Source organism: Ranitomeya variabilis, chromosome 1 (assembly GCF_051348905.1).
Source record: "Ranitomeya variabilis isolate aRanVar5 chromosome 1, aRanVar5.hap1, whole genome shotgun sequence".
NCBI classification, from domain to species: domain Eukaryota; kingdom Metazoa; phylum Chordata; class Amphibia; order Anura; family Dendrobatidae; genus Ranitomeya; species Ranitomeya variabilis.
This window is the reverse complement of record NC_135232.1, coordinates 639851746-641005178: the sequence shown is the minus strand read 5'-3', so window position 1 is coordinate 641005178 and position 1153433 is coordinate 639851746. Positions and strand designations below refer to the sequence as shown.

The window sequence follows — 1153433 nt, the reverse complement described above, 5'->3', positions numbered from 1 at the left end:
CGCTGGTGGAATTATAACTGATAAGCGCATCCGCCTGTCAACTGAACATGCTGACAGACAGACTCTTATAAAAATGAACAAGGGCTGGATTTGGCCAGACTTCTGTAGATCACCGAATGATAGCAGCGAAAGATAAACTTAACTCCAAACTCTTTTTTTGGTAACTCTATTACCATGCACCTCTTCACACCCACACATGGGTATACACTTCTTGATTTCACCTATTTGCTGTTGTCGTCCTCCTCCTTCTCCTCATCCTCATCATCCACCACCACTTAGTGTATGGGCATTACAAGTATAGGAGACCTGCTCCTTTCAGACACCACCACTAGATCACCAGGGTGAACGTGTTCTGTGATGCAACAGCCACATTATTGTGTTAAAGGGTGTTTTTGATGCCAGTAAAAAAAAAATGTTTACACAGTATGTTGATGTGTACCCCCCAGAGGCAATTTTTTTATGAGGCCCTCCTTCACGTTTCTTCCAAGGGGGATTGGGGTGCATGTAAATTTGGGGCAGGCCTTGCATTCACTTAATGGACAAACATTATGGGGAGTAGAGAAATCATAGTAATGGGAACTTCGGTTTCATGTGGCCATCCACTACATCTGTTCAAAGGGTTATTGGGATGCGTGTAACTTTGTGGCAGTGCAGGCCTTGCATTCAATGCATAGGCAAATAGTATGGCAGTACCAAATTTCCAATAATGGGAACTTTGGTTTCATGTGGCCATCCACTACGTCGGTTCAAAGGGTTTTTGGGGTGCGTGTAACTTGGGGCAAGGCAGGCCTTGCATTAAATGCATATTCAAACAGTATGGGAGCACAAAATTTCTAATAATGGGAACTTTGGTTTCATGGGGCCTTCCAGGACGTCTGTTTTTGGGGTGCATCCAAATTTAGGGCAGGACTTGCATTTGGAGCGCCCCCATAGGGCCGTGGGGTACTCGGTACCGGGTCCTTCGGTTCGGTAGGGATGTCACGGTGGCTGACCCGTTCCTTGTCCGTCAGGGGTGTCCAGGAAAAGAGCTCATATATGGGAAAGGTCGTTAAAGGGGTAGTTCGTGACGCCACCTGTGGTATTCGGTCAGGGTGACCGACGCTGCTTAGGGGTCCGCTGGGGTGATGTTATGGCAGCTAGATGGTATACCTTCCCACAGGTGAAGTGTATCCCCAGGGCTTCCCAGAGTGTAGTTGGTGAATGGTGAGAGGTGCAGTAAAGAATGAGGACACAAGGTTGCAGTCTCTTTACCTTTACTGAAGGCTTCAGTGTCCACAGTCCAGGGCACCGGATCATGGGGTAGGCAGAGTCCGGCCAGTCTGAAGGCAAATCCAGAGTCTCCTTATCCAGGTGGAATGCAATAGCCTTCCTATGCGCACAGTAACACAGTAGGTCCTCACTTGCTTAAGCTCTAATGAAGTCCTCACTGTTATTACTCTTCTCTCTCTGTTCCCCGTGGTCGGATAGAACAAAACCCGTATGACTGATGGCCTGAGGCTTGTTTATAGGGACCCTAGAGATGCCCCAACCCCCACAAGTTGCCACCTGTCTTCTTAGGTATTTTAGGTCGGGCAGCCAACTTAGAATTGACTGTCCTGCCAGTCTCTGAAGCAATGGCGTAGAGCACTTTACTCCCTCGGTATTCTGGCTACCGGAACGCGCACCAGAAGGATGCAGCTCCTCTCGTCTACTATCCTCTCTGGTATCCACTTGTTGCTATGCCTTCGTTTCTCACTCACTAGAACACGCTTCCTTTCAATGTCTCTTTCTTAGGATGCTGCCGCATGGGGTGCAGGCGCAGCTCCGTGGACCCTCGTCCTCCTCAGACCGTAGTCTGGATCTGACTGGACTTCGCTCCAGCCAGCTCGGTCTGGATACGTTTCTCTCTCGGTCTCCTGCCAGGAACTCTCTCCTCACTTTCCCTCCAACTCCCAGTTTTACCTAACTGTGAGGAGTGGCCTAAGAGATAGAACCTTTGCTCCCCCTGGTGGCTGGAGTGTGAAGTGTGTGGTGTGTTTGTGATACCTGGACAGAAGATCTCCTTTATTGCCTCCAGACGTAATATTACTCCCCCTGGTGGAGGAATAATACTACTGCAGCAACCAGGACTCTGGGGCACTGCACTTTCAATGCATAGGCAATAACAGTATACGAGAGCCACTATTTCCCTTTAAGAATATTAAAGTCTGCCTGATGGCCCGTGACGTCACGGAAGGCCCTGGACGCGCTCATTTTAACCAAAGCAGGCCGCCGGTTCCCTCGGTAAGTTGCAGGGGCCGCCGGACAGGTCAGTATATCAATATTTTTTATTTTAATTCTTTATTTTACACTTAAATATGGATCCCAGGGCCTGAAGGAGAGTTTCCTCTCCTTCAGACCCTGGGAACCATAGTATCCCATTGCAGTGCATTGGGTTTCGGGTTTCGGCTGACCCCAACCCCGACTTTTTTATAGGATCGGCCGATTTCACTCGACCCGACTTTTGAGAAAGTCGGGTTTCGTGAAACCCGACCCGATCCTATAAAAGTTAAGGTCGCTCAACCCTAATCCTGACGTGTGCACATACCCTTAAATTTGCAGTTTTAACTCATAATGTTACATTTGCACAAATCAAATTAGAGAAAAAGTACTACAAACGTTTTTAGACGGTTTCTCATAAGTACAGCAATAGGTTATATATGGTCATAAATTGCTGACTGAAGTATAGATTTGGCTGGACTGGTTTTAGGATAAGAAATCATATTTACAGAGCCACTAAGGTACCAGTACAGATAAACACCTGCAGAAGAGACCACACTTGGAAACTATACTTCTCATGCTAGGAAGGATGGATTAAGAATAGTGATGAGCGAGCACTAAAATGCTCGGTTGCTCGTTGCACTCGTCGAGCAAATTGTAATGGTTGACCCAAGCTTGACCCAGTGCTCGACCCAAACTGCGAGCCCAATGTAAGTCTATGGGAAACCCGAGCCATTTTGCCACAACCCTCTTTTTAGGGTCTAAAAACGTCAGAAATTGATGGGAACAGTGGTCAAGTGACATGGGAACATCACGGGGAAGACCCCTGGAAGCATTTCTGACTCCCAGGTCACTGCTGTGACCAATGTTGTCAGAGTCTTGCGCCACTTTTCCAGGCGCACAATAAAACATACAAAAGCAAAGCCAAAATGGATTTTCCTGGGAAATATGTTAAGGAACATACTTTCCAGGGTAATGATTTGTATGTAAGGCAAAATAAATAAACAAAAACTAAAATGTTCCTCCACCATTTGGGCTATGTTCACACGTAGCGTTTTTGATACGGTTTTCAACTTCAGCATTGCTTTCCACCAAGACAAATGCATTCACTGGGAAATGTCATTTTAACATTTTACAAATTTAGCTGGCCATGTGGTGTGTGACACATCATCAGACACATCCTGTTTCATGTGTGGAGAGAGTGTTAAAGGAGGAGGGCCATCAGGCGGGACCCTCTCCTGTCCATCTCCCCTCACCATGGTAAGCATATTACATTTGTTCATCGTTGCTGTGTGTCGGGTTTTTGTATGCAAATATAGAGGGCACTGGCCCTGTGACCATGTGTTGTAGAGTCACACAGCAGCTTTCCACACTACGTGTTATGTGCTTTCTATCCCCCTAGTACTATGTACCATATCAGCACCCACTATTTTCTAACACCTATTGGTGCTTTTTTATGCTTGCTATATCCAGTGTTGGGGGCGGACAGGCAGAGTTGTCCTTTCTTTTGTTCCCCTTCATGTGTTGCTGCGGTACGCTTATTTTTTGCTTAGTCTCTTGTTCCATATTTTAACTTTCTTATAAATAAAGTATTTGTTATATTTGTACTCTAGGCTCCTGTTTCTCCTTTCAATATAACGTGTGCACAAAGCCTCATCTGGAGACTGTAAGAAGAGGCACGACTTGTTCTGCGCAGTCCCCAACCAACTTCTTCCCGCACCACTCAAATTGATTGGCATGTCTCGCCCAAATTCAATCGATTTTAACATTTGTCCCAGGATGGTTTTTTTTTTTCAAACTACATTTTCTCTGAAATGATCCAGTGGTATTTTTTAAACACTTTAGCAATCAGACAACTAGACTCTGATTCATGCTGCCTGTGATGAGTGCAGCATGATTCTAGTGACATGTTCCCTTTAAAGGGTTAATGTCCCAAATGGTGTTTTATATTTTATGGGTGGTCTGTATTATATAGGCCCCTTGGGTTTAAAAACAGGTTTTGAAAATGCTCTTGAAAAGTTAGAAAAATTGCTGCTAGGAGGATGGGCGACTGAAGGTGGTAAGTCAATTTAAATATCTTGGGATATGGGTATCTATGCCGGTTACGGATTACATACATGGGAATCTGACTCCGATCTTAGGCGTTCTTAAGGCAAAAGTGGATGCTTGGGTTAAGCTGCATTTATCTGTGGTGGGCAGGGTGAATCTTATCAAAATGATTTTGATGCCGAAGATTCTGTATGTTCTTCATAATGCGCCAGTTTGGATACCGCGCGGGAAATTTCGGCAGATTAATTCCCTGTTCAGGAATTTGGTATGGGGGAGACAACATCCACGTATCAGACTGGAGACACTTCAGCGACCCAAGGAAGATGGGGGCTTGGCATTGCCTAACCCTGAAGTATATTTTCTTGCAGCCCAGAGTCAGCACTTAAAGGGCTGGGCGCATGAAGGGTCGGCCGGGGCGGTACAGCAATTAATGGAAAAGGTGACAAAAAGAAGGCCAGCAGTACAATGTCTGGAAGATGGCTCCCTGGGGGCTTTGGGGAAATTGTATCCGACTATGTTATTGATATGTAAGCTGTGGGGTAGACTAAAACATATACGTGGGATTACGGGTCTGACCAGATTCTCCCCGCTATGGCATAATAATAATTTAAAGGAGTTTGTGGCAATGGGGGTACTACCAGAATGGCAGGCCAAGGGGATTCAATATGTCTATCAGATAATTGAGCAGGGAGAGTTGAAATCCTTTTCCCAATTGCAGGTGGAATTTGATCTCGGGCCTGCGGGGGAATATCAATATTTGCGGATGAGACACGCATTTGGAGCTCAGAATAGGGACGGAGGAATCAGAATTCAAAGGGATATAGTGTTAGAGTATGTGTGTGGTGAAGGGACTACTGGGGGGTTATTTCCACTCTTTATAAAGACTTGCTGCACACTTTCCTGTTAGGGTTTCCAATACTGGCGAGAGCTATGTGGGAGAGGGATCTGGGCCCAATGGAGAATGAAACTTGGGAGTCAGTGCTGGAGTGGGTTCCACGGCTGTCTCTGAGCTAACCGTATAGGCTGTCACAGCTTTATGTAATACACAGAGTTTACAAATCTCCGAAGGTGTTATATAAGGCAGGCTTGCGTGATGATTCTGAGTGCCCGAGGTGTAAATCTACAGATGCAGATATATTTCATATGATGTGGACGTGTCCAAGACTGGCTGCTTTTTGGTTGGTAGTTTTGAGTCGTGTGGAAGGAGCATACAGATGCACGGTGCCAAGGGACCCGATGGTGTGCTTGTTGGGGTGCGTGGATGAGATTGGAGTGGATAACAACCTGAAGACAGCTATTGCCAGACTGCTGTATATGGCCCGGAAGGTAATAGCGCGAAATTGGATTAAGGACGAGCCGCCTTCAAGAAGAGAATTCCTCCAATATGTGAAGTAGGGCCTGAAACTGGAAAAGGGGTTTTATCAGAAAAGAGGGAAAATTGAAATGTTCATTAAATTGTGGTCTCCGTGGCTTGCCATGGGATAGGTTTGTTATAGAGTATGGAGGAATCAAGACCCTGAATTGGTGTAAACATAACACATGGCCTATGGTCCTAACTGAGGGGATAGTCATCCTATAGATTTGAGTGTGGTGCTATTAAATAAAGTGGGCTGTCTAATTGGGTGGGGGCGGAACAAGTTGGGATTACGGGGGTTTGTTTGGGGGGAAAACTTTGTACTGAAAACAAGAATGTAACATGTCAATGGTAATGTTATTCTTAATAAAAATTTATTTGAGTTAAAAAAAAGAAAAATTGCTGCTAAACATATAAGTGTTTTAACGTTCTTAAAAAAAAAATAAAAGAAAGTTTTAGTTTTTTTAACCACTTCACGCTGCAGCCCTTTTTTTGTTTGTTTTTCGCTCCCCTTCTTCCCAGATGGCCGGGTGAGGGCTTGTTTTTTGCAGGACGAGTTGTACTTTTGAACTACAGCATTGGTTTTACCATATCATGTCCTGGAAAGAGGGAAAAAATGTGAGTTTCTCGCATCACACTCGCAAGTGTGACCCCGGCCTTAATCAGAGTATGGAGCTAGAACAGGACGGCTCCGTTCACAGTGAAGTAGCTGTTCCAGTAGGAGCTGAGCAGTTTACAATCAATAGGAGCTGAGCTACGGTCCTTGTCAATGGTCAATACACACTGAATGGGGCTGGGCTTTTCTTTGTTCATATATTCACATTAGGTCACTGAAGCTAAAAAAAAATAATCGCATTGGTCAGGGTGCTGTGTATTGGACCACTACTGATCTGATGATGATTACCTATACTAAGGGGAGGTAATCAATACCGATAACCTGGACACCACCTTTAAGGCCATGGCTGTGGCAAACAGGGGTTAAATCATTTTAAAATCCAAGTTGTATACTTATCATGGCTCTTTGCAGTTTATATACAAATAAAAATCACTTAATTATTTATGCAAAACAAAACAAGTCACTTGGTTTTACACCATTGGACATGATTATACATGGTGATTCACTCGCTACTTTACCCAAAAATATTGTTATAACCTCTAAAAGAGAAGGTCGACCGCAACGAAATTTGGACTGTACATACTTTGGTTCATGAGAAGTAAGAGTGCAATGAATCATCGGCACGCCAAGTGATCTCGCTGCCTTGTCGTCTCCACTACACCATTGCAGCATGTCAGTAGTTTGTGTGGTTCCTGCATTTCACTCGTGCTGAATTTCTTCATTTGTTAACAATGTACAGATACAGTTTGAAGGAGTGTATGAGTCACCCGCCAGGGCAGTGGGGTACTCGTTACCGGGTCCAGTACTTAAAGGGGATGTCACGATGGCAGCGACTCAGTGAGTGGCCCTGGACGCCCAATTAAAGGGGGAAAGGTCTTTAAAGGGTATTTGGGAATAAAGTCTATTTGTGACGCCACCTGTGGTTCTCGGTCAGAGGGGACCGACGCTGCTTAAAGGGGTCCTCTAGGGTGATGTTGTTGCAGCAAGATGGTAATGCTTCCCACAGGTGAAGCGGGGTCCCCAGGGCTCCCAAGTTGTTTGGGCAAGGATGGTGTATGCCGGCAAATAAGTGGAGGACACAGGGTTGTAAAGTCTTTACCTGGTTTACTGGCAGTAGCAGTCCACAGTCCAGGGTACCAGAAACAGGTGATGGCATGGTCCGGCTGGCCTGGAGGCAATAGTGAATCCCTCTCCCAGGTGAGGTCCGTAAGCCTTCCTACTCGTGCTAGTGTATGAGGTCCCTGCTACCTGTAGCTTGCTGGCAAAGTAATCTCCCTCCTACCCTGAGACAGGTACTTGTATGGTGTGCAGCTTGAGCCATTTTATAGGGTCTGTATCATGACCCGGGCTCTTCAGGTGCTGCTTCGCCTCCAGGCGTGGTGTGGGCAAATAACATACAGTCCTATGCCCTCTGGTTCTGCTATGTGTTCTAGATTACAACACAGCCTCAGGCTCCCGGTCCCCGATTCCTGCGCTTCGGCTCTGAGGGTGCTCGGTCACAGTTCCCCTCTGAGCCCCTTTCCTTTTCCACTGTGTTCCTTTCCTCAGTAGCTCCACCACTTTCAACCCCTCGGGTTCACTTCCTTTCCCTGGAGCTGCAGCTCAGTCCTGGCTGCACGGCTCCGCTGTCTCCTCTCAGTTCCAGACTTTCTTCTCTCTCCTCTCCTTCCAAATGACTGCTCTTTTTGGTCTCACTGGACCAACTACCTAACTCCTTCTACAGGCCAGAACAATTAAAGCTGGGGAAGCTCCACTGAATCTGGGTTCAGAGCTCCCCCTTCTGGCCTGGATTTGGAATGTGCTGAGTGTGGGTGCTGAAGGGAAGGCAACATCACTGTAACAACCGGTTACCTGGGGTGTTAGATGTATTTTCATGGTAAAAACTTATTGGAAAATTGAGTCCTTAATGAGGTGCAAAAGTGAGTTTCTAATGAAGTCCAAACAGTTTATTCAATCACTGGTGAATAAGCTGGAACGTACAAGAACATTACTGGATAGGCATGGAGGATGTCCAAAAATGTGTGAGGAAACAATTGAAGATGTGAAACAGCGACTTCTGCCATCTCCACATAAATTGTTGCTCATTCTTTCCCAGGAGGCAGGCATGGCATATTCCACATGTCAACGAGTGGCCAAGAAAGGATGCGTTCGCATTGTAGGGTTTCATACACGCTGTGCTGCAGGTTGAGGTAGGCACAGGAAGCAGTTTCATGAAAAATGACCAGGCAGGTTTATCAAAACTGCATAAATGCTCAGGGAACTGCTCAGGGAAACAAACAAAAGAACAGCTTTTTCCAGCACAAAGTGAAAATACAAAGCTAAAAGTCCATACAATATCACGTGTCCACACACTCATGAGTGTCTGGTTCTTTAGGCCTTAACACAGACCAACACACATCTCTAGACCCAGACACTGAATGAGACACTTGGTCTCCATTTTTTCTTCCAAACCACACCCCTGGGGCGGGGATATGTGAGCAGTAATTCCCACCTATCTCTTTTGACTTCTTGTAAAACTCGACTCGGAATGGCCTAATAACTCTCTCAGCACTATATGTGCAGGGGGCATGCTTTCCAAGCTTACATCACCGAAGCTACCAACCGCGATGATACATATCTCCCCTCAAGGACCCATCCGGTAGCCATCTTACAACCTGTACAGATTCAGTCACTGTACTGATTTAACACCACCCCTGTCCAAAGCCAGGGGGCTTGACACCTTCTGCCATCAAACAGTGGACTCTCGAAAGAGAATCAGCATTGCCATGCAGTTTACCTGGCCTATGCTCCACATGGAAGCTAAAATCCTGAAGTGCTAGGAACCACCTGGTCACTCGGGCATTGTTCCCCTTCTCTGTCATCCACTTCAGTGGGGCATGGTATGACACTAGCCTGAATTTCCTGTCTAAGAGGTAGTACCTTAGAGTGTCCAACACCCACTTGATGGATAACATTCCTTCTCCACTACGGAGTAATTCTTCTCACAAGATTACAACTTCCAACTCAGATAAATTATGGGGTGCTCTTCCCCGTTCACCTCCTGTGATAAGACCGCTCCCAGCCTGACATCTGACGTATCCTTGGAGAAATCCGGTACCACTAGCACTGGCTGTTTACACAGGGCTACCTTCAGTTCCTGGAACGCCGTCTCAGCTTCTGGAGATCACTTAGCTGCCTCTCTGACAGACCTCCTTTAAGAGACAAAGTCAGCTATGGCTATCATGGCAAAGTTAGGGATAAACCGTCGCTGATAGCCCACAATGCCCAGGAACGCTTTGACCTGCTTCTTTGAGTGGGGTTGTGGCCAACTCTGGATCGCCTCAACTTTATTTATTTGGGGCTTCATTTCGCCACTGCCTATGACATAGCCCAAATGTTTAACTTCCTCCATTCCCATGCCACATTTCTTTGGGTTTATGGAAAATCCCGTCCTGGAATGGCCTAATAACTCTCACAGCACTACGTGCTGGAATATGCTTTCCAAGCTCACATCATCGAAGCTACCAACTGCGATGATACATTTCTCCCCTCAAGGACCTGTCTGGTGGCCATCTTACAACCCGTAGAAAGTCAGGGTGTACAGTAACAAGCCACAATCATTATAGGCACTCAGAGAACAAAAAGCAAGAAATTCAGGCTATGATCACAGATGTCCTGCAGAATACATTCACCAATATGGAACGAGGCATGCATGTGTGTTTGGATGCAAACGGTGAACATTTTCAATACCTCTTTAAAAGATCAGTTTCTCATGAACCAAGTTATGTACAGTGCAAATTTCAGTACTATTCATTGTCTTTCAGAAGTTACAGCAATTTTTCCTGGTAAAGTAGTGGGTGAATCACCCTGTACAATACCCTGCTTGCTTGTCTGTCAAAAAGTGAAATATTTACAGATGCCAAGTTTACCATGGTAAAGTCAAACCTTGCATAAACAGAGATCACTGTGCTATTATCTTTCATTATGCAGCCCTGTTGTTTGCATGACAAACAGTGAACCTCAAACTCAACACAATACAATAAGGAGCTGGTTAGATGGAGGCTACTTAACCCTCTCTGCCTCATAAGGTTGCAAAGTAATGCATGACTAACAAGGTTTCAGAACTAGTGTTGAGCGATACCGTCCGATACTTGAAAGTATCGGTATCGGAAAGTATCGGCCGATACCGGCAAAGTATCGGATCCAATCCGATACCGATACCCGATACCAATACAAGTCAATGGGACTCAAGTATCGGACGGTATTCCTGATGGTTCCCAGGGTCTGAAGGAGAGGAAACTCTCCTTCAGGCCCTGGGATCCATATAAATGTGTAAAAGAAAGAATTAAAATAAAAAATATCGCTATACTCACCTGTCCGACGCAGCCTGGACCTCAGCGAGGGAACCGGCAGCGTTGTTTGTTTAAAATTCGCGCTTTTACTTGGTTACGTGAAGTCCCGGCTTGTGATTGGTCAGGGCGGCCATGTTGCCGGGACGCGGACCAATCACAGCAAGCCGTGACGAAATTACGTCACGGCTTGCTGTGATTGGTCCGCGTCCCGGCAACATGGCCGCCATTAACCAATCACAAGCCGTGACGTCACGGGAGGCTGGACACGCGCGCTTTTTAAAATGGGCGCGTGTCCAGCCTCCCGTGACGTCCCGGCTTGTGATTGGTTGCGCCGCGGTCAACCAATCACAAGCCGGGAGGCTGGACACGCGCGCATTTTAAAATTTTAAAATGCGCGCGTGTCCAGCCTCCCGGCTTGTGATTGGTTGATCGCGGCGCAACCAATCACAAGCCGGGACGTCACGGGAGGCTGGACACGCGCCCATTTTAAAATGCGCGCGTGTCCAGCCTCCCGTGACGTCACGGCTTGTGATTGGTTGCGTCTCCCATGTGACTGCGACGCAACCAATCACAAAGCCGGGACGTAATTTTAAAATCCTTAAGGACCTGAAATTACGTCACGGCTTGCTGTGATTGGTTGCGTCGCCCATGTGACTGCGACGCAACCAATCACAACGCCGGAACGTAATTTTAAAATCCTGAAGGACCTGAAATTACGTCACGGCTTGCTGTGATTGGTTGCGTCCCGGTCACATGGGCGGCACGCAACCAATCACAAGCCGGGACTCACGTAAAGGAAAGAAAAGCGCGAATTTTAAACAAAGAACGCTGCCGCTTCCCTCGGTAAGGTGCAGGCTGCGTCGGAGAGGTGAGTATAGCAATATTTTTTATTTTAATTCTCTCTTTTACACATTTTTACATTAATGTTGTTTCAATACCGATACCCGATATCACAAAAATATCGGATCTCGGTATCGGAATTCCGATACAGCAAGTATCGGCCGATACCCGATACTTGCAGTATCGGAATGCTCAACACTATTCAGAACCACAGGACGCTTCTGTTACCTGCCTATGAGGTGGTCTCTATTTTGTGTGCCCCACTGCCGATAGTAATTTAGGCATGCTTTGGTCCCTTGACCATGTTTTGGTGCTTTGATTGTGAATTACTTTTTCTGTGCTTTTAGCCCTTGACTGTGATTTGGCCTTTTGATATGAAATGCCAGTCTTACTAAATCATCCCCATTGTTCTGGGTTAAGTGAGATGGCCACAACTTTATATAAAACATAATGGAAAACATTAAACTTATGTCAATGCCCCCAAAATTTCAATATTCTTCTGTCAAGATTGCCTTGTATTGTGGCATTTCGGACTACTGGGGACAGCAGGCTTGGGCTCATCTATATGTTACTGGATCGCCCCCCAAGGGCCGGCGGGTACTCGGTATCGGGTCCTGCTGTTCACAGGGGGATGTCACGGTGGCTGACCCAGTCCATGGCCCTGGGACGTCCGTGTAAAAGGGAAAGGTCTTTAAAGGGATAAAGTTTATGTTCGTGACGCCACCTGTGGTATTCGGTCAGGGTGACCGATGCTGCTTTATGGGGTCCGCTGGGGTGATGTTATGGCAGCTAGATGGTATACCTTCCCACAGATGAAGTATGTCCCCCAGGGCTTCCCGGTGTGTAGATGGTGGTATGGTGAGAGGCTCAGAGAAGAACGAGGACACAAGGTTGCAGTCTTTTTAACTTTACTGAAGACCTCAGCATCCACTGTCCAGGGCACCAGATCACAGGGCAGGCAGAGTCCGGCCGGTTTGGAGGCAAGTCCAGAGTCCCTTTGTCCAGGTGGAAATCAGTAGCCTTCCCTTGCGCTGCGGTGGTGTAGTCCCTTACTGCCTATGGCTTCACATAAGGGTCTCACAGATGCGATGTTTCGCTCTCTCTGCCCCATATAGGATAGGACAAAACCAATATGACTGGTGACTTGAGCCTGTTTATAGGGTCTCTTAGATAATCCGGCTCTGTAGGTGTCACCGTGCCTCCTGGGTGTAGGTGCGGACAGGTAACCTGCAATTAGCTGCCCTGCCGGTCTCTGAAATAAGGCGTATAGGACCTTACTCCCTCGGTATTCTGGCTACCGGGATGTTGCGCCTCAGAAGGAGACAGCTTGAGCGGGGCTGGTCCCCTTCTGGTATCCTCTCCTTTGCTTCGACTTCCTTCATGCTTGCTGCAATACATTTCTGCCTTTCAATGTCTCTTACTGGGAGCTGCAGCTCTGAGGGCATGCACAGCTCCTTTGACCCTCTGTCTTCCTCAGACTCTGGTCTGGAACTCACTAACTTTCCCTACAGACTACCAGTTATATACATATATATGGGGAGTGACCTAATAAATAGGAGCAGGATCTCCCCCTGGTGGTCTGGAGTGTAAAATGTGTTGCATGTTTGTGATACCTAGATGCAGTTATCCTTCTTTGCCTCCAAACGTAGCATCACTCTCCCTGAAAGGAAAGCAATGCCACTGCGACAACCAGGACCCTGGGGCGCCGCAATACCACTAGAGCACAGAAAAGTTGCCACAGGGGAGACACTATACCCCCTATGCTGGCCTCCAACTATCCCCACCCAACAGAATCATAGCTTGCTTTTGGCCATCCTGGAGAATCAACAGACGAATAGTTATCTCTATAAAATGAAGGTGCACCCCAACCTGGAGCAACAAGTTACCATAATCTTCTAAATCCCTGTGTCTACTAGTCACCCCTAGTAGGTGCTGTACAAGGTGAGCAAACGCAGAACTCTTTTCAAAGCCACTCCATTTCTGGCACTCAATCAATCAATCTCTATGTAGCACTACCTCCAACTACCCAATAATCGATTCCTAGAGAAAAAAAAAAAAAAAAGTCTTCAAAATTACTTATGAGTTCTGTGAATTCCCCAATTCTTACATTGCCAAGAACAATGCTATCAACATGTATTATAAGTAGAGTTGAGTGAAATTGTTCGGGTTCCCTCTTATTTAGCAGGCTATACCACTTAGGCCGGTTTCACACGTCAGTGGCTCCGGTACGTGTGGTGACAGTTTCCTCACGTACCAGAGACACTGACACACATAGACACATTAAAATAAATGTGACTCTGCAGATGTCAGCATGCTTTCACGGACCGTGTGTCCATGTGCAAAACACGGAGTCATGTCAGGGTTCGTGGGAGCACACGGATCACACGGACCATTAAAGTCAATGGGTGCGTGTAAACACGTACCGCACACGGATGCTGTCCGTGTGCCGTCCGCGTGCTGTCCGTGTGCTTTTTTTTTAAGTCATAGGGTTAACATTTAAAAAAATTGTTTCAATACACGGATACATGGACAGCACACGGATGAGAAACACGAACACACAGACAGCACACGGATGACACACGGATGGCCTACGTGCACACACGGACACACAGACACGGATAGCTCCGGGACCGTTTTTTCCGGTACCGGAAATATCTGGACGTGTGAGACTGGCCTTACCGAGTAAGCTGAAGAGGGAACCCGGCTTTCTGGATCGCGCCAGCTGATCGGCGCCGCAGCTGCATGTGTCACAGTCACAGCACATGCATGGAGAGCCTGTGTGTTGGGCTGTCCATGCATGTGCTGTGACTGTCACACAGCCGTGACACATGCAGCTGCGGTGCCGATCAGCTGATCAGCCGGAGCAATCCAGGAAGCCGTGTTCCCGTGTTGCTAAGAGGTATAGCTTGCTAAATAAGAGGGAACCCGAACAAATACGATCAACTCTAATTACATCACCTGGGAACTCTTTACTTATCAATACAAGTTCAGGAAACACCAATGTACATTAGAGACCTTAACCCCTTTCCAATTTTCCTCTTTAAAGTTGTCAAGAGTGTTAGTCCTTACCGAACTTCAGTCCCGTAACACTCTGGCACTTTACAGGAAAACAGTGTCCCACTCGAAGTGTGATAACAGGTGTGGTGTGCGTCACACTCACTTGTAGGCCACAGGCCTCCACTGTCTCCAGGCCTCCATATTCAGGAGCAGCCGCACACAACTCAGGGGAAACCAAGTTCATTGCAACAAGCAAATGTTTACTGGTAAGTTTAAGTTCATTAAATTGTAACTTGTGGGATAGGGCACAGCACTGCGTATCCCTTACTTCCTTAGCATCACACATCTTCAGCGCTGCCACTCGTTCCTCTTGGACTATCCTTAAGTTCACTGACTCCGTCAGCCCCACAAATTTTCTGTCCAGTTTCGCAGTGCAGTTGGGACCAGCCACTTGCCCTTCACCGTGTCCATCTTCCACTGTACCCCAGAGGATACGATGCGCCCATCAGCCCCTACACTGGGCCTTGGGCTCTGACATTACCGGAATATCCGCAAGGGATATCAATGCGTCCTCCCACTGCCTAGAACGAATAGTACATGCTGGCCCTAGCAGCGCACTGTACTTGAAATGGACCTTGTCATTGTACTTCCCTATCTGACAACTACCAGGTAGTCAGTCCCTTTTCTAACCTCACTAACCCTCTTTCAATGTGGTCTTGCCCTAAGCATTAGCTATATCTTACATCAGTAAATACTAAACCTAGTCTTAATCTATACAGTTCTATGCTTACCCTATGTACATTGTGCACTATATACTAGTCACATTGTATATTATCTCTTCACGTTGCTTAAACAATGTACATTACCATAAGGCTGCCGTCACACTATCAGTATTTGGTCAGTATTTTACATCAGTATTTGTAAGCCAAAACCAGGAGTGGGTGATAAATGCAGAAGTAGAGCATATGTTTCTGTTATACTTTTCCTCTAATTGTTCCACTCCTGGTTTTGGCTCACAAATACTGATGTAAAATACTGACCACATACTGCTAGTGTGATGGCAGCCTAACACAATACATGGCAATTCACATGACACATTACATGTATAAAACCGCATGACATTGTACATACTACGCGATTGTCATCTTCGGGGAGAGAAACTGCAACACAGTCCGTACCCTTAGGCCGGCGTCACACTAGGCGTATGAAAATACGGTCCGTTTTTTACGGCCGTAATACGCAGTAATTGTCCCAAAACACTGTTCCGTATTCAATGCGAGGATGCGATTTTTACGCACAAATTTATCCGTGTGTCATCCGTATGGCATCTGTATGGCTTCCGTACGGTGATTTTTCTCTAATGCTAATGCAGCTGTGCTCCTGACTGTAAAACTTGGTGAATGAATGGAATGCAGGGGAATGTACTGTAGTTAGCTCGAGTCATGGTGATGCGCCCTCTGCTGGATGAACTCATATGAACTCGAGCGTGAGAAAATTTTCCTAAAAAGTTCCCACGCTCGAGTTCATATGAGTTCATCCAGCAGAGGACGCATCACCGCGACTCGAGCTAACTACAGTCCAGCGCCCTCTGCTGGATGAACTCATATGAACTCGAGCGTGGGAACTTTTTAGGAAAATTTTCTCACGCTCGAGTTCATATGAGTTCATCCAGCAGAGGGCGCATCACCATGACTCGAGCTAACTACAGTACATTCCCCTGCATTCCATTCATTCAGCAAGTTTTACAGACAGGAGCACAGCTGCATTAGCAGAGCTCCTGGGTGTAAAATGATTTAACCCCTTCAGATGGATTTACAGCGTGGGACAAGACTGAACGACGGAAGGTATAGAATATTGTTGTTTGATTTTTTAACTTTATTTCAGGTGACAAGGGTCTTCAGGTGGATTAAGAGTATAATAAAATATTAAAACACCATGTGTCTTTATTTCATTAAAATACTTTTTAATAATGTGTGTGTTTTATTAACCATTTCGTACTAATGGATTAATAATGGATAGGTGTCATAATTGACGCCTCTCCATTATTAACCTGGCTTAATGTCACCTTACAATAGCAAGGTGACATTAACCCTTCATTACCCCATATCCCACCGCCCAAGTGCCAGAATAGGCGCATCTTACAGATGTGCCTTTTCCGGGGTGGCTGGGGGCAGATGTTTTTAGCCAGGGGGGGGGTTCTATAACCATGGTCCCTCTCTACGCTATTAATATCATCCCTCAGTCACTGGCTTTCCCACTCTGGCGGACAAAATTGCACGGGGGCCCACGCCAATTTTTTCCGGGATTTAACCCTTATATTTAATAGCTAGATACCCCAAATTTTACACAGAGACACTTCTTACATTAGTAAAGAGGAATATGTAATAAACGAAGGGATATGAGATGGTTTACTGTATGTAAACCATGTCTCATATTCTGTCGGGTTTGTGAAGGAGATAGGAAAAGCCTGCAATTGAATTACCGGCTTTTCTGCTATCTAGCGCTGAATTAAATATAAATATATATATATATATATATATATATATATATATATATATACAATGCCTACAAGTAGTATTCAACCCCCTGCAGATTTAGCAGGTTTAATAAGATGCAAATAAGTTAGAGCCTTCAAACTTCAAACAAGAGCAGGAAACAAGAACAGATGCATAAATCTTACAAACCAAAAAGTTTTGTTGCTCAGTTAAATTTTTATAAATTTTAAATATAAAAGTGTGGGTCAATTATTATTCAACCCCTAGGTTTAATATTTTGTGGAATAACCTTTGTTTGCAATTACAGCTAATAATCGTCTTTTATAAGACCTGATCAGGCCGGCACAGGTCTCTGGAGTTATCTTGGCCCACTCCTCCATGCAGATCTTCTCCAAGTTATCTAGGTTCTTTGGGTGTCTCATGTGGACTTAAATCTTGAGCTCCTTCTACAAGTTTTCAATTGGGTTAAGGTCAGGAGACTGACTAGGCCACTGCAACACCTTGATTTTTTGCCTCTTGAACCAGGCCTTGGTTTTCTTGGCTGTGTGCTTTGGGTCGTTGTCTTGTTGGAAGATGAAATGACGACCCATCTTAAGATCCTTGATGTAGGAGCGGAGGTTCTTGGCCAAAATCTCCAGGTAGGCCGTGCTATCCATCTTCCCATGGATGAGGATCAGATGGCCAGGCCCCTTGGCTGAGAAACAGCCCCACAGCATGATGCTGCCACCACCATGCTTGACTGTAGGGATGGTATTCTTGGGGTCGTATGCAGTGCCATCCAGTCTCCAAACGTCACGTGTGTGGTTGGCACCAAAGATCTCGATCTTGGTCTCATCAGACCAGAGAACCTTGAACCAGTCAGTCTCAGAGTCCTCCAAGTGATCATGAGCAAACTGTAGATGAGCCTTGACATGACGCTTTGAAAGTAAAGGTACCTTACGGGCTCGTCTGGAACGGAGACCATTGCGGTGGAGTACGTTACTTATGGTATTGACTGAAACCAATGTCCCCACTGCCATGAGATCTTCCCGGAGCTCCTTCCTTGTTGTCCTTGGGTTAGCCTTGACTCTTCGGACAAGCCTGGCCTCGGCACGGGAGGAAACTTTCAAAGGCTGTCCAGGCCATGGAAGGCTAACAGTAGTTCCATAAGCCTTCCACTTCCGGATGATGCTCCCAACAGTGGAGACAGGTAGGCCCAACTCCTTGGAAAGGGTTTTGTACCCCTTGCCAGCCTTGTGACCCTCCACGATCTTGTCTCTGATGGCCTTGGAATGCTCCTTTGTCTTTCCCATGTTGACCATGTATGAGTGCTGTTCACAAGTTTGGGGAGGGTCTTAAATAGTCAGAGAAGGCTGGAAAAAGAGATAATTAATCCAAACATGTGAAGCTCATTGTTCTTTGTGCCTGAACTACTTCTTAATACTTTAGGGGAACCAAACAGAATTCTGGTGGGTTGAGGGGTTGAATAATAAATGACCCTCTGAAAAGACTTTTCACAATTTAAAAAAAAAAAAATAAACAAAGAAATAACATTCTTTTTTGCTGCAGTGCATTTCACACTTCCAGGCTGATCTACAGTCCAAATGTCACAATGCCAAGTTAATTCCAAATGTGTAAACCTGCTAAATCTGCAGGGGGTTGAATACTACTTGTAGGCACTGTATATATATATATATGTGTCTCACTGACATACATATATATATATATATATATATATATATATATATATATATATATATATATATACCTATTCTATGTGTACACATTTATTCTACCTATTCTATTCTGTCGGTGTGATTTTACTGTACACCACACTGAATTGCCGGCTTTTCTTTTCTATAGAACACCGGTGCGTATTTCTCGCAAGTCACACGCATGGTCCGTGTGTAATCCGTAATTTTCTCGCCCCCATAGACTTTCATTGGCGTATTTTCTGCGCAATACGCTGACAAACGCAGCATGCTGCGATTTTCTACGCCCGTAAAATACCGTATATTACGGATGCGTAATATACGGCAGATAGGAGCTGCCCCATAGAGAATCACTGGCCGTGTGCAATGCGTATTTTCTGGACATATTTTCTGCGCTCATACGTCCGTAAAACTCGCTAGTGTGAAGCCGGCCTTACACCTCAGTAGAAGGATTTCCCAGCATAAAACCACAAGCACAAAGCCGTGATCTTTACTCAGCCTAATGAACTAAAGAATGCCCAATAATCCATGCTATTAGAAGACCAAACAAACCTGAAAAACATGAACGGAAGACCTTAATGAAACAGAAAAATCATTAACCCTACCATTCAATATGTCAGTAATCCAAGTCCGACTCAAGATTTTTCTCGAAACCTCAATAAAATGCTAATGTTGCCGCCCCATATAAAAGGATGTGCACCAAGCAATAACTCATCTAGTCATCTGGTGAGAGGAGAGCCTTATTCATATGCTCAGAAATGGCTGCCTGTTGATTGATTTCTGGAACAATTAACAACTATATTAACCGGGAACATGTCTCTCCCCAACTAAAACAGCTTTTTGTTGCGTTTAATGCAATTTAAACGCTGCTTTCTACAGTATCAGCAAAAGCTATGAGATTTCAGAAATCTCATGCGCACACATTGATTTAATTTTCCTGACTGATTTGGAAATCTGCTGATTTTTTTTTTTTTTTTTTAATCTACAGCTTGTCAATTCTTTCAGCATTTTTGCAAAGTTTTTTCAAAGTAGAAAGAAATGAGAGTGCAAAACCACTGGAAAAAGTTTTTACTGTGCTTTTGATTAATAAAACTAACTTTATTAAACATGTACTGTAGAAAAATGACATCTGCGCCAAAAAAGCAGCAAAAACACACCAAAACCTGCTTTTTGTAAGCAACTTCTTTACTACCATGAGAGCAGGTTTTGCCTGCAGTAAAAATGCAACGTGTGAACATAGCCTGAGGCTATGCTCCCATGATAAGCTTTTATCACTTTTTTTTACGCTGCGTGTTTTCCCTGTGTCAAAAACTGAATGTCTTAGGCTGCCGTCACGCTAGCAGTATTTGGTCGGTATTTTACATCAGTATTTGTAAGCCAAAATCAGGATAGGAACAATTAGAGGAAAAGTATAATAGAAACATATGCACCACTTCTGCATTTATCACCCACTCCTGGTTTTGGTTTACAGATACTGATGTAAAATACTGACCAAATACTGATAGTGTGACGACAGCCTTACAATTCCAGCAAAGTGGGTGGGATTTCTAGAAATCTTATGCCCACTGTGCTTATTTATGTTGCATAAACTCACCTGCGGCGTTTTTTTTCTTTTAAAATCCCCAGCATGTCATTTTCTCTTGCGGGAACGCTGAGTTTTCTGTGCAGCTTTTCCCCATAGAAAGAAAAAAATAGAGGGCATCACCGAATAATACATATAATGGATCAACCTAGAGCATGTCAAACTGAATCAATCTAAAAATGGGGAGAAGAAAAACACACACCAAATACAGGGATCACCTTAATATAATAAACATCTATGTATTTATAAACAAACAATACAATACATAATACAGAGTATAAAAGCAATTAAAAAAGCCCTAAAGATTGGCCTTATCCCATACATTTTTAACCTGGATTTTACAGATCCCTATGGGCTATGGATTTCTCTTCCAAACAAACCAATTTCCTATCTTTTGAATGACAAAATACTTTGCATTAGGCCGGTCCCACACGTCCAGATAATTCCGGTACCGGAAAAATCGGTACCGGAATTATCCGTGTCCATGTGCCCGTGCGTTTCTGTGGCACATCAGTGTGGCACACGTGCGGCACACGTGTGCTGCCCGTGTGCCGACTGGGTACCACACGCACCGTGCAGGAGACAGCGCTATAGATAAGCGCTGTCCCCCCCACGTGGTGCTGAAGCCGCCATTCATATCTTCTCTGCAGCAGCGTTTGCTGTAGAGAAGATATGAATAATCCTTTTTTTTTCTGTTTCTCGTGTTTAACATAAAGATCCCTGTCCCCACCCCCCTCCCACCCCCTGTGCGCCCGCCCGCTGTTATTAAAATACTCACCCGGCTCCCTCGCAGTGTCCTGTCCTGGCCGCACCTTCTACTGTATGAGCGGTCACGTGGGGCCGCCGATTACTGTCTTGAATATGCGGCTCCACCTCCCATAGGGGTGGAGCCGCATATTCATTTCTGTAATGGGCGGCCCCACGTAACCGCATACAGGAGAAGCTGCGGCCAGGACAGGACACTGCGAGGGAGGCGGGTGAGTATTTTAATAACAGCGGGCGGGCGCACAGGGGGTGGGAGGGGGTTTGGGGACAGGGATCTTTATGTTAAACACCAGAAACAAAAAAAAAAAGGATTATTCATATCTTCTCTACAGCAAACGCTGCTGCAGAGAAGATATGAATGGCGGCTTCAGCACCATGTGGGGGGGACAGCTCTTACTGTAGCGCTGTCTCCTGCACGGCACACGGACTGCACACGGACAACGTCTGTGTGCAGTACGTGTTTTACACAGACCCATTGACTTTAATGGGTCCGTGTAATCCGTGCGCTCCCACGAACACTGACATGTCTCCGTGTTTGGCACACGGAGACACGGTCCGCAAAAAATCAATGACATCTGCACAGATGCATTGATTTCAATGTGTCTAAATGTGTCAGTGGCTCCGGTACGTGAGGAAACTGACATCTCACGTACCGGAATCACTGACGTGTGAAACCGGCCTTAACTTGATGCCCTTGGAAGCTACAAAACACCCAACTAGTTATCTTCAAAAAATACATGTGACACATTTTATGAAGCAGATCAAAAAATGGACCACTCCCCCTCCCCAGTTTTTTTGGTTGGACTTAATAACGAAAACACACCCACCTATCCCAAGACTCATCTCGAAAATTTACATTAATCTTATAAATAGAGTTGAGCAACTTTTACTTTTTTCGGATTGAGTCGGGTTTCGCGAAACCCGACTTTGTCAAAAGTCAGGTCGGGTGAAATCGGCCGATTATTGTGAAAAGTCGGGTGCTGACTGAAACACGAAACCCAATGCAAGTCAATGGGGAATCAAAGTCGGCAGTGAGTGGAGGACATGAAAACACCTACAGTGCCCATTTTAATGCAAAAAACATCAATTCTTATTAGTTAAGCTTGTCAATCTTAATTTACTTTATAATAATAGTTAGGCATTGAAAACTGGGGGTCATTTGGCTAAAGTTGTGGGGGGGTAGGGCTGGCTCAAGATTTTCGTGGGCCCAGGAAACACGGAATACATCACGGCGGTGGAGCAGGGAGAGGTAAGTATTTCATCTTTGCAAGTGCTGTGATCCTGAGCAAGCAGGGGGGGCCCACTCGTTGGCACTGGCACAGGGCCCCTCATAGTACGGCGCTGTGTTTGATGGCGGGTGGCGCCTCCCACTGGCAGAGACACTTTTGCGTACTATGAGGGGCCCTGTGCCAGTGACGTCGCCAACGAGTATGCCCCCCCACCTGATGAAGGAACCTGCACTTTCATCTGCACCTTCCTCTTTGTCCCCGTGTAAGGTGGTATAGTATGCGGGAAGGGGAACCTGACTTTCAGCAGGGTCAGATTCTGGCTGTGTAGAGTGCAAGGGGAATGTAGTGGTCTGGGTCAATGTACCAGCAGACTCATCTAGCAGTGGTTGGGCAATGGGCAAGATGAGGAGGAAACACAGATATAGGCTCAAATAATAAAGTAGGCTAAATGCAGTTCAAATGTGGTAACAGGACTAAACAGGCGGCATTGCTTTGTTCAGTGGAGGAAAACTGTAATGAGTGGCAGACACAGTTAGTAGGCCCAAATAATAAAGTTGTAATAATTATAGGGGATAACTCAGGAGACTCTGCGTGGAACAAGACAACTACAGGACACAGTTTTATAAGTGGTAAAGTCTATATTATCACACGGTGATTCAAACAGGTGCAGAGAGAAACTCAAGTCCACAACACTTGGTGCAAATATCAAATGCAGCTCAGCAGTCTACAGGAAACTTCAGAGGAAAATGCAATCACGCAGAAAGTCTATGAAGCACAATTAATCTTGAGGATACTTGACACGAATAAGTCCTTGCTTAGTCCACAACACAGATAGATATGCTTATAAGGCAGTTCAATTAATATCTTAGCTCAACCAGGGAGGTCTGGGTAATAGTCTCAGGTTCTTGCAGAGCAGAAACAGCTTACATGTCCAGCAAATGCAGATGGAAGCAAACACGAGCAGCAGATGAAGGAGGATTACTGGAACTGGTGTATGCAGCAGGAACTCAGAGCAGAGTAGCAGGATAACCCCACCGGTTCACAGGAGCAGGTATATAGCCAGGGAGTCACCAGAGGTCAGGAGCTGGATGCAAGGCAGAACACTCTAGCACAGACTGAAGGCTGGGGTGGAGTTTTATAGCAGGAAGACACAGTGCACATGAGACCAAAGACGCCATCTTGGAAAAGGGCAGTAATGCCCAAAAGGTAATAAAAAATGTTCAGAGTCCTGACACATGAATGCGGCCAAGTACAGAGATATCCTGGATGAAAACCTCTTCCAGAGTGCTCTGGACCTTAGACTTGGCCAAAGGTTCACCTTCCAACAAGACAATAACCCTAAGCACACAGCTAAAATAACAAAGGAGTGACTTCAGAACCACTCTGTGACCATTCTTGACTGGCCAAGCCAGAGCCCTGACCTAAACCGAATTGAGCATCTCTGGAGAGACCTGAAAATGGCTGTCCACCAACGTTCACCATCCAACCTGACAGAAATGGAGAGGATCTGCAAGGAAGGATGGCAGAGGATCCCGAAATCCAGGTGTGAAAAACTTGTTGCATCATTTCCAAGAAGACACATGGCTGTACTAGCTCAAAAGGTGTTTCTACTCAATACTGAGCAAAGGGTCTGAATACTTATGACCACGTGATATATCAGTTTTACTTTTTTTAATAAATTTGCAAAAATTACTATATTTCTGTTTTGTTTTCAATCAAGATGGGGTGCAGAGTGCACATTAATGAGAAAAAAATGAACTTTTTTGAATTTACCAAATGGCTGCAATGAAACAAAGAGTGAAAAATTTAAAGGGGTGTGAAAACTTTCTGTACCCACTGTATATACTACCGGCACAACATTCTTCTTCCTCCACCGCCGGAGCTTACATCAAATTGAGGGAGTCCGACAAAGGGGCGTACTATTACGCTTAATGTCGGAAAGGGATTAAAGAATGACACACCATACAGAGACAAACACCGCAGAGTGAAAAACTCAATCAAAATGCATGCTAAAAGAACACACACAAAAACACAATGAAAAAATGCAAGTAAGGCTGGTTTCACATTAGCGTACGGGAGGGCTGCGGATGGCAGTGTGCTTCCTCCCTTCTTCACCCCTGAAACTCCACCTATGCTCCGCCTACTACTACGCTGCACCGACTGCAACAAAATGCAACATGTTGCGTTCGGCGCAGTTCGGTGCAGCATCAAAACGACACATGCGGAGGCATCCGCATACATTCGCATGGCCTGCGTACGCAATGTTAACAATATTTATGCAGGGCAACGCAGCACGCAAGGAGTAGTAGGCACAGCGTAGGTAGAGCGTAGGCTGGGTTTCAGGGAGGAAGTACGCTGCCATCCGCAGCCCTCCCGTACGCTAGTGTGAAACCAGCAAACCCATTTTAAATTATAATGGGAAAATGGTGCAGAAGTTCTGCAGCATCAAAAACTCCCCAAAAGGGCATTGTGGGAACATAGCCTTAGGCTATATTCACATGTTGTGTTTTTGCAGCGTGTTTTTCTGCAGGCAAAATTTGCTCTCATGGCAGTAACCAAGCTGCTTACAAAAAGCAAGTTTTGCTGTGTTTTTGCTGCCTTTTTCAAGATGCCAAAGTTCAACTTTTCTTCCGCCACAGAAGCATGAACACAGGTCACCAATACAAGACATACAGGAGATTATCACAAAATTAGAATATCATCAAAAAGTTAATTTATTTCAGTTCTTCAATAGAAAAAGTGAAACTCATATATTATATAGAGTAATTACAGAGTGATCTATTTCAAGTGTTTATTTCTGTTAAAGTTGATGATTATAGCTTACAGCCAATGAAAACCCAAAAGTCATTATCTCAGTAAATAGAATAATTAACAAATAACACTGCTGGTGTAGGTCCACTGTGTTTCATAAAGACCAAAGTCAGTGCAGACGTCTACCAGGAAATTTTAGAGCACTTGATGCTTCCCTCTGCCGACAAGCTTTTTGGAGATGGCAGTTTCATTCTCCAGCAGGACTTGGCACCTGTCCACACTGCCAAAAGTACCAATAGCTGGTTTACAAACAACAGTATCACTGTGCTTGATTGGCCAGCAAACTCGCCTGACCTTAACCCCATAGAGAATCTATGGTGTATTGTTAAGAGGAAGATGAAGTACACCAAACCCAACAATGCACACAGTATCAGACAAACAAACAACAAACATTGAGGAAAATATGGAGGAGACATGAAGGTAGGCAAGGGAGGGAGCGGAAGTCAAAGTATGACAAAAGAGGGCAGGAAAAAGTAATGATAAGAAATGACCAATATGTGCACAAACGGCTGCAAAAGACTGGGAGAAAAGTAGTAGACGGAATACATATCCTAAGTACCAGAAACAAGTGCTGCCATAGTAAATACAGTAGATACTGCTTACCCATCATTAATCACTATTCCCTCAGCCCTCCCTGCGGCCCCTGATATGCGTTTCACGTTCCTGCTTTTTCACCCCTCTTCTTCACATGAAAGAGGTGCCTGGCAGTAGCTTACTCCCTTTTCCTCAAACAAATGCACAGTTAGTCAATCTTAACTCATTAAAGCAATATCATGTACATGACTGCGGGAGATAGATCACATGTGGAGATGGCGGCAACTACCCAAATAAGCATTTTACTGTGCTGGATGCAGAACTCACCGCCCTTAATTTTCATAATTAAAAGAAAAATACATTTCACATTTAAAATGGATTGGATAATAGATACCATACTTCAAATGGAGGAAAAAAAAGCAAAGTTATTTTAAAGGGCCACTGTCACCCCCTCCAGCCGTTATAAACTAAAAGAGCCACCTTGTGCAGCAGTAATGCTGCATTCTAACAAGGTGGCTCTTTTGGTTTTTGGTTCAAGTATTCCCAAAATAAAGCGTTTTGAAACCTATCCAAAATACCTGTCTTTAGCCAGGGAGGCGGGTCCTCACTCCCCAGCTTGAACCGCTACTCTGCCGTCACTCCAATCTTCAGGGGCTTGTGGCGCCGCCCCCTCAGCGCTGTTTACACTTCAAAACCGGCGCCTGCGCTGTGTACTACTGTGCTGCGCAGGCGCAGTAAGGCCACCCACCTTTGGAATTCCAGCCCCGCAGTGTGTTATGCATTATCCACAGTGCGGGGCTAGGATTCCTGGGCATGCGCACTGCGTGTGTCAGCCTGTCACCCAGGTCCCCCGCCTTACAGCGTCTGTATACTGTATTCAGCTGATCGTGCCTCCTCATACAGTATACAGTACAGTATACAGACGCTGTAAGGCGGGGGACCTGGGTGACAGGCTGACACACGCAGTGCGCATGCCCAGGAATCCTAGCCCCGCACTGTGCATAATGCATAACACACTGCGGGGCTGGGATTCCAAAGGTGGGTGGCCGCACTGCCCGCACAGGCGCAGTCTGCAAGCCTGGCTGGGACGTCAGACGGCCAGAGCTTACTGCGCCTGGGCAGCACAGTAGTACACAGCGCAGGCGCCGGTTTTGAAGCGTAAACAGCGCTGAGGGGGCAGCGCCGAAAGCCCCTGAAGATTGGAGTGACGGCAGAGGAGCGGTTCAAGCTGGGGAGTGAGGACCCGCCTCCCTGGCTAAAGACAGGTATTTTGGATAGGTTTCAAAACGCTTTATTTTGGGAATACTTGAACCAAAAACTAAAAGAGCTACCTTGTTAGAATGCAGCATTACTGCTGCACAAGGTGGCTCTTTTAATGTATAACGGCTGGAGGGGGGTGACAGTGGCCCTTTAATGTATGGGGAAAAAAATAATTATCAATCTGTCATTAACCATGCCCCATACTCGGAAGGTTATAGTTGTGTTACACCAAGACCTGCCCCTAGCAATCATGGCTGTTGCGAAGCGCCACCAATGATTGTTATCCTATTAAATGCCAGTGTCAAACTCTGACAGTGGCATTAACAACGTTCCAGCATGAGAGGGTCATTCAATGAGCCATCGGAGGGCCGGTGACATCATCGCTGGTCGACGATGGGTTGCTATGCCAGTGGAGGCGGGGGGGGGTCTGTTGAAATTCTCCATGCTTGTCATTATGGAGCTTAACAGAAACCCTGACAGTGGCCAAACTTCAAATAAGACAATGATTTCACTATATGCAGCAATGCTGTGGCATCACTGTTTATAGCACAAGCGATCAATCGCAGCTTCAAGTCCCCTAAGGGGACTAATAAGAAGTGGAAAGTTAAAAAGAGTGCTTTAAAAAAATAAAATTTCAAATCATCTTCTTTTTTCCCCCATTAAAAATAAATATAGGTAATAAAAAAAATACACATATATGGTATTGCCAAGTTCAGAAAAATCTGATCTATCAAAATATAAAAAATAATTAACCTGATCGTTACACATTATCAACGAAAAAAAATTCAAGAACACTGACTTTTTTTGGTCGCTGCAATATCATAAAAAAAGCTGTAACAAGCAAACAAATTGTCATATTCTCTCACAGCTGAGCAGTGTAAATCCCAGATATATTCAGACCCAGGAGTCTGATCCAGACTTTAGTTTCATCCATGCATCTTTCAAATTACAGATTTCTAATTACAACACTTTTAATTAGACTTGAATTCTAGAATGCATTTGGCCACTCATCACTGCTACAATATTATCATCATCATCATCATCATCTGTACCATCTACTCAAGCTGTTCTCTTCCCACAGATTTCTAATTACAACACTTTGAATTAGACTTGAATTCTAGAATGCATTTGGCCACTCACCACTGCTATAATATTATCATCATCTGTATCATCTAATCGAGCTGTTCCTCTTCCCACAGGTATGCACTCACTTTCCCCTGCTCTCCCTGGTTCCTGAATGTCTCTGTATATTGCATTGATTTTCTATGATTTCTAATTGCAACACTTTGAATTAGACTTGAACTGGACTGGAGTTTGACTGTAAGGTAACGGAATATCAAACCGCTATAATGTTTTGGTTTCTTTTCTCTTTCACACCTATACTACTCTATTTTTCCTTACCTCCTGCAATCCCCCCACCTAGTAAGGAACTAGTAATTTCACCATCCATCCTCCCCAGCCATCTCACCTCCTCCTCACAGCTGTTCCTCCTCATACAATCCTTTTTCTCCAGACACTCACGGCCACATCATGTCCTATCCTGCTCCCACCTTTTAACGCTCTGTCTGCTACTCCTCATCGCTGGTGACGTATCCACAAATCCTGGCCCTCGTCAACACATCCCCACACTCATTTCTAACCCCCTGCCATGATCTTCTACACATTTTCCCAACCATCATTACCTCATACCCATTCATCTAGCCCCCACTCCCCTGGTCCCCCTACCTGGAGCACTATGGAACACACCCTCCGTCTGCAACAAACTGCCATTTATCCATTACCTCTTCATCACCAACAAACTTTCCTTCCTTGGCGTCACTGAAACCTGGCTCACCCACTCTGACTCAGCCTCTCCAGCTGCACTTTTCTTATGTCACTCACACCCCTCGCCCCAGCACCAAACGTGGTGGAGGAGTTGGCTTGCTCCTGTCCAACACCTGCTCCTTTACTCCAATCCCGCTACCACCCTCCACTACTCTTCCCTCTTTTGAGGTGCACTCCGTCTGCATCTATTCCCCTCCAACCTCCAGCAGGCTGTCATCTACCACCCCCCAGAACTAGTCATCTTCACCTTTCTTGACCACTTCACCACCTGGCAACTTCATTTCCTCTCTGCTGACTTCCCCACATCATCATGGGTGACTTCAATATCTCCATTGACACTTCCACCTCAGCTGCCTATAAACTTTTAGCACTGACTGCCTCCTTTGGCCTCACCGAATGGTCTTCTGTGGCCACTCACAAAGATAGTCACACACTAGACCTTATCTTTACCCACTTCTGTTCCCTTACTAATCTCACTAACTCACCCCTCCCCCTGTCTGACCACCACTTCCTGACATTCTCTTCCCTCTCCTCTCCTAGTCTGCAACCCCCACTCCACAAACTCACTCTTACAGACATAGCTTCCCTTCATGACACAGATGCTGCTGCCACTTTTTATAACACCACAATAACAGCAACACTCGATTCGGCTGCCCCCCTCATGCATAGCAAAACTCGTATAATCAACAGACAGCCCTGGCTGACCAAAATGACCAAAGAACTGAGACGGGCTTCCAGGGTTGCTGAGCGGAGATGGAAGAGATCCCACTCTGCCGAGCACTTCATCGCATGCAAGCAGTCTCTTGCCAGCTTCAAGTCCACGCTCACTGCCGTAAAACAAACTTACTTCTCATCTCTCATATCCTCCCTATCTCACAACCCCAAAAAGCTTTTCAGCACTTTTAATTTGCTACTCTGTCCCCCAGCACCTCCTCCCTCCCCTCTCATTTCTGCTGAAGACTTTGCCTCTTTCTTTAAACAGAAGATCGATACATTCAGAGAAAGCTTTGGCCCACAGCGCCCAATGCCCCTCTTAGCTGCTCAACCCGGTTCCTCCAAAACCAGCTTCTCTACCATGACAAAAGATCAGCTCTCCACCCTGTCAAGATCACACCTCACCATTTGCATGCTTGATCCGCTCCCATCCCACCTTAACTCTAACTTCGCCAGTCTTCATCCCAACCCTAACACACCTCTTCAACCTCTCACTCACAACTGGTGTCTTCCCCTCATCCTTCAGACATGCCAAGATCACACCCATCCTCAAAAAGACCTCCCTTCGACCCATCCTCTACTTATCGCTATTGCCCAATATCTCTTCTCCCTTATGCCTCAAAACTACTGGAACAGGATGTCCATCTTGAACTGTCCTCCCACCTCTCTTCCTGCTCCCTCTTTGACTAGTTACAATCTGGCTTCTGACCCCATCACTCTACTGAAACTGCCCTAACTAAAGTCACCAATGACCTACTAACCGCCAAGAGTGACACTACACTGTCCTCCTTCTCCTGGACCTGTCTTCTGCCTTTGACACTGTGGACCACTCCCTCCTGCTACAGATTCTATCATCTCTTGGCATCACAGACTTGGCCCTATCCTGGATCTCGTCATATCTAACAGACCGAACCTTCAGTGTCTCCCTCTCCCCCACCACCTCCTCACCTCGCCCCTTGTCTGTCAGTGTTCCTCAGGGCTCAGTTCTGGGACCCCTACTCTTCTCCATCTACACCTTTGGCCTGGGACAGCTCATAGAATCCCACGGTTTGCAGTATCATCTCTATGCCGATGACAGGCTGATCCACCTATCCGGACCTGACCTCACCTTCTTACCAAAATACCACACTTTCTGTCTGCTATCTCAGCCTTCTTTTCTGCTCGCTTTCTAAAACTGAATATGGACAAAACAGAATCATATTTCCCTCATCTCACTCTTCCCCTCCACCAGACCTATCCATCAATGTCAATGGCTGCTCACGTTCCCCAGTCCCGCATGCTTGGTGCCTCAAGGTGATCCTCGACTGCCCTCTATTTCAAGCCACATATCCAAGCCCTTGCCTCCTCCTGCCATCTCAAACTCAAAAATATTTCCCGGATTCGCGCATTTCTTGACCACGAAATCACAAAAACACTAGTGTCTGCCCTTATCATCTCCCGCCTTGACTACTGCAACCTCCTACTCTTTGGCCTCCCCTCTAGCTCTCTGGCACCACTCGAATCGATCCTACACTCTGCTGCCCGACTAATCCACCTGTCTCCCCGCTATTACCCAGCCTCTCCCCTATGCCAAGCCCTTCACTCGCTTCCTATCGTCCAGAGACTCCAGTTCAAAGCCTTTACTATGACATACAAAGCCATCCACAACCAGTCTCCTCCATACATCTGTAACATGGTCTCCCGGTACTTACCTACACGCAACCTTCGATCCTCACAAGATCTCCTTCTCTACTCCCCTCTTATCTCTTCCCACAACCACATCCAAGACTTCTCCCATGCTTCCCCCATACTCTGGAACTCTCTACTCCAACACATCAGACTCTCGCCTACCATAGAAACCTTCAAAAGAACCTGAAGACTCACCTCTTCCGACAAGCGTACAACCTGCAGTGATCCTCAAACTACTGAACTGCCGCAAAACCAGTTCTACCCTCTCCTAGTGTATCCTCACCCATCCCCTGCAGACTGTGAGCCCTCTCGGGCAGGGTCCTCCCTCCTTCTGTACCTGTGCCTTGTTTTTTGCTCATGTTTATTGTATTTGTCTATATTTGCCCCCTTTTTCACATGTAAAGTGCCATGGAATAAATGGCCCTATAAAGATGTATAATAATAATAATAATATCCACCCCCAAATGGTATCAAGAAAACTGTTGTCTCACCCCACAAAAAATAAGCGCTCCTCTACCCAAAAAATTAAAATGTTACGAGTCTTGGAAAATGGCGACATTCTGGTACTTTACCCAGTTCTTCACCGTACTTTATTGCTATTCACAGACGCAGAACCGGATGCGAGGAACGTGGACTACATCAGAGGAGCTTCATGGGAACATTTTTTTATAATAAATTGCTGAACGAGGGATAGTGTGGGGGAGTCTTTATTGAAATAAAGTATCTTTTTTCGTGTTGCTTTTTTGGGAGGTTTACTGGGTTAGTAATGGGTGTGTCTGATAAGCACCTTTCCATTACTAACCCCTGAGCTTGAGGCCAACTGACATCAACCCCACATAATATTACCTGATTGTCTCCACACAAGGGCAACTGGGAAGAGCAGGGCAAAGAACCAAAATTGGCGCATCTAATGGATGCGCCTATTCTGTGGCGGCTTTGGGCTGGTATTTTTAGGCTGGTAAGGGGACTATATCCCTGGACCTTCCCAGCCTTATTTGAATGGCTAGCTGTCTGCTTTACTTTGACTGGTTATAAAAAAGAAAAAAAATCAGGGGGAACCTATGTTTTTTTATTTTTGTTTAATTATTTGAGTCAGAGGTGTGCCTAGGCGTCTTCCCCATGCTGTTCCCATTCATTCAATTTGAGTGTTTCCATCCATTTCAGCTATCTTCCTGCCCACCCATCCCTCCTTTTAGGGAGTTCCAGAAAAAATTCTTGTGTTTCCCATTAACTTCCATTATACTTGTTACTCGAGTTAAGCATGTCCGAGCATCCGACTTGCTCGAATCGAGTACCAAGCACTCAAGCAGTTTAGTGCTCTATCATCACTACTAAAGAGTAGAACAAAGTTAACAAGTCATTTTTAATTGCACATTGAACAGCATAAAAAAAAAGAAAAACAAAGGGCTGAATTGCATTTTTCCATTCCACAAGAGTTTTTACTGTGCTTTTCAGTACATTGTATGGTAAATTAAATGGCGCTATTAAGAAAATTTTGAACTGCTAAAAGATAAAAATCCTTATATGGCTGTAAATTGAAAATAAATTACTGTTCTGGAAAGAAAGGTATACAAAAAAAGCAAAAGCAAAAATGTTTTTACAGAGCCATAATAGTGCTGCCATAAAGCAACTAATATTCTGAATTCTATACAATCCTAGCAGGAAGAAATTGTGACATGTCCTATATCTATGAAAATATTTCAGCACATAGATACAGAACCCAATGGAGCGTGCACACCAACATTGGGAAGCTGCATGCGCTTAGGCTTCTTTCACACTTCAGTTGTTTGGCATCAGTCTGCTCCGACATAGTGACGGATCGACGGATCCGTCACAATTGTTGAGAAAACTGGTTCTAACGGATCCGTTTTTTTGACGGATCCGTTACTTGGGGGTTGTCTGGGAAAAGTATCTACTTTTTGGAGCATGCTCAATTGAAAAAGCGGATTGGGGCGACGGATCTGCCAAATGACGGTCGCGACGGATCCGTCACCCATAGGCGGCCATTCTATGGAATGGCGGACGCGACGGATCCGTCGCGAACCGCCATTTAGGCGCAGACAAAAAACGTTATAATGTACATCAATGTCTAGATGACGTCCGCCAAATCTCGACGGATCCGTCACATGGCGGATGGAACGGACGACCATCCGCCACAATCCGTTGCTAATGCAAGTCTATGTGAAAATAGCGGATCCACCCCCAAAAAATGGCGGATCCGCTTTTTGACAAAAACGGCGGATTCAAACTGACGCCAAAAGACTGAAGTGTGAAAGAGGCCTTAGAAGTAGTAAGGGGGTTATAAATGTAACAAAAATAGTCCATCGTCTGATTGCTACATCTTCTTCATATGCGGTAGTTCTTCTCTCGTCACCATGTAGCATCTGCTTCTTTACTATCAGATCTCTATAGTATATTAGGAAGAACAGAGCAAGGAAGCTACTGAGTATTTACCTCCACCAGTACAGACAGACCAATATTTCAGCTACATGAGAAACAGCACAGAGCATTATTACAATTAATGTAAAGTATTTAAAGAGAACCTGTCAGCATGATTTTGTAATATAAAGACATGGCTGTTATGGTCCTATAATGCTGTAGAGCCAAGTGTGAAACATGCAGAATTTCTAATTATAAAATAAATAAAAAAAGTTACTATTTTTTAATGCGGCTGTGCCGGAATATTTAAAGGGTTCTCTCCTAAAAAGCAATAGCTGATTTTGTAATGACACATTCCCATTAAATGTGTAGGTTAGGCTAGATACAACTGGTATAGAACGTGAACGTACTAGTACAAAGATAGCACAGTCATAGCCTCAACAAGTACAGAGAGGCTTCTATCCATGTGTAGCCGGCTTAAACCCGCAGTCCACACCCGCACTCTGCAAGTACAAACTAATGCCTCCTCAAAATAACTACATTTTTTTTCTAAACTGCTGGTGTATATTTTTAACTTCTTACAACTGACAAGTCTACTGTTATTAGTCAGCGGTGTATTGTTTGTTTGTTTTTACGCTGGAATGATCTATTAACCCCTTCATGACCCAGCCTATTTTGACCTTAATGACCTGGCCGTTTTTTGCAATTCTGACCAGTGTCCCTTTATGAGGTAATAACTCAGGAACGCTTCAACGGATCCTAGCGGTTCTGAGATTTTTTTTTTGTGACATATTGGGCTTCATGTTAGTGGTAAATTTAGGTCGATAATTTTTGCATTTATTTGTGAGAAAAATGGAAATTTAGCGAAAAATTTGAAATTTTCAAATTTTGAATTTATATTCTGTTAAACGAGAGAGTTATGTGACTCAAAATAGCTAATAAATAACATTACCCACATGTCTACTTTACATCAGCACAATTTTGGAAACAACATTTTTTTTTGCTAGGAAGTTATAAGGGTTAAAATTTGACCAGCGATTTCTAATTTTTACAATGAAATTTACAAAACCATTTTTTTTAGGGACCACCTTACATTTGAAGTCAGTTTGAAAGGTCTATATGGCTGAAAATACCCAAAAGTGACACCATTCTAAAAACTGCACCCCTCAAGGTGTTCAAAACCACATTTAAAAAGTTTATTAACCCTTCAGGTGCTTCACAGCAGCAGAAGCAACATGGAAGGAAAAAATGAACATTTAACTTTTTAGTCACAAAAATGATCTTTTAGCAACAATTTTTTTATTTTACCAAGGGTAAAAAGAGAAACTGGAACCCAAAAGTTATTGTACAATATGTCCTGAGTACGCCGATACCCCATATGGGGGGGGGGAACCACTGTTTGGACGCACAACAGGGCTTGGAAGGGAAGGAGCGCCATTTGACTTTTTGAATGAAAAATTGGCTCCAATCTTTAGTGGACACCCTGTCGCGTTTGGAGAGCCCCTGTGTGCCTAAACATTGGAGCTCCCCCACAAGTGACCCCATTTTGGAAACTAGACCTCCCAAGGAACTAATCTAGATGTGCGGTGACCACTTTAAACCCCCAAGTGCATCACAGAAGTTTATAACGCAGAGCCATGAAAATAAAAAATCATTTTTCTTTCCTCAAAAATTATGTTTCAGCAAGCAATTTTTTATTTTCACAAAGGAAACAGGAGAAGTGGACCCCAATATGTGTTGCCATTTTTGTCCTGAGTACGCTGATACCCCATATGTGGGGGTAAACTACTGCTTGGGCACACGTCGGGGCTCGGAAGGGAAGTAATGACGTTTAGAAATGCAGACTTTGATGGAATGGTCTGTGGGCATCACGTTGCGTTTGCAGAGCCCCTGATCTGCCTAAACAGTAGAAACCCCCCATAAGTGACCAAAGTTTGGAAACTAGACCCCCCAAGGAACTTATCCAGATGTGTGGTGAGCACTTTGAACCCCCAAGTGCTTCACAGAAGTTTATAACGCAGAGCCATGAAAATAAAAAATCATTTTTCTTTCCTCAAAAATTATGTTTTAGCAAGCAATTTTTTATTTTCGCAAGGGTAACAGGAGAAATTGGACCCCAATAGTTGTTGCCCAGTTTGTCCTGAGTATGCTGGTACCCCATATGTGGGGGTAAACCACTGTTTGGGTGCACGTCAGGGCTCGGAAGGGAGGGAGCACCATTTGACTTTTTGAACGCAAGATTGGCTGGAATCAATGGTGGCGCCATGTTGCGTTTGGAGACCCCTGATGTGCCTAAACAGTGGAAACCCCTCAATTCTAATTCCAACACTAACCCCAAAACACCCCTAACCCTAATCCCAAATCTAGCCATAACCCTAATCACAACCCTAACCCGAACACACCCCTAACCACAACCCTAACCCCGACACACCCCTAACCCTAATTCTAACCCTAATCCCAACCCTAATCCCAACCCTAATCCCAACCCTAACCCCAACACACCCCTAACCATAACCCTAACCATAACCCTAACCACAAGCCTAATCTTAACCCTATTTCCAACCCTAGCTCTAATTCCAACCCTAACCCTAAGGATATGTGCCCACATTGCGGATTCGTGTGAGATTTTTCCGCACCATTTTTGAAAAATCTGCAGGTAAAATGCACTGCGCATTACCTGCGGATCTACCGCGGATTTCCAGCGTTTTTTTGTGCGGATTTCACCTGCGGATTTCTGTTGAGGAACAGGTGTAAAACGCCAAAAAAAGAATTGACATGCTGCGGAAAATACAATGCAGCGTTTCCGTGCAGTATTTTCCACACCATGGGCACAGCGGATTTGGTTTTCCATAGGTTTACATGGTACTGTAAACCTGATAGAAAACTGCTACGAATCTGCAGCGGCCAATCCGCCGCGGATCCGCAGCCAAATCCGCACAATGCACATAGCCTTAGGGTATGTGCCCACGCTGCGGATTCCATTGCGGAATTTTCCGCAGCGGAATTGATAAATCCGCAGTGCAAAACCGCTGCGGTTTTTACTGCGGATTTATCGCGGTTTCTGCTGTGGGTTTACATCTGCAGTTTTCTATTGGAGCAGGTGTAAACCCGCAGCAGCATCCGCACAAAGAATTGACATGCTGCGGAATATAAACAGCTGCGTTTCCGCGCGTTTTTTTCCGCAGCATGTGCACTGCGGATTTCGTTTCCCGTAGGTTTCCATTGTACTGTAAACTTATGGGAAACCGATGCGGACCCGCAGCTGCGGAAACGCTGCGGTTCCGCAGCGAAATCTGCAGTGTGTGCACATACCCTAATTCTAACCCTAATTCTAACCCTAACCCTAGCCCTAACCCTAGCCTTAACCCTAGTTCTAACCCTAACCCTAGTGTAAAAATAAAAGTAAATATATTTTCTTTATTTTTATTATTGTCCCTACTTATGGGGGTGATAAAGGGGGGGGTTCATTTACTATTTTTTTTTATTTTGATCACTGGGATAGGTTTTATCACAGTGATCAAAATGTACCTAGAACGAATCTGCCGGCCGGCCGGATTTTGGAAGATGCCGGCGCCCATGGAGCAGACGGACGGACAACGGGAGGCTCGGTAAGTATGAGGGGGGGATCGGAGCATGGGGGGGATCGGAGCACAGGGGGAGATCAGAGCACGGGGGTGGGATCGCAGCACGGGGGTGGGATCGGAGCACGGGGGGAGCGGACAGGAGGACGGGGGAGCGGACAGGCGGACAGAGGGGAGCGGAGCACAGGACGGAGGACCGGGGAGGCGATCGGTGGCGGTGGGGGGGCAGATCAGGGTTTCCAGCCTTGGCCGATGATATTGCAGCATCGGCCATGGCTGGATTGTAATATTTCACCATTTTCATAGGTGAAATATTACAAATCGCTCTGATTGGCTGTTGAAAGTGAAACAGCCAATCAGAGCGATCGTAGCCACGAGGGGGCAAAGCCACCCCCCCAGGGCTGAAGTACCACTCCCCCTGTCCCTGCAGATCGGGTGAAATTGGAGTTAACCCTTTCACCCGATCTGCAGGGACGCGATCCCTCCATGACGCCACTTAGGCGTCACAGGTCGGATTGGCACCAACTTTCATGACGCCTACGTGGCGTCACAGGTCGGGAAGGGGTTAAAGTTTTATGCTTTACTATTGCATCTAAATTACTTTATTGTATTTAAAGGGGACTTGTCATCTGATTCATGCTGCCCAAACCACCTCTGGCATGAATCAGAGTCTGGCTGCATGATTGCAGACAGGTGTATTTTTCCTCTTAAAAGCTCCAGCAAAATATGGTTTGAAGATCCAGTTGGGCTCTGATTGATGCTAAAAAAAAAAAAAATTATCACAAGTCTTATAGAGGGATGAAGCACGCATTAAATTGGGGTGTATACATAGAACCATCAAAAAGGTTTTCTTGAAAATAGTCAACACAGTCACAAAAAAATATGTTGAGAAATAAAAATGCACATTAACTACCAAAGATTTGAGAAGAATCAAACCAGGAGAGGCTCAGAAGTACAAGGTGTTCAGTGCTCACAGACCTGGCCGAGCTAAGAATGGCTGCAACTCCACCACCACTGAGCAAGACACAGAAGTAAAAGGTGTTCAGTGCTAAGAGACATGTCCAAGGTGAAAAATCTGAACCCAACCACCACTGAACAAGACACAGAAGATGAAACGTCAAAACTGGGCCAAGAAATATCTGAAGACATTTTTAAAGGTTTTATGGCCTGATAAGATGAGTGACTGATGGACAAGATGGATAGGCCCATGGCTGGATTAGTATCTGGCACAGACCTCCACTTCCACACAGACGCCAGCAGTGTGGAGGTGATGTAGTGCTATGGGTTGGTATTAGTAAAGATGAGCTAGTTGTAACTTTTTGGGTTGAAGCTGGACTCAAAATCAACTCCCAAACCTAACACCAGTTTTTAGAAGACACTTTCTTCAAGTAGTGGTATAGGAAAAAAGTCTGGATCTTTTAAGAAAACCATGATTTTATGCAGGACAAGGCTTCATCACAGCATCAAAGTCTCCACCTTGCCTTAGCTCCTGAATCCGCCCTCAGTCTGTACCCTTCCCCCACCCAGGGAAGAAGGGAGTAGTGTACCGTAATACACCAACCAGACTAACAAGGTAATGCAAAGAGGGCTGAAGGAAAACACCAATAATATAAACATACTCACAAAAACAGAGGTAATCACCGAGGAGTGCAGGATGGGGTAAAACCAAAATAGGAGGAGGGGAGTTAGCAATCACCCAAAACCTAGCAACAGTCTCAGATAAATCCAAGCGCCTTCTCAAACACCAACCACCATATCCTAACCATTGCAGAAAAAGCTAGTTCTGGCAATGAGTGCTTGCCAGGACGAAGATTATATAGGAGATGAGAGTGGCTAACAGTGAACAGCTAAGAGTCTTAGTGCAGGAAAACTTCCAAGAGCTCTCAACTGAGCAGATTAACCCCTGTACTGCTAAAAGAAACCCACACTATTTAATATGATGGTGAAGTGCTTTTAAACAGTTCAAGCGTAAGAAATGAGACGCTGTGCTCTTCTGGCTTCTCTGTCATGGTAAACTCACGACAGCCCCTTCCTCATCGGACCTATAACCTACTGAGAACTCGTGGTGTCTTCTCAAGTGGGATATTTATTGTGAAAAACAAAAAACAGTCACCTCTCTGATCACGGTCTGGGGAGGCTGTGGTTGGTGCTGCCAAAAATGTTGATAGTCAACAGTTTAAGAAATTGACAGGCTTCATGAATAAGCTTATGGCTGTTAAGAAAAAGAACGGCTATACTGGTCACTGATATATTTTTGATATGTCAAATATATTTTTGTACATTGAGTTGTTTGGTTATTATTCTCACTTATGCAAGAGCAAGGGTATATGACAACAAGTCACTAATATGATTGTACAATAAAGATTGAGGGATATAACAACTTAACCTTTAATCTTTAAAATAAAATATTAAGGCTAACATGAATGAAACCCTTTTATAGGCTAAAGTGCTAAAAACATTGCAGAAACAAACTATTCATCCACTTGTACAAAGTTACTTGGGTAACTAGCGTTACTTCCCTTGATGAGTATTAGTACCTGCAACCCCTTGTTTTTACCCAGTGTACTTAACTATGCCTTCCCCTGACAGATGGTGGGAGTTATATTAACATGTAAACATAAATCAGAACGCTCTCACCATGCTTGTGGTTTCCAGGGGTTATATGATACCATACGACAGGTACCCTTAGCGTGGGTCCAAGATAAGGCGTCGGTGCACTATCTGTTCTCGACTCATTTCCTCCATTAACAATTCATCAGGGGAGTCTTATAAAGAGAGTGGTCCAAATTCTCTCTTCAGCACCTTAACACTACTGTGTCCTTTAGTTGTGCGCACCTGAACCTCAACTAATTTTTTTTTTTGCAAAGTTGGCAGATTTCCTGAGTTGGCTCATCCTTTGCAGTGTCAAAAAAGGCCCAGGCTAGGTAACCCTTGCCACTCCTGTGAGCTGCAGACCCGGATGCTGCTGGTCACAGATATAGTTGTGGCTGAAGATGCATTGCTTGTCGTGGCTGAATCACTACGTGTCTGCGACGTATAGTGCAATGCAATCCCCTCGTCCACCTCCTCAGATGACCTACTCAGCTGTGTGCATCTATGTTCATGCCAACTGGGATCTAACATATCATCATTATCCTCTGTGTTATCACATTCCTCGCCCTTTGAGTTTCCCCCCTCTTCCTGCACTGACAGCACAGTACTGTCAATATGAGCCTCAGATATCTGAGTCTCATCAGGATTAACGTCTGATGATGAGGGTCAGGATGCTGCTCTGGCCCTACTTTGTCCTGCTCCAGATCCAAGCTAAAAAAAAAAAATGTGTGCATCGGTGAAGATTTCCTCCTTTTGACTCTGAAGTTTTTGAGTACACCTGTGATGACCATGGCATAGAATGTGTGAAAAGCTCTTCAGACTCACCCATCTGTGGTTCCATACAGTCAGTTGTATGGTTGGAAAGTTGGGACGCGGGGGAAAGCAAGGGGAATTTGGGTGCCATTTATGTGGACTGTACTGAGTGTGATGTTGAGGTGGAGGAAGAGGAGGAGAGGCCCGTTGAAGCTGTGCTTGCCATCTACTCGAGCACATGCTCTTTCTGGACCTCATCAACAAGGCGTACCGCTGTGCATCTGCCAAAGAAAAGTAGTGAGGTAGCCCATCCAGTAACAGAAGTTGTCAGTTGTCTTTGCATAGGATGTGACGTTGTTGGTTCATTAGTGCTTTCACAAACATTACCACCTACCCCATGTACACCTTGAACACCATGCCTAATTCCCCTTCCACCATGGCCTTGTTTTTTCCCAGTCATGTTGCTCAGATAGTGTGGTAGGAGCATAGTATTTGCAACAAAAAATTAGATTTTTAACTCTGCAACAGATGAATTTCAGCGGCAGAAAAGGCAAAATGTGGCGTGCTGTATCGCGTTAGTCACAGAAGAATTGTTTAAGTGTGGATGAGGCCTGTTTGACAAAGAATATATGCTACAAACAATTTGAAAGTGAGATGTCCCCTACGGTATGACGTTAGTAACAAAATAATTTTTTGGTGGCTTCTGGATCAGGCATCTATAACACACTAGCTGCTACAAACAATTTGATAGTCAAGATCCCTACTGTATGACGTTTAGCAACAGAAAATGACAAAGTGGGATATGGCAGGCTGTATAACGTTTTGCAACAGAAAAATTATATATATTTTTTAATGTGCCTTAGGTCTGCAGACAGTTTCATATCACCACAGCACTAAATGACAAGGTGGGATACAGCAGGCTGTTTCACATTTAGCCAGTGAAAAAAATATTATTTGGAACGCTATACTCTTGCATGGAGCACAATAGAAGCAGTGCACAACACACTTGTATGACATGTGTCCTGCTGGCTTTGTCTGTGGACCTCAGTAATGGGCAAAAAAAAAAAAGTGCTGGAAGGTAAATTTCACAGCCACACTGGACACTAGTTAGCTAAACTGACTGAAACAAATGACTAGCTAACTAACTAAAATCTTGCTGCTAACAGTGCCAGCAATTCAATATTACAAAAAAGGCATGTCAATCAAATTCAGAAATCAAGTTTAGAGACAGTAGTCTAAAAAATACAGTTCAATACATAGCAGGGTTACACCCTACTGGATATAATCTTCCCCTGTCATTACAACACTTTCAGTCTCATTCTACCTTTTGTCCAAGCCTTCAGGCAACCAGTCCTCAATAATTTGCTGAACTTGTTTTGAGTCATCTACAATGTCTAATGAACAGCCATGGCTTCCCTGCAGCATTCAGACCCAACAGTCTGTGTCACTCTATATCACCCTCTCCCTGAGTGTTTCCCATTCTAGGCTCCATCACACTCCCTCATCAATATCACATGTCGGTGTCTTGGGCTTCACTGTTCTTCAGGTTCCTGCCAGTTCCTTAGCCTCTTACTCTGCTCACCAACCTGCTCATTGTGGGTAATTAAGGCCTAGTGGGTCTCTCTGGGGGCATCAAATACATGCACCTCAGTCTCACCTACGGACATGGCAGTACAAGGCTCTGGTGGCGTAACATCCATCAAAAATTCAGGTACAAGGCTCCAAAATATGTTGCACAACTCCATCTCATATATTGATTCTGTTGTCCCCATTAACACAATACATGGCATCAGCATTGAGACAGCAGTTCTCCATCTCATGATGTACACACCAGGTGGCACCTGGGCTGCATGGCATAAATCAGTGCAATAACTCAGCAAGTAAAGTATGTATGCAATATTATCACATATGGAATTGTCAACCTGAAAGTCCACTGTCAGTGCCATATTTAAGTAATGCCAGACAACTTCTTTAAAGGGAACCTGTCACCCCCAAAATGGAAGTTGAGCTAAGCCCACCGGCATCAGGGGCTTATCTACAGCATTCTGGAATAGATGAATAGATGGATAGATGAAGCTGCAACCCATAATGAGGTCCTTGTTATGGGGGACTTTAACTACCCGGATATTAACTGGGAAACAGAGACCTGTGAAACCCATAAAGGCAACAGGTTTCTGCTAATAACCTAGAAAAATTATCTTTCACAATTGGTGCAGAATCCAACCTGAGAAGCAGCACTTTTAGACCTAATGCTATCTAATAGACCTGACAGAATAACAAATCTGCAGGTTGGTGGGTATCTAGGAAATAGCGACCACAATACTGTACAGTTTCACTTGTCTTTCACTAGGGGGACATGTCAGGGAGTCACAAAAACACTGAACTTTAGGAAGGCAAAGTTTGACCAGCTTAGAGATGCCCTTAATCTGGTTGACTAGGACAATGTGTCCTCAGAAATAATAATAATAATAATCTTTATTTTTATATAGAGATAACATATTATGCAGCTGTTTTAAGAATCTACTATATAATCGTCTAATTCTGTCTGTTTGTCTGTAACGGAAATCCCGCGTCGCTGATTGGTTGCGCCAGCCGCCTGCGACCAATCAGCGACAGGCACAGTTCTGTCAGTCACAGTGCCACGTAGTTCACTCACGTTTACTGAACAAGTTCTGTCAGTCACAGTGCCACGCACAAATATATTATAGTGTTGATGTACTTATTTCGTCCGATGATTTATTTAAATACAGTTAGATATTCATGTAATGGTTTATATCTTTTGATGATCTGTTTAATAATTTCGTTCAGTTGTATTAAGTTCTATGAGCAGCAAAATTTAATGATAATGTATATGCAGCGCCCCAGAGTCCTGGTCGTTGCAGTACTGTGGCTCCGCCACTATGGGGAGCTACGGTGCGTCCGATGGCACTGAAGGAGTTCATCTGATCAGGTATCACAGACACTAATAGATTTCACAGCTGGGCCTCCGGGGGGAGCTAAGGGTTCTATTCATTAGGCCACTCCCCACCATAGTGGGTAAACTGGGGGTCAGGCAGGAAGTTAGGAGAGAAAGCTGACTGGATTGAATGAAGCAACACCTGGTGGCAGAGGGTGTTGTGGAGGAAGAGACAGTAGGGTCTCTGTCAGGGGTGGGATCCTGACAGAGGCTTGGCATTGAAAAAGAACGTAACGGGTCCGCGCCAGCTCCGGGAAGCGGCGGGACCCAAGAAAGGACTAGAAGCGAGATAGATTGTGCTGAGTGAGAAACGAGATCAAGCAATAGGAGAATACCAGTAGGGGTCATGCTGTAAGACCGGAGCAACACCCTACTGAGGCGCATTACCGGCGGTCGGAACGCCGAGGGAGTATTTCATTAGAGAGCTTCAAGCAATACTCTAAACAGCGGCAGGACAGTCAGTCTCAGGCGGGCTGTCTCACCTAAATCACCTATGAAGTCTTGGGAGGCAATTGCGGGAGAGGGGCGTCTCTAGGGTCCCGGAAGAACTCCAGGCCTATCCGACAAACGGGTGCCGTTCTAACTGTAACATCAGGAAGGGACGGAAGATTAGCAGAAGATCAGTTAATCGAGTTGTGAGGGAACACGAGAAACAGACACAACGGTTGTGGGGTACTTTCCGTAAGCATAGCAGGGAAGGACTACAACACATAGCGCTAAGAAGGAAGGCACCGATTTCCACCTGTGAAGTGAACTCTGTAGGTGCCATTGGACCGGCCGGACTTGCGCAGCCTGGTGAACCATATTCTGGACTGAGGACTCAGAGATCTCCAGTAAAGAGGTAAAGAGACTGCAACCTGGTGTCCTCGTTATTTACCGCGACCTGCACCCCACAACTGCACCACCAACATCCCCACCTATCATTCACTGTGCGCCCCACGGCAGGGTCACGGACCGGGGCCTAGCCGCCGTGACAACCCCAGAAGCAGAGACTCAGAGGCCCGGTACCGGGTACCCCTCGGCCCTGCGGCAGTGGGGGCGCTACAACTTGGCGTCACGAACAGGATCTACTTAAGCCTGAAGAATCGGGTCATGTGTGCCTTGGAACTGTGATTTGTTGTGCTTGGACTGTACTTTATTGCAAAGACTGTGCTGCGCCATTTGCCGCCAAAAGTTCGCGCCAAAAGCCGCCGCCATTGCTACGCCAGAGAAGAAGGAGGGCGTGCCATGGGAGGAGACTACCAGAGTGGCGCGGGAAATGGCTACCGCCCCCTGTGCTTCTGGCTGCGAAGTGAGAACCTGCCCTCAAGCAGAGGACGACCCCCGGATTTGCAACGGCGGGAAGCGGGTGACGGAGAAGCTCGACCTCGGAGAAATGGCGGAGTCAGGTGTATGCACTGCCACCGACTATCAGGCAGCGATGACGAACAGCAAGTGCCTGAACGAGGAAGAAGTAATTCCGGCTTGCCCTCCTTCACCAGAGGCGGACCTATGTCCACTGCAGCGGAAAGATCTGAATTCTTTGGAACCGGCCGCGGAGCTGAGCTTACCCATCCCGTCCTCGGAGCCAGCGGAGGAGGAACCATGGTGGGCGGAGCCGCATCCGGGGACCCCATTGGAGGAGCCGCGGTCCGGGCTGCGGCCGACTCCAGCGTTCTCGTTAATGGACCGGATCGACATCGGTGGAACCACATCAGGCGCAGGTATGGGAGACGCCCCTGCTCCCCGGCTCGATCCCGCTCCCGCGACCGGTCCTCACCCCAGTAAAAGCCGTCTACTATCGGCAGAGCTAGTGGTGTTACCCCCCGATGCCATGGGGAAGCTGGTGCCACCGCTGCCGACTAGGATGGGGGAACCCGTAGACGTAGGCCCAGACGGGGTGACCCTCCAGTGGGACACCCCCCGGGTTGGGCCAGATGGAGTTCGGGAAGAAGGATTCACCCTTGCTGTGCTTACTTGGGAGCAATACAAACAATGCTTGATTCTACATTGGAAAAGGCAGAAAGAGGCAGAGCTGACTACCCCACCGAGGGTACGACAACCACCTCCTGCATGTGATGACCGGGACATGGTGAGGCGGGGCACTGTATTGGCCTTCCACCCGAAGAGAGGATGGAGCTCCATACAGGAAACGGGGCTGCCAACTGACGTCTTCGTTGCCAGCTGCAACGTGAAGGCTCCCTGCTGTGGCCGAAGTGGTGATCCGCTACAAAGGGGAGATCCGGTGACTTACACCCGTCATCGGAATGCATACGGGTGGTATGCCCGGGACGTGCGCCGTTGTGAGCTGGGGGGGGCGTCGTCTGGTACTTCAACCATGATGGAACCAGACGTAACGGATAGGGTTGAGCGAAACGGGTCGATCATTTTCAAAAGTCTCCGACTTTTGGCTAAGTCGGCGTCTCATGAAACCCGATCCGACCCCTGTGCTTGTCGGCCATGCGGTACGCGACTTTCGCGCCAAAGTCGCGTTTCAATGACGCGAAAAGCGCCATTTCTCAGCCAATGAAGGTGAACGCAGAGTGTGGGCAGCGTGATGACATAGATCCTGGTCCCCACCATCTTAGAGAAGGGCATTGCAGTGATTGGCTTGCTGTCTGCGGCGTCACAGGGGCTATAAAGGGGCGTTCCCGCCGACCGCCATCTTACTGCTGCTGATCTGAGCTTAGGGACAGGTTGCTGCCGCTTCGTCAGAAGCAGGGAGAGCGTTAGGCAGGGTCCACTAACCACCAAACTGCTTGTGCTGCAGCGATTTCCACTGTCCAACACCACCTTCGGTGTGCAGGGACTGTGGAAGCTATTTTTTTTTTTTTTCCCCTCAGCGCTGTAGCTCATTGGGCTGCCCTAGAAGGCTCCGTGATAGCTGTATTGCTGTGTGTACGCCACTGTGGAAACCAACTGCTTTTTTCAAAGCACATATCCTCTTGTTCCTTCCTTTCTGCACAGCTATCTTTTTTGTTTGTCCACACTTTTTATTTAATTTGTGCATCAGTCCACTCCTATTGCTGCCTGCCATACCTGGCTTAGATTACTGCAGGGAGATAGTAATTGTAGGACAGTCCCTGTTTTTTTTTTGTTTTTTTTGTGGGAGATTAAGATTGGCATTTCTGCTACAGTGCCATCCCTGTGTGTGCCATCTCTCACTGAGTGGGCCATAGAAAGCCTATTTATTTTTTCCGTGATTTGTGTTCTAAATTCTACCTCAACACAAAAACACTACATCAATCAGTGGTAGAAAAATATTGGCCTCAGTCAGGGCTTGTGTGCCACTGCTGTGTGTGCTATCTCTCATTCAGTGGGCTATAGAAAGCCTATTTTTTTTTTTTTTTTTTTTTTATATTATTTGGTTTCTAAAGTCTCCCTGAAAAAAAAAAAAATACCTAAAAAAACAGTGGGAGAGTAATATTGCCCTTTCAGCTTGTGTGCCAGTCTTGACTCCTGGGTGTGCCACCTCTCTCTCTCATTCAGTGGGCCATAGAAAGGCTATTTTTTTTTTGTTTTTTTTTATATTATTTGGTTTCTAAAGTCTCCCTGAAAAAAAAAAAAAAAACATAAAAAAACAGTGGGAGAGTAATATTGCCCTTTCAGCTTGTGTGCCAGTCTTGACTCCTGGGTGTGCCACCTCTCTCCCTCTCATTCAGTGGGCCATAGAAAGCCTATTTTTTTTTTTTTTTAAATATTATTGGGTTTCTAAAGTCTCCCTTAAAAAACAAAAAATACATAAAAAAACAGTGGGAGAGTAATATTGCCCTTTCAGCTTGTGTGCCAGGCTTGACTCCTGGGTGTGCCACCTCTCTCCCTCTCATTCAGTGGGCCATAGAAAGCCTATTTATTTATTTTTTTAAATATTATTGGGTTTCTAAAGTCTCCCTTAAAAAACAAAAAATACATAAAAAAACAGTGGGAGAGTAATATTGCCCTTTCAGCTTGTGTGCCAGTCTTGACTCCTGGGTGTGCCACCTCTCTCTCATTCAGTGGGCCATAGAAAGCATTTTTTTTTTCCTTGATTTGTGTTCTAAAATCTACCTCAACACAAAAACACTACATCAATCAGTGGGAGAAAAATATTGGCCTCAGTCAGGGCTTGTGTGCCACTGCTGTGTGTGCTATCTCTCATTCAGTGGGCTATAGAAAGCCTATTTATTTATTTATTTTTTTTCTTATTATTTGGTTTCTAAAGTCTCCCTGAAAAAAAAAAAAAAAACATAAAAAAACAGTGGGAGAGTAATATTGCCCTTTCAGCTTGTGTGCCAGTCTTGACTCCTGGGTGTGCCACCTCTCTCCCTCTCATTCAGTGGGCCATAGAAAGCCTATTTATTTTATTTTTTAAATATTATTGGGTTTCTAAAGTCTCCCTTAAAAAACAAAAAATACATAAAAAAACAGTGGGAGAGTAATATTGCCCTTTCAGCTTGTGTGCCAGTCTTGACTCCTGGGTGTGCCACCTCTCTCTCTCATTCAGTGGGCCATAGAAAGGCTATTTTTTTTTGGTTTTTTTAATATTATTTGGTTTCTAAAGTCTCCCTGAAAAAAAAAAAAAAACATAAAAAAACAGTGGGAGAGTAATATTGCCCTTTCAGCTTGTGTGCCAGTCTTGACTCCTGGGTGTGCCACCTCTCTCCCTTTCATTCAGTGGGCCATAGAAAGCCTATTTATTTATTTTTTTAAATATTATTGGGTTTCTAAAGTCTCCCTTAAAAAACAAAAAATACATAAAAAAACAGTGGGAGAGTAATATTGCCCTTTCAGCTTGTGTGCCAGTCTTGACTCCTGGGTGTGCCACCTCTCTCTCTCATTCAGTGGGCCATAGAAAGGCTATTTTTTTTTTTGTTTTTTTAATATTATTTGGTTTCTAAAGTCTCCCTGAAAAAAAAAAAAAAAACATAAAAAAACAGTGGGAGAGTAATATTGCCCTTTCAGCTTGTGTGCCAGTCTTGACTCCTGGGTGTGCCACCTCTCTCCCTCTCATTCAGTGGGCCATAGAAAGCCTATTTATTTATTTTTTTAAATATTATTGGGTTTCTAAAGTCTCCCTTAAAAAACAAAAAATACATAAAAAAACAGTGGGAGAGTAATATTGCCCTTTCAGCTTGTGTGTCAGTCTTGACTCCTGGGTGTGCCACCTCTCTCTCTCATTCAGTGGGCCATAGAAAGGCTATTTTTTTTTTTTGGTTTTTTTAATATTATTTGGTTTCTAAAGTCTCCCTGAAAAAAAAAAAAAAACATAAAAAAACAGTGGGAGAGTAATATTGCCCTTTCAGCTTGTGTGCCAGTCTTGACTCCTGGGTGTGCCACCTCTCTCCCTCTCATTCAGTGGGCCATAGAAAGCCTATTTATTTTTTTTTTTAAATATTATTGGGTTTCTAAAGTCTCCCTTAAAAAACAAAAAATACATAAAAAAACAGTGGGAGAGTAATATTGCCCTTTCAGCTTGTGTGCCAGTCTTGACTCCTGGGTGTGCCACCTCTCTCTCTCATTCAGTGGGCCATAGAAAGGCTATTTTTTTTTTTTTTTTTTAATATTATTTGGTTTCTAAAGTCTCCCTGAGAAAAAAAAATAAATAAATTAGGTGGGAGATTAATATTGACATTAGTGCTTGAGTGACAGTCCTGCGTGTGTGTCATCTCTGTGATTTTGTGCCACAGAAAACAGAGTGTGTAACATTGTGCCTGATTTTCCTTGTGGTCTCACCAACCTGTTAAGGGATATTGAAATCATACTGAAGTTATAGCTCACCGTGTAAGTTGTTTGACAGCAACAAATAAAGTTACTTTGGTTAAGATTTTAAAACAATGAGGAAGTCTGGTGCAAGAGGTCGTCGTGGGCGTTCATTGTCAGCTGGTAATGATGGTAGTGGTAGTGGAGCATCAGGTGGTCGTGGGGATAAAAATATTCCACCTAAGTCTGGAGCTGTGGAGCCAGTTTCGTCGTCAGGCTACACAAGGCCTCGAACGCTCTCTTTTCTGGGAGTAGGAAAACCGCTTTTAAAGGCGGAGCAGCAACAGCAAGTTTTGGCTTACATTGCAGACTCAGCCTCTAGCTCTTTTGCCTCCTCTTCCGAAACTGGTAAATGTAAAAGCAGCGCGTCGCTTGTGGATGTTCACGGTCAGGGACAAGTCGCTTCCTTGTCCTCCTCAGCAAAAACTACAACAAGAGAGAAGGATGCAGCAGGCGACACAACGGGTCACTCCATGGAGCTCTTTACACATACCGTCCCTGGCTTAGAAAGTGAAACATTTAACAGGCCATGCCCATTACAAGTATATTCTGACATGGAGTGCACTGATGCACAGCCACAGCCAGAGTACTATGCTGCTCCTTTGACTCAGACCACCACATTGCCCTCTCAGGGTACAGATCCACAATCAGACCCTGATGAGACTATGTTGCCCCGCCACGAACGCTATACCACCGACCGACACAGTGACACAGACGAAGTTGCACACGAGCTCGAAGAGGAGGTAATAGATGACCCAGTTATTGACCCCGATTGGCAGCCATTGGGGGAACAGGGTGCAGGCGGCAGTAGTTCAGAAGCGGAGGTGGAGGAGGGGCCGCAGCAGGCATCAACATCGCAACAGGTTCCATCTGCCGGGCCCGTATCTGGCCCAAAACGCGTGTCAAAGCCAAAACCTGTTGGAGCACAGCGTTGCCATCCGGTTAAAGCTCAGTCTGCAATCCCTGAAAAGGGATCCGAGTCTAGGAAGAGTGCAGTCTGGCATTTTTTTAAACAACATCCAACTGATCAGCGCAAAGTCATCTGTCAAAAATGTTCAACTAGCTTAAGCAGAGGTCAGAATCTGAAAAGTCTAAATACTAGTTGCATGCATAGACACTTAACCACCATGCATTTTCAAGCCTGGACTAACTACCAAACGTCCCTCAAGGTTGTAGCACCCTCGGCCAATGAAGCTAGTCAGCAACGCAACATCCCTTCCGTCACTGTAAGGCCACCATTTTCCGCACCACCGGCAGTATCTGTGCAGGTTTCTTTGCCAGCCAAAAGCAGTCAGGGTCAGGGAATCACCAGTTTTGTAGGAGGAAATATTGCATCTAGGGCACCGGCGGAAACAATACCGTCTCCAACCGTCTCTCAGTCTGCCATGTACACCGGCACACCCGAAAGTTCCACGATCTCCAGCTCTCCAGTCCAGCTCACCCTACATGAGACTCTGGTTAGAAAAAGGAAGTACTTATCCTCGCATCCGCGTACACAGTGTTTTAACGCCCACATAGCTAGACTAATCTCGTTAGAGATGATGCCCTACCGGTTAGTTGAAAGCGAAGCTTTCAAAGCCCTGATGGAGTACGCTGAACCACGATACGAGCTACCCAGTCGACACTTTTTTTCCAGAAAAGCCATCCCAGCCCTGCACCAGCATGTTAAACAGCGCATCGTCCATGCACTCAGGCAATCTGTGAGTACAAAGGTGCACCTGACTACAGATGCATGGACCAGTAGGCATGGCCAGGGACGTTATGTGTCCATCACGGCACACTGGGTGAATGTGGTGGATGCAGGGTCCACAGGCGACATCAATTTAGGGACAGTTGTGCCTAGCCCACGGTCTAGGAAACAGTTGGCTGTAGGCGTTCGCACCCCCTCCTCCTCCTCCTCCTCGTCCTCCTGCAGAAGCTACAGCTCTTCCACAGAACGCAGTCTGCCAACCACTCCATCGGCAGATGACACTGTTGCACACCAGTTGTCCCATTATGGGCCAGCTACTGCCAAGCGTCAGCAGGCTGTATTGGCTATGAAGTGCTTGGGCGACAACAGACACACCGCGGAAGTTCTGTCCGAGTTCTTGCAACAAGAAACGCAGTCGTGGCTGGGCACAGTAGATCTTGAGGCAGGCAAGGTAGTGAGTGATAACGGAAGGAATTTCATGGCTGCCATCTCCCTTTCCCAACTGAAACACATTCCTTGCCTGGCTCACACCTTAAACCTGGTGGTGCAGTGCTTATTGAAAACTTATCCTGGGTTCTCCGACCTGCTCCTCAAAGTGCGTGCACTTTGCTCACATATCCGACGTTCGCCTGTACACGCCAGCCGTATGCAGACCTATCAGCGGTCTTTGAACCTTCCCCAGCATCGCCTAATCATAGACGTTGCAACAAGGTGGAACTCAACACTGCACATGCTTCAGAGACTGTGCGAACAGAGGCGTGCTGTTATTTATTTGTGGGAGGATACACGGGCAGGCAGTAGGATGGCAGACATGGAGTTGTCAGGTGTGCAGTGGTCTAAGATACAAGACATGTGTCAAGTCCTTCAGTGTTTTGAGGAATGCACACGGCTGGTTAGTGCAGACAACGCCGTAATAAGCATGAGCATCCCCCTAATGCGTCTGCTGATGCAAAGTTTGACGCACATAAAGGAGCAGGCGTCTGCACCAGAGGAAGAGGAAAGCCTTGATGACAGTCAGCCATTGTCTGGTCAGGGCAGTGTACAGGACGAGGTAGCGGGCGAAGAGGAGGTGGAGGACGAGGAGGATGATGGGGATGAGTATATTTTTAATGCCGAACCTTTCCCGGGGGCACAGGAAATTGGTTGCGTGTCACGGCCGGGTTCTGGTTTTTTGAGGGACACAAGTGACGTAGATTTGCCTGCAACTGCCCCTCAACCAATCACAACCGGAGATTTGACAACTGGAACTTTGGCCCACATGGCGGATTATGCCTTACGTATCCTAAAAAGGGACACACGCATTACGAAAATGATGAACGATGACGATTACTGGTTGGCCTGCCTCCTTGATCCACGCTATAAAGGCAAATTGCAAAATATTATGCCACATGAGAACTTGGAACTAATATTAGCAACCAAACAATCAACTCTTGTTGACCGTTTGCTTCAGGCATTCCCAGCACACAGCGCACGTGATCGTTCTCACACGAGCTCCAGGGGGCAGCAGACTAGGAGTGTTAGGGGTGCACACATCAGAAGTGGCGTTGGACAGAGGGGTTTTCTGACCAGGTTGTGGAGTGATTTTGCTATGACCGCAGACAGGACAGGTACTGCTGCATCAATTGAAAGTGACAGGAGACAACATTTGTCCAGTATGGTTACTAACTATTTTTCATCCCTTATCGATGTTCTCCCTCAACCGTCATTCCCATTTGATTACTGGGCCTCCAAATTAGACACCTGGCCAGAATTGGCAGAATATGCATTGCAGGAGCTTGCTTGCCCGGCAGCAAGTGTCCTATCAGAAAGAGTATTCAGTGCTGCAGGTTCAATATTAACCGAAAAAAGGACTCGTCTGGCTACCCAAAATGTTGACGATCTAACATTCATTAAAATGAACCACAACTGGATTTCGAAATCTTTTGCCCCACCTTGCCCGGCCGACACCTAGCTTTCCTATGAAAGGCTCTTGCCTGTGAATTACTTTTCTAATGTCTAATTTGCTGCAGCTGATTGTACAGCATACGACATGTTTACACCTCCCTAAATGGCCAAACTCCCCACACGGGGCCGTGGTATCGCGACTTGGCGCAAGCACCCGTGAGACTGCTGTTTGTCTGAAGAGGTGGGTGTGCTCGCTTTTGGTTGACGGCATTGCTACTGGGTCCCTCATAGTACAATGTAGTGTCTCTGGCGGTGGTGGTGCGCACCCAACGTCAGACACACCGTTGTAACATGAGGGGCCCTGGGGCGGTCCCGCCGGCCTCTAGAGAGTTCCCCCCTACCCCAGCTCAAAATGTGCTCTACCACATGCAAAATTATGTCGCACAGCTCCACCAATCTTTAGTCTATTCGCTGACATCATTCAATGTCTGGCACTGACAATACAAATTTGTAGACATCTATGATGCAACTTAAAGTAGTCTGTGTCTGTGTCCTATATTGGCACCATTAAATAGTTACTGCCAAATTACTATGTCAGAAACTCAGCAGATGAGCCCACCCCTGTACCTAAGTATGCCACCTTTTTTTTTGTTTTGGTTGTTTTGCGAGACATTAACATCTATTTATATTTTGGGAGTACTGGGACAGACACTCCTTGCACTACTCCTCCACTCACCACCAAGCTGCCCGTGTATCCATGTAACCGCTGTAAAACTGCCATGAGCCTATTGTTTGTTATTTTAGGCCTTTGAAGCCTGTCTGCAGTCCCTCCTTCCACTAGTCCTCCACTGACCAGACCACTGCTGCCCGTGTACCCCTGGAACCAATTATAAAGTGCCTACAGCCAGCCCATTTTTTTATGTTAGGCCTTTGAAGCCTGTCTGCGGTCCCTCCTTCCACTAGTCCTCCACTGACCAGACCACTGCTGCCCGTGTACCCCTGGAACCAATTATAAAGTGCCTACAGCCAGCCCATTTTTTTATGTTAGGCCTTTGAAGCCTGTCTGCGGTCCCTCCTTCCACTAGTCCTCCACTGACCAGACCACTGCTGCCCGTGTACCCCTGGAACCAATTATAAAGTGCCTACAGCCAGCCCATTTTTTTATGTTAGGCCTTTGAAGCCTGTCTGCGGTCCCTCCTTCCACTAGTCCTCCACTGGCCAGACCACTGCTGCCCGTGTACCCCTGGAACCAATTATAAAGTGCCTACAGCCAGCCCATTTTTTTATGTTAGGCCTTTGAAGCCTGTCTGCGGTCCCTCCTTCCACTAGTCCTCCACTGACCAGACCTCATTAAGTGGTTTTAAAAAAAAAATGGTGGTTAGGGCCTACTAACGGCTTCTGCCCCTCCCTGGTGTTGTCCTCAACTAAATAAAGCTGAGCTTCAACCTTCTGCTCCAAATTACCATTTTAAAAAATGCAATAGGCTTTTCCGGCCTACTAAAGGTGTCTGTCTGTGTGCCCCTGCCTGGTGTTGTCCTCAACTAAATAAAGCTGAGCTTCAACCTTCTGCTCCAAATTACCATTTTAAAAAATGCAATAGGCTTTTCCGGCCTATTAAAGGTGTCTGTCTGTGTGCCCCTGCCTGGTGTTGCCCTCAACTAAATAAAGCTGAGCTTCAACCTTCTGCTCCAAATTACCATTTTAAAAAATGCAATAGGCTTTTCCGGCCTACTAAAGGTGTCTGTCTGTGTGCCCCTGCCTGGTGTTGTCCTCAACTAAATAAAGCTGAGCTTCAACCTTCCGGCTCTCATTAAGTGGTTTTAAAAAAAAAAAATGGTGGTTAGGGCCTACTAACGGCTTCTGCCCCTCCCTGGTGTTGCCCTCAACTAAATAAAGCTGAGCTTCAACCTTCTGCTCCAAATTACCATTTTAAAAAATGCAATAGGCTTTTCCGGCCTACTAAAGGTGTCTGTCTGTGTGCCCCTGCCTGGTGTTGCCCTCAACTAAATAAAGCTGAGCTTCAACCTTCTGCTCCAAATTACCATTTTAAAAAATGCAATAGGCTTTTCCGGCCTACTAAAGGTGTCTGTCTGTGTGCCCCTGCCTGGTGTTGTCCTCAACTAAATAAAGCTGAGCTTCAACCTTCTGCTCCAAATTACCATTTTAAAAAATGCAATAGGCTTTTCCGGCCTACTAAAGGTGTCTGTCTGTGTGCCCCTGCCTGGTGTTGCCCTCAACTAAATAAAGCTGAGCTTCAACCTTCTGCTCCAAATTACCATTTTAAAAAATGCAATAGGCTTTTCCGGCCTACTAAAGGTGTCTGTCTGTGTGCCCCTGCCTGGTGTTGTCCTCAACTAAATAAAGCTGAGCTTCAACCTTCTGCTCCAAATTACCATTTTAAAAAATGCAATAGGCTTTTCCGGCCTACTAAAGGTGTCTGTCTGTGTGCCCCTGCCTGGTGTTGTCCTCAACTAAATAAAGCTGAGCTTCAACCTTCCGGCTCTCATTAAGTGGTTTTAAAAAAAAAAAATGGTGGTTAGGGCCTACTAACGGCTTCTGCCCCTCCCTGGTGTTGCCCTCAACTAAATAAAGCTGAGCTTCAACCTTCTGCTCCAAATTACCATTTTAAAAAATGCAATAGGCTTTTCCGGCCTACTAAAGGTGTCTGTCTGTGTGCCCCTGCCTGGTGTTGTCCTCAACTAAATAAAGCTGAGCTTCAACCTTCTGCTCCAAATTACCATTTTAAAAAATGCAATAGGCTTTTCCGGCCTACTAAAGGTGTCTGTCTGTGTGCCCCTGCCTGGTGTTGTCCTCAACTAAATAAAGCTGAGCTTCAACCTTCCGGCTCTCATTAAGTGGTTTTAAAAAAAAAAAATGGTGGTTAGGGCCTACTAACGGCTTCTGCCCCTCCCTGGTGTTGCCCTCAACTAAATAAAGCTGAGCTTCAACCTTCTGCTCCAAATTACCATTTTAAAAAATGCAATAGGCTTTTCCGGCCTACTAAAGGTGTCTGCCCCTCCCTGGTGTTGTCCTCAACTGAACAAAGCTGAGCTTCCACATTCTGGCTTTCGCCCTATACTATCAGATATTAAACTGCATTTGGCCTACTAGTGTGGTTAGGCCCTTGAAACAGTGTCTGCTGCTCTTGGGTTTGCTACTCCACTGAACAAAGCAATGCCGCCTGTTTAGTCCTGTTACCAATTTTGAACTGCATGTAGCCTACTTTATTCTTTGGCCCTATATCTGTTTCCTCCTCATCCTGCCCATTGCCCAGCCACTGCTAAATGAGTCTGCTGGTACATTGACCTAGACCACTACATTCCCCTTGTACTCTACACAGCCAGAATCTGACCCTGCTGAAAGTAAGGTTCCCCTTCCCGCATGTTATACCACCTTACACAGGGACAAAGAGGAAGGTGCAGATGAAAGTGCAGGTTCCTTCATCAGGTGGGGGGGCATACTCGTTGGCGACGTCACTGGCACAGGGCCCCTCAGAGTACGCAAAAGTGTCGCTGCTGGTGGGAGGCGCCCCCACCATGCAAACACACCGCCGTACTTTGAGGGGCCCTGTGCCAGTGGCAATGCGAACGAGTGGGCCCCCCCCTGCTTGCTCAGGATCACAGCACTTGCAACGTTTAAATACTTACCTTTCCCTGCAACACCGCCGTGACGTAGTCCGCATTTCCTGGGCCCACGAAAAACTTGAGCCAGCCCTACTCCCCCCACAACTTTCCCCCAATTCCCTATGCCCAACTATTATTATACAGTTAATTAAGATTGGCAAGCTTCAGAAACAAGAATGGATGTTTTTGGCATTAAAATGGGCACTGTAGGTGTTTTCCTGGCCTCCACTCACTGCCGACTATGCTTCCCCATTGACTTGCATTGGGTTTCGTGTTTCGGTCGATCCCCGACTTTTAGCGATAATCGGCCGACTGCACTCGACTCGACTCTGGACAAAATCGGGTTTCCCAAAACCCTACTCAATCTTAAAAAAATGAAAGTCGCTCAACCCTAGTAACGGATCTTACCAACATTGCCGCCGTACGTCTCATTGCAGCGACTGAGCTGGCGGCTAGAGTCCGCCTTCGGGTCCAGACATCGGGTGGTCTGACTGCACCAGGGAAATCCATTGGTGATACTGGTGCGGCATCAGCTGCTGACCTAGGATCAAAGTCTGCACGGTCGGAAGGTGCCCACTTTCGGCTGATGTCTTGTGATTCACTATGAAGATAAACCTCGATACCATGAATCTGTAAATAGTTACTGTTTCTCGTTGTCCTGCTAAACCCGCTCAGGGTACACTCTTAAAGGGATCCCTTTGTTGACCCGGGATCCCTATTGTTTTTGGTTAATTTCTATTTTTCTACGTTACTTCCAAAACTGTGAAATCATGAACAGTGCATGATCCGAACTTCTTGTATATAGTTTGCACCTTCTTAAAGGCGCTTCCTACTGGTTTTATTTAAAGACTCTTTGCGAAGATACCGTACTGGAACCTTTGCTGAGTATGGACTGGTAGTTTGAGAAGATATACTACCTCACAGAGACTTGGTCCCCTCTTAAAGGGGATGTTCATTTGTCGCATTTTGATAGTAATATTGCTTAAGACAAGTAGCAATAATGTTGATGAGAGAAAAGTGATGATAATGTTTGCACGAGGAAGTTATATGTGTTCAATTGGTTAATTGTGAAGAAATGTTAATGATGTTATTTGAGAAGAAAAAGGTGAAAGATAGAAGAAGGATGCAGTGGACCCGTAGGGATAGACGTGGTGTCCAGCATGCATGATAGAAAGAAAGATAATGAGAAGGCTTAATGTTCAGAAGAAAATGCTTGATAATGTTGATAGATAGTTAGGATAGAAGGTAAACCCTGAGTCCTCATAGGAGTCATGTAGAGATGGCTCAGTGCTCTTAAAACTGAAAGTAATGTTATGTTCTATACTGTGTATAGTAGTTGAAAAGGCAGTAGGCCCTGGCTGAACGGGGCGGTCCTGTAATAGAAAGGAGAGGCAGTAGGTCTGGTGCCGATAGGACAGGCGGTGCTGCAGATCCAAAGTAGGAGAATGTAAAAGTTAAAATACCTTATAATGTGATTATAGGAAGGTCTTTAGTGGATAAAGAGTGTATGTCCTTAAAGGCAAAGTTAAATTATTGTTCAACAATTTTGCACTTAGTAGAATACCCGGTTGGGTAACAGGAGTTATTTATAACCTGTAATTTATAATGTTAACCATGTTTGTAACATTTAAGTGTCCTCACCTCCCATAAAGGGAAGCTCTGTTTAAGTATACTTATTGTTATTGCACTCAACCAAAATTGTATGTCTTTTTGCTAACCTGTATTGTTGTTTTCTTCCCAGTCCCGGAGTACTGTGTTTAACCAGGGGGGAGTGCAGCGCCCCAGAGTCCTGGTCGTTGCAGTACTGTGGCTCCGCCACTATGGGGAGCTACGGTGCGTCCGATGGCACTGAAGGAGTTCATCTGATCAGGTATCACAGACACCAAAAGATTTCACAGCTGGGCCTCCGGGGGGAGCTAAGGGTTCTATTCATTAGGCCACTCCCCACCATAGTGGGTAAACTGGGGGTCAGGCAGGAAGTTAGGAGAGAAAGCTGACTGGATTGAACGAAGCAACACCTGGTGGCAGAGGGTGTTGTGGAGGAAGAGACAGTAGGGTCTCTGTCAGGGGTGGGATCCTGACAGAGGCTTGGCATTGAAAAAGAACGTAACGGGTCCGCGCCAGCTCCGGGAAGCGGCGGGACCCAAGAAAGGACTAGAAGCGAGATAGATTGTGCTGAGTGAGAAACGAGATCAAGCAATAGGAGAATACCAGTAGGGGTCATGCTGTAAGACCGGAGCAACACCCTACTGAGGCGCATTACCGGCGGCCGGAACGCCGAGGGAGTATTTCATTAGAGAGCTTCAAGCAATACTCTAAACAGCGGCAGGACAGTCAGTCTCAGGTGTCTCACCTAAATCACCTATGAAGTCTTGGGAGGCAATTGCGGGAGAGGGGCGTCTCTAGGGTCCCGGAAGAACTCCAGGCCTATCCGACAAACGGGTGCCGTTCTAACTGTAACATCAGGAAGGGACGGAAGATTAGCAGAAGATCAGTTAATCGAGTTGTGAGGGAACACGAGAAACAGACACAACGGTTGTGGGGTACTTTCCGTAAGCATAGCAGGGAAGGACTACAACACATAGCGCTAAGAAGGAAGGCACCGATTTCCACCTGTGAAGTGAACTCTGTAGGTGCCATTGGACCGGCCGGACTTGCGCAGCCTGGTGAACCATATTCTGGACTGAGGACTCAGAGATCTCCAGTAAAGAGGTAAAGAGACTGCAACCTGGTGTCCTCGTTATTTACCGCGACCTGCACCCCACAACTGCACCACCAACATCCCCACCTATCATTCACTGTGCGCCCCACGGCAGGGTCACGGACCGGGGCCTAGCCGCCGTGACAACCCCAGAAGCAGAGACTCAGAGGCCCGGTACCGGGTACCCCTCGGCCCTGCGGCAGTGGGGGCGCTACATATATATTTTACCCGGAAAATCCTGTGTATTCATTGCATTATTCTTAAATCTCCATAAATAAACTACATACATATTCTAGAATACCCGATGTGATAGAATCGGGCCACCATCTAGCACAGATAATAAATGGGAAATGTTTAAGAACATCCTAAATAGGCACTGTAAGCGGTTTATACCTTGTGGGAATAAAAGGACAAGAAATAGGAAAAACCCAATGTGGCTAAACAAAGAAGCAAGAGGGGCAATTAACAGTAAAAAGGAAGCACTTAAATGATGGCACCGTTGAATCTCTAAAAAACTAATTAAAGCTGTCAAAAAGGAAACAGAAGCACATTGCTTAGGAAAGTAAAACTAATCCCAAACTGTTCTTCAACTATATCAATAGTAAAAGAATCATAAGTGAAAGTGTAGGCCCCTTAAAAAATTGTGTGGAAAGAATGGTTGTAGATGATGAGGAAAAATGTAATATATTAAACACCTTCTTCTCCACGGTATTCACGGTGGAAAATGAAATGCTAGGTGAAATGCCGAGAGACAAAGAAAATTATTAAGAATATTAAGGGTCACCAATCTAACCCAAGAAGAGGTGCGAAACCGGATAAATAAGATTAAAATAGATAAATCTCCAGGTCCGGATGGCATATACCCACGAGTACTAAGAGAACTAAGTAATGTAATAAACAAATCATTATTTGCTATGTTTAGGGACTCTACAGCGACAGGGTCTGTTCCACTGGACTAGCGCATAGCAAATGTGGTACCAATATTCAAAAAGGGCTCTAAAAGTGAACATGGAAATTATAGGCCAGTAAGTCTAACCTCTTTTGTTGGTAAAATATTTTTTTTTTAACTCAAATAGATTTTTTTTAAGAATACCATTGCATTTTACATATTATAGTCTTGTTTTCAATACAAAATTTTCCCCCATAACCAAACCCCAGCATTCCCAACTTATCCCTCCCCATCCCAATAAGATATCTCACCTCTTTTAATAACACGACCATCAATAATCCTGAATGGATATTATCCCATTTAAGACCGCATTCACCATATTTTGTTCTCACCGAGTCAGGCCCTTGACTCTCCCGTCCCCTATATCTAACTTCTATCCCATTTCAAGCCACGAAGACCACAGTTTATCGAACATTTCTATTTTCCCTCTTTTCTTATAAATCTCTTTTTCCAATGTCAGACCCTGCTTCACATATTGGAGGAATTCTCTTCTTGTGGGCAGTTCATCCTTAATCCAATTTCGTGCTATTACCTTTCGGGCCATATACAACAATCTGGCAATTGCTATCTTCAGGGTGTTATCCACTCCAATCTCATCTACATATGCCAGCAAACACACCATCGGCTCCCTTGGCACCGTGCATCTATACGCTCCTTCCACACGACTCAAAACCACCAACCAAAAAGCAGCCAGTCCCGGACACGTCCACATCATATGAAATATACCAGCATTTGTAGTGTTACACCTCGGGCAATCAGAATCAGCACGCAGACCTGCTTTGTACAATACTTCCGGAGATTTGTAAACTCTGTGTATTATATAGAGCTGCGACAGCCTATACGGTTCGCTTAGCGACAGCCGTGGAACCCACTCCAACACCGATTCCCAAGTTTAATTCTCCAGTGGGCCCAGATCCCTCTCCCACTTAGCTCTCGCATTTATCGGAAATCCCAAAAGGTATGTATGCGTGTGTGAACAATGCCACATACAGACTATTATCGCTTATCTTTTTGTGCACTAATGCCAAACAGCCAACACTGGATTGAAATTGGTTGTTAAATCGGTATTTTTTGCACCTGTGATTTTGCCATCATTTATCGGGTCCGCTGCACCCTGATTTGCATTTGTTTGGAGGCTTCAGCATGTAATCATCTCTGCTTTTTTCTCTGTGATTTTTTTAAAATTTTGGAGGATTTTTAAGTCCTCTTTTTGTGTCTGTGAGCTTTTACTCATTCTCCAGTGGGCCCAGATCCTTCTCCCACTTAGCTCTCGCATTTATCGGAAATCCCAAAAGGTATGTATGCAGAGGGTGGAAATAAACCCCCTCGTAGTCCCTTCACCACACACATATTCCAACACTATATCTCCTTGGATTCTAAACAAACATCCCTATTTTGAGCTCCAAATGCGTGTCTCATCTGCAAATACTGATATTCCCCGAGACCAAACTCCACCTGCAATTGGGAAAAGGATTTCAGCTCCCGCTGCTCAATTATTTGATACACATATTGAATTCCCTTGGCCTGCCACTCTGGTAGTACCCCCAGTGCCACAAACTCCAGTAAATTATTATTATGCCATAGCGGGGAGAACCTGGTCAGACCCGTAATCCCACAAATTTGTTTCAAACTACCCTACAGTTTACATATATCAAAAATATAGTTGTATACAATTTCCCCAATGCCCCCAGGGAACCATCCTCCAGACACTGTATTACTGGCCTTTTTTGTCACCTTTTCCATCAATTGCTGTACTGCAGTTGACGACCCTTCATGCACTCAGCCCTTTAAATGCTGACTCTGGGCTGCAAGAAAATATACTTCAGGGTTGGGCAGAACCAAGCCACCATCTTCCTTGGGTCGCTGAAGCGTCTCCAGTCTGATACATGGATAATGTCTCCCCCATACCAGACTCCTGAACAGGGAATTAATCTGCCTAAATTTCCCACGCAGTATCCAAACTGGCGCATTGTGAAGAACATATAGTATTTTCGGTATCAAAATCATTTGAGATTAACCCTGCCCACCACAGATAAATGTAACTTAATCCAAGCATCCACCTTTGCCTTAAGAACACCTTAATCCGAAGTCAGATTCCTATGTATGTAGTCCGTAACAGACACAGAGATCCATATCCCCAAGTATTTAAATTGTCTTACCACCTTAAGTCGCCCATCGTCCAGAAGCTCACTCCCATCCTCCCCCACGTCATCCACTTTAAACAGAATTGACTTACTCCAATTTATCGTCAGTCCCGACAAAGAGCCAAATCTTTCAATAAACCCAATGGCACCCCCCAAGGAAGTGGCCAGGTCAGCCAGCAACAGTAGAATATCGTCCGCGTATAGCGCTACCTTCTCTTTAATTATCCCATATTTAAACCCAGACACCTCATCAGACTGTCGAATTTTGGTAGCCAATGGTTCCACAGCCAGCAAACAAAAGAGGAGAGAGCGGACACCCCTGTCTCGTCCCTCTAGCTAGTTGTATAGTCTGAGATAACTCCCCATTCACTTTGACTCTAGCCATCGGCTGTGAGTACAACAGCCGAATCCAGAACATAAACAGCGAGCCGAACCCCATGCACTGCAGCATCTGCCAGAGATATCCCCATTCCACACTGTCAAATGCCTTATGGGCATCTAAGGATGCGTTAACTCTCTGGCCACAGTTGTCGGACCTAAGCTGCAAATTCATAAACAGCCTCCGCAGGTTGACCGCTGTGGATCTGTCAGGCATAAAACCTGACTGATCTGGGTGCACCAGGTTAGAGATGACACTCGTCAAACAAGTCGCTAACACCTTGGCCAGAAGCTTGACATCCATAGTGAGCAAAGAAATTGGCCGATATGACTCAGGTTGCCCCAAATCTTTATCCTCCTTAGGAATTACCACTATTATGGCTTCTCTCATGGATGCCGGCAGATACCCTCTACCCTTAGCCTCATCTAGAACTGCCTTTAATCTGGGAACTAACACCTCCCCCATATTTTTATAAATTTCAGAGGGTAACCCATCCACTCCAGACGCCTTCCCATTAGCCATAGACTGTAATGCCCGACCCAGTTCCTCTTCCGTGATAGGAGCCTCCAAGCCTTCTCTGTCTGCGTGACTCAGCCTCGGCAGCCTCAGTCCCTCCAGGAAAGCCACTGTGTCTCCCGCCGACGCTTCCACCCGAGAGGAATATAGGTCCGCATAAAAGTCCGCGAAGACCTTCAAAGTCTCTGAATTTTCGGAGACTCTAGTACCACTCCCAGAAACCAGCGAATGGACAAACGAAGTACTCCTCTGGGCAGAAGCCACCAGTGACAGCATGTGACCAACAGTTTCACCCTCCTGATAATAAGTCAGCCTCTGAAATTCCCGCTTCCTTTCAGCCGTTCCCAACAGAATTTTCTACAGATAACTTTGAGCTGCTTTTAATCTGTTCCCAGCCTCAGGAGTACCCATTATTACCATCTCGTCTTCCGCTGCCCTTAGCCCATCAATCGCTGCCTTCTCTGCCTTTCTAGGCAATATCTCTAAACAACAGCCCTCTTAAGTACGCCTTCATGGCTTCCCATACAGTAAGAGCATCTGCACTCCCATCATTCAGCACAAAAAATTCCGTCACCTCCTGTTTTATTTTATCTAAATATATACTGTGCAACCAGTTAGGGTGAATCTTCCACTCTCTCCTGCTCGCAGCCTGTGTCCCCAACAATCGGAACTCTACCTCAATTGGACTATGGTCTGAGAGGGTCCTAGGTAAGTACCGTACATCCCCCACCATTGTGTCCAACAGACAATTGCCTAGAGCCATATCAATTCTGGATAGAGTACTATGAGCCGGTGAATAACATGAATACCCCCTCTCCCCAGCATGTCTAACTCTCCATAGGTCAGTCATACCTATTTCACGAATACAAGTACCAAATGTAGTAATGTGTCCCACAATCCTATTCTGGGAGTTCTTGGTAAAATATTTGAAGGGTTTCTGAGGGATGTTATTCTGGATTATCTCAATGAGAATAACTGTTTAACTCCATATCAGCATGGGTTTATGTGGAATCGTTCCTGTCAAACCAATCTAATCAGCTTTTATGAAGAGGTAAGCGATAGACTGGATCAAGGTGAGTCATTGGACATGGTATACCTTGATTTTTCCAAAGTGTTTGATACCGTGCCACACAAGAGGTTGGTACACAAAATGAGAATGCTGGGTCTGGGGGAAAATGTGTGTAATTGGGTAAGTAACTGGCTTAGTGATAGAAAGCAGAGGGTGGTTATAAATGGTATTTTCTCTAACTGGGTCGCTGTGACCAGTGGGGTACCGCAGGGGTCGGTGTTGGGACCTATTCTCTTCAACATATTTATTAACGATCCGGTAGAAGGTTTACACAGTAAAATATCGATATTTGCAGATGATACAAAACTATGCAAAGCAGTCAATACAAAAGAAGATAGTATTCAGATACAGATGGATCTGGATAAGTAAGAAACTTTGGCCGAAAGGTGGCAGATGCGGTTTAACAATGATAAAGGTTATACACATGGGAAGAAGGAATCAATATCACTATTACACACTGAACGGGAAACCACTGGGTAAATCTGACATGGAGAAGGACTTGGGGATCCTAGTTAATGATAAACTTACCTGGAGCAGCTAGTGCCAGGCAGAGACAGCCAAGGCAAACAGGATCATGAGGTGCATTAAAAGGGGTCCGGATACACATGATGAGAGCATCATACTGCCTCTGTACAAATTCCTGGTTAGACCTCACATGGAGTACTGTGTACAGTTTTGGGCCCCAGTACTCAGGAAGGATATAATGGAACTAGAGCGAGTACAAAGGGGGCAACAAAGTTATTAAAGGGGATGGGGGAACTACAATACCCAGAAAGATTTGCAAAATTAGGATTATTTAGTCTAGAAAAAAGATGACTGAGGGGTGATCTAATAACCGTGTATAAGTATATAAGGGGACAATACAAATATCTCTCCAAGGATCGGTTTATACCAAAGAAGGTGATGGTCCCAAGGGGGCATTCTCTGCATCTGGAGGAGAGAAGGTTTTTCCACCAACATAGAAGAGGGCAGTGAGAATCTGGAATTCCTTGCCTGAGGAGGTGATGATGGCGAACTCAGTCGAGGGGTTCAAGAGAGGCCTGGATGTCTTGCTGGAGCGCAACAATATTGTATCTTGCAGTTATTAGGTTCTTTAAAAGGACGCAGATCTGGGGATTTATTCTGACAGAATATAGGCTGAACTGGATGGACAATTGTCTTTTCTCGGCCTTACTAACTATGAATTTCATTTGGTGGGTGAGGAACCATTTTGCTTTTCCAGAGCCTTTGTTCTACCAGTAACGTGGAAGCCCCCTATATTTCCGTTAACAGATGACAGACCTGACTGGGGACTTGCTTTTTTTGTGGATGGAGTTGAAGTTATAATTGGGAACATTTTGTTATGATCTGGTGGCCTAGGAGCAGCATGAGACGTACTCTGGAGAAGGTGGTACCTGTACTGACCGCAGACCCTGAACTTAACACCGCAACTAGAAGTAGCCGTGGAATGTACCTAACACTCCATGGACATCTCGACACAGCCGGAGGACTAATTACCCCTAGAGATAGAAAAGGGAAAACTATCTTGCCTCAGAGAAAATCCCCAAAGGATACACAGCCCCCCACAAATATTGACTGTGAGAGGAGAGGGAAATAACATACGCAGACTGAAATCAGAATTTAGCAAAGGAGGCCACTTCTAGCTAAATAGAAAGGATAGGACAGAGTACTATGCGGTCAGTATTAAAACACTAGAAAATATCCACCACAGAAAATACAAAAACTCATCTAACTAAAGGCATGGAGGGTATATCTGCATCTCCAGAGATACCAGCTTGGCTGAACAAATCCTTATACAGACCAAGCTGGACAAAACAAAACATGGAAAATAACTTGAACGATCAGGCCCACAGCATGTGGACTGCAAAAAACAAAGCCAGAACTTATCTTTGTTGAAATGAACAGCAGGCAAGAGAGACCAGGCAGGGAAGTGAATCCTCCAGGAAACAATGGACAACTGGCACTAACTAAAGGGTCAAGCAAGACTAAATAGCCCAGTCAGAATTGCAATAAGTGGACACACCTGATGAATGCTGCGATCCAAAGACAGCAGCGCTACCACTTATAACCACCGGAGGGAGCCCAAGAGCAGAATTTACAACAGTACCCCCCCCCCTTGAGGAGGGGTCACCGAACCCTCACCAGAGCCCCCAGGACGATCAGGACAAGCCAAATGAAAAGGCACGAACCAAATCGTCAGCATGAACATCGGACGCAACAACCCAAGAATTATCCTCCTGGCCATAACCCTTCCATTTGACAATATACTGAAGCCTCCGCCTCGAAAAACGAGAATCCAAAATCTTCTCAACCACATACTCCAACTCCCCATCAACCAACACCGGGGCAGGAGGATCAACAGAGGGAACAACAGGCACCACATATTTCCGCAACAAAGATCTATGAAAAACATTATGGATGGAAAAGGAGGCTGGAAGGGCCAAACGAAAAGACACCGGATTGACAATCTCAGAAATCCTATAAGGACCAATAAACCGAGGCTTGAACTTAGGGGAAGAAACCTTCATAGGAACATGACGGGAAGACAACCAGACCAAATCCCCAACCCGAAGCCGGGAACCAACACACCGACGACGGTTAGCAAAACGCTGAGCCTCCTCCTGAGACAACACCAAATTGTCCACAACATGAGCCCAAATCTGCTGCAACCTGTCAACCACAGAGTCCACCCCAGGACAATCAGAAGGCTCAACCTGCCCTGAAGAAAAACGAGGATGAAAACCAGAATTACAAAAGAAGGGTGAAACCAAGGTAGCAGAACTAGCCCGATTATTAAGGGCAAACTCGGCCAATGGCAAGAAAGCCACCCAATTGTCTTGATCAGCAGACACAAAGCATCTCAAATAAGTTTCGAAAGTCTGATTAGTTACCTCGGTTTGGCCATTTGTCTGAGGATGAAACACGGAAGAAAAAGACAAATCAATGCCCAGCCTAGCACAAAAGGCTCGCCAAAACCTAGAAACAAACTGAGAACCTCTGTCGGACACAATATTCTCCGGAATGCCATGCAAACGAACCACATGCTGAAAAAACAACGGAACCAAATCAGAAGAGGAAGGCAATTTAGGCAAAGGTACCAAATGAACCATCTTAGAAAACTGGTCACAAACCACCCAGATAACCGACATCCTCTGGGAAAGATCCGAAATAAAATCCATAGAAATATGCATCCAAGTCCTCTCAGGGACCGGCAAAGGCAAAAGCAACCCACTAGCGCGGGAACAACAAGGCTTGGCCCGCGCACAAGTCCCACAGGACTGCACAAAAGAACGTACATCCCGTGACAAAGAAGGCCACCAAAAGGACCTACCAACCAAATCTCTGGTACCAAAAATCCCAGGATGGCCAGCCAACACAGAAAAATGAACCTCAGAAATCACTTTACTACTCCATCTGTCAGGAACAAACAGTTTCCCCACTGGACAGCGATCAGGTTTATCAGCCTGAAATTCCTGAAGAGCCCGTCGTAAATCAGGGGAGATGGCAGAAAGAATCACCCCTTCCTTCAGAATGCCGCCCGGCTCAAGGACCCCAGGAGAATCAGGCAAAAAGCTCCTAGAGAGGGCATCCGCCTTAACATTCTTAGAACCCGGAAGGTACGAGACCACAAAATCAAAACGGGAGAAAAACAGGGACCATCGGGCCTGTCTAGGATTCAGCCGTTTGGCAGACTCGAGGTAAATCAGATTCTTATGATCAGTCAAGACCACAATACGGTGCTTGGCCCCCTCAAGCCAATGATGCCACTCCTCAAATGCCCACTTCATAGCCAACAACTCACGATTGCCGACATCATAATTGCGTTCCGCAGGCGAAAACTTTCAAGAAAAGAAGGCACATGGTTTCAACAAGGAACCATCAGAATTCCTCTGAGACAAAACAGCCCCTGCCCCAATCTCAGAAGCGTCAACCTTAACCTGAAATGGAAGGGAGACATCCGGCTGACGCAACACAGGGGCAGAAGTAAATCAGCGTTTAAGCTCCTGAAAGGCAGAAACAGCCGCAGAGGACCAATTCGCCACATCAGCGCCCTTCTTCGTCAAATCGGTCAGGGGTTTAACCACACTGGAGAAGTTGGCAATGAAACGGCGATAAAAATTAGCAAAGCCCAAAAATTTCTGAAGGCTCTTCACAGAAGTGGGCTGGATCCAATCATGAATGGCCTGAACCTTAACCGGATCCATTTCTATAGATGAGGGAGAGAAAATGAAGCCCAAAAAAGAAACCTTCTGTACTCCAAAGAGGCACTTAGACCCCTTCACGAAAAAAGCATTATCACGGAGGATCTGAAATACCATCCTGACTTGTTTCACATGAGACTCCCAATCATCTGAAAAAATCAAAATATCATCCAAATATACAATCATGAATTTATCAAGATAATTCCGAAATATATCATGCATGAAGGACTGAAACACAGATGGGGCATTAGAGAGCCCGAATGGCATCACAAGGTATTCAAAATGGCCTTCGGGCGTATTAAACGCAGTTTTCCATTCGTCACCCTGCTTAATACGAACAAGATTATATGCCCCTCAAAGGTCAATCTTAGTAAACCAACTAGCCCCCTTAATCCTAGCAAACAAATCAGAAAGCAAAGGCAAAGGGTATTGGAATTTGACCGTGATCTTATTCAAGAGGCGATAATCAATACAGGGTCTCAAGGAGCCATCCTTCTTGGCAACAAAAAAAAAACCTGCTCCCAATGGTGAAGAAGATGGCCAAATATGCCCCTTCTCCAAAGATTCCTTAACATAACTCCGCATGGCCGCATGTTCTGGCACAGACAGGTTAAAAAGTTGGCCCTTAGGGAACTTACAACGTGGAATCAAGTCGATAGCACAATCACAGTCCCTATGCGGTGGAAGGGAACTGGACTTGGGCTCATCAAATACATCCTGGAAATCTGACAAAAACTCAGGAATTTCAGAAGAGGGGGAAGAGGTAATTGACATCAAAGGAACGTCACCATGAACCCCCTGACAACCCCAACTAGTCACAGACATAGATTTCCAATCTAATACCGGATTATGCACCTGTAACCATGGGAAACCCAGCACGATAGCATCATGCAAATTATGCAACACCAGAAAACGACAATCTTCCTGATGAGCTGGCGCCATACACATGGTCAGCTGTGTCCAAAACTGAGGTTTATTTTTAGCCAGCGGTGTAGCATCAATGCCCCTCAAAGGAATAGGACTCTGCAAAGGCTGCAAAGGGAACCCACAACGTCTGGCAAATTCTAAGTCCATTAAGTTTAAAGCGGCGCCTGAATCCACAAATGCCATGACAGAAAATGACGATAATGAGCAGATCACGGTCACAGATAACAGAAATTTAGGTTGTACAGTACTGATGGTAACAGAACTAGCGATTCTCTTAGTACGCTTAGGGCAATCAGAAATAACATGAGCAGAATCGCCGCAGTAAAAACACAACCTATTCTGACGTCTGAATCCTTGTCGTTCAGCTCTAGACACAATCCTATCACACTGCATAGGCTCAGGACTCCGCTCGGAAGACAACGCCACAGCGCGCACAACTCTGCGCTCGCGCAAGCGCAGATCAATCTGAATGGCCAGAGACATAGAATCACTCAGACCAGCAGGCGTGGGAAACCCCACCATAACATCTTTAACAGATTCCGAAAGACCCTTTCTGAAAATTGCAGCCAAGGCATCCTCATTCCATCTAGTCAGCACAGACCATTTTCTAAATTTCTGGCAATATAATTCTGCCGCTTCTTGACCCTGAGACAGGGCCAACAAGGTCTTCTTAGCATGATCCACTGAATTAGGTTCATCATACAATAACCCTAGCGCTTGAAAAAAGCTGTCTACATTAAGCAAAGCAGGATTTCCAGCTTCCAGGGAGAACGCCCAATCCTGAGGGTCACCGCGCAGCAGAGAGATGACTATTTTAACCTGCTGGATGGGATCACCAGAGGAACGGGGTTTCAGAGCTAAAAACAGTTTACAGTTATTTTTAAAGCTCAAAAATTTGGACCTGTCCCCAAAAAACAAATCAGGAGTTGGAATTCTAGGCTCTAAAACCGGAGTCTGAACGATATAATCGGAAATACCCTGTACTCTTGCAGCAAGCTGGTCCACACGAGAAGCCAATCCCTGAACATCCATACCAGCGCCAAACTCCTGAACCACCCAGAGGTAAAGAGGAAAGAAAAGGCACAACATACTACAGAAAAAAAAATGGCTCAGCACTTATAACCACCGGAGGGAGCCCAAGAGCAGAATTCACAACACATTTTACATAACGTTTGGGATCATATTTATTTGGAGCTCTATGCTGACCACTTTGGGGTTTCCATCTAAATCTCTGAGTGACGTGACAGATGAAACCCCTGAGGGATCCTTTCACTATAATGAGGCAGCAGATTTACTCTGGACTCTCTCTGGCCTCTGTTCAGAAGTGCACAAAATTGTGCAATCTTAAAAAGACAGATGCAGCGCCCCAGAGTCCTGGTCCTTGCAGTACTGTGGCTCCGCCACTATGGGGAGCTACGGTGCATCCGATGGCACTGAAGGAGTTCATCTGATCAGGTATCACAGACACCAATAGATTTCACAGCTGGGCCTCCGGGGGGAGCTAAGGGTTCTATTCATTAGGCCACTCCCCACCATAGTGGGTAAACTGGGGGTCAGGCAGGAAGTTAGAGGAGAAAGCTGACTGGATTGAACGAAGCAACACCTGGTGGCAGAGGGTGTTGTGGAGGAAGAGACAGTAGGGTCTCTGTCAGGGGTGGGATCCTGACAGAGGCTTGGCATTGAAAAAGAACGTAACGGGTCCGCGCCAGCTCCGGGAAGCGGCGGGACCCAAGAAAGGACTAGAAGCGAGATAGATTGTGCTGAGTGAGAAACGAGATCAAGCAATAGGAGAATACCAGTAGGGGTCATGCTGTAAGACCGGAGCAACACCCTACTGAGGCGCATTACCGGTGGCCGGAACGCCGAGGGAGTATTTCATTAGAGAGCTTCAAGCAATACTCTAAACAGCGGCAGGACAGTCAGTCTCAGGCGGGCTGTCTCACCTAAATCACCTATGAAGTCTTGGGAGGCAATTGCGGGAGAGGGGCGTCTCTAGGGTCCCGGAAGAACTCCAGGCCTACCCGACAAACGGGTGCCGTTCTAACTGTAACATCAGGAAGGGACGGAAGATTAGCAGAAGATCAGTTAATCGAGTTGTGAGGGAACACGAGAAACAGACACAACGGTTGTGGGGTACTTTCCGTAAGCATAGCAGGGAAGGACTACAACACATAGCGCTAAGAAGGAAGGCACCGATTTCCACCTGTGAAGTGAACTCTGTAGGTGCCATTGGACCGGCCGGACTTGCGCAGCCTGGTGAACCATATTCTGGACTGAGGACTCAGAGATCTCCAGTAAAGAGGTAAAGAGACTGCAACCTGGTGTCCTCGTTATTTACCGCGACCTGCACCCCCACAACTGCACCACCAACATCCACACCTATCATTCACTGTGCGCCCCACGGCAGGGTCACGGACCGGGGCCTAGCCGCCGTGACAACCCCAGAAGCAGAGACTCAGAGGCCCGGTACCGGGTACCCCTCGGCCCTGCGGCAGTGGGGGCGCTACAACTTGGCGTCACGAACAGGATCTACTTAAGCCTGAAGAATCAGGTCATGTGTGCCTTGGAACTGTGATGTACTGTGCTTGGACTGTACTTTATTGCAAAGACTGTGTGCTGCGCCACTTGCCGCCAAAATCCGCCGCCATTGCAGCGCTGAGGAGAGCGCAGGAGCAGAAGAGGGGCGTGGAGTGGGCGTAGACAAGCTAGAGAGCGCGAAGGGCAATGGCCGCCCAGTCTAAACATTTCCTGGTCCTGAGGACGTGTCCGTCAACGGCCGAGGTCCGCCTCCTGATCCTGTTTGGAGGGTGGAGACCATGGAGACGGGGCCGCCCACGAAAGAGACCGCGGGAAGAGGACATTGGAGAGAAGGGAAAGATGGCGACACCAGGAACCCCGCGTGGGACTGACCCGATCCGGCCTGAGGCTGCGCAACCCGACACAGCCCCAGAAGCGCCGACGCTGCGGGATCTGACCCTTACGGAACCACCGATGGGCCGACCCCCTTTGCCGCTGTCTGAGGAGTGTGTGGCTGCAGCCGAGGCCCGACAGCTAGCCCGCCGGCTGGAGGCTGATGCCCGCGTGCTTACTCGGCTAGGCCAGCCCACGGAGATCCGTTTGTCCCCAGTGTCCCCTGTTCCTTCCCGCCTGGCCGCGGCTGAAGGTACGCTACAGACGCCGGACCTGAAGATCTTGCCGGACGCCGAACATCTGCGGCGTCTGATGACAGCATGGCGGAACCGGCCCCAGCCTGCAGCATCGATTGACTTGGTCAGAGCTCCGGAGATCCCGCTGTCCCACTGGGGTGTAGTGGTCTCCTTCAACCCCCGATATGGGCGCGGGGTTATCCAGGAAATCGGGGAGCCGCTACAAATTCATGTGGATCAGGAGGAGGTGGAGCCCTGCAGCGGAAGATTTCCCCGCGACCTGGAGCCAGGTGATGCGGTGACTTACACCAGATGGAGGAGGGCTACGGGAGAGGCTGGCTGGATGGCGCGAGGCGTGCAGCGATGCATTGCCCTCCAGGCTGCTGCCGGAACACCGGAAGAAGATGATCCCGTGGGGAAAGCAGCCGAGCCCGGCCCCGCGGAACCTCGAGAAGCCCGGCCTCGCCGTGCCCCGGAGGAACGTGTGCACCTGCCAGTGAGAAGGGCCTCCCGGCGAGGGATTTTATCACTGCTGGGACCGGAACCGCTTCCTGGCTCACCAGTGCGATCCGTTGGCCTGGTGAGGCCAGATCGGAGACCACCACAGTAAGATTTTACTGTTCTTTCTTACTTGTAAATAGTTACTGTTTTACTGCTTTCATGTTGTCCTGCTAAACCCGCTCCGGGTAAACTCCTAAAGGGATCCCTTTGTTGACCCGGGATCCCTATTGTTTTTGGTTAATTTCTATTTTTCTACGTTACTTCCAAAACTGTGAAATCATGAACAGTGCATGATCCGAACTTTTTGTAAATAGTTTGCACCTTATTAAAGGCGCTCCCTACTGGTTTTATTTAAAGACTCTTTGCGAAGATACCGCACTGGAACCTTTGCTGAGCATGGACTGGTAGTCTGAGAAGACGAACTACCTCAGAAAGACTTGATCCCGTCTTAAAGGGGATGTTCATTTGCCGCATTTTGATAGTAATATTGCTTAAGACAAGTAGCAATAACGTTGATGAAGAGAAAAGTGATGATAATGTTGTACGAGAAAAGTTATATGTGCTTAATGAGTTAAATGTGAAGAAATACTGATGATGTGCTCTGAGAAGTAAAAAGGTGAAAGATAGAAGAAGGATGCAGTGGACCCGTAGGGATAGACGTGGAGTCCAGCATGCATGATAGAAAGAAAGATAATGAGAAGGCTTAATGTTCAGAAGAAAATGCTTGATAATGTTGATAGATAGTTAGGATAGAAGGTAAACCCTGAGTCCTCATAGGAGTCATGTAGAGATGGCTCAGTGCTCTTAAAACTGAAAGTAATGTTATGTTCTATACTGTGTATAGTAGTTGAAAAGGCAGTAGGCCCTGGCTGAACGGGGCGGTCCTGTAATAGAAAGGAGAGGCAGTAGGTCTGGTGCCGATAGGACAGGCGGTCCTGCAAATCCAAAGTAGGAGAATGTAAAAGTTAAAATACCTTATAATGAGATTATAGGAAGGTCTTTAGTGGATAAAGAGTGTATGTCCTTAAAGGCAAAGTTAAATTATTGTTCAACAATTTTGCACTTAGTAGAATACCCGGTTGGGTAACAGGAGTTATTTATAACCTGTAATTTATAATGTTAACCATGTTTGTAATGTTTAAGTGTCCTCACCTCCCATAAAGGGAAGCTCTGTTTAAGTATACTTATTGTTATTGCACTCAACCAAAATTGTATGTCTTTTTGCTAACCTGTATTGTTGTTTTCTTCCCAGTCCCGGAGTACTGTGTTTAACCAGGGGGGAGTGCAGCGCCCCAGAGTCCTGGTCGTTGCAGTACTGTGGCTCCGCCACTATGGGGAGCTACGGTGCGTCCGATGGCACTGAAGGAGTTCATCTGATCAGGTATCACAGACACCAATAGATTTCACAGCTGGGCCTCCGGGGGGAGCTAAGGGTTCTATTCATTAGGCCACTCCCCACCATAGTGGGTAAACTGGGGGTCAGGCAGGAAGTTAGAGGAGAAAGCTGACTGGATTGAACGAAGCAACACCTGGTGGCAGAGGGTGTTGTGGAGGAAGAGACAGTAGGGTCTCTGTCAGGGGTGGGATCCTGACAGAGGCTTGGCATTGAAAAAGAACGTAACGGGTCCGCGCCAGCTCCGGGAAGCGGCGGGACCCAAGAAAGGACTAGAAGCGAGATAGATTGTGCTGAGTGAGAAACGAGATCAAGCAATAGGAGAATACCAGTAGGGGTCATGCTGTAAGACCGGAGCAACACCCTACTGAGGCGCATTACCGGTGGCCGGAACGCCGAGGGAGTATTTCATTAGAGAGCTTCAAGCAATACTCTAAACAGCGGCAGGACAGTCAGTCTCAGGCGGGCTGTCTCACCTAAATCACCTATGAAGTCTTGGGAGGCAATTGCGGGAGAGGGGCGTCTCTAGGGTCCCGGAAGAACTCCAGGCCTACCCGACAAACGGGTGCCGTTCTAACTGTAACATCAGGAAGGGACGGAAGATTAGCAGAAGATCAGTTAATCGAGTTGTGAGGGAACACGAGAAACAGACACAACGGTTGTGGGGTACTTTCCGTAAGCATAGCAGGGAAGGACTACAACACATAGCGCTAAGAAGGAAGGCACCGATTTCCACCTGTGAAGTGAACTCTGTAGGTGCCATTGGACCGGCCGGACTTGCGCAGCCTGGTGAACCATATTCTGGACTGAGGACTCAGAGATCTCCAGTAAAGAGGTAAAGAGACTGCAACCTGGTGTCCTCGTTATTTACCGCGACCTGCACCCCCACAACTGCACCACCAACATCCACACCTATCATTCACTGTGCGCCCCACGGCAGGGTCACGGACCGGGGCCTAGCCGCCGTGACAACCCCAGAAGCAGAGACTCAGAGGCCCGGTACCGGGTACCCCTCGGCCCTGCGGCAGTGGGGGCGCTACACAGACACCGCCAATCACGGTTCATATGGCGTCCACAGTGACTCCACTGCCTCATTATAGGGAATCTTCGGCCAGGGGTTCTGCCTGAATCACGTCTTTCAGAGTTTTACACGGAAACACCTGTACAAGCGCTCAGCGCAGAGTGCAAAATAAATGTGCACCAAACCTTACTGCGATCTTTGGGAGGCAGAATGAAAAAAATCAACAGCATGTAAAGAATTGTTTTTATTTTTTACACCATTCCTCGTGCAGTATAAGAGATTAGGCAACTTTATTCTTCTGGTCGGTGCGATTACAGCGATGCCAGATTTATATCTGGTTTTTATGTTTGGCTGCTGTCACACACTAAAAGACGCTTTTTATTGCGAAAACTAATTTTTGCATCACCATATTTTGAGAGCTATAATATTTTTATATTTTGGCTGACAGAGTCATATTAGGTCTTGTTTTTTGCTGGACAAGCTGACGTTTTTATTTTTACCACTTTTGGGCGTTTGACATTTTTTGATCATTTTCTATTCCAATTTTCGGGGGACAGAATGAAGAAAAACCAGCAATTCAGGAATTGCTTTTGTTTTTTTGTTTTTTTATACCGTTCCGCGGTAAAATTAGTAAGGCAGCTCTATTCTTCAGGTCAGTACGATTACAGCGATACCTCATTTATATCATTTTTTATGTTTTAGCGCTTTTACACAATAAAAACTATTTTAGAGAAAAAATTATTTTTGCATTGCTTTATTCTGAGAGCTACAACTTTTTTATTTTTTTGCTCATGGATCTGTATGGCAGCTTGTTTTGGGGGGGACAAGATGACGTTTTCAACGGTACCATTTTTATTTCATGATAAGGGTGTGTACACATTTTTCAAAAATAAAAGTAATTGATAGTTTATTCTTATGAATAAACTACAGAAATCTAAATAAAATCAGTATCTGTTGTGACAGCGCTTTGCATTCAAAACAGTATCAAAGCATCAGTTCTTCTAGGTACTTGTAGTTGCATACGGTTTTTGAAGGAACCCAACAGGGAAGATCTGCAGCTGGCAGCTCCCAAGATCTGCAGTTGGCAGCTCCCTTTGCCAACCAAGAACTTCTCAGATGTGCTCAATGGAGACAAGTCCGGAGACTCTGCAGTCCATGGTAGCAAATTTGGCAACGCAGGCTGCTCACAGTAACACAAGCAACATGTGGCTCCATGTTGTTGTGTTGTAAAACGGCTGTTGAGACACTTTGGAGAAATGGCCGTACCACGACCAAATATGTAATGAGCCGTTAACGTTCCAGTGTACCATAATCCCAGGAGTAAGGCCCCTTCATAGCGTCACCCACATGATCTTCAGAGCTATCATAGCGTCCAAGACAAAAGCAAGACTTGTCACTAAAGAGGGTCAATTTCATCCTTCATTACCATCTGAAAGCGGTGACATGAGGTCAGTGAACAGTCCGCCACAAGGGAATGTCACTCATCCTGTTCCTTTCTATGTAGCAAGTTAACCTAAAGGAGCTACCCCAATAGAGGAACCCCTTCTCCAAATGAAATCACAGCAGCCATTATCTGATTCTGAAGATACATTTTCTGAAAGCTTTCTACTAATTTCAAGGGCATGTATCTTTTCATGGCATTCAGTAAAATCAATAGGCATGCAGAAATTATTTGATCGGGAACAAAAAAGAAACAAAACTGCCTGACACAACTAATACATGGGAACTCAGTCAAACCGAGTTTCTTGTATGTAGTGGTTACTGATATCCCTTTCGCCTGCTTTGAATCTTATCATTGTGACCTTTAGCAGATGGGAAATGTACCCTTCCTCATACACCTGGAATCTTTATTACTTTATTGCAGTTCATATATTTAACCCCTTGGAGCCAACATAGGACCGATATCTAAGTTCCGATTATACAGTTTTGACAGCCAAACAAACTGGCTCTCCTATAAACATCATCTGTCATTGTTGGTCTGAAACAAAACTGCACAGTGCAGCAGGGTAAAATTAGGTATATGCATTTAAAGGGAACCTGTCAGCAGAATTGTGCACAGTAACCTACAGGCAGTGTCAGGTCGGCGCCGTTATACTGATTACAATGATACCTTGGTTGATGAAATCAGTCTTGTTGTTGTTGTTTAATCTTTATTTTCAGTAAATGAGACTCATGATATTTTTTGCTCCAACGGAATGGCAGCGGCAGTGGCGCTTGCACAGTAGCATCTATTGCTTGCCGATACACTGTACTATACACTGTGTACTATATGGATAGCACAACCTCAATGGCATCATATCAGTGCCACACATGTCATTCAACAAGGATATGACAAGAATCACACAAAAAGAAAAAGAACCCGCTCAATGGAAGATATTGTAACTCCGGAGAAAAAAGAGCAATCAGATATAAAAAATATGAAAAAAGTTTTATTGATGAATAATAAACAGGAAAACATACAATAAAGTGCATAGAAAATAGCAGGGGGAGACCCCAAAAAGAAAACCGCAGGACTCCAAACTAAGTGCCCAGACAATAGACGCTCAGCACAAGTTCAGCTCTAAACCTAGCATAAAGTGGACAGTGCATGGTGCAATAACAGTGCCACATCTAGGCAGCATATCCGGTTTTTACCCCATGAATAGCCGCATAGTGCTGAGACATTATAATTGTAAATGACCCCTAGGGGTGGAATGCTTACCAGGCAATAAGTTATAGGAGTCCCGGGCCGGGTGTGCGTGTCCCGACGCGCGTTTCGCGGGTGTCAAGCCTTGCCAGACTCTCGGCCAGAGGAGCAGGGCGTCATCGTCGTCACATGAGAGAGGGGAGGAGGAGCAATCCCCCGTCTCATGGACGAGGATAAGGACGCGCCGCTGCACAGCCGAGAGTCGGCACCACAGCACGCACGCGCACCCCCACTGCGCCACCAATGTAGGACGTGTGTGCACAAAACGTGTCTAAAAATGCAGAGGGACAATCCTAGGAAACAAAGTATAAATAATATGCATATAAATACAATATAATATGGGAATAAGATATGCCGGTTCCAATGTGATCTGGAGTATACGGCGTAGCATGGTGTCCCATCTTTTGTGCATATTCAGACACTCCAGAGGCAGAGGTATTTCAAACATAGGCGGATTGATGATAAACAGCCATATCCAGTGAAGGTATCCTGCCTGGGGTAACAAGAATAATAAAAATGGACAAGAACAGAGAAAGTTAAAAACAGTGAACTAAAAACAAAAACCACACGCCCAAGCCCCAGGGAAAGGGCAAGAAGCCAGGAACAATATTTTTTCTTTTTTCAAAGGAATAAATATACATATGTGTATAAACCAAAAGTACTCAGAGAAAGGAGGAAAAAGAGAGTGACTCGTTTAATCCTCTTGGGGTCATGGTATCTAAAACCACAATCCATTTAGCCTCTACCTGTGCAAGTATTTTTTTGTAATTCCCCCCTCGGATCCCCAGATGAATAACGTCGATACCCCGCACCATCAATGATGTGGAGTCACATCCATGAAATTGCCTGAAGTGGCGCGGGATGGTTTTAAGGAGGGATAGGTCAGTCACTGTCCTGGCCGCGCCAATGTCCCACACGTGCTCACGCACACGTATTCTAAGTTCTCTTGATGTCAAACCGATGTAGATTTTTGAACAGCCACACGTGGCATAATAAATAACATTGGTGTTTCCACACGAAATACGGTGCCTAATATCGAATTCTCTTTTACCATCGGATGATTTAAATGTGGTACATCGCAGGACATTCGCGCATGCCAGGCAGTGACCACAGGGTATGGATCCAACAATGGGCCCTCTGGACCCAAACGGATTAACTCTAAATGGAACGTAATGACTTTTCGCCAGAAGGTCTTTTAAATTTTTAGATCTCCTGGCAGTCATAGAGGGGCCCATCCCTAGTGATGTTTGTAAAGAGGGTTCAGCCCCCAAGATGGACCAGTGTTTTTTCAGAATATTTCGCATCTCCTCCCATTCATGATTATAAGTCGAGATATACCTAATCGGGCCATTGTCACGGGTCCCTTTTCTCGTCCTTGAGGGCTGCAGTAGGTCATTACGAAAAGTCCCTCTAGCCCGTTGGTAACTCGTTTGATGCATCTATTCGAGTAGCCACGCGCGGAGAACCGTGTTTTGAGATCCGCACAATGGCTCTCGAATTTTGCACAGTAGCATCTATTGCTTGCTGATACACTGTACTATACACTGTGTACTATATACAGAGCTCCTGTGTATAATGTCACCAGTGATCACTGTATTATCTGTACACTATACACTATATACATAGGTACTGTGTATAATGTCACTGGTGATCACTGTATTACCTGTACACTGACACTATACTGTATACAGAGCTACTGTGTATAATGTCACTGATGGACACTGTATTAACCGGAACACAGACACTATACACAGAGGTATTGTGTATAATGTCACTGGTGATCACTGTATTACCTGTACACGGACACTATATACAGAGGTACTGTGTATAATGTCACTGGTGATCACTGTATTATCTGTACACTGTACACTATATACAGAGGTACTGTGTATGTCACTGGTGATCACTGTATTACATGTAGCTGCGGAGCTGGGGTGGAGCCTGTGCGGAGTCGCAAGGGGGCCCGAAAAGTCATTCATTCCCCCATAGGGAGTCCTGAGTACGCTGATACCCCATATGTGGGGGTAAACCACTGTTTGGGCGCATGGCAGAGCTCGGAAGGGAAGGAGCGCCATTTGACTTTTCAATGCAAAATTGACTGGAATTGAGATGGGACGCCATGTTGCGTTTAAAGAGCCACTGATGTGCTTAAACATTGAAACCCCCCCACAAGTGACACCATTTTGAAAAGTAGACCCCCTAAGGAACTCATCTAGATGTGTTGTGAGAGCTTTGAACCCCCAAGTGTTTCACTACAGTTTATAATGCAGAGCCGTGAAAATAAAAATTATTTTTTTTCCCACAAAAATTATTTTTTAGCCCCCAGTTTTGTATTTTCCCAAGGGTAACAGGAGAAATTGGACCCCAAAAGTTGTTGTCCAATGTGTCCTGAGTACGCTGATACCCCATATGTTGGGGTAAACCCCTGTTTGGGCGCACGGGAGAGCTCGGAAGGGATGGAGCACTGTTTTACTTTTTCAACGCAGAATTGGCTGGAATTGCGATCGGATGCCATGTCGCGTTTGGAGAGAACCTGATGTGCCTAAACAGTGGAAACCCCACAATTATAACTGAAACCCTAATCCAAACACACCCCTAACCCTAATCCCAACGGTAACCTTAACCACACCCCTAACCCTGACACACCCCTAACGCTAATCCCAACCCTATTCCCAACCGTAAATGTAATCCAAACTCTAACTTTAGCCCCAACCCTAACCCTAACTTTAGCCCCAACCCTAACTGTAGCCCTAACCCTAGCCCTAACCCTAGCCCTAATGGGAAAATGGAAATAAATACATTTTTTAAATTTTTTTATTTTTCCCTAACTAAGGGGGTGATGAAGGGGGGCTTGATTTACTTTTATAGTGGGTTTTTTAGCGGATTTTTATGATTGGCAGCCGTCACACACTAAAATACGCTTTTTATTGCAAAAATATTTTGAGAGCTATAATTTTTCCATATTTTGGTCCACAGAGTCATGTGAGGTCTTGTTTTTTGCGGGACGAGTTGACGTTTTTAATGGTAACATTTTCGGGCACGTGACATTTTTTGATCGCTTTTTATTCCAATTTTTGTGAGGCAGAATTACCAAAAACCAGCTATTCATGAATTTCTTTTTTTTTTTGGGGGGGGGGGGGGGGGTGGCGTTTATACCGTTCCGCGTTTGGCAAAATGGATAAAGCAGTTTTATTCTTCGGGTCAGTACAATTACAGCGATACCTCATTTATATCATTTATTATTTTATGTTTTGGCGCTTTTATATGATAAAAACTATTTTATAGAAAAGATAATTATTTTTCCATCGCTTTATTCTGAGGACTATAACTTTTTTATTTTTTCGCTGATGATGCTGTATGGTGGCTCGTTTTTTGCAGGACAAGATGACGTTTTCAGTGGACCATGGTTATTTATATCAGTCTTTTTGATCGCGTGTTATTCCACTTTTTGTTTGGCGGTATGATAATAAAGCGTTTTTTGCCTCGTTTCTTTTTTTTTCTTTTACGGTGTTCACTGAAGGGGTTAACTAGTGGGACAGTTTTGTAGGTCGGGTCGTTACGGACGCGGCGATACTAAATATGTGTACGTATATATATTTTTTTATTATTTAGATAAAGAAATGTATTTATGTGAACAATATATATATATATATATATATATATATATATATATATATATTTAGGAATTTTTTTTAGATTTTTTTTACACACGTGAATATATATATTTTTTTACACTATAACATTGCCCCAGGGGGGGACATCATGTTATAGTGTAAGATCGTTGATCTGACACTTTGCTGTGCACTGTGTCAGTTCAGCTATCTGACATGCAGGGCTCCTGGCTTACCAGCGCTTGCTCTGAGCAGGCGCTTGGTAAGCCACCTCCCTGCAGGACCCGGATGCAGCCCCGCGGCCATTTTGGATCCGGGGCCTGCAGGGAGGAGACGCTCGGTACAAGGTGAGCACATCGCCTTGTAACGATCGTCTCAGGGAAGCACGCAGGGAGCCCCCTCCCTGCGCAATGCTTCCCTATACCAACGGAACACTGCGATCATGTTTGATCGCAGTGTGCCGGGGGTTAATGTGCCGGGGGCGGTCCGTGACCGCTCCTGGCACATAGCGCCGAATGTCAGCTGCCATAGTCAGCTGACACCCGGCCGCGATCGGCTGCGCTCCCACCGTGACTGCAGCTGATCGAATATGACTATGACATACTATCCCATCGGTGGTCATACGGGCCCACCCCACGTCGACGGGATAGTATGTCCAATGTCAGAAAGGGGTTAATTTTTGCCATTTTTGTATATACTGTATAGATAGGTACACAGGACGCATGTGGAAGTAGGTGGAGCTTAAGGGAAGAAGAGCGGAAGTAGGCGCAGCTAAAGGGAGGAAGTACGCAGCCCTACGCACTCTACCCAAATGCAAGTGTGAACCCGGCCTCAGTGAGATTGCATAGAGGTGTCTGAACAACAATTTTCATGTCTTCCACAGATTCTCAATGTGATTTAGGTTTGGACTGTGACTGGGCAGTTCACACACACATGAATATGCTTTGATCAAAACCTTCCATTGTAGTTTTGGCAGTATGTTTAAGGTCGCTGTCCTGCTGGTAGGTGAACCTATGCCCAGTCTCAAGCGTTTTGCAGCCTCTAAGGGTATGATTCCATGTTCAGTATTAGGCAGCGCTTTGGACGCAGCACATGTCTGCTCCGTCCAAAGCGCTGCCGGCTTTTGAATGCAGATGATTCCGCATGTGTTCATTGAACCATGTGGAATCACTGCATCCTACACATTGGACCGTGATATTTATCTTGCAGAGACTGAGCGTCTCCACAAGATAAATAAACATGCTGCAGTCTGGAAAGACGTGCCGCATGTCCGTTTACGCAGGGAAGCCAAAGGCGTCCTTGCACGCATAGTGGAGATGGGATTTTTTTCAAATCCCATCCACTAAGCTGTAACATCTGGCCGCTGCGGTTTTGACGCTGCGGATGAACGAAGCGTCAAACCTGCAGCGTTTACTGAACGTTGAAACACACCCTTACAGATTTTTTGTAGCGACCGCATCTCTGCCTGCAGTCTCTCTCTCCCTGCAGAGACACCAGCGCACTCACTGCCGAGGCTCTCATCCTGCTCCTTCCGGGTCTGCTGCAATCCGGGTACGTGCACTCCTAGCAAGTCTCCAGGCACTGTGCTTAGGTCACGCGCACACACTTCCTCTTTCTTAAAGGGGCCGCGTGCACTCCTCTAAAGTGTCACCAGCCAATAGATGGAGGTCTCTTACTATTTAAACCGCCTCCTCCAACATGGAGGTGCCTGTGCAATGTTGTGAGTTTGTTCATAACACGCTTGTCAGTTCTCAGGTCCCTGTACTTGCATCTCAGCCTGCTGCACCCGCCAGTGTTTCCTTCAACAGTGGCCAATTCTGCAGCACCCGCCAGTGCTTCCTTCAACAGTAGCCGAGTCTGCTGCACCCGCCAGTGCTTCCTTCAATGGCAGCTGAGTCAGCTGCACCCGCCACTGCTTTCTTCAACGGCAGCTGAGCCAGCTGCACCTGCCAGTTGTCTCCTCAATGGCAGCTGAGCCAGCTGCACCTGCAAGTGCTCATCTCTCCTTCAGACTGTCCTGTCTGCACTTGTGGTTCCTGTCATCTTCGCTGCCTGCCTGCAGCTGTTGGACATTCCCCCGGGCCATTCCAGCTATCCGATCCTAGTGGTCAGCCGCCATCTACCCAAGGTCAGTCCTGGAGTAGCACCTGGATAACCTCCCTTGTCTCTCCATGGACCATGGTGTCATTAGCTGCTGCGTGTCTGTGGTCAGATTGGGTGAGGCTCCTAGTCACACCCCTCCAGGTCTTCCTTGGGCTTTTGCGCAGTGGTTCCACCACACAGGCCAATCCATTTTTCCCCAGGATTGTCCTGTATTTAGCTCCATCCATCTTTCCATCAACTCAGACCAGCTTCCCTGTTCCTGCTGAACAAAAGCCTCCCAACGGCATGATGCTGCCATCACCATGTTTGACAGTGGGTATGGTTTTCAGGGTGATGTGTAGTGTTAGTTTTTAAACAAACATAGCATTTTGCATTTAGCTCAGAAAGTTCTACTTTAGTCTTATCTGACCAGATCACCTTCTTCCACATGTTATCTGTGTTCCCCTACATGGTTTTCCGCAAATTGCAAATGGGACTTCTTATGACTTGCTTTGAAAACGGCTCTCTTCTTGTCACTCTGCTGTAAAGGCAAGATTTGTGGAGTTTATGACTAACAGTTGTCTTGTGTAAATTCTCCCACATGAGCTGTGAATCTCTGCAGCTCTTTCAGAGTGACCATGGACAACATGGCTACTTCTCTCATTAGTGCCCTCTTTATTTATAATGCCAGTTTAGGTGGATGGCCATGTCTTGGTAGGTTTGCAGTTGTGACATACTGCTTCCATTTCTGAGATGTTCAAAGCTTCCTCCTATATTTTTTTTATATATAACCTAACCCTGCTTTACTCTTCACCACAATGTTACCCCTGACCTGTCTGCTGTGTTCCTTTGATATGTGAAATTATATGGAAAAGTTTACAGGGTATGAAAACTATTTCAAGGCTCTGAAAAAGGCCTATCTTCTCGAACATATTGTAAAAAAAATTCTTATAAGTCACCTGCATCGTATGCTAGTCAGCCTGGTCCAGTCCAACAGGTGTCTATGGTCTTGGGTCAACGCCTCATCTCTTAGCAGAATCATTGTCTTCCTACCTTGACTGATGTGGATCACGCGCCCTACATCATCCACAGATTCCTGTGAATCTCATGCTTGGGCAGTTGAAGTGCAGGTACACTTCAATCTACCTTAAGGTCAGAGCTGGCACATTAAAGAACTTTGTTCTACACCTAGTATTAGTGTGGTGGCTTAGTTTATACTATCAAAATCTAGTGACAGATTCCCTTTAAAGCCTTGTTACCTCTACTCCCTTAATGAAGACGTCAGAGGTAAGCACAAAGGCCCTGACTCATGAAAGTGCTTCTGAACAGCTTCAAATTATGCCAAATATTTGTGCAACTCAGAATTTGAGCAAAAAAATTGAGACTTTTGGCATTTCCAGGCCAGTCATGGCTGCTACATCCACTGAAATGAGTGGATCATAGACAGGATGTGGCTAAGTTGAATGGACTTTGAAACAGATTTTCATGACTCAGATGAATGATCTGTGTTGTGAAATTGGATTTTGGGCTCCCCCGGTGGCCACTGGTGGAATTGAACTGGTGTGCATCATCCTCTCTGTTCACCTGTTTCCATCAGGATGTGGGAGTCGCTATTTAGCCTTGCTCCTCTGTCACTTCCATGCCGGTCAACATTGTAATCAGAAGCCTTTCTGTGCATGTTCCTGCTGCTAGACAACTCCCAGCTAAGTTGGACTTTAGTCCTTGTTTGTTTTTGCATTTTGTTCCAGTTCACAGCTGTAGTTTCGTTTCTGTGTCTGGAAAGCTCTTGTGATCTGAAATTGCCACTCTGATGTTATGAGTTAATACTAGAGTCTTAAAGTAATTTCAGGATGGTGTTTTGATAGGGTTTTCAGCTGACCATGAAAGTGCCCTTTCTGTCTTTCTGCTATCTAGTAAGCGGACCTCAATTTTGCTAAACCTATTTTCATACTACGTTTGTCATTTCATCTAAAATCACCGCCAATATTTGTGGGGGCCTCTGTCTGCCTTTCGGGGAAATTTCTCTAGAGGTGAGCCAGGACTATATTTTCCTCTGCCAGGATTAGTTAGTCCTCCGGCCGGCGCTGGGCGTCTAGGGATAAAACGCAGGCTACGCTACCCGGCTACTGTTAGTTGTTGCGGCAGGTTTAGTTCATGGTCAGTTTAGTTTCCATCCTTCCAAGAGCTAGTTCTTATGTTTGCTGGGCTATGTTCTCTTGCCATTGAGAACCATAACAGTTTGACCGGACCAAAAAGGGTTAAATTAATTGACAGAGAAAGGAGAGAAAAGAGAAGTCTGCTGAAGATTTTTTTTTTTTTTTTTTTTCCCTTCAGTTCTGAGTGTGCTTGTAATTGAATCTCTTGCAAGTCTGCCTATATTGCAGCCTTTCTCTCTCTCTCTCCTTCTAATCCTGGAATGGCTCTGTGTTCACCTGTTTAAAATGGATATTCAGAGTTTAGCTGCAGGTTTGAATAATCTCACCACGAAAGTTCAAAATTTACAAGATTTTGTTGTTCATGTTCCTATATCTGAACCTAGAATTCCTTTGCCTGAATTTTTCTCGGGGAATAGATCTTGCTTTCAAAATTTCAAAAATAATTGCAAGTTGTTTTTGTCCCTGAAATCTCGCTCTGCTGGAGATCCTGCTCAGCAGGTCAGGATTGTGATCTCCTTGCTCCGGGGCGACCCTCAGGATTGGGCTTTTGCATTGGCTCCAGGGGATCCTGCGTTGCTCAATGTGGATGCGTTTTTTCTGGCCTTGGGGTTGCTTTATGAGGAACCTCAGTTAGAACTTCAGGCGGAAAAGGCCTTGATGTCCCTATCTCAGGGGCAAGACGAAGCTGAAATATACTGCCAGAAATTCCGTAAATGGTCTGTGCTTACTCAGTGGAATGAGTGCGCCCTGGCGGCGAATTTCAGAGAGGGTCTCTCTGATGCCATTAAGGATGTTATGGTGGGGTTCCCTGTGCCTGTGGGTCTGAATGAGTCCATGACAATGGCTATCCAGATCGATAGGCGTCTGCGGGAGCGCAAACCGGTGCACCATTTGGCGGTGTCTACTGAGAAGACGCCAGAGAATATGCAATGTGATAGAATTCTGTCCAGAAGTGAACGGCAGAATTTTAGACGAAAAAATGGGTTGTGCTTCTATTGCGGTGATTCAACTCATGTTATATCAGCATGCTCTAAGCGTACTAAGAAGCTTGATAAGTCTGTTTCAATTGGCACTTTACAGTCTAAGTTTATTCTATCTGTGACCCTGATTTGTTCTTTATCATCTATTACCGCGGATGCCTATGTCGACTCTGGCGCCGCTTTGAGTCTTATGGATTGGTCCTTTGCCAAACGCTGTGGGTATGATTTGGAGCCTCTGGAAACTCCTATACCCCTGAAGGGGATTGACTCCACCCCATTGGCTAGCAATAAACCACAATACTGGACACAAGTAACTATGCGGATTAATCCGGATCACCAGGAGATTATTCGCTTTCTTGTGCTGTATAACCTACATGATGTGTTGGTGCTTGGATTGCCATGGCTGCAATCTCATAACCCAGTCCTTGACTGGAAAGCTATGTCTGTGTTAAGCTGGGGATGTAAGGGGACGCATGGGGACGTACCTGTGGTTTCCATTTCATCATCTGTTCCCTCTGAGATTCCGGAATTCTTGACTGAATATCGTGACGTTTTTGAAGAACCTAAGCTTGGTTCATTACCTCCGCACCGGGAGTGCGATTGTGCCATAGATTTGATTCCGGGTAGTAAATACCCTAAGGGTCGTTTATTTAATCTGTCTGTGCCTGAACATGCTGCTATGCGAGAATATATAAAGGAGTCCTTGGAAAAGGGACATATTCGTCCTTCGTCATCTCCCTTAGGAGCCGGTTTTTTCTTTGTGGCTAAGAAAGATGGCTCTTTGAGGCCGTGCATTGATTATCGGCTTTTGAATAAAATCACGGTTAAATATCAATATCCGTTGCCACTGCTGACTGATTTGTTTGCTCGCATAAAGGGGGCCAAGTGGTTCTCTAAGATAGATCTCCGTGGGGCGTATAATTTGGTGCGAATTAAGCAGGGGGATGAGTGGAAAACCGCATTTAATACGCCCGAGGGCCACTTTGAGTATTTGGTGATGCCTTTTGGTCTTTCAAATGCCCCTTCAGTCTTTCAGTCCTTTATGCATGACATTTTCCGTGATTATTTGGATAAATTTATGATTGTGTATCTGGATGATATTTTGATTTTTTCGGATGACTGGGACTCTCATGTCCAGCAGGTCAGGAGGGTTTTTCAGGTTTTGCGGTCTAATTCCTTGTGTGTGAAGGGTTCTAAGTGCGTTTTTGGGGTTCAAAAGATTTCCTTTTTGGGATATATTTTTTCCCCCTCTTCCATCGAGATGGATCCTGTCAAGGTTCAGGCTATTTGTGATTGGACGCAACCCTCTTCTCTTAAGAGTCTTCAGAAATTTTTGGGCTTTGCTAACTTTTATCGTCGATTTATTGCTGGTTTTTCTGATGTTGTTAAACCATTGACTGATTTGACTAAGAAGGGTGCTGATGTTGCTGATTGGTCCCCTGCTGCTGTGGAGGCCTTTCGGGAGCTTAAGCGCCGCTTTTCTTCCGCCCCTGTGTTGCGTCTGCCTGATGTTGCTCTTCCTTTTCAGGTTGAGGTCGACGCTTCTGAGATCGGAGCTGGGGCGGTTTTGTCGCAGAGAAGTTCCGATTGCTCCGTGATGAGACCTTGTGCTTTTTTCTCGCGTAAATTTTCGCCCGCCGAGCGGAATTATGATGTTGGGAATCGGGAGCTTTTGGCCATGAAGTGGGCTTTTGAGGAGTGGCGTCATTGGCTTGAGGGGGCTAGACATCAGGTGGTGGTATTGACTGACCACAAAAATCTAATTTATCTTGAGTCCGCCAGACGCCTGAATCCTAGACAGGCGCGCTGGTCGTTGTTTTTCTCTCGGTTTAATTTTGTGGTGTCCTACCTGCCGGGTTCTAAGAATGTTAAGGCGGATGCCCTTTCTAGGAGTTTTGAGCCTGACTCCCCTGGTAATTCTGAACCTACAGGTATCCTTAAGGATGGAGTGATATTGTCTGCCGTTTCTCCAGACCTGCGGCGGGCCTTGCAGGAGTTTCAGGCGGATAGACCTGATCGTTGCCCACCTGGTAGACTGTTTGTTCCTGATGATTGGACCAGTAAAGTCATTTCTGAGGTTCATTCTTCTGCGTTGGCAGGTCATCCTGGAATCTTTGGTACCAGGGATTTGGTGGCAAGGTCCTTCTGGTGGCCTTCCCTGTCTCGAGATGTGCGAGGCTTCGTGCAGTCTTGTGACGTTTGTGCTCGGGCCAAGCCTTGTTGTTCTCGGGCTAGTGGATTGTTGTTGCCCTTGCCTATCCCGAAGAGGCCCTGGACGCACATCTCGATGGATTTTATTTTGGATCTTCCTGTTTCTCAGAAGATGTCTGTCATCTGGGTGGTGTGTGATCGTTTCTCTAAGATGGTCCATTTGGTTCCCCTGCCTAAGTTGCCTTCTTCTTCCGAGTTGGTTCCTCTGTTTTTTCAAAATGTGGTCCGTTTGCATGGTATTCCGGAGAATATCGTTTCTGACAGAGGTACCCAATTCGTGTCTAGATTTTGGCGAGCATTCTGTGCTAGGATGGGCATAGATTTGTCTTTCTCGTCTGCTTTCCATCCTCAGACTAATGGCCAGACCGAGCGGACGAATCAGACCTTGGAGACATATTTGAGGTGTTTTGTGTCTGCAGATCAGGATGATTGGGTTGCTTTTTTGCCTTTAGCGGAGTTTGCCCTCAATAATCGGGCCAGCTCTGCCACCTTGGTGTCTCCCTTTTTCTGTAATTCGGGGTTTCATCCTCGATTTTCTTCTGGTCAGGTGGAATCTTCGGATTGTCCTGGAGTGGATGCTGTGGTGGAGAGGTTGCATCAGATTTGTGGGCAGGTAGTGGACAATTTGAAGTTGTCCCAGGAGAGGACTCAGCTTTTTGCCAACCGCCGGCGTCGGGTTGGTCCTCGGCTTTGTGTTGGGGACTTGGTGTGGTTGTCTTCTCATTTTGTCCCTATGAGGGTTTCTTCTCCCAAGTTTAAGCCTCGGTTCATCGGCCCGTACAAGATATTGGAGATTCTTAACCCTGTGTCCTTCCGTTTGGACCTCCCTGCATCTTTTTCTATTCATAATGTTTTTCATCGGTCATTATTGCGCAGGTATGAGGTACCGGTTGTGCCTTCCGTTGAGCCTCCTGCTCCGGTGTTGGTTGAGGGCGAGTTGGAGTACGTTGTGGAAAAAATCTTGGACTCTCGTGTTTCCAGACGGAAACTCCAGTATCTGGTCAAATGGAAGGGATACGGTCAGGAGGATAATTCTTGGGTGACTGCCTCTGATGTTCATGCCTCCGATTTGGTCCGTGCCTTTCATAGGGCTCATCCTGATCGCCCTGGTGGTTCTGGTGAGGGTTCGGTGCCCCCTCCTTGAGGGGGGGGTACTGTTGTGAAATTGGATTTTGGGCTCCCCCGGTGGCCACTGGTGGAATTGAACTGGTGTGCATCATCCTCTCTGTTCACCTGTTTCCATCAGGATGTGGGAGTCGCTATTTAGCCTTGCTCCTCTGTCACTTCCATGCCGGTCAACATTGTAATCAGAAGCCTTTCTGTGCATGTTCCTGCTGCTAGACAACTCCCAGCTAAGTTGGACTTTAGTCCTTGTTTGTTTTTGCATTTTGTTCCAGTTCACAGCTGTAGTTTCGTTTCTGTGTCTGGAAAGCTCTTGTGATCTGAAATTGCCACTCTGATGTTATGAGTTAATACTAGAGTCTTAAAGTAATTTCAGGATGGTGTTTTGATAGGGTTTTCAGCTGACCATGAAAGTGCCCTTTCTGTCTTTCTGCTATCTAGTAAGCGGACCTCAATTTTGCTAAACCTATTTTCATACTACGTTTGTCATTTCATCTAAAATCACCGCCAATATTTGTGGGGGCCTCTGTCTGCCTTTCGGGGAAATTTCTCTAGAGGTGAGCCAGGACTATATTTTCCTCTGCCAGGATTAGTTAGTCCTCCGGCCGGCGCTGGGCGTCTAGGGATAAAACGCAGGCTACGCTACCCGGCTACTGTTAGTTGTTGCGGCAGGTTTAGTTCATGGTCAGTTTAGTTTCCATCCTTCCAAGAGCTAGTTCTTATGTTTGCTGGGCTATGTTCTCTTGCCATTGAGAACCATAACAGATCTGAGTCATGAAAATCTGTTTCAAACATGGAGTAAAGTTTGAAAAAAGTAATACAATCAGGTACTGGAATAAGTTACTGGTAGAGGTGACACTAGTCACTTCTCACTGCTAAGCCGTGAGTCAGAGTGGTCAGGGAGTCAAGGTCAGAAGCCAGGAGGGTATGTCATAAACAGAAGGAAGAGACAAAAGCGTAGACAGGTAACGTTCCAAGGTCAGAAGCCAGAAGGGTACATCATAAACAGAAGGAAGAGACAAAAGTGTAGTCAGGTAACGTTCCAAGGTTAGAGTACCGGGAGGATAACAGATCAGAGCTGAATGGGTTAAACAGGCGGATGGTCAGAACAAAGTCCAAGGTCAGGCAACAGATCAAACATATAGAATTCAAGGCACGGGAGAGCACAAAGCACAAACCTTACAAGATGAATGTACATCTGGCAGTGGTCTGAGAGAAGCTGCTCAGTTAAGTAGGCATGACTATTACCCGGGATAGTGAACACCTGAGACAGCCGACGCCTCCCAGTTACAGATTGGCTAGTCGAGCTGTCAATAAACTCACAGACAGCTCAGAATGCCCCTGAACCAGACTGGATGGTCATGCTGTCAATCAAAGTACTGCATCCCAGACACCCTGAGGGGTGGAACCGTGACACACAGCACTAAGATGCACCTAATGCATTAAATGTCAGATGCCTCAATTAAATTAGTGCATCTTACTCCACCATACCCCTTAATTAAGACTGGCATGATATACAGCAGCTTTAAAGAATTGGGGCCAATAAGTATAGGCCACTAATCATGCACCATTGCATTGTATTTACCCCAAAGGCCAAAATTTGTCAGCTAGCACCTGTTGCTGTGTGTTTGTTGATATAGCAGAGTTGTGTTTGCTGATGTAGCAGAACTGTGTGTTTGTTGATGCAGAAGTTGTTTGTTGATATACCAGAGTTGTGTGTTGATGTAGCAGAGCTCTTTGTTTGTTGATGCATCAGAGCTCTGTGTATGTGGCTGGAGCAGGGATCTATGAAAAACATTGAGGATATGAAAGAACTGTGGAAGCTTTAGGCTATGTGCACACGTAGGAAGGGTCCTCTGCGGGTTCTCTCACAGCGGATTTGATAAATCTGCAGGGCAAAACCGCTGCGGTTATCCCTGCAGATTTATTGCAGTTTGTCTTGCGGTTTCTGCTGCGGGTTTACTCCTGCACTTGTTTTACTATTGATGCTGCATATGCAGCATCAAAAGTAATGTTAAAAATAATTAAAAAATGGTTATACTCACCCTCTGACGTCCCGATCTCCTCGGCACTGCACGCGGCGGTCCGGTTCCAAAGATGCTATGTGAGAAGGACCTTCGTGATGTCACGGTCATGTGACCGCGACGTCATCGCAGGTCCTGCTCGCATAGCAACCCTGCGAACGGCCGGCCGCGTGCAGCGCTGAGAGACGGGAGGACTTCAGGGGCAATCAAATCAATCAAATATGGTTCCCAGGGCCTGCAGGAGAGTCTCCTCTCCTCCACCCCGGGTACCATCCGCACATGATCCGCTTACTTCCCACATGGTGGGCATAGCCCCATGCGGGAAGTAAGCGGATCAATGCATTCCTAGGTGTGCAGAATCGCCGCGATTCCGCACAAAGAAGTGACATGCTGCGGATTGTAAACCGCTGCGTTCCCGTGCGTTTTTTTCTGCATGTGCACAGCGTTTTTGGTTTCCCATAGGTTTACATTGAACTGTAAACTCATGGGAAACTGCTGTGGACCCGCAGCTGCAGAAACGCTGCGGATCCACAGCAAAATCCGCAATGTGTACACATACCCTTAGTCTAAAGGCAACTGGATTTACTACCTCCAGAATCTCGTACGAGCCAATAAATTTCAGACCCAACTTTGCAGAAGGTAATTTTCGCTCAATATTCTTGGACAATAACCAAACTTTATCCCCAATGTTGTAAGTGTAACCCGCCAAGCATTTCCTATTGGCCTTACGTTTTTGCCAAAACTGAGCCAACCCAATATTCCTCTGAACCTCCCTCCAAAACATCCCCAAGTTTCTGAATGGTCACCTCCACTCAAGGGCATCCAGCACTCATCCTAGAGAATTCACCAAAATGAGGATGAAAACCATAATTACAAAAGAAAGGAGATGTTCCAGTGGACTGATTTACCCGACTGTTAAAGGTGAACTCAGCAAGAGGCAAAAATGAGGACCAGTCCTCCTGCTGAGCCGACACAAAAAATCTTAAAATATGTTCTAGCGATTGATTTGTCCTCTGTCTGACAGTTTGATTTGTTGTCTTCCTCTGCTTATCCCCCTGAAACAATCTCTAACTTCCTCCAGAATTTAGAGACAAACTGCACCCCCATATCAGATACAATGTTCAATGGAATGCCATGCAATCTCACCACATGATTAATAAATAACCTAGAAAGTGTTTCAGCATTAGGTTACTCAGATAACGGAACAAAGTGAGTTTGTTTACGGAATCGGTCCACCACCACCCAAATAACCGTTTTTCCACCAAATAAAGCGAAATCCATAATGAAGTCCATGGACAAATAAGTCCATAGTCTTTCTGGAATAGGCAATAGAGTCAATTCCCAGCCAGCCGGCCATGACAGACTTTAGCATGTGTGCAAATCTTACAAGCGGATACAGATTCCTTAATATCATTTTAACATGGATAGCCACCAAAAGAGTCTAGCAACAGCTTTCTGTGTAGCAGTGACTCCCAGGTGACTACTTAAGACAGAGTCATGAAATTCCTGCAACAGATGTAATCTAAGATACACAGGCACAAATAATTTAAGTTCAGGAATAATGAATGGGGCCAATGACTGGACCTCACAAATTTCAGCTTCCAATTCTGAGGATACCATAGAAATCACAATTCCCAGAGGAAGAATGGAGGATGGAGGTTCTGGAGGAGAAACAGAGTCAAGGCTGTGTGACAAAACGTCAGCCCTAACATCCTTAGACTCTGGCCTGAACGTGATGGAAAAATTGAATCTAGAGACATATAAGGACCATCTGGCCTGTCTAGGGGTTACACGTTTAGCAGATTCAATATAGGCTAAATTTTTATGATCTGTCACCACAATAACAGGATGAATAGCTCCCTCTAAAAATTGTCTCCATTCTTCAAACACTAACTTGACAGCGAGCAGCTTGTGATTCCCCATATCATTTCTTTCAGTAGACGAAAATTTCCTGGAGAAAAATGCACATGGATGCATGTTCAGAGTTTTGGAACCTTGAGACAAAGCAGCCCCTACCCCAACCTCTGAGGCATCCACTTCTACGATGAATGGTTTCTGGAGATCAGGATGAATCAAAACTGAAGTGGACATGAAGCACTCCTTTAATTTATCAAGGGAGCCAACAGCATCTAACGACCAAAACTTAAGATCTGCCCCCTTCGTGTGAGGTCAGTAAGGGATTTCACGATCTCGGAAAAACCCTTAATAAAATTTCTATAGTAATTAACGAACCCTAATAATCATTGCAATGCTTTCAGATTATGAGGTTGAACCCAATCAATCATAGCCTGCACCTTCCCAGGATCTATTTAAAACCCTTCAGCTGACACCCTTCTTGAACAAAAAAAGTAAATTTTCCCAATTTAGGAAACAAAGAATTTTCCCTGAGTTTCTGTAAAACAAATCAAACATGCTTATAGTGATAACTCAGATCAGGAAAGAAAAAAAAATGTCATCCATGTATACCACAATAAACCTTCCAATAATATCAGAAAAAAAAAGGCATTCATAAAGCTATGAAAGACAGCAGGTGCATTGGTTAACTCAAAAGGCATGACAAGATTTTTCAAATAAACCCGCCAATGTTAAAAACGCCGTTTTCCACTCATCACTCTCCCAGATACATATCAGATTATAAGCCCCTCTAAAATCAAGCTTAGAAAACCATTAAACCCCCGTAAGCTGATTATATAGGTCGAGAATAATTGGAAACGAGTAAGTATTCTTAACCGTACTTTAGTTCGGTACGGAGACCATCCGACTTTCTTATTCACAAAAAAGAACCCCGCAGCTACAGGCGAGGAGGAAGGATGGATAATAATAATAATAATAATTTTATTTATATAGCGCCAACATATTCTGCAGCGCATTACAAATTATAGAGGGGACTTGTACAGACAATAGACATTACAGCATAACAGAAATCACAGTTCAAAATAGATACCAGGAGGAATGAGGGCCCTGCTCGCAAGCTTACAAACTATGAGGAAAAGGGGAGACACGAGAGGTGGATGGTAACAATTGCTTTAGTTATTTGGACCAGCCATAGTGTAAGGCTCGGGTGTTCATGTAAAGCTGCATGAACTAGTTAACTGCCTAAGTATGTATCAGTACAGACACAGAGGGCTATTAACTGCATAAAGTGTATGAGAACATGATACGAGGAACCTGATTATGTTTTTTTGTTTTGTTTTTTTTATTTATGATAGGCCACACAGGGATAGTTAGGTTAATACGTTGAGGCGGTAGGCCAATCTGAACAAATGAGTTTTTAGGGCACGCTTAAAACTGTGGGGATTGGGGATTAATCGTATTAACCTAGGTAGTGCATTCCAAAGAATCGGCGCAGCACGAGTAAAGTCTTGGAGACGGGAGTGGGAGGTTCTGATTATTGAGGATGCTAACCTGAGGTCATTAGCGGAGCGGAGGGCACGGGTAGGGGGGGAACTGAGACCAGAGAGGAGATGTAGGGTGGTGCTGAGCCATGGAGTGCTTTGTGGATGAGGGTTGTAGTTTTGTACTGGATTCTGGAGTGGATGGGTAGCCAGTGTAATGACTGGCACAAGGTAGAGGCATCGGTGTAACGGTTGGTGAGGAATATGATCCTGGCTGCAGCATTCAGGACAGATTGGAGCAGGGAGAGTTTGGTAAGAGGGAGGCCGATTAGTAGAGAGTTACAATAGTCCAGACAGGAATGAATAAGTGAAACAGTAAAGGCCCCGTCACACATAGCGATTTACCAACGATCACGACCAGCGATACGACCTGGCTGTGATCGTTGGTAAGTCGTTGTGTGGTCGCTGGGGAGCTGTCACACAGACAGCTCTCTCCAGCGACCATCGATAAGGGGAACGACTTCGGCATTGTTGAAACTGTCTTCAACGATGCCGAAGTCCCCCTGCAGCACCCGGGTAACCATGGTAAACATCGGGTTACTAAGCGCAGGGCTGCGCTTAGTAACCCGATGTTTACCCTGGTTACCAAAAAAAACAAACAGTACATACTCACCATCTGATGTCCGTCAGGTCCCTTGCCGTCTGCTTCCTGCTCTGACTGAGTGCCGCCGTACAGTGAGAGCAGAGCGCAGCGGTGACGTCACTGCTGTGCTGTGCTCTCACTTTCCGGCCGGCAGTCAGTCAGAGCAGGAAGCAGACGGCAAGGGACCTGACGGACATCAGATGGTGAGTATGTACTGTTTGTTTTTTTTTACATTTACGCTGGTAACCAGGGTAAACATCGGGTTACTAAGCGCGGCCCTGCGCTTAGTAACCCGATGTTTACCCTGGTTACCAGTGAAGACATCGCTGGATCGGTGTCACACACACCGATTCAGCGATGTCAGCGGGACCTCAACGACCAAAAAAGGTCCAGGCCATTCCGACACGACCAGCGATCTCGCAGCAGGGGCCTGATCGCTGGTACGTGTCACACATAGCGAGATCGCTACTGAGGTCGCTGTTGCGTCACAAAACTTGTGACTCAGCAGCGATCTCGCTAGCGATCTCGCTAGCGATCTCGCTATGTGTGACGGGGCCTTAAGAGTTTTTGCAGAGTCGAAAGTAAGAAAAGGGCGAATTCTAGAAATGTTTTTGAGATGCAGATAAGAAGAGCGAGCCAGTGATCGGATGTGGGGGGGTGAATGAAAGCTCGGAATCAAGGATGACCCCAAGGCAGCGGGCATGTTGCTTTGGAGTCATTGTGGAGCCGCACACAGAGATGGCAATGTCAGGCAAAGGTAGGTTAGTAGAGGGAGAGAACACAAGGAGTTCAGTTCAGGATATGACCCTTCCGTAAACTTTCATTTACATATTATTTCATAGTGGTCCGTTCAGGTCCTGACAAATTGTACAGGCGAGCTTTATGTAGTATCTCAGCCTCTTTCTCCGAGGACAGAGCTCTGAAGTCTTTCAGGTATGCCTGCAGACCCTCCAGACTAGCGGAGCAAATTTGTACAGAGCTAAGACATTTCTTATGACAGTAGGAACTCAATTTAACTCCTGGACCCGTTGAAGCGTTCAGTCGCAAAACGGCCATCGTCCACATTTCCTCCCCCTGCATGCCTTTTGAACCTGCACATCCACATGTCACTTGAACACACCGTGAAGGGTGTAATAAAGGACTGAATATTTACTTTCAAACTGGTGAGTGCAACTGTTTTTCTTCTTTTTCATCGATCTTGGATGCATATGAATTTTTCTTCAGCTGAAGCACCATCTGTTTGAACTTAGGCTGTGATATTTCAGTTACTAACGGGATCCACATCTATAACAGTGCTTGAAACTATTGCTCTGGTGCGGTTCTGATGTTTTCCTATGCCTGCATTTGTGAACTCCATTTAACAATATCCTTCAAACATCAATCAATAACAGGATTATAGATGTGCAGCCATGGAAATCCCAACACCAACCCATTAGGTAAATTATCCAACACATAGCAGGAGAAGGACTCAGAGTGAAGAGTTCCCACTCTTAGTGTGAATTCTACCGTTACCAGCTGGACAAAGTTCTGGAGAAACGGTGTCCTGTCAATGGCGACAATTTGAATGGGTCTATTCAATCCCTAATCCTAATTTAAGAACCAGTTCAGAATCAATTAAATTGGCGGCACATCCACAGTCAATGAAAGCAAGAGCAGGTAGCCACAGGTTCTGAGAACAAAGTTTCACTTTCAGGAATACTTTATCTGAGGAGTAAAAGCATACCTGCAAGTCTGGGTGACCTCCTCGAATATACCCAGACTTAGACTTTTCCAGATGGCTTGGTGGTGTATTGAGCAGTCCTTTAGATACGACCACAATAAAGGCAAAGTCCAATATCACGACACTGCCTTCTATCCACATTCCGAGAACAAACTACTTCAACCTCCATTGGTTCCGTCTGTGGCAAGTGAACAGACTTGGGCAGGACGACTGAAACCCCCTGTCGTTCACCACATCTCTCACGAATTCGGCGATCCATTCACCTGGCCTGGGTCATGGCCTCCCCCAGGGAATAGGGTGGAGTATGCAAAGCCAGACCGTCCTTTAGAGTATCCAAAAGGCCACTGTGAAACTGACACCTGAGAGCTGCATCATTCCACAAAACATCAGAGGACCATTGCCGGAACTCAGAGCTATAGTCCTCTGCTGTGCGGCCCCCCAGCGTCAGGTTCATGATCTTAGCTTCTGCGACCTGGGCCCTGTCAGGTTCGTCATAGAGGCGTCAAAAAAGGCATCAACGGAAGAACATTCTGGGTCTAGTGAGGACAAAGAGAATGCCAAAGTCTGAGTATCCCCTCGTAATAGGGACATGATTATTCCCACCTGCTGGGACTCACCTCCTGAAGACCGGGGTCGTAAGGTAAAAAATAGATTGCAGCTCTGCTTAAACTGATACCTATCCCCCAAAATATTGTCAGAAAGTGCCAATATAGGTTAAGGGAAGACCAACTGCACGTCAAAAGGTACAGGAGTCATTGTTATAGTCGATGGTGGAGAGCTTTGGGAAGCATCCATAGTTCTAGAAAACTGACCCCACGGCTGGGACTGTGAAGATTCTAGTTTTTGGTGTTCCTTTGTCAGATCCTGAGCCATCTGGGTCAGATTTGCCACCTGATCACAGAGTGCACAAATGGGATTCATTGGTTGGAGAGAGAAAAAAAAAGAAAAAGTAATTTTGTGGCCAGTCAAAATGTGACACTAGACATAACCGACGGACAGGCAGTGAGTCAGCGAAGTCAGATGTGCCGGGGTCAATACCAAAGGAAGGAGACAGAGTCTCTGAAACGCATCGGTTGTTTGGTCTCTACCGCCATCCGTACCGTACCTCTAGTCACGTACGCGGTCACGCTGCTCACCCCGGCACGCAGGTCCTGCTCCAGCGCCGTTCTCACCTTATGCACTAGGCAGGACGCCTGCACGCCGAGCCTAGAGGGGCAGCTGTCGCCTGCTAGCCGAACTCTTGGACTGCAGCCTTTAGCAAAGCATTGCCAGCCGTACTTTTGGACTGCAACCTTCAGCAAAGCATTCCTTCGCCTGCACGAACTCCTTTTCCGGGTAAGAACCTTACCAGCACTCAGATGGTTTTCTATAGCACAACCATTGAAAGGTAATTTTATGTCAACCCCGAAGGGGCGATTTTTAGCTAAATGCATGACTACACTACAGCGGCTACTCATGCATTGATTGACTCTTTTAGTTTGCATCTCATGGACTACTATATGAGATCCTCCCCAATTAGGGTTAAATCAGCGCGAATACTGATATATTATTTTTTTATCTTTCTCAGATTGATCTTGGTCAAATACAATCGTAAGTGGTGATTGTTGTATTCGCAGTAGTATTATTAACCCTGTAATACTTAGCGCCACTCGGCTTTTTTACATATTCAATACCAAAAGAGCACATAGTAAACCAAGGGAAAATACTAAGTCATAAGTCAGGTCTAGTGATGAGCAAGTATGCTCGTTACTTGAGTTTCTCCGAGCATGCTCAGGTGGTCTCCGAGTATTTTGGCGTGCTCGGAGATTTAGTTTGTGTCGACGCAGCTGCATGATTTGCGGCTGCTAGACAGCTTGAATACATGTCGGGGTTGCCTGTTTGTTAAGGAATCCCCACATGTATTTATGCTGTCTAGCAGCCACAAATCAAGCAGCTGCTTTGACAAACTAAATCTCTGAGCATGCCAAAATACTCGGAGACCACCCGAGCATACTTGGAGAAACTTGAGTAACGATCATACTGGCTCATCACTAGTCAGGTCACATGCTAGTGGAGCGCCCCCACTGCCGCAGGGTCGAGGGGTACCCGGTACCGGGCCTCTCTGTCTCAGTTCTGGGGTTGTCACGGTGGCTAGACCCGGCCCGTGGCCCTGCTGAGGGGTGTCCAATGAAGGTGGAGAGTGATGCTGTTGTGGTGTGGTGCCGGTCGCAGTAAATAACAAGGACACCAGGTTGCAGTCTCTACCTTTTTACTGAAGGTTTGGAGGTACCCAATCCAGAGCACTGTTAACAGGGCTGGCTGAGACCGGCCGGTCCAACGGCACATCCGGAGTTCCCTTTGCAGGTGGGAATCAGTGTCTACCTTCTAGCGCCTGTGTGTTGTAGTCCTTCCCTGCTGAGCACCCCAGGATAGTCCTCACAACTGATTCTGTCTGTCTCTGATGTTCGTTCTCTCCGTCCCCCAGATGATATGGTTAGGACGCACCCGTATGACGGGGTAGGCCTGGAGTTCTTCTGGGACCCTAGAGTCGCCCCTCTCCCACAGCTGCCTCCATTGTCTGCTTAGGTGTTTTAGTGAGACAGCCAACCTATAATTGACTGTCCTGCCGTGGTTTGAAGTAATGCTTAAAGTCTCTTACTTTCTCGGCGTTCCGGCCACCGACTGTTTGCGCCTCAGAAGGATGTTGCCTCGATCTTTCAGCACGACTCCTTCTGGTCCTATCGCCTCTTTGCTGTATTCCCGTTTTCTCACTTTTTGTCCTTTCTTAGGAATCTGTCAGGATCCCATCCCTGACAGGTCCTCTCTCTAGCTCTTCCCAGTTGCTTCTCCCTGTCTTCCTGTCCAACCCCCAGTTTTACCAGAGTGTGAGGAGTGGCCTACTAGATAGAACCACTCCCCCTGGTGGCCGGAGTGTGAAGTGTAGTGTGAGTGTTACCTGGTCAGGTGAACTTCTTTAGTGCAATCAGACGTAACATCACTCCCCTTAGTGGCAGAGCGACATTACTGCAACGACCAGGACTCTGGGGCGCTGCACTCCCCCCCGGTTAAATCCAGTACTCCCGGACTGGGAAAACAAGAACAACAATACATGTTAACAGAAAACACACAAAATTTTGAAATATCATAAACAATTAAACATAACAGTGCTTCCCTTTATGGGAGGTGAGGACTCTTGAATGTTACGAAAGTTAGGTCATGCACAGTTTATGACTCTCAGTTCAGTGGTTGAAACAGCGGGGACCCCGGGTAAACAAAGGGGTCCCCTTTTAGAAGTTTTTGGAGCAATTCACTGTCCATTACTCCGTTGTCCATTTTAAAACCTGTAACAAAAGATATGCACACAAACATTTTCAACTAAATAGCAGCCCTCACTAATACCTCCAAGTTTTGTAGCGGAGGGGAGTTTGATTCTGAGTGCTGCGTGTGGACCTTCGCAGCGCAGGGGTTGCTATTGGCCTAACAGGGCCCGCTATGCTTGCTACCGCTGGTGTAGTGCACTGTCTTCTGTCATGATCTCAATGGCAAGAGAACATAGCATAAGCATATATAGGAACTAGCTCTTGGAAGATGGGAACTGAGCTGACCATGAACTAAACCTAACGCACAACTAGCAGTGGCCGGGTAGCATGCCTACGTTGATTCTAGATGCCCAGCACCAGCCGGAGGACTAAATAAAACTAGCAGAGGAAAATATTAGTCCTAGCTCACCTCTAGAGAAATACCCCGAAAGGAGACAGAGGCCCCCCACATGTATTGGCGGTGAGTTGAGATGAAATAACAAACGTAGTATGAAAATAGGTTTAGCAAATTTGAGGTCCACTTACTACATAGCAGAAGACAGAAAGGACACTTTCATGGTCAGCTGAAAACCCTATCAAAAACACCATCCAGAAATTACTTTAAAACTCTGGCATTAACTCATAACACCAGAGTGGCAATTCCTGTTCACAAGAGCTTTCCAGACACAGTAACGAAACTACAGCTGTGAACTGGAACAAAAATGCAAAAACAAACATGGACAAGAGTCCAACTTATCTAGTAGTTGTCTAGGAGCAGGAACAAGCACAGAGAGGCTTCTGATAACATTGTTGACCGGCAAGCAACTAACAGAGCAGCAAGGTTATATAGCGACTCCCACATCTTGATGGGAACAGGTGAACAGAGAAGATGAAGACACCAGTTCAATTCCACCAGTAGCCACCGGGGGAGCCCAGAATCCAAATTCACAACAGTACACCCCCCTCAAGGAGGGGGCACCGAACCCTCACCAGAACCACCAGGGCGATCAGGATGGGCCCTATGAAAGGCACGAACCAGATCGGAGGCATGAACATCAGATGCATTCACCCAAGAATTATCCTCCTGGCCGTATCCCTTCCACTTGACCAGATACTGGAGTCTCCGTCTGGAAACACGAGAGTCTAAGATTTTCTCCACAACGTACTCCAACTCACCCTCAACCAACACCGGAGCAGGAGGCTCAACGGAAGGCACAACCGGTACCTCATACCTGCGCAATAATGACCTATGAAAAACGTTATGAATAGAAAAGGATGCAGGGAGGTCCAAACGGAAGGAAACAGGGTTAAGAATCTCCAATATCTTATACGGGCCGATAAACCGAGGCTTAAACTTAGGAGAAGAGACCCTCATAGGGACAAAACGAGAAGACAACCACACCAAATCCCCAACAGAAAGCCGAGGACCAACACGACGGTGGCGGTTGGCAAAAAGCTGAGTCTTCTCCTGGGACAACCTCAAATTGTCCACCACCTGCCCCCAGATCTGATGCAATCTCTCCACCACAGCATCCACTCCAGGACAATCCGAAGATTCCACCTGACCAGAGGAAAATCGAGGATGAAACCCCGAATTACAGAAAAACGGGGACACCAAAGTGGCAGAGCTGGCCCGATTATTGAGAGCGAACTCCGCCAATGGCAAAAAAGCAACCCAATCATCCTGGTCAGCAGACACAAAACACCTCAGATATGTCTCCAGGGTCTGATTAATCCGCTCGGTCTGGCCATTCGTCTGAGGATGGAAAGCGGACGAAAAAGATAAATCTATGCCCATCCTAGCACAGAATGCCCGCCAAAATCTAGACACGAATTGGGTCCCTCTGTCAGAAACGATATTCTCAGGAATACCATGCAAACGAACAACATTTTGAAAAAACAGAGGAACCAACTCGGAAGAAGAAGGTAACTTGGGCAGAGGAACCAAATGGACCATCTTAGAAAAACGGTCACACACCACCCAGATGACAGACATCTTCTGAGAAACAGGCAGATCTGAAATAAAATCCATCGAGATGTGCGTCCAAGGCCTCTTAGGAATAGGCAAGGGCAACAATAATCCACTAGCCCGAGAACAACAAGGCTTGGCCCGAGCACAAACGTCACAAGACTGCACAAAGCCTCGCACATCTCGTGACAGGGAAGGCCACCAGAAGGACCTTGCCACCAAATCCCTGGTACCAAAAATGCCAGGATGACCTGCCAACGCAGAAGAATGAACCTCAGAGATGACTCTACTGGTCCAATCATCAGGAACAAACAGTTTATCAGGTGGGCAACGATCAGGTCTATCCGCCTGAAACTCCTGCAAGGCCCGCCGCAGGTCTGGAGAAACGGCTGACAATACCACTCCATCCTTAAGGATACCTGTGGGCTCAGAGTTACCAGGCGAGTCAGGCTCAAAACTCCTAGAAAGGGCATCCGCCTTAACATTCTTAGAACCCGGTAGGTATGACACCACAAAATTAAACCGAGAGAAAAATAATGACCAGCGCGCCTGTCTAGGATTCAGGCGCCTGGCGGTCTCAAGATAAATCAAATTTTTGTGGTCAGTCAATACCACCACCTGATGTCTGGCCCCCTCAAGCCAATGGCGCCACTCCTCAAAAGCCCACTTCATGGCCAAAAGCTCCCGATTCCCAACATCATAATTCCGCTCAGCGGGCGAAAATTTACGGGAAAAGAAGGCACAAGGCCTCATCACGGAGCAGTCAGAACTTTTCTGCGACAACACTGCCCCAGCTCCGATCTCAGAAGCGTCGACCTCAACCTGAAAAGGTAGAGCAACATCAGGCTGACGCAACACAGGGGCAGAGGAAAAACGGCGCTTAAGCTCCCGAAAGGCCTCCACAGCATCAGGGGACCAATCAGCAACATCAGCACCCTTCTTAGTCAAATCGGTCAATGGTTTAGCAATATCCGAAAAACCAGCAATAAATCGACGATAAAAGTTAGCAAAGCCCAAAAATTTCTGAAGACTCTTAAGAGAAGAGGGCTGCGTCCAATCACAAATAGCTTGAACCTTGACAGGATCCATTTCAATGGAAGAGGGGGAAAAAATATATCCCAAAAAGGAAATCCTCTGTACCCCAAAAACACACTTAGAACCCTTCACACACAAAGAATTAGACCGCAAAACCTGAAAAACCCTCCTGACTTGCTGGACATGAGAGTCCCAGTCATCCGAAAAAATCAGAATATCATCCAGATACACAATCATAAATTTATCCAAATAATCGCGAAAAATATCATGCATAAAAGACTGGAAAACTGACGGAGCATTAGAAAGACCAAAAGGCATCACTAAATACTCAAAGTGGCCCTCGGGCGTATTAAATGCGGTTTTCCACTCATCCCCTTGCCTGATTCGCACCAAATTATACGCCCCACGAAGGTCAATCTTAGAGAACCACTTGGCCCCCTTTATGCGAGCAAACAAATCAGTCAGCAACGGCAATGGGTATTGATATTTAACAGTGATTTTATTCAAAAGCCGATAATCAATACATGGTCTCAAAGAGCCGTCTTTTTTTGACACAAAGAAAAAACCGGCTCCTAAGGGAGATGACGATGGACGAATATGTCCCTTTTCCAAGAACTCCTTTATATATTCTCGCATAGCAGCATGTTCAGGCACAGACAGATTAAATAAACGACCCTTTGGGTATTTACTACCCGGGATTAAATCTATGGCACAATCGCACTCTCGGTGCGGAGGTAACGAACCAAGCTTGGATTCTTCAAAGACGTCACGATAGTCAGACAGGAACTCAGGAATTTCAGAGGGAATGGATGATGAAATGGAAACCACAGGTACATCCCCATGAGCCCCCTTACATCCCCAGCTCAACACAGACATAGCTCTCCAGTCGAGGACTGGGTTGTGAGATTGCAGCCAAGGCAATCCTAGTACCAAATCATCATGTAGATTATACAGCACCAGAAAGCGAATAATCTCCTGGTGATCCGGATTAATACGCATAGTTACTTGTGTCCAGTATTGTGGTTTATTATTAGCCAATGGGGTGGAGTCAATCCCCTTCAGAGGAATAGGAGTCTCCAAAGGCTCTAAATCATACCCACAGCGTTTGGCAAAGGACCAATCCATAAGACTCAAAGCGGCGCCAGAGTCGACATAGGCGTCCGTGGTAATAGATGACAAAGAGCAAATCAGGGTCACAGATAGAATAAATTTAGACGGTAAGGTGCAAATGGAAACAGATTTACCAAGCTTTTTAGTGCGCTTAGAGCATGCTGATATAACATGAGTAGAATCACCACAATAGAAACACAACCCATTTTTCCGTCTAAAATTCTGCCGCTCGCTTCGGGACAGAATTCTATCACACTGCATACTCTCTGGCGACTTCTCAGTGGACACCGCCAGATGGTGCACTGGTTTGCGCTCCCGCAAACGCCTATCGATCTGAATAGCCATTGTCATGGACTCATTCAGACCCGCAGGCACAGGGAACCCCACCATAACATCCTTAATGGCATCAGAGAGACCCTCTCTGAAAGTCGCCGCCAGGGCGCACTCATTCCACTGAGTAAGCACAGACCATTTACGGAATCTTTGGCAGTAAATTTCCGCTTCATCTTGCCCCTGAGATAGGGACATCAAAGTTTTTTCTGCCTGAAGCTCCAAATGAGGTTCGTCATAAAGCAACCCCAAGGCCAGAAAAAACGCATCCACATTGAGCAACGCAGGATCCCCTGGTGTCAATGAAAAAGCCCAGTCTTGAGGGTCGCCCCGGAGCAAGGAAATCACAATCCTGACCTGCTGTGCAGGGTCTCCGGCAGAGCGATATTTCAGGGACAAAAATAATTTGCAATTATTTCGAAAATTCTGAAACCCGGATCTATTCCCCGAGAAAAATTCCGGCAAAGGAATTCTCGGCTCAGATACAGGTGCATGACAAACAAAATCTTGCAAATTTTGTACTTTCGTGGCGAGATTATTCAAACCTGCAGTTACACTCTGAAGATCCATTACAAACAGGTGGACACAGAGCCATTCAAGGGTTAAGAGGAGGTAAGAAGCAGCTAGACAGCAATTAAGGGCTAGGCAGCAAAACTCTGAGGGGGAAAAAAAAAAAAAAATTTCCCTTCAACACTTCTTTTTCTCCTGCTTCAGCCCAAACAATTAACACTTTGATGGCCGGTCAAACTGTCATGATCTCAATGGCAAGAGAACATAGCATAAGCATATATAGGAACTAGCTCTTGGAAGATGGGAACTGAGCTGACCATGAACTAAACCTAACGCACAACTAGCAGTGGCCGGGTAGCATGCCTACGTTGATTCTAGATGCCCAGCACCAGCCGGAGGACTAAATAAAACTAGCAGAGGAAAATATTAGTCCTAGCTCACCTCTAGAGAAATACCCCGAAAGGAGACAGAGGCCCCCCACATGTATTGGCGGTGAGTTGAGATGAAATAACAAACGTAGTATGAAAATAGGTTTAGCAAATTTGAGGTCCACTTACTACATAGCAGAAGACAGAAAGGACACTTTCATGGTCAGCTGAAAACCCTATCAAAAACACCATCCAGAAATTACTTTAAAACTCTGGCATTAACTCATAACACCAGAGTGGCAATTCCTGTTCACAAGAGCTTTCCAGACACAGTAACGAAACTACAGCTGTGAACTGGAACAAAAATGCAAAAACAAACATGGACAAGAGTCCAACTTATCTAGTAGTTGTCTAGGAGCAGGAACAAGCACAGAGAGGCTTCTGATAACATTGTTGACCGGCAAGCAACTAACAGAGCAGCAAGGTTATATAGCGACTCCCACATCTTGATGGGAACAGGTGAACAGAGAAGATGAAGACACCAGTTCAATTCCACCAGTAGCCACCGGGGGAGCCCAGAATCCAAATTCACAACAGTCTTCTAGCTACACTTCTAGTGAGTCTGGGTAGCACTGGCAGGCTGGAGCTCTCAGAGCTGCTGTTACCAACAGTGGGTACGGCAGGCTCGCCAATAGCAGAGGGAGGACTTGCCGGTTCATTGATTGGCATGGCTTCCTCGGCGGGATCTGCTGAGGTTGCGGGTCCGGACGATCTGGCACCACCGATAGTTCTGGTGGGTCCAGCTGGCGGAACGTTAGAACAGGTACCACGATGGCCTGATTTATCTGAGTCCAGGACTGGGGAAAATCAGCAAGAACCGTGTGTATCATCTTCTCCTTTTCTACAGGTGGGGAGGTTCCTGAATCCGTTTCCCTCTCTCTCAACTTATCAGGGCAGACTTTAAGGTGATCCCTGGATATCGCCATCGAGGTCTCTCCTCCATCCTTGCTGATGAGAAAAACCTTCGTGTTGTCGAAATCGGATGGCAGGACGGTATACGGTTTCGCTTCCCATTGGTCGTCAAGTTTGTGTAGCCTCCTCTTTCGTTTGAGTACGTGCTCACCAGGTGACAAGGGAATCGCAGGAGCATGCTGGTTGTAGTCTCTTTCTTGTTTTTGTCTAGCATGGGTGAGACTTCTTTCCACGCATTCCTGTACTTTGCGGTACTTTTGCTGCCTTTCTGCATCCCAATCTGCATCCGGCGAGGTATCTTCGGGGACTAGGACCCCCATGTCCAGGTCAACGGGTAACTTGCTAGATCTTCCTCGCATCAGGTACGCTGGAGTGCAGTTGGTGGAATTTACTGGGATATGATTGTATATGTCCACCAAGTCAGGCAACTTTGTTGGCCACGGGTTCCGCTCCTCTACGGGTAAAGTCTTCAGTAAGTCGATCACCACTTGGTTCATCTTTTCGCACATCCCGTTGGTTTGGGGATGGTACGGTGTGGTTCTGATCTTCTTACACCCGTACAGATGACAGAACTCTTGGAACACCTCTGCTTCGAATGCTGGTCCCTGATCGGTCAGTACCTTCTCCGGGTACCCATGGGGCCTACAAAAGTCCTGCTGGAAGGCCTTGGCAGCCGTCCTGGCCGTTAGATCCTTGACAGGTACAACCACCAAAAATCTGGAGTAGTGATCTACGATGGTAAGAGCGTAAATATAGCCTGACCGGCTAGGTGTCAGCTTCACATGTTCCAGCGCGACCAGTTCGAGCGGCTATTTGGTGATGATGGGCTGCAAGGGAGCCCGTTGGCTGTCACGGTCCTTCCTGCGTAGGCTACATGGACCGCACTCCCGACACCACTTCTCAATGGGTCCCTTCATGCCAATCCAATAGAACCTCCCTCGGAGTAGCCTCTCCAGCTTCTTCCATCCAAAGTGTCCGGCTCCATCGTGGTAGGCTCCCAGAACCATGGGCGCATCTCGCCTCGGCACCACTATCTGCCATACCAATTCATGAGTACGCGGGTCGATACTCCTCCGGCACAGCTTGCCATCATGGATAAACAGTTGGCTTCTCCCCTTCCACAGCTGTCGTGTCTCCTGTGGATCATCTGGGCTGGGATGCAACCCCGCCTGCGTCAGGAGCTCTTTCACCCGACGGACCGCAGGGTCACCATCCTGGGTCTCCGCCCATCCGTGATGGGGCAGGGGATTCAGCGTGGCATCCTGTTGGTTCTTGTACTGGTTCTTCACATGATGGGAGTGCTGAGCGGCTTTGGGGCGATGGAACGCAGGCAACTCTACCTCTTCAAGTGCCTCCGGGTCCTCCCCCGTTTCTGGCAAATTGGGCATCCGGGACAAGGCATCGGCGTTCGCATTCTTGCGTCCTGCCCGGTACTTGATGGTGAAGTCGTAGTTGGACAGCCGGGCCATCCACCGCTGTTCCAAGGCCCCGAGTTTGGCTGTTGTTATGATCCGGTGACCTTGGAGCCGCATGAGAGACTTTCTCAGGAGTAGGTGGTGCCTGTACTGACCGCAAACCCTAAACTAACACCGCAACTAGAAGTAGCCGTGGGATGTACCTAACACATCCTAGACACCTCGACACAGCCGGAGGACTAAATACCCCTATAGATGGAAATGGGAATTCTATCTTGCCTCAGAGCAGAACCCCAAAGGATAGGCAGCCCCCCACAAATATTGACTGTGAGTATAAGAGGAAAGACACACGCAGGCAGAAAAGCAGGATTTAGCAAAAGAGGCACTTCTAGCTTAATAGAAAAGGATAGGACAGAATTCTAAGCGGTCAGTATAAAAATCCTAAAAATATCCACAGCAGATAATACAAATATTCTACATCTAACTAAAGACATAGAAAGTATATCTGCATCTCCTGAGAATCCAGCATGACTGAAAAATCCAAACAAAGTCTAAGCTGGACAAAAACACAATGAATTGCACTGAATTGCAAAGCACACTGCATGTGTGCACAGAGACAAAAAAACAGACACTTATCTTAGCTGAATTTGGCAGCAGGGCATGAGGAACCAGAGAGAGATGCAATCCCTCCAAGTACAATAGACAACTGGCACGGACTCATGGATCCTGCACTCCTAAATACCTAATAGAGCTGCAATCAGAAGAAACACCTGCCCTGGATTACAACCCCAAGACAACTGCACTACCACCAACAACCACCGGAGGGAGCCCAAGAGCAGAATTCACAACAGTACCCCCCCCCTTGAAGAGGGGTCACCGAACCCTCACCAGAGCCCCCAGGCCGATCAGGACGAGCCAGATGAAAGGCACAGACCAAATCAGCAGCATGGACATCAGAGGCAAAAACCCAAGAATTATACTCCTGGCCATAACCCTTCCATTTGACAAGGTACTGAAGCCTCCTCCTTGAAAAGCGAGAATCCAAAATCTTCTCAACTACATACTCCAACTCCCCATCAACCAACACAGGAGCAGGAGGATCAACAGAGGGAACAACGGGCACCACATATTTCCGCAATAAAGATCTATGGAAAACATTATGGATGGCAAAAGAGGCCGGAAGGGCCAAACGAAAAGACACCGGATTGATAAACTCAGAAATCCTATAAGGACCAATAAACCGAGGCTTAAACTTAGGGGAAGAAACCTTCATAGGAACATGATGGGAAGACAACCAGACCAAATCCCCAACCCGAAGCCGGGAACCAACACACCGACGACAGTTAGCAAAACGCTGAGCCTCCTCCTGAGACAACACCAAATTGTCCACCACATGAGCCCAAATCTGCTGCAACCTGTCAACCACAGAATCCACACCAGGACAATCAGAAGGTTCAACTTGCCCCGAAGAAAAACGAGGACGAAAACCAAAATTACAAAAGAAGGGTGAAGCCAAGGTAGCCGAACTAGCCCGATTATTAAGGGCGAACTCGGCCAATGGCAAGAAAGCCACCCAATCATCCTGATCAGCAGACACAAAGCATCTCAAATAAGTTTCCAAAGTCTGATTAGTTCGCTCGGTCTGGCCATTTGTCTGAGGATGAAATGCGGAAGAAAAAGACAAATCAATGCCCAGCCTAGCACAAAAGGCCCGCCAAAACCTAGAAACAAACTGGGAACCTCTGTCGGACACAATATTCTCCGGAATACCATGCAAACGAACCACATGCTGAAAAAACAACGGAACCAAATCAGAAGAGGAAGGCAATTTAGGCAAAGGCACCAAATGAACCATCTTAGAAAACCGGTCACAAACCACCCAGATAACCGACATCCTCTGGGAAACCGGAAGATCTGAAATAAAATCCATAGAAATATGCGTCCAGGGCCTCTCAGGGACCGGCAAAGGCAAAAGCAACCCACTAGCACGGGAACAACAAGGCTTGGCCCGTGCACAAGTCCCACAGGACTGCACAAAAGAACGCACATCACGCGACAAAGAAGGCCACCAAAAGGACCTACCAACCAAATCTCTGGTACCAAAAATACCAGGATGGCCAGCCAACACAGAACAATGAACCTCAGAAATCACTCTACTAGTCCATCTATCAGGAACAAACAGTTTCCCCACTGGACAGCGGTCAGGTTTGTCAGCCTGAAAGTCCTACAGAACCCGTCGCAAATCAGGGGAAATGGCAGAAAGGACCACCCCTTCCTTCAGAATGCCGACCGGCTCAAGTACCTCAGGAGAATCAGGCAAAAAACTCCTAGAGAGGGCATCAGCCTTAATATTCTTAGAACCCGGAAGATACGACACCACGAAATCAAAACAGGAGAAAAACAGGGACCATCGAGCCTGTCTAGGATTCAGCCGTTTGGCAGATTCGAGGTAAATCAGATTTTTATGATTAGTCAAGACCACAATACGGTGCTTGGCTCCCTCAAGCCAATGTCGCCATTCCTCAAACGCCCACTTCATAGCCAACAACTCCCGATTGCCGACATCATAATTGCGTTCAGCAGGCAAAACTTACGGGAAAAGAAGGCACACGGTTTCATCAAGGAACCATCAGAATTCCTCTGAGACAAAACGGCCCCTGCCCCAATCTCAGAAGCGTCAACCTCAACCTGAAACGGAAGAGAAACATCTGGCTGACGCAACACCGGGGCAGAAGTAAATCGGCGTTTAAGCTCCTGAAAGGCAGAGACAGCCGCAGAGGACCAATTCGTTACATCAGCGCCTTTCTTCGTCAAATCGGTCAGGGGTTTAACCACACTGGAGAAGTTGGCAATGAAACGGCGATAAAAATTAGCAAAGCCCAAAAATTTCTGAAGGCTCTTCACGGATGTGGGCTGAATCCAATCATGAATGGCCTGAACCTTAACCGGATCCATCTCTATAGATGAGGGAGAAAAAATGAAGCCCAAAAAAGAAACCTTCTGCACTCCAAAGAGACACTTAGACCCCTTCACAAACAAAGCATTATCACGAAGGATCTGAAATACCATCCTGACCTGTTTCACATGAGACTCCCAATCATCAGAAAAAATTAAGATGTCATCCAAATATACAATCACGAATTTATCAAGATAATTCCGGAAGATATCATGCATGAAGGACTGAAAAACAGATGGAGCATTAGAGAGCCCGAATGGCATCACAAGGTATTCAAAATGGCCTTCGGGCGTATTAAACGCAGTTTTCCATTCGTCACCCTGCTTAATACGAACGAGATTATATGCCCCCCGAAGGTCAATTTTAGTAAACCAACTAGCCCCCTTAATCCTGGCAATCAAATCGGAAAGCAAAGGTAAAGGGTATTGAAACTTGACCATGATCTTATTCAAGAGGCGATAATCAATACAGGGTCTCAAGGAGCCATCCTTCTTAGCAACAAAAAAAAATCCCGCTCCCAACGGTGAAGAAGATGGCCGAATATGCCCTTTCTCCAAAGACTCCTTAACATAACCCCGCATGGCGGTATGTTCCGGCACAGACAGGTTGAAAAGTCGGCCCTTAGGAAACTTACAGCCTGGAATCAAGTCAATAGCACAATCACAGTCCCTATGCGGTGGAAGGGAACTGGACTTGGGCTCATCGAATACATCCTGAAAATCAGACAAAAACTCTGCAACTTCAGAAGAGGAGGAAGAGGAGATTGACATCACAGGAACGTCATTATGAACCCCCTGACAACCCCAACTAGTCACAGACATAGACTTCCAATCCAACACAGGATTATGTATCTGCAACCATGGAAAACCCAGCACAATAGCATCATGCAAATTATGCAACACCAGAAAACGACAATCTTCCTGATGGGCTGGCGCCATGCACATGGTCACCTGTGTCCAAAACTGGGGTTTATTTTTAGCCAAAGGTGTAGCATCAATGCCCCTTAAAGGAAGAGGGTTCTGCAAAGACTGCAAGGGGAAACCACAACGCCTGGCAAATTCAAAGTCCATTAAGTTCAAAGCGGCGCCTGAATCCACAAACGCCATGACAGAAAATGACGACAATGAGCAGATCAAGGTCACAGATAACAGAAATTTAGGTTGTACAGTTCCGATGGTAACTGAACTAGCGATTCTCTTTGTACGCTTTGGGCAGACTGAAATGACATGAGAAGCATCGCCACAATAAAAACACAACCTATTCTGACATCTGAATCCTTGTTGTTCTGTTCTAGACAGAATCCTATCACACTGCATAGGCTCAGGCATCTGCTCTGAGGACAACGTCACAGCGCGCACAGTTCTGCGCTCCCGCAAGCGCCGATCAATCTGAATGGCCAGAGACATATAATCACTCAGACCAACAGGCGTGGGAAACCCCACCATAACATCTTTAACAGATTCAGAAAGACCCTTTCTGAAAATTGCCGCCAAAGCATCCTCATTCCATTTAGTCAGCACAGACCATTTTCTAAATTTCTGACAATACAATTCTGCCACTTCTGGACCCTGAAACAGGGCCAACAAGGTCTTCTCCGCTTGATCCACAGAATTTGGTTCATCATATAATAATCCTAGAGCCTGAAAAAAGGCATCTACATTAAGCAAGGCTGGATTCCCAGATTCCAGGGAAAATGCCCAATCCTGAGGGTCGCCACGCAGCAGGGAGATGACAATTTTAACCTGCTGAATGGGATCACCAGAGGAACGAGGCTTCAGAGCAAAAAACAGTTTACAGTTGTTTTTAAAACTCAAAAATTTGGACCTGTCCCCAAAAAACAAATCAGGAGTAGGAATCCTAGGCTCTTAAAGCAGAGTCTGAACAATATAATCAGAAATACCTTGTACCCTAGCAGCAAGCTGGTCTACACGAGAAACTAATCCCTGAACATCCATGCTAGCACAAGACTCCTCAGTCACCCAGAGGAAAAGAGTGAAGAAAAGACAAAGCAGGCTTCAGAAAAAAAAATGGCTCTTTCTTCCCTTCTTCTGAGATGCATTTAACTCATTGTTGGCCAGTTGTACTGTTATGATCCGGTGACCATGGAGCCGCATGAGAGACTTTCTCAGGAGTAGGTGGTGCCTGTACTGACCGCAAACCCTAAACTAACACCGCAACTAGAAGTAGCCGTGGAATGTACCTAACACGTCCTAGACACCTCGACACAGCCGGAGGACTAAATACCCCTATAGATGGAAATGGGAATTCTATCTTGCCTCAGAGCAGAACCCCAAAGGATAGGCAGCCCCCCACAAATATTGACTGTGAGTATAAGAGGAAAGACACACGCAGGCAGAAAAACAGGATTTAGCAAAAGAGGCACTTCTAGCTTAATAGAAAAGGATAGGACAGAATTCTAAGCGATCAGTATAAAAATCCTAAAAATATCCACAGCAGATAATACAAATATTCTACATCTAACTAAAGACATAGAAAGTATATCTGCATCTCCTGAGAATCCAGCATGACTGAAAAATCCAAACAAAGTCTAAGCTGGACAAAAACACAATGAATTGCACTGAATTGCAAAGCACACTGCATGTGTGCACAGAGACAAAAAACCAGACACTTATCTTAGCTGAATTTGGCAGCAGGGCATGAGGAACCAGAGAGAGATGCAATCCCTCCAAGTACAATGGACAACTGGCACGGACTCATGGATCCTGCACACCTAAATACCTAATAGAGCTGCACTCAGAAGAAACACCTGCCCTGGATTACAACCCCAAGACAACTGCACTACCACCAACAACCACCGGAGGGAGCCCAAGAGCAGAATTCACAACAGGCTGTATCCAAGTGCATCAGCGGGTTATTATCCGTGAAGACGGTGAATTTAGCCAAGGCCAGGTAGTGTTTGAACCTCTCTGTCACTGCCCAGACGATGGCAAGGAACTCCAGTTTAAAGGAACTGTAGTTGTCAGGGTTCCTTTCCGTGGGACGGAGCTTCCTGCTGGCGTAAGCGATCACCCTCTCCTTGACCTTCTGGACCTGGGATAGCACGGCTCCCAATCCCACATTGCTGGCATCCGTGTACAGCACAAATGGTTGGTCGTATTCGGGGTAGGCCAGCACCTCTTCTCCCGTCAGTGCCGACTTCAAACAAGTAAAGGATCCTTCCAGCCCCTCGTTCCAGTCAAATGGGGCGTTCTTCCCCTTGGTCTTCTTTGATTGGCCCACCAACAGGTCTTGCAAGGGCGCGGCCTTCTTGGTGAAGTCCTTGATGAACCTTCGGTAATAGCCGACCAGCCCGAGGAACTGCCGGACTTCATGGAGGTTGCTGGGCTTCGGCCAGTCCTGGATCACCGTGACCTTGTCGGGGTCTGGGGCCACTCCTTCAGCGCTCACCACATGGCCCAGGTACTGCACTTTGGGTTTCAGCAGATGACATTTGGACGGTTTCACCTTTAAGCCAAAGTTGGACAGGGCTTCAAACACCTCAGCCAGGTGTTTCAGATGGTCTTCGTAGGTCTTAGAGAAGACAATGACATCATCCAAATACAACAGTACGGTTTCAAAGTTCTTGTGCCCCAGACAGCACTCCATCATCCTCTGGAACGTCCCCGGGGCATTGCACAATCCGAAGGGCATGTAGTTGAATTCGCAGAGACCCATCGGTGTCGTGAAGGCCGTCTTCTCTTTGTCCGCCTCCGCCACGGGAACCTGCCAGTACCCACTGGTGAGATCTAAGGTAGAGAAGTAGTTAGCAGATTTTAAGGCAGCCAGAGACTCCTCTATCCTGGGCAGTGGGTATGCATCCTTATGTGTAATGCGATTCAACTGCCTGTAATCAACGCACATCCTCATTGTGCCATCTTTCTTTTTAACAAGGACTAATGGAGCTGCCCAGGGGCTACAACTGTCTCTCACCACCCCAGCCTCCTTCATTTCTTGCAACATGTCCTTGGCACACTGGTAATGAGCTGGGGGCACAGGGCGGTATCTCTCTTTTATGGGCCGGTGATCTCCCGTGGGGATATGATGTTGGATCCCTTTCACCTGTGCAAAATCTAAGGGTTGTTTGCTAAATACCCGCTCGTACTCGTGAACCACCCTGTAGGCCCCCTGTTTCTGATGGGATGGGGTGGAGTCAGTGCCCACATGCAATTCCCGACACCAATCTTTCGAGTGCCACACAGAACCGTTGTCCTCCGCCAGGTTAGACGGGGCCAAGGGTCCAGGTGTCTGTATCACACTATTATTGACAGCGAACAGTTTGGCAAGCGTGGCATACTTGGTGAGGTGGACCTCTTCCTCCCCACAATTAAGGACACGTACGGGCACCCTCCCCTGGCGGATGTCGACCACCCCCCTAGCTGTCAGGAGAGTAGGCCTATTGTCTGAATACACGGGTTCTACCAGGGCCTGGTAGTCCTTTCCCCGGAGGCCTATGGCTGCCCGACACCATATTAACATCTCACTCCTGGGGGGTATCGCAATAGGGTTTGAATCACTCACAGTGACACGACCAATTTCACCACCAATCAGCTCTACCTGCTGTCTCTGCATCAGAGCTCTGATTTCTTTTTGCAGGGCGCGTTGTTCACTGTAGCCAGCGGTTTCTGCTACCTGTTGTAACAAGACAATAACTTCTGCAAGACAATTTTCTATAACATTGGTACCGATGGTCATCATGGGATTACATTCACGGTGGTCAATATCAACAATTACAATCCCTTGGGCCTTCAATTCCACCCGCCCCACCTTGATGGTGACCTCTTTATATCCCACTTGTGGCAATGGCTGACCATTACTGGCTATGATGGTGAAATCGTCATCGGGGCCACGAGTAATATCAGTGTCCTCCCAATACCGTTTATAAAGCACGTAAGGCATAGTCGTCACCTGAGAACCGGTGTCCAGCAGAGCGTTCATGGGGATACCGTCGATCACAACAGGAAGAACTGGTCGCCCTCCAAGGTATTTGGCTCTCCAATGCTGTGGGCCTGATCGTCCTACTCCTGGGGGTTGGCCCTTTGCCCCAGGGGTTGCTCGTTTAAAGGACAGTACCTTGCAAGGTGGCCCACCTGGTGACAGCGGCGGCAGATGGGTCGTCCGTCCCGATGGAAGCGATCGTCGTCGCGGCCTCTGGTCGGCGGAGTCCTCCTGTCGCATCCAGGGGACATCTTCTGGTCTGGAGGCCAGCTGAATCTTCTCCTTGGGGGCCTCCTGTAGGGACTGCACCGTCCGGGCTAGGGCAGCAACGCTCTAGGTCAGCTCCTGCATCAGGAGGCGGAGTCCTGCAGGGGAGTCGTCCTCTAGGCTCTGGGCGTCGGCCTCGGCAGCGACTGGAGCATCCGACGCCACCTCCTGGTGGTATGTGAGAGCGGGACGCCTGGGTGGTATTGCGCGGCTGGGTTGTCGCTCCTGCAGCGCCTGGATAGCTTTATCCTTGAATTGCGCAAAAGTCAAGTCTGGATTCTGCATGGCCAGGAAGTGTAGTTGGCCCCTTTGGTGACTGCACAGGAGCCCCTCAATGAACCGCTCTTTCAGGAGTTTATCCTCATCTTGCATGCTGCCGGGGTCACTCTGCTTAATGGCCCGCAGCGCCTCCTGGAGATTAAGGGCATAGTCCCGTAAGCTATCCTGCGGTCTCTGTTTGCATCCATAGAAAGTCAATTTAATTTCTGTAGCAGTACGGGTATCGAAGGTGGCTTTAAGCTTTGCAAAAACCTGCTGTGCCGTTCCCTTATCCGCGGCGGGCCAGGACTTCACTTCTCTCAGAGCTGCCCCAAAGAGTTGGCCGATTATCATATGAACCTTCTGAGGCTCTGTCAGGGGATAGAACTCGAGCAGGCTGCAGATCCCTTCTTTGAAGTCAGTGAATGTATGCGACTCCCCGGAGTATCGTGGGAGCCAGGCCGCTCCGGGCGGTACGGCATAGAGAAGGGCATTATGGCCTTTGTGGTAGCGGCAGCGTCCGACTGGCCGATGGGGGCAGCGGGTTCTGCGGCAACCGGTGGTGGTATTAGGGCCGCAGCTACGTCCGCTGCGGGGACCGGAGTTGCCCCTGCGTCCACGGCTGCGACCGCCGCCTCCGCTCCTCCCGACTCGGACATGGCTGTCCCTTCCTCCCACTAACCTGCTGGAGGTTGGAGTTCCTCTTCCGGAGTTGGCACTTTACCGCGCTTTCTTGTCCCGCGCTTCTTTTGACCGATTCCGCCCACGAAGCTAAGGCTCCTCCCTCCGTGCGCGGCAATGGCGAATTGTGGCGGGAATTCTTGGCGGCAATTAGCAATGCACAGTCTTTGCAATAAGTCACAGTCCAAACACAATAAATCACAATTCCAAGGCACACATGACCTGACTCTTCAGGCTTAAGTGGATCCTGTTCGTGACGCCAGGTTGGAGCGCCCCCACTGCCGCAGGGCCGAGGGGTACCCGGTACCGGGCCTCTCTGTCTCAGTTCTGGGGTTGTCACGGTGGCTAGACCCGGCCCGTGGCCCTGCTGAGGGGTGTCCAATGAAGGTGGAGAGTGATGCTGTTGTGGTGTGGTGCCGGTCGCAGCAAATAACAAGGACACCAGGTTGCAGTCTCTACCTTTTTACTGAAGGTTTGGAGGTACCCAATCCAGAGCACTGTTAACAGGGCTGGCTGAGACCGGCCGGTCCAACGGCACATCCGGAGTTCCCTTTGCAGGTGGGAATCAGTGTCTACCTTCTAGCGCCTGTGTGTTGTAGTCCTTCCCTGCTGAGCACCCCAGGATAGTCCTCACAACTGATTCTGTCTGTCTCTGATGTTCGTTCTCTCCGTCCCCCAGATTATATGGTTAGGACGCACCCGTATGACGGGGTAGGCCTGGAGTTCTTCCGGGACCCTAGAGTCGCCCCTCTCCCACAGCTGCCTCTGTTGTCTGCTTAGGTGTTTTAGTGAGACAGCCAACCTATAATTGGCTGTCCTGCCGTGGTTTGAAGTAATGCTTAAAGTCTCTTACTTTCTCGGCGTTCCAGCCACCGACTGTTTGCGCCTCAGAAGGATGTTGCCTCGATCTTACAGCACGACTCCTTCTGGTCCTATCGCCTCTTTGCTGTATTCCCGTTTTCTCACTTTTTGTCCTTTCTTAGGACTCTGTCAGGATCCCATCCCTGACAGGTCCTCTCTCTAGCTCTTCCCAGTTGCTTCTCCCTGTCTTCCTGTCCAACCCCCAGTTTTACCAGAGTGTGAGGAGTGGCCTACCTGGTGGCCGGAGTGTGAAGTGTAGTGTGAGTGTTACCTGGTCAGGTGAACTCCTTTAGCGCAATCAGACGTAACATCACTCCCCTTAGTGGCAGAGCGACATTACTGCAACGACCAGGACTCTGGGGCGCTGCACTAGGGTCAGAATACTAGAGAAATAGCGGATAAGCAAAGGGTAGTCAGAACATGGTCCAAAGATCAGCAGAAGATCAGAACATTCAGCACAGAGATCAGCCAACCACACACCAGAGAGCACATGCTTTTATGAGCAGGTTAAAGTAACGGACAGGAGGCAGAGCAAGGGTTAACATTTTTACTTGAGCAGAGGAACACTGCACGCAGGGAGAGGAAAGGAGAGGCAAGGGTATGGCAGGTAATATGAGCACAATAGGGGTGCTGAGGGAGGTAACAGGGGCAATAAGTATAGCAACTGTTTATTAAGGGTTAACTTATCAGTCTGACGGCTTCCTGACTGCAGAGTCCTAGGTTCAAACAGTGGTGCCAACGAAGCTAGCACGTGATGAATCCGGGGTCGTTCTGCAGGCGTTGATGATCCAGTTCCTGGCGGTGATGAGGAGTCCTCGACATCTTGCGCGGGGTCCTGGATTTGGGTTGCAGAGTAAAGAGCAGTCTCTCCAACACTGCCGGGGCTTAATGACGCTCAGCAGAAGTATGCGGGTGAGAGAGGGAACATTTCTCGGTGAGTCACCCGGTATTTCTTAGGCGGCACGCATGCAGTATTTACCAGCCTGCAGTGTTGGGTACCTTGAGCAGCGGGAGCCAATGGGCAAAGAGCACTTCTCCGGTCACAGTGTCTGTAAGTGGCAGCAGGGATACTATAGTGCGGACCTGCGCTGTCACGGTGCTAAAAAGACGGAGCACTATACTTCCCCCTGCTGCGCGCTGCATGCTCCCGCCAAATCTGTCTCCCTTTTCACACGCTCTGCCCTTTTTAGCCTAGCTATGCCCCCTGCTTTCAAGTGCAAAGGCCGGTCCAGGTTTCTAAGCTTTCCCATAGACAATAAAGGTGACAGTCCCAACAGTTCCGGACCCGGCGCAAGAAAGGTACCCCCGGTCCGGTCCCTCTTACACTTTAACTGGCAGTGATCTGCGCCAGACAGCTCACCTAAATAGCAGGGCAAATGCCAAGAACAGGGAGCACCTGTGGAAATCTTTGCATCTTTCAGTCTCAGATAGGTCAATTGATGTGTCAATCAAAGCACTGACCGCTCAGCATGCCCCAGCAAGGATAGGATGACAGAGCTGTCCATCACTGAGTCCCAACACTGAGCAGAGGAATCGTGACAAAAGGGTTCTGCGTGGGCATGACACTGTGTGGAAAAGCTTTTCATAAGCATTATACAATGTGGAGGTCCTAAGAGTGCATTTCACTGTGTGGTACGGCTCCTTAGGGGCATCATACTGTGTTCGGGAGCATTATACCGAGTGGGAAAAGCATCTATAGGGGTATCAAACTATTTTGGGGTCCAGAGAAAGCATTACACTCGGTGGGATGGCTTTGTGGGGGCATCATACTGTGTGTAGGAGGTCACTGTAGGGTATCAAACTATGTGGAGGTCCTGTGTCAGCATTATACTGAGTGGTAGGTCACTTTGAGCGCATCATACCATGTGTGGGAGGGCTCTGCGGGGGGTATTATACTGCGTGGTTCTGTTGGAGCAATATACTGAGTAGGATGGCTCATACTGTGTGGAGGTCCTTGCGGAGCACCATACTGTGTGTGGAGGCTCTGCGGGAGCATCATACTGTGTGTGGGGGCTCTGAAAGGGCATCATACTTTGTGGGAGGGCTGTGCGGGGGTCATAATGTGTGGGAGGGCACTGCAGGGCATCATACTGTGTAGCTGAGGGGGTCATACTGTGTAGCAGGGCTCTGTGGGGTATCAAATAGTGATGAGCGAATATACTCGTTACTCAAGATTTCTCGAGCACGCTCGGGGGTCCTCCGAGTATTTTTTAGTGCTCGGAGATTTTGTTTTCATTACCGCAGCTGAATGGTTTACATCTGTTAGCCAGCATAAGTACATGTGGGGATTCCCTAGCAACCAGGCAACCCCATGTACTTATGCTGGCTAACAGATGTAAATCATTCAGCTGCGGCAATGAAAACTAAATCTCCGAGCACCAAAAATACTCGGAGGACCGCTGATCGTGCTCGGGAAATCTCGAGTAATGAGTATATTCGCTCATCACTAGTATCAAACTGTGTGGGGGCTCTACGGGTGGATCATACTGTTTGGGGGCCCTGTGGGGGTATCATACTGTGTGAGGGCTCTTCGGGCGGATCATACTGTTTGGGGGCTCTTCGGGCAGATCATACTGTGTGGGGGCTCTGTGGGGGTATCATACTGTGTGGGGGCTCTTCGGGCGGATCATACTGTTTTGGGGGCTCTTTGGGCAGATCATACTGTGTGGGGGCTCTGTGGGGGTATCATACTGTGTGGGGGCTCTTCGGGCGGATCATACTGTTTGGGGGCTCTGTGGGGGTATCATACTGTGTGGGGGCTCTGCGGGGGTATCATACTGTGTGGGCACTCTGCGGGGGCATCATACTATTTGGGGGCTCTTCGGGGGCATCATACTGTGCGGGCACTCTGCGGGGGCATCATACTGTGCGGGCACTCTGCGGGGGTATCATACTGTGTGGGCGCTCTGCGGGGGTATCATACTGTGTGGGCATCATACTGTGTGGGGACATCATACTGTGTGGGGGTATCATACTGTGTGGGGGCTCTGCGGGGGTATCATACTGTGTGGGCACTCTGCGGGGGCATCATACTGTGTGGGGACTCTGCCGGGGCATCATGCTGTGTGGGAGGGCTCTATTATGAGACAGCCTACTGTATGAAACACTAACTGGCCTCACTGGGAGAGCACATATACAGGAATGGTGACGTTGCCAGTGTCTGCCCCTCTTTCCTTCCTGATAATTCTGAGGTGTGCTATAACGACATGTGGCGGCCGGACCCGCACGGAGGAATGGACCGCCCTCCAGCTACAAATCCCAGTCAGTTCGTCACTGTCTGACACAGGTAGCAAGTGACCCAGTTGTCAGTAAGCAGATTAACAGAGACACCCCTGTCACCACGTGACGCCGCGCCCTGCACAGCTCATTCACGGCCACACCAGGCGCAGGAAAGGAAATCATTCACCCAGAGTCACGTGACTGCTGTCAGTCATCACGTGATGCAGGCGCTTACTATTCCACAGCTACTGTCCCAGTGATGGGCGGAGCTTAATGTCCCAGGAACTGGCGCTCTGGCGACCGTGACGTAATCGGACTAGTAGGTGCGGGTGAGGCGGAGAGCGCTCAGTGCCGGGTTCTCGTGTGATCTGACTGGTGTGTCCCGGAAGTTTCCGCTCCTAGCTGAGGATGAAGGTGTCCTGTGACTCCGATGCTCCGGGATCCCTGGGCCGGGCGTGGAAGCAGATGTCGTGGCTGTACTACCAGTACCTGCTGGTCACCGCGCTCTACATGCTGGAGCCGTGGGAGAGGACCATCTTCAGTATCCTTAGCAGTATGCAGGAGGGGTGGGGAACTACAGGTGGCAGCATGGCGGCGGGGAGAGTGTGCTGCCGGGCGGACACCGGACGCGTCCTGTCCCAGGTCACCCGGGGGCAGCAGTGACTGCAGGGCCCAGTGCGGCGGACGGCTGGGAGGAAGCGCTGGTATATGTGTGTGTGTATTTGTGTATATATTGTATGTATATGTGTGTGTATTTGTGTATATGTTGTATGTATATGTGTGTGTATTTGTGTATATGTTTAGTTACTTGTGTGAAAAATGTTGCAAAGTAAGAAGCTTTAAAACTAGAAGTGTTAATAGTTTTTTATCAACAAAATGCAAAGTGAACCATCAAAATGGAAATCTCAGTCACATCAATATTGCCGCTGCCCTTCTGCCTTCAGTATTTGGTGTGACCGCCTTCTGCTTTCAAATCGGTATCCGTTCTTCTAGTTACTTGCACACAGATTTTGTAGGACCTCGTCAGGAGGTTCTGCCAATCATCTTGGAGAACTAACCGCAGATCTTCTGTGGATGTCACTTGTGCCAAGCCTTCATGTGATCCCACACAGCTTGGATGATAGGAGATCAGGGCTCTGTGGGGTGGGATCATCTCTTGTTCTTTATGCTCAAGATTGTTCTTAATACAGGCAGATACTTATCCATAATGAAATACCGATTGGAGCTTCTGATTGGCTCCAAATTTATTCTGCAACAGGACAAGGACCCCAAACACACAGCCAATGTAAAACATTTGCACAAGTGACATCCACAGAAAATCTGCGGTTAGTTCTCCCGAGATGTTTTGAGCAACCCCCCTGCCGAGCTCCTTGGAAACCTGTGTATAAGTACCTAGAAGAACTGATGCTGTTAGAGCGGTCACACAAAATATTGACTCGACTTTTTGAAAAGAATTGTTACTTTGCAGCATTATTTTATCCTCACTTGCCTGAAATGTATGCTTTCAGGCATTTTTTTTTCCTCCATGGGGTATTTGAAGCCTTTTGATTTCCAGAAGGAATTTGTTTTGAAGAACTGAAATGGGAAGTGTTCACTCTGGGGTATATCTGCACAAGGTGACCACCATAAGCAGCTGCTTCCTACAGGAGATGTGTGCCCACCCATCAGGTCCTCCCTACACAGCCAGCTGGACCCTGTGAATTCTTTACCTCTTTTCTTGGATTCCTTGACTCAGTTTTTTTCCTGGAATCTTTCTGTTTGTTTTATTGATTGCAGCAATAGTCATTCCAGATTAAAAGTATATGTTCCCTAGATTAAAATCAGAAGAACAGGAAAAGAGATGACACAAATAATGTAACCATGTTTCCGGCAGAGAATCGGACCTGAAGAGATTCTCATGGTAAAGAGTAAGACAACTTACAGGCAACTTGTTCCCCATGATCTATCTCTTAATAGGTATCTAAACCTAGTGGTTTTACTGCTCTTAGAATTATAAAGAGAATTGTGGGGTCCGGGTCCTGAGATCTTCACTGATAGCTAATCCCTCACGGTTCACCAGAATCTGTACCCTGTTCTGTGTGCTCTCTGAGGCAGGAGCTGTGCTTTAGTCTGCAGCCCTGCATGTCTCTGAGAGGGGGATAGGCTGAGCGAGTACCCAGGCCCCCACCAATCTAGTGTGTTTCATGACAGTCCTGGATTTAAAGGATGCCTATTACCATCTGCCTATTTACCATGATCACCAGCAATATCTGAGTGGCGGTACAGCTAGGCGACCAGGTTAGCCATTTTCAATTCTCCGCTATGCCGTTCGGTTTGTCAATGGCGCCCCATGTATTTACTAATTGCGGAAATCATGGCCTATTTAAGACAACAGGATACCCTGGTCATACCATACCTGGACGATTTCCTAATAGTGGGGAGGTCGGATGTCCAATGTATTACCCAGCTAAACCATATAATATCATTCCTGCAGGGTCTCGGGTGGCTAGTCAATCTGGAAAAGTCATAGCTAGTTCCCTCAACCCTTCAGAAATTCCTGGGCATTCTTCTGGACTCAGTAAACCAAAATTGTCTTCTACCGGAGGAAAAAAAGTTGGCCGTCATTCGCAAGGTCAGGGGAGAAAGAGACAATCGGATCTAACATTAAAGGGAGTCTGTCACCCCCAAAATCGTATATGAGCTGCGGCCAAAGGCATCAGGGGCTTATCTACAGCATTCTGTAATGCTGTAGATAAGCCCCCGATGTAACCTGAAAGATGAGAAATAAAGGTTATATTATACTCACCCAGGGGCGGTCCGGGTGATGATGATGTCCTCTTCTTGCAGCGGCGCAGGCATGCTTTGTCTGCCCTGTTGAGGGCAGAGCAAAGTACCGCAGTGCGCAGGTGTCGGGAAAGGTCAGAGAGGCCCAGCGCCTGCGCACTGCAGTACTTTGCTCTTCCCTCAACAGGGCAGACAAGGTGCGCCGGAGCCACGGCAGGAAGACAAGAAGAGGATGCCATCGTATGAAGATAGGAGGCGCTGGACCGGACCGCGACGCCCATCAGACCCGAACCGCAGCGGGACCGCCCCTGGGTGAGTATAATATAACCTTTTATTTCTAATCTTTCAGGTAACATCGGGGGCTTATCTACAGCATTACAGAATGCTGTAGATAAGCCCCTGATGCTGGTGGCCGCAGCTCATATACGATTTTGGGGGTGACATTCCCTTTAAGAGACACAATGTCCCTGCTGGGTTCCATGACGTCTTGCATACAAGCTGTACGGTGGGCTCACTTCCACACCAGGACACTGCAGAACGAGGTGCTCGACGCAGAAAAAAGTTTGCAAGGCCATCTGAGAGGAAAGTTGCGGTTGTCGGTCACCACGATCAACAGTCTAGCTTGGTGGCTAGACCCGCAACATTTAGCCAGGGGGGTACCGTGGGGGATAAAGCCGGACATTATAGTTGGCTGGGGAGCTCACAATGGAGACAGTCTAGCCAAAGGGAAATGTACTGCCAGGGAAGCTCAGGGTTTTTAAAATCTAAAGGATCTTACGGCTGTAAAATATGCGTTTTTACCATCTCTGCAGGGTTTCCATGTGCGGATACACACCGACAACACATCAGTAGTGGCCTATTTAAACCATCAAGTGGGGGACAAGGTCACAATCACTGATGTCCACAGCAGACGACATTCTCACCTTAGCCGAAGATCACCACCTCTCCCTATCAGCACTCCACATAAGGGGGGAGCACAATTTTCAGGCAGACTATCTCAGCTGACACTCCCTGCGCCAAGGGGAATGGTCCCTGGATCGGCAGGTTTTCAAGTAGACAGTACATCTATGGGGTCTTCCGGTTATAGACCTTTTTGCGACAAGAAAGCACAGGCAGGCCAGGAGGTTCACGTCGCTACAGGCATCAGACCAACCAGAGATAGTGGATTCCCTTCAGATCCGGTGGGATTATACTCTGGCATATGCGTTTCCCCCGATGTGTTTGATTCCATTGGTCCTCAAGAAGATCAGGGAGGAGGGGCTAGGGTAATACTGATTGCCCCCTTCTGGCCCAGGAGGCCATTGTTCTCCTGGCTAAGGGCGATGTCTGTGACCGTCCAGTGGGTGCTGCCAAAGAGCCCGGGGCTTCTCTCTCAGGGCCCATTCAGTCATTCTCAGACAGAGGGTCTCCACTTGACAGCGTGGAATTTGAGAGGGAGCTGCTGAGGCGTAGAGGGTTCTCAGAGCCCTTATTTGCTACTTTACTGAGGAGTGGGAAGGAAGTTACTACAAAGATTTATTGTAAAACCACTCCCATGTCGGATCAGGTTCCAATTCAGGCGATTTTGGACTTCTTGCAGAAGTGCCGAGAATTGGGATTATCAGTTAATACCCTTAGATTACAGGTGTCGGCATTGGGGGCATTGTATAACTATAATATGGCAGGGAACAGGTGGATCACTAGATTCATCAAAGCCTGTGAGCGCAGTAACCCAGTTCAGATTGCTAGATTGCCCCATGGGATTTAATCCTTGCACTAAATGCATTGACAGGTCCCTCCCTTTGAACCCTTAGACTCACTGAATGTGCTGACCCTTAAAACAGGGCTATTAGTAGCCTTAACCTCTGCGAGACAGGTCAGTGACATTCAGGCGTTATCAGTAGATCTGTCTTTCCTGATGGTCTATCAAGATAAAATAGTTTTAAGACCAGACCCAGCCTACCTACCGAAAGTTGCTTCTAAATTTCATAGAAACCAGGAGATCTATCTTCCATCCTTTTATGATAGCCCTGTTACTGTGGAAGAACAAAGGTTCCATACTCTAGATGTTAAAAGAGCAGTACTACAGTATTTAGAAAACTCCGTCCTGGAGGCAGAGTAGGGCGTTGTTTCTTTCCTGGGTCAGAGGAAAGGGTCGAGTGTCACGAAAAACTCTTATCGCCCGGTGGATAAGAGATGCGATCTGCCTAGCCTACTAGCCTATTCGGGCAAAGGAGAGGAAGGAATAAGAGATCACTCAGTGCGAGCCATGGCATCGTCCTGGGCGGAAAAGGCGGACGTCTCCATTGACCTAATTTGTAAGGCGGCAACGTGGTCGTCACCTTCCACCTTTTATAGACACTACTGTCTTGATCTTCCGTCCTCTTCCAGTTTAGACTTTGGCCAATCAGTGCTTAGTGCTGTGGTCCCTCACAGGGATAGTCTCTGAAAGTCTCTCGTGGGGTGCTGTCGTGGCGATAGGAAAACCGGTTATTACGTACCAGTAATAGGATTATAGAGTCCACAACAGCCCCTGCGCATTCCCTCCCATTATTGAGCACCGTTTTCCTGCGCTCTGAAGGAAGGTGTGTCATATAGATGTTCACTCTATAGAGGTGATGGTATTGTATGGTGTAAATAACGTTTGTAATGCGATGGGCGGATCCTCTCATACTCTGAAAACCAACTGAGGAGGCGAGAGGGACCACCCCTTTTTTAACCTGTAGGTTCCTGCCCTGAAGGTGGGCGGACCCCATCTCTTGGGGTGCTGTCGTGGACTCTGTAAAATCCTATTAATAGCCGTTTTTCTCTTTAATTTCACATATTGTGCCTCCCGTAAGGTCATACAATCTAAAATAAAAAGCAGCGCTCCATAGTGTAGGTTTTGGGTAAATGTAATGACTCTGAGCAGAGCTGCTTATCTTAGACCTGCTTATGACAGAGACAACTATGAGAAATAATCGCTTCAGCAACTCACAGGTGCCGTCATAAGCTGGAGGCAACGGCACAGTACTGAAACCCCTAGTCTCAATAGTGATTGTACCTCTATCCATTGAGCCGCCATACAAGACCTTTGAGAGGAGGCTTTTTTAAAGAAATAAATATATAAAAAAAAATTCTCAGCCTCCTGGCTGCATAGCACTGCTGACTGGTCCTCCTACAACTCGGCAGCTTCTGCTCCCTACCTGTACGCAGTGACCACTGGGTCTTGAGGGGGAGCCACTATTAGCACTTCCTATTATTGTATACAGCTGCTATACTATACTATGATGTTTTGGAACATCAGTGCAGATGTTTAAAGTCCATGGGTGGTCCGGAAGTAGTTAAAGGAATTGTGGATCTAATGTAGTTAGATTTTTGTTTTCAGTAGTAAAAAATGTAAATAGAAATTTTATATTTCCACTATTAGACAATAGAGGAGCAGCTGCACACATTTGACTACAAAAGTACCGTATTTTTCGGCGTATAAGACGACCCCCAACTTTTCCATTTAAAATATAGTTTGGGATATACTCGCCGTATAAGTCGGGGGTCATCTTATACGCCGGGAGTCGTCTTATACGGCGTGTGTGGAGATCTGAGGTCGCCGCATATGGTGCAGGGAGTGGTCCCGGATGGCTCCCAGGGTCTGGAGGAGAGGAGACTCTCCTTCAGGCCCTGGGATCCATATTCATGTAAAAAAAAAGAATAAAAGTAAAAAATATACTTGCCCCTTCCGACAGCCCCCCGGAGTTCTCCCGACTCTCAGCAGTGCATGCGGCGGCTTCCATTCCCAGGGATGCATTGCGCGAAGGACCTGAGATGAGAAAAGGCTTTCTCAATCACCCTCTTTTTTTTTTTTTTTTTTTTTAATTTATTTTTATAAACGTTGAGGCCTATGGACATCCGTTAAATAGCCATCCATTTTTCTCCCATTTGAAATGGATCTAGGAAGCAAAAAGCAGATTTGTTATCAAATGTAAGAAAAACCGATGGCTACATAACAGATTGGTTTTGAATGAAAACGAACCCAGTTAAAATATATATATTTTTTTTTGTTGGAAAAAAAAAAACCTTTGTCAATGGATTGCTGACAGATCATTAGCGGACATGTGAACATAGCCTTAGAAAGGAATTTGTTATATTGTTATTCTAAATAAAGGGGTGTAGCCTAACTGTACAATGTTCTGGTTCTGTCCCCCCCCTCCCCCATAGAAAAACCTGGTCTTCCCAGCTGCGTCTTTTTCTTTTAAATAGCGAAACAATGTGTTTGCCCACCCTCCCCTGGTCCATCATGAAGTCTCTGCTGGTGCTCCTGGTGTCTGTTAGCTGCAGCACTCTCAGCGAGATGTCATTGCTGCAGACAGTGACAAAGTGAGCAGGGGTGAAAGCTCCGTGCTGGACTTGGGAAAGGCAAATAAAGAAGGGTGTGTGTTTTCCAAAACGGGAAGGGAACACCCTTCCCAATATGGATTTTGCATTGTTCTGTTAACTGCATGAAATAAACTTTGCTTTTACAAAATTCCTTAACCCATTTTCCTTAGATTCCATGTTGGTGTCCATCATCGGAATGGCTTTGTATACAGGATATATCTTTATGCCACAGCACATCCTTGCCATCTTGCACTATTTTGAGATTGTTCAATGACGCATAACATCCTTGCACGGCAAGGTCTATAAGGACAGAGCATCAGTCTTGGACATGTCTGGTGTCAGACTGGAACTTTCGAAGTTGTCTTCACCACGTCAAGCTGAGAAGATGCCAAAATTGGATGAGCGTGGTCTCTAGTGAAACTGCCACAATCTTTACCCTATTGGCAAGGTCATTGCGGTCTTCTTCTAATGTCCAACCTCTGTTCACCCTACTGGTTTCATCACCCAAGAGCACTGCTAACCATGCTATTCTGGCAGGGCTGCGGGCAGGATTTGTCTGTGCGACATGTTTTGTGGAAAGTAATAGCTATTTTAATATTGCACTGTAAATGTGTTTTAGTTCAACTTCTTGTTTCTTTTCTCACCTTGTGCGGCTGCATCTCGTCTCACTTGGGTTTATGATGTCACACAAGTTTGGACACACAACTTTGTGAATTATAAAGCAAACACAAATGCAGCACCTCTGTACACAGGCCACTAAGATTAATATTTTATCACTTTAAAAAAAAACTTTCTTAAGCTGTTCAGATTCTGTATGATTTGTGCCTTTAACATAAAATCTCATTATGACACCTGTGCTTTTATGGTTATTTAAGGGTTAGTCCATCTTTAACCCCTTCATGACCCAGCCTATTTTGGCCTTAATGACCTTGCCTTTTTTTGCAATTCTGACCAGTGTCCCTTTATGAGGTAATAACTCAGGAACGCTTCAACGGATCCTAGCGATTCTGAGATTGTTTTTTCGTGACATATTGGGCTTCATGTTAGTGGTAAATTTAGGTCGATAATTTCTTGAGTTTATTTGTGAAAAAAACGGAAATTTGGCAAAAATTTTGAAAATTTCACAATTTTCACATTTTGAATTTTTATTCTGTTAAACCAGAGAGTTATGTGACACAAAATAGTTAATAAATAACATTTCCCACATGTCTACTTTACATCAGCACAATTTTGGAAACAATTTTTTTTTTTTGCTAGGAAGTCATAAGGGTTAAAATTTGACCAGTGATTTCTAATTTTTACAACAAAATTTACAAAACCATTTTTTTTAGGGACCACCTCACATTTGAAGTCAGTTTGAGGGTTCTATATGGCTGAAAATACCCAAAAGTGACACCATTCTAAAAACTGCACCCCTCAAGGTGCTCAAAACCACATTCAAGAAGTTTATTAACCTTTCAAGTGTTTCACAGCAGCAGAAGCAACATGGAAGTAAAAAATGAACATTTAACTTTTTAGTCACAAAAATGATCTTTTAGCGAAATTTTTTTTATTTTCCCAAGGGTAAAAGGAGAAACTGGACCACGAACGTTGTTGTCCAATTTGTCCTGAGTACGCTGATACCTCATATGTGGGGGTAAACCACTGTTTGGGCGCACGGCAGGGCTCGGAAGGGAAGGAGCGCCATTTGACTTTTTCAATGAAAAATTGGCTCCAATCTTTAGCGGACACCATGTCGCGTTTGGAGAGCCCCCGTGTGCCTAAACATTGGAGCTCCCCCACAAGTGACCCCATTTTGGAAACTAGACCCCCCAAGGAACTTATCTAGAAGCATAGTGAGCACTTTAAACCCCCAGGTGCTTCACAAATTGATCCGTAAAAATGAAACCGTACTTTTTTTTTCACAAAAAAATTATTTTAGCCTCAGTTTTTTCATTTTCACATGCGCAACAGGATAAAATGGATCCTAAAATTTGTTGGGCAATTTCTCCTGAGTACGCCGATACCTCATATGTGGGGGTAAACCACTGTTTGGGTGCACGGCAAGGCTCGGAAGGGGAGGCGTGCCATTTGACTTTTTGAATGGAAAATTAGCTCCAATCGTTAGCGGACACCATGTCGCGTTTGGAGAGCCCCTGTGTGCCTAAACATTGGCGCTCCCCTACAAGTGACCCCATTTTGGAAACTAGACCCCCCAAGGAACTAATCTAGATGTGTGGTGAGCACTTTGAACCCCCAAGTGCTTCACAGAAGTTTATAACGCAGAGCCATGAAAATAAAAAATAATTTTTCTTTTCTCAAAAATGATTATTTAGCCCACAACTTTTTATTTTCCCAAGGGTAACAGGAGAAATTTGACCCCAAAAGTTGTTGTCCAGTTTCTCCTGAGTACGCTGATACCCCATATTTGGGGGTAAACCACTGTTTGGGCACACGTCAGGGCTCGGAAGGGAAGTAGTGACATTTGAAATGCAGACTTTGATGGAATGGTCTGCGGGCATCACGTTGCATTTGCAGAGCCCCTGATGTGCCTAAATAGTAGAAACACCCCACAAGTGACCCCATTTTGGAAACTAGACCCCCGAACGAACTTATCTAGATGTGTGGTGAGCACTTTCAACCCCCAAGTGCTTCACAGAAGTTAATAACGCAGAGCCGTGAAAATAAAAAATAATTGTTCTTTCCTCAAAAATTATGTTTTAGCAAGTAATTTTTTATTTTTGCAAGGGTAACAGGAGAAATTGGACCCCAACAGTTGTTGCCCAGTTTGTCCTGAGTACGCTGGTACCCCAAATGTGGGGGTACACCACTGTTTGGGTGCACGTCGGGGCTTGGAAGGGAGGGAGCACCATTTGACTTTTTGAACGCAAGATTGGCTGGAATCAATGGTGGCGCCATGTTGCGTTTGGAGACCCCTGATGTGCCTAAACAGTGGAAACCCCTCAATTCTAACTTCAACACACCCCTAATCCTAATCCCAACTGTAGCCATAACCCTAATCACAACCCTAACCCCAACACACCCCTAACCACAACCCTAACCCCAACACACCCGTAACCCTAATTCCAACCCTAATCCTAACCCTAATCCCAACCCTAGCCACAACTGTAACCCCAACACACCCCTAACCCTATCCGTAACCCTAACCACAAGCCTAATCTTAACCCTATTTCCAACCCTAGCCCTAATTCCAACCCTAACCCTAAGGCTATGTGCCCACGTTGCAGATTCGTGTGAGATTTTTCCGGACGATTTTTGAAAAATCTGCAGGTAAAAGGCACTGCGTTTTACCTGCGGATTTACAGCGGATTTCCAGTGTTTTTTTGTGCGGATTTCACCTGCGGACTCCTATTGAGGAACAGGTGTAAAACGCTGCGGAATCCTCACAAAGAATTGACATGCTGCGGAAAATACAACGCAGCGTTTCTGCACAGAATTTTCCGCACCATGGGCACAGCGGATTTGTTTTTTTATAGGTGTACATGGTACTGTAAACCTGATGGAAAACTGCTATGAATTCGCAGCGGCCAATCCGCTGCGGATCCGCGGCCAATCCGCTGCGGATCCGCGGCCAAATCCGCACTGTGTGCACATGCCATAACCCTAACCCTAGTGGGAAAAGAAAAAAAAAAAATATTTTCTTTATTTTATTATTGTCCCTACCTATAGGGGTGATAAGGGGGGGTTTATTTATTCGGAAGATGGCGGCGCCCAGGGAGAAGACGGACCGACTTCGGGAGGCTCGGTAAGTATGAGGGGGTGGGGGGGGGGATCAGAGGACGGGGGGGAGCGGACAGGGGGACGGAGGGGGGTACCGGACAGAACGGAGGACTGGGGAGGAGATCGGGGGCGGTGGGGGGGGGGCAGAACATGATTTCCAGCCATGGCAGATGCTATTGCAGCATCGGCCATGGCTGGATTGCAATATTTCACCATTTTCATAGGTGAAATATTGCAAATTGCTCTGATTGGCTGTTGCACTTTCAACAGCCAATCAGAGCGATCGTAGCCACGTGGGGGCAAAGCCACCCCCCCTGGGCTGAAGTACAACTCCCCCTCTCCCTGCAGATCGGGTGAAATAGGAGTTAACCCTTTCACCCGATCTGCAGGGACGCGATCATTCCATGACGCCACATAGGCGTCATGGGTCGGATTGGCACCGACTTTCATGACGCCTACGTGGCGTCAAAGGTCGGGAAGGGGTTAAAGATGGGAATAGCTGGAAAATTCTTGTAAAAGGGAATTTTCCACTTTTCTACAGACAATTTGGCTTAGTTTACCCCGATGCAGCTAATTTTCTTTGATGGCTTGTTGCCTTAGAGACCGGCCACCTCCTGCTGGACAGTTCTATAGAGCTTGTAAGCACGGACTCCAGCTGGATGGCGGCCTTATGCAGAAGGAAGATGGAAAGTAGTGTGCTCATGAAAAAGTATGAGACAAACCCATTAACAAAAAAAAAAAAAATGACCTCCATTTTAAAGGACATAAAGATTCGTGAATAATAAATGTAAGAACATTATAGACTTGTCAAGACTAGGGTTGAGCGAAACGGATCGGACATTTTCAAAAGTCGCCGACTTTCAGCAAAGTCGGGTTTCATGAAACCCGACCCGATCCCACTGTGGGATCGGCCATGCGGTCGGCGATCTTCGCGCCAAAGTCGCGTTTCATATGACGCTTTCCCCGCCATTTTTTCAGCCAATGTAGGAGTGTGGGCAGCGTGATGACATAGGTTCCGGCTTGCTTTGTGCGGCGTCACAGGGGGTAAAACCGCCATCTTAATGTTGGAGGAGGAGGAGGATCCCCATTGACATGCATTGGGTTTTGTGTTTCGGTTGGCCCCCGACTTTTCACAATAATCGGCCGATTTCACACGATCCGACTTTCGAGACAGTCGGGTTTCTCGAGACCCGACTCGATCCTAAAAAAGCAAAAGTCGCTCAACCCTAGTCAAGACCAGTCCTTCATACCAGTCACCTCACTGGTGGCAAGAAATGTATGAGACCTGCATCAGATGGGATAGAATAAATGAGGGTTAAGAGGACTCGTCATAAGGGTATGTGCACACGTTGCGGAATCTTGTGCGTATTTTTCTGCACTGATTTTGGTAAATCCGCATGATATCCGCACTGCGGAATTACCACGGATTTACCGTGATTTTGGTGCGAATTCTACCTGCAGTTTTACACCTGAGGATTCCTATTATGGAGCAGGTGTAAACCGCTGCAGAATCCACACAAAAAATTGACATGCTGCGGAATAAACAACGCAGCGTTTCCGTGCGTTTTTTTCCGCAGCATGTGCACTGCGGATTTTGTTTTTTCCATAGGTTTACATGGTATTGTACAACGCATGGAAAACAGCTGTGAATCCGCAACGGTTTGGCCACAGCAAAATCTGCAGCGTGTGCACATACCCTAAGTGACCACTGATTGCTTGGTTTATTCCTGCTGCAATGCTGAGTGTTCAGTTTTTTGCTAAAAAATTCCAGCAATAAGGGCTATTTTAATTAGCGCTTTAAGGAGGTCTCCTTAGGCCGGCCTCACACTCAGCGTAAAAAAATACGGTCCGTTTTTTACGGCCGTAATACGCAGAAAAGTCCCCAAAATAGTGGTCCGTATGTCATCCGTAGGCAGGGTGTGTCAGCGTATTTTGCGCATGGCATCCTCCGTATGTAATCCGTATGGCATCCGTACTGCGATATTTTCTCGCAGGCTTGCAAAACCGACATCTAATGGATTTATGTGCTCAAATGTTCTTTAAAATATATATATATATATATATATATATATATATATATATATATATATATATATATATATATAATATTCTGTATTTATATTTAATTCAGCGCGATATATGTGAAAAGCTGGTAATTCAATTGCCGGCTTTTCATTTCTCCTTCACAAACCCGACAGGATATGAGACATGGTTTACATACAGTAAACCATCTCATATCTCATTTTTTTTGCATATTCCACACTACTAATGTTAGTAGTGTGTATGTGCAAAATTTGGGCGCTGTAGCTGCTAAAATAAAGGGTTAAATGGCGGAAAAAATTGGTGTGGGCTCCCGCGCAATTTTCTCCGCCAGAGTGGTAAAGCCAGTGACTGAGGGCAGATATTAATAGCCTAGAGAGAGTCCATGGTTATTGGCCCCCCCTGGCTACAAACATCTGCCCCCAGCCACCCCTGAAAAGGCACATCTGGAAGATGCGCCTATTCTGGCACTTGGCCACTCTCTTCCCACTCCCGTGTAGTGGTGGGATATGGGGTAATGAAGGGTTAATGTCACCTTGCTATTATAAGGTGACATTAAGCCAGATTAATAATGGAGAGGCGTCAATTATGTCACCTATCCATTATTAATCCAATTGTATGAAAGGGTTAAAAAACACACACACACAATATTAAAAAGTATTTTAATGAAATAAACACACAGGTTGTTTTAATATTTTATTGCTCTCTCAATCCACCTGAAGACCCTCGCTTGGCAAAATAATAAACCAACAATATACATACCTTCTGATGAACTGTCACGTCCCACGAAGTAAATCCATCTGAAGGGGTTAAATCAATTTACAGGCAGGAGCTGTGCTAAAGCACTCGCTCGTACCTGTAAACCCCGGGTGCTGAAAGGAAAGCTGGGTGATCTGTACTTACATTGAGTCGCGGTGAGGCGCCCTCTGCAGGATGAACTCACATGAACTCGAGCGTGGGAACTTTTCCAAGGCTGCAGTTCATGAGAACATCCAGCAGAGGGCGCCTCACCGCGACTCAATGTAAGTACAGACCACCCAGCTTTCCTTTCAGCACCCGGGGTTTACAGGTACGAGCGAGTGCTTTAGCACAGCTCCTGCCTGTAAATTGATTTAACCCCTTCAGATGGATTTACTTCGTGGGACGTGACAGTTCATCAGAAGGTATGTATATTGTTGGTTTATTATTTTGCCAAGCGAGGGTCTTCAGGTGGATTGAGAGAGCAATAAAATATTAAAACAACCTGTGTTTATTTCATTAAAATACTTTTTAATATTGTGTGTGTGTGTGTGTTTTTTAACCCTTTCATACAATTGGATTAATAATGGATAGGTGACATAATTGACGCCTCTCCATTATTAATCTGGCTTAATGTCACCTTACAATAGCAAGGTGACATTAACCCTTCATTACCCCATATCCCACCGCTACACGGGAGTGGGAAGAGAGTGGCCAAGTGCCAGAATAGGCGCATCTTCCAGATGTGCCTTTTCTGGGGTGGCTGGGGGCAGATGTTTGTAGCCAGGGGGGGCCAATAACCATGGACCCTCTCTAGGCTATTAATATCTGCCCTCAGTCACTGGCTTTACCACTCTGGCGGAGAAAATTGCGCGGGAGCCCACGCCAATTTTTTCCGCCATTTAACCCTTTATTTTAGCAGCTACAGCGCCCAAATTTTGCACATACACACTACTAACATTAGTAGTGTGGAATATGCAAAAAAAAAGGGGGATATGAGATGGTTTACTGTATGTAAACCATGTCTCATATCATGTCGGGTTTGTGAAGGAGAAATGAAAAGCCGGCAATTGAATTACCGGCTTTTCACTAACACCGCTGCGTATTTCTCGCAAGTCACACTGCTGGTCCGTGTGGAATCCGTATTTTCCTCGCCCCCATAGACTTTCATTGGCGATTTTTTTTTTTTGCGCAATACGGTGACAAACGCAGCATGCTGCGATTTTCTACGGCCGTACAAGACCGTATATTACGGATGCGTAATATACGGCAGATAGGAGCTGGGCCATAGAGATTCATTGGGCCGTGTGTTAAGGTACCGTCACACTAAGCGACGCTGCAGCGATACAGACAACGATGCCGATCGCTGCAGCGTCGCTGTTTGATCGCTGGAGAGCTGTCACACAGACCGCTCTCCAGCGACCAACGATGCCGAGGTCCCCGGGTAACCAGGGTAAACATCGGGTTACTAAGCGCAGGGCCGCGCTTAGTAACCCGATGTTTACCCTGGTTACCAGCGTAAAATGTAAAAAAAAACAAACAGTACATACTTACATTCGCGTCCCCCGGCGTCCGCTTCCTGCACTGACTGAGCGCCGGCCCTAACAGCAGAGCGGTGACGTCACCGCTGTACTTTCACTTTCACTTTACGGCGCTCAGTCAGTGTGGGAAGCGGACGTCGGGGGACGCGAATGTAAGTATGTACTGTTTGTTTTTATTACATTTTACACTGGTAACCAGGGTAAACATCGGGTTACTAAGCGCGGCCCTGCGCTTAGTAACCCGATGTTTACCCTGGTTACCAGTGTAAAACATCGCTGGTATCGTTGCTTTTGGTGTCAAACACGACAATACACGCCGGTCTGACGACCAAATAAAGTTCTGAACTTTGTTCAACGACCAGCGATATCACAGCAGGATCCTGATCGCTGCTGCGTGTCAAACTAAACGATATCGCTAGCCAGGACGCTGCAACGTCACGGATCGCTAGCGATATCGTTTAGTGTGACGGTACCTTAATGCGAATTTTACGGACGTAGTTTATGAGCTCATACGTCCGTAAAACTCGCTAGTGTGAGGCCGGCCTTAGGCTGCTGAGCATTATTAACACGTGAGCCATGCCCTGTGTAAAGACTCCCTTACACCCAAAATATATCTCTGTATGGTGGATTTAGAAAAACAGAAGCAATGCTTAGGGGAGCTGCGGGAATAAAATAGGAGCATAAACTGCCTACTTTTGACCAGGTGACTGGTCCTATTTCAAGAGGTTTTACGGACTTAACCCCTTCATGACCTTGGGATTTTCCATTTTTCCGTGTTCGTTTTTCACTCCCCTCCTTCCCAGAGCCATAACTTTTTTATTTTTCTGTCAATTTGGCCATGTGAGGCCTTATTTTTTGCGGGACGAGTTGTACTTTTGAACAACATCATTGGTTTTACCATGTCGTATACTAGAAAATGGGAAAAAAATTCCAAGTGCGGTGAAATTGCAAAAAAAGTGCAGTCCCACACTTGTTTTTTGTTTGGCTTTTTTGCTAGGTTCACTAAATGCTAAAACTGACCTGCCATTATGATTCTCCAGGTCACTACGAGTTCATAGACACCTAACATGACTAGGTTATTTTTTATCTAAGTGGTGAAAAAAAATTCCAAACTTGGCTAAAAAAAACAAACAAAAAAAACAACGCAATTTTCCGATACCCGTAGCGCCTTCATTTTTCATGATCTGGGGTCGGCTAAGGACTTATTTTTTGCACGCCGAGCTGGTGTCTTTAATGATACCATTTCGGTGCAGATACGTTCTTTTGATCGCCCGTTATTGCATTTTAATGCAATGTCGCGGCGACCAAAAAAAGGTAATTCTGGTGTTTCAAATTTTTTTTCTCGCTACGCCATTTAGCGATCAGGTTAATCCTTTTTTTTATTGATAGATCGGGCGATTCTGAACGCGGTGATACCAAATATGTGTAGGTTTGATTTTTTTTTATTATTATTTTATTTATTATTGATTTATTTTGATTGGGGCACAAGGGGGGTGATTTAAACTTTTCATATAATTTTTTTTTTTTTTTTTTTTTTTTTACTTTTGCCATGCTTCAATAGCCTCCATGGGAGGCTAGAAGCTGGCACAACGCGATCGTCTCTGCTACATAGCAGAGATAATAAGATCGCTGCTATGCAGCCGACTACAGGGTGGCGCTCACAGCTACCGGCGATCAGTAACCATAGAGGTCTCAAGGACCTCTATGGTTACAATGCAGAAGCATCGCTGACCCCCGATCATGTGACGGGGTCGGCGATGCGCTAATTTCCGGCCGGATTTCACCCGCCGCTTTTGCGGGCTCATGTCAGCTGTTCAAAAGAGCTGACGTGTCCTGGCTTTGATGCGGGCTCACCGCGGAGCCCTGCATCAAAGCAGGGGGATCTGACCTCAGACGTACCATCCCGTCCGAGGTCAGAAAGGGGTTAAAGGGGATCTGTCAGTAGGATCAACCCTCGGAAGCCGTCCATATGGGCATGTATGACATAGGAAGCTGAATAAAATGATAGTGATATCTGCGATCTAATGTCTTATTCCAGAGAAATTCAAGTTTTACTGAACATGTAAATGAGCTGTTAAAGGGAACCTGTTGGTAGAAAAATGCTATTATAACTATCACTTCAGCACTAACACACAAGGCTGTTAGACCATGCTCTACCAAGCGTTCTAGAGCCTGGTGACCTGGATGTTATCCTGACGAGGTCAGGTCACCGTGGCAACGATCTGCCCCCTCGCAATGACGTTGCGGGGGTGCAGATCTTCCCTCCCTCTGCCTGCCTTCTAAATGCTGCGATCAATATCGATCACAGCATTTAGGGGGTTAAACTGGCAGGAATGGTGCAGGCACCACTCCTAGCAGTGAGAGCCGGGTGTTGAGCTGTGATGTAAGCTCATATACGCCGAGTGATTGCCATGGTTGGGAAAGTCCTTCCCTTCCTTGACGTATATATACTGCAAATGTCGGGAAGGGATTAAATGACAGCAGATACTGATGCAGCTGTTCCCGGTGTTACTTACAGTAATTTGCTCTGCTAAGGAGGACAATGTAGGGAAAGAATGAATGTCTTTTGCAGCCTTTGTTAGACATAGAGGTAAGTGGAGACATTTTTTTCATTTTGGACTACTTAAACTACCGTATTACTATTTATTAACACCTATTAACCTCTTAGTGACCGTCAATACATCTTTTTACTGACCTGAGATATGAGACTAGCCTCCCCATACAGGAGACAATCCAGCAGCTGTTGGCTGTACACTATAGCTGACAGCTTGCTGCATCGGTGACGACCAGTGTTGGCACCGTCCATACGTTTAACCCCTTAGATGCTGCTGTCAATAGTGACTGCATTATATAAGTGGTTAACAGAGTGTGGCATCTACCTCTTTATCCCCTTCGGAATCTTGAGATCATGACTGTGTGGTCCTGATGTTTGCCATGGCAATTCACTGCCAAATAACGGCCTTAGTCAGCCAGCTATAGTAACATGTTCAGAAGTTAGCAACATTTAGGTGATAAAAACACACTTTTTCATTCCTGTCATGTCACTTTGCATTAATTCCTGAAAATCGCCTGAAGAGTTAATAAATTACCTGACAGCAATTTTTAATATGTCAGGAGATGCTGTTTTTAAAATGGTACAATTTTGGGGGTTTCCAATATATAGGACACCCAAAGTCTCTTCAAACCTGGATAGGTCTCTCAAAAAGAAAAGTGTAAATTTCCTTGAAAAAATGAAAAATTGCTGCTACATTTTTAAACCTAAAAGGCTAACAAAATAAAATAACATTTCCTACATATCTGCTTTACATCAGCGCCATTTGTAAAATGTTATTTATTAATGTTTTTCTGTGGTATGACTATCTGGATTAACCCCTTCCCGACATGCGCTGTACATATATTGCTCTGCGGGTGGTGCGTTCCCGCAAAGAGAAGTACATGTATGAGCACTAATGCCCACGATCGGTGCTAGCACCGATTGCGGGCTTTTTACCCCTCTGATACCGCTGTCAGTAGTGACAGCGGCTTAGAGGAGCATCGCGCAGGGAACTGATTCCAAGCTTCCATCAGGACAACGCGATGCGATAGCATTGACCTGATGGCACCAAGATGGTCGCGGGGTCCTGTATTGAAGGTGGCTTGTGAGTGCCTGTTGGGAGCAGGCGCTGGCATGCCTCCTTCCTTGCCTGTCAGATCCTGATCTGATGCTGTACAGTGTGTCAGATTAGCGTTCTTATGTAACATAGTAATGTCCCAATGTAAAAAAAACTAGAATGTGTAAAAATAATTATTTAAAAAAAATCCCTAAAGAAAAAAAAAAATTACCAATACATTTATGTAAATAAAAAAACAAAAGTACACATTTGGTATCACCACATCCATAAAGACCTGCTCTATGAAACTGTCCCACTAGTTAACCCCTTCAGTGAACACTAAGAAAAAAAAGAGGCAAAAAGCAATGCTTTATTATACCACTGAACAAATAGTGCAATAAAAAAGACGGATGTAAATAAAAATTGTAGTGCTGAAAATGTCATCTTGTCCTGCAAAAAACATAGCTGTATGGCGGCTTATCAGCAGAAAAATAAAAAAGCTGTAGCTCTCAGAATAAAGCGACGCAAAAATAATTTTTTTCTATAAATGTTTTTGTGTAAAAGCGCCAAAACATAAAAACACTATATATATATATATATATATATATATATATATATTAGTATCGCTGTAATCGTACTGACCCGAAGAATACAGCTGCCTTACCAATTTTACCACACACGGAATGGTATTTAAGGAAAAAAAAAAGCAATTCCTGAATTGCTGTTTTTGTTCATTCTGTCTTCCAAAAATCAGAATAGGAAGGGATCAAAAACATGTCATGTGCCTGAAAATGGTGCCACTAAAAACGTCAGCTCGTCCCGCAAAAAAAACAAGCCATAACATGACTGTGTGGGCCAAAATATGAAAGAAATTATAGCTTTCAAATTTTGGTTATGCAAAACAATTTTTTGCAATAAAAAGCGTCTTTTAGTTTGTGACAGCTGTCAAACATAAAAACATGATATAAATCTGGTATCACTATAATCGCATCGACCCGAAGAATAAAGTTGCCTAATCACTTATACTGCACGAGGAAAGGCGTAAAAATAAATACAACCAATACTGCTGTTGATTTTTTTTTTTCATTCTGCTTCCCAAAGATCTCAGTAAGGCTCGGCACACATCCTGTGCTCTATGTTGAGCGCTTACACCGGAGTTTCCATGTAAATCTCTGAAATACGTGATTCAGACAGAACCCTCGCCGGACGATTCCCTATAATGAGGCAGATGAAGGCACTGTGGATGCAGTCTGACCTGTGATCCGGCGGTGTCCGACCTCTTAGGATTGCATAAAAGTGCCATCAGCCACAGTTTTGTGCGCTTCTGAAAAGGACACCGCTGAACAGAGGCCAGATGGAGTCCAGAGTAACTCTGCAGCCTCATTGTAGTGAATGGATCTCTCGGGGGTTTCATCTGCATCACATCACTCAGAGATTTAGATGGAAACTTCAAAGTAAGTGGTCCCAAACGTTATGTAAAATGTTCCCAATAAAAGCTTCAACTTGATCCACAAAAAAACAAGTCTCGACTCAGATCCCTCATCTGTTAACGGAAATATACGGGGCTTCCACGTTACTGGTAGCACAAAGGCTCTGGAAAAGCGAAATGGCTCTTCACGAGCCTAAAGAAATTCTCTGCTATCAAATCCAAATGCACCCATTCCCTTCTGAGCCCCAGTGTGCCTAAACAACATTTAGCGCCCACTTATTTGGCATTTCTGTAGTTACGAGAGCCCGCCTAATTTACAGGTGTGTGTCTCCAGAAGCAAGAGCTGGGCATAATGTACTCGTCACTACAACGGCACTTTGCAATTTTCACTCTGCAACATCCACTGCTGCCTGTTTCTGGAAGACACCCATGAAGTCAAAATTGTCACAACATCTGTAGATAAATTCCCAAAGGGTTATAATTTCCAAAATGTAGTCACTTGAGGGGGAATTCTGCTTTTCTAGCACTTAGTAACTTTTTATGGAATCTGCAAACTAGTCTAGGAAAATCTGCGCTCCAGGAGCCAAATAGCGCTCCGTCCCTCCCGACTCTCCATATGCAAAGCTGTACTGCACATCCACATTCTACATTCAGCAGAAATTGTGGGACAAATCTTGGTGCCATTTTTACCCGTTTCCCAGTATGAAAATGTAAAACTTGGGACTAACTCACAATCTTGGTGGTAAAAATGTAAATAATTTTTTCATCACTGCCCAATGGTATAAAAGTGATACACCTGTGTTGTCAATATAATCACTGCACCCCTAGATTAATTTATTGAGAGGTTTAGTTTGTAAAATGGAGTCACTTTTGGGGGATTCTGCTTTTCTGGCACCTCAGGGGCTCTGCCAATGTAACATGGCACCCTCAAACAAGTGCATCAAAATATTCACTGTAATATAACGCTACTTCCCTTCTGAGCTTTGCACTGTGCCTCAAAAGTAGTTTTCGACCACATATGGGGTATCGATGAACTCAGGAGAAATTGAACAACAAACTCTGGGGTCCATTTTCTCCTTTTGCCCTTGTGAAAATACAAAATTTATAGCTAAAAGATTTTTGTAGGAAAAAGGTTCAAGGTTCTCAATAAACATCTAAATAAGGTCCCAACGCGGTCTAGTTTACAATATGGTGCCATTTGTGGGGGGTTTCCATTGCTTAGGCACATCAGGGGCTCTCTAAACGCGACACAGTGTCCGCTAATTATTTCATCAAATTTTGCATTCAAAAGTCAAATGTGCTCCTTACCTGCCCTGCCCTGCACCCAAACAGTAGTATTCCCCCACATATTGGGTATCTGCACACTCAGGAGATATTGCACAACAAATTGTATTGCGCAATTTCTCCTGTTACCCTTCTGAAGATGCAAAATTTGGAGCAAAAAAAAAAATTATCTGGGAAATATGTGACTTTTTTTTCACAACTTAACGTTATAAACTTCTGTGAAGCACTTGTGGATTCAAGGTGCTCAATACACATCTAGATAAGTTCCATAAGGGGTCTAGTTTCCAAAATGGTGTAATTTGTTGGTAGGCACATCACTGTCAAGGTAGCCAAACTCCAAAACATCTTTGAACCGCCATCATATTTGACTGTAGGTTGTGTTCTTTACTTTGTAGACCTCATTCCATTTTCGGTAAACAGTAGAATGATGTGCTTTACCAAAAAGCTCTATATTGGTCTCCTGTATCCACAATATGGTTTCCTAGAAGGAGTTTGGCTTACTCGCGTACATTTTGGCAAACTGCAGTCTAGCTTTTTATGTCTGTGTCAGCAATGGGCTTTTCCTGGGTCTCCTGCCATAGTGTTTTATTTTATTTAAATGTTGATGGATAGTTTGCACAGACACTGATGCACCCTGAGCCTGAAGGACAGCTTGAATTTCTTTGGAACTTGATTGGGGCTCCTAATCCACCATCTGGACTATCCTGCGTTGCAACCTTTCATCAATTTTTCTATGTGTCTTCTCAGCACGTGACTTGGGGTTGAGCCTGCAAGGGTTAATTATCTCCTTTCACTCAGTCCAGCATTCAACCTCTGTCCTATGCTTCAATGGGAGAACAATTCACACCGACACAGTCCACACTCATACACACTGCCACCACTCACCGAATACACGGGCGATAAGTCCCAGAAATATTACTACTATTGTCTGCCAATTAGCAGGGTCACACATTTTAAGGCTATGGATTCTTTAGAGCATACAAGGTTCAGACTTATTAAAGTTTTAAGCTTTAATAGAAAAGGTACAGTGCTTACAATAAAAAGGGTATAAAAATATGGGAATAAAAAGTGACATACAAATCTGGAAAAACCGTTATAAAATAAAAGGGAGAACTTACAGAAATATCGAACTTTGCAGTCTGGTACTCTGTGCCTGAGGGAGGGAGAAATATGGTATGGCTCACATCAGCTCTCCAGGCTGCCCCCACATGTGAACATCTTTCTTTGTGCGTAGGCCTAATTTATAGAGTCTGTGAAGGAACAGATGATTGGCCTCGTGGAGACCAAAACATCCAACACCGCGGAGACACCATCACGTGTTTCTCAACGCAGTGATCCAGAACACTGCCCCCATCCCTTATGGGAAATATGCAAATGCATGTAGGATAGCTGCGGAGACACCATCACGTGTTTCTCAACGCAAGCAGTGAATAGCCAGACCTTTCCCCGGGAAGGAACAACCAGGGGAAGGGCAGCATCCAATACAGGAAAACCACCTATGCCAAGCATGGTATCCATCCACAGACAGCTGTTTCGGGGTGTTTGCCCCTCATCAGTGTGGAGTAGGAATCTGGCTATTAGGAGCAGTGCCTAGTAAAAAGGCTGTGAAGGAACAGATGATTGGCCTCGTGGAGACCAAAACATCCAACACCGCGGAGACACCATCACGTGTTTCTCAACGCAGTGATCCAGAACACTGCCCCCATCCCTTATGGGAAATATGCAAATGCATGTAGGATAGCTGTGGAGACACCATCACGTGTTTCTCAACGCAAGCAGTGAATAGCCAGACCTTTCCCCGGGAAGGAACAACCACGGGAAGGGCAGCATCCAATACAGGAAAACCACCTATGCCAAGCATGGTATCCATCCACAGACAGCTGTTTCGGGGTGTTTGCCCCTCATCAGTGTGGAGTAGGAATCTGGCTATTAGGAGCAGTGCCTAGTAAAAAGGCTGTGAAGGAACAGATGATTGGCCTCGTGGAGACCAAAACATCCAACACCGCGGAGACACCATCACGTGTTTCTCAACGCAGTGATGCAGAACACTGCCCCCATCCCTTATGGGAAATATGCAAATGCATGTAGGATAGCTGCGGAGACACCATCACGTGTTTCTCAACGCAAGCAGTGAATAGCCAGACCTTTCCCCGGGAAGGAACAACCACGGGAAGGGCAGCATCCAATACAGGAAAACCACCTATGCCAAGCATGGTATCCATCCACAGACAGCTGTTTCGGGGTGTTTGCCCCTCATCAGTGTGGAGTAGGAATCTGGCTATTAGGAGCAGTGCCTAGTAAAAAGGCTGTGAAGGAACAGATGATTGGCCTCGTGGAGACCAAAACATCCAACACCGCGGAGACACCATCACGTGTTTCTCAACGCAGTGATCCAGAACACTGCCCCCATCCCTTATGGGAAATATGCAAATGCATGTAGGATAGCTGCGGATACACCATCACGTGTTTCTCAACGCAAGCAGTGAATAGCCAGACCTTTCCCCGGGAAGGAACAACCACGGGAAGGGCAGCATCCAATACAGGAAAACCACCTATGCCAAGCATGGTATCCATCCACAGACAGCTGTTTCGGGGTGTTTGCCCCTCCTAATAGCCAGATCCTACTCCACACTGATGAGGGGCAAACACCCCGAAACAGCTGTCTGTGGATGGATACCATGCTTGGCATAGGTGGTTTTCCTGTATTGGATGCTGCCCTTCCCGTGGTTGTTCCTTCCCGGGGAAAGGTCTGGCTATTCACTGCTTGCGTTGAGAAACACGTGATGGTGTTTCCGCAGCTATCCTACAATAATTTATAGAGTCAACCTGGAGGTCAAATTTCTAGACCAGCCTCTTAGGTTATTATAATTGCTGGTTTGTGACTGGACCATGGCCACTCCACCAATGAATATATTGTTTTCTCTGAAACTCTTTGTGTATCCTTTCACATAGATAGAAATTGTCAGGATGCACTAGGTCCCATTTGGCATCTGCCTGTGAGGCATCAGAGGTGTTAAATGTTTCCCATTCTGTGTCTTTCCAGGAAGTCCCCCTGTGGTCTGACAACAGGAAAACTGCCTTTTCTCAGGATAACATATATTATCACCTTGGTGAGACCTGCAGCCTGATGACAGATGCTAGTTAACTGCCGGCCACATATATATACATATTTCACTACACCTCCCTCCTTATGAACGTGCATGGGGGTTGACTTACAGGTCAGCTCCCGAGTGTGTATCTGGTTCCGCCCCACCTTGGCGAGATGGGCCATCAGCATTGCTGTGATCGATTTTTTTTCTCATGTTAAATGGTAAAATATTGCTGTAAGATCAGGCTCCATCTAAGCCTCCCCCTCTTCCAGCATTCTACAGGCAGGTAAGACACAGGTCTCCCTGTCATGATGAGCCTTCAACATATTTACATGAAATACTTTCTGACGCTTTGCATGTTCATCTAGGGTCACCACATAGTTAACATCATTTAGCCGCTTGTGTACAGTGTCCCTCCCATGCGGCCTGTAATTTATTCTGTAACATAGGGACCAACACCCAAACCTTTTGCCCCTCCTCGTAGGCCCTCAGTCTGGCATTACGGTCATACCAGTCCTAGTAGATTTGGGCCTGGGTCACATTCTCATGGGCCAAGTTGCTCAGTTTTTGCATTCTTTCTCTGAGCCACAGTACATATTCGACCACCGAGACGCTCGTAGTTTTGGGGTCGCCCACCCAACAGTCCTTAATCAAATCAAGTGGCCCCCTGACCCTCCTCCCATAAACCAGTTCAAAGGGGGAGAATCCTGTAGACGCCTGGGGTACCTCTCTATGCAAACAACAGATGAGGGAGGTACTGCTCCCAGTCTCCACCAGCATTTTGAGCATTTGTATTAAAATGTCCTGTTAAAATGCTCACAGAGTGTTGGTTTGGGGATGATACGCGCTGGCCACAAAATGCTGCACTTGTATCTTTTCACAGAGGCTTTCCATCAGATTGGACATGAATTGGGTTCCCTGATCGGTTAACATCTCCCTGGGGAAACCCACACAAGAGAAAACAGTAAGTAAAGCTCCCGCCACTTTGTCTGCTCGGATGGAGGACAGTGCCACAGCTTCCGACTATCGTGTAGCATAGTCCACCACTGTGAGAATGAACTTTTTTGCCAGAGCTGCTAGTTATTGCAAGTGGCCCTATGATATCCATAGCCAATCGCTGGAAAGGCTCATCGATCACTGGCAGTAGTATCAATGGAGCTTTCTGTATGTTCCAAGACTTTCCAACTCTCTGACAAACTACACATGATCGACGGTAATTGGCAATATCTGTCCCCATCTTGGGCCAATAGAAGTTATGTGTCAGGCAAGCTTTGGTCTTTTGTATTCCATGGTGTCCAGCCAGAGGAATTTCATGAGCAATTGTCAATAATTGTTCCCTGAATGGATAAGGAATGATTAGCTGCTTTTTACAGTCCCAAGGTTCTGTAGTATCAGTGAGGAGAGTCTCTTTACACAGACTGCTCTGGTCCTAGTATACTCTCTCTTTGTCAGAAGCAGTAGGGGGTTTGACTGCCAGACATCTGAGCTTCTCCAGACTGACATCTGTCCGCAGGGCCTCCTGGAAGCTCTGTCAGTCTGCAGGCCCTGGCCTAGTGTGAATGCCAGTCTCTGCTCTGAAGCTGAGTCTTCAGTGTCGGTTATCAGGGACCTTGATCTATTTGAGACTCATCCTCTAATCTCCAGGGTTGAGTCTGAGCCACAGCCTAAAGGTACCTTCACACGAAGCGACGCTGCAGCGATAGCGACAACGATGCCGATCGCTGCAGCGTCGCTGTTTGATCGCTGGGGAGCTGTCACACAGACCGCTCTCCAGCGACCAACGATGCCGAGGTCCCCGGGTAACCAGGGTAAACATCGGGTTGCTAAGCGCAGGGCCGCGCTTAGTAACCCGATGTTTACCCTGGTTACCAGCGTAAAAGTAAAAAAAAAAAACAGTACATGCTCACCTGCGCGTCCCCCAGCTTCTGCTTCCTGACACTGACTGAGCTCCGGCCCTAACAGCACAGCGGTGACGTCACCGCTGTGCTTTCACTTTCACTTTAGGGCCGGCGCTCAGTAAGTGTCAGGATTCGAAGCAGACGCTGGAGGACGAGCAGGTGAGCATGTACTGTTTGTTTTTTTTACTTTTACGCTGGTAACCAGGGTAAACATCGGGTTACTAAGCGCGGCCCTGCGCTTGGTAACCCGATGTTTACCCTGGTTACCAGTGTAAAACATCGCTGGTATCGTTGCTTTTGCTTTCAAACACAACGATACACAGCGATCGGATGACCAAATAAAGTTCTGGACTTTATTCAGCGACCAGCAACATCACAGCAGGATCCTGATCGCTGCTGCGTGTCAAACGAAACGATATCGCTAGCCAGGACGCTGCAACGTCACGGATCGCTAGCGATGTCGTTTCGTGTGAAGGTACCTTAAGGGTACCGTCACACAGTGCCATTTTCATCGCTACGACGGCACGATCCGTGACGTCGCAGCGTCATATGATTATCGCTCCAGCGTCGTAGACTGCGGTCACACTTTGCAATCACGCGCTGGAGCGATGCCGAAGTCCCCGTGTAACCAGGGTAAACATTGGGTTACTAAGCACAGGGCCACGCTTAGTAACCCGATGTTTACCCTGGTTACCAGCGTAAACGTAAAAAAACCAAACAGTACATACTTACATTCCGGTGTCTGTCCCCGGCGCTGTGCTTCTCTGCACTGTGTAAGCACCATAGCCGGAAAGCAGAGCGGTGACGTCACCGCTGTGCTCGCTTTCCGGCCGGCAGGCGCTCACAGTGCAGAGAAGCTGAGACGCCGGAGGACAGACACCGGAATGTAAGTATGTACTGTTTGGTTTTTTTTACGTTTACGCTGGTAACCAGGGTAAACATCGGGTTACTAAGAGCGGCCCTGCGCTTAGTTACCCGATGTTTACCCTGGTTACAAGCGAACACATCGCTGGATCGGTGTCACACACAACGATCCAGCGATGTCAGCGGGTGATCAAGCGACGAAAGAAAGTTCCAAACGATCTGCTACGACGTACGATTCTCAGCAGGGTCCCTGATCGCTGCTGCGTGTCAGACACAGCGATATCGTAACGATATCGCTAGAACGTCACGAATCGTGCCGTCGTAGCGATGAAAATTTCACTGTGTGATGGTACCCTAACTCCGGGTCACAGCTGCCACATACGTACAGTCTGGTGCATTGGTACATTTTCCCTCCTTGCACGGGATCTCAGGTGGGTCACTTGCTTCCACCTTCTCTGTAGCATTTACTTGCAAGGGAGGAATATAGTAGGACACCATCCTCCCCAAGTCTGTGCCTAGCAACACATTGGTGGGAATAGCCTCTGATACTCCCACTTCTCTCAATCCTTTCCCTGCTCCCCAGTCCAGGTACACACGGGCCATGGGCATGGCAGGCCTGACCCTCCAATCCCGGTTATAGACATAGTCTTTCCTAGTATGATATCGGCACGGTTTACCTCTGCTGGATGCACCAGAGTCACCTCTGCCCCAGTGTCTCAGACCAATGGTGACTTTATTGCCAACAGTGACCGATTGACAGTTCTCATTAGTCCTCACATCAGAGCCGGCCACAAAGAGGACAGAAGGTGGGGGCCCAGATGGCTTTGTGGTTGTAGTTGGGCATTTCTCCCTATCAGGGCAAACTGCGCTGACATTTCCCACTTTGTTGCAGGAGACGCTCCAGCGTGCATCATGTAAAGAATGTCTATTCCCCGGGATCCCATAGGAGGTTGGCTTGGACAGCACTGGTGATCGGCCAGCAGAGGGAGAAGGGTCCCCGTTTGGTTTACCTCCCTTCCGGCTGAATCCTGATAGCTTCCGCACCTCCGGCATCATGTTAGCCACATAACAAGGAAGTTTTCCAGACGTTCCTTGGATTTTTGTCCTGGGAGGGGGTTAGCTGCTGGATGTTAGCCCTTTCTATTTGAGCTATCTGAAGCTTGAAAGCACTCTCCCAGCGTTCTGTAGCCTCTCTCTCGGCCCGGTCCCGGCATTCTGCAGCAGCAGCCTGTCGGTACTGTAGAGTAAGCTGCATGCGCAGATTGGGATCACTTGTTCCCAGCTGTTGTAAGTCCATTTGTTAAGTAAAGTCCATAGGCTCCTCATCACTGGCATTACTGGTGCTTCCAGAAGGTATCTCCGGTGCAAGAGCTGGCATTGCTGGGTCTCTCCGAGGCGAACTCTCTCCTTGTCCAGATGCTCCAGTACTTTACTCTATATCCTGCTCAACCAATGTGCGTATCAGCAGTTCCTTGGATTTGTCGGACTGGAGGACCATCTGTGGGATCCTATTCCCAGATTATGCCCAACGGCCAGGTGCGGAGCAGACACAACTTTGTAAGTACACTCATGTTGCGACATTAATTAACCTTGAAAAATGCTTTACCAACATGATTACAGGAAGAATATTTTTTGCCTTAGTATGGAATTTTTTGATTTGTTTAGGAAAAAACAAAGATGATTAACATGATAAAGTGTTTATTACGTACATAGCTAATATTGATGTTGCGTTGGTTAATATTTTTGTTTACGCCAAACTGGTACAGAGGGGTGTGGACCCTGTCCTTTTTTTAACATATTTTGTTTGTTTTTTTAAGCAATTGTAACTTTACGCAAATCATTTAAGAAGTCATTTTATTATCATCGTTCAAATATGATCTATCAATGCCAACTGGTTTAAGCAATATGCAGAATGAGCTTAAACAATATTTGTTACCATGTCATTGCAGTGGATGATGTTATGACACGATGGCGCAGCATCAGGGACCAGTACCGGCGGGAAAGGCAGCAGCAGGCAAGAAGTGGGTCAGCAGCACCGCCCACAAAAAGGAAATACATTTACTACGATCGTCTGTCCTTTTTGGATGCCAGTATGGATCTAACGCAGTAAGTCAAAACAACACAACACATTTTTGTTTGAAAATATGATTTTTAATATTATTTGTTCTGGTTATTCCATGGCGCTTTACATGTAAGGAGGGGTAAACATTTTCTAAAAAATATAAAAAAATAATAATAAAAAAAAAAAAAAGGTCCAGGAGGAGAGAGGACCCTGCCCGCAAAGCCTCACAAGCTCCAACAAGGGATGAGTGAGAATACAGTAGGCGAGGGTAGAGCTGTTCATGCAGTGGTTTGGTCGATCGGTGGTTACAGCAGGTTATCTGATTGTTGGAAGAGGTGGGTCTTCATGCTCTTTTTGTAGCTTTCATTTGTAGGCAACAGTATGATGTGTTGTGGTAGTGGTTTCCACAGTAGGGGTGATACACGAGATAAATCTTGTATCCGATTGTGGGAAGAGGAGATAAGAGAGGAGTAGAGAAGGAGATCTTGTGAGGATCGGAGGTTGTGTGTTTGTAATTATCGGGAGATGAGGTCACAGATGGCTAATAAAATTATGTTACCAAATGACTCAACTATTAATGTTTTGTTTTTTGCTTTATTGTTTAATAACAGAACACAGTCCTACCTCACAGAGAGGGAGACCGGGTCTGATTCGGAGGCTGTAATTGATCCCATTAGTGTGGAAGAAGAGGTGGCAGGCCCATCTTTGGCCTCTTCTACCTCCATCCTTCAAGGTCCATCAGCTTCGGCATCACTACAGACAGCAGCAAGTGTTGAAGATGCAGCACCACCACCCTCAGCAGCACCTGATCATGTAAGCCAGGAAGAGCATGGCCACAGCAGCAGCCCTACTGGCCCACTGGTGTCCTCCCCACAGGAAGCTGGGGCTTCACGCAGAGGCCGCAGAAGGAGAGAGCTGCAAGCCACTAGGAGGGATGTGGACGCTGGGGTCCTCAATTATTTGGCCAGGGCAGCCACGGATGATGGAGAGGAGGCCTTTGCTCGCAGCCTTGCCCGGTACCTTCGTCCCCTTCACCGTGAGATGAGGCTACGTGTGAGAGGGTGTATTCAAATCCTGATTGATTTATGCACCCCTCCAAATAACCCCTATGAGGTGTTTGAATTTCTTGAGAGAAGGCAGCTTTCACAAGCTAACCTCTTGCGCCTTCAAATAACTCAACAGGTGCATGGTCAATCAGGATTTGAAGCACCTCCTCCACGTATGCCTACACCTCAACCCCTCCCAACCCAAAATCAACAAAGGCCAGCACCGTACCAAATGGCAGCCTACAACCCACCTTCCCAATATGGCCACTTTTCCAGACGCAGTGCTGTAGGCTGATCCCAACCTGGGTTTGGACAACATGGCCATTTTGGGGTTGGGTATGAATCCAGCCAAAATGTCCGTCAGCATGAGGGCCAGAGACAATTCCCTTATGGCCAACACCAAACTGGCCAATATGGACAAGGCCTGTATTTGGCTCAGCAACCCACAGCATCTTCACAGGGTGAAGGACAATTGGCCCAACAAAGGCCCCCTGAACAGGACCCTGAGCTGCCGCCATCTCCACCGCCAACTTACAGGGATCTGTAAGGCAATTATTTTTGTTTTTTATTCTTTTTGTTTGTTATGCAAAACCATGTTTTTGGTTCTTTTGTGCAGTATTTACACTTTGTTGTGTTTTGTTGTTGGTAAAAAATACCAAAAAGAAAAAAACAAACCATATGCCAAAAATATGGTTAAAAGTTAACAACAAAAGGCTTTTGCTCATAGTAAACAATGTTGTCACAAGCCAAATGATGTTTGTGGACCAATCATTATTACATCACACACATATGCTCTGTTCATAATCATATGGTAATTAAGTATGCAAATTGCCTCTTCTGAGAAAAAGAGGACTTAAACTCTATAGTGCCACCTGTTGGAAGTAGCGATCCTACAAGTCACAATCAACCCTTTAAAGAGTCGTACAATATGACTTGGGATAAAAGCCAAATCAGTATCTCAATTCGCAGACACGGTGTTTCGGGCTGTTGGCCCTCGTCAGTGCGAAGCATGAGAACTGATTTGGCTAGGTGAGAGGCTCTGGACTGGGGACTAAGGGGTAACGTTTCTCCTTAAGAAATTTAACACACAGAGTACTGTTTCTTTGGCAACAAAAATTATATTTTGATAATATATTTATAAAAGAAGGAAATCACAACTGAGAAACAGCATAATCTTGCCAGGGAGTAGCACCCTGCGGAGAAACTAAATAATTTGTGAAAACATCCCTAACTTTTATGCCAGAAAGGGGATGGCGCGGAGGAGGGCCATGTGGTGTAGGCCTAAACACATTGCTCAACATGTGTTCAGCAATATCAGCTGAGGAGCAATCATGTATGCGGGTATAATTGTGCAAAATTACAGAGGCGTTTATGACTTCAGTCACTGTATCCTCACAGCTGAATGGCAGACTGGAGGACACGCCATTTGGCCACCAGAATACCAAAGGCGCACTCCACCAGTCTCCGCATCCTAGAAAGATGCAAATTAAAGATCCTCCCCTGGTCGTCGAGGTTGCGCCGGGGATAAGGCCTCATGACGTGTCTCGTCAGTTGGAACGCCTCATCTCCATCAAGAACAAAAGGCACTGCTTCCGCATTGGAGCCTGGGAATTGTTGTGGTGGGAGGTCTAACTGGTTGTCACATAGCCGCCGACCCATAATGGACGAATTCAAGACCCTAGAGTCTCCAGTTCGGCCATAGGCCCCAATGTCTACAATTATAAACCTGTAGTTACTGTCAACTACAGCTAACAGAACTACAGAGAAAAACTGCTTATAATTGTAGAATTGGGAGCCAGAGTTCGGCGGCTTACGTACCCTTATAGAACATCCACGGCTCCAATGCAGTTTGGGAAGTCACAATTGTCCTGGAACCCAAGGGCTATTTTGAGCCAATCTGCCTGTTTTGGCTCAGGCATCACAAGTTCCTTGAGTTCATCCCATATTTGAATACAGGTTGCCCGCACAATGCCTGAAATTGTCGACCGGCAAATCAGAAACTCCAGGTGTAGTCCCGCATACGACAAGCCAGTGGACAGGAAGCTGAAAATGTAAAAAAATGAATATTAGGTATGTTACAAGAGTTCACACAAAACATGAAGAACCACAAGTAGATTGTATATTTTAAAATACATGCTTTACGCTGTAAAAGGAAAAATTTTCCAAGGGTACTTAACTATAACATTAAACCAACTTTTTAAGATCTGCTTATGACCTAATGTACACATATACATGAATAAACCTGCTAGAACACAACACATAAAAAAAAAATCAACATACAGTATGTGAGGATGTTGAACAGGGGCGGATTATCAGAGGGTCAATATGGGCGGTAGCCCAGGGCCCAGTGGCTTGGGGGGGGCCCTGAGCCACCGCAGATTGACCCTCTGATAATCCGCCGGAGTGTGACTGAATGCCCGGCCCGCCGGCATTTATGTGCCCCGCCCCCCGGACCCGGTGGGCAGAGAGAGGGGGTCCGCATCGGGCCCCTTCTCATCTGCTCACCGGGCCCCTTCCGGCGTTGCGGCGCTTTCCTATTGAGGTGCGGGCGCTCAATAGTTAACAACAGCCGCCAGCCAGCCAATTGGAGGCTGGCAGCTGAAGTCGGCCGCAGCTCACACGTCGCCGGCGTCTGACGTCATTGTCAGTCGCCGGTGAGTGTGCGCTGCTGGAGGGAGCTCGCCGCATGGAGCGCTGGTAAGGTGAGGAGACTGTTTTTTTTGGGTTTTTTTTATAAGCTAACGGTGGACTGTGGACACATTGGGGGCAATGCTGGAGACACTGGGGCAGATTGCTGGAGACACTGGGGCAGATTGCTGGAGACACTGGGGCAGATTGCTGGAGACACTGGGGCAGATTGCTGGAGACACTGGGGCAATGCTGGAGGACACACTGGGACTGATTGCTGTAGACACTGGGGCAGATTGCTGTAGACACTGGGGCAGATTGCTGTAGACACTGGGGCAGATTGCTGTAGACACTGGGGGCAATGCTGGAGACACTGGGGCAGATTGCTGGAGACACTGGGGCAGATTGCTGGAGACACTGGGGCAGATTGCTGGAGACACGGGCAGATTGCTGGACACACTGGGGGCAATGCTGTAGACACTGGGGCAGATTGCTGTAGACACTGGGGCAGATTGCTATAGACACTGGGGGCAATGCTGGAGACACTGGGGCAGATTGCTGGAGACACTGGGGCAGATTGCTGGAGACACTGGGGCAATGCTGGAGACACTGGGGCAATGCTGGAGACACGGGCAGATTGCTGGACACACTGGGGGCAATGCTGTAGACACTGGGGCAGAGTGCTGTAGACACTGGGGCAGATTGCTGTAGACACTGGGGCAGATTGCTGTAGACACTGGGGCAGATTGCTGGACACACTGGGGGCAATGCTGGAGACACTGGGGCAGATTGTTGGAGACACGGGCAGATTGCTGGAGACACTGGGGCAATGCTGGAGACACTGGGGCAATGCTGGAGACACGGGCAGATTGCTGGACACACTGGGGGCAATGCTGGAGACACTGGGGCAGATTGCTGGAGACACTGGGGCAATGCTGGAGACACTGGGGCAATGCTGGAGACACTGGGGCAATGCTGGAGACACTGGGGCAGATTGCTGGACACACTGGGGCAATGCTGGAGGACACACTGGGGCAGATTGCTGGAGACACTGGGGCAGATTGCTGGAGACACTGGGGCAATGCTAGAGACACTGGGGCAGATTGCTGGACATACTGGGGCAGATTGCTGGACATACTGGGGCAGATTGCTGGACACACTGGGGGTAATATGCTGGAGACAATGGGGCAGATTGCTGGAGACACTGGGGCAATGCTGGAGACACAGGCAGATTGCTGGACACACTGGGGGCAATGCTGGAGACACTGGGGCAGAGTGCTGTAGACACTGGGGCAGATTGCTGTAGACACTGGGGCAGATTGCTGTAGACACTGGGGCAGATTGCTGGACACACTGGGGGCAATGCTGGAGACACTGGGGCAGAGTGCTGTAGACACTGGGGCAGATTGCTGTAGACACTGGGGCAGATTGTTGGAGACACGGGCAGATTGCTGGAGACACTGGGGCAATGCTGGAGACACTGGGGCAATGCTGGAGACACGGGCAGATTGCTGGACACACTGGGGGCAATTCTGGAGACACTGGGGCAGATTGCTGGAGACACTGGGGCAATGCTGGAGACACTGGGGCAATGCTGGAGACACTGGGGCAGATTGCTGGACACACGGGCAATGCTGGAGGACACACTGGGGCAGATTGCTAGAGACACTGGGGCAGATTGCTGGAGACACTGGGGCAATGCTAGAGACACTGGGGCAATGCTAGAAACACTGGGGCAGATTGCTGGACATACTGGGGCAGATTGCTGGACATACTGGGGCAGATTGCTGGACATACTGGGGCAGATTGCTGGACACCCTGGGGGTAATATGCTGGAGACAATGGGGCAGATTGCTGGACACACTGGGGGCAATGCTGGACAATTGGACATACTGGGGCAGATTGCAGGACACACTGGTGGTAATATGCTGGACACACTGGGGCAATATGCTGGACATACTGGGGCAGATTGTTGAACACACTGTCTGGGGGCAATATGCTGGAGTCAGACACTGGAGCAGATTGCTGGAGACACTGTCTGGGGCAATGCTGGACACACTGGGGCAGATTGCTGGTTACTGGGGTAATATGCTGGACATACTGGGGCAGATTGCTGGACACACTGAGGGTAATATGCTGGACACACTGGGGGCAGGACTGGAGGCATGGGCAGAATGTAGAGACGGGGCAGAATGAAAGACATGGGACAGGATTGGATCATGGGGCAGGAGAATACGATGGAGACAGATGGGGCTGGATGGGGAGATCACATGGGGTAGAATGGATACTCATGAGTGCAGGATGGGAGAACATATGGCAGGAGCCAGGAATGAGACACACGGGGCCAGGGTGGGGAATATTATTACCATAGGGGCTAATTAAGGGATATTATTACTGCAGTGATGTATTTATTTTATTTTTTGAGTATACTGTTTTAAATGGGGGGGGGGGCGGTCCTGTTACTGTGCAGAGTGACTCTATATCGCCTTTTTTTCTCCATGTGTAATGTAGAAGTTGTGAAAAATTAAGTAATGTGTTCTGCAAGCAAAGCTCGAGATAACTGTGTTATTTCCTGCAGAAACGAGTCCTGGCTGGAAGAAATGATGGCGGTCTGTGCTGGATGAAAGATGAAGGACTTCACCTAGAGACGTCATTGGTGAGTCAGTGTTACCTATACATTGACACTATACACTATACTATATACAGAGGTCCTGTGTACAATGTCACCAGTGATCACTGTATTACCTATACACTATATACAGAGCTCCTGTGTATAATGTCACCAGTGATCTCTGTATTACCTCTACACAGACACTGCATACTAAGTACAGATCTCCTGTGAATACTGGCACTTTTGGTGATAGTATTGTGTTTTGTTTTTTTTATTATTACTGATCAGTATTGTAGTATTCAGTCACTATGTGGTGGTAATATGTGGTCTTGAAATGGTGTTGTGGTATTTGTCCCTTGAATGTGCTATTTGGTCACCAAGTGGTGGTAATATGTGGTCTTGACATGGTGCAGTGGTATTTGTTCCTTGTATGTGATATTATTCGATCACTGTGTTTGTAATTTGTGGTCTGGTCATGGCGCGGTGGTATTTGTTCCTTGTATGTGATATTATTGGTCAAAATATACCTAAATTATATTGCAGATTTTAACAAATATTTCATAGGTTACAGTAGAGTAGGGCCCGGAGATTTTTCTTGAATAATCTGGTTCGGGTATAATATGCCCCCCCCCCCCCCCCCGTCACATGACCCCCCTGTCACATGACCCCCCCCCCCCCGTCACATGACCCCCCGTCACATAACCCCCCCGTCACATGACCCCCCGTCACATGACCGGGGGGGCCCACAGTGTCTGAACAGCCCGGGGCCCTGGCTACCCTTAATCCACCCCTGATGTTGAATACATACCGTAAGATAAGGAGAAGACGCTCCTCTGCTGATATGGCTTTGCGCATCCTTGTGGCCTGATAGGTGATACCTGGACGTAATATCTCCAACAATATATCAAAGGTTCTGATGGTCATGCGACAGTACAGATAGAACTTGTCAGGATGTTCCCGCAGAGCTGTATAGAGCCTCTGAAAATGGCCTTTAGTGAGGCGTTTAGACAGAAGAGGATGCACCGACATTCTTGCTCTCCTCCTTCGCGGATCTACAATCACAGGGTATGGCTGGCCAAACCAATGCGACAAGACCCAGTTAAACAAAACCCACTGAGTTGGGGTGAAGTGCAGTAGGTCAGACATGGTGCAAACGTTACCACAACACAACAACAGATGCACAACCACAAAATGGCCATATGGGAGGGTGCCACCTGTTGTAGAGGCCTTAAATAGGGTTGATGATGGTGATTTTAAATCAAAATCCGTTAAATGTCCATTTTGTCAGATTGCGTGAAAAATACGCATTACGGATGTCATACGGATTACATACACAACATTACATGCGCAAAATACGCGACCACACCTTGCCAACGGATTACATACGGATCACCATTTCTGGAATTTTGTGGCGTATTACGGACATATAATACGGACCGTATTTCCATACGCTGAGTGTGACGCCGCCCTGAGAGGGAGGTGCATGTCTCCAACCAGCATACAAAGACTTGGTAACCTCTTCAGCGCCAATGGAAACGAAGTCCATTTAATATGAGGAACAAAACACACAGGCTAAATGGAAGATCTGTGGTTCAAAACACAAAGATCGCCTAACCCCAATTCTGCTGGTGTCTGATGGTCCCGGCACTCATCCTGGTCTCAGATTTCACCAGAACTCATGCCACAGATGTGACCCGGGCATCAGATAACAGAACAAAGCAGACGCTTATGCCGAGTCTGAACAGAGAGTTTGTGCTTTAGAAATGACAAACTGCCCTCATACAGAAGTGTAAGCTATTATAATTATTATTTATTATTATAGCGCCATTTTTTCCATGGCGCTTTACATGTGAGGAGAGGTGTACATAATAAAGCTACATAAAGCTACACCAGGTACAATGGGAGGCCGCCCAGTAGCTGAGCCATGTCCATCAGTGAGCGAGCACAGTACGCTGCCCAAAGCTTACTCCGTAGTTATATACACACATGTAAGGCTACGTTCACATTTGCGTTGTGCGCCGCAGCGTCAGCGCCGCAGCGCACAACGCAAACGAAAACGCGGCAAAACGCACGCTAAAACGCTGCGTTTTGCGCCGCATGCGTCCTTTTTGGCCGAAAGTTGGACGCAAAAAAAATGCAACTTGAAGCGTTTCTTGCGTCCAACGCTTGCGGCCATGCGGCGCAAAACGCAGCACAACGCATGTCCATGCGCCCCCATGTTAAGTATAGGGGCGCATGACGCATGCGGCGCCGCTGCGGCGCCCGACGCTGCGGCGCTGACCGCAAATGTGAACGTAGCCTAACAGGTATAAACTATCACATACACAGCAGCTCTATACTGACTTATGTTACTGACTTTATAGCACTTTCATCCTGCAGACACTAGATGGCGCTGTGGTTCCTGATGACGTCACGGCTCCTTCAGCCTCGAGTCTAGTCGGTAATAGCAGCAATAGACATTGCTGGGTGCGGTGGCGTGCACCTGTAATCCCAGCTACCAGGGAGGCTGAGGCTGGTGGATCTCTTGAGTCCAGGAGTTCTGGCCTGCCCTGTGCTATGTCGATCGGGTGTCCACACTAAGTTCGGCATCAATATGGTGATTCTGGGGGAGCTTGGAGCTACCAGGTTGTCCTAATGAGGGGTGAACCGGCCCAGGTCAGAAACGGAGCAGGTCAAAACCCCCACAGGTCAAAACCCCCACCGGCACAGGTCGGAAACGGAGCAGGTCAAAACCCCCGTGCCGATCAGTAGTGGGACCGCGCCTGTGAATAGCCAGTGTCGAGCAGCCTGGTCAACACAGCGTGACACAGACTTTTGATACAAGCAGAAAATATTCAATTTATAGCACAAAATCATCATTATATCATTACCCTCAGTTACATCTGGAACAATTATTATTGATTGGAAGCTCGAGATAATAAACTGTACAAAACGTTTACATTTTTCCTAAAATACGTATCTATCCATGTATTTGTGCTTTCTCACTATTTCTCCATATTCTGCTTTTCTGCCTCCTGATCTCTATGTGATGCAGTTACCCTGAGTGCTACTGACACCTACTGGTATAACTTAGAAAATGCTTCTATCTTTGTGCAGTACTGGTTATTACCAGTAGAGACCGCTGCGCTCCAAACCTTCAGAACAGAACAGTAATCATTGACACTGAGCAATTCCCGTTATAATAAGGTTGCAGTGCAGCCATCATCAGGGAATAATGTATTGTCTAAATCAGGATTTTTTGGTCAATCTTTCTCCCCATATAACAATCTGTGTTAAAAATAAAAAGTAGTAATATAATTTTATAATTATTATTTATGCTTAGAGCACCATTGAGTCCATGTAAGGGGTTACATACAGTGTACAAATAAAAAAAACACGGTGAACAAACTAATAATGACAGACTGGTACAGAAAAGAGAGGGCCCTACCCTTGCAGGCCTACAGTCTCGAGGATAATGGGATGGAGACAGTGGGGTAGGGGGTCACGGCAGCTTAGGTGGTGGTGAGGTGGTAGTAGGGTCATGTCAGGCTGTAGGCCTTCCTGGAGAGGTAGGTTTTCAAGTTCCGTCTGAAGGTTCCGACTGTGGCAGATAATCAAACGTGTCGAGGCACAGAGTTCCAGAGGATGGGGGACACTTATGAGTAGACTTGGAGGCAATTGGGGGTGAAATTTATGAGTGTGGAGAATAGAAGGAGGTCTTGGGAAGACCGGAGGTTGCGTGTTGGAAGATATCAGGAGATTAGTTCAGAGATATATGGAGGAGACAGATTATGGATGGCTTTGTGGGTCAGTGTTAGCAGATTTAACTAGATACGCTGGTGAATTGTCATGCTGTGGTGGTCTTCAGTAAGGAAGGGGGGCCTCACACTATCCCTGGAAATGGGACCCTAACTATCCCTGTCCTGGGCATACTCTAAAAGGCAGAAAAGCCCAAGTCTCTGACCTTACTATGCTCCTGTTAGTGTCCTAATCTGTCCCCTCCCCCAGGAGGCCTGGGACAGATATGTTAGTCTATAAACTTGTAAGACAAACAGAAATAACAAAAAGCAACTTACATACAAAAAACTGTCACCATTGGTAGAGAGGAATAAAGGAAAGGATAGGAATGCACAAACCAACTGGGAATTGGATAAAAGAGAAAGCATACACCCAAAAACAGCAAGCAACAATCTCCAGCAGCAGCTACGAACTCCAACTTCAGCACACCAACTCCAGCAAGCCAGGAAGTAAACTTTCACAGGCAGGTTGTCAGGACTCTGAACATTTTTTTATTACCTTTTGTGCATTACTGCCCTTTTCCAAGATGGCGTCTTTGGTCTCATGTGCACTGTGTCGTCCTGCTATAAAACTCCTCCCCAGCCTTCAGTCTGTGCTAGAGTATTCTGCCTTGCATCCAGCTCCTGTCCCTGGTGACTCCCTGGTTATATACCTGCTCCTGTGAACCTGTGTGGTGATCCCGCTACTCTGCTCTGAGTTCCTGCTGCATACACCAGTTTCCTGCTGCTTGTTTACTTCCATCTGCATTTGCTGGACATGTAAGCTGTTGCTGCTCTGCAAAAACCTGAGACTATTACCCAGGCCTCCCTGGTTGAGCTAAGATATTATTTGAACTGCCTTATAAGCATATCTATCTGTGTTTGGACTAAAACAAGGACTTATTCGTGTCAAGTATCCTCAAGAATAATTTTGCTTCATAGACTTTCTGCGTGATTGCATTTTCCTCTGAAGTTTCCTATAGACTGCTAAGCTGTGTTTAATATTTACACCAAGTGTTGTGGACTTGAGTTTCTCTCTGCACCTGTTTGAATCACCGTGTGATAATATAGACTTTACCACTTATAAAACTGTGTCATGTAGTCTTGTTCCACGCAAAGAGTCTCCTGAGTTATCCCCTATAATTATTACAGGATACTCTAGCCACAAAAGAGGAGACTGCTGGAACAATGACTGCAGAGAGCAGATTAGAGCAGGTGTTTTCCATAATTAGATCACTGCAGAAGGATGTGGAAGGTCTGCAAAAGAAGTTTGGAAGCTTTGAACACAATCAACAAGTGTCTGGACAGACTTTGCAGGACTTAAGCACCCGCATGGCAGCCCAGGAAAACAAACTTGCTGGCATAGAGTCCCAGTATGGACGGGCTTTTCAGGACATAAGCACGCAAATAGCTGCACAAGTGACTTTACCCTCTGGGCAACCACCACCAGCTAGCCCACCTAAGTTGCCCCCATTCAGATTTAATGATCGCAAACAAATCGCGACAAATTTCGTAGCTTTGTGAATCAATGTATGCTATATTTTGATGTGCAGGCTGACTGTTTTCCTAATGATAGATCCAAAGTATTGTGTGTAATAATGCTGCTGACCGCACGAGCGCTCGCCTGGGTGAATCCGACGATTGAGTCTTGTGACCCATGGTTAAATAACTTGGATGATTTCTTGGCCGCTATGGCATTAATGTTTGATGACCCTAATCGCCGTGCAACTGCTTAATCTGCTTTATTGTCTTTACACCAGGCTAAACGTTCTGTTATTGAGTATGCTACTGAATTCAGGAGATTAGCGGAAGATACCAATTGGGACAGTTATGCACAATTGCCTATTTTTAAAAGGGGTCTGTCTAGTATTGTAAAAGATTAACTAGCTTGCTCTGAGTCACCACAAGAGCTAGAGACATTTATACAGCATTGTGTGCGCATAGACATTCGCCTTACTGAGCATAGGCAGGAGAAGTTTGCTGCATATAGCCGTATTTCTAACTTTTCCCTTCCTTCCAAAGAGCCTGCAGGTAAAACATCTCGGGAGGAGGAGGCGGTGCCCATGCAAATTGATTCCGTTCAGAGGTGCGAGATCAATGAGCGCCGGGAGCATCGCCTTCGTGAAAGTCTATGTTTCTACTGCGGCCAGTCTGACCACTTCTTGATCAATTGTCCCAAGTGTCCTAGACGGCCTAACAAGGTGCTAGCAGCAGTAGGGGAGTATGACAACTGTGATTATGAATCTGACATCTCTGAATGTAGCTTGCCTTTAAACGCTGTATTCCATTCACTTTCTATGACTTCACCCCCCAAGGAGCTTAAGGAAAAGAACTCTCACTGTTCTCTCCCTATTAACATCCTGTGTTCAGGACAGTGGATTTCCAGTGCAGCTATGATTGACTCTGGTTCAGGTGGCAATTTCATGGATATCGCATTTGCCAAGGAACATGGTATTGAAATTCAGCAAAGAGCTTCTCCAATTACCATGGAAACAGTGGATGGGTCACCTTTAATCTCTGGGCCTGTGGATCAGGAGACCGTACCCCTTGAAATTTTGTTGGAGCCTAATCATCAGGAGCAACTTTCTTTCTTGCTAATTTCTTCTCATTTTCCTGTGATTTTAGGCATTCCTTGGCTGCGTTCTCAGAACCCAATTATCAACTGGAAGACCAAGGAGATTATCTTTCCAACAAGGAGCAACTCAGCGTTAACAGAAGCTGTCCCTGAGTCCACGGCTACGGAACTACATGTACAGGTAGTTACTTTACCTCCAGCATATAAAGAGTTTTCTGACATCTGTGACAGGAAGAATGCAGATCAGCTTCCTCCACACAGGCATTATGATTGTCCCATTGAGCTGCTTCCTGGGGCAGCTATTCCTTTTGGTAACGTATACCCTTTGGCGGCACCTGAGCTTCAAGCCTTAAAGGAGTATATTGATGAAAATCTGGCCAAAGGCTTCATACGTTCTTCTTCCTCACCAGCAGAGGCACCTATATTTTTTGTAAAAAAGAAGGCTGGGACCCTGAGACCCTGTATTGACTATCGGGAACTCAATAAGGTAACCGTACGAAACCGTTACCCTTTGCCTCTGATTCCCAAATTACTGGAAAGAGTCCGCCATGCTAAGGTGTTCTCTAAACTGGATCTTCGTGGGGCTTATAATTTGGTGCGTATTCGTCCAGGGGATGAGTGGAAGACAGCATTCCGGTGCCGGTATGGACACTTTGAATATCTTGTGATGCCCTTCGGGCTTTGTAACGCCCCTGCAACGTTTCAACTCCTTGCTAATGACATTTTCAGAGATTTGTTGGACCAGTTTGTGGTGATCTATTTGGATGATATTCTAATCTTTTCTGACTCTTTACAGGAACATGAAGAACATGTCAAAACTGTTTCAAGACATCTGAAAGAGAACCATCTGTATATTAAGCCGGAGAAATGCGAGTTCTATCGTTCTGAGATACAGTTCTTAGGTTATGTCATCTCTCCCCAGGGGCTGAACATGGAATCTGGTAAGAATCAGGCTTTCCTTGACTGGCCGGTACCCAAGAACATTAAGGAGATCGAACGTTTTATTGGTTTTGCAAATTTCTACAGACGCTTCATTCAAAATTTTTCTGATATTGTCCGTCCCATTACTTCCTTGACAAAGAAGGAAAAACCCTTTAAGTGGTCATCACAGGCTCAAGAAGCTTTTGATCGGCTTAAGATCTGTTTCACATCAGCACCGCTGTTGATACACCCAGATCCAACACTTTCTATCATTGTGGAGGTGGACGCTTCTGATAATGCTTTGGGGGCTATTCTCTCCCAAAGAACTGGAGAGAAGGGTCTGCTACATCCTTGTGCTTTCTTTTACCGTAGACTAACCTCAGCAGAGAAGAATTACGAGACAAGGAATTGCTGGCTATTATTGCGGCTTTCAAAGAATGGAGGCATCATCTGCAAGGAGCTGCAAAACAGATCATAGTGCTAACTGACCATCGCAATTTAGAGTTCCTTAGATCCGCTAGATGTCTTTCTCCTCGTCAGGCTCGTTGGAACTTATTTTTAAATCAATTTAACTTTGTTATCTCGTACCGTCCAGGTTCTCGTAATGGGAAGGCTGATGCCTTATCCCAAATCCATGCTGCAGATTCCGTACCTGAAGCCCCGTCCAAGACCATTCTATCTGATGCCAATTTCATCGGAGTTATCAACGATCAGGACTTGTGGAAGGAGTGCAGGGAGGCCTATGACGGTGATGTATTTCTGGCCAACCCACCTGTGGATATTAATCTTGTCTTTAAGGGTGGCATGTGGTTCAGAGATCGACGTATCTACGTCCCTGAGGTCGTCCGTCTGCAGATCCTCAAGTTGGTACATGACTCCAAGTTGGCTGGTCACAGGGGGGTACAGAAGACACAAGAGTTCCTGAGCCGATTCTTCTGGTGGCCAACTTGCCTGAAGGATACCAAGGACTATGTTCTCTCTTGCGAGGTATGTGCTCGTTACAAGACCCCTCATGTGGCACCTACAGGTCTTCTACAACCAATACCTGTTCCGTCCCGCCCTTGGGGGTCTATATCAATGGACTTTATTGTGGAGCTGCCTACATCGGGGGGCATGAATACAATCATGGTGGTAGTTGATCGCCTGACTAAAGCTGCTCACTTTGTTCCGTGCACCGGCCTCCCCTCAGCTAAAGATACAGTGAACTTGGTTATACAGAATGTGTTTCGGTTGCATGGGGTTCCGGATGAGATCATCTCTGACCGTGGAGTACAGTTCACTTCAAGATTCTGGAAGGGGTTTTGCTCTGCACTCAATATTAATGTCTGTCTCTCTTCCGCTTACCATCCCCAGACAAATGGTCAGACTGAGCGTACCAACCAGACGCTGTAACAATATCTAAGATGCTATGTCAGCCATCTCCAGGATGACTGGTTGGAGTTGCTGCCGTTAGCCGAATTTTCATATAACAATTCTCAGAGCGCCTCCACTAAATTTACACCTTTCTTTGCCAATCTGGGTTATCATCCGTGTATCTTACCTAGGTCTCCAATTAATTCTCCGGTTCCGGAAGTGGAGGAAAGGCTGACTGCGATGAGGCAAAATCTGGAGGTTCTGAAGGAATCCCTGACCACAGCTCAAGAACGTTATAAAAGATCGGCTGATAGATTCCGTAAACCTGCACCCACGTTCAAGGTAGGAGATTCCGTGTGGTTAGCAACTAAGAATCTGAAGCTAAACGTTCCTTCACAAAAACTTGGACAGAAATTCATTGGCCGTTTCAAGATCAACAGTATTGTGAGCTCTGTGGCCTGCCGGCTGAAGCTGCCTAGGACTATGAAGGTACATCCAGATTTTCATGTATCTTTACTAAAGCCTGTATCTCCTAATACCTTCCAGGGACATGTTGTGCCACCTCCGCAGCCTGTGGTGATTGATGGGCAAGAACAATTTGTGGTGGAGGAAATTGTTGATTCCAGGATTCCCAGGAATCGGCTCCAATATCTGATAAGATGGCAGGGCTATCTCCCTGAGGAAGACTCTTGGGAACCTGTGGAAAACATCAATGCCCAACAGAAGATTTCTCGTTTTCATCAGAGATTCCCTGAGAAACCAGGTCCAGGATCGTCCTGAGGCCTCTTCTAAGGAGGGAGTAATGTCAGGACTCTGAACATTTTGATTACCTTTTGTGCATTACTGCCCTATTCCAAGATGGCTTCTTTGGTCTCATGTGCACTGTGTCTTCCTGCTATAAAACTCCGCCGCAGCCTTCAGTCTGTGCTAGAGTATTCTGCCTTGCATCCAGCTCCTGTCCCTGGTGACTCCCTGGCTAAATACCTGCTCCTGTGAACCTGTGTGGTGATCCTGCTACTCTGCTCTGAGTTCCTGCTGCATACACCAGTTTCCAGTAATCCTCCTTCATCTGCTGCTTGTTTACTTCCATCTGCATTTGCTGGACATGTAAGCTGTTGCTGCTCTACAAAAACCTGAGACTATTACCCAGGCCTCCCTGGTTGAGCTAAGATATTATTTAAACTGCCTTATAAGCATATCTATCTGTGTTTGGACTAAAACAAAGACTTATTCGTGTCAAGTATCCTCAAGAATAATTGTGCATCATAGACTTTCTGCGTGATTGCATTTTCCTCTGAAGTTTCCTATAGACTGCTAAGCTGCGTTTAATATTTACACCAAGTGTTGTGGACTTGAGTTTCTCTCTGCACCTGTTTGAATCACCGTGTGATAATATAGACTTTACCACTTATAAAACTGTGTCCTGTAGTTGTCTTGTTCCACACAAAGAGTCTCCTGAGTTATCCCTATAATTATTACACAGGTATGATAATGTCTGGCCAGGTTTTATAGAGAGAGAAAATAAGCAGGTCAGGAGCATCTGTGAGAGGGAGGTGCATGTCTCCAACCAGCATACAAAGACTTGGTAACCTCTTCAGCGCCAATGGAAACGAAGTCCATTTAATATGAGGAACAAAACGCACAGGCTAAATGGAAGACCTGTGGTTCAAAACACAAAGATCGCCCAAACCCCAATTCTGCTGGTGTTTGATGGTCCCTGCACTCATTCTGGTCTCAGATTTCACCAGAACCCATGCCACAGATGTGACCCAGGCCTCAGATAACAGAACAAAGCAGACACCTATGCCGAGTCTGAACAGAGAGTTTGTGCTTTAGAAATGACAAACCACCATCATATAAAAATGTAAGCTACACCAGGTACAACGGGAGGCCGCCCAGTAGCTGAGCCATGTCCATCAGACAGCGAGCACAGTATGCAGCCCAAAGCTTACTCCGTAGTTAAATACACACATGTAACAGGTATAAACTAGCACATACATGCAGCTCTATACTGACTTATGTTACTGACTTTATAGCACTTTCATCCCGCAGACACTAGATGGCGCTGTGGTTCCCGATGACGTCACGGCCCCTGCAGCCTCTAGTCAGTAATAGCAGCAATAGACATTGCCGGGTGCGGTGGCGTGCGCCTGTAATCCCAGCTACCAGGGAGGCTGAGGCTGGTGGATCGCTTGAGTCCAGGAGTTCTGGGCTGCCCTGTGCTATGTCGATCGGGTGTCCGCACTAAGTTCGGCATCAATATGGTGACTCTGGGGGAGCTCGGAGCTACCAGGTTGTCCTAATGAGGGGTGAACCGGCCCAGGTCGGAAACGGAGCAGGTCAAAACCCCCGTGCCGATCAGTAGTGGGACCGCGCCTGTGAATAGCCAGTGTAGAGCAACCTGGACAACACAGCGTGACACAGACTTTTGATACAAGCAGAAAATATTCAATTTATAGCACAAAATCATCATTATATCATTACCCTCAGTCACATCTGGAACAATTATTATTGATTGGAAGCTCGAGATAATAAACTGTACAAAACGTTTACATTTTTCCTAAAATACGTATCTATCCATGTATTTGTGCTTTCTCACTATTTCTCCATATTCTGCTTTTCTGCCTCCTGATCTCTATGTGATGCAGTTACCCTGAGTGCTACTGACACCTACTGGTATAACTTAGAAAATGCTTCTATCTTTGTGCAGTACTGGTTATTACCAGTAGAGACCGCTGCGCTCCAAACCTTCAGAACAGAACAGTAATCATTGACACTGAGCAATTCCCGTTATAATAAGGTTGCAGTGCAGCCATCATCAGGGAATAATGTATTGTCTAAATCAGGATTTTTTTGGTCAATCTTTCTCCCCATATAACAATCTGTGTTAAAAATAAAAAGTAGTAATATAATTTTATAATTATTATTTATGCTTAGAGCACCATTGAGTACATGTAAGGGGTTACATACAGTGTACAAATAAAAAAAACACGGTGAACAAACTAATAATGACAGACTGGTACAGAAAAGAGAGGGCCCTACCCTTGCAGGCCTACAGTCTCGAGGATAATGGGATGGAGACAGTAGGGTAGGGGGTCACGGCAGCTTAGGTGGTGGTGAGGTGGTAGTAGGGTCATGTCAGGCTGTAGGCCTTCCTGGAGAGGTAGGTTTTCAAGTTCCGTCTGAAGGTTCCGACTGTGGCAGATAATCAAACGTGTCGAGGCACAGAGTTCTAGAGGATGGGGGACACTTATGAGTAGTCTTGGAGGCAATTGGGGGTGAAATTTATGAGTGTGGAGAATAGAAGGAGGTCTTGGGAAGACCGGAGGTTGCGTGTTGGAAGATATCAGGAGATTAGTTCGGAGATATATGGAGGAGACAGATTATGGATGGCTTTGTGAGTCAGTGTTAGCAGATTTAACTAGATACGCTGGTGAATTGTCATGCTGTGGTGGTCTTCAGTAAGGAAGGGGGGCCTCACACTATCCCTGGAAATGGGACCCTAACTATCCCTGTCCTGGGTGTTGTGAACTCTGTTTTTGGGCTCCCTCTTGTGGTCACAAGTGGTACTGTGTGAGTGCTGTCTTTGGGCTCCCTCTGGTAGCTCTGGGGGGCTGAGTTTCTCCCCTCACACCGTTAGTTGGTATGGGGGTTCTTGAATTCTCGGCGTGGATATTTTGTATAGGGTTTTTTACTGACCGCACAGTTCCCTGCCTGTCTTCTGCTATCTAGTATTAGTGGGCCTCATTTGCTGAATCTGTTTTCATTTCTACGTTTTGTATTTTCCCCTTACCTCACCGTTAATATTTGTTGGGGGCTTCCTATATCTTTGGGGTCATTTCTCTGAGGCAAGTGAGGTCTTACTTTCTCTATAGGGGTAGCAAGTTTCTCAGGCTGCGTCGAGACATCCAGGAATTTAGGCACGTTCACCGGCTACCTTCAGTGTGTTTGGTTAGGATCAGGTTTTGCGGTCAGTCCAGTTACCACCTCCCTAGAGCTCGTTCTATGTTCAGTTACTTAGCTAGTTCATTCTGTGATCCTCAGCCACTAAGGATCATAACAGTACAGCAGGCCAAAAAGTGTTTAATGCATCGCAGAAGTGGGATAAGAGAAGTCCTGAGTACAATTTTTTTTTCCTCTCCCTTTGCTGCAGTCTGTCCAGCTTCTCTCATCCCCTTAATCTCTGGGTGGCTTTGAGTTCAGCTGCAGACATGGATATTCAGAGTCTGACTTCTAGTGTGGATCATCTTGCTGCAAGGGTGCAAAGCATTCAGGATTTTGCTGTTCACAGTCCTATGTCTGAGCCAAAAGTACCTATTCCTGAGTTGTTTTCTGGAGATAGATCTAGGTTTCTGAATTTTAAGAATAATTGTAAATTATTTCTTTCTTTGAGACCTCGTTCCTCTGGTGATTCCGGTCAGCAAGTTAGAATTGTTATCTCCCTGTTACGTGGCGACCCTCAAGATTGGGCTTTCTCCCTGGCGCCAGGAGATCCTGCATTGCTGAATGTGGATGCGTTTTTTCTGGCGCTTGGTTTGCTTTATGAGGAACCTAATCTTGAGAACCAGGCAGAAAAGGCCTTGCTGGCTCTCTCTCAGGGCCAGGATGAAGCTGAGGTGTATTGTCAAAAATTTCGGAAATGGTCGGTGCTTACTCAATGGAATGAGTGTGCCCTGGCTGCAAATTTCAGAGAAGGTCTTTCTGAAGCCATTAAGAATGTTATGGTGGGGTTCCCCACGCCTGCGAGTCTGAATGAGTCAATGGCTTTGGCCATTCAGATTGATCGGCGTTTGCGGGAGCGCAAACCTGCGTACCATCTGGCGGTGTTTTCTGAACAGAAACCTGAGTCTATGCAATGTGATAGGATTCTGACCAGAATTGAACGGCAAAATCATAGACGTCAGAATGGGTTGTGCTTTTACTGTGGTGATTCAGCTCATGTTATCTCAGCATGCTCTAAGCGCACAAAAAACTTTGCTAGATCTGTCACCATTGGTACTGTACAGCCTAAATTCATTTTGTCTGTTACTTTAATTTGTTCTTTGTCATCCTACTCGGTTATGGCTTTTGTGGATTCAGGTGCTGCCCTGAACCTGATGGATTTGTCGTTTGCCAGGCGCTGTGGTTTTGTTCTGGAGCCTTTAGAATTCCCTATTCCACTGAGGGGAATTGATGCTACACCATTGGCTGAGAATAAGCCTCAGTATTGGACTCAAGTGACCATGTGCATGACTCCTGTACATCAGGAGGTGATTCGCTTTCTTGTGCTGCATAATTTGCATGATGTTGTCGTTTTGGGTCTGCCATGGCTGCAGGCCCATAATCCAGTTCTGGATTGGAAAGCTATGTCTGTTTCAAGTTGGGGTTGCCAGGGGATTCATGGCGATGCTCCTTTGGTGTCAATTGCTTCTTCCACTCCTTCTGTGGTCCCTGAGTTTTTGTCGGACTACCAGGATGTATTTGATGAGCCCAGATCCGGTGCCCTGCCTCCTCACAGGGATTGTGATTGTGCTATAAATTTGATTCCTGGTAGTAAGTTCCCTAAGGGACGACTTTTTAATTTGTCTGTACCAGAACATGCCGCGATGCGGAGTTATATAAAGGAGTCTTTAGAGAAGGGACATATTCGCCCGTCCTCCTCCCCTCTTGGTGCAGGATTCTTTTCTGTGGCCAAAAAGGATGGTTCTCTGAGACCTTGTATAGATTATCGTCTTCTAAATAAAATCACGGTCAAATTTCAGTATCCTTTGCCATTATTATCTGATCTGTTTGCTCGGATTAAGGGGTCCAGTTGGTTCACCAAGATAGATCTTCGTGGTGCGTATAACCTTGTGCGTATTAAGCAGGGGGATGAATGGAAAACAGCATTTAATACGCCCGAAGGCCATTTTGAGTACTTGGTGATGCCTTTTGGATTCTCTAATGCTCCTTCTATGTTCCAGTCCTTCATGCATGACATCTTCCGAGAATATCTGGATAAATTTATGATTGTGTATCTGGATGACATTTTGGTCTTTTCTGAGGACTGGGAGTCCCATGTGAAGCAGGTCAGGATGGTATTTCAGGTCCTGCGTGCTAATGCCTTATTTGTGAAGGGCTCAAAATGTCTCTTCGGAGTACAGAAGGTTTCCTTTTTGGGTTTTATTTTTCCTCCTTCTACTATTGAGATGGACCCAGTCAAGGTCCAGGCTATTCATGACTGGACTCATCCTACATCTGTTAAGAGTCTTCAGAAGTTCTTGGGTTTTGCTAATTTTTACCGTTGCTTCATTGCTAATTTTTCTGGCGTGGTTAAACCCTTGACGGATTTGACCAAGAAGGGTTCTGATGTGACTAATTGGTCTCCTGCGGCCGTGGAAGCCTTTCGGGAGCTGAAGCGCCGGTTTTCTTCGGCTCCAGTTTTGTGTCAGCCTGATGTCTCTCTTCCTTTTCAGGTCGAGGTTGATGCTTCTGAGATTGGAGCAGGGGCTGTTTTGTCGCAGAGAAGCTCTGATTGCTCAGTGATGAAACCTTGTGCTTTCTTTTCAAGAAAGTTTTCGCCTGCCGAGTGGAATTATGATGTTGGTAATCGGGAGTTGTTGGCTATGAAGTGGGCATTTGAGGAGTGGCGACATTGGCTCGAGGGAGCTAAGCATCGTGTGGTGGTCTTGACTGATCACAAAAATCTGATTTATCTCGAGTCTGCCAAGTGGCTGAATCCTAGACAGGCTCGTTGGTCGTTGTTTTTCTCCCGTTTCGATTTCGTGGTCTCGTACCTGCCTGGTTCGAAGAACGTGAAGGCTGATGCTTTTTCTAGGAGTTTTGTGCCTGACTCTCCGGGAGTTTCAGAGCCGGCTGGTATCCTCAGAGAGGGAGTGATTTTGTCTGCCATTTCCCCAGATTTGCGACGAGTGCTGCAGAAATTTCAGGCGGATAGACCTGACCGTTGCCCACCAGAGAGACTGTTTGTCCCAGATAGATGGACCAGCAGAGTTATTTCCGAGGTTCATTCTTCGGTGTTGGCAGGCCATCCTGGGATTTTTGATACCAGAGATTTGGTGGCTAGGTCCTTTTGGTGGCCTTCCTTGTCACGGGATGTGCGTTCCTTTGTGCAGTCCTGTGGGATTTGTGCTCGGGCTAAGCCTTGCTGTTCTCGTGCCAGCGGTTTGCTTTTGCCTTTGCCTGTCCCAAAGAGGCCTTGGACGCACATTTCCATGGATTTTATTTCGGATCTTCCAGTCTCTCAGAGAATGTCTGTCATCTGGGTGGTGTGTGATCGTTTTTCCAAAATGGTCCATTTGGTGCCCTTGCCTAAGTTGCCTTCCTCCTCCGATTTGGTTCCTCTATTTTTTCAGAATGTGGTTCGCTTGCACGGCATCCCTGAAAATATTGTGTCTGACAGAGGATCCCAGTTTGTGTCCAGATTTTGGCGGATCTTTTGTGCTAAGATGGGCATTGATTTGTCTTTTTCGTCGGCCTTCCATCCTCAGACGAATGGCCAAACCGAGCGAACTAATCAGACCTTGGAAAGTTATTTAAGATGTTTTGTTTCTGCTGATCAGGATGATTGGGTGACTTTTTTGCCATTGGCCGAGTTTGCCCTTAATAATCGGGCTAGTTCTGCTACTTTGGTTTCGCCTTTTTTCTGCAATTCTGGTTTTCATCCTCGTTTTTCCTCGGGTCAGGTTGAGCCTTCTGACTGTCCTGGGGTGGATTCTGTGGTGGATAGGTTGCAGCAGATTTGGAACCATGTGGTGGACAATTTGAAGTTGTCACAGGAGAAGGCTCAGCGCTTTGCCAACCGCCATCGCGGTGTGGGTCCCCGACTTCGTGTTGGGGATTTGGTATGGCTGTCTTCTCGGTATGTTCCTATGAAGGTCTCCTCTCCTAAATTCAAGCCTCGCTTCATCGGTCCTTATAAGATTTTGGAAATCCTTAACCCGGTGTCATTTCGTTTGGACCTCCCAGCGTCGTTTGCCATTCATAACGTGTTCCATAGGTCTTTGTTGCGGAGGTATGTGGTGCCTGTGGTTCCTTCTGTTGAGCCCCCTGCCCCGGTGCTGGTTGAGGGCGAAGTGGAGTACGTGGTGGAGAAGATCTTGGATTCTCATATTTCTAGACGGAGGCTTCAGTATTTGGTTAAGTGGAAGGGCTATGGTCAGGAGGATAATTCCTGGGTTGTCACCTCTGATGTTCATGCGGCCGATTTGGTTCATGCCTTCCATGTGGCTCATCCTGATCGCCCTGGGGGTTTTGATGAGGGTTCGGTGACCCCTCCTCAAGGGGGGGTACTGTTGTGAACTCTGTTTTTGGGCTCCCTCTTGTGGTCACAAGTGGTACTGTGTGAGTGCTGTCTTTGGGCTCCCTCTGGTAGCTCTGGGGGGCTGAGTTTCTCCCCTCACACCGTTAGTTGGTGTGGGGGTTCTTGAATTCTCGGCGTGGATATTTTGTATAGGGTTTTTTACTGACCACACAGTTCCCTGCCTGTCTTCTGCTATCTAGTATTAGTGGGCCTCATTTGCTGAATCTGTTTTCATTTCTACGTTTTGTATTTTCCCCTTACCTCACCGTTAATATTTGTTGGGGGCTTCCTATATCTTTGGGGTCATTTCTCTGAGGCAAGTGAGGTCTTACTTTCTCTATAGGGGTAGCAAGTTTCTCAGGCTGTGTCGAGACGTCCAGGAATTTAGGCACGTTCACCGGCTACCTTCAGTGTGTTTGGTTAGGATCAGGTTTTGCGGTCAGTCCAGTTACCACCTCCCTAGAGCTCGTTCTATGTTCAGTTACTTAGCTAGTTCATTCTGTGATCCTCAGCCACTAAGGATCATAACACCTGGGCATACTCTAAAAGGCAGAAAAGCCCAAGTCTCTGACCTTACTATGCTCCTGTTAGTGTCCTAATCTGTCCCCTCCCCCAGGAGGCCTGGGACAGATATGTTAGTCTATAAACTTGTAAGACAAACAGAAATAACAAAAAGCAACTTACATACAAAAAACTGTCACCATTGGTAGAGAGGAATAAAGGAAAGGATAGGAATGCACAAACCAACTGAGAATTGGATAAAAGAGAAAACATACACCCAAAAACAGCAAAAAACAATCTCCAGCAGCAACTACGAACTCCAACTTCAGCACACTAACTCCAGCAAGCCAGGAAGTAAACTTTCACAGGCAGGTTGTCAGGACTCTGAACATTTTTTTATTACCTTTTGTGCATTACTGCCCTTTTCCAATATGGCGTCTTTGGTCTCATGTGCACTGTGTCGTCCTGCTATAAAACTCCTCCCCAGCCTTCAGTCTGTGCTAGAGTATTCTGCCTTGCATCCAGCTCCTGTCCCTGGTGACTCCCTGGTTATATACCTGCTCCTGTGAACCTGTGTGGTGATCCCGCTACTCTGCTCTGAGTTCCTGCTGCATACACCAGTTTCCTGCTACTTGTTTACTTCCATCTGCATTTGCTGGACATGTAAGCTGTTGCTGCTCTGCAAAAACCTGAGACTATTACACAGGCCTCCCTGGTTGAGCTAAGATATTATTTGAACTGCCTTATAAGCATATCTATCTGTGTTTGGACTAAAACAAGGACTTATTCGTGTCAAGTATCCTCAAGAATAATTTTGCTTCATAGACTTTCTGCGTGATTGCATTTTCCTCTGACGTTTCCTATAGACTGCTAAGCTGTGTTTAATATTTACACCAAGTGTTGTGGACTTGAGTTTCTCTCTGCACCTGTTTGAATCACCGTGTGATAATATAGACTTTACCACTTATAAAACTGTGTCATGTAGTCTTGTTCCACGCAAAGAGTCTCCTGAGTTATCCCCTATAATTATTACAGGATACTCTAGCCACAAAAGAGGAGACTGCTGGAACAATGACTGCAGAGAGCAGATTAGAGCAGGTGTTTTCCATAATTAGATCACTGCAGAAGGATGTGGAAGGTCTGCAAAAGAAGTTTGGAAGCTTTGAACACAATCAACAAGTGTCTGGACAGACTTTGCAGGACTTAAGCACCCGCATGGCAGCCCAGGAAAACAAACTTGCTGGCATAGAGTCCCAGTATGGACGGGCTTTTCAGGACATAAGCACGCAAATAGCTGCACAAGTGACTTTACCCTCTGGGCAACCACCACCAGCTAGCCCACCTAAGTTGCCCCCATGCAGATTTAATAATCGCAAACAAATCGCGACAAATTTCGTGGCTTTGTGAATCAATGTATGCTATATTTTGATGTGCAGGCTGACCGTTTTCCTAATGATAGATCCAAAGTATGGTGTGTAATAATGCTGCTGACCGCACGAGCGCTCGCCTGGGCGAATCCGACGATTGAGTCTTGTGACCCATGGTTAAATAACTTGGATGATTTCTTGGCCGCTATGGCATTAATGTTTGATTACCCTAATCGCCGTGCAACTGCTTAATCTGCTTTATTGTCTCTACGCCAGGCTAAACGTTCTGTTATTGAGTATGCTACTGAATTCAGGAGATTAGCGGTAGATACCAATTGGGACAGTTATGCACAATTGCCTATTTTTAAAAGGGGTCTGTCTAGTATTGTAAAAGATGAACTAGCTTGCTCTGAGTCACCACAAGAGCTAGAGACATTTATACAGCATTGTGTGCGCATAGACATTCGCCTTACTGAGCATAGGCAGGAGAAGTTTGCTGCATATAGCCGTATTTCTAACTTTTCCCTTCCTTCCAAAGAGCCTGCAGGTAAAACATCTCGGGAGGAGGAGGCGGTGCCCTTGCAAATTGATTCCGTTCAGAGGTGCGAGATCAATGAGCGCCGGGAGCATCGCCTTCGTGAAAGTCTATGTTTCTACTGCGGCCAGTCTGACCACTTCTTGATCAATTGTCCTAAGTGTCCTAGACGGCCTAACAAGGTGCTAGCAGCAGTAGGGGAGTATGACAACTGTGATTATGAATCTGACATCTCTGAATGTAGCTTGCCTTTAAACGCTGTATTCCATTCACTTTCTATGACTTCACCCCCCAAGGAGCTTAAGGAAAAGAACTCTCACTGTTCTCTCCCTATTAACATCCTGTGTTCAGGACAGTGGATTTCCAGTGCAGCTATGATTGACTCTGGTTCAGGTGGCAATTTCATGGATATCGCATTTGCCAAGGAACATGGTATTGAAATTCAGCAAAGAGCTTCTCCAATTACCATGGAAACAGTGGATGGGTCACCTTTAATCTCTGGGCCTGTGGATCAGGAGACCGTACCCCTTGAAATTTTGTTGGAGCCTAATCATCAGGAGCAACTTTCTTTCTTGCTAATTTCTTCTCATTTTCCTGTGATTTTAGGCATTCCTTGGCTGCGTTCTCAGAACCCAATTATCAACTGGGAGACCAAGGAGATTATCTTTCCAACAAGGAGCAACTCAGCGTTAACAGAAGCTGTCCCTGAGTCCACGGCTACGGAACCACATGTACAGGTAGTTACTTTACCTCCAGCATATAAAGAGTTTTCTGACATCTGTGACAAGAAGAATGCAGATCATCTTCCTCCACACAGGCATTATGATTGTCCCATTGAGCTGCTTCATGGGGCAGCTATTCCTTTTGGTAACGTATACCCTTTGGCGGCACATGAGCTTCAAGCCTTAAAGGAGTATATTGATGAAAATCTGGCCAAAGGCTTCATACATCCTTCTTCCTCACCAGCAGAGGCACCTATATTTTTTGTAAAAAAGAAGGCTGGGACCCTGAGACCCTGTATTGACTATCGGGAACTCAATAAGGTAACCGTACGAAACCGATACCCTTTGCCTCTGATTCCCAAATTACTGGAAAGAGTCCGCCATGCTAAGGTGTTCTCTAAACTGGATCTTCGTGGGGCTTATAATTTGGTGCGTATTCGTCCAGGGGATGAGTGGAAGACAGCATTCAGATGCCGGTATGGACACTTTGAATATCTTGTGATGCCCTTCGGGCTTTGTAACGCCCCTGCAACGTTTCAACACCTTGCTAATGACATCTTCAGAGATTTGTTGGACCAGTTTGTGGTGATCTATTTGGATGATATTCTAATCTTTTCTGACTCTTTACAGGAACATGAAGAACATGTCAAAACTGTTTCAAGACATCTGAAAGAGAACCATCTGTATATTAAGCTGGAGAAATGCGAGTTCCATCGTTCTGAGATACAGTTCTTAGGTTATGTCATCTCTCCCCAGGGGCTGAACATGGAATCTGGTAAGAATTAGGCTTTCCTTGACTGGCCGGTACCCAAGAACATTAAGGAGATCGAACGTTTTATTGGTTTTGCAAATTTCTACAGACGCTTCATTCGAAATTTTTCTGATATTGTCCGTCCCATTACTTCCTTGACAAAGAAGGAAAAGCCCTTTAAGTGGTCATCACAGGCTCAAGAAGCTTTTGATCGGCTTAAGATCTGTTTCACATCAGCACCGCTGTTGATACACCCAGATCCAACACTTTCTATCATTGTGGAGGTGGACGCTTCTGATAATGCTTTGGGAGCTATTCTCTCCCAAAGAACTGGAGAGAAGGGTCTGCTACATCCTTGTGCTTTCTTTTCCCGTAGACTAACCTCAGCAGAGAAGAATTACGAGACAAGGAATTGCTGGCTATTATTGCGGCTTTCAAAGAATGGAGGCATCATCTGCAAGGAGCTGCAAAATAGATCATAGTGCTAACTGACCATCGCAATTTAGAATTCCTTAGATCCGCTAGCTGTCTTTCTCCTCGTCAGGCTCGTTGGAACTTATTTTTAAATCAATTTAACTTTGTTATCTCGTACCGTCCAGGTTCTCGTAATGGGAAGGCTGATGCCTTATCCCGAATCCATGCTGCAGATTCCGTACCTGAAGCCCCGTCCAAGACCATTCTATCTGATGCCAATTTCATCGGAGTTATCAATGATCAGGACTTGTGGAAGGAATGCAGGGAGGCATATGACGGTGATGTATTTCTGGCCAACCCACCTGTGGATATTAATCTTGTCTTTAAGGGTGGCATGTGGTTCAGAGATCGACGTATCTACGTCCCTGAGGTCGTCCGTCTGCAGATCCTCAAGTTGGTACATGACTCCAAGTTAGCTGGTCACAGGGGGGTACAGAAGACACAAGAGTTCCTGAGCCGATTCTTCTGGTGGCCAACTTGCCTGAAGGATACCAAGGACTATGTTCTCTCTTGCGAGGTATGTGCTCGTTACAAGACCCCTCATGTGGCACCTACAGGTCTTCTACAACCAATACCTGTTCCGTCCCGCCCTTGGGGGTCTATATCAATGGACTTTATTGTGGAGCTGCCTACATCGGGGGGCATGAATACAATCATGGTGGTAGTTGATCGCCTGACTAAAGCTGCTCACTTTGTTCCGTGCACCGGCCTCCCCTGAGCTAAAGATACAGTGAACTTGGTTATACAGAATGTGTTTCAGTTGCATGGGGTTCTGGATGAGATCATCTCTGACCGTGGAGTACAGTTCACTTCAAGATTCTGGAAGGGGTTTTGCTCTGCACTCAATATTAATGTCTGTCTCTCTTCCGCTTACCATCCCCAGACAAATGGTCAGACTGAGCGTACCAACCAGACGCTGGAACAATATCTAAGATGCTATGTCAGCCATCTCCAGGATGACTGGTTGGAGTTGCTGCCGTTAGCCGAATTTTCATATAACAATTCTCAGAGCGCCTCCACTAAATTTACACCTTTCTTTGCCAATCTGGGTTATCATCCGTGTATCTTACCTAGGTCTCCAATTAATTCTCCGGTTCCGGAAGTGGAGGAAAGGCTGACTGCGATGAGGCAAAATCTGGAGGTTCTGAAGGAATCCCTGACCACAGCTCAAGAACGTTATAAGAGATCGGCTGATAGATTCCGTAAACCTGCACCCACGTTCAAGGTAGGAGATTCCGTGTGGTTAGCAACTAAGAATCTGAAGCTAAACGTTCCTTCACAAAAACTTGGACAGAAATTCATTGTGTTATGATCCTAGTGGTAGAGGATCTCTGATATTCCGGCAAGATAGCAAAAACAAAAATACTGCTCTAGGGAGGTGGAAACTGGGCTAACCGCATACCTGATCCTAACACACACAACTAGAAGCAGCCGGTGAACGTGCCTACGATGGTTCTAGACGTCTCGAGCCAGCCGGAGAACTGACTACCCCTAGAGGGAAAATAAGACCTCACTTGCCTCCAGAGAAATTGAACCCCAAAGATATAGAAAGCCCCCAACAAATAATAACGGTGAGGCAAGAGGAAAACACAAACGTAGAGATGAACTAGATTCAGCAAAGTGAGGCCCACTAGTCTAGATAGGCAGAAAATAGACAGTGGACTATGCGGTCAGCAGAAAACCCCACAAAAACATCCACGCTGAACATTCAAGAACCCCCACACCGACTGACGGTGCGGGGGGAGAATATCAGCCCCCTAGAGCTTCCAGCGAGCCAGAAAATCCAATATCAAGCAAGCTGGACAAAAACACAGGAAAATGCAAATGATCCAAAGTATTCAAAACGGACTTAGCTTTTGTTGCATGAGACAGACTGAAAGGAATCCGGAGGAGACCAAATAGGTCTGGATACAACGATGCCAGGCAAGAGACTGAGTCCAGAAGAGACTTAAATAGGGAACACCCGCTGCTTAACGATACGGCTGGAGCTCAGGCCTGCAACAAGACATGCCTAACACAATACCATTAGTGACCACCAGAGGGAGCCCAGAAACACAGTTCACAACACATTGGCCGTTTCAAGATCAACAGTATTGTGAGCTCTGTGGCCTGCCGGCTGAAGCTGCCTAGGACTATGAAGGTACATCCAGATTTTCATGTATCTTTACTAAAGCCTGTATCTCCTAATACCTTCCAGGGACGTGTTGTGCCACCTCCGCAGCCTGTGGTGATTGATGGGCAAGAACAATTTGTGGTGGAGGAAATTGTTGATTCCAGGATTCCCAGGAATTGGCTCCAATATCTGATAAGATGGCAGGGCTATCTCCCTGAGGAAGACTCTTGGGAACCTGTGGAAAACATCAATGCCCAACAGAAGATTTCTCGTTTTCATCAGAGATTCCCTGAGAAACGAGGTCCAGGATCGTCCTGAGGCCTCTTCTAAGGAGGGAGTAATGTCAGGACTCTGAACATTTTGATTACCTTTGGTGCATTACTGCCCTATTCCAAGATGGCTGCTTTGGTCTCATGTGCACTGTGTCTTCCTGCTATAAAACTCCTCCGCAGCCTTCAGTCTGTGCTAGAGTATTCTGCCTTGCATCCAGCTCCTGTCCCTGGTGACTCCCTGGCTATATACCTGCTCCTGTGAACCTGTGTGGTGATCCTGCTACTCTGCTCTGAGTTCCTGCTGCATACACCAGTTTCCAGTAATCCTCCTTCATCTGCTGCTTGTTTACTACCATCTGCATTTGCTGGACATGTAAGCTGTTGCTGCTCTGCAAAAACCTGAGACTATTACCCAGGCCTCCCTGGTTGAGCTAAGATATTATTTAAACTGCCTTATAAGCATATCTATCTGTGTTTGGACTAAAACAAAGACTTATTCGTGTCAAGTATCCTCAAGAATAATTGTGCATCATAGACTTTCTGCGTGATTGCATTTTCCTCTGAAGTTTCCTATAGACTGCTAAGCTGCGTTTAATATTTATTATATTATTACACAGGTATGATAATGTCTGGCCAGGTTTTATAGAGAGAGAAAATGAGCAGGTCAGGAGCATCTGTAAGAGGGAGGTGCATGTGTCCAACCAGCATACAAAGACTTGGTAACCTCTTCAGCGCCAATGGAAACGAAGTCCATTTAATAAGAGGAACAAAACACACAGGCTAAATGGAAGACCTGTGGTTCAAAACACAAAGATCGCCTAACCCCAATTCTGCTGGTGTTTGATGGTCCCTGCACTCATCCTGGTCTCAGATTTCACCAGAACCCATGCCACAGATGTGACCCAGGCCTCAGATAACAGAACAAAGCAGACACCTATGCCGAGTCTGAACAGAGAGTTTGTGCTTTAGAAATGACAAACCACCATCATACAGAAATGTAAGCTACACCAGGTACAACGGGAGGCCGCCCAGTAGCTGAGCCATGTCCATCAGACAGCGAGCACAGTACGCAGCCCAAAGCTTACTCCGTAGTTATATACACACATGTAACAGGTATAAACTAGCACATACATGCAGCTCTATACTGACTTATGTTACTGACTTTATAGCACTTTCATCCTGCAGACACTAGATGGCGCTGTGGTTCCCGATGACGTCACGGCTCCTGCAGCCTCTAGTCAGTAATAGCAGCAATAGACATTGCTGGGTGCGGTGGTGTGCGCCTGTAATCCCAGCTACCAGGGAGGCTGAGGCTGGTGGATCGCTTGAGTCCAGGAGTTCTGGGCTGCCCTGTGCTATGTCGATCGGGTGTCCGCACTAAGTTCGGCATCAATATGGTGACTCTGGGGGAGCTCAGAGCTACCAGGTTGTCCTAATGAGGGGTGAACCGGCCCAGGTCGGAAACGGAGCAGGTCAAAACCCCCGTGCCGATCAGTAGTGGGACCGCGCCTGTGAATAGCCAGTGTAGAGCAGCCTGGACAACACAGCGTGACACAGACTTTTGATACAAGCAGAAAATATTCAATTTATAGCACAAAATCATCATTATATCATTACCCTCAGTCACATCTGGAACAATTATTATTGATTGGAAGCTCGAGATAATAAACTGTACAAAACGTTTACATTTTTCCTAAAATACGTATCTATCCATGTATTTGTGCTTTCTCACTATTTCTCCATATTCTGCTTTTCTGCCTCCTGATCTCTATGTGATGCAGTTACCCTGAGTGCTACTGACACCTACTGGTATAACTTAGAAAATGCTTCTATCTTTGTGCAGTACTGGTTATTACCAGTAGAGACCGCTGCGCTCCAAACCTTCAGAACAGAACAGTAATCATTGACACTGAGCAATTCCCGTTATAATAAGGTTGCAGTGCAGCCATCATCAGGGAATAATGTATTGTCTAAATCAGGATTTTTTGGTCAATCTTTCTCCCCATATAACAATCTGTGTTAAAAATAAAAAGTAGTAATATAATTTTATAATTATTATTTATGCTTAGAGCACCATTGAGTCCATGTAAGGGGTTACATACAGTGTACAAATAAAAAAAACACGGTGAACAAACTAATAATGACAGACCTCCCTGGTTGAGCTAAGATATTATTTGAACTGCCTTATAAGCATATCTATCTGTGTTTGGACTAAAACAAGGACTTATTCGTGTCAAGTATCCTCAAGAATAATTTTGCTTCATAGACTTTCTGCGTGATTGCATTTTCCTCTGAAGTTTCCTATAGACTGCTAAGCTGTGTTTAATATTTACACCAAGTGTTGTGGACTTGAGTTTCTCTCTGCACCTGTTTGAATCACCATGTGATAATATAGACTTTACCACTTATAAAACTGTGTCATGTAGTCTTGTGCCACGCAAAGAGTCTCCTGAGTTATCCCCTATAATTATTACAGGATACTCTAGCCACAAAAGAGGAGACTGCTGGAACAATGACTGCAGAGAGCAGATTAGAGCAGGTGTTTTCCATAATTAGATCACTGCAGAAGGATGTGGAAGGTCTGCAAAAGAAGTTTGGAAGCTTTGAACACAATCAACAAGTGTCTGGACAGACTTTGCAGGACTTAAGCACCCGCATGGCAGCCCAGGAAAACAAACTTGCTGGCATAGAGTCCCAGTATGGACGGGCTTTTCAGGACATAAGCACGCAAATAGCTGCACAAGTGACTTTACCCTCTGGGCAACCACCACCAGCTAGCCCACCTAAGTTGCCTCCATTCAGATTTAATGATCGCAAACAAATCGCGACAAATTTCGTGGCTTTGTGAATCAATGTATGCTACATTTTGATGTGCAGGCTGACCGTTTTCCCAATGATAGATCCAAAGTATTGTGTGTAATAATGCTGCTGACCGCACGAGCGCTCGCCTGGGCGAATCCGACGATTGAGTCTTGTGACCCATGGTTAAATAACTTGGATGATTTCTTGGCCGCTATGGCATTAATGTTTGATGACCCTAATCGCCGTGCAACTGTTTAATCTGCATTATTGTCTTTACGCCAGGCTAAACGTTCTATTATTGAGTATGCTACTGAATTCAGGAGATTAGCGGTAGATACCAATTGGGACAGTTATGCACAATTGCCTATTTTTAAAAGGGGTCTGTCTAGTATTGTAAAAGATGAACTAGCTTGCTCTGAGTCACCACAAGAGCTAGAGACATTTATACAGAATTGTGTGCGCATAGACATTCGCCTTACAGAGCATAGGCAGGAGAAGTTTGCTGCATATAGCCGTATTTCTAACTTTTCCCTTCCTTCCAAAGAGCCTGCACGTAAAACATCTCGGGAGGAGGAGACGGTGCCCATGCAAATTGATTCCGTTCAGAGGCGCAAGATCAATGAGCGCCGGGAGCATCGCCTTCGTGAAAGTCTATGTTTCTACTGCGGCCAGTCTGACCACTTCTTGATCAATTGTCCTAAGTGTCCTAGACGGCCTAACAAGGTGCTAGCAGCAGTAGGGGAGTATGACAACTGTGATTATGAATCTGACATCTCTGAATGTAGCTTGCCTTTAAACGCTGTATTCCATTCACTTTCTATGACTTCACCCCCCAAGGAGCTTAAGGAAAAGAACTCTCACTGTTCTCTCCCTATTAACATCCTGTGTTCAGGACAGTGGATTTCCAGTGCAGCTATGATTGACTCTGGTTCAGGTGGCAATTTCATGGATATCGCATTTGCCAAGGAACATGGTATTGAAATTCAGCAAAGAGCTTCTCCAAGTACCATAGAAACAGTGGATGGGTCACCTTTAATCTCTGGGCCTGTGGATCAGGAGACCGTACCCCTTGAAATTTTGTTGGAGCCTAATCATCAGGAGCAACTTTCTTTCTTGCTAATTTCTTCTCATTTTCCTGTGATTTTAGGCATTCCTTGGCTGCGTTCTCAGAACCCAATTATCAACTGGGAGACCAAGGAGATTATCTTTCCAACAAGGAGCAACTCAGCGTTAACAGAAGCTGTCCCTGAGTCCACCGCTACGGAACCACATGTACAGGTAGTTACTTTACCTCCAGCATATAAAGAGTTTTCTGACATCTGTGACAAGAAGAATGCAGATCAGCTTCCTCCACACAGGCATTATGATTGTCCCATTGAGCTGCTTCCTGGGGCAGCTATTCCTTTTGGTAACGTATACCCTTTGGCGGCACCTGAGCTTCAAGCCTTAAAGGAGTATATTGATGAAAATCTGGCCAAAGGCTTCATACGTCCTTCTTCCTCACCAGCAGAGGCACCTATATTTTTTGTAAAAAAGAAGGCTGGGACCCTGAGACCCTGTATTGACTATCGGGAACTCAATAAGGTAACCGTACGAAACCGTTACCCTTTGCCTCTGATTCCCAAATTACTGGAAAGAGTCCGCCATGCTAAGGTGTTCTCTAAACTGGATCTTCATGGGGCTTATAATTTGGTGCGTATTCGTCCAGGGGATGAGTGGAAGACAGCATTCAGATGCCGGTATGGACACTTTGAATATCTTGTGATGCCCTTCGGGCTTTGTAACGCCCCTGCAACGTTTCAACACCTTGCTAATGACATTTTCAGAGATTTGTTGGACCAGTTTGTGGTGATCTATTTGGATGATATTCTAATCTTTTCTGACTCTTTACAGGAACATGAAGAACATGTCAAAACTGTTTCAAGACATCTGAAAGAGAACCATCTGTATATTAAGCCGGAGAAATGCGAGTTCCATCGTTCTGAGATACAGTTCTGTTGTGGATTCTGTTTTTGGGCTCCCTCTGGTGGTTACAACTGGTACTGGGTGACTTTAGTGGGTTGCGGTCTCTGGTTTCCACCTGTCCATCAGAGGCTGGGTGTTTCCTATTTAACCTGGCCTTCCTGTCATTCCCTTGCCGGCTATCAATGTATCAGTGTGTCTCTGTTACCTTTGCTACCTGCTCCTAGGCCTTCAAGACAAGCGAAGTCTGGATTTCCCTGTTTCATGTTTGCTTTCATGTTTTTTAGTCCAGCTTGCAGATATGTAATTCTCTGCTGCTGGTTGCTCTAGTGGGCTGAAATTACCACTCATGTACCATGAGTTGGCACATGAGTTCAAGTAATTTCAGGATGGTATTTTGAAGGGTTTTAAGCTGACCGCGCAGTTCACCTTTTGTATCCTCTGCTATCTAGCTTAAGCGGGCCTCATTTTGCTGAATCTGTTTTCATAACTACGTTTGTGCCTTCCTCTCATTTCACCGTCATTATATGTGGGGGGCTGCTATTTCTGTGGGAATATTTCTCTGGAGGCAAGATAGGTCTGTGATTCTTCTGATAGGGGTAGCTAGATCTCCGGCTGGCGCGAGACGTCTAGAGTCCCCCCAGGAACGTTCCCCGGCTGCTATTAGTTGAGTGTTGAGGTTCAGGATCGCGGTCAGCTCAGGTTCCATCACCCTAGAGCTCGTCCTGTTTTTGCCCGTGTTATGTGTTTAATTCCCTGCCATTGGGAACATGACAGTATAGCCGGCCCACAAAGTGTTAATTGTTTGGGCTGAAGCAGGAGAAAAAGAAGTGTTGAAGGGAATTTTTTTTTTTTTTTTTTTCCCTCAGAGTTTTGCTGCCTAGCCCTTAATTGCTGTCTAGCTGCTTCTTACCTCCTCTTAACCCTTGAATGGCTCTGACCTTAGCTGTTTAACATGGATGTCCAGAGTTTGGCTTCCAGCCTGAATAATCTTGCTGCAAAAGTTCAAAACATACAGGATTTTGTTGTTCACACTCCTATGTCTGAACCTAGAATTCCTATTCCAGAGTTTTTTTCTGGAGATAGATCTACCTTCCTGAATTTCAGGAACAATTGCAAATTGTTTCTTTCTTTGAAATCTCGCTCCTCTGGAGACCCTGTTCAGCAGGTCAAGATTGTAATATCTTTCCTGCGGGGTGACCCTCAGAATTGGGCATTTGCATTGGCACCAGGGGATCCTGCATTACTCAGTGTGGATGCGTTTTTTCTGGCACTGGGATTGCTCTATGAGGAACCTAACCTGGAGATTCAGGCTGAAAAGGCTTTATTAGCCCTCTCTCAGGGGCATGATGAAGCGGAAGTATATTGTCAAAAATTTCGGAAATGGTCGGTGCTTACTCAGTGGAATGAGTGCGCCCTGGCTGCAAACTTCAGAGATGGTCTTTCTGAGGCCATTAAGGATATTATGGTGGGGTTACCTGCGCCTACAGGTCTGAATGAGTCTATGGCTATGGCCATTCAGATTGATCGGCGTTTACGGGAGCGCAAACCTGTGCACCAGTTGGCGGTGTCTTCTGAACAGGCACCTGAGACTATGCAATGTGATAGAATTCAGTCCAGAAGTGAACGGCAAAATTATAGGCGGAAAAATGGATTGTGTTTTTATTGTGGTGATTCAGCTCATGTTATATCAGCATGCTCTAAACGCACAAAAAAGGTTGATAAATCTTTTGCCATTAGTACTCTGCAGTCTAAGTTCATTTTGTCTGTAACTCTGATTTGTTCACTGTCATCCATTTCCGTCGATGCCTATGTGGATTCGGGCGCTGCCCTGAGTCTTATGGATTGGTCATTTGCCAAACGCTGCGGTTTTAGTCTGGAGCCTCTGGAAGTTCCTATTCCTTTGAAGGGAATTGACTCTACACCATTGGCTATGAATAAACCGCAGTACTGGACACAAGTGACCATGCGCATGACTCCCGTTCATCAGGAGGTGATTCGCTTCCTTGTACTGTATAATTTACATGATGTACTAGTGCTTGGTCTGCCATCGTTACAAACTCATAATCCAGTCCTGGATTGGAAAACAATGTATGTGTTAAGCTGGGGATGTCAGGGGGTTCATGATGATGCACCTCTGATTTCAATCGCTTCATCTACTCCTTCTGAGGTCCCTGCGTTTTTGTCTGACTATCGGGATGTTTTTGAGGAGCCTAAGCTCAATTCGCTCCCTCCTCATAGGGATTGTGACTGTGCTATAGAATTAATTCCTGGCATTAAGTTCCCTAAGGGTCGTTTATTTAATCTGTCAGTGCCAGAGCATACTTCTATGTGGAATTATATTAAGGAGTCCTTGGAAAAGGGACAAATTCGTCCATCTTCGTCCCCTCTGGGAGCAGGTTTTTTTTTCGTGGCAAAAAAAGATGGTTCCCTGAGGCCTTGTATAGATTATCGCCTTCTGAATAAGATTACAGTCAAATATCAGTATCCATTGCCATTATTGACTGATTTGTTTGCTCGTATTAAGGGGGCTAGGTGGTTCACTAAGATAGATCTTCGCGGTGCGTATAATCTTGTGCGGATAAAGCAGGGTGATGAGTGGAAAACCGCATTTAATACGCCTGAGGGCCATTTTGAGTATTTGGTAATGCCTTTTGGACTTTCTAATGCTCCTTCAGTCTTTCAGTCCTTTATGCACAATATTTTCCGTGAATATCTGGATAAGTTTATGATTGTGTATTTGGATGATATTTTGGTGTTTTCTGATGACTGGGGGTCTCATGTTCTACAGGTCAGGAAGGTGTTTCAAGTCCTGCGGGCCAATTCTCTGTTTGTGAAGGGCTCAAAATGTCTCTTCGGAATCCAGAAGATTTCTTTTTTGGGGTACATTTTTTCTCCTTCTACTATTGAGATGGATCCCGTCAAGGTTCAGGCGATTTGTGACTGGACACAACCTACATCTGTTAAGAGGCTTCAGAAGTTCTTGGGTTTTGCTAATTTTTATCGTCGGTTCATTACTAATTTTTCCAGTGTTGTTAAACCTTTGACTGATTTGACTAAAAAGGGTGCTGATGTTGCTAATTGGTCTCCTACGGCTGTGGAGGCCTTTCAGGAACTTAAGCGCCGGTTTTCTTCTGCTCCTGTGTTATGTCAACCAGATGTTTCACTTCCTTTTCAGGTTGAGGTTGATGCTTCCGAGATTGGAGCTGGGGCGGATTTGTCACAGAGAAGTTCCGATGGCTCGGTGATGAAGCCATGTGCGTTCTTTTCTAGAAAATTCTCGCCCGCCGAGCGCAATTATGATGTGGGTAATCGGGAGCTTTTGGCCATGAAGTGGGCATTTGAGGAGTGGCGTCATTGGCTTGAGGGTGCTAGACATCGTGTGGTGGTCTTGACTGATCACAAAAATCTGATTTACCTTGAGTCTGCCAGGCGTCTGAATCCTAGACAGGCTCGTTGGTCGTTGTTTTTTTCTCGTTTCAATTTTGTGGTTTCATACCTGCCAGGTTCAAAGAATGTGAAGGCAGATGCTCTTTCCAGGAGTTTTGTGCCTGACTCTCCTGGAGACTCTGGGCCTACTGGTATCCTTAGGGATGGGGTAATATTGTCCGCCGTCTCCCCAGACTTGCGACGTGCATTGCAGGAGTTTCAGGTGGATAAACCTGATCGTTGTCCACCAGAAAGACTGTTTGTTCCGGATGATTGGACCAGTAGAGTCATCTCCGAGGTCCATTCTTCTGTGTTGGCTGGTCATCCTGGAATATTTGGTACTAGAGACTTGGTGGCCAGGTCTTTTTGGTGGCCTTCCTTGTCAAGGGATGTGCGCACCTTTGTGCAGTCTTGCGAAGTGTGTGCTCGGGCTAAGCCTTGCTGTTCTCGGGCCAGTGGGTTGTTGTTATCCTTGCCTATCCCGAAGAGGCCTTGGACGCACATTTCCATGGATTTTATTTCAGATCTCCCTGTCTCACAGAAAATGTCCGTTATCTGGGTTGTGTTTGACCGCTTTTCTAAGATGGTTCATTTGGTACCCTTGCCTAAGTTGCCTTCCTCCTCTGAGTTGGTCCCTTTATTTTTTCAGAACGTGGTTCGTTTGCATGGGATTCCGGAGAATATCGTTTCTGACAGGGGATCCCAGTTTGTGTCTAGATTTTGGCGGACGTTTTGTGCTAAGATGGGCATTGATTTGTCTTTCTCGTCTGCATTCCATCCTCAGACGAATGGCCAGACGGAGCGAACTAATAAGACCTTGGAAACTTATTTAAGGTGTTTTGTTTCTGCTGATCAAGATGACTGGGTTGCCTTTTTGCCACTGGCCGAATTTGCCCTTAATAATCGGGCTAGTTCTGCTACTTTGGTTTCTCCTTTCTTTTGTAATTCGGGGTTTCATCCTCGTTTTTCCTCTGGTCAGGTGGAGCCTTCGGATTGTCCTGGAGTGGACGTGGTGGTGGACAGGCTACATCAGATTTGGAATCAGGTGGTGGACAATTTGAAGTTGTCTCAGGAGAAGACTCAGCAGTTTGCTAATCGCCGTCGCGCGTGGGTCCCCGACTTCTTGTTGGGGACTTGGTGTGGTTGTCTTCTCGTTTTGTCCCTATGAAGGTCTCTTCTCCTAAGTTCAAGCCTCGGTTCATCGGTCCTTATAAGATCTTGGAGATTCTTAACCCTGTATCTTTTCGTTTGGATCTCCCAGCATCGTTTGCTATTCATAATGTGTTCCATCGGTCGTTATTGCGGAGGTATGAGGTGCCCGTTGTTCCTTCGGTTGAGCCTCCTGCTCCGGTGCTGGTGGAGGGAGAATTGGAGTATGTTGTTGAGAAGATCTTGGATTCTCGTGTTTCCAGACGTAAACTCCAGTATTTGGTTAAGTGGAAGGGTTATGGTCAGGAGGATAATTCCTGGGTGGTCGCCTCTGATGTTCATGCGACTGATTTGGTCCGCGCCTTCCATAGAGCTCATCCTGATCGCCCTGGGGGTTCTCGTGAGGGTTCGGTGACCCCTCCTCAAGGGGGGGGTACTGTTGTGGATTCTGTTTTTGGGCTCCCTCTGGTGGTTACAACTGGTACTGGGTGACTTTGGTGGGTTGCGGTCTCTGGTTTCCACCTGTCCATCAGAGGCTGGGTGTTTCCTATTTAACCTGGCCTTCCTGTCATTCCCTTGCCGGCTATCAATGTATCAGTGTGTCTCTGTTACCTTTGCTACCTGCTCCTAGGCCTTCAAGACAAGCTAAGTCTGGATTTCCCTGTTTCATGTTTGCTTTCATGTTTTTTAGTCCAGCTTGCAGATATGTAATTCTCTGCTGCTGGTTGCTCTAGTGGGCTGAAATTACCACTCATGTACCATGAGTTGGCACATGAGTTCAAGTAATTTCAGGATGGTATTTTGAAGGGTTTTAAGCTGACCGCGCAGTTCACCTTTTGTATCCTCTGCTATCTAGCTTAAGCGGGCCTCATTTTGCTGAATCTGTTTTCATAACTACGTTTGTGCCTTCCTCTCATTTCACCGTCATTATATGTGGGGGGCTGCTATTTCTGTGGGAATATTTCTCTGGAGGCAAGATAGGTCTGTGATTCTTCTGATAGGGGTAGCTAGATCTCCAGCTGGCGCGAGACGTCTAGAGTCCCCCCAGGAACGTTCCCCGGCTGCTGTTAGTTGAGTGTTGAGGTTCAGGATCGCGATCAGCTCAGGTTCCATCACCCTAGAGCTCGTCCTGTTTTTGCCCGTGTTATGTGTTTAATTCCCTGCCATTGGGAACATGACACAGTTCTTAGGTTATGTCATCTCTCCCCAGGGGCTGAACATGGAATCTGGTAAGAATCAGGCTTTCCTTGACTGGCCGGTACCCAAGAACATTAAGGAGATCGAACGTTTTATTGGTTTTGCAAATTTCTACAGACTCTTTATTCGAAATTTTTCTGATATTGTCCGTCCCATTACTTCCTTGACAAAGAAGGAAAAGCCCTTTAAGTGGTCATCACAGGCTCAAGAAGCTTTTGATCGGCTTAAGATCTGTTTCACATCAGCACCGCTGTTGATACACCCAGATCCAACACTTTCTATCATTGTGGAGGTGGACGATTCCGATAATGCTTTGGGGGCTATTCTCTCCTAAAGAACTGGAGAGAAGGGTCTGCTACATCCTTGTGCTTTCTTTTCCCATAGACTAACCTCAGCAGAGAGGAATTACGAGACAAGGAATTGCTGGCTATTATTGCGGCTTTCAAAGAATGGAGGCATCATCTGCAAGGAGCTGCAAAACAGATCATAGTGCTAACTGACCATCGCAATTTAGAGTTCCTTAGATCCGCTAGATGTCTTTCTCCTCGTCAGGCTCGTTGGAACTTATTTTTAAATCAATTTAACTTTGTTATCTCGTACCGTCCAGGTTCTCGTAATGGGAAGGCTGATGCCTTATCTCAAATCCATGCTGCAGATTCCGTACCTGAAGCCCCGTCCAAGACCATTCTATCTGGTGCCAATTTCATCGGAGTTATCAACGATCAGGACTTGTGGAAGGAGTGCAGGGAGGCCTATGATGGTGATGTATTTCTGGCCAACCCACCTGTGGATATTAATCTTGTCTTTAAGGGTGGCATGTGGTTCAGAGATCGACGTATCTATGTCCCTGAGGTCGTCCGTCTGCAGATCCTCAAGTTGGTACATGACTCCAAGTTGGCTGGTCACAGGGGGGTATAGAAGACACAAGAGTTCCTGAGCCGATTCTTCTGGTGGCCAACTTGCCTGAAGGATACCAAGGACTATGTTCTCTCTTGCGAGGTATGTGCTCGTTACAAGACCCCTCATGTGGCACCTACAGGTCTTCTACAACCAATACCTGTTCCGTCCCGCCCTTGGGGGTCTATATCAATGGACTTTATTGTGGAGCTGCCTACATCGGGGGGCATGAATACAATCATGGTGGTAGTTGATCGCCTAACTAAAGCTGCTCACTTTGTTCCGTGCACCGGCCTCCCCTCAGCTAAAGATACAGTCAACTTGATTATACAGAATGTCTTTCGGTTGCATGGGGTTCCGGATGAGATCATCTCTGACCGTGGAGTACAGTTCACTTCAAGATTCTGGAAGGGGTTTTGCTCTGCACTCAATATTAATGTCTGTCTCTCTTCCGCTTACCATCCCCAGACAAATGGTCAGACTGAGCGTACCAACCAGACGCTGTAACAATATCTAAGATGCTATGTCAGCCATCTCCAGGATGACTGGTTGGAGTTGCTGCCGTTAGCCGAATTTTCATATAACAATTCTCAGAGCGCCTCCACTAAATTTACACCTTTCTTTGCCAATCTGGGTTATCATCCGTGTATCTTACCTAGGTCTCCAATTAATTCTCCGGTTCCGGAAGTGGAGGAAAGGCTGACTGCGATGAGGCAAAATCTGGAGGTTCTGAAGGAATCCCTGACCACAGCTCAAGATTGTTATAAGAGATCGGCTGATAGATTCCGTAAACCTGCACCCACGTTCAAGGTAGGAGATTCCGTGTGGTTAGCAACTAAGAATCTGAAGCTAAACGTTCCTTCACAAAAACTTGGACAGAAATTCATTGGCCGTTTCAAGATCAACAGTATTGTGAGCTCTGTGGCCTGCCGGCTGAAGCTGCCTAGGACTATGAAGGTACATCCAGATTTTCATGTATCTTTACTAAAGCCTGTATCTCCTAATACCTTCCAGGGATGTGCTGTGCCACCTCCGCAGCCTGTGGTGATTGATGGGCAAGAACAATTTGTGGTGGAGGAAATTGTTGATTCCAGGATTCCCAGGAATCGGCTCCAATATCTGATAAGATGGCAGGGCTATCTCCCTGAGGAAGACTCTTGGGAACCTGTGGAAAACATCAATGCCCAACAGAAGATTTCTCGTTTTCATCAGAGATTCCCTGAGAAACCAGGTCCAGGATCGTCCTGAGGCCTCTTCTAAGGAGGGAGTAATGTCAGAACATTTTGATTACCTTTTGTGCATTACTGCCCTATTCCAAGATGGCTTCTTTGGTCTCATGTGCACTGTGTCTTCCTGCTATAAAACTCCTCCGCAGCCTTCAGTCTGTGCTAGAGTATTCTGCCTTGCATCCAGCTCCTGTCCCTGGTGACTCCCTGGCTATATACCTGCTCCTGTGAACCTGTGTGGTGATCCTGCTACTCTGCTCTGAGTTCCTGCTGCATACACCAGTTTCCAGTAATCCTCCTTCATCTGCTGCTTGTTTACTACCATCTGCATTTGCTGGACATGTAAGCTGTTGCTGCTCTGCAAAAACCTGAGACTATTACCCAAGCCTCCCTGGTTGAGCTAAGATATTATTTAAACTGCCTTATAAGCATATCTATCTGTGTTTGGACTAAAACAAAGACTTATTCGTGTCAAGTATCTTCAAGAATAATTGTGCATTATAGACTTTCTGCGTGATTGCATTTTCCTCTGAAGTTTCCTATAGACTGCTAAGCTGCGTTTAATATTTACACCAAGTGTTGTGGACTTGAGTTTCTCTCTGCACCTGTTTGAATCACCGTGTGATAATATAGACTTTACCACTTATAAAACTGTGTCCTGTAGTTGTCTTGTTCCACGCAAAGAGTCTCCTGAGTTATCCCTATAATTATTACACAGGTATGATAATGTCTGGCCAGGTTTTATAGAGAGAGAAAATGAGCAGGTCAGGAGCATCTGTGAGAGGGAGGTGCATGTCTCCAACCAGCATACAAAGACTTGGTAACCTCTTCAGCGCCAATAGAAACGAAGTCCATTTAATAAGAGGAACAAAACACACAGGCTAAATGGAAGACCTGTGGTTCAAAACACAAAGATCGCCCAACCCCAATTCTGCTGGTGTTTGATGGTCCCTGCACTCATCCTGGTCTCAGATTTCACCAGAACCCATGCCACAGATGTGACCCAGGCCTCAGATAACAGAACAAAGCAGACACCTATGCCGAGTCTGAACAGAGAGTTTGTGCTTTAGAAATGACAAACCACCATCATACAGAAATGTAAGCTACACCAGGTACAACGGGAGGCCGCCCAGTAGCTGAGCCATGTCCATCAGACAGCGAGCACAGTACGCAGCCCAAAGCTTACTCCGTAGTTATATACACACGTAACAGGTATAAACTAGCACATACATGCAGCTCTATACTGACTTATGTTACTGACTTTATAGCACTTTCATCCTGCAGACACTAGATGGCGCTGTGGTTCCCGATGACGTCACGGCTCCTGCAGCCTCTAGTCAGTAATAGCAGCAATAGACATTGCTGGGTGCGGTGGCGTGCGCCTGTAATCCCAGCTACCAGGGAGGCTGAGGCTGGTGGATCGCTTGAGTCCAGGGGTTCTGGGCTGCCCTGTGCTATGTCGATCGGGTGTCCGTACTAAGTTCGGCATCAATATGGTGACTCTGGGGGAGCTCGGAGCTACCAGGTTGTCCTAATGAGGGGTGAACCGGCCCAGGTCGGAAACGGAGCAGGTCAAAACCCCCGTGCTGATCAGTAGTGGGACCACGCCTGTGAATAGCCAGTGTAGAGCAGCCTGGACAACACAGCGTGACACAGACTTTTGATACAAGCAGAAAATATTCAATTTATAGCACAAAATCATCATTATATCATTACCCTCAGTCACATCTGGAACAATTATTATTGATTGGAAGCTCGAGATAATAAACTGTACAAAACGTTTACATTTTTCCTAAAATACGTATCTATCCATGTATTTGTGCTTTCTCACTATTTCTCCATATTCTGCTTTTCTGCCTCCTGATCTCTATGTGATGCAGTTACCCTGAGTGCTACTGACACCTACTGGTATAACTTAGAAAATGCTTCTATCTTTGTGCAGTACTGGTTTTTACCAGTAGAGACCGCTGCGCTCCAAACCTTCAGAACAGAACAGTAATCATTGACACTGAGCAATTCCCGTTATAATAAGGTTGCAGTGCAGCCATCATCAGGGAATAATGTATTGTCTAAATCAGGATTTTTTGGTCAATCTTTCTCCCCATATAACAATCTGTGTTAAAAATAAAAAGTAGTAATATAATTTTATAATTATTATTTATGCTTAGAGCACCATTGAGTCCATGTAAGGGGTTACATACAGTGTACAAATAAAAAAAACACGGTGAACAAACTAATAATGACAGACTGGTACAGAAAAGAGAGGGCCCTACCCTTGCAGGCCTACAGTCTCGAGGATAATGGGATGGAGACAGTGGGGTAGGGGGTCACGGCAGCTTAGGTGGTGGTGAGGTGGTAGTAGGGTCATGTCAGGCTGTAGGCCTTCCTGGAGAGGTAGGTTTTCAAGTTCAGTCTGAAGGTTCCGACTGTGGCAGATAATCAAACGTGTCGAGGCACAGAGTTCCAGAGGATGGGGGACACTTATGAGTAGACTTGGAGGCAATTGGGGGTGAAATTTATGAGTGTGGAGAATAGAAGGAGGTCTTGGGAAGACCGGAGGTTGCGTGTTGGAAGATATCAGGAGATTAGTTCAGAGATATATGGAGGAGACAGATTATGGATGGCTTTGTGGGTCAGTGTTAGCAGATTTAACTAGATACGCTGGTGAATTGTCATGCTGTGGTGGTCTTCAGTAAGGAAGGGGGGCCTCACACTATCCCTGGAAATGGGACCCTAACTATCCCTGTCCTGGGCATACTCTAAAAGGCAGAAAAGCCCAAGTCTCTGACCTTACTATGCTCCTGTTAGTGTCCTAATCTGTCCCCTCCCCCAGGAGGCCTGGGACAGATATGTTAGTCTATAAACTTGTAAGACAAACAGAAATAACAAAAAGCAACTTACATACAAAAAACTGTCACCATTGGTAGAGAGGAATAAAGGAAAGGATAGGAATGCACAAACCAACTGGGAATTGGATAAAAGAGAAAGCATACACCCAAAAACAGCAAACAACAATCTCCAGCAGCAGCTACGAACTCCAACTTCAGCACACCAACTCCAGCAAGCCAGGAAGTAAACTTTCACAGGCAGGTTGTCAGGACTCTGAACATTTTTTTATTACCTTTTGTGCATTACTGCCCTTTTCCAAGATGGCGTCTTTGGTCTCATGTGCACTGTGTCGTCCTGCTATAAAACTCCTCCCCAGCCTTCAGTCTGTGCTAGAGTATTCTGCCTTGCATCCAGCTCCTGTCCCTGGTGACTCCCTGGTTATATACCTGCTCCTGTGAACCTGTGTGGTGATCCCGCTACTCTGCTCTGAGTTCCTGCTGCATACACCAGTTTCCTGCTGCTTGTTTACTTCCATCTGCATTTGCTGGACATGTAAGCTGTTGCTGCTCTGCAAAAACCTGAGACTATTACCCAGGCCTCCCTGGTTGAGCTAAGATATTATTTGAACTGCCTTATAAGCATATCTATCTGTGTTTGGACTAAAACAAGGACTTATTCGTGTCAAGTATCCTCAAGAATAATTTTGCTTCATAGACTTTCTGCGTGATTGCATTTTCCTCTGAAGTTTCCTATAGACTGCTAAGCTGTGTTTAATATTTACACCAAGTGTTGTGGACTTGAGTTTCTCTCTGCACCTGTTTGAATCACCGTGTGATAATATAGACTTTACCACTTATAAAACTGTGTCATGTAGTCTTGTTCCACGCAAAGAGTCTCCTGAGTTATCCCCTATAATTATTACAGGATACTCTAGCCACAAAAGAGGAGACTGCTGGAACAATGACTGCAGAGAGCAGATTAGAGCAGGTGTTTTCCATAATTAGATCACTGCAGAAGGATGTGGAAGGTCTGCAAAAGAAGTTTGGAAGCTTTGAACACAATCAACAAGTGTCTGGACAGACTTTGCAGGACTTAAGCACCCGCATGGCAGCCCACGAAAACAAACTTGCTGGCATAGAGTCCCAGTATGGACGGGCTTTTCAGGCCATAAGCACGCAAATAGCTGCACAAGTGACTTTACCCTCTGGGCAACCACCACCAGCTAGCCCACCTAAGTTGCCCCCATTCAGATTTAATGATCGCAAACAAATCGCGACAAATTTCGTGGCTTTGTGAATCAATGTATGCTACAGTTTGATGTGCAGGCTGACCGTTTTCCTAATGATAGATCCAAAGTATTGTGTGTAATAATGCTGCTGACCGCACGAGCGCTCGCCTGGGCGAATCCGACGATTGAGTCTTGTGACCCATGGTTAAATAACTTGGATGATTTCTTGGCCGCTATGGCATTAATGTTTGATGACCCTAATCGCCGTGCAACTGCTTAATCTGCTTTATTGTCTTTACGCCAGGCTAGACGTTCTGTTATTGAGTATGCTACTGAATTCAGGAGATTAGCGGTAGATACCAATTGGGACAGTTATGCACAATTGCCTATTTTTAAAAGGGGTCTGTCTAGTATTGTAAAAGATGAACTAGCTTGCTCTGAGTCACCACAAGAGCTAGAGACATTTATACAGCATTGTGTGCGCATAGACATTCGCCTTACTGAGCATAGGCAGGAGAAGTTTGCTGCATATAGCCGTATTTCTAACTTTTACCTTCCTTCCAAAGAGCCTGCAGGTAAAACATCTCGGGAGGAGGAGGCGGTGCCCATGCAAATTGATTCCGTTCAGAGGCGCGAGATCAATGAGCGCCGGGAGCATCGCCTTCGTGAAAGTCTAGACTTTATGCGTGATTGCATTTTCCTCTGAAGTTTCCTATAGACTGCTAAGCTGCGTTTAATATTTACACCAAGTGTTGTGGACTTGAGTTTCTCTCTGCACCTGTTTGAATCACCGTGTGATAATATAGACTTTACCACTTATAAAACTGTGTCCTGTAGTTGTCTTGTTCCACGCAAAGAGTCTCCTGAGTTATCCCCTATTATTATTACACAGGTATGATAATGTCTGGCCAGGTTTTATAGAGAGAGAAAATGAGCAGGTCAGGAGCATCTGTGAGAGGGAGGTGCATGTCTCCAACCAGCATACAAAGACTTGGTAACCTCTTCAGCGCCAATGGAAACGAAGTCCATTTAATAAGAGGAACAAAACACACAGGCTAAATGGAAGACCTGTGGTTCAAAACACAAAGATCGCCCAACCCCAATTCTGCTGGTGTTTGATGGTCCCTGCACTCATCCTGGTCTCAGATTTCACCAGAACCCATGCCACAGATGTGACCCAGGCCTCAGATAACAGAACAAAGCAGACACCTATGCCGAGTCTGAACAGAGAGTTTGTGCTTTAGAAATGACAAACCACCATCATACAGAAATGTAAGCTACACCAGGTACAACGGGAGGCCGCCCAGTAGCTGAGCCATGTCCATCAGACAGCGAGCACAGTACGCAGCCCAAAGCTTACTCCGTAGTTATATACACACGTAACAGGTATAAACTAGCACATACATGCAGCTCTATACTGACTTATGTTACTGACTTTATAGCACTTTCATCCTGCAGACACTAGATGGCGCTGTGGTTCCCGATGACGTCACGGCTCCTGCAGCCTCTAGTCAGTAGTAGCAGCAATAGACATTGCCGGGTGTGGTGGCGTGCGCCTGTAATCCCAGCTACCAGGGAGGCTGAGGCTGGTGGATCGCTTGAGTCCAGGAGTTCTGGGCTGCCCTGTGCTATGTCGATCGGGTGTCCGCACTAAGTTCGGCATCAATATGGTGACTCTGGGGGAGCTCGGAGCTACCAGGTTGTCCTAATGAGGGGTGAACCGGCCCAGGTCGGAAACGGAGCAGGTCAAAACCCCCGTGCCGATCAGTAGTGGGACCGTGCCTGTGAATAGCCAGTGTAGAGCAGCCTGGACAACACAGCGTGACACAGACTTTTGATACAAGCAGAAAATATTCAATTTATAGCACAAAATCATCATTATATCATTACCCTCAGTCACATCTGGAACAATTATTATTGATTGGAAGCTCGAGATAATAAACTGTACAAAACGTTTACATTTTTCCTAAAATACGTATCTATCCATGTATTTGTGCTTTCTCACTATTTCTCCATATTCTGCTTTTCTGCCTCCTGATCTCTATGTGATGCAGTTACCCTGAGTGCTACTGACACCTACTGGTATAACTTAGAAAATGCTTCTATCTTTGTGCAGTACTGGTTATTACCAGTAGAGACCGCTGCGCTCCAAACCTTCAGAACAGAACAGTAATCATTGACACTGAGCAATTCCCGTTATAATAAGGTTGCAGTGCAGCCATCATCAGGGAATAATGTATTGTCTAAATCAGGATTTTTTGGTCAATCTTTCTCCCCATATAACAATCTGTGTTAAAAATAAAAAGTAGTAATATAATTTTATAATTATTATTTATGCTTAGAGCACCATTGAGTCCATGTAAGGGGTTACATACAGTGTACAAATAAAAAAAACACGGTGAACAAACTAATAATGACAGACTGGTACAGAAAAGAGAGGGCCCTACCCTTGCAGGCCTACAGTCTCGAGGATAATGGGATGGAGACAGTGGGGTAGGGGGTCACGGCAGCTTAGGTGGTGGTGAGGTGGTAGTAGGGTCATGTCAGGCTGTAGGCCTTCCTGGAGAGGTAGGTTTTCAAGTTCCGTCTGAAGGTTCCGACTGTGGCAGATAATCAAACGTGTCGAGGCACAGAGTTCCAGAGGATGGGGGACACTTATAAGTAGACTTGGAGGCAATTGGGGGTGAAATTTATGAGTGTGGAGAATAGAAGGATGTCTTGGGAAGACCGGAGGTTGCGTGTTGGAAGATATCAGGAGATTAGTTCAGAGATATATGAAGGAGACAGATTATGGATGGCTTTGTGGGTCAGTGTTAGCAGATTTAACTAGATACGCTGGTGAATTGTCATGCTGTGGTGGTCTTCAGTAAGGAAGGGGGGCCTCACACTATCCCTGGAAATGGGACCCTAACTATCCCTGTCCTGGGCATACTCTAAAAGGCAGAAAAGCCCAAGTCTCTGACCTTACTATGCTCCTGTTAGTGTCCTAATCTGTCCCCTCCCCCAGGAGGCCTGGGACAGATATGTTAGTCTATAAACTTGTAAGACAAACAGAAATAACAAAAAGCAACTTACATACAAAAAACTGTCACCATTGGTAGAGAGGAATAAAGGAAAGGATAGGAATGCACAAACCAACTGGGAATTGGATAAAAGAGAAAGCATACACCCAAAAACAGCAAGCAACAATCTCCAGCAGCAGCTACGAACTCCAACTTCAGCACACCAACTCCAGCAAGCCAGGAAGTAAACTTTCACAGGCAGGTTGTCAGGACTCTGAACATTTTTTTATTACCTTTTGTGCATTACTGCCCTTTTCCAAGATGGCGTCTTTGGTCTCATGTGCACTGTGTCGTCCTGCTATAAAACTCCTCCCCAGCCTTCAGTCTGTGCTAGAGTATTCTGCCTTGCATCCAGCTCCTGTCCCTGGTGACTCCCTGGTTATATACCTGCTCCTGTGAACCTGTGTGGTGATCCCGCTACTCTGCTCTGAGTTCCTGCTGCATACACCAGTTTCCTGCTGCTTGTTTACTTCCATCTGCATTTGCTGGACATGTAAGCTGTTGCTGCTCTGCAAAAACCTGAGACTATTACCCAGGCCTCCCTGGTTGAGCTAAGATATTATTTGAACTGCCTTATAAGCATATCTATCTGTGTTTGGACTAAAACAAGGACTTATTCGTGTCAAGTATCCTCAAGAATAATTTTGCTTCATAGACTTTCTGCGTGATTGCATTTTCCTCTGAAGTTTCCTATAGACTGCTAAGCTGTGTTTAATATTTACACCAAGTGTTGTGGACTTGAGTTTCTCTCTGCACCTGTTTGAATCACCGTGTGATAATATAGACTTTACCACTTATAAAACTGTGTCATGTAGTCTTGTTCCATGCAAAGAGTCTCCTGAGTTATCCCCTATAATTATTACAGGATACTCTAGCCACAAAAGAGGAGACTGCTGGAACAATGACTGCAGAGAGCAGATTAGAGCAGGTGTTTTCCATAATTAGATCACTGCAGAAGGATGTGGAAGGTCTGCAAAAGAAGTTTGGAAGCTTTGAACACAATCAACAAGTGTCTGGACAGACTTTGCAGGACTTAAGCACCCGCATGGCAGCCCACGAAAACAAACTTGCTGGCATAGAGTCCCAGTATGGACGGGCTTTTCAGGACATAAGCACGCAAATAGCTGCACAAGTGACTTTACCCTCTGGGCAACCACCACCAGCTAGCCCACCTAAGTTGCCCCCATTCAGATTTAATGATCGCAAACAAATCGCGACAAATTTCGTGGCTTTGTGAATCAATGTATGCTACATTTTGATGTGCAGGCTGACCGTTTTCCTAATGATAGATCCAAAGTATTGTGTGTAATAATGCTGCTGACCGCACGAGCGCTCGCCTGGGCGAATCCGACGATTGAGTCTTGTGACCCATGGTTAAATAACTTGGATGATTTCTTGGCCGCTATGGCATTAATGTTTGATGACCCTAATCGCCGTGCAACTGCTTAATCTGCTTTATTGTCTTTACGCCAGGCTAAACGTTCTGTTATTGAGTATGCTACTGAATTCAGGAGATTAGCGGTAGATACCAATTGGGACAGTTATGCACAATTGCCTATTTTTAAAAGGGGTCTGTCTAGTATTGTAAAAGATGAACTAGCTTGCTCTGAGTCACCACAAGAGCTAGAGACATTTATACAGCATTGTGTGCGCATAGACATTCGCCTTACTGAGCATAGGCAGGAGAAGTTTGCTGCATATAGCCGTATTTCTAACTTTTACCTTCCTTCCAAAGAGCCTGCAGGTAAAACATCTCGGGAGGAGGAGGCGGTGCCCATGCAAATTGATTCCGTTCAGAGGCGCGAGATCAATGAGCGCCGGGAGCATCGCCTTCGTGAAAGTCTAGACTTTATGCGTGATTGCATTTTCCTCTGAAGTTTCCTATAGACTGCTAAGCTGCGTTTAATATTTACACCAAGTGTTGTGGACTTGAGTTTCTCTCTGCACCTGTTTGAATCACCGTGTGATAATATAGACTTTACCACTTATAAAACTGTGTCCTGTAGTTGTCTTGTTCCACGCAAAGAGTCTCCTGAGTTATCCCCTATAATTATTACACAGGTATGATAATGTCTGGCCAGGTTTTATAGAGAGAGAAAATGAGCAGGTCAGGAGCATCTGTGAGAGGGAGGTGCATGTCTCCAACCAGCATACAAAGACTTGGTAACCTCTTCAGCGCCAATGGAAACGAAGTCCATTTAATAAGAGGAACAAAACACACAGGCTAAATGGAAGACCTGTGGTTCAAAACACAAAGATCGCCCAACCCCAATTCTGCTGGTGTTTGATGGTCCCTGCACTCATCCTGGTCTCAGATTTCACCAGAACCCATGCCACAGATGTGACCCAGGCCTCAGATAACAGAACAAAGCAGACACCTATGCCGAGTCTGAACAGAGAGTTTGTGCTTTAGAAATGACAAACCACCATCATACAGAAATGTAAGCTACACCAGGTACAACGGGAGGCCGCCCAGTAGCTGAGCCATGTCCATCAGACAGCGAGCACAGTACGCAGCCCAAAGCTTACTCCGTAGTTATATACACACGTAACAGGTATAAACTAGCACATACATGCAGCTCTATACTGACTTATGTTACTGACTTTATAGCACTTTCATCCTGCAGACACTAGATGGCGCTGTGGTTCCCGATGACGTCACGGCTCCTGCAGCCTCTAGTCAGTAATAGCAGCAATAGACATTGCCGGGTGCGGTGGCGTGCGCCTGTAATCCCAGCTACCAGGGAGGCTGAGGCTGGTGCATCGCTTGAGTCCAGGAGTTCTGGGCTGCCCTGTGCTATGTCGATCGGGTGTCCGCACTAAGTTCGGCATCAATATGGTGACTCTGGGGGAGCTCAGAGCTACCAGGTTGTCCTAATGAGGGGTGAACCGGCCCAGGTCGGAAACGGAGCAGGTCAAAACCCCCGTGCCGATCAGTAGTGGGACCGCGCCTGTGAATAGCCAGTGTAGAGCAGCCTGGACAACACAGCGTGACACAGACTTTTGATACAAGCAGAAAATATTCAATTTATAGCACAAAATCATCATTATATCATTACCCTCAGTCACATCTGGAACAATTATTATTGATTGGAAGCTCGAGATAATAAACTGTACAAAACGTTTACATTTTTCCTAAAATACGTATCTATCCATGTATTTGTGCTTTCTCACTATTTCTCCATATTCTGCTTTTCTGCCTCCTGATCTCTATGTGATGCAGTTACCCTGAGTGCTACTGACACCTACTGGTATAACTTAGAAAATGCTTCTATCTTTGTGCAGTACTGGTTATTACCAGTAGAGGCCGCTGCGCTCCAAACCTTCAGAACAGAACAGTAATCATTGACACTGAGCAATTCCCGTTATAATAAGGTTGCAGTGCAGCCATCATCAGGGAATAATGTATTGTCTAAATCAGGATTTTTTGGTCAATCTTTCTCCCCATATAACAATCTGTGTTAAAAATAAAAAGTAGTAATATAATTTTATAATTATTATTTATGCTTAGAGCACCATTGAGTCCATGTAAGGGGTTACATACAGTGTACAAATAAAAAAAACACGGTGAACAAACTAATAATGACAGACTGGTACAGAAAAGAGAGGGCCCTACCCTTGCAGGCCTACAGTCTCGAGGATAATGGGATGGAGACAGTGGGGTAGGGGGTCACGGCAGCTTAGGTGGTGGTGAGGTGGTAGTAGGGTCATGTCAGGCTGTAGGCCTTCCTGGAGAGGTAGGTTTTCAAGTTCCGTCTGAAGGTTCCGACTGTGGCAGATAATCAAACGTGTCGAGGCACAGAGTTCCAGAGGATGGGGGACACTTATGAGTAGACTTGGAGGCAATTGGGGGTGAAATTTATGAGTGTGGAGAATAGAAGGAGGTCTTGGGAAGACCGGAGGTTGCGTGTTGGAAGATATCAGGAGATTAGTTCAGAGATATATGGAGGAGACAGATTATGGATGGCTTTGTGGGTCAGTGTTAGCAGATTTAACTAGATACGCTGGTGAATTGTCATGCTGTGGTGGTCTTCAGTAAGGAAGGGGGGCCTCACACTATCCCTGGAAATGGGACCCTAACTATCCCTGTCCTGGGCATACTCTAAAAGGCAGAAAAGCCCAAGTCTCTGACCTTACTATGCTCCTGTTAGTGTCCTAATCTGTCCCCTCCCCCAGGAGGCCTGGGACAGATATGTTAGTCTATAAACTTGTAAGACAAACAGAAATAACAAAAAGCAACTTACATACAAAAAACTGTCACCATTGGTAGAGAGGAATAAAGGAAAGGATAGGAATGCACAAACCAACTGGGAATTGGATAAAAGAGAAAGCATACACCCAAAAACAGCAAACAACAATCTCCAGCAGCAGCTACGAACTCCAACTTCAGCACACCAACTCCAGCAAGCCAGGAAGTAAACTTTCACAGGCAGGTTGTCAGGACTCTGAACATTTTTTTATTACCTTTTGTGCATTACTGCCCTTTTCCAAGATGGCGTCTTTGGTCTCATGTGCACTGTGTCGTCCTGCTATAAAACTCCTCCCCAGCCTTCAGTCTGTGCTAGAGTATTCTGCCTTGCATCCAGCTCCTGTCCCTGGTGACTCCCTGGTTATATACCTGCTCCTGTGAACCTGTGTGGTGATCCCGCTACTCTGCTCTGAGTTCCTGCTGCATACACCAGTTTCCTGCTGCTTGTTTACTTCCATCTGCATTTGCTGGACATGTAAGCTGTTGCTGCTCTGCAAAAACCTGAGACTATTACCCAGGCCTCCCTGGTTGAGCTAAGATATTATTTGAACTGCCTTATAAGCATATCTATCTGTGTTTGGACTAAAACAAGGACTTATTCGTGTCAAGTATCCTCAAGAATAATTTTGCTTCATAGACTTTCTGCGTGATTGCATTTTCCTCTGAAGTTTCCTATAGACTGCTAAGCTGTGTTTAATATTTACACCAAGTGTTGTGGACTTGAGTTTCTCTCTGCACCTGTTTGAATCACCGTGTGATAATATAGACTTTACCACTTATAAAACTGTGTCATGTAGTCTTGTTCCACGCAAAGAGTCTCCTGAGTTATCCCCTATAATTATTACAGGATACTCTAGCCACAAAAGAGGAGACTGCTGGAACAATGACTGCAGAGAGCAGATTAGAGCAGGTGTTTTCCATAATTAGATCACTGCAGAAGGATGTGGAAGGTCTGCAAAAGAAGTTTGGAAGCTTTGAACACAATCAACAAGTGTCTGGACAGACTTTGCAGGACTTAAGCACCCGCATGGCAGCCCACGAAAACAAACTTGCTGGCATAGAGTCCCAGTATGGACGGGCTTTTCAGGCCATAAGCACGCAAATAGCTGCACAAGTGACTTTACCCTCTGGGCAACCACCACCAGCTAGCCCACCTAAGTTGCCCCCATTCAGATTTAATGATCGCAAACAAATCGCGACAAATTTCGTGGCTTTGTGAATCAATGTATGCTACAGTTTGATGTGCAGGCTGACCGTTTTCCTAATGATAGATCCAAAGTATTGTGTGTAATAATGCTGCTGACCGCACGAGCGCTCGCCTGGGCGAATCCGACGATTGAGTCTTGTGACCCATGGTTAAATAACTTGGATGATTTCTTGGCCGCTATGGCATTAATGTTTGATGACCCTAATCGCCGTGCAACTGCTTAATCTGCTTTATTGTCTTTACGCCAGGCTAGACGTTCTGTTATTGAGTATGCTACTGAATTCAGGAGATTAGCGGTAGATACCAATTGGGACAGTTATGCACAATTGCCTATTTTTAAAAGGGGTCTGTCTAGTATTGTAAAAGATGAACTAGCTTGCTCTGAGTCACCACAAGAGCTAGAGACATTTATACAGCATTGTGTGCGCATAGACATTCGCCTTACTGAGCATAGGCAGGAGAAGTTTGCTGCATATAGCCGTATTTCTAACTTTTACCTTCCTTCCAAAGAGCCTGCAGGTAAAACATCTCGGGAGGAGGAGGCGGTGCCCATGCAAATTGATTCCGTTCAGAGGCGCGAGATCAATGAGCGCCGGGAGCATCGCCTTCGTGAAAGTCTAGACTTTATGCGTGATTGCATTTTCCTCTGAAGTTTCCTATAGACTGCTAAGCTGCGTTTAATATTTACACCAAGTGTTGTGGACTTGAGTTTCTCTCTGCACCTGTTTGAATCACCGTGTGATAATATAGACTTTACCACTTATAAAACTGTGTCCTGTAGTTGTCTTGTTCCACGCAAAGAGTCTCCTGAGTTATCCCCTATTATTATTACACAGGTATGATAATGTCTGGCCAGGTTTTATAGAGAGAGAAAATGAGCAGGTCAGGAGCATCTGTGAGAGGGAGGTGCATGTCTCCAACCAGCATACAAAGACTTGGTAACCTCTTCAGCGCCAATGGAAACGAAGTCCATTTAATAAGAGGAACAAAACACACAGGCTAAATGGAAGACCTGTGGTTCAAAACACAAAGATCGCCCAACCCCAATTCTGCTGGTGTTTGATGGTCCCTGCACTCATCCTGGTCTCAGATTTCACCAGAACCCATGCCACAGATGTGACCCAGGCCTCAGATAACAGAACAAAGCAGACACCTATGCCGAGTCTGAACAGAGAGTTTGTGCTTTAGAAATGACAAACCACCATCATACAGAAATGTAAGCTACACCAGGTACAACGGGAGGCCGCCCAGTAGCTGAGCCATGTCCATCAGACAGCGAGCACAGTACGCAGCCCAAAGCTTACTCCGTAGTTATATACACACGTAACAGGTATAAACTAGCACATACATGCAGCTCTATACTGACTTATGTTACTGACTTTATAGCACTTTCATCCTGCAGACACTAGATGGCGCTGTGGTTCCCGATGACGTCACGGCTCCTGCAGCCTCTAGTCAGTAGTAGCAGCAATAGACATTGCCGGGTGTGGTGGCGTGTGCCTGTAATCCCAGCTACCAGGGAGGCTGAGGCTGGTGGATCGCTTGAGTCCAGGAGTTCTGGGCTGCCCTGTGCTATGTCGATCGGGTGTCCGCACTAAGTTCGGCATCAATATGGTGACTCTGGGGGAGCTCGGAGCTACCAGGTTGTCCTAATGAGGGGTGAACCGGCCCAGGTCGGAAACGGAGCAGGTCAAAACCCCCGTGCCGATCAGTAGTGGGACCGTGCCTGTGAATAGCCAGTGTAGAGCAGCCTGGACAACACAGCGTGACACAGACTTTTGATACAAGCAGAAAATATTCAATTTATAGCACAAAATCATCATTATATCATTACCCTCAGTCACATCTGGAACAATTATTATTGATTGGAAGCTCGAGATAATAAACTGTACAAAACGTTTACATTTTTCCTAAAATACGTATCTATCCATGTATTTGTGCTTTCTCACTATTTCTCCATATTCTGCTTTTCTGCCTCCTGATCTCTATGTGATGCAGTTACCCTGAGTGCTACTGACACCTACTGGTATAACTTAGAAAATGCTTCTATCTTTGTGCAGTACTGGTTATTACCAGTAGAGACCGCTGCGCTCCAAACCTTCAGAACAGAACAGTAATCATTGACACTGAGCAATTCCCGTTATAATAAGGTTGCAGTGCAGCCATCATCAGGGAATAATGTATTGTCTAAATCAGGATTTTTTGGTCAATCTTTCTCCCCATATAACAATCTGTGTTAAAAATAAAAAGTAGTAATATAATTTTATAATTATTATTTATGCTTAGAGCACCATTGAGTCCATGTAAGGGGTTACATACAGTGTACAAATAAAAAAAACACGGTGAACAAACTAATAATGACAGACTGGTACAGAAAAGAGAGGGCCCTACCCTTGCAGGCCTACAGTCTCGAGGATAATGGGATGGAGACAGTGGGGTAGGGGGTCACGGCAGCTTAGGTGGTGGTGAGGTGGTAGTAGGGTCATGTCAGGCTGTAGGCCTTCCTGGAGAGGTAGGTTTTCAAGTTCCGTCTGAAGGTTCCGACTGTGGCAGATAATCAAACGTGTCGAGGCACAGAGTTCCAGAGGATGGGGGACACTTATAAGTAGACTTGGAGGCAATTGGGGGTGAAATTTATGAGTGTGGAGAATAGAAGGATGTCTTGGGAAGACCGGAGGTTGCGTGTTGGAAGATATCAGGAGATTAGTTCAGAGATATATGAAGGAGACAGATTATGGATGGCTTTGTGGGTCAGTGTTAGCAGATTTAACTAGATACGCTGGTGAATTGTCATGCTGTGGTGGTCTTCAGTAAGGAAGGGGGGCCTCACACTATCCCTGGAAATGGGACCCTAACTATCCCTGTCCTGGGCATACTCTAAAAGGCAGAAAAGCCCAAGTCTCTGACCTTACTATGCTCCTGTTAGTGTCCTAATCTGTCCCCTCCCCCAGGAGGCCTGGGACAGATATGTTAGTCTATAAACTTGTAAGACAAACAGAAATAACAAAAAGCAACTTACATACAAAAAACTGTCACCATTGGTAGAGAGGAATAAAGGAAAGGATAGGAATGCACAAACCAACTGGGAATTGGATAAAAGAGAAAGCATACACCCAAAAACAGCAAGCAACAATCTCCAGCAGCAGCTACGAACTCCAACTTCAGCACACCAACTCCAGCAAGCCAGGAAGTAAACTTTCACAGGCAGGTTGTCAGGACTCTGAACATTTTTTTATTACCTTTTGTGCATTACTGCCCTTTTCCAAGATGGCGTCTTTGGTCTCATGTGCACTGTGTCGTCCTGCTATAAAACTCCTCCCCAGCCTTCAGTCTGTGCTAGAGTATTCTGCCTTGCATCCAGCTCCTGTCCCTGGTGACTCCCTGGTTATATACCTGCTCCTGTGAACCTGTGTGGTGATCCCGCTACTCTGCTCTGAGTTCCTGCTGCATACACCAGTTTCCTGCTGCTTGTTTACTTCCATCTGCATTTGCTGGACATGTAAGCTGTTGCTGCTCTGCAAAAACCTGAGACTATTACCCAGGCCTCCCTGGTTGAGCTAAGATATTATTTGAACTGCCTTATAAGCATATCTATCTGTGTTTGGACTAAAACAAGGACTTATTCGTGTCAAGTATCCTCAAGAATAATTTTGCTTCATAGACTTTCTGCGTGATTGCATTTTCCTCTGAAGTTTCCTATAGACTGCTAAGCTGTGTTTAATATTTACACCAAGTGTTGTGGACTTGAGTTTCTCTCTGCACCTGTTTGAATCACCGTGTGATAATATAGACTTTACCACTTATAAAACTGTGTCATGTAGTCTTGTTCCATGCAAAGAGTCTCCTGAGTTATCCCCTATAATTATTACAGGATACTCTAGCCACAAAAGAGGAGACTGCTGGAACAATGACTGCAGAGAGCAGATTAGAGCAGGTGTTTTCCATAATTAGATCACTGCAGAAGGATGTGGAAGGTCTGCAAAAGAAGTTTGGAAGCTTTGAACACAATCAACAAGTGTCTGGACAGACTTTGCAGGACTTAAGCACCCGCATGGCAGCCCACGAAAACAAACTTGCTGGCATAGAGTCCCAGTATGGACGGGCTTTTCAGGACATAAGCACGCAAATAGCTGCACAAGTGACTTTACCCTCTGGGCAACCACCACCAGCTAGCCCACCTAAGTTGCCCCCATTCAGATTTAATGATCGCAAACAAATCGCGACAAATTTCGTGGCTTTGTGAATCAATGTATGCTACATTTTGATATGCAGGCTGACCGTTTTCCTAATGATAGATCCAAAGTATTGTGTGTAATAATGCTGCTGACCGCACGAGCGCTCGCCTGGGCGAATCCGACGATTGAGTCTTGTGACCCATGGTTAAATAACTTGGATGATTTCTTGGCCGCTATGGCATTAATGTTTGATGACCCTAATCGCCGTGCAACTGCTTAATCTGCTTTATTGTCTTTACGCCAGGCTAAACGTTCTGTTATTGAGTATGCTACTGAATTCAGGAGATTAGCGGTAGATACCAATTGGGACAGTTATGCACAATTGCCTATTTTTAAAAGGGGTCTGTCTAGTATTGTAAAAGATGAACTAGCTTGCTCTGAGTCACCACAAGAGCTAGAGACATTTATACAGCATTGTGTGCGCATAGACATTCGCCTTACTGAGCATAGGCAGGAGAAGTTTGCTGCATATAGCCGTATTTCTAACTTTTACCTTCCTTCCAAAGAGCCTGCAGGTAAAACATCTCGGGAGGAGGAGGCGGTGCCCATGCAAATTGATTCCGTTCAGAGGCGCGAGATCAATGAGCGCCGGGAGCATCGCCTTCGTGAAAGTCTAGACTTTATGCGTGATTGCATTTTCCTCTGAAGTTTCCTATAGACTGCTAAGCTGCGTTTAATATTTACACCAAGTGTTGTGGACTTGAGTTTCTCTCTGCACCTGTTTGAATCACCGTGTGATAATATAGACTTTACCACTTATAAAACTGTGTCCTGTAGTTGTCTTGTTCCACGCAAAGAGTCTCCTGAGTTATCCCCTATAATTATTACACAGGTATGATAATGTCTGGCCAGGTTTTATAGAGAGAGAAAATGAGCAGGTCAGGAGCATCTGTGAGAGGGAGGTGCATGTCTCCAACCAGCATACAAAGACTTGGTAACCTCTTCAGCGCCAATGGAAACGAAGTCCATTTAATATGAGGAACAAAACACACAGGCTAAATGGAAGACCTGTGGTTCAAAACACAAAGATCGCCCAACCCCAATTCTGCTGGTGTTTGATGGTCCCTGCACTCATCCTGGTCTCAGATTTCACCAGAACCCATGCCACAGATGTGACCCAGGCCTCAGATAACAGAACAAAGCAGACACCTATGCCGAGTCTGAACAGAGAGTTTGTGCTTTAGAAATGACAAACCACCATCATACAGAAATGTAAGCTACACCAGGTACAACGGGAGGCCGCCCAGTAGCTGAGCCATGTCCATCAGACAGCGAGCACAGTACGCAGCCCAAAGCTTACTCCGTAGTTATATACACACGTAACAGGTATAAACTAGCACATACATGCAGCTCTATACTGACTTATGTTACTGACTTTATAGCACTTTCATCCTGCAGACACTAGATGGCGCTGTGGTTCCCGATGACGTCACGGCTCCTGCAGCCTCTAGTCAGTAATAGCAGCAATAGACATTGCCGGGTGCGGTGGCGTGCGCCTGTAATCCCAGCTACCAGGGAGGCTGAGGCTGGTGCATCGCTTGAGTCCAGGAGTTCTGGGCTGCCCTGTGCTATGTCGATCGGGTGTCCGCACTAAGTTCGGCATCAATATGGTGACTCTGGGGGAGCTCAGAGCTACCAGGTTGTCCTAATGAGGGGTGAACCGGCCCAGGTCGGAAACGGAGCAGGTCAAAACCCCCGTGCCGATCAGTAGTGGGACCGCGCCTGTGAATAGCCAGTGTAGAGCAGCCTGGACAACACAGCGTGACACAGACTTTTGATACAAGCAGAAAATATTCAATTTATAGCACAAAATCATCATTATATCATTACCCTCAGTCACATCTGGAACAATTATTATTGATTGGAAGCTCGAGATAATAAACTGTACAAAACGTTTACATTTTTCCTAAAATACGTATCTATCCATGTATTTGTGCTTTCTCACTATTTCTCCATATTCTGCTTTTCTGCCTCCTGATCTCTATGTGATGCAGTTACCCTGAGTGCTACTGACACCTACTGGTATAACTTAGAAAATGCTTCTATCTTTGTGCAGTACTGGTTATTACCAGTAGAGACCGCTGCGCTCCAAACCTTCAGAACAGAACAGTAATCATTGACACTGAGCAATTCCCGTTATAATAAGGTTGCAGTGCAGCCATCATCAGGGAATAATGTATTGTCTAAATCAGGATTTTTTGGTCAATCTTTCTCCCCATATAACAATCTGTGTTAAAAATAAAAAGTAGTAATATAATTTTATAATTATTATTTATGCTTAGAGCACCATTGAGTCCATGTAAGGGGTTACATACAGTGTACAAATAAAAAAAACACGGTGAACAAACTAATAATGACAGACTGGTACAGAAAAGAGAGGGCCCTACCCTTGCAGGCCTACAGTCTCGAGGATAATGGGATGGAGACAGTGGGGTAGGGGGTCACGGCAGCTTAGGTGGTGGTGAGGTGGTAGTAGGGTCATGTCAGGCTGTAGGCCTTCCTGGAGAGGTAGGTTTTCAAGTTCCGTCTGAAGGTTCCGACTGTGGCAGATAATCAAACGTGTCGAGGCACAGAGTTCCAGAGGATGGGGGACACTTATGAGTAGACTTGGAGGCAATTGGGGGTGAAATTTATGAGTGTGGAGAATAGAAGGAGGTCTTGGGAAGACCGGAGGTTGCGTGTTGGAAGATATCAGGAGATTAGTTCAGAGATATATGGAGGAGACAGATTATGGATGGCTTTGTGGGTCAGTGTTAGCAGATTTAACTAGATACGCTGGTGAATTGTCATGCTGTGGTGGTCTTCAGTAAGGAAGGGGGGCCTCACACTATCCCTGGAAATGGGACCCTAACTATCCCTGTCCTGGGCATACTCTAAAAGGCAGAAAAGCCCAAGTCTCTGACCTTACTATGCTCCTGTTAGTGTCCTAATCTGTCCCCTCCCCCAGGAGGCCTGGGACAGATATGTTAGTCTATAAACTTGTAAGACAAACAGAAATAACAAAAAGCAACTTACATACAAAAAACTGTCACCATTGGTAGAGAGGAATAAAGGAAAGGATAGGAATGCACAAACCAACTGGGAATTGGATAAAAGAGAAAGCATACACCCAAAAACAGCAAACAACAATCTCCAGCAGCAGCTACGAACTCCAACTTCAGCACACCAACTCCAGCAAGCCAGGAAGTAAACTTTCACAGGCAGGTTGTCAGGACTCTGAACATTTTTTTATTACCTTTTGTGCATTACTGCCCTTTTCCAAGATGGCGTCTTTGGTCTCATGTGCACTGTGTCGTCCTGCTATAAAACTCCTCCCCAGCCTTCAGTCTGTGCTAGAGTATTCTGCCTTGCATCCAGCTCCTGTCCCTGGTGACTCCCTGGTTATATACCTGCTCCTGTGAACCTGTGTGGTGATCCCGCTACTCTGCTCTGAGTTCCTGCTGCATACACCAGTTTCCTGCTGCTTGTTTACTTCCATCTGCATTTGCTGGACATGTAAGCTGTTGCTGCTCTGCAAAAACCTGAGACTATTACCCAGGCCTCCCTGGTTGAGCTAAGATATTATTTGAACTGCCTTATAAGCATATCTATCTGTGTTTGGACTAAAACAAGGACTTATTCGTGTCAAGTATCCTCAAGAATAATTTTGCTTCATAGACTTTCTGCGTGATTGCATTTTCCTCTGAAGTTTCCTATAGACTGCTAAGCTGTGTTTAATATTTACACCAAGTGTTGTGGACTTGAGTTTCTCTCTGCACCTGTTTGAATCACCGTGTGATAATATAGACTTTACCACTTATAAAACTGTGTCATGTAGTCTTGTTCCACGCAAAGAGTCTCCTGAGTTATCCCCTATAATTATTACAGGATACTCTAGCCACAAAAGAGGAGACTGCTGGAACAATGACTGCAGAGAGCAGATTAGAGCAGGTGTTTTCCATAATTAGATCACTGCAGAAGGATGTGGAAGGTCTGCAAAAGAAGTTTGGAAGCTTTGAACACAATCAACAAGTGTCTGGACAGACTTTGCAGGACTTAAGCACCCGCATGGCAGCCCACGAAAACAAACTTGCTGGCATAGAGTCCCAGTATGGACAGGCTTTTCAGGCCATAAGCACGCAAATAGCTGCACAAGTGACTTTACCCTCTGGGCAACCACCACCAGCTAGCCCACCTAAGTTGCCCCCATTCAGATTTAATGATCGCAAACAAATCGCGACAAATTTCGTGGCTTTGTGAATCAATGTATGCTACAGTTTGATGTGCAGGCTGACCGTTTTCCTAATGATAGATCCAAAGTATTGTGTGTAATAATGCTGCTGACCGCACGAGCGCTCGCCTGGGCGAATCCGACGATTGAGTCTTGTGACCCATGGTTAAATAACTTGGATGATTTCTTGGCCGCTATGGCATTAATGTTTGATGACCCTAATCGCCGTGCAACTGCTTAATCTGCTTTATTGTCTTTACGCCAGGCTAAACGTTCTGTTATTGAGTATGCTACTGAATTCAGGAGATTAGCGGTAGATACCAATTGGGACAGTTATGCACAATTGCCTATTTTTAAAAGGGGTCTGTCTAGTATTGTAAAAGATGAACTAGCTTGCTCTGAGTCACCACAAGAGCTAGAGACATTTATACAGCATTGTGTGCGCATAGACATTCGCCTTACTGAGCATAGGCAGGAGAAGTTTGCTGCATATAGCCGTATTTCTAACTTTTACCTTCCTTCCAAAGAGCCTGCAGGTAAAACATCTCGGGAGGAGGAGGCGGTGCCCATGCAAATTGATTCCGTTCAGAGGCGCGAGATCAATGAGCGCCGGGAGCATCGCCTTCGTGAAAGTCTAGACTTTATGCGTGATTGCATTTTCCTCTGAAGTTTCCTATAGACTGCTAAGCTGCGTTTAATATTTACACCAAGTGTTGTGGACTTGAGTTTCTCTCTGCACCTGTTTGAATCACCGTGTGATAATATAGACTTTACCACTTATAAAACTGTGTCCTGTAGTTGTCTTGTTCCACGCAAAGAGTCTCCTGAGTTATCCCCTATAATTATTACACAGGTATGATAATGTCTGGCCAGGTTTTATAGAGAGAGAAAATGAGCAGGTCAGGAGCATCTGTGAGAGGGAGGTGCATGTCTCCAACCAGCATACAAAGACTTGGTAACCTCTTCAGCGCCAATGGAAACGAAGTCCATTTAATAAGAGGAACAAAACACACAGGCTAAATGGAAGACCTGTGGTTCAAAACACAAAGATCGCCCAACCCCAATTCTGCTGGTGTTTGATGGTCCCTGCACTCATCCTGGTCTCAGATTTCACCAGAACCCATGCCACAGATGTGACCCAGGCCTCAGATAACAGAACAAAGCAGACACCTATGCCGAGTCTGAACAGAGAGTTTGTGCTTTAGAAATGACAAACCACCATCATACAGAAATGTAAGCTACACCAGGTACAACGGGAGGCCGCCCAGTAGCTGAGCCATGTCCATCAGACAGCGAGCACAGTACGCAGCCCAAAGCTTACTCCGTAGTTATATACACACGTAACAGGTATAAACTAGCACATACATGCAGCTCTATACTGACTTATGTTACTGACTTTATAGCACTTTCATCCTGCAGACACTAGATGGCGCTGTGGTTCCCGATGACGTCACGGCTCCTGCAGCCTCTAGTCAGTAATAGCAGCAATAGACATTGCCGGGTGCGGTGGCGTGCGCCTGTAATCCCAGCTACCAGGGAGGCTGAGGCTGGTGCATCGCTTGAGTCCAGGAGTTCTGGGCTGCCCTGTGCTATGTCGATCGGGTGTCCGCACTAAGTTCGGCATCAATATGGTGACTCTGGGGGAGCTCAGAGCTACCAGGTTGTCCTAATGAGGGGTGAACCGGCCCAGGTCGGAAACGGAGCAGGTCAAAACCCCCGTGCCGATCAGTAGTGGGACCGCGCCTGTGAATAGCCAGTGTAGAGCAGCCTGGACAACACAGCGTGACACAGACTTTTGATACAAGCAGAAAATATTCAATTTATAGCACAAAATCATCATTATATCATTACCCTCAGTCACATCTGGAACAATTATTATTGATTGGAAGCTCGAGATAATAAACTGTACAAAACGTTTACATTTTTCCTAAAATACGTATCTATCCATGTATTTGTGCTTTCTCACTATTTCTCCATATTCTGCTTTTCTGCCTCCTGATCTCTATGTGATGCAGTTACCCTGAGTGCTACTGACACCTACTGGTATAACTTAGAAAATGCTTCTATCTTTGTGCAGTACTGGTTATTACCAGTAGAGGCCGCTGCGCTCCAAACCTTCAGAACAGAACAGTAATCATTGACACTGAGCAATTCCCGTTATAATAAGGTTGCAGTGCAGCCATCATCAGGGAATAATGTATTGTCTAAATCAGGATTTTTTGGTCAATCTTTCTCCCCATATAACAATCTGTGTTAAAAATAAAAAGTAGTAATATAATTTTATAATTATTATTTATGCTTAGAGCACCATTGAGTCCATGTAAGGGGTTACATACAGTGTACAAATAAAAAAAACACGGTGAACAAACTAATAATGACAGACTGGTACAGAAAAGAGAGGGCCCTACCCTTGCAGGCCTACAGTCTCGAGGATAATGGGATGGAGACAGTGGGGTAGGGGGTCACGGCAGCTTAGGTGGTGGTGAGGTGGTAGTAGGGTCATGTCAGGCTGTAGGCCTTCCTGGAGAGGTAGGTTTTCAAGTTCCGTCTGAAGGTTCCGACTGTGGCAGATAATCAAACGTGTCGAGGCACAGAGTTCCAGAGGATGGGGGACACTTATGAGTAGACTTGGAGGCAATTGGGGGTGAAATTTATGAGTGTGGAGAATAGAAGGAGGTCTTGGGAAGACCGGAGGTTGCGTGTTGGAAGATATCAGGAGATTAGTTCAGAGATATATGGAGGAGACAGATTATGGATGGCTTTGTGGGTCAGTGTTAGCAGATTTAACTAGATACGCTGGTGAATTGTCATGCTGTGGTGGTCTTCAGTAAGGAAGGGGGGCCTCACACTATCCCTGGAAATGGGACCCTAACTATCCCTGTCCTGGGCATACTCTAAAAGGCAGAAAAGCCCAAGTCTCTGACCTTACTATGCTCCTGTTAGTGTCCTAATCTGTCCCCTCCCCCAGGAGGCCTGGGACAGATATGTTAGTCTATAAACTTGTAAGACAAACAGAAATAACAAAAAGCAACTTACATACAAAAAACTGTCACCATTGGTAGAGAGGAATAAAGGAAAGGATAGGAATGCACAAACCAACTGGGAATTGGATAAAAGAGAAAGCATACACCCAAAAACAGCAAACAACAATCTCCAGCAGCAGCTACGAACTCCAACTTCAGCACACCAACTCCAGCAAGCCAGGAAGTAAACTTTCACAGGCAGGTTGTCAGGACTCTGAACATTTTTTTATTACCTTTTGTGCATTACTGCCCTTTTCCAAGATGGCGTCTTTGGTCTCATGTGCACTGTGTCGTCCTGCTATAAAACTCCTCCCCAGCCTTCAGTCTGTGCTAGAGTATTCTGCCTTGCATCCAGCTCCTGTCCCTGGTGACTCCCTGGTTATATACCTGCTCCTGTGAACCTGTGTGGTGATCCCGCTACTCTGCTCTGAGTTCCTGCTGCATACACCAGTTTCCTGCTGCTTGTTTACTTCCATCTGCATTTGCTGGACATGTAAGCTGTTGCTGCTCTGCAAAAACCTGAGACTATTACCCAGGCCTCCCTGGTTGAGCTAAGATATTATTTGAACTGCCTTATAAGCATATCTATCTGTGTTTGGACTAAAACAAGGACTTATTCGTGTCAAGTATCCTCAAGAATAATTTTGCTTCATAGACTTTCTGCGTGATTGCATTTTCCTCTGAAGTTTCCTATAGACTGCTAAGCTGTGTTTAATATTTACACCAAGTGTTGTGGACTTGAGTTTCTCTCTGCACCTGTTTGAATCACCGTGTGATAATATAGACTTTACCACTTATAAAACTGTGTCATGTAGTCTTGTTCCACGCAAAGAGTCTCCTGAGTTATCCCCTATAATTATTACAGGATACTCTAGCCACAAAAGAGGAGACTGCTGGAACAATGACTGCAGAGAGCAGATTAGAGCAGGTGTTTTCCATAATTAGATCACTGCAGAAGGATGTGGAAGGTCTGCAAAAGAAGTTTGGAAGCTTTGAACACAATCAACAAGTGTCTGGACAGACTTTGCAGGACTTAAGCACCCGCATGGCAGCCCACGAAAACAAACTTGCTGGCATAGAGTCCCAGTATGGACAGGCTTTTCAGGCCATAAGCACGCAAATAGCTGCATGTCATGATCTCCATGGCCAGAGAACTAGCATAAGCCTCAATAGGAACAAGCTCTTGGAAGATGTAACTATACTGACCATGAACTAAACCTACCGCATCATCTAGAAGTAGCCAGGTAGCATGTCCTACTTTTTATCCCTATATGCCCAGCGCCGGCCGGAGAACTAAATAATGCTAGCAGAGGGAAATATAAGACCTGACTCACCTCTAGAGAAATGCCCAAAAAGGAGACAGAGGCCCCCCACATATATTGGCGGTGATATGAGATGAAACAACAAACGCAGCAGGAAAATAGTTTTAGCAAATTTGAGGTCCGCTTTCTAGATAGCAGAAGACAGAAAGCATACTTTCATGGTCAGTAGAAAACCCTAACAAAACACATCCAGAAATTACTTTAGGACTCTGGCATTAACTCATAATACCAGAGTGGCAATTCCTGATCAACAAGAGCTTTCCAGACACAGTAACGAAACTGCAGCTGTGAACTGGAACCAAAATACAAAAACAAAACATGGACGAATGTCCAACTTATCTAGTAGATGTCTGGGAGCAGGAACAAGCACAGAGAGGCTTCTGATAACATTGTTGACCGGCAAGCATCTAACAGAGAAGCCAGGTTATATAGCGACACCCAGATCTAATCAGAACAGGTGAACAGGGAAGATGATGTCACAAGTTCAATTCCACCAGTAGCCACCGGGGGAGCCCAGAATCCAAATTCACAACAGTACCCCCCCCTCAAGGAGGGGGCACCGAACCCTCACCAGAACCACCAGGGCGATCAGGATGAGCCCTATGAAAGGCACGGACAAGATCGGAGGCATGAACATCAGAGGCAGTGACCCAAGAATTATCCTCCTGACCGTATCCCTTCCATTTGACCAGATACTGGAGTTTCCGTCTGGAAACACGAGAGTCCAAGATCTTTTCCACAACGTACTCCAACTCACCCTCAACCAACACCGGAGCAGGAGGCTCAACGGAAGGCACAGCCGGTACCTCATACCTGCGCAACAATGACCGATGAAAAACATTATGAATCGAAAAGGATGCAGGGAGGTCCAAACGGAAGGACACAGGGTTAAGAATCTCCAATATCTTGTACGGGCCGATGTCATGATCTCCAACACAAAGCCGAGGACCAACACGACGGTGACGGTTGGCAAAAAGCTGAGTCTTCTCCTGGGACAACTTTAAATTGTCCATCACCTGCCCCCAGATATGATGCAATCTCTCCACCACCGCATCCACTCCAGGACAATCCGAGGATTCCATCTGACCGGAGGAAAATCGAGGGTGGAACCCCGAATTACAGAAAAACGGGGACACCAAAGTGGCAGAGCTGGCCCGATTATTGAGGGCGAACTCCGCCAATGGCAAAAAAGCAACCCAATCATCCTGGTCAGCAGACACAAAACACCTCAGATATGTCTCCAGGGTCTGATTAGTCCGCTCGGTCTGGCCATTAGTCTGAGGGTGAAAAGCAGACGAAAAAGACAAATCTATGCCCATCCTAGCACAGAATGCCCGCCAAAATCTAGACACAAATTGGGTTCCTCTGTCAGAAACGATATTCTCAGGAATACCATGCAAACGAACAACATTTTGAAAAAACAGGGGCACCAACTCGGAAGAAGAAGGCAATTTGGGCAGGGGAACCAAATGGACCATCTTAGAAAAACGGTCACACACCACCCAGATGACAGACATCTTCTGAGAAACAGGCAGATCTGAAATAAAATCCATCGAGATGTGTGTCCAAGGCCTCTTAGGAATAGGCAAGGGCAACAATAATCCACTAGCCCGAGAACAACAAGGCTTGGCCCGAGCACAAACGTCACAAGACTGCACAAAGCCTCGCACATCTCGTGACAGGGAAGGCCACCAGAAGGATCTTGCCACCAAATCCCTGGTACCAAAAATTCCAGGATGACCTGCCAATGCAGAAGAATGTACCTCAGAGATGACTCTACTGGTCCAATCATCAGGAACAAACAACCTATCAGGCGGACAACGATCCGGTCTATCCGCCTGAAACTCCTGCAAGGCCCGCCGCAGGTCTGGAGAAACGGCTGACAAGATAACTCCCTCCTTAAGAATACCTGTGGGGTCAGAGTTGCCGGGTGAATCAGGCTCAAAACTCCTAGAAAGGGCATCCGCCTTAACATTCTTAGAACCCGGTAGGTACGATACCACAAAATTAAACCGAGAGAAAAATAATGACCAGCGCGCCTGTCTAGGATTCAGGCGCCTGGCGGTCTCAAGATAGATCAAATTTTTGTGGTCAGTCAATACCACCACCTGATGTCTGGCCCCCTCGAGCCAATGGCGCCACTCCTCAAACGCCCACTTCATGGCCAAAAGCTCCCGATTCCCAACATCATAATTCCGCTCAGCGGGCGAAAATTTACGGGAAAAGAAGGCACAAGGCCTCATCACGGCGCAGTCAGAACTTTTCTGCGACAACACTGCCCCAGCCCCGATCTCAGAAGCGTCGACCTCAACCTGAAAAGGAAGAGTCACATCAGGCTGACGCAACACAGGGGCAGAAGAAAAACGGCGCTTAAGCTCCTGAAAGGCCTCCACAGCATCAGGGGACCAATTAGCAACATCAGCACCCTGTCTAGTCAAATCGGTCAATGGCTTAACGACATCCGAAAAACCAGAAATAAATCGACGATAAAAGTTGGCAAAGCCCAAAAATTTCTGAAGACTTTTAAGAGAAGAGGGCTGCGTCCAATCACAAATAGCTTGAACCTTGACAGGATCCATCTCAATGGAAGAGGGAGAAAAAATATATCCCAAAAAGGAAATTCTCTGAACCCCAAAAACGCACTTAGAACCCTTCACACACAAAGAATTAGACCGCAAAACCTGAAAAACCCTCTTAACTTGCCGGACATGAGAGTCCCAATCATCCGAAAAAATCAGAATATCATCCAGATACACTATCATAAATTTATCCAAAAAATCGCGGAAAATATCATGCATAAAGGACTGGAAGACTGAAGGGGCATTAGAAAGACCAAAAGGCATCACCAAATACTCAAAGTGGCCCTCGGGCGTATTAAATGCGGTTTTCCACTCATCCCCCTGCCTGATCCGCACCAAATTATACGCCCCGCGGAGATCAATCTTAGAGAACCACTTGGCCCCCTTTATGCGAGCAAACAAATCAGTCAGCAACGGCAATGGGTATTGATATTTAACCGTGATTTTATTCAAAAGCCGATAATCAATACATGGTCTCAAAGAGCCGTCTTTTTTTGACACAAAGAAAAAACCGGCTCCTAAGGGAGATGACGATGGACGAATATGTCCCTTTTCCAAGGACTCCTTTATATATTCTCGCATAGCAGTATGTTCAGGCACAGACAGATTAAATAAACGACCCTTTGGGTATTTACTACCCGGAATTAAATCTATAGCACAATCGCACTCACGGTGCGGAGGTAGTGAACCCAGCTTGGGTTCTTCAAAGACGTCACGATAATCAGACAGGAACTCAGGGATTTCAGAGGGAATAGATGATGAAATGGACACCAAAGGTACGTCCCCATGAGTCCCCTTACATCCCCAGCTCAACACAGACATAGCTCTCCAGTCAAGGACTGGGTTGTGAGACTGCAGCCATGGCAATCCCAGCACCAAATCATCATGTAGATTATACAGCACCAGAAAACGAATAGTCTCCTGGTGATCCGGATTAATACACATAGTCACTTGTGTCCAGTATTGTGGTTTATTATTAGCCAATGGGGTGGAGTCAATCCCCTTCAGAGGAATAAGAGTCTCCAAAGGCTCTAAATCATACCCACAACGATTGGCAAAGGACCAATCCATAAGACTCAAAGCGGCGCCAGAGTCGATATAGGCGTCCGTAGTAATAGATGACAAAGAGCAAATCAGGGTCACAGACAAAATAAATTTAGACTGTAAAGTGCCAATGGGAACGGATTTATCAAGCTTTTTAGTGCGCTTAGAGCATGCTGATATAACATGAGTAGAATCCCCACAATAGAAACACAACCCATTTTTCCGTCTAAAATTCTGCCGCTCGCTTCTGGACAGAATTCTATCACACTGCATGTTTTCTGGCGTCTTCTCAGTGGACACCGCCAGATGGTGCACTGGTTTGCGCTCCCGCAGACGCCTATCGATCTGAATGGCCATTGTCATGGACTCATTCAGACTTGCAGGCACAGGGAACCCCACCATAACATCCTTAATGGCATCAGAAAGACCCTCTCTGAAAGTAGCCGCCAAGGCACACTCATTCCACTGAGTAAGCACAGACCATTTACGGAATTTTTGGCAGTAAATTTCAGCTTCATCTTGCCCCTGCGATAGGGACATCAAAGTTTTTTCTGCCTGAAGTTCCAAATGAGGTTCCTCATACAGCAAGCCCAAGGCCAGAAAAAACGCATCCACATTGCGCAACGCAGGATCCCCTGGTGCCAATGCAAAAGCCCAATCTTGAGGGTCGCCGCGGAGCAAGGAAATCACAATCCCAACCTGCTGTGCAGGGTCTCCAGCAGAACGAGATTTCAGGGACAAAAATAACTTACAATTATTTCTAAAATTCTGAAAGCTAGATCTATTCCCTGAGAAGAATTCCGGCAAAGGAATTCTCGGCTCTGATACCGGAGCATGAACAACAAAATCCTGCAAACTTTGCACTTTCGTGGCGAGATTATTCAAACCTGCAGTTACACTCTGTAGATCCATTATAGACAGGTGAACATAGAGCCATTCAAAGATTAGAAGGAGAGAGAAAAAAAAGAAAGACTGCAGCATAGACAGACTGGCAAGTGATCCAATCAAGAGCACACTAACTACTAGAGAAAAAAAAAAAAAAAAAATTTTCAGCAGACTTCTTATTTCTCTCCTTTCTCAGCCAAGGATTTTAACCCTTTAGTGGGCCGGTCAAACTGTCATGATCTCCATGGCCAGAGAACTAGCATAAGCCTCAATAGGAACAAGCTCTTGGAAGATGTAACTATACTGACCATGAACTAAACCTACCGCATCATCTAGAAGTAGCCAGGTAGCATGTCCTACTTTTTATCCCTATATGCCCAGCGCCGGCCGGAGAACTAAATAATGCTAGCAGAGGGAAATATAAGACCTGACTCACCTCTAGAGAAATGCCCAAAAAGGAGACAGAGGCCCCCCACATATATTGGCGGTGATATGAGATGAAACAACAAACGCAGCAGGAAAATAGTTTTAGCAAATTTGAGGTCCGCTTTCTAGATAGCAGAAGACAGAAAGCATACTTTCATGGTCAGTAGAAAACCCTAACAAAACACATCCAGAAATTACTTTAGGACTCTGGCATTAACTCATAATACCAGAGTGGCAATTCCTGATCAACAAGAGCTTTCCAGACACAGTAACGAAACTGCAGCTGTGAACTGGAACCAAAATACAAAAACAAAACATGGACGAATGTCCAACTTATCTAGTAGATGTCTGGGAGCAGGAACAAGCACAGAGAGGCTTCTGATAACATTGTTGACCGGCAAGCATCTAACAGAGAAGCCAGGTTATATAGCGACACCCAGATCTAATCAGAACAGGTGAACAGGGAAGATGATGTCACAAGTTCAATTCCACCAGTAGCCACCGGGGGAGCCCAGAATCCAAATTCACAACAGCTGCACAAGTGACTTTACCCTCTGGGCAACCACCACCAGCTAGCCCACCTAAGTTGCCCCCATTCAGATTTAATGATCGCAAACAAATCGCGACAAATTTCGTGGCTTTGTGAATCAATGTATGCTACAGTTTGATGTGCAGGCTGACCGTTTTCCTAATGATAGATCCAAAGTATTGTGTGTAATAATGCTGCTGACCGCACGAGCCCTCGCCTGGGCGAATCCGACGATTGAGTCTTGTGACCCATGGTTAAATAACTTGGATGATTTCTTGGCCGCTATGGCATTAATGTTTGATGACCCTAATCGCCGTGCAACTGCTTAATCTGCTTTATTGTCTTTACGCCAGGCTAAACGTTCTGTTATTGAGTATGCTACTGAATTCAGGAGATTAGCGGTAGATACCAATTGGGACAGTTATGCACAATTGCCTATTTTTAAAAGGGGTCTGTCTAGTATTGTAAAAGATGAACTAGCTTGCTCTGAGTCACCACAAGAGCTAGAGACATTTATACAGCATTGTGTGCGCATAGACATTCGCCTTACTGAGCATAGGCAGGAGAAGTTTGCTGCATATAGCCGTATTTCTAACTTTTACCTTCCTTCCAAAGAGCCTGCAGGTAAAACATCTCGGGAGGAGGAGGCGGTGCCCATGCAAATTGATTCCGTTCAGAGGCGCGAGATCAATGAGCGCCGGGAGCATCGCCTTCGTGAAAGTCTAGACTTTATGCGTGATTGCATTTTCCTCTGAAGTTTCCTATAGACTGCTAAGCTGCGTTTAATATTTACACCAAGTGTTGTGGACTTGAGTTTCTCTCTGCACCTGTTTGAATCACCGTGTGATAATATAGACTTTACCACTTATAAAACTGTGTCCTGTAGTTGTCTTGTTCCACGCAAAGAGTCTCCTGAGTTATCCCCTATAATTATTACACAGGTATGATAATGTCTGGCCAGGTTTTATAGAGAGAGAAAATGAGCAGGTCAGGAGCATCTGTGAGAGGGAGGTGCATGTCTCCAACCAGCATACAAAGACTTGGTAACCTCTTCAGCGCCAATGGAAACGAAGTCCATTTAATATGAGGAACAAAACACACAGGCTAAATGGAAGACCTGTGGTTCAAAACACAAAGATCGCCCAACCCCAATTCTGCTGGTGTTTGATGGTCCCTGCACTCATCCTGGTCTCAGATTTCACCAGAACCCATGCCACAGATGTGACCCAGGCCTCAGATAACAGAACAAAGCAGACACCTATGCCGAGTCTGAACAGAGAGTTTGTGCTTTAGAAATGACAAACCACCATCATACAGAAATGTAAGCTACACCAGGTACAACGGGAGGCCGCCCAGTAGCTGAGCCATGTCCATCAGACAGCGAGCACAGTACGCAGCCCAAAGCTTACTCCGTAGTTATATACACACGTAACAGGTATAAACTAGCACATACATGCAGCTCTATACTGACTTATGTTACTGACTTTATAGCACTTTCATCCTGCAGACACTAGATGGCGCTGTGGTTCCCGATGACGTCACGGCTCCTGCAGCCTCTAGTCAGTAATAGCAGCAATAGACATTGCCGGGTGCGGTGGCGTGCGCCTGTAATCCCAGCTACCAGGGAGGCTGAGGCTGGTGCATCGCTTGAGTCCAGGAGTTCTGGGCTGCCCTGTGCTATGTCGATCGGGTGTCCGCACTAAGTTCGGCATCAATATGGTGACTCTGGGGGAGCTCAGAGCTACCAGGTTGTCCTAATGAGGGGTGAACCGGCCCAGGTCGGAAACGGAGCAGGTCAAAACCCCCGTGCCGATCAGTAGTGGGACCGCGCCTGTGAATAGCCAGTGTAGAGCAGCCTGGACAACACAGCGTGACACAGACTTTTGATACAAGCAGAAAATATTCAATTTATAGCACAAAATCATCATTATATCATTACCCTCAGTCACATCTGGAACAATTATTATTGATTGGAAGCTCGAGATAATAAACTGTACAAAACATTTACATTTTTCCTAAAATACGTATCTATCCATGTATTTGTGCTTTCTCACTATTTCTCCATATTCTGCTTTTCTGCCTCCTGATCTCTATGTGATGCAGTTACCCTGAGTGCTACTGACACCTACTGGTATAACTTAGAAAATGCTTCTATCTTTGTGCAGTACTGGTTATTACCAGTAGAGGCCGCTGCGCTCCAAACCTTCAGAACAGAACAGTAATCATTGACACTGAGCAATTCCCGTTATAATAAGGTTGCAGTGCAGCCATCATCAGGGAATAATGTATTGTCTAAATCAGGATTTTTTGGTCAATCTTTCTCCCCATATAACAATCTGTGTTAAAAATAAAAAGTAGTAATATAATTTTATAATTATTATTTATGCTTAGAGCACCATTGAGTCCATGTAAGGGGTTACATACAGTGTACAAATAAAAAAAACACGGTGAACAAACTAATAATGACAGACTGGTACAGAAAAGAGAGGGCCCTACCCTTGCAGGCCTACAGTCTCGAGGATAATGGGATGGAGACAGTGGGGTAGGGGGTCACGGCAGCTTAGGTGGTGGTGAGGTGGTAGTAGGGTCATGTCAGGCTGTAGGCCTTCCTGGAGAGGTAGGTTTTCAAGTTCCGTCTGAAGGTTCCGACTGTGGCAGATAATCAAACGTGTCGAGGCACAGAGTTCCAGAGGATGGGGGACACTTATGAGTAGACTTGGAGGCAATTGGGGGTGAAATTTATGAGTGTGGAGAATAGAAGGAGGTCTTGGGAAGACCGGAGGTTGCATGTTGGAAGATATCAGGAGATTAGTTCAGAGATATATGGAGGAGACAGATTATGGATGGCTTTGTGGGTCAGTGTTAGCAGATTTAACTAGATACGCTGGTGAATTGTCATGCTGTGGTGGTCTTCAGTAAGGAAGGGGGGCCTCACACTATCCCTGGAAATGGGACCCTAACTATCCCTGTCCTGGGCATACTCTAAAAGGCGGAAAAGCCCAAGTCTCTGACCTTACTATGCTCCTGTTAGTGTCCTAATCTGTCCCCTCCCCCAGGAGGCCTGGGACAGATATGTTAGTCTATAAACTTGTAAGACAAACAGAAATAACAAAAAGCAACTTACATACAAAAAACTGTCACCATTGGTAGAGAGGAATAAAGGAAAGGATAGGAATGCACAAACCAACTGGGAATTGGATAAAAGAGAAAGCATACACCCAAAAACAGCAAGCAACAATCTCCAGCAGCAGCTACGAACTCCAACTTCAGCACACCAACTCCAGCAAGCCAGGAAGTAAACTTTCACAGGCAGGTTGTCAGGACTCTGAACATTTTTTTATTACCTTTTGTGCATTACTGCCCTTTTCCAAGATGGCGTCTTTGGTCTCATGTGCACTGTGTCGTCCTGCTATAAAACTCCTCCCCAGCCTTCAGTCTGTGCTAGAGTATTCTGCCTTGCATCCAGCTCCTGTCCCTGGTGACTCCCTGGTTATATACCTGCTCCTGTGAACCTGTGTGGTGATCCCGCTACTCTGCTCTGAGTTCCTGCTGCATACACCAGTTTCCTGCTGCTTGTTTACTTCCATCTGCATTTGCTGGACATGTAAGCTGTTGCTGCTCTGCAAAAACCTGAGACTATTACCCAGGCCTCCCTGGTTGAGCTAAGATATTATTTGAACTGCCTTATAAGCATATCTATCTGTGTTTGGACTAAAACAAGGACTTATTCGTGTCAAGTATCCTCAAGAATAATTTTGCTTCATAGACTTTCTGCGTGATTGCATTTTCCTCTGAAGTTTCCTATAGACTGCTAAGCTGTGTTTAATATTTACACCAAGTGTTGTGGACTTGAGTTTCTCTCTGCACCTGTTTGAATCACCGTGTGATAATATAGACTTTACCACTTATAAAACTGTGTCATGTAGTCTTGTTCCACACAAAGAGTCTCCTGAGTTATCCCCTATAATTATTACAGGATACTCTAGCCACAAAAGAGGAGACTGCTGGAACAATGACTGCAGAGAGCAGATTAGAGCAGGTGTTTTCCATAATTAGATCACTGCAGAAGGATGTGGAAGGTCTGCAAAAGAAGTTTGGAAGCTTTGAACACAATCAACAAGTGTCTGGACAGACTTTGCAGGACTTAAGCACCCGCATGGCAGCCCACGAAAACAAACTTGCTGGCATAGAGTCCCAGTATGGATGGGCTTTTCAGGACATAAGCACGCAAATAGCTGCACAAGTGACTTTACCCTCTGGGCAACCACCACCAGCTAGCCCACCTAAGTTGCCCCCATTCAGATTTAATGATCGCAAACAAATCGCGACAAATTTCGTGGCTTTGTGAATCAATGTATGCTACATTTTGATGTGCAGGCTGACCGTTTTCCTAATGATAGATCCAAAGTATTGTGTGTAATAATGCTGCTGACCGCACGAGCGCTCGCCTGGGCGAATCCGACGATTGAGTCTTGTGACCCATGGTTAAATAACTTGGATGATTTCTTGGCCGCTATGGCATTAATGTTTGATGACCCTAATCGCCGTGCAACTGCTTAATCTGCTTTATTGTCTTTACGCCAGGCTAAACGTTCTGTTATTGAGTATGCTACTGAATTCAGGAGATTAGCGGTAGATACCAATTGGGACAGTTATGCACAATTGCCTATTTTTAAAAGGGGTCTGTCTAGTATTGTAAAAGATGAACTAGCTTGCTCTGAGTCACCACAAGAGCTAGAGACATTTATACAGCATTGTGTGCGCATAGACATTCGCCTTACTGAGCATAGGCAGGAGAAGTTTGCTGCATATAGCCGTATTTCTAACTTTTACCTTCCTTCCAAAGAGCCTGCAGGTAAAACATCTCGGGAGGAGGAGGCGGTGCCCATGCAAATTGATTCCGTTCAGAGGCGCGAGATCAATGAGCGCCGGGAGCATCGCCTTCGTGAAAGTCTAGACTTTATGCGTGATTGCATTTTCCTCTGAAGTTTCCTATAGACTGCTAAGCTGCATTTAATATTTACACCAAGTGTTGTGGACTTGAGTTTCTCTCTGCACCTGTTTGAATCACCGTGTGATAATATAGACTTTACCACTTATAAAACTGTGTCCTGTAGTTGTCTTGTTCCACGCAAAGAGTCTCCTGAGTTATCCCCTATAATTATTACACAGGTATGATAATGTCTGGCCAGGTTTTATAGAGAGAGAAAATGAGCAGGTCAGGAGCATCTGTGAGAGGGAGGTGCATGTCTCCAACCAGCATACAAAGACTTGGTAACCTCTTCAGCGCCAATGGAAACGAAGTCCATTTAATATGAGGAACAAAACACACAGGCTAAATGGAAGACCTGTGGTTCAAAACACAAAGATCGCCCAACCCCAATTCTGCTGGTGTTTGATGGTCCCTGCACTCATCCTGGTCTCAGATTTCACCAGAACCCATGCCACAGATGTGACCCAGGCCTCAGATAACAGAACAAAGCAGACACCTATGCCGAGTCTGAACAGAGAGTTTGTGCTTTAGAAATGACAAACCACCATCATACAGAAATGTAAGCTACACCAGGTACAACGGGAGGCCGCCCAGTAGCTGAGCCATGTCCATCAGACAGCGAGCACAGTACGCAGCCCAAAGCTTACTCCGTAGTTATATACACACGTAACAGGTATAAACTAGCACATACATGCAGCTCTATACTGACTTATGTTACTGACTTTATAGCACTTTCATCCTGCAGACACTAGATGGCGCTGTGGTTCCCGATGACGTCACGGCTCCTGCAGCCTCTAGTCAGTAATAGCAGCAATAGACATTGCCGGGTGCGGTGGCGTGCGCCTGTAATCCCAGCTACCAGGGAGGCTGAGGCTGGTGCATCGCTTGAGTCCAGGAGTTCTGGGCTGCCCTGTGCTATGTCGATCGGGTGTCCGCACTAAGTTCGGCATCAATATGGTGACTCTGGGGGAGCTCAGAGCTACCAGGTTGTCCTAATGAGGGGTGAACCGGCCCAGGTCGGAAACGGAGCAGGTCAAAACCCCCGTGCCGATCAGTAGTGGGACCGCGCCTGTGAATAGCCAGTGTAGAGCAGCCTGGACAACACAGCGTGACACAGACTTTTGATACAAGCAGAAAATATTCAATTTATAGCACAAAATCATCATTATATCATTACCCTCAGTCACATCTGGAACAATTATTATTGATTGGAAGCTCGAGATAATAAACTGTACAAAACATTTACATTTTTCCTAAAATACGTATCTATCCATGTATTTGTGCTTTCTCACTATTTCTCCATATTCTGCTTTTCTGCCTCCTGATCTCTATGTGATGCAGTTACCCTGAGTGCTACTGACACCTACTGGTATAACTTAGAAAATGCTTCTATCTTTGTGCAGTACTGGTTATTACCAGTAGAGGCCGCTGCGCTCCAAACCTTCAGAACAGAACAGTAATCATTGACACTGAGCAATTCCCGTTATAATAAGGTTGCAGTGCAGCCATCATCAGGGAATAATGTATTGTCTAAATCAGGATTTTTTGGTCAATCTTTCTCCCCATATAACAATCTGTGTTAAAAATAAAAAGTAGTAATATAATTTTATAATTATTATTTATGCTTAGAGCACCATTGAGTCCATGTAAGGGGTTACATACAGTGTACAAATAAAAAAAACACGGTGAACAAACTAATAATGACAGACTGGTACAGAAAAGAGAGGGCCCTACCCTTGCAGGCCTACAGTCTCGAGGATAATGGGATGGAGACAGTGGGGTAGGGGGTCACGGCAGCTTAGGTGGTGGTGAGGTGGTAGTAGGGTCATGTCAGGCTGTAGGCCTTCCTGGAGAGGTAGGTTTTCAAGTTCCGTCTGAAGGTTCCGACTGTGGCAGATAATCAAACGTGTCGAGGCACAGAGTTCCAGAGGATGGGGGACACTTATGAGTAGACTTGGAGGCAATTGGGGGTGAAATTTTTGAGTGTGGAGAATAGAAGGAGGTCTTGGGAAGACCGGAGGTTGCATGTTGGAAGATATCAGGAGATTAGTTCAGAGATATATGGAGGAGACAGATTATGGATGGCTTTGTGGGTCAGTGTTAGCAGATTTAACTAGATACGCTGGTGAATTGTCATGCTGTGGTGGTCTTCAGTAAGGAAGGGGGGCCTCACACTATCCCTGGAAATGGGACCCTAACTATCCCTGTCCTGGGCATACTCTAAAAGGCAGAAAAGCCCAAGTCTCTGACCTTACTATGCTCCTGTTAGTGTCCTAATCTGTCCCCTCCCCCAGGAGGCCTGGGACAGATATGTTAGTCTATAAACTTGTAAGACAAACAGAAATAACAAAAAGCAACTTACATACAAAAAACTGTCACCATTGGTAGAGAGGAATAAAGGAAAGGATAGGAATGCACAAACCAACTGGGAATTGGATAAAAGAGAAAGCATACACCCAAAAACAGCAAGCAACAATCTCCAGCAGCAGCTACGAACTCCAACTTCAGCACACCAACTCCAGCAAGCCAGGAAGTAAACTTTCACAGGCAGGTTGTCAGGACTCTGAACATTTTTTTATTACCTTTTGTGCATTACTGCCCTTTTCCAAGATGGCGTCTTTGGTCTCATGTGCACTGTGTCGTCCTGCTATAAAACTCCTCCCCAGCCTTCAGTCTGTGCTAGAGTATTCTGCCTTGCATCCAGCTCCTGTCCCTGGTGACTCCCTGGTTATATACCTGCTCCTGTGAACCTGTGTGGTGATCCCGCTACTCTGCTCTGAGTTCCTGCTGCATACACCAGTTTCCTGCTGCTTGTTTACTTCCATCTGCATTTGCTGGACATGTAAGCTGTTGCTGCTCTGCAAAAACCTGAGACTATTACCCAGGCCTCCCTGGTTGAGCTAAGATATTATTTGAACTGCCTTATAAGCATATCTATCTGTGTTTGGACTAAAACAAGGACTTATTCGTGTCAAGTATCCTCAAGAATAATTTTGCTTCATAGACTTTCTGCGTGATTGCATTTTCCTCTGAAGTTTCCTATAGACTGCTAAGCTGTGTTTAATATTTACACCAAGTGTTGTGGACTTGAGTTTCTCTCTGCACCTGTTTGAATCACCGTGTGATAATATAGACTTTACCACTTATAAAACTGTGTCATGTAGTCTTGTTCCACACAAAGAGTCTCCTGAGTTATCCCCTATAATTATTACAGGATACTCTAGCCACAAAAGAGGAGACTGCTGGAACAATGACTGCAGAGAGCAGATTAGAGCAGGTGTTTTCCATAATTAGATCACTGCAGAAGGATGTGGAAGGTCTGCAAAAGAAGTTTGGAAGCTTTGAACACAATCAACAAGTGTCTGGACAGACTTTGCAGGACTTAAGCACCCGCATGGCAGCCCACGAAAACAAACTTGCTGGCATAGAGTCCCAGTATGGATGGGCTTTTCAGGACATAAGCACGCAAATAGCTGCACAAGTGACTTTACCCTCTGGGCAACCACCACCAGCTAGCCCACCTAAGTTGCCCCCATTCAGATTTAATGATCGCAAACAAATCGCGACAAATTTCGTGGCTTTGTGAATCAATGTATGCTACATTTTGATGTGCAGGCTGACCGTTTTCCTAATGATAGATCCAAAGTATTGTGTGTAATAATGCTGCTGACCGCACGAGCGCTCGCCTGGGCGAATCCGACGATTGAGTCTTGTGACCCATGGTTAAATAACTTGGATGATTTCTTGGCCGCTATGGCATTAATGTTTGATGACCCTAATCGCCGTGCAACTGCTTAATCTGCTTTATTGTCTTTACGCCAGGCTAAACGTTCTGTTATTGAGTATGCTACTGAATTCAGGAGATTAGCGGTAGATACCAATTGGGACAGTTATGCACAATTGCCTATTTTTAAAAGGGGTCTGTCTAGTATTGTAAAAGATGAACTAGCTTGCTCTGAGTCACCACAAGAGCTAGAGACATTTATACAGCATTGTGTGCGCATAGACATTCGCCTTACTGAGCATAGGCAGGAGAAGTTTGCTGCATATAGCCGTATTTCTAACTTTTACCTTCCTTCCAAAGAGCCTGCAGGTAAAACATCTCGGGAGGAGGAGGCGGTGCCCATGCAAATTGATTCCGTTCAGAGGCGCGAGATCAATGAGCGCCGGGAGCATCGCCTTCGTGAAAGTCTAGACTTTATGCGTGATTGCATTTTCCTCTGAAGTTTCCTATAGACTGCTAAGCTGCATTTAATATTTACACCAAGTGTTGTGGACTTGAGTTTCTCTCTGCACCTGTTTGAATCACCGTGTGATAATATAGACTTTACCACTTATAAAACTGTGTCCTGTAGTTGTCTTGTTCCACGCAAAGAGTCTCCTGAGTTATCCCCTATAATTATTACACAGGTATGATAATGTCTGGCCAGGTTTTATAGAGAGAGAAAATGAGCAGGTCAGGAGCATCTGTGAGAGGGAGGTGCATGTCTCCAACCAGCATACAAAGACTTGGTAACCTCTTCAGCGCCAATGGAAACGAAGTCCATTTAATATGAGGAACAAAACACACAGGCTAAATGGAAGACCTGTGGTTCAAAACACAAAGATCGCCCAACCCCAATTCTGCTGGTGTTTGATGGTCCCTGCACTCATCCTGGTCTCAGATTTCACCAGAACCCATGCCACAGATGTGACCCAGGCCTCAGATAACAGAACAAAGCAGACACCTATGCCGAGTCTGAACAGAGAGTTTGTGCTTTAGAAATGACAAACCACCATCATACAGAAATGTAAGCTACACCAGGTACAACGGGAGGCCGCCCAGTAGCTGAGCCATGTCCATCAGACAGCGAGCACAGTACGCAGCCCAAAGCTTACTCCGTAGTTATATACACACGTAACAGGTATAAACTAGCACATACATGCAGCTCTATACTGACTTATGTTACTGACTTTATAGCACTTTCATCCTGCAGACACTAGATGGCGCTGTGGTTCCCGATGACGTCACGGCTCCTGCAGCCTCTAGTCAGTAATAGCAGCAATAGACATTGCCGGGTGCGGTGGCGTGTGCCTGTAATCCCAGCTACCAGGGAGGCTGAGGCTGGTGCATCGCTTGAGTCCAGGAGTTCTGGGCTGCCCTGTGCTATGTCGATCGGGTGTCCGCACTAAGTTCGGCATCAATATGGTGACTCTGGGGGAGCTCAGAGCTACCAGGTTGTCCTAATGAGGGGTGAACCGGCCCAGGTCGGAAACGGAGCAGGTCAAAACCCCCGTGCCGATCAGTAGTGGGACCGCGCCTGTGAATAGCCAGTGTAGAGCAGCCTGGACAACACAGCGTGACACAGACTTTTGATACAAGCAGAAAATATTCAATTTATAGCACAAAATCATCATTATATCATTACCCTCAGTCACATCTGGAACAATTATTATTGATTGGAAGCTCGAGATAATAAACTGTACAAAACATTTACATTTTTCCTAAAATACGTATCTATCCATGTATTTGTGCTTTCTCACTATTTCTCCATATTCTGCTTTTCTGCCTCCTGATCTCTATGTGATGCAGTTACCCTGAGTGCTACTGACACCTACTGGTATAACTTAGAAAATGCTTCTATCTTTGTGCAGTACTGGTTATTACCAGTAGAGACCGCTGCGCTCCAAACCTTCAGAACAGAACAGTAATCATTGACACTGAGCAATTCCCGTTATAATAAGGTTGCAGTGCAGCCATCATCAGGGAATAATGTATTGTCTAAATCAGGATTTTTTGGTCAATCTTTCTCCCCATATAACAATCTGTGTTAAAAATAAAAAGTAGTAATATAATTTTATAATTATTATTTATGCTTAGAGCACCATTGAGTCCATGTAAGGGGTTACATACAGTGTACAAATAAAAAAAACACGGTGAACAAACTAATAATGACAGACTGGTACAGAAAAGAGAGGGCCCTACCCTTGCAGGCCTACAGTCTCGAGGATAATGGGATGGAGACAGTGGGGTAGGGGGTCACGGCAGCTTAGGTGGTGGTGAGGTGGTAGTAGGGTCATGTCAGGCTGTAGGCCTTCCTGGAGAGGTAGGTTTTCAAGTTCCGTCTGAAGGTTCCGACTGTGGCAGATAATCAAACGTGTCGAGGCACAGAGTTCCAGAGGATGGGGGACACTTATGAGTAGACTTGGAGGCAATTGGGGGTGAAATTTATGAGTGTGGAGAATAGAAGGAGGTCTTGGGAAGACCGGAGGTTGCGTGTTGGAAGATATCAGGAGATTAGTTCAGAGATATATGGAGGAGACAGATTATGGATGGCTTTGTGGGTCAGTGTTAGCAGATTTAACTAGATACGCTGGTGAATTGTCATGCTGTGGTGGTCTTCAGTAAGGAAGGGGGGCCTCACACTATCCCTGGAAATGGGACCCTAACTATCCCTGTCCTGGGCATACTTTAAAAGGCAGAAAAGCCCAAGTCTCTGACCTTACTATGCTCCTGTTAGTGTCCTAATCTGTCCCCTCCCCCAGGAGGCCTGGGACAGATATGTTAGTCTATAAACTTGTAAAGGTACCTTCACACGAAGCGACGCTGCAGCGATAGCGACAACGATGTCGATCGCTGCAGCGTCGCTGTTTGGTCGCTGGAGAGCTGTCACACAGACCGCTCTCCAGCGATCAACTATGCCGAGGTCCCCTGGTAACCAGGGTAAACATCGGGTAACTAAGCGCAGGGCCGCGCTTAGTAACCCGATGTTTACCCTGGTTACCAGCGTAAAATCTAAAAAAAACAAACAGCACATACTTACATTCACGTCCCCCTGCGTCCACTTCCTGACTGACTGAGCGCCGTACAGTGAGAGCAGAGCGGTGACGTCACCGCTGTGCTGCTTTCACTTTCACTTTGCGGCGCTGAGTCAGAGGAGGAAGCAGACTGCAGGGGACGCAATGTGAGTATGTGCTGTTTGTTTTTTTTTACATTTTACGCTAGTAACCAGGGTAAACATCGGGTAACTAAGCGCGGCCCTGCGCTTAGTAACCCGATGTTTACCCTGGTTACCAGTGTAAAATATCGCTGGTATCGTTGCTTTTGCTTTCAAACACAACGATACACAGCGATCGGACGACCAAATAAAGTTCTGGACTTTATTCAGCGACCAGCGACATCACAGCAGGATCCTGATCGCTGCTGCGTGTCAAACGAAACGATATCGCTAGCCAGGACGCTGCAACGTCACGGATTGCTAGCGATATCGTTATAATGTCGTTTCGTGTGAAGGTACCTTTAGACAAACAGAAATAACAAAAAGCAACTTACATACAAAAAACTGTCACCATTGGTAGAGAGGAATAAAGGAAAGGATAGGAATGCACAAACCAACTGGGAATTGGATAAAAGAGAAAGCATACACCCAAAAACAGCAAGCAACAATCTCCAGCAGCAGCTACGAACTCCAACTTCAGCACACCAACTCCAGCAAGCCAGGAAGTAAACTTTCACAGGCAGGTTGTCAGGACTCTGAACATTTTTTTATTACCTTTTGTGCATTACTGCCCTTTTCCAAGATGGCGTCTTTGGTCTCATGTGCACTGTGTCGTCCTGCTATAAAACTCCTCCCCAGCCTTCAGTCTGTGCTAGAGTATTCTGCCTTGCATCCAGCTCCTGTCCCTGGTGACTCCCTGGTTATATACCTGCTCCTGTGAACCTGTGTGGTGATCCCGCTACTCTGCTCTGAGTTCCTGCTGCATACACCAGTTTCCTGCTGCTTGTTTACTTCCATCTGCATTTGCTGGACATGTAAGCTGTTGCTGCTCTGCAAAAACCTGAGACTATTACCCAGGCCTCCCTGGTTGAGCTAAGATATTATTTGAACTGCCTTATAAGCATATCTATCTGTGTTTGGACTAAAACAAGGACTTATTCGTGTCAAGTATCCTCAAGAATAATTTTGCTTCATAGACTTTCTGCGTGATTGCATTTTCCTCTGAAGTTTCCTATAGACTGCTAAGCTGTGTTTAATATTTACACCAAGTGTTGTGGACTTGAGTTTCTCTCTGCACCTGTTTGAATCACCGTGTGATAATATAGACTTTACCACTTATAAAACTGTGTCATGTAGTCTTGTTCCACGCAAAGAGTCTCCTGAGTTATCCCCTATAATTATTACAGGATACTCTAGCCACAAAAGAGGAGACTGCTGGAACAATGACTGCAGAGAGCAGATTAGAGCAGGTGTTTTCCATAATTAGATCACTGCAGAAGGATGTGGAAGGTCTGCAAAAGAAGTTTGGAAGCTTTGAACACAATCAACAAGTGTCTGGACAGACTTTGCAGGACTTAAGCACCCGCATGGCAGCCCACGAAAACAAACTTGCTGGCATAGAGTCCCAGTATGGATGGGCTTTTCAGGACATAAGCACGCAAATAGCTGCACAAGTGACTTTACCCTCTGGGCAACCACCACCAGCTAGCCCACCTAAGTTGCCCCCATTCAGATTTAATGATCGCAAACAAATCGCGACAAATTTCGTGGCTTTGTGAATCAATGTATGCTACATTTTGATGTGCAGGCTGACCGTTTTCCTAATGATAGATCCAAAGTATTGTGTGTAATAATGCTGCTGACCGCACGAGCGCTCGCCTGGGCGAATCCGACGATTGAGTCTTGTGACCCATGGTTAAATAACTTGGATGATTTCTTGGCCGCTATGGCATTAATGTTTGATGACCCTAATCGCCGTGCAACTGCTTAATCTGCTTTATTGTCTTTACGCCAGGCTAAACGTTCTGTTATTGAGTATGCTACTGAATTCAGGAGATTAGCGGTAGATACCAATTGGGACAGTTATGCACAATTGCCTATTTTTAAAAGGGGTCTGTCTAGTATTGTAAAAGATGAACTAGCTTGCTCTGAGTCACCACAAGAGCTAGAGACATTTATACAGCATTGTGTGCGCATAGACATTCGCCTTACTGAGCATAGGCAGGAGAAGTTTGCTGCATATAGCCGTATTTCTAACTTTTACCTTCCTTCCAAAGAGCCTGCAGGTAAAACATCTCGGGAGGAGGAGGCGGTGCCCATGCAAATTGATTCCGTTCAGAGGCGCGAGATCAATGAGCGCCGGGAGCATCGCCTTCGTGAAAGTCTAGACTTTATGCGTGATTGCATTTTCCTCTGAAGTTTCCTATAGACTGCTAAGCTGCGTTTAATATTTACACCAAGTGTTGTGGACTTGAGTTTCTCTCTGCACCTGTTTGAATCACCGTGTGATAATATAGACTTTACCACTTATAAAACTGTGTCCTGTAGTTGTCTTGTTCCACGCAAAGAGTCTCCTGAGTTATCCCCTATAATTATTACACAGGTATGATAATGTCTGGCCAGGTTTTATAGAGAGAGAAAATGAGCAGGTCAGGAGCATCTGTGAGAGGGAGGTGCATGTCTCCAACCAGCATACAAAGACTTGGTAACCTCTTCAGCGCCAATGGAAACAAAGTCCATTTAATAAGAGGAACAAAACACACAGGCTAAATGGAAGACCTGTGGTTCAAAACACAAAGATCGCCCAACCCCAATTCTGCTGGTGTTTGATGGTCCCTGCACTCATCCTGGTCTCAGATTTCACCAGAACCCATGCCACAGATGTGACCCAGGCCTCAGATAACAGAACAAAGCAGACACCTATGCCGAGTCTGAACAGAGAGTTTGTGCTTTAGAAATGACAAACCACCATCATACAGAAATGTAAGCTACACCAGGTACAACGGGAGGCCACCCAGTAGCTGAGCCATGTCCATCAGACAGCGAGCACAGTACGCAGCCCAAAGCTTACTCCGTAGTTATATACACACGTAACAGGTATAAACTAGCACATACATGCAGCTCTATACTGACTTATGTTACTGACTTTATAGCAGTTTCATCCTGCAGACACTAAATGGCGCTGTGGTTCCTGATGACGTCACGGCTCCTGCAGCCTCTAGTCAGTAATAGCAGCAATAGACATTGCCGGGTGCGGTGGCGTGCGCCTGTAATCCCAGCTACCAGGGAGGCTGAGGCTGGTGGATCGCTTGAGTCCAGGAGTTCTGGGCTGCCCTGTGCTATGTCGATCGGGTGTCCGCACTAAGTTCGGCATCAATATGGTGACTCTGGGGGAGCTCGGAGCTACCAGGTTGTCCCAATGAGGGGTGAACCGGCCCAGGTCGGAAACGGAGCAGGTCAAAACCCCCGTGCCGATCAGTAGTGGGACCGCGCCTGTGAATAGCCAGTGTAGAGCAGCCTGGACAACACAGCGTGACACAGACTTTTGATACAAGCAGAAAATATTCAATTTATAGCACAAAATCATCATTATATCATTACCCTCAGTCACATCTGGAACAATTATTATTGATTGGAAGCTCGAGATAATAAACTGTACAAAACGTTTACATTTTTCCTAAAATACGTATCTATCCATGTATTTGTGCTTTCTCACTATTTCTCCATATTCTGCTTTTCTGCCTCCTGATCTCTATGTGATGCAGTTACCCTGAGTGCTACTGACACCTACTGGTATAACTTAGAAAATGCTTCTATCTTTGTGCAGTACTGGTTATTACCAGTAGAGACCGCTGCGCTCCAAACCTTCAGAACAGAACAGTAATCATTGACACTGAGCAATTCCCGTTATAATAAGGTTGCAGTGCAGCCATCATCAGGGAATAATGTATTGTCTAAATCAGGATTTTTTGGTCAATCTTTCTCCCCATATAACAATCTGTGTTAAAAATAAAAAGTAGTAATATAATTTTATAATTATTATTTATGCTTAGAGCACCATTGAGTCCATGTAAGGGGTTACATACAGTGTACAAATAAAAAAAACACGGTGAACAAACTAATAATGACAGACTGGTACAGAAAAGAGAGGGCCCTACCCTTGCAGGCCTACAGTCTCGAGGATAATGGGATGGAGACAGTGGGGTAGGGGGTCACGGCAGCTTAGGTGGTGGTGAGGTGGTAGTAGGGTCATGTCAGGCTGTAGGCCTTCCTGGAGAGGTAGGTTTTCAAGTTCCGTCTGAAGGTTCCGACTGTGGCAGATAATCAAACGTGTCGAGGCACAGAGTTCCAGAGGATGGGGGACACTTATGAGTAGACTTGGAGGCAATTGGGGGTGAAATTTATGAGTGTGGAGAATAGAAGGAGGTCTTGGGAAGACCGGAGGTTGCGTGTTGGAAGATATCAGGAGATTAGTTCAGAGATATATGGAGGAGACAGATTATGGATGGCTTTGTGGGTCAGTGTTAGCAGATTTAACTAGATACGCTGGTGAATTGTCATGCTGTGGTGGTCTTCAGTAAGGAAGGGGGGCCTCACACTATCCCTGGAAATGGGACCCTAACTATCCCTGTCCTGGGCATACTCTAAAAGGCAGAAAAGCCCAAGTCTCTGACCTTACTATGCTCCTGTTAGTGTCCTAATCTGTCCCCTCCCCCAGGAGGCCTGGGACAGATATGTTAGTCTATAAACTTGTAAGACAAACAGAAATAACAAAAAGCAACTTACATACAAAAAACTGTCACCATTGGTAGAGAGGAATAAAGGAAAGGATAGGAATGCACAAACCAACTGGGAATTGGATAAAAGAGAAAGCATACACCCAAAAACAGCAAGCAACAATCTCCAGCAGCAGCTACGAACTCCAACTTCAGCACACCAACTCCAGCAAGCCAGGAAGTAAACTTTCACAGGCAGGTTGTCAGGACTCTGAACATTTTTTTTATTACCTTTTGTGCATTACTGCCCTTTTCCAAGATGGCGTCTTTGGTCTCATGTGCACTGTGTCGTCCTGCTATAAAACTCCTCCCCAGCCTTCAGTCTGTGCTAGAGTATTCTGCCTTGCATCCAGCTCCTGTCCCTGGTGACTCCCTGGTTATATACCTGCTCCTGTGAACCTGTGTGGTGATCCCGCTACTCTGCTCTGAGTTCCTGCTGCATACACCAGTTTCCTGCTGCTTGTTTACTTCCATCTGCATTTGCTGGACATGTAAGCTGTTGCTGCTCTGCAAAAACCTGAGACTATTACCCAGGCCTCCCTGGTTGAGCTAAGATATTATTTGAACTGCCTTATAAGCATATCTATCTGTGTTTGGACTAAAACAAGGACTTATTCGTGTCAAGTATCCTCAAGAATAATTTTGCTTCATAGACTTTCTGCGTGATTGCATTTTCCTCTGAAGTTTCCTATAGACTGCTAAGCTGTGTTTAATATTTACACCAAGTGTTGTGGACTTGAGTTTCTCTCTGCACCTGTTTGAATCACCGTGTGATAATATAGACTTTACCACTTATAAAACTGTGTCATGTAGTCTTGTTCCACGCAAAGAGTCTCCTGAGTTATCCCCTATAATTATTACAGGATACTCTAGCCACAAAAGAGGAGACTGCTGGAACAATGACTGCAGAGAGCAGATTAGAGCAGGTGTTTTCCATAATTAGATCACTGCAGAAGGATGTGGAAGGTCTGCAAAAGAAGTTTGGAAGCTTTGAACACAATCAACAAGTGTCTGGACAGACTTTGCAGGACTTAAGCACCCGCATGGCAGCCCATGAAAACAAACTTGCTGGCATAGAGTCCCAGTATGGATGGGCTTTTCAGGACATAAGCACGCAAATAGCTGCACAAGTGACTTTACCCTCTGGGCAACCACCACCAGCTAGCCCACCTAAGTTGCCCCCATTCAGATTTAATGATCGCAAACAAATCGCGACAAATTTCGTGGCTTTGTGAATCAATGTATGCTACATTTTGATGTGCAGGCTGACCGTTTTCCTAATGATAGATCCAAAGTATTGTGTGTAATAATGCTGCTGACCGCACGAGCGCTCGCCTGGGCGAATCCGACGATTGAGTCTTGTGACCCATGGTTAAATAACTTGGATGATTTCTTGGCCGCTATGGCATTAATGTTTGATGACCCTAATCGCCGTGCAACTGCTTAATCTGCTTTATTGTCTTTACGCCAGGCTAAACGTTCTGTTATTGAGTATGCTACTGAATTCAGGAGATTAGCGGTAGATACCAATTGGGACAGTTATGCACAATTGCCTATTTTTAAAAGGGGTCTGTCTAGTATTGTAAAAGATGAACTAGCTTGCTCTGAGTCACCACAAGAGCTAGAGACATTTATACAGCATTGTGTGCGCATAGACATTCGCCTTACTGAGCATAGGCAGGAGAAGTTTGCTGCATATAGCCGTATTTCTAACTTTTACCTTCCTTCCAAAGAGCCTGCAGGTAAAACATCTCGGGAGGAGGAGGTGGTGCCCATGCAAATTGATTCCGTTCAGAGGCGCGAGATCAATGAGCGCCGGGAGCATCGCCTTCGTGAAAGTCTAGACTTTATGCGTGATTGCATTTTCCTCTGAAGTTTCCTATAGACTGCTAAGCTGCGTTTAATATTTACACCAAGTGTTGTGGACTTGAGTTTCTCTCTGCACCTGTTTGAATCACCGTGTGATAATATAGACTTTACCACTTATAAAACTGTGTCCTGTAGTTGTCTTGTTCCACGCAAAGAGTCTCCTGAGTTATCCCCTATAATTATTACACAGGTATGATAATGTCTGGCCAGGTTTTATAGAGAGAGAAAATGAGCAGGTCAGGAGCATCTGTGAGAGGGAGGTGCATGTCTCCAACCAGCATACAAAGACTTGGTAACCTCTTCAGCGCCAATGGAAACGAAGTCCATTTAATAAGAGGAACAAAACACACAGGCTAAATGGAAGACCTGTGGTTCAAAACACAAAGATCGCCCAACCCCAATTCTGCTGGTGTTTGATGGTCCCTGCACTCATCCTGGTCTCAGATTTCACCAGAACCCATGCCACAGATGTGTCCCAGGCCTCAGATAACAGAACAAAGCAGACACCTATGCCGAGTCTGAACAGAGAGTTTGTGCTTTAGAAATGACAAACCACCATCATACAGAAATGTAAGCTACACCAGGTACAACGGGAGGCCGCCCAGTAGCTGAGCCATGTCCATCAGACAGCGAGCACAGTACGCAGCCCAAAGCTTACTCCGTAGTTATATACACACGTAACAGGTATAAACTAGCACATACATGCAGCTCTATACTGACTTATGTTACTGACTTTATAGCACTTTCATCCTGCAGACACTAGATGGCGCTGTGGTTCCCGATGACGTCACGGCTCCTGCAGCCTCTAGTCAGTAATAGCAGCAATAGACATCGCCGGGTGCGGTGGCGTGCGCCTGTAATCCCAGCTACCAGGGAGGCTGAGGCTGGTGGATCGCTTGAGTCCAGGAGTTCTGGGCTGCCCTGTGCTATGTCGATCGGGTGTCCGCACTAAGTTCGGCATCAATATGGTGACTCTGGGGGAGCTCGGAGCTACCAGGTTGTCCTAATGAGGGGTGAACCGGCCCAGGTCGGAAACGGAGCAGGTCAAAACCCCCGTGCCGATCAGTAGTGGGACCGCGCCTGTGAATAGCCAGTGTAGAGCAGCCTGGACAACACAGCGTGACACAGACTTTTGATACAAGCAGAAAATATTCAATTTATAGCACAAAATCATCATTATATCATTACCCTCAGTCACATCTGGAACAATTATTATTGATTGGAAGCTCGAGATAATAAACTGTACAAAACGTTTACATTTTTCCTAAAATACGTATCTATCCATGTATTTGTGCTTTCTCACTATTTCTCCATATTCTGCTTTTCTGCCTCCTGATCTCTATGTGATGCAGTTACCCTGAGTGCTACTGACACCTACTGGTATAACTTAGAAAATGCTTCTATCTTTGTGCAGTACTGGTTATTACCAGTAGAGACCGCTGCGCTCCAAACCTTCAGAACAGAACAGTAATCATTGACACTGAGCAATTCCCGTTATAATAAGGTTGCAGTGCAGCCATCATCAGGGAATAATGTATTGTCTAAATCAGGATTTTTTTGGTCAATCTTTCTCCCCATATAACAATCTGTGTTAAAAATAAAAAGTAGTAATATAATTTTATAATTATTATTTATGCTTAGAGCACCATTGAGTCCATGTAAGGGGTTACATACAGTGTACAAATAAAAAAAACACGGTGAACAAACTAATAATGACAGACTGGTACAGAAAAGAGAGGGCCCTACCCTTGCAGGCCTACAGTCTCGAGGATAATGGGATGGAGACAGTGGGGTAGGGGGTCACGGCAGCTTAGGTGGTGGTGAGGTGGTAGTAGGGTCATGTCAGGCTGTAGGCCTTCCTGGAGAGGTAGGTTTTCAAGTTCCGTCTGAAGGTTCCGACTGTGGCAGATAATCAAACGTGTCGAGGCACAGAGTTCCAGAGGATGGGGGACACTTATGAGTAGACTTGGAGGCAATTGGGGGTGAAATTTATGAGTGTGGAGAATAGAAGGAGGTCTTGGGAAGACCGGAGGTTGCGTGTTGGAAGATATCAGGAGATTAGTTCAGAGATATATGGAGGAGACAGATTATGGATGGCTTTGTGGATCAGTGTTAGCAGATTTAACTAGATACGCTGGTGAATTGTCATGCTGTGGTGGTCTTCAGTAAGGAAGGGGGGCCTCACACTATCCCTGGAAATGGGACCCTAACTATCCCTGTCCTGGGCATACTCTAAAAGGCAGAAAAGCCCAAGTCTCTGACCTTACTATGCTCCTGTTAGTGTCCTAATCTGTCCCCTCCCCCAGGAGGCCTGGGACAGATATGTTAGTCCATAAACTTGTAAGACAAACAGAAATAACAAAAAGCAACTTACATACAAAAAACTGTCACCATTGGTAGAGAGGAATAAAGGAAAGGATAGGAATGCACAAACCAACTGGGAATTGGATAAAAGAGAAAGCATACACCCAAAAACAGCAAGCAACAATCTCCAGCAGCAGCTACGAACTCCAACTTCAGCACACCAACTCCAGCAAGCCAGGAAGTAAACTTTCACAGGCAGGTTGTCAGGACTCTGAACATTTTTTTTATTACCTTTTGTGCATTACTGCCCTTTTCCAAGATGGCGTCTTTGGTCTCATGTGCACTGTGTCGTCCTGCTATAAAACTCCTCCCCAGCCTTCAGTCTGTGCTAGAGTATTCTGCCTTGCATCCAGCTCCTGTCCCTGGTGACTCCCTGGTTATATACCTGCTCCTGTGAACCTGTGTGGTGATCCCGCTACTCTGCTCTGAGTTCCTGCTGCATACACCAGTTTCCTGCTGCTTGTTTACTTCCATCTGCATTTGCTGGACATGTAAGCTGTTGCTGCTCTGCAAAAACCTGAGACTATTACCCAGGCCTCCCTGGTTGAGCTAAGATATTATTTGAACTGCCTTATAAGCATATCTATCTGTGTTTGGACTAAAACAAGGACTTATTCGTGTCAAGTATCCTCAAGAATAATTTTGCTTCATAGACTTTCTGCGTGATTGCATTTTCCTCTGAAGTTTCCTATAGACTGCTAAGCTGTGTTTAATATTTACACCAAGTGTTGTGGACTTGAGTTTCTCTCTGCACCTGTTTGAATCACCGTGTGATAATATAGACTTTACCACTTATAAAACTGTGTCATGTAGTCTTGTTCCACGCAAAGAGTCTCCTGAGTTATCCCCTATAATTATTACAGGATACTCTAGCCACAAAAGAGGAGACTGCTGGAACAATGACTGCAGAGAGCAGATTAGAGCAGGTGTTTTCCATAATTAGATCACTGCAGAAGGATGTGGAAGGTCTGCAAAAGAAGTTTGGAAGCTTTGAACACAATCAACAAGTGTCTGGACAGACTTTGCAGGACTTAAGCACCCGCATGGCAGCCCACGAAAACAAACTTGCTGGCATAGAGTCCCAGTATGGATGGGCTTTTCAGGACATAAGCACGCAAATAGCTGCACAAGTGACTTTACCCTCTGGGCAACCACCACCAGCTAGCCCACCTAAGTTGCCCCCATTCAGATTTAATGATCGCAAACAAATCGCGACAAATTTCGTGGCTTTGTGAATCAATGTATGCTACAGTTTGATGTGCAGGCTGACCGTTTTCCTAATGATAGATCCAAAGTATTGTGTGTAATAATGCTGCTAAAACATGTAGAAAGAGAAAAGAGTAGACTAAAAAATGGTATGCACAACCCTCAAAAAATATATATATATAGACAATAATAAATTTCAATAAGCAAAAGCACCTTTATTCAACACCTCAAAAGACACATTTAAAAACATTTAAAAACAAATATACAAATACCTATGCCCACCATACCCCATGATGAATAACAATCCCATAAATGGGGAAACAATGGTATCCTACCCTGGGTCCACCTAGTGGTATGTGCTATCCTGGTAAAGATGTGCCTGTACAGGCCACAAGAAACTGAGCCACCCTATGCCAATATAAGCTGCTATTCACCATAAAATGATGAAAAAGTAAGAACATGTAGGCAATGCATGATCCTAAAATAAGGATATACCATGCAGTGTGACTGCTGTAGATACAACCTGTCCTGCATCGATTCTGGTCTGTGAAAATGCAGCGATATCCCAAGGCACAGGGCACCACAGGAATTAGGTCCACATGGAGTAAGGAGGCGGGATAGTCCCAAGGATGGCACTAAGGTAGGAAAGGGGAATAGGGTGGGAGCGCACCCCACGCGTATCGCTGCCTCTGCAGCTTCGTCAGGGGAAGTGATGCTAAGGGCACTGTAATCCATGCTTAAATAATACATCAAATAAAGTAAATTGCATACCGGTGTAGAGAAGCGGGAGACGGGGAGGTGGACACCGGAAACGCCAGCCGCGCCATGATGCCGAGGACACAGTGAGGATAGACAGCAATACAAGAGCGTCCAGATAGGTCGCATGCGCATGCGCAAACCGCGGTATCCAATAGGACCGTGTTGCGCACGCGCCGTACCAGCCGGCTGAATGGACACATAATAGGGCATAAAGCCCTGGATAAAATCAGGGTGGAACGCCGGGATGAAGCGGCAGGACCCGCCGGATGGGTACACAAGAAGGCACAGAATAGAAAAATGCTGCAAGATGAGGACAAGCAAAGAGAAATAAGGATAATACCAGAAGCAAAGTAAAATATAAGGAAAAATAAATAAATAAATAGATAAACCTAGAAAAGAAAGGGGTAAATTAAGCATTGTGGCAAAAGAATGACAACACAGGGTTTCAACCCATAAAATAACAGAAGGTATCATAAATATAAAGACATGTATTGATGATTAGAGGCAAAAACGTCAGAGAGTATATAAACGGGTCAGGCAAATGTGGCCTCATAGCAAATCTAGAATACGTGAACAAGAATACACAAATACACGTAAGTATCCATATAATATGTAACAATATCAAAAAAGCACCACACATATACAGAAATATATATATATATTTATATTTATTTATATTAACCACCCCATATCCCCTATATATATATAGACCTATAGAGGTATTCTCATAGTGCCACTGTATAGCGAGTTCTGGTCACTAGCCAATAGTCCCATATTCATGAAACAAACGCCGTCCCAGTCTATGCATAGGGAGGTATTCCTCATCAAAAGCCTCTTCCAGAGGCATTGTCCTTAAGGGATCATTTCCTTGTGGGGAATGTAATGTCTGCCCCTTCATGACGCCCACCCGGGACATATTCATACACCCCACGAACTTTAGCAGACATGGGTTAAAGGCTTACATCAACTGCAGGAGCAGAAATGTTATTTATGTACTAATTTGCCCTTATACGCCATATGTAGACTAAGTATTGCACCCCTTGGTTGTTATCGTGTCATTATAGATTGGTGCGCCCCTTTCCAGTTTTACTTCTGTGCCAGTTGTTGCCCCGTGTCCCGGGGCGTTCTTTGGGAGTAGCACACGCATATTGTTGCGTATTGGTTTATTATTATTTAATTCTATTTCCATTTTCTTGCATACTCGGGTTGAGAGCGATGGATTGGGAGGCCAGGGAAGCGGCCTGGTTAGCCAAACCATCCAATGTGTTCGATTTGTCAGGATCGGTTGCTGTCGCAACTGAATCGGGTTTTTCCAATGTGTGCTCAGAATTAATGAGGGCACATAAGACAGGGATCAGACTTTGGTGGAATATGAGGAGTTTAGAAGAATATTTGAAATTAGGTTTAATACCTCGTGGTTTGAGGGTCTCCATATTCCCAGCATGGGAACCCTCAGGATCATTTAAACAGATTTGGGAACAGGGCCTTACACGCTGCTCCAATATACTCATTAACCTATTATTGGAGCATGATAGGGATTTATTTACATTGACTAAGTCTTCCATCAAAGAATTGGAAACTAAATTGAACACATTTGAAGGGACACAGGTGCATACCTTTAAAACCACACTTAAAGAGACCTTGGATAAATATGAGGTGGAAGTAACGAGTAGAAAACGTAAAAAACTCCTTAGGGATAAGACTGATTTGGAGCAAAATGTTATGTACAGATGGACTCACAGGGGTAATGCACGCCGGACTAAAACTTATGGCCATGGTCCCATGACAACAGCTACCACTTCCATCTCTCTACCTCGTGGTGAAGAAAGTTCTAGTGATGATTTTTTATCCTCCACCGGAAGCGAGGTAGACCACGGACCAGACGTGGGAGGAGACAGAGGGGGAACAAGAAAACGTACAACACGTCACAGGGACTACAATCAGACTTACCCCCACAGATACTCAACCAGACGGAAATAAATCAAGCCTCTTCTCTCCCTGATACGGAGCAGATCCCTGGAGTTTCTACATCCACCCTCCAGGTAATAAATCTTTCCACACATGAACTCACTATGGTGGAACTTGCCGTTCTGAAGAGGGGTCTAACCTTTGCCCCTACACACACAGCTGACAAATTCACTCTGGTTAAGGATCTCTATTTGTTTTGTAGGAACCTTACATTTCAGGTTATATACAAAAAACCGGATATCCTACAATCAATACCTGAGGATGAACGCCAAGCCTTTCAAGATCTACTAGCTTTACTAGAGGAGAATGAATCAGGGTGTACTAGAAGAAAGTTTCCGGGCAGGAACAGATCCCTTAAAACGCCTTCCTTTTCCCTGGTACCCGCCATTAAGATCTTTTTTGAGTTGGTGAAACGAGACATTTTGGCAATGCCAATACAGGTGGGTAGATCTTCTAACCTAAATCTCGCTGAAAAACGAGCTCTGCGGGACTTACAAAGCAACAAGGAATTTGTGATTAAAGAGGCGGACAAGGGGGGTAATGTGGTGCTGTGGTCCAGTGAAGCATACCTAGAAGAGGCCAATAGACAACTCACTAACCCCAGATGCTATCAGAAATTACCCTCAGATCCCACGGCAGTGTTTGCATCTAAATTTGACTCTTTACTCTGCAGGACGTTTAATTTTGGTATTATCTCACCCCAAGAGAAAAGATATCTATGGGTGGAACATCCGGTCACGGCAACATTTTATATGTTGCCGAAGATACACAAAAACGAGAAGATACCACCAGGGAGGCCGATAGTTTCTAGCATTGGGAGTATCTGTGAACGGGCAAGTGAGTATTTGGACTTTTTCTTCCAGCCAATAGTCACGGCCTTACCCTCTTTCATAAGGGACTCTGCCCATTTTATTGAAGTCTGTGGACGGATAGAACTGTCGGGAGAATTCTATTTGGTAACCTGTGATGTGGAGTCTTTGTACTCCAACATCAGGCATAGTGATGGTCTACATGCGGTTACTTTTTTTCTAGACAAACTTCCACACTCGGATCGGGGGCATGATTCTTTTTTGTTGGATCTGTTAAAATTTGTTCTTCATCATAATTATTTTTTGTTTGACAGAACATTTTATTTACAGACAGCTGGAGTGGCCATGGGGGCAAAATGTGCACCAACTTATGCAAACATCTTCTTAGGTTGGTGGGAGGAGATGTTTGTATACCCATCCCCGACATATCAACATCATGTTAGGTATTGGCATCGTTATATTGACGACTTATTTTTCATCTGGTCGGGCAGTATAGAGGGTTGCACTGATTTCATCCATAATCTCAATTCCAACCCCCATAATATCTTTTTAACCCACTCTATTTCTAATAGTGCGATCAGCTTTCTGGATTTGAGAATATTCGTACAAGGGAACAAGCTGGCCACGGACCTCTTCCGGAAGCCTACTGCCACTAACGCTCTTTTGGAGTTTACCAGTTTTCACCCCTGGCATACGAAGGTGGGTGTCCCGACGGGACAATTTTTACGTATTAGACGTAATTGCACCCGTGATGAAGACTTTCTGAGACGAGCTCAGGATCTGACGGATCGTTTCAAACAGAGAAATTATCCTAAACGAGTGGTTTCTACAGCCTTTCAGCGAGCAAGACGACATGATCAGGCTTCCCTTCTTATTCCGGTGGGCCGTTCCCGAGAATCGCAGACGAGGTTCATAACAGATTACAACGACAGCTGGGGGCAGGTAAGACATATTCTCACCAGACATTGGCCGATTTTGCAAACAGACATGCAAACGACACATGTTATCAGCAATAGGCCGCTATTGACATCTAGAAAGGCCCCGAATTTGAGACAACTGCTGACCAGGAGCCATTTTTCTAGGCCCACGGTCAGACTTAATAGAGGCATTGTCCTTAAGGGATCATTTCCTTGTGGGGAATGTAATGTCTGCCCCTTCATGACGCCCACCCGGGACATATTCATACACCCCACGAACTTTAGCAGACATGGGTTAAAGGCTTACATCAACTGCAGGAGCAGAAATGTTATTTATGTACTAATTTGCCCTTGTAATCTGATCTATGTAGGGCAAACATCACAGGAGCTACGTAAGAGGTTTCAAAAACACGTATCAACAATACGCTTGGCGGCTACGGACCAAGGCAAAGGTAAAATCTTGACTCCTGTGGCGGCACATTTTCTGCTGAAACACAGGGGTTCACCCACGGGTCTGCAAGTGGTGGGGTTACAGAAGGTTTCCTGTGGTGAAAGGGGTGGTAACATTTCCAACCATCTTTTACGCACTGAGTCCAGGTGGATCTTCGACCTCCAGGCGGTTACACCCATGGGCCTAAATGAGGAATTGCTCTTTACAGGGTTCTTAGGTTAGCTGGTGTGTGGACTTACGGAGGTACTGTCAGCCCATGGACTTGGCATCGATATCTAATCTTGCATTTATCTCCGTTTAGGAAGGCTGAGGATGCACCCATGAGAACGAGGACCATCCCGTGACATTGGGATATGGAATTTACAAGGTTATCCCGGGGACTAATGTGGATGTGGATACCATTGATATAATGGATAATAAAGTGGATCCTGGAGGGTGGATGTGTGGCATGCCATCATGATATATGGAAGGACACCTTATACAGAGGGGATTTCTGTTCTCATCGCCATAATGTGGACTCTATTTTTATGATGATCTATGGACCCACACGTCTGAGATTGGCAAGCTGGAAGAGGCTTTTGATGAGGAATACCTCCCTATGCATAGACTGGGACGGCGTTTGTTTCATGAATATGGGACTATTGGCTAGTGACCAGAACTCGCTATACAGTGGCACTATGAGAATACCTCTATAGGTCTATATATATATAGGGGATATGGGGTGGTTAATATAAATAAATATAAATATATATATATATTTCTGTATATGTGTGGTGCTTTTTTGATATTGTTACATATTATATGGATACTTACGTGTATTTGTGTATTCTTGTTCACGTATTCTAGATTTGCTATGAGGCCACATTTGCCTGACCCGTTTATATACTCTCTGACGTTTTTGCCTCTAATCATCAATACATGTCTTTATATTTATGATACCTTCTGTTATTTTATGGGTTGAAACCCTGTGTTGTCATTCTTTTGCCACAATGCTTAATTTACCCCTTTCTTTTCTAGGTTTATCTATTTATTTATTTATTTTTCCTTATATTTTACTTTGCTTCTGGTATTATCCTTATTTCTCTTTGCTTGTCCTCATCTTGCAGCATTTTTCTATTCTGTGCCTTCTTGTGTACCCATCCGGCGGGTCCTGCCGCTTCATCCCGGCGTTCCACCCTGATTTTATCCAGGGCTTTATGCCCTATTATGTGTCCATTCAGCCGGCTGGTACGGCGCGTGCGCAACACGGTCCTATTGGATACCGCGGTTTGCGCATGCGCATGCGACCTATCTGGACGCTCTTGTATTGCTGTCTATCCTCACTGTGTCCTCGGCATCATGGCGCGGCTGGCGTTTCCGGTGTCCACCTCCCCGTCTCCCGCTTCTCTACACCGGTATGCAATTTACTTTATTTGATGTATTATTTAAGCATGGATTACAGTGCCCTTAGCATCACTTCCCCTGACGAAGCTGCAGAGGCAGCGATACGCGTGGGGTGCGCTCCCACCCTATTCCCCTTTCCTACCTTAGTGCCATCCTTGGGACTATCCCGCCTCCTTACTCCATGTGGACCTAATTCCTGTGGTGCCCTGTGCCTTGGGATATCGCTGCATTTTCACAGACCAGAATCGATGCAGGACAGGTTGTATCTACAGCAGTCACACTGCATGGTATATCCTTATTTTAGGATCATGCATTGCCTACATGTTCTTACTTTTTCATCATTTTATGGTGAATAGCAGCTTATATTGGCATAGGGTGGCTCAGTTTCTTGTGGCCTGTACAGGCACATCTTTACCAGGATAGCACATACCACTAGGTGGACCCAGGGTAGGATACCATTGTTTCCCCATTTATGGGATTGTTATTCATCATGGGGTATGGTGGGCATAGGTATTTGTATATTTGTTTTTAAATGTTTTTAAATGTGTCTTTTGAGGTGTTGAATAAAGGTGCTTTTGCTTATTGAAATTTATTATTGTCTATATATATATATTTTTTGAGGGTTGTGCATACCATTTTTTAGTCTACTCTTTTCTCTTTCTACATGTTTATACGCCATATGTAGACTAAGTATTGCACCCCTTGGTTGTTATCGTGTCATTATAGATTGGTGCGCCCCTTTCCAGTTTTACTAATAATGCTGCTGACCGCACGAGCGCTCGCCTGGGCGAATCCGACGATTGAGTCTTGTGACCCATGGTTAAATAACTTGGATGATTTCTTGGCCGCTATGGCATTAATGTTTGATGACCCTAATCGCCGTGCAACTGCTTAATCTGCTTTATTGTCTTTACGCCAGGCTAAACGTTCTGTTATCGAGTATGCTACTGAATTCAGGAGATTAGCGGTAGATACCAATTGGGACAGTTATGCACAATTGCCTATTTTTAAAAGGGGTCTGTCTAGTATTGTAAAAGATTAACTAGCTTGCTCTGAGTCACCACAAGAGCTAGAGACATTTATACAGCATTGTGTGCGCATAGACATTCGCCTTACTGAGCATAGGCAGGAGAAGTTTGCTGCATATAGCCGTATTTCTAACTTTTACCTTCCTTCCAAAGAGCCTGCAGGTAAAACATCTCGGGAGGAGGAGGCGGTGCCCATGCAAATTGATTCCGTTCAGAGGCGCGAGATCAATGAGCGCCGGGAGCATCGCCTTCGTGAAAGTCTAGACTTTATGCGTGATTGCATTTTCCTCTGAAGTTTCCTATAGACTGCTAAGCTGCGTTTAATATTTACACCAAGTGTTGTGGACTTGAGTTTCTCTCTGCACCTGTTTGAATCACCGTGTGATAATATAGACTTTACCACTTATAAAACTGTGTCCTGTAGTTGTCTTGTTCCACGCAAAGAGTCTCCTGAGTTATCCCCTATAATTATTACACAGGTATGATAATGTCTGGCCAGGTTTTATAGAGAGAGAAAATGAGCAGGTCAGGAGCATCTGTGAGAGGGAGGTGCATGTCTCCAACCAGCATACAAAGACTTGGTAACCTCTTCAGCGCCAATGGAAACGAAGTCCATTTAATAAGAGGAACAAAACACACAGGCTAAATGGAAGACCTGTGGTTCAAAACACAAAGATCGCCCAACCCCAATTCTGCTGGTGTTTGATGGTCCCTGCACTCATCCTGGTCTCAGATTTCACCAGAACCCATGCCACAGATGTGACCCATGCCACAGATGTGACCCAGGCCTCAGATAACAGAACAAAGCAGACACCTATGCCGAGTCTGAACAGAGAGTTTGTGCTTTAGAAATGACAAACCACCATCATACAGAAATGTAAGCTACACCAGGTACAACGGGAGGCCGCCCAGTAGCTGAGCCATGTCCATCAGACAGCGAGCACAGTACGCAGCCCAAAGCTTACTCCGTAGTTATATACACACGTAACAGGTATAAACTAGCACATACATGCAGCTCTATACTGACTTATGTTACTGACTTTATAGCACTTTCATCCTGCAGACACTAGATGGCGCTGTGGTTCCCGATGACGTCACGGCTCCTGCAGCCTCTAGTCAGTAATAGCAGCAATAGACATTGCCGGGTGCGGTGGTGTGCGCCTGTAATCCCAGCTACCAGGGAGGCTGAGGCTGGTGGATCGCTTGAGTCCAGGAGTTCTGGGCTGCCCTGTGCTATGTCAATCGGGTGTCCGCACTAAGTTCGGCATCAATATGGTGACTCTGGGGGAGCTCGGAGCTACCAGGTTGTCCTAATGAGGGGTGAACCGGCCCAGGTCGGAAATGGAGCAGGTCAAAACCCCCGTGCCGATCAGTAGTGGGACCGCGCCTGTGAATAGCCAGTGTAGAGCAGCCTGGACAACGCAGCGTGACACAGACTTTTGATACAAGCAGAAAATATTCAATTTATAGCACAAAATCATCATTATATCATTACCCTCAGTCACATCTGGAACAATTATTATTGATTGGAAGCTCGAGATAATAAACTGTACAAAACGTTTACATTTTTCCTAAAATACGTATCTATCCATGTATTTGTGCTTTCTCACTATTTCTCCATATTCTGCTTTTCTGCCTCCTGATCTCTATGTGATGCAGTTACCCTGAGTGCTACTGACACCTACTGGTATAACTTAGAAAATGCTTCTATCTTTGTGCAGTACTGGTTATTACCAGTAGAGACCGCTCCGCTCTAAACCTTCAGAACAGAACAGTAATCATTGACACTGAGCAATTCCCGTTATAATAAGGTTGCAGTGCAGCCATCATCAGGGAATAATGTATTGTCTAAATCAGGATTTTTTGGTCAATCTTTCTCCCCATATAACAATCTGTGTTAAAAATAAAAAGTAGTAATATAATTTTATAATTATTATTTATGCTTAGAGCACCATTGAGTCCATGTAAGGGGTTACATACAGTGTACAAATAAAAAAAACACGGTGAACAAACTAATAATGACAGACTGGTACAGAAAAGAGAGGGCCCTACCCTTGCAGGCCTACAGTCTCGAGGATAATGGGATGGAGACAGTGGGGTAGGGGGTCACGGCAGCTTAGGTGGTGGTGAGGTGGTAGTAGGGTCATGTCAGGCTGTAGGCCTTCCTGGAGAGGTAGGTTTTCAAGTTCCGTCTGAAGGTTCCGACTGTGGCAGATAATCAAACGTGTCGAGGCACAGAGTTCCAGAGGATGGGGGACACTTATGAGTAGACTTGGAGGCAATTGGGGGTGAAATTTATGAGTGTGGAGAATAGAAGGAGGTCTTGGGAAGACCGGAGGTTGCGTGTTGGAAGATATCAGGAGATTAGTTCAGAGATATATGGAGGAGACAGATTATGGATGGCTTTGTGGGTCAGTGTTAGCAGATTTAACTAGATACGCTGGTGAATTGTCATGCTGTGGTGGTCTTCAGTAAGGAAGGGGGGCCTCACACTATCCCTGGAAATGGGACCCTAACTATCCCTGTCCTGGGCATACTCTAAAAGGCAGAAAAGCCCAAGTCTCTGACCTTACTATGCTCCTGTTAGTGTCCTAATCTGTCCCCTCCCCCAGGAGGCCTGGGACAGATATGTTAGTCTATAAACTTGTAAGACAAACAGAAATAACAAAAAGCAACTTACATACAAAAAACTGTCACCATTGGTAGACAGGAATAAAGGAAAGGATAGGAATGCACAAACCAACTGGGAATTGGATAAAAGAGAAAGCATACACCCAAAAACAGCAAGCAACAATCTCCAGCAGCAGCTACGAACTCCAACTTCAGCACACCAACTCCAGCAAGCCAGGAAGTAAACTTTCACAGGCAGGTTGTCAGGACTCTGAACATTTTTTTATTACCTTTTGTGCATTACTGCCCTTTTCCAAGATGGCGTCTTTGGTCTCATGTGCACTGTGTCGTCCTGCTATAAAACTCCTCCCCAGCCTTCAGTCTGTGCTAGAGTATTCTGCCTTGCATCCAGCTCCTGTCCCTGGTGACTCCCTGGTTATATACCTGCTCCTGTGAACCTGTGTGGTGATACCGCTACTCTGCTCTGAGTTCCTGCTGCATACACCAGTTTCCTGCTGCTTGTTTACTTCCATCTGCATTTGCTGGACATGTAAGCTGTTGCTGCTCTGCAAAAACCTGAGACTATTACCCAGGCCTCCCTGGTTGAGCTAAGATATTATTTGAACTGCCTTATAAGCATATCTATCTGTGTTTGGACTAAAACAAGGACTTATTCGTGTCAAGTATCCTCAAGAATAATTTTGCTTCATAGACTTTCTGCGTGATTGCATTTTCCTCTGAAGTTTCCTATAGACTGCTAAGCTGTGTTTAATATTTACACCAAGTGTTGTGGACTTGAGTTTCTCTCTGCACCTGTTTGAATCACCGTGTGATAATATAGACTTTACCACTTATAAAACTGTGTCATGTAGTCTTGTTCCACGCAAAGAGTCTCCTGAGTTATCCCCTATAATTATTACAGGATACTCTAGCCACAAAAGAGGAGACTGCTGGAACAATGACTGCAGAGAGCAGATTAGAGCAGGTGTTTTCCATAATTAGATCACTGCAGAAGGATGTGGAAGGTCTGCAAAAGAAGTTTGGAAGCTTTGAACACAATCAACAAGTGTCTGGACAGACTTTGCAGGACTTAAGCACCCGCATGGCAGCCCACGAAAACAAACTTGCTGGCATAGAGTCCCAGTATGGACGGGCTTTTCAGGCCATAAGCACGCAAATAGCTGCACAAGTGACTTTACCCTCTGGGCAACCACCACCAGCTAGCCCACCTAAGTTGCCCCCATTCAGATTTAATGATCGCAAACAAATCGCGACAAATTTCGTGGCTTTGTGAATCAATGTATGCTACAGTTTGATGTGCAGGCTGACCGTTTTCCTAATGATAGATCCAAAGTATTGTGTGTAATAATTGTCATGATCTCTGCAGGCAGAGATCATAGCAAGCCTATAGAGGGACAAGCTCTCGGAAGATGGAACTATACTGACCATGAACTAAGCCTGCCGCGCAACTAGAAATAGCCAGGTAGCATTTCCTATTTATTGCTAGATGCCCAGCTCTGGCCTAAGACCTAAATAGCTAGCAGAGGGAAATATAAGACCTGGCTCACCTCTAGAGAAATATTCAAAAGAAGACAGTAGCCCCCCACATATAATGACGGTGAGTTCAGATGAAACAACAAACGCAGCAGGAAAATAGTCTTAGCAAATTTGAGGTCCGCTTACTAGATAGCAGAAGACAGATAGTATACTTTCATGGTCAGCAGAAAAACACTAACAAAACACCATCCAGAGATTACCTTAAACTCTGGCATTAACTCATAACGCCAGAGTAGCAATCCCTGATCAACGAGAGCTTTCCAGACACAGTAACAAAACTTCAGCTGTGAACTGGAACAAATAGGCAAAACGAAAAATGGACAAAAGTCCAACTTATCTAGTAGTTGTCAGAAGCAGGAACAAGCACTGAGAGGCATCAGATAACATTGTTGACCGGCAAGAAACCACCAGAGAAATGAGCTTAAATAGCGACACCCACTACTGATGGAACCAGGTGAAACAGGAAAGAGGATGACAAGTCCAATTCCACAAGCGGCCACCGGGGGAGCCCAGAATCCAAATTCACAACAGTACCCCCCCCTCAAGGAGGGGGCACCGAACCCTCACCAGATCCACCAGGGCGACCAGGATGAGCCCTATGGAAGGCACGAACAAGATCAGAAGCATGAACATCAGATGCATTGACCCAAGAATTATCCTCCTGGCCGTAACCCTTCCAGTTGACCAGATACTGGAGTCTCCGTCTGGAAACACGAGAGTCCAAAATTTTCTCCACAACGTACTCCAACTCACCCTCAACCAACACCGGAGCAGGAGGCTCAACTGAAGGTACAACAGGTACCTCATACCTGCGCAATAACGACCGATGAAAAACGTTATGAATGGAAAAGGACGCAGGGAGGTCCAAACGGAAAGAAACAGGATTAAGAATCTCCAATATTCTATAAGGGCCGATGAACCGAGGTTTAAACTTAGGAGAAGAGACCCTCATAGGGACAAAACGAGAAGACAACCACACCAAATCTCCAACACAAAGCCGAGAACCAACACGACGATGACGGTTGGCAAAACGCTGAGTCTTCTCCTGGGACAACTTCAAATTGTCCATAACCTGCCCCCAGATGTGATGCAATCTCTCCACCACCGCATCCACTCCAGGACAATCCGAGGATTCCACCTGACCGGAGGAAAATCGAGGGTGAAACCCCGAATTACAGAAAAACGGGGACACCAAGGTGGAAGAGCTGGCCCGATTATTGAGGGCGAACTCTGCCAATGGCAAAAAAGCAACCCAATCATCCTGGTCAGCAGAGACAAAACACCTCAGATATGTCTCCAGGGTCTGATTAGTCCGCTCGGTCTGGCCATTAGTCTGAGGGTGAAAAGCAGATGAAAAAGACAAATCTATGCCCATCCTAGCACAGAATGCCCGCCAAAATCTAGACACAAATTGGGTACCTCTGTCAGAAACAATATTCTCAGGAATACCGTGCAATCGGACAACATTCTGAAAAAACAGAGGAACCAACTCAGAAGAAGAAGGCAACTTGGGCAGAGGAACCAAATGGACCATTTTAGAGAAACGGTCACAGACCACCCAGATGACAGACATCTTCTGGGAAACAGGCAGATCTGAAATAAAATCCATCGAGATGTGTGTCCAAGGCCTCTTAGGAATAGGCAAGGGCAACAGCAGTCCGCTAGCCCGAGAACTACAAGACTTGGCCCGAGCACAAATGTCACATGACTGCACAAAGACTCGCACATCTCGTGACAGGGAAGGCCACCAGAAGGATCTTGCCACCAAATCCCTGGTACCAAAAATTCCGGGATGACCTGCCAATGCAGAAGAATGTACCTCAGAGATGACTCTACTGGTCCAATCATCCGGAACAAACAGTCTATCAGGCGGACAACGATCCGGTCTATCCGCCTGAAACTCTTGCAAGGACCGCCGCAGATCAGGAGAAACGGCCGACAAAATTACTCCCTCCCTAAGGATACCTGTGGGTTCAGCATTACCAGGAGAGTCCGGGTCAAAACTCCTAGAAAGGGCATCTGCCTTAACATTCTTAGAACCCGGTAGGTATGACACCACAAAATTAAAGCGAGAAAAAAATAAAGACCAGCGCGCCTGTCTAGGATTCAGGCGCCTGGCAGTCTCAAGATAAATCAAATTTTTGTGGTCAGTCAATACCACCACCTGATGCTTAGCCCCCTCTAGCCAATGGCGCCACTCCTCAAACGCCCACTTCATGGCCAAAAGCTCCCTATTCCCAACATCATAATTCCGCTCTGCGGGCGAAAATTTACGAGAAAAGAAGGCACAAGGCCTAATGATGGAGCAGTCGGAACCTTTCTGCGACAACACTGCCCCAGCTCCGATCTCCGAAGCGTCAACCTCAACCTGAAAAGGCAGATTCACATCAGGCTGACGTAACACAGGGGCAGAGGCAAAACGGTGCTTAAGCTCCTGAAAGGCCTCTACAGCATGAGGGGACCAATTAGCAACATCAGCGCCATGTCTGGTCAAATCAGTCAGTGGTTTAACGACATCCGAAAAACCAGCAATAAATCGGCGGTAAAAGTTGGCAAAGCCCAAAAATCTCTGAAGACCCTTAAGAGAGGAGGGCTGAGTCCAGTCACAAATAGCTTGCACCTTGACGGGATCCATCTCAATGGAAGAGGGAGAAAAAATATACCCCAAAAAGGAAATTTTCTGGACCCCAAAAACGCACTTAGACCCCTTCACACATAAAGAATTAGACCGCAGAACCTGAAAAACTCTCCTGACCTGCTGGACATGAGAGTCCCAGTCATCAGAAAAAATCAGAATATCATCCAGATATATTATCATAAATTTATCCAGAAAATCGCGGAAAATATCATGCATAAAAGACTGGAAAACTGAAGGGGCATTAGAAAGACCAAAAGGCATGACCAAATACTCAAAGTGGCCCTCGGGCGTATTAAATGCGGTCTTCCACTCATCCCCCTGCCTGATCCGCACCAAATTATACGCCCCACGAAGATCAATTTTAGAGAACCACTTAGCACCCTCTATACGAGCAAACAAATCAGTAAGCAATGGTAATGGGTATTGGTACTTAACAGTGATCTTATTCAGAAGCCGATAATCAATACATGGTCTCAAAGAGCCGTCCTTTTTTGAGACAAAGAAAAACCCAGCTCCCAAGGGAGAAGAAGATGGACGAATATGTCCCTTTTCCAAAGACTCCTTTATATATTCCCGCATAGCAGCATGTTCCGGCACAGACAGATTAAACAAACGACCCTTTGGATATTTGCAACCCGGTATCAAATCTATGGCACAATCGCACTCACGGTGCGGAGGTAACGACCCAAGCTTGGGTTCGTCAAAGACGTCTTGATAATCAGAGAGGAACTCAGGGACTTCAGAGGGAATGGACGACGAAATAGAAACCAAAGGTAAGTCCCCATGAATACCCTTACATCCCCAGCTCAACACAGACATTGCTCTCCAGTCCAAGACTGGATTGTGAGACTGCAACCATGGCAATCCCAGTACCAAATCGTCATGTAAATTATACAGCACCAGGAAACGAATAATCTCCTGGTGATCCGGATTGATACGCATGGTTACTTGTGTCCAGTATTGTGGTTTATTATTAGCCAATGGGGTGGAGTCAATCCCCTTCAGAGGAATAAGAGTCTCCAAAGGCTCTAAATCAAAACCACAACGATTGGCAAAGGACCAATCCATAAGACTCAGAGCGGCGCCAGAGTCAACATAGGCGTCCGTGGCAATGGATGACAAAGAGCAAATCAGGGTTACAGACAAAATAAACTTAGACTGAATGGTGCCAATGGAAACAGGCTTATCAAGCTTCTTTGTACGCCTAGAGCATGCTGATATAACATGAGTAGAATCCCCACAATAGAAGCACAATCCATTCTTCCGTCTAAAATTCTGTCGCTCGCTCCTGGACAGAATTCTATCACACTGCATACTTTCTGGCGTCTTTTCCATAGACACCGCCAGATGGTGCACCGGTTTGCGCTCCCGCAGACGCCTATCAATCTGAATAGCCATAGTCATGGACTCATTCAGACCTGCAGGCACAGGGAACCCCACCATAACATCCTTAACGGCATCAGAGAGACCTTCTCTGAAAGTTGCCGCCAAGGCGCACTCATTCCACTGAGTAAGCACAGACCATTTACGGAATTTTTGGCAGTAAACCTCAGCTTCGTCTTGCCCCTGAGATAGTGCCATCAAAGTTTTTTCTGCCTGAAGTTCCAAATGAGGTTCCTCATAAAGCAAGCCCAAGGCCAGAAAAAACGCATCCACATCGCGCAACGCAGGATCCCCTGCTGGCAATGAGAAGGCCCAATCTTGAGGGTCACCCCTGAGCAAGGAAATCACAATCCTAACCTGCTGAGCAGGGTCTCCAGCTGAACGAGACTTCAGGGACAAATAAAGCTTACAATTATTTCGGAAATTCTGGAAGCTAGCTCTATTCCCTGTGAAGAACTCCGGCAAAGGAATTCTCGGCTCAGATACTGGAGCATGTACCACAAAATCTTGTAAATTTTGTACTTTCGTGATGAGATTATTCAAACCCGCAGTTACACTCTGAAGATCCATTATTGTCAGGTGCACACAGAGCCATACAGAGATTAGGAGGAGAGAGAGAAAAAAGACTGCAGCAAGGCAAACTGGAGGAAAAAAAAAAAAAAAAAAAAAAAAAAAATTCCAGCAGACTTCTTATAACTCTCCTTTCTCAACCTGGGTCTTTAACACTTTATTGGCCGGTCAAACAGTCATGATCTCTGCAGGCAGAGATCATAGCAAGCCTATAGAGGGACAAGCTCTCGGAAGATGGAACTATACTGACCATGAACTAAGCCTGCCGCGCAACTAGAAATAGCCAGGTAGCATTTCCTATTTATTGCTAGATGCCCAGCTCTGGCCTAAGACCTAAATAGCTAGCAGAGGGAAATATAAGACCTGGCTCACCTCTAGAGAAATATTCAAAAGAAGACAGTAGCCCCCCACATATAATGACGGTGAGTTCAGATGAAACAACAAACGCAGCAGGAAAATAGTCTTAGCAAATTTGAGGTCCGCTTACTAGATAGCAGAAGACAGATAGTATACTTTCATGGTCAGCAGAAAAACACTAACAAAACACCATCCAGAGATTACCTTAAACTCTGGCATTAACTCATAACGCCAGAGTAGCAATCCCTGATCAACGAGAGCTTTCCAGACACAGTAACAAAACTTCAGCTGTGAACTGGAACAAATAGGCAAAACGAAAAATGGACAAAAGTCCAACTTATCTAGTAGTTGTCAGAAGCAGGAACAAGCACTGAGAGGCATCAGATAACATTGTTGACCGGCAAGAAACCACCAGAGAAATGAGCTTAAATAGCGACACCCACTACTGATGGAACCAGGTGAAACAGGAAAGAGGATGACAAGTCCAATTCCACAAGCGGCCACCGGGGGAGCCCAGAATCCAAATTCACAACAAATAATGCTGCTGACCGCACGAGCGCTCGCCTGGGCGAATCCGACGATTGAGTCTTGTGACCCATGGTTAAATAACTTGGATGATTTCTTGGCCGCTATGGCATTAATGTTTGATGACCCTAATCGCCGTGCAACTGCTTAATCTGCTTTATTGTCTTTACGCCAGGCTAAACGTTCCGTTATTGAGTATGCTACTGAATTCAGGAGATTAGCGGTAGATACCAATTGGGACAGTTATGCACAATTGCCTATTTTTAAAAGGGGTCTGTCTAGTATTGTAAAAGATGAACTAGCTTGCTCTGAGTCACCACAAGAGCTAGAGACATTTATACAGCATTGTGTGCGCGCATAGACCTTCGCCTTACTGAGCATAGGCAGGAGAAGTTTGCTGCATATAGCCGTATTTCTAACTTTTCCCTTCCTTCCAAAGAGCCTGCACGTAAAACATCTCGGGAGGAGGAGGCGGTGCCCATGCAAATTGATTCCGTTCAGAGGCGCGAGATCAATGAGCGCCGGGAGCATCGCCTTCGTGAAAGTCTATGTTTCTACTGCGGCCAGTCTGACCACTTCTTGATCAATTGTCCTAAGTGTCCTAGACGGCATAACAAGGTGCTAGCAGCAGTAGGGGAGTATGACAACTGTGATTATGAATCTGACATCTCTGAATGTAGCTTGCCTTTAAACGCTGTATTCCATTCACTTTCTATGACTTCACCCCCCAAGGAGCTTAAGGAAAAGAACTCTCACTGTTCTCTCCCTATTAACATCCTGTGTTCAGGACAGTGGATTTCCAGTGCAGCTATGATTGACTCTGGTTCAGGTGGCAATTTCATGGATATCGCATTTGCCAAGGAACATGGTATTGAAATTCAGCAAAGAGCTTCTCCAATTACCATGGAAACAGTGGATGGGTCACCTTTAATCTCTGGGCCTGTGGATCAGGAGACCGTACCCCTTGAAATTTTGTTGGAGCCTAATCATCAGGAGCAACTTTCTTTCTTGCTAATTTCTTCTCATTTTCCTGTGATTTTAGGCATTCCTTGGCTGCGTTCTCAGAACCCAATTATCAACTGGGAGACCAAGGAGATTATCTTTCCAACAAGGAGCAACTCAGCGTTAACAGAAGCTGTCCCTGAGTCCACGGCTACGGAACCACATGTACAGGTAGTTACTTTACCTCCAGCATATAAAGAGTTTTCTGACATCTGTGACAAGAAGAATGCAGATCAGCTTCCTCCACACAGGCATTATGATTGTCCCATTGAGCTGCTTCCTGGGGCAGCTATTCCTTTTGGTAACGTATACCCTTTGGCGGCACCTGAGCTTCAAGCCTTAAAGGAGTATATTGATGAAAATCTGGCCAAAGCCTTCATACGTCCTTCTTCCTCACCAGCAGAGGCACCTATATTTTTTGTAAAAAAGAAGGCTGGGACCATGAGACCCTGTATTGACTATCGGGAACTCAATAAGGTAACCGTACGAAACCGTTACCCTTTGCCTCTGATTCCCAAATTACTGGAAAGAGTCCGCCATGCTAAGGTGTTCTCTTAACTGGATCTTCGTGGGGCTTATAATTTGGTGCGTATTCGTCCAGGGGATGAGTGGAAGACAGCATTCAGATGCCGGTATGGACACTTTGAATATCTTGTGATGCCCTTCGGGCTTTGTAACACCCCTGCAACGTTTCAACACCTTGCTAATGACATTTTCAGAGATTTGTTGGACCAGTTTGTGGTGATCTATTTGGATGATATTCTAATCTTTTCTGACTCTTTACAGGAACATGAAGAACATGTCAAAACTGTTTCAAGACATCTGAAAGAGAACCATCTGTATATTAAGCCGGAGAAATGCGAGTTCCATCATTCTGAGATACAGTTCTTAGGTTATGTCATCTCTCCCCAGGGGCTGAACATGGAATCTGGTAAGAATCAGGCTTTCCTTGACTGGCCGGTACCCAAGAACATTAAGGAGATCGAACGTTTTATTGGTTTTGCAAATTTCTACAGACGCTTCATTCGAAATTTTTCTGATATTGTCCGTCCCATTACTTCCTTGACAAAGAAGGAAAAGCCCTTTAAGTGGTCATCACAGGCTCAAGAAGCTTTTGATCGGCTTAAGATCTGTTTCACATCAGCACCGCTGTTGATACACCCAGATCCAACACTTTCTATCATTGTGGAGGTGGACGCTTCTGATAATGCTTTGGGGGCTATTCTCTCCCAAAGAACTGGAGAGAAGGGTCTGCTACATCCTTGTGCTTTCTTTTCCCGTAGACTAAGCTCAGCAGAGAAGAATTACGAGACAAGGAATTGCTGGCTATTATTGCGGCTTTCAAAGAATGGAGGCATCATCTGCAAGGAGCTGCAAAACAGATCATAGTGCTAACTGACCATCGCAATTTAGAGTTCCTTAGATCCGCTAGATGTCTTTCTCCTCGTCAGGCTCGTTGGAACTTATTTTTAAAACAATTTAACTTTGTTATCTCGTACCGTCCAGGTTCTCGTAATGGGAAGGCTGATGCCTTATCCCGAATCCATGCTGCAGATTCCGTACCTGAAGCCCCGTCCAAGACCATTCTATTTGATGCCAATTTCATCGGAGTTATCAACAATCAGGACTTGTGGAAGGAGTGCAGGGAGGCCTATGATGGTGATGTATTTCTGGCCAACCCACCTGTGGATATTAATCTTGTCTTTAAGGGTGGCATGTGGTGCAGAGATCGACGTATCTACGTCCCTGAGGTCGTCCGTCTGCAGATCCTCAAGTTGGTACATGACTTCAAGTTGGCTGGTCACAGGGGGGTACAGAAGACACAAGAGTTCCTGAGCCGATTCTTCTGGTGGCCAACTTGCCTGAAGGATACCAAGGACTATGTTCTCTCTTGCGAGGTATGTGCTCGTTACAAGACCCCTCATGTGGCACCTACAGGTCTTCTACAACCAATACCTGTTCCGTCCCACCCTTGGGGGTCTATATCAATGGACTTTATTGTGGAGCTGCCTACATCGGGGGGCATGAATACAATCATGGTGGTAGTTGATCGCCTGACTAAAGCTGCTCACTTTGTTTCATGCACCGGCCTCCCCTCAGCTAAAAATACAGTGAACTTGGTTACACAGAATGTGTTTCGTGTTATGATTTTCCCAATGGCAGGGAAATCAAAATAACAACGGACTAGCTCTCGGATGATGGGAACTAAAGTGACCGTGACCTGAACCTGACACGACACTGGAAGTAGCCGGGGAGTGTTTCCTACGATGCCCTAGACACCACGCGCCAGCCGGAGATCTAACTACCCCTATCAGAGGAATATACAGGCCTGCCTTACCTCCAGAGATGAACCCCAAAAGGAGATAGCAGCCCCCCACAGATATTGACGGTGAGTCAAGAGGAAAAGACATACGTAGGATGAACAGCAGATTTAGCACAGTGAGGTCCGCTTACTAGATAGCAGAAGTACAGGAAAGAGTCACTTCACGGTCAACTTCAAAACACTACTCAAAAACACCATCCTGAAATTACTTTAAAACTCCAGTGACAACTCATGCCACTGGAGTGGCAATTCCAGTCCACGAGAGCTTCCAGCTACAGAGAGTCACATTGCAAATAGCTGGACAAAAATAGAATAAACTAGAAACAAAATTCAACTTAGCTGAACAGGATCTTGAGGCAGGAGAATGCAACAGAATGCTACTGATACATTGTTGGCCGGCATCAGACCAGCAGCCAAGCAGCCTTAAATAGGAAACTCCCCTAATGGGTGTCAACAGGTGATCAAGGATAGAAGAAGGCAAATAAGTGGCACTACCATAAAACACCACCGGGGGAGCCCACAAACAGAATTCACAACAGTTTCGGTTGCATGGGGTTCCGGATGAGATCATCTCTGACCGTGGAGTACAGTTCACTTCAAGATTCTGGAAGGGGTTTTGCTCTACACTCAATATTAATGTCTGTCTTTCTTCCGCTTACCATCCCCAGACAAATGGTCAGACTGAGCGTACCAACCAGACGCTGTAACAATATCTAAGATGCTATGTCAGCCATCTCCAGGATGACTGGTTGGAGTTGCTGCCGTTAGCCGAATTTTCATATAACAATTCTCAGAGCGCCTCCACTAAATTTACACCTTTCTTTGCCAATCTGGGTTATCATCCGTGTATCTTACTTAGGTCTCCAATTAATTCTCCGGTTCCGGAAGTGGAGGAAAGGCTGACTGCGATGAGGCAAAATCTGGAGGTTCTGAAGGAATCCCTGACCACAGCTCAAGAACGTTATAAGAGATCGGCTGATAGATTCCGTAAACCTGCACCCACGTTCAAGGTAGGAGATTCCGTGTGGTTAGCAACTAAGAATCTGAAGCTAAACGTTCCTTCACAAAAACTTGGACAGAAATTCATTGGCCGTTTCAAGATCAACAGTATTGTGAGCTCTGTGGCCTGCCGGCTGAAGCTGCCTAGGACTATGAAGGTACATCCAGATTTTCATGTATCTTTACTAAAGCCTGTATCTCCTAATACCTTCCAGGGACGTGTTGTGCCACCTCCGCAGCCTGTGGTGATTGATGGGCAAGAACAATTTGTGGTGGAGGAAATTGTTGATTCCAGGATTCCCAGGAATCGGCTCCAATATCTGATAAGATGGCAGGGCTATCTCCCTGAGGAAGACTCTTGGGAACCTGTGGAAAATATCAATGCCCAACAGAAGATTTCTCGTTTTCATCAGAGATTCCCTGAGAAACCAGGTCCAGGATCGTCCTGAGGCCTCTTCTAAGGAGGGAGTAATGTCAGAACATTTTGATTACCTTTTGTGCATTACTGCCCTATTCCAAGATGGCTTCTTTGGTCTCATGTGCACTGTGTCTTCCTGCTATAAAACTCCTCCGCAGCCTTCAGTCTGTGCTAGAGTATTCTGCCTTGCATCCAGCTCCTGTCCCTGGTGACTCCCTGGCTATATACCTGCTCCTGTTAACCTGTGTGGTGATCCTGCTACTCTGCTCTGAGTTCCTGCTGCATACACCAGTTTCCAGTAATCCTCCTTCATCTGCTGCTTGTTTACTACCATCTGCATTTGCTGGACATGTAAGCTGTTGCTGCTCTGCAAAAACCTGAGACTATTACCCAGGCCTCCCTGGTTGAGCTAAGATATTATTTAAACTGCCTTACAAGCATATCTATCTGTGTTTGGACTAAAACAAAGACTTATTCGTGTCAAGTATCCTCAAGAATAATTGTGCATCATAGACTTTCTCCATATTCTGCTTTTCTGCCTCCTGATCTCTATGTGATGCTGTTACCCTGAGTACTACTGACACCTACTGGTAGAACTTAGAAAATGCTTCTATCTGTGTGCAGTACTGGTTATTACCAGTAGAGACCGCTCCCCTCCAAACCTTCAGAACAGAACAGTAATCATTGACACTGAGCAATTCCCGTTATAATAAGGTTGCAGTGCAGCCATCATCAGGGAATAATGTATTGTCTAAATCAGGATTTTTTGGTCAATCTTTCTCCCCATATAACAATCTGTGTTAAAAATAAAAAGTAGTAATATAATATTATTATTATTATTTATGCTTGGAGCACTATTGAGTCCATGTAAGGGGTTACATACAGTGTACAAATAAAAAAAACACGGTGTGCAAACTAATAATGACAGACTGGTACAGAAAAGAGAGGGCCCTACCCTTGCAGGCCTACAGTCTCGAGGATAATGGGATGGAGACAGTAGGGTAGGGGGTCAGAGCAGCTTAGGTGGTGGTGAGGTGATAGTAGGGTCGTGTTAAGGTACCTTCACACGAAACGACGCTGCAGCGATAGCGACAACGATGCTGATCGCTGCAGCGTCGCTGTTTGATCGCTGGAGAGCTGTCACACAGACCGCTCTCCAGCGACCAACGATGCTGAGGTCCCCGGGTAACCAGGGTAAACATCAGGTTGCTAAGCGCAGGGCCGCGCTTAGTAACCCGATGTTTACCCTGGTTACCAGCGTAAAATGTAAAAAAAACAAACAGTACATACTTACATTCGCGTCCCCCAGCGTCCGCTTCCTGCACTGACTGAGCGCCGGCCCTAACAGCAGAGCGGTGACGTCACCGCTGTGCTGTGCTTTCACTTTCACTTTGCGGCGCTCAGTCAGTGTGGGAAGCAGACGGCGGGGGATGCGAATGTAAGTATGTACTGTTTGGTTTTTTTTACATTTTACACTGGTAACCAGGGTAAACATCTGGTTACTAAGCGTGGCCCTGCGCTTAGTAACCCGATGTTTACCCTGGTTACCAGTGTAAAATATCGCTGGTATCGTTGCTTTTGCTGTCAAACACAACGATACACGGCGATCGGACGACCAATTAAAGTTCTGAACTTTATTCAGCGACCAGCGACATCACAGCAGGATCCTGATCGCTGCTGCGTGTCAAACTAAACGATATCGCTAGCCAGGACGCTGCAACGTCACGGATCTCTAGCGATATCGTTACAAAGTCGTTTCGTGTGAAGGTACCTTTAGGCTGTAGGCCTTCCTGGAGAGGTAGGTTTTCAAGTTCCGTCTGAAGGTTCCGACTGTGGCAGATAATCAAACGAGTCGAGGCACAGAGTTCCAGAGGATGGGGGACACTTATGAGTAGTCTTGGAGGCAATTGGGGGTGAAATTTATGAGTGTGGAGAATAGAAGGAGGTCTTGGGAAGACTGGAGATTGTGTGTTGGAAGATATCAGGAGATTAGTTCGGAGATATATGGAGGAGACAGATTATGGATGGCTTTGAGGGTCAGTGTTAGCAGATTTAACTAGATACGCTGGTGAATTGTCATGCTGTGGTGGTCTTCGGTAAGGAAGGGGGGCTTACACTATCCCTGGACGTGGGACCCTAACTATCCCTGTCCTGGGCATACTCTAAAAGGCAGAAAAGCCCAAGTCTCTGACCTTACTATGCTCCTGTTAGTGTCCTAATCTGTCCCCTCCCCCAGGAGGCCTGGGACAGATATGTTAAGGTACCTTCACACGAAACGACTCGTCCGATCGCCGTGTATCGTTGTGTCTGACAGCAAAAGCAACGATACCAGCGATATTTTACACTGGTAACCAGGGTAAACATCGGGTTACTAAGCGCAGGGCCGCGCTTAGTAACCCGATGTTTACCCTGGTTACCAGTGTAAAATGTAAAAAAAAAAAAACCGTACATACTCACATTCGCGTCCCCCGCCGTCTGCTTCCCACACTGACTGAGCGCCGCAAAGTGAAAGTGAAAGCACAGCACAGCGGTGACGTCACTACTCAGTCAGTCAGTCAGTGCAGGAAGCGGACGCCGGGGGACGCGAATGTAAGTATGTACTGTTTGTTTTTTTTACATTTTACGCTGGTAACCAGGGTAAACATCGGGTTACTAAGCGCGGCCCTGCGCTTAGCAACCCGATGTTTTCCCTGGTTACCCGGGGACCTCGGCATCGTTGGTCGCTGGAGAGCGGTCTGTGTGACAGCTCTCCAGCGACCACACAGCGACGCTGCAGCGATCGGCATCGTTGTCGCTATCGCTGCAGCGTCGTTTCGTGTGAAGGTACCTTTAGTCTATAAACTTGTAAGACAAACAGGAATAACAAAAAGCAACTTACATACAAAAACTGTCACCATGGGTAGAGAGGATTAAAGGAAAGGATAGGAATGTACAAACCAACTGGGAATTGGATAAAGGAGAAAGCATACACCCAAAAACAGCAAACAACAATCTCCAGCAGCAACTACGAACTCCAACTTCAGCACACCAACTCCAGCTAGCCAGGAAGTAAACATTCACAGGCAGGTATGATAATGTCTGGCCAGGTTTTATAGAGAGAGAAAATGAGCAGGTCAGGAGCATCTGTGAGAGGGCGGTGCATGTCTCCAACCAGCATACAAAGACTTGGTAACCTCTTCAGCGCCAATGGAAACGAAGTCCATTTAATATGAGGAACAAAACACACAGGCTAAATGGAAGACCTGTGGTTCAAAACACAAAGATCGCCTAACCCCAATTCTGCTGGTGTCTGATGGTCCCGGCACTCATCCTGGTCTCAGATTTCACCAGAACCCATGCCACAGATGTGACCTGGGCATCAGATAACAGAACAAAGCAGACGCCTATGCCGAGTCTGAACAGAGAGTTTGTGCTTTAGAAATAAAAAACCGCCCTCATATAGAAGTGTAAGCTACACCAGGTACAACGGGAGACCGCCCAGTAGCTGAGCCATGTCCATCAGACAGCGAGCACAGTACGCAGCCCAAAGCTTACTCCGTAGTTATATACACACACATAGGTGTATACATGCTTACAGGTATAAACTAACACATACATGCAGCTCTACACTGACTTATGTTACTGACTTTATGGCAGTTTCATCCTGCAGACACTAGATGGCGCTGTGGTTCCCGATGACGTCAAGGATCCTGCAGCCTCTAGTCAGGAATAGCAGCAATAGACTTCGCCGGGTGCGGTGGCGTGTGTCTGCAATCTCAGCTACCAGGGAGGCTGAGGGTGGTGGATTGCTTGAATCCAGGAGTTCTGGGCTGCCCTGTGCTATGTTGATTGGGTGTCCGCACTAAGTTCGGCATCAATATAGTCATACCTCCCAACTTTTGAAGACGGGAAAGAGGGACAAAGTTTGCGGCGCGCGAAGCGGCAAATTTTAGGCCACGCCTCTGACCACACCCATTGATAATAGTCACACCCATATCCACGTCCCAACCACACCCATTTAGCACTGCTGATCAAACTGTTTCATATACAATAACTATAAACAAAAAATATGGCCACACAGTGCCCCATACTGTATAATGGCCACACATGATGCTCCATACTGTATAATGACCACACATGATGCTCCATACTGTATAATGACCGCACATGATGCTGCATACTGTATAATGACCGCACATGATGCTCAATACTGTATAATGACCGCACATGATGCTCCATACTGTATAATGGCCACACAGTGCTCCATACTGTATAATGACCACACATGATGCTCCATACTGTATAATGACCGCACATGATGCTGCATACTGTATAATGACCCCACATGATGCTCAATACTGTATAATGACCGCACATGATTCTCAATACTGTATAATGACCGCACATGATGCTCCATACTGTATAATGGCCCCACATGATTCTCCATACTGTATAATGACCACACATGATGCTCCATACTGTATAATGGCCACACAGTGCCCCATACTGTATAATGGCCACACATAATGCTCCATACTGTATAATGGCCACATTATGCTCCATACTGTATAATGGCCACACATGATGCTTAATACTGTATAATGACCCCCCCTCCTGTATGCATGGCTCATATCCCCCCTGTATGCATGGCTCATATTCCCCCCTGTAAGCATGGCTCATATTCCCCCCCTGTATGCATGGCTCAGATTCCCCCCCCCTGTATGCATGGGTCATATTCCCCCCCCTGTATGCATGGCTCATATTCCCCCTCCCCCTGTATGCATGGCTCATATTCCCCCCTCCTGTATGCATGGCTCATATTCCCCCCCGAATGCATGGCTCACATTTCCCCCTCCTGTATGCATGGCTCATTTCCCCCCCCTTGTTTGCATGGCTCATTCCCCCCCCTGTATGCATGGCTCATTTCCCCCCCTGTATGCATGCATGGCTCAGATTCCCCCCCCTGTATGCATGGCTCATATCCCCCCCCCCTGCATGCATGGCTCATATTGCCCCTCCCCCTGTATGCATGGCTCATATTCCCCCTCCTGTATGCATGGCTCATATTCCCCCCTGAATGCATGGCTCACATTTCCCCCTCCTTTATGCATGGCTCATTTCCCCCCCCCCTGTATGCATGGCTCATTTCCCCCCCCCCCTGTATGCATGGCTCAATTCCCCCCCCCCTATATGCATGGCTCATTCCCCCCCCTGTATGCATGGCTCATTTCCCCCCCTGTATGCATGGCTCACTCCCCCCCTGTATGCATGGCTCATTTCCCCCCCCCCCCTCATACTTACCTGTTCCTCACCGCGCGGCCATCCCTCTCGCTCTGTTCTGACTCCCGGCTCAGCAGTGCACCTTCTTCTTGCCTGAGCGGTCATGTGATACCGGTCATTATAAGTCATGAATATGCGCATATTCATGACTAATGAGCGGTACAACGTGACAGCTCATTCAGGAGCGCTGCAGAAGCCGGAACCAGGCATCGCTGGAGCAGGGTGAGTATCGTCTTCAAGGAGGGTGGGTGGGAGGCGCGGGGCGGGGCGGGGGGCGGACGGGAGGTGGCCCAGCTTTTATAAAAAAAAAACAAAAAAAACAGCAACAAACCTTGCGTAGTGCGGGACAACTAATGTCCCTCCCGGGATCGCGGGGCTGACTGTCAAAATCAGGACAGTCCCGCGGGATCCGGGACGGTTGGGAGGTATGATATGGTGACTCTGGGGGAGCTCGGAGCTACCAGGTTGTCCCAATGAGGGGTGAACCGGCCTAGGTTGGAAACGGAGCAGGTCAAAACCCCCGTGCTGATTTGTAGTGGGACCGCGCCTGTGAATAGCCAGTGTAGAGCAGCCTGGACAACACAGCGTGACACAGACTTTTGACACAAGCAGAAAATATTCAATTTATAGCACAAAATCATCATTATATCATTACCCTCAGTCACATCTGGAACAATTATTATTGATTGGAAGCTCGAGATAATAAACTGTACAAAACTTTTACATTTTTCATAAAATATGTATCTATCCATGTATTTGTGCTTTCTCACTAATCTCCATATTCTGCTTTTCTGCCTCCTGATCGCTATGTGATGCCGTTACCCTGAGCCCTACTGACACCTACTGGTAGAACTAAGAAAATGCTTCTATCTGTGTGCAGTACTGGTTATTACCAGCTCCACTCCAAACCTTCAGAGCATAACAGTAATCATTGACACTGAGCAATTCCCGTTATAATAAGGTTGCAGTCAGGGCCGGACTGGGACTAAAATTCAGCCCTGGCATTTGAAGTTACACAGGCCCACTTGTCACATGGTGACTGTATAATATCTTTGTACACTTGTAGGCAGGGCCGGTTTTAGGCAAAGTGGGGCCCTAGGCAAAGTTTAAAATGCGTCCCCAAATGCTAACATATTGCACATCACACAGAAGCCTTTCTGTTGTATTTACGTGCGCTGAGTTCAGGCCGCTAAACGAGTTTGATCGACAATACTGAAGTTGTTCAACGCTTGTTTCCCGGCCTCTTTCCACCAGCTGAGGAATAATGATGAGACAGAACGATCACTAATAGATCACCATACAGTATCATGTTTTCAGCAGCACATCTACAGTTTACACTGGCAATGTGCTGCTGACAACAAGGCTTTTTGTTCCAGCAAAAACAATCCGAATATGCAGCATTTTACTTGTTTAGTAAAATACACCCCATAGTCCTCTATATATTATAATGTGCTCCATAGTCCTCCATATAGTATAATACACTCCCTATAGTCCTCCATATATTAAAATACACTGCTCAGTCCTCCACATAGTATAATACACTCCTCATAGTCCTCCATATAGCATAATACAATCCTCATAGTCCTCCATATAGCATAATACAATCCTCATAGTGCTCCATATAGTATAATGCACCGCCACAGTCATCCATGTAGTACAATTCACTTCCCATAGTATAATGCACCCCATAGTTCTTCATATAGTATAACGTATTCCCCATAGTCCTCGATACAGTATAATGCAGCCCACATATAGTATAATGCAGCCACCCCAGAGTATAATGCAGCCACCCCAGAGTATAATGCAGCCACCCCAGAGTATAATGCAGCCACCCCACAGAGTATAATGCAGCCACCCCAGAGTATGTAACCCCCATAGAATATAATACAGCCCACCTCCCCATAATATATAATGTAGCCCCCCATAGAATATAATGCAGCCCCCCATAGTATATAACGCAGCCTCCCCCATAGAATATAATATACCCCCACAATAGTATATAACACAGCCACATAGTACATAACATGGCCTCCCCCATAGAATATAATATACTCCCCATAGTATATAGCAAAGCCCGCATATTATATAGCACAAACCGCATAGTATACAGCACAGCCTGCATACTATAGCACAGCTCGCGTAGTAGATAACACAGCCCACACAGCAGTATTCAGCACAGACCACACAGTAGTATACAGCACAGACCACACAGTAGTATACAGCACAGCCCACGTAGAAGTATACAGCACAGTCCACACAGTAGTATACAGCACAGCCCACAGAGTAATATATACAGCACAGCCCACAAAGTAATATATACAGCACAGCCCACAAAGTAATATATACAGCACAGCCCACAGAGAACTATATACAGCACAGCCCACAGAGAACTATATACAGCACAGCCCACAGAGAACTATATAAAGCACAGCCCAGAGTACTATATACAGCACAGAGTACTATATAAAGCACAGCCCAGAGAGTACTATATACAGCACAGCCCAGAGAGTACTATATACAGCACAGCCCAGAGAGTACTATATACAGCACAGCCCACAGAGTACTATATACAGCACAGCCCACAGAGTACTATATACAGCACAGCCCACAGAGCAATATATACAGCACTGCCCACAGAGCACTATATACAGCACAGCCCACAGAGTACTATATACAGCACAGCCCACAGAGCACTATATACAGCACAGCCCACAGAGTACTATATACAGCACAGCCCACAGAGTACTATACACAGCACAGCCCACAGAGTACTATATACAGCACAGCCCACAGAGTACTATATACAGCACAGCCCACAGAGTACTATATACAGCACAGCCCACAGAGTACTATATACAGCACAGCCCACAGAGAACTATATACAGCACACAGTAGTATACAGCACAGAGCACAGCCCACAGAGAACTATATACAGCCCACAGCAGTATACAGCACAGAGCACAGCCCACAGAGAACTATATATAGCACAGAGCACACAGTAGTATACAGCACAGAGCACAGCCCACAGAGAGCTATATACAGCCCACAGCAGTATACAGCACAGAGCACAGCCCACAGAGAACTATATACAGCCCACAGCAGTATACAGCACAGAGCACAGCCCACAGAGAACTATATATAGCACAGAGCACACAGTAGTATACAGCACAGAGCACAGCCCACAGAGAGCTATATACAGCCCACAGCAGTATACAGCACAGAGCACAGCCCACAGACAACTATATATAGCACAGAGCACACAGTAGTATACAGCACAGAGCACAGCCCACAGAGAGCTATATACAGCCCACAGCAGTATACAGCACAGAGCACAGCCCACAGAGAACTATATACAGCCCACAGTAGTATACAGCACAGAGCACAGCCCACAGAGAGCTATATACAGCCCACAGTAGTATACAGCACAGAGCACAGCCCACAGAGAACTATATACAGCCCACAGCAGTATACAGCACAGAGCACAGCCCACAGAGAACTATATACAGCCCACAGCAGTATACAGCACAGAGCACAGCCCACAGAGAACTATATACAGCCCACAGCAGTATACAGCACAGAGCACAGCCCACAGAGAACTATATACAGCCCACAGCAGTATACAGCACAGAGCACAGCCCACAGAGAACTATATATAGCACAGAGCACACAGTAGTATACAGCACAGAGCACAGCCCACAGAGAGCTATATACAGCCCACAGCAGTATACAGCACAGAGCACAGCCCACAGAGAACTATATACAGCCCACAGCAGTATACAGCACAGAGCACAGCCCACAGAGAACTATATATAGCACAGAGCACACAGTAGTATACAGCACAGAGCACAGCCCACAGAGAGCTATATACAGCCCACAGCAGTATACAGCACAGAGCACAGCCCACAGAGAACTATATACAGCCCACAGCAGTATAGAGCACAGCCCACAGAGAACTATATATAGCACAGAGCACACAGTAGTATACAGCACAGAGCACAGCCCACAGAGAGCTATATACAGCCCACAGCAGTATACAGCACAGAGCACAGCCCACAGAGAACTATATACAGCCCACAGCAGTATAGAGCACAGCCCACAGAGAACTATATATAGCACAGAGCACACAGTAGTATACAGCACAGAGCACAGCCCACAGAGAGCTATATACAGCCCACAGCAGTATACAGCACAGAGCACAGCCCACAGAGAACTATATATAGCACAGAGCAGTATACAGCACAGAGCACAGCCCACAGAGAACTATATACAGCCCACAGTAGTATACAGCACAGAGCACAGCCCACAGAGAACTATATACAGCCCACAGCAGTATACAGCACAGAGCACAGCCCACAGAGAACTATATACAGCCCACAGTAGTATACAGCACAGAGCACAGCCCAGAGAACTATATACAGCCCACAGCAGTATACAGCACAGAGCACAGCCCACAGAGAACTATATACAGCCCACATCTCTTCTCTTCCTCCCCTCACCTCCTCCGAGAATGGCCCCACAGTCCAGAAAAAAAAAAACTCTCCTCACCTCTCCTCGTGCCCAGCGTTGCTTCCTGGTTCCTGCTCCTGTCTCAGCAGCTGCAGTCTGCCCGGGACACAGCAGGTGCGCGATGATATGACGTCATCGCGCACCCGCAGTGTCAGAGGCAGAGCGGGGAATGATGGGAGAGGAGCGTCTGTAGACGCTCTCTCCTCCATCATTGCATTCAACTGTACCGGCGTCTATACGCCGGTATAGTTGAATGCGGGGGCGGCGGATTGAGCGGCCCACCACTGGCACCGGCCCTTCTGGCATTTGCCAGAAGTGCCCTATGGCCAGTCCGGCCCTGGTTGCAGTGCAGCCATCATCAGGGAATAATGTATTGTCTAAATCTGGATTTTTTGGTCAATCTTTTTCCCCATATAACAATCTGTGTTAAAAATAAAAAGTAGTAATACAATTTTATAATTATTATTTATGCTTAGAGCACCATTGAGTCCATGTAAGGGGTTACATACAGTGTTCAAATAAAAAAAACACGGTGAACAAACTAATATTGACAGACTGGTACAGAAAAGAGAGGGCCCTACCCTTGCAGGCCTACAGTCTCGAGGATAATGGGATGGAGACAGTAGGGTAGGGGGTCACGGCACCTTAGGTGGTGGTGAGGTGGTAGTAGGGTCATGTCAGGCTGTAGGCCTTCCTGGAGAGGTAGGTTTTCAAGTTCCGTCTGAAGGTTCCGACTGTGGCAGATAATCAAACGTGTCGAGGCACAGAGTTCCAGAGGATGGGGGACACGTATGAGTAGTCTTGGAGGCAATTGGGGGTGAAATTTATGAGTGTGGAGAATAGAAGGAGGTCTTGGGCAGACCGGAGATTGTGTGTTGGAAGATATCAGGAGATTAGTTTGGAGCTATATGGAAGAGACAGATTATGGATGGCTTTGTGGGTCAGTGTTAGTGCAGCGCCCCAGGGTCCTGGTCGTTGCAGTAATATCATTCTTCCACCAGGGAGAGTGATGTTACGTCTGAAGGCAATAAAGGAGATCTCTTTACCAGGTATCACAAACCATGCAACACACTTCACACTCCAGTCCACCAGGGGGAGCTATGCTCCTATTTATTAGGGCACTCTTCACAATTAGGTAAAACTGGTGGTCTGGATAGGAAGTTGGTCAGAAGCTGACTGGGCTTCACCCAGGTAGTACCTGTCAGGCAGACAGAGGGGAAGGAGGAACACCTAATAGCTGCTGACAGGGTGGACCCTGACAGGGTGTCAGGACTCTGGATTCCCTGTTTCATTTGTGGTACTTTTTGCCCTTTTCCAAGATGGCGTCTGCTGCCTCGCTTCTGCTCATGTGATCCGCCTTCCTTGTCTTTATAACCCTGGTTCACATCCAACTCTTTGCTTGTGTATTCTGCTAGACTTCCTGGCTTGTGCTACAAGAGACTTTCCTCTTCAGATACTCCGGCTCCGCCTCCTCAGCAAACCTGCTCAGCTCTCAGTGGTCTCTATGCTGCAAGCTGTTTTTGCCTGTGTCTATCTGCAATCTTCTCCTGCCTGCTAGGACACGTAAGATCTGCCTGCTACAGCCAATCTAGTTTGGTATCCGCTGCCAGTTTGTCTGTTTCTGGACTCCACGCTCTGCACTGCTTCTGGACACTTTTCTAGTGACTGCCAAACTTAGTATGAACTGTGTCTGATTATCTGCTTCACCACAGAGGGTGCTACACCCATAAGACTTTTCCCGCAGCAGAGCTGCTAATGAACTACTCCTAAGAAGGAACTTGTTTGCTATTTACTTGAACTGTTGTGCACATGCTGCAGCCACGTTTGTGCATATAAACACTGACTTTGCCTGCAGCAGAGCTGCTAAGGCACTACTCCTGATATCATCTTGTTTGCTGTGTTTGAACTTGCTCACACCTTGCACCTGTGTTTATTTGAATAATACAGACTTTACACTGCACTTTGGTTCTGTTGCCTTATTTGTCTCAAGCCAAGAGATTCCTGAGTGTACCACTATAATTGTTACACAGGGGTGGGATCCTGTCAGAGGCCTAGACAGAAGACAACGGAGCTACGCCTGCCCGACGTGCGGCAGCATCCTAAGAAAGAGACAAGAACAGAGAATTGTATTGTAGAGGGTGAGAAACAAAGTCATAGCAAAAGGTGAGGAAACCAGAAGGAGTTGTGCCCTGCAAAGGCCTGCCTTCTTCTGAGGCGCAGGATCCGGTAGCCAGAACACCGAGGGAGCAACAGTCTCATTGCCTTGCTCCAGAGACTGGCAGGACAGCTAATTCCATGTTATCTGCCTGACCTATACCCAGGAGGCACGGTCAGGGCCGTATTTGCCACTAGGCACTTGAGGGCACGTGCCTAGGGTGGCGGGATGCGGGGGGCGCACTTGAGCTAGTTTTTTTTTTTTTTTAATAAAACTCCGGGGTCAAGTGCCCGCCCCCCTTCCTCCCTCCCTCCTTCCCGCCCCCCTCCCTGAAGACGTAATACTCACCTTCCTCCAGCGGTGGCTGCAACTGCGTCTCAGCGCCGGCAGCGCGTCCTGTCTTCAGCGGTCACATGGTACCGCTCATTAAGGTGATGAATATGCGCATATTCATCACCTTAATGAGCTGTATCACATGACCGCTCATACAGGAAGGAAGACGCTGCAGAGATGCTGGGAAGTTCTGCGGTGAGAGGTGAGTATGACAGGGAAAAAGGATAAAGGAGCCATGCACACAGGGGAGAAGGATGGGGGAGCCATGCACGCAGGGGAGAAGGATGGGGGAGCCATGCATGCAGGGGAGAAGGATGGGGGAGCCATGCACTCAGGGGAGAAGGATAGAGGAGCCATGCACGCAGGGGAGAAGGATGAGGGAGCCATGCATGCAGGGGAGAAGGATGGGGGAGCCATGCACGCAGGGGAGAAGGATGGGGGAGCCATGCACGCAGGGTGGGAGGATGGGGGAGCCATGCACACAGGGTGGGAGGATGGAGTATAAATATGGTGGAGTATAAATACTAGGCCCTATAGGGGGACACAGTATGACAGGACAGTGTGAAGAGGGGGCCGGTATAGAAAGGAGAGGTCAGTGTGAAAAGCATGTACCATAAGAGGGACAATGTGGGGGTCATATTTTGTGCAGACAATATAGTGAGGGGCAATTTTTTATTCAGGAGCATTATAATGACTCTTGTATAGTGTTGAGCGATACCATCCGATACTTGAAAGTATCGGTATCGGAAAGTATCGGCCGATACCGGCAAAGTATCGGATCCAATCCGATACCGATACCCGATACCAATACAAGTCAATGGGACTCAAGTATCGGACGGTATTCCTGATGGTTCTCAGGGTCTGAAGGAGAGGAAACTCTCCTTCAGGCCCTGGGATCCATATTAATGTGTAAAAGAGAGAATTAAAATAAAAAATATTGCTATACTCACCTCTCCGACGCAGCCTGCACCTTACCGAGGGAAGCGGCAGCGTTCTTTGTTTAAAATTCGCGCTTTTCTTTCCTTACGTGAAGTCCCGGCTTTGTGATTGGTTGCGTCGCAGTCACATGGGCGACGCAACCAATCACAGCAAGCCGTGACGTAATTTCAGGTCCTTAAGGATTTTAAAATTACGTCCCGGCTTTGTGATTGGTTGCGTCGCAGTCACATGGGCGACGCAACCAATCACAAGCCGTGACGTCACGGGAGGCTGGACACGCGCGCATTTTAAAATGCGCGCTTGTCCAACCTCCCGTGACGTCCCGGCTTGTGATTGGTTGCTTCGCGATCAACCAATCACAAGCCGGGAGGCTGGACACGCGCGCATTTTAAAATGCGCGCTTGTCCAACCTCCCGTGACGTCCCGGCTTGTGATTGGTTGCTTCGCGGTCAACCAATCACAAGCCGGGAGGCTGGACACGCGCGCATTTTAAAATGCGCGCGTGTCCAGCCTCCCGGCTTGTGATTGGTTGACCGCGAAGCAACCAATCACAAGCCGGGACGTCACGGGAGGTTGGACAAGCGCGCATTTTAAAATGCGCGCGTGTTCAGCCTCCCGTGACGTCACGGCTTGTGATTGGTTGCGTCGCCCATGTGACTGCGACGCAACCAATCACAAAGCCGGGACGTAATTTTAAAATCCTTAAGGACCTGAAATTACATCACGGCTTGCTGTGATTGGTTGCGTCGTCCATGTGACTGCGATGCAACCAATCACAAAGCCGGGACTTCACGTAAGGAAAGAAAAGCGCGAATTTTAAACAAAGAACGCTGCCGGTTCCCTCGGTAAGGTGCAGGCTGCGTCGGAGAGGTGAGTATAGCAATATTTTTTATTTTAATTCTCTCTTTTACACATTTTTACATTAATGTTGTTTCGATACCGATACCCGATACCACAAAAGTATCGGATCTCGGTATCGGAATTCCGATACAGCAAATATCGGCCGATACCCGATACTTGCGGTATCGGAATGCTCAACACTACTCTTGTATCTTTAAGGGCGTCATGTGGAGACTTTCTGCAAAAGAGCGGAGAAGATGGAAGTCTGCAGAGACGGCTGTGGATGAGAAAACTCATCATGGGGTCTGGACAAGATGAAGAAAAGAAGGAGAAGGCTCCAGAGACGACGTCATCTATAAGGTACCTGGATGTAAATGTTATTTGTGATACTAATTCTCATGTTTTTATTTGTTATGTTTATTCCTCTCTGCTCACAGAGGCCGGTCAGAGCCCCTTTGCTCTGCTTCTTGTACTGGGCTGCCATATCAATGAACAGCCTTTGCCAAATAAAAGCTAGAAAAGAAAAATGGGGAAGGGAAACTGTTTGCAAGTATGTCCTTAAGTAAGCTCTGAGTTGAACCTTGCAGAACTGGTGCACTCCTCGCAAGGATGCCAATTCTTTAGTTCAGGGAATAATTGCTTACACCATGCACTAATGCTCTAATAGAAATAACTTCTATCCCACTGCTGCCATCAATTTGTCATGTATCCGCTTCTCAGCACGTGACTTGGGGTTGCGCCTGCAGGGGTTAATCTATCTCCTCTCACTCAGTCCAGCATTCAAACTCTGTCCTATACTGCAATGAGAGCACAATTCACACCTCAACACAGTCTACACGCCCCCTTCCCCCCCCCCCCCCCCCTCATACACCCTGCCACCAATCACCGAACACATGGGCGATGGGTCCCGGAAATACTACTGTTTGCCAATCAGCAGGGTCAGAGTAAAAAAAAAAATGGATAAAAAGGTGGATTAACTCCTCGCTGCTTGAAAGATAGAAGTCCAAATGGATATTCAGATGAAAAAGTGGCTTTATTATGAGAGTCAAAATGAGAAAACAAATCCAGAAAATCACCTTGTCTGATTTGGTAAGATTTATTTTGCTAATTATGGTGGAAAATAAGTATTTGGTCATTAACAAAAGTTTATCTCAATATTTTGTTATATAGCCTTTGTTGGCAATGACATAGGTCAAACGTTTTCTGTAAGTCTCCACAAGGTTGGCTCACACTGTTGGTGGTATGTTGGCCCATTCCTCCATGCAGATCTCTAGAGCAGTGATGCTTTGGGCCTGTCTCTGGGCAACACAGACCTTCAACTCTCTCCAAAGGTTTTCTATGGGGTTCAGATCTGGAGACTGGCTAGGCCACTCCAGGACCTTCATATGCTTCTCACGAAGCCACTCCTTCGTTGCCCTGGCGGTGTGCTTGGGATCATTATCATGATGAAAGACCCATCCACGTTTCATCTTCAATGCCCTTGCTGATGGAAGGAGGTTTGCCAAATCTCACAATACATGGCCCATTTATTCTTTCATGTACACGGATCAGTCGTCCTGGTCCCTTTGCAGAGAAACAGCCTCAAAGCGTGATGTTGCCACCTCCATGCTTCACAGTAGTTATGGTGTTCTTTGGATGCAACTCAGCAATCTGTCTCAGACCATATTACATTCTCCCAATACTCTTCTGGATAATCCAAATGCTCTCTAGCAAACTTCAGACGGGCCCGGACATGTACTGGCTTAAGTAGGGGGACACGTCTGGCACTACAGGATCTGAGTCCTTGGCGGCGTAGTGTGTTTCTGATGGTAGCCTTTGTTACTGTGGTCCCAGCTCTATGCAGGTCATTCACTAGGTACCCCCGTGTGGATCTGGGATTTTTGCTCATCGTTTTTGTGATCATTTTGACCCCATGGGATGAGATCTTGCGTGGAGCCCCAGATCGAGGGAGATTATCAGTGGTCTTTTATGTCTTCCATTTTCTTATTATTGCTCCCACAGTTGATTTCATCACACCAAGCTGCTTGCATATTGCATATTCAGTCTTCCCAGCCTGGGGCAGGGCTACAATTTTGTTTCTGGTGTCATTGACAGCTCTTTGGTCTTCACTAGCGATGAGCGAATATACTCGTTACTCGAGATTTCTCGAGCATGCTCTGGGGTCCTCCGAGTATTTTTTAGTGCTCGGAGTTTTAGTTTTTATTGCCGCAGCTCGTTGATTTACATCTGTTAGCCAGCATAAGTACATGTGGGGGTTGCCTGGTTGCTAGGGAATCCCCACATTGTACTTGCACAAAGGCTGAGGTAGCGGTCCTGCTGCTGGGTTGTTGCCCTCCTACGGCCCCCTCCACATCTCCTGGTGTACATGCCTGTCTTCTGGTAGCGCCTCCAGCCTCTGGACACTACGCTGACTGACACAGCAAACCACCTTGCCACATCTCGCATTGAGCAATGAGCTGCATTACCTGAGCCACTTGTGGGGGTTGTAGAGTCCGTCTCATGCTACCACGAGTGTAAAAGCACAACCAACATTCAAAAGTGACCAAAACGTCAGCCAGAAAGCATTGGTACTGAGATATGGTCTGTGGTCTCCACCTTCTGAACCACTCCAATATTGAGTGTGTCTTGATAATTGCCAATAATTTCCATCTGTTATCTATAATTTCCATCTGTTGTCTATTCCATTTGCACAACAGCATGTGAAATTGATTGTCAAACAGTGTTGTTTCCTTAGTGGACAGTTTGATTTCACAGAAGTTTGATTTACTTGGAGTTATATTCCGTTGTTTAAGTGTTCCCTATATTTTTTTTAGCAGTGTGTATATATAGGTAGATGGATAGATAGATAATTGCAAAAAAGTGAGAGCAGCACAGAAAAACAAATTCAGAGTGCAAAGCCCCTCAGGCATGTACCAAACCTTATAATAAGAGTCCAAAAAGTCAGAGGCAGCACACCATTGCAAATAAGTTTCAAAAGGTGTTCAGGTTTTAATAGCCCAACATGACAACGTTTCAGCTCATAAAGAGCCTTTCGCAAGCCTTGGTTCCGATGGAAAATGGACTGTTTATATTATACATCTGATTATGTGCCCAACTTTTTAAGTAATATACATTTAGTATATATTGGGGTAGTATTTTCTGGTACTTAGTCAACATAGCAAGAATGTTAATGCACATGATAAGATTCCATTGGTATGTCTTAGTGATGTATATTATATATTTATATGTAATTATATGTGGGTTTAGGGGTATTTATTTTATATTACTTTTTTATATTAGATTAATATGTAATGTGATAGTGTGTTTATGGTAATAACACTTAGGCACTTTGTAGCATAATATTTGTAAATTGGCACTACTGTATGTAACCATCCCTTTTTGGGATTACATTAAATAACAACATCATGGACGCTGTCACTTTAGTTTACTTCTAGCACTTTAATATTTGCCCTTACTGTATGCAATATATACAGATCTCAATAGGACACTTTAGCTCTTCGGGCACTATTTGTCTTTTTTATCTCGTCCTTCCTCTTTTTACTCCAGGATAGTACGCATGCGCGCCTCCCCTTCCTGACACACTTCCGGATGCGCTCGTTCACCCGATCGCTTGCATTCCAAGCTTGCGCTTCGGGGAGCGCATGTCCGGAAGTAAGGTTTTACACGAGGGATTTGGAGGAGACGCTCATACGCTGGCAATACCCTGTGAGAAATTGATTACGCCTGCATCATTGCAAATGCCCTAGAATGACTTAATTGGTCTGTGCACGTCATATATACCGGTCTCCGGCCACCCATAGACACGTCCCCGGAAGAAGCGGATGCGAAACGTGCGTCGGGGTGAGGAGGGACGCCGATCTCGTCACCGGGTCTGCAGTGTACTACACTAATCAGGTAATATACAGTATGCGGTTTTCTCTTTATTAGTAATATGCATGCATTGGGGATAAATATGGCTTTCTTTACATAGATCAGCAATGCTATTATCCATACACTGTCACTAGACGGGACATAGCGTGATTTACACTAGCCTGATATATAACTTGTTACCATGTACTATTATGCTGCGTTATATTTATCTGTTTATAAGGGATATTGAGATATAGTCCCGTATTTTTCATTACTGTGTAGGACTGATTTGGACCAGCTGTCCCTCCTGGTTAGGGCACTCTTGTTTGTTTTTGTTATATGTGACAATTATTTGTCTTTAAATTATTTATCAATAAAATTGTGGATTTTAATATTTAATAATTGGATCTCTACTTGCGGCTTCTGGCTATGTGTTAGTCCATATTTGGGTAATCATATGTATGTATATGTAGTCTGTGTATAATTACATAGTGCCATCCCTTGTTATGTACAGTTCAATTCCTTACATGTTGGATTCTTGATATATATATATATATATATATATATATATATATATATATATATCAAGAATCCAATGGACGCTCTCCCCAACGCGCGTTTCGGCATGCAGCCTGGCGAAGGCAGCGTGCCGGAACGTGCGTTGGGGAGAGGGGCCATCCAGGAGACCAGGAATACATCACATTACTTTGTAAGTTACTTGATACAGCTATTGATGTAATATTATTCATTGATCTTTTATAGCTGTTCCTGGTCACTCAATATTTGATGTGGACATACTGACACCTGGTGGTGCAACTCTTGCATTGTCACTGTATTATAACCTTTATGTAGAATATTGTGGTTACAGTGCACATATTGACACTTTATTGTGTATTTTTGCACATTTGCACTTTACTATTTGTATATGAAAAGAAAATTATTTTTATGTATGTACAGTGGGGCAAAAAAGTATTTAGTCAGTCAGCAATAGTGCAAGTTCCACCACTTAAAAAGATGAGAGGCGTCTGTAATTTACATCATAGGTAGACCTCAACTATGGGAGACAAACTGAGAAAAAAAAATCCAGAAAATCACATTGTCTGTTTTTTTATAATTTTATTTGCATATTATGGTGGAAAATAAGTATTTGGTCAGAAACAAACAATCAAGATTTCTGGCTCTCACAGACCTGTAACTTCTTCTTTAAGAGTCTCCTCTTTCCTCCACTCATTACCTGTAGTAATGGCACCTGTTTAAACTTGTTATCAGTATAAAAAGACACCTGTGCACACCCTCAAACAGTCTGACTCCAAACTCCACTATGGTGAAGACCAAAGAGCTGTCAAAGGACACCAGAAACAAAATTGTAGCCCTGCACCAGGCTGGGAAGACTGAATCTGCAATAGCCAACCAGCTTGGAGTGAAGAAATCAACAGTGGGAGCAATAATTAGAAAATGGAAGACATTCAAGACCACTGATAATCTCCCTCGATCTGGGGCTCCACGCAAAATCCCACCCCGTGGGGACAGAATGATCACAAGAACGGTGAGCAAAAATCCCAGAACCACGTGGGGGGACCTAGTGAATGAACTGCAGAGAGCTGGGACCAATGTAGCAAGGCCTACCATAAGTAACACACTACGCCACCATGGACTCAGATCCTGCAGTGCCAGACGTGTCCCACTGCTTAAGCCAGTACATGTCCGGGCCCGTCTGAAGTTTGCTAGAGAGCATTTGGATGATCCAGAGGAGTTTTGGGAGAATGTCCTATGGTCTGATGAAACCAAACTGGAACTGTTTGGTAGAAACACAACTTGTCGTGTTTGGAGGAAAAAGAATACTGAGTTGCATCCATCAAACACCATACCTACTGTAAAGCATGGTGGTGGAAACATCATGCTTTGGGGCTGTTTCTCTGCAAAGGGGCCAGGACGACTGATCCGGGTACATGAAAGAATGAATGGGGCCATGTATCGTGAGATTTTGAGTTCAAACCTCCTTCCATCAGCAAGGGCATTGAAGATGAAACATGGCTGGGTCTTTCAACATGACAATGATCCAAAGCACACCGCCAGGGCAACGAAGGAGTGGCTTCGTAAGAAGCATTTAAAGGTCCTGGAGTGGCCTAGCCAGTCTCCAGATCTCAACCCTATAGAAAACCTTTGGAGGGAGTTGAAAGTCCGTGTTGCCAAGCGAAAAGCCAAAAACATCACTGCTCTAGAGGAGATCTGCATGGAGGAATGGGCCAACATACCAACAACAGTGTGTGGCAACCTTGTGAAGACTTACAGAAAACGTTTGACCTCTGTCATTGCCAACAAAGGATATATTACAAAGTATTGAGATGAAATTTTGTTTCTGACCAAATACTTATTTTCCACCATAATATGCAAATAAAATGATAAAAAAACAGACAATGTGATTTTCTGGATTTTTTTGTCTCAGTTTGTCTCCCATAGTTGAGGTCTACCTATGATGTAAATTACAGACGCCTCTCATCTTTTTAAGTGGTGGAACTTGCACTATTGCTGAATGACTAAATACTTTTTTGCCCCACTGTATATCATATACACTATATATAACGTTTTTGTAGTTGCACATCACATAGTTTGTAATTTTGCACTACACATATTTTGGTTTGTCACAATTTTTGATATTTTTGTCCATTTGCACTTAGAGATATTTCCACATCTATTTTATATATTCTGGTGAAGTGCACCCCCTTTTTCTTGTAGCATACAAGATGCATTGTTTTACTATTTTATGTAATTTACTCGGTTCAATATTATTTTCAACCTGGTATACTAATAATAAATAAATTTATACTTTCGACTTATAGGCTACTTTCACACTAGCGTCGTTTGGCCTCCGTCGCAATGCGTCGTTTTGGAGAAAAAACGCATCCTGCAAAAGTGCTTGCAGGATGCGTTTTTTCTCCATTGACTTGCATTAGCGACGCATTGCGACGGATTGCCACACGTCGCATCCGTCGTGCAACGGATGCGTCGTGTTTTGGCGGACTGTCGGCACAAAAAAAGCTACATGTAAAGTTTTTTGTGCGTCGTGTCCGCCATTTCCGACCGCGCATGCGCGGCCGATACTCCGCCCCCTCCTCCCCGGACCTTACAATGGGGCAGCGGATGCGTTGAAAAACTGCATCCGCTGCCCCCGTTGTGCGGCGCTTTCAACGCTAACGTCGTTGCGTTGGCATGTCGCATTGCGACGTGCAGTGCACGACGCTAGTGTGAAAGTAGCCTCAGTCTTTTTTTGTTCTTTCTCTCTCTCTCCCTCTCTGTATTTTTGTCACTATAAAAGCAGCCCAGATACATGTCTTGCCCTGCATGGTGGCCCCAAGCTGTCAGTGTCTGCCCCTGTTCAAATAGACAAATATTTATTTACACCGAAAAGCACAAAGTGGCCACACGATGGCAGTATAGCACCACTCATTTATAACAACATGCACCCTAGCCAACACGACTAGACCTGCAACAGGACCTAGCGCAGAATAAATCACCTTGCTATATTATTATTTATTATTATTATTTATTGTTATAGCGCCATTTATTCCATGGCGCTGTACAAGTGAGGAATATGGACATTGGTAACTGATTTGTGTGATGTCACTGAATAATGTGCCCAGGAGCATGTTCTCTCTCAAGGGTGTAGGAAAAAGGCTTGAATGAGGGTCAGACAATGGAGGTGGCTGTCTAGGGCAGCAGTCCCCAACCTTTCTCAGGCTATGTGCCCACGTTGCAGAAATGCAACGGGTAAAACACAAGCGTTTTACAAGAGTTTTTGTAGCTTGCAGAATGCTTGCGCTTTACAAGCGATCTGTAGCATTGCTTGGAAAAGTGATTGACAGGTTGTTCACACTTGTCAAACATAGTGCTTGACAAGTGTGACCAACTTTTTACTATTGATGCAGCCTATGCAGCATCAATAGTAAAAAGATAGAATGTTAAAAATAAAAAAAAATAAAAATATGTTATTAGCCCGATCTCAGTGGCGCTCCCTATACGTTCCGTTCCCAGGGACGCATTGCGTGAAGGACCTTTGTGACGTCACGGTCACGTGACCGTGACGTCATCCCAGGTGATTTGTGCAATGCATCCCTGGGAACGGAAGCCGCGGGAGCTGAGAGCTGGGAGGACTCCGGGGGCCATCAGAAGGTAAGTATATCCCTATTTTTTATTTTAATTCTTTTTTTTTACATGAATATGGATCCCAGGGCCTGGAGGAGAGTCTCCTCTCCTCCAAACCCTGGGTACCATCCGCACATGAAGCGCTCACTTTACGCATGGTGGGCATAGTCACATGCGTAAAGTGAGCGTTTCAATGCAATCCTATGGAGGCGGAATCGCGGCAATTCCGCAGAAATAATGAATATACTGCAGATTTTACCGCTATCCGATTCTGCAGAGGGAAAATCCACAGCACGGGGAAAACAGCAACTGTGGAATCCCATAGGATTGCATGGGAATGCGCTTTTTAAGCATTTTTTAAGCGCTTTAAAAAACGCAACGTGGGCACACAGCCTTAGGCTGAGATGATGTCACAAACGTCCTTCGTGCAAAGCATCCCTGGGAACGAACGTACCGGGAGCGCCGCTGAGGAGATCGGGGGCCGTCGAAAGGTGAGAATATCACGATTTTTTATTTTTTAAATTATTTTTAACATTCTATCTTTTACTATTGATGCTGCACTATGCTTGACAAGTGTGACCAACGTAATCACTTTTCCAAGCGATGCTTCAAATCTCTTGTAAAAGCGCAAGCATTCTGCAAGCTAAAAACGCTTGCAAAACGCATGTGTTTTGCGGGAAAATACATGCGAATTCCGCATGCGTTTTACCCGCGGCAGGGAGTTGCGGAAATGCTGCTGACATTTCCGCAGCATTTCTGCAACCTGGGCACATAGCCTAACTGTGAGAGCCACATTCAGCTCTGGGAGATGGCCACAAGTCACATACAGTCCCGATCACCCTAGAGTAGTGACACTGAGAACCTGATATAAAGACAGCCATAGCTTCCAGGCAAAAAGTACACTGCAACCTTGTGCAAGATTCTTCCATACTTGCATCCAGGAGGGCCCAATTTACCCCCATCCGATATTCTTCATCAAGCATACTCGCCACACATGTCCAGCTACACCCCTCCAACACCGCTGTGTGCATACTGTGAGGATTCACACATCTGCAGTCACGTAGACTGACGACCCAAAGCCTGGACAACCCCTTTGCAAACTAGAGACAACCAAGGGGCTGAAAACAGTGTCCCATCAGCCGCACGGCGCCCTCCTCTGCCTGCCTGCTGTTACCGCTATTCGCATCCGCACGATGCAGGCAGGGGTGAATACATTGATGGAGGACGGGACCGCAGGCTCCTTCTTCCACCAATTAGCGTGTGCTCTGCTGCTGAGACTCCGTGCACAGGAGATAGGAGCAGAGAGCCACGGGAACTCAAACAAGGTATCTTTTTTTTTCTTTCTTTTATATGTGTGTGTGGAATGTTCACATGTATATTGAAGGCTATGTGGGGCTCATGCGTATATAGGGAGGCTGTGTGGAGCTCATGCCGTATATAGGGAGGCTGTGTAGAGCTCATGCCGTATATAGGGAGGCTGTGTAGAGCTCATGCCGTATATAGGGAGGCTGTGTGGGGCTCATGCCGTATATAAGGAGGCTGTGTGGGGCTCATGCAGTATATGGGGAGGATGTGTGGGGCTCATGCAGTATATAGGGAGGCTGTGTGGGGCTCATGCTGTATATAGGGAGGCTGTGTGGGGCTCCTGCTGTATATAGGGAGGCTGTGTGGGGCTCATGCGTATATAGGGAGGCTGTGTGGAGCTCATGCCGTATATAGGGAGGCTGTGTAGAGCTCATGCCGTATATAGGGAGGCTGTGTGGGGCTCATGCCGTATATAGGGAGGCTGTGTGGGACTCATTCCGTATATAGGGAGGATGTGTGGGGCTCATGCAGTATATGGGGAGGATGTGTGGGGCTCATGCATTATATGGGGAGGCTGTGTGGGGCTCATGCAGTATATAGGGAGGCTGTGTGGGGCTCATGCCGTATATAGGGAGGCTGTGTGGGGCTCCTGCTGTATATAGGGAGGCTGTGTGGGGCTCATGCAGTATATGGGGAGGATGTGTGGGGCTCATGCAGTATATAGGGAGGCTGTGTGGGGGCTCATGCCGTATATAGGGAGGCTGTGTGGGACTCATGCTGTATATAGGAAGGCTGTGTGGAGCTCATGCTGTATATAGGGAGGCTGTGTGGGGATCATGCTGTATATAGGGAGGCTGTGTGGGGATCATGCTGTATATAGGGAGGCTGTGTGGGGCTCATGCAGTATATATAGGAAGGCTGTGTGGGGCTCATGCCGTATATAGGGAGGCTGTGTAGAGCTCATGCCGTATATAGGGAGGCTGTGTGGGGCTCATGCCGTATATAGGGAGGCTGTGTGGGGCTCATGCAGTATATGGGGAGGATGTGTGGGGCTCATGCATTATATGGGGAGGCTGTGTGGGGCTCATGCAGTATATAGGGAGGCTGTGTGGGGCTCATGCTGTATATAGGGAGGCTGTGTGGGGCTCCTGCTGTATATAGGGAGGCTGTGTGGGGCTCATGCGTATATAGGGAGGCTGTGTGGAGCTCATGCCGTATATAGGGAGGCTGTGTAGAGCTCATGCCGTATATAGGGAGGCTGTGTGGGGCTCATGCCGTATATAGGGAGGCTGTGTGGGACTCATTCCGTATATAGGGAGGATGTGTGGGGCTCATGCAGTATATGGGGAGGATGTGTGGGGCTCATGCATTATATGGGGAGGCTGTGTGGGGCTCATGCAGTATATAGGGAGGCTGTGTGGGGCTCATGCCGTATATAGGGAGGCTGTGTGGGGCTCCTGCTGTATATAGGGAGGCTGTGTGGGGCTCATGCAGTATATGGGGAGGATGTGTGGGGCTCATGCAGTATATAGGGAGGCTGTGTGGGGGCTCATGCCGTATATAGGGAGGCTGTGTGGGGCTCATGCAGTATATAGGGAGGCTGTGTGGGGCTCATGCTGTATATAGGGAGGCTGTGTGGGGCTCATGCTGTACATAGGGAGGCTGTGTGGGGATCATGCTGTATATAGGGAGGCTGTGTGGGGCTCATGCAGTATATATAGGAAGGCTGTGTGGGGCTCATGCTGTATATGGGGGAGGCTGTGTGGGAGCTCATGCTGTATATAGGGAGGCTGTGTGGGGCTCATGCAGTATATAGGGAGGCTGTGTGGGGCTCATGCTGCATATAGGGAGGCTGTGTGGGGCTCATGCAGTATATAGGAACGCTGTGTGGGGCTCCTGCTGTATATAGGGAGGCTGTGTGGGGCTCATGCTGTATATAGGGAGGCTGTGTGGGGCTCATGCAGTATATAGGGAGGCTGCGTGGGGCTCATGCAGTATATAGGAAGGCTGCGTGGGGCTCATGCAGTATATAGGAAGGCTGTGTGGGGCTCATGCTATATATAGGGAGGCTGTGTGGGGCTCATGCTGTATATAGGGAAGCTGTGTGGGAGCTCATGCAGTATATGGGGAGGCTGTGTGGGGCTCATGCTGTATATAGGGAGGCTGTGTGGGGCTCATGCTGTATATAGGGAGACTGTGTGGGGCTCATGCTGTATGTAGGGAGGCTGTGGGGCTCATGCTGTATATAGGGAGGCTGTGTGGGGCTCATGCAGTATATAGGAACGCTCTGTGGGGCTCATGCCGTATATAGGGAGGCTGCGTGGGGCTCATGCTGTACATGGGGTGGCTTTGTGGGGCTCATGCTGTATATAGGGAGGCTGTGTGGGGCTCATGCTGTATATAGGGAGGCTGTGTGGGGCTCATGCCGTATATAGGGAGGCTGTGTGGGACTCATTCCGTATATAGGGAGGATGTGTGGGGCTCATGCAGTATATGGGGAGGATGTGTGGGGCTCATGCATTATATGGGGAGGCTGTGTGGGGCTCATGCAGTATATAGGGAGGCTGTGTGGGGCTCATGCCGTATATAGGGAGGCTGTGTGGGGCTCCTGCTGTATATAGGGAGGCTGTGTGGGGCTCATGCAGTATATGGGGAGGATGTGTGGGGCTCATGCAGTATATAGGGAGGCTGTGTGGGGGCTCATGCCGTATATAGGGAGGCTGTGTGGGACTCATGCAGTATATAGGAAGGCTGTGTGGGGCTCATTCTGTATATGGGGAGGCTGTGTGGAGCTCATGCTGTATATAGGAAGGCTGTGTGGAGCTCATGCTGTATATAGGGAGGCTGTGTGGGGATCATGCTGTATATAGGGAGGCTGTGTGGGGATCATGCTGTATATAGGGAGGCTGTGTGGGGCTCATGCAGTATATATAGGAAGGCTGTGTGGGGCTCATGCTGTATATGGGGGAGGCTGTGTGGGAGCTCATGCTGTATATAGGGAGGCTGTGTGGGGCTCATGCAGTATATAGGGAGGCTGTGTGGGGCTCATGCTGTATATAGGGAGGCTGTGTGGGGCTCATGCTGTACATAGGGAGGCTGTGTGGGGATCATGCTGTATATAAGGAGGCTGTGTGGGGCTCATGCAGTATATATAGGAAGGCTGTGTGGGGCTCATGCTGTATATGGGGGAGGCTGTGTGGGAGCTCATGCTGTATATAGGGAGGCTGTGTGGGGCTCATGCAGTATATAGGGAGGCTGTGTGGGGCTCATGCTGTATATAGGGAGGCTGTGTGGGGCTCATGCAGTATATAGGAACGCTGTGTGGGGCTCCTGCTGTATATAGGGAGGCTGTGTGGGGCTCATGCTGTATATAGGGAGGCTGTGTGGGGCTCATGCAGTATATAGGGAGGCTGCGTGGGGCTCATGCAGTATATAGGAAGGCTGCGTGGGGCTCATGCAGTATATAGGAAGGCTGTGTGGGGCTCATGCTATATATAGGGAGGCTGTGTGGGGCTCATGCTGTATATAGGGAAGCTGTGTGGGAGCTCATGCAGTATATGGGGAGGCTGTGTGGGGCTCATGCTGTATATAGGGAGGCTGTGTGGGGCTCATGCTGTATATAGGGAGACTGTGTGGGGCTCATGCTGTATGTAGGGAGGCTGTGGGGCTCATGCTGTATATAGGGAGGCTGTGTGGGGCTCATGCAGTATATAGGAACGCTCTGTGGGGCTCATGCCGTATATAGGGAGGCTGCGTGGGGCTCATGCTGTACATGGGGTGGCTTTGTGGGGCTCATGCTGTATATAGGGAGGCTGTGTGGGGCTCATGCTGTATATAGGGAGACTGTGTGGAGTTCATGCCGTATATAGGGAGGCTGTGTGGGGCTCATGCTGTATATAGGGAGGCTGTGTGGGGCTCATGCAGTATATAGGGAGGTTGTGTGAGGGCTCATGCTGTGCATAGAGGGAGGCTGTGTGGGGGCTCATTCCTATGTGGGGCCTCATGCTGTATCTAGGGAGGATTTGTGGACATCCCATCCCAGATGCGTCATCGCGGATCACGCGGAGGCGGTGCACGGTCATTTGCACACATTGCCCTGACGATGTGAAATGTGACATAATTGCTAATAAATACATGAAGATAGATAAATATGAAAATGGATATGAAAAATAAATAAATGAAAAATATAAAATATTAAATAAAAAAAATGATAAATAAAAAATATAAAGAAAAGATTCAATGATGCCAAACAGACCAACATATTCAGCACACCTATCCCTATTCAGACACACTATCACAAAAAAGGGATGTGAGGAAGTGACGAATTTAAGAAACCCATGCAAAAAGAAGAAGAGGAGTATGATGTGAATAAAGGAGAAAAACAATAGTAAAAACAGTGAATTTTATTAAAGCACACCGATTTGACATTCTATCTGATGCCAGGTTAGGGGACCATTGTCCCAGCTAAAAGAATACAGATCTGCTCCATTGACCATCACTGAACCATGGACAAGTCTGGGCTAGTCAGGATTTGGACCCACCGGCCACCTGGCTCCATGGAGATGTTGAAAGAAGCCAGGATTTGACCCTCTGGTCACCTGGCCTTATACCTCATTGGACTATCAGCTTCCTAAGCTTGTCAATACCTTATCTTTGTGCATGCCACAGGTGGGGGTAGTTGGCCCTGAAAGCTCTGAAGTCATAGCTGCTCTTATCCCATCGAGTCAGTGGAAGGGTGAGACTCTGTAATGTGCACCATCTTGGGGATTTTGCTGGGACTGTTTTATGTGTTGTTTGCCTGTTTTGTGGTTCTATAAAGCATTGCCACACTGTTTTACTCTCACCCAGTGTTGTCTGAGTAGTATTATACCAACATGGAAAGGAGAGTGGACGTTTGGTGGGATGAACCCTCGTCTATGCAGTTTTGGGCTAGCGCAATAGAGCAGCCGCAGGCCACCACCCCTGTGTCTCTATAGGGTTCATGCTATATATAGTGAATCTATGTGGGGACTCATACTGTATATAGGGAGGCTGTGTGTGAGCTCATGCTGTATATAATGCTGAATAGAGGAGGCTATGTGGGGGCTCAAGTTGTACATAGAGGGTTGTGTGGAGGCTTAGGCTGTATATAGAGACGATGCGTGGGGACTATTGCTGTATATACACTGCTCAAAAAAATAAAGGGAACACTTAAACAACAGAGTATAACTCCAAGTAAATCAAACTTCTGTGAAATCAAACTGTCCACTTAGGAAGCAACACTGTTTGACAATCAATTTCACATGCTGTTGTGAAAATGGAATAGACAACAGATGGAAATTATTGGCAATTATCAAGACACACTCAATAATGGAGTGGTTCTGCAGGTGGGGACCACAGACCTCATCTCAGTACCAATGGTTTTTGGCTGATGTTTTGGTCACTTTTGAATGTTGGTTGTGCTTTCACACTCATGGTAGCATGAGACGGACTCTACAACCCACACAAGTGGCTCAGGTAATGCAGCTCATCCATGATGGCACATGAATGCGAGCTGTGACAAGAAGGTTTCCTGTGTCTGTCAGCGTAGTGTCCAGAGGCTGGAGGCGCTACCAGGAGACAGGCCAGTACACCAGGAGATATGGAGGGGGCTATAGGAGGGAAAGAACCCAGCAGCAGGACCGCTACCTCAGCCTTTGTGCAAGGAGGAACAGGAGGAGCACTGCCAGAGCCCTGCAAAATGACCTCCAGCAGGCCATAAATTTGCATGTGTCTGCACAAACGGTTAGAAACCGACTCCATGAGGATGGTCTGAATGCCCGACGTCCACAGATGTGGGTTGTGTTCACAGCCCAACACCGTGCAGGATGCTTGGCATTTGCCGCAGAACACCAGGATTGTCACATTCGCCACTGGCGCCCTGTGCTCTTCACAGATGAAAGCAGGTTCACACTGGGCACATGTGACAGACGTGACAGAGTCTGGAGATGCCGTAGAGAACGATCTACTGCCTGCAACATCCTTCAGCATAACCGGTTTGGCAGTGGGTCAGTAATGTTGTGGGGTGGCATTTCTTTGGAGGGCCGCACAGCCCTCCATTTGCTCACCAGAGGTAGTCTGACTGCCAATAGGTACCGAGATGAGATCCTCAGACCCCTTGTGAGACCATATGCTGATGCGGTTGGCCCTGAGTTCCTCCTAACGCAGGACAATGCCAGACCTCATGTGGCTGGAGTGAGTCAGCAGTTCCTGCAAGATGAAGGCACTGAAGCTATGGACTGGCCCGCCAGTTCCCCAGACCTGAATCTGCTTGAACACATCTGTGACATCATGTCTCGCACCATCCACCAACGTCACGTTGCACCACAGACTGTCCAGGAGTTGGCGGTTTGGGAGGAGATCTCTCAGGAGACCATCCGCTGCCTCATCAGGAGCATGCCCAGGTGTTGTAGGGAGGTCATACAGGCACATGGAGGCAACACACAAGCAACTGAACATCATTTCTGAAAACACGTTTCCTGCAGCGGTGCTCCAGGTGCGCCGAACGTCTGTGGAGAAAATCTAATCTACCCGAAGATTTCATCCATTATAAGTTCATGCTAAAAACATACAACTCTGCCCTTCACCTCTCCAAACAAGCCTATTTCAACACCCTCATCACCTCCCTGTCCAATAACCCTAAACGTCTCTTTGACACTTTCCAGTCCCTACTCAACCCAAGAGAGCAGGCCCCAACCACAGATCTCCGCGCTGACGATCTGGCCAATTACTTAAAAGAAAAAATTGACCACATTCGACAGGAAATTATCTCCCAATCTCTTCATACCATGCACTGTCCTCCCTCCCCCACTGCATCTAGTTCACTCTCTGACTTTGAACCAGTTACAGAAGAAGAAGGAAGCAGGCTCCTTGCATCTTCTCGCCCGACCACTTGCACCAGTGACCCCATTCCATCACATCTCCTCCAGTCCCTTTCCCCGGCTGTCACCTCTCACCTAACAAAAATATTCAACCTTTCCCTCACTTCCGGTATTTTTCCCTCCTCATTTAAGCATGCCATCATACATCCATTACTTAAAAAACCCTCCCTCGACCAAAATTGTGCCGCTAATTATAGATCTGTCTCTAATCTTCCCTTCATCTCTAAACTCCTCGAACGCCTGGTCCACTCCCGTCTTACCCGCTATCTCTCAGATAACTCTCTTCTCGACCCTCTTCAATCTGGCTTCCGCTCTTTACACTCTACTGAAACTGCCCTCACTAAAGTCTCTAATGACCTACTAACAGCTAAATCTAATGGTCACTACTCCATGCTAATTCTCTTGGATCTCTCCGCAGCATTTGACACTGTGGATCATCAGCTCCTCCTCACTATGCTCCGCTCCATCGGTCTCAAGGACACCGTTCTCTCTTGGTTCTCCTCCTATCTCTCTGACCAATCCTTCACTGTATGTTTTGCTGGTTCCTCCTCCTCTCACCTTCCCCTTACTGTTGGGGTTCCTCAAGAATCAGTCCTAGGCCCCCTCCTCTTCTCTTTGTATACTGCCCCTATTGGACAAACAATCAGTAGATTTGGTTTCCAGTACCATCTCTATGCTGACGACACCCAATTATACACCTCTTCTCCTGCTTTCACGCCGACCTTCTTAGAAAACACCAGTGATTGTCTTACCGCTGTCTCTAACATCATGTCCTCACTCTATCTGAAACTGAACCTGTCAAAAACTGAACTCCCTCTACTAACCTACCTTTGCCTGACATTGCCATCTCCGAGTGCGGTTCCACCATTACTCCAAAGCAACATGCCCGCTGCCTTGGGGTCATCCTTGATTCCGAGCTTTCATTCACCCCCCACATCCGATCACTGGCTCGCTCTTCTTATCTGCATCTCAAAAACATTTCTAGAATTCGCCCTTTTCTTACTTTCGACTCTGCAAAAACTCTTACTGTTTCACTTATTCATTCTCGTCTGGACTATTGTAACTCTCTACTAATCGGCCTCCCTCTTACCAAACTCTCCCTGCTCCAATCTGTCCTGAATGCTGCTGCCAGGATCATATTCCTCACCAACCGTTACACCGATGCCTCTACCTTGTGCCAGTCATTACACTGGCTACCCATCCACTCCAGAATCCAGTACAAAACTACTACCCTCATCCACAAAGCACTCCATGGCTCAGCGCCACCCTACATCTCCTCTCTGGTCTCAGTCTACCACCCTACCCGTGCCCTCCGCTCCGCTAATGACCTCAGGTTAGCATCCTCAATAATCAGAACCTCCCACTCCCATCTCCAAGACTTTACACGTGCTGCGCCGATTCTTTGGGATGCACTACATAGGTTAATACGATTAATCCCCAATTCCCACAGTTTTAAGCGTGCCCTAAAAACTCATTTGTTCAGACTGGCCTACCACCTCAACGTATTAACCTAACTATCCCTGTGTGGCCTAATAAAAAAACAAAAAACAAAAACATAATCAGGTTCCTCGCATCATGTTCTCATACACTTTATGCAGTTAATAGCACTCTGTGTCTGTACTGTTACATACTTAGGCAGTTAACTGGTTCATGCAGCTTTACATGAACACCCGAGCCTTACACTATGACTGGTCCAAATAACTAAAGCAATTGTTACCATCCACCTCTCGTGTCTCACCTTTTCCTCATAGGTTGTAAGCTTGCGAGCAGGGCCCTCATTCCTCCTGGTATCTGTTTTGAACTGTGATTTCTGTTATGCTGTAATGTCTATTGTCTGTACAAGTCCCCTCTATAAGTTGTAAAGCGCTGCGGAATATGTTGGCGCTATATAAATAAAAAATATTATTATTATTTCCTTGTCTTGAAGCATTTCCACTGAAGTTGGATCAGCCTGTAATTTGATTTTCCACTTTGATTTTGAGTATCATTCCAAATCCAGACCGCCATGGGATATTCATTTTGATTTACATTGATCATTTTTATGTTTTATTGTTCACAACACATTCCACTATGTAATGAATAAAGATTTGCAACTGAAATATTTCATTCAGTGATATCTAGGATGTGGGATTTTAGCGTTCCCTTTATTTTTTTGATCAGTGTAGGTGATGTCAGCATACTTTAATCACCAGTCCAGCTTCTTTTTTGTCAGCGCTGGAGTGGAGCTTTAAATGTAAGTCCACTGACCCAGATCATATATTCACCCTCTGGTGTTTCACCTTTTGTCGGTGCTGCTCCGTTCCTGTTTCGCCATTTTGTGACAGCATCTGTCTGGCAGGAAATCAGAAGATACATCACAAGCTCTCAGTACCAAGTCTATAAGCTAGACTGAGGATGTAACATAGTAACATAGTAACATAGTTAGTAAGGCCGAAAAAAGACATTTGTCCATCCAGTTCAGCCTATATTCCTATATTCAATCATAATAAATCCCCAGATCTACATCCTTCTACAGAACCTAATAATTGTATGATACAATATTGTTCTGCTCCAGGAAGACATCCAGGCCTCTCTTGAACCCCTCGACTGAGTTCGCCATCACCACCTCCTCAGGCAAGCAATTCCAGATTCTCACTGCCCTAACAGTAAAGAATCCTCTTCTATGTTGGTGGAAAAACCTTCTCTCCTCCAGACGCAAAGAATGCCCCCTTGTTCCCGTCACCTTCCTTGGTATAAACAGATCCTCAGCGAGATATTTGTATTGTCCCCTTATATACTTATACATGGTTATTAGATCGCCCCTCAGTCGTCTTTTTTCTAGACTAAATAATCCTAATTTCGCTAATCTATCTGGGTATTGTAGTTCTCCCATCCCCTTTATTAACTTTGTTGCCCTCCTTTGTACTCTCTCTAGTTCCATTATATCCTTCCTGAGCACCGGTGCCCAAAACTGGACACAGTACTCCATGTGCGGTCTAACTAGGGATTTGTACAGAGGCAGTATAATGCTCTCATCATGTGTATCCAGACCTCTTTTAATGCACCCCATGATCCTGTTTGCCTTGGCAGCTGCTGCCTGGCACTGGCTGCTCCAGGTAAGTTTATCATTAACTAGGATGCCCAAGTCCTTCTCCCTGTCAGATTTACCCAGTGGTTTCCCGTTCAGTGTGTAATGGTTATATTGATTCCTTCTTCCCATGTGTATAACCTTACATTTATCATTGTTAAACCTCATCTGCCACCTTTCAGCCCAAGTTTCCAACTTATCCAGATCCATCTGTAGCAGAATACTATCTTCTCTTGTATTAACTGCTTTACACAGTTTTGTATCATCTGCAAATATCAATATTTTACTGTGTAAACCATCTACCAGATCATTAATGAATATGTTGAAGAGAACAGGTCCCAATACCGACCCCTGCGGTACCCCACTGGTCACAGCGACCCAGTTAGAGACTATACCATTTATAACCACCCTCTGCTTTCTATCACTAAGCCAGTTACTAACCCATTTACACACATTTTCCCCCAGACCAAGCATTCTCTGTTATGACCCCAATGGCGAGGGTCTCAGAGGAACGTGGAAGTCTGCAGAGTACAAAAATCCAGCTCATAGGGCAGTGGTAACTGGGTTGACCATATATCTACTCCTAACGCCAACACTAGAAGTAGCCGGGGATCATTCCTACGTTGATTCTAGATGACACGCGCCAGCCGGAGAATCTAGCTACCCCTAGTAGAGGAAAACAAAGACCTTTCTTGCCTCCAGAGAAGGGGACCCCAAAGCTGGATAGAAGCCCCCCACAAATAATGACGGTTAGGTAAGAGGAAATGACAAACACAGAAATGAACCAGGTTTAGCACAGAGAGGCCCGCTTACTGATAGCAGAATAAAGAAAGGTAACTTATATGGTCAACAAAAACCCTATCAAAATCCACACTGGAAATTCAAGAACCCCCGAACCGTCTAACGGTCCGGGGGGAGAACACCAGCCCCCTAGAGCTTCCAGCAAAGGTCAGGATATAGATTTGGAACAAGCTGGACAAAAATACAAAACCAAAACAAATAGCAAAAAGCAAAAGGCAGACTTAGCTGATATAACTGGAACCAGGATCAGTAGACAAGAGCACAGCAGACTAGCTCTGATAACTACGTTGCCAGGCATTGAACTGAAGGTCCAGGGAGCTTATATAGCAACACCCCTAACTAACGACCCAGGTGCGGATAAAAGGAATGACAGAAAAACCAGAGTCAAAAAAAACTAGTAACCACTAGAGGGAGCAAAAAGCAAATTCACAACAGTACCCCCCCCTTAGTGAGGGGTCACCGAACCCTCACCACGACCACCAGGGCGATCAGGATGAGCGGCATGAAAGGCACGAACTAAATCGGCCGCATGAACATCAGAGGCGACCACCCAGGAATTATCCTCCTGACCATAGCCCTTCCACTTGACCAGGTACTGAAGCCTCCGCCTGGAGAGGCGAGAATCCAAGATCTTCTCCACCACGTACTCCAACTCGCCCTCAACCAACACCGGAGCAGGAGGCTCAGCAGAAGGAACTACAGGCACAATGTACCGCCGCAACAAGGACCTATGAAATACATTGTGAATAGCAAACGACACAGGAAGATCCAGACGAAAAGATACAGGATTAAGGATTTCCAATATCTTGTAAGGCCCAATAAAACGAGGTTTAAATTTGGGAGAGGAGACCTTCATAGGAACAAAGCGGGAAGAAAGCCATACCAAATCCCCAACGCGTAGTCGGGGACCCACACCGCGGCGGCGGTTGGCAAAGCGCTGAGCCTTCTCCTGTGACAACTTCAAGTTGTCCACCACATGATTCCAGATCTGCTGCAACCTATCCACCACAGAATCCACCCCAGGACAGTCAGAAGGCTCCACATGACCCGAAGAAAAGCGAGGATGGAAACCAGAGTTGCAGAAAAAAGGCGAAACCAAGGTGGCGGAACTAGCCCGATTATTAAGGGCAAACTCAGCCAACGGCAAGAATGTCACCCAATCGTCCTGATCAGCAGAGACAAAACACCTCAAATAAGCCTCCAAAGTCTGATTGGTTCGCTCCGTCTGTCCATTAGTCTGAGGATGGAAAGCAGACGAAAACGACAAATCAATGCCCATCCTACTACAAAAGGATCGCCAGAACCTGGAAACGAACTGGGATCCTCTGTCTGACACAATATTCTCAGGGATGCCGTGCAAACGAACCACGTTCTGGAAAAACACAGGAACCAGATCGGAAGAGGAAGGCAGCTTAGGCAAAGGAACCAAATGGACCATCTTGGAGAAGCGATCACATATCACCCAGATAACGGACATGCCCTGAGATAGCGGAAGATCAGAAATGAAATCCATGGAGATATGTGTCCAAGGTCTCTTCGGGACAGGCAAGGGCAAGAGCAAACCGCTGGCACGAGAACAGCAAGGCTTAGCTCGAGCACAAGTCCCACAGGACTGCACAAATGACCGCACATCCCTTGACAAGGAAGGCCACCAAAAGGACCTGGCCACCAGATCTCTGGTGCCAAAAATTCCCGGGTGACCTGCCAACACCGAGGAATGAACCTCGGAAATGACTCTGCTGGTCCACTTATCCGGGACAAACAGTCTGTCAGGTGGACAAGACTCAGGCCTATCAGCCTGAAATCTCTGCAACACACGTCGCAGATCCGGAGAAATAGCTGACAAGATAACTCCATCTTTAAGAATACCAACAGGATCAGCGACTCCAGGAGCATCAGGCACAAAGCTCCTTGAAAGAGCATCAGCCTTCACATTCTTTGAACCTGGTAAATACGAGACAACAAAATCAAAGCGGGAGAAAAACAATGACCAGCGGGCCTGTCTAGGATTCAGGCGTTTAGCAGACTCGAGATACATCAGATTTTTGTGATCAGTCAAGACCACCACACGATGCTTAGCACCCTCGAGCCAATGACGCCACTCCTCAAATGCCCATTTCATGGCCAACAACTCCCGATTGCCCACATCATAATTTCGCTCGGCAGGCGAAAACTTCCTAGAGAAAAAGGCACAAGGTTTCATAACAGAGCAACCAGGGCCTCTCTGCGACAAAACGGCCCCTGCCCCAATCTCCGAAGCATCCACCTCAACCTGAAAGGGAAGTGAGACGTCAGGCTGGCACAAAACAGGCGCCGAAGTAAACCGACGTTTCAACTCCTGGAAAGCCTCCACGGCAGCAGGAGCCCAGTTAGCTACATCGGAGCCCTTCTTGGTCATATCCGTCAAAGGTTTCACAATGCTAGAAAAATTAGCGATAAAACGACGGTAGAAGTTAGCGAAGCCCAAGAACTTCTGAAGACTCTTAACTGACGAGGGCTGAGTCCAATCAAGAATAGCTCGGACCTTGACTGGGTCCATCTCCACAGCAGAAGGGGAAAAAATGAACCCCAAAAAGGGAACCTTCTGTACACCAAAGAGACACTTTGAGCCCTTGACAAACAAAGAATTTTCACGCAAAATTTTAAAGACCAACCTGACCTGCTCCACATGCGAATCCCAATTATCAGAAAAAAACAAAATATCATCCAGATAAACAATCAAAAATTTATCCAGATACTTCCGGAAAATGTCATGCATAAAGGACTGAAAAACTGAAGGCGCATTGGAGAGCCCAAAAGGCATCACCAAGTACTCAAAATGACCTTCGGGCGTATTGAATGCGGTTTTCCATTCATCACCTTGCTTAATGCGCACAAGGTTGTACGCACCACGAAGGTCTATCTTGGTGAACCACTTGGCACCCTTAATCCGGGCAAACAAGTCAGACAACAGCGGTAAAGGATACTGAAATTTGACAGTGATCTTATTTAAAAGCCGATAATCAATACAAGGTCTCAAAGATCCGTCCTTTTTTGCCACAAAAAAGAATCCCGCACCAAGAGGGGAAGAAGACGGACGAATATGTCCTTTCTCCAGAGACTCCTTGATATATGAACGCATAGCGGTATGTTCAGGTACCGACAGATTAAACAGTCTTCCCTTAGGAAATTTACTGCCTGGGATCAAATCTATAGCACAGTCACAGTCCCTATGAGGAGGCAGTGCACTGGACTCAGACTCACTGAAGACATCCTGATAATCAGACAAATACTCCGGAACTTCCGAAGGCGTAGAAGAAGCAATAGACACAGGCAGGGAATCCCCATGAATACCACGACAGCCCCAACTTGAGACTGACATAGCCTTCCAGTCCAGGACTGGATTATGGGTCTGTAACCATGGCAGCCCTAAAACAACCAAATCATGCATTTTATGTAAAACCAGGAAACGTATCACCTCGCGGTGTTCAGGAGTCATGCACATGGTAACCTGTGTCCAATACTGCGGTTTATTTGCTGCCAATGGTGTAGCATCAATACCCCTAAGAGGAATAGGATTTTCTAATGGTTCAAGAGTAAAACCACAGCGCTTAGCAAATGAGAGATCCATGAGACTCAGGGCAGCACCTGAATCTACAAACGCCATGACAGGATAAGATGACAGTGAGCAAATCAAAGTTACAGACAGAATAAATTTAGGTTGCAAATTACCAACGGTGACAGGACTAACAACCTTAGCTATACGTTTAGAGCATGCTGAGATAACATGTGTAGAATCACCACAGTAGTAGCACAAGCCATTCCGGCGTCTATGAATTTTCCGCTCATTTCTAGTCAGGATTCTATCACATTGCATTAAATCAGGTGTCTGTTCAGACAACACCATGAGGGAATTTGCGGTTTTTCTATCACATTGCACCGAATTAGGTGTCTGTTCAGACAACACCATGAGGGAATTTGCGGTTTTGCGCTCCCGCAACCGCCGGTCAATTTGAATAGCCAGTGCCATAGTATCATTCAGACCTGTGGGAATGGGAAAACCCACCATAACATTTTTAATGGCTTCAGAAAGGCCATTTCTAAAATTAGCGGCCAGTGCACACTCGTTCCAATGTGTCAGCACGGACCATTTCCGAAATTTTTGGCAATACACTTCAGCCTCGTCCTGCCCCTGAGACATAGCCAGCAAGGCCTTTTCTGCCTGAATCTCAAGATTGGGTTCCTCATAAAGTAAACCGAGCGCCAGAAAAAACGCATCAAGATCAGCCAATGCCGGATCTCCTGGCGCCAGCGAAAAAGCCCAATCCTGAGGGTCGCCCCGTAAGAACGAAATAACAATTTTTACTTGCTGAGCAGAATCTCCAGATGAACAGGGTCTCAGGGACAAAAACAATTTACAATTATTCACGAAATTCCTAAACTTAAACCTGTCTCCGGAAAACAGTTCAGGAATCGGTATTTTAGGTTCTGACCTAGGATTTCTGATAACATAGTCTTGTATGCCCTGCACACGAGTAGCCAGCTGGTCCACACTTGTAATCAAGGTCTGGACATTCATGTCTGCAGCAAGCATAGCCACTCTGAGGTAAAGGGGAAGAAGAAAAAAAAAACTCAGAATCTTCTTTCTTATAATCCCTCTTCTGCAATGCATTAAACATTTAATACTGGCCTGGCAAACTGTTATGACCCCAATGGCGAGGGTCTCAGAGGAACGTGGAAGTCTGCAGAGTACAAAAATCCAGCTCATAGGGCAGTGGTAACTGGGTTGACCATATATCTACTCCTAACGCCAACACTAGAAGTAGCCGGGGATCATTCCTACGTTGATTCTAGATGACACGCGCCAGCCGGAGAATCTAGCTACCCCTAGTAGAGGAAAACAAAGACCTTTCTTGCCTCCAGAGAAGGGGACCCCAAAGCTGGATAGAAGCCCCCCACAAATAATGACGGTTAGGTAAGAGGAAATGACAAACACAGAAATGAACCAGGTTTAGCACAGAGAGGCCCGCTTACTGATAGCAGAATAAAGAAAGGTAACTTATATGGTCAACAAAAACCCTATCAAAATCCACACTGGAAATTCAAGAACCCCCGAACCGTCTAACGGTCCGGGGGGAGAACACCAGCCCCCTAGAGCTTCCAGCAAAGGTCAGGATATAGATTTGGAACAAGCTGGACAAAAATACAAAACCAAAACAAATAGCAAAAAGCAAAAGGCAGACTTAGCTGATATAACTGGAACCAGGATCAGTAGACAAGAGCACAGCAGACTAGCTCTGATAACTACGTTGCCAGGCATTGAACTGAAGGTCCAGGGAGCTTATATAGCAACACCCCTAACTAACGACCCAGGTGCGGATAAAAGGAATGACAGAAAAACCAGAGTCAAAAAAAACTAGTAACCACTAGAGGGAGCAAAAAGCAAATTCACAACAATTCTCATTTTGTGTACCAACCTCTTGTGCGGCACGGTATCAAACGCTTTGGAAAAATCGAGATATACCACGTCCAATGACTCACCATGGTCTAGCCTATAGCTTACCTCTTCATAAAAACTGATTAGATTGGTTTGACATGAGCGATTTCTCATAAACCCATGCTGATATGGAGTTATACAGTTATTCTCATTGAGATAATCCAGAATAACATCCTTCAGAAACCCTTCAAATATTTTACCAACAGTAGAGGTTAGACTTACTGGCCTATAATTTCCAGGTTCACTTTTAGAGCCCTTTTTGAATATTGGCACCACATTTGCTATGCGCCAGTCCTGCGGAACAGACCCCGTCGCTATAGAGTCCCTAAAAATAAGAAATAATGGTTTATCTATTACATTACTTAGTTCTCTTAGTACTCGTGGGTGTATGCCATCCGGACCCGGAGATTTATCTATTTTAATCTTATTTAGCCGGTTTCGCACCTCTTCTTGGGTTAGATTGGTGACCCTTAATATAGGGTTTTCATTGTTTCTTGGGATTTCACCTAGCATTTCATTTTCCACCGTGAATACCGTGGAGAAGAAGGTGTTTAATATGTTAGCCTTTTCCTCGTCATCTACAACCATTCTTTCCTCACTATTTTTTAAGGGGCCTACATTTTCAGTTTTTATTCTTTTACTATTGATACAGTTGAAGAACAGTTTGGGATTAGTTTTACTCTCCTTAGCAATGTGCTTCTCTGTTTCCTTTTTGGCAGCTTTAATTAGTTTTTTAGATAAAGTATTTTTCTCACTATAGTTTTTTAGAGCTTCAATGGTGCCATCCTGCTTTAGAAGTGCAAATGCTTTCTTTTTACTGTTAATTGCCTGTCTTACTTCTTTGTTTAGCCACATTGGGTTTTTCCTATTTCTAGTCCTTTTATTCCCACAAGGTATAAACCGCTTACAGTGCCTATTTAGGATGTTCTTAAACATTTTCCATTTATTATCTGTATTCTTATTTCTGAGGATATTGTCCCAGTCTACCAGATTAAGGGCATCTCTAAGCTGGTCAAACTTTGCCTTCCTAAAGTTCAGTGTTTTTGTGACTCCCTGACAAGTCCCCCTAGTGAAAGACAGGTGAAACTGTACAATATTGTGGTCGCTATTTCCTAGATGCCCGACCACCTGCAGATTTGTTATTCTGTCAGGTCTATTAGATAGTATTAGGTCTAAAAGTGCTGCTCCTCTGGTTGGATTCTGCACCAATTGTGAAAGATAATTTTTCTTGGTTATTAGCAGAAACCTGTTGCCTTTATGGGTTTCACAGGTTTCTGTTTCCCAGTTAATATCCGGGTAGTTAAAGTCCCCCATAACCAGGACCTCATTATGGGTTGCAGCTTCATCTATCTGCTTTAGAAGTAGACTTTCCATGATTTCTGTTATATTTGGGGGTTTGTAACAGACCCCAATGAGAATTTTGTTACCATTTTTCCCTCCATGAATTTCGACCCATATGGACTCGACATCCTCATTCCCTTCGCTAATATCCTCCCTTAAAGTGGACTTTAGACAAGACTTTACATAGAGACAAACCCCTCCTCCTCTCCAATTTTTACGATCCTTTCTAAACAGACTGTAACCCTGTAAGTTAACTGCCCAGTCATAGCTTTCATCTAACCATGTCTCGGTTATTCCCACTATGTCAAAGTTACCTGTAGATATTTCTGCTTCTAGTTCTTCCATCTTGTTTGTCAGGCTTCTGGCGTTTGTGAGCATGCAGTTTAGAGGATTTTGTTTTGTTCCAATCTCCTCGCTGTGGATTGTTTTAGAAATGTTCTTACCTCCCTTCTGAGTATGTTTTCCTTCTTTGTTCGAGTCTAATGTTTTTCTTCCCGTCCCCTCTTCTTCTAGTTTAACGCCCTCCTGATGAGTGTAGCGAGTCTTCTGGCGAATGTGTGTTTCCCAGGTTTGTTGAGGTGTAGTCCGTCTCTGGCGAGGAGTCCATCGTACAAGTAATTCACACCGTGGTCCAGGAATCCGAATCCTTGTTGTCTGCACCATCGTCTTAGCCAGTTGTTCGCATCAAGGATCCTGTTCCATCTCCTGGTGCCATGCCCGTCTACTGGAAGGATAGAAGAAAAAACTACCTGTGCATCCAGTTCCTTTACTTTCTTCCCCAACTCTTCAAAGTCCTTGCAGATTGTCGGTAGGTCCTTCCTTGCGGTGTCATTGGTGCCAACATGTATCAGAAGAAATGGGTGGACGTCCTTGGAGCTGAAGAGCTTTGGTATCCTATCAGTCACATCCTTGATCATCGCACCTGGAAGGCAGCATACTTCTCTTGCGGTTATGTCCGGTCTGCAGATGGCTGCTTCTGTGCCTCTCAGTAGTGAGTCTCCCACCACCACCACTCTTCGTTGCTTCTTGGCTGTACTTTTTGCTGTCACTTGTTGCTGCGTACCCTTTTCTTTTTTGCTTGCTGGTAGTGCTTCATCCTTAGGTGTGCCATCTTCAACCTCTACAAAGATTTGATATCGGTTCTTCAGTTGTGTGGTTGGTGATTTCTCCATGGTCTTCTTGCTTCTTTTGGTCACATGCTTCCACTCATCTGCTTTTGGAGGTTCTCTGACACTTTTTTCACCTTCTGTGACCAGTAGAGATGCTTCTGTTCTGTCTAGGAAGTCTTCATTCTCTTTGATGAGTTTCAAAGTTGCTATTCTTTCTTCCAGACCCCGCACCTTTTCTTCTAAGAGGGCCACTAGTCTACACTTCTGACAGGTGAAATTGGATTCTTCTGGTCGATCTGCGAACATGTAGCACATGCTGCAGCTCACCATGTAGGTTGTCACATCTGCCATGTTGCTCCCAGATCCTGCTGACTTGCTGCGTGCTTTCCTTCTTGTGTAATCTACTCAGCCAAGCTTTCTTGCAATAATGTCCTACAGGCAAAAATTTGCGCGCCGTAAGGCGCGCGGTTTGGTGATGCTTTCCAAGCAGCTGGTCCCGGCTGTACCCAACGATCTTCTTGCTGAGGGAGACTCTTCGCTTTTCCCAGAAGGCACCTGGAATATGCAAATGTCATAGATTTGTATTGAAAAGTGACCTCTGTGCAGCTCCATGAAACACTGAAGCTGCAGGCAGGTCGATTTTTGTCGGAGACGGACCGAAGCAGTGGCAAAGACAGATGAAAATGTGGGAAGGTTTCAAACAGTTGTCAGTAGACTTACTTTTAAAGCACCACTCCAGCGGCGTAATTTAAAAAATAATTTTGCTCAATATTGAGGGACACTGCGGCAATCCCGCTGTCCCCTGACTGCCGGGCCCTCTGAATGGCTAGCCCCGGTCTCCCACGGAGTGACGTCGTCCGGGGCTGGGATCGGCCGCGCGAGGCGGGCGTGGTTTATTTTCGGAGGAAGGACCTTGCGCTGGACGCGACTTCCGGTCCCTCACTCTGAACCCGGACCTGGTTGGGGCTGCCGGTGAGATGGACCCGCTCCAGGAAGCGGTGAGGGACAAGATCACCAGGGAGGGTAGCGGTTGGCTAGCGGCCTTACTGGCCGGGAGCGGCTCCCTCCCTGCGGTGGAGCGAGCGAGGCCGCCGGGCGGTCGGCGCTCTGGCAGAGCCACCCGACCACCGGCTCGCCTGAGCCCGCCATTTATTTTGAAAAAGGGCGCGCGCGGCTCTAGTGCGCGCGCTTCTACACACGCGGGCGCGAGACGGCGGGAAACTGCACCGATACTTTTACAGGCTCAGGAAGGGGTAGCGGCGGCACATAGCAGCGCTTTATACACAGCTAGCTCTGCACTCAGGGGAAGGAATTTGCAGCCCCAACGCTCAATTACAGGACCAGTGTCCGGGCTGATTCCTGCCACATTTATGGGGGGAGTGCAGGGGTCATCCTCCTCTTCGTCTCAGGGGACTGGGGGGACAGAGAATGGGGCAGGAGAGTCGCAGGACATTATCCCACCGACCCCACAGGCTAGGAGGGATATCAGCAATAATGCAGGGGGAGGATGGGAAGTATTATCAACATCGCAGCAGCAGTTAGGTACTTCATCATTACTGGGGACACAAGCTAGGGCTGAGCAAGCAGGGGTTAGGGGGGAATCTCCTTTCCCCTCTTCTCCTATGATTTTCACAGATTTGCGGTGTCCCTCCTTTAGGGTCACATTTGGACATTAGCGTTAAAGAACAAATTTGGGCAAATGAGTTCATCGACATTTGGTCGCTCGTGTCGACCGAGCAGCACTCGGTCGACAAGGAGAGACGTGTGGGTGAAAAGATCTACGACAGGAAGCCCAAGGTAGCCAAAACTATCAACAATTGGCTTCAGGCTTTTGCTGTTCTGGGCTGCGTTATGGGCGAAAAACACCCGGAGCGATGCTCCGAGCTATTCATTTACTTGGACAGCATATACAGCTCATACAAGGCTCACGGCGGGTCCGCTTGGTGGAAATACGATGAGGATTTCCGCCGCCGGCTAGCCGTCAACCCGCATTTAGGGTGGGGGGTGAAGGCTACTGATTCATGGCTGCGTTTAATGATGGCGCAAAAAACCCTGCAGCCCTTTCCCGGTTCATCCGCCAGCACGAACGCCAGTGCTGGGTCGGCGGTTGTTCGGAGACCTGGCACATGTTGGCTTTTCAACGAGGGCCACTGCAAGTTCTACGGCTTGTGCAAATATAAGCATGAATGCTCGTCTTGCGGCGGCAACCATTCGGCAGCCAAGTGCACCCGGTCCTCCCAAAAATCAAACAATAGCAAGGCCCCCTCAGGGGGTGAGCCACATGACACCGGTGAGCGTAAAAAACATGGAACCGTGGCTGGGCAGGTACCCCAATAAGCCTGCTGCAGCACAACTCCGCTTCGGCTTTTCTTTTGGTTTTTTCATTCCTTTCGTTTTTTCGGGCAAACCCCAGTCGGCCCCTAATTTAAAATCTGCTAGGGACTACCCTGCTATATTATCTGACAAGTTGAGCAAGGAAATACAGGCAGGACGTTTCCGGGGTCCTTTCAATACCCTCCCCTTCTATAACCTATGGGTTTTCCCGCTGGGCATTGTTCCCAAAAAAGAGAATGGGAAATACCGGCTAATTCACCATTTGTCCTACCCCAAAGGCAGGTCGGTGAATGACGGCATTCCGAGTGACGATACCGCAGTGACATACATCCCTTTTGACAGAGCTGTCGAGATGGTAAGAGCAGCCGGGCCAGGGGCCCTCATGGCAAAATCGGATATTGAATCCGCTTTTCGCCTCCTTCCTGTGCACCCGGACTGTTACCATTTGTTAGGCGCCATGGTCGAGGATCGATATTACTACGACACATGCCTCCCAATGGGTTGCTCAATTTCCTGCCATTATTTTGAGATGTTTAGTACATTCCTGGAATGGGTTGCCCGAGAGGTCACACGCTCGTCATCAATTACGCACTACCTGGATGATTTTTTGCTAGTGGGCCCAGCAAATTCGGAATCGTGTTCACAGGCTCTGAATAAATTTATGGAGGTCATGTCCCTTTTTGGCGTTCCCTTGTCCCCGGAGAAAACGATCGGCCCGGTTTCGGTTATCACTTTCCTGGGAATCGAAATCGATTCGGTTTCCATGGAATTTAGGTTGCCTCACAATAAGATCGTGAAGCTGTTGGAATTAATTGCAGGTTGCTTATCGGTAGGTAAGGTCTCCTTAATTCAGATGCAATCCCTCCTCGGCTGTTTGAACTTCGCTTGCAAGATAATGCCGATGGGCAGAATTTTTTCTCGGAGGTTGATACTTGCCACGAGAGGAGTGAAGCCTCACCACAGAATCAGGATTTCCTCACAGTTACGTAGTGATTTGATGGTATGGCAGCGTTTCCTCCTCTCCTACAATGGAACCACATGCTTTCAGGAAGAGTACTGCGACAGCGATAGCTTGGATCTTTGGTTTGAGTCAGCGGGTATCGACGGTTTCAGCGTGCGCTTCAGAGACCAAAAATGCGTTTGCACGTGGCCCGAGTCTTGGTACACTAGGACATGGGATCAAGATTCAACTTTAACTGAGTTGTTTTCCCTGGCGGCGTCTATGGAGCTCTGGGGTCAATGTCTCCGAAACAAGCGCATTCGTTTGTGATTCCACACGGACGGCTCTGCGCATGCTATAAATTACCTTCCATCTTCCTCACCACCGGTCATAAAGATTATCAGGTTCATTGTTTTAAAATGTTTAGAGCTCAACGTTTGTGTTAAAGCGTCAGTTGGAACTGGTAATAATGTAGTGGTAACGGATTTTACTAACGTGTCTCCTTCGCAGGGTCGATTTGGTCAGCTTCGGAAGGAGCAACTGCGAATCCTGGCATGCCCTCCCTTGGTCTGGGATGTCCTGGAGAACTAATTCCTTTGATACGGTCATCCATTGCTCCTTCTACCTGGAGAGCATACGGTAAGCCGTGGGATGAGTGGTGCATTGTGGCAGAGGATAAACCGGTAGGTTCCTCAGATTCCCTGAGAGTTCAGGTCACGTTGGCTTTTTTGGCGCGCTTGCACAGGGCCGCCATCAGGGCATTACAGCCGTTACTGCTGTATGGGGCCCGGTCAGAAGCAGTACACAGAGGGGCCCGCACATCCGGGGCCCCACTGTTGTGCTTCTACTGATCGGGCCCCATCATGCACTAAAATACTGTGCACTGCGACGCACATGTCGGTGCTGGGGCCCGGGAGCCGTTTTGGAGCTGTGCACGGCCGTCTAACCTAGTCGGCTGCGCAGCTCCTGCTCGGCTGTAGCTAGAATGTATGGGCTCCCTGCAGGTCCTGACTACAGCCCATCCATTCTAGCCATTTGCGTAGCTACTGGGGGGGGGGGCAGAGGGGGCCATCGCCCCGGGCCCTGTCACATGAAGGGGCCCACGGGGAGCCAGGGCCACCTCTGTGACGAGGCAGAACACCACATAGGAGCAGAGCAGTATAACGTCTGCTCCCGTCTGACAAGCTGCATGCTGGCTACTAGCACAGTGGCCGGCTGCAGTCTCCCCCCTGCAGTGAATGGTTTCGCCTGTCTGACCTGATCATGAAGCTTTTCCTGGCTGCAGTTTTTCTTCACTCTGTGCACGCTGGGATTGGCTCAGGCATGCTGGGTCCTAGTGCCCACCATGCATTTCACCTAGACACTTCCTGGTCCTGCAGTGCAAACTTTATCAGTAAGTGGGGATGGGACATTTTAGGTTTATTAAATTCAGGTATGTCACTATGAGACCCTTGGGGTATTGTGGGGGCTGAAAGTGGGTGAGGGGGGACAGGGTACTGGGGGGTGAATGTGAGCCCATGGGGGTGTTGTGGGGGCTGAAGGTGGGTGAGGTGGGACAGGGCACTGAGGGGTGGATGTGAGACGATGGAGGTATTGTGGGGGAGGGGGACAGGTCACTGGAGGCTGAATATTATAATGCTTTGTTATGATAGTATATGTACGGGGAGGCTGGAGATGGGGGGTAGGGGGCTTTTGATACGTACCACCTGGATATTTTATGAGTGTTAGTATAAGGAGCCCACATACAGTAACCAAGAGCTGCATCACATTTACAGCACCACTTCCAGGTGCTGAAAATCCCCGTCCCCTGCCCCCTGTCTGATACTCACCTTCTGGCGTCTTCATCTGTTTTAGTCTCCGCTTGGCTCCATCTCCTGCAGTTTGTGTCCTGTCCGAGGCTCCAGTGTTTCATGGAGCAGCGCAGAGGTCACTAATCAGTGTGAGTCTGTGGGAGCCTCGTTCTGGCCTCGTTCTCACTCCCAGGCTATGTGCACACGGTGCGGATTGGCCGCTGCAGATCTGCAGCAGTTTTCCATCTGGTTTACAGTACCATTTAAACCTATGGAAAACCAAATCCACAGTGCACATGGTGCGGAAACGCTGCATTGTATTTTCCGCAGTATGTCAATTATATTTGCAGATTCCGCAGCATTTTACACCTGCTCCTGTATAGGATTCCGCAGGTGGTAAAACGCAGGTGAAATCTGCACAAAAAACACAGGAAATCCGCAGTAAATCCGCAACAAAGTGCACATAGCCTCATAGTCTTACATTGAGCGCTTGTGACATAGCTTCTAACTTCTGGCCTGTCAGAAGCTGCGCCCACAAGTTTGAGCAGCGGCACTGCAGCAGTGCCCCAAAATACTGAATACGCCGGAGGATGAGTAAATGTCCATCATACTGTGTATACGGGAGCTGCGGGTCCATCATACTGTGTATAAGGAAGCTGCGGACCCATCATACTGTGTATAAGGGAGCTGTAAGTCCATCATACTGTGTATACGGGAGCTGCAAGTCCATCATACTGTGTATACGGGAGCTGCGGGTCCATCATACTGTGTATAAGGGAGCTGTAAGTCCATCATACTGTGTATACGGGAGCTGCGGGTCCATCATACTGTGTATACGGGAGCTGTAAGTCCATCATACTGTGTATACGGGAGCTGCGGGTCCATCATACTGTGTATACGGGAGCTGTAAGTCCATCATACTGTGTATACGGGAGCTGCGGGCCCATCATACTGTGTATACAGGAGCTGCGGGCTCATCATACTGTGTATAAGGGAGCTGGGGGTCCATCATACTGTGTATACGGGAGCTGTGAATCCATCATACTATGTATACGGGAGCTGCGGGCCCATCATACTGTGTATATGGGAGCTGGGGGTCCATCATACTATGTATACAGGAGCTGTGGGCCCATCTTACTGTGTATATGGGAGCTGCGGGTCCATCATACTGTGTATACGGGAGCTGCGGGTCCATCATACTGTGTATACGGGAGCTGCGGGTCCATCGTACTGTGTATAAGGGAGCTGCGGGACCATCATACTATGTATACGGGAGCAGCGGGCCCATCATACTGTGTATACGGGAGCTGTGGGCCCATCACACTGTGTATAAGGGAGCTGCGGGCCAATCATACTGTGTATACGGGAGCTGCAGGCCAATCATACTGTGTATACGGGAGCTGCAGGCCAATCAGACTATGTATAAGGGAGCTGTGGGCCCATAACACTGTGTATAAGGGAGCTGCGGGCCCATCATACTATATATAAGGGAGCTGCGGGCCCATCATACTGTGTATATGGGAGCTGCGGGCCCATCATACTGTGTATACGGGAGCTGCGGGCCCATCATACTGTGTATAAGGAAGCTGTGGGCCCATCATACTGTGTATAAGGAAGCTGTGGGCCCATCATACTGTGTATAAGGGAGCTGTGGGCCCATCACACTGTGTATAAGGGAGCTGCGGGCCCATCATACTGTATATATGGGAGCTGCGGGCCCATCATACTATATATAAGGGAGCTGCGGGCCCATCATACTGTGTATACGGGAGCTGCGGGCCCATCATACTGTGTATAAGGAAGCTGTGTGCCCATCATACTGTGTATAAGGAAGCTGTGGGCCCATCATACTGTGATAAGGGAGCTGCGGGCCCATCATACTGTGTATAAGGAAGCTGTGGGCCCATCATACTGTGTATAAGGAAGCTGTGGGCCCATCATACTGTGTATAAGGGAGCTGTGGGCCCATCACACTGTGTATAAGGGAGCTGCGGGCCCATCATACTGTATATATGGGAGCTGCGGGCCCATCATACTATATATAAGGGAGCTGCGGGCCCATCATACTGTGTATACGGGAGCTGCGGGCCCATCATACTGTGTATAAGGAAGCTGTGGGCCCATCATACTGTGTATAAGGAAGCTGTGGGCCCATCATACTGTGATAAGGGAGCTGCGGGCCCATCATACTGTTTGACGGGAGCTGCCGGCCCATCATACTGGGTATAGGAAACTGTGAAGGCATATTGTGCATATGGGAGCTGTTGGCCCATTACACTGTATATAGGGGAGCTCTGGGGGGCATTATACTTTCTATAGTGGAGTTCTGTCAGCATTATACTGTGTATAGGGGAGCATTGGGCTCATTATAGGGGAGCAGTGGGAACATCATACTGTGTAAATAGGGGAGAAGTGGGAACATCATACTGTGTATAGGGGAGTTATAGAATCATCATACTGTGTATAGGGGAGCTGTGGGAGCCTTAGACTGTGTATAAGGAAGCTTTAAGCTCACCATACTGTGTATAATGGAGCAGTACAAGGGGGAACTTAGGGGACATTATTAAATGTTAAGAGGGCACTTAAGCATCATTGTTATAGGGGCACTCGGAGTATTGTGACCATCAAAGTTGCATATGGTCACAATATGGCGGTAAAGTCAATGTTCGTTTTTGTATATAGATTTATTTTCAATAACAGTAGGGTCATATTCTGAGGTTCCCCTATATTCACAATAAGTGCGCAACCGTAGTTGTAATCAGGGTTAGCTGGTTAGGGGCCCACTCAGATGTTTCGCCCCCCCTAAGTTGAAACCCTAGCTACGCCTCTGATTCTAGCAGTCTCAGTAGTGAATGTGCTAGAATGTAGGGGCTCCTGTCAGGTCCTCTCAGCAGCCCATACATTCTAGCTGCTGCTTCACTGCTGGAAACACTAGACGCCCCGGAACGACTGAGGTAAGTATAAAAAACATTTTTATTTTTGTTTTTTTAAATGGGTGAGGTGGGGGGGAGTGAGACTGCAGATGATGAAGTGTGTTTAAGGGGGCACTGCGCATGATGAAATGATAGGGGGCTGCAGATGATGAAGTGTGTTTGAGGGGGCACTGCGCATGATGAAATGATAGGGGGCTGCAGATGATGAAGTGTGTTTGAGGGGGCACTGCGCATGATGAAATGATAGGGGGCTGCAGATGATGAAGTGTGTTTAAGGGGGCACTGCGCATGATGAAATGATAGGGGCTGCAGATGATGAAGTGTGTTTGAGGGGGCACTGCGCATGATGAAATGATAGGGGGCTGCAGATGATGAAGTGTGTTTAAGGGGGCACTGCGCAAGATGAAATGATAGGGGGCTGCAGATGATGAAGTGTGGTTGAGGGGGCACTGCACATGATGAAATGATAGGGGGCTGCAGATGATGAAGTGTGCTTGAGGGGGCACTGCGCATGATGAAATGATAGTGGGCTGCAGATGATGAAGTGTGTTTAAGGGGGCACTGCGCATGATGAAATGATAGGGGGCTGCAGATGATGAAGTGTGGTTGAGGGGGCACTGCACATGATGAAATGATAGGGGGCTGCAGATGATGAAGTGTGTTTGAGGGGGTACTGCACATAATGAAATGATAGGGGGCTGCAAATGATGAAGTGTGGGTGATGGGGACTGCAGATGATGAAGTGGGGGTGATGGGGACTGCAAATGATGAATTGTGTTTGAGGGGGTACTACACATGATGAAATGATAGGGGGCTGCAAATGATAAAGTAAGGGGGACTGCAGATGAAGTGAAGGGGGGATAGGGGACTAAATGATGAAGTAAGGTGGACTGCAAATGATGAAGTGGGGGTGATGGGGACTGCATGCACATCAAGTGAGTGTGAGGGACGGTAGACAGCAATTGAATTGTAGGTGGGGGTGGGGAGAGCCAATGGTATATTGAAGGTAGGGAGAGCAAATAATGAATTTTGAGGGTGGGGAAGAGCAGTTGATAATGAATAGAGGGTGGGAGAGAGAGAAGACATGACAATGAATTGAGTCAGAAGGGGCATGTAACTATAATGAATCGGAGTTAGGGTTAGAGCGGGAGGTGCATAGTGGGATCGTTGAGGATAAAGTGACTGGAAATAAATTGGGAGAAAGAGTACAGGTGCTAATTAATTTATATATTAAATGGGGAAAGTGGCTATGTATAGCTAGAAGGGGCTCAGTGGCGGATTGCAATTTAGATGTGGAATGGTGGGTTGCATAATAACCAATTACAGTATATATTAATGGTGGGTGAATGTCTGTATTCAGATGTGTAGTGTAGAAGAAAGGAAAAAAGTGGGGAATGTGCTCTGGAAGCGGTGCTCTAGATAACTGTGTTATTTTATGCAGAGACGAGTCCTGGCTGAAAGAAGTGATGGCGGTCTGCGCTAGATTAAAAAGAAACGCAAAGATGAAGGACTTCAGCTAGAGACATCACTGGTGAGTCAGTATGTTACCTGTACACTGACACCATACACTATATACTGTATACAGAGCTCCTGTGTATCATGTCACTAGTGATCCCTGTATTACCTATACACTGACACCATACACTGTATACTGTATACAGAGCTCCTGTGTATCATGTCACTAGTGATCCCTGTATTACCTATACACTGACACCATACACTGTATACTGTATACAGAGCTCCTGTGTATAATGTCACTGGTGATCACTATATTATCTGTACACTAAACACTATATACAGAGCTCCTGTGTATAATGTCACTAGTGATCACTGTATTACATGTACACTGACACTATATATAGAGCTCCTGTGTATAATGTCACTGGTGATCCCTGTATTACCTATACACTGACACTATATATAGAGCTCCTTTGTATAATGGCATCGGTGACCACTGTATTACCTGTACACAGACACTGCATACTAAGTACAGATCTATGTATAATAGCACTTATGGTGATAGTATTTTTTTTTTTATTAATGATCAGTATTGTACTATTCAGTCACAATGTGGTGGTAATATGTTGTCCGGCCATGGTGTGGCGGTATTTGTTCCCTGTATGTGCTATTATTTGGTCACTATTTGGTGGTAATATGTGGTCTGGTCATGGTGTGGTGAAAATTTGTTCCTTGTACGTGCTATTATTCGGTCACCGTGTGGTGGTAATATGTGGTCTGGTCATGTTGTGTTGGTATTTGTTCCTTGTATGTAGTTGGTCACCATGTGGTGGTAATATGTGGTCTGTACATGCTGCTGTGGTATTTGTCCCTTGTATGTGATATTGTTCGGTCACTGTGGTGGTAATATGTGGTCTGCACATGGTGTGGCAGTATTTATTCCTTGTAGATAGTATTATAGGTCACTATGTGGTGATAATGTGGTGTCTGGTCATGGTGTTGTGTTATTTGTCCCTTGTATGTGGAATTATTGGTCATTTGAAAAATTGAAAAATAAATAAAAATATACCTAAATTGTATTGCATATTTTAACAAATGTTTAATAAGTTAGAGTAGAGTAGGGCCCGGCCAAAAGAGTCTACCTTGTCATCGTGGCAGATTAAAAAAACCTTTTGGCCAAAACAAAATCTGCTGGCTATGTGTGTGATCTGGTGATGGGAACTGTTAATGTGTGATTGGTGAGAAGTGTAGTTTTTCCAAGAGTCAGCGGTGGTGCTGTAGACAGTTCGAGGGCTGGAGGCGGGGCTGGGGTGGAGCCTGGGCGGAGTCTTAAGGGGGCCCCGAACATGTTGCCAGTATGGGGCCCTGAAATTTCTAGTGGCAGCCCTGCGCTTGCAGACCGCTGGGGTATCAGGCACGGTTGCGCGTAAACGCATTTCGGGCTTAGCATTTCATTTCAAGCTGCGCGGTTGGGCAGATTCAACTAAACATTTTTTGATCAGCCAAGTTCTAAAAGGCTGGCAACGGACGAGCACACGGAGCGACATTAGGAGACCCATCTCTTTTTCTCTCCTGTCTAACTTAATCGGGGCTTCCGGCAGCGTCTGCGATTCTGCATACGAGGCCGTTTTGATCTCTGCGGCTTTTGGCCTAGCATTTTTCGGGGCTATGCGAGTTAGCGAGATTCTCCCCTCGTCCCGCCGCAAGTCAGGGGGCTTGCAACTGGACGACATAGTGATCTGCGACGATGGTCTAAGGATCAGAGTTCGCAGATCCAAAACTGACCAGGAAGGGAGGGGCACATGGTTCCCTCTTTTTGCCATAAAAGATACGATTTGCCCTTTGGTTTTAATCAACAGTTACATGCAGGTCAGGAGCGCCGGTGCCCAATTTTTCGTACACGAGAACGGCTCCCCCCTACTTGCGAATCAGTTTTTATCGATCCTGAGGCTTGCGCTTTCGTTTTTAGGCCTTCCCGCGGCAGAATTCGGCACGCATTCCTTTAGAATCGGCGCGGCTACGGAAGCCTCCAGGGCTGGTTTGTTTGAATCAGATATCCAGAGAGTGGGTAAATGGAAGTCCCGTTGTTTCGCTAGGTATATCAGGCCCGAATTAGTTTTGTAAGATGTACCATACGGACGCACTGTTTCAATGTTACTGTTTCTTTTCCTTCCAACGTTCATATCCCTCTGTTTTGCTTAACGAATGTTATTTGTTTCAGATGGTGTGCGTCCCAGCGTATGGCTGCTGGGTCACTCTTACATTAATTGGGCAGCTCGGCGTGCTGAATTGTGCCCTGGAGGGCGATCGCTCGGTTTCTCCGATGTGGATATCATCTGGCGAGGCACAAGGGGCCTTACCTGGTCTCAAGTCCTTGCGGAAGTTGTGCGGATCGCGAGAGTTGCGTCTTCCCCGACGTTGATGGTGATCCATGCTGGAGGAAACGACCTGGCCTCTTTTCCCCTCGCTGAATTATTGACTCTTATGAGAGCTGATCTCGATAAATTTCCAGGTTTCTTTCCGGACATGCGTCTGGTTTGGTCGGAGCTGATTCCAAGGCGGGTCTGGCGGGGCGCCAGGGAGCTGAGTGCCATGGAGAGGTCTAGGCGCACTCTAAACCAGAGAATATCCCGTTTTGTTAGATTTAAGAACGGTGTGGTGGTAAGACACCACCGTTTGGAGGGTGACAATGCGGGTTTTCTCCTTCCAGATGGGGTTCATCTTAACGATGCTGGTTTGGATATATTTTTGGACGGTCTTCGCGAGGGAGTGATTCAGGCTCTCCATTCTGTGGGTGGGTCGTAGCTTGGTTCCCGGGCTACTCCGTGGCGGAATGGGTGGAGTTTATAATAGGTGATGATACCTGCACCGGGTTACCGGAAGGCAGACAATCTCCCTGCACCTGTTTGGTTGGCAAATTGTTGCCTGTGATAAGCTGCGACCATAATTTAAGCCAAAAGAGAAAAGATAAATCTTTTGAATAGACTGTTCTTTAAATAAAAAGTTATATTTGAGTAAGCATGTGTGGCGTCACTTTGTGGGAGAAGGTTTTCGGGTCCTGGCAGTCTGAGGGACACTGCGGCAATCCCGCTGTCCCCTGACTGCCGGGCCCTCTGCATGGCTAGCCCCGGTCTCCCACGGAGTGACGTCGTCCGGGGCTGGGATCGGCCGCGCGAGGCGGGCGTGGTTTATTTTCGGAGGAGGGACCTTGCGCTGGACGCGACTTCCGGTCCCTCACTCTGAACCCGGACCTGGTTCCCGCCCTCCCTTCCCTGTTATGGTTTGGTTATTTTTCAGTTGCAGCTACGGAATGGGTGGAGTTTATAATAGGTGATGATACCTGCACCGGGTTACCGGAAGGCAGACAATCTCCCTGCACCCGTTTGGTTGGCAAATTGTTGCCTGTGATAAGCTGTGACCATAATTTAAGCCAAAAGAGAAAAGATAAATCTTTTGAATAGACTGTTCTTTAAATAAAAAGTTATATTTGAGTAAGCATGTGTGGCGTCACTTTGTGGGAGAAGGTTTTTGGGTCCTGGCAGTCTAACCCCTTTGCAACCTTAGACATATCCATACGTCCAGGTCGCCTGGTACTTACTGACCTTTGACGTATGGATACGTCATGTCGATTTTGCGTGCACAGAGACTGTGCGTGCGCAATCGCAGCCGGGTGTCAGCTGATTCAGACAGAGGACAGCCAGCACTCTACTCTCCGATCAGCACCCCCGCAACGTCACCGGGTCACCAGAGCTAGCAAACTTGCTTACACCATGTTTAGAGCATGGTAGCAAGTTTGTCTGTCAGTGCAATGCTGACAGTTTGTAAAGCATAGCTATGAGACTGCAAAAAGTGAAAGTCCCATAGCGGGACAAAGTAACAAAGTGAAAAAAAAATATATATATACCGGTATATATTGTAATATTGTACCCATAAATACATATGTTATGGAGAAAAAAACAAACAAAAGTACACATATTTGGTATAGTCGTGTCGGGAATGACTTTACCTATAAAACTCTCCTACTAGTTAACCCCTTTAGTGAACACCGCAAAAAAGTAAATAAAAAACGATGCTTTATCATACCGCAGAACAAAAAGTGGAATAAAACGCGATCAAAAAGATTTAAATAAACATGGTATAGCTGAAAACGTCATCTTGTACCACAAAAAAACAGGCCACCATACAGCTCCATCAGCGGAAAAATAAAAAAGTTATAGATCTCAGAATAAAGTGATGCAAAAATAATTATTTTTGCTATAAAATAGTTTTTATGGTGTAAAAGCGCCAAAACATAAAAAAAACTATAGAACTGTGATCGCTGTAAATCGTACGGACCTGAAGAATAAAGGGTTCTGTATATGAAGTTTTCAAACTATTGTAGGAAAATCTGTGCTCCAGGAGGCAAATAGCTCTCTGTTTGTCCCTCCTGAGTCTCGTCGTGTGGCTGAGCATTACTGTACAGCCATATATGGGGTATTTCTACATTCAGCAGAAATTTTGGTGCCATTTTTACCCATTTCCCACTGTGAAATGTAAAATCTGAGGCACAAAATTTTGGTGGTAAAAGAGTAAATAGTTTTTTCTTCACTGCCCAATGGTTTAAAATTATGTGACCCACCTATTTTGTCAATATGATCACTGAACCCCTAGATGAATTCATTGAGATGTGTAGTTTGTAAAATGGTGTCTCTTATGGGGGGGGGGGGTCCTGCTGTTCTGGCAGCTCAGGGGCTCTGCCAATATGACATGGCACCCTCAAACCAGTCCAGCAAAATCTGATCTCCAATATGGTGCTTCTTCCCTTCTGAGCTTTGCACTGTACCTCAAAAGTAGTTTTCAACCCTATATGGGGTATTGGTGTACTCAGGAGAAACTGCACAACAATTTTGGGTTTCATTTTCTCCTGTGACCCTTGTGAAATAAAAAAAGTGGGGCTAAAATTACATTTTTGCGAGAAAAATTAGATTTTTTTTAATTTTAACTTCTGTGAAGCATCTGGGGGTTCAAGGTGCTCACCACACATATATATACATTCCTTGAGGGGTCTAGTTTCCAAAATAGGGTCACTTGTGTTTTTTTTTTCACTGTTTAGGCACATCAGGTGCTCTCCAATTGCGACATGACAACTGCAGACCATTCCATCAAAATCTGCGTTCCAAAACGTCAATCCTTCCTTTCTGAGCCCTGCCATGTACACAAACAGTAGTTTTTCATCACATATGGGATATCTGCGTACTCAGGAAAAATTGCACAAAGGATTTTGGGTAACATTTTCACCTGTTACCTTGTGAAAATAAAAAAAATTGGAACTAAAATAGCATTTTTGTGGGAAAATTTTGATTTTTTTTATTTTCACTGCTCAATGTTCTAAACATATGTCAAGCACCTGGTATAAGTTATAAACTTCTGTGAAGCACCGGGGGTTCAAGGTGTTCAGCACACGTCTAGATAAGTTCCCCGAGGGGTCTGGGTTCCAAAATGGTGTCACTTTTTGGGGGTTTCAACTGTTTAGATACATCAGGGGATCTCCAAACACAACATGGCATCTGTTAATTATTCCAGCAAATTTTGCTTTTAAAAAGTCAAATTGTGCTCCTCCATTCCAAGTTCTTCTATGTGGCCAAACAGTAGTTTTCCTCCACGTATTGAGTATCTGCATACTCAAGAGAAATTGTAAAACAAATTTTGTGGTGCAATTTCTCCTGTTGCCCTTATGAAAATGCAAAATTTGGGTCTAAAATCATTTTTGTGGGAAAAATGTATTTGTATTTTTATTTTCATGGCTCAATATTGTAAATGTATGTGAAGTACCCAGTATTTCAAGATGCTCATTACAAATCTAGGTAAGTTCTCTGAGGGGTCTAGTTTCCAAAATAGTGTCAAATGTGAGGTATTTCCTCTGTTTAGGCACATCAAGGGCACTCCAAACGTCACATGGCATCCACTAATTATTCCAGCAAATTTTACATTCAAAAAGTCAAATGGCGCTCCTTCTCTCCCAAGCCCTACCATGTGCCCAAACAGTAGTTTTCTTCCAAATATGGGGTATCAGCATACTGCAGGAGAAATTGCACAATAAATTGTATTGTGCAATTTTTCCTGTTACCCTTGTAAAAATGCAATATGTGGGGCTAAACATTTTTATTTTTTTTTTAAATTGGATTTTTTTTTATTTTCACAGTTCAATGTTATAAACTTCTGTGAAGCACCTGGGAGTTAAAGATGCTCACCACACATCTACATAAGTTCTCTGAGGTGTCTTGTTCCTAAAATGATGTCCCTTGTTGGGGGTTTCCTCTGTTTAGGCACATCAGGTGCTCTCCAAACGCAACATGGCATCCGCTAATTATTCCAGCAAATTTTGCATTCAAAAAGTCAAATGGCACTCCTTCCCTTCCGAGCCCTGCCATGTTCCCAAACAGTAGTTTTCCCCACATATGGGGTTTCGGCATGCTCAGGAGAAATTGTACAACACATTTTAGTGTCCGATTTGTTTCTAGTTACCCTTGTGAAAATAAAAAATTGGGGTCTAAAGTAAAATTTTGAAAAAAAAAGTTAAATATTTTTTTCCTTCCACATTCTAAAAATTCCTGTGAAGCACCTGAAGGCTTAATAAACTTCTTGAATGTGGTTTTGAGCACCTTGAGGGATGAAGTTTTTAGAATGATGCCACTTTTGGGTATTTTCTGTCATATAGGCCCCTCAAAGTCACTTCAAATGTGATGTGGACCCTTAAACAATAGTTTTGTAAATTTCGTTGAAAAAAATGAGAATTCGCTGGTCAACTTTTAACCCTTATAACGTCCTAACAGAAAAAAGATGTTTCAAAAATTGTGCTGATGAAAAGTAGATATGTGGGAAAAGTTATTTATTAACTATTTTGTCTGACATAACTCTCTGATTTAAGGGCATAAAAATCAAAAGTTTGAAAATTGGAACATTTTTGCTAAATTCCCATTTTTTTTCACAAACACAAGTCATATCGAAGAAATGTCTCAAAATCAGTGGGATCTGTTGAAGCGTTCCAGAGTTATTACCTCATAAAGGGGTAGTAGTCAGAATTGTTAAGTGAAAATATAAATATAAAATAATTATAATTAATATGTTAACATTAATATTGAGCATAATTAATTTCAGCCTATTGGTTCAGCCCTCCACAACAGTCAAGGTCCCTCATGTGGCCCCTTGGGAAAATTAATTGCCCACCGGTGTTAAGGTATTTACTGTAGTTTTTTCAATAGCAGACAAATCAGAATGATGGCTTATTTATTTGGCTTATTTATTTTACTCACTTATATAGTGCCATTAATTCCACAGCGCTTTACAGACATTATCATTGTACTTATGTTCACAAGCTATATATTTGTATTGATATGACAAAACAAGTCACTGCCCTTTAATATATAGAAAAGGATCTAATAAATTGATGCCCACAAAAAGTCTGCACATGAAAAAAGACACAAGGATATAAAGGGTACATAGATGGTGGCATACCTCTGGGATGAACGCAGTCATACACAGGAGACAATCACAAGTATACTCTTGGGAGGGCAATGAGTTTGGTAGCTACAGTTACATGGGACAATGACCTTGATGGTTTCAACAATCTTACATAAGGCTGCATCTTGACTAGAACCGATGATAACCGTAAATATATAGAACAGTAGATGACACCCGTGACACTGGATGACTCTTCTGACAGTCTCTTGGCAATCTCCTCAGCAGCATTTTCTTTTGTTTGGCACAGTCTCTGTGTCACTCTCTCGGCAGCACAGCGCTCGTAGGTCACCTCCCTTCGCAGTCTAGTGAGCCATTACAATAACCACGTATCAGTTCGTCATCAATGCCAGCAAGTGCAGCGCCCCAGAGTCCTGGTCGTTGCAGTACTGTGGCTCCGCCGCTAAGGGGGGCTATGGTACGTCTGATGGCACTGAAGGAGTTCATCTGACCAGGTATCACATACACCAATACATTTCACAGTCGGGCCTCCAGGGGGAGCTAAGGGTACTATTCATTAGGCCACTCCTCACATACTGGTAAAACTGGGGGTCAGGCAGGAAGTTAGAAAGAAAGCTGACTGGGTTGGAACCAAGCAACACCTGGTGGCAGAGGGTGTTGTGGGGGAAGATTCGGTAGGGTCCCTGTCAGGTTTGGGACCCTGACAGAGGCCTGGCAACAAGAAAGAACGTCACGGGACTGTGCCTGCTCAGCATAGCGGCGGTGCCCTAAGAAAGGATCAGAAGCGAGATATATTGTGCTGAGTGAGAAACGAGATCAAAGCAAGAAGGAGAATACCAGTAGGAGTCGTGCTGTAAGACCGAGGCAACATCCTACTGAGGCGCACAACCGGCGGCCGGAACGCCGAGGAAGTATTCATATATCTAGCTCCAAGCAATACTTCAAACCAACGGCAGGACAGTCAGTCACAGGTGGGCTGTCTCACCTAAATCACCTATGCAGACATAGGGGGCAACCTGTGGAGAGGGGCGACTCTAGGGTCCCGGAAGAGCTCCGAGCCTACCCGTCATACGGGTGCGTCCCAACCATAACACCGGGAGGGACGGAGGATTAGCAGAACATCATCTAATCGAGTTGTTGTGAGGGAACACGAGAAACAGACACAACAGTTGTGGGGACTATCCCGTAAGCACAGCAGGGGAGGACCACAACACATAGCGCTAGCAGGAAGGCACAGATTTCCACCTGCAAAGGGAACTCTGGAGGTGCCATCGGACCGGCCGGACTTGCGCAGCCTGGTGAACCGTATTCCGGACTGAGGACCCAGAGACCTTCAGTAAAGAGGTAAAGGGACTGCAACCTGGTGTCCTCGTTATTTACTGCACCGCACCACCACCACTATCCACATCTATCACTGTACGCCCCTCAGCAGGGTCACGGACCGGGTCTAGCCACCGTGACAACCCCAGAGCAGAGACTCAGAGGCCCGGTACCGGGTACCCCTCGGCCCTGCGGCAGTGGGGGCGCTACACAAGTATACATAATAATTAAAGGTCACACAATATACCCATCACGCCTGATTAGCGGCCCCTCAGCATTCACCACCAATGACATGACTTACGCAGTGTATAGCTTGTTGCATATTTGATGCAGATTTGTTGTTCATTTTGACAGCACACATCTAAAGCATGGAGATATAACTGTGCCGCATAGCACTGATGGGGCTTGTGAGGGGTCTCCTGCAGGATGGATTTCTATAAGAAAAGTATCAATTTACTCAGAGTAACAGCTTGTATACAACTGTATTATTAGTTTAGAGTAGAGAAAAGATCAAAATCTTTGTACCGTGTTAGCCAGTAGAGAGAAAAATGTTTAGAATTGAGAGTCCTCAGTGGTTGATACCTTTTAATGGCTAACTGGAAAGATGGTAACAAATTGCAAGCTTTCGAGACTACTCAGGTCTCTTCATCGGGCATAGACTAATACAAAATCTGAAGAATCATATATTTATACACAACACAGCACTGAAATAATGCAATAGATACTTGTCTTATTTATTGTATTATTTCAGTGCCGTGTTGTGTATAAATATGTGATTCTTCAGATTTTGTACTCGTCTTTGCCTGAAGAAGAGACCTGTGTAGTGTCGAAAGCTTGCAATTTGTTACCATCTTTTCAGTTAGCCATTAAAAGGTATCAACCACTGAGGACTCAATTCTAAATATTTTTCAAGTTTAGGATATAAATTCTTTGTGGCAAGGTTAATTTAAAATAACATCCTCAGAAATATTTATCTAAAAAAACTCAGTGAAAATCACTAATTAAAATGTATAGCTCTAAGGTACCTTCACACGAAACGATATCGCTAGCGATCCGTGACGTTGCAGCGTCCTGGCTAGCGATATCGTTTCGTTTGACACGCAGCAGCGATCAGGATCCTGCTGTGATGTCGCTGGTCGCTGAATAAAGTCCAGAACTTTATTTGGTCGTCCGATCGCTGTGTATCGTTGTGTTTGAAAGCAAAAGCAACGATACCAGCGATATTTTACACTGGTAACCAGGGTAAACATCGGGTTGCTAAGCGCAGGGCCGCGCTTAGTAACCCGATGTTTACCCTGGTTACCAGCGTAAAAGTAAAAAAAACCAAACAGCACATACTCACCTGCGTCCCCCAGCGTCTGCTTCCTGACACTTACTGAGCACCGGCCCTAAAGTGAAAGTGAAAGCACAGCGGTGACGTCACCGCTGTGCTGTTAGGGCCGGAGCTCAGTCAGTGTCAGGAAGCAGACGCTGGAGGACGCGCAGGTGAGCATGTAATGTTTGTTTTTTTTACTTTTACGCTGGTAACCAGGGTAAACATCGGGTTACTAAGCGCGGCCCTGCGCTTAGCAACCCGATGTTTACCCTGGTTACCCGGGGACCTCGGCATCGTTGGTCGCTGGAGAGCTGTCTGTGTGACAGCTCTCCAGCGATCAAACAGCGACGCTGCAGCGATCGGCATCGTTGTCGCTATCGCTGCAGCGTCGCTTCGTGTGAAGGTACCTCTAGCCTAAAAAGTGTGTCTTGGTTATAGTTCTGCACAGTTACAGCAAATGTATCACAGTTAAGTTTTTATGCTTTTATTATGTACAGTATTTACACATACCTAACAGGGGCGTACATAGAAATCAGAGGGCACCACAGCAAAAGTGTGATGACTACACAGTGCCTCCAGCAAAGTATGATGTCCCCACAGTGCCACCACTACATAACACCTCCACAGCACGAAGCTTCTTACTCCACACCCAGTATGATACACACACATCCACACTTGCAGTATGATGCAATATGATAGCCGCCACACAGTATAATGGCCCCCACAGCTCCACACTCAAAATGTACCGACAGTCCTCTATTTAGTATGGGGTCTCCCACAGGTCCCCACTTAGTATGTCCCCACATGTCCTCAGTCAGGATGATGGCACCAACAGCCCCACACCCAGTATGTCCCCACAGCCCTTCATTTAGTATGAAGTCCTATACAGCACCACACTTAATATGTCCCCACACTGCCCATTCAGTATGTCCCGACAGGGGAGCAAAAAACAAAAGCACGAAAAAAAAACCTGGAAAACCACAAGGTGGTGAATTATTAAATTGTTCATGTAAAATTCAGATGCAATACAGTTGAACAAAACAGACACACGGATGGCACATGGACGTAAAAAATGGACACGGATGCAATACTGATATTAAAAATGGGCAGACGTAAAATTAACACAGTAAAAACTTTGGCCCTAGAGAGAGTAATAATTGGCGCCTCTACATAGTCAGCAATTTATCCTGAAAACTCACTGTAGAACTAGGATAACTTGTGTATTTTCCGTTTTGTCCCTTTCACCCCTTCCTCCACAGCATATCCTTTCGTTATGTAGCACTCCCTGAACATGTCACATCTGAAGGGCTGAGGATCACATAGAGGTGCTGGGCACAATGTGTGGGCTTAGGCCCCTGCAGATGAATTACACCTCCTGTCAGGCTGACCGCACCCAGCCTTGGCACAGCTTCCTCAGACGTGCGCTCCAGCACTCACATCTAGACACCTGCTGCAGATATTTGGCCATAGCAGAAGCTGAAGAGAGGCCCCATATCCTGTTTGGGGATTCCTAATCTTTTATCACCAGCTAAATCTATATTTCCTTCTTCCCAGTTTAACTCTAAAATGCACCTGAAAGAGGACTTTTCTAAGATGATTTTATTTTGGTTTTCAAACATCTATAAAAGCGCTGGTTTTCCTTTGATACAGCAGCTAAAATAGTCTAACGGTCAGTGTCAGTCCTTGAGACGTATTCTTCGGAGAGGTTATCAATATACACAGATGACAATGAAGCATGGTAAAATACATATATGTCAAAAATTAGTAACCATGCAAACGACAGGACGTAAATAGCCTATCATCAACTACTACATAGAACACCCCACGCAAAGATGATTAGAAGGCAATATATAATAATCAAAATGTAATTTTATTAGAGTATTACAAAATTTTAAAAACCATATTGACAGCTTTGGGGAATAGGACAATATCCCTCTCCCATTACCAATGTTGACGTGCAGCAACAGGTGAAAAACAGGGTACATCCCATATCGGATGTTACAATAGGAAACATTCACGTCATTAATAATTTAATCCATAATAACATCATATAATTCATCTATGACAGATATGCATCCATATATTTGTACACCCTATCTCGCCCCACTCAGTAAAAAGTCTACACCGCTACCATAAATAAGGCACTAACTGTGTAAGATGTAACCATACAAGTAATAGGCAGTCAGAGGACCGGTATAATTACCTATTCAGAGGTAGAGACTGGGATGTGGGCTCCCCGCTGTCACCTGGACCCGCACGTCTGCCCCGACTCGCGTTTCGGACTCCTTTTTCAAGGGGCCTTGAAAAAGGAGTCCGAAACGCGCGTCGGGGCAGACGTGCGGGTCCAGGTGACAGCGGGGAGCCCACATCCCAGTCTCTACCTCTGAATAGGTAATTATACCGGTCCTCTGACTGCCTATTACTTGTATGGTAACATCTTACACAGTTAGTGCCTTATTTATGGTAGCGGTGTAGACTTTTTACTGAGTGGGGCGAGATAGGGTGTACAAATATATGGATGCATATCTGTCATAGATGAATTATATGATGTTATTATGGATTAAATTATTAATGACGTGAATGTTTCCTATTGTAACATCCGATATGGGATGTACCCTGTTTTTCACCTGTTGCTGCACGTCAACATTGGTAATGGGAGAGGGATATTGTCCTATTCCCCAAAGCTGTCAATATGGTTTTTAAAATTTTGTAATACTCTAATAAAATTACATTTTGATTATTATATATTGCCTTCTAATCATCTTTGTGTGGGGTGTTCTTCGGAGAAGTTAGCCAGTTCACAGCTGGGATTTGGCAAAAACTGAGTAGATCTGTTGAGAAATGGCAGAAAAAATAGCACAGAATGTCACGCTATTTTTCCAAGTACAATGCTGTCCTCCCTTTAAAAAAACAGACCGCATCCAGTATAGTCAGTTGGGTCCATACATTTACCGACCACCATGCAGGGGGCTCAGAGCGTTATGTTATTGTTGTATTTCTGTTCCTATAGTAGAACAAAAATCGGAAATAATAATCAGAGATTGCGTTTTTATGAAATCAGCATACAAGCTACAACAAAACCATGATGTGCCAATGCAGACTATGGCCTTATTCAGATGTACATTGTTTTTTTTGTTGTTGTTGTTTTAATTAAAGGACTATTTTTCATCAGGGTCCTGGATGCAATTTTTCATTCATTTATGGTCTGTGTCCATTTTTACCATTAATGTGGCATTTCCAAAGTGTTCCTCCTTATTTTGCAGCAAAAACGGACAGCACTCAGATGACACACGAATCCTGTCCAAGTGCTATCTGTTTTTGTTTACACTGCCCCATGAACAGGAGCATGTCACTGGATTGGCCGTGGTATGGGCAGCATGTATCAGAGCCTGGCTACATGACTATATTTTCTCTAAATCACTTCAGTGTTAGGTTGGGTCACACAGCCGTGTATTCTCTCATCTGAGAGAATTGGGCCAATAAAGCAAATTAAACATTGATCAATCTCTGCTCCGATGAAAGAATTGGAGCACACTATGAGAAGATGGAGAACAAAATTTCTCCATCTTCTCTATTGTGTTAATGCCCTGAAATCAGACGGCACTCAGATATCTTCCGAGTACAGTCAGATGGTTTCCACGCACTCACTGACTTGCGTGGCCGAGTGAGATCTGAATATCTGATCAAACTCTGAAATAATAGGATTTTTTCCTGTGATCGGCTTTTTGGCCAAAAATGATTAAAACTTGGCGGGTTTTCCTGCCTGAAAAAGAAGTCCATTCAGTCATTATCTTACAGTGTTGTCACATCCAGTGACTTTTGTTTTCATTCATTGATTTTTCATTTGTTTTAGTTATGCATTTAATATGTTTGGTTGAGTTGTCTATCATGTTTTTGTGTCTTTCTTGGCCTACTTGTACAGTATGTTGTTGTTGTTTTCATCTTTCTTATTTTCTTTATCCTTGCACGTAGTTGACTGGGAACAACCATTTATTGCTTCACACCGTGATGAGTCTTATGATTCATTCGACTGAATTAACAACTCTCTTGTTCTCTTCTTGGCTTGTGGAACCAGAAAAATTATCTGCCTAGCTTTACATTGGAGATCTCACAATGGGCATTCATACCCACGATATTCTTCCTTTCCTGGGGTGAAAACTGGAGCAGTAACAGTTAACTGCTTTGCTTTGATCTGTTGTATACTTTATGGACAAAAGTATAGGGACACAGGCTTAACCATTCAATTCAGCTTTTCCATTCATTCACAATGCCACTGATTCAGCACATTGTCTGACATTTGTGAAACAATGGGTCGTTCTAAAGAGCTTATCTGATTGTACTATTGTGTGGCCCTGTAACAGGTCCCCACCATGGCAGCAAGTTAGTTTGTGAAATTTCTTCACTAATAAATATTACAAAATCAATTGTGAGTATTAGGGCTCGTGCACACGACTGTATAAATCGAAAGAGTGCTATCTATGGTTTTGGTGGATAATAGCACTCATCCCCATGGTATTCTATGGGGCCGTGCACATATCCGATTTTTTTCCTTGTGGAAAAAAATTGCAGCATGCACGATTTGGCTATGAGAATCGGATGGCACATTCATGTCTATGGACCCGTTTAAAAGATTGGGCCGCAATTTGATGACATCTGAATGTGGTCCAATTTTCATGGAATGACAGAATGGAGAAGGATGACATCCAAATGTGGTGAAGAATGGAGACAGAATGAAGAAGGTTGAAAAACGTTTTTATTTTTTTTCTCTCCACCTCTGAGAAAATCAGATCACACATAATCGGACTGATATTCTCGGATGGAGAGAAAACGGTCATGTGAACCTAGCCTTATTATTGAAAAGTGGAAGCGTTTCAGAACCAGAGCAATACAGAACAGAGGGACTGACTATTTCATAGTTTACTGCTCGTTGTCTACGTTGCCAACCACCTTGGAGTGCTTACTCTAGTAGGCAGTGAGTGCACTCATGCAAATGGTTTCAGTGTCCTAGCGCTCCTTCTGTGCTGCAAGGCAAAGCTGGATCTGCTAGCAGCATCGGAAAGCGCACAGTTCAGACCAGTAGAATTACTAGGCTACTCATAAGAATTGTCATTCTTCGGCAGCACTGAAGCAGTAAGTTGGGAGGCAGAGGAGCGATGTGCTCCTGAAGACAGAAAATGAGCACAATATCCCTTTAAGTTTTAACCTCGACAAAGATTTACAGAACTGTATCAGAAACACACTGCTCTATTATAAAATACACATAGCAATCAAAGGGATTGTCCTTGTTATCTCTGTTTTAATAAATGCGTAGGGAACATGTTTTTGTGGCGCTTGTGAATATACAGGGTGATTCAGTCACTACTTTACCCAGAAAAATTGCTGTAACTTCTAAAAGGGACAGTTGATCTTACTGAAATTTGGACTATATATACTTTGGTTCATCATGAGAAGTGAGAGTGCAATTTACCTCAGCGACAAGAAACATCCAAGTGGTCTCGCCGATTTATCGCCCCCCCCCCCAGTTGTCTCCACTAAGAGATAGATTGGCTGTACGTCTTTCTGCGCATCGGTAGTTTGTGTGGTTCCTGGATAAGCAGGTTGCGGGATGCAGTGATGCAAGAAAGGCAGAGCAAGGGTTAATTTAATTTAACAGTGAAGGTACTCCTCACAGGGAGATAAACAGTTAAACAGAAAATAAAGGAAAGGGAAACAATAACAATGTAGCACAGTTCGCTTAACCCCTTAGTGACAGAGCCAATTTGCAGCTTAATGACCAGGCCAATTTTTACAATTCTGACAACTGTCATTTTATGAGGTTATAATTCGGGAACACTTTAACGTATCCCACTGATTCTGACAAGGTTTTCTCGTGACATATTGATAGTGGTAAAATTTATTTGATATGACTTGCGTTTATTTATGAAAAAAAAGAAATATGGCGAAAATTTTCAAAATTTTGCCATTTTCAAACTTTTAATTTTTATGCCCTTAAATCAGAGAGATAAGTCACACAAAACACTTAATAAATAACATTTCCCACATGTCTACTTTACATCAGCACAATTTTGGAAACAATTTTTTTTGTTTATTAGGAAGTTATAAGGGCTAAAAGTTGACCAGCGAGTTCTCATTTTTACAACAAAATTTACAAAACCATTTTTTTTAGGGAACATCTCACATTTAAAGTTACTTTGCGGGGTGTACATGACAGAAAATACCCAAAAGTGATACCATTCTAAAAACTGCACCCCTCAAGGTGCTTAAAAGCACATTCAAGACGTTGATTAACCCTTTACGTGCTTTACAGGAACTGAAGCAATGTGGAAGGAAAAAATTAACTTTTTTTTCCAACATTTTACTTCAGAACCAATTTTTTTTATTTTCACAAGTATAAAAAGAGAAAATGAACAACAAAAGTTGTTGTGCAATTTCTCCTGAATACGCCGATACCCCATATGTGGGGGTAAACCACTGTCGGCGCACGTCAGAGCTCAGAAGGGAAGAAGCACTGTTTGGCTTTTTCAACGAATTGGCTGGAAATGAGATCGGACGCCATGTTCCGTTTGGCGAGCCCCTGATGTGCCTAAACAGTGGAAACCCTCCACAAGTGACACCATTTTGGAAAGTAGACCCCTTAGGGAACTTATCTAGATGTGTGGTGAGCACTTTGAACTCCCAAGTGCTTCACAGAAATTTATAACATAGAGTCGTGAAAATAAAAAATAATATTTTTTCCACAAAAATTATCTTTTCGCCCCAAAATGTTTATTTTCCCAAGGGTAACAGGAGAAATTAGACCCCCAAAGTTGTTGTGCAATTTGTCCTGAGTAAGTATGCCGATACCCCATATGTGGGGGTAAACTACTGTTTGCGCGCAAGGCAGAGCTTGGAAGGGAAGGAGCGCCATTTGACTTTTTCAATGCAAAATAGGCTGTAATTGAGACGCCATGTCACGTTTGGAGAGACCCTGACATGCCTAAACAGTGGAAACCCCCCACAAGTGACATTATTTTGCAAACTAGACCCCTTAAGGAACTTATCTAGATGTGTGATGAGCACTTTGAACCCCCAAGTGCTTCGCAGAAGTTTATAACGCAGAGTCATGAAAATAAAAAATCTTTTTTTTCTCAATAATCATTTTTTTAGCCCACATTTTTTTTATTCTCACAAGGGTAACAGGAGAAATTGGACCAAAAAAGCTGTTGTCCAGTTTCTCCTGAGTACTCCGATACCCCATATGTGGGGGGAACCACTGTTTGGGCAAACATCGGGGCTCGGAAGGGAAGTACCGTAGTGATGTTTTAAAATGCAGACTTTGATAGAATGGTCTGAGGGCATAATGTTGCGTTTGCAGAGCTCCTGATGTAACTAAACAGTAGAAACCCCCACAAGTGACCCCATTTTATTTTCGAAACTAGACCCCCCCAAAGGAGCTTATCTAGACGTGTGGTGAGCACTTTGAATCCCCAAGTGCTTCACAGAAGTTTATAACGTAGAGCCGTGAAAAAAAAACATATTTTTTACACAAAAATGATCTTTTCACCCCCAAATTTTTACTTTCACAAGGGTAACAGGAGTAATTAGACCACAAAAGTTTTTGTCCAATTTGTCCTGAGTACGCTGGTACCCCAAATGTGGGAGAAAACTACTGTGTCGGCACATGTCGGGGCTCGGAAGGGAAGTAGTGACTTTTTGGTATGGTCTGCAGGCGTCATGTTGTGTTTGTAGAGCCCTTGATGTGCTTAAACAGTATAAACCCCCCACAAGTGACCCCATTTTGGAAACTAGACTCTCCAAGGAGCTTATCTAGATGTGTGATGAGCACTTTTTACCCACAAGTGTTTCACAGAAGTTTATAACGCAGAGCCATGAAAATAAAAAACATTTTTTTTTCCTCAAAAATGATTTTTTAGCCTGCAATTTTTTATTTTCACAAGGGTACCAGGAGAAATTGGACCCCAAAAGTTGTTCTCCAGTTTGTCCTGAGTATGCTAGTACCCCATATGTGGGGGGGAAACCACTGTTTGGGCACACGTCGGGGCTCGTGCTAGTGACGTTTTGGAATGCAAACTTTGATGGAATGGTCTGTGGGTGTCATGTCGCATTTAGAGAGCCCGTAAGGTACCTAAACAGTGGAAACCCCCCAATTCTAACTCCAACCCTAACCCCAACATACCCCTAACCCTAATCTCAACCCTAACCACAAACCTAACCCTAACACACCCCTAACCATAATCCCAACCCTAACCCCAACTATAATCCCAACCCTAACTTTAGCCCCAACCCTAACCCTAATTTTAACCCCAAACCTAACAATAACTTTAGCCCAACTCACTTTAGCCTAACTCTAACCCTAATGGAAAAACTGGGGCGGGAGAGGGTGATCACTGGGGCACGGGGGGTGATCACTGGACCAGGGGGAGATCAGCGGGGCAGGGGGGGAGAGATCAGCGTGGCAGGGGTAAGATCAGCAAGGCAGAGGGCAGATCAGCAGGGCAAGGGGGGCGATCCGCGGGGCATGGGGAGATCTGTGGGACAAGGGGCAGATCAGCGGGGCAGGGGGAGATCAGCGGGGCGGGGGGCAATCCGCAGGGCAGGGGGCGATCCGCAGGGCAGAGGGGGAGATCAGCGGGGCAGGGGGGAGATCAACGGGGCAGGTAGGAGATCAGCGGGGCAGGAGGAAGATCAGTGGGGCAGGGGGTGATCATGGGTTTCTTGGGGGCGTTCAGTGGGGCAGGGGGTGATCAGGGGGTGATCGGGGTGATCACTGGGGTGGGGGGTGATCACCAGATCACCAGGGGCAGAAGGGGGCTGTCAGATGGGCAGGGGGTGATCAAGGGGGGCAGGGGGTGATCAGGGGGGCAGGGGGTGACCAGGGGGGCAGGGGTGATCGGGGTGATCAATGGGGCGGGGTGTGATCACCAGGGGCAGGAGGGGGCTGTCAGCCGTGGGGGGCTGAGGAGATGCAGATGGAGATGGAGGAGATGGAGCTGGCAGCAGCAGGGGGGTGATCACCGGGGCAGGGAGTGGAGGTCGGGGAGCGTGGAATCAGATGGCGGGGGGAGCAGAGGGCAGCGGAGGGGAGTACCTGGCGACAGCGGAGATCGCGGTGAGTAGGTGGCAGGGCAGCAACCAGGCACATCAGTCTCCAGTTTTCACGGACGGGAAGTGGCTGGAGAGCGAGGCAGCCATAGTTTTCTCCGCCCCTCCTCATCTGATTGGAGAGCTAGTGTCACATGGATGCTAGCTCCAATCAGATCTGGGGGGCGGCAAAAAGGTCACCAGAAGCCATCATAGCCACGGGGGGGGGGGCAAAGCCACCCCCCCCGGCTCAAGTACAAGTCCCCCTGTACCTGCAGGTCAGGTGATATTTCAGTTAACCCGTTCACCTAACCTGCAGGAACGCGATCCCGCCATGACGCCACATAGGCGTCACAGGTCGGATTGGCACCAACTTTCATGACGCCTACGTGGCATCACAGGTCGGAAGGAGTTAAATGGATGCGCTAAAGTTGATGCCCAAAATCTCTTTTTTTCTACAATCGCGTTAACACATGCGCTAACGCATGGTACCATTGCATCGGCATGCGTTAGTAATGGAGGTCTATGCACATCGAACGCTGGCGGGGGGTGAGTCGGCGCTGGTGAGCGACCCACGACTGCCACCGGCACTTCTGGCATTTGCCAGAAATGCCCGATGGCCAGTCCAGCCCTGCTTAGGACCCTGTTGTTGAGATAGATGGCAGCACGCTCATGTGTTTTAAGTAAACAGTGGGATGGGGACAACAAAGGGCAAATTTGCACAGGAGGACACCACTCGGCCTAAGGCCTGCCCTGCTTTCTCCCTTCCCTTATCTCCCATAAGGACTCTATATTTTCACTTGCCTTACATATTTTAGTGTTTTATGGAAGATTTAATATATAAGAAAACCACTCCACCTCGCTTAGTTGACAGTCAATTTAAATATATGTATAAAAAGTTATGGTTCTTGGAAGAAGATAAATGAAAAAAGAAAAAAATGAAAATACAAAAACACAGTTCTATCTGGTCGGAAAGGGTTAATGGTACTACTGACTGTGTAATCAGTACTGTAGGCATTGTATGATCTGCATTAACTACAGTACTCATCATTCCTGTTTGTAAAACAATTTCCAACATACCTTTTAGCATTGTTAAAATTATACTGGTAGGGAAAGGTTCATGCAGTACAAATACTGTATATATGGCAGGGGCTAACATGACTTTGAAATTGATTAATGCGCTAAGCTTGTTTCTGTATTCCTGAACTGATATCAGTTTCAGTGATGTATTCAGGGGCAGATGTTGGCTCTAGTTCTATATTCTATATACAGTATGTTCTGATGATGATTCTGTTGCTGTATTCATGTACCACAGTTTTCGTTTACTTTTGTGTTCATGTACTAATGATGACTTTAGTGCTGTACTCATGTGTGATGGTCCTTGTGCTAGATTCATGTAATGAATGATGTTAGTTTTAGTGCAATATTCATGTACTCATATAGGTTCTGATGCTGTATTAATTTACTGATGTTAACGCTGGTGCTGTATTCCTGTACTGTTAGTGATTCTTGTACTGTATTCATGTACTGATGTTGGCTATGTATTCATGTATTGTTTGTGATTCTGGAACTGTATTTATGTACAAATATTGGTACTTGTGCTGTATCCATGTACTGATGGTATGCAATCACAGATCTCCGTTGCAGTGCTTTATTCTTGTACTGATGATGATTCTGTTTGTATATATGTGCTGAATTTGAATCTAGTTCTGTATTCATATACTTGTGTAAGTTCTGGTGCTATATTCATATAATGATGTAGGTCCTGGTGCTGTATTGATGTTGGTTCTGGTGCTATATTCATGTAATGATTTTGACTCTATTAATGTAGTGATATTGGTTCCGGTGCTGTATTATTTTAATGATGATAGTTCTGGCACTGAATTATTTTAATGATGATAGTTCTGGTGCTGTATTAATATTCTGATTTTGGTTTTGATACTCTATAGATATAGCAATCCTTAATTTATAAAATGGCGTGTCCCATGACTATGTTAACAAGGTAGTGTGCTAGGCAACCTACGGATTACTACAACCATATTTGTGTTAAACTTTGGTATGGGGGAGCTGGCAGAAACATGGGCGTCCTCATGTATGATGTGTATACCATAAAAGGCTCTGTCTTTACACAGTAATAAACACATATAGTACTTAATGCACACAAACAGGTCTGGAAGAAAAGCATAGGAGTGGAGACACAGAGGTTTGGATATAATTTTGAAAATTGCTGTTCCATTCAATATGTATTTAGAATCTACAATTATACATAATGTATGTCAAATATTGCAAATATTTTATTGATTTTAGAAGCAGGAATCATTTTCTGTAGCATGCTATACCACAGGTACCGTTCACATTTGTAATTTATAATTACAAATCCTGTTACAAAATTGAATGCAACCCACTCATCCCCTATTGTTACATACAGTGTTCTTTATTAATATTTTAAATATTGTTCTCCCTTATTACTTTAAATAAGTAATGCATTTGTGTAGTTTGTATTTGTTTATGGGGTCTGATATTTCATAATTTTGCAGTGTGATGAATTAGGTGATATGAACTATTTTTATACACTCATTTATTAGGTGTGTCTAGCCTATTTACTAACAATCGTGATATTTCTTGGCTAGCCTCCTCATGGTTCTAATCCTTAAATGGATATAAACTTGTATTGCATATATCACTGATAGAGTATTATTAACCATTTTGAGTATTGGGTGCTACTTAGCATATCATTTATAAGTATATGCTATGATTTTCAGTTCTATTGGCTTAGCTATGTGAATACACATCCTTTACATTGTAGCTTTGTTTACCAACTACCCTGTATGGAAATTTGGACTACATTTCAAGCTACACGTACACAGATGTTTTGACTTATACATACTGTATATCTTTTACACTGGGCATGCATTACCAGTGTGCATACTCTTTACCATTCATGTCCCTCTCTCGCCTGGACCAGTGGGGTCTCTTCACCATTTTTAATCCATTTTTAAGTCGTTTTTATTGTTTATAACTATGAATCAATAAAAATGTACCATTTTATTACCTAGCTACATTTGCTTCCTTGTATTATTTGGGTTTATGAATAGTAATAAGCAACTTCATCCCATTCAGCTAATTAACATTCATGACAATTATGAAGTGACCCAACACGTCTATCTGAGATGGATGAATGGCGGCATGTTACTAGGGAACTCAACAGCCCTTCACATCTTTTAATTATAGGGAATTTAATTGTTTTTATTATGCAGTATTAGATGCCATAGCTTCTGTCAGATGAAGTTTTTCCCACACTGCCCCTTTATTTCTCATTTTCAATGATACTTGATGGAAACAATTAGATTTAATTAAGACAGTATCCGTGAGAGAAGGGCAGGGGAAAGCATCCGGCTATTCCTTAGAATAAGTGCTTATTCCTGGCAAGGATGGAAGTTCTTCACATCTGCGTGAAAAACACTGTTAAGGTTTGACTTTCTTTGACCAAAATTATATCTACTCAAGGATAGTCAGAAAGGAGTTACTGCATATTGTGTCTAGACATGTATACACCAACCTGTCAGCTCACTTATGCCTGATACTTAACCTCTTAACCTCTTCACCTCGAAGCCTGTTTTCACCTTCCTGACCAGGCCAATTTTTTTCAATTCTGTCTACTGTCACTTTATGAGGTTTTAACTCTGGAACGCTGCAATGGATCCCACTGATTCTGAGACATTTTTTTTGTGACATATTGTACTTTATGATAGTGGCAAACTTTCTTTGAAATGACTTGCATTTATTTGTGAGAAAAATCAGAAATTTGGCAAAAAATTTTAAAATTTTGCAATTTTCAACCTTTTAATTTTTATGCACTTAAATCAGAGAGTCATATCACACAAAATAGGTAATAAAATAACATGTCCCACATGTCTACTTTACATCACATCGGCACAATTTTTGAAACTTTTTTTGTTGTTGTTAGGAAGTTATAAGGGTTAAAAGTTGACCAGCGACTTCTCATTTTTACAACAAAATTTACAAAACTAATTTTTTTAGGGACCACTTCAAATTTGAGGTGACTTTGAGGGGCCTATATGACAGAAAATACCCAAAAGTGACACCATTCTAAAAACTGCACTCTTCAAGGTACTCAAAACCACATTCAAGAAGTTTATTAACCCTTCAGGTGTTTCACAGGAAGTAATGGAATGTGGAAGGAAAAAATAAAGATTTAACTTTTTCACAAAAAATTTCCTTTAGACTCAGTTTTTTTTATTTTCATAAGGGTAACTGGAAAACAATTTGTTGTGCAATTTCTCCTGAATACGCTGATACCTCATATGTGGGAGAAAACCACTGTTTGGGCGCACGGCAGGGCTCGGAAGGGAAGGAGCGCCATTTGACCTTTTGAATGAAAAGTTTGCTGGAATAATTAGCGGATGCCATGTTGTGTTTGGAGAGCCCCTGATGTGCCTAAACAGTGGAAACCCTCCACAAGTGACACCCTTTTGGAAACTACACCCCTCAGAGAACTTATCTAGATGTGTATTGAACACCTTGAAACCCCAGGTGCTTCACAGAAGTTTATAACATTGAAGCATGAAAATAAAAAGAATCCCATCTTCCCCACCAAAATTATTTTTAGCCCAAAATATCTAGAGCAATATCTGTAGTGTGGGCTGTGGCACACCGTAAGACCCGACGCATGTTCAGGTCAGCCTTCTTCTAGGCTGGTATTGCTCTACTTATATCTTGTTTGCAAGATGTCATTGAGTGGTACTTTTGTTTTTTGTTTCTTCTTGAGGTGGGTTTGTTTTTAGTACTAGTGATTGCAACTATAGGTATCTCACCTAGGTGATACTATATGTTCCCTTACCTCATATATTTCCTGTCCATTATCCACTCATAATGTACCTATACTTGTATAAGCGCCATGTGTGGGGTTATTAGCATTGTGACGCCACCTTGTGGTTTCCCACTTTTTTTTACCGTGTATAATTTAATGCATGTTCAATTTTTGACATTTAATAAAATTTATATGTTCGTACCTTTCGATTCTAGTGTGCATTTTCTTATATGATGGTGTTGTAGTGCCCAGTATGTTATAGTGACCAGTACGTTATGTCCAGCTCATGCTTCTGGAGACATGCACCCGTAAACTACGTGGGCTCTCATAACTACAGAAATGCCAAAATGTTGGCGCTATATGTGGTTTAGATACACTGGGGCTCAGAAGGGAGGGGGCATTTGGATTTGGGAATTTGCTGATTTTTTTTTTAAGGAGTGAGGAGCCATTTTGCTTTTCTAGACCTTTTGCGTTACCAGTAATGTGGAAGCCCCCTATATTTCCGTTAACAGATGACGGACCTGAGTAGAGTCTTGCTTTTTTGTGGATTGAGTTGAATCTTTTATTGGGAACATTTTACATAACGTTTGGGATCACATTTATCCAGCGCTCTACGCTGAGCACTTACTTTGGAGTTTCCATCTAAATCTCCGAGTGACGTGATTCAGATGAAACCCCAAGGGATCGACTCACTATAATGAGGCAGCAGAGCTACTCTGGACTCCATCTGGCCTCTGCTCAGCGCTGTTGTTCTTTTCAGAAGTGCACAAAACTGTAGTTGACTGCATTTTTATGCTCGCGTAAAAAGACAGAAACCGCCAGATCACAGGTCAGATGGCATCCATAGTGCCTCCATCTGCCTCATTATAGGGAATCCTCACCCAGAGGTTCCCTCTGAATCACGTATTTCAGAGACTTATACAGAAACCCCATGTAAGTGCTCAGCATAGAGCGCAGGATAAATGTGCACCGAGCCTTACTGCGATCTTTGGGAGGCAGAATGAAAAAATCAACAGCAGATGAAGAATTAGTTTTATTTATTTTTTTACGCCGGTCATTGTGCGGTATAAGTGATTACGTGACTTTATTCTTTGGGTCGGTGTGATTACAGCGATACCTGATTTACAGTGGGTTTTTATGTTTGGCTGCTGTTACACATTATAATACGCTTTTTATTGTGAAAACTAGTTTTTGCATCACTATATTTAGACAGCTATAATTTTTCCATACTTCGGCCGACAGATTCCTGTGATGGCTTGTTTTTTTGCAGGACAAGCTGATGTTTTTCTTGGTACCATTTTCGGCCACATGCCATTTTTTGATGACTTTCCATTCTGATTTATGGGAGATAGAATGAACAGGAATTGTTTTCTTGTTTGTTTTTCTTTTATACTGTTCAGCGTTTGGTAAAATTGGTAAGGCAGCTTTATTCTTCGGGTCAGTACGATTACAGAGATACCCAATTTCTTTTTTTTTAATGTTTTGGTGCTTTTACACAATAAAAACTACTTTATAGAAAAAATAATTATTGTTGCATTACTTTATTCTGAGAACTATAACTATTTTGCGAGACATGATGGCGTTTTCAAAGCTACAATTTTTCATTTACATTCATCATTTACATTCATCTGATCGCATTTTTTTATTTTTACGATGTTCAATGAAGGTGTTAACTAGTGTGATAGTTTTATAGAGTGGGTCGTTACGGATGCAAATATGTGTACTTTTATTGTTTGTTTTTTTCATTTACAAAAATAAGTGTATTCATTGGAAAAAAAAATTTTTTTTGTTATTTATTTGGGGATTTAAAAAAAAATGTTTACACTTAATCTTTTTTTTTTTTACTTTTTACATTGTCTCAGGATGGGACATTACTGTACAGTATCAGATCACTGATCTGATACTCTGCAATTTTGCACTGCAGAACATCACATCAGCGTCTGACAGGCAGGGAAGGAGGAGTCTCAGGTCCTGCTCTGAGCAGGCACTGACACGCCAACTTCCCTGAAGGACCCTGCAGCCATCTTGTGGCCGGGAATCTCCATGGAGACCATCAGGACAATGCGATCGCATTGCGTTGTCCTGATGGAAGCGCTCAACCTGCCGCTGACACTGCGGGTGCACGATGATATGACGTCATCATTGCTGTGTGACCGGGCGGGCAGACTGCAGCTGCTGAGACCGGAGCCAGGAGCAGCGCGGGGCACGAGGAAAGGTGAGTAGAGTGTTTTTTTTTTATTATTATTATATATCAATGAGTGATAACTGGATTGGGGGGGGGGGGTGCATTACATACTATGGGGGCTGTGCTGCATTATATTGTATGGTGGCTGTGCTGCATTACATTCTATGGGGGCTGTGCTGCATTACATTCTATGGAGCTGTGCTGCATTACATTATATGGGGCTGGGCTGCATTACATTCTATGGAGGCTGTGCAGCATTACATTCTATGGGGACTGGCTGCATTACATTCTATGGGGGCTGGCTGCATTACATTCTATGGGGGCTGGCTGTATTACATTCTATGGGCGCTGCGTTGCATTACATTTTATGGGGGCTGGCTGCATTACATTCTATGGAGCTGTGCTGCATTACATTATATGGAGCTGTGCTGCATTACATTCTATGGGACTGGGCTGCATTACATTCTATGGGGGCTGTGCTGCATTACATTCTATGGGGGCTGGCTGCATTGCATTCTATGGGGCTGTGCTGCATTACATTCTATGGGGGCTGTGCTGCATTACATTCTATGGGGGCTGGCTGCATTGCATTCTATGGGGCTGTGCTGCATTACATTCTATGGCGGCTGTGCAGCATTACATTCTATGGGGGCTGGCTGCATTACATTCTATGGGGCTGTGCTGCATTACATTCTATGGGGGCTGTGCAGCATTACATTCTATGGGGACTGGCTGCATTACATTCTATGGGGGCTGGCTGCATTACATTCTATGGGGGCTGGCTGTATTACATTCTATGGGGCTGTGCTGCATTACATTTTATGGGGCTGGCTGCATTACATTCTATGGGGCTGTGCTGTATTACATTTTATGGGGGCTGGCTGTATTACATTTTATGGGGGCTGGCTGCATTACATTCTATGGGGGCTGTGCTGTATTACATTCCATGGGGGCTGTGCTGTATTACATTCTATGGGGGCTGTGCTGCATTACATTCTATGCGGCAATGCTGCAATACACTCTATGGGGCTGGCTGCATTACATTCTATGGGGGCTGTGCTGTATTACATTCTATGGGGACTGTGCTGCATTACATTCTATGGGGGCTGTGCTGCATTACATTCTATGGGGCTGGGCTGCATTACATTCTATGGGGGCTGTGCTGCATTACATTCTATGGGGGCTGGCTGCATTGCATTCTATGGGGCTGTGCTGCATTACATTCTATGGCGGCTGTGCAGCATTACATTCTATGGGGGCTGGCTGCATTACATTCTATGGGGCTGTGCTGCATTACATTCTATGGGGGCTGTGCAGCATTACATTCTATGGGGACTGGCTGCATTACATTCTATGGGGGCTGGCTGCATTACATTCTATGGGGGCTGGCTGTATTACATTCTATGGGGCTGTGCTGCATTACATTTTATGGGGCTGGCTGCATTACATTCTATGGGGCTGTGCTGTATTACATTTTATGGGGGCTGGCTGTATTACATTTTATGGGGGCTGGCTGCATTACATTCTATGGGGGCTGTGCTGTATTACATTCCATGGGGGCTGTGCTGTATTACATTCTATGGGGGCTGTGCTGCATTACATTCTATGCGGCAATGCTGCAATACACTCTATGGGGCTGGCTGCATTACATTCTATGGGGGCTGTGCTGTATTACATTCTATGGGGACTGTGCTGCATTACATTCTATGGGGGCTGTGCTGCATTACATTCTATGGGGCTGTGCTGCATTACATTCTATGGGGGCTGTGCTGTATTACATTCTATGGGGGCTGTGCTGTATTACATTCTATGGGGCTGGCTGTATTACATTATATGGGGGTTGTGCTGCATTACATTCTATGGGGACCGGCTGCATTACATTCTATGGGGGCTGGCTGCATTACATTCTATGGGGGCTGGCTGCATTACATTCTATGGGGGCTGGCTGCATTACATTCTATGGGGACTGTGCTGTATTACATTCTATGGGGGCTGTGCTGTATTACATTCTATGGGAGCTGGCTGCATTACATTCTATGGGGACTGTGCTGTATTACATTCAATGGGGGCTCTGCTGTATTACATTCTATGGGGGCTGTGCTGTATTACATTCTATAAGGGCTGTGCTGTATTACATTCTATGGGGGCTGTGCTGCATTACATTCTATGGGGGGCTGGCTGTATTACATTCTATGGGGGCTGTGCTGCATTATATTCTATGGGGGCTGGCTGTATTACATTCTATGGGGACTGAGCTGTAATGCTGGATACAGCTGTAATTATATGTTATATAGTCGTGTTACACTCCCTCACTTCTTGTAACCTACAAGTGTACAAAGATATTATACAGTCACCATGTGATAAGTGGGCCTGTGTGACTTCAAATGCCAGGGCTGAATTTTAGTCCCAGTCCGGCCCTGGTGGTGCACACACACCAATACTGCCAGACTGGACAGCACTGCAGGTCCAAGCCACCCTAATCTAAGAAGCTGGACAGAGGATGTGCCATGCAGAGCTTCTGGTTTCGTTGTCTCTTTTATCTCCAGCATTGCCCACAGAATGAATATGGCGGCTCCCGGTGAACGAAGCAAACGTCACTGTAGCAGGTCCTGGTGGAGATGTGACAGTGGGATCCAGTTTTTGAACTTCAAATTTGAAAAAGGATATTGGAAAGCTGGAGTTGGTTCAAAGGCGGGCAACTAAATTACTAACGGAATGGAAGGCCTCTCCTACTATTATTATTGTTATTATTAATGGCCTTCAGCTCGATCTCAACTTGATGGATGACTGCTCTGTATGAAGACTGATATTGTGCAAGCCTAGATATGTCCCCCAGGGTCTGCTCTGCTGTTATATTGATTGTATCAAGCCATCGAGTTGCTGGCCTTCCTCTTCTCCTTGTTCCGGGCAAGATGTCCTTCTCCAGTGATTGCTCTCTTTGTATAATGTGTCCAAAGTAGGCAAGTTGTAGCTTGGTGATCACTGCGCCAAGTGACATGTCTGGCTTGATTTGTTCCAAATTTGATTTGCTCTTCTTACCATCCATGGTACTGATAGCATCCTTCTCCAGCGCCACATTCTGAAGGCGTTGATTGTTTCTACAGAAAAGACCAGACTATGTACGAGCTGTGTCTTTGTCGCCAGTCAAATGTTCTTCAATTTGAAGACTTTGTCCAGTGACGTCATTGTTGATTTGTGGAGCGCCCCGTCAGAGCCATGGGGTACTCGGTACCGGGTCCTGCAGTGCACAGGGGGATGTCACGGTGGCTGACCCAGTCCGTGGCCCTGGGACGTCCGTGTAAAAGGGAAAGGTCTTTAAAGGGATAAAGTTTATGTTCGTGATGCCACCTGTGGTATTCGGTCAGGGTGACTGACGCTGCTGTAAGGGGTCCACTGGGGTGATGCTATGAAAGCCAGATGGTATATCTTCCCACAGGTGAAGTATATCCCCAGGGCTTCCCAGTGTGTAGATGGTAGAATAGTGAGAGGTGCAGTAAGGAACATGGACACAGGTTTGCAGTCTCTTTACCTTGTTTACTGTTGGTTTCAGCAGCCACAGTCCAGGGCGCCAGATCACAGGGCAGGTGGAGTCCGGCCGGTTTGGAGGCAAGTCCAGAGTCCGCTTGTCCAGGTGGAAATCAATAGCCTTCCCTTGCGCTGTAGTGGTGTAGTCCCTTACTGCATAAGCTTCAAATAAGGTCCTCACAGATGTAGTGTCTCTCTCTCTGACCCCGTAGTCGGATAGGTAAAAACCCATATGACTGGTGGCTTGAGGCGGTTTATAGGGACTCTAGCATGCCCCAGCCTCTGAGGGGTGCCACCGTGCCTAATGGGTGTAAGTTCGGGCAGGTAATGTACAATTAGCTGTCCTGCCGGTCTCTGAAGTAAGGCATAGAGGTCCTTACTACCTCGGTGTTCTGGCTACCGGTTATCTGCGCCTCAGAAGGAGGCAGCCTGCTCCTGGCTGGTCCCCTTCTGGTATCCTCTCCTGTGTTTTGCTTTCCTGCACGCTCACTGCAACGTAGTCTGCTTTCTGAAATGTCTCCTTCCAGGAGCTGTAGCACTTCAGGCTACACGGCTCCTCTGCTTCCTTTCCCTCTGTCTCTCTGACAGGAACTGAACTCTTTCCCTCCAGATCAGGATGTTCTTATAGGGGAGTTCACCTTAAACAGGCTTAGAGCTCCCCCTTCTGGTCTGGAGTGTGAACATGTTGATGCATTGTGTTACCTGACAAAGAGTTCTCCTTCGTTGCCTCCAAACGTAACATCACTCTCCCCATGAGGAAAGCAACATTACTGTGACGACCAGGACCCTGTGGCGCCACACTAGCCCATAACTATTCTCCCATTGACTTACAGTGTCATCCCTGAATCCTGAGTGATTATTGATCCAAGTAGTTTGAAGTCCTTTACAACTTCCAATTCGTCGCACATGCACCGCCACTAGCGGCATTTTAATAATAACTACTGGGAGATGAATCTGCACAAGTGCCAACCGCGGTGAGGATGACGCCTGTATATAGCAGCTAGAAGAGTTTTTTCCAATTATTAAAACATAACCTTTACTAGTTAGATGAAAATGGACAAACTTAACACATACAATAAACGAAAATAAGTGCTCGTGCTGAAAACTGTGCTCTAGTAAAAAATTTTAGCTTGATCTCACCAATTATGGACGAATGGGTACTCACACTGGTTATACGGGGTCCACGGAGGGTCCAAGAAGGCAGGGTGGGGTAGAGGATACGGGAACCTTTCCCTACACCCCTGTTGTGCCCCAGCAGTAGCTCCTGTCCTGATAAGGACAGGCCCCAAGTGAGCCCTACTATGGACATCCCCAACAAGAATAAGAAATACAGACGCCTCCCTACGCGTTTCCTTTCCAATCCCGGAGATTCATCAGGGGAGTTTTCAATGGCCAGAAGGCCTAAATCTTAGCTCAAATGTCCATAGATACCGGGTATTGGCAGTGGCTAAAATAAATAGTCCCAGGAGTAAGCGATCATGTGTGACCATGTGTCACTATTTGTTAGTCCTCACAATGGATGGCGCCTGCCCAAACTTTCAAAAACAAAGCAGATGCAGACACCATATGCAAGCAGAGGGTCTGGGGCAGAAGCCGAAGACGCTACCCACAGTTCAGCCCTTGGGCACCGAAAGCACATTACACCAAGAACAACCAGGAAGATTTATTCACTTTAACCCCTTAGTGACGGAGCCAATTTAGAGCTTAATGACCAGGCCAATTTTAACAATTCTGACCACTGTCACTTTATGAGGTAACTCTGGAACGCTTTGACAGATCCCACTGATTCTGAGAGTGTTTTTTGTGACATATAGTACTTCATGTTAGTGGTAACATTTCTTCAATATTACTTGTGTTTATTTATGAAAAAATGGAAATATGGCAAAAAAAAATTAAAATTTTGCAATTTTCAAACTTTGAATTTGTATGCCCTTAAATCAGAGAGATATGCCACACAAAATAGTTAATAAATAACATTTTCCACATGTCTACTTTACATCAGCACAATTTTGGAAACACGTTTTTTTTTGTTAGGAAGTTATAAGGGTTAAAAGTTGACCAGCGATTTCTCATTTTTACAACAAAATTTACTAAACCATTTTTTTTAGAGACCACCTCACATTTAAAGTCACTTTGAGGGGTGTACATGACAGAAAATACAAAAAGTGACACAATTCTAAAAACTACACCCCTCAAGGTGCTCAAAACCACATTCAAGAAGTTTATTAACCCATTCTTTTTCAATGCAGAATTGGCTGGAATTGAGATCTGAGGCCATGTTGTGTTTGGAGAGCCCCTGATGTGCCTAAACAGTGGAAACCCCCACAAGTGACACCATTTTGGAAACTAGACCCCCAAGGAGCTTATCTAGATGTGTGGTGAGCACTATGAACCCCCAAGTGCTTCACAGAAGTTTATAACGTAGAGCCATGAAAATAAAAAATCATATTTTTTCTACAAAAATTATCTTTTCACCCCCAAATTTTTACTTTCACAAGGATAACAGGAGAAATTCGACCCCAAAATTTATTGTGCAATTTATCCTGAGTACAATGATGCAATGAAGTTTATAATGCAGAACCGTGAAAATAAAAAATTATTTTTTAGCCCACAATTTTTTTATTTTCCCAAGGGTAACAGGAGAAATTGGACCCCAAAATTTGTTGTTGAATTTGTCCTGAGTACGCTGATGCCCCATATGTGGGAGAAAACTACTCTTTGGGCACACATCGGGGCTCGGAAGGGAAGTAGTGACGTTTTGGAAAGCAGACTTTGATGGAATGGTCTGCGGGCATCATGTTGCATTTGCAGAGCCCCTGATGTGACTAAACAGTAGAAACCCCCCATAAATGACCCCATTTTGGAAACTAGATCCCTCCAAGGAGCATATCTAGATGTGTGGTGAGCACTTTGAACTCCCAAGTTCTTCACAGAAGTTTGACGCAGAGCCGTGAAAATAAAAAAATCATAATTTTTCCACAAAAATGGATTCTTAGCCCACAATTTTTTTTATTTTCCCAAGGGTAGCAGGAGAAACTGGACCCCAACAGTTGTCTAATTTGCCTTGAGTACGCGGATACCCCATATGTGGGGGCAAACCACTGTTTGGGTGCACGGCAGAGCTCAGAAGGGAGGGAGCACCATTTGACTTTTTGAACGCAAAATTGGCTGGAATCAATGGTGGAGCCATGTCGCGTTTGGAGACCCCCTGATGTACCTAAACAGTGGAAACTCCCCAATTCTAACTCCAACCCTAACTCCAACACACCCCAACCCTACTCCCAACCCTAACCATAACCCTAATCCCAACCCTAACCCTAATCCCAACCCTAACCATAACCCTAACCACAAACCTAACCATAATCCCAACCCTAATCCCAATACACCCTTAACCCTCATCCCAACTCGATCCATAATCCTAATCACAACCCTAACCCCAACACACCCCTAACCCTAATCCCAACCCTAACGATAACCCTAATCACAACCCTAACCCCAACACACCCCTAACCCTAATCCCAACCCTAACCCTAACACTAACCTTAGCCCCAACCCTAAACCTAACCTTAGCCCCAACCCTAACCCTAACTTTAGCCCAACTCACTTTAGCTCAACTGTAACCCTAATTGGAAAATGTAAATAAATACATTACACTAAGGGAGTGATAAAGGAGGGGTTTATTTACTATTTTTTATTTTGATCGTTGTCATAGTGTCTATCACGGTGACCAAAATGAACCAATAGGAAAAATCTTCCTCTTGTTGCCGGGTGCCGGCCGGCAGATTTCGGCGGGCGCACTACGCATGCGCCTGCCATTTTCTTACCGGAAGAAGACACCAGCGGCTGTGAGGGGAAGCAGGAGGACCCAGGGACACCGGGAAACACTGGTAAGTATCGGGTGGGGGGATCGGAGACCTTATTTCTCTGTCCTCTGATGTGCGATCACATCAGAGGACAGAGACATTAAATGGAACATAGGACTTTTTTTTGCGGTCACTGGTATATGGTTAATACCGGCGATCGAAAAACAGGGGTCGGTAAAAAACGTCCCGAAACATGTTCTTTAGGGTCTTGGCTATCCCCGACAGCCGAGACTCCAAGACCTGTCGGGTGCCCGCCATTTTCTTCCCGGGAAAAGATGGCGGCGCCCATGGGGTTTAAGTACCCTTAACTGCCGCCGTTAAAAGGCATATCGGCATTCGTTAAGGGGTTAATATGCTAAATCATGATGAAAGGTTCTTTTTAAAGTACTATGTGGGAATAAATATTATTGTTTAATAATTATTTAGTAATATTTTAACAATATGTATTGTTTTGAAAGACTAATTATATAAAGGATGGGTGTCATGAATCCCCAATGGCTAGGGATAGCACAGGATGAGCAAAGTATAAGAAATATCGGACGAGCTCTAGGGTGATGGAACCTGGGCTGACCGCTGCCCTACGCCTGACAAACGCAACTAGAGATAGCCAGGGAGCGTGCCTACGTTGGTTCTAGACGCCACGCACCAGCCTAAGAGCTAACTAGTACTGCAGAGAAAACAAAGACCTCACTTGCCTCCAGAGGAATTAACCCCAAAGATATAGTTGCCCCCCACATGTATTGACGGTGAAATGAGAGGAAGGCACACACATAGAGATGATGTATATAGCTTTAGCAAATAGAGGCCCGCTGAAAACTAGAAAGCAGAATGACACAAAAGGGGACTGAGCGGTCAGCAAAAAACCCTAATCAAAAAAACCATCCTGAGATTACAAGAACCCATGTGCCAACTCATGGCACATGGGGAGAACCTCAGTCCACTAGAGCACCAGCTAACAAAGAGACATTCTAAGCAAGCTGGACAAAAAAACCAAACAACTGAAAATCAGCACTTAGCTTATCCTGAAAGATCTGGGAGCAGGTAGGCAGGAACCAAACAGAGCACATCTGAACACATTGGTAGCCGGCAAGGGAAATGACAGAGAGGCCAGGTAAAATAGGAAACACCCAGCCTCTGATGGACAGATGGAAACCAAAGGCCGCAACCCACCAAAGTCACCCAGTACCAGCAGCAACCACCAGAGGGAGCCCGCAAACAGAATCCACAACAGTACCCCCCCCCTTGAGGAGGGGTCACCGAACCCTCACGAGAACCCCCAGGGCGATCAGGGTGAGCTCTATGGAAGGCGCGGACCAAATCAGTCGCATGAACATCGGAGGCGACCACCCAGGAATTGTCCTCCTGACCATAACCCTTCCACTTAACCAAATACTGGAGTTTGCGTCTGGAAACACGAGAATCCAAGATCTTTTCAACAACATACTCCAATTCTCCCTCCACCAGCACCGGAGCAGGAGGCTCGACCGAAGGAACAACAGGCACCTCATACCTCCGCAACAACGACCGATGGAACACATTATGAATAGCGAACGATGCTGGGAGATCCAAACGGAAAGATACAGGGTTAAGAATCTCCGAGATCCTATAAGGACCGATGAACCGAGGCTTGAACTTAGGAGAAGAGACCTTCATAGGGACAAAACGAGAAGACAACCACACCAAGTCCCCAACAAGAAGTCGGGGACCCACGCGGCGACGGCGATTAGCAAACTGCTGAGTCCTCTCCTGAGACAACTTCAAATTGTCCACCACCTGATTCCAAATGTGATGTAGCCTGTCCACCACCACGTCCACTCCAGGACAATCCGAAGACTCCACCTGACCAGAGGAAAAACGAGGATGAAACCCCGAATTACAAAAAAAAGGAGAGACCAACGTGGCCGAACTAGCCCGATTATTAAGAGCAAATTCGGCCAGTGGCAAAAAAGCAACCCAGTCATCCTGATCAGCAGAAACAAAACACCTCAAATAAGTTTCCAAGGTCTGATTAGTTCGCTCCGTCTGGCCATTCGTCTGAGGATGGAATGCAGACGAGAAAGACAAATCAATGCCCATCTTGGCACAAAACGTCCGCCAAAATCTAGACACAAACTGGGATCCCCTGTCAGAAACGATATTCTCCGGAATCCCATGCAAACGAACCACGTTCTGAAAAAACAAAGGAACCAACTCAGAGGAGGAGGGCAACTTAGGCAAGGGCACCAAATGAACCATCTTAGAAAAGCGGTCACACACAACCCAGATAACGGACATTTTCTGTGAAACCGGGAGATCAGAAATAAAATCCATGGAAATGTGCGTCCAAGGCCTCTTCGGGATGGGCAAGGATAACAACAACCCACTAGCCCGTGAACAGCAAGGCTTAGCTCGAGCACACACTTCACAAGACTGCACAAAGGTACGCACATCCCTAGACAAGGAAGGCCACCAAAAAGACCTGGCCACCAAGTCTCTTGTACCAAATATTCCAGGATGACCAGCCAACACAGAAGAATGGACCTCGGAGATGACTCTACTGGTCCAATCATCCGGAACAAACAGTCTTTCTGGTGGACATCGATCCGGTTTATCCACCTGAAACTCCTGCAATGCGCGTCGCAAGTCTGGGGATACGGCGGACAATATAACCCCATCCCTAAGGATACCAGCAGGCCCAGTGTCTCCAGGAGAGTCAGGCACAAAACTCCTGGAAAGAGCATCTGCCTTCACATTCTTTGAACCTGGCAGGTATGAAACCACGAAATTGAAACGAGAAAAAAATAACGACCAACGAGCCTGTCTAGGATTCAAACGCCTGGCAGACTCAAGGTAAATGAGATTCTTGTGATCAGTCAAGACCACCACGCGATGTTTAGCACCCTCAAGCCAATGACGCCACTCCTCAAATGCCCACTTCATGGCCAAAAGCTCCCGATTACCCACATCATAATTGCGCTCGGCGGGCGAGAATTTTCTGGAGAAGAAAGCACATGGCTTCATCACCGAGCCATTAGAACTTCTCTGTGACAAAACCGCCCCCGCTCCAATCTCGGAAGCATCAACCTCCACCTGGAAAGGAAGTGAAACATCTGGTTGACACAACACAGGAGCAGAAGAAAACCGGCGCTTAAGTTCCCGAAAGGCCTCCACGGCCGCAGGAGACCAATCAGCAACATCAGCACACTTTTTAGTCAAATCAGTCAAAGGTTTAACAATACTGGAAAAATTAGCAATGAACCGACGATAAAAATTAGCAAACCCCAAGAACTTCTGAAGGCTCTTAACAGATGTAGGTTGTGTCCAGTCACAAATAGCCTGAACCTTAACGGGATCCATCTCAATAGTAGAAGGAGAAAAAATGTACCCCAAAAAAGAAATCTTCTGGACTCCGAAGAGACACTTTGAGCCCTTCACAAACAGAGAATTGGCCCGCAAAACTTGAAACACCTTCCTGACCTGTAGAACATGAGACTCCCAGTCATCAGAAAACACCAAAATATCATCCAAATACACAATCATAAACTTATCCAGATATTCACGGAAAATATTGTGCATAAAGGACTGAAAGACTGACGGAGCATTGGAGAGTCCAAAAGGCATTACCAAATACTCAAAATGGCCCTCAGGCGTATTAAATGCGGTTTTCCACTCATCATCACCCTGTTTTATCCGCACCAGATTATACGCACCACGAAGATCTATTTTAGTGAACCACCTAGCCCCCTTAATGCGAGCAAACAAATCAGTAAATAATGGCAATGGAGACTGGTATTTGACTGTAATCTTATTCAGAAGGCGATAATCTATACAAGGCCTCAGGGAACCATCTTTTTTTGCCACGAAAAAAAAACCTGCTCCCAGAGGGGACGAAGATGGACGAATATGTCCCTTTTCCAAGGACTCCTTAATATAATTCCGCATAGCAGTATGCTCTGGCAGTGACAGATTAAATAAACGACCCTTAGGGAACTTACTGCCAGGAATCAATTCTATAGCACAGTCACACTCTCTATGGGGAGGGAGCGAATTGAGCTTAGGCTCCTCAAAAACATCCCTATAATCCGACAAAAACGCAGGGATCTCCGAAGGAGTAGATGAAGCTATAGAAATCGGAGGTGCATCATCATGAACCCCGTGACATCCCCAACTTAGCACAGACATTGTTTTCCAGTCCAGGACAGGATTATGAGTTTGTAACCATGGCAGACCAAGCACTAGTACATCATGTAAATTATACAGTACAAGGAAGCGAATCACCTCCTGATGAACGGGAGTCATGCGCATGGTCACTTGTGTCCAATACTGCGGTTTATTCATAGCCAATGGTGTAGAATCAATTCCTTTCAGAGGAATAGGAACTTCCAGAGGCTCTAGACTAAAACCGCAGCGTTTAGCAAATGACCAATCCATAAGACTCAGGGCAGCGCCTGAATCCACATAGGCATCGACGGAAATGGAAGACAGTGAAAAAATCAGAGTCACAGACAAAATGAACTTAGACTGCAGAGTATCAATGGCAAAAGATTTATCAACCCTTTTTGTGCGTTTAGAGCATGCTGATATAACATGAGCTGAATCACCACAATAAAAACACAAACCATTTTTCCGCCTATAATTTTGCCGTTCACTTCTGGACTGAATTCTATCACATTGCATAGTCTCAGGTGCCTGTTCAGAAGACACCGCCAACTGGTGCACGGGTTTGCGCTCCCGTAAACGCCGATCAATCTGAATGGCCATAGCCATAGACTCATTCAGACCTGTAGGCGCAGGGAACCCCACCATAATATCCTTAATGGCCTCAGAAAGACCATTTCTGAAGTTTGCAGCCAGGGCGCACTCATTCCACTGAGTAAGCACCGACCATTTCCGAAATTTCTGACAATATACCTCCGCTTCATCATGCCCCTGAGAGAGGGCTAATAAAGCCTTTTCAGCCTGAATCTCTAGGTTAGGTTCCTCATAGAGCAATCCCAATGCCAGAAAAAACGCATCCACACTGAGCAATGCAGGATCCCCTGGTGCCAATGCAAATGCCCAATTCTGAGGGTCGCCCCGTAGGAACGATATAACAATCTTGACCTGCTGAGCAGGGTCTCCAGAGGAGCGAGATTTCAAAGAGAGAAACAATTTACAATTGTTCCTGAAATTCAGGAAGGTAGATCTATCTCCAGAAAAAACCTCTGGAATAGGAATTCTAGGTTCAGACATGGGAGTGTGAACAACGAAATCCTGTATGTTTTGAACCTTTGCCGCGAGATTACTCAGGCTGGAAGCCAAACTCTGGACATCCATGATAAACAGCTAAGATCAGAGCCATTCAAGGGTTAAGAGGAGGTAAGAAGCAGCTAGACAGCAATTAAGGGCTAGGCAGCAAAACTCTGAAGGAAAAAAAAAAAAAATAAAAAAAAAAAAAAAAAATTTCCTTGAACACTTCTTTTCCTCCTGCTTCAGCCCAAACAATTAACACTTTGTTGGCCGGCTATACTGTCATGAATCCCCAATGGCTAGGGATAGCACAGGATGAGCAAAGTATAAGAAATATCGGACGAGCTCTAGGGTGATGGAACCTGGGCTGACCGCTGCCCTACGCCTGACAAACGCAACTAGAGATAGCCAGGGAGCGTGCCTACGTTGGTTCTAGACGCCACGCACCAGCCTAAGAGCTAACTAGTACTGCAGAGAAAACAAAGACCTCACTTGCCTCCAGAGGAATTAACCCCAAAGATATAGTTGCCCCCCACATGTATTGACGGTGAAATGAGAGGAAGGCACACACATAGAGATGATGTATATAGCTTTAGCAAATAGAGGCCCGCTGAAAACTAGAAAGCAGAATGACACAAAAGGGGACTGAGCGGTCAGCAAAAAACCCTAATCAAAAAAACCATCCTGAGATTACAAGAACCCATGTGCCAACTCATGGCACATGGGGAGAACCTCAGTCCACTAGAGCACCAGCTAACAAAGAGACATTCTAAGCAAGCTGGACAAAAAAACCAAACAACTGAAACTCAGCACTTAGCTTATCCTGAAAGATCTGGGAGCAGGTAGGCAGGAACCAAACAGAGCACATCTGAACACATTGGTAGCCGGCAAGGGAAATGACAGAGAGGCCAGGTAAAATAGGAAACACCCAGCCTCTGATGGACAGATGGAAACCAAAGGCCGCAACCCACCAAAGTCACCCAGTACCAGCAGCAACCACCAGAGGGAGCCCGCAAACAGAATCCACAACAGATGGGTAGGAGTGGTGGAACTGATGGTCTGCTCCTTAACACTATAAAGGATTATTTTTATTTTATATCTTGGATGTTATAACAGGGCAACGCTGGGGCTGCAGTCTAACCTAGGCAGGGATAACTGTAATGGCCGGCCCAGTTTGGGAGGGGGAACTGAGTGTTAGTGTCTGGTTCAGGAAGTGTCAGCTGAGGGATAATAGTGTGAAGTGGCAGCAGCAGTCTCATGCATTGGGCTGCTAAGGACAATGTGGGCCTAATACTGGAGGCAGTATATTGCCAAAAATATAATTCTGTGTGACTCCGTTTACCGGCCTGGGGAAGCCTCAAGATGAATGTCGGGAGTAGGGTTGAGCCACTTTTATTTTTATAGGATCAGGTCGGGTTTCACGAAACCCGACTTTCTCAAAAGTCGGGTCGAGTGAAATCGGCCGATCCTATAAAAAAGTCGGGGTCGGGGTCGGCCGAAACACGAAACCCAATGCAGTGCAATGGGATACTATGGTTCCCAGGGTCTGAAGGAGAGGAAACTCTCCTTCAGGCCCTGGGATCCATATTAATGTGTAAAATAAAGAATCAAAATAAAAAATATTGATATACTCACCCTCGGACGCGCCCTGGTACTAACCGGCAGGCTTCCTTCCTAAGAATGAGCGCGTGAATGACCTGCGGTGACGTCGCGGCTTGTGATTGGTCGCGAGCGGTCACATGGACAAGCCGCGACGTCATCTAAGGTCCTTCACGCGCTCATTCTTAGGAAGGAAGGCTGCCGGAAAGAAGCAGGGCGCGTCCGAGGGTGAGTATATTCCTATTAGGTATATACTCAACCTCGGACGCGCCCTGCTTCTTTCCGGCAGCCTTCCTTCCTAAGAATGAGCCCGTGAAGGACCTTAGATGACGTCGTGGCTTGTCCATGTCAGGTCCAGGTCAGGTCATTCACGCGCTCATTCTTAGGAAGGAAGCCTGCCGGTTAGTACCAGGGCGCGTCCGAGGGTGAGTATATCAATATTTTTTATTTTGATTCTTTATTTAACACTTAAATATGGATTCCGATACCGATTCCCGATATCGCAAACATATCGGAACTCGGTATCGGAATTCCAATACCAGATTCAGAAGATCACCGACCTCATGGCCGACCCCACACAGGGGTCGGGTCGGGTTTCATGAAACCCGACTTTGCCAAAAGTCGGCGACTTCTGAAAATGGCCGACCCGTTTCGCTCAACCCTAGTCGGGAGCCTTGGGCACACTGAGCCTGTGAAGCTACAGGGAAAGATGGACTCAGACTACATGGGCTGGAAGGTATTGGAATCCAGGTGCACTGCTAGTGGTGGAGAAGAATTCCTAGTGCTAGAGAAGATAGCAAGAGGGACACCCCACCCATACCAAGAATCAGGGCGAAAGTTGTGTCCGGTACCTGTAGGAAAGACAACCCGTTGGGCCTTATCCTGTATGCCTGCTTGTAAAGTCTGCCAATCATTAAATAAAAGTTGGACTGTTTTTACAAATCTTGAGTCCCCTGAATTGATTGCTGTTGAGTTTCCACAGGAGGAAAGCCTGAAGCCAATGGAGGCCCATAGGCCACAAGTAATTGTGATGCACCCCACACACAGCAGCCACACATAGCAGCACACCAGGCTAGGGACAATTGTTGTCTGTAGAGTGCCAGAGCGAGTGGAAGTCACAGCTCGCCCACGACTACCTCGCTTGGGCACAGGGCTGTCCACTATCTATAGAGCATGTGTACAGGAAATATTTCTTTAATACCCTAACATCAGATTGAAAATGCTGGTAAGACACAACAATGCCTAATATATCAAGACACACTGAGAAAAAACCTGGGAGAAGTGCGCGTAAAAAAGAAACAAGTGCCACAAAAAAAGTGCACTAGGATACAGTCAATCCTAAATCTTGTAGCATAGCTGGGAATGAAAGAGTTAAATCCCAACTCTGCAGGGTCTTGATTAGATACACCTGTAGGGTTTTGCTAAGAACCACAAAGACGCTTCATGCAGTGGCAGTCTCCTGAGGGAGTGTTGGTCTGCTGGAAATTGAGCAGAGTTGAGTGTGCTTGAACACTTGTTTTCAACTCTGGGCACAGTTCACACTAAATAGGCTGCAGCTTCCACATGGTTCTCTGCAGATATCACAAACAGACTGCTCAGCACAGTCTCCATTCAGAGAGGGACCTCAGCATGTCTCTCTCAGCTATAGTTCACATTTTAGCTGGTCACTCACTAGTAGCACACTCAACTCTGCTCAACATCCAACAAACTGACATTCCCTCAAGAAACTGCCACTCCATGAAGCTACTATTTGGTTCTTATCAAAACATTACAGCAGTATCTAATAAAGATCAGGCAGACCTGTGATTTAACCCTGTCCTTCCCACCTATGCTATAACCTCTTCAAAGGGAGAAAGGCTTCCAATTTACCTATCCCTCGAAGCCAGAAGGCCATAGTGAGGGTTAGTGGCCTGTCCTAGCCAAAACTAAGAGAGACCCAATCTTGCTCCTATTATCTGCCTGGGCTCCCACCCAAGTGAGAACTAGGAGTCATCTAGGTTGGCTATCCTCCCAAGAGAGGAGAGCCAGGGATCAGTAAGGTGTGGGACCTCGTGGCCACACACAATCCCAGCTAACCTATCAGAAGGGAACCCATAAGGGAACTGCATCCTGACAAATCGTAGCAAAGATACACATGCAAAGAGTGAAATGCAAGTGAAAAACAATTAGTTACATAATGAAGGCTGTTCTAGTGTAATACTAGCCATACCTTTAACAGGAAATTTAAAATTTCCCCGTCCTAGCCAGAAGGCCCAGAAATGGGTGTGTGCTTTAAAAGAATGAAAAGTTGATGTGCAGCGAAAATGTGCCAAAACACAAGTTGGTTTCCCAGGCCCAGTGAGCTAGGGCACCCCAGAGTCACCACTTTTGAGGCACTTCAAGCTCTCAAACTTACCCGACCTAATGGCATCGATCTAGGAGGGCTAGGCTTTCCACTGGATGACTATATAAACCTCCTGGCATACTAATCAGTGCACTGTCCTCCGTGTGCATATTATATTGATCTACTGGGGCGCCCCCTATTTAAAGCCACCTTTTCAAATTATATTACACTTGACGCTAGCCAAAAGGAGAAGCCAGTGTCACCATAAGTAAATGCACATCTGCATCAGCACTGAACAACCATGGGATTCCCAGCACTGGGAGCTACACCGTGTCTGCATCTCCTGAGTTATGGAAACAGCTAAGCTCATTTGGGCTATGCTGTTTCTGTAATTCCTATTCTTTTTCATGGGATTTATGGAGAAAGCATAGCTCAGTCATGCTGGGTTGTTTCTATAGTTCCACCTTATGTGGCTGGAGGTTGGATGCTATTATTCCCATCTCTGCTATGAATGGCTGAGATGTGAATAAACCTTTAAACTGAAATTAAAATATTGCTGGCATTAACACATACCTTCCACTACTAACTGTCTAGCAGGGTGCGTAATGACTACGGTCACCACTGCGACCAGGCCTGGCTGCTGAGGGGCCTGCCTACACCAGATAATACTCTAGCAGGATGTGTATCCTCAGACACACATTCAGCTGCAGTGTTTTGCAGCACATAGACTCATCGGGTCCTTGCGCAGCAATACGCGCTAAAGGACAATCAGAGGCCAGCAGTTGACGCAGGCGTGCACATGAACCGGGGCGTATGGCAGTGACATCATGTTCTAATGTCACCTACATGCTAAAGTCAGCTACCGGCTTCAGAAGAGGACACTGCACAGCAAGGGAGAGGAGGGAAAGTGGGTATTTATTTTTATAAATCAGTGATTTTATGGTGCCTGTGGCCATACTACAACATGCATGACTAGGGGCTGTGCATTATACTACATGTATGACTATGGTCTGTGCATTATACTACCTGGTGTAACACCAATGCTTGTGTCTGTGCATGGCTACCCCTCCTCTACCATGCAGGGACACCGACTTACTCACCACTCCTGGTCGTGCTGTAAGCTCCTTGTCCTCTGCTTGCTGTGCATGTTTCCTGGCAGCATGCTAAGGGCGAGCACGGGAACTTCCTGGTTCTTAAAGAGACAGTGTGTGGGCTCCTAATGTGTCCTCAGCCAATTACTGGGAGGCACTTAGTACTTAAGGCACCTCCACCTGTTGGGAGGTGCCTGAGCAACATGCTCCTTTAGTGTTGGTGCAACTACTAAGTTTCAAGGCCTAGACCCATTTGTGAACCTGTTTTCCCTGGGCTGTATGCCCATGCCTGAACCTGTTTCCCTAAGGATATATGCCCAGGCATGAATCTGAACCTGATTCCTTGGGTCTGTATGCTCAGGCCTGTACCTTAAACCTGTGTCTGATCTAGTCTGAATTGATACCTATCCTTGAACATAATTGTACCTAAATCTGTATCCTTTCCGAAACCTGTTGTGCCTGAATCTGGACCTATCCCTGAACCTGTTTGTATATAAATCTGGGTGTTTCCCTAAACATCCTGTGTCTTAACCAGTACCTATCTCTAAATCTGCAGTGTCTGAATTAGTACCTATCTATTTATTATTATTATTTATTGTTATAGCGCCATTTATTCCATGGCGCTTTACATGTGAGGAGGGGTATACATAATAAAAACAAGTACAATAATCTGTTATTGCTGTGCAACATTTGTGATCTGTGTGTACACTTGCTATTTAATTGTAAGTACCCGGTTTGAATCTGGTCCTGTCTGTCCTGCCTGTACTTGTCTTTGTTCTGTGTGTACCTGGCCCTGTCTGTCTGCACATGTGGTTCCCTGCCTGTCTGCACTTGCGGACTGGAACCTTTCCTGTCTGTGACCTAGTTCTTCCTGAAACTGTTCCTGTCTGTGCAGTCTGAACTGGGTCTTACCTCTGCCTGTATATTAGCTGTGCCCGCCTGCACTTGCCTGTATATCAGCCGTGCCCGCCAGCACATGTCTGCCAGTTTATCAGCTGTGCCCACCTGCCTGTCAGCTGTGCCGGTCTGCCTGCCAATATATCAGCCGTGCTCGCCTGCCTGTGTATCAGCCGTGCCCACCTGCCTGCCTGTTTCAGCCATGTCTGCCTGTAAATCACCCGTAACTGTGAACGCCTGTCTGCACACAAGCCGTGGCTGCCAGTATCTCCCTGTCTGTGAATCAGCTGCATGCACCAGTTGTTACAGTGTCCTGTCCCTTAGGGGGTCAGCTGCCGTGCATCTGAGGTCTGCCTGGAGTAGCAGGAGGAGTCCATCCAGAGCCAAATCTAACCCCACTATCAGGGGCTCTAGTGAAAAGTCGGGTTCTCACTTAGCCTTGCCCCTCCAGGCTCGCCTCGGTCCACGGCACAGTGGGTCCACGAACCATAAGCGCTTCCTGCTTGCCTAACACTTGGATGACAATGGGTTGTGCTTTATACTATATGGAGCACTATTGGGAGTGTATTATACTATATGGAGGAGTATGAGGGGTGCATTATATTGTATAGAGGACTATGAGGTGTGCATTATACTATATGGAGGACTATGGGGCACATTATACTATAGGGAGGACTATAAGGGGTGCATTATATTATATGGAGGACTATTGGGGGTAAATTACACTATCGGGAGGACTATGGGTTGTGCATTATACTACACTAGATGGTGGCACGATTCTAACGCATCGGGTATTCTAGAATATGCATGTCCACGTAGTATATTAGCCAGTTATGTAGTATATTGCCCAGTGACGTATTATATTGCCCAGTTGCATAGTATATTGCACAGCCACGTAGTATATTGCCCAGTGACGTAGTATATTGCCCAGTGACGTAGTATATTGCCCAGTGACGTAGTATATTGCCCAGTTACGTAGTATATTGCCCAGTTACGTAGTATATTGCCCAGTGACGTAGTATATTGCCCAGTTACGTAGTATACAGCACAGAGCCACGTAGTATATTGCCCAGTTACGTAGTATACAGCACAGAGCCACGTAGTATATTGCACAGCGACGTAGTATACAGCATAGAGCCACGTAGTATATTGCCCAGTTACGTAGTATATTGCCCAATTACATAGTATATTGCCCAGTTACATAGTATATTGCCCAGCCACGTAGTATATTGCCCAGTGACGTAGTATACAGCACAGAGCCACGTAGTATATTGCCCAGTGACGTAGTATACAGCACAGAGCCACATAGTATATTGCCCAGTGACGTAGTATACAGCACAGAGCCACGTAGTATATTGCCCAGTGACGTAGTATACAGCACAGAGCCACATAGTATATTGCCCAGTGACGTAGTATACAGCACAAAGCCACGTAGTATATTGCCCAGTGACGTAGTATACAGCACAGAGCCACGTAGTATATTGCCCAGCCACGTATCACAGGTTAAAAAATAAAAAATAAACATATACTCACCTTCCGAGGGGCCCCTTGTAGTTATGTCGCCTGTGTTCGGTTCAGGCGGCAGCTTCCGGTCCGAGGGTGTGATGACGTCGCGGTCACATGACCGTGACGTCACGGCAGGTCCTTCTCGCGCAGGCACGCAGGGCCTGCGATGATGTCGCGGTCGCATGACCGTGACGTCATGGCAGGTCCTTGTCGTACACCAACCTTAGCACCGGAACCTGTCGCTTGCATGGACCGATCACCGGAGCGTCGGAAAGGCGGCAGAAGGTGAGTATATAATGATTTTTTATTTTTTTTTATTATTTTTAACATTAGATGTTTTTACTATTGAGGCTGCATAGACTGCCTCAATAGTAAAAACTTGGTCACACAGGGTTAATAGCAGCGGTAACGGAGTGAGTTACCCGCGGCATAACACGGTCCGATACCGCTGGCATTAACCCTGTGTGAGCCGTGACTGCAGGGAGTATGGAGCGGGCGCCGGGCAGTGACTGCAGAGGAGTAGGGAGGGACTAATCGGACTGTGCCCGTCGCTGATTGGTCGCGGCAGCCATGACAGGCAGCTGGCGAGACCAATCAGCGAATGAATATCCGTGACGGAAGTTGCCGACAGAAAGACGAAAGTACCCCTTAGACAATTATATATATAGATGGAAGACTAAGGGAAGTACATTATACTTTGCTTTGGGGCTCGATGACTTCTATGTTTGCTCCTGGTGAGTATAATGTTTGTTTGTTTTTGTACATTAAAGGATATATACCTGGATGGGGTATATTTATATCAGGACGGGGTTCAGGAGGGCTGCTGACTAGCTGAGGCTTCTATTGCCCATCCTTAAGGATGGAAATGGTGCCAGAACCACACTATGCCCTGGTGCACGATACAGGAACGGAATGATCATAATGAAGAGTCCTAGTTTCAGTGGGCACCATGTAATGCTTCATTTGCTCTACAGTAAAATGAGCATTCCCCTTCCGCTTCATCTGGCAGTAGCAGTTGATATAGGACTTCCTGTAGCCAGGACAAGGTTGGAGTCCTTTAAATAGATGTTATTTAAACCAGGCAGTCCCCTTCTATTTTTGTACAAATCTAATCAATCATTTTCGCAGTGACTAACATGTCATGGGTCCCATTAGCCACTGCTTTAGCACTAATCTTATGGCATCCGGAACTTTTTTCTGTCACTGAATATACAGAGAAAATCTATTCACATAATATTTATACATCACTATCCCTGCTTGACTAAACAACAGTTGGTGATTCTTTTTAAGTGAGAGGTTTTTTTTTATTGTGCAAGGAAATGATTAACAGGCACATTCCTCATAAAAAGCAGCAGGAAGGCTTCCGATACTTCTCATACACTGAAAACTCCCCTTAGCTCTTCAGCTATAAATACAACAGCTTTCTATCTGGAGCCAAGGCCTATACGCATATCATAATGGAGATGAGCAATTACCAAGGAAATCCCCTCCAAATGGCACACCCCCTCAACACCAACACCAATCTATCAATACCGTCTAATTTTGAAGATCCGTTTACACTGCCCAAGAATGGTTGTTGCCTGATCATCATGAATTCTCAGAGGAAACTGTATAAAATTGATGTGTTTCTGGCGCAACGCAGCCAACAACGGTGGATGGTTGCACTGGATTCTGTCTTTCCTCTTCCTCAAATTTAAATTAGACTGTCTTAAAATGTGCCAGTTTATCAATGTGGATCATGCTTTTTGATAAACATGTCTAATTTTAAGGCTGTGTGCACACATTCAGGATTTTTCTCGTTTTTTTCACTTTTTTTCGCTATAAAACCGCAAAAAAAATGCATGCATTAAGCATCCTATTATTAGAATGCAATCCGCAATTTTTGTGCACATGTTGCTTTTTTTTTCCGCGGCAGAATCGCATTCTGAAAAAAAACGCAGCATGTTTATTCTTTGTGCGGAATCGCGTCGATTCCGCACACATAGGAATGCATTGATCCGCTTACTTTCCACATGTGGCTATGCCCAGCATGCGGGAAGTAAGCGGATCATGTGCGGTTGGTACCCAGGGTGGAGGAGAGGAGACTCTCCTCCAGGCCCTGGGAACCATATAATTGTTAAAAAAAAAAAAGTATTAAAATAAAAAATCGTGATATTCTCACCTTCCGGCGTCCCCGGCAGTCTTCCTGCTCCTCGCGATGCTCCCGTTCCCAATAATTGCCTTGCGGCAATGACCAGAGATGACGTAGCGGTCTCGCGAGACCACTACATCATCACAGGTCATTCTCGCAATGCATTACTGGGAACGGGAGCATCGCGAGGAGCAGGAAGACTGCCGGGGACGCCGGAAGGTGAGAATATCACGATTTTAAATTTTTTTTTATTATTTTTAACATTATATCTTTTTACTATTGATGCAGCATCAATAGTAAAAAGTTGGTCACACTTGTCAAACACTATGTTTGACAAGTGTGACCAACTTGTCAGGGTATGTGCACATGTTGCGGATTTGCCTCTGGAATTTTTTGTGCGGATTCTGCATCTCTTGGCAGAAAACGCAGGTGCATTTTTTATGCTTTTTTTGAGTGTTTTTGGTGCATTTTTTTATGCATTTTTTATGCGTTTTTGTATGCGTTTTTGAAAGCTAAATAAAGATGTATTATTGAGCAAAAAAAAAATAAATTGTGATGTTATTTCTTGTCCAACCCACACTCCATTACACACACAGATAGACAGACAGACAGACAGACAGACAGACAGATAGACAGATAGACAGATAGACAGATAGATAGATAGATAGATAGATAGATAGATAGATAGATAGATAGATAGATAGATAGATCTATAAATATATGAATAGATAGATCTATATAGATAGATAGATAGATAGATAGATATAGATATATGGTGGATAGTTAGGCTACTTTCACACATCAGTTTTTTTCCGTCAGGCAGGATCCGGCGAATTTTTTAAAAAAAGCATCCGTTGCAAATAGTGAAAAACTGATGCAACTGATCCATTTTTTTTTGAGAGAGAACCGAAAATGTGCATGATTTAAATGGAAAAGTGCATGAAAAACCCGGATTCGGAGGCCGGATTCATCATTTCACGTCTCAGTTTCATATGCTTTTCGTCGAATCAGTTGCTGGGAATTTTTTTGCCGGACAGAAAAAACGTTCCTCTCTAAGTTTTCTCCGCCCGCCGGAAACAGCTTTTTTGATGGATCCGGCAAATAACAGATGAAACATGTGGCCTTCAGGCGCAATCCTAATCCTAATACAACTCTATGAGAAAAAAACGGATCCGGCGGAAAAAAAACGGATCAGTTTTTTTCAAAACTCGCCGGATTTTGCCTGACGGCAAAAACCTGATGTGTGAAAGTAGTTAGATAGATATATGGATAGATATATCTATGTATCTATAGATATATCTATCTATAAATATATCTGTAGATAGATATATCCATAGTTATGGTATATCTATAGATATATCCATAGTTAGATCTATAGATATATCCATAGATACAGTTATATGAAAAAGTTTGGGCACCCCTATTAATTTTAAGCTTAATGTTTTATAAAAATTTAAACAAGGAGGGATTGTCACACTGGCGCTAATGACGGATGAGTAAAAGCTGCTGATACCGGACAGGTGCCGTGCCTCACCTGTCACACCTGCAGGTGAACCAGAAAAAATCAAAAGAAGTGAGGTATCGCGCTAAAACCACTGAAACAAACTTATAATGTGGGTTATATAACACCCTATTGTGCCCACAAATAACCACTGATGAAACTGCCAAAATTGGTTACTACCACGTATGGGGATAATAATAGACACTTACTTTTAGAATTAAGTCGTGAAAGATGGTGTCAATAGGTGTTATAACCTGCGGGTGCAGATGCTGAAGGTTCCAAACAATCAGACGGCAGGAGACCTGTAGTAGTGTTGCAAACGCGCAGAGCCAGAAGCACCCCGGCCGGTGGCGATCCTGGATGCGCGGCTGAAAAAAATGGCCGACACTGCTCTGCTGTGCAGCGTGTGACGTCACAAAGCTACGGAGCTAGGATGGGGCCAAAACTAACCAACGCGTTTCGAGGGACTACGTCCCTCTTCGTCAGGGTTACCGCCCCCTCCCTGCCGCCTGTTATATATAGTTGTCCAGATAATCAGCATATTAACCCCCAGGGAACCGGATCATAGAGAGGATGTAACTGCGCTATAAATGCAAATGTGCACTAGTGGGTTATAGTAACCATAGGGTGTCAGAACACGTATGCCTTATGCTCGATATATAGATGGTACATGAATGGAATTGTGCAAAATACTGTAGAAGTACATGGAACACCTTTATTATTATTTAGGAATATTTAAAAATGAAGCTAAATTAACTTTATTAATATTATTAAAGCTAGAAATGGATATAGGAATATACTACTAGCGTTAAAAACATATATGATAGCACATATAAACAACTACACTCCTAAATAAATAACTACTACTTGTATAAAGGGTAAAACCATGTAAAAATACCATGAACGGTATAGATAAAACTATTTCTTTATTTAGAAAAAATAGAACAGATTTTTGTAAAAGATTTTTATATATATAAAATACCCCCCATTACTCAAATTTTAAATTAAAACGCATATAGCTCTAACTCGTGGTTCAGGCCCATAGGGGCCAAACTGTTTAGGTTAAAAATCCATTGGGATTCAACTCTAGACATTCTCTTAAGGTAGTCTCCACCCCTTTGGCCATGAGGAACAATCTGTATGCCACAGAAGAGGACACCCCTCAAGGACTGGTTATGTTTGTCCCTAAAGTGACGGGAAAGGGGGTGTCCTAAAAAAACCTTTCTGTATATTTTTAAAATGTTCCTTAATACGCTCCATTAGGTGTCGTTTGCTACGACCAACATATAACTTGCTACATGGGCATTTAATGAAATAGATAACTCCTGAGGAAAAACAGGAGACACTTTCCTTAATTTGAAACTCCTTGGTGCCGTCTGTGTCAAAGAATGTAATTTGTCGGTTTTTTTTAAAAGAGGTATGTAGACAACCAAAACAGCCACCACACGGTAAAAAGCCGGCACCTAATTGGTTCGTTTTTTTGGGACACATTTTCTTGTTAACTGCCGTAGTGGGGGCTATAAGATTGCCCAATGTTTGGGCTCTCCTATATACGAACCTAGGGTGGACAGGGAGAAGCTCCCCTACCACTTTGTCTTTCTGTAAGACAGGCCAGTGTTTGCGAATGATGCGAACAAATTTATTATAGCCCGCATGAAATTGTGTGACAAATGGCAAAGTATAAACTTGCTCTGATAGTTTACTGCTACTTAGGTCCTTTTTGGATGTTAGTTTAAATAAAGAACCTCTATCTGTTTGGGCCAGCTCATTTTGCGTTTTTTCCAACAGCGGCCTGGGATACCCCTTTTCCAGAAATTTCTGGGTCAAAAAACTTGATTCCATATAATAATCCTCAATCGTTGAACAATTCCGCCTAATCCTCGTAAATTGCCCTTTTGGTATGTTTGTAAGCCAAACCGGGAGGTGGCAACTGGTAAGATGTATAAAACTATTGGAATCGACCGTCTTCCGGTGGCACTTGGCACTATACAAGTAGTAGTTATTTATTTAGGAGTGTAGTTGTTTATATGTGCTATCATATATGTTTTTAACGCTAGTAGTATATTCTTATATCCATTTCTAGTTTTAATAATATTAATAAAGTTAATTTAGCTTCATTTTTAAATATTCCTTAATAATAATAAAGGTGTTCCATGTACTTCTACAGTATTTTGCACAATTCCATTCATGTACCATCTATATATCGAGCATAAGGCATACGTGTTCTGACACCCTATGGTTACTATAACCCACTAGTGCACATTTGAATTTATAGCGCAGTTACATCTTCTCTATGATCCGGTTCCCTGGGGGTTAATATGCTGATTATCTGGACAACTATATATAACAGGCGGCAGGGAGGGGGCGGTAACCCTGACGAAGAGGGACGTAGTCCCTCGAAACGCGTTGGTTAGTTTTGGCCCCATCCTAGCTCCGTAGCTTTGTGACGTCACACGCTGCACAGCAGAGCAGCGTCGGCCATTTTTTTCAGCCGCGCATCCAGGATCACCACCGGCCGGGGTGCTTCTGGCTCTGCGCGTTTGCAACACTGCTACAGGTCTCCTGCCGTCTGATTGTTTGGAACCTTCAGCATCTGCACCCGCAGGTTATAACACCTATTGACCCCATCTTCCACGACTTCATTCTAAAAGTAAGTGTCTATTATTATCCCCATACGTGGTAGTAACCAATTTTGGCAGTTTCATCAGCAGTTATTTGTGGGCACAATAGGGTGTTATATAACCCACATTATAAGTTTGTTTCAGTGGTTTTAGCGCGATACCTCACTTCTTTTGGTTTTATAAAAATGTTTTTTTTTTTTGCAACAGCTATTTCAGTTTCATATATCTAATAACTGTTGGACACAGTAATGTTTCTGCCTTGAAATTAGGTTTATTGTACTAACAGAAAATGTGCAATCTGCATTCAAACAAAATTTGACAGGTGCATAAGTATGGGCACCTCACCAGAAAAGTTACATTAATATTTAGTAGATCCTCCTTTTGCAAAAATAACAGCATCTAGTTGCTTCCTGTAGCTTCTAATGAGTTCCTGGATCCTGGATGAAGGTATTTTTGACCATTCCTCTTTACAAAACAATTCCAGTTCAGTTAAGTTTGATGGTCGCCGAGCATGGACAGCCCTCTTCAAATGATCCCACAGATGTTCAATGATATTCAGGTCTGGGGACTGGGATGGCCATTCCAGAACAGTGTAATTGTTCCTCTGCATAAATGCCTGAGTAGATTTGGAGCGGTGTTTTGGATCATTGTCTTGCTGAAAGATCCATCCCCTGCGTAAATTCAACTTTGTCACTGATTCATGAACATTATTGTCAAGAATCTGCTGATACTGAGAGGAATCCATGCGTCCCTCAACTTTAACAAGATTCCCGGTGCCGGCATTGGCCACACAGCCCCAAAGCATGATGGAACCTCCACCAAATTTTACTGTGGGTAGCAAGTGTTTTTCTTGGAATGCTGTGTTTTTTTGCCGCCATGCATAACGCCTTTTTGTATGACCAAACAACTCAATCTTGGTTTCATCAGTCCACAGGACCTTCTTCCAAAAAGAAATTGGCTTCTCCAAATGTGCTTTTGCATACCTCAATCGACTCTGTTTGTGGCATGCTTGCAGAAATGGCTTCTTTCGCATCACTCTCCCATACAGCTTCTCCTTGTGCAAAGTGCGTTGTATAGTTGACCGATGCACAGTGACACCATCTGCAGCAAGTTGATGCTGCAGCTCTCTGGAGGTGGTCTGAGGGTTGTCCTTGACTGATCTCACCATTTTTCTTCTCTGCCTTTCTGATGTTTTTCTTGGCCTGCCACTTCTAGCCTTAACAAAACTGTACCTGTGTTCTTCCATTTCCTTACTATGTTCCTCACAGTGGAAATTGACAGGTTAAATCTCTGAGACAGCTTTTTGTTTCCTTCCCCTGAACAATTATGTTGAATAATCTTTGTTTTCAGATCATTTGACACTTGTTTTGAGGAGTCCATGATGCCACTCTTCGGAGGAGATTCAAACAGGAGAACAACTTGCAAGTGGCCACTTTAAGTAGCTTTTCTCATGATTGAATACACCCTGCTATGAAGTTCAAAGCTCAATGAGGTTACAAAACCAAAAAAAGTGCTTTAGTAAGTCAGTAAAAAGTAGGTAGGAGTATTTAAAACAAGAAAATGATAAGGGTGCCCATACTTATGCACCTGTCAAATTTTGTTTGAATGCAGATTGCACATTTTCTGTTAGTACAATAAACCTCATTTCAAGGCAGAAACATTACTGTGTCCAACAGTTATTAGATATATGAAACTGAAATAGCTGTTGCAAAAAAAGCAATTTTTATAGAACATTAAGCTTAAGATTAATAGAGGTGCCTAAACTTTTTCATATAACTATAATAGCAAGGCCGATGTTGATTAATGAACATGTTTAATAAAAAAACGGAAAAAAATGGTGTGAGCTCACGCGCAATTTTCTGCGCCAGAGGGGGAAAGCCGACGGCTGGGGGCCCATATTTGTAGCCTGGGAAGGAGGTAATTCCCATGGCCTCTTCCCAGGCTATGAATATCAGTCCGCAGCTGTCTGCATAGCCTTTACTGGCTATTAAAATAAGGGGACCCAAAAAAAAATTGACGTGGGGTCCCCCTATATTTTATAACCAGAAAGGCTACACAGACAGCTGCGGGCTGATATTCATAGCCTAGAGAGAGGCCATGGATATTTGCCCCCCCCCCCAGCTACAAATACTAGCCCCCAGCCGCCCCAGAAATGGCGCATCTGTAAGATGTGCCAATTCCGTCACTTAGCCCCTCTCTTTCCACTCCCCTGTAGAGGTGGGATATGGGGTAATAAGGGGTTAATGTCACCTTGCTATTGTCAGGAGACATTAAGCCCGGGTAATAATGGAGAGGCGTCAATAAAACGCCTATCCATTACAAATCCAATAGTAGTGAAAGAGTTAAAAAAAAAAAAGACAGCCAGAAAAAAGTATTTTAATATTCTTAATTTCACCATACTTACCATATTCGATCGCCTGCAAAAAATTTAAATTGATAAACTAACCATTTACTCACTTTTCGCCGTAGACCAATTAATAACGAGTGTCCCACGACGATCTCCCCTATAGAACAGTGACATCGGGTGATGTCACCGCTCTATAGGGCCTCAAGTGACACACTGACAGGAAACAATGGCTCCTGCAGTGCATCACTGAAGAGGTTACCTGAGTTCATTGGTCTCACTTTATGGCAAAGCTGCATGGGAATTTTCCCACACAGCAGTGGCACAAGTGAGAGTAGGGACTATTTCTCACAAAGGCGGAGGGATTCAGTGCGAAAGGATACCTTCTGTCATTGTATTGTCGGGGCCCCTGGAGAGCGGTCGCATCAGCTGATGTGGCTGCTCTCCACGGGAGTTCGTCATGGGACACTCGTATTAATTTGATTTCTGCGGATCAGAGAGTATATTGTTTGTTTATTATTTTAATATTTTTTACAGGTGAGCAAGGGCTTCAGTGATCAAGGTGATGGTGAGTATGTACTCTATGTTGTATGTACTGTATGTCATATGTTGTATGTACTGTTGTATGTACTGTATATCATATGTTGTATGTACTGTTGTATGTTGTATGTACTGTTGTATGTTGTATGTACTGTATGTCATATGTTGTATGTACTGTTGTATGTTGTATGTTCTGTTGTATGTTGTATGTATAGTATGTCATATGTTGTATGTACTGTATGTTGTATGTACTTGTTATACTGTATGTTGTATGTACTGTATGTTTTTTTTTTTTTTTTTTACATTCAACACATTAGCCGGATGATGGAACTACTACTGTCCCATCATTGGCCAATGTGTCAATCACTGTCACTGTAGCAGGCATAGCCGGATGGGACTTGTAGTCCCATCGAACGATGCCTGCACACGCACACACACACATACACACACACCCGCAGACCCCCCCGCACAGCCCCGCAGACCCCCGGACAGCCCTGCACAGACCCCGACATCCCCGGCAGACCCCTGGCAACCCCACACAGACCCTTGACAGCCCCCCTACAGCCCTGGCAGACCCCCGACAGCCCCACACAGACCCAACAGCCCCGCACAGACCCCCAACAGCCCCACAGACGCACCGGCAGCCCCGCACCGACCCGCCGGCAGCCACGCACAGACCCCCGACAGCCCCGCAGACGCACCGGCAGACCCACTGACAGCCCACAGACCCCGCCCGCACACACACACACGTATACAGTCACTGCCCAAACTCCGCCCACACACTTCCCTCCTCCCGATCTGCAGCGTTTCATCAGCAGCTAAACCACAGATCTTTTTTACATTGCGGTTTTGCTGATGATGTGCCCGACTCAATGCAAGTCAATGGGAGCAGAAACGCTGCAGATCAGCACAAAGAATTTACATGCTGCGGAAAAAACAATGCTGCTTTTCCATGCATTTTTTTCCGCAGCATGTTCACAGCGGATTGGGTTTTCCATTGGTTTACATGGTACTGTAAACCGCATGGGAAACTGCTGCAGATCCGCAGCGTAAAAAATGCTGCAGTTCCGCAGTAAAATCCACAACGTGAGAACATGGCCTCAATCAGTTTTCCAAGCGATGCTACAGATCGCTTGGAAAACGCTAGTATTCTGCAAGCTAATTACGCTTGTAAAACGCTAGTGTTTAGCAGGAAAACGCATGCCAATTCCGCATGACTTTTTCCCGCGGCAGGGAGTTCCAGAATTGCCGCGGAAATTTCCGTGGCAATTCCGGACGTGTGCACATAGCCTAAGACTGTCTTGTCTAAGTTTATGCCACCTACTAGTTGGTTTACTTTACAGTATATATTATTCTTGCATTTATAGCACCATCATGTTCTCCAGCAGCATCATCATCACTGCCCCCTTTGGGGCTCACAATCTACATTTCCTATCAGTATGTGTTTGGAGTGTGGAAGGAAACCGAAGAAAAGTCGCTCAAACATACAACTCCATGCAGATGTTGTCCTTGGTGGGATTAACCAGGTGGAATAACTAGGACATGTCCAACTTTCTAGACCAGGAAAATACCGGATTACTCACCGGTAATGCTCTTTTATAGAGCCCACGACAGCACCCACTGAGAGAGGGGATCCGCCCCTGGGAACAGGAAACCTACAGAGAGATAAAAGGGGCGGCCCCCCCTCGCTCCTCAGTTGTTTTACAGAGAATAAGGAGGAACCGCCGCCAGGCTTATTAGTTTAACAGGTTCAGTTATATATACATATTTACAACTTCATAGCATCTTACTCTATTATATACATCTCCCTACAAGACACCACGTGCAACTAAATAAAGAAAAGGGAGGGAATCGAATGGGTGCTGTCGTGGGCTCTATAAAAGAGCATTACCGGTGAGTAATCCGGTATTTTCTATTCGCCACGACAGCACCCACTGAGAGATTTACAGAGATTATAGATTGGGTGGGTTAACTGAGTCAAGAACCGAAACCCCAAAGGTTAGATCAGAAGCAGCAGATAGGTCTAGTCTATAGTGCTTATAGAAGGTATTCGGCGAAGACCAAGTTGCAGCCTTACATATAAGGTGTATTGGCACGTTCGCTCTTTCTGCCCAGGAAGTCGACACGGCCCTAGTGGAGTGTGCTCCGATATGCAGAGGAGGATCTCTTCCCTTAGATTTGTACGCCAAGATTATAGCATCCCGGATCCAGCGCGACAGTGTGCACTTTGTGACTCTGGATCCCTTGTTTTTCCCCTGGAAAGACACAAAGAGAGACCTACTCTCCCTCCAGCCCCTAGTTCTTTCTATATAGGTTAGAATAGCTCTTTTAACATCTAGGGTATGAAGCCTAGCTTCTTCTGGAGTCGAGTGGTTCTCATAAAAGGCAGGTAACAAGATCTCCTGAGACCTATGAAAACTAGTAGCTACCTTAGGGAGATAACATGGATCTGTTTTTAGAACTATTCTGTCAGAAGTCACTGATAGGAATGGAGGATCTACTGATAAGGCATGGAGATCACTCACCCTTCTGGCAGATACTAATGCCACTAGTAATATCGTTTTTAATGAGACATGCTTCAGAGAGGCTGTCTGAAGAGGCTCAAAAGGGCTTTGTGTCAATGCATCCAGGACCAACGTCAGATCCCACTGAGGAATCTGTGGTACCTTAATAGGTTTTGATCTCTCGCAAGCAGAAATAAACCTAGATATCCATCTATTGCCTGCAACATCAGAATTAAACAGAGCTCCTAGAGCCGAAATTTGGACCTTTAATGTGCTAACCGAGAGTCCCAAGTCCAGACCCTTCTGTAGAAATTCTAATATTGAGAATATAGGAACTTCCGAAGAGAGTTGTGCGGTATGGAATTCAAGAAATTTCTTCCAAATCCTAACATAAATTCTGGTAGTGGAAGGCTTTCTACTCCTCATGAGGGTATTTATTAGCCCCCTAGAGAACCCTCTAAGCTCTAGTAATTGCCTCTCAAATTCCAGACAGTCAAGTTCATTCCTTTTACTTGAGGATGTAGGAACGGCCCCTGAGATAGAAGGTCCTTGGTCTGAGGCAGAATCCAGGGGTCTGAAATTGACATCGCTCTGAGCCACGAAAACCATGGCCTCTTGGGCCAGAATGGGGCTATCAGAAGGACTCTTGCCCCTTCTTCCCTTATCTTTCTTATGACCACTGGCAGTAGATTCCATGGAGGGAATGCATAGGCTAGGTCGAATGCCCATGTTATATGGAGGGCATCGAATATGTCCGGATTGTCCTCTCTGCATAGAGAGGCGAACATCTTCACCTGACGGTTTGCTCGTGTGGAGAACAAGTCTATCTGGGGTACACCCCATTTGGCTGTTATCAACTTGAACACCTTCCTGTTGAGCATCCATTCCCCCTGATGCAGAGTGTGGCGGCTGAGGAAGTCTGCACGCAGATTGTCTATGCCTCTGATATGAACTGCCGACAAGGATAGTAGGTGACCTTCGGCTAGCTCCATGATGTCTGAAGCAACTCCCATAAGATTTTCTGACCGAGTACCTCCTTGACGGTTCAGATAGGCCACTGCGGTTGTGTTGTCGGAGAAGACCCTTGTGTGAGAGCCTCTCAGCTGAGGGAGAAAGTGGAGCAGGGAATAAAATATAGCCTTCAACTCTTTTACATTAGAGGAATTCTCAAGTTCTGCATAAGACCAGAGACCCTGGGCTACCTGATCCTGAAAGTGTGCCCCCCAGCCATCGGGACTAGCGTCCGTGGTAACGTTAGCGGATGAAGTGATAACCCATAAAACTCCCTTAGATAGATTGTCCCAATCTAACCACCATGCAAGGGAGTGTATTACATCTGACGTTAGAACGACTGTGTCATCCAGCTTTCCTTCCCTCCTAATGTCCTCTTGTAATACAAATTTCTGTAGCTGTCTAGTGTGGAATTGCGCCCATTGGACAGCGGGAAGACAGGAAGTCAAGGAACCTAATAAAGACATGGCATTCCTCAATGACATACTACGCTTACTGATGGCTATACTCACTTTATGTATTATGGTGGTCTTTTTCTCATCAGGAAGCCTACATATCTGGTCAACTGAGTCCAATAGGAGCCCCAGAAATTTCTGACATGTCACAGGCTGGAGCCTGGATTTTTCCCAGTTTATAATCCAGCCCAGTTTTTGCAAAGAAAAAACTACTTCCCCCAACCTCTTCTCACACTGTAGGGAATCTCTACCTACAATCAACAGGTCATCTAGATACGGAATTACTAGTGTGTCCCTTACTCGTAGGAAGGACATTACCTCTGACAGTAACTTGGTAAAAACCCTTGGAGCCATGGATAAACCAAATGGCATAGCCCGGTATTGTAGGTGACAGACCTGCCCATCTATAACCACTGCTACCCGGAGAAATTGTTGGTGTAACTTGTGTATGGGGAGATGGTAGTAAGCATCCTTAAGATCCAATACTACCATGTAACAATTTGGAAACAAATTTTTAATAGCTGAACGAATAGATTCCATTTTAAATGTTCTGGGTTTTATAAAGGAATTTAATTTTCTCAAATTGATTATGGTTCTGAAAGAGCCGTCGGGTTTAGAAATTAGAAATAGGGGGGAATAGAAGCCCTTCCCTATCTGGGATGGTGGCACTTTTATTAATACGTGTTTGGATATGAGGGATTTAATTTCCGTTTCCAGGGCCTCCTGCTGAGGCCTAGATTTTAAGGATGTAAGAAGGAAGGAATCCGGAGGTGTTTGGATGAAGTCTAAAACGAGGCCTGAAGATACTAAATTGATGGCCCACGGATTGACCGTTATTTCCTTCCATTGCTCTGCAAACTGTAGAAGTCTAGCTCCCACTGGCAGAACCGGGTCAACGGAATTTATCCGCTGGTTTAAAGGGACGTTTATTAAACAAATTTCCTTTTTGTTTAAATTCTTTATTATTATTCCACCGGTCTTTGAAGCCTCCCTTCTTGCCGAATGGTGGCTTCCTGAACGCCCTTCTGTAAGAAGGAATAAAGGGATTAGGGAACCCCTTCTTCCTTTCACCCGCCTTAGTGAGTATTTCATCTAATACTGTTCCGAAGAGGTACTCACCCTGACAGGGTATGGCACACAATTTGGACCTGGACTGGGCATCTCCTTTCCAGTTTTTTAGCCATAAGGCTCTACGAGCCGTGTTAGTAAGACTGGCCGTTCTGGCCGCTAGACGGAGTGAGTCAATAGAGGCATCAGAAATAAATGCCGCAGCCCCCTTAATTAAAGGAATAGCAGAGCGCAGTTTTTCCCTGGATACTCCGGTTTTAATGTTTTGGTCCAGCTGGTCAAGCCAAACTAGCATAGACCTGCTAGTAGATGTGGCTGCAATTGCAGGTTTAAAGGCAGTTACACAGGCCTCCCATGACTTTTTAAGTATTGTGTCAGATTTCCTGTCCATAGGATCTGATAAGGAACCTGCATCTTCAACTGGCAGGGAGGAACGGCGGGAGGTGGATGCCACAGCCGCATCCACTTTAGGTACTTTGGACCAAGTGGTCAAGTCCTCATCATCAAAGGGGTACCGCCTTTTACACGAGACTGGTACAAACCCCTTTTGTCCTTTACTCCATTCCCGTTTAACCAGGTCCTTGATGGCCTGATTCACTGGAAACACATGGCCTTTCTTCTGTGAAAGACCAGCAAACATAACGTCCTGAGGTGTCTGAGGTTCTTTAGACTCTGATACCCCCATAGTACCTCTCACTGACTTAATCAGATTATTTACACTGTCTGTAGGGAAACAGACGTAATCCTCGTCATCCGAGGAGCCCGATTTCTGAGAAACGTCTGAGCTGACCTCCCCACTTTCTGCTGACGTGTCTGCTGCAGGTGAAGGCGCTCTCCTGGCTCTTTTCTCAACATTCACCGCCGGACTACCTCCCAAGGACTGAAGTTCTTCCCTTATCATGAGACGAATCTCTTTCATCCTGACCGAACTCTCCTGCTGCAAGGTGTAATCTATGCAACTCTGACACAATTTCTTAATATAGGAGTCCGGCAGGGGCTCATTACACATCGCACACTGCTTGTGCCTAGATTTCTCCGTCCGCTTACCCTATAAGATAGAAGTAGGAGAAACTACCATTAGCCCCCATAAAGCCAGCTACACATTTTCCCAGGAGTAAGGTTAAATACCGTCTGCCGGGTTGTACGATCAGGTTTCGGTGCAGAGCGGCCTGACTTTTTCCCTGATTTCTCAGTGGAGTCACTCCTCTTTGAGTGTCCACTGCCTTTCTGGGCATCACCACTAGGCAGGATTAAATCCTCCAGTGGGCGCTCGATATCCTCCTGGGACGACATGTTGCGCAACCAGGAGAGCTCTGAACTGCCTTATATAGCACTCCTGTGCCTCACAGCTGAGAAACACTCCTCCCCCCCTTTTTTTTTTTTTTTTTGTACCTGACCATTAGGGGAGATTAGTGATTGGCCCTGGCGCGGCCCGCAGCGTCCTCCTCCAGCCGCAGATGCTTAGCGCTAATCACCGGCAACCACAATGGCGCCTATAGCTGAGCCCAGGTTGACCTCGCGCCCCCGGAAGTTCTATTATCCACTTCCGGGACGCCATCAGATCGCGCATGTGCGCTCTCACCATCCACCATGCGGCTGAAGCCACCGCTTACCGCTGCCGCTACCGTACTGCATACCGCTACACCGAGGTGCAAGGTAACAAAACCAAACCGCTTACCGGACAGTAGCCGAAGGGGTTCCTCATGTGGTGGGGCGATATAACAGTGTCCCAGCAGGGAGACTGTTAATTAATCCCGTATCCATGCCGATACTATCAGGATAGGGGGAAGCCAACAGGACATCCCGCTTCACTGAAGGAACAGATGAATGACCTCAGGGAGACCAAAACATCCAACACTGCGGAGACACCATCACGTGTTTCTCAACGCAGTGATCCAGAACACTGCCCCCATCCCTTATGGGAAATATGCAAACGCATGTAAAGTAAGCTGCGGAGACACCATCACGTGTTTCTCAACGCAAGCAATGAATAGCCAGGCCTTTCTCCGGGAAGGAACAACCACGGGAAGGGCAGCATCCAATAAAGGAGAATATCCAATAAAGGAAGACCACCTATGCCAAGCATGGTATCCATCCACAAACAGCTGTTTCGGGGTTTTGGGGGCAGTGTTCTGGATCACTGCGTTGAGAAACACGTGATGGTGTCTCCGCAGTGTTGGATGTTTTGGTCTCCCTGAGGTCATTCATCTGTTCCTTCATAGCCTTTCACCAGGCACTGCTCCTAATAGCCAGTTTCCTACTCCACACTGATGAGGGGCAAAAACCCCGAAACAGCTGTTTGTGGATGGATACCATGCTTGGCATAGGTGGTCTTCCTTTATTGGATATTCTCCTTTATTGGATGCTGCCCTTCCCGTGGTTGTTCCTTCCCGGAGAAAGGCCTGGCTATTCATTGCTTGCGTTGAGAAACACGTGATGGTGTCTCCGCAGCTTACTTTACATGCGTTTGCATATTTCCCATAAGGGATGGGGGCAGTGTTCTGGATCACTGCGTTGAGAAACACGTGATGGTGTCTCCGCAGTGTTGGATGTTTTGGTCTCCCTGAGGTCATTCATCTGTTCCTTCATAGCCTTTCACCAGGCACTGCTCCTAATAGCCAGTTTCCTACTCCACACTGATGAGGGGCAAAAACCCCGAAACAGCTGTTTGTGGATGGATACCATGCTTGGCATAGGTGGTCTTCCTTTATTGGATATTCTCCTTTATTGGATGCTGCCCTTCCCGTGGTTGTTCCTTCCCGGAGAAAGGCCTGGCTATTCATTGCTTGCGTTGAGAAACACGTGATGGTGTCTCCGCAGCTTACTTTACATGCGTTTGCATATTTCCCATAAGGGATGGGGGCAGTGTTCTGGATCACTGCGTTGAGAAACACGTGATGGTGTCTCCGCAGTGTTGGATGTTTTGGTCTCCCTGAGGTCATTCATCTGTTCCTTCATAGCCTTTCACCAGGCACTGCTCCTAATAGCCAGTTTCCTACTCCACACTGATGAGGGGCAAAAACCCCGAAACAGCTGTTTGTGGATGGATACCATGCTTGGCATAGGTGATCTTCCTTTATTGGATATTCTCCTTTATTGGATGCTGCCCTTCCCGTGGTTGTTCCTTCCCGGAGAAAGGCCTGGCTATTCATTGCTTGCGTTGAGAAACACGTGATGGTGTCTCCGCAGCTTACTTTACTTTATCCCGCTTCACTGAGACTTACTCTGGAGCCCCTGCCGCTCAACAGAGACGAACAGGCGGCAGTCCAGGTAAGCTTGTCCTCTTCATCCTTAAGTCCGCAGAGTTTCTCTCTGAGGTGTTCCACCCGGGAACAGGAAACCAACTGAGGAGCGAGGGGGGGCCGCCCCTTTTATCTCTCTGTAGGTTTCCTGTTCCCAGGGGCGGATCCCCTCTCTCAGTGGGTGCTGTCGTGGCGAATAGAAAAAGAACAGGACTGGTTCTCCCACAGCATGTGACCACGGGCAATCAACCAGCTCAGTCCATCAAAGATTTAACTCCTTCTAACCTGCCTAGGAGCTGCAGCTCTAGAAGACGACACCTGAGTCACTCTGTGCTGACCATAGCTATCTATGGAGTCACAAGGAGAAGTGTCTGAATTTGTGGAGTCCACGCACCCTGACGCCGCCATTACAGTTGGCGATGTTTGAGAAAACCACCTTGAGACTGTCGACCTATGTTTCACTCTGCAACTTGTGTACAACACTCATGTACACACATCAGATAGTGAACAAATATACTGTATTTATATATAGATTTAACTTATTTAGCAGGTGAAGTAACATTTTAAGTGATTTTTGTTTTGATAGTAACATTTTTACCAATTATTCACCGTAACTCATACAGAACTATTATTTTTCTGTAGCACAAAAGCATAACAAAAAGATGTGCACTAAACTAAAACTCTTAATAAAGTTTTCCCCAATGTCTTTGTTGTTACATAGGCTCAGCAACTTACTACCTTGAAGATATTATACTCTAGTAGTGGCGTTATTATATTTTGGGGCATTGTAGTTATAATGCAGAATGTTTTTTTCCAGAAAAATAATGGACACTACAACAGGCTCTATTATACTCATTGGGGTCATTTTTTGTGCTGTTTGTTCTTATATGTAATAGATGTATCATCTGCATAAATTCCATTTCTCTGTTCCTACAACAAGACAGAAATATGGAAATACGAAACGTGCAAACAGTACCTTACTCTGTCTCTGCTTTGGCCCCAAATATGCCTTGCGTTCCTTACCCACCAACAATTGGTGACCACTTTGTGGACTGAAAACTTGTCACTGGGTTACCGCAGCAGAGAGGAGCCAGAAGACTTCTGATTGCACCTGCTTCTGGGCTGAAAACAAGCACTTCACCTTCTTTTTAAATGGTGTTTATTTCTGTTGGCAGAACAGGGGTTAATCGACCATGTTGGGAGCTCTGGGAGTCTGAGCTCTCAGCTGAGCTCTGTTAACCACTCCCATCCCCTATATAATCTGGGTCCTGACTGAAACATATCGTCAGAGCTAGCTTATGCTGCATGGCTTGGAAGAGAAGTGTTTTGGTGGTTATATGAGGAGTTTGGAGGAGTTATCTGTGACTGTTGCATGGGTTTGTAAGTGTGATAATTCCCTTCCCTCCTCTTTAGTTTTTTCCCTGTCCTCCACTCCCGTGCATTTCTCTGTTATATGTGAGTGAATATTTGCATGCCTTTGCTTTTGTTGCCTTGCTCGTCGAGTTGGTGTACTGCGGTGCACAGCAGCTCCCCTTTTCCCTGGGTGGGGGAAGGGTACAGACGGAGGGCGGATACAGGAGATAAGGCAAGGTGGCGGCCCCGACATCTTCACCTTCAGAAGTATCCCAGGAAATAGAGCAAGCTGGGGGGGGCCCCCTAGTGGTAGGGACAAGGAAGGATCCCCTGGTCACCCAACAGCTGTGTCGTGACATTTGTATTCTGACTGGGAAAGTCCAAACCTCCATAGTAATGTTGAAGAACAAGGAGATTCCCTAAACTTGAGCCGGCAAGAAACGTTGATTTTAGGTCTGTAAAATTGGAAACTCATCCCTGGACTTTAGATGCTGTGTGTCTGGATCAGACACAACCAATAAGTTGCTTTGTGTATTGCTAAATGTTTTCCTATCGAGTTATACTTAGTTACACTCTTCCGTCAAGTGCTGTTTGTCTAGGCAGTTGCAACTATTTTTAGCTAGAAACCAAAATATAAACTGAATTCCCTCTTATTGGCTACATTTAGCAGTTGAAGCAACCAAAAAAGCAGTGATTTTTTTCTGTCCTTTGCAAACTGTACTAGAATCAAAATAACCCATTGATAGATATAACACAGCTCTGCCTCTACAGCTTCTCAATAACAGTTATACTGAAATAAAATAAAATTGTGTGCACATACCAGGACAATTGATATATTATATATATATATATATATATATATATATAAATATTAAAATATAAATGTAGTGAATATTGTATTTCTTTCAACTAACCCCTGCATTACCTCAGTGTTATTTATGACCTTGTTTACTTTGGCTTGATTACTGTATATGTATCTGGTCCACTCTTAATTCTCTGACCAAGATGAAAAGAGACCACTCTTCTCTGCTTCACACATTAATGCATTTTACAGCACATATATTGCATAGCTCAAGTCTGCCAAGACTTTAGTCTGCAGTGTGTATCCTATAAGTGTATTATACAAGTGTGAAGATCAGAATTAAAACCAGAATTGAACCAGTAGGGAACTGAATGTAACTGGATACAGTCACTGTAAACAATGTTTCTGTTTGTTTTCACTCTCACCCCTATAATCCTTCTCTTTCTGCTAACTCTCCTAATCCCTACAACTAGTAAGAAACTGTTCATCTCTTCTTCAATCCTCCCCATCTATCTCACCTCCTCCTCAGAACTGTTCCTCAACATACAATTCTCTGTCTCCAAACATAGACAGCCACCTCATGCCATCTTCTGCTCCCACCTGCTAACACTTTCTCTGCTCTTTCTCACTGCTGGAGATATCTCTCCAAATCTTGGTCCCCCTCACCACATCCCCACAGTCATTTCTACCTCTCATCCATGTGCTATCACAAATTTCAGTAACCTCTCTAACCTTATACCTATTTGCCCAGCCCCCGCTTCCCCAGTCCCACTAACAGGAGCTCTGTGGAATGCTCGCTCTGTCTGCAACAAGCTTTCCTACATCCATGATCTTTTCATTACTCACAAACTTTCCTTCCTCGCCATCACCGAAACCAGGCTCACCCCTTCTGACACAGCCTCTCCTGCTGCACGTTCGTATGGTGGATTACACCTTTCCCACACACCCCTCCCCAGCAGCAAGCATGGTGGAGAAGTTGGTTTTCTCCTGTCAAATAACTGCTCCTTCACCCCAATCCAATTACCACCCTCTATTACCCTCCCTTCCTTTGAGGTGCACTCTGAGTGCATCTACTCCCCCTCCAGCCTCCATCTGGCTGTAATTTACCGCCCCCCAGGGCCAGCCAGCACCTTCTTTGACCACTTCACCACCTGGCTACTTCATTTCCTCACCACTGACATCCCCACTATCATCTTCGGTGACTTCAACATCCCCATTGACACTACTCTCTAAGTTGCCACTAAGCTTCTATCTCTCACTTCCTTCGACCTCACTCAGATGGCCACACACTGGACCTCATCTTCACCCGCCTCTGCTCCCTACCTAACCTCTCTATCTCAACAATCCCCAACCCACAAACTAGCACACCCTCGCAGAAATCTTAAACACCTCGATCTACACTCACTCTCTGAATCCCTTCTCCCTCTTCTATATATATAATTGTCTAAAGGGTACTTCCGTCTTTCTGTCCTCAACTTCCGTAACGGAAATCCCGCGACGCTGATTGGTCTCGCCAGCTGCCTGTAATGGCTGCAGCGACGGCCACAGTCCGATTAGTCCCTCCCTACTCCCCTGCAGTCAGTGCCTGGCGCCCGCAAACTCCCCTCTGGTCACCGATAACCCATGGTTAATGCCAGCGGTAACGGACCGTGTTATGCCACGGGTAACGCACTCTGTTATCGCTGCTATTAACCCTGTGTGTCCCCAACATTTTACTATTACTATTTACTATGCAGCATCAATAGTAAAAAAATGTAATTTTAAAAATAATAAAAAAACCAAAAAACCTGCTATTCTCACCCTCCGTAGTCCGCCGAGCCGCACGCGGCTGCCGCCACCTTCCGTTCCCAGAGATGCATTGCGAAATTGCCCAGAAGACTTAGCGGTCTCGCGAGACCACTAAGTCTTCTGGGTAATTTCGCAATGCATCCTGGGAACGGAAGATGGCGGCAGCCGCGCGCTCATCGCCGGAGCTTCGGTGGATCCCGGCGGGTGAGTATATCACTATTTTTTATTTTAATCATTTTTTTTAACGGATATGTGCCCACACTGCTAAATACTGCGTAAGCTGTGTGATATACTGCGTGAGCTGTGCTATATACTACATGGGCAGTGTGATATACTGCGGGGGCTGTGCTATATACTACATGGGCAGTGTGATATACTGCGTGGGCTGTGCTATATACTGCGGGGGCTGTGCTATATACTACATGGGCAGTGTGATATACTGTGGGGGCTGTGCTATATACTACATGGGCAGTGTGATATACTGCGTGGGCTGTGTGATATACTGCGGGGGCTGTGCTATATACTACATGGGCAGTGTGATATACTGCGTGGGCTGTGTGATATACTGCGGGGGCTGTGCTATATACTACATGGGCAGTGTTATATACTACGTGGGCTGTGTGATATGGTGTTATATAGTACGTGGGCTGTGTTATATACTGCGTGGCCTGTATTAACGCATTGGGTATTCTAGAATATGTATGTATGTATATAGCAGCCACATAGTATATAGCACAGGCCACGTACTATTTGTCTGCTATATACTACATGGCTCCTATATACTACATGGCCTGTGCTATATACTATGTGGCTGCTATATACATACATACATACATATTCTAGAATACCCGATGCGTTAGAATGCGTAGGCTGTGTGATATACTGCGGGGGCTGTGCTATATACTACATGGGCAGTGTGATATACTGCGTGAGCTGTGCTATATACTGCGGGGGCTGTGCTATATACTGCATGGGCAGTGTGATATACTGCGTGGGCTGTGTGATATAATGCGGGGGCTGTGCTATATACTACATGGGCAGTGTGATATACTGCGTGGGCTGTGTGATATACTGCGGGGCTGTGCTATATACTACATGGGCAGTGTGATATACTGCGTGGGCTGTGTGATATACTGCGGGGGCTGTGCTATATACTACATGGGCAGTGTTATATACTACGTGGGCTGTGTGATATACTGCGTGGCCTGTATTAACGCATCGGGTATTCTAGAATATGTATGTATGTATGTACAGTATATATGTATATAGCAGCCACATAGTATATAGCACAGGCCACGTACTATTTGTCTGCTATATACTACATGGCTCCTATATACTACGTGGCCTGTGCTATATACTATGTGGCTGCTATATACATCCATACATACATATTCTAGAATACCCGATGCGTTACAATCGGGCCACCATCTAGTACAGAAATAAGTTCCCTACACAATGTGGATGCCGCTGCCGCTCTATATAACACCACAATAGCTGTAGCTTTGGAATCTGTTGCCCCTCTTACACATACCAAAGCTCGCAAAATCAACAGGCTGCCTGGCACACCAGCCTGACCAAAGAACTGAGGCGAGCTTCCAGGGCTGCTGAGCGGAAATGGAAAAGTTCCCACTCCAACAAGCACTTCATCGCATTCAAACAGTTCCTCACTACTTTCAAGGCCACACTCGCCACAGCTAAACAAACCTACTTCTCATCTCTCATATTCTCCCTGTCTCACAACTCTAAACAGTTATTCAACACCTTCAATTCTCTCCTCCGTCCCCCAGCGCCTCCTCCCTCCCCACTCATCTCAGCTGAAGACTTTGCCTCATTTTTCAAGCAGAATATTGATAACATCAGAGAATTTTAGTTGACAACCCCCAGAGCCCTTCCTCCCAACTGCCCAGCCCTCCACCTCCAAAACCAACTTCTCCACCATTACAGAAGATCGACTCTCCACTCTACTCTAGATAGCATCTCACCACCTGTGCACTTGACCCGATCCCATCCCACTTCATCCCAAAACTCGCCACAGTCTTCATCCCAACCCTAACCCATCTCTTCAACCTATCACTAACAACTGGTGTTTTCCCCTCAAGTTTTAAACATGCCTCAATCACACCTATCCTCAAAAAGACCTCTCTTGACCCATCCTCTATATCTAGCTATCGCCCTATATCACTTCTCCCCTATGCCTCAAAACTACTGGAACAACATGTCCATCTTGAACTATCTTCCCATCTCTCTTCCTGCTCCCTCTTCGACTGCTTACAATCTAGCTTCCGGTCACACCACTCCACTGAAACTGCCCTAACTAAGGTCACCAATGACCTATTAACCGCCAAGAGCAAGCGACACTACTTTGTCCTCCTCCTCCTCCTGGACCTGTTCTCTGCCTTTGACACAGTGGACCATTCCCTATTACTACAGACCCTCTCATCCCTTGGCATCACATACTTGGCCCTATCCTAGATCTCTTCACACCTAACTGACTGGACATTCAGAGTCTCCCACTCACACACCACATCCTCACCTCACCACCTATCTGTCAGAGTCCCTCAAGGTTCAGTCCTAGGGCCCCTGCTCTTCTTCATTTACACCTTTGGCCTGGGACAGCTCATAGAATCTCACGGCTTTCAGTATCACCTCTATGCTGAATGCACACAGATCTACATCTCTGGACCAGATATCACCACCCTACTAACCAGAATCCCCCAATCTCTGTCCACTATTTCATCCTTCTTCTCTGCTAGATTTCTAAAACTTAACATGGACAAAACAGAATTCATCATCTTTCCTTTTTGATTTTTTTAATACAAGATTGGCTGGAATCAATGGTGGCGCCATGTTGTGTTTGGAGACCCCTGATGTGCCTAAATAGTGGAAACCCCTCAATTCTAATTCCAACACTAACCCCAACACACCCCTAACCCTAATCCCAACTCTAGCCACAACCCTAATCACAACCCTAACCCCAACATACCCCTAACCACAACCCTAATCCCAACCCTAACCCTAATCCTAAACCTAATCCCAACCCTAACCCTAATCCCAACCCTAACCACAACCCTAACCCCAACACACCCCTAACCATAACCCTAACCACAAGCCTAATCTTAACCCTATTTCCAACCCTAGCCCTAATTCCAACCCTAACTCTAATTCCAACCCTAACCCTAAAGCTATGTGCCCATGTTGCGGATTCATTTGAGATTTTTCCACACCAATTTTGAAAAATCCGCAGGTAAAAGGCACTGCGTTTTACCTGCAGATTTACCGCGGATTTCCAGTGTTTTTTGTGCGGATTTCACCTGCAGATTCCTATTGAGGAACAGGTGTAAAATGCTGCGGAATCCGCACAAAGAATTGACATGCTGCGGAAAATACAACGCAGCGCTTCAGCGTGGTATTTTCCGCACCATGGACACAGCGGATTTGGTTTTCCATATGTTAACATGGTACTGTAAACCTGATGGAAAACTGCTATGAATCCGCTGCAGATCTGCAGCCAAATCCGCACCGTGTGCACATAGCCTAATTCTAAGGCTGCCTTCACACTTACGTTGGTACGGGTCCGTCGCTATGCGTTGGGCTGACGTACCGACGCACGTTGTGAAATTTGTGCACGACATGGGCAGCGGATGCAGTTTTTCAATGCATCCGTTGCCCAGTCTAAAGTCTGGGGATGAGGGGGCGGAGTTTCGGTCATGCATGCGCGGTCGAAAATGGTGGAAGCGACGGACAAAAAATCGTTCACTTGAACGTTTTTTTTGTGCCGACGGTCCACCAAAACACGACAGATCCGTTGCACAACGGATGTGACGTGTGGCCATCCGTTGCAATCCATCGCTAATACAAGTCTATGGGAAAAAAAATGGATCCTGCGGTCACATTTGCAGGATCCGATTTTTTACCAAAATGACGGATTGCGACAGATGCCAAATGACACAAGTGTGAAAAAGGCCTAACCCTAACCCTAGTTCTAACCGTAATTCTAACCCTAACCCTAGCCCTAACCCTAGCCCTAACCCTAACCCTAGTGGAAAAATAAAAGTAAATATATTTTCTTTATTTTATAATTGTCCCTACCTATGGGGGTGATAAAGGGGGGGTTCATTTACTATTTTTTTTATTTTGATCACTGTGATAGGTTTTATCACAGTGATCAAAATGTACCTGTAACGAATCTGATCCGGCGGGCGCACTGCGCATGTGCCCATCATTTTGGAAGATGGCGGTGCCCATGGACAAGACGGACGGACACCGGGAGGCTCGGTAAGTATGAGGGGGTGTGATCGAAGCACGGGGGGTGGATCGGAGCACGGGGGAGCGGACAGGAGGATGGGGGAGCAGACAGGAGCGGACCACAGTACGGGACAGAATGGAGGACTGGGGAGGAGATCGTGGCGGTGGTGGGGGGCAGATCAGAGTTTCCAGCCATGGCCAATGATATTGCAGCATCGGCCATGGCTGGATTGTAATATTTCACCACTTTTTATATATTACAAATTGCTCTGATTGGCTGTTTCACTTTCAACAGCCAATCAGAGCGATCGTAGCCATGGGGGGGGGAGCCACCCCCCCCCCCCCCCCGGGCTGAAGTACCACTCCCACCTGTCCCTGTAGGACGGGTGAAATTGGAGTTAACCCTTTCACCCGACCTGCAGGGACGCGATCATTCTGTGACACAGCATATGCTTCACAGGTCGGATTGGCACCGACTTTCATGACGCATACGCTGTGTCAGAGGTCGGGAAGGGGTTAAGGGAAATGTGCCTCTTAATGATTCAGAAGCTTCTGACTCCAAACATGCCCCCTCATCAAGATGGAAGGAGCTCTGGGCGAAATGCGCGTCGGGGCGCACGAGGACGGATCAGTGGGCTCTCAATTGGCACCGCTATATTTAATTGGGGATTCAGCTCCTAAGGTATTTATGGCACTATATATATAGTGGTTTATATGCTGGTACAATGAATGATTTGCATTCACTATGGATAGGGATATTTAGTATGGTTTACCACAGCCCTTATATTTCCATAGTGGAGGATATCAGTAATCTATAGTACAATAATAGTAGTTTTTTGAGCCTCATTGATCTTTTCTCTGGATACTCTGTCAAGATGTCATTTGGCCTTGTTATTTATTTTAAGTGGTATAGATTAATAAAGAATTAAAATTTTAAAGATATATATGGGTCTCTTCTTGCGGCTAAAATAATTTAAGTCCGCTTTAGGATTGTATGTAGATAAGCCCCTGAGGCGGCAGCTCATCTTCAATTTTTGGGGTGACAGGTTCCCTTTAAGGGAAATGTGCCTCTTAATGATTCAGAAGCTTCTGACTCCAAACACGCCCCCTCATCAAGACTGATGTGAACATCACCGGTATTTATGAATGTACTAGAAATTGGCCCGATGCTATTGCATCGGGAGTGTGGTGAGATGAACATCCGGCTGAGCCAATGAATGGCACGGGATTCAAATGTCCCACCAGCTGAGCCAATGAGTGGTGCCACATGGGATTTCGATCCCCCCTCAAAGCCACGCGGCCAGGGATGGCTCAGCCAATGAGCGGTGCCGCGCGGCTTTAGCGGGAGATTTGAATCCCGTGCGGCTTTGAGCATTGGCTGAGCTGCTGCCGGCTGAGCCAATGAGCGTCACGGGATTCAAATTCCCCATCCCGCCAGCTGAGCCAGAGTGGTGCCACGCGGGATTTGAATCCCTTGCCAAATCCGCGTGGCCAGGGGCGGCTCAGCCAATGAGCGATGCCTCGCGGCTTTGGTGGGGGATTTGAATCTCACGCCAAAGCCACGTGGCACCGCTCATTGGCTGAGCCGCCCGCGCCTCCCGGCGCCACTCAAAGCCACGTGGCACCGCTCACTGGCTGAGCTGCCGCTGGCTGAGCCAATGAGCGGTGCGGGATTCAAATCCCCCGCCCCGCCAGCTGAGCCAATGAGCGGTGCTGCACTGGATTTGAATCCCGCGCCAAAGCCATGTGGCACCGCTCATTGGCTGAGCTGCTGCTGGCTGAGCCAATGAGCGGCGCGGGATTCAAATCCCCCGCCAAAGCCGCGCTGCACCGCTCATTGGCTGTAGTGTGGTCAGCATGTAGACATCCTTCTTGTCATTCCACTTCACTGCAAGAAGTTGGTCACTTGCAAAGAAAAATGATGCCCCCTTCTCCAAACATCTAGACACCAACTGTGACTCCGGTTTTCCTGACTGTCCCACAGGCCCCTGTATTTTCAGCGTGGAGGTGGAGGATTGGTATAGGGGGTTACTCACAGGGGTGGATTAAGGGTAGCCAGGGCCCCGGGCTGTTCAGACACTGTGGGCCCCCCCGGTCATGTGACGGGGGGTCATGTGACGGGGGGTCATGTGAACGGGGGGGGGTCACGTGAACGGGGGGGGGGGTCATGTGAACGGGGGGGGTCATGTGACGGGGGGGTCATGTGACGGGGGGGTCATGTGACAGGGGGGGGGGTCATATTACACCCGAACCAGATTATTCCAGAAAAATGGCCGGGCCCTACTCTACTGTAACCTATTAAATATTTGTTAAAATCTGCAATATAATTTAGGTATATTTTGACCAATAATATCACATACAAGGAACAAATACCACCGCACCATGACCAGAGCACAAATTACAAACACAGTGATCGAATAATATCACATACAAGGAACAAATACCACCGCACCATGTCAAGACCACATATTACCACCACTTGCTGACCAAATAGCACATTCAAGGGACAAATACCACAACACCATTTCCAGACCACATATTACCACCACATAGTGACTGAATACTACAATACTGATCAGTAATAATAAAAAAAAACACAATACTATCACCATAAGTGCCAGTATTCACAGGAGATCTATACTTAGTATGCAGTGTCTGTGTAGATGTAATACAGAGATCACTGGTGACATTATACACAGTACCTCTGTATATAGTGTATAGGTAATACAGTGATCACTGGTGACATTGTACACAGGACCTCTGTATATAGTATAGTGTCAATGTATAGGTAACACTGACTCACCAATGACGTCTCTAGCTGAAGTCCTTCATCTTTCATCCAGCACAGACCGCCATCATTTCTTCCAGCCAGGACTCGTTTCTGCAGGAAATAACACAGTTATCTCGAGCTCTGCTTGCAGAACACATTACTTAATTTTTCACAACTTCTACATTACACATGGAGAAAAAAAGGCGATATAGAGTCACTCTGCACAGTAACAGGACTGCCCCCCCATTTAAAACAGTATACTCAAAAAATAAAATAAATACATCACTGCAGTAATAATATCCCTTAATTAGCCCCTATGGTAATAATATTCCCCACCCTGGCCCCGTGTGTCTCATTCCTGGCTCCTGCCATATGTTCTCCCATCCTGCACTCATGAGTATCCATTCTACCCCATGTGATCTCCCCATCCTGCCCCATCTGTCTCCATCGTATTCTCCTGCCCCATGATCCAATCCTGCCCCATGTCTTTCATTCTGCCCCGTGTCTACATTCTGCCCATGCCTCCAGTCCTGCCCCCAGTGTGTCCAGCAATCTGCCCCAGTGTGTCCAGCATATTACCCCCAGTGTGTCCAGCAATCTGCCCCAGTATGTCCAGCATATTGCCCCAGTAACCAGCAATCTGCCCCAGTGTGTCCAGCATTGCCCCCAGACAGTGTCTCCAGCAATCTGCCCCAGTGTCTGACTCCAGCATATTGCCCCCAGACAGTGTGTTCAACAATCTGCCCCAGTATGTCCAGCATATTGCCCCAGTGTGTCCAGCATATTACCACCAGTGTGTCCAGCAATCTGCCCCAGTATGTCCAATTGTCCAGCATTGCCCCCAGTGTGTCCAGCAATCTGCCCCATTGTCTCCAGCATATTACCCCCAGTGTGTCCAGCAATCTGCCCCAGTATGTCCAGCAATCTGCCCCAGTGTCTCTAGCATTGCCCCAGTGTCTCCAGCAATCTGCCCCAGTGTCTCCAGCATTGCCCCCAGTGTGTCCAGCAATCTGCCCCAGTGTTTACAGCAATCTGCCCCAGTGTCTACAGCAATCTGCCCCAGTGTCTCCAGCAATCTGCCCCAGTGTCTCCAGCAATCTGCCCCAGTGTCTCCAGCATTGCCCCAGTGTCTCCAGCATTGCCCTAGTGTCTCCAGCAATCTGCCCCAGTGTCTCCAGCATTGCCCCCAGTGTGTCCAGCAATCTGCCCCAGTGTCTCCAGCATTGCCCCCAGTGTGTCCAGCAATCTGCCCCAGTGTCTCCAGCATTGCCCCAGTGTCTCCAGCAATCTGCCCTAGTGTCTCCAGCAATCTGCCCCAGTGTCTCCAGCATTGCCCCCAATGTGTCCACAGTCCACCGTTAGCTTATAAAAAAAACCCCGAAAAAAACAGTCTCCTCACCTTACCAGCGCTCCACGCGGCGAGCTCCCTCCAGCAGCGCACACTCGCCGGCGACTGACAATGACGTCAGACGTCGGCCACGTGTGAGCTGCGGCCGACTTCAGCTGCCAGCCTCCAATTGGCTGGCGGCTGTTGTTAACTATTGAGGTGCGGGCGCACGCGCGCGCGCACGCACGTCAATAGGAAAGCGCCGCAGCGCCGGAAGGGGCCCGGTGAGCAGATGAGAAGGGGCCCGATGCGGCCCCCCTCTCTCTGCCCACCAGGGCCGGGGGGCGGGGCACATAAATGCCGGCGGGCTGGGCATTCAGTTACACTCCGGCGGATTATCAGAGGGTCAATCTGCGGTGGCCCAGGGCCCCCCCAAGCCACTGGGCCCTGGGCTACCGCCCATATTGACCCTCTGATAATCCGCCCCTGGTTACTCATGTAATAGTTGTTGGTATACACATGGTACCCTTGATGGAGAAAGGGTGTAATTAGCTTCCACAATTTTATCTGTGATGCCAATTGTCTGGGGGCAGTTTGGGGAGCTTATTTGGCGGTCCCTTCCTTCGTAAATTATAAAGGTGGATGTGTAGCCTGTTGTGTTCTCACACGTTTTGTATAGCTTGATGCTGTAAAAAAGCTCCCTTGGTCCCTTGGAGATGAGAAATTTTCTGAATGACAGGGCTCGTTGACTGCAACATTTGGCTACAGGGTATGGAAATTAAAAAAAAAAATCTTTCAAGAGGGTAATAAGGGGTCTCAATTTATTCAGCCGATAGTAGTTGGGGTCAGTTCTGGGGGGAACTTGGGCATTGTCACTAAAGTGAAGAAATCTCAGTAGGGTTTCACAACAGATCCGGGACATGACAGCTGAAAATACAGTGGTGCTGTGGACAGATTTAGTTGCCAGGTAGGAGCAGAGTATGTTTTTTTCTACTAATCCCATGTTCAGGGTAATGCCTAATTTTTTTGAGGGGGACATTTGTGGGGATACAGGAAAGGGGAATGAAAGGATGTGGGTTTTTGGGAAATATATTGACAGGCATATAAATTGGTTTGGTGGGCAATCAATTGTAGGACTTCAGGGGTAATGAAAATTTGGAAAAAATCAAAGGGGGTAAAAATGGCTACATGAACTTTTATACCAGGGACTGCTAAAAAAAGGGGAATTTGCGGGAAAAGGAACTGTCGTGATACCACAGTGGTGCGAGGACTGCGGTACTTGGTCCTGCTTCTGAAGTTTCCGCAGTGACGACCGACTCAGCTACCATCAGGCTGTGGGATCCCGTGTAGGACGAGTCATTGTCACTATCTGAAAATTGCTCAGCTTCAGAGGAAGATTGTGTTTCGCTGCTTGAGCAAAGCAGGCTGTACACTTGCTCCGCCCCCCAAATGTTCTGGGGGCCATTGTCATTTTATACCCCTGCCTAACAAAAAACTAAACCTAATCTAACATTACTAGCCCTAAACCTAATCTAACACTAGTATATATATATATACTGTATATATATATATATATATATATATATATATATATATATATATATATATATATATATATATATATATATTTTACTTTTGAAAAAACTGTAAGCCTAACCCTAATAAGCCTAACCCTAACTGCAAAACATGAAAGAAAAAAATGTAATCAGACAAGTGGGCGGACAGAAAAGGGGCGGTGATCAATGAAGTTTAGGTGATTTGCAGACACTGAGGTAAAAGTTTGATTTTTTTGTTACTTTTTCTACACTGACAGGACAGCATTCGGATATAGTGTATCTCTTCACTCCCAGAACAACTACAAGGACAAAAGAGAGAGGTACAGCCCAAGTGCCTTTAGACATGAATTTGCGAGTGCCATCCAGTTATCGGAGACAACTTGTGCATGCTGCTATTTTTTTTTTTCCTCAGACCGACTCTGACATGTGCTCAAACTCATAGAATAACTTGAGGACAAGTGCATTCCATCAAAATGATGGATAGCACTTGTCCGATTACTGTCATGTGCACGAACACTTAGAGTGTGGATCAAAATCATGTGGACAGTGGTCTGCTGCGAGAGGCAAAGCCTCTGCTGTGTAGTCAGAGCCTCTGCTGCGAGAGGCAGAGTTCCTGCTGTGTGGCCAGAGCCCCTGCTGTGTAGTCAGAGCCTCTGCTGTGTGGTCAGAGCCTCTGTTATGTGGTCAGAGCCTCTGCTGTGAGGTCAGAGCCTCTGCTGTGTGGTCAGAGCCCCTACTGCGTGGTCTGAGCACCTACTGTGTGGCCAGAGCTCCTGCTGTGTGTTCAGAGCCCCTGCTGTGTCATCAGCCACACTGTGCGGTCAGAGCCTCTGCTGTATGGGTGCAGTCTCCAGCTACAATCTGCAGATAGAAAAATATTGCATGTGAACAAAATGATGACTGACATACACAGGTACAAGAATGCACCACAATGTGGGACTAGGGATTGATAACACAATCTGGAGAATTTCATAACTTTTTTTTATCTTAAGTATCATCACAGAGAACTTGTGAAGAAATGTACAAAGTGCAAACTATATGAGGTAGGTGGGGCATTGCCACACCTGATCATCAGCTTTTTCACATTTCCAAGTTCTCTCTCAGACTGTACGTGATGAGGAACAGATATCTGTAAAACCGCTCCCATACTGCGCACGCACTCCATGTTAACCCTAGCTTAACTATCTGAAATCACCAGTCTTCATTCTGTGGTTTGGAACAGCTAAAGATAGACATGTACTGTTTAAAAAACTCAGTCTGTAAAACCACATGTAGCTACACTTTCATTGTAACATGGGACAGTTTAGGATTTTGTTGCACTTTCTAGATAAGTGTTATAATGAAATTTTCTGGTGAAAGGTGGGGTAGTGGGAGCAAATGGGAGCAGATACATACATGGTAGCAAAAAAATGAACTGCAGAAAAATGCCAGTCATATTTACCAACACATGTCATAAAACTAATGCACGTACAGGCAGAACACAAGAAATAAAAAAAGCAAATAAACGGCAGTAAGTAAATAGTAATAGCACGTGTAAATAACATAGGGTATAGTTAACACTATTTTGATAAAAAAAAACTTAAAAGCCATCCCACCATGACAAGGTGTACCCAATCGGGACAGTACCTAACTCTTGTAGTTCACCATGCTATGTGTCACTAGAAGAAAAATTAGATAAGAGCAGCGCAGGACCTGGGTCCCAACTGTGCAGCCACCTGCCCGTGGAGAGCTATAAGCAAAAGGGACGGCCCAAAAGGGGCATCCACACCCCTGTTTGAGCAAAGTACAAAAACTGAAACCAAACCCCCAAAAATGACTATGCTGGTATAAATAAAATGCATTATCACTCTTGCCATTGAACAGAGATAACCCAAGTTAAAAACAAAATGAGCAAATTAGTAATTTGCACTTCAGGGTGCAGCAGCCCCCTTGATAAAGCTGAAGGCAGTACAGGTGCAAAATAATGCACTAAAAGGAAGAAAAAATAGCACAAAATGTTTAAAGTGCATGTATCCACACAGCATATTTCATAGCAAAAAATAGGCTTTATGACGATAAGATAACATTCAAGCATTGCACTTTCTATTGTTGTGTCTTTTTTGTCATATTATTTTTCATAGTTTTTTGTATTTTGGAAGCACACTCACTTTTTTGTTTAAAAACATCATGCTGTAAATTTGCGGTTTTTTTTTTTAGAAAATGTGTTCATTTGTCTCCCATAGCCAATTATCTTTTCTTTTTCTTCCTCTTCTCCAGGGTAAAGTGTTTCTTTTTTCTGCCATTTTTCAGATCACAAATTAAGTGATTCTAAGGGCGCAGTCAGACTGCTGTATAAGGGTATGTGCACACGTAGAAATGAGCTCTGCGGATTTTTCCGCAGCGGATTTCAGAAATCCGCAGGCAAAAGGCACTGCGTTTTACCTGCGGATTTACCGCGGATTTTGTGCGGATTCCGCCTGCGGTTTTACACCTGCGGATTCCTATTATGGAGCAGGTGTAAAACCGCTGCGGATTCCGCACAAAGAATTGACATGCTGCGGAATGTAACCTGCAGCGTTTCCGCGCGTTTTTTTCCGCAGCATGTGCACTGCGGATTGCGTTTTCCATAGGTTTACATTGCACTGTAAACGCATGGAAAGCTGCTGTGGACCCGCAGCAAAATCCGCAACGTGTGCACATAGCCTCACACGTACGACGATCGCATCGCAGTGCTTGGACTGGCCATCGTCTGTTTTATACAGCCTTTTGACTGCGCCCTAAGAAGAATTGTGTCATCTATGACTCAAGTGATTTGGAATATGAAGAACACAAGAAAAATATCACCAAGAATTTGCAGATAGCAAAGTACATTGCTTAAAAAATAAAAGGCAGAAGTGAACATACCGTATTTATTATTTGAAATAGAACACTGCCAGTTTTTATATGCATTTTTTTTGCCAATAAACACTATAAAAAGAGTGGGTGGAAGCAGTTTAAGGAACATTTCCTGCATCTATAGTTCTGCCGAAAGCCTTATGACCCACACTGACAGAATTTACGATGCCTATGAATGCAAGTGAACCAACTTTTAGAATTCCAATTAAAAAACCGCACAATATCGTGTCTTTCCTGGCAGATAAACAAACACTGTACATTGTTTCAGTGCACGTTACTGTAGGTCACAATGTTTTTCAACAGTTTTTATATGCAGAAAGTGTCAAAGACATTTAATACATTTGGCACATGTTCAATAAAGTAACCATTAAAGTTCTATTTTAGTAAGGCGATGTTCACAGATAATTTTTTTTTCCCCACATGGACCGAATGTCCGCATGAAAAAAAAATCACAGTACGCAGTAATCTATTTGGTATCTCAGATGAGACCTGTTCATTCAAGTCTATGGGTGCGTAAACAAAATATCAAGTCCTTTGCACATAAATCATATAGCACCTGATTTTTACAGGTACGTTGCAAATTGATGGCACGTGCATTATAATACACATGAAAAATCATCTGTTTTCGCCGACATTTTTTTTAGACCCTTAAATGAAATTTGCCTAAGAGCAAGTTATCACCTATGTACAAGATAACGTCTAGATGCATGGGAATCGCATCAATCATCAGAATGGGAGGCTCCAGTCCCCCATGTTAAAGGGAATCTGTCACCAGGTTTTTGCTACCTAATCTGAGAGCAGCATGATGTAGGGAAAGAGACCCTGATTCCAGATATGTGTCACTCATTGGGTTTCTTGCTGTCGTTTTTATAAAATTGTTTTATCAGCAGGAGACGAGCACTAAAGGATTACTTAGCTTGTTGCCAGATGGTCCAACCCTACCACTGATTGGTAGATATCTATATACACTGTGCATAGGCAGAAAGCTGCCAATCAGGGGTGTGGGCGGTGTTATACAAAGCTCAGTATTCAGAGAACTGCTAGATCTTGAGCAGATACAATTAATCAAAACTGCAGCATCTAGTAAAGTAAGTGATACATCGCTAGTATCAGGGTCTCTTTTCCTACATCATACTGCTCTCAGATTAGGTAGCAAAAACCTGCAGACAGATTCCCCTTAATGGTATGGCAGAACATATGCCCAACCGAGGACAGCCAAAAATAGCAGAGTATAGAACTCAAGTCAGTATTGGTAATGATAGGAAATGCTTCTTACTAGAATGACTTGAATAACCAAAAAATGTCTAAAACAAGAATAATTATCCACCAATGGCATCTAAATTGGTTATCAATTTATTTTCTGGGCCCGCACCACATTAAACTTCATATGAAGCTCGCAAAAAAAAAATCCAAAAGTTTTTGATAAATTTGCCCCAGAATGATTGTACAGTATTACAAATATCTATAGCAAATGATTTTCTTATGGACACGAAGCTAGTACACATACAACCTGATTATGATCCCTCTAGCAAAGAAATAACAACAGGACCCATAGACGTAAAAAAAATTACATCTCACGTCCTTTCCAAAGAAGTCAACAATGGAAAGTGATTTTGAATGTGCATGATCCCTCCAGACACGACGGACCATGATGACATTTGTACTTCCTGCATTTTCAGGCTTTTGGCACTGAAACAGACAGGTGTCTTTTCAGCTGTGACAAGCCAGTAAAATAGATGTGTGCAGCGCCTCACGTTTATGCATTCCTCAACTAAGGCTGTAATTGGTTGTCTAGTTTCCTCCTATAACAAACACTGGTATAAGCCTGGAAATGCATTCATTGATTTATTTCGAAAATCTATTTGTAATAACTGTCTGTTGTATACACATACTTTACATACGCATGAAAGATTCCAGTGAAGAACCACAAACGAGAGTACTATCCATAAATCTTAATACGCTGTACAATATGTTGGCTATATAATTCTTAATAATAATTCATGTGCAATTGATTTGTCACAATTCCATCTCTCACTGTGTCCTAAGGACACTGAGTGACAGCTCTGTCGCCCTATAGGGTCAAGGGCGTGCTGGACTGTCAGCATTGTGACAGCCCAGTCAGCCAATCTCAGACAGTGGGCGTGCAGGGCTGTCAGTATTGTGAATGACAGCCCGGCTGTACGATCTGGCCGGTCCTGTGGGGTTTCCTCAAGGTGTCACCCGTTCAGGGTGATTACCTGGCTATTTAGCTTGCAGGCAGTGGTCAGACCATTGGCCATTGTAGCCTTGCTCAGTGGTGTTCTGATCTTAGTTGCCGGACCTTGGATTTCCCTTTTGATAACTGATTAGTATTACCCCTTTTGTCTTTGATGCACTCTGACCTTAGTTAGTTATTTGTTTTATCCCTTTGTCCTTGATGTATCCTCCTAGCTTTTAACCTTGGACTCCTTGACTTCCCCGCCTTACGGCTTGCCCATGATAAGTGACTCAGCATCACATTACAACTGGACATGCAACTAGAACTGTAGTGATTCAAGGTTCTGGTGCACTTCATCTACATTCTGAGATCATTTGGGTCAGATTCACTACCAGATCACAAAGTGTGTGAATAGGATCCATATTGGCGAATCTGACTCAAATGATTCAGGATCTGGCTAAAGAGCACTAGAACCTTGAATCAGTGCAGTTCCAGTTGCAGGGCCAAGTGTCTGGCTTTATGGAAGCCCCCTATAGCTCTTCGCTACGGGCAGTTACTGTGATATCTCTACCTTCAGATGTGCAGTTGACTTCTTCCGAATTTGCAGAGGCCCTTCCCGATACATTTTTGTGAGAGAATCCATTTAGCGTATTTAGGGAGAGCTGTAGGTTATTTTTTATCCTGAAACCTCAGACTTCAGGGGATAAACTCCAGCAAGTAGGAATAATTATGTCCCTCCTGATAGGGGATCTTCAGACCTGTACTTTTCACTGTCCATACAAGCCCCAGAACAAGTTTCTGATGATGCCTTAGGTTTAATTTATGATGAACCTGACAGATGTGGCCCTCCGGTATCAATTCCATAATGATCTGTCCGAATCTCTTAAAGAGAACCTGTCAGCAGGATTTTGCCAAGTAAACTACAGGAATGGTCATATTTGGGCTTTGATACTGATTAAAATGATACCTGCATTGAAGAAATTTGCTTTGTAGTTTTTGTTTAATCTGTGTTTGAAATTTTCATTTAGTAATATCTTTGTGCATCGGCGCTTGTGGTCGGGGACTTATCTTAGTGCTCTGGTCCCTTATTCATCCTCCTGTGTGAATGACTGCTCACTGATCCGTCAGTGACCTGCCTACTTTAAATATTGCAACTGAGCAGTGGTTTCTGAAAATAAATCATGTTCTTTACAGCAAAGCGGCACTGGAGCATGCGCGGTCACATCTATAATCAAGTCTAGATACTCAAATATGCGCATGCACTGCCTACTGTGAGCAGTGGACCACTGCGGGAGCGCACAGAATTGTCTTATAGTGATTGGTAGAAGGACGGCATCCAAACTTCAGAGTAGTAAAACTCTTCTTTTTATCCTGCCAAATACTGAGCAACGTTTCCACAATCCTCGTCTTTATCACCGTACCACCATAGTACAAACAGCAGATTTAAATAGCATTACTGGTTAGTGACACCAATAGGAACAAGTATCACCCCCCTCTTAACAAATTCGCCACCAGTCAGCACATAACACCTAAACACTCCCAGCAAAGCAGATATATTACACATAGTACATGTGAGGGGGGCCATGGCCGTAGTTGTGGCCGAGAGTATTTGTTTATACGCACATGAAAACAGTGTCCCTTTGTCAGCATACCTGTCTCTCCCCTCTCCGAGCCATCACGGTCACTTCTGGTCTGTTGCAAGCTCACTCCCGATAATTGTACACAAATAGAGACAGAGTCCAGTTCCAACTGTAAACAAGTAGCTTTACTGGTTTCCTTCCTCAGCATGTCCAAATCAATTACAGCATCGACATGGGGTTCTACATAACTTATATCCTTCACTTTCCCTGTGCTCTCCCTCATGTCCTTCAGCATGTTCTCGGGTCGTGTCATCTTGTACGGGACCGCAGCATCCTCCCTGTCCAGCTTCACTACTTTTAGGGGTTCCCTTGTCCATTTCACCCCAGACATAAGGGCCTCTGCCCATTTAGTAAGCTGCCACATGTTAGAGCCACCTGCGTTTCTGTGCTGTTGTAATTTGTCAGTTCTCAAGCTCTGGACGACTGGGCTTCTATCTTGCAAACATTACGGGGTCCACTGTGCTGACCCAGGTTCCAGGACCCTACAGGACTGCCTGGGCTCCATGGCCCTACTGGGCTGTCTGGGCTCCTGGCCCTACTGAACTCCAATAAGGAAATATTCCTATTATTAGAACCTGAGAAGTGAACCCTCTGGGTCGCGGCTTCAGAGCCCCCGAGGACGAGCAGACCAGATAGTGCCACCCCCTGTACAGGGAGTGTTTGGGACAGGCCCAAGGAGGGTGAAACCACAACTGCTGGAGCCAAAGGGATGACTGTGGGCTAGACTAAAGAAGATGAGATGACGAGAGACGGGACCATAGAGTTGTCCAGAACAGCAAAGACACAGGACAGGCAGGGGCAGCAAAGATAAAGTACTGACCGGTATGGTGAAGACACAGGACGGGCTGGAACGGCAGAAACACACGATTGGCAGGGACGGCAGGAGCACTGGATTGGCAGAGACGGCGGGGACACAGGATTGGCAGGGATGGCAGGAACACAGGATTGGCAGGGACGGCTGGAACACTGGATTTGCAGGGACGGCAGGAACACAGGATTGGCAGGGATGGCAGAAACACAGGATTGGCAGGAACGGCAGGAACACAGGATTGGCAGGGACAGCTGGAACACAGGATTGGCAGGGATGGCTGGAACACAGGATTGGCAAAGACAGGAGCCAAAGAACCGAAAGAGACGCCAGCAAGAAGCCAGCGATTGCAATAGACACAAAGGCGTTTTACCAGGACAGATGCAGGGAAGAAATACCCAACGGGCACCGCCATATTGGGGGCAGAGCCACCGGGTCACGAACTCCCAGAAGCCACAGCGGCGAAAGGAGAGTGTCTGCACATGCGCGGACCGCAGAAGGGACGAGCGCCCGAGAACCCGGACGGAGAGAAGCGAGGAGGAGCGTCAGGAGCGCGCCGGCCGGACAGGTAAGTATCAGGCGGCGTAACAGTACCCCCTCTCTTACCCCCCCTCTCTTTAAAACTAGAAAGGAATCTCCTCAAAATAAGAGAAGCATTGATATTCTCTATGGGTTCCCAAGATCTTTCTTCAGGACCAAACCCCTTCCAATCAATTAAATAAAAAGTCCTACCTTTAACAGATATCTTTGCGAGAATATCCTTAACTTCAAAAGAAGCATCGGAAGTAATAGGTAGATGAAAGCGCAACGGAGCAGAATGAAAATGACTGAAAATTGCGGGTTTGAGGAGCGATACATGAAAAGCATTAGGAATGCGTAACGAAGTGGGCAATTTCAACTTGTAGGCTACGTCATTAATACGGCTAGAAATCTTAAAGGGACTGTTGTAACGTGGACCTAACTTTTGAGAGGGAATCTTGAGTCTGATGTAGCGAGAGGATAGCCAGACCTTATCGCCAGGACAATACGGAGGAACATCTAAACGCCTCTTGTCAGCACACTTTTTCATTCTGCTACTAGCCCTCTCAAGTGCCTCCTTAGCCTCCGGCCAAATTTTGGAAAATTACAAGGACAAGGAATCCGCCGCCGGTACACCTGAGGTGGGGGGAACAGGGAGAGGAATGCTGTGATGTTGCCCAAAAACAATTAAAAAAGGAGACTTAGACGAAGATTCACTAGTGTGATTATTATCGGCGAATTCTGCCCAGGGAAGAAGAGACACCCAGTCATTATGGTGAGCATTGGTAAAATGGCGAAGATAAGATGTGAGAATTTGATTCACACGCTCCACTTGACCGTTGGACTGGGGATGGTATGGGTAAGAAAAATCCAGCGATACTTTCATAAGTCCACAAAGAGCTCTCCAAAAACGAGAGGTAAACTGAACTCCTCGGTCAGACACAATATGCTAAGGGAATCCATGAAATTGAAAAACTTGATGTAAAAAGATCTTTGCTAGGTCAGGAGCAGAAGGTAAACCAGGTAAAGAGATGAAATGAGCCATCTGGAAAATCTATCCACCACCACCAAAATAACAGTGCAATTTGAGGACTGAGGTAAATCAGTGACAAAGTCCATCGCAATATGACTCCAGGGAACAGAAGGCACTGAAAGTGGATGCAGATCCCGGAGGTAGTTGTCGAGGAACTTTGTTCCTAGGTCACGAGGAACAGGAAGCAACGAAATCCAGGACATCTTGGCGAAGTGAAGGCCACCAATAATGGCAAGAAATCAGGGAGAGAGTCTTCTTGCCTCCAACATGTCAAGAAAATCGTGAGGAATGACCCCAACGTAAAACTTTCATCTTGTCACGATTTGACAAGAAGGTTTTTCCCGGAGGAGGAGTGATCACATTCAGAGGAGCTAAAGAAACGATCTTAGCAGAATCAAGAATATGCGCAGGTCTCTCCTCTTCATCCAGTGGTTGAAAAGATCTTGATAGAGCGTCAGCTTTGATGTTCTTATTTCCAGGTCGGAAATGTAGCTCGAATTGAAGGATTCAGCCTTTGGGCGGACTGAACATAGGCTAGATTCTTGTGATCCGTAAAAATAATGAAAGCATGTACGGCCCCTTCAAGGAGGTACAGCCATTCCTCTAAAGCCAATTTAATGGACAATAATTCCTTGTCACCAATGGAATAATTACGCTCAGGAGGAGAAAATGTTTTAGAGAAAAAACCACAGGAGACTAAACGACCCGAGTTAGACCTTTGTAAAAGTACTGCTCCAGCTCCAATAGAGGACGCATCCACTTCAAGAATAAATGGTCTATTGGTATAAGGTCGATGAAGAACTAGTGATGAAGCAAATTGTTGTTTCAGGGTTTGGAAGGCAGCCTCGGCCTCCGGAGGCCAAAGATTAGGGTCGGCTCCCTTATGAACCAGAACAGAAATTGGTTTAGTCAAGGAGGAGAAATGAGGGATGAATTGTCTATAGTAATTGGCAAAGCCAAGAAATCTCTGAATAGCCTTTACTCCCAAAGGACGTGGCCAATTTAGAAAGGCAGACACCGTCTCAGGATCCATCTTCAGGCCATCCTTAGAGACAATATAACCCAGGAAGGGTATGGAAGACTGTTCAAAGACACATTTCTCAATCTTCGCGAAGAGATGATTCTCCCTTAAACTAAGTAAGACTTGGCGAACGTCTCGTCGATGAGAAGATAAATCTGGAGAGAAGACGAGGATGTCGTCCAAGTAGACTACGACACTAGTATAGAGGCATCTCAAAAGATATCATTAACAAACTCTTGGAATACAGCAGGAGCATTACAAAGTCCAAATGGCATAACCAAATACTCGTAGTGACCGTCCCGTGTGTTGAATGCGGTCTTCCGCTCGTCTCCCACGTGGATACGAACCAAGTTATAGGCTCCCCGAAGATCAAGTTTCGTAAAAATTTGTGCTCCCCTCAGGCGGTCAAAGAGTTCTGGAATAAGAGTCAATGGGTATTTATTTTTCACAGTAATGTTGTTTAACCCCCTGTAGTCAATACAAGGACGAAGAGTACCATTCTTCTTTTTCACAAAATAGAAACCTGCTCCAGCAGGAGACGAACATTTTCGAATGAAGCCTCTGGCGAGGTTCTCCTGAACATAGTCCGACATAGCTTGAGTCTCTGTGGGAGAAAGAGGATAGATTCTTCCTCTAGGAGGAGAGGTACCAGGAACGAGGTCTATAGGACAGTCGTAGGGTCGATGTGGCGGAAGAGTTTCAGCCTCCTTTTTGTCAAAAACATCCGCGTAGGAAGAATAAACAGAGGGCAACCTGAAAGGAATTGAGGAGGAACAGGGGACACTAACAGGATGCACCGGCAGCAGACAACGAGTCCGACAGGAATCTCCCCAATGAATAATGTTGCCCCTATGCCAATCTAAGAAGGGTTCGTGAACCCGCAACCACGGAAGACCGAGAAGAATAGGATGAGAGATGTTGGCTAGAGTTGAGCGACTTTTACTTTTTTCGGATCGAGTCGGGTTTCACGAAACCCGACTTTGTCAAAAGTCGGGTCGGGTGAAATCGGCCGATTATTGCAATGCAAGTCAATGGGGAATCAAAGTCGGCAGTGAGTGGAGGACAGGAAAACACCTACGCCCATTTTAATGCCAAAAACATCAATTCTTATTACTTAAGCTTGTCAATCTTAATTTACTTTATAATAATAGTTAGGCATTGAAAACTGGGGGTCATTTGGCTAAAGTTGTGGGGGGGTAGGGCTGGCTCAAGATTTTCGTGGACCCAGGAAACACGGAATAAGTCACGGTGGTGGAGCAGGGAGAGGTAAGTATTTCAACTTTTGCAAGTGCTGTGATCCTGAGCAAGCAGGGGGGCCCACTCGTTCGTAGGAAGGTGCAGATGAAAGTGCAGGTTCCTTCATCAGGTGGGGGGGCATACTCGTTGGCGACGTCATTGGCACAGGGCCCCTCATAGTACGTCGGTGTGTTTGACGGTGGGTGGTGCCTCCCACTGGCAGAGACACTTTTGCGTACTATGAGGGGCCCTGTGCCAGTGACGTCGCCAACGAGTATGCCCCCCCACCTGATGAAGGAACCTGCACTTTCATCTGCACCTTCCTCTTTGTCCCCGTGTAAGGTGGTATAGTATGCGGGAAGGGGAACCTGTCTTTCAGCAGGGTCAGATTCTGGCTGTGTAGAGTGCAAGGGGAATGTAGTGGTCTGGGTCAATGTACCAGCAGACTCATCTAGCAGTGGCTGGGCAATGGGCAGGATGAGGAGGAAACACAGTTAGTAGGCCCAAATAATAAAGTAGGCTAAATGCAGTTCAAATGTGGTAACAGGACTAAACAGGCGGCATTGCTTTGTTCAGTGGAGAAAAACTGTAATGAGTGGCAGACACAGTAGGCCCAAATAATAAAGTGGGCTAAATGTCTGCCAAACAATTGTTCATAAATAAACAGGTGTCATAGCTAGGTACAGGGGTGGGCTCCTCTGCTGAGTAGCAGACAGTGGTAGTAGGCGCAAAGTATTAACTGGTCTAAATGGAGGCCAGGGCCCCTGTATATTTTAACTATCATCTATCATTTCAATAAATTTGTATTGGCAGTGCCATTGAAGGATTTAACAGCACAGAGTACACAGTGGTGGAGCAGGGAGAGGTAAGTATTGCAAGTGGTAGAGCACTGTTCGAGCTGGGGGGAACACTCTCTCGTGGGCGGCGGTACTGGCACAGGGCCCCTCATATTATGGGTGTGTCTGACGTTGGTTGTGCACCACCACCGTCAGAGACACTTCATTGTACTATGAGGGACCCTGTGCCAGTGCCGTCGCCCAAGAGTGGGCCCACCCACCTGTCCAGGCAAACGGCACTCGCACAGGTGCTTGAGCCAGGTGGTGACCACGGCCCTGTGGGGGGGAGTCAGCCCATTTAGGGCGGTATAAAAATGGCCTATGGTGGACATTCAGCAGCTGCAAATGGAGGAATTGGAGAAGTCAGTAAGAGGAGGCCAAAAGCAAGACGTTTTTCACCACCACCACCATCAGTACCAGCTGGCAACCACCGCCCACGTGCTCTTCCACCAGACTTCCTCATTTTTTGGAAAATCTAACCAAAATAACAACCGTTATATGGTACTGTAAAACAAGGTAGAAGGTGTATATAAACTTGTTGAGAATTTAAGTCTCCCTCTTTTTTGGGAGACTGAACCAAAACTCAAGCCCTGTGCATAAAACAACACAATGTAAGTGTCAGAAAGTGGCTGGCTGATATACGACAAACTAACAGGACTGAAGTATATCCACTTTGTGAGAATTTGAATCTCACTTTTTTTTGGGGAGACTGAACCAAAACTCAGGCCCAGTGTATAAAACAACACAATGTAAGTGGCAGAAAGTGGCTGGCTGATATACGACAAACTAACAGGACTGAAGTATATCCACTTTGTGAGAATTTGAATCTCACTTTTTTTGGGGGAGACTGAGCCAAAACTCAGGCCCAGTGTATAAAACAACACAATGTAAGTGGCAGAAAGTGGCAGGAAGATATATGAAAAAATGCAAGGACTGTAGTACAATTTCAATCTCCCTACAATGATCTCAGGACAAGTATGGCAGCAATAAAAAGGACTGCTGCACACAAAAGTGTGGACAAATAAACAAGATAACTGTGCAGAAAGGAGCAACAGGATTTTTGCTTTTAAAAAAGCAGTTGGTTTGCACAGCAGCGTGCAAACAGCAATGCAGCTATCAGGGAGCCTTATAAGGCAGCCTAATAAGCTACAGAGCGGATGCACAAAAATATAGCCTCCACTGTCCCTGCAAAAAAAAGGTAGTGTTGGACAGTGGAAATCGCTACAGCACAAGCAGTTTGGGGGTTAATCTTCCATCCCTAACTATATCCCTTCTTCTGATGAAGCTGCAGCAACCTCTCCCTATGCTAAGATCGGCAGAAGTAAGATGGCGGTCGACGTGCACGCCCCTTTATAGCCCCTGTGACGCCGCAGAAAGCAAGCCAATCACTGTCATGCCCTTCTCTAAGATGGTGGGGACCGAGACCTATGTCATCACGCTGCCCACACTCTTCGTCTGCAGCGCCCCAGAGTCCTGGTCGTTGCAGTACTGTGGCTCCGCCACTATGGGGAGCTATGGTGCGTCCGATGGCACTGAAGGAGTTCATCTGATCAGGTATCACAGACACCAATACATTTCACAGCCGGGCCTCCGGGGAGAGCTAAGGGTGCTATTCATTAGGCCACTCCCCACCATAGTGGGTAAACTGGGGGTCAGGCAGGAAGTTAGATCAGAAAGCTGACTGGGTTGGAACCAGGCAACACCTTGTGGCAGAGGGTGTTGTAGGGGAAGATACAGTAGGGTCTCTGTCAGGGGTGGGATCCTGACAGAGGCTTGGCAACGAGAATGAACGTAACGGGACCGTGCCTGCTCCGGGTAGCGGCGGTGCCCAAGAAAGGATTAGAAGAGAGATAGATTGTGCTGAGTGAGAAACGGGATCACGCAAAGGAGAAATACCAGTAGGAGTCGTGCTGTAAGACCGAAGCAACATCCTACTGAGGCGCACTACCGGTGTCCGGAACGCCGAGGGAGTAGAATAACATTCAGCTTCAAGCAATACTCCAAACAGCGGCAGGACAGTCAGTCTCAGGCGGGCTGTCTAACTCAAATCACCTATGAAGTCTTGGGAGGCAATTGTGGGAGAGGGGCGTCTCTAGGGTCCCGGAAGAACTCCAGGCCTACCCGTCAAACGGGTGCCGTTCCTACCCGAACCTCAGGGAGGGACGGAGGATTAGCAGAACATCATCTAGTCGAGTTGTGAGGGAACTTAAGAAACAGACACAACAGTTGTGGGGTACTTTCCGTAAGCACAGCAGGGAAGGACTACAACATATAGCGCTAGGGGGAAGGCACAGATTTCCTCCTGTGAAGAGAACTCTGGAAGTGTCATTGGACCGGCCGGACTTGCGCAGCCTGGTGAGCTGTATTCTGGACTGAGGACCCAGAGATCTTCAGTAAAGAGGTAAAGAGACTGCAACCTGGTGTCCTCGTTATTTACCGCGACCTGCACCCCACAACTGCACCGTTACAACACCACTTATTGCACCGGACGTCCCCCACTGACAGACAGGGCCACGGACCGGGTCTAGCCACCGTGACAACCCCAGAGCAGAGACGCAGAGGCCCGGCTCCGGGTACCCCTCGGCCCTGCGGCGGTGTGGGGGCGCTCCAACTTGGCGTCACGAACAGGATCTACTTAAGCCTGAAGAATCAGGTCATGTGTGCCTTGGAACTGTGATTTATTGTGCTTGGACTGTACTTTATTGAGAGACTGTGTATTGCCATTGACCCAGAGAAGTTCCCGCCAAAAGCCGCCGCCATTGCTACGCCAGAGAAGAAGGAGGGCGTGCCATGGGAGGAGACCACCAGAGTGGCGCGAGAAATGGCTACCGCCCCCTGCGCTTCTGGCTGCAAAGTGAGGACCTGCCCTCAAACAGAGGACGACCCCCTGATTTGCAACGGCGGGAAGCAGGAGATGGAGAAGCTCGGCCCCGGAGAAATGGCGGAGTCCGATGCATGCATTGCCACCGATCAGCAGATCATGACGAAGAACAGCGAGTGCCGGAACGGGGAAGGAACAGTCCCGGTTTGCCCTCGTTTATCGGGGGCAGACCCGTGTCCCCTGCAGCCGGAGGATCCGAAGCTCCTGGAACAGATAGCGGAGCTGAGTCCACCAATCCCGACCTCGGAGTCAGCGGAGGAGGAACCACAGCGAGCGGAGCCGCGTTCGGGGACCGCATTGGAGGAGCCGCGGTCCGAGCAGCAGCTGACTCCAGTGTCCTTGTCAGCGGAACGGATCGACACCGGTGGAATCACATCAGGCGCAGGTATGGAAAGCGCCCCTCACCCCAGCAGTAATCCTTCGTTCACAATCGAGCGAGTGGTCCTCGGCCCCAGTGCAATGGGGAAGTTGTTACCGCCACTACCAACCAGGTGGGGGGAGCCCATAGATGTGGGCCCGGATGGAGTGATGTTCCGGTGGGACACCCCCTGGGTTGAGCAGGATGGGGTACCGGTGGATGGTCTCACCATCGCAATACTTACCTGGGACCAGTACAATCAATGCGTGCTCCAGCACTGGAAAAAGCGAGGTGAAGTTGAACAACGGGAGACGCAACGCAAGAAGTTTGTACATGGTGGGAAGGACGTGGTAAGGCGGGGAACTGTGTCGGCCTTCCACCCCAGGAAAGGATGGGGCTCTATACAGGAACCGGGTCTATCGACTGGCATCTTTGTTGCTAGTTACGACGTGGAAACTCCCTGCTGTGATCGGGATGGCGAACCATTACGGGAAGGGGACCAGGTGACGTACACCCGTCACCAGAACGCACAGGGATGGCGTGCCCGGAATGTTCAGCGATGCGAGCCAGAGAGAGTGTCACCTGTGGCTCCAATTATGGTTGATCCAGATTTGCCAGATCTCGTTACTGTCTCCTCCACTGTGCGCTTTGTGGTAGCTCCCGAACTCGCCAGCAGGGTCAGTCTTCAAATTCAGACACCGGGTGACTTGGTGGTCCCTGCGGGGCCTGCCGCTGGTATCCGTGCCACAGTAGTCGGGGGCCAGGGGCCAAGGCCACCTGAGGAAGAATAAACCTCGATACCATGAGTATGTATATAGTTACTGTTTGTTTACTGTTGGCTGCTAAACCCGTCCAGGGTTAATTCTTCATGGATCCCTTTGTTGACCCGGGATCCTTGTTGTTTTGTTTATTTTTTCTAAGTTTTTGCACAAGTCTTAAAAAAACTGCAGTAATCATGGACCGTGCATGATACAAACTTTTCCTTGTAAATAGTTTGCACCTTATTAAAGGCGCTTCCTACTGGTTTTGCTTAGAAAGAGACTCTTTGTGAAGATACCGCACCGGAGCCTTTGCTGAGTATGGACTGGTAGCTAGAGAACAAATGCTACCTCCTAAAGACTTGGTCCCTTCTTAAAGGGGACATCCACGTGTATATTTGAAGAACCGTATTGCTTTAAGATTGATGAATAGCAATAATGTCTTGATGAGCGAAAGTGATGATAATTCTTACATGTAAAAGTTATATGTATTTGATTGGTTAAATGTAAAGAAATGCAGATGATGTTTCCAGAAAGAGAGTAGTAATGAGGATTGATGTTATAAGGGGATAGTTGATAATGTTGATAAGAAACTGGGGATAGAAGGTAAACCCTGAGTCCTCCATAGTGAGTTAGTTATTGTAAAGAAAGAGTTAATAATGTGTTACAGAGGACAGAAAGTGAACCCGTAGGGGTTAGGTAGTGAGTCCTCCTAGGAGCCATACGTAGATGGCTCAGTGTTTCTAAAACTGAAAGTAATGTTATGATCTATACTGTGTATAGAAGTTGAAAAGGCAGTAGGCCCTGGCTGAACGGGGCGGTCCTGTAACAAAAAGGAGAGGCAGTAGGTCTGGTGCTGATAGGACAGGCGGTCCTGCAGATTCAAAGAAGGAGAATGAAGAAGTTAACTTACCTTATAATGTGATTATAGGAAGGTCTTTGGTGGATACAGAGTGTATGTCCTTAAAGGCAATGTTAAAGTACTGTTCAGCAATCTTTGCACTTAGTAGAATACCCGGTTGGGTAACAGGAGTTATTTATAGCCTGTAATTTATAATGTTTAATGTTTAACCATGTTTTGTAACGTTCAAGTGTCCTCACCTCCCATAAAGGGAAGCTTGTTCAAGTATACGTATTGTTATTTGCACTCAACAAAAATTGTATGTCTTTTTGCTAAACTTGTATTGTTGTTTTCTTCCCAGTCCCGGAGTACTGTGTTTAACCAGGGGGGAGTGCAGCGCCCCAGAGTCCTGGTCGTTGCAGTACTGTGGCTCCGCCACTATGGGGAGCTATGGTGCGTCCGATGGCACTGAAGGAGTTCATCTGATCAGGTATCACAGACACCAATACATTTCACAGCCGGGCCTCCGGGGGGAGCTAAGGGTGCTATTCATTAGGCCACTCCCCACCATAGTGGGTAAACTGGGGGTCAGGCAGGAAGTTAGATCAGAAAGCTGACTGGGTTGGAACCAGGCAACACCTTGTGGCAGAGGGTGTTGTAGGGAAGATACAGTAGGGTCTCTGTCAGGGGTGGGATCCTGACAGAGGCTTGGCAACGAGAACGAACGTAACGGGACCGTGCCTGCTCCGGGTAGCGGCGGTGCCCAAGAAAGGATTAGAAGAGAGATAGATTGTGCTGAGTGAGAAACGGGATCACGCAAAGGAGAAATACCAGTAGGAGTCGTGCTGTAAGACCGAAGCAACATCCTACTGAGGCGCACTACCGGTGGCCGGAACGCCGAGGGAGTAGAATAACATTCAGCTTCAAGCAATACTCCAAACAGCGGCAGGACAGTCAGTCTCAGGCGGGCTGTCTAACTCAAATCACCTATGAAGTCTTGGGAGGCAATTGTGGGAGAGGGGCGTCTCTAGGGTCCCGGAAGAACTCCAGGCCTACCCGTCAAACGGGTGCCGTTCCTACCCGAACCTCAGGGAGGGACGGAGGATTAGCAGAACATCATCTAGTCGAGTTGTGAGGGAACATCAGAAACAGACACAACAGTTGTGGGGTACTTTCCGTAAGCACAGCAGGGAAGGACTACAACACATAGCGCTAGGGGGAAGGCACAGATTTCCTCCTGTGAAGAGAACTCTGGAAGTGTCATTGGACCGGCCGGACTTGCGCAGCCTGGTGAGCCGTATTCTGGACTGAGGACCCAGAGATCTTCAGTAAAGAGGTAAAGAGACTGCAACCTGATGTCCTCGTTATTTACCGCGACCTGCACCCCACAACTGCACCGTTACAACACCACTTATTGCACCGGACGTCCCCCACTGACAGACAGGGCCACGGACCGGGTCTAGCCACCGTGACAACCCCAGAGCAGAGACGCAGAGGCCCGGCTCCGGGTACCCCTCGGCCCTGCGGCGGTGTGGGGGCGCTCCACGTCCTCCTTCATTGGCTGAAAAATGGCGCTGAAAGCGTCATACGAAAAGCGACTTTGGCGCGCAGATCGCCGACCTCATGGCCGATCCCACACTAGGATCGGGTCGGGTTTCATGAAACCCGACTTTGCTGAAAGTCGGCGATTTTTTAATTTGTCCGATCCGTTTCGCTCAACCCTAATGTTGGCTAAAACAAAAAAAAAAAATTTCTCCCTACGAAGAGCCCCTACCTGAAGCTCTACCAAGTGCATAACTTGAGTTATAGTCTCTTGCAGGGGCTTCTTGTCAATGGAAGTGAGAAAAAGAGGATTCTCTAAAGACCTAAGAGGGACAGAAAATTTAATAACCTCTTCTAACCTAATAAAATTTCCTGCTGCACCCGAGTCCACATAAGCCTCAAGGGAAAAACGTTTATCATGAATATGCAACAAGACAGGCAGGGTGAGGGGTTGAGAGGTTTCACATGCACCTAGGGAGGCCTCTCTTACCTGACCTAGGCGGAGGAGTTTTCCGGACGATCTGGGCAGGCTCAGAGAAGATGAGAGGAGCTTCCACAGTAGAAACAGAGACCATGGGAGCGTCTCTCCTTGCGACGTTGTTCGGAACGTTTTAGACAATCTACTTGCATCGGCTCAGGAGCAGATATCGAAGCAGAGACTCTGGGACGTGGGCTGGGAAGTCTACAAGAAGACGTAGAATAACGTGGAAATCTTCTCTACCGAGCTCGCTCCTGAAAGCGAAGGTCTATACGAGTAGCCAAGGCAATTAAATCCTCCAAATTAGTTGGAGTATCACGGCCAGCTAATTCATCCTTGATATGGCTAGATAGCCCCCGCCAAAAAGCCCTTACTAACGCTTCATTATTCAAACCCAAGTCAGAAGATAAGGTACGAAATTGGATAGTGTATTGCCCAACAGTTAAAGACCCCTGCTGTAAATTAAACAAAGACTCTGTGGTTGAGGTTAAGCAACCCGGTTCATCAAATACTTGACAAAACGTCTCCAAAAATGGAGTCAGCTGAATGACCACGGGATCATCTCGCTCCCAAAGAGGATTAACCCAGGCTAAGGCATCACCTTACAAATGCGAGATAATAAAGGCCACCTTGGCCCGATCTGTAGGGTATTGCAGAGAAAGGAGCTTGAAATGAAGACGGCATTGATTAAGAAAACCCCGACATAGTTTGGGATCTCCATTAAAACGAGGAGGTTTGGCCAAAAGGAGAGGGGGATGAGGAGCAGGAGCTGGTGTAGGAACAGATGCAGCTGACTGTAAAGAAAGAAGTCGGCTGTCGACAGATGCCATTTAACCTAGGATATGGGACTGGGTATCCCGCTACTGTGCTAGTTCTTGTTGCAAACTGACCAGCTGGGAGGCATTCCCCGGATCAGAGGACTGGAGAGCAGAGAGACGAGAGTCCATAGATTTCATAAAAAACATCATCCGAGTTTGATTCTCCCGCAAGAAAACAGGTTCTTTCTGGGCAGCCGCAGCTCCAACGGGATCCATGGCCTTTGTGTACTATTAGAACCCAAGAAGTGAACCCTCTGGGTCGTGGCTTCAGAGCCCCCGAGGATGAGCGGACCAGATAGTGCCACCCCCTATACAGGGAGTGTTTTGGACAGGCCCAAGGAGGGTGAAACCACAACTGCTGGAGCCAAAGGGATGACTGTGGGCTAGACTAAAGAAGATGAGATGACGGAAGAGAGACGGGACCACAGAGGTGTCCAGAACAGCGAAGACACAGGATAGGCAGGGGCAGCAAAGACAAAGTACTGACTGGTATGGCGAAGACACAGGATGGGCTAGAACGGCAGAGACACACGATTGGCAGGGACGGCAGGAGCACAGGATTGGCAGGGACGGTAGGGACACAGTATTGGCAGGGACGGCAGGAGCACAGGATTGGCAGGGACGGCAGGAACACAGGATTTGCAGGGACGGCAGAAACACAGGATTGGCAGGGACGGCTGGAACACAGGATTGGCAGGGACGGCAGGAACACTGGATTGGCAGGGACGGCAGGAACACAGGATCGGCAAGGTCGGCAGGGACACAGGGTTAGCAGGGGACGACAGAGACCAAAGGCTGAAAATAATGGCAAAGACAATTAGTATAGAGTCGCAACAGAGTCAAAGCGCGAGGACCAAAAGACAGGAGCCAAAGAACCTAAAGAGACGCCAGCAAGAAGCCAGCGAGCGCAATAGACACAAAGGCGTCTTACCAGGACAGATGCAGGGAAGAAATACCCGACGGGCGCCGCCATATTGGGGGCGGAGCCACCGGGTCACGAACTCCCAGAAGCCACAGTGGCGAAAATAGCGCGTCTGCGCATGCGCAGACCGCAGAAGGGACGAGCGTCTGAGAACCCAGACGGAGAGAAGCGAGGAGGAGCGTCAGGAGCACGTCGGCTGGACAGGTAAGTATCAGGCGGCGTAACACTTATCTAACCCACAGCTCGCCCCTCCTACGTTAACTAGTTACAGTACTGTCACTATTCGGTCCTATTGTGCCCCCTCTAGTGGGCTAACTTTAAAACTGCACTTACCCTATAATACGGCTATAGCTATATCACATAGCAGCATCAGGTGCATAACATTACATATAGACAGAATCATGACGTGTTAAAAGCATCCTGTACCCCTTACACAATAGTGAGACATTGTATACATTGCAGCAATTGAAAAACCTACAGATCCAGATCACAAGTCTAAAATGTCACAAAATGAATACAAAATCTCAGAATCCCTACTGCGTCCACTTCCTTATAGCTATGGCGACAAGTCCACCAATCCGAACAGTACCTGGATATGAGGTAATGTCGTGCAAATCGTCCAGTCCTAGATCGGATCTAATTGGATCAGGCTGTCACATGACTTGCTACACTTATATTGTCCAATCAGGAATAGAGATATACCATGGTGATTAAGTCACCTGACTGTGAATAGAGGTTACATGACCGTAGGTCCTTCATGTTAAAGAGAAAGAAAAACTGCTGCATAATAAAATATCAAAAGCAAAAAAAAAAAAAAAGAAATGAGAGAGGGGAAGAAAAGGAAAAATATTTAATTTAAGAATAATCAAAAATAGGAAGAAAAAGCATAGCCCAGGGAGGGGAGACAAAAAGTCTAAAAATAGGAAAAACAAAAATCAATAAAAAGATACTGAATCAGAAAACACAGCAAAATGTAGATAGTATTATCATAAACATCCCAAGATATTATACTCAGAGGTAAAACCTGTAGGGAAAAGACCCAGTAACTCATAAATCAGCCATGCTCCTTTTTCTTTAAGATTATTAATCTATCACCCCCTCTCCTCCACACCGGTACACGGTCAATCACCCTAGATCTAAGCTGATTGGCTGAGTGCCGATATTTAATGAAATGTTTTGGTATTGGTAAATCAACAAGACTGGTCCTATTTGTACTTTTGTGTTTGCTAATACGTGCCCGTATTTCCATAGTGATCTCACCCATATAGAACAGCCCACAAGGACAGGCTAGTAAATCAATTACACAATTATAGGAACATGTATATCTGTCCTTTATTTTATATTTCTTACCACTCCGGGGGTGTGAAAAAGAGTCTCCCTTCAACATGTTACCACAGCAAGCACACCCTAAACATGGAAAATTGCCCATCTTAGGGGAACATAATTTTGTTTGTATTGATCGTTTACTAGACCCAATATCTGATAATACCAATCTGTCCTTTAAATTGCTTCCTCGTCTATAGGATAAAAGGGGGGGATTTAAAATTTTTATTTGGAGGGTCTCCTCTAGACAAAAGTGACCAGTACTTTTTTTTAATATTCCAGCCATCTTTCCACTAAACGCATACCTCCCAACTTTCGAGGAAGGGAAAGAGGGACAAAGTCAGCGTCGAGCGCAAATTTTAGGCCACACCTCTGACCACACCCATTTCACAACTAGTCACGCCCCAACCACACCCATTTAGCACTTCTGATCACAATGTTTCGTAAAGAAAAATTATAAACAAAAAAAATATGGCCACACATGACGCTCCATACTGTATAATGGCCACACATGATGCTCCATACTGTATAATGGCCACACATGACGCTCCATACTGCATAATGGCCACACATGATGGTGCATACTGTATAATGGCCCCAAATGATGCTGCGTACAGTGTACTGGCCCCACGTGATGCTCCATACAGTAAAATTGGCCAACATGATGCTGCATACTGTATAATGGCTCCACATGATGCTCCATACTGTATAATGGCTCCACATGATGCTCCATACTGTATATTGGCCACACAGTGCTCCATACTGTATAATGGCTCCACATGATGCCCCATACTGTATAATGGCCACACATGATGCTCCATACTGTATGTTGGCCACACAGTGCTCCATACTGTATAATGGCCACACATGATGCTCCATACTGTATAATGGCCACACATGATGCTCCATACTGTATAATGGCTACACATGATGCTCCATACTGTATAATGGCCACACATGATGCCCCATACTGTATAATGGCCACATTATGCTCCATACTGTATAATGGCCACACATGAAGCTCCATACTGTATAATGGCTCCACATGATGCCCCATACTGTATAATGGCCACACATGATGCTCCATACTGTATAATGGCTCCACATGATGCTCCATACTGTATATTGGCCACACAGTGCTCCATACTGTATAATGAACACACAGTGCTCCATACTGTATCATGGCCACACATGATGCTCCATACTGTATAATGGCCACACATGATTCTCCATACTGTATAATGGCCACACATGATGCCCCATACTGTATAATGGCCACATGATGCTCCATACTGTATAATGGCCACATGATGCTCCATACTGTATAATGGCCACACATGATGCTCCATACTGTATAATGGCCATTGGCCACATTATGCTCCATACTGTATAATAGCCCCTGTGAAGGAAGCCCCTGTTCCTCCCACGTCACCAATCCGTGACGTCACTACACAGGCCCAGCTCTCCGGCGCCCCCTTTGTCTCTCAGGTCAGTAAGGGAACTGCACCTAGAGCAAATGGCCGCCGGGGAGACTGCCCTGTTACCCACACTGGGTATTCTAAGATTCGCAATCAGAGTAAAAGGATCAGCCCAAAATTAATTTATGATTTAATTGCCTTAAGGGCGCACTAGGTAATTACAAGAAAGATACAATCACAATATACCAAGAGTTACAGTCAGAGTACAATATAACAACAATGATACAAGGCTTAAGGTATAAAGCTGGAGGTCACTTTACCAGGTTAGAGGTCGCTTGTGGAAGCCGGAGGGCGCAGCGTTCCGCAGGTCCAAACTTTAGTTGCCGGGCAGCCCCCAGAAAGCGTGTGCTTGCCCCCCTCTGGCTGGCGTGTGCCCTGTTTCTTAGTCGGTCATCTTCTGTGTGTCCCCCACTCTCCACATGGTCCAGCTCTTAACCCTGCCGTGTCCCTCCCCCTGTAGCTGGGTGGGCTTAGCAATCTCCACCCCTCTGCCTCCCTGCGATATTTGTTCCAATATCTAATAAATGGGATAACTGCTCTCAGGATGATCGGATCAGCACACGGGCAGTACCAGCGCCTGTGGTTTGTTCTGCCGGTCGTACTGGGATCAAACCTGGACCCATTCGGTCCCTGTGGGAGGCTGATCTCTATATCTCGGGTTTCAGACCTCCCACGGATACAGGAGTCGCACCATTAGATGCACTATTTCTTTAGGACGAGGGGAATATTTTTTATGAGCCGCTACCTCGGACGATGCGTCCATAATTCACGATTCCATGTCAGAGGCGGTTCGGCTGGACGACCATACTAGATGTGTATCCAGTGGCCCCTTGACATGCGTGCTTTAATTAAGCCCTTGAGCATTTCCAAGCCCCCTGCTGGTGTGGCTTCCTAACTGAGCTTTGAAGTACCTTCTGCAATCTCCTCTGAGCTCAGCCGATTACCATACTAATAGGCACTATGTTCATTAGAAAAGGTGGGGGCCAGGAGCACTCCTCTCTGCAGACCTGTGACCAGGAGGCAAAATGGAGTCACGCCAATCTCTGTTAGTATGCCCGTCCAAGATGGCGGCTGTTCCCTCATCACACCTCCCTGCTTTAGAGGGCGCTAGGGGGCATCACATTCCTGTGTTCCCCCGTGCGCCCTTCCGCACCTTCTCCTTGCCGGGACAACCCATCAGCATTACCATGGTCTCTGCCCCCTCCTCTGTCTCTCTCCGAGGCTGTCTCTGCCTCCTCCTCTGTCTCTCTGAGGCAGTCTCTGCCTCCTCCTCTGTCTCTCTCTGAGGCTGTCTCTGCCCCCTTCTCTCTCTCTGAGGCTGTCCCTGCCCCCTCCTCTCTGTCTCTGAAGCTGTCCCTGCCTCCTCCTCTGTCTCGCCCTGAGGCCGTCTCTGCCTCCTTCTCTCCTTCCCTGAGGCAGTCTCTGCCTTCTCCTCTGTCTCTCTCTGAGGCTGTCTCTGCCCCCTCCTCTCTCTCTAAGGCTGTCTCGGCCTTCTCCTCTGTCCCTCTCTGAGGCTGTCTCTGCCTCTCCCTCTCTCTTTCTGAGGCTGTCCCTGCCTCCTCCTCTGCCTCTCTCTGAGGCTGTCTCTGCCTCCTCCTCTCTGTCTCTGAGGCTGTCCCTGCCTCCTCCTCTGTCCCTCTCTGAGGCTGTCTCTGCCTCTCCCTCTCTCTCTGAGGCTGTCTCTGCCTCTCCCTCTCTCTCTGAGGCTGTCTCTGCCTTTCCCTCTCTCTTTCTGAGGCTGTCCCTGCCCCCTCCTCTCTCTCTCTCTGAGGCTGTCTCTGCCTCCTCCTCTCTGTCTCTGAGGCTGTCCCTGCCTCCTCCTCTGTCTCTTTCTGAGGCTGTCTCTGCCTCTCCCTCTCTCTCTGAGGCTGTCTCTGCCTCTCCCTCTCTCTCTGAGGCTGTCTCTGCCTCTCCCTCTCTCTTTCTGAGGCTGTCCCTGCCCCCTCCTCTCTCTCTTTCTGAGGCTGTCTCTGCCTCCTCCTCTCTGTCTCTGAGGCTGTCCCCGCCTCCTCCTCTGTCCCTCTCTGAGGCTGTCTCTGCCTCCTTCTCTCTTTCCCTGAGGCTGTCCCTGCCTCCTCCCCTGTCCCTCTCTGAGGCTGTCTCTGCCTCTCCCTCTCTCTTTCTGAGGCTGTCCCTGCCTCCTCTTCTGTCTCTCTCTGAGGCGGTCTCTGCCTCCTCCTCTCTGTCTCTGAGGCTGTCCCTGCCTCCTCCTCTGTCCCTCTCTGAGGCTGTCTCTGCCTCTCCCTCTCTCTCTGAGGCTGTCTCTGCCTCTCCCTCTCTCTTTCTGAGGCTGTCTCTGCCCCCTGCTTTCTTTCCCTGAGGCTGTCCCTGCCCCCTCCTCTCTCTCTCTCTGAGGCTGTCTCTGCCTCCTCTCTGTCTCTGAGCGGATAGGGTACCCCTAACTGTCGGTCCCTGGGCCACGCCTCCGGTGAACCCTGCTGGACCGTTACCTGGAACAGCCATCCCTGGTCCCAGACCACCCGCTCGCGGTCTGACTCCCCAGGAGGCTGTGCCGCCTGCTCCTTGAGAGCTTTCAGGCTAGCATCAGCTTCCAACGCTGCCTGAAATCCCTGACTCGATGTGGCGAGAATGGACGACACTGCCACATCCGCTGTCAGCTCCCCGGGATCTGTCTCCTGGCCGCTGTCTGACTCGGCCGCCACTTGGTCAGAGAGGGGGAAGCCTTCGGACCTCTGCAAGGCTCCTTGGGCTCCGGCACTCCCACTCCTGGTGACAGCGGCCACGACCGCTTTGCCCATGGGTAGCGCCTGCTTCCCCCCGGCTCCTGACCAAGTCGCCGGGTCAGGCAGACTTCCCTGCCCTCCTGACATCCCGGGTGTGGGGAACTCCTGCCCTGGGGTCTTACCTGGTGGCTCCTCTCCTGGGACGCCTCCTCCCCCCATGGCCTGTTCCTCTTCCTGCAGGGGCCCTCGACTCAGCAGGCTGGATTCACTTAGGGGCCCTACACTGCCCATAGCAGCCCCTCCCTCCACCTCTGAGCTCTCCCCTACAGTCTCCTCACCTGTCCTCCCTGTGAGCCCTGTGTGTGTGGTGTCAGTGTATGGATTACCCTCAGGTTTCAATCCCTCCTCCACTGTTGGAGGCACATTCAACACATCAACATTCACAGTAGAGTCATGACATTCTTGGGGAGCCGAACTTGGGGGTTCAGTGGCCACATACTGAGACACTATCCGCCCCAAATCGGTCCCAAGTAATACATTGGCAGGAATATTTGACGTTACTCCCACCTCCCGCACTCCCCTCCCGGCGCCCCAGTCCAAAAACACCTTGGCGACAGGCAGCGCCGGTTCCACGCCTCCAATTCCGGAGACGGAAAGGGTTTTTCCCGGTACCAAGTCTTGAGGGGACACCACCTCAGGACGTACCAGGGTTCGTTCAGCGCCTGTGTCCCGCAGTCCCATGACCGCTGTGCGGCCGATAGTGACGGGTTGGTAATTGTCCAGGGACCTCCCACCACCCCCTCCCACACATAAAACAGTGGACGGTTCCAGGGACAGGGATGGGGCCTTAAGACGCTGGGGACATGCAGACTTGAAGTGTCCCAGCTGGTTGCAGTGATGACAACGTCTGGGTTCTGCGCCTGGCCTGGAGAGGGCAGCAGGGGGGTACACCCCTTGCACTCTGGGGGCTGGGGAAACAGGGGCAGGATTGGGCTTACCCCCTCTCCAGGTGCTGCTGGCAGGCTTCTTCGGCTCAGGCGCCCTGTTATTGGCATACTCATCTGCCAGGGCGGCTGTAGCAGAAGCCCCCTTTGGTTTCCGGTCACGGAGGAACTGCTGGAGGTCCTCTGGGCAGTTCCACAAGAACTGCTCCGTGACGAACAGTTCCTGGACCTCCTGGCGGGTGGTGAGCGCTAGACCCGAGGTCCAGTGCTCTGCAGCTCTCAGCAACGCCCGCATGTGGTCGGTCCAGGTGTCCTTTGGGCCCCGCTGCAGGCTCCGGAACTTCTTGCGGTAGGACTCCGGGGTGAGGTTGTAGTGCTGGATCAGGGCCCGCTTGATGCTGCTGTAGTCCTGCTCCGCCCCGGCAGGTAAGTCCCCCAAAACTTCCAGGGACTTACCCCTCAAACGGGGGGTCAGGTATCTTGCCCACTGATCCGGGGCCAGATGGTGTTGAAGGCAGGTCCTTTCAAAGGCCAGCAAGAAGGAATCCAGGTCTCCATCCTTCTCAAGCAGAGGGAAGTCCTCGGCCCGGACTTTGGAAACCCTGGACTCTGGTGGTGCTGGGGCGTCCAGCGGGAGCCCGTGTTGAGCCATCTCCAGTCGGTGCTGGCGCTCCGCTGCTCTCTCTGCCGCCGCTTGCTCCGCTGCCCGCTCTGCAGCTTTCTCTGCCCGCTCTGCTGCCTCACGGCGTTCTGCACGCTCGGCCTCCGCTTGCTCCGCTGCCCGCTCCGCTGCCTCACGGCGTTCTGCACGCTCGGCCTCCGCTGCTTTCTCTGCAGCTGCCATGAGTCTCATATAGGCGTCTTCATTACCCGCCTCGAGACGTGCCACTGCCGCTGCAACAAGGGCCTCTGATGTGGACAGGCTGGGGCGGGTAGGTGGTGGGTAGTCCCTTGCCGGACTAAGCACAGGTGGCTGGCTCCTTGGGGAGTCTGGGCTGAGCTCCCCCTCGCCTTGAACAGTACCATCCACCACCACCTCCTCCTCGACCATAGCACTGGCCTGCGCCCTCACTGCACTCCTGGTGCCCTCTGCCATCTTTGGAACCTCTGGTTACTGACACAGCTGTAACCCTGGCCTTGCACACAACTTATTATATTTACACTCTGACCGTCTAGTGCTGGGCTGACCTTAAGACCCCAGCAGCGAAAGTTACCACTGGTAGTCTTTAGTGTCTGGGAGTAGGGGTCCCACGCACACTATTACTCTGATCCCACGTACGCTGCCACCACTGTGAAGGAAGCCCCTGTTCCTCCCACGTCACCAATCCGTGACGTCACTACACAGGCCCAGCTCTCCGGCGCCCCCTTTGTCTCTCAGGTCAGTAAGGGAACTGCACCTAGAGCAAATGGCCGCCGGGGAGACTGCCCTGTTACCCACACTGGGTATTCTAAGATTCGCAATCAGAGTAAAAGGATCAGCCCAAAATTAATTTATGATTTAATTGCCTTAAGGGCGCACTAGGTAATTACAAGAAATATACAATCACAATATACCAAGAGTTACAGTCAGAGTACAATATAACAACAATGATACAAGGCTTAAGGTATAAAGCTGGAGGTCACTTTACCAGGTTAGAGGTCGCTTGTGGAAGCCGGAGGGCGCAGCGTTCCGCAGGTCCAAACTTTAGTTGCCGGGCAGCCCCCAGAAAGCGTGTGCTTGCCCCCCTCTGGCTGGCGTGTGCCCTGTTTCTTAGTCGGTCATCTTCTGTGTGTCCCCCACTCTCCACATGGTCCAGCTCTTAACCCTGCCGTGTCCCTCCCCCTGTAGCTGGGTGGGCTTAGCAATCTCCACCCCTCTGCCTCCCTGCGATATTTGTTCCAATATCTAATAAATGGGATAACTGCTCTCAGGATGATCGGATCAGCACACGGGCAGTACCAGCGCCTGTGGTTTGTTCTGCCGGTCGTACTGGGATCAAACCTGGACCCATTCGGTCCCTGTGGGAGGCTGATCTCTATATCTCGGGTTTCAGACCTCCCACGGATACAGGAGTCGCACCATTAGATGCACCATTTCTTTAGGACGAGGGGAATATTTTTTATGAGAGGCTACCTCGGACGATGCGTCCATAATTCACGATTCCATGTCAGAGGCGGTTCGGCTGGACGACCATACTAGATGTGTATCCAGTGGCCCCTTGACATGCGTGCTTTAATTAAGCCCTTGAGCATTTCCAAGCCCCCTGCTGGTGTGGCTTCCTAACTGAGCTTTGAAGTACCTTCTGCAATCTCCTCTGAGCTCAGCCGATTACCATACTAATAGGCACTATGTTCATTAGAAAAGGTGGGGGCCAGGAGCACTCCTCTCTGCAGACCTGTGACCAGGAGGCAAAATGGAGTCACGCCAATCTCTGTTAGTATGCCCGTCCAAGATGGCGGCTGTTCCCTCATCACAGCCCCACATGATGCTTTGTACTGTATAATGGCCACACATGATGCTGCGTACTGTATAATGGCCACACATGATGCTCCATACTGTATAATGGCCACAAATGATGCTCCTTTACTGTATAATGGCTCCACATGATGCTCCATACTGTATAATGGCCACACAGTGCCCCATACTGAATAATGGCCACACATAATGCTCCATACTGTATAATGGCCACATTATGCTCCATATTGTATAATGGCCCCACATGATGCTGTGTACAGTATACTTGCCCCACGTGATGGTCCATACAGTATAATGGCTCCACACGATGCTGGGTAAAGTATAATGGCCACACATAATGCTGGGTACAGTATAATGGCCACACATAATGCTGGGTACCATATAATTGCCCATCACGATGCTCCATACAGTATAATGGCCCCACACAATGCTGGGTGCAGTATAATGACCACACAAGGTTACCCCACCCCCATGATTGCCTTCTCCATCACTACACACACACACCTTTCACCGCAGCTTCCACTCCCACGGCGCTGAATGGTGTCATCCAGCTGCACCGCTGACTGCTCACGTCGGTGCAGCAGTGATACGCCACTGATAAAGACCTCTGTGTCTCCTGTGCCAGTCAGTGTTAGAGCGAGGAGCAATATCTGCTCCGATCCGACACAGCCAGCGTCCACTCCGTACACCTCGTACACATGCAACTCCACTCCCTATACCTCGTACACACACGACTCCGCTCCAAACACCTTGCACATGCGGCTCCACTCCGTACACCTCATACACACATGGCTCCTCCCCATACACCTCGTACACATATGGCTCCACTCCATACACCTTATACACACATGGCTCCACTCCGTACACCTCATACACACACGGCTCCTCTCCATACATCTCGTACACACACGGCTCCACTTCGTACACCTCGTACACACATGGCTCCGCTCCACACACCTCGTACACACACGACTGCGCTCCATACACCTTGCACATGCGGCTCTGCTCCGTACACCTCGTACACACACAGCTCCGCTCCGTATACATTGCACACACATGGCTCCGCTCCGTACACCTCATACACACACGGCTCCACTCCGTACACCTCGTACACTCACGGCTCCGCTCCATACACATTGCACATGCTGCTCCGCTCCGTATACCTTGCACACACACGGCTCTGCTCCGTACACCTCATGCACATACGGCTCCTCTTCATACATCTCGTACACACACTGCTCCACTCCGTACACCTCGTACACACACAGCTCCGCTCCGTACATATTGCACACGCTGCTCCGCTCCGTATACCTTGCACACACACGGCTCTGCTCTGCACACCTCATACACACATGGCTCCACTCCATACATCTCGTACGCACGGCACCACTCCATACACTTCGTACACACATGGCTCCACTCCATACACCTTATACACACACGGCTCCGCTCCATACACCTTATACACACACGGCTCCACTCCGTACACCTCATACACACACGGCTCCTCTCCATACATCTCGTACACACACGGCTCCACTTCGTACACCTCGTACACACATGGCTCCGCTCCACACACCTCGTACACACACGACTGCGCTCCATACACCTTGCACATGCGGCTCTGCTCCATACACCTCCTACACACACAGCTCCGCTCCGTATACCTTGCACACACATGGCTCCGCTCCGTACACCTCATACACACACGGCTCCACTCCGTACACCTCGTACACTCACGGCTCCGCTCCATACACATTGCACACGCTGCTCCGCTCTGTATACCTTGCACACACACGGCTCTGCTCTGTACACCTCATACACACATGGCTCCACTCCATACATCTCGTACGCACGGCACCACTCCGTACACCTCGTACACTCACGGCTCCGCTCCATACACATTGCACATGCTGCTCCGCTCCGTATACCTTGCACACACATGGCTCTGCTCCGTACACCTCATACACATGCGGCTCCTCTCCATACATCTCGTACACACACTGCTCCACTCCGTACACCTCGTACACACACAGCTCCGTACACATTGCACACGCTGCTCCGCTCCATATACCTTGCACACGCGGCTCCGCTCCGTACACCTCATACACACATGGCTCCACTCCGTACACCTCGTACACTCACGGCTCCGCTCCATACACATTGCACACGCTGCTCTGCTCAGTATACCTTGCACACACACGGCTCCTCTCCGTACACCTCATACACATACGGCTCCTCTCCATACATCTCGAACACACACGGCACCACTCCGTATACCTCGTACACACACGGCTCCACTCCGTACACCTCGTACACACACAGCTCCGCTCCATACACATTGCAGACGCTGCTCCGCTCCGTATACCTTGCATACACATGGCTCCGCTCCGTACACCTCCTACACACACGGCTCCACTCCGTACACTTCGTATACACACGGCTCCGCTCCATACACCTTATACACACACGGCTCTGCTCCGTACACCTCATACACACACGGCTCCTCTCCATACATCTCGTACACACACGGCTCCACTCCGTACACTTCGTACACACACGGCTCCGCTCCATATACCTCGCACACACACGGCTCTGCTCCATACACCTCGTACCCACACGGCTCCGCTCCATACACATTGCACACGCTGCTCCACTCCGTATACCTCGTACACACGTGGCTCCGCTCCGTACACGTCTTACACACACGACTCCGCTCCATACACCTTTCACATGCTGCTCCGCTCCATATACCTCGTACACACACAGCTATGCTACATCCACACTGTAAACACCTCCTGACCTCACACATACGCTTACCTTCCTCCAGCGCCATGACAACGAGCAGAGTCCTGTACACGGAGGTCCTCCCGATCATGTGACCCCCTGACTCCTCCCATCCTGTGACTTCATCACAGGTCCTGTGAACACAGAGCAGCCAATATGCTGCTCTGCAGGTGCAGGGGCTCAGGGAGCTGACCGGGTGATATACACACCTCCCAACCAGTGCGGGACAAGTAATGTCCCGCCCGGGATCGCGGGGCTGACTGTCAAAATCGGGACAGTCCCACTGGATCCGGGATGGTTGGGAGGTATGCTAAACGGGCAATATGTAGACACAAATGAAATCATCCCTGTTTTATCCGGTTCGCTTTTAATTTTCAAATGATCCTCACGTTTCAAATTTAACGCCTTGCTTTTAAATCTAGCCACCACCAGATTTGGATACCCCCTCAACACAAATTTATTGCACATTCCTTCCAACCTTTTGTCCATCCTAGACTCAGACACTACCCTTCTCACTCTGATAAGCGTACTCCAGGGTAGTGATGTAATCATTCGCCGTGGATGATTGCTGTCAAAGTGAAGGATGATATTCTTATCAGTTGATTTCATGAACAAGACCTGTGTGTCATCAACAGTGCCTCTCCCCCTCCCTCCACTCCCGCAATTAAAACACAAAAGCTTCCAGGTGTCCACCTGGGGAAAGAGGAAGTTACTGGCCCGGATACCTGAATTTAAACCCTGTAAGCGTGGCCATAGGAACCTTCCCCTTTAAGAACCATTGGCCGGCTGGGCATCCCACTTAGTGCATCACAAGGGGAGTGGTGCGAAGGGGGAACTGGGCACTGACAGTATTTTATTGGCATTTGTCATATAGGCTCCACAGTCAGAGGCACGTTCCTTATGCAGTACAGTGCCTGCCAGACTGTGGAGACCTGTGTGTCGTAACCAGTGCCTTCCCCCCTCCCTCCTCTCCCGCAATGAAAACACACACAGGCCTAGGTGGGTTGAACAGGTCGGTCACAGTTTATTAATTAGATAAGCAGAGAAAAGGCAATTACATTTCATAACGGACTGCTCATCGCCGAGCTCCTGTCCATGATCAACAGGCGAGTTGGCCAACGAGCGGTTACGAACCTTTGCCCTCCTCTGTTTCTTCCACCACGGAGGATCCCGTGTATGACCTACACGGGACTCCGACACCCACCCATCAACATTAGGGCCTGCTCAACACCATCCTGAAAGCCGGACAAAAAATATCGAGGCCAATGTCCATCAGATGAACTCCGTCCGGTCTTAATAGTGCTGTTATCCCCTTTCCGCTGGTGGTGACGAATTACGATACCGCATTTTCCTCTCACAACTTTTTCCATCCGAGCTTTGAACTTCTTCCTTGTGCGCTCTGTGGCTTTTTTATCCCTTGCACCACGCCAGATAGCTTGTGGTATCATATTCACAAATAAACAGCGGAAACGTTCAATGTCTGTTGTCATCCTTTTATAAAGATCAGCGACCTTTCGCTTGCCCAGATCATTGCCACCCACGTGTAACACTATTATCTCCGGGCGCTTTGCCCTCCTTGATTTGTCAACTATCTCTTTGAACACCTGTTTCCATTGGAGGCTTCTGATACCCCTCCAGTTGACTTCTAGACCTGGGGAGCCTAGATTTCTTCCTCCTGGCAGCAGTTTGGCCCTTTTTTCCGACCAATAGACATAGGAATGTCCTACAACCCAAACTTCTACTCCTGTAAGAGATAAAATAAGTTAATTCAGCAAATCAGGTCTTATGTATCTGGCGAAGCATGCAGATTTGCAACGATCCATTCTCTGCACCTCGGCCTCTGATACTCCTGCCCTAGCTGCTTCGGTGGCTGCACCTATTTGGAACAAATGTGTTCCGTACTACTTCGGATTAGCGCCGTTTTTTTTCCAAGCATAGCTTGAAAATTGGCTGAAATTGGTACTTGGTCACAGGGAATCTGTCTGTATGAGTGAGAAAAGATCTGCTTGCGTGTCTTACTACGGCATATCTTTTGACTATTTTTTGCGGGCATACTGGGCCATCTGCAGAGTTAACTAGGACCCATGTGCCCCTTCCAGTATGATCGCACTTGGATTTTCTCACTCAAATGTGCAGAGTGTTGCTGTATATGACTATGTCCTCGTTAATTAGACCTCCTTCTGCCATTTTTTTTTTTTTTTACTGCAATTCGCTAATGCGCAGTGCTCTGAACATGACGATCGCAAAAGTTGCGGATATGAGGATTGCCTCATATTGCGATGTGCAGACTGATGGGGATATTGAAATAATGTCGTGCAATAGTCTCAGTGAAATGGGTCGATGGCATTCTTGGCTCGGTTGAAGCCTTTTCCAGCCTTTAAATGCTTGCTTAATGGAAAAGAACTTTGTTACATCGGCCCACCCCTTTAGTTGAAAGAAAAAGGCTAACCCCAATAATTTACGTTGCGCTGCCGTCCCCGACGCCCCGCTTTCCTTCAGCCGCACTAGAAATTCCGTCGTCACCGCACCTCTTTTTCGGTCACATTTATCGACCTGGATTAGCACCACGCCTCCCAAGCCTTACCATAGACCTGCCAGGTAGCCGGCGAAACGGATGCACGGATTAAGGGCATCAGTGATTGACCACTGTGTCCCATAGGGATAGTGGATACTGAATACCCCAGGGTTGCGCTTTGGGATGCTGGATTCTGAATGCCTGCCAATCAGACGAAAACAGTGAGTTAATGATATTATCGTCTACTTCCGCCACAAAGGTGGCTCTACCAAATCTTGTTTTCCAAGCATAGCAGCGCTAGCTGGCGTAAAAGGGGCAAGTATGGTCAACGATGAAGATGACATGTGGTTTAGGCTCTTTGCAATTCTCATATTTTTTGTCTTAGCGTTTCTCAACAGATTAGCCCATACTTCAACAGCTGCCACTATTGCAAAAGTTTCCCATAGGACTGGATGGCACCCCCATTTTGATGTTGTCTATAGCTCCGGCAAATCGCTTTTGCTCCATTAGTTTTTGTAGATTGCTGCAAAACCTTCTTTTTTGCTCCACCCTATTGCCAGCCTAAGGTCATTGCTTGCAGTTTAGCAGTTTCTCTAGCCATGACACATGTATAGCCGTTGTTTGATTGCAGGAGCGTTTTCCAGACTAGCAAATCTGCTTTTAATGAGCGCGTAAGCATAATTCTATGTACTTCCAGGTGCACGCCTGGGGAAAGAGGAAGTTACTTGCCCGGACACCTGAATTTAACCCCTGTAGGTGTGGCCATAGGAACCTTCCCCTTTAAGAACCACTGGCCGGCTGGGCATCCCAATTAGTGCATCACCAAGGGGAGTGGTGCAAGGGGGAACTGGGCACTGACAGTATTTTATTGGCGTTTGTCATATGGGCTCCACAGTCAGAGGCACGTTCCTTATGAAGTACCGTGCCAGCCAATGAGTACAGAGGCAGTCACATTCTTTGTAAACAAGAGTGTCCAAAAACTGCAAGCTCACATCAGAGCTAGTTAACGTGAAATGCAATTCAATATAGACCTAATTAATCTCAGATAGAAAAGCAAGGAGTTCTTCCATACTTCCTTCCCATAAAAAGAAAACAATCATCAATATAGCAGCAACAGCTACGGACAAGACACCAACTTGGAGACCTGTATAGAAACCTGTCCTCGAAGACAGCCATGTAGAAGTTTGCACATGTGGGGGTCATATTGGACCCCATAGCCATCCCCCATTGCTGCAGGAAGTACTCATCACCAAAGAGAACATAATTCCTCCATAGTATTAACCCCGGTAGCGAGAGGACAACCATGCACACTCCAGTGCCATGTCCGAGCTGGTGAGCATGTCAGCAACAGCCGACATACCCTTGTCATGATCAAATAGGAGTACAGTGATATAACATCAAAAGATGCCAAAATTGTGAAATTAGAGACCTTTACACAATTAATTTTACTTAGGAAATAAGTTGTGTCTTTATATATGAACAGGCATATATTTAGGAGGATATTAGTAGTCTGATTATACTGTATATAGAGGAATATTAGTAGTGTGATTGCACTGTACATAGGGGGATATTAGTAGTGTGATTATACTGTATATATAGATCAGGGTGATATTAGAAGTGTGATTATAGTGTATATATTAGGATATTAGTAGAGTGATTATACTGTATATATAAAGATCGGGAATATTAGTAGTGTGATTATACTGTATATATAGTTCGGGGGATATCAGTAGTGTGATTACAATGCATATAGGGGGATATTAGTAGTGTGATTATACTGCATATAGGCAGGGCCGTATTTGCCACTAGGCACTTGAGGGCAGGTGCCTAGGGTGGCGGGATGCGGGGGGGCGCACTTGAGCTAGGTTTTTTCTTCTTCTTTTTTTTTGTAATAAAACTCCGGGGTCAAGTGCTCGCCCCCCCTCCTCCCTCCCTCCTTCCCGCCCCCTCCCTGAAGACGTAATACTCACCTTCCTCCAGCGGTGGCTGCAACTGCGTCTCAGCGCCGGCAGCGCGTCCGGTCTTCAGCGGTCACATGGTACCGCTCATTAAGGTGATGAATATGCGCATATTCATCACCTTAATGAGTGCTACCACGTGACCGCTCATACAGGAAGACACTGCAGAGATGCCGGGAAGTTCTGCGCCGCGCGGTGAGAATGACAGGGAAGAAGGATGGGGGAGCCATGCACGCAGGGGAGAAGGATGGGGGAGCCTTCCACGCAGGGGAGAAGGATAAGGGAGCCATGCACGCAGGGGAGAAGGATGGGGGACCCATGCACGCAGGGGAGAAGGATGGGGGAGCCATGCACACAGGGAAGAAGGATGGGGGAGCCATGCACGCAGGGGAGAAGGATGGGGGACCCATGCACGTGCAGCACCCCAGAGTCCTGGTCGTTGCAGTATTGTCGCTCTTCCACAAGGGGGGAGTGATGGTACGTCTGATGGCACTAAAGGAGTTCACCTGACCAGGTATCACAGTCACACACTACACTTCACACTCCGACCACCAGGGGGAGCAAAAGGTTCTATGTATTAGGCCACTCCTCACACTCTGGTAAAACTGGGAGTCGGATAGGAAGTTAGGAAGAAGCTGACTGGGTTTTGCCCAGGTAGCATCTAGTGTGAGAGAGAGTTGCTTGGGAAGACTCAGGGAGGTCCCTGTCAGGGGTGGGATCCTGGCAGTGGCCTAGCACGAGACAGATCGTTACGGAGCCGTGCCTGCACCTCATTGCGGCGGCATCCTAAGAAAGGACACGAAGCGAAGTATATTGTGGAGAAGTGAGAAACGAGATCACAGCACAAAGGAGATAGAACCAGGAGGAGTCGTGCCCCAAGATCGGCAACATCCTTCTGAGGCGCGTAGCCGGCGGCCGGAACGCCGAGGAAGTAATAGGCTCTACGCATTACTTTGAACTACGGCAGGGCAGTTAACTCTAGGTTGGCTGTCTCACCTTTACACCTAATGAAGACAACAGAGGCAATTGTGGGAGAGGGGCGTCTCTAGGGTCCCTATAAAATAACTCCAGGCCTACCCCGTCATACGGGTGCGTCCTATCCAAACCATCTGGGGGATGGAGAGAAAGAACAGAAACATACACGACAGTTGTGAGGACTATCCCTGTTATGATCTGGTGGCCTAGGAGCAGCATGGACGAGCTCTGGAGTAGGTGGCCTCTATACTGACCGCAGACCCTGAACTTAACACCGCAACTATAAGTAGCCGTGGGATGTTCCTGTCACTCCCTCGACACCTCGTCACAGCCGGAGGACTAATTACCCCTAAAGAAAGAAACAGGAAAACTATCTTGCCTCAGAGAAAATCCCCAAAGGAAAGACAGCCCCCCACAAATATTGACTGTGAGAGGAGAGGGAAATTACAAACGCAGACTGAAAACAGAATTTAGCAAAGGAGGCCACGCTACCTAGAAAGAAAAGACAGGACAGAGTACTGTGCGGTCAGTATTAAATTACTACAAAAATCCACCACAGAGAATACAAAAATCTCCACACCTAACTAAAGGCATGGAGGGTAACTCTGCAACTCCAGAGCTTCCAACTTGGCTGAATAAATCCTTACACAGACAAAGCTGGACAAGAAAAAACATAGCAATTCACTGAACTATAAAGTCCACCGCATGTGGACTGCAAAAACAAAGCCAGGACTTATCTTTGATGATTTGGACAATCCAGCAGGAGAAACCAAACAGAGATGTGAATCCTCCAGAAAAACAATGGACAACTGGCACTCACTAAAGGGTGAAGCCAGACTAAATAGCCCCGTCCAAAGTGGAAGCACCTGATGACTGCTGTGAAGGACAAACAGCAGCACTACCACTTATAACCACCGGAGGGAGCCCAAGAGCAGAACCCACAACAGAATTCACAACATATCCCGTGGTGCTCAGCAGGGAGGTACTACAACACACAGGCGCTAGTAGGTAGGCTACTGATTTCCACCTGCAAAGGGACCTCTGGATGTGCCTTCGGACCGGCCGGTTTCAGCCAGCCCTGTTAGCAGTGCTCTGGATTGTGGATGCCGAAGCCTTCAGTAAAAAGGTAAAGAGACTGCAAACCTGTGTCCTCGTCATTTACTGCGACCTACACCATTACCATCTACTCATCAAGGGAAGCCCTGGGGACATACTTCACCTGTGCGAAGTTACACCATCTAGCTGCCATTCCATCACCCCAGCGGACCCCTAGCAGCGTCGGTCACCCTGACCGAATACCACAGGTGGCGTCACGAACACTTGCCAAACTCTCACCTGCACCTTTATTTGGGTGCCCCTTAGCAGGGCCACGGACCGGGTCGGGCCATCGTGACACCCCTAGAACTGAGACCGAGGGACCCAGTACCGAGTACCCCGCTGCCCTGTGTTTGGGGGCCGCCACACACGCAGGGGAGAAGGATGGGGGAGCCATGCACGCAGGGGAGAAGGATGGGGGAGCCATGCACGCAGGGGAGAAGGATGGGGGAGCCATGCACGCAGGGGAGAAGGATGGGGGAGCCATGCACGCAGGGGAGAAGGATGGGGGAGCCATGCACGCAGGGGAGGATGGGGGAGCCATGCACGCAGGGGAGAAGGATGGGGGAGCCATGCACGCAGGGGAGAAGGATGAGGGAGCCATGCACGCAGGGGGAGAATGGGGGAGCCATGCAAGCAGGGTGAGAGGATAGAGGAGCCATGCACACAGGGTGAGAGGATAGAGGAGCCATGCACGCAGGGTGGGAGGATGGGGGAGCAATGCACGCAGGGTGGGAGGATGGGGGAGCCGTGTACGCAGGGTGGGAAGATGGGGGAGCCATGCACACAGGGTGAGAGGATAGAGGAGCCATGCACGCAGGGTGGGAGGATGGGGGAGCAATGCACGCAGGGTGGGAGGATGGGGGAGCCGTGTACGCAGGGTGGGAAGATGGGGGAGCCGTGCACGCAGGGTGGGAATATGGGGGAGCCATGCACGCAGGGTGGGAAGATGGGGGAGCCTGTTGTGAATTCCGTCTGGGCTCCCTCTGGTGGCCTTTAGCGATACTGCGGGTCTGGAGCTGGGCTCAGCTGCCTCATTTCCTGCTATGCTGGTTCCTATTTAACTCCACCTGGACCTTTACTTGTTGCCTGCTGTCGTTGTATTCAGTACTGGTTCTGATCTCTCTGGACTTCCTTGTGACCTCTCTCCATCCGGAGAAGCTAAGTCTTGCTAGTTCATGTTTGCTCATTTTTCTCTTGAAAATGTTTCTCAATATATGATGAGTTCAGTCCAGCTTGCTTATATGTGATTTTTTGCTTGCTGGAAGTTCTGGGGTGCAGAGTGCGCCCCTCACATCGTGAGTCGGTGTGGGGGTTCTTGTATTTTCTGCGTGGATAGTTTTTGATAGTTTTTGTACTGACCGCACAGATCCCTTGCTATCTTCAGTATATTTAGCGTTAGCGGGCCTCATTTGCTTAAACCTGTTTTTCATTACTACGTTTGTATTTTCCCCTTAACTCACCGTTATTATTTGTGGGGGCTGTCTAAACTTTGGGGTTATTTCTCTGAGGCAAGTGAGGCTTTGCTTTCTCTCTAGGGGTAGTTAGTTCCTCAGGCTGTGAAGAGGCATCTAGGTTTTTAGGTAACGCTCCACGGCTGCCTTTAGTGTGTTTGGATAGGATCAGGGTTGCGGTCAGTATAGTTTCCACATCCCCAGAGCTCGTCCTAATATTTAGGTTTATTTATCAGGTCAGTTTTGTGATCCTACCACCGGATCATAACAGGAGCCATGCACACAGGGTGGGAGGATGGAGTATAAATATGGAGTATAAATACTGGGCCCTATAGGGGGGACACAGTGCAAGAGGACAGTGTGAAGAGGGGGCCGGTATAGAAAGGAGAGGTCAGTGTAAAGAGCATGTACCATAAGAGGGACAGTGTGGGAGTCATATTTTGTGCAGACAATATAGTGAGGGGCAATTTTTTATTCAGGAGCATTATAATGACACTTGTATCTTTAAGGGCGTCATGTGGAGACTTTCTGCAAAAGAGCGGAGAAAATGGAAGTCTGAAGACGGATGTGGATGAGAAAACTCATCATGGGATCTGGACAAGATGAAGAAAAGAAGAACGGCTCCAGAGGCGACGTCATCTATAACGTACCTGGATGTAAATGTTATTTGTGATACTGACTAACTCTCATGTTTTTATTTATGTTAGGAGCATTAAAGGGGATGTCCAGGTTTGTGATGAGTCTGCAGTCATTCTTTGTGACTGCAGACTTCTGAATTCTCACAGTGCGCACTGCACGCTGTCAGAATTCTCTCATGCTGGGGATTTACATTAATGTGGTCACATGCTGACTAGACATGTGTGGCCTCCGTCATTGAAAATGAACTGAGCGAGGTCGGGCACGTCTAGTCGGAATGTGGTCAGAAGTATACAAATCACATACTTGTGCTGACATGACCGTCCACCGGCAAGGGAGAATCCTAAAAGTGTGCAGTGCATTAGCTGTGAGAATTCAGAAGCTGCGATGTCAGGATTCAGCTCTGCAGGTTCCAGTAGTCGTCACATGGACACTTCACTCACATGCGACTTTTACACTTATGGTCCTGTGACACCGAGCTTCTCTTCTGCTTCTCTCAGTTTTTCACTGATCATTGAGAGCATTAGGGAGAGGAGCTCGTGGGCACATGACTGAGTGTGCAAATCGCATATGTCCTTGGCGGAGGGGGGGCACCAAAATGAATTCTTGCCCCAGGTGCCAGAAACCCTAGATACACCTCTGCCAGTATGCTACTGCGAGCGGTGATTACCGGGTCCGGTGGAGGGAGGTCTGTGCACAGCGCAGTGAGGCAGGGACTGAGGGTGTACACTGAGAGAGAATGGAGACCCGGAGACTGCCCGTCCCAGTCTGCGCCGTAGCCCTCATTATATGCCAATGGAATATGTCAGTTAATAAATTGTTTTTCTAAAGCTTTATAGTGTAGTTTTAGGTCAGGGAGGGATGGATAGGGATGAGCTAGCAAGGTGCAGGGACAGGTAGTGATGGCTACTTGCGGACATGTGCGGCAATTGCGGTTTTGCACTTACGGTGATACAAAAAACACTGCTAGCAGTGTTTTTTTCCATTGCTGCAAGTACCGCATTTGTCGGATCGCGGCAAAATCGCAAGTGCCGCACATGTCTGCAATTCCCATAGGGAATGAATGAGGCCGAACGCAGTTGTGCCGTAAGTGATCCGTTACACGGCAGATGCGGAAAAACTGCCGGATCTGCTGCAAAAGGCTACTTTCACATCAGCGATTTTTGCCAAAGTCACTGCCGATAGTGTCATACTCACCAATGGGGGAGGCAGCACTAAAAGTGCCTAGGGCAGCAGAAACTCTAAATACGGCCCTGCATATAGGGGATATTAGTAGTGTGATTATACTGTATATAGGGGGATATTAGTAGTGTGATTATACCGTATATAGGGGGATATTAGTAGTGTGATTATACTGTATATAGGGGATATTAGTAGTGTGATTATACTGTATATAGGGGGATATTAGTAGTGTGATTATACAGTATATAGGGGGATATTAGTAGTGTGATTATACAGTATATAGGGGGATATTAGTAGTGTGATTATACTGTATATAGGGGGATATTAGTAGTGTGATTATACCGTATATAGGGGGATATTAGTAGTGTGATTATACCGTATATAGGGGGATATTAGTAGAGTGATTATACTGTATATAGGGGATATTAGTAGTGTGATTATACTGTATATAGGGGATATTAGTAGTGTGATTATACCGTCTATAGGGGGATATTAGTAGTGTGATTATACTGTATATAGGGGGATATTAGTAGTGTGATTATACTGTATATAGGGGATATTAGTAGGGTGATTACACTGTATATAGGGGGATATTAGTAGTGTGATTATACTGTATATAGGGGATATTAGTAGTGTGATTATACTGTATATAGGGGGATATTAGTAGTGTGATTATACCGTATATAGGGGGATATTAGTAGTGTGATTATACCGTATATAGGGGGATATTAGTAGTGTGATTATACCGTATATAGGGGGATATTAGTAGTGTGATTATACCGTCTATAGGGGGATATTAGTAGTGTGATTATACCGTATATAGGGGGATATTAGTAGTGTGATTATACTGTATATAGGGGATATTAGTAGTGTGATTATACAGTATATAGGGGGATATTAGTAGTGTGATTATACTGTATATAGGGGGATATTAGTAGTGTGATTATACTGTATATAGGGGATATTAGTAGGGTGATTACACTGTATATAGGGGGATATTAGTAGTGTGATTATGCTGTATATAGGGGATATTAGTAGTGTGATTATACTGTATATAGGGGATATTAGTAGTGTGATTATACTGTATATAGGGGATATTAGTAGGGTGATTACACTGTATATAGGGGGATATTAGTAGTGTGATTATACTGTATATAGGGGATATTAGTAGTGTGATTATACAGTATATAGGGGGATATTAGTAGTGTGATTATACTGTATATAGGGGGATATTAGTAGTGTGATTATACTGTATATAGGGGATATTAGTAGGGTGATTACACTGTATATAGGGGGATATTAGTAGTGTGATTATACCGTATATAGGGGGATATTAGTAGTGTGATTATACCGTATATAGGGGGATATTAGTAGTGTGATTATACCGTATATAGGGGGATATTAGTAGTGTGATTATACTGTATATAGGGGATATTAGTAGTGTGATTACACTGTATATAGGGGGATATTAGTAGTGTGATTATACTGTATATAGGGGGATATTAGTAGTGTGATTATACTGTATATAGGGGATATTAGTAGTGTGATTATACAGTATATAGGGGGATATTATTAGTGTGATTATACTGTATATAGGAGGATATTATTAGTGTGATTATACTGTATATAGGGGATATTATTAGTGTGATTATACTGTATATAGGGGATATTAGTAGTGTGATTATACTGTATATAGGGGATATTATTAGTGTGATTATACTGTATATAGGAGGATATTATTAGTGTGATTATACTGTATATAGGGGATATTATTAGTGTGATTCTACAGTATATAGGGGGATATTAGTAGTGTGATTCTACAGTATATAGGAGGATATTAGTAGTGTGATTATACCGTATATAGGGGGATATTAGTAGTGTGATTATACTGTATATAGGGGATATTAGTAGTGTGATTATACTGTATATAGGAGGATATTATTAGTGTGATTATACTGTATATAGGGGATATTATTAGTGTGATTCTACAGTATATAGGGGGATATTAGTAGTGTGATTCTACAGTATATAGGAGGATATTAGTAGTGTGATTATACCGTATATAGGGGGATATTAGTAGTGTGATTATACTGTACATAGGGGGATATTAGTAGTGTGATTATACTGTACATAGGGGGATATTAGTAGTGTGATTATACTGTATATAGGGGGATATTAGTAGTGTGATTCTACTGTATATAGGGGGATATTAGTAGTGTGATTATACTGTATAGAGGGGGATATTAGTAGTGTGATTATACTGTATATAGGGGATATTTTTTCCCCTTTTTAAATTCTGTTTAATTATTGTATTCAATAAAAAGCATTATTTTAGTCACTTTGTACCAGTATTGGTAGAAAATGTGGTATATTGCATATTGAAGGACTGATTGCCTAATTAATTAGGATTATGGGTATAATAGAGGGATATTAGTAGTGTGATTATCCTGTATAGAGGGGGGATTGTAGGGTATGGAGACCGCATTGTGTATGTTGCTCTTTCCCTCCGTCTTCTTCAGTGGTGCGGTGCCTCCTTTTCTCCGTGTTGCCCGCTGTTTGTCCAGCTGTTTCGTCCTCCTGCCCCAGTCTGGCTGACCCACGCACAGTTTCCTCCCTCTCTCCCACACACACTCTCTCACACCTTCCCCTCCTCCCGCCATGTTTACTACTCTACTCTTAGCACTTTGCCGTAGAGGCTACATGCCGAACCAGGATTCCTCAATGGCGGATGACACGCCCATTACCACGCCGTCTCCTGGTTACCTGAACACGCCCACAAGTGCTTGGCCAATTGACGCCCGGCGCCGTGTGTCCCTCGAGCACGTGCTTTTGTGCGCGCCCAGTGTGAGCCCAGGCCACGCCCTCCTCGCCGTGTGATTGGTTGCGGCGGGCAGGCTGTGATCAGCAGCCGCACAGTGTGGCCGTGGCCCCGCCCGGCGGGAGCAGCACTCACCCTGCACGTAGTGAGGTGTGCGGGGCAGGAGATGCTGACACAGACACGTAGCTGAGCCTTTATAGCGCACTCTGCCTCACTGCACGAGTTCATGGGGCGCGGGCGGTGCTGGAGGTGGCACGTCCTGGGGCGCCCTGCACTGGCACCATTGTCCTAGGCGGCTTCTCGGGACTCTGGCAGGTGACATGGCCTCCTGCTGACCGCCATGGTGGCACCGTGCCCTGCTGTCACCTCTGACCCCTAGTGCCCACCATAGAGCCAGCCATGCCATTCAAGCAGGGCCCGTCTGTGGACCTGGAGAAGCTGGCCCTGCAGCACATCGCGCCCCGCCTGCTCGCCGATGGCTACTGTTATCTGGACCACATTCTGGGCGAGGAGCTGGGCAGCCGAGTGCTGGAGCAGGTGCGGGCGCTGCACAGGGATGGCGCCCTGAAGGATGGCCAGCTGGCCGGGCACCGGCAGGGCGTCTCCAGGAGGCACCTGCGAGGGGACAAGATCGCCTGGATCGCTGGCACGGAGGACGGCTGCGAGGCCATCGGCCTGGTCCTGTCGGTGATTGACCGCCTGGTTGTGTTGTGCGGCAGCCGCCTGGGCCAGTACTATGTGAAGGAGCGCTCCAAGGTGAGGCCGGGATGCCACAGAACCTTCGGCTTCCTCCTCAGTGGCCTCCTCCTCAGTGTCCTCTCCTCCTCAGTGTCCTCTCCTCCTCAGTGTCCTCTCCTCCTCAGTGTCCTCTCCTCCTCAGTGTCCTCTCCTCCTCAGTGTCCTCTCCTCAGTGTCCTCTCCTCCTCAGTGTCCTCTCCTCCTCAGTGTCCTCTCCTCCTCAGTGTCCTCTCCTCAGTGTCCTCTCCTCAGTGTCCTCTCCTCCTCAGTGTCCTCTCCTCCTCAGTGTCCCGCCGCGTCCGACCGGCCGCTTCTTGTGTCGGCCCTGGTGGCAGGATCTGCTCTGTTTCGGGGTTTCCCATTTACCAGTCTCTGGGGGGTAAAGGAGCCAAATGTGGATTATCCGCTGCTGGTCGGCGATGGAAGAAGAATAAAGTAGAATTAAAAAACTACTTTATTAGTCAACACATTTCACAGTCATTCCAGACTTTTCCCTCCGGACACAAGACGTATGATAGGCTACGTTCACATTAGCGTTGCGTCAGGCACAGCTGCAGCGTCGCCGCATGCGCCCCTATATTTAATATGGGGGCGCATGGACATGCTTTGCACTTGCGTTTTGTGACGCATGCGTCACTGTGGTGCACACGTCAGGGCGCAGAGGACGCTGCATGATGCAGTTTTTTCTGCGCCAAAAACCATGCAAAAGTGGACGCATGCGTCACAAAACACTGCGTTGTGCATGCGTTCACATGTGCGTTGCGTCGCCGCTGCACCGCACAGCGCAAATGTGAACGTAGCCTAATACATATACAAACCGTATGTACAGTGTCCTGAGGAAGAAGTCTGCAATTACTGTGGAATGTGTTGACTGAAAAACCTGGAATAAAAAATTCCTTTATTATTCTACTTTATTACTATTCTTCCATCTGGATCTTCATCTCTGCTACTGCTGCTTTGTTAGCACCCATTTCAGACGTGTGTCCTCGCTATCGGCGCAGTGTCCACCGGCTGTGTCCTATCGGCGCAGTGTCCACCGGCTGTGTCCTCGCTATCGGCGCAGGGTCCACCGGCTGTGTCCTCGCTATCGGCGCAGGGTCCACCGGCTCTGTCCTCGCTATCGGCGCAGTGTCCACCGGCTGTGTCCTCGCTATCGGCGCATTGTCCACCGGCTGTGTCCTCTATGAGCTGTCCTCCATGGCATGGCTCCAGCCCCTGGGTTGTGGCGTTATCCTGTTTTCTGCATACTCTTTTGCCTTACTGATGCAGCAGAATTCCTGACTTTTGCCTACACTTCACCTCTTAGCATAGGCCACGTTTAACCCTATCATGCCATTAATGTACTGCACGGAGCTCCATGTTATAGTTGCCTCACAGTGAAGATGGCAAACTATAGATCGGTAGTACTATTTCCGTGATGGCGACCCTAGGACAGGGCCAAGGACTGGATCTGTCCCTGCAGTCACCAACAGCGTGATCTCTGCCCACACTCATGGCGTGCTCTCACTGGCACTAAATGTAATGCTGGGGTAGTTTATTATATGATCGACTTCCCTAAAACAGTTCAGAATTTTCTGAAAAAGTGTTGAGAATCCCACTTAGGAAAATATAAAGCCGTGATATGCTGATTGCAGACCATGATTGCCTGAGGGCAGCAGCGATAACGCAGACACGACCTGTCATTTCAGGCAATGGTGGCATGTTACCCTGGGAATGGAGCTGGATACGTGCGACACGTGGACAACCCGACTGGAGACGGCCGGTGCATCACATGCATTTATTATCTCAATAAGAACTGGGATGCCAAGGTGAGAAAGCCAGTATGTCCCACCTGTAGTCCTCCGCACAGTCCCGTATGGTCGTATTGCCTTATGTCACCTGCCATCTTGTCCTGCAGGTCCATGGTGGAGTACTTCGCATCTTTCCTGATGGTGGCTCCTGTGTGGCTGATGTGGAGCCTCTTTTTGATCGGCTGCTTTTTTTCTGGTCCGACCGCCGCAACCCACATGAGGTGCAGCCATCTTATGCCACCAGGTAATAGCCGAGCGATAGACTCAGAGCATGGCACTCGGGCACTGCGCATCCTAAGTAACCGGTGTTCTCTCATCCTCATAGATACGCTCTAACCGTCTGGTATTTCGATGCCAAAGAAAGAGCCGCAGCCAAGCAGAGGTTCAAACGATTAAGTGGTAAGTGCACGGGGGTGGGGACGCAAAAGTCAGTCTTATAGGGGTCCTGTCCAGAAACACAGATATCAATGTGTCGGGGAGTGATTATAGCGCTCTTTATTATTATTTTATTATTGTACATTTTTATAGCATAATTTATTCCATGGCGCTTTACATGTGAAAAGGGGGCAAATATAGACAAATACAACTAAACATGAGCAAAAAAAACAAGGCACGCAGGTACATAAGGAGGGAGGACCCTGCCTGCGAGGGCTCACAGTCTGCAGGGGATGGGGATGGCTCTCTGTAGTGAGTGCTGACCGTTTCCGATAGTGTAAGTAAGCGGCTGCAGGGAGAATGTGACCTCATTTTCTCCCTGCAGCCGCTTCCCGTGAGCCGGTTACACAGATTTACATGCATATTGTCAGCAGGTAAATATAATTTCTGGACGTGACATGTTCCTTTAAGAGGAAGAACTATTTCCTTGCATATGCATAGGACAATATTGGAAATTCCCTGTGGTTCTGAGATATCTTGCTGAGCTTCAGGGATTTACAGTAACCCAATTCATACCTTATAGATCCGACCACAGGCTGCTGTACACCACAGCTGCTAGGTTATACATCAAGGCCAGGCCTCGGGCTGGGAAATTTAATGGGGTCACATATGGCAGTTAGTGGATTACTATGTCGGGCTCCTGTCCTGCTTTCCCCTCATTCACATTGAGGCCAGTTGGGCCCACTTTAAAGGGTATCGTGACCTGTCAACTGTCAAACTTGATGCTAAAAAAAAAAAGTACTGAAATAATAGGCTATTACCTTATATGTAGCAATCATAGGGATAGAATCCATTGTGTGATTTCTATGGTCACATCTGTGCTGATTGCCCCCCACATTCCTATGTAGTGACCCCAGAGATGAGACGTGCATCTTATATTACACGGGCTGATTTACTGCTCTATCAGATGACTGTAATGTAGGAGAATCGGCTGATTGTGTCCTCTGGGCAGATGTGTAGCAATGTATACATAGCTTCCTCTCCGTGCAGACATGTGTACGTGTGTGACACTGCCTACGTGCCTCTGTATGGCAAGGGAGGAGCCGCCCCCTGTAGGTTTGATCACACTGCCAGTCACAAGTTGTTTGGTGATTAGAGAGCTGTCCTTATCAGGGGTCACAGTGCCCCCCGGGGTGGGCTGCCTATAGGCACAACATGGCTTGTGCTCACCCTGAGCTTCTTAAATCTTTTTTTAAGATACTTATGTGTCTGGTACTCACCGATCGGCTTGCATGTGATGGAACATATATATGCTGCCGTTTTCTTTTTTTATCTATATGATGCAGTTTGCACGTGTTCACATTAGGAGTGCTGGTTGTGTTTCTTTCTCTATTTAGTTATTGGATGTTGACTGCATCCAGACTGATCTTGCACTCCTCCCATTGACCTTGCAGATGGCGGTAATCAACTCTACCTGCCCATAAATTGTAGGTTTATCCCTAGAGTGACATGTTTGTCCATAGTTGTAGGCTGGTGGCCCAAGAATGGCATGTATGGTAGAGTAGGGCCCATCAGAAGGAGATCACCTTGCCGTGGTTGATGGGCACACATGAATTGGCCAATTTATGTGCTTAAGAATCTTCATTTCATCTATTACTATAAGTTTTATGAGAAAAAAATATTTTTGAGAAGTGTAATTCATATTAAATATTTGTCTGTGTTTTCACATGGCCTAGATTCATGTACATGTGCTGCTGTGTTCTTTTTTTTTTTTATCTATATGATGCAGTTTGCAGCTTGCAAGTGTACACATTAGGAGTGCTGGTTGGTTTTTTTCTTTTCTATCTATCTATCTATCTATCTATCTATCTATCTATCTATCTATCTATCTATCTATCTATCTTCTATTTCAACAGGTGTCATTAAGTGTGTGTATATGTATATACAGTATATCCGTATTTTGCCCCCACTCTCTCTGTCTGACACCTGTCAAAATAATCTTGTATGTGTTTAGATTTTTAATTGAAGTAGTAAAAAAAAATTGAGTCGGTGAGTTTACTCCGAATCGGCCCTTGATGCAGAACATCATTCATCTCTTCTTTTTCTTAGGCTATGTGCACACTTTGCGGCGTGCTCTGCGGGTTCTCCCGCAGCGGAATTGATAAATCTGCAGGGCAAAACCGCTGCGGTTATCCCTGCAGATATATCGCGGTTTGTTTTGCGGTTTCCGCTGCGGGTTTACTCCTATACTATTGATGCTGCATATGCAGCATCAATAGTAATGTTAAAAATAATAAAAATTGGTTATATACTCACCCTCTGACGTCCCGATCTCCTCGGCGCTGCACACGGCGGTCCGGTTCCAAAGATGCTGTGCGAGAAGGACCTTCGTGACGTCACGGTCATGTGACCGCGACGTCACCGCAGGTCCTGCTCGCACAGCAACGGAGACCGGACGGCCGCGTGCAGCGCTGAGAGGTGAGTATAGCATGATTTTTTATTTTAATTCTTTTTTTTTTTTTTTTTTTTTTACACTATTTATGCTTCCCAGGGCCTGGAGGAGAGTCTCCTCTCCTCCACCCCGGGTAGCAACCGCACATTATCCGCTTACTTCTCGCATCATGGGCACAGCCCCATGCGGGAAATTAGCGGATCAATGCATTTCTATGGGTGCAGAATCGCAGCGATTCTGCACAAAGAAGTGACATGCTGCGGGTTGTAAACCGCTGCGTTTCTGCGCGTTTTTTCCCGCAACATGTGCACTGCGGTTTGCGGTTTCCATAGGGTTTACATGTTAATGTAAACGCTATGGAAACTGCTGCGGACCCGCAGCATCAAAATCGCCGCGGATCCGCGGTAAAACCCGCAAAGTGTGAACATGGCCTTAGACTAAGTTCCCACAATGAGTTTTTGATGTTGCGGGTTTTCTTCACTTTTTAAGTTATTTGCAGTTTTTTCTTTTATTTTTTTCATGCTTTTTTTTTTGAGCTGCAGTACTTGTCTCTTGTTGGGGACTTCTTGTTAATTAACTTTGATAAAAGTTATGTGTAGATTACATTTGTTTTTGCTGCAGATTGGTACTAAAAAATGTTTTTTTGGAGTTTCCTCATCTCATTATAGTTTATTGGGAAAATCAGCATATTAAATGCATGTTTACTGCAAGAGAAATTGGCATGTTGTAGATTTCAAACTCGTACTACGTAAAAAGAAGCATATTCGGCAGGAGATTTCCCTATGGCTATGTTCACACGGTGCGGATTTAGTGTGGATTCGCAGCGGATTTTTCCACGCAGAAGCGCTGCAGATCCGCACTGTGATGTACAGTACAATGTAAATCAATGTGAAAAAAAAAAAAGCTGTGCAGGTGGTGCGGGAAAATCCGCGCGGAAACGCTGCAGGTTTAAAAGAAGTGCATGTCACCGCTTTTGTGCGGATCTGCAGCGTTTCTACACCCCTCCATTATAGAAATCCGCAGTGGTAAAAACTGCAGAAAATCCGCATCAATTCCGCAGAAAATCCCTGGCAAATCTGCACCTGCGGATTCTGCCAGGAGATGCTGATTTTGTGCAGAAAATTCTGCACCCCATTCCCCAACGTGTGCACATAGCCTTAATCCTATCCACTTTTGCTGGAACTGTAAAAACACTGCGTTTGTACACTGCATCAAAAATTCCCCAAATACTAATCATGGGAACTTGACCTTACCTCTCAGTTTCTGTCCCTTCTCTTTTTTCATCTTGTGATATTTGTTGACATTTTTTGTGTGAAATTTTTCCTAACGAGGTTCTTGAATTTTGTGCAAAATCAAAAATGCTCTTCAATTTTTCTTTTGTGCCTTTTTTAGTGTAAAAGATCACGTTTCAATAAAAGGTTGCAAAATGACTAAAAAATGAAAATTGTATGGATCTTGGTAAATAGTGAAATAAATTAAAAACATTTTTTAAGTAAATTTTCAAAATTTTTTTACTACTTTTATAACTAAAAAAAAAAAAAAAAAAAAAGGCCAGCTTGGTATTGCTGGAGAATTGCACTATTGGGTCATTTTGACCGTACAGTGAACTTCATAAAAAACAAAACAAAACCCCAAAAGATACTGTGGAATTACATATTTTTTTACAATTTCAACAATTTTTTTTCTCTGTGTTTCCCAGTACATTGCATGGCAAAACGGATAATGTCCACAAAAAAGCAAAACTTTGTGCTATATGGATGGAAAAATAAAAAAAATATATTTATTAGGGGCATACATAGAGATCATGGGGCCCGATGGCAAAAGTTCTAATTGCCTTCCCCTGAAAAAAAAATAATATTCAGCGGGGTCACAGATGAACGTATTTTTCACAACTCTGCAGCCCTTGCTCAGTAATTTTCCTAATTGAAACCTCTAGATTCCACTCTCATGGCCCTCAAAGTAGGCTGCCAACAAAAGTAACCCCCACACTGTATGATATCCCCACAGTGAATGCTTCAACCATATCCTCCACACGCAGTGTGATGACCCTACTGCACCCCCCCAAAAAAAATCATGGGAACCCCAGCACAGCCCTCCATATAGTATAATGGCCCCAACACAACCCTCCACACTGTATGATGGCCCCACTAGCCCTCCAAACAGCATAATAGCCCCCACACTACCATCCACACAAACGTTCACACAATATAATTGCTTGCAAACAGTATAATGGACTCCCACATAGTCCAATATAAAGGCTCCCTCATGGGTCTCCAAATATTATAATGGCCCCACACATAGCCCTCCAAATACTATGATGGCTCCCACATAAGTTCCCCAAATATAATGGGCCCCGCATAGCCCTTCAAATAGTATAATGGCTCCATTATATCCACTATGCTGATACCGTTGAAGATGCGATGCAGGGGATGGGGGGGTGTCCATTACCAGCTCTGGTATCGGGCACCCCCGACTCATGGGCTCCATAGTGGCAGCACGCTAATGATATTTACTCTTGAAAGAAGGTGAGGCAAAAATGAAAAATTGCACTGTCTTTAAGGGTTTAAAAAAAGTATAAATGAAAATAAGAATTAAGTGCAAATGCAAAAAACTAGACTAGGTGCAAATGTAATAATGAATAGGGCTCAAAATATTTCCACAAATTTTCCTACTTGTAAGGCTACTTTCACACTAGCGTCGGGCTTGGCCCGTCGCTGTGCGTCGGGCCGACGTTCCCGACGCTAGCGTTGTCTCCGCCGCACAACGGGGGCAGCGGATGCATTTTTCCAGCGCATCCGCGGCCCCATTGTGAGGTGCGGGGAGGTGGGGGCGGAGTTCCGGCCGCGCATGCGCGGTCGGAAAAAGCGGACCGTCGTGAGCAAAAAACGTTACATGTAGCGTTTTTTGCTCCTGACGGTCCGCCACTGCACGACGCATCCGTCGCGCGACGTGTGGCAATCCGTCACAATGCGTCGCTTAATGTTAATCAATGGTGAAATAACGCATCCTGCAAACACTTTTGCAGGATGCTTTTTTTCGGCAAAACGACGCATTGTGACGGAATGCAGTTAACGCTAGTGTGAAAGTAGCCTAAGTTGTTTTTCTCTATCCGTCCATCTTCATCTGGTCTCGTGAAATTTGGCAATTGGTATCACTGAATTTTGACAAAGGTTAATAGAAAATTTGAGAATTTTTTTTTTTTTTTTCTTCCTCTCTTGTCTTCTTACGGTGTAGTAAGATATATGAGGCTTTGAGGCGTTTCCTCTGCATGATATTGTGGAGACATGAGGGTCAGTGGGTGCTCTCGTCTGCTGGCCGAGCCGCCTTTAGAAAGGTCGCATGGACAGGGCTCTTCCCACTGAAGGACCGATCTCCTTTCCTGTGAGCATAATACTATTCAGACAACACAGGGTGAGGGTAAAACAGTGTGGCAATAATTTATTGAACCACCGACAGACAATAACATATAGTACAGTCCCAGTAAGTACATAACATGGTGCAAGTTAATGAGTCTCACCCTTCCTCTAGCTTGCCGGGATTAGAGCAGCTGCGACTTTGGGGCTTTCAGGGCCAACTACCTCCACCAGTGGCACACCTCTTTTGGCTAGCATGCACAGAGAGGAGGTAACGACAATTTTAGGAAGCTGATAGTCCATTGAGGTATATGGCCAGATGACCAGATGGTCCCAACCTGGCTTCTCTGAATGTTCCCATGGGTTCAGTGATGGTCAATGGATCAGATCTGCATTCCTCCAGCTGGGACCGTGGTCCCTTAAGCTGACTTCCTGTAGAGTGTCTCAAATCTGTATCCCTCCGGTTAGAGCCATGGTGTTCTGGCTGCTATTCTGTAGAGTCTCTCTGCAGAAGGAAAAAGGTACCTTGTATACCCACATCTGTCCTTTAGACCATAATCCACAGGGAAGGTGGGATGAGGTCAACTCTCTTTGAGTATTTAACCCCTTTCTGACATTAGACGTACTATCCCGTCGCGGTGGGGTGGGCCAGTATGCCCACCGACAGGATAGTACGTCATAGTGATCGGCCACGCTCACGGGGGGAGGGCGGCCGATCGCGGCTGGGTGTCAGCTGTCATCCGGCACTATGTGAAAGCATCGCGCAGGGAGGGGGCTCCCTGCGGGCTTCCCTGAGACCCTCAAAGCAACGCGATGTGATCACGTTGCTCCGAGGGTCTCCTACCTTCTTCTCCCTGCAGGCCCCGTATCCAAAATGGCCTCGGGGCTGCATCCGGGTCCTGCAGGGAGGTGGCTTACCTGGAAGCCTCCAGGAGTGCACCTCAGATCACTGATCTGACACCGTGCACAGCAAAGTGTCAGATCAGCGATCTTACACTATAACATGATGCCCCACCCCCGGGGCAATGTTACAGTGTAAGAAGTACATATATATTCAGATGTGTAAAAAATATATATATATAGTTCCCATAAATGCATTTCTTTATCTAAATAAAAAAAACAAAACAATAAAAGTACACATACAGTGCCTACAAGTAGTATTCAACCCCCTGCAGATTTAGCAGGTTTACACATTTGGAATTAACTTGGCATTGTGACATTTGGACTGTAGATCAGCCTGGAAGTGTGAAATGCACTGCAGCAAAAAAGAATGTTATTTCTTTGTTTATTTTTTTTTTTAATTGGGAAAAGTCTTTTCAGAGGGTCATTTATTATTCAACCCCTAAACCCACCAGAATTCTGTTTGGTTCCCCTAAAGTTTTAAGAAGTAGTTCAGGCTCAAAGAACAATGAGCTTCACGTGTTTGGATTAATTATCTCTTTTTCCAGCCTTTTCTGACTATTTAAGACCCTCCCCAAACTTGTGAACAGCACTCATACATGGTCAACATGGGGAAGACAAAGGAGCATTCCAAGGCCATCAGAGACAAGATCATGGAGGGTCAAAAGGCTGGCAAGGGGTACAAAACCCTTTCCAAGGAGTTGGGCCTACCTTTCTCCACTGTTGGGAGCATCATCCGGAAGTGGAAGGCTTATGGAACTACTGTTAGCCTTCCACGGCCTGGACAGCCTTTGAAAGTTTCCTCCCGTGCCGAGGCCAGGCTTGTCCGAAGAGTCAAGGCTAACCCAAGGACAACAAGGAAGGAGCTCCGGGAAGATCTCATGGCAGTGGGGACATTGGTTTCAGTCAATACCATAAGTAACGTACTCCACCGCAATGGTCTCCGTTCCAGACGAGCCCGTAAGGTACCTTTACTTTCAAAGCGTCATGTCAAGGCTCGTTTAAAGTTTGCTCATGATCACTTGGAGGACTCTGAGACTGACTGGTTCAAGGTTCTCTGGTCTGATGAGACCAAGATCGAGATCTTTGGTGCCAACCACACACGTGACGTTTGGAGACTGGATGGCACTGCATACGACCCCAAGAATACCATCCCTACAGTCAAGCATGGTGGTGGCAGCATCATGCTGTGGGGCTGTTTCTCAGCCAAGGGGCCTGGCCATCTGGTCCGCATCCATGGGAAGATGGATAGCACGGCCTACCTGGAGATTTTAGCCAAGAACCTCCGCTCCTCCATAAAGGAGCTTAAGATGGGTCGTCATTTCATCTTCCAACAAGACAACGACCCAAAGCACACAGCCAAGAAAACCAAGGCCTGGTTCAAGAGGCAAAAAATCAAGGTGTTGCAGTGGCCTAGTCAGTCTCCTGACCTTAACCCAATTGAAAACTTGTGGAAGGAGCTCAAGATTAAAGTCCACATGAGACACCCAAAGAACCTAGATAACTTGGAGAAGATCTGCATGGAGGAGTGGGCCAAGATAACTCCAGAGACCTGTGCCGGCCTGATCAGGTCTTATAAAAGACGATTATTAGCTGTAATTGCAAACAAAGGTTATTCCACAAAATATTAAACCTAGGGGTTGAATAATAATTGACCCACACTTTTATGTTTAAAATTTATAAAAATTTAACTGAGCAACAAAACTTTTTGGTTTGTAAGATTTATGCATCTGTTAATAAATCCTGCTCTTGTTTGAAGTTTGAAGGCTCTAACTTATTTTCATCTTATTAAACCTGCTAAATCTGCAGGGGGTTGAATACTACTTGTAGGCACTGTATTTAGTATCGCCGCGTCCGTAACGAGCCGACATATAAAACTGTCCCACTAGTTAACCCCTTCAGTGAACACCATAAAAAAAGGGGAAAAAACAACGCTTTATTATCATACTGCTGAACAAAAGTGTAATAACACGCGATCAAAAAGACGGATATAAATAACCATGGTACCGCTGAAAACATCATCTTGTCCCGCAAAAAACGAGCCGCCATATAGCATCATCAGCGAAAAATTAAAAAAGTTATAGTCCTCAGAATAAAGCGATGCAAAAATAATTATTTTTTTATAAAATAGTTTTTATCGTATAAAAGCGCCAAAACATAAAAAAATGATATAAATGGGGTATCGCTGTAATCGTACTGACCCGAAGAATAAAACTGCTTTATCCATTTTACCAAACGTGGAACGGTATAAACGCCCCCCCCCCCCCGCCCCCCCCCCAAAAAAAAAAAAGAAATTCATGAATAGCTGGTTTTTGGTCATTCTGCCTCACAAAAATTGGAATAAAAAGCGACCAAAAAATGTCACGTGTCCGAAAATGTTACCAATAAAAACGTCAACTCGTCCTGCAAAAAACAAGACCTCACATGACTCTGTGGACCAAAATATGGAAAAATTATAGCTCTCAAAATGTGGTAACGCAAAAAATATTTTTTGCAATAAAAAGCGTCTTTTAGTGTGTGACGGCTGCCAATCATAAAAATCCGCTAGAAAACCCGCTATAAAAGTAAATCAAACCCCCCTTCATCACCCCCTTAGTTAGGGAAAAATTAAAAAAATGTATTTATTTCCATTTTCCCGTTAGGGTTTGGATTACATTTATGATTGGGATTAGGGTTAGGGGTGTGTCAGGGCTAGGGGTGTGGTTAGGGTTATAGTTGGGATTAGGGTTAGGAGTGTGGTTAGGGTTGTGGTTGGGGTTAGGGGTGTGTTTGGAATTAGGGTTAGGGGTGTGTTTGGGTTAAGGTTTCAGTTAGAATTAGGGGGTTTCCACTGTTTAGGCACATCAGGGGCTCTCCAAACGCAACATGGTGTCCCATCTCAATTCCAGTCAATTTTGCATTGAAAAGTCAAACGGCGCTCCTTCCCTTCCGAGCTCGGCCATGCGCCCAAACAGTGGTTTACCCCCACATATGGGGTATCAGCGTACTCAGGACAAATTGCACAACAACTTTTGGGGTCCAATTTCTCCTGATACCCTTGGTAAAATAAAACAAATTGGAGCTGAAGTAAATATTTTGTGGAAAAAAAAAAAGTTAAATGTTCATTTTTTTTAAACATTCCAAAAATTCCTGTGAAGCACCTGAAGGGTTAATAAACTTCTTGAGTGAGGTTTTGAGCACCTTGAGGGATGCAGTTTTTATAATGGTGTCACTATTGGGTATTTTCTGTCATATAGACCCCTCAAAGTGACTTCAAATGTGATGTGATCCCTAAAAAAAAAAAAAAAGTGTTGTACAAATGAGAAATCGCTGGTCAACTTTTAACCCTTATAACTCCCTAAGAAAAAAAAATTTGGTTCCAGAATTGTGCTGATGTAAAGTAGACATGTGGGAAATGTTACTTGTTAAGTATTTTGTGTGACATATCTGTGTGATTTAAGAGCATGAAAATTCAAAGTTGGAAAATTGCGAAATTTTCAACATTTTCATCAAATTTCCGTTTTTTTCACAAATAAATGCAAGTCATATCAACTAAATTTTACCACTGTCATGAAGTACAATATGTCACGAGAAAACAGTGTCAGAATCACCAGGATCCATTAAAGCGTTCCAGAGTTATAATCTCATAAAGGGACAGTGGTCAGAATTGTAAAAATTGGCCGGGTCATTAACGTGCAAACACCCTCGGGGGTAAAGGGGTTAATAATCAGCTAAAGGAAAGCAGACAGCTGTGAGCTGGTCTTATTAGGGTGGAAAGAGGCCAATATCCATAGAACCTTCCTAGCCTATTAATATCAACCCACTGGCTGTCTGCTTTCCTTATTAAAAATGGGGGGACCCCAAAAAATGAAGTTGAGTCCCCCTATTTTTAATAACCATCTAAGGCAAAGCAGACACGGGGGGCTGATATTGATAGGCTGGGAAGGTCCATAGATATTGTCCCCTTACCATCCTTATAAGACCAGCTCACAGCTGTCTGCTTTCCCTTGGTTGGTTATTACAAATAGGGGGGACACCATGTCATATTTTAAATTTTTTTTATTTATTAACAAGTACTGTAAACTGCACACGCAAGGCACTCGTCCACTTGGACCTCCACCTCCTGGTTCAAGAATATTATTTTTATACTTTTTTTTTTTTTTTATTCGATGTTAATTTTAAGAAATTTCCCTATCCAGGTTTGTTTGCAGGGCAATTGTCCTGCTCTTACCAGCCCCCCCCCCCCCCCCCCCCCACCCAGCCTTTATCCAGACCATTTTACAGACCTTTTTACAGCACCAAAGTTTGGATCTTCATTGACTTATATGGGGTTCGGGGTCAAGTTCTGGTAACCGAACTTTAGACTCTGTAACAAATAGACGCTGAGGCACAGATGTTGCAGTGTACATTCGTTTATTGCTATTTTAGTGGAACCACTAGACTGGGGGGCTCTGAAGGGGGCATGATTATGCGAGCCCCAGACACCCATAGTAAGACCCCTCGAGCAGGGTCAGATTGGAATGTCCGAGGGACGCAGGTGCTACCTCCAGTTAGACCCCGGACATGTGGTAGAAAAATGCACACTAGCATCCTTGTAATGTAGAGCCATACAAAAAGTAAAAACTTTTTTACTTTTAAAATTATTACAAATTAAATACTATTCGGCTAAGTGCACACGTTGCAGAATTGCCACGGAAATTGCAACCCCTGCCGCGGGTATATCGCATGTGGAATTGGCATGCGTTTTCCTGCTAAACACTAGTGTTTTGCAAGTGTAATTAGCTTGCAGAATGCTAGCGTTTTCCAAGCGATCTGTAGCATCGCTTAGAAAACTGATTGACAAGTTGGTCAGACTTGTCAAACATAGTGTTTGACAAGTGTGACCAACTTTTTACTATTGATGCTGCCTATACAGCATCAATAGTAAAAGATAGTGTTAAAAATAATAAAAAATCATGATATTATCACCTTCCGGCGTCCCCTGCAGCCTTCCCGCTCCTTGCGATGCTCCGGTCTCAGTAATGCTTTGCGGCATGACCCCAGATGACGTACGGTCTTGCGAGACTGCTACATCATCACATGTCATTTTCGCAATGCATTACTGGGACCGGAGCGTCGCGAGGAACGGGAAAGCTGCGCGGGACGCCGGAAGGTGAGAATATCATGATTTTTTATTTTAATTCTTTTTTTTAACAATTATATGGTACCCAGGGCCTGGAGGAGTCTCCTCTCCTCCACCCTGGGTACCATCCGCACATGATCCGCTTCCCGCATAGTGGGCATAGCCAATTAAGCGGATCAATGCATTCCTATGTGTGCAGAATCCCCGCGATTCCGCACAAAGAATGAACATGCTGCGTTTTTTCCGGAATGTGATTCCGCCGCGGAAAAAAAAGCAGGATGTGCACAAAAAATGCGGAATGCATTCTAAAAATAGGATGCTTAATGTGGGCGTTTTTTTCGCGTTTTTATAGCGAAAAAACATGAACGTGTGCACATAGCCTAAAGCTTCATCCTCTCTGCATTTTGAGTAGGTGAATTTTTGTAAAATTTTTGTAAAATTTGATGAAGTAAAGGTAGAAAAAAAGTTTACTTTGGTCATAAAATGCTCACGATTCCCCATCGGTATGTCTTTGGAGTGTGGAAGGAAACCGGACAACCTGTAGGAAACCCACCCTTACACGGGGAGAACATACAAACTCCTTGCAGATGTTGTCCTTAGTGGGATTTGATGCCAGGACCCGGTGCTACAAGGCTGCAGTGCTAACCACTGAGCCACCATGTAAGGGTTTAAAGTGGATAAGAGTGCTGCTATTTCTGGAAGAAGGCTGACCTTTTGTCCAATGTCACATGAGCCTGTGATCTCTGGACAACTTCCTGTGTCATTTGCTTCTTTTTTTTGTAGCTGGTGTTCGCTTATCTTTTGGGATTAATCTTATTTTTCTTTCTTCTCAATACAGATTCTAGGCAGGATCCTACCTCAGAGGACAGCTGATAAGCACCTCAGGAAATTCCAATATTTCCATATACCCGGAATGCTGGAAAGAGGGGAAATGGTGAAGACTGGACTATAACAAATGAAATCATGTGTCATCAGCTTTAAGCAAGGCCCATGCTATCACATGGAGAGTACAATTACAAGGCCTGTCCTATCACACGGAGGGTACAATTACAAGGCCCATGCCACATCAGACATTGGCACATGAATATTGAACTCAGGTTTATGACCATTCATGGACTCTGTTTGGACCACGAACAAAAGGGTGGTGCTTTTTTTGCATTTTTTTTACACGATTGTTGTCAGTATCCCAGGATTGTCCACTAAACGGCTGTTGTCTATATTAAAGGGGTACTCCTTTCTTATAAAGTGATGAGGTATAGCTGGGATATGCCATTACTTAATGTTTATTGGTGGACTGAGATCTGTGGGCCCCATTGATCCTCAGAATGACTGGGCTTCAGCGCTGGTAAAGGACTATATCCAGATTTAGATTTTTTTTTTCTGTAAAGTCGTGGCCTAGCCAAGAGCTAAACATATCCGTGGCCCATCCATTCTGAGGCTCAATGGAGCTCCAACTACTAACTAAGCTAGGAATACCCTTTAAAAGACCAGATTTCACCTACATGCATGGATTGAGCGATGTTATGACACACAATTCTTTTTGGTACAGATTATTTAAATACTGTAAAGTCTGAAAGTATGTATTGTGAATACACTGTATAATAAAAAGCACAGCAGAAATGATGCAGAGGAAGTCAGTGATTGGTACTGTCATTGACCAAAAGACATATCTGCAGGCCAGAGCTTGTCCACTTCATAGTACATTTCTAGTAATCCTGAGCTACCTTATTAATCACCCTGTCTATTTATATCCGACAGTTTTGTGTATATGAAATTTTTCAGAATAAACTGTGCAATCAAAGCAACATGTTATGATTTATTAAGGGCCAAACCCAGAGACGCTCCCACCAGCCGAGAATTTCTTCCTATTTTTACGGAAATTCTGTTACCAGCTTATGGGCACAGTAATGAGGACTCTGTGCCCACACACGCACGCGCACATGCTCCTGAGTTGGTGGGAGAAACCTGTGATATTTGGTGGACACACGATTTAACTGAGCGTGGTACATTGACAAGATTTTTGTCATCTGGAGATGGTTGGAAACACTCTTCAAATTCATAGGTGACCTTAATCTTAAAGGGCCACTGTCACCCCCCTCCAGCCGTTATAAACTAAAAGAGCCACCTTGTGCAGCAGTAATGCTGCAGTCTAACAAGGTGGCTCTTTTAGTTTTTGATTCAGTTATTCCCTCAATAAAGCGTTTTAAAATTTGTACAAAATAACCTGTCCTTAGACCTGGAGGCGGTCCGAAGCTTCCTCGGTGAATCTCCCAATGGCCGTCACTCTTCTCTTCTGGGGATGTGGTCGCCGCCCCCTTCGCGCTGTTTCTTCTTAAATCTGGCGCCTGCGCTGTGCGTGCCTGCCTGGGGCAGGCGCAGTCTTCATTGTCCGTCATAGGTCAGATGCATGGTGCCTTACTGCGCCTGTGCCGGCAGTGCGGCCGCCCTGTTGCTGAATCCCCGCCCCGCACTGTGTTATTCATTATGCACAGTGCGGGGCTGGGGTTCCTGGGAATGCGCACTGCGCTGTTCAGACGCTCCCCCGGTCCCCCGCCTTCCAGCGTTGCCGTAATATACAGGTTTCCTTGCCAGCGTTTGGAATGAAGCAGCCGTAAATTACAACGCTGGAAGGCGGGGGACCGGGGGAGCGTCTGAACAGCGCAGTGCGCATGCCCAGGAATACCAGCCCCGCACTGTGCATAATGAATAACACAGTGCGGGGCGGGGATTCAGCAACAGGGTGGCCGCACTGCCCGCACAGGCGCAGTCAGGCACCCTGGATCTGAGCAATGAAGGACAATGAAGACTGCGCCTGCCCCAGGCAGGCACGCACAGCGCAGGCGCCAGATTTAAGAAGAAACAGCGCGCAGGGGGCGGCGACCACATCCCCAGAAGAGAAGAGTGACGGCCGTTGGGAGATTCACAGAGGAAGCTTCGGACCGCCTCCAGGTCTAAGGACAGGTTATTTTGTACAAATTTTAAAACGCTTTATTGAGGGAATAACTGAATCAAAAACTAAAAGAGCCACCTTGTTAGACTGCAGCATTACTGCTGCACAAGGTGGCTCTTTTAGTTTATAACGGCTGGAGGGGGGTGACAGTGACTCTTTAACTCTCTGGGCCGATGCTTACCTTTTTGGGAAATGTAGCAGGTGTCACCGTAACCCCTTCCAAGAAGAACTAATTTGGGTTGAGATACAAACATTCTTCAGATCTACCATTATTTGTCCAAATTAATTAAATACGAGTTATCAGAGTTAAGAAAATAACACAGTCAGTGTCTGTCGGTGTACAATTCTTGTCTGAATCTCAGATGCCTAGTCAAAAGTCTTTATTACAACCACAAAGACAAGGAGAAGTAGGAATGACTTCTTACATTACATTACCCAAAAAAAGAAGTTGGGAATAACAATTTAGCAAATTATGGATTCTGCCAAATTCCTTTCAAACTCGCTCTTTCCAGTTTACTACACTTTCAGAAACAACGGAATCTTAATTAGAGATGAGTGAACTTGTTCGGAAAATGCTCGCCAATCTCAAATTCGGCACAAACGTTGCACATTCGGATTTGGGTTCGGTTTGCCGAGCATTTTTCCTCAGTCAGCAAAATTTGGTCACAGTTCGGTAAATCATCGTGCCTCCACTCAGGGCCGGCTCCAGGTTTTTGAGGGCCCCGGGTCTCAGTGGGCCCCCCCCCCCTTTAACACATACCACGATTCATGTTGCCCAGATACAGCAGAGAAATATAGGTAGAGTACAATGCCAGATTTCACTTCTTACATGAGTGATAGCTATTGTAAATTCTGCAGTGTATATATACAGGAGGAGTGGTACTGTGCAGTGTATATATACAGGGGAGAGGTACTGTGCGGAGTATATATACAGGGGAGAGGTACTGTGCGGAGTATATATACAGGGGAGAGGTACTGTGCGGAGTATATATAGAGGGGAGTGGTACTGTGCAGTGTATATATACAGGGGAGAGGCACTGTGCGGTGTGTATATATACAGGGGAGAGGTACTGTGCGGTGTATATATACAGGGGAGAGGTACTGTGCAGTGTATATATACAGGGGAGAGGTACTGTGCGGTGTATATATACAGGGGAGAGGTACTGTGCGGTGTATATATACAGGTCCTTCTCAAAAAAATTAGCATATAGTGTTAAATTTCATTATTTACCATAATGTAATGATTACAATTAAACTTTCATATATTATAGATTCATTATCCACCAACTGAAATTTGTCAGGTCTTTTATTGTTTTAATACTGATGATTTTGGCATACAACTCCTGATAACCCAAAAAACCTGTCTCAATAAATTAGCATATTTCACCCGTCCAATCAAATAAGTGTTTTTTAATAACAAACAAAAAAACCATCAAATAATAATGTTCAGTTATGCACTCAATATTTGGTCGGGAATCCTTTGGCAGAAATGACTGCTTCAATGCGGCGTGGCATGGAGGCAATCAGCCTGTGACACTGCTGAGATGTTATGGAGGCCCAGGATGCTTCAATAGCGGCCTTAAGCTAATCCAGAGTGTTGGGTCTTGCGTCTCTCAACTTTCTCTTCACAATATCCCACAGATTCTCTATGGGGTTCAGGTCAGGAGAGTTGGCAGGCCAATTGAGCACAGTAATACCATGGTCAGTAAACCATTTACCAGTGGTTTTGGCACTGTGAGCAGGTGCCAGGTCATGCTGAAAAATGAAATCTTCATCTCCATAAAGCATTTCAGCCGATGGAAGCATGAAGTGCTCCAAAATCTCCTGATAGCTAGCTGCATTGACCCTGCCCTTGATGAAACACAGTGGACCAACACCAGCAGCTGACATGGCACCCCACACCATCACTGACTGTGGGTACTTGACACTGGACTTCAGGCATTTTGGCATTTCCTTCTCCCCAGTCTTCCTCCAGACTCTGGCACCTTGATTTCCGAATGACATGCAAAATTTGCTTTCATCAGAAAAAAGTACTTGGGACCACTTAGCAACAGTCCAGTGCTGCTTCTCTGTAGCCCAAGTCAGGCGCTTCTGCCGCTGTTTATGGTTCAAAAGTGGCTTTACCTGGGGAATGCGGCACCTGTAGCCCATTTCCTGCACACGCCTGTGCACGGTGGCTCTGGATGTTTCCACACCAGACTCAGTCCACTGCTTCCTCAGGTTCCCCAAGGTCTGGAATCGGTCCTTCTCCACAATCTTCCTCAGGGTCCGGTCACCTCTTCTCGTTGTACAGCGTTTTCTGCCACATTGTTTCCTTCCAACAGACTTACCATTGAGGTGCCTTGATACAGCACTCTGGGAACAGCCTATTTGTTGAGAAATTTCTTTCTGGGTCTTACCCTCTTGCTTGAGGGTGTCAATGATGGCCTTCTTGACATCTGTCAGGTCGCTAGTCTTACCCATGATGGGGGTTTTGAGTAATGAACCAGGCAGGGAGTTTTTAAAAGCCTCAGGTATCTTTTGCATGTGTTTAGAGTTAATTAGTTGATTCAGAAGATTAGGGTAATAGGTCATTTAGAGAACCTTTTCTTGATATGCTAATTTATTGAGACAGGTTTTTTGGGTTATCATAGTCCATGAGCCAAGAACCAAATTTGACGATATCGGTACCAAGCGGAGTGACTAATTCTCTTTGGTATTTTTAGGTAGATGCATGTCTGTAGTTTATTTTTTGATATGATAGCCCTTACATATACGTAGCTTATTAACCCCTTCAGCCCTAGGCCTATTTGTACCCAAGTGCCTAAGCCAATCTGACCTGTGCCACTTCATGGGCTAATAACTTTGGAACGCTTTCACCTATCCAAGCCATTCTGAGATTGTTTTCTCGTGACATATTGTACTTCACGTCAGTGCTAAATGGGAGTCAATATATTTTACCTTTCTATATAAAAAAATGCTAAATATTCGGAAATTTTGGAAAAATCGGCAATTTTTTAACTTTGAAATTCTCTGCTTTTTACAAAAATACTGATACCCCCCATAATAGTTATTAATTTACACTCCCCACATGTTTACTTCATATTGGCATCATTTTGAAAATGAAACCTTATTGTTTTACGACGTAATAGGGCTTATAGTTTTATGCGCAATTTTTCACATTTACAGCAAAACCCACTTTTCAAAGGACCAAGTCACTTCTGAAGTCACTTTAAGGGGCTTACATAACAGAAACCACCCATAAATTACCCCATTTTGCAAACTACACCCCTCAAGCTGTTCAAAACTCATTTTTAAAAACTGTTAACCCTTTAGGTGTTCCACAGGAATTTTAGCATGAGCCAAGAACCAAATATGACGATATCGGTACCACCCGGAGTGACTAGATGTAGTATTTGTAACAAAATTTAATCCAAGTTATGTAAATACACACTGAACATGTCATGTGCATATATATATATATATATATATGTTACTCCATAATATCTTCAACATCGGACTCTGAATCTGACTGTTGTTCTACTGGCTCGTCTTCAGTACCCTTGTTCTGGCATGTCTGTAATCTGCACATGTCTGTGCACTTCAGGCCATTGCTGAGGCAAGTACACTGAGGAAGTTCACATGACCGCACACACTTGCAGGACAGTAGCTGTATAATAGCTTCTGGTGCTGGTGCCCCTTGCATCCACTTGACAACAAGCTTTCCGTCGTTATCTATCATCCAACCGCAGTCTGTTGGGTTTGCAACCCATGGCTGGCTCTGCAGACTTCTCCTCCAGATCGCAGCCTGGTAGTTTGCACGCAGTGCATGCATGAAAAGGCAGTCCTGGCAAGGAGGGAGTTGACTTGACTCTACCACTCCACGTCTGGCACAGAACAGCTGATAACGGAGCCTGTTTACCTCAGTTGTTTGGGTAGTTGGCAGGTACATGTGGCAGGTGATTTCCTGTAACTTCTCAAAAAGTTCGGTAGACACTTCCCATGAACGACCAACTTCCTGAAAGGCATCCTGGTATGTCTTGTTCATCTTCAACTGCTTGAGTGTCGTCATCTTCCCACGGCCAGCGAATGCACTGACGGTGTCACAGCCTGTAAATGCATGCATACCAATCAATGAATCACATACGCTGCCTCCCAATGTTCGGCTCAGAGTGGTGATATCCAGGAATCTTGTCCGGTTCTGTGTACCGCATTTCTGGAACAGGTGGGATGGGATTTTGTGGCACATGCCCAGACACAGGACCATGACATCAGTATCCTCCGAAGTGATGATGACCGACTTGTAACCAGATTCTGCTGCATGAAGAGCATGGAGAAGGAGGCGTGTGTCTGCTTCTTCTTGATTTGACTTAAGGTCAGCAGCCTCTTCCCACTGTTCTTTGGTGATCTTAAAGCAGAGCTGCTCACATGTGACATACAGCTCCTTCTCCTCAAGCTTCTCCCTGTGGTGTTTCGCCTTCCATTCTTCTACCAGAAACTTTATGAGACTTGCCTTGTTGGAGGAACTACTTAGAAGCTTTTTCCACTGCTGGATGTTGTGCCCATGTTGAATGTTCTTGAAATGGATCCCTGTGCCTTCATATCTGTTGACTCTTTCTGTATCTTTGATGGATGTCTCCTTGTAGACGTCAAAGACAATATCAATGCGCTTGCTCTTAGCACCCTCATGGATAGCGCGACTCATTGCTGTGCCTGCTAGCTGGCCAAATGTTGCATTGTTTCCCTTCAGTTTCTGAACCAGGCTCATCCCATCAATGATGGTTGCAGAGGGCTCGGGGATCACTTCTGCAGGACGAGCATTCCTCTCCAACTCCCTTGCGAGGGCAGCCTTGTTGGTCTTGCGGATAGACCCATCACCATTGGCAAGTGCCCATGGCAATGGACCCAGGGGATGAGTCAAGACATCACTCATTTGTAGCTTTCTGTTCTCAGCTACAAGTATCATCTGGCCAAATAGGTTTCTGTCAGCCTTCAAAATTACCTCCTTGCCAAGACCTTGTCTGCGTGTCTTCATTTGGATGTTAGAGAACGTTTTAAGTTTGTTCTTCGTCATCTTGTCATGAAACAATGTAGTTGGCTTATCGGTACCCAAACGCTCATCCTTGAATGTTTGATATGCATCCTCTCCTATACTGTATGCCCCTTGAAGGTCTTTGGCTACATCTGGTGGTGCTACAGTCGCTGTTGACAAACTGATAAGTTCACCATTATGCTCTTTGTTGAAGGGGTTCACCCAACCTGTCTCCAGCAGTTGAACGAAAGATTGGACATCGGCTTCATCTCTTCTAATCCTAGACACTTGTAGGTCTGAATGGCTGAAGTCAGTATATTGTTGGCCTACCAGGGCCCTCAGCTGCCTCAAGTACATACTGCGGTACTCTGATGTCAGGTAGAACCTGGAAACAGCTCCAACTTTGAGGCTGAAGCCTTTTGTGCCCCCTGGTGTCTGGGTGTCTTTGTTGATTGTCTCTTCAATGGTCTGGTCCACAGGAATTCGTCCAAAAGGATTCTTGCTACCGATCTGGACCGAAAAGCCACCTTGCATGAAGTATTCATGGACCTCTGGGTGTTCTATGGGCAGCCGAGACATTGTGGCATAGTAATAGGTTAGGTATCGGGCATAGTTGACCTTGTCATAGGCAAAACACCATGGTATCATCTGTCGGATTGCTCCTAGGTGAAGCATCCAGTTGCCTTCTCTTGAAGCTCGAACCAGGGCCAGCATGGTCTCGACCATGTCCAAGTATGACATCCAGAATGCTGAGAGTTGTTCATTTCTGAGGGTCTCAAGATAAACTTGAAAGAGCTTCAGGGTAAGTGTGCAAGATTCATTATCCAAGAGCTTTTCGAAGGATCCTTGCGACACACTGATGCGAAAGTTTGTGATGTTCTTCAGTGTTTCATCCAGATGGTGAAGGTCCCTTGCATGGTTTTCTTCTAGCCATGGAAGGAAGTTTTTCCATGCAAGCCTCATAAGTGCTTCATAGACCAGCTTGTGTAGTCTCACTGCTCTGTTGTACCTCCGGCCGTCCATCACTCCAGACACTGATCCTTCAGCGATTACACCGGATTCAACACACAGATCTCTAAGGCCTGCATCCTGAAATCTGTTCCCTATGATAGAGAGGAGATTACAGATTGTGTGGAAGACACCCATTCTAATTATAATGTTCTTGAACTTCTCCTGTTTCCAGATAACCTCGGCAGCTTTGGCATAGAGTGCTTGATCAAACACACACACAATTCTGTTAAGCTTCAGGGTCTGCATGATGGCATGTGTTTGCTCCAAGACTTCATTCACAGTGGACATGGCTGTTGCAGGAGCATTGATAGTGGGCAGGTAGCTTACAGTGTCCTGGGCCACTACAATGTCGCTGCGGATTTTTATGTTGAACCCAGTCCAACTGCTGGTGGTCTGATCCTCATGGTCTGACATTCTAGCCAGAAGCCAGATATGGTTTTTGGTTTTTGAATCCTGGACCTCCTTGGTAGTGTTAACATTCGAAGTCTCAATCCTGGGTGGCTCTCCCCGCTGCCCAACATTGTATATCGGTAGCATTAATTCTGTCAGAGTTATGCTTCTTTTCTTCGACTTGGTTACATCTGGCAGGACTTTCTTTGTCACAGAGCATGCAACATTGGACTGAACAGCAATGCCATTGACTCTATGAGATGTACCTGCTCCACTTAGTGTCTCCTCAAGTCTGTCAATGTTATCCCAGGCCAGGGTTGTGAACACACCTGGGTAGATACTTGCTGGCATTGGGATGTCATCCTTTGAACATTCCAACTTCTGGATACAAAGGGCTGTATCGATCTCCTCAGCCATTGAATATGACACACAGTGGCCAAGACGATTCAGAGTTCGAATCAGTTCTGTATTGCCGGTCAAAGACTTAACTGCAAAGGATAGCAGTACGTGCTTTGGTGGCTTTGTCTTTCCATTGGTAACAGCAAAAACCAAGTCACTGCCGAAGGATGTGGCAAGACGTTGAGCTCTTTCACAGGTAGTTTGGCACTCACAATCTCCTGTAAGCAGGGTTTGCAGGAATTGAGTGACTAATGCAGGAACGACATTCTGATCTGTATTGGGAGGCCATGGCTGACTCACATCTTGCTTCTTGATCTCATTCCTTAGCTGCATTGCTGCTTTGGTTACGATATCTCCAGAGTTAGCAGCTCTTGCTTCTTGCAGATCTTTTGTCATGCTGTGTACTTGCCGGACAAGGTCGTCCATTGATAGGCTACATGGATAGACTAGAAGCTTACCTTTCTCATCTGAGAGAAAGCGGAGTGATTCCCCAATCTCTGTTTCAAGTTTTCGTCGAACATGTTTCTTTGTCGATGGTTTCAGTTGGATGATACCACGGGATATCATTAATCTCTCAAGCCTAGATGTGAGGTTTATCATAGGCAGTACTTCTGGGTTTGGGAACAATTTAGTCCTTATATACAAGAAGAGTTCTTCAAGGGCCTCTTTCTCTGCCTCTTCGTAGCGTACTTCCTCGCTTTCGACCTGATTTTCAGCTGCACTAGACCTACAGGCCACTTGGGAATCATCTTTTGTGAATAGTTTGTAGCACGACTTGTGGTAGTGCCCCTCTGCAGCAACAAGGTCTCTGCTAAGTAAACCAAGTATTCTCTGTGTGCCTTTCCTTATCGCTGCTCTGCGGATCGTCTCATCTGCTCGTAGCTCAACACACTGGACAATTGGCTCCCTTGTTTGTTTTCCTTTTAGGTACTTGCTTGACTTCTCACAGAAGATACATACTTTGGCATACACCCTGCTATCACTGGGGGCACCCCTCGGTAGCTTCCTCATGGAGATTTTGCTTGCTGTTTCGACATTGACACCCTTGCCAAGGATAGAATCCAGTGACTTCTTCATTGTAAAGATACTACGACATTTACGGTGATATTGTATGTGTGGTATTTCTCCTTCTTCAAGGCCCTTAGCTGCTACCAGGACTGATTCATGCTGCCTGATCTCTGCAGCCCTAAGCAATGTTTTCCAGGAGTCCAAATCCTTAAGGGACGCCAGATCATCGCTGTCATCATTAGAGCAGTGTATGATACAGTCGATCCGTGATTTCTTCCTTGCTGGTACTTCCATCATGCCGTTAGATAGTCAGTAAACACCTGCAAACACAAAGAAAAACATTAAAATTTTATTTACCGTATTTCCTGGCGTATAAGACGACTTTTTAGCCATGAAAAACATGGCTCCAAGAGGGCGGTTGTCTTATACGCCGAATACAGCCGCCGGGGGGAAAGGCCGCCGCGCAGGGAAGGAGGAGGCAGGGGCCCACCTTCATGAGGCGCTCGTTCTTAGAGCTGGGAGCGCTGGTGCTAGGTGACTGTTCCCCCTCTCTCCACAAGTTCCTTACCAGCAGCAGCACACAGTACAGGACTACAGGACCTGTGGTGATGTCACGGCCATGTGATCAGTCACAAGCCTGGGAGGTGTCAGCCTCTACAGAGGGAGATAGGAGCTCTGCAGAGAAGACCGGAGAGTCCTGTTCAGCACAGAACGTGTATGTGTCAGTGTGTGTGCGTGTGTTGGGGCACCTCAGGGTGTCTTCAAATGTGACATAGCCCCCTAGATTTCTTCCAGTAAAATTTGCACTCCAAAAGTCATTTGGCGCTCCTTCCCTTCCGAGGCCTGCCGTTCCCCAATACTGCAGTGTACGACAACATATCGGGTGTTGTTGTGTTCGGGAGAGATTGGTGAACAAATAGTGGGGTGCATTTTTTGCTGGTACACCTCTTAAAAATAAAAAAATGAGCCTAAAATGACACCTTCATGTAAAAAATGCACTTTTTCCATTTTCTCAACCAAGTGTTTCCAACTACTGTGAAACACTGGTTGGGTCAAAGTGGTCACTATACCCCCTAAAAGATTCCTTGGGGGTGTAGTTTCCAAAATAGGGCCACTTTTTGGGGTTTCCACTGTGGGGGTACCTCAGGCAGCCTTCAAATGTGACATGGCCCCCTAGATTTCTTCCAGTGAATCCGCCACCCAAAAACCACATAGCGCTCCTTCCGTGTTGAGCTGTGCTGTGTGCCCATACTTTAGTTTACGAGTACATGTGGGGTGTTTCTATAAACTGCAGAATTAGGGTAACCAAGTTTGGGTTTGCCGTTAACCCTTGCTAGGTTGCAGGTAAAATTGGATTACAATGTAATATCTGGAAAAAAAATGAAATTTTGAAATTTCGCCTTCATTCTGCTAAAATTCCTGTGGAACACCTAAAGGGTTAACAGTTTTTAAAAATGAGTTTTGAACAGCTTGAGGGGTGTAGTTTGCAAAATGGGGTAATTTATGGGTGGTTTCTGTTATGTAAGTCCCTTAAAGTGACTTCAGAAGTGACTTGGTCCTTTGAAAAGTGGGTTTTGCTGTAAATGTGAAAAATTGCGCATAAAACTATAAGCCCTATTACGTCGTAAAACAATAAGGTTTCATTTTCAAAATGATGCCAATATGAAGTAAACATGTGGGGAGTGTAAATTAATAACTATTATGGGGGGTATCAGTATTTTTGTAAAAAGCAGAGAATTTCAAAGTTAAAAAATTGCCGATTTTTCCAAAATTTCCGAATATTTAGCATTTTTTTATATAGAAAGGTAAAATATATTGACTCCCATTTAGCACTGACGTGAAGTACAATATGTCACGAGAAAACAATCTCAGAATGGCTTGGATAGGTGAAAGCGTTCCAAAGTTATTAGCCCATGAAGTGGCACAGGTCAGATTGGCTTAGGCACTTGGGTACAAATAGGCCTAGGGCTGAAGGGGTTAATAAGCTACGTATATGTAAGGGCTATCATATCAAAAAATAAACTACAGACATGCATCTACCTAAAAATACCAAAGAAAATTAGTCACTCCGGGTGGTACCGATATCTGGCCCGGCTCATGGACTATCAGGAGTTGTATGCCAAAATCATCAGTATTAAAACAATAAAAGACCTGACAAATTTCAGTTGGTGGATAATGAATCTATAATATATGAAAGTTTAATTGTAATCATTACATTATGGTAAATAATGAAATTTAACACTATATGCTAATTTTTTGAGAAGGACCTGTACAGGGGAGAGGTACTGTGCGGTGTATATACTTCAACAGCTGCCCAGCCCAGGCCCCCAGCACCTGTCCTGTATATATATTATATACACTGTATCTATACAGGCTGTGCTGGGGGCCTGGGCTGGGCGGCTGCTGTAGTGTGTGTGTGTGTGTGTGTGTGTGTGTGTGTGTGTATATATATATATATATATATATATATATATATATATATATATATATATATATATACACTCACCGGCCACTTTATTAGGTACACCATGCTGGTAACGGGTTGGACCCCCTTTTGCCTTCAGAACTGCCTCAATTCTTCGTGGCATAGATTCAACAAGGTGCTGGAAGCATTCCTCAGAGATTTTGGTCCATATTGACATGATGGCATCACACAGTTGCCGCAGATTTGTCGGCTGCACATCCCAAAGATGCTCCATACAAGGCAGGATGGATCCATGCTTTCATGTTGTTTACGCCAAATTCTGACCCTACCATCCGAATGTCGCAGCAGAAATCGAGACTCATCAGACCAAGCAACGTTTTTCCAATCTTCTACTGTCCAATTTCGATGAGCTTGTACAAATTGTAGCCTCAGTTTCCTGTTCTTAGCTGAAAGGAGTGGTACCCGGTGTGGTCTTCTGCTGCTGTAGCCCATCTGCCTCAAAGTTCGACGCACTGTGCGTTCAGAGATGCTCTTAGGCCTACCTTGGTTGTAACGGGTGGCGATTTGAGTCACTGTTGCCTTTCTATCAGCTCGAACCAGTCTGCCCATTCTCCTCTGACCTCTGGCATCAACAAGGCATTTCCGCCCACAGAACTGCCGCTTACTGGATTTTTTTTCTTTTTCGGACCATTCTCTGTAAACCCTAGAGATGGTTGTGCGTGAAAATCCCAGTAGATCAGCAGTTTCTGAAATACTCAGACCAGCCCTTCTGGCACCAACAACCATGCCACGTTCAAAGGCACTCAAATCACCTTTCTTCCCCATACTGATGCTCAGTTTGAACTGCAGGAGATTGTCTTGACCATGTCTACATGCCTAAATGCACTGAGTTGCCGCCATGTGATTGGCTGATTAGAAATTAAGTGTTAACAAGAAGTTGGACAGGTGTACCTAATAAAGTGGCCGGTGAGTGTATATATATATATATATATATATATATATATATATATATATATATATATATATATATATATATTGTCAGCTGCAGCCGCCCAGCCCATGGCCGCCCCCCAGGTCACCCAGACTGTCAGAATATACAGCGATATAGCATGGCACTCACTCAGGTGCCGGTAGCAGCTCCTCCAGTCCGGAATCTGCCTGTGCCTGATTAGTTCAGCACTGCACAGTGCACACAGCCAGGAGAGCAGAGCAGGAGAACTCTCCGCCCACAATGTCACGCTGGCTGTATCCTTAACCCCTATGTGCCTGGCCCTGCACTGACTGCGAAGATGCTTGTGCCAGGCAGGGCAAATTGAAAGGGTAGAAAGGGTTAAAGCGGCCAGATGGATGTATGACTGCGTGAGTGGGCCCCCCTGTCTTGTCAGGGCCCCGGCACTTGCCCGGGTGCGCCGGGTGCTGACGCCGGCCCTGCCTCCACTAATTCTTTTGTTATAGCTTTGGCTAGGATAGGATGCTGTATGATGAGCTGGGGATGTGTTTGATGAAGGGAGAGTCGGGGAGAGGTTAGAGGAGCGGCAGACTTTTTTTTTTTTCCCCTTAACTTTGTGTTCAGATTCCGACAGCCAGTCAGGACACAGAAGCTATCCACAACGTCCAGACACAAGGGTTTGAATCATTGGCTGCCAAAGTTACATGTCCTTCTCGATATAAATAGCGGACATTGTTTTGGCGCCATTTTGTCAGCGTAAGTGCAGAGAGGCCACTCCTGATGCTACTGGATAGTCAGTTTTCTAGGCAGTTAAATGTCAGACAGCTAGTTCAGATACATAGGATCATGTGTGGCTGTGAAATCGACCTTCAAGGAGATAAATCGTTTTTGCTCATTGTGTTGTCCAGAGTCATCAGGGCACATTTCAGCATATAGCTCTTTTGCGCTGCTGATATTGTGCTTGAGCCAGGAGTCCACATTTGAGAATCTAAATTGTTCTAATACCGTGGTCTTGAACAAGGCCACATTTCTGCAGAAAAATATTTGGTGCTGGTAATATTTTGGGCTAGGCAGGAGTCCATATTTGAAAATGTAAATTCTTTGTGCTTATAAGTGCTCATGATTTTGACCTCATATTGTCCAGGAGGCAACATTTGAGAATCAAAATCCTTAGGGCTAGTAGTGTTCGGGCACACCATCTCAGAAAATAAATACTATTTGTTAATTTCGTGACAGGTGTCAGCCGAAGGTTGTGAAACAGCTGGTTAAAAGAGGTGAAGAGTACATACAACATGAGTGGGGAAAAACAAAGGTCGTAGTGGAAGGGGGAATAGGCTTGTTATTCGACATGTACGTAGGGTAAATGGTAATGTTACTGAAAGCTCTACTGAACAAACACCATCTCGTGCTATCCAAAAACAACTGACATCTGTTACTGGACAGGCTACTCCACTCCCTTTCTTTGGCAGTCGCACAGTGGTACGCCTTGTAGAGGAGGGTCAGAAAGAACATGTGCGCCAGTGGATGGCAAGCATTGCATCAAGTGCCTTTCCTCCTCTTCCTCCACCTTAACATCACACACAGTACAATCCTCAGGAGGTGGCACCCCAATCACCCATGTTTTCCCTCATGTCACAACTTTCCAACTGTGAGGAATCACAGATAGGCCAGTCTGCAGAGCTGTTCACACGTTATATTCCATGGGCATCAGAGGTCAGCTCCAAAGATTCACAGAATCCAGAGGAGGAAAGCATCTGCACTGATGCCCAAAATGTTTTCCTACTGGATGCGGGGCTGGTCAAAGTAGGGTTCGAGCATAATCCAGACCCTCGTCACCAGACGTTAACCACCAAGGGTGGAGGTGATCCTGATGAGATTCAGATACCAGAGGCGCATGTGGACTGTACTGTGGTGTCAGGGCAAGAAGAGGAAGGTGGTGACTCTCAGGGCGAGCAGTGGGAGAACAGAGGATGAGGTTGTAGATCTCTTGGTGTGAACCCAGAGGCATGCAGCTGAGTAGCTCAGCAGAGGAGGTGAGGAAGGTGAAAGATGAGGTTACGTTGCGGCTTGCTGCACAGACACTGAGTGATGCAACCACGATAAGCACTGCATCCTCATCCTCTACTATGGCTATGGCCAGCAGCGGTAGCAAGTTTGCAGTTCGCAGGGGTGGCAAAGGTAGCTTGGCCTGGGCCTTTTTTAAGACTGCAAAGTATGACCCAAACTCACGTTATCTAACAACTTTGCAAAAAAAACAACTCAGTAGAGGCAAAAATTGTAATAATTTGATTACTACATTCATGAATTGTCACATGCACAGTCAGCATGCCTTAGTCTCGGAATCTAATTGTGTTAAAAGTACAGAGTAGAGGGCCTCGCCAACCACCGTCCGTCCCATCAACCACATCTGCTGCTTCCTCCTCCATGGCAAGTGTTCTCACACGGGACTCCGGCCACAGAACCTCCACTTGTTTACCCCCTACAGTCATGGTGAGAGCCCATCAGCTCATATGGAGTGCTGTTTTTATTTCTCAATCCATCTCTGTCTGCACCTCACTCACAGTCCAGCAGTTTGTCTTATTCACCCTACTCCCCCCTCTCTCTGCACAGCATCCAGACCTCAGTCCAGCGGTTGTGGTCATGTAAAAGAATGTTTCCGTGTACACATTCCAAAGCTAAGAGCCTGAACTCCGCCTTCTGCAATCTGTTGGCCACGGAAATGCTGCTTTTCTGCCTGGTGGATAAAGTTGGTTTCTGGAAGTTGATGGCTGTTGCAGCCCCCCAGTACCAGTTGCCATTACTTCTCTAAGAAAGCTGTGCCTGCGCTTGCCTCTACAACGGAGCAACCTTACACATGTGCCTTGCTTGCCTGACTTCCTCAACCTAGTGGTACAGCAATATCTTCACCACTATCCCAGCCTGGATGTGCTGCTGCAGGTCACTGTGTGCTCACTTCCGAAGATCACACCCCACGGGTCATCGACTTGCATCACTACAGAGGTCTTTTAGCCTTCTGGTTAACTGTTTGATTTGCGATGTGCCGACACAGTGGAATTCCACTGTGCACATGTTGCAGCTACTGTGGCAGTAACGACGTGCCCTGGTGCAGTATGTCCTTTTGCATAACCTGGGCCAATTCAGTACGGACGTGGTGCAAATCATTCTTTCGGAGTTGGCACAGATGAAGGACCTCCACCCTTCAGCACAGTTTTGAATGGCTAAGATGGTTAGCGCTGACGATGTCGTCATGAGACACTTTAAATAGTCTGTGGGAGGAGGTGATGGTCCCAGAGGAAGAGGTTGATGCAGAAGGGATAACAGTATCTATAAGTTCCGGACTGTCGTTGCACAGGCAGGTGCCATGGCAGGATGGATTACAGTGATTGGGGGGGGCTTATGGTACCAGACAAACTGTTAGTGACGGGACAGGAGCCAAGGAACAAATGGAGGAGGTAGAGGTGATGGGCGCGCAATAGGAAATGAAGAGGACATTGATCCCTTCTCTGTTGTCCGTGGTTGGCAGGAGGAGATGGAGGACGCAAGCTTGAGTGTTACTTCGTCACCAACATGCCATGGACTTGGATCTCATGGTTCGCCCGACATGAGTGACTTCTTGCTGCACTATCTTCAACATGATGCCTATATTCTTACGGTTAGAAATAGTGCTGACTACTGGGTTGCCACTGTTAGATCCACAGTACAGGAGTAAATTTTGCCAGAGGGTTCCTCCCCTGGAAAGGGATGCACGCATGCTGGAGAATCGAAACATTCTTGTAGACAATCTTAAAAGTGGTTTCCCCTAATACAGCAGTGAGGCACCCAGTGTGCATCGCAAATTCTAGACTTCCAACCCAGGGTACATCAAAGCGTCACCGCAGAAACATTAGTAGCAGCAGTGTTAAGCGGCATAAGCAATTTCTGAGTCATTTCACACATTTTTTACACCAGCACAACAGAGTACAAGTCTGACATGTTGTGAACGACTGACGAGGATGGCGCATGAGTATCTCGAGCTTAATATCAATGCCATTGGGGAATTTGGCCCCTTTTGCATTTTGGCCTTCAAAACTGGAAGAGTGGCCTGAGCTTGCCTGTCATGCTTTGGAGGTTTTGTCATGCCCTGCTGCCAGCGTTCTCTCAGAACGTGTCTTCAGCACTGCTGGTGGTGTCCTGACGGTTAAGCACATCCGACTGTCCCGATAGTGTAGACCACCTAACTTTCATCAAAATGAACAAGTCATGGTTCTCAAATGACATTTGCACCGCAGTCGCAGACTGGGCAGACTAGTCGATGATGTAGTTTTTAGTGTCATGCATTGATCTCGCGTTATTGCAGTCTATGACACTTTTGTCGTGGTTTCTGTGCCTGTTGTTGCTACTGCTGCTGATGTTACAATTTTTTGAAATATGGAGACTCCCAAGTTGGGTCTTCATCTGTTTTGTTGCCTGTAGTGGAAGGTGTGTCAGAGCGTAATTATACTGCTTTCTTACTTTGTGGAAACTGATGCCACTTTAGTGATGTGTGACAATAATGTTTTTGAAATGTGGAGACTCCAAGTTGGGTCTCCATTTGTTGGGTTGCCTGTAGTGGAAGGTGTGTCAGAGGCCCATTATACTGTTTCTACTCTGTGAAAATTAATGCCACTTTACACCATGTTCCAAATTATTATGCAAATTGGATTTAAGTGTCATAAAGATTTATTTGTTTTGTTTTTCAAATAAACTCATGGATGGTATTGTGTCTCAGGGCTCAATGGATCACTGAAATCAATCTTAACCCCTTTCTGACATCTGACGTACTATCCCGTCGAGGTGGGGTGGGCCCGTATGACCACCGACGGGATAGTACGTCATACGCGATCGGCCGCGCTCACGGGGGGAGCGAAGCCGATCGCGGCCGGGTGTCAGCTGCATATCGCAGCTGACATCCGGCACTATGTGCCAGGAGCGGTCACGGACCGCCCCCGGCACATTAACCCCCGGCACACCGCGATCAAACATGATCGCGGTGTACCGGCGGTATAGGGAAGCATCGCGCAGGGAGGGGGCTCCCTGCGGGCTTCCCTGAGACCCCCTGAGCAACGCGATGTGATCGCGTTGCTCCGAGGGTCTCCTACCTCCCTCCTCGCCGCAGGTCCCGGATCCAAGATGGCCGCGGCATCCGGGTCCTGCAGAGAGGGAGGTGGCTTACCGAGTGCCTGCTCAGAGCAGGCGCTGGTAAGCCTGCAGCCCTGCACAGCAGATCGTCGATCTGACAGAGTGCTGTGCACACTGTCAGATCAATGATCTGTAATGTCCCCCCCTGGGACAAAGTAAAAAAGTAAAAAAAAAATTCCCCACATGTGTGTAAAAAAAAAATAAAAAAAATATCCTAAATAAAGAAAAAAATATATATATATTATTCCCATAAATACATTTCTTTAGCTAAATAAAATAAAACAAACAATAAAAGTACACATATTTAGTATCGCCGCGTCCGTAACGACCCAACCTATAAAACTGCCCCATTAGTTAACCCCTTCAGTAAACACCGTAAGGAAAAAAAAAAACGAGGCAAAAAACAACGCTTTATTATCATACCGCCGAACAAAAAGTGGAATAACACGCGATCAAAAAGACTGATATAAATAACCATGGTACCGCTGAAAACATCATCTTGTCCCGCAAAAAACGAGCCGCCATACAGCATCATCAGCAAAAAAATAAAAAAGTTATAGTCCTGAGAATAAAGCGATACCAAAATAATTATTTTTTCTATAAAATAGTTTTTATCGTATAAAAGCGCCAAAACATAAAAAAAATGATATAAATGAGATATCGCTGTAATCGTACTGACCCGAAGAATAAAACTGCTTTATCAATTTTACCAAACGCGGAACGGTATAAACGCCTCCCCCAAAAGAAATTCATGAATAGCTGGTTTTTGATCACTCTGCCTCACAAAAATCGGAATAAAAAGCGATCAAAAAATGTCACGTGTCCGAAAATGTTACCAATAAAAACGTCAACTCGTCCCGCAAAAAACAAGATCTCACATGACTCTGTGGACTCAAATATGGAAAAATTACAGCTCTCAAAATGTGGTAACGCAAAAAATATTTTTTGCAATGAAAAGCGTCTTTCAGTGTGTGACGGCTGCCAATCATAAAAATCCGCTAAAAAACCCGCTATAAAAGTAAATCAAACCCCCCTTCATCACCCCCTTAGTTAGGGAAAAATAAAAAAATTAAAAAATGTATTTATTTCCATTTTCCCATTAGGGTTAGGGCTAGGGCTAGAGTTAGGACTAGAGTTACGGCTAGGGTTAGGGTTAGGGTTAGGGCAAGGGTTAGGGCTAGGGTTAGGGCTAGGGTTAGGGCTAGGGTTGGGGCTAGGGTTAGGGCTAGGGTTAGGGTTAGGGTTAGGGCTGGGGCTAGGGTTAGGGTTAGGGCTAGGGTTAGGGCTAGGGTTGGGGCTAGGGCTAGGGTTAGGGCTAGTGTTACGGCTAGTGTTAGGGCTAGTGATAGGGCTAGTGAAAGGGCTAGGGTTATTGCTAGGGTTAGGGCTAGGGTTAGGGCTAGGGTTAGGGCTAGGGTTGGGGCTACAGTTAGGGTTGGGGCTAAAGATAGGGTTAGGGTTTGGATTACATTTACGGTTGGGAATAGGGTTGGGTGTGTCTGGGTTAGAAGAGTGGTTAGGGTTACTGTTAGGATTAGGGTAAGGGGTGTGTTTGGATTAGGGTTTCAGTTATAATTGGGGGGTTTCCACTGTTTAGGAACATCAGGGGCTCTCCAAACGGGACATGGCATCCGATCTGAATTCCAGCCAATTCTGCGTTGAAAAAGGAAAACAGTGCTCCTTCCCTTCAGAGCTCTCCCGTGTGCCCAAACAGGGGTTTACCCCAACATATGGGGTATCAGCGTACTCAGGACAAATTGGACATCATCTGTTGGGGTCCAATTTCTCCTGCTACCCTTGGGAAAATACAAAACTGGGGGCCAAAAAATAAGTTTTGTGGGAAAAAAAGGATTTTTTTTATTTTCACGGCTCTGCGTTGTAAACTGTAGTGAGACACTTGGGGGTTCAAAGTTCTCACAACACATCTAGATAAGTTCCTTGGGGGGTCTAGTTTCCGATATGGGGTCACTTGTGGGGGGTTTGTACTGTTTGGGTACATCAGGGGCTCTGCAAATGCAACGTGACGCCTGCAGACCAATCCATTTAAGTCTGCATTCCAAATGGCGCTCCTTCCCTTCCGCGCTTTGTCATGCGCCCAAACAGTGGTTCCCCCCCACATATGGGATATCAGCGTACTCAGGACAAATTGGACAACAACTTTTGGGGTCCAATTTATCCTGATACCCTTGTGAAAATACAAAACTGGGGGTTAAAAATCATTTTTGTGAAAAAAAAAAGAATTTTTATTTTCACGGCTCTGCGTTATAAACTGTAGTGAAACACTTGGGGGTTCAAAGTTCTCACAACACATCTAGATAAGTTCCTTGGGGGGTCTAGTTTCCAATATGGGGTCACTTGTGGGGGGTTTCTACTGTTTGGGTACATCAGGGGCTCTGCAAATGCAACGTGACGCCTGCAGACCAATCCATTTAAGTCTGCATTCCAAATGGCGCTCCTTCCCTTCCGAGCTTTGTCATGCGCCCAAACAGTGGTTCCTCCCCACATATGGGGTATCAGCGTACTCAGGACAAATTGGGCAACAACTTTTGGGGTCCAATTTATCCTGATACCCTTGTGAAAATACAAAACTGGGGGTTAAAAATCATTTTTGTGAAAAAAAAAAAGAATTTTTATTTTCACGGCTCTGCGTTATAAACTGTAGTGAAACACTTGGGGGTTCAAAACACATCTAGATAAGTTCCTTAGGGGGTCTACTTTCCAAAATGGTGTCACTTGTGGGGGGTTTTAATGTTTAGGCACATCAGGGGCTCTCCAAACGCAACATGGCATCCCATCTTAATTCCAGTCAATTTTGCATTGAAAAGTAAAATAGCGCTCCTTTCCTTCCGAGCTCTGCTATGCGCCCAAACAGTGGTTTACCCCCACATATGGGGTATCGTCGTACTCAGGACAAATTGCACAACAACTTTTGTGGTCTAATTTCTTCTCTTACCCTTGGGGAAATAAAAAAATGGGGGCGAAAAGATCATTTTTGTGAAAAAATATGATTTTTTATTTTTACGGCTCTGCATTATAAACTTCTGTGAAGCACTTGTTGGGTCAAAGTGCTCACCACACATCTAGATAAGATCCTTAGGGGGTCTACTTTCCAAAATGGTGTCACTTGTGGGGGGTTTCAATGTTTAGGCACATCAGGGGTTCTCCAAATGCAACATGGCGTCCCATCTCAATTCCAGTCAATTTTGCATTGAAAAGTCAAATGGCGCTCCTTTCCTTCCGAGCTCTGCCATGCGCCCAAACAGTGGTTTACCCCCACATATGGGGTATCAGCGTACTCAGGACAAATTGTACAACAAATTTTGGGGTCTATTTTCTCCTGTTACCCTTGGTAAAATAAAACAAATTGGAGCTGAAATAAATTTTGTGTGAAAAAAAGTTAAATGTTCATTTTTATTTAAACATTCCAAAAATTCCTGTGAAACACCTGAAGGGTTAATAAACTTCTTGAAAGTGGTTTTGAGTACCTTGAGGGGTGCAGTTTTTAGAATGGTGTCACACTTGTTTATTTTCTATCATATAGACCCCTCAAAATGACTTCAAATGAGATGTGGTCCCTAAAAAAAAATGGTGTTGTAAAAATGAGAAATTGCTGGTCAACTTTTAACCCTTATAACTCCGTCACAAAAAAAAATTTTGGTTCCAAAATTGTGCTGATGTAAAGTAGACATGTGGGAAATGTTACTTATTAAGTATTTTGCGTGACATATGTCTGTGATTTAAGGGCATAAAAATTCAAAGTTGGAAAATTGCGAAATTTTCAAAATTTTCGCCAAATATTCGTTTTTTTCACAAATAAATGCAAGTTATATCGAAGAAATTTTACCACTATCATGAAGTACAATATGTCACGAGAAAACAATGTCAGAATCGCCAAGATCCGTTGAAGCGTTCCAGAGTTATAATCTCATAAAGAGACAGTAGTCAGAATTACAAAAATTGGCCCGGTCATTAACGTGCAAACCACCCTTGGGGGTGAAGGAGTTAAACACGTGATAATTAGTTTTCCAGGTGATTCTAATGAAAGGAAAACTACTTAAAAATAGTAACTACTTAATTGTTCCACATTATTAAGCAGGCCACAGGTTTCAAGCAATATGAGAGGATCTCTCTGCTGCTGAAAAGCATTAAATAGTGCAATGCCTTGGACAAGGTATGAAAACATTAGATATTTCACAAAAAACTTAAGAGTGATCATCATACTGTGAAGAGATTTGTGACTGAAACAGAGTCAGACAGAGTTCATGCAGATAAAGGCATAATCATAATAATAATCTTTATTTTTATATAGCGCTAAGGCTGGGTTCACATTGCGTTAACAGCAGCCCGTTCAACACATAAGTTAACGGACTGCTGTTAACGCAAGTGCCGGTATAGCTGCCCGTTAGCGCAGATACAGCATCTGCTAGCTTTATCTGCGCTAGCGGTGATGGACCCGGAAACGCTGCAGTCCGCGTCTCAGGGTCCGTCACTCAATGACGGCACATCCCTAGCGCACGCCCATTGTGGGCGTGCGCTAGCGATGCATCTGACATTGCATTCAATGGCGGCGTTAACGGACTACGTTACACCGCGTTATGCCGTGGTGTAACGTAGTCCGTTTAATGGACGCGCAGAACGCAATGTGAACCTAGCCTAACATATTCTGCAGCGCTTTACAGTTTGCACACATTATCATCGCTGTCCCCGATGGGGCTCACAATCCAAATTCCCTATCAGTAGGTCTTTGGAATGTGGGAGGAAACCGGAGGAAACCGGAGTGCCTGAAGGAAACCCACGCAAACACGGGGAGAACATACAAACTCCTTGCAGATGTCCTTGGTGGGATTTGAACCCAGGACCCCAGCGCTGCAAGGTTGCAGTGCTATCCACTGAGCCAAAGTGCTGCCCAGAGGAAGGTTTCTGCCAGACAAATTAATTGGATTAAGAGAGCAGCTCCCAAAATACCATTACAAAGCAGCAAACAGTTATTTGAAGCTGCTGGTGCCTCTGGAGTCCCTCGAACCTCAAGGTGTAGGCTCCTTCAAAGGCATGCTGTGGTGCATAAACCTACTATTCGGCCACCCCTAAACAGTGTTCACAAGCAGAAATGGTTGCAGTGGGCCCAGACATACATGAAGACTAATTTTAAAACAGTCTTATTTACTGGTGAGAGTCGAGTAACCCTGGATGGTCCAGATGGATGAAGTAGTGGATGGCCGCCATGTCCCAACAAGGCTGCGACGTCAGCAAGGAGGTGGAGGAGTCATGTTTTAGGCCGGAATCATGGAGAAACAGCTGACAGGGCCCTTTAAGGTTCCTGAAGGTGTGAAAATGACCTCTGCAAAGTATATAAGTTTCTGACTGACAACTTTCTTCCATGGTATAAAAAGCAGAAACGTGCCTTCAGGAGCAAAATCATCTTCATGCATGGCAATGCACCATCTCATGCTGCAAAGAATACCTCTGAGTCATTGGCTGATATGGGCATAAAAGGAGATCATCTCATGGTGTGGCCACCATCTTCCCCTGACCTCAACCCTATAGAGAACCTTTGGAGTATCATCAAGCAAAAGATCTATGAGGGTGGGAGGCAGTTCACACCAAAACAGCAGCTCTGGGAGGCGATTCTGACTTCATGCAAAGAAATACAAGCAGAAACTCTCCAAAAACTCACAAGTTCAATGGATGCAAGAATTGTGAAGGTGATATCAAAGAAAGGTTCCTATGTTAACATGTAACTTGGCCTGTTAGGATGTTTTGGAGTTAAATAGCTTTTTTGTTCAGTGAATGTGACCTCCTAATGCTGCAAATTCAACAAATGAGCATTTTGAGTTCTTTACAACATATCAAATGTTTAGTAATTCTACTGCGCCTAATAATTTGGAACAGCGCATTTTGAGTTTTTATTCATTTTGGAGATTATACTGTTATCATTGGGAGGTTTCTTCAATAAAATTAGATGTATACTCTAACGGGTGATGACTTTTATTAGACTAAAGGTACCTTCACACTAAGCGACTTTACAACGATAACGACAGTGATCCGTGACGTTGCAGCATCCTGGATAGCGATATCATTGTGTTTGACACGCAGCAGCGATCTGGATCCTGCTGTGATATCGCTGGTCGTTGCTGAAAGTTCAGAACTTTATTTGGTCGTCAGATCGGCGGGTATCATCGTGTTTGACAGCAAAAGCAACGATGCCAGCGATGTTTTACAATGGTAACCAGGGTAAATATCGGGTTACTAAGCGCAGGGCCGCGCTTAGTAACCCGATATTTACCCTGGTTACCATTGTAAAAGTAAAAAAAAAAACAGTACATACTCACCCTCTGATGTCTGTCACGTCCCCCGGCGTCCGCGTTGCTGCTCAGAGCTTCCTGCACTGTGTCAGTGCCAGCCGGAAAGCACAGCACAGCGGTGACGTCACCGCTCTGCTGTTAGGGCCGGCGCTCACACAGTGCAGGGAAGCGGACGTCGGGGGACGCGAATGTAAGTATGTAGTGTTTGTTTTTTTACATTTAACACTGGTAACCAGGGTAAACATCGGGTTACTAAGCGCGGCCCTGCGCTTAGTAACCCGATGTTTACCCTGGTTACCCGGGGACTTTGGCATCGTTGGTCGCTGGAGAGCTGTCTGTGTGACAGCTCTCCAGCGACCAAACAGCGACGCTGCAGCGATCGGCATCGTTGTCGATATCGCTGCAGCGTCGCTTAGTGTGAGGGTACCTTAACTGTCATTTGCACCGACCATTTAGGAAAACCCGAGAAAAATATCATTTGCATAATAATTTGGAACATGGGGTAGTGGTGAGTGACAATAATTTTTTGAAATGTGGAGAATCCAAGCTGGCTTTCCGTCATGTGTGTTGCTTGCAGCAGTAGAGCTCGCAGGCCTGCACTTACTTTCAGTCAACTACCTGAGTTACTATCCTTTCATTAGTGTTCTACCAAGCTAATATTTGTGCCACCTGAGTGTGACTGGGAAAAAATAAATTTGAGCTGTTGCAGGAGGTTTCAGGGCTCCCAGCAAAGAAGGATCACGTATTTCAGAGATTTACACGGAAACCCCGATGTAAGCGCTAAGAGTAGAGTGCAGGATAAATGTGAGCCGAGCCTTACTGCGATCTTTGGGAGGCAGAATGTAGAAAACAACAGGTGAAGAATTGGTTTTATTTCCTCATGCGGTATAAGTGATTAGACTTTATTCTTCGGGTTTGTGCAATTACAGCGATACCAGATTTATATCGAGTTTTTATGTTCGGCTGCTGTCACACACTAAAAAACGCTTTTTATTGCAAAAAAATAGTTTTTGCATCGCCAAATTTAGACAGCAATAATTTTTCAAATTTTGGCCCACAGAGTCATGTGATGACTTGTCTTTTGCGGGACAAGTTAACGTTTTTATTGGTACCATTTTCAGGCACATGACATTTTTTGATCACTTTCTATTCTGATTTTTGGGAGGTAGAATGAACAAAAACCTGGAATTCAGTATTTTTTTGGGAGTTTTTCTTCTATACCGTTCCGTGTTTGATAAAATTGACAAGGCAGCTTTAGGCTAAGTGCACACGTTGCAGAATTGCCGCAGAAATTTCCGCAGAAATTCCGCAACTCCTGCCGCCAGTATATCGTATGCGGAATTGGCATGCGTATTCCCGCTAAACATTAGCGTTTTGCAAGCATAATTAGCTTGCAGAATGCTAGCGTTTTCCAAGCGATCTGTAACATCGCTTGGAAAACTGATTGACAGGTTGGTCACACTTGTCAAACATACTGTTTGACAAGTGTGACCAACTTTTTACTATTGATGCTGCCTATGCAGCATCAATAGTAAAAAGATATAATGTTAAAAATAATAAAAAAAATAAAAAATCGTGATATTCTCACCTTCCGGCGTCCCCCGTAGCGCTCCCGATGCTCCCGTTTCCAGTGATGCTTTGCGGCAATGACCTGTGATGACGTAGCGGTCTCGCGAGACCGCTACGTCATCTCTGGTCATTGCTGCAAGGCATTATTGGGAACGGAAGCATCACGAGGAGCAGGAAGACTGCCGGGGACGCCGGAAGGTGAGAATATCACGATTTTTTATTTTAATTCTTTTTTTTTTTTTTACAGGTATATGGTTCCCAGGGCCCGGAGGAGAGTCTCCTCCAACCGCACATGGGTACCAACCGCACATGATCCGCTTACTTCCCGCATGGCGGGCATAGCCCCATGCGGAAAGTAAGTGGATCAATGCATTCCTATGTGTGCGGAATCCCCACGATTCCACACAAAGAATGAACATGCTGCGTTTTTTTCCAGAATGTGATTCCGCCGCAGAAAAAGACGCAACATGCGCACAAAAATTGTAGATTGCATTCTAATAATAGGATGCTTAATGTATGCCTTTTTTTGCGGTTTTATAGCGAAAAAGAACGAAAAAAATATCAAAAAATCCTGAACGTGTGTACACAGCCTTATTCTTAGGGTCTATACGATTGCAGCGTTAGCAGGCGCTCACAAGCCACCTTCCCTGCAGGACCCTGAAGGACCCCGCAGCCCCGCATGCGGCCGGGGATCACCATGGAGACCATCAGCACAACACATCGCATTGTGATTATTGAAGCACAGAGGGAGGTTACTCCCTATGCGGTGCTCCTCAATGTCGCTGTCACTATTGACAGCGGCATCAGGGGGGTTAAACGCCCGCGACTGGTGCTAGCACTGATCGTGGGTATTGTTGCAGGGTGTCATCTCTCACAGAGCTGACACCCGAAACCAATCTGCGCCACGCTCATTGCGAGCCTGGGCGATCGTGGCGCCGTACATATACTCCCTTAAGGGGTTAAAGCAAGAGGTTATGCTACAAAATACAAAGTTATAGCATTGCAAGCAATAAATTACTCGTTATGTTGTGATCATTAAATAGTATATGCAACACTTTTGATAGTTAATTTTCTTTAATTAAAGAAAACATATCTATATTCTAAAGCATTTTTGTTAAAAATAAGGTTTTGCATGGTGACAAGTTCATGCACTTTCAATTCATCACTAGGAAAATGGCATCACATCAACCAGACAAAATAATTACACTTAAAAACAAAAAAAAATAAAGCAAAACTTTTTGTAACTACTGTATATTAGGACTATAGAATTTCTTTCAATTTTTTTAATAAGATTGAATGCAATAAAATTTGCAATCAGATGGCATCAGAGATCCGATAATGGCAGAAATGGGGCCAAGAATAGAGGTCTGCAGCTCGGAAGACAATCTCACTTTTATGGCTGCTGCTGCCCTCTGGTGGTTATGCCTTTAATACCAATACTTTAAATCACAAGATTTTACTTCTAAATGCAAATGATATTATTTGTTCTATTATTATTATTATATATTTATATAGCACCATTGAATCCATGGTGCTGTAAATGAGGAGTTACATACATCACTTACAGTAAGCAAACAATGACAGAGGGAAGAGGACCCTGCCCTTGCGGGCTTACATTCTACAGGATGGTGGGGATGGAGACAATAGGTTGAGGGTTGCAGGAGCTCCGGTGTTGGTGAGGCGGTAGCTTCGGTAGTGGTGAGGATGCAGCGAGGTCAGTGCAGGCTGTAGGCTTTCCTGAAGAGGTGGGTTTTCAGGTTCCGTCTGAAGGATCCGAATGTGGTTGATAGTCGAACGTGTTGGGGCACAGAATAGAGAGTGTTGAGGCACAGAATTCAGTCTCTAATTCAGTCATCAAGTTCCCCTAGATGTCCAGTATACTGATTCAGAATAACCCCTCTGAAACACAGGGTTAATGGCAGAAAAAGGCCACATGGTCTTATCTGCACTTGTGTTTTTTTCTTTTGCTTTTCAATCTTAGATAGATATATGTTTTTTCTAGGATTGCATAAATTCACTTGCCTCATGCCACACTGTTGCACAAAATAATCACAGTTTCACTTGGAAGATTTTCCCTGGAGCTTGACTCCTTCACAACATATATATATGGCGCCTTTTGGAAGCGGGTGTATGCATAGCTCCCAACCGTCCCTCATTGTGCGGGACTGTCCCGGTTTTGAGCCTTTGCCCAGCTGTCCAGCACGGGACGCTCTGCTTCCCGCAGACAGCAGGACCGACACGCCCCCTTGTTTTAAGCCATGCCCCGGGCCCTTACCCTTCCGTATGGCTGCTTGCTTTCTGCACACAGGACCTGTGATGAGGTCACAGGAGGGGAGGAGTCAGGGGTCACATGATCGGGACCTCCGTGGATTGCAGGACTCGGCTCTGTGCTGGTTGCCAACTTGCCACATGGTGCTGCAGGATGAGGTAAGTAATGCCTTGTGTGGGGTCAGGAGGTATACAGTGTGGATGTAGCAGAACCATGTGTGTACGAGGTGTATGGAGCGGAGCCATGTGTGTACGAGGTGTATGGAGCGGAGCCGTGTGTGTGCGAGGTGTATGGAGCGGAGCCGTGTGTGTATGAGGTGTATGGAGCTGAGCCATGTGTGTATGAGGTGTATGGGGCGGAGCCGTGTGTGTACGAGGTGTACGGAGCGGAGCCGTGTGTGTATGAGGTGTATGGAGCGGAGCCGTGTGTGTATGAGGTGTATGGAGCAGAGCGCGTGTACGGAGCGGAGTCGTGTGTGCAAAGTGTACGGAGCACAGCCGCGTGTGTAGGAGTAGCATCATGTGCAGTCATTATACAGTATGGAGCATCATGTGCGGTCATTATACAGTATGGAGCATCATGTGCAGTCATTATACAGTATGGAGCATCATGTGCGGTCATTATACAGTATGAAGCATCATGTGCGGTCATTATACAGTATGAAGCATCATGTGCGGTCATTATACAGTATGGAGCATCATGTGCGGCCATTATACAGTATGGAGCATAATGTGTGGTCATCATACAGTATGGAGCATCATGTGTGGCCATTATACAGTATGGAGCACTGTGTGGCCATATTTTTTTGTTTATAATTATTGTATATGAAACAGTGTGATCAGCAGTGCTAAATGGGTGTGGTTGGGACGTGGATATGGGTGTGACTAATTATGAATGGGTGTGGTCAGAGGCATGGCCTAAAATTTGCCCCTCTTGCCCCTCTTTGCCAAAACTTTGTCCCTCTTTCCCATCTTCAAAAGTTGGGAGGTATGTGTATGGAGTGGGCTCACGCAACGTGCCCACTTCACACCTGGCAGGTGATAGCTGTGTATTACAGCCAGGACCAGCTCCTAATAACCACAGGTGGAGTGGTGCTCAACCCAAAATTGTTAACTTATTAAATGGCGCTGTCAATTTCTGACAGCAGCATTTAACACACACCAATGTGCGCAAGTGTCATGAACTCCGTCTATCGGCACACCTGTGATTGCAGGTCTCCGATGGGTTGTCATGACAGATGGTTGTTAGCTGATGACCCCCGTGCCTGTCATTACAGAGCTCCTTTAAAACCCTGACTGTGGCCGGGCTGCAAAGGAGACTGTGATTTCTGCTATAGGCGGTGATGTTGTGTCATCGCTGTATATAGCACAAACGATCAGACAATCACATCTCCAAGTCCCCTAAGGAGCCTAACAATAACAGTAAAAAGTAAAAAAAAAAAAAAAGGTTTAAAAAAATATAAAAAAAAAAATGTAAAAGTTCAAATCACCCCCTTTCCCCCCATTGTAAATAAAGATATTAAAAAGGTAAAAGATACTTTTGTGGTATCGCCGTGTTCAGAAAAGTCAGATCGATCTAACCATAAAACAATTAACTCGATCATTAACCCCTTCATGACCGTGGGATTTTCCGTTTTTCCGTATTCGTTTTTCACTCCCCTCCTTCCCAGAGCCATAACTTTTTTATTTTTCCGTCAATATGGCCATGTGAGGGCTTATTTTTTGCGGGACGAGTTGTACTTTTGAACGACATCCTTGGTTTTACCATGTCGTGTACTAGAAAACGGGAAAAAAATTCCAAGTGCGGTGAAATTGCAAAAAAAGTGCAATCCCACACTTGTTTTTTGCTTGGCTTTTTGCTAGGTTCACTAAATGCTCAAACTGACCTGCCATTATGATTCTCCAGATCAGTACGAGTTCATAGACACCTAACATGACTAGGTTATTTTTTACCTAAGTGGTGAAAAAAAATTCCAAACTTTGCTAAAAAAAAAAAAAAAAAAAAAATTGCGCCATTTTCCGGTACTCGTAGCGTCTCCATTTTTCATGATCTGGGGTCGGGTGAGGGCTTATTTTTTGCGTGCCGAGCTAACGTTTTTAATGATACCATTTTGGTGCAGATACGTTCTTTTGATCGCCCGTTATTGCATTTTAATGCAATGTCACGGCGACCAAAAAAATGTAATTCTGGCGTTTCGGATTTTTTTCTCATTACACCGTTTAGCGATCAGGTTAATGCTTTTTTTTATTGATAGATCGGGCGATTCTGAACGCGGCGATACCAAATATGTGTAGGTTTGATTTTTTTTTATTGATTTATTTTGATTGGGGCGAAAGGGGGGTGATTTAAACTTTTATGTTTTTTTTATTTTTTTCACATTTTTTTAACTTTCTTTTTTTACTTTTGCCATGCTTCAATAGCCTCCATGGGAGGCTAGAAGCAGGCACAACTCGATCGCCTCTGCTATGCAGCAGAAAATCAGGTGTGCTGTGAGCGCCGACCACAGGGTGGCGCTCACAGCTACCTGCGATCAGTAACCATAGAGGTCTCAAGGACCTCTATGGTTACAATACTGAAGCATCGCCGACCCCCGATCATGTGACGGGGGTCGGCGATGACGTCATTTCCAGCCGCCCAGCCGGATGCGGTAGTTAAATGCCGCTGTCTGCGTTTGACAGCGGCATTTAACTAGTTAATAGCGGCGGGTGAATTGCGATTTCACCCGCCGCTATTGCGGGCACATGTCAGCTGTTCAAAACAGCTGACATGTCCCGGCTTTGATGCGGGCTCACCGCGGAGCCCTGCATCAAAGCAGGGGACCTGACGTCGGACGTACTATCCCGTCCGACGTCAGGAAGGGGTTAAACACTGTAAATGGAAAAAATTAAAGAACGACAACATTTTTTTGTCACCGCAATAATACTGATAAAAACGTTGTCCCGCCCCGCAAAAAATAAGCCATCACACAGCTACTTTGGCCGAAAAATAAAAATGTTACGGGTCTTGGAATATGGCGACACAACCCCAACATTTTTGTTGTACACTTCTATTTTTTTTTCCCACTAAAATAATAAACTGGAAATGTTTAGTATCGCCTTAATCGTCTTGATGAGGAAAATCATATGGCAAGGTTATTTTTACCACAAAATGTACACCATAAAAACAGTTCCCAATAAACAATGTTCAGAATTGTGTTATTTTCATAATTTCACTGCACTTGGAATTTTTTTCCCGTTTTCGAGTACACTATGTGGTAAAATGAATGGTATTCCATAGTACAACTCATCCCACAAAAAGCAAGCCTTCATATGTCTATGTGGACAGAAAAAGAAGAGTTATGGCTCGGGGAGGAAAAAACAGAAATGTAGAAACAGAAATTGGCTGCGACGTGAAGGAATTAACAAGGTGACTTTTTAAAATGACATGCAAAGCTGCTAATGAATGGAAAAGAGGTAAAAAGTGCATAAATCATACAATGCAAAAGTATCTAGGACCTAAGGAGTTGGGGCATTTTATTTGCACAAACCTGTCAGAATGGTGATATAACCCTTATTATATGTCAGTGCCAGACACTAGGGCACTAGGTAACATGACTAGGGTAATTAGTGCATCCAGAAAACCATCTAGACAGCTGTTTTGGGTGCATATTTCATATCGAAAATAGTTTATTAACAATCCCCTGTTTTAGGAGCAAAAAAGAGGGTTAACCAATGTCACTGCTGGTATATCAAGAAGTGAAGATTGGTGGAGATGGAAATAAGAGTTTTAACCAGGATAAACCAGGCAACGCGTTTCAGCACTGGACCAGTGCCTTCCTCAGGCCATCTAGTCCTGTGCCAAAACGCATAGCCTGGTTTATTAAAACTCTTACTGCCATTTTTTATCTTCACTTTATCATGTATCATCAGTGCCATTGGTTACTTTTTTAAAACTATTTAGTCTACCACCCTTCATTTGTTATGACTGAGTGGTATTTGGGCTCGAGCTGCAGCTGATTGACCTACCTTGGCATTGGAACAGTGTTTTGCCTGGCAGTAACACAACTTTACAAGGTGAGCATACCTTATGCCCGTGATGGCTTCGCGGTTACTATTCTTTTCATAAGGATATCTGCACTATTGAACGCCCCGTATTTTTCTATCACTAGGTGCTGTTTTAGGAGCAGAACAATACAATCAGCATTGTCAGATGTGTCACATGGCGAAACGGAATGGCACCAGCAAGGCACTGTTAGCTATAATGGTGTCACATCGGTTTCTTTCATGGTGTGCGGCATTTATTTTCTTTCAATATTTTTGGCAGAATCTGCAATCCAGATTCGTACATACCCCTGCCAGAGGCAGAGCTTCACACATGATATGCTGAGATACACATCAGCCGACAGGATTACATGTGAACACTTACAGTGGGTACGGAAAGTATTCAGACCCCTTTAAATTTTTCACGCTTTGTTTCATTGCAGTCATTTGGTAAATTCAAAAAAGTTAATTTTTTTCCATTAATGTACACTCTGCACCCCATCTTGACTGAAAAAAACAGAAATGTAGAAATTTATTAAAAAAGAAAAACTGAAATATCACATAGTCATAAGTATTCAGACCCTTTGCTCAGACACTCATATTTAAGTCACATACTGTCAATTTCCTTGTGATCCTCCTTGAGATAATTCTACTCCTTCATTGGAGGCCAACTGTGTTTAAACAAAATGATTGTACTTGATTTGGAAAGGCCATCATGATGGAAAGTCACAGTGGCCTTACTCCCATGATTATGGTTGTGGTGGCATAATGTATGGTAGCCCGATCCCTATAGTCTTCATACCAGGAACACTAAAAGCTCACCATCACATTGACTCAGTCATGGAATGAGTGGTACTGCCATTTCTCCACAATGTCCCAGAAGCTGTTTTTCGACACAACTGCATGCTGCATGTTGCTTATGCTACTGTGATCAGCGTCACTGGCCTGAACATACTACCATGGGCTGCATCTGGAACATCATTGGACCAATGGCAGCTTCCTTTGCCATTGCAAAGGGAGCTGTCAATAGTGGATCTAGAAGATTTGCTTGCCAAATTGCATTCAGGGAGGCAGAATATTCCTCAGACAATCATTAATAACCTCATTAATATCAGCCAAAGCATGTACCTGCTGGGATTTCTACTTCATCTGAGTAATCATGTTCTACTGTAATAAGATGAATGTATGGATCAATGAAGTGAGAGATGTATGAATGTATGTACATCCATTACACAGGGTATAAAGCAAGATATATAGCTATATAGCAGTACATACACACACACATATATATATATATATATATATATATATATATATATATATATATATATATAGTGACAAAGTCACTGGTAAGGTAATAGAGGGGAGATATGTGTCACTGCGCTTAATGGCGTCAGTGATATAAAACCAGAGTATTTTCCTCCAGCAAACCAGAGTATTTTCCTCCAGCACACTACGTGTTGCGAGGGTTAAGTTAAAGTAGTGGACTGGTTTCATGTGGACATTCATAGAGTGGGTGGGAGAGTGCCCACTTTATCTCCACCTGCAGAACTGACAGGACCTGTATGTTGTCATAATCATGTGGTCAGTCACATGATTAAGAGTCACATGGTCTTGGGGTTTAAATAACTGAGCTCTAGAGGCAGTCTTTGGTCAGCAAGACTGGATAGAAGATTCTCCATTGGTGTGTGTCTTGTGGAGGAAAGACTGAACATCTTGCTCCAGAGTGGGGTGCCACCCGCATAAGTATGGACTGTGTTACAGCATTTTATTTTTTTGTATTTTACTTTCCGTGTCTAGTTGGTTTATGCTGCCATATAATAAACCAACTGAAGACTTAAAGAGACAGTGTTCCTGTTTTTCTACCTCTGCATAACGTCACGTGAGTTGAACTACCAATATATGTGTGTATATATATATATATATATATATATATATATATATATATATATATATATATATATATACATACATACACACACACATATACACACAGTTGTGCTCAAAAGTTTATATACCCTGGCAGATTTTTTGCTTTCCTGGCTATTTTTTTCAGAGAATATGAATAATAACACCAAAACATTGTCTCCACTCTTGGTTAGTGGTTGGGTGAAGCCATTTATTGTCAAACTACTGTTTTCTCTTTTTAAATCATAATGACACCCCAAAACATCCAAATTACCCTGATCAAAAGATCACATACCCCATTGCCCCCTCTAACATCAATGACAGCTTGAAGTCTTTTGTGGTAGTTGTGGATGAGGTTCTTTATGTTCTCAGATGGTAAAACTGTCCACTCTTCTTGGCAAAAAGCCTCCAGTTCCTGTAAATTTCTGAGCTGTCTAGCAAGAACTGAGCACTTGCGATCTCCCCAGAGTGGCTCAATGATATTGTGGTCAGGAGACTGAGATGGCCACTCCAGAACCTTCACTTTGTACTGCTGTAAAATTACAGGTTGACTTGGCCTTGTGTTTTGGATCATTGTCATGTTGTCCAAGTATGTCCCATGTGCAGCTTCCGGGCTGATGAGTGCAATTTGCCTCCAGTATTTGATGATAACAAGCTGCATTCATCTTTCCTTCAACTTTGACCAAGTTCCCTGTGCCTTTGTAGCTCACACATCCCCAAAACATCAGAATTCCACCTCCGTGCTTTACAGTAGGAATGGTATTCCTTTCATCATAGGCCTTATTGACCTCTCTCCAAATGTAAGGTTTATGGTTATGGCCAAAAAGTTCAATTTTGGTCTCATCACTCCATATTACCTGTTCCAGAAGTTTTGAGGCTTGTCTCTGTGCAGTTTTGCATATTATAGGAGAGATATTTTGTGGCATTTGCGCAGTAATGGCTTTCTTCTGGTGACTCAACCATGCAGCCCTATTTTTCTTCAAGTACCTCCTTATTGTGCATCTTGAAACAGCCACACCGCTAGTTTTCAGAGAGTCCTGTATTTCAGCTGATGTTATTTGTGGGTTTTTCTTTGTATCCCGAACAATTTTCCTGGCAGTTGTGGATGTCAATTTTGTTGGTCTACCTGACCGTGGTTATGTTTTTACAGAGCCATTGATTTTCCATTTGTTAATCACAGTTTGAATGCTGCTGACTGGCATGATCAATTCCTTGGATATCTTTTTGTATCCCTTTCCTGTTTTATACAGTTCAACTACCTTTTCCCGTAGCTCTGTTGACAATTTTTTGCTTTCCCATGACTCACAATCCAGAAACGTCAGTGGCTGGATGAAAGATGCAAGAGTCTGTCTGGATCCCAGAAACTCACTCAGCTTTTATGCACACACACTGATTACAAGAAAACAGGCCACAGGTGAGGATGTTACCTTTAGTAGCCATTCAAACCCATTTATGTCAACTTCGGTGCAATCTCCAGGTTATGTGAACTTTTGATCAGGGTCATTTGGATTTTTTGGGTTGTCATTAAGATTTAAAAAGAGAAAACAGTAGTTTGAGAATAAATGGCTTCACCCAACCAATAACCATGAGTGGAGAAAAAGTTTTGGTGTTATCATTCATATTCATCATATTCTCTGAAAAAGGCCAAGAAAGCAAAAATTCTGCCGGGGTATGTAAACTTTTGAGCACAACTAATTATTTATATATATCTACTATATAATTGTCTAAGGGTCACTTCCGTCTGTCTGTCTGTTTGTCACGGATATTCATTGGTCGCGGCCTCTGTCTGTCATGTAATCCAAGTCGCTGATTGGTCGTGGCAAAACAGCCACGACCAATCAGCGACGGGCACAGTCCGGCGAAAAAATGGCCGCTCCTTCCTCCCCGCAGTCAGTGCCCACTCCGTACTCCCCTCCAGTCTGCCCTCACACAGGATTAATGGCAGCGGTAACGGACCGCGTTATGCCGCGGTGTAATGCACTCCGTTACCGCTGCTATTAACCCTGTGTGACCAACTTTTTACTATTCATGCTGCCTATGCAGCATGAATAGTAAAACGATCTAATGTTAAAAATAATAATAAAAAAAAAAAAATCGTTATATACTCACCGTCCGTCGGCCCCCGGATCGACAACAGGCCTTTCCCGCTCGCGACGCTCCGGTAACCGGTCCATGCTGCGATCTCACGAGATGATGACGTAGCGGTCTCGCGAGACCGCTACGTCATCATCTCGTGAGACCGCAATGCACTCTTGAGACCGGAGCACACGAGCAGCGTCGGTAACAGCTCGCTTGGATCCGGGGGCTCCGGAAGGTGAGTATATAACTATTTTTTATTGTATTTATTTTTTTTAACAGGGATATGATGCCCACATTGCTATATACTACGTGGCCTGGGCAATATACTACATGGGCTGGGCAATATACTACATGGGCCATGCAATATACTACGTGGCTGGGCAATATACTACATGGGCTGGGCAATATACTACGTGGCTGGGCAATATACTACATGGGCTGTGCTATATACTACGTGGCTGGGCAATATACTACATGGGCTGTGCTATATACTGCGTGGCTGGGCAATATACTACATGCGCTGGGCGATATACTACGTGGCTGGGCAATATACTACATGGGCTGGGCAATATACTTCATGGGCTGTGCTATATACTACGTGGCTGGGCAATATACTATGTGACTATACAGCGTGGGCTGCGCAATATACTACGTGGACTGCGCAATATACGTTGGCTGCGCAATGTACAACGTGGGCTGCGCAATGTACAACGTGGGCTGCGCAATATACTACGTGGGCTGCGCAATATACTACGTGGGCTGCGCAATATACTACGTGGGCTGCGCAATGTACAACGTGGGCTGCGCAATGCACTACGTGGGCTGCGCAATGTACTGCGTGGGCTGCGCAATGTACTGCGTGGGCTGCGCAATGTACTGCGTTGGCTGCGCAATGTACTGCGTTGGCTGCGCAGTGTACTGCGTGGGCTGCGCAATGTACTGCGGGGGCTGCGCAATGTACTGCGTGGCTGTGCAATATACTACATGGGCTGTGCTATACACTATGCATGCATATTCTAGAATACCCGATGCGTTAGAATTGGGCCACCATCTAGTGTATATATATATATATATATATATATATATATATATATATATATTAGCTATTGAACCCGTTCTACGCCCGGGTGGCTAGCATTTATATTGGTATATTGTCTCCATCCTGGTATGTGTTGCTTCCATCCTGTGTCCTAACTTTGTCATGTGCTGCTACCATCTTGCACCTCCATGCTGTCATATGCTGCTCTTATCCTGCGCTCATTTTCTGTCATGTGCAGCCCCTATCCTGTGCTCTTATCCTGTTTTGTGCATCTGCATGTTGTCATTCTGTTATGTGATGCTCACATTATGTCATGTGCTGCTTTGATCCTGCGCCTCCATCCTGTCATGTGCTGCTCCCATCCTGCGCCCCCGTTTTGTGATGTGGTGCTGTCATCCTGCTCCCATATTTTGTAATGTGCTGCTCCCATCCTACGCCTCCATCCTGTCATGTGCTGCTCCCATCCTGCCCCCCGTTTTGTGATGTGATGCTCCCATCCTGCGCCCCCATTCTGTCATGTGCTGCTCCCATCCTGCGCCCCATTCTGTCATGTGCTGCTCCCATCCTGCACCTCCATCCTGTCATGTGCTGTTCCCATCCTGCGCCCCCGTTTTGTGATGTGGTGCTCCCATCCTGCGCCCCCATTCTGTCATGTGCTGCTCCCATCCTGCGCCCCCGTTTTAATCAGTGATGGCAACAGACACTATGGCGGTATTGAGTCGAAAGTGGCTGCCTTGCTCCACAGACGTGTTATATATTCTTTAAAAGGTTACTTGGTAGCTTTGCTGACGTATTGTATAGTGCAGATATTCTTACACATGCTCCTGATATCTGTAACGAAATCATTAATGTGGGCGGAAATGCCACGACATCATGAGAGGGTGGGATGGTGACGCAGTAATCGGCGCCTGCGCAGTGCGCGCTGCAGTGTCTCTTCAGATGTATGTAAGTATCGTCATGAGGACGGGATCGTGTCCACCATGTCCCCACGGCCCCTGATTCCAGCCCATAAATGTCCCCCTGCTCCCTGAATTGGCGCCTGCACAGTCCGTGCTTTCTGGTGCCATTTTCTTGAAGACACACTGCAGTATCCAAGAAAATGGTGCCGAAAAGCGCGGACTGCGTAGGCACCGATTCCGGGAGCAGGGGGACATTCATGCCCTGAAATCGGGGGGCCTAAGTAAGTAATTGCTGTGGCATGAACTGCCACAACATCATGAGGGAGGGATTGTGTCCACCGTGTCCCCACACCCCCTGATTCCGGCTCATAAATGTCCCCCTGCTCCCGGAATCGGCGCATGCGTAGTCCGCGCTTTCCGACGCCATTTTCTTGAAGACACACTGAAAAATGAAGTTACAAGCTGATCCAACTTCAGTGGAAATGCCTCAAGACAAGTAAATGAAGCTCAGTAGTGTGTGTGGCCTCCACGTGCCTGTATGACCTCCCTACAATGCCTGGGCATGCTCCTGATGAGGCGGCAGATGGTCTCCTGAGGGATCTGCTCCAAGACCTGGACTAAAGCATCCACCAACTCCTGGACAGTCTGTGGTGCAAGGTAACATTTGTGGATTGTGCGAGACATGATGTTCCAGATGTGTTCAGTCAAATTCAGGTCTGGGGAATGGGTGGGCCAGTCCATAGCTTCAATGCCTTCATCTTGCAGGAACTGCTGACACACTCCAGCCACATGAGGTCTGGCATTGTCCTGAATTAGGAGGAATCAAGGGCCAACTACACTAGCATATGGTCTCAGAAGGGGTCTGAGGATCTAATCTCGATACCTAATGGCAGTTAGGCTACCTCTGGCAAGCACATGGAGGGCTGTGCTGCCCTCCAAAGAAATGCCACCCCACAACATTACTGACCCACTGCCAAACTGGTCATGCTGAAGGATGTTGCAGGTAGATCGCTTTCCGCGGTGCCTCCAGACTTTGTCACGTCTGTCACATGAGTTCAGTGTGAACCTGCTTTCATCTGTGAAGAGCACAGGGCGCCAGTGGTGAATTTGCCAATCCTGGTGTTCTGTGGCAAATGCCAAGCATCCTGCACGGTGTTGGGCTGTGAGCACAACCCCCATCTGTTGACATCGGGCACTCAGACCATCCTCATGGAGTCATTTTCTAACCATTTGTGCAGACACATGCACATTTGTGGCCTGCAGGAGGTCATTTTGCAGGGCTCTGGCAGTACTCCTCCTGTTCTTCCTTGCACAAAGGCTGAGGTAGTGGTCCTGCTGCTGGGTTGTTGCCCTCCTATGGCCCCCTCCACATCTCCTGGTGTACTGGTCTGTTTCTTGGTAGCGCCTCCAGCCTCTGGACACTACGCTAACAGATACAGCAAACCTTCTTGCCACAGCTCGCATTGATGTATCATCCTGGATGAGCTGCACTACCTGAGCCACTTGTGTGGGTTGTAGAGTCCGTCTCATGCTACCACGAGTGTGAAAGCACAACCAACCCTCAAAAGTGACAAAAACATCAGCCAGAAAGCACTGGTACTGAGATGTGGTCTGTGGTCCCCACCTGCAGAACCACTCCTTTATTGAGTGTGTCTTGATAATTGCCAATAATTTCCATCTGTTGTCTATTCCATTTGCACAACAGCATGTGAAATTGATTGTCAAACAGTGATGCTTCCTAAGTGGACAGTGTGATTTCACAGAAGTTTGATTTACTTGGAGTTATATTCTGTTGTTTAAGTGTTCCCTTTATTTTTTTGAGCAGTGTATATATACATAGATATGTTATATTATATACTATATATATATATATATATATATATATATATATATATATATATATACATACAGTGGGTACGGAAAGTATTCATACCCTTTTAAATTTTTCACTCTTTGTTTCATTGCAGCCATTTGGTAAATTCAAAAAAGTTAATTTTTTTCAAATTAAAGTACACTCTGCACCCCATCTTGACTGAAAAAAACAAATGTACAAATTTTTGAAAATTTAATAAAAAAGAAAAACTAAAATATCACACGGTCATCAGTATTCAGTCCCTTTGCTCAATATTGAGTAGAAGCACTCTTTTGAGCTAGTACAGCCATGAGTATGCAAGGTGGAGCCCGGCCAGATGAAAAAAATATCTTCTATATGGCTTTCATGTCCTGGTGTGTCAAGGGCTATTTCCCTCTCCCACATCCCCAGGAAAAGGTTAGCATACGAGGGCACGCAGGTGGCCCCCATCGCTGCTCCCTGGAGCTGTAGGAAGGGGCAGTCCTTAAACACAAAAAAGTTATGAGATAATGCAAAGTGTAATAGAGATACAATAAAATCTATCAAATAATGATCCAAATTAGTCATGTCAAGAATTTTGTAGCTCTCATCCCGTGGTCGTGACCAATAGACGTGTACAGTGACTCCACATCACAAGAGACCATCAGCATATTCTCCTCTAAATGTATTCCATCCAATTTTCATAAAATATCTGTCATATCTCTTGTATGTAATGGTAGGGTTTCGACACATCCTTGCAGGTAATAATCAATGTATTGACATAGGGGCTCACACCCCAATTCCTCACACAATGAGTCTGCCTGGCGGGTTTTGGGGGTCCTTGTGAACCTTTGGAAGGAGATAAAAAGTTGGTATCACTGGGTATTCTTGTATTAAAGAGTCTAAGTTTAGTTGAAATAATACCCCTTTCCACTCCCTCATTTAAGATGTCTATTAATTCTCTTTTGAATTGTTGTACAGGGTTAGAACTGAGACGCCTATAGCAGGTGGAATTAAGCTGCCTAAATGCCTCAACTTCATATGCAGATACCGGCCATAGCACTATGCCCTTATCTGCAGTGTGGTGGATGTAGCTCATTAAGGTGCACAATGTGGAGGTCATATACTATAGGCAGCTTATTTAGGTCATAATTTGGACAGATATTTTTATGCAGAGGGCATTTCAATAGCACTGCTATTTTTAAAGGGCAACATGTCAGGATGTGCTGCAGAAGACCAGAGAAGAGGGACGTCTGCAGAGACTAGCTGTGGATGTGAAAGTCATCATGGCTCTGGACAAGATGGGGACGAAAAGAAAGAAAAGACTATCAGGTATAACCCCTTAACGACCTCCGATACGCCTTTTAACGGCGGCAGTTAAGGGTACTTAAAACACAGCGCCGTTAATTAACGGCGCTGTGGAAAAAGTGAATAGCGCCCCCCAGAGTCGGATTTTCTCTGGGGTCTCGGTTGCCGGGGGTAGCCGAGCCCCAGAGAACATGATTCAGGGTTTTTTTACCGACCCCCGAGTTGCGATCGCCGGTAATTAACCGTTTACCGGCGGTCTCAACAACAACAAAAAAAAGCGATTTGCCATTTAATTTCTCTGTCCTCCGATGTGATCGCACATCAGAGGACAGAGAAATGGGGTCCCTGATCGCCCCCGATACTCACCTGTCTCCCCCGGTGCTCCTCATGGTTCCCGATGGGCGCCGCCATCTTGTTCCGTGAAAAAAATGGCGGGCGCATGCGCAGTGCACCGGTCTGCCGGCACCCGGAAGATCTTTGGGGTCTCAGCTGCAGAGAGTAGCCGAGACCCCAAAGAACATGACCGGGGTAAATTTTTACCGACCCGTTTTGCGATTGCCAGAAATTAACCGTTTACCGGCGGCCGCAAAAAAAAAGCGATGTCATTCTCTGTCCTCTGATGTGATCGCACATCAGAGGACAGAGAAATAGGTGGATCGGGGACCCTGTTATACTTACCGGTGTCCCTGGGTCCTCCTGCTCCTCTCCTGGCCGCCGGCTTCTTGCTCCGGTAAGAAAATGGCGGGCGCATGCGCAGTGGAAGATTCTTCCTCTTGTTTTATTTTGGTCACTGTGAGATCTTTTCACAGTGATCAAATTAAAAAAAAAGTAAATAATCCCCCCCTTTATCACCCCCATAGTTAGGAAAAACTAATAAAATAAAAAAAATGTATGTATTTCTATTTTCCAGTTAGGGTTAGGGCTAGAGCTATGGTTAGGGCTAGGGTTAGAGCTAGGATTAGGGTTGGGGCTAAAGTTAGGGTTAGGGTTGGGGCTAAAGTTAGGGTTGGGGTTAGTGTTAGAGCTATGGTTAGGGCTAGGGTTAGAGCTAGGATAAGGGTTAGAGCTAGGGTTGGGGTTAGGGCTGTGGCTAAAGTTAGGGTTAGGGTTGAGGCAAAAGTTAGGGCTAGGGTTGGGGCTAAAGTTATTGTTAGAGTTGGGATTAGGGTTTGGATTAGGGTTGGCATTAGGGTTACATTTGGGATTAGGGTTCGGTTTGGGATTAAGGTTAAAGGGAACCTGTCACCACGTTTTTGGAAGATGGGATAAAAATAGCGTTAAATAGGGGCAGAGGTGGGCGTTACATTAGTGTGTTTGTTATGCGTTTATTACCCACCTAAGTTGCCGAAATACCTTTGCAAAGTCTCCGTTTTCGCCTGTCAATCAGGCTGGTCTGGTCAAAAGGGCGTGTTGTCTTCCCCCAGATTTTGCGTAGTTTTCCGTTGGTGGCGTAGTGGTGTGCGCATGCCCAAGGTCCCGAATCCTCTGCCAGGGGATTTAAAAGAGCGCGCTGTTCGTTATTTCATTGGTGATCGGTGGGCGCGGCCATCTTCCTTTGGCCGCGCGTGCGCAGAAGCGGCGCTCTGCTGGCCGCGGCTTCAGGAAAATGGCCGCCGCGATATCCATCTGCGCACGCGCGGCATCCCGCGGCCATTTTCCTGAAGCCGCGGCCAGCAGAGCGCCGCTTCTGCGCTTGCGCGGCCAAAGGAAGATGGCCGCGCCCACCGATCACCAATGAAATAACGAACAGCGCGCTCTTTTAAATCCCCTGGCAGAGGATTCGGGACCTTGGGCATGCGCACACCACTACGCCACCAACGGAAAACTACGCAAAATCTGGGGGAAGACAACACGCCCTTTTGACCAGACCAGCCTGATTGACAGGCGAAAACAGAGACTTTGCAAAGGTATTTCGGCAACTTAGGTGGGTAATAAACGCATAACAAACACACTAATGTAACGCCCACCTCTGCCCCTATTTAACGCTATTTTTATCCCATCTTCCAAAACGTGGTGACAGGTTCCCTTTAAGGTTAGGGTTGGGATTAGGGTTAGGAGTGTATTGGGATTAGGGTTAGGTTTTGAGGTTAGGGTTGAGATTAGGATTAGGGGTGTGTTGGGTTTAGGGTTTTGATTAGGATTATGGATCGGGTTGGGATTAGGGGTTGGTTTGGGGTAGGGTCGGAGTTAGAATTGGGGGGTTTCAACTGTTTAGGTACATCGGGGTCTCCAAAAGAGACAGCCAATTTTGCGCTCAAAAAGTCAAATTATGCTCCCTCCCTTCTGAGTTCTGCCGTGCTCCCAAACAGTGGTTTACCCCCACATATGGGGCATCAGCATACTAAGTACTAGTTGGACAACAACTTTTGGGGTCCAGTTTCTCCTGTTACCCTTGCTAAAATAAAAAAAAATTGGGGGCTAAAAAATCATTTTTGTGGAAAAAAAGTGATTTTTTATTTTCACGGCTCTGCATTATAAACTGTAGTGAAACACTTGGGGGTTCAAAGTTCTCACCACACATCTAGATAAGTTCCTTGGGGGGTCTAGTTTCCAATATGGGGTCACTTGTGGGGGGTTTCTACTGTTTAGGTACATCAGAGGCTCTGCAAATGCAATGTGATGCCTGCAGACCAATCAATCTAAGTCTGCATTCCAAATGGCGCTCCTTCCCTTCTGAGCCCCGATGTGTGCCCAAACAGTGGTCCCCCCCACACATGGGGTATCAGCGTACTCAGGACAAATTGGACAACAACTTTTGGGGTCCAATTTCTCCTGTTACCCTTGGGAAAATAAAAAATTGGGGGCTAAAAAAATCATTTTTGTGTAAAAAAAAAATATTTTTTATTTTCACGACTCTGCATTACAAACTTCTGTGAAGCACTTGGGGGGTTCAAAGTTCTCACCACACATCTAGATAAGTTCCTTGGGGGGTCTAGTTTCCAAAATGGGGTCACTTGTGGGGGGGTTCTACTGTTTAGGTACATCAGGGGCTCTGCAAACACAACATAATGCCCGCAGACCATTCTATCAAAGTCTGCATTCCAAAACGGCGCTCCTTCCCTTCCGAGCTCTGCCATGCGCCCAAACAGTGGTCCCCCCACATATGGGGTATCAGCATACTCAGTATAAATTGCACAATAAACTTTGGGGTCCAATTTCTCCTGTTACCCTTGTGAAAGTAAAAATTTGGGGGTGAAAAGATCATTTTTGTGGAAAAAATATGATTTTTTATTTTCATGGCTCTACATTATAAACTTCTGTGAAGCAGTTGGGGGTTCATAGTGCTCACCACACATCTAGATAAGCTCTTTGGGGGTCTAGTTTCCAAAATGGGGTCACTTGTGGGGGGTTTCTACTGTTTAGGTACATCAGGAGCTCTGCAAATGCAACATGACGCCTGTAGACCATTCCATCAAAGTCTGCATTTTAAAACATCACTACTTCCCTTCTGAGCCCCGATGTGTGCCCAAACAGTAGACCCCCCATATATGGGGTATCAGCGTACTCAGAACAAACTGGAAAACACATTTTGGGGTCAAATTTCTCATGTTACCCTTGAGAAAATAAAAAATTGTGAGCTAAAAAATCAGTTTTGAGGAAAAAAAAAGGATTTTTATTTTCACGGCTCTACGTTATAAATTTCTGTGAAGCACTTGGGGGTTCACAGTGCTCACCAAACATCTAGATAAGTTCCATAATGGGTCTAGTTTCCAAAATGTGGTCACTTGTGGGTTTTTTCACTGTTTAGGCACATCAGGGGCTCTCCAAACGCGACATGGCGTCCGATCTCAATTCCAGCCAATTCTGCATTGAAAAAGTCAAACGGAACTCCTTTCTTCCAAGCTCTGCCATGCGCCAAAACTGTGGTTTACCCCCACATATAGGGTATCGGCGTACTCAGGACAAATTGCACAACAACTTTCGTGGTCTAATTTCTCCTGTTACTCTTGTGAAAATAAAAATTTGGGTGCGAAAAATCATTTTTGTAGAAAAAATGCGATTTTTTTATTTTCACAGCTCTACGTTATAAACTTCTGTGAAGCACCTGGGGGTTCAAAGTGCTCACCACACATCTAGATAAGTTCCTTAAGGGGTCTAGTTTTCAAAATAGTGTCACTTGTGGGGGGTTTCCACTGTTTAGGCACATCAGGGGCTCTCCAAACGCGACATGGCGTCCGATCTCAATTCCAGCCAATTCTGCATTGAAAAAGTCAAACGGCGCTCCTTCCCTTCCGAGCTCTGCTATGTGCCCAAACAGTGGTTCACCCCCACATATAGGGTATCGGCACATTCAGGAGAAATTGCACAACACATTTTGTGGTTTGTTTTCTCTTTTTACACTTGTGAAAATAAAAAAAATTGGTTCTGAAGTAAAATGTTTGCAAAAAAAAGTTAAATGTTAATTTTTTCCTTCCACATTGTTTCAGTTCCTGTGAAGCACGTAAAGGGTTAATAAACTTCTTGAATGTGGTTTTGAGTACCTTGAGGGGTGCAGTTTTTAGAATGGTGTCAAGTTTGGGTATTTTCTGTCATTACACCCCTCAAAGTGACTTTAAATGTGAGATGGTCCCTAAAAAAATGGTTTTGTAAATTTTGTTGTAAAAATGAGAAATCGCTGGTCAATTTTTAACCCTTATAACTTCCTAACAAAAAAAAAATGTTTCCAAAATTGTGCTGATGTAAAGTAGATATGTGGGAAATGTTAATTTTTTTTGCCATATTTCCGTTTTTTTCATAAATAATCGCAAGTAATATCGAAGAAATGTTACCACTAACATGAAGTACAATATGTCACGAAAAACAATCTCAGAATCAGCGGGATGCGTTAAAGCTTTCCAGAGTTATAACCTCATAAAGTGAGTGGTCAGAATTGTAAAAATTGGCTCGGTCATGCCGCGGCCTTTTTTCGTTTTTGTGTTTTCGTTTTTCGCTCCCCTCCTTCCCAGAGCCATAACTTTTTTATTTTTCCGTCAATATGGCCATGTGAGGGCTTATTTTTTGCGGGACGAGTTGTACTTTTGAACGACATCATTGGTTTTACCATGTCATGTACTAGAAAACGGGAAAAAAATTCCAAGTGCGGTGAAATTGCAAAAAAAGTGCAAACCCACACTTGTTTTTTGTTTGGCTTTTTTGCTAGGTTCACTAAATGCTAAAACTAACCTGCCATTATGATTCTCTAGGTCATTACGAGTTCATAGACACCTAACATGTCTAGGTTATTTTTCATCCAAGTGGTGAAAAAAAATTCCAAACTTTGCTTTAAAAAAAAAAGAAAAAAAAAAAGTGCCTTTTTCCGATACCCGTAGCGTCTCCAATTTTCGTGATCTGGGGTCGGGTGAGGGCTTATTTTTTGCGTGCCGAGCTGATGTTTTTAATGATACCATTTCGGCGCAGATGCGTTCTTTTGATCGCCCGTTATTGCATTTTAACGCAATGTCACGGCGACCAAAAAAACGTAATTCTGGCGTTTCGGATTTTTTTCTCGCTACGCTGTTTAGCGATCAGGTTAATGCTTTTTTTTAATTGATAGATTGGGCGATTCTGAACGCGGCGATACCAAATATGTGTAGGTTTTTTTTTTTTTATTGTTTTATTTAGGATGGGGCGAAAGGGGGGTGATTTAAACTTTTATATTTTTAATATTTTTTTCACATTTTTAAAAACTTTTTTTTTTCACTTTTGCCATGCTTCAATAGCCTCCAAGGGAGGCTAGAAGCAGGCACAGCCCGATCGGCTCTGCTACATAACAGCGATCATCAGATCGCTGTTATGTAGCTGAAATGCAGGTGTGCTGTGAGCGCCGACCACAGGGGGCACTCACAGCAGGCCGGCATCAGTAACCATAGAGGTCTCAAGGACCTCTATGGTTACCATCCTGATGCATCGCCGACCCCAATCATGTGACGGGGGTCGGCGATTACGTCATTTCCGGCCGCCCGGCCGGATGCGGTAGTTAAATGCCGCTGTCTGCATTTGACAGCGGCATTTAACAGGTTAATAGCGGCGGGTGAATAGCGATTTCACCCGCCGCTATTGCGCGCACATGTCAGCTGTACAAAACAGCTGACATGTCGCGACTTTGATGTGCGCTCACCGCCGGAGCGCACATCAAAGCAGGGGACCCGACATGCGCCGTACATGTATGGCGCATGTCGCAAAAGGGTTAAGTACCAAATTGGCTGTGTCACTAAGGGGATAAGGTACCTGGATGTAAATATTTACTTGTGGATACTGACTACATCTCATCAGTACTGGGGTGTTGTGAATTCTGCTTTTGGGCTCCCTCCGGTGGTTGTAGGTGGTAATGCAGTTGCCCCTGAGTTGCAGTCCTGGTCAGGTGTATCTGCTGATTGCAGTTCTGACTGGGGTATTTAGGCGTGCAGGATTCATTAGTCCTTGCCAGTTGTCAATTGTTGTTGGGAGGTGTTGGACCTCTGCTTGGTTCCTCCTGCCTTTCTGCCAAATCAGCAAAGATAAGTGTCTGGTTTTTTTTTTCCTGTGGCACACATGCTATGTGCTTCACAATTCAGTGCTATTCTTTGTGTTTTCTTGTCCAGCTTAGATTGTGTCAGTATTTTCTCAGTCTTGTTGGATTCTCTGGAGTGGCAGATATACATTCCATGTCTTTAGTTAGATTGTGGAACTTTTTGTATTATCTGCTGTGGATATTTTTGGAAGGGTTTTAATGCTGACCGCCTAGTAATCTGTCCTATCCTTTCCTATTTAGCTAGAGTGGCCTCTTTTGCTAAATCCTGTTTTCTACCTGCGTGTGTCTATTCTTCTCCTACTCACAGTCATTATTCGTGGGGGGCTGCCTATCCTTTGGGCGTCTGCTCTGAGGCAAGGTAGCATTCCTATTTCCATCTATAGGGGTATTTAGTCCTCCGGCTGTGTCGAGGTGTCTAGGGTATGTTAGGCACACCCCACGGCTACTTCTAGTTGCGGTGTTAGTTCAGGATTTGCAGTCAGTACAGGTTCCACCAACTCCAGAGAAAGTTTCATGCGGCTCCAAGGTCACCAGATCATAACAGTACAACTGGCCCATAATGAGTTAAATGCATCTCAGAAGAAGGGAAGAAAGGTGTTGAGCCATTTTTTTTCCTGTAGTCTGTTTTGTCTTTTCTTCCCTCTTTATTTATGGGTGGCTGAGGAGTCTTGTACCAGCATGGATGTTCAGGAATTAGCTTCTCGTGTAGACCAGCTTGCTGCTAGGGTACAGGGTATTTCTGATTATATTGTTCAGACTCCTGCTTTAGAGCCGAAGATTCCTACTCCTGATTTGTTTTTTGGTGATAGGTCCAAATTTTTGGGTTTTAAAAACAATTGTAAACTGTTTTTTGCTCTGAGACCGCGATCCTCCGGTGATTCCATTCAGCAGGTTAAAATTGTCATCTCCCTGCTGCGTGGCGATCCACAGGATTGGGCATTTTCCCTGGAATCTGGGAATCCGGCCTTGTTTAATGTAGATTCCTTTTTTCAGGCTTTAGGATTATTATATGATGAACCGAATTCTGTGGATCAAGCGGAGAAAACCTTGTTGGCCCTGTTTCAGGGTAAAGAGGCGGCAGAATTGTATTGTCAGAAATTTAGAAAATGGTCTGTGTTGACTAAATGGAATAATGATGCTTTGGCGGCAATTTTCAGAAAGGGTCTTTCTGAATCCGTTAAAGATGTTATGGTGGGGTTTCCCACGCCTTCCGGTCTGAGTGATTCTATGTATCTGGCCATTCAGATTGATCGGTGCTTGCGGGAGCGTCAAAATGTGCGCGCTGTGGCGTCGTCCTTAGAGCAAAGTCATTGTGGCGACGCTTCTCATGTCATTTCAGTCTGCCCTAAGCGGACGAAAAGGATCGTTAGTTCATTTACTATCAGTACTGTACAACCTAAATTTCTGTTATCGGTGTCCTTGATCTGCTCATTGTCATCATTTTCTGTCATGGCGTTTGTGGATTCAGGCGTCGCCTTGAACTTAATGGATTTTGAGTTTGCCAGGCGTTGTGGTTTTCCCTTGCAGCCTTTGCAGAACCCTATTCCTTTAAGGGGGATTGATGCTACACCTTTGGCTAAAAATAAGCCCCAGTTTTGGACACAGGTGACCATGCACATGGCGCCAGCCCATCAGGAAGATTGTCGATTTCTGGTGTTGCATAATTTGCATGATGTTATCGTCCTGGGTTTCCCATGGTTGCAGGTACATAATCCTGTGTTGGATTGGAAATCTATGTCTGTGACTAGTTGGGGTTGTCAGGGGGTTCATAATGATGTTCCTTTGATGTCAATCTCCTCTTCTTCCTCTTCTGAAATTCCAGAGTTTTTGTCTGATTTTCAGGATGTATTCGATGAGCCCAAGTCCAGTTCCCTTCCACCGCATAGGGACTGTGATTGTGCGATTGACTTGATTCCAGGCAGTAAGTTTCCTAAGGGCCGACTTTTCAACCTGTCTGTGCCTGAACATACCGCCATGCGGAGTTATGTTAAGGAGTCTTTGGAGAAAGGGCATATTCGGCCATCTTCTTCACCGTTGGGAGCAGGTTTTTTTTTTGTTGCTAAGAAGGATGGCTCCTTGAGACCTTGTATTGATTATCGCCTCTTGAATAAGATCACGGTCAAGTTTCAATACCCTTTACCTTTGCTTTCCGATTTGTTTGCTAGGATTAAGGGGGCTAGTTGGTTTACGAAGATTGACCTTCGGGGGGCATATAATCTTGTTCGTATTAAGCAGGGTGATGAATGGAAAACTGCGTTTAATACGCCCGAAGGCCATTTTGAATACCTTGTGATGCCATTCGGGCTCACTAACGCTCCATCTGTTTTTCAATCCTTCATGCATGATATCTTCCGGACTTATATTGATAAATTCTTGATTGTATATTTGGACGATATTTTGATTTTTTCCGATGATTGGAAGTCTCATGTGGAACAGGTCAGGATGGTATTTCAGATCCTTCGTGACAATGCCTTGTTTGTGAAGGGGTCTAAGTGTCTCTTTGGGGTGCAGAAGGTTTCTTTTTTGGGCTTTATTTTTTCTCCCTCATCTATGGAGATGGATCCGGTTAAGGTTCAGGCCATTCATGATTGGATTCAACCCACATCCGTGAAGAGCCTTCAGAAATTTTTGGGTTTTGCAAATTTTTATCGCCGTTTCATTGCTAACTTCTCCAGCGTGGTTAAACCCTTGACTGATTTGACGAAAAAAGGCGCTGATGTGGCGAATTGGTCCTCTGCGGCTGTCTCTGCCTTTCAGGAGCTTAAACGCCGATTTACTTCTGCTCCGGTGTTGCGCCAACCAGATGTTTCTCTTTCGTTTCAGGTTGAGATTGACGCTTCTGAGATTGGGGCAGGGGCCGTTTTGTCTCAGAGGAATTCTGATGGTTCCTTGATGAAACCGTGTGCCTTCTTTTCTCGAAAGTTTTCGCCTGCTGAACGCAATTATGATGTCTGCAATCGGGAGTTGTTGGCTATGAAGTGGGCGTTTGAGGAGTGGCGACATTGGCTTGATGGAGCTAAGCACCGTATTGTGGTCCTGACCGATCATAAGAATTTGATTTACCTCGAGTCTGCCAAATGGCTGAGTCCTAGACAGGCTCGATGGTCCTTGTTTTTTTCCCGTTTTGATTTCGTGGTTTTGTATCTTCCGGGTTCTAAGAATATTAAGGCTGATGCCCTTTCTAGGAGTTTTTTGCCTGATTCTCCTGAGGTCCTTGAACCGGTCGGCATTCTGAAAGAAGGGGTGGTCCTTTCTGCCATTTCCCCTGATTTACGGCGGGTTCTTCAGGAATTTCAGGCTGATAGACCTGACCGCTGTCCTGTGGGGAAATTGTTTGTTCCTGACAGATGGACTAGTAGAGTGATTTCTGAGGTTCACTATTCTGTGTTGGCTGGTCATCCTGGTATTTTTGGTACCAGAGATTTGGTTGGTAGGTCCTTTTGGTGGCCTTTGTTGTCACATGATGTGCGTTTTGTGCAGTCCTGTGGGACTTGTGCGCGGGCCAAGCCTTGTTGTTCCCGTGCTAGTGGGTTACTTTTGCCATTGCCGGTCCCTGAGAGGCCCTGGACGCATATTTCTATGGATTTTGTTTCTGATCTTCCGGTTTCCCAGAGGATGTCGGTTATCTAGGTTGTTTGTGACCGGTTTTCTAAGATGGTTCATTTGGTGCCTTTGCCTAAATTGCCTTCCTCTTCAGAGTTGGTTCCGTTGTTTTTTCAGCATGTGGTTCGTTTGCATGGTATTCCGGAGAATATTGTGTCCGACAGAGGTTCCCAGTTTGTTTCTAGGTTTTGGCGGGCCTTTTGTGCTAGGCTGGGCATTGATTTGTCTTTTTCTTCTGCATTTCATCCTGAGACAAATGGCCAGACCGAGCGAACTAATCAGACTTTGGAGACTTATTTGAGATGCTTTGTGTCTGCCGATCAGGAAGATTGGGTGGCCTTTTTGCCATTGGCCGAGTTTGCCCTTAATAATCGGGCTAGTTCGGCTACTTTAATTTCGCCTTTTTTTTGTAATTTTGGTTTTTATCCTCGTTTTTCTTCTGGGCAGGTTGAGCCTTCTGACTGTCCTGGTGTGGATTCTGTGGTTGACAGGTTGCAGCAGATTTGGGCTCATGTGGTGGACAATTTGGTGTTCTCTCAGGAGGAGGCTCAACGTTTTGCTAACCGTCGTCGGTGTGTTGGTTCCCGGCTTCGGGTTGGGGATTTGGTTTGGTTGTCTTCCCGTCATGTTCCTATGAAGGTCTCTTCCCCTAAGTTTAAGCCTCGGTTTATTGGTCCTTATAGGATTTCTGAGATTATTAATCCGGTGTCTTTTCGATTGGCGCTTCCGGCTTCTTTTGCTATCCATAATGTCTTCCATAGATCTTTATTGCGGAAATATGTGGTGCCCGTTGTTCCCTCTGTTGATCCTCCGGCCCCTGTTTTGGTTGATGGGGAGTTGGAGTATGTGGTTGAGAAGATTTTGGATTCTCGTTTTTCGAGGCGGAGGCTTCAGTACCTTGTCAAATGGAAGAGTTATGGCCAGGAGGATAATTCTTGGGTTTTTGCTTCTGATGTCCATGCTGCTGATTTGGTTCATGCTTTTCATCTGGCTCGTCCTGATCGGCCTGGGGGCTCTGGTGAGGGTTCGGTGACCCCTCCTCAAGGGGGGTACTGTTGTGAATTCTGCTTTTGGGCTCCCTCCGGTGGTTATAGGTGGTAATGCAGTTGCCCCTGAGTTGCAGTCCTGGTCAGGTGTATCTGCTGATTGCAGTTCTGACTGGGGTATTTAGGCGTGCAGGATTCATTAGTCCTTGCCAGTTGTCAATTGTTGTTGGGAGGTGTTGGACGTCTGCTTGGTTCCTCCTGCCTTTCTGCCAAATCAGCAAAGATAAGTGTCTGGTTTTTTTTCCTGTCGCACACATGCTATGTGCTTCACAATTCAGTGCTATTCTTTGTGTTTTCTTGTCCAGCTTAGATTGTGTCAGTATTTTCTCAGTCTTGTTGGATTCTCTGGAGTGGCAGATATACATTCCATGTCTTTAGTTAGATTGTGGAACTTTTTGTATTATCTGCTGTGGATATTTTTGGAAGGGTTTTAATGCTGACCGCCTAGTAATCTGTCCTATCCTTTCCTATTTAGCTAGAGTGGCCTCTTTTGCTAAATCCTGTTTTCTACCTGCGTGTGTCTATTCTTCTCCTACTCACAGTCATTATTCGTGGGGGGCTGCCTATCCTTTGGGGGTCTGCTCTGAGGCAAGGTAGCATTCCTATTTCCATCTATAGGGGTATTTAGTCCTCCGGCTGTGTCGAGGTGTCTAGGGTATGTTAGGCACACCCCACGGCTACTTCTAGTTGCGGTGTTAGTTCAGGATTTGCAGTCAGTACAGGTTCCACCAACTCCAGAGAAAGTTTCATGCGGCTCCAAGGTCACCAGATCATAACACTGGGGCTCCTATATGGTCCACAGTCTGATAATGATTTAATACAACAACTCCCAGTATCTCCTACTATTGTTAAGGACTGTGACAGGGTCACTGGCACAGTATGTGAGGAGAGATATGTGCCACGAAGATTGCTTTCCTCTGTGATCTAGAAACCCATACGTTTCTTTTCAGCATGCCATGCTCAGTTCACATAATTTACTGTGGTCTGCCTCAGTAATCAGGGTATTAAACGAATTACCAAATTGTTAATAGTTTACGATGTAGATACAAAATAAATATTTGCTTCCAGTAAGTTCCAAAAGGCGGCACTAGAATTCAAGTCTAGAGATGAGTGAACATGAACTGAAAAGTTTCGGGGTTTGTTCCAGACAGTTAGTGTCCAGTGCTAAATACCGGACACTAACCAGGAAGTTACAATGTTCAGAGTTACTGTTTTTTTTCCAGCTTAAAAGTCCAGGTCCTCATTGTTTTCCATGGGGTTCGGGTTCTAGTTTCAGTTGGGGTACATTTCTGGTACCCGATCCGAACTTTGAAATAAAGTTTGGGTCGGGTGCCAGAACCTGAACTTCTATGGGCCCGCTTCTCCCTATTCAAGTCCTCTTCCTCTCTGAAGAGGCAATTTGCATATTTAATTTCCCATAGCAGCATTCCATGGCCTATAGGTCTCCTTACACTGGTTCGTTAGGTATTGCACTCTCCACAAGAGAGACATTACCCCTTAAATCATATTACAAACTGCAAACATTATTAAACAGAGTTCTTGTACCTGATGAGGCTGATGTACTTTCATTAAAAATATATTCCATTATGGTTGTTTAATAATTTTTGAAAGTTTTCCTCTCTGATATTATAATGAAGATTTTATGAATCCTCTTCTACCTGGTGGGCACTTATTTTAATATCACACATTCATTCTGACAAGTTTACGGTGAATGTAAAAGTCTACACACCCCTGTTAAAATGCTGAGTTTTTTACATATAAAAAAATGATACCAAGAAGAATCATTTCATAATGTCTTCCTTCTTTAATGTCCTCCATTATCTGTAGAATTCAAATAAAAAATAAACTGAAATCTTTTCAGTTGGAAAAAATAAAAGTAAAGAATTAAAATCATCTGTTGTACCCTTTGAATATGGCAGCATTCAGTTTTTTTTGCATGGAAGTACAACAGCTTGTCATATCTGTAATTGGCAATCTTTGCACACCCTACCTTGCAGTAGCACTTCAAATCTCCTGAAGGTTTTGATGCAAAATTAACTGATATTTGGAACTGTTCATAATTCCCTCCACATTGACTAAATCTCCAATTCCAGTTGCCAAAAAACAGCCCCAAAGCATAATGCTGCCTCCACCATGCTTCACTGTGGATATGGTGTTATTTTGGTTCTGCACAGTGTTGGCCTTGTACCAAATATACTTTTTGGAATTATGGCCAAAAAGTTCACCCTTGGTCTCATCAGACCATAACACATTTTCCCACATGCTTTTGGCAGACTTGGTGTAGGTTTTAGCAAAACATGGCCTGGCTTGGATGTTTTTCTTCATAAGAAAAGGTTTCTGTTTTGACACCCTACCCCACAGGCCAGACTTATGAAGAATACAGGAGATTGTTGTCACACCTATCCATAACATTTAGGCAGGTATGGAAAGAAAGCTGCAAAGTAAGAACAGTATAAAAAGAGAGTTCTTAATAGTAAATTTAATTAATTTGACAAAATACAAAGTGAATGAACAAAATCGAAATTTAACTCAATATTGGATGTGAATAATCTTTCCCTTCAAAACAGAATCAAAGCATTGATATGCTTTGTAAGAACTTGGCAGGAAAGGTTTTCCAAACATCATGGAGAACCACAGATCTTCTATGGATGTAGGCTTGCGTAAATCCTTCTGTCTCTTCAAGGAATACAAGATAGACTCTGATATTGAGATCATTGCTCTCTGGGGCCCAGATCATCATTTCCAGGACTTGTTGTTCTTATACTGAAGTTCCTTCTTAATGACATTGGCTGGATGTTTGGGATCATTGTGCTGCTGCAGAATAAATTTGAAGTCAATCAGGCAGCTCCCTAATAGCAGGGCCGGTGTCAGCACCCGGCGTACCCGGGCAAGGGCTGGGGCCCTGGCGAGACAGGGGGGCCCATTCAGGGCCGGCGTTAGGGGCAGGCAGCTGCCTAGGGCCCCCGCTCCCCCATGGGCCCTCAGCTAGTGGCATATCACGCAGCTGCTATGGGGCCTCTGTGAGGCAGGGGGCCTACCTGTCGCCAGCGCCAACTCCCCCGCCGCTGCATTGAACTATACCGGCGTCTGCCGGTAAAGTTCAAAGCAAATTATGGAGGAGAGAGCGTCACCTGACGCTCCCTCTCCCATCATTCCCCACTCTGCCTCTGACACTGCCGCTGCGCTGTGCTGTATACTACAAGTCTGTGCTATATACTACATGGCTGTGTTATATACTATGTGGGCTGTGCTATATACTATATGGGCTGTTATATGCTACGTGGGCTGTGTTATATACTACATGGCTGTTCTATATACTATGTGGGCCATGTTATATACTACGTGGGCTGTTATATGCTACGTGAGCTGTGCTATATACTACGTGGGCCGTGTTATATACTACGTGGGCTGTGTTATATAATATGTGGGCTGTTATATACTACATGGCTGTGTTATATGTTACGTGGCTGTTATATACTACGTGGGCTTTGTTATATACTACATAGCTGTGTTATATGCGATCATGAATCATGGTATGTGTTAAAGGGGGGGCTGTCATGTTCCCAATGGCAGGGAATTGAACACATAACACGGGCAAAAACAGGACGAGCTCTAGGGTGATGGAACCTGAGCTGACCGCGATCCTGAACCTCAACACTCAACTAACAGCAGCCGGGGAACGTTCCTGGGGGGACTCTAGACGTCTCGCGCCAGCCGGAGATCTAGCTACCCCTATCAGAAGAATCACAGACCTATCTTGCCTCCAGAGAAATATTCCCACAGAAATAGCAGCCCCCCACATATAATGACGGTGAAATGAGAGGAAGGCACAAACGTAGTTATGAAAACAGATTCAGCAAAATGAGGCCCGCTTAAGCTAGATAGCAGAGGATACAAAAGGTGAACTGCGCGGTCAGCTTAAAACCCTTCAAAATACCATCCTGAAATTACTTGAACTCATGTGCCAACTCATGGTACATGAGTGGTAATTTCAGCCCACTAGAGCAACCAGCAGCAGAGAATTACATATCTGCAAGCTGGACTAAAAACATGAAAGCAAACATGAAACAGGGAAATCCAGACTTAGCTTGTCTTGAAGGCCTAGGAGCAGGTAGCAAAGGTAACAGAGACACACTGATACATTGATAGCCGGCAAGGGAATGACAGGAAAGCCAGGTTAAATAGGAAACACCCAGCCTCTGATGGACAGGTGGAAACCAGAGACCGCAACCCACCAAAGTCACCCAGTACCAGCTGTAACCACCAGAGGGAGCCCAAAAACAGAATCCACAACAGTACCCCCCCCTTGAGGAGGGGTCACCGAACCCTCACGAGAACCCCCAGGGTGATCAGGATGAGCTCTATGGAAGGCGCGGACCAAATCAGTCGCATGAACATCAGAGGCGACCACCCAGGAATTATCCTCCTGACCATAACCCTTCCACTTAACCAAATACTGGAGTTTACGTCTGGAAACACGAGAATCCAAGATCTTCTCAACAACATACTCCAATTCTCCCTCCACCAGCACCGGAGCAGGAGGCTCAACCGAAGGAACAACGGGCACCTCATACCTCCGCAATAACTACCGATGGAACACATTATGAATAGCAAACGATGCTGGGAGATCCAAACGAAAAGATACAGGGTTAAGAATCTCCAAGATCTTATAAGGACCGATGAACCGAGGCTTGAACTTAGGAGAAGAGACCTTTTGAGCCCTTCACAAACAGAGAATTGGCCCGCAGGACTTGAAACACCTTCCTGACCTGTAGAACATGAGACTCCCAGTCATCAGAAAACACCAAAATATCATCCAAATACACAATCATAAACTTATCCAGATATTCACGGAAAATATTGTGCATAAAGGACTGAAAGACTGAAGGAGCATTAGAAAGTCCAAAAGGCATTACCAAATACTCAAAATGGCCCTCAGGCGTATTAAATGCGGTTTTCCACTCATCACCCTGCTTTATCCGCACAAGATTATACGCACCGCGAAGATCTATCTTAGTGAACCACCTAGCCCCCTTAATGCGAGCAAACAAATCAGTCAATAATGGCAATGGATACTGATATTTGACTGTAATCTTATTCAGAAGGCGATAATCTATACAAGGCCTCAGGGAACCATCTTTTTTTGCCACGAAAAAAAAACCTGCTCCCAGAGGGGACGAAGATGGACGAATATGTCCCTTTTCCAAGGACTCCTTAATATAATTCCGCATAGCAGTATGCTCTGGCACTGACAGATTAAATAAACGACCCTTAGGGAACTTACTGCCAGGAATTAATTCTATAGCACAATCACAATCCCTATGAGGAGGGAGCGAATTGAGCTTAGGCTCCTCAAAAACATCCCGATAGTCAGACAAAAACGCAGGGACCTCAGAAGGAGTAGATGAAGCGATTGAAATCAGAGGTGCATCATCATGAACCCCCTGACATCCCCAGCTTAACACAGACATTGTTTTCCAATCCAGGACTGGATTATGAGTTTGTAACCATGGCAGACCAAGCACTAGTACATCATGTAAATTATATAGTACAAGGAAGCGAATCACCTCCTGATGAACGGGAGTCATGCGCATGGTCACTTGTGTCCAGTACTGCGGTTTATTCATAGCCAATGGTGTAGAGTCAATTCCCTTCAAAGGAATAGGAACTTCCAGAGGCTCCAGACTAAAACCGCAGCGTTTGGCAAATGACCAATCCATAAGACTCAGGGCAGCGCCCGAATCCACATAGGCATCGACGGAAATGGATGACAGTGAACAAATCAGAGTTACAGACAAAATGAACTTAGACTGCAGAGTACTAATGGCAAAAGATTTATCAACCTTTTTTGTGCGTTTAGAGCATGCTGATATAACATGAGCTGAATCACCACAATAAAAACACAATCCATTTTTCCGCCTATAATTTTGCCGTTCACTTCTGGACTGAATTCTATCACATTGCATAGTCTCAGGTGCCTGTTCAGAAGACACCGCCAACTGGTGCACAGGTTTGCGCTCCCGTAAACGCCGATCAATCTGAATGGCCATAGCCATAGACTCATTCAGACCTGTAGGCGCAGGGAACCCCACCATAATATCCTTAATGGCCTCAGAAAGACCATCTCTGAAGTTTGCAGCCAGGGCGCACTCATTCCACTGAGTAAGCACCGACCATTTCCGAAATTTTTGACAATATACTTCCGCTTCATCATGCCCCTGAGAGAGGGCTAATAAAGCCTTTTCAGCCTGAATCTCCAGGTTAGGTTCCTCATAGAGCAATCCCAGTGCCAGAAAAAACGCATCCACACTGAGCAATGCAGGATCCCCTGGTGCCAATGCAAATGCCCAATTCTGAGGGTCGCCCCGCAGGAAAGATATTACAATCTTGACCTGCTGAGCAGGGTCTCCAGAGGAGCGAGATTTCAAAGAAAGAAACAATTTGCAATTGTTCCTGAAATTCAGGAAGGTAGATCTATCTCCAGAAAAAAACTCTGGAATAGGAATTCTAGGTTCAGACATAGGAGTGTGAACAACAAAATCCTGTATGTTTTGAACTTTTGCAGCAAGATTATTCAGGCTGGAAGCCAAACTCTGGACATCCATGTTAAACAGCTAAGGTCAGAGCCATTCAAGGGTTAAGAGGAGGTAAGAAGCAGCTAGACAGCAATTAAGGGCTAGGCAGCAAAACTCTGAGGGGAAAAAAAAAAAAAAATTTCCCTTCAACACTTCTTTTTCTCCTACTTCAGCCCAAACAATTAACACTTTGTGGGCCGGCTATACTGTCATGTTCCCAATGGCAGGGAATTGAACACATAACACGGGCAAAAACAGGACAAGCTCTAGGGTGATGGAACCTGAGCTGACCGCGATCCTGAACCTCAACACTCAACTAACAGCAGCCGGGGAACGTTCCTGGGGGGACTCTAGACGTCTCGCGCCAGCCGGAGATCTAGCTACCCCTATCAGAAGAATCACAGACCTATCATGCCTCCAGAGAAATATTCCCACAGAAATAGCAGCCCCCCACATATAATGACGGTGAAATGAGAGGAAGGCACAAACGTAGTTATGAAAACAGATTCAGCAAAATGAGGCCCGCTTAAGCTAGATAGCAGAGGATACAAAAGGTGAACTGCGCGGTCAGCTTAAAACCCTTCAAAATACCATCCTGAAATTACTTGAACTCATGTGCCAACTCATGGTACATGAGTGGTAATTTCAGCCCACTAGAGCAACCAGCAGCAGAGAATTACATATCTGCAAGCTGGACTAAAAACATGAAAGCAAACATGAAACAGGGAAATCCAGACTTAGCTTGTCTTGAAGGCCTAGGAGCAGGTAGCAAAGGTAACAGAGACACACTGATACATTGATAGCCGGCAAGGGAATGACAGGAAAGCCAGGTTAAATAGGAAACACCCAGCCTCTGATGGACAGGTGGAAACCAGAGACCGCAACCCACCAAAGTCACCCAGTACCAGCTGTAACCACCAGAGGGAGCCCAAAAACAGAATCCACAACAGGGGGCCCACTGAGACTCTTTCGCCCGGGGCCCTCAAAAACCTGGAGCCGGCCCTGCCTAATGGTAATGCATGATGGATAAACATCTGCCTGTATTTATCAGTATTGAAACATCACAAAATGGGCAATATTAAGGAACATGGATGCAGTGATCAGTCAAGGAAACTTAGTACAGCAGATGAAGAACACATCACTTCCCATTGAAATCGTATAATGTCCAGCCATGCCCTTAGCAGATTTGAGAGAGGAATGTTGTCCTATTCTTGGTTGATGTACGATTCTCGCTACTCAAAAGTCCTGCATCTTTCTTGATGGTTTTTATTTCATAATGCAGCAAATGTTTTCTATTGGTGAAAGGTCTGGATTGCAGGTGGCCGGTTAATCACTCAAACTCTTCATTGTTAAGCCATGCTTTGGGATGAACGAACTATGTAGTTTAACATTGTCTTGCTGAAATATGAAAGGCCTTCCCTGAAATTGACGTTGTCTGGATGGGAGCATGTTTTGTTCTAAAACCTCTACATACTGCTCAGCATTGATAGTGCCTTTCAAAATGTGTAAACTGCCCATGTCATAGGCACTAATACCATCAGAGATGCATAAACTGTCCTCTGATTAGAAGCTGGATGGTCCCTCTCCTCTTGAGTCCGCAGGAAACAGTGTCCATGGTTTCAATAAAGAAATTTAAAATTTTGATTCATCCGACCACAGAAAAATTTTTCATTTCGTGGTTGTCATTGCTGGATTGCTATGAGCCCCACCCAGCGGTCGGTGCTTATAGCAAGTGAGCATTTCTGCTACACACAGGTGATCTGAGAACTGCAGCTTGTAGTCTCCCATGTAGACTATTGAAGTATGCAAAAAGTAAAAAAAAGTTTTAAAAATATTTAAAAAATTAAAAAAATATATAAAAGTTAAAATCACCCCCCTTTTGCCCCATTCAAAATAAAACAATTAAAACAAAAATACACATATTTGGTATTGCTGCGTTCAGAATTGCCCGAACTATTAAGGTATGAAAAGAATTAATCCGATCGGTAAACTGCGTAGCCAAAAAAAGTCAAAATGCCAGAATTGTTTTTTTGGTCGACACAACGTTGCATTAAAATGCAATAACGGGCGATCAAAAGACGGTATCCACACCAAAATGGTATAATTAAAAACGTCAGCTCGGCACACAAAAAATAAGCCCTCACCCAGCCCCACATCACAAAAAATGGAGACGCTACAGGTCTCGGAAAATGAAGCATTTTTTTTATTTTTAAACAAAATTTGGATTTTCTTTTCACCATTTAAATGAAAAAAAAACAACCTATACATGTTTCGTGTTTATGAACTCTTAATATCCTGGAGATTCATGGCAGGTCAGTTTTAGCATTTGGTGAACATGGTAAAAAATAAAAAAAAATAAAAACAGTTGTGGAATTGCACTTTTTTTGCGATTTAACCGCACTTGGAATTTTTCTTTCCTTTTTCAAGTACACAATATGGTAAAACCAATGTTGTCGTTCAAAAGTACAACTTGTCTCGCAAAAAACAAGCTCTCACATGGCCATATTGATGGAAAAATAAAAAAGAAATTCTGAAATTGTTCCACTAACTTTTAACCCCTTAATCCCATATGACGTACTATCCCGTCGAGGAGACCTGGGACTTAATTCCCAGTGACGGGATAGTATGTGATATGAGATCGGCCACTCTCACGAGGGAAGCGCGGCCGAGTGTCAGCTGACTGTCGCAGCTGACATCCAGCACTATGTGCCAGGAGCGGTCACGGACCGCCCCTGGCACATTAACCCTGTGCGATGTGCTCACCTTGTACCGAGCGTCTCCTCCCTGCAGCCCCAAAATGGCCGCGGGGCTACATCCGGCTCCTGCAGGGAGGCGGCTTATCAGCGCCTGCTCAGAGCAAGCGCTGGTAAGCTTGCAGCCCTGCATGTCAGATCGCTGATCTGACACAGTGCTCTGCAAAGTGTCAGATCAGCGATCTGACTCTATAACATTATGCCTCCCCTGGGGTAATGTTATAAATTAACCCCTTCACCCCCGGAGCTTTTTCCGTTTTTCCGTTTTCGTTTTTCGCTACCCTCCTTCCCAGAGCCATAACTTTTTTATTTTTCCGTCAATTTGGCCGTGTGAGGGCTTATTTTTTGCGGGACGAGTTGTACTTTTGAACGACATCATTGGTTTTAGCATGTCGTGTACTAAAAAACGGGAAAAAAATTCCAAGTGCAGTGAAATTGCAAAAAAAGTGCAATCCCACACTTGTTTTTTGCTTGGCTTTTTTGCTAGGTTCACTAAATGCTAAAACTGACCTGCCATTATGATTCTCCAGGTCACTACGAGTTCATAGACACCTAACATGACTAGGTTATTTTTCACCTAAGTGGTGAAAAAAAATTCCAAACTTTGCAAAAAACAAAACAAAACAAAATTGCGCCATTTTCCGATACTCGTAGCGTCTCCATTTTTCGTGATCTGGGGTCAGGTGAGGGCTTATTTTTTGCGTGCCGAGCTGGCGTTTTTAATGATAGCATTTTGGTGTAGATACGTTCTTTTGATCGCCCGTTATTGCATTGTAATGCAATGTCGTGGCGACCAAAAAAACGTAAATCTGGCGTTTCGAATTTTTTTCTCATTACGCCATTTAGCGATCAGGTTAATGCTTTTTTTTTATTGATAGATCGGGCGATTCTGAACGCGGCGATACCAAATATGTGTAGGTTGGGGTTTTTTTTTATTGATTTATTTTGATTGGGGCGAAAGGGGGGTGATTTAAACTTTTATATTTTTTTTATTTTTTTCACATTTTTAAAAACTTTTTTTTTTTACTTTTGCCATGCTTCTATAGCCTCCATGGGAGGCTAGAAGCAGGCACAGCCCGATCGGCTCTGCTATGCAGCAGTGATCATAAGATCGCTGCTACACAGCAGATTTGCAGGTGTGCTGTGAGCGCCGACCACAGGGGGGCGCTCACAGCCACCGGCAATCAGTAACCATAGAGGTCTCAAGGACCTCTATGGTTACAATGGAGGAGCATCGCCGACCCCCGATCATGTGACGGGGGTCGGCGATGCGCTCATATCCGGCCGCACGGCCGGATGCGGTAGTTAAATGCCGCTGTCTGCGTTTGACAGCGGCATTTAACTAGTTAATAGCGGCGGGTGATCGCGATTTCACCCGCCGCTATTGCGCGCACATGTCAGCTGTAAAAAACAGCTGACATGTCGCGACTTTGATGTGCGCTCACCGCCGGAGCGCACATCAAAGCGGGGGTCCCGACATGTGACGTACTATACCGTCACATGTCGGGAAGGGGTTAAAAAAAAATATATTCACATGTGTAAAAAAAAAAAAAAATTCCTAAATAAAGAAGAAAATATACCGTATTTTCCGGCATATAAGACGACCCCCCAACTTTTCCAGTTAAAATATAAAATCTTCTTAAAAGTCGGGGGTCTTCTTATATGCCGTATGTCATCTTATAGGGCCGGTGAATATGTGCCTTTTGGCGTGGGGAGTTGTCCCGATGACGAAGAGAGGGGGCGTCTCACAGTAAAGTGTGAGTGGAGTATATCCCCCATTACCTCATTGCGGCAGCGTGGGGGGTCTCTGTGCTGGGAGCGGCAGCTCCTCTTCGTGCCGTGGGTGCTCTGTGCTGTGGGGCGGCGGCGCATCTTCGTGCCGTGGGTGCTGTGGGGCGGCGGCGGCGCATCTTCTTGCAGCGTCGGGGCTCCTCCGGCATCTCCTCCAGGCCCGGAGACACCGGCAGCCCCATTGCTCTGATGCGGTGGCCTCCGGGAAAATGGCCGCTGCTCAGATTCAGATCTCGTCTCCCGAGATCTCGGGAGACGAGATCTGAATCTGAGCAGCGGCCATTTTCCCGGAGGCTGCGATGCGGTGGCCTCCGGGAAAATGGCCGCTGGGGGCGGCGCATGCTCAGATTCATATCTGAATTTGAGCAGCGGCCATTTTCCCGGAGGTCACCGCATCACAGCAATGGGGCTACCGGTGCCTCCGGGCCTGGAGGAGATGCCGGAGGAGCCCCGACGCTGCAAGAAGATGCGCCGCCGCCGCCGCCCCACAGCACCCACGGCACGAAGATGCGCCGCCACCCCACAGCACAGAGCACCCACGGCACAAAGAGGAGCTGCCGCTCCCAGCACAGAGACCCCCACGCTGCCGCAATGAGGTAATAGGGGGATATACTCCACTCACACTTTACTGTGCGACGCCCCCTCTCTTCGTCATCGGGACCACTCCCCCCCCCCACCCACCCACCATATGCACATTTTATCTGTACCTGGTGTATAAGACGACCCCCGACTTTTAAGAAGATTTTGAGGGGTTAAAAAGTCGTCTTATATGCCGGAAAATACGGTATATATATATTGTTCCCATAAATACATTTCTTTATCTAAATAACAAAAAAAATTAAAGTACACATATTTAGTATCGCCGCGTCCGTAACGACCCCACCTATTAAACTGTCCTGCTAGTTAACCCCTTCAGCGAACGCTGTAAAAAAAAAAACGAGGCAAAAAACAATGCTTTATTATCATACTGCCGAACAAAAAATGGAATAACACACAATCAAAAAGACGGATATAAATAACCATGGTACCGCTGAAAATATCATCTTGTCCCACATAAAAACAGCCGCCATACAGCATCATCAGCGAAAAAATAAAAGTTATAGTCCTCAGAATACATTTTTTCTAAAATATAGTTTTTATCATATAAAAGCGCTAAAACAAATAAAAAAATTATATAAATGAGGTATGGCTGTAATCGTACTGACCTGAAGAATAAAACTGCTTTGTCAATTTTACCAAATGTGGAACGGTATAAACGCACCCCCCCAAAAGAAATTCACGAATAGCTGGTTTTTGGTCCTTCTGCCTCACAAAAATCGGAATAAAAAGTGATCAAAAAATGTCACGTGCTCGAAAATGTTACCAATAAAAACGTCTACTCGTCCCGCAAAAAAGAAGACCTCACATGACTCTGTGGACCAAAATATGGAAAAATTATAGCTCTCAAAATGTGGAGACGCAAAAACTATTTTTGCAATAAAAAGCGTCTTTTAGTCTGTGACGGCTGTCAATCATAAAAATCCGCTAATAAAATGCTATAAATAGTAAATTAAACCCCCCTTCATCACCCCCTTAGTTAGAGAAAAATAATAAAATTAAAAAAAATGTATTTATTTCCATTTTCCCATTAGGGTTAGGGCTAGGGTTAGGATTAGGGCAAGGGTTGGGGTTAGGGTTTCAGTTAGAATTGGGGGTTTCCACTGTTTAGGCACATCAGGGGATCTCCAAACGCGACATGGCGTCCGATCTCAATTCCAGCCAATTCTGCGTTGTAAAAGTAAAACAGTGCTCCTTCCCTTCCGAGCTCTCCCGTGCGCCCCAAACAGGGGTTTACCCCAACATATGGGGTATCAGCGTACTCAGGACAAATTGGACAACAACTTTTGGGGTCCAATTTCTCTTGTTACCCTTGGGAAAATAAAAATTTGGGGGGCTAAAAAACAATTTTTGTGGGAACATTTTTTTTTATTTTCACGGCTCTGCGTTATAAACTGTAGTGAAACACTTGGAGGCTCAAAGTTCTCACAACACATCTAGATAAGTTCATGGGGGGTCTAGTTTCTAATATGTGGTCACTTGTGGGGGGTTTCTACTGTTTAGGTACATTAGGGGCTCTGCAAAAACAATGTGACGCCTGCAGACCAATCCATCTAAGTCTGCATTCCAAATGGCGCTCCTTCCCTTCCGAGCTCTGCCATGCGCCCAAACGGTGGTTCCCCCCACATATGGGGTATCAGCATACTAAGGACAAATTGGACAACAACTTTTGGGGTCCAATTTCTCCTGTTACCCTTGGGTTATAAACTGTAGTGAAGCCACTTGGGGGTTCAAAGCTCTCAACACATCTAGATAAGTTCCTTAGGGGGTCCACTTTCCAAAATTGTGTCACTTTTGGGGTGTTTCAATGTTTAGGCACATCAGTGGCTCTCCAAACGCAACATGGCATCCCATCTCAATTCCTGTCAATTTTGCATTGAAAAGTCAAACGGCGCTCCTTCCCTTCCAAGCTCTGCCATGCGCCCAAACAGTGGTTTACCCCAACATATGGGGTATCAGCGTACTCAGGACAAATTGCACAACAACTTTTGGGGTTTAATTTCTTCTTACCCTTGGTAAAATAAAACAAATTGGATCTGAAGTAAATTTTGTGTGAAAAAAAGTTAAATGTTCATTTTTATTTAAACCATTCCAAAAATTCCTGTGAAACACCTGAAGGGTTAATAAACTTCTTGAATGTGGTTTTGAGCACCTTGAGGGGTGCAGTTTTTAGAATGGTGTCACATTTGGTTATTTTCTATCATATAGACCCCTCAAAATGACTTCAAATGAGATGTGGTCCCTAAAAAAAAATGGTGTAAAAATTAGAAATTGCTGGTCAACTTTTAACCCTTATAACTCCCTAACAAAAAGAAATTTGGGTTCCAAAATTGTGCTGATGTAAAGTAGACATGTGGGAAATGTTACTTATTAGGTATTTTGTGTGACATACAGTACAGACCAAAAGTTTGGACACACCTTCTCATTTAAAGATTTTTCTGTATTTTCATGACTATGAAAATTGTACATTCACACTGAAGGCATCAAAACTATGAATTAACACATGTGGAATTATATACTTAACAAAATGTGTGAAACAACTGAAATTATATCTTATATTCTAGGTTCCTCAAAGTAGACTGCTTTGCACACTCTTGGCATTCTCTTGATGAGCTTCAAGAGGTGGAAGACCATTCCTGGTGACTAACAATCTTGAACAAGTTCCCAAAGATGCTTAGCACTTGTTGGCCCTCTTGCCTTCACTCTGCGGTCCAGCTCACCCCAAACCATCTCAATTGGGTTCAGGTCTGGTGACTGTGGAGGCCAGGTCATCTGGCGTAGCACCCCATCACTCTCCTTCTTGGTCAAATAGCCCTTACACAGCCTGGAGGTGAGTTTGGGGTCATTTTCCTGTTGAAAAATAAATGATGGTACAACTAAACGCAAACTGGATGGAATAGCATGCCGCTGCAAGATGCTGTGGTAGTCATGCTGGTTCAGTATGCGTTCAATTTTGAATAAATCCCCAACAGTGTCACCAGCAAAGCACTCACACACCATCACACCTCCTCCTCCATGCTTCACGGTGGGAACAGGCATGTAGATTCCATCCGTTCACCTTTTCTGCGTCGCACAAAGACACGGTGGTTGGAACCAAAGATCTCAAATTTGGATTAATCAGACCAAAGCACAGATTTCCACTGGTCTAATGTCCATTCCTTGTGTTCTTTAGCCTAAACAAGTCTCTTCTGCTTGTTGCCTGTCCTTAGCAGTGGTTTCCTAGCAGCTATTTTACGATGAAGGCCTGCTGCACAAAGTCTCCTCTTAACAGTAGTTGTAGATATGTGTCTGCTGCTAGAACTCTGTGTGGCATTGACCTGGTCTCTAATCTGAGCTGCTGTTAACCTGCGATTTCTGAGGCTGGTGACTCGGATAAACTTATCCTCAGAAGCAGAGGTGACTCTTGGGTCTTCCTTTCCAGGGGCGGTCCTCATGTGAGCCAGTTTCTTTGTAGCTTTTGATGGTTTTTGCCACTGCACTTGGGGACACTTTCAAAGTTTTCCCAATTTTTCGGACTGACTGACCTTCATTTCTTAAAGTAATGATGGCCACTCGTTTTTCTTTACTTAGCTGCTTTTTTCTTGCCATAATACAAATTCTAACAGTCTATTCAGTAGGACTATCAGCTGTGTATCCACCAGACTGCACAACACAACTGATGGTCCCAACACCATTTATAAGGCAAGAAATCCCACTTATTAAACCTGACAGGGCACACCTGTGAAGTGAAAACCATTTCCGGTGACAACCTCTTGAAGCTCATCAAGACAATGCCAAGAGTGTGCAAAGCAGTCATGAAAGCAAAAGGTGGCTACTTTGAAGAACCTGGAATATAAGACATAATTTCAGTAATTTCACACTTTTTTGTTAAGTATGTAATTTCACATGTGTTAATTCATAGTTATTCATAGTTTTGATGCCTTCAGTGTGAATGTACAATTTTCATAGTCATGAAAATACAGAAAAATCTTTAAATGAGAAGGTGTGTCCAAACTTTTGGTCTGTACTGTATCTCTGTGATTTAAGGGCATAAAAATTCAAAGTTGGAAAATTGCGAAATTTTTGCCAAATTTCCTTTTTTTTGCCAAATAAAGGCAAGTCTTATCGAAGAAATTTTACCACTATCATGAAGTACAATGTGTCACGAGAAAACAATGTCAGAATCATCAGGATCCGTTGAAGCGTTCCAGAGTTATAACCTCACAAAGGGACAGTGGTCAGAATTGTAAAAATTGGCCCGGTCATTAACGTGCAAACCACCCTTGGGGCTTAAGGGGTTAAACATAGACATCATTTAGTTTTTGAGCTTTTTGTTAAGCCTTTCCTAACCTTGTTGAGATGTGTTGCTGCCATCATTTTCTAAATTAGTTATTTTTTCAAATTAAATGGAAAAATGTATAACTTTCAACTTCTCATCTGTGTTCTATGTTTTGAGTAAAATATGGTTTCCCAAATCATAGCATTCTTGTTTTCTTCACATTTCACAAAGCATCCCAACATTTTTGGAATTGGAGTTGTTCATGGAAACAATGCCAAGTTACTCAGCTACAGACAAAAACATACCAACTGGGATGCAAAAAATGGCAGCAGGTGTCTGGAAATTGTGAAATGTTTTACTACAACAGAAAGCAGTTTGTTTGTGAAGGGCTGGAGAGGGTACAATGCAGACTACAGTGGAGAATGGTGCAGGTTCCTAGCAAGTTTGGAGCTGCAGTTCAGCACATGGTGTGAATTTCATCAAGGTCAATAATGTCCTCAATTTCTCAAAATACAGGCAGATACTCATGCATAATGCAATACTATCAGGAAGGTGTCTGTTTGATTCTGCAGCAAGATAATACCCCAAAAATAAAATTGTTGGAGTAAAGGAGAACAAGGAACCCTGCAAGCGATGACTCAGCCTCTACAGAGCCTTGATCTCAATATCACCGGTCAGGGATTACATGAAGAGACATAGGGTGTTGCGCAAGCCTACATCCAAAGAAAATCTGTAGTTATTTCTCCAAGATGTTTGGAACAAGAATATGCTATGTTCCTTCAAAAGCAGCGTGTGAGGGTAACCTAGAAAAATTAATACTTTTGATGCTGTTTTCACAGCAAAGGGCAGTCACACCAACTATTGATGTTTATTTAATTTCTCTTTTGTTCACTAATTTTTCATTTCAGTTGGTAAAAAATAAACTATTAGTCATTTTATTTATGAAAATATTTACTTTTCAGCTTTTTTCCACACCTGCCCAAAACTTTTGCACAGTACTACATATATGTGTAACTACATTCATTATGTTCATAATGAAGACCTGATTTATGGCATCTTCTTAACGGCATTCACTACCACTACTTCTTAGATTGCAAATCTACAGAAAAACCTTGCTAAAAAAAAAAATAAAAATGCTAGAACTTATTATTAGTAATGAGCGAATTTGCTCGGAAAACGATCGCCAAACATAAATTCGGCACAAATATGGCACATTTGGATTCGTGATTGGAAACAAGCAAAATTTTATAAAATCGGAAAAATATGGTAACATTCGGTAAAAAGTGCAGGAAAATATTTGCGTTGCCACAAAAGTCATTTCAGCACTTTAGCAATGATAATGGTGGTGTATCATGAGTGTTTGGCACATGTTTGATGAGGGGAGGGGGTTTGCAGGGCTCAGAGGAGCGGTGTTCTTGAAGTCATTTTTTTCCTATCTTTATGTGTGCATATTGCGGCTAACCAATCAGGGAGCAGGAAACATCCACAATGTCCTGACACAACGGCTTATGTCATTGGCTGCTGAAATCACATGTCCCTTTCCATATAAAGAGCGGACATCTTGTTTTAGCGCCATTTTGACACTGTAACAGCACAGAGAGGCTGCTCCTGACGCTAGCACTGTTAGCAGATTTTAGCTAGGTGGTTGTATATCAGATAGTGTAGCTAGCTAGTGTCCAGGGTGGCTGTTAAATTTACCTTCCGGAATTTTTTTTTGGGGGGCCATTACTGAGGTCCACAGACAAAGCCAGCAGGGCACATGTCCTACAAGTGTGTTGTGTACTGTCTCTATAGTGCTCCATGCACGTGTATAGAATTCTAAATATTTTTTCACTAGCTAAATGTAAAACAGCCTGCCGTATCCCACCTTGTTATTGAGTGCTATTGTGACATGAAATTGTCTAAGACACATTGAAAAAATTATAATTTTTCAGTTGCAAAAAGTTAGACAGCCCGCCGTATCACACATTGTCATTTTGTTGGGTTGAAATTAAGCTGTAGAGGCCTGATCCAGAGGCCACCCAAAAATTCTTGTGTTCCTAATAAGTGAATTTAAGAAAAGTTCTTGTGTTCCTAATGTCATACAGTAGGGGACCTGACTTTAAAATAGTTTGTAGCATCTAGTGTGTTATAGAGGCCTGATCCAGAGGCCACAAAAAAAATCTTCTGTTCATAGTGTCATACATTAACCCCTTCCTGACGTCGGACGGGATAGTACGTCCGACGTCAGGTCCCCTACTTTGATGCAGGGCTCCGCGGTGAGCCCGCATCAAAGCCGGGACATGTCAGCTGTTTTGAACAGCTGACATGTGCCCGCAATAGGCGCGGGCAGAATCGCGATCTATTAACTAGTTAAATGCCGCTGTCAAACGCAGACAGCGGCATTCAACTACCGCATCCGGCTGGGCGGCCGGATATGACGTCATCGCCGACCTCCGTCACATGATCGGATGCTTCTGAATGGTAACCATAGAGGTCCTTGAGACCTCTATGGTTACTGATCCTCGGCAGCTGTGAGCGCCACCCTGTGGTCGGCGCTCACAGCACACCTGCATTTCTGCTGTGTAGCAGCGATCTTATGATCGCTGCTACATAGCAGAGCCGATCGCGCTGTGCCTGCTTCTAGCCTCCCATGGAGGCTATTGAAGCATGGCAAAAGTGAAAAAAAAAGTTTAAAAAATGTGAAAAAAATAAAAAAAACATAAAAGTTTAAATCACCCCCCTTTTGCCCCAATCAAAATAAATCAATAAAAAAAAAATTAAACCTACACATATTTGGTATCGCCGCGTTCAGAATCGCCTGATCTATCACTAAAAAAAACCCATTAACCTGATCGCTAAACGGCGTAACGAGAAAAAAAATCAAAACGCCAGAATTACGTTTTTTTGGTCGCCGTGACATTGCATTAAAATGCAATAACGGGCGATCAAAAGAACGTATCTGCACCAAAATGGTATCATTAAAAACGCCAGCTCGGCACGCAAAAAATAAGCCCTCAACCGACCCCAGATCATGAAAAATGGAGACGCTACGATTATCGGAATATGGCGCAATTTATTTTTTTTTTTTAGCAAAGTTTGGAATTTTTTTTCACCACTTAGGTAAAAAATAACCTAGTCATGTTAGGTGTCTATGAACTCGTAATGACCTGGAGAATCATAACGGTAGGTCAGTTTTAGCATTTAGTGAACCTAGCAAAAAAGCCAAGCAAAAAACAAGTGTGGGATTGCACTTTTTTTGCAATTTCACCGCACTTGGAATTTTTTTCCCGTTTTCTAGTACACGACATGGTAAAACCAAAAGTACAACTCGTCCCGCAAAAAATAAGCCATCACATGGCCAAATTGACGGAAAAATAAAAAAGTTATGGCTCTGGGAAGGAGGGGAGTGAAAAACAAAAACGGAAAAACGGAAAATCCCACGGTCATGAAGGGGTTAAGGGACCCGACTTTAACCCCTTAATGACCAATGATGGATCTGTCACTAGACGCCTCCCCGTTTGGTGTGGGTTCCAGAGATGAGCCCGCACCTTTTCTGGCACATGACAGCTGATCTGACCAGCTGTCATGTGCCCCTAACAGCTGCGATCCTCCCGCGGCTGTTAACCCATTAAATGCCGCTGTCAAACTCTGACAGCGGCATTTAACACGCGCTTCCAGCAAGCATGCCGGAAATCCGCCCATCTTTGAACTCCGTCACGTGATCACGGGTCATCGATGGGTTGGTATGACAACCAGAGGTCTCCTGCAGACCTTTATGGTTGTCACTGCCGGATTGCTATGAGCGCCGCTCGGTTGTCAGAACTCATAGCAAGTGAGTAATTCTGCTACATACAGGCCATATGATCATCGCTTGTATGTAGCAGAGGAGATCGAGTTATGGCAGCTTCGCTTCTAGTCTCCCATGGAGACTATTGAAGCATGCAAATAAGTAAAAAAAAAATGTTTTTAAAAATATAAAAAATGTTAAAAAAAAAAAAAAAATCAAACATACACATATTTAGTATTGCTGCGTTCATAATCGCCCGATCAATAAAAAAAAAAGGATTAACCTGATTGCTAAATGGCGTAGCGAGAATAAAAGTCAAAATGCCTGAATTAAGTTTTTGTGGTTGCAGCAACATTGAATTAAAATACAATAAGGGGCGAAGAAAAGATTGTATCTGGACCACAATAGTATCATTAAAAAGGCCAGCTCAGTGCACAAAAAATAAGCCCTCACCCAACCCGGGATCACAAAAAATGGAGGCGCTACGGGTATTGGAAAATGTCGCAATTTTTTTTTTTTAACAAAGTTTGAAAAAATTTTTTACCACTTAGACACGAAACATGTCTAGGTTCTTTTTTTATCTATGAACTCGTAATGACCCAGAGAATCATAATGGCTGGTCAGTTTTAGCATTTAGTGAACATAGTAAAAAAGCAAAACAACTGTGGGATTGCTCTTTTTTGTAATTTTACTGCACTTTTAATTTTTTTTCCCGGCTTTCCAGCACACGATATGTTAAAAGCAACAAAGTCGTTCAAAAGTACAACTCGTTCCGCAAAAAACAAGCCCTCACATGGCCATATTAACTAAAAAAATAAAAAAGTTATGGCTCTGGGAAGAAGGGGAGCAATAAACATATAGTGTGATATAGATGACATCTCACTTTCAAATTGTTTGTATCATATCTTCCATAGAGACCTCATCCCCACTCAATTCTTTCTTCTGTGACTAACACGATACAGCAAGCCATATTTCACCTTGGAATTTACTGTAGCTGAAATTCAGCTGTTTGCAGAGGTGGTGCAGAGTTTAAAATCTAATTTTTTTGTTGCTAATACTGTACTCCAACCACACTATCTGAGCAACATGACTGGGAAAAAGAGAGGCCGTGGTGGAAGGGGATTAAGCTTGGTGTCTAAGGTGTACGTGGGGTAGGTGGTAATGTTTGCGAAAGCACTAGTGAACCAAAAACATCACGTCCTATGCAAAGACAACTGATAACTTCTGCTACTGGATGGGCTACTCCACTACCTTTCTTTGGCAGACGCACAGCGGTATGCCTTGTTGATGAGGCCCAGAAAGAGCATGTGCTTGAGTGGATGGCAAGCGCAGCTTCATGTGGCCTCTCCTCCTCTTCTTCCACCTCAACATCACACCCAGTACAGTCCACAGAGGTGGCACACAAATTCCCCTTGGTTTCCCCCGTCCCAAGTCTCCAACCGTACACCTGACTGTACGGAACTACAGATGGGTGAGTCTGAAGAGCTCTTCACATTCTATACCATGGTCATCAGAAGTGTACTCAAAAGCTTCACAGAGTCAAGAGGAGGAAATCTGCAATGATGCCCAAATTTGTTTTTAGCTTGGATCCGGGACCGTATGAAGTAGGGTCCGAACAGCATCTTGACCCTGATCATCAGACATTAAGCCCTGGGGGGAGGTGATCTTGATGAGACTCAGATATCTGAGGCTCACGCGGACTGTACTGTGCTGTCAGGGCAGGAAGAGGAGGGTGACTCCAAGGGTGAGGAATGTGATAACACAGAGGATGATGATGATGTGTTAGATCACAGTTGGCGTGAACAGAGGCACACAGCTGAGTAGGTAATCTGAAGAGGAAGATGAGGTTACATTGCACTGTGGCTGTGACCAGCAGCGTCCGCTGGCCTTCAGCTCGCAGGGGTGGCAAGGGTTGCCTAGACAGGGCCTTTTTTGACACTGCAGAGGATGAGCCAACCCACGTAATCTGCTAACTTTGCAAAAAAAAAACTGAGTCGAGGTAAAAAGTGCAATAATTTGACTACTACATGTATGAACCTTCATATGCGCGGTGAACATGCGTTACTGTGGGAATCCCACTGCGCAGAAATGCGGACCAGCGGACCTCAACAACCATCAGCCGCACCATCAATTGCATCTGCTGCTTCTTTCTCCTCCTCTGTTACCGTGTCAACTATTGAGACGCAGGTCTTCGACCGCAGAACCTTGGGTTCTTTACCTGCTTCAGTCACGCTGACTGAGAGCCCGCCGTCAGCTGTAATGGAAGCGAACATGCCTGTTTTTGACTGATCTCAGAACTAGTATACCAAAAATTTCTCAATCCACCATAACATCTCCGCCTGCCCCTCTCTCACGGTCCAGTAGTTTGTCTGGTTCACCGTACTCCGCCCTCTCTCAGCACAGCAGCCAGCCCACGGTTCCACAGTTGTGGTTACGTAAAAGATTATTTCCTCCTACGCGTGAGAAAGCTAAGAGGTTGAACTCCACCATCTCCAATCTGTTGGCCACGGAAATGCTGCCTTTCCGCCTGGTAGATACAGACGGTTTTTGAAAGCTGATGGCCGTCGCAGTCCCCCAGTACTAACTGCCCAGTCGCCATTACTTTTATAAGAAAACTGTGCCTGCATTACACCAGAATGTCGCAGACCACATCACCCGTTCCTTGACTAAATGTCTGTCAGTCAGGGTGCATTTCACCACAGATAATTGGACAAGTAAGCATGGCCAAGGGCATTACATCTCGCTGACTGGGCACTGGGTGACTCTGGTGGTTGTGAGGGCAGGCGCTGCTCCACAAGTCTTGGAATCCCTAAGGCTTGCAGGACAAACCTCTACATTTAACACTTCCTCCACTGCTTCTGCCTCCTCTATGGCCTCCACTTGCGCCCTCAACCTCTGCCTTAATGAGACACGCGTTCCAACAGTGCAGAGCGAAATCCCACCACCTCCATACTGCGCAGCCAAGGCTCACCGCAATTAGGCAGTATTAATATTGATATGCCTTGGATATTGCAGTCATACAGCTGAAGAGTTGTGGACAGCTCTCCACACTGAGTTTGATCAATGGCTGTCTCTGTTGAACCTGCATCCAGGGAAGGCCATGTCCGACAATGGTGCGAACCTGGAGGTGGCCCTAAAGCAAGGCAAGGTCACACACATGCCTTGCATGGTTCACGTCCTTAACCTGGTGGTACAGCGTTTTCTCCACCACTATCCTTGCCTGGGTGAGCTGCTCCAGAAAGCACGTAAGCGGTGTGCTCATTTCCACCATTCGCACCCCTCAGGTCATCGACTTGCATCAATACAGAGGTCTTTGTCCATGCCAGTTAACAGATTGATATGCGAAGTGCTGACACGGTGGAATTACACTCTGCACATGTTGAAGCGACTGTGGCAGCAGCAACAAGCCCTGACGCGGTATGTCATGCATTATAGCCTGGGCCAATGCAGTATGGATGTGGCGCATATCACGTTTACAAAGCAGGCATAGATTAAGGACCTCTGCACCCTTCTCCACAGTTTCGAAATGGCTACTAAGATAGTTAGTGCTGAAGCCGCCATCATCAGCATCACTATTCCGGTCATCTATGTGCTGAAGCAGACTTGAATAGCCAGCGGGAGGAGATGGTGGTCCCAGAAGAAGAGGAGGAAGGGAAGGATGCGGAAGGGATAACATTGTCTCTAAGTTCCAGACTATCATCACACAGGTGGGTGCCAAGGGAGGGTGGATTACTGCGATCGAGGGGGGCTGGTGATAAACTGTTATCGAAGGTGCAAGATCCGAGGAACAAATGGAGAAGGAAGAGGTGATGGAGGAGCAACTGTCAGATGAAGAGGATAATCCTCCCCTCTCTGTTGTTCGTGGTTGGCGGGATGGGATGGAGGAAACAAGCCTTATTGTTACCCAGCCACCAAAACAGCATGGGCTTGGACCTCAGGGTAGAACCAGAAATATGAGTGCCTTCTTGCTGCACTATCTGCAACATGATCCCCATATATTTATGATTAGGAATACTGCTGACTAATGGGATTTTTTTAAAATGTGATAAGGTTTTTCATGAATCTTGCTACCACTGCAATCTCTGAAAAATTAATTTTAATTCTGCATCATGGCATATGCTTATAAGTCTGGATTAGTTCTGCAAGGCATCTATTCCTCGAACTAGTCGTGCCTCAAATCATGTAATCGCACCTCCCTTGGCATGATTGACAACTGGTAACGATGCTACTATGACGAGAATTGTATACAGGCTGTAAATCACATCTAGGCAGGTGTGATTAGAAGCCAAGACAGGACTAGTCTGTCGGAAGAGACACCTCACTAGGCTACTCCTGCCTCATTAGCATATACAACATTGCAGGAATAAAATTAACTTTTCAAAGATGGCAGTATTAGTAAGTCCCATGAAACAGCTTATCAGATAGATAAAGAACTAAACACACATTATGCTATTTTGGCAATTGGAAACAGGGAACCTGAAAATTTCCCCTTTAAAGGGAACCTGTCACCCCCAAATTGAAGGTGAGCTAAGCCCACCGGCATCAGGGGCTTATCTACACTACAGCATTCTGCAATGCTGTAGATAAGCCCCCGATGTATCCTGAAAGATGAGAAAAAGAGGTTAGATTATACTCACCCCAGGGGCGGTCCCACTGCGGTCCGGGTCCAATGGGTGTCACGGTCCAGTCCTAGGCCTCCCTTCTTCTTACGATAACGTCCTTTTCTTGCATTGACGCTGCGGCTCCGGCGCAGGCATACTTTGTCTGCTCTGTTGAGGGCAGAGCAAAGTACTGCAGTACTTTGCAGTACGGGAAAGGTCAGAGAGGCCCGGCGCCTGCGCACTGCAGTACTTTGCTCTGTCCTCAACAGGGCAGACAAAGTACGCCTGCGCAGGAGCAGCGGCGTGAATGCAAGAAGAGGACGTCATCGTAAGAAGAGGCCCCGGACTGGACCGTGACACCCATCGGACCCGGACCGCAGAGGGACTGCCCCTGGGTGAGTATAATCTAACCTCTTTTTCTCATCTTTCAGGATACATCTGGGGCTTATCTACAGCATTCCAGAATGCTGTAGATAAGCCCCTGATGCCGGTGGGCTTAGCTCACCTTCGATTTTGGAGGTGACAGGTTCCCTTTAAATCTTACTTCTTGCTCCCATAGTCTAGACGGGTTAAGTATTTGAGTTTATTGTTGATGGAAACCACAATCTTAAACAAAGACTGCTGTTTCTAGCTGAAGACAGAAAACAATCCAAAGTTTTTCAAATCATGTATGATCCAGCAGTAAGAGTCTTCTTGATCAGGATGGTGTTAATGTGTGAAATAAAAGATGCCAAAACTGCAAACAAATCCAAAATGTAAAGTTTATTATGAAAATGGTACCTGCCGGATGAATCAAAAATTAATTTACATAAAAGACAGCATGTATGGTGTGTAAGCAGGCCTAGAAAAGTATAAAAAAGAACCTTGTTTTAAAAAAATGAAATTATGTACAGATTATTTTTTTTGCTTATTTTTTTTATTTTTTTTCTGCACCGTATTAACTTGATGGTTAATGGAAAAATAATGTTTTTCTTATCTTTTTTACAACAGATGAGGCACGTTGAGTTAAAACTGAGTTAGTCTTCAAAACACAATAAAACGTACCCATAACTTTCGCATTTTTTAACGTTTTAATATATATACTTTTAAACGTTTAAGTTGGTAACACTGTTGGGTTTACAGGTACAAGTTGTTGTTTTTTTTATTCTATTTCCTATTAACCCTCCCTTTTTATTTGAATAATAAACCAAAGTGGCACCAACCTCATAAAGTTTTCATATTAATTTACAAGAAATAGTTAAAAACACAGACACAGTCGTCACAAATAAAAAAAATGACTTTTTTGTCATTTTTGAAAATTGTCAGACAATTTATTTTGAAAGCAGCTGTTAAACTTGCTGAATTGAAATAACCAGAATTCTTCAATAGTTTATTATTATTATTAATATTATTATTTTTTTTTAATCTTCGACACAACACAAACACTTATTAAAAAAATATTAAAAAAAAAAAGAAACAGAAAAATAACAAACAGAAAACGAGAATGGAAGACAAAGGATAAAACAAAAAAAAACATTGAAGTGAGATTTCAGTGTTTTGCAACCATCAAGAATGTGAAGGGAGTCATCATTATTATTGACCCATTCCATCTTTACAAAATTCTAGATGTTCATTTTCTGGTAGTGGATTTATGGCTGAATCTCCTGACAGAGAACTAGGGTCAACATTGTGATAGCCTTTTATGTCTTCTTGCAGCGATGGGGCTATGACAGAGGAGGCTTAAAAGTTATAGTTTGTATTTAGCTCTTAATTTCCCTCTCTCGACATAGGAGGTAGAACCAATGCATGCCTCCAATGTAATTATCTGAAAGCAGCAATAGATAGAGAGAAATTAGATCATTAAGCTTATGTATTACTAGGTTGTGAAAAGGTATCCCATCATGTTTGGGATCCTCATTATGGAATGACTTACGTTACCCTCCAGGTTAAGGGAAGGCTACAAATCGAATGAACTAGCATTCACTGCATATGTTATGGGACTGATGGCTATAGGCAGAGATGGAACTGCATGGACTGCGAACAGATGTAAAAGGAGACTGACAGAACTAGATAAAAGTGTCCGCAATACAACAATGTTTCCATCACCATTAATGAGCCTCCTCTAGATAGAATAGATGCTAAAGAACACTCGGCTGCTGATATGTCAGATCAACTTCTCTACAACTCCAACGTCTTCTCTAAAATCAGTAGAGATATTTATCTCTATGTAAGAGAAAGAGGAAAGAGCTGCCCTTCCCTCCCTTGCACAAAGCAAGTAGGCGGCTTTTTTATTTTTTTCAAAAATGATTTTTTTTTTGCTGGTTTATGTAAGATAGACAGACATGAAACATAGGTAAAAAATTACAGAACAGTCATTAGGACAGAGTACTGAAATTTCACAACAGTAAAAGCGATAGCCAAAATGAAAAACAAGGAAAGAGCAAAGTTACCCATAGGGTGTACCAACAGTGAAAGCAGCGTTGCCACTATACAAACATCCACGAGCCCCCAGGTACCACCGATTCACTGACACACAGGGAGTAAAGAACATGACAGACCCAGACTACAGTTTTAAAAGCACAGAGAAAGACAACAGAGATAAACACTCACATTAGCGTAGAATATACTGCATATTGTAACACACGTTGAAATTGGAATGAGACAGCTAAAAGACACTCGGAAATGGTTCTTTTTTTTCATTTTTTTCTAAACCTCTTTAGATTTGTCTTTTTTTTTCTTATTTTAATACACGAAGCAACACATTACAAAGTCTCACACCTGGTAATAGATGTTTCACGGATAAGCTGCCAAACAGACTGGAAGTAGGAAATAAAAACCTATTACTCCATGAAACGTCACACTTTTGGTTTCTGAATGACTCGGAGTCCCCTCCCCCTTTTCAAATTTTTAGTGACCCAATCTAAGGTCAATGCCTGTACTTGCCTTGTTCTTAACTTCTCTTTCTTATCTCCTGGAAATCCCATTTGCCTTTTTTTTTCTCCAAAATTGTTGGCAGAGACTTTCTTACTGAGCATATTGTAAAACATTTTTATGTGTTCGTTCTTTACAAGAATTTGTAAGCCCCGTCTAAGAGTATCGGACGGGAGATAGAAAAAAAGCAAAGCAAGAGGAACATATATGGTAAAAAAAATATGCAGGTTAAGATGACTTTTACATCTTAATTCTTTTAACCCTCCATTTACTGTAAAGTATAACAGAGAAACACAGTGCTGGTGAGGACACGTAACATGTAACACCAAAAACATGACGGGTCAGTAAAGTGTTTTGTGCAAAAAAAAAAAAAGGAATCTGCAAAGTAACCCACGATTTCCATATCATTCTGCCACTGGAAATATTTTGTTTGGGCAAATAACCTGGCTTATATTGTTAATGAGTGGCATGGACTTAAGCACTAGAATGGCTTTAGTAGCCTATGAGTATCATGTTCTAAGCCTCCCTGGTAGTAAAGAAACGTATTTAGGGGAAAGGACTACCTTGTCCAAAAGAAAAATATTTAGAATTGAGAGTCCTGAGTGGTTGATACCTTTTAATGACTAACAGAAAAGATGGTAACAAATTGCAAGCTTTCGATTTTCAGTTAGCCATTAAAAGGTATCAACCACTGAGGACTCTCAAATCTAAATATTTTTATATCTACTAGCTAACACGGTACCAAGTTATATATCTTTCCTGTACCTTGTCCAAGGAAGAGTGAACAGTATCACTGTATCTGGGTATCACAATCTACTAAGAAAAAGATTTGAGTTTACCTACAGCTAGTTATAACCAGAAAACGTCAACAATGTTCTCTCCTAACTTTTCCCAATCATACTGACAATTTTTATTAATGTTTGGGGACCAGAGAAATTGTTTTCTGTGTATCCTTCCAACCAGTGATATTACACCTAAACCTGCTCTCTCACAATGTCTTTGAATTGCCCCTTATTGTTGCTATTTTCACTAATTTTTTTGGGGGGCATCTAATAAAAGTTAGTGAAAAGTCATGAAATATCTGAGGTATGCACTATCTATGTATCCTCCAATGCACCTTTGACAAGGTTTCCCTACTTCAGCTCTTTTTTATTGTCCCCCAAATCTTTAACCATAACTCATGGTGCCTCAACCAACAGCTGCCTACCATCCCGGTACCTGCTCTTTAAATTATTAAAAAGACATCTTATTTTAGTTTCTTCTTAACCTTCTCCGAATAGGTAAATGGAGAAAGTCTTGGGTTATTCTCTCCTGAAGTGGTGTTATGGATTACAAAAATCTTCAAATACCTTTTGGAAAAAAATTGGTGATGGCTGTTCTTATGTCTTACAACGAGTACTAGGTCTTTCTGACAACATCGGTTATGGTGTGTTATCGTTGGAGGCTGAATATTATGTACATGTGGGCACATTGTAAAATTGGAAGATTTGTAGTAAAACAGTACTTATACTTCATAATGGCAACAATAAGCAGCAGAAACTGCAATTTTGGCTACCAAGAAGGGTCGGAAGAACCTATTGCTCCTTCTGAGGTGTTTCAGAAGTCGTATCACAATCCTCAGTAACAAATGGGCATCAAACACTCGAACTAGATCCTGTGGTTAGAAGATTTCATACATACTTTGTCTTTTTCATAGTATGTGAATCTGGTGCGGAAAACTCTCTTTCCTGCTTGTGACGTGTGTGAAGTAATAACTTTATATACACACCCATAACATCTCCCTTGAAAAGACAAGGCATCTTGGTACATCAAAACACAGCTGTCTACAGACTGTTTCAGTCAACACCGTTTTGCAATACTGGGGGGGTTTATGCAACACTGACTATACTTCCATCATCCAGTAGTGCATGCCTGCCAACTCTTTCCTTGCCAGAGCAGTGGCACTGCCCCTCTGGCAATTAAAAAGTGAATGGCTCCAAGGTCTAGCAGCAGAGAAGGAGAGGTCCAAACATTCTGAGAAATCAACATTACAACATATGTGAACAATGTCTTAGTATTTTGGCAGTGACAGGGTAAGGAGTAAAACAAGCCTATAATGGTGTCTGAAGTCAAAAAGAAGGATTTTGAGGTGTGAGCAAAGTGCTGGAATATTTTATGTTGTAAAGGATCAGAACGCAGCCATTGCTCCCTCCTCTAAGTGATGGAGCAATGGGCACAGTGCGAGCGGTCCCCAGGAGAGGCATCTGCCAGCTAAACCAAAGCCACAGAAAAGGAAACTGATGGAGGAACATATATTTTATGCAGCCCAGCTAAGTATGAGGTGCGGAAGACAGGGCTACTGGTCCCAAAATATTTTGGAGGAGGATATTAAAAATTAGGAATGAGACTTAAAGAACATCTCCTCTAGCGGCTTTGGAATAGGGAGCAGCGGAGGAGACATGGGGTGGCCAGGTTTAGTGGCCCCTAACACCAGTACATAGCCACCTACATTCTGAATTATTATATAATGTCTTTCTCTACTCTCTGAAGTCTGTCCATTTTCTCCTCCTTCTCTCTTTTATTAATTTTCCTCTTTGTTTTCTTTCTCAGTCCTCTTTACGCTCTAGAGTCTGTGCTGCATGGATACCATTGCTGTACACTGGGAAAGGAAGGGAGGAGAAAATTCCTTCAGCCGTGGTGAAGACACTGGCAGCAGGAACTTGGGTAAGACCAGCACCTGTCACCGCACCTCCAAAAGGACCAGACATGTTTAGCCGGTGTACATGATGGTACAGCATCTCCATTGGGGTTTTGGGGTCTAGACCAAATCCAGGGCCATTTACATCCACAAAGTTCACAGGGTGGGCATTAGGGAGCAGGTTGCCTTGCATGGCCAGTGTCACCTCAGCTGGGGCATAACGAATGGTACCTGTGGTGTACACCCTCTGTCCACTGCTTCCCGTGGCTGCAAGGGTTCCTGCAACACGATGCACAAGAGGAAGGACCACATTTCCAGCCTGAAGCCTTTGTAGTGCTTCTAACTCTCCTGCGTACAGAAGAGAATTTGATGGGCCGCCTGTTTGAAGAGGTTTTTCACGGGGTGAGGCAGAGAGTGGAGGTGAAAGTGGATCTGAATTTACAGGACCCAAGCCCCCTGAAGATCCAGAATACTGCGCTTTGCTTCGCCCAGCTCCATCCGCCCCGCCTGGGGGCGTGAGAACAGAGTCTGGTATAGAGACATGGAGGGCTGGAGGTGCAGCAGCAGAGGATGATGGGGAAGGGGAGAAGTGCTCGCCCCCTGTTGGAGGCTTGGTCATACTATAAGGGGATTCATTGCGTGAAATCTCTCGATTAGGTGGGAAATTCCAAATACTGCTGTCATTATCAAAGTTGATTGGTTCTGCCATTTCTGTCTTGATCTTCAGCACAGATGAAGTAGAACAACTGCCTGTTGGCGGAGGAGTGGAAGGAAGCAGCCTTGGAGGATCCCCCAATGTACTCTCTATCCCACTGGGGCTGGATCCTTCAGACAGTCGCCTCCTGCGGCCACCACAGTGTCCTAAACTCTTTCTCCGTCTCCTTTTTCTCCGCTGGTGTCTACCTAGAACACCAGTCACACAGACTGCCCTCTCCTCTTCATCGTCTTCTTCCTCTTCTCCACTCTCAGAGTCTTTGGCGCTGTCAGAGCTTAGGGACTCAGGCCCACGCATGTCTGTCTCACTCTCAGTATAGCGCTCTACTTTAATGTGCATAGGACCAAGTGCTCCCAGAGCACTAATACTCCCTAGTGCACTTAGCCTTCCTTCCTCTATCTCTTCTGCTGCCTTCCTAACCTCACAGTCTTCACTTTCTTCACTCTCCTCACTGCAGGCATCACTTGAGCTGTTAGCTTCTTCATCACAATTCATCTCTGGATCTGAATGTTGTCCGGGCTGTTTACGGTCTGGCTCTGGATCCTCACTCTGCTCAGACAGGTTTCCCTTTCCATCTGACTTTGGATTATCGTTATCCTCTGTGGAAATATAAAAAATCACACATTTATTTTATTGCACAAAAAATTTAAGTTGAAATGGGGATGTCCACTTCAAAAAATATCTTCATATGTGTTGGAAATATAAATAGCTTATTAATAAACAGTGGTATCTTTTGCATTTTGTCACACTTAAATGTTTCAGATCACCAAACAAATGTACATATTAGACAAAGATAACACAAGTAATCACAAAATGCAGTTTTTAAATGAAGGTCTTTATTTTTAAAGGAAAAAGAAATCCAAACCTACAGGGCAATGTGTGAAAACATGATTGATCCCTAAAGCTAATAGCTGGTTGGGCCACCCTTAGCAGCAATAACTGCAATCAAGCATTTGTGATAACTGGCAATGAGTCTTTAACAACGCTCTGGAGGAATTTTAGTCCACGCATCTTTGCAGAATTGTTGTAATTCAGCCACATTGGACGGTTTCCGAGCATGAACCGCCTTTTTAAGGTCATGCCACAGCATGTCACTCGGATTACGGTCAGAACTTTGACTAGGCCATAGCAAAGTCTTCATTTTGTTTTTTTGAACCATTAATAGGTGGACTTGCTGGTGTGTTTTCGTTCATTGTTCCGCTGCATAACCCAAATGTGATTCAGTTTGAGGTCATGTACAGCTGGCCGGACATTCTCCTTCGGGATTTTTTGGTAGATAGCAGAATTCATGGTTCCATTTACCACAGCAAGTCTTCTAGGTCCTGAAGCAGCAAAACAGCCCCAAAGCATCACACTATCACCACCATATTTTACTGTTGGTATTCTATTCTGAAATGCTGTGTTACTTCTACGCCAGATGTAAGGGACATACACCTTCCAAAAAAATCAACTTTTATCTCTTCAATCCACAGAGTATTCTTCCAAAAGTCTTGGGGATCATCAAGATGTTTTCTGACAAAACTTAGACGAGCCTTTATGCTCTTATTGCTCAGCAGTGGTTTTCGTCTTGGAACTCTGCCATGCAGGCCATTTTTGCCAAGTCTCTTTTTAATACTGAAATCATGAACTTTGACCTTAACTGAGGCAAGTGAGGCCTGCAGTTCTTTGGATGTTGTTGTAGGGTCTTTTGTGACCTCTTGGATGAGTCGTTGATGCACTCTGTTTAATTTTTGTTGGCCGGCCACAGGAAAGTTCACCACTGTTCCATGTTTTTGCCATTTGTGGATAATGGCTCTCAAGGTGGTTTGCTGGAGTCCCAATGCTTTAAAAATAGCTTTATAACCTTTTTCAGATGACTAGATCTCAAATTACTTTGTTTCTCATTTGTTTCAGAATTTTATTGGATCGCGGCATGATGTATTGCTTTTGAAGATCTTTTGGTCTACTTCATTTTGTCAGGTCATATTTAAGTGATTTCTTGATTGAGAACAGGTGTGACAGTAAGGCTACTTTCACACTAGCGTTAACTGCAATACGTCGCAATGCGTCATTTTGCCGAAAAAACGCATCCTGCAAAAGTGCTTGCAGGATGCGTTTTTTCTGCATTGACTAACATTAGCGACGCATTTGCGACGCATTGACACACGTCGCAACCGTCGTGCGACGGTTGCGCCGTGTTGTGGCGGACCGTCGGGAGCAAAAAACGTTACATGTAACGTTTTTGCTCCCGACGGTCCACTTTTTCCGACCGCGCATGCGCGGCCGGAACTCCGCCCCCACCTCCCCGCACCACACAATGGGGCAGCGGATGCACTGGAAAAATGCATCCGCTGCCCCCGTTGTGCGGCGCAGAGAACGCTAGCGTCGGGAACCTCGGCTCGACGCACTGCAACGGGCCGGGTCCGACGCTAGTGTGAAAGTAGCCTAACTAGGTCTGCGCGTGGCTAGAGAATTTGAACTCAGCTTCCCAAAGATGTGATAAATCACAGTAAATTTCAGAGTCCTGTAGAATTGGATTTCTTTTTCCCTTAACAATAAAGACTTTCATTTAACAACTGAATTTTGTTGTTACTTGCGTTATCTTTGTTTAATATTTACATTTGATTGGAGATCTGAAACATTTATGTGTGACGAACATGCAAAAGAATAGGAAATCAGGAACGGGGCAAACACTTTTTCACACCACTGGTGTGTCTTCAAGGCTGTGTGTGGAGCAGGCTGGCTGACTGGCTTATTTCACGCCAGCCTCCTTCTCTTTCTATGCCTAGATTCTAATTTGCATGTACTGTATGTGTATTCATATTTCTAAAAAAAGAAAAGAATGTCCAGCTTCACCAAATCCGTAAAAAAGAGTTTTCTTTATTCACAAAACTTTTAAGCATAGAGGATACAGACTTCAGCACGAGCCATATGGGTAAGAATCTCAACGTGTTTCTGGAGACTAAGCTCCCTTAATCGTGACATGTATGTCATGATTAAGGGAGCTTAGTCTCCAGAAACGCGTTGAGATTCTTACCCATATGGCTCGTGCTGAAGTCTGTATCCTCTATGCTTAAAAGTTTTGTGAATAAAGAAAACTCTTTTTTACGGATTTGGTGAAGCTGGACATTCTTTTCTTTTTTTGGATTCTACACGCCTGGACACAGCGGGTCCGTGCTCCCGAAGATTGGTTTATGCATCACGGGTGAGCTGGTTTATATTCCTTCTTTCTAAGTATTCATATTTCTACCACATGTTTTTGCATTGGCCAACCCCTTTAATAGTGTAATTCAGTATGTGTGTACTTTTACAGCAATTTTCTTTATGCATTTCATAAAATGACTTGTCACACATCCATACCTTACATAGATCACTGAAATATAAATTATATGCTTAATGAGTGCCTAAATTATACAGGGAATCTGAAGGCTTACCTGAATTATGTTATTTTAATTATATCATATTCCTGTTGACATTTAACTATCCACATACAGCGAAGGAAATAATTATTTGATACCATGCTGATTTTGTAAGTTTGCCCACTGACAAAGACATGAACAGTCTATAATCTGCTGGCACCGAGGGTATAGGTGAGTGTAATGGTTTGTTTTTTTAAATCTTTCCTGATGGGGCCCATGGATACCAGGAATGGGATGGGGCCAATTAAAAAAGAAAAAGGATGGGGCCAATCATACCAGGATAAGGAAGGGGCCATGCACATCAGGATAGGGATGAGGGGGCCATGCATACCAGGATAGGGATGAGGGGGTCCTGCATACCATGATAGGGATGAGGGGGGCCATGCATACAAGGATAGGGATGAGGGGGCCATGCATACTAGGATAGGGATGAGGGGGGCCATGCATACTAGGATAGGGATGAGGGGAGCCATGCATACTAGGATAGGGATGAGGGGGGCCATGCATACCAGAATAGGGATGAGGGGGCCATGCATACCAGAATATGGATAAGGGGGCCATGCATACCAGGATAGGGATGAGGGGGTCATGCATACCAGCATAGGGATGAGGGGGGCCATGCATACGAGGATAGGGATGAGGGAGCCATGCATACCAGAATAGTGATAAGGGGGCCATGCATACCAGGATAGGGATGAGGGGGCCATGCATACCAGGATAGGGATCAGGGGGTCCTGCACACCAGGATAGGGATGAGGGGGGCATGCATGCCAGGATAAGGATGAGGAGGCCATGCATACCAGGACAGAGATGAAGGGGCCATGCACACCAGGATAGGGATTAGGGGGCCCTGCATACCAGGATAGGGATGAGGCCATGCATACCAGGACAGAGATGAAGGGGCCATGCACACCAAGATAGGGATGAGGGGGCCATGCATACCAGGATAGGGATGAGGGGGCCATGCACACCAGGATAGGGATGAGGGGGCCATGCATACCAGGACAGAGATGAAGGGGCCATGCATACCAGAATAGGGTTAAGGGGGCCATGCATACCAGGATAGGGATGAGGGGGCCATGCATACCAGAATAGGGATGAGGGGGCCATGCATACCAGGATAGGGATGAGGGGGTTCTGCATACCAGGATAGGGATGAGGGGAGCCATGCATACTAGGATAGGGATGAGGGGGCCATGCATACCAGAATAGGGATGAGGGAGCCATGCATACCAGGATAGGGATGAGGGGGCCATGCATACCAGGATAGGGATGAGTGGGCCATGCACACCAGGATAGGGATGAGGGGGCCATGCATACCAGGACAGAGATGAAGGGGCCATGCATACCAGAATATGGATAAGGGGGCCATGCATACCAGGATAGGGATGAGGGGGCCATGCATACCAGAATAGGGATGAGGGGGCCCTGCATACCAGGATAGGGATGAGGCCATGCATACCAGGACAGAGATGAAGGGGCCATGCACACCAGGATAGGGATGAGGGGGCCATGCATACCAGGATAGGGATGAGGGGGCCATGCACACCAGGATAGGGATGAGGGGGCCATGCATACCAGGACAGAGATGAAGGGGCCATGCATACCAGAATAGGGTTAAGGGGGCCATGCATACCAGGATAGGGATGAGGGGGCCATGAATACCAGAATAGGGATGAGGGGGCCATGCATACCAGGATAGGGATGAGGGGGTTCTGCATACCAGGATAGGGATGAGGGGAGCCATGCATACTAGGATAGGGATGAGGGGGTCATGCATACCAGAATAGGGATGAGGGAGCCATGCATACCAGGATAGGGATGAGGGGGCCATGCATACCAGGATAGGGATGAGTGGGCCATGCATACCAGAATAGGGATGAGGGAGCCATGCATACCAGGATAGGGATGAGGGAGCCATGCATACCAGAATATGGATAAGGGGGCCATGCATACCAGGATAGGGATGAGGGGGCCATGCATACCAGGATAGGGATGAGGGGGTCCTGCATACTAGGATAGGGATGAGGGGGCCATGCATATTAGAATAGGGATGTAGGGGCCATGCATACCAGGATAGGGGTGAGGGGGTCCTGCATACCAGGATAGGGATGAGGGGGCCAAGCATACCAGGATAGGGATGAGGGGGCCATGCATACCAGAATAGGGATGAGGGGGCCATGCATACCAGGATAGTGATGAGGGGGCCATGCATACCAGAATAGGGATGAGGGGGGCATGCATACCAGAATAGAGATAAGGGGGCCTTGCATACAAGGATAGGGATGAGGGGGCCATGCACACCAGGGTAGAGATGAGGGGGGCCATGCATACCAGAATAGGGATGAGGGGGCCATGCATACCAGAATAGGGATGGGGCCATGCACACCAGGGTAGGGATGAGGGGGCCATGCATACCAGGATAGGGATGAGGGAGCCATGCATACCAGGATAGGGATGAGGGGGGCATGCATGCCAGGATACGGATGAGGAGGCCATGCATACCAGGACAGAGATGAAGGGGCCATGCACACCAGGATAGGGATGAGGGGGCCATGCATACCTGGATAGGGATGAGGGGCCCTGCATACCAGGATAGGGATGAGGCCATGCATACCAGGACAGAGATGAAGGGGCTATGCACACCAGGATAGGGATGAGGGGGCCATGCATACCTGGATAGGGATGAGGGAGCCATGCATACCAGGATAGGGATGAGGGGGCCATGCATACCAGGACAGAGTTGGGGGCCCTGCATACCAGAATAGGGATGAGGGGGTCCTGCATACCAGGATAGTGATTAGGGGACCATGCATACCAGGATAGGGATGTGGGCCATGCACACCAGAATAGGAATGAGGGGGCCATGCATACCAGGATAGGGATGAGGGGGGCATGCATACCAGGGTAGGGATGAGAGGGCCCAGCATACCAGGATAGGGATGGGGCCATGCAGACCAGGGTAGGGATGAGGGGGGCCATGCATACCAGGATAGGGATGAGGGGGCCATGCATACCGGGATAGGGGTGAGGGAGCCATGCATGCCAGAATAGGGATGAAAGGGCCATGCATACCAGGATAGGGATGAGGGGGCCCTGCATACCAGGACAGAGATGGGGGCCCTGCATACCAGAATAGGGATGGGGCCATGTACACCAGGCTAGGGATGAGGGGGCCATGCATACCAGGATAGTGATGGCGGGGCATGCATACCAGGATAGAGATGAGGGGGCCATGCACAACAGGGTAGGGATGAGGGGGCCATGGATACCAGGATAGTGATGAGGGCCATGCATACCAGGATAGTGATGAGTGGACCATGCATACCAGGATAGGGATGAGGGGGCCATGCATACCAGGATAGGGATGAGGGGGCCATGCATACCAGGATAGGGCTGAGGAGCCAGGCATATCAGGATAGTGATGAGTGGACCATGCATACCAGGATAGGGATGAGGGGGCCATGCATACCAGGATAGGGATGAGGGGGCCATGCATACCAGGATAGGGATGAGGAGCCAGGCATACCAGGATAGTGATGAGGGGACCATGCATACCAGGATAGGGATGTGGGCCATGCACACCAGGATAGGAATGAGGGGGCCATGCATACCAGGATAGGGATGAGGAGGCCATGCATACCAGGATAGGGATGAGGGGGCCATGCATACCTGGATAGGGATGAGGAGCCTTGTGTATCAGAATGGGGGGGGCCATATATACCAGGATAGAGGATATTACAGTACAGAATTGACTATTTTTTTGCTTAAATTTTTTTCCTAATTTCCTCCTCTAAAACCTAGGTGCGTCTTATAGTCCGAAAAAATGTGGGATGATTATATGTATTATGTGTGATGTATGTTTTTTTGTATAGATCCTAAGTGGGCAGTATCTTGTTAGTGACTGGTGTGCTTGTGCCTCCACACTATGTAAGGCTGCCACCTTTTTTAATGAGTATACTTGATAAAGACCAATGCTGGTTGAAACGTCATATCATGGCGGAATAAAGTTTTTCTATTTTTCCTTCTCATGGACTGGATGCTGCTCCCTATTTTTCTTTGTGCACTGAGCAGACGTGTCCAGCTTTTATAAATTTACTTCTAACCGAATGAGTTTAGTTGTCAGGTGATAAAAAGTACACAAATCACAGCTGCCACGTGACTGCCTACTTGAACTAGCAATATTGGTAAATCCTGACGATGTGCGCATTACACGCAGTCCAGATTCAGCACTCTGCAGTCATATACAGCGAGGCCAGACTTTTGTACCAAGCCTGGACAATCCCTTTAAAGGGGTATTCCCATCTCCAACATCCTATGACAAAATGTACTAGGTGTAAAAATAATAATTTTAGCCATTATCTCCAATTGTAAATGTAGTATAGTTCTTCTGATTTTCTATGTCACTTACCCCATGCAGGGCATTGCAGTAGCTTAGGGATCCATGGTTAGAACCACTAAAAACTAACTGTCATTATATGGCCATGTGCACACGTTCAGGATTTTTCGCGTTTTTTTCGCGTTTTTTCGCTATAAAAACGTGATAAAAACGCGAAAAAAACGCTAACCTATGCCTCCTATTATTTACAGTGTATTCCGCATTTTTTGTGCAAATGTTACGATTTTTTCTGCGAAAAAGTCGCATCGCGGAAAAAAAAGCAACATGTTCATTAAAAATGTGGAATTGCGGGGATTCCGCACACCTAGGAGTGCATTGATCTGCTTACTTCCCGCACGGGGCTGTGCACACCATGCGGGAAGTAAGCAGATTATGTGCGGTTGGTACCCAGGGTGGAGGAGAGGAGATTCTCCTCCACGGAGTGGGCACCATATAAGTGGTAAAAAAAAAAGAATTAAAATAAAAAATAGTGATATACTCACCCTCGATGTCTTCCCGCCTCTCAGGTGCATGCTGCCGCTTCGGTTCCTGTAGCTGGTGTGCGGTGAAGGACCTGCGATGACGTCACTGTCTTGTGATTGGTCGAGATCGGTCATGTGACCGCTCACGTGACCGCGACGTCATGGAAGGTCCTGCGCGCACTCACCATCTATACGGAACGGACGCCGCTGAGGTCTGCAGGTGAGTATAAGCATTTTTTTTATTTTTTTTATTATTTTTAAACATTCTATCTTTTACTATAGATGCTGCATAAGCAGCATCTATAGTAAAAAGTTGGTCACACTTGTCAAACAGTATGTTTGACAAGTGTGACCAACCTGTCAGTCAGTTTTCCAAGCGATGCTACAGATCGCTTGGAAAACTTTAGCATTCTGCAAGCTAATTACGCTTGCAGAATGCTAAAAAAACCGCAAAAAAAACGGAAAAAAAAACGGAAAAAAAAACGCAAAAAAAAAAATGCGGATTTCTTGCAGAAAATTTCCGGTTTTCTTCAGGAAATTTCTGCAAGAAATCCGGACGTGTGCACATACCCTAAGAGTGGTCGTAACCATGGATACCTAAGCTACTGCAATGCCCTGCACATGGGATAAGCGACAAAGCTAACCAGAAGAACCATACTACATTTCTAATTGGAGGTATTTGCTAATATTATTATTATTATTACAGCTACTACATTTTGGGATATGATCTTAGAAATGGGAATACCCCTTTAAGTTTACCTTATGTAACTTCTTAGCAACACAGGATTCCTAGGCATGTGGTATACAAGAACAATAGCTGTTTTCCATCACATAGGCTTCTTGCATTACCTTTTTATGCGCTTTTTTAACGTGAGCGGAAAGTTCACATTTATGTTCTAGACTGAGGCTTTCAATACATTATAAATATGTGAAAAGCAGAATAAAGTAAAGAGAAGTATGACGATTGCGTTACCTGAATTATCCTTGGAGTCTGAATCCGAGTCTGAGGTCTCTGAAGATTCCGATGTCTTTTCAGGCAGATGTGGCAGCTGAGCAATATCCATTGGAATGTCCTTGTATTCGGGCAAACTATTTCAGTAAAAAAGCAATGTGAGATGTTACGGGTTAAATAGGAAAAGTTTTCAAAACGAGAAATTTTTTTGCTCAACTGGGAATTGTGCAAAAATGTTTGAAACTTTTGGCATTTGTACGCCAGCTTAAATTAGCTCCGCCAAAATGAGCAGAGCTGGAGTGGGGCCGAAACGGGACGGGGACCTGACCTATCCTCCTGTCAAACTTATCAAAAATACAAATACTAAGTCTGGCAGTGATTGGAGGAACTTCTCAAGCGAGGAGGTGCACGCCACAGGGGAGATGCAGCTAATTTACGAGGGGCGTTCATTAAAGATTTCCCCTGACCCACTTCTATTTATCACAGGACACTGAAACTGCACATGTGTAATGAGATAAGTCGCTATACGATACGTGCCAATTTGCAGCTCAGAACTGATAACGGTCTTGATTTCACAGGAATGTTGAAGTGATGTGAGGTTTGCTAACGGACCCAGTGGAATACAGAGAGGTCATCAAGTTCCTTTACGTGAAAGGCTGCACACCAATGGAGATGTTCGAAGAGATGAAGAGGTTTATAGGATGATTCCCCATTATATGATGTAGTCAAGAACTGGCATCGTCAATTCAAATGTGGTCGGTCTTCGGTGCATATAGCTCCAATTCCAGGGAGAGCCCACTCTGCTGTTGATGAACACACCATCCAGCAAGTGGAGGTGCCATTTTGGAAAATTGCCTCGTAACCATTTGCCACCTAGCCCAAAATGTCAAGATTAGTGTAGAGTCCGTGGTAAAAATCATCCAAGACCAACTTCACATGCATAAGGTATCCGCTCGCTGGGTTCCCTGGCTGCTCACACCTTTCCAGAAGCAAGTACAAGTCGAATGCTCTCAGGCTCTATTGACGATGTGCCATGGAGACCAGGAGGACTTTTTCAACAGACTTATCACACAGAATGAAAGCTAGGTCCATCACTATGATCCTGAGACTAAAGTCCAGTCCATGCAATGGAAGCATCATGACTCACCACCTCCAAAGAAGACACGTGCCCAACCCTCAGCAGACAAGGTCATGCTCACAGTATTTTGGGACCAGCACGGAGTAGTATTGATGGATTTCCTAGCAAAGGGTACCATGATCACTGGGGCATTCTATGCTTTACTGCAGCGGAAATTGCGGGAGGCCATCAAAACCAAGAGATGTGGTATGCTCACCAAGGGTGTCCACCTTCTGCAAGACAATGCACCCATTCACAACTCACATGTTGCCCAAATAGAAGCATGCTCCTGTACCTTTGAAATTCTACTGCATCCCCCTTATTCACCCGACCACGCACCATCTGACTTCCACCTCTTTCCAACAATGAAGTTATTTTTGAAGGGTAAGCATTTTCCAGATGATGAGACTCTGATTTCTGAAGTCACAACGTGTCGAGTTCTACAAGCGAGGTGTTCCCAGTTGCTTAAAGAGATGGGAGAAGTGTGTGTCCCTAGGTGGCATCTATGTAGAGAAGGAATAATAACTATGCCAAGTATCATTGCTCTCAGTCCACACGAAGTGGGTCAGGGGAAATCTTTAATGAACGCCCCTTGTATTAACTGGCGTGCACCTCTTAGTTTGGCACTGCGTACTCCACAAAGACTAGCACAGCGCACACTACGTGTAAAGAACAGTCTTCATGAATTGGCCCTATTGTTTTTTTTATCATAAAAAGAGCGCAAATAAGGTTGACTATAACAAATATAAGCTTATATAATATTGTATAAAAACTACAATATAGAATTAAAATTGTCAAACTCGGTCTCCAGTGAAGATTGCAGCCTATCGGTATTTTCCCACTAACATCTGCAGTAGATACTGGCTGCTGCACAGCTCTGACATTTGCAGCAAGTGGCACACTAGCTCTGCTCATTGTATTAGTGCATCTCAGCATCCAATGGTTGAATTTTAAAAAACCTGTTTTGCTATTTTTCTCACTTGATAAAGCCATGTATTAGCCTCTTGCTGTTTTGTGTGGCAGGTTGATACAGGAGTGCAGTTACTGGTTCCTTGCACCAGCTATGTAACATACTTATACTATGCACATGTGTGTTTATGTGTAACATACTTATACTATGCACATGTGTGTTTATGTGTAACATACTTATACTATGCACATGTGTGTTTATGTGTAACATACTTATACTATGCACATGTGTGTTTATGTGTAACATACTTATACTATGCACATGTGTGTTTATGTGTAACATACTTATACTATGCACATGTGTGTTTATGTGTAACATACTTATACTATGCACATGTGTGTTTATGTGTAACATACTTATACTATGCACATGTGTGTTTATGTGTAACATACTTATACTATGCACATGTGTGTTTATGTGTAACATACTTATACTATGCACATGTGTGTTTATGTGTAACATACTTATACTATGCACATGTGTGTTTATGTGTAACATACTTATACTATGCACATGTGTGTTTATGTGCAACATACTTATACTATGCACATGTGTGTTTATGTGTAACATACTTATACTATGCACATGTGTGTTTATGTGTAACATACTTATAGTATGCACATGTGTGTTTATGTGTAACATACTTATACTATGCACATGTGTGTTTATGTGCAACATACTTATACTATGCACATGTGTGTTTATGTGTAACATACTTATACTATGCACATGTGTGTTTATGTGTAACATACTTATAGTATGCACATGTGTGTTTATGTGTAACATACTTATACTAGGCACATGTGTGTTTATGTGTAACATACTTATACTATGCACATGTGTGTTTATGTGTAACATACTTATACTATGCACATGTGTGTTTATGTGTAACATACTTATACTATGCACATGTGTGTTTATGTGTAACATACTTATACTATGCACATGTGTGTTTATGTGTAACATACTTATACTATGCACATGTGTGTTTATGTGTAACATACTTATACTATGCACATGTGTGTTTATGTGTAACATACTTATACTATGCACATGTGTGTTTATATGTAACATACTTATAGTATGCACATGTGTGTTTATGTGTAACATACTTATACTATGCACATGTGTGTTTATGTGTAACATACTTATACTATGCACGTGTGTTTATGTGTAACATACTTATACTATGCACATGTGTGTTTATGTGTAACATACTTATACTATGCACATGTGTGTTTATGTGTAACATACTTATACTATGCACATGTGTGTTTATATGTAACATACTTATAGTATGCACATGTGTGTTTATGTGTAACATACTTATACTATGCACATGTGTGTTTATGTGTAACATACTTATACTATGCACATGTGTGTTTATGTGTAACATACTTATACTATGCACATGTGTGTTTATGTGTAACATACTTATACTATGCACACGTGTGTTTATGTGTAACATACTTATACTATGCACACGTGTGTTTATGTGTAACATACTTATACTATGCACATGTGTGTTTATGTGTAACATACTTATACTATGCACATGTGTGTTTATGTGTAACATACTTATACTATGCACATGTGTGTTTATGTGTAACATACTTATACTATGCACATGTGTGTTTATGTGTAACATACTTATACTATGCACATGTGTGTTTATGTGTAACATACTTATACTATGCACATGTGTGTTTATGGGTAACATACTTATACTATGCACATGTGTGTTTATGGGTAACATACTTATACTATGCACATGTGTGTTTATGTGTAACATACTTATACTATGCACATGTGTGTTTATGTGTAACATACTTATACTATGCACATGTGTGTTTATATGTAACATACTTATAGTATGCACATGTGTGTTTATGTGTAACATACTTATACTATGCACATGTGTGTTTATGTGTAACATACTTATACTATGCACGTGTGTTTATGTGTAACATACTTATACTATGCACATGTGTGTTTATGTGTAACATACTTATACTATGCACATGTGTGTTTATGTGTAACATACTTATACTATGCACATGTGTGTTTATGGGTAACATACTTATACTATGCACATGTGTGTTTATGTGTAACATACTTATACTATGCACATGTGTGTTTATGTGTAACATACTTATACTATGCACGTGTGTTTATGTGTAACATACTTATACTATGCACATGTGTGTTTATGTGTAACATACTTATACTATGCACATGTGTGTTTATGTGTAACATACTTATACTATGCACATGTGTGTTTATGTGTAACATACTTATACTATGCACATGTGTGTTTATGTGTAACATACTTATACTATGCACATGTGTGTTTATGTGTAACATACTTATACTATGCACATGTGTGTTTATGTGTACCGTATATAAACTCGTGACTGCATCTTAAAGGGTATGTCCAGTACTGGGCAAAACTGACTTACAAGCTTTAATGCTTTCAAATATAAGACTCTGCTGCTCAAGCGTTGCATCTTTGATGCTTCCTGACGGGCATTCTTTACCAAGCTGCAGTAGTGATATTCCAACTAGAAAATATGACTGCTGCAGCCAGTCACGGGCCTCAGTGGTCTTATGCTATCTACTCTGCATCAATGCGGAGGATAGTCACTGGTTACAGCAGTCAATTGTTGTAGAACGTGCAACGCTGCAGCCCTTTAAAAGAAGAGAAGTGGAAAAGCAGCAATGGAGAAACAGGCCCTTCAATGCTTACTAAGTTATGGTAAAGCATTACATGCCTGCTCAATAATTTGACTCAGTCCTCGTTTAAACAGTCTTATAAAAAAAAACACTACACTAAGCTACATATATACAGCGGGTGAAATAAGTATTGAACACGTCACCAGTTGTCTAAGTAAATCTATTTCTACAGGTGTTTGGCATGAAATTCTCACAAGATGTCGGTAACAAGCCATCCAATCCACACAGGCAAAGAAATCACCATAGATGTCCATAAATTACATGTAATAATGGGAAATGACACAGAGAAAAAGTATTGCAGAAATAAAGATCTACAATGTCATGGAAAGTCATGATACCAGTAATTAGAAAGCAATCCTTCACTTAGTGACAAATAATATCAGCTGGTTCAACTGATGGCCTATAAAATGTGCCACACAAGAAACATCTAATGAAGGGTAAAACCAGTGAGCTGTCTCAAGACCGTTGCAACCTTATTGTTGCAAAACATACTGATGGCATTAGTTACAGAAGAAGTTCTAAACTACTGAAGGTTCCAGTGAGCATTGTCAGGGCCATAATCTGGAAGTAGAAAGAACATCCTTTCACCATAGTCCAGCCACGACCAAGGCCTTCACTTTTTATGGCTTGATAAAGGCTCTGCATGGCCAAAACGTTGCATGTGAATCTCCTTGTGTACCAATAAAGTAACCTGAAGGAGGACATCTGGTGCCTTGGTTTCTGGATTTCTTGGTTTTTCAGTTAGGTGATGGGGAGATATAAAGCTTAAAATTACCTGAGGATATAGTTGACCCAGATGATGTTTCTCTCATTGGCATTTTTAGCATTGAATGAGATGGTAGCACAAGACTGGACCCAAATGTAGCCACCATTCTTCTGCATCCATCGGTAATACTTGGTTACACACTGGCCCTTGTTCAACACTGCAGAGAAAAGACACATGTTCAGCTCTTTTATTTGGCAGAGCAATCAATGCACAGATGAATCTGATATATTAAGAGGACTGATATCAGCAGAGTACTGATAGCCGCTAGCGGCAGGTGAGCTCCACCGTCACATAGCACTGCACTTACAGAACAGGAGAGTGCCTTCTAAGCGTTGGGAGTACAGCACTAAACTCTACTGCTATCACATTAAAGTCTCTCTCCGCCAGCCTCTTAGAGGTTATTTGAAGGTATTTGTGCAGCTTTGATCCCTGGGCTCATTTTGGGGGATTCCAGCCGGCCAGAAAATACAGCATTTTCTTTTCATCTTGTCAGAGAGAATTTACAGCTCTCAGATGAACAAAATCCCAGTCGGAGAGATGGGGTGGGGTGTTGGGGGGACCTGAAACCATGGGAGTTAATATGTGAAGACAGCATAGGGAGAGGTTTCAGAGATGGAGGAGAAAGAGGAAAGAGTGATAAATAGTGATGGTGTCATAGAAAGGAAAAAACATTGAGGAATATACTTCACACCGCAGCTAAAATCAGCAACACTAGTGTTGCCAGCGGCAGAAGTAGAACATTACTACAAGCAATGGCGAAGGATTACGACTTTATTGGTAGAACTCCCAAAAATGTTTCAATCGCTCGTCCTATTATACAAAATATGAATGGAAAACTGAAATGTAATCTATTTTTGTAAAAAAAAACTCAATGTGAATATAGAATAAGTAGCTTTGTGTCAAGTATGCAGTAAAGTGGACTTTTATTTGGAAGGCTTTGCTAATGGTCTACTGCCAAGAAGACACCATTGATATCGGTCCAACATCTAGATGAAAACATTCATTGAGCAGTTGTTACGTAAAGAGACAAATTGCAGAATTGTCATAATTGCACTAACAGGAACCAAAGATTATTCAGTTCCCGGAAGCCACACTACTGAACGAGCTACTGCAGATGCTGGACAGATCCCTTTCTAGTGCAAGGGACAAATTGTACCCAGGTCTGATAACTTCTAAGCATTTTGTTGCAGAACTCTTTCATTTCACTATTCAGGATATTTGTGAGAACTGCCATTGCACTCCCTGTTTGCCACGATATTAGGCTTTGCTACTTACGAAGCTATGTGAAGTCTGACTTTCCATGCTTATTTCCATATCAAACACTACCTTGTGTCTACAGTGCCAAGCCGGTGGAAGGAGACTTATAGGACATGCAATGCTCCTCTGAGAAATTAAATATGCAACTCTTCAGAGAGGAAGAGGACTAGAACTCTAGTGCCACCTTTTGGGGGTGACAATTATAAATGTCAATATCGACTCTTTAACAAATTTTGCTGTATGACCACAAAGCAAAAGGTCTGCTTTGGCTAAGTGAGGAGCCTCTGATGGGATCTAATGGGGAGTGTTTCGCCTTGTGAAGAGCATGAAGTTGGAGTAAGTAGACTTCTAGGCCATGCAATTCTCATTTCCCAGATGAGCATTTACGCTTGCTTGACACCCTCCAAAAGGAGAAACTTTCCCCTGTATGCCTTCTGTCAGTGGCCTCTCACCAAGCCAAATCTGATGCTTTGCACTGATGAAGGTCAAACACTCCAAAACATGTGCCTGCAAAGGAAGTGTCTATTTTGACTTCTTTATTCTAAGTTATCTGTTATGGATTGCTAATGGGTTAATATTAATTTTTAAGATTACTACCACCAATAGGTGACCCTAGAGTACAAGTACTCTTCCTTTCTGAAGAACTTGACCCAATATTGGACATCGCTTTCTTAAACATTATCATGTTTATGAAGTTAACGATGTTTTTATGATTTTGACACTTAACTGGTCAGCGGTTACATACAAAAAACCTGCAGACATTTTGATCATATCAGAAACTACCATCATTCATAAGCCTTGACAATATTATGGGCTTAATAGAAATATGTAACATGATTTAGTACAGGTAATGTGTCTGAAACTCTACCCACCCAAGGGTCACAAATGGGAGCATGGTTTTAAATCATATGGCAATGGGTGGGCAGAATTTGGTTGGTGTGTGGCCAGCCACTCAGCATGCTCTCACTCTAAATGGTTTAATTTTTCAATTAACACTTTTCCCTATGGACACCCATGTTGCTATGCCATAATAAATAAATCTAGTATTCATTTGGTGTTACTAGTCTGCAGCTAGCTCTGTCCTCTAAACCGATTAAGAAGGAAATTGGCCACGGGATGTCTTGACTAATCCACAGCATTGTTTTATAATTTTCACACATATTATATCTAAATTTCATCTTTGTAAATGATCTGCAGCTTCCATCTTGTTTCCATCCTGAGCTGGCATCCTGCATTTTAGTAAACAGCTGCATGTAAAATTCTGCTGGATTTAGAGCTGAAATTGGCCAACAGTTCTAGTTGTCAAAATAAAGCTGTACTTGCAGTTTGCTCCTGTGATTTGCATCCTGCTGTTCTGGAAGGAGGTAAGTCGATATTAAATCTTCTGATATAGTGGATGGCCATACAATTATGATTGCTGTTCTGCTGATAGGTATCTCTCCTGACTGCTCCCATATCCATGCACTGGTGACATGCTTGTACTCTCAGTAGAAAGGCATAACAAGATTTGACCCAAATAATGGGTCCAATGGAAAACAGATCCATGATAAAAAAAATTAATATTTATTGAATAACAATTTAAAGTTCACCCAAATACTGATCACTCCGACGCGCATTTCGCTGGAGGAAGCTGGTGGCAAAACGCGCGTCAGGGTGAGGGGACGCCGAGGTGACCTCCACCAGCAGAATCCGCACTGCCTCCTTACACTCAGGTAAAAAAAAAAAAAACAGCACTTAACACTTTATAACTTTTGGCATCACTCTGTCTTTATCACAGCGGGAAATTGGTACTACAAATCAAGATACATATCAAGGTGCGATCAATATTTGGGTCCCTTTACAATTTATTCATTTGCACTTTGCAAATATATGCTTTATCTGATTGGACCTCTTTACTGTTCATTCTATTGTACTACAGAACTATTTGGAGATTTCTCCATACTATTGAAAGACATAGTGTATTATTGCCAAACCATCATTTTACCTTGTGCTAGTAATCTGCTGTTTTACAGGGAATCGGAATTCAATACAATTTGACTTATTCTATTACATACAGTACAGACCAAAAGTTTGGACACACCTTCTCCGATTTTTCTGTATTTTCATGACTATGAAAATGGTAAATTCACACTGAAGGCATCAAAACTATGAATTAACACATGTGGAATTATATACTTAACAAAAAATTGTGAAACAACTGAAAATATGTCTTATATTCTAGGTTCTTCAAAGTAGCCACCTTTTGCTTTGATGACTGCTTTGCACACTCTTGGCATTCTCTTGATGAGCTTCAAGAGGTAGTCACTGGAATTTGTATTATGGCAAGAAAAAAGCAGCAAAGTAAAGAAAAAAACGAGTGGCCATCATTACTTTATGAAATGAAGGTCAGTCAGTCTGAAAAATTGGGAAAACTTTGAAAGTGTCCCCAAGTGCAGTGGCAAAAACCATCAAAAGCTACAAAGAAACTGGCTCACATGAGGACCGCCCCTGGAAAGGAAGACCAAGAGTCACCTCTGCTTCTGAGGATAAGTTTATCAGAGTCACCAGCCTCAGAAATCGCAGGTTAACAGCAGCTCAGATTAGAGACCAAGTCAATGCCACACAGAGTTCTAGCAGCAAACACATCTCTACAACAACTGTTATGAGGAGACTTTGTGCAGCAGGCTTTCATGGTAAAATAGCTGCTAGGAAACCACTGCAAAGGACAGGCAACAAGCAGAAGAGACTTGTTTGGGCTAAAGAACACAAGGAATGGACATTAGACCAGTGGAAATCTATGCTTTGGTCTGATGAGTCCAAATTTGAGATCTTTGGTCTTTGTGCGACGCAGAAAAGGTGAACGGATGGACTCTACATGCCTGGTTCCCACCGTGAAGCATGGAGGAGGACGTGTGATGGTGTGGGGGTGCTTTGCTGGTGACACTGTTGGGGATTTATTCAAAATTGAAGGCATACTGAACCAGCATGGCTACCACAGCATCTTGCAGCGGCATGCTATTCCATCCGGTTTGCGTTTAGATGGACCATCATCTATTTTTCAACAGGACAATGACCACGAACACACCTCCAGGCTGTGTAAGGGCTATTTGACCAAGAAGGAGAGTGATGGGGTGCTACGCCAGATGACCTGGCCTCCACAGTCACCAGACCTGAACCCAATCAAAATGGTTTGGGGTGAGCTGGACCGCAGAGTGAAGGCAAAAGGGCCAACAAGTGCAAAGCATCTCTGGAAACTCCTTCAAGATTGTTGGAAGACCATTTCCGGTGACTACCTCTTGAAGCTCATCAAGAGAATGCCAAGAGTGTGCAAAGCAGTCATCAAAGCAAAAGGTGGCTACTTTGAAGAACGTAGAATAGAAGACATATTTTCAGTTGTTTCACACTTTTTTGTTAAGTATATAATTCCACATGTGTTAATTCATAGTTTTAATGCCTTCAGTGTGAATGTACAATTTTCATAGTCATGAAAATACAGAAAAATCTTTAAATGAGAAGGTGTGTCCAAACTTTTGGTCTGTACTGTATATTCTATTCTTGTTGTTTTAGTTGCCACCTCTAAGCGTCCCCCTTTCTGTGACATCTCTGCTTATTTTAAAAATGAATTTTAAATTGTTATTCAATAAATATTACGGTAATTTTTTTATCATGGATCTCTTCTCTATTTGACCCGTTATTTGGTTTGAATCTTGTTATGCCTGTAGTTTATGAAGTGCCTACAAAAATACTTGCAGATTTTTTTATTTCATTAATTCTCAGTAGAAAGTACAGTATATATTTGTGTTACTTATATAGCGCCATTAATTGCAGCGCTTTACAGTTATTATCACCACTGTACCCATTGGGGCTCAGAATCTAGATTCCCTATCAGTATGTCTTTGGAGTGTGGGAGGAAACCCAAGCAAACATGGGGAGAACATACAAAATGCTTGCAGATGTTGTCCTTGGTTGAATTGGACCCCAGCGTTGCAAGGCTGCAATGCTAACCACTTAGCCCCCGTGCTGCCCTACACAGTTGCTAGCAGTTTGTGTGCTACCATACACAATAGATGGTTGGACAGCACCACCAAAATTAGTAGCTTGAACTGTATGATTTTATGGACCCATTTATCCCTTTGTGATTATGGAATCCCTCCACACTGGTTGCATGTGCGATTTCCATTTTGAGAAAAGCTGCATTACAGGAGACTTGTTGCTCTGAGCTATAAGTCAGAACCTGTGCTAGAAAAATAATACAATGTACTGTGTACGAAGTTAAAGGGAACCTGTCACCTTCCCCCCCCCAGGCGTTTGTAACTAAAAGAGCCATCTTGTGCAACACTAATGCTGCATTCTGACAAGGTGGCTCTTTTAGTTCTGAGTGCTGTAACCGCAGAAATAATGTTTTTTTAAATTTGTCCCTCATACCTTGAAATAGTGCTGGGGGCAGGTCTTTCCCCCCTAATCCAGACGCACCACAGCCGTCACTCATGGCCTCTTGGCGCCGCCTCCTCAGCATTATTCAATTGTCCCGGCACACTGTGGGGCTGGGAATCTTGGGCATGTGCAGTACTTATCTGCGGGCTCTCCCTCATCTCCCTCCGCCTCTTTCCTACTGTGCAGCGTCAGAGGAATTGTCAGATATTGTCAGATTCCTCTGACGCTGCACAGTATGAGGAAGGTGGAGGGAGAGCCGCAGATAAGTACTGCACATGCCCAAGATTCCCAGCCCCGCAGTGTGAATAAATCAGAAGAGACTGCGGGGCGGGATCTCGGGCCGTGCGTCCACGCAGGCGCAATAAGACATCAAGTGATGTCAGTGGACGGGCAGCGCTAACTGCGCATGACCAAGGCATAAGATGTCTGCGCAGGCGCCGGGACAATTGAATAATGCTGAGGAGGCGGCGCCAAGAGGCCATGAGTGACGGCTGTGGTGCGTCTGGATTAGGGGGGGAAAGACCTGCCCCCAGCACTATTTCAAGGTATGAGGGACAAATTTCAAAAAAGGTTATTTCTGCGGTTACAGCACGCAGAACTAAAAGAGCCACCTTGTCAGAACGCAGCATTAGTGCTGCACAAGGTGGCTCTTTTAGTTACAAACGCATGGGGGGGGGGGGTGACAGGTTCCCTTTAAGAAATATATAATATATTGACCCCTGATGAAACATTTGTGAAACGCGCGTTGGGTGTTTGGTGAGTGAGCATCTATCGCACTTTAAGTGATTCCACTTTTGGGAACCACTCTATTTTGGCACTTTGAATTACTGTGTGGATGTGTATATGTCATACCATTTTCTTATTAACTATTTGTATAATTATGCACATCTACATGTGCTCTCTGTGTTTATTATTTTATAATTGGGGCTCCCTCATTGACTCACCCACCATTTTGTTGTAGTGTCTTTTAATAAGTTCATTTTTAAAATAATAAACAATTGTATATCCTTTAGTCTTGCCACACATTTATTGATTTTGGTTTCAAATATATAATATGAATACCAGACAGAAAAATAAACCAGGGGATTAGTACAGAAATTGGGGTGCATTTACACTGCCCAGATATTGAGTAGAAGCATTGCAAAGAAGGGCCAGTGAAAATAGCCGGCCAATTACCTAACAAAGGAGCATTTTGTCAGATGAGGTTGCTTAAAAATGATTAGTTTTGGAAGCACGTCATTCTTTGTAAACAGGACATGTGCTGCCGTGAACAATGATATTTTAGGCACACAGATCTATCATATTAACAGTCATGTTAACAGTCAGTCACAGTTATGTGCCCATAGAAGTCTGGTTTCCCTCTATAAACCGAATGATAAATAATCACAGTTTGGCAACTATGTAGCCAACAGGTGATTGTGTGAATGTACCCTAAGGTGCAGTACAAACTGATATGTGATTAGTTGGCGGTGGGTTATATCATATTAAACATGTGTGGAAAGAAATCATGACATTTTAAAATGGTTTGGATAGGTTATCAACATTAGATTGGTGGGTGTCCGAATCCTGGCACCCCCAAAGTTCAATTGTTATTAAGTCCCATGGTGGCTGGATTGATAAATATTGGAGTTGAACAGCACAGCTCGTTTTATTACGTAGCGGAGCGAATAAGAACTGTACATCAGCTCCTTTTCATTTTAGTAACAGCTGAACTGCAGTATTCGTCAGCGTCAACTACAATAAAATACAAAAAAACAATACAATAAATGAAATAATGAGTGGGCATTATAGGTGCACATCATTTTGCTGGAATGTCTAAATGGGAATTCCACTTTCAAGAAACTGTGCATAAACCAGCAGTACAAGCAAATATAAGAAACTTTGTAACTTATCTCATCAGGGAAATCAGCTTTCTTTCCCAGTTATCAGATAATTCTTCTCCTGCCACTTGAACTCACCATTCACTTCTACCATGGTGAGGTGTCAGGTTACAGAGCCTATTAAACTCTATGTATGAAGAGATGCAGAAGAAGTGAGGAAAAACAGAGGGAGATACAGAAAGATTGTGCTGAGCTTTCCAACAAGTCTTTTATCTCACCCCAAAGCTGGATTCACATCTACACTGATCACTACTGCTTTATAATTTCCTTCATGCTACAGCTTCTCACTGTCTGCTAAGGAATGAACAGCAGGAATCCCTCTTTGTGTGCTGTGCTGTGTATGGGAAACATAGCAGAGCCTGCAAAGGGGGAAACTGGAGAAAAGGCCGAATAATATAATTGCAAGATGGAAGGTTATTTTTCATGTACACACCAGCCAGCCTATTTTGAAAAGATACTTGACAGTACAGTAACCTTTTAAATGCCTGAAGCTTGAAGAAACAAATCCATTCATATCTGCTTATGGTAATTGAGCATTAAAACATACACAAAATAAATAAAAGAAAAAATTGTCTGCAAAGTAAAGTGAGTTTGTGCACATTGCAAAACACATGGTTAATGGCGAGTCTTTGCATTGAGATTTATATGTTGTGGGTCACATATGCATTAATGAGCATGATGTTTCATTGCTAGGATGGTAGTCGGTATCACTGTACAATGCAGCATGTTCAGAAGAACATAATTAACCATGAAATTACATTCCTGTGTCTCACATCTTTTTAGAGAAAACCGCAAGCCGAGGGCAGTTCCTTAATGTCACCAGGAGGGGGCAGTATGTCATCAGCAGCCCCATGTCCCCTTACTGTGTCCTTGTCTCTGTCTGTCTGGAATAGAAAACCTTCTAACTGCTGTAATAAATTTGGCTAAATTAGTGGTTAAATGGTTATCTCAAGTAATATGTATTTGCATTAATCATCTTGCTGTAAAGCAAAGCTGAGGAAGGCTCCGGAGAAGGCACTAAATTCATATTGTCCATTTAATTGTGGCTAATAAGTGCTACACAATATACAGTGTGCCGGGGAGAGCGGGGAAAAAAGACAGGAGGAAGGGGGTGCAGAAAAAAGCAGCAAAATCGGTAACGCAAGTTGACCCCACAAAAAGATAATGCATAATGCATATATGGACACAGTGTTCAGAAAAGTCTCCGAATAAGTGATATGTGCTGTGTGTCCTGCACAGACTAGAGCTAGTCTATCATGGAGGACGGTGGCATGTTGGGTGGAGGATGGAGTTCCATGCCTTTACAATTATTCATTGGCATCCTCCATTCATAGTTTAGAATTTTCAATAATGAAAAAATGTGGTTACTCTACTGTCAATCACATACACATTAAGCCTCATGCACTATGGCTGTTTTACAGCTCTATGTTGTAAGGAGGCAACCAAAGAGAGATGCATGGTGTCCTACAGTACATTAAGAAGACAGGACGTAGCTCCATCAGATGCTAGAGGAACTCATCCTCCAGAGGAGATGATATCCACCAGACTGAGCTGATGGAGCTGGAAAACAGAGCCGCAGGGGACTCTATGTGCGACAACTTAAAGCCTACTGCATGATGCCTAATGGTGGATTCACACAAGAAGATTTTGTACAGGTCCACCTGTGTTTTCATGCCTCTTGTCTTCGTGGTATCTGTTTTTTTCTCAAAGTGGCTGAAAGCAAAAGTTTTCTTTCATGCTGGAACAAGTGTAAAGTTTAAATGGCATGTTCGAAAATCAGTGATGGGCCTGGTCTTTCCAATGTTCCACCTTATGAGGTTGAGCATCAACGCACACAACACTACTATAGGCTTTAAGCTTGGTAGGACCACGACTGTTCTCTTCATTGTTTTTTTGTGTAAGATATGAATTCTGCTTGGTGCACGGAGCTCAGTGGGTGCCAAGAAATATTGCATGATGCCTGGCTGCGTTGTTGTTAAAGATAATTGAAAATAGGTTCTAAAAATCCCATTAATAAATAGCAAGGGACCATGAGGCTCCTGGTCACCAAAGGGAGAGCATCTTGTAGTTTAACATCAGGGCTCGTAAACATTACACATCTGCTCTGTATGGAGAAACTTTCCTATATATATATATATATATATATATATATATATATATATATATATATATATATATATATATATATATATATATATATATATATATATACATACATATACACACACACACAGTTGTGCTCAACAGTTTACATACCCCGACAGAAGTTTTGTATTCTTGGCCTTTTTTCAGAGAATATGAATGAACATCAAAACTTTTTCTCCACACATGGTTAGTGTAATCAATCAAAGAACATGGAGCATAAGAACACTAACAAATTTCAAGAATAAAAAGATTAATTTTATTGATACATATTAAAATATACAGAATACAAAGACAGCCTCAATGATAGGCAATCTACAAATAAGAGGAAAAAAGTAGGGAACCTGCTAGCACAGCAGGCAAAAAAATGGACCAAAAAGGAGTATATGTTGTAAGGGTTCGTCTGGCAAAACCAACAAAAGGGGAGAGGAAGGGATAAATAATAAATTCCTAATTATGTCCCAAATTAAACCGAGGACCAGGCTCTATACATAATGCCCTGTGGGTATCACCGCCAATGAGATCCCTCAGCACCCCCTGCACACAACAATAAGTTGCCAACACTCACCCATCATTACAAGTATCAACGGTCCGCCTGCTGTGACCCCTTGACGCGCGTTTCGCGTAAGTGCTTCTTCAAGAAGGTTAGTGGTTGGGTGAAGCCATTTATTGTCAAACTACTGTGTTTTCTCTTTTTAAATCATAATGACAACCCAAAACATCCAAATGACCCTGATTAAAAGTTCACATACCCCATTTCTTAATACCGTGTATTGCCCCCTCTATCATCAATGAGAGCTTGAAGTCTTTTGTGATAATTGTAGATGAGGTTCTTTATTTTCTCAGATGGTAAAGCTGCCCACTCTTCTTGGCAAAAAGCACCCAGTTCTTGTAAATTCCTGGGCTGTCTAGCATGAACTGAGCGATTGAGATCTCCTCAGAGTGGCTCAATGATATTGAGGTCAGGAGACAGAGATGGCCACTCCAGAACCTTCACTTTGTTCTACTGTACCCAATGACAGGTTGACTTGGCCTTGTGTTTTGGATCGCTATTATGTTGGAACATTCATGTGCAGTTTCTAGGCTGGTGAGTGCAAATTTGCCTCCAGTATTTGCTGATATCATGCTGCATTTATCTTTCCTTCAACTTTGACCAAGTTTCCTGTGCCTTTGCAGTTCACACATCCCCAAAACATCAGCGATCCAATTACAGTATGTGCTTTACAGTAGGAATGGTGGTCCTTTCATCATAGGCCTTGTTGACCTCACTCCAAATGTAACGCTGATGGTTGTGGACAAAAAGTTCAATTTTGGTCTCATCACTCCAAATTACCTTGTTCCAGAAGTTTTGAGGCTTGTCTCTGTGCTGTTTTGCGTATTGTAGGTGAGATACTTTGTGGCATTTGTGTAGTAATGGCTTTCTTCTGGCAACTCGACCATGCAGCCCATTTTTCTTCAAGTGCCACCTTATTTTGCATCTTGAAACAGCCACACTGCCAGTTTTCAGAGAGTCCAGTATTTCAGCTGATGTTATTTGTGGGTTTTTCCTTGCATCCCGAACAATTTTCCTGGCAGTTGTGGACAACATTTTTGTTGGTCTACCTGACCGTGGTTTTGTTTTTACAGAACCCCTGATTTTCCATTTGTTAATCACAGTTTGAACGCTGATGGCTGGCATTATCAATTACTTGGATTTCTTTTTGTATCCCTTTCCTGTTTTATACAGTTCAACTACCTTTTCCTGCAGATCCGTTGACAATTTTTTTGCTTTACCCATGACTCACAATCCAGAAACGTCAGCGGCTGGATGAAAGATGCAAGAGTCTGTCTGGATCCCAGAAACTCACTCAGCTTTTATGCACACACACTGATTACAAGCAAACAGGTCACAGGTGAGGATGCTACCTTTAGTAGCCATTCAAACCCATTTGTGTCAACTTCTGTGCATGTTATCAGGCCAAAATCACCAGGGTATGTGAACTTTTGTTCAGGGTCATTTGGATGTTTTGGGATGTTAAATCCAAGCGAAGTGGTTACCGACGCTGCTCGTGCGCTCCGGTCTCAAGAGTGCATTGCCGTGTCGCGGGATGATGACGTAGCGGTCTCACGAGACCGCTACGTCATCATCTCGCGAGATCGCAGCATGGACCGGTTAACGGAGCGTCGTGAGCGGGAAAGGCCTGTTGTCGATCCGGGGGCCGACGGACGGTGAGTATATAACGATTTTTTATTTTTTTTTATTATTTTTAACATTAGATCGTTTTACTATTCATGCTGCATAGGCAGCATGAATAGTAAAAAGTAGGTCACACAGGGTTAATAGCAGCGGTAACGGAGTGCATTACACCGCGGCATAACGCGGTCCGTTACCGCTGCCATTAACCCTGTGTGAGGGCAGACTGGAGGGGAGTACGGAGCGAGCACTGACTGCGGGGAGGAAGGAGCGGCCATTTTTCCGCCGGACTGTGCCCGTCGCTGATTGGTCATGGCTGTTTTGCCACGACCAATCAGCAACTTGGATTCCATGACAGACAGAGGCCGCAACCAATGAATATCCGTGACAGAAAGAAAGAAGGACAGACAGACGGAAGTGACCCTTAGACAATTATATAGTAGATATACAGTATATATATATATGTATACATATACATACACACTATATAATATACTACTGTCATCAGATGCTGGAATCCCTGGTGTATGAATTCATATTGGTCTAACCTGCTGACCAGTAAGGGACGTTTTGGTACCATTCTGTATGATTGATGGGAATATTGCACTCCTCAGATTTAGCACCACTGCTGTGGATACTATTATACAGTAATACAGAAAATCTCATAGTATAAAGATGTGCATGAAGGCCTTTCCATTGGTCCATATCACAGTCACCAGATTCTATGGCAGGGCTCCAAGCCACTTGATCCTAAAGTAAACCCAAGTATTTTCCATTAAAGGGAATCTGTTTGCTGCAGTTTTGATAACAATCCTGTTTTATCAGCAGGAGATTATCACTAGAGAACTAGTAAATATGCTGTCATTTAGTTCTACTGCTCTATATAGCCCCCCCCCCACCACTGATTGGCAGATTCATGCCTATGCACAGTGTACACAGAACACAGCCTATCAGTGTTGTAGGGGGGGGGGTTATACAGAGCTCAGCATTCAGAGAAAGCAGATAAAACATAAATGTCATCAAAACTACAGCAAGCAGCCCAGTAAGCCAAACATCACTGGAATCGGGGTCTCTGCCACTACATTATGCTGATTTCAGATGGGATAGCAAAAACCTGCTGACAGATTCCCTTTAAGTATAGGCGTCATCCATACTATTGACCCTGTGCTATAGTTATCTATGCTAAGTGCAACTGCTATTGACTCAGTCGTAGAGTTTCAGGTCCTTGGAGCTGTAAAGCAGGATAAGCAAGGTGTAGCAGTTTCCACTAAATTACTGTAGTTCCATATGATGTAGTTCTGTGCAGTAAAAGTAATAGAATAATATTATTTGTGCTAATCTTTTGGGGATCTATGGAGCAAGTAAGAGAGCAAGCTACAGGCTCCAGAGACATAAGTAATAAAAAAACTAAGAAATGAGCTGGAACATAAGCTGGTATAAGTGCAAAGTGTAAGAGCACGTTCACACTGTGGACATTTCACAGACAAAACCCTAGAAGAAAACCAAATGATCAAATACTCTTTAGTAAATAAATGGTAATAGTACATGTAAATAACATAGGGGACTTAGTTTATCACAATTTTCTTTAAACACCATAAAATCCATCCCACCGCGACAAGGTGAACCCAATCGGGATGGTCCTGTCTCTAGTATTAAAACCTCACCATGTGTCAGCCGACATCAATGTGCATAAGGACCGAGCAGGACAGGAGCCCGATTATTTTGGATGGAAATGACAATTTTTGGAAAGCTATATAGTTAAAGGGGTTGTGTAACTAGGACTACCTTTTTGTAGCAGAAGGTGGCTGAATTAGCAATACAGGGAAACGATCACCATTCAGTGGAATGGCTGTCCATGGAATGTATGCTACAGCCATTCCCTACAAGTGACTCTCTGTTATATTTCATAGAGGGAGTCCTGAGTGGGAACGCGGGAGAGGAACCTATAAAATCTATATTAGATAATAGAGCAGGGATTGATGAAATGAGACAAACCCTTTAGGAAACTTCACACTCCAACCTCTCCACCATGGCCAAGACCAAAAAGCTGTCTAAGGACACCAGGAAGAAAATTGTAGACCTGCACAAGGCTGGGATGGGCTGCAGGACACTAGGCAAGCAGCTTGGTGAGAAGGCAACAATTGTTGGCACAATTATTAGAACATGGAAGAAACCCAAGATGACTGTCAATTTTCCTTGGTCTGAGGCTCCACGCAGGATCTTGCCTCGGGGGGTAACGATGATCAAGAGAAAGGTCAGGAATCAGCCCAGAACTACACTGGTCAATGACTTGAATGACAGTAATACACTACGCCGTCATGGATTAAAATCCTGCAGGGCACACAAGGTCCCCCTGCTTACACCGACACATGCCAGGCCCATTTGAAGTTCACGAATAACTTTCTGGATGATCCAGAGGAGGCAAGGGAGAAGGCCATGTGGTCAAATGAGACCAAAATAGAACTTTTGGCATCAATTCCGCTCGCCATGTTTGGCGGAAGAAGAAAGATGAGTACAACCCCAAGAACACTGTCCCAATCGAGAAGCATGGTGTGGGAAACATCATACTTTTGGGGTGATTTTCTGCAAAGGGGTCAGGACCACTGCACCATATTGAAGGGAGGATGGATGGGGTCATGTATCGCGAGATTTTGGCTAACAACCTCTTTCAGTAACCGTGATGAAAATGGGTCGTGGCTGAGTCTTCCAGCATGACACTGACCCCAAACACACAGCCAACTAAGGAATGGCTCTGTAAGAAGCATTTCAAGGTGCTGGAGTGGCCTAGCCAGTCTACAGACCCGAACCCAATAGAAAATCTTTGGAGGGAGCTGAAACTCCATGTTGCCAAGCGACAGCCCCGAAAGCCCCTGGAAGATCTGGAGAAGAGCTGTATGGAGGAGTGGGCCAAAATACTTGCTGCAGTGTGTGCAAACTTGGTCAAGAACTGCAGGAAATGTTTGTCTGCCCTCTGTAATTGCAAACAAAGGTTTCTGTACCAAACATTAAGTTTTGTTTTTCTATTGTATCAAATACTTATTTCATGCAATAAATTGCAAATTACTTATGTAAAAATCATACAATGTGATTCTCTGGATTTTGTTTTAGTTTCTGTCTCTCACTGTTGAAGTGCACCCACGATAAAAATTACAGATCTCTCCATTCTTTGTAGGTAGGATAACTTGCAAAATCAGCAAAATACTTATTTTTCCCACTGTATTTAGCAAAAATTGGCACAAGATCTCGGAATACAGCACATGACTGAGAGGCAGTTGCTCTAAGAAATGCAGAATAGGTAGACAAACCTATTAATTTATTAAAATTATTTAATAAAAAATGACCCATAAAGGCATAGGAATATATAAAATGATGTGACGGAGACATCGGGTCCCGCGAAAGAGACATTAAAAAAAGTTGGAGATCCTTGACTCTTGTCACACAACAGAGCTTTCTTCCTGCTATTAAGCTTTTGGATGCCAGGGGGCAAGCAACTTAACCCTGCCTTGGCACAATCAATTTGTATTTTACTACATGTGTCCTTGCATTTCTCCGAACACCTGTCTACAGAGGGACATTTCTCAGCGAGCCAATATAACCACCAGAAAGAACAAGGCTTGGCTGCAGCGTGACTGGCAGACCCTTTCTCACTCTTTTGCTGTCTCTCCCCCTCCGCTTCTCTCGCTCCAGTCACCAAACTGGCAGCTTCAACATGAAAAGGAATAAAACTGCTTTAATCTGCACCTCTCGCCCACGGCACCCTGACAGTCAGCGCCGTCCTCCGCGGCGGCTTTAAAAACAAACGCCAGATGACGCCTGAACGCTGAGGGACGCAGCAGGGAGGGGGTGTAAAGGGAGAGGGGGTGTTCAAACACGGACGGGAAAACTGAGAAGTCTCGGGGATTTGGGAACTAAAGTTAGACTATGTCCTTCTCTGTACTAGGAAGGTCAGTAAGTGGATTTTAGTATTTAATATGCATTACGTTGAGAGCTACATCCTAAAATGGAGAGAGAACACGGCCCCTGGAACAAGCGGCGCAATATCCTGTGTCAGAAATGTAATTCATTTCCATGAATATATTCTACAATGTGAAAATGCAGGGGGTGTCCAAGAGATCACAACCAAAACTGTAACAGTTTGTAGCTTCAAGCACCTAATATCTTCATCTAATGGTATCATGAGTGAAAATAAAAAGTACAGAGGAGGTGTTTACAGCACACCTGCCCTTTCCGAAAATCTCTGCATGGTATTACTGACTCCTTCTTCCACAACTAGTTAAAGCAACTTTAAGGCATATACCAGTGTAATATGTCCAGGAATTGTCCTAATTATCTGTAACTTAGCATTTATTTTTTTCTGAGTGGGTAGTTACTCTTCATCAGCATTCTGTCAGCACTATAGGAGCTTGAGCTTCCTTTACCTAATTTCCCAGCATGCATTTCCAAATGGCTGACCTGTACTAAACTGAAAACCTGTATTTCTGCTATGCATGTAGCAGGCAACAAGTTGGACAGAAAGGAAATATCTACTTTGAAGTGATCTTTCTGGGTTAAGACAACATAGGATTGCCCTTTCAGCAGGTAGGAATGTTTATTCAGATTATCAGCTCATCTATACAAGCCAGCACTCACCCGACCAATGAGCAAAAGGCTCGTTTATATGGTGGCATGATTGCTAAGCAGGCTTCAAAATACTTATTGGCAGGTAGGACATGCACCACAGGTAACATGATATTCTGTGCGCGCAGAATGATAGTAGCACAGACTGTTTTGGTTGGTCGCTCTGTCTTTCTGAATGGAAGCAGTGCTATGTCAGAGCGCAATCCATACTGCTGCGATATGCGCCATACCATGGCGACATGGATCGCGCTCTGACATAGCACTGCTTCCACTCATCGCAAGTCTCCCCATACCGCAATCCGTTCTGATGAAGGTCTAAACAGACCGAACAGTTATATTGTGGATTGCCAATAAATCTGTTACACGTTTATACATTTCTGAGTGCCCAGTTTATTGCTACTATTGGATTATGTGTTGGAACACTACAGGGGCGCCTGAATCACTCACCAGGAGCGCTGGTTATTCCTTCTCTACATTAAGGCAGTGCAGCAATCTTTACACCTCCTTTTAGATTGGCCTAATTTTGCACCATCTTTTTTAGCCTAAACTTATGAGCATTTGTGTGGTAATTAAAGAGAACCTGTCACATTATTCAGGATTACCCAACTACGTGCAGCATGAATCAGAGACCGGCCCACTTGTCTAAATTGGCAGGTCTCCCCCTATACACACACAAGGGGAGCGCTGGCCATCTGACTAAGGCCTGATCACACATCCGTGGGTTACCAGCCGAAAGAAACAGACCCGCGTTTTTCTCAGGTGTCATCCTAGTGGTGTCCTCGTTGCATTAGTTTTTTTCTCATCATTTTTTCCCTGAAGCAGTTAATTTGTATGGACTTTTTTTCATCGCTTTCCAGGGGCTGTGATGCGGTGTTGTGACACGTGATGCCGGTGCCCAATCCCCGCTGGCGTCACTGTCCCCGCCTTCAGACAAACTGAAAATGTAGCGGAAGTCTGGGCTGCAGCTGATCCCGGACTTCCTCTTCATGTTCATTTTGACAGGAGGAGGGGACAGTGAAAACGGTGCTCATTTCAGCACATAGCCCCGGGACAGCGACTGCAGATACCGCTGGAAAGGATCGGCATGGGAAGTGAGTATAGGTTTGATTATTTTATCGGGGCTGAACATTTAGTGTAAGAAGGGGTTGTCATAGTAGTGGGCATCCCTTTTAAGTACACAGTCTGACCTCCTAGTTACATCTGTATCTCACACATCCCCAGAGACTTTAATGGCCGAGTCTGGTTCACAGAACTAATGAGAATAGGACGTTCTCTGACTCTCACAGACCGGACCTGTTTTTAAAATTGATGAATGTATGGATCAACAAAACACTGCAGGGCTGATTCACCAAAGTGTTTTCCAACAATGACTAGGCATGCTAGTCACCTCCTCCATGGTTGGCATTTAAAACGATGTTTCTCCTGAAATGATGGAATAATTCAGAGTAACGGCAGGTGCAGACGAGAGTATTTTCGGCCCAAGCACGCCCGGATAAATGTCATGCTATGGAGCCGTGCACATGTTCGTTCTTTTTCTCGGACAAGTTTGATGACGGGAATGTGGACTAATAAAGAACTTACGGTTGGAAGCCCTGACAATGATGGAGGAAGTTGGTGCTGGGGGACTGCAGGATATGAAACCATGCTTGGAACCTGTTGCCACTAATGGGCGGTGTGTGGAATGATCGCTATCTCAGGGTATGACGCTGCTTCACATTCTTGTCGTTGTACATTGCTCCTGTGGATTGTGTTCTTTTAAGTGCTGGCTAGAAGTGCTGTGTCCTTCATATGTATGGGAGATATTAGCGGCTGTAGACACTCCTTTATCAGACAGGGTGACCTTTCCGAGAGTCAAACGACACCCGCCTGCTCCTGGCAGCTTCTGCTTTCCGTAATTTAGGGCTCAATTAGGACTTTAACATTGAATGAAACAGCTATAAAAATGGCTGTAACGTCCATATTCCATTTATCAGATGGCAGTGAGAATGTGTCCCTGAGGTAGCGACAGGAACAGAGGGATACTCAATATTATTAGACAGGAATAAACACTGGACTTTCACGTGGGAGGTTCCATCTTTGCCTTTCACGAGACTTTATACATTAAGATTATTTCCATTTTAAAGAAAAATCACTTACAATTTCTTACATAATAAGCAACAGTATACAAGTTATAGCATGACGCAAGTCTCATTCAGATGTCCGTCCGTACATGTTCTATCCATAGTTTTCTCCCATTCATTTCTATGGCGTGTTCACTTGTTCATGTTATTTTGTAGACCATGTGTCCACAAAATAATTACGGAGATATGTTTGTTTTTTTATCCGCATCACAGATGAAAATCGCACATTCTGACCCTGACCGAACTGTGATAAAACAAGGATCCATAACACTAATGAAAATCGGACAGTTGTTTGCGCACAAAAGGTCTTACAGAGGACCTATCACCAGGTTGCGGCTGTCCTTTTTATTTAAGAAATAAGTGGGCAGCCACAGATAGATGATTTCTCCAAATATAACCAATCTAAAGTGGCGAGATGTGTCTCTAATGCCCCTCAAAAAGCCTAGAACTTCTAGCAAAATTAAGGGACTGAACTTCTGGTTGAGGTGAGATCTGGGCATGGAGAGTGAGATCCCACAACAGTCTCCTCGCTGTGAGAACGCATGATCTTTCCACACATCAGCTGATTATTGCAGGTCCTTATACTCTGGCAAAGAGCTGTGACGGTCAAGAAAAAATGTTATATGTCTGGCTTCAATGCAGCATTACATGGTGATATTCAGTAGAATGGCCAGCCATGTGGTGCAAGAACAGGCTGGAAACCTTGAACATGGATATCAAAATTATGAGATTAGGATATTATAGGTGCTCATTGTAAGACAATCTTTTATAACGCACACCTGTCATTTCAGGTGACTGAATTTGAATCCTGTATATTTTACCACCTTTCTCCTTTCATGATATCTCTCTCTCTAATTTTCTGTTGTCACTAAGCTAAGTGTGGAAACTAGCTCCTATGATGTCTCCCGTACACTGAACACACAGATATGCCTGTCTATGTAGCACATATTCAGAAGAAGCAGCATGGGAGACATTACAGAGCTCTAATGAGCAGTGTAGCTGTGAATCCAGCTCACGGGTGACATAAACACTTACTAGAAAGCATTAGCATAGTTGTTGTTTCTGTGCTTCTCTCTCTGCTCCTTCCACTACTTCCCACCTTACCCCCTGTAAGCTGAATGGTTCACAAAGACTGATTTTTCCTGTTTTTCAGAGTGGATGATGAGGCAGGGAAGCATGAAAAGCGGTGGAGAAATAAGCAGATTTTGCTGATAAGATGCACTACAAAGTTTATTTTTATATTCTCTTGCACTATTTATTTAAAGGAAACCTGTCACCCCCCCCCGGCGTTAGTACCTAAAAGAGCCACCTTGTGCAGCACTAATGCTGCATTCTGACAAGGTGGCTCTTTTAGTTATTGTTCGTTGCACTGCAGAAATAATCACTTTTGAATTTGGTCCCTCATACCTGTGAAATCGACAGGGAGGCAGGTCTTTCCCCCCCTCATCCAAACGCCTCCCAGCGAGAAGGGCGCTGCCTCCTCGGCGTTATTCAGTTGTCCAGGCGCCTGCGCGGTCATATTCTGCCTTGGGCATGCGCAGTTCGCGCTGCCCGACAACTAACATCACTTGATGTCTTGTTTACTGCGCCTGCGTGCACGCGCGGCCCAAGATCCCGCAGGTGCATGCAGGCGCAGTAAACAAGACATCAAGTGATGTTAGTTGTCCGGCAGCGCGAACTGCGCACGCCCAAGGCAGAATATGACCACGCAGGCGCCTGGACAACTGAATAACGCCGAGAAGGCGGCGCCCTTCTTGCAGAGTGACGGCTGTGTTGTGTCTGGATGAGGGGGGAAAGACCTGCCTCCCTGGCGATTTCACAGGTATGAGGGACCAAATTCAAAGGCGATTATTTCTGCAGTGCAACGATCAATAACTAAAAGAGCCACCTTGTCAGAATGCAGCATTAGTGCTGCACAAGGTGGCTCTTTTAGTTACAAATGCCTGGGGGGGGGGTGACAGGTTCCCTTTAAGTGAGATGCTCATTGATATTGTTGATGGAATTTGTGAGTTTCTACTATTTACAGAAGATGTTTTTAGAAAAATAACAAAACGATTTTTCTAATTGTACTGATTTATGTGAAGACCCCATTTAAGACCTGTAATCAATGTGATAGAAGCACTTTTGCAAAGACACTCTGCCACACATGACATGATATGCAACAGCCATGGCTACTCAGAGAAATATATGATATTTGTTTTATTGGTCTGGCATACAGCACAGGGTCTGGGACAATCTGGGGTCTAAAAAATAGGGTCTGAATCAGGGTCCCATATGCAAAGGGGCCAGATAAAGGTAGGGTCTGTGATCTGATTTGGGCCAGCGTGAATCAGTGGTCAAGAATAAGGAGTTAACTCTTGCATCTGCATAAATCTAGCGTCTACATTTCTGGTCCCCAGTCTATATTTCGTTTGGGGCTCTTGAGTCTATATTTATGTAGGGTGTCTGGGATGTGTATCTATGTGGGGAGTCTACATTTATTTTTGGCTTTAGGGTCTTTATTTATGAAGTGGTTTGGCATGTGGCTTATATTTGTTTAGGGGGTATTATTTGTGGTCAGGATTCATTTTTGTGATGAAGATGTCACATATACAATTTGTAGTTCAAATTCGGGAATGCAATATATACAGTGCCTACAAGTAGTATTCAACCCCCTGCAGATTTAGCAGGTTTACACATTTGGAATTAACTTGGCATTGTGACATTTGGACTGTAGATCAGCCTGGAAGTGTGAAATGCACTGCAGCAAAAAAGAATGTTATTTCTTTGTTTATTTTATTTTTTTTAAATTGTGAAAAGTTTTTTCAGAGGGTCATTTATTATTCAACCCCTCAACCCCCCAGAACTCTGTTTGGTTCCCCTAAAGTATTAAGAAGTAGTTCAGGCACAAAGAACAATGAGCTTCACATGTTTGGATTAATTATCTCTTTTTCCAGCCTTTTCTGACTATTTAAGACCCTCCCCAAACTTGTGAACAGCACTCATACATGGTCAACATGGGAAAGACAAAGGAGCATTCCAAGGCCATCAGAGACAAGATCGTGGAGGGTCACAAGGCTGGCAAGGGGTACAAAACCCTTTCCAAGGAGTTGGGCCTACCTGTCTCCACTGTTGTGAGCATCATCCGGAAGTGGAAGGCTTATGGAACTACTGTTAGCCTTCCATGGCCTGGACAGCCTTTGAAAGTTTCCTCCCGTGCCGAGGCCAGGCTTGTCCGAAGAGTCAAGGCTAACCCAAGGACAACAAGGAAGGAGCTCTGGGAAGATCTCATGGCAGTGGGGACATTGGTTCAGTCAATACTATAAGTAACGTACTCCACCGCAATGGTCTCCGTTCCAGACGAGCCCGTAAGGTACCTTTACTTTCATAGCGTCATGTCAAGGCTCGTCTACAGTTTGCTCATGATCACTTGGAGGACTCTGAGACTGACTGGTTCAAGGTTCTCTGGTCTGATGAGACCAAGATCGAGATCTTTGGTGCCAACCACACACGTGACGTTTGGAGACTGGATGGCACTGCATACGACCCGAAGAATACCATCCCTACAGTCAAGCATGGTGGTGGCAGCATCATGCTGTGGGGCTGTTTCTCAGCCAAGGGGCCTGGCCATCTGGTCCGCATCCATGGGAACATGGATAGCACGGCCTACCTGGAGATTTTGGCCAAGAACCTCCGCTCCTCCATCAAGGATGTTAAGATGGGTCGTCATTTCATCTTCCAACAAGACAACGACCCAAAGCACACAGCCAAGAAAACCAAGGCCTGGTTCAAGAGGAAAAAAATCAAGGTGTTGCAGTGGCCTAGTCAGTCTCCTGACCTTAACCCAATTGAAAACTTGTGGAAGGAGCTCAAGATTAAAGTCCACATGAGACACCCAAAGAACCTAGATAACTTGGAGAAGATCTGCATGGAGGAGTGGGCCAAGATAACTCCAGAGACCCGTGCCGGCCTGATCAGGTCTTATAAAAGACGATTATTAGCTGTAATTGCAAACAAAGGTTATTCCACAAAATATTAAACCTAGGGGTTGAAGAATAATTGACCCACACTTTTATGTTTAAAATTTATAAAAATTTAACTGAGCAACAAAACTTTTTGGTTTGTAAGATTTATGCATCTGTTAATAAATCCTGTTCTTGTTTGAAGTTTGAAGGCTCTAACTCAGTGATGGGCAACCTTTTGAGCTCGGTGTGTCAAAATTCGCCAAAAAACCGAGCATAACTTGGGTGGTGTGTCACCTTGATAAAAAAACATAATTTTGCGACATGTATAGTTTAAATAACAAATATGTATAATTAGAATTAACTTACCTGCTTAGTGACTTCTTTGTTCATCTGTCAGTTGGTTTCTTTTGTTGGTCTTGCTATTATTTAACTTGTGTGGGGTGCCGTGAACTAAGATAAGTGAGGGGGAGGGGGAATTCTTCCAGTGATGGCGAACCTGTGGCACTCCAGCTGTTGCAAAACTACAATTCCCATCATGTCTTTACAGCCAAAGCCTTTGCTTTGAATGGCCAGCCATGATGGAAATTGTAGTTTTGCAACAGCTGGACTGCCACAGGTTCGCCATCACTGATGCCTCCCTCTCACTTATCTCAGTAATGGCCAATGACACCCCACAGTTCACTGGATGATGGTTGCTGTAGTAGTCACAGGGCCTGAGTCCAGACAGCAATCACAGGGCCTGAGTCCAGACAGCAATCACAGGGCCTGAGTCCAGACAGCAATCACAGGGCCTGAGTCCAGACAGCAATCACAGGGCCTGAATCCAGACAGCAATCACAGGGCCTGAGTCCAGACAGCAATCACAGGGCCTGAGTCCAGACAGCAATCACAGGGCCTGAGTCCAGACAGCTATCACAGGGCCTAAGTCCAGACAGCAATCACAGGGCCTGAGTCCAGACAGCAATCACAGGGCCTGAGTCCAGACAGCAATCACAGGGCCTGAGTCCAGACAGCAATCACAGGGCCTGAGTCCAGACAGCTATCACAGGGCCTGAGTCCAGACAGCAATCACAGGGCCTGAGTCCAGACAGCTATCACAGGGCCTGAGTCCAGACAGCAATCACAGGGCCTGAGTCCAGACAGCAATCACAGGGCCTGAGTCCAGACAGCTATCACAGGGCCTGAGTCCAGACAGCTATCACAGGGCCTGAGTCCAGACAGCAATCACAGGGCCTGAGTCCAGACAGCTATCACAGGGCCTGAGTCCAGACAGCTATCACAGGGCCTGAGTCCAGACAGCTATCACAGGGCCTCCAGACAGCTATCTCCTCAGGCCTCAGAAGTGCAGCCTGGGACTTCTGGTCGGTGCAGCCTGGGACTTCTGGTCGGCGCAGCAGGGAGCAGCGCAATGTCGCCCAAACAACACAGATCCGACGCAGAGGCCTGGGACTTCCGGGAGCTGCGCCTGGCCTACCGGAAGTCCCAGGCCTAGACGCTCTGCACCGGAGCTCTGTTGTTTGGACCCACAGACCCTCCTGCATGGCATCCGATCCGATAAAAAATCGGATCGGATGCCATTGTTTAGTATTCCGATACCGCAAGTATCGGGTATCGGCCGATATTTGCTGTATCGGAATTCCGATACCGAGATCCGATACTTTTGTGGTATCGGGTATCGGTATCGAAACAACATTAATGTGTGTAAAATAAAGAATTAAAATAAAAAATATTGCTATACTCACCTGTCCGACGCAGCCTGGACGTCCGCGAGGGAACCGGCAGCGTTGTTTGCTTAAAAATCGCGGTTTTCCTTCCTTACTTGAAGTCCCGGCTTGTGATTGGTTGCGTGCCGCCCATGTGACCGAGACGCGACCAATCACAGCAAGCCGTGACGTAATTTTAGGTCCTTCAGGATTTTAAAATTACGTTCCGGCGTTGTGATTGGTTGCGTGCGGTCACATGGGCGACGCAACCAATCACAACGCCGGAACGTAATTTTAAAATCCTGATTTCCTAAAATTACGTCACGGCTTGCTGTGATTGGTCGCGTCTCGGTCACATGGGCGGCACGCAACCAATCACAAGCCGGGACTTCAAGGAAGGAAGGAAAACCGCGATTTTTAAGCAAACAACGCTGCCGGTTCCCTCGCGGACGTCCAGGCTGCGTCGGACAGGTGAGTATAGCAATATTTTTTATTTTAATTCTTTATTTTACATATTAATATGGTTCCCAGGGCCTGAAGGAGAGTTTCCTCTCCTTCAGACCCTGGGAAAGAAGCAATTTCTATGGGGCCGCGGCCGGCGTGTCACTGAAAATGACTACGCGTGTCAGCACTGACACGCGTGTCATAGGTTCGCCATCACTGCTCTAACTTATTTGCATCTTATTAAACCTGCTAAATCTGCAGGGGGTTGAATACTACTTGTAGGCACTGTACATGGGCCACTGTGTATGGTTTTCTGAGTCACACAAAGAGGCCGCACATCTGTGGTAATCTACTGTATTTTCTTACATTTCACATCAAGGTCAACCTAAAAGTATTTATGAAGCTGTTTTTGCTCTGGTACTTTTTACCGATTCACAGACAGTTTCATTAAAAAATGATTTGCTCCTCTTATGCATTGGTGATAGAGGTCGATCTGCCAATTTTAACTCCTTCACCCCTAGGCCATTTTCCTTTTTTTATATTTTCGTTTTTTCCTCCCTTTCTTCCAAAAGCTATAACTTTTCTTTACATTTCCGTCAATATAGCCATATGAAGGCTTGTTTGTTGTGGGATAAGTTGTACTTTTGAATTACACCATTGATTTTCTCCATATATGGAACTGGAAAATAAGGAAAAAATTCCAAGTGCAGTGAAATTGCAAAAAAAAGAGCAATTCCTCAATTTTTCTTTGAGGGGAGAGTGGGTGGGGTGGGGTTTATTTCCCATGTTCACTATATGGTAAAAGTGACCTGGCGATAGTATTCCCAAGATCAGTATGAGTTTGCAGATACCAAATATGCTTAGTTTATTTTTTATTTAAGTGGTGAAAAAAAATCCAAAATTTATATGAAAAAAACGTTTTTGCGTATTTTGCCTTTTTCCAAGCTCCATAGCGTTTTCATTTTTCAGGATCTGGGGCTGGGTGAGAGCTTATTATTTACACCCTGACATGATGATTTTATTGATACGATTTTGGGGCATAAACAATGTTTTGATCGCCTCTTATTGCATATTACTGGCGTTTCGATTTTTTTCTTGTTACATTATTTACAGATCTGATTAATTTATTTTATATTTTCATAGATCGGACATTTCTGAACACTGCAATGCCAAATATATGTATTTTTATTTTTAATTGTTTAATGTTCAATGGGGGAAAAAGGGGGGTGATATAAACTTCTGAGTTTTTTTTTAAATGTTTTCAGATTTAAAAAAAATAAATAAAAAGATCACTTTTTACTGAATTTAATAGTTCCTTTAGGAGACTATTATCATCTGATCGCTTGTACTATACATAGCAGGGTTGAAGCCCTGCTATGTACAGCAGAAATCACAATCTCCTATGGATGCCCGCCACGAGCCGGTGTTCACAGGAGGATTGTAATGACAGGCACGGGGGTCTTCTGCAGACCACTGGCTTTCATGACATCCCATCTGTACCCCATGATCATGTGACAGAGGCACCGATGGGCGGCAGGAATTACGTGCTTCCGTCAGCAATGTGTTAAATCCTGTTGTCAGAGACTGGAGATCTTTTTCATACCACAATCTTATAAAAAAAACATTGCGAACACTTAAAAAAAATACATGTAACATACAAATATGATTTAAACAATGTCATTTTCTAACAACACATGAGAACATTACTATACTTAGTAGACCATATAAAAGTGAAAACAAGAAAAGTTTTAAGACTAAACACAGGTTCATAGGAGGGGGGTATCTTCCTGCTACACCAGTTTTTTATGTGGAATATTTTATTTGTGACTTTTTACGTTTTTCCACCTCTAAAGCCGCTATATATTGGACAATTTGCAAAAACGATCACCCCTCACAATATTCAAAACTGCTGTCAGGTAGCTTGGTAACCCTTCAGATGCTTCACAGGAATTTATACAAAGTGGAATGAATTAAATGAAAAATTATATTTTTTCCATTGGGATCTAAGGGGTAATGTTTCTCCTTGTGGAGAGTGACAAGCCAGGTCTGGCATGCCAGTATAAGGAGACTGAAAAGCCTTGCATTCTCCTCTGGGAAATTAAATATTCAAATTGCCTCTTCAGAGAGGACGAGGACTAGAACTGTAGTGCCACCTATTGGAAGTAGCAACCCGAAAGTCACTATCGACTCTTTAACGAGTCTTGCAATATAACTTAGGATAAAAGCCAAACCAGAATCCCAATTTGCAGACACAGAGTTTCAGGGTGTTGCCCCTCATCAGTGCAAAGTATGAGATCTAATTTAGCTAGGTCATGGGTTTGGGACTCAGGTATAAAAGGTAAGGTTCTTCCAATAGGTGGTACTAGAGTTCATGTCCACTTTGAAGAGAAAATATGCATATTTTTTCCATTAAAATGCAGCTAACATTTTAACAGGCCACCCTAGCGGGCTCAGAATGCTATGGCAACCACTGGGACCACAAAATCACGTTTTCGAGGTGCCAATGGGGTTAAAGAAGAAATCCCCTTCCTCTGTTAACCATCTAGATGTCACTGTTGCTATTAGCAGAATATAAGGGGTTACATGGCCATGATTAGTGCCAATACCAATCGAGGCCGATGCAGCAGGTATTGCAGATAGCTGACACCTGTTGCATTTTCATCTGTCGGGGGATGCTAATCTTTTATTTCCCAGGTCAGTAAAAACGCATATTGGTGGTCATAGAGGGATTAAGGCATCTATAAGCTGTTGATCTACAAGCCATTTTGCTGGATAGCACAACATTCATTCCTAATATTGTGTCAGACAAAAGAAAAGGAATAAAGAGCTCAGGGGTTAAGTATTCCACTTATTACATGGTCCCAGAATAGATAGGCCTGATAACTGAGCACGCCAGGTACGGTGCAACATACTTACAGTCCAGGTGGCTGTGCCTAATGCCCTCCACATCTTCAGCATGAATGAAGTGATAGCATCGTTTACCCATCAGATCCACAGCATTGAGGTCCATGTAATCACTGACTCTGTAATATTTAAGAAAGTTAAATGTATATATAATAATCTTAATAATACCTAAGCATCATCTAAGGCTACCATTAGCACTGCAACAGGTAGAGGAATATTTACCGATGTTAATTTCCAGTCCTTTAGGAGGACCTGTCACTTACCATAAATAAGTCATTTACTACCTGGTGCAAATGTCTCTGTTCTCCTGACTCTGGCATTATCTTTTGTTCTTGTGCCTGAGATGTCACCCTTTCTTCCCAGTGTATAAATCTAGATTTTTAGCCATCTGGGCATGGTCCTGAAGAAAACACCCATAAAGAAGAGTTGCTGACCACACCTACTAGATTTTCAGACCCTGTTAGACTTGCGTGGTTCCATAAATTTGGCTTATCGGTAGACTGTCTAATATACAGGTCCTTCTCAAAAAATTAGCATATAGTGTTAAATTTCATTATTTACCATAATGTAATGATTACAATTAAACTTTCATATATTATAGATTCATTATCCACCAACTGAAATTTGTCAGGTCTTTTATTGTTTTAATACTGATGATTTTGGCATACAACTCCTGATAACCCAAAAAACCTGTCTCAATAAATTAGCATATTTCACCCATCCAATCAAATAAGTGTTTTTTAATAACAAACAAAAAAACCATCAAATAATAATGTTCGGTTATGCACTCAATACTTGGTCGGGAATCCTTTGGCAGAAATGACTGCTTCAATGCGGCGTGGCATGGAGGCAATCAGCCTGTGACACTGCTGAGATGTTATGGAGGCCCAGGATGCTTCAATAGCGGCCTTAAGCTCATCCAGAGTGTTGGGTCTTGCGTCTCTCAACTTTCTCTTCACAATATCCCACAGATTCTCTATGGGGTTCAGGTCAGGAGAGTTGGCAGGCCAATTGAGCACAGTAATACCATGGTCAGTAAACCATTTACCAGTGGTTTTGGCACTGTGAGCAGGTGCCAGGTCGTGCTGAAAAATGAAATCTTCATCTCCATAAAGCATTTCAGCCGATGGAAGCATGAAGTGCTCCAAAATCTCCTGATAGCTAGCTGCATTGACCCTGCCCTTGATGAAACACAGTGGACCAACACCAGCAGCTGACATGGCACCCCACACCATCACTGACTGTGGGTACTTGACACTGGACTTCAGGCATTTTAGCATTTCCTTCTCCCCAGTCTTCCTCCAGACTCTGGCACCTTGATTTCCGAATGACATGCAAAATTTGCTTTCATCAGAAAAAAGTACTTGGGACCACTTAGCAACAGTCCAGTGCTGCTTCTCTGTAGCCCAGGTCAGGCGCTTCTGCCGCTGTTTATGGTTCAAAAGTGGCTTTACCTGGGGAATGCGGCACCTGTAGCCCATTTCCTGCACACGCCTGTGCACGGTGGCTCTGGATGTTTCCACACCAGACTCAGTCCACTGCTTCCTCAGGTTCCCCAAGGTCTGGAATCGGTCCTTCTCCACAATCTTCCTCAGGGTCCGGTCACCTCTTCTCGTTGTACAGCGTTTTCTGCCACATTGTTTCCTTCCAACAGACTTACCATTGAGGTGCCTTGATACAGCACTCTGGGAACAGCCTATTTGTTGAGAAATTTCTTTCTGGGTCTTACCCTCTTGCTTGAGGGTGTCAATGATGGCCTTCTTGACATCTGTCAGGTCGCTAGTCTTACCCATGATGGGGGTTTTGAGTAATGAACCAGGCAGGGAGTTTTTAAAAGCCTCAGGTATCTTTTGCATGTGTTTAGAGTTAATTAGTTGATTCAGAAGATTAGGGTAATAGGTCATTTAGAGAACCTTTTCTTGATATGCTAATTTATTGAGACAGGTTTTTTGGGTTATCAGGAGTTGTAGGCCAAAATCATCAGTATTAAAACAATAAAAGACCTGACAAATTTCAGTTGGTGGATAATGAATCTATAATATATGAAAGTTTAATTGTAATCATTACATTATGGTAAATAATGAAATTTAACACTATATGCTAATTTTTTGAGAAGGACCTGTAAGTCTACATCACCCAGCAGCTGGCTTACTTTGCTGCAAATGTTTAGCTCATGCTGTCACGTTAAATATAAAAGTATGCTCATATAAAAGTAAAAGAAAAGTAGACCTATGTAAAAGTACGCCCATATAAAAGTACACCCATATAAAAGTATGCCCATATAAAAGTACACCCATATAAAAGTACACTCATAAAAATACACCCACATAAAAGTACGCCCATATAAAAGTACACTCATAAAAATACACCAACATAAAAGTACGCCCATATAAAAGTACACTCATAAAAATACACCAACATAAAAGTACTCCCATATAAAAGTACACTCATAAAAATACACCAACATAAAAGTACGCCCATATAACAGTACACTCATAAAAATACACCAACATAAAAGTACGCCCATATAAAAGTAAGTCCATATAAAACTACACTCATAAAAGTACACTCATAAAAATACAACTATTTAAAAGTACACTCATAAAAGTACACCCATATAAAAGTTCACTCATAAAAGTACACCCATATAAAAGTTCACTCATAAAAGTACACCCATTTAACAGTACGCCCATATAATAGTACACTCATAAAAATACACACATTTAAAAGAACACCCATAAAATTACAACCATAAAAAAGTTCACTCATAAAAGTACACCCATATAAAACTACACTCATAAAAGTATACTCAAAAATACACCCATTTAAAAGTACACTCATAAAAGTACAGCTATATAAAAGTACACTCATAAAAATACACCCATATAAGAGTACTCAAAAGTACACCCATAAGAATACACCCATATAAAAGTACACTCATAAAAGTACAGCCATATAAAAGTACACCCATATAAAAGTTCACTCATAAACGTACACCCATATAAAAGTAAATCCATATAATAGTACACTCATAAAAGTGCACGCATATAAAAGAACAACCATAAAAGTACATTCATATAAAAGTTCACTCATAAAAGTACACCCATAAAAGAACACCCATATAAAAGTTCACTCATAAAAGTAAACCCATAGAAAAGTACACCCATAGAAAAGTACGCCCATAGAAAAGTAAAATAAAAGTACACTCATAGAAAAGCTCATGTAAAAGTAAATCCATATAAAAGCACAGTCATGTAAAAGTGCAACCATATAAAAGTACACCCTTTTAAATGTACCGTTGTATAGAAGTACAACCATGTAAGAGTACACTCATATAAAAGTACAACCATATAAAATTTTAATAAAAGTGAACTCCTATAAAATACACCCCTATAAAAGTTCAAATATATAAAAGTTAATTCATATAAAAACAGAACACTTATAAAAATATAACCATATGAAAGTAAAATATAAATACACATAAATAAAAGTACATCCATATAAAAAGTACACTCCTATAAAAGAACAAGCATATAAAAGTACACCAATGTAAAAACACAACCATATAAAAGTACACCCATATAAAAGTACACTTATATAAAAGTACAAGCATATAAATCTAAAATAGAAGTACACCCATATAAAAGTACAACCAAATGAAAGTACACACATATTTCAATTCTCACATATAAAACTACACTCATACAAAAGAACAGACACACACTAAACATTATTTTGTGAAAATGTAGCCCAAATCCTGATGCTTTTTGCTCATAAATATCCCCATTATCTATCAAATAAGGTAAATGTATTCTGAATGTACAGAGACCATTTCAATTTGTCTTTCCCCTTTAAAAATCTGTGCCATATTTGTTGCTTTCTAGTCACAGTAAACAGACTGTCCCTTCCTTTGCACTGAATAGTAAATAACAGTGATTTGGTAAAAATACATATAGTTAATGGTGTTTTCCCCAAGTATATTTATGATATTGATGACATATTCGAACGATTACATACTGGACCTAGGAGTGGTGTCTCCATCTGACCACAGCTGGAGCTGGTAATGGCTGGTAAGCCGTAGTGCCATGTGTCGGACCCTAATAATGATGATCCTCCTGATGAAATAATGATATCCAATATCATACTAGTGGAACACACCTTTAATTCTCCTTTATATGCTGAGATGGTTCCTATAGTATATAACTCATTCTATGCGAAGAACTTTCTAAAGCAAATATAGGCATACCATTTCTCCCCCCTTACAAGAGTTAAATCGCCTCCTTTTGTCCTTTCCAAAGACTTTGCAAAAGTGAATGTAACTGGAAGTAATTAACAAGCAATTATTTCTGTCGGATCGCAAAGGCGGAAAACAACGAGGCCACTAATTACCAAAAGCGCGGGCGACACAACACTTTCTGCGCTGCTGTATCGGAATTATAATAATCAGCGGATATTACTCGACGAATGATATAAATGACAAAGCGTGTAATAACCTGTAATAGCACTAATAATGGTAATAATAAGCCTGGTGATAATAGCAATGATCATCATTATATTGCTTGAATAATGAGCTCGCTAATGAAGCAACGGGAAACAAAGGAAGTCATAGTACAGTGCTGTATACAACAATAGTGAAGAATGTGTCCATACACCCACAACTGCCCATAACAAAGCCGCATAATACAACATACCCTGCACCTGTGGGAGGTGTCCACAATGTGCGGTAGGTTCACACCATACTGTCCCACAGCAGGTCTGGAGAGGGATTGTGAGGCACATGGCACATATGACATTACACCCTTATCAAAGTACACCCATATCAATGAACATCCATATAAAAGTACACCTATGTAAGAGTACACCCAAATAAAAGTACACCCATATCAAAGCACACCCAAATCAAATGACACCAAAATAAAAATACCCTTATTTAAGAATAAGCCCATATCAAAGTAAACCCAAATAAAAGTACACTCATATCAAAGTACACTAATATCAAAGTACACCCAAATAAAAGTAAACTGATATAAGAGTAGACCCATATCAAAGTACACCAAAATAAAAATACCCTTATTTAAGAATACACCCATATCAAAGTACAGCCAAATAAAAGTACACTCATATCAAAGTACACCCACATGAAAGTACACTTATATAAGAGTTCACCCAAATATATTTACACCCATATAAAATACACCTAAATAAATAAAAGTACACTGATTTGACAGTAGACCAATATAAAAGTAGATCCATATCAAAGTACACCCAAATAAAAGTACACCCATATAAAATACACCAAAATAAAAGTACACTGATGTGAAAGTACACCAAAGTAAAAGTACACCCATATAAAAATACACCTAAAGAAAAGTACACTGATATGAAAGTACACCAATATAAAAGTATGCTTACTAGTGATGAGCGAATATACTCGTTACTCGAGATTTCTCGAGCACGCTCGGGTGACCTCCGAGTATTTTTTTAGTGCTCGGAGATTTAGTTTTCAGTGCCGCAGCTGAATGACTTACATCTGTTAGCCTGCTTGATTACATGTGGGGATTCCCTAGCAACCAGGCAACCCCCACATGTACTTATGCTGGCTAACAGATGTAAGTCATTCAGCTGCGGCAAGAAAAACTAAATCTCCGAGCACTAAAAAAATACTAGGAGGTCACCCGAGCATGCTCGAGAAATCTCGAGTAACGAGTATATTCACTCATCACTAATGCTTACTGTATATAAGACTACATCCATATAAAATACACACAAATAAAAGTACACTTATATGAATGCACACCAATAGAAAAGTACACCAATATCAAAGTACACCCAAATAATAATACACTTATATAAGACTACATCTATATAAAATGCACCGAAATAAAAGTACATATATGAAAATACACCTGTAACCAAGTACACCCGTGTAAAAGTACACCCACATCAAAGTACACCCAAATAAAAGTACACTTATAAGAAAGTACACCCATATAAAAGTACTCTTATATAAGAGTACACTCATATAAAAATACACCCAAACAAAAGTACACTTATATAAAAGTACACCCATATACAAGTACACTCAAATAAAATTACACTTATATTTCCCTCATAGAAAGTACAGCCCATATGAATGTACACCCAAATTAAAATACACGCATATAAAAGTACACTTATATAGAAGTACACTCATATATAAGTACTCCCAAATACAAGTACACTAATAAAAAAGTACTTACATAGGAGCACACCAATATAAAAGTACACCCAAATAAAAGTACACCTACAAAAAAGTACCCCTATAAAAAAGTACACATTTATAAAAGTACAGCCAACTAAAAGTGCACTTATATACAAGTACACATGAAAGTACACCAATATAAAAGTATGGAGATTATAACTAAAACTACTTTGGTTTCTAAGATGCCAGTCAGAAGTGAAAAAGTATCACAAACACTGCCCAGGAAAAGTGAGGGTGAGTTGTTCGGTCTTTCTTGGTTATTTTTCCATATATGTAATGTATGCACATACAGGCATAGCCCCTTGAAATTGTTGCAGAAAATGAAGCATTTCTCCCAGAAAATTTTTGGAACTACACATTTTTTGTTTTACACATGTTTATTTCTTTTGTGTGTATTGAAACAACACAAAAAAAAGCAAATTGGATTTAATTTCTGACAAAATCCCAAAAACGGTCCAGACAAAAAATTGTTGGCATTCTCAGCTTAATATTTGGTTGCACATTCTTTGGAATAAATAACTGCAATCGCTTACTATAGCCATCAACAAGTTTCTTAGACTTCTCACCTGGATTTTGGACCACTTTTTTTTACAAACTGCTCCAGGTCCCTCATATTCGAAGGCGCTGTCTCTCCCAACAGCAATTTTAAGATCTCTCCACAGGAGGTCAATAGTATTTAGATCCAGACTCATTGTTAGTCACTTCAGAACTCTCCAACACTTTGTTTCCATCCATTTCTGGGTGATTCTTGAAGTATGTTTGGGGGTCATTGTCCTGCTGGAAGACCTACGACCTAGGATGCAAACCAAGCTTTCTCACACTGGGCACTACATTGCAACCCAAAATAATCTTTTGGTAATCTTCAGATGTCACATTGCCTTGCACACAGTCAAGGCACCCAGTGCTAGAGGCAGCAAAACAACCCCAAAACATCTTTGACCCTCCACCATATTTGACTGTAGGTAATGTGATCTTTTCTTTGTAGTCCTCATCCCGTTTTCGGTAAACAGTAGAATGAAGTGCTTTACCAAATAGCTCTATCGTAATCTCATCTGTCCACAAGATGCTTTCCCAGAAGGATTTTGGCTTACTCACGTGCATTTTGACAAACTGCAGTCTAGCTTTTTTATGTCTGTATGTCAGCAGTGGGGTCCTCCTGCCACTGCGTTTCATTTTATTCAAATATTGATGGATAGTTTGCTTGACACTGATGCACTCTGAGCCTGCAGGACAGCTTGCATTTCTTTGGGACTTGATTGGGGCTGCTAATCCACCCTCCGAACTATCCTGCGTTGCAACGTTTCGTCAATATTTCTCTGCCGTGAACGTCCAGGGAGATTAGCTACAGTACCATATATTGTAAACTTCTTGATTATGTTGGGCACCGTGGACAAAGGAACATCAAGATCTCTGGAGACGGCCTTGTAATCTTGAGAGTGTTGATATTTTTCAACAAATTTTGTTCTAAAGTCCTCAGACGGTTTTCTTCTTTCTGTTCTCCATACTTATTGTGGCACACACAGACAAACAATACGACGATTGAGTCAACTTCCCCCCTTTTATCTGGTTTCAGGTGTGATTTTAATATTGACCATACCGATTATTTGCCTGAGGTGAGTTTTAACGGGCATCACATGCTTGAAAGAGTTGTTTACCAACAATGTCGAAAAGATGGCACCAATTTTGTCCGTCCCATATTTGTGGTTTTGTGTGAAATTATTACTGTATTTTGCGGACTACAAGAGGCACCGGGTCATAAGACACACCACAAATTTTGGGGTGGAAAAAAACATTTTAACATAGAATGGTGGTATCTTATAGTGCGTTTTAAAAATGGCTTACCAGGGGAGTAGGGGGGCAGCAGTGGTGGAACGGGGTCATAGGAGGCAGGGTCACTGCTTCTGGAGACCGATAGTGGTGAAAATTTAGATCTTAGGAGACGAGATCTCAATCTGCGCATTGCGCTACCTCTGGCGGCCATTTTCCTGAAGCCCACCGCAGGAAAACCACTGGGAAAGGGGACTCCATGCACAGGCGCTGTTATCTTATGAGAGCTCAGGACTCGCAGCATTGCCCCACTCCTACCGCTGCCGGACGCCTGATGCAGCAACCCTTCCTCCTGTGACCACGCTCCAATGCAGCCACCCCCCAGTAAGCTAGCTCACTTCAGGTTATAAGACATACCCCCATTTTACTTCCAAATGCGGAGGGAAAAAGTGCATCTTATAATCTGAAAAATATGGTATGTCCAAATTGCGTTTTTTTTTGTTTTGTTCCAATACACACTAAGGATATAAACATAAGTATTTGAAATAATTTTCTGAACAAAATACTTTTCTGGAACAATTTTGAGGGTGCCAACACTTATGGCCATGACTGTATATTTATATTTTCCTACTTAATCATTTAAAAGATACTGTCTCATCACATCACAGACATTAGTTGCATTATAATAGCCACTTTGGATAAAGGATGGCCATGGATGCAAATGCACATGGCATTGTGTTGCCTTGTTATATCAACTGGATTTATCTAGTAGGTATTAGCCAATGATATATAAATTCCCTGCTCTAGGGCTCCTTTCTATCAGACTGTGTAGGATCTTGATGCTTCAAGCCCAGCAAGACATGATAGCCTGGGGTTATTAGGGGTCTGAACTTATTTAGAAGTGTGCACTGACGGCTGAATCAATTTAGGGGTCTGACTTGGAGTCTGAATTAATCCGATTCTGGTGCCATCACTGTTTGATGGAAGGGTATGACTGCAGCAATCTCTAGTGACCCTAGGGCGGTAGAGGCAGGGTGCGCCATTTTCACCTAGCATTTTCCCAACTATGATAACCTCATACCCATTCATCCAGGCCCCACTCCCTCGGCCCCCTACATGGAGCACTATGGACCGCACGCTCTGTCTGAAACAAACTGCCATTTATCCATGACCTCTTCATCGCCAACAAACTCTCCTTCCTTGGCATCACTGAAACCTGGCTCACCCCCTCTGACTCAGCCTCTCCAGCAGCGCTTTCCTATGGCGGATTCCACCTCTATCACCCCCCTCGCGCCAGCAACAAACGTGGTGGAGGGGTTGGCTTGCTCCTGTCTGACACCTGCTCCTTTACTCCAATCCTGCTACCACCCTCCGCTAATCTTCCCTCGTTTGAGGTGCACTCCGTCCGCATATATTCCCCCTCCAACTTCCAGCTGGCTGTCATCTACCGCCCCCCAGAACTAGCCATCTCCACCTTTCTCGACCACTTCACCACCTGGCTACCTCATTTCCTTTCTGCTGACATCCCGACTATCATCATGGGTGACTTCAATATCTCCATTGACACTTCCACCTCAGCTGTCTCTAAACTTTTATCGCTCACTGCCTCCTTCGGCATCACTCAAGGGTCCTCTGAGGCCATTCACAAAGATGGCAAGACGCTGGACCTCATCTTCACCCACCTCTGCTCCCTTACTAATCTCACTAACTCACCCCTCCCCCTGTCTGACCACAACCTACTGACATTCTCTTTCCTCTCCTCTCCTAGTGTGCAACCCCCACTCCACAAAGTCACTCACCCTCGCAGAAATCTCAAACACCTTAATTTACACTCACTCTCCGAGTCCCTTCTCCCTCTTACAGACATAGCCTCCCTTCATGACACAGATGCTGCTGCCACTTTTTATAACACCACAATAACAGCAACACTAGACTCGGCCGCCCCGCTCATGCATAGCAAAACTCATACGCTCAACAGGCAGCCCTGGCTGACCAGCCTGACCAAAGAACTGAGACGGGCTTCCAGGATCGCTGAGCGGAGATGGAAGCGATCTCACTCTGCCGACCACTTCACTGCATACATGCAGTCCCTCGCCAGCTTCAAGTCCACGCTCACTGCCGCAAAACAAACTTACTTCCCATCTCTCATATCCTCCCTCTCTCACAACCCTAAACAGCTTTTCAACACTTTCAATTCTCTACTCCGTCCCCCTACACCCTCTCATTTCTGCTGAAGACTTTGCCTCCTTCTTTAAACAGAAGATCGATACGATCAGAGAAAGCTTTGGCCCACAGCGCCCAACGCCCCTCTTAGCTGCTCCACCCTGTTCCTCCAAAACCAGCTTCTCCACCATGGCAGAAGATCAGCTCTCCACCCTCCTGTCAAGATCACACCTCACCACCTGCACGCTTGACCCGCTCCCATCCCACCTCATGCCTAACCTTGCCACGGTCTTCATCCTAACCATAACACACCTCTTCAACCTCTCACTCACAACAGGTGTCTTCCCCTCAGCCTTCAAACATGCCAAGATCACACCCATCCTCAAAATGCCCTTCGACCCATCCTCTGTGTCTAGCTATCGCCCAATATCTCTTCTACCTTATGCCTCAAAATTACCGGAACAACACGTCCATCTTGAACTGTCCTCCCACCTCTCCTCCTGCTCCCTCTTTGACAGGTTACAATCTGGCTTCCGACCCCATCACTCAACTGAAACTGCATTAACTAAAGTCACCAATGACCTACTAACTGCCAAGAGCAAGCGGCACTACGCTGTCCTCCTTCTCCTGGACCTGTCTTCTGCCTTTGACACTGTGGACTACTCCCTTCTGCTACAGATCCTCTCATCTCTTGGCATCACAGACTTGGCCCTATCCTGGATCTCGTCATATCTGACAGACCGAAGATTCAGTGTCTCCCTCCCCCACGCTACCTCCTCACTTCGCCCCTTGTCTGTCGGTGTTCCTCAAGGCTCTGTTCTAGGACTCCTACTCTTCTCCATCTACACCTTCGGCCTGGGACAGCTCACAGAATCCCACGGTATGCAGTATCATCTTTACGCCGATAACACGCAGATCTACCTATCCGGACCGGACCTCTCCTTCTTACTTAACAAAATCCCACACTGTCTGTCTGCTATCTCGGCCTTCTTTTCTGCTCGCTTTCTAAAACTGAACATGGAGAAAACAGAATTCATCATCTTTCCCCCATATCACTCTACCCCTCAACCAGATCTATCCATCAATGTCAGTAGCTGCTCACTTTTCCCAGTCCCACATGCCCGGTGCCTCGGGGTGATCCTCGACTCTGCACTCTCTTTCAAGCCACATATCCAAGCCCTTGCCTCCTCCTGCCATCTCAAACTCAAAAATATTTCCCGGATCCGCGCATTCCTTGACAGTGACACCACAAAAACACTAGTGCATGCACTTATCTCCCGCCTTGACTACTGCAATTTCCTACTCTCTGGCCTCCCCTCTAGCACTCTGGCACCACTCCAATCCATCCTACACTCTGCTGCCCGAATAATCTACCTGTCTCCCCGCTATTCCCCATCATCTCCCCTATGCCAAGCCCTTCACTGGTTTCCTATGGCCCAGAGACTCCAGTTCAAAACCTTTACAATGACATACAAAGCCATCCACAACCTGTCTCCTCCATACATCTGTGACATGGCCTCCCGCTACTTACCTACACGCTACCTCTGATCCTCTCAAGATCTCCTTCTCTACTCCCCTCTCATCTCTTCTTCCCACACCGCATCCAAGACTTCTCCCGTGCTTCCCCCATACTCTGGAACTCTCTAACCCAACACATCAGACTCTTGCCTACCATTGAAACCTTCAAAAAGAACCTGAAGAATCACCTCTTCCGACAAGCCTACAGCCTGCAATGATCCTCAACATACTGAACTGCCACACAACCAGCTCTACCCTCTCCTAGTGTATCCTCACCCATCCCCTGCAGACTGTGAGCCCTCGCGGGCAGGGTCCTCCCTCCTTATGTACCTATATGACTTGTTTTTTGCTCATGTTTAATGTATTTGTCTATATTTGCCCCCTTCTTCACATCTAAAGCGCCATGGAATAAATGGCGCTATAAAAATGAATAATAATAATAATATTTGTTGGGGATGATATAGCATCAGTCTTTGAAGAGAGAATATCCTTACCTAATGACTATTAAAGTACTTTAGGCAATGACAAATTCCTTAAAAATTAATGAACAATGTAATGTAAAGGACGACTTAGCACCCACAACTTGAATTACTAGGCACAAGTTGTCCATGCTGAAATTGGTTGCCAGAAAATAGCGGCAGAGCAGTGTCCATTGATCTACATGTGTTCACATGTGGTATCACCTTATACAGAGCATACATTGATCTTTATTTTTTAACTAGCTGAAGAGCCCGGCGTTGCCTGGGCATAGTAAATATCTTTGGTTAGTTATAGCACCTCACTTCTCTCATCTTCCCATCTCGCCTCTCATTTTCCCCCTCACATCTCTCATTTTCTCCCTCCACCTCTCATTTCCCCCCTCACTCCTCTTATTTTCCCCCTTCTCTCATTCCCCCCTAACACTTGTCATTTCAACCTCACATCTGTCATTTTCTGATCACTCCACTATTTTCCCTCATTCCTCTCATTTTGCACTCACACCTTTTCATTTTCACCTCACACCTCTCATTTTCACCTCACACCTCTCATTTTCCCCTCGGTATATACATGTTTGTCGTCTCCCTTATATATAGTATACACCTGTATGTCATCTCCTGTATATAGTATATACAGTGCCTACAAGTAGTATTCAACCCCCTGCAGATTTAGCAGGGTTAATAAGATGCAAATAAGTTAGAGCCTTCAAACTTCAAACAAGAGCAGGATTTATTAACAGATGCATAAATCTTACAAACCAAAAAGTTTTGTTGCTCAGTTAAATTTTTATAAATTTTAAACATAAAAGTGTGGGTCAATTATTATTCAACCCCTAGGTTTAATATTTTGTGGAATAACCTTTGTTTGCAATTACAGCTAATAATCGTCTTTTCTAAGACCTGATCAGGCCGGCACAGGTCTCTGGAGTTATCTTGGCCCACTCCTCCATGCAGATCTTCTCCAAGTTATCTAGGTTCTTTGGGTGTCTCATGTGGACTAATCTTGAGCTCCTTCCACAAGTTTTCAATTGGGTTAAGGTCAGGAGACTGACTAGGCCACTGCAACACCTTGATTTTTTGCCTCTTGAACCATGCCTTGGATTTCTTGGCTGTGTGCTTTGGGTCGTTGTCTTGTTGGAAGATGAAATGACGACCCATCTTAAGATCCTTGATGGAGGAGCGGAGGTTCTTGGCCAAAATCTCCAGGTAGGCCGTGCTATCCATCTTCCCATGGATGCGGACCAGATGGCCAGACCCCTTGGCTGAGAAACAGCCCCACAGCATGATGCTGCCACAACCATGCTTGACTGTAGGGATGGTATTCTTGGGGTCGTATGCAGTGCAATCCAGTCTCCAAACGTCACGTGTGTGGTTGGCACCAAAGATCTCGATCTTGGTCTCATCAGACCAGAGAACCTTGAACCAGTCAGTCTCAGAGTCCTCCAAGTGATCATGAGCAAACTGTAGACGAGCCTTGACATGACGCTTTGAAAGTAAAGGTACCTTACGGGCTCGTCTGGAACGGAGACCATTGCGGTGGAGTACGTTACTTATGGCATTGACTGAAACCAATGTCCCCACTGCCATGAGATCTTCCCGGAGCTCCTTCCTTGTTGTCCTTGGGTTAGCCTTGACTCTTCGGACAAGCCTGGCCTTGGCACGGGAGGAAACTTTCAAAGGCTGTCCAGGCCGTGGAAGGCTAACAGTAGTTCCATAAGCCTTCCACTTCCGGATGATGCTCCCAACAGTGGAGACAGGTAGGCCCAACTCCTTGGAAAGGGTTTTGTACCCCTTGCCAGCCTTGTGACCCTCCACGATCTTGTCTCTGATGGCCTTGGAATGCTCCTTTGTCTTTCCCATGTTGACCATGTTTGAGTGCTGTTCACAAGTTTGGGGAGGGTCTTAAATAGTCAGAAAAGGCTGGAAAAAGAGATAATTAATCCAAACATGTGAAGCTCATTGTTCTTTGTGCCTGAACTACTTCTTAATACTTTAGGGGAACCAAACAGAATTCTGGTGGGTTGAGGGGTTGAATAATAAATGACCCTCTGAAAAGACTTTTCACAATTTAAAAAAAAAATAAACAAAGAAATAACATTCTTTTTTGCTGCAGTGCATTTCACACTTCCAGGCTGATCTACAGTCCAAATGTCACAATGCCAAGTTAATTCCAAATGTGTAAACCTGCTAAATCTGCAGGGGGTTGAATACTACTTGTAGGCACTGTAACTGTGTGTCATCTCCCCTGTATATAGAATACACCTGTATGTCATCTCCCCTGTAAATAGTATATACCTGCTGTATGTCATCTGCTCCTGTATATTGTATATACCTATGTGTCAACTCCTCCTGTATATACCTGTATGTCATCTCTTCTGTATATAGTACCGTATTTTCCGGCGTATAAGACGACTGGGCGTATAAGACGACCCCCCAACTTTACCAGTTAAAATATAAAATCTTCTTAAAAGTCGGGGGTCTTCTTATACACCCTATGTCGTCTTATAGGGCCGGTGAATATGTGCCTTTTGGGGGGGGGGGGGGAGTGATCCTGATGACGAGGGGGCGTCTCACAGGAAAGTGAGTATCCCCCATTACCTTATCGTAGCGGTGCAGCGTGGGGGTCTCAGTGCTGGGAGTGGCGGCGGCGGCTGCTGTGCTCTGGTGCGGCGGCTGCTGTGCTCTGGTGCGGCGGCTCCTCTTCTGTGTGGGGCCTCTGTGCTGTGCGGTGGCGGTGGCGGCGGCATATCTTTATCCAGTTGGGGCTCCTCCGGCATCTCCTTAGCCCTGGAGGCCCCGCCGCAACTCCATCGGTGCAATGCAGCGGCCATTTTCCCGGAGGCAGCTCAATAGGTGCGATGCGGTGGCCTCCGGGAAAATGGCCGCTGCTCAGATTCAGATCTCGTCCCGAAATCTCGGGACACGAGATCTGAATCTGAGCAGCGGCCATTTTCCCGGAGGCCACCACATTGCACCGATGGAGTTGCGGCGGGGCCTCCAGGGCTAAGGAGATGCCGGAGGAGCCCCAACTGGATAAAGATACGCCGCTGCCGCCGCCACCTCACAGCACAGAGGCCCCACACAGAAGAGGAGCCGCCGCACCAGAACACAGCAGCTGCCGCCGCTCCCGGCACTGACACCCCCACGCTGCACCGCTAGGATAAGGTAATGGGGATTACTCACTTTCCTGTGAGACGCCCCCTCGTCATCAGGATCACTCCCCCTCCCCACCCACCATATACACCGGCGTACAAGTCGATTCCCGGCGTATAAGACGACCCCCGACTTTTAAGAAGATTTTCGGGGGTTAAAAAGTCGTCTTATACGCCGGAAAATACGGTATATACCTGTATGTCATCTCCTCCTATATATAGCATATACAGTACCTGTATGTCATCTCCAGTATATAGTATATACCTGTATGTCATCTCCCCTGTATATAGTATGTACCTGCTGTATGTCATCTCCTCCTGTATATACCTATGTGTCATTAAGTCATCTCCTCCTGTATATACACTGTGTTCCAAATTATTATGCAAATAATATTTCCTCATATTTTCTCTAAATTACCTATCTGAATTGCAGTCATTGTTATTTTCCAGTCATCTACTATTCTAGTATAATTGCAATGTTTTGGAAAAAACTGCCTATGAAAACAGTATCTTTTTTAAAAAAAATAAACACTCAAAATGCATGTTCCAAATTATTATGCACAGCAGAGTTTTCAACCTTTTTTTTTTATTTTGAACAAAAAAATGGTCAATTGTGAAGTTATAAGCATTATCAGCTTATTACAAAATGAAATCAAACAGTTTTCAAGTGAAAACTTTATTCTAGGTGATGTTACATTTGCACGTAGGACCCCTTGTTCAAAAGAAGCTTCTGAAATCTCTCGTCCATTGAATTTGTCAGTTTTTGGATGGTTTCTGCTTCAATTGTTTTGCATGTGGACAGAATCCCCTCCCAGAGCTGTTGCTTAGATGTGAACTGCCTCCCGCCATCATAGACACTCCTTTTGATGATGCTCCAGAGGTTCTCAATGGGGTTGAGGTCAGGGGAAGATGGTGGCCACACCATAAGTTTGTCCTCTTTTATGCCCATAGCAGCCAGAGATGCAGATGTGTTTTTTGCAGCAGGAGACGGTGCATTATCATGCATGAAAATGATCTTGCTGCGGAAAGCACGGTTCTTCCTCTTGAACCATGGCAGGAAGTGTTGTTTTAGAAACTCCACATAGATTATGGAGTTCATCTTTACCCCTTCAGGGATCATAAAGGGGCTGACAATCTCTCTCCCCATGATTCCAGCCCAAAACATTACTCCACCTCCTCCTTGTTCGGGCCTTAGCCGTGTTTTCATGGGGTGTCCATCCTCCACTCCATCCATCTGGACCATAGAGCATTGCATGGCACTCATCGGTGAACAAAACAGTTTGGAAGTCAGTCTTCATGTATCGTTTGACCCGCTGGAGCCGTTTCTGCTTGTTGCAGTGGATAGAGGTGGTCGACAGTTAGAGGTGGTTTGCAGCTGCTCTTTTAACCTTACACAATTGCCTGTTGGAAAGAGTCCTCAATTTTTCCTTATCAGCACGCACACGTGTGTGCTGGGAATCAGCTACATACTTCTTGATTGTGCAATGATCTCGATGAAGTGTCTTGGCAATGTTGATTGTAGTCATGCCTTGACCTAAATACTCCACAATTTGTTGCTTCTCAGCAGCCGACACATCCTTTTTCTTTCCTATTTTGGCAAAAAATGTAGGCTGCTTAATAATGTGGAACAGCCTTCTTAAGTTGTCTTGCCTTTATTTGGACACACCTGCCAAACTAATTTGCACAGGTATCTGCAATTGCTTTCAGTGATATAAAGAGCCCTGACACACATCACCATCAATAAGTTTAAATGACAAACAAAAAAATTCTATCCTTATCACTCCTAAACTCTATGTGCATAATAATTTGGAACACAGCACTATAGTATATACCTGTATGTCATCTCCTCCTGTATATAGCATATACCTGTGTCATCTGCTCCTGCATATAGTATATACCTGTAAGCCATCTCTGTTATGATCCTAGTGGTAGAGGATCTCAGGAGTTCCAGCTAAGTCCGCAAACACAAAAACCAGCTCATAGGGAAGTGGTAACTTGGCTGACCGCATATCTGATCCTGGCACAACAACTAGAAGTAGCCGGGGAACGTACCTACGTTGATTCTAGACGTCTCGCACCAGCCGGAGAACTAACTAACCCTTTCAGAGAAAATAAGACCTCACTTGCCTCCAGAGAAAAGACCCCAAAATAATTATACAAGCCCCCAACAAATAATAACGGTGAGGTAAGAAGAAAAGACAAACGTAAGAATGAACTAGATTTAGCAAAGAGAGGCCCACTAATTAATAGCAGAAAATAGGAAGAGGACTTATGCGGTCAGCAAAAAACCCTATAAAAATATCCACGCTGAAGATCCAAGAACCCCCGCACCGACTAACGGTGTGGGGGGAGAATATCAGCCCCCTAGAGCTTCCAGCAAAAACAGAAATCACATTTTGAACAAGCTGGAACAAAATAAGAGCAAATGCAAAAGGACAAAAATAAGAAAGCAGAACTTAGCTTATCTTGCAAGACTCAGGGACCAGGAGTCAGGAGGAAAACAGACATAGACTAATTACATCGATTCCAGGCACTAGACTGAGTTTCCAGGAAGTCTAAATAGGAACACCCAAGGCCTAACGAACCAGGTGGGTACCAACCTGGGGAAGGATAATCCAAGTGCCATACCGCTAGTGACCACAAGAGGGAGCCAACAAATATAGTTCACAACACATCTCCTCTTATATAGTATATACCTGTATGTCATCTCCTCCTGTATATAGTATATACCTGTATGTCATCTGCTCCTGTATATAGTATACACCTGTGTGTCATCTCACCTGTATATAGTATATACCTGTATGTCATCTCCTCCTGTATATAGTATATACGTGTGTCATCTCCTCCTGTATATAGTATATACGTGTATGTCATCTCCTCCTATATATAGTATATACCTGTATGTCATCTCCTCCTGTATATAGTATATACCTGTGTGTCATCTCCCCTGTATAAAGTATGTACCTGTATGTCATCTCCTCCTGTATATAGTATATATCTGTAGGTCATCTCCTCCTGTATTAGACCTCGTTCACATATTATTTGGTCAGTATTTTTACCTCAGTATTTGTAAGTTAAATTGGCAGCCTGATAAATCCCCAGCCAACAGTAAGCCCACCCCCTGGCAGTATATATTAGCTCACACATACACATAATAGACTGGTCATATGACTGACAGATGACATATTTCCTATATAGTACATTTGTTGCTCTTGTAGTTTGTCTGCTTATTATTCAGATTTTATTTTGAAGGATAATACCAGACTTGTGTGTGTTTTAGGGCAAGTTTCATGTGTCAAGTTGTGTGTGTTGAGTTGCGTGTGGCGACATGCATGTAGCGACTTTTGTGAGATGAGCTTTGTGTGGCGACATGCGTGTAGCAACTTTTTGTGTCGAGTTGCATGTGACAGGTTAGTGTCAATTTTAGTGGCAATTTTTGTGCAGCAAGTTTTGATCATGGCGAGTTTTGCGCGTGGCGAGTTTTATGTGTGGTGCATTTTGGGTAGGTGCAACTTTTGTGTGAGGCAACTTTTGCATGTGTTGCAACTTTTGTGCATGTGGCAATTTTTCCGCGTGTGCAAGTTTTGCGTGTGGCGAATTTTCCATGAGGTGAGTTTTGCACGTGTGGCTAGTTTTGTGTGAGCCTAGTTTTGCATGTGGCGAGTTTTCCATGAGGTGAGTTTTGCACGTGTGGTGAGTTTTGCGTGAGCCTAGTTTTGCATGTGGCGAGTTTTGCATGTAGCGAATTTTGCGCGTTGGCGAGCTTTGAGCGGTGACTTTTGTGTTTCGACTTTTATGTGGCGAGGTTGGTGTATGTGTGGTGAAATGTGTGCTGAGGGTGGTATATGTGTTCAAGCATGTGGTAGTGTGTGGCGCATTTTGTGTGTGTTCATATGCCCGTGTGTGATGAATATCCCATGTCGGGGCCCCACCTTAGCAACTGTACGGTATATACTCTCTGGCGCCATCACTCTCATTCTTTAAGTCCCCCTTGTTCATATCTGGCAGCTGTCAATTTGCCTCCAACACTTTTCCTTTCACTTTTTCCCCATTATGTAGATAGGGGCAAAATTGTTTGGTGAATTGGAACGCGCGGGGTTAAAATTTCGCCTCACAACATAGCCTATGATGCTCTCGGGGTCCAGACGTATGACTGTGCAAACTTTTGTGGCTGTAGCTGCGACGGTGCAGATGCCAATCCCGGACACACACACACACATATTCGGCTTTATATATTAGATTGGCAGATCCCCAGAGGTTTAGTGTTTTGCCTGTGTATGGACCTACACAGCAGTAAAATAATAGATTGAACTTTATGATCCTTTCTTGAAGTCCACTATTTATCCTCCTGATGGTGGGTCAGTGATAAGTAGTGTTGAGCCACCCCCCTAGTGTTCGGCTTCGGTTCGTCGAACTGGGGAGTGTTCGACGAATGTTCGTCAAACGTTCGACGAACACTGTCGAACCCCATTGAAACCAATGGCAGGCAAACACAAACACATACAAACACATAGAAAACACCTTAAAAGGTGTCCAAAAGCTGACAAACTGCTCAGAAGACACAACAAACACATGGAAAAGTCACAACTACATATAGTCATGCGAAAAGAAAAGAGGTGGAGGAGTAAAAGGAGGAGGAGACACAGATATAGGCATGTCATGCCCTTCTAAAATCAAGAAAGGCTGGAGTAAAAATCTAAAATCACCCTACCAACACCCAGACGTCGTGACAAAAAAAATTAAAAAAAAGAGATATCTTTACGTAGAATGGTGGCAGGTCCATTCAGAACACTTTCCTTAGAAGACATAGTGGCACCCCGTTGGGAGTTGTGCCAAAAAAGGAACCCAATACATTCAGAATAATCCACCATTTGTCATATCCAAGGGGCAGGTCAGTAAACGACAACATCGACGCGGAACCAAGTACAGTACTATGTACTGTACCTCCTTTGACGAGGCAATCAGGTGGGTCAAGAAGTTGGGAAGGGGCACCCTAATGGCCAAAACAGACATTGAGGGGGCGTTCCGGTTACTATCTGTGCCTCCGAATAGTGTCCTCCTATTGGGCTGCTTCTGTGAAGGAGCATACTACATAGATCGCTGTTTGCCCTTGGGGTGCTCCATATCCTGCTCACTATTTGAGGCGTTTAGTTGCTTCCTCTAATGTGTCGTCATGGACATTTCTAAGGGGGCAGATATTATCCATTACCTCGACGACTTCTTATGCCTGGGCCCAAAAGATTCGCCACAGTGTGAATACACGCGGTAGTCCACCTGTAAGAAGGAGAGAGCTGGAGGGAGAGTGGACACCCCAGAGAAGAGGGTTTAGATTGAGAAAGGAAGAAGGCGGTGTAGCTTGCATCATGGGTGGGGTACTCTGCTGAGTAGCAGAAATTGCTACTAGGCCCAAAAGGATTTCCTTGGCCAAATGCCATTAAATAATAGTAGTTAGGTAAACAGGCGGTGTAGCTTGCTTCATGGGTGGGGTACTCTGCTGAGTAGCAGAAATTGCTACTAGGCCCAAAAGGATTTCCTGAGCCAGATGCCGTTACAAAATAGTAATTAGATCAACAGGCGGTGTAGCTTGCTTCATGGGTGGGGTACTCTGCTGAGTAGCAGAAATTGCTACTAGGCCCAAAAGGATTTCGCGGGCTAGATACCATTAAAAAATAATACTTAGGTAAACAGGCGGTGTAGCTTGCTTCATGGGTGGGGTACGCTGCTGAGTAGCACAAAATGCTACTAGGCACAAAAGGATTACCTGGGCTAGATGCAGTTAAAAAATAGTACTTAGGTAAACAGGCGGTGGGTGGGCTACTCTGCTGACGTGCAGATACTGCTCCTAGGCCCAAAACTATTTACTGGGTTAGATGCAGTAAAAATTTAGATACACAAGCGGTGTAGTTAGCTTCACAGGCGGGCTACTCCGCTGACGTGTAGACACTGCTCCTAGGCCCCAAACTATTTACTGGGTTAGATGCAGTAAAAATTTAGATACACAGGCGTGCAGACACTGCTCCTAGGCCCAAAACTATTTACTGGGTTAGATGCAGTAAAAATGTAGATACACAGGCGGTGTAGCTAGCTTCACAGGCGGGTTTCTCCGCTGACGTGCAGACACTGCTACTAAGCCAAAAAATATTTACTGGGTTAGATGCAGTAAAAATTTAGAGACACAGGCGTGCAGACACTGCTCCTAGGCCCAAAACGATTTACTGGGTTAGATGCAGTAAAAATTGAGATACACAGGCGGTGTAGCTAGCTTCACAGGCGGGCTACTCAGATGACTATCATACAATGCTACTAGCCCAAAAGGATTGGCTGAGCTAGATTACACCAAATGCTGTGACTAACACTTGCACAGCACTGGCTCAGACCTGCCTGGCAAACAGTGCTATGAACTGCTGTAACCTACACTGAAAAGGGCTGATATTACAACTAGTTCCGACTCCTCCCGACTCCCTAAACCTATCTCTCTGACAATTCGCTGCCAAAAAAGACTCTTAGTCTGTATAGCGCCCACAGCAGCAGCGGTGCCGTCTAACACTAAGCTGCAGCAGTGAGGAAATGGTGGTGACGAGGCAAATGGCTGGTTCTTATAGGGCAAGGACATGTGACATACACAGCCAATGACACATGCCCTTGCTTGTGTGCATCACATGCACATTGCTGTTTGTGTGCGCACTGCTGATAGGCTGAGACACTGCACCGCCCCACTGTAAATGCGGGAAAGAAAAAAAAAATGGAGATCGGCGTTATTTCAGCGCAGATCTATCCCCCGCCCCCCCAGCCCACTATACACTGAAACAGACTATTAACAATGATAAACAGTTTTAATGTGCAAATTAAGCTAGGCTTTTGGTGAACGAACAGTTATCGAACAGCCGAATTTTAAGCAAATTGTTCGAGTTCGACAAACGACTCGAACACCGCCCAAAACAGCTCGAATTTGAAATTGGCGAACAGTTCGACTCGAACACCGCTCATCTCTAGTGATGAGACAGGATGTAAAGTAATTTCTTTTCTTGAAACTTGAACTGTCAATTGTGTAGGAGGAGAGCACAACACCCGCTTTCAGACAGACATATATAGAAAAACTATAATACATTCTGGCTACTGGGAAGTTTGCGACTTACGGTACAAACCTGGCCTTGCTGGGTCATCACGTTTTTCCTGCAGTGAGATGCACTAACTTCTGTGATTTGAGAATTTGGGACAATGTGCCTCCTTATGTTGTATACATACACTTTTTTGTTCTATGGTTATATCCTCTGAGCAGAGCACAGCCGTGCACCGTTTTGGTTGGGGTACCAAGGGCCCACCAGTAACAGTGATTCTGACTGCCCACTCTTCAAGTAATATATTAAAATTATTGGCCTGGGAGAGAGGATACTATGCGATTTGCGGCTCTTTTATGTACTTTCATCCTATGCTCCCATAAAATAACAAAATGGGTAGTTTCCTGAATAAATTAGATGCCTTTACCTGCATATAGTGCAACAATTGTAGTGTGCCAAGCACTGCTTGTGTGGGGGGCCCACCGGGAAACTCACCTCTTCCCCTGTGGGCCAGTCCGAGCCTGACCAGGAATGATGAGATAGTCTGGTTACAAGTTTAATATTTCTACCAGCATGTATTCAACCTTGTTAAGTAAGATAACTGTTCATTTAAGAGAACATCAGTTATTCTAGAATTCTAGAATATAATATTGTACATCAGATGCAGTGCTTACCTATACAGAATCTACTCATGATTGCAAGTGCTTCAGCCTAGAAAATCACATACCTATTTTCACAGTATATAATGTTGAGGTCCATGTTGACTCGCGTTACAAACATGTGGCAGTCAATGCGGACTTCATTGATGGTTGGAGGAGGGAGCGCATGAGCCACAACTACTAAGCCCATCACCTGTCCTGTACCAGAGCGACCATGAGACAGAGACACGCGGAGACGCAATCGTCCAGTTACGTGGATCACCTAGAACATACAGGAAAATCAGTCAGTGAAAATTACAAACGACCATTTAATTGATTTATTAAAGAGACGAATTGTGCATTTAAAGGGCATTATTTAGAAAGCATTTGAGGAACAGAGTAGTAAAATTATATATTTTTGTCACTGGCTGTTTCTGCAATGTGGACATATGGCTATTTTAGCCCATCACTGGGTGTGATGTAATGTGTTGGCCACAGTTGCGACCAGTTACCTGCCTAAACTTATCAGAAGATGAATTGGGGACACTGGCAGGAGACCGGGTAGTGTTAGAAGAGGAGCAAAAGGGATTGGTAGGATAAGTCTGATTTTTTTATGTTTTAGAACCTTCTACACATATATTTTTTTAATTCAGGGATGAAAAACCTGTCTACTACAATTTTTTTTTAATGTCAACTGAGCTCGTCCTCCAATTGCTGCCGCTCCACTAACTCAGGAACTGCTTTTCTTCTGTGCCCCTCAGTTCGAAAGTTACATCCTTCAGTAATAAAAATACAAAGTTTTCTTCAACCAACTGGGCGTATACCAAAGAAATTCTATAATGGTTTTTGCATTTTCTCCTCTGATGCTGGCCAATCAAAACATGGCAACGCCTACAGGCGAGTTCTGTGGTGTACGCCCAGTTGGTTGAAGGAAAAATTTGCATCTTTATTATCAAGGGGTGTAACTTTGGAACTGAGGGGCACAGAAGTAAAAGAAAACCTGTTCCAGAATCAGAGGAGCAGTGGCAATTGCAGGAGGGACACCAGTGAAATGTAAAAATCCAGTGAAAGTTCCTTTTTAAGAGAGATGGGTTTATTCTTTGGTGGCACTACTATTGCGCACTTAATTTTGCTTAGAAGAGAAAATAAAGTAAAGCTTCATATAATCAAGGACAGGGTGGCAGAAGGCATGAAAAAGGCAAATACAAGAAACAAAGCTAATGGGAAAAAAAGCCAGAAACGTAAGAAAAAAAATAAGAACTGGTCAGTAGGAGGCAGGGTGCCGCAGCCCAAATAATCCAAAGCCTAGCAGAATACAGTAAGTAGATTCCTCTCTGACGCATGTGGGGAGTTTTGCTGCTGGATTGCTCGTGGCAAGAAACACATCAGAGACTCCTGTGGTACTTTTATATATATCAGCAGCTAAATCTAATAGGACAGTGAAGGCGGGGGGGGGAGCCGATGTACACATAATGTCAGGAGCAAGCTCCCCTTCCTATGACCTTAACTGTTATTCAGGAAATCGTTGTTAACGACTAAGCAGCCGGTAAGATCTCTATACTAGTCCAGACATGAAATGGTTAATGCATGATCACGGAGAATCAACCTCAGAGAATCTGGCGGCACGTGACTTTTTATAGTATGCCAAGGAGGAAGTAGTGTTGTCCATTACTTCTAACTACTTTTTAACTATTCATGTTAGAGAAGGTCCCTTAGGCTATATGCACTTGTTGATTATTTGCATGAGATTTTTCTGCACCAAAATCCAGAGTGTGCAAAACGCTGGATAAAATAAGTTCATTTTTTTACGTATTTTTACATGTGGTTTTTATGAGTTTTTAATTGTATTTTTTCCCCATTCATTTGTTGAAAAACATTGCAAAAAACTTTACAAAAAACTGATCTGCTGCAGATGTAAAAAAATGCTTTGATGGTTCAAATCTGCAAGTGAACAACAAGCAGCTTGTTGCAGATTTCAAATATCTCACTTTGCTAATATTATAATGTGCAGCTTTCTTCCCCTTAAAAAAACTCAAGAAAAAAAACAAAATGAGCACATACCCTATCGTAAGTAATAGTATTGTACAGGTAAATAACAAAAAGTACTTATTTGACAATGCTTTGATCAAACAAGCATAAAATCCATCCCACCCCGACGAGGTGAACCCAATTGGTTTTACATTTTTAACCTTGAAAAACGTTTGGAAAAAAAAACAGCAAAAATGCAGCATGTGAACAAGTCCTTAATGTCAATTTATCCATGGCTCTGCATGTAGCCAAAATTGTTGTACGGATGTTACATACACAACTAGGGAAATGCTCTGAGTGTGTTTCTTCACATTGCATACTAGGGATATGCTCACTGTGAGTTTCTTCACATTGCACACTAGGGAAATGCTCTGTGTGCGTTTCTCCACATTGCATTTGAGCGGTATGCTCTGTGTGCGTTTCTTCACATTCCATTTGAGAGATATGCTCTGTGTGCGTTTCTTCACATTGCATTCTAGGGATATGCTCTGGGTGTGTTTCTTCACATTGCATTCTAGGGATATGCTCAGTGTGCGTTCCTTCATATTGTATTTGAGGGATATGATCAGTGTGAGTTTCTTCACATTGCATTCTAGGGATATGCTCTATGTGCGTTTCTTCACATTGCATTCTAGAGATATGCTCTGTGTGCGTATCTTCACATTGCATTTGAGCAGTATGCTCTTTGTGCGTATCTTCACATTGCATTTGAGCGGTATGCTCTGTGTGCGTTTCTTCACATTCCATTTGAGAGATATGCTCTGTGTGCGTTTCTTCACATTGCATTCTAGGGATATGCTCTGGGTGTGTTTCTTGACATTGCATTCTAGGAATTTGCTCTGTGCGAGTTTCTTCACATCACATTCTAAGGATTTGCTCTGTGTGTGTTTCTTCACATTGCATTCTACGGATATGCTCTATGTGCGTTTCTTCACATGGCATACTAGGGATATGCTCTGGGTGCATTTCTTCTCATTGCATTTGAGTGATATGCTCTGTGTGTGTTTCTTCACATTGCATTCTAGTGATATGCTCTGTGTGCATTTCTTCACAATGCATTTCGGGGGATATGGTCTGTGTGCATTTCTTCACACTACATTTGAGTGATATGTTCTGTGTGCGTTTCTTTCCATTGCATTCTAGGGATATGCTCTGTGTGCGTTTCTTCACATTGCATACTAGGCACATGCTCTGTGTGCGTTTCTTCACATTGCATTCTAGGGATATGGTCTGTGTGCGTTTATATGCGTCCCACCATACAACACTGTAGTCGGATACCACAGCCACTGACTATTTGTAACAGGCATAGGATACATGTGGGGTCCATTTGTATTGAAGAAGCTGAGTCATATATGGGGAAATGCTCTTGAAGGAAAAAGCTAACCAATCACCACAACAAGGCTGCAGATATTTATACTCCAGTGCATGCTGAATGTCAACCCAAGAGCCATAGGCTGGCTACTAACGATTGTTCTTAATGCCCGTGTAATTCTGACACTTTACATCTCTCTCCTGGTAATAGACAGTGGTTAAAACCTCCTTCTCCTAATCACCTTCTATCAAAACCCATAGGATGGCCAGTTTGAGCTCCTGCAGCACCGATGCCAGTTTCTTTTCCGCTCAGAAACAAGCATGATTGTGCTTCTCTTTTTTATCGTCTCCCGCCTCAGGAGAGAGGAACCATCCTGATTCTTTATACACTGAGGCTCTTCAAAGACACCTTTAGATTGTAGGCAGCCTGGGGGGGAATTCTCTCCCAGACACAATTTGGAAGCAACATGAAGGCCTTGAAGTTGAAAAGCAAAGAAGAGGGAGGACAGAGGGAGCAGGGCAGAGGAAGGGGGTGTGGGACAAAGGCTGGAAATAGTTTTTTTTCTGCAGTCCCCTTCACTCTCCCTGTGAAAAAAAAGTCCTATTCAGAGTATTACATATGACAGAATAGAGGCTTGCCTTTATGCTGTGATAGGTATGACCTTCCATTTAGTTTGGGAGACAGTATAATAGAAAAAGAGAAAAAGTAAACCACGCATATACACGGAAAGTAAAAAAAAAAAGCAACAGACACAATCAGATCACAGACATACTGTAGATACAATATTAGAAGAACACAGTCATGAATTAAAATCATGACAATCAAGGTCAATAGATCAAAATACACTTCTAAATCTGCGATGACCTGATTATGCAATCCAATGCACCAAGAAGAACCTATTGTCCTCTCTCCTAAAACCCTATCTTTTTCTCCTACCTGTAGAACTTACCTTGAACCCCGAGGATTTGATATGCACGCCTCTCTTAGTCAGTGTTGACTTCATCCGAATGAAGAAAGACCTTTCTAGAGAGTTGTCCTGAGGGAGGATCCCGGGGCTGGAGGACTCCACTACAAAAGAAAATTGATAGATGTTACAAATGACTATAATCCTGGCCTATGTCAACACTGAGGAAAATAATAGACATGGGGCTATGCATCGAAAAAGATGGGTCCTGTTTCTATTCTCATCAGCACCTTGGAATAATGAATAACATTTAGAACTAGTCTTATTATGTGCTGTCCCTACGATTACCACCACCCTAATGAAAAATTACAAGCGGCGAAAATGATCCAAGCATATCTGCTTATAATCACACAGACTATAATTGCTGAATCATTATGTTCTTTGTTATATATAACGTGTCTATGTTCCTTTCTTTGAGTATTGAAAGGGTTAATGAAGAAAATGCATCAACGCCATGAGATGGGGTTAAGTATCCATCGCTCCGCCAGATAATTCTCTTCTCTAATCCAGTGGAATCAAACCTATTTCTTTTATCACAGGGCTCCCATTTTGAATTAAACAAGCTCATTAGCTCTAATCAAAAGCTTCAAGATCAAAAACTGGAGTGTCGGCTTCAGATCCAGCTGGTTCTAGGATCCGAAGCTCTGCTTCACCAGACAACGGGATCACAGGAGCCTCACGGTGGGGCGGGCCAGAGAAGATCGGGAAAACATTACACGTCCTCACTAGTGCAAGAGGAAAATCTGTTCGGAATCAGGTGTCAGACCCACCCGATCGCATGTCCACACAATAACCAAGGTTATCTGGGTGGAAAGTCATCTCGTGAAGTTTGTTTTTTTGGCAGCCGGGAGGATGTCTCTTTGATGGAGCATATTAAGGGAAATAAACTGTGAACATCTTGACCCTTAACACGTGAAAAAAAAAACAACGGGTACTGGGAAAAGGTAACAAGTTCAGGGTTTGCCTTTTTGTTTCACCCTAGTTGTTCTTGTAAAAGAAATGGGGACAACGCACGCCCCACTGTTCTGACAACCAGCCATCTAATCCGTTCTATGGAATTTGGTGGTGTTTCTGCAATTCTAAACTTCAAACAGACAGACCCGTTATGGCTCCATTTTCATTAGCGATGAAAAGGGTTTAGTAAGCATCAGACAGAAAGAACATAAGGAATTTTGCCTTACTTCTAGAGGGGAATATCCCGAATCTAGGGCACTCAATTACTTGCATGGTGGTCTGGAAAGTTAATGCAGCTCTATAGTACAGAGGTCTAGGAGACTCTGTGTATCAATGAACCTACTCTGTGAAACAACCCAGCATGCAGTATGTCAACAGCTTTAATGACTGTGTACACCTTTGCACAACATTTTTTTAATTGTTCATTTGCATAAAAGAGGACATATCAGTTGCTCCAAAGAATTGATTCTGCTAATTTTTTTTCTGTTTTGAGCTGCATCACTCCATTGTAGAGATATTCACATGTCACTGTATAGAAATTTCTGCTTGCAGTCCAACTGAATGTTTGTACACAGTCTCCTCTGGGGTGTGTATTTTCACACCTCCCTCCCAACTGTTGCTGATCACAGCTCATCAACTTAGCTAGCACTCTCCTAAGCTGCCTAGCTGTGATTGTCAGCCTGTGGGAGAAAGGGATGAAATAGAATGACCAGAAAAGACATTAAAGAAATGCCAAGGTGGACTATAAAGCAGAAATTTCATAGTGCTCTCCATAATAAACAAATGTGAATATGCAATGGAGCCATACAACCCAAAACAGAAAAGAGAGGCAGAATCCCGGGAGCTCAGAGATTTTAGGAAACTCCATTTTTGGAGCAATTTTTACAATTCTGACCACTGTCCCTTTATGAGGTTATAACTCTGGAAAGCTTCAACGGATCCCAGTGGTTTTGACACAATTTTCTCGTGACATATTGTACTTCATGTTAGTTGTAAAATTTATTTGATATTACCTGCGTTTATTTGTGAAAAAAAAATGGAAATTTGGCGAACATTTTGAAAATTTCACAATTTTCCAACTTTGAATTTTTATGCCCTTAAATCACAGAGTTATGTCACACAAAATACTTAATAAGTAACATTTCCCACATGTCTACTTTACATCAGCACAATTTTGGAACCAAATTTTTTTTTCTTAGGGAGTTATAAGGGTTAAACGTTGACCAGCAATTTCTCATTTTTACACCATATTTTTTTAGGGACTACATCACATTTGAAGTCACTTTGAGGGGTCTATATGATAGAAAATACCCAAGTGTTACACCATTCTAAAAACTGCACCCCTCACGGTGCTCAAACCCACAAGAAGTTTATTAACCCTTCAGGTGTTTCACAGAAATTTTCAGAATATTTTTAAAAAAATGAACATTTAACTTTTTTCACAAAAAATTTACTTTAGCTCCAATAATATTTTACCAAGAGTAAAAGGAGAAATTGGACCCCAAAAGTTGTTGAACAATTTGTTCTCACTATGCTGATACCTCATATGTGGGGGTAAACCACTGTTTGGTCACATGGCAGAGCTCGGAAGGGAAGGAGCGCTGTTTGACTTTTCAATGCAAAACTGACTGGAATTGAGATGGGACGCCATGTCGCGTTTGGAGAGCCCCTAATGTGCCTAAACATTGAAACCCCCCACAAGTGACACCATTTTGGAAAGTAGACCCCCTAAGGAACTTATTTAGATGTGTGGTGAGCACTTTGACCCACCAAGTGCTTCACAGAAGTTTACAATGTAGAGCTGTAAAAACAAAAAATCATATTTTTCACAAAAATGATTTTTCGCCCCCAATTTTTTATTTTCCCAAGGGTAACAGAAGAAATTGGACCCCAAAAGTTGTTGTGCAATCTGTCCGGAGTACGCTGATACCCAATATGTGGGGGTAAACCACTGTTTGGGCGCATGGCAGAGCTCGGAAGGGAAGGAGCGCTGTTTGACTTTTCAATGCAAAATTGACTGGAATTGACATGGGAAGCCATGTCGCGTTTGGAGAGCCCCTGATGTGCCTAAACATAGAAACCCCCCACAAATGACACCATTTTGGAAAGTAGACCCCCTAAGGAACTTATCTAGATGTGTGGTGAGCACTTTGAACCCCCAAGTGTTTCACTACAGTTTATAACGCAGAGCTGTGAAAATAAAAATTATTTTTTTCCACAAAAATTATTTTTTAGCCCCCAGTTTTGAATTTTCTCAAGGGTAACAGCAGAAATTGGACCCCAAAAGTTGTTGTCCAATTTGTCCTGAGTACGCTGATACCCCATATGTGGGAGAAAACTACTGTTTGGCAGCATGGCAGAGCTTGGAAGGGAAAGAGCGCCGTTTGGAATGCAGACTTGGATTGAATGGTCTGCAGGCGTCACATTGCCTTTGCTGAGCCCCTGATGTACCTAAACAGTAGAACCCCCAACAAGAAACCCCATATTGGAAACTAGATGCCCCAAGGAAGTTATCTAGATGTGTTGTGAGAACTTTGAACCCCCAAGTGTTTTACTGCAGTTTATAGCGCAGAGCCGTGAAAATAAAAAAATCATTTTTTTCACAAAAATTATTTTTTAGCCCCCAGTTTTGTATTTTCCCAAGGGTAACAGGAGAAACTGGACCCCAATAGTTGTTGTCCAATTTGTCCTGAGTACCCTGATACCCCATATGTGGGGGGGAACCACCGTTTGGGCGCATGGCAGAGCTCGGAAGGGAAGGAGCGGTTTGGAATTCAGACTTGTATGGAATGGTCTGCAGGCGTCACATTGCATTTGCAGAGCTGCTGATGTACCTAAACAGTATAAACCACCCACAAGTGACCCCATATTGGAAACTAGACCCCCCCAAGGAATTTATCTAAATGTGTTGTGAGAACTTTGAACCCCCAAGTGTTTCACTGCAGTTTATAACGCAGAGCCATGAAAATAAAAAATCATTTTTTTCCCCACAAAAATTATATATTAGCCCCCCCAAATGTTTATTTTCCCAAGGGTAACCAGAGAAATTGCACCCGAAAAGTTGTTGTCCAATTTGTCCCGAGTACGCTGATACCCCATATGTTGGGGTAGACCCGTTTTGGCACATGGGAGAGCTCGGAAGGGAAGGAGCATTGTTTTACTTTTTCAACGCAGAATTGGCTGGAATTGAGATCGGACGCCATGTCGCGTTTGGAGAGCCCCTGATGTGCCTAAACAGTGGAAACCCCCCAATTCTAACTGAAACCCTAACCCAAACACACCCCTAACCCTAATCCCAAGCCTAACCCTAACCACACCCCTAACCCGAACATGCCCCTAACCGTAATCCCAACCACATCCCTAACTCCAACACACCCCTAAACCTAATCCGAACCAGAACCCTAACCACATCCCTAACCCTGACACCCCCAATCCCAACCCTAATACCAACTGTAAATGTAATCCAAACCCTAACTTTAGCCCCAACCCTAACTGTAGCCCTAACCCTAACTTTAGCCCCAACCCTAACTCTTACTTTAGCCACAACCCTAACTTTAGCCCCAACCCTAACCCTAACTTTAGCCCCAACCCTAACTGTTGCCCCAACCCTAACCTTAACTGCAGCCCCAACCCTAACTGTAGCCCCAACCCTAAATGTAGCACTAACCCTAACTTTAACCCTAACCCTAACTTTAGCCTCAACCCTAATGGGAAAATGGAAATAAATACATTTTTTAAATGTTATTATTTTTCCCTAACTAAGGAGGTGATAAAGGGGGGATTGATTTACTTTTATAGCGGGTTTTTTCAGCGGATTTTTATGATTGGCAGCTGTCACACACTAAAAGATACTTTTTATTGCAAAAAATGGTTTTTGCATCTCCACATTTTGAGGGCTATAATTTTTCCACATTTTGGTCCACAGAGTCATGTGAGGTCTTGTTTTTTGCGGGACGAATTGACGTTTTTATTGGAACCATTTTCAGGAACGTGACATTTTTTGATCGCTTTTTATTCTGATTTTTTTGAGGCATAATGAACAAAAAACAGCAATTCGTGAATTTCTTTTTTTTTTTTTTTGGGGGGGGGGGGGCGTTTGTACCGTTCCACATTTGATAAAATTGATAAAGCAGTTTTATTCTTAGGGTCAGTACGATTACAGCGATACCTCATTCATATAATTTTTTGTGTTTTGGCGCTTTTATAAAATCTATTTTATATAAAAATAATTATTTTTGCATCGCTTTATTCTGAGGACTATAACTTTCTTTATTTTTTCACTGAAGACGCTGTATGGCGGCTCGTTTTTTGCGGCACAAGAAGATGTTTTCAGCGGTACCATGCTTTTTTATATCCCTCTTTTTGATTGCGTGTTATTCCACTTTTTGTTCGGCGGTATGATAATAAAGCGTTGTTTTTTGCCTCGTTTTTTTTTTTTACGGTGATCACTGAAGGATAACTAGTGGGACAGTTTTATAGGTCGAGTTGTTACAGACGCGGCGATACTAAATATGTGTACTTTTATTGTTTTCTTTGTTATTATTTAGACAAATTTCTTTTTTACACGTGTAAATATACAGTGCCTACAAGTAGTATTCAACCCCCTGCAGATTTAGCAGGTTTAATAAGATGCAAATAAGTTAGAGCCTTCAAACTTCAAACAAGAGCAGGATTTATTAACAGATGCATAAATCTTACAAACCAAAAAGTTTTGTTGCTCAGTAAAATTTTTATAAATTTTAAACATAAAAGTGTGGGTCAATTATTATTCAACCCCTAGGTTTAATATTTTGTGGAATAACCTTTGTTTGCAATTACAGCTAATAATCGTCTTTTATAAGACCTGATCAGGCCGGCACAGGTCTCTGGAGTTATCTTGGCCCACTCCTCCATGCAGATCTTCTCCAAGTTATCTAGGTTCTTTGGGTGTCTCATGTGGACTAATCTTGAGCTCCTTCCACAAGTTTTCAATTGGGTTAAGGTCAGGAGACTGACTAGGCCACTGCAACACCTTGATTTTTTGCCTCTTGAACCAGGCCTTGGTTTTCTTGGCTGTGTGCTTTGGGTCGTTGTCTTGTTGGAAGATGAAATGACGACCCATCTTAAGATCCTTGATGGAGGAGCGGAGGTTCTTGGCCAAAATCTCCAGGTAGGCCGTGCTATCCATCTTCCCATGGATGCGGACCAGATGGCCAGGCCCCTTGGCTGAGAAACAGCCCCACAGCATGATGCTGCCACCACTATGCTTGACTGTAGGGATGGTATTCTTGGGGTCGTATGCAGTGCCATCCAGTCTCCAAACGTCACGTGTGTGGTTGGCACCAAAGATCTCGATCTTGGTCTCATCAGACCAGAGAACCTTGAACCAGTCAGTCTCAGAGTCCTCCAAGTGATCATGAGCAAACTGTAGACGAGCCTTGACATGACGCTTTGAAAGTAAAGGTACCTTACGGGCTCGTCTGGAACGGAGACCATTGCGGTGGAGTACGTTACTTATGGTATTGACTGAAACCAATGTCCCCACTGCCATGAGATCTTCCCGGAGCTCCTTCCTTGTTGTCCTTGGGTTAGCCTTGACTCTTCGGACAAGCCTGGCCTCGGCACGGGAGGAAATTTTCAAAGGCTGTCCAGGCCGTGGAAGGCTAACAGTAGTTCCATAAGCCTTCCACTTCCGGATGATGCTCACAACAGTGGAGACAGGTAGGCCCAACTCCTTGGAAAGGGTTTTGTACCCCTTGCCAGCCTTGTGACCCTCCACGATCTTGTCTCTGATGGCCTTGGAATGCTCCTTTGTCTTTCCCATGTTGACCATGTATGAGTGCTGTTCACAAGTTTGGGGAGGGTCTTAAATAGTCAGAAAAGGCTGGAAAAAGAGATAATTAATCCAAACATGTGAAGCTCATTGTTCTTTGTGCCTGAACTACTTCTTAATACTTTAGGGGAACCAAACAGAATTCTGGTGGGTTGAGGGGTTGAATAATAAATGACCCTCTGAAAATACTTTTCACAAATAAAAAAAAAAATAAACAAAGAAATAACATTCTTTTTTGCTGCAGTGCATTTCACACTTCCAGGCTCCTCTACAGTCCAAATGTCACAATGCCAAGTTAATTCCAAATGTGTAAACCTGCTAAATCTGCAGGGGGTTGAATACTACTTGTAGGCACTGTATATCTTTTTACTTTGTAACATTGCCCCAGGGCACTGACGATCTGACAGGCACTGCAGGGATGCTTCCCGGCGCCTGCTCTGAGCAGGCGCTTGCAAGCCACCTCCACAGAAGGCCCCCCGCGGCCATTTTGGATCCGGGGCCTGCATTGAGGAGGAGGTAGGAGACCCTTGGAGCAACGCGATCACATCGCGTTGCTCTGAAGGTCTCAGGGAAGCACGCAGGGAGCCCCCTTCCCTGCGCGATGCTTCCCTATGTTGCCGGAACGCTGCAATCATGTTTGATCGCAGTGTTCCGGGGGTTAATGTGCGATAGTCAGCTGACACCCGGCCCCGTGAGCGCGGCTGATCGGTGATGACGTACTATCCCGTCGGTGGTCATATGGGCCCATACCACCTCGACGGGATAGTACGTCATATATCAGAAAGGGGTTAAACAACTTCGGTAATTATCTACAAACCAATGGGCGATCGTTTACTAGCCTGTTTAGACTGAATGAGGAAACTTCTACTAGTACAGGATGATCGTTGATACGATATTTCTGTATGAGCAGAATATTGACATATCAGCCAAACATAATGTCTTTCTATTGTGCCAAGAGCTAACAATAACAACCATTTTTGTATGCAAAGATGAAAATCATTGAACCTAAATCTTATTCATCGGGTATTTGAAGACCTGTTTAGATGGGACCATAGCTGGGAATTAGTGTTATTACGAATGTTTGTTTGAGGATTATTCTTCTAAATGGCCGGAAGTCCTTTATCTAGCTAAATGATCTGCTAAAAAGATACAAATCTATCATAGCTCTTGCTCTTGACCACTCTCTACTTTCCGCTACATTTTCTCAATAATAATGTACCACTCCAGTGTTTTTTTTATTGCCCCCTCTTTCACCAACCATAGTGTCATACTACGCCTAATGGACAAACATTGAGAAAGTGACCTCTGGTCTGCCCAGAAGACACTGTGTGAGTCAGCAGGTGTCATGTCGGACGCTATTCACACTAGGGCGTCCGACAGACAGCGGTAATTCCGCATTCGTCCACTATGCGCTCAGTGACGCCGGCTACATTTCTTCTAGGTTGTCTGGGGTTAATCTAGCTGGTACTCGGATTGGAGGCTGGGTCTCGCCCACTGCCTTTAAATAGTTCTGCTGAACTTTGGGCGTCGCCGATTATAGCTTGTTGTGCCTGGTGATCTCGGTCTGGAGTGGTGGTCTAGGAGAGGAAATATCGTATCTGGTGGTGTATTATCCTTCGTCTTATTTCTCCTTCCTATATTTGTATTTGTTTTGCCCTGTGCACATTATAGTGTTTTCCTGTGAGTCTGTGGCGTGGTGCGTTTTTAGTTTTCCCTGTCTGTGCTTTCTGTGGGGATTGGTGTGTGGTCTCTTCACTGGGTGGCGGGTGGAGGTTTCAGCTTAGTACTGAAACAGGAGTCAGGGTCAGGCCTGGCGGCCCAGACATGCACACCTTCAGTGTAAACTCTGGGAGAGGGACAGACAGGGTTTCCCTAGTCTGAGGGATATTGCAGGGGCCCGGGTAATCAGCTGTAGTCTACCCAGTACCCCCGTGACAGCAGGTCACAACTGCAGTCACACGATGCAGGGGAGGACTAGAGTGGCGTCAGAAATGGTACAAGCCAGCGACTGATGTGGATTTCAATACACTAACTACACACGATTGGTAAAAGAGGGTAATAATGCTGGGGTGGGGTTAAGGATAAACAAGAGGGGGGGTTGGAGACAGATTTGTAGTGTGGAGAGACAAAAGCATCTAAAATTTTATGGAGCAGTCAATACATATATAGAAAAGGAAAAAAGCAGAAATAAGTGCAGTTACAGAAACATTAGTTAATCAAGCATGTATTACAGGGGGAGGCAATCCCACCAGAAAAAAAAATCTGAAATCTGACTTAGGCCAAATGCACACATTCAGTATTTGGTGAGGTTTTTTCACCCCAGTATTTGTAAGCCGAAACCAGGAGTGGGTGATAAATGCAGAAGGGGTGCAAATGTTTCTATTATGCTCTTGCTCTGACTGTTCCACTCCTGGTTTTGGCTTACAAATACTGGGGTAAAAAACTCACCAAATACTCAATGTGCACATGGCCTTAGGCTGCAAACGTCATATCAGGTGGTCGGAAAAATGAAGGAAGGAATAACTAATTACAGTAAGTAAATTTCATTACAACTCTACATACATTATAGCACCTAAAACCTCTTTCTAAGAAGTGCTTTATATACATGTTAAAGGTAATTTATCTAGAATAATATGACTTTATTCACATCATGCACCAAGTAAGGTGTACTCAACTAGAAAAAAGTATTTAGATATATACTAAACATTTCTTACAAGTGCTTATGGGTTATATACTGTATATGCTAAAAGTATGAGTATACAGTACAGAGCAAAAGTTTGGACACACCTTCTCATTTAAAGATTATTCTGTATTTTCATGACTATGAAAATTGTACATTCACACTGAAGGCATCAAATCTATGAATTAACACGTGGAATTATATACTTAACAAAAAAGTGTGAAACAACTGAAATTATGTCTTATATTCTAGGTTCTTCAAAAGTAGCCACCTTTTGCTTTGATGATTGCTTTGCAAACTCTTGGCATTCTCTTGATGAGCTTCAAGAGGTAGTCACCGGGAATGGTTTTCACTTCACAGGTGTGCCCTGTCAGGTTTAATAAGTGGGATTTCTTGCCTTATAAATGGTGTTGGGACCATCAGTTGTGTTGTGCAGAAGTCTAGTGGATACACAGCTGATAGTCCTAGTGAATAGACTGTTAGAATTTGTATTATGGCAAGAAAAAAGCAGCTAAGTAAAGAAAAACGAGTGGCCATCATTTAAGAAATGAAGGTCAGTCCGAAAAATTGGGAAAACTTTGAAAGCGTCCCCAAGTGCAGAGGCAAAAACCATCAAGCGCTACAAAGAAACTGGCTCACATGAGGACCGCCCCAGGAAAGGAAGACCAAGAGTCACCTCTGCTTCTGAGGATAAGTTTATCCAAGTCACCAGCCTCAGAAATCGCTGGTTAACAGCAGCTTAGATTAGAGACCAGGTCAATGCCACACAGAGTTCTAGCAGCAGACACATCTCTACAACAACTGTTAAGAGGAGACTTTGTGCAGCAGGCCTTCATGGTAAAATAGCTGCTAGGAAACCACTGCTAAGGACAGGCAACAAGCAGAAGAGGCTTGTTTGGGATAAAGAACACATGGAATTGACATTAGACAAGTGGAGATCTGTACTTTGGTCTGATGAGTCCAAATTTGACTAAGTAGGAGAGTGATGGGACGCTACACCAGGTGAACTGGCCTTCACAGTCACCAGACCTGAAACCAATCGAGATGGTTTGGGGTGAGCTGGACCGCAGAGTGAAGGCAAAAGGGCAAACAAGTGCTAAGCATCTCTGGGAGCTCCTTCAAGATTGTTGGAAGACCATTTCCGGTGACTACCTCTTGAAGCTCATCAAGAGAATGCGAAGAGTGTGCAAAGCAGTCATCAAAGCAAAAGGTGGCTACTTTGAAGAACCTAGAATATAAGACATATTTTTAGTTGTTTCACACTTTTTTGTTAAGTAACTTTTGCTCTGTACTGTACATTCTCAAAGTGTACATTTTAATCCAAATAAAGGAAAAAAGATAAAAGATAAAGAAACTATGAAATAGATGCCTATTATGTGGCTTCTTATGGATCTATTTGTTTTCCTTTCCATTTTATATAGTATATGTGACATCTCCAGATAATTATAAATTCCTACATTGCTCTGTTTTTCCAATTGTACAGATCAATCATTGTTTGTAATATAATGTAATTATATAATGTAAAGTTATGCAGTTTTCTGAAACATATTTTAAAGGGAACCGGTCACCTGATCCGTTCTTCCCAAACCGCGGGCAGCCCGAATCAGAGCCTGGCTTCACCATTGACGCTAGGTATATTTTTCTCTGAAACGCCGGCACGGTGTTAGAAGATCTGCCAGCGCTGTTCCAGATTGACAAGTCTCACGGTGTGTATCAGAGTCTAACAACGGCACACAATTGTCAGGAGACCTGGTGGTGACAACACTGAAATGGAGCCGGTTTAGGAAGTATATGGTGTTCTTATTTTCAATTAGACACTTTTTCATTTATCCCCTTCACACAGTATGATGTATTCTTATGTCATGGCGTGACTCAGGAACGTTGCAGCGGACTCACTCCACACATAATATATGGCTGACATCTGCTTCTAACAGCAGCGATCAGTCACTGACAGCAGTGGTTTGCTGTGACAGTCGGGGGCCGTGCCCAGGTCCATGTGTCACGGGTGTGCCAGAGGCTGCAGACAGTTACACTGTATATAACTCCCAATTTGCTGTTGGAGTTGCGAGTGATATTTTCTATTTGCACTTGCCTGTTGAGGCTTGGAGCTGCAGCAGTCAGCTAGCATCTTCTTTGGAGTTTGAAGGACAACGGTGTTTCTCTCTGAGTCTACTCAAGCTCAAGCTAAGTGTCCCCTTGTTTTGTGTATCCTAGCTGTCTAGTGTTAGTGGGGTTTGACCAGACTCACCCCTTCCTTCCCTAAGCAGGGCTTACCGCTTTTACTGCTAGGGTCTGACCGGGACTAGGTATTCTGCTTGGCGATAGGCGCAGAACCTATTTAGGGTCTCTTAGGGCAGACGTTAGATCTGGCTAGGGGTCTTCACGCCCCACCTCCCTAGTGTTGGGCCCCGTTTACCCTTTGTATTGCACTTAGTCTGTCCTACACTGTGTGTGTGACATCATGCTTGTCATGTGATTTCTTCTATAATGTCCTGCCTGTGGCTGGGTGTCAGAGGAGACTGTGATTTTTACTACTGTAATTTTGCTGTATGCAGTACAAGCGATTAGACACATGCTCAAGTTCTGTCTGTATAAGGAATAACAAAATAAAACAGAAAAAAGGGGTAAAAACTGTAAGAAAAATATGTTTATGTATGTGCAAAATAAAGTTACGGCTATTTGGAAAAATAGAGGAAGAAAATGCTGCCCACTAGACGGGTGATAGACTGTGTCAATGTTACTGGCTGTCCATGCCTACAATTTTGAGCGATTTTTTGCAGAATGGAGCCATCATATGTACAATATCAGAGCTGTAATCTATGTGAAATCACTGCAGCATAAGTGACCGCTGATTTTCCAGCCATTGGATCAAATGGAAATAGGGACATTGATACTTTTTCAGTAACATAATAACGAACATTTACAATCCCCAAAATTAGGTATGCATATATTAAGCGCTTTCCATTAGAGAGATGAAAGATTCTTTCCAAGCACAATATTGTTTAGGCAAGCAACAAACACTGCCACTAGTGGGCGACATACTACATTGGAGAATGCATAGTGTTGAACTGCTGATGTCGCAGCCACTGTGAATGGAGACCGGAAAGTAAACTACAGACTTGTTTTTGGAGGGTTAACAAGAAACCATATACACATATTATATGTAAAATTAGAAAAATACCCACACAACTTTATTACACATTAATAGAACTGTATGAAAATATTAGTAATGCAGTCACCAAATATATTAGTAAGGACAACCACTACAACTTAAAGGGATTTTTTAGGATTCTAAATCCTAAGAACAGGGATTCACACATTTTTTTCAACTGGGGCTTGACTGCTAAAATGATGATGCTAGTGGTTAAATTCCATGGAAACATTAATGGGAATCTGTCAGCAGGTTTTTGCTATTTAATCTGAGCACAGCATGGGGTAGGGGCAGAGACTCGGATTCCAGCGATATGTCATTTATTAGGCTATGTGCTATTGTTTGCTCACAATGAATGTTTTAATAGCAGGAGATTATCACTGCTCTGCCTGGACCACACCTCCTGTGAGCCCTGGTCAGACCACACCCCATACTCCGATAAGCAGCTCACTGTCAATAGACTGTGAACATAGAAAGCCTGGTGGGGACGGAGTTAGCTTTCTAAGCTCTACTACATGCTACACCTAAGAACTTGTGCTGCTCTCAGATGAGGTAGCAAAAAACGGCTGACAGATTCCCTTTAAAGGGCTAATGTCAGTCTTAGTGATCTCTGGTAGTCCAACCCGAGGCACTCCACTGATCTCGAAAAGCGAGGTTCTGAAGACACCCGTGTGAAAGGAGAGATGATCAACCATGTGCACTGCTGCTCCATCCAATGTTATAGGAGTACAGAAGACCAACCGAGTGCAGTGCTCTGCTATCTCCAATGCTCCAACAAATTACCTTTATGTATAACTACAAGTCCCCATTGCCCTCCTCAATACTAGGTAACAAAGGTCTATCGAGAACCCCAAATACACCATTTCTGTACACTTATAGACACAATCTCACGGACAGAAAAACTAAAACATAGCATGAGTCTATGGATCACATAAAAGACACTGAATTTGAGACTTCCAAAAAAACAATCATGTGCATGAGGTCATATTTAAGGGGGGATTTTATTAAATACATATGGTGGATATTAGAACTGACTTTATTGATATAAACTAAGATCATTTATAATAATTGCCTTGATAAAATCGAGCCCTCTACTATGAATTGTGCCTTTGCTGCTCAGTGTCATGTTAGCAGGGTCAGATCTAAATGACCCCATGAAGCCTGGTCTGGGCCCAACGTGTCACTATTGGACTGTATCTAGTTATCAGATCAGAATGATATCGTCATAAAGGGGTTAATACTTTCTCCCAGAATGATCAATGCAGAAGTGCTATTTTAATGGGAAGCTACTTTGTGACAGTAACGGTAGCGCAGAGCCGTGGTGGCAGGAAATAGGTTAATAAGCAGTCTGCATGCACCAGCTCTGTGTAAATGCACTGCGTTGTGTGTGTATATTTCCTGGGGCTGTATCTTTTTGCCTTTCTTGTCTCTCTCTGTCTGCTCTCTCTCTGTCAGTACACCCAGTGGATTAACAGACTATTGAGGATTCTCTTTTAAAAGGAGCTCTTTTAAAAGGGTCAGATAAAGAGAGAGAGCGAGAGGGGAAGAGAGAGAGACTGTCAAAATGAGCCTTAGACAAAGATTTATTATAAACGATTTAAAGGGCTTAATGTATGTATCCCCAATGAGGCCTCGCAGCGATGAGAAGAGAGAGATGGATTGTGGAAGACGGCTGAGCGGAGGAGGGGGGCTGTTTCGCAGTTGCGCCCTCTAACACCCTTTTGCACACACATACACACAGCAGGAGCGAGGAAATGCATTCAATATTTCAAGACAGGAATTGTCCCCATGTCAGAGACATGTAGCTAATGAATGTGTTAAGGGACGGCTATATACACAATTCGAAAGATTTTTTTTTTTTTTTATTGGCCGGACTGTGTAAACTTCCCCAAGAAGAAAAGTTTATACAATATGTAATACCCTAATTGTACTCCTCTTTGGGGGATGAATCCATGGTACACATGAATCCAGGGCAAAGTAAGAGTTTACATTACTTTTTTTTCTATTTTCCATATCACCAAACATGTATAGAAAAAAAATATCAGAAATCTTGTTTCATTTTCCCCAATGGCCACCAAGCCTATTATCAGGCAAAAATGTTCTGTTCTTTTCATCAGCCACATGGACATAAGCAGAACGAGTCATTTTCACTTACTTTCATAAAAATATTTTCAGGGCATCCACTGAACTGGCCAAAGATAATTCTATAATATGGGGAGAGGATGAGCTGTAACCTTCATGTATAGTGAACAGGGATGAGCGGACCCCTGGAAGTTCAGGTTCTGACACCCGACCCAAACTTTATGCCAAAGCTGGGTTAGAGTACCAGAAATGCGCCTAAACTTGAATTAGAACCCCATTGAAAACAATGTGGAGACCCGAATATCTCTCTCTCTCTCTCCTGTCAGAATCAACATTTTCCATGGGATAACCGAATACAAAATACGGTATTTTTTGGACTATAAGATGCACTTTTTTCCTCCAAAAATGTGGAGAAAAATGAAGGGTGCGTCTTATAGTTCAGATGTACGGGCCGGCTCTGGCTGTGGTGGGTAGGTGGGGGAGCGGCATCGGCGGAGCAGCAGGTCACAGGTGGCTGGAGCCGGCGGCTTCGGCTAACTCTTGTGCCCACTGCTAAAGAGAAATGAAAATTCACTGCAATCCACGCCCATGGGTGAGGAGAGCAATGAATATTAATTTCTCTTTAATAGTGTCTTGGTATGATTGGCCCCAACCCTGGTCCTGGCATGCATGGCCCCATAAGAAAGCATAAACAAAAAAAACCCCAGAACATTACACTTACCTTGGCGACGCTCCCTCGCAGAGTCCTGCTCCATTGCCAGCAGCTGCTTTATGCTTATAAGCAGCGCATGGCAGGGATGTCATGCGCCGCTTGCAAGCCAAAGAGTAGATGCCAGAATACTCAATGCTCTGTACACCAGGACTGTGCAAGCAGAGAGCAGTGAGTATTTAATGCTCTTCAGTAGCGCACACAGTGTCAGCCGCCAGCTTCTTGCTGCTGCCAGTGGTCACGTGTGCCACTACTTAAGAGAAACCCCCAGAGAGGTGAATATTAACGTGACCACCAGCAGCTGCAGGAAGGCTCCGGCTGACACTGTGCGTGCTACTGAGGTGCAATGAATACTCAATGATCTCTGGTCGGACAGTCCCGGTGTGCAGAGCAATGAGTATTCCGGCAGCTGTGCTCTGCTTGTGAGCAGCGCATGATGTCATTGCCATGCGCTGCTTACAAGCTTATAGAAGATGCTGGCAATGGAGCAGGATGCTGCGAGGGAGCGCCTGAAAGGTAAGTGTAATGTTTTTTTTCTTTTAATGTTTTCTGATGAAGCCATGCATACTAGGATGGGGGTGGGGGCCAATTATAGGGATAAGGTCAAGCATACCAGGACCGGGATGGGAACTAATCATACCAGAATAGGGATGGGCCCCATGCATACTACGACGAGATGGGGGCCCTGCATACCAGGATAAGGATGGGGGCCATGCATATTTGGATGAGATGGGGGCCCTGCATACCAGGATAAGGATGGGGGCCATGCATACTAGGACGAGATGGGGGCCCTGCATACAAGGACAGGGATGGGACCATGCATACTAGGATAGGGATGAGGGCGATCATTCCTGCCAGGATAGGGATGAAGGGGCATGCATACCAGGGTAGGGATGAGGGAGAAATGCATACCAGGATAGGGATGAGGAATCCATGCATATCAAGATAAGGATGAGGGGGCCATGCATACCAGGGTAGCGATGAGGGGGCTATGTGTATCAGGATGGGGATGGGGGACCATATATACCAAGATAGGGGATATTAAGTACAGAATTGACCACATTTTTTGCTTCAAATTTTTTTCCCTAATTTACTCCTTTAAAACCTAGGTGCATCTTATGGTTCAATGCGTCTTATAGTCCGAAAAATACGGTACTCTCACAAATATGGGCGATGGACAACAAACATGATTGTTATTTTCCTAACAATTTAATTTAAAACCATGTTGCAGAGTTTAGACTACAAAATTAATTAATTAATATGAATTCAACCACAGGTAAGTCTAATTATTCATTACTCAGGTGTCCATCAGACAGTTGACTATTAAAGGATGTTACTTAAAGAAAACCCCTTCCCATTTCATGCCGTCAGCAAAGGCACCACAAGGAAGAGAAATGTCACAAGAAATGAGAAAGAAAATACTTTCTTTACACAAGAAAGGCGAGGGTTACAAGATCAGCAAATCATTACTTATCAGTCAGAATACTATAGCAAATGAGATCCAAAAATTTAACAAAGATAGAACTGCAATCATCTCACAGAGACATCCAAGCTGATCACGGAAATTAACAACTCAATAGTGCGTCTTCTGATGAGAAGGGTTGAAGAAAATTGACATGAAAGTTCACTGCAGTTAGCTAAAGAAGTAGGATGCCAAATCGGGAGCGAGTGCTTCCCATGACAAAATACAGAGTACACTGCAGAGAAATGGGTGTAATCCATGAAGGAAGTCCCAACTAGAGCCGATATAGAAAAAAAAACGCCTATTATTTGCCAGGGCTCATGGAAAATATGAAGACTACTGGGACTCTATACTCTGGAGTAATAAGACCAAGATAAATGTTTTTGAAAAAGATGCTGCCATCACTCCGTGCCCTTGGCAATGATGATGATTCAAATCACACATCTAAAGCTTCTATTGCATTTTTGAAGAACAGGGTGAAAGTGATTCAGCGGCCAAGTTTCTCCTGATCTGAACCCAACAGAACACCTATGGGGAATTCTGAAGAATTAGGCGTTAGGGGAGTATAACTTTGCTATTTTTAAATAAAAAAGTGAAAGTGTTTTTTTGTTTTATTTCAAACAAAAGACTTTATTCTGGCTGTGTCTTGATTTACCATGTAACTATAGGATTAGTAATGGATAGGAGTCTTACAGATGACTCTCCATTACTAAGCCTTGGGCTTGTTGTCACCGGACAATGCAAAGGTGACATCAACCCCACAAATATAAACCCCACTTGCCACCGCTACAGGGCATGTGGGAAGAGATGGACAAAGTGCCAGAATTGGTGCATCTAAATACCGTAATTATCTTGTATTAAGATATACCGTAACCTAGAATTCAGCTCTGAAGCCAACAAAATTGTGAATGTAGCTCTGGATTAAAATATTGGCTGTGACACAAAGAAGCTGGCTGTCAAAGTGGCAGAGCGTGCCTAGCCTACAGTGGCGGGGCATGCTTACAATGGCTGGGCATCATTACAGTAATGGGGCATGCTTACAGTGGTGGGGCATGCTTATAGTAATGGGGCGTGCTTTCAATGTCTGGGCATGCTTACAGTAATGGGGAGTGCTTACGGTGGTTGGGCATGCTTACAGTGGTGCAGCATGCTTACAGTGGCTGGGCAAGATTACACTAATCGGGAATGCTTACAGTGGCTGGGCATGCTTACAGTAATGGGGAATGCTTACAGTGGCTGGGCATGCTTACAAAAATGGGGAATGCTTACAGTCGCTGGGCATGCTTATAGTAATGGGGATTGCTTACAGTGGCTGGGCATGCTAACAGAAATGGTGATTGCTTACAGTGGCTGGGAATGCTTATAGTAATGGGGATTGCTTATAGTGGCTGTGCATGCTTACAGTATTGGGGATTGCTTACAGTGGCTGGGCATGCTTATAGAAATGATGATTGCTTACAGTGGCTGGGCATGCTTATAGTAATGGGGATTGCTTACAGTAATGGGGATTGCTTGCCGTGGCTGGGCATGCTTGCAGAAATGGTGATTGCTTACAGTGGCTGGGCATGCTTATAGTAATGGGGGTTGCTTACAGTGGCTGGGCATGGTGGCTGGGCATGCTTATAGTAATGGGGGTTGCTTACAGTGGCTGGGCATGATTACAGTAATGGGGATTGCTTACAGTGGCTGGGCATGCTTACAGTAATTTTATTTGTGCAAATTGTTCCATACTTAAAAGCTAACAAACACAGTTATTCTCACCCTCCCAAGATCCAGCACTGCCTCTCTACTGCCCTGAATGTGAAGTTGACAGAATGCAGCACATAACTGACCTCTGCTGCCAATCACTGACCTCAGTGGCTCATGCAGTCTACACTGCCATCATTACTGAGCCAAGTCATTGACTGCATATATCAGTTGCACTGAAGTGGTAACGTCAGCCTCCTGTTTGTCAACAAAGACCAGTGCCGCGGCGGCGAAGTAGTGCTGGAGCTAAGGAGGATTTGCATAACTCTGTTATTTACTTTCTATGTATGCAACCCTTTAGGCAAAGAAAATTGAATCCTGAATAGCCCATGTAACAAAAAAAAGGAAACCTAGTCTCCGTAAAGCTAAGGTTATCAAGGTACCCTAGGAGAAGACGACATGTGAGAAGACGACATCCATATTACATAGTTCTCCCAATATAACTGGTTCCCTAGCAAAGTCATTTATGTATCTTAATAATGTGCACAAGAAGTGAGTTCAGTAACTTAGGTGAGATCCCATCAATGTATGACACTTCCCTTAGGGAACTGGAGGGTTAAATTAAACTGATAGAGCAGTGAATTAACCTCCCCCTTGCCTTCCCTCAGCAATCCCAATGCGTTTTGGATGGTTTTATCCATTCTAACTATCAAAAGCTCCGATACCCGCCTGTCACGTCTAATCTTAAGAAAAAAAAAAGAAAAATTGAAAGGAACAAATTAATATGCAAATTTCATCAGCTTTGTAATAAAAATGTCCTTGGAAAAAATGCAGAATAAAAAAAAAAAGAAGAAGAGGAAGGAAAAAAAAAAAAGAAGGTACAGGACCCGTGAGGTTTGGGGTTTGAATTATCACGGCCTCTGGATCCGGGATGTTGTTCGGAGAGAGAAAGGCCCGTTAGGAAATCAGGGAGGAGATCTGACTTGGAAATAATTACGATAAAGAAAAAAGTGCGCATGCAGGCAGAATAAATGGTTCATCTCCTCACAAGGTCTCTGCTGCTTGCTATTCACCCAGAATTATCAGGATTCATTAAGGAGGGGGCCACATTTATGGACAATTCAGCTGCTGTATAGGGGGGAGGTTTTTTGTGGAAGGATTTGAGATTTCATGATAAGTTTATGAAACAACTTTTAGTTAGTTGCTGATTCGGGTTGAAGTCACTGCCTTGTGATCCCTATAATGCTGAAAATTTGGGACGACACATTCATGCACTAGATGTTAACGCCAGTTCGCATTTGTGTTAGGGTCCCTTGGGTTTTTATTGGTAAGGAAAGTGCTACTTATGTAAGGTAGAAGGTACTATACCTATAAGGGTCCTACTGTAAATTCCATACCTGGACCTGCAATCTAAATGCCAGTGGTGTCGATACTATGGTTAGAAAAATTCTATCTCTGAAACGCGTCGGTACCTTTTAAGCTGTACTAATAAACTAGTGAAGTTTTATATCCAAATGACTTGATACCTTGCTTTGTCTGCATCTCAAGCCAAGTAGGAGCTCTTACTTCGCGTGCCGAGGATCTTCACAGCCAATCTACCGATGGAGTGGGCGAACTTTGTGCGCATCAGATACCATAACCATATATAATGTGATCACAAGCACTGTGTGGCATTGCCTCTCTATAGTACTAGCTGATACAACACCTTTCTAAGAAAATGTCGTATTTTAATGCCACTGATACAAGTACTACCTGCATTCCTGATAGAAACGGACATATGCAAATCCGACAACAGCAGATGCTGGGAAGCAAGGTGTATGCAAACATGCAGATTTACTCACAGGTTTGCCGCTGTTAAACCCACAAACCCTGACATTTACCATACTGCAGGTGTGGTGAGGTTGATTTTAACTGCATAAACACCCTGTAAGTAGGCTGTCATATTTCTTGTCAGACGGGGCCTTTTCTCCGCCAGAGACTCGCTATCTCTCGTCTCTGTAATTGAATTGCTAGCGAGCCACAAGAGACAGCAGTACGCAGCGCTGTGGAAGAAGGAGAGAATGCTAGCGCGCAAGAAGGGAGGAGGGGAGGCAAAATGAAAACAAAATGGAAATGTATACGAGAGGGCGAGAAGAACAGCAAACGTAAATGTATAGGTGAAAAAGTAAATGAAGCAGGCCAGGTATGGGGTAGGAGATGGTAAATTAGTAGGATATCCAAATCGGTGTCATGTGCTCCAGGTGGGGTTAACGCATGCTAACTTGGGGTGGGTTTCATCCTGATCCACCACATGCAAGAGGGGTCCATGGCACAGCCAAATACAATACTGAAAGGCCTCCATGCCAAAACAACCAGGAACAAACAATTAGAAAGACAAGATCACCAGAAAGGAAATGTAGCAAAACAGATGGAGTGCAAGCAATGGTTAATGGTAACAATGTGTAGTAAGAATCTGCTATTATACCAGAATGAAATGAATTAAATTGAAAATCCAATTTTTGTATAAAGAGGAGAGATTAAAACTACAGAATGATTTAAAGGGGTGTACCGAGACCAAACTGTATTTCAATCTTAATAATCTAATCTCTTTTCTAATTCACTGCAATTAAAAAGTCCCTATCGTTTCCTCGCTATGCTAACTGCTTTTTTTTTTTTAACTTCTTCCTCTCTGATGCTTCATTTGAGAATCTTAGTGCATCCTGGGATACTCAAACGAGTCCTCATCGGGGGCAGAGGTTGGAGTCACTTGTACGCCAGGTACTCTTGCAATGTGCACTAACAGTGCACTCTATTGCTGGCTTGTCACTTTTCATCAGAGCCGGAGAGCGAGCGCATTGTCACTGTGCATATTGCACATTAACAAGAATCTACTGCGCAATGTCGGTGTTGATAATTGACGCATGCTCAGTGGAGCAAGGACTAGCCTAATAGAGACTTTTTGACTAAAGTATATTATAAAAGAAATTAGATCATGCCATATAGACACACAATTAGGATTAAAGTAAATTTTTATTTCAATTATACCAAAGTCTGCGCTATAAATACCCTTTCATCCAATTGCGAAAGAGAGAAAAATGTTTAATAGAAATAAAGGTTTTAAATATAACTAAGATCGAACATCATAAAAAAGTCACAGAATCTGTATAATAATACTCTAGACCAATGAAGAGTCCAAGAATATCCGGATGAAGCAATTGGTGCACAAAAGTCTTAAGTTTTGCAAAGTCACATATCAAACTGAAGAAAGTGCACAGTGCTGAAGTTACCTTTCCTTCACCTGCTAGAGGCGATGTTGACGTCACACAAGGTCCTGCCGGCTGATTGCTGCACTGCAGGTTTTGACCGCGAATTTACCACGCTTGCGCACCACCGGAGAGGAGGCCCAGGGAGCGTGTGTCATGGGCCGGGACAGCGCTCCCAAAGAAAATGTATTCCTGAGCTGCTACTATAATTTCTACGGAGGAGGACTTGAGTGGAAACCCTTTGATTCAGACTGCAACATCGCCTCTAGCAGGTGAAAGAAAGGTAACTTCAGCACTATGCACTTTCTTCAGTTTGATATGATATATGGACTCTTCATTGGTCTAGAGTATTATTATAAAGATTATGTTTATTTTTTTTTATGATGTTCGATCTTACAGTTATATTTTAAACTTTATTTCTATTAAACATTTTTTCTCTCTTTCTCAATTGGATGAAAGGGTATTTATAGCGCAGACTTTGGTATAATTGACTTTGGTTTATGACAACGTTGTGTTTGCAGCTAATATCCTTTTCTCATTGATTACACTTGCGCATACCTATAGATTTATGCTCCAAATTTTTATTTCAGGCCATCCGACCACAGACCATCACATGTACCTTGATGAGTAGCAAGTTGCATAAGTTAAATAAATACCGGTAGACATTTCCCATTCTTGCCAAATGTCACAATCATGGTTTCATTTGTCCACAGCGACTTCCTTTCATTCCTCAGGCAATAAGCAATTGGCAAAATGCAGCAGATTTATGGCAGACATTTCTGCGACATCTCCGCAATTCAAATGAATACGACAGGCACAGAAATTTCTGCTAAAAATCTGCCAAATTAATAACCCCTTAAAATTCTTTTCTGCTCAGTCCAGCAGAAAGAAAAGTCTTTATCATCTGCATAAAAAAAATCCAATAATCTGCATATTACACAAAGTCTCTAACTACTGAGGTACACCCTAAATCGTCACCACAATCTTACAATGATCATACAAGAAGTTTAGCTAATAAGTAATAAAAGATTTCATCCAATGATTTTTCGCTGTATTAACATCTATAAGACAATGGTAAATGTTCGTACTTTCTGTACATTTTTTTAGAATTTGAAGTATTAGAATTAGAAGTGTAAAATAATAGCCAAAAGGGGCAAACATTTAGTAGAAAATTGAATGCATATATAAATATGCGTGTATGTGTATATATATATATCTATCTATCTACACACACCGTATATATATACAGCTCTGGCAAAAATTAAGAGACCACTGCAAAATGTTCAGCTTGTCTGATTTTTCTCTTTATAGGTATATTTTTGAGTAAAATGTAAATTGTTCTTTTATTCTATAAACTTCTTGCAAATTGTCTCTGAAGTTCCAACCAATAAATTTTGTATATTTTTTTTTTTTTTGAAAAGGAGAAATGGTCAAAATTTAAAAAGCCCAGTGCTTTCAGACCTCAAATAATGTAAAGAAACAAGTTCATAATAATTTAGAGTCAACAATACTAATGTTTTAACTCAGGAAGAGTTAAGAAATCAATATTTTGTGGAATAACCATGATTTTTAATCACAGCTTTCATGCGTCTTGGCATGCTTTCCACCAATCTTTCACCCTGCTTATGGAGCAAAAATGTAAGCAGTTCTTCTTTGTTTGATGGCTTGTGACTAGTGTTGAGCGATACCGTCCGATACTTGAAAGTATCGGTATCGGATAGTATCGGCCGATACCCAAAAAGTATTGGATATCGCCGATACCGATACCCGATACCAATACAAGTCAATGGGACACCAAGTATCGGAAGGTATCCTGATGGTTCCCAGGGTCTGAAGGAGAGGAAACTCTCCTTCAGGCCCTGGGATCCATATTAATGTGTAAAATAAAGAATTAAAATAATAAATATTGATATACTCACCTCTCCGGAGGCCCCTGCACCTCACCGCTGTTAACCGGCAGCCTTCTTTGCTTAAAATGAGCGCGTTTAGGGCCTTCCATGACGTCACGGCTTCTGATTGGTCGCGTGCGCTCATGTGACCGCCACGCGACCAATCACAAGCCGTGACGTCATTCTCAGGTCCTAAATTCCTAGAATTAGGAATTTAGGACCTGAGAATGACGTCACGGCTTGTGATTGGTCGCGTGGCGGTCACATGAGCGCACACGACCAATCAGAAGCCGTGACGTCATGGAAGGTGCTGAACGCGCTCATTTTAAGCAAAGCAGGCTGCCGGTTACTACCAGGGCGCGCCAGAGGGTGAGTATATCCCTATTTTTTATTTTAATTCTTTATTTTTTACATGGATATGGATCCCAGGGCCTGAAGGAGAGTTTCCTCTCCTTCAGACCCTGGGAACCATACACTGGGAACTTCCGATTCCGATTCCCGATACCACAAAAGTATCGGATCTCGGTATCGGAATTCCGATACCGCAAGTATCGGCCGATACCCGATACTTGCGGTATTGGAATGCTCAACACTACTTGTGACTATCCATCATCCTCTTGATTACATTTCAGAGGTATTCAATGGGATTCAGGTCTGGAGATTGGGCTGGCCATGACAGGGTTTTGATGTGGTGGTCTCTTAATTTTTACCAGAGCAGTATACAGGGTGGGCCATTCATATGGATACACCTAAATAAAATGGGAATTGTTGGTGATATCAAATTCCTGTTTGTGGCATACTAGTACATGGGAGGGGGAAAACTTTTCAAGATGGGTGGTGACCATGGCGGCGATTTTGAAGTTGGCCATTTTGGATCCAACCTTATTTTTTTCAATGGGAAGAGGGTCATGTGACATCAAACTTATTGAGAATTTCACAAGAAAAACAATGGTGTGCTTGGTCTTAACGTAACTTTATTCTTTCCATGAGTTTCATGGCCTTTTATCTGCTTAATTGAGAATTACATAACGAAGGGATTGCCCACACCTGTCCATGAAATAGCCTTGGAGTCAATTGTCCAATTACTTTCGGTCCCTTTAAAAACAGGGTGGCACATGTTAAGGAGCTTAAACTCCTAAACCCTTCATCCAATTTTAATGTGGATACCCCCAAATGAAAGCTGAAAGTCTGAACTTCAACTGCATCTGAATTGTTTTGTTTAAAATTCATTGTGGTAATGTCTAGAACCAAAATTAGAAAAATGTTGTCTCTGTCCAAATATATATGGACCTAACTGTACATAATAAGTATTTGCATCCTTGCATAAGTATAAAAAGAGGAGGATAAAATAATATTAGTAACAAACTGTTGCATTGAAGCTAACAATGTAACGTGTCTGAATTTTATTTCCTTGGGTTAGGAAATCTGTAGAGAGTCTGGATAGGATTAGTAGGATAAGGCCCCTCTAAACATTAGTGAAAAAAAAGTTTAAACACACGGATTTCAGCTAAAAAAAATATATATTTACAATATTTCTCCAGAAAACTTGTGTAAGTTCTATCACAGCGTTACAAAAGCTAATAGCAGGCAAAGATTTCCTTTGCATTTCATACATACAGGCTTATTGTTCTAGACTGGAGTATGAAATGCCCGGGTCGAAATGTCATATTAGTGCTATGCAGTACTTTTCACATAACAACGCAGATTTTGGAACAGTAAGTATAGTCTAGTCTTAATGTAACAAATTAACAGCTATGACTTTATATATATGCTGAGATATGAATAAAGCAGTATGCAAACTGCAAAGATGCAGAGATTACAGTGAATGTAGTCTCCCAAGGAACATACAAACCGACACCTACTTTTATCAATAGTGCTGTAATACTGTTTGTATAAGCATTAAACTTCGGGAAGACATTTCAAGTCTCTCCGATATTGTAACTATTTCTGGAAAGTCATTTTACTCCATCCAAACATACCCGGAATTACAGTCCTGAAGATTTATATTCATTTCAGTTAGATATGCCGACAACAATACTATACATTCTGGATTAGTCCCATGACTAGCAAAGAGCATGTAGCAAGAGATGGGTGGGTTTTTTTTTTGCCTGAAAGAAGGATACCTCCACTTGTAAAGGAGCTAAACAAACAGAGGCTCAGAGGCCCCTCTCAATTCCAAAACACTGTCCCTTTTGTGCTCACATGCATAGTGAACAACAAGAAAAAAAGAGGTTTCCAACATTCCTCGAGAGGCTGATCCAAAGAGAATAAGCAGGAGGCAAAAAAAAAAAAACCTAGCAATGAAAAAGAGAAGAAAAAAACACAGAAAACCACAAACGTGGAACTTCAATTAATTTAAAGCTTCAATCAGTAAAGGATAAATCCGTCACAGATCTAATTACTAAGGCTCTCGGAAGGCCAGGGACAAGACGCCAATCTCGTGGCTGTTTGAACAGCGTGATGAACTGGGGAACGATGGATATCAAGTCATTTTGTTTAATTTATAAATGGATTTTCCCCTAATGCTTGAATTATCGTCAGAGCACAATGAAGGAGAGGGGGAACACAAGGCTATAGCTGATCCCCCGCTTCCGTTACCATTTTCTGGGATGGAAGCAATGAGCTCTAAGCTTATTTAGAGTATTTCACAGAAATGTCTGAGTCTTATCTTACAAAATTCCGTTGGCCATTTAAAGACTTGTACAATAGTAGTACTGGTAAAATCGAGGCACTCGCTATAAAAACTAATATGATGAGACCCTGTGGTGGGATTGACACAAATTATCCCCCCTTTCCACCTATCCCTTGGTCAACAATCATGCACCACTTTACACAACTGATGCCCAGTGCGGGTTCTAAGAGGGGTAGCATGACACCGGGCTTTAAAGACCACCCAAATCTACATCCCCACAATGAGTTTAGGTGAGTTTTTGATGTTGTAGATTTTCTGCACCTATTAAGTAAAATAGATTACTTGCATTTTTTCGGGAAAAAAAATCCTCACCAAAAACTCATAGTGGAAATGTAGCGAAAGTAAGTAAGAATCCTTGTAATGCTCCACCCTATCAGGCCCTGCACTGGGCATAAGACATGTTTTGGCTGGTGTGCTTTTTTAATTAACTAACTGGACTTGAGTGTTAAATGATAAATCCCAAAATACTTCAGCCACAAAACTAAAAATCTTGCAAACATTTTGACTGTAGCGCAGTCAGCATTTAACAAAACAAATCTACGGCCTTAAAAGGGAACCTGTCAGCAGTTTTGGCCGATACAAGATGCGGCCATCACCTTTCAGGGCTGATATACTGTACAAAATTCTATAATGCTGTATATAAGCCCCCAACCCTACCTGGAAGAACTGAAAAATAACTTTTATTATACTCACCTGGGGCGGTCCAGTCCGATGGGTGCCGCTGGTCTTGGTCTGGCACCTTCCATCTTCTTATGATCACCCCCTTCCTGCTTGCTTCTTGTGGATGATACGACTCTGCATCATCCACACAGGCTCCCCGACAACGTGCTCCTGTGCAGGTGTACTTCTCTGCCCTGTTGAGGGCAGAGCAAAGTACTGCAGTGCGCAGGTGCCAGAAAAGGTCAAAGAGCCGCGGCACCTGCGCACTGCACTTATTTGCTCTGCGCAGGAGCACGATGTAGGAGAGCCTGTGTGGATGATGCAGGGACGCGTCATCCACAAGAAGCAAGAAGGAGGGCGGCGATCATAAGAAGATGGGAGGTGCCGGATCAAGACCAGCAACACCCATCGGACCAGGACCGCCCCGCAGGTGAATATAATAAAACTTATTTTTCAGTTCTTCCAGGTAGGGTTGGGGGCAGATATACAGCATTATAGAATGCTGTATCTAAGCCCTGAAAGTTGATGGCCGTATCTTATATCGGCCAAAATTGCTTTAAGACCCATCTACATGGGAAGGTAATCTGTCCAAAATGAGCACTGATCAGCCTCATGTTTGTAACCATTAGTAAACTCACCTGGCTCTGGGGTCTCAGACTGTGAGGATGACGAAGCTGAGCTAGCTCCATCATCGTTGGCACTCTGTGAGAGAAGTCCACGTCCTGGTGGAAGTTTCATGCCAAGTTGCTCTGCTGTCTCCACGTGGTCCCCTGGATGAACATAGTCAAACATACTGCTCCCTGTCAACTCCACCTGCAAATAATAATGAAATATTTTACAAAATTAATTACATTTTGAAAAATTACTATTGAAAATGTAAAATTTTTATGAATGAAAATTAGTTCTCCGTCAGATGTACTGTATGTAAGGCATCCATCAGCTACTTCACTTATATGACGCAAGTGTAGCTCATTGCGGTAGCTTTGTTGCAAGTCTAAAATTGCGAAAGTAGATTAATTTTGCAGACTATGTCTATATTTACATAATTTTGGATAAAGCCTAGTTATATAAGACATAACAAAAAACAGAAGACAAATTTGAAATGCGTTGTATTACAATCCAATGCAATTTACAATAATGAGTCTACTAATGTGGCCCAAGTGCGATTAAAACCTTAGCAACTAGCGAATTATACCTCTGTCAGAATATCCAATGTATAGTACTGTTTGGAATATTTAAAAAAAAAAAAAAAAAGGTTTTTCAATTCAACAAAGAGAATTGAAAGCAAAAATTCTTTATTGTGACTTAATTAAAATCATTCAAAATTACTGACGCGTTTTGAATCTCAACTCTTAATTGTAGATGTCTACTAAGAGTCAGCTAGATTCGAAACGCGCTATTCTAATGAAAAAACAAGAAAAATTAGACAGAATATAAGTTGGTATGCAAGCAACATGTAGATTTTTGTGCACAGTACAAACAAGTGCTTGGACCCCCTTTTCTTGAGCTGGACATTGCATTTATATAGTTTCCTGTGGCTGGGTGCCCACAGTCGGGTCTCAGTCCTGCTCTGCCCTTATTCACATTGAGGTGATTTTTGACACGTTAAAAATGTAATATTAGAGACAATATAGAACTGTCCTGATTTGGGTACACCTTGACGTGGTGAGATTACTTTTACAATTTTTGGGATCAAAAACAGTGTTTATGAAGTACCCTATCTTATTTATAAGTACTATTACATTTTACTAACCTACAGAAGGGTATTTGCTCATTTTGTTTCCATCTGAGGTTTTGTACCATTTTTTAGGAAGTCATAAGACAGAATTTTTACTTTTAAATCGCTTTGCTGGATTTAAAAAAAAAATTTCCATTACTTCGAACAAAATTGCTCGATACTTCACAAGCTCAGCAGAGTGGATTGCCCAGGGACCAGATTGAACAACAGACCTATATTTGATGAGTGAGCTGTATCCATAGGCTTCCTTATATTACTAGTCAGTGGAATATACCTGGATAGGTTATATATGGTCTATAGGTTAGGGTGCTTTCACACTGCGTTCTGTGCCCCCATTGGGGCATATAAATCCAAACTGAAGAAAAGGACAGCGCCACATCAGACAGTGAAAAGCAGCTCACATATTTATTCTGCCTCCTGCGGCAACGTTTCGGTCCGAAGACCTTTGTCTTGGATTTGGATGTTCTATCTGGGATGGACCCCCTGGTGAGGACGTGCGCCCTGATGTCCATAGAGACTATATAATTATAGGGTGCGGCTTTACTGCCTTTTTTGTAACTCCCATTGGGGCATATGTCTGATATCTGATGCTAAACGGGGTTCAGATGCATGCGCCAATGGGGCCATAGACTGTAATGGTGATGGCAGAGCGAACGTGCTCTATGCCGTTCCCATTTTTTTTGGGAGTTTTTAGGCCTACAGGAGGCGGACCCTCAGATGTAGTCTACTATGTCTCAGTGTCCACCTCCTGTAAGCATACACTCCTGTCACCATTATAGTTTATGGCACTGTCGGCGCATGCATCCCGTTTTGCGGGGTATTTTGGATGTATGCACAACAGGGACACAGAACGCAATGAGAAAGCACCCTTACATATCAGATGCATTGGTTAAAGCTCTTTTTATATTGTCACTGAAGATTAACTATAGTGACACCCAAAGAAAACATAGAGACTGTTCACATGAGGACACATAGTAAGAAATGTCTGGTGTATTAAGAAATCAGAATGACGGTCCTTGCACTTCTCCACTATCCTGTTATTCGCTCTGTATGTTTCTCCACTTGGCTCGTAGTTATTAATTTACAGAATCAACGCTGGGAACAGCTTTTGTGATCTCATATTAAATTTCCCCCTGAATCCGCCCCGTGGCAAAAATTACTCACATCGTTAAAAAATATTTAATTAGGCTGCAGTTTATAGCGGGCTCACCAGGGAGATGCCAGAATTAATGTGATTTGCATGAATTCCAGGGCCTTTTTCCTGGCGGAGAAGAGTTGGGAATTTGTTTTTTTTATCGAGGTCGCTGACACAGACAAGGACGGAGGCTTCTGAAACGCGCAGAGACACCAGAGAGCGAATCCCACTGCAAGCGGGGGCTTAGACAACAGATTACGGGCTTCATCCCACCTGACTCTCCTCTTCACCTTTTATATATTGCTCTGCTTAATACAGCATAAAAAAAATAACATCTTGTGGGAATATTTAACCTCATGCTCCATTTTTAAAAATCAGCCATGATGAGAGCAGAAGAAATGATTAGCTGCAGCTATGACCTTGCTCTACTCACGACGTTCGTATGATCCTTCTTTGCTTCTGCCTTTAATTACGGTGCTACAGTAGTCTTAAAGCTGGTCAACCTTTTCTAATCTTGTCTGTAACAAGGGAACCAGTCTGTACAATGCTACTGGGTTAGTCTTCCATCTATAGAAAATGGAAATATCTGCCCTTATGGCTGACGCGTGATTTGCGAACGGTGGCAGCGTCAACCTCTTCTTTCTTACCAACGCCAATCCTATCCTGTAGACAATGTCATCAAGATTCACATTTTTCTAGACTTGAAGCTTTTTTTTTCCCGTCAGGGCTGTAATAATTTCTCTCGAACAGATAATAAAGAATAAAAAAAATCCATGGACAAAAGGCAAACAGGAAACACAATCAAGATTGTTCTTTTATTTCTTTAAACAGGCAATTAATGGCAAAGGAGAAATCGCAGAGAACACGTGATCAAAGTACCCTCCGCCGATTGGTAAGGGATACAGGGGTTGCTTAGCAACCGGTAATGGAATAATTGAAGGAATATTCCTTCATCTGCTAGACAGGTTTGGAAATTGATAGATTAAAACACAGGTTATGTATAAACATACAGCGCAATGAAGTATCCAATCTATCCGTTTTATATGGAGAAGCTTCCACGTGGCATCGGTTTAAAGGAAACGGCAATTTTAGTCTAACGGTAAAATTCATCAGTTCCTATGTAGCTCGCCATTATCCGCATGTTTAATATAGAGGTTTTGTTTTTATGGTCTGTAGAATAGAAAAGGCCAGTGTAAGCTTGCAGGAGACAGGAAAAGAAGATGTAAGAGGAAAGAATAGCAAAAAGATCAATCAAAGAGATAACAAACAATATATAGCTTTACCGTCAAAATATATATATAAAAAAATGGAATAGATGTAAAGGCGTAAAAAATGATTATGGAAGATGTCTTCAAGGTCACAGAGTTGTAAAATGTTATCTCGTTGTAGATCTTCCACTTCAGTGGCTACTTTCTTTAACAGGAGCCAGAATCTCCTCCTCCTCACTGAGGTGTCAGGAGGAAAAGGCTTGGAACGCAACCAAAAGGAAACATGCATATTTCAGAAGTGCGGTTTCATTAGAAACCTCTTGTTGGAGAGATGATTTATACCTGAGAGGGACGGAACTTGGAACTCGGACAAAGCCATCACGGGATGTCAGAGGATGGCACTAGCCATCCTTCACCCAGGATGGACAGTGACATATGAGAGGACCTGCCTATGACAAGGGGATTTAACGCTCAGTGACAGTCACCTTACACCCCTTCCTTCAAATTAAGCTCTATATTGCCACAAACACAAAAGTATATGTGGCCCTCAAGAAGAGATGACATGGTCTGCTGTAAAGAAGAAGTAAAATACAAATATTGGCAAAAGTTGACAAGTTCCAAAACATAAGTAGATAGTGACAACTGGCCAAAAATAAATGTATCCTGGTGAATAAGCGATGTTTGGTTGTGGTCCAAACTCGTAACTCAGGTGAGGCTGTTATTTCATATCAGATTTGACATTTTTTAGTACCTGTGCCTAAACTTTACAGATTATCGTATGCACGCATAATAACGGCATGGATGGAGATCATGCAGAGTAATCCGACGACGCTGATCCTCCGCTGTGCAGGGGTTAAACTGCTGCGGGATGCTGGCGGAGCCTCTGTAGGCTGCATCTATTGACTCTCTTCCCGCAGACGTTTAGTAATCCGCGCTGACTGTTTGTCTTAATATTGCTCTCCGTTTTGCAGTACAGGGGAATTATGCAGTTTAGATGTCTGTATATTAAAAAAGGATTTAATTAAATCTGGTGCCTTGAACACCCCCCAGCACACGCAGATTCAGGCTATAATGACAAATTTACTTCCTATTTATTACCATGCACAGGGGACCTGCTAGCTGCCTCCTCCCGCTCCTAACTTTCCAAAATTCACATTCTCTGCATATTACCATAATATTCATTATCCCAACAAGGCATAAAATGTGACTTCCCACGAGTGCAATACCTAATTCCTCAAAAAGAGACAAAGATAGCAACATAATCATTGAATTACAACTTTTTACATCTGTTCATTTTGTCGGAATATAAATTCCGTTGTTCGGCAAGAAACTGGGAGAGATTGGAAGCCCCATATAGTGGGAACAGTTGCAAACCATCCTTGTAACAACAGTTTATGGTTTTATTAGCAGCAATTATCTCTATTGTTGTGTTGGTACATGATTCATTTAAGAGAATGTGTGCCTTTTGTTATTACAGAAGTGTCAATATATTCTAGCATATGACCTGCGTAAAGGCCCATTTAGAAATGCAGACCGCAGCGGTTGAAGAGCCACTGATAGGCTACATGCAAGACAGCAGTCGTTTCATGGCCTGTTCAGACAGCCAGACGCCACTTCCATGTGCACAGAACGATCGTTAATACAATCGTTCTGTGCACATCGAACAACAGGTTATTGGCAGCACATGTGCTGCCGATAACAATATGCTGCCAATAACAAAGATTTTTAAGCTTGCTTTAATAAAATCATCTCACCTGACGAACAAGCAACGCTTACTAACCTGATTAGACAGGTTTATGATCATTTCCCAATTATCAGCCTCTCTAGCTGGACCCTAAAATGATCCAAATCTTTCAAAGTCCGGAGCTTTAGACAAATATCAATTTTGCTGTTAGTTCTGATTTGTGGCTTTCCTCTCTTGTATGTACTATATAATGCTTTTGTACATATGGATTCTAAACTTGTATTCAACGTGACTGCAAAAGTTTCAGGAATAACAAAAACAGATTTATTAAACTACCGTCAAGATTTTTTTTTCCGGTAGAAAGTGGATCCGCACCAGGACAAGTAACTTTTGGATCCGCTCTTTCCATAAGCCCCATAGACTCGAATGGAAAGCAATATAACCACCCCTCTACAGTGTTGTCTGTAAAGTCATGGTGCACTTTTATATAGTTTACATTCTGGTGCCCTTTCTCTGGGCCAATCATATCAGACCTGTTCATGAGGAGAGATAACAAGAACCAATCACACAACACAAACTAATTTAAGCTGTTGCTGAGCCCCCAGTCAGATTAACCCCTGATAAACTGTGCTCTGATTAATACACTGCCAGGTCTGTGACATCATGCAACCACAAGCTTATGCCAGCTGTGTGGTTTTCCATGCCAGTCGAGATGTGGAACGGTGTAGAGGAAAGTTCTGTGGCTCACTAAATTCTATGCTGACAAGCGCCCTTAAAGACTAATACATATATAGGTGCCTATACATTGCAGATTGCAGTTGAATGAATACTTTCTTGACTTCTTCCTTCACACATTCTTTCTCCATTTGGCTGACAGAGATGAAGGGGAGAAAGATGCTACCAGACAACTCTGTGGACCACTCATTTCCTGGCAGAAAAAAGGAAGGACCATTGATATCGGATTTGCCATCGACTTGCTCAATCCTTCTATATGACAACACTGACAACACTTTAATTAGTTTTGCCAAAATCGACGGCTTCTGCCCTTTTTAAAATATATATGGAGCTTTAGAGGCACCGAGTTCTGCCGTAGTACCCACTGAGTGACCCACTAAAACATGCAGGAGCTACGCAATCCTTCTCAGGCAATCAACAGAAAGGAAGATATCGACAAAATCCACTGTGGACTCTTTTATAGACCCCTGAAGAAAAGTTTGTAGTGGCATAAAAAATAAAGATATTTAAAAAAGTTTTACAACACAATCTAATAGATGCTCTTATCAATGTCAGCGCCAAATCTATCCATTTATCTATTTACATATATAGTGATAGATAATAGCGTGATACATAGATAGAATAATAGATAGATAATAGATTATAGATAGATGATTGATGGATAGGTAATAGACAGATAATAGATACAATGCTAGACAGATAGATAAATAGATGATAAAGAATTAGATAGATAGATAGAGGACGCCTCCACGTAAAGAGGCCTTAGGGCATCTATTAGGTGGTGTAACAAAACGGAAACTTTTAACTGCACGATCTATATATATATTTTTCGTTTTTTTCACTTTTTTTTTCTAAAGATGAAAAAAAAGAGTTTCCTTACTAGTAATTTTCACAGAATGACTCAGGCAGCTAACAATACACTGTAGCAGAGCATTATGTTAATAGTGATACATTAGTGTGTACAGTTGTCTATGTAAAAGTATATGTTCAGACATAAATCTATAGTAAAATGCTTCCCCATATGGCAGATGTATTGTACGGCGTGCTACGATGGATGATATATGTGTGTACAGAGCTGTCTCTGGCTGGCAGTCTCACTGTTTGTTTTCACATGCTGAGCTGGGTATAATATTCTCGGCTTGAATCTTTATTACCCATCTGGCACAGGCCGCGCGGAGTATCATTCATTCCATTTACACAAACAAATATCAGGGCTGAGTATTCCCCGCACAGGGGCTGAGGCCGCCACACCTTATAGGTTACACTGATAGCCGGCCAGGCTTCGGTCAGGGCATTACTATTTCTGCTATATATAGACAGATCTTTGAAAATATACATTTAATTTTGTGATTTACAGCATCACAGAAAATGATGGTGGTGCACAAATCAATAGTAATAACCGGAGCATTGCAATGACAATAAAACAAATCAATCAAATAGCACCAGAAAATGATACTTTTAACAGGTCAAAGGGTCTTCAATTTAACAGAAAGAATTTGCACAGAAATATCTGGGTGCGTACATGCGACTCTGATGAGACATCGCTGAGCGACCATAGGACAGTATTGAGAATGTCTAATGTGGAAACATAAGTGATCCAAAATCATAGGTTGGTGACAAGAGATGGTAAAAAAAAAGAGAATAACTGGAATCAGAGTGAATAATTAACTTATCATGGGTATATGGTTACAGAAACTAGTTTAAAGAACCCAATTAATAGATGGGCACATTGTTTACCATGTGGGTGCCCACCAACTCGAGAAAAGAAGTTATACAAATCCATTTAGTCTTTGAAAAGGCAACAATTCTTACTGTCGCTCTGATTCATTCTTGTCTGGACTACTGAAACTATCTTTTGATCGGTCTCTCTCTCACCAGACCTTCTCCTCTCCAACCTGTCGTGAATGCAGCTGCCAGGGAGGTATTTTTGCCCAGCTGCTGCAACGATGCCTCCACCTTGTACCAGTCATTGCACTTGTTACTAGTGATGAGTGAGTATACTCGTTGCTGGGGTTTTCCCAAGCACGCTCGGGTGATCTCCGAGTATTTGTGAGTGTTCGGAGATTAAGTTTTCATCGCCATAGCTTAATGATTTACAGCTACTAGCCAGCTTGATTACATGTGGGGATTCCCTAGCAACCAGGCGACCCCCACATGTACTCAGCCTGGGTAGTAGCTGTAAATCATTCAGCTGAGGCGATAAAAACTTAATCTCCGAACACTAACAAATACTCGCTGATCACCCGAGCAACGAGTACACTCGCTCATCACTACTGGCTACCCATCTGCTACAGAATACAATACAAACTGATCTTTCCCCCCCATAAAGCTCTTCATCCTTCTGCACCACCCTACATTTCCTCCCTCATCTCTGTCTATCACCCTACTCGTGCGTTCCACTCCGCAACTGATCCAAGACTAACATTTTCCATCTTCAAGACTTCTCTCGTGCCGCGCCAGTTCCCTTTAATGCACTACCCTGGATGATCCAATTAATACCTAGCCCCCACATTTTAAACATATCTCTTTAGACAGGACTATCGCCTCAATTCACTAATGTTCCCTCTTTCTAAATTTTCCCCAGAATTTGGTCCCTCGTATTCATCGGTCTTCACATCCTCCATGCACCCAGAATGGTTGAAGATGACGAGGAAAAAGCTAATATATTAAACACCTTCTTCTCCATGGTATTCACAGTGGAAAATGATATGCTAGGTGAAATGCCAAGAGATAAAGAAAACCCTATATTAACCCCTTAAGCCCCGAAGGTGGTTTGCACGTTAATGACCGGGCCAATTTTTACAATTCTGACCACTGTCCCTTTATGAGGTTATAACTCTGGAACGCTTCAACGGATCTTGGCGATTTTGACATTGTTTTCTCGTGAGATATTGTACTTCATATTAGTGGTAAAATTTATTCGATATAACTTGTGTTTATTTGTGAAAAAAACGGAAATTTGGCAAAAATTTAGAAAATTTCACAATTTTCCAACTTTGAATTATTATGCCCTTAAATCACAGAGATACGTCACGCAAAATACTTAATAAGTAACATTTCCCACATGTCTACTTTACATCAGCACAATTTTGGAACCAACATTTTTTTTGTTAGGGAGTTATAAGGGTTAAAAGTTGACCAGCAATTTCTCATTTTTACAACACCATTATTTTTTAGGGACCACATCTCATTTGAAGTCATTTTGAGGGGTCTATATGATAGAAAATACCCAAGTGTGACACCATTCTAAAAACTGCACCCCTCAAGGTGCTCAAAACCACATTCAAGAAGTTTATTAACCCTTCAGGTGTTTCACAGGAATTTTTGGAATGTTTAAATAAAAATTAACATTTAACTTTTTTTCACACAAAATTTACTTCAGCTCCAATTTGTTTTATTTTACCAAGGGTAACAGGAGAAAATGGACCCCAAAAGATGTTGTACAATTTGTCCTGAGTACGCCGATACCCCATATGTGGGGGTAAACCACTTTTTGGGCACATGACAGAGCTCGGAAGCGAAGGAGCGCCATTTGACTTTTCAATGCAAAATTGACTGGAAATGAGATGGGACGCCATGTTGCGTTTGGAGAGCCCCTGATGTGCCTAAACATTGAAACCCCCCAAGTGACACCATTTTTGAAAGTAAACCCCTTAAGGAACTTATCTAGATGTGTGGTGAGCACTTTGACCCACCAAGTGCTTCACAGAAGTTTATAATGCAGAGCCGTAAAAATAAAAAATCATATTTTTTCACAAAAATGATCTTTTCGCCCCCAATTTTTTATTTTCCCAAGGGTAAGAGAAGAAATTGGACCCCAAATGTTGTTGTGCAATTTGTCCTGAGTACGCTAATACCCCATATGTGGGTGTAAACCATTGTTTGGGTGCATGGCAGAGCTAGGAAGGGAAGGAGCGCCATTCGACTTTTCAATGCAAAATTGACTGGAATTGAGATGGGACGCCATGTTGCGTTTGGAGAGCCCCTGATGTGCCTAAACATTGAAACCCCCCACATGTGACACCATTTTGGAAAGTAGACCCCTTAAGGAACTTATCTAGATGTGTGGTGAGCACTTTGACCCACCAAGTGCTTCACAGAAGTTTATAATGCAGAGCCGTAAAAATACAAAATCATATTTTTTCACAAAAATGATCTTTTCGCCCCCAATTTTTTATTTTCCCAAGGATAAGAGAAGAAATTAGACAACAAACGTTGTTGTGTAATTTGTCCTGAGTACAACGATACCCCATATGTGGGGGTAAACCACTGTTTGGGCGCATTGCAGAGCTCGGAAGGGAAGGAGCGCCATTTGACTTTTCAATGCAAAATTGACTGGAATTGAGATGGGACACCATGTCGCGTTTGGACAAGCCCGATGTGCCTAAACATTAAAACCCCCCACAAGTGACACCATTTTGGAAAGTAGACCCCCTAAGGAACTTATCTTGATGTGTTTTGAGAGCTTTGAACCCCCAAGTGTTTCACCACAGTTTTTAACGCAGAGCCGTAAAAATAAAAAATCATATTTTTTCACAAAAATGATCTTTTCGCCCCCAATTTTTTATTTTCCCAAGGGTAAGAGAAGAAATTGGACCCCAAATGTTGTTGTGCAATTTGTCCTGAGTACGCTAATACCCCATATGTGGGTGTAAACCATTGTTTGGGTGCATGGCAGAGCTAGGAAGGGAAGGAGCGCCATTCGACTTTTCAATGCAAAATTGACTGGAATTGAGATGGGACGCCATGTTGCGTTTGGAGAGCCCCTGATGTGCCTAAACATTGAAACCCCCCACATGTGACACCATTTTGGAAAGTAGACCCCTTAAGGAACTTATCTAGATGTGTGGTGAGCACTTTGACCCACCAAGTGCTTCACAGAAGTTTATAATGCAGAGCCGTAAAAATACAAAATCATATTTTTTCACAAAAATGATCTTTTCGCCCCCAATTTTTTATTATAACAAGGGTAAGAGAAGAAATTAGATGACAAAAGTTGTTGTGCAATTTGTCCTGAGTACAACGATACCCCATATGTGGGGGGTAAACCACTGTTTGGGCGCATAGCAGAGCTCGGAAGGGAAGGAGCGCCATTTGAGTTTTCAATGCAAAATTGACTGGAATTGAGATGGGACACCGTGTCGCGTTTGGAGAGCCCCTGATGTGCCTAAACATTGAAACCCCCCACATGTGACACCATTTTGGAAAGTAGACCCCTTAAGGAACTTATCTAGATGTGTGGTGAGCACTTTGACCCACCAAGTGCTTCACAGAAGTTTATAATGCAGAGCCGTAAAAATACAAAATCATATTTTTTCACAAAAATGATCTTTTCGCCCCCAATTTTTTATTTTCTCAAGGATAAGAGAAGAAATTAGACAACAAACGTTGTTGTGCAATTTGTCCTGAGTACAACGATACCCCATATGTGGGGGTAAACCACTGTTTGGGCGCATAGCAGAGCTCGGAAGGGAAGGAGCGCCATTTGACTTTTCAATGCAAAATTGACTGGAATTGAGATGGGACACCATGTCGCGTTTGGACAAGCCCGATGTGCCTAAACATTAAAACCCCCCACAAGTGACACCATTTTGGAAAGTAGACCCCCTAAGGAACTTATCTTGATGTGTTTTGAGAGCTTTGAACCCCCAAGTGTTTCACTACAGTTTATAACGCAGAGCCGTGAAAATAAAAATTCTTTTTTTTTTTTCAGAAAAATGATTTTTTAGCCCCCAGTTTTGTATTTTCACAAGGGTAACAGGATAAATTGGTCCCCAAAAGTTGTTGTCCAATTTGTCCTGAGTACGCTGATACCCCATATGTGGGGGGGAACCACTGTTTGGGCGCATGGCAGAGCTCGGAAGGGAAGGAGCGCCATTTGGAATGCAGACTTAGATAGATTGGTCTGCAGGCGTCATGTTGCATTTGCAGAGCCCCTGATGTACCCAAACAGTATAAACCCCCCATAAGTGACCCCATATTGGAAACTAGACCTCCCAAGGAACTTATCTAGATGTGTTGTGAGAACTTTGAACCCCCAAGTGTTTCACTACAGTTTACAACGCAGTGCCGTGAAAATAAAAAATCCTTTTTTTCCCACAAAAATGATTTTTAGCCCCCCAAATTTTTATTTTCCCAGAGATAACAAGAGAACTTGGACCCCAAAAGTTGTTGTCCAATTCGTCCCGAGTACGCTGATGCCCCATATGTTGGGGTAAACCCCTGTTTGAGCGCACGGGAGAGCTCGGAAGGGAAGGAGCACTGTTTTACTTTTTCAACGCAGAATTGTCTGGAATTGAGATCGGACGCCATGTCGCGTTTGGAGAGCCCCTGATGTGCCTGAACAGTGGAAACTCCCCAATTCTACCTGAAACTAATCCAAACACACCCCTAACCCTAATCCCAACTGTAACCCTAACCACACCCCTAACCCTGACACACCCCTAATTCTAATCCCAACCCTAATTCCAAACGTAAATGTAATCCAAACCCTAACTTTAGCCCCAACCCTAACCCTAACTTTAGCCCCAACCCTAACTTTAGCCCCAACCCTATCCCTAACTTTAGCTCCAACCCTAGCCCCAACCCTAACCCTAACCCTAGCCCTAAACCTAGCCCTAACCCTAGCCCTAACCCTAGACCTAACCCTAGCCCTAGCCCTAACCCTAACCCTAGCCTTAATGGGAAAATGGAAATAAATACATTTTTTTAATTTTATGATTTTTCCCTAACTAAGGGGGTGATGAAGGGGGGTTTGATTTACTTTTATAGCATTTTTTATATCGGATTTTTATGATTGGCAGCTGTCACACACTAAAAGACGCTTTTTATAGCAAAAAAGTTTTTGCGTCTCCACATTTTGAGACCTATAATTTTTCCGTATTTTGGTCCACAGAGTCATATGAGGTCTTGTTTTTTGCGGGACGAGTTGACGTTTTTATTGGTAACATTTTCGGACATGTGACAGTTTTTGATCACTTTTTATTCCGATTTTTGTGAGGCAGAATGACCAAAAACCAGCTATTCATGAATTTCTTTTGGGGGAGGCGTTTATACCGTTCCACATTTGGTAAAATTTATAAAGCAGTTTTATTCGTCGGGTCAGTACGATTACAGCGATTTCTCATTCATATCTTTTTTTATGTTTTGGCGCTTTTATACGATAAAAGCTATTTTATAGAAAAAATAATTATTTTGGCATCGCTTTATTCTGAGGACTATAACTTTTTTATTTTTTTGGTTATGATGCTATATGGCGGCTCGTTTTTTGCAGGACAAGATGACGTTTTCAGCGGTACCATGGTTATTTATATCCGTCTTTTTGATCGCGTGTTATTTCACTTTTTGTTCAGCGGTATGATAATAAAGCGTTGTTTTTTGGCTCGTTTTTTTTTTTTTCTTACGGTGTTCACTGAAGGGGTTAACTAGTGGGACAGTTTTATAGGTTGGGTCGTTACGGACGCGGCGATACTAAATATGTGTACTTTTATTGTTTTTTTTGTTTTTTTTAGATAAAGAAATGTATTTATGGGAATAATATTTTTTTTTTCTTCTTTATTTAGGAATTTTTTTTTTTTTTTTTTTACACACGTGGAATTTTTTTTAAAAACTTTTTTACTTTGTCCCAGGGGGGGACATCACAGATTGCCGATCTGATAGTTTGCATAGCACTCTATCAGATCGGCGATCTCAATCACAGCGCTGCAGGCTTACCAGCGCCTGCATGGCACCCGGAAGTACTCCCTGCAGGACCCGGATGCAGCCCCGCGGCCATTTTGGATCCGGGGCCTGCAGGGAGGAGACGCTCGGTACAAGGTGAGTACATTCCCTTGTACCGATCGTCTCAGGGAAGCCCGCAGGGAGCCCCCTCCCTGCGCGATGCTTCCCTGTACCGCCGGTACACCGCGATCATGTTTGATCACGGTGTGCCGGGGGCTAATGTGCCGGGGGCGGTCCGTGACCGCTCCTGGCACATAGTGCCGGATGTCAGCTGCGATAGGCAGCTGACACCCGGCCGCGATCGGCCGCGCTCCCCCCGTGAACACGGCCGATCGCTATGACGTACTATCCCGTCACTGGGAATTAAGTCCCAGGACACCTTGACGGGATAGTACGTCATATGGGATTAAGGGGTTAACGATCACCAATCTAACCCAAGAAGAGGTGTGAAATCGGCTAAATAAGCTTAAAATAGATAAATCTCCGGGTCCGGATGGCATACACCCACGAGTAGTGTTGAGCGATACCATCCGATACTTGAAAGTATCGGTATCGGAAAGTATCGGCCGATACCGGCAAAGTATCGGATCTAATCCGATACCGATACCCGATACCAATACAAGTCAATGGGACACCAAGTATCGGACGGTATCCTGTATGGCTCCCAGGGTCTGAAGGAGAGGAAACTCTCCTTCAGGCCCTGGGATCCATATCAATGTGTAAAAGAAAGAATTAAAATAAAAAATAGGGATATACTCACCCTCTGACACGCCCTGGACTTTACCGCCGTAACCGGGAGCCGTTGTACCTAAGAATGCGCGCTTGAAGGGCCTTAGATGACGTCACGGCGCTCTGATTGGTCCGTAGCGGTCGCGTGACCGCTACGCGACCAATCACAAAGCCGTGACGTCACCTAAGGTCTTTCAATCGCGCATTCTTAGGTACAACGGCTCCCGGTTACGGCGGTAAAGTCCAGGGGCCGCCGGAGAGGTGAGTATATCCCTATTTTTTATTTTAATTCTTTCTTTTACACATTGATATTAATCCCGATACCGATTCCCGATACCACAAAAGTATCGGATCTCGGTATCGGAATTCCGATACCGCAAGTATCGGCCGATACCCGATACTTGCGGTATCGGAATGCTCAACACTACCCACGAGTACTAAGAGAACTAAGTAATGTAATAGACAAACCATTATTTCTTATATTTAGGGATGCTATAGCGACAGAGACTGTTCCACAGGACTGGCGCATAGGAAATGTGGTACCAATATTCAAAAAGGGCTTTAAAAGTGAACCTGGAAATTATAGGCCAGTAAGTCTAACCTCTTTTGTTGGTAAAATATTTAAAGGGTTTCTGAGGGATGTTATTCTGGATTATCTCAATAAGAATAACTGTTTATCTCCATATCAGCATGGGTTTATGAGGAATCGCTCCTGTCAAACCAATCTAATCAGTTTTAATGAAGAGGTAAGCTATAGACTGGATCAAGGTGAGTCTCATTGGACGTGGTATATCTTGATTTTTTCCAAAGCGTTTGATACCGTGCCACACGAGGTCGATATACAAAATGAGAATGCTGAGTCCGGGGGAAAATGTGTGTAATTGGGTAAGTAACTGGCTTAGGCTACTTTCACACTAGCGTTGTTGGCTGTACGTCGCAATGCGTCGTTTAGGAGAAAAAACGTATCCTGCAAAGTTGTCTGCAGGATGCGTTTTTTCCACATAGACTAACATTAGCGACGTATGGCCACACGTCGCAACCGTTGTGCGACGGTTGCGTCGTGTTTTGGCGGACCGTCGGCACAAAAAAACATTACATGTAACTTTTTTGCGTGTCGTGTCTGCCATTTTCGACCGCGTATATGCGGCCAAAACTCTGCCCCCTCCTCCCCGGACCTTACAATGGGGCAGCAGAAGCGTCATAAGACTGCTTCTGCTGCCCACGTCGGGCATTATTTTCACAACGCGTGTCGGCAAGTCGGGCCGACGCATAGTGACGGGTCCGTGCTGACGCTAGTGTGAAAGCAGCCTTAGTGATAGAAAGCAGAGGGTGGTTATAAATGGTATAGTCTCTAACTGGGTCGCTGTGACCAGTGGTATACCGCAGGGGTCAGTGTTGGGACCTATTCTCTTCAACATATTTATTAATGATCTGGTAGAAGGTTTACACAGTAAAATATCGATATTTGCAGATGATACAAAACTATGTAAAGCAGTCAATACAAGAGAAGATAGTATTCTGCTACAGATGGATCTAAATAAGTTGGAAACGTGGGCCGAAAGGTGGCAGATGCGGTTTAACATGATAAATGTAAGTTTATACACATGGGAAAAAGGAATCAATATCACCATTACACGCTGAACGGGAAACTACTGGGTAAATCTGACATGGAGAAGGACTCGGGGATCCTAGTTAATGATAAACTTACCTGGAGCAGCCAGTGCCAGGCAGCAGCTGCCAAGGCAAACAGGATCATGGGATGGATTAAAAGAGGTCTAGATAGATACACATGATGAGAGCATTATACTGCCTCTGTACAAATCCCTGGTTAGACCGCACATGGAGTACTATGTACAGTTTTGGGAACCAGTGCTCAGGAAGGATATAATGGAACTAGAGCGAGTACAAAGGAGGGCAACAAAATTAATAAAGGGGATGGGGGAACTACAATACCCAGAGAGATTAGCAAAATTAGGATTATTTAGTCTAGAAAAAAGACGAGTGAGGGGCGATCTAATAACCATGTATAAGTATATAAGGGGACAATACAAATATCTCTCTGAGGATCTGTTTATACCAAGGAAGGTGATGGTCACAAGGGGGCATTCTTTAGAAGGACGTAGATCTGGGGATTTATTCTGATAGAATATAGGCTGAACTAGATGGACAAATGTCTTTTCTGGGCCTTGCTAATTATGCTACTATGACACTCAGTAGAACTTGGTGACTGTACTTAGATCCTGGCTGATGACTGCATCATGCAGATTTATATCATAACCCCTATTTATTATAATGATGGCTGGACCACACGACAGCACTTTTTACCTATTGTATCCCCATTTCCTTATAGATGGTAACTTGTGAGCAGGACCCTCACTCCTCCTGTAACTGTTGAACTATGTGATGCTAATTGTCTTTATTGTTTATTCATGTCCCTGTCTAACTGTAAAGTGTTGTGGAATATGTGTGGTGCTATAGTTATTATTACTAATTACTTATCATTTAGTCATGCAGATGTTACGGAATTTCTTACAAATTGATGGATGCAAGAAAGCCATATATCCCTTCCTTCGTACAACAATTTATTTTGGTGTAGATGACTATTATACATTGCTAAAAATTATTCTCATCCTCTCCCTCCAAAAAAATAAAAAAATAAAAATTCCACTGAGAAATGTACCATGTACTAAGTTCTTATCAGCATACAAGTCCCGCCAGGCGAACGCAATGTGTGTGCCATAAAAGAGACGTAAACCTTACAGATATTATCCATATGGCATCCGTTTTTCAAGAATACATTGCAAAAGCGTTTTTTTTCTTCTTTTTGTAGACAAAAAAACCAAATGTCATACAGATGTGAAATCCGGACCACATCTCAGGGACAGACAATGATGCAACCAGGGTAAGGGGGTCACTTCCAGCTGCAAAACAGGTGGAATTGTGCATTATTTGGAGCTACTGGACTTCCAATGACCCATATATTGTTCTTGCACAGGGGTCTCTCCTGTCTGTGTCCGCCAGTGACCACATCTTTATATTGTTTAGCATATAAGGGTTATAAACTCTCCTTTTGGTTTAAGGAAGAAAAATGAATGATTTCTTAAATGGTTGTCTGGACATAGTCTAAACTGACTCTAGAAGTGGAGTGTAGTAAGAAGAAAAAGAAAATTATGAATGGACACAAAAATAAGAAAAAGTTCTAAAATAACAATCTCTTACCATACAATACATGAAGAGAGGTAACAGAAGATGAGACCCAACTATACAAGAAGGAGACAGAGGAATAGGGAGAAGGTGAAGGGTGGTGACAGGAGGTGCACCGGAGATGATAGAAGGTGAAGGAATGATGACAGAAGGTGAGGGAGCAGAGCAATGGAGGGGTGGGAGGAAAGCTGCTGTATTTGCCATTGAATGAGTGCAGCTGAGCTTTTCATTTCGGTGTGAGCCCTGCGGTCTGTTTAGAGCAGGTCGATACACTTGTCTGAGGCAGAGAATGGATTAGCACATCATTCATGGAGCAGGCGGGAGGTGCTGCTCAGGGCGACAGGGACCGAAAAACTAAATTACAGAATGTGGAAGGGCAGAGGGCATAAGGGGCAGATCACATGGGAGGACTGGGGACCAATGCTTAAAAATCCTTTAACAGTCTGGAAATGTGTAACACGTACAGCCCTATTTATGCTTCCTCCCTATCATAGCAATAATCTTATAGGAGCAAACAGCTCACCCGAAACACTAGAGTCATTATCACAAACGACCATTAAGACCAGGTCTGATTGGCTACAATGTTACAACACACAGCCCCTTGATTACAAGAAGCAGCAGTGCTCAATAAATATGGCCCCCTGGCGTCTGTTAGAATGTATGGAAATAAAGACTAGAATGAACGTTCAGGTTTTGAAAAATATCTTGAATTGAGAGTCCTCAGTGGTTGATACCTTTTAATGGCTAACTGAAAAGATGGTAACAAATTGCAAGCTTTCGACACTACACAGGTCTCTTCATCAGGCATAGTCTATGCCTGATGAAGAGACCTGTGTAGCCTCGAAAGCTTGCAATTTGTTACCATCTTTTCAGTTAGCCATTAAAAGGTATCAACCACTGAGGACTCTCAATTCTAAATATTTTTCTATCCACTGGCTAACACGGTACCAAGATACATATCTTTCCCGTTCAGGTTATGAAATTGCTTATCTTTAATAAGATATTTTTCTTAAAAAATAACATATCCAACTTATTATAAAAAAAAACACTGTCTACTTGACATGTACAGTTGTAGAAATAATAATTTGAAGATGCAACCAGGACAAGGCTTCATGATAAAGTGCACAGTTATTGAAAATTTAAGTGTGCAAAGTTGGGCAGATGTGTAAATATTTACTATAAGTCCAGATAATTGATATATTGTGGCAGTTTAATAGTATCTCACCCATCTTTGTCTTTTCTGAAAATGATAAATATTATGTATATAAATGTTGTATTAGTTTCCATTGTAAGTGGTCTGTGCCAAGTACAGCAGTCTACCCAACATCTCATTAAACATATTTCTTATAAAATACTCCTCCAACAATAAAATGCACATAAAGCTGTGGTGCTTAACAGGTTAACACCCTGACACAGTATTCGTCAGCGCTGTACACATGTTGCAGCTTCCTGTTGACATCTTTAATATTAGCCTCCCTAACTAACACCAATGATCAGCGGGTGTCACCGAGATGAAATATGAATTACTGCTACCAGCGTGCGCTCATTTATCAACAGAGGATGAAGAAGAGGCGAGTGGGAGGGGGTTGGCAGGAATAACATTTAGGAATGGGGGAGGAGAAGCAGCTTGTACCTCTTCCAAGACTTAACAATGTAAGTGGTGCAAAAGCTTTTATTTTTCCACAGGTTATTATGTGGTGGGAATGTTTCCATGCGGGAAGTAACCCTAATAGTTGTAGTACAAAACCCCCTAATTGTGCAAAATAACAAAAAGGGACTTTGGCATCTTCATTTCGCAGATTGTCATTTACTTTGCAGCAATCTTTAATGAAAGAGTTAAGTTCCCTTGGCCGACGATTACCCCATCCGTGGTGGGGTTTGGGCTACGAATACACCTGTCTCCTCCCCGAAGCAATGGAAACATAGGAACCTTGACTCTGAAAGTCAGGCCCTGTGCAGAGTGATAAGATTCCCCAGGGATCAGTGGCATTATCTCTCTTCAGCACTTGGACAGCTCCCAGCCATTGGCGGCCATGTGCCTGGCTCTTCTAGAAGGGAGGGGAGACTTGCAGCCCCTGAGAAATCAATTTGCTCGCCTGGTCCCCTATTTGCTTTTCAGAATGCCCTTGTCGGACGCGCAGTGAGACATCTGAACGTGGCTCGCTGATAATACAGCCAGTGAACTGTGTCCTGGGAATTCTACGCCCCTCTTCTAGGATCTTACAATTTCCTCTCTCCAGCCTCAAATCTCTGCTCATCGCCTCTCCTGCCCTCTGCAAAGCGGCTCCATTGTGTTAGCATGTCTGAGGAGCTCTACGCGCAAAAGGAAACAAGATAAACACTTTCCTACCACCTTGCTCCACACACTCTCACTGTGCCCTAGAAATGCCGCATACTCTCAGTCAACATGGCAATATTATTATGGGAACACTTAATCTTTACGTTTGAACGCAATTCACCTAAAACACCAGTACCCCAGATATTATTCCACTATGTTATGGCACCTGCTCATGTAACGGGGGGGGGGGACAGAGGCCCCCGATTAGTCAATGCATGAAGCATCTAGGGTGACAGCAAAACATTATTTACCCCAATAATTACCTATATGCCTCTAATAAAGACTGGATCTGCCATGATGTACAGAGGTATGAATGCAGCAGTGACATGGTCAACTGCAGGACTACTGGTGACCACCAGAGAAGGGGCTATGAAAGGTGATGTCTGGTTATTTTATGTCATCATCATATTGCCAGCTATAAGGCAACTTTTGTAAAAACCCCTTTAAATAAAGAGGTTACACGGAGCATTCCGTATTTTGATGATCCACTGTGTCAATGCACTATTTGATTTTAATGGGTTTCTTCTCCTTGTCATGGTGCTACTGGAAAATGAAACCCCACAGATTCCAGTTGTGCACTGGAAGATTAAACAGCAGGAAACCACATAACCAACTTATTCATTGGAGACTCTACTAATAGAAAGGAATTGTCCAAAACAGACATTATTCTTCCATATGATCTATAGTATTAAAACAATATGCAGGTACATAGTAATCACATCCATATATCTCCCACATTATTATTTTATTTTACTGTAGGATAAAATCCACTGTGAAACAAACTGAAATAATTTTGAGGGGGAAATAAAAAATAACAAAAGTAAAATAATGTGGTTGCATTAATTGGGGGTGTGTTAAGAATTAGCCAGTCACATATAACCTCATGTTACATATTAGTCAGTGCACAGCTGCCATTATTTACAGTGATTCTGATGAATCCCATATAAAGATTAGCTGCTCTAGAGGATTTTCCTGACATTTTCTTGGTTGCATTTTAAAGGCATTGTCCATAAACAGCTGACAACACAGCAAAGGGATCTCATTATTCAAAGGAACCCGAGATCGCAGCAGTGCTTGCGCTCTGTGTAGGATCCGTGTATAAAAGAGGACATGCGGCTCATAGGAGTGGTAAAGGTAATGTATTCGCTATAACAGCAGGAGGTGCAGGAGGGGAAGGAACGAGGGTGTAGTATGCAAAAGAGTTGGAAGGGTTGAAGTGATATATACACGCAATCTAGGAAGGGCTGAAGGATGGCAGTGACTCTGAAACAGCATTATCTTCTGAAATGGGTTTCTACCAATATAAGGAATAGGGATTGCAGACATATTGACAGTATTACAAGAGCGAATACTCTAAGGGATCATCTAAATTGGTGATCTGTGAAGCAAAATGCCCGTGTGGGACATATTATATTGGCCTGACCACTCGGGAGCTAAAAATCAGAGTAAGGGAACGTGTTAGGTACATCGACAAAGCAAGACATCCTTTGATAATGAACCCTTGAAGACCCTACCAGGACATTTCAAGAGTTTTCACAATTCCAATGCAAGACTACTCAGGGTCAAGGCCATTGATCAGATAATACCAGGCCCTCTGGGTGGTAACATGAGAATAGCCCTAGCACAGCTAGAGAACAAGTGGATATATAGGTTGGGCACGGTGACATCAGCAGGACTCAATGAGCACTTTGGCTTTGGTTCATTTCATTAGTTTTCTTATGGCTGCATATATTTTTCTGGGCTTACTCCGTATTCTTTTTATCTCTTTTGTCTATTCATCTAGTATATACAGTGATATGTAAAAGTTTCGGCACCCCTGGCCAAAAATAACTTATTGTGAACAGTTAAAGCAAGTTGAAGATAAAATTATCTTCAAAAGGGCTAAAGATACCAGCGGTATGCAGATAAAGTCAGTGGAGCAATGTCCCGGCCGGTAACAGACGCTCACTCTTCGCCCTGTAAGGTAAGCACGTCTTCCGGGTATTGTATTAACGAAAGAACGGCAAGGACCTGTGTGACGTGCAGACCACGTGGGATCACGTGACTGATCTTCCTTACGGAGCAGCGAATAAACCAAAACCAATCCTACGCATTTCAAAGACAACAGTCTTCTTCACACAGGTCCTTGTCGTTCTTTCGTTAATACAATACACGGAAGACGTGTTTACCTTATAGGTACCTGGCAGAGGCCCCTGGAACCGGTGATGCTCTGCTCTCTACACAGGTTACATCCGGCCTCTGCTGCAAACAACTGATCAGTGGAGGTAATTGGTTTAAGGTCCCCCCTGATCTCATGTTGATGACTTACCTCAAGGATAGGTCATCAATATAAAAGTGGTGGTAAACCCCTTCTATCTATATAATTGTCTAAGGGGTACTTCCATCTGTTGGTCTGTCTGTCGCGGACAGGCTTGCCCTTCCCTACTCTCCTCAAGTCAGTGCCCCCTCCCTACTCCCCTCCAGTCAGCACCAGTGTGTCGCCCCATCCCGGACCAACTTTTTACTATTGATGCAGCCTATGCAGCATCAATAGTAAAAAGAAATAATGTTAAAAATAAAAATAAAAAAATAAAAAATTGTGCTATACTCTGCTTCAGGAAAATGGCTGCCGCGATCGCCATCTGCACACGCGTGGCATCCCGCGGCCATTTTCCTGAAGCCCCGGGCAGCAGAGCGCTCCATCTGCGCACGCGCGGCCACAGGAAGATGGCCGCCCCCACCGATCACCAGGGGAATAGCGCAGATCGCGCTCTATTTCCACATCTATGAAGTGGATTCGGGCCTTGGGCATGCGCAAACCACTATGCCACCAACGGAAAACTAAGCAAGTTCTGGGGGAAGGAACAGCGATGTCACCACGCCCAATTGACCAGACCAGCCTGATTGACAGGCGAAAACGGCGACTTTGGTAACGTATTTCGGCAGCAAAGGTGGGGAATCAGGGTCCACAAAATACACTATTGTAATGCACAGCTCAGGCCCTATTTAACGGTATTTTTATCTCATACGGAAAAAACGGGGTGACAGGTTCCCTTTAAGGTAATGAATAAGTACTCCCATAGACGTGAGACGGCATATTCATTACCTTAATGAGCGGTACCACCTGACTGCTGAGCAGAGGAGAACTGCCACCGGCGCCGGGACAACGGAAATTCAGGGACGTGCTGGACCATGCGAGGAGGGTGAGTATGAAGGAGGAGGACGGGGGAGGACGCGGAGCTATGCATAGAAGGAGGACGCCGAGCCATGCATAGAAGGGGGAAGACGCTGTGATATGCGTAGAAGGGGAAGAACAACGAGCCATGCATAAAAGGGGCAGATGCCTAGCCATGCATAGAAAGGGAAGGACGCTGAGCCATGCATAGAAGGGGGAGGATGCTGAGCCATGCATACAACTAGGAGACCGGGGAGCCATGCATAGCAGGACAGGGATGAGGGGACAATGTATACCCGGCTTATACTCGAGTCAATACGCTTACCCAGTTTTCCGTGGCAAAATTAGGTGCCTCGGCTTATACTCGGGTCGGCTTATACTTAAGTATATACGGTAATTAAATTGCATTTTATTGCATGAACTAAGTATTTGATCACTTACCACCAAGCAAGAATTCTGACTGTCACAGACCTATTAGTTTTTCTTTAAGGCTACTTTCACACTTGCGTTTTTCAGCTTCCGTCACAATCCGTCGATTTTTGAGAATGCAGGATCCTGCAAAAAAAATTTGCAGGATCCTGCATTTTCCCCTAGACTTGTATTAGTGACGGATTGTGACCGATGGCAATCCGTTTCATCCGTCGTGCACTGGATCCGTCGGAAAATAGCGGTCCGTCGTGCAGAGAAAACGTTCATAGGAACGTTTTTTCTGCACATCGGAAAATCGGTCAGCGACGCATCCTGCGCTGCCCCGTTGTCGGCTATAATGGAAGCCTATGGACGCAGGATCCGTCGCTGACAGTCATACACAGGAATCCAGCGACGTATCACGTTTTTCCCCTCTGAGCATGCCCGGAAGGATTTTCAAATCCGGGAAAAAGTCTGTCTCTCTCGTCCCCGGACATATAATTTCCGGCAATTTCTACATTGAAATTGTGACAACAGCACAACCGACGTTGCCAACCAACTCATCCGTCATTACACTGGATGCGTCACACACGTTTTCCACAATTTGCGTAACGTCCGTCGACACGTCATTTTACTGCACAACGACGTACAGCGGACGACGCAAGTGTGAAAGAAGCCTAAGAAACCCACCTACTCTGCACTCATTACCTGTATAAATTGCACCTGTTTGAACTTGTTACCTGTATAAAAGACACCTGTCCACACAATCACATTCCAACCTCTCCTCCATAGCCAAAACAAAAGAGCTGTCTAAGGACACCAGGGACAAAATTGTAGACCTGCACAAGGCTGGGATGGGCTACAGGACAATAGGCAAGTAGCTTGGGGAGAAGGCAACAACTATTGGCACAACTATTAAAAAAGAAAAACACAAGATAACTGTCAATCTTCCTCGGTTTGGGGCTCCATGCAAGATCATGCCTCGTGGACTAAGTATGATTCTGAGAAAGGTCAGGAATCAGCCTAGAACTATATGAGAAGAGCTGGTCAATGACCTAAAGAGAGCTGGGACCACAGTCTCAAACATTACCGTTAGTAACACACTACACTGTCATGGATTAAAATCCTGCAGGGTACACAAGGCCCCCCTGCTCACGCCAGCAAATGTCCAGGCCAATTTGAAGCTCACCAATGACCATCTGGATGATCCATAGGAAGCATGAGAAAAGGTCATGTGGTCGGATGAGATCAAAATAGAACTTTTTGGTATCCACTCCACTCGCTGTGTTTGGAGTAAGAAGAATGAGTACAACGCTAAAAACACCACCCCAACTGTGAAGCATGGTGGGGAAACATCATACTTTGGGGGTGATTTTCTGCAAAGGGGACAGGATGACAGCTCAATATTGAAGAGTGGCTGGATGGGGTCATGTATAGGGAGATTTTCGCCAACAACCTCCTTCCCTCAGTAAGAGCATTGAAGATGGGTCATGGCTGGGTCTTCCAGCATTATAATGACCCAAACAAACAACCAGGGCAACTAAGGAGTGTCTCTGTAAGAAGTATTTCAAGGTCCTAGAATGGCCTAGCCAGTCTTCAGACCTGAACCCAATAGAAAATCTTTGGAGGGAGATGAAACTCAATGTTGTCCAGCGACAGCAACAAAACCTGAAAGATCTGGAGAAGATCTGTATGGAGGAGTGGGACAAAATCCATGCTGCAGTGTGTGCAAATTTGGTCAAGAACTACAGGAAACGTCTGACCTCTGTAATTACAAACAAAGGTTTCTGTACCAAATATTAAAGTTCTGTTTTTCTATTGGCATCAAATACTTCATGCAATAAAATGTAAATTAATTATGTGGAAATCATACAATGTGATTTTCTTGATTTTTTTTTAGATTCTGTCTTGCATGTTGAATTGTATCTACGATAAAAATTACAGACCTCTTCATTCTTACAGACCTCTTCATTCTTTGTAGGTGGGAAAACTTGCAAAATCGGCAGTGAATCAAATACTTATTTTCCCCACTGTATGTACGTACAAAGACTAGCTTCCCGACAGCTCAGGATCTGACTATGGCAGTACCCTAGATATTCCAGATGTGTCAATTCCCTGAAAGCACCAGGCTTTCTTTGGGCATATGCTCTCTTGGCATGGAAGCCTCTGCCTGTGGCGGGGACCCAGGAGCTGGTTCTGTGTTGGCCCAGGGAAGGCAGCAATAGTTTAGCAAGCTCCCTGAGCACACACGCTCTACCATCTGTTCAACAAGGAAAACACACACGTCTCAATTACAGACAAATGCCAATGCACTGACAGGCAGGCTCGATTTGCATCTAGGCGTGAAGCTAAAACCCAGACTACGGGACCCACTTGATTATCTCTCACACTCAATCTGCTGGACTGGCCTCATACCTCCAACATTTATGCAGACCACTCTCACAACATCGCTCACTGGATGTCTGGAAAAATGTTCTTCACCTACGTGCCTTGTGTTCATTCGGTTTATACTGCAGTTACGACCCGTGCCATGACACTTGGTGCATCAAAAATTATGCTATGCAGCACAGTGATATCATAATATTAGTCTCTATTCACATTGTGTTTGTAAATTCTATCTATGTAAACATCCAGCTTATGGAAGTGTTGCACTAGTTCCCCATAGAAAGCCATTGGAAAAGCAACAAATATACAGCCCAACATACATATTTTTGTTGTATGTGGCAGCATAAAAAAGTGCATCAGTTTGGGACATGAAAAATCAAAGTTATAGCAATGTACAGTTTCTCAGTCCAGCAAATAATAAGATGATACCTTTGGATCCACTGGATCAATATTTGTCTGTGGATATATTTTGTGACTGCGTACGGAGATCTCTGGGTGCATATGTTGAGTATTAGGCTTTGTTCAGTTTTAGGAGACACTGTCACACAATCGGTCATATGGTGCTATGTTTTTATGAAAACATACACTACAGCAAAAGCCAATTAATCCCATTGTAACTTGTTTCCTCCATTGTTGGCAGGCTATGGATGCCGTACTACATTATAATTTCTGTTAATGATGGATGCAAATGTGAACACATCCTTAGTTGCAGTTTTCTACAGTTGTACAGGTTAAAAAGGATTGAACTTTTTGGCCATAATTCCAAAAGGTCTGTTTGGCGCAAAGCCAACACTGTGCATCACCAAAAGAACACCAAACCCAGAATGAAGCATGGTAGAGGCAGCATTTGTTTTAGGGCTGTTTTTGGCAACTGGAGCCGAGTCTTTAGTCAAGATGGAGGAAATTATGAACAGTTCCAAATATCAGTCAATTATGCATCAAAACTTTGAGGCTTCTGCTAAAAAGCTGAAGTTGAATAGGAATTTTACCTTTCAGTAAGAAGACAACTTTAAGCATGCCTCCAAAAGAACAAAAGAGTGGTTTCACCAGAAGGAGATCAGAGTTTTGTAATGGCCCAGCTGGAGCCCAGAGCTGATGCAATTGAAAATCTGACAGATCTGTAAGGAAGAGTGGACAAAGATTGCCAATCCAAGATGTACCATCAGCTAGCGACCTTTATGTCTGTATGTATAAGTTGGGAATATTTGGATAGGACAAATATGCAATGATAGGGCAGTTCTATAAGGAGCCAGATGGAGGTGAGTGTGATGGTAGCGGTGACCTGTAAGGGTTGTGTAATGACACAACACCTGTAGAATTCTGATTCTGTGCTATAGCTGCAGCCCTGTGGCTGGAGGTCAGCATCGTTCAAATAATCGTCTGGCAAAGATGAGATTATCACAATCTATGAGCTGCACTCACGGTAAGGATGAGATCCAAAGAGTAGTTTATTCACACCCACGCATTTCAGTGCCTTTCTCAAGGTAAAAAAAAACAAATTAGATATCTATAAACCAGCTTTCAGGTCAACCTGAACCTAACCTTGGATGTAGAAGAAGTAAATTATGGTAACACTGTCCACGAAGCCAAATTCTTGTGGCACCAGCAATCCAAGTGTAGCCAGATTCCTACCAAGCATCAACACTACAGGCCATTGCCCATATTTCCTTCTTTTTTCCAAATCTATTTAGTGAGCTCAGACAAGCGCTTCCTACTACAAGTTATTGATTATATTCTCTGTCCTCTTTCATTCAGCTTGACTGTCTCTAAAGTGCAGTGCATCACTTAGCAGGACAACCATATTACCCATTCTCCAGACACTAATGGACTCCTTTATTGCTGACCATCACACTAATGGACTTTCACTACTATGTGGCTTCCTAAGTGACCCACAGTTGATTCCATAAAATGTAGAAGTTCCTCCAGAAGACCGTCACTGGTTGTGCATAAAGCATCGGTTTACCTATGAACTCCATGTCAGCTTCCATACAGAAGAAAAACCTTGTAAACAACTTGCATTCCTTTTCTTGTACTCATCCTAAAGGTGCATTCACACTACATCATTATCGTGAACATAATAGTCATGGTAATCATGCAGTGTAAGCAGGCTGCCGATAACCCAGTGGATGAGCAAGTCGCTTGTTCATTGGGTGAAATTATTGTTTGGCTTGCACAAAAGATTATCATTCTCGGCAGCACATCATCCTGTGTAAACAGGACCTGCACTGCCAATTACAATGGCAGCCTATGTGGTCTGACCGATCTTTTACTGATCATTCAGTGTGCATCTGAAGCTGGGTCGGCCTGTGTAAATGGGCTATTAAATGAATGCCGGCCGACAAATACTTTTGGCAGTAAGTGGTTCTTTAATGTTGAGCATCATAAAGTGTAAATGGACTTTAGGTTACAGTCTTTATTTAGTATAGTTTAGAGCTGTGTTGACAATTTTATAGTCTTCAGAGCTAAAATCTCCCAGCATTCCTTGCTGACTTAATGCCTATATATGGTATTCTATGGTGCATTGCCTTATTGGACATGTAATATAGAGTTATTGCATGTAGGAAGAGTTGTTCCCCAATGCATTAAGGGAAATTACCTGCTGCCAATACTGACCAGCAATACTGTGAATACAGACTACAACTAAAGCCAACATCACACACAATTTTTACACAGTTAAAACTTAAGCCCCCACACAACTTAGATGTCTATGTTTGGCGGAACAATGGATCGCCTGAACGATGGGTGGGCTAAACGATGCGTCAGTTGAACAATGGATTGCTTGAACGATGGGTTGGCAGAATGATAGATTGGCTGAATAATGGGTGGGCTAAACGATGGGTCGGTTGAACAATGGATTGGTTGAACAATGTGTTGGCTAAACGATGGGTTGGTTGAAATATGAGTCAGCTGAATGATGGATTGGCCAGTTGAAGGATGGAAAACATGAAGAAAAAAAACGAGACAAGGTCCATTATAACGTATATATAACAATATTTATTAAAATATATGGTAGAGTGGTACGGTGGAAAGAATACCATAAAAAGCACTACACCAGGGACATATGAATGGCAATCAAAGAAATCATAAATATAACCACAGTGGGGATTCAACATATATGTGCATACCTATGTATATATATATATATACTGTATATATGCCATGAAAATATAAGTAGCGGCAATACCAAATTTATATTATAAAGTGCATGTGCATCATAAATAAGGTGGCAGCAAAACCTGATAGGAAAAAGTACTTTTTTTTTTACAGTTGAAGGATGGGTCGGTTGAAGGATGGGTAGGCTGAACGATGGGTTGGCTGAACAATGGGTGGGGTAACCAATGGGTCGGTTGAACAATGGGTCGGCTGAATGATGGGTAGGTTGAATGATGGGTCAGCTGAATGATGGGTCGGCTGAACGATGGGTCGGCTGAACGATGGGTCAGCCAATTTGTTCAGCTGGCAGAAATGTTGGTCTTCTCTCCCATGTTTTCTATGAGAGAGCTGCTGCCAGATATCTCTAATGCAGCTTATCTTAGAGAACAATAGGATCAGAGGTTGAAAATCAGACATGCTGTATCCATAACTTCTCTGACAATCATCTGTCTGGTGTCCCCATACATATTAGAATCTCGGGCGAATCCGTCGGTATCAGTGGGCTCAGATAACATTACCACCATATGTATTGGGGCGCAAGTCTTAAAATCCTGCAGATTTAGCTTATTAATTCAGTCTGTTTGATAAATCTAGAGCACGTTTAGACTGTCTCGTGGAAGAGGGGATTCATCAAGACAGGCATTTTCTACAGCTGTAAGGTGTGACAAAATTACTAAGAGGAGTTCAGCTTAATGAACTTTGTGCAGTTTTGGCTCCTTGTACACTAGAGACAAAAACTGTACTCCAGTCATAGACTTTGTCCCTTTCTGCTATAATTTATTTCTACTTTTGTGGCTTAAAATATAGTGAATATGACAGTGCTAGTTCACGAACCATCTACTAATGATTGGCAAAATTTTTGGTAAAAAAAAATAAATTTGCAACTATTGTACGTGTTGCAACTTTTAATTTTTGGCATAAAATGCTTAACGAATAATCTCCTAATTTAAGATCACCTTTTAGTTGGCTTACTTGGTGCCACAAACTTGCAGCAAAAATCTTAGTATATTCTTGGCACGCAGCCTTGCATGTTAAGCCACAGACCCTTTTAGCTGAGATACATGGCATATTGTCAAGTAAGGTGGAGGAAGTGTCTCAAACAAAATAAATCTGGTGCAGCCATGAAAGACACTTTTTGGCACAAAGTTTCGCTCAGTTAAGCTTGATAAATCTCCCCCAAATATGTTCCAGATTTTCAGTAGTGAAATAGTAAAGATAAAAATGCACACAGATACATGTAGAGTACATGGTTCTGCGTTCAAATTCCACCAAGGACAACATCTGCAAGGAGTCTGTATGTTCTCCCTGTGTTTTGGTGGGTTTCCTCCTGGTTCTCCAGTTTCCTTCCACATTCCAATAGGGAATCTAGATTGTGAGCCCCAATGGGGGCAGTGATAATGATGTGGTATGTGATGGCACTATATACGTCAGCAGAATAAATATGGTAATTATTGCTGGAATATGTTCTGTTCTCTATCACATTACTAACCTCCGATAGGACACCAGGGACACTTTGCTGCTCTCCATCACATTATTAGGTTATAACCAATCCATCATCACATTGCATCTGCTCATTGCGGGATTATACAATATCACATTGCTCATCTGACTGGTCATTACAGCTTCACTTTCATAGAATATTAAAAATCATCTACAACATGTTTTTGGATGTAAAAATAAAAGTATTATTTAATAAATAGCAGTAATCTATGAAAAATATACAAAAGTGTGTGGCCGTTGGTGATGGGTCAATACATGCATTGCCCTTTAAGACACCAGCAGTACCGAGCAGCACCATCTCTGCAGAAGCTTGATATAATTCATATAGCTGGATTATAGGTGCATTACTTTACAGGACTCTGCCTTACCTTATAGCTGCAGCGTACTAAGAAGTTCATTACTACTCGTACATTACTGTGCACACAAACCATAGTTGTGTACGTGGCAGACTGTTCCGCACAACCTAATTGAGACTGTTCTCAGATTTCCTCGGAGCAATGCTCTGGAGCGCTCCATAGTGTGTCAATGCATTAGCGTTAATGGAAAAACACCAAATGGCAATTATGTAAAATGACAATACAAGTAGACAGAAGGGACTAAAAAAAAAATCTAAAATCTTCCAAATATTTTCCTGCACTCAGTATTGGAGACTGAATGCTTGCTCTTGCGTGAAGTGTCATGGAAGATAAGCAGGTGGGACTTTGGAGCCCATTTTCTTATTTCAGGGCTATTAAAATGCATCACAGATATTTCTCTACCCGATCTTATTTAATGGGATAGGTAAGCAGACAGCAGTGACAGTGTCAGATCCCACGGCACACGGCTTCGCCAGGAACAGCCGATAATAGGACACCGGGGACACACTGCTGCCCTCTCCAAGGTCACATCAGGCAAAGAGCAAGAGCCCACTGAGACAAGGCGAGCGGTGCATTAATATGGGGTGATGCCCATGGCTTTACCCTGAATTGGCTCATCAATATGCGATAATCACACATACACATCAGTAATGAACTCCAGAGAGGGCGGGAGTGCCATCGCCATCTAGCTGGCCAGCACTTCTTGCCCAGGCACCATCATATACATGTAAATGCTACGCGAAAAAAAAACCATTTTCTCAATAAAGTAAAATACGGTAATAATAATATTTTTTTTTTTATTATTTCCATAGCGCAAGAAAGTCAACTTGAAACTTGGCCATGTGGAAAGAGAAGGTGCATATGGTACACAAAGAGGTAATAAGTGTGACAAAAGGGGCATGCTTAAAACACGGAGGAGACATAGCAGTAGCACATGGAGGTGTTACATACAACAAGGAGCCATTATCTGGACTGAATATGGATAAAACATGGTGAAACATTTGACTGCTGGTCATCTTCTGGTAGTCATCATACCCTGTGAGGACCTAAGCATTGAGATGGCGCTACTGGCACTATACCGTAGTAATATAGTGATGGATGAACGGGACACTGCTATATGGAGGCTATTGTGGCATGTACATAGGAATACTAAGCAGCACGTGGACAAAACACCAACGGGGAGTGTGGAGTAGTTTGTATAGCACTACAATGTGTTCCATACTGTGTGGACAGTAGGGGACACGTGCAGACGTTTTCTCTATGTTCAACAGAAAAATATAATAAAATCCCTTAATAATAAGACAGAAGTAATTGAATTGTGCTCCCTCCTATTATCTTTTTCTGATCCATAGTTCAAAATATGAATATTCATCCTAGGAGCTCCCCAAAGTAAAACAAAGGTTAGAAAACTCTACCCCAGACATTGCTGGCATCACTGCCTCAATACTTAATGAACTGATAAGCTGCTGTCTCATCAATATTCATGAAGCCCACAAAATGTATACCTCCGCTCAGCATAGGTGAACGATGTGTACTTGTAGATTCCGGTAAGTGAATAGGACTCTATTATTTATGCCGACAATCACCTTTTCCTTTTTTTGCAAACTGCCCAATAATAATAGCGAGAAAAAAATAAAATATAGCTAACTATTAAATGTTTATTTAACGCCCCAAATATATTGACATTTGACAATTTCCCATTTTAATACACTTGGTAACGGGAAGATTTCATACGCACTTGCCATTTTTTCAAGAAAAAAAAAACCATATGCATATGACAGATAAATGATGATGCTCCAAGTGTGAAGAGACAGATGAGGGACACTCACCTGAGACAAGCCAAGGTAGATGGACACAGTCTCCGAAATGTACAAAAATTTTCCCTCCTGGTTTAGTGCAAATACAAATCCGTCCAGAGACTGCGGGGAAAAGAACAAGAGACAGTCACAAACGGAGAGGAAGGGAGGAAAACAGGCAGGAAAACAGGAAGGAGACAGCCGAAAAGGGGGAAAGGGGAAGTGTGGTACACAAGAGGAAAGCACAGTTATACATAAAGTGATAGACAATGTACACTGGAAAAGCAAAGACAGTAATACATAGACAAATGCATAAAACCCTGGCGTTGAAAAATGAGATATTAGAAAGTTCTGCACATCATCAGAAGAGGGAGCACGAGCAGAAAAAAAGCACACACCTCCAGCACAAATTTGCGCCCCAGAGTCAGATCCCGGGGCGAAACGAACACCCAACAAGAAAGGGAAAATAATGTATTCCTCCAGAATTAAAAACATCACCAATAAATAAGACAACCATGACATCTCCTAAACGGTTGGTTATTAGTGATGAGCGAATATACTCGTTACTCGAGATTTCTCGAGCATGCTTGGGGTCCACCGAGTATTTTTTAGTGCTCGGAGATTTAGTTTTCCTTGCCGCAGCTGAATGATTTACATCTGTTAGCCAGCATAAGTACATGTGGGGGTTGCCTGGTTGCTAGGGAATCCCCATATGTAATCAAGCTGGCTAACAGATGTAAATCATTCAGCTGCGGCAAGAAAAACTAAATCTCCGAGCACTAAAAAATACTCGGAGGACCCCCGAGCGTGCTCGAGAAATCTGAAGTAATGAGTATATTCTCTCATTACTATTAGTTATCCATATTTGTAGGGCTGGAATTCCATTTTTCATTTTAAAGAAGCACTTCCAACAAAGTTTATATCCTCTAGCACTGTGTACTTACAATTGCTCATTTTGCCTTTCTACCCAGATAATTCTTCTCTTTTCCATTAGGTCTATGACATCATGTGATTAAAAACAGACTATCTGAATCCTTCTAAGCTCTATATAGGAACAAGAAATCTCTTGACCCTGTATGAGTCATTTCCCTCTTCAACTCCTGACCCAGCTGATCCCACTCCAGTGATGACTCATGCAGGAAAAATTGACCTCCTGTTCCTACATGGAGCTTAGAAGGATTCAGCTAGTCAGTTATTAATCATGTTATGTCATAGACCTAATGGAAAATATAATAATTAACTGGGTAGAAAGGCAAAATGAGCAATTGTAGGCACACAGTGCTATATAATATGATGATTGCAATATATTAAGAGGATAAATAAAATTTTTGATGGGAGGAGTGCTTCTTTAAGTTGAAGCCAAACACAACTGGTGCCAAAATTTGTTCTAGGCCTAATCCAGCACAACAACTAATTCACCAGGGGAATGAGGACATCCCGTGGAAAACTATGGGCTCAGTACTGACACTAGTTTCCCTCTGCTATTTCTGTTCCCCATCAGGGGAAAAATGGAAGAGACAACACAAGGTGAAAACGAGCACTGAGGTGTAAACAGGAAATCTATGTAGTGGTCAGTGACAAAGCCGCCTGTTTCCACAGTGATGAATAAGTAGGCAAATTCGCCATTTTGAAACCTAGAAAAGTTAAATGACTAACCCTCTAGATGTCCTAATGGAGGAATAGAATTTAACAAAAGAGATCTCTGGCTATGACCAGACAGTGATATTCTACAATACCGTCACACATTAAGTTGTGTAGTGTTCATAAGGTGCAGATTTGGGTTTATGCAGCCATTCAAAATTGCCCAACTGGCCTTTAGGAACCTACCACAGGAACACACTGAGGCAACCACTACGGTGGATTCAATACCGGGACGGGATCACGTTGTTCTGAGTGAAAGACATCAGTTTAGACAAGAAAAAAATGAGACTTTTGGTGGACTTTGAAAAGGTTTCTGACAGATCGTCTCTGTTATACTATTTAAAAAAAAAAGCAATGGCTAGATACAATATTGGTCAGAAGATAACATTGATTGTCAAAACACATAGACAATTATAGAATTACAGTGAAGTAAAATTAACCTTAAATATTTGAGAGTATATTGGAGTATCTAAGCTCGGGTGTACTGAAAATTCTGGGATGGGGTATAGGGAGTCTGCAGTACTAAGAAACCCTCATGATTGCTGTGAATTTTTTATTCATTTAGACCGGTGTATGCCAGTAAGTAAGTTTGGGGTATGCCATGTTCTCAGTATTGGGACAGCCGCTCAACATTGGTTTTGATCGATATGCTACATACTGATGATTGGCGCTCATTACATCTATCCTCAAGAAAGAACTGTAAAGTTTATGGAGTTATTTTACAGCTATGTGCAAATATCAAAGGCCGATACTTATCTAGCAATATCCATGTCTAGTTCTGCAACCTAGATAAGGGGGCATTAATAAATTCTACAGGAAGACCAAAACAACATATCATTTTTTGGGGGTTGTTTTTTTTTATTTTTTACCAGTATGTAAAGTGGTTTGTTGAAACCTTTTCGACTAGACTGTCGTGCCAATTCTGCTGAAAGAGAACCTGTCAGCACGACATTGTAATGTAAAGTATAGACCTGGCTGTAATGGCGCTGTAATACTAATTACATTGATACCTTTGGTGAAGAAATCCATTTTGTGGTTCCAATTTAGTCACCATTTGAAGTTTTCTGGTAATTAGATTTCAGAGCACAGGGGCCAGACTGTACACGGGGTCTTCTCCTCCCTGTCTGAGATTCCCCGACCCCTCTGTCTACCACTGGTATGTAATTTCCCAACGCATCTCCATGCCTCCGCTCTGTGATTCCCTTGCCCCTCCACCTGCCTCCAGTCTGATTCCCCAGCCAATCCAACTGCCTCCAGTCTGTGATTCCCCAGCCCCTCCACCTACCTCCAGTCTGATTCCCCGGCTCCTCCGTCTGCCTCCAGTCTGTGATTCCCCAGCCCCTCCGAATGCCTCCGCTCTGTGATTCCCCAGCCCCTCCACCTACCTCCAGTCTGTGATTCCCCGGCTCCTCCATCTGCCTCCAGTCTGTGATTCCCCAGCCCCTCCGCATGCCTCCGCTCTGTGATTCCCCAGCCCCTCCACCTACCTCCAGTCTGTGATTCCCCGGCTCCTCCACCTGCCTCCGCTGTGATTCCCCAGTCCCTCCACCTACCTCCAGTCTGTGATTCCCCGGCTCCTCGGCATGCCTCCGCTCTGTGATTCCCCAGCCCCTCCACCTACCTCCAGTCTGTGATTCCCCAGCCCCTCCACCTACCTCCAGTCTGTGATTCCCCGGCTCCTCCGCATGCCTCTGCTCTGTGATTCCCTTGCCCCTCCACCTACCTCCAGTCTGTGATTCCCCGGCTCCTCCGCATGCCTCCGCTCTGATTTTCTTGCCCCTCCACCTACCTCCAGTCTGTCATTCCCCGGCCCCTCCGCCTGCCTCCGCTCTGTGATTCCCCAGCCCCTCCACCTACCTCTAGTCTGTGATTCCCCGGCTCCTCCGCCTGCCTCCGCTGTGATTCCCCAGTCCCTCGACCTACCTCCAGTCTGTGATTCCCCGGCTCCTCCGCCTGCCTCCACTCTGTGATTCCCCAGCCCCTCCACCTACCTCCAGTCTGTGATTCCCCGGCTCCTCCGCCTGCCTCCGCTCTGTGATTCCCTTGCCCCTCCACCTACCTCCAGTCTGTGATTCCCCGGCTCCGCCGCCTGCCTCCGCTCTGTGATTCCCCAGCCCCTCCACCTGCCTCCAGTCTGCGATTCCCCAGCCCCTCCGCCTACCTCCGCTCTGTGATTCCCCAGCCCCTCCGCCTACCTCTGCTCTGTGATTCCCCAGCCCCTCCACCTGCCTCCAGTCTGTGATTCCTTGGCCCCTCCACCTACCTCCAGTCTGTGATTCCCCGGCTCCTTCACATGCCTCTGCTCTGTGGTTCCCCAGCCCCTCCACCTACCTCCAGTTTGTAATTCCCCGGCCCCTCCGCCTGCCTCTACTCTGTGATTCCCCAGCCCCTCCACCTACCTCCAGTCTGTGATTCGCCGGCTCCTCCGCATGCCTCCGTTCTGTGATTCCCTTGCCCCTCCACCTACCTCCAGGCTGTGATTCCCCGACTCCTCCGCCTGCCTCCGCTCTGTGATTCCCTTGCCCCTCCACCTGCCTCCTCCAAAAATCTTCCCACTTTTCTGGATCCATCCATCCATCTAACATCAGCAGGGAGGAAGTAAAGGGCTAGAGTAATTCAGGTATCATTCTGCCCCATATTAAAATGAATGTCTGCTGCCTGCAAGTGAACAATGCTACCAAACCGCATACAGTGGAATTGACTAGTTAATTAATTCTATTAGCTTGAATTTGTACTCTCAATTGCATGTCCAATTAAAACAAAACTACCCAGGAAAGGAATCTCTATATATTCTAATTGTAAAATACTTTTTTTCAATGTAAATTTTCCTGCGCTAGACAGACATTTTTCTACTTCTGTATTTGAACATAACAAGAAATTTATTTTTTGTTTTCAATGCTAGTCCACTTCACAAAGTAATCAAGGTCAACTGCGACTGGCATGAATATGCTGATGAAATGCACCATTTATCATTCATGCATATTTTCAATTCTACTTGCAATCATTTTCACCAACACAGGTATTATTTACGGTTTGGTCTGAAACGTTGAGGTGTAGCATTAACGCTTCCAAAGTTGTCACATCCACACACATTTGTCTTTGTCATAGTATTCAAAGATCGTCCACAGAGAAATTATCGAAAAATAGATAAGCTCGCTCTAACTGTTGTTGTGAGTAGGTGCTCAGAAGAAAGACTCTGTCATCAAATAGCAAAAAATACTTTGGCACATAAGTGATTAGAGCAGGTAGAATCTTGGTGTATAATTTTAACCGACCCGTGCCAAACAGAAAAAAAACAACATTTCGACAGTATAAGGCCTCCATTAGGGTAAATCTGAATGTGGAGTGGCCAATAAGAGCAGAGTGATGCAGAACTAGCTAAGTCATCACTCGGATCTTCCGACCACCCCAACATACAGATATAAATCGACAAATGTCTTTTATGATCGAAACGTTGTTTTTTTTCTGTTCTGAATGGGCCGGATTATAATAAAACTATACACCAAGATTCTACCTATTCTCATCACTTGTGTGCCAAAGTATTTTTTTACTATAGGAAAATTATCTACAGAAAAGTGTCACATGTGGTACCGAATTCTTTGATCTAAATCCTTACATTCCATGGGGTGAACCTTCACAAATGGCAATCCAAAAATGTCTCTTTTCACACAAATACATTTCTACCGGTGTCTTAGAAGGCCCCAATCCAAACAATTGTCCATCCATTTCTTTACGGCACCAGTGGATGAGCTCTATAGGAATGTAACGTATATGACATCTAGGCAAGGTGGAGGTTGAGGACCAATACTTACAAAAGGTGACGGCTAATAAATTGTTACAGGACTTATATGTGCCACCTTGTGGCTGCCATACATGTCTAACCCAATTCTTCAACATTCCACGTACACCGGTAACCGTAACTGTGAGAAGTACAATGGATTTGTGTGTTACAGCCTGTTACTTTGGTTAATCAGCTGTTGCTATACAAGCGGCTTAAGCTGCAAGAAGATTGTCTGCGAGTGCTAAAGTGAATGCAAAAATATCTGCACAGAATGGAGAGATCAAGGAGCAAAGGATGTCAAGAGTCACCTAAGAAAGCAGAGACTAGCATGGAGAGATTAACAGATATTAATAAAAAAAAAAAGGAGAATAAAATGAAAAGAGTAGCAGAAAGATAGGAGTGACAGCAGCAACTACAAAACAATGGGACAGAGACAAGAAAGGATGATCAGAACCTGTAAAGACTGAGCCAAGATGTGTCACATGATGTCTTCACAGAACTAAAACAGTGCACAGGGTTCCCTGCCAGAGTGAAATAAGAGGCAGAGAGAGAATTGGCAAGGGATAGGCAGAAACAGAGGGAGGGAATGGAGGAATGAGGCAGAGAGAGGGAGGGAGGACAGGCCTCTCTCCTCAGGTTATGAATGAATGAGCACTGTTGTTTTTTCATCTCAGCGTGCAAGGATTTAATTAAGTGATAACAGTCACCTTGGGTGGCTGTACTGACCAGTAATGTGTAGGTAAGCAGCAGACAGGGGGAGAGGCAGCCTTAATCTATCTGCGGACTGGAGAAAGGGGCAGCATGGGGGGCAGGAAGCTATTTGGCAATTTTTTTCTTTCATTGCTGATAAAATCAGCATTAAAATAAAAGCAAGAGAAAGGTAAAAAAAACAACAGAGAATGTTACAAAAGTATATAAGTTATCCAGAAAAGGAAACAACATAACACTATTGTTCTAAAGGAAACAGTAGAGGTGTTCTAAGACCTGCACAGAACAGCTGTGCGATACCTGGGCTGCTGAATCATTTCAGCAGCACTCAGAACCCTCCCAGGTCCTTTTTCCAAGATAGATGTGGTACTGGATGCTCAGTTTAACCAGCACAATACTCTGCATGTTACTCTTCACCAGTAACATAGCTACGGAAATTGAAATACATGATCCTGCCACCATATGATTGCGTCCTTAAAGGGAACCTGTCGCCCCAAAAATCGTACATTAGCTGCGGCCACCGTCATCAGAGGCTTATCTACAGCATTCTGTAATGCTGTAGATAAGCCCCCGATGTAACCTGAAAGATGAGAAAAAGAGGTTAGATTATACTCACCTGGGGGGCGGACAGATCCGATGGGCGTCGCGGTCCGGGGCCTCCCATCTTCTTACGATGACGTCCTCTTCTTGTCTTCCTGCTTCGGCTCCGGTGTACTTTGTCTGCCCTGTTGAGGGCAAAGTACTGCAGTGCGCAGGCGCTGGGAAAGGTCAGAGAGGCCCAACACCTGCGCACTGCAGTACTTTGCTCTGCCCTCAACAGAGCAGACAAAGTACACCTGAGCCGGAGACGCGGCAGGAAGAAAAGAAGAGGACGTCATCCTATGAAGACGGGAGGCGCTGGACCCAGAAAAAGATGGCCATCAGACCCGGACCGCACCGGGACCGCCCCTGGGTGATTATAATATAACCTTTATTTCATACCTTTCAGGTTACATCGGGGCTTATCTACAGCATTCCGGAATGCTGTTGGTAAGCCCCTGATGCCGGTGGCCACAGCTCATATACGATTTTTTGGGTGACAGACTCTCTTTAAGAGTCCTCCGCAATATAAAAGAAGTGGAGTGACTAAAGAGGACATGATTATTAGTGTGTGTGGTTAGTTTGCGGGTAAGTCTGGACACCGCTCTCCCAATGGAATACTCTGTAGCAAGCAATAAAAAGAAACTGTCAGCAGGTTTTTGCTATGTAATCTGAGGTCAGCATGAGGTAGGGGCTGAGACACTGTTTTCAGCGATGTGTCACCTATTAAGATGGGTGCTGTTGTTTCCATACATTGAAGGTTTTATCACCAGGAGATTATCACTGCTTGGACTACAGTGCACATGAGTCCTGGTCCAACCACACCATGTCCTCTGATAAGCAACTCACTGTCAATAGACAATGTACACAGAGATTTAATCAACCCAATGATCCAATATTACTATGTGCTTGCCCAATACTATAAATCCGTCCGTATCACACAACGCTAACCCATAGCCGTGAAACAGAAAAAGCACAGATAACTTACTTTCTCAAATAAAATCATTTTTTATTTAAATAATTAAAAGATACGCATTAAACAATAATAATAAAGTAACCTTAACCCCTTCATGACCCAGCCTATTTTGACCTTAACCCCTTCACCCCCAAGGGTGGTTTGCACGTTAATGACCGGGCCAATTTTTACAATTCTGACCACTGTCCCTTTATGAGGCTATAACTCTGGAACGCTTTGACGGATCTTGGCGATTCTGACATTGTTTTCTCGTGACATATTGTACTTCATGTTAAAGGTAAAATTTATTCGATATAACTTGCGTTTATTTGTGAAAAAAATGGAAATTTGGCGAAAATTTTGAAAATTTTGCAATTTTCCAACTTTGAATTTTTGTGCCCTTAAATCACAGACATATGTCACGCAAAATACTTAATAAGTAACATTTCCCACATGTCTACTTTACATCAGTACAATTTTGGAACCAAAATTTTTTTTTGTGACGGAGTTATAAGGGTTAAAAGTTGACCAGCAATTTCTCATTTTTACAACACCATTTTTTTTTAGGGACCACATCTCATTTGAAGTCATTTTGAGGGGTCTATATGATAGAAAATACTCAAGTGTGACACCATTCTAAAAACTGCACCCCTCAAGGTGCTCAAAACCACATTCAAGAAGTTTATTAACCCTTCAGGTGTTTCACAGGAATTTTTGGAATGTTTAAATAAAAATGAACATTTAACTTTTTTTCACACAAAATTTATTTCAGCTCCAATTTGTTTTATTTTACCAAGGGTAACAGGAGAAAATGGACCCCCAAAGTTGTTGTACAATTTGTCCTGAGTACGATGATACCCCATATGTGGGTGTAAACCATTGTTTAGGCGCATGGCAGAGCTTGGAAGGGAAGGAGCGCCATTTGACTTTTCAATGCAAAATTGACTGGAATTGAGATGGGACGCCATGTTGCGTTTGGAGAGCCCCTGATGTGCCTAAACATTGAAACTCCCTACAAGTGACACCATTTTGGAAAGTAGACCCCCTAAGGAACTTATCTAGATGTGTGGTGAGCACTTTGACCCACCAAGTGCTTCACAGAAGTTTATAATGCAGAGCCGTAAAAATAAAAAATCATATTTTTTCACAAAAATGATCTTTTCGCCCCCAATTTTTTATTTTCCCAAGGGTAAGAGAAGAAATTGGACCCCAAAAAATGTTGTGCAATTTGTCCTGAGTACGCTGATACCCCATATGTGGGTGTAAACCATTGTTTGGGCGCATGGCAGAGCTTGGAAGGGAAGGAGCGCCATTTGACTTTTCAATGCAAAATTGACTGGAATTGAGATGGGACGCCATGTTGCGTTTGGAGAGCCCCTGATGTGCCTAAACATTGAAACTCCCTACAAGTGACACCATTTTGGAAAGTAGACCCCCTAAGGAACTTATCTAGATGTGTGGTGAGCACTTTGACCCACCAAGTGCTTCACAGAAGTTTATAATGCAGAGCCGTAAAAATAAAAAATCATATTTTTTCACAAAAATGATCTTTTCGCCCCCAATTTTTTATTTTCCCAAAGGTAAGAGAAGAAATTGGACCCCAAAAAATGTTGTGCAATTTGTCCTGAGTACGCTGATACCCCATATGTGGGTGTAAACCATTGTTTGGGCGCATGGCAGAGCTTGGAAGGGAAGGAGCGCCATTTGACTTTTCAATGCAAAATTGACTGGAATTGAGATGGGACGCCATGTTGCGTTTGGAGAGCCCCTGATGTGCCTAAACATTGAAACTCCCTACAAGTGACACCATTTTGGAAAGTAGACCCCCTAAGGAACTTATCTAGATGTGTTTTGAGAGCTTTGAACCCCCAAGTGTTTCACTACAGATTATAACGCAGAGCCGTGAAAATATATATATTTTTTTTTCTCAAAAATGATTTTTTAGCCCCCAGCTTTGTATTTTTACAAGGGTAACAGAATAAATTGGACCCCAAAATTTGTTTTCCAATTTGTCCTGAGTACGCTGATACCCCATATGTGGGGGGGAACCACTGTTTGGGCGCATGACAGAGCTCGGAAGGGAAGGAGCGCCATTTGGAATGCAGACTTAAATGGATTGGTCAGCAGCCGTCACGTTGCATTTGCAGAGCCCCTGATGTACCCAAACAGTACAAACCCCCCACAAGTGACCCCATATTGGAAACTAGACCTCCCAAGGAACTTATCTAGATGTGTTTTGAGAACTTTGAACCCCCAAGTGTTTCACTAAAGTTTATAGCGCAAAGCCGTGAAAATAAAAATTCTTTTTTTTTTTTCACAAAAATGATTTTTTAGCCCCCAGTTTTGTATTTTCACAAGGGTAACAGGATAAATTAGACCCCAAAAGTTGTTGTCCAATTTGTCCTGAGTACGCTGATACCCCATATGTCGGGGGGAACCACTGTTTGGGCGCATGACAGAGCTCGGAAGGGAAGGAGCGCCATTTGGAATGCAGCCTTAAATGGATTGGTCTGCAGGCGTCACGTTGCATTTGCAGAGCCCCTGATGTACCCAAACAGTACAAACCCCCCACAAGTGACCCCATATTGGAAACTAGACCTCCCAAGGAACTTATCTAGATGTGTTGTGAGAACTTTGAACCCCCAAGTGTTTCACTACAGTTTATAATGCAGAGCCGTGAAAATAAAACATCTTTTTTTTCCCACAAAAATGATTTTTAGCCCCCCAAATTTTTATTTTCCTAAGGATAACAAGAGAACTTGGACCCCAGAAGTTGTTGTTCAATTTGTCCCGAGTACGCTGATAACACATATGTTGGGGTAAACCCCTTTTTGGGCGCACGGGAGAGCTCGGAAGGGAAGGAGCACTGTTTTACTTTTTCAACGCAGAATTGGCTGGAATTGAGATTGGACGCCATGTCGCGCTTGGAGAGCCCCTGATGTGCCTGGACAGTGGAAACCCCCCAATTCTACCTGAAACCCTAACCCAAACACACCCCTAACCCTAATCCCAACGGTAACCCTAACCACACCCTTAGCCCTGACACACCCATAATTCTAATCCCAACCCTAATCCAAACGTAAATGTAATCCAAACCCTAACCCTAACTTTAGCCCCAACCCTAACTTTAGCCCCAACCCTAACTTTACCTCCAACCCTAGCCCTAACCCTAACCCTACCCCTAACCCTAAACGTGACTGAAATACGTGGCACTGAAATACGTGGCACTGAAATACGTGGCACTGAAATACGTGGCACTGAAATACGTGGCACTGAAATACGTGATACGTGGCACTTAAATACGTGGCACTGAAACACGTGGCACTGAAATACGTGGCACTGAAATACGTGGCACTGAAATACGTGGCACTGAAATACGTGGCACTTAAATAAGTGGCACTGAAATATGTGATATGTGGCACTTAAATACGTGGCACTGAAATACGTGGCACTGAAATACGTGGCACTGAAATACGTGGCACTGAAATATGTGATACGTGGCACTTAAATACGTGGCACTGAAACACGTGGCACTGAAATACGTGATACGTGGCACTGAAATACGTGGCACTGAAATACGTGGCACTGAAATACGTGCAACTGAAATACGTGGTACTAAAATATGTGGCACTGAAATACGTGATACGTGGCACTGAAATACGTGGCACTGAAACACGTGCCACTGAAATACGTGATACGTGGCACTGAAATACATGGCACTGAAATACGTGGCACTGAAATACGTGGCACTGAAATACGTGCAACTGAAATACGTGGTACTAAAATATGTGGCACTGAAATACGTGATACGTGGCACTGAAATACGTGGCACTGAAACACGTGCCACTGAAATACGTGATACGTGGCACTGAAATACATGGCACTGAAATACGTGGCACTGAAATACGTGGCACTGAAATACGTGGCACTGAAATACGTGGCACTATGACTGTCAGAAAATGTTCATTAAACGGTTAGGGGTGAGGTTAGGGGTAGAGTTAGGGTTTGGATCCCTTTATCACCTTGATGGTGGTGGGTGGCTTTTCAGTGTGTTTTCTGTTTTTTTCGATAAAAATGCATGCGTTTTTAACGCAAACAAACGCATGTGCTTAAAAACGCAAGAAAATACTGCAGGTTGTATTTCTGAAAATGAACGCATGCAGAAAAAAACCGCATGCGTTTGAAAACGCGACCAAACGCGTACAAAAAAACCGCATGCGTTTTCAATGTTAAATATAGGGAAAAAACGCATGCGTTTTTTTGTGCAAAAAACGCTGCAGACAAAAACGGAAGTGTGAAACCAGCGACGCTTTTTATAGCAAAAAAGTTTTTGCGTCTCCACATTTTGAGACCTATAATTTTTCCACATTTGCTCCACAGAGTCATGTGAGGTCTTGTTTTTTGCGGGACGAGTTGACGTTTTTATTGGTAACATTTTCGGACACGTGACCGTTTTTGATCGCTTTTTATTCCGATTTTTGTGAGGCAGAATGACCAAAAACCTGCTATTCATGAATTTCTTTTGGGAGAGGCGTTTATACCGTTCCGGGTTTGGTAAAATTGATAAAGCAGTTTTATTCGTCGGGTCAGTACGATTACAGCGATATCTCATTTATATCATTTTTTTTATGTTTTGGCGCTTTTATACGATAAAAACTATTTTATAGAAAAAATAATTATTTTGGTATCGCTTTATTCTCAGGACTATAACTTTTTTATTTTTTTGCTGATGATGCTGTATGGCGGCTTGTTTTTTGCGGGACAAGATGACGTTTTCAGCGGTACCATGGATATTTATATCAGTCTTTTTGATCGCGTGTTATTCCACTTTTTGTTCGGCGGTATGGTAATAAAGCGTTGTTTTTTGCCTCGTTTTTTTTTTTTTTTCTTACGGTGTTTACTGAAGGGGTTAACTAGTGTGGCAGTTTTATAGGTTGGGTCGTTACGGACGTGGCGATACTAAATATGTGTACTTTTATTGTTTTTTTTTTTTTATTTAGATAAAGAAATGTATTTATGGGAATAATATTTTTTTTTTTTTTTCATTATTTTGGAATATTTTTTTTTATTTTTTTTTACACATTTGGAAATTTTTTTTTTAACTTTTTTACTTTGCCCCAGGGGGGGACAATACAGATCGGTGATCTGTCAGTTTGCATAGCACTCTGACAGATCACCGATCTGATTGAAGTGCAGGCTGCTTCACAGTGCCTGCTCTGAGCAGGCGTCTGTGAAGCCACCTCCCTCCCTGCAGGACCCGGATCCGCGGCCATCTTGGATCCGGGTCTGGAGCAGGCAGGGAGGGAGGTAAGACCCTCGCAGCAACGCGATCACATCGCGTTGCTGCGGGGGGCTCAGGGAAGCCCGCAGGGAGCCCTCTCCCTGCGCGATGCTTCCCTGCATCGCCGGCACATCGCGATCATGTTTGATCGCGGTGTGCCGGGGGTTAATGTGCCGGGGGCGGTCCGTGACCGCTCCTGGCACATAGTGCCGGATGTCAGCTGCGATATGCAGCCGACACCCGGCCGCGATCGGCCGCGCTCCCCCCGTGAGCGCGGCCGATCGGCTATGACGTACTATCCCGTCGGCGGTCATACGGGCCCACCCCACCTCGACGGGATAGTACGTCAAATGTCGGGAAGGGGTTAATAACCTGGCCATTTTTTGCAATTCTGACCAGTGTCCCTTTATGAGGTAATAACTCAGGAACGCTTCAACGGATCCTAGCGATTCTGAGATTGTTTTTTCGTGACATATTGGGCTTCATGTTAGTGGTAAATTTAGGTCGATAATTTCTGAGTTTATTTGTGAAAAAAATGGAAATTTGGTGAAAATTTTGAAAATTTTGCAATTTTCACATTTTGAATTTTTATTCTGTTAAACCAGAGAGTTATGTGACACAAAATAGTTAATAAATAACATTTCCCACATGTCTACTTTACATCAGCACAATTTTGGAAACAAATTTTTTTTTTGCTAGGAAGTTATAAGGGTTAAAATTTGACCAGTGATTTTTCATTTTTACAACAAAATTTACAAAACCATTTTTTTTAGGGACCACCTCACATTTGAAGTCAGTTTGAGGGTTCTATATGGCTGAAAATACCCAAAAGTGACACCATTCTAAAAACTGCACCCCTCAAGGTGCTCAAAACCACATTCAAGAAGTTTATTAACCCTTCAGGTGTTTCACAGCAGCAGAAGCAACATGGAAGGAAAAAATTAACATTTAACTTTTTAGTCACAAAAATGATCTTTTCGCAACAATTTTTTTATTTTCCCAAGGGTAAAAGGAGAAACTGGACCACGAACGTTGTTGTCCAATTTGTCCTGAGTACGCTGATACCTCATATGTGGGGGTAAACCACTGTTTGGGCGCACGGCAGGGCTCGGAAGGGAAGGAGCGCCATTTGACTTTTTGAATGAAAAATTGGCTCCAATCTTTAGCGGACACCATGTCGCGTTTGGAGAGCCCCCGTTTTGGAAACTAGACCCCCCAAGGAACTTATCTAGAAGCATAGTGAGCACTTTAAACCCCCAGGTGCTTCACAAATTGATCCGTAAAAATGAAAAAGTACTTTTTTTCACAAAAAAATTATTTTAGCCTCAATTTTTTCATTTTCACATGGGCAACAGGATAAAATGGATCCTAAAATTTGTTGGACAATTTCTCCTGAGTACACCGATACCTCACATGTGGGGGTAAACCACTGTTTGGGCACATGGTAAGGCTCGGAAGGGAAGGAGCGCCATTTGACTTTTTGAATGAAAAATTATCTCCATCGCTAGCGGACACCATGTCACGTTTGGAGAGCCCCTGTGTGCCTAAACATTGGAGCTACCCCACAAGTGACCCCATTTTGGAAACTAGACCCCCCAGGGAACTTATCTAGAAGCATAGTGAGCACTTTAAACCCTCAGGTGCTTCACAAATTGATCCGTAAAAATAAAAAGTACTTTTTTTTCACACAAAATTTCTTTTAGCCTCAATTTTTTCATTTTCACATGGGCAACAGGATAAAATGGATGCTAAAATTTGTTGGGCAATTTCTCCTGAGTACGCCGATACCTCATATGTGGGGGTAAACCACTGTTTGGGTGCACGGCAAGGCTCGGAAGGGAAGGCGCGCCATTTGACTTTTTGAATGAAAAATTAGCTCCAATCGTTAGCGGACACCATGTCGCGTTTGGAGAGCCCCTGTGTGCCTAAACATTGGAGCTCCCCTACAAGTGACCCCATTTTGGAAACTAGACCCCCCAAGGAACTTATCTAGATGCATAGTGAGCACTTAAAACCCCCAGGTGCTTCACAGAAGTTTATAACGCAGAGCCATGAAAATAAACAATTATTTTTCTTTCCTCAAAAATGATTTTTAGCCCGGAATTTTTTATTTTCCCAAGGGTAATAGGAGAAATTGGACCCCAAATGTTGTTGTCCAGTTTGTCCTGAGTACGATGATACCCCATATGTGGGGGTAAACCACTGTTTGGGCGCACAGCAGGGCTCGGAAGGGAAAGCACGCCATTTGGCTTTTTGAATGGAAAATTTGCTTCAATCATTAGTGGACACCATGTCGCAATTGGAGAGCCCCTGTGTGCCTAAACATTGGAGCTCCTGCACAAGTGACCCCTTTTTGGAAACTAGACCTCCCAAGGAACTAATCTAGATGTGTGGTGAGCACTTTGAACCCCCAAGTGCTTCACAGAAGTTTATAACGCAGAGCCATGAAAATAAAAAATAATTTTTCTTTTCTCAAAAATGATTTTTTAGCCCACAATTTTTTATTTTCCCATTGGTAACAGGAGAAATTGGACTCCAAAAGTTGTTGTCCAGTTTCTCCTGAGTACGCTGATACCCCATATGTGGGGGTAAACCACTGTTTTGGCACACGTCGGGGTTCGGAAGGGAAGTAGTGACGTTTTGAAATGCAGACTTTGATGGAATGCTCTGCGGGCGTCACGTTGCGTTTGCATGGCCCCTGATGTGCCTAAACAGTAGGAACTCCCCACAAGTGACCCCACTTTGGAAACTAGACCCCCAAGGGAACTTATCTAGATGTGTGGTGAGCACTTTGAACCCCCAAGTGCTTCACAGAAGTTTATAATGCAGAGCCGTGAAAATAATAAATGTGTTTGAAAATAATAAATGTGTTTTCTTTCCTCAAAAATATTTTTTTAGCACAGAATTTTTTAATTTTCCCAAGGGTAACAGGAGAAATTTGACCCCAAAAGTTGTTGTCCAGTTTCTCCTGAGTACGCTGATACCCCATATGTGGGTGTAAACCACTGTTTGGGCGCACGTCGGGGCTTGGAATGGAGGGAGCACCATTTGACTTTTTGAACGCAAGATTGGCTGGAATCAATGGTGGCGCCATGTTGCGTTTGGAGACCCCTGATGTGCCTAAACAGTGGAAACCCCTCAATTCTAACTTCAACACTAACCCCAACACACCCCTAACCCTAATCCCAACTGTAGCCATAACCCTAATCACAACCCTAACCCCAACACACCCCTAACCACAACCCTAACCCCAACACACCCGTAACCCTAATCCCAACCCTAACCCTAATCCTAACCCTAATCCCAACCCTAATCCAAACCCTAACCACAACTGTAACCCCAAAACACCCCTAACCCTATCCTTAACCCTAACCACAAGCCTAATCTTAACCCTATTTCCAACCCTAGCCCTAATTCCAACCCTAACTCTAATTCCAACCCTAACCCTAAGGCTATGTGCCCGCTTTGCGGATTCGTGTGAGATTATACGCACCATTTTTGAAAAATCCGCAGGTAAAAGGCACTGCGTATTACATGCGGATTTACAGCGGATTTCCAGTGTTTTTTTGTGCGGATTTCACCTGCGGATTCCTATTGAGGAACAGGTGTAAAACGCTGCGGAATCCGCACAAAATTAACATGCTGCGGAAAATACAACACAGCGTTTCCGCACGGTATTTTCCGCACCATGGGCACAGCGGATTTGGTTTTCCATAGGTGTACATGGTACTGTAAACCTGATGGAAAACTGCTACGAATTCGCAGCGGCCAATCCGTTGCGGATCTGCGGCCAATCCGCTGCGGATCCGCAGCCAATCCGCTGTGGATCCGCAGCCAAATCCGCACTGTGTGCACATGCCATAACCCTAACCCTACCCCTTACCCTAACCCTACCCCTAGTTCTAACCCTAGTTCTAACCCTAACCCTAGTAGAAAAAGAAAAAAAAATATTTTATTTATTTTTATTATTGTCCCTACCTATGGGGGTGATAAAGGGGGGGTCATTTACTATTTTTTTTATTTTGATCACTGTGATAGGCTATATCGCAGAGATCAAAATATATCTGAAACGAATCTGCCGGCCGGCAGATTCGGCGGGCGCACTGCGCATGCGCCCGCCATTTTGGAAGATGGCGGCGCCCATGGAGAAGACGGACCGACACCGGGAGGCCCGGTAAGTATGAGGGGGGGGTGATCGGATCACGGGGGGGGGGGACCGGAGCACAGGGGGAGCGGACAGGACGACGGGGGGAGCGGACAGGATGACTTAGGGGGGCGGACCACATAACGGAGGACTGGGGAGGAGATCGGTGGGTGTGGGGGGGGGTACAGATTAGGTTTTCCAGCCATGGCCGATGATATTGCAGCATCGGCCATGGCTGGATTGTAATATTTCACCGTTTTTTTGGGTGAAATATTACAAATCGCTCTGATTGGCAGTTTCACTTTCAACAGCCAATCAGAGCGATCGTAGCCACGAGGGGGTGAAGCCACCCCCCCTGGGCTGAAGCACCACTCCCCCTGTCCCTGCAGATCGGGTGAAATTGGAGTTAACCCTTTCACCCGATCTGCAGGGACGCGATCCCTCCATGACGCATATGCTGCGTCACAGGTCGGATTGGCACCGACTTTCATGACGCAGTGTATGCGTTAAAGGTCGGGAAGGGGTTAAACCTCAAATGTAAGGGACTGCTTTGGTACTCATCTCATTATACACACAATGTATTTAATAGCCAGATAACATTATCAGAAGCAGAACACTAGAATGTGCAGAACCATTAAAGCATACATGTGGTGTCAAAATCCACACCATATAACAATCAAGCCAGCTTCAGAAAAGCTCCCATCCCGCAACCTGAATGTTTTTGGGCTTGAAAAAATCATAGCCTACCATCCAAAGCACCCCATCTCGTGTTGCTTAAATAGGGACAATAAATTGGGCATTATACTTACAGAGTGTGAGATGAGTCCACCAGTCCCTCTACCCCGACGCGCGTTTCGTCGCCGAACTTCCTCAGGGGGCGTACCAAAGCAGTCCCTTACATTTGAGGTTTAAGGTTACTTTATTATTATTGTTTAGTGTGTATCTTTTAATTATTTAAACAAAAAATTATTTTATTTGAGAAAGTAAGTTATCTGTGCTTTTTCTGTTTCACGGCTATGGGTTAGCGTTGTGTGATACGGACGGATTTATAATGTACACAGAGAGCCTGGTGGGGGTAGGGGCACCTTTCTGAGCTCTGCTACATATAAAAGCTCTGATTGTGTCACAACTGCTGCACCCAGTAAACTAAATGACACATCGCTGGAATCAGGTCCTCTTTTCAAATATTATGCTGCTCTCACATCAGGTAGAAATAACCTGATTACAGATTCCCTTTAACGTAAAGGGATTGTACCCTCATTCATTCATCACAATTTCTACAGTATACAGGGGTAAAGATGTCTACACTTTGTAGCGTTTCACCCGCTACAGGTCTTGGGGATACTTGCTTGGCAGCAGGATAAACACTTCAGGCACGATATCTCACGCAAAACAGTCCATATGGTTTATTTTAACTCCGCATAAACCAGATAGGGTACAGTCCATTTCATTACAGCCATGAAACATTAGACAGTTCACGTAGCAGATAGGCTTCTCTGCTGTATATTATAATACCGTTGTCCGGGGTTACCTCTCGGTTTCCACTCCTCACACTGACTTCAGGTCAGTCCCAGGTCCTCAACACAGACCATCCAGGTCTACGGTCTCCAGGTGCTTCCAGGACGACTCCACTCCCAGGAGTCTCCAACACCAACCGTCCGTGCTATGTCCAGCACGCAGGCTCTCCAGCCTGGAATGGTCTCTGTGTGCTTCCAGGACGTCCCCACTTGGAACCGTCCAACACACAGGCCATTCTGCAGTGTCCTGCCAGGATACACGGAAGTGTGTCCGCCCTGACAGACACTCACACACTCACTCAATCTCTCTCCCATGTGCTACACACACCTCCTTTACATAGGTGTAACCACACCCAGGTACCTGTCACATGGCTAGTCAGGTGAGCGTGACATCACCACAGGTCCTTACACACAAAACCATCTTACGTGTTCAGACACGCCTCTTTGGCTGGGTTTGTAGGTGACTGAACCCACCCATCTCTCCAATCACCTGGAAGCCTTCCCAATGTAAACAAGATGGTTGGCATGAGAAGGTAACAGCATACTTCAGAGTTCCTGACCTGCTTCAAAACAGTGCTTACAAGCGCAATAGAGAAGAGCTTGTAAGCACTGTGCATTTTCTCCTGTCTAGCAGAGGTGGTTGGCCTTGAAGGAACAAGCTTTACTGTACTATCAGGATCTACTCATTGAAGCATTTGGCAATTCAATGTTTGGTCGTCCTTCCTTCTTGTGAGCCACGACTATACCAGGAGGATTTAACTAAGGATATTAGAATTAGAAATAATAAATGAGTAACCAAGTATTATGAGTCCACCAAAAAGCACAAGTCCTTTCTCATTTCTGGTTTTGCCAATGGAATGAGGGCCTAAGTAGGCAACACACTTCTGTGATTTCCCACATAGGATGAATGAAAAATGAGCATTCAAATGTCAAAAATTGTCGCAATTGAGGACTCAGACTAAAACATCATGTAATCACTAAATTGTGCCAACAAAGCAGAAAAACAAACAGGCGAGCAAATATAAAATAGACTTGAAAAATGTGCAGATAGAATAAAGAATTGGGTGCCAACAACACAAAAAACAAGGTACAAAGGCAATCCAGGGTGCCATAGTATGCACCCTAAAAATCTGATTAGCTGAAAGTTTAAAGAAAAAAACACAACTGGGATGCAAAAATAATGTGACCCCTTCATAGCGTATGCTTAGAATAAGGCCCCTCAATGATTTTATATACAGTCACATGTAAAAGATTGGGCACCCTTTGTCAAAATTACTGATGACATGATCTCTAAAAGGCCTAAAGTTTTAAAGATGACACATTTCCTTTGTATTTTAGGCAAAAAAATATTTTCACATTTTAAAAATACGAAAAAGGAAAATTGGCTGATGCTAAAGTTTGGGTACCCTTGGAGAGTTGTATGGTCAGATAACTTTGACCATGTTTTCAGACCTTAATTAGCCTGTTAGGGTTATGGCTCGTTCACTGTCATCTTAAGAAAAGGCCCGGTGATGCAAATTTCCCAGCTTTATAAAAACCCAGCCTTCTCTAACCTTGCACCAGAAAACAGCAGCCATGGGTTCTTCTAAGCTGCTGCCTAGCACAGAAAATGGTGGAGGCCCACAAAGCAGAAGAAGGCTATGAGAAGACAGCAAAGCATTTTCAAGTTGCCCTTTACTCATTTCTAAATGTAATTAACAAATGGCAGTTACTAGGAACAGAAGAGATCAATATAAGGTCTGGAAGACCAAGCATTATTTTAGTGAGAGATGCTCATAGGATTGCTAGAGAGGCAAATCAGGACCCCTGCTTGACTGCAAAAGATCTTCAGAAAGATTTAGCAGATTCGGGAGCTGTGGCACATTGTTCTACTGTTTAGAGACACCTGAACAAATATGGCGTTCATGGAAGAGTCATCAGAAGAAAATCTCTCCTGTGTCCTCACCATAAAATTTGGAGTCAGAAGTATGCAAAACAACATCTAAACAAGCCTGATGCATTTTGAAAACAAGTCCTGTGGACTGATGAGGTTAAAATAGAACTCTTTGGCCACAAAGATCAAAGGTACGTGTGGAGAAAAAAGGGCACAGAATTCCAGGAAAAGAACATTTCTCCAATAATTAAGCATGGGGATGGATCAATCATGCCTTGGGGTTGTGTTGCAGCCAATGGCACAGGGAACATTTCACGGGTAGAAGAAAGAATGGATTCAATGACATTTCAACAAACTCTTGATGCAAACATAACAGCATCTGTAAAAAAAAGCTGAAGTTGAAAAGAGGATGGCTTCTACAAATGAACAATAACCTAAACACATGTCAAAATCTACAATAGACGTCCTCAAAAAGTGCAAGCTAAAGGTTTTACAATAGCCCTCACAGTCCCCTGATTTGAACATCATTGAAAATCTGTGGCTAGACCTCAAAATAGAAGTGCATGCATAGGCGACCCAGGAATCTCACAGAACTGGAAGAATTTTTCAAGGAAGAAAGGATGAAAATGCCTAAAACAAGAATTGAAAGACTTTTTTTTGCCTAAAATACAAAGGAAATGTGTCATCTTTAACTTTAGGCCTTTTAGAGATCATTTCATTTTTATCTTGCTTAACTGTTCACAATAACAGTAATTTTGACCACGGATGCCCAAACTTTTACATTCCACTGTACAGTATGTGTATACATTTATATATATTTACATACACAAACATATACTCTTCAACATTGAAATGAGGGAAAAGTCGTGGAATTTGGAAATCTCAGGATCTACAGACATGTTAGTGATATGATGGAAAATTGGAAACACACACAGAAATCTCCGCCCTCACAGCCTTGGCTGCTATCCATGAGGATATTAATAGTTGTGGGATGTTCTGCTGTGCTGAAAGCACTTGGATGTGCAAATCATGTATTCTCATAGAATGTCATTGCTCTGGGCAGCACATATTGTGTTTACACAGTACGATGTGCTGTCGAGATTGTTGATTTGTACGCAAGCTTAAATTTAATTTGACCTTACAACAAGCATTTTAATTGGCAGATAGTTTACACTGGCATATTATCATGAAACAAGAATTCCTAGAGTTCCACAAAAAAATGTCAAGAGTAAATACACATTAACATACAAATAAGAGAAGTATGAGAAATGAATACAATGTATTATCACCCTCTCAATAGAAAGAGCTGTAAGATCACATTGTACTGGGAGTAGAAATCCACATGTATCGCTGTGTATTACAGCTTCATCAGGGGTGACTCTCCTAACTCAGTATTCAAAATGTGTATCCTGAACACTTGGTATAATACAATAAGCAATTATTATGAAGCACTTGAATGGCCGTACGGGGTGTAGATAGTACGTTGTTCCGCTGCGGCACGCTAACTAACACAATTCCAAAGTCTTCATGGTGGCGGCCTCCTGGCCAAACAAGCACTGTAGCCATTTCCAAAGGCCAGACCCAAACAATAACAAAGTGGTGGCATATTCTAACAAAATGTCATCACTAAGTAACATGAGAAGATCTCCTTAAAAACAAAAGCCCTGGTTCAAAATAATATTTGATAAATGCTTATAATTAAAGTACTGGAGAATTTAACATTTGTCTTTTTCTGAAAATTTTCCTTCAATTTCTATGTTTTTTAATTACATTTCAGTGACTGCTAGTTTGTTTTCATGGAAAAAATCTACCACAATTTATCATGATTTAAGGCGTCTCAAAAAGTAAAATTTCAATAAAAGTATACAGATGTTTGATACATATATACCACATGTCTTTTAGATTGTAAGAGACCATTTTATATTAAAAAAGGCAAAGTAATTTAAAAAAGAAGTCAATTATATAAATGAAATAGTGAGACACCAGGAACAATCCATAGGATGGATCTAATTCCATTTCTGTTTATTCTAGGATCAGTCCGTTAATTCTCCTGGCCTCTCTCCCTGCACTCTAGTCTATGGCATTTACCAGCAATTGCTATATATCTACCATTCTACATGCTTTATGATGTCTAAATTTACAGCCATCATTCAATAAAGTATAACTCTCAGCGCTACAGCTCTGCTCGGTGTCCCGTCCGCTTTATCCAATCATCCATCACACAGGATTTCACAACCGCTCTCATGGAAACTTCAGTTCTCCCAGAGATGCTCCTGGTGCTGATGCTGTAGAGAGGGCACGGAGGTTAGACGAGAGTGGGTAAGGGCAGCGCAGAGCAGGGGGCGAGACAGCTCCGAAGAGAATCCACACAGGATCCGGCCTATGTGTAGTAATTATGCTAATTGCATGGATGCCCTTGCTCATTTTTTGCCGAGCAGCTGAAGATAAATAAAGGGAAATTGCCCCGCACACGGCGCGGTGCGGGAGGAATGCTAAGCAGCTCTGTTTGTTGTCTGATTATAGGTCTGTTTACACTAAATTCCAGAGGTAATTGCTGATTTTGATTGCACGCTTATTTGTGCGCCTTTACAGCCGGGGGACACTGGGGTCTGTCTGCCTTTATAATTAAACCGTTTTGTGACATGGGCGGAGAATGGGCAAGGCTTTGGTGTCATCGAGATTAGTCTAGTTTCGTAGAAATAACAGCAACGCTTCAAATGACTGGGCAGAGGATGCAAAGAACAGACTCTTAGTAGCTCAGAATAGCTGTGTACCAATAATTCTTTTTTTGGACCATCATTTTGCTTCTTAACCTAAAAGGAATGATCTGATTTAATAACTGTACTTGTGCCCTTATGAGAAGAGATAGCCACCTGAAAAAGAATAGAGGGATTTGTGGGCCCTAAGGCCAAGACCATTCTAAATCAACAAACAAAGACACAAATGTTTAAAATATCCTCCTGATAAGCACTAGGTAGTCCTAACTTCTGGGTCTACCTTGCTGCGGAGGTTGGCACACTAAGGGAGAAGACAAATGGCGTCCCCGCTCCTCCACGGCTGTTAGTGCAAATCCCTGTGTCTCCCTATTCTTGGGTTCAAGTACAATGATATAAACAGTCATCACATCAGAATCACTACCAGTGTAGTTGGTAGATAATGAATTCCTCACAATTCTAGTTACAACAGCATATATTGAAGTGGTTCATCAGGAGGCCCATGAAGATAAATAGATGTGAAGGTAGATAGAGGATCCAAAATGTTGTGATGTGAACTATGCCCTTTCGCCTTATATACCCCATTTGGGATTGAAAAAGAGCCTGGTTTCCGGCAATACATTAAGATCAGTTTATTAACATTTCCATCTGGTCTCCATTGGATATAGTGCACATGTATAGATGATATTGTCGACAGGAACACACGTTGTTACCAAATAATCGGCTGAAGCATGTACGAGTTGGCGGCACACTATCGGTATTGTGCTCAACACTGGAACACATCTTCATATTGCGACATCCACTGTCAAACCTATTTGCGTTCCAAGCTGAAACGCATCCTTTTAATATGTGCCCTGATATTTCGCACCCAAAGCACTCCTTCATGACTAACATGTCACATAGGTAAGAAAGCATATATATATAAACCACCAAAGCCCCCAGACATATGAACCAACAGGCTCGATAAGTGGGAGATAGACTTAATATTTAGATCAAGAGCAACATAATACTATGTAAAAGGATAAAGAAGTGCCCTTAAAATAAGGGGAACACACCTATTTAAATGGAAGGGATTATTATGCTATCCTGGATGGAGAGAAGGGAAGAGGAAAAAAAAACAAACAAACACGATCAACCTAAAACATGGCCAAGTGGGGACAAAAACCAAATTAATGTGCATGATGGAGAAAGAGGGGAGGATGTATGAATGTATATTCATGATAAGGGATACAGAGAACATGGATCCACCGTTTGGCAAGTACAAACCATGCAAGAGTCATCAAGTCAATAGGCATTCCCTACAAAAAGCACCCATATGACAATACTTCGTTCAGGCCCCTTAGGGTCCTGGGGTCATTGAATGCAACCTGAAGGTCCATTCACATTCCTTCTGCAGGATTAATATATTTAGGTCACCCTTTCTTGTCTTCATTTTGATCCCTTCTATGATGCAGAAGGAAATGTGCAGTGCAATAGGGGTGTCCCGTTGATGTCGTATGTCTCCCAGGTGTTCCCCTACCCTTCGCTTGAATTCTGTAGTGGTTTTATCCACATAATCTAATGAGCAGGTGCAGGTAACTTTGTATACAGTGCACAACAATTGTGAACGCCTGGATTAAATGGGCGACTGCAGATCTATAATCATTGGTCTGGAGAACAGCAAGTATAGAAAACTAAATCCGCTCATAAGGCGCCGCTGCCTAGTTTGGTGGATGATGCCAAGATCAAAGTAAGCCTAAGAAGCTTTGGCTGAACGATTCCAATGCAAGCAGATGACTCCTCGATCCAGGTAAAGCAGGTTTTATTTTATAAATATATAAATAGATGGATATATATAAATACAACGCGTTTCAAAGCCAAATAGGCTCCACCATCAGGTGCATACGCACATAGATCTGAAGAAGGGTCAGGCTCTGAAACGCGTTGTTTCTATACACTTGTAATAAATAATTACTTTTACTTTGATTGTAGCATCAGCCACCAATTAGGCAGCAGCGTCATAGGAGGGGATCGTCTTTCCCTTACTTGATGTTCATGTGCTTTTTGGGAAATAACATTAAGAGATAATGTTAAAAAAATGTCCTGAACATATCACAAGAATTTATAGAAGATGATAGATGCTTTCCTAAGTGAATACTAACTTATACTTTAACTTTCTAATTATCTTTTATATGATAAGTGCTGCTGCAATGTTTTTCTAAGATAGCAAATAATAGCACTTAGAATTACAAAAGGCCTCACAAACGAAAGGCAGCGTGTCAGCCAGTTTTTTTTTCTTTTGCTAATTAGAACATGATAATTTATAAATTGTTTTTCATTCTAATTGTAGATTTTTTTTCTGTGTATATGAATACATGAGCAGCCATTTTACCCAAGCTTTCTTCTCTGTTAATTGCAATTAGCTTTACTCCAGTCATAAGGAGCAAAGAAAACATACCGTAAGTTACAGAGTTTTATGGCAGAGTGTTGTTGGCATATGCTCTGTGATCTGTGCAGAGTGTGCAGGGAGGGGGAAAAGAAGAGTTACAGTCATGGCCAAAAGTATTCACACCCCTGCAATTCTGTCAGATAATACTCAGTTTCTTCCTGAAAATGATTGCAAACACAAATTCTTTGGTATTATTATCTTTACTTAATTTGTCTTAAATGAAAAAACACAAAAGAGAATGAAGCAAAAAGTAAAACATTGATCATTTCACACAAAACTCCAAAAATGGGCCAGACAAAAGTATTGGCACCCTCAGCCTAATACTTGGTTGCACAACCTTTAGCCAAAATAACTGCGACTAACTGCTTCCGGTAACCAACAATGAGTTTCCTACAATGCTCTGCTGGAATTTTAGACCATTCTTCTTTGGCAAACTGCTCCAGGTCCCTGATATTTGAAGGGTGCCTTCTCCAAACTACTATTTTAGATCTCTCCACAGGTGTTCTATGGGATTCAGGTCTGGACTCATTGCTGGCCACCTTAGAAGTCTCCAGTGCTTTCTCTCAAACCATTTTCTAGTGCTTTTTGAAGTGTGTTTTGGGTCATTGTCCTGCTGGAAGACCCATGACCTCTGAGGGAGACCCAGCTTTCTCACACTGGGCCCTACATTATGCTGCAAAATTTGTTGGTAGTCTTCAGACTTCATAATGCCATGCACACGGTCAAACAGTCCAGTGCCAGAGGCAGCAAAGCAACACCAAAAAATCAGGGAACCTAACCTCCGCCATGTTTGACTGTAGGGACCGTGTTCTTTTCTTTGAATGCCTCTTTTTTTCTCCTGTAAACTCTATGCTGATGCCTTTGCCCAAAAAGCTCTACTTTTGTCTCATCTGACCAGAGAACATTCTTCCAAAACGTTTTAGGCTTTTTCAGGTAAGTTTTGGCAAACTCCAGCCTGGCTTTTTTATGTCTCGGTGTAAGAAGTGGGGTCTTCCTGGGTCTCCTACCATACAGTACCTTTCATTCAGACGCTGACGGATAGTACGGGTTGACATTGTTGTACTCTCGGACTGCAGGGCAGCTTGAATTTATTTGGATGTTAGTCGAGGTTCTTTATCCAACATCCACACAATCTTGCGTTGAAATCTCTTGTCAATTTTTCTTTTCCGTCCACATCTAGGGAGGTTAGCCACAGTGCCATGGGCTTTAACCCCTTAACGACCGCCGATACGCCTTTTAACGGCGGCCGCTAAGGGTACTTAATCCACAGCGCTGTTAATTAACGGCGCTGTGGAAAAAGTGAATAGCGCCCCCCAGAGTCGGATTTTCTCTGGGGTCTCGGTTGCCGAGGGTAGCCGAGACCCCAGAGAACATGATTCGGGGGGTTTTTACCGACCCCCGAGTTGCGATCGCCGGTAATTAACCGTTTACCGGCAGTCGCAACAAAAAAAAAAAAAACGCGATTTGCCGTTTAATTTCTCTATCCTCCGATGTGATCGCACATCGGAGGACAGAGAAATGTGGTCCCCGATGGCCCCCAATAGCCCCCCAATACTCACCTACCTCCCCCGGTGCTCCTCGTGTCTCCCCATGGGCGCCGCCATCTTTTTTCCGGGAAAAAAATGGCGGGCGCACGCGCAGTGCGCCCGCCGCCCGGCACCCGGAAGATCTTTGGGGTCTCGGCTGCCGGGGGTAGCCGAGACCCCAAAGAACATGATCGGGGTCGGTTTGCACCGACCCCTGCTTTGCGATCGCCGGTAATTAACAGTTTACCGGCGACCGCAAAAAAAAAAAAAAGCGATCAGTTATTTCTCTGTCCTCTGATGTGATCGCACATCAGAGGACAGAGAAATAGGGGGATTCGGGGACCCTATCATACTCACCTGGGGTCCCTGGGTCCTCTTCTGTCTTCTCCTGCCAGCCGGCTTTTTCATCATGGCGGGCGCATGCGCAGTGCGCCCGCCATCTGCTGCCATCTGCCGGCCGGCAGGAGAAGACAAGTTGGGGCTAAAATTAGGGTTAGGGTTAGAGTTAGGGTTAGAGTTAGGGTTAGGGTTAGGGTTAGAGTTAGGGTTGGGGCTAAATTTAGGGTTAGGGTTAGGCTACTTTCACACTAGCGTTTTTTGGCTTCCGTCGCAATGCGTCGTTGGAGAAAAAACGCATCCTGCAAAAGTGCTTGCAGGATGCGTTTTTTCTCCATTGGCTTGCATTAGCGACGCATTGCGACGGATTGCCACATGTCGCATCCGTTGTGCGACGGATGCGTCGTGCTTTGGCGGACCGTCGACACAAAAAAAACTACATGTAACTTTTTTGTGCGACGTGTCCGCCATTTCCGACCGCGCATGCGTGGCCGGAACTCCGCCCCCGCCTCCCCGCACCTCACAATGGGGCAGCGGATGCGTTGAAAAAACAGCATCCGCTGCACCCGTTGTGCGGCGCTTACAACGCTAGCGTCGGTACGTCGGCCCGACACACTGCGATGGGCCGAGTACGACGCTAGTGTGAAAGTAGCCTTAGGCTTCTTTCACACTTGCGTCGGTACGGGGCGGTCGCAATGCGTCGGCCCGATGTACCGACGCACGTTGTGAAAATTGTGCACAACGTGGGCAGCGGATGCAGTTTTTCAACGCATCCGCTGCCCAGTCTATGTCCTGGGGAGGAGGGGCAGAGTTACGGCCACGCATGCGCGGAAATGGCGGACGCGACGTACAAAAAAAAGGTTACATTGAACTTTTTTTGTGACGACGGGGGCTAAAGTTATGGTTAGGGTTGGGGCTAAAGTTAGTGTTGGGGCTAAAGTTAGGGTTAGAGTTGGGATTAGGGTTAGGGTTTGGATTAGGGTTGGGATTAGTGTTACGTTTGGGATTAGGGTTGGGATTAGGGTTAGGGTTGGGATTAGGGTTAGGGGTGTGTTGGATTTAGGGTTTTGATTAGGGTTATGGTTAGGGTTGAGATTAGGGCTGTTTTGGGGTTAGGGTTGTGATTATCGTTAGGGTTGTGATTAGGATTATGGATCGGGTTGAGATTAGGGTTAGGGGTGTGTTGGGGTTAGGGTTGGAGTTAGAATTGGGGGGTTTCCACTGTTTAGGTACATCAGGGGGTCTCCAAACACGACAGCCAATTTTGCGCTAAAAAAGTCAAATGGTACTCCCTCCCTTCTGAGCTCTGCCGTGCGCCCAAACAGTGGTTTACCCCCACATATGGGGCATCAGCGTACTCGGGATAAATTGGACAACAACTTTTGGGGTCCAATTTCTCCTGTTACCCTTGTGAAAATAAAAACTTGGGGGCTAAAAATCTTTTTTGTTGGAAAAAAAAATATTTTTTTATTTTCACTACTCTGCATTATAAACTTCTGTGAAGCACTTGAGCTTTCAAAGTTCTCACCACATATCTAGATAAGTTCCTTAGGGGGTCTAGTTTCCAAAATTTGGTCACTTGTGGGGCTTTCTACTGTTTAGGTACATTAGGGGTCTGCAAACGCAACATAACGCCCGCAGACAATTCTATCAAAGTCTGCATTCCAAAATGGCTCTCCTTCCCTTCCGAGCTCTGCCGTGCGCCCAAACAGTGGTTTACCCCCACATATGGGGTACCAGCATACTCAGGACAAATTGGACAACAACTTTTGGGGTCCAATTTCTCTTGTTACCCTTGTGAAAATAAAAATTTGGGGGATAAAAAAATCTTTTTTGTGGGAAAAAAATATTTTTTATTTTCACTACTCTGCATTATAAACTTCTGTGAAGCACTTGGGCATTCAAAGTTCTCACCACATATCTAGATAAGTTCCTTGGGGGGTCTATTTTCCAAAATGTGGTCACTTGTTGGGGGTTTCTACTGTTTAGGTACATTAGGGGTCTGCAAACGCAACATAACGCCCGCAGACAATTCTATCAAAGTCTGCATTCCAAAATGGCGCTCCTTCCCTTCCGAGCTCTGCCGTGCGCCCAAACAGTGGTTTACCCCCACATATGGGGTACCAGCATACTCAGGACAAATTGGACAACAACTTTTGGGGTCCAATTTCTCTTGTTACCCTTGTGAAAATAAAAACTTGGGGGCTAAAAAACCTTTATTGTTAAAAAATATATATTTTTTATTTTCACGACTCTGCATTATAAACTTCTGTGATGCACTTGGGCATTCAAAGTTCTCACTACACATCTAGATAAGTTCCATGGGGGGTCTAGTTTCCAAAATGGGGTCACTTTTGGGGGGTTTCTACTGTTTAGGCACATCAGGGGCTCTCCAAACGCGACATGGCATCCGATCTCAATTCCAGCCAATTCTGCATTGAAAAAGTCAAACGGTGCTCCTTCACTTCCAAGCTCTGCGGTGCGCCCAAACAGTGGTTTACCTCCACATATGGGGTATCGACGTACTCAGGAGAAATTGCACAACAACTTTTGTGGTCTAATTTCTCCTGTTACCCTTGTGAAAATAAGAATTTGTGGGCGAAAAAATCATTTTTGTGAAAACAAATGCGATTTTTTATTTTCACGGCTCTACGTTATAAACTTCTGTGAAGCACTTGGGGGTTCAAAGTGCTCACCACACATCTAGATAAGTTCCTTGGGGGGTCTAGTTTCCAAAATGGTGTCACTTGTGGGGGGTTTCCACTGTTTAGGCACATTAGGGGCTCTCCAAACGCGACATGGCGTCCGATCTCAATTCCAGCCAATTCTGCATTGAAACAGTCAAACGGTGCTCCTTCACTTCCAAGCTCTGCGGTGTGCCCAAACAGTGGTTTACCTCCACATATGGGGTATCAGCGTACTCAGGAAAAATTGCACAACAAAATTTGTGGTTAAATTTCTGTTTTTACACTTGTGAAAATTAAAAAAAATGGTTCTGAAGTAAAATGTTTGCAAAAAAAAGTTAAATGTTCATTTTTTTCTTCCACATTGTTTTAGTTCCTGTGAAGTACGTAAAGGGTTAATAAACTTCTTGAATGTGGTTTTGAGCAGCTTGAGGGGTGCAGTTTTTAGAATGGTGTCACACTTGGTTATTTTCTATCATATAGACCCCTCAAAATCACTTCAAAGGTGATGTGGTCCCTAAAAAAAACATGGTGTTGTAAAAATGAGAAATTGCTGGTCAACTTTTAACCCTTATAACTCCCTAACAAAAAAAAAATTGTTTCCAAAATTGTGCTGATGTAAAGTAGACATGTGAGAAATGTTATTTATTAACTATTTTTTGTGACATATCTCTCTGATTTAAGGGCATAAAAATACAAAGTTTGAAAATTGCAAAATTTTAAAAATTTTCGCCATATTTCCATTTTTTTCATAAATAATCGCAAGTAATATCGAAGAAATGTTACCGCTAACTTGAAGTACAACATGTCACGAAAAAACAATCTGGGGTCCCTGGGTCCTCTTCTGTCTTCTCCTGCCAGCCGGCTTTTTCATCATGGCGGGCGCATGCGCAGTGCGCCCGCCATCTGCTGCCATCTGCCGGCCGGCAGGAGAAGACAAGTTGGGGCTAAAATTAGGGTTAGGGTTAGAGTTAGGGTTAGAGTTAGGGTTAGGGTTAGGGTTAGAGTTAGGGTTGGGGCTAAATTTAGGGTTAGGGTTAGGCTACTTTCACACTAGCGTTTTTTGGCTTCCGTCGCAATGCGTCGTTGGAGAAAAAACGCATCCTGCAAAAGTGCTTGCAGGATGCGTTTTTTCTCCATTGGCTTGCATTAGCGACGCATTGCGACGGATTGCCACATGTCGCATCCGTTGTGCGACGGATGCGTCGTGCTTTGGCGGACCGTCGACACAAAAAAAACTACATGTAACTTTTTTGTGCGACGTGTCCGCCATTTCCGACCGCGCATGCGTGGCCGGAACTCCGCCCCCGCCTCCCCGCACCTCACAATGGGGCAGCGGATGCGTTGAAAAAACAGCATCCGCTGCACCCGTTGTGCGGCGCTTACAACGCTAGCGTCGGTACGTCGGCCCGACACACTGCGATGGGCCGAGTACGACGCTAGTGTGAAAGTAGCCTTAGGCTTCTTTCACACTTGCGTCGGTACGGGGCGGTCGCAATGCGTCGGCCCGATGTACCGACGCACGTTGTGAAAATTGTGCACAACGTGGGCAGCGGATGCAGTTTTTCAACGCATCCGCTGCCCAGTCTATGTCCTGGGGAGGAGGGGCAGAGTTACGGCCACGCATGCGCGGAAATGGCGGACGCGACGTACAAAAAAAAGGTTACATTGAACTTTTTTTGTGACGACGGGGGCTAAAGTTATGGTTAGGGTTGGGGCTAAAGTTAGTGTTGGGGCTAAAGTTAGGGTTAGAGTTGGGATTAGGGTTAGGGTTTGGATTAGGGTTGGGATTAGTGTTACGTTTGGGATTAGGGTTGGGATTAGGGTTAGGGTTGGGATTAGGGTTAGGGGTGTGTTGGATTTAGGGTTTTGATTAGGGTTATGGTTAGGGTTGAGATTAGGGCTGTTTTGGGGTTAGGGTTGTGATTATCGTTAGGGTTGTGATTAGGATTATGGATCGGGTTGAGATTAGGGTTAGGGGTGTGTTGGGGTTAGGGTTGGAGTTAGAATTGGGGGGTTTCCACTGTTTAGGTACATCAGGGGGTCTCCAAACACGACAGCCAATTTTGCGCTAAAAAAGTCAAATGGTACTCCCTCCCTTCTGAGCTCTGCCGTGCGCCCAAACAGTGGTTTACCCCCACATATGGGGCATCAGCGTACTCGGGATAAATTGGACAACAACTTTTGGGGTCCAATTTCTCCTGTTACCCTTGTGAAAATAAAAACTTGGGGGCTAAAAATCTTTTTTGTTGGAAAAAAAAATATTTTTTTATTTTCACTACTCTGCATTATAAACTTCTGTGAAGCACTTGAGCTTTCAAAGTTCTCACCACATATCTAGATAAGTTCCTTAGGGGGTCTAGTTTCCAAAATTTGGTCACTTGTGGGGCTTTCTACTGTTTAGGTACATTAGGGGTCTGCAAACGCAACATAACGCCCGCAGACAATTCTATCAAAGTCTGCATTCCAAAATGGCTCTCCTTCCCTTCCGAGCTCTGCCGTGCGCCCAAACAGTGGTTTACCCCCACATATGGGGTACCAGCATACTCAGGACAAATTGGACAACAACTTTTGGGGTCCAATTTCTCTTGTTACCCTTGTGAAAATAAAAATTTGGGGGATAAAAAAATCTTTTTTGTGGGAAAAAAATATTTTTTATTTTCACTACTCTGCATTATAAACTTCTGTGAAGCACTTGGGCATTCAAAGTTCTCACCACATATCTAGATAAGTTCCTTGGGGGGTCTATTTTCCAAAATGTGGTCACTTGTTGGGGGTTTCTACTGTTTAGGTACATTAGGGGTCTGCAAACGCAACATAACGCCCGCAGACAATTCTATCAAAGTCTGCATTCCAAAATGGCGCTCCTTCCCTTCCGAGCTCTGCCGTGTGCCCAAACAGTGGTTTACCCCCACATATGGGGTACCAGCATACTCAGGACAAATTGGACAACAACTTTTGGGGTCCAATTTCTCTTGTTACCCTTGTGAAAATAAAAACTTGGGGGCTAAAAAACCTTTATTGTTAAAAAATATATATTTTTTATTTTCACGACTCTGCATTATAAACTTCTGTGATGCACTTGGGCATTCAAAGTTCTCACTACACATCTAGATAAGTTCCATGGGGGGTCTAGTTTCCAAAATGGGGTCACTTTTGGGGGGTTTCTACTGTTTAGGCACATCAGGGGCTCTCCAAACGCGACATGGCATCCGATCTCAATTCCAGCCAATTCTGCATTGAAAAAGTCAAACGGTGCTCCTTCACTTCCAAGCTCTGCGGTGCGCCCAAACAGTGGTTTACCTCCACATATGGGGTATCGACGTACTCAGGAGAAATTGCACAACAACTTTTGTGGTCTAATTTCTCCTGTTACCCTTGTGAAAATAAGAATTTGTGGGCGAAAAAATCATTTTTGTGAAAACAAATGCGATTTTTTATTTTCACGGCTCTACGTTATAAACTTCTGTGAAGCACTTGGGGGTTCAAAGTGCTCACCACACATCTAGATAAGTTCCTTGGGGGGTCTAGTTTCCAAAATGGTGTCACTTGTGGGGGGTTTCCACTGTTTAGGCACATTAGGGGCTCTCCAAACGCGACATGGCGTCCGATCTCAATTCCAGCCAATTCTGCATTGAAACAGTCAAACGGTGCTCCTTCACTTCCAAGCTCTGCGGTGTGCCCAAACAGTGGTTTACCTCCACATATGGGGTATCAGCGTACTCAGGAAAAATTGCACAACAAAATTTGTGGTTAAATTTCTGTTTTTACACTTGTGAAAATTAAAAAAAATGGTTCTGAAGTAAAATGTTTGCAAAAAAAAGTTAAATGTTCATTTTTTTCTTCCACATTGTTTTAGTTCCTGTGAAGTACGTAAAGGGTTAATAAACTTCTTGAATGTGGTTTTGAGCAGCTTGAGGGGTGCAGTTTTTAGAATGGTGTCACACTTGGTTATTTTCTATCATATAGACCCCTCAAAATCACTTCAAAGGTGATGTGGTCCCTAAAAAAAACATGGTGTTGTAAAAATGAGAAATTGCTGGTCAACTTTTAACCCTTATAACTCCCTAACAAAAAAAAAAATTGTTTCCAAAATTGTGCTGATGTAAAGTAGACATGTGAGAAATGTTATTTATTAACTATTTTTTGTGACATATCTCTCTGATTTAAGGGCATAAAAATACAAAGTTTGAAAATTGCAAAATTTTAAAAATTTTCGCCATATTTCCATTTTTTTCATAAATAATCGCAAGTAATATCGAAGAAATGTTACCGCTAACTTGAAGTACAACATGTCACGAAAAAACAATCTGGGGTCCCTGGGTCCTCTTCTGTCTTCTCCTGCCAGCCGGCTTTTTCATCATGGCGGGCGCATGCGCAGTGCGCCCGCCATCTGCTGCCATCTGCCGGCCGGCAGGAGAAGACAAGTTGGGGCTAAAATTAGGGTTAGGGTTAGAGTTAGGGTTAGAGTTAGGGTTAGGGTTAGGGTTAGAGTTAGGGTTGGGGCTAAATTTAGGGTTAGGGTTAGGCTACTTTCACACTAGCGTTTTTTGGCTTCCGTCGCAATGCGTCGTTGGAGAAAAAACGCATCCTGCAAAAGTGCTTGCAGGATGCGTTTTTTCTCCATTGGCTTGCATTAGCGACGCATTGCGACGGATTGCCACATGTCGCATCCGTTGTGCGACGGATGCGTCGTGCTTTGGCGGACCGTCGACACAAAAAAAACTACATGTAACTTTTTTGTGCGACGTGTCCGCCATTTCCGACCGCGCATGCGTGGCCGGAACTCCGCCCCCGCCTCCCCGCACCTCACAATGGGGCAGCGGATGCGTTGAAAAAACAGCATCCGCTGCACCCGTTGTGCGGCGCTTACAACGCTAGCGTCGGTACGTCGGCCCGACACACTGCGATGGGCCGAGTACGACGCTAGTGTGAAAGTAGCCTTAGGCTTCTTTCACACTTGCGTCGGTACGGGGCGGTCGCAATGCGTCGGCCCGATGTACCGACGCACGTTGTGAAAATTGTGCACAACGTGGGCAGCGGATGCAGTTTTTCAACGCATCCGCTGCCCAGTCTATGTCCTGGGGAGGAGGGGCAGAGTTACGGCCACGCATGCGCGGAAATGGCGGACGCGACGTACAAAAAAAAGGTTACATTGAACTTTTTTTGTGACGACGGGGGCTAAAGTTATGGTTAGGGTTGGGGCTAAAGTTAGTGTTGGGGCTAAAGTTAGGGTTAGAGTTGGGATTAGGGTTAGGGTTTGGATTAGGGTTGGGATTAGTGTTACGTTTGGGATTAGGGTTGGGATTAGGGTTAGGGTTGGGATTAGGGTTAGGGGTGTGTTGGATTTAGGGTTTTGATTAGGGTTATGGTTAGGGTTGAGATTAGGGCTGTTTTGGGGTTAGGGTTGTGATTATCGTTAGGGTTGTGATTAGGATTATGGATCGGGTTGAGATTAGGGTTAGGGGTGTGTTGGGGTTAGGGTTGGAGTTAGAATTGGGGGGTTTCCACTGTTTAGGTACATCAGGGGGTCTCCAAACACGACAGCCAATTTTGCGCTAAAAAAGTCAAATGGTACTCCCTCCCTTCTGAGCTCTGCCGTGCGCCCAAACAGTGGTTTACCCCCACATATGGGGCATCAGCGTACTCGGGATAAATTGGACAACAACTTTTGGGGTCCAATTTCTCCTGTTACCCTTGTGAAAATAAAAACTTGGGGGCTAAAAATCTTTTTTGTTGGAAAAAAAAATATTTTTTTATTTTCACTACTCTGCATTATAAACTTCTGTGAAGCACTTGAGCTTTCAAAGTTCTCACCACATATCTAGATAAGTTCCTTAGGGGGTCTAGTTTCCAAAATTTGGTCACTTGTGGGGCTTTCTACTGTTTAGGTACATTAGGGGTCTGCAAACGCAACATAACGCCCGCAGACAATTCTATCAAAGTCTGCATTCCAAAATGGCTCTCCTTCCCTTCCGAGCTCTGCCGTGCGCCCAAACAGTGGTTTACCCCCACATATGGGGTACCAGCATACTCAGGACAAATTGGACAACAACTTTTGGGGTCCAATTTCTCTTGTTACCCTTGTGAAAATAAAAATTTGGGGGATAAAAAAATCTTTTTTGTGGGAAAAAAATATTTTTTATTTTCACTACTCTGCATTATAAACTTCTGTGAAGCACTTGGGCATTCAAAGTTCTCACCACATATCTAGATAAGTTCCTTGGGGGGTCTATTTTCCAAAATGTGGTCACTTGTTGGGGGTTTCTACTGTTTAGGTACATTAGGGGTCTGCAAACGCAACATAACGCCCGCAGACAATTCTATCAAAGTCTGCATTCCAAAATGGCGCTCCTTCCCTTCCGAGCTCTGCCGTGCGCCCAAACAGTGGTTTACCCCCACATATGGGGTACCAGCATACTCAGGACAAATTGGACAACAACTTTTGGGGTCCAATTTCTCTTGTTACCCTTGTGAAAATAAAAACTTGGGGGCTAAAAAACCTTTATTGTTAAAAAATATATATTTTTTATTTTCACGACTCTGCATTATAAACTTCTGTGATGCACTTGGGCATTCAAAGTTCTCACTACACATCTAGATAAGTTCCATGGGGGGTCTAGTTTCCAAAATGGGGTCACTTTTGGGGGGTTTCTACTGTTTAGGCACATCAGGGGCTCTCCAAACGCGACATGGCATCCGATCTCAATTCCAGCCAATTCTGCATTGAAAAAGTCAAACGGTGCTCCTTCACTTCCAAGCTCTGCGGTGCGCCCAAACAGTGGTTTACCTCCACATATGGGGTATCGACGTACTCAGGAGAAATTGCACAACAACTTTTGTGGTCTAATTTCTCCTGTTACCCTTGTGAAAATAAGAATTTGTGGGCGAAAAAATCATTTTTGTGAAAACAAATGCGATTTTTTATTTTCACGGCTCTACGTTATAAACTTCTGTGAAGCACTTGGGGGTTCAAAGTGCTCACCACACATCTAGATAAGTTCCTTGGGGGGTCTAGTTTCCAAAATGGTGTCACTTGTGGGGGGTTTCCACTGTTTAGGCACATTAGGGGCTCTCCAAACGCGACATGGCGTCCGATCTCAATTCCAGCCAATTCTGCATTGAAACAGTCAAACGGTGCTCCTTCACTTCCAAGCTCTGCGGTGTGCCCAAACAGTGGTTTACCTCCACATATGGGGTATCAGCGTACTCAGGAAAAATTGCACAACAAAATTTGTGGTTAAATTTCTGTTTTTACACTTGTGAAAATTAAAAAAAATGGTTCTGAAGTAAAATGTTTGCAAAAAAAAGTTAAATGTTCATTTTTTTCTTCCACATTGTTTTAGTTCCTGTGAAGTACGTAAAGGGTTAATAAACTTCTTGAATGTGGTTTTGAGCAGCTTGAGGGGTGCAGTTTTTAGAATGGTGTCACACTTGGTTATTTTCTATCATATAGACCCCTCAAAATCACTTCAAAGGTGATGTGGTCCCTAAAAAAAACATGGTGTTGTAAAAATGAGAAATTGCTGGTCAACTTTTAACCCTTATAACTCCCTAACAAAAAAAAAAATTGTTTCCAAAATTGTGCTGATGTAAAGTAGACATGTGAGAAATGTTATTTATTAACTATTTTTTGTGACATATCTCTCTGATTTAAGGGCATAAAAATACAAAGTTTGAAAATTGCAAAATTTTAAAAATTTTCGCCATATTTCCATTTTTTTCATAAATAATCGCAAGTAATATCGAAGAAATGTTACCGCTAACTTGAAGTACAACATGTCACGAAAAAACAATCTCAGAATCAGCGGGATCCGATAAAGCGTTCCAGAGTTATAACCTCATAAAGTGACACTGGTCAGAATTGTAAAAATTGGCTCGGTCATTAAGTACCAAATTGGCTCTGTCACTAAGGGGTTAAACTTCTTGATGACACTGTGCACGGTAGACACAGGAACATTCAGGTCTTTGGAGATGGACTTGTAGCCTTGAGATTGCTCATGCTTCCTCACAATTTGGTTTCTCAAGTCCTGAGACAGTTCTTTGGTCTTCTTTCTTTTCTCCATGCTCAATGTGGTACACACAAGGACACAGGACAGAGGTTGAGTCAACTTTAATCCATGTCAACGGGCTGCAAGTGTGATTTAGTTATTGCCAACACCTGTTAGTTGCCACAGGTAAATTACAGGTGCTGTTAATTACACAAATTAGAGAAGCATCACATGATTTTTCGAACAGTGCCAATTCTTTTGTCCACCCCCTTTTTTATGTTTGGTGTGGAATTATATCCAATTTGGCTTTAGGACAATTCTTTTTGTGTTTTTTCATTTAAGACAAATTAAATGAAGATAATAATACCAAAGAATTTGTGTTTGCAATCATTTTCAGGAAGAAACTGAGTATTATCTGACAGAATTGCAGGGGTGTGAATACTTTTGGCCATGACTGTATATGTTCTTTATGTATTGTCAATAGCGGATCCTGTGTTATTTGCAACCAACTTTAAAATAAATATGTTACCTTATATTGTATTTTTGGCTACGATGAGAATGAGTTGCCTACAGAGATGTGAGCTACATGACAAGATGTCAGGATTATTTTAAAATAAAGGTAATGACTTGCAAATTAGAAAAAAAATCAACAAAAATGAACAAAGTTGTTTTCTAGACATTTCCTTTATGTTGTTTTTCCTATTTTATCAAACAAAGCATTACAATATGCTGTATTTCTTTGCCTGCTACCTTTCCTGTATATAAAAATTTATTATTCTAATAGCTATTATCTGACAATCGATGCATCTTTGAAAGGATGTCCTTTTGTCTACTTGCTTGTAAAAAATAAATACAAAGTAACTATATTATTTAATAAAAATAAAGATGAAAATGGTTGTTAGTGTATGTTTAATGGTAGTTCCTTGGCATGATAATGATTAAGAAATAGATGAAATTCTGCCTTTTTTCTGACTATGTAACAATAATAAACACACTAATGTCACAGTAAAGAGGTGTTAAACACAGTAATGTCACAATTCAGACATAATAAAAGAATTATGTCACACTGCTGACATTATAAATAGTTACATATCTGTACAATGATACCAACACCTTGATACCTCGGCACGGGATTAATCATAGTGATCTCCTAGTCAAATGATGATGCACACAGTGATGGTAGACTCTAGGAATAATTAACTTTATAATGTAATTGTGCACACAGTGATGTTACAGTGTGGGATAATGCATGCAGTGATGTTCCAGTGTGGGATAATGCATACAGTGATGTTACAGTGTGGGATAATGCATACAGTGATGTTACAGTGTGGGAGAATGCCCACAGTGATGTTACAGTGTGGGAGAATGCACACAGTGATGTTACCTTGTGGGAGAACGCCCACAGTGATGTTAAAGTGTGGGAAAATGCCCACAGTGATATTACAGTGTCGGAGAATGACCACAATATATTACAGTGTGGGGTAATGTATGCAGTGATGTTACAGTGTGGGATAATGCATGCAGTGATGTGACAGTGTGGGATAATGCACACAGAGATGTTACAGTGTGGGATAATGCACACAGTGATGTTACAGTGTGGGATAATGCACACAGTGATGTTACAGTGTGGGATAATGCACACAGTGATGTTACAGTGTGGGAGAATGCCAACAGTGATTGTCAGGACTCTGAAGATTTTTTATTACCTTTTTGTGCATTACTGCCCTTTTCCAAGGTGGCGTCTTTGGTCTCATGTGCACTGTGTCTTCCTGCTATAAATCTCCACCCCAGCCTTCAGTCTGTGCTAGAGTATTCTGCCTTGCATCCAGCTCCTGACCTCTGGTGACTCCCTGGCTATACACCTGCTCCTGTGAACCTGTGGGGTTATCCTGCTACTCTGCTCTGAGTTCCTGCTGCATACACCAGTTCCAGTAATCCTCCTTCATCTGCTGCTCGTGTTTACTTCCATCTGCATTGCGGTGTTTTTTTAACCGCATGCGTCTAAAAAACACCGCGTTTGTACGCGTTTACATGCGTTTTTTCCACCACTTGCGGAAGCGTTTTAAACACTGCGGATTTAAACGCAAATGTGAAACTTACCCAGACCTCCCTGGTTGAGCTAAGATATTATTTGAACTGCCTTATAAGCATATCTATCTGTGTTTTGGACTAAGCAAGGACTTATTCGTGTCAAGTATCCTCAAGAATAATTGTGCTTCATAGATTTTCTGTGTAATTGCATTTTCCTCTGAAGTTTCCTATAGACTGCTGAGCTGCATTTGATATTTGCACCAAGTATTGTGGTCTTGAGTTTCTCTCTGCACCTATTTGAATCACCGTGTGATAATATAGGCTTTACCACTTATAAAACTGTGTCCTGTAGTTGTCTTGTTCCACGCAAAGAGTCTCCTGAGTTATCCCCTATAATTATTACAGTGATGTTACAGTGTGATATAATGCACACAGTGATGTTACAGTGTGGGATAATGCACACAGTGATATTACAGTGTGGGAGAATACCCACAGTGATGTTTGTGTGGGATAATGCACACAGTGATGTTACAGTGTGGGAGAATGCCCACAGTGATGTTACAGTGTGGGAGAATGCCCACAGTGATGTTACAGTATGGGAGAATGCCCACAGTGATATTACAGTGTGGGAGAATGCCCACAGTGATGTTACAGTATGGGAGCATGCCCACAGTGATGTTACAGTGTTGGAGAATGCCCACAATGATATTACAGTGTGAGGTAATGTATGCAGTGATGTTACAGTGTGGGATAATGCATGCAGTGATGTGACAGTGTGGGATAATGCACACAGTGATGTTACAGTGTGGTATAATGCACACAGTGATGTTACAGTGTGGAAGAATGCACACAGTGATGTTACAGTGTGGGAGAATGCCCACAGTGATGTTACAGTGTGGGAGAATGCCCACAGTGATGTTACAGTATGGGAGAATGCCCACAGTGATGTTACAGTGTGGGAGAATGCCCACAGTGATGTTACAGTGTGGGAGAATGCCCACAGTGATGTTACAGTATGGGAGAATGCCCACAGTGATGTTACAGTGTCGGAGAATGCCCACAATGGTATTACAGTGTGGGGTAATGTATGCAGTGATGTTACAGTGTGGGATAATGCATGCAGTGATGTGACAGTGTGGGATAATGCACACAGTGATGTTACAGTGTGGGATAATGCACGCAGTGATGTGACAGTGTGGGATAATGCACACAGTGATGTTACAGTGTGGGATAACGCACACAGTGATGTTTCAAAAACGGAATAACAAACATTATAACATCACAGGACACCATTATGTGACACACCATAGATATACTACACCGTGCCATAATACAAGGAAAGTGAATGCAGTGATGTCACAGCACAACGATAAGAAACACTGTGGTAAACAGGCCGTTTGGCTCCTCAGGCTTTAGGGCCCAGGTATGATTAATGGGGCAAAGCCAATGAATTGGTAAACGCCTGGTAGCAGTGAATGTGGCAGGCGAAGGGTTACAAGTGTAGCTCAGTATCAGGCTGAATGAGAAGATACGGATCACTCAGACGCAGTACTTAGTGGCCCAGAGAGGCATTTGTCTGCTCTGTGAGCTGCTCTTGACACATCCTCCAACGGAGGAGCTGAGTACTCTTTGTCTTGGGTTTGATGCAGGTTAAGTGGCCCATACATCTCTCCGGAATCTCAAAAGCACCTTGAAGGCTAATGGCAGCTCAGCACACCACACGGCCTCGCTGATAGGATCTCCAGCAATTTCCCTTCTTCCATCGCGCTAATCACTTGTCTCTCCTGCTCTTGCTGGGTTTTCTCCACCGTTTGATGCTCTTAGTCGAGTTTTACATTGTATTCTCCAACAATGATGTAAAGCGATTGTCACTGCCACAGCATGTACCAGACTCTGTGATGCAGGAGCAAAGAGGAGCCGTGGCTCATTGTGTCTGCCTATGCAAGCCGACAATGTGACAGGTGAACGTGAGGGCAGGTAACGCGAGGAGCAGCAGGAGAACATGCCAAAAAAGACTGCAACGTAGGAGGGACTGGGCCGTAACTTTACTTACATGCTCCGAAGTCTGACTGTTGGGACAGAGAACGCCTTGTTACTTGGCCCTCATGTCGTGGCACAAAATGGCCACTCTGTGACATGTCGGAAACAGGTGCATGTTACACGACTGGGCCGAAATTGCTTTATATTCTGCTGGTCCCTTTTCATGTAAGAAGTATAAATGCTACTGCCGATGCTGGAGGGATGGTGGGGACAGCTGCAGAGCTGGAGGAGGTATGAGGGGCCGCTGACATTCTTTCTATAAAGGTCACAAGGCAGGTATCCTGCTGGATTGGATTGGAGGCAAAAGGTCAGACATGAGTTGAGAGATTATGTAATTATCAAAGTCCGCAATCGAACAGGGAGGGCAAGGAAAGGGCTGATACCATTGGGACTTTAGCTGGCAGAGTACAGATGGACAGAGCGCTCGGGCCGTGCATGGACGTTCCTTCTAACTTGTAATGCACTGACTGATTTCACTATGGCCAGATGTGCTAAAATGAATGCCTGATTTATTTATTTTCATTATTGGGCCATTTACAAAAAAAAAAAAATAATAATAAAAAAATCATATTTGAGAAAGCAGGTTGGCTCAGTGGTTAGCACAGCTACCTTGCAGCTCTGAGGCCCTGGGTTTGAATCTAGTCAATGGCATCTGCAGGGAGTTTGCATTTTGTTAATGTTAAAGAGAATCTGTCAGCACATTTTTACTGTTTAATAGGAGGACAGCATGAGGTAGGGGCTGAGACACAAATTTCAGGAATATATCTCTTATTAGGCTGTGTGCTGCTGTTTCCATGTAATGAAGGTTTTATCACCAGGAGATTATCACTGCCTGGTCTACATAGCACGTGAGCCTTGGTCCGACCACACCCCCTCCTCTGATAAGCAGCTCACTAGCTATAGACAATGTACACAGGAAGTTGTGATGTGGGTGGGGGCAGCTTTCTGACCTCTGCTACATGTTATATCTAAACACTCTAATTGTGTCACAAATGCTGCATCCAGAAAACTAAGTGACACATCTTTGGAATCAGGGTCTCTTTCCCTACATTATTCTGCTCTCAGATGAGGTAGCAAAAACTTGCTGACAGATTCATTTTAACCCCTTCATGACATGTGCTGTGCATGTCGTGTCAATCTCTGACAGTGGCCTTTAACTCGCATTTCTGGCAAGCACTGGAAATCCCGCCCATCGGTGATCGTGGGTCACAGATGGGTTGGCATGACAACCACAGGTCTCCAGTAGACCTCTATGGTTGTCATAGCTGGATTGCTATGAGCGCCGCTTGGTGGTCGGCGCTCAAAGCAAGTGAGCATTTCTGCCTGTATGTAGCAGAGCAAGTGCAGCTTCTAGTGTACCATGGAGACTATTGAAGCATGCAAAAAGTAAAAAAACAAAGCTTTTACAAATGTTAAAAAAAATATAAAAAAAAGTTCAAATCACCCCCCATTAAAAAAAAAAAAAAAAAAAAAAAGAATTACTTATTTTGGTTGCCGCCGCAACATTGCATTAAAATGTATTAATGGCGATCAAAAGATCGTATTCACACCAAAATGGTATCATTAAAAATGTCAGCTCAGCACACAAAAAATAAGCCCTCACCCGACCCCAGATCATGAAAACTGGAGACGCTACGGGTATCGGAAAATGATGCTTTTTTTTTTTTTTTTAAACAAACTTTGATTTTTTTTTCCCACCACTTAAATACGGTAATAAACAACATGTTTGATGTCTGTGAACTCGTAATGACCTGGAGAATCATAACGGTAGGTCAATTTAAGCATTTAGTGAACATGGCAAAAAAATCCAAAAAACTGTTGTGGGATTGCACTTATTTTTGCAATTTCATCACACTTGGAATTTTTTTTCCCGTTATTGAGTACATGATATAGCAAAACCAATGGTGTTGTTCAAAAGTACAACTCGTTCCGCAAAAAAACAAGCCCCCACATGGCCATATTGATGGAAAAATAAAAAAGTTATGGCTCTGGGAAGAAGGGGAGCGAAAAACGAACACAGAAAACAGAAAAAGGACTGTCATGAAGGGGTTAATATGATCTCCATTTGAGACAGGGACTAGTGTGAAGGGTGCACAGCGCTGAAGAGCACGTAGCGGTAGCGTCATTGGATTGCGCAGTTATGTGACGGCTGCATGTGTAGTCGTCTAGAAGGACACATACATGAACACATTGATACATGAATGCATTGATCAGTATATAAACTATATATAACCGTACCACCGCGACTTAGAAAGCAACATTATCTTCAACCTGGTGATAAAAGAGGTTTAAAAACATCACAGTTTTCTGTTCTAGAACTAATCCTGTGTCCACCGCTATTAGTATACCAGACCACTGTTACAAGAGGGAAAAAAAAAGCATTCTCCAATTAAACTGCAAGCCAGCTAGAAGATGCTATTTCTTTCTTAAAGAATCCGGCTGTAGCCGAAAGTTTCAGGGATCAGAAAATCAATGAGAAACAGATTAATGTGAGTGCAAAGCAGAGCATGGGGAGAGAGGCTGAGAAAACGTGGTCCGGGAACCATCTGTACTACAACCTCAAGCCAGGCCAAACTAGTGCACAAGCACAAATCATCTCAGATACTTTACTGCTGGATCTCGGGGTGTATCCTACATAGCTTAGATTCAGGAACGCTACGGTCAAGACAGGCAATAACAATGGCTGTAATGCTATCCATGCTTTAAAGGTGGGATGGGGTGTGCACGAGGCCCCTCTCAGTGGAGGAGACCTGAGCTCATACACTTTTCTGGGACAAATGTGTGAAGCTTTTTATAAAGTGTCAAACATCAAGACTTTGCTCTGAGTAAAACGTCTCCTGGTCCTAAGGGTATTACAGGTAGGTGGAAGTGAAGGCAGGGGCGGACATATCATTGGTGCAATCTGTGCAGCCACAAGGGGGCCCTAGAGATAAGGGGGCCAATGCCATCTCCAAAGCAGGGAGAATTCTGCAGTATAATGACATATTGGGCTGCAAAAGCCCCATATATTGTACTTGCACAGGGGCTTCTTCCATTGGGGTTGGTCAGTGAGTGAAGGGGATGTCAAATTACTGAAAGAGCAACAATGTGGTAATATAGGCCCCTGATATTTTGGCAACAAATCCGCCATCTATCTTGTCACCCAACAGTGACAGATTCACATTGAAGATCTTCTGTCTTGGGCATAACATTGCTGGAGCAGTAGTAAGAGGTCCTTGGTATCATCTGTGTGCTGTGCATACACCAAATTCTGATGGAGGTGGCTGGATAGCAAGTGCCAAACCGACCGTAAATTATGTAAATTGAGCCAAACAAAGTCGGCAAGCTCCTCCCCCCCCCCCCCATTTGAGGATAGGAGACTGTCTCCTGCCCTGTGACTGCTGTCTGAATGTAACACTCCTCCCTTATGAATCTGGGGGAAGGTAGAAGATAATTATTGAAAATCTGTCACTGACATGGATAACAGGTTGGTGGTAGATTGGGGACATAAATCCTGCTGGTCATTGGGGGTTTGACTGCTGGGGCCCAAGCTATCCTGAGATCAGGGTTCTGCATTGGATGGAGCCTAGGTTCTCATGTTTGGCCTTTGCTCCATTCATTATCTATAGGATTGCCAGAAATAACTGCACTTGGCAGTATCATAGACAAAAAATCGAGTGGAGACCAAGCATGTGAACCTACGCTCCATTCAGGACAGTGCCAATGTCCATCAGAACCTGAGGAAAAGAGGAGACCAATCTCAAACACATTGTCCTACTCATTACAATAGACTGGAACTTAGCATTCTCTACTCCAGGCCACAGGTGTCCGCTGAAGGAGCTCAGCAGCATGAGTATTATTCCACCTGATGTTACTGCACACTTTTAATAAGTGAGGGCATACTGTATAACTTTTTATACATAACTTGCCTATGGTGAACCCGGTGCAAACTATTAAACTTCCATTCAGGACAAGGCAGCAGAGTCCCATTATCATGGTTTCAAAGCCCCGATCTCGAGATCGCTGGGGGAGGGGCAGTGGTCAGACCCCCTGCAATCAGTTATTATTTATTTTTAGAACATTAGTAGCATAGCTACTTGGGGAGGGAGGTGGGCAGAGGGGGCCCCAGGGCCCACCCTCTGAGGGGCCCACCAGGAGCTATGCTACTGTAACTGTATGGCATATAGGCATCCAATGTGGAGGCCTATGGGGAGTGTGTTATACTATATAGAGGCCTATTGGGAGTGCATTATACTATATGGAGGCCTATGGAGAGTATATTATACTATATGGAGACCTATAGGGAGTACATTATACTATATGGAGGCCTATGGGTTTGTATTATACTATATAGAGGTCTATGGGGAGTGCATTATACTATATGGAGACCTATAGGGAGTGCATTATACTATTGGAGGCCTATGAGGAGTGCATTATATTGCATGGAGGCATATGGGGAATGTATTACACTGTATGGAGGTCTATGGGTAGTGCATTAAACTATATGGAGACCTATAGGGAGTGCATTATACTATTGGAGGCCTATGAGGAGTGCATTATATTGTATGGAGGCATATGGGGAATGCATTATACTGTATGGAGGTCTATGGGAAGTGCATTAAACTATATGGAGACCTATGGGGGTGCATTATACTATAAAGAAGCCTATGATGAGTGCAGTATACTATATGGATGACTATGGGTTGCATATACTAGATGGAGATTATTTAGGGGGCCATTATACAGTGTTGGGTTTACAGTGAAGGAATCATCATTCAATGTGGGAGCTAATGTGGGGTCTTTGTACAGTGTGGGGGCCATCATACAGTATAGGAGTCATCAAACCGTTTGGGTGCTACAAAGGGGTCAGCATACTGTGTGGGGCAATATACTGTGTATAATGGAGCATCATACTGTATAGAGGGGAGCTGCACATGGGGGCCTTAGAACATTATTTAATGTTAAGTGGGCACTTACTGTTATAGCGAAACTCTGGTTATTGTGACTGTCAAAGAGGTACAAAGAGGGTATTATTTTCTAGGTGGAAAAGTGTGGGCACTTGCACAGGGCATTAATATATTCTAGAGCAGAGGTGTCAAACTGCATTCCTCGAGGGCCGCCAACAGGTCATGTTTTCAGGATTTCCTTGTATTGCACAGGTGATAATTTAATCACCTGCACATAATGATTCCAGCACCTTGTGGAATGCTAAGAAAATCCTGAAAACATGACCTGTTGGCGGCCCTCGAGGAATGCAGTTTGACACCTCTGTTCTAGAGGATTGTTTTATCATCTAGATGGCATACAAGTGCGTAATAGTGACACATAAGGCAGCAGCGGCTCAGTATTGGGGTATCAGAAAGTTGAGGAGTTTGTGCAGGTTGGGAATAGATGGTGATGGAAATATGAGAAGTCAGATGTGTCTTTGTTGTATTCTCTGCAGATGAGTCCTGGCTGGAGAAGTTGTCATGTCGGTCTGGGCCAGATGGGAAAAGAAGGGGAAAATTAACCACTCAACCAGAAAGAAAGACAGCTGTAAGTCACCATCTGTAACTGTGCTGCAATCTCTTACATATTCTGTAGCACTGGTATCTACCATTACATGTCACCATATGGCGGTAATAACGGTGGTGGGAACTCCTCAAGTGAATGGTGATGAGCCGCAGTACTTGTCTGAATGCTTTAGGTTTGCATAGATACAAGTTTCGGATCTTCAGCACCAAAATATCCGTCACTAGAGGACATTTGCGACAAATTTTGCATCTTTTCAGAAACTAATAACTAATGAATCAACTGAAAATATCTGGAAACCATTGCAGCCAAGTATATTTTTTTCATTAAATTTTCTGGAGTTTCAGAGAAAATATAGTTAGAAGATAGTTGGAAGGACCACAGCTGGAGACAAGACTCATCCAGTGCCACCCCCATCCGGCTTCACCCTACACCGCTCCAGGTGATTGACAGGTCTCATTTGTGCATGAGGTCCCTCATTTGTGCATAGGTAGAGACCTGTCAATCTCCTGCAGTAACCCTGGGAAACCAAAGCGCTTCTGAGAAGAGTAGAATGAACCTGCCTGAAAGCGTGCACTCAGGCTTTGATACACCTGCCCACGGTTTGGGCAGCATGAACCAAATGACAGGTTCCCTTTAAGGGGGCATTCAGCAATTCAGATACAGCAAAAAGCATCTTCAGAGCCTGCCTCCGCCATTGTCACACACTACAAGCCAATGGCGACCTTCATGATCAGCAGTGGCTGCGCACTGTTACGCATGATCAAGTGAATGAAAAGCCGCCTGACTGCAGTGACCGATGTGAAGTAAATCACCCCCAGTGCCAAACACCAAGGTACAGGGGCAATTATCCACCATTTCTGATGTTGCAGAAATGAACCCAGAAAAAATGCTGACTATTTCTGCAAACTCCCCAGAAGATCCCAATACATAAGTAATAGGAAAGCACAAAGCGGAAAGAAACATTGGATTCAATTGCAAGAGACATAATATACAGGTCCTTCTCAAAAAATTAGCATATAGTGTTCAATTTCATTATTTACCATAATGTAATGATTACAATTAAACTTTCATATACTATAGATTCATTATCCACCAACTGAAATTTGTCAGGTCTTTTATTGTTTTAATACTGATGATTTTGGCATACAACTCCTGATAACCCAAAAAACCTGTCTCAATAAATTAGCATATCAAGAAAAGGTTCTCTAAATCAGAGGTCCCCAACCTTTTTTGCACCAGGGACCGGCTTGAAGCAAGACCAGTTTTCCATGGCCCGGTGGGGGTGGGGCAGGGGCGGGGCTTTGGTCATATGGGGGTGGGGTTATGGAGGGATGGAGCTTAGTGCATACTTATCATATAATTATGACATTTATAATGAGAATGTGATTCAACTTACCATAGGTTCAGAATGAGTGGGAGCACCATGCTTGTTTCCCTGGTGCTCTGCACCATTATTGCCCCATAGCTGTGCCATATAGTGCTCTGCACCATTATTGCCCCATAGCTGTGCCATACAGTGCTCTGCACCGTTTATTATTGCCCCATAGCTGTGCCATACAGTGCTCTGCACTGTTTATTATTGCCCCATAGCTGTGCCATACAGTGCTCTGCACCGTTTATTATTGCCCCATAGCTGTGCCATACAGTGCTCTGCACCGTTCATAATTGCCCCATAGCTGTGCCATATAGTGCTCTGCACCGTTCATAATTGCCCCATAGCTGTGCCATACAGTGCTCTGCACCATTATTGCCCCATAGCTGTGCCATATAGTGCTCTGCACCATTATTGCCCCATAGCTGTGCCATACAGTGCTCTGCACCATTATTGCCCCATAGCTGTGCCATATAGTGCTCTGCACCATTATTGCCCCATAGCTGTGCCATATAGTGCTCTGCACCATTATTGCCCCATAGCTGTGCCATATAGTGCTCTGCACCATTGCCCCATAGCTGTGCCATATAGTGCTCTGCACCGTCCATTATTGCCCCATAGCTGTGCTGCTGCTGCAATAAAAATAATAAAACACATACTCACCTGTCTTGCTTGCAGCTCCTCGGCGCCATCTTCCCGGCGTCTCTCCGCACTGACTGATCAGGCAGAGGGCGGCGCGCACACTATATGCGTCATCGCGCCCTCTGCCTGCAGTCAGTGCGGAGAGACGCCGGGAAGATGGAGACAGCGCCCGGCGTGTGGAACGAGGATAGGTGAATATGTCATACTTACCTGCTCCCGGCGTCCCGCTCCTTCCCCCGGACAGCGGGTCTTCGGTGCCGCAGCCTCTTCCTCTATCAGCGGTCACCGGCACCGCTGATTAGAGAAATGAATTATGCGGCTCCGCCCCTATGGGAGGTGGAGCAGCCTATTAATTTCTCTAATGAGCGGTCCCACGTGACCGCTGAACAGGGGCGCCGCGGACCGGCTGAAAAACCCCAACAGCCCGGTCCTGGTCCGCGGACCGGCGGTTGGGGACCTCTGCTCTAAATGACCTATTACCCTAATCTTCTGAATCAACTAATTAACTCTAAACACATGCAAAAGATACCTGAGGCTTTTAAAAACTCCCTGCCTGGTTCATTACTCAAAACCCCCATCATGGGTAAGACTAGCGACCTGACAGATGTCAAGAAGGCCATCATTGACACCCTCAAGCAAGAGGGTAAGACCCAGAAAGAAATTTCTCAACAAATAGGCTGTTCCCAGAGTGCTGTATCAAGGCACCTCAATGGTAAGTCTGTTGGAAGGAAACAATGTGGCAGAAAACGCTGTACAACGAGAAGAGGTGACCGGAACCTGAGGAAGCAGTGGTCTGAGTCTGGTGTGGAAACATCCAGAGCCACCGTGCACAGGCGTGTGCAGGAAATGGGCTACAGGTGCCGCATTCCCCAGGTAAAGCCACTTTTGAACCATAAACAGCGGCAGAAGCGCCTGACCTGGGCTACAGAGAAGCAGCACTGGACTGTTGCTAAGTGGTCCCAAGTACTTTTTTCTGATGAAAGCAAATTTTGCATGTCATTCGGAAATCAAGGTGCCAGAGTCTGGAGGAAGACTGGGGAGAAGGAAATGCCAAAATGCCTGAAGTCCAGTGTCAAGTACCCACAGTCAGTGATGGTGTGGGGTGCCATGTCAGCTGCTGGTGTTGGTCCACTGTGTTTCATCAAGGGCAGGGTCAATGCAGCTAGCTATCAGGAGATTTTGGAGCACTTCATGCTTCCATCGGCTGAAATGCTTTATGGAGATGAAGATTTCATTTTTCAGCACGACCTGGCACCTGCTCACAGTGCCAAAACCACTGGTAAATGGTTTACTGACCATGGTATTACTGTGCTCAATTGGCCTGCCAACTCTCCTGACCTGAACCCCATAGAGAATCTGTGGGATATTGTGAAGAGAAAGTTGAGAGACGCAAGACCCAACACTCTGGATGAGCTTAAGGCCGCTATTGAAGCATCCTGGGCCTCCATAACATCTCAGCAGTGTCACAGGCTGATTGCCTCCATGCCACGCCGCATTGAAGCAGTCATTTCTGCCAAAGGATTCCCGACCAAGTATTGAGTGCATAACTGAACATTATTATTTGATGGTTTTTTTGTTTGGTATTAAAAAACACTTTTATTTGATTGGTCGGGTGAAATATGCTAATTTATTGAGACAGGTTTTTTGGGTTATCAGGAGTTGTATGCCAAAATCATCAGTATTAAAACAATAAAAGACCTGACAAATTTCAGTTGGTGGATAATGAATCTATAGTATATGAAAGTTTAATTGTAATCATTACATTATGGTAAATAATGAAATTTAACACTATATGCTAATTTTTTGAGAAGGACCTGTAAGTTCATATTGTGCTGGTTGATAGGACAAGTACTTAGGAATAATCTGAGCCATGCTGCCACCAAATCCCAAAGATCTTAGTATTCTCAGTCACCGTCCTGGCAGAACATGATCCACATTTATCAAAGCCCTTCCCTGAATGCATCAGTCTGTGATTGCAGATTAATCACGCGGCAGCATTAAGAGTGGCCTGTTGTGACAGTCCCGCTCCTCTGTATGACATCTAGATACCTCCTTCTTCCGGGAGAAAGCTTCCATATCAAATATCGTAAGATGTGCAATGTTGCATGCATCTACTTCACAAAGGTGGGATCCTACCACTGATCACAAGTGATCTAATGTATTAGTGCAGAAATATTACTGGTCACACACTCCTCTGGGAAAACCACAAAACACCCAGGATCAGGAGTGAATATTAGACCCTTGTTCGCTTACACTAGTTGTCACGTTCAATGGCAATTTGGGCTTTATGATCACAAAAGATAGCAGATGAATATGAAGACAACATGAGGACAGATCGCCAAGACCGCAGGTAAAGCTGCACAGTAGCGCCCCTTAACGGCACAATTTTTGGAATCTTTTTATAGTGAGCTGCTGGTTTCTCCAATTTAATTACAGCTGGTTATACTGGATCTAATGTCAGTTGTGACTGATCCGGCATCACTAGCTGGATTAGAATCTGTCCAGTACTGATGTCACTGACATCTGGGAAACTCCTCATAGAAACCTATGGATCAGTTAGGCTACTTTCACACATCAGTTTTTTTGTTTCGGGCACAATCCAGCTAATTTTATTAAAAAAACGGATCCATTGCAAATAGTGAAAAACTGATGCGATGGATCAGTTTTTGAGAAAGAGAAAGATTCCAGAATGGAAAATGTATGATTTATGATAAAAACTGGATACCATCGTTTCATGTTTTTGGCCGGATCAGTCGTTGCGCGGTTTTACGTTGGACAGAAAAAACGTTGCTCTGGACGTTTTCTCCGACCGCTGCCGGAAAACTAATTTTTGATGGATCCGGCAAAAAACGGATGAAACTTTGGGACATCAGGCGCAATCTGGCGCTAATACAACTCTATGAGAAAAAAACGGATCCGGCGGAAAAAAAATGGATCAGTTTTTTTTAAATTCGCCGGATTGTGCCTGACGGCAAAAACCTGATGTGTGAAATTAGCTTTACTACCACAGCAGAAGACCAAAAGTAAAAGCTATATGGCGCATTAAAAGGGTTGTCCAACCTTAGACTACAAGTCTGCAGTCACTCAATGTCACTGCAGACTTATGAACCCTCCCATCACGTACACTGTGCACTATGAGGATTCTCCGGTGGTGCAATTTCCATCATTCCGACCACATTCCCACTAGACGTGTCCAACTTCGCTCAATACACTTGCATTGAGCAAGGTTCCGCACGTCTAGTCGGCACATGACCGCATGTATGCAAATCACATACTTGTGGTCACGTGCTCACTGCTCGTCACCAACATCAGTGAATCCTCACAGTGCACGCGATGTGAAGATTCCCAAGTCTTCAGTCACAGAGTGTGTCATGTTCCTCAACTTGGGAATCATACAGAATTGTATTGTCATTGCATTATTTCTATGTAATCAGTTTGCCTTTTAGAAGTTTGTCCACTCTCTCTCCCTGTAGCCCAACTGTAATGTCAGAAAAACCCCTTCTATTTTCCCAGATACTGTATGTCATCCATCTTGCTAGCACCATCTCTACACCGCTCTGGTTCAGAACTGTCTTTTTACCTATTGCATTTGTGCAGAACTACAAGAATTCAGCTTGAAAATAAACCTTCTTCTGGAATCTTCAAACAAGGCTTCTGCAGTCGAGTCAAGCTATCTGATGACATCTCTTTGTGTCAGTACAGGTTAATAGAGAGACAGCCTACAAAGTGTGTCTCAAGAGCCCCACACTCGCAGCCTAGTTATGGAGTCAGAGTAAAGTGACTACAGACTTCTAGCCTAAGGACGGACAACCCCTTTAAGCCCACCATATATATTAGGTGGCTGTTAGCAGAAGAATATTTCAGCTGATGTTTTGGCCGGTAGCTTTTTCTCCTGCCTTCCCCATACTCAGGAGTGATCGCTCTGCTGTGCTCCGGTGTTCTCTATGAAACAGCTGGTGGCAGACATGTTTGGTGGGTACTTATCTCTGGAGAACAAAGGGATCGGCAGTGGGAAATCGGACATGCTGGATCCTTATCCTCCTGGACAAAAGACTTCATCGACTGTGTATGGGGCCTTAACTGTCAGCAAATTTCAGAACTTTTTCTTTTCAATTTTGCTTATTCACTAAATGCGGAAAAAAACATATTTCTCCAAAGTGACAGAACATGATAAGATTTTGGGTAAGGTGAATAACAACCCATGCAGGAGGTGTAATGGTGGGAATACTGATAGTTACCAAATTTTTACAGAAAGGTTCACACAAGTGTATAAAAAGTTGCACCATTTCCATCCGGAAAAAAGACAACTGTATGACATGTGTTTTTATAAACCAGCACGGAGTAACATTTACAAGACCAAATAGTTTCCTATGTTAGTAATGACAACGTATCTGTACAAGCTGATGCAATCAGATTGATACGTATGGGATCTAATTTTATTTGTGCTCCCATAGACTTAACTTGCTGAGCCACCTCCATAATACGGAGAGGACTAGTCCATGCTGTGATTTTTTTTGTACTGACGCTCTGTCATTGGAACAGCACTATTGAATAACAGTGATCCTTGTGCTGTCTGTGGCAGGTCAGGCCTTTCCAAGGACGCCACTCGGACCAAAGATGCTGCTGTTTGAATGTAGCCGAACAGATATAACAATTACATTATATTGGATACTTTTACTATTTTTATTTCTGAATTAGTAGATTGCTAAAGTGATTTTAAGTATGTGGCACTGGGGACTATTATGTATCCCAGCCACCAGTGCCTTTTGTAGTGCCAATAGAAATATATTCAGTCGGTGTACTGTTTTTCCTGCACTGGGTCTCTTTGACAAGAAAAGGGTGAAGAAGAATTGCTAAAAAAAAAAAAAATCTTACAGACTAGCTGTAAAGACCAGGCCGGAGACTAAACCACTCAATTACCCCTCCTCCCGTTATTTCTAAAGGCTCACTGGGTATATTTGTTTAAAGTGCATTTTTTTCCCTGAGCAATTAGAGGGATACGCACCTTTAAATGGCACCCAGCAGGTAGAGTCAGAGCCCTGAAATAACCACGCAAGGCATCAAGTAATTGCATTAGAGGGTGAGGTGATAATTACACCGAGTTGAATAATTCATTATTTAGGCTATTTGTAATGCATGCTAATCTGCTGTCATTAGACACAGCTAGGAGCGCGGTGTTAGGAAGGTGCTTCTATGTGAACCTAAGAGGGAGGGAGGGCCAGGCAAAAAAGATCTATAGTATACGTACATTGCAAACTCTTTTTCATGAATTTGACTACAGCAGCACTTCTTCCACTGCAGTGTTTGTCAGAATGAAGCTACACTTCCACTAGCAACCTCCAGGTGGCGCACACATCTTATTCGCTTTACCGTGTGCACATGGAGAGTTTTCAGAGCAGAGACTTACTTAGCAGGAGTTTTGAGTAGGATTTAGAGAGTTTCCGCTCAGTTTCTGCTCCAAAACCTCTTTAAAAAAAAAAAAAAAAAATCTGTAAAGTTTTGTGCACAAGGCGTCTTCAAAATGCCAGCAGACTGGTCTTATTACTGAAACGGCTTAGCCGCCAGTGCCATTTTTCTAGTTTAATCTACAACTAGCAAAGGGCTTCACACTAGAAGCCACCTGAAGAAGCCACATGCTACTTCTTTTAATTGGTTCATGGTTTACAAATCCAGCAGCTAAAAAAAATGACTATGTCCACAGCAGGGTTGTTTTTACATTGCTGTGCATTTTCATTTTTTGGCTGCGGTTTGGCGACACTTTTCTAGGCTGTTTCCAGGCAGAATGCACCTGAAAAGAACGTGGTGTGCACATGCTGGTGTCACTAGCACATTAGCTCTCCATTATTTTTGCAGATACATCACAGATCCATTACTATGGTTGTCCCTTTTCATGACTTTTATCCATGCTGCAGATCAATACTGCCAACACAAGTCAAGGTCCCACTGGAAAAATAAACGAAGACCACACACATGTCATCCTTGTGCTGCCAATTTTTTTTATTGTGTACTGGTTAGGAGAAACTAAGATTTTTTTTCATATATGAAAAACTTGATGCAACAAGGCTTGTAAAACCTGGTCTCCTAGGGAGGAGCAAAGTGCTTACAAGCTCTTTCCAATAGAGTTTGTCAGCGCTGCGCTAATGCCGGCCATATGGCTGCATCCTACCTTCTTCAGCGCACCTTTGATGCTGCAGAGGCACAGCTGCTTTTGCTTGCGGCATCACAGAGCAAGGATTTTGAGCCAGTGGAGCAACAATGCCATTGGTCCACAATGTCAATCAAGCAGGAGCGCAACTACCCCCAGCAACTCTGTATGTTCTTGAAGATCAATGTTGAGACAACCCCTTTAATATATATCTGCTACCATAAGAGAAAGCGGACAACATACTACTGTTACATTTAACCACTAGAGGGAGCTCCCTGCATTCTGGGATATCACTGCTTTCGATGTATAAAGATGTGCAATAAGCTCCCTCTATTGGTGACTGCAGGTACCAAAATTGCTAAGTACAAAGTCTGTGCAGTGGATTGAAAGCTCCGCAATTCAATAAAGAGCTTATATTATTATAAAGACATATTGGCAAAGTAATTATCACATTTTACCCTACTTAAATAAAATAAAAGCCAAAAGGAAAAAATAAATATATATACAGCCACAAAGTTGACACAAGACTGAAATGAAAGCAGCCATAAATATCCATATTATGCATCCATCCTGATACTGATAATTGGGGTTGGAGATCACGTCATCACTCTAGAACAACTCTGAATAGGAAAAAATGATAACTATTTGGGAACCACAGTGATTGCCTTATTTTACGTGTTGTAGCCACCGACGAGATCCAGACATATCCCAGCTTCAGACGGGACGCTATGGGATTGGCAAGAAATGTCCCGAAAACCCAGCACTGCAGCAATAAAGTGATCCAGTGAGTGTGGATCATTAATATATACAGGACGTGGGATTATTTGCTGATGATTAGCTCATACATGTGCATTTGTAGGATTAACATTTGTAGCTGTGCTGTCCCCGCGCCTACGTCTGGCCTCCTGCAGCCTGCACACCGCGCTGCCTGCTGATAAGAGATTCCCACGAGCATTGGGACATTAGGATTCTGAGAGAAGTCGCCGTATTTGTCTTCATTCTGTCTGACTGTCCTCGTGTGTTATTATTAGGGGCTGTCAAGCAGCTGCGTGGCGGAGAAAAAATGGCCTCACTTGGCTGTGAAGTTGAATGCAAACAGGCACTACAAGACATTAACCCTGTTCTGCAATAAGGAACAAGAATCCCTATAGATTATTAGTTGGGGTGCAAACTACAACCTGGAGGAGCGGATATCCCTACATACAGGGGAACCCAATAAACCATTAGCACTCATACACAATACTACCTGCCTAATGCAAATTTGGAATAGGACTCCTGGGAAACCAACGGCTTTAGATTACAGTATGTATAGGAATTTTGTTCTTAAAGGGAACCTGTCAGTCGATTCATCCTGTCCAAACCACATGCAGCGTGAATCACAGTCTGACTAAATGACGGCTTCCAGGTAGATTTTGCTCTGAAGTGCTCCAGGATTTCAGGGAGGACATAGTTTAAAAATAAGGCCATGGACAAGGGCTGGATAGCAGACTAGTCCACACCGCACTGTTTATGCCGAAATGTGATCGGTACCCCATTGTGGGATTTATGTGGATTGACCGACAGTAACCCGGTCCGTGTAGTAGTTTTTTACCTGGATATGCACTATTAGCACTTTAGGATGGAAAATTAGCAGAGTCTCACAGGGGATATCATCGTATAGATTGTTTCAGTGTTTTCCTTAGGTTCCCTTGCTGTTCAGATTAAACGTGTAATGATTAATTGTTACGATGTAATGTATTTGACTTTTCTATGAATAAAAATATGTATTTATACTTTTTCAAATGGGACTTATACTCCGTGTGTCTTTCTCTGGTCTAATGCATTGGTGGAGTGTCCTTAATAGCGATATGTGATCTCTTGATTTGTTACAAACACATGACTACGAGCATGTGTGAGAGATCAAGGATATTTTTGTCCATTGTGGGATGTTTTTATTATAAGGTCTCTCATTAAGTACACATGTGGTAAAGTCCTGTCAATCACCTGGCCTGGCGTAGGGAGTGTCTCAGAGAATATAACTGGCTGCGATCATGCAGCCCCAGGCCAGCACTGCTAGAGGTGATTGACAGGTCTCCCACTAAGTACACACGTAGTAGAGACCGGTCAAGCACCTAGCGTGGCGCAGGGAGCATCTCAGAGAATATACCTGGCTGCGATCATGCAGCCCCAGGCCGGCTCTTCCCAGCACTGCTAAAGGTTTTTGACAGGTCTCTCACTAAGTACGCACATGGTAGAGACCTGTCAATCACATGGCGTGGCGCAGGGAGCGTCTCAGAGAATATACCTGACTGTGATCATGCATCCACAGGCCGGCTCTTCCCTGCACTGCAAGAGGTGATTGACAGGTCTCCCACTAAGTACACACGTAGTAGAGACCGGTCAAGCACCTAGCGTGGCGCAGGGAGCATCTCAGAGAATATACCTGGCTGCGATCATGCAGCCCCAGGCCGGCTCTTCCCAGCACTGCTAAAGGTTTTTGACAGGTCTCTCACTAAGTACACACATGGTAGAGACCTGTCAATCACATGGCGTGGCGCAGGGAGCGTCTCAGAGAATATACCTGACTGTGATCATGCATCCACAGGCCGGCTCTTCCCTGCACTGCAAGAGGTGATTGACAGGTCTCCCACTAAGTACACACGTAGTAGAGACTGGTCAAGCACCTAGCGTGGCGCAGGGTGCATCTCAGAGAATATACCTGGCTGCGATCATGCAGCCCCAGGCCGGCTCTTCCCAGCACTGCTAAAGGTTTTTGACAGGTCTCTCACTAAGTACGCACATGGTAGAGACCTGTCAATCACATGGCGTGGCGCAGGGAGCGTCTCAGAGAATATACCTGACTGTGATCATGCATCCACAGGCCGGCTCTTCCTTGCACTGCAAGAGGTGATTGACAGGTCTCCCACTAAGTACACACGTAGTAGAGACCGGTCAAGCACCTAGCGTGGCGCAGGGCGCATCTCAGAGAATATACCTGGCTGCGATCATGCAGCCCCAGGCCGGCTCTTCCCAGCACTGCTAAAGGTGTTTGACAGGTCTCTCACTAAGTACACACATGGTAGAGACCTGTCAATCACATGGCATGGCGCAGGGAGCGTCTCAGAGAATATACCTGACTGATCATGCATCCGCAGGCCGGCTCTTCCCTGCACTGCAAGAGGTGATTGACAGATTTCTCGCCAAGTAGACACATGGTAGATACCTATTAATCACCTGGTGTGGTGCAGGGAGCGTCTCAGAGAATATACCTGGTTGTGATCATGCAATCAAGCTCTGATTCATGCAATATCTGGTTTCATGAATCAACTAATCGGTTCACTTTAAGCTCTGATTCATGCAATATCTGGTTTCATGAATCAACTAATCGGTTCACTTTAAGGAGGGTTTTCCAGGTGCTTTATCACTGGGGGTCCAACCGCTAGAACATATATTGATCGTGAGAACAGGAGCCTGAAAGCACCATGGATGAATGGAGCAATGCTTGATCACTACTCCATTACTTCCTATGGGACTGATGGAATGACTACCTGTGTCAGTCCCAAAGAAATGTATACCGCAGTGGTCGAGCATGCACACTACTGCTCAATTTACACAGGGATTTTGAGTCACTTATTCTCAGGATCAGTGGGGTCAAAGCAATCATCCCTATATCAATAATTCATTGATCAGATAGTATTTTTAATCAAAAACCCTCTTCAGTTTAAAGGGACTCTGTTAGCACAGAGAGAGACTGTTCAAACCAAGCACAGGCTCTTGATGCACCATAGCGAGGCCATACAGTGCACCTTCCCACCTGCTTGTTTTCATTCTATCTCTACCCCACCTCCTTTGATTGACAGCTCTGGCATGATAAGTCCAGAGACGGTTGGAAATAGATGGAAACCAAGTAGGTGGGAAGGTGCAATCAAATGTTTGGCCACAGCAAGGGTGCAGAGCGCCCTCTTTAAATTGCTTTCCACTGATTCAATTCACATTTTTCTAAAGATACTATGTGGTGACAACCAACATGGCTACCATTTTTGCTGCCAAGTTGTCAGCCAACGGTTTGGTACGTAATAGATGCAGAATGACATGAATCCACATAGACAGACCTGTAGGCGACCTGTGCAGTAGCGGTGTACACGTGCTGACCTTTTTCCGCTCCATCTGCGATTTTCGATTGTAAGCTTTCGTTAGCGCGCTGTAACTCGGAGGCGTAAGCAGCCATTTGCATATAGATTGCTGAGGCCCGGTTGTCACCTGCCATCTTTCTGAGCCATTACACCAGACACACACCTTTCATGTACATGTTACAATTTTCTGAAACATTGGCTTTGAGCGTTCTTAGTAGCCGGTGTCCAGAGCGGCCTCCAAGCCCTGCAGCTCACCCACTCTTTCTTCTCTTCAATAGATGAACGATTAACCCTCCCCCCTTTCACCTATTCTCCTTTTTTTTGTAGGGTTGGGGGATTTTATAATTCATGCAGCTATTCCATTCTGTCTTTCTGCATCCTTAATTCTTACATTCACCCCCCCTTCTTTACACAAACACCGCCATGCTAATGTGGCTGGGCTGACAGACAGGATACTCTGCGCTCTGAATATCATTTAGATAATTAAAAATGACAGCTGAATCTTGCCCGCTGCCGACCTCTGGACCCTCCCCCCTTCTCTCGCTCTCCTTCTCGGGAGGCCTGAGCCTGACTGATTGCTGTCAGTCAGAAGCCAGGGTGTTGGTGAAGGGAGGGGAGAGGATGTCCGCCAGCCGTGAACCCTGACCCTTGCCGTGGATCTGAAATAGATAATAACCTTAAAATGCTATTAGACTTTAAAAGCAGGCAGAGTATGCGTGTGCAGGTCTCCCTGCTCCTCCCTGGGGGGATCACACAGATCACCTCCCCTCTGCTGCGCACTCACAGGTGAAGGGGGCCAGAACACTCAGACGAGAAGATTTTTATGTTTTTATGTTGTCTGGTTGGTAACCCATTCGTTACGGCGCATTATTCAAATGAGGAACGAAAAGACAATTGTGCATTTTGCTACAAGGAAACCAATGATTCTGGAACAAAAACGAAAGACGCTGCAGGCACCTGTTACGTGGTGTATAGACTAGATATGCTCCGAAATAAATGCGCTATCCTTCACACACTAGTTATTTTATTCATCACATCCTACACGAGACTCAACAATCTATTTTCACATCTCACACGTTAGGGCCAATCTCATAGAAAGTAATCATACCTAAATATGGGTTTTAGAAGCGTGGAAAGAGATCAGTGGAAATTCACACGAAACCTGAGAAAGGACACACAAGCATCCGGTCAAGGCAACAGTGGACATGATGTCTGACTCACAGAAAGAAAAGGTTAATTATATATAGTTTTGCATGAAAAGATTCATTATCACTTGTATTATATTCATTTTCTTCTATTTCTATCTTTAGCTCTTAATCACTGACTGCTATCTCTGTATGAGTGTGCATACAGATATAGCTGTCAATCACCAAGTAGGACCGCCCACAGGACACTTAAATATAGAAAGAGCAGGAACTATAATGATTAAGACTGACAGTAGGTCTTTTCCCACAAATCTGTTCATCAATCTGCTCATCTCCCTCTGCTCTATAGCATGGTTTCTGAAAGCATGTACAGGATCACAGATTCCATTTAGAATGAAAGTGATAAGAAGGAATGTTTGGTTAAAGCATCCTTCTAAGGGCTCATTTCCACATGCGAGGCACACGTTCGTATCTCGCATGTGGAAACCAAGCTCTGGCGCCGGCACTTTGGAGCGGAGCTGTGCAGCTCCATGTGTTCCTATGCGGCCGCACGCTCCGCTCTGGAGTGCCGGCTCCACAGCTTGGTTTCCACATGCGAGATACGGACGTGTGCCTCGCATGTGGAAATGAGCCCTAAGGCCGGGGTCACACTTGCGAGTGCAATGCGAGAAACTTGCACAAGTTTCTTGCATCAATACCCAGTACTGCCATCGGCGGTTCGGACCTGAGCGTTCAGCTGCATAGTGCCGGGTATTAAGGCAAGACTCATGCGAGTTTCTCGCATTGCACTCGCATTATAAATCATCAACACTCATAACTACAGAGAAGGAAATAATTATTTGATCCCTTACATATGTGATGTCCTCTGCTGCTGGGTTTGTTGCCCTTTTCTCACTTTTGTGCCCATTGCTCTGTATTTTATTGGTTTAATTAATAAAGTTTTGATATACAGTGAAGGAAATAAGTATTTGATCCCTTGCTGATTTTGTAAGTTTGCCCACTGACAAAGACATGAACAGTCTATAATTTTAATGGTAGGTTAATTTTAAAATTGAGAGATAGAATATCAAAAATAAAATCTGGAAAATCACAATGTATAAATTATATAAATTTATTTGCATTTTGCAGCGAGAAATAAGCATTTGATCCCTCTGGCAAACAAGACTTAATACTTGGTGACAAAACCCTTGTTGGCAAGCACAGCAGTTTTTTGTAGTTGATGATGAGTCTTGCGCACATGTCAGGAGGAATTTTGGTCCACTCCTCTTACCAGATTATCTAAATCATTAGGATTTTGAGGCTGTCACTTGGTTGAGCTTCAACTCCCTCCACATTTTTCTATGTGATTAAGGTCTGGAGACTGGCTAGGCCGCTCCATGACCTTAATGTGTTTCTTTCTGAGTCACTCCTTTGTTGCTTTGGCTGTATGTTTTGGATCATTATCTTGCTGGAACACCCAGACCATTTTTAATGTCCTGGCGGAGGAAAGGAGGTTGTCACTCAGGATTTTACAGTACATGGGTCCATCCATTATCCCACTGATTCGGTAAAGTAGCCCTTTGCCCTTAGCAGAGAAACCCCCCAAAACATAATTTTACCACCTCCATGCTTGACAATGGGGATGGTGTTCTTTGGGTCATAGGCAGCAATTCTCTTCCTCCAAACACGGTGAGTTGAGTTAATGCCAAAGACCTCAATTTTTGTCTCATCTGACCACTGCACCTTCTCCCAATCACTCACAAAATCATCCAGGTATTCATTGGCAAACTTCAGACAGGCCTGCACATGCGCCTTCCTGAGTAGGGGACCTTGCGGGCACTGCAGGATTTTAAACCTTAACAGTGTAATGTGTTACCAATGGTTTTCTTGGTGACGGTGGTCCCAGCTGCCTTGAGATCATTACCAAGTTCCCAACATGTAGTTTTAGGCTGATCTCTCACCTTCCTCATGATCAAGGACACCCCACGAGGTGAGATTTTGCATGGTGCCCCAGATCGATGTCGATTGACAATCATTTTGTATTTCTTCCATTTTCATACTATTGCACCAACAGTTGTCTCCCTCTCACCCAGCGTTTTAGTTATGGTTTTGTAGCCCATTCCAGCCGATTAATGACTTGCCCCTGACATCCTTATAAGGCTCTTTGGTCTTGACCATGTTGTAGAGGCTAGAGTCTGACTGATTAATTGAGTCTTTGGACAAGAGTCTTTTATAAAGGTGACTATGTAAGACAGCTGTCTTTAATGCAGTTAATGAGTTGATTGGGAGTGTCTAACTGGTCTATAGTAGCCAGAACTCTTAATAGTTGGTAGGGGATCAAATACTTTTTTCTCACTGCAAAATGCAAATAAATTTATATAATTTATTCAATGTGATTTTCTGGATTTTATTTTTGATATTCTATCTCTCAATGTTAAAATTAACCTAGCATTAAAATTATAGACTGTTCATGTAAATTATAGACTGTTCATGTAAATTATAGACTGTTCATGTCTTTGTCAATGGGCAAATTTACAAAATCAGCAAGGGATCAAATAGTTATTTCCTTCATTGTATGTGGATAGTTAAATGTCACCAAAATATGATATCATTATATATGGATAATCACCACTCATTATAATACTCATCATCAACACTCATTACTGTACTCATCACTACATCTACTATCATCACCACTCCTACTCATTACTATACTGATTATCATCACTCCTACTATCATCACTACTCATTACTGTACTGATCATCACCACTCTTACTATCATCATCACTCATTACTGTACTCATCACTATCACTCCTACTATCATCACCACTCCTACTAGCAGCACTATTCATTACCATACTGATCATCAGTTCTACTATCACTACTCATTACTATACTAATCACCACCACTTCTACTATCATCATCACTCATTACTATACTGATCTTCACTACTCCTACTATCGTCACCACTCATTAGTGTACTGATCATCACCACTCCTATCATCACCACTCAATACCATACCGATCATCACCACTCCTACTATCATCACTCATCACTATACTCATCATCACCACTCCTATCATCACCACTTATTACTATACTCATCACCACTCATTACTATACTCATCACCACTCAATACCATACTGATCATCACCACTCCTACTACCATCACCACTCATTACTGTACTTATCATCACCACTCCTATCATCACCACTCAATACCATACCGATCATCACCACTCCTACTATCATCACTCATCACTATACTCATCATCACCACTCCTATCATCACCACTTATTACTATACTCATCACCACTCATTACTATACTCATCACCACTCAATACCATACTGATCATCACCACTCCTACTACCATCACCACTCATTACTGTACTTATCATCACCACTCCTATCATCACCACTCAATACCATACTGATCATCACCACTCCTACTATCATCACCACTCATTACTACTATACTCATCTCCACCACTCCTACTATCATCACTACTTATTACTATACTGATCATCACCACTCATTACTATACTCATCACCACCACTTCTACTATTATCTACATTCATTACTGTACTCATCATCACCACTCCTACTATCATCACCACTCATTACTATACTGATCATCACCACTCCTATCATCACTACTCATTACTATACTCATCATCATCAACACTCGTACAATCAACTATTTATTGCCACTTTGTTTTAAGGTAGTGTAGTTAAGAAGACAAAATGGGGAGTAATGAATGCGATAGACTGCTGGGAAAAGTCTATGAAACCAATGGATTACATAAACCTTTTTTTAATATTGTAACAGATTCAGTCAAGAATTTACTTACCCAATATCCAGAATTTACATAATTGTATATAATTTAAATGAATCAAAGTTAACATGTTTTAGGCCTCACAGAAGGGTGGAGGCAGACATACTGCTCCGTAAGTAGATTTCAGGGGGTCAACCACTTTCCTAGAGCATAGAATATCATGTCCTATTTGCACAAGACAATGTGCTGCAGAGAAACTGAGAACGCCAGTACAAATGCGTATCAAGGCAGAATGTGATGGACAAGATACTGAAGATGTTAAAAGTGAATTCTAAGTTATAACTAATGAACCATTATAATCATAAATGTGTTTCGAGACAAACGTCTTACATGTGCATGTCTGTAAGGTGTCTCTTATGTTTTCTTGCCTTTATTTAAACTATTAAAAGCACAGAATTTACTGCAAAGTACATACATTTACCACCTAAAATTCAAAACATACTGACCCACGTGATATAATGCACAGTAGTTGTGAACTGTGCCTGTTTTATTAAGCACACACTGGATAATGGATTGGGTGCACTTGGAATATCCTTGCAACGTGTATTCCTTTTCATGCCCTTAGAGAAACTTACCGTAATAAAAGTTGCAAAATATTTTTATTACATTTGATGCAATTATATATGCCATTTCGAGAAAAATTAGGTTTAACAGAATTTTGCCACCTTCAAATAATATCACAGCACATGATATCCTATCACTTTATGGTAAGTCGGAATACAAACCCTGGGTATGAAGTGCATGGGAAAAAAAAAAACCAAGATATGCAAGGTCTGGTATATATGTGTGAAGACCAAAACGTGAGAAGTGCATGCAATGCTGGTTTAGCGCTGCATCATCTCAGCTTTCTTACCCTGCCTACCGTGCAGGAAACATCAGTAATGCTGTACAGGGGAAACGGAACCAATACGGTGTCCTCTGCACAGTCAGGATCAAGGGGGATCCCAGAGAGGCCAGTATCCTAGTGATATGGCAAAACAGGAAAAACCCCTGTAACCAGGTAATACTTGTGGACGAATATGACATTTAAGTAAGGCTATGTTCATATTGCGTTTTGCCCTCAAGTCAGTGGCTCTGTGGGAAACCAGGACTTGGGTGTATGCGCCGATGGGTCATTGTGATGCAGATGGAGTCACTGTGTGCTCTACTGGACATCATTTTCAGCCATATATGTTCCTAGTTTTTCTTCCTGTGTTTTTCATTTTCTAGTTTTTTTTATATAAATAAATAACAAAATGTAGATCACAGCAGACGGAGTCAAATCTGCTGTTATAGTTCTTTTTCCATCTGTGTTTACAAGTAAGGCCTCTTTCACACTAGCGTCGTGCACTGCACGTCGCTATGCGTCGTTTGGTTGAAAAAACGCATCCTGCAAAAGTGCTTGCAGGATGCGTTTTTTCACCATTGATTTGCATTAACGTAGCATTGCGACGCTTTGCCACACGTCGCAACCGTCTTGCGACGGTTGCGCCGTGTTGTGGCGGACCGTCGGCTGCAAAAAATGTTACATGTAACGCCTCCCCGCACCTCACAATGGGGCAGCGGATGCGTGGAAAAACAGCGGCGCATTCACTGCTAGCGTCGGTACGTCGGCCCGACGCACTGCGACGGGCCGAGTACGACGCTAGTGTGAAAGTAGCCTTAGTCACACGAAACAAACTTGTCCAAAGAGCTGATGACGACTGGTGGTATTATACGTCTCGTTGTTTGCGGACACACTTTGTCTGCCACAGGTTCCATGAATATGACCAGTTATTTTACAACGTTCCGTTTGGTGGACGGGTGCCACGGGAGTCATCCTGACTACAGTCACTTTCAGGTGAATACCCCGAGTGTATGTGGACGACAGCGCATGCAGATGCCGTGTGTACCCTGCTTTACTCGGCACAGCCATCAATAATCGCCACTTCTAGTACCACAAACACAACTGGTCATTTATTGCCACCTCGGATGAATCACAAACTGATCATATTCGTGGAACCTGTGGCGGACACAGGACTATGTGTCTCAGCTGACTCGTCCAGTGCTGGTTCCCGGCAGCTACTCTCTGCCAGATCCCTTTGACTGACCGGTCTCATCCGATCCACACACATGGAGAGAGACCTGTCAGTGTAAGGAACAGCATGTAAAGATGAAATATATGACAATGGAATTGTCTCTAGAAAACAGGAAAAAGCAAAGATACTTAGCACATAATTTAGCCAGGTCATGTGTGCCCAACAGCCAAGTATGCGCTAAGTATCTCTACTTTTTCCTATTTTCTAGAGCAGCAATGCACTTCAAATATCCTGCTTCATCTTTATATGCTATAGTGCTACAGAGAGCTACTTTATTTGCTAGGTATGTGTAGAGATGGCTACTCTTAGTTTGTACCTGTGCACACCAATTTTCTGTTTGGAAGTGACGGTCAGTCTTTTGTCATGTAAGTGTAGGGAAACAAGGAGTCATCAGGAACTGATCTCAGATTATTAAGCTGAGACACATAGTCCCTGGCCGGCTTTTCATGATATGTTCTTCAAAACACATATGGCTATAATTCACCCATCCCGCGGCTCATCCAGCATGAACAGGTTCTCTTTAAACCACAGAAAAGCATTGGCATTAGCACACAAGGAGAAGCAAGCGCTTTAACGGGGCACGTATGCAGCAGATTCTCCAGACTTAAAATCCACTGTGGATTATGGCTGCAACACTGTATATGAGATGTTAAAAGCTGTCATGGTCACACTGGGGGGATATCTGCAGCGGAGTCTGACCGGCTCTGCCATTCTGAAATCCGCAATAGGCCAATTTATGCTGCAGAGTTCCGCCTTGCAATGCATGGAGTACTGTGTATGGCTTAACCACACTATTTTTGAATGAAATCCAGAGGCGTTTGGTGTTTAGGGGTATGAATTTCCCTGGAACATTTCAGCTTCGTTAGGGAAATATTCCACCTGAGTCAACACCCAGTGGGGTTTCCACTTCGGATAATTCACTGAATATTACAGTAGCAGGATTGTGAATGATACTTTATGAAATCTCATGTACATACTACACTACTATAGAAAGTAGTGGCAGCATAGCCTGACCAGCGCTGTGGGTTTGAGATTCAAAATAAATCAATTTATGCAGCGGATGTCACTGCGCATTTCAGCCCTTGCAACACTAATAATAATACGTTCGGCTTTACTGTACAACTAAATTCAAAGTGTTGTTAATCACTATGGATTTTGCTGTAACATTTCTTCTACAGTAGATCTGCAGTGGAAATGTCCCGTGTACAGGTATCCTAAGGGTATGCTCCAACGAGGCTAACAAGCAACATTTAATTCATTTATTTAATATCTAGCTCAATGTACATGATAATTACTAGGACGCTACACACAAAATTAACATCAGACTTGTTTTCAGAGTAAGCACTTACTCCACTTCCAAAACTTCAAGGACTGTTCTTTTTTTTTTTACTTTAACAAACATGCAAATTGTCTCTTCAGTGAGGAAGAGGACTAGAACTCTAGCGCCACCTATTGTAAGTAGTGATCCTAAAAGTCAATATCGACCCTTTAACAAGTCTTGCCACATGATTTAGGATAAAAGCCAATCTAGAATCTCAATTTGCAGACAAAGTGTTTTGGGGATATTGCCCCTCATCTGTGCAAAGTATGAGATCTAATTTGGCTAGGTGAGAGGCTCTGGACTGGGGTATAACGGGTAACGTTTTTCCTTGTGGAGAGTGACAAGCCAAGCCTGGCATGTCAGAGTGAGACTTATATGCCATGTAATTTACATATTTAATTTCCCAGAGAAGCGTGCATGGCTTATAAGTCTCCTCACTCTGGCATGCAAACACTGTAGTTCTGACCTCTGAGCATTCAGATGTTGCCCCAAACATGATGACCCTTTACTAATACAAGTCTGGATTCATAAACCTTTGCTACTCAGGAACAAATGGAGCGTTGGCGGACTACAAGTACAACATGGAAATGCTAAGTCTGACAAACTGTTGCAGCCACTCTCTTCATATTTTATCCGCTCAGGCATATAGAGGGGGGGGGGGGGGTCTATATTTAATGGGGGCTTGTTGTGACATTGTGCCCCCTTCTATGGCATCCATAAGTCAGAATAAAAGGGGGCTGTCCTACTAAGACAACTTCTTTAATAAGCATAAATAAACTGCACCTGTCACACGGAAGCAATGTGAAATGTGAACAGGGACTATAGTTGCTTTTACATTAATTTGAAAATAGGTGATTTAAAGTATTAAAGGGATTGTGAAGAAACCAGATTGTATCTTAATTACCCAGACAGCTATGTTTTTGCAAACCAATAAGAACTGACTTTTCATCTGTATATTGGCTTGTGCATTTAAGTGTTTATGTCTGGTGGTTCAAGAAGACAAACTTGCAAACTGATACCATTTAACATACAGTGTAAGGGTACTGTCACACAGTGGCACTTTTGTCGCTACGACGGTGCGATCTGTGACGTTCCAGCGATATCCATACGATATTGCTGTGTCTGACACGCAGCAGCGATCAGGGACCCTGCTGAGAATCGTACGTCGTAGCAGATCGTTTGGAACTTTCGTTCGTCGCTGGATCTCCCGCTGTCATCGCTGGATCGTTGTGTGTGACAGCGATCCAGCGATGCGTTCGCTTGTAACGAGGGTAAACATCGGGTTACTAAGCGCAGGGCCGCGCTTAGTAACCCGATGTTTACCGTGGTTACCAGCGTAAAAGTAAAAAAAAACAAACAGTACATACTTACATTCCGGTGTCTGTCTCCCGGCGTTCTGCTTCTCTGCACTGTGAGCGCCGGCCAGCCGGAAAGCGAGCACAGCGGTGACGTCACCACTGTGCTTTCCGGCTGGCGCAGACACAATGCAGAGAAGCAGAACGCCGGGGGACAGACACCGGAATGTGAGTAAGTACTGTTTGGTTTTTTTTACATTTACGCTGGTAACCACGGTAAACATCGGGTTACTAAGTGCGGCCCTGCGCTTAGTAACCCGATGTTTACCCTGGTTACCCGGGGCCTTCGGCATCGTTGGTCGCTGGAGAGCTGACTGTGTGACAGCTCCCCAGCGACCACACAACCACTTACCAACGATCACGGCCAGGTCGTATCGCTGGTCGTGATCGTTGGTAAATCGTTTAGTGTGACAGTACCCTAAGTCTGTAATAGTATCTTGTACATAGTGTGTGTTTATCTTTGTTTATTGATGTGTGCTGATATGCTAATTGTGCATTGAATTCCAGAACTAGCTTGGATATAGAACTAGCTTGGTGACTTCTAAAGCAGAGAAGGAAAGACTGTGCAAATAGATTGAATGGTCAAGTAGTACTACGTAATCTCATCACCATTGTTTGCCATATCTTGATGTTGAACTATTGGACATTGGGTAATTCTAAAAATAGCTTACATGCCTTGAGTATAAAAAGACTCAGAGATCACATCATTGTGGCTGAAGGAACACAGAGCTACCAGACAGACATTCTGAAAACCACCCAACAGACAAGAGAAAGGACTGCAGCCACTTCATCATGGCACCATCACGAGGGACACTGATCTAGGATTCTATAGGATACAACCTAGGGGTTTTCGGCTCCGGTTGGAAGGACACAGATCTGATCCAGTGACCATCTCTGCACCATTGATATGTTTGGAGAAAGCCAGGGTTGGGACCCGCTGGTCGCCTGGTTCCATGGAGATGGTCAGATAAGCCAGGTGGTGACTCTCGTGTCAACTGGCTTTGGACCTTGTATGGACTCTATGGACAGTTCTTGGTCATCTCCCTATGCTTGTCGTTACCCCTTCTCTGTGCGTTCATCCACAGATGGAGTAGCGACCCTGGGAGCTCTGACATCATGTCATACTGGAAATACATGGAGACGCAGTGATCTTTTATATGCGCCCATGTGACCCTGGGAACTCGGACATCGTGTCATACTGCAAATACGTGGAGACGCAGTGATATTTTATATGCGCCCATGTAACCAAACCATTCCAGCCATGGTGGGATTGTTCTGTTTGCTATTGTGTGTTGTGGTTCAATAGAGTATTGCCACACTGTTTTACCTTAACCCTGTGTTGTCTGTGTAGTGTATTGCCCACGGGGAGATAGAGCGGGCGTTCAGTGGTATGAGCCGTGGTCCATGCAGTCTTGCTAAAGACAGCCAGGCCAGTGGACGAGAGCACCCACTGACCCCGTGTCTCCACAGGGATTGTCCTGTCAAACCAAGTAATCACCTATAGGCAGCATGGGAGATAACTTCCTGATCAGTGGATGTCTCGCCACTAGAACCTGCACTGTTTGGCAGATGGGGACATTTTTATACTCAACGGGGAACTTTTATCCCCATTACTAGTACGGCAGGCTTGATGCGTTACCAATGCTCCATTCATTCTCTATGGGGCGACAGGAAAGCTCGTCAGCCCCACAGAGAATAAATGAAGCACTATACTGGACCTATACGTTGAATACTGTAGCAGCAAAGGCTGCTGTACTGTCCGTAGTGAGTCAACCAACCCATCTCCGTCTGTTTAGCCCCTTCTAGGTGAAATAATCAAAAGTATTGATGAGATAGGTACAATTACAGAAAAAACGAAAATGGTCATCAGAATGTTTCATGGAAGAAGCTGAAGATCGCACAGAGCACTAGGAGAGAGGGTATTTGCTCATGGCAGGTGGGTTACTTGGCAAAAATCCCAAGACAAACCAACCACAGCCAAATAAGATTGACATTAGCTGTCGGTGCTGTGCCCGTGAATAGAAGAGTTGGCTGTAAGTTCAGAGTGTGCTAGCTACCTGTAATTGACTCAAAAGTCGTTAGATGGCACAGTTCTGTAACTGATAAGGAAAGCAAACACCTACATTGCCAAAAGAGTGGCCGCCAAAATGATTTCTGGCCAAAATTCAAGCATTTAACACTTTCCCTTCTAAAATGTTTCTGTAAAGTAGACAGCTTTACTGAGGCACCCATAAAGTCTTTTGCCGACTGTATACCTAGTGTATAGCATTATTCATGCAGGGGATTACTAAAGGATATAATTACAGTAGATGTTCCATTAAAGGCATTCGTTGCAGATTATTTCACAAAGGAAATAACATTTTCAATGCTATTTTTCCAGCAAAACCACAGGCAACAAGATGGAACCCAATGGTCACCACTAATGCCCATCATGTGAAGGACTAGGCAATACATTGTGGCCTTCATGTTTAATGGAAGATAGGGAAAAAAAGCTTATTGTGATTCCAAAAATCTGCAGAAGGAGCAACCTGTTCCAGGAGAGCCCAGAACTTCACAGGATATGGAGAACATGTAGCAATGCCACCCTATAAGACTTCTCAGAAACTTCTTTTTGTTCTAACTGGAATCGTTTCCCCAAAAGTTACCAATAATTTTAATCTTTATTGATAACGAAAACTAAACTAGTTTAAGAGTCTTGTGATTGGGGCCAAAGCCCAAAAGCCACAAACAGAAGCATTGTTACCATTACCTAAGCATGAACTACTCACAATATAAACTGCATACGTTATTAAAGGGGTTTCTACTTTCAATTTTATTTTAAATAAATATTATTTGCCCCACAAAATACAAGAGAAAAATTATATTTGCATTCTTGCAGCGCACAGTAACACAACACAATTTTTCTCAATTTTATTTTACTATTTGATCTTGGACATATTAAAAATAATAAACTTCCACTGTTCCAGCATTACGTCTCCACTGCTGCTCCAGTGATTGTGCACAGCCTGCAGCGGTGATGTCACTACAACAGCACTGCAGCCAATCACTGGGCAGCATTCTTGACATGACAACACTATTGCAGTCTGCACACAATCATCAGAGCAGCAGCAGAAACAAAGTGTTGGACCCGGGAAGAAAAAATTCTGATTTAACTTTTTCTTCAAAAAGTTTTATTAAGTAACTTACACGAGAAAAAGCTGATAAAAATAACTAAGAAAAAAAAAAAGAATAATAGTATAACGTTCCCAAATCCTATCCCCAACCTCCCCACCCTTCCTTGTATGCCTCCCAACCGAACCTACAGCCTACCCAACCGACTGAGTCACTATCCCATGTCGTAAAGAAATAGCCATTTGCCCACTAAGAACTGACCAGACAATGTCACTTCAGGACATCAGCGATCTTTGCTGAGCTTTCTTGTAATGTGGACTCTCCATTGCCCTTTTTTTAGTGTTTCCCCTTTGTTTTTCTCTGTAGCAATATGACTCTTATTTTTCGCCAGTTCCATGTGTAAATGAAATATGGATTGTGTTCTTATAGTAACCGCCGGGTGTTGTGACCTGAACTAACTGCCTCAGAAAGAGGCTTGATTACACACAGGTGGATTATATTTATCATCATTAGGCATTTAGGACAACATTGGATCATTCAGAGATCCACAATGAACTTCTGGAGGGAGTTTGCTGCACTGAAAGTGAAGGGGCTGAATAATATTGCACTCCCCACTTTTCAGTTTTTGAATTTCCACAAATATTTAAAATAACCAATAAATTTCATTCAACTTCACAATTGTGTTCCACTTGTTGTTGATTCTTCACCAAAAATTTACATTTGGTATCTTTATGTTTGAAGCATGACATGTGGGAAAGGTTGAAAAGTTCCAGGGAGCCGAATACTTTCGCAAGGCACTGTATTATTATTCCAAGATCTATTAAAGTGTACTTTGTTGGAGGGAAAACCCCTTTAATGACATTGGCTGTATGTCTGGGATCATTGTGCTGTTGCAGAGTAGATTTGATGCCTCCCTGATAGGATTGTATGGTGGATGGGTATCTGTGTGTATTTCTCAGCATCAAGGACACCATTAATCCATTTGCTAAGATGCAGTAACTTGCAAGGAACCTGAACCATGGTTTACTGTTGCTGCAGTCATTATTGTGTCACTGTGCAAGCCTTCGGAGAATGAACTGCCTTCTGTTACAGTCAAATATTTAACATTTTGACTCCTGAATCCAGAGCACCTGCTGTCATTTATAGTTGAGTTGCTTGGCCTTGTTTCCATTTCGAGGGTATGCGTTTTAGACGCAAATCTTACATAATGACAACTTCTGGTCAGACTTCTCAAAACATTATATGGCTGTACCTGGGTTTCACTGGTTGCTACCCATGCTGAGCTGTTTGCGCTGATGGATATCTTCTGATTTCAAAGGAAAGCAAAGTAAAATGTCCAACATCATACAGGGAGCAGGGAAAGGGATGCCTCACCGGAATCCAAATGAACACAGGTGCCAGGAACAAGTGGCTGGATACCACTCAATAGCAACAGCAAGAAGGAAAGGAAAAAGTTCCAGCACCAGGCGTCTCTTCATAAAATCTTCAATACTTTATTCTCATGGCAAGTAAAAAACATCATGTGGGGACGCAGCCCCTAAACGCCTGACGTGTTTCGAACAAAGTTCTTAGTCATAGGCATATGAACAATACATAAAAACATCCTTATATACCCATTCCATTAAGTAAAACCATGTACACCTGTTGCTTGACATGATTGGTTTACATTCCTTACAAAAGCAAATGTGAGACAGCCTACCCGAAATCACGACGCCTACTCAGATTATCGCCTCCTTATCCACACAAAATAAGTTTGTGAGAGATATCCCTACTGACTCAATATAACAACTCTGTGGATTAGCCTGTGTGTTGTGCATCACAGCTGAGCATCTGCTACAATAATATCCAATACAACCTGAATATGGTATATGTCACGGCTGAGCATCTGGTACAATGACATCCACTGCAGTCTATTTGTGCTGTGTATCACAGCTGAGCATATACTACAGTAACATCTAGTACAATCTGTGTATGTTATATTTTACAGCTGAGCATCTGTTACAATATCATCTACTGCAGCCAATGCACACTGTGTATCACAGCTGAGCATCCGCTACAATATCACCCAATGCAGCCCATGTATGCTGTGTATCATAGCTGAGCCTCTGCCACAATAACATCCAATGTAGCCTATGTATGTTGTGTATCACAGCTATACATCTGCTACAGTAATGACCAGCACAATCTGTATGCGATATGTTTGTGTGTGCTATATGTCAAAGCTGAGCATCTGCTCCAATAGCATAAAGAGAAAAAAAAAATTAATAGCCTGTATGTTGCACATCACAGCTGAGAATCTGCTACCATATCACCCAATGAAGCCTATGTATGCTGTGTATCATATACAAAATAAAATGTGTCTTTCATCTGCTGCACTAAGTTTTCCTGGTCAATACCTGAGTATATGGTCCTCAAAACTGCCCATATCTTAGTGCTTCTTCAAAAAAGCTTGAACAGCATATCTTGAATCCCCAGTCTGCATCTTTGCATGGGGAAAATTCGCCGATGCAGTATAACTACCTTGTGTCTTGCTACTTTCTCAGTCTCGGTATGCTGTATGACCGGAGTCATTAAACTGTACTCCTCAACTTCAGCTAGCAGAGTTTGTTCCTCGCTCAGTTTTTAGCCTCCTACACTGCTCTTTCAGTATCCGTTAATGACTGTGCTTTAACCTATATATAAAAATCATAATCATTATCACCTGTTTGCTATAACTGGTTAATCAAATCCTACAAAATTCCTGACTTTGTGCACGTTTACCTAGTAACACTAATGCTGTGATGAAGGCATAGGGTGGTGACTAGTGATAAGTGTATACTCGTTGCATGGGTTTCCCTGAGCACGCTCGGGTGATCTCCGAGTTTTTGTTAGTGCTCGGAGATTTAGTTTTCCTGGCCTCAGCTGCATGATTTACAGCTGCTGGACAGCCTGAACACATGTGGGGATTCCCTAACAAACAGGCATTCCTCACATGTATTCAGCCTGTCTAGCAGCCGTAAATCATGCAGCTGCGCCGATGAAAACTAAATATCCGAGAACAAATACTCGGAGACCACCTGAGCGTACTCGGGAAAACCCGAGCAACTAGTACACTAGCTCATCACTAGTGGTGACACCAAATAATGATTCCATTTAGATTATCTTGTGTTCATTCACTTTGCATTTTGTTGATGGCTAAAAATAAACTATTAACACATATTTGGAAGTATTCTTATTTTGGAGATTTTTTTTCTGCAAATACTTAAACCTTTGCACATACTAAGATAATACTATAGAAAAAGCTTTAAGTTTATCAGGTGTAGTTTATTTGACAAGCTTGCAGGCTTCCTAGATTTTAACCATCTGACAATAGAAGATTTAGATACCTTTTGTCCACTATTTGGACTTTAAGGCACCTTCACACTCAGCAACTTTCCAACGAGAACGACAACGATCCGTGACGTTGCAGCGTCCTGGATAGCGATCTCGTAGTGTTTGACACGCAGCAGCGATCTGGATCCCGCTGTGATATCGCTGGTCGGAGCTAGAAGTCCAGAACTTTATTTGGTCGTCAGATCGGCGTTTATCGTTGTGTTTGACAGCAAAAGCAACGATGTCAGCAATGTTTTACATGGAGCTAACGACCTGTGAGAATGATAAGTGAGTCACTGTTACGTCACAGGATCGCTCCTGCATCGTTGTGGAGCTGCTGTGTTTGACGTCTCTACAGCGACCTAAACAGCGACGCTGCAGCGATCGGCTCGTTGTCTATATCGCTGCAGCGTCGCTGAGTGTGACGGTACTTTTAGAAATGAATAAAAAGGGGATTTGACCTCTCCAAGGTTTAGTGACAAAGATAAAACAAAAAAGGTCTTTTGACATCCAGAGTGAAAAACCTTTCTTTACTCTCTGTCTAGAGATTGCCACAAAAGGTGGGAAAGAAGATGTCTTGAGACCTGTGAAAATCCGTCACCACTTTAGGTAAGAAGGAAGGATTTAATGTGAGAGTAATTCTGTCTTCTGACAGAAGATATGGCTCCTGAATGGATAATGCTTGAAGTTCTCCTATTCTGTTAGCTGTAGTAATTGCAACCAGGAAAACCACTTTAAAGGTGAGAAATCTGATGGAAGAGTCTTCAGTAGGTTCAAAGGGATTCATGGTTAACCCTGAAAGAACACAATTGAAGTTCCAAGAAGGGGGTTGATTTTTCATTCTTGGCCAAAAACATGTGACAGCTTTAAAAAAAAAACCAAAACATTTCTATGCAATGGCGTGCAGAAAGTAGTGAGTCAAAAACAGAACTTAAGGCTACCACCTATAGTCTCAAGGTGCTAGTAGAGAGCCTTTGTTAAAACCAGCCTGTAGAAAGTCCAAGATTTGAGTTAAGTTTGGAGAAAGGTATCCAATTTAAAATAACCAAACATTTTTGAGAATTTCTTCCAAACCATTTGGTAGATGTCTAGAGTAACTTTCTTACGGCTTGACTAAAGTGCATCAATAACATTTGTAGACAGCCCCCTTTATCAGGATGGAACTTTTAGTAGCCAACCAGCTATATGGAAATTCTTGAGGACCGGATGAATCAAGAAGAAGATACTCTATGAGAAGAAAGAAATAATCATCGACAGCTTGAGTCTTTGAAAGGTTGAACAATCCCCTTTTGGACAATGTGGAGCAATGACAATTAGTCTACAGTTTTGTTTTAAGATTATAAGAACTCGTGCAATTAGAGGCAGTGGATGAAATGCATAAGCCATCTCGATGCTCCAATTCCCGATTTAGGCATCTACTGCTTTTGGCTTATCTCTCATATCTAGAGATCAGAAAACTGTTGTTCTTCTATTGGAAACAAGTCTGTTTCTGGATGAAACCACATTTCAACCTGCAGAGAAAAGGTGTTCAGATTTGATGACCACACCTTGAATTTAAGGGTCTGCAACATGGGAAAACGGTTACTGTATTTTCTTTTCCTCTCAAATGGACAACCATCAAACATAGAATATTTCATTCAGCCCAACAAGAAATGTAATTTGACAATTCTTCAAGCCTTCTGCAATGTTCCTCCTTAATGTTTTATAATCGCTACTGATGAGCTCTTGACAACTGATTTTTCATATACCTGTTAGCTTCCCAAGCTGCTCCCAATTCCTTATGAAAAAGGATTTTGAAGGTTATAGTGGCCACGAACCTTGATGAGAAGTGTCCACAACATAAGCTCCCCAATTCCAAGCACTTGCATTTGTGATTAACAGGAGAACTGGATCCAGATTCTATGGGATGCCTCATTTTAGGGGTCCAAACAACAATTTACGGATTTTCTTACCCTTTGTGAACGTTACATATTTTTGTGTCCAGGGACAACTGAGATCTGTATCTAAACCCTAAAAGCTTTGCTAGCAGAGGGCTAGAATTAAACTGGGACCAGGCTATAACCAGTAAGCAAGAAGTCATAATCTTCAAAACTGACATGGCTACTCTGATAAACAGTCTCTTTTCTTTAGGAGGTCTTGGAAATTCTTTTGGATGGAAAAACTTTATACCTTTGGTAGATAAGAGGTTTGACTCTTTGAATACAGAAAGGCTCCTAAAATAGCTTTCTATGACATGGCAACAGGTCTGAAATTTCTAGATTCAGAATCTACCTAAGTTTATAATAACCACAGTCTTGCTGTAGAAGAAAGGAGGAATTTGTAATGAGAAAGTCACAAAATGATGTATTACAGCTACAGTTGTGCTCAAAAGTTTACAAACTCCTGCAGAATTTTTACTTCCTTGGCCTTTTTTCAGAGAATATGAATGATAACACCAAAACATTTTCTCCACTCACGGTTAGTGGTTGGGTGAAGCCATTTAGTGTCAAAGTAATGTGTATTCTCTATTTAAATCATAATGACAACCCAAAACATCCAAATGACCCTGATCAAAAGTTCACATACCCCATTTTATTAATACCGTGTATTGCCCCCTCTAATATTAATGACAGCTTGAAGTCTTTTGTGGTAGTTGTGGATGAGGTTCTTTATTTTCTCAGGTGGTACAGCTGCCCACTCTTTTTGGCAAAAAGCCTCCAGCTCCTGTACTTTCCTGGGCTGTCTAGCATAAACTGCGTGCTTGAGATCTCATCAGAGTGGCTCAATTATATTGAGGTCAGGAGACTGAGATGGCCACTACAGAACCTTCACTTTGTTCTGCTGTAGCCAATGACAGGTCAACTTGGCCTTGAGTTTTGGATCGTTGTCATGTTGGAACGTCCAAGTATGTCCCATGCGCAGCTTCCAGGCTGATGAGTGCAAATTTGCATCCTGTATTTGCTGATAACATGCTGCATTCATCTTTCCTTCAACTTTGACCAAGTTTCCTGTGCCTTTGTAGCTCACACATCCCCAAAACATCAGCGATCCACCTCTGTGCTTTACAGTAGGAATGGAATTCCTTTCCTCATAGGCCTTGTTGACCTCTCTCTAATTGTAACGTTTATGGTTGTGGCCAAAAAGTTCAACTTTGGTCTCATCACTCCAAATTACCTTGTTCCAAAAGTTTTGAGGCTTGCCTCTGTGCTGTTTTGCGTATTGTAGGTGAGATACTTTGTGGCATTTGCATAATAATGGCTTTCTTCTGGCGACTCGACCATGCAGCCCATTTCTCTTCAAGTGCCTCCTTATTGCGCATCTTGAAACAGCTACACCGCTAGTTTTCAGAGAGTCTTGTATTTCAGCTGATGTTATTTGTGGGTTTTTCTTTGCATCCCAAACAATTTTCCTGGCAGTTGTGGATGACATTTTTGTTGGTCTACCTGACCGTTATTTTGTTTTTACGGAGCCCCTGATTTCCCATTTGTTAATCACAGTTTGAACGCTGATGACTGGCATTGTCAATTCCATGGATATCTCTTTGTATCCCTTTCCTGTTTTATACAGTTCAACTACCTTTTTCCGTAGATCCGTTGACAATTCTTTGCTTTTCCCATGACACACAATCCAGAAACATCAGTGGCTGGTTGAAGGATGCAAGAGTCTGTCTGGATCCCAGAAACTCACTCAGCTTTTATGCACACACACTGATTACAAGCAAACAGGTCACAGGTGAGGATGTTACCTTTAGTAGCCATTCAAACTCATTTTGTGTCAACTTCTGTGCATGTCATCAGGCTCAAATCACCAGGGTATGTGAACTTTTGATCAGGGTCATTTGGATGTTTTGGGTTGTCATTATGATTTAACCCCTTACTGACATCGGACGGGATAGTACGTCCGATGTCAGCTCCCTTGCTTTGATGCAGGGCTCCGCGGTGAGCCCGCATCAAAGCCGGGACATGTCAGCTGTTTTGAACAGCTGACATGTGCCCACAATAGTGGCGGGTGAAATCGCGATTCACCCGCTGCTATTAACTAGTTAAATGCCGCTGCCAAACGCAGACAGCGGCATTTAACTACCGCATCCGGCCGGGCGGCCGGAAATGACGTCATCGCCGACCCCCGTCACATGATCGGAGGTCGGCGATGCTTCAGAATGGTAACCATAGAGGTCCTTGAGACCTCTATGGTTACTGATCTCCGGCAGCTATGAGCGCCACCCTATGGTCGGCGCTCACAGCACACCTGCATTTCTGCTGCATAGCAGCGATCTGATGATCGCTGCTATGTAGCAGAGCCGATCGAGTGGTGCCTGCTTCTAGCCTCCCATGGAGGCTATTGAAGCATGGCAAAAGTTAAAAAAAAAGTTAAAAAAAAATGTGAAAAAAATAAAAAAATATAAAAGTTTAAATCACCCCCCTTTCGCCCCAATCAAAATAAATCAATAAAAAAAAAAATCAAATCTACACATATTTGGTATCGCCACGTTCAGAATCGCCCGATCTATCAATAAAAAAAAGCATTAACCTGATCGCTAAACGGCGTAACGAGAAAAAAAAACGAAACTCCAGAATTACGTTTTTTTGGTCGCCGCGACATTGCATTAAAATGCAATAACGGGCGATCGAAAGATTGTATCTGCACCGAATTGGAAATATTAAAAACGCCAGCTCGGCACGCAAAAAATAAGCCCTCAACCGACCCCAGATCATGAAAAATGGAGACGCTACGAGTATCTGAAAATGGCGCAATTATTATTATTTTTTTTTTTTTAGCAAAGTTTGGAATTTTTTTTCACCACTTAGGTAAAAAATAACCTTGTCATGTTAGCTGTCTATGAACTCGTAATGACCTGGAAAATCATAATGGCAGGTCAGTTTTAGCATTTAGTGAACCTAGCAAAAAAGCCAAGCAAAAAACAAGTGTGGGATTGCACTTTTTTTGCAATTTCACCGCACTTGGAATTTTTTTCCCGTTTTCTAGTACACTACATGGTAAAACCAATGATGTCGTTCAAAAATACAACTCATCCCTCAAAAAATAAGCCCTCACATGGCCAAATTGACGGAAAAATTAAAAGGTTATGGCTCTGGGAAGGAGGGGAGTGAAAAACGAACACGGAAAAACGAAAAATCCCACGGTCATGAAGAGGTTAAAAAGAAAAAACTCAGTAGTTTGATAATAAATGGCTTCACCCAACCAATAACCATGAGTGGAGAAAATGTTTTGGTGTTATCATTCATATTCTCTGAAAAAAGGCCAAGAAAGCAAAAATTCTGCTGGGGTATATAAACTTTTGAGCACAACTGTATGTCCTTAAGACTATTTGGGCTGAAGCTATTCTAAAATGTAGAATGACAAATTTAAAATGACAAATCTTGTTGATGGAAATAATAGTGAATCTTAAGGTACCTTCACACGAAACGACTTTGTAACGATATCGCTAGCGATCCGTGACGTTGCAGCGTCCTGGCTAGCGATATCGTTTAGTTTGACACGCAGCAGCGATCAGGATCCTGCTGTGATGTCGCTGAATAAAGTTCAGAACTTTATTTGGTCGTCTGATCGCCGAGTATCGTTGTGTTTGACAGCAAAAGCAACGATACCAGCGATATTTTACACTGGTAACCAGGGTAAACATCGGGTTACTAAGCGCAGGGCCGCGCTTAGTAACCCGATGTTTACCCTGGTTACCAGTGTAAAATGTAAAAAAAACAAACAGTACATACTTACATTCGCATCCCCCGCCGTCTGCTTCCCACACTGACTGAGCGCCGCAAAGTGAAAGTGAAAGCACAGCGGCGACGTCACCGCTGTGCCCTGCTACTGCCGGCGCTCAGTCAGTCAGTCAGTGCAGGAAGCGGATGCCGGGGGACGCGAATGTAAGTATGTGCTGTTTGTTTTTTTTACATTTTACGCTGGTAACCAGGGTAAACATCGGGTTACTAAGCGCGGCCCTGCGCTTAGCAACCCGATGTTTACCCTGGTTACCCTGGGACCTCGGCATCGTTGGTCGCTGGAGAGCGGTCTGTGTGACAGCTCTCCTGCGATGCTGCAGCGATCGGCATCGTTGTCGCTATCGCTGCAGCGTCGTTTCGTGTGAAGGAACCTTTAGAAACTCCTGAAGAAAATGATGTACAGTGCCTACAAGTAGTATTCAACCCCCTGCAGATTTAGCAGGTTTACACATTTGGAATTAACTTGGCATTGTGACATTTGGACTATAGATCAGCCTGGAAGTGTGAAATGCACTGCAGCAAAAAAGAATGTTATTTCTTTGTTTATTTTTTTTTTAAATTGTGAAAAGTCTTTTCAGAGGGTCATTTATTATTCAACCCCTCAACCCACCAGAATTCTGTTTGGTTCCCCTAAAGTATTAAGAAGTAGTTCAGGCACAAAGAACAATGAGCTTCACATGTTTGGATTAATTATCTCTTTTTCCAGCCTTTTCTGACTATTTAAGACCCTCCCCAAACTTGTGAACAGCACTCATACATGGTCAACATGGGAAAGACAAAGGCGCATTCCAAGGCCATCAGAGACAAGATCGTGGAGGGTCACAAGGCTGGCAAGGGGTACAAAACCCTTTCCAAGGAGTTGGGCCTACCTGTCTCCACTGTTGGGAGCATCATCCGGAAGTGGAAGGCTTATGGAACTACTGTTAGCCTTCCATGGCCTGGACAGCCTTTGAAAGTTTCCTCCCGTGCCGAGGCCAGGCTTGTCAGAAGAGTCAAGGCTAACCCAAGGACAACAAGGAAGGAGCTCCGGGAAGATCTCATGGCAGTGGGGACATTGGTTTCAGTCAATACCATAAGTAACGTACTCCACCGCAATGGACTCCGTTCCAGACGAGCCCATAAGGTACCTTTACTTTCAAAGCGTCATGTCAAGGCTCGTCTACAGTTTGCTCATGATCACTTGGAGGACTCTGAGACTGACTGGTTCAAGGTTCTCTGGTCTGATGAGACCAAGATCGAGATCTTTGGTGCCAACCACACACGTGACGTTTGGAGACTGGATGGCACTGCATACGACCCCAAGAATACCATTCCTACAGTCAAGCATGGTGGTGGCAGAATCATGCTGTGGGGCTGTTTCTCAGCCAAGGGGCCTGGCCATCTGGTCCGCATCCATGGGAAGATGGATAGCACGGCCTACCTGGAGATGTTGGCCAAGAACCTCCGCTCCTCCATCAAGGATCTTAAGATGGGTTGTCATTTCATCTTCCAACAAGACAACGACCCAAAGCACACAGCCAAGAAAACCAAGGCCTGGTTCAAGAGGCAAAAAATCAAGGTGTTGCAGTGGTCTAGTCAGTCTCCTGACCTTAACCCAATTGAAAACTTGTGGAAGGAGCTCAAGATTAAAGTCCACATGAGACACCCAAAGAACCTAGATAACTTGGAGAAGATCTGCATGGAGGAGTGGGCCAAGATAACTCCAGAGACCTGTGCCGGCCTGATCAGGTCTTATAAAAGACGATTATTAGCTGTAATTGCAAACAAAGGTTATTCCACAAAATATTAAACCTAGGGGTTGAATAATAATTGACCCACACTTTTATGTTTAAAATTTATAAAAATTTAACTGAGCAACAAAACTTTTTGGTTTGTAAGATTTATGCATCTGTTAATAAATCCTGCTCTTGTTTGAAGTTTGAAGGCTCTAAAGGCCCCGTCACACATAGCGAGATCGCTAGCGAGATCGCTGCTGAGTCACAAGTTTTGTGACGCAACAGCGACCTCAGTAGCGATCTCGCTATGTGTGACACGTACCAGCGATCAGGCCCCTGCTGCGAGATCGCTGGTCGTGTCGGAATGGCCTGGACCTTTTTTTGGTCGTTGAGGTCCCGCTGACATCGCTGAATCGGTGTGTGTGACACCGATCCAGCGATGTCTTCACTGGTAACCAGGGTAAACATCGGGTTACTAAGCTCAGGGCCGCGCTTAGTAACCCGATGTTTACCCTGGTTACCAGCGTAAATGTAAAAAAAAACAAACACTACATACTCACCATCTGTTGCCCGTCAGGTCCCTTGGCGTCTGCTTCCTGCTCTGACTGCCGCCGTAAAGTGAGAGCACAGCAGTGACGTCACCGCTGCGCTCTGCTCTCACTGTACGGCGGCACTCAGTGAGAGCAGGAAGCGGACGGCAAGGGACCTGACGGCCCTGCGCTTAGTAACCCGATGTTTACCCTGGTTACCCGGGTGCTGCAGGGGGACTTCGGCATCGTTAAAAATGAACAAGTCGTTCCCCTGGTCGTTGGTCGCTGGAGAGAGTGGTCTGTGTGACAGCTCCCCAGCGACCACACAGCGACTTACCAACGATCACGGCCAGGTCGTATCGCTGGTCGTGATCGTTGGTAAATCGCTATGTGTGACGGGGCCTTAAGACAGGGCCAATGGCTAAATTCCCTACAAAAGGGATGCCGCAATGCTTAGTTTAGAGAAAGAATCGTCTTGTCAATTCTCAATCGACAAAGGTCTATTTCCTGAATTAGATTAACCAGCAGTGATCAAACTCAGCCAAACCATCTGACAAAAAGTTCATCGCTAACTTTAATGTACTACAAAGGAGTTTTTTCCTCATTTCCCCATCAACTAACTATCAGAAATGTATGTTCAGTCTATGTATCAGTCACTATCTTCTGTCCGTTCTTGCACTCCTTTTAGTTCCTCTACTGCATCATGGGACCACAGAGTGCACAGCCATCCGTTACTTCTGATAAGCTATAAGCCTATGAGAGCTTCAGTCTGAGTCTCATAGTATTACATTAAGAAAGTCACTTCTTGTCCTATAAAAAGTTTGTATGAGTCAGTTGTTCATAACTGTGGTCATATGATGCAGGATTTACTGGAAATGGCAGGAGACAGTGACCGGTAAGTATTTTAATACATACAGTGAACAAACATTACTGATGGCTAATGGATGGATAAATAAAACAAATGCTGGACTTCTACTTTAACATAGGCATGTCAGAAGATCTTTGTACCTTGCAGTCCTCTCTACAACGTGGATCTCAAGCTAGTAAACCAAAAAAATAGAGACCTTCCCACAATGGTTACACGCAACTTTTGGTTTCAATAGAGCTAAAACTGCTTCCTAAGTTTTAAGGAAGAGGCCCTTTGCATTCCTATCTATGGTGTCTCAAGGATATGTTGAGTCTTCAAAGGGCAGGTTTATCTTTCTTAACTACTTGTGTCAATATTAAGTGCAGACGCCCTTTAATTTTTCTTGTAATAACTCATTTTCTTTCCGGATGCTGCCACTCATCCAAAATTAATTTATTGACAATGTCATGAATAGTGAAGACTCTTTTCTTACACAATCTTAGATCCCCAAATATTTTGTCATGTATAGACCAAGGTTTCTTCTTATCTTCTAAGTTCAGAGAACTACAACCTACCTTAAGGAGAACATCTGTATCCTCAGAATAAAAATAATACTTGTTATCTTCTTCTAAAGGAACAGTAACCACCTCTTCCTGCTTCTCCAAAGATGGTTTAAAGAGATAATAGTCTGGTGAGAAACCAGTATGACCTAAGCTTAAGAGTCTTTTAGATGGCGGGAAGAATTTGGACTTCGTTGATGGTTCAGTGCTGAAAGGAACAAATGGACATCCTGTCTGATTATTGCTTCAAGCTTGTCGTAGGCAGATTATTGGTCATTCTGCACTTTTTGTACAGACTTTACGAGGAGGCTTTTTATATGAAATCAGGCACCCAATTGTTAATGCAGTCGGTTCCTCCTGAGTTAGTTTTCATTAAGATCCAAGCGGTGTCGTAAAAGCGATCTGTAGGTTCCGAAACCAAAAGTTTAGCTGTGTGGAAATAAAGAGTTTTTTCTCTGTGCTGCTAGTAGAATCCCACAAATGGACTCAGGAGATGGAGATGAATAAAGTGTGTTTTTTATTATGCGGTTATAATATCTACATGTTTCAAAGTTATCCACAGTAGACTGTGGTTGTATCCTGAGGAAGACGTTGGATAACTTTGAAACGCGTAGACATAACTGCATTATAAAAACTACTCTTTATTCATCTCCACCTCCTGAGTCCATTCGTGGGCTTCTACCAGCAGAGCAGAGAAAAAACTTGTGATTTCCACACAGCTAATCCTCTGGCCTGATGACCCGTGGCTTACAGCAGCTGGCATATGCCTAAAGATTGTTGCAATAGCAACACCATCAGGTGAGCGAGCACTCCCTTTTTTTTAATGAATATTAATATCGGATAAAATCTTATTTGCGCTTTTTTTGCTCCCCAGTTTCCCAGAAACTGCGATTCAGAATGGCACGTCATGTGTTTGCCGAAACACACGAAACAACACACCCACATGACCCACCAAGGTCACTCACTGACAAAGTCAGAGAAATTGGAAAGAGCTGCCATTTAGGGAACCAGCAAAGCCTGCACCAACAGACAAATGCCAAGAAATAAAAATCTAAATAAAATCAAAATTTGGTGTGACCGCTCTTTGCCTTCAAGACAGCATCAAATCTTTTAGATACACTTGCACAACTTGCACAAAGCCAAGGATTGGAGGATTATAGCCAAGTGCATGCGTAACCAGTCATGCCAAACAGGTGATAATTATTAACGTCTTCATATGTATAATGAAACAAAGTCATTACCTGAAACAGAAGCAGCAGTGTGTAGGAAGCTTAACTTGGGTTAGGAATAGCAAAACTCTGCTACAAAGGTGAGGGTGTGGAAGACAGTTTCATGACACAGATGATACACCACGGACAACAATAAGCGTAGCAACAAGACACAAGGTAGTTATACTGCTTCAGCAAGGTCTCTCCCAGGCAAAGTTTTCAAAGCAAACGGAGATTTCTAGTTGAATTATTTACGTTCCGTTGAAGAAGCGCAAAGAGATGGGAAATATTGAGGACCGTTGAAGAAGTTGTCAATCAGGGAAACTTAGTGCAGCAGATGAAAGACTCTTCATGCTTATTTACCTTAAAAATCGGAGTATGTCAATCAGTGTTATCGGTTCAGAACTGGCAGCAACCAGTGAGGCTCAGTAATACTCATTTATTATATGGAGAAGTCTGGTAAGAAGTGGTCATCATTAAATAATTGCAGCTAAAAAACCATATCTGCATGGCAACAAAGCCAAGAAACTCAATTAAGCAGAAAACATGTAAACTGGGGTGTAGAAAAACGTCAGCCGGTGCTCTGAACTAATGAGTCAAAATGTGAAATATTTGTCTGCAACAGAAGGTGGTATGTTTCCTGTAGGGCTGGAGAGCAGCACAATAATGAATGTCTACAAGCATCTCTGAAACATGGGGGAGGTTTGTGGCTGCATTTTAGCAAATGGAATTGGGGATTTGGTCAGCATTAATGGTGTCCTCAATGCTGATAAATACAAGAAGATACTGTACTTATCCATCATACCATACCATTAGAGAGGCTTCTGATCGGCTCCACATTTATTCGGCAGCAGAACAACGACCCCAAACATCCAGCCAATGTCATTAACAACTATCTTCAATGGAAAGAAGAACAAGGTGTCCTGGAAATTGACTTTGTCTGGGATTACATGAAGAGACAGAAGTATCTGCACAAGCTTCATACACAGATCTGTGGTTACTTCTCCAAGATGTCTGGAACAACCTCCACGTAGAGTTCCTTCAAAAACTGTGTGCAAGGGAACTGATGATGTTTTGAAGGCACCAAATTTGGATTTGATATGGATTTCTCTTTTCATTCATTCACTTTATTTTAATTAATTAACAAAATGCAAACTACTACACTTTTAATTTGAAAGCATTCTTACTTTGCAGCATTTATATACACCTGCCTAAAACCTTTGCATAGTGCCGTATCACCCCTACCAAACTCCCTAAAGGGCACAGTTGGAACAATGGGATCCAGGGAACTCACACCTGCAGAGACCTGGTGTTGTCCATTACACACCACATATAAGGGAAATCATATGCATCTGCTCTAGTATCATCTTTCTTAAAAAGCACTCCTCCCATGAAAGTTTTTACCCTTTAAATAAATTATAATCAACAAATTACAAGGCACTGTGTAATTACAATTGCTCATTTTGCCTTTCTACCCAGATACGGTAATTCTTCTCTTTTCCCTGCTCTATGTAGAAACAGGAGGTATTTTTCCTCCTGCATTTATCATTCACCTCTGTAACTCCTGACCCAGCTGCTCCGCTCCTCCCCCTGCTATTGACTTTTGCAGTGACTCCATGACTCATACAGGGAAAATTGACCTCCTGTTTCTACATAGAGCTTAGAAGGATTCAGCTAGTCAGTTTTTAAACACAGGATGTCATAGACCGAATGGAAAAGAGAAGAATTAGATGGGTAGAAATGCAAAATGAGGAATTGAAGTCACCATATTATATAGCACCATGTACCTACAATATATTAAGAGGATAAACCTTTTGATGAAAGGAGGAGGAGGGCTTCTTTAACAAAAAAAAAAACTAGACCCTGTCGCCAGCAAAAGGACTTGCAGGTACAATAAGTTCCTCTCTAGGTTCTGGAGAAAGGCAAGATATTTTAATTCCACTGCTTGTGTGTCCTGTTCCCGTAGGGACTATGAAGGCAGTCTCTCGTGGTGCTGCCATGGTCACGAAATACAAAACTCTAAGGGTAAGTTCACTAGGGGCGTTTTTGCTGTGTTTTTTATGCTAATTTTCAGCTGCTTTTTACAGTACCAGCAAAGCCTATGAGATTTCAGAAATCTCATGCACACACATTAGGTTTTTGTGTGGTCAGTATTTTGTGCTTTGCAACCCTTTTTTTGTACATAGGGATGTCACTTCTTTCAGCGTTTTTTCACTCATTGACTTGAATGGATGTGTCACACCGTTCTGTCTGTATCTGGTTTTTGGCATGACAATGCATGTCTTTGCTTTAACCCTTTGCTCCTTTCCCCCTAATTGAGCTGGGATACTGTTGGCTGTTACCTGTATGGAGCCTGGTTAGTTCCCTGCTCTGCTGCGTAGCCGTACATGGGTGGTTAGGTCTTTGCTCTGCTGCATGACCATCTGCATGTGCGGTCCCTGGTTGCCGCTGTGGAAGCTGTCTGCAGGTTGCGAGGTCATTTGCAGCTGGTGCATGACTTTCCACAGGTGTCTGGGCGTGCAGCCGCTGCCAGGTGCCCTGAGCCTCAGTTCCTGCACTGATTGTGCTGTAATGGTTTCTGTTTGTGCTTAGGGCGTGCGCGGCCACACCTCCCCTGCTTTTATCAGGGTTAGTGTGTGTACTTGAAATGCTGTCTCCAGCCAATTGCTGAGGGGCAGCTCCTATATAAAGTTCCCCTGCCCTATGGGCGGGCCTGAGCTACTCACAAAGCTCTTGAACTTAGCTATGTGTGTTTTGTGTTCCTGCACTTCTCCTGTCTATGTTTTGGTACCAAAGTCCTGGCCTTGATTCCTGTTATGTCCTGTTCTGGCGCCTGTCCTGGAGGCGGTATATCCAGGCCTGAATCCTTGATCCTGTAACTGTCCTGTACCTGACCCTGTCTGAACTGTGTGTGCTGTGCTATGTTCCTGGAATCCCTCTGCGTCTAGAGCCTCGCACCCAGTGACTTTGAGTCTCTTGTAACCGGTGTTTCTGCTGAGCATCTACTACTCTGTGCTCTGGATACCATGCGGTGCTAGCTCCTGGCAGAGCCCAGCAATCCTGCGGTTCTAGCACCATCCCGCTTGAGTTCCTTCCTAGGTCCGATGCCCGGAGCCTGACGACCACAGTCTGGAACCTGATGACCGCTGCCTGGAGATTGGAGCCTGATGACTGTGGTGGTGCCTGTAGGTCGTGTCGGATGTCCGGAACCGAACGACTCCTGTCTGATGTCTGCTGGTGACCCTGTGTCCAGATGTCCTGTCTGTACCCTAGTGTCCCCTGATGTCCTGATGACTTCATGTACCCTGATGTCCTGACGTCCTGTCTGTACCCTGATGTCCTGCCTGCGTCCTTATGACCTGATGTCCCCTGATGTCCTGATGACCTGATGTACCCTGATGACCTGATGTACCCTGATGTCCTGATGTCTTGCCTGCATCCTGATGACCTTGTGTACCCTGAAGTCCTGCCTGTGTCCTGATGCCCCGCCTATGTGTGCCTCGGTGATCCGTTGGTGCGTTGGGGTCCACTGGGTGGTACCCTTCTGAGAGGTGTGGAATCGGGAGCCTGGCATAGTCATGTTTGGTTTATGTACTGTGTGACTATACTTTAGTAAACTTTAATTTCTCTATACTTGAAGTTGTGCTGTGTAATCAAGTCCTATGTGTCTCTTTCCTTGTCCACATGCTCAGCTGCCACAGAACCCCGGTCTCTGCCCTCCCCTAGTTCGGGTAGGCCCGGGTCCGTATTGCGTCCCTGGGGGATGCGCGCCCTAAGCCGTCGTGGGACAACTGCTCCCATCATCTGATACAGCCGCTAATTACAGTGACAGCAGGAGTGGCGCATGGGAGTTTTCATCTGCCACTCCTGCGCTAATTTTGATAACCAGCCACACAAAACTCACAGATGGGGGCTGCAACCCCCAGCTGTCAGCTTCAGCAAGGTTACTTATCAAGAATAGCGGAGTCCTCACACTTTTTTTAAAAAAATGATTTAATTATTTTTGACAACCAGCCTTGTTAAAGCTCACAGTTGGGGGCTGGTATTCTCAGCCTGGTAAGGGGCCATTGATATAGGCCTCCCCAGCCTAAAAATAACAGCCTGCAGCTGCCCAGAAAAGGCGCATTTATTAGATGTGCCAATTCTGGCGCTTTGCTCGGTTCTTCCCAATTGCTCTGTAGCAGTGGCAAGTGGGGTAATGAGGGGTTAATGCCATCTTGCTATTGTAAGGTGACATTAAGCCGGCTTAGTAATGGAGAGGCGTCAATAAGACACCTATCCATTACTAATCCTATAGTAATTAAAGGGTTAAATAAACACACACACATGCAGAAAAAAGTCTTTGAATGAAATAAAACACCACACAGATTTGACCATCTTTTTTATTGTTCTGCCATTCCAAAGTGAAACCCTCGATCTCCTGTAATAAAAATAAAATAAAAAAGCAAAAGTATACTCCCTGATCCATCATAGTCCAATATAACGAGTGTCCCACGCAGTATCTGGGGGAGATAAAGCTTACAACCAGGAGCGATGCTAATGCGACTGCTCCCGGCTGTAAGCGACTGGGGAATGAATGAGATGGAGCGGGCGCAGGCTCAGTAACTAGTGGTGACGTCACCGAGCCTGCGCTCCCTGACCGGAGGTAACCTCTGCACCGTGGGAAAATGCTGGGGAAGAGGATACCGCAGGTAATGTATCTATTCTATCTATCTATCTATTCTATCAATCTGTCTATTCATGCTATCTATTCATTCTATCTATTCTATCTATGCACCCCTTCTGAGGAAGAGACTTTCGAAACGCGCGTCAAGGGGCACGTTGTGGCAGTTTGGACTCTGGGTAACTATATGGATTCATTAGCTTAATATTCATTTTGAACTGTTATTCAATTTATCTCTTGAACATGGCTGTGGTGTGCAGGGAAATACTCAGCTATAAGGCTTTCTAACAACCTTGCTTGTTATGCATTATGCTACTCCATTGAATTTGTTACACTTAGTCCTATAGAATGTTCTGGGTCTATATGCATATGTACTTTTGCATACTATATTTTTTTACTTTTTAAGTATTGTGCTGTGCATTTAATCTACCTATTATGATTTACTATTAATATTGCTTGCATGTTTATTATTTTTGCCAGACCTGTTTTACACTGCTGCTCGACGTTTGCGTGGTCTTTCATTCCTTTTTCTGTATAATATCATCCCTTTTTTTAATCATGCTTTAAATATGGTTTAATAAAATTATAATTTTATATGATTGTCTTGGAGAACATTTTTTCTTTGGTTTTTCCAATCTATGCCATCAATCTATCTATCTATTCATTCTATCTACAGGAAGTTGTTTTTTTTCTCTGTGTGCACTCAACTTAACTCAACTCAAAGAGAAAAAAAAGCATGAAAAAAACACACTAAGGCTATGTTCACACGATCCTTTTTTTGATCCTTTTTTTTTTCAGGTCCTGTTTTGGAAAATCCGCAGTGCAAAACTGCACTGCTGATTTTCCGACTGTTTCTTCTGCGGATTCCTCTGCGGGTTTTCAACAGCACTTTCCTATTTGGTGCATGTTGAAAACAGGAGCGGAATCCGCAGCAAGAATTGACATGGTACTTCTTTTTTTCCGCAGAAAATCAGCGCGGATTTTCCAGGGGAAAAAAGGATCGTCGGCACAGCGGGTTTTGTTTTCCATTGGGTTACATTGTACTGTAACCTGCATGGAAAAAGGATGCGGATCCGCAGCTGCAATTCCGCTGCGGATCCGCAGCAAAAACCGCAGCGTGTGAACATGGCCTAAAAACACGACAAAAATGCACCAAAACGCACCTAAACCTGCGTTTTTGGCGCAGCTTCTTTCCTGCCCAGATGATCAGGTTTGCAGCAGAAAAAAAAAAGTAGCAAAAACGCCCTGTGTGAACTTACCCTAACTGGCTTACTATGACACTTGTATCTAATGACTGTGGATGGGGGGGCGCTAAGACATTTCAAGTTTGCTGCCAAAAAATACAAACCAGTTGAATCCCGTGGTCGCAGGTCACACATTGCAAAAGATTTTATTGTAAGCCGTCTCTTTTTTGAAGCCAAATAGCAGCTTGAAAATAATTGTGGAAGAGCAAGTCGCAGAAAAGACCCACAAATCTCTTTTTTGGTCATGCAACTTATGTAAGAGTAGCTGTTGTGTGACATGCCGCCTACAACATGGAAACTAGACTGTGATCTTCCCTGGGGACTGCAGGAGTATGTCCGCACACCGTGCCAAGGAATATGTTACCACTATATAACCGTGGATCCTATAATTAGACTATATACTGACTGTGTAATATCTGAGTGACATACATGGGATAGGAATATTGTGCTGAATGGAAGCAGATGAATCAAGGCCGCTCTGGTCACAGTTTTGGCTAAAGGGTCATGGTATTGGCCAATTTATGTTCTTTGATACTTCACTTCACAAACAGGTCTCCGTGCTCTGACCGCGTGTGGATTTAATAGCCGTGCAACATGGAAAAATTAAGTAATTTTAATTATGCCTCCAAGTTATTTACTGCAATTAAGACCATTTATCATATGCAAATTAGTGCAAACGGGTCTCATTAGTTAGTAAATTACTCAATATGAGCCGAACAATGTAGCACTCCAGTTTGTAATGAAAAATCCCTGTAGAGGCGAGCATGATCAATTAAGCTAATTTGCATATGCAAATATATTCACTTTTGCCATTTTTCTATCTTTAGTTCGGTGATTTGGGATGATTTTCCCTTCCAGGTGCTATTTTGTTCTGCAAATCAGCCCCCACTGCGAGGATCTGGAGGAGACCTGCCGGGTCCAGCGCAGGAGAGGTGCAGGAAGAAGATACGATTTGGTAGACTCCATACAGGCAGCAGAGGACTGGGGGGAAAGTAAGGCACCTGGGAGAGTCATCTCCCAGAAACCAAGTGAGGCAGCATTCTCAAGCATATTAACACAGACACAATAAAATAGAACTGCTGACTGCACACACATATATCACTATGGCGGGCTGGAAGTCTTTCACCGATTTAAACATGGTAGAATATTTCTTAATTCTGCAGGTCGAAGAAATTCTAGATCATTTTTTCTTGCTCTCTGATAAAAAAAAAAAGTTGTTGAGATTGTAACAAAAAAGGAGTTAAATAATTTGCTGCACAGAAGGGAAAACAATAAAATATAGAAGTTTCAAATCCCCCGTTGAGCCTATATTCCTGCTTTGCTGCAGTGATAGCATGCCGTACATCTACGTAAACGCTGCAGTCAATCCCTGACCTCAGCGATCTTAAGGCTACTTTCACACTAGCATCGCTTGCTGTACGTCGCAATGCGTCGTTTTGGAGAAAAAACGCATCCTGCAAAGTTGCCCACAGGATGTGTTTTTTCCCCATAGACTAACATTAGCGAGGCATTGCGACGGATTGCCACACGTCGTGCGACGGATGCGTCATGTTTTGGCAGACCGTCGGCACAAAAAAAGTTACATGTAACGTTTTTTTGTTCGTTGTGTCTGCCATTTCCGACCGCGCATGCGTGGCCGGAACTCCGCCCCCTCCTCCCCGAACATTACAATGGGGCAGCGCATGCGTTGAAAAACTGCATCCGCTGCCCACGTTGTGCTACATTAACACACTGTCAGTCGGTACGTCGGGCCGACGGTTTGCGACGGCCCATACCGACGGACTAGTGTCAAAGCCTTAATCTGATAACGCATTACATGGTCTGCCTTATTAAAGGGAATCTGTCACTAGTGGTTTGCTCCCCCATCTGAGAGTGGCTTGATGTAGGGGAAGAGACCCCAACTCCAGCAATGTGTCACTTACTGGGCTGCTTGCTGCAGTTCTGATAAAATCCCTGTTTTCTCTACTGCAGATCTACCAGTTCTCTGAATGCTGAGCTCTGCATGACCCCCTCCACACCACTGATTGACAGCTTTCTGTGTTCACTATGCATAGGCAGAAAGCTGTGGTGGAGGCGAGGATATAAGGGGCTCAATATGCAGGACTACAGTGATAATCTCCTGCTGATAAATTAATGATTTTTTTCAAAGCTACAGCAAGCAGCCTAGAAAGTGACACATCGCTAGAATCAGGGTCTCTGCCTCTACATCACAGAGCTCTCAAATTAAGTGGGAAAAACATGGTAACAGATTCTCTTCAAGACTTTAATACCTCCTGTAACTCACGTCTCCTGAATGTAAGCATATGTGGCTATCTAATGTAAGTCTTCATGCAGGGTGTAGAAGGAAAACAAGGAACCACTGGGCGGTGCGGAAAAAAGACAGATCATGGGTTCAGGTACAGTCACTCCTTATTGATGCTACGAGATTCAGCACTGTACAAGTGCCTCCATCAGGCCATCAGCACCATCACTACCTGATGAAGGCACCTTCTGCGGTGCTGAAATGCGTAGCCTCAATAACGTGACCGAATAGAGACCCATTATCCGTCTTTTTTTTCCAGGAGGGCCCCCTGTTTTTCTTCTACATCCTGCATTACTCAAGGTGGTTGCTATTACGCATAACCGGTCCAAGGAGGAACAGCAGTCGGTCCGCTCTTTACAAGTTCTCCGACAGAGTTGTCTCCAGTATAAGCACATCTAAAATGAGCAACTCCGCTCAGAGTCACTACATTTACCCAAAACCTCTACACTACTGGGCGCTGCTTTTTTGTCTTTTTCGGTTAGACTTGATGTAAGTATTAGGTAGGCACATGCTAACCCAGCCATGCACCAATCCAGCTGAAAGTGCATTTTCAAATTTTGATTACAACTTTACAAAATACCATAGACGATACTAGAAAATAGTAAGAAACTGTAGCAGCATTTTAGATGTACTAAAGGGGTGGTCTGAAATACAAAGTAATTTTAATCCTAAATCCCTATCCATTTAATGCCATAATCTAAACTAATTTCTAATGTACTTCAATTAATACTTTCCTATCCTTCCCACACTACACTAATTGCTTTTCTTTTTTTCTACAACTTCGTTTGCTGGGATACTCAAACAAAGCGTTATTACGGGAAAGAGGTTGGGGTCAGTGCTGCAGCCCCCGTCACCTCCCTGAAACAAAGAGTCATCAGCGGCCTTCGTTTCAGATTCTCTGCTAGTCCCTGCGTGATGTGCACTGTGCACAATGACAGTGCGCTCTGTCGCCGGCTCAGATCAGTAGTAGCGAGCCGCTAACAGAGCGTATTGTCAGTGCACCTTGTAAGTTCAGGCGCAAGTGACATCGCAGCCCCTGAAACGAGGGTCACTACTGACCCTTCGTTTCAGGGTGGGGACAGAGGCTGTTGTAGTGACCACATTCCCTGCCCCTGAGTACGCGTCGTTTGACTATCCCAGCATGCACTGGGATGCTCAAATGAAGAGTCATCAAAAAGGAGGTTGTAAAAAAAAAAAAGGAAATGCAGTGAGGGAATGACAGGGAATGTTGAATCAAAGTATATTAGATAATTGATTAGATTATGGCATTAAATAGATAGGCATTTCGGATAAAAATTAATTTATATTTTAGACCACCTCTTTAATTACTAGGTTCCTAGAATCTATTTATTTTACTCATTTATATAGTGCCAATAATTGAACACTTTATACACATTATCGGCACTGTCCCCATTGGGGATCACAATCTAGATTCTCTATGAGTATGTTTTTGGAATGTTGGAGGAAACCCATGCAAACACGGGGAGAACATATAAGGCTACTTTCACACTAGCGTCGTGCACTAGCTGTGAATGCGCCGCACAACGGGGGCAGCGGATGCTGTTTTTCAACGCATCCGCTGCCCCATTGTGAGGTGCAGGGAGGTGGGGGCGGAGTTCCGGCCGCGCATGCGCGGTCGGAAATGCTGCAGACGACACATCAAAAAATAAGCAACGTTTTTTGGTGGCGACGGTCCGACGCAACCGTCGCACGACGGTTGCGACGTGTGGCAATCCGTCGCACTGCGTCGCTAATAAAAGTCTATAGAGAAAAAACGCATCCTGCAAGCACTTTTGCAGGATGTGTTTTTTCTGCAAAACGACGCATAGCGACTTGCAGTGCACGACGCTAGTGTCAAAGTAGCCTAAACTCCTTGCAGATGTTGTACTTGGTGAGATCTGAACCAGGACCCTGGTGCTGCAAAGCAACAGTGCTAACCACTGAGCCACCATACAGTGCTAACCACTGAGCAACCATGCTCTAGCCAGGCCAGACCATTGAGATCTTCTTAAAAAGGTTGTGTGCCCTTTTTTCTTTAAATCATGGGCCCTGCAGGGATATTAGAAGAAAACTACAGTCATTAAAATCTATCAATTGCAGAGGCTGATATGCAAATGCAAGGTGAAAACATAAAAAAAATCATCAATGATAAAATGTTACATTTACGGTACTTGCTATACACCCAACGGCAATCAATGGTAGAGCTTTACTTTGAGCATATACTGTATATGAGCCTTCTTTAATCCATTCTGTGATAGTTCTTAATTTGCACTGATAAAATATATTTTTAGAAGGGTGAAAGTTAAATTTTTCTGCTAACACCAACGTATTCCTTCACACAATTACCGTAGTTATATATTTCAATAGTGAAATAATGAAGAAAAGACATAGGTCTTCAAGTCAATTTGAAACTATGATCCTACCGTGTTGATCTATAGGTAGGCAACAAACCTTACCAAACCATTACCCCATATTTGTCACGACGGTGTCACGTCCCTCTGGAAGACCTGGAGTTAGAAGGTCACGTCGGGTAAAGAATCGCAGGTCTTCTTTAGAGATGGTGTGATTTGTGTCACATACTAAATGGATTTACCGTATTTTTTGGATTATAAGACGTGTTTTTTCCCAAAAATTTTTTGGGGAAAATGGGGGTGCATCTTATAATGCAGATATACTTTACCGACCGCGGTGGAGCAGGGTCCCAGCTGGAGGAGGAAAGAGTGGAATGTTGCTGCAGGCCGCAGGGGGTGTTTGAAAGTGCTGCGCGCCGCTGCGGGTGTCCTGTGCTGCGGGTGGTGTCTGCTGCTGCGGGGGCTCTGCCGACATTTTGTGAAAGGCCAGAGCCCCCGCAATTCCATGGTTTCCTATGCGGTGGACTCCGGGAAAATGGCTGCCGGAGGCGGCGCATGCGTAGCTGGAGATCTCAGCATCAAGATTTTGTGATATCTCTCAAGATCTTGATGCTGAGATCTCCATCTGCGCATGCGCCGCCCCAGTGGACTCCACCCACAGCAGCACGCCACACAACTGAACACACCCTCGTCCCAGCCTGCAGCAACGCTCCACTCTAGCCTCCTCCAGCAGCGACCCTGGGACCCTGCTTCACTGCAGCCACCACGCCCTGGTAAGCAATAAGACGCATAAGTTATAAGAAGCACCACCATGTTATTAAAAAAAAAGTATTTTTCTTATTTTTCTCCTCAAAATTTGGGGTGCATCTTATTATCTGGAGCGTTTTATAATCTGAAAAATACGGTAGTTTCTTCTGGTGTTGAAGAGATTAATAACCCTTTCTATGCGGGTCAGAGACATGCAGCTCCATTTCAGCTGCTTCTGATCTAGTCATTACCTTTTCCTATAAAAATAACTCGTCAGCCATTCTTGTCCCTGCCAGTGAAAGATTTGTATTCTTGTGCTGTGAGCTAAAGCGAAGTGGTTGGTGTAGAGCTGTTCTGTTTGCTGTAGTATGTGTGTGTTTATCTTCTGGTCCCTGGTCCCATTTTGTGTTTATTCCTCCCTGTCCCTATCCTCCTCCCTATTGTTGGTTTGTGCTTTGTGTCTTGCTTACCTTACATTTCTGTCCCATGCCTCATGGGTTGGAGGAGGGGACACATCAGGGTTTAACAGAAACATTAATAAAAAGCTGAGTGGCGCCAAGTATTATAGGGTTATTACTCCTGCTGCGAATATAACAATCACCACCAATGATTGTGTAAAAAACAAGAATCAATCTAAAAAGGATATTAAATATCCGTATTCGCGCTAATAAAAACCCTGAGAGCGAGAAATTAAATCAATCAGTGCACAAAATGCCAAAAACAATAAGTTCATATCATGTAAACCCATCCCCCCATCTGGATGAGTAATGATTGGCCTGATACTGGGTAAAGTGGCTGCAGAGTAATCCAAATGTCATTAGAGGTCTTAAGGTACCTTCACATGAAGCGACGCTGCAGCGATAGCGACAACGATGCTGATCGCTGCAGCGTCGCTGTTTGATCGCTGGAGAGCTGTCACACAGACCGCTCTCCAGCGACCAACGATGCCGAGGTCCCCGGGTAACCAGGGTAAACATCGGGTTGCTAAGCGCAGGGCCGCGCTTAGTAACCCGATGTTTACCCTGGTTACCAGCGTAAAATGTAAAAAAAACAAACAGTACATACTTACATGCGTCCCCCGGCGTCCGCTTCCTGCACTGACTGAGCGCCGGCAGTAGCAGGGCACAGCGGTGACGTCACCACTGTGCTGTGCTTTCACTTTCACTTTGCGGCGCTCAGTCAGTGTGGGAAGCGGACGCCGGGGGACGCATGTAAGTATGTACTGTTTGTTTTTTTTACATTTTACGCTGGTAACCAGGGTAAACATCGGGTTACTAAGCGCGGCCCTGCGCTTAGTAACCCGATGTTTACCCTGGTTACCAGTGTAAAATATCGCTGGTATCGTTGCTTTTGCTTTCAAACACGATACACGGCGATCGGACGACCAAATAAAGTTCTGAACTTTATTCAGCGACCAGCGACATCACAGCAGGATCCTGATCGCTGCTGCGTGTCAAACGAAACGATATCGCTAGCCAGGACGCTGCAACGTCACGGATCGCTAGCGATATTGTTACAAAGTCGTTTCGTGTGAAGGTACCTTTACCCGGAAAAGGCGTTCATATCAGTGGAGGGGCTAATTGACTGAAGGCTGTAATCCCCAGTAACGGCTGGTACTGTTGTGCTGAAAGCTGTAGTCACCGATTCTGTTCACATGCGGCAGCTGCCCCGGCCGGTGGCAGCTTGACGCTTAGCTGAGCTGACACATGCAGCGGCGTGCACTCGTGCAGGCAGGCCGGTATCCTCCTGGGTGCGCAGAGTGAAAGCGGCGCTGGGAAAAGACCTGCGTGCCGGTGTGTGTAACGTGACCGCTCACGTGACTAGAGGTGCAATACGGATGGCGGTAGGGACCAAAAAAAGCCCTTTTTTTTAATTCAAATCTGATCTTATAATTTCTCTATCACATCATGTTTTTGCGCTACAGGTATATAGCCCATTTTCAAGAATTCCATGATAAATATAAGTAGTGTATGAAAAGTGCCGGTTTATACGGTTCACTAAGGTAAATTTAGTTTTCATTTAGTCTCCCAATAAATGTGAGAATATCTTTGTTTTCCTTGAACATGCATAATTCCCATTTGTTATGATAACACCCTTGTTTTCTGTGCTACTGGGACAGTAGAGCTACAGCAGAGCATTGGGTGAAAACTGAATGGCCGCAGCGACAGAGTTTGGCATCTGGCGATAAGAATGTCATCCATGATCCCCTAGTGGATAGGAAGGACATTGTCTTTCCTCCCTTACACATAAAACTTGGATTGATGAAGCAGTTCATCAAAGCTCTCAATCACAGTGGAGAATGCTTTAACTATATATGTTCAACTTTTCCTGGTCTTAGTGAAGAGAAGAAAAAGGCTGGAATATTTGATGGACCTCAAATAAGAACACTTATGAGAGACCCAAATTTTATCACATCAATGAATGAGACAGAAGAAAGAGCTTGGAATGCATTTTGTAATGTGGTGTAGAATTTTCTAGGGAATAAGAAAGCAGACAGCTATGAAGATATTGTGGAAGAGCTACTAATGAGTCTGCGAAATCTTGGATGTAGAATGAGTATCAAGATTCACAATTTACACAGCCATTTGGACTTTTTTCCAGAGAACCTTGGGGATGTGAGCGAGGAACAAGTGGAGCGTTTTCATCAGGACATTAGTACAATGGAAGAACGGTATGAAGGCCGATGGGACTCACATATGATGGCTGACTATTGCTGGAGCTTGATGAGAGACAACCCAGAAGCTGTACATCACAGATCAGCCAAGAAAAGAATGTTCAAATAACTGCCATTTGTCATTCATCTGTGTGCCATATATATGTGTTTTTATATTTTGTAGTTTAATTCTGTAAGTATATTTGATTTGCTGTACATAGACTTTGTAATCTTTGTTATTCCTTGATTAAAAATATACAATGTAGTATCGAAAATCATGTGTTTTTATCATAAAACATTAGATAGGAGTAATTTTCATCAAAAATTAAAAATATCTCGAAATCCTGATGTGATAGCCAAAAACTTAGTTCATATTCGTAATCAGCAGCAAAAATTGACTTAAAATATGTTTTAAAACCTTTTGCCAGAAAAATTGCGTTGACCAGTGTAATGGAAAAACATATTTTTCCTCTAGACATTTTTACAGGCATCAGTACTGCCTATTCATATTTTTGTACAATTAGAACACTTAATGCCATCTTCTTTCCAAAATTGTATATCCTCAAATGTTATAATCTATCTTTGTAGTGGGATCTACGCATTCCCTTAAAGAGGACCTGTCGCCAGCTCAAAAGTGGCCAATTTTTGTAGTGCTCTCCAGAGTATTCCGTGGTTTTCTTTTTTTAATACTTGCGATACGTGTCCAGATTTACGATCCTTTTTTTAAATAATTTGTTACGTGTTTACCAAGGGGGCAGCGCTCACAAGTTAATAATGCAGAGCAGCCTAAAGATACGCCCCAGAGGATCTTGAGAATCATGCCATCTTGGAAAAAGACTGTAAAAAGTAGCAGTAAATAAAAAGGTTCATAATTCATTCACCCCCCCCCCTCCCCAAAACCCCCCCCAAAAAACAGATTAGTCGGGGGGTGTTACGGATACAAGATAAGAGTGAAAACTCCCCACTTTTGACTAGGTGACAGGGCCTATTTAAAGGGATTGTCCTATGCTAAAAACATTTTTTATATGAATTTTTTATGAATTCACCAGACACCATCACCTATGAGTCTGCTGTATTTTTTGGAGCTCCAAGTACCCAAACTTAATATTGTTTCCTCTTTAGGGCTTTGTAAACACCTGTACATGTAATAAGTTTTACAACCACTTCTAAGTAAAATATAATATTTGCACTACAATTTTGTGGTGTTTTTTTCAAATCAAACTAACATACAGCGATGGATGATGGAAAGGCAAATCTCTGGCACAAACACAGCGCGATCTGGAAATGGGGAAAGATCAAAGACAGAAAACGAGCAGTGCTGACCACCAGTTAAGCTGTGAGCCCTATAGACTGCGCTCCATCAGTACCTAGTAGAAATGTCTCTCATCAAGGATATATATCATCTGCAGGTAAATGTTCTGGATCATGGAATACATGGAGATTTTATATCAGGGTGGTTCCATGTGTAGGGCTGTATGCTTTAATCTGTCCAACCACTAGGACAGGGTGAGGAGATACTCGGTGATATGCACGCTCTCTCTCCTGCCCTCCCAGCGGTGATGGCCGCCTGCGGGACTTTATCAATCACAGGCAGATGCCTGGTTTAAATGTCAGTGCCGGGGCTGCAGCCATCCATTCATCTACCAATTGATCAGGGATGTCGGTGAAAGAGCGCTGCTGATTAACCCTTCCCGGAGCCGAAACCTATTTCATCTGATTCTCAGACTCACACAAGCAGAAATGTGCACTCTTTTATCAATTACACCATGATGAGAGTGTATGTATATTATATGTATATATATATATATATATATATATATATATATATATATATATATACACACACAGAGCAGTCTATTCTGTATTCTGTATATGTAGGCACTGTTGTCATGATACAGATACAAAATGTTACTTGCCATAACTGTGCTAGTGATTAATTACCATCACTTAAAAGTCCTACCGTCTTCAGCCTTTATTCCACATGGGATCTGGTCTTAACGAAAAGAACGAGCGCACCCACCCAGAGCACAGTTTTCGCCTCTCTACATGCAATCCAATCAAGTATTTAAATTAAGTGTATTTCCAAGAGACAGAGGTTACAGAACAAGAGATTACGGTTACAAAAAGGTGACAACAACAAGGGTTATTGACATCACTTTATGAAATGTAAAAAATGTCTTTAATGACAAAAAAAACAGTAATGAGAAAAACTATAAGGTTCTTCTTAAAGAAAATCTGAACAGCTTCTCCATGTCCCACAAGCCGGGCCCGTGTCTTTATCCCACTCATTATGCTGCTTCCATCAAGACCCTTTATTTTGTTTTCTTTTTAATCAATTTCCATAAAACCTTTTAATTTGGTCAAGGATATGCAAATCAGCGAGTGACTAGTGGGGGGCGTTTTCTTCCATAGGACTAATCATCCCCGTTGGGCGTGAGTAACATGTTTACCAAGAGCCGCATCACCACTGGCTCTTTGCAAACTGTCTCCCAGGTGTATGTACCACGGCTTCATCGGCAACGGTAAAGTAGGAAACAGACAGCCGCAAGATTTGTAGAGCAGCCGGTAATGGTTGTCTGTGTGTCGTATCAAGACTGCTTCTCCAAGCATGCACAGTGCGCCGTTGAAACCAGGACACGGTAGCAGAGATTTGCAAAGAGCAGGCGGTGATACTGCTCTTGCAAATCAAGTAACTTGCAAATCATATTATGTCACTTAGGCTAATGAATTCTACTGACCCATAACTAGAGTGAAGATTTTGCATGGTAAAGATGCCCAGAAAAGGCTTCAGAACCGCCAGCCCCTGCAATTTCTCTGATTCACTACTGATGAGACCCAGATAGCCAACATTTCGTGGTTAGTACATAGCACCAGAACTAGCACAGCTCCATACATTGTGCAGTGGCTCTCTCACGGTCTAGTTAAAAGTATTGTCCATTACTTGGTCAACCCCTTCTTAAAAGACAGATCTCCGAGTGAAATAAAAATAGCTCATACTGACATCCTGCATCGGCAACAGTCTAGCTATGATGGCGCCAATGCACAAGGGGAGTATAAGCTTTTCTTATTCTATTTGTAGAAGGATGTTATCAATACCATGGATGGCAAGAAGAACAAACAAACAATTCTGGAACAAATCAAGCCAGAAATATCACTCGAAGCAAGGATCATCAAGCTTCGACTTGCCTACTTTGGACAGATCATACGAAGAGAGCAATCACTCATGGAGGACATCAAGGTTGGAAGAATAGGAGGAACAAGGAAAAAAGGAAGACCACCAACCTGAAGGCTTGATGCTATCAAGATAACTGCTGAGAAGACCCTGGTGGACCTATAAAGGCTTGCACAAGATCGATCTTCCTATAGAGCGTTCATCCATCAAGTTGCCATGGCTCAAGATTGAACCAAACCTACTTGGGGGAGTTGGGCATTTAAGAAAGGTTTGTGCAAGTAGAGGACAACTATTTAAATGGCATAAACTTGCTGTACAATTCTTAATCACAACACAATTTACAGAGCTGTGTCAGTACCAAGTATGCTGCTATCCCTTCAATTAAATCATCAATGTTACATAATGGAGATGAACCCCCACTACTCTGATACTGATGATTTTAAGGATAGGTCATCCATACTAAAGTCCAGAAAAAAAAACATTTAAGGTGGACATGCACCTTCAATTGTTTTCTCATTTGTTCAAATTGCACCTGACAACACTTGATATCGCCTGTAGAACAAAGGAAAACTGCAAATGCCCAATCCCACTGCGGTTCTCCTTGAAGTCTACCAAATGTACTGTATAACTGTTTGGCTTTCTTTAGAGTGAACTTCAATCCCACAGCCAAAAGCTACTATTAGTGGCTGAAGACCCCAAGGTATGGTGAGCTGATTAACAACAACAGAACTTCTTTGAGTAGACCACTATTATAACATACTATGTTTCCTTTTTCTTTAAAGAACACAGTATCATAGCTTTGAAGACATAAAGATTTGCTGATTCTCCTGCAAGGTTGATCCAGATGAAGCAAGAACCCTTGAGACTAAAAATAATGTTCTTCGTCTTAGAAAAAAAAATTCAGTCATGACTCTAAATATGACAATAGGAATAAATCCATGGATCAACGACCTATGTCCAAAAATCTATTAACCATAGCATGTAAGTATTCCACTTGAGAAAGTCCACTTTTGAACTCTTTAACTGAACACATCATGACCACTTCTATCATCTCACCATGAGTTTTCAAGACATCTGTTTCAATAGGTAACATTTTTAGAAAAATTGCAGCGTACAGAAGTCTCCATTTGTTCTCTGCAGAAAACAGAAGTGAAATAGTGGTGTTTGATCATTGCTGGATAAAGCAAAGAGTGAAACCAACCAAAGAGGCAGAATTATACCATGGTGCAAGAGGATTACTTTCCATGCAGTTAAAATTAGGAATCATTTGGCTTATTCGATTGGGATTTTATAAAATTACGCATAGTAAGTAAAAAAGAAAATCTAAGGAGCATTTTCCATTGGCTCTAACAATCTAACAACGTCAGCAATGGTGGACATTTCCAAAGCCCACACTTTTCATATTAATTAAAATACAAATAAGATAATTTTAATAACTTAGATTAACCACTCACAAATATAACTGCATCATGAGAAGTCAAAAACAAATTATGTCATTTTTTTACACTAAAACTGCATTAAAATCGACGGATTAAAGAAAACAGAAAATAATTGAAGTTCTTTTAAATTTGACACATTTATATCAACTTTTATGATCATTTAAAGCTAGAGTAATTAGACTGTGATCAAGAATCACTTGGTGTCATTACATATCTTGAGCTTATGAAGCATGTTTTGTACCTGTAGGATGTGACTCCCAAGATGAGATTCAAATATATCAATGGCCAAGGAGCTGGGGCTTCTTCTCCTCTGGGATCCTATAACTGAAAAGGAAAGTTCTTTAGTAAGAGACTGAGACACACATTTATCATATCAGAAATTCTACATGGCTTCAGCAGAGTCACAGAAGATCATGGCGGACTGTATCCTTTACACTCAATTCTCCTTTTCTCAAAGCGGTAGGCTGTGAGACCATCTAACCACACGGCATCTTCACATGCTTTAAAACAAGGATGGATATTCAACGGGAACCCAAAATCAGTGCATTTTACGTATGCCAAACTCCACCTATCAGAAATGCCATCAATTAATGGAATGAACGCTAAACATTTTATCATTGCAAAATCCAATTTGTTTATCATTTTTTAGTCTCACCTACAGTTTAATCCAGCACGTTAGGAAAAAAAGGAGACAGTATGTCAAGCAGTCAGCGGGGCACAGGAATACAAAGCAGGTGAATAAGGTCTCCGACTAGACAGAAAGTTGTCTCTCTATTACCACTTATTGGAGGCAGCCAAAGGCTAGGTTCACACTGCGTTAATGGCAATGCGCTGACGCCATCCTTTACATAACGGCACTAACGCTATGTAACGGATGCATTAGCGCACCCATTGACTGCCATCATGTAGCGCATCGCTAACATGTCATAATCAGTGTCATCCATTCGAATGACCTTGCCACATGACACTAGATATTTAGCCAATTGAAAGTGTTCTTCAAAAAGTAAAACGTTCCATCTGCAAAAAGCTGCTTCAGGGGTTCATGCAATTGCAAAGGGAAATACTAGTTGGCTGAGCTTGATACGTTACCAATGACTCATATGGTGGTTTCGTCCAATTGGTGGCTACCAAGAGTCAGGTTTCTTCCTTTTAGAAGAGAGCACATTTGCATGCAGTCCCAGTCCTGGCAAGCACTGCGGCCCTTCTTATTAAACCCTGCCTCACAATTCTTCCCAGGCTTTGATTGATGGCTGTACGATCCACTAAGTCAGTGTCTTATGCGATGAAATCTCTCGCATGCACCAAGCGTTCCCACTTGGCCCATCTGCAGTGTTCTCCCTGCTGCAGGAAACAGCCTCATGCACATGCGCAGATTGTCAGGTTTTATTACCGTATCCTCTGCTGCAATTGCTTAAACAGTCATAGAAACTCTCTTTCAGCTCTAAATGTGACCTACAAATGTGTACTTCTAATTTTGTCTCTGGGCTCATATCCCATATAGAATGGTGCAAGTTGACGAGTTTGGGAGAGAAAAAAAAAAGCAACACTCTAAGATACTCTGTTGGGAGATATTTATGTTATAAGTGACTCTATGTGGCCATCCAGTTGTTGGGATGTTCATTGCAACCTGTCAAATTGTTTTACTAGCATGCTGCAAAATTTTATTTAATTTGTATCAAGACAAATTGGATTTCTTAAGAAAACTCAAACAAAAATAAAAGTGCGCACATTTGTATTATACATCTAATATTAAATGCATGAGTTTAGGCTTAAATGGTCATTTTTGTTTCAACAGACTTTCCATAAATCATTAGTAATCAAAAAAACTTTGAATTATAGCAGAAAAAAATGCTCTTTAAAAAACTGCTAAAATAAGTCTTACTCAAGAAATGATGGACAACCAGATCACTGAGGGATCAGATTACAGCTCCTCGGCATGACCGCAATTATCTGATATGCATACTTTCGACCACATTCCGACTAGACTGCAGCCGTGGACATCTAGTCGGAAAGTGTCCAGAGAAACATATTGCAGTCAGCACTGGAGAAACCTCACAGCGCAAATTTTACTTTAAAGTGACGGTAATAAAAGACCTAAAAAACAAGGGTGGAATTGATTGTTTGATTCTTGTTCAATTCCACCCAATTTTAGTTTTTTTCCCTGGGTTCCCAGTTTTTAAATGCATCATAAGTTAAAATCAATGCTTTTTTATTCAAATCTACAACTCGTTTTGCAAAAAACAAGACCTCATTAATCTAAGTGAGTAGGAGAACACAACAGAAGAAAACAAAAAGTTATAGCTCATGAAAGGCAAGCAGGAAAAACATAAATAAAAAAAAAATGGCCAATTTCCAAAGGGTTAAGACTTAGCGGTGGTGTTCAGCACTATGTTCAAACATAGATCTCTCAAAGGACCACAATCATGTAAACTATAACAGCCTATTCATTTGTTGAGATCTAAAGTACACAATTGTATGGAATTGGTTAGCGCTCTTTGTGGATACGGTGCCTGTAAAGTGGTCACATGTGAAGCCACCGAATTTATGTTTATTTCTTAAGAAGAATGCACTTGGACCATCCTCAGCAACTCATGGATGCACTGGGTAACAATCTGCTTTCCTTATTGCCATCCAATCATGTTCGCCTCTATCGGCAATAGTCTACAGTTTGCATATTGTCTGTGATGTTACAGCTCACACAAAATGAATATTTTTTGCATTTTACTTGTTAAAAATTGACAAATTACGACTTTTTTTGGCAAAATATGGTGCCATCTGGTGTTCAAAGTATATAGCAATCAGGGCTGTGGAGTCTGTGTCTATTTTGGCAGAGTTGGAATAAAATGGACAGACTCTTAAAATATATAATAAATTGGGTACAGTAGTAGAATGCAGGATGTTTTGTAATTTTTTTTCATAATAATTTGGGAAAGTTATGAAATGTCCTATAAATGTCTGTTCTGTTCCTGATCTAAGGATGAGGGCTTTTAGTTGAGATGAATCTGTGCTGCACTTTATGTACATGCTCAGTAGTGATCAGTGCTGTGGAGTCGTAGATGAGATGAATCTGTGCTGTACTTTATGTACATGATCAGTAGTGACCAGTGCTGTGGAGTCATAGATGAGATGAATCTGTGCTGCACTTTATGTACATGCTCAGTAGTGACCAGTGCTGTGGCGTCGTAGATGAGATGAATCTGTGCTGCACTTTATGTACATGCTCAGTAGTGACCAGTGCTATGGAGTCGTAGATGAGATGAATCTGTGCTGCACTTTATGTACATGCTCAGTAGTGACCAGTGCTGTGGAGTCATAGATGAGATGAATCTGTGCTGCACTTTATGTACACGCTCAGTAGTGACCAGTGCTATGGAGTCGTAGATGAGATGAATTTGTGCTGCACTTTATGTACATGCTCAGTAGTGACCAGTGCTGTGCAGTCGTAGATGAGATGAATGTGTGCTGCACTTTATGTACATGCTCAGTAGTGACAATGCTGTAGAGTCGTAGATGAGATGAATCTGTGCTGCACTTTATGTACATGCTCAGTAGTGACCAGTGCTGTGCAGTCGTAAATGAGATGAATCTGTACTGCACTTTATGTACATGCTCAGTAGTGACCAGTGCTGTGGAGTCATAGATGAGATGAATCTTTATGTACATGCTCAGTAGTGACCAGTGCTGTGGAGTCATAGATGAGATGAATCTTTATGTACATGCTCAGTAGTGACCAGTGCTGTGGAGTCGTAGATGAGATGAATCTGTGCTGCACTTTATGTACATGCTCAGTAGTGACCAGTGTTGTGCAGTCGTAAATGAGATGAATCTGTGCTGCACTTTATGTACATGCTCAGTAGTGACCAGTGCTGTGGAGTCATAGATGAAATGAATCTGTGCTGCACTTTATGTACATGCTCAGTAGTGATCAGTGCTGTGGAGTCGTAGATGAGATGAATCTGTGCTGCACTTTATGTACATGCTCAGTAGTGACCAGTGCTGTAGAGTTGTAGATTAGATGAATCTGTGCTACACTTTATGTACATGCTCAGTAGTGACCAGTGCTATGGAGTCGTAGATGAGATGAATGTGTGCTGCACTTTATGTACATGCTCAGTAGTGACCAATGCTGTAGAGTCGTAGATGAGATGAATCTGTGCTGCACTTTATGTACATGCTCAGTAGTGACCAGTGCTGTAGAGTCGTAGATGAGATTAATCTGTGCTGCACTTTATGTACGTGCTCAGTAGTGACAAGTTGGGAGTCAGGGAAATTGAGGAATCAGCAGTTTAGCTTACCGACTTCACACATGCTCAGTCACTCTCAAACATCCAGTGATTTACTGTTTACTGCAGAGCAGCCGGAAAGCTTTGTGCTGCTCTGTGATGACCAAGTAGAAAGATTCAATGGGAACTGAACTTTCAACAAACTTTGCATAAGTTAATAGTACTGGCGAATGTAAAAAAATGTTGCAATAAGTCAAATTTGCTTTTTTTCCCACTATCAGCCACTTCTCCTCCTCCGCATCCAGAACTCATTATCCACTAAAAAACAGCTCAAATCAGTCATGCACAGACAAGACATACTGCCAGCTCACAGTGGTGTCATGTGTCACCGTCCATTGTCCTCCATGGATAGTGGAAGAGGATGGGTGGGGAGCAGTGAGAGGAAACAAGCAGAGGGAGACACAGAACGACTGTGCTGAATTTTCTATCAAGAGTTTCACATCACAGCAGTGCTAGATCATATCTACACAGATCACTACTGCTGTGTAATGTCCTACCTGCTACTGCTGCTCTATGTATGCTAAAAAAAGGAATGGAGAGCAGGAATCCCTCTCTGTGCTGTGAATGGGAGACATCATAGCAGCTTGTCTCCTCCCACCAGCTGAGTGTGAACTGAAAATTAAGATATCTAAGATGAAGAGGGAAAAATTTGTGAAAATGCAGCATATAATGACCAAAAAAGTGTTATTCTTTATGTGCACAAAATATTACTTAATCTGAAAAGTTACTTGAAAGCCCAGATACCCTTTCAGTTCATTAGATGGATCTGCACATTGCTAAAACCAGGTGGCGCTATAGAACGTAAGAAAATGGCATAACTAATTCTTAACAACATTCTTATGATCTATACAGTGGAAGGGATACGTAATTGTGGGCCAATCCCTTTAATTCTATGTTCAATAGTAATGCAGGGAACAAATACAGGACTTATTTAGTTAGTTGCTATAAATAACAGGCCGTATGCATCAACAGTGCCCCGTAATCAGTGTCTATGGTCATCCTCCATGTAGTCCTGAAGACAGGTAATTGAATATTGGTTTGCGGTTGAATGTACATGTAATCCAGTAAACGAACATCTAGGCCCTCGGCAGCCACCATTGTTCAGTAATTTAATATCCATGTGCTGAGTCCTCTACATCAACCGTTGTTCAGCAATTGATTATCTGTGTTCTGATGCTCTTGCAGCGGTGTCTGAGCAGCTATCTATTTGTGGACCTAAGGCTGTTCTGTGAGTGCCAGGAGAAGCTCTCAGAGTTGGACCTTGGGAATAGCAGAGACGAGCAGTTCACTCCATATTACTCTAAATTCAAAATGACACCCGAGTGCCATAGTGCCAAGTCCTGATTAACGAGGTGTAATTAACCTGCTCGTTGTGAGATACCGAAATTAAAATTAGTCCATTAAAAGTTTTTTTTCTCATTTTTTCTTTTAATTAAAAAAACTACAGTGAAACAAATCTGTCTAAAACTTATCCACTTTATGTCTCCTAATTTACTTGGGTTATAAGAATATAATTTGGAGAGGAGCAATTGTGTTGTACTAATCTGATTATTTTCTACCTTATCTGTGTGATGGAGGAATCAGAAAGCCCGTGGTAGCAGTCAGTATAAGAAACAGGACCAACTTTTATATAAAACACATTGAACGCTGATGGCATCAGCTTTCAGACTATATTTCCCTCTTTATCAGGCTTGGAGGACGTTGGGTTCTTTCATAAAATAACTACGGCTTCAAAAAACATTGCTGCAGCTTAGAGCGGAGATTTCAGTGTCATGTCAGTCGCAAATCTCAGTCTAATCATTCATGTTATTATGCAGTGTAGGAGGCAAACATCACCGCTTGGTGAAAGTGTAATTCAGTCCATGTCAAAACCAATATGGTAATGCTAAATACCTGCAGCTTAACAGAATGAATTCACTCTCAAAGAGACAGAATAGGTCTCTGCTTTTAATGCCTAACAACTGTGTAATGCCCAACAACTGTGTAACGCCCAACAACTGTGTAACACCCACCTATGTAATGCCCAACAACTGTGTAATGCCCATCAACTGTTTAATGCCCAATAACTGTGTAATGCCCAACAACTGTGAAACGCCCAACAACTGTTTAACACCCACCTACAGTTATATGAAAAAGTTTGGGCACCCCTATTAATCTTAAGCTTAATGTTGTATAAAAATTGTTTTTTTTTTTCCAACAGCTATTTCAGTTTCATATATCTAATAACTGTTGGACACAGTAATGTTTCTGCCTTGAAATGAGGTTTATTGTACTAACAGAAAATGTGCAATCTGCATTCAAACAAAATTTGACAGGTGCATAAGTATGGGCACCCTTATCATTTTCTTGTTTTAAATACTCCTACCTACTTTTTACTGACTTACTAAACCACTTTTTTTGGTTTTGTAACCTCATTGAGCTTTGAACTTCATAGCCGGGTGTATGCAATCATGAGAAAAGCTACTTAAAGTGGCCACTTGCAAGTTGTTCTCCTGTTTGAATCTCCTCTGAAGAGTGGCATCATGGGCTCCTCAAAACAACTGTCAAATGATCTGAAAAAAAGATTATTCAACATAGTTGTTCAGGGGAAGGATACAAAAAGCTGTCTAAGAGATTTAACCTGTCAATTTCCACTGTGAGGAACATAGTAAGGAAATGGAAGAACACAGGTACAGTTCTTGTTAAGGCTAGAAGTGGCAGGCCAAGAAAAACATCAGAAAGGCAGAGGAGAAGAATGGTGAGATCAATCAAGGACAATCCTCAGACCACGTCCAGAGAGCTGCAGCATCAACTTGCTGCAGATGGTGTCACTGTGCATCGGTCAACTATACAACGCACATTGCACAAGGAGAAGCTGTATGGGAGAGTGATGCGAAAGAAGCCGTTTCTGCAAGCACGCCACAAACAGAGTCGGCTGAGGTATGCAAAAGCACATTTGGAGAAGCCAATTTCTTTTTGGAAGAAGGTCCTGTAGACTGATGAAACCAAGATTGAGTTGTTTGGTCATACAAAAAGGCGTTATGCATGACGGCAAAAAAAAAAACACAGCATTCCAAGAAAAACACTTGCTACCCACAGTAAAATTTGATGGAGGTTCCATCATGCTTTGGGGCTGTGTGGCCAATGCCGGCATCGGGAATCTTGTTAAATTTGAGGGACGCTTGGATTCCTCTCAGTATCAGCAGATTCTTGAAAATAATGTTCATGAATCAGTGACAAAGTTGAAGTTACGCAGGGGATGGATCTTTCAGCAAGACAATGATCCAAAACACCGCTCCAAATCTACTCAGGCATTCATGCAGAGGAACAATTACACTGTTCTGGAATGGCCATCCCAGTCCCCAGACCTGAATATCATTGAACATCTGTGGGATCATTTGAAGAGGGCTGTTCATGCTCGACGACCATCAAACTTAACTGAACTGGAATTGTTTTGTAAAGAGGAATGGTCAAAAATACCTTCATCCAGGATCCAGGAACTCATTAAAAGCTACAGGAAGTGACTAGAGGCTGTTATTTTTGCAAAAGGAGGATCTACTAAATATTAATGTCACTTTTCTGGTGAGGTGCCCATACTTATGCAACCTGTCAAATTTTGTTTGAATGCAGATTGCACATTTTCTGTTAGTACAATAAACCTCATTTCAAGGCAGAAACATTACTGTGTCCAACAGTTATTAGATATATGAAACTGAAATAGCTGTTGCAAAAAAAACAATTTTTATACAACATTAAGCTTAAGATTAATAGGGGTGCCCAAACTTTTTCATATAACTGCATGTAATGCCCAACAACTGTTTAATGCCCAATAACTGTGTAATGCCCAACAACTGTGTAATGCCCATCAACTATGTAATGCCCAACTGTGTAATGCACACCTATGTAATGCTCAACAACTGTGTAATGCCCAACAACTGTGTAATGCCCATCAACTGTGAAATGCCCAACAACTGTGTAACACCCACCTATGTAATGCCCATCAACTGTTTAATGCCCAATAACTGTGTAATGCCCAACAACTGTGAAATGCCCAACAACTGTGTAACACCCACCTATGTAATGCCCAACAACTGTGTAATGCCCATCAACTGTGTAATGCCCAACAACTGTGTAATGCCCAACAACTGTGTAATGCCCAACAACTGTGTAACACCCATCAACTGTGTAATGCCCAACAACTGTGTAACACTCACCTATGTGATGCCCAACAGCTGTGTAATGCGCATCAACTGTGTAATGCCCATCAACTGTGTAATGCCCAACAACTGTGTAATGCACACCTATGCAATGCTCAACAATTGTGTAATGCCCAACAACTGTGTAACACCCATCAACTGTGTAACGCCCAACAACTGTGTAACACTCACCTATGTGATGCCCAACAACTGTGCAATGCGCATCAACTGTGTAATGCCCATCAACTGTGCAATGCCCAACAACTGTGTAATGCACACCTATGTAATGCTCAACAATTGTGTAATGCCCAACAACAGTGCAATGCCCAACAACTGTGTAACACCCATCAACTGTGTAACGCCCAACAACTGTGTAACACTCACCTATGTGATGCCCAACAACTGTGCAATGCGCATCAACTGTGTAATGCCCATCAACTGTGCAATGCCCAACAACTGTGTAATGCACACCTATGTAATGCTCAACAATTGTGTAATGCCCAACAACTGTGTAATGCCCAACTGTGTAATGCCCAACAACTGTGTAATGCCCATCAACTGTTTAATGCCCAACAACTGTGTAATGCCCAACAACTGTGAAACGCCCAACAACTGTGTAATGCCCATCAACTGTGTGACACACATACTGTATACTGTGTAATGCCCAACAACTGTGTAACACCCATCAACTGTGTAATTCCCAACAACTGTGTAATGCCCATCAACTATGTAATGCCCAACTGTGTAATGCACACCTATGTAATGCTCAACAACTGTGTAATGCCCAACAACTGTGTAATGCCCATCAACTGTGTAACACCCATCAACTGTGTAATGCCCAACAACTGTGAAACGCCCAACAACTGTGTAACACCCACCTATGTAATGCCCAACAACTGTGTAATGCCCATCAACTGTGTAATGCCCAACAACAGTGTAATGCCCAACAACTGTGAAACGCCCAACAACTGTGTAACACCCACCTATGTAATGCTCAACAACTGTGTAATGCCCAACAACTGTGTAATGCCCATCAACTGTGTAACACCCATCAACTGTGTAATGCCCAACAACTGTGAAACGCCCAACAACTGTGTAACACCCACCTATGTAATGCCCAACAACTGTGTAATGCCCATCAACTGTGTAATGCCCAACAACAGTGTAATGCCCAACAACTGTGAAACGCCCAACAACTGTGTAACACCCACCTATGTAATGCTCAACAACTGTGTAATGCCCAACAACTGTGCAATGCCCAACAACTGTGTAACACCCATCAACTGTGTAACGCCCAATAACTGTGTAACACTCACCTATGTGATGCCCAACAACTGTGCAATGCGCATCAACTGTGTAATGCCCATCAACTGTGCAATGCCCAACAACTGTGTAATGCACACCTATGTAATGCTCAACAATTGTGTAATGCCCAACAACTGTGTAATGCCCAACTGTGTAATGCCCAACAACTGTGTAATGCCCAACAACTGTGTAACACCCACCTATGTAATGCTCAACAACTGTGTAATGCCCTACAACTGTGTAATGCCCAACAATTGTGTAATGCCCAACAACAGTGCAATGCCCAACAACTGTGTAACACCCATCAACTGTGTAACGCCCAACAACTGTGTAACACTCACCTATGTGATGCCCAACAACTGTGTAATGCGCATCAACTGTGTAATGCCCAACAACTGTGTAATGCCCAACAACTGTGAAATGCCCAACAACTGTGTAACACCCACCTATGTAATGCCCAACAACTGTGTAATGCCCATCAACTGTGTAATGCCCCACAACTGTGTAATGCCCAACAACTGTGAAACGCCCAACAACTGTGTAACACCCACCTATGTAATGCTCAACAACTGTGTAATGCCCAACAACTGTGTAACGCCCAACAACTGTGTAATGCCCAACAACAGTGCAATGCCCAACAACTGTGTAACACCCATCAACTGTGTAACGCCCAACAACTGTGTAACACTCACCTATGTGATGCCCAACAACTGTGCAATGCCCATCAACTGTGTAATGCCCAACAACTGTGTAATGCCCAACAACTGTGTAACGCCCAACAACTATGTAACACTCACCTATGTGATGCCCAACAACTGTGCAATGCGCATCAACTGTGTAATGCCCATCAACTGTGCAATGCCCAACAACTGTGTAATGCACACCTATGTAATGCTCAACAATTGTGTTATGCCCAAAAACTGTGTAATGCCCAACTGTGTAATGCCCAACAACTGTGTAATGCCCAACAACTGTGTAATGCCCATCAACTGTTTAATGCCCAACAACTGTGTAATGCTCAACAACTGTGAAACGCCCAACAACTGTGAAACGCCCAACAACTGTGTAATGCCCATCAACTGTGTGACACACATACTGTATACTGTGTAATGCCCAACAACTGTGTAACACCCATCAACTGTGTAATTCCCAACAACTGTGTAATGCCCATCAACTATGTAATGCCCAACTGTGTAATGCACACCTATGTAATGCTCAACAACTGTGTAATGCCCAACAACTGTGTAATGCCCATCAACTGTGTAACACCCATCAACTGTGTAATGCCCAACAACTGTGAAACGCCCAACAACTGTGTAACACCCACCTATGTAATGCCCAACAACTGTGTAATGCCCATCAACTGTGTAATGCCCAACAACTGTGTAATGCCCAACAACTGTGAAACGCCCAACAACTGTGAAACGCCCACCTATGTAATGCTCAACAACTGTGTAATGCCCAACAACTGTGTAACGCCCAACAACTGTGTAATGCCCAACAACAGTGCAATGCCCAACAACTGTGTAACACCCATCAACTGTGTAACGCCCAACAACTGTGTAACACTCACCTATGTGATGCCCAACAACTGTGCAATGCGCATCAACTGTGTAATGCCCATCAACTGTGCAATGCCCAACAACTGTGTAATGCACACCTATGTAATGCTCAACAATTGTGTAATGCCCAACAACTGTGTAATGCCCAACTGTGTAATGCCCAACAACTGTGTAATGCCCAACAACTGTGTAACACCCACCTATGTAATGCTCAACAACTGTGTAATGCCCAACAACTGTGTAACACCCATCAACTGTGTAACGCCCAACAACTGTGTAACACTCACCTATGTGATGCCCAACAACTGTGTAATGCGCATCAACTGTGTAATGCCCAACAACTGTGTAATGCCCAACAACTGTGAAACGCCCAACAACTGTGTAACACCCACCTATGTAATGCCCAACAACTGTGTAATGCCCATCAACTGTGTAATGCCCAACAACTGTGTAATGCCCAACAACTGTGAAACGCCCAACAACTGTGTAACACCCACCTATGTAATGCTCAACAACTGTGTAATGCCCAACTGTATAATGCCCAACAACTGTGTAATGCCCAACAACTGTGTAATGCCCATCAACTGTTTAATGCCCAATAACTGTGTAATGCCCAACAACTGTGTAACACCCGCCTATGTAATGCTCAACAACTGTGTAATGCCCAACAACTGTGTAATGCCCAACAACTGTGTAATGCCCAACAACAGTGCAATGCCCAACAACTGTGTAACACCCATCAACTGTGTAACGCCCAACAACTGTGTAACACTCACCTATGTGATGCCCAACAACTGTGTAATGCGCATCAACTGTGTAATGCCTAACAACTGTGTAATGCCCAACAACTGTGTAATGCACACCTATGTAATGCTCAACAATTGTGTAATGCCCAACAACTGTGTAATGCCCAACAACTGTGTAATGCCCAACAACTGTGTAACGCCCATCAACTGTGCAATGCCCATCAACTGTGCAATGCCCATCAACTGTGTAATGCCCATCAACTGTGCAATGCCCAAAAACTGTGTAATGCCCAAAAACTGTGTAATGCCCAACAACTGTGTAAAGCATACCTAGATAATGTTTAACAACTGTGTAATGCCCAACAACTGTGTAATGCCCAACAACTGTGTAACGCCCATCAACTGTGTAATACCCAACAACTGTGTAATGCCCAACAACTGTGTAACGCCCAACAACTGTGTAACGCCCATCAACTGTGTAATGCCCAACAACTTTGTAACACCCATCAACTGTGTAATGCCCAACTGTGTAATGCACACCTATGTAATGCTCAACAACTGTGTAATGCCCAACAACTGTGTAATGCCCAACAACTGTGCAATGCCCAACAACTGTGTAATGCCCATCAACTGTGTAATGCACACCTATGTAATGCTCAACAACTGTGTAATGCCCAACTGTGTAATGCCCAACAACTGTGTAATGCCCAACAACTGTGTAACGCCCATCAACTGTGTAATGCCCAACAACTGTGTAATGCCCAACTGTGTAATGCACACCTATGTAATGCTCAACAACTGTGTAATGCCCAACAACTGTGTAATGCCCAACAACTGTGCAATGCCCAACAACTGTGTAATGCCCATCAACTGTGTAATGCACACCTATGTAATGCTCAACAACTGTGTAATGCCCAACTGTGTAATGCCCAACAACTGTGTAATGCCCAACAACTGCGTAACGCCCATCAACTGTGTAACGCCCATCAACTGTGCAATGCCCATCAACTGTGCAATGCCCATCAACTGTCTAATGCCCATCAACTGTGCAATGCCCAAAAACTGTGTAATGCCCAACAACTGTGTAAAGCATACCTAGATAATGCTTAACAACTGTGTAATGCCCAACAACTGTGTATTGCCCAACAACTGTGTAACACCCATCAACTGTGTAATGCCCAACAACTGTGTAATGTCCATCAACTGTGTAATGCACACCTATGTAATGCTCAACAACTGTGTAATGCCCAACTGTGTAATGCCCAACAACTGTGTAACGCCCATCAACTGTGTAATGCCCAACAACTGTGTAATGCCCAACAACTGTGTAACGCCCAACAAATGTGTAACGCCCATCAACTGTGTAATGCCCAACAACTTTGTAACACCCATCAACTGTGTAATGCCCAACAACTGTGTAATGCCCAACTGTGTAATGCACACCTATGTAATGCTCAACAACTGTGTAATGCCCAACAACTGTACAATGCCCAACTGTGTAATGCCCATCAACTGTGTAATGCACACCTATGTAATGCTCAACAACTGTGTAACGCCCATCAACTGTGTAATGCCCATCAACTGTGCAATGCCCATCAACTGTCTAATGCCCATCTACTGTGCAATGCCCAAAAACTGTGTAATGCCCAACAACTGTGTAAAGCATACCTAGATAATGCTTAACAACTGTGTAATGCCCAACAACTGTGTAATGCCCAACAACTGTGTAATGCCCAACAACTGTGTAACGCCCATCAACTGTGTAATGCCCAACAACTTTGTAACACCCATCAACTGTGTAATGCCCAACAACTGTGTAATACCCATCAACTGTGTAATGCACACCTATGTAATGCTCAACAACTGTGTAATGCCCAACTGTGTAATGCTCAACAACTGTGTAACGCCCATCAACTGTGTAATGCCCATCAACTGTGCAATGCCCATCAACTGTGCAATGCCCATCAACTGTGCAATGCCCAAAAACTGTGTAATGCCCAACATCTGTGTAAAGCATACCTAGATAATGCTTAACAACTGTGTAATGCCCAACAACTGTGTAATGCCCAACAACTGTGTAATGCCCAACAACTGTGTAACGCCCAACTGTGTAACGCCCATCAACTGTGTAATGCCCAACAACTGTGTAATGCCCAACAACTGTGTAATGCCCAACAACTGTGTAACGCCTATCAACTGTGTAATGCCCAACAACTTTGTAACACCCATCAACTGTGTAATGCCCAACAACTGTGTAATGCCCAACTGTGTAATGCACACCTATGTAATGTTCAACAACTGTGTAATGCCCAACAACTGTGTAATGCCCATCAACTGTGTAATGCCCATCAACTGTGCAATGCCCAACAACTGTGTAATGCCCAACAACTGTGTAATGCCCATCAACTGTGTAATGCACACCTATGTAATGCTCAACAACTGTATAATGCCCAATAACTGTGTCATGCCCAACAACTGTGTAATGCCCATCAACTGTGTAATGCACACCTATGTAATGCTCAACAACTGTGTAATGCCCAACAACTGTGTAACACTCACCTATGTAATGCCCAACAACTGTGTAAGGCCCATCAACTGTGTAATGCCCAACAGCTGTGTAAAGCCCAACAACTGTGTAATGTCCAACAACTGTGTAATGCAAAACAACTGTGTAATGCCCAACAGTAATGCCCAACAACTGTGTAATGCACACCTATGTAATGCTCAACAACTGTGTAATGCCCAACAACTGTGTCATGCCCAACAACTGTGTAATGCCCATCAACTGTGTAATGCACACCTATGTAATGCCCAACAACTGTGTAATGTCTAATTTCTTTACTGTGTAATGGCCAAATGCCTTCACAATGAAGCACATAAGAGTTTAGTGCTAAGATGGTGGCATTTGTAGCTTTTTTCCTTCGGTTATTCATTTTGTTACACATTGGAGAAGAAGTGTCAGAAGAAAACCAGACATGGTAGATAGAACAAAATAGCATTATACACATAGGAAGAGAGTCAATTGAAAGCCACATTTAGAAAGTCCTCAGTGTCCCTGAAAGGAAACAGAGTGCATGAAAAGAATGAGACTCATCATTCTTCTCTGCTGCTAATTTCTCCATACACAAAGTAACAGTATTCACTTTCATGGTCCAAGGGAATGTCCACATGACCAGATCAGAATGAGATGCAGGTGTACTCATTTATGAACTGAATACTTTAAAATAAAAATCATATCCAGAACTTTAAGACATTTTTTACTGTGGGCCTTAGAACTAAAAGGAAGGTAGTGGCTAACAAATAACTCACCACCCAAAAAAACCACACAAAATAAATAACAAACAATCCATATACATATATATTTCCAAAATATATTAATAATAAGTTATATACACAAAAACTATTAGAAAAAAAATAGTTAAAAACACCCAATAAAACACAGAAAAAAGGAATAGGCAGTGTGATCAATGCTGAATCACATTATGGCAAATAAGAATCAATATAAATCAAATGAATTAGTCAAACAATGGGGATACAGCACTATACACACATATAGCAAAAGTATTAGACAGGGAACCGAATACATGATGCCATAATAACATATTATAAGGGACCTCAATTAAGGACCTTTCAGATGAAGAGAACCTTCACCAGAGTATAGCAATGTCAAAGAAATAACACTGTGAACAAGTAAATATAATTAATATATTTAGAAAACCTCAGTTAGAAAAGAAACCCTCCCAGCTCGAGCTCTCATTAAAGCTGCCAATGTAAGGACACACATACCCTCCACAAGCCATCACGAGTAGTGTTGAGCGATACCGTCCTATTTGAAAGTATCGGTATCGGATAGTATCGGCCGATACCCGAAAAGTATAGGATATCGCCGATACCGATACCCGATACCAATACAAGTCAATGGGACACCAAGTATCGGAAGGTATCCTGATGGTTCCCAGGGTCTGAAGGAGAGGAAACTCCCCTTCAGGCCCTGGGATCCATATTAATGTGTAAAATAAAGAATAAAAATAAAAAATATTGATATACTCACCCTCTGACGCGCCCTGGTTGTAACCGCCAGCCTCCGTTCATAAGAATGAGCGCTTGAAAGTCCTTAGATGACGTCGCGGCCTGTGATTGGTCGCGGAGCAGTCACGTGACCGCAACGCGACCAATCACAAGCCGTGACGTCATCTAAGGTCTTTCAAGCGCTTGAAAGTCCTTAGATGACGTCACGGCTTGTGATTGGTCGCGTTGCGGTCACGTGACCGCTCCGCGACCAATCACAGGCCGCGACGTCATCTAAGGACTTTCAAGCGCTCATTCTTATGAACGGAGGCTGGCAGTTACATCGGTAAGGTCCAGGCTGCGTCGGAGAGGTGAGTATATCAATATTTTTTATTTTTATTCTTTATTTTACACATTAATATCGATCCCGATACCGATTCCCGATATCACAAAAGTATCGGATCTCGGTATCGGAATTCCGATACAGCAAATATCGTCCGATACCCGATACTTGCGGTATCGGAATGCTCAACACTAATCACGAGTGAACCAAATAGCAGACTACACTGCCCAATACCCTGACAAGCATTTCACATATAGCGTCATCAGGGGCTGAAAGTTTTTCTAGGATTGGTTATTTTTCGGTAGTTGCTGACAACCTCCTGGCACAGAGCACTCAGTGACAGCTCCTGCCGGTGATTCAGCTGCTCCATGTCCTCTTCTTCTTCACTCTGCTCTGTTGATGGAGTGAGACTGCTGATCTCATGCTGATTGACGTCAGTAGTCACGCCTTGTTGACAGAGCAGCCCAGAAGAGAAAGACATGGAGCCGCTAAATCGCCGGCAGGAGCTGTCATTCTGAGCCGTTGCTGGATAGAACAGGTGGGTTATGTAGTTACATAGGTTGAAAAAAGACCTAGATCCATAAATTTCAACCCTTACCCACCAATTATACATTTTTGGTCACTAAATTATCTATAACCCACAATGTTATGAGTACTGATGAAATCATCCAGACCTTGTATAAAAGCGGTTATAGTGTCTGCCATTACTATCTCTTGTGGTCGGTATTCCACAGACTGACTGCTCTAACTGTAAAGAACCTTTTGCTATTTAGCTGTCGATATTGCCTTTCTTCCACCCATAGTGAATGCCCCCTGGTCCTGAATATACTCTTCGGAAGGAATAAATTGTGTGCCAGGCAGTTGCTGTTAGTTTTTGACTCATAATAAAAAATAATTTTGTCCTGGTTAACCCATTTAAATCTTTTTGTATAATCAATTGGACATTATGTAAAAGTGTCCGATTCCCAGATACAATGAGCACTTCCCTTTAGCGCAGAGGTGAGGGAATATGCCGGTCACATTGGTATAGACTATTGGAGCGCCCCCCATGTAGGGCAATGGGGTACTCGGTACCGGGTCCTTCGGTTCTCGGCGGGGATGTCACGGTGGCTGACCCGATCCATGGCCCTAGGGGAACGTCCGTTGTAAATTGGGTGGAAAGGTCTTTAAAGGGATAATGTTCGTGACGCCACCTGTGGTATTCAGTCAGGGTGACCGACGCTGCTTAGGGGTCTGCTGGGGATGATGTGATGGCAGCTAGATGGTATACCTTCCCACAGGTGAAGTGTATCCCCAGGGCTTCCCAGAGTGTAGATGGTGAATGGTGTGAGGCGCAGTGAAGAACGAAGACACCAGGTTGCAGTCTCTTTACCTTTACTGATGGCTTCAGTGTCCACAGTCCAGGGTACAGATCACAGGGCAGGCAGAGCCCAGCCGGTCTGAAGGCAAATCTGGAGTCCCCCTTATCCAGGTGGAATTCAATAGCCTTCCTCTAGCGCCTGGGTGTTGTAGTACCTCCCTGTTGAGCTTCTCGGTAAGGTCCTCACAACTATTCTGGATGTTAAGTCTCTTTGTCTCTGTCCCCCTAATGGATAGGATAGGACAAACCCGTATGACCGATGGCCTGAGGCTTTTTACAGGGACTCTATCACGCCCCGGCCCCCACAAGTTGCCACCGTGCCTCCTGGGTATAAGGTCAGGCAGCTAACGTGGAATTAACTGTCCTGCTAGTCTCTGAAGTAAAGCGTAGAGATCCTTACTCCCTCGGTGTTCTGGCTACCGGGGATCCTGCACCTCAGAAGGAGGCAGCCTTTCACAGGGCAGAACTCCTTCTGGTTTCCTCTCCTTTTGCTATGACTTCGTTTCTCACTCGCTACAAGACAATTCCCTTCTGATGTCCCTTCCTTAGGATGCTGCCGCACGTGGGGCAGGCGCAGCTCTGTGGACCCTCATCCTACGCAGACCGCAGTCTGCATCTGGCTCCCTCTCTCTCCAGCCAGCTTCTGCCTGACTTCCTATCCAGACCACCAGTTTTACCTAACTGTGAGGAGTGCCCTAATAGATAGGAGCGTAGCTCCCCCTGGCGGCCTGGAGTGTGAAGTGTGGTTGTGATACCTGGTAAAGAGATCTCCTTAATCGCCTTCAGACGTAATATCACTCCCCCTGGTGGAAGAACGACATTACTGCAACGACCAGGACTCTGGGGCGCTGCACTATCACTGTGTGACAGAAGCTCTGTGCAACACAAAAAGAATTCAAAGCAGCACAGATATGACGGATTCTGTGCATAGAAAAAGGTTGCTTTTTTTCAGAGAAAATCCCAATATTAACAGTATCCTTCCAAAACACCTGAAATTAACATGTACACATTTACTATTAGGGATCATACCAATATGGGTGAAAAAAAGCAACATCAGGACTGAAAAAACAGTGTAATGCGAGTACAATCCGATTTTTAACACCTAGCATCCGATTTACATCCAAATGCAGTGAGACTGCAATGTGAATTTAACATGAGCTTGCACATAGAGCAATTCTCTAAGTCATTTACACCTCGTTTTCAAAGGAAATATTTTTCAAAACATACACACACATACAGCAGGACACGACAGGATAGAAGAGATTGATTACATACAGTATATACACATAGAATAGGTAGATATATAGATGTCAGTCACATATACAATTAGTACAGTGTGTGTGCAGCTTACTGTACATGTATTTAATTAATAAAAGATTATTTGTCTAAAAAGAATTGTCGTGGACTCCCGCATAATTTTTTTTAACCAGGGGGCTGATGTTTATTACCTGGGAAGGGGTTAATACCCATGGAGCTTCTCAGGCTGTCAATATCAGCTCACAGCGGTATACGTAGCCTTTACTGGCTATTAAAATGGGGGACCCCCCAAAAAATGACGTAGGGTCCCCCTATAATAACCAGCAAAGTCTAAGCAGACTTCAGGCTGATATTAATAGCCTAAGAAGGGGCCATGGATACTGCCTCTCCCAGGCTAAAAACATCAGCTCTCAGCCGCCCCAGAAAAGGTGCATCGTTTCCCCATTTTAATAGCCAGTAAAGGCTAAGTATACAGCTGTGAGCTGATATTAATAGCCTGGGAAGCTCCATGGGTATTACCCCCTTCCCAGGCTATAAATATCAACCCTCAGCCGTCAACTTTCCTTTGCAGGTTAAGAAAATTATGCGGGAGCCCACGCCATTTTTTTCTAGACCAGTTAATCTTTTAACCCCTTTCTGCCAGCTGACGGAATAGTACATCAGCTGGCAGTATCCTCCGCTTTGAGGTGGGCTCCGGCGGTGAGCCCACCTCAAAGCCGCGACCGACATGTCAGCTGTTTTCAACAGCTGACATGTGCCCGCAATGGGCGTGAGCAGAATCGCGATCTGCCCACCCCATTAACTAGTTAAATGCCGCGATCAAACTGACAGCGGCATTTAAAAAAGTGCTGCAGGCCACGCGGCCGGAAGTATGCGCACCGCTGACCCCCGTCACGTGATCGGGGGTCATCGGTGCTTTGCCATCACAACCAGAGGTCTCCTTAAGACCTCTATGGTTGTTGATGACGGACTGCTATGAGCGACACCCTGTGGTCGGCGCTTATAGCAATGCTGTAACTCAGCAACATAGAGGTGATCTGTGCATCACCTCTATGTAGCAGAAGCGATCGAGTAGTGGATGCTGCTATCCTCCCATGGAGGCTATTAAAGCATGCCAAAATTTAAAAAAATGTGTTTCAAAATATACATATAAAAAAAATATATAAAAGTTCAAATCACCCCCCCTTTTGCCCCAATCAAAATAAAACAATAAAAAAAAAAATCAAACCTACACATATTTGGTATCGCCGCGTTGAGATCTATCAATAAAATAAGGATTAACCTGATCGCTAAATGACGTAGCGAGAAAAAAAATCAAAAATGCCCAAATTAAATTTTTTTGGTCGCCGCAACATTGCATTAAAATGTAATAACGGGCGATTAAAAGAACGTATCTACACAAAAGTGGTATAATTAAAAACGTCAGCTCAGCACGCAAAAAATAAGCCCTCACCCGACCCCAGATCATGAAAAATGGAGACGCTATGGGTAACGGAAAATTGCGCAATTTTCAAAATGTTTTTACCACTTAGATAAAAGAGAACCTAGACATGTTTGGTGTCTATGAACTTGTAATGACCTGGAGAATCATAATGGCATGTCAGTCTTTGCATTTAGCGAAGCTAGCAAAAAAGCCAAACAAAAGACAAGTGTGGAATTGCAATTTTTTGCAATTTCATCGCAGTTGGAATTATTTTCCCGTTTTGTGTTACATGACATGGTAAAAACAATGGAACTGTTCAAAAGTACAACTTGTCCCGCAAAAAATAAGCTTTCACATGGCCATATTGACGGAACAATAAAAAAGTTATGGCTCTGGAAAGTAGGGGAGCGAAAAACGAAAACAAAAAAAAACTCCAGGGGTTAATATTTAAATACATGGACAGTAAGGCCTCTTTCACACTTCCGTTTTTTACAATCAGTTACAATACGTCAAAATGTTGAAAAGACGGATCCTGTGCAGATTGTAAAAAACGGATGCACTGGGTCTGTTTTTTTGACGGATCCATCGAGGCTATGTGCACACGTTGTGTATGCGTCTTCGCCGCCTTTTTCCGCTGCAAAAACGCATACAGAACCCAGGTTAAAAATTAAAAAAAAAAAAAAAATCGTGATATTCTTACCTTCCGGCGTCCCACGCAGCCTTCCCGATGCTTGCGATGCTGCCGGCAGCTCCCGTTCCCAATAATGCCTTGCGAGACAATGAGCTGTGATGACGTAGTGGTCTTGCGAGACCGCTACGTCATCGGGTCATTTTGCAAGGCATTACTGAAAACGGGAGCTGCAGGCAGCATCACGAGCATCGGGAAGGCTGCGGGGGACGCCGGAAGGTAAGAATATCACGATTTTTTATTTTTTAAAATTATTTTTAACATTATATCTTTTTACTATTGATGCTGCATAGGCCACCAATGAATTCTTCTGCTAAATGTATCGCCCTTGAGCATGTCAATATCTTTGCCCAGACTGGTTTGCCCAAGGAGATCTTGACGGACCAGGGTATCCCGTTTCTGAGCAAAGTAATGCAGGAGCTATGTAGAGTCCTCCAGATTGACCAACTGCGAACCTCTGTGTACCATCCACAGATCGATGGCGTGGTGGAGCGATTCAAACAAGACCTTGAAGGCCATGCTCAAGAGAGTCGTGGAGAAAGACGGTCGAGACTGGGACTATCTGCTCCCGTTCCTGCTCTTTTATATGAGAGATGTCCCCCAGGTCTACACTGGCTTATTGCCGTTCGAGCTCCCATATGGCCGACATCCACGAAGGCTCATGGATATCACCAAGGAAACCTGGAAAACCGAGGTCACGCCGCAACAGAGTGTAATTCAGCACGTTACCCAAATGCAAGAAAGGATGGCACACATACATAATGCCTATCAAAAAGGAACACTTTATCCAGGCACAGGAGGCCCAAGTGAGGGTGTACAACCAATCAATGAGGCGAAGGCAATTCCAGCCCGGGGACCACGTGCTAGTACTTATCCCTACATTGGAGCGCAAGTTCTTGGCCTAGTGGCAAGGCCCATATGAGATAGTGGAAAAACTCAGGGACATGAATTACAAGGTATACAAGTCCAGTCGCAGGAAGCCGCATTGGGTATACCATGTCAACTTACTCAAACCTTGGCGGGACCGTGAACTGCTGGAAGCTCCTTGCCTGGGGACCTGTCCCAAATCCAAACCCAAAGAAGTGTGCCTTAGGGGAGGAAGAGGCCAGGTACTTGGGCTACGTTGTCGGGAGAGGCAAAAATCAAGCCTCAGATGAATAAAATAGAGGCAATTCAGGAGTGGCCGCAACGGCTCTCCAAGAAGCAAGTGAGGGTGTCTTTTGGGGATTATGGGGTATTACCGGCATTTTATACCGATCTTCGCCATAATAATAATTTAAATTAGTGTCGGACCATGCCCCTCTGAGATGGTTGAGAGAGAAGAAGGGTAAGAACGCCAGGGTGACTAAGGGATTCTTAGCCCTTCAGGACTTCATTTTCCACATACAGCATAGGCACAGGAGGTCATCATATCATGAACCATCTGTAATAGATCACGCTATGCACATAGGCTATCATTGTTCTCGGCAGTGCAAGTCTTGTGTATACAAGAAGTTGCGCTGCTGAAAAAAAAAAATTTACCCGATGAACAAGCGTTTCGCTCATTCATTGAGTAAACAACAGCCTATTTACACGAAATCTGATTGTGAAAGGCGCGCTCCTAATCTTGCAGTGTAAATGCGCCTTTAGAATAAACAGTATGTAGGTGTATGTTACATAGGAGGTGTACACATTAATTGATGGAAGGACTACCCTACCCTTATCTTTCTCCAGTGATATCCCACCCCTCCTGCACTCCACTATGACCTTGTGCCTGTGACCTTGGTCTCACAATCCCAGCTTTAGCCACTGGTGGGCCACCAGTATGCATTTCATATGCAGATGAGATCTGATATATGCAGATCAGATGCATTATATGCAAATGTGAATCATTCAGATGTAAATTGTCTGCCCTGAAGCATGTTGACTGTGTGAAAAGCGCCAGTGTGTGTATATTTCAGTCTGGGAGTGTGGCTGTTTCAGTCAAACACAGAACCTGACCGCATGAGAAGAAGTGCTTGGTCTGTCTACTTCAAGACAAGACTTTTTAATCCTTGTATTTCTATCTAAAGGTTTTCATTTTCTTTCCTTGAAACAATAGCAAATTGATCAGAGTTGCAATGGAATAGCTGGCTTCCCCTCTAAAAAAAAAAAGTTTTTTCTTACATTCTTTTTTCTAACCCAACTCCAACTAGTTATTTGATCTCGTTCTTGGTAACAGTATCCAACTGCACCGGCCAATATAATTTAACAATGATTTTACCACTTTAAAAATGCTTTATAAAAATGCAAACCATATACGGTAGATTCCACAACGTTTTTATTATAAGCAAGCTCTTTAAATAAACACTACAAACTTTATTCACTACAAGCTTTTTTGTCCGAGATTCATCCAGAATACTCGGACAATTTTAATCTGAATGTGTGTCATCCATGTGTCCATTCTTTACCTCCAAGAATCAGCCCTGTGACATTTGTATGATATACTTTTTTATACATCAACATTTTAAAAAGTACACAATCAAATACAGTTTGCCAGGGTTAATAATGGCAATGTATCAGTAAAATCGCATGCAATGAGAATGATCCGTATGGGATACAATATTTCCTGTGCACCTATACACTTGAATGGTTGAATCTGAACCGACATACAGATTCAGTCCATGAAAAAACCCTCTAACCTGAAAAGCCTAAATTGTATAACATTGGACCTAGTGTTATCCCGTGATGTCCGTTTTTTCTTGGACAGCACTAGGACCGAAAGTACAGTTGTGTCAACTTAGGCTTATCAGAAGTGATGTCTAGAACGTGCATCATCTCAATCACACACTGAATCCATAGGTGACTTCAATAATGTGAAAATATTTTTATGTCCTTTGTATTTACACTGGATATTTCAAGTGGAAATTCTCTTGATTTCACTTAAAGGGGTTCATCTGGACTTTAACACTGACGCCCATAGCCATAGGTCATAAATGTCTGATCAGTGGGAGTGCGAGTCTGTGCGACACCTGGAACCCTTACCAATCAGCGGTTCCCAGTGTCGGCGGCTGCCTGAACTGCTCAGTTGCGGAGCTGCACGGCACCAATGACAGAATAGAGGTTGTAGCCAGCACTGCACATCCATCCCCTATTGATTGGAATAGGTGGCACATATGCAATACCCGGCTGCGGCCACTATACGTTGGACAGAGCTGTGCAGCTCTGCAACTAAGCAGTTCTAGCCGGCGGCGGAGGCACGGGGAACAACTAATCGGCCGGGGTGCCAGCTGTCGCACTCTCACATCAGACATTGATGTTATATTAATGTTACAGTCCCGAACAACCCTTTTAGCATAAAAAGACATAACCCAGGTATAGCTACTGTATGAAGGCCGGAAGTCAACTCATCTGTGGAAAGATGCTCTCTTTTGTATTTCACGGACATTAAACTTCTCTCTCTTTTGTCAGACTTCACATTATTCCATCGCATAATTTAAAAGCAAAAGAATAAATGGAAGTAAAACTGAAATCAGGGAGTTCACATTACAGAATGGATTCTATAACCTCATTTTAACCACTTTGGGGCCAAGCCAGATCAAAACAAAATATCCAGTAACAAGCTATTTTATATAATTCTTTTTTAAACCTAGACACTGATTTATTAACTTACTCTATTGGAGTTACCTTTAAAAGATCCACATTATTTTATGTTTAATTACAAAGTGTCTTGAGACACCACACTTCATGTACTCATGATTTATATTATACCAATCCTTACTAATCCGTTCTCTCAGTATGATGGTCCTTCTGCCTATATACTGGAGGCCATCATAGTACTCTTATAGGTACATAACAAAATAATTCCATTTGCAAACTGTTTAACTGTTTCCCTGTCAAGGGTGTATTTCATCATGAGATACATCCAGGCTACTAATGGCTATATCTCAACCTGGATTGCAGCTACAGAGGCATGTGTGCTATACACATACAGCTTTACAGCACACACATTACGTACACTCTATGCACATAAGTACATGACAATGTTGTATGCACACTCAGATCTGCTACACACACAAACAGCTGAGCTATATACACTGCTCAAAAAAATAAAGGGAACACTAAAATCCCACATCCTAGATATCACTGAATGAAATATTCCAGTTGTAAATCTTTATTCATTACATAGTGGAATGTGTTGAGAACAATAAAACCTAAAAATTATCAATGTAAATCACAACTAATATCCCACGGAGGTCTGGAGTTGGAATGATGCTCAAAATCAAAGTGGAAAATAAAGTTACAGGCTGATCCAACTTCAGTGGAAATGCCTCAAGACAAGGAACTGATGCTCAGTAGTGTGTGTGGCCTCCACGTGCCTGTATGATCTCCCTACAACGCCTGGGCATGCTCCTGATGAGGCGGCGGATGGTCTCCTGAGGGATCTCCTCCCAGACCTGGACTAAAGCATCCGCCAACTCATGGACAGTCTGTGGTGCAACGTGACGTTGGTGGATGGTGTGAGACATGAAATCCCAGATGTGTTCAATCGGATTCCGATCTGGGGAACGGGTGGGCCAGTCCATAGCTTCAAAGCCTTCACCTTCCAGGAACTGCTGACACACTCCAGCCACATGAGGTCTGGCATTGTCTTGAATTAGAAGGAACCCAGGGCCAACCACATCAGCATATGGTATCACAAGGGGTCTGAGGATCTCATCTCGGTACCTAATGGCAGTCAGGTTACCTCTAGCGAGCACATGGAGGGCAGAGCGGCCCTCCAAAGAAATGCTACCCCACACCATTACGGACCCACTGCCAAACCGGTCATGCTAAAGGATGTTGCAGGCAGCAGATCGCTCTTCACAGAGTCTCCAGACTGTCACATGTGCTCAGTGTGAACCTGCTTTCATCTGTGAAGAGCACAGGGCGCCAGTGGCGAATTTGCCAATCCTGGTGTTCAGTGGCAAATGCCAAGCATCCTGCACGGTGTTGGGCTTTGAGTGCAACCCCCATCTGTGGACATCGGGCACTCAGACCATCCTCATGGAGTTGGTTTCCAACCATTTGTGCAGACACATGCACATTTGTGGTCTGCTGGAGGTCATTTTGCGGGGCTCTGGCAGTGCTCCTCCTGTTCCTCCTTGCAAAAAGGCTGAGGTAGCGGTCCTGCTGCTGGGTTGTTGCCCTCCTACGGTCCCCTCCACGTCTCCTGGTATACTGGCCTGTCTCCTGGTAGCGCCTCCAGCCTCTGGACACTACGCTGACAGACACAGCAAACCTTTTTACCACAGCTCGCATTGATGAGCCATCCTGGATGAGCTGCACTACCTGAACCACTTGTGTGGGTTGTAGAGTCCGTCTCATGCTACCATGAGTGTGAAAGCACAAACAACATTCAAAAGTGATCAAACCATCAGCTAGAAAGCATTGGTACTGAGATATGGTCTGTGGTCCCCACCTACCTGCAGAAACACTCTTTATTGAGTGTCTTGATAATTGCCAATAATTTCCATCTGTTGTCTATTCCATTTGCACAACAGCATGTGAAATTGATTGTCAAACAGTGTTACTTCCTAAGTGGACAGTTTGATTTCACAGAAGTTTGATTTACTTGCAGTTATATTCTATTACTTAAGTGTTCCCTTTATTTTTTTGAGCAGTGTATAAAGACATAGATCAGCTCTACATACACATACAGTTCTACCACACACAGCTCTGTTACATGCACACACAACCCTGCTACATACACAGATTTAATACATCAACACACATATTGTATACAAACTTTAGTTTGTTCCAAACTGATGAGAAAACCTTAACACTTTAACGACAAAAGGTATTTCAGTTTTTGCGTTTTCGTTTTTTTGCTCCAATTTTTACCAGAGCCATAACTTATTTATTTTTCAGTAAAAATGGCCATGCGAGGGCTTGTTTTTCGCGGGACAAGTTGTACTTTTGAATAACATTGGTTTTGACATATCGTGTACTGGAAAACATGAAAAAAATTCCAAATTCGATGAACTTGCTTAAAAGTGCAATTCCACAGTTTTTGTTTTTACTACCATGTTCACTAAATGCTAAAACTGACCTGCCCTTATGATTCTCCAGGTCATTACGAATTCAGACACCAAACATGTCTAGGTTCTTTTTTTTATTTAAAAAAAGGCACAATTTTCTGAGACCTGTAGCGTTTCCATTTTTCGTGATCTTGGGCTGGGTGGGGGCCTATTTTTTGAGCGCCAAGCTGACATTTTTATTGATACCATTTTGGTGTAGATGCGATCTTTTGATCGCCCGTTATTGAAAGTTATTCTGACGTATTGAATTTTTTTCTCGTTACGCTGTCTAGCGATCGGGTTAATTTTTTTTTATATTGATTGGGTGATTCTGAAAGCAGTAATACCAAATACATGTATATTTTATTTTTTATTTTTGCAGCAAATGATTATCTCTCCATCAGTACAGCCGTTCTTCCTTTTTTTTTGGCCACTTTTTAGCTGGGAGATCCCCAGCCACAAGACAGCAGCAGGGGCAATTTTACAAAACAGGGGCACCATTCCATCCCATGGGTGAGACAGCATTTTTTCTTCCTCTTACAATACGGTTATCCTATTGTGTGCACTTTCCCTACTTCTTGTACTATTTACTAAATAAAAAATGTCTCTGCACATGGTAGAAGTCAGGAATGCATTACTTACAGAATTATTGTGTAGATTTACACCAGATTTACACAATGTTTCTTTTAGGCCAAATCATCTCTCTCTGCAGGAGCAACCTTAAAGCTTTAGTGTACATCTTTGTAGAACACAGAAACCCACACCATTGAATTGCTTCCTCCACCCACTGTCAGCCCCCAAAAATATCCTGTGTGTACTTTATTTCTGAGGCAACTTTTATGCTTCCAAAACTTTTTGTACGCTACATTTTTCTTTTGCACAGTGCCAGCCCTTTATGATGCCCTTGTCCTTGTTGGAGGTAAAAGTCATGGGACCATGACGGAACTACTGTCCTTTAAAAGAACAAGGAGTGTGAGAGCTCCATCACATTACCCAGATCAACCACAGACCCCCGTGGGTTCCCTCCACATGAGGCTTCTCCCTATGAATGGGAAAGATGTTTAGCCCTTGAAGTTACCAAGCAACTTGCTGGGCCCTCACACTTGTGTGGGGCAGCTTGGAGACCAGGAAAAGAATTTAGAAAGGGGGTGCCCTGTCGTCATCTGAAAAGTATGCAAGCATACGTAACGTTTCTGCTCTGTGCTAACAATCAGCAAAGCACTGGAAGCAAGAAAAAGAATTATCCCATCAGCATATCCGACTTCAATGTGTTAAATGTGATAGTAGACACTTAATTTAAATACAAGAAGAAAGTTAAAATTGTATCTTTTATCTGGCAGAGAAAAACCTATGGGCAGATGTTGGAAATATAAAAAAGCACTGTAGTGTGATAATGGTGCAGGTTAAAACAAATGTGTGTCTTTAAAAGTAGCAAAAAAACAAACATTTATAAAAATACATTAAAAAAGAAAACTAAAGGAAGACCTGCTAAGTTGGGAATTTTAGAATGTTTGCTTTCCTTTTTTGTAGTAATAAGAACATAACAGTGGAAAACGTTTCTTATATATATCTTGCTTATATATTTTATTTTTTTTCCTTTTTTATGTCTTTTGTATGTATTTTTTTTAATGTAATTTTTCACATTGTTTCACTATTTGTTTTATGATTTCAGTACGCCATTATTCACCTTCTTAAAAAGGTCACGATCAATATCCTATCACCATGTACCTAATGAAGGAGCCATATCGGCCCCAAAAACGTGTTGTCGAATTAAAACGTTTTTATCCCTACCTTAGTCAGTTTTCTCCTTGCAGCGCTCACCAAGTCCGTGACTTTTGTCTTCCTCACAGCGCCTTCAGACATATCACATACATCCAGAGGAAAAGAGTGAGCAACAGCAGCAGTTCTCACTTCCTTCAAAAGTATGTGATTTATCTAAAGGAGGGGAAAGTGAAGTGGCAGCCGATTGGCTGCAGAGATTCGTGACATAACAATGTTATGTAATCCCTGGGAGAGCCATTTCTGAACCACTGGAATGGCACTGGAGGGAACCTTATTTTTACTCCCAGTAAAATAATACTGAGTGAGAAGGGGTTGTTTAAATAGTGGACAACCCCTTTAATAAATACTCAAAATGTCATAAGAAATCAAATTAAAGGGTTTTTTCCAGTAGAATGTTGGCGGTCAAAAACACACCCCTCCTCCCCTTATCTGCTCCTTTTTGTGTACACTGTGCATAGGCATAAAGCTGCCAATCAGTGGTGGGGGTGGGGCTGGACTACAGGGCAGAAGGTTTACTAGTCCTCTAGTGATCATACAGTGATTTTATCAAAACTACAGAAAGCAGTCCAGTAAGTGATACATCTCTGGAATCAGTGTCTCTGCCTCTACATTATGCTGCTTTCAGTTTAAGTAGAAAAAACCAGGACAGATTCCCTTTTAGACTAACCAGTTTGATTTAAAAAAAAAAAACACAGAAACATTAAAAACCCATAAATATACATGCAAAGATTAAGGATGAATTACCGTACTTTAGCATAATGACAGCATAAAGATTACATTTTTTTAGGACTTACAGTGGGTACTGAACGTATTTATACCCCTTTACATTTTTCACTCTGTTTCATTGCAGCCATTTCGTAAACTCAAAAAAGCTCATTTTTTTCCTCATTAATGTACACTCTGCACCCCATCTTGACGAAAAAAAGCATAAAATTAGAATTTTTTGCAAATTTATTAAGAAAGAAAAACTGAAATATCACATGGTTATAAGTATTCAGACTCTTTGCTCAGTATTGAGTAGAAGCACCTTTTGAGCTAGTACAGCCATGAGTCTTCGTGGGAATGATGCAACAAGTTTTTCACACCTGGATTTGGGGATCCTCTGCCATTCTTCCTTGCAGATCCTCTTCAGTTCCCTCAGGTTGGATGGTGAATGTTGGTGGACAGCCATTTTCAGGTCTCTCCAGAGATGCTCAATTGGGTTTAGGTCAGGGCTCTGGCTGGGCCAGTCAAGAATGGTCACAGAGTTGTTCTGAAGCCACTCCTTTGCTACTTTAGCTGTGTGCTTAGGGTCATTGTCTTGTTGGAAGGTGAACCTTCGGCCAAGTCTGAGGTCCAGAGCGCTCTGGAAGAGGTTTTTATCCAGGATATCTCTGTACTTGGCCGCATTCATGTTTCCTTCAATGACAACCAGTCGTCCTGTTCCGGCAGCGGATAAACACCCCCATAGCATGATGCTGCCACCACCATGTTTAACTGTTGGAATTGTATTGGGCAGGTGATGAGCAGTGCCTGGTTTTCTCCACACATATCGCTTAGAATTATCACCAAAAAGTTCTATCTTCGACTCATCAGACCAGAGAATCTTATTTCTCATATCTGGGAGTCCTTCATGTGTTTTTTAGCAAACTCTATGCAGGCTTTCATATGTCTTGCATTGAGAGGCTGCCATAAAGGCCCGAGTGGTGGGGGGCTGCAGTGATAGTTGACTTTGTGGAACTTTCTCTCATCTCCCTACTGCATCTGTGGAACTCAGCCACAGTGATCTTGGAGCTGTTCTTTACCTCTCTCACCAAGGCTCTTCTCCCACGATTGCTTAGTTTGGCTGGACGGCCAGGTCTAGGAAGACTTCTGGTGGTCCCAAACTTCTTCCATTTAAGGATTATGGAGGCCACTGTGATCTTAGGAACCTTGACCAGATCTGTGTCTTGCCACAATTCTGTGGCCAGTTCTCCTTGGCCATTTCCTTTGACCTTATGATTTTCATTTGGTCTGACATGCGCTGTGAGCTGTGAGGTCTTATATAGACAGGTGTGTGTCTTTCCAAATCAAGCCCTATCAGTTTAATTAAACACAGCTGGACTTAAATGAAGGAGTAGGACCATCTCAAGGAGGATCGCAAGGAAATGGACAGTATGTGACTTAAGTATGAGTGTCTGAGCAAAGGGTCTGAATACTTATGACCATGTGATATTTCAGTTTTTCTTTTTTATTAAATTTGCAAAAATTTCTACATTTCTGTTTTTTTCAGTCAAGATGGGATGTACACTAATGTCAAATTTTTTTTGAACTTACCAAATAGCTGCAATGAAACAGTGTGAAAAATGTAAAGTTGTCTGAATACTTTCTGTACCCACTGTCTATACAACAGCCTTTAGTTTAGTGTTAGCAGGACAGGTTGGTGAAGTTACGGACAGAATATAAAGTGATAAGAGCCTCCAGTGGAAATATTCCTGACACCTGAATGTGAGGATGGAGCTGCTCAAATCCAGTTGAGTGAGCAGACAGCAGCACCTTGCCCTTCTTCCCCTCCTTTCTGGGTCTCTGAAGCGTGACCTGCAGACTGGGCCAGCTTCCTACGTATACCAACTACAGCCCGCGCCATTGCTCTGATTTCTAATGGATACAGTAAGACAATGTCTGAGTGCTCCCCTTACCTGTCATGTAAGAGGGTCCGCAGAGGGGAAGGCTGACAGGTGCTCTCGCACTAGTACAGGGGCACAAAGAAATCCTGAGAAGAGCTGCCAATAAGCATATATATATATATATATATATATATATACACACACATATACACACACACACACACACACACACACACACACACACACACACACACACACACACACACACATACCGGTGCAGGCTATTATTGTAAAACATCATTTAGATATACAAGTAAAAGTAGGATTCACAGTGGGCAGCAGTGGGTACAACTGGCACAGAACACCCTGCATTTTGAAAGACAGTCCATTATCTATGAAGTAAAAATGTAGATTTTCTATTTGCATTATCCAGACAAAGATCGAAAGTAGCGTTAGACACTAGAGATAGAGAATGTATCATGGGGCGGAGAAAGGTTGAACTAGATGGACCTGTGTCTTTTTTCAACCTCTAACTATACTAACATATTACATAGTCAGTAATCCATGCAGAATGTGACGTGGGGCACAGATTTGACATTCATGTTGCATATTTTCCCCACTGAGTTTAATGAGGAAGTCAAAATCAGCAACAAAACTCCATTTGTGTGAGATTTTGCTGTATCAGTAGTTCTCAACCCCTGAATCTACAAAAAAACTAGTGCATGCCCTCATCATCTCCCGCCTTGACTACTGCAATATACTCCTCCAGTCCGCCCTTAATTCTGCTGCCCAATTTATCCACCTCTCCTTCTCTGTTTCTCTTTCCTCCAATTCCTCAATATATCCAGAACAAATTACTAACATTGACCTACAAAGCCGTCCATAATCTGTCTCTGTAAATCTACAAACCAATTTCTCGATATCTTCCTACACGTAATCTCCAGTCTCCTGTAAGTCTTCTCCCGAGTATCCCACATCCTCTGAAATTCTGCACCCCAAAACGTCTGGTTAAGTATCATTTTCAAAATTTTCAGACGGAACTTGAAAATCCATCTCTTCAAGAAAGCTTACAACCCGCAATGACCCCACTGCCAACTCACCAGGCATCACCTCACTACCACTAGAGCTGTCACAACCACCCAACCTAGAGTCTCCTTCCTCACCATCCTGTAGAATGTAAGCCCACGAAGCAGTGTCCTCTCCCCTCTGTATCAGTCTGTCATTGTGTCACGGGGAGACTAGGTGAACAAGAGCTAATAACCCGGGCCCCTGCAATTTCCCTCAGACTAGGGAAATCCTGACTGACCCTCTACCTAGAGTTTACACTGATGGTGTGCATGTCTAGGCCTCGACCCTCGCCCTGTCTCCTGTTTCAACCCTAGGCTGACACCATCCGCCCACCACCCAGTGAAGAGGTAATACACCAAAACCCACAGTTAGCACAGACAAGGATAAAGGAAAATATACACCACGCCGCAGTCACTCAGGAATACACTATAAATGTGCAGGGCAAAATAAATACAAATATAGGAAAGAGTAAATAAGACTAAGGAAAATACACCACCAGCAACGAATCTCCAATGACCATCTCTCCACTCCGGACCGAGATAACAACGCACAAGACAGAAGCTTTAATCGGCGACGCCCAATGATCCGGAGAACTATTTAAAGGCCATGGGCATGGCCCAGCTTCCAATCCAAGGATCAGGTAAATTAACCCTGGAACAGCTGGACAAAACCTAGCCGACGCCAATGAGCAAATAGTGGTCAAAAGCGGAATTACCGCTGTCTGTCGAACGACCTGGTCTGAACAGCGTCCGACATGACAGTACCCCGCCTTCTACGAGGGACCCCAGGGCCCTCACGGCTTATAGGACCCGGCTTGTCTGGATGGCGACGATGAAAAAACCTGACCAGCCGATCCGCATGAATATCCGAGGCTGGTACCCAGGACCTCTCCTCAGGCCCATAACCACGCCAGTGTACCAAGCACTGTAAAGTACGACGCACTACACGAGAGTCAACCACCTTGGAGACTTCAAACTCCAAATTACCATCCACCAAGACTGGAGGTGGCATAGGCGCCGTGTCCACAGAACCCACCACCTTCTTTAGAAGAGACCTGTGGAACACGTTGTGTATCTTATACACTGTAGGGAGCTCCAAACGGTACGCTACTGGGTTAATGATGGCGGTGACCCTAAATGGACCAATAAACCGTGGACCCAATTTAAGGGATGGTATTTTGAGTCTTATGTTTTTTGTGGATAACCACACCCAGTCATCCACACTCAGGTCCGGACCTGGCACACGCCTACTGTCAGCCACACGTTTGTACCTAGCACCCACACTCAACAGGCGCTGTTTAACTCTCCTCCAGACTGATGATAATTGTGCTCCTAACTGATCCTCCTCCGGAACGCCGGAAGAGCCCCTCTGACTCAAGGTACAAAATTGAGGATGAAGCCCGTAAACACAAAAAAACAGAGACTCCCCAGACGACTCCCGGCGGTGATTATTGATGGCAAACTCAGCCAAAGGAAGAAAGGTAGACCACTCCTCCTGGTTATCAGAGACAAAGCAGCGTAAGTACTGTTCCAAATTTTGGTTCATACGCTCAGTCTGACCATTTGACTGAGGATGGAACGCTGAAGAATGAGACAACTTGATCCCCAGCCGTGAGCAAAATGCTCTCCAAAATTTTGCCACAAACTGAGACCCCCTATCAGACACGATGTCAGACGGAACCCCATGAAGTCTGACCACCTCCTGCACAAATACCTGAGACAGAGTCTTAGCGTTAGGCAATGAAGACAAAGGCACAAAGTGCGACATTTTTGAAAACCGATCAACAATCACCAAGATGACCGTGTTCCCAGCTGATGAGGGCAAATCAGTGATGAAATCCATGGAGATTTCCATCCATGGCTTACTAGGTACTTCAAGAGGAAGTAGTGTGCCAACAGGACGGGAGCGGGGCGTCTTAGCCCTAGCGCACGTGGTACAAGCTGACACGTATGAGACCACGTCCTGTCGGATCTTGGGCCACCAAAACCGACGTGACACCAACTCCAAGGTACCTCTAACCCCTGGGTGGCCAGCCAGGACAGCATCATGATGCTCCGCCAAAACCTTTAGGTGGAGATGAAGCGGTACAAAAGATTTGTTGATGGGAAGCTCAGATGGTACCTCCTCCTGAGCCTCGGCAATCTCAGCCTCAACCTCGGTAGTGAGAGCCGAAACCACAACACCCTTTTGGAGGATGGGTACTGGATCCTCCCGAGGTTCACCCCCCGGAAAACACCTGGACAGAGCATCCGCCTTAGTGTTTTTAGACCCCGGTCTGTAAGTGACAACAAAATTGAACCGCGTGAAAAACAATGCCCAGCGAGCCTGCCTGGGGGACAGACGCTTGGCTGACTCCAAATACAGCAGATTCTTATGATCGGTAATAACAGTAACCTGATGTACCGACCCCTCCAAGAAGTGTCGCCATTCCTCAAAGGCCAACTTGATTGCCAACAACTCCCTGTTGCCGATATCGTAGTTACGTTCGGCGGACGACAGTTTCTTGGAGAAATAGGCGCACGGACGCAAACCACTCAAAGATGAGCCTTGAGATCGTACCGCCCCCACACCAACCTCAGACGCATCGACTTCCACAACAAAGGGTTTTGATACGTCTGGCTGCACAAGAATGGGGGCTGAAACAAAACTTCTTAAGAAATTCAAATGCACGCACAGCAGCCTCAGGCCAAACGGAGAAATTGGTACCCTTTTTAGTCATGTCAGTTAGCGGTTTAGCAATAATGGAAAAATCCTTGATAAATTTCCTATAGTAGTTAGAAAACCCAAGGAACCGCTGAAGTGCTTTCAGGTTATCAGGACGTTCCCAATGCAGCACTGCTTGCACCTTAGATGCGTCCATTTTAAAACCAGAAGCAGACACAATATAACCCAAGAAAGGCAACTCTTGAACAGAAAATACACATTTCTCAAGTTTAGCATACAGCTTATTCTCTCTGAGAAGCTGTAACACCTGCCTGACATGATCTAAATGAGCATCACGGTCGCAAGAATATATGAGGATGTCATCTAGGTACACGATAACGAATTTCCCCAAAACATGCGAGAACACATCATTGATGAAATGTTGGAACACTGCAGGTGCGTTAGTCAACCCAAAAGGCATCACCAAATTTTCAAAATGACCCTCAGGGGTATTAAAAGCCGTCTTCCACTCATCACCTTGACGGACTCTTAGGGTATGTGTCCACGTTCAGGTTTGCTTCAAGCTTGGGTCAGGATTTTATGCAGGTAAAATCCTGACCAAAAATGCACCTGAGGTCACTGGCAGGTCACCTGCGGTGTTCCTGAGTGTTTTGCTCATTGTAGCAACATGCTGCGTTCATGAAAAACACGGGCGTAATCCGCCATCTTTCTTCTTCACGAGGAAGAACCCTGCTGCCACCGGCGAGGATGACGGCCTGATGTGCCCTTTGCTCAAGCTTTCAGCAATATAATCTTTTAACGCTTGTCTCTCCGGACCGGAGATGTTAAACATCCTTGCTTTAGGCAACTTGGCCCCTGGTTTAAACCTGATAGAACAGTCATAGGGACGATGTGGCGGCAACTCTGAGCAACCCTTGTCAGAGAACACATCCACAAAATCCAGAAGTGACTCCGGAACGCTTGAAGTCACCGCAGCCACACATGTGGCCAGCCAATTCTCCTGGCAGAACTTGCTCCACTGAATTATGTCCTGAGTTTTCCAGTCAATTACCGGGTTGTGCATGGACAACCAAGGAAAACCCAAAACCACCTGAGCAGGAAGATTCCTGAGCACCTTACATGTAACCCGCTCGGAATGTAGAACCCCAATGTGGAGTTTCACCTCAGCCACAAATTCAGTAATCTCCCCCTGAGAGAGAGGAGCAGCATTGATGGTGACCACACGGATAGGATGAGACAGTTTTTCAATCCTAAAACCTACTGTGCGCGCAAACTCCTCATCAATGAGATTTGTGGCTGAACCACTATCCACAAAAACAGTAATTGGCAGCTCTCTGCTAGCGATAAAAACCTTAGCAGGGAACATGCATTGAGAAACCACCATGGAGGATATACATAAGCTCAGATTGGTCTCCTCCACCCCTTCTGAGCTTAGAAGTTTTCCGCCGTTGCGTTTTTCTTAGACAGCAGAGAACAGATGTTAATAAAATGACCAGTTTTACCACAGTAAAAACAGGCTCCCTGCTTCCTGAGCTCAGGGGCTCGATTCTTAACATGTGATACCCCTGCGATTTGCATAGGTTCCGTGGGCTCACCTGCAGCAACCTCACGTGAACCCAAACCCTCTCCCATAGGCGATGTCTCATGCTCCCCCTGTCGCAAACGGCGATCAATGCGGACAACCAGACTCATAGCGGAATCTAGAGAAACTGGAGTCTCATACATCAGAAGGGCTTTTTTAACCCTTCCAGAAACCCCATGAATAAACTGACTCCACAATGCTGGATCATTCCATTGTGCATCAATCGCCCAGCGACGAAATTCAGAACAGTAATCCTCTGCAACTCGCTCCCCCTGGCGAATAGTGCGTATCTTAGATTCTGCTAGAGCCATTCTGTCAGGTTCATCGTAGATTTTCCCAAGAGAAGAAAAAAAAAACTCCACAGAGTCAAATGCAGCAGAATCAGATGGCAAAGAAAACGCCCATGCTTGGGGATCCCCGCTTAACAATGACAACACCAGACCCACACGCTGAGCCTCATTACCCGAGGAGATCGGGCGCATACGGAAATATAGTTTGCAAGCTTCACGAAAAGAAACAAATTTACTGCGTTCCCCAGCAAATTTTTCAGGCAAAGGGAATTTAGGCTCAGCAACTCTTCCTGTCGCTCCAGCTTGCACATTAGATACTGCTAGTCCCTGTTGCTGAACTGCCCCCCTCAACTCAGTGACCTGTAGGGACAGCGCCTCCAACTGGCGGGTTATGGAAGTCATGAGATCCATGACAAGAGAAAAAAAAAAAAAGAGAAACCCCTTTTTTTTTTTTTTGTTGTTGGGCCGATTATAATGTCACGGGAGACTAGGTGGGCAAGAGCTAATAACCCGGGCCCCTGCAATTTCCCTCAGATTAGGGAAATCCTGACTGACCCTCTACCTAGAGTTTACACTGATGGTGTGCATGTCTAGGCCTCGACCCTCGCCTTGTCTCCTGTTTCAACCCTAGGCTGACACCAACCGCCCACCACCCAGTGAAGAGGTAATACACCAATACCCACAGTTAGCACAGACAAGGATAAAGGAAAATATACACCACGCCGCAGTCACCCAGGAATACACTATAAATGTGCAGGGCAAAATAAATACAAATATAGGAAGGAGTAAATAAGACTAAGGAAAATACACCACCAGCAACGAATCTCCAATGACCAGCTCTCCACTCCGGACCGAGATAACAACGCACAAGACAGAAGCTTTAATCGGCGACGCCCAATGATCCGGAGAACTATTTAAAGGCCATGGGCATGGCCCAGCTTCCAATCCAAGGATCAGGTAAATTAACCCTGGAACAGCTGGACAAAACCTAGCCGACGCCAATGAGCAAATAGTGGTCAAAAGCGGAATTACCGCTGTCTGTCGAACGACCTGGTCTGAACAGCGTCCGACATGACATATTGCTAGTTTGTTGGTACTCTAAAAATAAAGAATAATAGTAGTAGTAAAAGTAATGATACTGTTCTGCATGCCATACAGATTTATCAAAGGGGCATTGACAAAGTTCAGAGGAGGATGCTGCTACATGTACGTGTGACCCCTCTTCTGATCCTTGCCCGCACACTACTGCAGGGTGAGACTACGTTGCAGAGGACACTGTTGCAAGTGAATGAAAATTGGATCTCCTATTAAGAGGAGCTAATTCTTTTTATATCTATATAGGTAAAAAAGGAGTCATCTTTTATAAGGAGGTTTGGGTCATTGAGGTCATGACTGGCCACTTTCTTCATGACTACTTTGATAGTAGATCGTTAAACAAAATGTTGAGTGCTACATTGCTTCCAAATCTATGTATCAAAGCTAGCACAAATTCTGCTAGTGTAACAAAGTATAGGCTTTCTGAAACGGTTTGCAAAAAGAACAAAGACAGATCTTTTCTTTCTTTTTTCTACTAAAAATGTTGAGGATGACAAGGCAGTTACCGCATTTAAGAACATGAACTTTGATGGAATCTGGCCACCTCTAGCCACCAAGAAAATATGTTATTGCTTAAGAGGCTACTCTCAACCTTATGCTCCAGCCCTTAAGATTGCATGGAGAGTCTGTCATGGACAACTCGACTGCAACTACAGACGGTGCAGGGGTGAACAGAGGGAGGCATGCATTACACAGAGGGGTGGGTGGAAACAGGGGGAATCAGCAACAACCTGCGGCTGGTGTTCCATCCTGCCGAACAAGACGATAACTCATCCAGGCAGAAAAATATCAGCGCAGAGGGAATACAAGCGCTGCCTGAGTGTAATTAGACAGTAACCTGCACTAGAACACGATACAAGGATCCACTCGCACACAAGGGAGTCTCCAGACAGAAGTGCGTCACAATGGATTAACTAAATCCATTACACCGTTACCACAGTACATAGTGCGCTCTTACTGAAATGTTTCCCTCCTTGATTTGCAGAGACTTATATGCTAGCCAATAAGTCTTATGGCCGATGCCCTCTTTCCTGTAATCAGACCTTATTCTATATGACGGGCATGGTGCTCAGAATCGTACTTGGAAAAGCAATCCCAAAAATTGTGTAACGTTTCGGTCTAATACTCTGACCTTCATCAGACAGACTGCTTTTCAGATAAGGAATCGGGAAGAAGCGTTATGTAAGAAACGGGTTACAACCCAAATGATAGGCGCTCTTTGTACTGAATATATGAAGTGGTACCCTATCCGAGCACCCACCTATACAGAGTGATGTATATCCTTTTTAGGTACCATTCCAGGCATTGCTTACTGTTTATTCCACATTTCTGTCTGTTCTATTCAGCATCTTGGATTTGCTTGCATTGTGGATATTATCAGTGCAGCCTGAAGATGTCCGCTCTCCTGTGTGCTTTTATTTATGTTATTCATCACTCCTCCATCCTGTTCTAGGATTAGCAGCCATGTCTCTAGCAGCCAGTACCAACCCATAAGAACACCGAGTCCATTATCTTAATAAGCAGCCATGTCTCTAGCAGACAGTACCAACCTATAAGAACACCGAGTCCATTTTTTTTTTATCAGTATCCCCTCTGCAAGCTCTCTCTCTCTGGTGTCTGAGCTGGTGGATAGAGAATAACTCCTCTGATGTCTCCCACAAACAATACATAGAAACAGAGGAAATCAACTTCTTTCTCTGTGTAGGACATGTTCAAAAGCAGAAATAGCATGAAAAACAATACACAGCAGCATAGAGGATACTATACAGCAGTAGTGAGCTGTGTGGCTGTACATCCAGCACTGAACTATTGGCAACATAGTTGCTTGAAGCTGCAGCACATTTGTGTGTATCTCACTGTGCTGAATGCTCCTTACTCCTACTTCCCACTCACCTCTCCATAGAGTATAATAAGAGGTGCTTTTTCAGAATAGTTAAGAACTTCAGGAGGCAGTATGGAGGGGAAAAAGCTACCCACAAGTGGAGAAAAAAGCCCATTCCCTAAAAAGATATATTACAAAGTTGTTTAGAATATACAAACTTTTATGCAACATTTGTTGAAGTGACCATTTAACCCAATTACGTAATTAGAAGTATATTGTTAAAGCTGATTATGTTCATTCACTTATTTGTTCTGTTATTCCGGTAAAAGGCTTCGGTAGTCTTCGGGACTTCAATTAGAGACTGGTTAGAACCAGGGTATATAATGGGAGAGCTTGTGTTATTCTTATTATAAAGTAATGGTAACGGTGAAGGCTGAGGACCGTCTCGTCCTGTGCTAATTCTATCGAGGCCAGTGCCGGATTACCAAGTAGGAATAGTAGGCATCGACCGATGGTCCCCCTCATCTTTGGTGGCCCCACACAATGGATGAAAAATAATACTGATCTGATATTAAAAGCAATTTACAATTAGTGTGCCGGCCTAGCTAGCCATTGGAGGCAGCAACGGAGCTCCGATGTGAGCATTAATGCAAGGGGCAGTGAAATGATGTTTCGACTGTTGTCGGGTATATTTGAGAATTCATGAGTAGTAGAGGAAGGGCATTTATGTGATTGGGCATGGCAACTGTGTAACTGGCCAGAATGGGGGTGGGAGTGGAGGAGAGGTAAGTAGTCAGGAGTTCAAGCCAACTCTATATAATAGCACATTCATGGGTAGAAGCTTGGGGACCACAGACAAATATAAATAGGCCTACACTCGAGGTCCAAGTTACTTCATTACCTTTTATGGATTACTGTATAATGAAGTTTGATTCAAATCAATAGTGCGTGAATATGCAGTACATGGTCGCAGCCACTGTGCTGCGCAGTTCCTTAACTGAGCAGTATCGGCTGCAGCTAAGACCAGGAACAGCTGATTGGCTAGGGTGTTGCACCCCCAAAGATTAGACATTGATGACCTATCCTAAGGATGGGTCATCAATATTAAAGTCCTGGACAACCCCCTTAAAGTATGCCCTAAAAATACTTTATTCTAGGCAGCTTTACAACATCAACTAATTTATCTGTTCTGTTTCCCCCTTGCCACATTTTTCCTCAGAACTTGGTCGCTTCTTTCTACAGAATCCTGCACACTCCAGGCACGTCATATTGGTTATAATGGTTCGCATTTTTCATCACCCCTATAGATTATACAATTCATGCAGAGGCCTAATTCCATGTTTGAATTTTTGAGTAGCTGTGACTATGTAATATCTGATTGTGAACATGTCCCCCCGTGAAAAGTGCAGTGGAATACGTTGGCGCTATAAAACAAAAAAATTACAATAAACCATAACTATTCACACTTTTATTTTTTAATTCATTACAAATAGTAAACCTCTTATATACCGTCTCATATGCATGGACGAAACCGCTGCACTTGTAGGCATGTTTGTATAAATGAAGGAGGATAAAGGAGAAAAATTAGTTTATTAGCTTTCAGTGCCACATCATTCCTCCTTCGTAAATAGACCATAAAGAGCTTTTTCATTAGAAAAAGCAATTTGGCTCTGACTGATACGTGCTACAAGTAGCTGCAGATTGAGCAGTAATATAAATATCCTTACAAAATAATAGGCTACAACAAGAATATGCTAACCATACAGAGAATCCTCAGGGAACGAGGCACCCATTAGCACGCACTATTGAAACATACAGTTTAAGGGAGATCTGAAATTATTTACCTTTCGGAATTAATTATGAGAAAATGATGTTATCGTAAATAGTATTTCTTTTAATAAACCAGAAAATTAAGTTTATTTTTCAATATCAAGAACGTTTAAAATGTTTTTGAAGATGTATCTAATATAACTTAATATATATATATTTTAATATACTTTGTATTATTCAGTAACCATAAAATACAGGCCAATCTTAGGCAGCCAAGACTTATGTCCTCCTCCTTCATGGTTAATACTTTTATACTACTGGCCAAAAAAATAATGATTATTAACAATGTGATTACTGGACAAAAAGTCTACATTATGTAAGAAAATGATTTATATGTTTCATTTAAACAATGTTTGATGTGTGTATACATAGGGAATAACACTATTTCTGGCCATTAAATTAATCAGTTTTCCCCTACACTAGAAGCTTCAGCAGTTTCTCCTTTCTGCTTTTTGTTTCCCTTCAGCTTCTACCCGATCCCCTCTCTCTCAGCTGCTGTTATTTGATCTCACACTGCAGACAGATTTGTAGACAGATTTGAACAGTTTTTGAGCATGAATGATCAGCACAGGAGACAACATGTGACTGATGGATATGGAAAGAAGTAGATTTCTCTAACAAGATATAATACAAACTTTCCGATGTTCAATTGTACCTTTATTGACTTGGTTTGTACTTCTACACGCAGTCATATAAATGTGCCTACAAATATCATTCTGAAATATTTAGTGACTTATCTCTATATGTAGCATGGCAAGCACTGCTGGTATGACAATTAGGTAGGGATTATTAAACAATCATGCATTTGCCACTAGAATGTGGACACTAATTTGTCAAGATCTCAAGATTATATGAGCATTAATATGGAGGAAATTGGAGTATATTGCATTGATATTTAGAGTCTGTTGGCACAATCCTTTTTGTTTGGTGTCTTTTTTAAATTGCAAGAAAAAATAAACAAAAACTTTTTTAATAAGCAAACTTGGAGATGAAAGTGGATATAAAACCCGCGCTGCTGTGGATCCAATATATGATTGGAAACCACATACGGTATGGATGCGGTTTTATTTGTCAACGCGTCTCAAGTAGTGATGAGTGAGTATACTCGTTACTTGAGATTTCCAGAGCACGCTCGGGTGTCCTCCGAGTAGTTTTCATTGCCGCAGCTGAATGATTTACATCTGTTAGCCAGCATAAGTACATGTGGGGATTCCCTAGCAACCAGGCAACCCCCACATGTACTTATGCTGGCTAGCAGATGTAAATCATTCAGCTGCGTCAACAAAAACTAAATCTCCGAGCACTAAAAAATACTCGGAGACCCCCTCCGAGCATGCTTGGGAAAACCAGAGCAACAAGTATATTCGTTCGTCACTAGTCTCAAGGGATCAGACCTCTTCATCAGGATGAACCACAATGATTGAACCTCTGGGTTCTGGAAAAAGGAGTAGCTAGTACTAAGCCTGTTTGTTGTAGCATTTTGGAGCTGCCAGGTGGCCACAAACAGTGCCCTTGTGACAGGACCTTCTACTTGTCATTATTATGTAATTGTTTTACCAGGTCAAAATACCACTTTTCTCCTCAATCTAGCTTTTTTTTTGTTCCAGTACCTCTCTATTCCTGAGATATCTCCCCCTCTTACGTATATGCAAATCTAATTAAGGTTAGCCAAGTGGGTGTGATATCTCTGAAGAGTTGAAGATCACACCCACTTGGCTAAAAAGACACAAGGAAGAGAGGGCCATATTTAAGGAAGCAAGAAGCATGGGAACAAAAGAACGCCACTAGATTCCGGGGAACAGCGGCTTGTGACAATAAGGCTAGGTTCACATTGCGTTAGTGCCATCCGTTTAACGGATCTGTTAAACGGATGCGCTAACGCTGATGCCCAAAATCGCTTTTTTTGCTACAATCGCGCTAACTCATGGTACCATTGCGTTGGCATGCGTTAGCAATAGAGGTCTATGCACAGCGAATGAGTCCATTCGCTGTGCTTTAGATCTAACGTACCCGAAAACGCGGTAGACCGCATTCGAGGGTGCATCACAAAGTAACGCATCATCGCTAACACATGACGATTTTGACATGCGTTAGGATGTGTTACGATAATGGAAGTCTATGGGCGCGTTAACGGATCTGTTACATTGCGTTAGTGCCGCTAAATAACGGATCCGTTAAATGGATGGCAATAACGCAATGTGAACCTAGCCTAACAGCGAGTGACAATACTATGATATCACAAGAGAATGATAACTAAAGTGATTTTACAATACAGAAATTCTAAATTGTGATATATCGGCACAATAAATGACTAAAGTGAATTAATGGCACAGTAATGGCAGTAGCAGTGATGTCAGAGTACAAGAATAATAAAAAGTGTAGTCAAAAGAAAAGGTAATTGCAGAATGATGTCACAGCACATTGTAATACAATGTGACGCACAATGCTGCAGTGCATGTAGTGATGTAGTTAGTAGTGATCTACAACAGCAAACAAAGGAAGAACAATGGAGATATACAGTACATGTCACATATTCCCTAGAAACCGGTGCCATGGATAGAAAATATTGAAATAAAAGCTGCTTATCCCTCTGGGCCTCTAATCATAGCCCGGCCACCGACACACATAAATATAAATTTCATAGAAAATAACCTGCTTTACTCCAACTACCTGAGCAATAAAAATTAATGAACTTCAACGCTCCCCCCAACATCAGCTCCAAACAGCTCTGCAGCCCAGCCTGCCCGGGACCAGCTGAGTGATTCCAGCGTGCCGCAGACTATTCATCTCCCTGCTAGGACAATTTTAATTTAAATGCAATTAGAGGCTGGGAATGAACATTATGCATTAGATAAAGCCTGAACATGAAGACTATAATAAATACCATTTCAACAAAAAAAAAAAAATTAATTACAGAGCATTAGGGCAGAAGTCAGAGTTTCATCTCTGTGTTCCAATAAATGTTAAATGCTTTTTAAACATACCAGCAAGAAGATATATGAAAAGATACAGATGGGGTCATTTATAACACATTGTATCCTATTGTACGTTGAAATGCATCCTTATGTTGTGCTTGGCCAATGGCTCTCTTGGTTGAGGTACCCTGACGTTTGGCTTCTCAATAAATGGTTCTGGTACATACGATATTCTCACTTTCCCCTCGGTTTAAAGCAATTCTCTATTAACTTAACTATAAAGAGGTTTAAAGTGCAGTTTTAATACCAGTACATATCAGTTACATGAATCACAGATAAACTGGTGCGTGTATGTTTTTGTCATGATCTGGCTGTGGCCACACAGGTCACAGGATTCGCTGCAGCTGGTGGGTGTTGTACAGAGGAAAAAGGTGGCAGAGGTACTGGAATCTACTGGAAGACTGTAAACATCCTGGAGATCACAGAATGGTAGCAGAGGTTCTGTAAACTGCAAATAGGTAGCAGAGGCACTGGAAGCTGCAGACAGCCAGGAGATGTACTGGAGACCACTGATGGGCAGCAGTGGTACTAGAGCAGAGGTCTTGAAAGCTGCAGGCAGACAGGGAATGTCCTGGAAACTGCAGACAGGTTGTGGTGCACCGACAAACTAAAAAACTTCATACCAAGATACAAAAGTATGTCTTACTAGGCCTTTTGTAGGCATATGCAGAAGGTCATATGGGAGCATGCTGGGCTACTTGCAAAGCCTGACAAACACAAGAAAGTTTAGTGGACTGGGGTGTCACATAACATGTAGGAAAGGCTAAGTGCAACACAAAGGGATAAGGGAAAGGGATCAAGACACTAGGGAAGGGGTGAGGAGACCCCTAGACAGATTTAACTTCACCCTGTATGCCCCATCATCCCTATACAGGTTCTGCAACTATCACCTAGCAGGATACCTAATCCCTGCATGACCCTGGCGATAAGCCCTGCACCGGCGGGAAGGAAAGGATGAGCACTAGTCAAACCACACTAATGCTAAAGACAGCTAGGATACACAAAACAAGGGAACACTTAGCTTGAGTAGACTCAGTGAGAAACACAGTCGTCCTCCTAACTCCAAAGAAGACGCTAGCCGACTGCTGCAGCTCCAAGCCTCAACAGGGAAGTGCAAATAGAAAATATCACCCGCAACTCCCAACAGCAATTTGGGAGGTATAAACACCCAGATCCAGGGTGACCATTAGAGCTGGGGAAGGTGGCCACTGGGTCCTAGTGTTAGAAGGACGAGGTAGAAGTCTGCAAAGCAAACTGCTGAGACATTCTACAGACAGATGCAGCGCAACGGTCTGCAGCCTCTGTCACATACGTGACATGGGGTGAAGTGAGCAGGGCCAAGACCCGAGACAGGAGTGTAACAGTTTTACTATTAAAAGCCATTCAAGGACCATGCAGCTTAGATGGCCAGTCCAAGGAGGGCCCTGATGGCTACTCCGTGCCCCTTTAGACTGGCAGTTCTTTCCCCATGTACGTATATAGGGAGAGCACTATCAGTGTAGGCGAGAAGCTGCCGAGAACCAGAATCTTAGGCTATTTATCCAAGACGCATGCTCCCGGCTGGCTATAAAAAGTACCGTATGTTTTCTCTGAAACACGGCAGCGTTTCACAGAAGATATGCATGGCTAGAATAGTGCCTTCGGCCTCCGATTCATGCTGCCCGTGGTTTGATCAGCATGAATCTTCTGGCATGTTCCATTAACAGTGTGTGATAACTCTTGCTTGTAAAATGGCAGCGTATTTGCCCCAATGCTCCAAGTAAGCTGCTTGTCAAAATCTTACTAAATGAAGTTCAAATATATTCCTACACATAGTAGTTTACCAGATTTTTTTGTGCAGCAGTTTTTTTTAAGCCAAAGCCAGATGTACATTATTTAAAAGTAATGTGAAATATAAAGGGCTGACTTCTTGCAGGATCCATTTCTGGCTTGGGCTCAAAAAACAGTAGTGTTGTTTAAAAAAAAAAAAAGACGTGAGTCAGATTTATTAATACTGTCTTAAAATGAGACAGCCTAGAATGAGACTAGATGCACCGAATTTATCTCATCAACTCAAGATAAATGACAAATTTGGCACGTCTTTAAACAAGAACTTTATGTGACATCCTGGTTTGCTTAGCTATGAATAGGTTTTTTAGCTAAAGTTTTCTGGCAATGTTGTTCATGTTAAAGGGAAGCTACCATCAGAAAGTAACTTATTGCTTAAATCAGTTTTTTGTGTTACCGGTACATGGAATTTTTTTTATGTTGCCAATGATTTTTTTTCATATCACAACCTTTATTGAAAGGGTTGTCCACTACCTGGACAACCCTGTCTCAAACACTATGTTCCCAAGGGAATACTTACAGTTTACTCACCTCCGATGTTGGTACTGTTCCAGAAGTGTCTGCACTGGCTCTCCCGGGGCTCGTATGACATTGTTGTCACGTGATCCCTGCAGCCAATCAGCGGCTACTTCACTCTCCCATCCTTCCTCTGCATGTCCGATTTGTCTAAAAGTCCCTGGGAGCGACATCACTGGAAAAGCGCCCACATCGGAGGAGAGTATAAGTACTATTTTATAAGGGGGAACATAGTGATTGAGACAGGGCTGTCCAAGTAGCGGAAAACCCCTATAAAAAAAACAGCAACCTTACAATTTTCCCACTGGGGCTTTCAGGAAAGTTTACACAACAAATTCTTATCGTCAGAAGCAGGAGTACAATGACAGATAACACCTCTATACACAGCTGACAACACAGGATCTACCAATCACAATATGCAATATTACAGCTGACCTGCTCCCCCTTCCTTCACAATGACCTTTGCATTTGTTCATTAGATGCTCCAGTAGAAAATAAAGGGTCAAACTAAGTTCATTGTGGCTAATGTAAGTGAGCATTTCCTGAAATAACAGGACGTTAGAGTCTAAGAAAGTCCCAGTGGCCAATGTGAAAATTGCAATATATATATATTCTGATGATAGCTTTCCTTTAAGCCATGCTCCCCTTCCAAGTAAGGCACGCCGCTGCTTGGATAAAACACCAAATGTAGTGCACAGCAGGTGAGCCAGAACACAGACACATTTTGCTTAGTAAAAATACTGTCCCAACGTGGGTAACAGTAGTCTTACAATCTCATATCTTATACACCAAAGCTCCTAGGCGATAAATCACATCCAATATGCTAACAATCCAGTTGGCCTTTGATCTCACAACCTCCAAACAAGCAAGTAAAAAAAAAAAAAAAAAGAAAAGAGAATGCAACCTACAAAAAAGGAACAAGGGTTTGTAATTTACCCGCATTAAAGCCCACCAATATTTGGTATGGGCGACTCGTACCAGGGGTCCATCTAAAACAGCATTTAAGAATCTTCCTGTACAAGGAACAGACTTAAAAGTAGCTGTCCAACTCCATGATGCTGCCATGCCAAAGCCTTCTCCCAATCACCAGGTTCCAGTGATGATCTTGCTTGCTGACACTGCCTACTACAGCCAAATACTGTAGCTGTGACATGTTGACACCACGAATGTCACCAGTTAAGCCAGAAGTTGTACACCATTGGTAAAAGTGTTTATTGGTGACTCAGCCATTTTACCATAAAGTTTCCAACCCAAAAGATATTTTTATTTCCCGTTCTTTATTCTTCTACGTTCCCCTGTGATTCACTCATTTACACATACATCTAATTATATACTGTAAGCTCTCCTTCTACATGAACGACAACCAGTACTGATTTCAGACGAGCTCTGATCATTTTATTCACGGTTCCCAACTATACCATGATCGCTGGAGCAGCTTCTTAAAATACTTCAGGCAAAGCAGCACACCATGGCTCTTACAAAGTGTAAATAAAGTATCTTTAATGTATCTAGAAACGTACCTAGCCTCATCCACTCATTCTCAGTCTGCAGTCTCTCGATTTCCAATCCATGGAGAATGAGGATCTGCATGAAAACGTCAGTCACTGGTTCTTGATTAAGGCCAAGTTCAGATGTCTGAGATCCTGTCCAAGACTCCCAGGGGGCTTCATTCAGACATGCCCCCGACAGAGCCAGAGACTACAATTAGGCAAAAGGAGTCCAAAGCATGCAACTTTGAACTCTGCCTGCCCTTTTTTTCTAGTGTTGGCTATCCTTGGCTCTGTCCGAATCCCATTTTTCAGGCGCTTAGATGGATGTTGCTGAATGAGCCAGAAAGTTGCCAAATCGTCTAGATTTGGCTGCAATGGTTGGCAGCTACGAATTGGCTAAAACATTAAAGTTCACCAACATTATTTCAGACAACTAGTTCCTATTTTATCTAATGGAATAATTTGAACTTTCCCATCTAAATAAAAGTTTGAGCCGGATTCATAAAGAGTTGCATGCTTCTTCATGAATCAGGAGCATCTGACAAGTGGTGTGAGCCTCTGTGCGCTACGCCAGCAATCTTACTCCAGTAAGGTACTGGTGTAGGGAACGGCACAGCTCGCTGTGAATTAGGCAAAGTGTGGTATCACGTACCCTCCCACCCTAGCTTCGTCCATTTTGGCGGAGCTGGGAGAAACCGGTGTGAAGACACCAAAAGTTGCAAAATTAAGGCACAACTCAGAGTTGTGCCTAAATTTTGCAACTTTTCAAAGCTTTTACACCAAAATTCTGGCATGAAAGCTTTTCCGAATTGTGCCCTTGATTTGTTTTGTCTCCCGATCTCTATTTCCAACACTGTCCTATCAAAGAAGGTTAACATGGAATGTAAATTCAGCTGAAAAAAAAAGTCTGTGCATGAGTTACCTGCGGCTTTGTCACATATTTTATCCTATGCGTTAGGCCGGGGTAACACTTCAATGTGAGAACATCGCGCAAGTCTCTCGCATCAATACCCGGCACTGCCACTGGCACTGAGGACCGGAGTGTGCGGCTGCATGTATTTCTATGCAGCTGAACGCTCTGGCCCTGAGTGCCGGCGGCAGTGCTGGGACTTGATGCGAGAGACTCAAGTGAGTTTCTCGCATTGAACTCGCAAGTGTGACCCGGCCTTACACAAAAAATTGCAATAAAAATCCACAGTATAAAATGACATTCCGCAGATTTAAAACCTGCAGCTCAGATACTGCAATGATTTATTTATACATTCTTGGGACAAGTTAGGCTAAAATCTCATTCACTTAGTACTACAGTTTTTTCCATGTGAAAAATCTAAAACAGGAAATCAGACCTGTGTGAACATGCTCGTCATCACATATTTCACTGTAAACAGTGAAAAATGAAAAAAAAAATAGGGTTAGAATAATGTAGAGACCTACGTTGCATTTGCCAAAAGATATTTAAAGAAAATCTTTAAAATTGGAATTATTTTCATGTTACTATTGCTGATAAAAAAAAATCAAAATCAAGAGGTTTTTTTTAAATAGAGAGGATGGGGCGTGAAACAGATTTCAGGGATGATGTGAGTAGATGATGAGAGTAGATAATTCCCATCCACTCTGGCATGGTAAGGATCACAAGACTACACAGAGCCACACACCTCTTGCTGACCAGTACTGGCATCCTCCCCTGCTCTCTCATTAAGATGCTCAGAGTTCGCCCATCTGTGTAGGACATTTGCATTTTGCCTTTTAAAAGTCTCTGATTAAAATGTGGCTGCCCTTTCAGCTTAATTAGTTTTGCCAATTATCCTGACACTTTCACCTCTCGGCTCGGCCCACCAATCAAGCAGAGCAAAGGAACAAACTGGAGCCAATGAAAAGATACTGAGAATCAAAGGATGGTGCGGTGATCGGAGGCGATACGGGAGAAGGTGCTGCATAAGTAGCCGAGCTGAGACCTATTTCGTTCCAATGTTATAAATTAGCAATAAAGAGTACAGAATTTGATTACAGTAAACAAATTTTAATGAATATACAATCATTCCTGAAGGATGACTTGTGGCCGTGTGTGACTTTTTGTAGGTTGTTTTGCACCCTTTTATATCTTATACTGTATGTAACAATGGAATATATGGACAAATGGAAATGTACGGTATATTCTTTAGTCCTAATGGCCAAACTGTTTGATATTACCAAAATGAACATCAAATAATATCAATAAGAAAAGTATTAAGTCTATAGAGTGTATAAAATTACATGCCAGAACAAGATGTAAACATTTTTAAAAAGTTATATTTAAAGAAGCCCTCCTCCCATCAAAGTTTTTATCCTATATTTCAGCTATCATATTACCGTAGATAGTACTGTGGACTTTCACTTTCTAATTCTGCCTTTCTACCCAATAAATTCTTCTCTTTTCTCTGCGTAGAAACAGGAAGTCTCTTGTCCTTGCATTTATCATTCACTTCTTAAACTCCTGACCCAGCTGCTCCCTTCTTCCCCCTGCCAGGGACTTTTGCAGTGACTTATACAGGGAAAACTGACCTCCTGTTTCTACACAGAGCTTAGAAGGATTCAGTTAGTCAGTTTTTAATCACATGATGTCAGAGACCTAATGGAAAAGAGAAGAATTATCTGGGTAGAAAGGCAAAATGAGCAATTGTAAGTACACAGTGCTATATAATAGGATGACTGCATTATATTAAGATTATAAAGATTTTGATTGGAGTACTTATTCAACAATTAATTTCTGTATAAATGCATACATTAATGTGCCAGAGTAAAGCTTCTTGGAGACGTGAGGTAACGTTGAAGAGAATATACACATTTTTTTAAAAAAAGTGTCAATTCCGCTCACACATAATTCTTACGCGTTTCAGGGTAGAAAAAACCTTAAAAATAGCAAGGGCTTGTAATGAAACTAGCCGTATCTAAACCCTCAGAATTTATATATGTAAATAGCTATGGAGGATATTCATTAAATTAAAACATAACCTTTAATAAGTATGAATAAAAACTAGGGTCCTAAAAAGACATATATTGACAGTGAAACAACGTGCTCATGTGAACCAGTGCTCAAGATAAAAAATTGGAACAGTCTTACCAATTTGGACGGACAAATGGAGGAAATGTCTCAGTTCCTATAAGGTAGGTGGTTCCACTATAGACAAGTAGAAATCAGGAAAGGGTAGGGACCAATGTTTCCTGTCTTCCCTGTAACCCCTTTAAAGAGCTCCTGCCCTCACAAGGACAGGCCCCAAGTGAACCCTGCTATGGGCATCCACCAACCATGTAAACCTAATTGTCTCTCTTCTACCTACGCGTTTCAACTCCAATGAAGGAGAATCATCAGGGGAGTCATATACAAGGAGTACCAGTGGGTCCCCTTAAAAATCCAGAAATAAAGATCCATTAAAGTCCATACTGGTCCGTATATAGATCGGGTCCCGCAGTGGCTGGGAATCCCGGTAAGGTGCAGCAAAATGGTAGCTGTGTCCGCAAGTAAATCCTTGCGGACACAGCTACCATTTTGCTGCACCTTACCGGGATTCCCAGCCACTGCGGGACCCGATCTATATACGGACCAGTATGGACTTTAATGGATCTTTATTTCTGGATTTTTAAGGGGACCCACTGGTACTCCTTGTATATGACTCCCCTGATGATTCTCCTTCATTGGAGTTGAAACGCGTAGGTAGAAGAGAGACAATTAGGTTTACATGGTTGGTGGATGCCCATAGCAGGGTTCACTTGGGGCCTGTCCTTGTGAGGGCAGGAGCTCTTTAAAGGGGTTACAGGGAAGACAGGAAACATTGGTCCCTACCCTTTCCTGATTTCTACTTGTCTATAGTGGAACCACCTACCTTATAGGAACTGAGACATTTCCTCCATTTGTCCGTCCAAATTGGTAAGACTGTTCCAATTTTTTATCTTGAGCACTGGTTCACATGAGCACGTTGTTTCACTGTCAATATATGTCTTTTTAGGACCCTAGTTTTTATTCATACTTATTAAAGGTTATGTTTTAATTTAATGAATATCCTCCATAGCTATTTACATAGAAAAAACCTTAATCATAGAATCCTTAATTTCTCTAATATAAGAGTTTTTTCTACATGAAACAAGTAAGCATTATGGATTTTTTTTTAATATGCGCATTCTCCCAATTTTTTTATCCTGTATGATTAAAAACTAACTTCCCTTTGGTGCTGGAGAACATCCCGCTTTGGACCATTGAGAGATGAAGATCATTCGAGGTGAATGTGTATGGTAATATTTCAGGTACATTCTGCCAATTATGAGGTTTTTGTCCAAGAGAAGAAATAAACCTGATGTGGGTATCAGTACTTTCTTGTAACTTTGTGCCACCTGTATTACTCAGAGCTCAACCCTTTATCCTGCAGGCAAAAATCTACTGTGAGGTCGCTAACAATAACTAGTGCATGTAGAAAAGCCGCGGAGACACCATCACGTGTTTCTCAACGCAAGCAATGAATAGCCAGACCTTTCCCCGGGAAGGAACAACCACGGGAAGGGCAGCTGCCGTGGTTGTTCCTTCCCGGTGAAAGGTCTGGCTATTCACTGCTTGCGTTGAGAAACACGTGATGGTGTCTCCGCAGCTATCCTACATGCATTTGCATATTTCCCATTAGGGATGGGGGCAGTGTTCTGGATCACTGCGTTGAGAAACACGTGATGGTGTCTCCGCGGTGTTGGATGTTTTGATCTCCCCGAGGTCATTCACCCTTATGTTTATATGCTAACAATAACTAGAAGACACTAAATCCCTCTAGATTCCAAAAATGGTCAATTAGACTAAAACCCCGGATCAAAGACACATCTCAGCATCCAGAAACATTTATAATTCACAAATTAACGGTAATTAACTATGGCAACTCCTGGTTAAGATTTCTACAGTTATGCCGCTCTTACAGTAAAGAATCCCATTCTATGTTCATGGTGAAACTTTACTTGCTATAGACAAAGTGGATAACTGTTATGGCTGCAGTCCTGGATTTAAATTGATAAAAATGTCCATTAGTGTGTTTTTATACAGAGATTATTTCATCTTGTCTTTTGTTTTCCATCATTCTTAATAAACTCGAATTTAATGATTTTGATTTTAATGATTTTTGAATTTAATGATTTTGTACTTTATTTTTTTTAGAGGTTGCAATTCACTAATTCCTTTGTAAGAAATGGAATGAAACAATACCTAGCAAAATACACACATATTAAAGGGGTTGTGCACTCCTGGAATCATCCTTATTAATAGGCCAGAGGTGAAAAAAATAAAATATATACGGTATATATATTTATATCCTAGAGATGAGCTGCAAAAACCATGCTTTGTCTAATATATATATATATATATATATATATATATATATACACTCACTGGCCACTTTATTAGGTACACCATGCTAGTAACGGGTTGGACCCCCTTTTGCCTTCAGAACTGCCTCAATTCTTCGTGGCATAGATTCAACAAGGTGCTGGAAGCATTCCTCAGAGATTTTGGTCCATATTGACATGATGGCATCACACAGTTGCCGCAGATTTGTCGGCTGCACATCCCTGATGCGAATCTCCCGTTCCACCACATCCCAAAGATTTCATGTTGTTTACGCCAAATTCTGACCCTACCATCCGAATGTCGCAGCAGAAATCGAGACTCATCAGACCAAGCAACGTTTTTCCAATCTTCTACTGTCCAATTTCAATGAGCTTGTGCAAATTGTAGCCTCAGTTTCCTGTTCTTAGCTGAAAGGAGTGGTACCCGGTGTGGTCTTCTGCTGCTGTAGCCCATCTGCCTCAAAGTTCGACGCACTGTGCGTTCAGAGATGCTCTTAGGCCTACCTTGGTTGTAACGGGTGGCGATTTGAGTCACTGTTGCCTTTCTATCAGCTCGAACCAGTCTGCCCATTCTCCTCTGACCTCTGGCATCAACAAGGCATTTCCGCCCACAGAACTGCCGCTCACTGGATTTTTTTTCTTTTTCGGACCATTCTCTGTAAACCCTAGAGATGGTTGTGCGTGAAAATCCCAGTAGATCAGCAGTTTCTGAAATACTCAGACCAGCCCTTCTGGCACCAACAACCATGCCACGTTCAAAGGCACTCAAATCACCTTTCTTCCCCATACTGATGCTCGGTTTGAACTGCAGGAGATTGTCTTGACCATGTCTACATGCCTAAATGCACTGAGTTGCCGCCATGTGATTGGCTGATTAGAAATTAAGTGTTAACAAGAAGTTGGACAGGTGTACCTAATAAAGTGGCCAGTGAGTGTATATATATATATATATATATATATATATATATATATATATATATATATATATATATATATACACTGTATATGTATATGTATATATATATATATATATATATATATATATATATAATGTATGGATTCTTACCTCTTAAACTGCCGCCACTGATTGACTGCAGCATTCACTTGTCATCCGACATAGAAGAACTAGTGTTTTTTTTTTTCACTCATTCGACAAAATGCAAATGCTGCAGTTAATCAGTAGTGGGCAAGCCTGTACTAAGTACAGTGAGTACCAAGTATTATCCCTGAGCAGATTTAGGACTACGGTGATCCATGACTAGACCACCCACTGCCATAATTTCTGTCCTATTGCTTATTAGACAAAGCATGTTTTTTGCAGCTCATCTGTAGGATTAAATTGCATTGGCTTGCATGATTAAAAGTAAGTTTAAAATATCATAAATATATACCAAAAGAATACTAAAAGTATAATAACAAAAATATACTCGAAAAATATAATAAAGTTTCCTAGCCTTCCAAAATGTAACATGACGGTCCTTCCTTCCAATAGTTTTCACAAGGCTGAGTTTCCGATATGCTGACAACCAAACTGCCTGCGCAACCTCCCAGACGCTCTCCAAAGAGTTCTATTGTTTTGCCTCCCTATAAATCTCACACTTGAGAAGGACCGCCAAGTTCTCCGTTGAGTTTAAATCCGGTGAGAAAGGGAAAGAGGTCATTAGTCGGTCATCTCTACAATCTTTTTTTTTTTTTTGGACAGCCAAGTAGTTGAGTACTTGGGTACTGTCATAAGCAATTAGTTAACACGTGGCAAACACTGCGCTCAATAACAATATACATCTGAAACTATGCAATTGCTTAAAGTCATACCTCGCACAGGTACCAATGATATAAACTGGGGAGTGTTATAATTAGGCTATCTGTATGCATTAAACTAATAACTGTGGGTTAGTAGGTGTATCTGCATATCTGCAACAGGTGAATCTGATTAATGTTTCTGTAGTCTACATGTAAACTCACAAGTTCAACTGCTTATAGTCTATACACTTACAGTACCAGAATAATATTTGTAATGCTGGTTGATGTGGACCTACTGCGCCAGCTTACCCTGGAGAGGCGTGACTAGGTGTCTACTGGGTCTTTACTAGAGCCTCTGGTGGTGAGGATAGACTAGTCTCATCCAGGAGGTGCATGACTAGGTGTCTACTGGGTCTTTACTAGAGCCTCTGGTGGTGAGGACAGACTGGGCTCATCCAGGAGGGGCATGACTAGGTGTCTACTGGGTCTTTACTAGAGCCTCTGGTGGTGAGGATAGACTGGTCTCATCCAGGAAGGGCATGACTAGGTGTCTACTGGGTCTTTACTAGAGTCTCTGGTGGTGAGGACAGACTGGTCTCATCCAGGAAGGGCATGACTAGGTGTCTACTGGGTCTTTACTAGAGCCTCTGGTGGTGAGGATAGACTGGGCTCATCCAGGAGGGGCATGACTAGGTGTCTACTGGGTCTTTACTAGAGCCTCTGGTGGTGAGGATAGACTGGTCTCATGCAGGAAGGGCATGACTAGGTGTCTACTGGGTCTTTACTAGAGTCTCTGGTGGTGAGGACAGACTGGGCTCATCCAGGAGGGGCATGACTAGGTGTCTACTGGGTCTTTACTAGAGCCTCTGGTGGTGAGAATAAACTAGGCTCAGCCAGGAGGGGGCATGACTAAGTGTCTACTGGGTCTTTACTAGAGCCTCTGGTGGTGAGGATAGACTAGGCTCAGCCAGGAGGGGCATGACTAGGTGTCTACTGGGTCTTTACTAGAGCCTCTGGTGGTGAGGATAGGCTGGGCTCACCCAGGAGGGTCATCGCTAGGTGTGTACGGAGTCTTTACTAGAGTCTCTGATGGTGAGGATAGGCTGAGCTGCCAGAAGACACCAGGTACCACTCCATGACAGTCCCTGGGACTGCACTAGCTGACAGGAGAGTCAGGGGCGCGGGTACTAGGCTCAAAACATGTAGTGAATAAACCACACTAACAACACTTTTGCCTAGTTCTAACTCCTTGATCAGCCCGGTCACCCGCTATCTCCAAACTACCTTCAAATGAACTACTAAAATATTTAAAAATAATTGATTTCATAACATGGGTGTCTAAAGCCTTGAAAACTGCTGGCCAATGTAAAGAATAGGCCATCAATGCCTGACCCCAGCTTATTCGCCCAATAAAGGAGTCATCGCGCGTTCCTGCAAGTTCTGCCTCCTCTTTATTGCTGACACAAGCACAATAGGCTTGTCTATATGGGTATCATACTTTGTACTACAACCCAGTCTCAGTTATGAAGACCCCCCGAAACTAAAGCAAAATGCACGTTAGGATGGTGCACATTAATCTGGGTATTTGTGCTCTCCCTTGCTTGAATTTTTTTTGCCTGTTCTTCGAAACTTTATGTAAGATGTCTATGGAGTGTCCATTGTGAATTATTGAACACAATAGGCCGCATTCATCATTGCATTTTTGCCTATTTTCTTTTCTGTTTTTTGGTATTTTTTGACTTTTTTTTTTGCATATTATTCTTCTTTCAATTTACACCTTTTTTTCAATGTCTTTTTCATATGTCTACAAAAGTAAGAATAAACTGTGGCACTCATCCCCTAACTTATAACTCATAACATAAGAGCATTTCTGATTTTGCTCAACATTCATAAAATCACATGCTTTATTTTGAAGAATTTGCAACAAAAAAACAATCGAATATTCCACTACAAAATATAATTTTTTTTTTCGAATCATCCCTCTTTTCCCATTAAAGGAAATGAGAAAAATTAAAAATATTTGATAAGGTCATATTAGAAAGTCCAAACTATCAAAATATAATACTAAGTCACCCAAACTCCAAAAACACGCCCTCACAAACCTCACAAATCTGAAAAATAAATATGTTATAGAAAATAGCAACACTAATCAGTTTTTATTTTTACAATTTTTTTTTTCTTTTCTACTTTTCACCACTTAAATGATACTAATAAAAAACTATGTAAATTTGGTATAGGTGTAATCTTGCAGACCTAGAGAATCATAGTCATTTTCACAACATGATGAACATGGTAAAAAGAAATTCCATGACTTTTTTTTCACCCTACTTGGAATTTTTTAATATTATATATTATGATAAAAATGGATGATGTAATTCCAATCTATAACTCATCCTACAAAAAAAACAAGTCCTCCTATCTCTATGTTGACAAATAAATTTTTTTAAAAAGTTATGACTACTGGAATAAGGGGAACAATGACATTAGTGTAAAAATGAAAATTAGCCGTGGAGGCAAGGGTTTAAAAAAAAAAGTATACAAAGATCAAAACAGAGAACTGGCATTATGATTCATTATTAACACAAGGCCCATAGGCCAATCAATATGAGAAAGGATTCTTTTCAGTTGGAGCAGACATTGCAGTGGTCAGCACTGAGAGGTGAACAATGGCCAATCAATATGAGAAAGGATTCTTTTCAGTTGGAGCAGACATTGCAGTGGTCAGCACTGAGATATGAGCAATGGCCAATCAATATGAGAAAGGATTCGTTTCAGTTGGAGCAGACATTGCAGTGGTCAGCACTGAGATGTGAGCAATGGCCAATCAATATGAGAAAGGATTCTTTTCAGTTGGAGCAGACATTGAAAATGGCCAATGCTGAGAGGTGAATAATGTTTTAAAAAGGCCTAGACATTTATATCAAACAATACAATGTTTATTTGTTCCAGAGAAAGTATCCGGCTTCTACAATGGCTGGGAAGGATTCTTTACCCTGTGAGGATGTGATAGCCTAGAAGACTTTATTTTAGCTGCATAAACTTTATTGATATATGTCTTTTCGCAAATCTGGGAACTAATCTGTCAGTAAGAGGCATCTGCTACATGCGGTGTACCAGGGCATCTCTTGCATGCCCTCCATCAATGATCAGATGACACATGCCCTGTGAAGAGGAGTCTATGTGATGATTTAGCTTGATATAGTTTGCAGCTAGAAAGACCGCTTGGAAATAATAGATGATCAGAATAGCGGCTGAACTAATAAGTATGCATACATAGCACAATTAATCAATTTACATTTCTCTGTGTGCAGACTGTCGAAGTTTCATAGCACAATTACACACATAACATGGCAATTTCATAGATAATAATGAACAGGATCGGATGATTATGGAATATAGGAGAAATCTCAAGCCAATAAAGATACCATACAAAAACCAGGCAAACACTGCTGCAGGTGATTTCAAACTTAGGACTCAAATCTTCTAACATTTAACATCATGTCATTTTTAGATACTTTTACATGTAATATAATATCTATAAAAAGTACCTGTCACACTAAACACATCGAAAATTACTGTCTTGTCTGATTTTGTGCACACACCAGAATCTGGAGGGATTGTCATGCTCTGGAACTTGCCAGTTTCTAAGATCTATGTAGAAACAGGAAGTCTCTTTTCCCTGCATGAGTAATCATTAGAACTACAATCAAATATCACTGCAAAGTCCCTTGCAGGAGGAGGAGTGGAATAACTGGGTCAGCAGTGGAAGAGGGGGATGACTCATGCAGGGAAAATAAACCTCCTGTTTCTATATAGAGCAAAGAAAAGAGAAAAATTAGCTGGGTAGAAAGGCAAAAAGAGCAATTTTAAGTACACAGTGCTATATAATATGAGGATTGCAACATATTAAGAGGATAAAAACTTTGATGGTGCCTCTTTAAATCAAAACTAAAAGTAGTTATATACAGTTATATGAAAAAGTTTGGGCACCCCTATTAATCTTAAGCTTAATGTTTTATAAAAATTGTTTTTTTTGCAACAGCTATTTCAGTTTCATATATCTAATAACTGTTGGACACAGTAATGTTTCTACCTTGAAATGAGGTTTATTGTACTAACAGAAAATGTGCAATCCGCATTCAAACAAAATTTGACAGGTGCATAAGTATGGGCACCAGAAAAGTGACATTAATATTTAGTAGATCCTCCTTTTGCAAAAATAACAGCCTCTAGTCACTTCCTGTAGCTTTTAATGAGTTCCTGGATCCTGGATGAAGGTATTTTTGACCATTCCTCTTTACAAAACAATTCCAGTTCAGTTAAGTTTGATGGTCGTCGAGCATGAACAGCCCTCTTCAAATGATCCCACAGATGTTCAATGATATTCAGGTCTGGGGACTGGGATGGCCATTCCAGAACAGTGTAATTGTTCCTCTGCATGAATGCCTGAGTAGATTTGGAGCGGTGTTTTGGATCATTGTCTTGCTGAAAGATCCATCCCCAGCGTAACTTCAACTTTGTCACTGATTCATGAACATTATTGTCAAGAATCTGCTGATACTGAGAGGAATCCATGCATCCCTCAACTTTAACAAGATTCCCGGTGCCAGCATTGGCCACACAGCCCCAAAGCATGATGGAACCTCCACCAAATCTTACTGTGGGTAGCAAGTGTTTTTCTTGGAATGCTGTGTTTTTTTGCCGCCATGCATAACGCCTTTTTGTATGACCAAACAACTCAATCTTGGTTTCATCAGTCCACAGGGCCTTCTTCCAAAAAGAAATTGGCTTCTCCAAATGTGCTTTTGCATACCTCAGCCGACTCTGTTTGTGGCGTGCTTGCAGAAACGGCTTCTTTCGCATCACTCTCCCATACAGCTTCTCCTTGTGCAAAGTGCGTTGTATAGTTGACCGATGCACAGTGACACCATCTGCAGCAAGTTGATGCTGCAGCTCTCTGGAGATGGTCTGAGGATTGTCCTTGACTGATCTCACCATTCTTCTTCTCTGCCTTTCTGATGTTTTTCTTGGCCTGCCACTTCTGGCCTTAACAAGAACTGTACCTGTGTTCTTCCATTTCCTTACTATGTTCCTCACAGTGGAAATTGACAGGTTAAATCTCTGAGACAGCTTTTTGTATTCTTCCCCTGAACAACTATGTTGAATAATCTTTGTTTTCAGATCATTTGACAGTTGTTTTGAGGAGCCCATGATGCCACTCTTCAGAGGAGATTCAAACAGGAGAACAACTTGCAAGTGGCCACTTTAAGTAGCTTTTCTCATGATTGCATACACCTGGCTATGAAGTTCAAAGCTCAATGAGGTTACAAAACCAAAAAAAGTGCTTTAGTAAGTCAGTAAAACATAGGTAGGAGAAAATGATAAGGGTGCCCATACTTATGCACCTGTCAAATTTTGTTTGAATGCAGATTTCACATTTTCTGTTAGTACAATAAACCTCATTTCAAGGCAGAAACATTACTGTGTCCAACAGTTATTAGATATATGAAACTGAAATAGCTGTTGCAAAAAAAATAATTTTTATAAAACATTAAGCTTAAGATTAATAGGGGTGCCCAAACTTTTTCACATAACTGTATACAGGTATTGTTCAAAAGTTGTAAGCAGGTATGGAAAATTGCTTTCCAAATGCCTTTCAAAATAGAAGTGTTAATAGCTTATTTTTTTATCAATTAAGAAAATGCAAAGTGAAAAGAGAAATCTAAATCTACCGTAATTCATATTTTGCGTGACCGCCCTTTGCCTTCAAAACAGCATCAGTTCTTCTAGGTCACTTGAACACAGCTTTTTGAAGGAACTCAGCAGGGAGGTTGCCCCAAACATCTTGGAGAACTAACCGCAGATCTGTGGCTGACACTTGTGCAAATCCTTGTGTCTATTCATGTAATCCCAAACAGACTGGATGATATGAGATCAGGGCTCTGTGAGGGTCGGATCATCACTTCCAGGATTCCTTGTTCTTCGTTACCCAGAAGATGAATCTTAATGACATTGTCTGTGTATATGGAGTCATTGTCCGGCTGCAGAATAAATTTGGAGATTTGGATCCAATCATATGCCTCCTTGATGGTACTGCATGATGGATCTGCCTGTATTATGCAGGGTTACATATTACACAGGGTTACATCCACAGAAGATCTGTGCGTACTACCGGTAGTGATGAGCGAGTATGCTCATTACTCGGGTTTCACCGAGCATGCTTGGGTGGTCTCTGAATATTTTGGTGTGCTCGGAGATCTAGTTTATGTTGCTGTCGCTGCATGATTTGCGGCTGCTAGACAGCCTGAATACATGTGGGGATTGCCTGATTTTTAAGCAACCCCCACATGTATTCAAGCTGTCTAGCAACCGCAAAACATGCAGCTGCATCGACATAAACTAAATCTCCAAGCACGCCCAAGCGTGCTCGGAGAAACCCGAGTAACGAGCATACTCGCTCATCACTAGTGCTTACATCTCAGAGATGTTTGGAACAACCTTACTGCCAAGTTGCTTCAAAAGTGTGTACAAGTACAAGTACTTTGAGAAATTGAAGTTTTGGTGCAGTTTTGAAGATAAAGTGCACACACACCAAATATTAATTTGGTTTACATTTCTCTTTAGTTCATTCACTTTGCATTAATAAAAATAAATTATTAAACACTTGTATTTTGGAAATCATTCTTTGCAGCATTTATGAAATAAATGTTGTGTATAAGGCCAATTCTTGGGGTTCTTTATTTTATGTCTCATTTTCCTTTATAGTGTATCACTCCCCTCACTTGTCCCACATGGTCAGTGGCACATTCTCCATATTGTCTTCTGCACAGAACTTCTCCTCTGTGGCATATTACATGTTGTCGTCAGGCTTTCGCTGTACCTCGCCGTATCCGTCTCTCAGCCTCATTTAATACAAATATGACTTTGCGGGGAGAGGAAATGATTTAATTTATGATCACTCATCCCTGATGTGGATCCTAAGAATGTGAAAATCTCTGCTTCTAATTTTAATTGCTCCATTCGCTCCCTGCAGGAAGGCAGCTAAATTGGCTCGGTGAAATAGTGGCGAGTGGCATGAAAACAGAGGCTGCGTTTTGTACCCTTTCTAAATAACAATGCCAATTTTCACAGCGTGTCTCAGAGAAGCATTAGCAGTTATCTGAGCCGGACTCACTGCTCACCTACAATCTAAGTAGTCGGCACATATACATTAGAATTATAAACTGTGCAGCTTTTCAGTTCTGTTCACATGTGCAGGGTTTAGTGCAATTTTACACTGCAATACTGACTTAAAGATGACAGAATATGATTGCTTCTACTCTTCTGAATTGTTTCCACTCTACGTGATGGCAGACTTGTGAATCCTCACATCGCATGCACCGATTTTCCAGTACTGGCACTGGGAGTGAGCACGTGTGTAAATTGTATGCTTCCGACCACATTCCGACTAGACTTGTATGGGCTCTCTCAATACACTTGCATTGAGTGAGGCCGCATACGTCTAGTCGGAATGTGACCACAAGTATACATACTTGAGGTCACGCACCCGCCAACGCCGGAGAGTTCTCACATTGCACGCGATGTAAGGATTCACAAGTTTGCTGTTACATAGAGTGACTTGCAGACTTGTAGCCTTAAGCCAGACAACCCCTTCAACCATGCATTAAGCCAACATGTCAGAAGGGTTGACAAGTCCTCTTTAAGAGTTTACAATAATTTTTAGAGACCAACAAGAAAACAATATAATGCATGCTTTTGTTTGTGTGGAGATTCAAATGTGTAAACCGTATTCCTAGTTATGGGCTACAAACTTATCACAGCATATGTAACTAGGGCAATGAAGCTAAGCTGTAGGGAACGTGAACATGGCATATACGCAGCAGATTTTCAGCCAACATTTTCCAGGAAGGAAAATTTACAGCAAAATACTTTAGCAGAGTTGTGAAGTGGAGTTTACAAAATCTCATCTACACACTTCAGGGAAAAGCCACAACAAAAATTGACTGTTGCAGTGGATTTGTTGTCGCCAGCGTGAAAATTTATGGGGTGGATTACACCACAGATTTCACCCTTTGCATTTCTGCAAAACAAAATAAGCAAATAAGTTAATGGGTGAACATAGGCTTTGTAGGTATTTATTGGAATATATCAGGAAAGCTATGGGGTAATAGCAGCCGAGGAGCTCTTGTCTCCCTCTTTTTTACTTTAAGGGATTGTCCAACACCATAAAACCCCTTTTCAATGTCCTTAAGGGGAATCCGTCAGCAGGTTTTTGCTCCCTAATTTGAGAGCAGCATAATGTCAGAAAAGACACCTTGAATCAAATGATGTGTCACTTAATTTTCTGGGAGCAGCAGTTCTGACACAATCATAGTTCAGAAAGCTAAGCTCACCCACATCATGCTCTGTATGTACATTGTCTATAGACAGTAAGCTGCTTATCACAGAAGGGGCGGAGTGAGACTAGCATGCATGCACTGCTCTAATCCAGCAATGATATTCCCCAGTGATAAAACCTTCCTTGTAAGTAAACTCCACAAAACCTGACATGTGACACATCGTTGAAATCTGTGTTTTAACCCCTACAGCATGCTATCCTCAGACATAACAAAACCTGCTGACAGATACTCTTTATTGTATGTAGTAAAAAAACAAACATACTTACCTCCCGGACTGAAGTGCTTGGAGTCGTGCCTGTCTGGGTGTTAAATATGCTTATTTTAATTTTTGCTAAGGACAATCAAACAAGGGAGGGGGGCCAGTAGTGGAGAACTCCTTTAATAAACAGCGATAAAAAAAATATTAAGTATATGAAGCCTTTAAGTCTCTAAACACATTTTTTCCGAGAACCGTATAGAGAGAGAGTTGTAGCGCACCAGGCTCAGTTTTTCAACCTTTATTTCATCGCTATTGATTTGTAGAAAGATGACTGTGGCACCCCATGCTGATGTCCACTGATATTTACAGTCTGTATAGCTTAAATGTGTTCTCTGCTGATGGAGGTGATGCGAGCTGTAGAGCTGATGATATGATTGATCTCCAAGGTTCAAATATTGTCTTTATGGGAGATTTGAATGTAATAGCCAGAATAAACCTCCGATCTCAGAAACCATTGAGCCTGGATCAGAAATACCTTTTCATGAACCTCACTGTGTTGGGCAGTTTTATGAATTTTATAAGAAGCTATTTAATAACATATCCATTCAGTTTTGCCAATGAGATGTATCTAAGATGAGCTGAATTTTTGCGACCACCAAAAAACCTACATTTTTTAATAATGTAAAATAAGCAACTGCCTATGCTTAACGGGGGAAGTTGGAAAGTTTTGACACCTTAACAATGTCTAGATGTTTTCATAAGTAGAGGGGTCAGCACAGATGGGGGATCCTGCATTGTCTAAAGATCTAGTAAGCTTAAAAAACGGCAGTAGTATCTTCAATCCACAGATCCTGGGCATCTCAGATCGACAATTTAATAAAAGTTGGCAGAAAACACAAATATGCATTTACTTGTCCAGAATGCAGTTTGCACAGACAGGGTATATACACAAATACAGCCATGTCTCCAACCAAGCTATTCATTGAAAAAATTAAGCAACTTTTTGAAATGGAGCCCTATGTTTAATTTAGTGTGTTGGCAGAAATTGTCAAAATCTAATGTCTAAGGCAAGTCTCGTGCACTAATGCACACTCTGGGCCCAATGCATCAAAGCTTTCATGACAGAATTCTGGAGTAAAAGCTTTGAAAATGTGTAAAATTTAGGCATGCACCTCTTCATGAATCAGGGGTGTTGGATTCCAGCACACCTTCTCATCAAGACTGGCATTGTTGAATTTGGCATATGTGTACGAACAGAAAGGCCCCTTTAAAAGTAAAGCCTAAGGAAAGCATTAAAGGGGTTGTTGTCCACTACTAGGACAACCCCTTCTTGAGCAAAATGTTTGATCCCGATAAAATAATAAAGCTTATACTCACCTTCAATGCTGGCGTTGCTCCCGCGGTGTCAGCACTCGCTCTCCTCCGGGGCTCTCGTGCGGTTGTTGTGACATCAACGCCCAATCAGCGCTGGCATCACTGTCCCTGCCTTCGGACAAATCAAACATAAAGAGGAAGTCAGATTTCAGCTGTAGCCCAGACTTCCTCTTCATGTTTGATTTGTCCGAAGGCAGGGACAGTGAAGCCAGCGCTGATTGGGTGCCAGCATCATGGATCACAACAACAACGTGGGAGCTCCGGGGGCACTAGTGCCAACACCACGGGAACGGTGCCAGAACAGAACTTTATTCTTTTATAGGGGCTAAGTGAGGGGTATGACAAGAAGTTGTCCTAGTAGTGGACAACTTCTTCAAGTATTTGTTATAAGTATCTCTATTTTAATTAAAAAAACAAAGCAATATCTACAATTCTCAGCTGGAATTAGACACAGTGTTCTTATAGTCCAAGATGATAGAATATAAAGTATTAATGGCTGGACTGAGGGTTTAAGCAAAAAAATGCTGAGAGTTTTTCACCTTCGGACTTGAAAAAGGAGATCTGTGTGATCCTGAAATAATGACATTAATATCAGCTGCACTGCATGTAAAGCACATTAAAAGCAGCAGGTTTAAAGGACCTTCATTCTTTAGTCAGCCGTCATTTCTGTCCTTGAAGCTCATCTTTCGAAACAAGTGCAAGTTGTCTTGTAAATGTGGTTCTATAAGTTGTAAGACAAATCCATAACAGGCTGCACAGAGGGGATCCGATTCATTAAGGCCAAAGTTGTACACTCTAGTCTTAATGAAGGGGCGTTCTGGAGTAGGATGTGCTGAATCAATTGAGAAGCGCACACCACTTAATGAATTCTGCGCATCTTCTCAGTGGTGCAAACTTGTGCCAGGCCAAACCTCCTCTTTAGTTTTCCCTGTTCTACATTATGAATTGTAACTGGATCACATCATCAATTTAGAGGTCCTTAAAGAAATGCTCTGACCGTTCTGGTAAATGCACTTTCCTTTCCACCTGTTTTGAGCTTTCACCTGCTGGGCACTTGAGGTCCGAAGCTGTATGGACTGGTGGGCCACAGTAGGCATCGGTGCTGCCGTGTCTCATCAAAGCAGCTGACAGCACAAATGTTGGTTTTCCAGTTGTCCGAAGGAACCTTACACTGATATTATAATATTTTGGGTTATGCCCCAACGCTTATAAGAAGGGTAAGAGGATATAAGGGAGCGGTTTGGCGCCAACTTTTACAGTGAATTTCAACTTGTTAGCGGCTTATGTGTCTGATGTAGCTATACAGTGGCAGACTTGTTAAGAAATCGCAACCCCTTCACGGCGCTGCCAATTTCTGTTTTTGTATTTCCGTTTTTTCCTTCCCTTCCTCCCAGAGCCATAACTCTTATTTTTCTGTCCTCATAGACAAATGAGAGGGCTTGTTTTTTGCTGGACGAGTTGTACTTTTGAATGACACCATTCATTTTACCACATAGTGTACTCGAAAACAGGGAAAAAAAATTAAAGCTGGGAGAAATTGTGAAAACAAACCCCAATTCTTAACATGTTTTTTGGGAACTGTTTTTACAATGTACATTTTGTGGTAAAAATTACCATGCCATATGACTCTCCTCATCAATACAATTATGGTGATATCAAACATGTCTAGATTTTTATTATTATTTTAGTGATTAAAAAAAATAAAACAGAAGTTTGAAAAAAAGATTTTTAGGGTTGTGTCGCCATTTTCCGAAACCAGTAACATTTTTTTATTTTACAGCCGATGCAGCGGTGTCATGACTTATTTTTTGAGGGGCGAGGCAACGTTGTTTTTAATACCATTTTGAGATAAATGTGACTTTTTGATCGCTTGTTACAGCATTATTTGTGGAATTGCACAGACCAAAAAAACCCTTAATTTTGGCATTCTTGAATGGTTTTCATTTACAGTTTTTACCGATTAGGTTAATTGTTTTTATATTTTGATAGATCTGACTTTTCTGAACACAGCGACACCACATATGTGTATTTTTGAATGTCTTTCTTTTCAATGGGGGAAAAAGAGTGATTTGAACTTTTAAATCTTTGTTTATTTTTTTAAAAGATTATACTTTTAATTTTCACTGTACTTGTCAGTCTCCTTAGGGCACTTGAAGCTGCGATCATCCAAACACTTGTGCTATATACAATGCAATGACTCGGCATCACCGCATATGGCAGACATCATGGTCTCCTTTGCAGCCCGGCCACAGGCACAGTTTCATCAGCTCACCCCGGGATGTCATGACAACCCATCGGTGACCTATAATCACGTCACGGGTGCACCGATGAATGATGCGCATGCATACCAGTGCGTGTTAAATGGCACCATCTGAGATTGACAGCAGCATTTAACAGGTTAACAATCGTGGCTGGAGAACCGCTCCACCTGCGATTGTTAGCAGCAGATCTTGGCTGTAATACACAGCGATCTCGTGCAGGGTATAGAGGTCGCTGTGTGAGTTTGCGACATACACCCGTTCCTGACTTGTGCCGAACGGCTACGGTGGATGTCGTGAAGGGGTTAATGCGTGAGCTTGGCAAAGCGTAGATTATCATGGTGAGTGGGCTGCGCTCACAGAACGGTTGAGATACAGAGAGTATAAGCAAGGTTTTACTTACAGGTAAGTGCTACCATCAACTGCACTTCCATCTTGCTCCTTAGGGTACTGCCCTATCTGTGCGCATTTGTCCCACCCAGATGTTCCCTAACATGTGAGCTTGAGTCATGGCATTTGTAGATAGATCTGTTAGCTCTGCTATGCTCGGAAACCCACAGCACATGAAGATAAATCTGCGGCCTGATCGATGGAGGTAGTCTTCAACGGAGTTTAGAATTCTGCCCTTCTGCCATTACTGAACAAATTAGAAAAAAGCTGAGGAGCCAAAAGTGCAACAGGGTCTTACCTGATATTAAAGGACAATAAGGAGCAGGGACTTGCTCAGCTGGTAAAGTTGGAAAAGGATTTGCCTTTGTATGTGGTTATATCCTGATGAAGAAGTCTGAATACTTCAAAATACGTTGATAATAAAATTCCATTAAGTCTACTTTGCATCCTGGACCACTGTTTCGGATCTCCATCCTGCCTATTTTTTTCTATTCTGGCATTACTTAAAAGTTCAAATAGCAAGCAAAGGCATGGTATCCAAAATTGCCTAGTTTTCAAAAATGTATGCAAGTATTGCTTAATTTATAGTGTGTGCGGGCCTGTAATTACAGTCATACACATTTAACCAATGCAGTTGAAAAATCAATGACAGGAACTGGAGTTTCTTCCAAAATTGTTGACTGTCATCCAAAGAATTTTTCGCAAGTCTAGTCTTTAGAACAAATCTAAAAAATATTCAACATTTTAGATAAAAGCCCTGTTTGTACTGTACAGGTGGAGGAGTAAAGTATAGATTAGACTCCTCCGAACGAAATTCCAATGGTGTTCAGATGTCATATGGGAAAGGTTGGTCAAACGTAGCGAATGATCTGAGATCATTTGTGAAGTAGCTCAACTGATGAAAAAATGAAAAAGCTTTAGGCTTTTTGCACATGGCCATAAGACAGATCTGTAAGGAGCCGTAATAACGATGCCATAGAAATGTAGGAATATCCACTGCACCATATAACACAGGTGATATTTCCCATACTACAAGCAAGGACAGGTTCCTCTGGTGTGTGCACAGTGCTAGCGTTAGGAGAAGGCAGACCAGGCAACTGCCTAGGGCCCCTGCTCCTCCAGTGGCCCCCAGGCAGTGGCGTACCGCTAATAGCAGCACACCATGCAGCTGTTATGTGACCCGGCGGCACTCCCTTCCCCCTTATCAGCATCATAGATGCCGATACAGTTGAAAGCAGTGATGGAGGAGAGAGTGTCAGATGATGCTCCCTCTACCATCACTCCCCCTCTGCGTGTGCCAGCAGTGGAGCTGCGGGGGAATGAGAAGAGGTACCGTATATACTCGAGTATAAGCCGAGATTTTCAGGCCACTTTTTTGGGCTGAAAGTCACCCTCTCGGCTTATACTCGAGTCAAACCCAGGGGTCGGCAGGGGAGGGGGAGCGGGGGCTGTCTAATAATACTCACCTGCTCCTGGCGCGGTCCCTGCAGGTCCCTGCTTCCCGGCGCTGCAGTTTCTTCCTGTACTGAGCGGTCACATGGTACCGCTCATTACAGTAATGAATATGTGGCTCCACCTCCCATAGAGGTGGAGCTGCATATTCATTACTGTAATGAGCGGTAACGGTGACCGCTCAGTACAGGAAGAAAATGCGGCGCCGGGGAACAGACGAGCAGCGACGGCGCCAGGAGCAGGTAAGTACGACGGGGGCAGTGAGCGAGTCACCTGCTCCTCGTTCCACCGTCGGCGCCGCTGTGTCTTCCGCAGTGACGCTCAGGTCAGAGGGCGCAGTGATGCGATTAGTGCGCGCCGCCCTCTTCCTGAACGTCGGTGCAGAGGATGGGAAGACACAGCGGCGGTCCGCGGTGGAACGGGGAGCAGGTTACTATAGCAAGTGCCGGGGGCCGGAGAGGTGAGTATGTAATATTTTTATTTTTTTAATTGCAGCAACAGCATATGGGGCAAATATCTGTATGGAGCATCTTATGTGGCCATGTGCACCATTATATGGGGGCAAATATCTGTATGGGGCATCATATGTAGCCATGTGCAGCATGATATGGGGGCAAATATCTGTATGGGGCCATGTGCAGCATTATATGGGGCCCTGTGCAGCATGATATGGGGGCAAATGTCTGTATGGAGCATCTTATGGGGTCATAATCAACATTTGTGCAGGATTATATGGGGCATATTTTAATATGGAGCATCTTATGGAGCCCATCATAAACTGTATAGAGCATTATATGGGGCTCCTGATTCAATATGGATTTTCAAAAACAGTTAAACTACTGATGTCTCAATTAATTTTACTTTTATTGGTATCTATTTTTACTTTTGAAATTTACCGGTAGCTGCTGCATTTTCCACCCTAGGCTTATACTCGAGTCATTAAGTTTTCCCATTTTTTTGTGGCAAAATTAGGGGGGTCGGCTTATACTCGGGTCAGCTTATACTCGAGTATATACGGTAAGTATTGTATGTGTATGCATTATACTGTGGGGGGAGGGGGTGCACTATACTGTGTGTGTGGGTGGCTGCACTATACTGTATGTGTGTGGGCTGCATAATACTGTGAGTGGAGGGCTGCATTATACTGTGAGTGGAGGGCTGCATTATACTGTGAGTGGAGGGCTGCATTATACTGTGAGTGGAGGGCTGCATTATACTGTGAGTGGGGCTGCATTATACTGCGTGTGGGGGACTGCAATATACTGTGTGTGTGGGGGCTGCATAATACTGTGAGTGGAGGGCTGCATTATACTGTGAGTAGAGGGGCTGCATTATACTGTGTGTGGAGGGACTGCATTATACTGTGTATGTGGGGGGCTGCATTATACTGTGCATGGGGGCTGCACTATACTGTTTGTGTGTGTGAGGGGGCTGGATTATACTGTGAGTGGGGGGCTGCATTATACTGTGTGGGGGGGCTGCATTATACTGAGTGGGGGCTACATTATGCTGCATGTGTGGGGCTACATTATGCTGTGTGTGGGGTGCTACATTAAACTATGTGGGGGGCAGCATTATACTGTGTGTGGGGGCTGTATTATACTGTGTGTGTTGGGATGGCTACATTATACTGTGTGGAGCTGCATTATACTCTGAGGGGGCTGCATTTACTGTGTGTGTGGGGGGGTCTGCATGATACTGTGTGTAGGGCTGCATGATATTGTGTGTGGGGCTGCATTATACTCTGAAGGGGGTTACATTATACTTTGAAGAAGGCTACTTTATACTCTGAGGGGGGATGCATTATACTCTGAGGGGGGACCATGGTCAGTGCATTATACTATATGGGACCTGCATTATACTGTATCGAGGACTATCTGTCCCCATCATTCTTCCTCAGCCAGTGTAAAAGAGGTTGGGAAACAAGAGCCGAACAACTTCAATATTGTTGATCTCATTTGTTTAACGGCCTGAACTCAGCACATGTAAATACAACAGAAATGTTTCTGTGTGATGGTGCAATATGTGAGCATTTGGCAGGGCCAGCTCCAGGTTTTCATGGGCCCTGGGCGAAAGAGTCCCGGTGGGCCTCTTTAACACATACCACAATTCATAATGTACGGATAAAGCAGAGAAATATAGGTATAGTACAATGCCAAAGATTTCACTTAATTCTTACATTACATGTGTGATATATTGTGTGCATTCTACATTAGCTCAGAAACCGGACAGTATAGTCCTCTATACAGAATAATGAGCCCCATATATTGCTCCAAACAGAATAACGAGCCCCATATATTGCCCCATACAGTATAATGGCCCCATATAGTGCTCCATACAGTATAATTGGCACCACATAGTCCTCTATACAGAATAATGAGCCCCATATATTGCTCCAAACAGAATAATGAGCCCAATATTATGCTCCATACAGAATAATGAGCCTTATATAATGCTCCATACAGTATAATGGGCACCACAGAGTACTCCATACAGAATGAGCCGCATATATTGCTCCATACGGAATTGACCCCATATAATGCTCCATACAGTATAGTGAGCCACATATAATTCTTGTACAGTAAATGATGGGCCCCATCTATTGCTCCATATATAATGGGCCTCATATAATGCTCCATACAGTATATGATCGGCCCCATATAGTATACTGAGTCTCATATATTGCTCCATACAGAATGGGCCCCATATGATGCTCCATACAGAATGGGCCCCACATAATACTCCTTACAGAATAGGTCCTATATAATGCTCCAAAAATAATTGGCCCCATAAGATGCTCCATGTATAATGGGCCCCATAGAATGCTCCATATATAATTGGCCATATAAAATGCTCCATATATAATTAGTCCCATAAGATGCTTCATATATTATTGGCCCCATATACTGCTCCATATGTAATTGGCCCCATATACTGCTCCATATTGAATTGGCCACATAAGATGCTCCATATTAAATTGGCGCCATATAATGCTCCCTATAGAATTGGCTTCATAAGATGCTCCCTATATTATTGGCCCCATAAGATACTCCATATGGAAGTAGCCCCATATAATGTTCCATATATGGGCCCCTTCTGATGGTCCCCATATATTGCTCCAAATATAAAAAAAAAAATGAAATACTCGCCTCTCGTTGCTTGACGCTGCTCTGCTCTGGACTCCTCAGCGTCGGCGTCTTCCTGCTCTCTGTGCTGCGACTGCTCAGGCAGAGGGCGCGCACTGGTGACGTCATCGAGCCCCCTGATCTGAACGTCACAGTCAGATGATGGAAGACGCTGCAGCGCTGGAACCGGGAGAGTTAAGTATCGCAAGTGCCGGGGCCCGGAGCAGGCGGGGGGTCCACTCGCGGGGGCTGGCACTATAGCGCGCCAGGGTCACCGACGGTGAGTGGGACCCCTGCCTGTTCAGGGCCCAGGCACATGCCCGGGTGCGCCAGGTGCTGTAGCCAGCCCTGGCATTTGGGGTCCACTTTAAACTTTTGCCCAGGGCCCCACTTTGTCTAAAACCGGCACTGTGTGTGCACAGTCTTACTTGAATGTATGTCTGGCATATTTGCCAAAAATTTTTGGAAACCTAATAGAACATCATTACATCATAAGTTTTTCTTGGTTCACTTCAAGATGGGAAATTGTTGGGAGCTTTTAATAACATAACATTGGATATCCCTGGGTCAAGATGCTCCAAAATCTGAGTCAGACATTTGCTCATCTCCACGTTTTTTACGTTTTTCCAATAACAAAATGAGTGAAGACTATGCTGAAAGCTTTCCATCTATTCTGCAATGTGCAAACCACCTCAAAGAAATCCTATACCTACTGGGAAACTGGGATTATTTCTGGTTGTTTGCAGACAGCATTCAGACTGATATTTGCAGAAGCCGCCCGCGAGCCTTGAAAGTGTTAATCAACACGCTATCCAGACACTGCAGCTTGTAGAGACTAGTGAATTGATTTAAAAGGTTTAATACGAGCATCAGCTTGCGCCTATTACTGCTAGTAAGCTGTACTGAGGTTATTTGTTCGCTTGGAAAAAATAGTGCTGCTTAGAATGAGCACATTAAGGGTAAAATTGCAGAGAAAACCCCATTACAACTTTATTGCTGGCAAATTGGAACCAAAGCTCGTCTGTATTTCAATTACTCAGTTACCAAAGAGATAAATCCTTTCTTCTATTTTTTTTTCTGCTCTCTCCCTTCTCTCTCTCTTTTTGCAGACGTTCAATCTCAGACTCCGTGATGAGAAATCCTCTTATTATACCCTACCGACAGCACGCGGTTTTTCTTAGCAATTTCGAGAAATTGTCCATTAAGTTCTTTTTATTACGTCCCAAAAGCTTCTAAGCTCACAAGACATTTATCATAGCGAAATGCTGGCCGAGGCGTTTCAAGGTCCCTCCTCCCCCGTCAGAGCCTCACCAATTCCTTAACGCGCATCACACTGTGTGTTTAACATGTGCCACCACCGCTGCTTTATTCATTTCTTTCATGTACGTCATCCTTAAAAAGTTTGGAACAAGAAAACTCGCAAAACAATAGTACATTTTTTTCTACATTAATAATTTTGCTCTTGTTAGGCATTGGTGAAAATATCACAATGGCTTTTCAAGCTACTTTACCCCTTCCAGTCACTAAAAGACATGGGAAAATCTCTTTGTGATTATATGATCCTTCCCTTTTATCACAGTGGGAGGTCTAAAGACCAAAGATGATTACCCTCCATAGCTGACAATGAGACAGCTCTCCAGTTATGGTCAACTTTACTTCAACTGTAGACTGTGTTCACTCACGGGAGGATAACTAATGGCGGAAGAGATGATGCTCTCAACATTAACACACAAAAAGGACACTGCAAACATCCCTACTTTTCCATTATCCAGATGCCACCGCCATCTCTTGGCTTCTTCCTTCTGTTCTGTTGAAGGACGGATAATATCTGATTGTGATGGAGCAGCTACATAACAAATACCACGTACCCTCATCCCGATCTAAGCTAGCACTCTCCTTAAAACTGATATCTTTTGGTCATCCATCCTGCTTTCCTGCCCACTGAAGATGTCCAGCTGGGAAGAATGGATGGATATTAATGGCAGCTGCCAGGAGGATGTGGATGTCAAAAAAGTCTGTGCAACAACCTCGGGACGTTTCATCCAAACGGAAGATAACTGATGTTCTTTAGTAGTGATGAGCAAACATGCTGGGATAAGGTGTTATCCGATGGTATCTTCAGCGTGCTCGAAAAATATGTTTGAGTCCCAGCGGCTGCATGTCTAACTGCTATTCAACAGCCGCAACATATGCAGGGATTTCCTGTTTGTTAAGACAATCCCTTCATATGTTGCGGCTGTCGATCAGCCGGGAGACATACAGCCGCGGGACTCGAACACATTTTTCAAGCACGCCGAAGACACTCGGTTAGCACCCGAGCATACTCCAATAATGCCTTATCCGAGCACAATCGCTCATCACTATTCTTTAGTATACTTTGCACTATCATAGGCTTTTGGCCTACTGAAATAAATAATTACTATTCTTATTTATTCCCAATAGTTTATGAATGGCAGTGGCATCTGGAGAAGAGATATTATTTTCAGAGACATTAGCACATTTATTTTTTTTTATAAAGTACAATGGACACACTAAGGTAATTCTCCCTACCCATGTTCTGGTCATCCAAAAACAAATTATTAATGGGAACCTGTCACCAGGTTTTCCAAACATAAAGTACAGCCACCAGCTTTAAGGCCTCCTTTATAGCATAAAGAATGCAGTAATAAAGTCCCCAAAAGAACTTTTTTTTTATACCCACAGATGGCCCAGCCCGGTCTGTTAGGAGTCTCAGGTCTTGATTTGGTGCATTCCTTTTTTTTTTTTTTCAATAACTAATTTTTATTAAATTTTATAAAAACTTTACAATCAGAAATGAGACAAAACAATCACAATTTGGCTTACAAATTAGAAGGTCAGAAAGTGTGGATTACAATTAGAATGAACTCTTGGAAGACGTTTCCCCCAGTAGCATCAAAACATATTGTGCAATAGAACAGAAAGAGACAGAAAGTCCAACAGCAGTTATAAATGATGCAAAGTTAAGATGACTCCATCCCCATACTCATATTACAATTTTTATAAAACCACAATACTAAATAAGATGAGACATACACGAAGGGAAGAAGAAACCTGATCAAAAACCAACATGCTCCTAACTGTTGTTTTGGGCCCTAAAATAGTCCCAGGGAGCCCAGACGGTCTCAAATCTGTCCAAACTCGCATTCAATAAGGCAGTCATGTGCTCCATCCTGCGGATGTCTGCTATTCTATACAAAACCTTCTGATAAGACGGGGGAGTAGTCTGTCTCCAATGAGGGCAATCAAACATCTAGGTGCCATCAACAGATGTAACAGCAGTCTGGTTGAATTCTCCCCATCGCTCTAGAGGAAACACTTAGTAGGTATATAGCAGGGTCCAGCTCAACCTCCACATATAGAACCTTTTGTATTCACCTTTTCCCAAAATCCAGCCAGCCCAGGGCAGGACCAGAAAATATGTAACCCGATGCTGAGCAACAACAGAAGCAAATATTTGGGAGCTGGTGGTTCAGTCTACGTCGTAGCTCTGGCGTGGGATACCAAAATATCAACATTTTATATTGGTTCTCCTTATAAAGGGTGCAGATAGAGGATTTGGACGCCTTTTCCCATATATTCTGCCAGCATTGGGGAGACAACGTCCTTCCCAGAAGAGACTGTGCCTTCCTACTTCTTACGATCGCCGTTCTACTTCATGTCGATGACGCATCCTACGTCAACCACATAGTATTCTCCGTCATGTTCCTGCGCAGGTGCACATCTCTTGGCCTTGCTGAGGGCAGAGTAAAGTACTTTAATACGCATGCGCCAGGAAAGGCCAAAGAGCACCTATGACCCGAAGGCAAAGCCGGCGCATGCGCACTACAGTACTTTGCTCTGCCCTCAGCATGGAAGAAAGAAGTGTGCCTGCGCAGCAGCGTGATGGGGGACACTGTGTAGACGACGTAGGATGCATCATCACATCCACATGAACCAGGAAAGGAGAACAGCAATGGTAAGAACAGAGGAGGCACTCGAACAAGACCAGAGACACCCATCGGAACAAGACCAGAGACACCCATCGGACCATACCATCTTTTAGTATAATAAAAGCTGTTTTTTTTAATCTGATAAGGGCATTGGTAAATTTTTTACAACATTTTAGTATGCTATAATAGATGCCTTGAAGATGTTGGTGGTACTTTATATGGGGGAAAACCTGGTCTGTATATTATAGCACCTATACAGCATAGCAATAACCATTACTGCGGCAAGCGACGGAGATGTACAACCAAAGTTGCCAAAACGATTCCACCTTCTTACATCACGTAAAGCTTTGCAGATATTGGCTAACACGGCACCACAACGACTTTCTCTTCACCCCACCCTTGATTATACTAAGAGCTCTTGGCTTTCTTTCAGCTAATTACTCACTGCTTTGAGGTTCAAATGTTATGTCCTGTGGGGTAGCACACAATAAAATGTCTCATTCACAGGTTGTACTTGGGTCAGTATTTTGGATTTGTATACGGAAAGCTCTGTCTTTTGGACCCATCTCTGGTCGTGGCATCCAAAATACAGGCTGAAACTCTCTACTTATATTCTTTATAATTGATGTACAAGTTTCCTCCCTTTTTTTGGTGAAGAATCAAACTCCCCTCCCCCCCCCCAAGACAAAAGTCTTTCAAAGCACAGCGTATTGTATTCAGATGAGTCTGTACTGTAATAACATGAATCTCTACGGACCTTCTCCATGACCATAGTATGGATATATGCACGTTGTCCAAGTGCTCGCCTTACCAGTTTTTCAGAAGATGTAAAAAAAAATTGTTGCAAATTTTCATTAAAACATGAGAAATTGAACAGATCAAGGTGACAGAGGGATTTGCAAGCACATATCCTTATTACTGGAGTCCTAAGGAGGGAAATGGTTAAAGGTTTTCCAGATGAAAACAAGGATGAGGTCTTTTTTATTTCTCGGATTTCTGATTATTAGAATAAGAATCCACGATATGCTGATTAGACAACCCCCTCCCCTTTCTTCATTTTGACCCTCTAAGCCCGGCTTCTCGCTGCATCACCAGAGAGGTGAAGCATGTGGCATAAAATCTATAATTGTAATCAAGTGTGTCTAAAAGCTGTCATTACCAGGAGCCACTCCAAAGTCAAGACGGCAATAAGGCACCGGCAGCGGTGTGCAAGTCATAAAGTTATAGCGACATCGCCATAGTCTGTTCTTCCTGATGGCGCTACAGAATTATTTATCTTTTTTTTTGCATCCCATGAACAAGACCGCATATCCGTAATTATGTACAGCATCGCTCCTACGCTAGAGCCTATGGCTGTGACCTTTACGTTAAACCCTAGGAAGTTCTCAAGGGATCAGGTGAAAGGTCACAAATCAAGATGTCGCTTGTCCTGATAGAAGTGCCTATCAGACAAGTGTAGGAGGTAAATGGAAAGATCTACAGTAATTGTGGAACATTGGATAGGAATACATTATAACCCTCTTCAAATCTCAATATGGAATCTCAGTCTGGATTTGCCCCAACTTATCATCTATTTTTTTTTAAGGTATCTAAACAAAAAAAAGCTAAAAACAGACAAATATTATGACAATTAACATACAGAAGGTCCAATAGTATTGTAGAAGAAATTGTGGTACTCACCTGTGCATAAAATTCAGAGACTTTATTTCCAGCTAGGTGAGATAAAAGTAACAGTGTGGTAGTGAATGGCATTCTCCTATGTATGGACAGCAGCCGTTTCATGCTTAGCTGACACTTCTTTCTGGTCCCAAGGAACCAAGAAGCAGCGCCTGCTCGGAGTGGAACGGTTGTTGTCCGTACATTGGAGAATGCCATTCATAAAGTCTCTGAATTTTATCCACAGGGAAGTACCACAATTTCTTTTCTTCCACAATATTATCAACATTAATAATCCACTTACTGTGATTGTAATAAAGTAGGCCGATTACGCATTGTAACTTCAGGATCAGAAAGTGTCACAATTTGAGTCGGTACCAAGTACACGAGTCTTCCCAGTGCTGCCCATAGACGGTAGCTAGCCCAAGCTGCAGATTTACACTGAAGTAGACATCAAATATCGATGACAAACGGATTCACCTTGAAAACCCGGCATTTTCATTATACATATTACTTTGAAATAATAACAACAAGGTCATGTGCTAGTAAAAAAGCAGACTAGTGGTAGGAACTCTCCGAGAGGTCATGAATAAAAAAAAAGCCTAGAAGTATGCCAATAACCCCAAAATAGAGAGCTCACATATCCATTACACATAAAGCAAGCTAGCATCTCTAGGTCAACAGACAACAAGGCGGGGCTACATGCGATGTCACATCACATGGCCAAACGTTGAACTATGCTGCTCTATATTGCACCACAATACACTAAGTGTTCCAAGAAATCCAAACCTGCTGCATGATTTGAGCCTTTATAGAAATAGTGGACACAGGTCCAGGAGGAACTAGAGGCTCTCGGGAACACCACTAGGAGGCGCTCATGAGTGCTTCAATATACAAGATCTCGACTACACCCATCGAGGAGAATGTGAATATATGAACTTCATTCACTGAGCACCGCGTTTCTACTTCAGATTGTGGCCCTTGTCAGTCTCCATAAAAAACAGTACATCCAAACAGACAATAAATACTCTTCCTATTAGATGCCACATCTCAGACAGTCAGTAATAATAATAAAAACATTTCCAAAAATCATCAATAAAACAGCACATATCTAATAAAAATTAAATCAGAATATCTAACATCTTAAAAATAATGTCTTATCCTGGTATTCCGCCAACAACTCCCTGCCATCCCACTGCCTCGAGGCTCCGGCGTAAAGACGTGCCTACGGTAAACTGAGTGGGTCAGAAAGTATAGACGATGGACTGACGAGTATCGGAGAGATCATCTAATGTTCCCAAGTCCTAATGATATTATCTTTCTCGATGTATTTTTATTTTTTTATTGTTGTTGATGACAATTAAATAGATGAATGAATGTGCACCCAAAATACCATAATCCATTTTAATCCATGTATCATTCTTACATCCATATTTTTACCAATAATAACATGTAAAAAAAAATAAACTTGTACTTAAAATACCATAATCCATTGTATTCTTGCACCAACATTGTTTCAGTTCTTTGGCTTTTCTGTTATCAGGTTCTCTAAAGCCTCATTTAAACCATTAAGATGCAGCTTTACATGAACACCTGAGCCTTACACTATGGCTGGTCCGAACTACGAAAGCAATTGTTACCATCCACCCAGGGCCGTATTTGCCACTAGGCATATACTCATCTGCTGTATTCATGATATACGAGTGGTTACGGGTCCAGATGGAGTGACTCCTTAGATAGTTGAAGACCAAAACTCTCAACGCGTTTCCCCCAAAATGAGTTCATCGGGAGAGACTAAATGATAGCGTGGCAGTGTGGAGTTGTCCAAAAATAAGGCTGCCTTATTTTTGGACACCTCCACACTGCCACGCTATCATGAATACAGCAGATGAGTGTATGATTATATCTTCTCTTTGATTGCATTATTTGCACTTATTGGTTGGCTGCGTTTAGTGGATGGGTATAGTGACACATTCAGAGATGCATTGTGGCGCTTATTTTCGTATATGTCATGGTCAAACATACTTGGATATAGTGGTATCAGCCAGCACAGAATGACTTTATTATTTGCGCAGTGAGGTTGGACCTTTGCTATATGTTCTTATTGATGCATAAGGTTATGATTTATTATTTCTATCCCCTTTTCTCACATCACATTGGGAAAAAAAGGGGGGGCCATATACTTTGTTCATAGAACATCACATATGGTCATATGATATTACAAGCCACCTGGCCTTCTAATTTCTGACTATATTCCTTATAGGGAGGAGATAGGAGATTAGAGACAGCCATCGCACGAGCGGGGGCGCTATTCTCGCTTTTTCTCCCAGGGTGCCAACCTCCGCATCTAGGTAGGCATACATCTATAGGTTTTTTTTGCAGATTTTAGGGATACCTCACATATATCTGCACATCTTTGGTACTAAGTATAGGACAACACGTGTGTATCACTGATATTACCTAATATTTGAAGTAGGATACATATATAACTGAGGTTGTCTTTTATCAGTCCAGACACATATTTTTTGGGGGATTATATCCCCTATTAGTGTTTGACTTTTTCGTTACTTAGGCTATTTATCTGGGTACAATATATTTTCTTTTGTTTGTTATTTAATAAAGTATACAATTTTACGGGGGGTTTTGTTCTTTTGTAATACTTGTCTTTTCCCTTGTTGGATATATACGTTTTGTGAGCTGAGTTCATAGATTGTAAGCTTGCGAGCAGGGCCCTCATTCCTCTTGGTATCTATTTTTAACTGTGATTTTAGTTATGCTGCAATGTCTATTGTCTGTACAAATCCCCTCTATAATTTGTAAAGCGCTGCGGAATATGTTGGCGCTATATAAATAAAATTATTATTATTATTAGGTTGTGCAGCTTGAAAATCCAATGGGAATCACATGTATTCATATCTATGATGTATATCTGGGATATCACAGTTACATAGTTAATATGGTTGAAAAAAGACAAATGTCTATCAAGGTCATCCCAGGGATGGGATGACATGTCAATGGATGACCTATCTGCCCAAAAGACCTCATTGTTTCCTCCTGATCCCAACTGTCGATCAACGAGACCAAACATTCAGGAAAGAACTTTTCTTTACACATTTACATAAACATTTGTTAGTTTTTTTAAATAAAGCATCTAAGCCCTTTTGGTAACCATCAGTGGTGGTCCATGAACCACATGAGACAGGACACTTTCTTAACGGGGTTATTAGCAGATTTTCTGTAGATTTCTCATCTAACTGTAAGAAGAGGCCGGATATGATTTTAAAATCCGATCTTATCTTATATTAAAGTGTCAATTATTCAACCTTTTTTCAAAGTTTGGGTGGTTAGGCCAATATATTGTCCTCATTCACATTCAATGGTATAAATTACAAATGTGGAACTGCAATTAGGGTGCAGTCAGACAGCCGTATGAATCAGACTGAGATTGGAACGCAGTGCAAGGACTGGCCGGCGGCTCTCCTAACCCAAGCGTGACAGCTGCGCAGAAATACATGACATGCTCAGGTAGGGAGAGCTGCCGGCCAGTCCGGCACTGCGTTCCAATTTTAGTCCCATTTATACGGCCGTCGGTCTGCGTCCATAAGAAAAGATTTTATTTCACATGGTTCCTGAGTGATGTTAGACTGGAAAGTGTTCTCGTATTATTAGTTCAGGTAGTCACGCAAGCAATGGCAGCTTGCTGATCGCAACCACAACAAGCAGTGGGATGTGATGGAGGAGCGATCTTTACTCTGGGTGATGGCTGTTACGGCTAAAGTGGCCATGTAGCCCAAACCTACGGAAATGCAACATGTTTGATTCCATGGGATGCTCGTTAGCTCAGTGTCAACTATGGCCACCACATATATGCTTTTGTAGTCTTCGGCCACCCTGATTTAGCTGCAGACATGCAGCGGAGAAGCTTCTTTTCTGCTATTTGAAGTCACCGTGCCTTACACATCACACGATCTGCCTTATTCGAGCGTCTGTTTCAGAATAGAAGACGAGAGATGCCGAACGTGTTACTAAACTTGAAACTGCACCGAAATCAAAGAATTCTTTCTTTCTTTTTCCTGACATTTGAATTCATGCAAACTCAAAGGCCTGGAAGACAACACAGTTTAATTATAATATACATTTCTCCTGCCTAAGTCATGCCAATTACATCTGATTGGATATTTTCTTTATTCAACAAACCCCTTTCATGTCATTTTAATTTACTGTCAAAGCAGCCGGAATATTGGAAACTAAATTATTTACTTCAACCCATAAACCAATAATGTTCCATTTGTCTCGTACGGGGAGAGTCTGGGCTAACAAGATTATTAAGGACATTGCTTGTAATAGTGAATGTCCTTCACCGCATGTCTGCTCCCGCTGCGCTCTCAGAAAGCAGACTTCAAAGCCCCTTGTGCCATTCCGTCACACCGCCTCTGATTTCAATTACTGCCTCTCTGGGCTCTGTGAGAGTGGATCAGACGCTCTCCCTGTCCGCTCCTGTCAGACACACAGAGAGCGGCGGGCTCACTGGGGACCAGTATTCCCAGGTCTCCGGGAGAGGTCTACACGTAGCTGGCATTCGGTGTACTCACAGACCTAGGTCGCCATCAGCTCTCCGATTTTATAAGGGTTTTCTAGAGTTTAACAATGGTCAACATGAAAGCGAACAGAGAGAGCAGCATAAGGTCGGCGTCTCGTAGCTAAGCCTTCCAAAAACGGCCCAATGGTAAGAGCTCCATCCATGCAGATAACGCGTGGCCTCCATATTCACAGAAACGGCACGCGAGCACCTAAACCTAGGCCACTTCCATGGTCCATTTTTTTTCCATTGTTTTTAGCTATTGGCTTCTTCAGAGACATTTGGGATTTAGGAACATTACCATTTACATTACATTTATAGGATTTCTCCTGAAAAAAAAACAGGCAGTAGGCACACATCACTCATTACAAACCCTACAGACTTGAAAAAGGTTGTCCAGTTTAAAAAATAAAATAAAATACAATTTTGCTAAGAATAGTGAGTTTTTTGTGGGGGTGAAATGCATTAATAAATCTGTAAATATAGGTAATATGTATAAGGTTGGTGGTATTATTATTGAAGTGTTTGTTGTCAAACTGGTCTGTCAGTGGTCGCCTGGCAGCTCTAAAATGACTACCATGATGATGCTTCGCACATGCTACACAATTTACCAGATCTCGAGGGTTTCCCTAGCCTTCAACATTTAACCCCTGATCCGGGATCTGGACTTACACAGGGGTTCCTGGTTTGCTGGCCAGTGATGGGGGCTGGCAGGAGTAGTAGTAAAATGGTCAGAGACAGGAGGCAGTCAAGGTACAAAATCAGTAGGCAGCAAAGGACAACATCTGCAAGGAGTTTTAATGTTCTCCCTGTGTTTGTGTGGGTTTCCTTCCATACTCCAAAGACATAGTGATAGGGAAATTAGAATGTGAGCCCCAATGGGGACAGAGATAATGTCTGCAAAGTGCTGTATTATATGATGGCACTATATAAGTAAAATAAATAATTAACTAAAGTGCCCCCATCTGAAGACATAACTTCCCTTAGAGGATCTTGGCAGCTCTATTCAGGACATGATTTCCTGTGACGACAGGCCTTCAGTAATGGGGGGGCTGGCCGAGTATTTTAATTGCAAAGCCAGCCCCTCCAATGTCACAGACAATTTGTAGAAGACAATGCAATCACATTCATGAGTTCAAACCATCAAATGGATTTTTTTTGTGCAATTTTATTCATGTAATAGACACAAAACGAAAAACGTGTGCTAATCCTACACTCCTCCATATCCTGGCACAGCATCTATATGAAAGAGACCAGGGAAGGATCGAAACGTTCCCATTTTGTCACGATTATCCTCACATTTTGTGCCTATTACATAAATAAAATTGCATGAAAAAATCCACTTGATGGTTTGAACTCAAGGATTCGTGAGAATGTGGTTGCTTTTTCTTCTACTATATTTGGGGACCACCCAGTTCAACCAGCACCTCCCATCACAACCGGGTGCAAGCCAAACTACTTCCTTCTACAGAGAAGTAGACTGAGAAGGGGGCTGGCTTAGCTTCTAAAATTAGAGAGTCATATTTAGACACAACACTGATGACGTGCCATGGAAGGAAACACAAGCCAAAAGTGGACCTGAGAAGATATCGTCAGATTGAATCACCCTGGATAATTGAAGTATTGTAGTAAGCTTAGACTGTCGGTGCCTTGACAATTTGGGAACATTTTGTATTTTAAGAAACAATGTCCCTATAATTCTACTTAATTTCTGTTGGCTTTCTTTACTGTCACTGGTACCATCCTCAGATTTCATCCATCATTGACGGACTATACAGCACAATTTCTCTCCTCTAAACAAAATCTAGCACTACCAACGGATATTTCCAGAGAATTACGGTACATTACACAGGACAGCAATATTTTACATTTTGTCTAAAGGTTGTGCTAGATGTATCTGAATAACCACAGTGTCGCATCCTGGTGATGGTGGCATCCAGGCTGCACAGCCACTTAAAATACAATTTATATGCAGAAATGCAATTAAGAAACCATTTAGAAAAATTAACCTCTAACAGTAACAGCCCATAATATTTTAATCTTTCTAGGCAGATTCTCGGGGAGATCTAAGTCCAGCCCATAGATCTGAACAGCTCATTTACATATGAGAAAAAACGGATATCTCAGGAATAAGGCACTGGATTGCAGATATCAAGGTATCATGTTATTCATCTTCCTATATGCCCAAATAGAAGGCTTCGGAGGGTTTAAAATTATTGAATAGTCCACATTTATGGGGGGGGGGGGGGCTGTTGCAGACAATTTTATGACTTTTTTGGAGGCAATTTGAAAAAAATAACTCCTGCTCTAAATTTGGTATTTTTATGTAATTTTTTCCAAGGTTTATGTGTAGAACATGAAAAATACTAGAAAGAAATAAAACTTAAAACACAAATAAAAACGCTTGAACAAAATGCCATGGAAAATAATTGAATTAAAAATGGTCAGTGGAAGAGCCCTAAAAAGAGGTAAAAAGTGTCAATAATGAGCATAAATTTGCCATATATTTTTCTAATCCCAGTAGCGTAACAATCGCAATCACAGGGGTGGAAGGAAAGAGGCCTATCTGGACCACGGGGATACATTACTTTTACTTGTATCTACATTTTCTAGACACAGATACAGTGTAAAACTGAGGTGGAGAAGAGAGCCATCAGCTCCTTGCTCCACCAAGTCACAGGCTGCTTTAGACCCATGACCTACCAGAAGTCAGAAGTGTACACAGGACATTTGGTGGAGCAAGGACGTTACGTCATCATGCTGCCTGGAAAGTTGGAGAGGAGTGGTGATAATATGTGGTTGTGGTGTGGCAGTATTATTTGTTCCTTATATTGCTGATAGTATTAAAGTTAGTACACTGGGTTTTGTTCAGTAACCACATGGTGGTACTTGTTATTTCTATAGTAGTATTATTTGCTAGCTGTATAACTTTGTTATTTTTGTATATTTAATTATTTATTTAAGGGTACTAGGCTTGATCCCAAGCCATGGTTACTTGATCGATGAATGCTCTGTTGGAAGATCAATCTTGTGCAAGCCTAGATAGGTCCACCAGGGTCTTCCCACCATTATCTTGATAGAATCAGGCTATCAGGTTGCTGGTCTTCCTCTTTGTCTTGTTCCTTCTATTCTTCTATCCATGATGTCCTTCTCCAGTGATTGTTGTCTTGTATGATCTGTCCAAAGTATGCAAGTCGCAGCTTGACAATCTTTGCGTTCAGTGACATATCTGGCTTGATTTATTTCAAAATTGATTTGCTTGTATATATATATTTGTGATATTTTCTTTTTTGAGAGAAGAATATATATCTTTCTTTATAGACCCAGGCAGCACAACAGGGGAGCAATACATATTGGTGTTGTCAGGTCATCCACATTCAAAAGGTTGCCAGTAGTACCTCTAGCCAAGCATAACATGTGCCTAAGTGGTGGAATTGCGATAAGAAAACTTGGATAATCAGTAAGTATTCCTTTAAAGAGATTTTCCAACCAAAACAATCTCTTGTTCACAAGCAATCCATGCTTTGGATTTTGGATCACTAAGTTCTGAAAAGAAACACAGTCTACGTGGTCCAGTCATCTGCTTCTAGTGATGAGCGAATATACTCGTTGCTTGGGTTTTCCCGAGCATGCTCGGGTGGTCTCCGAGTATTTGTTAGTGTTTGGAGATTTAGTTTTCATCGCCTGAGCTGAATGATTTACAGCTACTAGCCAGCCTGAGTAGATGTGGGGGTTGCCTGGTTGCTAGGGAACCCCCACATGTACTCAGCCAGGCTAATAGCTGTAAATCATTCAGCTGCGGTGATGAAAACTAAATCTCCGAACACTAACAAACACTCGGAGACCGCCCGAGCATGCTCGGGAAAACCCAAGCAACGAGTATATTCGCTCATCACTACTGCTTACATCTCAGTAATGCCACCAGTTCCATGTTAGCTGGTTGTTGTGTTTGGGTATGTGGCTGATCAGCTCTAATGGTGACATCGTATCTCAGCACAGGCTAAAATTCGTCATTACACTGTCACATATGGCAGAGCCTCCAGCACCATTTACTCCACTATTATTGACTACTGCGCACTGTGATGACAGGTGGACGCCTGCTACGCCAACGCGAGCATTACAGATGTGCTACCTGCAGTGTCGTCCAGAAAAGCTATGTGCTCTGCATGATTTATTCTCATCATTAGTGGCACATTTCCACAAGGAAAATAGATGGGGTTTGGGATCCGAGCAAGACCTAAAAGCTTTTGCTCCCATCCGTGCTCCATTGTATAATGGTAGTACACAAACTGGCATCTTAGGCTGTAAGGCACAACACATTCCCAGCTCTGCCTCTTCTAGTGGAATATTAATGAACAAAATAATAGACATGGCAGCTTGTCAATGAGCTGCTACTTACTAGGATACTAGGTAGATCGTACACTAGTCCTTAAATAATAAGAAGCACAACTTGTATGCATTGAAATGATACAACTTTAGAAGACACTTTCATCTGTCAGTGTTATTCAGTATTCGGTGGCTCAAAACCTGCCCTGAGATTTCTCAAAAAGTTGTGGTAACTAAACAGGAGAGTAGAATAATCCTCAATTATATCCTAGCCCTTAAAGGGGTTGTTTGCGACTTTAACATTGATGGCCTATTCACCACCGAAAACAGCTGATTGGTGGAGACTCTGGTGTCGCATCCCCACCAACCAGACATTGATGACCTATCCCAAGGATAGGCCATCAATGTTAAAGATCTGGACAACCCCTTTAAAGGGAATCTGTCACCATGTTTTTGCTATCCCATAGGAAAGCAACGTAATATAGGCGAGAAATCCTGATTCCAGCAAATGTATCACTTATTTGGCTACTTGTTGCAGTTTTGACAAAATCACTATTTTATTTGACTTCTGAGCACTGAATCGTCCCGCCCATACCAATGATTGGTAGCTTTTGGTGTGCACTGTGAATAGACAGAAAGCTGATGATCAGTCGTGGGGTAATACAGAGCTCATGAATTTGGAGGACAGGTTTACTAGTCCTCTAGTGATAATCTCCTGTAGTTTATCAAAATTAGAGCAAGTAGCCCCGTAAGTGACACATGACTGGAATCAGGGTCACTGTCTTTACATTATGCTGCTCTCAGATTAGGTGGCAAGCCCCAGTGACATTTATAGAGTCATATGTGTGAAAACTGTCCGCATCAAGGATAGAACCCCTCTCCGCATGCAACAAGGCTGCTGTTTCCATCTGCACAGCCCCAAAATAGGGTTTGGGCTAGATGGTTAGCCTCTAAATGTAAAGAACATTTCTATTCATATCAAGACATGATATTGATTGGAACCAATATATATGTAAAATCTGCTTAAAGGGCCACTGTCACCCCCCCCCCCCCCAGCCGTTATAAACTAAAAGAGCCACCTTGTGCAGCAGTAATGCTGCAGTCTAACAAGGTGGCTCTTTTAGTTTTTGATTCATTTATTACCTCAATAAAGCGTTTTAAAAATTGGCCACAAATACCAGATATTGTACCAGGAGGCGGTCCGAATCGTCCTCTATCAATCTCCCAACTGCCGTCACTCTTCTCTTCAGGGGCGATGGTCGCCGCCCCCTTCGCGCTGTTGCTTCTTAAATCCGGCGCCTGCACTGTGCGTGCCTGCCTGGGGCAGGCGCAGTCTTCATTGTCAGTCACAGCTCAGACGCAGGGTGCCTGACTGCGCCTGTGCCGGCAGTGCGGCCACCCTGTTCCTGAATCCCCGCCCCGCACTGTGTTATTCATTATGCACAGTGCGGGGCTGGGGTTCCTGGGCATGCGCACTGCGCTTGTCAGACGCTCCCCCGGTCTCCCGCCTTCCAGCGTTGTTCTTTGTGGCTGTTCAAAACGTCGGCAATGAAACCTGTATATTCCGGCAATGCTGGAAGGCGGGGGACCAGGGGAGCGTCTGACAAGCGCAGTGCGCATGCCCAGGAACCCCAGCCCCGCACTGTGCATAATGAATAACACAGTGCGGGCCCCAGGCAGGCACACACAGTGCAGGCGCCGGATTTAAGAAGCAACAGCGCGAAGGGGGCGGCGACCATCGCCCCTGAAGAGAAGAGTGACGGCAGTTGGGAGATTGATAGAGGACAATTCGGACCGCCTCCAGGTACAATATCTGGTATTTGTGGCCAATTTTTAAAACGCTTTATTGAGGTAATAAATGAATCAAAAACTAAAAGAGCCACCTTGTTAGACTGCAGCATTACTGCTGCACAAGGTGGCTCTTTTAGTTTATAACGGCTGGGGGGGGTGACAGTGGCCATTTAACAGTTCATTAATGAGGTTGTCCTGCTGCAAAAAAACATATCTTTCGATGTGCTTAAAAGTATATAAAAGTATATACAATGGACTAGTATATATGACTAGAGAGCCCCAATCACAAGATATCAGTGCCGTCATAGGTTCCAGCACCTTTCAGCTTGGGTGTGATACAGGTGAACAGTGCGGTGTGAAAAGGGCTAGCTGACTGGCTCATTTCAGTGGCAAAGCCAGCCCCCTTCTCTGTGTGGGTGGTTGGCTAATACTCGTTATTAACAAGAGCCAGTCAGTTAGCCCCCTTTACAGGTTGCAAAGGAGAAATGTAGAAACAACGAGCTGTCTCATCCAAACAAAAGGTGGAGCTGTCGTGACCGTGGACAGGTGCAGTGCTAATATTTCGATACTGGGGCGCTTTTGTGTGCAGTGTCAGTGTGCAGTGTCTTTGATTACCATTGTAATTAAAAAGGACAAGATTAACAATTTATTTACTTATTTTTTCATGTGAAAATCCCTGATGAAACAGTGATGGCAAAAAATAACAAGCCGCCAAAATACTGATGAAGCTATAAAACTCGGACCTTTGCTTGAGGACGTGAAAAACTCCCAGACATCTGAATGATGCTTAAGATCTGTGGCGGACACAGACAGAATAACAGTATATGGGCCCTTTGCCGTCCAATAATGTGTCTGTGGCAGCAGCTGATTGCTGCTCTGAAGGTGGCAGTTGCCCCCTTACCTCTTGGGCCCCTGTGCGACACCATAGGTTGCACCAATGATATGTCTGCTCATGCCTAACAGTACATAACTGGATGTGGATGTGTGAGCAGTCATGAGTATGTGGGTGACTTTTATGGGGACATCTTATTGCAGTATTAATATGGCCATGTACAGTTGTGGCCAAAAGTATTGACACCCCTGCAATTCTGTCAGATAATACTCAGTTTCTTCCTGAAAATGATTGCAAACACAAATTCTTTGGTATTATTATCTTCATTTAATTTGTCTTAAATGAAAAAACACAAAAGAGAATGCAGCAAAAAATTGATCATTTCACACAAAACTCCAAAAATGGGCCAGACAAAAGTATTGGCACCCTCAGCCTAATACTTGGTTGCACAACCTTTAGCCAAAATAACTGCGACCAATCGCTTCCGATAACCATCAATGAGTTTCTTACAATGCTCTGCTGGAATTTTAGACCATTCTTCTTTGGCAAACTGCTCCAGGTCCCTGATATTTGAAGGGTGCAAAGCAACCCCAAAACATCAGGGAACCTCCGCCATGTTTGACTGTAGGGATAGTGTTCTTTTCTTTGAATGCCTCTTTTTTTCTCCTGTAAACTCTATGTTGATGCCTTTGCCCAAAAAGCTCTACTTTTGTCTCATCTGACCAGAGAACATTCTTCAAAAACGTTTTAGGCTTTTTCAGGTAAGTTTTGGCAAACTCCAGCCTGGCTTTTTTACGTCTCAGGGTAAGAAGTGGGGTCTTCCTGGGTCACCTACCATACAGTCCCTTTTCATTCAGACACCGATGGATAGTACGGGTTGACACTGTTGTACCCTCGGACTGCAGGGCAGCTTGAACTTGTTTGTGCGGATGTTGGATAAAGAACCTCGACTAACATCCAATCTTGCGTTGAAATCTCTTGTCAATTTTTCTTTTCCGTCCACATCTAGGGAGGTTAGCCACAGTGCCATGGGCTTTAAACTTCTTGATGACACTGCGCACGGTAGACACAGGAACATTCAGGTCTTTGGAGATGGACTTGTAGCCTTGAGATTGCTCATGCTTCCTCAAAATTTGGTTTCTCAAGTCCTCAGACAGTTCTTTGGTCTTCTTTCTTTTCTCCATGCTCAATGTGGTACACACAAGGACACAGGACAGAGGTTGAGTCAACTTTAATCCATGTCAACTGGCTGCAAGTGTGATTTAGTTATTGCCAACACCTGTTAGGTGCCACAGGTAAGTTACAGGTGCTGTTAATTACACAAATTAGAGAAGATCACATGATTTTTCGAACAGTGCCAATACTTTTGTCCACCCACTTTTTTATGTTTGGTGTGGAATTATATCCAATTTGGCTTTAGGACAATTCTTTTTGTGCTTTTTCAATTAAGACAAATTAAATGAAGATAATAATACCAAAGAATTTGTGTTTGCAATCATTTTCAGGAAGAAACTGAGTATTATCTGACAGAATTGCAGGGGTGTCAATACTTTTGGCCACAACTGTATGGATGGTGTCGCTAATGAAGTAGAGAATAATACTTTTAGTCACTGAATTATGTTATTAATTAGGGATGGAGGTTGTTAACTGATATCAAATAGAGCTGTGAGTAGCTGGGTGGTGTTCTACTTGAAAGAGAAATGCTCTGTACATCTCTGGTTGGACTGGACAGTGAAAACTTTGTTTTGTGCTGCTTTTTACTCCTACTAGATTACATTACTGATAAATGATGTATGTATGAATTGAGACACTTAGAAGAATGCCCATCAAAGTTTTATCCTCTTAATATATTGCAGTCAACACGATATATAGCACTGTGTACTTACAATTACTAATTTTGCCTTTCTACCCAGTTATTTCTTCTCTTTTATATTCGGTCTATGATATTATATGATTAAAAACAGACTAAGCTCTATGTAGAAACAGAAATTCTCTTTTCCCTGCATGAGTCATCATAGGAACTACAATTCAATTTTACATCACTGAAAAGTGCTTGGCAGTCCAGCTCCACCTCGTTTTCAATTTCTGACCCAGCTGCTCCGCTCTCCCCCTGTCAGGACTTAACATGTACTAGAACTGTAGTTCTAATGATGACTCATACAGGGAAAAGGCTGTTTTTATAGAGAAGGATTCAGCTAATCCATTTTTAATGACGTGACGTCATAGTCCTACGTGTCATACAACTGCATGACCGCCCCAAGACCAAGAGTGCTGACACCATTGCAACGGCGTCGGCACGGGAGGTGAGTATAAGCTTTTTTATTTTATGGGGGCCAAATATTTAGATCAGGAAGAGGTTGTCCTAGTAGTAAAAATCAACCCTCCAGTGAACACCATAAAAATCAATGCTTTTTCACCATACCACTGATCAAAAAGTGGAATAAAACATAATCAAAAAGTCAAATGTAAATAAAAATGGTATAGCTGAGAATGTCATCTTGTCCCACAAGAAACAAGCCGCCATACAAATCCATCAACAGAAAAATGAAAAAAAATTAAGAGCACTCAGAATAAAGCAATGCAAAAACAATAATTTTTTTCTATAAAATAGTTTATTGATTAACGCACCCAATCATTAAAAAATGATATAAATGTGGTATCGCTATAAAAGGAATGGTATAAAAAAATAAATTCCTGAATTTTGTTCATTTTTCCTCCCAAAATTCGGAATAGAAAGCAATAAAAATAAATGGTTTATGCCCCAAAAATGGTAACAATAAAAAGGTCAACTCATCCCGCAAAAAAAACTAACAAGCCATCACATGACTCTGTCAGGAGAAATACAGAAAAATTATAGCTCTCAAATTGTCACTGCACCTGTAGATAAATTCCTAGAGGGGTGTAATTTCCAAAACAGGGTTACTTAAGGGGATATTCTGCTCTATTAGCACTTAGGGGCTCTGTATATTAAGTCCACAAACTATTCTACGATAATTTGTTTTCCAAGAGACAAATAACGCTCTGTTCCTCCCAAGTCTCGCCTTGTGGCTAAGTAGTACTGTACAGCCACATATAGTGTATTTCCATGTTCAGCAGAAATTGTGTAAAAATTTTGGTGCCATTTTTTTCCAAATCTGCCATTTTTTTTTTAAATCTGGGGCTACAACAAAATGTTTGCGGTAAAAATTGTTTTTTTTATTCACCACCTAATGGTATAAAATTCTGTGAGACACGTGTTGTCAATATGATCACTGAACCCCCAGATGAATTCATTGTGAGGTGTAGTTTGTAAAATTACCGTAGGTCACTCTGCCAATGTGACTTGGCATCCTCAAACCATTCCATCAAAATGCTCACTGTAACATGGTGCTTCTTCCCTCCTCAGCTTTGCCTCAAAAGTAGCTTTCGTCCACATATCAGGTATCGGCACACTCAGGAGAAATTGAACAACATATTTTGTGGTCCATTTTCTCCTATTACCCCTTTTGAAAATTTTATATTTGGGGGCCAAAGTAACATTTTAGTGGAAAAAATGGTAATTTTCCATTGACCGTTGCCAATGTTATTCTTTTCTGTGAATCACCTAACGGTTAAAAATGCTCACTAGACCCCTAGATGAATTCCTCAAGACGTGTAGTTTCCATAATGGTGTCATTTATGGGGGTTTCTGTTGTTTTGGAATGTAAGGGGCTCTTCAAATGTGACACGGCATCCGCAATCTGTTCCAGCCAAAATTGCACTTCAGAATTCAATTGGCACTCTTCCTTTTCGAGCCCTGTTGTACATCACTGTATTCAGGACAAATTGCACAACAAATTGTATGGTCCATTTTCTTTTGTTATCCTTGTGAAAATGACAAATTTCTGGCTGAAACAACATTTGTGCAGGAAAAATGTATTTTTCCATTTTGCTCGGCTCGGTTTTATAAAATTCTGTGAAGCACCAGTGGGTGTTTCTTCCGATCCCTGACGTACACTCAATCAGTAGTTTTCCTACACGTATGGGGTATCGGCGTACTCAGGGCAAATTGCAAAACAATTTGTACAGGTTTTTTTTCCCTTACCCGTGTAAAAATGAAAAATTTGGGGCTAAATGAACATTTTTGTGGGAAAAAATAAGTTTCATTTTTTCCTTCCACATACCGTAGCTTTAATTCCTGTGAAGCACCTAAAGGGTTAATAAACTTTGTGAATGTGGTTTCGAGCACTTGAAGGGGTTTCAGTTTTTCAAAATGGTGTCTCTTTTGGATATTTTCAAATGTGATTTGGGCTCTAAAAAAAAAAATTTTGTGAATTTTGTTGGAAAAATGAGAAACTGCTGATCAACTTTTAACCCTTCTAACTTTCTAATAAAACAAAATCAATGCAGATGTAAACTAGACATGTGGTAAATATTAGTTATAAGTTATTTTTGTACAGCATGACTAACTGGTATAAGGATATAAGAATTGAAAATGTGAAAATTGCAAAATTTTCACCAAAATTCCAGTATTTTCACAGATAAAAGCAAAAAAACTTCTACTTAAATTTACCACTAACATAAAGGACAATGTGTCCCGAAAAACAATCTCAGAATCATACGTTGAAGTGTTCCAGACTTGCTACCACATAAAGTGACACTGGTCGGAATTGCAACATTTGGCCTGGTCATGAAGATGAAAACAGTATTCGGGGTGAAAGAGTTAAGAGGATAAAAACTTTGATGGGAGCATTTCTTTCAGAAACATTGTTCTAGAGATGTGGTATAAGGCTCTGACTTAGGATCAAAAATTCTGATTTTGGATGATCATAGACATTACCACTGATTATGTGCAGGGTTCAGGAATATGTAGTAACTAGATGGTGGCCCGATTCTAACGCATCAGGTATTCTAGAATATGTATGCGTAGTGTATAGCACAGCCCACGTAGTACATTGCGCAGCCCACGCAGTACATTGCGCAGCCCATGCAGTACATTGCGCAGCCCACGCAGTACATTGCGCAGCCAACGCAGTACATTGCGCAGCCAACGCGGTACATTGCGCAGCCAACGCGGTACATTGTGCAGCCCACGTAGTACATTGCGCAGCCTACGTAGTATATTGCGCAGCCCACGTTGTATATTGCGCAGCCCACGTAGCACATTGTGCAGCCCACGTAGTACATTGCGCAGCCCACGTAGTATATTGCGCAGCCCACGTTGTATATAGCACAGCCCACGCAGTACATTGCGCAGCCACGTTGTATATTGCGCAGCCCACGTTGTATATTGCGCAGCCCACGTTGTATATTGCGCAGCCCACTTTGTATATTGCACAGCCCACATTGTATATTGCGCAGCCCACATTGTATATTGCGCAGCCCACGTTGTACATTGCGCAGCCCACGTTGTACATTGCGCAGCCCACGTTGTACATTGCGCAGCCCACGTTGTATATTGCGCAGGCCACGTAGTATATTGCGCAGGCCACGTAGTATATTGCACAGCCCACGTAGTATATTGCGCAGCCCACGTTGTATATTGCGCAGCCCACGTTGTATATTGCGCAGCCCACGTTGTATATTGCGCAGCCCACGTTGTATATTGCGCAGCCCACGTTGTATATTGCACAGCCCACGTTGTATATTGCGCAGCCCACGTTGTATATTGCGCAGCCCACGTAGTATATTGCGCAGGCCACGTAGTATATTGCGCAGCCCACGTTGTATATTGCGCAGTCCACGTTGTATATTGCGCAGCTCACGTATATAGCAATGTGGACATGATATCCCTGTTAAAAAAAGAATTAAAATAAAAAATAGCTATATACTCACCTTCCGTTGGCGCCTGGATCCAGGAAGCGGTTACCGACGCTTGGGATCCACTGAAGCTCCGCCGAGCCGCTCGCGTGGGCCGCCATCGCCGGGAACGGAAGATGGCGGCCGACGAGAGCCGTTCGGCGGACTACGGAGTGTGAGTATAGCAGGTTTTTTGTTTTTTTTAAATTATTTTTAACATTAAAGTTTTTTACTATTGATGCCGCATAGGCAGCCTCAATAGTAAAAAATTGGGGACACACAGGGTTAATAGCAGCGGTTACGGAGTGCGTTACCCGCGGCATAACGCGGTCCGTTACCGCCGGCATTAGCCCTGTGTGAGCGGTGACCGGAGGGGAGTGTGCGGGCGCCGGGCACTGAGTGCGGGGAGTAAGGAGTGGCCATTTTCTTCCGGACTGTGCGCGTCGCTGATTGGTAGTGGGCGTTTTGCTATGAACAATCAGCGACTTGGATTCCATGACAGACAGAGGCCGCGACCAATGAATATCCGTGACAGACAGACAGAAGGACAGACAGACAGACGGAAGTGACCCTTAGACAATTATATAGTAGGTAATAACAATGGAGAAATAAATCAGGGCAATCTGTCACTATTTGTCATCTTCGAGCTTTAAAAGTACACAGCAAAGAACTAATTTAAGGCTAATATTAACAACGTAAAATTCAAGACACTTCAACCCCACCCCTAGGTGCGCCCCCAAATCAGCTTTTTGGAATGGATGACAAGTCACAAGTGTGCTCTAATTTCAGAGTTAATTAATCCTAAAAGTTACAAAAAATGTCAAAGGGCTGTGATAAAGTTTAGATACTGGTGCAGGTTACCAGTGTGTTCTTCAGCAGTGTTCATGATATTTTATTTCTGGGATTCTACTTGGAAAAATGGAGAAACACTCATTAAAATCATCATGATGGAAATGAAAAGGCGATTACAGATGTTTACTACAGGCGCATTATAAGCCAATACAATAGCCCTTCATGGAATAAAAACATTGATTTGTTAATATTTCAATTAAACAGGTCAAGAATTTCAATCGCTCCAGGCTCCAGAGACTAAGCACCTAGTTCTGCTGGCGAGGGTCATGTTTCCACATAATTACCGTCCTTCACAATTTTGCTCAGGTGATCAGTCTGTCGGTCATGGCTTTTTGATAATTATGAAGGCGCATAAACGAAAAATTCACATTAGAATTTTTCAGTGTATTTTAACCCCTTAATGACAGCCAATACGTCTTTTAACTGACCTGAGATATAAGAGACTAGCCTCCCCATACAGGTGACAATCCTGCATCTGTCGGCTGTATTCTATAGCTGACAACTTGCTGTATCAGCCACGATCAGTGTTTGCACCGTCCAAATCTGTTTAACCCCTTAGATGCTGCTGTCAATAGTGACTACATCATTATAAATGGTTAACAGAGTGTGGGGGCTTCCTCTTTATCCCAATCGGTGCCCTCAGATCATGATTGTGTGGTCCTGATGTTTGTTATGGCAATTCACAACCAAATAGCGGCCTTAGAGTCTGACGGCTGTAGTAATCTGTTCAGAAGTTAGAGGCATTTAGGTGGTAAAAATACACATTTTCATTTCTGTCATACCACTCTGCATTAATTCCTGTAAAGCACCTGAATGGTTAATAAACTACCTGACAGCAGTTTTCAATATGTCTAGGGGTGCTGTTTTTAAAATGGTATCACGTTTGGGGGTTTCCCAAAAAATGAGATCCCTAAAGTCACTTCAAACATGGATAAGTCCTTTAAAAAAGAAATTGTGTAAATTTCCTTGAAAATCTGAAAAATTGATGCTACATTTTTAAACCTCATAAAATACAAACAAAACAAAATAACATTTTACAAATGGTGCTGATATAAAGCCGACACGTGGGAAATGTTATTTATTAATGGTTTGCTGTGGTATGACCATCTGGATTAAAGAGATAATCATTCAAATTTAGAAAAGTGCGAATTTTTTAACATTTTACTAAAATGTTTGATACTTTTTATAAATAAACACAAAACATATTGACCTAGATTTACCATCATCATAAAGTATAATGTGTCATGAAAAAACAGTCTCAAAATCACTGGGATTTGTTAAAGCGTTGCAGAGTTATTACCACATAAAGTGACACTGGTCAGATTTCAAAAATTTGGCTCCGTCACTAAGGGGTTAAGACTTAAAAATGTGAATGGTCATTGGCTGTGGAGACTAAAACTCAATTTTGAAAGGCCAGGGCACAAGTGATCCTGGTAATACTCGTTCACGACCATCTGCCCTTCTACCCAGGCAGGCAATCATCCAACATACGAGCAAAATGCTTAAAACAAATCATTATCGGCAGTGTAAACAGATGATGAGCTGCCTGTGTAAACAGATGATGAGCTGCCCGTGTAAACAAATGATGAGCTGCCCGTGTAAACAAATGATTAGCTGCCCGTGTAAACAGATGAACATGCCCGTGTAAACAGATGATTAGCTGCCCATGTAAACAGATGATTAGCTGCCCGTGTAAACAGATGATGAGCATGCCCGTGTAAACAGATGATTAGCTACCCGTGTAAACAGATGAGCTGCCCGTTTAAACAGATAATGAGCTGCCCAGTGTAAACAGATGATGAGCTGCCCGTGTAAACAGATGAGCATGCCCGTGTAAACAGATGATGAGCTGCCCGTGTAAACAGATGATTAGCTGCCTGTGTAAACAGATGATGAGCTGCTCGTGTAAACAGATGATTAGCTGCCTGTGTAAACAGATAATGAGCTGCCCGTGTAAACAGATGATGAGTTGAATGTGTAAACATGATCAGCTGCCCGTGTAAACAGATGATGTGCTGCCGATTACCGGATGTGTTTGTGTGCGGTATGATCACATTATGGATCATTCTCTGAGGGTGGGATTGTGGACCATGCCGTGTAAACCCATCAGAAGACAATATTTTGCTTGTCTCAAAGGAATGGACATTTTTACCAAGAAAACTCTTTCCATATTTCCAAATGGGCAGTCATTAATTTCTATAGCCGTCATGTTGGGTTATGATCAAGCATTGTGTATTCCCAGGACAGAAATGCGAGAATAACATTCCGATTTCTGCCGCAGATTTGCTGTGAATGACAAGGACTAGCCCCACAGTCAATCAGTGGGGCTAATCCCGGACTTTGTAGGTAGCAGAATGTGGTGTTTCAACAGAAAATTATAAGTGTGATAGCAATTGGGATAAAAATTAACTTTTATTAGTAAATTAATTTTTTTAAAATCCGGATAAACAGGCTGAGCAACCCAAAGTGCACTTTGGGTTGCGCAGACCATTTATCCTGATTTTTTAAAAATAATTTACTAATAAAAGTTCATTTTTATCCCAATTGCTAATACCTGACTTTCTTGCATAGCTGATCTTTGAAATCGTGTTTTCTACTGCTGAACCGATTTGGGTGCAGAATATGAGCCAAAATCTGTGTGTGATGCTACATTTTTTCTGCAGAAGAGCCTGCATGGCTGGCCTCAACATCTTTGCTGAAAAACACTAAAAGTCCTAAATGGCATCAAAAAATGTAAAGTACGATATGGACACTTTGTATGTGCTCGCCGTCCATCATGATGATACAACAATTGGACACATAGATTTAGAAGTTGTACAAACGCATATATAAGCAGAAATACACTATGCTACACTTGGGGGCAAATTTTTTGCATATTAAAATGACTACTGATTGTGTCTTAAAGCATACTTGACTTTTCATACAAAATGTGTAGAAAAGATTGCTCCCACACTCCACAAGAGGTTAAAATAGCTTTCTGTCCACATATCAATCTAGTATGTCCCAATGCTCATTCTTGATAACTTGCTATCCACTCTTTTTAAGTCATCGGTTCTTCATCTGAATTCTGCCAGAACTATGGGTGCTGGAGCAGCCTTTCCTTCACATTAAAACATGCATAATTTCTAAATGAGTGGTTTTTTTCAAATAAAATGGAAAAATGTCTTTCAGCTTCTGATCTGTTCTGTGTTCAGCTGTGAATAAAATATGGCGATAAGAGATTCCCAAATCATTGCATTCTTGTTTTCTTTACATTTTACGCTTTTTTTGTAGTTGGGGTTGTGGGGGTTGTATATTATGTGCACAGCAGATCTGTATCCACAGAGGGCAAATACAACAGAACAAGAGCTGGAGAGCATCCAGATTAGTAGCCAAGATGCGTGTGTACTAATCAGGAGAACAGATTACAACCTACCATCATCTGTGGAGCGGTACTGTCACTTTAATACCGCAGGAACAGAGCTCAAATCTAATGCACAGATATTTGTAATAAGTTGTTATAAAGCTGTAGGAACAGATTAATTAAAGGGAAGAGAAATGTGAAGAAACACCAGGAGACCGCAGAACGACCCGAGGCTGATCTCTAAGCCTCCGCAGAGTACAGTGCGACGTGGAGGAGGATTGCAGAAACACCGGATAAAATAGAATAGAAAGAATGGAGGAAACAAATAGAAGGTTTATAAGTGAAAGGATCTGTTCCTAGCAAATAATCTGCTCTGCCAGTCACTGGAGGCTACACAGCAATCGCTATCATTGCTAGTCGTCCTTGGTTTATAGCTCTGTGCACACAACAGACTTTTCTGCTGCTCATGCTACAACATGGATTTTTAATAGAAAAACTGCCCACCCGAGCCAGCACTGGCCTGAATACAGTCACAAGTCTCTTTTCACAATGGTCCAAATCATCAGCTATAAGACACATGTGGCCAGCCAGTCTAGTGTCATACAAGTCCATCGAGCTCAACTTATAGCCTAACATGTTGATCCAAAGGAAGGCAAAAAACACCACTAATAGCTCCATACTAGGGGATAAACTCCTTCCCGATGCCACACATGGTGATCAGAATAGTTCTCTGGATCAGTGTCCCATCACAGGATCTAGTGCCCATAATCTGAAATATTATATATTTCTAGAAAGGCGTCTAGTCCTCCTTGAATTTAAGTGGTGAATTAAGCGATCATTACCACATATGTGAGTTCCATAGTCTCGCTGCTCTTACAGTGAAGAATCCGCGCCTGTTATTATGCTTAAACCTTCTTTCCTCCAGACATAGAGGATGCCCCCTTGTCCCCGTCTCAGGTCTACGAGTAAAAAGATCATTACTAGTGATGAGCGAGTGCTCGTTGCTTTGCTGGACCCCCGAGCATGCTCGAGAAATCTCGCATAACGAGTATACTCGCTCATCACTAATCATTATACAGATCTCCGCACTATCCTCTCCTATATTTGTACATTGTAGTAAGATCGCCCCTAACACTGATATGATACAGTCATGTGTAGATTATACAAGTTTTTGATGCCCTTCTGCTGCAGAAACACACTATAAGCGCATGTGCATTTTTACCTGCATCTAATGCAAGTCTATGGGGAAATCTGCACAGAAAACTCAACGTACCGGCAAGAGAGAATGACATTTTGCGGATTTGGAACACGCACCCCAGGTCAGTGTACACCGAATAAAAAAAGAAGCACAGAGGGCAGGAGATTTCTATTAATCCCACTGTGTTTTTCCTGCCAAAAGATGCAGAAATTTCTGCCCCAAATACTTAATGTGTGCACAGATGCTAAAGAGCTGAGTTTTTGATGCAGCGTCACAAACTGATCATGGGCATAAAGCCTAAGGCCGGGGTCACACTTACGAGTGTGATGTGAGAAACTCGCCTCAATACCTGGCACTGCCGCCAGCTCTCGGGAACAAAGCCTTCAGCTGCATAGAAATACATGCAGGTCCCGAGTGCCGGCGGCAGTGACGGGTATTGAGGCGAGTTTTTCGCATCACACTCGCAAGTGTGACCCCGGCCTAAGGGGGAAAATTCCTTCCCAACTCCACATACGTCAATCAGGCTAGTTCTCTGGGTCAACGTCCATCACAGAATCTAGTGTCAATAACTTGTAATGTATTGTTCCAAGGTGCTCTAGGATTAGCAATGTCTTAGGCCGGTTTCACACGTCAGTGGCTCCAGTACGTGAGGTGACAGTTTCCTCACGTACCGGAGACACTGACACACGTAGACCCATTAAAATCAATGCATCTGTGCAGATGTCATTGATTTTTTGCGGACCGTGTCTCCGTGTGCCAAACACGGAGACATGTCAAGTGTTCGTGGGAGCGCACGTATTACACGGACCCATTAAAGTCAATGGGTCCGTGTAAAACACGGACCGCACACGGATGCTGTCCGTGTGCAGTCCGTGTGCCGTGCAGGAGACAGCGCTACAGTAAGCGCTGTCCCCCCCACATGGTGCTGAAGCCGCCATTCATATCTTCTGTGCAGCAGCGTTTGCTGCATAGAAGATATGAATAATAGTGTTTAAAATAAAGATCCATCTGTCCGCCGCCCCCCCACCCCCTGTGCGCCCCCCCCCCCCCCGCTGTTCTGAAAATACTCACCCGCTTCCCTCGTTGGCTGACGCTGCTTCCTGTCCTGGCTGCTGCATCTTCTACTGTATGCGGTCACATGGGGCCGCCGATTACAGTCATGAATATGCGGCTCCACCTCCCATAGGGGTGGAGCCGCCTATTCATGACTGTAAATGAGCGGCCCCACGTGACCGCATACAGTAGAAGGCGCGGCCAGGACAGGACACTGCGAGGGAGGCGGGTGAGTATTTTCAGAACAGCGGGGGGGCGCACAGGGGGTAGGGGGCCGGCGGACAGATAGATCTTTCTTTTAAACACTATTATTCATATCTTCTATGCAGCAAACGCTGCTGCACAGAAGATATGAATCGCGGCATCAGCACGATGCAGGGGACAGCGCTAAACTTTAGCGCTGTCTCCTGCACGCTCCGTGTGGTACCCACTCGGCACACGTGTGCCGCACGTATGGCCTACATGAGGGCACGGATAACTCCGGTACCGATTTTTTCCGGTACCGGAATTATCTGGACGTGTGGGACAGCCCTTAGACTGCCTATGCACAGAGAAGTGCTGTGCCCCATTCAGATAATAGAAAAAGGGGCATGGGAATAATCAAAGTACCCCAAAAATTGGGCACCAGGTATATGTACTCATAATTGCTCACCTACTGTCACAAATCTTGATGTAAAACTGGAGGTAAGCTTTAAAGGGAAAGCATTTCCCCTAAGCATATTGGTGAAACACTCATTAAAAATGCAGGATCCATGGTTTTTTTTACATACCATACATATTAATGGCAATAATTCCAGATATATCGAAACAGCATACATGGCCAATACTGTGCATTCATATGTCATTTTATTTCCCTGCTGATTAATGTCATGCAATTAATAGCATGAACATGGTAAATGGGCAGCACGGTGGCTCAGTGGTTAGCACTGCAGCCTTGTACCCCTGGGGTCCTGGGTTCAAATCCCACCAAGGACAACATCTGCAAAGAGTTTGTATGTTCTCTCCGTGTTTGTGTGGGTTTCCTCCAGGTTCTCCGGTTTCCTCCCACATTCCAAAGCCATACTGATAGGGAATTTAGATTGTGAGCCCCATTGGGGACAGCGATGATAATGTGTGCTAACTGTAAAGAGCTGCGGAATATGTTAGCGCTATATAAAAATAAAGATTATTATTATTATATGACCGAGCATTCCCTAATGTAAGCAGTTTACCATAAGGCTACAATTCTGCCATTGTAATGCATGTGTACATCGAGCGTCAGTCGTCAGGTTTGTATGGCACGCGCGTCATGGCATTAGTGTCAGCGTCCAGAGATGTATGCTAATTTTACATAGGAGGAATGGAAGAAAAAAGTTAGACAGCGAACAGCAAGAAGCGGCATGACAGCCAGGCAGGGACCTGAGAAAGATAGACATGTGCAAGCTCCAAAGCCTTATATCCAAAATGGTTTTTAAAGCAGGAAGGGAAAGGGGCAGAACATGGCAAACTGTAAGGTACGGTCCTTATCTGCTCTCACATTCTGCAATTCTGCATGAGAAATATTATTTGTCATTATGGAGGGATTTGAACCCATGCTGCTAAACACACCGCCCTGATTTGAAAACGGATGCGTTATGGGAGCAGCGACCAAAACAGCTCTCCTCCTCCTCCTCAGCCAAAAGCAATTTCTTTTTCTAATTTTAGTTATGCACAAGCCTGCGGGCATCATGAGCGTTTAGTAATTAGTTTTATAATTACTGCTGTTTTGCTCGCTGTCATTCAATTTTTCTTACAGCCCGGCCCGGGAATGCAATGTCTCTTGCCCACAGCTGTGGAAATTGCTCTACGATTAGAAAGCAAAAAAATAAATAAAAGAAACAGGGAGATAACGAACAGCAACAGTCTTTGTTGGGTGAGATATGATGCCAAATTTTGCCTGTTCCAGTTAACCCCTGAAACAAAAAGAAATGATTCGCCTAGGGCTGTGAAACAAATGCATAAAGATATTGTACTGGGCTGAATCCTTCACACATTTCTCACGTTCATGCTCCATTCTGATTATATATTCTGATGAATATTATTACTTCTCAGGAGTTTGTATCAGGACTAAGAGATGGATGGGTATGTCCTCCTCAAAAGCATTCTCTCCACTGTCCTGGAATGTGGCCGACACCGACATGTGGATCTGAAAAATTGTCATCAACTAATTGTAAAAAAGAAGCTGATGAAAGGGGAGTACTGGACCTACAAGTGACCCTGCACTTTATACAGAAACAAGCCAAGAGAAAACACAAAATGAGCATATACCCTATATTATGACACAGGGTAAGGTTTCAATACTAGAGGTTAGGACCATCCCAAATATGGTTACACCTTGACACTGGTGGGATGGTTTTTCTCTTTTTTTTTTTTTTATAAAAAAACCCTGTGTTTTACGAAGTACCAAATGTTATTTATGTGCACTATTGCTTTTACTTGTTTACTTACAGCAAAATGTTTGTTTATTTTGTTTGTCTTGGGTTTTGTCTGTTTGATGGCCAATGTGAACATGTTTCTATTTTGCATGCATACCAACTTGTTCTCCAGTTCATTTTTCTCAGTATCCTCTCCACTAGCTGTGTTTATGTTTGGGACCCAGTCCTGTTCAGCCTTTATTCACACAGGATTTCACTACGACGCAAGGTAAGGTTTTCATTTTAGAGGTTAGGACCATCCTAAATTTGGGTACACCTTGATGTTGGTAGGATTCCTTTCACACTTTTTTTTTTAAATCAAATACGGTGCTTACTAAACAATGTTATTTATACAATCTATTTCTATATTAGTTTCTTTTATTTCTGTTTTGGGTTTTGTCTGTTTGATCGCCAGTGTGAACATGCTCCTATGCGTTGCATACATACCAACTTGTACTCTAGTTTATTTTTTTTCGGTTTACCCTATGCTAAGTAAAAAAATAAATAGTAAATGAAAAAACCAGAGGGCACTTAAGGCCCCGTCTCACTTAGCGACGCTAAAGCGATCCCGACAATGATACGACCTGTCAGGGATCGTTGCTGCGTCGCTATGTGGTCGCTGGTGAGATGTCAAACAGTGAGATCTTCCAACGATCGCAGCTGCGATCTCACTGTTTGACATCTCACCAGCGACCTGTACAACGATGTCACATGGGAGCTATTATGACGATTCAGTGTCTGAGTCGTCAACGAGGTCGTTGGTAAGGTGTCAAACACAGCGATGTGTGCTACCCAGCGGGACCTCAACGATCAAAAAAGGTCCAGGCCATTCTGACACGACCAGCGATCTCACAGCAGGGGCCTGGTCGCTGCTACGTGTCACACATAGCGAGATCGCTACTGAGGTCGCTGTTGCGTCACAAAACTTGTGACTCAGCAGCGATCTCGCTAGCGACCTCGCTTAGTGTGACGGGGGCTTTACTTAACACTATCTTGATAAAAAAAAAAAAAAAAGCATGAAAGCCATCCCTCTCCAACAAGGTGTACCCAATCGGGATGGCCTCTAGTATTAAGATCTCACCCTGTGTCAGCCGATCTCAATGAAGATAAGGGCAGAGCAAGACCAGGGACTAATTGGTTAGAAACCTGTCCATCGAAAGCAATATAGATGAAATGTCTAGAACAAAAAGGTATAGATGAAATGTCTAGAACAAAAAGGCGGACCCTAGTCCAAGTCCTAGTACAAGAAAGTACAGCAAAACCAAAGATATGAGCCAAAGCATTACACAGAAGTAGGCGGATGGTCAGACAGCTGGGGAATGAACAGTCCCCCAGAAAACGATTCATATGAGTCTATGTTGACTGTTATACTAGAAGACTGGCAACTATCGGATGACTTCTTTCTAGAAAACGATAGCCCGCCATCCATTGGTTGAGATATTTTAACTATTCTGGCAAAAGTGGTTGATCCAACCACCAAAACAAATTGATGAAGCTTTTCAATAGATAGAAAATCACTGCATGGTTATTGATCCTTGGCTGATGACCACTGACTCCATTAGACAGTGACTACCTGTGGGCACCCAGAGCTGAGAGCCAGCAGTAGCAGCTATTCCAAAGCTTGAAGAAAACACCTAAAGGTGAGCGTAACACCATGGGGGAAGTAGCGTCTCCTCACACTGGTCTCTCTCACCCTTTTACTGACAGTTTTACCCTATGAGTACTTTTCCTCTTCTTTACCAGTTCCTAAATCCTCGATGGATTATGTGACATTGGTCGTTAACATTTTATCAACTTTTGACTAACATGTATCGCCACCCAGAGAAGCCCATAGACTTTAGATAGGTGCCAGCCGTACGAGCATTTGGCCAACAGCTATGTCTCCTTACCCCAGACCTCATACACATGCACGCTTGGTCAAACATGTATATTCTATAGGGAGGGGAGAGTGAGTCACTGCCAGGCTCCTATCCTAATTATTAGGGGAAACCCAATTACCATGTACACACACATGAATGGACACTGCAGAGCTCTTATCTATTCATTTATTTCTTCTTTTAGTAACCTTTCCTGTAACCATGAAAACTGGTCATCCTCTACATCTAGAGAAAAAAGGTTCAATCATCCTAGCCCGGGATTATTTACTGTAAGAGCAGTGAGACTATGGAACTGTCACATCAATGTCATGGGGTTGATTTGGTAAAGGCATTTTAGAGGGGTCTGGACGTTTTTCCTGAAAGATGAAATATTACCCGTTCTGGTCATCTTATGGGTGCTGGATTGCTGGTGATTCATCCACAGATTTTCTGGTTGCCATATTTTTCACCTGTAATAGGCTCCTGCCTGCCTCTGAATATACACTTTATGAATTTAAGTTGAAGGTGATGGACCTGTTTCCATTATCTATTAACTACACCTGTGTAACAGACAGGTCTGTAATCCCCCATGCACCAAGACCTTCCATAAAATACTTGTATCACTGGTCTAAGCTGCAATACCAGACATGGCCATGTACAAAGACAAGAATGGTGCTGTTTTGGGGTGGTAAAAACTCAAAAAGATCTCTTTAAATTAGGTTTTTATATTTTAGGAGGATGTTATAAGCTACAACTAGAGAAATACTGTAACTTCTTGCACTTTAAGATCACTTATTAGTAAAATTATTACAAAATATTACAGTAGAGCTAAACAGCATCTAATTCGTGAATGTAGCATTGAATATCTAAATAGTACCGTACTTGCATTTGGTATGGGGAAAAACTGCAAAGAACTGTGGGATCCTATATGACATAAATTGTGAACTGGCTACGTAGGGGTTAAAGCAGACAGCTTATGTTTGCAGCGCTGTCAGTCAATAAGCACGGCGGACTCATTAATCTGCCATCTTTGTTTACCTCATTGCACAGCCTGATTAAATGAATGATTGCTGACAGCTCTATGCATTTTTATTGTGCATACCCCCGACAGCAAAGAACCGTTTAATGTCAGCTAGTATGGAGCGAAGAAAGGAAAGACACTGGAGCTGTGACGGCAGCCTTCCAGACTCTGAACACTTCTGAGATTACGGCCCGAAGTATGAAGAAAAGTTCTTGGGAAAAGATCCCAACACTTACAATCACACAGAAGTGTATGATGCTTTCTGCAATCTGCCCATTCAGGAGAGTTCAAAGGAAAGTAATGGGTCATGGCCAAGATATAGGAACATGGCAATATGCATTGTACCCCTGTGATATCCTCTATAACATGAGGGGAAGCAATTAACTCTCCAATGCGAGACACCAAACTGCTGCGGGGGCCAAGCCAACATCCCAAACGTAATTCTGATCATATTCTTATTTTATATCAATTTTATTACTTACTATTCAGTAGAATTAAGTATGATAGTTCGATGCTACTGCTATACCATGTTAAAATAAGACTGATTGTAACATGCATTCTTACCTAAAACAGCTAATCAAAGCCATACAAGGTACTGATTTTTGTAAAGTTTAGAATCGTACTGCTCCTGTTATTAATCCCTTATTCCTTGATCAACCACTCCCCGCAAACAGTTTGATGCCCCTATAGTACCCAACACACAGTACGATGCACCTATAGTATCAATACACACAATATGATGCCGCTATAGTATTCAACACACAGTATGATGCCCCTATAGTATCACACACATAATATGCCCCTATAGTATCCAACACACAGTATGATGCCCCTATAGTACCCAACACACAGTATGATGCCCCTATAGTACCCAACACACAGTATGATGCCCCTATAGTATCACACACATAATATGCCCCTATAGTATCCAACACACAGTATGATGCCCCTATAGTACCCAACACACAGTATGATGCCACTATAGTATTCAACACACAGTATGATGCCCCTATAGTACCCAACACACAGTATGATGCCCCTATAGTACCCAACACACAGTATGATGCCCCTATAGTACCCAACACACAGTATGATGCCCCTATAGTACCCAACACAGTATGATGCCCCAATAGTACTCAACACACAGTATGATGTCCCCACAGCACCTCACACAAGTATGATGCCCTTACAGACCCCGATACAAGCATGATGTCCCCACACAGTAAGAAGCCCCTACAGCCCCCATATAGTATGAGGTTACCACAGTTCCTCACAAAAGGTGGTGATGACCCCAGAGACTCCCAACACAAAGTAATATGTCCCCACAGCACCTTACACAAGTACGATGCCCTTACAGACCCCTCTACAAGCATGAGGTTCCACGTACGATATGAGGCCCATACAACTCCCACATAGTATAATGTTACCACGGTTCCTCACAAAAGATTCCCCCACATCTTCCCAACACACACTATAATGGGCCCCACCCTCTACACACACACACTCACATTATGATACCCTCACAACTTCCTATACTTACGTTGGCCTCCATAGTCCTCCACATACAAATGGATGGACCCCACAACCCTATATACAAAAATGATGGCCCTGGCACAGTTTCCCACAAATACAGAATAATAATGGAAGTAAAAAAAGAAAAAAGTCGAACTACTCACCTAACCCAGTCTCCTCAATGCTGTTCTCCGGTCTGTGCAGCGTGTGGACTGAGACTAGACATCATTAGATTGCGCCTGCTGTGCTAAGACTCAGGCTGCACAGGCTGGATGACGGAAGAGGGAACCGACGGGTCCTTGTTCCACCATTTTCTTCACAGGCATCGCTATCTTTTAATTGAGACACTGGGCAGAGGGACAGCCGAATGGTGTGATACACCACTGTTTCCAGCCCTTTGGCTCTCCCCATCTGAGGGCTGGACAGAAACAGCTGAAGGGCCGCATACGGCCTCAGTCCACACTCTGCCCGGGTCTGCTCTATAACATCAGTATTAGATAAGCCTAAGAGGCAGACTTATACCAAATAATGAAAATATATATTTTTTTCTCTTCTGCTAGTTTGTTCTAATTTGTATAAAGTGCACTGAACGTGTCATTTTTATGAGAATACGTGCTCAAAATTATACTTACATTGTAGTAATTAGAACTAAGAACCAAAAATTGGCACGAAACACATAAAAATAATAACACATAATGAGAGTCAAACTGCTGAACAGAAAAAGAGAAAAAAACTATAAGGCTACGTTCACATTTGCGTTGTGCGCCGCAGCGTCGGCGCCGCAGCGCACAACGCAAACAAAAACGCGGCAAAACGCACGCTAAAACGCTGCGTTTTGCGCCGCATGCGTCGTTTTTGGCCGAAAGTTGGACGCAAAAAAAATGCAACTTGATGCGTTTCTTGCGTCCAACGCTTGCGGCCATGCGGCGCAAAACGCAGCACAACGCATGTCCATGCGCCCCCATGTTAAATATAGGGGCGCATGACGCATGCGGCGCCGCTGCGGCGCCCGACGCTGCGGCGCTGACCGCAAATGTGAACGTAGCCTTACTGACATGCCTCTCGGCCTCACTTTTAGCAGAATTTCTCATCTAGTTCAAGATCAAAGTTCCACTTTAATCACGTTTTTTTAGGATGTAAACTTATGAATCTGTGTTTTAGTAAAACCATTTAAAGAGTGTAAGTGGTATTTTCCATAGGACTGTGATTTCATGGCTTTTTAGGTGGTCATGAACATAAACATTTTAGGAGGTTGTCCAGGACTGTGATACCGATGACCTAGTGCATCACTAGCATATCTCAGTGGGGGTCGACAAGCGGCCCCTCCATATCAGCAGTATCAGCGGTGGCCGGATGTAAACAATGTATGGTGGCAGCTCTGTACACTATGTAGTAGCCATTCTCGGTACTGCAGATCTGATCACAATCACTTTGATAGGAATTGACCTGCAGTACCCAGGTATGACATAGTAAGTGGAGCTGTGCTGTTCTGGCTACATCCAGTCAATGCTGATCGTGGGGGTGTCCAGTATCCGATCCCCACCGCTCCAATACAGAATATCAACCCTAAGGATATGTTATCAATCATAGTCCTGGACAACCCTTTTGGTGCCAATGTCTACAAAGTTGTCTTATGATTTTTTTCATACCACTTTAGTTACAAATTCTAGCACTTTTATATTGAAGCACCTTTGACAGATGTGTTGGGAGGTGGGCCTTCCATGCGTAGGTTCCATGGCGGGTCTCCCTGGTTGGCAAAATCTCTCATCTTTAGGTAGCTGATGGTCAATCGAATGATGGAGGCCTTATCCAGTTGACTGGTGATGGCTGCAGGGAGAGGAAGCAGTTTGGCAAGCTCGTAAAACTCGAAATTTTCCTTTCCACGTCGAGAACGGGCAGCATCCCTGGATTTCTCTTTTCTCAGGGCTTGTAAACTGTGGAGAGAAACAAATCTAGTAAAGAGTTCATCTAATATATGAACATGACTTTCTATACATGCAAACTCATCCATAGGTATGGTCTACAAAGCTTCAGAAATATGCACTCTAAATAATTAATACAGAGAAGATTCCTGAAGTTATTCATGTAGATGACATCATATTTTCAGCTAAATAACGTATCTGAGATAACTTGGGGTTCAGCGGAAAATTATTATAGAATTTAATGGAGGAAATATACAAAATTGCATAAAACAGCAAAATCTTATGAAAACGGATGACTTTATCTAGGGTTCATAAAAAATGTGACACATGCTTGATTTTCTGGAACTGCGGGATTGTTTTCAATAGAAATACCCACTGTAACTGAGCAAATCCGCTGCGGAGCTGCAGCACAGCAAGAGCAAACCAGAAATCCAAGGGTACATACATGTCATAAATACACAAGAAGCTCTCCTAGTTTAATAAACTTTAACAAACTCTCTGAAAGTAGTGGACAACTTCTTTGACTTTTCCAGTAGTCCAGAGGGGTATAAAAATAGTAATAAAAAAATAAAAGAAATCTTCTCACCTACCGGACCTCCGTTGCACCTTTATAGTGCTCACTATGCCCCTCACCATGCAGAGGGCATCAGGTGGCCGCTGCAGCCAATCAGCATTCAGACTCAGACCGCGTTCACAGTATGTTTTAGCCACACGCCAGTGGCTCCATTGGGGCATCCGTTTAAAGTCTTGAAAAATAGGATTAAAACTTTGAATTTAACTAAGCAGACTTTGGATTCTGTTTGACCTCATTTTTGGCATTGTGTGCCTTCATCAGGTTGGCACAAAAATGAAGTCAACCACAATTTTCTGCCCTCCTGAAAAAGATAATGTGGTCAGACAAAGCACAAAGTGACTCCTTCTGCTTTGTTAAAGTCGATGGCCCAGTCAGCAGATGCACATTAATTTTTCAGAGCTCAGATGGATGCCTCAACAAAGCCAGTAATGTGACATTTGGTTAAAATGTGATGGGACATAGTCTTAGCCAACAGAAAGCCCCCTCGTCTGGCTCAGATGAAGTCAATCTGCTGCAACGGTACATATAAAGCGTCACGCTGAAGAAGAAGTCAGGAGATTGTTGGGAGACATGACTGGTCATTCTTTTTATTTTTCCACTACCCTGAGTCCAGCAATAACCTCAAACTAGTGGACAACTCCTTTCAAGTGGTTCTGTTAGGTGTGTTATGAGTCCTGCATAACCCCACATGCAGAGTGATTGACAGCTCCTCCTGGATGAGTTTCTATACAGTGAGAACTATCAATCACCGCTTGTAGGCAAAGAAATCAGGTTGTCTCTGAGCCCGGGCAGCATTTTTTTTTTTTTAATGAAAATATTAACCCAATTCATAGAAACTATGTATTCCTTCTATACTCGGTGTCCCTAGATAGGAGAGCATAGTAGAGAAAGTGCAGTGCGGTAAGACACTCATCTCAAGAAAAGTCACCTAAAATTCATCCAAGAAGCCAACTAGAGCTTCCTAAGCTCGGACACCATTGACATACATTAGTTGAAAAACTTCTTGTCATCCATACACTCTGAACAACTCCTTTTTTAACTCTTTTTATTTATGGATTACACAGAATAGAGATACAAGTTTGCAAGAAAAAGATGCACACGGCGGATAAGGTCTCGGCAATCAGGAGTATAACCGAATATTTGCAGAGCAACGATTTAGGGTTAACTTCCCGGAAAGCCACATGTTGCTGTCTCTTTACATGTAGAGTGTCAGACTTGCACCAGGTTATGGATTTTCCTGAGCACACCTTCTGCTAATCAATTACTCCAGCCTGGGAGACGAAGAGGCTGCTCAGCATCCCAACTCCCCCATCAAAAATTCATCAAAGGCCGAAGTTCTGTAGCTTTGAAGCCTCCCTGCACCTCTCGTGTTTCGATGTCTAGCGATCAGAGGCACCACCCGTCGCTCCCTACCCTGGCCTCTGTAATGGGAACGCTTGTTCTAACATGCTGAGCTTTCGAGGCATCTAACGGGAGAACAAGTGCAAAGGGGCCACTGCTGGGACTCCTTAGGAAACCATGGTGCTAGTCATATTAACCATCTCACAGCCAAAACACCTGACACACAATCCTATAAAAGGCTAGAACTGTCAGTGAGTCTAAGGAGAGCCAAATATTTACTAATAGTGCCTGGATTCGGGAAAATTTACTAAACTAAAAATTACTTAGAATGATAGAATGTTAGAGTTGGAAGGGACCTCCAAGGTCCTTGTGTCCAACCCCCTGCTCAATTCAGGATTCACAAAACCATCTCAGACAGATGTCTGTCCAGCCTCTGTTTGAAGACTTCCATTGTAGGAGAACTCACCACCTCTCGTGGCAGCCTGTTCCACTCATTGATCACCTTCACTGTCAAAAAGTTTTTCTTAATATCTAATCTGCATCTTCTCTCTGAACTGTGCAATGAGTGACAAACCCGAAAGTGTGGCCTTTTGTACAGTATGACCAGCTCCTATCTAATGTCAACACACACCATCATTAATTGGATTGCACCCTTTGGACAATGCCTAAAGGTACCTTCACACTAAACGATTTACCAACGATCACGACCAGCGATACGACCTGGCCGTGATCGTTGGTAAGTCGTTGTGTGGTCGCTGGGGAGCTGTCACACAGACAGCTCTCCAGCGACCAACTATGCCGAAGTCCCCTGGTAACCAGAGTAAACATCGGGTTACTAAGCGCAGGGCCGCGCTTAGTAACCCGATGTTTACCCTGGTTACCAGCGTAAACGTAAAAAAAAAAAACAGTACATACTCACATTCCGGTGTCCGTCAGGTCCCTTGCCGTCCGCTTCCCGCACTGACTGTGTCAGTCCCGGCCGTAAGGCACAGCACAGCAGTGACGTCACCGCTGCGCTCTGCTTTTACTTTACGGCCGGCACTCACAGTCAGTGCGGGAAGCAGACGGCAAGGGACCTGACGGACACCGGAATGTGAGTATGTACTGTTTGGTTTTTTTTACGTTTACGCTGGTAACCAGGGTAAACATCGGGTTACTAAGCGCGGCCCTGCACTTAGTAACCCGATGTTTACCATGGTTACAAGTGAAGACATCGCTGGATCAGTGCGATTGCTATCCGTGAAAAACACGGATAGAACTTGTGCGTAAAAAATTGATTTGTGAATGAGCCATGACCAAATTTCTAGTATGACTGCTGTGTTTTTCATGAATAACGCTTGTGACTGTAACATTGTATGGGACTGTGCACCTTTCAAAATTTAACTTCAGGCGGTGTGCGAAAAAAATCGGAGACATGTCCAATTTTGATCAAAAGTATCAGATCAAAATCGGCAATGCAAGTCTGAAGGTCCGTGAAAACAATCTGACAAAACTTGGTTGGCATCCAAGTGCGCTCTGATTTTCATAGGCTGACAAAAAGGAGAAAGTGGAGAAACTTTCTTTTTTCTCTTGTCTCGTATGACAAAAATTGATGTTACTTTGATCAAAGTCTGATGAGAATTAACGGTCTGTTTTTCCTGCATGTGGAGAAATTGGTGGTGTGAACCTAACCTTATACAGTGCTCATTCTGTATAACATAGGGCAGGACAGGTCCTCCGGAGTGAGAGGTCCTCATAGCTACTCCACTCTCATGGATAGATGATCACCCCCCTCAATAACTAAGAAATCTTTATTTAACAATGTATCAAAAATTGGGATTTGTAAAGTGGATAACAGAAACGGATGAATTGAGAGGACGAAGGTAAAACCCTAAAATGTTGCTGTGTATTTTAAGTCATATGTAAAGCTTTATAAATGGTTCCCTACCACTCATTCCCACCCCAACAGAAAACAAGCTGGATATATGATCCAATATCTCAAAAACAAATCAGATACATTTTTGTCTACAGCACTTAATGGGATGTAAGATACACCTCTCCATGTTTTTAATCCGAAATATGGGATGAAAAACTAGGTCTTTGGTTTTCCGCTTTGTTGTCCATCACTTAACCGGAGAAGATGGGAAAGCATGTTGCACTATTTTGTCCCATTTTGTTTTGGACTCTATGACAGGGACTTTAAGGGACACGAGAACAAGGAATAACAAGAAGCTCCGTGGTCCATAACCAGCAGTAACAGGTGGAAGTGCTCCAATTATCTGTTTGGGATTAAAACATTTTCTTCTCCAAAGAGAACATGTATGTTTGTATCCACCATAGTTTCCGATTGTGGTTTTCCATAAATCTTAACCAAATCTAGCTGCCACCCGGTAGAAACGCCCGGGGGAGAATATTAACTAATGTTGTATTGGCTAGACAGAAAGGCTTACACTCCATGTTTCTGGCTGACGACCCTCCGTGTTGCTGTCAGCACGGTACAGCTGTGTTCTTTCGCCCCGTGCTCTGTTGTTGCTGATTGGATTTGACATGTGAAGCAGTGGAAGGAGGGGGGGCTCCTGACCTGAGTGAGGGTCGCCCGGTACGTCAGGTGTCAGTGAGGTAATGGGACGTGACACCTCTATTCTGCCCATCTTGTAGCTCAGACCTGGCTAGTGATAATTGCATTTATTTGCAGATTTTTACCTATTTGTCTGTTTAGCAAAAAGCTGAAAGGATTAAATGTGTGTCAGGACCTCTCCTTTAGTGGGCGCACTTAAGAAATAATAGAAAAGCGATGCCAGGAAGGTATTAAAGGAAACCTGTCATGTCCAGAAAAGCGATTTATCAGCAGATATAGGGATAATTTGCAGGTTACTAACGATTAAACCTTGTGGAGACGGCTTACTGAAGTAGGGGCTTCAGGGGGAAAATTAAGTTATATCCTCTCAGCAGCCGCTAACTTTCAGGGAGTTGTAACAGGTACCAATCACTATAAAGTGAGTGTGCTGTAATCATACTCCGACCCACTGACTGACAGCCTGCTCTGCACACACATTCGGCGCACACACACTGCAAGGCAGGCTGTCAATCATTGTGTTGGGGAGTGATAACTGTGAGCGGTGACTAACAGCTCCCCGAAGCGCCCAGAAAACCGGAAGCCAGCAGCTATAGGGAGAAACTATAAGTTCATTTTCTACCTGTAGCCACTGCTGCACTGAGCTGGTAGACAATGCTGTTGTCTCTCATTCAAGAAATTTGGACCGATTATGCTAATCTATGATTATGATTAATGTTAATCAGAGCATGATCCGATTTTCTTGGATGTGTAAAAAAGAAAAAAACCTCCATTATGGCAGTCTGTGATATCTCCCGAGTGTGATCTGATTTTTTTCCACGAACCCATAGACATGAATGGCCGAGTGCAATCCGATAATTGGATGCAAATCCAGAATGCTGCAACTTTTTTCCTTGGATAACTCAGTCCAAGGAAAAAATAGGACATGTGCACGGCCCCATAGAATAACATGAGGATTAGTGATGAGTGAGTGTACTCATTGCTCGGGTTTTCCCGAGCACGTTCGGGTGACCTCCGAGTTGTTAGTGTTCAGAGATTTAGTTTTCATCACTGCAATTGAATGATTTACAGCTACTAGCCAGACTGAGTACATGTGGAGGTTGGCTGGTTGCTAGGGAATCCTCACATGTACTCAGCCTGGCTAATAGCTGTAAATCATTCAGCTGCCGCGATGAAAACTAAATCTCCGAGCAGTCACAAATACTCGGAGATCACCAGAGCGTGCTCGGGAAAACCCAAGCAACAAGTATATTCGCTCATCACTAATGAGGATGAGTGCTAACTGTCAAAAAGACAGATAGCTCTTGTTTGATTCAGCCATCTGCGAAATCCTTACAATGAAAACCTCAGAAATATTACCCATCCAATCCAGAATACTACCTATCAAGCAAATCACCCCTAAATGTGTACCTTAAATTTTATGGATAAATGATCACAGTGCAAGCAGTGTGAACATTCATCAGATTTTAAAACATGCAGCAAAACAGATTCTGCTTCTAAGTAGCGTCACGGACTGGCGGTGGCCTGTGCTGCGGAGTACTCATGTGTACAGACAGAACGTCCTGGGCTCTCCTAACAGGAGTGGAGCCAGAAATGTAGATTCTCACCACAGCTCACTTCCATAATGGATACAGGAGACACAGCAGGGTTTTCCTAGTACAGTGACATGACCAGCATGTGGCCAATCCATGTCGCTATAAAGAAACAGAACCTGCTATACGGTGCTCAGAAAACAGATTATTGTGCACAGTCCTCCTCTGTAATCACTTTCTATATAATTGTCACACCATACGGTCTCATTCAGAGGCCTGTGTTGCACATACCTGTTGTATCTGTTTTTTAACGGATACAACACTGATGGTAAAAACAGACACACGGATGACAAACTGATGGTAAAAACAGACACACTGATGGTAAAAACAGACACACGGATCACACACTGATGGTAAAAACAGACACACGGATCACACACAGACGGTAAAAACATACAAACGGATGACACACTGATGGTAAAAACAGACACACGGATGACACACTGATGGTAAAAACAGACACACGGATGACACACTGATGGTAAAAACAGACACACGGATGACACTGATGGTATAAACAGACACACGGATGACACACTGATGGTAAAAACAGACACAAGGATGACACTGATGGTAAAAACAGACATACGGATGACACACTGATGGTATAAACAGACATACGGATGACACACTGATGGTATAAACAGACACACGGATGACACACTGATGGTAAAAACAGACACACGGATGACACACTGATGGTATAAACAGACACACGGATGACACACTGATGGTAAAAACACACACACGGATGACACTGATGGTATAAACAGACACACGGATGACACACTGATGGTAAAAACAGACACAAGGATGACACACTGATGGTAAAAACAGACATACGGATGACACACTGATGGTATAAACAGACATACGGATGACACACTGATGGTATAAACAGACACACGGATGACACACTGATGGTAAAAACAGACACACGGATGACACACTGATGGTAAAAACAGACACACGGATGACACTGATGGTATAAACAGACACACGGATGACACACTGATGGTAAAAACAGACACAAGGATGACACACTGATGGTAAAAACAGACATACGGATGACACACTGATGGTATAAACAGACATACGGATGACACACTGATGGTATAAACAGACACACGGATGACACACTGATGGTAAAAACAGACACACGGATGACACACTGATGGTAAAACCAGACACACGGATCACACACTGATGGTAAAAACAGACACACGGATGACACACTGATGGTATAAACAGACACACGGATGACACACTGATGGTATAAACAGACACACGGATGACACACTGATGGTATAAACAGACACACGGATGACACACTGATGGTAAAAACAGACACATGGATGACACACTGATGGTAAAAACAGACACAAGGATGACACACTGATGGTAAAAACAGACACAAGGATGACACACTGATGGTAAAAACAGACACACGGATGACAAATTGATGGTAAAAACAGACACATGCATGACACTTATGGTAAAAATGGACACACGGATGACACACTGATGGTAAAAACAGACATATGGATGACACAATGATGGTAGAAATGGACACACGGATGACACACTGCTGGTAGAAATGGACATAAGGATGACACACTGATGGTAGAAACGGACACACGGATGACACACTGCTGGTAAAAACGGACATACGGATGACACACTGATGGTAGAAACGGACACACGGATGACACACTGCTGGTAAAAACGGACATACGGATGACACACTGATGGTAGAAATGGACATATGGATGACACACTGATGGTAAAAACAGACATATGGATGACACACTGATGGTAAAAACAGACATATGGATGACACAATGATGGTAGAAATGGACACACGGATGACACACTGCTGGTAGAAATGGACATAAGGATGACACACTACTGGTAGAAACGGACATACGGATGACACACTGCTGGTAAAAACGGACATACGGATGACACACTGCTGGTAAAAACGGACATACGGATGACACACTGATGGTAGAAATGGACATATGGATGACACACTGCTGGTAGAAACGGACATATGGATGACACACTGATGGTAGAAACGGACACACGGATGACACTGCTGGTAAAAACGGACATACGGATGACACACTGATGGTAGAAACGGACACACGGATGACACACTGCTGGTAAAAACGGACATACGGATGACACACTGATGGTAGAAATGGACATATGGATGACACACTGATGGTAAAAACAGACATATGGATGACACACTGATGGTAAAAACAGACATATGGATGACACAATGATGGTAGAAATGGACACACGGATGACACACTGCTGGTAGAAATGGACATAAGGATGACACACTACTGGTAGAAACGGACACACGGATGACACACTGCTGGTAGAACGGACACACGGATGACACACTGCTGGTAAAAACGGACATACGGATGACACACTGATGGTAGAAATGGACATATGGATGACACACTGATGGTAAAAATGGACACACGGAAGACACACTGATGGTAAAAAGTATTCTAATTTACTGAGATAATGACTTTTGGGTTTTCATTGTCTGTAAGCCATAATCATCAACACTAAGGCCGGGGTCACACATGCGTGTTTTACGTACGTAAGAGCGCAAAAACTACGTACGTAAAACTCGCATTACATACGGCACAATGCTTCTCAATGGGGCTGCTCCTATTAGCCGTATATTACGGTTCAGTATTATACGGCTTTCTACGGCCGTACAAAATCGCAGCATGCTGCGTTTGTCAGCGTATTGCGCAAATAATACGCCAATGAAAGTCTATGGGGGCGAGAAAAATACGGATTCCACACGGACCAGCAGTGTGACCTGCGAGAAATACGCAGCGCTGTTAGTGAAAAGTCGGTAATTCAATTGCCAGCTTTTCATTTCTCCTGCACAAACCCGACAGGATATGAGACATGGTTTACATACAGTAAACCATCTCATATCCCCTTTTTTTTTGCATATGCCACACTACTAATGTTAGTAGTGTGTATGTGCAAAATTTCAGCGCTGTAGCTGCTGAAATAAAGGGTTAAATGGCGGAAAAAATTGGCGTGGGCTCCCGCGCAATTTTCTCCGCCAGAGTGGTAAAGCCAGTGACTGAGGGCAGATATTAATAGCCAGGAGAGGGTCCATGGTTATTGGCCCCCCCGTGGCTAAAAACATCTGCCCCCAGCCACCCCAGAAAAGGCACATCTGGAAGATGCGCCTATTCTGGCACTTGGCCACTCTCTTCCCACTCCCTGTAGCGGTGGGATATGGGGTAATGAAGGGTTAATGCCACCTTGCTATTGGAAAGTGACATTAAGCCAGATTAATAATGGAGATGCGTCAATGATGACACCTATCCATTATTAATCCAATTGTTGGAAAGGGTTAAAACACACACACACACACATGATTTAAAAGTAGTTTAATGAAATAAACACAGCGGTTGTTGTAATAATTTATTGTTCTCTCAATCCATCAGGAACACCCTCGCTTGGAAAAATAATAAACGCACAAGATACATACCTTCTGGTGAACCGTCTCGTCCCACGAAGTAATCCATCTGAAGGGGTTAACTAATATTACAGCCAGGAGCCCTGCTAAATGCAGCTGTGCTCCGTGCCTGTAATCCCCGGCGAATGAATGAAATGTAGGTCATTGACCTACATTTCCTTCAGTCGCGGTGATGCGCCCCCTGGTGGATGTCCTCATATGACCTGGAGCGTGGGAAAAAGTTCCCAGGCTGCAGTTCATGAGAACATCCACCAGAGGGCGCCTCACCGCGACTCAATGTAAGTACAGATCCAGCTTTCCTTTCAGCACCCGGGGATTACAGGCACGAGCGAATGGTTTATCGCAGCTCGTGCCTGTAATATTAGTTAACCCCTTCAGATGGATTTACTTCGTGGGACGAGACGGTTCACCAGAAGGTATGTATCTTGTGCGTTTATTATTTTTCCAAGCGAGGGTGTTCCTGATGGATTGAGAGAACAATAAATTATTACAACAACCGCTGTGTTTATTTCATTAAACTACTTTTAAATCATGTGTGTGTGTGTGTTTTAACCCTTTCCAACAATTGGATTAATAATGGATAGGTGTCATCATTGACGCCTCTCCACTATTAATCTGGCTTAATGTCACCTTCCAATAGCAAGGTGGCATTAACCCTTCATTACCCCATATCCCACCGCTACAGGGAGTGGGAAGAGAGTGGCCAAGTGCCAGAATAGGCGCATCTTCCAGATGTGCCTTTTCTGGGGTGGCTGGGGGCAGTTGTTTGTAGCCAGGGGGGGCCAATAACCATGGACCCTCTCCTGGCTATTAATATCTGCCCTCAGTCACTGGCTTTACCACTCTGGCGGAGAAAATTGCGCGGGAGCCCACGCCAATTTTTTCCGCCATTTAACCCTTTATTTCAGCAGCTACAGCGCTGAAATTTTGCACATACACACTACTAACATTAGTAGTGTGGAATATGCAAAAAAAAGGGGATATGAGATGGTTTACTGTATGTAAACCATGTCTTATATCCTGTCGGGTTTGTGCAGGAGAAATGAAAAGCCGGCAATTGAATTACCGGCTGTTCACAGATATCGCGCTGAATGAAATCTAAATACAGAATATATATATATGTGTCTCAATGACATATATATATATATACTGTATATATGTTTTCCCGAACATTTGAGCACATAAATCCATTAGATGTCGGTTTTGCAAGCCTGCGCGAAAATCTCGCAGTACGGATGCCATACGGATTACATACGGAGGATGCCATGCGCAAAATACGCTGACACACCCTGACTACGGATCACTATTTTGGGAACATTTCTCCGTATTACGGCCGTAGTACGGACGTATAATACGTGGCGTATTGTCTTACGCCATGTGTGACTCCAGCCTAACAGAAATAAACATGTGAAATAGATCGCTCTGTCTGTAATGACTCTATATAATATGAGTTTCACTTTTTGTATTGAAGAACTGAAATAAATTAACTTTTTGATGATATTCTAATTTAGTGAGAAGCACCTGTATGTATTTGCAATCCTAGTTGGTTGTTTTTTTAAATGTCATATTTTGTGTCTTTCTGAAAGGGAAGCTATCACTAAGTTTAAATCAGGTCTTTGTGTATTTTTTTTTCCATATTACGATTTTTATTTAAAAAAAAAACAACTAAATTATTAACCTTTCAATTTTCGCATTGGCACCTTGGCTTTTTTTTTTACACTGGCCATGAACAAGAACTGCATAACACGTAGGCCAGGGTTATGGATGGCTAATCTGCAGCGCCAGTCAGTTTACACTGCAGTCTTTCTTCACAGTGTGGGGATGAGATTTCATAAAGCTACATCCACTATTCTGGTATTGTAATATACGGAGAAATCTGCTGCAAACAAATCCCATGTGAACAAGCCCTTACAGTACCTAAAGGAGATGCTGCCCAGCTTTACAATATCTTGCTGAATTAAATTGTTGCTATAATCTGAAAGAACTGTATAAAATAATTTTCCAAATGCTTTGAAATAATGTCACTTTGGAGCTGGTGTCACTTTGGCAGTTTCGGATTCATTGTTTACACTTGATCTGTACATGGATTATTCACTGTGCTGGTAATACAGTGATTAATGTGAGCGGTAGATAGCGGTACTGTGTGCGGTTATTGGCTGCTCATTGAGTCTTCTAGCACTTCCCGCTACTTTTTGCCCTGTAAGAAGGCAGAAGGTTCATTTCCCTTATGGAAAGGTGTGTAGCAGTCAACGCTGCAGGACTGAAGGAGTTAAGCCGAGCTGCCTCTGGCTGTCAACATTAATTTCTCCCAGACTCAGTAAACATCAGGAACATAAAAGGCCAATTTCACAACTAAATATAGCGGTGTATTTTGGCGTGATATAAATGGTAGATCACTGCTGTAGAACACGACAGACGAAGTGTCCCAGTGATGCACGGCTTGGGGGTAGGGGAATATCTTATGCTGAAATCACCAACCTCACTGAGTGCATCAACCTCAATGAGCGCACACACCGAGTGCACCAACCTCAGTAAACGCACCAACCTCGCTGAGCACACCCACCTCACTGAGAGCACCAACCTCATTCAGTGCACCAACCTCACTGAGTTCACCCACCTCACTGACAGCACCAACCTCACTGAGCGCACCAACCTAACTGAGAACACCCACCTCACTGAGAGCACCAACCTCACTGAGCGCACCAACCTAACTGAGAACAGCCACCTCACTGAGAGCACCAACCTCACTGAGCGCACCAACCTAACTGAGAACAGCCACCTCACTGAGAGCACCAACCTCACTGAGAGCACCAACCTCACTGAGTGCACCAACCTCACTGAGAACACCCACCTCACTGAGAGCACCCACCTCACTGAGAGCACCAACCTCACTGAGCGCACCAACCTCACTGAGCGCACCAACCTCACTGAGAGCACCAACCTCACTGAGCGCACCAACCTAACTGAGAACACCCACCTCACTGAGAGCACCCACCTCACTGAGAGCACCCACCTCACTGAGAGCACCAACCTCACTGAGCGCACCAACCTCACTGAGCGCACCAACCTCACTGAGAGCACCAACCTCACTGAGCGCACCAACCTAACTGAGAACAGCCACCTCACTGAGAGCACCAACCTCACTGAGAGCACCAACCTCACTGAGTGCACCAACCTCACTGAGAACACCCACCTCACTGAGAGCACCCACCTCACTGAGAGCACCAACCTCACTGAGCGCACCAACCTCACTGAGCGCACCAACCTCACTGAGAGCACCAACCTCACTGAGCGCACCAACCTAACTGAGAGCACCCACCTCACTGAGAGCACCAACCTCACTGAGAGCACCAACCTCACTGAGCGCACCAACCAACTGAGAACACCCACCTCACAGAGCACCAACCTCACTGAGAGCACCAACCTAACTGAGAACACCCACCTCACTGAGAGCACCAACCTCACTGAGTGCACCAACCTAACTGAGAACACCCACCTCACTGAGAGCACCCACCTCACTGAGCGCACCAACCTAACTGAGAACACCCACCTCACTGAGAGCACCAACCTCACTGAGAGCACCAACCTCACTGAGCGCACCAACCTAACTGAGAACACCCACCTCACTGAGAGCACCAACCTCATTCAGTGCACCAACCTCACTGAGTGCACCAACCTAATTCAGTGCACCAACCTCACTGAGCACACCAACTTTACTGAGCTCACCAACCTCAGAGAGCACACCCTCACTGAATTTTACTGAGCACACTAACCTCACTAAGCGCATCAACCTCACTGACAGCACCAACCTCACTGACAGTACCAACCTCACTGAGCATACCAACCTCACTGAGGTGACCAACTAAACTGAGCTCACCACCTCACTATGTGCACAGCAACTTTACTGAGCTCACCAACCTCACTGAGCGCACCAACCTAACTGAGAACACCCAGCTCACTGAGAGCACCAACCTCATTCAGTGCACCAACCTCACTGAGTGCACCAACCTAATTCAGTGCACCAACCTTACTGAGCACACCAACTTTACTGAGCTCACCAACCTCAGAGAGCGCACCCTCACTGAATTTTACTGAGCACACTAACCTCACTAAGCGCATCAACCTCACTGACAGCACCAACCTCACTGACAGTACCAACCTCACTGAGCATACCAACCTCACTGAGGGGACCAACTAAACTGAGCTCACCACCTCACTATGTGCACAGCAACTTTACTGAGCTCACCAACCTCACTGAGCGCACCAACCTAACTGAGAACACCCAGCTCACTGAGAGCACCAACCTCATTCAGTGCACCAACCTCACTGAGTGCACCCACCGCACAGAGCACCAACCTAATTCAGTGCACCAACCTCACTGAGCACACCAACTTTACTGAGCTCACCAACCTCAGTGAGCGCACCCTCACTGAATTTTACAGAGCACACCAACCTCACTAAGCGCATCAACCTCACTGAGTGCACCAACCTCACTGAGCATACCAACCTCAATGAGGGGACCAACTAAACTGAGCTCACCACCTCACTATGTGCACCAACCTCACTGAGCACAGCAACTTTACTGAGCTCACCAACCTCACTGAGCACCCTCAATGAACTTTACTGAGCGCACTAACCTCACTGAGGGCACCAACTAAACTGAGCTCACCAACCTCACTATGTGTATCAACCTGTCAACAGCAACTTTACTGAGCTCACCAACCTCACTGAGCGCACCAACCTCACTGAGTGCACCCACCTCACTGACAGCACCAACCTCATTCGGTGCACCAACCTCACTAAGCGCTGTGGTCAATACAGGTTTGTTACATCTGAATATAAAGCCATTCTGTGGAATAGAAGGATATCAGAAATCATGAGTCACATCAGCACGAACATCAGTCCAATCCACAGTGGAAGGCTAGTAGTCTGATTACATCGTTTATTAGTGCAAAGTGATTAGAAGACATCTTTCCATTCAGGGGCGGCCAACCTCTGCAACTGCACAGTGACCCAAAAGGTAAGGGGGCCACTTCAACCTCCAAAGCAGGTGCAATCATGCATTATGATGTAGGATTGCAAAAGATCCATATATTGCTCTTCTGTCTGTGTCTGCTCCACCTCTAGTATATGATCCTATAGGGTTTGTCCAACCTTAAGAAATATAAAGGAGTTTTATAGAGTAAAGTTATATTACTTACCTATATAGTTCAGTTATGACAGAACCCCTGATCGTTCGCTACCCGCTCAATCTCATATCCTGACTAAAGATGGGCAAACCCAAACAGTAAAGTTCAGGACCTGTACTGAACACCTACTGTTTGGGTACAGACACCGAACACGGACTTCACCAGGAAGCCCGTGTTACTGTTCGAGTATGGCGTGGCAAACACTGCTTCTGATCGGCAGTAAAACCATCACCGCCGGTCAGACGACCGTGGTTCCAACGCTGTGAAATGACAGTGTGAGCGCTCAGCTGTGATCGGAGGTATAAAGTTTACCTCCGGTCACTGGTGTCAGCGGATGTGACTACTGCTCCAATTAGCGGATGCCTGCTGCTGCTAATAACAGTGAGAGCAGGAACGGCTGATGGGTGTATTCATTAGTCGATGCCTGCGCTGTAAATAAATTATTAAAATAAAAAAAAGGCGTGGGTTCCCCTGTATTTTTGATAACAAACCAAACATAACTTACAGCTGGGTTGATGTCACCTTTGTATTGTCCGGTGACATCAAGCCCATATATTAGCAATGGAGAGGAGTCTATCAGACACCTATCCATTACTAATCCTATAGTTGCATGTTAAATAAAGATACACCCAGAATAAAGTATTTTATTTTAAATCAAACAAAACCCTTTTACTTTTTTTTTTATATAAAAATCACAAAACACAGTTATACTCACCTAACGCCTAATTCTACCAAAGTCCTCGTTCTCCTGTAATAAACCAAAAATATTAAACAACATCTCTCACTTGTCAGTCGTACTGTTCCACACGGTAATCCATGTCTGGAGGACAAACAGTTTTCAACCTGGACGGTTCCAAGATGCTACCGTCAGGGCTGAGAACACTGGTGAATGAGCTGTTGTGAGCGCAGCATAAGTGAGCAGTGGTGACAACATCGAGGTTACCTCCAGTCACAGAGGCTGCATTCCCAGCCGGGCTGAACTGCGGTGACCTCAGTGAGATCCCCGCTAGCACTGTGAGAAAGTCTCACGGTGCAGAGGCAAGTTCACAGGAAGAATTTCACTACTGTTAAAAAGCTTTTATGCAGTAACTTAAGAATTCTGAAACGCATTTGTAATTTATATTGGTGTTGGATATTATGGCTTTTAATGTGGATTAATAAAACAGTTTTGGAAGAGGACTCTCAATGTTGAATCTACATTTTTCTTCATATTGCTACCACACTTGAGGCACAGCCGATTTCTAGGAACATAGCAAAACTTTGACACCTCTGCGACGCAAACTTTAAGTTCATTTGTCCCACACAGATGTACATGTAGGGTGATTTGTATTCATTTATATTCTTTATAGTGCAGAACTAAAAAAATTGGAGGCTTTGAAATCCCCTTTTCTCTACCAGTTCCACAGGGAGTCAAACTATTTTCTGCAAGGGAGAAGCGTATTGTTCACAGAATCTCAATACAAACAATATTAATGCGTTACACCCCCTCTGGGGTTAAGAGCATTTTATCTGTGAATTCATTATTTTGCCAACACTGGATAAAAGGATCTCTGGGCTCTCTAATGACTAACCTACAGCTGATTTAAAGCTAACTACTGCAATTTCAGCAATTTTTCCTCAAAATCATACAGGCGTTTGTCTCCCTCGACCAACCCATATCACACTTGACTGGCAAAATGATGGCCTGGCGTTTGGTTAAATTGTTCTTCCTGTCAATAAAAAAAAAAGCTAAGGAAAACCGTCAGCGTCAGCCACCCTCCTTACAATATCTCCGACTCTGTGAAGGAGATCTTTCTGTGCATTTATTCATACTTATGTGAAGTTGTCCTTAAAGGGACATTGTCTATTAACTACACAGTCGCCATGTATGATTATAGCCATGAATTAGATATAAATTGTGCGTTAAAGCAAAGCAAAAGATGCTGAACGCACATTGCCAATATACAGAGGCAAAGTGCCCCGAAGGGCAATATTTGCAGTCCCTTTAAATACATTTTTCCCAAATTTCTCCCTGTAAGCAAATATTGCAGCCTTTCAAATTAAAATTCCTGCCAGCTGAGTACTTTGCCCTCCAATTAGCCAAATAAAACCGAAAATGTTTGTCATTTTGGCTACTAATATAGCAGTATATATTTATATGTGTATATATATATATATATATATATATATATATATATATATATATATATATATATATATATATATATACATACATACATACACATAGTAATATCAGAGAACCCGAAAGCATAATGAGCCAAACCCGGGAACAAACACTAGTGTGATATATAATAATAATCACCCGGGCGCTTAAATCATTGCTCCAGCAACATTATATAAAAGGGAGAAACAGGAGCCTAGAGTACAAATGTAACAAATACTTTATTAATGAGAAAGTTAAAATGTTTTTCTTGTTCCCCTCCATGTATTGTTGTGGTACGCTCATTTTTGTACAGTCTTCTGTCCTACATTTTAACTTTCTCATTAATAAAGTATTTGTTACATTTGTACTCTAGGCTCCTGTTTCTCCCTTTTATATAACATACATACACATATATACATATATATATGTGTGTATGTAAATATGTAATAGTATAAATATTTTGCTCTATTGAGCCATCCTTACATGGGGCTGCCTGTGCAGCTGACAGATCAGCATTTGTTTTCACTAGCCCTACATTTTCTGTAAGAATATTGTTTTTTTTAAAGTGAACTGTACCTACACTTTAACTTTCTAACACCTTGAAACACCCTGCAGATTGGTGGGGGTCTAGGTCTGGAGATGCCTACTAATCACTCAAAACACTTGTCAGGAGGCGGAAGTGCTATTTTCACCACGAGTTAGGTATCAGTATTGTATGTTCTTTGTATGTAGTTCTTTGTCCGTTTGTTGCCTTCTACTGTTTCCAGCGACGCTCCAGTCCGTCTCCGCCTTCTTGTAGTCACAGCTCTGACTGGCCAGAAGTCACCGCTAACAATTATCTCTCTTTATCTAAGTCTATGAGAGCCTCGTTCTGATTTTCAGACGTACAATGAAAAGTGACTTCCTGTCCGCCCAGCAAACACTGGAGTGATTCGGGCAAGTCACAAGGTGCAGAAGAGGACTGGAGCGGCGCTGGAAACGGCAGAAGATGGCAACTGATATTCTACTGCTGGAGTGGTACTTAAAGGAATTGTCCACTACTAGGACAACCCCTTCTTGATTAAAATGTCTGGCCCCGACAAAATAATAAAGCTTATACTCACCTTCTGTTCCAGCGCCGTTTCCGTGGTGTCAGCACTCGCTCTCCCCCGAGGCTCTCATGCGGTTGTTGTGACACGCGACGCCGGCGTCCAATCAGCGCTGGCGTCACTGTCTCCACCTTTGGACAAATCAAACATGAAGAGGAAGTCTGGGTGAGAATGGAATCAGCACTTGAGGGGAGTTTAGGCTTTATTATTTTATAGGGGCTAAGCGAGGGGTATGGGAAGAAGTTGTCCAAGTAGTGGACAACTTCTTTAGGAGTGTAGGCACACTGAGGCTTTTTTCGGCAGTTTTTGCCATTCAATTTTTGTAAAGGCTATCCTGGATTTGGCATCAGTGTATGCCAAAACCAGCGGTAGAACTTACAAAGAAAAACTATAATTGAAAAATTGACAACTGTTCTGTGTTTTGGAGATGCTTCTGGTTTTGCCATATAATACTGATCAAAAATACTAATGTGTGAATAAAGCATTAGCCATAGTCAAAAACTTATTCTATATTGTGGATGAGTGTCTCATTCCCATACCTATAATAGGACAGGGAAAATATAAGCTAGTATGTGTATAAGAGGTGGACGATATATGAACCATAAATATTCATAAAACTGTCCAGTATGAAGTCTTATGTGTTTAAAGTGCATCTGGGTCTCAGGTGAAGATGCAGCAGCATGCCTGTGTCTGTGTCTCTCTGGCTCCTCCTCCACTCTCCATAGACTTTTAGAAGCAGCAACTGTCATCTCATCTCTCAGTGAGCTGAAAATCTGTATTCACTGAGGACAGTTTTGATCAGTGAATTGAGATTATATGATCAGTGCAGAAGGAGGTATTTGTTCGCTAATATAACAAAGCTTCTTATCTATATATCTTATCTATTATTGATTTCTGATAAACAAAAACTAAAATTATGGTTACTCTTAAAGGACGATAAGTGACAGATTGTATTCTTACAAGGCTCAGTATAAGAAAGCTGTATATAAAAAAGTTGTGCTCATTATGCAAGACTTTACACTGATCTTGATGGGAAGAGGAGGCCACACGGTGGGGTCAGATCTTTCTTAGGTTACATGGTCATATTGTAAGCGACACAATTGTGCATCCAACGCCAATGCACCCGGGGAGACTTTATACAACTGGTTGTCTCATCCACGCATCAAAGAACCTATATACTCTCTGTATACTTTTGTACACCCTCCGTCCAGACTTTGCAAAAAATGCTTTTTTTATGCCTCTATTTGAAATTGAAAATTGATATGCCCCCATGGACCAAAATGGATGGGTAATGCTGACATTTGCGTGAGCCATTAAATATTTGGCTCCAGTTTTGAATAGATTTCAAAAGTTGCTCCTTGACATTTTCTAAGCTTAGGATTTAATAATCACGTGGTTTCATGTACCAGTTATGTTTCTTCTATGTGGGAAAAAAAATAAAGTCCGTGTTTTTCAGTGTGCTGGATCCATATTTGGTCCGTGTGTCCGTTTTTACCATCCATGTTGCACCCATGCGCTACCTGTTTTTCATTCAGCCATTAGTTTGCTTTGTGAGTTTGATCCATACCACGGATCAATCTAGGACATGTCTCCATTATTTTCTTTTGCTGAAAATCAGGACATGTGAAAAAGCGCATGGAGTGTAATGGGTCTGTAATCTATCCGTAAAAATAACGGATAAAAAAAATAATGATGTGCATAGATAATTCAACAAAAATGGACCCGGCACCAAATTTTAAAATTCAAACTATATGCATTATTAAATAGATCTATTAGACCTGATGAAGCAGGTGTACTTATTAAAAAAAACATGTTTGAATGTCTACTTAACGCTTTCTTGATATTACAACGTACACTTTATGAATCCAGCTGTCGCTGCTCAACTTAATATCAGACGATAATTGTGACATTAATTTTCAAAGTAAGTACGAGAGCCTCCTTGGGTCCAAGTGATCCATTTAACTACGGTTTGTATTATTAAATCTGGCAACAGGCTTCCTGACTCTCCACTTTCTGACAGAAGAGGTCAAGGGAAGAAGGATTGGTCTCCTGATAAACTTCAACAGACAATCCTTTTTTTCAGTGGGGATATAAGTGGCTGCCAATGATTGAGGCAGCGACAGCAGATGAGCCACACATTTCTGTGCATGGAGGAGTTGGGAGAGAGAGCTGCCGGCTGAACAATCGTTTGGCCGACCGCTACCTAATATGCATGGCCTACTTAAAGAGTAACATAGGACAAATTAAGGATGCAAATCTGGAGGCACAAACTACAGGGTGGGCCATGTATATGGATACATCTAAATAAAATGGGAATGGTTGGTGATGTCAACTTCCTTTTTGAGGCACATTAGTATATGGGAGGGGGAAAACTTTTCAAGATGGGTGGGTGACCATGGCGGCTATTTTGAAGTCGGACATTTTGGATGTAACTTTATAAATGGCCCACCCAGGTGTATCCATATAAATGGCCCACCCTGTAGAATTGTCATCAAAGTGGTTTCACCAGAAATCTGGTGTACAACACTTTGATAAGTTGCAAAATTTTTGAGCAACTTGACGTTGAGCAACACTCTTGCAACTTTTTGTTTTCAAACTTGTTTCGCCTAGTGCTGCCAAATGGAACAGTAGCGGAACGAGGGCGTGGATGAGACGAGCTGTGGCGTACCTGTGCGCACCACACTTTTCAGACGAGCCGGATTGATTAGGAATCGTGCTTCTCTTAATGAATCAGGCGCCTCTGACTCCAGCACGCCTCCTCATCAAGACCAGCGTGAATCACGCGCCGGTCTTGATGAATCAAGGCCCAAGTCTTGTTAACCCTAAATATGATCTCTTTTAACAACCATTGCCTAGTTGGTAGCAGCCCTTATTTCAAGGTATTACAGGAGCCCGCATCTGGCCTGGAGGACTAACACTGCTTTTAACCCCTAAAAAGACTAGTCTGCAATCAGCGCCGTACTCACTATAGATTATAGCATGATGTAATATTTACGAGGGAAACAAATTGTTCAAGGTGCATCGGAGATTTCACAGAAATGTACTGTCATTACAATGAATTGCACAACCAGAATGTTTGATATGACTGCGATAAAAGTCATTATTTATATTCCATCTGTTTGCAAAATTACATTAGGTATGGATGGGTGCAAGAAAACTAAATTGTTACACCCTTCCCGACAATTGTATTATAATTATGTACCTTAAGTTGAGGTCTGGAGGACAAGGGATGGGACAAGCGGTCATAGGCCTGGAGGCTCCCCTGCCATGAGAAAAAAACAAATTACACACATCAGGCAGGTTATTACCCTCTTTAGCCATGCACCTTGTTATATCCCCAGTCCTCAAATACAACTATTTGTAAAGTCACTGTTAATTTAGGATGTATAGCGTTTTCTTCTACCACATTATGAAAGGAAACAATGGTAAATAACTTGCATTTGGACCCTTTATAGCTTCCTCTAAACACATCCGTTACACTGGATATACACATACCTGTCTCCCCTATCTTCCTTGTACTGTAAATAGTCAGTATCCTAAATCTCACTATAAGGCCATGTGCACACGCTGCGGATTTTGCTGCGGATCCGCAGCGGTTTCCCATGCATTTACAATACAATGTAAACCTATGGGAAACACAAACCGCAGTGCACATGCTGCGGAAAAAAACGCACGGACATGCAGCAGTTTATTTTCCGCAGTATGTCAATTCTTTGTGCGGATTCCGCAGCGGTTTTACACCTGCTCCATAATAGAAAACTGCAGGTGTAAACCCGCAGTAGAGTCCACACAAAAACCGCGGTAAATCCACAGTAAATCCGCAGGAAAAACGCACTGTTTTTGCCCTGCGGATTTATCAAATCCGCTGTGGAAAAATCCGAAGTGGACCTTTCTACGTGTGCACATACCATAAGGCTATGTTCACAGGTTGCCTTTTTTTTTCTACAGGCAAAACCTGCTTTCTTGGCAGTAAAGAAGCTGCTTACAAAAAGCAGGTTTTGATGTTTTTTTGCTGCGTATTTGTTGTCTCATGTGCATGCTCATAAAGTTTAGTGCTCCCAAAAAAATCATGATGCAACTTCATTAAGGTTTTTGCATAAAAAAGCAGCAAAACCTGATTGTTCGCAGCGTTTTTACACTTAACCATTGCTTTCTAAGGGGGAAAAAAATGCTGCAAAAATGCTGAAAGAAAAAGTGACATGCTACAGTTGTGTGTGCATGAGATTTCTAAAATCTTATAGCTTCTGCTAACATTGTAAAATGCAGCTCAAAATTTGCATGAAAAAAATGCAGCAAAAACACAACATGTGAACATAGCCTAAAACTCATCAGTAAGCAGTATTTCTTATAAGTGATTATTAATTCCAGGTACTTAAGGGTGCACAATATAACTATTCTATGGTAATGGGAATTGGAAATTTTAAAACCCACGAAAACTTTTAAGTATTCCTGTTTCAGAAAGAAGTGGTATTCATTGTACACTATGATATACAATACTAAAAGGTTGTACACCTTTTTACAATAATTTCTGTATTAACCGCTTCCCGCTGCATGTAAGGCGTTTGCCAGAGGGAGATTGCTACCTCTGTCATGCCAACAGTTCTCCACAATTGTCCTTCACATAACAGCTCTGGATTTTCATGTACAAATAGACTTGCCAATTTTTATTACAATGTGAAAAAAACAGTAAAGCTTCAACTTGGGATCACAATCCCGTGTCGGACTGAAGCGAAAACAGGCACACCAAGTAACCAACTCCAGGGCCCCACTTTTCAGCCACTTGTAAATGTGCCAATTTCCTCAATCACAAATTTATATAACAATGCACTGGGAAGATTGTTAAATGAAGAAGATGCCGCCTTTGTCTGTACATAGTGATTCAAGTACCATATATAGTGCCAAGTACTACTCATATAAGAAGGTGATGGCCCACCAGAGGATTGTCCTGTTCTCCAGTGGGCCAGACCAAGCCTGCCGCTTGTTCCCAATAGTTCCCGCTACCTAACAGCGCAATATCCATCCATTATCAGACACACAGCAAAGGGGGAAAAGGGCTGTCAGTGTTTGCAGAGGTTCATTTACATTCATACACATTGTGGTCAAAAGTGACCACTGCTTGTAAGGAAGTGGACAGAGGGAGTTCGCTCCCAGTTACATTATCCGCTCCCCAGAGCTGGAAACAAGAGGCCTCCTATTCGGCAATAAAGGCTTAATAGATCATGCAAGATGCACAATATGTTAGGCAGCCCTTCAGTATAGCAATGCCGGCTGATATAATACACTGAACTACATATGTAGTGCAGAGTATTATTAAGGTGATCAAAGCATGTTCAAGTTCAAATAAAAAAAAAAAAAAGAACAAAACGATGTTTATTCTAATGGAAAACAAAGGCTAAAAAAAAGACACATGTCCAATATCATTGTGTTTGTAATGAGCAGTAAAAGAAAAATATATAACTATTTATCCCGCATGGTGAATGACACAAAAAAACAAAAAAAAAAAGAAAGCCAGAATTTAGAGCTTTGTTCATCCTAAATCACATAAAATTAAATAAAAAGGTACTTAAAGAGACATTTGGACCCCAAAATTGTACCAATAATAATTTTGGCTAGTTACACAAACAAAGAGTTCGCATACAGTTCTAAAAACAAAAAATGGAAAATGTATGACTCTCAGAATATAATGCAAAAATAAAAAAAAATAAAAGCGATATTATTGTGCAAAAGTAGTAAAACCTAGAAGCAAAAAATATTAATTATGCATCACTGCAATCATTTCAACGCATACTATAAAACTGATTGGCTACCATGCTGTCGACAAGACGTCAGTGTCGCAGCCAATGCCAAACACAGAGTAGTGGTTGAGACTCATCTGTGGAACGGGGAAGGCGAGTATAGAGCGTTTGTTTTTTAAAAAATGCAGCAAGAGACAAATTATATTTAATAGGATAATGTTCATATAAATCTCAGCTACGTCTGCAATCTTCTTGCTGCGTCTCCCATTCTTATATCAAATGACTGCTGATTGGCTGCAGCTTTCGCTATTCTTCCAGAGCTGCTGATTGCAGCAGTCAAATGACCTGTGGGAGACACAAACATTGCTCTCATGATAATCTTCATCACTGCTCCCCCTGCTGCAGCTCTCCTCTGTAATGACGACAGTGCTGGGAGAGGAGAGCTGCAGCAGGGAGCAGTGATGAAGATGATCGTGCAACCAGTGTTAGTCACATACAACGCTCTGGGTTTATCCCATATATAGGGGCATTATTCCCTGACACTTTGGATAGATCCAGAGCATTGTATGTAATGATATTACAGGGCAGCTCTCCTCCCCTCCCATCCATCACCTGTAATATCAATAAGCACTGTCAGAGAGTAGATCTCAGAGTGATAAGGTTATACGCATTAGTATTACCAGATCACAGTGAAAAATTCTGCTCTGGCCTTCTTTGGGAGCATTTGATTTTTTTCTCCCTCTTATATGAAGCTGCCTTCTTATGATTGACCAAAGTCATAGAAGAGATAAAGTAAACAACCTAGAACAGAATCTCTGTTAACGCCCCCTTGTTGAAAAAGAAATTAGCATACTAATCGCCTGAAACAAAAACAAAATAATCTCTCTGCAACAGAGAGGAGGAATAAAAAAACAAAAATTATGTTTCATTCCACTCTTCCACTTTATCATAACGTAGCCAGTTTAACATGACAAAAGTGGTGAAATGTCCCCTCTAACACACTGATCTGCACTAGATCTGCAGTGGTATGCCTAGTTCTAGACACATCTTTTGCACTAGTCAGTTAAAACATTATAGATGTAGTTATTGATAGTTTTTGCTTTTCCTGGAGAATATGGAACAGTTGTATTGTCTCATTTGGCAATGGTTGATGATATACAGATTCCTCCCTTTTGTTCCACCAAACCTAGAACTGCTTACACAGCTGAAATAAGCCTCTCCCAGAAAATGATCCGGATGGCAAAAGATATGAGAAATACATGTAAGTGGGCACCGTACATTGTTGGCTTTACTGGTGACTCCAGAAGTGCGCACACCAGTGCATTGTGGGGCTTGTAGTGTCAGTTCGCAGGTTACAGCTCAAGTTGTAATGCCTCAGCGCCCTCATAATCCCTATGTCTTCTGTCTTTCAAAGAATTTCTCTGGCATTATGAGTGCAAAGTCATCAAAAGCAGCCTGGAGTCTTCTCATATTAATCCCCAGTGTGCACACTATTGTAATGTATTCTGCTCCTGTATCTGGCATAAACCCTAAATAATCCTTATTACTGGCTCTGGAATACATTGAGAGGAAAGTGAGACATGGAAGACAGCCTCCCCGTTACTGACTGCATCCATTCTTAGATCAGTAGGGGCTTGGGATCTACGGTAAGATTTCCCCGGCATCCAGCTCGCACACATAGACTTTCTGAAAATTCCTTTATTTTTTTTTCAACAGAGCAAATTATACCCTGTATCAAAGATTAATTAAATGGATGTAGAAGTACTGTAAATACATTTTACATCTTTAGGTAGGTCTGGCATCACAGTAGCTCCCCCATAGCCCTATCGTATTCCCATCACAACCAGTACAAAGGCACATTTAGACAAGACGATAACTGGGAACGAGCAATTGTTAGAGTGTTGGGTTGCCGATCGGCTTGTGTAAACATGCAGCAATCACCCGATGAACATGTTGGGTGATTAGATTGTTCACGCTGGCATTAAATCATCGTTAGGATCATATTCTATGTGCACAGAATGATTGTATCAACGATTGTTCTGTGCGTGTAGAATTCTGCTCTGCCGGTCTAAGCAGCTCAGTAAGCGACTGCCGATCGGTTTGCATATAGCCGATCAGAAGTTCTTTAATGGTCAGCTTTATTCAAGATCACATAAAATTATTCAATTCGATTTTCCAGGACTTTTATAACAAAGGCCAGTCTTTCTTCATATTAAAATGATAGGGGTCCAACATCCAGAACCACCATGTGCTGATTACAAAAGCAGCAACCAGGGCTGTGGAGTCAGAGTCGGAGCCCATTTTGGGGGAGTCAGTGTCATGGAAATTGAGGAGTCAGAGGTTTGGCTTACCGACTCCACAGCCCTGGCAGCAACCTTCAGGCCCTCCCTGGCACAGATATGTACGGTTTGTGGCATCTGTATCCCAGGGCACAGCTACTATAACATGTGAGGTTTGCCTTGTGAGCAATGAAGGGGACAAACCCATGGAGCGGATATTGGAAATTGGATCACTATCTATGTGACTTATCTTAGATAGGTCATCAACAGCAAAGTCTCAAAAAACACTTTAAATCACTGTATGATGAAAACATTACGCAACTCTCTAATAGACTTAGTGTGTCAAGTCTGAAAATGGAAGACTGCAAGAACTCGTGTAAAGACCTAGCAGTGAAGGAAATATCCAGTCTAGGCGATTGTGGCTGCTAAACGTTGATTAGGTAAATGCAACCACAATTGTATGTACACAGAACGCTCGTTATGTGCCCATAGAATATCATTTTATCGGGAGCACATCACCTGTGTGCACAGGACAATGTGCTGCCAAGGACGATGATATGTAATCTTGTTTATAACTCATCACACTTGAGAAATCAACGTTTAGCTCGCTCATCAGGGTTTGCAGGCCTGTTTAGAATGGCCAACAATTGTGTAAGGAATGTTCGTATGATAATTTGTCACAACACACACGGTAAATACAAGTCAAAACTACGATGTGAATAAAGCGTTATGACCCATATAGAACGCACATTCCCAATTATCTGCCATCAGTATTGGTTCACATCACGTTTTTGGCCTACATTTACCGTATATGATGCAACATATTATGCACCTCATAGGGTCACAATAATAAAAAAAATATTCTATTACATTATTCCAATTTTTTTGCTTTGCTTTGTCAATATACCAACTAACCTAAGGCCAAAGAGTGTCAGTCAACCTCCTGTGACCCTCCAGCCATATTTAGCATGTATTTTCCTGGCATACATGTTAAATATACATCAGCATCACTTGCACAAATCCGATTGATACACTGATGAGCTCACAGAGCATTGCCTAGGTCGGAGAGCAGTTTGCCCAATGTTCCCATTAACTGACAGCAAACCAATATTGTGTAAATGTGCCCAGGGTGAACACGGCCCACTCCTACTTGTGGAGCGACAAGGCGGCTCCGGTGTGAGAAGTATCCTTGGCTCTCAGCACTGAATTAGTTAGCTGCTGCTCTTCTGGTAGGACAGAAGCCAATCAGAGCAGAAGGGGAGAGATCAGGGGAGCAGAGCAGAGATCCAAGGATCTAGCAATCACAGAACCAGCAGGATTAGAGTGGGTTTTCCTTGGCCATGCTAGTAGCATGTCCACCAACCTAGATATTTTTCACCTGCTTTGATCCTCATTTATCTAGCATTGGTAATAGTTTTAAATCTCACATTCTGATCTAACAAGAGTAATCCTAGACGCTGACGGCCCAACCATTGAAAGTGGTCTGATGGCTCCGCTCTGCACTCACAATGTTGCTGTTACATTTATTGGAGAGTACCTGTAAACTGTATCCACTATTCATAACTATTCACAAAAGTTCTACCTGGCACAATATTTCTATCTTTACCCATTATGGTAGATTGGCTCACTCAGCTGTACACAGAGGAAGACACGGGAACACCGTCTCTTTAAGAACGTCCATGGTTTATTATATGCAGCATAAAGTAAGGTGAAGCACAAAGTAAACGCGGCACTCTGGGCAAAAAAAAGCAAAACAAAAAAAATGGTAGCACGAAGCACAGTCTTTGTGTTAGCAGGGATCAGCCCGCTCAGTGTTAGCAAGACCCACGGTTCAGGTATTAGCAAAACACAAAAACATCTCTGGAGTGAACACCCACTGCCTCAGGAGGCCAGCTACTTAAGCCCAGATCACACACTGCGGTGGAGATAAGGTGGACATCCTCCCACCCACTCTATCGTGGTCCACAAAAAACACAGCCCTTTAAACAAATTGTCTGCTAAACCCTTTCAACATAATGTGTTTGAGGAAAAACTTCTGGGTTTTTAAATCACTGAAGCCATTAGCGTCAGCAAAACATATCTCCCCACCAGCCCCTTGCCAGTGACTTTGTCACACCATATAAAGCTTTTGTGTTTGTATGGACAAAACTAAGTAACATCTGACCAAGGACACCATCTGCAAGGGGTCTGTATCTTCTTGCTGTGTTTGCGTGGGTTTCTTCCAAGGTCTCTGGTTTCATCCCAAACGTATTCTAATAGGGAATTTAGATTGTGAACCACAAACTGCTGCAAACTACGATGGTGCCAAATAAAGACGTAAATGCAAAACTACATAGTAAGGGAAGAAAATGTCCGATTACCGAAACAGCCTAATTATTGTCAATAAGAACAACTACTTTAGCAGATGCTCTGCAACATAATCACACATTGTGAATAACAGGGCATCTAGAGCTGAAATGCTTTTGGCCATAGCATGCAGAGGGACTACATGGTAAGCACCTCTTGTAGGCCCCCTCCTAGCCCATATCACTGCCGGGAACTCACACCTATGCAAATACACTGAGCCGTGCATGGATTAGCATATGCAAATTGCTCTTATGCATATGGATTTTCAGATGTGTTGGCTGCAGGGTGAGGGTGGAAAAGGCCAGCAGAGAATAACTCTATCCTGAGGGAGGAGAATGAGATGAGAGACTGACCCTGGCGTTAACCCTCTCACTGATACAAACATGCTAAGAGTGAAGCAGAGGATTATATTTGGGAGCGATGCAGAATTTATTAGTGCCTCCATATAGTTACCGTATATAAATAATATGACATAGTGTATGCGAGAGTCATTCACCAGCTGTTAAATTGTTTAAAAGCTGAATATTACTACCTATGTCCTGAAATTAGGATTATTTTGACCCCCTGACTCTCCTGTGCTAAATATACAGTGTAGTGTGATGGTCCCTAGTAGAAACACACTACAAGTTACTCTGACAATGTGTCTCAGGGTCCCCTTGACCACACCATTATTTGCATTTTTCTTTTATGCAGTTAATGTAAAACACAAATTAAAAAAAAAATATTAAAAGTCAAAGTGTGTGCCAAGGTACAAGAGCCCCTCATAGGGTGGTAGGCAACATTTGGGGCAATTACCTAATTTCTGCTGTGCAAAATAAAACTTATTTTTAAAGAGTCCAAACTATAATGATTAGTATATACTGTAAGTGACCAAACTCTTCAGGCAACAATGTGTAAAGAAACAATGTCTCTAGGGCCACTGTGACTTCCCCTTGATGCTTCTTTTTATCAACATGAGTGACAAAGATGGTCTTCAGTGTGAAGAATTATTCACATAGAACCTGATCTCGGCTTCTCTAACCCCCAGACATTGTAGTCAGATCAACACGCCCCTTGAGGAAGCTGGGTGAAACGCATTTGGAGCTCTGGGAAATCATATCCCAGCAGATGAATGCCAAGTATGCTATATATGATCATTAGACTGCTTTACACCTTTATTATTGTCTCATCTCATCTCTTTATATCTTATGCTCTTTTCTAATGTGATTATGGTGATGAAGACACAGTCACAGTGTAACTGTGTACTCACTGGGGTCACTGCTTAGAGATACTGCCCCTTTACCCCTATGTGGACCATGGTCTACACTCACATCATGCACTAACTTATGCATTATTGTTACTTAGCACGGTACATGTATATCCATATAGATGGTTTACTGTTTTAACTACTACACTGTGTTCCAAATTATTATGCAAATAATATTTCCTCATATTTTCTCTAGATTACCTATCTGAATTGCAGTCAATGTTATTTTCGTCATCTACTATTCTAGTATAATTGCAATGTTTTGGAAAAAACTGCCTATGAAAACAATATCTTTAAAAAAAAAAATAAACACTCAAAATGCATGTTCCAAATTATTATGCACAGCAGAGTTTTCAACCTTTTTTTTTTATTTTGAACAAAAGAATGGTCAATTGTGAAGTTATAAGCATTATCAGCTTATCACAAAATGAAATCAAACAGTTTTCAAGTGAAAACTTTATTCTAGGTGATGTTACATTTGCACGTAGGACTCCTTGTTCGAAAGAAGCTTCTGAACTCTCTCGTCCATTGAATTTCTCAGTTTCTGCTTCAATTGTTTTGCATGTGGACAGAATACCCTCCTAGAGCTGTTGCTTAGATGTGAACTGCCTCCCGCCATCATAGACACTCCTTTTGATGATGCTCCAGAGGTTCTCAATGGGGTTGAGGTCAGGGGAAGATGGTGGCCACGCCATAAGTTTGTCCTCTTTTATGCCCATAGCAGCCAGAGATGCAGATGTGTTTTTTGCAGCATGAGACGGTGCTTTATCATGCATGAAAATGATCTTGCTGCGGAAAGCACGGTTCTTCCTCTTGAACCATGGCAGGAAGTGTTGTTTTAGAAACTCCACATAGATTATGGAGTTCATCTTTACCCCTTCAGGGATCATAAAGGGGCCGACAATCTCTCTCCCCATGATTCCAGCCCAAAACATTACTCCATCTCCTCCTTGTTGGCGCCTTAGCCGTGTTTTCATGGGGTGTCCATCAACCAGCCATCCTCCACTCCATCCATCTGGACCATCGAGCGTTGCACGGCACTCATCGGTGAACAAAACAGTTTGGAAGTCAGTCTTCACGTTTCGTTTGGCCCACTGGAGCCGTTTCTGCTTGTGTGCAGTGGATAGAGGTGGTCGACAGGATGGCTAACGCACAGCTGCAAACCTCTGAAGGACCATGCATCTTGTTGTTCTGGGGACGTTGGAGGCACCAGCAGCTTCAAAAACTTGTCTGCTGCTATGACAAGGCATTTTTGCAGCTGCTCTTTTAACCTTATGCAATTGCCTGTTGGAAAGAGTCCTCAATTTTTCCTTATCAGCACGCACACGTGTGTGCTGGGAATCAGCTACATACTTCTTGATTGTGCGATGATCACGATGAAGTGTCTTGGCAATGTTGATTGTAGTCATGCCTTGACCTAAATACTCCACAATTTGTTGCTTCTCAGCAGCCGACACATCCTTTTTCTTTCCCATTTTGGCAAAAAATGTAGGCTGCTTAATAATGTGGAACAGCCTTCTTAAGTAGTCTTGCCTTTATTTGGACACACCTGCCAAACTAATGTGCACAGGTATCTGCAATTGCTTTCAGTGATATAAAGAACCCTGACACACATCACCATCAATGAGTTTAAATGACAAACAAAAAAATTCTAACCTTATCACTCCTAAATTCTATGTGCATAATAATTTGGAACACAGTGTATATGGCCATATAATTATTGCATATATACTGTATATATATATATATATATATATATATATATATATATATATATATATATATATATATATATATATATATATATATATATACACACAGTACAGACCAAAAGTTTGGAGACACCTTCTCTCATTTTTCTTTACTTAGCTGCTTTTTTCTTGCCATAATACAAATTACAAGTCTACTAGATGGTTGCCCGATTCTAACGCATCGGGTATTCTAGAATATGTATGTCCGCGTAGTATATTGCCCAGCCACGTAGTATATTGCCTAGCCGCATAGTATATTGCCCAGCCACGTAGTATATTGCCCAGCCACGTAGTATATTGCCCAGCCACGTAGTATATTGCCCAGCCACGTAGTATATTGCCTAGCCGCATAGTATATTGCCCAGCCACGTAGTATATTGCCCAGCCACGTAGTATATTGCCCAGCCACGTAGTATATTGCCCAGCCACGTAGTATATTGCCCAGCCACGTAGTATATTGCCCAGGGACGTAGTATACAGCAGAGCCACATAGTATATTGCCGAGTAACGTAGTATATTGCCCAGGGACGTAGTATACAGCAGAGCCACATAGTATATTGCCTAGTTTCGTAGTATATTGCCCAGGGACGTAGTATACAGCAGAGCCACATAGTATATTGCCCAGCTATGTAGTATATTGCCCATCCACGTATGACACAGCTTAAAAAGGGCATCATATGCTTGTTAAAAAAAAGAAATACAATAAAAAAAGAGTTATATACTCACCTTCTGGCGAAGCGGTTACCGTCGCTGCTGGTGCGCTCCGGTCCCATGAGTGCATTGCGGTCTCGCGAGATGATGACGTAGCGGTCTCTCGAGACCGCTACGTCATCATCTCGCGAGATCGCAGCATGGAGCGGACAGCGGGGCTCCGCGACCGAGAAAGGCCTGGTGTCGATCAGATGGCCGACGGACGGTGAGTATATAACGATTTTTTATTTTTTTAATTATTTTTAACATTAGATGGTTTTACTATTCATGCCGCATAGGCAGCATGAATAGTAAAAAGTTGGTCACACAGGGTTAATAGCAGCGGTAACGGACTGCATTACACCGCGGCATAAAGCGGTTCGTTACCGCCGCCATTAACCCTGTGTGAGGGCAGACCGGAGGGGTGTATGCGGGCGCCGGGCAGGGAGTGCGGGGAGTAAGGAGCGGCCATTTTCTTCTGGACTGTGCGCGTCGCTGATTGGTCGTGGCAGCCATGACAGGCAGCTGCAGAGACCAATCAGCGAACGAATAACCGTTACAGACAGAAGGACAGACGGAAGTACCCCTTAGACAATTATATAGTAGATTCAGTAGGACTATCAGCTGTGTATCCACCAGACTTCTGCACAACACAACTGATGGTCCCAACCCCATTTATAAGGCAAGAAATCCCACTTATTAAACCTGACAGGGCACACCTGTGAAGTGAAAACCATTTCCGGTGACTACCTCTTGAAGCTCATCAAAACAATGCCAAGAGTGTGAAAAGCAGTCATCAAAGCAGAAGGTGGCTACTTTGAAGAACCTAGAATATAAGACAATTTCAGTTGTTTCACACTTTTTTGTTAAGTATATAATTCCACATGTGTTAATTCATAGTTTTGATGCCTTCAGTGTGAATGTACAATTGTCATAGTCATGAAAATACACAAAAATCTTTAAATGAGAAGGTGTGTCCAAACTTTTGGTCTGTACTGTGTGTATATATATATATCTTGTATACAGTGTTTAAACCACATGATTACTACTTGCCTGGATGACACCTTGTTCCTCTTTCTAGAATCTTTTATTTCTTGTACTTTTATCCTACATATTTAATACAACTTATTATTTTAACAAATTATTTGGGATGCTCACCGCCTTCTTCTCCTAGGTATTCCAACCTGGAGATCTTAGGTGTAATGTAATATTTGGGTGTTATCCCCATCTCCCGGATTACTTGTTGTAAGGATTATTATTATTCATTTTTATAGCGCCATTTATTCCATGGCACTTTAATGTGAATGGGGCATACATAGACAAGTACAATAAACATGAGCAATACAAGGCACACAGGTACATAAGGAGAGAGGACTCTGCCCGCGAGGGCTCACAGTCTGCAGGGGATGGGTGAGGATACACTAGGAGAGGGTAGAGCTGGTTGTGGGGCGGTTCAGTAGGATCACTGCAGGTTGTGGGCTTGTCAGAAAAGAGGTAGGTCTTCAGGTTCTTTTTGAACATTTCTATGGTAGGCGAGAGTCTGATGTGTTGGGGTAGAGAGTTCCAGAGTATGGGGGAAGCACGGGAGAAGTCTTGTATGCGGTTGTGGGAACAAGAGATGAGAGGGGAGTAGAGAAGGAGATCTTGAGAGGATCGGAGGTTGCGTGTAGGTAAGTACCGGGAGACCATGTCACAGATGTATGGAGGAGACAGGTTGTGGATGGTTCTGTATGTCATATTTAGGGTTTTGAACTGGAGCCTCTGGACGATAGGAAGCCAGTGAAGGGCTTGACAGAGAGGAGAGGCTGGGGAATAATGGGGGGACAGGTAGATTAGTCAGGCAGCAGAGTTTAGGATGGATTGGAGGGGTGCGAGAGTGCTAGAGGGGAGGCCGGAGAGCAGGAGGTTGCAGTAGTCAAGGATTTGCTTATTTGCAATGTAGTCAGAAAAGCCCAATGTCTGCATGTCCGATTATGTTGCAGTCAATTTTCCCTTTATTGTTAGTCGACGTCACAATTTGTGAGAATGGAGGATACAGAACCTGAACAAATACGCAGATTTATGAGTCATAAAAAGCCAAAAGCTTAAATGTGTAGAAGTCCGTGTAGGGTGATAGGTTTCGCACAATATATACATGACTAGGTGCCTGTGCATTGTGTTGGACGGTGGCAGTAAGTCCATTCCGTATTTCCCTGTCTTCCTAGTACGGCTGTGTTCCTTGTCCTCACTACCCATATTATCTGACAGAATAATCAGTCAATTGAATCAGAGAATTCCTTTTTGAGCAGGGTAATTTTCTCTCTCTCTCCCTGCCCCCCTCCCCTTCTCTCTGCTCCATCGGACTCAGCCACCTGCTATAGTCAGTGATGTGGAACGGCTTGGAATTAGCCCTGAAATTAGCACCAGTCCCCAGTTAAAAAGCTGGCAGCAGCCGAACATGCCACCATAATAGCCAAGAAAGAGTCGGGCTGCTTAAATTCCATCGGCCAGACTGGAAATCACAGAGCCCAATGTCATCTGCCTCCCACTGATGGTTCGAAACGGCCTCCTCCATTATGCACGGAAAAGCACGAAACGAACAGTTCCTCAAATTACCCATTCCCTTACAATAAGTCGCAGCGATCGCCTTTATCTGCATTGGCTGCGCAATCCATAATCCGCTGAATAGTAGCGTTTTATATCTCCTGGATCACCAAGATCCATTCACAGGTACCAGCACAACAGTAAATGGCAAAAGGGACTGTAGAGGAAATCTAGAATGGAGGACAGGAAAGCTTTAATCTTCTACAATAGTGCCATTTTCCCGTTTTTACTCTTGCCTATTATTTTTTTAATGTGTCTGAGCATAAAACTTCAAAATGATGAGAATATGATCTGCACGCCACTATATCAAGCATAAAGCAATGTTCATATCTATTTACAGACTTTATTGCAGTTTCGTTGTCCAAGGACAGCTCTGTCACCTTCCCATCTGTCTTGTGAAGCATTTCATGTGGCAGACAGGTGGCCGGACGGAAACCCAGCTCCTCCGGGGCCCAGATCAGATTAAATCGGAGAGAGGGCTGTCTGCAAAACCAGGTACTGGCTGCAATGTTCAGTCTGACCCAGCGATCAGATATGGGAACGCGCGAAGCGCTCAGGGCCAGCAGCCAAACTGAAAGCGCGATTCCAGAAGAGCCCACCTCTACAGAACATCAGGGTCCCATCTATTATGTAGTCAGAAGAAGCTTACAACAGTGATGGTAAAAATTGAGGAACCGTTTCGGGGCCAGGAAAACCAGTGATTTAAGCCGAAATCAAGATTATTCTTTGTGTGCGCATGGTGCAGAATAATTGGGCACTATTTGAAGAAAACATAAACGTACTTAGTTGGAAAACAACATTATCAGGTCAAACACAAACTATTCAGTAGAATTTAGGGTGTTTTGGTCTTTCCTTTCTTAACCTTTTTCTCTTTCTACTTCTTTGAACTTGATGAATGAGGCATAGCTATAGGGGTGCAGAGGTCCTGGTATCTCCAGGGAGCCAAAACCTCTCTGCCAGATAAACAGACAACAACAAGATGAATACCATAAGTTGCTTGTGTGTGGGGGGGTAGTAGATTTGGTATAAAGGCCAACAGTTTTATGCTACAACGCTGACTGCTATGGTCTTACATCCTGATCTAAATCCATTGTCAAAATCGTGAAAGTAATTCTGCTTTTACCATTATAGAAGTCTCCACTTATTTTCTGTTTTCCACTAGAATGTGAAGCATAGCTATCGGAATTACACACATTAATTTCAAAGGAGCATTACTGACTTTAGGGGTGTTTGGTACTGATGTTGAGCAATAAACCCTTGCTTTAAAACACCACTCCAGCATTTTCTTCTTATGTCAGGGCAGGAGTGCTGCCACAATGTAAATTCCCTGACTCTAGTATTATACTCACCAGCCGCAGTCTTCAGCTGTCCCCTGCTCCGGTCCTGCTCCGCCATCTTTTGACTGTAACTTCTGATTGTCCAAAAGTCAGAGGTAACGTTCTCAAGTTCTCAGTGCATGTCTACGACCGGAAGTCAGAGGTAACCGTCACAAGTTCTCAGTGTAAGTCTATGACCAGAAGTCAGAGGTAACGGTCACAAGTTCTCAGTGTAAGTCTATGACCAGAAGTCAGAGGTAACGGTCACAAGCTCTCAGTGTAAGTCAACGCCAAGAAGTCAGAGGTAACGGTCACAAGTTCTCAGTGTAAGTCTATGACCAGAAGTCAGAGGTAACGGTCACAAGCTCTCAGTGTAAGTCTATGACCAGAAGTCAGAGGTAACGGTCACAAGTTCTCAGTGTAAGTCTATGACCAGAAGTCAGAGGTAACGGTCACAAGCTCTCAGTGTAAGTCAACGCCAAGAAGTCAGAGGTAACGGTCACAAGTTCTCAGTGTAAGTCTATGACCAGAAGTCAGAGCTAACAGTTACAAGCTCTCAGTGTAAGTCTACGCCAAGAAGTCAGAGGTAACGGTCACAAGTTCTCAGTGTAAGTCTATGACCAGAAGTCAGAGGTAACGGTCACAAGCTCTCAGTGTAAGTCTATGACCAGAAGTCAGAGGTAAAGGTCACAAGTTCTCAGTGTAAGTCTATGACCAGAAGGCAGAGGTAACGGTCACAAGCCCTCAGTGTAAGTCTATGACCAGAAGTCAGAGGGAACGTTTACAAACTCTTAGTGTAAGTCTATGACCAGAAGTCAGAGGTAACGGTCACAAGCTCTCAGTGTAAGTCTATGACCAGAAGTCAGAGGGAACGTTTACAAGCTCTCAGTGTAAGTCTATGACCAGAAGTCAGAGGTAACGTTTACAAGCTCTCAGTGTAAGTCTATGACCAGAAGTCAGAGGTAACGGTCACAAGTTCTCAGTGTAAGTCTATGACCAGAAGTCAGAGGTAACGGTCACAAGCTCTCAGTGTAAGTCTATGACCAGAAGTCAGAGGGAACGTTTACAAGCTCTCAGTGTAAGTCTATGACCAGAAGTCAGAGGTAACGTTTACAAGCTCTCAGTGTAAGTCTATGACCAGAAGTCAGAGGTAACGGTTACAAGCTCTCAGTGTAAGTCTATGACCAGAAGTCAGAGGTAACGTTTACAAGCCCTCAGTGTAAGTCTATGACCAGAAGTCAGAGCTAACAGTTACAAGCTCTCAGTGTAAGTCTATGACCAGAAGTCAGAGGTAACGGTTACAAGCTCTCAGTGTAAGTCTATGACCAGAAGTCAGAGGTAACGGTTACAAGCTCTCAGTGTAAGTCTATGACCAGAAGTCAGAGGTAACGGTTACAAGCTCTCAGTGTAAGTCTATGACCAGAAGTCAGAGGTAACGTTTACAAGCTCTCAGTGTAAGTCTATGACCAGAAGTCAGAGCTAACAGTTACAAGCTCTCAGTGTAAGTCTATAACCAGAAGTCAGAGCTAACAGTTACAAGCTCTCAGTGTAAGTCTATGACCAGAAGTCAGAGGTAACGGTTACAAGCTCTCAGTGTAAGTCTATGACCAGAAGTCAGAGGTAAAGGTTACAAGCTCTCAGTGTAAGTCTATGACCAGAAGTCAGAGGTAACGTTTACAAGCTCTCAGTGTAAGTCTATGACCAGAAGTCAGAGCTAACAGTTACAAGCTCTCAGTGTAAGTCTATGACCAGAAGTCAGAGGTAACGGTTACAAGCTCTCAGTGTAAGTCTATGACCAGAAGTCAGAGGTAACGGTTACAAGCTCTCAGTGTAAGTCTATGACCAGAAGTCAGAGGTAACGGTTACAAGCTCTCAGTGTAAGTCTATGACCAGAAGTCAGAGGTAACGGTTACAAGCTCTCAGTGTAAGTCTATGACCAGAAGTCAGAGGTAACGGTTACAAGCTCTCAGTGTAAGTCTATGACCAGAAGTCAGAGGTAACGGTTACAAGCTCTCAGTGTAAGTCTATGACCAGAAGTCAGAGGTAACGGTTACAAGCTCTCAGTGTAAGTCTATGACCAGAAGGCAGAGCTAACGGTTACAGGGTTGAGCGACTTTTATTTTTATAGGATCGGGTCGGGTTTCACGAAACCCGACTTTCTCAAAAGTCGGGTCGAGTGAAATCGGCCGATCCTATAAAAAGTCGGGGTCGGCCGAAACACGAAACCCAATGCAGTGCAATGGGATACTATGGTTCCCAGGGTCTGAAGGAGAGGAAACTCTCCTTCAGGCCCTGGGATCCATATTAATGTGTAAAATAAAGAATTAAAATAAAAAATATTGATATACTCACCTCTCCGACGCAGCCTGCACCTTACCGAGGGAACCGGCAGCCTTCTTTGCTTTGCTTTCCTAGAATTAGGAATTTAGGACCTGAGAATTACGTCACGGCTTGTGATTGGTCGCGTGGCGGTCACATGGGCGGCCACGACCAATCAGAAGCCGTGACGTCATCTAAGGCCATTCACGTGCGCATTTTAAGCAAAGAAGGCTGCCGGTTCCCTCTGTAAGGTGCAGGCTGCGTCGGAGAGGTGAGTATATCAATATTTTTTATTTTAATTCTTTATTTTACACTTAAATGTGGATTCCGATACCGATTTCCGATATCGCAAACATATCGGAACTCGGTATCGGAATTCCGATACCAGATTCAGAAGATCGCCGACCTCATGGCCGACCCCACACAGCGGTCGGGTCGGGTTTCATGAAACCCGACTTTGCCAAAAGTCGGCGACTTCTGAAAATGGCCGACCCGTTTCGCTCAACCCTAGTTACAAGCTCTCAGTGTAAGTCTAAGACCAGAAGGCAGAGGTAAAGGTTACAAGCCCTCAGTGTGAGTCTATGACCAGAGGTCAAAGGTAAAGGGCACAAGCCCTCAGTGTAAGTCTATGACCAGAAGTCAGAACTAACGGTCACAAGCTCTCAGAGTTAAGGTACCGTCACACTAGGCGATATCGCCAGCAATCCGTGACGTTGCAGCGACCTGGATGGCGATATCGCTGTATTTGACACGCAGCAGCGATCTGGATCCCGCTGTGAAATTGCTGGTCGCTGCTAGAAGGTCTGCACATTATTTGGTCGCTAGGTCGCCGTGTATCGCCGTGTTTGACAGCAAAAGCGACGATACCAGCGATATTTTACACTGGTAACCAGGGTAAACATCGGGTTACTAAGCGCAGGGCCGCGCTTAGTAACCCGATGTTTACCCTGGTTACCAGCGTAAAAGTTAAAAAAACAAACAGTACATACTCACCAGCGCGTCCCCCAGCCTCTGCTTCCTGACACTAAAGCGCCGGCCCTAAACTGAAAGTGAAAGCAACAGCGGTGACGTCACCGCTCTGCTGTTAGGGCCGGAGCTCAGTCAGCGTCAGGATGCAGAGGCTGGGGGACGCGCAGGTGAGCATGTACTGTTTGTTTTTTTAACTTTTACGCTGGTAACCAGGGTAAACATCGGGTTACTAAGCGCGGCCCTGCGCTTAGTAACCCGATGTTTACCCTGGTTACCCGGGGACCTCGGCATCGCTGGTCGCTGGAGAGCGGTCTGTGTGACAGCTCTCCAGCGACCACACAGCGACGCTGCAGCGATCGTCATTGCTGTCGCTATCGCTGCAGCGTCGCTTAATGTGACGGTACCCTAAGTCTATGACCAGAAGGCAGAGGTAAGGGTCACAAGCTCTCACTGTAAGTCTGTGAGACCCTAGTTCTGGCCTTGTTCTGGCTCTCATAGACTTACATTGAGTAGTGACCTACGGACCACCCAGCAAACACTGGAGTCATCCGGCAGGTCACAGACTGCAGAATATAATAAGAGCAGCGAAGGGAACAGACGAAGATGGCAGCTAAATATATTATATGAGGAAGTGAGCTTACATTCGTGACACCACTACTGTGGTAAAATAAAAAAAATATTGAGTGCTGCATTAGATAGGATTCTAGTTTTCCCCTGGTGCTGTAGATGGTAGGACTGGAGTAGGTCATCAGTACTAAGACTTGACTACAACCATTAGAGATACATTCCCCCATTGGGAATTTTCCATATATTGAATATACAATACAGTCTGAAAATATAAAAAATAAATAAAAATAAAGTAAAAAATGAAATATAAAACGGTATCAGAGAAGTTTATATAACCAAGTGTCCACCTTTCCCTTTTCTGCTAGAAAACAAATGATAACATTGTGTTGAATTATTTAGTATATTAGTCCCTTCTGACTTTTGCCACATTTGTTCGAAGACTAAAAATAGTTGCTGACAGGTCCTCTATGTTTTAATAAAGAGAGTACAGTAGCACAATATAAAGCTATGAGTAAGGACACATTTCTAGCAAAAAAACAGCATTGTGGCTTATATTATTATGATATTTGCTATATTAAATGGGTTGTCCACTAGTGGGACAATGTTCCGCTCTGTTAAATAATAATACCTATATTCACCTCTGGTGCCGGCAAGCCATGTCACCAGTGTCATCAGTGCCACCAACGGTTCTCCCGGGGATCGCATGACATTGTTTTCACAAACCCCAGGAAAGCCAGTGCTGACACCACTGGAATGGGGCCGGAGGGGAGTATATGGGTTATTATTTCAGAAGGTGTAAACATAGGGGTTGACCGTGTAGTGGACAACCCCTTTAATATTGCTTAGTTTAAACAAAAAGGAGGCCTCAATAAAACAGCCTTTATATGTATAAATAATATATATAAAAAATAAGACAAATACCATAAATATTCCAAAAAGGATAAACTTAATAAAAACGAGATCTCAACTAAGTATAGAGCAGGGAGAGAAGGTTTACAGTAGTAACATTTACTCCACATGGTTACTCCATCTACTCATGATCACTTACAGAAAATCCAGAAGAAACCAGAAAACTCCTGTGATGGAGAGATCAACTGTGCTCAGGCAGGAACAAAAATACCTGCCGATCACAAAAGCACGATCCAAACAGTTTTCAGGAGGCTCATGGAATCCCCTTTTCTGTTAGTCTAACAAATGTAACAGGGGCATCTACAAAAATCATTAGGGCTCAGAACAAGCTCTACCTCCAAACAGGTCACTAAGGCATGAAAGGAAAAAGACGAAATGCAACCAAAATTTAAAGTATGGTGTACATTTATGTGTGATCGGACTTGTAGATGTAAGCATTTTAGTACAATATTTTGTGTTGAATAATTTTAACAAGTGTCATTTTAAAGAAAAAAAATCATTTTTTCTCTGACAGCAAAGTCAATGGGTGTTGGCTGTGGGTTTTTTTAAATATATATTTGGGGAGTAAGAGTTAGGGCAGGTGCAGATGGCCATGTTGATTCTCATCGGGTCGATCATAGTGTGATCCAATGCTCTTAAATGAGAAGATAGAGAAAAAAAATGTCTCCATCTTCTCCATAGTGTCAATCCGTGAAAATTCTACTGTAGTCAGATGTCATCCGAGTGCAGTACGATGGGTTCCCCTTGCATGGCCAAGTGCGATTTGAATATCAGATCAAACTCGGGCATGCAGAGATTATTTCCACAGACCTACTCGGTGTGAGAAAAAATCGGAAATGTGCATATCACAATACAAAAACATCGGTCCGAATGCGATCTAATGTTTTGTTGGACAGCGCTCATACTGAAAATACGGCCATGTGCATGGGACCTAAATGTGATCAAATATCCAGAGCCGTTAATTCAGTGGTCCCATCAATATTTGCTTCCCTGATGACATTACGTTTTGTCACATAACTACACATGATGCTAAGGTAAGTGACTGGCTGCAGTGGTAACATGCATATACAGCCACTATTCGCTGCAGGCAAGTAATGACTATGGTTTGACGATTTGTAAAAAAAAAAAAAAAAAAGTAAAATCTGTGTTCGCATCATGTAATTTTATGACCTTTTTATGCAGCTCATGATCTTGAATGGTGTCAGAACATTAACTTATTAAAAAATAAATAAGGTATAAACAACCTTCATAAAGTCTATCTTTATTTCTAAACATCACATTTCCACAGTGTCTACCACAATCAACTCCCAGTGAACAGAAGTCACTTTGCAGGATTTCTCCTCTGGAAGCTGTGGAGAAATTAATAAACTTGTTGGAGGATATAAAAGCGGGATAATAACAGTGGTGAAGGGCTGTAATTAATATGCATCTCCCTCAATAACTGGGTGATTTACAAGGGACACCTTCTCTGAAAGTGAGGATGGCAGTATGCGACGGAAAAAGCTCCATAAAAGGAACTCATTAAACAGAGGTAAAGTAATTATGGATTGCAAAATCAATAAAGTTAATTTGTTTAAACAACAAGAGACATTTTATGATACTGTCTAGTCCAGAATATTGCGCAGAAAAAATAAAAATATGCTCTCATAAAAAGGTAACAAAGGCCAAAAATAGAGAAAAAACTGTGTTTATTCAGCAAAACAAAAGACGTGTCTGTGCTAAGGTGCTTAACCCACATTTATAAAATAAGGGGCCTCTAACAATATTGTGTATAATATCACATTAAAGGGATTGCTTTATCTTGTACAACCCTTTCCATTGCCCACTCCATTGACTCTTTAATAAGCAGTGCTACCTGTTTTGGTCAATCCAGTGCAGTAATATCAATGAAGTGCCCCAGATAAAGCCTCAAAGGCGAAACGAACGTCAAGGCTGGCACCATTCCAGCAGAAGACTTTTTGATGGGTTTGTGACTGGTTACAATTACCATTCTATTATTTATATACATATTATACTTGTACCACACTGCACTCATACGCACCCTTATGTTATCACACGCATCATATGTGATGTCCTCTCCTGCTGAGTTTGTTGCCCTTTTCTCACTGTTGTGCCCATTGCTCTGTTTTTTTATTGGCTTAATTAATAAAGTTTTGATATGTATCTCACATTTTGGGGCTTATGACCATTTTTCTTCTACCCTAGTTTTAAGGAAAATATGCGGCCAATGCCAACTTAAAAGGCGACACTAAAAGTAAAAAATTCAGCAGTCATCAAGCCAATTGATTTATACAATCACACAGGAATAGCCATCAATTCATTTGTGGAAAGGGGAAACTGCACTTAAAAAACTAATTCTGTAAGTCCAACATTTATAGCGATTATTTCTTGGGGAAAAAAAAAATAATACTAAAACCAGGCACGATTGAACTCAAAGCCCCCTGCCCCTTTTATCATATACTACCTAAAATAACACAGCACGAAAGATGAATAAGACCTATATAAATCCCAGTATTATCCAGATACTACACACGCTTTGATTGAACCTTTGGTACAATTGCGGTAAAATATACTAAAGATGCACCGAATTCTGTGAACATACAACTAATGGGAAATCAGGATAGCGGAGCTCTGCTTATTTCATCGTTTTCAAGGTTAATGTAGACACATAAGTTCACTGAGTTCAACCTATAGCCCAATATGTTATTTATTGCTTTACAATTTTGAAATCTCGAGAAAATCAGATGGGTTATTCTGATCAGAGTTTGATCGGAGACAGTTTTAAAAACAAAAAGCAATTTCTCTACCTTCTTACATACATTTATTAACCCCTTAGTGAGCAGGCCAAACTTACAAATCTGACATGCGTCATATTATTTTTTTTTAGAGACCTATTCGGTTTTGAAGGTCCTATATATTGGAAAATCCCCCCAAAGGAATGAAGAAGTGTATTTTTACCACTTAAAATGTTGCTAACATCTGAGCAGGCCCCTATAGCCGGCAGACTCGAAGGCCATTATTTGGCTGTGAATTGCCATTGCAACCATCAGGACCACCCAAACATAATCCCATGGTGCCGATGGTATAAAAAAGGGCACCCCCACACTCTGTTAATAGTCTAGATACTGTAGTCACCATCGACAGCAGCATCTAAAGGGCTTAAAGGGCCATGGTTGGTGCCAACACCGATCATGGCTGATGCAGCAGGGCATCAGCTGTAGTGTGCAATCGACAGATGCTGCATTTTCACCCGTCGAGGCAATGCTATTATCTTATATCTCAGGTCAGTAAAAAGACATATAGGTGGTCAATAAGTGGCTAAATATTACAAACATGAATTACTCAATCTTTTAAAGTGGCATGTAAAAGTTTGGGCACCCTTGGTCAAAATTACTGTTTTTGTGAACACTTAAGCAAGTTAAAGATGAAATGATCTCTAAAAGGCCTAAAGTTAAAGATGACACATTTCCTTTGTATTTCAGGCAAAAAAAATATATTATCAGTTTTTACATTTTAAAAATTACAAAAAGGAAAATGGGCCATTGCAAAAGTTTGGGCTCACATACCTTTTACTAAGGTTTCAGACCTTAATCAGCCTGTTAGGGTTATGACTTGTTCACCATCATCGGTAGGAAAGGCCAGGTGATGCAAATTTACCAGCCTACTCTAACCTTGTGCCAAAAAAAGCAGACATGGGTTCCTCTATGCAGCTGCCTAGCACAGAAAATGGTGGAGGCCCACAAAGCAGGAGAAGGCTACAAGAAGATAGAAAAGTGTTTTCAAGTTACCCTTTCCTCAGTTCGAAATGTAATTTTAGAAATGGCAGCTAACAGGAACAGTGGAGGTCAAGAAAAGGTATAGAAGACCAAGCAATATTTCAGTAAGAGCTGCTCGTAGGATTGCTAGAGAGGTAAATCAGAACTCCTATTTAGCTGCAAAAGACCCTCCGAAAGATTTAACAGATTCTGGAGTAGTGGTACATTGTTCTACTGTTCAGAGATACCTGCACAAATATGGCCTTCATGAAAAAGTCAGCAGAAGAAAATCTCTCCTGCATCCTCACCATAAAATGTAGCATCAGCAGTATGCAAAAGAATATCTAAACAAGTCTGATGCATTTTGGAAACAAGTCGTCTGGATAGATGAGGTTAAAGCAGAATTCTTTGGCCACAATGATCAAACGGTATGTATGGTGAAAAAAGGGCACAAAATTTCATGAAAAGAACATCTCGCCTTCCATTAAGCATGGGGGTGGATCAATCAAGCTTTGGGGTTGTGTTACAGCCAATGGCATGGGGGACATTTCACAGCTAGAGGGAAGAATGGATTCAATGAAATTTCAACAAATTATTGTTGCAAACATAACACCATGTGTAAAAAAAGCTGAAGTTGAAAAGAGGATGGCTTCTACAAATGCATAATGATCCTAAACACAAGTCAAAATCCACAACAGACTACCTTAAAAATTGCAAGCTGAAGGTTTTACAATGGCCATCACAGTCCCCCGATATGAACCTCATTGAAAATCTGTGGCTTTACCTCAAAATAGCAGTGCATGCAAGAGAACCCAGGAATCTCACAGAACTGGAAGAAATTTCCAAGGAAGAATGGATGAAAATCCCTCAAACAAGAATTGAAAGACTCTGCTTGCTACAAAAAGTGTTTACAAGCTGTGATACTTTCAGAAAGGTACTAAAGGTGCTACTAGGTACTAACCATGCAGAGTGCACAAACCTTTGCTCTGGCCCATTTTCCTTTTTGTAATTTTTAAAATGTAGAAGATGAAAAAAATATATATTTTGTTTTGCTAAAAATACAAAGGAAATGTGTCATCTTTAACTTCAGGCCTTTTAGAGATCATTTCATCTTCAACTTGCTTAACAGTTAACAATAACAGTCATTTTGACCAGGGTGCCCAAACTTTTACATGCCACTGTAGATAGAGTGAAGTTGTAGAACCTCACCAAATTTTCATAAATTCCTTAAAACCCTTTGTCCAGACAGACTGTAGGTAAGTAAAAAGTTTAAAGAGGAGATAGATTATTGGATAAATCAGAGATGGGGCAGAGGGAGACAAGAAAACAACTGCAGACATTTAGGGAGAAGAGTTCCAGCTCACCGCACAAGGAAGCCGGAGCGCGCACACAGCTGCTGGGAATAGGGAGCTCTTCCTTATGCAGACATGCATAAGGTATGATTAGAATTCCACTTAAAAGTTAGATATGTAAATTAAAAAAAAATAATTACAAAAACTCCCCAGCCATCAGAGTGTGTTTGTTCAAATACAAATTACGCTCCCACATCTGCCACTTATTAATTTTGAACTTTTTACTGCGTCGATTCCTCAGTTCAATCTGTTTATTACCATGAATCCATTTCCAAAGATTGTCTCTAATTAAGCTATAATTTGGATCAGCCAGGTAAAGCACAGAAAGTAAGACACACGTTATATATACACACGTGTACGTACGTAGCTTATTGCAAATTACTGGGGACCATTTAACATCCTTTTAGCTTATTTTTTTCCCCCCTACTCCTTTCATTAACTCTTCAAATGCTGGAAAGGTCACAAGAAGATGGCAAAAAGTATTTGAATGTGCTTTTTAGCTTACACTTGAAGATATGCTGAAACTCTCATTCAAACGATGGAGATTTTTTTGAAAGGTCTTCAAAATTGTTTTTCATAAAAGCAGCTCTAGAAACATTTGTAACAACTGCTATTAGGGTATACTGGTACTTTAAAAGCACAGCGTTTTTGTTTAGAGACCAATAACGTTCTTATAGCACGTGCCCGACTGAATTAAGAAAGGAGTTTGACCAGATTGATATACAGACATTATTGTCCTTGCATATGCAATCTGGGGATGTTAGAGTGGGTACTTTATAGATTTCTTTCAAAGTTATTGCTTCTAAAAGACTGTCCACTTGCCTCACTCCATATGCCAAAGGAGATCATGGCGTAAAGTTTTCTGCTCTGGACCCTTCTATGACCCAGAATAGAGAACAGCTCTGTATCATCAACTCATGCTCTGCAGAACTCAAACACTGCTTGCATTACATTATAATTCAAGGCCCAAAGGCCAGACCCACCACGGCCCCCCACATCACAGAAACCAGTTGTTTGTTACAGGTAACCTAAGGTGGCAATTTCAGTTTCCAAATATTATGGAAATGAAAAGATAACAATTTTATGAATTATGTAACTTGCAAGTAATATTTAATTAGTGTTATCATGTCATAATGACATGGCATTGGGAGTCTGGTTGCTGAGACTTAATAATAAAAAGAAGGGCTGGAGAACTAAGCTGAGCATTTTATCTGTTAATTTCTGGTCATCCCAACTTTCCATTCTGAAAAAAAGCAAGGAGTTATATTTGAAGTTGGAAAGGAATTTTTGTTCCTTTGAAATGAGGAAAATGTCTTTTTTGCCCTCTTTATAATCAATGTTGTAAAAGAAGAGGTTGAAGCAGGTGGAGTTACAGACGCACAAGTACTGTGGAAAAGTTCTACGTAGGTATGAAAAATGCTGCAAAATAAGATTATTTTCAAAGATATAAACAATTGGTAATTGTAAATTTAACAGTTTATTTTTGGCAATTAAAATGAAAACTCAATGAAAAAAAGAAATCTTAATAAAATCAATATTATGTGTGATCACCCTTTGCCTTCAAAATACCATAAATTTGTCTGAGTATAATTGCACAAAGTTAGGGATTCAAGTTAGGTGTATTGGTAACCAATTATACCAAGCAAGTGATAATGAACATCATTTTCATAAGTAGGTTGAAACACAGTCATTAAGAGAAAAAAAGGCTATGCATGAGTAATAAAATCTGCTTCAGCATTTTGTTTATTGGTTTTAAAAAATAATAATTTGCGGAATAGAATAAGCAAATAACAGCATCACAAACTGCTACTGCCATGTTTAGGCCCCGTTCACACATCAGTTTTTTGCCATCAGTCACAATCCGTTGGCTCGATGGATCCGTCACAGATTGTGAAAAACTGATGCGACGGATTTGTTTTTTTGACGGATCATGCTCAGTTTAAAAAAATGTAATCTGTCACTGGATTCCGTCATTTGACAGATCCGGCGCCCATAGGCTGCCATTCAAGCAAATAACGGACGGCGATGGATCTGTCGCTGTCCGTTTTTTCGACGAACACAAAAAATGTTACTTTGTCCGTTGTCTCTGGCCACCAGACAAACAATTTTCGATGGATCCGGCGAGCGACGGATGAAACGTGAGGCCATCCGTCGCTAATACAAGTCTATGAGAAAAAAACGGATCCAGCGGCATCAGTCGCCGGATCCGTTTTTTTTTGGTTTTTTTCAAAATTCGACAGATTGTGGCAGATGGTAAAAAACTGATGTGTGGGCCTTACCCGAAAAGAAAACCTACCTGTGGAATAGAATAAGCAAATAACAGCATCACAAACCACTACTGCCATGTTTACCCGAAAAGAAAACCTACCCCACAAATAAGCCTTAACATGATTTTGCAGGATTTTAGGAGTATGCTTGAAATCTAAGCCTTACTCCAAAAATAAGCCCTAGTTACAGTCAGGGCTGGTGTTAGAGGAGGGGCAGTCAATCTGGGCAATTGCACAGGGCTTCCACTCTCTTACGGGCCCCCAGCATTTCTATTCCAAGGTCAAGACTACTTAAGGACCTTTGGTGACATCACGGTCATAGTGAGGAAGTTTAGAGGGACTGCAGAGCAGACAGGCTGGTATGAACGGTATGTGAAATCTGTGTGTATGTATGCAGTGTGTGTTTATAAACAAGTATATGTGCAGTGTGTGTATATACATTTGCATGTGCAGTATGTGTATGTGTAAACACGTGTATGTATGTGTAGTGTGTGTATCTACCTATGCATGTTTGTGTGTGTACGAGCAATAGCCTCAGCTACATGCTATATGCCAGGTGGTGGCACTACTTAGTGGCCCACCCCAACGAGAAAAAGACACCAACTCCAAAAGGAACATGTGCATATTAGGAGAAAAAGGAGCAATCAGGTGGATATAGTAAAAGCCCAAATTTATTAGAAACTACATTTATGTAAAAAGACATGAAGATTAAACTGTTCAGGGAAAAGACAGAGATACCAGGGTCACAATTCCTACTGCAAACACATTGCACATATCCCATATATGTATAAAGTGCCAGTGCAGTAATTAATAGGCAAGCGATTGTACGTACCCCAGAAAGGGTGTATCAGACACGCGACACGCACCTTGGGGCTTCACCACCGGGCCCAGGGTCTCTTCCCTCCTGCATCCGGTAAGCGTTACCCTCAGATTGTGGTTATTTTGATTCATTTACTTTTGTTATGGTGTTACCTTCCTGGGGTACTTAGAATCGCTTGCCTAGTAATTACTGCACTGGCACTTTAGTCATCTGTGGGATATGTGCAATGTGTTTGCAGTAGGAATTGGGACCCTGGTATCTCTGTCTTTTGCCTGAATTGAATCATGTCACAGTTTAATCTTCATGTCTTTTTACATAAATGTAGTTTCTAATACATTTTGGCTTTTACTATATCCACCCGAGTGCTCCTTTTTCTCCTTATATGCACATGTTTGCGTATGTGCATATACATGTTTATGTGCAGTGTGTGTGCATAAAAACGTGTATGTGCAGTGTGCGCTTCATGACATGATTATATTAGAATAAATGTTGATTTTTTTGTTGTTGTTCAGGAATAAATGTGAATTGTTGTTCATGAAAAAAAACATCCCCTGAAAATAAACCCTAACCCATCTTTTAGAGCAAAAACTAATATATGATCCTGTCTTATTTTCGGGGAAACACAGTATGCTCTAAGGTAAATGGCCATAACACGGCGGATTTTATTCACTAGTCCAGATCAATAAAACTGCATTTCAGCAGTTGTCTAAAGAGATCAGCTACAATAGAAAATGATCGGGAATTGACATGTTCTAGACAATGGAATAACTTTGTGAGCATTGTGGATGGCATCATTTGAATATTGTTCGTATAGACGTGTGATGTCCATTGTACTTGACGGCTGAAATGACGTCTAGTAATTGTGAAATAGAATGAAAGAAAAAAAGATAATGAACTCCTCCTACGACGGATTGAAAATTAATCATGTGAAAAAATTAATCTGCCACTTTTCAACACTGTTTAAAGGTTTTATTCCAAGTTACAGTATTTATTAAAGCTTGCTAAATTGTACTCGCTTCATAAAGGAAAGGAGCGTCTCAAGAAGACACCGTGACACGCAAAAGATGACAGGAGTTCATATCCTGATATGTGAAAACTTTTTATAAGTTCTTGTTTACAAACTATTTGTCAAATTCCATATGGATTGTGATGGATAATTGACCCCCCCTAATACAAGTCACAAGGTGCAGTAAAGAAAGCTGCCATACCTACAAGGCTCAGACCCTGGCATAAGGATGTTTTTTGCTTAAAGGCCGCTGGTGTGACATCAAGGATGGCGGGAGGGGAGGGTGATTAAAAATGCAATTCTCAAAAGCTGAGCAATTCATTAAGAGGCTAAGATCAATACTCTTCCATTACTTTCTTCTGGCTGGGGTGTGAGGGCAGGATGTAGGGGAGATGCACAGGAGAATCTCGGCCCTCTTCCCTCCCTCCTCTTACTTGCGAAAATTCATTTGGCTGAGACTTAACCATTTACCGTCAGACACATTTTTTGAAGTGTTAACTAACTTTACGAAATAACTTTTTCCTAACATTCTAAAATATTTCAGCGTTGCATCTCTTAAAATAAAGAACAAAGAGTAAAAAGTTGATAAACCTCTTCTGTACAATAAAATACTGTCAAAAGTAGACATTGTCACATCTTCAGTGCTAACCACAAACTTTAAAATATACTTTGAATACATTCACATGAAGCAAAATGACAAAAAATCAGGAGCACTTCGACATACTCCTTTATCTTCAGCATCATAACTTGCCCTTGTGAGTGCAAAAAAGTAACTATTTCAATAAAATTTAGTTACGTAGTCACATAGCTTGCCACCTAAAAATATGCTATTGAACACGGTTTATGTTTATGAAGCTGAATGTTTCAAGAGAACCTGTCATCACAATTTTGCTAAGTAAACTACAGGCATTGTCAGGTTGGCGCCGTTATACTGATTAAAATGATACCTTGGTTGAAGATATCTGTCTTATGGTTGTTAAATCTGTGTTAGAAGTTTTCAGTTAATGAGATGCTCATGCTCTGCGGTGGGCCTGTGGGTGGCCCTTTTTTACATGCTCTGGCCTCATCGTCATCACTGAGACTTAAATGACAGGTCACCTGCCTATTTTAAATACTGTGCTTGCGCAGTTAATATTCTGGCATTTCAAAAAAAGAAAAAGAAAAATAACTCCAGCAAAATGGTGCATGCGCAGTAGCATTTATTGTTTGACGATAGATGTTTCAGTGCACGCGCCGCCGCCATTTTGCTGGATCCAATTTTTTTTGCTCAAACAAAATGTCGGCAGCGCATGTGCAGTAGCATCTATCGGCAAGCAATGCTCTCAATCGCCGCCCACCAGTGGGCAGCCGTAGACAAAAAAAATTAAAATTGGCTCAAGTAAAATGGTGCAGTATTTAAAATAGGCAGGTCACTGTCATTTAAGCCACAAAGATGACGATGAGGCCAGAACACAAAAAAATAGCCCAACCCCAAAGCACGAGATTCTCATTAACTAAAACTTCCAATACGGTCTGGTCAAAATCGATAAGTCTGCAGTCACTCTCTGTGACTGCAGACTTATGAATCCTCCATCGCACGGGATTCACCAGTTTCAGATCTGGGAATGGAGGGTATGTATGAGTTATTCATATTCCCGGCCACTGGGTGCGGCTTTACCCTCTATACACTTGTATGAAGGGAGGCTGTGCCCACTAGCCGGCTGCATCACTGGTTAGGACCTGGTCTCAGCTCTATACAAGTGTATGGAGCTAGGCAGCACCCACTGGCAGGGGGTATGTATAACTCATACATACCCTCCGTTCCCTGGTCTGAAACTGAGTCCCCGCAGTGCACACTGTGTAAGCTGGAGGGGGATTCATTAGTCTGCATTCACACAATGACTCCAGACCTGTCAGTTTTGACTGTTTTATGTCAGAATTGGGTCATATGTTAGGATCTAATGTTAGAAAAGATAATTACTCATTATGATTATGGGAGAAAATGAAAGAACCTGAAGAAAACCATTTTAAATACAAGGAAGACATGGACACTGCAAATAGGTGTTGGTCAGAATTGAACCATGGACTTCAGTGCTGAAGGCCATCATGCCGTCCACCAGATATCTATCTATTTACTGGCCTTTGGCTGAATTTTGAGCCATGGCAACTTGAAGGATGAACGCTCTGTAGGTTAATTGATCTTGTGCATAGATAGGTCCACCAGGGTCTTCTCTGAAAGTTATCTTGATAGTATCAGGCTATCAGGTTGCTGGTCCTCCTCTTTGCCTTGTTCCTTCTTCTTCTGAACATGATGTCCTTCTCCAGTTATTGCTCTGTTTTATTGATGTGTTCAAAGTAAGCAAGTCGTAGATTGGTGATCCTTACTTTGAGTGACATGTCTGGCTCAATTTGTTCCAACATTACTTTGTTTTTCTGGTTATCCATGGTATTGATAACAGCCTTCTCCAGCACCATATTTCAAAGGTGTCGATTCTTATTCTGTTTTGTTTCCATGTTCCGCATTTTTTTGTTACTATAGAAAAGACCCAACTATATACGATATCGTTTATTACTCTAAAGTTCTTTTTCCACTGGTATTATGGCCTCTGATTTCAGATTTCTGTTTTAGCATTTTTATTTACTGAACAGTCTAAGGACTCATTCTCATGTTGCACATTAACACGACCCAATTATAATCTATTGTGGTATTCACATGTCTGTTTGCCGTGGTCCGTATGCTCATGCAAAACACATGGAGACATGTCTGTTGTTTATCTGGCAGCATGAATGAAAAGGGCCAATACAAGGGCATGGGTCCATGAAATATATGTACAGCACACGGGTGGCATCCGTATGCCATCCATGTGCAGTCTGTGTTTAGGAGAAGCTATGACATGAATTTCTTTATGTGTGAAAAACAATGATGACTCACGGTAAAAACAGATATACTGATGGTGAAAACGGACACACAGATGACACTCATGGTGAAAATGGACACTCGGATGACACACTGATGGTAACAATGGACACACTGATGAGACACTGATGGTGAAAACAAACAAACAGGTGACACTGATGGTGAAAATGGACACGCAGATGACAAACTGAATGGATACACGGATGACACGAATGGTAAAAACAGACACACGGATGACACACTGATGGTAAAAACAGACACACGGATGACACACTGATGGTAAAAACAGACACACAGATGACACACTGCTGGTAAAAACAGACACACGGATGACACACTGCTGGTAAAAACAGACACACGGATGACACTGATGGTAAAAACAGACACACGGATGACACACTGCTGGTAAAAACAGACACACGGATGACACACTGATGGTAAAAACAGACACACAGATGACACACTGCTGGTAAAAACAGACACACGGATGACACACTGATGGTAAAAACAGACTCACAGATGACACACTGCTGGTAAAAACAGACACACGGATGGCACACTGATGACACACTGATGGTAAAAACAGACACACGGATGGCACACTGATGGTAAAAACAGACACACAGATGGCACACTGCTGGTAAAAACAGACACACGGATGGCACACTGATGACACACTGATGGTAAAAACAGACACACGGATGGCACACTGATGGTAAAAACAGACACACGGATGACACACTGATGGTAAAAACAGACACACGGGTGACACACTGGTGGTAAAAACAGACACACGGATGACACACTGATGGTAAAAACAGACACACGGATGACACACTGATAGTAAAAACAGACACACGGATGACACACTGATGGTAAAAACAGACACACGGATGACACACTGATAGTAAAAACAGACACACGGATGACACACTGATGGTAAAAACAGACACACAGATGACACACTGCTGGTAAAAACAGACACACGGATGACACTGATGGTAAAAACAGACACACGAATGACACACTGATGGTAAAAACAGACACACGGATGACAGACTGCTGGTAAAAACAGACACACGGATGACACTGATGGTAAAAACAGACACACGGATCACACACTGATGGTAAAAACAGACACATGGATGACACACTGATGGTAAAAACAGACACATGGATGACACTGATGGTAAAAACAGACACACGGATGACACTGATGGTAAAAACAGACACACGGATGACACACTGATGGTAAAAACAGACACATGGATCACACACTGATGGTAAAAACAGACACATGGATGACACACTGATGGTAAAAACAGACACATGGATGACACTGATGGTAAAAACAGACACACGGATGACACACTGATGGTAAAAACAGACACACGGATGACACACTGATGGTAAAAACAGACACACGGATGACACTGGTGGTAAAAACAGACACACGGATGACACTGATGGTAAAAACAGACATACGAATGACACACTGATGGTAAAAACAGACACATGGATGACACACAGATGGTAAAAACAGACACATGGATGACACTGGTGGTAAAAACAGACACACGGATGACACACTGATGGTAAAAACAGACACATGGATGACACACAGATGGTAAAAACAGACACACGGATGTCACTGGTGGTAAAAGCACACACTGATGACACACTGATGGTAAAAACAGACACACGGATGACACACTGATGGTAAAAACAGACACACGGATGACACACTGATGGTAAAAACAGACACACGGATGACACTGGTGGTAAAAACAGACATACAGATGACAGACTGCTGGTAAAAACAGACACACGGATGACACACTGATGGTAAAAACGGACACACGGATGACACACTGATGGTAAAAACGGACACATGGATAACACACTGATGGTTAAAATGGACACACGGATGACACACTGATGGTAGAGACAGACACATGGATGACACACTGATGCAAAACATTGATGACACTGGAACCATTTTTTCACATATGTGCTTAAACACAGACATGTGAATGAGGCCTTATATATAGCCTATGCAGTTATGCTAATCAGAGGCAAAAATTGTGGTTTAAAGTAGTTTAAAAAAAAAATCAAATACTACCAAAAGACTGTGTGTGATCATTATTGTAATCAGCCTAAGGCCGGCCTCACACTGCGCGTAAGACAATACGCCACGTATTATACGGCCGTAATACGGAGAAATGTTCCCAAAATATTGATCCGTAGTCAGGGTGTGTCAGCGTATTTTGCGCATGGCATCCTCCGTATGTAATCCGTATGGCATCCGTACTGCGAGATTTTCGCGCAGGCTTGCAAAACCGACATCTAATGGATTTATGTGCTCAAATGTTCGGGAAAACATATATACAGTATATATATATATATGTCATTGAGACACATATATATATATTCTGTATTTAGATTTCATTCAGCGCGATATGTGTTAAAAGCCGGTAATTCAATTGCCGGCTTCTCATTTCTCCTGCACAAACCCGACAGGATATGAGACATGGTTTACATACAGTAAACCATCTCATATCCCCTTTTTTTTTGCATATTCCACACTACTAATGTTAGTAGTGTGTATGTGCAAAATTTCAGCGCTGTAGCTGCTGAAATAAAGGGTTAAATGGCGGAAAAAATTGGCGTGGGCTCCCGCGCAATTTTCTCCGCCAGAATGGTAAAGCCAGTGACCGAGGGCAGATATTAATAGCCAGGAGAGGGTCCATGGTTATTGGCCCCCCCGTGGCTAAAAACATCTGCCCCCAGCCACCCCAGAAAAGGCACATCTGGAAGATGCGCCTATCCTGGCACTTGGCCACTCTCTTCCCACTCCCTGTAGCGGTGGGATATGGGGTAATGAAGGGTTAATGCCACCTTGCTATTGGAAGGTGACATTAAGCCAGATTAATAATGGAGAGGCGTCAATTATGTCACCTATCCATTATTAATCCAATAGTACGAAAGGGTTAAAAAACACACACACGATTTAAAAGTATTTTAATGAAATAAACACAGCAGTTGTTGTAATAATTTATTGTTCTCTCAATCCATCAGGAACACCCTCGCTTGGAAAAATAATAAACGCACAAGATACATACCTTCTGGTGAACCGTCTCGTCCCACGAAGTAATCCATCTGAAGGGGTTAACTAATATTACAGGCAGGAGCCCTGCTAAATGCAGCTGTGCTCCGTGCTTGTAATTCCCCAGCGAATGAATGAAATGTAGGTCATTGACCTACATTTCCTTCAGTCGCGGTGATGCGCCCCCTGGTGGATGTCCTCATATGACCTGGAGCGTGGGAAAAAGTTCCCAGGCTGCAGTTCATGAGAACATCCACCAGAGGGCGCCTCACCGCGACTGAAGGAAATGTAGGTCAATGACCTACATTTCATTCATTCGCTGGGGAATTACAAGCACGGAGCACAGCTGCATTTAGCAGGGCTCCTGCCTGTAATATTAGTTAACCCCTTCAGATGGATTACTTCGTGGGACGAGACGGTTCACCAGAAGGTATGTATCTTGTGCGTTTATTATTTTTCCAAGCGAGGGTGTTCCTGATGGATTGAGAGAACAATAAATTATTACAACAACCGCTGTGCTTATTTCATTAAAATACTTTTAAATCATGTGTGTGTGTGTTTTTTAACCCTTTCCAACAATTGGATTAATAATGGATAGGTGTCATAATTGACGCCTCTCCATTATTAATCTGGCTTAATGTCACCTTACAATAGCAAGGTGGCATTAACCCTTCATTACCCCTTATCCCACCGCTACAGGGAATGGGAAGAGAGTGGCCAAGTGCCAGAACAGGCGCATCTTCCAGATGTGCCTTTTCTGGGGTGGCTGGGGGCAGATGTTTTTAGCCACGGGGGGGCCAATAACCATGGACCCTCTCCTGGCTATTAATATCTGCCCTCGGTCACTGGCTTTACCATTCTGGCGGAGAAAATTGCGCGGGAGCCCACGCCAATTTTTTCCGCCATTTAACCCTTTATTTCAGCAGCTACAGCGCTGAAATTTTGCACATACACACTACTAACATTAGTAGTGTGGAATATGCAAAAAAAAAGGGGATATGAGATGGTTTACTGTATGTAATCATGTCTCATATCCTGTCGGGTTTGTGCAGGAGAAATGAAAAGCCGGCAACTGAATTACCGACTTTTCACTAACACCGCTGCGTATTTCTCGCAAGTCACACTGCTGGTCAGTGTGGAATCCGTATTTTTCTCGCCCCCATAGACTTTCATTGGCGATTTTTTTGCGCAATACGGTGACAAACGCAGCATGTTGCGATTTTGTACGGCCGTAGAAAGCCGTATAATACTGAACCGTAATATACGGCTAATAGGAGCAGCCCCATTGAGAATAATTGTGCCGTTTATTTTGCGAGTTTTACGGACGTAGTTTATGCGCTCATACGTCCGTAAAACTCGCTAGTGTGAGGCCGGCCTAAGAGTGCAACGTCCCTGTATTATATCCTACTGGATAAAGCCGATCCGGTTACCAACGATGCGGGAAGTACAGGACCAGCTGCTAGCAGCTTCACTACCATTTGATTGCTGTTGGACATGATTGGCCAACGATAGATATGACAAATGCAGTTTCTATTTCAATGTGTCAAAGCGTGTCAGATCCCTGAACCGTGTTAGATGTGGCACACTTTATTACTTTTCTTTCTTTTTTTTTTTCTTTTTTTTGCATCAGTCCTCCTAGAATCAACTTCAAATTTTCAGTGAATTAGAGGAATCCTACTGACCCTCAGCTTGTCACTAGTTATATTCAAGATAATGATTTCCAAGTCCTTTAAGTTTTCTTTTAAATGAAAATATATGAAAATGTCAGCAGATGTGGGTAACGCACCTTAGACTCCATTCACAAGCCCATATTTTTGGTCTGTTGGAGCCCGGCAAAAATGACTGCAGGTCCCAGATTAGCGTAAATCGCTGCAGGTCCCAGATTAGCGTAAATCGCTGCAGGTCCCAGATTAGCGTAAATCACTGCAGGCCCCAGATTAGTGTAAATCGCTGCAGGTCCTATATTAGCGTAAATCGCTGCTGGTCACAGATTAGTGTAAATTGCTGCAGGTCCCAGATTAGCGTAAATCGCTGCTGGTCCCAGATTAGCGTAAATCGCTGCAGGTCCCAGATTAGCGTAAATCGCTGCAGGTCCCAGATTAGCATAAATCACTGCAGGTCCCAGATTAGCGTAAATCGCTGCAGGTCCCAGATTAGCGTAAATCACTGCAGGCCCCAGATTAGTGTAAATCGCTGCAGGTCCTATATTAGCGTAAATCGCTGCTGGTCACAGATTAGTGTAAATTGCTGCAGGTCCCAGATTAGCGTAAATCGCTGCTGGTCCCAGATTAGCGTAAATCGCTGCAGGTCCCAGATTAGCATAAATCACTGCAGGTCCCAGATTAGCGTAAATCACTGCAGTTCCTATATTAGCGTAAATCGCTGCTGGTCCCAGATTAGCGCAAATCGCTGCAGGTCCCAGATTAGCGTAAATTGCTGCTGGTCACAGATTAGCGTAAATCGCTGCAGGTCACAGATTAGCGTAAATCGCTGCTGGTCCCAGATTAGCGCAAATCGCTGCTGGTCACAGATTAGTGTAAATTGCTGCTGGTCACAGATTAGCATAAATCGCTGCTGGTTACAGATTAGTGTAAATCGCTGCAGGTCCCAGATTAGTGTAAATTGCTGCTGGTCACAGATTAGCTTAAATCGCTGCTGGTTACAGATTAGTGTAAATCGCTGCAGGTCCCAGATTAGTGTAAATTGCTGCTGGTCACAGATTAGCGTAAATCGCTGCTGGTCCCAGATTAGTGTAAATCGCTGCTGGTCCCAGATTAGTGTAAATCGCTGCTGGTCCCAGATTAGTGTAAATTGCTGCTGGTCCCAGATTAGTGTAAATTGCTGCAGGTCCCAGATTAGTGTAAATTGCTGCTGGTCACAGATTAGCATAAATCGCTGCTGGTCTAAGATTAGTGTAAATCGCTGCTGGTCCCAGATTAGTGTAAATTGCTGCTGGTCCCAGATTAAGTGGAGATGGGAAATGCTTTTTTCCCTAAAACGAAGCTGGTTGAGACATGAATGAATATTGCTTTATATTTAGGTCTGCACAGCTGTAAATAATCCATCTTCTGCTGGACTTGTCCTTCTTTATCTGTTTTTTGTTACTTTTTTAGCTATAAAGAAATAGGGGTTTACTTTTTAAACTTGGACCTTTGTTTTCTTAGCATCCCCATACATTTAATTATCGTTTTGTGCGAGTTATACCTGCAATCAATATTTACAGTGCTTGAACAGAAATCTGATTAAGCCCATTATGAATCCACTAGATGGTGGCCCGATTCTAACGCATCGGGTATTCTAGAATATGTATGTATATAGCAGCCACATAGTATATAGCACAGGCCACGTAGTATATAGGAGCCATGTAGTATATAGCAGACAAATACTACGTGGCCTGTGCTATATACTATGTGGCTGCTATATACATACATACATATTGTAGAATACCCGATGCGTTAAGACAGGCCACGCAGTATATAACAGTGGCCACGCAGTATATAACACAGCCCAAACAGTATATAACACAGCCCACGTACTATATAACATAGCCCACGCAGTATATAGAAGCCATGCAGTATATAACACAGGCCATGCAGTATATAACACAGGCCACGCAGTATATAACACTGCCCACGCAGTATATAGCAGCCACGCAGTATATAACACAGGCGACGTAGTATATTACACAGGCGATGCAGTATATAACACAGGGCACGTGGTATATAGCACAGCCCACGCAGTATATAATACAGCCCACTTAGTATATAACACAGGCCACGCAGTATATAACACAGGGCACGTAATATATAGCACAGCCCACGCAGTATATAACACTGCCCATGTAGTATATAACAGCCACGCCGTATATAACACAGCCCACATAGTACATAGCAGCCATGAAGTATATAACACTGCCCATGTAGTATATAGCAGCCATGTAGTATATAACGCAGCCCATGCAGTATCTAACACAGCCCACGCAGTATACAACACTGGCCATGTAGTATATAACACAGCCCACGCAGTATCTAACACAGCCCACGCAGTATTTAGCAGTGTGGACACCATATCCCTGTTAAAAAAAATAATTAAAATAAAAAATAGTTATACACTCATCCGCCGGGATCCAGCGAAGCTCTGGCGATGCGCGTGCGGCTGCCGCCATCTTTCGTTCCCAGGATGCATTGCGAAATTACCCAGATGACTTAGCGGTCTTGCGAGCACATCGTTGGACTACGGAAGGTGAGAATAGCAGGTTTTTTTTTTTTTTATTATTTTTAACATTACATCTTTTTACTATTGAGGCTGCATAGGCAGCATCAATATAAAAAGTTGGGGACACACAGGGTTAAAGGGAACCTGTCACCACGTTTTTGGAAGATGGGATAAAAATAGCGTTAAATAGGGGCAGAGGTGGGCGTTACATTAGTGTGTGTGTTATGCGTTTATTACCCACCTAAGTTGCCGAAATAACTTTGCAAAGTCTCCGTTTTCGCCTGTCAATCAGGCTGGTCAGGTCACATGGGCGTGGTGTCTTCACCCAGATTTGGCGTAGTTTTCCGTTGGTGGCGTAGTGGTGTGCGCATGCCCAAAGTCCGGAATCCTCTTCCAGGGGATTTAAAATAGCGCGGTGTTCGTTATTGCATTGGTGATCGGTGGGCGCGGCCATCTTCCTTTGGCCGCGCGTGCGCAGAAGCGGCGCTCTGCTGGCCGCGGCTTCAGGAAAATGGCCGCGGGATGCCGCGCGTGCGCAGATGGATATCGCGGCGGCCATTTTCCTGAAGCCGCGGCCAGCAGAGCGCCGCTTCTGCGCACGCGCGGCCAAAGGAAGATGGCCGCGCCCACCGATCACCAATGCAATAACGAACACCTCGCTATTTTAAATCCCCTGGAAGAGGATTCCGGACTTTGGGCATGCGCACACCACTACGCCACCAACGGAAAACTACGCCAAATCTGGGGGAAGACAACGCCCATGCGACCTGACCAGCCTGATTGACAGGCGAAAACGGAGACTTTGCAAAGTTATTTCGGCAACTTAGGTGGGTAATAAACGCATAACACACACACTAATGTAACGCCCACCTCTGCCCCTATTTAACGCTATTTTTATCCCATCTTCCAAAAACGTGGTGACAGGTTCCCTTTAATAGCAGCGGTAACGGAGTGCGTTACCCGCGGCATAACGCGGTCCGTTACCGCTAGCATTAACCCTGTGTGAGCGGTGACTGGAGGGGAGTATGGAGCGGGCGCCGGGCACTGACTGCAGGGGTGTAGGGAGGGACTAATCGGACTGTGCCCGTCGCTGATTGGTTGCGGCAGCCAGGACAGGCAGCTGGCGAGACGAATCAGCGACGCGGGATTCCGTGACGGAAGTTGCCGACAGAAAGACGGAAGTACCCCTTAGACAATTATATATACCGTAGATAAGGTCCATCGTGATTAGAAAGGACGGGCTCTAAAATGTATAAGTCCGAGAGGTCATGGCTTGGTAATGAATGGAAGCCATGATGCGATGCTTGCATGTTCGCAGCCTAGAATAAGTGAAACCACAAGGCGCAGCAATCCTGGGGTACCGGACAGGACAGGACAGATATGCTTGCAGTGTAGTTGTGGTTAAAATTGAAGCTGCAGCGTAGCTCGCAGTTCATGAAAATGTAGCTGCGGTACAAGAAAAAATGTCCGGGAGAGAGAATGGTTTGGAATGAGAGTTACACGTAATGCAGCCATGCATTATACACCAGCTGCTAAATGGTCTGCCTGCTTCATATCGCACTGATCAGCTAATCAGTTCAACAAATCCACCATCACTTTTTGTGATATTACACAGTAAAGCTTTTAATGTGTTTTGACGTGTGCCAGCAATTGAAAAGGTTAATATTTCCAGTTCTGTAGTCACAATTTGCTCCAAGTTATTGCCGAAGCCTTTTAAAAGTGTTTTACCTTTTGTTTCATAATGGAGCTTTCTAGACTCCATCAACACATTTAGGCTTTTGCTTAAACTAGTTTTTTTTTTTCTCCACGGTTTCCATTGCTCTTTGATGATACAGGAGCCCTGACACATGTCACTGGAAGGTGATGGGGTCGGAAAAGCTTCCTTGGAAATCATAATCATCATCGATGACGTGGCCCAGTTCTGAAAGGAACCAAGGTCAGTTTGTGTATATGGGATGTACCTAATGAAAATAAGCAATGTACCGTTTTTTTGTAGGTCATACCCCAACATATTTCCTATAGCAGGAAACGTGTGTTTTGTTATAAAAGAATATTATATAGATCTGTCCTAAATGTCTGTAATGGTAATAACCTATTAAGGGAATCTGTCACCAGGTTGCTGTACCATCTGAAAGCAGTATGATGTACAGTGCCTTGCGAAAGTATTCGGCCCCCTGGAACTTTTCAACCTTTTCCCACATATCATGCTTCAAACATAAAGATACCAAATGTAAATTTTTGGTGAAGAATCAACAACAAGTGGCACATAATTGTGAAGTTGAACGAAATTTATTGGTTATTTTTAATTTTTGTGGAAAATCAAAAACTGAAAAGTGGGGAGTGCAATATTATTCAATATAATACAAGCCATAAAATCATCGGCAGCCAGATTTGTCATTTCTTCATTCAGCGCAAATAAAAATTGCAAGTCTGATCCTCAAAAGCAATAGTGAACCCCTTCACAGGGGAGTGTGTGAAATTGCCTTGATGCTAGTGTCTGGAACAGAAGGGATTGAAAGGATTAGGACAGGTCTCTGCGGCACTCCGCCACCAGCAGACAATACCATAGGGTCACAGTGAGATGCTGTGGTGCAGAGAAGAATGTAAAATTGAATTGCTTACCCTTTCTGATCCATGACCCCTGCTCTATGACGGAGATGGGGGCCTGACAGAACCATTGGGACTTTGGTAGAAGTCAGCAGTGATATCAAGATTGCACTCTCCTATTTGTGGCAATTTTAATGAATGCAGCATATAGGCTATGATCATCCTTTTTTTCCCCAACTCTCCTTCCTGGTAGGATACATTTGTGGCAGAACCTTCATGACTAATATACAGAGAGATACCCATGTAGCCTGGAGTCTGACAATCTAATAACGAGTAAGATATGGTCTGTGGACACTCACCAGTTACGGACATGAAGCTGAGTAATAACAGCCAGATGTACAGTACCCAAGGGTTCTGCTTCTACCAAGTGACCGATATGCACCATACCCCTTCCAAACTATGCCTTTTTATACCTTCCTGACCAGGAGAAATTTTGCAATTCTGACAAGGGTCGCTTTATATGGTATTAACTGTGGAACGCCTCAAAGTATCCCAGTGATTCTGAGATTTTTCATGAGACGTTGTACTTTATGCTGGTGCTAAAATTAGGTCATTATGATTTGTGTTTATTTATTAAAAAAAATATGAATTTTGATAAAAATGAAGAAAAATTTGCAATTTTTGCAAGAATTTGGGAAAAGTTAAAAGATTAGCATTCTTTTTAATGAAATAAATTATTTTGTTTTATGGACCACTTCACTTTTTAAATGATTTTGCCTATGTGTAAGAAAACACCCACACAAAACCCCATTTTAAAAAGCATTCAGAATTGTGTTCAGGAAGTTTACTAATCCTTTAGGTGCTTCACAGGGGTAACAGGAGAAATTGCACAACAAATTGTGGGGTATTTTTTCTTCTGAGTACGCAGATACCCCATATGTGGGGGAAAACTACTGTTTGGGTGCACGTCAGGGCTCAGAAAGGAAGGAGAGCCATTTGACTTTTGAAGCATAATTTTGTGTGTCATAGTTTGTGTATGCATTTACAAAACTCCGAGGGTGCCAAAACAGAAGAACCACCCCCACCGCAAGTGACCCTATATTGGGAACTATATCCCTCAAGGATCAAGGAATTCATTTAAGAATGTAGTGACCATTTTGGATCCACATGTGCTTCACAAAGATTTAGAATACTGGGACAGAAAAATAAAAATGTTAATTTTTTTTCCACAAAAATGTTGCTTTAGCCCAAATTTTTCATTTTCAAGGGGATAACAGGAGAAACAACAATTTGTTGTGCTATTTCTCCTGAGTACGCCAATAATTCATCTATGATTTGGAAACTCCTTTTTGGGCATAAGGAAGAAAAGGTGTGCTATTTGACTTCTGGGGTGCAATTTTGGCTGAAATAGATTGTGAACACCATGGTGCCAAAACAACAGAGACCCCCAACCCCCCCAAAAGTAATCTCAGTTCTGAAACTACATCCCTTAAGGAATTCATCTAAAAGTGTACTGAGCATTTTGAACCCAAGGTCCTGAGACGTGGAAATTAATAATTACTGTACGTTTTGCTCACTAAATTGTTTAGTTAGCCATACATTTTTCATTTTCACAAGGGGTAATAAGGGAAAATGTTTGTAAATTTTGTTATGCGAATTCTCCCAAATGTGGCAATATCCCATATCTGAACACAAACTACAGTTTGGGGACAGGGAGCTATTTTTTATGGCATTGATTGCTACCACAATGCCACATTTGCAGAGCTCCTGAGGTGACTGTAGAAAACTAAACACTCTGACCCAACTTTGGATACTGCATTCTTTATTCAACTCATCTAAGAGTGTAGTGAGCAAATTGAACCCACAAATGTTAAGTATTTTATATTTTTATTTAAGTTTTTTAATAAAATGTTTTAGACTGCATTTTTTTTTAAATTTGCACAAGGGGGAACGAAAGAAAAACAACCTCATAAAGCAGTGTCTCGTAAGTACGCAAAAATCACATTTGTGGTCAAAAACTTCAGTTTCTGCAGATGGCAGGACTCAAAATGGAATGAGCGTCATTTTGAAGGCACATTTCGGTGCAATGGTTTTTGCAGATGCCACGTCATATTAACAGCGCCCCTGAGGTGCCACACAGTCAAACCCTTCAAAAATGACCCCATTTTACAAAATACAGGTGTGGCCAAAAGTATTGACACCCCTGCAATTCTGTCAAATAATACTCAGTTTCTTCCTGAAAATGATTGCAAACACAAATTCTTTGGTATTATTATCTTCATTTAATTTGTCTTAAATGAAAAAACACAAAAAGAATTGTCCTAAAGCCAAATTGGATATAATTCCACACCAAACATAAAAAAGGGTGGACAAAAGTATTGGCACTGTTCGAAAAATCATGTGATGTTTCTCTAGTTTGTGTAATTAACAGCACCTGTAACTTACCTGTGGCACCTAACAGGTGTTGGCAATAACTAAATCACACTTGCAGCCAGTTGACATGGATTAAAGTTGACTCAACCTCTGCCCTGTGTCCTTGTATGTACCACATTGACCATGGAGAAAAGAAAGACGACCAAAGAACTGTCTGAGGACTTGAGAAACCAAATTGTGAGGAAGCATGAGCAATCTCAAGGCTACAAGTCCATCTCCATGGCACTGTGACTAACCTCCCTAGATGTGGACGGAAAAGAAAAATTGACAAGAGATTTCAACGCAAGATTGTGCGGATGTTGGATAAAGAACCTTGATTAACATCCAAACAAGGTCAAGCTGCCCTGCAGTCCGAGGGTACAACAGTGTCAACCCGTACTATCCGTCGGCGTCTGAATGAAAAGGGACTGTATGGTAGGAGACCCAGGAATACCCCACTTCTTACCCAGAGACATAAAAAAGCCAGGCTGGAGTTTGCCAAAACTTACCTGAAAAAGACTAAAACGTTTTGGAAGAATGTTCTCTGGTCAGATGAGACAAAAGTAGAGCTTTTTGGGCAAAGGCATCAACATAGAGTTTACAGGAGAAAAAAAGAGGCATTCAAAGAAAAGAACACGGTCCCTACAGTCAAACATGGCGGAGGTTCCCTGATGTTTTGGGGTTGCTTTGCTGTCTCTGGCACTGGACTGCTTGACCGTGTGCATGGCATTATGAAGTCTGAAGACTACCAACAAATTTTGCAGCATAATGTAGGGCCCAGTGTGAGAAAGCTGGGTCTCCCTCAGAGGTCATGGGTCTTCCAGCAGGACAATGACCCAAAACACACTTCAAAAAGCACTAGAAAATGGTTTGAGAGAAAGCACTGGAGACTTCTAAGGTGGCCAGCAATGAGTCCAGACCTGAATCCCATAGAACACCTGTGGAGAGATCTAAAAATGGCAGTTTGGAGAAGGCACCCTTCAAATATCAGGGACCTGGAGCAGTTTGCCAAAGAAGAATGGTCTAAAATTCCAGCAGAGCATTGTAAGAAACTCATTGATGGTTACCAGAAGCGGTTGGTCGCAGTTATTTTGGCTAAAGGTTGTGCAATCAAGTATAAGGCTGAGGGTGCCAATACTTTTGTCTGGCCCATTTTTGGAGTTTTGTGTGAAATCATCAATGTTTTGCTTTTTGCTTCATTCTCTTTTGTGTTTTTTCATTTAAGACAAATTAAATGAAGATAATAATACCAAAGAATTTGTTTGCGCAGTCATTTTCAGGAAGAAACTGAGTATTCTCTGACAGAATTGCAGGGGTGTCAATACTTTTGGCCACAACTGTACATCACTCCATGAATTCATCAACGGGTGAAGTGAGCATGCTGACAACATGGGCGTTTCACAAAATCTAATACCATCAGGCTTTGAAGATAAATACTTGTTGGTTCTAAAACATTATTTTTGTGGAAAGAGTTTTCATTTTGACAAAACTTAGGAGAAAATGGACCCCAAAATTTGTGACATAATTTCCCTTGAATGCAGCAATATCATATATGTGGACACGCAGCAAAGCCCTTAAGGGGTTAATAAAGTAGTAGAATTAATCTTGAATTGCATATTTTTTTTTTTTTCAATTTATTTTACTCGCTTATATAGCACCATTAATTCCACAGCTCATTACAGACATCGTCATCACTGTACCCCATTGGGGTTAACAATCTAGATTTCATTTTTTGGAGTGTGTAATGAAACCAGGGTATCAGGAGAAAACTTACATAAACATGGGGAACATATATAAATTCCTTGGTTGGACTGAACCCAGCGCTGCAAGCTACAGTGCACTGCTAACCACTGAGCCAACAGGTTGCCCACAAACTCTAAAACCTATGATTTTTCAGCTGGTGCTCCGCACTACGTATTTTATCTTTATTTCCTAGTGGAGATTCATGGTACTTAATAGGAAAAAGAGTGGCCATGGATCCTTTGGTCACATAAAGCTGTCCAGCTTTCTCTATAGTATGCCCATTTTTAGAGTAGTGACCAGGGACAGATTGGAACTGAAATGGAGCCCTGGCATTTGAAAGCATACGAGCCCCCCATAAAGCATGCTGATCACCACACAACATCTCATAATGTATGTTGGTCCCCACACAGCCCCCATAACATATCTTAGTCCCCACACAGCCCCCATACCATGTGCTGGCCCTACACAGGCCCCCATAACACATGTGATACCCATACAGCCTCCATTTCCATATGCTGGCCCCACACAGCCCTCTATACCAAATGTTGGCCGTACACAATCCCCCATACACCTTTGTCCTGCTGAAGAAAGTTGCCCATCTGGAATTTGCCAGATTTGCCTTATGGCCAGTCCGGCCCTGCCAGTGACACATATACAGTTACGACCATATATATTTGGACAGAGGCAACATTTTTATAATTTTGGTTATAGACATTACCACAATGAATTTTAAACAAAACAATTCAGATGCAGTTGAAGTTCAGACTTTCAGCTTTCATTTGAGGTTATCCACATTAAAATTGGATGAATGGTTTAGGAGTTTCAGCTCCTTAACATGTGCCACCCTGTTTTTAAAGGGACCCAAAGTAATTGGACAGATTAAATAATTTTATATAAAATGTTTATTTCTAGTACTTGGTTGAAAACCCTTTGTTGGCAATGACTGCCTGAAATCTTGAACTCATGGACATCACCAGACGCTGTGTTCCTCCTTTTTGATGCTCTGCCAGGCCTTCACTGCGGTGGTTTTCAGTTGCTGTTTGTTTGTGGGCCTTTCCATCTGAAGTTTAGTCTTTAACAAGTGAAATGCATGCTCAATTGGGTTGAGATCAGGTGACTGACTTGGCCATTCAAGAATATTCCACTTCTTTGATTTAATAAACTCCTGGGTTGCTTTGGCTTTATGTTTTGGGTCATTGTCCATCTGTAGTATGAAACAACGACCAGTTTTGCTGCATTTGGCTGGATCTGAGCACACAGTATGTCTCTGAATACCTCAGAATTCATTCGGCTGCTTCTGTCCTGTGTCACATCATCAATAAACACTAGTGACCCAGTGCCACTGGCAGCCATGCATGCCCAAGCCATCACACTGCATCCGCCGTGTTTTACAGATGATGTGGTAATGCTTTGGGTCATGAGCTGTACCACGCCTTCGCCATACTTTTCTCTTTCCATCATTCTGGTAGAGGTTGATCTTGGTTTCATGTATCCAAAGAATGTTCTTCCAGAACTGTGCTGGCTTTTTTAGATGTTTTTTTAGCAAAGTCCAGTCTAGCCTTTTTATTCTTGACACTTATGAGTGGCTTGCACCGTGCAGTGAACCCTCTGTATTTACTTTCATGCAGTCTTCTCTTTATGGTAGATTTGGATATTGATACGCCGACCTCCTGGAGAGTGCTGTTCACTTGGTTGGCTGTTGTGAAGGGGTTTCTCTTCACCATGGAGATTATTCTGCGATCATCCACCACTGTTGTCTTCCGTGGGCGCCCAGGTCTTTTTGCATTGATGAGTTCCCCAGTGCTTTCTTTCTTTCTCAGGATGTACCAAACTGTAGATTTTGCCACTCCTAATATTGTAGCAATTTCTCGGCTTGTTTTTTTCTGTTTTCCCAGCTTAAGGATGGCTTGTTTCACCTGCATGGAGAGCTCCTTTGACCGCATGTTTACTTCACAGCAAAACCTTCCAAATGCAAGCACCACATCTCAAATCAACTCCAGGCCTTTTATCTGCTTAATTGAGAATGACATAACGAAGGGATTGCCCTCACCTGTCCATGAAATAGCCTTGGACTCAATTGTCCAATTACTTTCGGTCCCTTTAAAAACAGGGTGGCACATGTTAAGGAGCTGAAACTCCTAAACCCTTCATCCAATTTTAATGTGGATACCCTCAAATGAAAGCTAAAAGTCTGAACTTCAACTGCATCTGAATTGTTTTGTTTAAAATTCATTGTGGTAATGTCTATAACCAAAATTAGAAAAATGTTGTCTCTGTCCAAATATATATGGACGTAACTGTACTTACTCCACACTGGTTCTATTGGACTGAACTTGGATCGCTATAGCATGTTAAAGTTGGTCACATGTTAATATTTAATGAATACTATTTATCAGTACATAGATAATACTAACATGATAAAAGATATATAGCGGCTACAAGCTGATCTGGGAACTCAAGGGTTATTAAACAAAGCTCTAGGGTAACAAATTGTGAATCGTATTTTCTGTATGTTTTTATGACACCTTTAAAATTATTTGCACTTTTTAGCACTGGTGCTAATTACAGCTTCAGCTCCAGGTGCCAGAAGAGTGTTAATTAGGAGATTCATTAAAATATTTTTTTTTTTTTGCGAAATGATAAAATGAAAGGTGAAATAATAATCATGGAAGCACGACTCCAATGATCACTCGTCCTGTTATACATTTTTTGGCAGCCAATGTCAACGCCATTTATAATACGACAATGATTCCAACTCGAGATTTTACCACATGTTCAGCGATTTCTAAACATATGCATTGTACCCTTAATAAACAAGACAAAACCTAAATTAATCTGGCTGCTAATCCCCTCTCACATAGTGACATTAGTAGACCTCAGAGAACCTTATCTGAGAAGATTAGGATAAAACAGTTTTTTTTCTGTAATAAGTTCCTGTGATCTGAATTAAAAACAGCTATTTGCTGTCTGGAAAAGAAGAAAGTGAGAACACCAAAGTAAGTAAAAGAAAAGAAGTCCTGGAAAAGTTACTTAATAGAATAAGACCAAACAAAACATCTGCAAACATTCCATTAACCCCTTCACCCCCAAGGGTGGTTTGCACGTTAATGACCGGGCCAATTTTTACAATTCTGACCACTGTCCCTTTATGAGGCTATAACTCTGGAACGCTTTGACGGATCTTGGCGATTCTGACATTGTTTTCTCGTGACATATTGTACTTCATGTTAGTGTTAAAATTTATTCGATATAACTTGCGTTTATTTGTGAAAAAAATGGAAATTTGGCGAAAATTTTGAAAATTTTGCAATTTTCCAACTTTGAATTTTTATGCCCTTAAATCACAGACATATGTCACGCAAAATACTTAATAAGTAACATTTCCCACATGTCTACTTTACATCAGTACAATTTTGGAACCAAAATTTTTTTTTGTGACGGAGTTATAAGGGTTAAAAGTTGACCAGCAATTTCTCATTTTTACAACACCATTTTTTTTTAGGGACCACATCTCATTTGAAGTCATTTTGAGGGGTCTATATGATAGAAAATACCCAAGTGTGACACCATTCTAAAAACTGCACCCCTCAAGGTGCTCAAAACCACATTCAAGAAGTTTATTAACCCTTCAGGTGTTTCACAGGAATTTTTGGAATGTTTAAATAAAAATGAACATTTAACTTTTTTTCACACAAAATTTATTTCAGCTCCAATTTGTTTTATTTTACCAAGGGTAACAGGAGAAAATGGACCCCCAAAGTTGTTGTACAATTTGTCCTGAGTACGCTGATACCCCATATGTGGGGGTAAACCACTGTTTGGGCGTATGGCAGAGCTCGGAAGGAAAGGAGCGCCATTTGACTTTTCAATGCAAAATTGACTGGAATTGAGATGGGACGCCATGTTGCGTTTGGAGAGCCCCTGATGTGCCTAAACACTGAAACCCCCTACAAGTGACACCATTTTGGAAAGTAGACCCCCTAAGGAACTTATCTTGATGTGTGGTGAGCACTTTGACCCACCAAGTGCTTCACAGAAGTTTATAATGCAGAGCCGTAAAAATAAAAAATCATATTGTTTCACAAAAATGATCTTTTCGCCCCCAATTTTTTATTTTCCCAAGGGTAAGAGAAGAAATTGGACCCCAAAAAATGTTGTGCAATTTGTCCTGAGTACGATGATACCCCATATGTGGGTGTAAACCATTGTTTGGGCGCATGGCAGAGCTTGGAAGGGAAGGAGCGCCATTTGACTTTTCAATGCAAAATTGACTGGAATTGAGATGGGACGCCATGTTGCGTTTGGAGAGCCCCTGATGTGCCTAAACATTGAAACTCCCTACAAGTGACACCATTTTGGAAAGTAGACCCCCAAAGGAACTTATCTAGATGTGTGGTGAGCACTTTGACCCACCAAGTGCTTCACAGAAGTTTATAATGCAGAGCCGTAAAAATAAAAAATCATATTTTTTCACAAAAATGATCTTTTCGCCCCCAATTTTTTATTTTCCCAAGGGTAAGAGAAGAAATTGGACCCCAAAAAATGTTGGCCAATTTGTCCTGAGTACGATGATACCCCATATGTGGGTGTAAACCATTGTTTGGGCGCATGGCAGAGCTTGGAAGGGAAGGAGCGCCATTTGACTTTTCAATGCAAAATTGACTGGAATTGAGATGGGACGCCATGTTGCGTTTGGAGAGCCCCTGATGTGCCTAAACATTGAAACTCCCTACAAGTGACACCATTTTGGAAAGTAGACCCCCTAAGGAACTTATCTAGATGTGTGGTGAGCACTTTGACCCACCAAGTGCTTCACAGAAGTTTATAATGCAGAGCCGTAAAAATAAAAAATCATATTTTTTCACAAAAATGATCTTTTCGCCCCCAATTTTTTATTTTCCCAAGGGTAAGAGAAGAAATTGGACCCCAAAAGTTGTTGGCCAATTTGTCCTGAGTACGATGATACCCCATATGTGGGTGTAAACCATTGTTTGGGCGCATGGCAGAGCTTGGAAGGGAAGGAGCGCCATTTGACTTTTCAATGCAAAATTGACTGGAATTGAGATGGGACGCCATGTTGCGTTTGGAGAGCCCCTGATGTGCCTAAACATTTAAACTCCCTACAAGTGACACCATTTTGGAAAGTAGACCCCCTAAGGAACTTATCTAGATGTGTGGTGAGCACTTTGACCCACCAAGTGCTTCACAGAAGTTTATAATGCAGAGCCGTAAAAATAAAAAATCATATTTTTTCACAAAAATGATCTTTTCGCCCCCAATTTTTTATTTTCCCAAGGGTAAGAGAAGAAATTGGACCCCAAAAAATGTTGGCCAATTTGTCCTGAGTACGCTGATACCCCATATGTGGGTGTAAACCATTGTTTGGGCGCATGGCAGAGCTTGGAAGGGAAGGAGCGCCATTTGACTTTTCAATGCAAAATTGACTGGAATTGAGATGGGACGCCATGTTGCGTTTGGAGAGCCCCTGATGTGCCTAAACATTGAAACTCCCTACAAGTGACACCATTTTGGAAAGTAGACCCCCTAAGGATCTTATCTAGATGTGTTTTGAGAGCTTTGAACCCCCAAGTGTTTCACTACAGATTATAACGCAGAGCCGTGAAAATAATTTTTATTTTTTTTCTCAAAAATGATTTTTTAGCACCCAGCTTTGTATTTTTACAAGGGTAACAGAATAAATTGGACCCCAAAATTTGTTTTCCAATTTGTCCTGAGTACGCTGATACCCCATATGTGGGGGGGAACCACTGTTTGGGCGCATGACAGAGCTCGGAAGGGAAGGAGCGCCATTTGGAATGCAGACTTAAATGGATTGGTCAGCAGCCGTCACGTTGCATTTGCAGAGCCCCTGATGTACCCAAACAGTACAAACCCCCCACAAGTGACCCCATATTGGAAACTAGACCTCCCAAGGAACTTATCTAGATGTGTTGTGAGAACTTTGAACCCCCAAGTGTTTCACTAAAGTTTATAGCGCAAAGCCGTGAAAATAAAAATTCTTTTTTTTTTTTCACAAAAATGATTTTTTAGCCCCCAGTTTTGTATTTTTACAAGGGTAACAGGATAAATTAGACCCCAAAAGTTGTTGTCCAATTTGTCCTGAGTACGCTGATACCCCATATGTGGGGGGGAACTACTGTTTGGGTGCATGACAGAGCTCGGAAGGGAAGGAGCGCCATTTGGAATGCAGCCTTAAATGGATTGGTCTGCAGGCGTCACGTTGCATTTGCAGAGCCCCTGATGTACCCAAACAGTACAAACCCCCCACAAGTGACCCCATATTGGAAACTAGACCTCCCAAGGAACTTATCTAGATGTGTTGTGAGAACTTTGAACCCCCAAGTGTTTCACTACAGTTTATAACGCAGAGCCGTGAAAATAAAACATCTTTTTTTTCCCACAAAAATGATTTTTAGCCCCCCAAATTTTTATTTTCCTAAGGATAACAAGAGAACTTGGACCCCAGAAGTTGTTGTTCAATTTGTCCCGAGTACGCTGATAACACATATGTTGGGGTAAACCCCTTTTTGGGCGCACGGGAGAGCTCGGAAGGGAAGGAGCACTGTTTTACTTTTTCAACGCAGAATTGGCTGGAATTGAGATTGGACGCCATGTCGCGCTTGGAGAGCCCCTGATGTGCCTGGACAGTGGAAACTCCCCAATTCTACCTGAAACCCTAACCCAAACACACCCCTAACCCTAATCCCAACGGTAACCCTAACCACACCCCTAGCCCTGACACACCCATAATTCTAATCCCAACCCTAATCCAAACGTAAATGTAATCCAAACCCTAACCCTAACTTTACCTCCAACCCTAGCCCTAACCCTAACCCTACCCCTCACCCTAACCCTAAACGTGACTGAAATACGTGTCACTAAAATACGTGTCACTAAAATACGTGGCACTGAAATACGTGGCACTGAAATACGTGGCACTGAAATACGTGGCACTGAAATACGTGGCACTGAAATACGTGGCACTGAAATACGTGATACGTGGCACTTAAATACGTGGCACTGAAACACGTGGCACTGAAATACGTGATACGTGGCACTGAAATACGTGGCACTGAAATACGTGGCACTGAAATACGTGGCACTGAAATACGTGGCACTTAAATACGTGGCACTGAAATATGTGATACGTGGCACTTAAATACGTGGCACTGAAACACGTGGCACTGAAACACGTGGCACTGAAACACGTGGCACTGAAATACGTGGCACTGAAATACGTGGCCCTGAAATACGTGGCACTGAAATACGTGGCACTGAAATACGTGGCACTGAAATACGTGGCACTGAAACACGTGGCACTGAAATATGTGATACGTGGCACTGAAATACGTGGCACTGAAATACGTGGCACTTAAATACGTGGCACTTAAATACGTGGCACTGAAATATGTGATACGTGGCACTGAAATACGTGGCACTGAAATACGTGGCACTGAAATACGTGGCACTGAAATACGTGGCACTGAAATACGTGGCACTTAAATACGTGGCACTGAAATATGTGATACGTGGCACTTAAATACGTGGCACTGAAACACGTGGCACTGAAACACGTGGCACTGAAATACGTGGCACTGAAATACGTGGCACTGAAATACGTGGCACTGAAATATGTGGCACTGAAATACGTGATACGTGGCACTGAAATACGTGGCACTGAAACACGTGGCACTGAAATACGTGATACGTGGCACTGAAATACGTGGCACTGAAATACGTGGCACTGAAATACGTGGCACTGAAATACGTGGCACTATGACTGTCAGAAAATGTTCATTAAACGGTTAGGGATGAGTTTAGGGGTAGAGTTAGGGTTAGGGTTTGGATCCCTTTATCACCTTGATGGTGGTGGGTGGCTTTTCAGTGTGTTTTCTGTTTTTTTTCGATAAAAATGCATGCGTTTTTAACGCAAACAAACGCATGTGCTTAAAAACGCAAGAAAATACTGCAGGTTGTATTTCTGAAAATGAACGCATGCAGAAAAAAACCGCATGCGTTTGAAAACGCGACCAAACGCGTACAAAAAAACCGCATGCATTTTCAATGTCAAATATAGGGGAAAAACGCATGCGTTTTTTTGTGCAAAAAACGCTGCAGACAAAGACGCAAGTGTGAAACCAGCGACGCTTTTTATAGCAAAAAAGTTTTTGCATCTCCACATTTTGAGACCTATAATTTTTCCACATTTTGCTCCACAGAGTCATGTGAGGTCTTGTTTTTTGCGGGACGAGTTGACGTTTTTATTGGTAACATTTTCGGACACGTGACCATTTTTGATCGCTTTTTATTCCGATTTTTGTGAGGCAGAATGACCAAAAACCTGCTATTCATGAATTTCTTTTGGGAGAGGCGTTTATACCGTTCCGCGTTTGGTAAAATTGATAAAGCAGTTTTATTCGTCGGGTCAGTACGATTACAGCGATATCTCATTTATATCATTTTTTTATGTTTTGGCGCTTTTATACGATAAAAACTAAAATATAGAAAAAATAATTATTTTGGTATCGCTTTATTCTCAGGACTATAACTTTTTTATTTTTTTGCTGATGATGCTGTATGGCGGCTTGTTTTTTGCGGGACAAGATGACGTTTTCAGCGGTACCATGGATATTTATATCAGTCTTTTTGATCGTGTGTTATTCCACTTTTTGTTCGGCGGTATGGTAATAAAGCGTTGTTTTTTGCCTCGTTTTTTTTTTTTTTTTCTTACGGTGTTTACTGAAGGGGTTAACTAGTGGGGCAGTTTTATAGGTTGGGTCGTTACGGACGCGGCGATACTAAATATGTGTACTTTTATTGTTTTGTTTTTTTTATTTAGATAAAGAAATGTATTTATGGGAATAATATATTTTTTTATTATTATTTATTTAGGAATTTTTTTTTTATTTTTTTTTACACATGTGGAAAAAATTTTTTTTTACTTTTTTACTTTGTCCCAGGGGGGGACATCACAGATCATTGATCTGGCAGTGTGCACAGCACTCTGCCAGATCGACGATCTGCTGTGCAGGGCTGCAGGCTTTCCAAGTGTCTGCTCTGAGCAGGCACTCGGTAAGCCACCTCCTTCCCTGCAGGACCCGGATGCCGCGGCCATCTTGGATCCGGGACCTGCGGCGAGGAGGGAGGTAGGAGACCCTCAGAGCAACGCGATCACATCGCGTTGCTCCGGGGGTCTCAGGGAAGCCCGCAGGGAGCCCCCTCCCTGCGCGATGCTTCCCTATACCGCCGGTACACTGCGATCATGTTTGATCGCGGTGTGCCGGGGGTTAATGTGCCGGGGGCGGTCCGTGACAGCTCCTGGCACATAGTGCCGGATGTCAGCTGCGATATGCAGCTGACACCCGGCCGCGATCGGCCGCGCTCCCCCCGTGAGCGCCGCTGATCGATGATGACGTACTATCCCGTCGGCGGTCATACGGGCCCACCCCACCTCGACGGGATAGTACGTCAAATGTCGGGAAGGGGTTAAGGGTATGTGCACACGTCAGGATTTCTTCAGGATTTTTTGCGGTTTTTTTGTGGATTTCCCAGATAAAAACGCTATAATTCTGCACAAAAAACGCATACATTATGCATCCTATCATTTAGAATGCATTCCGCATTTTTTGTGCAAATGTTGCGTTTTTTTTCCGCAAAAAAAAAACGCAATCCGGAAAAAGAAGCAACATGTTGATTATTTTTGCGGATTTTTTGCGGATTTCCCATGAAATCGGAGTGTCTGGAAAAAAAACGCAAAAATTCAGCAAAAAATCCGCACAAAAAAACGCGCAAAAAATGCAAAAAAAACGCATGCGGATCTCTGGCAGAAATGTCGGGATTTTGTCAGGAAAATTTCTGCAAGAAATCATGACATGTGCACATACCCTAAAAAGTTTTCAATAAACACGTGAAATAAAAAAATAGAGATACTGAAATGCGTGAGCGTTTCCTGTTTTATAAGGTTTTTCAATTTTCCGTGCCCTTTTAGACATAGTGGGGCCCTGGGCAGGCAAAAGTTTAAAGTGGGACCCCAAATGCTCACATATTGCTCCATCACACAGAAACATTTTGGTTGTACTTACATGCATTGAGTTAAGACCTTTAAATGAGAGTGATCAACAATATTGAAGTCATTCGACGCTTATTTCCCGACCTGTTTATACCAGCTGAGGGAGAATGATGGGGACAGAACGATCACTAGTAGATCAGTATGTCCCCATACAGTATCATGTTATTGGCAGCATATCTGCAGTTTTCAATGTCCGATGTGCTGCTGAGAACAAAGATTTCTGTTCTGGAATAAACAATCCAATTACTCGATGAATAGGCAGCATTTTGCTCATTTAGTATAATACACCCCATAGTATAATGTACCCCATAGCCCTCCATATAGTATAATGCACACCGTATAGACCTATTTATAGTATAATGTGCCCCATAGTCCTCCACATAGTATAATGTGCCCCAAAGCCCTTCCTATAGTATAATGCACTCCCCACAGTCCCCTATATAGTATAATACAGTCCTCATAGTCCTCCATATAGTATAATACACTCCCTATAGTCCTCCATATTGTAAATGCATCCACATAGTCCTCCAAATAGTACAATGCACTTCCCATAGTATAATGCACCCCATAGTCATCCATACAGTATAATGCAGCATCCATATTGTATAATGCAGTCTCAATAGTCATCGATAGAGAATAATGCAGCCCCTGTATAGTACACATAGTATAATGCACTACCCATAGTCCTTGATAGAGTATAACACAGCCCCCATAGAGTATAATGCAGCCACCAGAGAATAATTTAGCCCCGTATAGTATAATGTAGCCTCAAATAGTATAATGTGCACACCCCATATTACAACAGTATTATGATCACCATGTACTGGCTGATTTAAAAATAAATAAATACAATACTCACCTTTATTCATTCCCCCGCTGCTTCGGTCTCTGCAGTGCTCAGAGGCTCCACTGCTCAGCACAGTATAGCACACAATGAAGTGACGTCTTCGCCCCAGCTGTGTCAGAAGCAGAGGAGGAATGATGGGAGAGGGAGCATCACATGACAATCCTTTCATCTGACGAACGAGTGATTTGCTCATTCATTTGGCAGCCTGTTTACATTGGCCGATAATCAGGAAACAAGCATTTCTACTACTCACTCATGATAATCAGCCAGTGTAAAGGCACCTTATTAGATTTATGGTCATGGGTTTACATTACCCAGAGGTTAAAAAAAACTGTCCCATTTGGTCTCTGTGTGGCCTTATACGTGAAAATACAGAGAAAAACTTATGGAAAACTATAGATACTGAATACAACATCCAAAAAAAAAAAGTGAGTGTGCACGGCTTTTGTTCACATTGGCATTCTTTATTTTGTTGTTCTGCTCCATAAAGGGAGCAGAACAACAAAAATTATTGTAGTATTGCCTGTCCTTTTACCATACTGTGCTATTTTATCAAGTATTTTGGCCTGTTCTGCACTGGAAGCTTTTCTCTTTTTGGTGACAGATGCCACAGTGTGGCATCCATTGCAGACATCCATTTGAAGCTTACTTCTCAACATTAAACGTGGGCCATTAACATGATGTGAAAACACCATGTCTTTACTGCCGCTAATTGCCGGCCGCAGACAACACAGACAAGTCATCACTTAAGCCATTGAGGAGTTGGGTGAAAAGAGACTTACTGGGACCAGAAAAGCATTGGCTTCATAATGATAGGGAACAGATTTTGTACACTATTGTAAGCTGCTTGTTCTTAAACACGGAGTTGGAAAAAGATCTCAAAATGAAGAATCTTATATTGGTAATAATGTTAACATTGTGTTAAAAAGCTAGTCCACTACTTTAACATTGATAACCTGTCCTTAGGATAGGCCATCAATGTCTGGTCGGTGGGCGTAGAACACCCGGCACCACTGCCGATCGGCTGTTCTCGATGCTGGTGGCCGGAAGTGCTCTGTTACTGTGCTGCTCCATCTACTGATAGTGGCCGCGGCCGGGTACTGCACATCCTCTCCTATTCAAAGAGGTGGATGTGCTGTAGGCAGAGCAGCTCCATAACTAAACCCTTCTGGATGCCACCAGCACACAGAACAGCTGACCAGCGGGTGTTGAGTGTAACACCCCCACCGATCAGACACTGATGACCAATCCCAAGGCCATCAATGTTAAATTAGTGGACAACCTTTTTAAGTACAATGTCATTACAAAAGAAATGTGCCACATATTAATGTCTTTGTGAGAAGAGTTTATCCTTAGCTGTAACTAAGTTGAAGAATGCAGTTTGCAAATTGAAAGAGCGATTAACCCCTTCATGACCCAGCCTATTTTGGCCTTAATGACCTTGCCGTTTTTTGCAATTCTGACCAGTGTCCCTTTATGAGGTAATAACTCAGGAACGCTTCAACGGATCCTAGCGATTCTGAGATTGTTTTTTCGTGACATATTGGGCTTCATGTTAGTGGTAAATTTAGGTCGATAATTTCTGAGTTTATTTGTGAAAAAAAAACGGAAATTTGGCGAAAATTTCGCAATTTTCACATTTTGAATTTTTATTCTGTTAAACCAGAGAGTTATGTGACACAAAATAGTTAATAAATAACGTTTCCCACATGTCTACTTTACATCAGCACAATTTTGGAAACAAATTTGTTTTTTGCTAGGAAGTTATAAGGGTTAAAATTTGACCAGTGATTTCTCATTTTTACAACAAAATTTACAAAACCATTTTTTTTAGGGACCACCTCACATTTGAAGTCATTTTGAGGGTTCTATATGGCTGAAAATACCCAAAAGTGACACCATTCTAAAAACTGCACCCCTCAAGGTGCTCAAAACCACATTCAAGAAGTTTATTAACCCTTCAGGTGTTTCACAGCAGCAGAAGCAACATGGAAGTAAAAAATGAACATTTAACTTTTTAGTCACAAAAATGATCTTTTAGCAACAATTTTTTTATTTTCCCAAGGGTAAAAGGAGAAACTGGACCACGGACATTGTTGTCCAATTTGTCCTGAGTACTCTGATACCTCATATGTGGGGGTAAACCACTGTTTGGGCGCATGGCAGGGCTCGGAAGGGAAGGAGCGCCATTTGACTTTTTGAATGAAAAATTGGCTCCAATCTTTAGCGGACACCATGTCGCGTTTGGAGAGCCCCCGTGTGCCTAAACATTGGAGCTCCCCCACAAGTGACCCCATTTTGGAAACTAGACCCCCCAAGGAACTTATCTAGAAGCATAGTGAGCACTTTAAACCCCCAGGTGCTTCATAAATTGATCCGTAAAAATGAAAAAAGTACTTTTTTTTCACAAAAAAATTATTTTAGCCTCAATTTTTTCATTTTCACATGGGCAACAGGATAAAATGGATCCTAAATTTTGTTGGGCAATTTCTCCTGAGTACACTGATACCTCACATGTGGGGGTAAACCACTGTTTGGGCACATGGTAAGGCTCGGAAGGGAAGGAGCGCCATTTGACTTTTTGAATGAAAAATTATCTCCATATTTGGCGGACACCATGTCACGTTTGGAGAGCCCCTGTGTGCCTAAACATTGGAGCTCCTCCACAAGTGACCCCATTTTGGAAACTAGACCCCCCAAGGAACTTATCTAGAGGCATAGTGAGCACTTTAAACCCTCAGGTGCTTCACAAATTGATCCGCAAAAATGAAAAAGTACTTTTTTTTCACACAAAATTTCTTTTAGCCTCAATTCTTTCATTTTCACATGGGCAACAGGATAAAATGGATCCTAAAATTTGTTGGGCAATTTCTCCTGAGTATGCCGATGCCTCATATGTGGGGGTAAACCACTGTTTGGGTGCACGGCAAGGCTCGGAAGGGAAGGAGCGCCATTTGACTTTTTGAATGGAAAATTAGCTCCAAACGTTAGCGGACACCATGTCGCGTTTGGAGAGCCCCTGTGTGCCTAAACATTGGAGCTCCCCCACAAGTGACCCCATTTTGGAAACTAGACCTCCCAAGGAACTAATCTAGATGTGTGGTGAGCACTTTGAACCCCTCACAGAAGTTTATACCGCAGAGCTGTGAAAATAAAAAATAATTTTTCTTTCCTCAAAAATGATTTTTAGCCCAGAATTTTTTATTTTCCCAAGGGTAACAGGAGAAATTGGACCCCAAATGTTGTTGTCCAGTTTGTCCTGAGTACGATGATACCCCATATGTGGGAGTAAACCACTGTTTAGGCGCACGGCAGGGCTCGGAAGGGAAGGCACGCCATTTGGCTTTTTGAATGGAAGATTAGCTCCAATCATTAGCGGACACCATGTCGCGTTTGGAGAGCCCCGTGTGCCTAAACATTGGAGCTCCCCCACAAGTGACCCCATTTTGGAAACTAGACCTCCCAAGGAACTAATCTAGATGTGTGGTGAGCACTTTGAACCCCCAAGTGCTTCATAGAAGTTTATAACGCAGAGCCATGAAAATAAAAAATAATTTTTCTTTTCTCAAAAATGATTTTTTAGCCCACAATTTTTTATTTTCCCAAGGGTAACAGGAGAAATTGGACCCCAAAAGTTGTTGTCCAGTTTCTCCTGAGTACGCGGATACCCCATATGTGGGGGTAAACCACTGTTTGGGCACAAGTCGGGGCTCGGAAGGGAGGTAGTGACGTTTTGAAATGCAGGCTTTGATGCAGTGGTCTGCGTGCGTCACATTCCATTTCCAGAGCCCCTGATGTGCCTAAACAGTAGAAACCCCCCACAAGTGACCCCATTTTGGAAACTAGACCCCCCAAGAAACTTATCTAGATATGTGGTGAGCACTTTGAACCCCCAAGTGCTTCACAGAAGTTTACAACACAGAGCCGTGAAAATAAAAAATCAATTTTCTTTCCTTAAAAATGATGTTTTAGCAAGCAATTTTTTATTTTCACAAGGGTAACAAGAGAAATTGGACCCCAATAGTTGTTGCCCAGTTTGTCCTGAGTACACTGATACCCCATATGTGGGGGTAAACCACTGTTTGGGCACAAGTCAGGGCTCGGAAGGGAAGGAGTTACATTTGGAAATGCAGGCTTTGATGGCGTGGTCTGCGTGCTTCACATTCCATTTCCAGAGCCCCTGATGTGCCTAAACAGTAGCAACCCCCACAAGTGACCCCATTTTGGAAACTAGACCCCCCAAGGAACTTATCTAGATGTATAGTAAGCACTTTGAACCCCCAAGTGCTTCACAGACGTTTACAACGCAGAGCCGTGAAAATAAAAAATCATTTTTCATTCCTCTAAAATTATGTTTTAGCAAGCAATGTTTTATTTTCGCAAGGGTAACAGGAGAAATTGGACCCCAATAATTGTTGCCCAGTTTGTCCTGAGTATGCTGGTACCCCATATGTGGGGGTAAACCACTGTTTGGGCACACGTCGGGGCTTGGAAGGGAGGGAGCACCATTTGACTTTTTGAACGCAAGATTGGCTGGAATCAATGGTGGCGCCACGTTGCGTTTGGAGACCCCAGATGTGCCTAAACAGTGGAAACCCCTCAATTCTAACTCCAACACTAACCCCAACACACCCCTAACCCTAATCCCAACACTAACCCCAACACACCCCTAACCCTAATCCCAACTCTAGCCATAACCCTAATCACAACCCAACCCCAACACACCCCTAACCACAACCCTAATCCCAACCCTAACCCTAATCCCAACCCTAACCCCAACCCTAACCACAACTTTAACCCCAACACACCCCTAACCCTAACCATAACCCTAACCACAAGCCTATTCTTAATCCTATTTCCAACCCTAGCCCTAATTCCAACCCTAACTCTAATTCCAACCCTAACCCTAAGGCTATGTGCCCACGTTGCGGATTCGTGTGAGATTTTTCTGCACCATTTTTGAAAAATCCGCAGGTAAAAGGCACTGCGTTTTACCTGCGGATTTACCACGGATTTCCAGTGTTTTTTATGCGGATTTCACCTGCGGATTCCTATTGAGGAACAGCTGTAAAATGCTGCGAAATCCGCACAAAGAATTGACATGATGCGGAAAATACAGCGCAGCATTTCCGCGCGGTATTTTCCGCACCATGGGCACAGCGGATTTGGTTTTCTATAGGTTTACATGGTACTGTAAACCTGATGGAACACTGCTATGAATCCACAGCGGCCAATCCGCTGCGGATCCGCAGCCAAATACGCACCGTGTGCACATTGCCTAATTCTAACGCTAACCCTAGTTCTAACCCTAACCCTACCCCTAACCCTACCCCTAACCCTAACCCTAACCCTAGTTCTAACCCTAACCCTAGTTCTAACCCTAACCCTAGTTCTAACCCTAGTGGAAAAAAAAAATATTTTCTTTATTTTTTTATTGTCCCTACCTATGGGGGTGATAAAGGGGGGGGTCATTTACTATTTTTTTTATTTTGATCACTGTGATAAGTTTACCACAGTGATCAAAATGTACATGGATCGCATCTGCCGGCCGATTTGGCGGGCGTACTGCGCATGCGCCAGCCATTTTGGAAGATGGCGGCGCCCAGGGAGAAGACGGACCGACTTCGGGAGGCTCGGTAAGTATGAGGGGGTGGTGGGGGGGTGGATCGGAGCACAGGGGGGGGATCGGAGGACGGGGGGGGATCGGAGGACGGGGGAGCTGACAGGAGCACATGGGAGCGGACAGGGGGACGGAGGGGGGTACCGGACAGAACTGTTGTGAATTTGCTTTTTGCTCCCTCTAGTGGTTACTAGTTTTTTGACTCTGGTTTTTCTGTCATTCCTTTTATCCGCACCTGGGTCGTTAGTTAGGGGTGTTGCTATATAAGCTCCCTGGACCTTCAGTTCAATGCCTGGCAACGTAGTTATCAGAGCTAGTCTGCTGTGCTCTTGTCTACTGATCCTGGTTCCAGTTATATCAGCTAAGTCTGCCTTTTGCTTTTTGCTATTTGTTTTGGTTTTGTATTTTTGTCCAGCTTGTTCCAAATCTATATCCTGACCTTTGCTGGAAGCTCTAGGGGGGCTGGTGTTCTCCCCCCGGACCGTTAGACGGTTCGGGGGTTCTTGAATTTCCAGTGTGGATTTTGATAGGGTTTTTGTTGACCATATAAGTTACCTTTCTTTATTCTGCTATCAGTAAGTGGGCCTCTCTGTGCTAAACCTGGTTCATTTCTGTGTTTGTCATTTCCTCTTACCTCACCGTCATTATTTGTGGGGGGCTTCTATCCAGCTTTGGGGTCCCCTTCTCTGGAGGCAAGAAAGGTCTTTGTTTTCCTCTACTAGGGGTAGCTAGATTCTCCGGCTGGCGCGTGTCATCTAGAATCAACGTAGGAATGATCCCCGGCTACTTCTAGTGTTGGCGTTAGGAGTAGATATATCGTCAACCCAGTTACCACTGCCCTATGAGCTGGATTTTTGTATTCTGCAGACTTCCACGTTCCTCTGAGACCCTCGCCATTGGGGTCATAACACAGAACGGAGGACTGGGGAGGGGATCAAGGGCGGTGGGGGGGGGGGACAGAACATAATTTCCAGCCATGGCAGATGCTATTGCAGCATCGGCCATGGCTGGATTGCAATATTTCACCATTTTCATAGGTGAAATATTGCAAATTGCTCTGATTGGCTGTTGCACTTTCAACAACCAATCAGAGCGATCGTAGCCACGTGGGGGCAAAGCCACCTTCCTCGCTGCTCCCTGCTGCAGCTCTGCTCTCCCAGCACTGTCATGTCATTACAGAGGAGAGCTGCAGTGGGGAGCAGTGATGAAGATGATCGTGTGAGGAACTGTCACATACAAAAGCTCTGGATCTATCACAGGTCAATGACAGTAAGCGCCAGGAGAGAGGAGATCTCAATGTGATAAGGTTATACACATCAGTCCTACCTGATCACAGTGAAAAAACTAGTTCTGACCGTCTCTGGAGATATTTTTTTCCCTGTATGACACTGCCTCCTTATGATTGGTCAACTTCACACAGGGGAAAAAAGTAAACATTCCCAGAGAGGAATCTTTGATAAAGGAGTATTATCAAGTAATTCATTTGCTTTAACTAGATAGACAGCATGAACATAAACAAGTTTGCAATTCACCTGCTTTTCCTATCTGCTTTCAATCTCCTGCAATGAGAGCTTTTACTTTACATAGGGTACAGATGGATTCATGGATCTCAGCCACCAGTGCCTGCCCAGAGCCTGGGCAAGTGTGCTTAATAGTTATATTGCAGGAGAGGGGTTATCTCCTAACAAACCAGTCACCTCTCTCCAGCCCACTGGTTTCTACAGGGTGGGCCACTTATATGGATACACCTAAAGTAAGTAAAATGGGAATGGTTGGTGATATCACCTTCCTGTTTGTGGCACATTAGTATATAGGAGGGGAGAAGACTTTTCAGGATGGGTGGTGACCATGCCGGCCATTTTGAATCCAACTTTATTTTTTTCAATGGGAAGAGGGTCATGTGACACATCAAACTTAGTGAGAATTTATTGACACCTATCATGCTAAACCATTGGAACCAAGAGCCGAGGGGCATCATTCTGAAATCCCAGCCATTGAAGAATGTCAGAATAATAAGAGTGAAGAGCTATGAATGTGATATAGGAGTAGAGGGTCAGATCTGGTTAGATCAGTTCCTTATTTTGCTTATAATACCAGAGGCGTGTTACCTATGGGCTGCCATTGTTTTTGTAGTAACCAGGTCTGTGGAGCTGGTAGGTTACAGTCCCACTCTCTGAGGGTATGTGCACACGCTCAGGTTTTTTCGCTTTTTTTAGCGGGTTTTTTTTTTTGCGTTTTTTTCGCGATAAAAACTCATACATTATGCATCCTATCATTTAGAATGCATTCTGCATGTTTTGTGCACATGATGTGTTTTTCTCCGCGAAAAAAAACGAATCGCGGTAAAAAAAAGCAGCATGTTCATTAATTTTGCGGATTTTCCACGTTTTTCCCGCTATTCTATGCATTTGTGAAAAAAAACGCACAAAAAGCGAGTCAAAAACGCGAAAAAAAAAGCATGCGGATTTCTGGCAGAAATGTCCGGTTTTTGTCAGGAAAATTTCTGCAAGAAATCCTGACGTTTGCACATACCTTCACTCCCCAATTTGCAGCAGCTTTGTCACTGACATTTGTTTTTAACTGTACGTATATGTCTACTGCTGCGCATCTGCCTTGGTTCAGCAGGGCTTCATCACCTTCCCCTACGGCCTCTTCCCACTGCTGTGCTCCACATAGGGGTTCACAAGTGGCACAGCTTGTTCCTATGTCATCATCTACCTACTCCTTGTAGATGTTGCCCTTGATAGGATTTGAACCTAGGACCCCAGGGCTACAAAGTAACAATGCTAACCACTGAACCACCGTGCTGCATTTATTTTTAAAGGGAACTTGCCAGCTGCAAGTGCTGCCTGATCTTTGGGTAACGTGTCAGATACTGGCTGCTGCCTTCAGCCATGATTAATTCTCAAACACTGCATCGCTTTAGAAAAAAAAAGCATAGTTTAATAACCGCCAGGGACCGAGCCACATGGAAGACTAGTTGGACAGGCGGGACCCAAGAGAGTCTTCTCTGCCAATCCCTATAGTGACAGCTCTCTCCCTATACACGCATGCATGTTAGACATAATTGGCTGGCATCATGCAGCCAGTGTCGGGTACATGCTGCCCGTAGATCTGGCAGATGTCAGCTGTCCGGTTCTCTTTAAAGGTATAAAACAGGTATGCCGATACATACCACGATGATGCAGACCGATATGCAAGGTGTAGAAGCTAAACATAAGCCCTGAGTTCCCAAATCCAGACGGCTTTCACACTGCAATTTCAGTTGGATGATTTACCGACGTACACATCTAACAGATGTCTTCCTATTATATAGAGCAAATCAACACCGCAAATGCAGTGTGAATTCACCCCAAGGGAAACCCAGAGCAGTGCAAAAGAAGGAATAAACATACAGCTCAACTTACACATTTCTTTCATATATTCTTACATATTATTGAGATAAAACAAAATGTTAAAAGAAACATTCGGGCAATTTATACACCAGACATACAGGACAGTAAGCAGATCATGAAAGACTAAATTTACAGTAGGATTTTCCCTAGAAAGCTGGGAGTACTGCTTCTGTCGATTACAGCAATACAAATGGCAGGAGGAGGAGAATCTGGAATACAAACAATAGAAATATCGTGCAAACCAAAGAAAGGAAATAAAGCAAACGGATGATGAATGCCAGAAATGCAGGACTTCATGTAGCACTGCTTAGCATGACTCGCTGGCATTCGGTACCAAGTGACAAGATGGGTTATTGGACAGCAGGGACCATGCATCCCTCCTCCGTCCTCCCACACCTGTCTTCCTGGGGAGCTGGAGAAATTGTGCGATTATGTTTTGAGGAGAGAGACGCGCGCACACATCATGCTCTTGGATAAACAGCGCCAGGTTCCGATGCCTCCCCAGGCCCTGTTCATCCTCCCTCCTCCCTGCGCCAGAAAATGGAATCAATTGCTTGCAATTGGCAGCTCAGTGTTTTTAGCAGCACGTCGGGCGAGATGTTCAGGTGCTCTGATGGGTTTGATCTCCTGCCGACACTCTTTCTCCAGACTTCCCGCCGCTTCGCTTTGTGAGCTGATTTTTTTTTCCTCTGGGTTAAGAACCTATCTTTGTTTAACCCCCTAAGTGCTAGGTGGGGGTCTGCTTTTTTTTTCTGTTTTCACACCCACACAATGAGGGGCTCATCTCAATATTGTAATCTTCTCCAGAACACATCACAACTCATCTATGTTGTTATAATACGGCATTTAGGGTCTATTATGGAAAACCCTGCGGTGTGCTATAGGTAAAAGATAATTCATGCATGATGATTGCAATACTAAAAAAAAGAATGTCCCTCTGGTAAACATTATACACTGTGTGCAGAATTATTAGGCAAGTTGTATTTTGATCACATGATACTTTTTATACGTGTTGTCCTATTCCAAGCTGTTCAGGCTTGAGAGCCAACTACCAATTAAGTTAATCAGGTGATGTGCATCTCTGTAATGAGGAGGGGTGTTGTCTAATGACACCAAAACCCTATATAAGGTGTGCTTAATTATTAGGCAACTTCCTTTCCTTTGGCAAAATGGGTCAGAAGAGAGATTTGACGGGCTCTGAAAAGTCCAAAATTGTGAGATGTCTTGCAGAGGGATGCAGCAGTCTTGAAATTGCCAAACTTTTGAAGCGTGATCACCAAACAATCAAGCGTTTCATGGCAAATAGCCAACAGGATCGCAAGAAGCGTGTTGGGCAAAAAAGGCGCAAAATAACTGCCCATGAATTGAGGAAACTCAAGCGTGAAGCTGCCAAGATGCCATTTGCCACCAGTTTTGCCATATTTCAGAGCTGCAACGTTACTGGAGTAATAAAATGCACAAGGTGTGCGATACTCAGGGACATGGCCAAGGCAAGGAAGGCTGAAAAACGACCACCTTTAAACAAGAAACATAAGCTAAAACATCGAGACTGGGCCAAGAAATATCTTAAGACTGACTTTTCAAAGGTTTTATGGACTGATGAAATGAGAGTGACTCTTGATGGGCCAGAGGCTGGATCAGTAAAGGACAGAGAGCTTCACTCTGACTCAGACGCCAGCAAGGTGGAGGTGGGGTACTGGTATGGGCTGGTATCATCAAAGATGAACTTGTGGGACCTTTTCGGGTTGAGGATGGAGTGAAGCTCAACTCCCAGACCTACTGCCAGTTTCTGGAAGGCAACTTCTTCAAGCAGTGGTACAGGAAGAAGTCAGTATCGTTCAAGAAAAAGATGATTTTCATGCAGGACAATGCTCCATCACATGCCTTCAACTACTCCACAACGTGGCTGGCCAGTAAAGGTCTCAAAGAAGAAAAAATAATGACATGGCCCCCTTGTTCACCTGATCTGAACCCCATAGAGAACCTGTGGTCCCTCATAAAATGTGAGATCTACAGGGAGGGAAAACAGTCCACCTCTCGAAACAGTGTCTGGGAGGCTGTGGTGGCTGCTGCACGCAATGTTGATCGTAAACAGATCAAGCAACTGACAGAATCTATGGATGGAAGGCTGTGGAGTGTCATCATAAAGAAAGGTGGCTATATTGGTCACTAATTTTTTGGGGTTTTGTTTTTGCATTTCAGAAATGTTTATTTCTAAATTTTGTGCAGGTATATTGGTTTACCTGGTGAAAATAAACAAGTGAGATGGGAATATATTTGGTTTTTATTAAGTTGCCTAATAATTCTCCACAGTAATAGTTACCTGCACATATCCTCCTAAGGCTGCTTTCACACTAGCGTCGTTTGCAATGCGTCGTTTAGGAGAAAAAACGCATCCTGCAAAGTTGTCTGCAGGATGCGTTTTTTACCCATAGACTTACATTACCGACGCATTGCGATGTATCGTCACACGTCGCAACCGTCGTGCGACGGTTGCGTCGTGTTTTGGCAGACTGTTGGCACAAAAAAAATTACATGTAACTTTTTTTGCGCGTCGTGTCCGCCATTTTGCACCGCGCATATGCGGCCGAAACTCAGCCTCCTCCTCCCCGGACCTTACAATGAAGCAGCGGAAGCGTCGTAAGACTGCTTCCGCTGCCCACGTCGGGCATTTATTTTACAGCATGCGTCGGTCCGATGCACTGCAACGGGCCCGTACCGACGCTAGTGTGAAAGCAGCCTAAGATAGCCAAATCTAAAAATAACCCACTCCAACTTCCAAAAATATTAAGCTTTGATATTTATGAGTCTTTTGGGTTGATTGAGAACATAGTTGTTGATCAATAATAAAAATAATCCTCTAAAATACAACTTGCCTAATAATTCTGCACACAGTGTACGTGGGGCACACAGGAGGGCCAAAAACATTTTTGGGATGTTTAATATAATTTTACAACTCTATATGGCAATTATCTAGTATGTCGTGGTATTACAAATATTTAGCTATGGGTCCTACAATGGTAGAATAGGTCTCAATGAAAACACTTTCCTGCACAAAGCATTCTTCTTCTCTACCAGAGGTGTATTGTAGTGACACCAGAAACTCACAGGGGAGCCTTTATCCCCACTATGGCTGCCAACAGAAGGATCTCTGTTGTGAATTCGGTTTGTGGGCTCCCCCGGTGGTCTGTTATGGTAGTGTCTCTTATGTGCCTTCCTCCATCTCTGATTACCTGTCGCCACCCTCTAGGGGAGTTTCCTATTTAAGGCTGCTTGGCTGTTAGTCATATGCCGGCCAACAATGTGCTGGTAGCATTCTGTTGCATTCACCTGCTTCAAGTCCCAGTTCAGCTAAGTTGAATTTTTGTTTCTTGTTTTGCTATTTTTGTCCAGCTATCTGCAATGTGACCTTTCAGTGCTGGAAGCTCTTGTGGACAGAAAATTACTACTCCAGTGGCATGAGTTGTCACTGGAGTTTAAAGTAGTTTCTGGATGGTGTTTTTGAATAGTGTTTTTAGGTTGACCGTGAAGTAACACTTTCCTGTCCTTCTGCTATCTAGTAAGCGGACCTCACTGTGCTAAATCTGCTGTTCATCCTACGTATGTCATTTCCTCTGAACTCACCGTCAATATCTGTGGGGGCCTACTATCATCTTTTGGGGTTCCTCACTGGAGGTAAGGCAGGCCTGTATATTCCTCTTATAGGGGTAGTTAGATCTCCGGCTGGCGCGTGGTGTCTAGGGCATCGTAGGTACATCCCCCGGCTACTGTAAGTGTTGGGTCAGGTTCAGGTCACGGTCGACCTTAGTTTCCATCACCCGAGAGCTAGTCCGTTTTGTATTTTTATTCCCCTGGTCATTGGGGTAACCATAACAGTTTGGCCGGCCGGTAAAAAATCTATGTGTTAAAATATGCACTAAAGCAGGAAGGAGGAGAAAAGGTTTTTTTTTTCTGTGTTTGAAAGTGCACCTTAGTTTGCTCATTTGTATTCCTTGCTTAAACTGCAGTCTTCAGCCTTTTTTTTTCTCCTCTCCTCTTAACCTCTGAATGCTTGGGTTACACCCATTTGAATCATGGATTCACAGAGTTTAGTTGCAGGTTTGAATAACCTTGCGACAAAAGTACAGAACCTACAAGATTTTGTTATACGTGCTCCAATGTCTGAACCTAAGATTCCTCTGCCTGAATACTTTACCGGAGACAGATCCCGGTTTTTGAGTTTCAGGGAAAATTGCAAATTGTTTTTGTCTCTGAGATCTCACTCTGCTGGTGATCATACTCAACAAGTTAAAATTGTTATCTCTCTACTGCGCGGCGACCCACAAAGTTGGGCATTTGCATTATCGCCAGGGGATCCTGCGTTGTTAAATGTAGATGCGTTTTTTCAGGCTTTGGGGTTGCTTTATGAAGAGCCTAATTTGGAGATTTTGGCTGAGAAAGCCTTGATAGCTCTTTCCCAAGGGCAAGATGAAGCTGAGATATACTGCCAGAAATTCCGTAAATGGTCGGTGCTTACTAGATGGAATGAGTGCGCTTTAGCAGCTAATTTCAGAGAAGGTCTCTCTGATGCCGTGAAGGATGTCATGGTGGGGTTCCCTGTGCCTACAGGTCTGAATGATGCCATGAAATTGGCTATCCAGATTGATCGGCGTTTGCGGGAGCGCAAATCTGTGCACCATATGGCGGGGTCTTCTGAGGAAGAATCTGTGCACCATATGGCGGTATCTTCTGAGCAAAAACCTGTGCACCATATGGCGGTGTCTTCTGAGCAAAGACCTGTGCACCATTTGGCGGTGACCTCTGAAAAGGCATTAGAGCATATGCAATGCGATCGTGTTTTGTCTAGAGGCGAACGTCAAAATTACAGGCGCAAAAATGGATTGTGCTTCTACTGTGGAGATCCAGCTCATGTTATATCAGCATGCTCTAAACGTATAAATAAGGTTGATAAAAAGGTTGATAAATCTTTTTCTACAGGTACCTTGCAGTCAAAATTTCTTTTGTCCGTGACATTGATTTGTACCTTATCATCTGTTACTGTGAATGCTTATGTGGATTCTGGCGCCGCTCTGAGTCTCATGGATTGGTCCTTTGCCAAGCGTTGTGGGTTTGATTTGGAGCCGTTGGAAGTTTCTATTCCCCTGAAGGGTATTGATTCTACACCTTTGGCTAGCAATAAACCACAATATTGGACACAAGTGACTATGCGTCTTACCCCAGACCATCAGGAGATTATTCGTTTCCTTGTATTATATAACCTACATGATGTCTTAGTGCTTGGATTACCATGGTTACAGATTCATAATCCCGTCTTGGACTGGAAATCTATGTCTGTGTTGAGCTGGGGATGTCGGGGTATTCATGGGGATGCACCTTTGGTTCCTATTTCTTCATCTACTCCCTCTGAGATCCCAGCATTTCTGTCAGATTTTTATGATGTCTTTCAAGAGCCTAAAGTTGATTCTCTCCCTCCCCACAGAGAGTGTGACTGCGCTATTGAATTGATCCCCGGTAGTAAGTTTCCTAAGGGTCGCTTGTTTAATTTGTCTGTGCCCGAACATACTGCTATGCGGGAGTATATCAGAGAATCCTTGGAAAAGGGTCATATTCGCCCCTCGTTGTCTCCACTAGGGGCAGGTGTCATGATCTCTGCAGGCAGAGATCATAGCAAGCCTATAGAGGGACAAGCTCTCGGAAGATGGAACTATACTGACCATGAACTAAGCCTGCCGCGCAACTAGAAATAGCCAGGTAGCATTTCCTATTTATCGCTAGATGCCCAGCTCTGGCCTAAGACCTAAATAGCTAGCAGAGGGAAATATAAGACCTGGCTCACCTCTAGAGAAATATTCCAAAGAAGACAGTAGCCCCCCACATATAATGACGGTGAGTTCAGATGAAACAACAAACGCAGCAGGAAAATAGTCTTAGCAAATTTGAGGTCCGCTTACTAGATAGCAGAAGACAGATAGTATACTTTCATGGTCAGCAGAAAAACACTAACAAAACACCATCCAGAGATTACCTTAAACTCTGGCATTAACTCATAACGCCAGAGTAGCAATCCCTGATCAACGAGAGCTTTCCAGACACAGTAACAAAACTTCAGCTGTGAACTGGAACAAATAGGCAAAACAAAACATGGACAAAAGTCCAACTTATCTAGTAGTAGTCTAGAAGCAGGAACAAGCACTGAGAGGCATCAGATAACATTGTTGACCGGCAAGAAACCACCAGAGAAATGAGCTTAAATAGCGACACCCACTACTGATGGAATCAGGTGAAACAGGAAAGAGGATGACAAGTCCAATACCACAAGCGGCCACCGGGGGAGCCCAGAATCCAAATTCACAACAGTACCCCCCCCTCAAGGAGGGGGCACCGAACCCTCACCAGATCCACCAGGGCGACCAGGATGAGCCCTATGGAAGGCACGAACAAGATCAGAAGCATGAACATCAGATGCATTGACCCAAGAATTATCCTCCTGGCCGTAACCCTTCCAGTTGACCAGATACTGGAGTTTCCGTCTGGAAACACGAGAGTCCAAAATTTTCTCCACAACGTACTCCAACTCACCCTCAACCAACACCGGAGCAGGAGGCTCAACTGAAGGTACAACAGGTACCTCATACCTGCGCAATAACGACCGATGAAAAACGTTATGAATGGAAAAGGACGCAGGGAGGTCCAAACGGAAAGAAACAGGATTAAGAATCTCCAATATTCTATAAGGGCCGATGAACCGAGGTTTAAACTTAGGAGAAGAGACCCTCATAGGGACAAAACGAGAAGACAACCACACTAAATCTCCAACACAAAGCCGAGAACCAACACGACGATGACGGTTGGCAAAACGCTGAGTCTTCTCCTGGGACAACTTCAAATTGTCCATAACCTGCCCCCAAATGTGATGCAATCTCTCTACCACCGCATCCACTCCAGGACAATCCGAGGATTCCACCTGACCGGAGGAAAATCGAGGGTGAAACCCCGAATTACAGAAAAACGGGGACACCAAGGTGGAAGAACTGGCCCGATTATTGAGGGCGAACTCTGCCAATGGCAAAAAAGCAACCCAATCATCCTGGTCAGCAGAGACAAAACACCTCAGATATGTCTCAAGGGTCTGATTAGTCCGCTCGGTCTGGCCATTAGTCTGAGGGTGAAAAGCAGACGAAAAAGACAAATCTATGCCCATCCTAGCACAGAATGCCCGCCAAAATCTAGACACAAATTGGGTACCTCTGTCAGAAACAATATTCTCAGGAATACCGTGCAATCGGACAACATTCTGAAAAAACAGAGGAACCAACTCAGAAGAAGAAGGCAACTTGGGCAGAGGAACCAAATGGACCATTTTAGAGAAACGGTCACAGACCACCCAGATGACAGACATCTTCTGGGAAACAGGCAGATCTGAAATAAAATCCATCGAGATGTGTGTCCAAGGCCTCTTAGGAATAGGCAAGGGCAACAGCAGTCCGCTAGCCCGAGAACTACAAGACTTGGCCCGAGCACAAACGTCACATGACTGCACAAAGACTCGCACATCTCGTGACAGAGAAGGCCACCAGAAGGATCTTGCCACCAAATCCCTGGTACCAAAAATTCCGGGATGACCTGCCAATGCAGAAGAATGTACCTCAGAGATGACTCTGCTGGTCCAATCATCCGGAACAAACAGTCTATCAGGCGGACAACGATCCGGTCTATCCGCCTGAAACTCTTGCAAGGACCGCCGCAGATCAGGAGAAACGGCCGACAAAATTACTCCCTCCCTAAGGATACCTGTGGGTTCAGAATTACCAGGAGAGTCCGGGTCAAAACTCCTAGAAAGGGCATCTGCCTTAACATTCTTAGAACCCGGTAGGTATGACACCACAAAATTAAAGCGAGAAAAAAATAAAGACCAGCGCGCCTGTCTAGGATTCAGGCGTCTGGCAGTCTCAAGATAAATCAAATTTTTGTGGTCAGTCAATACCACCACCTGATGTCTAGCCCCCTCGAGCCAATGGCGCCACTCCTCAAACGCCCACTTCATGGCCAAAAGCTCCCGATTCCCAACATCATAATTCCGCTCTGCGGGCGAAAATTTACGAGAAAAGAAGGCACAAGGCCTAATGACGGAGCAGTCGGAACCTCTCTGCGACAACACTGCCCCAGCTCCGATCTCCGAAGCGTCAACCTCAACCTGAAAAGGCAGATTCACATCAGGCTGACGCAACACAGGGGCAGAGGCAAAACGGCGCTTAAGCTCCTGAAAGGCCTCTACAGCATGAGGGGACCAATTAGCAACATCAGCGCCTTGTCTGGTCAAATCAGTCAGTGGTTTAACGACATCCGAAAAACCAGCAATAAATCGGCGGTAAAAGTTGGCAAAGCCCAAAAATCTCTGAAGACCCTTAAGAGAGGAGGGCTGAGTCCAGTCACAAATAGCTTGCACCTTGACGGGATCCATCTCAATGGAAGAGGGAGAAAAAATATACCCCAAAAAGGAAATTTTCTGGACCCCAAAAACGCACTTAGACCCCTTCACACATAAAGAATTAGACCGCAGAACCTGAAAAACTCTCCTGACCTGCTGGACATGAGAGTCCCAGTCATCAGAAAAAATCAGAATATCATCCAGATATATTATCATAAATTTATCCAGAAAATCGCGGAAAATATCATGCATAAAAGACTGGAAAACTGAAGGGGCATTAGAAAGACCAAAAGGCATGACCAAATACTCAAAGTGGCCCTCGGGCGTATTAAATGCGGTCTTCCACTCATCCCCCTGCCTGATCCGCACCAAATTATACGCCCCACGAAGATCAATTTTAGAGAACCACTTAGCACCCTCTATACGAGCAAACAAATCAGTAAGCAATGGCAATGGGTATTGATACCTAACAGTGATCTTATTCAGAAGCCGATAATCAATACATGGTCTCAAAGAGCCGTCTTTTTTTGAGACAAAGAAAAACCCAGCTCCCAAGGGAGAAGAGGATGGACGAATATGTCCCTTTTCCAAAGACTCCTTTATATATTCCCGCATAGCAGCATGTTCCGGCACAGACAAATTAAACAAACGACCCTTTGGATATTTACAACCCGGTATCAAATCTATGGCACAATCGCACTCACGGTGCGGAGGTAACGACCCAAGCTTGGGTTCGTCAAAGACGTCTTGATAATCAGAGAGGAACTCAGGGACTTCAGAGGGAATGGACGACGAAATAGAAACCAAAGGTACGTCCCCATGAATACCCTTACATCCCCAGCTCAACACAGACATTGCTCTCCAGTCCAAGACTGGGTTGTGAGACTGCAACCATGGCAATCCCAGTACCAAATCGTCATGTAAATTATACAGCACCAGGAAACGAATAATCTCCTGGTGATCCGGATTGATACGCATGGTTACTTGTGTCCAGTATTGTGGTTTATTATTAGCCAATGGGGTGGAGTCAATCCCCTTCAGAGGAATAAGAGTCTCCAAAGGCTCTAAATCAAAACCACAACGATTGGCAAAGGACCAATCCATAAGACTCAGAGCGGCGCCAGAGTCAACATAGGCGTCCGTGGCAATGGATGACAAAGAGCAAATCAGGGTTACAGACAAAATAAACTTAGACTGAATGGTGCTAATGGAAACAGACTTATCAAGCTTCTTTGTACGCCTAGAGCATGCTGATATAACATGAGTAGAATCCCCACAATAGAAACACAATCCATTCTTCCGTCTAAAATTCTGTCGCTCGCTCCTGGACAGAATTCTATCACACTGCATACTTTCTGGCGTCTTTTCCATAGACACCGCCAGATGGTGCACCGGTTTGCGCTCCCGCAGACGCCTATCAATCTGAATAGCCATTGTCATGGACTCATTCAGACCTGCAGGCAAAGGGAACCCCACCATAACATCCTTAACGGCATCAGAGAGACCTTCTCTGAAAGTTGCCGCCAAGGCGCACTCATTCCACTGAGTAAGCACAGACCATTTACGGAATTTTTGGCAGAAAACTTCAGCTTCGTCTTGCCCCTGAGATAGTGCCATCAAAGTTTTTTCTGCCTGAAGTTCCAAATGAGGTTCCTCATAAAGCAAGCCCAAGGCCAGAAAAAACGCATCCACATCGCGTAACGCAGGATCCCCTGCTGGCAATGAGAAGGCCCAATCTTGAGGGTCACCCCTGAGCAAGGAAATCACAATCCTAACCTGCTGAGCAGGGTCTCCAGCTGAACGAGACTTCAGGGACAAATAAAGCTTACAATTATTTCGGAAATTCTGGAAGCTAGCTCTATTCCCTGTGAAGAACTCCGGCAAAGGAATTCTCGGCTCAGATACCGGAGCATGTACCACAAAATCTTGTAAATTTTGTACTTTCGTGATGAGATTATTCAAACCCGCAGTTACACTCTGGAGATCCATTATTGTCAGGTGCACACAGAGCATACAGAGATTAGGAGGAGAGAGAGAGAAAAGACTGCAGCAAGGCAGACTGGAGGGAAAAAAAAAAAAAAAAAAAAAATTTCAGCAGACTTCTTATAACTCTCCTTTCTCAACCTGGGTCTTTAACACTTTACTGGCCGGTCAAACTGTCATGATCTCTGCAGGCAGAGATCATAGCAAGCCTATAGAGGGACAAGCTCTCGGAAGATGGAACTATACTGACCATGAACTAAGCCTGCCGCGCAACTAGAAATAGCCAGGTAGCATTTCCTATTTATCGCTAGATGCCCAGCTCTGGCCTAAGACCTAAATAGCTAGCAGAGGGAAATATAAGACCTGGCTCACCTCTAGAGAAATATTCCAAAGAAGACAGTAGCCCCCCACATATAATGACGGTGAGTTCAGATGAAACAACAAACGCAGCAGGAAAATAGTCTTAGCAAATTTGAGGTCCGCTTACTAGATAGCAGAAGACAGATAGTATACTTTCATGGTCAGCAGAAAAACACTAACAAAACACCATCCAGAGATTACCTTAAACTCTGGCATTAACTCATAACGCCAGAGTAGCAATCCCTGATCAACGAGAGCTTTCCAGACACAGTAACAAAACTTCAGCTGTGAACTGGAACAAATAGGCAAAACAAAACATGGACAAAAGTCCAACTTATCTAGTAGTAGTCTAGAAGCAGGAACAAGCACTGAGAGGCATCAGATAACATTGTTGACCGGCAAGAAACCACCAGAGAAATGAGCTTAAATAGCGACACCCACTACTGATGGAATCAGGTGAAACAGGAAAGAGGATGACAAGTCCAATACCACAAGCGGCCACCGGGGGAGCCCAGAATCCAAATTCACAACAGGCAGGATTTTTCTTTGTAGGTAAAAAGGATGGTTCATTGAGACCTTGTATCGACTATCGACTTTTGAATAAGATTACAGTTAAATACCAGTACCCGTTACCTTTACTGACTGATCTGTTTGCTCGCATAAAGGGGGCTAAGTGGTTCACTAAGATCGATCTACGTGGTGCGTATAATTTGGTGCGGATTAAGCAGGGGGATGAGTGGAAGACCGCATTTAATACGCCTGAAGGCCATTTTGAGTATTTGGTAATGCCTTTCGGTCTCGCAAATGCCCCTTCCGTTTTTCAGTCCTTTATGCACGATATTTTCCGTGAATATCTGGATAAGTTTATGATTGTGTATTTGGATGATATTCTTGTTTTTTCGGAGGACTGGGAATCTCACGTTCAACAGGTCAGGAGAGTTTTTCAGGTTTTGCGAGCTAATTCTCTTTTTGTAAAGGGCTCAAAGTGTAGTTTTGGAGTTCAGAGAATTTCCTTTTTGGGATATATTTTTTCCCCTTCATCTATGGAGATGGACCCTGTCAAGGTCCAGGCTATTTGTGATTGGATGCAACCTACTTCTTTGAAGAGTCTGCAAAAGTTCTTGGGTTTTGCTAATTTCTATCGCCGATTTATAGCGGGTTTTTCTGCCATTGCTAAACCTTTGACTGATTTGACCAAAAAGGGTGCTGATGTTGCTAATTGGTCCTCTGCGGCTGTGGAGGCCTTTCAAGAGCTTAAGCGCCGCTTTTCTTCCGCTCCTGTGTTGCGCCAACCTGATGTGTTACTTCCGTTCCAGGTTGAGGTGGATGCTTCAGAGATCGGAGCAGGTGCAGTTTTGTCGCAGAAAGATCCTGACTGCTCAGTAATGAGACCATGTGCGTTTTTCTCCCGAAAGTTTTCGCCCGCTGAGCGAAATTATGATGTGGGAAATCGGGAACTTCTGGCCATGAAGTGGGCGTTTGAGGAGTGGCGTCATTGGCTTGAGGGTGCTAGACACCAGGTGGTGGTCCTCACTGACCACAAGAATCTAATTTATCTTGAGTCGGCCAGGCGTCTGAATCCTAGACAGGCGCGCTGGTCGTTGTTTTTCTCTCGATTTAACTTTGTGGTGTCATATCTGCCTGGGTCCAAGAATGTGAAGGCGGATGCCCTCTCTAGGAGTTTTGAGCCTGACTCGCCTGGTGATTCCGAACCTACCGGCATCCTGAAGGATGGGGTGATATTGTCAGCTGTCTCCCCAGACCTGCGGCGTTCTTTGCAGGAGTTTCAGGTGGATAGGCCTGATCGCTGTCCGCCTGGTAGACTGTTTGTCCCTGATGATTGGACCAGTAGAGTTATCTCGGAGGTTCATTCTTCCGCGTTGACAGGTCATCCTGGAATTTTTGGCACCAGGGATTTGGTGTCTAGGTCCTTCTGGTGGCCTTCTTTGTCTCGAGATGTGCGCATGTTTGTGCAGTCTTGTGATGTTTGTGCTCGGGCCAAGCCCTGCTGTTCTAGGGCCAGTGGGTTGTTGTTGCCCTTGCCTATTCCTAAGAGGCCTTGGACGCACATCTCTATGGACTTTATTTCTGACCTTCCGGTTTCTCGTAGGATGTCTGTCATCTGGGTGATTTGTGACCGTTTTTCTAAGATGGTTCATTTGGTACCTTTACCCAAATTGCCCTCCTCCTCTGAGTTGGTTCCTCTATTTTTTCAGAATGTGGTGCGTTTGCATGGTATTCCTGAGAATATAGTGTCTGACAGGGGTACTCAGTTTGTGTCTAGATTTTGGCGGACGTTCTGTGCCAGGATGGGTATCGATTTGTCTTTTTCGTCTGCATTCCATCCTCAGACTAATGGCCAGACTGAGCGTACTAATCAGACCTTGGAGACTTACTTGAGGTGTTTTGTGTCCGCTGATCAGGATGATTGGCTTGACTTTTTGCCGTTGGCAGAGTTTGCCCTTAACAATCGGGCCAGTTCTGCCACTTTGGTTTCTCCATTTTTTTGTAATTCAGGGTTTCACCCTCGGTTTTCGTCCGGTCAATTGGAGTCTTCGGATTGTCCTGGAGTGGATGCTCTGGTTGATAGGATGCATCGGATTTGGGGACAGGTTGTGGACAATCTGAAGTTGTCCCAGGAGAAGACTCAACAGTTCACTAATCGTCATCGGCGTATTGGTCCTCGTCTTTGTGTTGGGGACCTGGTGTGGCTGTCTTCTCGATTTGTTCCTATGAAGGTCTCGTCTCCTAAGTTTAAGCCTCGGTTTATCGGCCCTTATAGGATCCTGGAGGTTCTTAATCCTGTGTCCTTTCGTTTGGACCTCCCAGCATCTTTTAATATCCATAATGTTTTCCATCGGTCATTATTGCGGAGGTATGAGGTACCGGTTGTTCCTTCTGCTGATCCACCTGCTCCTGTGTTGGTTGAGGGTGAATTGGAGTATGTGGTGGAAAAGATCTTGGACTCCCGTGTTTCCAGACGGAAACTTCAGTATCTGGTTAAGTGGAAAGGTTATGGCCAGGAGGATAATTCTTGGGTGACAGCATCCGATGTTCATGCTCCCGATTTGGTTCGTGCATTTCATAGTGCTCATCCAGATCGCCCTGGTGGTTCTGGTGAGGGTTCGGTGCCCCCTCCTTAAGGGGGGGGTACTGTTGTGAATTCGGTTTGTGGGCTCCCCCGGTGGTCTGTTATGGTAGTGTCTCTTATGTGCCTTCCTCCATCTCTGATTACCTGTCGCCACCCTCTAGGGGAGTTTCCTATTTAAGGCTGCTTGGCTGTTAGTCATATGCCGGCCAACAATGTGCTGGTAGCATTCTGTTGCATTCACCTGCTTCAAGTCCCAGTTCAGCTAAGTTGAATTTTTGTTTCTTGTTTTGCTATTTTTGTCCAGCTATCTGCAATGTGACCTTTCAGTGCTGGAAGCTCTTGTGGACAGAAAATTACTACTCCAGTGGCATGAGTTGTCACTGGAGTTTAAAGTAGTTTCTGGATGGTGTTTTTGAATAGTGTTTTTAGGTTGACCGTGAAGTAACACTTTCCTGTCCTTCTGCTATCTAGTAAGCGGACCTCACTGTGCTAAATCTGCTGTTCATCCTACGTATGTCATTTCCTCTGAACTCACCGTCAATATCTGTGGGGGCCTACTATCATCTTTTGGGGTTCCTCACTGGAGGTAAGGCAGGCCTGTATATTCCTCTTATAGGGGTAGTTAGATCTCCGGCTGGCGCGTGGTGTCTAGGGCATCGTAGGTACATCCCCCGGCTACTGTAAGTGTTGGGTCAGGTTCAGGTCACGGTCGACCTTAGTTTCCATCACCCGAGAGCTAGTCCGTTTTGTATTTTTATTCCCCTGGTCATTGGGGTAACCATAACAGATCTCCAATCCTACCAGACCCAAAAGACAGACTTCTGCTAAACATACAGTTAGATCCAGAAATATTTGGACAGTGACATAAGTTTTGGCATTTTAGCTGTTCACCACAACATATTCAGGATAGTTATATAATCAATATGGGCTTAAAGTGCAGACTCTCAGCTTTAATTTGAGGGTAGTATTCACATCCTAAATGTAATGAGGGTTTAGGAATTACAGCTCTTTAATATGTAGCTTTTTAAAGGGGCCAAAAGTAATTGGACAATTATCTCAAAGCTCTTTAATGGGTTGTGTGGGCTATTTCCTCATTAATCCATTATCAATTAAGCAAGTAAATGGTCTGGAGTGGATTCCAGGTGTGACATTTGCATTTGGAAGCTGTTGCTGGTAACCCACTGTGGTCAGAGGAGCTCTCGGTGGAAGAGAAATAGAAAATCAGTAGGCTGACAACAAAAAAAACAAAAACAAAATCAGCGAGATAACAGAAATTTTAGAAGTGGCCAACAGTGCACTCGTGAGCTTGGGATCTCAAAATGGCCTGGATGTCCACGGAAGACAACAGTGGTAGATGATCCCAGAATGCTTTTTCATGGTGAAGAAAAATCCCTTCACAACATCCACCCAAGTGAAGAACACTCCTAGGAATTAGGTGTTTCAGTATCTAAGTCTACCACAAAGAGAACATTTAATGAGAGCAAATACAGAGGGTTAACCAAAAGATGCAAACCATTAATCAGCCTTAAAAATAGAAAGGCCAGATTAGACTTTGCCAAAAAAACATCTAAAGAAGCGGCCCAGTTCTGGAAAAGCAAAACCAGAATGATGGAAAGGAGAAAGTACAGCACATCTGTAAAACATGGTGGAGGAAGTGGGAGCGTATGGGGATGCATGGCTTCCAACGGCACTGGGTCACTAGTTTTTATTGATGATGTGACTGAAGACAGAAGCAGCTGGATGAATCCTGAAGTGTGCAGGGTGATACTTTCTGCTCAGATTCAACCAAATGCAGAAAGATTGATTGGATGACGTTTCTCATTGCAGATGGACAATGACTCAAAGCATACTATGAAGGCAACCTAGGAGTTTTTTAAGACAAAGTGGAATATTCTGCAATGACCGAGTCAATAACCAGATCTCAACCCCATTGAGCAGCAATAGAAAGACCCACAAACAAACAACTGAAGTAATTCCAGTAAAGGCCAGCAAAGCATCAGAAAGGAGTAAATACAGTGTTTGGTGATGTCTATAGCTTCCAGACCTCATTGCCTGCAAATGAGTCTCTACCATAAATAAAATATTCATTTTTAATACTTTGTAAAGTTAATTTATCCAATTATTTTTGAGCCCCTGAAATTAGGAGGTTTTGGATAAAAATGGTTGCAATTCCTAAATGTTTCATAAGTTATTTTTGCTCAACCTTTACGATTGAGCCTGAAAGTCTCCACTGTAATTGCATCTCAGTCATTACATTTTAAATCAAAAATAGTGCCATGCAGAGCCCAAATCTCGAAGATTCAGTTAAGGTACCTTCACACTAAGGGACTTTGCAGCGAGAACGATGACGATCCGTGACGTTGCAGCGTCTTGGATAGCGATCTCGTTGTGTTTGACACGCAGCAGCGATCTGGATCCCGCTGTGATATCGCTGGTCGGAGCTAGAAGTCCAGAACTTTAATTCGTCGCTGATCACCCGCTGTCTATCGCTGGATCGGCGTGTGTGACGTCACCACTGTGCTCTGCTTTACTGCCGGCGCTGACACATTCAGTGCAGGAAGCTCTGAGCAGCAGCGCGTAACCCTGTGGACGCCGGGGGACGTGACAGACATCAGAATGTGAGTATGTACTGTTTTTTTTTTACTTTTACAATGGTAACCAGGGTAAATATCGGGTTACTAAGCGCGGCCCTGCACTCAGTAACCCGATGTTTACCCTGGTTACCCGAGTGCTGCAGGGGGACTTCGGCATCGTTGAAGACAGTTTCAACGATGCCGAAGTCGTTCCCCTGATCGTTGGTCGCTGGAGAGAGCTGTCTGTGTGACAGCTCCCCAGAGACCACACAACGACTTACCAACGATCACGGCCAGGTCGTATCGCTGGTCGTGATCGTTGGTAAGTCGTTTAGTGTAACGGTACCTTTAGGCTATGTGCACACATCTGGAATTGCCGATGAAATTTCCACTGCAATTCCACAACTCCCTGCCGCGAGTATTACGCATGCGGAATTGGCATGCGTTTTCCCGCTAAACACTAGCGTAATTAGCTTGCAGAATGCTAGCGTTTTCCAAGCGATCTGTAGCATCAGGTTGGTCACACATGTCAAACATAGTGTTTGACAAGTGTGACCAACTTTTTACTATTATTGCTGCCTATGCAACATCAATAGTAAAAGATCTAATGTTAAAAATAATAAAAAATTAAAAATCGTGATATTCTGACCTTCCGGATTCCCCCGGAGCCTTCCCGCTCCTCGCGATGCTCCCGTTCCCAGTAATGCTTCGAGGCAATGACCCCAGATGACGTAGCATCATGAGAGACTGCTACATCATCACAGGTCATTGCCGCAAAGCATCCCTGGGAACGGGAGTATCGCGAGGAGCGGGAAGGCTGCGGAAGGTGAGAATATCACGATCTTTTATTTTAATATTTTTTTTATATATATTTACAGGTATATGGTTCCCAGGGCCTGGAGGAGAGTCTCCTCTCCTCCATCCTGGGTACCAACTGCACATGATCCGCTTACTTCCTGCATGGTGGAAAAAAACGCAGCATGTGCACAAAAAATGCGGAATGCATTAAAAATGATGGGATGCTTATAAAAGCTTTTTTTTTTAGCGTTTTTTTCAGTGGAAAACGGCCAAAAAAATGCTAAAAATCCTGAAAGTGTGCACATAGCCTTACGGTTCAAATATCTAGACCTAACTGTAAACTGATCTCCAATCTTACCAGATCCAAACGGCAGATTTCACTTCTCCTAAACATAAGATCGATGTGAAAACGCAGATAGTGTTTAGGTAATGAATACGACTTAATGTGTAAAACTTTAACAATTCTCATATATGTTTTGAGGAAATCAAAGCACATCTCATAATTATTATTAGAATCAGGGCCGGATTGGCCATCGGGCAGTTCTGGCAAATGTCAGAAGGGCCGGTGGCAGTAGTGGGCCGCTCGAGTGTGCCGGCACACTCTCCCCGCTGTCGCGGCACACTCCAGGCCCCGCATTCAACTATACCGGCGTCATAGACACCGGTACAGTTGAATGCAATGATGGAGGAGAGAGTGTCTGCTGACGCTCCCTCTCCCATCATTCCCCGCTCTGCCTGCCGCTGACACTGCGGGTGCGCGATGACGACATATCATCGCGCACCTGCTGTGTGACCGGGCGGGCAGACTGCAGCTGCTGAGACCGGAGCCAGGAGCAGCGCGGGGCACGAGGAAAGGTGAGTAGAGTGTTTTTTTTTTTATTATTACATATCAATGAGTGATAACTGGATTGGGGGGCTATTGGGGGGGCTGTGCTGCATTACATTCTATGGGGCTGTGCTGCATTACATTCTATGGGGCTGTGCTGCATTACATTCTATGGGGGCTGTGCTGCATTACATTCTATGGGGCTGTGCTGCATTACATTCTATGGGGGCTGTGCTGCATTACATTCTATGGGGGCTGTGCTGCATTACATTCTATGGGGCTGTGCTGCATTACATTCTATGGGGGCTGTGCTGCATTACATTCTATGGGGCTGTGGTGCATTACATTCTATGGGGGCTGGCTGCATTACATTCTATGGGGGCTGTGCTGCATTACATTCTATGGGGCTGTGCTGCATTACATTCTATGGGGGCTGTGCTGCATTACATTCTATGGGGCTGTGCTGCATTACATTCTATGGGGACTAGCTGCATTACATTCTATGGGGGCTGTGCTGTATTACATTCTATGGGGGCTGTGCTGCATTACATTCTATGGGGGCTGGCTGTATTACATTCTATGGGGATGGGCTGCATTACATTCTATGGGGGCTGTGCTGCATTACATTCTTTGGGGGCTATGCTGCATTACATTCTATGGGGCTTTGCTGCATTACATTCTATGAGGACCAGCTGCATTACATTCTATGGGGGCTGTGCTGCATTACATTCTATGGGGGCTGGCTGCATTACATTCTATGGGGGCTGGCTGTATTACATTCTATAGGGGCTGTGCTGTATTACATTCTATGGGGACTGTGCTGTAATGCTGGATACAGCTGTGATTATATGTTATATAGTTGTGTTACACTCCCCTCACTTCTTGTAAACTACAAGTGTACAAAGATATTATACAGTTACCAGGCGACAAGTGGGCCTGTGTGACTTCAAATGCCAGGGCTGAGTTTTAGTCCCAGTCCGGCCCTGATTAGAATTATACTGATCCAGGGTTTCGCCCTACTGGCTTCTTCTGGAGCGAATATCTTATTAGGTGGAGTACTTTGTGCAGGAGACAGGTTTCATTAAGATTACTTGACCAGGTTTATTCACTATTTAATAGTAGAGAAGTTTTGAGTGGATTTTACTATTACCTCCTCCAATATGTTTCTTCTTGATACCCTTAGATTGTTACTAACTGATCTATTCTTGTTGAGGGAAAATAACAGAATGGAAAATGAAGTAACCTCCATGCAACAGTCAGGTAAAAAAAGGCTATATTACATTATCCTTCAGCTTCCTGTTAGTACCAATTCATAAACAAAGGGTTAATGTTCTATTTAGTAGCGCCTCTGATTATACACTGTCCATTACAATGTATTTTCAGAGCCCGGGAGAAGGAGGAGGGAGTGTTAACTACAGAAAGAAAACCATCCAAGAAGCCATTACAGGGTGACACTTTGCATTGCAGTGACAGGTTTGGCCAAGCTCCAGCTTTCCATCTGCCAGGCCTTTGATGTCTCTACATTCCACTTCCAAAAAAAAAATATAATAATAAAGTGAAACATTTCAGATAGAAGAGCATCAGTCATCTCCCAGAGTACTCTACTCATGACTTCTACTTGTACAGCAACCATCCGATATTTCCAAGCCACATAACGTGGTCCACCTAGTGGGAGTCACTGCCACACATAAAGAATTCAGACCCCATACTGTGTGAAAAGTTTCAGCAGCCCTGAGCATATGGACCAGAGTTAGAAAAGGTACATGACAGATGTGCGACGTGGTTTGCTGTTCAAAGACTATAATGAGGCACAACACAATCATACCATTTTGGAGGTATAAGCAATAGGTATGTAGTCGGCTGTGTATGGGATCGGCAAAGACTGCAATCAATTGGTTTCATAGTGGATAACAGAGCGATGGTACGCCTGTTGTCCTGATCGCCTCCAACTGGTGAGGCCGTTGTACTTATTTTTAAAATCAAATTCTAAATGTCTGCATATTCCACTTAATGTTAAAGTAAGAATTTTAAGAGCTGGACTGTTCAATTTAATATCAAAATTACACAAACAGTCTGACATTGATCATCAAAGTAGGTTCATCAGCCTTAGGGATGCATTTAAAGAAACACTCCCATCAAAATGTTTATCCTCTTTATACATTGCAGTCATATTATATAGCACTGTGTACTTACAATTGCTCATTTTGCTTTTCTATCCATCTAATTCTTCTCTTTTCCATTATGTGTATGACGTCCCGTGGTTAAAAACTGACTAGCTGAATCCTTCTAAGCACTATGTAGAAACAGGAGGTCAATTTTCCCTGTATGAGTCATAAGTCACTGCAAAAGTCAATGGCAAGGGGAGGAACTGAGTAGCTGGGTCAGGAGTTCAAGAGGGGAATGATAAATGCAGGAGGGAAAAAACCCTCCTGTTTCTACATAGAGCAGGGAAAAGAGAAGAATTATCTGGGTAGAAAGGCAAAATTAGCAATTTTAAGTGCACAGTGCTATATAACATGATGACTGCATTATATTAAGATAAAAACTTTGATGGGAGGAGGACTTCTTTAAAAATATATGCAAAGTGTATTTTGAAATCTCGTCCTCTGTGATCAACTTTATTTCAGTATGTGTTCTTTTACACTTTTATGCTAAATTATGATTTTTTACTCATAAAGCATCATTAATTCCACAGTGCTGTAAGTGGGAAAAGGATAACATACATAATATTAAACAAACTGGCAGACAAGTTCAGAGGGGGCGAGGACCCTACCCTCAAGGGCTTACAATCTACACATTTTTTGGGGAGCGCAGCACTCCCATAAGAATGAAGGGAGCAGCAGTGCGCTTCATATATAAGGGCACCACTGATCGCCGGTGATCCACCCCACCTGACATGTAGAATAATACTCTGCCGAAGCCGCAATAAGAACTGAGAGAGTTCAAAACCCATTTACAGAAAAAGAAGATTTACAAAAGCTAAACAATAAGATAGCAAAAAGGAAGCTGTGAGAATAAGAACACAGTATGAGATGAAAGTAGGAGCTGTGCAGTCGGGCTATAAAGATTTTTTTTCTCTCTTGTGCAAATTGCATATTACCTAGAATGGGAATTTATTTCTCAAGAACAAAAATGTGGAATAGTCTGCAGGAAACAGTCTGAACGTCAGGCCTACAGAAGCTACGTCTACACAGACTTTTTGTGGTACGACTTTCTTTTCAATGGAGTAATCCAAACGCTACTGATCCATTTTCAAAAGATTTTTTTTCCAAGTGATTTGCATTAAAAACTCTACAGAGTGTTATGAACCCCATTCATAAAGAAGCCTTGAAACATATGCCAGATCTGGCTCCAAACAGCTCTCGATGCATGGGCATAGATCCCATTGACTATTAATAAAATGCACCAGGTCCTATTGTCTTCACATCATCAATCATTCAATTAAAACACAAAAATGCAACAATGTCCACACATGACGTGTGAATGTGATATTTTCTGCTAACAATTTGCTAATGGCGTTTGCCAGATTTAAAAAAAAAAATTCAGTGGAACCTGTTTAATTAGTAAGTTATATACCTTTCTAATAAACTTCACATTTTAAGGGCAGGTGCTGATGATGATTTATCCCCATCTGAGAAAATTGGTCCAAGTTTGCTAATTACACTCTGATCACAGTTTGACCTGATTTTCTTAAATGTGGAGGAAAAATAAAGTTTCTCCACCTTCTCCATTATGTCAGTCTGTGAAATTGTCCTCCTAGTGCGGTCTGATTTTATCCACACGTAGGATAGCTGCGGAGACACCATCACGTGTTTCTCAACGCAAGCAGTGAATAGCCAGACCTTTCCCCAGGGAAGGAACAACCACAGGAAGGGCAGCATCCAATAAAGGAAAACATCCAATACAGGAAAACCACCTATGCCAAGCATGGTATCTATCCACAGACAGCTGTTTCGGATGGATGTCTGTGGATGGATACCATGCTTGGCATAGGTGGTTTTCCTGTATTGGATGTTTTCCTTTATTGGATGCTGCCCTTCCCGTGGTTGTTCCTTCCCTGGGGAAAGATCTGGCTATTCACTGCTTGCGTTGAGAAACACGTGATGGTGTCTCCGCAGCTATCCTATGTGCATTTGCATATTTCCCATAAGGGATGGGGGCAGTGTTCTGGATCACTGCGTTGAGAAACACGTGATGGTGTCTCCGCGGTGTTCAGATGTTTTGGTCTCCCCGAGGCCAATCATCTGTGCCTTTACTGATTTTATCCACAGACCCATAGAGTTGATTGGGCAAGTGCCATCTGATTCTGAGAGGCATGCTGTGTTTTTTTTCCTCTGACCGGAAATCAAAACTACGGATACCACTCATCCAATTGTTACAGTAGAGGGCACAAGTCCTAAAAGGTGACCAATTGCAATAGCCAAACCATCTCCCATCTCTGTTTATGCATCGTCCATGACAGAGAGGTGGGTTGGATTAGGTCGTCGGTCATCTTCTCACATAGTCACCGTCATGTGCTGGCAAAAGTACTGTCCTACAAGGGACACACATCAATAGAAGATTTGCAGGGACTAGAGATTGCATCTAAAGATCATCAGAAATACATTAGGTTGCATAATATACTCATTTTAATGTAAGCAGTAGTGTTTCTCCTTGTGGAGAGTGGCATACCTGGCATGCCAGTGTAAGGAGACTTATATGCCATGCAATGCTCCTCTGGGAAGTTAAATATGCAAATTATCTCTTCAAAGAGGAAGGTGGACTTGAACTCTAGTGCCACCTATTGGAAGTAGCAATCCTAACAGTCAATATCCACCCTTTACTGACGCCATAAGACTTAGGATAAATGCCAAACCAGAATCCAAGTCATGTAGCAAGGTTTGTTAAAGAGTTGATATTGACTTTTAGGATCGTTACCTCCAATAGATGGCACTAGAGTTCTAGTCCCCTTTCTCTCTGAAGAACATTGCATGGCCTATAAGTCTCCTTACAGTGGAATGCCAGGCATGTCACTCTCCACAAGGATAAACGCCACTCCTTAGATCCCAGTCAGATTGCTAATTTTAAGACACTTACGGTAGGTTGATTATTTTTTTTTTTAGTTACAAACACTCTTTAAGCTGGATAATTAGTAGTGAAAATATGCTGTTTTTGAAAAAATAAAGCTTCCTTCTAAAAAAAAAAAAAAAAGGATAATTCATGTCCACTTAAACAACATGAGGAAATTTAAGGGCGGACAATCAAGATGATCACCTATAACTAAGGCCTGGGTCCCATAGGGGACACAGTTATATAGCGATGCCTATAGGCTTCCGCTTGTCACTGCAGAAGGGATTACAGTGTGCCAGAGGGGTTTAACATGCAAGGATCAGAGTGTATACCTAGGCCAGTACAGCACTATAAGACCTCTCCTATCTCCTATGTATAAAGTACATTAGATCTGACAGAAAGCGTCTAGAAATTGTTTCCGTAAATTCTATTTTCCGTATTTTGGAAACTATGTAAAAATATGATAAAAATGTATCAGAAGTGTAAAGATGTTACCTTTACTAAGCTGGCAATGAACTAACAATCAGCATCTTTGGGCTCACCGGCGGATGAGACAAGGGGGAAGGCAGCCGCTGCTGGAGACGAGACTGGGTTTGTCTGAATGTAAGTGTCCTGCAAGGTACATTCTAATTAGGTGTGAGGCTCCGAGCGCCTCACTAGCATGTTAACTCTGCAACATGACAGCATAATTTGACTTCTTAAAGGATTATGCAAATTACCGCTCATCATTTCATTACAAGACTGGAAGGAAAAAACTGACAGGCAATTTATACATAACACACCTTTCAAATCCTCTACACGTGTAACACCTGGGCCATGTAACTGCGCTCCCGGGACACTCCGTTCATTATACCACTGTAATCCTAAAAACCAGAAATTGCTTCCAGCATAAGAAGAAACTTGCACATCTGAAAAAGCCGGCTATTAATAACATCCCATTGATCATGTCAGTTATGTGCCACATACACTTGTTAAAAGTAAATGTTGCCTTTCTGATGTGCCTAAGAGTAACCAGAGACTTCCATCTGCCCAGCGTCTGTCCACTACCTATGTCTGTAAGCACTGACATTAACCAATGCATCCAAGGAGCGGGTCCATACGCCTTGTGCTGTACGCGATTCTTACACATGTTTACGGCCAAGAAAAATAAAGGAATGATCCACATTATAAGCGGGTATACATGCAAAGTGTAAGAGCACGTTCACACTGCAGCCATGTCACAGGCAAAACCCAAGAAAAAAAACAAAATGAGCATTTACCCTACAGCAAGTACATAGTAACAGTACATGCAAATGACACGGGATACTTAGTTAACCCTATTATAAAAGCAATCCCATCACAACAAGGTGAACCCAACAGGAACCATCTCGATGTGTACACTATGTCATGGTGGAATGTCTGTTAAACTTTTTTGATCAAAATAGCGTTAACGAAATACCCTATGTAATTTACCTTTAGGGCTTGTTCACACTTTGCAGATTTTGCTGCGGATTTTTCCGCAGCGGATTTGGAAAAACCGCAGTGCAAAAACCGCTGCGGTTTTCACTGCGGATTTTCCTGCGTTTTCATCTGCGGATTCCTCTGCGGGTTTTCAACAGCACTTTCCTATTGGTGCATGTTGAAAACCGCTGCGGAATCCGCAGAAAGAAGTGACATGCTCCTTCTTTTTTTCCACAGCAATTCCGCGCGGTTTTTAAAGGGATTTTCCGCAATGTGGGCACAGCAGTTTTTGTTTTCCATAGGGTAACATTGTACTGTACCCTGCATGGAAAACTGCTGCGGATCCGCAGCGGCAAATCCGCTGCGGATCCGCAGCAAAAACCGCAAAGTGTGAACATAGCCTAACTTACTTTTTAGTTACTACAGGGTATATGCTCATTTTGTGGGTTTTTTTCACAAGTTTAGGGTCTTCAACACTAAAATTACTTGATATTTGTAATTTACTTATTGAAAATATGAGATCCTTGGGATGGTCTTTAGCATCATCTGCATATTAGGAGACACTGTTTTAATATACACACTTTGTACAGCACAGTACTGTATATGCCTACAGCATGTCCACAGACTGTGCAGCATGCTCCTGTGTGTAGCTACACAACACCTCCATACTGCAGCAATTCTCCAAGATTACAAGGTAAAAGATATTTCTGTTCACCCTTTTGAAGCCTTTATATACCTACACTGAACCAAAAGAAATAACATGGCAAATAGCCATTATAAGAAATATCCTATTCTGTGTCTCCAGTTTATATGCAGATCTATGCGTCTCCATGGTACTAGACAACAAGCCTGCTACTTCTTCCTAATATACATTTGGCATCTTAAAGGGAGCCTGTCAACCCCAAAATGCATTTCACCTAGCTGTTCAATTATATAGGGAACTTTTTTTTTTTTAAATGGCCTTCAGCTCGATGTTGATCCATGGCAACTTGATGAATGAACAGCCTGTAGGAAGATCGATCTTGTGCAAGCCTAGATAGGTCCACCAGGGTCTTCTCCACCGTTATCTTGATAGTATCAGGCTATCAGGTTGCAGATTTTCCTCTTCGTCTTGTTCCTTATATTCTTCAGACCATGATGTCCTTCTCCAGTGATTTCTCTCTTCATATGATGTGTCGAAAGCAGCTAAAGTAGTCCAAAGTAGCTTGGCAATCCTTGTTTCGAGTGATAAGTCTGGTTTAATTTGTTCCAAAACTGACTTGTTTGTTCTTCTTGCCATCCATGGCATTGATCACATCCTTCTCCAGCACCACATTTCGAAGGTATCAATTCTTCTTTTGTCTTACTTCTTTATCGTCCAGGTTTCGCATCTGTATGTTACTATAGAAAAGACCAAACTATGTATGAGACCATGTCAAGTGACTTCATTGTTTATTTGCCCATAGCTTATCTATTGACTTCCGATGTCGTTGCTGCATCTTGAGTGATCATTGATCCCAGTAGGTTGAAGTCCTTTACAACTACCAGTTCGTCACAATACATCTCAAATGTGTCCTGGTTGTAGCTGGCAGTAGTCAATTTCTTTGTCTTCTTTGTGTTGAGTAGCAGTTCCATGTTCAAGCTTTCCATCTTGACACTCCGTAATAAGTCCTTCATTCCATGTACGCTTTTTTAGGGAACTTATCCGCTATAAAAATTACACTAGAATTGTACAATATAGTTATTCAGTGCCTGAGAACATTATTTTTAATTCAAATGTAAATGCGGGGACTTTTGTGACCAAGGGATCAGTGCACTATTACGCCCCTTCAATTTGCATTCTGGGGACTTCTGCTGTTTCCGATTGACAGTGCTCATTTGCCCAGAACAAGCGCTATCTGAACTCAGCCTTGGTGAACGTTTGTGCGCACTGACACCGCCTGAGATTGATCACATGCACACAGTGTGGGCAGGTTCTGCACCCTGGCTACTCTCTGAAGCGGCTTGCTACACTGGGTGTATTAGAAGTTAGAGGCGGATGCAAAGAGGAGTCAAGGAGGAGAAAGCATCCATCTACACTGTGGGCTAAGTCAGAGTCAAAAGGTCAACCAAGCTGAGCTGAATTAATCAGAAGTCCCCAAAATGCAAATTGAAGGGGCGTAGCCTTGCACTGAGCCCATGGCCACACCAAGGGTGCACGGGTTCACCAAATTTGCATTCGAATTGTCAATTTTCTCAAACACTGTACAACTAAAAATTAGTGTTACCATGGGTCTTAGAGGAGCTCAGTCACCTATATCAAATTACAGCTAGTTTGTTATGCATTTTGAGGGTGTCGGCCTCTCTTTAAAGGATGTTACGGAAACAGTGTGGTCCAAGACCAAACTACGTAGAGTTCGCTTGTTGTCTGTTGCCATGGAGACCATAGGTTCTTACAGCAGCTGTAGACACAAAGTGATAGGACATTTTAAATAAAGATTTATAAAGTTGCTTTAGGCTGTGTGCACAAGTTCAGGATTTTTTGCTTTTTTCGGCGGTTTTCCGCTATAAAAATGCTTACATTAAGCATCCAATTATTAGAATGCATTCTGTATTTTTTGTGCACATGCTGATTTTTTTCCAGAGCGGAAACGCATTCCGGAAAAAAATGCAGTATGTTCATTAAGTTTGCGGAATCGCGGCGATTCCGCACACATAGGAATGCATTGATCCGATTACTTTCCGCATGGGGCTATGCCCACCGTGCGGGAAATAAGCAGATCATGTACGGATGGTACCCAGGGTGGAGGAGAGGAGACTCTCCTCCACGGACTGGGCACCACATCCCTGTTAAAAAAATAAAAATAAAATAAAAAATCGGGATATACTTACCTTCCAATGGCCCCTGGAGTCCTCCCGCCTCTCAGCGGTGCACGCGGCGGCTTCCGTTCCCAGGGATGCATTGCGCGAAGGACCTGGGATGACGTCGCGGTCACGCGACCGTGACGTCACAAAGGAGATCGGGGGACGCCGGAAGGTGAGGATAACCATTTTTTTTATTTTTTTTTTTTATTATTTTTAACATTAGATCTTTTTACTATTGATGCTGCATAGGCAGCATCAATAGTAAAAAGTTGGTCACACTTGTCAAACACTATGTTTGACAAGTGTGACCAACCTGTCAATCAGTTTTCCAAGCGATGCTACAGATTGCTTGGAAAATGCTAGCATTCTGCAAGCTAATTACGTTTGCAAAACGCTAATGTTTAGCGGGAAAACGCATGCCAATTCCGTATGCGTATTTCCCGTGGCAGGGAGTTCTGGAATTGCCGCAGAAATTTCCACGGCAATTCCGGACGTGTGTACATAGCCTTACTCTTCACTTCAGATGCAGTAGAACATTAACAATATATGGTTGTGACAGTGTATATGTTCCTTGAAGTATATTGACATATACTAAAAATCTAATCAGGGTGTCAGTCCAGTTAAATTCCAACTCCTAGAACGCCCAGATCACATGCAAGAAGATGTAAAAGGGGACAGCCGTGCCCCTTTCATCATTTACCAGAGGCTGTGTCTGTCTACTGCAACTCAAGCCCATAAAAGACCATATTCCCCCAAGTAGCGCGTGGATAAGTCTTCATGAAAACTCATGCCCGCTTTGCCTTTAAAGATGCTGCTGAACTGTGCTTTTTGGCCCCTTTTTCCTTATAGGTTTTGTTGATGTAAAATACTGACCAAATAGTGAACATGTGAAAGTAGCCTTAGTCGCCTTTAAATATAAGAAGGCTACCGTTTACTCAATAGGTTTCCAATTTCTAGACATGGCTTCAATCGAACGGGACACATTGTGTAGTGAGAGTGATGGAACGGTTATTTACTTTTACAGGTACCGGAAAAGGAAACGTGACCAAAAAAGCCGCCTTGTTGAAGCTACTAATGCTGACAATGACCACTGTCAGGCAGCTACTTCGTATTTAGAAACAGTTAGGCTACTTTCACACATCATGTTTTTTGTGTCAGGCTAAATCCTGCTAAAGTTTTTAAAAACGGATCCGACTTTTTTTTGCAAAAAACTGATGCGCCGGATCCGGTCTTCTTTAATGCGCATGTATTTTTTGGGACTTCCTGGTGAGAGAGAGAGAGAGAGAGAGAGAGAGAGACTCCATGATTTGCATGGAAAATGCTGGGAAAACCTGATCCGGACGCTGGATTGTTGTTTCACATCTCTGTCACATCTGTTTTTGGCCGTTTCCGTCACTGTGCGGTTCTTTCTGCCGGACAAAAAAACTTTGCAGTTTGGTCCGTACGCCGGAAACGACTGCAGAACGTTGCAGAAATGGATCAATAACCAGAACCCTTTTTTCACCACTACTATTCTTTTCTTCATATTTATCTAATAATCTATTGTATTGGTTACACAAATAATGGTTCTCTCTCTTACATTTGCTTGAATTCGGAACAAATTCAGTATAACAAGCTGGTAAAACGTTTGACGGGCTGCAAATCATTTCACAACCACAGACATATATTGCAAAAACATCTCTTGACAGAGTACCACAACATCCTTTTTTTATTTTAATAGCCGATCATCTGAAGCCAAGCGAAAAGGTGATGAAAAAAGTATCTGTAGATCTATCTATATGATTTAGATGTCCAGCTGTCTACTGGAAGTCTGGTATTGAAAATCCTAAACATAGATATGCGCCTGAGATTATGGACCGCATTTGCGGTGCAGAAATAGCCCTGCTCATATATACATAAATCTATTGCTTTTGTTTTGTTTTTTTGACGTTCTGTATATATTTTTCAGACAGTAACCAAACTCATGAAGTTCCCCTATTAATCCACAACTGACTGATGAAGGGGGTTAGCTAGCAGGGCAGAATTTAAATAATTAGTCACGAGCGGTGGAGCTGGAAGGGTGAAAGAGGGGAGGACGAGAGGAGCAGGGAGATGCTTTGAGGCAGGGTAGTAAATTGCTCTATTTTCGCAGGTAATTTAAATGCAAACTAGCAGCAACTTATCACAAGAATGGATTTTCCACCATCTGGTCAAATAACAGGGGATTTGTTTAGTGCCATGCAAAGAATCGAGTGATGGGGAGAGAAGGCAGATTAGCAGGTAAGTCCTACAGTCGGGCAAAATGTATTTTGTGCAAACAAGAACAGACGAGGCTTTTAACAATTACACCTGTCAGAACCTCCAGAAAGCAATCCATCTCCGGCGCCCGAGACCAAGCGAGTTCATAACCAAATGGGATTGAGCTGCGTGCTGCTTCCGAAGTTAAGGATGAAGTGGGCATAGAGGGGGGTGGGGAGGGACTGAAGGACAGGGGCACAGGATGTCTGAAGGTGATGTATGGGTGCTGGCATTGGGTATAATAGAGTGCAAGTATCCTTACATACACATGTAAAGAGAAACCTTACACCAGCCGCACAGGAGCAGAGGACCATAAATCTGCACCTAATATATTGTATGGTTAATTCTGCCAGTGCCTCGGGCAGGAGCATAAGTAACAATGTATAAACAGCCGCTGCAGCGCCATTGCTTTGTCTTGGCCGGACCATTTATAACACACCGCTACACTGAAATCACATTTTGCTGCCTGAATCGTTTCCACATTGGACCTTGAACCTCTTGCAAGAAAACGAATGGTCTTAGAACTACACACTGCACAAGTGAGCATTGTATGAGAAAAAGCTTAACTCCTTAACACCAACATCTGTGCCGTGGCTAGCCGGAGCTCTAAAATGCTCCAAATTCAAAGAGCTCGTAAACAACTTTTGTGCAAAATATAGATGTTATAGAAGATATAGGTCACCGCCAGTACTGGGGGCCACAAGTCACTCTAGTAGGAGAGTACAATAAATAAAACCCAACTTTTAATAAACCATTGTATTTATTTGTTATGTATTGCTTTTATAGCGCCATCATATTCCGCATCGCTTTACAGTCATCGCTGTCCCCATTGGGGCTCACAATCTAGAGTCCCTATCAGTATGTCTTTGGAGTGTGGGAGGAAACCGGAGAACCCGGAGGAAACCCTGCCCTTAGTTATATACTTGGCAGCCGCTGTCTTCTGCTCTTCCTGGCGCCGCACTGATCCTGTTCCACCATCTTGAAGCTGCAGATCCTGACTAGCCCAAGTCACAAGCTTTCAATGTAAGTCTATGGGAGAATTAGGCTACGTTTCCACAAGGAGCTTTTGATGTTGCAGAATTTCTGCACCTACTACGGTATTTAAATTGGGCTACTTGGTTTTTTTTATTGTGTTTTTGACACTGCGGTTTTTGTCTATTGTTGGTATGTCATTTGCTTTTAAAATATCCTGGTATTTGGCTTTGACAAAACTTTATTGAAATACTTAGGTGCAGATTACATGCGTTTCCGCCTCGGAATTTTACCTGCAGAATTTTCGCACCTAGTGCAAGTCTATGGTGAAATTCTGCACAGAAAACTCTGCGTAAGGGCTGTCCCACACGTCCAGATAATTCCGGTACCGGAATAAATCGGTACCGGAGTTATCCGTGTCCGTGTGCCTGGGAACTCACGGAGGCCATACGTGCGGCACACGTGTGCCGCCCGTATGGCGAGTGGGTACCACACGGAGCGTGTGGTACCCACTCTGCATGGTGCTGAAGCTGCGATTCATATCATCCCTGCAGCAACGTTTGCTGTAGAGAAAATATGAATAGTGTTTAAAATAAAGATCTATGTGTCCGCCGCCCCCCCACCCCCTGTGCGCCCCCCCCCCCCCCCGCTGGTCAGAAAATACTTACCCGCCTCCCTCGCTGCTTCCTGGTCTGGCCGGGGCTTCTCCTGCATGCGGTCACGTGGGCCCGATCATTTACAGTCATGAATATGTGGCTCCACCTCCCATAGGGGCGGAGCCGACTATTCATGATTGTAAATGATCGGCCCCACGTGACCGCATACAGTAGGAGGCGCGGCCAGACCAGGAAGGAGCGAGGGAGCGGGTAAGTATTTTCTGACCAGCGGGGGGGGCGCACAGGGGGTGGGGGGGCGCACAGGGGGTGGGGGGGCGGCGGACACATGGATCTTTATTTTTAACACTATTCTTCATATTTTCTCTATAGCAAACGCTGCTACAGGGAAGATATGAATACCGGCTTCAGCACCATGTGGGGGGGACAGCGCTTACTGTAGCGCTGTCTCCTGCACGCACACGGACCCCAGACGGAGAATGTCCGTGTGAGGTCCGTGTTTTACGCGGACCCATTGACTATTGGGTCCGTGTAAAACGTGCGCTCCCACGAACACTGACATGTCTCCGTGTTTGGCACACGGAGACACGGTCCGCAAAAAAATCAATGACATCTGCACAGATGCATTGATTTTTATGGGTCTACGTGTGTCAGTGTCTCCGGTACGTGAGGAAACTGTCACCTCACGTACCGGAGCCACTGACGTGTGAAACCGGCCTAAGCACAAGAGAGATTGCCATGAAATGTGCACCGCAGGTCAGTTTATGCTGCGTAAAAAAGAAGCTCAGACGGCAGGACATTTTTATAAATCCCATCCACTTTGCTGGAACTGTAAGACGCCGTGTTTTTTACGTCAAAAATGCATCAAAAAGCTAATTGTGGCAATGTAGCATAAGAGTTTTGGCTTCCATAGATTTCTATTGAGAAGTGAGCTTTGGCATGCCAACAGACAAGTGATCCGGTAGGTCACAACTAGCAGAAGAGGAACGTAGTGCCGCCAAGAACAGAAAAAGACAACGGCTGGTAAGTATATTATTACAGCACGGAACAAGTATTAATAATACTATTACGGCAGTGAAAAAAAACCAAAAACGCAGTGGTGCTGTAACAAAAGCAAATGGATCTCCATGATCTGTTGCAGAGTATAATAACCAGAGAGAAATATGGCTGCCCACACTGGGCACAGGCTTCCTGGTAGGCAATGAGCGCTAATTTAAAAAATTATTCATGGGACAAACTGTGCTATGGAAATTCTGTGCATGGAAATTATTTTAGGATGGAAACGCATAAGCTTTTCCATCAGGCATACATACCCATGGCTAGTAAAGATAAAGATAGTAATGGAGATTATTTTTAGCATATTTGGTGAGGCCTGTAGCAGTGATGGATACCTTGCTACATGCATGGGTGCACTGGCAGTAATGAATCCCATCTGCACCGTCTCCTTCCAGTCACCAGAGTGCGCTGACGAGCCCGGGCTGGAGCATTTAAAGGTCTTGGTGCGTACCTGTGCGTATGACAGGTGGGATGTATGGCTCTGGAGAAGACGGGAGTGATAAATGGAGCCGGCCTGTTCTTCCAGCATGCCACGCTGAAAGCAATAAGCCTGGCCCAGCTCCCGCTAAGGAGATAATGTCCTTGATTCCATCAATACAGATTACGAGGCAGGTGAGGGGGCCACGCAGCTTAATAACCTGCTGCCTGCCACAGAGAGCACTGACATGGAGCATGTGAGAGGAAGACAGGAGAACAGAACGCAAAGGAAAGGGAACAAATGTAGGGAGAAAAGGAGAGGGGGAGACCAGGAGAGTGACTACCTGGGAGCGAGACATGACACAGAGGAAACAAGGGCAGTTCACCAACGGCAAAGTCAAAGACTAGGTGTCGAGAAGGGATCGGTGACCACGTGAAATACAAATAACGGGATATTGGCAGCCAACGGAAAGTGCAATGCAAAATTGTAAAGGAAAAAAAAAAAAAGGACAAAAATAGGAAATAAAATACACTATCGGATTTTCATCATTTGTAACGGCATCACCGAGTCTCCCCCGTCCCTGGTGTCACACACACGGTCAGACTGCGCGCGCCGCTCTCCGCTGCTTGCCCGGAGTCTCCTTGCTACTTCCGCCAGCAAGGGCAATTAGGACATTCATTTAGCTAATTGTGTGCAGGCTCTCCTGGAGCCTGTTCTGTGACAGGCCGGGCTACCGCAGTGCCAATTTATCATTCATCACTTGGGTGGGGCTCCAGCCAGCATAGATTAACGCATGGAGACGAATGACGGCAGCGCCGTGCCTCAGGTGATGGCTTACTGGTATTCTGGAGATTAAAAGGTGTCAAGGCCACGGATGGCACGTAAACAAGGACATACCGCCTATAGGGGAGGAGACGCCGGGAACAACAGGAGCGGAAACATGCAAAGATCAAGATGACGGACAAGGACGATTCACAGACAAGAAGACGTCTTTGTAGAATGTGTCATCGCTGAAAATATCAAAAAGAAAGACTGGAAGAGGTGGGGAGAAATTCTAATATCCAGGGGTCAGCTGAAAAGCTGAACGGAGGGCCCAGGAGAACCCAGGATGAAAAATGAGATGATGGACAGAGAGAAGACAGACTGTGCAGAGCGCAGTGCCCAAGGGAGGAGAGGGAGCGATGGCAGCCATATACAGACGAGCAGAGCTTCCTGGCCCACAAATGGCAACTGTCTGCGAGAGAGTAACAATAGGCACGCAGGTTACATCATGATTAATGATATTAAAGAAAATCACTTCCTACACTGACAGGGAAGACGAGGAAATATGTCTGCCTTCTCAAGGAATAAATGTGGTGTTATATAACATATATATGAGATACAAGATGAACAAGCCTTCTATGCCATAGAGGACATGAACGTGACCCAACAGGTGGCCGTGTGCCAATGTGATCCCCTGTAATGTACCCGATACTGTATAACGTGCCCCTATTACACACAGCAGAGACGCCAAGTAACAACCAAGAGCAGAGCAACATCCTCACCTGTATAGAGACCTGATGGTATCGCAGCACAAAACCAATGGGGGCCGCTCCGGGACTGATAACGCATGGACAAGGGTGACATGGACACATTTACCAAGTTATACCCAGACGGCTCAAGAAGCACTGTGCGCAGCTAAGCCTTCCCTTCATTTAGGCTAGGGTCACACCACCGATTTTCTCTCATCCCCAAAAAACTGGGACGATTAGGTTAAGTAAACTCAGAGTATGATCACATTGTGATCCGATTTTCTCAATTGTGGATTAAAAAAAATGTCCATCTTCTCCATTCTGCAGAAATCGGACTGCACTCAGGTGTCATCCGAGTGCAGTCTGATTTTTTCCCCACTGACTCATAGATATGAATGTCCGAGTGCGATCTGATGCAATTTGTGCATGCTGCGATTTTTACCCTCAAAGGAAAAAAAATAAGACATGCGCACAGCCCCATAGAATAACATGGAGACGAGTGGTATCAGTCCAATTTTTATTGCCATTAATGATAGTCTTAATTTCTGCTCGCACTGGCCAATTATCTCCACAATTTGCCAATCTTTAGCAATTATTGACCCGTTTATTACACATTATCAGACATGATCTGTGAATGTATAAGAAGCTCGCTGCGACATTGAGACAAGATTAGTGATGAGCGAGTGTACTGGTTGCTCGGGTTTTCCCAAGCAAGCTCGGGGGTCCTCAGAGTATTTGTTAGGGTATGTGTCCATGTTCAGGATTACATCAGGATTTGGTCAGGATTTTCCATCAGTATTTGTAAGCCAAAATCAGGAGTGGGTGATTAATACAGAAGTGGTGCATATGTTTCTTTTATACTATTCCTCTAATTGTTCCACTCCTGGTTTTGGCTTACAAATACTGATGGAAAATCCTGACCAAATCCTGATGCAATCCTGAACGTGGACACATACCCTTAGTGTTCGGAGATTTAGTTTTCGTTGCCGCAGCTGAATGATTTACATCTGTTAGCCAGCATAAGTACATGTGGGGATTCCCTAGCAACCAGCAACCCCCACATGTAGCAGGCTGGCTAGTAGCTGTAAATCATGCAGCTGAATCAACAAAAACTAAATCTCCGAGCAGTCACAAATACTCGGAGGACCCCCGAGCGTGCTCGGGAAAACCCGAACAACGAGTATATTCGCTCATCACTACACAAGATGTATCATCCTCACACAAGTGAGAGAAGCAATCGGTGCAACAATGGCGCGGCTGCCCACCGAGGCGTACAATAACAATGGATTTGGCAGATCTGGGATTATTGCAATGGTTGCAGGTGGGATAAATGCACAGTGTAGGAAATATACCAATGCATCAGCAATGGCTCAGCAGCTTTGGGCATGATGGCCTCCTTGGGTTGTGTGGGAACCATTATAATGTTGACCTTCTTCAGCCTTCTCCCTTTTCTTTTACGGTCTGATATTATCAGTGTAATCATAGAGACGAGAGAGGCAATAGCTATACAAAGGCTGATATTTCCTAGCTAGAATAAAAGCTGAGATTTGCCTAAAATTGGAAGAGTCCCAGAGCGCGGCGAACCATTCGGCTACCGATAGAGCAGATGTGCAGGAGCCGGAGAGGTACACATCACAGGTATCTCTGCAGACAGCTAAGTAAACAGAGGCGCGCACGCACACACACTGTGCAGCCAGCCGCACTCTGCAGTATATTAAGCAGCTGTTTGCATGAGCCGGCCGTGTCCGGAGTGACAGCTGTATTTTCGCTTGCTTTGACATTGAGTCTGATCTGGGTGAATAGCTCATATCCATTAAAGTGCTATTACAGCAGTGACTGGCTGCCAGGCGGCTCCTGATCAATCCTAACAGCCAGTGAGCTGTCATACTGCGAGAAGCCGAGCTCGGTGCTCGCAAGGGGGAAAGAGTATGAAACCACATCAGCAGCATAAAGCACCGCCACATCCAAGCAATGATAGCGGCTGATTCTGCACGCTTCATCCATTTATTCACTTTTTTTTTTCTTTTTTCCAGACATTGTTGTTCGCAAAAGAAACGTATCTAAAATATAAAAAAAAATAAGATGAGCGGATATCAAAAAGAAATAAAAAAAGAGGTCATCATTAGTGATGAGCGAATATACTCGTTACTCGAGATTTCTCGCGCACGCTCGGGGGTCCTCAGAGTACTTTTTAGTGCTCGGAGATGTAGTTTTTCTTGCCTCAGCTGAATGATTTACATCTCTTAGCCAGCATAAGTACATGTGGAGATTCCCTAGCATCCAGGCAACCCCCACATGTACTTATGCTGGCTATCAGAGGTAAATCATTCAGGTGCGGCAATAAATCTCCGAGCACTAAAAAATACTCGGAGAGATCCCCGAGCATGCTCGAGAAATCTCGAGTAACGACTATATTCGCTCATAACTAGTCATCACTCTTAAGAATCCTAATCAGAGCAATGGAGGAATCCAGCTGAAGCGCAGATGCCCTTTCTGCAGCAATAATAGGCACGGAATCCTAAGGCCGGTTTCACACGTCAGTGGCTCCGGTACGTGAGGTGACAGTTTCCTCACGTACCGGAGACACTGACACACGTAGACCCATAAAAATCAATGCATCTGTTCAGATGTCATTGATTTTTTGCGGACCGTGTCTCCGTGTGCCAAACACGGAGACATGTCAGTGTTCGTGGGAGCGCACGTATTACACGGACCCAATAGAGTCAATGGGTCCGTGTAAAACACTGACCTCACACGGACATTCTCCGTCTGGGGTCCGTGTGCGTGAAGGAGACAGCGCTACAGTAAGCGCTGTCCCCCCCACATGGTGCTGAAGCCGCGATTCATATGTTCCCTGCAGCAGCGTTTGCTGCAGAGAAAATATGAATAATAGTGTTTAAAATAAAGATCTATGTGTCCGCCGCCCTCCCACCCCCTGTGCGCCCCCCCCGCTGTTCAGAAAATACTCACCCGCTCCCACGTTGGCTGTCACTCCTTCCTCTCTGCCCCCATCTTCTCCTGTATGCGGTCACGTGGGGCCGCTCATTTACAATCATGAATAGTCGGCTCCGCCCCTATGGGAGGTGGAGCCACATATTCATGACTGTAAATGATCGGCCCCACGTGACCGCATACACTAGAAGCCGCGGCCAGACCAGGAAGCAGCAAGGGAGCGGGTAAGTATTTTCTGACCAGCGGGGGGGCGCACAGGGGATGGGAGGGCGGCGGACACATAGATCTTTATTTTAAACAGTATTCTTCATATTTTCTCTGCAGCAAACGCTGCTGCAGGGAACATATGAATCCGCGATGCAGGGTACCACACGCGTGGGTACCACACGCTCCGTGTGGTACCAACTCGCCATACGGGCGGCACACGTGTGCCGCTCGTATGGCCTACGTGAGTTCCCAGGCACACGGACACGGATAACTCCGGTACCGATTTATTCCGGTACCGGAATTATCTGGACGTGTGGGACAGCCCTTAGAGAGCGCGCACATTGCACACTATCAGGATCCTCTGGAGTTGCTGGCAATTTTCATACTTCCAACCACATTCCACTAGACGTGCCCAGCCTTGCTCATTTCACTTGTATTTAGCAAAGACGAGCAAGTCTAGTCGGCACATGACTAGATGTATGCAGATCGTATAACAGCCAACACTGGACAGTCCTTACGTGTGCATGCTGTAAGGATTCACCGGACAACCATTCAGGGCTAGTTCATCAGTGGGATCCAACACCTGGCATCCCTAGTCATTAGCTTCAGTGGCAGCTGGATGGAAACATTGAAAGGAGTTAAAGAACACAGTTGCCAACAAAAAAAAAAAAAAATAACAGCGGAGTGGTAGAGGTGCTGATTGTCAGACTCGTCAGACTCGTCAGACTCGTACCAAGGATAGGGCCTCAATATTCTATGCAAGGGCATCCCCTTTAAGTCCTATATGTTGCAAGCTGGGCCGGATATGTTATTCTAGGACTGCAGCAATTCTTTGTCGACAGCATACGTTCACAATTCAATGAGCCATTGGTTGCAAGATTCACCAAGACTGTGAATCTATATGGGTTACCGACACGCAAAAACTAAAACATTGTGGAAGCTTGCAGAGGGGCTGAAAAGAAAAAACGTAACGATTTATTCCAACAGCATTGATTCCAAGCACGCCACATAGAACATATTTATCTGGCTGTGGCTGAAATGTATATATTGGAAGCTGATGATGGCGGAATAAATTGTTGCACTATTTTGAAGTCCCCCTGGACACTACAACAACATTTTAGCTTTGTTATTCCAGGACATCCTACAGATGTTCAATGGGAAATGTGAAGGCTACGTCAGGCTTTATTCACACTGCATTTTCATTGTCCATCAGATCTACACGTTGGGAAGATTTCCTGATGTGTATGTCTGATGGATGCCACTGTGTATGCATCCATTGCCATAGACTTCACTGTTAAAAAAGGTCTACATCGTATATTAGATGATTTTTTTTAAATCTGGATACCACTATATCAAATAATGCAGGAAAATGCAGTACTACCAAAAAAAAGTACACCAATATATCAAACAGACAGAGGCCGATGGGTGCATTTACCATATAGCTTACTCGATGCATACCACAAACGAATACTACAAATACTGTGTAAAACAAGGAGCTCACTGCCAAAGGAAATGCCACTGCCTTGTAGAGGTGTAATTGGGCTTCAGCAATGTTTAGGACGGTGGTGCGTGTATCCAATCATCCACAGGACTCTCAGGACACAAGGGTTCCCGGTAGTCCTCTGCCCAGAGCATCACTGTCTCCGCCAGCAATCTTTACACCCAGAAATGCAAAATATCGTAAGAGATATCCTTCGTCAGACCACCTCCTTCTATTGCTCCATTGTTCAGTTTTGATGACCATGTGCTTATTTTGGGTCCCCCTGTTAGGGGACCTTAGTTACACAGCCGTTCATGAAGCAAGTTGTGATGCACCTATCGTAGAGAGGTGGCAGACTTAACCCCTTTAAATAAACATCATACCAAATGAAGACCACTACATGCTGCATACAACTAACCAACATAGATCTGAAAGGGCAACGAGTCAATAATCTCAACACAAAACACGAGTCAGCTTCTCCCCACCTGAAACTGCTACTTGCATTGAACAGATAACATCCCAATGTAGCAAACCGGTATATCTGTGTTTTGTGCCTTGTTCATTCAAAATGTATACAACTACCGGTACATACAAATCTTAAGCCTTGTTTTCATCTTTTTTGCCATCCATTCTTTTTTCTCCAGCATGGCACAAAAACATCTGACTCAGAGGGAAACTGATGCTAAAAGGCATCCCAAACATTTCTGTAGGATTGTTTCCATTCATCTGTCACACCAGTTGATGTGCCAATTTGCTCCTAGATTCCAATCAGAAAACAGGTAAATGGAATAAAGGGGTTAACTTGCGCTGCCGGTATAGAAGAATGGAAGAGGAGTGCAATATCCAGGAATGCGGTGGACTAGTCAACGTTTCAAAGTTCCTAACTCCTTCATCAGGACAAACCAGAGTGTTTTAATTCTCAGTATTCTCCTCAAAAGATTAAAAAAAATCTTTCATCTGTGTCTTTAATAGAAGAGCACAAGCAAATCATTAGAAGAGGTCACCGTACAAGGACTACAGTGGCCAAAGTTAGATCTTCCCACAAATGGGGACCGAATGAAGACATAGTACCCAGGCTCGGACTGTCCACATGGGAGTACAGGGGAATCCTCTGGTAGGCCCCTGTGAAGAAGTGCTGATACTATTACAGTTGATTCAGAATGTGCAGAAAAGGGTAAAACCTAATCATTTATTAAACAAGCTAGCCAAATTAATATTACATAGAAGCAAAAATAAATTTGTGTACTAGAGTCTGGTTATTTTTGCATGTAGCTGAACAGTGGGCCCAAAGACTCAATGTAACCGGTGGGCCTTTGCTAACCAAGTCCAACACTGCTAAGAACATGAGGTGGTAGGTACTATTCCATACTGGAAATATTGATGGTATGTTACATGGAGGATGGTGCACTAAACCATAAGGAATCATCTGTGGTGTGCTCCACTTCTCTCCTAGTGAAGCACTAAATTAGTATGCCCTGCTCCTGACCTGATAACGCTTTGTACAAGCACATTATTATCTTCATTAGAACAATGTTTCCATGTAAACTGAGACCTGAGTGCAAAGAGTTACAATGTTACACAGTCAACTGAAACAGCTTACAAGGAAGAATCCAATGTTTCAGTCAGCTGTGCACATTGTAACTCTTTGCTTTATGCACATTTCCCAGCTGTCAATTTACATTGCAACACTTTACAAGAGAAGTTGATCTATTGAGCTACTGGGAGAATAGCTGATATAAACACCAGCCAGCGTCTGAGCTGACAGCAGAGAGAAGGCGCTGCAGAGAGAGGGGAGATACTGGAAACAGAGCAGAAGGGGGGAGAAAGCCGCGAAGAGAACGTGCAACACTGGTAAGGCTGGCTCACATCTGCAATGCCAGGAGCGCGGAACAAAATGTAGGCATCATGATATTACAATCAATGGACCTGTACTGGAGTAAGCCATGTAATGGATCCCACGTTATTTCGTTTTCATAATAAAAACTGTGACCCCAGTCTAAAGGCCCCATACACAGAAGACTAACACCGGATATCAGCAGCAGCGACCGATGGTCTAATATGTATGGGGGCTTCACAACTCTCCCCTCGTGGATGGTGTCGGGGGAGAGAAGTTTCCAATTGTTGATGCTTTGGTTTACAGGAGATTGTCAGGACTCTGAACATTTTTTATTACCTTTTGTGCATTACTGCCCTTGTCCAAGATGGCGTCTTTGGTCTCATGTGCACTGTGTCTTCCTGCTATAAAACTCCACCCCAGCCTTCAGTCTGTGCTAGAGTATTCTGCCTTGCATCCAGCTCCTGACCTCTGGTGACTCCCTGGCTATATACCTGCTCCTGTGAACCTGTGTGGTGATCCTGCTGCTCTGCTCTGAGTTCCTGCTGCATACACCAGTTCCAGTAATTCTCCTTCATCTGCTGCTCGTGTTTACTTCCATCTGCATTTGCTGGACATGTAAGCTGTTTCTGCTCTGCAAGAACCTGAGACTATTACCCAGGCCTCCCTGGTTGAGCTAAGATATTATTTGAACTGCCTTATAAGCATATATATCTGTGTTTTGGACTAAGCCAGGACTTTTCTGAATTCGTGTCAAGTATCCTCAAGAATAATTGTGCTTCATAGACTTTCTCCCACACATGTATAATAGATAGGTGTTCTCTGAACCAACAGCTATCTCTTCTAACTATCCCCCTATACAGGAAAGCTTGGCTCGGTCAAGCGCTCAACACTGGCAGATATCTTGGATGGTGGCTTATCTCTGTAATAATTATAGGGGATAACTCAGGAGAATCTTTGTGTGGAACAAGACAACTACAGGACACAGTTTTATAAGTGGTAAAGTCTATATTATCACACGGTGATTCAAACAGGTGCAGAGAGAAACTCAAGTCCACAACACTTGGTGCAAATATCAAATGCAGCTCAGCAGTCTATATTAAACTTCAGAGGAAAATGCAATCACGCTTAAGGAGGTGGCACTAAAAAAAAAAGTTCAAGACCTGATACAAAATAAGCTCAAGTCAAAGGAGCCACGTTTTGGGTAATGAAAACCAAAAATAAAGGCAAGTAGTAACGGTTTGCAAGCAAAAACTGATGGCGGGGAGTAATCTAAACAAATGCTCTTCATTATAGCCTCTTAAACCAACCTATATATCCCCAGAGGGGCAGGTGAATCACAGACAGGGAGAAGGACACCCAGTTCACAGTCCGGCCCCTGTGCACCGAAATATAATTACTAGAAAACTTCAAATGGTGATGAAAGAAGAACCACAAAGCAGATTTATTCACTAAATTTATCAATGTAATCCATGCTATAGCCCCATTACAGCCAGGTCTTTACACTACAAAATCATGCCGACAGGTTCTCTTTAATGGCTGTGGTACAATGCAGTACCAAAGTATGAGCAATCTTCCCATAACACTAAAGCAATGCTATTTGGCTTGCTCCTGCGGAGTCTTGCAGTGCTAGCCTAAGGCCAGCGGTGTATTCAGACAAAGTACCTTGTGATTGTCCTGGTGTACATTATGCAGATGGTACAAGGATGCAAACCCTACAAACTGCTGACACCAAACATAGGAAAAAAGGTGTCGTTCTAGAGACCAATGCACTCTGTTTATTAGAAATGGAAAGACTCGAAACGGGAACCTCTCACCAGGTTTTCCCAATATAAAGTACAACCAGCACCTACAAGCCCTCCGTTACAGCATACTAGTATGCCGTATGTTTGTCCCCAACCTCTCTGCAAGGCAGGGCTGTGGAGTCGGTAAGCCAAACCTCCGACTCAGACTCCTCAATTTCCATGACACCGACTCTGACTCTACCAATATGTGCTCCGACTCCAACTTCACGACTCCGACTCCACAGCCCTGCTGCAAGGTACAAAAAAGATCATTTATTATACTCCCAGACAGCGCGGCCTAGTCCGGCAGGCGTTTCTGGTCTTGCTTCGATGCCTCCTCTCTTACCATAATTGCAGTCCTTCTTCCCTGCTTCGTTGGATGATGCATCCTAAGTCATCAACACAGAGTTCCCCTTCGTGTAAACGAACTTCTCTCTGAACTGTCGAGTTCAAAGCAATGAACTGTAGCGCACATGCGCAGGGAAAAGGTCAAGTAATACGGAAGACTCAAAGGTAAAGCCGCGCAGGCGCACTACAGTACTTTACTCTGACCTCAACAGGGCAGAGAAAAGTGCGCGTATGGAGGAGCGTGATGCGGGACAATGTGTGAATGGTGTAGGATACATCATCCACCATCATAAGAAGAGAGGAAGGACCGCATCAAGAACAGAGACCCCCATCTAACAGTACAGCGCTGTCTGTAATTATAATAAATGGTCTTATCTGCGCCTTGCAGAGCAGATTGGGGACAAATATGCAGCTTAATAGTATGAGGGTTGAGAGAGCCGTACTTTATATTGGGAAAACCTGGTGACAGGTTACCTTTAAGCCTGTACAAGCAGCAACACAAGACATAAAAGAAAAAGATCTATTATTTTAAAAAAGACAATAAAATGTGTAGAATGGATAACAAAAAAATATTATGAAGTGCGGTACAAATAAAACACTTTATTTTCTATTTTTGGAGCCTGGATACAAATACAAAGTGTCAAGAAGAACAATTTGGAAACAGATGTGGTTTCTGTTTGATGTAGGTACGAACGGACAGAATGAAATAAAATAAAATGTTCTGGCTCCGCTACCCAGAGATCAATAAATAGACCCCTAATGTCACATTCCGATGGAGAGTGAGCAAGGGAAAAATATGCTTCCCTCCAATCTCCTGCACAAAATCTGCGCGATAAGGTTCAGATGGCTGGGTGTAATTCCTTTGGCAGAGCAGTGTTGCAGAGAGGAAAACAGAAAAGAATAAAAGAGCAGTGAATTATTGTTATGGGAGATTTCTCCAGTGCGTTATTTCTGCACTGCTAGATCATATTGGGCTGTTGTGATTTCACACAGTCACTGACCTTTTAATCTCTAATTAAAATGCTGATTGCCTGTTAAGTAAGGCTGTGCCGCTATGGTCAGAGATATCTGGTGCGCTAAAAGTGAGGGTTGGCGCACTAACCCCTGGGAGCCCTTCTACATACGGAGGCGCTCTGCCCCCAGAGTCAGGAATTGCCCCCTCTGCTGTAGCTGTGATCCGACAATGTCATCCCACCAAGCCGCTCTCACACATTAGAATACATACCAAAGAGACAAACTGCTTCAATTACAAGAGAGATGTTATCAAAAGCAAAGGAGTTAACATGCTCCAGAAGATGATCATTAAATAAAGTACAAAGCCAGAGCCGCCTAATAAACCATTCAGGACTTCAAATTAACACTAGGTTTCTTAAACAGTGCAGTCTGTGTGGCGCAGATTGCTACATCTCCAACGCGCCCTTCATTTCTTAAGAAAATAATCACGTTTTCCTCGTGGTATTAAAGCATTTCTTTTCATATTTTTTTTTTCTGTTTTCCATCTCTGGGAGTGGAGATAGTATCAAAGGAATACATCCCACTATCCTCAGCACCAGAGCCCAATCCCGGGGGGACGCATGCTCCGCTACCATGCTGGAGGTCAGGAAAGGAGGGGCATTGTATTTGTAGTTACCGCCAACCCCATAATGACTAAAAGACAGCAAAAGGCACAAGCGCTAGAGGAAAATATCCATTATTCCAGAATTATCAATGATTCGGTTATAGATTCAGCCAATAAATAAGCAATACTTACATCCTCCCAATTGATCCATCGCCCATCTATCGATGACAACTCCATGAGACAGATCTGACATGTATTTATCACATGGTCAAAACCAATTGCTCGGGTTTGCTACTAAAACAATCTGCATTGAACGGCCACTGCACTGTCAGACCGATTGATCTCTTTTGATATCAGCTGCCAGTCACTTTATTTAAAAATGGTATTTTCTTACCCCCTGATAAATCCCTACAAGGTGATGGACACTTAGGGTCTCATTTTTGTCTAACTTGTCGTCCACTGCCTGGTAATAAAGGGAATCTGTCTCCATGTTTTTGCCACCTAATCTGATAGAAGCATAATGTAAGGGCATCTGCTGATTCCAGAGATGAGTCACTTACTGAGCTGCTTGCTGCAGTTTTGATAAAATCAGTATATTATCAGCAGGAGATTATCAATAAAGGATTAGTAAACCTTCTGCCAGGTATTTCTCCATATTCATGAGCTATGCATAAACCCACCCACACCACTGATTGGTTGATTTCTGTTTATACTATGCATAGGCAGAAAGCAGCTAATCAGTGGTGGGAGTGGGTTATACAGAGCTCAGCAGGGGAAAAAAAAATTAATTCTGTACACTGTATTGTATTTAGGTTTGTTGCAGTGTGAATGTGGTGGTGTAAGAGGGTGGCTGTAAGGTAAGGCAGTGGGACCAGTAGGGTTTTGTTGTGTTTGCGGTGTTGTATAAATCGGTTTAGTGTAATATGTTTAGTGTATACATTGTATATAGGACAGTGTGAATGTAGTAGGGGTTGTATATAGTAGTATGAATGAAGCTGGGCTGGGGATCTTACATGATTTTATACTATTATTTATAATTTTACGGGGGTATTCATGTAAGGTATGAGTATTTTGTTTGTTGTCTTTTAGTTTTGCTTTCTGTATTTTATTGGAATTTTTCTTTCTTGTCCCTGATTTGTAGGTCATGAACTTTCTCCATTTTTGGTTCCATTTCTGGTTTATTTCTTTGTGATTTTTGTCGTTTGTTGTCGTCTGATTGGAGCTTTTGTTCTTATGTTTAGTTCTGTTGTGTTTTATTTGTAATGTATCATAGTTAGAGTCACGTGAAGTATGTTTATTTAATAAAAGACCTACAGAGCTCAGCAGGGATTTTATGGAAACAGCAGCCCAGAAAGTGACACATCACTGTCTCTACCCCTACATTATGCTTCTCTCTGATGGCGTAGCAAAAACCTGGTGACAGATTCCCTTTAATAGTGACTGGTGTCTAGGAGCAGAGATGCCAAGAAGGACAACAGGAAGTAAGGCCAGTTGTTTTATGTCTCTGTTCCAACTCTCCTGTCAAATTGCATACAAGAGGTATCAGAGAGAGTTGAGTTTTCAATTTAGAGCAGGAAAGCCATTGGAAAATGGCAAAAACAATGCATGCTGGCAAGACATAAGTTCTAGCACCTATAGTGCTGACAGAATGCTCAAGAAGAAGATCCATCAACTGAAGAAGAATGGATGGCAAACTGGAGAGCATAAAAATCAGGACTGTTCCTGGACATTTTACACTGGTACGTGCATCAAAATTATTTTTAGTTTGTGAGGGATGATGATAGCAGGACTAGTGTTTTGTGTGGAAGAACAGGCACAACTGTTTGAGGACTGCTCAGGTTTATGCCCCTAAGGGATGCAGATCAGTTTTATGGCACTGTTAGTACCTCTGACTTTCTGTGGAGATGCATGCTCCATCACATGCCACATTCTTGTATGCACGCGTTATGGGAGAACATGGAGCCTCCGAGATGCCTCGTATAGTGCTACACGGAGTGCCTATAGGTCTGTAACACGTGCCTCTTACAAGCAGCTCAAGAGAAACAAATCCAACTACTCACATCCTAAACAACACCGTTTACACTAATGATATCACACGTATGGCCATGGGTAATAAAAATAATGGGCCACAAGGAGAACATGCAAAAAATGTCTGCCAGGCATTAATTACACTTGGCAAAGAGGCGCGTGTCTTTTTCAACACCACAAATGTCGTGCCAATGTTTATAAATGTGCCTCACAGTAGAAAACCATTTACACTGGATCTGTGAAAACACTTGGAGCTGGAAGTCTCTCTATATAGGAAATGTAAGACATAGATGCACGATAAATGTTACGCGTCTCCTGACGTACACAGGAACCGTCAGGAGGGCAGTGTCCGTACTCACATCACAAAAGTAAATACCGGCTCAGTCCCTTTGGCTTAGTTCCCCTCATATACAGCCTGCGCACAGCTGTTTTATGTGATGCTTCAGGCTGCGAGGGGATGCAGGATTAAAGTGAGAGAGGTGCTTGAGTGAAATGCTACTTATCAAGTCAGTGAGGCCTTTGTAAATAAGAAATCAATGATTCAATGTGTATTATTCATCTCTCTGTTCTCTGGACTTCTAAACCCCCGTTGTTTTAACCCTTTCAATAAAAAGTTTTTTTTAAAAATCCAATCTCAAGGCACTCCCAGGGATAATCCTTATTTAAAAGTTGCAAATTACAATGAATAATATATTGTAGAAGAATTTTCAATCAACCCTGAAAGAGTTTCAGTCATCTAAAGTGTACCTGTCTTTTAGAAATTGGAGGTTGATTCCAGCCCATCCTGTGATGTATGTGCTCCTGCGATGCCCCAACCCCTCCTGTAATGTATATGCCCCAGCATCTCCTGTGATGCATGTGCCCCAGAGTCTCCTGTGATGCATGTGCCCCAGAGTCTCCTGTGATGCATGTGCCCCAGAGCCTCCTGTGATGCATGTGCCCCAGAGTCTCCTGTGATGCATGTGCCCCAGCGTCTCCTGTGATGCATGTGACCCAGAGTCTCCTGTGATGCATGTGCCCCAGAGTCTCCTGTGATGCATGTGCCCCAGAGTCTCCTGTGATGCATGTGCCCCAGAGTCTCCTGTGATGCATGTGCCCCAGAGTCTCCTGTGATGCATGTGCCCCAGAGTCTCCTGTGATGCATGTGCCCCAGCGTCTCCTGTGATGCATGTGACCCAGAGTCTCCTGTGATGCATGTACCCCAGAGTCTCCTGTGATGCATGTGCCCCAGAGTCTCCTGTGATGCATGTGCCCCAGAGTCTCCTGTGATGCATGTGCCCCAGAGTCTCCTGTGATGCATGTGCCCCAGAGTCTCCTGTGATGCATGTGCCCCAGAGTCTCCTGTGATGCATGTGCCCCACAGTCTCCTGTGATGCATGTGCCCCAGTCTCCTGTGATGCATGTGCCCCACAGTCTCCTGTGATGCATGTGCCCCAGTCTCCTGTGATGCATGTGCCCCACAGTCTCCTGTGATGCATGTGCCCCAGTCTCCTGTGATGCATGTGCCCCAGAGTCTCCTGTGATGCATGTGCCCCAGAGTCTCCTGTGATGCATGTGCCCCAGAGTCTCCTGTGATGCATGTGCCCCAGAGTCTCCTGTGATGCATGTGCCCCAGAGTCTCCTGTGATGCATGTGCCCCAGAGTCTCCTGTGATGCATGTGCCCCAGAGTCTCCTGTGATGCATGTGCCCCAGAGTCTCCTGTGATGCATGTGCCCCAGAGTCTCCTGTGATGCATGTGCCCCAGAGTCTCCTGTGATGCCTGTGCCCCAGAGTCTCCTGTGATGCCTGTGCCCCAGAGTCTCCTGTGATGCCTGTGCCCCAGAGTCTCCTGTGATGCCTGTGCCCCAGAGTCTCCTGTGATGCCTGTGCCCCAGAGTCTCCTGTGATGCATGTGCCCCAGAGTCTCCTGTGATGCCTGTGCCCCAGAGTCTCCTGTGATGCATGTGCCCCAGAGTCTCCTGTGATGCATGTGCCCCAGAGTCTCCTGTGATGCATGTGCCCCAGAGTCTCCTGTGATGCATGTGCCCCAGAGTCTCCTGTGATATATATGCCCCAACTTCTCCTGTAATGTATATGCCACCACGTCTTCTGTGATGTATATGCCCCAGCGTCTCCTGTGATGTATATGCACCAGAAACCTGTGATGTATATGCACTAGCGTCTCCTGTGATGTATATGCATCAACGTCTCCTGTGATGTATATGCACCAGTGTCTCCTGTGATGTATATGCCCCAGTGTCTCCTGTGATGCATATGCCCCAGCAACTCCTGTGATTATATGTCCCAGCAACTCCTGTGATTATATGTCCCAGCAACTCCTGTGATTATATGCCCTAGCATCTCCTTTGATGTATATTCCACAGTGTCTCCTGTGATGTATATGCCCCAACCCTGGCATATTCTATGTTATGTACAGTATATGCTTCAGTCCAGTGACTCCTGTGTGATGTATATGCTCTCACCCCAGTGCCTCCTGTGTGATGTACTGTATATGCTGCAGCCCCTGGAGACCTTCCACTGCTTTAGTTCTAAAAATGTAATATGAACAACTTACTGCTGCGGATTCTTTTCAAATTTCATCACAAAGTCACCTGCGCTCCACTGACACAAACCCGGAAAAGCAGCTATGAGAAGCAACATCATCAATACTACCCAACATCACACACCGCACCAAACAGAAGCATCTCCAATGTCACATTAGCGGTGAGATACCGTACTTGTTTGACCAAATATAGCAGGGTAATTTTCAAGTTGATAATTTTGCACGGTCCCCCAAATTATAGTATAAATATCGAAATAGTCCCTGGGAGAAAAAAGGTTCACCACTCCTGACCTATAGGAAAGGCCACCAACGTGTGATCTATGGTTGGAACCCCCAGAACCAAACCATGAATCTTTCTTCTTTCTTTTGCTGGATGTCAACTTTTGTGACTAAGTTGCAAACTGGAGTACGGCTGTAGCCACATGAAAATAAAGTAGTTTTTAGATTCAAGCAAGAAAGATGATCCAAACAGAAGAAACTATAAAGAAATGACTTTGAAGCCAAAGAGAAGTATAAACACTGCACAAATAACAAAAGATTATACAAAAAAGTAACTCCTAAATGAACTTAACCTGTAGAATGGTCTGAAAATACACAGACTTTGTATTGTAGAAAAAAAAGCAAAAACGGCACCGATGTTTAAGACACATTGATACGTGTGCCCCCATTTGTGTCCATGTACAATTTCTATGATTTTCTTTCTTCATTATTTCAATTGATAGTTTATAACCAAATGTAGTTAATGTATACCCACACACTCTTCTTATAAAGAAACCAAAAGGGTTAAGGTCAGAAGCTACTTAAAAAGAGAATAGATACGTCTGAGGTTACGAGAAGAGTCCCCAGTCAGTGGATATAACATACAAATAATGGGACCTGCTCCCAATCTGCGGCTTGGTTTCTATTCCCAAGCTCTCCGATAGAGGGGATTTCCTCCTCAACAAGCCATAAGCCTTTTACTGCTCTAATTGTGACTCATGAGACACAACTCCAGCTCCTGGCTCCTCTTGTGCCAAGGGGAAATGAGAGAGAGGGATCAGCATTGGCTCCCATGTTATCATGGCGAAAGATGCAGGACCAATAAATCCACAAATGTTTGTACACATATAATAGCGGCCGGTATGTAAATCAAATGTTTCCCTTTAAGAAAAGTTGCCCCTTAAAGCTTCTCTACGTACATCTAAAATAACATACAGAGAAGGTATTCACCTTTTGGGGTTCATTGTGCAACATCGGCCAGATAGGAGTAGCACGAAGAGAATAATAACTTTGGCATGCTGTAGGGGGGCCTTTTTGGTGCCTGTAATGCTATGTTCACATTTGCTTTGTTGTGCGCAGCGTCGGCGACGCAACGCACAACGCATGCACAACGCATGCATAACGCAGCGTTTTGTGACGCATGCGTTCATTTTTTTTACGCCAAAAAACTGCATCATGCAGCGTTGTATGCGCCCAGACAGTTGCGCCAAAAATGACGCATGCGTCACAAAACGCTAGACAACGCATGTCCATGCGCCCCCCATGTTAAATATAGGGGCGCATGACGCATGCGTCGCTGCGGCTGCGCCCGACGCAACGCAAATGTGAACGTAGCATAACAGGTATAATGAAAGTGGATGGCAACTTGCAATGGGTTTCAATACGTTTATCCATAGGGGCAGCAACAAGGATAGTCTGGACGATACCCACATGACAAGCACAAGACGGAAAACCATTTTGCTATTGGCACCATATGTTTTTTGTTAAAGTGATTTTTCACTTTTAGAAAAGTAATCTTCAAAAGTTACCTATCATGTAAAACTGCCATTGGCCTCGTCTGCAGCGGTGACGTCAGTCATGTTAACAGCTTACATCACCGTAGCAGGAGATCACCGAGCAGAGCGGCTCGTGCTACCTACGTCACCAAGTTCAGTAACTGAGCCCATTAACAGTAGGAACGGAATGCTATCTGCTTGTTATTTTACGTGACAGGTACATTTGAGATGAACATTGTAAAAGTGGAAAAACCCTTTAACTGTTTTCATCTTTAAACAGTTGCCTCTCTATAAGGGTAGGTTTCCACGTTAAGGATAATGTTCAGGATTTGCTGCGGAATGGACGCTGCGTACAGCCACTGCGTCCAATCCACAGCGTCCAGATGTTACAGCATAGTAGAAGGAATTTTATGAAATCCCATCTCCACTATGCATGCAGGGCCGCATCCGACCCTTCGTAACCGGACATGTGGCACATCTTTGCAGACAGCAGCATGTCTATTTATCTTGCGGAGACACTCCACCTCCGCAAGATAAATAATCCAATCTATGAATACGATGCGGTGATTCCGCATGTGTTCAATGAACACATCTGGAATTACCGCACGTAAAACAGGGGGTGGCGCTTTAGGCGGAGCGGGTATCCACTACATCCAAAGAGCAGAGATTACGCCCCGTGGAAATATACCCTTATGGTGTCGATGGGAGAAGAAGGAACGCACTCACAGGACGTCCGATGCAGGTAACTTTATTGTAGTATAAAAAACATCTTCACAACCGGGGGTGCTGTACAAGGAGTGCGGCAAAGCTAGACAACAGCTGTTTCGCGCCTGGCTGGCGCTTCAACAGGTCGGTATCTGTCAGACCCGGTTGTGAAGATGTTTTTTTATACTACAATAAAGTTACCTGCATCGGACGTCCTGTGAGTGCGTTCCTTCTTCTCCCATCGATACCTACAGATGCATCTTTCTCACGGAGCTCCGCACCCAGGACTGGACGCTTTGGCCATTAGCACGCAGGTGAGCGGTTCCCACCATGTCTCTCTCGCAGGCTGTTGGTGCGGTCCGATTTTCTTCTTATTTTTTTATACCCTTATGGTGTGTTTACATTGGTAGTACATGCAATGCATATTACCAAATCTCATCCACATGCTCTGGAGAAAAAAAAATGATATTAACAGTGCTGCAGATATATTATCTGTTGGTGTCGATTTTTGATGAAGATTTTCATAGCATAAATTCAAAGGGTAAAGTCTAGCCTAAATCTGCCACCTTTCCACAATTATGAGTGGACCTTGCCACACTGGATATGTCCCTTTAGACAATTGCATTAATCCTGAAAGTGCCGGACGACTGTTACTCCTGACAAGAGCAGGCAATAAAAAAAAAAAATCAACAAATGGCATGCAAGGCACAGAGAGACAAACCATACAGAAGCTGAATGTATGTCTGGCAGAGGTTTGGGAGAAACAGACCAATTAAGTAGCCTGGCAATCATCTGGGATAATGGAACACCTGGAAACAGCCAGTGCCTCCCAGTCTCAGATTTGACGGCTGAGCTGTCAATCAATGCAGCGACAGCTCAGCATTCCCCTGTACCAGATTGGACAGCTGAGCTGTCAGTAACAGCATCTCAGACACACTGAGGGGTGGAACCGTGACACTTTGTCCAAAACATTTCCCAAACATCCTTCTAAAGTTCTGTAAAGAACTGTAGAATATTTAGGTGCTATAAAAGCAATGGCAAATAAATACGTGCAAAAACAGAATTTTGTTAGCAGATGCATTTTTAATGAGGGAATGGGTTTTTAATCCCTGATATAATAATGCATCGAAATGTTATCTAGCTGTGTATTTCAGCTGCTCTTGCTGCAAGGCCTGTGTCGTAAAAAAATAAACTGCACAGAAGTGACTGATATACAGCGATGATACAATCACTCCTCGCATAGATGGGCTACGTTCCCACAAAGTTTTTGGCGACTGTTTTTACGCTGCGTATTTTTAAATGCATGTTACCAATTATACTTAATGTGTGAATAGTGCAGAAAATCTGCACTATCAAAACCTCATTGTGGGAACGGAGACTTAAAGAAGTAATATTTCCAGAATATAGATAAAAATTTCCACAAACATGCCGCTCATGGATACGTTTCCTTTAGTTTTTCAGTGCTGATCTTGCAACATTCAGTTTATGAAGCCATATATGACGGAGTGAGTACTGAACATACATACTACAAGTATTTCGTGGGTGCGGAGGCTGCATGCTCAGGAGGAAGACGATGCTCCTCATCGCTGCTTGTAGTCGTCATGATGAAACGTTTTCTTTCTTGGGGCTCAGAGGCTTCTCTACAGAGATCACTTCCAGGAAGGGAACTAACAGGACGTCATTCACAGAGCGGCAGGGCAGGGAACCAGTGGCCCTCTCTGTCTGCATGCTGACAAGGTCACATCTAACTGACTGCTACATAAACCAAACGCTTTGCCTCCTGCAGATACACAGAGCACAGATCCTTGTCCTGCAGTTACAGAAAGTGTAATTTGACCACCTATTTGGGAAAAAAAAAAACACAACGTAGATGTGTCCAATGCAGATACAGAGATGACAGGCACAATTTACCTTTAACATATCTAGTATTACATGTAGTAAACACCAGGAACTATTCACATACAAGACTAGACAATCCCCTTATCCCCTTATACAGTACAAGGTACATGTACACATTCATATATTTTGGTCCTTTTGTAGCAACTCTGCAGTCAGTGTTAACTATGGGTAAGAGCACTATTGCCATATACCTACGAAAAGGTACATATATGTTTGTGCATTCAATACTTTGACCGTTGTGCCTGCTATTTAGGGTCCTTTCGTACATCCATATAACTTTTAGTACCTGATTTCACTGTTATGTGTACAGCTTTGATGCTTACACTCTGTTTGCAGCCGTCATATTTTTTTTATATTTAATACATGTACATGCAAAAAATCTGCAATAACGTATACTGTACATCGTTGTAGCATAAAAACAACTCCTTTTCTTGTTTTGTATAAACCTATTGAGGAATGAGCTATTATTACTAGAATATTTCATGGACTTATTTTAGGACCTAATGGCTTAATTAATACTATAAAAAAGGCTCCCAGTTGATTTATTTTGTCTAGACAACACTGGATCTTGCAGACATATGAGAAAGCAGGAAAAGTTGAAGGTGAGGCACCATGGAGCATCTCCCTGAGTCAGTGATCTCTACACAGCACAGGTATCCGGGGCTCAGAAAAAGCCATGTACTAAATATATAGAGGCGCAATGGTTACAATGTAAAAGAAGTCTAGAAGGTCACTATATTACAGGGACTCTGTCAGCACATGACTGAGCAAACCAAGTACAGGCAACGGTGCACCAAGTAATTAAGTGCACCTTACTGATATATATACATATATGTTTTTATATATATATATATATATATATATATATATATATATATATATAACACACATACATACACTTATGGGAGGTTTCTGGATAGTCTTTGGTGTTCATTATATCATAGTATTCCACTCCATAATCTTTTGTCTTTTGCTGGGATGAACTTTATTGTTATATTCCCAAAAGGTAAAACATGCACATGCTATATAAATATTGTTGTAGTTACATGCATAAAAAGCAGTGCCTCACTCTCTAAGGGTATGTACATATGACGTCTTTTTCAGGCGGATTCTGCCTGAAACCCACCTGAAAAAGCACTAAAAAAGCCTTTAAAAATAATTAACATGTGCGCAGCAATGTCAAAACGACTTGCAGAGCATATGTTCTGTCTATTGTAACTTCGTTTAACTGCTTCTGGCTTCGAAAGCTGTGAAGCGGATAAAAGAAATGACTGGTCCAATCTTCCACTTGGAAGCCGCCACTATGTTATATACTGTATTGGAAAAGATGTCCAAAAAGACATCAGGAGAAGCTATATAGAGAAATCACAGCCAACAGTTTCCTGAAGCGCCTTTTGTTCACAAAAATGATGCTGTAATAATTATAGGGGATAACTCAGGAGACTCTTTGCGTGGAACAAGACAACTACAGGACACAGTTTTATAAGTGGTAAAGTCTATATTATCACACGATGATTCAAACAGGTGCAGAGAGAAACTCAAGTCCACAACACTTGGTGTAAGTATTAAATGCAGCTTAGCAGTCTATAGGGAACTTCAGAGGAAAATGCAATCAAGCAGAAAGTCTATGAAGCACCATTATTCTTGAGGATACTTGACACGAATAAGTCCTTGCTTAGTCCAAAACACAGATAGATATGCTTATATGGCAGTTCAAATAATATCTTAGCTCAACCAGGGAGGCCTGGGTAATAGTCTAAGGGTTTTGCAGAGCAGCAACAGCTTACATGTCCAGCAAATGCAGATGGAAGCAAACACGAGCAGCAGATGAAGGATTACTGGTAACTGGTGTATGCAGCAGGAACTCAGAGCAGAGTAGCAGGATAACCCCACAGGTTCACAGGAGCAGGTATATAGCCAGGGAGTTACCAGCGGTCAGGAGCTGGATGCAAGGCAGAATACCCTAGCACAGACTGAAGGCTGGGGTGGAGTTTTATAGCAGGAAGACACAGTGCACATGAGACCAAAGACGCCATCTTGGAAAAGGGCAGTAATGCATAAAAGGTAATAAAAAATGTTCAGAGTCCTGAGAATCTCCTGTAAACCAAAGCATCAACAATTGGAAACTTCTCTCCCCCGACACCATCCACAAGGGGAAAGTTGTGAAGCCCCCATCCATATAAAACTAATTGAGTATGATAATAAATTTATAAACACTATAAGTTGCATTAATCTTTTTACGTTTATATTAGGAGGCTCTTGTAAGCATTGTATCATACTGGTGACCAGTATGACAAGTACTACAATTTCGAATGGCAAAAACGGAGAAAGTCCTTAAACCCAGAAACCATTCTCATACCTTAATGCTAGGTTCCCATGATGAGTTTTTGGCGAGTTTGTGATGGTGCAGATTATCTGCACCATTTTTGCACAAATTATGTAAATTAGGCTACTTGCAGTTTTTTTTGTTTTGTCTTTTTTTGGTGTGTCCTGCAGATTTGTTTTTGGTACTTACTGGTATTTGGTTTTGACAAAATTGTACTGATACAGTCATGTGCGGATTACATGAGTTTTTATTGCGGATGCGGATTACAGTGATGAATATAGACCCGACTCCACTCCCATAGGGGTGGAGCCGCATATTCATTACTGTAATGAGCGGTACCATGTGACTGCTCAATACAGGAAGAAGCTGCCGGCGCCCGGAGAACCAGGGACGTGCAGGGACCGCGCCAGGAGCAGGTGAGTATGACGGGGCAGTGCGCGATAATCACCTGTCCCCCGTTCCACCGTCGGCGCCGCTGTGTCTTCTGCATCCTCTGCAGTGATGCTCAGGTCAGAGGGCGCGATGACGCGATTAGTGTGCATGCCGCCCTCTGCCTGAAGTCAGTGCAGAGGACGCGGAAGACACAGCGGCACCAACGGTGGAGTGCAGACAGGTGAATATTGAAAGTGCCGGGGGCCTGAGCGACGAGAGGTGAGTATGTGATTTTTTTTTTAATCGCAGCAACAGCATGTGGGGCATAATAGTCTATGGAGCATCTTATGGGGCCATAATCAGCATTTGTGCAGCATTGTATGGGGCAAATATTTCTATGGAGCATCTTATGGGGCCATGTGCAGCATTATAAGGTGCAAATATCTCTATGGAGCATCTTATGGGGCCATAATCAGCATTTGTGCAGCATTATTGTCACGGGAAGCCTACGTAGGCAAGAGCTAATAACCCAGGCCCCTGCGATTTCCCTCAACTCTGGGAAACCCTGACTGACCCTCTCCCAGAGTTTTCACTGATGGTGTGCATGTCTGGGCCTCCATCCTCACCCTGTGTCCTGTTTCAACCCTAGGCTGAAACCTCCACCCACCTCCCAGTGAAGAGACCATACACCTATACCTGTTGTGAAATTGGATTTTGGGCTCCCCGGTGGCCACTGGTGGAATTGAACTGGTGTGCATCATCCTCTCTGTTCACCTGTTTCCATCAGGATGTGGGAGTCGCTATTTAGCCTTGCTCCTCTGTCACTTCCATGCCGGTCAACATTGTAATCAGAAGCCTTTCTGTGCATGTTCCTGCTGCTAGACAACTCCCAGCTAAGTTGGACTTTAGTCCTTGTTTGTTTTTGCATTTTGTTCCAGTTCACAGCTGTAGTTTCGTTTCTGTGTCTGGAAAGCTCTTGTGATCTGAAATTGCCACTCCGATGTTATGAGTTAATACTAGAGTCTTAAAGTAATTTCAGGATGGTGTTTTGATAGGGTTTTCAGCTGACCATGAAAGTGCCCTTTCTGTCTTCCTGCTATCTAGTAAGCGGACCTCAATTTTGCTAAACCTATTTTCATACTACGTTTGTCATTTCATCTAAAATCACCGCCAATATTTGTGGGGGCCTCTGTCTGCCTTTCGGGGAAATTTCTCTAGAGGTGAGCCAGGACTATATTTTCCTCTGCCAGGATTAGTTAGTCCTCCGGCCGGCGCTGGGCGTCTAGGGATAAAACGCAGGCTACGCTACCCGGCTACTGTTAGTTGTGCGGCAGGTTTAGTTCATGGTCAGTTTAGTTTCCATCCTTCCAAGAGCTAGTTCTTATGTTTGCTGGGCTATGTTCTCTTGCCATTGAGAACCATAACAGTTTGACCGGCCACAAAGGGTTAAATTAATTGACAGAGAAAGGAGAGAAAAGAGAAGTCTGCTGAAGATTTTTTTTTTTTTTTTTCCCTTCAGTTCTGAGTGTGCTTGTAATTGAATCTCTTGCAAGTCTGCCTATATTGCAGCCTTTCTCTCTCTCTCTCCTTCTAATCCTGGAATGGCTCTGTGTTCACCTGTTTAAAATGGATATTCAGAGTTTAGCTGCAGGTTTGAATAATCTCACCACGAAAGTTCAAAATTTACAAGATTTTGTTGTTCATGTTCCTATATCTGAACCTAGAATTCCTTTGCCTGAATTTTTCTCGGGGAATAGATCTTGCTTTCAAAATTTCAAAAATAATTGCAAGTTGTTTTTGTCCCTGAAATCTCGCTCTGCTGGAGATCCTGCTCAGCAGGTCAGGATTGTGATTTCCTTGCTCCGGGGCGACCCTCAGGATTGGGCTTTTGCATTGGCTCCAGGGGATCCTGCGTTGCTCAATGTGGATGCGTTTTTTCTGGCCTTGGGGTTGCTTTATGAGGAACCTCAGTTAGAACTTCAGGCGGAAAAGGCCTTGATGTCCCTATCTCAGGGGCAAGACGAAGTTGAAATATACTGCCAGAAATTCCGTAAATGGGCTGTGCTTACTCAGTGGAATGAGTGCGCCCTGGCGGCGAATTTCAGAGAGGGTCTCTCTGATGCCATTAAGGATGTTATGGTGGGGTTCCCTGTGCCTGCGGGTCTGAATGAGTCCATGACAATGGCTATCCAGATCGATAGGCGTCTGCGGGAGCGCAAACCTGTGCACCATTTGGCGGTGTCTACTGAGAAGACGCCAGAGAATATGCAATGTGATAGAATTCTGTCCAGAAGTGAACGGCAGAATTTTAGACGAAAAAATGGGTTGTGCTTCTATTGCGGTGATTCAACTCATGTTATATCAGCATGCTCTAAGCGTACTAAGAAGCTTGATAAGTCTGTTTCAATTGGCACTTTACAGTCTAAGTTTATTCTATCTGTGACCCTGATTTGTTCTTTATCATCTATTACCGCGGATGCCTATGTCGACTCTGGCGCCGCTTTGAGTCTTATGGATTGGTCCTTTGCCAAACGCTGTGGGTATGATTTGGAGCCTCTTGAAACTCCTATACCCCTGAAGGGGATTGACTCCACCCCATTGGCTAGCAATAAACCACAATACTGGACACAAGTAACTATGCGGATTAATCCGGATCACCAGGAGATTATTCGCTTTCTTGTGCTGTATAACCTACATGATGTGTTGGTGCTTGGATTGCCATGGCTGCAATCTCATAATCCAGTCCTTGACTGGAAAGCTATGTCTGTGTTAAGCTGGGGATGTAAGGGGACGCATGGGGACGTACCTGTGGTTTCCATTTCATCATCTATTCCCTCTGAGATTCCTGAATTCTTGACTGAATATCGTGACGTTTTTGAAGAACCTAAGCTTGGTTCATTACCTCCGCACCGGGAGTGCGATTGTGCCATAGATTTGATTCCGGGTAGTAAATACCCTAAGGGTCGTTTATTTAATCTGTCTGTGCCTGAACATGCTGCTATGCGAGAATATATAAAGGAGTCCTTGGAAAAGGGACATATTCGTCCTTCGTCATCTCCCTTAGGAGCCGTTTTTTTCTTTGTGGCTAAGAAAGATGGCTCTTTGAGGCCGTGCATTGATTATCGGCTTTTGAATAAGATCACTGTTAAATATCAATATCCGTTGCCACTGCTGACTGATTTGTTTGCTCGCATAAAGGGGGCCAAGTGGTTCTCTAAGATAGATCTCCGTGGGGCGTATAATTTGGTGCGAATTAAGCAGGGGGATGAGTGGAAAACCGCATTTAATACGCCCGAGGGCCACTTTGAGTATTTGGTGATGCCTTTTGGTCTTTCAAATGCCCCTTCAGTCTTTCAGTCCTTTATGCATGACATTTTCCGTGATTATTTGGATAAATTTATGATTGTGTATCTGGATGATATTTTGATTTTTTCGGATGACTGGGACTCTCATGTCCAGCAGGTCAGGAGGGTTTTTCAGGTTTTGCGGTCTAATTCCTTGTGTGTGAAGGGTTCTAAGTGCGTTTTTGGGGTTCAAAAGATTTCCTTTTTGGGATATATTTTTTCCCCCTCTTCCATCGAGATGGATCCTGTCAAGGTTCAGGCTATTTGTGATTGGACGCAACCCTCTTCTCTTAAGAGTCTTCAGAAATTTTTGGGCTTTGCTAACTTTTATCGTCGATTTATTGCTGGTTTTTCTGATGTTGTTAAACCATTGACTGATTTGACTAAGAAGGGTGCTGATGTTGCTGATTGGTCCCCTGCTGCTGTGGAGGCCTTTCGGGAGCTTAAGCGCCGCTTTTCTTCCGCCCCTGTGTTGCGTCAGCCTGATGTTGCTCTTCCTTTTCAGGTTGAGGTCGACGCTTCTGAAATCGGAGCTGGGGCGGTTTTGTCGCAGAGAAGTTCCGATTGCTCCGTGATGAGACCTTGTGCTTTTTTCTCGCGTAAATTTTCGCCCGCCGAGCGGAATTATGATGTTGGGAATCGGGAGCTTTTGGCCATGAAGTGGGCTTTTGAGGAGTGGCATCATTGGCTTGAGGGGGCTAGACATCAGGTGGTGGTATTGACTGACCACAAAAATCTAATTTATCTTGAGTCCGCCAGACGCCTGAATCCTAGACAGGCGCGCTGGTCGTTGTTTTTCTCTCGGTTTAATTTTGTGGTGTCCTACCTGCCGGGTTCTAAGAATGTTAAGGCGGATGCCCTTTCTAGGAGTTTTGAGCCTGACTCCCCTGGTAATTCTGAACCTACAGGTATCCTTAAGGATGGAGTGATATTGTCTGCCGTTTCTCCAGACCTGCGGCGGGCCTTGCAGGAGTTTCAGGCGGATAGACCTGATCGTTGCCCACCTGGTAGACTGTTTGTTCCTGATGATTGGACCAGTAAAGTCATTTCTGAGGTTCATTCTTCTGCGTTGGCAGGTCATCCTGGAATCTTTGGTACCAGGGATTTGGTGGCAAGGTCCTTCTGGTGGCCTTCCCTGTCTCGAGATGTGCGAGGCTTCGTGCAGTCTTGTGACGTTTGTGCTCGGGCCAAGCCTTGTTGTTCTCGGGCTAGTGGATTGTTGTTGCCCTTGCCTATCCCGAAGAGGCCCTGGACGCACATCTCGATGGATTTTATTTCGGATCTTCCTGTTTCTCAGAAGATGTCTGTCATCTGGGTGGTGTGTGATCGTTTCTCTAAGATGGTCCATTTGGTTCCCCTGCCTAAGTTGCCTTCTTCTTCCGAGTTGGTTCCTCTGTTTTTTCAAAATGTGGTCCGTTTGCATGGTATTCCGGAGAATATCGTTTCTGACAGAGGTACCCAATTCGTGTCTAGATTTTGGCGAGCATTCTGTGCTAGGATGGGCATAGATTTGTCTTTCTCGTCTGCTTTCCATCCTCAGACTAATGGCCAGACCGAGCGGACGAATCAGACCTTGGAGACATATTTGAGGTGTTTTGTGTCTGCAGATCAGGATGATTGGGTTGCTTTTTTGCCTTTAGCGGAGTTTGCCCTCAATAATCGGGCCAGCTCTGCCACCTTGGTGTCTCCCTTTTTCTGTAATTCGGGGTTTCATCCTCGATTTTCTTCTGGTCAGGTGGAATCTTCGGATTGTCCTGGAGTGGATGCTGTGGTGGAGAGGTTGCATCAGATTTGGGGGCAGGTAGTGGACAATTTGAAGTTGTCCCAGGAGAAGACTCAGCTTTTTGCCAACCGCCGGCGTCGGGTTGGTCCTCGGCTTTGTGTTGGGGACTTGGTGTGGTTGTCTTCTCGTTTTGTCCCTATGAGGGTTTCTTCTCCCAAGTTTAAGCCTCGGTTCATCGGCCCGTACAGGATATTGGAGATTCTTAACCCTGTGTCCTTCCGTTTGGACCTCCCTGCATCTTTTTCTATTCATAATGTTTTTCATCGGTCATTATTGCGCAGGTATGAGGTACCGGTTGTGCCTTCCGTTGAGCCTCCTGCTCCGGTGTTGGTTGAGGGCGAGTTGGAGTACGTTGTGGAAAAAATCTTGGACTCCCGTGTTTCCAGACGGAAACTCCAGTATCTGGTCAAGTGGAAGGGATACGGTCAGGAGGATAATTCTTGGGTGACTGCCTCTGATGTTCATGCCTCCGATTTGGTCCGTGCCTTTCATAGGGCTCATCCTGATCGCCCTGGTGGTTCTGGTGAGGGTTCGGTGCCCCCTCCTTGAGGGGGGGGGTACTGTTGTGAAATTGGATTTTGGGCTCCCCCGGTGGCCACTGGTGGAATTGAACTGGTGTGCATCATCCTCTCTGTTCACCTGTTTCCATCAGGATGTGGGAGTCGCTATTTAGCCTTGCTCCTCTGTCACTTCCATGCCGGTCAACATTGTAATCAGAAGCCTTTCTGTGCATGTTCCTGCTGCTAGACAACTCCCAGCTAAGTTGGACTTTAGTCCTTGTTTGTTTTTGCATTTTGTTCCAGTTCACAGCTGTAGTTTCGTTTCTGTGTCTGGAAAGCTCTTGTGATCTGAAATTGCCACTCTGATGTTATGAGTTAATACTAGAGTCTTAAAGTAATTTCAGGATGGTGTTTTGATAGGGTTTTCAGCTGACCATGAAAGTGCCCTTTCTGTCTTCCTGCTATCTAGTAAGCGGACCTCAATTTTGCTAAACCTATTTTCATACTACGTTTGTCATTTCATCTAAAATCACCGCCAATATTTGTGGGGGCCTCTGTCTGCCTTTCGGGGAAATTTCTCTAGAGGTGAGCCAGGACTATATTTTCCTCTGCCAGGATTAGTTAGTCCTCCGGCCGGCGCTGGGCGTCTAGGGATAAAACGCAGGCTACGCTACCCGGCTACTGTTAGTTGTGCGGCAGGTTTAGTTCATGGTCAGTTTAGTTTCCATCCTTCCAAGAGCTAGTTCTTATGTTTGCTGGGCTATGTTCTCTTGCCATTGAGAACCATAACATATACCCACAGTTAGCACAGACAAGGATAACGGAAAATATGCACCACGCCAAAGTCACACAGGAATACACTATAAGTGCACAGGGCAAAACAAATACAAATAAAGGAAGGAGAAAATAAGACAAAGGGAAATACACCACCAGATACGATACTCCTTCTCCAAGATCACCACTCCAGACCGAGATAACCAAGCACAAGACAGAAGCTATAATCGGCGACGCCCAATGTTCAGAAGAACTATTTAAAGGCAGTGGGCGTGACCCAGCTTCCAATCCGAGCACCAGCTAAATTAACCCCCGACCAGCTAGATAAAACTTGCCGACGCCACTGAGCGCATAGTGGACAAAAGCGGAATTACCGCTGTCTGTCGAACGTCCTAGTATGAACAGCGTCCGACATGACAATTATATGGGGCAAATATCTCTATTGAGCATCTTATGGGGCCATAATCAGCATTTGTGGAGCATTATACGGGGCAAATGTGTCTATGGAGCATCTTATGGGGCCATAATCAGCATTTGGGCAGCATTACATGGAGCAAATATTTCTATGGAGCATCTTATGGGGCCATGTGCAGCATTATATGGTGCGAATATCTCTATGGAGCATCTTATGGGGCCATAATCAGCATTTGTGCAGCATTATATGGGGCAAATATCTCTATTGAGCATCTTATGGGGCCATAATCAGCATTTGTGGAGCATTATACGGGGCAAATGTGTCTATGGAGCATCTTATGGGGCCATAATCAGCATTTGTGCAGCACTATATGGGGTAAATGTCTGTATGGAGCATCATATGGGGCCCATCATAAACTGTATGGAGCATTATATGGGGTGTATTTTGTATGGAGCATCTTATGGGGCCCATCATGAACTGTATGGAGCATTATATGGGGCTCCTGATTCAATATGGATATTCAAAAACACTTAACCTTCTGATGACTCAATTAATTTTACTTTTATTGGTATCTATTTTTACTTTTGAAATTTACTGGTAGCTGCTGCATTTCCCACCCTAGGCTTATACTCGAATCATTAAGTTTTCCCAGTTTTTGTGGCAAAATTAGGGGTCTCGGCTTATGCTCGGGTCAGCTTATACTCGAGTATATACGGTATCCAAAACGACTTGCAGCTGTAATTTGTGCAAAAGGAGGCTCTAAAAAGTACTGACTTTAGGGGGGTGAATACTTATGCACACTGAAGTTTTCAGTTGTTTTGTTTTATTTGGGGTTTGCTTCACATTAAAAAGAAACTCAAATGTTCACAGTTGCAGGCATGTTCTTTACATGAGCTGATGCAAACCATCCCTCAAAAAAACAACAAAAAAAAACCAGTGAAATTCCAGATTGCGAGATAGCAAAACACGAAAAATGCCAGGGAAGTGGGAGTGAATACTGTCGCAAGCTACTGTATGTGTATATATATTCAGTACATTTAGACTTCTGTCAATGTTTGCCCCTCAGAATACTACTCTGGACTTTCTATCATCAGATGAAATATACATTGGTGTGCCACCATGTCATGTCTATTTTACATATAGAGGACCTTTGGGTGAACAGCTTATTCAAAAGGGCTTGCATTCGCACTGTTTAGCAAGTCAGGGCAATGGCCGGAACAGTAATTTTCAGAGCTGGCTGCTGCTGGGGACTGATTGTCATGGGCTCTCGGACTTCCAATTTGTTTTGCTATGTATATTCTTACACATTCTGGTGCCGGGGTTGAGGGGTGACAGTGGTGGCAGCCAAAAAGAGTACATTGCCAGATAATTAAGGGCATCCAAATGCAGCTTATATCCACGTGGCCCACTCAACTGTAACAGGATGAAATAGGTAGTTCACGGTATGAAAACATCACACCCTGGTGTATCAGTAATACTCTGCAGAAGCATTACTGCAACATCCCAGGAAATTGTGCTCCGTAATAAATAGCCGGAGAAACAGAACATGGTGAATAGAAGGCTCCAGAGTATTCCTTCGCTCTCGCCTTATCTCCTCCTATTGTTTTATCCTCTTTTCTATATCAGAGCCATAAGTATTTCATTACCAGTTATCTGTCCGGTACCCTGAGAAGCAGTAACAATTAACACCCCCAGTCCCCCTCCCGCATCTTCTTTCAATGTGATTGATACCGGCCTTAGCTTTCAATTTGTTCCAGTACACAGATCATGAAATTCTAAATGTGATCATCCTTATTGACCTACACTCTCCTGCACCAGGCTACAATACCCAGAATGCAATTATTATCTGGGGAGCTTTAACCTCTTCTCAGATGCAGCATCCCCACAACCACATGTAGCATTGGAATGGAAGAGGTTAATTTTAATATATAAGGAAGTAGAAAACCGCACAATAACAATGACGACTAAACAACAATTTATTGATTTTCGATCACATGCAAAAGTAGTAAAGTTCATGGTGCTACTCTAATGCTGGATTAAAACCGCATGAGCGTGGCCATGAAATGACCACCAATCACCAACATGCATGCCGATCGCTTATCGTTTAATGGCCTGTGTAGACGGAACGACTGCACTTCCATGTGCACAGAAAGGTCATTAATGCCATCATTCTTTATGCACAGAACATCATGTTATTGCTCTGTTTAGGCAGATGATGTGCTGCAGAGAACGATAATTTGTAAGCAAGCTTAACAATCATGGCACCTGACAAACTGGTGTTCTGCTTGTCAGCCGCATGTTTGCCGGCCTATTTAGATGAGCTAATAGTCTGGAATGAGCTTTCTAAAACAAGCACAGTTTTTATCCATTCAATATGCTGCAGTCATATTATATAGCACTGTGTACCTATAATTGCTCATTTTACCTTTCTACCCAGATAATTCCTCTCTTTTCCATTAGGTATATGACATCACATGATTAAAAACTGACTAGCTGAATCTTTCTAAGCTTTTTTTTTTTTTTAGAACCAGCTGATCTGCTCTTCCCTCTGCCAGGGACTTTTGCAGTGACTCATGACTCATACAGGGAAAATTGACCTCCTGTTCCTATGTACAGCTTAGAATGATTCAGCTAGTCAGTTTTTAATCTTGTAATGTCACAGATTTAGTAGAACAGAGAAGAATGAACTGAGTAGAAAGACAAAATGAGCTATTTTAATTTAAGTACACAGTGCTATATAATATGATGGCTCCAATATATTAAGAGAATAAATATTTTAGTGGGGGGGGGGAGTGCTTCTGTAAGTGGATCTGATGTGTGCACATCCCTTTACTCGCTTTCTGATGACCCAGCTACTGCTGATGTCTGTAGCGCTGATGTAACGCCAACAGCACTACGGCCAATCAGTGAGCTCAGTAGCTCATGCTGACTACAAGGGCTGAGATCACTGATTGGCTACAGCACCCTCGATGTGATGTCAGCGCTGCAGACAATAAGACACTGCGAGCAGCAGGGGAGACACTGATGGACCCACATATGTAAAGCATAGTTTGTTTTTTTAACATTAAACTGTGCCTGGGGACACTACTTTCCTGAAGATGGAAAAAAAACACGTTAATTAATAAAATAAGACTAAAAGGATTATACATTCCTTTTCAACAAAGCCTGAATCGTCCCTGCATACATTGCCTACAACCCTGAAATTCTTAGAACTGCATAGGTAGCAATATATTATTCAACATACGGGCTTCATGAGTTTAAGGTTTAATGATGAATATAACAGATCATTGCCTCATATAAGATCTTGAAAGTTTATTTTGTTTAATCTTTTTACAGGGTTGAATAGAACAGAAAACAACTCAGTTGTCTATTGCTTTTTAAAGGCAAAAAAACAGACTGCAATATGAACAGTTCCTTAGAAGCAGATCTGGGTGTCTGAGACCAGACAATGGGCACTAGGCAAGAACACAACTTCCCTAGTCACAAATAAGGATTGCACATTAAAGATTACACTTTGGTTATGGCTTACCTCCATATACAGTTATGGCCAAAAATGTTGGCACCCTTGAAATTGTTTCATTAAGTGAAGCATTTCTCCCAGAAAATTATTGCAATTTCACGTTTTGTTACACACATGTTTATTTCCTTTGTGTGTATTGGAACAACACAAAAAAACGGAGGAAAAAGGCAAATTAGACATAATTTCACACAAAACCCCAAAAATGGGCTGGACAAAATTGTTGGCACCCTCAACTTAATATTTGGTTGCACATCCTTTGGAATAAATAACTGCGATCAATCGCTTCCTATAACCATCTAAAAGCTTCTTACTTCTCTCACTTGGAATTTTGGACCACACTTCTTTGCAAACTGCTCCAGGTCTCTCATATTTGAAGGGTGCCTTGTCCCAACAGCAATTTTAAGATCTCTCCATATGTGATCAATGGGATTTAGATCCGGACTCACTGCTGGCCACTCTCCAGTGCTTCATCCATTTCTGGCTGACACTGGCCACTGCATTGTGACCCGAAATCCACTGGAAATCTTCAGATTTCATGATGCCTTACACCCACAGTCAAGTCAGTGCCAAAAGCAGCAAAGTAACCCCAAAACATCTTTGAACCTCTGCTATATCTAAGTATTGTGTTTTCTTTGTAGGCCTCATTTGGTTTTCGGTAAACAGTAGAATGATGTGCTGTACCAAAAAGCTCTATCTTGGTCTCATCTGTACACAAGACGCTTTCCCAGATGAATTTTCACTTACTCATGTACATTTTGGCAAACTGCAGTCTAGCTTTTTTTATGTCTCTGCGTCAGAAGTGGGGTTCTCCTGAGTCTCCTGTCATAGCGTTTCATTACATTCAAATATTGACCGATAGTTTGCACTGACACTGATGCACATTGAGCCTTAAGTCCAGCTTGAGTTTTTTTGGAACGTGATTGAGGCATCTTATCCACTATCCATACTATCATGTGTTGCAACTTTTCGTTAATTTTTCTCAAACTAAATCCAGGGAAATTAGATACAGTGCCATGGGTTGTAAATTTATTAAGTTGTGCATCATGGACAAAGGAACATCAGGATCTCTAGAGGTGGACTTAAAATTGTTGATATTTTTCAACAATTTTGGTTCTTAAGTCCTCAGACAGTTCTCTTCTCTTTCTGTTCTCCATGCTTAGTGTGGCACACACAGACACACAATTCAAAGATTGAGTCAACTTTTTATCTGGTTTCAGGTGTGATGTTAATATTGCTCACACCTGTTACTTGCAACAGGTGAGTTTGAATGAGCATCACATGCTTGAAACAAAGTTATAATTTTGGAAAGGTGCCAACATTTTTGTCAGACGCATTTTGTGTGAAGTTATGTCCAATTTGCCTTTTTTGTCATTGTTTTTGTGTTGTTCCAATACAAAAAAAAATAAACATGCGTATAACTAAACATAGAATACAATAATTTTCTGAGAGAAATACTTCATTTTCTGGAACAATTTCAACGGTGTCAACACTTTCGGCCATGACTGTAAGTGATAGAAGTTCACTTATAGATAATCTTAATAAAAAAATAAAAAATAAAAAAATGTCAGCTTTTCCCTACTCCTCATTTCTAACAAATAAGCCTTTGTCCAACAAACACCATGAATTATCAGAATGTCAGACTTGGATTTGGGATCAAAATATTCACGGTTAAATCTTAAATCCCATTGTGCTAAAAAGATTTTCTACAACAAATGTAGCACAGAGAAATGGAAGTACGATTCTGAATGTAATGGTAACTATTAATATTATCTTGCAAGCCCCTTTTAAAACGATGGATAATTTTTAGTCTATATTAACTCCATTGAAGTACCTTCATTTATAATGATCTAAAGGCAAAGTAAACAGACATTTACATTTGCATTCATCAATATGGGAGCTGGATTGATTACATGGTTAAAATGGAATTGTTCCAGCAATTTTCAATAATCCTAAATCTATTGAGCAGGAGTAACAGACTCTCTTGATTTTTCTTTACTCGAATATGGCTAATCTATTTGTCTCTGAAATTCCCAATGATGCAAATTCACCCCATAAATCTAAATATCAATAGTGAATTTAGAAGCTCTGTGTCTATACTCATTCCATAGAGCTAACCGTGGTTAATACTCTTGTCTACACAGATCTAGCACAAAGACACTCCTAAGTTCCCCACACAAGATGCCTCCTTAGTGCCTTTTCCCTAAATAAATCCAATTAGAAGATTTACAAATTGTATTTAATCTCTTTTAATTAGAACGTCTGTAGAATTTTATAAACACATACAAATATGGCGTTTACTTTCTCTGCTCCTTTAGGCTTTTTTTGTGTTTTGACATCTTTCCAAGTTTAGATTCAGTGGAATACTTACACTACGCTTGAGTATAATCTAGGCCATCCCAAACACTACAAACCAGAAAGAGTAAACGCCAACATAATAGACGAAAAAGCTTCTCTCCTTTCATATAATTCATAGAACCAACTATAATACGGACGAAAGCCACTCACTTATGAACTATATAGACATATAAAATACATATAACTCAGAAACTATACACAGACAATACAAATACAACTGATGAACAATTTACACACATAAAACAGTTTATCACAACAGTCGTAACAAGTTGAAGATCAGAAGTAACTGAACTGGAAGAGATATGTGCCAAATTCATGAAGCGTGTGTACCATATTGAAGAACTTGGCAAAATAAAAAGTCAACAAATACTACAAAACAAAAAAAGAAAGAAAGAAAGAAAGAAAAAAGTGACTTCAATAAATCACAAGTGATGAATTGGAGCTTTAGACTTCCCATGTGTTCCAACCTCCTGAGCTGTGCATTTCTAAGGGGTCTTTTGAGTGATTGGTGGGGGTCCCCACCAGGTCCCTGGCAATTTACGCTGCATGAAAGGGTTTAAAACATATGGAAGCAAATCTCCTAAAAGTTTAGTTACTCGGTAAATTGTTAATAGTGCTACTGACTGAATCTCATCGTTACTAAGGTTTTTGTATGGCCAATAGTCTGATGATGGCTGGTACCAAAAACTCCAGTATCTTCTTACCAATGTTAGGCTGCCGTTTTGCCGCTGCAAAAAAAAGCAACAAAAATGCTATACACGGGATGTTTTGAATGCAGCGTTTTTACTTCCAACAGAGCACATTTTGGCTGAAGAAAAAAAAAAAAAGAAAGCAAAAAACATCAAAAACGCTCCATGTGAACACAGCCGAAAACAACACATAACGTGTAGATTGATAAGCCAGGTGCTCTGTTCCACTTGAGCCTAAAAATATGCATTTTTGTTAATTTAATTTAGCCCATTTTCTTCTACATAATATAAAGTACGCATGGTCCAGCAGAACTCAAAAAGTGACTATTCTCCAAGTTCTAATCTACTGTGTTGCTCAACACACATAGGATCAGCAACATTTTATTTGCTACAATTTTCCTTAGACGTACAATGTAATAAATGTGCACATGATACGTTTGATGTATTTGGTTAAGCCATCGCGTATGTCTAATAGGTATCTTCCAATGCAATTGAGAAAATTAGACTGCAGGTATTTTCAAGGTTGATCAGGAACAACATGCTACCCCTATCATATCCACTGCCAATATTTTTCTTTGTGTTGTCATCAAAGTAATGCCGTTATCTTCATTGTTTGTTACTATTTTCTTTATTTGTAAAGTGCTTATACTGCGGGCGGCGTATAAATAAAATGATACCGAGGATTACTCTGTTGCACATCTTTCTCTGTAACATATTTTGGTCAATGCAAATAGCCTTGGTAATAACAGGCGGCAGACATATGGGGAGCGCGGGCATCTCTGGAGCAGGCTCTGCTCTGTGCCTCTGCATTGTTTTGATGTAGTGAAGATGAATCTAGCTAAAAAGGATTACACACCTATCATTTATTTAACAAGAGCATCGTGTCCTCTGCCTGGGTTTTAGGTATGCCGTGTGAATTCTTGGAACAGATTTATTCATATGTGGCTTGTATATTAACAGCTTTTTTTTTCTGTATTCTGCCTTGGCTGGGTGTGCAGCTGAGAGGAGAACGCGCCCTTTTAACAAGTTGATTTATTTCTGGAGAAGAGGGGAAAAACATGAATAGAAAGCAATGCACTTGTTCAAAGACGGGGAGGAAAGACACGGCAATGAAAGGTTTATTCCTATATATGTGACCCTTTATTAAAGCACAGACCAGAATCTATGTTTTTATGAAAGTACAGACCAGAGTCTAATGTTTTGCTACTGGGGCGCTGGACAAAATGGGATATTTCTCATCTCTTAATTGCTAATTATTTCAATTAAATACAATATTGATGTAAAGGTAAGGTCAGACATGGTGTTATAGGTGTGATGTGGACGCAACATGGCCAAGAATTGCAGCGGCCAGTTGGTGCTAGGGTTTCCAAATAAAAAAAATTATTTGATTTTGCGGGTGAAACAGCTGTTTTACCCACCAAGCCAAGTGACATGAAACCCCCATGTCAGCCTTACCCTTGGGTAGCAGAATAGCTGTACCCTAATGATCCATTTCAGTAAACTACTATAAACTATTGGTATCGCCCCTTTGTAGTTACACAGATACTCTGTAGGGCAGGATTTGTAGCAGTTTAGTGAAATATAGTGAGGTGCTGTAAGCAGATTGCACCGTGGGACGTAGAAAGAGGTCTACTTTTATTCCTTACATCTAATCTCCCCGTCAGCTGGCTAGCCAAGATGGTTGGTGAAATGGATTCACAGGAAGCGGTCCATTTGTTGGAAGGGAGCCCATCAAATCTCCTCCTACCTGACAGTATCTGCAGCTCTTCTTTTGATTAGCTAGACTGGTGCGGCGTCACGCTGCAATTATGACATCACGCTGGCACGACTAATCGCTGCCAGAGAAGATGTAATAATACAAGCTGAATTACCAACCATGTAATACATGGACAGGCGTGCCCTTCTAGAACAGGAGCCACCTTTAGGGCTCGAGCAGATAGCCGTATTATTGGTCTGACAAATCACACTCAGACCAATGTTACTTTATGTGCAAGAAAAGTTGTCTTCAGCGACCACAGGAGATAGGATTCTTAAAACTTGACATTTATTTATCATCATATTAAAAAGCACAGATATGCAGATGAGCAATCCCAGTGCAGGGAACGAATCCTACATGTTTCAACCTACACGGTCTTAATCATGTTATTTTATGGGGCCGTGCACATGTCTGATAAAAAAAGTCGCTACATGTCTAAGGGTACGTGTCCACGATCAGGATGGCCGGCGATATCGTCGGAGCGGCAAACCCACTCGGCGCTAAGCCCTGCCCCCTTCTGGGACGCGATGATGCCGGATGTGTTCATTGTACACATCTGGGATCATCGCACCCCTCGCATAGGGCCCTGTGTTATTCCTTGCGGCGCCGCAGCGTCGCCGCAAGGAACACGGACATGCTGCGATCTTAAAAGACGCGCAGCATGTCCGGAGTCGCAGGGACGACGGATGCGTGTTTCCACGCATAGTGGACACGGGATTTCAAAAAATCCCCTCCACTATGCTGGAACATCTGGACGCTGCGTGTTTGACACGCAGCGTCAAACACGCAGCATTTCCTGACCGTGGACACATACCCTAAGTCTGATCCAATATTCAGATTGCAAGCTGCCATGCAAGTCAACGAGCTGGTGGGAAAAATGGAACTGCGCTTGGTTGACATCTGAGTACCATCCGATTTCCACGCACTGACACAATGGAGAAGATGGATACTTTTTTTCTCCATCTTCTCCTCATCCGAGGGAATCGGATAACACTATGCGGATACTCTAATCAGATTTTGATCAGATTGCGATTTGCATAATTGGCCCGATTCTCTCGGATGAGACAATCTATGGCGGTCTACACCGAGCCTTACTTAGAGCAGTAGACATTCCAACTTTAACAAGTCATTTCACAGCTGAAACTATGATAATAACATTGACGATATGTTATCACTTTATTAATTAATTAAACACAATACAAAAAGAGTAAAATGGCTTCTGGCCGGTTATATCATGAGACAGAGACTCATCAGAGTGAATGAAGTGCACCATTCATATCAATGGCACACGACTGTACAGGAAAGATTAGGCACTGCATAGACCACAATGCAGTGGTAAAAGGAGTGTGGCCCCCAAAAAAATCTGCAATGGGAGCTCTGGAAGTAAGGAAATTAACTCCTTTATCACCAGTTAACCTACAGTAGAAGGTTTAACTTTCTGATGCCGGCACAGCCGCGCACTTCTCCTTTGGCAAGGGGATGTAATCGGAAGCAGCTGGAAGAAGGTAGCTCTTATTTTTCCTGTCCTTCCAAGGCTAGGCCAGCTGCCAGCTCTCTGAATTATGAATAAGCAATGAACAAAAGAATGCAGATATGGTGCTGACAAGATAATCCTAGGAAATTTATCTGTGACAAATTTCCCGGGATTAACAAATTACATTTGCACAGAACAATAAAAAAAAGGGATAAATATGCAAAGGGGGAATGAAGAAGGTGGTAGGTGTTCAGTGGCAGGTACAGTGAGCGTGAACGGCGGTGCATCTTAATAAAGGCACAGGGCCAGGTTAACTAAGCGGAGTGCTGCCGTACGGTACAGCGCCCCCCCCGCCACCAACCACTTTATGTCTAGTGTAATTAATAGGCTGTATCTTTCTGGAAGGACCATGACTGATTAGTAATTATTAATTTTTGGTTCTTCAATGTAAGAAATAATTAGACCCATGTTTTCAGCTGTAGCATTATTAATGACAGACCCTTATCTATGAGGGGGTGTAAGCAAAGAATACTGTGACACTCCGCTCCTCTGCCTTTTCTAGTCACTCTGCTGGTGGCGCTGTTGCCATTTCAGAGTGGATTTCACGATTTTCCTGAGTGCCAAAAGGGCAGGTCAAGCAGCAGATGGAAATGGAAAGACCATACTTGGCCACTGAAGCATGCAACGTGCAGTTGCGAAAGGACAGCATTAAGTTCGGGCACAGTGTGTTATGTGAGCGCCATCTGATGGTGCAGTAACAAAATCATTGCCAAGACATAAGTATGGAAGCCACCGACGCCACAAACGGCTATGAGAGTCGGGGGCAGTGACATTGGATAATTTGGGTAAATGTCTTGGAAGCAACAGGTCTCTGTTAATTTATTTTGCACCAACATATTCTGCAGCTCTGTGCATAAATTGCAATAATTCCTAGCTCCCAAACAGGGTTCACAATCTAAATTCCCTAATTCAAAGAACAATAATCCAAAAAGTTGCATGTATTATTGTTGCCTGTATGCAAATTCCCACCGGTTACTCCTGGATGTTCCAGTGCAACATCCAAATGCGTTCTCGGTTTACACGCGAAAGTTATAGCCATGCTGTTTGCAGCCAATGAATGGCCTCAGCGGTGTACCTCCCCAAATCACGAGGATATAAGTTATTCCAATCGTTTCACATGAGTTGATGCTGGTGTGCAGCTCTTGGTTTATCTTGGACAATCCCTTTAACTCCATTTCATTTTGCTCTTGGTCAGATCTAACCCCAGGCTGTTAGCAGCAATCATCGTCTATGTACTAAATTACCGCAGTAACAATATTGGGACAAACCTCTTAACCACTGGACTTTTTTCCTTTAGTCCCATTACTACAGTTGTATAATATCAGGCTTCCAGCTTCCTGTCTGTAGGATACAGCCAGAAAGAGTGGGTGCAGTGTAGCTTCTGCGCAGACGATGTGGATCAATGCAGTTGTGCAGACCATTATGATCGGCAGAGTTTCAGCTGCATATGGACAACCGCAGCGTCACACCGTTTTCTTACAAACATGTGAAGGAATAGGTCTTTCTAAAGATCTCAATAGACTGTCAAAAAAGGAAGGTTGGGCACTACAAGAGCACCTCCGATACGACGCAATAGCTAAATGGATATCATACTGCTCAACTTCATAGGTGACAATTGTAATAAGTGCTACAAAAATAGAAAGACAAACCATAATAAAATCACTTCATTTTGTCATCATTAAAACATGCTGGGGAGGAAGTGGGATACACGGTGGACGATGAAATATTCAAGTGTTACAGCATTTCCACGGGTCTTCCACAGCATGTGTTAACTACAAAATAAAGTGACCTTTTTTTGGATAGTGAGTGCCACTCTTTCTAAAGATTTCACTGAATTCGAAAGTGGCATTGTAATAGGAGCCACCACTGCAACATGAAAAAGGTGTGAGGAATCTCTGGAAAAATAGGTGGACCCTCCGAGACCGTGACGACGATCCCCTCACAGACGAGCTGACCAGGTAGACCACCCCCTATACAGGGAGTGTTAGGGGCAGGAGCGTGAGGGACTATCGCCACGGAAGCTGGAGGAAAAAGGAGGAAGAGAGAAATGGAAAACGAGAGAAAAGGACTGGAGAAGAGAGCCTGGACCCGGGGGTAAAGGGAAGGACACAGGAGGACCGCAGTGAGAAAGAACACGGTACCGCTAGAGACAAGGAGAGCTGGAAACACAGGAACAGCGACGAGACTGGAACTTCAGGAGCCGACGCCACGGACTGACGCAGGAACTGCGGGAAAAAAACAAATAACAGAGCACAAGATCAGAGCACAAAAAGATGCACAGAGAGTACGTGCGACCAGGAGCACTTGCGAAGCACAAGTGATCATCAGGCACAGAGGCAAGGAGCAGACAGGAAGAAATAGTAGCGCTTGAGCTTACTTCCGGGTGGAGAGGGTCCTCCAAGATCATAGAGTGGACAGGGCAGACAGCGTTAGAAAGAGGCTAGAGGTGTGCACACGCAGAACGGAAGGCGGCATCCGCGCGCACCCGACGATCAGCTGACGCTGGGAGCGAGCGCTGGAGGAGGGACGCCGCAGCAGCAGAGCCGCGCCAGGAAGCCGAGGACAGGTAAGTATAGCAGGAGGAAGCGGGTGGCGGCGGCGGCGTAACAGTACCCCCGTCTTTACTCCCCCTCTTTCTAAGGTTAGAAAGAAACCTAGACAAAATTTGAGGAGCCAGAATGTTCTCCCGAAGCTCCCAAGACCTCTCCTCAGGACCAAAACCCTTCCAGTCAACCAAGAATAAAGTCTTTCCCCTGAATTTTTTCATAGCAAGGATATCCCTAACCTCAAAGACATCATCAGCCGAAACAGGCAAAGGAGAACAAAGGGAAGAGGCATGAAAGTGATTAAACACCGCCGGCTTAAGTAGAGAAACATGAAAAGAATTAGAAATAGGAAGAGAGGCGGGTAATTTAAGCTTATAAGCAACATCATTAACGCGAGTCAAAACCTCGAACGGACCGTTATAACGGGGCCCCAGCTTATGAGAAGGAACCTTAAGGCCATGTGCACACGTTAAGTATTTTTCGCGTTTTTTCGCTATAAAAACGTGATAAAAACGTGATAAAAACGCGAAAAAAACGCTTACATATGCCTCCTATTATTTTAAGTGTATTCCGCATTTTTTGTGCAAATGTAGCCTTTTTTTCCGCGAAAAAATTGCATCGCGGAAAAAAAGCAACATGTTCATTAAAATGCGGAATTGCAGGGGATTCCGCACACCTAGGGGTCCATTGATCTGCTTACTTCCCGCACGGGGCTGTGCCCACGATGCGGGAAGTAAGCAGATTATGTGCGGTTGGTACCCAGGGTGGAGGAGAGGAGACTCTCCTCCACGCACTGGGCACCATATAAGTGGTCAAAAAATAAGAATTAAAATAAAAAATAGTCCTATACTCACCCTCGATGTCTTCCCGCCTCCACTGCACGCTGTCGCTTCGGTTCCTGTAGCTGGTGTGCGGTGAAAGACCTGCCGATGACGTCACTGTCCTGTGATTGGTCGTGAGCGGTCATGTGACCGCTCACGTGACCGTGACGTCACGGAAGGTCCTGTGCGCACAGACCAGCTATAGGAAGAGGAACGGACGCCGGTGAGGAGATGTCTGGGTGAGTATAAGCATTTTTTTATTTTTGTTATTATTTTTAAACATTCTATCTTTTACTATAGATGCTGCAAAAGCTGCATCTAAAGTAAAAAGTTGGTCACACTTGTCAAACGCTATGTTTGACAAGTGTGACCAACCTGTCAGTCAGTTTTCCAAGCGATGCTACAGATCGCCTGGAAAACTTTAGCATTCTGCAAGCTAATTACGCTTGCAGAATGCTAAAAAAACACGAAAAAAACGGAAAAAAACCGCAAAAAAAAAAATGCTGATTTCTTGCAGAAAATTTCCGGTTTTCTTCAGGAAATTTCTGCAAGAAATCCGCAACATGTGCACATACCCTCAGACGAATAAACTTAGAGGATAACCAGACCTTATCCCCGGGATGGAAAATAGGGCAATCAAGACGCCTTTTATCGGCATGTCTCTTCATCCTAAGTTGGGCCGACTCAAGGGAAGACTTGGTCTCCTGCCAGACCTTGGAGAACTCTCTAGACAGAAGATCTGCCGCTGGTACAGAAGAGACAGGAGGAACCGGTAGAGGAAGGCCAGGATGTTGACCATAAACGATGAAAAATGGAGACTTGCTGGACGCTTCGCTGGGATGGTTGTTGTATGAAAATTCGGCCCAGGGTAACAAATCAAACCAGTCATTTTGATGGGCATTAGTGAAATGACGAAGATAAGTTACTAACGTCTGATTAGTGCGTTCCATTTGGCCGTTGGTTTGAGGATGGTAAGCTGAAGAGAAATCAAGCGAGATGTTCATAGACTTACAGAGGGATCTCCAGAATCGAGCGATGAACTGGGCTCCACGATCAGAAACAATATGTTGGGGAAGTCCATGAACACGAAAAACATGATGAACAAAAATCTTCGCCAATTCAGGTGCAGAAGGTAAACCAGGAAGGGCGATAAAATGGGCCATTTTAGAAAAACGGTCCATGACCACAAAAATAACGGAGCAGCCAGAGGAACAAGGCAAGTCAGTAATTAAATCCATAGACAAATGTTGCCACGGAGAAGGCACCGGTAGAGGATGGAGAAGACCAGAAGGTAATCGCCTGGGAATCTTATTCCTGGCACAGGAAGGGCAGGAGGCGACGAAACTTCGGACATCTTTAGACAGAGTAGACCACCAGTAATAGCGGGAGATCAAACGAAAGGTCTTCTTGAAACCGACATGCCCGGCCAATTTGGAGGCATGGCCCCAAAGTAAGACACGTCTTCTGTTCTCCTCCGCGATGAAGGTTTTACCCGGAGGCAAAGATGAGAAAGAGACCGGAGCAACTGTGATAACTCTGGCAGGATCAATGATGTGTGCAGGCCCCTCCTCAATATCCACCTACTGAAATGACCTACACAAAGCGTCAGCTTTGTAGTTTTTACTTCCAGGCAGGAAACGAAGTTCAAAATCAAACCTGAGCAAGAACAAGGCCCACCTGGCCTGTCGTGGATTCAGTCTATGTGCAGAACGGATGTAAGCCAGATTCTTGTGATCCGTGTAGATCACAAAACGATGTAAGGGCTCCCTCTAGCAGATACCGCCATTCCTCCAGTGCCAATCTGATAGCCAATAGTTCTTTATCTCCGATGGAATAATTATTTTCGGAAGAAGAGAAGGTCTTGGAAAAAAAACCACAGGGCAGAAGACGACCAGAAGAAGACGTTTGGGATAGCACAGCTCCAGCACCGACAGCAGAGGCATCGACCTCAAGGACGAAAGGTTTACTGGCTACAGGACATTGAAGTATTGGCGCGGATGCAAAGGCTTGTTTAAGAGAATGAAAGGCCTCCTCGGCCTCAGAAGTCCATTGGTGAGGGTTGGCACCCCTACGAATCATGGAGATGGGAGCCGACAGAGAGGAAAAGTGACGGATAAACTGACGATAGTAGTTGGCGAATCCAAGAAATCGCTGAATTACTTTAACACCAAGCGGACGTGGCCAGTGGAGAACAGCAGAAACCTTTCCTGGATCCATGCACAGACCTGCATCGGAAATAATGAAACCCAAAAAAGGTAGCGATGATTGTTCAAAAAAGCACTTCTCCCGTTTTGCGTAAAGCCGGTTCTATCTCAAACGCTGAAGAACTTGCCGAACGTCTCTCCTATGGGAAGGCAGATCTGGAGAAAACACGAGAATATCGTCCAAGTACACTACCACACAGGTGTAAAGAAGATCCCGAAAAACCTCATTTACCAGTTCCTGGAAGACTGCAGGTGCGTTGCATAACCCGAAGGGCATGACTAGGTACTCGTAATGATCATCCCTGGTGTTAAACGCAGTCTTCCACTCGTCACCTGAACGGATACGGACCAAATTATAGGCCCCTCGGAGGTCCAACTTGGTGAAGATTCGTGCTCCTCGCAGACGATCAAAAAGTTCGGGAATAAGAGGGAGTGGGTACTTGTTCTTAATCGTGATGGCATTAAGGTCCCGGTAGTCTATGCATGGCCGAAGGGACCCGTCTTTCTTCTTTACGAAGAAAAAGCCAGCTCCAGCAGGTGAAGAAGACTTCCGAATGAAGCCTCTGGCCAGATTTTCTTGGACGTAATCTGACATGGCTTGAGTCTCAGCAGGCGATAGAGGATAAATACGGCCTCTAGGAGGAGTAGAACCAGATCAATTGGACAGTCATAAGAGCGATGCGGTGGTAGGATCTCCGCCTCTTTCTTGTTAAACACATCCGAAAAAGAGTGATAGGCAGAAGGGATATTTACAGATTCGGGAGAGGCTCGAGAGGAGCCAGTTGGCGTGACGGAGAGTAGGCATCTATTCTGACAAGACTGTCCCCAATGTAAAATATCCCCCGAACGCCAATCCAGAGTGGGCTCATGAGTTCTTAACCAGGGAAGCCCTAAAAGAAAAGAATGAGACAGAGACGGTAAAACCCAAAAAACCAATTTCTCACGGTGTAGGGCTCCAATCTGAAGTTCAACCTCCTCCGTGACCAAATTGACGGTCTCCCGCAAAAGCTGACCATCAACAGAAGCTATATGTCTAGGAGTCTCCAGAGGTCTTACAGGTATCCCAAGTCTATTTACTACCTCAAGTTGAACAAAATTACCAGCAGCACCTGAATCAACATAGACGTCAAGAGAAAAACGACGGCAACCCAAATGTAAAATAAAGGACAGAATCAGGGGGGGAGAGGAATCAAAGCTGCCTAGGGAGACCTCTCTTACCTGTCCTAGGCAGAGGTGTTTCCCGGCTTCAGAGGACAGGAACGTAGGAGATGAGAGGCACTGCCGCAATAAAAACAAAGACCCTGTGCGAGTCTCTCCTTGCGACGTTGCTCGGCAGGCTTGAGGCGATCTACCTGCATGGGTTCAGGAGAGGAAGTGGAAGCAGCCGAAGTGACTAGAGGAAGAGAAGACCCTCGAGAAGGTGTAGACAGACGGCGGGGTTTCTTCTCTCTGACGAGCTCGCAAGAGTGCTCCTGAAAACGCAAATCAATGCGTATAGCCAAAGAGATTAGATCATCCAGGGAAGTGGGAGAATCTCGTCCTGCCAACTCATCCATAATCCGATAGGACAAACCACGCCAGAATGCACCAACCAAAGCCTCGTTGTTCCAACCTAGGTCTGAGGACAGAGTTCGAAAACGGATGGCGTACTGGGCTACAGAAAGAGTACCCTGAAGAAGGTTGAAAAGAGACTCAGTAGTAGAGACCAGGCGACCAGGTTCGTCAAAGACTTTACGAAAGGTATCAAGGAACGGTGCGAGTTGAGTGACTAACGGATCAACTCGTTCCCAGAGGGGATTAACCCATGCCAGCGCCTCACCCTCCAAATGAGAAACAATAAAAGCTATTTTAGCACGGTCGGTGGGATAGAGTAGTGGAGATAATTCAACGTGCAGTTGACACTGATTAAGAAATCCGCGGCATAGTTTAGGTTCCCCTCCATACCGAGGAGGCCTGGCTAAACGGGGCGACGGTTGGGGAGCGGAGGCCTGGACAGGAGCAGAGGCGACATTTTGGAGAGACCGAAGCCGATCATCCACAGAGGCCATAAAATTCAAGATATGGGACTGAGTATCCCGTTGTTGACCAAGCTCCTGCTGAAGAGCGGCCAGCTGTGTGGCGTTACCAGGATCGGAAGACTGTAAGGCCGCTAGACGAGACTCCATGCTCTTAGGAAAGACATGATCCTGGTCTGATTTTCATGGACAAGCTGACCAGGTAGACCACCCCCTATACAGGGAGTGTTAGGGGCAGGAGCGTGAGGGACTATCGCCACGGAAGCTGGAGGACCAAGGAGGAAGAGAGAAACGGAAAACGAGAGAAAAGGACTGGAGAAGAGAGCCTGGACCCGGGGGTAGAGGGAAGGACAAAGGAGGACCGCAGGGAGACGGGGACTAGAGGAAACACGGTACCGCTAGAGACACAAGGAGAGCTGGAAACACAGGAACAGCGACGAGACTGGAACTTCAGGAGCCGACGCCACGGACTGACGCAGGAACTGCGGGAAAAAAACAAATAACAGAGCACAAGATCAGAGCACAAAAAGATGCACAGAGAGTACGTGCGACCAGGAGCACTTGCGAAGCACAAGTGATCATCACGCACAGAGGCAAGGAGCAGACAGGAAGAAATAGTAGCGCTTGAGCTTACTTCCGGGTGGAGAGGGTCCTCCAAGATCATAGAGTGGACAGGGCAGACAGCGTTAGAAAGAGGCTAGAGGTGCGCATGCGCAGAACGGAAGCCAGCGTGCGCGCGCACCTGACGATCAGCTGACGCTGGTAGTGAGCGCTGGAGGAGAGACGCCGCAGCAGCTGAGCCGCGCCGGGACGCCGAGGACAGGTAAGTATAGCAGGAGGAAGCGGGTGGCAGCGGCGGCGTAACAAAAGGGAGACTATATATCGTCATAGAGCGCTGAGAGTGGAGACGACATATAGCAACAGAGCGCTGAGAGTGGAGACGACATGTAGTAACAGAGCGCCCGAGAGTGGAGACGACATGTAGTAACAGAGCGCCGAGAGTGGTGACGACTTATAGCAACAGAGCGCTGAGAGTGGAGTTGACATGTAGTCACAGAGCGCCCGAGAGTGGAGACGACATATAGCAACAGAGCGTTGAGAGTGGAGATGACATATAGCAACAGAGCACTGAGAGTGGAGACGACAGTCACAGAGCGCTGTGAGTGGATGTCACGGTTCCTGATACTTGCCTGTTCGGCCGGCGCGCTCCCAGGGTCCCTCCCTCTTCTCCTTCTTCCAGTTTCTCGGCCTCTCTGCGCGTCGGCGGTCAGCGCATGCGCCGTAGGGTCTCCTCCGCCGCTCGGCCTTCTGGGAGGTCGTGACCCGATGGCCCCGCCTCCAATATGGCGGCGCCCATCGGGTATTTCAGCTCGGCGCTTCCTCAGGTAAGCGCCTGTGTATCTACGTTGTTTCTGCCCCGTTAGTTCAGCGTTATACTCTGGCCCATTCTAGGCATAGCCTCTGTGTTTCCGTCCCCGCCTCGGCCTCTGTTTGTTCGGCGTCTCCCACGTCCTCGGTTCCCTTTTTCCTCCTGCTCCGGCTGTCTTATTAATATTGGTATTTCTTTCCCTTCCAGTACTCCGCATTGGTTTCTCTCATCATCTTCAGCGCACCTGTTCTTCTGCTCCACCCAGTCGTCCCTTTGGCTCCGGCAGTTGCGGTTCCATCCTCCTTGGGCCTGCTCCTAACACTCCCTGTATAGGGGGTGCACCCATCAGGTTTGCTCGCCCTAGGGGGCTCTGGGACCGTGACCCAGAGGGTCCACTTTGGGGTTCACTTCGTCTCTCTCTAGCTTACCCCGAGTAGCGTGATAGTATACACAGGCCATGGATCCCGCTGGAGCCGCTGCCGCTCAAAAGGAGCTGCTCTTCCTCCGCGAAAATCAGTCCCGTATGATGGCCTTTATGAAGTCGATGGACTCTCGTTTGTCCTCACTTCAATCTTCCGATCCTGGAAATGCCTCTTTGTTGCTAAATCTGCAACAGGAGCTGGCGCAGCAGCGCGACACTCAAACGCAAATTCTGACTTATCTGGCCGCTATAGATTCTCGCCTTCTTTCTCTACAGACTCCTTCTCCTATTGTCGCGCCTGTTCACGCCTCTCACGCACCTCCTCGTTTAGCCAAACCCCCACGCTATAATGGAGACCCCAAAGTTTGTCGGGGATTTCTAAATCAGTGTCGCCTCCATTTTGAACTCTTGCCCTTGCAATACCCCACCGATCGAGCTAAAATAGCCTTCATTATTTCTCATCTCGAGGGGAATGCATTAGCGTGGGTAAATCCTCTCTGGGAACGTGATGATCCCCTAATGTCTCACCTAGATAATTTCCTTGAGACGTTCCGTCGAGTGTTCGACGAACCAGGTCGCCTGGCCTCAACTACTGAGTCCCTGTTTAGTTTACAACAGGGAACCCTGTCCGTAGGTCAGTACGCCATTCAGCCGTACTTTATCCTCTGACCTTGGGTGGAACAATGAGGCCCTGGTAGGGGCATTCTGGCGTGGACTATCCGGTCGCATAAAAGATGAATTGGCGGGTCGGGATACTCCTACCAATTTGGAGGATCTGATTTCCTTGGCCACTCGTATTGATCTCCGATTTCAGGAACGAGCACGAGAGAGAAGGACTCCACGTCTTTCTCTGCCTCTTCGAACCTCTCCCAGTCCTAGACCCAGAGTGTCTTCCTCTGAACCGGCGCCGGAACCTATGCAAGTAGACCGGCTCAAGATGTCTGAGCAACGGCGCCAGGAAAGACGCACTCAGGGTCTGTGTTTCTACTGTGGCAGTTCTTCCCATCTTCTGCGTGCTTGTCCTGATCGTCCGGAAAACTCCTCCGCCTAGGTCAGGTAAGAGAGGCCTCCCTAGGTACATGTGATACCTCTCTACCTCTTACGCTCTCTGTTCTACTTCTTATCTCTGGTAAACGCTATTCCCTGCCAGCTTACATTGACTCGGGTGCAGCAGGGAATTTTATCAGGTTAGAGGAGGTAGTAAAATTTTCTGTTCCCGTTAAGACCTTAGAAAGCCCTCTTTTTCTTGCTTCAGTGGACGGCAAGCCCTTGCAAGAGACTATAACCCAGGTCACCCAAATAGTAGAACTTCAAGTAGGGGTTTTACACAAGGAAAAAATTGCGTTTTACGTTTTAGCCAATATTTCCCATCCGGTGCTTTTGGGCTTACCTTGGTTACGAACCCATGAACCCGTGTTAGATTGGCACAATGGCAATATTCTCTCGTGGGGGGATTCCTGCAGGGCTCGGTGTCTGTTGTCGGTACGTCCTGTGGGTGTCTCTTGTTCTTCCCTTGCCCTTCCTGGTCTGCCTTCTGCTTATTCTTCCTTTTCTGATGTTTTCAATAAGAGGGAAGCAGAGAATCTTCCACCACATCGGTCCTACGACTGTCCTATAGATCTGGTTCCTTGTGCCATGCCTCCGCGAGGAAGAATCTACCCTCTCTCACCTGCGGAGACTCAAGCTATGTCGGAGTACGTTCGGGAGAACCTTGCTAGAGGTTTCATTCGGAAGTCCACCTCTCCTGCTGGAGCCGGTTTCTTTTTTGTCAAGAAGAAAGACGGCTCGCTTCGTCCCTGCATAGACTATAGAGGTTTGAACAACATTACGGTGAAGAATAAATATCCATTACCTTTAATCTCTGAACTCTTTGACCGCTTAAGAGGAGCACGAGTCTTCACTAAGTTAGATCTTCGAGGGGCTTACAACCTTGTTCGAATCCGTGCAGGCGATGAATGGAAGACCGCATTTAATACCCGTGACGGCCACTATGAGTACTTAGTGATGCCTTTTGGTCTCTGTAACGCTCCCGCTGTGTTCCAAGAATTCGTTAATGACATCTTCAGAGATTGCCTTTATATCTGTGTCGTAGTCTATCTTGACGACATACTAATCTTCTCTCCGAATCTCTCCGCCCATCGACGAGATGTTCGTCTTGTTTTACAACGCCTCCGTGAGAACCATCTTTTTGCCAAGATCGAAAAATGTGTTTTCGAACAATCAAGTGTACCCTTCCTGGGATATATTGTTTCCGATGCCGGTCTGAAGATGGATCCAGCCAAGGTGTCCGCAGTTCTGGATTGGCCACAGCCTGTTGGAGTTAAAGCCATTCAACGCTTCCTCGGCTTCGCCAACTACTATAGGCAATTCACTCCACATTTTTCTTCATTAACCAAACCCCTCTCGGCTCTCACTCGCAAAGGACTTGCTTCCAACAACTGGTCCTCGGAGGCCCAAAATGCATTCCTTACTTTGAAACAAAGATTTGCTGCAGCTCCAGTGCTTCATCGTCCTGATGCCAACAGACCCTTCGTCCTTGAAGTGGATGCATCTTCCGTGGGAGTCGGAGCAGTCCTCTTACAGAAGTCGGTTTCTGGACGTGTCGTCACGTGTGGTTTCTTTTCCAAATCATTTTCTTCTTCAGAACGCAATTACTCTATCGGAGATAAGGAACTGTTAGCCATTAAGTTGGCCTTAGAAGAGTGGCGATATCTCCCCGAAGGGGCCGTTCATCCCTTCACCATTTTTACGGACCATAAGAATCTAGCCTATGTACAGACGGCACAAAGACTTAACCCTCGACAGGCCAGATGGTCCCTGTTTTTTGGACGCTTTTATTTTGAACTCCATTTCCGTCCTGGAGACAAAAATGTCAGAGCTGATGCTCTCTCACGGTCCTCTCAACCTTTGGATGAGGTGGAGAATCCTGCACATATTATTGATCCAACTAGGATTATTTCCGTTGCTCCTCTGGAAGTGGTTTCCTCTCCTCCTGGGAAGACCTTCGTGGCAAGCAAAGACAGAAAACGAGTTCTGCTCTGGGGCCACTCCTCCAAATTTGCCGGGCACGCTGGAGTCAAGAAGACACTTTCTCTCATAGCTCGTCACTACTGGTGGCCATCCTTTCGTCAAGACGTCGTGGATTTCATTGCCTCGTGTCCTTCTTGTGCAAAAAATAAGGTTCCTCGGCAATTACCTACCGGACGCTTACATCCGCTTCCTGTACCTTCTTGTCCTTGGAGTGATATTGCCATGGACTTTATTACGGATCTCCCTCGCTCCTCCAATTGCTCTGTTATCCTGGTGGTAGTGGATCGATTTTCGAAAATGGCTCACTTCATACCCTTGTCTGGATTGCCATCTGCTCCCGAATTGGCGAAGATCTTCATCCTTCACATCTTCCGACTACACGGCTTTCCACGTCATATCGTTTCTAATCATGGAGTTCAGTTCACCGCTCGTTTCTGGAGAGCTTTGTGTAGCTTAATGAAGGTGACTTTGGATTTCTCTTCCGCCTACCATCCTCAGTCCAATGGCCAAGTGGAGCGTATCAATCAGGTTCTCACGTCCTATTTACGTCATTTTTCCAATGCCCACCAGGATGATTGGGTCTCTTTGCTTCCATGGGCTGAATTTGCCTATAACAATCACCCCTCTGAATCTTCTTCTAAATCTCCATTCTTGGTGGTTTTCGGGCAGCACCCTGGCATTCCTTTTCCCGTTTCTTGCACTTCAGGCGTACCGGCAGCTGATTCCTTGTCCCGGGAGTTCTCCAAAATTTGGCAAGAGACTAAGGAGTCACTTCTTAAGGCCAGTGATCGTATGAAAAGGTTTGCGGATAAGAAGCGGCTTGATGCACCTCCTTATCAACCGGGGGATAAGGTGTGGCTCTCATCTCGGTATATCAGGTTGAAAATTCCTTCTCATAAACTTGGTCCTCGCTACATTGGTCCCTTTGAAATTTCCAACCGAATTAATGATGTGGCTTACAAGTTAAAATTACCCGCATCTTTGCATGTTCCTAATGCCTTTCATGTCTCGCTTCTTAAACCTGCTGTGTTTAATCGTTTTCACTCCTCTTCTCCTGTAGTCCCATCCTTCTCTTCCTCCGATGAACAATTCGAGGTGAGAGACATTTTAGCCCAGAGAACGGTTAAGGGTCGAACTTGGTTTCTGATTGATTGGAAGGGTTTTGGTCCTGAGGAGAGATCTTGGGAACCTCGAGAGAACATCAATGCACCCCATATTTTGAAGAGGTTTCTTTCCAGTTCCAGGAGGAGGGGGAGTAAGAAAGGGGGTACTGTCACGGTTCCTGATACTTGCCTGTTCGGCCGGCGCGCTCCCAGGGTCCCTCCCTCTTCTCCTTCTTCCAGTTTCTCGGCCTCTCTGCGCGTCGGCGGTCAGCGCATGCGCCGTAGGGTCTCCTCCGCCGCTCGGCCTTCTGGGAGGTCGTGACCCGATGGCCCCGCCTCCAATATGGCGGCGCCCATCGGGTATTTCAGCTCGGCGCTTCCTCAGGTAAGCGCCTGTGTATCTACGTTGTTTCTGCCCCGTTAGTTCAGCGTTATACTCTGGCCCATTCTAGGCATAGCCTCTGTGTTTCCGTCCCCGCCTCGGCCTCTGTTTGTTCGGCGTCTCCCACGTCCTCGGTTCCCTTATTCCTCCTGCTCCGGCTGTCTTATTAATATTGGTATTTCTTTCCCTTCCAGTACTCCGCATTGGTTTCTCTCATCATCTTCAGCGCACCTGTTCTTCTGCTCCACCCAGTCGTCCCTTTGGCTCCGGCAGTTGCGGTTCCATCCTCCTTGGGCCTGCTCCTAACACTCCCTGTATAGGGGGTGCACCCATCAGGTTTGCTCGCCCTAGGGGGCTCTGGGACCGTGACCCAGAGGGTCCACTTTGGGGTTCACTTCGTCTCTCTCTAGCTTACCCCGAGTAGCGTGATAGTGGAGATGACATATAGCAACAGAGCGCTGAGAGTGGAGATGTCATATAGCAACAGAGCGCTGAGAGTGGAGATGACATATAGCAACAGAGCGCTGAGAGTGGAGACGTCATATAGCAACAGAGCGCTGAGAGTGGAGACGACAGTCACAGAGCGCTGAGTGGAGACGGCAGTCACAGAGCGCTGAGTGGAGACGGCAGTCACAGAGCGCTGAGAGTGGAGACGACAGTCACAGAGTGCCGAGAGTGGAGACAGCAGTCACAGAGCGCTGAGTGGAGACGGCAGTCACAGAGCGCTGAGAGTGGAGACGACAGTCACAGAGCGCCGAGAGTGGAGGCGACAGTCACAGAGCGCTGAGTGGAGACGGCAGTCACAGAGCGCTGAGAGTGGAGATGACATATAGTCACAAAGCGCTGAGTGGAGACGGCATGTGGTCACAGAGCGCCGAGAGTGGAGGTGAATATGGCATAAAAGACACGAAAACTCAGATGACTCAATAAGGCTAAGTTCACATTAGCGTTTGGAGGCTTCGCGGATGGCTGCGTATGTCCTCTGCTAAGCCCCGCCTACTTCTGCATACTTCTGCATACGTACTGCGTACCTATCTTTAACATTGGGTACACAGGACATGCGGATGTATGCGGATGCGTTGTTTTGACGCTCCCGCCGACCGCACGGGAAAGCAACAAGTTGCGTTTTGTGCGGACAGCGGGCACGTCAAAACGACGCATCCGCATACATCCACATGTCATGCGTACCCACTGTTAAATATAGATACGTAGGACGCATGCAGAAGTATGTGGAAGTAGGCGGAGCTTGGCGGAGGAAGTACACAGCCATCCACAAAGCCCCGGTAGGCCGGGTTCACACTTGCGCATCTGCAGAACTTCAAAAAATAATTATTGGCAGTAATTCTTAGGAAATTATCAAAAGGGACTGAACCTCCTGCCAAAAATCTGCAGTATATTCAGTAGCAGCAAAAAGTATGACTTTTACCATACTTCATCTACAGTAGTGTTCAAAATAATAGCAGTATGTTTAAAGACATGAGTTAATGATAAAATCTGTATACTAGTTTTTATTTCCAGCATTGGGAACGTTGCACATAGTTTTCTAATTCAAAACACGAAGAGAAATATATATAATTTTTAACTACTTTACAGAAAATAACAAAAAATGAACATTTGGCCGTTCTAAAAAAATAGGAGTGTCTGTATTTGTCTTTACAGACTCACAATATGTATTATTTTGTGGATTTAGCATTCCTGTGACTCCCTAACCTAATATTTAGTTGTTACCCACAGATTTTTAGAACTGCTTCACATCTGTTACATAGAGTCGCCTAACTTCTGGCCCCTGTCACTGTTACTCCAGCCCAGGAGGCTTGGACTACATCCCACAATTTTTTGGCATTTGTTGGCTTTGCCTCAGAAACGGCATTTTTAATGTCTACCCACAAGTGTTCTATCAGATTAAGGTCCGGGGATGGGCTGGCCGCTCCATAATCTGAAGTTTGTTGGACTGGGACAAAGATTTTGCTCGTTTACTGGTGTGTTTAGGATCGTTGTCTTGTTGAAACCTTCATGTCAAGGGCATATCCTCTTCAGTGTAAGGAAACATGACGTCTTCAAGTATTATAATATATGTAAACTGGTCCATGATCCCCGGTATGTGGTAAATAGGTCCGGCCCCATAGTAAGAGACACATGCCCATATGAGGCCTGCACCACCATGCTTCACTGTCTTCATACTGTACTGTGGCTGAATGCAGAGTTTGGGGGTCGTCTGACGAACTGTCTGCGGACCTTGGACCCCAAACTGTTTCTCCATTTCTCTTTAGGCCAGCTGTTATGTACTTTGGCAGACTGTATCCGCTTCAGTACGCCTTTTTTTTTTTTTTTTTTTTAAACTGTGGGACTTCTTGGTAAGAGATTAGCGTCACACAGTTGTCTTCTGTCACAGTCCTCACAGGTAACGTGAGACTGTCTTTGATCATACTGGAGTTGATCATTGGCTGAGCCTTTGCCATTCTAGATATTCTTCCATCCATTCGGATGGTAGTCTTCCGGTTTCTTCCACGTCTCTCTGGCTTTCCATTATAAAGCATTGGAGATCATTTTAGCTGAACAGCCGATCACTGTCTGCACTTCTTTATAAGTTTTACCCTCTCCAATCAACTTTTTATCAAACTAGGCTGTTCTTCCGAACAATGTCTCGAACGACCCATATTTCTCAGGCTTTCCAGGAGAAATGCATCTACAACATGTCCTGGCTTCACCCTTAGATAAGGGCCACCTGATTCACAGCTGTTCCTTCACAGAATGACTGACCTCACTAACTGATCTCCACACTGCTATTATTGTGAACACTTTCCCCTTTCAATTAATTATTCTAATACACGGACTCAGAAACCTGCAGATCATCAATGCGGAGTCTGGTGGTTTTCTTAGAATCTACTGCACCAACTGTTAAATGGTTTGACAATTGGTAATATAATTTATACCAAAGTCAGTGATTAATCTGGTTAGTCATATTGGACTGCTAGTATTTTGAACACTACTGTACATATTGCAGATAAAGCCTGTGCAGAATCTGATTGGAAACTCATCTGCGGTGCAGATTGTTACTTAGCAGCATGTCAACTTATGGTCGATTTTTCACCACCGATTTCACTCTAACAAAAAAGGTGAAATTCATGGCAATTCTGCATCTAATTCATTTGCTGCTAAATGTTTCTTCAAATCTGATTCAAAATTTATGGAGAACTTTTTCACGTAATTTCCATTTGTTGTGGACGTAACTTTACAGAAACCAAAGGTGTTCAGTCCTGGAGATGACCCTGCTGCATATCAACAATGCAATGTAAGGTTTTCTTATATTTCAGAACCCATTTATTTACAAGCAGAATGTTAGGGTACTGGGTCCTGAGACACCCATCGATCATCACAGTCCCGAGAAGCACAGAATTCCTGCCCAAGCACGCACACAGCGGGGTACGGATTCAATAGAAAGTGTAGGCGGGCACGGAAGCCTCTGCCTTCTACTAGATCCGTACTCCGGTCTGAGCGAGCGATCAACCGGGAGTTGTGCGCTCCTGTCTGCTGAGCTGGGCACCTCTCAAGGGAAGATAAGTGATCGGTGGGGGTTCTCAGGACCCGGACCCCCACCGATCTGCTTGTAATTATAAGGGCATTGAACAATGAAAAAAACTTATAAAGGTTTAGTTACACTGTAAATCAGGAGCAGCTATAATTAAAAAGAGAAATTGGCAATTCTTCATTACTGGATCAACGCAGTTAATGGCACATAAAGCCAGCACATTTTTAAAGGTTTCTTTTTCCTATTTGATACATGGTAATTTGAAGAATTCTCCATCACCAGGTGCACAGTTCAATTAACTTTCTGTTTGCAAATCATAGTAAAGAAAATTAGATATTAATTTTCATGCTGAACTCTAGAAGAATATAACTGATGAATAATAATAGTCATGTGTACTCTGACTGATAGGCGGCCAAGCGCAGGACTCGGAAAGCCTGAAGTTTGTAGGACTAGGCCATAAGGTAACCTTAAATCATGACAGCCCTTACCATAAACTTAGGAACGAAAATTCAGTAAGGCGGCAGTGTATACGATAAATTCCAAGTTTATTGCAGAAAAATGAACTGAAATTGCATGGCAGTTCCAATGTGACTGAGGCCTACGCATTTCAGCTCCTTGGAGCCTTACTCATGGTTTTTCCACTTCCCTAGATAAGTGAAGACATGCTGGTTAATTAAGTAAAAATAATGTTTCAGCACCTATAGTACTGGTAAAAGGAAGTTTCAGCACCTGTAGTGCTGGGAAAATGCGGCCCACAGTGTGTATGGCAAGTTGCAGAACATGAGAATCAGAACAATTCCTGGACATAATTGACTGGTATATGTACCAAAAGCCATTTTGACGAGTTTCAGATGAAATGACTGGAAGTTAGGATACTATATATTAGGGAATTACAAGTATGTGTAGGGGACTAGGGGGAGAAGCTATGATTGGTAATAATACAAGATGGAAGTATTGTAAATGTACAGACCTTAATGTATTTTGTATTTCTACCCATCCTATAAACAAGGAAGCCACCAAGAAATTTGGCTCCTAAAACGTATTCCAATAGACTCAATCCTGATGTATCCAAATTTAAGGCGAAACCAGAATATAAACGATATGCCTGACACATGTAAAAAGAAATGAGCAACTGCCAGATAATAAACTGTAATGTGTGATCTTACAAAAAGCTTACTTGTAGGTTTGTGCAAAAAAGGTCATAAGAAAAAATAAAGAGTAGGAGAAATGTGGGATGAGACTAGAGACCATGATAGATCCTGTAGGCACCAGTGAACAAGTCAGTATTATATCACTAGGACTACATCTTAATAACCAGCTCTAAAATCTAAATCGCTCACAACATCATATGCTAGCACCAAAACATCAGATGTGTCTACAGCGAATCCATCTCCAGACAGAAGGCTGCCAAATGACGACGGCGGCAAGGCTCGGCACGTCGAGATGAAAATAAAAAGGACACCGTGTCAACACACAGATCAGCTGTTTTCTACGGCATCTTCATCCTAGACCAAAATGTCGCTCCTACTCAGATTCTCTCACCTGGACAGAAAAGTGTTAGTCAAAACACCACAATCTGGCCACAGTCCCAAAAATGTTCCATTACTTTCCAAAATCTTCTATTTGACATTAAAAAGGTTTTAAACGCTTACAAGGAGAGAGTTAAAAATATTTTATACCAGCAAGGGTACGCCGTCCTTCTGATATCCGAAATCTCCCCGTGTTGCTGTAATTTCTGTTATTAAATTAATGACTTTCTTAATATTATTTCCCCTACACCAACTTATGAGAGCACGGGATCTGTGCCAGGAACCTTCTCCAAATTCTTAGCCTGGTGATAGCAGAGGTTTGTAATGACGAGGGATCTTATGAATAGTCTGAACCTACTGGGCGTGCAGCACAATGCCATCCTTCAGGGTCACAATCTCTGTCACCAAGATTCCAAAAAATTGTTTTTTTTTATGTTTTATTTATATCCCTGTATAAAAGTATGAGCAGTGAATGAAAATGTCTGTTTCTTAGTTCAATTCAAAGCTGGGCATAGACTCAATTTTTACATTTCACTTTTTGCATTCTTGATAACTGTAATTGTTATTTCTCATAGTTAAAGGGAACCTATCACCCCGTTTTTTAAAGATTAGATAAAAATAGTGTGAAATAGGGGCAGAGCTGGGCTTTACATTAGTGCCTTTTTGGTGCCTTTACACCCCCGTTAGGCTGCCGAAATACCTTTGTGAAGTGGCCGTTTTGTCCTGTCACTCAAGTTGGTCAGGTCGGATGGGCGTGGTCACAGCACTGTTTCTCCTCCAGATCAGGCTCATCATTACGTTGGATGGCGCGGTGGTGTGCGCATGTCCAAAGAGAAGATCCACTGCCCAGGAGATTCAAAACAGCGCGGTCTTCGCTATTCGCCGTTTACCGGTGGGCGCGGCCATCTTTCCTGTGGCCGCGCGTGCGCAGATGGAGCGCTCTGCTGCCCGGGGCTTCAGGAAAATGGCCGCGGGATTCCGCGCGTGCGCAGATGGAGATCGCGGCGGCCATTTTCCTGAAGCCCCGGGCAGCAGAGCGCTCCATCTGCGCACGCGCAGCCACAGGAAAGATGGCCGCGCCCACCGGTAAACGGCGAATAGCGAAGACCGCGCTGTTTTGAATCTCCTGGGCAGTGGATCTTCTCTTTGGACATGCGCACACCACTACGCCACCAACGTAATGATGAGCCTGATCTGGGGGAGAAACAGCGCTGTGACCACGCCCATCCGACCTGACCAACTTGAGTGACAGGACAAAACGGCCACTTCACAAAGGTATTTCGGCAGCCTAACGGGGGTGTAAAGGCAACAAAAAGGCACTAATGTAAAGCCCAGCTCTGCCCCTATTTCACACTATTTTTATCTAATCTTTAAAAAACGGGGTGATAGGTTCCCTTTAAGTTTATAGAAGTAAAAAAAAAAAATCATCTGTTTCAATTCATGCATTTCTGCTCTGTTGCAGCAATCACGCAGAGCCCAATTCATTCAAGGTGCATTTGTGCAGCATTGTATGGGGCAAATATCTCTATGGAGCATCTTATGGGGCCATAATCAGCATTTGTGCAGCATTATATGGGGCAATTATCTCTATGGACCATCTTATGGGGCCATGATCAGCATTTGTGCAGCATTGTATGGGGCAAATATCTCTATGGAGCATCTTATGGGGCCATAATCAGCATTTGTGCAGCATTATATGGGGCAATTATCTCTATGGACCATCTTATGGGGCCATGATCAGCATTTGTGCAGCATTGTATGGGGCAAATATCTCTATGGAGCATCTTATGGGGCCATAATCAGCATTTGTGCAGCATTATATGGGGCAATTATCTCTATGGACCATCTTATGGGGCCATGATCAGCATTTGTGCAGCATTGTATGGGGCAAATATCTCTATGGAGCATCTTATGGGGCCATAATCAGCATTTGTGCAGCATTATACGGGGCAATTATCTCTATGGACCATCTTATGGGGCCATGATCAGCATTTGTGCAGCATTGTACGGGGCAAATATCTCTATGGAGCATCTTATGGGGCCATAATCAGCATTTGTGCAGCATTGTATGGGGCAAATATCTCTATGGAGCATCTTATGGGGCCATAATCAGCATTTGTGCAGCATTGTACGGGGCAATTATCTCTATGGAGCATCTTATGGGGCCATAATCAGCATTTGTGCAGCATTATATGGGGCAATTATCTCTATGGAGCATCTTATGGGGCCATAATCAGCATTTGTGCAGCATTATACGGGGCAATTATCTCTATGGACAATCTTATGGGGCCATAATCAGCATTTGTGCAGCATTATATGGGGCAATTATCTCTATGGAGCATCTTATGGGGCCATAATCAGCATTTGTGCAGCATTATACGGGGCAAATATCTCTATGGAGCATCTTATGGGGCCACAATCAGCATTTGTGCAGCATTATATGGGGCAAATATCTCTATGGAGCATCTTATGGGGCCATAATCAGCATTTGTGCAGCATTGTATGGGGCAAATATCTCTATGGAGCATCTTATGGGGCCATAATCAGCATTTGTGCAGCATTATATGGGGCAATTATCTCTATGGAGCATCTTATGGGGCCATAATCAGCATTTGTGCAGCATTATACGGGGCAATTATCTCTATGGACAATCTTATGGGGCCATAATCAGCATTTGTGCAGCATTATATGGGGCAATTATCTCTATGGAGCATCTTATGGGGCCATAATCAGCATTTGTGCAGCATTATACGGGGCAAATATCTCTATGGAGCATCTTATGGGGCCACAATCAGCATTTGTGCAGCATTATATGGGGCAAATATCTCTATGGAGCATCTTATGGGGCCATAATCAGCATTTGTGCAGCATTGTATGGGGCAAATATCTCTATGGAGCATCTTATGGGGCCATAATCAGCATTTGTGCAGCATTGTACGGGGCAATTATCTCTATGGAGCATCTTATGGGGCCATAATCAGCATTTGTGCAGCATTATATGGGGCAATTATCTCTATGGAGCATCTTATGGGGCCATAATCAGCATTTGTGCAGCATTATACGGGGCAATTATCTCTATGGACAATCTTATGGGGCCATAATCAGCATTTGTGCAGCATTATATGGGGCAATTATCTCTATGGAGCATCTTATGGGGCCATAATCAGCATTTGTGCAGCATTATACGGGGCAAATATCTCTATGGAGCATCTTATGGGGCCACAATCAGCATTTGTGCAGCATTATATGGGGCAAATATCTCTATGGAGCATCTTATGGGGTCATAATCAGCATTTGTGCAGCATTGTATGGGGCAAATATCTCTATGGAGCATCTTATGGGGCCATAATCAGCATTTGTGCAGCATTATATGGGGCAAATATCTCTATGGAGCATCTTATGGGGCCATAAGCAGCATTTGTGCAGCGTTATATGGGGCAAATGTCTATGGAGCATCTTATGGGGCCCATCATAAACTTTATGGAGCATTATATGGGGCATATTTTAATATGGAGCATCTTATGGGGCCATTATTAACCTTTGTGCATTATATGGGGCGTATTTTGTATGGAGCATCTTATGGGGCCCATCATGAACTGTATGGAGCATTATATGGGGCTCCTGATTCAATATGGATATTCAAAAACACAACCTTCTGATGACTCAATTAATTTTACTTTTATTGGTATCTATTTTTATTTTTGACATTTACCGGTAGCTGCTGCATTTTCCACCCTAGGCTTATACTCGAGTCATTAAGTTTTCCCAGTTTTTTGTGGCAAAGTTAGGGGTCTCAGCTTATACTCGGGTCGGCTTATACTCGAGTACATACAGTAATTAAAATAATAATTATTATAAATAATTACCGTTTGTAGAGCTTTTACTGTCCAGTTTTTTTGCATCCAAAAATCTGCAGCAAATACTCAACATTGGCACATAGCCTAATACAGTAATAATTTCCTAAATATGGGGAATAAAATAAAAGGTTAAAGAACAACAAAAAAGTCACTAATGTGCTGTACTTAAGTTGTCAAGGGCCCGGCCTATGGATAGGTGCTAATGGTGAAAATTGGCAATTGTAGAGTTAGTTGTCACTATAGAGCCACTGTCCTTTCTGAGGATGAGCTTGACCTGAACGTTGACCTAATTAAACTCCCCAACATGATACGTCATGGACCCTTTAAGGGACTTCTGATATAGCAAATTGGGCTAACGGTTCTCCAAACCACAGCAATATGGCGTTTCTGCCAAGAGCTTTCAGTTCTTTACTCAAGAGCACTCGGTGTGCTGGGACAGCCGAAAAAGTACTAGTCTGGTCTGGTCCACTTCACGACTACTCAGTGACAACTGGATCAGAGCAGTGTGAACTTCCTAGGCAGGCCCTTGAATGCCGGCATCCTTGGCACCTGCTGCATATTGCAAGCCAGTATGCGCCAGTATGTCGGCATTAGTGCCTGCTGCGGATGAAGTTTGCACTGCCCAATCCAAATGTCAAGAAGTAGTAAAGTAGATGTCAAACCAAAGAACTTCCCTTAGTGGTGGATTCAGGGGGCACAATTTCAGAATTAAAACAAGAGCAATGGATTCCCAGTAATGGAGCTTTAGCTCATAAAGATACATGGTACATCTGGGATTCCTTTTGCATTGCCCAAACCGTCAATCTGCCTCTAATGTCTCTTTTTTTTTTTTTTATACAGGATACTAATCCTGAAAAAAAATGGAGAACAACTTAAAAGAGAATCCAATAGAGCTGTTACAGGAAACATGTATCTGTATTTGTCTAGAAGAACGATGAAATAGAGTAACAAAAAACCCATGGGCATAAAAAACGTTAGGCATTAGCCTTTAAGGAGCCATGGTCATACTAGCAGCAACTCAGCTTTCCCAGAGTGAGATAGATAAATGTCTGCCCTGAGGATGGATCCTGCTTCGTGCATGGCCACAGGACACCACAGTATCACCCTAAGCTTCATCCACCTCCAGCGCTTTGGAATAGCAGATCCTGCAATGTCTCTACGATGCAGATATTACCACTGGCGGAGTCATTTGTAATGCTGTGGATCTTCAGGCTTTGCCTTTGTCTCCTTCCATATATATATATTTTCTGTGCACATATATAAAAGCCAATAGCTGTATAATTACCTCTCAATCCATTCAAATACAAACACACAGCACTTTGTTTTTAATTTCTCTTTTAATTCCACTGGTATTGATCTGTTTGCGGCCAGGAGAAGATTGGGCTGAAGGTCTTAATCAGGAAGGGAGACGGCGCAAAAGAGAGAAAGAGATATTGGAAAAGATATATAGGGAGCGACAGGGAGGGTTAAATAGAGAGGTAGAAGAGAGCGTGCACACAGAGACCTAAGGAAAGACACGGCGGATGAGAGAGACAGCAGGGCACTGAGTGACAGACATGAAAGAAGCCCCGAGAGGGAGAGATGCGGCCGACCAACATTCCAGAACAAAAGACACTCGGACCAGAAAGCAGCAAATTAAGTTGGCGGATTCTCTGTCATTGCTTATTATTATATCCCTCCCGCAGGCAAATCCGCATCACGCCAGAAGGATTATATCATTTACACATGCAAATGGGCTCTGGATCTTCCTATGGATATCATGCAAGGGATTCATTCCCGCTCCATGCAGTACATTAGAAAATCTGCACCGACATATCCACCCTGCACAGGCGGGAGTAGTGAGGGGGTGAGGGACGCACGGGGAGGGAAAGAGAGGAGAGGATGAGATCGCTTGTCTGCTGCAATCTTCTCTCTATAGAAGTCTCCAGGAAGAGGAAAGGTCTCGGATGATCTCCTTCATCAAACACAGATGTTCTTACGGCAGCTTTCAATATTCGGACACTCTTTTTCCCAAACCAATAGACATTGCAGATGTGTTGACAGGTGCCACCAGTTTTTGGTTGGGACCGCTAACAATTTGATACCTATGAAGGCTGTCACTTAACTTTCCATATTGGAAGGAGGGAAATGAATCGGATGATCTGGATTTCTGCTTTCTGATTCAGTTCAGCTTATTAATGTGCATTATTGCATGGTCGGGACATTATAACATCTATTCCATTGCTGGCTTTCTGCAGTAGGTGTATAAAAAACATTTAGATGTACAGAAGAGAAATCTGCCATAGATGCACCTACCACAACATACAGGCTCGTTCAGTGCGTAAAGCGACTAGAGAATACAAATCCCTATATCAGCAGCCATCCACAACATCTACTAAGCAGAAAGGTCTTTCTTGTGCCGCCGTACCATGCTCCGCCAGGTTCCCTATGAGGGAGAATAACTCCGTAACACGACATGCGATGGGGGCATGCCACGACTTATGTCAAATTCATTAAAAAAAAACCCATACAGTATGACACCGCATAAAGTAGGAAGCTTATGAAGGTATAGTAAAGACCTCATCAATGTCTACAGGTATACAATGGAGTCATTATACAGCAGCATGCAGGAGGCTTAGGGCCGTATACAGACATCAGGAGTCACATGCATCAGTGTTCACAGACAGAACATGTATTCACTATAATCTACGCGGCTGTTCACACTTCCATGTCTCTTCATGTACTGCGTGTCCGCCAAAAAAAAAAAATCAGACTGTGTTTGATTGGAGTCACAGATCAAGATTAGCCAAGCAAGTCTATAGTTCTGGGAAACATCACAGACGGCTCATGCATGGTGTAAGCGAGCTATCCGGTTTTTACATTGCAATGGGAAGGAGAAACTGTGCAATTTTTTTTCTCTTTAGAAATGAGAAAAGTGCTCATGAAACACCGATGGTAAAAACTGCCCAAAACTGGTCCAAAATAACGATGAAAATTGGTGTGGTTTTTTTACATACCAGAAAAAAAATGGACTTCTGAATGATGCCTAAGGCTAGGGTCACACAAGAGTATATTTTTTGTCATCCAAGAAAATCGGATCAATTATGCAAATTACACTCTCATCAGAGTTCAATCTGATTCTCTTGGATGAGCAAAAGATGGAGAAAAAAAAAATCTCCATCTTCTCCATTGTGGCAGTGCGTGGAAATCGGACTGCAGTCAGATGTAATCCGAGTGCAATCTGATGGTTTCCATACACTCACTGACTTGCATGGCACAGTGCGATCCGAATATCAGATCAAACTTGGGCATGCAGAGATTTTTTCCCTGGATTGGCTCCGTCCAAGGGAAAAAATCTGATGAATGCACGGCCCCTTAGTATAACATTGGTCCGAGTGCGATCTGATGTTTTGTCGGATCACACTCAGACAGCAAATACGCTCGTCTGCACCTGCCCTTATACTGAGGACACAAACGTATCAATCTACCTATACATATCCTATATGTCTCTACATACTGGCGGACACAGACAGAAAAGGGCCCTGTGCAAGAACAATATATATGTGTCCTTTGCAGTCCAAATGCTCCTACACATGCAAAATTACACCTGCCTTGGAGGTATAAAATGGGCCCCTGTGCGGCCGCACAGGTTGCACCAGTGATATGTCCGCCCCTGCTTCTATAAACTAGGACTAGATAATGTAAAACTGCTCACAACAGTCAGAGATGAAATTCTTGCATTCCCCATAAATTATGCATGCTTAGTATTAAGCCTAATATTGGATAAAATCGAAAAGGATAACAGAAATATTGCATTTTGCAGCTTTCATTGTTAATCAAGCTTAAAAATAATTTTCTGGCAAATTTTAAATCAAAATAATCTGCAGCAAATTAAACTGCTGTCCCAGATTAGATTTTTATTGTGTATGCGTGAAGAAAAATCCCTGCCTGTTTATTGGAAAGAGAGAGAACAAAGACATGTAATGCAAACCCCCTGCACCACAGATATTCCAATAATACCACTGCAAGCAGCACAAGCCCCTACCAGCTACACACCGCCTGATATACTTCCATCTCCTCCTGTGGGGATCTTACTTATGAAACCCAAGCACTATAAGCACCTAAAAGCCTCATTCATACATTGGTTAAAAAAAGAAGCTCGTTTTTTTTCCCCGCATGTCTATAGATGGAGTGGAAGTCGAACATGCGCACCCACAAACGCCTGCAGAGCCCCATTCTTGGAATTACTGGGGTCCAAAGTGGCCGGACCCACAGCAATCAGCAAGTCATTCCCTATCTTATGGATAGGGGGTAACTTTTTTTTTGGGGGGGGGGGGGAGGGGACTACGCACATTTGACCTTGAACGAAAGTCAAGTTGAAAATGTTTACTGATATAAAATGTGTAATTCATTGAGAATAAAATGACGTGTCAACCAAGGAGTGGAGTCAGTGTCCATTTTGGTGGAGTTGGTATAAAATGGACAGACTCCTAAAATATATAATAAATTGGGTTCAGTAGTTCAGTGCAGGATGAATATTTTTTCATTAGAATTTGGGAAAATTATGAAATGTCCTTGAATGTCTGTTTATGATCTAACGATCTCGGCTTTTAGTAGGGAAGCTCCTCCTCTACAGACCAGAGGAAGGTAGTATTGGGAAGGAATGCCTGCAACCCTGCACTCATCTAAGAACTACTAGCGCAAACAGGAAAAAAGGATAAATATCTGATTATTGTACCATAATGGTGATGAAAGGCCTGATGTTACCATTTTATTACAGTAAATGTATCACAAACATGAGCCAAGCCTAAGGATATGTGCACATCTTCAGTTTTTTTCGCGTTTTTTCGCAATAAAAACGCTATAAAAACTCATTAAAAACACATACATTATGCATCCTATCATGTTTTGTGCATATGGTGCGTTTTTTTCCGTGAAAAAAACGCATCGCGGTAAAAAAAAAAAAGCTGCATGTTTATTAATTTTGCGGATTTTCCACGTTTTTCCCGCAACTCTATGCATTTGGAAAAAACGCACAAAAAACGCATTAAAAAAAGGCGAAAAAAAACGCATGCGGTTTTCTGGCAGAAATGTCCGGTTTTTGTCAGGAAAATTTCTGCAAGAAATCCTGACGTGTGCACATACCCTGAGGGAGTAGTAGTCGGAGTCAAGGAAATTGAGGAGTCGGAGGTTTGGCTTGCCAAATCCACAGGCCCAGTACCAACAGTCAATGGAAACCAAGGTCATCAATCAACTGAGGACAGGATTCCAAATCCCCCCAAAAAATCTAAGTAAAAAAATGGAAATCAATTTGCAAGAATTTCATCACACATCTCATAGTGTGGCTCAGGAGTTTGTCTGGCCCCATGTGGCTCCTGATGTCATGATGATGATGTCCTTGGGGATCGCCTCCCAGATCTGGACCATTGTGCATAGGCTGGGAAGTCGCTTCCTATATGACGCGGAGGATTTCTGCCACATCATTTATTAATTATAAAGGACTGGCTTACTGTAAATGGCCATACAGCCATTGAATATAGGCAAGTGATTAGCAAATAAATCCTAACAATGCAGTGGAACGTTGCGGTGACCCTTTACAACAGGCAAAAATAGTCAGATACAAAAAGAGGATTAAGAAAACCTAAAAGCACAAATATTAACAGAAAGTCCACTATCCCATTCATTAACAGCAACCGTAAAGGCAGAATGCTGCCAAACTACTAAACTAAAAAATGTCCTGAAACAAACTGAAAAACTACAGAGAGAATTAAATTAAGACGCCAAAGGGCTATTATAGTAGCCTGGCTGCAGAAGAAATAAGCATCCTGCCTTTGTAGTCACAGCACTTATTTTAAAGGCAACAAGTGAAAAAGAAAATAGATAGATAGTGGTTACACATTGCTTTTTTTGTGTGTGTTTTAAAGGTTTTGATCCCCCATTCCCAGGTCCAATGCTGAGTCACTGCTCACAGTGTTTGTTATTGCATGCAGAGGCATTTTTAAGGATGTGACAGGTCCTCTTTAATTTCAATGGAAGACCCACTTTGTAATTCACACATTTTTTAAAGAAGTTTTTAATACCTCTGCAAAACCACTCCAAACCCCGTAAAAAAAAAAAAAAAAACAACCAAAACTATGTTTCCTGAAATGGGTTCCTTTTGAAAAACTTGGCAGAATTGTTCCATCTCCAATAAACCCTGAGTGAACCTAGCCTAAAGTGAAAATTAGGGGAGCGTGAGTGTAAATTACCCTGGATGCAGATAAGTATCTTGGCCAATTGGGAAAACTCTTCTTGCCACCTTCATACCCCATATCTGAGCATGTTTTGTAAGTAGGATTCTCTGGTGACGGATCCTATTGAATCTGATCCACATATACCATGATAATGTCTTAAGTAAATAAGAGGCCACAATGACATGAGGACATTCACAGACTATGTCCCTACAGATGACTGCATCCTCCTGACACTATACTCAGCATCTCTCTTACTTTTTCACTATCACTTTAGATTCTGATAACTGTTGGACGGTGATCACCGGCCAGTGCATTAGTGCCCCTGCATCAGCTCTTCACCGGCTCTCCCAAGCACCTGACAGAACACTAGAGAAGAACTGTGCCAAAGTACACTGCCTAATGGACTAATCTCTCAGCGTAAAAGGATGTCTCAAATGCATTGCTTGAAAAATACTGCAAAATAAAGGAGGAGATGCTGAAACGGGAGGAGGGGAAAAAAGATAACGTTAATCTCTAAGATGTCCTCTTCTCTCCGTCTCATCTGGGATTCAAAGCTTTACAGCAGAACGTCTGGTAAATGCTTCTCATTCACATTGTTAAGAATATATCAGAATTAATTACATAGATATAGGATTTTAATAATGCAGGCTTTTTATACCATTCATGCACTATGTAGGAAATGACTTTTGGGGCAGAGTAGCACCACTTTTTTTCCTCCTGAAATATTTTGCATTGTTTAGAAATGGCATTGTCGGGCAAAGCGGTGCACTTAAAATCCAGAACACGATGATCTTGACAGTTAAAACAGAAAAATAGGGTTGCTTTCAGCTAGCTGCAGGTATCCAAACAGGAATATTAGTTTTTGACTTCATAGTTGATGTTCACTGCAGCCCAACAGTTTATTTTCTCTGGTCCCTTCTGAGAGATTAACAAATTGTTGCCGCTGCTGTTTACCAGAGCCAGGATTAATCTGGCTACATGGCGGTCAATTCCCCCCCAGTCTGACCACCACACCAATATAGTCTTTCAAAAAAGCGAGTGTGTTTAAGAGGCAGGTTTGCAAACCATAGGCAATGGATGGGACGCCTTGGACAGCGCCGGATGGGACGCCTTGGACAGCGCCGGATGGGACGCCTTGGACAGCGCCGCATGGGACGCCTTGGACAGCGCCGGATTCGACGCCTTGGACAGCGGCGGATGGGACGCCTTGGACAGCGGCGGATGGGACGCCTTGGACAGCGCCGGATGGGAAGCCTTGGACAGCGCCGGATGGGACGCCTTGGACAGCGCCGGATGGGACGCCTTGGACAGCACCGGATGGGATGCCTTGGACAGCGCCGGATGGGACGCCTTGGACAGCGCCGGATGGGAAGCCTTGGACAGCGTCGGATGGGAAGCCTTGGACAGCGTCGGATGAGACGCCTTGGACAGCGCCGGATGGGACGCCTTGGACAGAGTCGGATGGGACGCCTTGGACAGCGCCGGATGGGACGCCTTGGACAGAGTCGGATGGGACGCCTTGGACAGCGCCGGATGGGACGCCTTGGACAGCGCCGGATGAGACGCCTTGGACAGCGCCGGATGGGTCGTCTTGGACAGCGTCAGATGGGACGCATTTGCTGTACACCATTCTTAAGGACCCATTGATTTGAATTGGCGAGTTTGACCCATGATTCGGATTAAAAAAAAAGACATGTCTTGTTTTTTTGTTTTTGTAGGCACTTCGTCCACAAAAAATATGGACATGAGAACAGCCCCATAGATTATAATTGATATGCATTCTAGATATGAAATCACGGAGAGAATACAAGTACATAATGTGAACAACGAACTTCTGACTGAGGCCAAAAGGGGCATTCTCATTTCAGGGATCCTGTGGATCGGATAGATGCAGTTCCCATGTTTGACTTTAAGGTGGTCCCTGTGGATAAATCTGTTTCTGATAACCATAATAGTGATGCCGACAGCATAATGATTACCCAAAAATTCTGGGAAGGGAAACAGAAATCCCTAAGAAGTCTCTCTAAGGAAGTTTTCTGAAACCATTTTATTTTTTAACTTGATATAAAAAATAATTTCCACTTTATTAGACAAGTATTATTCATATCACCCAAGTATAGTAAATAGTGTCCAAAGAAATCCAAAGGAAACCATGCTTTTACTTATAGAACTGTGTAAAGGTTTAAGCAGGTGTGGTAAAAATGCAGTAAACTAAGAATACTAAAAATACTTTCAAAAAGATAACCCTCTGTTACAGCAGTCTATTATGATGTGTATATGTTGCTTTTGTTTATTCACTTTGCATTTTGAGGACACACACGTAGGACACGTCTTCCACATGAAGCAGGGAAGGAGGAAGGGGATCGTAATAAGGCGAGGCACCGGATCAACACCAGAGACCCCCATCAGACTGGACTGCCCCTTCTGAGTATAACAAAAGTTATTTTTTGTGTCTTGCAAAGAAGACTGGGGACAGACATACAGCTTACTAGAATGCTCTAACAGGGTTGAAAGATGCTGCCCGTATTTTATATGGGGAAAAACTGGTGACAAATTCCTTTTAAAGGGTAATAGTTATTTTTTATCAATTAAAATGCAAAGTGAATGAGAATAGAGAAAACTAAATCATATCAATATTTGGTGTGTCCACCCTTTGGCATCAAAGCATCCCTTGTTATAGGTACTTGCACTCAGTTTTTGAATGACTGGTGGTTCTGCCAAACATCTTCGAGAACTAATCACAAATCTTTTGTATATGTCGCTTGTGCAAATCCTATATTCTCTCCATGTAATCCCACACAGACTGGATAACGTTGAGATCAGGGCTCTGTGGGGTCCAATTTTAAAGGGCAGTAAGCATGATGTGTTTTTAATTTGCTAAACAAAGTTTCCTTGGCCGACTACTGGGTCTACACTTCTCAACACAGCCCATTTCTTGGTGCTCCTTCAAAAGAGCTTAAACATCTCATCTTGAGACGCCAGGTAGTTTTGAGATATTTGCCTGTCAGAGACCCTGCCTTTGTAGTAGAATTTAGCTGTTCATCACGCAGTTTTTATTACTGCTACATAGCGGTTTCGGTTTCAGTTACCGTAATTATTGCATTTTAACCTACACATGAAAATTATGATCATTGTCACTGGTTTGGTATAACTCATACACCTGACTATAATCCTACAAAATAACTCACTTAGTATAAGTGTTCCTAAAATTAATGCTGTTTTGGAGGCAAAAGGCAGTCACACCAAATATTCATTTGGTTTAGATTTCCCTTTTCTTCTTTCACTTTGTATTTTGCTAATTGATAAAACTAACCTATTAACATTTCTATTTTTGAGAGCTCTTACTTTACAGCAATTTTTCCCTGCATGTCCCAAAACCTTTGCGCAGTACGGTACATCCTAAACACCAAAAAGAGGACTTGGTCATATACTGCTCTATTTTCTACTCCATCATGTTCAATAGTGCAGACCAAAACATAAGCTGTGCGTGTAAGCCAAAATCTTCCAATGCAGGACCTGATCCTGTGCTACACACGTCTCCCTTTGGCTCATTTCTATGGATTTATGTATAAACTGTTAGCTGGAACGATTACCGCTCAAGTAATGAGGAGGAGGTTGGGAAAATTTTGACAGCCTGGTTGGTTTCTTTTTCCCTTTTTTTTCTTCCTAACGACTTTATCAACGGAAGCCCATTGACTATTGCCAAGACCTGTGTTGGTATGAAGAGCGCCAGTAACATTGCAGATCAGACAGTCAGAATCAGATCGTTCCGAAAAGAACCAAACAATATCAAATTTAAAAGGACACTAAGGTGCAAAAATTTAGAATCAGTATGACATCTCTTAGCGTTGTTAAAGGGGTTATCCGGGACTTTATTTTTTTTATGTGCTTAAGAACTTACAGGCAGATACCTGCTAACTACCTGCCTGTTGTGCCCGGAGCCAATCTCTGCCGGCACTGAGTGGTCGTGGACCGCTCCTGCCAGCGATTCAGTAGCTTACGATGACATCACATCAACAGAGCAGTGTCTTCTCTTCTGCTCTGTTGTCGGGTGTGACTGCCGATATCATGCTGACTGACAGCCAGCTCCCCATTGCCATCTGTCGTTCAGCATGACGTCAGCAGTCACGCCCAGTCAACAGAGTAGTCTGAAGAAGAAGAGCTGTTATGTTGACGTGGAGAAGCTAAATCGCCAGCAAGAGCAGTTAGTGACTAGAGATGAGCGACTTTGATCAGGTCAGGGCTTATTCGGCAAGAGATAGCGCTTGCCGAATAAGCTGCAGAGGGAACCCGGCATCGTGGATCGCGCTGGCTAATTATCTGTTCAGCTCCACAGCTGCATGTGTCGCGGCTGTGTGACAGTCACGACACATGCATGGAGAGCCTGTTTGTTGTGACTGACACAGCCGCAACACATGCAGCTGCGGCTCGGAACAGCTGATCAGCCTGAGAGATCCAGGCAGCCGGGTTCTCTCTGCAGTTTATTTGGCAAGCACTATAGCTTGCCGAATAAGCCCTAAATCAATCCAATTCACTCATCTCTATTAGTGACCACTCTGAGCTGGCATCAGCACCTCGGTTGACAACTCCTGCCTGTTTGCTTTAAGGACCATAGTAGGAAAAAAAAGTCTGGACAACCGTTTTGAAATATATAATCACAAGTCCTGTTTCAGCAGTTACTCCAGTGTCTCAGGGAACAGTCATGAACCGGCCATAATTATGTTTAAATGCTTAATGGTATACTCTGGGACTGTGAAATATATCATCTATCCATCACTATTTTACCCATGGGAACTTTTTTCTCTTAAGACAAGTCCTTTATATCCTTTATCATTTTTTTGTCATAATCCCAAATTCTAACAGACTCATTCATTTACCGTAAGTATGAAAGGGTGGTGGGTTCGAGACCTTAGAGCATGTCTTTATGACACACTTGCAGCACCCCATAAAATGGGGATAAAAGATAACTATAAAGCCTCAGATCGGCGTCAATATTTCAAGAATTCTCTTTCCTTATAAGAAAGTAGGCTTGTCAATTACTTTGGTAATATATTATCAAAAATTTAATACAAATCAACAAGTTTGTGATATCTTGAAACAAAGATCGGGGTTTTAAGAGTTTATTCTTTTTCTCCTAAATGGAGTTGTAATTTACCATCTTGAAGCATTAGGCGTAAGAGAGGTTCTCTTTCAATTCTCAACTTCTGGTTTGGAAATTAAATTTTTTCACACATAAAAACAGACTTCACACTTATGAATAAAGATTTTGCATGTTATTTGCAGATTAGTCCAGCTTTAATTTATATTAGGTGGTTTTAGGGTTGAAGTTTATGAATTTTAAGAATATCATTACACAGAATGCAGCAAAGTTATGGGTACATAGGGAATCTGTCACCCCAAAAATGGTAGATGAGCTAAGGCCACCGGCATCAGGGGCTTATCTACAGCATTCTGTAATGCTGTAGATAAGCCTCGATGTAACCTGAAAGGTTGTTTTCTTGCGCGGCTCTGGCGCAGGCGTACGCGTACTTTGCCCTGTTGAGGGCAGAGCAAAGCACTGCAGTGCGCAGGCGCCGGGAAAGGTCAGAGAGGCCAATCACCTGCGCACTGCAGTACTTTGCTCTGCCCTCAACAGGGCAGACAAATTATGCTTGCGCAGGAGCAGGAAAACAAGAAGAGGACGTCATCGTATGAAGATGGGAGGCGCCGGACCCGGACCGCGACGCCCATCGGACCGGGACCGCCCCTGGGTGAGTATAATCTAACCTCTTTTTCTCATCTTTCAGGAGACATCGGGGGCTTATCTACAGCATTACAGAATGCTGTAGATAAGCCCCTGATGCTGATGGCCTGATTCCCATTAAGAAAAAAAAGGATGCAAAATGGGATAATTTCACTCCCGATAGAGGACATAGAGTATTCACCTTCAAGGGAACCTCAACAGACTCATGCTGCTAAACCACAAGCAGAAAAAAAAATAAAAAATCAGAAACCAAGTCAACATTTTATACATCTGTGTTCTACTTAGAAACACTTCAACATTTCAGAGAGACACACAGATGTTTAGACCACAAGAGCGGCTCTCTGATTCTTGCGTCCGGTGGTTCAGGCAGCATGAATCAGATGACAAAGTTATACAAGGCAATTTATAGAATTTACCAGCCATATATGATACATATGGCGGCCTACCATACCCAAATAATGTAGATATGTCAGGGATGATAATGGGGGTAAATCTCTGGGATGTTAAGCATACATTACAGAAAATATATCAGCTGGGAGTGAGGACACAAAACAGTAAGCTTTTGTTTGTAGTGTTCCTATATAGTAAAGAACATAATTATTATTAAAGGATATTTTCGTATTTTTTATGTTGACTTGCACTAACAGAAAATAAACCAGCAGTTGCTCTCCCTCCCCTGCTCCAGAGACGCCTCTCTGCCGATGCTCCAGCAGCAGCAGAGAAGAGGCCTTGCTGGAGCAGCAGCGGAGAAGAGGCCTTGCTGGAGCAGCAGCGGAGAAGAGGCCTTGCTGGAGCAGCAGCGGAGAAGAGGCCTTGCTGGAGCAGCAGCAGAGAAGAGGCCTTGCTGGAGCAGCAGCGGAGAAGAGGCCTTGCTGGAGCAGCAGTGGAGAGGCCTTGCTGGAGCAGCAGTGGAGAGGCCTTGTTGGAGCAGCAGTGGAGAGGCCTTGCTGGAGCAGCAGTGGAGAGGCCTTGTTGGAGCAGCAGTGGAGAGGCCTTGCTGGAGTAGTGGAGAAGAGGCCTTGCCGGAGCAGTAGTGGAGAAGAGGCCTTGCTGGAGCAGTGGAGAAGAGGCCTTGCTGGAGCAGTGGAGAAGAGGCCTTGCTGGAGCAGCAGTGGAGAGGCCTTGCTGGAGCAGTGGAGAAGAGGCCTTGCTGGAGTAGTGGAGAAGAGGCCTTGCCGGAGCAGTAGTGGAGAAGAGGCCTTGCTGGAGCAGTGGAGAAGAGGCCTTGCTGGAGCAGTGGAGAAGAGGCCTTGCTGGAGCAGCAGTGGAGAGGCCTTGCTGGAGCAGTGGAGAAGAGGCCTTGTTGGAGCAGTGGAGAAGAGGCCTTGCTGGAGCAGTGGAGAAGAGGCCTTGCTGGAGCAGCAGTGGAGAGGTCTTGCTGGAGCAGTGGAGAAGAGGCCTTGCTGGAGCAGCAGTGGAGAGGTCTTGCTGGAGCAGTGGAGAAGAGGCCTTGTTGGAGCAGTGGAGAAGAGGCCTTGCTGGAGCAGTGGAGAAGAGGCCTTGTTGGAGCAGCAGTGGAGAGGCCTTGCTGGAGCAGCAGCGGAGAGGCCTTGCATTTGTTTTAATATGTGAACATTCTGCTATTTTTTTTTATGCTATATGATTAAAGTCTATTCAATTGGACCAATGAGAGCTAGTTGATCTGGAAGCCAGAGCAGTGCATACGCCGTGTGCCACACCAAGACCACAGACAGTCCACATGTCCAGTAATCTAGGCCACATTCACACGTTCAGTATTTGGTCAGTATTTTACATCAATATTTGTATTCTAAAACCAGGAGTGGAACAATCAGAGGAAAAGTATAATAGGAACACGTCACCACTTCTGCCTTTTTCATTCACTCCTTGTTTTGGCTTAAAAATACTGATGAGAAATACTAACCAAATGCCGAATGTGTGAATGTGGCCATAAAAAGGATCCAGCAGTGATCTGTTGGCAAAGAAAGTTGTGCAAACTGATTTCATCTGGATACGATTTTTATAACACTGAAGTCTATGGAAAACGGATCTGTTAAATAGGCTCCATTTTTGCTTACTGGATCAGTTGCAAATGGAAGTAAACGGATGGCTATTTAACGGATCCGTTTTCCATAAACTTCAATGTTACAAAAAAACAGATCCAGCTGAAATCAGTTTTTCGGGTTTTTTTAAAGACGGAGGAAAAGTTGTGTCTGCACAATTTTTTGCTGCTGGATCAGTTCTAATAGAGATTACTGGACATGTGAATATGGCCTAACACAGCAGTGATAAACTAAATTGATACTTTTTCTATTCTTTTTGTAGATTGGTTGATACCTTGGTTTATAAAGAGGCTTGTTTGGACTTTCAGTAGATCAGAATATATTACTAGTGATGAGCGAATATACTCGTTACTCGAAATTTCTCGAGCATGCTCAAGGGTCCTCCAAGTATTTTTTAGTGCTCGGAGTTTTAGTTTTTAGCGCCGCAGCCGTACATGTGGGGGTTGCCTGCATGCTAGGGAATTCCCACATGTACTTATGTTGACTAACAGATGTAAATCATTCAGATGCGGCAAGAAAAACTAAATCTCCGAGAACTAAAAAATACTTGGAGGACCCCCGAGCGTGCTCGAGAAATCTCGAGTAACAAGTATATTCGCTCATCACTATTACGCCATCATGGAGTTCAAATGTTTTTTTCCCAGCTGTCTAACTAAACTTTCCACACAAAACTCAGTGGCCACGACACGAGTAAAGTTATATAAAGGTATCCCTTCTTGAATGAGGCTGCCACAGTGAACAAGGTTACACAGAGTGACAGATCTTTACTGGAGGCTCGCTAGAAGACTGTAATAAAATTTGCAGTCGGAGGGGCCTTCACCACATTGCACAGAGCTTCTGTAAATAAAAAGTTAAACAAAAAAAGCAAAAAAAAAAGCACTTTTCCTTTACAAAGTGAATTTGAACTGACTGAATACACAGCTTTTTTCGCTTTTTTTTCTGAATGAAAGGACATAGCAGATGAATGAGTGGGGAGATGCTAATTCCAGCTCTGTAACAAAAGGGCCTTTCTGCGAGCGGATTTCACACGCAACAATTAAACATATAATCATTCTGAGAAAATGCAAAATGCATGAAGTTTTGCTTTCTCAGAGTGCAAATTATATGCGAGGAGAGAGAAAATTATTCTACAAAGTCAAACAAGACCTGCTGATACGCAACAAGAAATTTAGATTTAAAGAGTACTCAGTATATTTACATATAAACACCTATCATTATCTACCTGTGTACAGAAGTGTCGGACTAGTTATACTTCTGGGGCAAGGAACATACATTTTGTAAAGATTCTAGGTCTTGATATATGCAAAATCGATAGGACATTCTAAGAGTCTAATCATATATTGAATACTGCCAGCGCGTCGCCACGTAGCAGACGCATAGCCCAACGCTCCACCAGTGTTATAGATATTAAATAGGAGAAAGAAGGTGTTTTTCTTCCATTCCTATGTCATTAAATGCCTATTCCCATCTCCAGGATCCTATCCCAATATGTAATAGGTGGAATTATAATAATATTAGAAAATACCTCTACATAGAAATGTAGAATAGTTCTTCTGATTCGCTATGTCGCTTACTCCAGATGCAGGGCATTGTAGTAGCTTAGACATCCATAGTTACGAGTACCCATACAGTGACAGCTGTTAGTGCCCGTAACTATGGATACCTAAGCTACTGCAATGCCCTGCACATGGAGAAGGTGCCATAGCAAATCAGGAGAACTATACTACATTTCTAAATGGAGGTATTTGCTAATATTATTACTATTACACCTACTACATATTGCGATAGGATCTTGGAGATGGGAATACCACTTTAAAGTGTTATGAAAGCTGTAATAGTGGTCATAGTGATTGACACCCAACTTTCATAGCAAACAAGAAATTGATGAATTGAACAGTAATCACTTGACACAAGAAGACAACAACTCAAAATAAGCCAATTAAACCCCTCAACCACAGGGCCAGATTATGGGTTATTAGTAACGGATCTGCAATATGGCGCATGTACAACACAGGTAAGAAAAGATGGGAACAGAGCAATTTCTTACTAAAAGTAAAGGGGGAATTTGAAGCCTCAAGTCACACACAGAGTGAGCTCATACAGTTTTTTTATTTTATGGGGATGAGCTCTTTAACACTTATCTTCTTAACAGATCTATATAGTATAGGTGGCCACCCAAATGAGACAGAAGTTGCCCAAATCAACCAATTTCTGCTGGACAGACAGACCATCTAATGGGCACTGGGTTGTCCCGATGGCAGATGTAAAAGTAGCAGAAGACAAATGACTACAAACAAGGAGAGGTAGAAGCACGAGACAGAACTCAGAATAACAGAGGAGCTGATCCTACCATCTCAAGCATATAAATCCAGGAGACAGCATTTCAGAGAGAACGCCTTCTTTAAAAGGGGATATACAGGACTTAAAAGTGCCTAAGCACTTACAGGCAGGAAGTTGCTACCTACCTGCCTGTTGTACCCGGCGCTTGTTCTCCGCTAGCACCGAGCACTCACAGACATCCGCTGAAGTCACAGAGAGGCAGTTTCTCTTCCTATCGACAGGGCGGGACTACAGGTGTTATGCTGATTGACAGCCGGCTCACCTCCGCCTAACTGAAGAAAGACAGCTGTCAATCAGCATGACGCCAGTAGTCCCATCCTGTCAACAGGAAAAGAAATTGCTGCTGTTGACAGGAAGCAACTGAAACTCCAGCAGGAAAAGTCAATGACCGGAGCCAGGTACATCAGGCAGGTAGTTGCCTTTGTTAGCAACTACATGCCTGATATTCCCTTTTAAACCCTTTCATGACATGCGTTGTATATATACGGCGCAAGTCAGGAAGCGCGTGTATTGGGGGGGTCTCACGCAGCAAGCCCGCCCAATACCCGGCAGGCAATGGCTGTGTATTATAGCCAGAACCTGTAGCTAACAATTGCCACTGGAGCGACAGCGGAATTTAACTAGCACCAACGAGCACAAGTGTTCTTACTTCCGCCCATCGGAACGCCCGTGACATCATCGTGGGTTGCTGATGGGCTGTCATAGCAGCCGGGGCTCAGCTGATGACTGTCCTTACGGAGCTCCTTTAAAACTCTGCTTGTAGAAGAGTTTCCAAGGAGACGGTGATTTCTGCTATATGCTGCGATGCTGAAGCAGTGCTGCATATATAGCGATCGAATGATCGCATCTTCAACAAAATGGGTAAAAAAAATAAAATAAAAAAGTTCAAATCAACCCCCTTTCCCACCAGAGAAAATAAAGATACAAAAAAATGAAAAATATACACATATAGGTGCTTCTCACAAAAATAGATCAAAAAGTTAATTTATTTCAATTCTTCAATACAAAAAGTTAAACTCATATTATAGGCTGGTTTCACATTTCTGTTCAGGAGGGCTGTGGATGGTTGCATACAGTTATATGAAAAAGTTTGGGCACCCCTATTAATCTTAATGTTTTATAAAAATTGGTTTTTTTGCAACAGCTATTTCAGTTTCATATATCTAATAACTGTTGGACACAGTAATGTTTCTGCCTTGAAATGAGGTTTATTGTACTAACAGAAAATGTGCAATCTGCATTCAAACAAAATTTGACAGGTGCATAAGTATGGGCACCCTTATCATTTTCTTGTTTTAAATACTCCTACCTACTTTTTACTGACTTACTAAAGCACTTTTTTTGGTTTTGTAACCTCATTGAGCTTTGAACTTCATAGCCAGGTGTATGCAATCATGAGAAAAGCTACTTAAAGTGGCCACTTGCAAGTGGTTCTCCTGTTTGAATCTCCTCTGAAGAGTGGCATCATGGGCTCCTCAAAACAACTGTCAAATGATCTGAAAACAAAGATTATTCAACATAGTTGTTCAGGGGAAGGATACAAAAAGCTGTCTAAGAGATTTAACCTGTCAATTTCCACTGTGAGGAACATAGTAAGGAAATGGAAGAACACAGGTACAGTTCTTGTTAAGGCCAGAAGTGGCAGGCCAAGAAAAACATCAGAAAGGCAGAGAAGAAGAATGGTGAGATCAGTCAAGGACAATCCTCAGACCACCTCCAGAGAGCTGCAGCATCAACTTGCTGCAGATGGTGTCACTGTGCATCGGTCAACTATACAACGCACTTTGCACAAGGAGAAGCTGTATGGGAGATTGATGCGAAATAAGCTGTTTCTGCAAGCACATCACAAACAGAGTCGGCTGAGGTATGCAAAAGCAGAATTTGGAGAAGCCAATTTCTTTTTGGAAGAAGGTCCTGTGGACTGATGAAACCAAGATTGAGTTGTTTGGTCATACAAAAAGGCGTTATGCATGGCGGCAAAAAAACACAGCATTCCAAGAAAAACACTTGCTACCCACAGTAAAATTTGGTGGAGGTTCCATCATGCTTTGGGGCTGTGTGGCCAATGCCGGCATCGGGAATCTTGTTAAAGTTGAGGGATGCATGGATTCCTCTCAGTATCAGCAGATTCTTGACAATAATGTTCATGAATCAGTGACAAAGTTGAAGTTACGCAGGGGATGGATCTTTCAGCAAGACAATGATCCAAAACACCGCTCCAAATCTACTCAGGCATTCATGCAGAGGAACAATTACACTGTTCTGGAATGGCCATCCCAGTCCCCAGACTTGAATATCATTGAACATCTGTGGGATCATTTGAAGAGGGCTGTCCATGCTCGGCGACCATCAAACTTAACAAAACTGGAATTGTTTTGTAAAGAGGAATGGTCAAAAATACCTTCATCCAGGATCCAGGAACTCATTAAAAGCTACAGGAAGTGACTAGAGGCTGTTATTTTTGCAAAAGGAGGATCTACTAAATATTAATGTCACTTTTCTGGTGCCCATACTTATGCACCTGTCAAATTTTGTTTGAATGCAGATTGCACATTTTCTGTTAGTACAATAAACCTCATTTCAAGGTAGAAACATTACTGTGTCCAACAGTTATTAGATATATGAAACTGAAATAGCTGTTGCAAAAAAAACAATTTTTATAAAACATTAAGCTTAAGATTAATAGGGGTGCCCAAACTTTTTCATATACCGTATATACTCGAGTATAAGCCGAGATTTTCAGCCCAAATTTTTGGGCTGAAAGTGCCCCTCTCGGCTTATACTCGAGTCACGGTCGGCGGCAGGGTCGGCGGGTGAGGGGGAGAGGGCGCTGAGGCATACTTAACTGCTTCCGGCGCTCCTGGCGCTGTCCCTGCAGTCCCACGGTCTCCGGGTGCCGCAGCTCTTCCCCCGTTCAGCGGTCACGTGGGACCGCTCATTAGAGAAATTAATATGGACTCCACTCCCATAGGGGTGGAGCCGCATATTCATTTCTCTAATCAGTGGTAACGGTGACCGCTGACAGAGGAAGAGGCTGCGGCACCGAAGACCAGCTGTCCGGGGGAAGGAGCGGGACGTTGGGAGCAGGTAAGTATTACATATTCACCTGTCCGCGTTCCACACGCCGGGCACCGCTCCATCTTCCCGGCGTCTCTCCGCACTGACTGTGCAGGTCAGAGGGCTCGATGACGCATATAGTGTGCGCGCCGCCCTCTGCCTGATCAGTCAGTGCAGAGAGATGCCGGGACGGGACGCTGAGGAGCTGCAAGCAAGAGAGGTGAGTGTCATTTTTTTTTTATTGCAGCAGCAGCAGCAGCGTTATATATGGCACAGCTTTCTATGGCACATCTATGGGGCAATAATGAACGGTGCAGAGCACTATATGGCACAGCTATGGGGCAATAATGAACGGTGCAGAGCACTATATGGCACAGCTTTCTATGGTACAGCTATGGGGCAATAATGAACGGTGCAGAGCACTATATGGCACAGCTATGGGGCAATAATGAACGGTGCAGAGCACTATATGGTACAGCTATGGGGCAATAATGAACGGTGCAGAGCACTATATGGCACAGCTATGGGGCAATAATGAACGGTGCAGAGCACTATATGGCACAGCTATGGGGCAATAATGAACGGTGCAGAGCACTATATGGCACAGCTATGGGGCAATAATGAACGGTGCAGAGCACTATATGGCACAGCTATGGGGCAATAATGAACGGTGCAGAGCACTATATGGCACAGCTTTCTATGGTACAGCTATGGGGCAATAATGAACGGTGCAGAGCACTATATGGCACAGCTATGGGGCAATAATGAACGGTGCAGAGCACTATATGGCACAGCTATGGGGCAATAATGAACGGTGCAGAGCACTATATGGCACAGCTTTCTATGGTACAGCTATGGGGCAATAATGAACGGTGCAGGGCACTATATGGCACAGCTATGGGGCAATAATGAACGGTGCAGAGCACTATATGGCACAGCTATGGGGCAATAATGAACGGTGCAGAGCACTATATGGCACAGCTATGGGGCAATAATGAACGGTGCAGAGCACTATATGGCACAGCTTTCTATGGTACAGCTATGGGGCAATAATGAACGGTGCAGAGCACTATATGGCACAGCTATGGGGCCATAATGAACGGTGCAGAGCACTATATGGCACAGCTATGGGGCCATAATGAACGGTATGGAGCATCTATTTTTATTTTTGAAATTCACCGGTAGCTGCTGCATTTTCCACCCTAGGCTTATACTCGAGTCAATAAGTTTTCCCAGTTTTTTGTGGCAAAATTAGGGGGGTCGGCTTATACTCGGGTCGGCTTATACTCGAGTATATACGGTAACTGTACTTCCTCCCTTCTTCCTCCCTGAAGCTCCGCCTACTTCTGTATGCATCCTGCGTTTCTCTGCGTTCCTATCTTTAACATTGGGTACACAGAGACACGAGTTGTATGCAGATGCATCCGCTTGTGGTGATTTGATGTGTGCGGCGCCCATACGGAAATGCAAAATTTGTTCTTTGGGTCATAGGCAGCATTTCTCTTCCTCCAAATACGGCGAGTTGAGTTAATGCCAAAGACCTCAGTTTTTTGTCTTTTCTGACCACAGCACCATCTCCCAATCACTCCCAGAATCATCTAGGTGTTCATTGGCAAACTTCAGACGGGCCTGCACATGTGCCTTCTTGAGCAGGGGGACCTTGCGGGCACTGCAGGATTTTAAACCTTTATGGCATAATGTGTTGCCAATGGTTTTCTTGGTGACTGTGGTCCCAGCTGCCTTGAGATCATTAACCAGTCCCCCCATGTAGTTTTAGGCTGATCTCTCACCTTCCTCATGATCAAGGATACCCCACGAGGTGATATTTTGCATGGTGCCCCAGATTGATGTCGATTGACAGTCATTTTGTATTTCTTCCATTTTCTTACTATTGCACCAACAGTTGTCTCCTTCTCACCCAGCGTCTTACTCATGGTTTTGTAGCCCATTCCAGCTTTGTGCAGGTCTATGATTTTGTCCCCGACATTCTTATAAAGCTCTTTGGTCTTGCCCATGTTGTAGAGGTTAGAGTCTGACTGATTAATTGAGTCTGTGGACAGGAATCTTTTGTAAAGGTGACTATGTAAGACAGCTGTCTTTAATGCAGGTAACGAGTTGATTAGGAGCGTCTAACTGGTCTGTAGGAGCCAGAACTGGTTGGTAGGGGATCAAATACTTATTTCTCAGAGCAAAATGTAAATTTATATAAATTTTACACAATATGATTTTCTGGATTTTATTTTTGATATTTTATCTCTCAATGTTAAAAATTAACCTACCCTTAAAATTATAGATTGTTCATATCTTTGTCAGTGGGCAAACTTACAAAATCAGCAAGGGATCAAATACTCATTTCCTTCACTGTATACGCCTGGTGTAGCAATACACCTGGTACAGTAATACACCTGACACCATTATACACCTGGTACCATTATACACGTGGTACAGTAACACTCCTGACACTGTTATATACGTGGTACAGTAACAAACCTGACACCATTATACACCTGGTACAGTAACACACCTGACACTGTTATACATGTGGTACAGTAACACACCTAACACCGTTATACACGTGGTACAGTAACACACTTGACTCCGTTATACATGTGGTACAGTAACACACCGGACACTGTTATACGTGGTACAGTAACACACCTGACACTGTTATACACCTGGTACAGTAACATACCTAACACCGTTATACACGTGGTACAGTAACACACCTAACACCGTTATACACGTGGTACAGTAACACACCTGACACTGTTATATACGTGGTACAGTAACACACCGGACACCGTTATACATGTGGTACAGTAACACACCTGACACCGTTATACACGTGGTACAGTAACATACCTGACACCGCTATACACCTGGTACAGTTATACACGTGGTACAGTAACACACCTGGCACCGTTATACACGTGGTACAGTAAAGCACCTGACACGGTTATACACCTGGTACAGTAATACACCTGACACTGTTATACGTGGTACAGTAACATATCTGACACTGTTATACACGTGGTACAGTAACACACCTAACACCGTTATACACGTGGTACAGTAACACACCTGACACCATTATACACGTGGTACAGTAACACACCTGACACAGTTACACACGTGGTACAGTAACACACCTGACAGTGTTATACACGTGGTACAGTAACATACCTGACACCGTTTTACACCTGGTACAGTTATACACGTGGCACAGTAACACACCTGACACCGTTATACACGTGGTACAGTAACACACCTGACACCATTATACACGTGGTACAGTAACACACCTGACACAGTTATACACGTGGTACAGTAACACACCTGACAGTGTTATACACCTGGTACAGTTATACACGTGGTACAGTAACACACCTGACACCGTTATACACGTGGTACAGTAACACACCTGACACCGTTATACACGTGGTACAGTAACACACCTGACAGTGTTATACACCTGGTACAGTTATACACGTGGTACAGTAACACACCTGACACCGTTATACACGTGGTACAGTAACACACCTGACACCGTTATACACGTGGTACAGTAACACACCTGACACCATTATACACGTGGTACAGTAACACACCTGACACAGTTATATACACCTGGTACAGTAACACACCTGACACCGTTATACACGTGGTACAGTAACACACCTGACACTGTTATACACATGGTACAGTAACACACCTGACAGTGTTATACACGTGGTACAGTAACATACCTGACACCGTTATACACCTGGTACAGTTATGCACGTGGTACAGTAACACACCTGACACCGTTATACACGTGGTACAGTAACACACCTGACACTGTTATACACGTGGTACAGTTATAAACCTGGTACAGTAACACACCTGACACCGTTATACATCTTGTACCGTTATACACCTGGTACAGTAATACACCTGGTACTGTTATACACCTAGTGCAGATGTAAAAGCATTATCACTGAAGTCTTAGTCTCCTGGATTTATAAACACTTATTGACCTGTTCAGTTGATCAGGTCAAAAAAGAAGATTTGGAGAGATACTAAGCTCAGCGCCACTGTAGCTGTTAAATAATATTCAGCCTTTTACGTTCATAGTGTATAGCAATGGTCCCCAATCTTTCTGACCTTGAGAGCAACATTCAGCTCTGAGAGGGTTGTGAGCCACATTTAGCTCTGGGAGAGGGTCGCGAGCCACATCCAGGTCTCGACTCCCTCACAACAGTGGCAACCCAAGCCCCCATTATGGGTATGATGATAATCAAAGCTTGTCCACATAAATCACCCCAAAGCAGAATACCAAGATCCAGGGGTTATCACAATACCCCCTTCAGTATTCTTCCATCAATCACTCCCAAAACATAGCTTCAAGCACCTCCTCTCCCAGGTAGTATCATCCAGTTCTCAGCTTACCATACTTAAACTATATCTAAACCCCAAAGACAAGTACGGTATATGTGCATCCACATCTGCTCTTCTGTGCAGGGCTACTCACAAAATTCATCATTTTAAAAAGTGATCTTCATACCTGTTTGCTAGATCTGGAGCTAATGCAGACAGCAGCGAGCCACAATTCATGGGACCACGAGTCGCATGTGGCTCCCGAGCTACAGGTTGGGGACCCCTGGTGTATAGTATACTTTTTTCTTAAAGGGGTTGTTCCTATATGAGTGCCTCTGGCTGACAAAACCTAATTTTCCAGCTATGCAAATTACCGTATATACTCGAGTATAAGCCGAGATTTTCAGCCCACTTTTTTGGGCTGAAAGTGACCCTCTCGGCTTATACTCGAGTCATTGTCAGCGGGTCATTGTCAGCAGGAGGAGGGGGGGGTCGGCGGGGGAGCGCCGCGGTGACATACTCACCTGCTCCTGGCGCGGTCCCTGCATGTCCCATGGTCTCCGAGCAGCTCTTCCTGTGTTCAGCGGTACCGCTCATTAAAGTAATGAATATGGACGCATATTCATTACTGTAATGAGCGGTACGTGACCGCTGAACACAGGAAGTTGCCGCCGGCTCCCGGAGACCATCTGACAGTGAGACGCTGCCAGTGACCGCTCCGGGAGCAGGTGAGTATATCGGGGGAGCTGAGCAGTGCACGATAGTCACCTTCCTCGTTCCACCACTGCGCGCTGCTCTGTCTTCCATCCTGTGCACTTACTGTTCAGGTGAGAGGGCGTGATGACGCGATTAGTGTGCATCTCATGGGGCCATAATGTGTAGAGCATCTCATGGGGCCATAATGTGTGGAGCATCTCATGGGGCCATAATGTGTGGAGCATCTCATGGGGCCACAATGTGTGGAGCATCTCATGGGGCCACAATGTGTGGAGCATCTCATGGGGCCACAATGTGTGGAGCATCTTATGGGGCCATCAACCTTTATGCAGCATTGTATGGGGCAAATGTGTCTATGGAGCATCTTATGGGGCCATTATTAACCTTTGTGCAGCATTATATGGGGCATATTTTAATATGGAGCATTATATGGGGCGTATTTTGTATGGAACATCTTATGGGGCCCATCATGAACTGTATGAAGCATTATATGGGGCTCCTGATTCAATATGGATATTCAGAAACACTTAACCTACTGATGTCTCAATTAATTTTACTTTTATTGGTATCTATTTTTATTTTTGACATTTACCGGTAGCTTCTGCATTTTCCAGCCTAGGCTTATACTCGAGTCAATACGTTTTCCCAGTTTTTTGTGGCAAAATTAGGGGGGGTCGGCTTATACTTGGGTCAGCTTATACTCGAGTATATACGGTACTATGCAGCCACGTTTAAGTCAGTGACCAATCCTTAAGCAGGCCTTGCAACATGACTGAATAAAAACCCAACCAGTGCTTCCCAAAAAAAACAACCCCCCCCCCCCCAAAAAAAAAGGCATTTAGAGGAGGATATGGCCTTTTTCATGCTGCAAGACATATAAAGTGTTGGGCAGTGACATATAGGATAACTTCATCCAATGGTGTGGCTGGAAGGTTTCTATATCTTCTGGAGGAGAGCTTATTTGCATACTTTTTGTCCAAGGAACATTGCATGGCCTATGCAAGGTGGGGGTCTCCACAAGGAGAAGAAGTGTTCCCTTAGACCTTGTATTCAGCTGCAAGGGAAATATCTGGCCGTCAGTGAATGAAAAACTGACTTTCTGACTACATAAGGTGACCTCCAGGATGATATCCTGCAATAAACATTAATCCCAGCCATTCTGAACACATTGCATAGCAAAAGGGTCTTCTCCGCAGTGGCCCTGCTCACGAATCCTATGGTCATAGTTCTGGTTCCATAAAATCTGGAGATCACAATATAGCGGGACTAATAGAGAGGCTAAGAACTTGGCTGCCTTAAAGTACCCATAAACTAATTAGCAAATAGAAACAAATGAATGGAAGCCGTTCATCTCTTCACTGTCAGGACCTGCAGCGGTGCCATACTTTAGTAGGAAGGGGTTAAATAAAATCTCTCCTTAGCTACAACCTTTCAAATGCCAGAAGCCGAGCAGGCAGCGCGATTAAAGGGCATTAAATTAAAAGATCCCCCTCCTACAACTTCAATCAGAATTTCAGGCCGTGTGTTATTTAGCTTCAGCTCCTCAAGTGCAGCAGAATAACAAATTGCAACACTTTGATTTACTTTCTGCCGACACCAAATGGCGACAGGTGATAAAGAGAGCGCTGTGGCGCGGGGACGAGAAGCTTTCCCAGGAAATTAATTCCATCTTAAAGATTTCTATCCCGATATAAATATGTATGGACGTATTTACTTGTGACTCTGTCTTAAGCGATATATGTATTATATAAATGGATACATGTATACACCTATATATAGAGATATATGAGCAATACATAAGGACAGTCAGGATATCAGAGAAACCATATACCATGCTATATATGGTGAGCGTTTATAATATCCAACTCACAAGATCTCTACAAGATCAATTAAAAGGATATTTACATCTCGGACAGTCATGACATAAATATCTGATATAGCTTCCAGTTCTGGCACCCACACTCATCTTGAGATTGTGGAACAGTCTTGTGAAAAGTGAAAATGGAGAGGAAGAGCAGATTTCTCCATTCACTTCTATGGGAATTTCAAGACTTGCCCAGGGTTCATAGGCTCAATAGAAGTGCGTGTAATCAGCTGGATGCACTCCTAGGGCTAGTGTTTCACCAGCGTATCTTCATCTGAAGAGAATAGGACCGATAATGTAAATCACACACTAATCAAACTCCAACCAGAGTGTAATCATAGTGTGATCAGAGAAGATAGAAAAAAAAATTGCCTCCATCAAAATTGGACAGCACCCAGATGTCATCCAACTGAAGTCCGATAATTTTCAGCAGCCTGTTGACTTGCATGGCCAATTGCGATTCGATCCAACTCGGGCATGTTGCAATTTTTTCCTCAGACCGGCTTGACAAGAAAAAATAAGTAAAATACACGAGCATTAAGGGTGTAGAATTAGGCTACACTCACACCTCGATGTGACATGTCCATATGCTGTGATGTTTGTTTCCTCGGACAGCACACAGACCCATAGAATTTCATGGATCTACACTCACATAGCCGTAAAAAGCACTAATCCAAGTGTGAAGTCCACGAGTCTTGTGGCAAGTCCTTTTCTGATCCGTGGATCAGAATCAGTCATTCATTTCTATGGGGATCCGTGAACCACGGACACAAATCAGAAGGCTTCCAAAATGCTTCCGTTTTGCATTTGTGTCTCCCAGATATCTTGCTTAGGATAGGGGCACACAACCGGTTTCTCCTCATCCAAGAAAAATGGTCTGATTATTCTGACCAACGTGTCATCAGGTGGAGAAAAAAAAAAGTTTCTCTACTTTCTCCATTCTGTCAGTCTGTGAAAATCAGACCGCGCTCCATTATCATCCGAGCGCAATCCAAATTTTTCACATATCCAGACTTACATGGTCAACTTTCAGACCGCGCTCCATTATCATCCGAGCGCAATCCAAATTTTTCACATATCCAGACTTACATGGTCAACTTTGATCTGACACTCAGAACAAAATTGGATGTCTCCCTTTTTTTTTCCCACGGACCACTCAGTCTGAGGAAATAAAATAAATAAATAAATTATTGGACATGGGCACAGCCCCATAGAATATCATAGGGACTAGTGCTATCCATGAAAACCACAGAAAGCACTTATACGAGAAAACTGGTCTTGTGCATGAGCCATTAATGACAAATTTAGTTAAAACATCTGACTTTCCAGGTGTCTTTTTATTTGCCTCTGAACACTGACAATTCTAAAGTGAAAAAAACAGATACGTTACAAACAGACCCAACACGGATGCAAAACAGCAGGCACTCAAGAAAAAACGGTCTGTTTCTCACGGATGTGTGAACGTAGCGCAAAAGACAAGACATATACTGTATTAATCACTATTTTCAAGATCTCTGGCAGCTTTCCTATGTATCTGAATCAGGTTGTTTTTACAGCATGTAAAAGATTTGTGCAAACCATATTGGAATAAATGGTCCTATGGCACAAACATCTGCAACAAGTCAGCAGCATGTGAACATAACCCGTGCAGACTTGATACTTCTCATCGCTGACAATTTGCCTAAATTGTACCCAGTCAAGGAGACCATTCTTAATGGATCCATGTTGATAGTTCTATGGGATCCATTTTAAAACAGCTTCTAATAAATCATGACAGATTCCAATGACTGATCATGAGGTCAATCAGGTCTAGGTGTCTGCCATGAAGACTAGCGCTGCCGACTAAGATATATCTCAGATCAGCAGAAATCATTTCCCTGCTGCTCGCAATGTGCATGAAAATACAATCAGATCAGGATCCAATCTGTTATTACATTGAGAAGCAGAGAACATGGTAACTATATCTGCAGCAAATCTGTGGGAAAATGTGTTTCTTCCGTGTTTTATAGAATCTAGGTTTAGTGTAGTTTGACTGTATGGTTGCACAAATGACTGTAAAACATCTGCTATAAATCCACATCAATATCTAAGACACTTGCGGATTTGTTGCGGATCTTATGCATTGCAAAGGTCTAAATCCTGATTACAAAATATGTGTCATATCTTGACAGGCTGAAAATCTAGTATCTGATTCCTGCTTTAATTTATCCTTGCACAGCAAGGATTATATTAGGAAAAAATAATAAAAAATCACCCCGACATTGTGGGTAATGTCATAATCTGCCCAGAAATCCATATGGAAAATCTACAGCACATCCACCACCTGTAAACATGTCCCATGTCAGATTTGGGGTATTAGGGCACATGCAGACAAGTGCATAATTTGGATGTGTGCTATCTGATTTTTTATTGGACAGCACCATATATTATTCAATGGGGCTCATCAGACGAATATTTTTTTCGCAGGCCCGTGAGGGGAAAAAAAATAAATAAATAAAATGGCAGCATGCAGTCTCAGATGAGACTCACACGTTCAAGTCTATGGGTGCGAGAAAAATAAATCAGATCCCACATAGAGCGGCATCCGATTTTTAAGAGTAGATTTCTCTTATAAACCTAGAAAACTGTACATGATTTAATGTAGTTGTAAGAAAACGGATGGCACGGGCGTAAAAAAAACGGACACACGGACACCATTTGTACTGCTCTATATAATAAGTAATGATGATCTTGAGACTGATTATAATACAGGAGTTTCCAGCTAACCCAATAGAAGAGTGTTAGGACCGTTGTACACATGCCATAAACCACTTTGGCCTTGATTCTTCATCTGGGTTTCTTTAAAAAAAAATTTTTTTCTTAGACTTCTTTTTGCACTTGCGGATTTTCAGCCAAATTCATCAAAATGGCACATGATATTTGACGAGCTTGGCTCACATTCAAAAGATGTTTCGTGTTTTTTCCTCCTCTACTTTGTGCTTTTTAGAATAAAATGTCACCCAACTGTTTTAGTAAGCTTCAGAATCTCGCATGTTATTCTTCAAATGCACACAAAAAAAGACAGATTTTGTGCTCAATTTTGTGACATTTCAAAAAGTCTCAAAAGGATGAAATAGCCCAAAACATCTGGATAATAAAATCCATTCCCACTTTGCCAAGCAAAACTAAATACTTCCGAGGGATGAAAAAAAACTAGTGCTGCAAAAACCACAATGACTTTGCCAATAAATAAAAAAAAACAAATCCTAAAAACTTTGCTTAAAAAAAAGGGGGCAAATAGAATCTGCAAGGAACATTTAAAAGTAATCATTCAATTTTCATTAGGAAGCTGCTTTTGATAATTCATAATGCTTAATATAAAAATGGTCCAAATAGAAGTCATTATTAAAAGCCACAGCAACTGATCACCTACATAGGGCTGGACACCGTGCACTGCTAGGAGCTGATAACTAGTTGCCATGGACGTGGTCCTTTACATCACGCTATTAAGAAAACACTTGAAGGAGCCTCTGTGGGGGATATTTCCAAGGAAATTCCTAAATTGTAAACTTGCAAGCACATGGCAACCAATTAGACATTTGCTTTCATCATGAAACTTGCACTACATGGTTCAGAGTTAATTGCTGATTGTTATCTGGAAGGTGCAGCGCAGCCCCACCGACTAGGAGTACGTATTTTAATGATTGAAAACCATTCTTTTGCTTTATAAATTCTTTCATTTCAGTTCATGACCTTGGAAGTTGTCTTCAACAAGAAAAAGTACTTGACCAGACCAAATCTTCTCAAAAGATTCTACTAAACTCATAAAAAATGTATTTCTCACAATGCACCTGTTGGTCGGTACTGCAGAAACAAAATACAATTAGGCTTATGCATAGTCTCAAGCTTAATAGTATTTGCTGCTACAGCCTGTAGGCTGTCAGAGGATGATGGGGCAGGGGGAGGCAGAAGGTTGGGAAGTGCTTTGACACACCCAGAGCACTTACACCTCATTTGAAAACCTGTTAAAACAGTGATTTTTTCATGTCAAGTACTAACAGACTCCATCAGTAAAGGTGAGGAGCAAGATGAACATATAAACAACTTGAGGTGGGTGGATCGGTCTGATAGATTCCCTTTAATGATCACAGACATGTTAGCATAATGCTATTAACCCCTTAGTGACAGAGCCAATTTGGTACTTAATGACCGAGCCAATTTTTACAATTCTGACCAGTGTCACTTTATGAGGTTATAACTCTGGAACGCTTTATCGGATCCCGCTGATTCTGAGATTGTTTTTTCGTGACATGTTGTACTTCAAGTTAGTGGTAACATTTCTTCGATATTACTTGCGATTATTTATGAAAAAAATGGAAATATGGCGAAAATTTTTAAAATTTTGCAATTTTCAAACTTTGTATTTTTATGCCCTTAAATCAGAGAGATATGTCACAAAAAATAGTTAATAAATAACATTTCTCACATGTCTACTTTACATCAGCACAATTTTGGAAACAATTTTTTTTTTTGTTAGGGAGTTATAAGGGTTAAAAGTTGACCAGCAATTTCTCATTTTTACAACACCATGTTTTTTTTAGGGACCACATCACCTTTGAAGTGATTTTGAGGGGTCTATATGATAGAAAATAACCAAGTGTGACACCATTCTAAAAACTGCACCCCTCAAGCTGCTCAAAACCACATTCAAGAAGTTTATTAACCCTTTACGTACTTCACAGGAACTAAAACAATGTGGAAGAAAAAAATGAACATTTTACTTTTTTTTGCAAACATTTTACTTCAGAACCATTTTTTTTAATTTTCACAAGTGTAAAAACAGAAATTTAACCACAAATTTTGTTGTGCAATTTTTCCTGAGTACGCCGATACCCCATATGTGGAGGTAAACCACTGTTTGGGCGCACCGCAGAGCTTGGAAGTGAAGGAGCACCGTTTGACTGTTTCAATGCAGAATTGGCTGGAATTGAGATCGGACGCCATGTCGCGTTTGGAGAGCCCCTAATGTGCCTAAACAGTGGAAACCCCCCACAAGTGACACCATTTTGGAAACTAGACCCCCCAAGGAACTTATCTAGATGTGTGGTGAGCACTTTGAACCCCCAAGTGCTTCACAGAAGTTTATAACGTAGAGCCGTGAAAATAAAAAATCGCATTTGTTTTCACAAAAATGATTTTTTCGCCCACAAATTCTTATTTTCACAAGGGTAACAGGAGAAATTAGACCACAAAAGTTGTTGTGCAATTTCTCCTGAGTACGTCGATACCCCATATGTGGAGGTAAACCACTGTTTGGGCGCACCGCAGAGCTTGGAACTGAAGGAGCACCGTTTGACTTTTTCAATGCAGAATTGGCTGGAATTGAGATCGGATGCCATGTCGCGTTTGGAGAGTCCCTGATGTGCCTAAACAGTGGAAACCCCCCACAAGTGATACCATTTTGGAAACTAGACCCCCCAAGGAACTTATCTAGATGTGTGGTGAGCACTTTGAACCCCCAAGTGCTTCACAGAAGTTTATAACGTAGAGCCGTGAAAATAAAAAATCTCATTTTTTCTACAAAAATGATCTTTTTGCCCCCAAATTTTTATTTTCACAAGGGTAACAGGAGAAATTAGACCACAAAAGTTGTTGTGCAATTTCTCCTGAGTACGTCGATACCCCATATGTGGAGGTAAACCACTGTTTGGGCGCACCGCAGAGCTTGGAAGTGAAGGAGCACCGTTTGACTTTTTCAATGCAGAATTGGCTGGAATTGAGATCGGATGCCATGTCGCGTTTGGAGAGTCCCTGATGTGCCTAAACAGTGGAAACCCCCCACAAGTGATACCATTTTGGAAACTAGACCCCCCAAGGAACTTATCTAGATGTGTGGTGAGCACTTTGAACCCCCAAGTGCTTCACAGAAGTTTATAACGTAGAGCCGTGAAAATAAAAAATCTCATTTTTTCTACAAAAATGATCTTTTTGCCCCCAAATTTTTATTTTCACAAGGGTAACAGGAGAAATTAGACCACAAAAGTTGTTGTGCAATTTCTCCTGAGTACGTCGATACCCCATATATGGGGGTAAACCACTGTTTGGGCGCACCGCAGAGCTTGGAAGAGAAGGAGTGTCGTTTTACTTTTTCAATGTAGAATTGGCTGGAATTGAGATCGGACGCCATGTCACGTTTGGAGAGCCGCTGATGTGCCTAAACAGTAGAGACCCCCCACATATGACACCATTTTGGAAACTAGACCCCTTAAGGAACTTATCTAGATGTGTGGTGAGCACTTTAAACCCCCAGGTGCTTCACAGAAGTTTATAACGTAGAGCCGTGAAAATAAAAAAATCGCATTTTTTCTACAAAAATGATCTTTTTGCCTCCAAATTTTTATTTTACCAAGGGTAACAGGAGAAAATGGACCCCAGAAGCTGTTGTACAATTTGTCTTGAGTACGCCGACACCCCATATGTGGGGGTAAACCACTGTTTGGGCGCATGGCTGAGCTCGGAAGCAAAGGAGCGCCATTTGACTTTTCAATGCAAAATTGACTGGAATTGAGATCGGACGCCATGTCGCGTTTGGAGAGCCCCTGATGTGCCTAAACAGCAGAAACCCCCCAAAAGTGACCCCATTTTGGAAACTAGACCCCCCATGGAACTTATCTAGATGTGTAGTGAGAACTTTGAATGCCCAAGTGCATCACAGAAGTTTATAATGCAGAGTCGTGAAAATAAAAAATACATATTTTTTAACAATAAAGATTTTTTAGCCCCCAAGTTTTTATTTTCACAAGGGTAACAAGAGAAATTGGACCCCAAAAGTTGTTGTCCAATTTGTCCTGAGTATGCTGGTACCCCATATGTGGGGGTAAACCACTGTTTGGGCGCATGGCAGAGCTCGGAAGGGAAGGAGTGCCATTTTGGAATGCAGACTTTGATAGAATTGTCTGCGGGCGTTATGTTGCCTTTGCAGACCCCTAATGTACCTAAACAGTAGAAACCCCCAACAAGTGACCCCATTTTGGAAAATAGACCCCCCAAGGAACTTATCTAGATATGTGGTGAGAACTTTGAATGCCCAAGTGCTTCACAGAAGAGTAGTGAAAATAAAAAATATTTTTTTTCCCACAAAAAAGATTTTTTTAGCCCCCAAATTTTTATTTTCACAAGGGTAACAAGAGAAATTGGACCCCAAAAGTTGTTGTCCAATTTGTCCTGAGTATGCTGGTACCCCATATGTGGGGGTAAACCACTGTTTGGGTGCACGGCAGAGCTCGGAAGGGAAGGAGCGCCATTTTGCAATGCAGACTTTGATAGAATTGTCTGCGGGCGTTATGTTGCGTTTGCAGACCCCTAATGTACCTAAACAGTAGAAACCCCCACAAGTGACCAAATTTTGGAAACTAGACCCCCTAAGGAACTTATCTAGATATGTGATGAGAACTTTGAAAGCTCAAGTGCTTCACAGAAATTTATAATGCAGAGTAGTGAAAATAAAAAAATATATTTTTTTCCAACAAAAAAGATTTTTAGCCCCCAAGTTTTTATTTTCACAAGGGTAACAGGAGAAATTGGACCCCAAAAGTTGTTGTCCAATTTATCCCGAGTACGCTGATGCCCCATATGTGGGGGTAAACCACTGTTTGGGCGCACGGCAGAGCTCAGAAGGGAGGGAGTACCATTTGACTTTTTTAGCGCAAAATTGGCTGTCGTGTTTGGAGACCCCCTGATGTACCTAAACAGTGGAAACCCCCCAATTCTAACTCCAACCCTAACCCCAACACAGCCCTAACCCTAATCTCAACCCGATCCATAATCCTAATCACAACCCTAACGATAATCACAACCCTAACCCCAAAACAGCCCTAATCTCAACCCTAACCATAACCCTAATCAAAACCCTAAATCCAACACACCCCTAACCCTAATCCCAACCCTAACCCTAATCCCAACCCTAATCCCAAACGTAACACTAATCCCAACCCTAATCCAAACCCTAATCCCAACTCTAACCCTAACTTTAGCCCCAACCCTAACTTTAGCCCCAACCCTAACCATAACTTTAGCCCCCGTCGTCACAAAAAAAGTTCAATGTAACCTTTTTTTTGTACGTCGCGTCCGCCATTTCCGCGGATGCGTGGCCGTAACTCTGCCCCCTCCTCCCCAGGACATAGACTGGGCAGCGGATGCGTTGAAAAACTGCATCCGCTGCCCACGTTGTGCACAATTTTCACAACGTGCGTCGGTACATCGGGCCGACGCATTGCGACCGCCCCGTACCGACGCAAGTGTGAAAGAAGCCTTAGGCTACTTTCAGACATAGCGCATTTTTGAGCGCTATTTTGCGGGCGCTTTTCAAAAATGCGCAATGTCATTTTCGTCTGCCGGCAAAGTGAATGAGAAATTCACTTTGCCGTTCAGACACACCGCAAAAAAACGCGGCGCTTTTGTCTGCAAACACGCCGGCGTAAAAAGAATTGACATGTCAATTCTTTACGCAGCGGCGTGTCTGCGTATCCCCCTAGGGCCCCATATTACCTTCCACACACAGCGCCTTTGTCCTGGGTGTCGGCGTCTTTGTACGGAGGGGTTGACACCCAGGACCGGACGTGACGTCGGACAGGAAGAGGGAAGCCCCCGCCCCCCAGTGAAGCAGCATGGAGTCCTTCTGTGTGTGTGTGTGTGCGTGTGTGTGCGTGTGTGTGTCCCCATGCGACGCTAGTGCCACCATTGTGCTAAGTCGCCGTATGGGACTACTACTCCCATCCGGTATTAGGATGGGAGAGTTGTCCCTGTGTCCGGCGACTTAGCACAATTGTAAAGTTACACAAAACACCTACACACAGTACACATACATGACACACAGTACATACAACACATAACACAGAGTATATACTCACCAACAGCACACTTGTAGGCGAAGCCCTCGATCCTCCAGGAAAAAATCCAAAAATAATAAACCAAATTCATACTCCCTGTCCGCAGAATCCATAAAACGAGTGTCCCACGCCGATCGGCTGCTCTCCGGCGATACACTGCCAGGAGCGAAGCTCCTAGCAGTGTATCGCGTACTGTTCCGGAGTTCAATGACTCCGGCGTCTTGGTTAACGGCAGTACAGCTGCGTTGAACTTTCCCACGCAGCACTGCCGTTAAGCGAGAGTGCCGGGGTCAATGACCGCCGGTAAACTCGCTCGCGCATGCGCAGTGACACACCGACAGGAACTATGGCTCCTGTCAGTGTGTTGCTGCAGCCGTGGAGAGCAGACATATCTCTGGATGTGTCTGTTCTCCATGGAAAATCTTGATACGTGGCACTTAAATATGTGGCAATTAAATACGTGACACGTGGCACTTATACGTGATACGTGTCACTTAAATACGTGGCACTGAAATACGTGATACGTGGCACTTTGATACGTGGCACGTGTCACTTAAATACGTGGCACGTGGCACTGAAATATGTGGCACGTGGCACTTTGATACGTGGCACGTGGCACTGAAAGATGTGGCACGTGGCACTTTGATACGTGGCACGTGGCACTTTGATACGTGGCACGTGGCACTGAAATATGTGGCACGTGGCACTTTGATACGTGGCACTTTGATACGTGGCACGTGGCACTTTGATACGTGGCACGTGGCACTTTGATACGTGGCACGTGGCACTGAAATATGTGGCACGTGGCACTTTGATACGTGGCACGTGGCACTTTGATACGTGGCACGTGGCACTTTGATACGTGGCACGTGGCACTTTGATACGTGGCACTGAAATATGTGGCACGTGGCACTTTGATACGTGGCACGTGTCACTTAAATACGTGGCACTGAAATATGTGGGACACGTCGCACAAAAAAGTTACATGTAGTTTTTTTTGTGTCGACGGTCCGCCGAAGCACGACGCATCCGTCGCACGACGGATGCGACATGTGGCAATCCGTCGCAATGCGTCGCTAATGCAAGCCAATGGAGAAAAAACGCATCCTGCAAGCACTTTTGCAGGATGCGTTTTTTCTCCAACGACGCATTGCGACGGAAGCCAAAAAACACTAGTGTGAAAGTAGCCTAACCCTAACCCTAGCCCTAACCCTAAATTTAGCCCCAACCCTAACCCTAACCCTAACTCTAACCCTAACCCTAACCCTAACCCTAATTTTAGCCCCAACTTGTCTTCTCCTGCCGGCCGGCAGATGGCAGCAGATGGCGGGCGCACTGCGCATGCGCCCGCCATGATGAAAAAGCCGGCTGGCAGGAGAAGACAGAAGAGGACCCAGGGACCCCGGGTGAGTATGATAGGGTCCCCGAATCCCCCTATTTCTCTGTCCTCTGATGTGCGATCACATCAGAGGACAGAGAAATAACTGATCGCTTTTTTTTTTTTTTTTTTTTTGCGGTCGCCGGTAAACTGTTAATTACCGGCGATCGCAAAGCAGGGGTCGGTGCAAATCGACCCCGATCATGTTCTTTGGGGTCTCGGCTACCCCCGGCAGCCGAGACCCCAAAGAACATCCGGGTGCCGGGCGGCGGGCGCACTGCGCGTGCGCCCGCCATTTTTTCCCGGAAAAAAGATGGCGGCGCCCATGGGGAGACACGAGGAGCACCGGGGGAGGTAGGTAAGTATTGGGGGGCTATTGGGGGCCATCGGGGACCACATTTCTCTGTCCTCCGATGTGCGATCACATCGGAGGACAGAGAAATTAAACGGCAAATCGCGTTTTTTTTTTTTTTGTTGCGACCGCCGGTAAACGGTTAATTACCGGCGATCGCAACTCGGGGGTCGGTAAAAACCCCCCGAATCATGTTCTCTGGGGTCTCGGCTACCCTCGGCAACCGAGACCCCAGAGAAAATCCGACTCTGGGGGGCGCTATTCACTTTTTCCACAGCGCCGTTAATTAACGGCGCTGTGGTTTAAGTACCCTTAGCGGCCGCCGTTAAAAGGCGTATCGGCGGTCGTTAAGGGGTTAAAGTGGACCTGTCACCATATTTTCCCAAAATAAATTAGGCCAGCACCTTTAAACACCTTTTATTATGCCTACAGAAGGCGAGTTTCAGTCTGATGGGCGTCTCTCGTGATGATCCAGTGCCTCCTCTCATCTTACGATCACCGTCCTCCTTTCCTGCTTCGCGTGGATGATGCGACCTACGTCATCCATGCAGTGTCCCCATTGCGATCCTGCTCAGGCGCACTTCTCTTTGTCCTGTCGAGGGTAGAGCAAAGTACTGCAGTGCACATGCGCAAGGAAAGGCCAAAAAGCACCGATGACCCTGAAGGCAGATAGAAGTGCACCTATGCACGAGCGTGATGGAGGACACGGTGTTGGATAATTTAGGGAGCGTCATCCACATGAAGCAGAGAAGGAGGACGGCGATTGTAAGATGAGAGGAAGTGCCGAATCAAGACCAGAGACGTCCATCGGACCGTCTTTAAGCATAATAAAAGCTCCTTTTTGTGCCTTGTGTAGTGAATTGGGGACAGACAGAATGTTGTAACGGAGGGCTTACAGGTGCTGGCCGTACTTTATATGGGGAAAACATGGTGACAGGTTCCCTTTAAAAAATGGAAACTTTGGTAATAGTAACAGTCTGTAGTCTTCTTGTAAGTACATAAAGGCTAAAAGCAACTTTGTAACTAGTTTTCTATTTGCCCCAAATAATCTAAAATGTAAAACAAATCAATTCATTGTGTCTATTAGCATGGTCAACAGGAAACAGGGATAAGCCCCTTTACAAACAGCTATGATTTAAAATATTGTTGTAAAATAGTATAAAAAAAAGCAGAGACCGTGAATGTTTCCTGTAAGAACATTGAGCCTTCTTCTTCTCCCATCAGCCTCCTGGCCTGGATGGCCTTCATGGGGAAACATCACTTTACTGAGGCATACATAGCCAATGCTGCATCCTATACACACACCCATGGTTACTATTATATGATGGTGTACTTGTATGACAGCTTAAAGAAAATCTAGAGCTTATAATCTACAGCCATAGTGATAGCACAGACGAGAGGAATCATCCCACAGAGCTGGCAGGTGCAAATGTAATCAAAATAGAAATGGAAATGTGCTGGAGAAGTCCTGGGATCAGAGACTGTCATTGCCAATAAGAGGGATCCAGGACGTGGTTATGGGATGTATCTGTAGGCGCCGGATACAATAAGGAATCTCTTCTCACTTCTGCTTTATGGACGAAGCTCACTGAATACTGATCTCCTCAGGGAGTGCTGATACGTCACCATTTGTGCTACAAGAAACATTCATCTCCATTTACAAAGTTTCTGACACCTTCAAGTGTCTCCAAACAAGAAGTAACTGAATAAATCTTTAATGGAAGGCAAAGCACAAATGTGATAAAAAATGCCCAGCCTTCATCTCAGTGACTTTCATTCAGTGACTCAGTCATTCAGTGACTTTCACCACCATTGCAGAGCAACAGATGGGGGCGATAGTGAAACTGGGGGATATACTGTTGCACTGTATCTCTAGATTGTACGTACATGTGTCACTGCCATCACTTAGGCCCAGGACTGGCTGCAGCCGTCAGGTGACCGATGGGTGGGAACCTGCACAGAAGTGCTCATGTGCACAGATCAGGTGACCACCATTCTCAACCCTATCAATTTGTGGGCAGCGTCGGGCCTTGACCTGAAGAGCGGATATAATGTTCTACAAATGACCTAAGACTAACATTCCCGTAATCCGAACCTTGCACTTCCGTCTCCAAGACTTCTCTCGTGCTGCGCCAGCTTTCTGGAATGCACTTCCCCAGACGATCAGACTGATACCTAGCCCCGACCTATTCAAGCGCGCTTTGAAAACCCATCTCTTCAAACAAGCCTACCACATCAACTACTCAGTAAACTAACTATGCCCTGTTCCCTTCCTCCAAATAATACTGTGAATCTGCACCCTACTATTCATCTGTCTCCACACCCTCCATGCACAGGATAACTGCACTTGATACTTGACTATTGAACTTAAACACACGGGCTGATGACCGGATCATGCAGCTTTGTATGAAAATCCCTATTTATTAAAATTGCCAGACCTGAAATAACAAGCACTTTTCACCTATTGTGTCCCCCCAATTTCCTTGTAGATTGTAAGCTTGCGAGCAGGGACCTCACTCCTAATGTCACTGTTTAAATTGTCTTAACTTGTACTGAATTTATTGTCTGTACATGTCCCCGCTTAATTGTAAAGTGCTGCGGAATATGTTGGCGCTATATAAATAAAAAATTATTATTATTATAATGTATAAATAATTGCCTCGGTCAAAACACAACAATTTAAGACATTCTAGAAACGTAACTAGAAAGTACTGAATCCCTACATGTTTCAGCAAAGTGTGTTATAGTCGCTTTTCTGTGGGACTGAAGCAGACCGGCTAACACACATCAAATGAGCCTGGGAACATTTTTTTTTTTAAACGATGACCACTGTATACATCCAACATCCCCCAATAAATATCTCCCGAGTTTGAGAATCGCTAATCATAATTTAGCCTTGGTCAAATTCGCTCAGATCCTTACTCTTCCCCATTTTCCCTGCTTCCAACACTTCACCAACTGCCTGAATATTCACTTGCTGCATAATATCATAACAATTAAAGGAGTTGTCCACATCTTAAACATAGTTAATTAAAACAATCTTTAAAAGCTAAGCATTTATCAAACTGACACTTGTATAACAATCACTATCGCTCCCTTCCATTCTCTTCCTGCCTCTGTGCCTCCCCTACTGGTTTCCACACCACTTCTTCCTTGAATGTCATTAGTGATGGGGATGGTCGGTTCTCCTCCGAATTCCGACCTGCTTGGTTGGTCCTCTCTTCTTGCCGAAGTTTTGTCAGTGCTCTCCGCACCAAAACCTCACTAAGGCTATATACACACGTAGGAAATGTGGTGCAGAATTTTCTGCACAAAATCTGCATCTCCTGGCAGAATCCGTAGCTTTTGTGCGGTTTTTATGCGGATTTTCTGCGGTTTTTGCCACTGCGGATTTTTATCATGGAAGGGTGCAGAAACGCTGCAGATCCGCACAAAAGAAGTGACATGCACTTCTTTGAAATCCGCAGCAATTCCACACTGATTTTTCCGCACCATCTGCACAGCTATTTTTTTAACCCATTGATTTACATTGTACTATACATCACAGTGAGGATCTGCAGCGTTTCTGCGCGGAAAAATCCGCTGCTGATCCGCAGCAAATCCGCATCGTGTGCACATAGCCTAAGTGCCATCAAGGTGAGAGAGCACAGTGAACAGGTGCTGGTTGTCTATTCCACTTGTCAGTGTGTCCTCCCTTCTTTCTGGCATTTTCTCCACCGCACTTTGCTCCAAAGCCCCTCTGAACGCCATCAAGAAAAGAGGACACACTGAGCATGTGTTGTCTATTCCAGTGCATACTCAGTATGCACTCTCCTTGCTGTCGTTCAGAGAACATTAAGAACAGAACACAATGACAAAATGCCAGCAAAAGGGGAGGACACATGAGCAGTAGAACTGACAGAACAGAGCAGCCACTAATGACAAGGAAAAGGGGGGACTGAAACAAGCAGTAGGGAGAGATAGCAGAGTGTAGGAGTAGCCAACTGAGTGCACAACACTGATGACGTTCCATTGAGACCTCCCTGAACGATGGGAGTTTCACACGAAAAGTCATTGGAACGGAATTAAAAAAAAATAATAATCTTATGTGAGGTTAACAGAACAGTAGGGGATTTAAAACATGTGAAATAGAAGAATGATGAGGCAGAATCAAGGCTATCTCATATGACAGCACAATTTGAGTGAGCATACCAGCCATTCTGCTGGTCCGAACTGTCAATCATCAGAAACGCACCACCCCCTGCCATGCACACAGTAAGCCGGAAGTCAGAGAAGTGGCAAGTTACAGAACAAAGAACATAAGAAAAACCCTTTAGTGGGACTATACCACCCATGTTGAATTTTAATAATTAAAGGGGTTGTCCACTACTGAGGCAAAGATTTTTAAATGCTTTATTCTCCTGTTTAAAATAGAAAACAAAATATCGTGTTCATGCACCGGCTTGCTAAAGTCCGAAGGAAGTGTGAGCGACGACACCGATTAGCGACTGCAGGGCTTACATGATATTGTGGCAAGGGGGCAAGCAGTAAGTTTATTTTTCTCTTTAATTTTAAAAGTGAAATACAGCATTTAAAGGGAACCTGTCACCCCAAAAATCGAAGATGAGCTAAGCCCACCAGCATCAGGGGCTTATCTACAGAATTCTGTAATGCTGTAGATAAGCCCCCGATGTATCCTGAAAGATGAAAAAAAGAAGTTAGATTATACTCACCCAGGGGCAGTCCCGCTGCGGTAGGCATCGCGGTCCGGTGCGGGGCCTCCCATCTTCTTACGATGATGTCCTCTTCTTGTCGCAGCTCCTGCGCAAGTGTACTTTGTCTGCCCTGTTGAGGCGCCAGGAAAAGTCAGAGAGGCCCGGCGCCTGCGCACTGCAGTACTTTTGGGCAAAGTACGCCTGCGCCAGAGCGTGAAGACAAGAAGAGGAAGTCATCCTATGAAGATAGGAGGCCCCAGTCCGCGAAGCCCATCGGACCGGACCGCCCCCCCCCAGGTGAGTGAGTATAATCTAACCTCTTTTTCTCATCTTTCAGGATACATCGGGGGCTTATCTACAGCATTACAGAATGCTGTAGATAAGCCCCTGATGCTGGTGGGCTTAGGTCATCTTCGATTTTGGGGGTGACAGGTTCCCTTTAAAAAGGGGTTGCCCAAGTAGTGGACAAGCCCTTTAATGTTATATATTAATATAACTATAATACATGATTAGATTAATTTCACATTTCATTTTCTACAAGTTTATTTTTGTATTCCATTTTTTCTACATGATTATGATGAAAAGACATTATAGGACTTGCTGCTACTGCAATGATTTGCTTTATAGCAGGCACCTGCACATAGGAAAGCATCAAATTCACTGACTTCTATGTGAGAATGTTGCTGACATGCTCTGTGACCTGTACAGAGGACACTGTAAAGGGCGAGGGAGGAGATCAGCTGTCCACATCACTTTCTCTCAATGGTGGATCCTTGGTTATCGGTCACTAGTTTTATAATAGAGTTGTTTTTAGTTTTACTTTAAATCTTCTCCTCTGTAGGTACTGAGATGCTGTAGACCCTGAGTATACAGCACATACTGAAAAATGATATATCTAGAACTTCAGCCTAATTTCTGTGCTAAGAGGCCAATTTAATAAATGCAATTTTTCAAGTTATCCCCAATCTCCTATCCAAACGGTGGGGGTCCATCTAGATGGAGCAGAGCTGATTTCAAGCATCCGCTCCACAGCTCCATACATACCCTGAGGCTACTGGAGAAAGTGGAGTACAGCACTTGGCCATCTCCAGCAATCACTTGAGAATGAATGGAGGTAGTTTCACATGCTTACCCTCCAACTCCCTTCAAAGCCCCACTCTTGAGATCCATGGGAGATCCCAGATGTTGTACAGCAAGCCTGCGCAGAGGTGCGTGGCCACTTTGCTTATACCAATAGTTTAGTGGGAGAGCAAATAGAAAAACCTGACATTTTGAAATTTGCACATACATATCATTATCTTAATGCAATAGATTGTCATGCCCACACAGGGTTGGTAAGCAGCACAATATACATTCTTAAAGTCACTTCACATTCCAGCCACAAGTTACTAAATCTTTTCTTGCAAGCATGCGTGGCCTTTAGCTAAACTCATATAAGACCAGCATGGAAGGAGAATCAAAAGGAAAAAATATAGTTTAAGACTCTTCAGGGTGTCAATCAAGTGATTGCAAGGACCAAAGACAACTGGTGATGTACACTTTACTAATACTGTGAGGATTTGATAGTCTGGGGACAATGTATAGTCAGTGGAGGTGTGATGTCAGCGAGTTAGGTGACAGGGCACACTGACAGTTAGGTACACAAATATTTGGCCAGTGACTGAATCTTCGTGATTTGGGCTCTACAGGCCACTATTTTTTTTATTTAAAATGAAACAACTGAGATACAATTGAAGTGGAGACTTTTGGGTTTAATTAAAGAGGTTTAACAAAAACATCCTGTGAAACGTTTAGGAATTGGAACCATTTTTCTACAAAGCCTAATCATTTCAAGGGCTCAAAAGTAATTGGACAAATTAACTTTACTATAAATTAAAAGGTTTATTTTTAATACTTTGTAGAAAATCCTTTGCAGACAATGACTGCCTGAAGTCTGGAAGCCATGGACGTCACCAAACGCTGGGTTTCCTCCTTTGTAGTGATTTGCCGGCGTTTAATGCAGCTGACTTCAGTTGTTGCTTGTTTGTGGGTCAGAATATTCCACTTCTTTGTCTTAAACTCCTAGGCTGCTTTCGCAGTATGTTTTTGGTCACTGTTCATTTGTACTGTGAAGCTCTGTCCAATGATAATAATGAAGTCATTATTATGGGGGACTTCAACTACCCTGAAATAGATTGGGGAACAGAAACCTGCAGTTCCAGCAAAGGTAATCGGTTTTTGACAACTATGAGAGACAATTACCTTTCACAACTGGTTCAGGACCCAACAAGGAGGGGGGCACTGCTAGACCTAATATTAACCAACAGGCCAGACCGCATATCAAATATAAGGGTTGGGGGTCACTTGGGGAATAGTGATCACAAAATAATAAGTTTTCATGTAACCTTTAATAAGATGGGTAGTAGGGGGGTGACAAGGACACTAAACTTCAGGAGGGCAAATTTCCAACGGATGAGAGAGGATCTTGGTGCAATTAACTGGGACGATATCCTGAGACACAAAAATACACAAAGAAAATGGGAGACGTTTATTAGCATCCTGGATAGGACCTGTGCACAGTATATACCGTATGGGAATAAACATACTAGAAATAGGAGGAAACCAATATGGCTAAATAGAGCTGTAAGGGGCGCAATAAGGGACAAAAAGAAAGCATTTAGAGAATTAAAGGAAGTAGGTAGTGAGGAGGCATTAAATAAATACAGAAAATTAAATACATTCTGTAAAAAGCAAATCAAGGCAGCAAAGATTGAGACAGAGAGACTCATTGCCAGAGAGAGTAAAAATAATCCCAAAATATTCTTTAACTATATAAATAGTAAGAAACTAAAAAATGACAGTGTTGGCCCCCTTAAAATAAAAATAGTCTGGGTGAAATGGTGGATGAGGATGAGGAAAAAGCCAATATGCTAAATGACTTTTTTTCATCAGTATTTACAAAAGAAAATCCCATGGCAGACAAAATGACTAGTGATAAAAATTCCCCATTAAATGTCACCTGCTTAACCCAGCAGGAAGTACAGCAGCGTCTAAAAATAACTAAAATTGACAAATCTCCGGGCCCGGATGGGATACACCCCCGAGTACTGCAGGAACTAAGTACAGTCATTGATAGACCATTATTTTTAATCTTTAAAGACTCCATAATAACAGGGTCTGTACCACAGGACTGGCGTATAGCAAATGTGGTGCCAATATTCAAAAAAGGGGCAAAAACTGAACTCGGTAATTATAGGCCAGTAAGTTTAACCTCTACTGTGGGTAAAATCCTGGAGGGCATTCTAAGGGATGCTATGCTGGAGTATCTGAAGAGGAATAACCTCATGACCCAGTATCAGCACGGGTTTACTAGGGACCGTTCATGTCAGACTAATTTGATCAGCTTCTATGAAGAGGTAAGTTCCGGACTGGACCAAGGGAACCCAGTGGACGTAGTGTATATGGACTTTTCCAAAGCTTTTGATACGGTGCCACACAAAAGGTTGTTACATAAAATGAGAGTAATGGGGATAGGGGAAAATATGTGTAAGTGGGTTGAGAGCTGGCTCAGGGATAGGAAACAAAGGGTGGTTATTAATGGAGCACACTCAGACTGGGTCACGGTTAGCAGTGGGGTACCACAGGGGTCAGTATTGGGCCCTCTTCTTTTTAACATATTTATTAATGACCTTGTAGGGGGCATTCAGAGTAGAATTTCAATATTTGCAGATGACACTAAACTCTGCAGGGTAATCAATACAGGGGAGGACAATTTTATATTACAGGATTATTTATGTAAACTAGAAGCTTGGGCTGATAAATGGCAAATGAGCTTTAATGGGGATAAATGTAAGGTCATGCACTTGGGTAGAAGTAATAAGATGTATAACTATGTGCTTAATTCTAAAACTCTGGGCAAAACCGTCAATGAAAAAGACCTGGGTGTATGGGTGGATGACAAACTCATATTCAGTGGCCAGTGTCAGGCAGCTGCTACAAAGGCAAATAAAATAATGGGATGTATTAAAAGAGGCATAGATGCTCATGAGGAGAACATAATTTTACCTCTATACAAGTCACTAGTTCGACCACACTTAGAATACTGTGCACAGTTCTGGTCTCCGGTGTATAAGAAAGACATAGCTGAACTGGAGCGGGTGCAGAGAAGAGCGACCAAGGTTATTAGAGGACTGAGGGGTCTGCAATACCAAGATAGGTTATTACACTTGGGGCTATTTAGTTTGGAAAAACGAAGACTAAGGGGTGATCTTATGTTAATGTATAAATATATGAGGGGACAGTACAAAGACCTTTCTGATGATCTTTTTAATCATAGACCTGAGACAGGGACAAGGGGGCATCCTCTACGTCTGGAGGAAAGAAGGTTTAAGCATAATAACAGACGCGGATTCTTTACTGTAAGAGCAGTGAGACTATGGAACTCTCTGCCGTATGATGTTGTAATGAGTGATTCATTAATTAAATTTAAGAGGGGACTGGATACCTTTCTGGAAAAGTATAACGTTACAGGGTATATACACTAGATTCCTTGATAAGGCGTTGATCCAGGGAACTAGTCTGATTGCCGTATGTGGAGTCGGGAAGGAATTTTTTTCCCCATGGTGGAGTTACTCTTTGCCACATGGGGTTTTTTTGCCTTCCCCTGGATCAACATGTTAGGGCATGTTAGGTTAGGCTATGGGTTGAACTAGATGGACTTACAGTCTTCCTTCAACCTTAATAACTATGTAACTATGTAATCAATCTTGCTGTATTTGGGTGAATCTGAGCAGAAGGTATCGCCCTGTACACTTTAGGATTCATCCAGCTGCTTCTGTCTTCAGTCACCTCATCAATAAACACTAGTGAGCCAGTGGCATTGGAAGCCATACATGCCCACGCCATCACACTAGCTCCACCATGTATTACAGAGGATGTTCTTTGCTTTGGATCATCAGCCGCTCCAAGCCTCCTCCATAGTGTCTTGTTGCTATCATTCTGGTACAGGTTGATCTTAGTTTTGCTTTTCCAAAACTGGAACGCTCTCTATTTGCTCTCTTGAAGTATGCTTTTTATGGTAGATTTGGATATTGATACGCCTACCTCCTGGAGAGTGTTCTTTACTTGGGTGGATGTTGTGAAGGAGTTTCTCTTCACTATGGAAAGGACTCTGCGATCATCCATCCCTGATTACTTCTATGGACATCCAGGCCCTTTCGACTTCCCAAGCTCACAAGTGCGCTTTTTTTTTAGCAGAATGTACCAACTTGTTGATTTGGCCACTCCTAACATTTCTGCTATCTCTGATGGATTTCTTTTTTTTTTTTTCCTTCAGCCTAATGATGGTCTGTTTTTCTTAGATTGAGAGCTCCTCTGACCTCATATTGTGGGTTCACAACAGTTTAAAAATACAAATGCCACACCTGGAATCAAATCCAGACCTTTTACCTGCTTAATTGGTGATGGATTAGCAAGGGAATAGTCCATGGAGCTGATTAAAGAGCTTTTCAGATAACTGTCCAATTACTTTTGGGTCCTCAGAAAGGAGGCATCCACATATTAACAACTGTAATTCCTAAACCCTTACTCCAATTATGATGTGAATACCCTCAAATTAAAGCTGAGAGTCTGCACTTTAAGCCCATATTGACCATATAACTGTATCCTGAATATGTTTCAGTAAACAGCTAAAATGCCAAAACTTGTGTCACTGTCCAAATATTTCTGGACCTATGCTGTACTAGTGTTGTAATATCAGCACGGTGCCAGTTATGTGACAAGGTCACCTCTTCTCCCTATATACTGCCCTATACTGATGACAACCAATTATACACATCATCTCCTAACATCACCCTTGCATTACTACAAAATATCAGTGATTGCCTGTCCACTGCCTCTAAAATTATGTCTCCCTTTGTCTTAAATGGAATCTCTGTAAAACTGAATTCCTTGTGTTTCCCCTCTCTCTATTGACCAACCTACATGCAATATTGTCATTTCCATGTGAGATTCTACCAGACCCCCTCAGCAGCATGCTCGCTGTCTAGGGATTATATTTGACACAGAACTTTCCTTTATTCCATATATCCACTTACTCGCTCATGTCACCTGCATCTAAAAAATATCTCCAGAATACAACATTTCCTGACCTATGACTGCAAAGAGCTTACTGTTGCTCTGAATAACTTGTGTCTGGACTATTACAACTCTCTATCAGGCTATGTGCAGACATTCAGTAATTGGCAGCAAGTTGGACGCAGCACGTGTCCACTATATCCAAAGCGTTGCGAGCTATGCAGGTGATTCCGCATGTGTTCATTGAACTATGCGGATTCACCGCATCCGATACATTGTACGGGTGACATTTCTCTTGCAGAGACTCGCATTTCTGCAAGATAAATAGACGTGCTGTGGTCTGAAGAGACGAGCTGCATGTCCATCTCCGCAGATGGGCCGCGGGCGTCTCTGGACGCGTAGTGGGCATGTACATTCTTGAAATCCCATCCACTATGCTGTAACATCTGGATGCTGTGGGTTGGATGCTGCAGTAGTACGCAGGGTTAAACCCGCAGCGTTTACTGATCGTCTGGACATACCTTCAGTTTCCCTCTTACTAAACTCTCCCCTCTCTAATCCATTTTGAATGCAGCATATTTCTGTCCAGTGATTGCACTGGTTACCCATCCACTGCAGAGCACAATATAAACTTCTCTATCTCACCCACAAATTTTTCCACAGTTCTGCACCACCCTACATTTCCTCCCTCATCTGACTACCATTGTTCACATGCTCTCCATTCCGCTAATCCTCCATAATTCGAACTTCACACTCCCATATCCAAGACTTCTCTCGTGGTGCACTAATTTCTCTACAGTAGTTTCCTCTATCCCAGATAATAAGGTTAATTATCAGTAGCTACAGAGTTAATCATGCCCTAAAAAACAAATTTACATAGACTGACCTATAACCTCACCTCACTAGTCTAACTATTCCTTATTGTCCCTTTTAATTTCTATGTCCCCCCCTCAGTATTTCCTGATATATTGTAGCTTGCAAGCAGGATTCTCATTCCTCCTTGGCATTTTTTTGTATTTTGCTACCTCAGAACCTGGAAATTCATTGTTTGTTTTTTTAGGGTTTGCAATAGTTCATGTAAAGAACATGCCTACACCTGTGAACATGTGGTTTTATTTTTATTGTAATTGGGATAGATAACTGAAAACTTCAGTGTGCTTTACTATTCACCCCTTTAAAGGCAGTACATTGTAGAGCCTCCTTTTGTGGCGATTACAGCTGCAAATCGCTTTGGATAAGTCTCTATGAGCTTTCCACATTTTGCCACTAGGATTTTTGCCTATTCCTCAAGGCAAAACTGCTCCAGTTAGATGGTTTCCTCTGGAGAACAGTAATCTTCAAGTCTGACCAGAGATTCTCAATTGAATTAAGGCCCACGCTTTGACTAGGCCACTCCAAAACAGTGACATGTTTTCCTTTAAACCATTCGAGTGCTGCTTTAGCAGTATGCTTTGGGTATTTGTCTTGTTGGAAGGTGAATAGTGATGAGCGAATAAACTCGTTACGCGAGATTTCCCGAGCATGCTCAGGGGTCCTCCGAGTATTCAGTGCTCAGAGATTTAGTTTTCCTAGCAGTAGCTGAATGATTTACAGCTATTAGCCAGTTTGATTACATGTGGGGATTCCCTAGCAACCAGGCAACCCTCACATGTACTTATGCTGGCTACCAGATGTAAATCATTCAGCTGCGGCGATGAAAACTAAATCTCCGAGCAGTTACAAATACTCGGAGGACACCCGAGCATGCTCGAGAAATCTCGAGTAACGAGTATATTCGCTCATCACTAAAGGTGAACCTTCATCCCAGTCTCAAAACACTGACAAACTGAAACAGATTTTGTTTAGGAATATTCCTGTATTTCACAGCATCCATCTTCCCCTCGACTCAGACCACTTTCCCTGTCGCTGCTGCTGAAAAACATCCCCATAGTATGATGTTGCCACCAGGTTCCACTGTGGGGATGGTGTTCTTGGGGTGATGAGCTGCACTGGTTTGGCGTCAGATATAGAGTTTATCTTGGTGGCTAAAAAGTTTAATTTTAGTCTCATCTGACAACAGCACCTTCCTCCATATATTTTATTGTGGTCGTATGTACAGATACTCCAGTCTCTGCTTGTGAACTCTGCAGCTCCTTCAGGGTTACCTTTGGTTCCTATGCTGCCTCTCTTAATGCCTTCCTTGCTCAGGCTGAGAGCTTTGATGGGTGGCCGTCTCTTGGCAAGTTTGTTGTTTTACCATATTCTTTCAATTTGATGACAATATTTGTTGGTGCTCCGGAGAATTATCAGATTGGGGATTTTTTTTATTTATTTTTTTTAACTCAACCCTGACTTAACTACTGTGTCTCTGATTTGCTTGGGGATTTATCTTCATGGTGTTTGCTTAGTGGCGCCTCTTGCTTAATTTGCTGCAGCATCTGTGGCCTTTCAGAAAAGGTAGAGTGTATCTACTGACAGATATGTAACACAGAGTGCACAGGGGGACGTCCTGTCAGTAAGCAGGAGACTTATGAAGGGAATTGCTTGCACCAGAAGTTTTTAGGGGCTTCATAGCAAAAGGAGTGAATACATATGCCAATTTGTGGATATTTGATCCCTTAATTTTAATGTAGGCCTATAGTTTCTGACTTCTCTTCACCAACTTAGACCAACTCTTCACCAACTTGTGCTGATGCGTCAAGCACAAATCAGATTAAAAAAATATTTAAATACAAGTTGCAATGTAACAAAATAGGCAAAAAGCCAAGAGGGGTGAATACTTTCACAAGCTACTGTAGGTCTCTTCATAAGGTATGGTACATGAGGCAACGTAAGTAGTCTCGAAAGCTAGCTTTTTAACATCACTTATTTTTATTAGCCATAATAAGGTATTAGATCGACAAGATTACTGTCTTGTTTTTCTAAAAGCAAACAATCTTATTTTCAAGTTTTTTGTTTTGTACTAGTTGTTATGTGACATATCAGTTATGTGCTGTACTGGTTATGTCTTGTATGCTGTATCCTGTGTGTTGTGTTAACTGTCCGCCTGTCATGCATGTGTTGTGCTGTTAGTTGTACGGAGCCTTGTGCTGTGCTTGCTCTGCACCTGTCATGCTTGTGTTGTTCTCTGTTGGTTCTCCTGTATGCTGTTAATTGTAGTGTGCTGTGTTAGCTGTGCAGTATCATGTGTTGTGTTAGTTGTGATATGCTGTGCTCTAGGTTCTGTGCTGTGTTGGTTACCCTGTGTTAGCTGTGTGCCTGCCATGCTTATGTTGTGCTGTGTTAGTAGCCATTTGCTGTGCCTAGTTAGTTGTGCTGTGCTCTGTGCTAGCTGTCCTGTGTACTGTGTTAGGCTACTTTCACACTAGCGTCTTTTGTCCTCCGTCGCAATGCGTCGTTTTGGAGAAAAAACGCATCCTGCAAAAGTGCTTGCAGGATGCGTTTTTTTTCTCCATTGACTTGCATTAGCGACGGATTGCCACACGTTGCATCCGTCTTGCGACGGATGCGTCGTGTTGCGTCGGACCGTCGGCACAAAAAAAGCTACATGTAACTTTTTTTGTGCGACGTGTCCGCCATTTCCGACCGCGCATGCGCGGCCGGAACTCCGTTTCCTCCTCCCCGGACCTTACAATGGAGCAGCGGATGCGTTGAAAAACTGCATCCGCTGCCCCCGTTGTGCGGCGCTTTCAACGCTAGCGTCGTTGCGTCGTGCAGTGCACGACGCTAGTGTGAAAGTAGCCTTAGCTGTGCTATGCTAGTTGTGATGTACTGTGTTCTGAGATGTGTTAGTTGTATTGTGCTGTGCTATGTGTTATATGTGCTGTATCCTGTGCTGTCATATGCCCTGTGTTAGCTGTGCGCCTGTCATGCCTGCACTGTTAGTTGTGCTGTATGCTGTATTGTGCTGTATCCTGTGCTGTGCTCTCATATGCCCTGTGTTAGGCTACCTTCACACTAGCGTTTTTTTGCACACATCGCAATGCGTCGTTTTGGCGAAAAAACGCATCCTACAAAGTCGTCTGCAGGATGCATTTTTTCCCCATAGACTAACATTAGCGACGCATTGCAACGTATTGACAAACAGCATCCGCTGCCCCCGTTGTGCGGCGCTTGCACAGTATGCGTCGGTACGTCGGGCTGACGCAGCGCGACGGCCCCGTACCGACGCTAGTGTGAAAGTAGCCTTAGCTGTGTGCCTGTCATGCCTGTGCAGTTAGTTGTGCTGTATGCTGTATTGTGCTGTATCCTGTGCTGTGCTGTCATATGCCCTATGTTAGCTGTGCACCTGCCACACCTGTGCGGTTAGTTGTGCTGTATGCTGTACTGTGCTGTATCCTGTGCTGTGCTGTCATATGCCCTATGTTAGCTGTGCACCTGCCACACCTGTGCGGTTAGTTGTGCTGTATGCTGTACTGTATCCTGTGCTGTGCTGTCATATGCCCTATGTTAGCTGTGCACCTGCCACACCTGTGCTGTTAGTTGTGCTGTATGCTGTATTGTGCTGTATCCTGTGATGCCTGCGCTGTTAGGCTGCTTTCACACTAGCGTCGTGCACTGCACGTCGCAATGCGTCGATGTGGAGAAAAAACGCATCCTTCAAAGTTGTCTGAAGGATGCGTTTTTTCCCCATAGACTAACATTACCGACGCATTGCGACGCAGTGCCACACGTTGCAACCGTTGTGCGACGGTTGCGTCGTGTTTTGGCGCACCACTGCCACAAAAAAAGTTACATGTAACTTTTTTTGTGTGTCGGGACCGCCATTTTTGACCGCGCATGCGCGACCGAAACTCCGCCCCCTCCTCCCCGGACCTTACAATGAAGCAGCGGAAGTGTCTTAAGACTGCTTCCGCTGCCCACGTCGGGCATTTTCTTCACAGTTTGCGTCGAGCCGACGCAGCGTGACGGCCCCGTACCGACGCTATTGTGAAAGTAGCCTTAGTTGTGCTGTATCCTGTGCTGTGCGCCTGTGATGCCTGCGCTGTTAGTTGTGCTGTATGCTGTATTGTGCTGTATCCTGTGCTGTGCGCCTGTGCTGTTAGTTGTATTGTGCTGCTTGTTGTGTTGCGCTGTATCCTGTGCTGTGATGTGCAGTGTGTTAGTTGAGCACCTGTCATGCTTATCTTGCCTGTGCCGTTGTGTTAATCCCTGTGCTGTTAGTTGTATTGGGCTGTGCAGTGTGCTGAACTGTTTGTTGTGCTGTGACCTGTATCCTGTGTTAGTTACCCCGTGTTATCTGTTACACCCGGGTTGTGCTGCGCTAGTTGCTATGCTGTGCCCTGTGTGCTGTATCCTGTGTTAGTTGCCTTGTGTTACCTGTGCACCTGTCACACCCGAGTTGTGCTGTGCTAGTTGAGTTATGCTGTGCTGTGTGAGGAGCCCTGTGTCATATTCTGTGCCCTGTGCAATGTTAGTTGCCCTGTGCTGAACAGTTTGTGTTGTATTTTGTGCCCTGTGCAGTGAATTGTGTTGTGTTGTGCATTGCCTTGTGTCATGCAGTGATTTGTGCTGCGCAAGTTGTATGCAATGATAGCTGTCATGTGCATTGTTAGTTGCACTGTGCTGTGCCCCGTGTGCACTGTTAGTAGCCCTGTGTCGTGTAGTGTCAGCTGCCCCGTGTCCTGAGCTGTTACTTGCCCCATATGCAGTGTTAGTAGCCCAGTGTGCAGTATCAATTGCACTGAGCTGTGTTAGTTGCCCAGTGTCCCGAGCTGTGTCAATTGCCCGGTGTGCAGTGTCAGTAGCCCCGTGTCCTGAGCTGCCTTAGTTGCCCCATCATGTCCCTAGCTTTGTCAGTTGCCCCATTTGCAGTGTCAGTTGCCCCGTGTCAGTACCCCAACGTACAGCATCAGTTGCCCCGTGTGCAGTGTTAGCCCAGTGTGCAGTGTCAGTTGCCCCGTGTGCAGTGTTAGTAGTCCAGTGTGCAGTCAGTTGCCCAGTGTGCAGTGTCAGTTGGCCTGTGTCCTGAGCTATTAGTTGCCCCGTGTGCAGTGTCAGTTGGCCTGTGTGCAGTGTTAGTAGCCCAGTGTGCAGTGTCAGTTGCCCCATGTCCTGAGCTGTTAATTGCCCCGTGTGCAGTGTCAGTTGGCCTGTGTCCTGAGCGGTTAGTTGTCCCATGTACAGTGTTAGTAGCCCAGTGTGCAGTGTCAGTTGCCTCGGGTCCTGAGCGGTTAGTTGCCCAGTGTGCAGTGTCAGTTGCCCAGTGTGCAGTGTCAGTTGGCCTGTGTCCTGAGCTATTAGTTGCCCCTTGAGCAGTGTTAGTTGGCCTGTGTCCTGAGCTGTTGCCCCGCGTGCAGTCAGTTGCCCCGTGTCCTGAGCTGTTAGTTGCCCCGTGTGTAGTGTTGGTAGCCCCGTGTCCTGAGCTATTAGTTGCCCCGTGTCCTGAGCTGTTAGTTGCCCCGTGTACAGTGTTGGTAGCCCCGTGTCCTAAGCTATTAGTTGCCCCGTGTCCTGAGCTGTTAGTTGCCCCGTGTGTAGTGTTGGTAGCCCCATGTCCTGAGCTATTAGTTGCCCCGTGTCCTGAGCTGTTAGTTGCCCCGTGTGTAGTGTTGGTTGCCCCGTGTCCTGAGCTATTAGTTGCCCCGTGTCCTGAGCTGTTAGTTGCCCCGTGTGCAGTGTTGGTAGCCCCGTGTCCTAAGCTATTAGTTGCCCCGTGTCCTGAGCTGTTAGTTGCCCCGTGTGTAGTGTTGGTAGCCCCATGTCCTGAGCTATTAGTTGCCCCGTGTCCTGAGCTGTTAGTTGCCCCGTGTGTAGTGTTGGTTGCCCCGTGTCCTGAGCTATTAGTTGCCCCGTGTCCTGAGCTGTTAGTTGCCCCGTGTGTAGTGTTGGCAGCCCAGTGTTTGGAGCTATTAGTTGCCCCGTGTGCAGTGTTAGTTGCCCCGTGTGCAGTGTTGGTAGCCCCGTGTCCTGAGCTGTTAGTTGCCCCGTGTGCAGTGTTAGTTGCCCCGTGTGCAGTGTTGGTAGCCCCGTGTCCTGAGCTGTGCGCCTGTCACGCCGGTGTAGCCCGTGTCTCCCGTGCTGCGGGCAGAGCAGACGTCTCCTGTCACACACGCCGTGTACTCCGCTATCCGCAGACGCTCGGGCCTTCCCCAGCCACGGTCTCTCTTACCGTTCTCTGCGGGAAGGGTCCTGCTGAAAGCCGGGCTTCGTGGGCGCCATGTTCCGGGCAGCGGCCCCGAGATGTCTGTATGGTCATTCCGCGCCTGGTATGGGGGAAGCCGCCATCCTCCGCTCACACACAGCCCTGACCCTCAGCCTCCTCCTCCCGAGGGTGACAGCGGCTGTAGCTACGGCGCCTGCATCCCTCCATCAGTGCTCCATCACCGCCCTCCCCGCTCCTCTCCCCTCCTTCTCCTAGTTACCTTCCCTCTCCGGTCCCCCCTCACCTATCCTACCGCCCGGCGGCACGGCGCTCCGCGGCAGAGCCTGGCCGTCCTCCTGGTCACACAGTGCGGCTAGGCACGTGTCAGCCCGGGCTCCGTACAAGCCCCGTCTTCTCCCTGCAGGCACCTGTTGTGCACCCTCGTATATAAGGACCACCACTGTAATGTGTCCCCCACTATAATGTGCCCCCTGCTGTAATGTGTCCCCCACTATAATGCGCCCCCTGCTGTAATGTGTCCCCCCACAGCTGTAATGACTTGTGTCCCCCACTACAATGTGCCCACTGCTGTAATGTGTCCCCCACTATAATGTGCCCACCGCTGCAATGTGTCCCCCACTATAATGGGCCCCCTGCTGTAATGTGTCCCCCACTATAATGGCCCCCCTGCTGTAATGTGTCCCCCACTATAATGTGCCCACAGCTCTAATGTGTCCCCCACTATAATGTGCCCCCTGCTGCAATGTGCCCCACTATAGTGTGCCCCCTGCTGCAATGTGTCCCCCACTATAATGTGCCCCCTGCTGCAATGTGTCCCCCACTACAATGTGCCCACTGCTGTAATGTGTCCCCCACTAAAATGTGCCCACCGCTGCAATGTCTCCACTGCTGTATTGTGCCCACCGCGTAATGTGCCCACCGCTGTAATGTCGCCACCACTGTATTGTGCCCACCGCTGTATTGTGCCCATTGCTGTATTGTGCCCACCGCTGCAATGTCTCCACTGCTGTATTGTGCCCATCGCTGTATTGTGCCCACCACTGTAATGTCATCACCGCTGTAATGTCGCCAACACTGTATTGTGCCCATCGCTGTATTGTGCCCATTGCTGTATTGTGCCCACTGCTACAATGTCTCCACTGCTGTAATGTTGCCACCGCTGTATTGTGCCCACTGCTGCAATGTCCCAATGCTGTAATGTCGCCACCGCTGTAATGTGCCCATCGCTGTAATGTCGCCACCACTGTATTGTGCCCACTGCTGTATTGTGCCCACCACTACAATGTCTCCACCGCTGTAATGTACCCACCGCTGTAATGTACCCACCGCTGTAATGTACCCATTGCTGTAATGTACCCACCACTGTATTGTGCCCACCACTGTAATGTCACCACCGCTGTAATGTGCCCACCGCTGTAATGTCACCACCGCTATAATGTGCCCATCGCTGTAATGTCACCACCCCTGTATTGTGCCCACCGCTGTATTGTGCCCACCACTGTAATGTCACCACCGCTGTAATGTCACCACCGCTATAATGCTGCCACCTCTGTAATGTGCCCATCGCTGTAATGTCACCACCGCTGTAATGTGCCCACCGCAGTAATGTCGCCACCGCTGTAATGTCGCCACTGCAGTATTGTGCCCACCACTGTAATGTCTGACAGGTGACTCTATAACACACATAGGCGGGAGACCTGTGAAGTCTCGGTGAGTGGGGTGCAGCAGCTGCTGGGGTCCGGACTCTTGTCAGCATCTCTTTGTCGCATAGTCCCCGGTTGGAATTTTAAAGTATATTTTCTCACAAACGCCCTTCATTATGGGTGAATCATACCTGGCTGCAAAAACGGTGCCGGTCCCTTGCTCCTGCTGTCTGTGGTTCAGGGAACATGGATCAGCGGACAGGCTCCCTCTAAGCTCCCCTTAAAATAAATACCGACCATGCGCCACAAATACAGACTACATGGATGCAAATTCCCCAAGGCTTTCTAAACTAATAGGGTGGATAGTTCAAGCCCAGGTCTTCTAGAATATAGACACCAGACCAAGTCCCCACACACACACACACACACACACACACACACACACACACACACACACACACACACACACACACACACACACACACACACACACACACACTACAGATCATAGCCACAAACTCCTAAAATAACACAGTCCCGAGACTTGTCTCTTTCAATCAATAAGAAGTGTAAACCAGACCCTCTAAAAAGTTGATACTAGTCATAGCTCAAAATGAAAAAATCAGACCGCTAAAAAAAAAGACCCTCAAACCCAATTCAGAGACCCCAAACCAATCCCCAAATAAAAGACACTCCCGGTTTACAGCCCAGGAAGAACCAGGCTTCTCCGTTTCTGAACCCCACAGCAGACCCCAAACTACCCCGTTACCTCCTTAGTCCCGAAACACACTGATGTTCAGATACTCTGCCTCGTCATTCCCGTGCTCCCCCCACTCCCACCACTGCCACACAAAGGTACTGCTGCCATTGTCAAGTTGTGGTGTGCAGTAGGGTTGAGTGAAACGGGTCGTTCATTTTCATAAGTCGCCGACTTTTGGCAAAGTCGGCATCTCATGAAACCCGACCCGATCCCTGTGCGGGGTCGGCCATGCGGTACGCGATCTTGGCGCCAAAGTCGCGTTTCGTATGACGCGTTTAGCGCCATTTTTTCAGCCAATGAATGAGCATGGGCAGAGTGATGACATAGGTCTTAGGGGAGTGAACGCCTATCGTCATGTTATCGCTTGTGCGCAGTAGGGATTTTGAATGTGCAATACGAAATTTTCTGTGCTGGGACGGAGGGGGAGAGAGAGAGAGAGAGAGAAAAAAAAAAAAATTTCCTTCATTGGGTTTCGTGTTTCGGCCGAAACCCGACTTTTCACGGTGGTCGGCCGATTTCACTCGACTCGACTTTTAAGACAGTCGGGTTTCACAAAACCCGACTCGACCCTAAAAAACTAAAGGTCGCTCAACCCTAGTGTGCAGTGGTGCTCCAGAATGAAGAGAAGGGAGGACATTTGTGTCTGATTTACTGGCTTTTACAGGAAATCCCCCCTTTACATGCAATTCTTTTATGTGCCCGGACACAGATGTGAAGACTACCCCTAATTGGAAAAGTGGTTCAGTGTTTTGAGCTACGACTGGTACAGGGACAAGCTGTAAAATAGATCTGTAACAATTGCAATGATTTTCTATGAAGATAATTTCTCCCACTGATGTAAATGTGGTTCATTGTTGTCCCTAGCTGATCAAACGCTACTATTGTAGTGTAGTAACACAATATCAAAGTCTACATTGGTGGAAAGAACCCCCACATCAGTCTTCCTCATATCACTGGGACAGAAGGCTCAGACTGGAGGTCCATTCACATTGTGAGATTATAGCTTACTAGGTGGAGGCCCGTTGCTATCGCGTCGGGAGGGTGGTAATGTCATGATGGGGGCAGGCTTTGCAGTGTTGAGAATCTCCCCCCATGTGCTCACCCACCTATCCACTCGGTCTTTCACCATGTACTGACTTCTCCCATCTGTGCTCTCTTCTTTGACCTGTCTACCCCATGTGCTATCCCCCTTGTCTGCTGTCTCTCTCCTTACTGTACTGTGTTCTCCCCTCATGTGCTGTTCCGTTTGAGCTGTCTCCCCCCTGTGCGCTTTCTCTCTCTTCCATCTGCTGTCTTCTCCTCTCATGTCATCTCTTCTTTGACCTGTCTGTACCCCATTGCTCTCCCCCTTGTCTGCTCTCTCTCTCCACCACTGTGCTGTCTTCTTCCCTCATGTTCTCTCGTTTGAGCTGTCTCCCCCGTGTCCTCATTCCTATGTGCACTCACCCCTCCCCCTGTGTTAAAATGAAAGCAAAGTAGGTAAAGGTAACACTTTAGTAACATGGAAAAATTTATTACAAAGGTGTGGTGTGCTGGTTCCAATGGGTCATCTTGTGACCATGGTATTGCTGTTAAGACTGCAGATTTCTGTTTGCGGCGCTGTTGTTGCCTAATGGCATCCTTTGATAATCTAATAACTTTGCATCAGGGGATTCATGTGCTTGACGCCTACGTTTATATGCATTGTTTTTGTCCCACCGATGGTGTTGCTCTTCAAGAGACTCATTTGCCTGTTGTTGTCTTCGACGTTGTGCCTTTACTGCTTTACTTTCATTGTCATGGCGTACTTTTTAGGAGGAGCCATGTTTGCATGATATTTGCTTTTTAAAGGGGTTTTCTCACAAACGAAAGTTTATTTTAAAAATCGCACAGGTGCAGTAAATCAGACCGCCGCCATCTTTGTGCACACAGATAGCGGCAGTCACATTTAAAACTGCGCATGCGCTCCTCCTGTACAAAGATGGCAGCGGTCAGTGAATCATTCGGCTGATCCCGGCGGCGGCGTGTTCGTGATGGTGTTCCACTGGTGGTGTCGCACAAGAGGCTGCATACGGCATAGTGTGTGTGTGTGGTGCATACGGCGTACACAGTGTGTGTGCTTGTGTGTGGTGCGTACGGCATAAACAGTGTGTGTGGTGCGTACGGCGTATACTGTGTGTGGTGCGACGGTGTTCCACTGGTGATACTGCGCAAGAGGCTGGTACCACCAGCAGTTTCCATATTGATACACCCATCACTTGGGTGTCCCAATATGGAGGTCGGTGAACTTCCGCCGCAGGGAATTCTTGGATCCGGAAACATCTGGATGGAACAGGATGTGAAGACATTACAAGGTAAGTATATATTAAGATGAGCATTCCTAGGAAGGCTTGTTTGCCGATAATCGTACAGTGTGAACAGGTTGCAGAGGACTGCACAAAAGAGCATCGTTCTCAGCAAAACATCGTCCTGTGTATCCAGGACCTGCTTGGCCGAGAACAATGGCCACCTGTGCGCACTGACCTAACCTAACAGCCTTGTATCTACCTATGTGGCTGATATCTCAGGTCAGAAGACTAGCGGTTTTCTTGGGAATTTTGGCCATAAAATAGGGATTTTTGTGTACTCACCGTAAAATCCTTTTCTCCAAGCCATTCATTGGGGGACACAGACCATGGGTGTTATGCTGCTGCCACCAGGAGGCTGACACTAAGTAATACAAAGAAAGTTAGCTCCTCCTCTGCAATATACACCCTCCTGCTGGCTCCCAGAGAACCAGTTCAGTGCAAAAGTAGTAGGAGATCAATAACAACATATAAGAGTATAACATGTCAAATTGCCGAACAAGCACAAAGCTATTAACAGGGTGGGTGCTGTGTCCCCCAATGAATGGCTCGGAGAGAAGGATTTTACAGTAAGTACACAAAAATCCCTATTTCTCCTTCTCCTCATTGGGGGACACAGACCGTGGGACATCCCAAAGCAGTCCCTGGGTGGGAGCAATATAACAGATCAGGCCCTAAAAGCTACCTAAAAGTGCGCTATCGCAGCCTGCAGAGTCTGCCTGCCTCGTCTCACATCTGCGGAAGTCTGAGTGTGAAAATTATATTGCTTCAAGAATGCGTGTGGACTGGGCAAAACTGCAGCCCTGCAGGTGTGCTCTGCCAACGTCTGGAGCCTAATGGCCCAAGAAAAACCAAACGACCGAGTGGAGTGGGCCCTGATCCCCGCTGGGATAGGCTGACCTGACACGGAAGGACTCCTGGATGGTTGAACGAATCCACCTCGCTATCATAGCCGACAAAGCGGCTAAACCCTTCTTGTGACCATCAGAAGGTCCGAATAGAGCAACCGACCTTCGGAAGGACGCCATCCTTGATACGTACCTTCTCAAAGCTCTCACCTTGTCCAGAGCATAGATAATGCGTTCCATCTTGTGAACTGGAGCTGAACAAGACAAGGAAAGAACAATATAACAAGAAACTTGGCACTCAAGTGATCAAATGATAATTTAATGTTGTTCAGTCGTAGTAAAGAAAACGTTTCGGTCTTACATCTGACCTTCAGTTACCGATTAAAGTGTGTCTATTAGGTCAGGTGGAGCAATAGATTCAGTTGAAGATCACTAGATCAAATGACTTTCCATCATGAGATAAAAAAAAGGAGAGGAGATGATAGAGCCTGTACACATATAGGATCAAGTGCGCTGTGCCTCAGTGGCGTGTGCGGACGCAGTGACAGGACGAGCAGTGGACACCGCGTCTGCACACGCCACTGCGCCACTGACGCACGGCGCACTTGATCCTATATGCGTACAGGCTCTACCATCTCCACTGCTTTTTTTCCCTCATGACGGAAAGTCATTTAATCTAGTGATCTTCAACTGAATCTATTGCTCCACCTGACCTAATAGACACACTTTAATCGGTAACTTAAAAAGGTCTGATGTAAGACCGAAACGTTTTGTTTACTACAACTGTGGACAACATTAAATTATCATATGATCACTTAAGTTGAGTGCCGAGTTTCTTGTTAATATGCTAACGGTGTGGGAACCTACTCTGGCACCCTTATTAGTTGTGCACACGTTTATCTATTCAACGAGGAAAGAACAATGTTCTCGTAACGGTGGAAGGCGATACCACCTTGGCAACAAGGGACAGGTACGGCCTGAGGACAACCTTGCCTTGAAGGAAATAAGGTAAAAAAACATCTGAAAGGACAGAGCGGCCAGCTCCGAAAACTCCTGAATGATGTGACCGTCGTGAAAAAAGGCGACGTTCCATGCCAAGTAAAGGTCATCATGAAAGGGATCAAAAGAAGTCTTCTGTAAGACTCCCAGGAACAGTTAAGGTCCCAAACATCTAGCGGTATGTGATAGGGAAGGCCCACATGTGAAACACCCTGCTTGAAATCCTTAGTTGCCGTTTTGTTGCAATAAGACCGATAAAGCCAAAATCTGGACTTTCAGCGAGCAGAGCGCCCGGCTTGAATTCTGATTGCTTTGAAGAAAAAAATAAAATGGGGAAAGCGTCTGAGATCTCTGCCCCAAGCAAAAAGTGTACTGAAACGGACTCACAAGCACAAGTCGCTGACAACTAGTTATGATAGTCCCACCTGGGTCAGAACCCAGGATTCAATGGCCAAGTTGAGAAACATGGGACCCCTGGGATCTCGTGACAAAGCATTCCCTGTGGACGATCCGACAATCGCCAGAAAAAGATGACGACGAATTGTACTAGTTCTGCAAACAATGCTTGATGTGGTCAGTCCGGATCACCCAGAATGACTGGGATCCTTTCCGTACCTAAAGGCTCTTGGAAGTAGTGGAAGAGGGCAACGGAACTAGCACCACGGAGAACCAGAGCATGCACTGCGATGGCTTTTGGGTCTCGAGATCGAACTATGAACTTGAGAACTTTGGCATTCAGTCTGGACGCCATATGATCTACCTCCGGAGATCCCCAGTTGTGTTGTATTATATATATATTAAATTATTTCAACACTCCAATTAATTAATACAAATTATAGAGCTATTAATATGGTTTCAATCAGATATATATATATATATATATATATATATATATATATATATATATATATATATATATTTCCCCCACATGTGTTCAGAGGCCCATCCCCCAGTTGTTCTGCCATGTGTCCTACATGAAGCCCCCTCCTCCAGTTGCAAAAAAGCTGGTAAATCAGGTTTCATTGGGGATTGAGGTGATGTACCTTGGCCAGTGGACAATAGACTTAGGACTAGGGTTGAGCGAAACGGGTCGGCCATTTTCAGAAGTCGCCGACTTTTGGCAAAGTCGGGTTTCATGAAACCCGACCCGACCCGACCCCTATGTGGGGTCGGCCATGAGGTCGGCGATCTTCTGAATCTGGTATCAGAATTCCGATACCGAGTTCCGATATGTTTGCGATATCGGAAATCGGTATCGGAATCCACATTTAAGTGTAAAATAAAGAATTAAAATAAAAAATATTGATATACTCACCTCTCCGGAGGCCCCTGGACATCGCCGCTGGTAACCGGCAGCCTTCTTTCCTTAAAATGAGCGCGTTTACGGCCTTCCATGACGGCACGGCTTCTGATCACAAGCCGTGACGTAATTCTCAGGTCCTAAATTTCTCATTCTAGGAATTTAGGACCTGAGAATTACGTCATGGCTTGTGATTGGTCGCGTGAGCGGTCACATGGGCGGCCGCGACCAATCACAAGCCGTGACGTCATCTAAGGCCCTTCACACGCTCATTCTTAAGGAAGGCTGCCGGAAAGAAGCAGGGCGCGTCCGAGGGTGAGTATATACCTAATAGGAATATACTCACCCTCGGCTTCTTTCCGGCAGCCTTCCTTCCTAAGAATGAGTGCAGTGCAATGGGATACTATGGTTCCCAGGGTCTGAAGGAGAGGAAACTCTCCTTCAGGCCCTGGGATCCATATTAATGTGTAAAATAAAGAATTAAAATAAAAAATATTGATATACTCACCCGTCCGGAGGCCCCTGGACATCACCGCTGGTAACCGGCAGCCTTCTTTGCTTAAAATGAGCGCGTTCAGGGCCTTAGATGACGTCACGGCTTGTGATTGGTCGCGGCCGCCCATGTGACCGCCACGCGACCAATCACAAGCCATGACGTAATTCTCAGGTCCTAAATTCCTAGAATTAGGAATTTAGGACCTGAGAATTATGTCACGGCTTGTGATTGGTCGCGTGGCGGTCACATGAGCGGCACGCGACCAATCAGAAACCGTGACGTCATGGAAGGCCCTGAACGCGCTCATTTTAAGCAAAGAAGGCTGCCGGTTACCAGCGGTGATGTCCAGGGGCCTCCGGACGGGTGAGTATATCAATATTTTTTATTTTAATTCTTTATTTTACACATTAATATGGATCCCAGGGCCTGAAGGAGAGTTTCCTCTCCTTCAGACCCTGGGAACCATAGTATCCCATTGCACTGCATTGGGTTTCGTGTTTCGGCCGACCCCGACTTTTTTATAGGATCGGCCGATTTTGCTCGACCCGACTTTTGAGAAAGTCGGGTTTCGTGAAACCCGACCCGATCCTATAAAAATAAAAGTCGCTCAACCCTACTTAGGACATCATTCCCCACAAGTGGGGGCTGGACACGCCTCTGGGAGCTGGACAGATATAACAGAGGACACATGTGCTTTGGGCTCTCTCTTGCTTCCTGGACGGTCAGTGATGAACTCCTACCATGCTATGTAATGTATGATTATTGCTTATGTGTTATTTTGAGTGACTGTTTAAATTTATTATCTTTTATTAAGTAAATTCATTTTAGTTTATTCAATTGTCCTGTGAGCATTTATTTATTCATCACAATTCTTTGAACCTTAACAAAACACCAGTAAAGTCAGATCTGTTGGAGGACTTCTGGATGGAGTTCCCACTCACCTGAGGCGAGACCCAGGCAGCTGAGGAAGCCTGCCACCAAGTTTTCTTGTACCGCCAAGATCACCGAGTGTTAGACATCTGCCCATCGGGGAATGTGAGCGGACTAAGCTATGGCCGCCCGGCTGCAGGTACCCCCTTGATGATTGATGTACGTCACGGCCGTGGCATTATCCGATAGACTTCGAATGGGGTGACCGCCAAGAGACAGTTACAGACTGCTGTAAGGCTAACCGTATCTCTCGGATCTCCAAAAACATTGATCGGGAGTTCCCGAGTTGACTGGCGCCTTAGAACAGTGTGGTAACACTCCCCGGCCCAAAAGACTGGAATCGGTAGTCACTACTAGCCATTAAACCAGAAGAAAGGATTTCCCCTCGTTGAGGGAGTATCTCAGAGTCCACCATCTGAAACCCGTCTGACCGCAGAGACAAGCTGAGTGAAAAGGACTACTTCCATTGCTGCCACCATTTTCCCCCGAATCTTCATAGCAAATTGGATGGAATGAGGAGACGAGGTCCAAGATCATCCTCAAAAAAGGATATCTCTTAGGCTGGAAATGGGGAAGACTTGTTTAAGTTTTTCCGCCAGCCAAGGCGAGAAAGGGTATCGCAAGTGATACAGACAGACTCAGCACAGTACTGGAAAGACGGTCCCTTAACTAGAAAGTCGTCTAGATAGGGCAGGATGACCATTCCCCAAGAGTGTAAGTTGGACACGACAGCCATCATGACCCTTGAGAATACTCAGGGAGCAGAAGCAAAACCTAAACACAAAGCCATGAACTGAAATGCTGTTCCTGAATGTCGAAGCACAGGATTTTTTATTTTTTTTTAGCGAGGGGGAAAAAAAATCAGAAAGTGGAAGTAAACAGCCCGAATGACAATGGATGCCAGTAACTCCACCTTTTCCCATTGAGGTAATGACCAAACAGAGGGACTCCATCCGAAAACGGCAGGCCTTGACAAACTTGTTAGAAGTTTGAGGTCCAGGATCGGTCAAACTTTTCCCATCCTTTTAATTGGAACCTAGATTCCAAAGACCTAGCCTGTCTAGGACAACCCGTCCACTGCTGGTTAAGTCTATAGGACACTTGCAACCCTAGTTCCTGCATGGGGAACGTAACCGACCACTCTGGTAACAGGGTGATGTCAGCGGCTTTTTGGACGCAGAGTCCGCTTTCCATCCTCTGAGTCACAATGCCCTTCTGAATGTAATGGCATTTGCTGTTGACAGCGCTGCACAACTAGCTGCGTCCAAAGATGTGTGGACGACATAGTCTCCCGCTCGAGAGATTTAATTGGCCAGCTGTACTGCCTCCGCTGAATCGAAGTAGTTAAGGTCTCCGATCAGGAGCCCCTTACTTTAGCAACCCATGAAGGGTAGAGAGGTTACCGGAGAAAACTGCTGGGTGGTAGAATGCGCAGCTGTATCCAGCAGGCCAGGATTAATTATCTCTTGCTGTCGCTGCTGTCTTTGGATGGTGTAGGGTTAAAGTGATGAACCATCAATCCATCATCCCCTTAACATGGAAGTGGAGAGGGACCGTCCGCTTCCTTGCATCATTCGCTAAGCAGTGGTGATGCAGTGGGGGCTGCTCGGATGCCAAAAGGAGTGCCTCTGTACATCCACTGAGTTCAGGCCCCGTGTGGACAGGGCTGGTAGTCCGGCATTAGGTCTGGCTGCAGAAGAGGATACATGGAGGCATACTCCATGTGCTCATTTGTTGATGGTGTGAGGAGATCAGTGCTCTTTAAGGGACCCGTCACCTCTAAAAAACAGTCCAGGGATGGCATCCTACGTCGCAGGAGAGGATATATGGGGGCGCCACTCCACGCGCTTGAATGCTGACGGTATAGGGAGATCAGTGCCCTTTAAGGGACCCGTCGCCTCTGAAAATCAGCAGGCACGGCATCCTATGTAGTGCATCGCTTATCCAGACACTCCCTGTCCGGGTGACTGGCAAATGTTGTATGAGAGAATTTAGTCCTTTGAAGGACAGCGTGATCTGGAGCAGAACTGGAGTCCTCATCAACCTACAGAGTGTGGATGACGGCTTCAATAAGTAAATCCTGTTCGCTAGAGCGAGGAGTGGAGCTCGCAGATGCCAAGGCACAAGATAGCGAAGTAGACATACTACATGTCCGTTTTCCATTTGCCTGCACGTTTCTGGAATGCTGCGGCCCTCACTAGCTGACGGCCCCGTGGTAGGGGGGTCCATCTTTCTCTGTCAGGGGAGCCATGCAATCCACAGAGGGATTCAGTCGCTTTGGCCAGATGAGACATGGATTGTGACAGTGACGAAGTCCACTTAGGGGGACTAGGTATACTGGGCTCAGTGACAGTGGGGGGGCTCCTGAGCGTATTTGGAGTCGCAGGTTTTGTAGAGTGACGAGTACTGAGCAGACTGACAGGAATTACATGTACCCTTCTATGAGCCCCTTAATAGGGCTTCCTGCAGAAATGATAAAAGGGGATACTGCCGAGGGGAGGGGAGTAATACAGTGGACCCTTACTCTGAGCAGATGCATCCAAGATCCTGTCCAGATCTGAGTTCAGATCCTGTCCAGATCTGAGCTCCGATCCTGTGGCCCAGGATCGTGGGTGGGGCCGCTGGGACGATTCATCGTGTGGGTGGCACCTCCAGGTTGCGGCCTAGCGCAGGCCGAAGCGGGGAGTCAATTACCGCTGCCCGGCCGGGAGTTACCGGCTTGCGGTCTAGCACAAGCCGAAGCTGGGAGATAAATTGCCGGTGCCCAACCAGAAAGGGACCAAGGGCCGCAACACGTTGTGGGGGCCCCCGGACCCAGAACTTCACTGACTGAAAGTGGGACGCTGTGGGAACCCCCCAACATGAGGGCCGCAACGTGCTGCAGTAGCCCCCCCTTGGATCCCAAACTCACCGCCAGAGCTGGAGGAGGGAAGGCTTGCACTCTGCTTGCAAGAGCAGCTCGGCTGCGATGTGGACGTTGCAGAAACCCTCAATCCATCATACCCCTTTTGCAGGTGAGGTGGAGAGGGACCATCCAGCTCCTTGCAGCACTGCTGTTCATTCAGTGGTGGTGCAGTGGGAGCAGCACGGATGCCATTTGGGGCCTCTGTGTATCCTCAGGGTTCACTCCCCTAGGATTTCACAGGGCTATGTCCGGATGTAGCCTGGCACAGAAGGGGGTACATGGAGGTGACACTCCATGCTCCCGTCTGTTGCTAGTGCGGGGAGATTGGCGCCCTGAAGGGAACCGTCGCCCCTAGTATAGCTCAAGCATGGCATCCCACATCGCAGGAGAGGATACGAGGAGGCGACATTCGCAGTGCTCGCCTGTTGTTGGTTGGGGTAGATCAAATCCTTGAAAGGGTCTGTCGTCCCAGTCTTCCTCCTGAAAAGAGGTTTAAAAAGTAAAAGTTGAAAAATAAAATAAAAAAGTATGGTCTGAATAGCAGACCCCAGTGTGCCTCCTACGGACACTAAGCAAGAACTGGTTAGCTGGAGCCAGCAGGAGGGTGTATACTGCAGAGTAGGAGCTAGCTTTCTTTGTATTACTTTGTGTCAGCCTCTGGTGGCAGCAGCATACACCCATGGTCTGTCTCCAAATGAGGCGAAGGGGAAATAAACTGTACAATACAGTTGTGTGAATGCACACTAGTTGTGTGAATGCACTCTTAGGCCAAGTTCACATACTGAGTGATTTTTCAATACAGTTGTGTGAATGCACACTTAGGCCAAGTTCACATACTGAGTGATTTTTCATGTATGCAAAATTTAGTCAATCACTGTGCTAGATCTGTATTTTTCAGACAAAGTTTTACCATTAGTGTGTTATCCGTACAGGCTCGCACTGGTCCACAAGGAAACATAGAATAATCATCTTCATGCATGACAATGCACCTTCACATGCTGCAAAGAAAACCTCTGAGTCATTGGCTTCTATGTGCATAAAAGGAGAGAAACGTATGGTGGTTCACCATCCTCCCCTGACCTCAACCCTATTGAGAACCTATGAAGTATCCTCAAGCAAAAGATCTATGAGGGTGGGAGGCCGTTCACATTAGAACAGCGGCTCTGGGAAGCTATTCTGACATCCTGCAAACGCTACTTCTTGGATGTCATCCTGCAAAGAAATTCAAGAAGGAAAGATCCAAAACCTCACAAGTTTAATGGATGCAAGAATTATCAAGGTGATGGCAAAGAAGGGGTCTTATGTTATCATGTTACTTGGCCTGTTAATATGTTTTTGATTTCAGTAAACGTGACCTCTTCTTAATGCTGCAAATTCAACAAATGACCATTTTCAGTTCTTAACAACCTATAAAAAATGACTGGAAGCTCCGTTGTGCATAATTATTTGAAACCGTGCATTTTGAGTTTTTGTGGTTTTGAAAAAAATACTGTTCTCATTGGGAGATTTGCACAATAAAATGTGATTTATACTCTAATGGTTGATGATTTGAACATTATACTGACTAATTTGAATCAACCATTTAGGGAAATCAGAGAAAAAAAAGTGGAATGTGGTAAATAGAATCATATATGGAATCATAGTTACATTTTTGAATGAGGGTAATGTAATATTTGCATGTAGCTGAAGTCAGTGGTACTAGAGGACCCTTGACGCTCCAGTGCGAAACCGTAATCGTACTGCTTTTATGAAAAAAACACAAAATCCCCAAGCTTTTCTTAGCCACCAGTCTGTGAAAAACGGATAGCACACACACATGCAACTAGGACGGTATCAGTGTGCTGTCCGCTTTTGCCTATGCAATTCTAAACATTTACAAGCCAGGTACCTGCTAGTTAAAGACAGTCTGTCCCCCCCAAAATGCAATTTAAACTACCGTAAGTAATTAGTCATATAAGGGACTCAGACCATATTAAGATCATTGCTGTAGTCCAGTTTTCTCAGATATTGTTAACCAAAAAACAATCATTCATTATGCAGATGAGGGTTCTTGGTGCACCCTTGGTGAGGCTAAGCGGTCAGCGAACTGTTTCAACCTTTCAAATACCATGCCTTTCCCTATGTTGATTCCAGAACCGAGTTTTCAACCGAAAACATGGCTCTGCATGCACACTCCGACACTACAGGAGTCGAACTGGCGCACCCCTATTCCCCCTTCCTTTCTCTGAGGCCACTTCTATTGATCAGTGGCCTCAGATCATTGCTTTATTACTGTATTGTTAACATTGTTACCTATGACTGTTGTGTTTGAAACTGTTAAACTGTAAAGCGCTGCGGAATATGTTGGCGCTATATAAATAAAGATTATTATTATTATTATTATCAGGAGAGAGGGATGTCTGCAAGCCCACCCAGCTCCTGCAGTGACACTGCATGCTCTCAAGGTTGACTTTTTAGTTAAGGCGCTATCAACAAAGGGTGGGATAGTAAAGCACTGGGGTCCCGTTCTCAAAATAGATTTGATATACCGTAGGTTATTTTGATTTAAATGGACTCCAATGTGATTCTTTAATTAAGTCTGTAATTTTAATAATTTTTTTCAATAATTTTATTTATATAGCCCCTACATATTTCGCAACACTTATTTTAGGAGAAGTCCGAGATGGAAACGCACATGTGAACATATCCTAAATGATATAAATATAAAATCAAATATCAAATCCGCACAAGAGGTCAAATTCCAAACAGATTATTTAGCAGTGCACAGGTGAAATTAGTAAGATTTTATGCATCTTGCTTCCGTTGTAATAAATGATGTCTTTTTTCCAAGAAAATTGGAACAAAAAATTCGTCCAGTGTGAACATACCCTTAGGTTTGAAATCGCTGCAACTTATGACATGGGATGAGACACATGGGAATTGTTTGCCTCCACCCATAAATTGAATGAGAAGCAACATTTAGAAGACATTTAGCTGTCTTGATGTCCACATATTCAACCAGCAACAATACGCCAACAGTTGTTGAGAGAAATGCGACAATCAATATGGCTGCACTTCCTGCTGTCCCTTTTACAAAGCCGGCCACCAACACCAAACAAAAGAGTATAAAATAAATAATTAAAATCTAGACTATTGTCAATCACGACTCATTTACTAGTATGTGGCCAAGTATGGGCATGGAAATATTTTCAGTGATTTTTACCACTGGATTCATTTTATTGTGCATATTAATAATTACAAATACAAAAAAACAACATTATACGGTACTTAGGCGTACATGATCTCTTAATCATTTTAGGTTGAAAGCAACAAGGGAAACATTTTGTCTATTTTGGTGTAGCTGCAAAGCCACTGCAACATGATGTGACATTTGTAACCCCAACCTTGGGGTCAAGATAAATTCAGAAGTCAATAATATTAATTAAGAAGTCGATGGTAATTAGAATTGCTGTAATATTGGACTTCTTAATTTGTCCTATTTTAACTAGCAGCTTGCACATATATTCAGCAGAGCTTTTAGTGTGGCCAAATTAAATTTCACTTTTCCAGTAATGTATCTCTCAGTAACGTAACACATGTATGGGCAATGCTACATTTTTAGGCTACCCTATTCTCACCTAAATTGAAGGTCCACTCATCTATTGGGTAAATACTGAGGATTTCTTATTTTTTTACAGTAAATCTTAAGCACAGCAAAATATGAAACTTTTTATGAGAACTTATACCCTTTTTTCCATATGTTTTTCAAGAGTGAAAAACACTGTTCTTTACCGTTCCAGCAAAGTAAATGAGATTTCTGAAATCTCCTGCCCCCGCTGCTTATTCTTTCCTTTCGGATTTCAACCATCAAAGCGTTTTTACAGTAGCGTGTCAATTCTTGTTTTTCTGAAGAGTTTTTCACCCATGTCAATGAATGAGAAAAAAAAGTTCAAGCACCAACGCATGAAAAACGAGCGTTTTTCAAGCCTACATTCTGTGGTTTTTTTGGGGGGACATAAAAATCTGCTGCAGATACTCAACGTGTGCACAAAGCCTTACATAAAATAATACCATATTGTCTACATAATTGTCTATGCACTTCCAGCATATCACCAGGACAGAGAGTTGTGTCGCTATCATTGTCACGTTGTTGTTTACCTGGACTGGATATAATTTTGACAATTTTCCACTATGACGTGTTTTCACATTGGAGCATTTTCTGCTGTATTTACGACCAACCAAACTCAGCTAACATTTATTTACCAACCTCTAGAAAGTCTATATTGCATGGACGTCACCAAAATGAGCCAAATATGATCCACTGACTAATAATATGGTCATTAAAATTTGTTACAGAGAAGCAGCTCTATGTTCACAGTCTACAGTGCCATATTAGTTCTCTTTCAAATCCTTGCCGGTTCCTGTAAATTGTTTTCCTCCATGTTTGCAGAGTAGGATGATCTATCTGCCGTGATTTATTCATAATTTAATTTATCATTATTTATTATGTATTTTGATTATTTTGTATTATTATAATGTAGTAATAATAATATAGAATAGAATATATTATTATTTATTATTATTTAATTAATATATTTATAATTTATTGATTTACTTCTACCCTACAATTCTCCATAATCTCTCTCCCTGAAACATTGAGTGAGAACCTGCAGCTGCATCTCCCTCAAACCCATTTGGTTTTCTAGATGTATGCTGAATTTACCATACACGGCACAATCCATGTCATTAAACGACCAAAGGGCTATATACAAAAAAATCAGCAGTTGTTTACCAGCCTGTTTAGACAGGCCAAACAATGTTTTAACACAGAGAGAACGATTGTTAATATGATCATTCTAATACCGATAGAACATCATATTGTCACTATCACAACCGTTTAGACAGGACGATGCGCCGCCAAGAAAGGTGACATTTAATGTCCCATTTAGACGGGCCAATAATCAGAGTACGGGCATTTCGTAAGTGTTCCTACAAAAGCCTGTTCCCCAGTTATTGACTTATCGAAATGGACTTTTTTGTTTTTCTAGATTTTTTGATGACTGAGGAGGTTTCTAAACATTTGCAGACAGTGCCATTTTCTATTAGGATATATAAAAAAGTTTCATAGTTGCCTATAAGATTGAATGGAAATATACAGTACAGACCAAAAGTTTGGACACACCTTCTCATTTAAAGATTTTTCTGTATTTTCATGACTATGAAAATTGTACATTCACACTGAAGGCATCAAAACTATGAATTAACAAATGTGGAATTATATACTTAACAAAAAAGTGTGAAACAACTGAAATTATGTCTTATATTCTAGGTTCTTCAAAGTAGCCACCTTTTGCTTTGATGACTGCTTTGCACACTCTTGGCATTCTCTTGATGAGCTTCAAGAGGTAGTCACCGGGAATGGTCTTCCAACAATCTTGAAGGAGTTCCCAGAGATGCTTAGCACTTGTTGGCCCTTTTTCCTTCACTCTGCGGTCCAGCTCACCCCAAACCATCTCGATTGGGTTCAGGTCTGGTGACTGTGGAGGCCAGGTCATCTGGCGTAGCACCCCATCACTCTCCTTCTTGGCCAAATAGCCCTTACACAGCCTGGAGGTGTGTTTAGGGTCATTGTCCTGTTGAAAAATAAATGATGGTCCAACTAAACGCACACCGGATGGAATAGCATGCCGCTGCAAGATGCTGTGGTAGCCATGCTGGTTCAGTATGCCTTCAATTTTGAATAAATCCCCAACAGTGTCACTAGCAAAGCACCCCCACACCATCACACCTCCTCTTCCATGCTTCACGGTGGGAACCAGGCATGTAGAATCCATCCATTCACCTTTTCTGCGTCGCACAAAGACACGGTGGTTTGAACCAAAGATCTCAAATTTGGACTCATCAGACCAAAGCACAGATTTCCACTGGTCTAATGTCCATTCCTTGTGTTCTTTAGCCCAAACAAGTCTCTTCTGCTTGTTGCCTGTCCTTTGCAGTGGTTTTCTAGCAGCTATTTTACCATGAAGGCCTGCTGCACAAAGTCTCCTCTTAACAGTTGTTGTAGAGATGTGTCTGCTGCTAGAACTCTGTGTGGCATTGACCTGGTCTCTAATCTGAGCTGCTGTTAACCTGCGATTTCTGAGGTTGGTGACTCAGATAAACTTATCCTCAGAAGCAGAGGTGACTCTTGGTGTTCCTTTCCTGGGGCGGTCCTTATGTGAGCCAGTTTCTTTGTAGCGCTTGATGGTTTTTGCCACTGCACTTGGTGACACTTTCAAAGTTTTCCCAATTTTTTGGACTGACTGACGTTCATTTCTTAAAGTAATGATGGCCACTCGTTTTTCTTTACTTAGCTGCTTTTTTCTTGCCATAATACAAATTCTAACAGTCTATTCAGTAGGACTATCAGCTGTGTATCCACCAGACTTCTGCACAACACAACTGATGATCCCAACCCCATTTATAAGGCAAGAAATCCCACTTATTAAGCCTGACAGGGCACACCTGTGAATTGAAAACCATTCCCGGTGACTACCTCTTGAAGCTCATCAAGAGAATGCCAAGAGTGTGCAAAGCAGTCATCAAAGCAAAAGGTGGCTACTTTGAAGAACCTAGAATATAAGACATAATTTCAGTTGTTTCACACTTTTTTGTTAAGTATATAATTTCACATGTGTTAATTAATAGTTTTGATGCCTTCAGTGTGAATGTACAATTTTCATAGCCATGAAAATACCGAAAAATCTTTAAATGAGAAGGTCTGTCCAAGCTTTTGGTCTGTACTGTGTATATATATATATATATATATATATATATATATATATATATATATATATATAATGCCTTTAAAAAAGTGGTCATACCCTGTGAACTTTTCCTCCTTTTTTCACGTTACACCCACAAACTTAAATGTATTTTATTTGGATTTCATGTGATATACCAACACAAAGTAGCAAGTATTTGTGATTGTGTAAAGCAAATGATATAGTTTTCTAAATATTTGAATATATCTGAAAACTGTGTTGTGCATTTTTTTTGAGCCCTCTTGTACCACTAAATAAAATCCTGAGTGACCAATTGCCTCCTGAAGTCACATCATTAGTAAATTAAGTCCACCTGTGTGTAATTTATTCTCAGTATAACTACAGCTGCTCTGTGAAGAGTAAAGCAGGGTTAACGTATAAAAAAAATAGCCCCAGCTCTAAACATCTCATGTAGCACTGTTCAATTATCATACAAAAATATAGGGGGTATGGCACAACTGCAAACCTACCAAGACATGGCTGTCCACCTAAACTGACATTCCAAGTAAGGAGAGCACTAGTTAGAGAAGCAGCCAAGAAAACCATGGTCACTATAGAGGAGCTGCAGAGACTCAGGCGGGAGAATCTATCCACAGGATAACTATTAGTTTGTATGTTCCACAAATTTGGCCTTTATAGAAGTGTGGGAAGAAAGCCATTTTTGAAAGTAAGCCATAAGATGTCCCATTTCCAGTTTACAAAAAGCCATGTAGGGACAAAAAGAGCATGTGGAAGAAGGTGATCTGGTCAGATGAGACTAAAGTAAAACTTTTTGAGCTAAATGCAAAACTCTACGTGTGGTGGAAAACTAATACTGCACATCAACCTGAAAATGCCATCCCCACCGTCCTATATGGTGGTGGCAGCATCATGCTATGGTGAGGCTTTACTTCAGCAGGAACAGTGAAGCTGGTCAGTGTTGATGGAAAGATGGATGGAGCTAATTACAGGGCAATCCTGGAGGGAAACCTGCTAAAGGCTGCAAAAGACTTGAAACTGGGGTGTAGGTTCACCATTCAGCAGGACAGTGACCCTAAACATACTGCCGGAGCTACAATGGATGGTTTACATCAAAGCATATTCATGTGTGTGGATGGCCCAGTCACAGTCCAGACCTAAATCACATTGAGAATATGTGGCCAGGCTTGAAAATTGCTGTTCACAGACTTCTCCGTCCAATCTCACTGAGCAAGTGTGCAAAGAAGAATGGGCAAAACTTTTGGCCTCTAGATGTGCAAAAGACCAGCAGTAGTAATTGCAGCTAACGGTGGTCCTACAAAGTATTGACTCTGGGGACTGAATACACATGATTGTCACAATTTTGAGATTTATATTTTTAAAATACTTGCTACTTTGTGTTGGTATATCACATAAAATCCCCCCAAAATACACTTACCTTTCTGGGTGTATTGTGAAAAAGTGTGGAAAAGTTCACAGGGCAGGAATACTGTTCAAGGCATAGTGTATATGTACAAAAATTAAGAGACCACTGCAAAATGTTCAGTTTGTCTGATTCTTCTTTTCATAGGTATATTTTTGAGTAAAATGTAAATTGTTCATTTATTCTATAAATTTCTGACAACATCTCCGAATTTCCAAGCAACAAATTTTGTATTTTTTTTTCTGAAAAAGGAAAAATGGTCAAAATTTTAAAAAGCTGTGATTAGAAATCATGGTTATTCCACAAAATATTGATTTCTGAACTCTTCCTTAGTTAAAACAATAGTATTTTTGTTTCTAAATGATTATGAACTTGTTTTTTTTTTGCATTATTTGAGGTCTACAAGCAATGTATTTTTTTGTTATTTTGACTATTTCTTACTTTCAGAAAACAAATACAAACATTATTGCTTGGAACTTCGGAGACATGTTGTCAGTAATTTATAGAATAAAAGAACAATTTACATTTTACTCCAAAATATACCTATAAAAATAAAAATCAGAAAAAGTGAAAATTTAGCAGTGGTCACTTCATTTTTGCCAGAGCTGTATATATATATATATATATATATATATATATATATATATATATACACATATATACACATATATATATTAGAAATTGAAAGGTAAACATCTGTTGCGATGCCATATAACTCTATATGTTCCCTGGAGTGCAATTAGCCCCTAGTATCCAGTGAACTGCTACAGCTAGTGATGGCCAGCAGCGGTCACATGTTGGGATGCCATCGCTGAAGCAGTATGTACAAAGACCCCTTGGATCAGGGAAGTCTGGGGATTGGAAAAATGAGTATAACTTCTTTTGTTATTACCTTCAAAGTGGTTTGTAAAAAAAAATTTTAGTGGCAGGAGAAGCCCTTTAACATTTTGTGGGAAATATTTTCAGGTTTAGAAATAGAACAATTCTATATTATTTGAAACATGAAGTCTGTGAAATTATTGGGATACTATAGAATTGAAGATATTTTTCCAATATGTCTTAATATCATACCTACCCACTTAATACCCTTGCTACCCACCTTACCCCCCATACGTATACCCATTGTTCTGCTCTATACCAATGGTGTAATGACAAATTGTGATGTCTGGTGGTTCCATGCCTGGGTGACTAGTTATACCATATTATACATGCTATGTACAGTATATAGACATGCATCATCAATGATCATAGAAAAACCGCACTAAATGCAAGTTTATCTAGCAACTTTAAAAAATCGGATGACATGTGGCACATTTATCCATGCAGATCCATAAGACTCCCGCTGTAAGATGCATAAGACATCTGATAAGGTTAGGGTGAGCTAACCACCGTTGGTGGATCTGATGTTCTTCTGCAGAAGGGAAAGTAGATGGGCCAGAATAGTTCTCTGATCTCACATCCCACAATGTCATCCATCATAACATTATGCATCTACCGAGACCTGTTCTAGTCCATCTCCTGTGCAATCCAAGTGTAATCACCTTAGTCTTGTCATTGCTGCTCCCCGCGTGCAGTGCTGATTGGCATTTCCTGGTATCGGCGGGATTGAACTGATATTAGAGCTGATACTACATGGAATATCCTGAGCTTTCTGTACAGCGGAGTGGCATTACATATTCTTGTTGCACAAACTGAGACAACCTTGGCTTATAATAGACAAGTGATATACAATGACGCCAAATAACACCAACTATAAAAAGAAAACACCCATATGACCACCCTGCTTGTTTCCGTTAGTTCCATCCAGCCAATAGCCGATATGATGTGAAACATATAGAATATATATTTTTTTCTATATTACATAGATACACAGAAGAAATTCCAGCTGTCACAAACTAACCACTGACATAAAGTAAGCAGGTTAATGCAAATCTGCAGTCGTTTTTCACGTGTGTTACATTAGATATAATAGATTGTTAGGGGCTTATCAGCTTTGTATACATAAAGGATAATAATAAGAGTGGTAAGCATGCAATAAAGGGATGTGTAAATCGGTATTGTTTGTGCACATGCTTCCTACACGTGTGCACATATATTTGCTCCCTACATGCTCCGTACATGTCCACACCCCACCTTTGATAGATAGGATATATATTCCATTTATAAATTACCAATACATCTATACTAGTGTGTGGACCTGACAGCAAAAAAAAAAAGAATAAATAGGAGGTCACAATAGAAGCAAAAATCCTTGGACATGTCAATAAACCAATACTGATCACACAGTGTTTTACATCTTCCAATTACAGGGGCTGACGTTCCCCTCGCTCAGGCCCTGGGTATAAGCCCTCCCCTCTCCAGCTTATCGAGCAGAGTTGATAGGTGATGCTGGAAGCTATGTCTGCCAAGATACAGGGCAATGCCATTGATGGGTTAACTCTTCATGCACCAGGCGAATCGGCCGCACATTATTCGGCAAAGAGCTGGGGGCCACTTTGACAGCAAAAAGGCTTGGACAGCTGGCTTCTAAAGTAATGGTAGTACAAGTAGATTGCCTGAAGAATAATTGAATTTCGGGGCTCTTCTGAAAGCAAACACTGGCTGCTCTGCCTCCTTTCTGTGCTGTACAGGGTGGCAAACTCACTGATTCAATTATTTGCTAGTAATTCAATGTATACCGTGTGCAGCATTTTACTATTGTGCGCTTTAAAGGGCTAGACACAACTGAATATATCCATGCCAATTCCAGATCTCCGTGCGTTGTCCTAAAGTCAGATGCCAGGAAATACTCCTATTCCTAATACTACGTATTGTTACTTTCAGAATGATGTCTGTCATTAAGCCAAATTCCAGGTCAGTGCCAGCCATCAAGTCTATAGACCCTGTATACAGTATGTCCTATGTGTACAGTCCTGTAAACGAGAGCCAGGATCACGGGCAGAAGTGATTAAGGCACTTCTAGTATATATAGTCGGGCAATAAATACACGCATATCGTCATACAACCTGTGCACATTACAGCACTATGTTGCTGGCTGAATTTATGTTCTTCATTTCATAGGGAGGACACTTACGTTTCGTAGCCTTCCGTCAAACATTATAATTGCAGAGTTAAAAAATATTAGGTTTATAAAAAGTATAATTACCTAGCGCATTGATATTTGTGCTCGTCTTTGAGGCTGCTCATAAAAAAAGAGTCATATATTGATCTTAACATAAATGATATATATATGATGTACGCGCCACTTTGCTTTCCTGCACAAAACACTTTATCCCGTTCCTACTGGCTTTTACTTATTTACTAAATTAACCCATGATTTCACCCAAGCAGCAAGGTCAAGGTCATATTTTACAGATATCTGAAAGTTGGATTCTTAGGCAATGTAAATATTAGATGGCAACATTTCTAAACAAATTCTTTTTAGTCTACTTTGACACTTTGACTTTTGGTGATATATGTTCGCCTCCGTACAACACGTGCAGCACATGATCCAATGGCTACATATATAAGAACCTGGGCGCATCATGCATCTGATTCTACTGACGTGACAGGTAAAAATATATGTATGTCCTGTGTCTAATCTATGGTCGTGATATTGAAACATTGCCACTAGTAGCTAACTATACTAGGAAACTTCTGAATAAATGAATGAAGATGCCTTAGCCAATATTCAAGGAACATATAAATATATTGTTAGATTTAAGTACATTTATAAAATAATATTTATAAGGCATTGCTATTAGTGATAGTAGTATGACTGTGAAGATTTCATTTTAGGTAGAATCCTAAAACATGTTCCCAGTCACCAGAAATAAGGTTCACTAATGGAACAAATGAAGATGTGCATTCATACAATGTAGTGAGAGCAATATGAAAGCCTGAATAGCAATGATTTATAGGGAAATCCAAAGTGTGTGTGTGTGTGTATGTATATATATATATATATATATATATATATATATATTTATTTATATATATATATATATATATATATATATATATATATATATATATGTGTGTGTGTATAAAATATATATATATTTATTTAGGCAGCATATAGTATTTTCAATTACCGTATATAAAAATAGGATATAATTTTTGTCTGGCCTGTGCTTCTAGGCATCTAGCTGTAAATCTCCCCAGTCTGCTTGGCCTTTTTTTTTCCACATTCATCAGCCACTCCGCTCACTTTGTGATCCTATCTGTGTAGGCCATAAAGGGGTTAATGTAATCAGGATTATGATCGCTTCTGTAATCAGCGTTAGCGAAAAGAGTATTGCTATTTTCCTTTGAAAAGATGCTGCAGTGATGTGTGAAGAAGGCTCTTGCCTGCTGTAGAAATGCCTTTAAACCGATAGCATATGCTACGAAAAAAAAAAAGAAAGTGTGACAATATGAATTGTCTTCCTTGAACATTTCTAAATAATAATAATAAAAAAAAACCAATGAAATAAAGGTTACGCATTGAAAATATCTTTCATGTGCTTGCTGCAAAAAAACGTAATCATGAAATGCTACATTGTTTTCACTTAAAACTGAATAGAAACTAAAAGAAAATACTGTATAAATAAAGTTAACATATGGGCTCCGCCTTGGATTTTACTGTGATACATTACTTGATATATCTGATATTTTGTATTCTAGAAAACAAGTAGTGACTAACTCAGATCCAGCGAAAAAGAGAACATGAAAAAGCGAAAAATCAGTAAAGAAAAATATTCCCGTTTGATATCAGACCTCTAGACACCTGGATTTACGGTACCGTGTATCCGCGTGGAGTTAGGTGCCATTGCAATACATTTTTATGGGGTGACGTTTTTTTTTTTTTTGTTTACTGAGATTACAATGTTCGATTGCAAGCTCTGCGTTGAAATCAATGTCTTATTGTCTTTCCTGGCTGACCTCTGCTCCCCCTCCTTCCCTCGTCCCAATCCTGTGACTGATCCCTAGCACTTTGGGGAGTGACAGGCCATTTCCATATGTTCTGATAAACAAGGTGCGGGTAGAGAGAGGAATATGATTAACCCCTGCTGATTTCCAATTCTCATCCACCTCTGAAGGACACGGCTTGGAAAGTATTAGAGCTTCAATCACATCCAGAGATTGGGATGGAGAGATATTCGCAATGCTTTAGAAATTGCTCATAATAGGCCAACAACTAGGAATCAGATAGAAAGCCCTAATAGAAATGTACAGCCGAGGCCAGCACAATTCAGATGTGTGTGTACATATATATACATATATATATATATATATATATATATATATATATATATGTATATACACACACCCAGACACACATATATATGGTCTAAATTGTAGGCACCATATATAATTCTATACAGATATGATTTCTGAGTTTTTCCTTTTTGTGACTTATCTAATCCGCTCAATATATTGAGAAAAAAAAAAAATAATAGAATAAAAAATATATATTTATTACTATCATATAATTCATCCAAAAGGGGACAACAGCTTAAGTTTATAGAATAGAATTTTTGCAATGATAAATTAGTCTTACATGTCTGTTCATTCCCACAGCTATGCTTGATAATTCATCTTTCTATCAATATACAACACGATGTAACAGGTGTGTATGTGTATATATATATATATATATATATATATATATATATATATATATACATATATACACATATATATACACATACATATATGTGTGTGTAATATGTGCAATATATATGTATATTAGGTATATTAGACATGCACAAAGTGCATCCTGTCTACAGAACTTGGCACCAAACTTTGTGTAAATATTTATATCAACACGGTACATACATATATAAATAAATAAGTGCAATTACTAGTGTCCAGTCTATATAACCTCACCATGAAGGGTTTCTAGATCTCTATGCATGTGTTGCATTCCAAGCTATATGTGCCCACATTCCTCAGTCTTCCTCATATACATAACTTCTATAGACTGTGAAGACATGCCACATATGTTATAATGGAACACTACAAAGTGTCTTGCAGCTGTAACGCACTCTCCAGCAAGGGTCCAGCAAGAACAGGATGGATTTAGTGACGCTCACAGACAGTGACAGCCACATATAGTGATGGGTAAAGCTTACAGACAGGTGCAGAAACTTTAATATGGATGTACATTATTCAATCCCAGCTCTATATAAAGGAAACATACACAATAGGATTTACAGCATATTACATTGTATTATGTGAGGTCATTTAATTCTACTACATTTACTAATTTTTAATTAAAGGTAGAAATAGAAAAAGGTAATAGTAAAATAGGGGATTCATGACTGAGAGCACAGAGCAGGACAAGGCATGGAAAGTAGTTATTTTTGAAGCAAATGGAAAGCTATCAACGTGCAGCAGATAAACCTCCTATATGTTATATACATAGTAACACATCCGTCTTATACATAAAACTGCCTTATCTTTATGCCTTAGACAACAACATACAGAATAAGTGCACGCCAAATACTTCTGATGAAAAATTATAACTACTTCCTGATATAAAAACAGTTCTCATGTATGACATATATAAGTGTGTATATATGAGTTTGTATATCTTTATGTGTTTGTCTATGTATATACATATATATATGTGTGTGTGTGTGTGTGTGTGTGTGTGTATATATGTGTGTGTATAGATATGTGTGTGTATATATGTGTGTATATGTGTGTCTGTGTGTGTATATATGTGTCTGTGTATGTATATATGTGTGTGTGTATATATAATGTGTGTATATGTGTCTGTGTATATTTATATGTGTGTGTGTATATATGTACGTGTGTGTGTATATTATGTGTGTATATGTATATATATGTGTGTGTATATAATGTGTGTATATATATATATGTCTGTGTGTATGTATATGTGTGACTGTGTGTATATATAATGTGTGTGTGTATATATGTGTGTGTCTGTGTGTATATATAAAGTGTGTGTGTATATATGTGTGTGTGTGTATATATATGTGTGTATATATATGTGTGTATATATAATGTGTGTGTGTATATATATATGTGTGTGTGTACGTGTGTGTATATAATGTGTGTGTGTGTATATATATGTTTGTGTATATATGTGTGTGTGTATATATACAGTATATATATGTGTGTCTGTGTATATATATATATATATATATATATGTGTGTGTATATATGTGTGTGTGTGTGTGTATATATGTGTGTGTGTATATACAGTATATATATGTGTGTCTGTATATGTGTGTGTGTGTGTGTGTGTGTCTGTGTGTGTGTGTGTGAATAATGTGTGTGTGTATATATATATATGTATGTATGCACATGGTCCATGCATGCATCACCCTAGACCTGCTCTGATTTACTTTGAGGGTCCTGCTGCCCACCATGCTGTATGAGTGTGTCCTAGCCCTGGCACATAATGGGCACTGGCTGTAGTAAACTTGCCATCCCAGCTCCAGGCTGTTTCTGGAGATTCCTGTGCCATCAGGAGCCCTCCTCACCCAGCACAATGCCCGGTATTAGTTAATAGTAAGTCTTTCTGCTTCCAGATGACTTTGGTTTTGATGCTTGAGGACGATCAAGCCCGGGACGCCCCCCATAAACTCACCATAGCCAAGTGCCTGACATCCCCCCCAGATTCGGCTCCAGCAGACCTGTCAGGAGGAGGTTTCCTTAAGGAATGGCACCAAGCAATGTATATACCAGGCGGCGATGATGCCAGGGATGCAGGCTGGGGGTGTAATGACTGAGGTACCACATTCCCAACTAGGCAGACCCCCACCCCCAGAACAACTCATCGCCCATAGAGGAACAATACCACATGCCACATGACCCCGGAGATGCCACCTACTCACCGCTGCTGGTAGGAGCTGACCCCGGGCACATTGTGCGGGTGGCTCCCGTTGGTGCCCCCGCTCCTGGCCGCCCCGGGCTCGGGAGGAGCCCCTCCAGCTCCTGGAGCCGCCGTCACCTGCACGCTGAAGTCCGGGAAGATCCTGATCATTGCGGCGACCGCTGAGTGACTGAACCCGGGCAGATCACATCCCCTGCCCGGGGAGCCCCGCACACCATCCGGCACTGAGACCCCGGGGAAGAGGGGAGGAGGGGGAGACAGACAGAGCCGGAGACAGAGAGAGGAGGAGAGCGGGGCTGCTGCACTCACACCATCCTCCTACTGATCAGCTGCCGCTACTACTGAGCCCGCCGCCTGCAACTGGTGACAGCCACGGACGCACTGCACGCCACACACTGCACTCCACACACTGCACTCCACACACTGCACTACAGCTACACACTGCATCTATACACTGCACTCCACACACTGCACTCCACACACTGCACTACAGCTACACACTGCATCTATACACTGCACTCCACACACTGCACTACAGCTACACACTGCATCTATACACTGCATCTATACACTGCACTCCACACATTGCACTACAGC

The 1153433-nt window shown here is 44.3% G+C and overlaps 4 protein-coding genes and 2 long non-coding RNA genes across 17 annotated transcripts; 5 read left to right on the top strand and 1 right to left on the bottom strand.

Moving 5' to 3' along the window:
* Positions 1-122133: 122133 nt before the first annotated feature.
* On the top strand, positions 122134-129368 carry SPTSSA (serine palmitoyltransferase small subunit A). Its single transcript, XM_077261186.1, has 2 exons — positions 122134-122397; positions 129122-129368. Exons 1-2 carry the CDS (start codon positions 122265-122267, stop codon positions 129223-129225), a joined length of 237 nt encoding a protein of 78 aa, XP_077117301.1. The 5' UTR covers positions 122134-122264; the 3' UTR covers positions 129226-129368.
* Positions 129369-150962: 21594 nt separating this feature from the next.
* Positions 150963-152920, top strand: LOC143814648 (uncharacterized). The gene is made up of 2 exons (XM_077293466.1): positions 150963-151250; positions 151818-152920. The coding sequence occupies exons 1-2, from the start codon at positions 151057-151059 to the stop codon at positions 152545-152547; spliced, it is 924 nt and encodes a 307-aa protein (XP_077149581.1). The 5' UTR covers positions 150963-151056; the 3' UTR covers positions 152548-152920.
* A 188143-nt stretch (positions 152921-341063) lies between these two features.
* On the top strand, positions 341064-376641 carry LOC143773859 (uncharacterized). The gene is made up of 3 exons (XR_013215411.1): positions 341064-341117; positions 375077-375107; positions 376447-376641. It is a non-coding gene; the product is annotated as an uncharacterized LOC143773859 (long non-coding RNA).
* A 65624-nt stretch (positions 376642-442265) lies between these two features.
* On the top strand, positions 442266-458774 carry EGLN3 (egl-9 family hypoxia inducible factor 3). The gene is made up of 5 exons (XM_077261178.1): positions 442266-443022; positions 444693-444812; positions 444902-445038; positions 445120-445193; positions 457814-458774. Exons 1-5 carry the CDS (start codon positions 442666-442668, stop codon positions 457846-457848), a joined length of 723 nt encoding a protein of 240 aa, XP_077117293.1. The 5' UTR covers positions 442266-442665; the 3' UTR covers positions 457849-458774.
* Positions 458775-537154: 78380 nt separating this feature from the next.
* On the bottom strand, positions 537155-1153210 carry NPAS3 (neuronal PAS domain protein 3). 12 transcript variants are annotated; one of them, XM_077261156.1, is made up of 14 exons: positions 1045452-1045567; positions 1044662-1044843; positions 1027355-1027668; positions 908838-908897; positions 887393-887637; positions 776805-776887; positions 671288-671377; positions 638651-638825; positions 610979-611097; positions 606779-606972; positions 583689-583795; positions 556089-556236; positions 550515-550630; positions 537155-541882 (listed from the first exon to the last, which is right to left on the bottom strand). In XM_077261156.1, the coding sequence occupies exons 4-14, from the start codon at positions 908879-908881 to the stop codon at positions 540477-540479; spliced, it is 2727 nt and encodes a 908-aa protein (XP_077117271.1). In that variant the 5' UTR covers positions 908882-908897; positions 1027355-1027668; positions 1044662-1044843; positions 1045452-1045567; the 3' UTR covers positions 537155-540476. The 12 variants fall into 12 exon arrangements, with proteins under 12 accessions (XP_077117271.1, XP_077117274.1, XP_077117278.1 ...); XM_077261159.1 differs by lacking the exons at positions 1044662-1044843; positions 1045452-1045567 and adding an exon at positions 1086343-1086454; XM_077261163.1 differs by lacking the exon at positions 1044662-1044843 and having other exon boundaries at positions 1045553-1045572.
* Positions 949572-994116, top strand: LOC143814541 (uncharacterized). The gene is made up of 3 exons (XR_013223633.1): positions 949572-949698; positions 993659-993735; positions 993859-994116. It is a non-coding gene; the product is annotated as an uncharacterized LOC143814541 (long non-coding RNA).
* Positions 1153211-1153433: the final 223 nt, after the last annotated feature.

Bases quoted from the DNA above. Each gene is read 5' to 3' on its own strand.
- SPTSSA (XM_077261186.1), top strand. From the start codon at position 122,265: ATGAAGGTGTCCTGTGACTCCGATGCTCCGGGATCCCTGGGCCGGGCG. The intron at 122,398-129,121 runs GTATCCTTAGCA...CATTTTCCTTAG, and splicing joins GTGGGAGAGGACCATCTTCA to ATTCCATGTTGGTGTCCATC.
- NPAS3 (XM_077261116.1), bottom strand. From the start codon at position 1,152,986: ATGATCAGGATCTTCCCGGACTTCAGCGTGCAGGTGACGGCGGCTCCA. The intron at 887,638-908,837 runs GTACATAATTAT...TTCTCTCCACAG, and splicing joins CCTCCAGACCTCAACTTAAG to TTTACAAGCCCTGAGAAAAG. The intron at 583,796-606,778 runs GTATGTGATTTT...TAAATATTACAG, and splicing joins ATTATATACTGTGAAAATAG to AGTCAGTGATTACATGGACC.
- LOC143814648 (XM_077293466.1), top strand. From the start codon at position 151,057: ATGAGCTTAAACAATATTTGTTACCATGTCATTGCAGTGGATGATGTT. The intron at 151,251-151,817 runs GTAAGTCAAAAC...GTTTAATAACAG, and splicing joins GCCAGTATGGATCTAACGCA to AACACAGTCCTACCTCACAG.
- EGLN3 (XM_077261178.1), top strand. From the start codon at position 442,666: ATGCCATTCAAGCAGGGCCCGTCTGTGGACCTGGAGAAGCTGGCCCTG. The intron at 443,023-444,692 runs GTGAGGCCGGGA...CTGTCATTTCAG, and splicing joins ATGTGAAGGAGCGCTCCAAG to GCAATGGTGGCATGTTACCC. The intron at 445,194-457,813 runs GTAAGTGCACGG...TTCTCAATACAG, and splicing joins GAGGTTCAAACGATTAAGTG to ATTCTAGGCAGGATCCTACC.